This window comes from Chrysemys picta, chromosome 6 (genome assembly GCF_011386835.1).
Source record: "Chrysemys picta bellii isolate R12L10 chromosome 6, ASM1138683v2, whole genome shotgun sequence".
Classification (NCBI taxonomy): Eukaryota; Metazoa; Chordata; order Testudines; family Emydidae; genus Chrysemys; species Chrysemys picta.
Window position 1 is genome coordinate 97,382,340 of NC_088796.1, and position 1,151,628 is coordinate 98,533,967.

Sequence of the window (1,151,628 nt, forward strand, 5' to 3'; positions counted from 1 at the left end):
CAGTTGTGAACGTCATAGGTTTTTGTAGTGAGCAGCTCAGCTACAGAGAGAATGGGGGCTGGAGGAATACGGACGAGATGAGGAAGAGTGCAAGTGGGAAAGGAAAAGAGGGCGACAGTACAGAAAGCATCCTGTTGTGTTCAGTCAAAAGAGGACGACCGAGTTCTGAGTGGCAAAGCTGTCAAACTGTTCCAAAAGAGAGGCCCTGTTTCCCCTTCTTGAGGTAGTCAAATGCTCCAGCAAGATCATGTGCTTCACTTGGCACTTCAATTTGGAGCATCCTATAGCAAAATAGACTATTTCCAGCTTCGACTCCATGACAGAAAAGCCTCCAAAGTTGTTTTGTACCGTGCACCTGCTGGACTGGTGTGATGAGCTTGTAAACTAATTTCTTGTTCCCTTCCCCATTGCTGTTCTGGGTGTATCTGCATGAAAAGGTTGATGAGGCTGTTCATTTTCAAAAGGCTTCAGCATTAGTCTAACTCTGCTTCCACTGACGTGAGTGTTATTTTTACCCTTAACTTCAGGAGGAACAGAGCTTGGCCAATCCCACCCAAGATATCGTTATTTACCAAGCTTGGGTTGGATCTATACTCCCCTTGGCTTCAGTAGTGATATTTATGTGAGTAATTAGTACTGACATGAGCAAGTGTTTGGAGAGTCAGGGCCCTTGTGACTTTTTTTATTTGTTGACATGTTTTTTCCCTACTTATATTTCATAAGGATCTGACATGAAAAGGGCTTTTTTGTTCGTTTTTTTGGTTGCGTAATAGCATTGTCTGCGTGATATTAGCATAGCTTGATGAACTGTTTGTCGATTAACCACTGCCTAGCAGCCAGCAGAAGGGCCTCAAGATCAAAAAACATTGTTAAAGGTTCTTCATCATTTTGTTGTGCAGGTCACTAAGAGCTCCTCCGTTGTACTCCCCTCCCTCCTCAAGGACCCACAGCTTGGATCTGAGAAATTAACCCGGGGAGGGCTTCAGAGATGAATGGTGTTCTATGTTCTTATAATCCATTTTACTCATAAAGCTGTGCATTTGCAAAGTGAATCCTTCTAACAATATTTAGGAATTACTTGGGGCAAGGAGCTTTTACTAGTCTTTATTAATATAATATTTATATTGCAGTAGCACCTAGAGGCCTCATACAAAACCCACCTGAAAATGGTTCTGTACAAATTCCTACATGAAACGTAGGTGAGTTTCTACAGATAATGTTATGCAGGAGGTCAGAGTAGATGATCATAATGGTCACTTTTGATCATTAAATATATGAAGTAATATGGTGCCTGCCCAGAGAGCTGTCAGACTAAGAAGGGAGAACTTAGCATAGTGACTATTAAACAATCATTGGAATGGAACAGTAAGAAGGAGGATGTTGAATAAACTTCTGCTGGTGTAACCTACATGCTTACATCACAGCATTTAGTGGTGTGAATAAGGGAAGAAACACTGGGGGAGGATACTTGGTGCTCGTGTTTGTTGTGGGATAATGTGTCTGACTGCAGACTTGGCAGAGCCAGGCAGGGTGACGTTGGACCAGAATCTTCCAGAAATTGGGTGTGCCAGGCACTAAGCATTCTGATTGGCTTTTTGTAGCTGGTTAGGTGCTTTCCATTGTGGATATACCCAGAGTCACTCTCTGAAAGAGGAACCAATGGGACCTCAAGGAGAGGAGGAGGTGTTTATAAGTAGAAGCAGTGAGAGCCAGACTGGAAGAGAGGGGAGAAATAGTTGTGGAGCAGTGCAAAGACAAGAAGGGTCTGTTGTAAGGATTATGGTCTAGTGACATTGCCAGATTATTTTATTTAGCCTGCAGGCCCCCTCACCACATTGGAAAAGAAGAAGAGGACTAGAAGTGCTGCAGATGGTGCAAAGTGCAGCTTGCCATTGCAGAGACAGAGGGAGTTTGAAGGAGACTGTGGGACTATCACTTAGTTCCCAGACTTTATGGAGCTGGCATGACCTACAGAGGGTCTGGACATCATTCCAGAGACTGAAAAGGGATATATCCTCCCATAGAAGTCCTAAAGGAATGTATGTAAGTGTGTACACATAATAATACTTTGCTGTATTCCAGCTGTGGCCTCATCAGAGAAGTATGGTCACCTCCATATGCAGCGTCCGTGTGTGTGCAGTACAAAGTCACACTGGTCTTTCTTTTTTTCTTCTTCTCTGTATACATGTGTCTATTTGTGGGTGTGATTGGGTGGACCCCATCTGGGCTGACCCTTTTGCAGCAGTTGTTAGAATTTAAAGAATCTCAGAGGAACACCCGTGTCTTTTAATGTGCTCACAATTAAAAAAAAAATCAGGACACTTCGTAATTCCAAAAGCCTTAAATGAAAATAAGCTGCTTTCAGAACTGAGTTAATTGTGCTCTATCTATGTCACCCCTTGCTGCAAATCAGTGCAGTTTTCAACTAACAAGAATGGGTGCCCTACTTGATCCAGCAGCCCACATTTCCCCTCCTAGGAGAGGCACTTAGTATGGCATTACCATCATTACATCCCCAGGTTAAAGGCAATGAAACTCCAGGAGTGGTAAAGTCAAATCAGTTCAATTGTCTGATTGTTCATACTCATGAAGCAGTGAAGCTGGCAGGGGTCCAGTATAAAACTTAGGGTTTTACAGAGGAGCTCTTTTAAGGTAATTCATTGCCCTCTGCAGTAGCTTAAATCAGAAGGGCTAGAATGGTCACAGTAAATGTGGCTCCCGACACGTCTTAAGAGCAATACAGCAGATAGCCAGCTGCTAGGCCAGATGTCAAAGGTGCATTAAGAGCACTTGGTTTTCATCTAATCCATTCCAGAGAAGTACAATAGATTTGGCTTTAAGCACTGCAATAAAAAAAGATTGTGATTAATGAAGCAGTACAACTTAATAAAGCAAGTTGACTCCCGCTTCCTTCTCTCATGCATTTTCACTGTCCACAAAACAGTTCTTTTACTTACCAGCAGGGACATGTAAAATGTTAATCATCAATCTGTGGGCCATTAAAGAAGTTGCTTTCCCTTTCTCAACTTGAAAACCAAGGGGGAAAGATAATAGGTTTGGTTAACAGAGCTGTTCAGATAATGGAGATGTTCAGAGGAAAGCTTTGATGAAGTCAGCATGGGAGCTCAGTGCCCTAATCCATCCTACTCTTAGGTACCATGAGTTCAAAACATAGCTGGGGACTGAAAATCAGGTCTGAGGTGGGGGTGCCTTTCTTTTAACTTTGTGGGATCATTGTCAGCCTGGACTTGCCATATGATCTTCATTCTTTATCACTTGAGCTGAGTACACACTGCTAGCAGTATTAGGTAGGCCTTTCCCTACTGGTTTATCACTAGGTGAGGAGACAAGGGCAAAATACATTCAGTATGTGAGAGAGAAAACTAAAGAGAATGTGGTGTGTAGTAAACCAGGGAACTTTGCAGTAAGTGAGGAGAATTTACAGTTCTGTCTTTTCCCATTAAAATGTTTGAATTATAGTGAATCATACACAGCAAATTTTGTGAAGATTAAGGGACTGGCAATACTGAAAACAGAAATTTTGTAGATCCACATGCCATTTTGCAAAGTGATTCTAGCTTCTGTTGTTTCAAGGAGTGAAAGGTTAGGTAATTATTCAGACTACCTAGAATTATAGGGAGGCAGACTATAAATCTATGACAATCAAAGGAACATGGCAATATTAGCAGAATCAAGAAGCCTGCCAAAAGGCAATATTAGCGGAATCAAGAAGCCTGCCAAAAACCATTCCACCTAGGATCTCAATTTAGATTCAAGATGTAGTCCTGGGCTCCATAGGCACTGACTTTTGTTTTTGCCATCGGTGCTTTGGGAAAGGTGTGTATGTTTGGAGGTGGGAGGGGCACTCTGCCAGGTTTTTTTTTGGGGGGGGGGCTATTTTCAGCATATTTATACACAATATATATATTCTAGTTATTGAATATGTCTATCAATGGTATCTTTACTATTTTAATAATGATTAAATTGTTATGAACTACATAATTAAATTATTAGGAATTACAGTATATTAAAATCATTGCACTTACCTACAAGCTGTCTTCATTAACATCCCAGTTTAAAGACATTATGTCTCATTGTAGCATTCTGGATGAAACTGTCAGCAATCTTATTTACATCTAGTTCCTTGGTAAGGACCGCTACATTATTCAGTTGCGTCTGTCCCCTTGATGACTGGAGATAATTTTTGAGTCTTCTGAAGCTAGAGAACATCTCCCAGGTCCTCACAAAACAAGAAAATAAAGCACAATTTTAGCTCACATGAGATGGCAGCAGTGTGCCCACTCCAGTATGGCACTGTGCGACCTTACAACCCTGAGGAATGAGGAACTCCACGATGATTAGGTTAATGCATTAAGTTAATGCAGATAAATTGCATGTGAGGAGACTTTTTAAGTAAGTAGATGTGGGAAACAGAGAGAAGCTGTAGAGCAGATTTTAGGACTCCTTTGTAAAATCTCTGGGCTGCGTTGTTGCTTTTATACTATCAAGTAAACCTTTCAGATGTCTTCCTGAGGCTGGGGACAACAGCCTGAAAAAACAGTCCCATCCATCTGAATTGTGTGTCAACTCAGGCCTAATGATGGCAATGTTCATGTTAATAACTATTTAACTGATGAGCAGAAATAACCAGCTAATGTGCTTACCAGCATGATTGAAAAGCATAGGTATTAGAGCATAGGTATAGATCTATGAAGCCTGTGGTGTATAAATCCATGGCTCTGAGCTGACCTTGGCTTCAATATTTCTCTGGACAAGAAGAATATGGTGTGAGTGGGCAGAAAGTAGAGAGAGCCTATATGGCCTTGAGAGGCTGTTCTGGTGGCTTCAGCGGCAGCTAGCTAGGGCAGCTTGTAGAAGGCAAGTTCTGTGGCCAGCTCTGGATGACTCTCCGCTCACTAGAGGTCTGAACCCATTTCTGACCAATGTATTTTCATATACTTTACATTTTTGACCGCCAAGAGAACCAGAGGCCTTTGCTAGTTACTGCCCAGGAAGCGGAGAGGATTGAAAGCCTTTCTTTGCAGCTGCTGGGGGTTACAGGGAGCTAAGAAAGGAGAACATGCCTAGACCCAGAAAACAGGTGTTTTAAATGGGTTAGCTAATTAACAAGGTTTTAACAAGATTTTAAACAGGATTTAGCTTCCTGTATACACAGAACAAGTTGCATTTTAAAAAATGTTCACTGGTCAACCTTCAGTGGTGACTTTCTCGTCAGTCATATTGCTCACATGCTTAAAGTTAGGCTGAATTGAAGCCAGGAAAGAGGTCAGTGTCTGCTGATTCCAATGGCTGTTACCTCTTTGAGCTTAACGAGAGCAAAGGCAAGTCCTGTCATAAGAGGTGAAATCTTGACCCAAGATGTGTACAAAAATGCTCTCTCTTTCTCTGTTTTAACTGATGCCGTAGAACTGTTAAATACCTTGTTCTCTGCTCTCTGACAGTGCCTGACAATAGTTCCATAGAACAACAAACATTGCCTCTTCATTCAGCTATTGCATGGTGAGTAAAAGTAAATGTTTCACACATGAAGTCAAAACCAAATCCTAAAAGGAATGAAGTGTTAACAGGAGTGCTAAATGCTTTGAACCAGGCTTTTATTAAAGATGTTAAGTATGTTCCAAAGGACATGCCGCAATTAACTACCTTACATAAAAGCAGGGTTTTACATAATTCACTACAGCATACAAAATATAATGCTCCCCACCACCTAACTTTAGCTGTTGACACGGCTAAACCGTACAGTGATTATGGTCATTCAGTGTAGGAAATGAATTAGACTCTCCACAGGATTCTCATTTGTGCTGTATATTAATAGGCTTCTTACATAAATAGTCACTTGTACATCACTGCTTATTTGCCTGCTAGCTGGGTTGTATCTAATTTAGAAAAGAGGCAAAAATGTTTAATTTGACATAATGTAGCTTATCCAACAGCAGTAGTTTGTTATTTACATAATAGTTATTACCTGAAGTAATCTAATACATATTCACAATAGCCCATCTATCTTTGGGCCTCAGTCGCTCTAAAAATATTACAATGCTGCCTAAAGATTGTGGACAACATTTTAAAAAGTGCCTAAATGACTTCATAGTTTCAGTGGGGCTTAGGCTCCTAAGTCACTAAGGGTATGTCTACACTGCAGAAGAAAAACTCTTCACGTCAAGTCTCAGAGCCCATGTCAATTGACTCAGGCCTGGTCTACACTAGAAAATTAAATCATCATAACTATGTTGCTCAGGGTGTGAAAAAGCCATACTACTGAGTGGCATAGTTAAGCCAACCTAAATCCCTGTGTAGACAGCAATAGTCTTTGATTACCCTCGCTACTGCCTCTTCAGGAGCTGGATTGCCTACTCCAAAGGGAGACTCCCTCCCATCAGTGTAGGGAGTGGCTTTGCTGAAGTGCTTCAGTGGCACAGCTGTGATGCTGTAGTGTTTTAAGTGTAGACAAGCCTTTAGGCTTGCAGAGCTTGGGCTAAAAATAGCAGTGTAGATGCTTTCCCTTGGGCTGGAGCTGGGCTCTCAAACCCGGCAAGGTGGCGGGTCTTGGAGCGCAGGCCCCAGTCTGAGCGGGAATGTCTACACTGCTATTTTTAGCCCCATGAGCCCAAGGCAACTGACCAGGACGCTGAGATTCAGCACTATAGGTTTTTCTTTGCAGTGTAGGCATATCCTTAGATGTGTTGCAAATGTGACCCACTGGTTGCAGTTCTCACGGCACTATGCCATTATTTTCAAAGTTCATCTTAATTGTAGTTTTGGTTCATAAATCTCAACTGTGCAAATGTCTGATGACATTGTGAAATATAAGGTGTGGTCTTTGCTTCTTATCTCCTTGGACTGCAGCTCTTCATGACAGAAACGGTCACTATGTGAACATATACAACTTACATACACAATGGGGACTGGTGGGGGGTCAGTTGAGTACGTTAATTACTGCACTTAACCTCCCCAGTTGGTTTCAGTAGCATCCTGAGGCTCAATCTGGTAGCTCTTGAAGCACTCCAGCTCTCTAAGCCCACATCACACGTGCAACACTTCCTCTGTGTAAAGGGGATAGGTCTCTGAGCAAAGCCTTGTTCATATTCACTACTGCCCTGTGTATTTTCACTGTAGGTGCTTAACCTGCTCCAGGATGCTTAGTGGTATATCAGGGTTGGAGTCAGTCCCCAGAGAAATTCTTCTATATTGGATTTTTCTCAAATTGTCCCAAAATGTGAATTCAGCTCTTGGCAGCAGTAAAAGCTGCTACAGTTAAAGAACCATTGGGGACCAAAAGCATGCAATCAGCAGACCTGCCAACTTGTGTTATGTATATATTCCCATATGACTTTGACATAAGAGAGAGAGACACTTTCTCCCTCCCCGTCATTTAATACATAGACCCTAGGGGAAAGTGCAGAGAACTACCTACTAAGAGCCCATGGGTGCTAATCCCAAATTCTTCTACTGACTGCTCTTCACATTTCAGTGCATTTCACACCCCTTATTGACAACGGCTGTAATCACTACCTTTGGGGACATTTAATTCCTCCATCATATAGCTTGGATAACTATGAGGTTGGACAAGGAGAACTAGACATAGAACCTAAATCTTTGTCGTATTGGTGTCAGGTGAAATATGGCAAACTACCTCCTGTGTAACCCAGGCTAACACAGTGTGGCTCTTTGGCTATCTGTAGTAGCTAGACCTTATATAGAGGTTTGAGTCTGCTACCATCACCATACTGCTTGGACTGGTCGTTTAGTTCAACTAATAGAAGCTCATACTTTCAGATTTAGCAGTCCCAGATTCATTCTCTACAGACATCCCAAACAGGGCCAGCCTTACATTGGATTGCACAGTGTCTCACCACTCACCCATATTCTACTCTCAGAACTTGAGAACTTACTATTTATCAGTCTAGTCTGAGTTCACAAAAAGTTGCTCTGTGGCTTTGGTGGGAGGTAGGCGTCCAGATGCCAAGAGGAAGGCAGCAGTGTGCATGCTCAGAGGCAGAAACCTAGGTGCTAAGGGAATTTTTACCCTGAAAATTTAGGTGCTGATGTTTAGGTGCCTACAGGGTTCAGCAGGAGTTTTGTGGACCACAGTAGAGCCTAAAACTGGTACTTAGGCACCTAAGTACCTTTGTGCATCTGGACCTAATCGACTATAGCACTGTCCAAGAGATCACAAATAGAACAATACTAAGGTACTTTGCTAATCCTACGGTTGGAGGTGGTCTCACAGTTTACACTACAGCTGCTGATAGAAACCGAGAGGTTCCAGACAACCAGTTCCCTGCTCTCTCCACACTAATACTGTATTTCAGTATGTCCCTTTCTTTCAATATCTCCTCTCCTGGTTCTTTGATACAATATATTTACCATAGTAAATTGCCAGTATTAGTGGGGAGGTCACCATTGCTTTATCTGCTTGTTCCAATCCCGAAGGCATGTTAGCATGACACAAACGTTCTGTGTCAGCATTAGACAGAAGCCAGTACTCTCTAATTTAACACTCCCTTAATCCCTTTGTTGTGCATAGCCCAGCTCACAAGGCAAAACACACACTTGGCAATAGCTCAGCAGGATTACAGTTTTAGTCCTGAAAGCTAAGAGTAGAATGGCTATGGAAGTCAAAGTCCTCTTTCTGATCCTTGCTCCACCCGCTCTCCTCTCCCCCCAGCCTACCAGTTGTGGTTGCATCAGACTGGCAGGGAACTGTCAAGACCCTGCATTGACCCTGTTCTGTGACAGACTGAGAAATAGAAGGTTTCAGCTTCCTAACTAAATCCCTGACATAAAAAGCCTGTCAAAAGCTTCCTTTAATGGAAATGAGTAGCTAGTTTTGTTTGTTGAGTGCGTTTTTCTTCTTCTTCTTTTTTTTTTTTAACTTCAGGGTTTTTTGTTACATGGCTACATGACACAATCTGGAGGAAAATCATTTATTTTTAACATGTTTGGAGAGAGAGAAAAAATAAACTAATGCCAACTAGGCACGCCAAGTTTTCCTTCCCTATAACAATATGTCTACACTGCAATTAGACATTCGCAGCTAGCCCGTGCCAGTGCCATGGGGCTCAGGCTAAGGATATGTCTACTTGCAGTGTAGACGTTCCTGGGACCCTCCCATCTCACAGAGTGCGAGAGTCCTTAGATTTTGGATGACCATGTCAAGGCACAAATTGAAATACCTCTTTGCATCTCCCTTCTAAGAACAACAAACAGCGTTATAGCCAGATTCTCTCATGATGTCAATTAGTGTAACCAATTGATTTCAATGGCACTCCAGTGATTTATATCAACTGAGAATCTGGCCCAAAGGTGTTTATTTATACCAAATGCTCTATGTTCCACTCATACTACAGCTCCAGAATTATGGTTTAGGAATCATGCAGTCACTTCAAATTAATTCATGTTTGGTTTATAACAGTTTCTTCATTTAGATAGGGTTACCATATTTTGTGCCTCCAAATGGAGGACACTCCCTGGGGGCCAGGCCCCGCCCCCAGCCCCACCCACGCCCCCGCCCCAACTCCGCCCCCTCCCAAAGTCTCCGCCCCCTCCCCTGCTTCCCGCGAACATTTAATTCGCGGGAAGCCTGAAGCAGGTAAGGGGGGGGGGGAGGAGGCGCGGCCCAGGCTGGTCCCCCCACGGCTCCAGCCTGGGTCGGCTCGGGCCCTGGGGTGCCGGCCCCGACCGACCACCCCCCGGCTCCCAGCCCCGCGGGCCCGGCGCACCCCCCGGCTCCCCGACCCCGGCTCCCGGCCCGGCGCACCCCCCGGCTCCCCGACCCCGGCTCCCGGACCCCGGCGCACTCCCCGGCTTCCGGACCCCGGCGCACTCCCCGGCTCCCGGCCCCGGCTCCCCGACCCCGGCGCATGCCCCGGCTCCCCGACCCCGGCTCCCAGCCCGGCTCCCCGACCTCGGCTCCCCGACCCCGGCGCACCCCCCGGCTCCCCGCCCGGCTCCCCGACCCCGGCGCACGCCCCGGCTCCCCGACCTCGGCTCCCCGGCCCTGGCGCACCCCCTGGCTCCCCGACCCCGGCTCCCGGCCCCGGCTCCCCGACCCCGGCGCACTCCCCGGCTCCGGCCCCGGCTCCCCGACCCCGGCGCACTCCCCGGCTCCCCGACCCCGACCCTGGCGCACCCCCCGGCTCCCCGACCCGGGCTCCCGGCCCGGCGCACCCCCCGGCTCCCAGCCCCGTGGGCCCGGCGCACACCCCGACCCCGGCCCGGCTCCCGGCTCCGCGGGCCCGGCCCGGCTCCCCGACCCGGCTCCGCGGGCCCGGACCGGCCCCGCGCCCCCCGGCTCCCGGCCCCGCGCCCAGCCCGGCCCCCTGCACCATGCCCCCGGCCCCGGACAAAGAGGCCCCGGCCGAGCCTCCCGATTTTCCCGGACATGCCCGGCTTTTGGGGATTTCCCCCCGGACGGGGATTTGAGCCCCCAAAAGCCGGACATGTCCGGGAAAATCCGGACGTATGGTAACCCTAATTTAGAGAATGATTTCCAAGATTTTTATATGTTAAAAATGTACGCAGATAAAGTGTAAAATCAGAGGCTTATTTTATGAACTGAGTTGTATTCACTAGCTCTGGTTGTAACTAAAAAGACATAGTGGAATTCTAATGGAAAAAGAATTTCCAATTGTTTAGATGGAGCAGTCACCACAGGTGTATAAAGAAGAATTACTATAATGGGGGGGGGGGGGGCAGATTAAAAGGCACATGACAGAGACAGAAATAAAATCTATTTATTATTCCAAGGTTAAATTCCCAAGTGAAAAATAACTTCCCATTATTTTCTGTATGTAGCTTGCTGCCTGTTTCCATTACCTTTGAGAAACATGGTCTGTGGTTGTACATTTATCAATGAAGAAACTGTTTTACTTGTTTTCAGAACAGAATAAACCAGACCAACAAAATCACAAAAACCATAAGTATGTTCATAGGAAATTATATATCTTATATCCCTCCTATCTTTTTTCACCAACAGAAAAGAAGTCACCCTTACTATGCCATGACCATTACAGAAGCACATGAGAAAAGACTGCCTGGGAACAAGGTCTGAAACCTTTAAACTTCTCATATGTTTAAGCAAAAGTATCCAAGGCAATGGCTGCCGAGACTATTGTGTACCGTTTAGCTTTGAGTAATCTTAACTTGCTTCCTTACCAAAATAAGGGTCTTTCACTCACATTTTTGATATGTGCCTGTAAATTCTTTGGTTCTGATTTATAAAAAAAACGTTTCTATGTAATGAATTCCAATGTAGGGCCAAATCCTGCTTCTGAGTGAGTAAGGTGAGTTGGATTTGGCCCTGAGCCCACAAGCAAGGTAAACACTCTCCCAAATGTGTTTTTAATCTAAAACAAATCTTGAAACTTAAAATCAGACACTTCTAAGCCTTGAAATGAATTGTTTACTGTGCAGTGGTTGGCACTAAGTAACCAGAGAAAAAGCCCAATCCTGCATACCCTTTGTGCACAGGAATGATCCTTGTTAATAAGGGGCCTGACCCTGTCCCCATTGAAGTCAATCAGAGTGTTGACATTGATTTCAATGGGACAATGTTAACAGGAGTTTGCAGAATCTGGAAATCTCAGAAATAGTTGATATTGACACTGAGGATTAAAGAAAAAAAAATTCTCTAATTGTTTTCATTACAATTTACTATGCACTACAAAAGAGACAGAAAATGACATTTTTAGTCAAAATATCAGATTTAAAACTATATTAAATGGAAATCAGCCCTTCTCAAATGTGTATTTTAAGTTAAGGTAAAAGTAATTAACAGCTATAGCTATTGAAAGTTTACTACAGTGCATACATGGAAAAGATGAGTACTATGTTGGAAATGCAGCCTCAAACAGTTGCAAAGGCAGGCACTGTATTGCAGTTATAGTATTAGTATTTGAGATTAAGCAAAGTTTGACATTGTACGTGTTCAGATTAACTGCCTTTAAAAACATCCGTGATTTTCTTGGGCACTGTTAAAAGAATCCATGATTACTTTGATATACATTTACATGGGCACGCATGTACATTTGAAAAGTAATGTGAAAATAATAAGCAAGTAACAATTTGCAGTTCACATAATTATAACCACTCATGAGAGTTATTTCCATTTTCAGAAGCCACAAATTCTTAAGAGGACCCTTAGGGAGAGTCCACACTTCCTGGCTTGGACACCTGTCCCCACCCCTCTTACTTCCACAGGGTCTGGCATTCGAACCCCAGACTTAACGAGGTCCTTTCAGCTGAGGGTGACCCCCTCATTCAGAACAGGTTAAGCACAGTTTTGCTCCCCTTTATTCATACAGTAAAGACAACAATACTGATAACTTTTCACTACCCCTTTATTTAGTATTAAAGTGATTTTTAACCCAACACCAGCCAAAGTTGATCACTTTGAGCAACACCACTCTATCTGCTGGATATCTAGGCAGAGTGAGTGTGCTCATGTAAATACAGTTTGCTCCTGATGTCTCTCCCCCCTCCCAGCTAGCTGTCAGGGGAGAAACTCATTCAGACCCTGCTTACATCTACATATACATTCTCTAAATGTACCAAATTCATGTCAAGTCATAGTGAGGCCCAATGCGGCTCTCAGTGAAATTAATGGGAGTTTTGTCCACTGACTGCAATGGCAGCAATAAATGAAAAGCACTGGTTTCCAGGATGAAATCCTGAACCTATTGAAGTCGATGGCAAAATTCCTTTTGATTTCAATGGAGTTAGGATATTACACCAGGTAGCTTTGCTATGCACTGACCTGTAATCAGAGCCAGTGTAACCACTAGGCAAACTAAGTGGCCGCCTAGGGTGCCAAGATTTGGGGGCGCCAAAAAGCGGTGTCCGGCATCACGGGAATCAGCTGAGTGGGGCAGGGCGGGGAGCAAGGCCTCCATAACAAACCCGCCCCCGCAGCGAGGGGCGCCACGCAGGACGGTCAGTGGGAGGCTGTGGCCGAGAGACAGAGCTGTTGGGGGAGGCAGAATGCGGTCCTGAGCTCAGGTGAGCTTCACCCTCCAACGCGCCGCGCCTGGAGCCGGGCGCAGCCACCTCCTGGGGTGAGGGAAAGTGAAATTAAACCCCGCAGCATGATGGAGGGGAAAGGGCTGGCGCAGGTGCCGCTTCCAAACACCGACACACACACCTGGTGGCACTGTGCCAATGTAGGGAGCCGGCCCTGATCCCCAGGGAGATCCTCACCTGCTCCCTGGGAAAGCCCGGCTCTGCCCTCCTTGCCCCTGGGTCCCCCCCGGAGGGCGAAGTACTCAGAGCCTGGGAACGTTTAGAGACCCTGCGAGCTGGGGGCATTCTCAGCCTCCTTCTTGCTCATAGGTTTCCCCAGGCCAGAAGGGACTGTTGTGATCATCTTCTCTGACCCCCTTGTATTAATTCTAATGAACAATGCCACATTATGCAGTATTCATTTTTGAAAGTTTTTAATAAGCGATGCTCCGGGGGGAGAGGAAGGAGGGGGCGCAAGGTGGAAGTTTCGCCTAGGGCACAAAATATCCTTTCACCGGCCCTGCCTGTAATGGTCCACTTCAGTGCATGATTCAGAAAGATATGCTGCCTGAAAGGAAACAAAATTACTGGTGCAATCACGTGACATTACAATAATATTCCACAGAGTAAACTAGAGTGTCTTTGTTCGCAGCTCTCAGACACTCAAAGTCTCATGATGACTTCTGCAATGGGTGGTTCAGCAGCTACAAAATATAGTGTAGAGAAAAATAGAAAGGTAAGATTCATTCTTTTGACGTTTCCTATCAATTTAAGTTCCAAAATTTGGCATTTCTAGTATCAACTATTTACAACAAAAAGAAGAAATCAGCTAATGCAAGATTTGGAATTGATTGGATGTGTTAAAGATTTTAGGTAGTGCAACACTGGGGTCACTACAGCCCCAATCCTGTCAAGCAATACTTACTTGTACCTGCTGTGAGTAGTTCCATTGAAATCACACTGCACAATTTAAGCACAAGCGTAAGTCTTTGATCTGGCACTGGGTCTCAGTAGGAAAGAGCAAAAAGAAAGCGTATCTATACACCTATCAATCACACGAAGGGAGAAAACCCAAGTATCTACAATATTCAACTAAACACCCAAGTAAGTGTAATTTTATATTATTCATTAGATCTTTTCAATTTTCTATTGTATCTTAAAACTTAAAGAATTGAGAGGGTTTTTTTCAAATTACAGACATTTTCAAGAAAGACAAAATCCTATTTAAAAATTGAAACATTTTGGTTGTAAAAAGTATAGTGTTTTTACAGCAGATGAATTCACCTTCCCACCTATTCACATTTGGAAAGACATGCAGTTTCATTACACCGCCAGTTTGTCCTTTAATGGGATTTTGGGGTGTGAAAAGAATGCAGGAAGGGGCCCTTATTGCACAGGGCAGTCCTCTCCCAAACTCACGGAATTAGGACTTTTGTTTACATGACTTTTAAACTCTTGAGCTCAGATACGCAGAGGTATTTCAGCACTTAAATCCCATGGGATTTAGGCACCTAGATACATTGGAGGATCTTTATCGTTGTTCTCAGATGGCCCATCACTGCATCCAAACTGCACTACAGAATCTAAAAAGCATTTTCCCAGGTTTCTCCACACTGAACACATAGCAGCCATCTATACGGCTATAGAACTATTTATGCATAAGCATACATACATTGTTTTACTGAAAGCAGGATCAGGTAAGGTAGCAGGGAAAGAAGCACCATATAATTCCTACTTGGGGAAATACAGCTTTAAAAAAGCAGCCCCATTTATTTTCCAACATAAACACCTTTCAGCTTCATACCATATTTCCACCTAAGGCACTGAAGTACAAATGAACTTTATTATCAGGTAAGGCAGCCCCCTGTTCCAGTCTCTTTACTAATCAGTATTACAACGAAGTACAAAAAGATTCAGTGCACTGAGGTGTGTAACTGAAGAATGTCCTTTGGAAAACATGTGTCCCCACTTGCCCATAGGATATTCAGCTATAGAAGATGGAGCAATATCACTCTTGTGCATTTATGGGTGTGTCTATACTGTAATCAAAGGACGTGATTATAGCTTGAGTAGACATACTCCATCTAATCTAGCTAGCTTGGGTCCCACAACAGTAAACCCTCAGTAGCATGAGCTTCCCCCAGGAATAATTACCCAGGGTTCTAGGCAGGCTCACACAAGCCACACTGAAACTCCTGCTGCCACACCTTCACTGCTCCAGGGCCTGACCTACATTAGAGCTAGTTCAGGAATGCCTATTCGACCTACAGTCATACCCTGTGGTTACAGTATAGACATACCCTAGACTTTGTCCTTTCAGACTGACAGGTGGCAAAACTAAGCAAGGAGTGTTTTCCAGTGTTCAAAAGGCCAGAAGTCATCCTGCTTGCTCACAAACGGGTGTAATTTTCCAGAGGCTTGTCATCAGTAGCAACAGCACTCTCTGCTCCTGCCTCTGTCTCCACTTTGACAGCTGGATTGAGCCTTGCAGGGGTGTAATCATTTCTTCTCATATCTGTGGGGGGAAACAAATTCAGTGACATGGACAGTAACTGTTCGGAGAATATGCACAGACGAAGCATGAGTCAGATCCTGAGGGTAAGAGTAAGGGGCACGTGAACCCTATATTGTGTATTGGGGGAGAGGGAGATGCTGCACTGACCTGACTCTTCCTAAGAGAGGTCAGACCAGAGTGGGAGGAGATGCACTCAGGGGTGGCTCTATGTTTTTTGCCGCCCCAAGCACGGCAGGCAGGTGGCTTTCGGCGGCGCGCCTGCGGGCGGTCTGCTGGTCACGCGGATTCGGCGGCATGCCTGCGGGAGGTCTGCCGGTGCCGCGCCATCGGCGTCGCCGCCGCTGAATTACCACCGAAGCCGCGGGACCGGCGGACCTCCCGCAGGCATGCTGCTGAAAGCTGCCTGCCTGCCGCCCTCACAGCAACCGGCAGGCCACCCCCTGCGGCTTGCTGCCCCAGGCACACACTTGCTGCGCTGGTGCCTGGAGCCGCCCCTGGATGCACTAGAGGACGACCCATGCAGAGGCAGAAGGGGATGGGGAACTTACACAAATGTATTCTCTACTGTCCTACACTACTAGTTAATCATTTGCAAGTCCTGCCCCTTCCTCCCCCATCCCAATATCCATTGGCTACAGAGGCAAGCAATCTGAAAGATAATATTACAACTCCTGATTCAGAATGAGGCAGCTATTGAAATCAAAGTACTTTTCATTAGGAAAAAAAATAGATAGATGGCAATTCTCTCTCTTTCATCCGACACCATATTACAACACTTTTGACCCAGAACTACAATTATTTTTGACACTTTGAGCCCCATAAAATGGATCTGATCTGCATCACAATGAAAAGTACATTTCTAACAAATATAATGTATGTGATTGGTGGCTCCAAATACATTATATTTGGAGCCAGGTTTGAAGGCAACATCTGCAAGAGAAAGAGAAAGACTCACGGAGATCTCTCTGTGGGCTGATGCATTGCTGATTTTTATGGAGTTCCTCAGATCCTTATTTAAACACTAACAATTATTGTTGTGGGAACTGTATTGATCCCACTGGAAAGTAATCTATTATTTTACATGGAGAAGAAAATAATTGAATGCGTGTTTAATGGTAGGGGTTTACATCATGAACTCCAGACCTCTGACTGATGGCTTCTAATTTAAAAGTGATAGCCAGGCAAAAGGAAAAGGGAAATGGAGTGCCAATCAGTGCAGTGCAGCTTCACCTGTGCTCGAAAAGGGAGCTCCAGATCATCAGCTTTACTCAGGAAAAAGATAATGTGTCAGTGTTACTTAATCACAACTGACCAGAGCGCTAAGTAAATACATTTTCAAGAAAGACAAAATCCTATTTAAAAATTGAAACATTTTTAGTCATTTCAGGACCTTCATTATTTTGCAGTTAGAAAGTTAGACGTGGACTGGAAATAAGTCACAACAGTATGTCCATTGCCCAATATGCCACCCATACCAGCTTCTACAGAACATTGTTCTTAAGATGGATTTGCTGAGGAACATATACAGTCTTGCAGTTCATACCAGGAAGTTTCAGCTTCCTGCAGCAGGAGTTACAACGGTGCTTTGCAATGAAGTTTTTAATTGCACGTTCCCCTAGGTTTGCTGGTCCAAACACCATCCCTCCAGATCTGGAAGAAATAACAGAATATCAGTGAGCTGAAAGTTAAAGAAAGGATGCTCTATATGCATTACCCCCTGGAATTCTACTCTTTAGAATGTAGTGGAGCTGTTTCAGGGATAAGTTATTCAGTGAGACCAATTTTTCTATGTAACAAACCAAAGTACAATCAAACCCTTTTAAATAAATGGGGTCAAACCTTGTCTCCAGTGCACAACTGGGGAGATTAATGAAGTTATTCTCCTTCAACTCAGCCTATGGAGGAGTACCAGGTTACTCCCTGGCTATTTCTGTAACCTCAGAGGTCCAGCAATACTACTGGCCACTGTGCTCCGTCTCCACTGGGGGAATCCCTGGTGGATCTACTCAGTCCCCACTAAAACCCTCTTCACAGAATTGTGCTCTATGCTGCTCGGGGGGCATGGGCTCCTGGTGTGGTCCTTCCTCCACCTACCTCACAACAGAACCAGCATGGTTGTGCTGCACCAAGTATTCTCCAGGCCTACGGAATGAACGGGATTGTGGGAGACATTAGGGCATAAACCGGAGTGACCAAAGAGGTCAAATTCAATGCAACTTTGACCGGATTTAGGAACAGATCATTTAAACAAATACAGTTCCAGCGTTTGCAAACAGAAAGAGGTTTCCTAAAACAAGCAGAGCTCTATTTACGCCAACACCTGTTAGAAGTATAGGGCTGTTAAGAATACAGTACATTGCTAGTAAACAAGGATCTTCAATTATCTGCTTCCAACTGTACTCAGTTCTGTATTCCTACACTTTCTGGGCAATTCAGCAATGTAACTAAATTCATCTGTGGAAGCATACAGCATATTCTGGATGAAGCTGACAAAATAACAAATAGAAGTAAGATAAACCAGACATGTATTAGAAGAACTGCATAATTATAACAGATTCTTAATGTAGTCTGAAAGATCAGTGTTCATTAATTTTAATATTTCTCCACCATTATTCTCGAGGATTTAATTGACATTCTAGACATCACGGAACAGAGCACACAAGGAACACTTCCAAAGAAACTTTATGAAAGCTAATATTTTATTTTAATGACATGCAGAGTGGAAACAACACATTTTAAAATCTGAAATCAATTATAGCTGAGAAAAGCAGGCCTGAAAAAAAGAATCTGACTCTCACAATTCTCTACTCTCCCTGCAAAAACACATCAATCACCTCCAAGGAGAGCAGCTTTCAAAAAGGGCATGGACAAAAATTGACTTTTCCTATATATATATATATATAATGAATCTCCATTTCCCCTGGAGAGAAGTAGAGTGGCTACAATGAAGATATGCCAAACCTAGAATGGAAGGCCTGATAACTTAATGTCTGGCTGACAAGCAGTGACTGTTCCCTGGCTCATTCAAGGAAATAACACAACTAGGACTCTTTCTAGTGTCCTCTATGGCTCCTTAGTGCCACAGAAATAGAGTAGAAGCTGCATAGTATTAAATAACATGGTAAGTGGTAGTCATTTCTGACTTTTGGTCCAATCTGGTAAAGTGCCAACAAGTTGCAGTCATAGGCACTCTTGTAAGTAAAGCAGCATGCCTGTGCTAATGCAGTGTGAATCTGTCCCATCCCCCCCGCCCCCAGTGCCTAGACCACAAAAAAGTTGAGGAGTCTCAGCTGCCTCCTAATGGACCTCGTCTGTCAGCTCAAGCTATACTGACTCATGCTTCCGGAACTAGAGGTCCTGTATTCAATCCATGTAGATGGCCTGTCCAGCACATCATTGGGAAGCCCAGTTCTGTACAAATGCACTAGAAAAGTTTTATTTTGGTCCTTCAGACACATGCTGATGGCCCTTCAGACACCTCTGCTTGCTGGTGCCCCAACTACCTACCTGGGCATCTGCATGGAGATAGTGGGAGTTCTAACTCCTACTGCCTCTAACCACAGCCATCTTCTTTGTCTTATATCTTTTGATACCCTCCTCTGGCATATTTTTCTTGCTACAATCCTGTTCGTCAGCTCTCTCAGTATGTAAGTTATGCCAGGCTAATGCTGCTCATCCTTATTTACTAACTCGAAACATAAACCCTTATTTACAGCACCTCTGAATCTGCATCGCTGTTATGATGCAATTACAGTGCTTGCTCATGCCTTATAGGCATAGCCTTGTGCTGTTGGTAGTGAAAATTGTTACATCCTGTCAGGAGCACCAGGAGGCACTATTCATCAGAGAATGCCTCCCAGAGCTCTGGTGTACAGGAAAACACATGAGATTGCAGAGACTGAAACTGTGTCTGGACACTGGCCCTGTATTTTCCTGGCAATAAAGTTTCAGCTATTTATATTTGGGGCTAGAATCCAAACTGCATCAATTTTCACACTGCTCACCTCATGTACCACACACCTGGGTCACATCCTTGGCTGACTTTGATCAGTTTAGCTCTGTTGAAGTCAATGAAGCTATGCTGATTTATAGCAGCTAAAGATCTGGCCCTGGGTTTAGCATTGGCCACCCTTTCTAAATACTTCTGTAATTGTAATCACTGAACTAGTGTATAGAAGACTACAGAACTGTTGTGAGAAATAGCATCAGACCATCATAGGGGGGGTGGGTCTTGGCATTAAAAACTCCATTTTAAAGGTAATGGTAGAATGCATAAAAGAAAAGACCCATTATGTGATAATGGCATAAATCTCCCACACAAATTACTTTAAAAATGAACCCCAGAATCAATGAAACTAAAGAAACAACACATTAATAATAATTATAATGATTATTAGTAGTAATAAAATATGCATCAGCCCCATCAGTCAGATGTCACCCACTCTCTTCTGGTATCTAAGAGAATGTGAGCTCAAAGACATGCCTTTGAGTCTTGCTAGCAACTTTTCAAGCAGCATTCAATTTTTGGAGAAATAAGTCATTGATAAATGAAAACATAAAACAGACCCCGATACTGCTGGAATTTTTCCCTGATGAGTGAGTGAAGGAGAAAGTTAAGAGTGCATTTTAAAGATTTTTTTTTTTTAGGAAGTATATCTCTGGAATGATCACTTTGCACAAGTATATTGCTAGCTGCATACAGGCTCCCTCTGTAGCTTCATTGTTATATTCTCTCAGATCACTAAGTCAAAACAACACTGTTTTGCTTCTTGCAGTTCTTAAGATTTTCCCTAACACATGAAGCGCAAGCTGGGTTTTTTGCTTCATTAATCAGTGTCTGCTATAACTGATCTTTAGCTAGCAAATCGAATACCTGGCTATTTTGGGGGATGACAGAGCAAACAAAAATGATTTTGTTCAAGCTTTAAATGCAAACTATATAACTCATTTTTATTAATCTGGGTGTAATGCTTTAAGTGTCCAGAACTGATGGAAGGTACTTAACCCTTCATAACTGGAGTTCTTCAAGATGTGTGGTTCCTATCTGTATTCCACTGTGGGTACACATGCATTCCATGTGCCTGAGACTGTAGTATCCATTGGTCCATGCCCTTGCTGATGCTCTGTGCTGATTGTGTAAGGGGAAAAGTGGATCAACCCCTCTCCAGTTCCTCCTCTTACCACAAATCAGAGATGATCCTTAGCAGAGAGGAAGGAGGGCACATAGTGGAATACAGATAGGGACCACACATCTCGAAGAACTCTGGTTACGAAGAGTACGTAACTTCCCTTTCTTCTTTGAGTGCTCGTCCCTATGTGTATTCCACTGTGGGTGACTGACAAGCAGTACTCCGCGAGAAGGAGGGCATGATGATGGAGGAGGTCTGGTTGTTTGTAGAACCATTGCGTTCATTCCATTATGGCAACAAACAGCCAGGGTGACTTTCCGATCTGTTTTCTTCTCTATAGGTAAAATGCCAATGATCATCTCACATCAAGGGAATGAAGTCTTTTCCTTTGCTGGCAGCATGGGGTTTTGGGAAGAACAGAAGTAAGTGGATAGTCTGGTTTATGTGAAATTCCAAAACTACTGTAGGGGTGAATTTTGGAAGTAGTCATAGCAAGACTCTGTCTTTATCCAATAGTGTGTAATGAGGATCTGCCATTAGGAACCCCAGTTCACCTACCTGCCTGGCCAAGGTGATGGCAATGAGGAAAGCAACCTTCATAGACAGATGAAGCATTGAACAGGTAGCCAGGGGGTTGAAAGGTGACTTGATAAGTGTTGAAAGTACTAAATTAAGGTCCAATTGAGGGGTTAGTTTTCTTGTTGGTGGGAAAGCTCTAACTAAACACTTTTAGAACCTGGAAGTGATTGGATAGATAGAGAGAGTCATCTTTTGGAGGGTGACATGAGCTGATTGCCTATGGGAAAACCCGCATCGAGAGGGAAAGACCCATCTTCTTGAGTGTAAGGAAGTAATCAAAGATATCAGGACTACCTATTTTATCAGGAGACATACTGTGGTGTTGGGCCCAGACAGAAAAATGCTTCCACTTGGCTAAAGAATGTTTTCTGGTGGAGTCCTTTCTGCTTTAGTGAGAATGGCTTGCACAGTTTCTGAATAGGAATGTTCTAGATCCAACACCCATCCAAATACCAACCCGTGATCATGAGTCAAGAGGACCTGGAAGGGATGAATGGCTGGGCTGGCATATGCAGGAGACCTGGGAAGCAGAACAGTTCAGGCCACTTTAACACAATGAGAATGGCTCATGCTCTGTACCATCAAATCTTCCACAAAACTTGAGGATGTAGCGGTATAAGAGGAAAGGCATAGTTCAAATGGTCTACCCAAAGAAGTAGGACAGCATCACCTCTGAAGAACTGGCCCTGAGCTCCCTTGGAACAGTATGTGCTGTACTTCCCGTTTGTCTGGGAGCAGGTCCCAGGTAGGCTTCCCCTGAGCAAAGATGCTGTTTACCACTGAGCTGTGTGACACCCATTCATGATCAGTGGCAAAGTACCTGCTGACGCTGTCCGCCAGTGAATTTTGGGTTCCAGGATGGTACGCTGCTGATAGGGTGATTGTGATTCTTCCAGTTCCATACATTGACCACTTCTATACACAAGGGAATGCAACTTACTCCTCCCTGTTTGTTTATGTAGAATATGATTGTCATATTGTCTGACATTATGAGAGAACGTAAGATTGGATTAATGGTGAGAATGCCCTGCATGCTTCTCCGACTGTTCTGCATTCCACGAGATTTATGTGCATTCTGGTTCCTAGGCCATCCAAGTGCCCTGTGCTATGTGACTGTCCATGTGCATCTCCCAACCTAACAAGCAGGCAGCTGTGATTATTGTCCTGTTGGATGTGGGGGATAGGAAAGGAATGTCCATGCATACGTGTGCAGAATCTTTCCACCAAATCAGAGAGGCCCTTATCTTATTGGGGATTATCACTACAGTGTTCATGCTGTGTTTGCTCAGTATACATACTGTTTGAAGCCAAGCGTACAGACATGGAGGTGGATGAACAGCAGTATGTATGTAGATGATGGCATGTGACCTAGGAGAGTAAGGCAAATCCAGACCAATGTCAGAGGATTGTGATTGTGCATAACCTGATTTATTGGGTTGCCCATGACTTGGAATCTGTCCATCGGGAGCTGAGCCCTTGTTTTGAATCTAAGGTCACTCCTGTGAAATCTCTAGTCTGACCCAGAGCCAGGATAGACTTTTGCATGTTCACAGAGATTCCCAGGGATTCTAGGAGATGGAGCAGAGATGAGGCTGATGTTATGACTTCTGAATATGTCCTGTCTGTAAGAAGCCAATCATCTAGACACTGGAAGATGGTAGAACCACCCAGTCTAAATTGTGTGGCTACTACAGAAAATAATTTTGTAAAGATGCTGCGTGTAGTTGCTAGACCAAACGGGAGTTGTGTTGCGAGTCCTGGGCTTTCTCTAAGGGCATTTACTGCTCTTCTGCCACACTCTGAACCAGCTCTTGGAATTGTCTGTGATCATCAGGAAGAGACAGCGAGACTGGAGCAATCACTTCATCCTCCTCTTCTTCCATAGGCTCAGGAGTTTCCCTTTGACCTCTTGGAGGGGAGGGATGGGAAGACTCCCTATTGACTCATACCGACTCTGGGTACTATGCATATGGGTCCTGTGGCCCCAAGTAAAGCCAGTATGAGGGGTCAAAAGTAGATTGTCTTATATTTGTTGTGAAACATCTAGCACATATTTGCAATAATACATCTATAGTATCTATAATCAACATGTGAGAGTAATTACTTAATAAACATTTGCACAATATTAATAATTACTAATGTTCTTGATAATACAAATAATATTAGTAATAATGGTCATTTTGGAGACAGGAGATCAAGTTTTACTCTCAGTTCTGGAATTGACTTGTTCTGTGTCCTGGGCAAGTCATTTAATATTTCTGAACTTGTTTCCCTTTTGTGAAATTGGGTTAATGATATGTACCTAGTACTTAGGGTGCTGTGGCATCTAACTGGAGACAAGATTTGATCCGACACTCTGATCCATACAGTAAGAGTCGTCTGTCTGTGTGGAGCCCCACTGACCTGGGACCTCCGTGCAGGATTAAGGGCTTGTTCACACAAACATTTAGTTCACACGAAGCTGGGGTGTGAATATACCCCTGACTTGCACTAACTGATTCCGTGGGACCTAACAGAATAATAGTATGCCCTGATCTTCTCTGCTTTGAAACAAGAGTAGATTAAAGTGCACTAACAAACTTTTGGTGCACATTATCAGGGTCCACATGAACAGTTAGTATGCAGTATATTCACACCCCAGCTTGCTGTGAACTCAGTGTTCATGTAGACAAGCCCCAAGTGTCATAATTTAAGGTCAGAAGGGGCTATTAGATCATCTAGTATGACCTCCTGTACACCCCAGGCCAGAAACAAAACCATTTTGCCTCCCCACATGGATCAGAGCCATTGTATATGAAGTGTTGTTTATATAAAAAGCACTATTAACAATCCTGTTGTGAAGCCAGAAATCTTGTGTGCCTAGTCCCCTCCCCATTCTCCTAGATCACGTATAATTATTCATTTGGAACTACACCATGTGGAAAAAAACAGAACTACTACATTCAAATCAAGTATTTAACTCCTGACTAAAAAAAAAAAATCATAAACTATTATTGAGAATGTAAATATCCACATAAAATATACCATTAGCTATCAATTGTCTGAAGTGAATTACATCAAACACACCATGTTCGGAAATGACAGCTAATAAAATGACAAACTTACTGCTTGCCTTCAGGTTTAATAACAGATGGATCTGTCAGGTTTTCCCCAACACCTACAGTAAATTAGACGAGAGTGTTACAAGCGAAGATTGTTTTTTTTAAATATAAAATCATAACCAATGTAAATATCAATTTCCGCTGTAGACTCTAAATTTACACTTAAGGTAAAAATAAAATGCTGTAGCTATTTGTTAAAAATAGACAAACAAATGCTAATTCTTCTCACCCCATTCCTGATATTACATGCTCGTGGATCTATGAATGGATAGGCTAGAAACTTACCCAAATGGCTCTATACTATGAAACCGTGGAAAGAGTTGCCAAAACTGTTGTAACTACAGTAAAATGAGGCCAGATCCTGAGGCTTGTACTGATGTTGAATAGCACCTTATTTCATTATTAAAATCCTGTTGATTTTATTAGGACCACTCAGGGGAAAAATGCTATTCAAGGTGAGGAAGGGTATCAGAATATGTCCCTTTATTTAGATGTTGTGATGTGAGGATGCTGGGGTCTATTCACCCCTTTGGCGGTGGTTACAGTAGAGTTAGATAGGTAACTCCAATAAGTGCTAATAGGCGTTTCGTGGTAAATGAATGGAAGAATAGATTCCTTTGTGCTAAACTCCTCTCCTCTAACCAATGCCCCATTAGGGCTTATGGGATTCTACTTTAAAAAGTCATTGCCTTATATCTGAGTAAATGATTGGGATGCTGATGTACAGGAAAACTTCCATGAACATTAGCATCCAATTATTTTAATTCCCGTGGTCCATTAGTGATGAACTCATGTGCTGCAATGGATACAGGTAGATAGGTAAAGAACAGCTATAACTATTGTGCTCACCGTATGTTAAAACACCTGAAAATTTGTAACACGTTCCAGTGACAATGGGCCTTTGTTAACACAGAATATATTTAAATAAAAGTATAATAAATATAGTTATAGATATTATGTGTGTGAGAGAGAGATTTTGACACACACACACACACACACACACACACACCCCTTTAGTTGCAGGTCTCCAATAGACAGACTTGTGCGCCTGGTATTCCAACTGGAACAGATTTTGTGCTCTGATTAGAGAGCTCCAGTTTAGGGACAGCCAATCAGTATGGACAACCCGAATGCTGACCCATGCCTGAAGTCAGACCTTTTCTGAGGTTTAAAAGAATTTTGTAAATAATTTTACTCCATTTTTTTCACACTTCTCTTTCCTGGTTTGGGATGGAAATGAGGGCCTCAATTCTGCAAAGATTTATGCACATACTTCCCTTTTCCAGGCTCAAGCCAGTGGTACTGGTCTGCCAATTTCAAGAGTACTATACTAAACCAAGTTTTAAAAATAAAGGAGGAAGTGTGCCTCAGTTCCAATATGTTGTAACAAAGATACACAAAGTCTTTTTATATTTCTTAATGTGAAGATAAAATCAAATGAAGGCCAGCATGGATTTAACGGTTGATTTTGCTTGACCAGGAAGTCTTACTGTAATTCACAGTTTCTGAATGCTGTAAAATGTAAATATGATAAGCCTATGTCTCGCAGCACAAATTGCCCTTGACAGGAATGAGAGCCAATGATATTTAAACTGCTTGATGGATGGTGTTCATATTCTGTACACAGTCAAATGTTTATTTTTTTAAATATACCATGTTCCCCTTTACACATGTATTGTAATGTGATCATACCACACTCTGTGCTCTTTTGAGGAGCCACCAGGCTCTGTGAATAGTTCTCAGAACTGCAGCTTAGACTGTTTACAGTTTTATTAATGAAAAATATAAACAACAATTGATGCCCGTTTTCAGCCTTCCGATGAGAAAAATGTGTTTTTGTTACAAATATTTAACAATCTTCATCAACATTAACATGTGAAGTGGTTTTTATACAGCTAATTGAAATGTTACTGCACATTGTTTTAGTACACTGTGCTTGTACACCTAAACTAGATCTATGGGGCCAGATACTGTTCTCATTTACACCTATATAAATTCAGAGTAACTCCGTGGATGTCTTTGGAATTGCTCAGGATTTTCATGGGTGTAAACAGGAGCAGAATTTGGCTCTTTTTCTCTAAGTTGAATTCAACGTTGTTTTCTTAGTGGCAACTCTAAGTTATATAATAAACTGGTCCATTTTGGCAGTCACCTTGCAAATCCAGGACAAGGAGCTCCCCTCGGGTGTACTCGTAGGTCCAGTGAGAGAAGGCCAACATCATCTCTTCCAGCAAATTGCTGGGGGAAATCTCATCCCCATTGTTGTTGTTGTACTTGCAGAACTCACCCGTCATGTACTTCTCTATGGTGAGCCACTGATTGGCTGAATGGCAATATATTAAAAAAACTTCCAGAAACCTGTGGGTAAAAATGCTGTCAGTCAGGAGCTGGCAGGATGATGAGTGTCCTCACAGTCAGGTCACAATTATTACGAATAAAGCAAATATACTGAAAAGTGGGACACTACTCCACCACTTACAAACTTCAAGCCTCTTAGAAAACTCTCAGCAGCAGAAGATAACAAATGGTAGATAGCAGGAAGTCATTCCTGAGAGATGTAACCTACTGGAGAAGACATTTCAGAGAATGATCTCAAAACAAAGCCCTTCTGTGAACAAGAAGCATATGCTGAGTAAACCAGGAAATGCCATTGTTACACTAGCTAATCTCTACAGCAACGTCTAGGCTACGAGCTAAGGGTGTTTTTCCCCTATTCACATACACGTACACCTCTACCCCGATATAACGCTGTCCTCAGGAGCCCAAAAATTTTACCGCATTATAGGTGAAACCGCGTTATATCGAACTTGCTTTGATCCGCTGGAGCACGCAGCCCCACCCACCTCCCCCCGGAGCACTGTTTTACCGCATTATATCCGAATTCATGTTCTATCGGGTCGCGTTATATCGGAGTAGAGGTGCACTTGCACTAGCTCTCATTGATCTAGCACAAGTATAAATAGCAGTGTAGCTGCATTAGCACGGGTAGCAGCAGTGGAGGCACAGGCCAAGTTTCAGGCAGGTTTGTACTTGGCACAGTTAAGCCATGCCTCCATTGCTGCTACGCATGCTATCACAGCAACACTCCTATTTACACTTGCTCTTGTTCGAGGAGAGTGAACACAAGTATGTGTTCTCAAGCAGGGGAATCACTCCCCTACCTCGTAGTGCAAGCATAGTATAAATAGATGGACTGAAATCTTTAAGATTAATTAAAGAAATGCCCCTGAACAACAAGTGCTATAAAATGCTAAGTCAGGACCCCTTTGGAAAGTTAATTTACCATCACACACCATTTTGTAAAAGAGGTGCAAAGTTGCACTCCTTTCCCTGCAAAAGCCTGATGATATTCTCCAAAATAACAAAAAAAAATCCTCGTTTTTATAAGGCACACTTGGCCCCGTAGGATGTACTATGTGACACCTGATAATCTACTCAGTGTAAATCAGGAGAAACTCCACTAAAGTCAGTGGAATTGGGGTTTACTGTGTAAAACTAATGTGAGAGGATATTTAGTATCTAGGTTCTCTCTGTTAAGATGGCTCAAATCTTCCTTTCTTCTGCAGAAAGGAAGGAGTAAATTTATGTATGCAGTTTACTATTGTGGGGGGGGGGAGGGAAGCTGTTTTGTTTCTGCAGTTTTGGGGGGGGGGTGTTTGTCTTTTTGAGGGGCTGGGTTCCTCTCAAACTCAAAAACTTTCCTCAAAATAAGCCAGTCTAAAGATATCCAGTGAGCAGTAATGCTCACAGATGCCACAGCATCTATGTAATGGGGTGAACAGGGAGAATATTCATAGACTTTAAGGCCAGTAGGGACCATCATGAACATCTAGTCCAGTGGTTCTGAATTTGGGGTACACGTATCCCTGGGGGTATGCACAATTTTTCCAGGGGGTACATCAACTCATCTAGATATTTTCCTAGTTTTACAACAGGCTACATAAAAAGCACTAGCAAATTCAGTACAAACTAAAATTTCATACAGACAATGACTTGTTTATACTGCTCTATATAGTATATACTGAAGTGTAAGTATAATATTTATATTCCAATTGATTTATTTTATAATTATATGGTAAAAATGAGAAAGTAAGCAGTTTTTCAGTAATAGTGTGCTGTGACACTTTCTGTATTTTTATGTCTGATTTTGTAAGCAAGTATTTTTAAAGTGAGGTGAAACTTGGGGGTATGCAAGACAAATCAGACTCCTGAAAGGGGTACAGTAGTGTGAAAAGATTAAAGAGCTACTAATCTAGTCTGACCTCCTGCATATCACAGGACACAGAATCTCACCCACCCACTCCTGTAGTCAGCCCATAACCTCTGGCTGAGTAACTGATGTCCTCAAATCTAGACTTACAGACGTCAAGTTACAGAGAATCCACCATTTACCATAGTTCAAATGAGCAAGTGACCTATGTCCCACTCTGCAGAGGAAGGCAAAAAACCCTCCAGGATCTCTGCAAATTTGATCTGGGTGAAAATTCCTTCCCGACCCCAAATACTGAACCACAGTTCTACATTTCCTAAGGGGAAAAAATATGCTCATAAAGCTAAGTAACTAAAAAACAGCATACAATGAGACAGAACTGGCTTGTGTAGAACTGTGGCTGCTACTGAACAAGCAAGAGTATTTCCCAAGAGTATTTCTGGGTACTGGGTAATGGGAATGTTTTTGGGACAAGATCAAATGCTCATGGTTTCCACATCTGATGGTGCATATTCACCCCTGATGTACTAATGATGTAATACAAAGAGATCATATCCATGCCCACTGAATTAAATAGAAAGACTTCCACTGACTTCAATGGGCTCTAGATCAGGCCTTACATATATTCATAGATTGTAATACACATGAGATCATCATTCCCACAGAAGCACAAGTTTTAATAGTGGCATTTCTAGAGATGGTATAGAAAAAACAGGGCTGTGTCCAAAACAGAAGGAAAAGTATTGGTGCACATGACAAAATATATGCCCTAATTATGGGTCTTCAAACATCTGGGCCCTCATACTTTCCAAACCAGACCTGCTCATCCCTCCTAAACATTAGATTTTGCTTTTCTGAAGTGGAAAGCCATTTTCACTTTGATAAAACTTTGATGAGCAGAAGGCCTTATGTTTCCTGTCATACTCTGTAAAGTTCCTTGTAAAAGAAACAGTAAAACTTTACTGTAAGGACTCAGTAGCAAACACTGATCTGCTTTACCATATGAATACAGATTTATGGGGGTGTTCAAAATATAAGCGATTCTTTACATGCACTCTCTCTTCAGACCACTGGAAACTAGTTCACAACCCTGAAAGGATTTTTCCCCCCACACTAAAGCAGCTACATCTCAGAGCAGCATGCTCAGCAGAACTGGAGACCAGCTGTTCTCTCACTAACACTTTGCTTTCCTTTTTGCTCAGTAAGGGCTTTTCCAAAGGCCACTGAAGTCAATGACGGTCTTTCCAATTATTTTTCAATGGACTTTGCTTCAGACTCTTCTTTCACAAACTTCTTCAACACCATCAAGCAACAGATACACTTAGAAAAATTCTGCAATGTCTCTAATTCATGTATATTTATTTTATTCATTTATTTCCGTTTAATTAATGCCAGGCATAAGCTCTATACACTTTACAAATATTAAAAGCATGGACACAATTTATTTTTGATAGACATCTATTAAAAAAGCCTCCCTCATCTGCTCCAGTTAATGCACTCCACCAAATCCTTTATATTTCCCCAAAATTCCCTCACCCACCCAGTCAGATGTTATCAACCTACCCCCTCCATAAAAACTACACAGAAAAAATAGGCCTTGAAAGACAGTCAACAAAGCTGGGCTTCGTCTGATCACAGAGAAGGGTAATAACTTCCCTACTTGAGAGGTCTCGCTGAAAAAACCCTACCCCCAGCACCCAAATATTGCAGAAGGTTATATTTAGTCTTTTCCACCTCACTCTTGAAAGGCAGTTTCCCTACCTTGGGGTATATGGAATGCTATGTGGCTTCAGTTGGTTGAAGGTATATATCAGCTTCTGAGCAGCCCTTTGTTGTTGTATTTCCTAAACAAAAACACATTTATAGGTATTACTTTTACATAAGCTTATAAAGAAAGGCCAGAATATATAAAGAAAGGGAGTGTTCCTTACTAATCGTAAATAGGAGATGGATTTTTCCATGCCCCTCTCTCCAATAAGATAGTAACAATAATTAAACAGCAAGTCACTCCAGGCTGGAAGTGTTTACATGTACCAAACCTTCTCATACTTGCCAAACTGGGCTGGACAGTTTCCCTGCAGGTTTATACTTACCCTCAGGCACAGATGTAGCACTGTACCCTCCTGAAAGATCGTCTGCCATGTCTGAACCACTTCAGGAAGAAACGACTTCACAATGAAGACTTGTCCCAACTTCAATACATCATTCTCAGACCAGGTACAAATGACCTTCATTGCTCTCCGGAGACCTCCATCCATCTCCTCTTGGGACAAGACCTGGATCATTGCAGCCATTCCACGCTGTGACCAGGACGACATGCTTTTATCTAGGTTCATAGGCGAACTCTCTTCTAGCCTATAGATTGTCACCTCCTCTCCAGCTGAGGTCAAAAGAAGTTTCATTTATAAATATCACAAATCACAGCAACACCATTTGAGACTTACCTTTCTTCCCCTAAAATAGCATATAACTTTCTCACTTTACAGTACTTGACAATATGGGCTTCCACTATGCTACCATATTCCTGAAATATCATCCAAATCTTCTATTGTTCACTAAGGTGATGTTCAACCCTGTTCAGAGGGCCAGAACAACAACTATGGACCCCTTAAGTTACATCGTCTCTCTGTTTTGAGGATATATATATGGTACATAGAGTTTGTACTGGCCTTCTTCATAGGGATGAATTCCAGCCTTCTGGAGTGCTTCAATACAAGCAAACTGCATTGATTTAAACCAGTGGATCTTACTGAATACAATTGTGGTCATTTTCTTCTTTTCAATGGCTTTTCTCAGTGTCAGCAGACTTACTGGATTTTAGGGATGATTGGGTCTAAATATTTGTTTTTAAACACCAATCTCTTATCTATAATTGGTTGAACTGAAATTAAATAAAAATATGCTGAGACTCTCTCTCTCCCTCTTAGTCTGAATTTGTATAAAAGAAGAAGATTATTTAGCAAGATTTTTTATTTTACAGAAAACAATTAAAATCGATACTACTCATACCGTTTTTCCCTTTTGATCTTGCTTGCTTGTAAGAAGTAACACCTTTATCTTCATGACAATTGTAAAAGCTAATGGCTGGATTTTGCCACCCTTACTCACACTGAGTAGCACTTTGATCCATGAGAGCCCCATTGATTTCAACTGGGTTATTTGAGAAATCAGACATGAGCAAGAGAAGCAGAGTCTGGCCCAAACTAACACACACAGCTAGGAACAAGTGAGTCCTCCGAATTTAGAAAGAACATCAGCTTTCCTATAATATTTAGGGTTCTGTTTTAATATAAACTAAGGGTAATGAGAAGAAATTAAGACAAATAAGCATAGAGATTTAAAGTTCCTATTTTAAATTAAGAATTTGACCTTGTTCCTAGAAATTCCTGTGTCATCTCTATTGCACAAAATTTCAGAAATTCTATCATTTTGCATGCAGAAGGCATCTGGTGAGATTCAGCTCAATCTTACACTCTGTCTCACTATGTAGTTAAACAGTATTCTGCCTTTGACAGGGAAAACTATTCATTATTATCTTTGATAAACTAATATAACAGGCCAGAGTTTTAAAGCCTGCCCTCCCTTTTTGTGACTGAGATTATTTGCAAAGTCAGCTCATGTAATATAGACATACAAGCACCTGATCTGTGAGCACCTTCAAGTACTTCATATCTAACATTGCCTGGATACACAAATAATTACAGGTGCCACAAAGGAGGCCAGGTATGAGCCAGGCTGAAAATCAGGCCCACTGTGTACAAATGTTCAATTGAATAGAATACTGACCAGAATTATTGATAGAATAATTAAACATTTACAAGTACCATTTCTATGTCTTAAGCATTTTATACAACATCCAATGGACATATTCTGTAGTAATGGTCCCAAACACGAGGGGTCTGATTCTCCACTCCATTACACAGATCTTATATCAGCTCTGTTAAAGTTGAACCAATTTAAGAGAGTGGAGAATCAGGCCCTAAGTTTTATTAAGATGTGGCAGTGTTTGGAGGGTGATTACTGTAGAATACTGCACTATTTCCTTAATAAAATAGGAACTGCTAATAAAGTGGATAAAAGAATACAAATCCTTCCAATTATGTATCTATCAGTTTTATTGCTTGGAATTCTCTCCACACAAAGGAACTTCACAAGTGGAGGGTGGATTTAAAAACCATATAAAAAAAGCCACACAAATCATGGGTGAAGAGAAGCCAAGAGGAAAGGGGAGACTTGTAGGAGAGACATGAGCTAGCACAGTAGATTTCAGTCTCGGAGCACCCTGCATAGGAGAGTCTGGTCTCGCGAAGTGGCCTGGAAGAAGGACCTGGATCCACAAAGGAACTTAGGTTTTGCAACACTCAGCATTGCAATGCCTAACTTTTAGGGACCTAGAAAAATCACTGGAACAACTGCGAACCACAAAGCCTGAGTTAGGCACCTGGACTCCCTACACAATAAATGGGGAGAGCCAGTGGCCAAAGAATGAAATCCACAAAAAACAGCACGCTAGGTGGGGAGCCACCTAAGCTAACAAATGGGAGATGCCAACAACAGGGGTGCATCCTAAGACCCGCTCCTCTTAGGGAATTTGGCACATAAGTACGGCTGTAGGGAGGTATCTATCTATCTGTCTACCCCAGTGGTTAGAGCACTCACTAGGGAAACCCAGGTTTAATTTCTCCCTCTGCCTCATGGGGAAGAAAGATATGAACAGAGGTCTCCCCACTCTCAGGAGAATACTTTAGCCACTGAGCTATGGGATATTCTGATGTGTATGGCTCCCTCAATCTCTCATGTTGAAGTTGTGGATAAATAATTAAGGCGTCATTGGACTAGGGGAACTAGACCCTGGGTCTCCCAGGTGGATGCCTTAACCAACAGGCTATAGAGTCATTCCCTTTGGTCCAGAAGTTTTTCCTTCAGAAAATAAATGTAAATTATATATACCTAAATTAATCCAATCTATGAGGTTTCTTAACTATTCTTTAAAAAATAATCCATGCTGTGATTATAATACATTCAAAACAGAACAGAGAAACTGGCACTCACCAAAGAACTGGACAGGTGTAAATGGTATAGTCTGAGCAAGCCTCATTAAGTTGTTCCTTTCAACAGCTGCAAACAAAATAGACAGTTCCACTATGCTGGCTTGGCCAATTTTCAGAAATATTTGACAGTGTTTTATTGTAATATTACAAAAACAAGTACATTTTGTTGTGGCCGGCCTTTCCTCTAGCTATGTATATCGCCTCTAGCACTATAACATCTGAGCATCAACCAAGTGATTATGGATTTATTCTCACAGTATCTAAGAAGCAGAGAAGTACTGTTAGCCCGAGTTTACAGAGGTGTGAACTGAGGCACAGAGATTAAGTGATTTGCTCAAAGTCACACAGGAACTCTGTGGTAAAATCCAGAACTGAACCCAGATTCCTTGAGTCCCATCCATTGCCACAGACACAAGTCCATCCTTGCATTACAAATGAAAAAAATTAATCCAGAAGCCTCCGAAAACATCTTATTTTTGTCAGAGTCTAGATTGCGTTGAAAAATATCACCTAATTAAATAACATGCCCAAATATATGCTGAGTCAAATTTGTTGCTGGCATAATATTGTCAAAGTCAGTGGAGTTGTGCCTGTCCACGGAATGAAAAAATTGGATACTATTCATTGTAACTATGGCACAATCTCTGAACTTCAGATAGCTGTATACTGGCTTATGTTTTATCCAAGGTTTCTCATGAAAAGGTCTAAGGTAGTGTGGTCTACAGGGACATCTGCTGGTAGGTTCTGGACAATTCTCTTCACCCAAAAGCACAGAAACCTGCAGCTTTGTAGCAATCTCTGCGCATTTTCAATTTAGGAATAAAACAGCATAGTGGGCAATCAGTGTCCAAATGATTTATTCCCTGCCAGACTTCCAGTGAGTTCATAAGTATATAAACACAGATTAAGTAGTACAGTACAAATTAACTGAAGAAATCCACTCCAGCAAGCAGGAAGAAATAGGGAAATTGCAGTGAATACTGTACTTCATCAAGATGGGAGGTGACAGCTATGAACAAACCATTGCCCCTGTCTTTTCTGGGCATTATAGCTCAGTTCCTTAAGTTTTCATCAGTTGTGAAACTAAGTTTTTTATTGCCAAGGCCTATTTTTTTCTTTATCATTTGCCAACAAATACCTGAAATGGCCTCACTACAGTGTTAGGTATGAAATTAATATACAGCTTTGACTGGGTTGTGTGGGGGTACTCTAGTGGGACTCTACAAAGTAGGAGCCACAGAAGATGACAGAAAAAGAATTAATGTGCTTGTGTTATGGATTCACAGGGTCTGTTGTGCCAGACCCAAAGGATCCACACAGTTCCATATGGGCAGGCCCTTGGCCTCCATGACTCCAAAACTGGGCCTTTGCATGCTAGCAATTCTTGTCTCTCTCTCTCTGTGGTTCCCTGCAGCAAGTCCAGCCAACTGTGGGAGACTTGTTCTTTACCCTTTCAGGACACAATGTCCTGAGTAAGTATTTGCTGTGACACCAGGCAGCCTTTTCAAAGCAAGGTAACAATTTATTAGTCACCTGACATATAGACTCTGAAAGCCCTTAGGTGTATAGGAAAGAAAAGGTTAAGACATAGTCTAAACAGTCTAAATCCAGTGAGCCCTTGAGCCATGCTGCTGTAGGAACCATTTCTGCTTCCTTTCTCTGTCTCTGTTCCTTTGTCTTCAACCCAGGTGAGAAGCCTGTGTCTCCAGGCGTATGTCTACACAGCAACTAGACACCCAGGGCTGGCCTGTGCCAGCCGACTCAGGCTCGCAGTGCTTGGGCTGCAGGGCTGTCTCATTGCTGTGTAGACTTCTGGGCTCAGGCTGGTGCCCAGGCTGTAGGAGCCTGAGAGGTGGGAGGGTCCCAGAGCTCGGGCTCCAGCCTGAACCCGGAATGAAGTTACACAGCCATGAAAGAACCCTGCAGCCCGAGCCCAAGTATGCTGTCATGGGCCAGCCACAGGTGTCTAGTTGCTGACTAGCCATACCCTATGAGCTCATCTGTTAACACTTCTTCAACACCTACTTGAAACCTTTCCCCTGTTCTCCAGGGCCTTTGCTCTGCTCTTGGCTACTAGTGCCTAAGGGCATGTCTACACTGCAATGTAAACCCAGAGTTAGTAGAACTTGAGTTAGCAGACTCTGGATTTGTTAACCTAGGACGTTAGTGTCTACACGCATTTGTAACCTCAGGATAGGAATTGCTGTACCCTGGATTCCAGCATCTACACTGCATTATGTGGACTTGAGTCCAACCACTCATATCCTAGGGTTCCTATCGCCCTCCCAAAATGTGGCTGCTCTAGCCCTTTATTCATTGTGCAGTGTGGGAAAACTTGACTGTCCACCAAACCTGACTGTCCAGAGAACAAAGAAAGTCCAATTGTGGGACTGTGGAATGCTTTTAGTGGATGCCCAGAGCATGAGTCCTGTAGGGCTGCATCTACACTGCAAAGCAATAGGGCTTGAACCCTGGATCCCATCTTGGCACAGGCTTGGACCCTCCACTCACATGGGATCCTGGGACTCTGGGTCCGATCCCTGGGTTAGCACAGTTTATGTGTAGATAAATGGAAGGGGGGGTTGGCTTGAGCCTGAGTGCAAACCCTGGGCTTACATTGCAGTGTAGACATACCCTATGTGTGAATATCCCAGACGTTAGGATTGCCATTGTCTCTTCTGGATCCTCCATTCAATGCATAGGTTGTATTCAGTTTGTTAGTGACTCTGATCTCCAATCAGATAGCTCTGTGAGTCCAACACCTTGTCCCTTTCGTTTATATTCAATTCATATTAGTACAAAGCACGGAGGGAAACTGAGGCATGCATAAGAATCAAAAATATTACCAGAATTTCTACAACTTAACAATGGGTGCAGTTGCTCAGCAGTCATTCAAGTAACTCCTGCTTACCAGAATAATGATATTGCAGGTCCTGAGGTGTTTTCAAGGAGACTGAGATTTCTGAAATTATTTTAAAAGGATCATTATGTTAATTATTGTAGCAGAGATAAATGCATGATTTTGAATGTATTCCCTTCAAGTTTGTCATGAAACAGATTAATCAGAATTACTGGTTCAGCATTCTAAAGAGAGGAATCACTAATTGACGTTAAGTATGTTATAATGTATGGTATGTTGGCAGTTTTCAGTTATCAATTTAATATAGCCATCCGACTTATTTATATAAGGAAATGAAGGGAGACTAGCAATATTAACCTCAAGGACATGTCGTTTCTCTAAGCCAATTACACCTCTGGGATGTTAAAAGCACTTTGCTGTCCATCATGCTTCACAGAATCCCAAAGGCATGATTTTTGCAACTCTATACCCAGTCATTACGCATTCCATTAACTATACTATTACATTGAAGTTATAATAATACAGGTCCATTAACCCATGACATCTAAAATGCTGTAAAAATATAAACAAGTAATTTATTGGCAAAATTAATTTAAAGAGACACTGTCAGGTCAAATTTGGTCCCAAATCTATGCTTTAGAAAACAAGCTTTTACATTACCTAAGACTAATAGAAATGTTTCCATTATCTATTTTAGTTCATTTTGTTCCAGTGAAAATGGAAGTTTACTTACCTTATAGTAACTGGAGTTCTTTGTATGCACCATGGGTGCACATGCTCTCTGTGTGCCCAGGATCAGCGATACTTTATCTTTGAGAAAGATGGTATAAGGTGGATCTGTAATAAGGGCCCCAAGTTTGCCTATCTTTCTGATTGAGGTGATAACCATGAGGAGAGCTACCTTCATTGATAAATGTAATAGGAAGCAGGAGGCCAAGGTTCAAATAGTGAGTTCCTTTAGGTACAGAGAACCAGGTTCAAACTCCTAGCCAGCACTGACCTTGACACTAGTGGGAATGTTCCCATAATGCATTTTTTTAAAATTATTGTATGATGAATAAAAATTGAACATTTTTTTCCACTGTGGGATGGAAAGCATTAAAGACTGTGAGACGTACTCACCATGAACTCAGTGACAGGCCCAAAGATTTTAAGGAGAGAAGATAGTCCAGGATAAGGGGAATTCCAATCTCTTCTGGGAACAATTGATGTTCATGGTACCAAAGGGAAAAGAGCTTCCATTTGGCTATGTAACACATCCTTGTGGAGGGCTTTGTGCTATTGAGGAAGATGGCTCAACCTTCTTCAAGCAGGATTTCTCTAACCCCATTGCCCATCCAAAAGCCACGCTGTCAGATGGAGAGGTGTGGGGTTGGGATGATTGGTTCTGCCCCCATTCTGTGACAGTAGATTTGATGATGTCTGTAAGTGAATGCATGGATGGGAGGTCACCTGGAGAGCCATATAACTCAAAACTGCTTCAGCCACCAAGGAGCTATTAAGATTACTGTCACCTTGATTTTCCTGAGGCTGCATGGTAGGAGGGAGATGGGAGGAAAGGCATACATCAGTGGATCTGACCACTGTATTAGGAAGGCATGCCCTCTGGAGCTGAATCCCTGTGTGTGGCGGGAACAGTAAATTCTTGTTTGCCTGGGTTGGCAAAGAGGTCCAAGGTGGGAATTGCCACTGAAGACAAATCTGTTGTGCCATGGATGAGTGGTATTTCCATTCATGGCTCTCATGAAAATGCCTGATGAGGCTGTATGTTAGGGAGTTCATTATCCATGGTAGGTGCACTACCAAGAGGATATGACTGTGGAAGTACCAATTTCATATCTGTGCCACCTCCCTGCAGCATGGTGTTGACCTGGCTCCCACTCTTTATATAGTAAACCATGGTCATTGTTTGACCTGACTTTTATGAGTGAATTGGATGAAAGGCAGGAATTGCTGACATGTTCTGTGTACTGCTCATAGCTGGAAGTGGTTGATGTGGCACATGGACTCTTGTGGCGTCCAGGAACCCTGAGCTGTGTGGTTGTCCAGGATATGTGTAGATTGCCAGGTCCTTGAGCAGGGCTGGAGGAAAACTTGCTGGAGTCTCTGGTATGGAATCTGTCAATGCAGGCTTGGCCATGTGGGGTGGTACTGCCAGTGCAAACGGTGAGCACTCTTTATAGTCCTTGTGCATTTTGGTGGACGCTTCTGGAGCACAGGAAGTGCCTCATACCATCGGTGCCTGCCCGCATTATCCTTGAGCTCCAAGCACTCCGACTCTGAGGTGTGGAATGCAGATTTGACCTACCTCTTAGGAGGGTGCCTCTGCTTAGCCTCATCATGCTTCCGCTTCACAGAGTCTTTGGGCCTGGTAGAGGAGTCCACCACTGCTGATGGGGCACTGCTCAGCAGCTCTGGCCAATGAGGCAAGGAATGATCTGACTGTGGTCTCATGGCGAGTACCATCTCATGCCAGTGGGGTCTGAACTCCTAAGACTGCCTAATGCATGGGACAAAAGAGCAGCAGATCTCACACTTCAATGTGATGTGTGATTCCCTTGGGCAGTAGAGGCAGTTTTCCTGCAGGTCACCCACCAGAAAGACCTGGGGGCAGGGAAGGCAAGGCTTGAAGCCTGAGACCTTGGGGATAAATGCCCAGGCTTTGGGGGAATAACAGGAGGAAACATCCCAAACCCCAATAACTAACTACACTAAGACTTCTAACTAGCTAGACTATTTACAAGAGTAGAGTTTTGAACAAGCTACAGAGGAGAGTTCAGTCCCAGACCAGGAGCAGTAGAAGAGGAACTGAAGAGGCGGTCGCTGTGTGGTGCCACTTATGCCCTTGCTTTGCAGCACAAGCTGACATTGCAGCAGACCCACATATACTGCTATTGAAAAATTTCTGTTCTGGGTGCACAGACCCTGTGCAGACCCAGAGTGAATACCCATAGGGACCAACACTTTAAGAAAAACAATTACTTGGCTGCACTGATGGGACACTATCAACTTGAAAATCATATTTCTGTCTACAATTTTTCTACTATTGTTTTGTACAAACAATTTTTATACAATTATTATAATTGAAAGAAGTTTTCCAAAAATTATTTTTTTACTTTGTATATTTGACAGCACATTTCCACAGTTGTTGTGATGCTGAAGTTCATTCAGCAAGTTCTGCCAACAGCAGCAGCGTTGAAACTGAGACTGCAGCAGGCAAGCGTGAGTACAGGAAGGGGAGGGAGCATTCAAAATATTTAGTGTTGTTCTTGACCAGGGGTAGCAGAGCCTTCCCAAAAGTGGGGGCAGGGATCCCGGCCCCCACTCCCACCGTGTCCCCACCCCTGCCCCCTTCTTCCTCCCAACACCCCACCCCCGGCCAAGCCGGAAACCAGAGCAGGCCGAGGAGCTGTGGACCCTCAACCTGCACAAGGTGAGGGGGCCGAGAACAGTTCCCGGCCTATGTCCCCACCCCCCGAGTCCGCTGCCCAGGGCAGGTGGAGGGTTCGTGCTCCGCACAGCTGCCTGGGCGGCTCTTACCCCAACCCAGCTTTAGTTGCAGGGGTGGGGCCTTGGAGTCGCTGCCGCAGCCCAGCCACGGTAAGAGCCACAAGGGAGGCAGTGGGGAGCCGCGGACCCTCCATCTGCCCTGGGCGGTGGGCCTGCTAGGCAAGGACACGGGCCAGGGGCTGCTCTCGGCCCCCGACCCTGGGCAGGCGGAGGGTCCATGGCGGCCCACAGCTGCCCAGACTCCCCGACGGGGCTCCAGTTGCCAGCCTGACTGGGGGGCAGGGCCTTGGAGGGGAGAGGAGAGGCGGGGCCCATGGAGAAAAGTGGATGGGCCAGGCCCATCCACTTTCAAAAAGTGGGAGGGCCATGGCTCCCTGGTCCCCCCTGTTCTGGCACTCCATTCTTGATTCCACCCACAATTCTCTTGTAATGATAGGAGGGGACAAAATGTCTTGAAAACCTTTTTTAAGGGATTAAAAGCCAGTCTGCTCTTTGAGAAACTTGCATTTTTAAAAATAATCATTTGCAACAAAATTCAACTTGATGGTGTCTCTTTAATATGACTGTAGCATCTTCAGCCCAAATACCCATTGTACTACCCACTGTGAACATAAACTTGACCAAAAAAAGCCTACATACAAAAGTTCTACATTTGTTGGACAATGTCATCCTTCAGATTCTTGAGTGAATATCAAAGAAGCTTGAAAACGTATTTACCATCTTTGACACTGAACTCCTGCACTGACAATGCCACAATGGACCTGATCCCTCAATGAGAGTTCCACATGCAGAGGAACTGTAGAACTGAACCCAATACCACTTACCAGAGAGATGGCTGCAACCATGACTGTGCTTAGAAATACTATGTAATCAGAAATGTTATGCTAGACTTAACCCTCAGATATATGTCAAGCTTCCCATTTAACCCCATGGAACACTGTTGCAATCCAAAGGATAGAATTCATCTGTCTCTTTTTAAGTACAGCACAGTTAATTCCTGCTGAAAAGTGTGAGATATTTTATATTGCTGGGCTGAGCAAAATTGATGGACATTTCCTTTAGCATGGGGGAAACATTATCACATTATTTGTAGTAAACTGTAAAGATAATATTCTTTCTGTTGGGTATTAATTATTGTTAACCCTCTTCCTGTTTACCCTCCATGCTTACAATGGAATCACTTCTTCTCTGGTTATGTATCTCAGAATTGTGAAAGTAGGATTTACAAATAAGAATTAAATACAAGTAATAATCAATCAAAAACTTACTGTCAATGCCGTTTGAACTTCTCAACCTGTTTTAGAATCAAGCATAGGAAATTATGCTTCAAACTTTTCTGTGATTAAACAAGCAATGACATGAAAGGATTTGAACTATGTGAATTCAAACTCACAAAGATGTAAACTCACTTCATAAAACACAAGAACCACTAGCATAAAGTTGTTTTTTGCTTTGACATAAAGCTGATCGCTTGTTATTAAGGTACAGCAGTATTTCTCTGCATTTTCCCCTCTCTGATTTGTGCTTACAATTCTGGGTCACTGTCTTGTTTAGATAATAACAATATTGTTTAAAGAGCACTTCAATCAGATATGAGTGGTGGGTGGGTGGATTGTTTGTTTGCTTTTTAATTTTATCCTACGTTTTGATGTACTGGCTGGTATGTGTCCCACTGCCTTCTACTGGATGAAATCAGACTTACTCAATTTTTTGCAGTTGCCTTGCACTTTGTTAGCTGATCTGTAGGGAGGCTATACTGTAAACCCTACTGCTACTGATATTTAACAGTCTCTGTTGCTTCAAGTTAGGGTGACCAGAGAGCAAGTGTGAAAAATCGGGACAGGGGGTGGGGGGTATAGGCACCCATAGAAGACAAAGCCTCAAATATCAGGACTGTCCCTATAAAATTGGGACATCTGGATGGAAGCTTTTTGCTTGAGGGAGGGGGTAAAAAGACAAAAGATTATGGGCATAATTCTCCTCTCACACGGGTGAGAATCAAGAGTAATTCTACTGAAGTCAGACCAGTGTAGTGACAGCAGAATCAGGCCCTGTGAGTTCAGTTCTCAGTTTAGCATGTATGCAGGTTGCCTACTGCCTGCAAGTATGCCACAATGGATTGTTAAAAAGAACAGTATTTTTCCTCATCCTATGTTGAAATTGTGTGGAATGTGGCAATTGCTTTGTGCCTTTTATTTATTTTATCAGGGATATTACTAAGTAGTGGGGATGTATACTGCAGTGATGAACTCGAGAGACAGAGGCAGAGAGAGAGAGAGGGAGAAAGAGGAGAACACATGGAAGTATCCCAAATATTAAGACAATTATCAAGCAAGCTGAAAAAACATCCAAGAGGTTTGAAGAAATAAACAAGAAAACTGAAGCCACTTTTCAAGCCAGTATGATTTTATTTCACTTTGATCAAAGCTTAACCACCACCAAAATCTCTTTATAGAAAGCAAGCCAAATATTTTGCAAATGCAGACAGACTTATTGCTAATGCAGAGTTGATACAAAGGATTTTAATCAGAGAAAGACAGCCTTTCAGGATTTTTGTTATTTTAAAAAGAAATATACAATTTATGCAGCAAAAGCAAATGTTGCCTTTCATACTCTAGAAGATTAGAATAAGTAGTTAAGATGCTGTGGTGACTGCATGAGAAAATTAGATAATACTGGGATAAAAAAAGATAAAAGTATCGATGTTCCTTCTAAAATTAGAAGTTATATTGGAATTAATAACCTTTTATAATTAAACAATAAACCTTTATTTTATTGAAAAAAGTCTATTGCCTGAATCCTTCATTTTACATATGCACAAATTCCTCATGCTAATTGTGCTATAGAACTAAAATGGAAATCTGCAATATCTACAGAACTGGGTTACAATAGAGTCTACTTTTGTAGGTATGCCGCAAGTATCTTAAAATAGTAAGGAATACATACGAGGAATTCCTGCTCAGATTATTCTTCCTGGTGGTCCCAATCATGCTATTACTCAAATCCTGAGAAGAAGAAAATGATGTTATGGGTGCATTCTATATATCACTGTCCTACATACATAATCAGAGCAACTCATAAAGCTTCCAATCCTGCAAACACATATGCATGTACTTAATTTGATTACTGTGAGTGGTCCCACAGAAATCTAAGGGTTTCACAGAACTATTAAGCCTACACTGATTTGGAACATGAAACTGTCTGGTTACAATTTTCCATAGAATCTCCATGCATTTAGGTAGATAGTAGAATAATTTAAATGATCCAGTTATATCAGACTGCACTGTGGAAAAATTCTAAATGTATGTGGAAGGATTTTACAGTTTAAAAACTATTAGGGAATTTCCCTTTATAGCAGAAAAATGAAATATATGAAATATAAATATTTCATGGATCAGTTCTTTAAAATGTGTCCTACAGTGTTACACTAGCAAGGTGTGACCAGTTGGGGGGATTTGCTTAACGAAAGCTTATGTTCAAATAAATTTGTTAGTCTCTAAGGTGCCACAAGTACTCCTGTTCTTTTTACTGTGTCTCAGTTTTCCCTATGTGCTGCATGTTTAACGAGGTGGTGGGAGAGGGTGTTTGTTGTTGCAGAGGACAAGGTGAGACCTCGCTGCCTGGACCCCAGACAATGGCTTGGAAACAGTGGAACTTAGCAACTGGTAATCGGGAGGCCCACCCCATCTTGGAAGCCAGCTGGGTTTGCCCAGTGAGAGAACAAAGGGCAGAAGAGAGAGGGTCCAGGTAATCTGGAAGGCAGCTGGTTCCAGGTGATCTGGAATTTAGCAACTGGTGATCGGGAGGCCCACCCCATCTTGGAAGCCAGCTGGTTCTAGACATTGGGAGAACAAAGGACGGAAGAGAGAAGGTCCAGGTGATATGGTTGTCGGGGAAAGAAGACAAAAGACGAAGGAAGGGCTTTTGGGGAAGGTGATATAGGGTGGTTGGCTGGAAAGAGGTCGCTTCTAGATTGGTACAAAGAGCAGCCTGAGCCCACCTGGACACTGGACAGGCCCAGATGAACAATGCTGAAATTTTCTATGTTTGAGGCCCTGAGAACTTTCTGTGCTGTGTTCAGATGTACAATAAACCCTTCTTTTTTACACTGGCTGAGAGTGACTGCAATCTAGAGATCAGAGTTGCATTGCTCTGACAGGGTGTGGAGGCTCTGGGGTTCCAGAGCGCATGGACTCCCTAAGGGAGCTCACAGAGAAATATAGGCATGTTGAAGGCTCAGAGGCAGGGCCGGTGCAACCCATTAGGCGACCTAGGCAGTCGCCTAGGGCACTAACATTTGGGGGGCGGTGACTGGATCTTCGGCCGCCCCAGTCGTCGTCGGTATTTCGGGGGCGGGACCTTCCACCGCCTAGGGCGGCAAAAAAGCTGGCGGCGCTCCTGCTCAGAGGTGCAGTTTCAAGAGGTGGTAGAGCCCAAGGCTTAATGCCCCAGAGTGTGACTCCTGAGGCGGGCTGTCAAACTGAAGAGGTTTCCTCCCAGGAACCATACAGAACTGAAAGAGCATGGGTCCTGTGAGGCCATAACACAAAGGAAACACATCACATATCACACATCTAACAGTTTGATGCACCAAGCACGGTGTATTTTTAAGAACTTTGGAGTTTGTCAATATGATATTTAGATTTTATATATTTCATTTTGGTCAGTCTGAGGTTCTTAGTCCCTTTAATAGTGCAAAACCTTCCAACTACATCAGGGAAAATGCTCCTATAGGACAATCTGACTTTGGAATATCCTCATGTATTACTCAGATATGTCAATATTCGTCTGAAAAATCTGACCAAGGCAAATTCCTTTCCCCAAAAAGAGTGCACCAGGATTCAAATAAAAAGATCAGAGGCAAGCTTTTAAGACAAACTAGATAAAACTCATCTTTAACTATTACCTTAAATTTAGTTTTAAAATTAACTATCTCAGACGTTCTCCCATGTTTTAATCCAGGAGATTACCTTTTGCATGAAAGTTCCTCTGGTAACAGGTCACTTCCCCACCCACAATCCATTGGTTTGTTCACAAAATGTTTCATCTTGTTAGGCATAAGGAAAGACCTGTGGACCAATGTTGATCCATAGATCGGTCTGAGAAGTACTGACTCAGGGAAAACTCATTTCTTAAAAATATATTATGCCCTGTTTTAAAGATTTATTGTCAAATTGACTTAATCCAAAAATTAATGTTTTACAGAATCTAGGATCAGTAGAAATGTTTCTATAATTTCTTTTCTTCAATATAAAATTCTTTTGTTTAAATTTAAACTTGCTCTGTGGTGTTTGGAAGTCAAACAGGAGAGTCAAACAGTGAAACTGACTAGAAACAAAAGTTCAACTTTCTAGTCTACTTTCATTGCCACCACTGAGAACAGCCTAGCTCCATCTTCTTTGGAACCCCCCTTCAGGTAGTTGAAGGCTGCTATCAAATTCCCCCTCATTCTTCTCTTCTGAAGACTAAACAAGCCCAGTTCCCTCAGCCTCTCCTCATAAATCACGTGCCCCAGCCCTCTGATCATTTTCACTGCCTTCCGGGGGCCTCTCTCCAATTTGTCCACATCCTTTCTGTAGTAGGGGACCCAAAACTGGACGCAGTACTCCAGATGTGGCCTCACCAGTGCCGAATAGAGGGGAATAATCACTTCCCTTGATCTGTTGGCAATGCTCCTACTAATACAGCCCAGTATGCCGTTAGCCTTCTTGGCAACAAGGGCACACTGCTGACTCGTATCCAGCTTCTCATCCACTGTAATCCCCAGGTCCTTTTCTGCAGAACTGCCGCTTAGCTAGTCGGTCATATAAGGTTGCAAATCAGTTCTGATAAATCATAATTTTTAAAAGCCAGAGATTAAAAAAACCACACTAAATACAGTAGGAAACACCTTTGCACTAGAACAAATATTTAACTCTCACTTTGCATAAAATAAATATTTTCACCTAAGAGCTAAGATGATGAACTTGCCAAAGGTTGCCTTAGTTCTCTAATCACCTCTGCTCATACATTCAACATCAGACTGTGTATTTGCTTAATGGCCTAGAGAATTACTAATAAATGCTCACCTTTCTGACCATTGTCTTCATACACACTCCCATTTCATGATTCACTAGTTAAATATCCTACTTTATGAATTATTGCTAAGTGTTAATAGCTGTTAAGTATTCATTTACTACCATAGATGTGCCTTGCCAGCATGAAATGAAATTTCGCACACATCAAAATGTGTCTCATTAGACAGAAGCTCAGCTGGTGAAAATCAGTGTAGCTCTATGGAAGCTACAATAATTTATATGAAGATTTGGCCCATGATATGTCCTCAGGTCTTACCTCTTGAGACTGCCTCAGAGAGTCACAGATTTGCAAAGAGTGCCTACCAGTTTCTTGATTTTTCATTTTCTGGTGCATATAACTGAGACGTTCCAAACCTAACCAAGAAAGTAATCAGAATAAATATATTTCTAAAACTGAAATGAAAAGCATTATTACTGTAAAATAAACACCCATAAAATATCTGTATGATGTATTACTCTAGAAGCCAACTATATAAAAGCAACAATGGAATTTCACAAAACTGAAGTACAGTAGATTGTTCCCACTTTCTGTTAACCTAGAGGTTCCAATGTAGCCCAGGCCTGTGATCTGTAGAGCATCAGTGCTCCATGGTGCTTTTCATGGTGGTCTGCAAAATAATCTAAGAGCTGTGTAGAGATAGAGTCAGGAGATAAGGTGATCTGTGGGAGCATCTCACTCTTAAAATGAGGCCTGTATAAGGTACAGTAGTGATTCTCTACCTCTTTCAAGAGTCCGAAATGTCATTCCTTAGAACAACAAGGAGTCTGGTGGCACCTTAAAGACTAACAGATTTATCTGGGCATAAGCTTTCGTGGGTAAAAATCTCACTTCTTCAGATGTGAGGTTTTTACCCACGAAAGCTTATGCCCAAATAAATTTGTTAGTCTTTAAGGTGCCACCAGACTCCTTGTTGTTTTTGTAGATACAGACTAACATGGCTACCCCCTGATACTTGACATTCCTTAGAACTTGACCCAGACCTGAAGAAGAGCTCTGTGTAGCTCAGAAGCTTGTCTCTCTCAACAGAAGTTGGTCCAATTAAAGATATTACCTCACTTACCTTCTGTCTCTAATATCCTGAGACCAACATGGCTACAGCTACAGTGGACGCATTACTTAGAACTTATCACTCAAATACAGGTGACATAAATTTACTTCTCAATGAAGAATGTATTCTGAGCAATGACATCTGAGTAATCTAAGAATGTATGGCTGATTATCCATTATGCTGCAAATGGAAAATGGAAGGTTGGTACATCAAATGGATGAAAATTACCAAAAACCAGCTAATCTACCAATGCATACAGTATCATAGTAATACCTATGACCATAAACCTCTTCAAAAATTACCAATAGCAGCTAGATTGCGCTTGTACAGTGAGATGCTGTAATACTCCAGAAATTCTCCAGGCCAGGAATCATGCCTCACAGAGACACAGTTCCATTCCCTAATCCCTGTTTACTCCTGAGCAGTAGTAATCTGCTACAGTACCACAACAATAGCAAGTTACTACCCCACCTCCTGGAACAGCTTAGCTGTGGTGGCCAGCAAACTGGAGGTAGATGGAGCCCAGACTCCACCCACTCCATGCTTCTGTCTGCCCATCCCTTTGAGTGGCAGGAATGAGTGTGTGTAAAGTGTGTGTTCACAATCTGAGCCTATAATTTGCCTCCTGAGGTGGTAGTGATTGGTGACACTTTAGGCTCATGAACTGTTACTGGTTTATTCAAGAGTTCTGAGCTTCATCAGCTGAAGAATGTTACATACTTAGCTGATTGAAATTAGATACAGTTAGCCAGTTCTTGTTGTATTTGTCTTCACCCAAGAAACAGCTTTCTGCTGGCTCTGAGCTCATTTGGGTGCTCTGGGGACAACCATCCACTGTAATCACCTGGCATGGGACAGAAAAAATTGTACTCAATATTATAAGACAAGCAGCTCTGCAGCTCCTCTATGGCATGATTCTTAGAATCATTGCAAGAGGAATACCAACAATAATTATTTTCACTTGCATAAGGTGTCTCAAAATGCTTTACAAACAATGTGAAATAAGTCTCAAAATACCTCCATGAGAAAGACGAGTGCAGTGTACCCTTAGTTATCCTAACCTCCCCTATGCAAACACCCCTGGAATGCCCCTGGTACCCTGTTTCAGATTTCAGACCTTCAGAAAAATGATGCTCAAGTAATAGAAGTGGTTTACCGGGCTTTGCCCAAGGCCAAACAATTGAAAAGGGGAAGGGCAGGGACAAGGAAGAGCAGAGGCTGTGAGGGAAGCAAAGCTGGCTGAAGTGCTTATATGGTAAAGCAATTCCACACATAATATTTTGTGGAAGAGCAGAAAGGAACTTGAAGGTTTTGGTGTCCAATGGGTTTTCAGATAACTCAGATTACAATGTATTATTCTTCCCTTACTATAGACTGGTAAACTGAAACACAGAGAATTGATCAATATTAGCTGGCAAGTGACAGGGCAGAGGATGAAACCTAGGGTTTTCTCTCTCCTAGATTCCAGCTCTAGCCACTATGAAATACAATAATTGAGAAAAATATTTTCTGTATTTGCTACATGTTGCAGAAAACACATTGCACGTGTATAGAAAATGTTACAAAGCTGGTCAGCTGATATTTAAAATGAAAGTCCTGTGACTTTTTAATACACAGTCTTTAAAATATAATTGTTTATCATGCTGTCTAGTGATGGGAATCAGCACTTCAGGGTTCTATTCATAACTCTGCTAAGCCTGCACAATAAGCCATTATTAAGTAATGAAGTTAAACCTTCCTCTGCCTCAGCTTTTTCATCACTAAAATTGGGATAACAGTTCTCCAGCTCACTAAGATGTTGGGAATCTGTAAAAAATCTGATGCACTCCACATTCCCTTAAAAAGCAGCTAGGACTCAGGGAAGGGGGCATTGGATTGCTGTAGGTTGGAGGCAAAGAAGGGGCTTTTCTTTTTTTCTGTGCAAGCTCCCGTCAGAAAAGCTTGGATCTTGACTGTCAGCAACTGATGGCATGATTGAAGCTGCTCCTTCCTTCTGTCCCATTATTCAAGTGCACCCTCCCAAACCCTGGCCTTAATCAGGAAGTGAAGACAGTCCTTACCACACAAAACTGATTTAGGGCCTGATCCTGCATCCTTTGAAGTCAATGGTAACCTCTCACTGACTTCAGTGGGTGCAGGATTGGGCCACTAAACATTATAAATAAAGAGAATTTAAACAAAAACAAACCAAGACAATAGATTTGGGATTAATTATTTAGGGTCTTTCCAGTTTGGTCATGACTGCAGTACTTTTCCAGGGCTAAAACCCCAGTGGGCATTAATGCTAACTTTACTATCCCCTACTACAATATTGTCACTAAAGAGCTACCAAGGCAGATTGAGAACACTGCATTTAGCTTACACCTGTACCTACCGGCACCTGAAGCGTTTTTTGTTTCTTCTTGTCCTTCTGGGATTGTCTGTCTCTGTTCTGTTGTTTTGCTTCTGTCCACACAGACGGGATCAACTCTGCAGATTTTGATAGCTCTGAGGGTAAAGAAAAACAAAATTAAATTATTATACAACAGAGATTTGATTACAAAGTGAAGGTTCAATAAACAATATTAAACTGAAGAATAGTCCCCTCCCTTTCCCCCATGCAGTTCCCCAAACCTCAGTGAAAGATGCTATCATAATATAATATTTTAATATTACTACCTTTGGTTTTGCAGGTCTTCCCCACTTTCTCTCCCTTGCGGGATTGAAAGCTGCTGCTCTTGTGGAAAGTCCAGCCTCTCCTGAGTGGGTTGATCCAGAAGATGGTGCTACGCTGGCACATGGGCTCAGGCTCTGAGGTGTCACTGTCATATCCTGATTTGTCTGAGTTGTAGGAGAAGGATTTTGATGCTTTTATCTGGACATGCTGTGGAATACCACGGGTGCAGTTGCAGTCACTGTTACAGGTGGAATGCATGCACAATTGCTGCCTTTTCTCACTGCATACAACTCCTTTTTCATCCCCTTCAGAGAACCCCCAGTTCACATAACCACCTCTGGTTTCCTCACTGGAGTTGTGTGAGGGCACTACGGTCTCCCTGTCAGTGGCAGATGGCTGGGGACTCACAGAGTCCTCCAGCACAATCCCATTATCCTTCTCAGATGGTAACTGAATAATGGAGTCCCATTGTCTCTCTTGGCAATTTTTTGCCTTTTTTTCAGTGAGATTAGTACTCTGCAAACTTTGGTGCAATGCAGTGCTACCGTGGTTATTTTGTTGCTTAGCTGCCAACTCATCTCGCCTATACTTGGCAGGAGTGCTTGGAAGGGACAAATTCAAGTGGACCTCTTCAGTGGAAGCTGCTCCCTGATGTGGGACCAAGAGGAACTGTCCATATCCAGGGGTTGATTTACTCTCAGAGGATACCCCAGAAGTGAGTGTGTCACTTTCTATTTCTTGCTTTTTCTGGACGCCTGCTATCTTCACATCCTTGTAGTCCCCAGTTTCAACAATGTGGCTATGGCACTCTGATGACCACTGACTTCTTGCCAAGCTCCTTAGAAGGGAAGGAGGCATGCTGTAGTAGTTGTAATTCTTATCATTCAAACATTCCAAACTGCTCAAAGTCTTCGAATACATGGCATTATTCCAGCTATGTGGCAGTTTCCTACAGGCTCGGTACTTTGTCTCAGCCAGCAGGGCCTCCTCTACCTGCAACGTGTCTACAGCAGAAATGACTTTTAGGGTATCGACAGTCAAGGCAGAGAGGTCCTGCAGGTGTCCTAGCTGGCTGTCCAGGGACAGCAAAGAGTCTTTGATGTAGAACACCTTCTCATGCACTTCCTTCAGCAGCAAAAACATCTCCTCCACTCTAGGGAAAAACACACCCATATTAAAATAATAAGGAAGAAATCTTTGTATTATTTTATTCCTTTATTCCAAATGATGAATAAAAACATTAAAACAGAGAAAATCTTTACCATTCTCTAATTAAACAATCCACTCCTATTTTTCTACCGTGGTTTCCATCTTCATAAACACCTCCATCTGATGATAAACTAACCTATTCATGATCTATATTCAGAACTACTGGGCTAAAAGCTAGAAAGCCTAAAATGAATTTTACACTGACTTTTCCATGGGGGGTAATCTACTCTAATAATTAACACATTCAAATCAACCACCGCTTGCTGGCACAAAGTTAATGATCATGGAGAACAAGAGAGAACTGGAAAATATGGGTAAATTGCTTGTGAGCCCTTCTGTCTTCAGAGGTCTCTTTCTTTCTTGTACAAAAAAAAACACCACTCTAAAAGGGCTCACAGGACTACAGATTAGTTTTTTTTCATTTCTTACATATAAAAGCCTGGTGGGGAAAGAACTTTTTTCAGAGGATCTATTTGCCACCTTGGTTCATATTTTATACATCTGAATGCTACCTTTTACTTTCTCTGTAGAATTCATCTGCCAGTCAAGCAAAGTATTTTAAGGCCTTCAAACCCTTAATGTACATTGTGAGAAGTTCCCAACCTGAAATGATCCAATAAGTTAATTTTAACTAAATGATTTTCTTAGTTTTAGCTATAGATAGATTAGATCATATAATCTTTCCATATGTCATCCCACCAATGTACAAAGACATTAAACTAGAAGCAGGCAGTACACAAGAGTAACTGCATTCTGTTAGCAGCAAGGTATCTAAAGGATGCAGCGTATCTGGATAGCTCCAAGAATCTAAACCAGCAGCTGTGCTGAACAGAAATCATGCTACAAAGAAACCTTGGTGATCCAAAAATGTTATTCATCCAAGAAGTATTCTTTTAAGAGGGGTTCTTTCTATTCTGCTAAATACATTTTCATTTAACTGATCTATTGTTTATCACTTCAGTTTTCAATTAACTCAGATCTTCCTGGTATAATAGAAATTTGCTATATGAGCAAATCTATCTTTTTATCGGCCATTTTTTTTACAAGACTCATTCATTTTCTTGTACGCATTTTGGTTTGGTATATGGAAAATGAAGTCCATGAGTAGGTAATGTGTTAAGTGGACTACATTTCACTAGGCAAAATAAATCTATGCTAATAGCTCAATGGCGACACTTTGTGTGAGATTTTCAAAAGCACTCATCATTGGTCTAACTCTGCTCCCATTGAAGTCAATAGGCGTTTTGGGGAATGAGGAAGCTGAGTTAAGCTTTTGGAAGTCCCAACTAGCACACCTTTGACACGTTATGACTAGAGGGAGGAAGTGTAGCTGAAAGTATAACAAAGGTAATTCCATACGGGCTGTAGCTATTAGGTCTCCATATCATGAATGATAGGTATACAGCATCTAGGGTCACTGTGAGAAGAATGCTCATCACTGGTAACTAATAAACCTCTAAATAAAAATGTGTTACACATGCTCCATCCTGCTACCATCCTCTTAGTGGTACATAGTTTGCAAAGGCAAAATGGTGTGATTCCCTAGCCACACCCTCAACTGCTCATGTACTGCACATGTGGGAGTGCATTTTTGCCAGAACCATTAACCAGTCACACTTTGCACTTAGTTTAAATAGATACATTATGGATGCAGGGTGGGAGGAAGGGCTATATAAGCCCTTTCCTCTTTCCCTGCACACATATATTGGAGCAACCATACTTTGTATTCAAAACATTAGTTAGCCAACAGTCTTTAGTCTTTCTAGGTAGGTTTCAGCAGCAGCAAATCCCTCATACCTTTCTGATGTCACACGGATCCTTTCACTGTCACTGGAATTCAAGCTTTCATTCTTTTCATGAAAGTACCTCTCCACACACTGCTCCTCAAACTCATGAAGTTTCTTCAAGTCCTCATCACTCAGGTAGAGCTCTAAACAAATAAGATGATAGCTGGTACCAAACATACTGACAAAGAAATTCATTTGCCCTGCTTTACTAAAAAAAGGAAGAAACTGTTAAAATATATCTCCTTTTATTTCTTGAAACTGTGCTTATATATGGAGACTAGTGATGTGTGTATATTCCAAACATGTGTATATGTGCTTTATAGCATCTTTCTCAATCCAAGGAGAGAAAGGGCAGCTGATACAAGCCCTCTTGCATGTTGACTCATTTTATAAAAAGATTTGAAAATGCACAGCCAAATAACTGATCTTAGAGATACTTTTTCTCTCCAGTATTTTCATGCATTATGTTTATACAATACCCAATACTTTTCACTATATGACTTACTTATGAGGCTCTTCTTTCATATGACTGCTCTACCTTGTCTCAAAACATTTCTAAAGAGAATTTACACCAGCTATAGGAACCAGGGCTCTTTCAAACATTCAGTGTGATCGGTGGTCATGGAGTTCTTTTTCACTTAATTGCTTTCAAACATTCATATGTATACAAATATTAACCAAGGGATATTGCAATACATATTTAAATGTACAACTCCAGATACATGTAACAAGCTTGGCATGCTTTGAGAGTGTTCTTACAGTAGGCCAATAAAAGATTTTTTCACAGAATTGGTCAAGTCTAAGCTACTGCTAAGACATGTAAACAATATCAAACAATTAGTCAGTATCTGGAGAACTTCTCTTCAGGATATTTCATTGTTTTCTTCTCCACATCTTCCAAATTCTTTTGGGGGGGGGAGGGGTGATTTTTTTCCAGCAACTTCAAAGTGAATTTCAACACTGCAGAGATATGTTTCTTCATGTGTTGGGATTCTCAGATTTGGGAACTATAATATCTCCATTCACACAATGCATTTGGCAAAAATTTTCTTTAAAAAATAGACCTAAATTCCTTTCACTTGGTCTTCAAATTCTCTTTTGCCATGGTCTTTAGCAACTATACTGCAATGGACAGCATTTGTCAGCAGTTACCACATAGTGGAGTCTGAGATACCATAGTTTCCCACTACACTGTGGTAACTGTGCAGAAACTGTGAGGCAATGGTTAGCAAAGGTTGACATTAAAAGATTTTATTGTGTCTTTGTAATACATGGTACATCCTCTATTGGAGTACTACATCCTTCTTTGCAGTGGGATGTACTCAATAATCTAATAGGTCCTTCCCATGATCATTCTGTGCTTGTCTGGATGATTCCGTTTACCATGCCTTTGTATATGCATTCATTTTCCACTGGGTGGCACAGTTTCCCTATGTCCTGGATAGACACTGATCTACAGAACTTTAACTTGATCCAGAAAAAAACTTGCCAAGCTGCTTTCGATATAGTTTTGGCTTTGTAAGCAAATTCAAATACCTGAAATAACTGTCTGAAAAAATGTGTGAAGCCAAGTCAATAGCCTCTCTATTCAAAGAACCTTTAAGTGAGCTAAACAGCTCTTTTAGGTTTTCTGTGCCCTACAAACAAGCTTCCCATGTGCCAGTTTACTCACTTATGGCATGCAAATATTCCAGAGGAACATTACTAATTCAAAAGGAATGATGCTGCATCCTTCCACAGCACAGGAGCTGAAACAAGGACTAGCAGTGAAGTGGTTAAACTCTAACTAGTTAATCCTGAATATGGAGTCAGTTATCCATTCTGACCATGACTGATATCTTTAGGGATACATATTCAGCACAGCAAGCACAGATTATCAATAACCTGGGATGTGTTTGTGAAACACCCCATTATAAGCATAAAGAATGCATACTGCAATGCACTGTATTCCAAAAAGCATAAAGTTGTCCATTACTATGGAGTAGAGCATCCTGGTGCTAAGTAACAGCAACATTGGTGTCTAATTTAAAGAGGATATTTTGGATGTGGGCAGGAAACTAGCTAGGCAGGGACTTCCTGTTACTTATATTATTCACTTGCATAACCAAAGCTTTTGAATGGTTTCATTTTATGGCTCCTTTAAATCTATAAGCAGCTTTTTTTTACTCACGCTGAGATAGGGGTTATCAAATGTCATGCTTCTTGTCATCATTGCCTGATTGCTATAGCAGCCAAGAAGGAAAACTCCACCTGTGTACAGCACTGCACAATAGGTCAGGTGCACGGGTCAGAAATTGCATTTCCTGAAAAATCAGGCATAGATTCCTGACCACTATTAACTACTGGACATCTCTGTCTATTTAGGTATTTATATGGCCTCATCACATACTATCTTAGGACCTGAATCATTAATGGATTTTATCCTCTTAATACTGAGTATTGTCTTACTGGGTGAGGTTCTATGGCTTATATTATGCTGGAGGTCAAACTAGATGACCATAATGGCCCTGTCTGGCTTTCAGATTTATGAATGTAGGTACAATCCAGTGAAATAGGGACATTTTGTCCCAATTTTACAGATGGGGAATTAAACAACTTGTTCAAGACCATGCAGGAAGTCTGTGGCTCAACTGGGTATTGAACCCAGGAGTTCTCAGTCTCAGTCCAGTGCCATATTCACTAGATTACCCTTCCGCCCTAAGTTGTTGACAGTGTCTACATTTGCAAAGCCCCAGACTTGTATTGCTGTTTGCACCTGGGGCACATTTACATGTGAATGTGTAATGTCTTACAGACAGAGTTGCCGGCACGTGGGTTCACTGTGGTGCAACAGTCTGCAAATTGCACAGTATAGATGAGATGCTGGGAAGTTGGTGAAATAAACATTATGTATACTAAGAATGGCAAGTAGTGTGTAGTGGCTGAAGGGGGCCACTTCCAGTATGGACTGTTATTTTAATTGGCCTATGTGCTGTTTCACACCTTAATTTCCTGTGGTGATACAAACATTATATCTCCTATCTTTTTTTTTTTTTTAATAATGTAACTGAAATATAGGCAAAAGGATGTTTTAAAAGTAGTAGCCAAGTTTGGGAATCCTCCCTTAAGCCTGGATCTTAAAAACTTAATGGCCAGAACTGCTGATCACGATAATAATATGTCCAAGGCTATTGCATGTGGTATATACAGTAATAAACTTGTAATTCATTTGGTTCAGGAAATAGCAGAAATAAAATCAGGGTTTCGCAAAATGCACTTTGGAACAGCTGGTACCTATCACCCAACTCATATCCAAACAAAGTAGTGAGATGGTTATACCAGCATTGCAAAACCAGTTAACCTATGGTGGGGAATCCTAGAGGAGGTTAGCCTCCAAGCCATGGTTCAAACAATAAGTTTGTTATTAATGTGTATACAATTAATAGCCACCATTGTGGTCCTGGGAATATGCTGCTGAGTAATACATCTTAAAAACAAAAACAAAAAGAGAAAGAAATATGATTAAACTGAAAAAGAAAAAAAAGTGTGGAATGTAGATTTATTCTGAGCAAGGGCATGCAACAATGAACAAAGTATGCATTCACAGTAGCCTTGTAAATATGTAAAATATGTAGCTAGTAGAAAAGAGATAGTAGGGCAATAAGCAATATGCAAGAGATAGCATACGTGCGGTGTATGAACAGCTTGTGATCTGTGTAGAGATTGTTTCCCAGAAACTAATGAACCAGTTACAGAGCGTGTGATACAATGTAGAATAGAAGGCACATGTGGCAGTTTGTTTCTGAATGTGTATATAAGCTGATTAATAATTTTGTACTCTGTATGTGTGGTATACACTGTACCCATCCCCACATAAGTCTTATCAGCTCCATATAGTTTGACTGTATGCTGCTAATAAATGAACCTCAGTGATGAGTTTGGAGTTGAGCTGAGTTCTTGGGAAACGAGTGAATAAGGTCTCAGGGGCTACCAAGTGGATATGGTCTCAGAAGCCATCCTAACATACCCCTGAGTGGATAAGGTGTCAGAGGCTACCCTAACACACATCAATCAGCAGGGGGGTGGGATGTCCACAGGAAGGAAAGAATAGCAGAAAGCCTTCCTGGCCCTTGAAACAGAGACAATGAACTTTGGGGTGATATGATGGGGCAAAAAGATATTTGAGTTGTCTCTCATTTGAGGGATTCAAGGGTCCAGAGCTTTTGAAACCACAGAACATTTGATCCTTCAACCAAGAGGGTTGACGTCTTTGGGAACCAAGTATAGATGACACAAAGATTGTAACTTACTGAAATTAATTTTTAATCTTATAAGTGTATTTTTACTTTTGTTTGCTTGTAACCCAGTCTACCTTTATTCCTTATATTTGGTATCACCCACTCCCATGTCCTTTTGTTAAATAAACTTGGTTTAATTTTACTATAAACCATTTCAATGCTGTGATTGAAATAAGAGTGTTTGTCAAACCCCAGTTAAATTAGTGAGCTGCAGCATATTGTCTCTTTAAAAGGAGCAACAAACTTAATAATGTCTGTCAATGTTCCAGGAGAGGACTGGTCAGCACTGGGGGATTCGGGAGTTGGGGTTCACGGATTGTGGCCAGCAAGGAAAGGTTTGGACTGGCAGAATCCTAAGAGTTTGCTGACAAGTTGATGTGTCAGGGAGTTGCCACAAAAGTTAGCAGTAGCAAAAACTCACCCCCTTTGCCTGAGCAAGTGAAACACTGAACCTCAGCAGATTGTCACACCAGCAGATATGGGGGAAATTCAGAACTGGGGTGGTGTTGGGCTCACTCTGCAAAAAGTAACTGGATGGTGGAAGCCAGGGTGTGACCTGCATACTTGTATGTGGGCTGTTAGCATCAGGGCTGTGAGGCACAGCAGCATAGTATTTAAGGCACCCAGAGTTGCAGGGCAGGTGGTGACACAACCCCTTACTGGTCTGGGCTGATAGCCAACTTAGGTCTTACAGTACAAACCTCAGCAAGTGTCCCTTTCACTATCAAGCCCACCAACAAGGCGATGGAAGGCTAGCAAAACATCCCTGATCACTTATTCCTGTAGGCCCCCCAGCAGAAGGCCTGGAAAACTTGCCCTCTGCTTACTTAGTCCAACATCGCCTTCCTCTTGATCCAGCTCATTTGGGGGACGATGGTGGCAGATGTGGTTTATGAGGAGGCCAATGTGGCTCAGAATGATGAAAGGAGGAGGCAGCCATGGCTTCTCGTAATACGTCATGATGTAGCGGTAACGGTTGTATTTCCAGAGCTTGTTTGATATGGATTTCATATCATAATAAACATTACTGTAAAACAGAGAGAGGGGAGAAAAAGAGAGGTTCATGTGAGGAACACATGATAACACAAGATGCCTGTCTCCAGATACACTGCATTATTGAAAAAAAGGGCCCAATCCTAAAATGGGGTAAATCAGTTTACCAACTTTAATTTAACAAAGCAGCAGCAGGTAGAGGCAGACAATGCACAGAGGCTGACATTTTCAAAGTTGCCTCACAGATTTGGACATCCAATTCCCATTAAAATTAATGGGAATTGTGCATCAAACCCACTGAGGTGGCTTTGAAAATCTCAGAGTGTTTCAAGTTCCCTCCTCCCCATCAAATAATCTCAAGAATTCAACATTGCCTGAATATCTGAACTGGATTAAATGTCGGAATCAGGACTGGTAGCCAGGGAAATGGTTGTAACAAAACAATGCTGCAGAATGGAAATTGTTCTTCAGTACTGGTTCCTCCACTTCCCTCTCCAAGTCTCCTTCCACCAACACCCTACAGCAGGCAGCAGCAGTTCAAAAGGCTCTCCTACAAAGGGTTCTTTGGGGTTAGTGACACTGCTAAAGTTGGCACTGAAAAAACATCCAACAGTTTATTGTACAACAACAGGCCAATGCTCTGGAAAGTGACCTTCAGTCTTGAGGCACAGCTTTCATTTCAATCTATTTATAATTTCCTGATCACACCTGGCTCTTGAAGACCCAAAAGTGAATCATAACAACACCCGTTCTGTTTTTGAGAGAATAATTAGATGTACTGCCAAGTCTGTACTGAGTGAGGATAACCAATTTTTGTCCAATGAGAAAGAAACCAAACTGCAGAAATGTTGGGTTTAGCACATCGTTGCTACTGAAGATTTAAATATAGAAATAATTCACACTGCAATTTCACAGCCAGGGCCGGCTGCAGGCACCAACACTCCAAGCAGGTGCTTGGGGTGGCAATCTGCAACGGGCGGCGGTCCGTGTGTTTTTGCCGCTCCGGGCCGAATTGTCAACGCGGACGGGGGGCAGTCCGTGCGCCGTTAGGGCGGCACGCGCATTTCCGCGGAAGCGGCAATTTGGCGGCAGCTTCTATGTTCAGCTGCCCGCGGCGGCAATTCTGCGGCTTCTGTCTTCCGGCTGAAGACAGAAGCTGCCGCCGAATTGCCGCCGCCGCGGAAACGCGCGTGCTGCCCTAACAGCACACGGACTGCCCCCGCCGTCCGGACCGCGGCGGCAACTCGGCGCGCTGCTTGGGGCATCGAAAACAGTAGAGCCGGCCCTGTTCACAGCTATATATGAAAAAGAAATCCTGCCTTGCCATAATTTCAGCACAGGAATTTCTGTTTGGGAATGGAAACAAAGATGGATGTTGATCATTCAATTGCCTTGAACGCTAATCACTGCATTTCTTCAAGTTGATTTTTTTAATCTATGGCTGGGAATAGATTTGAAAGAAATTCTCCACTGAAATATTGAAATTATAGAATAAAAAAAACAGTTTAGAAGGTTTGGATTGTTCTTCACTGCCAGTGCTCTAGTTATATGCATTGCTCTTTTGCATTAACAGTCAGGAGAAACTGACCTCAGTGCAATGGAGGGGTCTCCAGGGAGCCTCTTATTAAAATTCCACCACCAAACTGGAAGAGAAATTGGGGTGATTACTCTGTCTTTGATGGCACTTCCCATCTCTGGATGCAAAGGATGCCAGAGATAAATTCACCCTATGATTCTTAAAAATAATGATTAAAGCAGCATTTTTTATTTAGGGTGGATTAGACTGCACCAAATGACAGAAACCTCCACCTGTTTACAAGCACAAGTACACCCTGGAAGTTAGGGGTTTATCATAGGCTAAAGGGGGGACTTTTGTTGGATCCTCCTGTAGAAATATTTGTAGCATAGCCACTGGTTTGGTTTTGCAACATCTCATTGGTACCTACTTAAAGAAAGCAATCAGCAAGTTGACCATGATGATGTACTGTACAAAGAGGTATACAGCTTGGAGGAATGGCGTCAGGAAGGACCCAGGAGGGCAGTCTTCATTTAATTCACAAGCTTCACAGAAAGGAAATGAAAACCACAGTTACCATTTATAAATCAGCATAGCCCTGGTAGGTTAATATTTAATACGCGTTTCATTCTAGAAGGACTTATCTCATCTGGTGTAAAGCAGGGAAACCCTAGTGATTTTAGAGGATCTGTGCTAGTTAATACCAACTGAGGAGCTTTCTCTTTGTTTTTAAGAAAAATCTTTGACCTCTTCAAATCACAAATCAACAAACATTTGTCTGTTACAGGTTTTTGTTGGGGGCGGTTTGGGTAGATGGGGGTTTCGATGTTATGAGTGTAATTCTTGCTGTGGTGAAAAGGCTCTGCAGTATTTATTCAAGATGGTCAGATTTTGGATTGACTTAATCTCCTCCAGAAATTCATTCCAAAACAGGAGCCCCTGAATGAAAAATGCTTTGTCACTAGCTCCCACGTGCTCTATCATGGGCTTTGTGACTTCATTTACAAAGTTAAATTTGAGGCTCTAAAGCTGAGTTAACAAAGATCCGAAAGGGAATATTCTCCTTTCTGATCATGCATGATATAGCCAGATAACATAAGATGCACACTGAAACCAACATGCTTTGAGGAAGTATGGACTTTATAGTTGGCCCAAGCTGTATGGCCCAAATCCAGCAAAGCACTTAAGCACATACTTAACTTTAAGCACATTAGTAGTCCCATCAAGATCACTTACCATCTATTTCTCCAGCATAGACCTCACCAAACATCATCCAATAGGGTTGGAACACAATATCTCGTGCAAGAGTCCAGGTGGGAGGCTCTTCTGGAGAAAGGATCGCCTTTCGTGATACCCCAAAACTCAGCAACACTATTGCCATCATAATCACAATATAGAACATGTTTGCTGTCTGCATAGAAAAATTAAATACAGATAGCTGAATTAAAATAGTGATATTCATTCTGAGTGGGAGTACAAATCACAGCTTTCACATATATGTATTTAAATAATAATAAATGAAAATTAAATGAATTATTTGTCTCTGTCTTCATGGCTGAGGATGTGAAGGAGATTCCCAAACCTCAGCCATTCTTTTTAGGTGACAAATCTGAGGAACTGTCCCAGATTGAGGTGTCATTAGAGGAGGTTTTGGAACAAATTGATAAACTAAACAGTAATAAGTTACCAGGACCAGATGGTATTACCCAGGAGTTCTGAAGGAACTCAAATGTGAAATTGCAGAGCTACTAACTGTGGTATATAACCTATCATTTTAATCAGTTTCTGTACCAGATGACTGGAGGATAGCTAATGTGACACCAATTTTTTAAAAAGGCTCCAGAGGTGATCCTGGTAATTACAGGCCAGTAAGCCTGACTTTGGTACCAGGCAAACTGGTTGAAACTATAGTAAAGAACGGAATTGTTAGACACATCGATGTACATTATTTGTCGGGGAAGAGTCAACATGGTTTTGTAAAGGGAAATCATGCCTCACTAATTTACTAGAATTTTTGAGGGGGTCAACAAGTGTGGACAAGGGTGATCCAGTGTATATGGTGTACTTAGATTTTCAGAAAGCCTTTGACAAGGTCTCTCACAAGAGGCTCTTAAGCAAAGTAAGCTGTCATGGGATAAGAGGGAAAGTCCACTCCTGGACCAGTGACTGGTTAAAAGATAGTAAACAAAGGATAGGAATAAATTGTCAGTTTTCAGAATGGAGAGAGGTAAATAGTGGTGTCCCCCAGGAGTCTGTACTGGGACCAGTCCTATTCAACATATTCAGAAACAAACTGGAAAAAGGGGTAAGCGGTGAGGTGGCAAAATTTGAAGATGATACAAAACTACTCAAGATAGTTAAGTCCAAAACAGACTGTGAAGAGTTACAAAGGCATCTCACAAAACTGTGTGATGGGGCAACAAAATGGAAGATGAAATTCAATGTTGATAAATGCAAAGTAATGCACATTGGAAAACATAATCCCAACTATACATATAAAATGATGGGGTCTAAATTAGCTGCTACCACTCAAGAAAGAGATCTTGAAGTCATTGTGGCTAGTCCCCTGAAAACATCCACTCAATATGCAACAGCCGCCAAAAAAGGTAACAAAATGTTGGGAATCATTAAGAAAGGGATAGATAACACCACAGAAAATATCATATTGCCTCTATATAGATCTATGGTATGACCACATCTTGAATATTGCATGAAGATGTGGTCGCACCATCTCAAAAAAGATATATTGGAATTGGAAAAGGTACAGAAAAGGGCAACAAAAATTATTCGGGGTTTGGAACTGCTTCCATATGAGAAGAGATTAATAAGACTGAGACTTTTCAGTTTGGAAAAGAGACGCCTAAGTCAGAATATAATAGAGGTCTATAAAATTATGACTGGTGTGGAGAATAGGCTTGCCAACCCTCCAGGATTGGCCTGAAGTCTCCAGGAATTAAAAATTAATCTTTAATAAAAGATTATGTCATGTGATGAAACCTTCAGGAATACAGCCAATCAAAATTGACAACCCTAGACTAGAGAAAGTAAATAAGGAAGTGCTATTTACTCCTTCTCATAACATAAGAACTAGGGGTCACCAAATAAAATTAATAGGCAGCAGGTTTAAAATAAACAAAAGGAAATAATTTTTTCACACAGCACACAATCAACCTGTGGAACTCCTTGCTAGAAAATGTTGTGAAGGCCAAGACTGTAATGGGGTTAAAAAAAGAACTAGATAAATTCATGGAGGGTAGGTCCATCAATGGCTATTAGCCAGGATGGGCAGGGATGGTGTCCCTAGCCTCTGTTTGCCAGAAGCTGGGAATGGGCAACAGGGGATGAATCACTTGATGGTTACCTGTTCTGCTCATTCCCTCTGAGCACCTGGCATTGGCCACTGTCAGAAGACAGGATACTGGGCTAGATGGACCTTTAGTCTGACCCAATATGGGCGTTCTTACTTTTTATGTAATATCATCATTTCTTCGGGAGATGGAAGTCCAGGTTTTAGTTCCATAAATTAGTGGATAATAAGGCCAAGCCAGAGGTGAAATTCATGCCACCTCACAGAGCCAGTATGAGGCCTACCCATCACTCAAGTCCTTCTTAGAAGGCATAAGTAGGATTTGAATGGTTCACAGGCCTTCAGCTGGTCCTCTGTCCAGGGGTGAATTTCAGTCATGAGGTCTTCCTCAATGAATCTTACAGAAAAGAATTTCACCTTTTAATACTGTGCTATAACTATTATGTGAGACAAAATTTAAAGTATTAACAAGACATTTCCTAATAACGGAGGGAAATTACAACAGGAGTCCACAGATCTCTCTCAAGAGCATACAGTAGAGCAGTCTCAATTCTGATGCAGAAAAAAAACTGATCTCAGGGCAATTTTGACTGCTAAACATGAGATAGAATTATTTTAAACTAGATATAAAATAATCCTGAGACAGTTTCCAAGACCTAGGGGAATTACCTAAGGTACTAAGTCACTGTCTACCACAGCTAGAGAGGATTTTTTTGTTTGTTTGTTTTTTCCTCACTGTTTATCAGAAAGCTCAGCTAAAATGCAGCCTTTCTCTGAGGAACTAAGAGAAAATGACTTCTGTGGATAAATTAAAATAATGAATAAATTAGCAAAAACTGTGCTCTGATCACGGACAACTTGCCATCAGAAAGAGAGGCACAACTTGTTGGTAAAATACTTATGAATTATTAGCCCCGCTCTAGTCTTGCCACCACTCTATTTTGTGTCCATTTCTGAACTTTACTCGTCCATCATATTAGGTGTCATAAGTGCAAAAATGCTACCCTGCAGTCAAATACTCACCATTTTCCCAATCATCATCAGATATGGGCCTGCATGTTGATTTACAGCAAAGAAGTCAAGGAGCCGAGCATACCAAAATATTATATCCAAGCAGTAAATTAGCCTTCCTACTGTTTGAACAGGAGGATCAGCCCAGCGTAAGCCAAAACCAGTCACAAACAGGATGATAGCTATGGAATCAGTGAAGTTCCAGTACTCATAAATCCACACCTTCACCTTTTGGCTGAACTTTCCTGGCTCTGAAATAAATATCTAAAAAGAAAGTGGGGGAAAATATAATGGAGGCCAATAAAACCCTCACCCTTCAGCCCCCACCCTGTCTGAACCATCAATTGGTACATGGAAATACTTGATTTATGGCAAGTTTTTACAATGAAAGTTCACAAAGTCAGTGCTCTGCAATTCCATGATTGCTGGAATTTGAAATGAAACTGTAATGGTCATAGTGCTCAAGAACCCCTCTTGCCACACCAAATAGGTTAGTTCTCTCTATTGATAAATGAATTCTGCTTCTTAATTCATTCTCTGAGGAATATATTCCATAGCAGAAAAGAGCAAGCAGTATACAATTGTTAAGCATGTGTATTTTTTTGTAAACAAGTATGGGGTTTGTTTGGAGGAGAAATGGTCATGACCTACAGAAACCCTTTCAAAAGCCCCACAGTCATGGAAAATACCAACCCAACCCTGCTGACATGAAAGTAATTAATGTGTTTTAGTTTAGATCTGAAATACAAAATAAGATCTCTGTATGCCAATCCTGAAAAGGGAATGTTGGAAACTGGGAAGGTAGAGATTGAAATGTTTGCTTCTTGAACTGTAAGGGTGCCCCAAAGGGATTTTCAGCTTCACTAAGCAAATGTGTGAAGTGGAATCTTTGGAAGGCCATAAATAAGACCTTTACACATTGCACGATTGAGGCCAATTATGCACTGCTATGGAAGATCAAACTGATAAGGAGCAAATAAAAGAGATTTTGAAATGTTAGGCCCTGATCCTGCAAGAATTGACTCATATGAGTAACTTCATGTAAATGCCAAATCTGGGACTACTCATATGTGTACAGCTACTTACATGAGTATTTGCAAAGATCAGGCCCTAAGGCTGTAACAGTTCCTTGATACAATCTAGAGAAACACTTCTGCACCGTCAAACATAACAAGGCCCTGAGGAATCAATCAGTTGCATGTGTAAGACACAGTGTTACTTTTCCAGTAGACCAGAACTGGTATATGGACTAAGAAATTCTCCTGTAAGTTGCGTTTAATAGTCTTGATTGACATGTTCCTGAACCCACAAACAAGATGTGCCATAGCACAACTGTGACCTCTGAGATGCTTGGTGTTTCATACTGTGATTTTTTTTTTAAAACTCAGATAACCCTTTTGTGTCCTTTTGTCATTTTTAACCTCGTATCCAGTCATATAGCTTCCACATCTGTTCCAGACTCCATTTTCTACTCTAGATTTGGGCTTCCCTTTGAAAGCCTTAATGTCCTCTTCCTCTGTTTGCAGGGATCACACTTCAAAAGTTTCTTCTGCTGTGAGAGATAACGGTGTTCTAGCAGAATTCCCTACTTTCACTACAAGGAATTGTCTCAAATTGGTAAAATATTTAAAGGTATCCACTACACTTCCAACAGTAAATAAAGCAGTCCAACATAATATTAAAAATATTTATGGTACTTATTTTTATTTTATTTATGTTTGTTTGTGTGTTTAGGTAATACTACAGTCAGATGAAGAGAATTTTGGATTATCTGTCTTATCCTATAAAATAATGTAGAAAACATACCACTGTTTTTGTCATTAAAATCATCTATGGCTTTGGAGTGCAGATTGTACTTAGCATAGAGGATCCAATTTTAGTAATGTGTGTTTTTTTTCACCTAACAGTATGTTTGTAGATGTGTCTGTGTGTGAAGTGCCATATTGTCAATTTGGGGAGCTAAAGTCCTCTATGTTTCCACAGAACATAATGCAGTATAGATAGCTGAAGTGCAAGTTTCCTGGTCTACAATGAATACCTCCTTAGCAGAAAATGTACTACATGCTCATTCAAAACTTGGTTCTAGGCTGAGACATCCACCAGAGATGCCAGTTGATTTAAGCAATCAATTGCAATAAATTTTGAATTATTGTTTCATTTTTTCAAAAAATCAAAATCTGTAAAAAAAATAAAATCTTTGTTTCAAATTTTGAAAAATGTCAACCAACTTTCATTTTTATTATGTTGACTCTTCTCCACAGAGACTGGAAGGATACCGCCAATGTATTTTACATGCAATAGATCACCAAACAGCTGTTAATTGGTAATAACTTCCAGTCAATGCCACAATCAAAGCAGTGACCTAGAGATACAATCCATATTCCATTATCAATGAACCAGTGGCCTAAGCCAAGATTTTCAAAAATAGGTGTCTTGATTAAGGCTGTTACCTCCATATTTAGTCATCTAAAAAGGTGGATTAATTTTCAAATGTGCTGGGCACCTACCAGTTCCCATTAGAGCTGGTCAGGAATTTTTTGATAACTGTTTTAATCGAAAAATGTCAATTTATCAAAACCAAAACTGTTGACATAACATTGGTTTTGATAAATCTCATGACTGGACAGGTGGGGTGTTTTTTTTTTTTAAGTTTCAGAATAATTTAAATGTTCCACTGCAACATTTTAAAACAAAAACATCCAATTTTCCAGTTTGAAATGACTTTTTGTAATGAAATTTAAGCTAATTAAACTGAAAAGTGGTGTGGTTGTTGTTGTTTTTTTAAAAAGGTCAAAATTGAAATGAAACATTTCAAAACAATCAGAACGAAACAACTGACCCAAACCAAAAACTGAATTTTTTTTTGGTTTGTGAAAATTTTCAAGATTTTGACTTTTTGTCCCAATTTGGGAATGTAAACATTGTTGAATTCTCAAAAAATATTTCCTGCCAAACTATTGTTCCCACTAGCTTAGGTGCCTAAATAGGGATTTAGGAGGCAAAGATTAGGCACGTATTTGTAATCAACTAGGACCACTGAAAAGTAAAGATCATACATATTTCTTCTGCTAAACCCTATGGAAAGGAATCAAAGAATCTGCAGTCATTATTTATCATTTGTCCTCTAGAAATGTAGCGTAGAGAGAGTGGAAAAGGAAGAGCTCACCTCCCTGACTTTCTCAATGGCAGTGGTGAAAATGTAGATAATTACAAGCCACTCTTGCACGCTAGGCCTGGATTCCATCTTCACCAGCACAGTGTAAGTGAACAGCATGAGAAATGCCAAGTACGCCATCTGCAGAAAACATAATACATATTCCATATGCATAGGTAGCTGTGACAAAGAAATTCGAAACTCTCTAGAAACACAGCTAAGAGGAAAACCAAGTGTGCTATATAATGAAACAAAATTTTGTCAAATTAATGGGACTCTATCAAACGCTTGATTCCAAAAATTTCTGTCAGCCCTTCAGATTGCTATGCCCTTCTGCAGAATGTCCTCCAGAGCTTTATCATCATTTTTTTATTATCTGTATTACTGTCCCCCCTAGGAACTCCACTCATGAACTAGGACCCCATTACAGTAGGTGTTGTACAAACAGAACAAAAAGACAGTCCCTACCCCCAAAAGCTTAGAATCCTCGTAAAAGACAAAAGACAACAGATGGGTGCAGACAGAATGAGGGGGAAGTAACAAGGAAATAATGAGCTGATATTGTCTAAATAGACCAGACAGACACAGAGTGAGGGAAGGGGTGTAAGACATAAGCAGAGTGAACAATGTGATGGCAAATGTCACGTCAGTTCTGTGATACCGTTTTTGGTTTTGGTTTTTTTTGGGAGGGGGGGAGGAAGTTAGTTAGGAGGGGATCAGCTAAATGGAAAGAAAAGTGAAGGGGAAAGCATGAGGGGGACAGAGCAGGGGAGATGGGGCAGTTGTGGAGTGAAGTTGAGGTGAGGAGACTGTGAGTATGTCTACTCTTGGAGCTGGGGATGTGATTCCCAGCTCGAGAATGAGAAGACATACTCACACGAGCTCTCATTGGAGCTAGCACACTAATGAGAATAGTGTAGCTGCCATACAAATGTATGGGTTGCTTACTCAGGGTGGCTAGCCCATGCTGCCACTCACCGCTGCCGGTGCTACCGTGGCTACCACAAATATTTTTAGCACACTAACTCACATCTACACAGGCTGGGAATCACTCCACTAGCTCCAAGTGCAGACATAGCCTGTGAGGGAGGAGAAGGGTTGGTGCAAACAGCTAATCAGCACAGAGCAAAGAAAGTCAGGGAACATGCTACAGTTTTGACTGGCATGTCCAGTGGTCCTGGCTTTGGCTGCTTCTGTTCCTACAGGATGGTATTTCTGGATGGCTGCTCTCTGCAGTTGTCCCCCAAGGCCAACAGTGGGGGGAAGGATCCAACTGCCCCCAAGATGTGTGGGTGGCTTGACTCCCCTGCACAGATCTATGTCCAGCAGGGAGTTGGGGGAGGAGGGCCCCCTGGGCTTTGTTTTACTCCTTCTCCTCCCTTAGTGCAAGAGTCCCTGCTTTGGCTGCATCTTTAAAAAAAAAAAAGTCTCTTTGCTGTATTGCCAAAATATTCAACAGAAGACATGGTAAAAAAACTACTTTTCCAAGTTATATGCAGCACACATTCAAAAACCACAAAGGCTCCAATCCTGCAATTTACAATGTGCAGGCAAAATGCTGCAGCTGTGCAGAACCCCACTAAAGTCAAACCAATGTTATGAGTTCATCCTGCTGGTTCTCCAGACCCAGAGCTAAGCTTTGTACCTACAATTAATTGTGAGGATGAAAAATGCAGGCAGGAACCACCTTCCACCCCAAGAGTGGCTGCATTTCAGTGGTAGGTGAAGTGATTATTTTATATACATATATATTCCATTAAAGGTTTAACAGATGCTTGAGGCAATATTAATATCTAGTTATTCTTATTGCAATGACCAACCGTATGAAACCAGAACTTGACAATTGGGGCATTGTAGAATTCATAGACTTTTCTAGTCCTCGGAAGGCTTCCGTGCGCACTGTTGATGGAAAAGGTCTGGCTTTTGTCTGGCCTCTCGGGTCCCTTTTCTGCATCATAATCCTTTTTCAAAAGGAAACAGAGTTTTAAAGTCAGACAACATGTTGTACGAGTTCAACAATTCAGCCACATTAACAGAAACACAGGGAAACTTGGAAAGGCAACTCTAAAGTAAATGCTGTGTGGTATATGCAGAAACAATTAGCATATCTCAGTCACATGCAGTTGCAACTGTCTTTTGCAAGAAGCAACACCAGATAATATTCTTAGAATTACACTTAACTGTGAATACACAAGGTTCTTTTGAGTTTCAAAAGGGTGGTCTTATGGTTACAGCACTGGACTGGGGATCAGGAGATCTGAATCTATTCCCAGATTTGACACAGACTTCCTGTGTGACCTTGGGCAAGTCCCTAAATCGCTTGGTACCTCACTTACCCAATGTGTAAAATGGGGATAGTAATAATTCCCAATCTGATAGAAATGTGGTGACTATGAATCCTTTGATGTTCACAAGACATTCAGATATTACAGTGATGAGCACCACAGAACAGTTCTAAAAAAATTTGAAATATATATATATAGAGAGAGAAAAACTAAAGGATTGCAAAATTATTAACCTGGGGAATTTATTGTGATTTGGACAATGTGCCTGATTAAGGGAGCATGAGTGAGTCAGCACCATTCTTACACAGATCTGGGCACATAGGCGTGTTGGTGTCCACTTTGCTACCTCCAAGGAACAGATGGGCAGAGCCCTCCACCCACTGACCATTGCAGATGAGCAGGCACAGGAGGGAAGTCATAATTTGCCCTTGATATATTACTACCCACCACCAGCCCATACAATTTTCTTAAAGTCTTAATAATGGCTTCTGCCAATTGAAGAAGAGAAAGTTGTCCCATGAGAGGATACAACTTCTGGTTTCAGCAGACTGAAGTATAATTTACAACCACGTGTGAAAAATGCACTTGTGCTGAACCTGTATATCCTGGAACTCTCCCGTGGCTTTTTTATATTGTTGTTCATCTCAACTCAGTTCCAGAAAATTCATAGCTAATCTTTCCAGTTTATGGAAAAAGAATGAACACTCAACACTTGATAAATGATGAAGCTAACAACAGTGCTTCTCTAGAAAGGAAACCTTCCTGTCTCATTCAAGTCAGATAACACTCATTCTACTTTGTTCCCTTTATGTGCCTGCAAGGGGTCCCGGCTGCCCATAATTATAATTGGCCTTACCTCTGAATCGTAGCTGTTATCTAACCAGTAAAAGGCCTTTTTGAATTGACTTTATTATTCAGACACTGCAGGGTACAAGTGCATCCACATTCTTCTGCCTCTTAGAGAGACACTTCAGAATTGGCATTGCCATGTCTGTTGGGTTTCTGAGGAAGTTCTGGAGAAATTTATTTTATTTTAGGCAAATTGAGAGTTAATTGTGAAAGAAATGTCCCAAACATTTCTCTATTTTTATTTATCGTAGGTGAGGCTGGGAGCACTGTTGCCTTAATAATTTCCTATTATAAAACCCTCTTATCAGATGCTTTTAATTTTGCCAAACTTAAACAGTTTGGGTTGAAATTTTCCATGAGAGGTATCTGGTTCAGGCTGGAATATTGTGGAAAATTTCAGCCAAAATGGTTCAGCCATTTCCAAAAATGAGGCTAGGGGAAAAAACTGCCAATGATAAAAAATTCTGGTAATTTTTTCTTTGAAGAGCTCTGGTCCTCCCTTGTATTGGAGTAGGAATTTGAAATTTGACTAGGGGTGGCCTTTGTGTCAGGGATGTGCCTTTTACTGTCCCTATGAAAAGCTGCCTAAATTTGGCCAAATTATAAGTACATGCTCAGGAGAAACTTCCTAGATTTCAGCAACAAAATTCCCAGAAGATTCTGTTTGCACTAGGCATGCTACAGCCAGGGGATTTCCTTGCAGTTGCAGCTTTGGGCTGCTGTGAAATGTGCTGGGTCAGGGCACCTAAACTGATAAAGAAATTATCTCTGCTGTGCTGTCAATCATCCAGGCTGAGACAGTGTGGAGGAAGATGTTCCCTGATTCAACCAGGCCTGCGGAGGGAGACATGGGGAGCAGATTGGTACAAGGAGGTTGGGAGAGATTGGGACTGACTGGGCAAAGATATTTGGACTGTGAGCCAGGGAAGATAATGGGGGACTGGGAGCCAGTAGGTAGGTGGAGGAGACTGAGACTGGATGAGGTCATGTAATTACAGCCTGTATCATAATGCATAGGCACAAGAGGACCAAATTAAGGTTGCACGGGCAACCTTAACACTGGCATTTCTAACTTTTGAGCAATTGACTTTAATAATGTTCTTCTAACATTTTTGTCTGTGTGCAATGTATGTATATATATATATATACACACACACACACGATATATAAATATACATACATTTATCTAGATACTTATATGGCTCCTATCACCATGTAAACACCATAACCATGCTCCTCACAATCATTAAAGGATTTTATCCTCACAATACTTCTGTGAGGTAGGGCGGTATTACCTCAGTATTACAGATGGGGAAGTGATACACAAGATACATTAAGTGATTTGCCCAAGGTTACACAAGAACTCTGTGCCTAAGCTGAGAATAGAACCCATGTCTCCTGAGTTCCAGTCCAGTACCCTATCCTTCCTAATTTTTCAGGAATATATATTGTTTATAAAGTGATAGAACAGATCTTGTCAGACTTGCCTGTCCTGGTGTGGGGAGAGAGCATCTGGATGGGGGGAAATGTGTGCCGTGTTGATTGTTCTTGTGGACAGATCTGTGGACAGCTGCCCGGGTAGACTGATTTCAAATTGCCACCTTTTTTTAATAGCTGGAGGATCCTATCCACTCCTGCACCAGCTACCCAGGCAGCACCTTTCATTTATTGTCCCCTTTCCAGTGTGTTGAACCACCAATTCTCTGCTAGCATCCTCCCACCACAGGCTCAAGGTTGTTGTGCAATGTGGTAAAGTCTGAAAATGTCCAAGCTCAACCCAACACTGGGAAGATCCTTTGGGAAAGAAATTCCAAAACTGAAATCACCTGAACATATGCCCCCCCAACTCTCATCCGTTCCTTACACCCTCTGCTCCATAGTCTTCTGTTTGTGTGTGTGTGTGTGTGTGTGTGTCAAACTTACTTACAATTAATAGTACCATATCTACAACTAATCCCACGGATTTCAATGGGATTAGCTGAAGAGTGAAGTCTTACTCACATTGAATAAGGGAGATGGTAAAAAGCTTTCTAATCTAAGTCTTATAACCATTGTAACATTTTAAGACAAAAAGCTTTCAATGGAAAACTACCGACCCAGATGTTATCCCTGTTTTGTGAAAATAATAAATGCTTAAAGGGGATGCCAAACTAACCAGAGACAACTCATCTTTAATGGTGGATGGGCTCTGATCAGTGTAATGCCACGTGAACTGATGAAAGTCCTGGAGCTGTGGCACATGAGACATTTCTGCCTTGCTTTTAAACTCCAGCATCAAGATGGTGGGAGGCAGAAGAATACTTAGAATGACCTAAAAGAGAAACACAAGTCTGAGGAGGTGCATTCAGCATACATGCTTGTCTTTGATGTGTGTCTGCATTAGATCAGGACAAAACCTAGCTACATGTAAGGAGAATGTATGCTTCAGCATAAGCTTACTCTGTGGGTTTAGATGAGGCACAAGTCAGTGAGTTTACCTTAAACCAAGAGTTCTTCCGCATCTTCAGGCGTCCCATCCACATATCAGTTAGTAACATCTGTGTGCAAGTGTGAGACACAAAGGGCCGCAGCCCCACTGACACGGCTAGTTTCAGGCAAGTTGAGTTGCTCCAATTTTTCAGCTCGGAGGTCAGTAGCTTCATGGCCATCTGCTCGTTCTGTTTGAATGCATTATCCAGCACATCTAGGGCAAGCTGCCCAAATTCACTAGGACAGACAGAGAAAAAAGAAATCACCATTTTACAATACGGAGGAACAACCACAACTGAAAATGATCATGAGGTCACATCTCTAGTTCAAAAGCTTCTTTCGCATGTGGTAAGATATGAAATTGTATTAACTATGACTTCCTCATCTCTTCACACTGTCTCAGCATTGCACCCAGAGGAAAAATAATTCAGGCAGTAAATCTAAATCTCTCCTCCTAACCACAGGTTTTACTCTACATTTCTGGTCCCTGATCTTTAATTAGCCTCATTGTGTGGTTTCACACACATGCCATATAGTTCAGCCTATTATTTCATTCAGTAATGCACTTGCCAACATGGTACACAGGCACTGTGCTCAACTGCAGAAGCAGCCTCAGACTGAGTCAGATCCTAAGCACCTCTCAATGGGAGTTGAAGATGCTTAGCACCCTTAGTGAATAAACTTTGCTTTGAAAAGAGCCCTATAATTGCATGTAAACAAAGATGATAATTTGTCCTTGAGCTCTGAATCTGTTCCATTATGGCTATGAAACTACAGTACATTACATCAATAAATTTCAAGGTGCACTACCTGATTAGGGAGCAGTTGTTCATTTCCTGATTTCATGATACAAAACCTAAATACTGAATGTTTAACAGGTATTCAAAGAATGAAACTAAAATTTAAAAATTGGAGGACATAGAAAAACTGCTTGGGCTGTTCAACAAAGTAGCTTCTTCGAGTCGCTCAGCTATGATATCAGCACATTTCTCCTTTAGGCCTTAAATAGACTAGGATTTAAGGTGGGATATTAGTAAATGTTAAGTTACACATATATACTAATATATTTGAAAAGCCTTATGTAGACAAGGCACCTGGCCTTAACACATGCTAAACTATTCAAGTTAAAGCCTAAAGGGAAGTCTAGGCTTTAACTTCACCAGTTTAGCTTGGTATTAAAGGCAACTGTCCTTGTCTACTTTAGACTTTTCAGACATCTTAGTTAGCTAATATATGCTAACATCACTCCTTTAAATCCTCATGTAGACGAAGTCTTAGTGTGTCTCCTTCATATATTAAAGTGAGCAGATAGCAAAAAGTGCTTCTTGTACATTTCACAGCATATGCAGCCGCTGATCTTACAAGTTAGCTGATGGAAAGAAGAATACCTAACTATTCTAAACACTGTAGATTTTTATTAACTGTAGTGAAGGGAGAACTCCTACTTTGAGTACTTCTTCAATTCTTCTGAGGTGTCATCCACCATGTTGCTCTGTTTGGCTTCACGTGCCATTGCTCTGTAGAGTTTGCAAGCCACGACTGCCTTGACCATGGCTTCCTCTCCATGCTGCCAGAAGAACATTGCCATCTTCTGTCTCTTCATTAACACTGCCCAAACCAAGAGGTCATTATAGGGGTAAATAAAGCCAGCTGACTCATGGTCCTCTAAGAAGCTGAGTTCATCTTTTGACTTCTTCCTAGACTTACGAAAAGCAGTTGACTTTTCCTGTAAAATAGCAGACAAAATCTGAGCAAGTTGCTGCATCCTGAATACATGTAATGCATTATCAATTTGGTCGTTCCTCGGTCATTATATAGATGGACATTAGAAGAATGGCTAAGATAACATTCAAAATATGAATATAAGCAGTTGCTTGGATCAACAAAAGCAAAAAATGCACTGAGGAAATTAAATGTGATTTCCACATTCTGAACTTGTGTCCCAGCTTTTAGATCCTGATCCAACCAAATGGGCAGTGCCCTCCACTCCCATTGATTTCATTAAACTAATTTTACTAGTGCACTAGTCTACTTATGTCACACCGATGGAAGAAAATGGACTAGTAAAATCAAACATCAGTGAGAGAGCTGTGACAGCTATCTTGATTTTTAATATATGTGTCACGTTTACAGTAAGTTGTGTATTTATGGTATGTTGTGTTTCGGCCTGAACTGTCTCACATTAAAATTGGGGGGTGGGAGGAGAGAATCCTGTTGGCTTCAATAAGACTGCTCTTATGAGTAGCTGCTCACCACTGAGGTTCACAAACTGGCCCTCTGGAATTCTAATGAAGTCCCATGGACTCAAAGACTTTAAGGCCAGAAGGGACCATGATCGTCTAGTATGGCCTCCTGCACATCGCAGGCCACAGAACCTCACCCACCCCTGTAATAGACCCATAATCTCTGGCTGAGTTACTGAAATCCTCAAATCATGATTTAAAGACTTCCAGTTACGGAGTCTCCACCATCTACTCTAGTTCATACCAGCAAGTGACCCATGCCCCATTCTGCAGAGGAAGGTGAAAAACCTCCCAGTCTCTCTGCCAATCAGACCTGGGGGAAAACTCTAGTTTTATGCTGTTATCTGAGAGAAGAATGTGATTCTTTTTGTTATCTGTACCTGACACAGTTTCAAAAGAAAATATTTTGCCATCTGCTTGCAATTTACAACATCAGCTCTTTTCTCAAGGGAGTTATTATTGCCACTTACATAAAAGTTTCTAAGAGGTTTGGGGCAATGAATTCCTTGCTTTGAATTCCTATGCCTGCATCCAAATAAGAGGGTTTTTCATCTGTGCCTTATATAAGGAGATTGTGGCAATGTTACATTTCAAGGGATGAAAGCCCTTATCAACAAGGGGATGGAGATTAATGAGTTTCATTAAAACAACTGGAGCTTTACTGTAATATTGTAAAATAGCAGTAATTGTACTTCTTGAGCTGTGTGTGATACAACCTTGATGTCTTTGGTGTTTAGGGAGAGTTAAGCATAATAAGCATCCAGCCTGCATCTCACATGTCTAAAATAACTCTTGACAAACTGATCTAATTTTTCAGTCTATTGTACCCCTAACGTATTCCCAGCATAAGCAAGCAATGACAGTACCTTGTATTTGTAAGGCTGTGCTGTTCTGATGAACTGAGAATGCAAGGTGTTTTCAGCAGATTCAACTCTGCTACCCATCTGATTATTATGACAAAGGGAGCGATGAGAAAGGCTCTGAGCAAAGCTGGAGACCACACTCTAGTTCCAAAGATATCCCACAAAACACAAAGAGAAAAATATAAATATAAATATAAATAAATATAAACCCTACTCTTGTAAAAAACTGCCATAAAATATGTAAGAATCTCAAGTCGTCAGAACCTCTTATTTACATTCCTTCTACCAGAAAGCATCTCTATTATCTCTGGGGACTTTATTCAATATTAATTCCAAGGGAAGATGACTACCTACTGAATTGTTAATACCACTTCCTGCAGCTCCTAGTTTTTTGAAGAACTGATCCCACTCAATCATGTTAAACTTGTGAAATTTGATGAGTGCTATGGCTGCAGAAAATTGATGTTTTGTATCCAGAAAGTCAACTGGCACTTCCAATATTTTTGATTAAGTATAGTACAGGGGTAGGCAACCTATGGCACGCGTGCCAAAAGCGGCACGCGAGCTGATTTTAGTGGCACTCACACTGCCCGGGTCCTGGCCACTGATCCGGGGAATCTGCATTTTAATTTAATTGTTAAATGAAGCTTCTTAAATATTAAAAAAACCTTATTTACTTTACATAAAACAATAGTTTAATTATATATTATAGACTTATAGAAAGAGACCTTCTAAAAACGTGAAAATGTTTTACCGGCACGCGAAACCTTAAATTAGAGTGAATAAATGAAGACTCGGCACACCACTTCTGAAAGGTTGCTGACCCCTGGTATAGTATATCCCAATTCAGAAACTTAATTGGGTTGCTATCTCTTCATTTTTTCCATTAATTCTATAATTGTGTTGTATAATTTTCCTACCAGTTTGAGCATTTCCATTAATTCTAAGAGCAATACATTGTGAGTTTGGCTTATGGAATTCTGTACATAAAGTTCTACTCTGAAAACTCAGTATGGAAAAAAGGCACCTTCTTACTCAATAGATTACTTTTTTGTGTAGCCAGAGTTATACCTGATTAATTTACTGAAAAGTTTGGACCACTTTCCAATTGTCCACAGGAAAATGAGAGTGAGATGGATTCTATATTTTTCTTGTGCATCATTAATGAAAGTTATGGGTCTGTATAGGCAATTCTAATGACCTAATCCAAATCCATTTAAATCCGTGGAAAGAATCCCACTGACTTAATTGCGCTTTGGATCAGCTCCCTAATAATATACTGGGAAGATAATGTCATCTCACAGGTGTAAATGAGGGGACACCATGGCCTGCAAATCCTTTCTTACAGGTAATGATGAATGAGAAAATAAAAACCCAACTTGGCTTTCAGAGGCCAGGATCAGTTTGCTGAACAAGCAGTTAACTTAAAGAATCACCTTTTTACTTGTAAACTTATCAAGATTGATAGGGAAATTATTGAAAGACATTAAATGCCATTTTACCATTAATGTCATTTTAACAGTTACTTTTCAGAGAAAAACCACACAGGAAGTGAAAAGTATTATGATTATTATTACCTAGACATTTCTGATTATTATATTTTGGCTGTTTCCAATGACACAAATAGCCATTTCATTGATGTTACCTTGCGTTTTCTGTAAAGGCTGTTGTACAGAACTCTGAAATGTTTCCTTGTGTAGCTGCTCCGATAAGCTCCACCAATCAAATACTCTATCACCAGCCCGATATCAATCAATGATATCTTATAGTCCAAAGGAAGGGCACTCTGTAAGACAAACATTTACAACATTTTATAATGCCATTTTATACAGCAACCCATGCACCCAGTGTGAGGTCCATGGGTCCTGAACCCAGCTTCTGGGCCGCTGCTGCATTCACAACACCACCTGATGGCTCTACTTGTGACTGAAGAATCGGGACCCCTAAGGCTTACTCTCAACTAAAGGTACCACCTATAGTGAGCTGATTGGAGGAGCTCCATAGTCCCTGACTGGGCCAGGTATACTATTTAATCCAGAAAGAGACATACAAAGTTGTTTGTGTACAAGGTGAATTCTGGCTTGTAGTTGCTACAGAGCCTGCCATCCACTACCTGACTCCAGGCCTTGTCCTAGTTCCTGACTTCAACCATGTTCTGTTCCCAACTCCTGTCTTCAGCCTCATTCCAGTCCCTGAACCCTATTGCCCTGGTTTCTGACTGCTCCAGCTCCAACCCTAGGCTATGGATCTTTGGCTTCCAACTCAGTGCTGGCCCTTGGCTTCAACTCCTGTTTTCTGTCTGACCCCAGCCCCAACTTTCGGTTCTGATACATGGCAGCTGACTCCAGACCTGTCCATTGGCCTTGACTTCCTGAACAACTTGCTGACCTCCAGGACACACTGTCCAAGTCTTGGTCACTGGTACCGATTTTCTACAGGCCCTGACACCTGGCTAGCATGAATTGAGTTGTGAAATCTTAGCATAAAACTCTTAAGTCTGACAGAGAGCACATAGATTCAGGCATATGATGATGCTATAAAAGTAAGACAATTAAATACCTGTCAAAATGTTATGTGCCAAAATTGGTAAAACAATGTCTACCCATCCATTGCACTCTAAAATTTATAAGAATGTATATTACAACAACAGCATTTTGTAACATAGTTCAAACATAGGCAAGACCAAACTGCATTGTAACAATCGGGAGAGGAACATGTTAAAACATAATCCCCAACACAGTCAAATAGATAGGCCCTCAGATAAGTAGGACCCAGAAGTGAAAACAGATTTGAAGTGAGCCACTCACTGGGCCAATCAAAATTAACTACTTAAGAGAGGTCATCTTTGAAGCCTGGTCTACACTTAAAATTTGATTAGCCTAAGGTCTAGGTTGAGCACCATACTTAAGGCAATCTAATCCCAGTGTAGATGTGGGTGGGTCAGCAGAAGAATTTGTTTTATTCTACGATGCGTATACTTGGCAGACACGGTGAAATTAATCCAGTCTTAGATCTGGCCATTTCTCGCACTTGACATCAGATGCAAAAAGAACAGCCTCACCGCTTCCTATATTAGCAATGTCACAAGATCCAAGAGATAACAAAAGTTTGAAACAGACTAGCTGTTGCTAATTCCTCTCCACGCAGTAATTATTCACTCCCACCTTCTGATCTCCTAGAGTGTACAGTTTACAAAAAGAGTGTTACACCCATCAGAATATTTTGCTGTCACTGTTGAGCAAGGCAATTCTTTTGACTGAAAAAAAATGGTTAAAACAATGAACTGTAGCAGGGTTACTGCAATGGTTCCCCAAATCCTCGATGTATTTAATAATGAAAGTTTGAATAGTTGTGAGTGCAAGCCATTACATTAAGGTACAGAACCCTGGAGAGCATTCCATAGCTTTGGGGAATTAATGGGCTAAAGACAATTCATTCAGTAGATATAAAAATAGAAATGAAACCATCATTTCTAATTCTAAACCTTCTACAATACTATCTGATAGCAATTTGTGTCACTAGATCCTGGTATATTAAGTTATACTCTGATTCCCACACTTTCAGATTTAGATTACCTGCTTTACATCTCGAACAAGATGATGCAAAAGTAGATTTGTTGGTCCTTGTTTCTGTGATGTTAATCAAAAGAAAAAGAAATTAAACAAATGTGCCTGTTTATGCGTTAATTTCAAAATCTGTGAAAGAGAGCTGTTTAGAGATCCACAGGATAATCAGTAGTTATTCAAGCTTCCTGCAGTTCTACAAATGGCCTTCAATCCAAATCTGCAACCAGCACACTATCATCACAGTCCTGGGCCTCTCCTAAGACGAGACTAATTGTCTCCTTTGCTAAACTGTATGACAATTTTTAATATGCGGAATGTACACCAGCCCAGGTTGAAATCTAAATTCATTTTTCATGAAATTCAGTTTGAAACAAGCTGTCAAGAAGTGAAAGACTGGTGCATAGAACCAAGTATCCCCTGCCTCAAAATCTTAACATCATAATTACATCATAATTACAGCTGATCAAAATATTTCATTTAAAACTTTCTGAGGAACAATGACCTTTCTTCAACAATGAAAAATGTAATTTGTTTTTTTTCAATTTCTTGATTTTTTTGTTAATATTTTTACATTCCGATTTTTTCAGTACAGATTTTAGTGGTGGGAGGGGGGGATCTTTCTTCCCCCACTCCTTTTTTTCTAAAAAATTGGAACAAAAATTTTTTCAGATATGTTCACCATTTTTGATCAGCTCAAGCAATAGTACCATTGTAACATTGAAAATGTGTTGTATTTTGTTTTCCTTTGTTAAAATGTGTTAGGTACCTTTTATTCACACATGAATGAAAGCAAGTTACAATAGATTTTGCCACTCAGGCACAGTGTGGAAAGGGCTTTACGGTACCCATCCCTTCCCATTCCTGAGTAGAACCTCTGCGCATTCTGTCTATTTTTTGCCCTGAATGGAGGGTGCAGACTTTACAGGCATAGAGCTGCATTAACCTATAGAGAACTGAAGCAGGAGCAGGGTCCTCAAAGCGATGTTCTCACTCAAGGCATGCATTGTGTGGCTGGAGGTCTTTCACTCCCATGAGTCCAAGATGGAGAAATGGGCTTTGCCCTTAGGCAGAGAGTAGAGTTTGGTCATTGCAAAAAGGGCTTTGAAATTACCCTTCAAGGGTAATGCTTATCTTAGGGGACAGCTAAAGATCAATCCTTTGGGCTATATTGTAATTCACTTACTCATCTTAAGTAGTACCTTACTCAAAGAGTACTCTCATTGATTTCAATGGGAGTACTCCAGGAGTAACATACTATTCAGTGTAAATAAGGGTGTCACAATATGGCCCATAGATTGCAATATCATTCAGTAAAAGCCACAGCTTCCCAGATTTGTGACCAATTTTATTAGAGTTGACAGAAGTATAACAGGCTGCCCTGCAGAAACTAGTGCAGTAAATGAACATTTTCAAAATAGAAAACTGAGGGCTATATTTTTAGGATTTCAAATACAAATGAAAATTTAATTCAAGTGGGCCAGCTTCTTGCCAGAGGCCTTCCATTTGGAAAAAAAAAAAAAAAAACTCTCCCTATGGTAGTTGCAAAAAATAGTCTTGGCCTAGAAAACTCTAAATCAGTTGTTATTATTTAGATGAGACACTACTTTAAACATTTTTATTGGCCCCATATTGCAAGATGACAGTGCTGCAGGAAAGGAGACATGCATCAGTGATATTTACATTCTTGCACCTTCGGTAGCCACTTACAACTTACGGTCTGACTTGGCAGCTTTATATACCCACTTTGCCTGGATGTAACTGGCTATGCAAAGTGCAGGGCAGGGGAGAGCCAGGTCCTATGAGCTACATGTTCAAAAAGGTTGTGCTTCTGAATTCGGTATCTATGTCTACACTAGCAATTGAATGACAAAAAACTTTTGTCTTTCAGAGGTGTTAAACCTCCTTCTCCCCCAAAAGACAAAAGCTTTTCCGCAACAAGCGCCAATGTGAACAGAGCATTTTCAGCAGGAGCACTCTCCTGCCAACAACGCAAACGCCACTTGTTCGGGGTGGAAGTTTCTTGTCAGCAGGAGAGCCGACAAACAGCAGCTACACTGTGCAACTTTTAGCAGCACGGCTGTAGCGACACAGCCATGTTGCTAAAAGCTGTGTAGTGTAGACATGGCCTCAGTTAATAAACACATTCACTTCTTTTGAACAGCTCAGGAACTGTGAGCCTGTTTGGTTGTCCTTGTTCAGAAATTTACACCAGTGCAACGAGGGTATAAAACACTATGCCCCACAGATTGCAATATAAATGGTAGCATTTACACCCACTTTACACTGATGTGACTACATAAGATGCAAATCAACAGGGAATCAGGCCTTCCAATTCTGCCATTTTTATCTAGTCTGTCTGCATCCATCCAATACCTAGTCAGAAGTTACTTTGCAATGGGGTTTTAGGTACTCACTGTATTGTAGAGTTCTTCCAGTCGGGATATAGTAAGGAAACGGTGCAGATTCACTCCATGCTCTATTAACAACTTTACAAAATCCACCCGGTCCATCACTAAAGCATCCAGCATTGCCTGTTCCAGGGAGCCAACCTTCAAAGGGCGAGGGAGAAGGAGAGGAAAACAAGAAAATGAGAGAAAAAAATCATTCTGGATTAAATAAAATAAACCCTGAACAAGAGTTAAGGATCTATTTATCTCAATGCTTTGTCCTTATGTTTCACGTGTACTGTAGAAAATAAAAATATGTTAGAAGATGCACCTATGTAAAAATCCAGTAGGGAAAATTATTCTGCATAAACCAAACCTTAACAAAGATGTCTTCAAATTTGCCTTTACAATCATTGCACTAGACAGTGCATTTCCTATTGGCCTTCTTTTTAAGTCACTTCAGCATTTAATCTGTCATAATGAAAAGACTTTCTGATTTGCCACATAACAAAAAACACAGGAATTATATGAGACCAAGATATTTAAAAGGAAGGCTATATTAAAAAAGAAAAAGAATCTATGATAAGATAAACTTTCTGAAAATTATATTTGAAGATGGTAAAAAACAAACTGTGTAACACAGAACAGTATCTACATTAAAATGGAGGACCCAATTCCGAAAGTGCTCCAAGCATAGGACTTTCATTTACCTGAACAGAATTTCCATATGCACAGCAGCTAAGGAATTGGCCTATGGAGTGCTTTGATTTCAAAAATATGTACTTTGCTTCTACAAAATATGCATGCATGCATCCGTACAAATAGGAAACTGTGTGTGCAAAATGCATGTTTTGGTGTGCAAACTGGGAAATAGCCAATACCTATTTTGCACACACAAATACTTCTTCCAATGTGCAGGTTTATATTTTGTGGATGTAATATATTAACATATGTCTAGTATGCGTTAAAAAAATGTGTCACATTATGGCTGTGCAAAGTTTATATAACATTATTAAATTACTGTGGTTTCAGAAATTTTTCAGTCTTTGTTGTACAATCTATTTGATGCTGAGCTTACATTTATGCAGAAATGTAGTTACAGCTGATTATAATCATTACCTATTGAACTTTTAGGACAACATTTTTAAAAGGAAATGGTCCACAAGCCATGCATAAGTGTGCACTTTCACTTGTACGGACAAATACTATGAAAGTATACACAAATCACTTGGAAATTGTTGCTTTCATAACTGGCAATTTGAATACACAGTAGTCAGGATAACTGCACAAAAATGTAGACCCTCCCAGTTGTGTCTTGACTTTGGACCCCACTAATTAAAAATATGTCTTTTAAAGGTCACCAGCAGAGGATTTTTTTTTAAATGGGTTTGTGCCTGTCTTTTGCTTCTTTATGGTGTATAATGAAAACATTGCTGTTGAAGGCTTTTTTCTGCTTGTTTTTTAACTTTGAAATATCAAGGATGTAGACCAGACCCGGGAAGGCCAGATGTTAAACAAGGAAATTAATTACTGAAAAATCCACACCTCTGTGCAGCGTAGTTAAGTTGACTTAACCCCCAGTATAGACAGCACTAGGTCAACAGAAGAATTCTTCCATCGACCTAGCTACTACCTCTCAGGGAGGAGGATTGCCTATGCTGATGGGAGTATGCAACAGCAGTACAGCTGTGCCACTGTAGTATTTCGAGTGCAGACAAGCCCTCTGTTTTTATTGGAGAACAAGTGAGAGTATTAAGAGTTATTTAATGTGAACTCTGAAGGCTTTAACTGAAGGGGTGCAGATATTCAATATTTAACAAAGGTTTCCCTCACTCAAAATGTTAATTAATGACTGAACTTAAATAGGTAGGAACAACAACAAACAAAAGCCAAAAAGTTTCCACAATCTCAATTTAAAAATCTCTTCTCTTACCAGCCCAGTTTTCACTTTTTAACTTCATAATTTACACTCATTCACCAATCATTCACACGCTGGCTCTCACTCAGCCCAAATGACTATATAAATATGTTCCAAAGTAGAACAGCTTAAACAGGAGAGACTGAGAGACGGGCCTACCCCAGGATATCCTATAACCCAGTAATTAGGGCACTCTCCTGAATGGTGGGAGACCCATATTCAAATCCCTTCTCCCTATCAGTGGGAGAAAGGGGGGCAGGGCTTGAACCAGGCTCTCCCACATCCTGGAGGAATGCTATAACCACTGAAGTTATAAGGGAGGCAGCACTGTCATCTACTTCATCAACGTTTCTTTCAAAAAATGGCTTAAGCACCTGACTCCAGGAGAGGGTTGGAGTCCAAACAGAGAGGGTTTGGAGTCCAAACAGAGATAGGCACCTAAATCCAAGAGAGAGGTGGGGTTTAGGACACATCCATATAATTGGCATCTCCTATTGGTTAGTTTAGGCAGGGAGCCACCTATCATTCTAACCTTTGTGGATCCCATTCTTAGGCACCTATCTGTCCCCATTCATTGTATAAGGAGCTTGGGGGCCTAATTCAGGCTTTCTGGATTGCAGTGATTTTCCAGGCAACTAAAAGTTAGGAATTACAATGCTGAATGTTGCAATACTGAATGCCTAAGTCCCTTTCTGAATCAATGCCTAGCACGTCATATGTTCAAAGCATAGCTCTCATCGACTTCAACGACAGTTGTGAATGCTCAGCACTTCTGCAAAGCAGACTCCAAGGTCTCTAGGCAGGACCCAGGAAATGAGGAACACACAATAGTCTGGGAGCATAATGTAGTGAAATCTCATTCCATGGACAAATTAGTGATAGAAGGGTAAGAGACATGTCACTTGATACATAAAAATCTACAGAGTCAATGTTAATGGTGTCACTCTCCGCAGCATGGCAAGAGAGACTCGTGCCCGCCCACCCCAGCTTCAAGTCCCCCAATTGGTGAAAATTTTAATAATACCCAAATTGACCCATTTCCAATGAAACTGTATCATTCAAAAGCCCGTTTTCCACAACACAAATCTACATGACAAACCTAGAACAATTATGTAGATAATATAGTCGAGAAAATATATAATAATCGTGTTTTTAAAATTATACTTTAATGCAGGGATGCACTGCTTACATAAAAAAGACATTGATCTTTGGTAATCCTAGGGAAGTTAACCTTGACACACAGCACTGATAACATTTATTTATCATAGTCATCATCAGTGTTGTCTTCATCTAGGGCACCATAGCCAGATACATTGTCCCACTGATTCTCATCCACACTGCACTCTCACATCTCCATACAAGGCAGGCTGCTGGCCAAACATCTGCAGGGTGAGGGGAATATGATCTTTGCACATGAGCATTGCATTAGCTGAAGGGCTGATTTGGGAGTGCATGATATTTCACACATAACTGGGGTGAGCAGTCCATCCTGCAAGACCCATCCATGTCTGATAAGGGAGGGGAGTTTTGGATGCACTCGGTCATTCTGGAACCATTTCATTGCTTAATAATTTGCAGATATAAATGCACCCCATATCTGAGGCAATTTTTCTCCATTTGTCTGTTTCTTGGAAAACATCCACTAATTTAGCTCTACAAGTGTCATAATGTTGACCTTCAAATGGTAAGCTCAGCATATGAATGCCTCCAGTGCATTTGTGACCTCTTCAGTGACTGTCTCAGCCATACCGAGCACTTTCATAGAGAGGAGAGAGTCTCTGGAGGCTGAATCAAATACCTTGCTGTAAGATAATTTGGTCTTTCCAGCCAACCTTCCAGTAGTGTCATATCCTGAAAGAGTATGGAAACCTGGCAATGTGGCAGCTTTTATGGTCCAAATGATAGGAACACATTTCTGAGGGATATACAGCGATTCTGTTCACCACCAGCAGGCACAAAAACAGAATCTTAGGTAGAGTCTTATAGAGATCACTACAACATCTGTGTCTTGCACAAAAATCAGGAGTTCAGTAGCATCTCTCTTTGTGCATGCAAGACAATTTAAGTGTCAGGATCCTCATGGCAACTAGGAAGAAACTCCTCTGAACAGTGTGAGTCAGCAGCTTCATTATGCCATGCAATGACAAAATTCTTCAAGCAATTATTTGCATGCAGGAGCATTTTTCCTACAGGGCATGCAGTTAACTTGTACTTCATGTAAGTATGAGATAGTAACTTCTTCATTGTGACATTGGAGATATTCATAGAGTCAATGATTTTGTATTGGACAGGTGCAATACCATGAAGTCTCTTCTTTCTGGTGATATTTTAATTGATTCCTCTGCATAAGTGTCAAACACGAGGTGGACATCATCATAGGTCTAATATTTTCTCTGTGACCTCATAATGAAGTGTTCAGCCGAATCTCAGCAGGTGTTAGCAGTTTCTGGTTTGTCAAGAGCTTGTACGTCATCCATACCTTTTAAGATTGCTATGCTGAAAGGCCTCTGCTGGAATAAGGTACTGGTCTGGTCATGTTGTCAGTAGGTTCTGGCTTAGGAAGATGTGGCAAGATGTGCACAAGTTTGTTTTTCGCCTGGCACCTACGCATTGTGCTGTCACATTCGAACATCAATTGTGGTACCACAGAGAACTCATACTTTCCCAAAGCCTCATGAAGATCAACATCACGCTGAAATCTGGACATGAGAAGACCAAACAATGACCTATGTGCAGTTACCTCTGTATTAGTCCCTGCCACCTTCACTCTGACTTTTTACTTTGCATTCAAGCACCGCTTTAGTTTGTCCTTCTTGATTGGAACCCACAGATTGATGGAGCCTTGGATAATTCTTTGGATTTTGATGGCTTCATGCAAGTCATGACCCAACGTATCCATTGCACTGACATTTTAGCTATCTTATCACTGAAGACTGCTTTTTTCATATTAATGAGCTCTGGTTTATCATACGCAAATAGGTTGCCAGTGTGAGTAAGTTTGTCCAGTAGCTTTAAAATTGCCCCTTCTTGGCATTTAACAGCACCTAATGACTCTATATGGTGCTTGGTCACTTCTGAGGAAGTCATCCCAGCTACACTTAATATTGCATTCAACACTAGGTAGAGTTCTGAACTTGTCAGGAAGAGCATTTGGATGTTGTGTTTTGCCCACCTACCCCCAATGATTTTAATTCATCTGTTTTCATATTCCTGGGCTTCGTCTGAACCAAGTGCGCAGAAGGGAACTGGCAATCTTTTAACAACCGCATTTCCTTTTTAAAACTCCTCCCATCTTCAACTTTTTCCTGTTGCTCGATGTACTTCCTCTCCAACATTGCCAAATGCAATTTATGAGTGCACTTCTTACAGCTTATAAGGTGCCACTGAGTGTTGTGTTTAACCAGGTCCTCCACAGTAGTAGCTGAATTTTTGGATACTACTAGTCAGTAATATTTGTTTCCCCATTGATGCCTAAAAATGATCATGACCAAAAGAAAAACAAGGGTTTTGTAATAAAATTACTTTGGGAGTGTAATTAAGTATGTTATGTAACTATGTGCATACCATTTGCAGATGGATTCTAGTAATTTTTGGCTGGAACAGTGCCTCATTACAACTCTTTTGGCATAATAAACAAAGTTGATCATCAATACCACTGAATACCTTCTTTTTCCTGATGATGACAAACAAACAATTTGAAGTGTTCCATTTATAGCAATCAGCAATATTAACTTTTTTTTTTATTATTATTAGTGGAGATATCCTATCTCCTAGAACTGGAAGGGACCTTGAAAGGTCTTCATTAGCCGGACCAAGTACTGATTTTTGCCCCAGATCTCTAAGTGGCCCCCTCAAGGATTGAACTCACAACCCTGGGTTTAGCAGGCCAATGCTCAAACCACTGAGCTATCCCTCCCCCCATAGGGGGGGAATCAGATATCATGTTCTGAGCATTAACTGATAACACAGTACTGTCAGTCAAGGGCCACAATTTAACACTGTGAAAGCTATATGTTTGACATACCTGTGTTAAAGTATAATTTTTAAAAATGTTGATTTTTAAACATTTGCTGGACTATATAGCTACATAATTGTTCGAGATGTGCCATGTGTGGAACCATTGTGTTCTCGGGAGAAAGGACTTTCGAATACTTGATCCATTTCCAACAACATTGTATTATCAAAATTTCCACCAACCAGAAGACCTGGAGCTCAGAGGTACAGAGGACGACACAACTGAAATTATGATTTTGTAGATTATTACAGTACAGATGACACCTCCCTTACCTTTCTGTTATTAATGTACCCACAGAATTACATATGCTCTCAGCCTACAATGAGTGACCACCCTGTGAAAAGTTTGGTTTAAGTGACTTAACTAGCATCACATGGGAACCCTTTGGCAGAGGAAAGGATAGAATCTAATTCTTCAAGGCAGCATTCAACTGCCTTAATCATGAGATCATCCTTTCTCTTTCTGCAATCCTCTGCTTCATTCACAACACCCGTTCCAACTTCTGCAACAAATCATAGAATATCAGGGTTGGAAGGGAGCTCAGGAGGTCATCTAGTCCAACCCCCTGCTCAAAGCAGGACCAATCCCCAGACAGATTTTTACCCCCGTTCCCTAAATGGCCCCCTCAAGGATTGAACTCTCAGCCCTGGGTTTAGCAGGCCAATGCTCAAAGCACTGAGCTATCCAAATGAAACAGAGGTCCTATAGACTATAGTCTCCTTCACTAACCAACCTTGATTCATCCCCAGAGCAAGTCTAACCTGTGCACTGAATGAGATAGAGGACCTGTGGAAAATATAGTACGTGATCATGTAATTAAAGACCATATCATAACACATAAGCACAAGGTTGCATAAGAAACTTTAATTCTGGAATTTCCGAACTTTTGAGTGCCTGACTTTGCAACCTTAATGTTCTTTTAAAACAAGTTTATTTGTGTGCAATTTCCAGGTTTTTAAAGAAGCAAATGGAAAAAAAAAACAAAATTCCATCCTGTAGAATCATACGGTGACCCATATGGGTCATCAGCAGACCTCTGCCACTTCTGTACAGAGTAACAGATAGCAATAACAGGTTGTCCTTCTCTGTGGGGACCAGCACACACTTTGCCAGTGGGTTCTACATAAATTTGCTGAAAGCAGAGGAAGTGCTAGACTCAGGAATCTTGGGTTCCATTCCAGTCTCTGGAAAGGAATGTTCTCCAGTCCTCACTAATCCTTCTGCCTTATACCAGATATGGCTACAGAACTTTCTTATAGACACCAGATGTGTTCATCACAAGATCCTTTAATGCTCTGCCAGATATGGCTGAGATTCATTTAAATAAGGTATTTTACTCACTGCACCACCTAGAGGCTGAACAGTATAATACAGTTTAACATTCCATTATGCACCCCAAACTTGACCTCTAATACTCCATCCCCTCCAATCTGTCCCTATACCAGACCTGTTTCTTCCCCACACCCGCTTCCTTATCCCAGCCCCATTCTTCTTGCCTATCCAGTCCCAGTGTTGACTCTCCATGACTCCTTGTCCCAGTCTCTTAGCCCAATCAGTCAGTCCCAGTAGTCCCTTGCATCCTGGCTCCTTGCCAGATTTGTCTCCCTACCTCCTTCCCCCCCACACATATATACTGGTTCCCAATCTCCTTATCCTGTCAGACCTAGTCTTCCCCAACTAGCTCTTAGTTCCCTTCCCCATTTCCTTCACCAGGCTCCCAGTCTCACCAAACTCCTTGTCCCATTCTACTCCTTTCCCTCCCCCAGTCCATCTTTTATCCCCTCTTCAAGTCAGGAGATTTCCTCCTCCATACTGCCTGGGCACCAGCAAGGCCATCATTGAGAGCACAGGAGAGTCATCCTCCCTGTTCTCAGTTCCAGTGTCTAGCTCCACCCAAGTCTGAAGTAGCCAAAAGCAGCAATTTGCATAATGTATAATCCTATGTATTATAGGCAGTTAGGTTTAACCAGGTATCACCGTAAAAGAACCAGTTGTAGATACTGCAGACGACAGTCCACTAATCACCACTATTAGTGTTTTTGTGTGTGCAAGACTGTTTTTAACATAACTAGGGCCCATAAAATGAGTCAGAGATTGACTGTGATTAAAGGACTTTGTCTTGCTTGATTTGAAAGCATGATAAAGAGCTTGATTAGATAATGATATACTAGCTGTTTTTTTCAAACTAAATAGTAAACAATACAATTTATTGTATCTGTTCTCTCTATTCTGACACATTTTATTAAGTTGCTAATTATTTTTAACCAAAAAAAAGTCTGCCATAATCAAATGCAGTTTGAAGAAGGAAAGTGGCAAATAGAAAAAGAACAATTAAACAAAAACATTTAGCTCCTTGGAGTCTGGAACAATGAATTCCCTAACCCCTAAAAGCAATGAGTGAATTCTGGCCCCTCTGAAGTCAATGGAATTTTTGCCATTGGCTTCAGCGGGGCTAGAATTTCACCATGTGTTGCAGCCAAAAATGTGTTTCAATTAAATTAAAGGATGCCAACAGATCTAAAAATACCTCAATAAGTAATCCTGATATTGAAACATACAATTATTGCTTCAACAAGATGCAAATAAATGTGTATATCGCTTTTCTTATTTTTAAGTTTGCGGGGGGGGGGGGGGAAGGGGGTTATGTTTGTACTCTATTAACAAATACCATAACAATTTGAAAATGAAATCTATTTTTTAATTAAACTGCTTATCCTCTTTTGTTAGCTTACAATGGTGTATTATTGAAGGTCACTAATTTATGTTGGGCTATTCTTAAAAAATAGGAATATCTAAGCATCTTTTTTGGAAACAAAACAATGTATTGTCATTTTGGTCTGAATGTACCAACCTTGACAATGTCCCTGTAAATGGCATCATTTTCACTTAAGGAGAATCCAAAGATCTGATAGAAAGACAGAAAATAGCTAGAGACAGAAGAAAAAAGAAGGCAAAAGGAATAGGAAGAGCAGATATAAACCTATTCCTCCTGCTCCTACTAGAACTGTTTATGTTGAAAGATTTGCATCTGCAACCAGAAAAATGTTAACTGCAAAAAATGAGTCACCTGTGTAAGAAACCAGCATATTTTATTAATACCATCAGACTTGTTTGAAACACTGACACCTACCAGAGTTCTATGTTGGAGATGGGGATGGCCTCTGGTAAGCTTTTAGCATGTGTGCAGGTTCTTTTATTGTTTTTAATATGTTTTCTCTATGATGCTTTTATCCTAAGAATAAATGCAGTTTGCTTTGAGAAGGCTGGTTGGCAATTCGTGTATGTTCTTATGGCCCCTAGAGAAAGAGTTAAACACAAGTGCCAGACTCTGGTCACATGTGATGGAAAATCATAATAGTAAAGGGACTGCCAGCCTAAACCCTCAGTCTGAAGGAGACAGAGAGAGAGAGAGAGAGAGACAGAGACACGCTGATCTCTGCTCCTACAGAAGTGATTGCTGGGAAGCCTAAAACCTTAAGTGGGTGTCCAAGGAATACTGGGGGGAGGAGGGAAGAGAGGAGTTAGGAACCGAAACAGAAGTTAGGAACAAAACTTAGTTTGAACATTCCATGTTGAATGCCCCCCTAAGAAAACTTTGCATTTCCAAATACTAAAGATACTGACACCACCAGACAGGTAGATGAACTCAAACTCCCAAGTTACTCATCAGATGCAAAGCAATGGTGAAAACACAAGGAAAATTAAAAAGCTTCGCTGTAAAAAACAAACACATCCTGGAAAATAAAATTGAGAAGTACCTTCCAGTCTTGTCCACAAACCAATATATGTTTCTTGGCAATGTCCAGTCTATTCCATGCCAACGCCAAATTTAGCTGATCTGATGCAGACATATTTGTACCTAGAAAACAAGAAAAGGCTCCATTAACTTTCATACATTAGCTTCTTTTCCTTCCTTTCTTTGAAAGGGCATGTCAATGAATCTGTAGGTCATAGGAAAACAGAAGTGTTGTTAGATAAATACCTTTCAGGAGTGCTGTCAGAATTGCCAAATCAATGTCCTGCTGCTCCTCTGACTCTGCATCAAATATGGTTATCTGTCAGTGTTGCAAAAGCATGTTATTGGGGGGGAAGGTGGAAAAACCCTTCCAGAGAAACATATGGGTGTCCATTCTTGACCTAGTGTGCAGTGAAATAAGTTGCACAGCTCTCAGCAACATTCACAAAGGGATCTATAAATGAATGCATCTCCTTGTACACCACAAAGAAAATGTACCATTTAGGAGATGTCTACATTGGGTTAGGCAACCTATGGCACGCGTGCCAAAGGCGGCACATGAGCTGATTTTCAGTGGCACTCACACTGCCCAGGTCCTGGCCACCAGTCTGGGGGGGCTCTGCATTTTAATTTAATTTTAAATGAAGCTTCTTAAACATTTTTAAAATCTTATTTACTTTACATACAACAATAGTTTAGTTATATATTATAGACGTATAGAAAGAGACCTTCAAAAAACATTAAAATGTATGACTGGCACACGAAACCTTAAATCAGAGTGAATAAATGAAGACTCGGCACACCACTTCTGAAAGGTTGCTGACCCCTGGTCTACATTCTAATTAAAAATCTGCGGTTGGCCTGTGCCAGCTGATTCAAGCTTGCGGAGCTGTTTATTTATGGTGCAGATGTTTGGGCTAGGGTGACCAGGTGTCCGGTTTTCGACCGGAACACCCGATCAAAAAGGGACTCTGGTGGCTTTAACCGGGCGGTTAAAAGTCCGTTCAGCGATGCTGCATGGCTAAGGCAGGCTAGTCCCCACCTGGCCTGGCACCGCACTGTGCCCCGGAAGCGGCCAGCAGGTGTAGCTCCTAGACGGGGGAAGCCATGGACCTGCTGACCGCTTCCGGGGTGCAGTGCTGGAGTCAGGACAGGCAAGGAGCCTGTCTTAGCCTCACTGCGCCACTGACCGGGAGCCACCCGAGGTAAGCCCACGCCCCAACCCCAACCCAACCCCCTACTCCAGCCTTGCCCCCCCAACCCAGATCCCCCTCCTGCACCCAAAACCCCTCATCCCCAGCCTCAACCCAGAGCCCGCACCCCCATCCCAGAGCCTTCACCCCCTCCGACATGCCTACCCACAGCCCCCTCCCACATTTCAAATCCCTTAGCCCCAGCCCCCTCCTGCACCCCAAATCGCTCATCCCCAGCCCCACCCCAAAACCCAGAGCCCCTCCCACAGCCCAACTCCCTGCCCCAACCTGGAACCCCCTCCGACACCCTGAATCCCTAATTTCTGGCCCCACCCTGGAGCCTGCATCCCCCCAGTTGGAGTACTCACCCCCTCCAACACCCCAACCCCCTGCCCAAGCCCAGTGAAAGTGAATAACGGTAGGGGAGAACGAGCCACTGAGGGAAGGAGAATGTAGTGAGTGGGGGGTGGGGCCTCAGGCATGGGGCGGGGCTAGGATGATCAGAGATACACTCTTCCTATGCAAGTGTTGTGGCACAAGCCATAAAGCAGGAGCTGACCTGGGGAAGGAAAAGCACTGTGTGGAATCGGCTGCCTTGGAGAAAGCCACATAGCAGGCTCTGAAAGAGAAAAAGGAGCTAGCTGAGAGGAAACAGTGCTTGGAATTACAAGTAATGATGCTGGAACGTGACATGGAAGATTTTGTCTCCAGATTTCCAACATGGAGAAAGCGTGCTGGGAAAAAGACCAATTGAACTTGGAAGTTAGCCAGCTAAGAAAAGTGCGAGAGGGATGGCAGCCAGGAAAACAGCCTGTCCAAGCTTGACGTATGGCTGTAAATGATAGAACGTGCCCTGCAGCCAAGCAAAGCTTTAAGGAGGGAAGGAGTTGTGTAGCAGGGTGGCCTGCCCCTTTAAGGGCCAGGAGACCTGGGGCTTGCTAGCCAGCTCTGTTCAATCAGCCTGACTATACCAGAATTAGCTGCTTCCCAGGCTAAGGGCACTGGACTAATTGTGCTGAAACACCTGGGTCTCATAAAAGGGATGGGAAAAGTCAATTTGGGAGACGAAACACTTATGAAACTTCCATTAACACCAATCAGACTGTACAGAAGTAACTGAGGACAAACTTTGGCCTCCTATATTTATATCAGAGATAATATTATTACAATAGCCTCTGTGCCCAGGCCAATATATTTCATAGTCAACAAAAAGATCATAGTTTTATAGCAAATGAAAGAGATCATAATACAAATCAACAACCCATCATACTCACAGATTCTCTGTGCTCCATACACTCCATCAGCATTTGAAATAGATGAACGGACTGTTTCTGCCCAAAATTAAAGGTGTTCTGAATCATTACTGAGATCTCCTCCTTCAGCTGAGGGGGCAAATCTCTGAGGAATAGATAAGTACACAGACAAGAATAAATTGCACTGTAGGATGCCTCATCTCACTGATCTTTCTCAGATGTTACTCTGACAGAAGAAACTTGTGAGAACAGAGTAGGCTAGTGGATACAGCAATGCATACTTTGTCTTCAGTACGATATTGCCTTCACCTTCCACAGCATCACTCATGCATAACAAAGGCAGGGCATAGACCGATATACAATATTTGTTTAATACTGTATTTAAATGTTATGAACCAATGTAAACGCAATCAATGGCAAAGCTAATTAGTTTGAAAAGTATTATGAATACTAATGGTAAAAAATTTAAACAATTTCATGAAAAACAGATTTCAAACTTGCTTTTGCAATTTTTTTCTACCTTTTAAATTAGGTTCACAAAATTTAATTAAAGTTGCTTGGTATCGTACTTTCCATTTATTGTTTTCTGGCTTTTTTTCTTGTTCTCTTTCTTCTCATTTCTCCTTTAATTAAAAAAAACTTACTGGAAAATGAATTTCTTTTTAATGACAAGAAAAATAATGGAAAAAAAAGAAAGAAGAGGGAAAGAAAATAAAAAGAACAAGCAAAAAATATATAAAAGTAAGTTACCAAAAATTATACTCTAAAAAGCTAACAAACAACATCAAAGAGAGGTATAGAACAAAATATATATTACAAATATTTAAATAATGACAACATTGTGAATAAGTCCATGAACATTTTCAAAAATGGACAATTTTTCATTAAAATTTTTGATTTATAAAAAAGCCCATTTTCTCGTGAAAAAAAAATTGTGTTTAGATTTGAGGTGCATTGCTGGCCCTGAGATAAGGTTGGGGTTGGGCATAGATGTGGGCTTTAATTGGAGGCTCCTGGCAAGTTGGGGCAACATACTAGGTTTAATATTGGGGCCAAAAGGGGACCCCAAACTAGATTCAGAATTGGGGACAGATTGCAGATGAGGGACAGGGATACAATATGGCCAGATGGCAGTCCCAGAAAGATGTGGGCCCCAGGTTGTTAGAACTGAAAAGTGTGGAGAGGGGACAGGATTATGCTTGGAAACTCAGACCTAGGGTTCAGTTTTGATCTGGATGGGGGCCACAAATTAGGTTTAGGGATGGGAGGGAGGTCAGATGGGAGCCTCAACGCAGGAAAATGACTGGGACAGGATGAAGTCCCCATGGTAGGGTAAGTATGGGACCAGATAGGGCCCTGGGCTACGGAAAATCAGCTGGTGATGCTGGGCTGGAGTTAGAGTTGGTGCTGGTTATTAGCCTTGGGCAAAGATTGGGACCGATTGTTGGCCCTGGGGTTGGGTTAGGGATAGGGCCAATGGTAATCCTGGGCTAGGTTTGGACTCGGAGTCAAGTGCTAGCCACTGCCAAGCGTTATGGTTGGGACTGGCTGGGCGTCCAGCACCCACAATCAGTGTCAAGGTCAGTACTGGACACTGTATTCTAGAGAGTAAGTTTCTGTTAAGGATCAAGCTGGTCTATGGCCCTGGCCTACAGTTGGGGCTGGGGTCAGTTGGTGGCCATGGCTGAAGGTCACAACAGGGTTAAGGCCAAGGCTGGTCAGTGGCTGCAGATTAGGATCAGAGCAGGACCTGTGGGGCTCACCAGGGACAAGGTCAGGTTTAGGGCCTGCAGGTTTCCATAGGGTTATGCCTTGAATGGAGCCCACAGGTCCATGGGGATAAGATTGGGGCTGAAGCCTGCAGGCATCCCTGGGATGTTGGCGTTGAAATGAGTTGATGACTTCAGGATAGAGTGACACCTAGGATCACAAACTCTAACTATATAGACTGGACAGAGCTATGGGCACAAGAATTAATACTGGCCCACAGATGCCTAGGCGTCCCAACACTAACCCTAGCCCACGGACCTCTATGGTCTCCAACTCTATCTCTCAGTGAGAGGCCTACAAGCCCCAACCCTAACCTTGGAAAACCTCTGGCCTCCAACCCTAGCCCTAGACCATTGAAGTCAGAGGTCTCCAACCTAAACCTGGGCCAGGGAAGAGTATGGGCCCAAACCCTATCCATAGCACATGGAGACCTATACATTCAAACACTAACTCCAGAATAAGGAGACCTTCAACTCTAACCCTGGCCCAGCAAGGGCTACACATAGGAATGTGAAGAACCCCAGGAGGAGCAGATGTGAGGCTGGGGGAGCTGAACTGACGTGGGGTGAACTGAGAGGCTAGGGGATGGGGAATGAACTTATGGGCTGACCTAATGGGGGTGAGGATTGTGGGGGGACGGAATTAATTGCTGGACATAGGACAAGCAGATATGTGAATGAGAGCTCTTTCAGTAGCAGCCAAAAATCACTTTGCCCAATATATTTAGGATGGTGGGCAACGCTAAATGTCTCACACTATAAATAAAACACACACTGATGATGTGCAAGGGGATTCCAAAAATTAAAAAATGGATCACCAAAAAAATACATTTTATATATTAACCATTTAACAATCATCTCATTATTTTTGTGAAAATCTTGTTATTTTTCATCACAAGGGAAATTTCATACGAAAGGGTAAGTCTAGGGAAAGGTCACAGGGGCTGGAGGGGTTGTCATCAGGGTGTTATCAGAAATCTGGAATTCCTGGCAAAGAATACTTCACTACATTTCTCACAATCGTCTTTGATTTTGAGATAGGCATTTTCACTACCACCACACAATAATTAAAAAAAAAAAAAAAAAAAAAAAGTGGTGCAGCCTGCAGCTACTCACCCTGTATCTGCTGTGTGTTTATGAATAAAAGCCAGAAGATCTGCAGCTCGGCCAGTGCCCTCGCAGACCACCACAGGGACAGCAGGAGTATCCCTCACATATTCCCAAACCATTAGGATCACGTTTGGGCCTCCTTCTACCACTAGCCCAACCACCGGTACACCTTGGCCCATTCCTGTTTCAAACCACACACAACCAGTTACTAACAGCAAAGTTATCACTCCCACAGCACACATCATAAACATAGGTTTGTCAACTTGTACCTACAAAAATATCTCCTAGAAACCATGAGAGATATGTCTTAATTGATCAAAACAAAACAATGCCTTTATTTCTCCCACCTTGCGTCAGGCAATTCAAGGCTGTCTCAAATGAACTCTGCCATTAAAACAAAAGATTATTGAGAAACTGTGGGCAAGATTATAAGCAGGCCTGGGCATGGACTCATGAGGAAGGAAATGGGGCACAAGAAGCCTTCCCTTCTCTTGCATGGCCTGCAATAGCAGTTCCTGTGAGCTCTGCTTGCAAAATCTGTGCATGCATAGAAAAAGTGATTGTGCATATAAATATTTGCACACACTCAGGAGTAACTGGGTGCTTTTTAAGAGAAATTGTCTATATGCTATGTATTCTAGGGAGAGGTGATTTTAATAATTTGAAATAGCTGGTAGTTGGGTAATATTACAGTAAACAAAAATGGACATAGCAAATGAAAACCTAATATACAATAGTTACGAATTTTCTTTTTTTATATCTAAAACTGAACAGGGAACAAAAAACATGAATGGATTCAAGAGATTCTTGGATACGTTTCTGTGCTTATAAGAGGTGAGTAGGTAAAAGGAACCAAGGACTTAAATATTACAATTGACCTAATGGTGTTTCTTTCTAACATACCTTGTGATTTGATCATTAGACCAGTATCAAGCTTTCCATAAATCACTGATGATGGTCTTATTACATGAAAATAAGTACTTTACACAGGCTATAAATACATATTTTATGGTTTCTTTAACTCAGACATAAATGAGGTATTACACGTGCAGACAATTCCACAATGAAAATGAAAGTTGTGAAACTTGCCTTTTGCTTATTTCACAGACACAAAAGATTGATTGGACATTTTGACAATTCCTCTTTTGCAACCAGTTATTGCACTGTTTGCCAACAGCAAAAGTGACAGTTGTGCAATACAAAAGAATTGCACAGTGAGACTGCAAAACATGAACACATTTCTTTGAATTTCACTGTATCTGACATTTTTTCTCTCTTTGTAAATGTCTGGCAAATATTTGCGAAAGTTACCAGTGCTGTCATAAAGAGTGAAACAGAAGCCATGCTCTACTCAGGCATTCTAAAACTCCAGATCAACATTTTCAATTTTTGGATGCCCAATTTGACAGACTTTAAATGGGTCTGATTTTCAGTGTGTGATATCGGACTCATCATAGATGTCCCAAACCGGGAATTCAAAAATGGAGGCACCCAAAGTCATTAGTGATTTTTGGGGAAAAAAATTGTTCCTTTCCTTTTTGAGTATTTATGGCTTGATCCTTCAAGATGCTGAGCCATTCTCACTCCCACTGACATCCATGGAAGTTGAAGACACCCAGCATATCACAGGAAGTCCTCAGCATCTTAATAACCTTTCAACCTGTGATAAATTAGACATCACAATACTCACTGGTGTGTATTTTCTGAAGGTTTAAGTATTTCTCGAGATTCCTTCTGAGCTTCATCTCATTGCCATATTTGCCCACTGTCCCATCATCTGCCAGGATGAAATGGGAGTGCATGCTATTGAGGGTGCTCAGCTTGCTAAGAGGATTGCTGAGAGTCTGATATAGGCAAACTACCTGAAAAAAATCAAAAGGAGGCTGAAGTAATGTCACCTGGCATGTGACCTGACTTTTATATACTTCATTGTTACTTGGTAAACTTCTAAAAGTTTCTACCACACCTAGGGGAAAATTCTCCACATCATTCTATGGGAGACTATAACTGGTCTATCCTCTCACACCACTCATGGAACTACACTGGAATCAAGATCTGGAAGATAATGTACAAAATTATTTTTTCTGTGTACTGCTGCTTGGCCTCACTGTGGACCAGATTGTGGTACGCTTACTCACACTGAATAGTACCTTGCTCCATGTCAAGTCCCGGTTGAAATCAATTTGAGGATTAAGAAACTACCAAATGTGCGTAAAAGTATTAGCGTCTGGCCCTATGTTGTGAAAGACAACTCTGCCATCTTAATATTGCTTTGGAGAATACATACATGATCACAGATTATTTATTCATTCATTCATGACCATTTTTACATTCTGAATTCTAGATGAATGGAAATCTTTAAAAAATAGTAAATCTTCAAGTCTGTGCAATATATAGTGAATGGAAGATATTATTATGGAGTCACCCCCTAGTTAAAGGGGTCAGAAATTTCAGCTTATTTTGTAAAAATCTTAATAAAATGGTAAACACAAAACTTACAAATGTAAACTTTGAACACTATTTACATTTTCCATGGTGTTTTGATGAAAATTGGCTTCCATCAGAAAAAATAATAATTCCAAAGTAGTTCCTTTCTTAAAGTATTTTACAGGATTATCTAACTTTTTTGGGGATCCCTTTGCAAAAAAATCTATAGCACTCCGTGCTTTGCACCACATATTGTTCTTCATCTGCTGATTAATAAAATATCAGTTATGAACCCCATCCTAGAAGGCAACCCAATATGAGCTGCAACCTCATTTTACAAATAAGTTAATAGAGAAGTTATACAAAGACGACATTGTGGGCACAGAACCCAGGGTTCTAACATGTCAGCGCATATCTTAGCTAGTCAGCCTCACTGCCTTTCACAATGAATGTGCTTTGGTTATCCTATCTAACCACTAAATCATACTCTTAGCCAGAACTATAGCACAGCATTCCTGATATCCAGCTATCTAACAAACAGTTGTGTAACCCACAGAAAAAGTTCATGCCAAATCCGCCTCTAGCAGCTGAGCCTTAAGTAGACACTAGCAATTACTGTTGTACATCAAGTGATAGAGATTTAAACTGAGGGACACGGGTTCAAACCCTGCTGTCCCCTATCTGAGACGTTGTTATGGACATCCACATATAACAGATTTTGTTTTTAGAGTTTTGTTTTCAAAAAGAACTGGTTTATTTAAGTCACACAATGGGAAAATATCCTGTAACACATATTTGTAATTAAGGACTACTACAATTTGACGGCTGTTACTCTGACACCAAAATACAGGTGTTTTATATTTCAGCCATTGGCATCTCCCCCTCTTCTCTCTTTGACCCAGGGGCCAACCCAGTGAGGTACACCAACCCTATATTAAAAAACAAACAAACTAGGAAATGAACACAAACTTCTCTTAGTGATAGTTCAGTGATACCTTGCTCTCTAGCACAAAATCTTAATGGTAACCTCAGCAATGTTAAGGCATTATTATTATCATCATCATCATCATCCCCCCACCACCACAACACTTAGGAGGCCTAATCATGCTCTAAAGTGCACGTTTGATGATGTTGGCGTACATTTTTTTTTTATCTGTTGGAAATGGAAGTGAAAGCCTTATGGAGTGCAGGAGTGAGTTATCAGCAGTGTTGCAGACAATATGAAAGCAACAAGAAATGCAGGAGAATTTCCCCTTAACTTGTTATTTCCATACTTTTTAGGTTTTGAGTTGGTGGGGCATTCCAAGTCATCCTTAACTGTGATTAAACAAAGTTTTTATGGGTTTAATATTATTAGCACTGGTTGGGAATTTGCTATCAATATTTTTTTAAGGCGAAAATGTAGTTTTTACAAAACTGAAATTTTCCACAGAAAAAAAGTCAATTTTTGCTAATTTTTTCAATTTTGACATTTGAAAAAATTGAAACAAACATTTCATTTCAGGTCTACACATGACTGAACTACTGTAGTGCCTTATCAGCACTTGTAATGTTGTGCTTTATGCCTTTATTCCCCCCATGGGCTGGACTACATCTTCCAATGCATGGCAGTTTCCCATCTGGCCACCAAAAATTAAGATACATTACAGTGGAAACCAACAAGTGGATAAGAAAGCTGACAGACTCTTGTACAATTGACTGAACGAAAAGTTAATTAACTCACATCTTTTCCAATCAGGTCCCTCTGATTCTCAATGATACCCCAAGGCGGGATTCCAATGGCACAAATCTTTCTCAAATATTGAGAGGCATGCGCTTTCAATGCGTCCCCCACATGCCTGGACACTCCTAAACAGATAATCATCATCATTCTTCTACATTTAGATTCCTGCTACACAACTGTGATCAACACTTCCGAAGTTGTTTCCATCATCTATTTTACTCTGTAGTTATTTAAATGCAAGTATAATTATACACTCTATTGATACACTTCATATGGATTATAGGAATAGTGAGGTTTAATTGATTGAGACAATAATATAGTGCCCCATTCTTCCAAACTTGCTCATGCTTAACATTACGTGTGTGCAACCAATGGGACTATTCCCATTCATAATGTTAAGCACAAGTGTTTTCAGAAATAAGGCCAAAATGGAGATCTTCTTTAGGATTTACTTTTAAAAGTATTGAATCTAATTTTTATTTTTAACCATTTAAATGACTTTAAATGGATATCAAAGTTGATGTGCCCCAATTTTGAGAATCTTTTTTTCAAAATTAACTTATTATTTTTGGATAATTTTCACCCAGAAGAAACTTGTTATTTTATAAAAGTCCTACATAATAAATCAGCAGCCTCATACTCAGGAGAAGATCTACACTTAACAAAATAACTTGAGTAAAAAACAAAAAAAAATTCTTAAGGAAACATTTCACTTTCAAATTACCAAGTGGTTATTACAACTAACAGCAATTAAAAATGATTTTATTATTATAAAAAAATACCTGGACTGTGACTTTTTCTGATTTTTGAATTATAGAATAACTAAGAGAACTTATGCATCTTTCTTTCTCTTGTCTATTATCCCCTTCCAACCTCTTCTAATACACACTGAAACAGCAATTTCAAAACTCAGGCCACAGTATGATGAATGCCAGCCAGTGATTCAAGGCCTGATCAATGGTGAGCACTCACACTTAGAACTGGAAAATTGCTATAAAAAAAGGTATGAGTATAAAAACATCACCAATTCACTTTGTTAGTATTCCCGACCCGCCTTTGGTTTATTCCAAACAGGGATTTAATGTGGTTTAAGTAATCCACTTCAAATTTACATCTTTAGTTAATCTGGATTAAATTTGCCTGAATGTCCCTGTGCAGACAAGCCCTTACGCAAAAGGCATGACCCTCAACTGGTGTAAATCAGCACTGCTACACTGATTTTCAGGGAGCTATACTGATTTACACTAGCTGAAGATCTGGCCCATTGTGAATAGTTTGCAAACAACTGATTGTAAGCACACAGATTTCAGACAAAGTGTTTCAACAATTTTGAACAAGCTAATCTGTTTAAAAAAAAAGTCTGTTTGCAGAGCATTTACAGATAACAGAAAAATGATTAAATTCATCTAATAATATATAGGTTATGAACAGTTGCTCTACCATACTCCCATTAAAGGTCTCAAGACCAAGGATTCAGTGATATGGAAAAGTCCCTCCCATAGATTTTATAAACTAATTGTTATTGCCATTTCCATTACAGGATATTGCACAATAGCAGAGTAGTATAGGTCATTTGTGCGCTTCCCTTAGATCCAAATCTTCCTTGATGCATCAAAATCAGCACGTTCCCTATGTGAGATGACTACAACTAAAGAGGAATGTAAAGAGTGACTCTTCAGGGAGTTTCAGTGCATTCACAGGTTAGTTAACAGAGCACCATCATTTAAAATGCTCATAATTATAAAACTGAATGAAATCTAAATAAATGAAATTTTGTTTAAAACAAACACTTGACCAAAATAGCTAGCAGTCATTACAGTATTAGGGCTCTAACCATTTTACTAAAGAAGATCAAAATCTATTCTAAGGCAAGCACTCCAGCCAGCTCCAACTGGTCTGCAGTTTGCTTCTTATTTCATGCATAACATGATCAGGTCTTTTTTCACAGGAAAGTATTAAGAATACTGGTCAAAACTGGAGCAGCCTGATGACACACCCGTGTCTATCATGCCCTCAAAATATCTGTTTTTTTTTTTATTTTTATTTCCAAATTATAGTTTCTTATTTTGTGTTATAAGTACCCCCAAATTACTGCATTACATCAATACATTGTATCATTCCTCAAGTCTGTACATATGAGAAAAACAAAGAGCAAGTATTAGATGAAGAGGCAGATAGATAAAAAGAATTACCACTGTTGATGCCTTCTGTTATTATCCATGCTCCTGTAGTCTCAGCAGCTTTGACCAACCCTTTGCTGAAAACCTGTTTGACCTTAGATGGAAGCTTGAAGTTTTGGATGCCTCCATGAACAGAGATCACTAGCTTTGGCAGCTCCATCTGCCATTCTTTCACCATCAAATGTAATAGCTGGTCCAGTTTGGTGTCATAAGAGGTTCTAATATACTGGAAGAAATACACATGTATATTGCATGTTTCTTAAATAACCAAAACTAGACATGGTGGCACCTTAGAAAGTTCTCAGTTCTAAAGTCTTCAAGACCGTGTTGTGAAAGTTCTAATGTTTCACAAACAAAGGGACTTTAAAAAATGAGACCTCCTGGGAATAGTATAAAAGCGTCCACGTCATTGAGACATACATATAGCCATGTAAATCTCCCGAGTTTGCAAGGTCTTTGTCACTTCTTGTTTTTTTACAAAAATATTTTACTATTTGAGTTTCTAGCTCTGAGTTGGAGTGATGGTCTTCCTGCCCTAAACAGGGAAAATTCCCTTTGTGGGGTTGTATGTATGGCCCACCTAGAGGAAACAACACATCTGTGATTTGCCAGGCTGCAGTTTGTGAGGGTGAGCCGGGGAACCCAGCACTGATGATTATCCCGTCTGAGGGTGAACAGAGGGACTAGGTGTTGACGAATATCCCATGTGCTGCACTCCATGAAGGTGAGCGGAGGAACGAAGTGCTGAGAAATGTCTACCTGTTGTACTCCGCAGATTTAGGCAGCTTAAGGAAACACATTTCACTGTCACTTTGTGCTTCTCAGAGCACAGCCTACAGAAATCCCCAAGTCAGGATCTTCAGAAGATGAAGGGGATTGAGGGGCTATTTTTGTGTGTGTGCTTTATGTTGGGGTGACTCTCAAATGCAGAGTGATATTTCATATTGACAGTCCTGTGAAGAGGGACTGTGTGGTTAATTTTTTGAAGAGCTTTCTTACCCTGAGATAGAGGGGGTTCAGGTGCAAGATTTGTGCTGGACTGGGTCCAGAGGGGGCTTCTCTGGGTCCCATGCTTTGTTCAAGGGAAATTCTTAGATGTGGCCTTGAGATGAGCTGACCCCACCTCAGGAGTACACCAGGCCTCAGTCCTGGAGGTTCAAAGTGAGTCCTTGGGCCACTTGCTACACTAGGAGACAGAGCTGGGCTGACACTGTTGGCCAGGAGTAGTTCTGGGCTGCTGCAGGGCTGGCCAAGCTGTAGAATGGAGGGAGGGGTTGGGGTGAGGGCCCCTTACCAGGCTCTCCTTGCTCTGTCTGCTCTGGAACACTATTGGTAGCCCCCTGCCACTGCAGCGGTGTGAGTGAGGGGCTGGGCAGCTGTTCCACAGCCAACAGTTGTGGCTAGCATGGGCTCCAGCAGCTCAGCAGGAAGCTTCCCTGGCCCTTTGCTACAGTACTTCAATCTTCACTCCTCAGGGATGGAGGGATGGGGTAAGAGGAAGAGAGTTGCTGATTGTGCTGGTTGGAGGGCTGGTGTCCCTGTCTGTGCCAGACCCAGGGGATTTTGCTGCTGAGGTGCTGCCACTGCTTCTTGGGAGTACTCCTGCTTGGAGACAGAGGTTGCAGGAAACCCTGCCAAAACCCTGCCACAACCTGAGCACTTGAGAGAGGCCTGGGCCTCCACGAAAGAGGCACAGATCTCCATGCAGGCACTTAATCAGCAGCGAGGTGCATTTAGGGTGACCAGATCACCCAGGTCAAATATCGGGACGCGGGACGGGGGGGGTGGGGGGGGGGGGCGGGCAGAGCAAAAAACAGCGGCAGAGCAAAAAAAAAAAAAAAAAAACACCCCCCCCTTCCTCCTCCCTCCGCAAGCACTGGAGGGAGGCCCCGGAGACACAGGGGGAGCATGGGGCCAGGTGAGTGAGAGTCCGGCCTGGCCCCAAGCGCAGGCAGGACTCAGGTGGGCGGTATCTGGAGGAAGAGTAGGGGGGTGGCCCGCGGGGCCAGGCAGCGGCTGTTCTCCCCACCTGGGCAGCGGGACTTGGGAGCAGCCGCTGCTGCAGCTCCCATTGCCACGGGGAGAGGAAGCAGCCGCTGGCCAAGCTCGGCGGCTGTGGCTCTGGCGCCAGGGCCCGAACCCCCCGAGCCCGGGCCTGTTGCAGGGACCCAGCGCGCATGCTGCGCCCAGCCCCTGGCCAGTCACATCTGGGCTGGCTACCCAGCTGGTGCAATCCTGCAGGCGGCCCCGGAGTGGGGGCAGCAGGCCCCAGCCCCCGCATCCCACTCGGGTCCCACTGATAAAGGCAGATCCTGATGGTCTGGAGATTTTAAAGCATTTTTTTTCTTTAAATTTGCTCTGCAGTAGGAGAAGAGCTGGTCTGCCTGCCTGCAACTGGAGAGGAAGATGAAATCTAGCAGTTTCTCAGAGGTGGAACTACCCTCCCCTGCCTCTGATTGACAGGTTTGATCTGCCTATGTAGAGCAGAGAAACAGTCATGAATCTGTGGACCCCACTGTGAATAAGAACCAGCCTGTTTTGATCACAGTGTACAGTCTGGGCACGTGTGTAATTCTATTGGCAAGTTAATGATAGAAGGGTAAGGTAGGTGTCATTTGGTTAGTAAAAATCTACAGTCATAATTTCAATGCTGTCACTCTCGGTGGCATGGCAGGGGGAGGATTTGCTGTCCTCCCAGCTCCAGGTCCTACAATTGGTGGAAAATGTATAGCACAATGTCCTTGGAAATGAGTCAAGTTGGGTGTTTTGAAAGCCCTTTCTCCCACGACCACCATGGTACCAACCATGACAAACCTAGAACAATTATGTAGATATATAGTCCAGAAAATATTTGTAAAAGACATCCATGCAAATGACATCGTGTATCACCTCGAGTGCTACACTAAGAATGTATGTAACATGTTGCATCAAAAGGTAAAAGCAACAGAAACAAATATTGATTTTACCAATGAAAACTGGGTGGCTCAGCCAAATTCATAAATTGCATAAATTTTATCAGAAGGCATTTGATTCAACCTCCAAAGACACTCTCCTTGCTCTGAAAGTGCTTGGAATGGCTGAGACAGTCACTGATGAGGTCATAAATGCACTGGAATCATTCATATGTCAAGTTTACCATTGGAAGACCAACATTACAACACTTGCAAAGTTACATTAGTGGTTGTTTTCCAAGAAGCAGACAAATGGGGTACATTTCTAACTGCTATCAAGAAGACAAATTATCAAGAAGTGGAATGGCTCCAGGATGACTGAATGCATCTAAAACTATCCTCCCCTATAGGGCATGGGTATGTCTTGGAGGATGGACTGATCCCCCCTGTCTTGTGTGAAATACCATGTTCTCCCAAATCAATTCTTCAGCAAATGAAATGCTTGTGTGCAAAGCTCAGATGCTCATTTCCCTGAAAACATTTGACCAACAGCCTGCCCTGTAGGGAAGTGTGTGAATGTGGCCCAGACAAGGATCAGTGTGACAATGTGGCTAGGAGTGGTGCCCTAGACAGAGAAGATATGACTTTGATGAATAAATTTTTTGAATCCTACTTCTCAAGGCTAACTTCCCTAGGATTACCAAAGATCAATGTCTTTCTCTGCGTAATCACTGCATCCCTGTGTTATGATATAATTTAAAAAACATTGATTTTTAAAATTCTCAAATACATATTTGTCCTAGGTTTGTCGTGTTTGGTATCGTGTTCATGGGAAAAAGGACTTTCGAATGATACCCAACTTGACCCATGTCAGATGACATTGTATTATCAAAATTTCCTCCAGCCAGAGGACCCAGGGCTGAGATCCTGGACGTCAGCGAGTTTCCCATGCCATGCCGCAGATGGTGACACCATTAAAATGATAATTCTGTGGCTTTTTACAAATCAAATGACAGCTCCCTTATCTCTCTATCATTAACTTGTCCACAGAATGAGATTTTACTACATTCTGTTCCCAGACTAATAGTGTAACATTATATGCATGCTTTTACTGGGCCACTTTGAACTTGGTCTGTTTTCTTGTTTCAACCAAACAGTTTGAGGTTCACCCAGTGCTAATTTTAACTTGTCCAGTTTCTTTATCATTAGAATAGTAAAAAGAGAAGTCATGTTAATCCAGCATTGTTAAAATCAAATAAAGTTGCAGTTTACAGGCAAACCTTGGCATGGTAAGTGTGATCTCCATCTTGGAAATTGATCGTTCCAAATGAGTCAGTAGGACTTGTATGTGTATGCTTCTGGACAGACCATTCTTCATTCTCCCTCTCTCTGGTAGGCTGGTAGACAGGAGAACTATAATCTATCCCAGGATGGTCTCCAATCAGCCGTCCACAGCAACATCTCAAATTAAAAATAAAATCATGCATTACATAGTTTATCTCAAATACCACTTGTTAAATCTGCAAAGATGGTGTCACACTACATAGCAATCTGCCATCAAAACAATTAATAAGGACAAAAAGACATGGGATAAAAATCACCAAAACACCTTGATTCCTATGCTGAAAATTTGTAGTCTCTGGGTCTTGTCTCTTTCTTACACTTTGCAAATGCTTGTATAGCTTGCCACATCCATAAGCTATTAATGAATTAAACTGAAAGTTGAATTTCAGGCTAACCATGCGCAGCCTTGTGGATGCCTATGTTAAGATAAATACTGGGATTCTAAAATGGATTATGATGATGATGAATTTATTTGTATTGTGGTTGCACCTACGAATTCCAGTCATGGACTAGTAGGACATCACAAGGACAGGGCTGCCCTTTAACTGGATAGAGATTAAGAAGAATCTTTATGCTATTTTATCTCGACTACTACTTAACTGAATGTAGTAAAGTACGTCCACTGAAGTAGAATGTTTATGAGACATTAGCAGAATTGCATTTAGCATAGAAAACCCACAGCAGAAGACACTACAATTCAAAAGTTCCTAGTCTTGCTTTCTAGCTTAGTTTATTAATACACCTGGCATCTTCTCTGGAAAGATTTCAGGTTTTAAAATATTCTTGTGATATTCTAAAATCTGCCATGCCCTTAGGTTTAGCAATGTTCTCCCTCTAATCCCATCTATTTCTATAGGGAAAATCTGGCCAGTCTACCAGCATTAAAAGATAGGAGTATTTTTAGTGTCCTAAAAATCATGGATGAGCAAATCAATCAGTTAAGAGGACAAACTATTCTGAATTCCAATCCTTTCCCCGAATCAACCCAAAATTTTAAAGATTCAGATTGCTTTCATAAATCTGCACCCAGCAAGCTCCCACCATGTCCCTCAATTTTTGCCATCCACCCAAAAGCCTTCCCCCAACCTTTCCTTCTCTGTAGTACCTCAGCAGCTCACAAAATATTTGCACTTAATGAATTCTTGAGCACCTCTGAAACAACAGACCATGTACAATTTAAATCAATAGTTGATCCAAGGTCCACAGTAAAGACCAGACCTGCAAAACCCCACAATGGGATCAAAGTTAAGAGGTTTATGGAAGTCTTCCAGAGAGACAGGGAATCTTGTGAGTGGAGCCCTGCGCAGATACAAATTTTGTATCTGCATCCAATCCACAAACATGTTACGCGGATATCTGAACATTAGCAGGGCTCTACTTGTGAGGAGCTGAACATGGAAAGTTGCAGTAGAACCCAGTTCTGTATCCCCAAAAGGGAATGATGGGAGAAGAGAACTGGTGGGTTGGAATGGATAGTTCAGACAAAAAGAACAGGAGTACTTGTGGCACCTTAGAAACTAACAAATTTGTTTGAGCATAAGCTTTCGTGGGCTACAGCCCACTTCATCGGATGCATGCAGTGGAAAATACAGTAGGAAGATATACATATACATACAGAGAACATGAAACAATGGGTGTTACCATGCACACTATAAGGAGAGTGATCAGTTTAAGGTGAGCTATTATCAGCAGGAGAGAAAAAAAAACTGTTTGTAGTAGTAATGAAAATGGCCCATTTCCAGCAATTGACAAGAAGATGTGAGGAACTGTGGGGGGTGGGGGAGCATGGGGAAATACTTGTCTTTACTTACACAAAGTAAAACTATCTCAAATTTTTACCACTTATCTGAGCCAAAACCCCAAATCTTTTAAGGTTTGTCCAACACTGTTAAAAGCAAATTTAAAAATTATTACAAATGGGAATGGTTTGCTACAGAGAGAAAAATAGCTACAAAAGAGAGGCAAAGACATTAAACAAAGGTGGAAGATAAAAGATAAGTCTAACCAAGTGAAGGAGGAAATAGCAAGAAGAAAAAGAGCAGATAAGAAAATATTTTTAAATGATCACCAACTCTCTTTTGTAAGATTCCAAAAAGAGGGGAAAAATTACATCAACAATGTTTAAAATAGCAGTGTCGTTCTACACAATAACAGTGTCATTCTATACAAAATGTAGGACAATCACCACCTCCTGCAGATCCTGAGAAATCTGAAATGCAGACTTCCTTGTTTCTCTACCACAAAGAATGATGACAGCGTAAGGTTTGAAATAACCATTGCATTTTAAACCTCTCTTTTTAGACTGTGACAGACTGGAGTATCATCTGAGGGAAATCATGTTTGAAATACATAATTAGTAACAGGATATTAATCTTTCCTCACATAATACTCTGATTAAACTAATAATTAAGCTAGGGAAAACAGTTGCCGCCACAGAAAGAATGTAAAGCTATCACATCTGAACCCTAATACATTGTATTACGCATAGCAAGGTAATTGTTTATGAAGGTACTTTTTGGCACCTAGAGACTGCTTAATTATACATGCATTCAAAACTCTTTGATATAAGCAAATAAGCTTAATAAAATTTGAGCTATTCAGTGTCCTACAAATGAAGATTGGAGGATGAGTTTGGAGGAATGAAAACTCACATAGATACTGAAAGTAAACTGGTGCACACAATGAAGAATTGAAGAGTTGTAGAAATGTAACTAGCCTCACTATTGCTTGTACAATGATGCTTGATTAAAAGTCAGAAGGTAATGAGGACTCAACCCTTGAAGAACAAAACATAATGAGACTGTTTAGTAAGTGCTCACCTCCAAGACAAACAAGCATTCCACAGTCTGATTCAATATACAACAGTGGGGAGAAGTTTGTGGGGGACAGAGAACTTCTCTGAACAAGGATGTGCCACACAGACCTTAGGGGTTTGTCTTGATTAGGCAAAGTGGTTCAGTTTCAGTTGGGCTTTGTTAACAAGTGCTAGCTAAACTCAGTTTAAATGTAGCCTTTTTCTGAGTCAGGACAAACCCTGACGTATCAACAGAAAACACAGACCTGTCAGAAAGAGGCCAGGGGCAGACAGACGGGCGGACGAACGCATACATAAACACAAACTCTAAGGTGTAGTGTAATGGGACAATTTTATCCTGCCTAAGGGAGACTTTCATAATTCTTAGAATACTTATGATATATCCTACATAGCTTTGATTGTATTTCTCTTATTTAACTTGCTTTTAAAGATAATTTTGGAATTGTTAACTTATTTTGGTATACGTTCCAAAAGCTAGAGTCAGAGAAAAAGAAAACAAACCCCTGTATCCAGATATGTCAGAATGGGTACACAGAAATACCCTCCTGGGTCACTCAAGTCAAAGGCATAGGCAATGGAAATCTAACCCCTGGCTTATGTCAGCTACACCATGGGGAAAGCCTAAAGAGCAAAAGGGTGGCAGTCACAGCTGACACATACGTTTTCTCTAGTTTTTTAAAGTTGTGGTGTCATACTGGAACCAAAATCCGTTAGACTCTCATGGAAGTAATTTTTCTATAATACGTTTAGGTAAATTTTTAAACAATCATTGGATCTGATTCACCCAGGTTTTATGTTGGCTTATGCCCTTCCAGAGGCAGATAATCCACCAGGGTATGAAGTTGTAGCAGCACAAACCAGCCACAAATTCAGTTATTGTGAGGATGGAGATGTTGGAAACTAACACAGTCCAAAAAGTGAGCCGTGCTGCCTATTTGGAAAGAGCATGTGGCCAGAGTGTGTGCTGGTTCATCACTTCTCAGTGGCTCCTAAGGACTACCAGCAGGAACTACAATTATTCCCCCAAGGAAGAGGCAGTGATGATATTATTATTAGGTGTATTATTGCCATGCAGTGAAGTGAATTTCCCCTGCAGTCCTGGTAGCTCTTAATCACACCGTTCCAGTTTCTCTGAGTCTGGATCATATACTCTTGACTTCTTTGGAAAAGTTGCAGACACATTTTTAAGTTCTAGCAAAAATTTTGTTGCTCATCTTTAAAAGAAAGAATGAGAAAGGGAGAATCTGGACAGACTTCTGTTCTCCTATGGTCCTGAAAAGCCCTTATGGGCTCCAGTGTATATGTATAGTGGGACTCACATTAATATACCCTTATGTCATTACTGCTTCAGGCATCATACTGAATAACACAGAGCAAACAGCAATCCCCGTTAAACAATCCAATCCAATCGCCAGCTATTGAAAGCACTTACAATGGTTAAGCAGGCATGTGCAGGAAATGGAATCATAGCACTTAGATGTGATCCGGTTCACTAAAGCTTGACTGTGTTTTACGAAGGCAATTTCAGCACACACAATAAACCACTATCAAAATATCAGCATACACTGACCATCTTATGCATTACAGAACTATGCCAGCAGCTATTCCTATAGCTGCAGGTGCTAGAAAACTCAGCCTACCCTATGGAGAGGGTGATTCATCATCTGACACTATAAGTTATTCCAGTGGACCTGAAGCTGGAGCTCATAGGTCCAGTGAAAGCTGAGCAGTTTACAAAAATCATACCTTATATTAAGGGTATATTTATAAACAGTTTAAAAATGGTTAATAGATGTTATAAGTTAGTATTGGGTACAGACTGTTATATGCACTTCCATGGATGTTATAGATGGTTATACGCAACCTCTGGACTCTATAACAATTGACTAACCGTATATTCAAACATCCATTATGCAGTTATTTACCCTATGCAAACGTGCACTTTTTAAGAGCATTTAAGAGCCAGACCTGGAGACAGTTCCTGAATTCTGTTCAGATTAGTAAACTTAAAAGCTCATGAGATCCAAAGGTTTGGATCCAATACAGCAGCCTGGTGAGCATCCAAAGGGGGAAGTCAGTCTGGGTTGTAACAGAGCCATTATAGAGTTGTGTTTGCAAATCGATGCTGCTCAGAAGCATGTGTCAGCCTTTCCAATGTATTCAGTAAAGTTGGTAGAATAATGGACAGAGTCACTTATATAAGAAAGTGTTATAACAATAATAATGTATTTCAAAGGAGCTGCTTTGTCTTATTTAGGCTGATAGCTCAAGCTAGCACACAGAAGGAGCAGAATGATAGAAGGATCCAGTTTGGGGAACCCTCCATTGCAGGAACAAAGGAGTCAAGGAGGAGATTTAAATGATGCGGCAGTAAAGCCCAGTTGTGATAGCTGGGGAAGGTTGAGAGCTCCACAGCAGAGCCAGGGAGTTCGCAAAGTAGGGGCCATGATGTAATACTGACAACTAGTATTACATTCCCCACTGTGATAACTTAATCTCAGTTTCAGAAACTGACTGCAGCGAACACTCAAGTATCGTTGTGACGGAGACTGTTTCTACAAGGTCACTGCAAAGCTGGGAAATAGTCACTCCTCCTGCAAAATGTGAAAGTCTCAGCAGCAGCACTGAACTTGGAGATCTTCCCTGGAGAAAGAGAGTAAATGAGTGAGGCACCAGACGCAGCCAGATCAGACCGACCTTACCAAGGAGCTTTCCTCATTCTCGTTGCCCTTTTTTAATGATATGCATAGGAAACACTGTCATATAAAGTGCAGTTTACACAGTCTACAACCCTTTGACAATTACAGTGAGAGTCATTGTCAGTAAGGTCATTGCTTCACAAATGTTGCTTGGGTGGGAGCCAATTTCCAGAAAAGGAAATGGCTGCATAACACATGCACTATAAACATAAAAAGTATGTTCCACAGATAATGAGAGCGCTGCAAGTGCCTAGGTTAGACAGACAGAGACACCCTGTGACAGATTAGAATATGCTTGTTATATCAATCAAACCCCACTCTGTTTTGTAAACACCATTTTAATTGTAAAATTGTGCTGTGCCTTCACTTCTGCACTGCGGCCTCCATCTTGAACTGAAACACCCACAATGTGTTGGGGAAATTCTTGCTTCTAGCAGACTTCTAACAATAGAGAACAATCTTGGCTTTCCATAAATGGAAGCTCCCTAGAACAAGGAACAGGTTGTAGCCAAGGGAAACCAGTTTTCCAAGTCTGAGCTTTGGGTGGGTGGGAACTAAGCAATGAATCACTTGAAAAGAGACTTGAAGCCCCTCAGAAGGGTCACCTGATAGAAGGGACGAGAACATCATAAAAGGACAAATTCTGCTCCGAGCTGGGTCTTGCTTTCCAGCTACCCATCGGCTGACAGAAGACAAGACTGGGTAGGTGGAAAGAGGGTGCACAAGAATCCAGGATTCTCTGGAAGGACACTGCCTATGACCAAAAGGGCTCTTGGGAGGGATTAGGAAACTAAGGCAGGGTCTTGAATGCTGTTATATATATAGATAGCTCTGTATATCTATTGTGCTGTAGCTGTGTTTAAAAGTGCCTTTGCAAAGTCTCTGTGTTACTTCCTTTAATTGTCACAAACTCCCTGAAGGGTGAGACAGTAACCCAGAGTACCCACAAGGGTGAAGCTGTGCAGGTGTGCTTAACCTCCTGGGGAAACTTGGGGTCTAGAACAGCTACTGTCCCATGCCCTGAGAAGGGAAACCAGGAGTTGCAGTTTGTATCGCGTGAGCGCATTTAAGAGCCAGACCTGGAGACAGTTCCTGAATTCTGTTCAGATTAGTAAACTTAAAAGCTCATGAGATCCAAAGGTTTGGATCCAATACAGCAGCCTGGTGAGCATCCAAAGGGGGAAGTCAGTCTGGGTTGTAACAGAGCCATTATAGAGTTGTGTTTGCAAATCGATGCTGCTCAGAAGCATGTGTCAGCCTTTCCAATGTATTCAGTAAAGTTGGTAGAATAATGGACAGAGTCACTTATATATTCACAATTAAACTACTCAGATTTGATTAACAGCTATTTGTGGGGTCATGCCATTCATTATTTGAAAATATTTGTATAACCACTGGCACTCACTAAAATGATTGCAAACCTTGAGACCACATGTCGTAAACAACCGAATTTGAAAAGTAATTTGCCCAAACTATAAGGCCAATATTTACAAATATCAAATATAACCAGTGCCATCTGGAATGATTTGTGAATAATGTCTAGACCAAAGTAGGCCTAAATTGGTTGAATTTTTGTCCCAATAAATACAGTTTTAACCAGTTGTAACATTTATGTCTGTATTGAACTTTGCCAAAAAAATTCTTTCAGAATGAAGCTTTGTGCATATCTTTCAGCTAAAAACAACAACAAAGAAAGCAAAATCCTTTGTTTTGAAAATTGTAGCTGGATACAATGTTTATATTTATAAATGTAAACACTGAAAAGTGCACACTAAAAAAAACAAAAACAAATCACCATCATTGGACCCAGTTCTTATTTTTCCCACTTTGTTAGCCATTGGTTTAACATGCAGTAACTCATGCAGTTGTTTTGTTTCATTTTCCAGATTCAGCAAACATCATAGTGGGAGGACTGGGAAGGAGACTTTCAGTGTAGAACAAGTGCCAAGGAAGGTCAACATGCTGATCTAACAGCCTTTACAGTAGCCTCTTAAATGCACACTAATGCGAGCTGTGCCCAGCCACTAATGTTAATTTCAAAGGAGGGATCAAAAATCTGATGATGAACATAAGTAGTATGAATATCAGCTGCCTAAAAAGACAACTGCCCTGTTAAAACAGACAAAACGATGTGAAGGCCAGTGTATTCCCCTTTCCCATCTGCAATGTTATATGGTTAATATATGACCATATAGATCGTTGTTGCTACCACTGCTACACAACTGCAACAAAGGTTGTGCAGAAGTATGTCATGTAAGGTGTCTATGGAAAAGTTATGGTTTGCTGAATATGATTATCCTATTTGCATGCATCATTTTTTTATCTGAAGCTATTATGAATATTGACTGTATGCCTTTATTTCAAATGTGTTCGCTCCTGTGGTCACACCCACAAGGGAGTTTATTTCTAGTTTGGCCAGCACATTGTGAAGGGACTATTCAAGTTGAATGGCCCATCAAAGAACACTTAACTCACAATGGACTCACAATAAAAGAGGCTTATCCCCACCAGATGGACCTTCCTGGGGACATTCTAGCTAGAATATGGGTAATGACCTCTGCTAGCACTCAGCGAAGCATGCAAGGGCATGTGACCCTAAACTCCATCTTGTTACTTGTATTTTTCTTGTGTTTTTACTTGTATTTTTGTATTTTTCCACAAACTGTGCTAAGGGCTTTGTTTGGAACAATGGGTTTTCCTCCACATGGCAGAAGCTATAAAAGGCCCTGGAAACATCTCCATTTTGCCTCTTTCCTTCTCTAATTTCTGGACTATGGATTTATACTAATGGGAGCATTCTAACCAAGGGACCGAGGACCTTCCAAATCATTTGGAAGCAACCAGAAACTTAACAAACCAGCGATTTATTTCATCACTGCTTCAAGCCTGAACCAAGAATTTTGCAATTATTGTATGTTTTTGATTCCTTTAACCAACTTTAACTCTCACCTTTCTTTCTTTTTATAAATAAACCTTTAGATACTAAAGGATTGGCAACAGTGAGATTATTGGGGAAGATCTGAGTTATATATTGTCCTGGGTGTGTGGCTTGTCCTTTGGGATCAGAAGAACCCTTTTGTTTGATGAAATTGGTTTTAAATAACCATTCACCATTAAGTCTAGTGTCTGGGTGTTAAATCCAAGACTGGAATTCCTAAGGAGGCTGCATTCCTGACTTCCTGTTAGCCAGTGTGGGGAGACTTTTGTTGCTGGTTTGGTATATCTTATGGAAGAATAACCACCAGTTTTGGGGTATGGTTGCCCTATTTCTCAGCAGCTTGTCCTGAATTTGATATTCTCCATTGTGACCCACTGAGGCACAGGGACACCACCTTAATAAATTAAAAGAAAACAGACCAAAGACTTTCCTAGTGGCCTCATATCCTTTACACCTTCAAGCTGGTTTCTACAAAGCAGGAGCCCTGAACTACCAATGTTATCTGCTGATGGCAGATGCAAGTCCCAAAAATTTGAGAAAAAAAAAAAAAAAACTCGTGGTCCTTGCATTGTCCCCCACCCTCACCCCCACCCCCACCCAAGGATTCCATTCCAACCACTTCCTCTCTCATCTGATTCCTACTGCTTCTCACATCCCTTCCACATCCTGTGCCATTCAGCATATGGCTGGAATTGTTAGCTGCCTAGGAAGGAGTTTTGTACTATTTCTGTCTGGTACCCATCAGGGCAGGATTAAGACAATTTGCCACAGAAGTCTTTCTTTGCACATTTCCTAGTGTGTATGAATTCAGTCTTAGTATGCAACTTACTTTAGCAGAATCTATAATTAATTCTTCAAACAGACCCCAGAAATTATGTTCTGATCGTTTCAGTGGCTGCAACGTTTTGCCATTGCTTGCTGGATTAAGAACACGAATTGTTTCTTTAGCCCATTTTAGAAAGCATAGCCTCATATTTATAAGGTCTTACCTGATTAAGTTCTGGCATATCTGGCATCCTGCAGGACATCTGGAGGAATATATATCAGTAAAACAGTGTATTATTATATACAAGAAAATATCTGTAATTTGATGCATCAAATGTATTAAATACTGGGTAATAAAAAGACTTGTGAAAAAATTTTAAGCAATGGCATTGAAACTTGTGTACAAGACTGTAGTCATCATCTGAAGATCTATTCTAAAAGCTCAGTGTTTTATTTGGAATTTTAAACTGTTATACTATTAGTATTTCATAGTTGGAGTCATCATCATCCTAACAAGGCAGTAAACAGTTTAGTCTCTTGAGGACTGAAATGCTTTAATCTAACCCAAGTTATTGGGATAACTGGGTGAAATTTAATGGCCTGTGACACACAGGAGGTCAGACTACATCATCTAATGGTTCCTTCTGGCCTTAAACTCTATGAAACCATGAATTATCATTGTTTATTGAGTACCATCAATGCACTCAGAATTATATGATCATAGTACTATCCCCAAGAAGTTTACAATCTTAGGATCTGATTCCACAGGCCTTCTTTAGTCAAAGCTACCATTTAATTAGTCATAAAGCTTACGAGGAAAAAAATGTTTGTTTTGTCCATTCCTCAAATGAGGGTTGGAGCATTTTAATTTCCGACTCTTTCCAGTGTTCTATAGAAGAACAACATGATTCATCTCACTCCTCAAGACAGAGACCTGCTGATAGGGATACTGGGATTAATAGTAGCTCTCTTCTTCTATTTAGAGCAGGTTCTACCTTACTATTTGACACAAGGTCACATTTTTGGAGTAGGAAGGAGAATTTCCATGTACCAGTAATTCGGTTCTGTGAACTGCACCACACTTCTCCCTCTCAGTCTATCTCACGTGGAGGTAGGGTGACCAGACAGCAAGGGTGAAAAATCGGGACGGGGGTGGGGGGTAATAGGAGCCTATATAAGAAAAAGACCCCAAAATCGGGACAGTCCCTATAAAATCAGGACATCTGGTCACCCTACGTGGAGGCTAGGATGCATTTTCAGCTACCGGACTTAGAGCTACATGTGTGAAAGACCAGAATGCTCAACAGCTTCCAGTTTGGGTATGCAACAAACAATGGGCCTGTCATCACTTTACAAGTGTGTTGACTGAACTGTCCATGAAACAATTAATGAATGACACTGCAGCCCTACCCTGGTTATGACTAAAGGCTAAAACCTCTCCTGTATATAACAGCATCTATTCTACAGTATCTGCGCCTTCCTTAATATTTAAAGAAAACATTTGGTGTGAGCTTCTAACTGCATGGCACTCATGTAATTGTGGCACTGCAAAACTGTAAGAACAGCATCCACAGTGTCCCTATAACATCTATCAATTCTCTTTCAACGTAACAAGAATAAAACCAAAACCACAACTATACCTGTGAGGATCTTTTGAGCTGGGTATGACTTTTGCACACTCTCTTTTATTGAAGACTCCTTCAATCCAAGATTTCTGAGACTGAAAAATAATACCAAACATAATTACAGTCCTTTACCTCAGAAAGCAAAATAAATAATTACTACATAATTTCTGCAGTGCAGGGCCTGTAAAAGATCTCACAATGCTTTACACTATGATGTGTGTGCGGCATAGTTATAGCACTGTCGGTCCTTGGATATTAGAGAGACTGGGCGGGTGAGGTAAGATCTTTTATTGGGCCAACAGAAGTTGTTCCAATAGAAGTTATTACCTCACCCACCTTGTCTCTCTGTTACACTATGATGTCAGGAAACCAAATGCCAATTAATATTATCAAGGAGCCCAAACGAGAACTCTGAATCAGAACAACTCCAATACCCCACTCCCAAACGTAGAAGTGTTCTATCTGAACCAGAACTTGGTAGTTTGAGTCCATCTCTTATTAATAAATGTGAAAGCTCACTCAGGGGAGGTTTAAGACTTACTTCATCTGCTATAAGATTCTAGGACAACCCAAAACTGAGGCGAGATATGAAATAAATGCTGATCTGTCAGTATCCTCCTCCTTCTGGAGGATATATGTTAAATGTCTAGTATGTAGCTATCTTATTAAGTCTGTAGTAACCCTGGAAAGGTGCAGGCTTTGAATTATCATTACAATAAACTTTTCTAAAAGAGAGGATTGCAATTTCTCATTTTATAAAGGATGTTAAGAATTGCAGTTGTCCCAGTTAAACATTTACAGACATGAAACTACAGAAAAATGCTGAAAAAGGCCTCTCCAAGGAGTTAATCCAACTTTTACTGAAGTCAGCCAGAGTCTTTCCATTGGATAAGGCTACTAGAGAAGGGCTATAAAATTGAGTGAATTAGGTATGCACTGTGCTATGTAAACTTCTCAGGAAATCTCCCCAAGATTTTTTTTCAATCACATGATTTATTTCAAGACCAAAAAAAAAAAACCCCAAATCATCTCATGCTAAACTTCACTCTTCTGTCACTTTGCTTTTGGTACTTCTAGTTCCCTATGCCCCATCTACACAATGTCTATCTAGATAATAAAACGTTGAGGACAATGATGTGTCTTCATACTTACAGTATTTGTAAAGGGCCTATCACCCTCTAAAAGCAATGTAAAATAGTAAATAACAACAAATGAGAATGTCAATAATTCAATTACTAGAGTATACCGTTTGGAGTCTGGTAGGCAGAGTTCTGTTATAACCCAGAATAATCCTCTTCAGCTTGTTTGATTAAGCATCATATTTCCACTAATCAGGGAAGTGGTTTTTTTTTAATTCACCTCCAAATCCTTAAATATTATCATTCCAAACACAAATCTATGGCTGTTGATTTGACTGATGTACAGAACATCAAGAGCTGTGTAAAATGAGGTGTAAACATATCTTTTGACTCCCCTTGAAAGCAATGAGATTCTTTCCTTTGAATAATAGGAGCTACATCAGGAGCTTACTAATATTAGAGTTTGTAAGAAAATCAATATAAGAAATCTATTTGTGTGGATATTTGTCTGGGAACTGCTGCATTTAATTGAGCCTAATTTAGTTGTATCTTAGAAAGATGATGAATGGGGAAGATGACCCTCAGAGATTGATAGGAGCTCAGACACACACAGGAATATTAATAATCTCAGAAAGAAATTCATTGACTACAAATTTTAAAAAGAAGGCATGGAAATGCAGTTCACGGGAAATGTTGAGTAGGAGTTGCATGGAGTAGTTTCATTATTTGATAGCAGGTTTTTTATATACAGTTCTCAGAAACCATTTGGACACATTCCTATTAGGAACCATTACTCCTTCATGCCTCCCAAACAATTCCATCCTTATTTCTTGAGCAGTCAAGCAAAAAATTGAATTGACACCATTATAGCATTTGGGGATTCCAAAAATCCACCACTGTTTCCTGTAAATAAAATTCTAAGCCTATCAAAAGTGGCAGAGAACAGTATGTCCATTAATTTTACTCACTGCCTTGAGGAAGAATTCATTTTGCTGAACTTGTTAATTAAAATTACTATGTTAGGGTGACCCAGTAGCTCCTTGATTAGTGCTGAACAGTACAACATGAGAGATCCGGACTCAATCTCTTGCTCTCTTGGTGGGCAACACCTGGAAGCACTGACAAAGGCAACAGGGGAAGAAAATCTAAGAGAAAAAGGAATTCAGGAGAGCTGGCCATTTCTCAAAGACACAATATTAAAGGCACCACAGCAAGCTATCCTGATGCAAAGGAAAGATAGGAAGAATAGTAAAAGGCCAATATGGCTCCATCAGGAGCTCTTTAATGGCCTGAAAATCAAAAAGGAAATCCTACAAAAAGTGGAAGCATGGACACATTGCTAAGGATGATACAAAAGAATAGCATGAGTATCTACAGTCAAAATCAGAAAGGCTCAAGTACAAAATGAGTTACATCTAGCAAGGGACAAAAAGCAATAAGAAGAGGGTTTGTAAATTCACTAGGAGCAAGAGAAAGATGGGTTCAGTAGTGTTCAAGAATTTTTATAATGACTTAGATAATGGAGTGGAGAATATGCTTATAAAATTGGTAGATGACATCAAGCTGTGAGGTGTTGTAAGCATTTTGGAGGTCAGGATTAGAATTCAAAAGGAGAACTGATCTGAAATCAACAAAATGAAATTCACTAAAGACAAGTGCTAAGTACTACTCTTAGGAAGGAAAAACATCAAACACACAAATACAAAATTAGGAATAACTGTCTAGGCAGTAGTACTGCAGAAAAGGATTGGGGGTTATAGTAGATCACAAATTGAGCATGAGCCAACAATGTGATGCAGTTGCAAAAAAGAGTAATATTCTGGTGTGTGTCATCATGGTTGTTGTGTCTAAGACAAGGATGGTAATTGTTTCTCTCTACTCAGCACTGGTGAAGCCTCAGCTGAAGTGTTGTGTCCAGTTTTGGAAGGCACACTTTAGAAAAGATACGGACAAACTGGAGAGAGTCCACAGGAGAGCAACAAAAATGATCAGGGATTTAGAAAAACTGACATACGAGGAAAGGTGAAAAATACTAGATATGTTCAGTCTTGAAGAAAGATGACTGAGAGGGATACTGAGAAGTTTTCAATATATTAAAGAGGATGGTGATCAATTGTTCTCTGTGTCCACTGAAGGTAGGACAAAAGATAATCAACGTAGCCTGCAGCAAGGGAGATTTAGGTTAGATATTAGGAAAAACTTGAAGGATAGTTAAATGAAGGTTGTGGAATCCCTGTCACTGGAGGTTTTTAAGGACAGGTTAGATGAAAACTGCCTCAACAAAGAGGGATGGTCCTGCCTCAACACAGGGGGATGGAGCAGATAACTAATTGAGGTCCTTTCCACCCTTATATTTCTATACTCAGCCCTGAGAGACAGGTGAGATCCTAATCTGCTTTCACTTCAATCTATGAGCAGCACTAATAGGTCATAAGAATAATTGTCCTTTTCAAGATCAAGAGATTAGTAACTCAAGGCGTCAGGTGACTTTCCTTAGGCTACACTATTTCCAGGTATAACCAGACCAATTCTTTAGATTTCCCGAAGGCATTCCCTTAGTTGGAATACTATGGTCCAGTTGTCAGATCCAGCTCTATAGCATGTAGTTCTAGTGGCGATCAAGTGTACTCAAATCATCCATAGACGTCTTACTCCTGAGGGCATTCTGCACCAAAAAGTTAAAAATTCTGTGCACAATATTTTAAAATTCTGCAAATTCTATTTGTGAAAATAACACTACATAATCACACCAGTTTCAATTATTTTGGTAATTTATTTCTAAATACCCATCAGCAAGTATGTCTGTAACAATAGGGACAAACACAAAAATTCCCCCAGGAGTAGAGAGTTAAAGAAACCCCCTATGACAACCAAGTTTCTGTTTCTCTGTACCCTTCTCTCCCCCCAGAGCCCAGCTGGGGAGCCAGACACCCACAACCCCTCTCCCCCAGCCAATACAGCCAAACCGCCTCCCCCCCCTTTCCCTGATACCTGCACCCCTTTTCCCCCCAAAACCCAGGGATCCAGAGGGAGAAACAGCCTGATGCTTGGTCCCAGGCTTGCACGGAGTTTCCTGCATGCTGCCGTCTAATTTCCCTCAGTGTGTGCTGGGAACTGCAACTGCCAAGAATCCTCTAGCTCTCTCCCCCTGGCAGTGTCTTTTATGTGTGAGCTGGGCTCTGCCTGGTCCAGCGGCCCCTAGTGGCAGCCAGCAGTACTGTGGCCCATTTCTGTGGGGGAAAGGAAATTTTGTGCGCACAATGTTAATTTCTGCAAAATTCTGCATTGCGCAGTGGCACGGAATTCCCCCAGGAGTAACGTCCCTGCCCTTAAAGATCACAGTATTTATAAACAGAAGCTTTGGATTCAGGCTGGAGCCCAAAGAGAATGGTATCAAGAGAAGTTTTGCCTGCCTAACTTTAAATTCTTATTCATTACCTTACACAATGCAAGTGATAACATATGCTATTAAGTTTTAAAGAGTAGGAAAAGATCAAACACCACATCATAGCCATTTGGTGAAGTGTTCAAAGCCAAAGGACAATTTTCAGTTTCATGTTGTCCGGAAGCATAGAAAGAAAATGCATTAGACAAGGTAACTATAGGTAGTTTTCCTTATTTTTCTGTATTCCTTACTATCAGCTTTTAGTACCGCCTGTGACGGTCACAGAGACCCCCTTGGAACTGTCACCTGATGTGCTGAAATGACCTCTGAGACTGTTTTCTTTGTCAGCTTGGGACTCCAGAACCCTGTCTTTTTGAGCCAGACATACTAGCCTGCTGCAACACAGACCCAGGGTCTGAACCATGCCCCCAAAGCTGCAAACTTAACTGAAAACAGCTCAGCAAGTACTCCTGTCTCTAGCACCCAGACACCCAGCTCCCATTGGGATCCAAACCCTAAATAAATCCACTTTACTATGTATAAAGCTTATACAAGGTAAAGTCATAAATTGACTGCCCTCTATAACACTGACAGAGAGATATGCACAGCTGGTTGCTCCCCCAGCTATTAATCACTTACTCTGGGTTCATTAATAAACAAAAGTGATTTTATTAAGTATAAAAAGTAGGATTTAAGTGGTTTCAAGTAATAACAGACAGAACAAAGTAAGTTACCAAGCAAAATAAAACAAAAGACGCAAGTCTAAGCCTAATACATTAAGAAACTGAATACAGGTAAATCTCACCCTCAGAGATGTTCCAATAAGCTTCTTTCACAGACTAGACTCCTTCCTAGTCTGGGCCCAATCCTTTCCCCTGGTACAGACCTTGTTAGTTCCAGCTCAGGTGATAACTCAGGGATTTCTCATGACTGGCAGCCCCCTTTGTTCTGTTTCACCCCCCTTTTATAGCTTTGGCACAAGGCAGGAATCTTTTGTTTCTTGAGTTCCCACCCTTCCTTCTAAATGGAAAAGCACCAGGTTTAAGATGGATTCCAGTACCAGGTGACATGGTCACATGTCCTGTGAAACCCCAAGCCTTCATTGTTCCCCAGCCTGACTCACAGGAACGCAGGAAAGCTGGCAAGTAAACACAGTCATTTACAACCAACTGTCCTAGTCAATGGGAGCCATCAAGATCTTAAACCACCATCAGTGACCCACATTTTGCGTAATTACAATAGGACTTCAGCGTTATACCTCATATTTCTAGTTTTAGATACAAGAATGATACATACATATAAATATGATGAACACACTCAGTAGACTATAAGCTTTGTAATGATACCTTACAAGAGACCTTTTGCATGAAGCATATTCCAGTTACATTATATTCACATTCATTAGCATATTTCCATCAAACATATGGAGAGCAACGTCACACCACCAACCCATTCTGAACTAGCATTAGATTTGTACGTCTCTTAAAAAAAAAAAAGGTAAAGATAGAGACCAGATGTTCTGGATACTTCCCATGGCATATTTGCATTCCTTTAATACACAGCCACTTTCTTCAGTGATTAAAATAATAATGGCAATAATCAACCCCATAAAACTTAGTCCTCAGGTAGCTGACCACACTAATTCTAATCACAATGAGCCAAGCCTGAAGCTATCAATAGGAAAAATCCTATTGACTTTAATGCGCTTTGGATCAGACCTAAAGACACAATCCTGCTTCAATTAAGGTCAATGGCACAATTCCCATTTACCTCAATGGTGCAGGATCAATGAATTTCCTTCTAAAGCTGGGGAAACTGTCAGAGGGTATACGATTCCCAGAGTCCCCACCAACCCCTATAGCAGCATTCACATCTGTTGTGCAATTCCACTTCAGAACTCTTAATAGCTTCTCCTAAACCATTCGCTAGTACCTCTCAATAATACATTTCAAATTCTACACAATTTCAAAACTGGATTGAGGGAATAAGTAAGTTTCTCCCTGCACCAGAAAGGAGCAGAAAAGAATTGAAAATTTGCCCCTACAAATGTTTCTACATTATTTAATTTTTATTTATGGGATGAAATGGTCAGGCCTTTCTACAGAATTTAAATATATATAGTGGTTGTGTTATTTCCATGTTAGAGACAGCAATAATAAGCAACAATTAAAAGCTTTGGGTTGCAGGATCATCTGAATTCAGGTTTAAGAAGTGTGGTTAAAACAAAATGCAATAAATCTGAACTTCTGAGGTTATTGTCTTCACATTGAAATAAGATAAATTAAACTACACGCAGTACAGATTTTGTGATGTTCTGATGCTCATGAGACACTGTCTAGTTCCTTAGACAGTAATATAAACAAAAATCACAACCAACCAAAAAAGTAAATATAACCAAACTAAAACTAGGAAAAATAAAACATAGGTTTGAAACTATCCTTCTCAATGAAGGTGAGCTCCCTAGTTTCTGAGCTAAAGGAGATGGAAAATATTGATATATTTTCATTTACAGCCAGATGCTCAGCTGGCATTAACAGTCTATGCCAATTTACACCAGCTAAGGATCTGGCCCATAATGTTTACTGAGCTCTGTTTCTTAAGTTAATGCTTTGATGAGGCATCTAGACTTGCACTGAATGATCAGAAAAAAAGATTAGCTAGAGAATACTGCATGTATTTTACAATTGAGTAAGGACTGCAGGATTTGGCAGCTAGAATTTAAAAACAGATTATTTCTCAAAGTCATTGTAATTAATTATTTAACACACACTTACAGCTGGCCCCCATACTACTAACAAGGTGCAAAGGCACTGCATTTAGGTCAAGAAATGCTGACTAATTCACTATATTTTCAAATATGTCAATCTATGATGAAAAGTGGTGCTTTATTAATTTTCAGATTGGTAGTTTGAAAGCAAGTGTAGTTTTCATTTTGCATGTCCTCATCAAATCCTGCCTGAGTATTCCATTTGAAATCATAGGGCTACTCCTATAAAAACAAGGGAAGCAGGATTTGGCCCTCCATCTATAATTTAGATCAGTATTTCCAGATTATGAGTTTTCTGCAAATTTGGATAGTGTATAAATTATCCACTCTGCTTTGGACTGATTGTGTAGTTTTCTGTGGCTTTTCTGTGTAGTCAAAATGCAGTCAGGGCTTGCGGTATTGATGCTTTGGGCATAGAGTTCAACTATTCAGCTAGCCAGTAATATGCTTGCTTCTTCTAAATTCCAAATCTTGCTCAGGGTGGCTATTCACAAAGCCCCAAAGGCTCTTTCCTTGGTGAAGTCAATAATATAAAGAGGTTCCAATCAACACATGCTATTTTTGAAGCTACTCCTGGAGAGCTGATCGAACAACCTGGATTTTTACCTAGATGTCTTAGACTAAACATGAGCTATCCCTCTACTGTTCCTAGAAGAACTGGGCTTCACCAGATAGTTCAAAGTTATCTTTATTCAGCAATTTACATTGATTGGGGGCAATGTCAAATGGCACAGTAGGTACTGATTCAATGTAGATTTATTATAATTAAAGTTTAAATGATTTGGAGCCATCAAATTGTGCACATTGTTAGCCTATGTAACCACGATTTTATTCCTGTCACTCATTCTCCCAACCCCTTCCTCCAGTTGTTTGTAACATTCATTTGTTGAGTCTTGTGCTCCACATGGGCACAGCAGTCCACCTGCACAATGCATATTACAAGATATGGGCCTTCGAGTAGAATTTTGAAAATTCTTATCAAACAGGGTACCCTCAAGTGGCTGACCACAGCACAACAAGCACAATCTGCAATGGTTTCCTTTGCTTCATTTCCTGAAGCCAGACAAGTTGCCCATCCTCTTCTTCACAGACCAGACCATTGGCCATCTCATCAGCCCAGGAAAGGAATGATGTCCCTCTAAGAGTTTAATAAAACCCCTCTTCCAGGCATCATTTATTAATATACGTGAATCCACTTGCAGGTCCCTCAAAGTGAAACCGTTCACAAATCCCAAAATAAAACAAGCTAAGAAAGAACAGTTCACCAGTTCTGTCATCCGTCTCCCAGGACCCCACCTCTTCAGGTCATCTACCTGAGAGGTCACAATCCTTGTTCCATGATACTTGTGCCCTATTCCAGGGCCTCCACCCTGCTGGCCATTCTCCAAGCTTCTTACAACTCTCCCGCCACAAATCTCATCTCAGGGCTTCTGTGAGCAGGCTCCCCACAGCTAGGGTGACCAGATGTCCCGATTTTATAGGGACAGTCCTGATTTTTGGGTCTTTTTCTTATATAGGCTCCTATTACCCCCCACCCCGTCCCGATTTTTCACACTTGCTATTTGGTCACCCTACCCACAGCATTCCATTCTCTAGGCTTCCTTCGCCTGCAAGTCTCATCCCTGCTGAATTCCTCCAGAATCACCCTCTTCACTTGAATTCAGCCTGCCCCTGGCTAAGCCAGATCTTCCCTTTACCTGGGGGCCACTGCACAAGCCTTCTGCTTGGCAGGGCCGGCTCCAGGGTTTTGGCCGCCCCAGGTAGCCAAAAAAAAAAAAAAGCCACTATTGCGATCTGCAGCGGCAATTCGGCGGACGGTCCCTCACTCCCGCTTGGAGCGAAGGACCTTCCGCCGAATTACCGCCGAATAGCTGGACCTGCCGCCCCTCTCCGGAGTGGCCGCCCCAAGCACCTGCTTGCCAACCTGGTGCCTGGAGCCGGCCCTGCTGCTTGGTAAGGTTCCGCAGCCCCAGCCAGTCAACTCTCTCCTGTTCTTTCTGTGCACTAACACTTCCCCCCCAGCAGCTCGCAACTCCTACTCTTTTTTTGAGGGGGGGGGCAGGAAAGAGCAAGTTCAGACCTAGCAGCTTGCTCCAAGGAACTCTCAACAGTTCCCAGCAGCTGCTGCTCCTTCCTACATCATCTTCCTCCCTGTCTGAACTGCCTCTTGGGTTTTTAGAGATGCCAGGTGCTTTCTATCAGGCCCCACTGGGAGGTGGCTAATTACTCACAAGTGAACAGGACCCATTCCTTCTTCAAGGGGCCAATCATCCTGTAACACCTAAGCAATTTAAGTGCCTAAGTCCCATTTTCCAAAGTGACTTAGGAATGTAAGGCCATAGGCCCTGTCCACCAGTAAAGTGATACAACCCTCTTTTGGATGATGTTGTTGTCTTGGTATTTATCTATAAACAATGTTGTGTAAGGGATGAAATGAAAACTTATACTGGTCATCCTAATCATTGCGTGGTGTACGTACAGGTAACAATTAAAAAGTTGTGGGTATGTACTAAAATATGCTCAAAGCATGAAACAAGGCAAGCTTGGTAAACAAGTTTGTCCAGACAAAGGAATTTTGATTTGCCTGTCTGCCTAAGTCTGGAATGTAAATGGAGCAGGGTAGGCCAAAGCCAATGGGATCTAACATTTGCATCTAAACTCAACAGGAAAAGCAAAATAACAAGAGGATAAGAAAAGAGTACCTGCCACCAGCACTGTGGGAACCAACAGCAAGAATATTTTTCAAAGGTTTACTGAACTATAAAGGTAGGGGGAGGGAGAGAGACATGTGGTTATCCATCACTGTGGGAACAAAGAAGTCAGCATCTTCTGTGGTCATGAATGGTGGATCCCCAGTCATGTGGGTTGGTGATGCTGAGAGGTGGCTTTATGGGAAAAATTGCCTTAGACAAGGATTGTAGCCTGTTAAATTTTAATCTCTAGAAAGTGTATTTATACTTTTGTTTTATTTGTAACTATTTTCAGTTTCTATTACCTTTGCTTAGTATCACTTAAGCTCTGTTCTTTTTTAGTAAACTTATTCTTGGTTTTACTATAAGTTCATCACAGTGCAATATATTAAATTGCTGATCCCCAGCTGATCTAACAGGGTGGTGTTTATACTGTCGCTTTGCAGACAACAGATTTGGTAATTTCTGGGAGTGTCCAGTGACAGGGGCTGGGTACTTCAGAGGAACGCTTTTTAATGAGGTTTGGGGTCAGAGTGCACCTAAGGTTAACCTGCAAGGCAAAACAGAGGCTGGCAGAGCTTTTGAGGAGATGCGGGGGAGGGGGAGGACAGCTAACAGACTGGAGTGTCATGTAGATGACATACAGTTTAGTTCCAACAAGTCCTCCCTCACTGAGGCAGGGGTTACAAGGTAACTCACACCAACCCCTTACACATAAAGCCAAAGACAGTTATACAAATGTCACAGTGGTTTGTGCTATTTTATAATCAGCCGATTATCCCCCAACTAATAGTAGAAAATGGAGAAGGTCTGGTTATATTTCAGCCTCACTACTACATTCCAATATTTTGGAACAAAAGTATAGTTATGTTTACTTAAGTATTAATATTATCATATCAGTAATCATGTCACATTGATCATATCTGTCCCTGTTTTCTTATGCTCCCTCCACTTCTTTGTTGTAACCACCTTGTAGCCCCTTGTCTTACTGTAAGTTCCTTGAGGAAAAGATTATCTTTTGGTATGTTGTTTGTACAGTGCCTAGCACCCTGGGTTAAGGATGAAAGAAGAAGGGTGATGGGGGTGGGGGCAGTTCTCCAAAGCTGACAGAGGTAAAAAAAAAAAAGTTACACTTATTTGCCCCAGCCCACCCTTCTCCATCCCAGTAGGGATGCAAAGGTGTACCCTCATCTCCAGGGCACCCACTCATCCCTGCATGTAGCATTGCAAAGACTTTGCCTTTCATATCCCCCTCCATCTCACTCACTGGTCACTTTGTTGTCTGCAATGGTAAGTCCCAACTTGCATCATCTCCCAACCTCCTCTTTGGGTTTTCTATGGCTCAGCCCTCCAGCCAAATCATGTAACAGTTCACTCCCCTTCTGCAATTACAAAAAGGCCCAACTTAAAGCCCAAATCAAATGCCCACACTAATAGTTCTTCTGCCCCCTTGCATTGATTTTCACTGAAGTCCTCTGCTTCTTGACCCCTTCTCCCAGCCCCTACAGAGCTTCTGTTATCTTGTTTCTTCCCCAGAAGGAATCCCCTACTGCTTTCCCTGGCCAGGTACTCCCTTCAGCCTCACTACTACATTCCAATATTTTGGAACAAAAGGATAGCTGCCTTATTGGTTACTTCCAGTTTCACACGGTGTCTGGTTGACCAGTCAGTCCATAACTCTGGAGTTTGTATATTTTAGGTTCTTCTGTACTTGACTTCAGTAAGGAAATTGAATCCACTTTTCATCATTGCAACTTCCCATAGGCAGACTTTCCCCTGTTGGAGCACTAACAGAGCAAGAGCCAACACTATCCAGGGATGAATCTGGCCCTGGCCTAGGACTATTAAAATCTATTATGTTTTGTTAAGAGACCAGCCACTGTGGTACACAGAAGCAACTGAGAAAAACAGAATGACAGCAGAATAGAATTTGTTGTTGCCTAGTACATTTAATACTTAAGATATCCCAAAGTTCTTTACAAATACATTAGACTCTCTTTTGCCTTGCATCTTATTCAGTTACTAAGGGCAGGTCTACACTACCCACCTGAATCAGCGGGTAGAAATCGATCTCTCGGGGATCGAATTATCGCGTCTCGTCGGGACGCGACAATCGATCCCCGAATCGAAGCTTCTACTCCACCAGCATAGGTAGGAGTAAGCGCCATCGATGGGGGAGCCGCGGAGGTCGATTTGCCGCCGTCCTCACAGCGGGGTAAGTCAGCTCCGATACATCGAATTCAGCTACGCTATTTGCGTAGCTGAATTTGCATATCTTAAATCGACCCCCCCCCCCCCCGTAGTGAGGACGTAGCCTAACACTATAGGGTAGTGCTTTATATCTACCTTGAACTCATGTTGTGCTGGTGTAAAATAACTAAACAAGATACAGGGCAACAGAGAATCATTGCCAGAAAGGGCAGTCTATCTTCCAAAGCTGCACAGGTTCAACTTTAAAACAGTTTTTTCAATGATTTAAATATACCAGTGCAAAGTACAATGTGGCACTCTGAATTTGATTGATGTATATAATATATTATGTAACTAATATATTATATACAAGTGATTAAAATAAGCTAAATCAGTATACATCAATATAAAATTTAAATTGAATTAAGAGTGTTCACACTGTGTTTTGCACTGGTTTAGCTAAGTCATTTCAAAACACATTGTTAATTAAAATGGTGCATCTGAACAGAAACAAGGGGTAAAAATTTCAAAAATGCTTAAGTGACTTAGGTGACTAGTCTTAATTTCAAAGGAGACTTAGGACCTTAGGTTTCATTGATTTTCAATGGGATTGAGGCTCCTAGGGGCATAAGTGTCACTTTTGAAAATGGGGCTTTTAGAAGATTTACCCAAGGCTAAATGTGGAATCCTGTATGTACTTTGCAATAGTGTGCACATGCACCCAGACACAGATTTAGTGAGATCAGACTTTGTTTTATGGACAGAAAGAATATTGACCCATACACTTTGGTTATCTCTAAAACTATTATTAGACCTTTATACTTTCACCTGGATTGTCACAGACATAGAAAATAAATATTTTAAACTCCTATTGTCTTCCTTTGTTCTCCCTAACCCTGACAGCTACATAGATACATTTAAAGAGAAGGGGAAGAGCATCTTCGCACAATGACTTGCCAACCTAGTGAGGACAGCTTTACACTAGGTTAAAAGGGGACAGGTGACAAAAGCATAAGTATAAAACAGATGACATTAGGGTGACCAGATGTCCTGATTTTATAGGGACAGTCCCAATATTTGGGGCTTTTTCTTATATAGGTTCCTATTACCCCCCACCTCTGTCCTGATTTTTCACACTTGCTGCCTGGTTACCCTAGGTGACATTAACAGAGGATCAAAGGGGTAGCCGTGTTAGTCTGGATCTGTAAAAGCAGCAAAGAGTCCTGTGGTTCCTTATAGACTAACAGACGTACAGGAGCATGAGCTTTCGTGGGTGAATACCCACTTCTGCGAATGCATGTCGACATGCATCCAAAGAAGTGGGTATTCACCCACGAAAACTCATGCTCCTATACATCTGTTAGTCTATAAAGGTGCCACAGGACTCTTTGCTACATTAACAGAGGACTAAATGCTGGGGAGAGGGGAGACATGAAAAATTACAATAGGATCATAGGAGCAACAAAAGGGAAATCAGTGGGGGAATTTGCTCAACAGCTCAGATGTCTATATACAAATGCAAGGAGTATGGAGAATAAACAAGAAAAACTGGAAGTATTAGCACACAAGCTAAATTATGACTTAATTGGCATCACAGAGGCTTAGTGGGATAAGTCACATGACTGAAATATTGGTATAGAGGGGTGTAGCTTTTTCAGGAAGGACTGGCAGGATAAAAAGGGAGGAGGTGTTACACTATACATCAAGAATATAATTACTTGCTCTGCGGTCCAGAATGAGGTCAAAGGCAGACCAGTTGAAAGACTCTGAGTAAAGATAAAATGGATAAAAAATAGGGATGACATCATGGTAGGGGTCTACTATAGACTACCAAATCAGGAAGGAGGCGGATGAGGCATTTCTAGAACAAATAACAGAAATATCCAAGCCACTTGAACTGGTAGCAATGGGGAATTTTATCTACCAGACATCAGCTGGAAAAGTAATACGGCAACACACAAAATTTCTGATAAGTTCTTAGAATGTATTGGGGATAACTTTTTGTTTCAGAAAGCGGAAGAAGAAACTTGGAGGCAGCCATTTTAGGCTCGATTCTGACCAACAGGGAGAAATTGGTAGCAAATCTGAAGGTGGAAGTTAATTTGGGTGAAAATGATCGTGAAGTGACAGATTTTGAGATTCTAAGGAAAGAAAAGAATGAGACCAGTAAAGTAAGGACCAATGGCACCGACTCCGTGCATGCTCCGGAGCTGGAGCACCCATGGGGAAAAATTAGTGGGTGCTCTGCATCCACCAGCAGCAAGCTCCCCCCCCTCCTCACCCCACTTTCTCCTTCCCCCCTGCTCCTCCACCTACCTCCCAACATTTCCTGCCTGGCCACCCCCAAACAGCTGTTTGGCAGCATTAGCACGCTCCAGGAGGGAGGGGGAGGAGCGGGAACATGGCGCACTCAGGAGAGGAGGCAGGGAAGAGGTGGGGCCCGGGCAGAGATTTGGGGAAGGAGTTGGAATATTGGCAGGGAGGGGGCAGAGTTGGGGGGGACTTTGGGGAAGCGGTGGGAAGAGGCAGGGAAGGGGCAGGGCCTCATGGAAGGGGTGGAGTGGGAGCGGGCCCCAGGGCAGAGGTGGGTCAAGCACCCACAGAAAGAGGGGAAGTCGGCACCTATGGTAAGGACAATGGACTTCAAAAAAGCAGGCTTTAAACAGACTCTGAGAACTGTTAGGTAAAGTCCCAAGGGAAGGAAATCTAAGGGAAAAAGGAGTTCAGGAGAGCTGGCAGTTTCTCAAGGATACAATATTAAGGCACAACTGTAAACTATCCTATTGCAAAGGAAAGATAGGAAGAATATAAGAGGCCATCAGGAGCTCTTTAATGACCTCAAAATAAAAAAGAAATCCTACACATAGGCGCAAACTTTCTAATTTCCCTGGGGGTGCTTGACCCCTGCTCTACGCCAGGCTCCCCTCCACCCCATCCTTGCCCTGCCTCTTCCCACTCCTGCCCCGTTCTGCCCCCTCCCCCTCAGTGCCTCCTGCATGTCACTGAACAGCTAATCCCGGCTGGTGGGAGGTGCTCGGGGGGAGGGAGAGGAGCTAAGCACCAACTATTTCTTTCCTGTGCATGCTCCAACTCCAGAGCACCCACGGAGTCAGCGCCTGTGATACTAGGGGGAAAAAAACTTTCTAACTCTGAGCATAGTTAAGTTCTGGAATTGGCTTCTAAAGGAGATTGTGGAATCCCAGATTTTTAAGAACACATTGGACAAGCACGTGTCAAGGCTAGCCTAGGTATAATTGGTCCTGTTTCAGCACAGGGGGCTGGACTTCATGACTTCTCAAAGCCCCTTCCAGCCCTACATTTCTATGATTTTATAAAATTGGTTGAGGAGAGCGTGTGTTAAGGGGGCAAAAAATTCCTTTTCACAGAACTGCTCACTACAAGATATCCTACACTTCCTCTTTAACATCTGGTACGGACTACTCTGTGTAAGCTGAAAAACTTGTCTCTTCCACCAACAGAAGTTTGTCCAGGTCTGGGAATTGTACTCAGAATGTTACAGCTAAATAGGAGGTGGAACAGATTAGACTAGTACATATTTCAAGGGACTAACCATTCAAGGTGAAGTGGTCTGTTAGCATTTAGTGCACTGGATGAGGTATACCACATGTTGGATAGGCATTTGTAGGACCCATGGATCTCGTAAGGTGTGTTGTGGAGGGTGTTGATCATTGTAGCAGAGGAGATGTGTCTGCGGGTTTTTCTATCTGTTGTACTGGTACAATCTGGTGCCACTTTAAGTTGGCATGTCCTGGTTTGTGGGGAGCTTGCTTCTATGATGATGTTAGAGCAGTGGCTCTCAAACTTTTGTATTGGTGACCCCTTTCACACAGCAAGCCTTTGAGTGTGACTCCCCTCTCCCCCCAATAAATTAAAAACACTTTTTTATATTTAACACTATTATAAATGCTGGAGGCAAAGCAGAGCTTGAGGGTGGAGGCTGATAGCTTGCAACCCCCCTAAGGGGTCAGGACCCTCAGTTTGAGAACCCCTATGTTAGAAAGGTTTCTGGGGTTGTTTGAAGGCCAGAAGGGGAACCTCAGGAAAGATTTCTTTCAGGATATGGTTCCCATCAAGTGTAGCTTGTGAATGTTTAATGATACCCCATATAGGTGGGATGGTAGGTGACAACCACAGGTGGGCCATTGGAGAGGATTTCATTTCTGTATTGAGGCAGGTTTTCTCAGTGTATTAGGTGGCCCATTCCATGATGTGATCTACTTCTGTGGTGGAGTGTCCTTGCTTGGTAAAGGCAGTTTTAAGTGCATTAAGGTGTGTATCCCAGACTTCCTCTTTGGAAAATATTCTATGGTATCCCAGTGCCTGGCTGTCAATAACAAATTGCTAGGTGTGTTTGGGCTGGTTACTGGATCTATGAAAGTAGGTGTGGTGATCTGTGGGTTTCTGGTGGATAGTTGCCTGTAGGGTTCCATTGTTGAAGCTGATTGTGGTGTGGTCCAGGAAGTTGAGTTAACATGGGAGTGTTCTAGAGACCGTTTAATGGATAGGTTGAAGTTGTGGTGGAAATCTATGATGAAGTTTAACAATGTGATAAGCAGCAAATGCTCTAAAGTGCCACTATGTGGATCCTGATCACTTCAGATAAACACAGTAGGTTCCCAGATTGTTATAATATACCACAAGCAATTCAAAAGGAATCCAGTAAATTGGTTTGAAAACACCAAATGTCTTTCCATTAAAAATAATTAAACCATAGCCAATAACTCCAATCTTAGATACTTAAAAGTTAGACCCCTAAAGCCATATTTAAGCTCCTAAATAAAAGTAAGCTGATTGTAGAAGTGCTGAGAACTACAACTCCCATTGATTTCCATGAGAGCTGTACTGCACTGCACTGCACCACTGAAAATCAGCCCTTATTTAGATGCCCAGATATGAATTTAGTGGAATAACTTTAGAACCCTAAGATGTAAAAGTGTTGGCCCCATTTTTACTGGTGTTCAAGAAGATTTATTTTATACTTTTAAAATTATATTCACACCAGGGCCAGCGCAACCCATTAGGTGACCTAGGCGGTCGCCTAGGACACTAACATTTGGGGGGCGGCGACCGTGGCGGCCAGATCTTCGGCCGCCTCTGTCAGGGGCGGCATTTCGGGGGCGGGACCTTCCGCCACCTCTGTCGGGGGCAGTATTTCGGGGGCGGGACCTTCCGCCACCTCTGTCGGGGGCAGTATTTCGGGGGCGGGACCTTCCGCCACCTCTGTCGGGGGCAGCATTTCGGGGGCGGGACCTTCCACCACCTAGGGCAGCAAAAAAGCTGGCGGCGCTCCTGATTCACACACATGATTGTTTGCACAAAGGCATCATATTTGACTGCAGATATCTCTCTCATCTTAGTGGCTACAAACAATATTGAATTTCATGAACTGACACTGTTTCGCATCCTTCAACAATAGATCACAAGCACAATCCCTTCAGATTGGTCTGTATACCATGTCACCAACTCAAACTGCATGATAAGGACTTAATAAAGACTGGGAGTGGATGGGTCACTACGAAAACTAATTTCCCCCTGCTGATACTCACACCTTCTTGTCAACTGTTTGAAATGGGCCACCTTGATTACATTGGCCTCATTAGCACTACAAAAGTGATTTTTCCTCCCTTGGTATTCACCCCTTCTTGTCAACTGTTGAGAATAGCTCACTTCCACCTTAATTGAATTGCCTCATTAGCACTCACCTCCCACTTCGTAAGGGAACTCCCATCTTTCATGTGCTGTGTATTTATATCTGCCTACTGTATTTTCCACTCGATGCATCTGATGAAGTGGGTTTTAGCCCACGAAAGCTTATACCCAAATAAATTTGTTAGTCTCTAAGGTGCCACAAGGATGCCTTGTTGTTTTTCCAATACAGCCTAACACAGCTACCACTCTGAAACCTGCATGATATGTGTTTTTCTTAAAGCCACAGATCCTGGAAGCATGTGACTCATCTCTTATTTTTAAAGTCATTTCTAGAAATCACAGTTGCACAGAAAATTGAAATTCTAATGGCTCAAAAACCAGAAGGCAATTTTTATATAGTGTAAAACCACAAGATTTTTTGGTGCCTGACTCAGGATATTTGAATACATGGGGTTGGGAATACTGATGTACAGTGCTAGTGTAATGAAACATCGATTTTGTTTGAGGCCTTTGGCTACTACCACAATACAAATATTAAATTAAATTAAAAAATGGGGATCTGATGGTACAAGTCCATATCTACAAACATCTACAATCATTAGCATCAAAAAACATGAAACAAAACTATTTTAAAAAAAACCACATGAAAAGTGATTTACATTTAAATATGCTAGAGTTTAATGTTTTCTCTCACAGCATGGAGACCCAAGGAACCCATTCTCTCCCCCATGTCATTTTTCACTTTCAAGCTAAATGAATGTAAACGTTACTCATTAAACACAGCTACTCATTAAACAGCAGGTAATATCTCCAACCAGCGCAAAAAAAAAATCTTATCTAAAGGCATTGTAGATCCATTAGGTCAACTGCTCTAGGGAGCCGGATATCCATTCCTTACTCGGAGGAGAGCCCCATTTAAGTCAATGGGAGTTTTGTCTGATTAAAGGCTGCGTTTCTTCCGAATCCCTTCAAATCTGTCCCCATCTCCATCCCTGCCACGGGATGGTTGGGGGATCGTTTCTCTGCGACCCCCAGGGTTCAGTCTGTGTAAATCCATTTTGATAACGCCAAACATACACTTTACACCCACAATGCATGGCTCATTGTAGCAAAACATAGAGCAGTAACAGAACCTTCCTCCCCCGATATTAAAATGAACTGGGGGGTGGAGAGAGAGAGAGAAAAGCTTTCAAGAAACAATAAATCACATCAAAGCAAATTAAGCCGCACCCACGTTCCCTCCCTGGTGCTGCCTAAAGCAGCTGGGCTGGGGGTGCCTGCAACAACTTTACATCGCTTGGAACGTAGGTCAACGTGTAAAGGGTTAAGGGCAGAGGTGGCAGCAGCAGAACCTGGAGGAAGCAGGCGAGCCCTAGGACCAGGGAGGAGAAGCTGAAGAAGAGGACAATTAAGGATCGCAGCCTAACACGCCCCCTCCCTCTGCCCCCAGAGGACGGCGGGACTCGCCTTACCTTCAGCGGGACTTTCATCTCGTCCTGCTTCCTCCTGCTCGCCGGGGGGTGGGAATCTGGACTGGTTTGCAGGTCTCTGTGCTCATCCCCCTCTGACAACCCTTCGTGACCAGGGTGTCGCCATCCCCCTACCCGCCTGCTGCTCCTGCACACTGAGCCTAGCTGCGAGAAGAGGAGGTCCCTCCAAGAGGGCATCTCCATCTCCTCCTGCCGGGCTCCATAAAGACTTGATCCTTGGACCACTGCTGGAGAGGGGGTGGTTAATGTTCCACTCCCCTTATCAGTGACTCAATCTCTCTTTATGGCTCATCTTCAATCAGAAGGCTCTGCAGGGCGCTCACAGAACAAGTTGTGGCTCATTTGCACAGCAGTTTAGCAATGAGTCACAGCAAGGTCACGGTGTGCATCCATGCTGAAGTGTCTTTGCTGCGCCTCCTGCCACAACCATCCCAGCATGCCACACCCTGAAGCATCGCGTTGCTATTATGAAGTATAAGCAGGGGAGGGGTTTTTTTTAGGGGAGAGGGGGAGTTGAGTGTTTGAAAGAGCAGTTACAGTTTAGGGATAAAATCAAAATTTCACGAAGAACGAGGTAGGTGTAAAACTAGGTTTGAGTGGGAGGAGGTTCCAAAAAAATCCCACGAAGTTTCAAATTTTTGAAAAATAAATAAATAAATAAATCAAAATTTTTGCTACTTTTTCCTCTCACTTTCCCACGCTACCAGAGCTGGTTGTTAAGTAACACAGAGCTGTACAAGAGAGCAATGACATAAAAGATTTTTTTTAAATTGTGTAACCCCCTATATCGGGTACCCATAGGCAACCCCCTGCCAAATTTCAAGTTTTTACTCCTAAATATGGCGGTGCTAAAGCGTCTCAAAGAAAAAGTATCAGAGGGGTAGCTGTGTTAGTCTGAATCTGTAAAAAGTAACAGAGGGTCCTGTGGCACCTTTAAGACTAACAAAAGTATTGGGAGCATAAGCTTTCGTGGGTAGAATCATAGAATCATAGAATATCAGAGTTGGAAGGGACCTCAAGAGGTCATCTAGTCCAACCCCCTGCTCAAAGCAGGACCAATTCCCAGCTAAATCATCCCAGCCAGGGCTTTGTCAAGCCGGGCCTTAAAAACCTCCAAGGAAGGAGACTCCACCACCTCCCTAGGTAACGCATTCCAGTGTTTCACCACCCTCCTAGTGAAATAGTTTTTCCTGATATCCAACCTGGACCTCCCCCACTGCAACTTGAGACCATTGCTCCTTGTTCTGTCATCTGCCACCACTGAGAACAGCCGAGCTCCATCCTCTTTGGAACCCCCCTTCAGGTAGTTGAAGGCTGCTATCAAATCCCCCCTCATTCTTCTCTTCTGGAGACTAAATAATCCCAGTTCCCTCAGCCTCTCCTCATAAGTCATGTGCTCCAGACCCCTAATCATTTTTGTTGCCCTCCGCTGGACTCTTTCCAATTTTTCCACATCCTTCTTGTAGTGTGGGGCCCAAAACTGGACACAGTATTCCAGATGAGGCCTCACCAATGTCGAATAAAGGGGAACGATCACGTCCCTCGATCTGCTGGCAATGCCCCTACTTATACAGCCCAAAATGCCGTTAGCCTTCTTGGCAACAAGAGCACACTGTTGACTCATATCCAGCTTCTCATCCACTGTGACCCCTAGGTCCTTTTCTGCAGAACTGCTACCTAGCCATTCGGTCCCTAGTCTGTAGCAGTGCATGGGATTCTTCCGTCCTAAGTGCAGGACTCTGCACTTGTCCTTGTTGAACCTCATCAGGTTTTTTTCGGCCCAATCCTCTAATTTGTCTAGGTCCCTCTGTATCCGATCCCTACCCTCTAGTGTATCTACCACGCCTCCTAGTTTAGTGTCATCTGCAAACTTGCTGAGAGTGCAGTCCACACCATCCTCCAGATCAGTAATAAAGATATTAAACAAAACCAGCCCCAGGACCGACCCTTGGGGCACTCCGCTTGAAACCGGCTGCCAACTAGACATGGAGCCATTGATCACTACCCGTTGAGCCCGACGATCTAGCCAGCTTTCTATCCACCTTACAGTCCATTCATCCAGCCCATACTTCTTTAAACTTGGCGGCAAGAATACTGTGGGAGACCGTATCAAAAGCTTTGCTAAAGTCAAGGAATAACACATCCACTGCTTTCCCCTGTGAGGGTAAGAACCTCACTTCTTCAGATGCAAGTAAGGAATACATAAATACATAAATTCAGCCTGAGGCACACACCTAGCATGGAAATTTTCACCCCAAACAGTTAAATCTTGGTAAACCTATAAACTGGGTCTTACAATGGGAAGTGTTGGACAACTTTGACAATGCTACTAGCAATGCCTATAATGTAGGTCCTGGCTCTGCAATGAGTTATGCACAGGTATACCCTAGCACCCTCATAGATCCCCATAAGCTTCATTTTGACAAGTTTCAGAGTAGCAGCCGTGTTAGTCTGTATCCGCAAAAAGAACAGGAGTATTTGTGTCACCTTAGAGACTAACAAATTTATTAGAGCATAAGCTTTCGTGGACTACAGCCCACAAGAAGTGGGCTGTAGTCCACGAAAGCTTATGCTCTCATAAGCTTTATTGTGGGTCCAAGCAGGAGCACACATCTGCCTGTGTTCATTTCAGTGAAGGACAGAGGGCATTTGGCATTTTCACAATTCCATGTTTTTCACACCTCATTACAAACAATATGAATTCTTTCAGACATGACAGATTTTATGTTTTCCCTGGCATTGGACAGGGCTCAGTGTGGGTTATCTCTAGTACTAATTGCATAAAAAAAAAAATCTTTTGTAGTATACTCCACCAACACAATCACCTTAACTCTGTTGTAAACTTTACCACCATATTCACCAATATCTGATACAAGGATTTTCTAAAGACCCAATATTTGGTACCTCAGGATAGATCTAACCTCACATCAGCTAACTCAGGCTTGTGGGGCTTGAGCTGCAAGGCTATAAAACTGCAGTGTAAATGTTTGGGCCTGGGCTGGAGCCCAGGCTTTGGGTCAGCCCATGCCTGAACATCTACACTACAATTTTACAGCCTGAGCTCTGTGAGCATAAGTCAGCTGACATGGGCCAGCTGCAAGTGTTTATTGCAGTGTAGACATACCCTCAGAGACCACTTAACTATCATTTTAACCATCAGGAATCTATGCATATTCTACCCTTTTACCACATTATCTCCTTGTGTCTGAATTACTGAGATGTTCCTATTACCATTTTCCTAGAAAATCAAACAATCCTATTTCAATGGGACTCACCTTTAGACCAGAGAGCTCATTTACCCATTTTTGTCTTCAATGTATAATTTCTTATCTGTAAGGTATTACTAACAGCAATAACATCTACAATAGGTGAGCTTAGCCAGGGACTTCGAGTCTTCAGCATGCCACATTCCCTGCTTCTGAGATTCCACCTGAGTGCAGTATCTTTTTTTGACCACAATCCAGATAGCATACAATCAGAACTGAACCAAAAAGATAAGTTTGAGAACAGAAGATGTTCTTTTCCGGCTTTGTTAAGGGTATAAGAACTTCTCTTCAAAACAAAGATGATTTAGGGAGACTAATATCCACTTGTTTCCATGCCATATCTGGAACATATATATGTCCACTATGGTCTGATGGATCAAGCCTATTGTTCAGGAAATATATAAAACCCAGGATACTTCACCAGCCTGGCTTTAGCCAGGCAAGATCTATTATAGGAATGTCCATATTTAATTTTGTGCGGAAAGAGCCAACACCCAACTCTGACATACATACAAAGCTGCTATATAGGGAACTCCCAACATGTTTCTTTGTTTTTTCCTCCCCGAACACAAGCTTTGGAAATAGGGTTTTACAAGTCTCTCTCTCTCTCTACCTTTCACCTTTTCCTACGTACTTGGGCAGAGAATAAGGGTTGAGGTGAAGACAAGAATGAGGAACAAAATAATTATTGGTAACAATTGTCTATATGTTTCCTTTCTTCATCTCTACATCTATGAACCCTCATTTGAAAATCTTTAATCCTAGTAAAGATCCTGCTCTAGGCCCTGAGTCAGGATAGATGACAGGCAGAATTCTAAGGTAGAGTGTAATGTTCAGATTGAAATTTGTCCAGGAAACAGGATTACACCATTACTCCTATAAAAGTGGTTATTAACTTTATATATGTAATGGTAATTATATTCATAAACTTTTCATAATGCAATATATCTCATACACACACACCATTTTATCATCATTAAAATACATTACACAATCTTAATGTAATGCAAGAAGTTGTTATATTGGGAACAGGGATAGAACTGGTCAAATAAAGTTAATCAAAATGTAATTTTCCCCCTACATTATCTGATAAATACTGTTTAGGCCCTCATTTAGTAAAGCATTAAAGCGCATGCTTGAGTTTTGATTTCAATGAGATTTTGCACATGCTTAAGAGTTTTGATGAATCAGGTCCATAGAGCCAGGTGAATAATTCAAAAATATTTGTGTATATGAATTCTGCAAATATTTTATTTGTAAATTTTTCTTCAATATTTACCCAGATCTAATTTGGAATATATTTAAAAAAACAAACAAACCTGAATTTGCTTCGTCTTTCCTTGTGATACCTAGAACTTTTTTAAAGTTAATTTTAATTAGTTCTAATGTTCACCTAGCTGTTGAATGAGTAAATATAACTAAGTGTATTAGCTGAAAATTCACGTCACACAGCAGTAGTTAACACATGTTGTTGCTGCCAGACATCTCTACATGGACCAAGGACATCCAAACCATGATACTGATCAGCAGCACTTTCAATATTTGTCATTAGAGGTAAAAGTTAATGTTTTGTTAGACTCAAAAAAGTTTTTTGAGTCTACAAAATATTTTGGAATTCATTTAAACATTTAAAAAACATAACTGCATTTGTTTCTTTACAAAAATAATAAAAGTTATCTAAAAATGATCACAGCTGCCCAGGTAAATCCTAACATAAGAGGACAAACTTGGAAGCACCTTTAACTCTTGAACACAAAGCCACAAATGGTCCCACCATTTGTTATGAGCAATCCATCCATGTTTTAAAACTGTAAAAAATGAAGTTTAATATTTAGAACTTTGCTTTCTGCAACTATCCTTTCTGTAATAAACATACAGTACTAGTACCTCTCCATGGTTCTGATCCTGCAAACCTATGCTCATGGGAATGAATAGTCCTTACTCACAGGAGGAAGAGTTTGCAAGATCAAACTTCATGAGATGGGATAGTGTACAGCTTCAAGGGTTCTCCCCTAGTACCTAGGTTTCTTGTAGGATCAAGTCCATATTCCTTGAATAGTTAAAGTGCAACTATATACAAAGAGAGCTGAAAGTATGGACATAAATATATTATTATTGGAAAATCTTATCATGCCCTCCAGAGTCTGCAAGTTCAAGTCCCTGCTGAATGGAGAGCAAAGTGGTCTCTTTTAAAGTAATGAGATGTCATATTAATTGTGTTGTACCTGTTGTCTATGGTTATATTGTAACAATTAAGTGCTAGTTCTTGAGTGGCACAGAAATATTTGGTTTTAGTAACTGTGCCACAAAAATGAACTTTAAGTTGTATCAAGGATAGATACAAAATACAAAGAATCAAGGTAATGGGAAATAATTTAATTTTGGTTAAAACTGTCTAGAACAGAAAAAGATACATCAAAAACCGGACAAAACACTAAAACAAACCCCCAAAATTCAACCTTCCCATCAGTATTTTACAAGCAATTTAGAGCCTGATCCTGAGATACTGAGTGAGCAAGCTATTATATTCTTATGTATGTATGTATTTATTTATTTGAGGTGCTCAGTTACTACAGTCGTGGCTGTCTCATAAAAACGTATCTTAGATAAATTAGCAGACAGATGGATCAATCACTGACAAAAAAAGAAATCCAACTACTTTGTTTTTGAGAATGCTATTTAAGTTTTCCTGATCTTAGGAACATATTAAATCCTTTGAGTGAAATCCTGGCCCCACAAAAATAAACTGGAGCTTTGCCACTGATTTATATGAGGCCAGGATTTAACCCATTGTATACTCTTTTTAATTCATTATCTGTTGAAACATTGCTGTTTTGCTGAGTGATGCTTTTCTTTTTTCCAGTTTTTTAATAGAATTTGTAACACACTGCAGGCGAAATTCTGCTCTCTGCTGTTCAAATTGTGCTCCCATGAACAGGTCAAAGGGAGTCACGTACTTGCATATTAGTTGTGTATATGAATACAGGTATTGACCTCTAATAGTATTTATATTTTGATTCTCTAAGGTGAACTGAAAAGCTATTTTTATAAATAAGTAACTTTAATCCCCAAATAAATACAAAATATGTATAGCTGTGGAGAGTACAAATACATATATTTTTAAAATGATTGGAAATGATTGTCTCCTTGATTACTTATCTGCTGAGTCCTAAGCGCTTAATCCTGCAAATGCTTACTACTAAAACTTAGCGTTTAATACTGTGGATGACTCTATTGAAGTCACCATTTTAGTGTCTAAGTCTCATGGCAATAAAGTACTACTCTTTTAATGTCTGCAGGATTGAGTTCTAAATTAGAATACTGTATTTCCCCTGCAAAAACTGATGCTATTTCTATCTTATATTAGAACAATACAGAAGAAACAAAGACCTTGAAAAATCAGGTCTCGAAAGGCAAAATGTTTCTTATTTTTATTAATGGGGAATCTGAATGCATATATTCACACATAAAAGGGGAACCCCCCCCCCCCCCAAATCCTACTACATAAAATAAGTTAAGATTGAGAGTAGTTATCAATAATTGAAGGGCAAAAAAACAAAAAACCCAACCAACCAACCCAAACCCCCACACCTCCTCATATTAAAGAATGATAATGCACAGTTAAGGCATCAAAGAAATCTTAACCTTACCTTGTAGTTATACCATGCAATCATATTGCTTGTGATTAATGCATTTTAGTATTTGGGTTCCAGTTCAAGCTGATTTTTAAAAGTCAGCTCAGTTTGGATATTATTCATTTTAAGAGGTTTTATTGGGGGGGGGGGTAGCACTGCCCCCTGCCCCTCGCCTTCAGGGTGTCACTATAGAGTGCAACAGAGTACAATTTGGCTGTCAACATTGAACGACTTTGATGCACCTGATAAGAAAAAAGCTGTACATTTTCTCCTTCATGCCATGTATTCCTCCTTAAATTGCATGTTATCTACAAGGAAGTACAAAGTTTTCTCTTAAGCATAGTACTCAACATTTAACCATAGAAGGTTTTCCATCGTTCATAAAAATAAGTACTTAAAAAGCACATTAATAACCCTCTAATATGAGCATAGTAGCAAGATTTGATGATACTGTCTGGTCAAAATATACTGTGATTGACAACCGACAATTGTAAAACTATGCGGCATTTAGTCTATATCTGTTGTTTATCAAATTAATGTGTACAGCATTTATATAATCAGAAGCAAAATTTATCTGTTTGAGATCCCAAGAAGAAAAGGGAGAGGAAACAAACTAACAAAAAAATTACAGAATCTGGAATATAAAAGGTCACAAAGGAAATCCACTCCGCACTTTCCCTTTATAAAGAAACAGGAGGTTTGGCGCTTAAGATTTGATCCTATGAGACTACATTATATATGTTTCATTGTAATTAGAAGCATATTATGCATTGTTCCAATCAAGGGCATTACAAAACTCAGCTGTGTGTGGTGTCATATATTGTGTAAAAGTTCATGTCTATGGTCCTATATATATATATATATATATATATATATATATATATATATATATATATATATATATATATATATAAAAACCCCAGAGATAACTAACGCTTTCCTTCAAGTTTTCATTGAGGCCACTACAGCTTTTTCTTTTAATTTCTTCTTCAGCCTCATATTTCTCATGCAGTTTTGTTTCCACGATATTCAAATCAGATCCCTAAAAAATTCTGTCATCATAGAACAAACAAAGAAAAAAAAAGAGGTGCAGTACTTCACAAGCCCCTGTTCCCACTTTCATCAGTTCACAATCATTCCAAGAAAATCCAAAGGTAATCCATCCAATTGCCCATACAGTCTCAACTATGAAATGATATTATCAGAAAACAATTTTCCAGTTTTTCAGATGCTAGCAATAAATAGCATTAAGGAAACTGTTTTTACTTCAGCCAAGAAACAGTCCATAACACTCTGGAATGATTTGCATGGTTTTAATATAGGAAGAATGGTTTTAAGGACATTTGTTCAATGATATTGGATACCATTTCATTGCACAAAAGTGCTCAAATTACCTTCATATTAACAGAACAGTTCCCTTAAAGAGAAACACTGATGATTAAAAACTGCATTGCTTACTGTATTGAAATCAAATCCCATAATAAAATATGCAGTTTAAATTCAAGATCATTTTAATGAAGCAAACATTCTTGTTTTCACTAGTTACTAAAAAGCAGAATCATACATTAAAACCATAAGAATACATTGGAAATTTCATCATACATTTCAAATGCCTGTTATATACAAATTCTTAAATATTGCCCCAACAATAACTCTCATTCTTATGAGTTAACATACTTACCTTCTTCATCCCTATGACTAATGAATAAACTTCACGTAGCCTTCAGCCATTGAATTTTAGACTGAAGTTTCCACCCACCGCACAATCAGATAAAGCTTGCTTTGCAACTGCAGCTAATGGAAACAGTGCTAAGAAACAATTACTACAAATTTCCATGTGCTTAAATTGAAAAGCTTTCAGAGAGAGAAACAGGGTGATGGACTCTGAAAACTCTGGTGAAATGTTTTTACTGTAATAAAATTGAAGAGCTTGTGTTACCTTGTAATCAGGAACTTGTGCCTTGATCTGCCTTCAGTTGTGAATCACAGTAAAGAAATGATTAACATTCACGATGTCACTTGCTTGAATTTTCAGCAACAGTTCAGAATAACATTCCAATGAAAACAAATTTTTCCGTTTTACAATAGTTTATTGTGTATGTACACTGCCACCTACAGTGTCAAGGTTATAACTGTATGCTCTGAAATAATCAACCCAGCCAAATGTACAGGTTGGTCTAAAAGTTATTTAACATTATAAGAACGGCCATACTGGGTCAGACCAAAGGTCCATGTAGCCCAATATCCTGTCTTCAGACAGTGGCCAATGCCAGGTGCCCCAGAAGGAATGAACAGAACAGGTAATCATCCAGTGATCCATCCCATCACCAATTCCAGAGGCTAGGGACACCATCCCTGCCCATCTTGGCAAATAGCCATTGATAGACCTATCCTCCATGAACGTATTTAGTTCTCTTTTGAACTGTTATAGTCTTGGCCTTCGCAACATCCTCTGGCAAAGAGTTCCATAGGTTGACTATGCGTTGTGTGAAAAAAATACTTCCTTTTGTTTTAAACCTGCTGCCTATTAATTTCATTTGGTGACCCCTACTTCATGTGTTAAGACAAGGAGTAAATAACACTTCCTTATTTACTTTCTCCACACCGGTAATGATTTTTTAGACCTCTATCATATCCTCCACTTAGTCCTCTTTTCCAAGCTGAAAAATCCCAGTCTTATTAATTCCTCCTCATGCTACAGCCATTCCATACCCCTAATCATTTTGTTGCCCTCTTCTGAACCTTTTCCAATTCCAATATATCTTTTTTGAGATGGGGCAATCACATCTGCTAGCAGTATTCAAGATGTGGGAGTACCATGGATTTATATAAAGGTAATATGATATTTTGTCTTATTATCAACCCCTTTCTTTAGGATTCCCAACTTTCTGTCCGCTTTTTTGACTTCGCTGCCCACTGAGTGATGTTTGCAGAGAGCTATCCACAATGACTCCAAGATCTCTTTCTTGAGTGGTAACAGCTAATTTAGACCCTATCATTTTATATGTATAGTTGGGATTATGTTTTTCAATGTGCATTACTTTGCATTTATCAACATTGAATTTCATCTGCCATTTTGTTGCCCAGTGACCCAGTTTTGAGAGATCCTTTTGTAGCTCTTCAAGTCTGCCAGGGGGTTCACTATCTTGAGTAGTTTTGTATCATCTGCAAATTTTGCCACCTTACTGTTTACCCCTTTTTCCAGATAATTTATGAATATGTTAAATAGGACTGAGCCCAGTACAGACCCCTGGGGGACACCAGCATCCCCTAAGGAACACAAGAATTGCTTTGTCACACCAGCAGTCAATCCAATCTAATATTGTCTCTAACTATGCCATACCAAATGCTTCAAGAAAACATGCAAGAATTATGGGCTAACATGCCCCTAGCATAAGTGTCTTCCTGCAATCTCTCCCCCCACGAACTCACCCCAGGGATCTTCTACATGCTTTAGTCCTGGGGGAATTCTGCACCAAAAAAATTAAAAATTCTATGCACAACATTTTGAGCTGGCTGAGGAGATATCTGAACATTAGTGATTATCTTTGAAATGTCATGGAACACGGGAGAGATTCCAGAGAACTGGAAAGGGGCAAATATAGTGCCCATCTATTTAAAAAAAAGAAATAAAGACAACCTAGAGAATTACAGACTAGTCAGCTTAACTTCAGTACCCGGAAAGATAATGGAGAAAATAATCAAGCAATCAATTTGTAAACACCTAGAAGATAAGTAACAAGTCAGCATGGATTTATCAAGAACAAATTGTGTCAAACCAACCAAATAGCTTTCTTTAATAGGGTAAAAAGCCTTGTGGGTAGGGGAGAAGTAGTAGATCTTTACTTTAGTAAGGCTTTGATACTGTCGTGGATGCCCTTCTCATAAAAAACCTCCTTCACCAACTAGACACTTAAAGGAGTGTTGTGCCCAAAAGCCATAAAGGGGCGTGATTTGTGTTCTAATCTTGAGAATGAGAACAGTTCTGAGTCTTGTACTAAAGAACACATGACCTAGGGGTGAGAATCTTGCACAAATGATATATAGAAAAGAATGATATACTAGTAACCAAATTTGTCTTTTCAGCATATGCAGTGTAAGATGTTTAATTTCACACACCCTTTTTTTTTTTTTTAATTCTCTATTCTTCTGCCTCACATTTTCTTACCTGGAATTTTGAAGGTAACTGTGGCGCCTTTTGAAACAGTAATTGGTTCTAGTTAGTGTTTGGTTCAATAGGCTGCTAAATAACTGGGTAGTGGAGTATGACTGTAACCTTTGCTAATGTGCATGTTATTCATGTTTTATAAAAACACTGCCAAAAATATGGTCAGCTTAAAATATCAAATTAAAAGTAATTTTAGGTACTACGCTTGCACCTGACTCCCTTAATAGTTTGTGATTTTAAAATATTTTCCTATTTTTAAAAATGATTTTTCTACTTCGTCGTTGTATAAATAAACCACAAGAACTTATGGAAATAGGGGGACTGATCACACACAAAGATGTCAAATACACAAAATAAACAAAGAAAAAAAGAAAGAAAAATCTTATTTTCTACTAACTTCTTTCAGTTATAGTAAACAGAGGTGTTATTGAAAAGTACATAATTTTTTTTAAATTTTATGCACAAAAGTGATTTTTTTTTTTAAAAAGTTGACTATGTCCCTTTAAATCCAAGATGCTGTAAAACTTAAATAATAAAAATTGAACAGTCAAAATAAACAATAAAAGCTTTAAAAATGGACCTTGATATAGTAGCAATGATTAGAGCATTAGCTACCCCTCTGGAGATGTAGGATCACATACAAATTAAAATGAAACTTTTTTTTTTTGCTATGTGCAACTGAGATCTAGTCAAATAAAAACACCAATACAATCTGACAAATATCCAGCAATACTGGCCACTTGAGTTCACGAAGTCTATTTACGGGAACACAGAAAAGGGGAACATTGAGGAGAGAACCCGGATACACCAAAGCAGCATGGTAAGGAAGATTTTCAGCAAAAGCTTCATGCTATGCCCAGGTCTAGCCCCTTTCTTCACCTCTGTGTGCACCACAAAAAATGAATTCAAGCTGCACACAGTGTAAAAACTGAAGACAAAGTACAAACACTAAAAAAGGATTTTCCAAATGTTTACTAAGTAGGCCATCCAACTTAGTACTGTAAACAAACATATCCAAGCAATAACAAATTATAATTATGTCAGTAACATTCTGAAGACAGAAGAAAAGTTGGGTAATTTAAATATAGTACAAAAATGCTCAAATATACATTGAAAACTCTGTTTTTAACAAAATAAGTTTTTAAAAAATTCACCAAAAACCTTCTCAAAGCAGATACGATACCAACAAAAATATCTCGTTTCCACCTACTTGGAGACAAATCACATGAAATCAAAGTCCGCTGATAAGACGTCTAATTTCGGCCAATTATTACTGACAAAAGTCTATCAAATAAAAAAAATAGAGCTCTAAGGTACCAATCCTGCAGCAGCACATTAATTCAATGGGACTACATAGGGGTGAAAAGTTATGTACGTGCTCAAGTCTTTGCAGGCCCAGGACCTAAATCACTCAACCCTGAAAAAGTGTGCCTGATCATTTCACACTGCTCTTCTTGTCAGCTTTGTACATATCAGGCAGTTCAACTCCACAAAATGCTCTAAACCCAATGACACAAAGAATAGGAATAGCACTAACTTGAGCATGTGAAAAAGAAAACAAAACACCCACAAGCCACCCACTGCTTCGAGTTATCACTAGCGAGAAGGTGAAGTAACTTAGGGTAGCTATGAGCAGAAAAGAATATCCCACCATAATCATTTCTGGTTTGCATAGAAATCTGATTTTTGTTTGTTTTTGTTCAACATCTAAAGCAAAAACATCAGAAAAGATTGTAAAGGTGGTTGTTTTGGTGTAGTTTTTTTAAATAAGTGCATGGTATAAAAATTTCACTTTTATGTATGTTAACTACATCCTTTCTGTTCAGGGCAGGAGGAATGTTTTGGCATTTGTCTTCTACAGATAATGCTCCAAGCTATTCATTTTGCTGGCTATGAAAGTCCAGAAATAAATTCTGATTTTCTACAAATTGTTACACATCCATGTTTTCAAATATTTCTGCCAGTCCTGTGTCAGTAGCCTTCTCTTCATTGTATAGGTAAATTCACCTTTCCAGTTTATTGGCAAGTGTCCAACAATGACCCTTCAATCAACGTAGACAAACCCATCCTTACTTGTGCAGATTGACAAAAGTATAAAATTCTTTTTTTCAAAATGTCAGAAATATACTTATTGTTCCAAAGTAGGAAAAGCCTGAACACAAACAGAAACAAGCCTCCTCAAAATAGATTTGCTACGAGGAATTAATTACTCAGGTCTCCATTTCAGTCTCTATGATTTCAGTCCTGGAAGTAGTTCTTGCATCTGTCATGTTCTCCCCATCTAAGTCCAGAATGACAGACAGATCAATAGCAGGTAACGGTGCTCTCCAATACTGGAATGAGTTGTATTGCCAAAATTCTTCCTCATGCTTTGGAAATAAAACACAATGTGTTAATGTATGGCACTGCAGTAGAAAGAAGAGAATAACCCCCTTTGCAAAAGAAACTGAACCAAGAGATATTTCCCAGATGGTTTTAGGGTTATATATTTTACTTTCTTAAATGTTTTAAATGTAATACACTAAAAAATAATGGACAATCCTAACCAAATAATTTGCTTCTGTTTTTGGCATAATTATTTAAATATTTTTGCTGAGGACTATTGTATTATCTTTGAGTACCGTGTGTACAACCATGTCTCCTGCAGCTCACAGTTTATGCATGCAATGATATATTTAAGAGGCAATGTTTCTGCACTTTTTTAAACTTTACACAAATCAATATTGTTCATTACAAACCCTCCTTTGTTGCCTCTCACGAAATATACGAACACTATGGACAATTTCAAAGACTGAGACTCATGAGACGTTTCTTAGCTTAAGGAACATTCAAGAACATTTCCATAAGTCAGGGGTGGGCAAACTATGGCCTGCGGGCTGGATCCAGCCCCTCATGGCTTTGGATACAGCCTGCAGGATTGTCACCCCCGTGGCACTGTGTGCCCCGCGCCACTCCTGGAACCAGCCAGCACGATGTCCCTGTGGCCCTTGGGGAAGGGAGGAGGGGCAGAGAGCTCAGCGCGCTGCCCTCATATGTGGGTTCCACACCCGAAGCTCCCATTGGCCGCGGTTCCCTGTTCCCGGCCAATGGAAGCTTCGGGTGTGGAACCCACAGGTGAGGGCAGAGCGCGGAGCCCTCTGCCCTCCCCCAGGGGCCACAGGGACGTGGTGCCAGCCGCTGCCACCCTGAAGCTGCTCCAGGTAAGCGGGGCCAGGCCGGAGCCCGCACCCCACACCCCATCTGCACCCCAACCCCCGCCCTGATCCCCCTCCTACACCCCGCACCCCTCCTCCACCCCAACCCCTTGCCGAGCCCCTTCCTGCACACTGCACCCCCTCCCACACCCTGCACTCCCTCCCACACCCCAACCTCCTGCCCCAGCCCTACATTCATAGCCCTGCATGCAACTTCCCCACCCAGATATGGCCTTTGGGCCAAAAAGTTTGCCCACCCCTGCCATAAGTGTTATCAGTTACAAGAATCATAAGTATTTCCCCAGTAGAGAACTGAATGCATCTCTGGTAGATATATTTAAAGAATGGTAGCTACAGTGAAAGCAATATATTAGAAAAGATTTCTAATATTTTCTGTTCAGTTTTTCTTTCTACATCTACATATCTGCAAATACAAACAAAGCAATGTTAATCATGAATTTTCACCAGGGTATATGATAAGCAGTGCAGATGACAACTGATAAGACTGGAACAAATTCATTACTGATTTACTCTACAGACAGATTTGTTACAAAACTGTTTTTTTCCCTTTCTGCTGGCAAATCTGCTATCTGTTTTTAGCCAGAGATCATTACTTAAATAAGCAGCACTAAAGTTAATGGAGTGAGACACTCCATGCAAAGACTGTTTCTGTTGAAGAAACACAGACCATAAAAAGGGAACATAAGTAAACCTCCAAGTCATCCATTGTGGAATATATAAAATATCCGTTATGTATAAAAGTTGTTCCTCCAGATTCCTTCCTAAACTAAGGGACTAAGCAAAAACAATTACTCCTGTCACAACTTAAAAGGACATGTAGTTCTGTATAATTTTGTTTTACTGTATTGTTTCTAATACTCAGAATCTTGAAGCAACTCTTTCCATTTCTAATGGAGTTTGAAATTAATATGGTATTTCTAACTACTGAATTGGCATCATTCAGTGTAGACATGGCTTTTGAAATAATAAAATTTTGCACCCTCTGCTGGCTCCGCAGTAGAAGAGAACAAAATGTGATAAAATAATAACATGGAATTATCAGGCAGTCATTTGCTGTCATAATATTAAGTGTTTGAACTCAACGTGTGGTTTTTATGAAGATCTCTAGGCATTTTCCAAAACCTACATTTTCATACATGTGCACAAATGCACTATGTTTTCAGCTAACAGTACTTTATCATTATTATTTGTATTACCATAGTGCCTAGGAACTCTAGTCAAGGACCAGAACACCAATATGCTAGGCAATGTACTGCTTACTATCACAAATTGTGTTTTTCATTTATACATGTTCTTTGGAAATAGACTAAAACAGCATAGTATACCCATAAGCTAGATGTCCATGCCACAAGCAGTAGGAGAACGTAGTGCCATAGAGATGGAAGAGCTATTTACATTTTAATTGAAATAAAGACAAAATTGCATTTATAATATAGAGGACTGCAGGCATCAAAATCTTTCAAACTAAAATTTTTATATTGCATACTATCAATGATGCAAATAAAAAGTAACGATTTACATTGTTGAAGCTTATACAGGCTTCAAACAAGTTAGGGTCCGATTGTGCTAGGAACCCTACAACCATACAGCAGACAATCCCTGTTCCCAAGTGGTTACAATGTAGGGCCCCAATGCAAAGAAGTCACATGCTTAATTTGATATGGGACCAGTCACGTGCTTAACATTAAGCATGTATGTTAGTTGTTATAGCATCAGGACCTCAGCTTATTTATCTAAAGGAAAAAACAAACGTAACAAAGAGAAAGTCTCTTTGTATCATGCACAATCTATACTACCAAAGAAAGGATAACTTCAGACCACAAAAGATCGCTGCATGTGCCAAACATGAGCAAAAAGAATGTGTGGGAAAGGGTCAGATCTTTCGTATAACCTTCGAATATTTTCAAAACAGGGCTTCGAAAATCCACTTGTCAAGGGTAAGTGGAAAGCCTAAAGACCTTAAACCATCAATTTCTGTAGAATTTTAATCTTTCGTTTTAAAAGACTGATTTTTCTAACTCTACCGGTACAAAGATAAACTCCCATATGTAAGTCGTCTTGAGTCTGCAAAAAGTCAGCTCTAGGACAAATGCAGTTATAACAGCTTTGCCAAGCAGCAGCATGACATTAAAAAAGATTCTAGTCTGTTTTGCTACTGTTATTATGACATCTATAGGAAGCAATAAAATTGTGAATAATGTTAATTTCATTATGCTGCTGTTTGGGAGACCTATGAGCAGTAGAAACATCAATGATTGAGTTAGCTGTGTGCTGGACCCCAAATAAATAGGTTAGAGGGGTAGAGTAACCAAGTAGCTCTGTTATCAGAAAACTCCACCTCTTCAGGAGTGTGTATGTCTGATAAATTTGAAGCTAGAGGATATCAAAAAAGAAGCACCCTAAGCAGAGTTTATAGAAACCAGTAAATTTGTCAATACTTATTTGTCAACATATGGCCCAAAAGGTACTTTAAAAACAGAAATTTACAAATCTTTATAAAATCTTTCTGCAGAATTGTTTTCAGTAAGTCATATCTATCTCCTTAGTAAGACAGAACAAGGTACGTTTACAGCCTTCTATACAAGAAAAAAGGTTTACATAATTACAATTAGTAATTACAATTACCCTGATTTAAGGTAAAAACAGAGATAAATGAACTCAACATTTCCAATACAAATCCTTAAACCAACTTGTGCTACCAAAATACTCAATGGAGGAAGGAGTCTGTCTTTTCTCCTTCCAAATAGAGATATGTTCTTGTACGAAGCCTGGCCTAGTATGGGTTTTCCATTGGATTGAAAAATCCTTCCTCACTTCATTTGTGGGATAATTCTACACATTTCATATGTACATTTCTACCATGAGGGAAAGAAAAAGGAGCAGGAGAAGAGAACATGACACTGTATGTGGAAATCAGAAAGCGCAACACAGCTCTCAATTGAACATAGTTATGTCTTCAAGGACTCAGATTTTAAAAAATGGGTACCTAAAACTAGGGCCTTAAGTCTATAATTAGCCCGATTTTCAAAAACACTAAGTCTCCAAGAATTCCCCATTAATTTGGTCAAGGCTTCTATTTTCAGTTAAAACATCTAAATTGGCAGGGAGATGAACTAATAGATCTTTTCTACCCCCAGCTTCTATGATTTATAATTGGGGAGGAGGTTTTACAGTTGCTTTTAGGAATTTCCTTCAGCAAAAGTTAAGTGTTGTGGAACTCTTGCCTACCATTGCCATTTAGTTTCATTTTTTAAATCATTTATTTTTCTGCCTCACCACAGGTTTAAAGATATGCAACAGGTTAGAAGTATGTACTTTCCCCCTACATTATAATATTGCATATAATGGACAGTATCACAGATCTGCAAATTGCACTTTTATCATAATAATAATTGAACTGATACTTATTTGTGACATCTTCCCACTGGACCTGTTGCTTCATGTGGGCCACTCTGGCAGCACTGCACAGAACAGCTGTGCCAGGAAAAAATTTCAGTGAAAAATTAGTCTCTGAGAAGCCTCCACTCTTTGGATTTAGTAATCCAGAAATGTTGTCAGCCATTAACATGGTATATCTTTAGGGCTCCTCCTTGTGTGTATTCCAATGGTGAAGTGAAGTCAAATTAAACTGTCATGCGTTCCGGAAAAGTTGGGTTTTACCTTCTGCCTAAAGAATGAGTACAGAGAGGGAGAGTGGTGATACAGGTCCTTGTAGTGTCCCAGTGAGATGAAAGACCCCTGAAGGAGACATGAGTAATCCATGGAAGACTCCATTTACAGGAGGCACAAGCTACACAGAAATCTTAGAAATACAGAGTAAGGTACCTTATCTAGCTAAAATTAGAGTGAAGTCTGTGCACTGTGTTAAACCAGTAAATGTTGTGCAGCGGTGCTGGAACAAACTGTATAGTGGGGGTGCTGAGAGCAACTGAACCAAACTGTAAACCCTGTATACCACATGCATGGAAACTACTGCAAGCCAGGGGATGCTGGAGCATACCCTAGTTCCAGCACCTATGGCTTTGTGGTTAGAGACTGATGCAAATAACCTTTATATATTGCCCAGCTGAAGAATCACTTGTGTAGTGAAACACTAACTTGGTCCAGCTACAAAAGATGCTATGTTAAAAAGCAGAGATAGTAAAGCTCAACCTTCAAACATGATTTACACAGAAGTAGCTGGGAGGAGCAACTGTACCTGGACAGTGAACAACCACCAGATGTTTCAAATAAACCCAACACTTGCTGGCCACACCCAGTAATGGCACGTGACTTATGTGGCCACTTAAGAGAGTTTGGTGTGAAGGGAGAAGCTGGGGATGAGAAGGACACACTTGCTTTCTGCACGGATTTTACCAGGCTGTTACTCATGCGGGAGACACCCCACAGAGGAGCTGGGTGTCCCCCCCTCAGTGCGTGCAGCGCCTGGCACAGGGGCCCTGATGCGCCGGAACTGAGCCCGGGCTGCAGGCTGGGACTCTCCCGAAGCCCTAACAGCCAGCCCACCCTGATCAGCACCACCCCTCCCCCACCTTTACCTCCTCGGTTCCCCGCTCTTCCCCCCGAGGATCCGGGCTTCGCGCCCCCAAGCCGACACCGCCTGCCCGCATCGCCTGTTCCGCCCGGGGCCCTACGTCTCCCCCGCGCTGTTGCTGCCTCCTCCCTCCCGGGCTGGCGGGGTCTCCGGGCTCCCCCCCGCGCCTGTTGCCCTTGAGTCCAGGCCGCTTCCCCGGAGGCGCCTCGGCCTCCTCCAGTTTCCGCTTCTTGTCAGGGTCCCCAGGTACCGCGCGGACAGGGCTCCACAGCTCGGGGCCGTCCCGCGGGCGCCTCCCGGGCGCGCGGAGCAGCGGAGGCGGTTCGGATAGGAAACGCTTCCAGGGCACGTGACACACTAGCGGCTCCGCGTGTCGCTTGGCCATCAGGCGGCTGAGCGCGAGCGGCTCAAGCACTGGAGCGGCGGTACCTCCGTGGCGCGCGCGGGCGCAAGCACTTCTCTCCCAGCGGGCGGAACGGGGCTAGGCGCGCATGCGGCTTAAGGAGGCTTCTGTCCTTCCCTCCCTTTCCGCGTCTCGTAGTGCCCTCTAGGGGGAGCGCGCATGCAGCCAGGTCGCTGGTGCGCGGTGGTGGGCTGGAAGCCGTCATGGCCGACAACTCCACGACAATGCAGGGGCGAGACTAGACACTGCCACGCGTTTTGACTATTACCGCGTGAACCTCTTGCCCGGCTGGTCATTTATCTGTCACCCCGTCCCGTGCCTTTCTCGGGTTTAGCTGCTCGCCTCGGAACTCCCTCCTGTTGTGTAGCTACCCCGTAGGGTAACGCGGGCCCGAAGCTACACAACCCCACTAACCACCTGTAATTTACCGGCGTCCAGGTGTTTAGGACCCATGTTATAAACTAGAGCTGAGAAGTGCTGATTTGATTTAATCCCGCCCAGGACAGAGGAGCTACACTTCAGCCACTGTATTTATCTTGGCCCAGGGTGGCACCTACAATTCACCACCAGGGTCCAGCTGTGGGCATACCAGTCACATAAAGAGGGATTTAGTACATCCCTCGTTAGGGACATAGTATCTCTGGGGATGAAGCTCAAATCTGCATTCACCTTTTTGCAGCTTTATCCCTTTACAAAGTTTGCTGTTGCTTTGGCATAACTGCGTTCTAGCTCTAGGACTGGGACTACTTACAATTTAGACTTGGGCTAGAGAAAGCTGGCACTTCTAGTAAGGATTATCTAAATAAAATCAGTACCACACAGTATGCAGACTGACTTAAAAGGTCAAGAGCAATTGGACAATAATACAGGTTTAAAGGGACTGGTATGATCAACATTTACCCTAAATGTGCCTTTTTTCAACAAACTTAAAAATGTGAAAGGCTTTTTGAATGTATCTATCTATAAAGGATTAGAGTAGATTGTACAGGGGGAAAAAAGCCACAGGAGACCATCAGTTGCCTTCTAAAGGCAGAACGAGTTTATTTATTTTTATTTCCCTTAAGGACAGCATCTAAGCTTTCAATGGGCTTTAGTTGAGATTGGACTAATTTATTTTTATTAAAAAAGCAAAAATCTGATTCCTTTTAGAAAGTTCAGACTACCTGCAAGTAAACCCTTATTGAAAACTGCTGTTAGTCCAATATGGTTTCTGGATAGGGATCTGAGCAGAACAGTTTTTACAAACATGCAGGCTTTATGCTCCTAGACAGCATTTAAAATAGTAAATGCCTTTTTGCCCATGTGAACTTTAAAATTGTACTTTCAATTAAAGCAAAATTGGAAGCATAAAGTATCTGCCTTAAAAACAGAAAGCTAAAAATGACCGTATCAATGCCCAGAAAAAGTTAACACAGCTAGATGAATGAGAGTGTGAGTTTAAAATACCATAAATTTCAAATCTATTATTCAGTGTCATTTCCATGGAAACAGCTTGATTCCCTACCCTACCTTTTTTACCTTTAAAAGGATTTTCAAAGGGGATGATAGTGTAGCTAAGTTAACCATTAGATTAATGTAAAGAGAACAAAGCAGTTAATTTGATCCTTCCTCAACACAAGTCATTTAATAATTATTCTCATAGAAAATATTTATATAACTTCAAAATACAAAATGATTGTATGAAATTACAAGCTGTGGATTAATATCCATCTAATTTACTTTAGTAGGCAACTTACTTAGAACAAGGAAACATTATTAGAGGTAGATTTAAAGTACCACATGTAAATTGCCTTAAAGTTCCAATCAAATATCCAACAATTAACCTAGGTATGCTGAAACAAATATAGAAGTTGTTGCTAATAGCCAGAGGTGAGTGGGGGTAGAAATCATGTGCCCCCTAGATTTCTACCAGGGTTCACACCAGAACATCAGAAATATAAGGGCTACTGTAGAGGCACCTCATAACTGTTGATATTGCTGGGGCACAATTTAACGGTTCTGTAGTGAACCCTGGCAGCAGAGGCAATGTGTGCGGGTGGGAGGGCATGCCATATGGCCTGGTGACTGCACCATGGCCTCAGTGTCACTTACTGAGCCTTCTTCAGTGTAATGCAGAGCAGCTTCACAACACCTCCCATCTCAAAACCAGCTCCCTGCCCTCTGGCCAGCCCCACCTTTGGCCAGACACTCCCAGTGCAGCCAGGCCTTTAGCCACAGGATCCCAGCTCCCTGGACTCTATTCTTGGCTTGGTGATGGACTCTGAGCTGGGACAAGGCAGCTGGGCCCACTTCTCAGGGCTGCAGGTGCAGTCCCTGCACACACACATCCTTCCCCTCTGTATAATGAGGGATCTCCACCTCACTCCCAGCAGCACAATGTGGCTTGTAAAGGGCTTTGAGACACTGCTGGAGCACAGCAAGCTGATTGCTGCTCTAGATGTGCCCTGTGAGCCAGCCTGGGTTTGTATCAGTGGGCAGCAGCAGCCTGGAGGCAGTAGCTGCCTTTCCATCATGGGAAGGGATGGAGCTGCTTCCAGCAGCAGGTATAAGGAGGGTGTAAGGGATGAGCTCTGCAAAGAGAGACCAGGGGCAGCTCCTGTGCAAGGCAAAGGAACAACACAGGATTTGCTTAATTTTAAACTTAATGACTCCCCATTATTACAGCACAGCCATACACTCTGGGCACAGTTGTCCCAACTGTGTAACTGCTTTCTAAAAAGAAAAGAAAGTAGCAGGATTTCTCTATTGTCTAATAATCCTTAAAATAAATGCTTCAAACACTTTATTTAAGCAACAGATAAGTTACACTGATAAACTTCAAATGGGCAAAGTGAGAGTGCAATTCCTGCATTAGCAGACTAAGTCTTATTTCTGTTTCAAGGTTAATTTACTCCCATTCCTTTGTGACATGATGCTTTGCTTCACTCCGTACTATGATTTCATATATCAATATTCAAATTACCAAAGCCAACAAACTATTAGAATAGATTGCTAAGCTTAGCATGGCCAGAAAATTATAATTTATAGTTTCTAAAATATTTTATCTTTTGTTTCTATTTTCAGTCCTATAGAAAATGGTCCTGGGAGCGTTAAGTCACAATAAATGCAGCTTTCAAGAAACTTCTTAGCACTGTTCAATAATTTCAGATTTTGTAAATATTCTATTTTTAAATTGATGTTAAGAAATCCTTCTCTAACCCGTGGCTGAGCTTGTATTATACCTCTAAACATTCATAAGGTCACAAGGAAAAATGAAAACAATTAGAATTTTGTTTAAAAACTGAGGGAGAATACACAAACATTTTTTGTTTTAAGCCTCAGATCAAAAGTGGAAATAACATTCCCAGTTCTGATATCAAACATAGAATTGTACATCCTTTCCAACAGATCCTGAGAGCTGTAGCTTGTGCATGTTACAGACAGCTGCAGATAAAAGGGAAATTATTTTGGATTTCAGTACTATTGAATAATTATTAAACCAGTCTTATCAGGACAACCTCATGGCAGACATTAAAACAGGAGTTTTATACTTGTGAAAATGGGATGTTTGTATGCATTCTGATGAATGAGGGCTGTGTATGTGTACATTTTCTTCCATTTTCACTAGTACAGTACAAATATGCATGGCACAGTATATATCTGGATAGCAATACAGGTATTAAGAAAATAGACACTCTCAAATTCCTGTTAAGAATAAACAAGGCACCACTGATTTGAGGTTGTATCCAGTCATTACCTAGTCCATTGTGTGTTGTAAATTTTAGCATTATCTCCAGCATTTTTTCTGAAGAATCTATTTGAAACACTGCAACTCTGGTTTCCTAACCACAAACAACACACATTCATAGTAGTATTTCATCATGGATAGTTCATTCACAGTGTATGTAGACAATACAGATTCTTTCTCCACCTGAAAATAAAAATTGAAGTTTTCAGAATATTTTCTGAAATAGCACCTGAAGCAATTCCCTCCAAAATGTGTATTTCTCCTCTGAACAAGCATCACTGTTATGTGTTTACAGTCAGTGTTATTTGCCCTTTAATTAATTAAAAACCAGACAGCTTAAATATAACTACAATTGTCAACATAAACATGTAAGCATCTTAAAAGTTAAAAATATATATTAAACAACATTTAAGGAAAAGCCCTAATATGCCTAGTTTTGGTTGACCCATCTACTCCAATAAGCATTACTCACAATCTATCCGTACCTCTAGATGGAATCCATACTGTAATATAACATTTTTTATATCCTCATAACTCAATTCTATAGAAAGTTCATTTGCCAAGTTTTCAAAGTGGTAAAGGAGAGGACCTAGAATACAAAGATAAAGGGATTCAGTAACACTAATACCAATTTTATTGTCAAAAGTATACTTTTATCTAAACTTTTATATGAAGTCAACTCTGTAGCATTTGGGATAAGTATGAAATCAACAAATAAAAAAAAATATGACACCCTGAGCTGTAAAACTAACTGATAAGTAGAGCTAGCTGACAGCCGTGCCTGTAATTAGGTTGTCTACCGCTTTTCATTATTAGCCCGTTTTCAGTTGCTTACAGCTTTAACAAACTAAAGTTTCAGCAACAAATGGTTCAGCCATCTGAGAGAACAAGATTGGGGGAAAAGTACATTGTTTTGCCAATGTTAAAAAGAAATGGTTAAAGAATTTAAGAAACTGAGCACTTCAGTGCTTTGGAGTATGGATGTGACACTTTGGAGGGTGCAGTCCTCAGGCCAGGGAGATGCATTTTGTTTCCTTATGAAAATTCACTCAGATTTGGCTGAATAATAAGAATCTGAAAATCACTGTTGACACATGCACAGAGGCTTGAGAGAATGGGGTAGTTAAAAATGCTGAAGATTCCATGGCTATGAATGCTGAGCAGGACTTCCCCTGCAACTGCTCCTCCCACTCACCAGGGGCCATTGGTCATGCCAGGCAATAGAACTGAGAGCAAGAAGATGAACAATTTACCTAAATTTATCCATATTCCTCCTGGTTTGAGAATTTTCCATATTGTATCAATGTAATCAATGACATTATGCGCTGTATCTATGAAGAAGCAGGTTGCTATGCAGTCCCACATATCTGTACAAAGAAAATACATTATCGAGTGCACATGATCGGCTGCAACATCAATCCTCTGTATAAGACTTCAGACTTCGCTTGTATTTAGCATTTAGTATCAGAATATATAGATATTTAGTCACACCTAAGATCACCTTTAGCTAACAGTAAAGAGAATGGCTAGAAGTTAAATATTTCCTAACATTTTATTGAAAGAAAACCAATAATACTGTATTACTGTAAAAGCAGGGCAATAAAGGTATGCCTACACTGCAACTAAAAATCCTGGGCTGGCCTGTAATAGGTGACACGGGCTCCGGCTGCTTAATTGTGGGGCAGACATTCAGGGTCAGGCTGCAGGCAGAGCTCTGGGACCCTCCAACCTTGTAGGTCCTAGAGCATGGGCTCCAGCCCAAGCCTGAACATCTATACCACATTTAAACAGCCCCTTACCCTGAGCCCTGCCAGCACTGGGTTTTTAATTGCAGTGTAGATCAGAGGTTCTCAAAAACTGAGGGGCAAAATACATCCAAGGGAAGGGGGGTGAGAGAAGCTTTCCTGTGGACATTTTACCCACAGCAATGAATAACTAGAGCAAAGCGGATTCCTCTGCATTTGACTCTACATGGTGCTGTGCATTTTGAGATTTCCATTAAACGTGCACAGTATTATACAAAGTTGTTGCCATCTGTACATTAATCTGTCTGCTACGATGCAGTGTGCGCATTTAATTGTAAGCACGGACCACAACTACAGTTTTGCTTTTGCTCTTATTACAATGGATCACTCGTGCCATGAAGGGGGGTGGGGGTGGGGGAAGAGAGACATGCAAAAAACTAAGCTGAAACTGATTTGAGCGAAGCACTGCTGCCATACACATTGGTATATGTACTTGTGTGCCGGGAACGGGGATGTAAAACTACTACAGATACAAAGAAGGGGGGCATGATCAAATAAGTTTAAGAACCACTGTGTACACATACCCTTAGGGCCAGATTTCCATTAAGCAAGGCTCAAGAGCTGATACTTTAATTTAATTAATTGATTTTACACTCAATTGTTTGAGCATGGATACCACAACTGTGTACACAAAAGTAGGAAAGCAAAAATGTACCCGAACTCTGGGCCTCTTTAGCACTTTTAAAATCCAGAACAGAAGGCTGCCCATCATCAAAATATTTGGTGATTTCACTTTGAAATATCTTTATCCAAAACCACACATTTCTACTTTTGTATTTCCTATTGTATTTAACCTTTCTTTAAATTAATGCTTTGCATAGATACAAGGAAAGTCTTTTGAAGTGCAGATTTCCTTTTCGCATCTACCCATATTCTCTGAAGTTATGAAAGGTTAGGCCCTATTACCTTCAAATAAATATTTTTTAAAAAAATTATTTTTAGATTTATTTCTGACTTACAACAGCCTTCATTCCCTGGTTTGAGCTACAAACATCTGAACAGTAGCAGGGGGCTGACTACAAGCCACTATGCCTGTGGGAAAAGATATTACTACTTCTTAAGAAACCAGTGTTTAAGCAGGGCAAAGGTCTAAAAAAAAAAAAAAAAAAAAAGCAGGCCAAAAACTTGCTAGCTCAAGGAGAATAATTGCGGGTTCAAACATGTATGCCAAGTGCAAGGAAGGAATAGCACCAGCTGGTTATTTAGTACCTTGTATAGACAAATAACCTCCAGATAAAAGTAAGAAATCCATCATCACTTCCAGTCTTACTAGTACTAGGAACTGAGGTGGAAAATATTTAAATACAGTTCTCTTCTGTACATGAATTAGGGGGAGAAAAATTACCTCATCAGTTGCAACAAAAATTATTTATCCAGACAGATTTCACAAATGACAATAAGGATGTTTGTGTTGACAGGAACATTGTGATCTTTCATAAATATTATCCCTTTGCACATCCTTGAAATACTGGTCATTGATAGTTAATGAATATCTATTTGTTTTATTTGTAAATAATTGTTTTAGTAATAATTTGCCATGTTGTCTATTTTTAAATCAAGTAACAATAAATAATTAGACTTCACTTCATTTATATCCATGAAAAACATAGGCTGTTTATATTGTGCATTTCTTTAACATCAATCACTCTTCTAATTCAAGGAAAGAAAATAAGCACGAAAGATCACAGTGTTGGAAGTTGTCCAAGATATCACCATTCTCATTAAAAGAACAGAGCATATATAACCCTACAACAAGGATACAATTTAGACACTTAAATATGCTAGAGCACACGTATAACTTTTGCTTCTTTCAATTCAACTCATTTTGGTTGAGAAGAATCTAGGTGTAATATACAACTTTAGTGCCTACTTTAATGATCCAAGCCATAATTTGATTTTAATTTTAAATAGAATTCTATTCTTCCATACTGGGTTTATATTTAGTGTGTTCATGAATTCTGACCTCTAATTTCTCTACTTACTGCACTCTGAGTAAATTTCTTGAAAATCCCCTGCTGTCATAGAAAAGTTTGCACCAGAAGGAAGACTGTGGGGATCAACATCAGGGAAATAAACTGGTCGTATCTGATCAGCAGATCTCCTGTTATTGCTAAACTGATGAATCCAGGGATAAAGTTTATGAGAGTTAATTTCAGAGCATCTGGAAAATATGAAAGTCAGAACGATTCAGTTTCAACTAACTGCTCACGTATTACTTAGAAAAGTAGGTGTTTTGCAATAAAATTGGTAAGTATAAAATGATTTGATTTTCAACAATATGTATGATAAATTTAGTTGCTAATCGGGATGTTATAAAGTATTTCTGTAGGTTTTACTTAGGTTATTATTCCAACTTCTTCAAGACAAATAAAACATACAGTTTTATTGAAAAGGGGGGTTTCTTCTTTTTTGCTTAGTATATTTCAATCATGTTTTATGTCTAGCTTAAAAGAAAACCAGTAGCACAGTTCTTTCTGCAAGATGAGTGAAAATTGCCATTACATATATTCAGTTGTGCTAAACCATTAGAATTCCCATTTGTTTGTCATGGAAGAGTGTACTTGTTTATTTTATAAACAGAAGGGCTTAAGTGACTTAAGTCCTTTCTTATTTTTATATTTTCCTAAGAATACCTATTTTCATTCTAGATTCTTGCTGAGAGTTGCCTTTCTTCAGTCAGAATAAGAGAGACTTTGTGGCACAGCAAAGTAAAAACATTTTTCTGAAAGGTCATCCTTTAAACAAAAGTATGTATTTAGATTATTTCATTAGATCTGCAAAGTAAAATAATTTGCCATTGGGCAGTTTTACTAATATCATTTGAGCATATCCATTTACAGTACTGCAATTAATCTTAACAGCCTCATGCCATTTCTCTTTCTGTACACTGCAATGTGGACCAATACATAGCAAAGTAACACAAAACCCTTCCGGACTATTTCAACTATGAAAAGTGACTAAAATGACACGCTCCTATGAATTCCAACTTTTGCACAGGGGTCAAGGTGGACATTTTGAATGTTCAATAATAGGCCCAAACTGAGGAAGAGGTCTGTGGCTTCACAAGATGCCCGTGAAGTTACATCTAGGGAGCAACCTTTCAGAAGTTGTCTAGATAAGGGAACACAAGATTTCCTTTTCTGCGGAGGTATGCCCCTACTACTGACAATTTTTGAAAAGGCCGCTGGGGAAGAAAATAGGCTGAAATCGTGCACTGTGTACTATAAATGGTCCTGACCAACAGTAAAATGTAGGACTCTTTTGTGAGATTTGTGGATCGCAATATAAAAATGTGTGTCGTGAAGGTTGAGGGCCAAGAACCAATCCCCTTGGTCCGGTGACAGAATTATTGCTGCAAGTGTCACCATTTTGAATTTTTGGGCCTTCACAAAGGTGTTAGTAGCCTTATATCTTGGATAGGTCTAACCCCCATTCTTTTTTGGAAATACCAAATACCAGGAAATACCTGGAATAAAACACTCTCCCTCTGTGCTGCACAGGAACCAATTCTACAGCACCCAAGAAGAGGAGAGAGCATATTTAGTTTTGTAGCAGGTTCTTGTGAGAGGTGTCCCTGAAGAGGGTCAGGAAAGGGGTGTTGGCAAGCTGAAGAGAAGTAAAATGGATGGAGTATCCTATGGAGTTGATCTCCAAAACCCACTTGTCCATAGTGATTGACTCCCAAGCCTGCCAGGAGTGGTAAAGGTTGAGAAGTAGGTGGTTTTCTTCCCTGGAACCTCTCTTTCACTGAGGTTCATATGGTATCTGGGGGAGCTCGAGAATTGGGCAGGATGAAATCTCTTCACCAACAGGAAATTACTAAGCTCTCTCTTTTGGATCCTGAGAGAATGCAAAGTAGCCCTGGAGTCCTTTAATGTATGCAGAGATTCATCCATGCGGTGAGTGAATAATTTAGTATTATCAAAAGGGAGGTCTTCGACTGTATTTTCGACCTGCTTTAGAAATCCTGAGAGCTGGAGCCAGCAGGCCCGCCTCATAACTACTGCTGTACAAGTCGAACAGGCGGTAGTATCAGCACCATCGAGGGAGCCTGCAGAGCCTGAGCAGCTGGCCTTCCGCAATAATTGGCTGGATTACTCTCTATGTTCTGTTAGTAGATGCTCAATAAATGAGTTCAGCTTGACATAATTTGTACGATTGTACTTTGCCATTAACAGCTGGTAGTTGGCGATTCTGAACTGCAAAGTACTGACGAATACGATTTTCTATTCAATAGGTCAAGGTGCTTATGCTCCTTGTGGTAGGTCATACATTTAGCATGGTGCTGCCTCCCACATTCATTAACTGCATCAACCACCAAGGAGTTCGAAAAGGGATGAGAAAATAAAAATTTGGAGTCCTTAGATTGAATATTTCTTATCTGCTCCCTTGCATGTAGGTAGCGAGGGTGTGCCATATAACCTTTGCAGAGTCCAGTAGGGCCTCTAACAGCCAAGATAACAGATGGAGCTGTATGAAGGATGTCAAGCAGCTTATGATGTGGCTCTTTAACCTCTCAGGAGGAATCTGCAAAGAATCCACAATTCTACTGACAAGTTCCTGAAACTGCTTGAAGTCATCCACCAGGGAGGGAAGAGGTGGCATAGCTGCCTCATCCAGGGATGAAGAAGAGATGTCAGCTGGTAGAGAGACCTTTTCATCAGCCCTAGCTCCCTGTTCCTCAAAAGGTTTCTTCCTGCAGTTCTGGTCTCCTAGGGAGGGAGGGTGATGACTCTGTCTTTGTGAGTAGTGGTTCTCAAGGCCTAGAAAATTGCTGATGATAGGCTGCCCAAAAGTCCCGGTATGGCCAAAGAGGTGGTGCACATGGCATGGGTGGAGGCATCCATGGGTGTTCATACCAGCGAAACAGTGGTCGGGGCCATTTCTGACAAGTGACACCAATCTCCTCAGACATCTCTGGAAAAGAGCCTCAATAGGAACAGAGGGAAAGCTTTGCAGAGATATTTGGGAGACTGAGGCAAGATCTTTATCAGAATCATCCTCTTCCAAATCACTCTGTAGCTGTGGAGTTCTGGAAGAAAGATGAAACCGTCAGTACTGGGTGAATGTCTGGAGATCTAGAAGTCCTCAGTAATAGGAGTAAATCGGAGCCATGTAATGATGAGTTGGGCATCTCGGACACAGCAAAGTCACAGAGAAAGCAAAACTCCTGTGATACCAAGTGTTGTCGGTACCATGTCCATAGTCTGCGCTGAAATAATAGTGGCTGAAGGAGTTGACAGTACCATGAATCTCAACTGCTCCGAGGACAATACAGAGCTGAGTGTGCTTCTCCAGTACTGGGTGAGAAGCGAGAGAGCTCTTCTTGAAGCCTTGCTCCACTGATAGTATCACCGACCTCCTGGAGCCTAAGACTCAGCAGCAGTGGTCCCCAAACTTTTCAGGATCACACCCCCCTTTACCCATCTGCGCCCTGGCTGGAAGTGGGGCCGTGGCTCTGGGGGTGGGTGGTGGAATGTGCAGACAGCGGTAAGGAGGCTGGGCTGGCAGCCAGGGCCCCAGGCACAGGGCCAGGAGCTAGGTGGCTCTCCCTTCCCACCCCCTTTGGGGGCTGGCCTGGGCCCTAGCCACACTCTCCCCTCTCCCCCCCACGTTCCTCCATGTCCCTGCCCCCAGCAGACACACCCCACAGTTTGGGGACCTCTTCTCTACAGTCTTCAGGTTTGACAGTACCTGAGGAATCAGCAGCCTTGTGGGTACCAGGTCAGAAAGCAATGGGTGCTGAAGTACAGGAGTCATCCAAGACCACAGCTTCTTAGAGGCAGATTTGCTACATGAAGAATCTCGAGGGACGGTCTTTGTGAATATTATGGGAGGAATCTTGGGTCTTCCTTTTAGATGCCCTCAAGGACCGCAGTTCAGAAACAGTGAAGGCAGCAGACTTATTCACAGACTGGTGTACACAGGGAGTCCCCTGGCGAGGGGCAGAGGCCAGGTGCAGTGAGCTCTTCATCATGAGGAGTCGAAGTTTGATCTCTCTGTTTTTCTGGCTCTAGATTTTAATGCCAGACAGCACTTTTGGGAAATAGGAGATTCTCTGAGACAACAGATGCACCAGGACTAACCATCACTCATTGGGATTGCCTCCTGGCACGACAGGCAACATTTGAGACCAGGAGATCCCAGCATGCCCTCAGAGAAAAATCAAACTCACAGGAGGGGAAAAACTATCTAAAGGGTACTAAGAAAAATAGCTATATATATTCCCTAGCTACAGCCAAAATTACTACTAAGTACTAACTACTTAAAAAAAAAAAAACCATGGGACACAGTGGAGGTAAAAACACAGACAACTGCTAAGGCTCTATCTGAGGCCGAGAAGGTTGAGCAGGAACTGAAGGCGGTTCACCCGCGCAGTGCTATATAACAGCACAGAGCATGAGACTAAGTAACATGCATGTGCAGGCTGAACGGACACTACTACGAGAAATCTCTGATCAAAGGCACAGGAGGCTCAAGCACACTTAGAATGGAACGCCCATAGGGACGTTACTTGAAGAACCAGTGGGTTACAGAATATGTTAATTATACCACATAACTAATTGGGGGATGGACTAGATGACCTCTTGAAGTCCTTTCCAGACCTTTTTATGATTTTTATACGGGAGGGGACTTTGCATTTAGGGGTCTCAACCCAACACAAGAAATCTACACATCTAAGAGAGATTACTCATTTATGAATGATAAAAGTGGGAATACTGAACATAAGCAGTCTCCCAACCACCAGATATCACTCCCTATCATGATGAACAACACAGTAATTATTTCCTTTTATTCCCTCCTCTCCCCTGTTTGTACGTATACATCTGTTGGCTCTTGTTTATACTTGTATGTCTACACTGCAATTAGACCTATGGCTGGACTGTGCCAACTCACTCAGGCTAAGGGGCTGTTTAATTGCAGTGTAGACGTTGTAGCTCGGGCCCTCCTGGGACCCTCCTACCTTGCAGGGTCCCAGAGCTCAGGCTACAGCCTAAGCCCAAATGTCTATGCCGCAATTAAACAACCTCTTAGCCTGAGCCCAAGTCAGCTGGCACAGACCAGTCAAAGGTTTTTAATTGCAGTGTGTACACAACCTTAGACGATAAACTCTTTGGGGCAAGGGCCATTTTTCTGTTCTCTGTTTGTACAATGCTATCACAGTGGCGTCCTGGTCCATAACTAGGTTCCTGGGTGCTACAGTAATAAAATAATAAAAAAAATTTAAGTATAAGAATCAAAGTATTAAGTGTTTTCACAGGTATGTGTCGCTTCAGACAGATGAGCCAGTCTACTGGCAATCTGGTTCCTTTTGAACCTTGGGAGATAAAAAAAAATGTGATATCCTTCCATATACTTGCTGGCATTCCAACTCAGGATAAGAACAACTATTGTATCTTGATATCTCCCCACCCACCAAATCCACCTTCTGTTCTCCTTCTAAACAGCTCATTGGTAGTAGGATTGGCTATTTCCTTGCTGGGACTGTGATAATAGCCAACCACTCCTCTCTCTCCGCTTCCCCATCAAATTCCCATGGTTCTTAAATTTGCATACAATAATGCTTTTGAATCAAATGTTAACTTCATTCACTTAAATACAAATCTGAACCAAGTGTTTGATGGCAAGCATGTCTGAGAGGAATGTGATTTTAATTACTCATTAATAATCCATATCAGTTTAGAAGTATGGAAGTGGTTTGAGTAGATGCTAAAGGCAAACAATTAGATAGGATTTTAGTATCCATTAAAAACTACCTACATTACCAGCATGGTTTTGAAACTTAATTTTTTCTTTTCAAAATGTGATAAACAAGACATGGACAAAGGAAAAGAGAGGAATGCTATCTACACTTTAAATCTAGATATAATCCATAAGAGTCCTTTTTACTAAATTAAGCACTAGGGTTTGTTTGTTTTTTTAAAAGTCAGTAAATAAAAATGCAAGTACCAAAAGAGAAAATATTGAATGATAAAAAGATGGTTAGCAACTCACTTCATATGTGAAGCTTTTATAATCTTTCTGGAACAGACTCTGAATTTAGAGCTTCTGCAGTGAAATCTTTCTAAATGAAATTTAGGGCATTAGCCAGAAACGGCCTAAAAATGGCACCAGATTCCTGCTCATATCATTTTTCAGATAATATGTTGTTGGAGATAGCTGGTGAGGTACAAAACAGAAAGCAGCTTGACACTTGGATAAAGAAAGATTGGAGCACTCCTGATTCAGTATTGTTTTGCCTTGTCAACTGAAGATTAGTTATGGAAATCATTCTATTCTATATAGGTTCTTATACTGCGCTCATTAACATAGAAGCCGAGCGCCTTCCAGTAGTGCGTTCAGCAACATGACTAATATCTGTCATTAATGGAAAATGAACATGGGACATCAACATGTCATGCTTCTAATTATACATGTGGTGTAATGCTTATAAGATAATTTTTCTGATCATAGCCTCACTTAAACTTAACATTTATAGTGGATTCTACCGCTGTGAACCTGAGTAATTAGAAGGTGTATGCAGCTGCTGGATGAGAAAGATTGCCTAATAAGTGTTTTGATATTTTAATAGCAATGAGGCATCTATTAATAATTTTTTCTGTCAAACAAAAAACGTATACATAAAATTAAATAAATACTTGTAGAAATTTGCCTTAACTTTTAGTAATAAATGCAACCTATTTTATTTTTATTTATAAATTTTCTTTGGTGCTTATCACCATAGTATCAGAACTCCTTGAACATATGAATCAAATTTATCCTCAACATCTCTATGAGACGAGAAGTACGTCCATTTTACAGATTTAAAACAGAAGCATAGAAATTATATAACTTACTCAAGCTCAAACAAGAAATTTGTGGCTGAGCCCAGATCTCCTGAGTTCCAGTTCAGTGCTTTAACCACAAGGCAATTCTTGCTTCTACAATCTTTATGACATACAGGTATGGCTATAATAAATTTCCAAGTCAAATTTTGGAATAATCTCCCGTTCCTCCCTCCTACCCTCTTCCAGACATTTACATGAAAGCAAGAGATCTAAAAGATCTGGTTACCTAGATTAGGGATTTTGGAATTTATTTTGATTGGTTATTACTTTGTTAAAGGATTGGTCACTGATTTTTGCCTCCCTAGTACACATAGGTTGCAACCAGCAAGTAAAATATAAGCTAAGTACCTGTTGAGTACAAAATTAGAAGAAAAGAGCATAAAGAGGCTCCATTCATTTCCTTGGCAAGCATAACCGAGCATAGCTATTTCCCAGGCCAATCTACCTAGCCCAGCACCAGGTACCAGGATATTAACTTTGGAGAGATCCCTGCAACAAAACAAAAATAGTAGTTAATCCTTTATCCAATATGTCTTAATAGAATGTCTATGGGTCTGGCTAAATACTGTGGTTTTCATATATTTAAACAGAGATAATTCAATAAGAATTTTCATTTAAATGTTAGGATTTCTCTGTAGACAAATCAGACTTGTTGTGAACAGGTGCCCCAGGGGGAAAAAAAACCCATCATACTATAACAGAATAAGTTATGGAATCTCTTAAAGTATTCTTTTCTTTTCTTTTTCTTTCTTTTTTTTGGCATATTAAAAAAATGTATAGGCAAAAACCTGATTTGTGAAAAACAACATTCACACCGAAGATAAAATAATTCACATTTAGTTGCGGTGTAATACAAAATTAAAAGACAGCTTTTATAGTTTTCTTAAGTTTTTAGACCATCCCTGTAAAAAACAACTGTATTTGTTTGTAAAGGTGACATGCAAAATTAAAAAATGGGTTTGTGCCCCGTGCCCCTCCTCCCCCTTCTCTTGATGCACAGTGACAACCTACTAAGTTTTTAAATATTAGAAATTCAGGTCTTGTTTACCCTAAAAGAGTGCTTTTCCTTAAGGACTATGGACAATTGAAGACCTAGTAGGGTTTGACATCAGAAACATAAAACAAATGAAATCATATGAATTGACATGGAAGTATTCAGATGATTAAAAATTGTCTGTTAATATCTTTAACTCAAGCACTTTTTTTACATTCAGCACCCCCTTTGATTATGGATTTGGGAGATTTTTCAGACTTTATTTACACATGGTAGAATGGACACATGCAACATATGTCCAAGAACAACAGTTACGAAACAGGTTAGTAACTGTTTCTTCTTCAAGTGATTGCACATATCCATTCTACTTTAGGTGACTCACAAGCAGTTCGCTCCAGCTTGGAGCCTACCTGAATAAGGACTGGATGACCACACACCCAAATATGGCATCATCTCTAGATTGCTGAGTCTCAACAATGTGAGGTAAAGGTATGCACTGAAGACCAAGTTGCTGCTTTACAAATGTCTAGGACAGGCACATGAGCTAGGAAAGCCACAGGAGCTGCATGTGATGTAGATGAATGTGCTTGTATTCTGCTTAGTGAAGCTACACTGGCCAAGTCATAACACAAGCGTATACAGGAGGATATTCAAGTTCCTTTGAGAAGAGACTGGGAGACCTTTCCTCCTGTCTGCAACTGCCACAAACAACTGTGAGAATGATCTAAACTGTTTAGTCCTGTCCAAGTAAAACACTAACACTCTCCTGATATCCAAAGCGTGGAGTCTCTCTTCATCCTTAGGAGCACGAGGCTTCGGGAAGAAAGAAGGTAAGTACATTGCTTGACTGATATGAAAATGAGACACACCTTAGTAAGAAATTTTGTATGTGGACCTAAATAAACCTTGTCTTTGTAGAAGACAGTGTACGGAGGAGAAGACAGAGCATACAATTCACCTACTCTCCTGGCAGAAGTGAGTAGCACCAAAAAGAGTACCCTGAGACACACAATAAGGAACATATAGCTAACAATTCAAAGGGAGCACCCATAAGTTTTGACACCACCAAGCTCAAGTCCTAAGGGGGAACAGGATCCTTTACCTGAGAGTACAACCTTTCCAAACCCTTCAAAAACCTTATTGACATAGGGTTGGGGGAAAAAACAGAATCATCAACTGGAGTGTGGAAAGCTAAAATAGCTGCTAAATGAACCTTAATGAGACTAACAGCCAGACATTGTTTCAGGAACAACAGATAGCCCAGAATATGATGTAGTGGAAACTGGACTTGGGAAACCCCTTTCTAGTGGGACAAGATGGAGAATCGCTTCCATTTCATTAGATAAGTATACTTAGTGTATGGTTTCCTATTCTTTAAAAGTGGATTTTGAATTTCCTTTGAACAAACCTCTTCCTGGGGCATTACCCACAGAGCATCCAGGCTGTCAGGTGGAGGACCTGAATGTTGGGGAGGAGGCGGTGACTGTGGTCCTGGGAAACCAGGTCTTGATCCGGTGGTAGAGACAGCGGATCTTTGACTGAGAGGGACAGCAGAGTGGAAAACCAGCATTGCTGATATCACGCTGGAGCTGTGACTTTGACTTGGGCATGAGCCTGCCTCATTTTCAACAATATTCTTGGTATGAGGGGGTGTGGAGCAAATGCATACAGGAGCACACTTGCCCAAGGCAACAGGAAAGTGTCCGTGAGGGACCCTGGACTGTGACCTTGTTGAGAACAAAACCAATTATACTTCCTGCTGACTTATGTTGCAAAGAAGTCTACATAGGGAGTCCCCCACCGCCACAAAATGGATGTGGCAATGTCCTGATGGACAGACCACTCATCATGACTGGTAAATGATCTGCTTAACCAGTCTGCCAGACCATTCTTCACACTTGAAATGTGAAAGGATCTGAGGTTGATAAAAATTGGCGATGCACAAGTCCCACAGCCTGAATGACTCTTGGCATAGCAGAGTGAACAAGGTCCTCCTTGTCTGTAAGTACATGTAGACTTCTCTTGATATGAGGAAGGAAGACTTGACAAACTAGTCGAATGGCCCTCAATTCTCCGATGTTTATTTGCAGAGTTAAATCCTGTGTAGATCATAAAACTTCTGTCTGCAGAAAACCCAAGTGAGACCTGCCTGAGGGCAGAAGCATCTCTAACTAGGGTTAAAGCTGGTTGAGGAGAAGCAAATGGCACCCCAGACACACAATAAAGGGGTCTGTCCCCCAGCCCAGCCTGGCCAGAATTTGAGTGGGCATTTGCACTACCACGTGTAGAGGGAGATGAATTGGCAAGTAAACTGAAGCCATCCATCCTTGCCATTTCCTGAGATGGAGCCTGGCATGCTGGACTACATAAATGCATGAGGCCAGAAGCCTGAGGCAATTTCATATTGTCATGGTGGGATGACTCTTCAGGTCTAAAGGATGGCCAGCATCATCTGGAAGATTGTAATTGAGGGACAAATGTCTTGGCTTCTGCAGAGTCCAAGACTACTCCTATGAACTTTATTTTTTGCACTGGAGACAGGACTGACTTCTCTGTGCTGATAAGCAACCCTAGTGTATCAAAGATAGACTGGATGACAGTCACGCTGGACAGCAGCTGAGTCTTGGACTGGCCTCTCCCAACCAATTGTCCAGGTAGGTAAAAAACTTGAAATCTTGATTTTCTGCGGAATGCCACCATCACTGCCACACAGTTTGTGAACACACCTAGGGAGCTGAACAGGCCAAACGGTAGGCATGCAAATTGGTAATGGCTTTGGTTGACCACAAATCTCAGGAATTTCCTGGGGCTCTGATGTATTGCCACATGAAAACATGAGTTTTTCAAATTGACGGCAGCATACCCATCTCCAGGGAAGAGATAATGGAAGACAACATGACAATGTAAGTTTCAGAATAGCAGCCATGTTAGTCTGTATTTGCAAAAAGAACAGGAGTACTTGTGGCACCTTAGAGACTCAAAAATTTATTTGAGCATAAGCTTTCGTGGGCTACAGCCCACTTCATTGGATGCATAGAATGGAACACACAGAAAGAAGATATTTATACATACAGAGAACATGAAAAGGTGGAAGTAGCCATACCAACTGTAAGAGGCCAATCAATTGAGATGAGCGATCATCAGCAGGAGAAAAAAAAAAAACAACTTTTGAAGTGATAATCGAGATGACCCATAGAAGGTGTGAGGATACTTAACATGGGGAAATAGATTCAATTAGTGTAATGACCCAACCATTCCCAGTCTCTGCTCAAACCTAAGTTAATTGTATCTAATTTGCATATTAATTCAAGTTCAGCAGTTTCAATGTAAAACTTTCTTTTTCCAGAGAGGTCTGTTGAGCTATTGCAGGTCTAGTATGGGTCTGAGGTATCCTTTTGCTTTTGGGATCAGGAAATAGCAGGAATAAAATCCTTTTTCTATGAGAAACTGCGGAACCTCCTCTATGGCTGCCAAATGGAGGAGAGATTGCACCTCCCAAAGCAGAACTTCCTCATGAGAGTGGTCCCTGAAGAGAGACTGGGAAGTGGCTTGGATAGGGTGACCAGATAGCAAGTGTGAAAAATCAGAATGGGGCGGGTGGTATATAGGTGCCTAGCTAAGACAAAACCCCAAATATCAGGACATCTGGTCACCCTGGGCTTGGAAAAGGGGGGACGGAAATGAACTAAAGGGTGTATTTCAATTCCACTGTACTTAAGACCCACTGGTCTGCAATGATTTGAGACCAAGCATTTGAGCAGGTACATAGCAGGCTGGTAAACAGAGGGGTAGGACAGGTTGGCATGATGGAAGGTGCTATGCTGTCCTTGACATAAACATCAAAATATTTGCTTAGAACTCCTAGTCTGTCTGGATGAGCCAGAAGCTGCTGCAGAAGAAGGGGGAAGTCTCCAATAACCTCTATTCTTTTTCCTCGTTGGATCATGGTGGTGAGGAGTGAAAGCAACTAGTGAAGTGGTTCCTGAGGACAAAACTGCTTTTAAATGCCCTAATATCAGGTTATGCAGCCTGTCAGTCTGCTCAGAGAAGAGCACAACCCTTCAAAAGGAAGGTTTTGTATGGTCTGTTGGATCTCGAGGGAAACCTGGCGACTGGAGACATGAACATCTGTGAATCATAATGGCTGATGCCGTGACCCTAGCAGCAGAGTTGGCAGTGTCCACCCCCACCTGAAGTGAGGTTCTAGCCACTAATTTACCCTCTTCAACAAGGCAAGAAATTCCTGTCTCACATGCTCTGGCCATCTGTCTCTTTTTAATATACCATACCCCAGAAGTTGAAGTCCTAGCACCCTAACAATCCCTGCAGTTAGCAATCCTGAAACGCGGGCCAACCATCGAATAAAGCTTTCTGCAACAGGTCAAGATTTGTAGCAGCCTTTGACTGCAAGGTAGACAGCTGTTGCCCTTGGTGCTTTCTCATTGGTGGCTGAGACCACCAGCAACTCCTGAGAGAGGTGGGTGTAGAGGTGCTCAAACGTTGGAGAGGGCTTGACAAAGGTCTGGCTGGGATCATTTAGTTGGGATTGGTCCTGTTTTGAGGACTAGATAACCTCCTGAGGTCTCTTTCAACCCTAATCTTCTATGAGGGTACATGATATCTGCGCTCAGCTATATACATATACACACAGACACACACACACATATATATATATATATATATATATATATATATATACACACACACACACACACACCTAGAGAGAGAGACACCTATCTCATTGAACTGGAAGGGACCCTGAAAGTTCATCGAGTCCAGTCCCCTGCCTTCACTAGCAGGACCAAGTACTGATTTTGCCCCAGATCCCTAAGTGGCCCCGCTCAAGGATTGAACTCACAACCCTGGGTTTAGCAGGCCAATACTCAAACCACTGAGCTATCCCTCCCCGCCCACTGAGCTATCCCTCCACTTACTTTGATGTGGGGGAAGGAAAGATAGAGTCTGCCACAGAACCTTGGTGGGCTCCAAGATAGCTACATTAATCAGAGTGCCACCCAAGAAAGTCTAGCAGTTGCTAAAATGTCAATCAGCTTGTGGGATATCATGCAATCCTCTTCCACCTGGATATCCAAGGCAGAAACCACCCTTTTTAAAAGGTCCTGGTGGGCCCTACAGTCATCCAAAACCACTGCCTCATCAGGTAATGAAGAGGCCAAAGCCATAATTGGCTGAGGTGGAGCCTCCTCTGGCCTTTCAAAAGGAGAGTCACCTGAGCAATGTCTTCCTGCATGGTACTGAGCATCATACTGGGCACGGACTCCTGGTGTATTTAGTGGGATGGTTCTTAACACCTACTTGATGTCACAGAAGGGGGTGGGCATGGAGAACACCCAGACATCAGTAGGAATCCCAAAGCGTTCCAGGATGGCCACTGGTAAAGCCCAGGAACTCCAATTACAACAAAGAGTGGTAAGCCCTCAGAGGGAAACGGCAAGGTACACGATATGACTGTGAGACGTATGAGCAGACCTTTTAGTCTGAAGATAAATCAACCTCTTCTGACCAACGAAGGCTGGGGAGCTGATCCTGTTGGTGCCTGTGATCAGCGTTGGGAGCCTGCGGACGACAGTACTGGAGAAATCATCGCTGGCTTTCCTCCTCACAGCACTGTATGATCAGACATTCAGATATCCAGAGATGCCCACAGTATTGAACACAATATTGTAGTAGCTGGCAAAGTGTGACCGGCAGTTGTCGGTACCATCTTAAAAGACATCTGTACCATGAGCAACACCGGTACCTAGAGGCTGAACAAGTCCCTTCTCGCAGCAAATGCCTCCTGAGTTGATGGCACAGGTATAGCCTCCAGTTGGTGGGTTGAAGCAGACTGCACTGATTAGGTCGATAATGCCTGTGCAGGAGTCGATGGTCTCAGCTTCAAATTGACTATTTCCATTGTCTGCATGCCTGCCAGCCTTCAGTACAGGGGATCTTCCTTTCACTGACGTTGAGTCCTTGGAGGCCAACTTACAATGTTTGTCTTCCTCAGAGATAAGAAAGACAATCAGTGCTGGGACTCAGCAAATACAGGTGGAGCACTCCTCACTGAAGCCAAAGTGCTTTGGCACCCATTCAAAGCAGGAAGTCTCTGAGATGGTGGGAGCAGAGCTGACTATCAGGAGAAATTAAAGTCTGGCCTCCCTGTGTTTCTTGGTTCTAGTTTAAAGTCCCTGCAAATTTGACACCAATCCCGACATGCAACTCCCCATCACGCTTCAGGAAACTTGGGGGGGAGGGTGTCTCTCACTAGCACTGGTTTCTTGCAGGAGCGGCAGTGCTCGTATCCTTGTGACTGAGGCATGCCTTGGCAATGGTAACAGTACTCAGAACAGGAACTGAAGTGTTTTAAAAGATAAACACTAAAAAGAAAATGTAACTATCACTAACTAACACTATAAACTACTAACCTATCAGTGCCAGTAACAAGGACTGGGACTAAGGCAGAGATGATGTACTCCATCCAAGAACTAGAGTGGTGGTGATAGAGATTTTGAGGAAATTCCTTGCACCTAAGTGAATGAGCTCTAGCCAATGACTGGACTGATGTTAGCTAACTTTTAAGGATTAAGCATTTCTTCAGTCCTTGGATTGTGAGAAATTGATCTCTATGTGCCACTGTAAAGGTGGAGAGAAATGTCATAAAATGAAAGAGAGGATAACATAAGAAAGCACAAATCTAGTTTGTGGACAATAAACAGGATAAAGTGAACTGTCTCAGTGCATTTGTTTTCAACCTTCATCATGCTTTTGCATAAGAATTATTGTGAGTTACAACTTACTGAGACACAGAAACATATCTTTGTATTATTTGTTATCACTAGTAGCTATGTGATGGAAGCTATGATCAGAGGTCTGGACCAATGAAGTGGAGATTTTTCAAGGTTCTGGAATTAGGAATGTATATAGGCAAATATAAATAAAAAAATGCATTACATGTCCAGGAGGACTTTATTTTATGCAACTTTTCAAGATGTGTTGGCTATTTTATAGACAATGTGCCAGATTCTACGCTGATCCTTTCAGAGGAAACACAGAATGCAAGATACAGCTCAAGAGGACTGGAGGGGCAGAGGTGCTTTTATTACATCCTTTCATCTCCTGGATTTTGGGCTGCTCAGGATACTGGAGTGACTCCCTGAATAAGAGTATGTCCTGCCAATGGAGCTGTTCTGCATCCCAGAATTACAGGTATAGCGTGTCATCAATCCCTCTCTTGCTCTTTGCATCACCACTCTGCCACACAGCATGATCCTATAATGGGGAACATTTAGAATGGCAATAGAGGGCCACATAGGTTTGCACTGCGCTAAAGGAATTACGTATGGGCCACAGTGAGGGCTGGAATCTGGCCCAATGTGAGACTAGAAAACATTGAGTGCATGGAGCTATAAACGAGCTGTCAATGTGGCTTGGGCATTTCTTTAAGAGATAAAATATGAAACCAGCTATGTCAGATCCTCCTGTTGGTTGTCTAGACAACTGTGCTACCTTATAGAACTCCCATCCATTTTATTCTTAACACTGAAGTGTGTGAACCAATACAAATTATTCTAACTAGGTACTGCATGTATAATTCTAGCAAAACAAATTTAAAAGAAACTAAACGGTGACTCATTGTATCCTGACAGTTCTCATATTGACAACCGTTCAACTTTGTGTATATATTCCCCATAACCACATTTGACATCTAGGTGAATCTGTTGACAATACCAAGGAGTCCTTGCGGCACCTTAGAGACTACATTTATTTGGGCATAAACTGCCACAAGGACGCCTCGTTGTTTTTGCTGATACAGACTAGCAAAGCTACTACTCTGAAACCATTCCTTAAATGTAATTTTCTAGGTGAGAGGTCACGTTCATACCAGAGAGTTTCATCCTCAAAAGTGCACTTAGAGTAGACCACCATAAAAGAGAATTCCAGGACGACACATGGCCATGCTTGAAAGTTTAAGAGTTATTAACTCTGTATATAGTTAGATAACAGTCCCATTTTCTAAGTCTAGCCAGAAGTTTTACCCATTGGTATGATCACAAGATCCCATGGCTGCTTTTCCCATTAGAAGCAAAGATAAACAAATTTTAATTTTCAGCTTCCAACATCTAAGATTCCCACTCCCCAATCGTCTATAACCAACTCTGATGGGAGGAAAGGGAAACACCATCTGCCCCATATTAAACAGCAAGAGTACCTTAAACACTGCACTCTGCTCAGATGGGGCACCTTGCATTCCTTTCCATATCTTAACAACTTGATGCCTCCTGTGAAGGGAATCAGCTGTTCCCCACCAACATCCAAAAAGAGAAACCAGGTTAGTAATATCCTTTTTTGCCATACAAGTTTCTTTTTCTACACGGTGGGCAAGGATGTTGGGAAGAGAATACTACTAGTAAACTCCAAAAATAGATGAACGTACAAAATGGGTACTACTCTGTACTGCATCTGTTGCCCCAAAGAGGCATGATATTTTGAAGCCAGAGGGCTTCCAGATTCTAGCAAATATATCAACCTGGATATGAGCATAGACATGATATACTAAAGAGAGAAATAAATGTATTATGTAAGCACCACTCACATTTCCATCATTGAGCATTTAAACATAGCAAATTCTTTTAAATTACTATAGTATGCATTAAAGAAATCCCACGTATAGTATTAAAACATAGAAAAGATGTTTGTGCTTTTATTTCACAGAAACTCAGCTGAAGTGTAACTGAGATATGACTGAGTGGCCTAAACTGAACCAATGGTTAGATTATTTATAGTGACAGCTAAAGGGACTAAAAACAAATGCCAGACATCCAAACAGTATTTTAGAACAAATATCTTGGTAATATAGATACTGGGATGGAAGTGATATCAAATATTTTGTCTGGTAAGTTAAAAGAAATAACCCTTAAAACAAGCATGTATAGTTGTCAACTGAAGTCAATCTATGCCAGGATATTGCTTCCTTCATGCAAGTGTAAAGTTTGACTTGAGTTTGTTGATCACAAATCAAAGGTTTTGACTTTTACTACTTCAGGCATACAGTGTTAAGACCTTGAAATACAGCTAGCTTTTCCATGGCCAGATTAAAATTTTTGAAAATTTTAACCTGAGTTCTGAGGGTTAATTTTTAACATTAAGACCATTACTCTTAAAATTATTTGAATACAATCCCTCCTTTAGCTCTGCATTGAAGACACATCTGTACAGAAATTTCAATTAACTTGCAGTGGCTGATCCAATTTATTTATTTGTGAATTTATTTAGTGCATCTGTTCACACTCACTCAGAATATGTGTAAAACCTGAATCACTTACAGTTCAAACACAACATGATTAATCCAATTCACAGAGCACTTCTGCCTTAGGAAAAGCCAAACAAAATTAAGATACTTGGAGAAAATTGAAGCTTATTGTTTCACATACTGTGCTAAAAGTATACATTGGATTGAATTTTGAAGAGTGCTAAGGGCATTCAGCACTTTGGAGAGTCTTATCCAACATGTCTTGTTGGAAAAAGTTATCTAGGAGTAACAGCTTTTTCTAACTCATAGTTCAAGATAGGCTTTAGTCTGAAAAGTCTACATATCTGTTTCTAAGCACGGTGAACAAATAATATACTTGCACCATAAACATTTTATAAATACTTATATCCAGCTAGTCTCGTAAGAAATGAGGAAAAAATCTAGACTTGAAAAATTTACTCAGAACTGCTTTTACACATATACCACTTTAAAATCATTAGGAACAATTTTACTACCTGGCTCAATGCCAATAAAAGATGTTTTCCATCTTTCTTTAACTTCACTGTCCTCTAAATATGCCCTCAGGCAAAAAGCCTGGTCAGATAGGCATTGCTATTCTGCATTATCTAGAGTCTGAGTGGTCTCCAGGTGCAGCTTTTTGTAGAGCACATTACAGTAATCTAATGAGACAAAGCTATTATAACTATGCAAGGTCCACATCTAAAAAGAAGTCATGATTTGCTAGCCAAACATAGGTGGGAAAGCAAGAAGATACTAACTTGCTCCCATAACCTGAAGAGGTAGAGGCAAAGAGCCACATAAAGGAAAAAATTAGGATTCAGAATTCTAAAGTAAAAAAATTCTCCTACCTCAGTTTTTGGGCTCAAGTCCATATCTTTATTGTATTTCAAAACTATGGTCAGCTACAGTTATTTTATACTACTAAGCAGTTTATTCTGAATATGATTTCTTCACAGTTACATATTTTCCTCTCGATCAAAGCCATTTGACATAAAAACATTAGTCATGGCTCCACAGTTAAGGTTTGGGGGAGTACTGCATTTGAAACAGAGACTTAAGTGGCATTATGAATGAAGAACACATTGTATCTTCCCCAAAATTAAAGCTCTTTCTCGAAGTACAGAATGAATAAAAAGTTTTAAAATATTTTTTAAGCAAATGTTTTTCACTATTTACCAAATTTAACATACATGGATTCATAAGTAACTGCTTTCACCTGTGGGTTACAAGTCAAAAAAGATTTAAATTTTCTTTTACATCATTTTTCCTGGTAGGCACAGTGCACTTAAGATATCTGAAGTGAAAAGCTTAATAAATATTCTCCACCTTTCATCCAATTTGGCTTTCATATAGAAAACTGCTTCAGAGTTGCCATTGCAAATTCAGTTACAGGAACTGCAAGTCGTTTTGGGAGTAACACACCAGCGTAGCCTGCCTACAAAGCAAAACTAAAAGAGGGATTCCATAAAGCCAAATATAAAAAACTTGTTAGCCTTTAAGGCAAAGATTTGTCTTACACAGAGGCTCACATTTCACAAGAAAAAGCCACTGACAATATTGATGCTTGAACTGCACTAACATACCTATGTAATGTAAAACGATATAATAATACATAAATATCCGCAACAAAGGGCGACTTTCTATTTTTATCACTCATGAAAATATCTAAACAGAAGATAACTTTACTTAAATGTATAAAAACTAAACTTACTGTACCTTTTCTATAAGAGAAGACATTCCTGAATGCCTTGTATCTAACAAGGGAAGAGTATTCAAGTTATATTTTTGAAAGTGCTATACAAATCTCATCCTCCAATGAAATCTTAGTGGGCTAAGTCAGTGGTTCTCAAACTTTCCAGACTACTGTACCCCTTTCAGGAGTCTGATTTGTCTTGTGTATCCCAAGTTTCACCTCACTTAAAAACTACTTGCTTACAAAATCAGACATAAAACTACTAAAAAGTGTCACAGCACACTATTATTGAAACATTTCTTTCTTTCTCATTTTTACCATATAATTATAAAATAAAGCAATTGGAATATAAACATTGTACCTACATTTCAGTGTGATACTTGAGCCTGTTTTTCACGTCTGAGCCTTGTCTGAAGCCTGAGCCACAGGCAGCAAGGGTTGCAGCATGTAACTTAGTTTCCTGGGGCCCTCTGTGGCATGAGGCCCCAGGCAACTTCCCTGCTTGCCACCCCCTAATGCTGGCCCTGCACTTGCGATACCTTTAAACCCATCCTGTGATTCCCCTAGGGGCTGCAACCTCCAGGTTGAGAAACACTGATCTAGATGAGTTGAATATGTGTACTCCTGGTTGAGAACCACTGGGCTAAGTGCTGCAGTAACATTTCACCTCAAGACAAGTCAAACCAAAAAGATTTGCTGATCTCTGTAGCTTGGATGTTTGACCGCATCAAAAACACTTTGCTGTCTGTAATGGTCGGCAGTATCTACTGCGGAAAACCAAATGACAGGTAGCAAGGAGTATTTATAGGCCAGGCTGGAGATGAACTGTTTGTACTGTATGAGGAAGCTATTGGCTGTAGCAAGCTTAGGCTCTAGCCAGAGCTATCAGTCCTCACTTTTATAAACACCAAGTTCACTCACAAATGAAATTAAAACATAAGTGTCAGTGCTGGCCACTGTTTTTCCTCATTAAAAGAACCTCTAAGTTTAAAAGTGAAATGATGTATATTTATGACAATTGCACTGATTTAATAAGTAACAATCATTTATATTTATATTCTTAGGACATGGATTTCACTAATGAGTAGTTTTTGTTGTTGTTTCTCATTTTTACTACTATATTACTTTTGATAAATAAATTTGCTCTTTTTAGGTTGTTACCATATCAGCATTTATCCTACCTTTAGACACACAGACATGCCTTACTTTTTGTCAAGTGACTTATCAAGATATACACACAAACAGATGAAAGTGTTACAAGATGCATTGTATCTTGTGTCTGAAATCAATATTGGGCCTAAACATTTGTAAACAGGATTGCAAATGTAATAAAGCTATAATAGGGGTGATAGGAACCTTTTACTTCTTTCCTCTCTCACCAAGGATAACCACATTTTAATTCCCCTTCCCTTCAAGGGATCATATACTATGGCCTCCTCTTGAGCTGAGGCAAGGTGGACATGGATCCTACCACAGCACTCATAGCAGCTGCCAAACTTGTTGATTCCTTGTATTGTGCTGCTGTAGGATCACTAGGCTTAACCATATTACAACTTTTTGAACTCACATAAAAATATATTTAGACCTATCAATATTGGCCCACAGAGAGAGAATACTTAATTCTGTTTTATTATTTCTAGGTTTAACGTTTTGTATTCTACTGTACTTCCCTACCATACAAGCATTTTTTGTTTATGCAATTAACCCAACGCTATTTGCACTTATTTTAAAATATTTTTAAATTCAAGCTTTTTTTCCCCCCCAACCACTCTCTACAAACTTTTTACAAGTGGCGTGCAATGTGGAAGACCTATGTATTTTCTCTTATAATAAATCTTAAAAACAAAGCACTATTTACCATCTCTCTTTTGGAAAGTTCTTTACAATTTCATTAATGATTGGCTGGTAGCAGGAATCTCTCTCAGGTTTCCCCGTTTCACTCCAGTCTCTTACAAACTGTTTCAAAGTGGACTTTAATTTATCCATGTCAAACGTTGAGGCTGGCACAATCTTCCCATTTTCCTGATTAAAGGGCAAATAAAAGTTAGACAAAATATAAATCCAGAAATTTAAGACGTCAAACAACCTTAGCTTTGAATACTGAAACAGACATGCTGTAGCAGCTATACGGGTGGTTTAGTTGATAAAGCACTCGCCTCTCACCTCTGGGACCAGGGCTCAAATCCAGCTTACAGTCATATATGAAATGAGTTTGGTGGTATCAGCTCAGCCCTCAATAGACCAGGGTCCACATCACAAAACCAATATATAATATAGCATAATTCAGCACAACTGGTAGTCCTTATTCAGGAAAGGACAAGGGGTGAGCTAGTATGGAGACCGAACAACCTCTCACTCTGAGAGGGAGGTCCCTCCAGGTCATTGATGAGGCAGCATGGAGAAGCTCACACTGGAGCTGCCCAGAACTGTACCCAGCCTATGGATACAAAAAAAAAAAAGAAGACTTCAGTTTCCGTCACTGCCAGTCCCTTAAGCTTCATAAGTGTAAAACTTCATTAAAAAAAATAGATATGGCATACTAAAAAAAGGTAGATCAAGTAGGGGGGAAATTATGATAAAATTGTACAGAACTATAATACCACAAATAGTTAATTTACCTAAAACACATAGGTGATTAAGAATGTTGTAAACTAATGTACTACAAAAACACTATTTATGATCAATGCAGCCAAGTGAAAAGTCAACCTTAGAAAAATAACTTGGGTAGAGTTAGAACTCCATTGGAGTTCTATCATACTGATCTGTTACTAAGAGTACTTACTGACAACTTGCCATAGCAGACAAGTACTGTTCTCCTGAGTGATTAACTGTACCTCTATATAGAAAAAATAGCCAGAGATGCCTTTATTGAAAAACTATACAATATAATTCATCAGGCCTATAAGACATGCAAAGGTTGGGGGCAAGGTAATTAAGCAAATATGAATTCATAAGGGAAGTGGGGAGGGACAAAAGAAATGGAAATCTGAAGTGAGAAAAAGAAATATAACTAACAAATGTACAGAAATTTTTACTTCTGAAATATGAAAAGAGTCCAATTTTTACATACATCTTCTCCATATTCTTTATTTTCAAACATATGTTTGCACTCGTTCACAATGGTCTGTAGGATCTCTTGATTATGATCAATGCATTTCCGAATCTTGTCCAGATGAAGAAGAAATTGAGGAAGTAGGTTTTGTTGGTTAGCTGGGAGGGATCTAAACTGTCTCTCTGTTCTGTTCACTTGCTCATGCATATTAGTTCTAGAAAATAAAAAAGTTAAGGTCTGTCAGTATTTAGCGTCAACTATAAATGCAAAGAACCCACATTTGAAGATACTCCAGATTACCGCTATTATAACTTCTCCATCTTTACTCAAAAAACCTTAGATCTCATTACACAATGATCCTCTAACCAAGCCAAAAGACCTCAATTCCTAAGAATTTTATAGAGAATGTGGTTATTTTAGACTGCAAATTATGAAGCGGTTATCTATTCCCAGATCTGTGCATGTTAGCATCACCATCAATGGCACTGGTTCACAAACTGAAGTCTACATTGGTTTGAATACCATTAGAAATTCACGGAAATAGACTGATTGGACAAACGGTTTGAAAATATCACGCTTTTAACTGTGCATTGAAACAGTAAAGAAAATAATATTAAAAGAGTATACACTATGCTGCATAAGACACAAGGAACTCACTTCACTTTTAATATCACTGTACGGATTCTGTAAAGACTTCTCCACATGCTTACCTTTTCACACTGAACAGTCCAATGAAATCAACAGAACTACTCACAATATGGAAAATTAAGTATGTGGATAAATCACTACACAATTGAGGCCTTAGTTCTTTACCTTGAGCCACTCGTTAACAGAAAAGTTAAGAAGAACAGGAGTACTTGTGGCACCTTAGAGACTAACAAATTTATTAGAGCATAAGCTTTCGTGGACTACAGCCCACTTCTTCGGATGCATATGCATCCGAAGAAGTGGGCTGTAGTCCACGAAAGCTTATGCTCTAATAAATTTGTTAGTCTCTAAGGTGCCACAAGTACTCCTGTTCTTCTTTTTGCGGATACAGACTAACACGGCTGTTACTCTGAAACCTGAGAAAAGTTAAGGATGAACACAAATTTCATTGTAACTACATAGGATAATGTTGCTGTTTTCATTTTAAATTCTAATCTGTACACAATTTTCAAATCAATGTAATTTAAGGATATTCTATAGCAAGTTTAAGAACATAAGAATGCACATACTGGGTCAAACTAATGGTTCACCTAGCCCAGTATCCTGTTTTCTAACAGCTTCAGATGCCAGATGCTTCAGAGGGAATGAATTTAGGAGGGCAATTTATCGAGTGATCCATCCCATCGTCCAGTCCCAGCTTCTGGCAGCCAGAGGTTCAGGGACACCCGGAGCATGTGGTTGCAGCCCTGACCATCTTGTCTAAAAGCCCCTGATGCACCTATCCTCCATAAACTTATCTAATTATTTTTGAACCCACTTATACTTTTGGCCTTCACAACATCTCCTGGCAACAAGCTACACAGGTTGACTGTGCGTTGTACAAATCTGCAGCTATTAATTTCACTGGGTGCCCCCTATTTCTTGTGTTACATGAAGGGATAAACAACACATCCTTATTCTCTTTCTCTACACCATTCATGATTTTAGATACCTCTATCGTATCTCTCTTCTAAACAGAACAGCCCCAGTTTTTTTTAATCTCTCCTCACAGGGAAGCTGTTCCATACCCCTAATGATTTTGTTGCCCTTCTCTATACTTCTTCCACTTGTAATACATCTTTTTTGAGATGGGGCGACGAGAACTGCATGCAGTATTCAAGGCATACCACAGATTATGTTTTTATTTGTATATGCGCATATATACACACACACATATGCATTATATATATATATATATATATGCATTAGGATATTTTCTGTCTTGTCATCTATCCCTTTCTTAATGGTTGGCTAAGACAGTCATATAGACATTCAGTCCTCTGAATTAGAACTCACTTCATTCACAGTTTACATGGGTATCTAAAACCGCTCATTTAATATTTCTATGTTCAAGCATTTAGATTGTTAAAGAGACACCCTTTAATTTCAATAACCTCGTAAGGTTTATAAAAATAAAGCTATTTGAAACATGTTTTATTGACACTAGTTATTAAATATGGGGCGCATTTCAACTCAATCTGGTTAAAGCTCTTTGAAAGGAATTGCAAAGGAGGTGGTCCTATAATTTAAAGATCATGTATGGCACCTAACATTGTCCAAACGAGACAATTGCACTATAATGGCCCCAGCTGTTTACAATTGAAATATAAAAAATATAATGTGGATCATAACATCCCAACTCTGTTTCATGTATTTAAACTTCCTAAAAGGTTCTAAAGTGACAGAACATATATGATTTCCAAGATAATGTCACAAGCATGGCTATAAACAGTTGCTTTCTCTAGATCAATTAGTTTTAACCAAAAATAAATGATGTTCTCCTCTGTTCTACACATTCGGTAGAAAAGTATTTTTGAGGCTTTCTACTCCAGCTTATTATTTTTTGAAGGGCCATAAAGCACTTTTCTGGTAGGAAAACAAGCTCAAAGTTAGTTATATCCTTCAATGTCAGTATTGAATACAATGCTGTTAACCGGCCTTGGTTTTGCAGTGTTTGCATAGTCTGTAAAGTTCAATCTCAACAGTCTAAAATAAATGTTCATTAATAATTATGTACTTTTACATTTATTATCCAAAACTCAATCAGGTTCATTTTAAAAACAGAAAAACGTACTGCTTACTTCATCTCCCCTAATTAAGCAACTTTGCCTTAAGAGGAAGATATGAAGACCCTTCAACACCACTTCAAGTATTTCTCCAGCTAACAAAGAACCAGCTTGACCAACATGCCCTGCTATCACTTCTGTACATGCACTCAGTTCCACTTCTAAATAATTTTGTATTTCCACAGTTATAAGAGAAAAACTAGAAAACTGTCATGGGGGGGGGGGGGAAGGGGAGAGATGGGGAGAGCGCACACACACACCGGTGGCGGGGGTGCATGGGAGGAAATGGGCAGAAAGGTTACATAGGCAGTGATTTCCTGGCTCCACCTGGCTGGTTTCTCGGGGGCAGGGGCCTGGGAATTGGGTAAGGGGGTCTCGTCTCTCAGCCTCAGGGGGAGCCGGCCAGGGTCGGAGTCTCTCGGGTTCAGGAAACCTGGGGGGAGGGGTCTCTAGTCTTCCGCGGAGTAGGGTATCGGTTACCCGTAGTATCGGAAGGCGTTGATGATTCTCCGGAAATGCTCCCCCTCCAGCCGCTCTTCCTCCTCCTCCTCCATCCTGCTCACCGTCCCCTGCTCCGGCTGCTTTCGCCTGAGCCGCTCGCTGCTGAACGGCACCTCCCCGTCGTCGCAACCACCCCGGTCTCGCCACGGCCGCTGTTCCCCTCCATCCCCCTCCCAGTCCCCCTGCCGGCGCCCCCGGAGCATCGCCGTGACCGAGGTGTGTCCTCCTCGCCTCCGGGCCGCGGCTGCAGCGAGAGCTGCGCCTTCCAGGACAGGCCGCACGCGGCCGACAACTCCAACGCTTTCCCCGCCCGCTTCCGGCACGAGAGAAAGGCGCACGCGCCCCCCGAGTACTTGCTTTATATGACGCGAGGACACCGCCCTCCAACGGCGATATACAACGGGCATGGCCCGCGCAGCCGCAGAAGAGCCCGTCCGACCCCTCCTACCAGCCAGTGAGTGATCGTGAGAAAATGCGGGAAGAGAAGAGTCAACGGCCTAACCACGAACTGTCGCGGGGGGGAGGTGTCACCCCTCCCCTCTACTGGCAGGATCCAAATCTGCTTCTTCACCGTGTGGCATAGATACCGGGGGGTCCCGTGCAGCCCTGACCGTGAGGCGTGGGGGGAGCCTGGCTGCAGCAGTAACGTTCTCACTGGCCAGAGAGTGTAGCACGGCCCGCCCCAGGCAGGGGGAGGTAGGCGACAGCAGGGAAAGGGGCAGTAGTTTGTAACGGGGGGGGGGGGGAGAAGATGAGTCAATGGTGGCTATTTTTCCATTGAAAAATATGTTTGAAGAGATGCCATACCTATATGTAAAGGAATAGGGCACCAGGGGCAATTTCCCCCTCTCACCAGGAGTGGCCAAGCCCTGGGAAAGAGCTTGGTTGGATAATCTAAGCCCTAGACCCAGAGCTACAGCCACTCTTTTCTTAACCTGTGTACTCTAATTTTTAAACATTAGCTCTAATAAAACATTTAAATCTGTATTTCAGTAACACATACATTGTGATAGGCACTATAACACTATTGGACTCTGCTCCTTTTTAACTCCAGGGCAAAGGTGCTGTTAATTGCACTGGAGGGAGTCCTGTCCTGGAGCTGGTGAGTGCTAAGGATGGGCCATAACACAAAAAAGTAAGAGCAGACAGTGTGTGAAGAAGGAGAGTCATGATTATAATAGGTGGTAATGACGATGGTGAGGGGCAGCCACACTAAAGTTCAGCATCTAGTTTAGATGAAAATGAAGGATGCTTCTGGCCACTTGTTCTATTTTATATTAACTATTTTTTTAGCACCATAGGACTTGAGCTCCTGCAATAATACAGCAAAACACTACATGTTACACAAATGATAGTAAATGATACACAAATGATATCTTTTGGGATATTACTATAGCATAGATATATTTTAAAAATATATAAGAATATGCAGGAGTACAGAGGTGTCTAAATAAGATCCCTCAGACAGAAAATCTGAGAATAGAAGGCAGATAACTAACTGAGGTTGGAGTTAAGGGTATCTGCGATAGATACTTTTTTTCTAAACTAGTGGCCCTCAACCTTTCCACACTACTGTACCACTTGCAGGAGTCTGCAATGTCTTGCGTATCCCAAGTTTCACTTCACTTAACTACTTGCTTACACAATCAGACACAAACACTAAAGTGTCACAGAACACTATTACTGAAAAATTGCTTATTCTCATTTTTACCATATAATTATCAAAGCAATTGGAATATAAATATTCTTACATTTCAGTTTACAGTATACAGAGCAGTATAAACAAGTCATTGTCTGTATGAAGTTTCACTAGTTGTCTGTACTGACTTCGCTAGTTCTTTTTATGTAGCCTGTTGTAAAACTAGATAAATATCTAGGTGATTTGGTGTACTCCCTGAAAGATCTCTGCGTACCCCCAGGAATACGCAAACCCCGGTTAAGAACCACTGATCTATAGTAGAATACATTGTATTGTAAAGATATCTTTAAAATACAGCTCAAATCTATAGATGTATCAAGGATCATTGCTCTTAAGGATTTAAAGTTAACTAACAGGTTATACCTATTTCTGTATTACCTTCTCCAACCACTGTTAGGAATAGAACCCAAATCTCTAAGACAGATAAAACTGGGATTGTTACATTATAGTACAGTACTTATACCCCAGAGCCAGAGATAGAATCTAGGATTTCTGTGCATCAAAAATAAGAAGTTTCTGGCAAGTATCAGCTAGTTTAATACATACTTGCTTTGCTATCATGTGACTGCACACCTCCCTGCAAAATAAACATATTTTATATATATATTTAAAGCCATTTATTGTTCCTCCAAGCCATTTGAGAAAACACAATTAGAGTATATTTTATTTGTTGTATAAAATTGAGATACAGAAATTCACATTAAAAAGTATTTCATCTTAAACATATTTCTACATACACTTACACTGCTTCTGTTTTAGTAGATCACCACGAATATATTTTCTGCTTACTATTAACAGTCTTAATATTGCATTCATGATCAGACAGTCAAGATGGCTACCATATTATAGTTGTCAGGCTAAAAATATCCGAACAAAAACACATTTCTGTGCTACCAAAATGCCTGAAAGTGAACAATACTAGAACTTTTAGGGTTGGAAGGACCCTGTAGTAGGTTATATGGTTTGCACCTTTGGTTTGAGTAGAATTAAGATATCTAGACAATCCTCAAAAGATAGTTTGTTTTCAAATAGTTTTAAGTCCTCCCTGTGTGTATTTATTTATTTTTATATGACTGAGAAGCTGGTACTATTCCTTAGCTGATCTAAACCATATAATTTTTCTGTTCTCTAATCACATTTCTTTTTTTAAATTTATTTCTAATTAATCATTTATGATTAATGAGAATCTTATTCTTTCCTTCTTCTCTTTTGTACCATCTTTTGTGCATGTCAGCCAGAATCTTTTACAACTCAAAACCTTATTTTCCAGGCTGCACATTTTTCATCCTGTTACTGTTAACACATCTGAACCACTACCAACCTCTCTTCTTATCCTACAACTCTTTCTAATAGCCTAGTAGTTGCTCTTCAGATTATCTATATCCTTTCCATAGTGCCCCAAACAATACACAATACTCCAGCTGCATTCTAACAAGCACCATGTGAAAAAGGAAGAATTCTGTTTCTGTTCTCAAGTGCAATACCTCTATTTACATACTCCCAAAATGGCTTTTGCCTCTTTAACCACATCATGTCATTTAATACTCATATTTAATATCTTATGAGCTATTACTTCTATTTTTCCCTATATTACTAACGTGCAATCACTTTGCATTTGTGATTTTCAATTCCAAAAATATTTTACTTGGATATAAAATTGTGCACATAGCGTATACCTATGAAAGTATATTTATGAAATATCCAAGGCTATATTTCCATACATTAAAGTAATTTTCAAATTCCTTATATTACATGATTAAATATTAAATCAGGCTTAAAGTTTGTCACAGGGTTACAGATGCCACTCTGAGCAAGGCTATCACTTTAAAAATACTGCACTAGTCTACTGGATGACCTATACTGTTCATCAATATTTATAAAGTCTAACAGAAATAGCAGTCACTACAGTACAATATGGATTTGTATAAACTGGTGTTTCGGATGTACATACAATAGATTGGGTGGATCACTTTGCCAGAAACCATAAAATTGACCCTGAATCCATACTGGAAAGAATTCCCACTTCTCACATGGTTTTGCTGTGACCTGCTCACCTTAAAAAAATAAAAGTAAAGATATCAGTTCACAGATATTAGATGGCATCTACTATATGTCTAATCACAATTCTTGTCACCTACCTGAATCTCAAAATATGTTATTCTTTCCCTCTATGCTCAAATCTTGTCAAACCTCAATTTTTTTGCTCAAAGTAATATGTTACCACTTTCTCTCAAAAACTTTCAAATATATCTCTTAACTCTGCAAAGTTATCCAGCAATTGATCTATCTGTTCCAGATCTGAAGCAGTTGTAAAACAAGTGTTTACATTTAGTTTGTATATAATCTACATTAAGATACTAAACGTCTCTCTCATTCATGAGGATATGGCACATATACACAATATCATTGACTGTATTTTTAATTATTTTTCCATTTAATTTTTATTTTTCAATTAATGTTAACCTGCTTCACTGTGAATAGCTGGTATTTATGATGACCTTCTCTGCATGCCTTTTATGAATGCTATGTATTGGCACAAACCATAACCAGGAGTTTTGTTTGGCTGGGCTTTTGCTACCTCATTCCCCCCCCTCTCTTGTTTTATATATATTTTTAATAGTAAAGATCAGCCACAACTCTGTACCCAGTTATCTATATCATGTAGTGATGTATTTCAAAATTTAATTTAAAATTCAAATTGTAATGGATTTTGAGTTACAAAATAAATGTATAGACAGACCAGCAAGATCTATACATTCACTACACTGCATCAGTATCAAAGAGGTAGTAAAAGCATGGCACATGTTATACACCAGGGGTTCTCAAACTGGGGGTTGGGACCCCTCAGGGGGTCATGAGGTTATTACATGGGGGGTTGCGAGGTGTCAACCTCCACCCCAAACCCCGCTTTGCCTCCAGCATTTATAATATATTTTAAAAAGTGTTTTAAATTTATAAGGGGGGGTTGCACTCAGAGGTTTGCTATGTGAAAGGGGTCACCAGTAAAAAAGTTTGAGAGCCACTGTTATACACAGTAGGAAGACCAGACTTATGGGATCAACTATTAAGACACAAGCTTTGCTTTTTCTTTCAGATAAATATGCACTGATTCTTCCACTAGAGTTCTTTTTAAGAACCAGTGGACATATTCTTTGACAGACTCCAGTTAGCTTACTGCTGCAACTCATTTAACTACTGCTTAATTTAAAAGAAGAAGAAAAAAAAAAGAGCTGTGTGTATGCTTCCTAATCTAAATAAACAAAAGGTGGGTTAACTAAAATTCCCTCTAATGATTGTGAAAATTCAGTAGAGAGAAGAAAATCACCCCAAATAGTGTGGAATAGGGGATTAGGAAAACCAGATTTATTAAATGTTCTGGTTCTTCAATATTTAAATCATTATTTGAGAGCCTTCCTGCACAGGCCTAATTGCTCCACTTAGGAAAAGCAGATGTTTGAGAATCTGGGGGAACACTGTAAAAAGGTTATTCCCAACATGCAAGCACCAACAAGAGAGAGCAGAGAGGAGATCTAAAATGATAAAATAACTCATCCTTTCAGTGCGGTCAAAGAACCTGGTCAAAATCCAGCTTAAACAGAGTGCCATAAGGTCTCCGCTGACCAAGCAGCGCCAACATGAGCTCAGTTTTTAAAGTTTTACTTTAAAGCCCACCCATAGTAAGTGATTAGTATATTCTATTGCAGGGGTAGGCAAACTACGGCCCATAGGCCGGATTGCCCACAAGTTCCCACTGGGGAATGGGGTCTGGGGCGCTGGGACTCGGGCCGCAGCACACGGCTCAGCCCCACATCAGGGGCCGCAGCACACCACTCAGCCCTGCTCTGGCGTGCTGGGTCGGGGGCCACAGCACACGGCTCGGCCCTGTTCTGGCACTCCGTCCGGGGCGCTGGGTCGGGGGCTGCACCACGCAGCTCCCAAAAGCCATGGCATGGCCCCCTCCGGCAATTGGAGCTTCAGGGGCAGTACCTCTGGATGGGGTAGCGTGCAGAGCCTCCTGGCCGCGCCTCTGCATAGGAGCCAGAAAAGGGACATGCCACTGCTTCTGGGAGCCACTTGAGGTAAGCGCCGCTCGGAGCCTGCACCCCTGAGCCTCTCCTCATGCCCCAAACCCCTTCCCCAGCCCTGATCCTCCTCCTGCTCTCCAAACTCCTCGGTCCAAGCCCAGAGCACCCTCCTACACCCCAAATTCCTCAGCCCCAACCCCACCCCAGAGCCTACACCCCCTCCCACATCTCAACCCCAATTTTGTGAGCATTCATGGCCCACCATACAATTTCTATTCCCCGATGTGGCCCTCAGGCCAAAAAGTTTGCCCACCCCAGCTCTATTGGTATACCACAGAAGGATGAAGGGCTAAGCAAATACTGGTGTACTTGGAATCTATGGTTCCAGAAAGTCCAAGTATTTTAGATCTAAGGTTCAGACCACAGCTACCCTTCTATTTTTTTAGCTTTTTGCTTCCTATTTAGACAAAATATAAGAGTTTGTAACACAGGACGTCAAATGCTAGGTATTTACATTATCCTTTAATATTGGCATAGATTTTTGTTAATGAGTTCCCTTATCCTGTTCCAATTTCCCATAAGATGACTTACTTTTTCCATGTTTCTAGCTCCCGTACTATATCATTATAAACATATGAAAAGAGGTCTTCCTCAGATTTTGTTCCATCCAAATAAACTGAGAAAGAAGGGGAGAGAAAAGTGGTCACAATATTACTAATTAAATTAAACTATAACTTCCTATAAATTTGTATAGGACCCAGCAAAATCCCAAATGGCATCTGTAGGTGCTATCACAATAGAAATCAAGAATACTTCCTTTCCTCTCCCAATATCGCTTAAATAGAAGTCCATAAATAGGGGATCGATCCACCCAAAAATACCAGATTCTTTTTAAAAAATACATAGTCCATAGATGTCCCAAAAGGACAGAAATCCTAGTTCTATGATAAGCTGAGAAATTCAGCAGAAATTTTCCCCTGTAAGGGAAAGCCCCTCGGTGAAGGAGGTTGGAAACCATTACTGCCAGAACTTGTACAGCCAACCAGAAAGTGGAGAGTTAATGCAAATTAATATTCTTCTGTGGCCCACTATGTATGTAATCTTTAGGACCTCCAGCTAGGTTGTAATAACTCTCCTAATGGGAAGAGGATACGATGATGAATGTGCTGTAATCTCTAATACTCCTGGTTGTTTAGGTTAAAAATAAATATTATATATTTACTTTATTTATTTATTTGAGCGGGGCAAAGACAGATTCTTTGTGCTATGCATGCTCTTTTATTACTTTCCCCATCCCTAAAGGAAATAATGACAAACACGACAAAACTGTTTTCCCTACCCAACTATAAATATGGATTGGTTGATGAAGTCCAGGTCTATATTAGAAAAGTATAGATATATTGGCAGATCCCCCTAGTGTGGACGCACCCTATAAAACTGGCAAAAAAGTGCTTATCCCAGCAAAAACACTTATGTCAATATAATGGTCTACCTGCAAAAGCCCCAGTGTATAGAAACACTGCAAAAAGAAAAATCAAGTCACACCCCCAACTGACATTGCTATCGCAGCAAAAAAAATTCTAATGTAGATCTGACTTGAGGAAAAGTTGAATATGGCTCCTTCATTGTTCCTTTTTGCAGGACTGACATTTATTCTGTCATTAAAAATAATAATAATAATAAAATCCTCACCAGACAGAGTATTTGAGAGATTTTGAGAATGCTGATTTGAGTCTCTCAGCATCCTTCTGCAGCCCTCTGTTATCTGAACATGTCAAATTTCACTCTAAGCAGGGTTTGTTCTGGACAGTATATGGATGAGAACCCTCTGAGGAACAAGAAACACTCCCACTTCAGCCAGTACAATACTAGGCAATTCCTCAGCATAGCGTTAAGAGGGCAAGAGGATCAACAACGAAAGGCTGGGATTGCTGCGAACAATATCATACACCCAGGGTTCCTAAATTATCAGGGCTTTGGGCACCACTAGCTTCATTTCAAACAGTTGAACCTCATTTTCTCAGATTGCTGAGTAAGAACACATGTTGCAGGTGGTTATTTAATAAATTCTTCCATTCATCTGGAACCCTACATTCATTCTCCTCTTCTGTTTTCCATAAAAGATCCAGATTTCTGGAAATAGTCCAGCATCTCCTAACTACAGAGTGGGTATGTCAGTCTCCCTGGGCACAAGATACAGGTTTCTACTCAGTTTCATAGTTAAACAAAAAAAACCAAAGTCCCATAATTCAGCCTCTCATTCAAGAGAAAAGAGCAGCACTCCCAAAAAGGAACACAAGAAAGCAGATTCTCCAAGGGTTAAAAAAACGATACTACAGACAGAGTAAAAGTTTTTTTTTCACTTTTAAACAACAAGCTTTAAATATAACAGCTAGCCCAGTTTTGTTGTCTTTTTTAAATAAAAAAGCAAAGATTCTTTGAGGCAATAAAATGGAATAAACCATTCCCAGAGAGTAGTTATCAATGGTACACAGTCATGCTGGAAGGGCATAACAAGTGGGGTCCCTCAAGGATCAGTTCTGGGTCCGGTTCTGTTCAATATCTTCATCATAATTTAGATAATTGCGTAGAGAGTACACTTATAAAATCTGCGGACGATACCAAGCTGGAAGGGGTTGCAAGCGCTTTGGAGGAGAGGATTAAAATTCAAAATGATCTGAACAAACTGGAGAAATGGTCTGAAGTAAATTGGATGAAATTCAATAAGGACAAATGCAAAGTACTCCATTTAGGAAGGAACAATCAGTTACACACATACAAAATGGGAAATGAATGCTTAGGAAGGAGTACTGTGGAAAGGGATCTGGGGGTCATCGTGGACCACAAGCTAAATATTAGTCAACAATGTAACGCTGTTGCAAAAAAAGCGAACATTATTCTGGGATGTATTAGCAAGAGTATTGTAAGCAAGACACAAGAAGTAATTTTTCCACTCTACTCTGTGCTGATTAGGTCTGAACTGGAGTACTGTGTCCAGTTCTGGGCACCACATTTCAGGAAGGATGTGGACAAATTGGAGAGATCCACAGAAGAGCAACAAAAATGATTAAAGGTCTAGAAAACATGACCTATGAGAGAAGACTGAAAAAAATTGGGTTTGTTTAGTCTGGAAAAAAGACAGAGGGGACATAACAGTTTTCAAGTATGTAAAAGGATGTTACAAGGAGGAGGAAGAAAAATTGTTGTTGTTAACCTCTGAGGATCAGACAAGAAGCAATGGGCTTAAATTGCAGCAAGGGAGGTTTAGGTTGGCCATTAGGAAAAACTTCCTAACTGTCAGGGTGGTTAAGCACCGGAATAAATTGCCTAGGGAGGTTGTGGAGTCTCCATCATTGGAGATTTTTAAGAGCAGGTTAGACAAACACCTGTCAGGAATGGTCTAGATAATACTTAGTCCTGCCACAAGTGCAGGGGACTGGATTAGATTACCTGTCGAGGTCCCTTCCAGTTCTATGATTTTATCTGTAAATCATCAGGAGGGGTTACTTCTAACAGGGCCCCAACTAAAGATTATGTATGACTATGAGTCCCATAATTCCAGTATAATCCATTTGAAAGTGACCCAAAGGAACAACTATTTCTGAATATCAGAGGGGTAGCTGTGTTAGTCTGAATCTGAAAAAAGCAACAGAGGGTCCTGTGGCACCTTTAAGACTCTGTTAGTCTTAAAGGTGCCACAGGACCCTCTGTTGCTTTTAACTATTTCTGAGATGATCCTTCAAGGCTTTTTTTTTTTTTTTTTTTTTTTTTTTAAAGGCAGTTTCTATTCCCTCCCCCATCCCATCTCTCACACGCTCACTGATTTTGAAACATGTGCTTCGGCTAATTCACACACTGATTTTGGCACAGTTCATCATAGTAGAGAGCCTGTAAGAGGCTCTATATACACCCGATACACAGGGCCTTGCACTCTCTCTTGTCACGGGGGTGAATTTCACCATTAACCTTTTCGATAAATATAAATCTTTAGTATGATATTGATCAATAAAAGAAAAGAATTTAACACCTGATCATGAACAGTGTTGAGCATGTCTAACTGCCATTCAAAACAAGCTGAAGGTGCTCAATGCCCATCGCCTTGCAGGAAGTGCTCTTCATGTTGCAGGATCAGGCTCTAACAGCATTATTAGTTTGGCATTATGCAAACTTCCCTACATAGCTCCACCAAAGCACCCAAAATCCTGACATGTCTCATGTCAGACTGTGTAGTGCCTTAGCAATGTGTACAACTTGGAGCAATCTATTAAACTTATTCCATCTAAGATCTAAATCAGGATTGTAAACCGCATTCTAATGCATCAACCCAATGAGCCATACAACTCCCCAGAATTCTTCTAGTTAACCACACACACACACACACACACACACACACACACACACAAACTGGTTTGTCACATGGAGTTTAGGAATCACTAGTGAAGGTGACTAATACATTTTTGTTTATTCCTATAACTCACAAAGGTGGGTAATCTCTACAAGATTTTCTTGCATGAAGATCACTTATCTATGAGCAGACAATAAATGCATTTAACACTGCTGCATAAATGCCAAAAAAATTCTGGAAAAATAGAGTGATTTGCAAAAATCACTACTTTTAATAATTTTTATATATTTAAAGATTATGTATACCATACCGATATTATTTTTATTTTCTTCCATTTCCCTTTTATGTTTCAAATACATAGGCCATACGTGTCCATCGAAGTATCCTGGTGGATCTGCCGGTTGATAAACTCTGGTACTACAGAAAAACAGATTTGCTTTCCTGTGCAAGTTTTACATTTTTTTCCCCTGGTGTGCACTCATATACTCTTCATTGTTTATTTAGTAAGAATATCTATCCAAAATAGTAAGAGAGGGAGGCTATCTGCTGGTCACAGCACAGGAGACTCCTTAGTTATAACAGGATTTAGCATATTGCCCACGTGACCTCCATCAAATCACCTATTTCTGCCTATCGTTTCAACTACAAACTGGATAAGAGCAGATTCTTATTGAAACAATGTTGCATCATAATTAAAATTCATTGCATAAGTAAGTTACATAAGAATATACAAAATACAAAATCTGCTATCACAGATAATATTTTTCACATTGGTCTAAATTCTGAGAAGTGACTAGCGATTTTGGTTGCTCAACTTGCAATACCTTAGAGCACTGGCTCTCAACCTTTCCAGACTACTATGCCCCTCTCAGGAATCTGATTTGTCTTGCATACCCCAAATTTCACTTCACTTAAAGACAACTTGGACTTGCTTACAAAATCAGACATAAAACAATAAAAGTGTCACAGCACACTATGACTGAAAAATTGCTTACTTTCTCTTTTTAACCGTTATAAAATTCATCAATTGGAATATAAATATTGTACTTACATTTCAGTGTATAGTATACAGAGTGGTATAAACAAGTCATTGTCTGTATGAAATTTTAGTTTGTACTGACTTCGCTAGTGTTTTTTATGTAGTCTGTTATACAACTAGGCAAATCTCTAGATGAGGTGATATACCTCCTGAAAGACCTCTGCGTACCCCTGATTGAGAACCACTGCCTTAGAGGGTCTGATTTTCAGAAGCGCTGAGTATCCACCTTTTGATGATTTAACTCCTTTAAGGTCTCTTAAATTGGGCTCCTAGAACGAAAGGCACCAAAAATCTACTAGTCACCTTTCAAAACATAGGCCATTATGAATATGGGAATTCTGCAATCAGTGAACCAGATTCTGACCTTAGCTACATTTGTGTCATTCTAGAATAAAGTCATCAACACCAGATTTGCAACAGTAACTGAAGGCAGAAAGGGGCCAATATCTAACTCAAATAATACGCAATGTAAATGCATGTCAACTCTGCCACTGAACAGCATTGTGGTGGCACAGCTTCTTGTAGCAGAAAGAGTAAACACTGTTTCTGTCCCCTCTTAAACAATGCTTAAGTGCAACTGTACTGTAATTAACCTATATTTTAAGTTCCTTGGACAAGGAGCTTTTTTCTTTGTGTCTGTACATTGGCAGTCTGAACAGTGAGTGGTGTCCCCATGCACAACTACAATATGAATAATAAACAAGGGATGGATCTATACATTTGAGGGTTACAGATGCTGTTTGAACATCCCTGGGAACCACAAAGGCTCTACCCTCAGGGATGGAATAGTAACAAGGCGAAGCTCACTACCTCAGCAATAGCAAGATCACAAGAAGGGACTGAGGAGAGTCAGCAGACTCTGCTCTGAGTTGTTACAGTTGGTAGATGTGTGAGAACACATTGACATACAGGAACCTTTCTGTCGTACGGGTACTAGGGCATGGTGATCTGCAGTGAGCAATAATTTTAAAACATTACCTCCGTCTCCTCTTGCATTCTTCATATGGAATGGTCAGAAAATATCTTCTATCCCATACTTCATTAAGAGGCCTAAGATAACAGCATGTTTAGTCATTTTGTTTCCTTATTCATGCCCCCATTCACAGTTTATATTAACGTGACATTTTAAAGTTATTTGTAAGGTAGTGTTGCTTACTCATAGTTATACAGAAGAAAACCTTCAGCTATTAAAATGTGAACTTCTTCTGTACTTTTCAGATTGACAGGTGTACTCTTTGATTCTGCTGTTGAGACAGAAGAGCCTGTTGGGTTTTTCATCCATGAGTGTATGCTTGTCACCATTTCCTCCATATAAAGGGCATCAAGTACTAGAAAAGACAAAAGGTTAAGTTAACATGTTTTTGTTTTGGCTTTTAATTTTTGCATTATTTCTGAGTTAAGTAGAAACCCTGTCAAATAGTTTAAGATCTAAATGTAGGTGTTAAGTAAAAGAAGCAGGGTTAATTTAAAAGAAATGGAAATTTAAATGTTAACATTCCCATTTACTACTGGAACCTAAAACAACAGCACTGAATTTGGGCATGTGAACCAGAATGTCCAGCTGATTCATCTAGTTTCATTGTCCAAACTGAGTGAAGTTCAAAAGTTGAACTGAAAGTTACATAGCTGATGAATGTTGGTAGTAAACACAGAATTAAAGGTTTAGGCTAATGTTATAAATAGCCAGGTATTAAAGGAAATCTTAGATCAGCTGCAGGATATTAAACTGGAGGTTTATAATTAGAGATGGCCTGATGGCTAGCCTAGAATTTAAAGATCCAGATCTCAAATTGCAATTTGGACTCATTTTTAGTTATAATTTGCAACACATTTGGTCTGTAGTACAGTCCTGAACTCAATGAGACTTCTTGCATGAGAAAAAGGTTGAAACTTGGATCTGATCTTGCTTGATTTAGGATCTGATTCTGGGAGGTGCTAAGCAGCCTTGATTCTCAGTGACTTCACATCAGGAGTTGAGGATGTTACAGGAAGTGCTCAGAACCTCCCAGGACATGTCATGAGGTGCAACTCTACAAAGGGAGAAAAAGGGACAACTATTTCAATTAAATTTCACTATTTGTTAATAGATAACTTTCTGTATTACATCTGATTTCATTTTACTGGCCTGGAATCGAAATATAACTACCAATCACTTCAAGGGAGTCAGAATTTCACCTCTGGAATGCAGTTTTCTCTAAGTTACTGTCAAACAAGAATAAGATATTAATATCTATAGTTTAATTATTTGGTTTTAAGGTGAATATTGCTCGTTATGGGCCAGATTCTAATACTCATGTTGACAACATACTCCACAAGTAGCCCTATTAAGTTAGTGGGGCTACTTGTGAAGCAAGAAGCTACCCAAAATGAGTAAGAGTGCCAGAATATGGCCCTAAATGACCAAACAAAAATAAACATTTAACACTGTAAAATGGTATAATTGGCATTAGGTTTGAAATCACAATTACTAATGCTGTTCAGAAGAGTCTTAATATTGACAGGTTAATAAATTGACAAGGTTTCACTATAAGCAACAGACAGTTGGCTGCGTCATGCCCCATAATTTAGAAGACCAAGAATAGAGAGAATAAAGTCTGTTGCAGACAGTTTGTTTAACTAGACTCTAGAAAAGGAAAGCACTGGATGAAGCAGTCTGGAGACCAACCTCCTCAGAACTTTAGATACATGCTGTCACCAGAAGAAATGTTCATAATATCCTCTGCTAAGTGAGAGCTGTTTCTGGAGAAACAGAAAGGGCTAGCTAATTTGCAAAACAGATATAAAAAGTCAGTGATAAATGCAGGAAGTTAAAATATTATTGCTATTCCATAGTAATGGTATTGTGTAATAGTCAAATAAAGGTATGTTATATTAAACTGTCCAGTATAATGATGATGAACTTTTAAAAAACTTTCTGTTAAACCAACATCCTGAAAAAATCCTCTATCGAATTACGTTTGCTTTATTTTTTTTGCCAGACACACCCCACTAACCATAAAAAAAAAAAAAAAAAAGCAAAACACTGTCCCCATTGATGACTGCATTGATCCAAAAGAAACAGAAGCTAAAGTTAATAAATTACAGCTGACATGTCAATATATAATGTTCACAAGCAATATACCCAATTTACTAACCATCATATTGCTTAAATCCATGTTCATCTATCTCTACTTCACATTCTGGCTAGAGAGAAAAAAAATAGGCAGTTATCAGGTCAAATGGCAATAGTAACCCTATTACTCTGAATTCACTTGTGTAGTATTCATGGTGGGGATGGGTAGAAGGTTGGAAGGCCAGTGTGAATGGCGTAGGGGGAAGGTTTAGGTTGCCAGGATATGAAGCAGAAAATGTAACATGGGCAGGGGGAGAAACAGGAAGCCAAAGAAGCATGTAGAGTAGGGGAAGACAGTGGTAGAATATCCACAGTGTTTTTCATAAACAGTGGATTGCAACATAGCAGGAGTGTTGCCCCCGCCCGCCCCAATTTAATCTTGATGTATCACTACGGTCCCCCCAAATTACTTTTCAAATAAAATATATTTTTTCCCCTCATCCCCCCGAAATAGTACCATCCAGGTAAAATTATTTACTAATCTACTGAAATTGATATTGATAATATATTACATATTATATAAACACAAGCATCTCTGGATTTTAATATTAACTTCTGAATAAACTACAGATTCACTCGAGAACAATAACCACATCAGGAACAAGAACAGGCCCTTCTCACTCTCATAGATACAGAAACAGTTATGCTTTTGCATTTTTTTAAGATAGGAAAAAAAACAAGCAACAATATTTAATTTTTTGTTGCTATTTTGTTTCTATTTGTTGTTTTCTATCTAGATTTAAAAATAAACTGCAAAAATAATATGAATTGCAGTAGCATGAAGCATTCCCTGAAATGCATCTGTTTCTCTACAAACCTTTAAATATAATATCAGAGGATGCAGTGCGATGATTATTCTGTTGTTCATGTTCCTAATCTTTTTTGGCAACTGAAAGCTTTAACGTTATTATAGCATTCTTAATTGTATTTCCCTCTCTTCCAGATAACAGTTTATATTGACTCTATGAACAGGATTCATTTTAAATTGTCACATACTGGTAGATCAAGAAAAAATAATATAGTCTTGCAGGAACTACATTTAAAGTCTACTTTTATGTATGAAGTCGTTCCATCAACTCAGTTACCTTAAAGAAGTCATCTTGAGAGAGTATACTGCAGTTTGGAAGCTGTTTCCTAAGTCGTTTTGCCAGTGTTGTTTTCCCCCCATTTGTCACACTGACTTTGAAAATGGAACAAACAATGGGTCAGGTCAAAAATAATGAACAACATAGGAGTGCAATGTGCGTTAGCAAAAAGGCAATTACAAAAAGTTAATTTTATTCAGAATATTAAGTACTGTTTGCAGTTTCCTAACATTTGTTTGGAAAATACTTAGTCCTGCCATGAGTACAGGGGACTGAACTAGATGCCCTCGAGTTCCCTTCCAGTCCTATGATACTATCTTTTAACTCATTTTAGTCAGCTTATATGACAATGGAAAAGAGGAAGACTAGAGTTGATGTCCGAAAGGGTCAATCTATGGTGGAGGGTGGAAAAAGTTATCAAAAAATTAAACCAGTGGCATAGCTAGGAGTGGAAATTTGTGTGGGCCCTGACTTTCAGGTGGATGGGTAATGACAGACTGTGCTAGCTCAGCTTCTCCTCCAATGCCACACCCTCTTCCTAGCCCTGGTACCCCCAGACACAAGGCTTCACCTGCCGAGCTGGGCACACGCATGGGGCAGCTCAGAAAATGGCAAGGCAGAGCTATGGGAGCTCTGAAGGGTGGGCGCATAGCTCCGTCCTGGATTTCAGGTGCCAGAGTGATGCTCCGGGGTACTGTGGCAGCACTATACCCCTGCTCAGATTTGGGTGGGCCTGGATGCTTACGGCCCATCCAAGTCCATCTGTGGCTACGCCCCTGAATTAAATACAATTGACAATACAATATTAAGCTTGAGTTTTTAATTACTTAAAAAAAAAAAAGACAGCTATATTCACACTCAGGGATTGTTAGATCACAATATGGAGTTTGAGGCAATCTTACATTTTCGTTTTAACAGAGACTTAACTTGTTTGCACTTACCCTCCAAGTCCAATGACTAACACCTTCATAATTTGTGTTCTATCTAGTTCCCTTCTTCCCACTGTTTAAAATAAGAACAATGAACAAACCTGTTTGGACAATGACAAAATCAGCTGCTACACAGGAAAATACCAATTACCACAAAAGGCCTTTTAAAGGTTTTCAACCTTTACCACTTTTATTCAACTGTCTTCACAGTCTTACCATGAGGGCTCCTTTAAGATCCAACCCTGCAATTGCTTACTACCAAGCATAGTTCTTACTATCATGAGCAGTCCCATTGCAGAAAACAGGACTACTTAGCGCAATAGTAAAGTGTTTGCAGATTCGGCCCTTGAAAGTAACCTAGGGAAGAGGGGAGAAATGAGTTTGTGTCTTGTTTTGTTTCAAGGTTTCTTCTAGGAACTTCCTTTTCTGCTTTTATTTTTTATTTTTAACATTACAGTATCATGAATCTCAGATTTTGTCTTTCTAATTTTTGGAGGATTGTTTTGGACACTGAGAAGTGTTCCTTGGGCACTGTGACACTTTGGGGGTTTACTCAGACCGAATTCTTCCATCAACCTAGCTACCATTTCTTGGGAAGGTGGATTACTTATGCCAAGGGGAGGAGGTCCTATCTACACAGAAGCACTGCAGTAATGCAGCCATGCACTGTAGCATTTTAACTGTAGACAAGCCCTTGGCAAATGACAAATATTTTATAATGAAGATCAATAAAGGTTTTTCAGTGCAGCTAAGCTCTGACTCAAAAAGAAACACTAGCTGACAAGTCAAATACCATCTACACAGCTGAAGAACTTTGAACTCATTAACTTATGTCACTGTCTGTATCAAATATAGTCACAATTTAAGGGAAGGATTCCAGAGTAAATAAAGCAGGCAACTTTATTTGTGAATGTGTAAAAAATAAAGAAAAGTGGAAACCAAGAGTGGGTAGTAAAATATTTTGTTTGCAGTGTAATTGTAGCCATGTTGGTCACAGGATAACAGAGACATAAGGTTGGTGAGGTAATATCTTCTATTGGACCAACTTTTGTTCATGAGACACACATTTTCGAGGTAGAGCTCTGTGTAAACTTCAACGCTTGTCTCTTTCGCCAACAGAAGTTGGACAAATAAAAAATTTACAAATATACCATCTTATTGCAGATAGTAAAGTTATCATCAAGCTTACCATGAGCAGCCTACAACGCCAAACATTAAGGCACCAATCCTCCCAACACAGATGTACAGAATTAGTACTTTAATTTTGCATTTCTTAATTTTTCAGCTGCAATTTTTAATTATGCCACTTGGTATATGTAAAGTATTTGCACAAATGACTTGAAGTGGCAAATCACACACACACACACACACACACGTGTAAGGAAATGCACAGAAAAATAGGGTTCCGAGAGAATTTTCAACTTTATCTGCCAACTTGGCAGCAGTGTCCATCTACAGCAGTCACTAGCCGGTGCGTGATTCCATTAACTGGCATAAGGACAGTATTCGCAAATATGCCCTACAAAATACGTAACAAGTGCATTTGAACTAAGTGAACAGCGCTGCTGGAGCCGTGGCTCAGATTTCATGCGATATCAGGGTGTATCGGTGGCACCGCGGCGCTATGAACAGGTCCAAGGCGACCCACGTTACCTGAGCTGCCGAGGCCTCTGTCGTCGCTTCCCCAGGCCGGTGGACTGCACTGCAAGCCTATGCAGCGAAAGCACCGATTATCAAGCCAGGTCACTCGCTCCCCCGGCCACGGACCGACGCACCGCGGAGCCCTGCCCCATCAGCGGGTACGCACCTCCCGCACAGAGGCTACATCGTAGCCCAGAGGACGAGCGCTCAGGAGCCCTTACGCGCGGAGACAGGCAGCAGCCTGCTCGGCCCGCCCCGTCCTGTCCCATTGACCGTCGGGATTGGCCGGCTCCAGCTCCAGCGCTCAGGAAGCGCCCGGCCCACGCCAGGGTCGGAGAGGGGAGGGGGAGCCGCCCGCCTGGCGCCACGCGCGCGGAGATTGGTTGCCTCGCGCTCCCGGGTCCACCCCTGCAGCCCCGCTTTGCGCCTGGTGCCGCAGCCGCCTCTAGAGGGAGCAGCGCCCAGCGGCTGCGCTCGCTGCTGCTCCGGCTCCTCTCACTTCCTCATCGAGCCCCGGGGACTCGCTGCTGGGACAGCCGCCGCCGCTCCGCCTTGAGCCCCGCGCCCGCTGCAGAGGAGGGGCGCCGCTGCCGGGCAGGAGCAGGGACCGGCCAAGGGCAGTTTGCGGGGAGGCGGAGAAAGGGGTTTCCCGGCTCTGTGCTAAGCCAAACTGCCGCGATGTCCAAGCCGCCACCTAAACCAGCCAAACCAGGTAAGGGAGCGGCCCGTCGCTGTGCTCCTCCTATACAGGAACAGCAGCCGCCTTGCACCCCGCCTGCACTTGCATTACACGGGCCCGCACTCAGAGCTCGGAGTTTGTGCTCGATGCTAGACCAGAGCTGGGCTCTGACACGTGGGCGATGTTTTTCTTGTTCCCTTTTTATTTGTCCGGTGCGGGGCCCCCTTTGCGATGTGCTGAAGAGGGGGTGGGATGGGGAGGCTGCTCGAGCTGGCAGAGCGCTAGGGCGAGGGGCTTCCTTTTTATCAGGGACGTGGCTCGGACTGTCACTGTCAGAGCGCACTTGCTAGCGGCCGAGGAGAAGTAGGAAGTGAGCGGAGCTAGTCCCTAGTGAGGCTCTGGGGAGAGGAAGAGGCAGAAGCAAATGCAATTACTAGTGCTCTGGGGAATCATTTTACAACCCTTTTTAGCGACCTCGGTGCTGCATGCATTACAGTTGCGGAAGGACGGAAACAAGCCTCGGTTAAAATGCTCTTCTGCTTGCTGAAGAATCTGCAACATATGCACCGAGAATTAGTCTGCAATTAAGGCGTGTCAAGCTAGAAAGTTGAAGTTGATGGTCACTGGGGTGCCTCCACGTGGGAAGAGGTGTCCTAACAAGCACCCTCCTTGGGAGCAGTTTTCCTTACTTGCGATAGCATTCTGTGATTTAATACTTGGTATAAATCTGAGACTTGCTCCTAAAAAGACAAGATTTTTTTCAGTCATTACAAAAAAATGCATTACAATTGTGACAGTAACTGATGAAAGGTCAGAAAATGATTTGTGAACTCTCAAGGTTTGATTGGTAAAAGTGTGTTGAAATTGCCAAAGCACAGAAGACTATTTTCTTCCAAAGCCTGAAAACACAGTTTGTCCTTTGTTGACTAGAGCCCTAGATAAGGATCCAGAGCTCCATATGAAGTATGATCTATTGGGATCAAATAACTTTTTAAGTGCTTAGAGTTGTCACCCTTAAACTAGTGAATTTTCGGTCATTTGCAAATATGTGACAATATCCTGTTGCTTAAATTTCCGTTTAGGAAAAGATGCTATCAAGATGATTCAGTGCTTAATTTGTAATGAAAGAGGTGCCGAGGCCTGAGCAGTTTTGTTACTTTCATAACTGACATAGTAAACCCAGAAGTGTCAGGGCTTTGAACTGTCAAGCCTAGAAGTGCCAGGGCTCAGCTCTGGCACAAATTAAGCATTGATTAGATTCTAAATCTAGTTTGCTGTTAAGTAGGGAATGGTCTATTTCTATTTTAAAAAATGCTAACACTTTACTAGTTCTTGTATTTTCTAAAAGAAGTGTATGAAGTAATTGAGGGTTTTATATATGCTACAGCTCTTTCTCCTTTTTAGACTTAGATAAAATACCATTTTTAATTCAGTCATGTAATTTTCTTTTTAAAAGAGGAAGAAATTAACTACACCAGTCTGGATGCTTATGCAAAGCTTAACTTAAACTTCTTGCTAGCATCTCTTTTAAAAAGAGAAATTGAAACCTATAATACATGCTTGGTTTACTCAAGGAAGTGGAGTTTAATTATAAACATACACATTTTGTGAGGGAATGTATATTTACCAACGGAATCATGGCTAATGAGCCACCATCAGTTTTGGTTCTGTTAAAATTAATAACAAAATTGCCATTGAACTTAGAAATCGCCATATTGAATCAGACCTACAGTGTATCTAGTCCAGTGTCCTGTCAATTTTCAGGAAGGTGCATGAAATCCCACAGAAAACTGAGGTGGGATAATCTGCCCCCATGAATGCCTCATCCTACACTTTAATAGGTAGAGGGTGGTTAAGCCCTCAAACATGAGGTTTTCTATCCCTTCCAATAATCTTTTTAGCATTAACTGTCAAAACTTGGGATATTGCTATCTATACAAATGTCCAGTCCCTCTTTGATTTTTTGTGAAATTATTGGTCTCAATGATATCCTGTGGCAGTGAGTTCTAGTCTAACAGCTTTGTTTGAAAAAGTATTTCTTTTATCAGTTTTGACTTTGCCACTTCTCAGTTTCATTGAATATCCCCTTGTTTTTGTGTTTGGAGACCGGGAGAACAGAAGCTTCTCCTGTTTATCTGAATGGAAGAAGGAAGGGCCTCTGGGCAGGAGATGATCCTTAACCCTTACACAAATTTAATCTAACTAAACTCCCGAGTAAGGACCAATTTCCTGAATAATTTGGAGGATCTAGCCTTTAATGTAGTTGGAATATGTAACACATCCTTATTTAGATGTTACAAAGTTTGTTTGGAAAAATTAACTAACAGATTTTTAAAATGACCAGAAAATTCCATATTAAGTGCTGTAATTTGGGGGAGAATATACTGTATTTTTAACAGATAAAAGGTTGAATCCCTAATTTAAGTGCAGAACTCAACTCTAAAGTAATTGTGGAGCTGTGACTGGTGCCTCTAATAAAATTACCACATGGTCACTAAAATATTTTTCATCTTTAATATCTTGGCCACTTACTATATTTCTTGAAATACTTAAAGTACTTAGTTGATATTGTTGACTAAATAGCCAATTTTTAAAAGTAACTTCTTTGCATTTGACTGTTTAAAGTCACACAAGCAAAACCCCTTGTAGGACCTGAAAATGGACATTCCCCTATCAAACTATTGTCCCCACAATGAACACACACCACCCATTAGGTATATGAAGGCATGAATAATAATTATCACCTCTTGGCTGGACTGTACCAATACAAATATACCTGGGCATGCTGGCCAGCTCCAGCCAGCCTGGGTCAGGGTACAACGCCGGGAATGGCAGGAGAGGGTCTGGGGGCAGAGCACGGCCAGGGCCACAACAGCTGCTTGGAGAGGCACAGCCTCCCCTAGCCTATGATACTCGCCACCCATGGTCAACAGCTTCGCACATCTGGCACAGTGGAACTCAATGATAAGAATAAAGCTTGTCTGGGTGGGAGACAGAACTTTCTCTAGGACTTGTCCAAATATCAAGGAACAAAACGCCCCCAGGAACTAAGGGCCATTACAGACCTCACTTGTTTCCATTCCAAGTGTAAGACCCATTTCTTTGACCTTGTCTTCTCTAACAAACACATAACAACAGCTATATTTAAAGAAAAAATAAATAAGAATAATAAAAAAAACCCAAGCAAGAACAGCACAAAAAGCCCTACCAAAACAAGACACGCCACACACTTCTCTCTTTCGGGAGAGGAGGAGAGAACAAATGTGACAGATATATACTCACATTGCTTACTGCACTATGGAAGGCAGTCAGATGATGTGGTGATGAGCACAGTAAAGAATAGAAAATAAAAATCAGCTGGGCATTTAAATGCCAAGTTTCAGCCTGTGACTGATGTTGCCCTTCCTTGCTGAATGCTAAGCCCCTTTGAAAATGAGGCTTAAAGAAAATGCTGATAGAACTGTCACTGTTTGTCTTCCTGTAAAAGATTATAGCTGAGTAAAATTCAGAGGCTTCCCAGTAGAGTTGACCCAGTTTTAAGACCCAAGTGTGTATGGATAATCTTTTTGTCTTTAATTAATTATATTAATCTTCTAACTTACCAGACATTTTAGTTAGAATTTGGTTTTAAAAAAAAGGTTTTTCAATGAGTTTGTAATCTGTAGACCTATTTGTACAGATAAGAAATTATAAACTCTGATACTTTCTAAAGGGATACTCAGAGAAATTTTTTAAATCGATTGAACATTTCTAAACTTCTTAATTCTTGAGAGAATGCCTTGTGCAGGCAGTTTTCACAGCAATAACTTGGCAGGCCATTTCAGGGAGAGGCTGTCAGTCTTTTTTTAAATGTATTGAGAAGCCATTTTTATATGAAGGCTATATTGTGTTTTTCATCTCGATAAGGCTACTTGTATTAGCCTATAATACTATCATAGTCCTAGGAATCTTGTGGTTCTAAATGTTCCAAAAGGTAACCCACTCTTACAAAGAAGAAGTAGACATATAAAGCTATGAGGACCACACCCAGAAGTATAATTTACTTGGCAATGGGATACTCTGTAGCAATTGTTCTCCCTGTGGAACACCTCCTGATGGTGGTTGGTCACACTGTGCTGGGTTTTTCTTGTTCAGAGCTGCTAGGTGTTCAGTCTGTAAAGCCAGGCAGGCATAAGGAATAGCAAGCCTAGCTACCTCTACTATGGGCTGCTACTACATAAGTGAAATAGAAAAGAAAACAGGAGCTGTCTTCAGGTATTGCAGCCATCACCAGCAGAGGAATGTCCAGAAAAGCAGAGCAGAAAGAAGAGACAGACCAGGTGGCAGAGAAGCATTTCTAGTAGATGACAGAAATTGCACCGATGGGAGGAAGAAATAGTTGACCTTTTTTTAAGAAAGAAAGAGAAAAATCACAATGAAGATATCTAAAAATACGTAAGCACTCTCCTAATATCTGTGTTGCATATATGCAACAACTGTAGTTGCCACAGGGATGTTATATGATTGCAAATTGACCAGGGGCTGAACCATAAAATAATCTATTAAGAATTAGGAAAAAAGTTTGAGAACTCCGGGAGAGGGGGGCAAATAAAGGTTACTTTAAAAAAAGAATCGTAGACAAATATATATAATCTTTGCTTAACATCTGAAAGTTTAGTATTGGATAACAGCTGTGTATGTTAAGTAATCTATTATAACTTCATTTGGCATATAAAATCTGATGCTGCCTCCCTCCGCCCAATCACCTCCGACTTCATGTTTGGGCATTTATGGTCTTTGGGAAATCAAATAATATGTTTCTCAGCTGGTTAAGCAGAGAACCTGGTTCTTGGGTCAGTGAAAAAGGGACTGCTGTATTTATTTTCTTTTATCCCCTGTGAAAACTTTGCTATCTCTACCCTGTATATGCTAGGAAGCAAGAATAGTACAATGTGCCCTATTCCAGATATGTCTGTTCTTGGCCATTCAAATGAGGTGAATGGGAGTAAGATGAAAATTTCAGTTATATTCGATAGTCAACACTATGCAAGTATTGGATCCTCCTCCTTTCTTTCAGCTGCTCCATTCTATTCTCAAAACACATTGCCCTTTTCAGAGTTTAACATTTAATTTTTTGTGTTGAGGATGTTAATCCTATTTACCAAAATTGCAAACCTGACAAATTGAATTGCCATTGCCAGCTGTGCTCTTAGACTATACGCTATGTCCAGTGGTATTTCTGAATGAGAACAATACAGGCAGTCCTTGACTTTGACGTTCAACTTATGACAAATGGCACTTATGAGGTTTCTGAATTGACCCCCTGATTCGACTTATGATAATTGGTTTCGACTTTACGACACTCTGTCCTGCAATGGAGTGTATTGCATTTCCGAGTTCCGACTTACGATGCAATTTTCAGGAACCAATTGTGTCGTAAGTCCAAGGACTGCCTATACATAGATCTGTGGCAGACTATGTGTGCTGTTAACAGCTAAAAATCCATTACTTCTACATCCTCCAGATTAAATTACTTCTGTTGTTTAATTACATAGTTACATAGGTATACAGAGCACTTCACAGAGAAGAGAAGAGGCCCTGCCCCCAAGAACCTTACTGTTTAAAATGAGATATTGGATAGGGAAGAGGGATGGCAAGAGGAAAACTGAGGTATACAGAATAAGGTTATTCGGTCATTTGTGGTGTAACGTATGCATACGGTTAGTTCCTATTTTTAACAACTTTTATAAGTGTTAGTTTTTTTAATGCAGATAAATGCAGCCACTAATAGGTCTTCACACTTGCAAACAGGATTGTAAAATATCAGTACTGAAACTGATAAGATTCTTGTTAATTTCATGGTTGAGCTAAGAAAAGCTGAAGAAGAGGCACTGGATCAATCTCATTCCCCAGAAGGGAACACTGCATTCATTCATACTTGGGAAGTCTTTGGAACCAGAGGAATTTTGTTGTTTGTGTTTTTTAAACAAATGCTTACATTCTGGATTCACTGATAGTTTAGGGCCCCTTGCTAGCCAAAGAAAACTTTCTGCTAGCCAGACATGACTAAGAAAGTGGATTTAAGGAGCACTGTATTGCTGGGTTGTTGGGTTTTTTTTGTTTGTTTGAACACACCGCCACCACCACCACCTTTATTATATTGAGCAGCTTACATAGGAAATACGAACTGATATTTCCAGCCCCACTCTGGGCACTCATTGCACTTGGGTGGACTGCCGTGCCTGTGCAGAGCCTAGCTCTATGTAAGTGCAGTAATCTGATTCCATACCACAGATTGCAGGATCAAGACCTCTGTGAATAAATGAAGTTTCCAATATTAAACAGTGGGACACCTGAATTTCACTTGTAAAGTTATTTGCAAATAAATCTTATGTTAAATAACTTTTCATACTTTTTCCTTGAAGTTATCCCAATACGGTTTGTTTTTAAAAAAACGTTAAACACTTCTGGCACCTACAATATTTGAGGTGCTGATTGATACAGTATTACTGTAGCTAAGTTGCTCTATGTAGGCCACCATTAGCAAACAGATATGCATGGCCTTCCATTTTGCAAGTTTATCTACATTTAATCAATCTCTTCAACAGAATACTCATCCAGACTTATGCATTCAGTGGGACTTCTTCCATTCATAAGTCTTTGCAGCATCAGGATATTAAATATCCTGCATTAAATACCGTGATGGATGCATTAGAAATACCTATGATAGACCTTGGTAGCTTTGCTAGGGCTAACAAATTAATTTCCCTAAAGTAATTCCAATGAAAAATTTCAAGCAGTTGATTTTTGTCAGTTCTTAATACTGAACCTTTAAAATCCACAAAGAAGAAGAACTATTTTGCATGAGTCTGGTGGTGATAAAAATGAGACAAGTGATACCCAAGATCACTGGATATAGAACAAGCAGGTTCTGTGTAAAATTCTCCAAATGGCCTTACCACTGCATCTTAATTCTGATTTGCAACATCTCTGCTATACTAGTTCTGGACCTGAGAGATTTATGAGTTCAGATTGCACAAAGTGGGAATATTAACAGGGTGTCTGCAGCAGGGTGGATAAAAATCAATGATTAAAAAAAAAATCAGATTTTTTTTACTTGCATAGGTTTTTTCCCCTCAAAAATAATTTTATCAAAAAAAATCCGATCTTAATTAAAACTCAAAGATATCTCATCATGGAATAAGAATTATAAATTCTAATTCTATAGGATCAGACAATATATTCATGTAATGTTTAAGAAAAGTTTTGTAAATGAGTTCCAATAGTTCATGAATTAGGGACCCAATTTTATGGGGTTCCAGGGGCTTCTGTATAGATTACTTGGGTTAATCTTTCCATCTATGCAGTGGGACTCAGTGCTCAGTCTAGAAGATACCATCAGAGATGTTTAGTTTTGCAGTTCTAAAACTGTGGATTTGTGTCTCCAGAGAGAACAGCAAACATGTTTTTAAATAAATAGAGGTGAGAAATAACAGACCTCAACCCTGTTGTCCCTCTGCAAATTTGTGTACACAGAGTCAATCCCTTACCTCTCTCTAAAAGTGCAAAGGTTCAAAAAGTTCAATGAATAGAAGATTGTTGGGGGCGGAATAGATCTGGACAAGGAGAAGTAGTCTGGAGATAAATGTGAGAAGGGAGGGGCAGGCAGTAGAAACAAAAGTGAAACTGTTTGAGCAGCATATTCCAGAAGTCTTGAGCAGCGCCGGTGCAACCATTTAGGCAAACTAGGCGGTTGCCTAGGGCGCCTAGTGGTTGGGGGCGCCTAAAAGCCCGCTCAGGCAAGGAGGTGGAGTGGAGGTGAGCGGGGGGGAGGGGGCACACAGGGGAACTGCTCCCCGCCCCAGATCACCTCCACTCTGCCTCCTCCGCTGAGCACACAGCCCCCGCTCGAAGTCTCCTCCAATCGGCGCCGCAAGCCTGGGAGGGGAGGAGAATTAGAGCAGTGCCGGTGTGCTCAGCGGAGGAGGCTGAGCTGAGGCGGGCTCCCCGGGCGCGGTTAGCTGCCGCGGGGGGAGGGAAGAGTCTTCCCAGGCAGGGTTAGCTGCCGTGGAGTCAGGCTCCCCGGGCAGGGTTAGCTGCCACGGAGGGGGGGGTAGCTGCTGCGAGGGGGCGGGGTTAGCTGGGTGAGGTGGGGGGCACAAGGTAGAAGTTTCGCCTAAGACCTGGTCTTGAGGTCTTTTTGAGTGTAGCCTTCATTGATTTGAGATCTACCATACCAGTCTCTTATTAGAAGGGAAAACCTATAATGGAAGCAGGCTGTAAAAGAGACCCAGTTTGGGAATAAGAACCATTCAAGAAATATATGTTTGCTGATCTTTTAAGAAAGACACACCAGTGAACTTAGGGTTACCATACGTCCTCTTTTTCCCGGACATGTCCGGCTTTTCGGCACTCAAACCCCCGTCCGGGGGGGAATTGCCAAAAAGCTGAACATGTCTGGGAAAATGGCGGCTCTGCTCCTCCCCTGACTCTTTGGCTCTGTTTAAGAGCCGAGCTGCCTGAGCGCTACCGGCTTCGGGCAGCCCCCTTGCCTCCGGACCCCAGCCGCCGGCGGGCACTTCCCCTCCCAGGCTCCGCCGGCGCAGGGTCTGGGGGTATGGGGGCTGCCCGAAGCTGGTAGCGCTGGGGCAGCCCGGCTCTTAAACAGAGCCGAAGAGACAGGAGAGGAGCAGAGCCTCCAGCCACGGCGGCTCTGCTCCTCCCCGACTCTGTTTAAGAGCCGGGCTGCCTGAGCGCTACCGGCTTCGGGCAGCCCCCATGCCTCCGGACCCTGCGCCGCCGGAGCCCGGGAGGGGAAGTGCCCGGCTGGGGGCGCAGGGTCCGGAGGCATGGGGGCTGCCCGAAGCCCAAGCGCTACCGGCTTCATGGTTTGCCGGGCAGCCTCCAGACCCTGCGCCCCCGGCTGTGCGCTTCCCCTCCTGGGCTCCAGCTGTGCTGGGGAAGCGCCGGCTGGGGGCACAGGGTCTGGGGGCTGCCCGGCAAACCGTGAAGCCGGTAGCGCTGGGGCAGCCCTTTCCTCGTGGCTGGGAGTGGGAGGGAGGAGGGGGCGGAGTTGGGGCGGGGCTGGGGAAATGGGCGGGGCCAGGGCCCGTGGAGGGTCCTCTTTTTTATTTGCTGGATATGGTAATCCTAGTGAACTGGTGGAAGTCACTTAAGCACTTGGATTCAGAGACTGTTGAAGTGATAATCTCACTTTTAACAGCAGTAGCTTCTTCTGCCAGTGCAGAAAGAATATTTTCTTCCTTTGGACTAATTCATTCCAAATTGAGAAATCGTTTGCGACCTGAAAAAGCAGGCAAACTTGTTTTTCTTTTCCAGATTATGAACAAACAGGAAAATGAAGGTGAAGATGACTGAGTTAGCTGCAGAAGCCAATATTTTAAGTTTCTCATGTTGACCTGGTTGACAGTCGATTTAATTATTTTTTAATTTCATTTAACTATTTTAGTTAAAAACAATGTTAACAAAAACAAACCTGCTTTTAAAAAACTTGAATGTTTAATAAATTCAAAAATTCATATGCTTGTTTTGTTAAAATATTATATGTTTACTGTTGAAGAAAAAAATCCAGAATATATAACGTTGTTTTAGTTAAATACAATTATTTAAATGTTTGTCTGGTGATGTTCTCCTCCTAATACAGCCTGGCAAGAAAATCCTCCAAATATTAATGATTAATCTGTTGAATTGGAGAGATAGTTCACCTCCCAATGACTTCATAAATATCTGCTTCAATTACCTTTGGTAAATGAAATAACCAACAATCATTCATTTTCTGATATAGCTGTAAAACTAATCGGAAAAGTTTTCAAAATAAATCACTTTAAAAATGTATAGTGTGTACCTTCTAAAAATGAAACCTACATCTATTTCTGAGTTGTGAAGAATATGTATTAAGGTTTATAACAACCAACAAGAATGCACTTTTATGTAGAAATCCATGATTAAATAGAGTCTTCCTGACTAGTGATTTAAATCAAGTTGATTTAAATCAAATCCACCCTGGTCTGCAGTGTTGATTAGGGACTCTGGAAAGAACACTTCACTTGTCTCCTCACTTACCCGCCCCCACAACCTTTTGTTTAGAGGCAAATCATTCTCCTGCCCAATTACTTCCTTGGACATGGAAATACCTCACAAGTGTTCCAAAATCCATGTCACCAACTCATCAGGGAGTTCTGGGAGACGAGGCATGCAGGAGCTATTGGATCTAGTGTTGTTCTGAGGCCTGGGAGGTATTCCTTTCTTCCCTACCCTCAGCCCCATGAATATCTAGAGCAGGGGTGGGCCCGGGGACAGCATCCAGCCCTCCAGACGTTTTAATCCGGCCCTCGAGCTCCCACCGGGGAGCAGGGTCTGGGACTTGACCCACTCTGGCACTCCAGCTGGGGAGAAGGGTCGGGGGCTTGCCCCACTCCGTGCGGCTCCCGGAAGCAATGGCATGTCTCCACTCCGGCTCCTACGCGTAGGGGTAGCCAGGAGGCGCTGCCCCCCACAGCTCCCATTGGCCGGGAACAGCAGCCAAATGGAACTGCATGGGTGGTGCCTGTGGACAGAGCAGTGCGCAGAGCTGCCTGGCCGTGCCTCCACGTAGGAGCTGGAGTGGAGAAATGCCGCTGCTTCTGGGAGCTGCTTGAGGTAAGTGCCGCCCAGAGCCTGCACCCTGATATCCTCCTGTGCCCCAACCCCCTCTCCCAGCCCTGATCCCCCTCCCACACTCCAAACCCCTCAGTCCCAGCCCAGAGTACTCTCCATCACCCTGAATTCCTAATTTTTGGCCCCACCCCAGAGCCCGCACCACGAGCCAGAGCCCTCACCCATTCCAGCACCCCAACCCCCAATTTTGTGAGCATTCATGGCCTGCCATACAATTTCCATACCCACATATGGCATGCGGGTCAAAAAGTTTGCCCACCCCTGCTCTAGAGCATGATCCAATATTTATGCTGTGTGTTGGGGCTAGGATTTAGCCCTTATTACCCAAATCAATTCTAGGCATCTGCTCCCAGCTTTTGAACTGTGCCCAGTGAAACCTAATGGGTGGAAGGATGATGATGACTGTATGCCAATCTCAAGGCCCATGCTTCTAGAGCCAGCCCAAGATTAGTTTAGTCCAGTGGTCCAACCTTTTTTGTCTGGCAGGTGCCAGACGCCGAGCCACTGAGGATCGTGGCGGCAGACAAGTATCCGCCGAAATGCCGTCGACAAGCGGCAACGTCAATAGGCATCACTGCCGACAAGCAGCGTCATCCAGAGGCATCGCTGCCAAAATGCCACCGATTTTTGGTGTCATTTAGGCAGCGACGCCTTTGGATGACGCTGCTTGTCGGAGGCATTTCGGCGGATGCTCGTCCGCCAGCCAGTACGTGGGCGCATTTAGACGCCCCAGCAGGCACCATGGTGCCCGCGGGCACCGCGTTGGGGACCCCTGTTTAGTCCATTAGAAAATTAAATAAGCCTGAGAGCATAGAGGTGCTGCATCAAATCTCCCTACACCAGGTGCTAAAATAGTGATTTATGAAACTCGGGATATCCCTTTAAGCTAGTTAAGATGGCTTTCTGGCTATTTGGTGTTGCCACAGCAATGCAAAGCAGTCACAGTAGTAGCCAGAATCAGGTCCCTGGAGTCCTATTTTCCTGTGGGAGAATATGAATAATTCTATCAGTGGGAACGGTTTGTATCCTACAACAGGAGAACTGGGCCTCTGATTTCTAATAGAGTTGCATCAAATCACCCTGCCATGCACCAGCTCCATTAAATATTGTTTATTGCTTTACTTTAATGTTCATTTTCTAGTCAGAAGAAATAAACAGCTTCCCAGGCTAACTTGTGTTTCTTCTACTTCAGAAGCAAAAAACTTATTTTAAGCAAATAGAGTTGATAGCTTTCCCTCCCCTTCCTCTCCGGAAGTTCAGCCTCACTCAGATGTTGAAATAAGTAGCTTCACACATAAGGGATAGTTTTTTTGAGGGGTGGAGCTGAAGAAGAGGAAGACAGGGAATGTATTAGTAGTGAGTGTAATAGAAGAGAGGATTGTTACATGGTAGTATGTAAAAACTGCAGGCTGATACAGAAGAGTTGGAATTGGGGGAAGGAAAGAAATGATTAGAAGAACTCTAGTGAGAAAACTGTAGCCTCTTGTCAGGAAAACACTAGGCACTTATTTAAAAACAACCCTCCATTAATACTACTGCAATTAAAACAAATTGCAAGTTACTCAGAGGGAAAAAATGCTTTTTCTAATGTGAGAATATTTTTCTTTAATTACATTATAAAACACAAATAAAGTTTTGTACTCATCTTGCTTGTTTGAAACAGAACATAGTCACAGCACTTCAAAATGCTGCTTCTAATTTGCCACTGCAAGCCCTTTAAGGATTTCATTTTTGTAAACTGTATTTGCTATTCATTGTTGTCAAACAAACCAATTTCTTAGTTGGAAAGGGAGTCTTAGAAGTCTCTATGAGCATCATGTTTCCATGCCTAATAGTAGCATTTTATGGGAGCAGTAATCCAGAAAGGCTCAGAGAGAGCCAAGTTGGCCTTATGTGGTTCAGTTGTTTCCTTTAACTTAAGAAGCAGAAGCAGGTCATTGAAGTCCTCAAAGCCTGATTTAAAGACGTCAAGTTCCAGGGGGGCGGGAAGGAACCGGAGTACTTGTGGCACCTTAGAGACTAACAAATTTATTTGAACATAAGCTTTCGTGGGCTACAGCCCACTTCATCAGATGCATGCAGTGGAAAATACAGTAGGAAGATATATATACACACACACAGAGAACATGAAACAATGGGTGTTACCATACACACTATAAGAAGAGTGATCAGTTAAGGTGAGCTATTATCAGGCAGGAGAGAGAAAGAACTGTTTGTAGTGGTTAACACCCATTGTTTCATGTTCTGTGTTCATATATCTTCCTACTGTATTTTCCACTGCCTGCATCCAATGAAGTGGGCTGTAGCCCACGAAAGCTTATGCTCAAATAAATTTGTTAGTCTCTAAGGTGCCACAAGTACTCCTGTTCTTTTTGCGGATACAGACTAACACGGCTGCTACCCTGAAAAAAGTTCCAGAGAATCCACCATTTACTCTAGCTCAAACCAGCAAGTGACCTGTGCCTGAGATTGCAGAGGAAGGCCAACTCCCCCCGCAGGGTCTCTGCCAATATTACCTGGGGAAAAATTCCTTCCCGCCTCTAGATATGGTAATCAATTAGACCTTCAGCGTGTGGGCAGAGGTGATACATGGGTGGGGGGGGGAGGGGGAGTGGAGGGGATGGTATGCAGGGTCCAGTGCTGCCCCAGATTGGCCTGCCAGGGGCGGGAGAGGGGTTCTGTCGTCCTGCTGCACCGCACGTCCCCCCAGCACGTCCCTGTCAGTTGGGGAGGAAGTGCAGCTTTGATTTTTTGAGCTAGATCTGTAATGCTGATGATGTATTCTGCCCTAAGGAAGGGAGAAAGATCTCCATTCCTGTGTCATTAATGTTTTTTCTCTTCTTTTTAGGACAGGTCAAAGTGTTCAGGGCCCTGTATACATTTGAACCCAGAACTGTAAGTATTTAGGTTTTCATATCACTCATATGACAAAGTGATCTAATTGCGTGGGCTAGTGCTTCAGGACTCTAAAAAAAAAAAGCATAAACAGCCTTGTTACACTGCTATATAAATAAAAACTAAATGATTAGTTTAACAGAGCTATAACTAGTTTCCAATGCTAAACAAGAATTCACGGTCCATTTCTTACTCAAGCTCAGATTCCTCAACCTGCAACTTCCATTAGGTAATGCTGTGAGCCTGGTGTCTCCTTGGTACCACATGTCCACAATAGAGGATTAGCAGATTCTGAGACTTGGGCTCATTTATTTTTCCTCCTCCCGAAGGCAGCATAAAAATTCAGCAGGACGCTAACCCTCTGCCCCTCCATCGTGGTTGCAGGTTTGAGGGGCTACCATTTCTTGCTCCTTGTCTATTTCCATTTAATTAGGTTAATTGGATTGGTAGTTAAGAGAGAGAAACATAAACCAAGCCTCCCCTAAAAAGTTTGCCATTTAGTACTCCTGCTGAATAAGCACATCTTCTGAGCAGCCTTTGCCAGAAGGGCTACTGTGGAGTCCTGCCAAGAACTTAAGGTGCCTTTCCCTGGCAGAATCCCCAGGATAAGAAGAGTATTTTTGGAGGGTTTCTGTTACAATCAGTAAGGTGGCAGTACAAGAGTTAGTTGTCTTTTTGAAGTCTGCCTCCTTTAGAGTAGGTGTAAGGGTGTTAACGAGGCAAATAGGAGTGCAATTCACTGCCAAAAACCTGACGGAATTAAAGTTTATTCAGAGTGCCTTGTACCCTTCCAGAATGTTAAGTGTGATTATACTCAAGCCTCTGAAAACTAGGAAATAGAGTTACAGGATAGCAATTTTCAAAACAACTGAAGCATGTGTGTGGTTTTTAAGAGCACTTTGAAATGTTGGCTCTTAAAACCAGAATTTTTGCTTTCAGGAGGAGTCACTGCAGAATGCAGGCAGAGAGCAACTAATATCCACACCCCATGTTCTCAGAAAGCTGCTGAGATAAACATTTGAACTCCTAGTACATGGGTGCTACTTGGGCATTTCTGAGCCATTCATTTACTGTCGTGTCACACTACCTACAAAACATTGATTTGCAGTAGAGTTCCTTCCTGCAGCATAAATGACTTTCTGTGGCTTGGTGCAAGCCAAACTGTAGATCCATTTTTTATGCCGACTAACTATTCAAATATTGCTTTCCAAATGGGCAGTGGGTGCCAGATGCTAGCTGAGATCAATACCAAGGGGATGGTTATCAGTTTGGGGAGGATCACAGCCTTAGTTTGAGTCCCAGGTAGGCACAAAAAGTAAAGATATTATTTTAATGTTAAGATAATATTGGGGGGGGGGGGGTTTGAGAAATCTGTATCTCAGAAACCCTTTGCTCAAACAACCTCAAATTTGGAGGATCCTATCCTGGATCCCCTTCATCAGTTTCCAAGATATTTACTTGCACTATGTAGATTTTAGATCATTTAGAAAATTAGCTACTAATCATTAAGGTTGACAGCTTATGGTTAAGGGTGTGATAGCCCCACTATAACACCCTAAGATTTCACACATATGCCTTCCTCTGCTTTTCCCTTCACGCCCCAAAGTCAAGTTGTTGAGATGTCTTAGAATCTTTGGCGTTTCCTTCTCCACACTATTTTTGTTTTTTAAAAACTCGATTGCATGTCATCAGTACATACAGATAAATGACAGATTCGGTTTGCCCAAAAATGTATTGTGTAGAAGAATTAAAAAACCCTAGTTACTCCCCATTCCACTTAAATTGTTGCATTCAATCCATGGTAGGAAGATGACCAGCTTCCTCTTCTAGTGTACATGCCTCATACATTACTGCCTGTCACATTTCTTAGTGTAGTTTGACTTGCCAAGAATGTAAATGACTAGCAAGCAGTTGACTTGATACTGGAGATTTGGGGATGGTGCAATATTACCACAAAAACTAGAAGTGCTGTGCTCCTTTCATGTACTTGTTTTATCTCTTCACACATTTACGTAATTTTTTTCAGCCGGATGAGTTGTATTTTGAAGAAGGGGATATTATCTACATTTCAGATATGGTGAGTAACATTATTTCAGTAGTGGTGTCACATGTAGACTAACTGTTTAAAATTCAATAGACTGTTTCTTAATTTTTTTTCCCCCCCTTCCCCTCCAGAGTGACACAAATTGGTGGAAGGGAACCTGCAAAGGCAGGACTGGACTTATTCCAAGCAACTACGGTAAAGTCTAGAATTTATTTTTCTCTTCGTTTACATGTCACTAAGTAGAAATTACTAGATATGATTATTTTTTGGACACTGCAGTTAAGGGTCCAGTATCAAAGTACATCAGAATACTTAATCAGCATTTCTCAAGTACCTATCACCACCAGAGGTAGACACTGTATATCGGTTATAAAACAAAAAACACACCTGTGGGACTGTCCAGACATGCAGGCAGTTCTCTGTCCTACTTCTTGCTTTAACTATTGGTTTCCCACTCTGGTATGCTGTCAAGTTTTGTTGTGGTTCTTTGGGAAATGCTTTGACTAAGGGGTGATCTTTGGTGGTGGTAGGACTGACTATTCTAGATATCTTTCTTTGTGGAGGAGTTCAAAAGGCTACAGCTGGTTCACCTTGGAGCCCCTTCAGTCTATACATGTCTGTCAAAGGGCATCTCTGCCCTATAGCACCTCCTTCTGGCCAAGAGGCTCTTTAGAGGCCTGCCTGAGTTTCCCCTTAACTCAAGCTCCCTCAAAGTCTACTCCAGTGGCTCTCAACCTTTCCAGACTATTGTACCTCTTTTAGGAGTCTGATTTGTCTTGCGTACCATCAGGTTTCACCTCACTTAACAGCTACTTGATTACAAAATCAGATATAAGGATACAAAAGTGTCACAGCACATTGTTATTGAACACTTGCTTACTCTGTTTTACCATATAATTATAAATTAAAATATTGCACTTACATTTCAGTGTATTGTATGTAGAGCAGTATAAACAAATCATGGTCTGTATGAAATTTTAGTTTGTACTGACTTCATTAGAGCTTTTTACGTAGCCTGTTAAACTAGGTAAATATCTAGATGAGTTGATGTACTGTCTGGAAGACCTCTGTGTACCCCCGGTTGAGAACCACTGATCTACACAGTTTAGATAGTTAAATTGGACGCAGGAGGGGATTTTTTTTTATTAAATCCTGCACAAAGTCTTTTAAAAATAGAACTCAAGCTTACACTGTCTTCATCCATGAGTATTTGTCCTCTCTTTAAAGTTCCCTTCTTTTTCCTCAGTCACAATCTGGGCACAGCCCTTCCTCCCTGAGGGTTTGTCTTCCTGTGTTTCCAGGAGCCTTCTTACTCCCTGCAGTGTCTGCAGGCATCTGACAACCTATCTGCAGCCATCTCCTCCTTTGTAAAGTCCAGGTGCTTCCCCTTAAAGCCCAACTGGGCAGTAGGTAATCAGTCTAGGTGCACTGAATCCTGCTCCCTTTCTTGCAGGGGAAAGTCACTCTGTGACAGTATCTTTTAAATACATTGTGGTAGACAATCAACTGCTGTGGTGGCTCTGAGAAGATGTCTGAGATAGCATAAGCCTGTTGCTTTAAAGAGATTTATAAATCAATACCAGAATCTCAATCTAATAATGAATAGGGAGCAAATACAAATTGCAGAGTACCAGTGTATTGGGTTTCCTGTGCTTCTTTTTGCTTAGGAAATGGACCACTGTTTTGTTTACCAGTTGTGACTTCTTTGTGAATGTCCTATTTAACCATAGATAGAGTGGGCTGCAACAATCCAGTGTCTTGGTGAGAAAGGCATGTCCTACTGCGATGGTGCTGACCAGTTCCTCAAAGTCTTTACTTGTTCAACTACCACCTGAGTCACCACCTCTGAGCTTGCCTACCAGCTCAAGTCCCATTCAAAATCCAGCTGGAGGAGGTGCCCACCTTATAACTTTTATCCAGGTGACCGATGTAACCACTGGGAATGTGAGAGACTCCTGTTTGATTTCCCCCTCCCTGCCACAGTGGGAAAAGGATTTGAACATGGGGGCCTCACACCTCTCCAGAGTGTGCTCAAACCACTGTGCTATGGGATATTCCTATGTGGGGATCCCTCAGTCTCTCCTGTAGAAGCTGTTCCACGGTGCCCAACCCCATCCCTAAGCTACTTTGGGGTATAGTACATTGGGCTGAACACTGATGTAAACTTAGTATGGATAAATGAGAGACAAATTGCAGGAGGTCCAATTCAGGGTATATGCCCTGATACACATTACGTCTTCACTACCCGCCAGATCGGCGGGTAGTAATCGATCTATCGGGGATAGATTTATCGCGTCTCATATAGACATGATAAATCGATCCCCGAACGCGCTCCCTGTCGACTCCGGAACTCCACTAGGGCGAGAGGCGGAAGTGGAGTTGACGGGGGAGCCGCGGCCATCGATTCCGCGCCGTGAGGACGCAAGGTAGTCGATCTAAGAGACGTAGACTTCAGCTAAGCTATTCTCGTAGCTGAAGTTGCGTATCTTAGATCGATCCTCCCCTCCCCCCCAGTGTAGACCAGCCCACAGAAAGCATACCTATCCTATGATCTTGTGCTCCATCTGCTTGACCTGCAGAAGCATAAACTGAAAACCAATGTAAATTTGAGAGTACTGATGGTAGGGAGATATTAAGTACCATAATTGCATCATCATAAGGAATTACAAAATAGTGGGGAAAGAAATTGGCTTCTGAGAGAAGTACAATCCATATAGAATAAAAAGAAGAGTTCTACTTCACATTGTATAGTGCTTTTAGTGTACTGTAGAATTAAGAAATTCTGTTTGCAGAGTGGCTAAGATACAATGATCAAAATTCCGCTTTTTCCTCCATATATTAACAGCATTTGTGTGTATAATCAAAGAATCTCGGATTTGCATTTTTACTTTGTTTAGGATTAATTAAGTACTTCAACGTATGAAACAGTGTAGTTATAAACCACTGTTTGGGTGATATCATAAATGGAAAACTCAAAGAAGGTCTGGATAGGACAGAGAATTTGACAATGGAATTAAAATCCTTTCATGTAAAAGCACGGACCCCTACCACCACATTCCTCAGAATACAATTGACATGTCCCGAAGTTGCCTAATGCTTGCACCTCAGTTTTTCAAAGACAAGCATTCCATTTGCAACCAAATTCCTGCTGCACTGCTGTGGAGTTTCATTAGCTTTGCCACTTCCCACACCTATAGCATAGCACCCAAGGACAACACACACACTTGCTTTACCCTGGACATCTGGAGCTCACCCTTCACCGTCTTCTGATCTTCACCAACACCAGTCAATGCTTTCCTCCTCATTCCAAGTCTTAGCTAGAAAGAACAGTCACAGGAAATGCAAACTTCAGAGTGCAGCTTACTAGATGCTGGTTGTCAACCATTGCAGTCACACAACAGTCACTTCACAAGCTTACATTAGGCTAATAAATACCATGTTTGAAATCCTGGCCCAGTTGAAGTTAGAGGTAATTTTGCCATAGATTTCCAGCAGGGTCAAGATTTCATCCTGGGACCTCGAGCTCAATTCAAAAAAAGAGGTTGTGAAAGCTAGTGTGCACAGGAAGTAGAACAGTCTCAGTGACCCACCATTCTTGACTCCGCTTTCACAAGAGACAGGAAGACCACTAACCTCAGCACTTTCGGAACAAAATGCAAAAATCTACTTCTGTACACTAGTCTCTCGAACTTAATTAGCAAGAGTCTGAAAAAAATAAAATACAAAAATCTTTACTATGAGAAACTGATCAGAATTTGTGTGTTTCATTTCAGTGGCTGAACAAGCGGAGTCCATTGATAACCCATTGCATGAAGCTGCCAAAAGAGGTGGGTGTGTGGTTTGGACTATGATACCTTGGACTTCTCATTTCGAGAATTTTAAATTTTGTAATGCCAAAAGAAGTCTCTTTGTGGTTTGTGTATGTGTGCCAACAAAGGCATTTTATTTGAATTTTAAATACTGAATGTGCTGCATATTTTGGCTGGTTAACCTGACTATTTTGAATACATTTGGTATCTAAATTCTGCAGCACTGAGAAGCAGAGTGTGTGTGTCTGTGTGTGGGGGGGGGAGCTGTTTACCAGATTGTAAATGGATGCAATATATAATGTGTTTGTCCTATTCCATCACTGATTAGCTTCTAAGGTGGGGGGAAAATTGTCCTCTGAACAAGATGTTTAATAAGTTGGACTATTTCCCCCCACCCCCCATAACTTATAGCAATAACTAAATTACTGCCTAACACTGCTTCTAATGAATCGCTAAACAAAAATTAAGATCTAATGCAACATAGCATTCATACAGAGCTAAATGCCTTTAATGGTTCTGCTACTCAATTTGTTTTCTATTTGTTTCAGGAAACCTGAGCTGGTTGAGAGAGTGCTTGGATAACCAAGTTGGTGTAAATGGTTTAGACAAAGCTGGAAGCACAGCTTTGTACTGGGCTTGCCATGGTGGGCACAAAGGTATGGTATAACACTCCAACTCTACTGATTATGTTCCAGTTTTCTCTATTTGCTGGGCTAATGGACCAGTTACTACTTAATTTGCTGTATTCAGTAACAAAAGGTCTATACTCTTATGTAATTCAGGTTAGCAATAAATAAATAAATAAATAAATAAATAAATAACAAGCCAGCAGAGAAGGGCTCAGATCTGTCAAATGTAATGCATGTTTTTAAAATGTAACATCTTTAAATCCTTTTACTTTAAAAGCAGACAGACATTCTTAATCACTATCATAAAATAGTATGATTATAAAAAATGAGAGATGAAATGCAGGCTGCTGAGGGGAAGAGCAAAAAAATGGTGTTTGTCACTGAGGTTTAAATATAGAAGTGAAACATTAATGTATTTGTAGTGCTTGCTCAGCAATCTTCACAGGCTTTAATAATATGGATTTTCTCTAACTGATTGGGTTTAGAGCCTCTCTGTGCAATCCTGACTTCAATGCTGTACTTGGAATATAAGAAAGCAAGTTTTGGTTTAATAAAGTTCCTTTTTTTCTTTATTTTATGTAGATATAGTGGAAGTGTTATTTACACAGCCAAATGTAGAACTAAATCAACAGGTAGGAAGTTTATCCATTCAAACATTTACAGTGCGGTTATTGTTAATTCTTAGTGCAGGCTGATTATTTTTTGCTGTGTTTTAATCCTGTTGCTTTTCCCTGTTACTCCACAGAACAAATTGGGAGACACAGCTTTGCATGCTGCTGCTTGGAAGGGTTATGCAGATATTGTAGAGATGCTACTGGCAAAGGGTAAAGATCTTCACCAAGATTTCAATACTCTGTGTGTGGCAAAGCTGCTTCCTGTGTGTAAATCACTGCTGAGTTTGTAATTTGCATATTTTATAAATTTGTTTTCTATAATCTGGTCATGGTTCCTAGCTAGACCAGCATATCTTTGTAAACCATGCAAACCCTGGAAGTTGTCTGTGCAACAGGCTGACCCGTCCAGGGTAAAATTTCACCCTGCTGTGGAAGACAAAAATAGGTACCAAAACCCAGTTAAGAAGCAAGGGAGCTATACAGCTCCTAAGTAGGGGCCAGATCCTAAGCCTACTGGGTATCTTTCTATTGACTTTGGATAAATCCCTAGATGAGCTCCCCATTGCCCTTTCCCATCAGTCATTCTGACCAGGCTACTTGTATGAGAAGTGATTTCATTTTACTGAAGGTTTTGCTAGGACAGTATTTTTGAACATAATTGGAATTTCTTTTTGTAAAGGGGCAAGAACAGATTTAAGAAACAATGAGAAGAAATTGGCTCTGGATATGGCTACCAATGCTGCCTGTGCTTCCCTGCTTAAAAAGAAACAAGGGACAGGTATTGTTTGTTTCTCACTTCTTTGTTCAGTTGGGACCACGGGGAGCCTCGCTCTGACAGAGCTAGAGTTAATCAAAGCAACTCCATTTTGAGGAAACTCATCAGAACTCAGCTTCTAAGTCACCAGGAGGCTAGGGAGGTTGAGGAGCATGACTGTCCAGGAGCATCATGGGATTGGAGAGGGGGAAAGGAGAGGACTCCTGGTGGAGAGCAAAGGTGGGGGTCTCCTGTGGAAGCAGGGCATTCCTGGAGGATGGAGCATGATGGGAGGGAGAAGCGGGCAAGAAAGGGAGCTGTACTCTATACTAGTGGTTCTCAACCAGGGCTCCGGGGCCCCTTAGCGGGGGCAGCGAGCTGGTTTCAGGGGGTCCGCCAAGCATGGCTGGCGTTAGACTTGTTAGGGCCCAGGACAGAAAGCTGAAGCCCCACCATGCAGGACTGCAACCTGGGTCCCTGAGCTCCAGCACCTGGGGCTGAAGCTCGAGCAACTTAGTTTCGCGGTGCCCCTTGTGGTGTGGGCCCCCAGTTAATTGCCCTGCTTCCTACCCCTTAATGCCAGCTGTAGCTTTTACATGGAGAAAAATAGTTGTTGTGGTATAGGTGGGCCATGGAGTTTTTATAATATGTTGGGGGGGGCCTCAGAAAGAAAAAGGGTGAGAATCCCTGCTCTGTACTTCATGTGGTTAGCCATATGAAGTATTCTCATGCCTATTTCTCCCCCCCACAGCTTATCCCAGAAGCAGAAACCACTCTTTTCTCTGTCACAACCCCAGCCTCCTGCTGGTTTGAGAAAGGGAGTTGTGCTCTATTGTTTGTCAGAATATAATCTTCCCACAACCCATCCATATCCCCACTCCCCTGACATATTAACTTTTTAAACACAGATATATATTCACATACACACACACACTGATACAGGGCAGTTTTAAAAAGCTTGAAGTTGGTTGTTCAGGATCAGGGAGGAGATAGGTGGATTGTGGGAGGAAGTAGAAGTGAGATGGGGAACCTATATGGAGTGTAGATGGGATGGAGAATGAGTTGAAAAGGAAATAGGACGAAGTATATCTCAGCAATGTAATCTAACAATCTTAATTAAAAGTTAGCAACAATTTTGTTTGGGGGATAGTTTTATGGAAGCTTAACTAGGCAAGAAAGAGCTATTACAACCATCCTTAAATAATGTTAGTGAAACATCTGACAACTCCTTAACTTTGAGTATTTTATGTAATTTAGGGGGTGGTAGCATAATACTCAATTTCCTGCAACATCAGAATCTCTCTTGTTTGTCAACTTGGGGTCAGAAAGAAACAGCTGTAACAGGAGCCACATAGTTTTTTCCTCAGTTCCTATACATTTTTCTAGTGTGAATTAATCTCCATTAGAAGTATTTTTTAATCTTCCTCTTTCAGAATTCTGGGATTCAAGCCATTTGCTACTGAATCCTTTTCTGTTCTAATGTCCCTATTAGTTACATTGCTTTTTCATTTTCCATCTCCAGAAAGGTAATCTTTATTTCTGGAATATTTCCTTCATTCCTTCTAGACAACTGAGAAACAAAAATCACGTAGTTTTTCCTCAATATCCACCTAATCTATCACCAAGTTACCTTTACTCACAAAATGTAATTTGTAATATTGTTTTCAGTTTTCATTTCAACATCAGTCTTTAACTTCTTGCTCACTTCTCTCCTTTAAATTGATCTTCCATAATCTTCCCTCTTGTCAATAGGGTCACAGCTACATGTGTGCTTTTCTTTTTCCCTGAATTTCTCTGATCATTCATATTTGATTCTCTTCTTCCTCTCATATTATGTTTGTTTCTCAAATGCATATGCATCTATTGAACTCCTTGCAATTTACATTTCAGTACTTCCTATATACTCTTTTAGGACTCTTCCTGTTCCTAGTATCAAACTATCCAAGTTTAGTTCTGCTTTCAGTATGTTCCCTATAGCATGAATTTGGCATATTTATAGCTTCTGTGGTCTGCTTTACCTCATTTAGCAATATTTTAATTTGTGCAGGTTTTTAATAATGCATTTGTACTTAATGGCATTGCATTCAATTGGTTTATTCTTTCCATAAACCTTATTTTTAAAGCATTAGGAACCCTCTTCATTTGTTTACTTTTCAGACGCTACTGTAGTAATGTCATATCATAACAGTTGTGTTTAAAAGTTTGGAGGATTAGGGGAGAAGAGTACTCAATATAAGAATATTTGAGAAATTCTGATGTTTGGAAAGTGTGACGCACTCCATAATAGTCAACTCAAGACATGATCTCTTCCCCAGAAAGTTTATACTATAATTCAGGCAAGCAAATACAGTTAGGGGATAAGTATTCAAATATAAGATTGCAAAGGGATATTAGAGATCCTTCATTGGAAGGCTGTAGAAAAGATAGATTTAAAGATAAGTGGTTGGCAGAGAGCTGCAGAAAGAAAGAAGATACTGAAGAGGAGGCAATGAAGGGAATTAGAAAAAAGAAATGGGAAGAAGATAGAAAGGCAAGAAATGTGCTGACCTGAGAATGAGAAGTAGGAGGCTGACCTTGGTACAACCAAGTATTTGGAAGGGCCATAGCCCTTTGATAGATAAAGCTGTGTGGATTTTTGTACTTACAGCTGGGACTAAACCTTTATTAAGCAAGATGGTGTATATTCCTCACCTTTACCAGCCTAACTCTTGAGTATTAAATGGATTTTCTGAGATTTTTAAAACAAGTCCATTTGGGCTCCCGCAATTCCCGAGATCAGAGTTTAAAATTGACTCACTTCTCAATTACTCCAAAATGTAAGACATGGGCTGGCTTACTAAGCTGCTTGTTTGAATACTGCATAACTTTAGAATTTATCAAATATTTTATTAACCAGTGTAGAACGGATTATGCATCAGTTATTTTTGATGGTGAATGGGTTGTACAACACAACTCTGCAGGATAAGTCACCTTTGAGGAAACAGACAAATCATTGTTGATTAGGACTGCCTTCCATTCCTTCACTGGAAGAGATGTAAATGAGAACCTCCTTGCAGGGCTCATCTCCTGTAGGAGAGGAATTCCTGTCCAACAACAAAAGAATTCCCCTTCTGTGCATCTCTTTAAGGAGCACAAGCCAGGTGCTCTTCTCTTGACATTACTACATATCTGGGTGAGAAGGACCACTTTCCCAGTGCCCACTAGTCCTTTGCCCTCCCTCTCTGCTGTATCCAGTTTTCTACTTGCCATCTAGAAGCACAAGGTTTAGATGTGTTTTATACATGCAGTTTTTGAAAGTATAAATCCATGTCTAAAAACTAACACGTAGTCAACAAGAAGAAAACCAGGTGGGGAAGAGAATAAGGGACAGTGGAGGACAGGAGAAGAGAAAGAAAATGTCTTCATGGGAATTAAAGTAGAGGATGAAGACTGGCTTAGAGCCTTGGAAGTGAGCTAGGGAAACTTTTTCTAGTTCACCAATCCTATATTCTGTGTTTAAAACTTTCCCATTACAGAGATTTAAATTGTGTCCAACTTGATTCTTCCGGTGTGCAAAGCTTTTCAGGCAGCCAGGCTCTTGGAGCCTCACCTGAAGAACACTGAGCAGCAGGCATGTCAGTGTCTCTCATCAACTGAGATTTCTCCAACAGACATATGCAAAGTTTGTGTAGGTGACCATTTGACCAGCTCCTGGCTAGCACCTCACCTACAAATATCTTAAACCCTAGGAAATGCCCCCCACAGACACAACCTCTTCATGTAGAGTTAGAGTTGCTCAAGTGTGTTTGCCCACAGCACCACAAATTTAAACTATTACAAATTTTGTTATATGCCTGATTCTGTCCCTGGTTAAAGTAGAATTGTTTTATTTTCAGATACAGTGCGGACATTAAGTAACGCAGAGGAATACCTTGATGATGAAGACTCTGATTAACTTTCTTCATAATGTCTTAAGAACTATAATCTCTATTGCCTGTCATTCCCAAATCATATCTTTGCAACTGTAAAAAATACCTTATACAGTAATGAAGTCTTGCAATCTCTCACTATAACATGTAAACAGAGTGAAATCTCTTGCACAAGGAGAACCCACAAAGGCTAGGAAATGCCAAGTTTTAAATCAAAGTTCCCTTGAAATCATCAAACTGGAGGTTGTATGCTGATCTCTTCCTCCCATCTTGCTGTATGGGGAAGGGACTTAGCCCTCTAAACATGCAGGTGTCCCAAGATATCCCTGCAGGTACCTAGTATCTCTGCAATACACTCCTCAATCCTAGCTGTTTTCTTTGTCAGCATAGTTGCTCTCCCACTGGCAGCACTCCGAAGAATCTCCTTGAGGTTTCTTTCTTATGTATGGATAAGAACTTGCTTAAAATATTATGCTGGCAGGGTGAGCATTATTTTACAAGGGGAAACCCCGCAGGTAAGAGATGGGATAATGCAATGGTGAATGGTCATCCCCTATCTCCACAGAGCAGGAAGAGACAATGTAAGGCTTCTTTTAATTTCCACCATATGAGAGTTGGTGTGTGGGGTGAAATGGCAGGGGAAGAGCTGCCCTGAGAAGTTTCTCTGTTTACTATTATGGGCCCAGAGAATCAGAGAATTTTGTTTTAGGAAGGAACTCAACTTTGGACTCCGTGACTGGATTACTTCGCTGTTTGAATTGTATTGGTGTTGGAATCATTAGCATTGAAGTGAGGAGGGAATATTTTTCTGTTTATCCTGCCTTAGAATTTTACCGATCTTTTGCTTTTATTTTTAAAAGTGTTCTTGTTTTTCCTCTAAAGTACTTTACCTCAGAGCTGAAGTTTTTTTGAAAATATATATATTATATTAAACCAAAAGTGTTGAAAAAATTGCCTAATCTGAATAAATCATTTAAAACACTTGAAGATATGGTCTATTCGTATGAATTCAGTAGAGCTGGCAAAAGTAAGTTGAACCACTACTTTTTAACCTTTGTGTGAAATTACTCTTTAAAAGCTTCCTTCAACTGGAATACCTTCCAAACAGCTGTAGTCAAAGCAATAGACTATGCTGAGGAGTACTTGATAAATATGTTCTGTCATGAAGTTATAAATGGGATAAATGTTATGTGTATGTATTAGCAACTTGAACAGTTCCACCACAATACTTTTTAAAGCAAAAAAAACTTGGCAATTTGTCAAATTCTTACCATCTTGAAAAACAAGTTGGGAAGAGGGAAAAAGATAAATCAGAGAATTTCACAATTAACCTAGGTCACTCCATGAACGTGTCCTCTTCTATAAGAATGTTGGGTCATATTTCCTTTCAAATGTAGAGGAAAAGGTGGTGTTAGAACACGGGTTAACTATGACTGAGACAAGGACTGTCCTGTTCCACACTGTATCTCTGGTTGTGGTTAACTGGCCATAGAGTTCACCGCAGCCAGATAACCTGTTAGACGCAGCAGCCCTAGTTTACAATGAGTGCTGAATCATATTGAACACTGAATTAGTTAACATGATGTGGGAGTAGTTGTTGCTTGCAATGATAACTCTGCTGGCTCTCTTCTCTTTTCCCTGAAGTAGGACTTCTCCAGCAGAACCTGTGTTTGGTCATCCCCATGAAGTTGCTCAATTGCAGCTAAAGAGGAGACCTAGCAGGAGATACCATTTTAAGAAAAATCAGCTTCCACTCATATACCCCTGAGATTAGCAGCCTCCTATCAGAGTAGGGGACTGGCTGTTTACCTCCAGGCCCCTCTGGAATGTTTTCATGCAAAGCCACCATTAAGGGACATTTAAGGTACTAGAGAGTGAGGAATGGCGACAGACATTAAGTTGGACTCAGAAGCCTAACTTTAAACTGCATTGATCAAGATTTTCAAATTTCTTCTCTTAAAATAAAAAAGTGCATGATTGTGTCAGGCAGCAGCTGATCCCCTAACACGTTTTCTGGGATCAAATTTGTTACTAACTGTCCACAAAACAAAACAAAACAAAAACACACACACTACATTTTTCCTTGAACCACCATCAACACATTTAGTTGTTACAGCTGCTCAGTTCCACAAGATGTGTATAAGACCCATCGGTTTTCATTTGCATCATTAGGTGCAAGCAGTTTCTGGGGATCTTCAATCTGTAAGTCTGTCTTAGAGTTTTAGGTCTGAATGATTCAAAAACCACAATAAAACTCTGGAAACTGGGAGAGGCAGAGTTCAGGGTGAAACCATGCAAAAGGGTATCATGGCTTTCCTCTGAAACCACAGTGCAGTACAGGCTTCCTGAAAGATCTGGGAACTTCTGCAAAGCTAGCTGGCTTCAGGCTTGTAAGAAAACTAGTTTATTTTTAAAATAAACTCTGGCTCTGAATTAAAAACTCAAACATAGTGCTTTCTCTTGAGAGACACACCTGCCTGTATTTCCCTTCAGAAGCTGCTGGGCTCCAGACAAGAGTTCTAGGCTTTAGGACACAGGCTATGTTATCTTCCAGGTTTGCAGAGCACTGTGCTCATTTGGGTCTGTCGCAGAATGAAAGGTTTGGGAGGGGAAGGAGGGGAGAAGGACTTCTGAATTTGTGTTTAGCAAATGTAATTAGAGGATTCTTAACTTGATATTTTCAAATTAAATTGGAATTTTTTAATTTAAATTGTTTTCTTTTTAAAAATAAAACTGTTTAAAATGAAATCTAAATTTAATACAAAATACATTAAGGCCTAAACTTATCTCTTAAAACAAAAATGCTGTTTTGTGTTTAATTAAATGCCAGTTACAATCCTAATACAGCTTGACACATGTTGAAAAAAAGTTAATTATCTAGTAAATAAGTAATACTGTACATCATTCACCATTTTCTTACATACCAAAATGTACAATTAAGAATTGGAATATTAATCTATATAATTGCTTAAATAAATGTATAGAGTTATAGTGTACTCTCCTAGGTAGCAAAGAGATGTGCCAAATCTAGTATAAAGGCTCAATTTTGCTGAAAATCAATGTTTTAAATGGTTATATCAACCAGTGAGAATACACTTATTTTCAGAAAATAAGTACAAATGAAAAAGTTTTAAATTAAAAAAAATTATACGGATTTACAATAGAGGCTTTCCACTTGGTGACTTAAATTGCGGATTTAAGATCAACCTACCCTAGGTTGAGCTGCTAAATTTTGGGTTCAGAGTAGGGACTGAATGAAATTTTGGATAATTCTTACTTCAACCAAGTGAAGGCCCATAGCCACAGTGCTACTTAGGCACCTGAGTTTGGGGGTTTAGGCACCACTATGATCTATAAAACATGCATCAAACCCTGTAGGCACTACATTCACTAGGTGCCTAAATTTTCAGGCTAGAAGTTCCCTGGGTACATCAACTTCTGCATCTGAGCATGCACACTGCTGCCTCCCTCTGAGTGCCAAAGCATCTATCTCCCTCCTAAGCCACAGAGCAAATTGATGAACAGGGAAAATAAGTATGTGCCTGCCTATCTCATGTGTGGGATCCAATCCAACAGGTGAGCTCAGAGTTTGCCTGCTGGCTCACGTCCCATTCAAAATCTGGCCAGAGGTAGTGTTACCCTCCTGATAACTTTTCGTCCAGTGGTTAGAGCACTTACTTGGGATGTGGGAAAACCCAGATTCAATTCTCTCCTCTGCTTGAGTGGGGAAAAAGATTTGAACTAGGATCTCCCATCTCTGAGGAGACTGTTCTAACCCCTGAGCTACAAGGTGTGCATCTAGGCAGGGTTTACCCATAAAGAGGAGTGTTTGCCTCTCCCATTGGCTGGCTTAGGAAGCTCCTTGCCTCCCATGCTGACTTTTGTGGATCACAGTCTTAGACACCTCTCTCTCATTGTATAGGAACCTGCACACCTGATTCAGATGTTGTGGATTGCTGTGTTGTTCCTGTGATTTCCTAAGTGCCTAGAAGTTAGGCATTGCAACACTCAAGTCCTTTTGTGGAGCCAGGCCTAGGTGACTTATCCTAAACTGCTGTCGTACTGCTTTGGCAAGGTGTTTTTTAAAAAAAAAAAAAAAAATCCACACACCCACTCAGCCTTCTATCCCCAAATGTCTCATCTCCCTGAAGGGCAATGTGTGTGTTTGTGATTTACAAGAGACAGTATGGAAAAAGAGATGAAGTGATGCGAAATACTCACATCATGTGGCCCTGTCATTTAATATTATCTGCAGCTTAGGTCAGCAATTGGCAGTTCCTAATAGTTTTAAATGCAGAGGATTTCATTTCATACATGATTTTTTTCAAATCCAGGACAAAGGATGTACTTTACAGTCAGTTTATCTGATCTTTTGGTAAGCTAGTGGCAGAAATTTCAAATGTTTAAGTGTTTGCAGCATAGATCATTCCCAGTTAGAAATATTTTGGGTTGGACTGTTGGCTCCTTACATTTAAAAGTTTAAGTGATTTCATTTCATTTTAAATAAAAAAAATAGGCCATCAATCTCCAACTTCGTAAACAAATATGAAAGATGAAGCTTGAGGGGAAGTACTGCAAGATAGCATATTAACCACAGCGTACACTGATCTGAAAGCGTCACATACAAGCAGAAGCATTTTTTCAGCTCTTTGTACCACATGGTTCTTTAGAGGAAGTGAATTTGATCACCAGAAACTCTTAAGAAAATCCAATAAGTTATTTGATTAGTTTCACTATAGAAGTGTTGAAGCTAGAAATAAGAGGGTTTATTTTTAATTTTGACAGATCCGTGAACAGTTAACAGAAGTCCGTCTTGAACTGGGGGTCGGGATCGCTCAGGGGTCATGAGCTGTCAACCTCCATCCCAAATCCCGCTTTGCCACCAGCATTTATAATGGTGTTAAATATATTTTAAAAGTGTTTTTAATTTATAAGGGGGGGGTTGCACTCAGAGGGTTCGCACTCAGAGGGTTGCTATGTGAAAGGGGTCACCAGTACAAAAGTTTGAGAGCCACTGCTCTTGAAGATCTTTCCTAAATATTACATGCAGAATTTAGATTGACAGTGTCTGGTGATTAGTGCAGGGCAATTGCTTGGTATGTCAGAAAAATGTATTTGAACTCTGACAACCTGATGGTTATGATGTAACAAATGTTTTCATTTTACCCTGTGCCCACAGGGTGATAACTGGTGTAAAGTTTGTGCATCTCCCCTAGCCAGTATGTTGATGCACCCTGCCATGACAACGAGACTAGCCTTCAACCTTCCAGTCTGCATCCCCTTCCTAGAATGCTGCCCTATTGCCTTTCATTCCCCTGCCAAACACTCCAATCCTCCTTTGGTGGGCCCAGGGCCCAAATCTAATACTCCTGGGACAGGGGAACTATTTTCTGTGTGTTAAATACCTACATTATACAAGGCTGATCAAGAATACTTAGGCCTTCTCCTTCAGTGGATGGAACACAGCATAGATCTATGAAAAATATCCTTGTTGACTAGTTCTGCATGGATTTACACCAGCCTGGAAGTCTCCCTGTGCTACTCAGGCCCAACAATATGTAGGGGACAGATTGTATTTAGCTTGTAGAGAGGCCTCCTCACCCTCTGCCTGTTGAGAAAGGAGTTTCACTCAGCCTCAATTACATGCAGGGGAATTTACAGGATCTGCACTAATATAGATCCATTTACCCTCAATCTTTGGAGGAGGTGCATAGGGGAAGCAATAGCATATGAGAATCCATTCTCTTCCACCAGTACCGGTAAATCTCCCTACACGGATTTGCATGGGGGATGATGAATTTCACCCTAAGAGAGAAGGGTCTCTTCTTCCCTCCCTCTTTTCCTCAGCAAAGATATAGTCAAACTGCAAATGCTGCAGTGACCTTACAAGTACATAAAATAGAGATTGAAAGATCTTTTATAGCACCCACAAGCATGCTGGGCACTTCCCAGGCATATCAAGAGACATCTCTGGCCTGAAGATCTTGCAGTCTAAATGATGACAAGTGAAGATATACAAGGCCCCAACTAGTCCAACCCACTCTTTTTGTGTAACTTCAAGCCCAATAAAACAGTTCATTTTTATTTGCTTGATCTGTTTTGTTTATTCTATAGCTCAGTGCATTGCTCTTGACTGTTTCACTTGAATTCATGTCTACTAGGAAAATCTCATCACAATGAAGTTAGTCCATAGTGCTCTTCGCAGACCTACAATTATAATTAATTCCTAAAAATTTACATCTGATTTTAATGGCTTTTTCCTGTTCAACAAAAGTTAAAACATCTAGTTCCACATGTTAGTAATTTATCCTGGATGTGACAAGATTTTAATTTTATCTTCTTGTATTATTTCTGAGCATAGATAAAAGGTATGGCACACTTCATATTCTTCCTTCTCGGTCTACCAATTTTTAGATCTCTATGAAAGTTAATTGATTTTTGCTATAAGGTATTTCAGTATTCTTATTTATTTATAATATTATTTTGCTAGGAAATCTTCCAGAGATCTGACATCCTTTTATCAACAGGCTCCAGGGAAAACAAGAACAGCAGCAAAAAAACAAAAATAGATTCCAGGATTACCCAGATCCTGAGAGGTCCTTAGGAGCCTAACTCACATTACTTTCAACGAAAAGTTTCAGAGTAGCAGCCATGTTAGTCTGTATCCGCAAAAAGAAGAACAGGAGGACTTGTGGCACCTTAGAGACTAACAAATTTTGTTTTCTCTTAATTAATTGGCCTCTCAGAGGTGGTAAGACAACTCCCACCTGTTTATGCTCTCTGTCTGTGTGTATATATATCTCCTCAATATATGTTCCATTCTATATGCATCCGAAGAAGTGGGCTGTAGTCCACGAAAGCTTATGCTCTAATAAATTTGTTAGTCTCTAAGGTGCCACAAGTCCTCCTGTTCTTCTTATTACTTTCAACAGCAGTCAAGCACCTAAATACCTTTTAGGATCTGGCCTTGTGTTACTACCTACATGCACCAAGGGACAGTCTGGTAAAGATTTTGATAATGGAAGAGAAATTTCTTAAAGGATGTTGCAGAAGCTCACGCCTTGTCTATATAAGAAAGTTCCACTGGTTTAAACAAAAGTGTTGTTTTAAACTGATTTAATTAGACTGGTGCAAACCTAGCCATGAGCATTTATTTTGGTTTTATGGCTGGTCTACACATGGAAAGTGACTGGCATAACTATTCTACTATAGCTATGCTAGTATAAAACTCACCCCTGTGGACACAATATTCCAGAATAAAAATGACTTTATTCTAGATTACTCAATCTTCCAAATTTCCCTGTGTAGATGAACCCTCAGTGTCACAGCAATGAGATAAAGTGACACCCTTATTTGCAATAGAAGGGCTTTTAAAGTTTTTCAAACACAAGTGACTGATGATGATGGTTCACATCTGGTCCCCATCAGCTCTTAGACTGTTTAACTGCTACTGTAAATATGACAAGGTTATTGTCAAACAGTTGCAGGAAAGTCATCTAGAGTAGTTAAAATCATTTCCTTCCACTTCAATTGAGGAAGGTTGAATGAAACCCATTGATGACACCCACTGTTAGCAAAGAATCATTTTCCTTGTGGTGACCGACCCTAAGGCCTGGTCTACACTGGGGGGGGGGGGGGGAAATCGATCTAAGTTATGCAGCTTCAGCTACGTGAACAACATAGCTGAAGTCAACGTACTTAGATCTACTTACCATGGTGTCTTCACTGAGGTGAGTCAATTGCTGACACTCCCCCGTTGACTCCACCTGCGCCTCTCACTCCAGTGGAGTACCGGAGTTGACGGGAGAGCGCTCAGCGGTTGATTTATCGCATCTTCACTAAACGCGATAAATCAACCCCTGCTGGATCGATTGCTCCGGAGGCAAGTGTAGCCATGCCCTAAGGGTAGAATCTTCAAAGGGACATAAGTGTTGCAATGCTGAACATCACGGTGCCTAGGAAATCATGGGAACACCCCCCTCAAGATAGCCAATGTGTGATGCTGATGTGCTAAATCCTGGCCCTTTCTCTGAGATAGGTGCCTTAGTCCAGGCTGCAGGGAGGTGCCGTGCTCTCCTAGAGATCCACAAACAGGAGCCCCTTTCCAGGCTTAGCCACCTATGTTGTTTCTTGCAGGAATAAGTTAGGCGCTTGCCTCACTCCACACAAGATAGGGGAGAGGAGATGGTGGTCATACCCACCATATTACCTTTAGCCCAGTCGTTCGATTATTCATCTGAGAAGTGGGAGACCCCAGTTTAAAATCCTCTCACACTCTGCCAGCGAAGGAGGAAATTGAACCTGGATCTCCCACACCCCTGATGAGTACTGTAATTGGGCTAAAAGTTATAAAGTGGACACCACCCTCCCCCAGCTCGCTTTTGAATGGGGCTTGATCCATTGTAGTCACACCGAGCACACCTACCAGATCAGGCCCTGCGTGCAAGTTAGGCAGATGAATGCCTGTTTTCCTCTGGTTTGTGGATCGCTCTGGGGCTAGGTGGGAGACAGGCATCCAGATGCCTATTAGGAAGGAGCAGTTCACCTGCCCAGAGGCAGAAACATAGGGGCAGAGGAAGCTTTTACTCTGGAAATTTAGGTGTTCAGTGTGTTTAGGAGCCTACAGGGTTTGGTGGGAGTTGTCGAGCCAAAATAGGAACTTAGGCACCTAGGCACTTCTTTGGATCCCACCCCTAACACTCAATTCAGTGCCTTATCCACTAGATCAAGTTCAGCATGGATACTTGGTATAGTAAAGCCCCAGGTCATGGAGCCATGTGACTACATAAGAATTTGAGCTTTCATTTTTTACATGAGTGTATATTTCTAGCCCTCATGGCTGCAGAAGAGAGCTTGAAGATATGACTCAAGTGTACCCTAAAAGGTAAATAACCCAAACTGCATTTAAAAAAAAAAAAAGACAAAACAGATTATTTAAACTGGTCTGATGATTTTTGAACACCCAGGGTTGGGAATAGTGATTGCTGCCTCTTTCAGGCACAGAGATCAAAGGCAAAATTAGCTGCTGTGCAGCATCTCTTTGCACATACTCTAGGAGTGGGTACTTAGCTCCAGCACAGCATCCATAATTTCATATCAATCCTAGCAAATTTACTTTCAACTAATGTTACAAAGAGCATGGCTTACCAAACATCTGGATAGAAATTTGCAGGGGACAAAAAGTGTGACTGTCTCCCAGCTCCCCAGCAAATATTTGATTGCAGGATACAGTAATGAGAGCTCATTTAAAAAAAAAAAAACCCTCACTTTAAATGGATGTGTTTATATTAGAGAAACAAGATGGGTGAGGTAATAACTTTTATTGGTTTTAAAAGCAATATTACCTCACCCATCTGGTCTCCAATATACTGGGATTAACATGGCTACAACACAACTGAGTATATTGAGACACACTGCAGAAGTTAGAATTACAGAATTAGTATATTGTGAAGCATTGTATTGTAAGCTACACTTCTGAACAGTGAAGTACACTCTATGAATCTGTTTTATTGTGTTTGTTCATTTACAGAACAATTTTGCTCTCATTTGAGGCGAGTGCCAGGATTGCCACCTTTGAAGTCAGTTACACTTTCAAAATCAGCATAAGATCAGAATTTGGCCTTAACACACATCATGAACTCAGTGATTACTGTTTTTTAGTGAGATTCTATTGCAGTTAATAGTATTTAAACTTCAATAGGAGATAAATTAAGTTTTGTGTAACTCAATGATACCAGCAGAGCAGATTTTGTAAGAATCACTGTTGCTCGACATAGAGCTCTAAAACAAAGTTTAAGTGATTAAATCAGTTATTTAAAATGTGGTTCTACTCTGAAAATTGAATGTAAAAATGTCATTGTGAGGCTCCACGTCTGTCTCATTGATTTCCATATCAAGTGTGCTCTGCTTAAGAGTTTTATTTTTAACTGTCATCCTTAAAAAAACAAAAAAAAACAAAAACACAAAAAACCAACCTGGGCTTTGAAAGCTAAGCCATATTCTTCCCATCTCAGGCATCTGCACCAAATAGAAGGTTCTGCAGGCCAAGATGGGGTTTTATAGGTGTCAGAGGGCCTATAATCTTTCATGTGTTTGCACAGGTGTAACTGACTGGAACCAAGTAAACAAACCTGTTGATGCACTGGATTCTATTGTGCATTTTTGAATATGCAGTTGCACATGCACAGTTAAGAAAACTGACATCACAGAATATGGCCAATGTCAGTCAATTTCTAGCTAGTTAATGCACAGTACTGCCTAATGAAGTTGTTCACATTAGTGAATATTTACTTGATAGCACACTAGCTAAATAAATATTAAAGCTAAATTTTTCATAACTCCCTTCAAAGTCAGTGAAAGTTATTCATCTTTATCACAGAGCAAAATTTGGCTCTTAGTAGAGAATGCTAAGTGTTTTGCAAAGATTGATTGAAACAAACAAGTTGGATTGCTAACACAGGACAGAAGTTATCTAAACATAGAAGAACACATTATTGTTTAATAATTTAGAGTAGTCAATCTCATTGACGACTTTCCACCCATCTCCAAAAAGTGCAAAACCAGCACTCCCCCCACCTCTCCAAAAAAATCCTTCATCAGTTGATTGTTTCATTAGAAAAACTAAATAGATATTGGTTTTGCTGAGCTGTGCAGTAATTCTACAATGATCTGAATTAAACCTGCATTGTACTGGATGCAGAGTAGTCTGTTGATTAAGAAATTTAATTATCTGAGTATTGACAAGACTTCCATGTTCAAAATGGAAGCATGGGCACTGGCGTGAAGGTAGGCTTGCATTTCCACTACCCTTATAAAGAGGAACTTTTTAGCCATTTTCCAATAAATACAATCTTGATGTACAGTCATGGAATTATGCCAGGACTGAGCCCCAAGTTGTTCAGGAAGCTCCTCTTGTAAAGGGAGAGGACTAGTTTGAATGAAGAGTGGCCTCATTAGATCTGGAGATTAAATGCCAGATTTTGACAGAAAGGACAAATTCTGCTCCTGGGATGTGTGTATGCAGTTCCTACAGCCTTCAGTGTGGTTTCACTGCTCAAACATCTGACGGCAGAATTCAGTCCTTAATATGGTATGTCTACACTGCAGTAAGACAGCCTGAGCCAGAACATCTACACTGCAACTTTATAGTCCCACAGCCCAAGCCCCGCGAGCCAGTCAGCTGACACAGGCCAGCCACGGGTGTTTTATTGCAGTGTAGACATATCCAGAGTGTTTATCACTGCTGAATATTTGCATCTGTTTTGAGCTGGTAAACTGACTTAGTTTCATCTAGGATTCCCCCCCCCCCCCCTTTAAATTGGGTTTAGGCTGAAGGGGACAAAAAAATCCCAGAACAGTTGCTTTATTTTTGCATTGTTCAGTAGTGACTGGTTACCAGTTGCCCCCACGTTTCCCAATAAGGTTAGTAAATAGAATATGCTTCTTTATTCTATTTTCTCAAGCTCTTTTTCTTGTAATTCCAGTAGCATTCCATCAACTGGAAGAGGATTTAACTTTCACTTTTATATTAAATAATGAATATGTAGGCAATACAATTCACCTTACCCTCAATAACCTTGTCTACATACATGTATTTGTTGTTGCAAGCAGTCAGCCACATGAGCAGCTACCAAAAGAGGGTCTTCAACCATCCGAAGATGACAAGCAATTGTCACCAAAGACTTCATACTAAGAAGAGTGGACAGAGAATTCAGCAAAGGACACATGGACAACAAGGTGGCATGCTATATCCCTGGAATGAATATACTTCCCAACTTATTAAAAATGTAAGTTAATAGCAAGCAGTAAGGTCTAGTGGAAAGGGGCAGCCCAAGATGGCTGCTCTATGGTATTCCCAGTGCAGCCAAACATGCCCCTAGATCCCACTGAGCCACAACAATGCTGTGTTTTCTAAGAGGGACTTCTGCTGTCCCCTTCTTGCTCACCACAGAAGTATACTGCCTTACTTCTGGTCCCCCCTACTCCCATTTTCATGGCCTTTCTACATGTCATGATATAGGGAATCTCAGCCTCTCAAACAGGAGACATTATACAAAACAGCTGTTAGCTATAGACACAAACAGGCCCACACAGCTGAAGTTCCAGCTTGATCTGCCTTTGTTTACCAGAGACCATATGATGTCTGGAACTCTATACAGCATAAAGAAGTGTCTAGTGGTAAACTATCATTATACTATCCCTTGTCCCACATATTCATAAGGGAGGATTTGATCTGAAGTGAGGGGATAGCAGTACAAAACTCATACTGAAAAGAGAGACAGAGCAGACATACCAATATAAAAAGGTAGATGTGGGATAAAGCACAAACAGAGTGAGTTTTCCCATGAAGTAATTGTTCTTTCCCCCCCCCAAAAAAAGCTTTCAGACATTCCACTCTCCTTAGTAGTATCAAGCATTCATAGGAAGAAACTTACAGTTATCCTAATTACACATCTAGAGTGAAATCCTAGCCCCATTTAAGTCAAAATCAATGGTAGTTTTGACACTAACAGGACCAGGATTTCACCCCTGGAAGATAAGTTATTCTAATAAAAATCATAACAAGTGAATCAAGTTATGTATTTTCTGAGGCTGTAGCAGAGCTAACCAAGCCCATCTAAGACCTCAGCAACAAGATTTATTCAGACATCCCATTGGTACATATTTTCTTTATCTTGCAAGTTCCCATTCAACGAACACAGCAAACTGATGTATATATTTACAAGTTATATTTCAAAACAAAGTTAATGATAAAATATACTGGGGGAGAAATGAAGTTACCATCTCAAACCAACTGTTTGCCCTGAAGCATAAGGAGAGGTAGGTAACATTGATGTTTCATCCTATAATAGCTAGTGGAACTGCAGTTACAGTTCTTGGTTCTTTGAATGCTCTCTGTGATGGAGGAGAGAACTGAGGCAGTTGGGATTGCACTGCCTTATATAGACTTGGACATCCAACACCAGGAGAGGGTGCACGTGCTCAGCCCCAGCTTTGCAACAAGGCACTGGTGGCGCCTTTCCCACAAGTGGAAATCAACTATTCTTATAGTCACCCCTATGCAAATTAGGCCTTGTGCTGGCTAAATGTACAGGGGTAAATTTCACCTAAGTTCTAAATGTCTTTTGAATCTTATGTCAAGAATTCTCAAAAGGAAAACAAACCATTTCTTTCCTACCTCACATTAAGCAGACACTTGGAGGCCGAAAGGAGGCCATTCCTCCCTTTCATAGGATTTATATAAAATAAAGGGATTTTATGCCAATGTATGGCCTTAATTTCATACAAATTTTAATTTGTTCCAATACGAAGGGACACGTAGGCAAGTAGATGGCACACCCCTATTAATGTCTCAGATGGGCAGTTATTACACATGCAGAAGCTAATATATGCCATCACTTTCAGCACAATGTGTTTCAACAGGAAAAGTCCTAAGGCACTTAGAAGGAACACAGCAGGATTCGATGAAGTCATAAACCTTATTTTGTCACTTCCCAATTAAAGCAAGCAGTTTTTGTTAGCTGCAGCTGTGAGGTGTGAAAAATCTAGCTTCCTTTGTGTTAGATGTAGACATCTTATGGTTTACATAGTGTAATGTATTTAAATGCATAGTACTGCATCTGAATAACAAACATTGTCCCTGTACCTTAAGATGGAACAGTAATTTTAGGGCTTATTCAACTGTATTTTGAAAATATCAGGCAAAATAGTTTAACCTTCTAATAGAGTTCTAAGGGTGACATAACATTAGTAAAAATAAATGTTTGGGGCTCTATTCACGGAAACACATGACTTGGTCTTTGGAGTGAGCTTCAGTGCATGTTCCATCATGCTGCATGGATCAAGTGTCTGGACATGAGAAGGAATACTGTATTCCATCTCTACAGTGTTTCTGTTTATCAAGAAGCTATAGGACACCCTGGACCAAGGAAATGGTCTTTATCACCTCCCAGAAACATGGAATATTATAACTCAGAATTTAGGTAAAAACTGGCTTTCCCCCAACTAGTTTCTGAGTTTGCAATTCTTACACAAGCAGAGCCATTTAACTTGAATCCATGTATGGTCCTTATACTTTTGGCAATGTGATGTACAGCCATTTAGAGTTGGACAGAAAATAAAGACTGAGGTACAATTTTATGCAGCCTGTGAGGTGTGCAGACAGCAAGATGGAGCTCCTTTTTGATTTGCTAGATTTCCCTGATTAAGAATATTTGCTTATAAGTAGGGCAAGTGTTTTTAGGTTTGACCTTTTAATCGGTTGGCAGCGTGCTTGATGCTGTACAAACAACTGCTCCTGGTTGCAATCTAAGTTAGAACCACTTTTGAAAAGCCACAAATGCTTAGAGGCTACCTGTCACCACGTTGTACAAGAATTACACATGAAATACGTCCTTAGCCAAGCACAATCCTTCATGTTCCTTGCTTTGCATTACGCATGCCTAAGCCTTGCACTTCTGCTGGTATGGAAGCAGCTTTTCTTACAATAGAAGAAAGACTCTGCACGCCAACAATTTTATTTTCCCCACACTACCTCCCATAGTCTCCTATCCTTCCCTAAAGTCATGAACTAACAGCTTCCCTCTCCTCCACAAAGCTGATTCACATGCCTGCACCAAAGGAATACATTGATTTGGAAAAATTGAACTAGCATAATGTGAAGCCAAGGAATCTTTTGAATTTTTACTGTACATCTTCCTGTGGCTTCTGTCCCCCCATCTGTGGTCATCTCTCTACAGGTCACATCACAACTTGCAGCTACAGCACTTAAAAAGATTCTTGGCCCAGGGACCTTGACTTTAATTTGTCTGTAAAGCATAATACATGCATGTGGGACTGGTTAAAAATAATACACTAAGGCAGATTACTGATCTCTAAGGCCTTGTTTACACTAAAGAAATTCTTCAAAAGTTTCCACCTGTTACTAACACTAGTTCAGCTAAGGTAATGCACCCCGGAAGGGTTCTCTTGAAGTACTCTGAGATATTGCTAGGTTCTAAAGTAAACTGCGACTGCTCAGGAAAAAAGACCCCAGAGAGGGCAGCTTCAGTCACCACATCTCAAAAAAGATTTAATAGAATTAGAAAAGGTCCAGACACAACTAATTACTGTGATTAGAGACATGGAAAGGTAAGGGAGATTGAAGAGACTGGGACTGTTTAGAGAAGGAATGAATCAGAGGAGAGATGTGATTGAGTATCTTACCTCTCCACTATCCAGATGCATCGCTCTCATGTGCTAGTCAGCAGTCTTTTCGCTTTAGTCACAGGATTATCTACTCAGCCCCTCAAGATAGCACCGCTGAAATGCAGGGCATCCCAGTACCTTCTTCTACTTCAGGCTTCAACCTAACAGCCTTTACCCATGAAGCAGCTGTCCTCTTCACTCAAAAGGCCTCCCTGCTTCATTTTTTTCTTGGGTTTCTTCCATACTGCCTGTCTCCTGTTGCCTTTTTCCAGGCTCTTTAACTAAACATATGATGGGTTCTGTTCCCAGTTCCCTGTCTGTAGGGAGCAACTCAGGTCCTTCACAAACTTCTTCAGCTTGCCTCTGTATTAAAACAGGACACTCTCCAGCTCCTTCCTAATGAGAAACCACACTGGTACTGTTCTACTCACTAGAGGAGCAGCACCTCCTACTCCTACAGTCTTACTCTATTACTGAGGTAGAAGGCCCGCCTTTTATCCCACTTCCTTCTTCCCAGTGGACATTGCTCCTGGTGCACAGTCATGTGAGTGGGCAGGGAAGAGGCAGAATCCAGGCACCTGTCATAAATGGGACTTGAACCTCTTAAAGGCTCAACTCACCCAGGGATAGGACACAATATAGGTATTTAAACAATGGGTGCTCTCTAGAGAAGGTAAACCAAGCACTCCTATTTCCCTCTCTCATATAATTCAGGAGGAGACATACTATGAAGTTGAAAGGTAACACATTTAAAATTGATAAAAGTAAACTTTTTCAAAGAACCCACCATGTTTAATTATATAGAGATAGTTTACTGCCATATAATAATCACTGAGGTCAAAGGCTTCTTAGAAGGCCTTAGAAGGATTAGCCCTTTATATTGATAATGATACAGGGAGCATTCTAGGGAAGACTCAAGGCATACTGCATTTCAATGGTCCTGGAAAGGCAGAATGGTTCTAGCCCTCATTATTTATGTGATGGGCCAGTTTAGCTCACTGTAGGGTTGCCAATTTTGATTGGCTGTATTCCTGGAAATTTCATCACATGACATAATCTTTCATTAAAGATTAATCGTTAATTCCTGGAGACTCCAGGCCACTCCTGGAGGGTTGGCAACCCTAGCTCACTGCTGGCCCCAGGAGTAGGGAGGCAGTAAAATGTCTTAAAGTTACCTTTGTTTCTCTCTTATCTCAGCTGCATCAAGCTTGGTGCAGCTAAGGATCAAAGCCCTAAACTCCTAAGTAGGAGCGTGTTGTGCTACTGCTAGAAAGTTAGGCTGACCCTCTGAACATTTCTCTGAGCTTATGATTTTCACTGTTGCATATTCCTTTTCTGTATATACATAACTGATTCAAAGCTGCTTGTTTTGCTCAGGTGAGTAGATCAACCGAAATAATTATTGCTGTTGCTAGGATTTGGTCCATTGTATCCTATTTGCACCTAAGTAAGGGATCTGCTTCTCCACTGCCTCGCACATTGTGTATCATTTGCACCAGGAAAAGAAAGTGCAAAAGTGTCACCACTGTGAAAGGAGGATTCTGATTTAGTAACATTTTGTACCTGATTTGTACTCCCTTTGCATAGATGTAAATAACTAAGGGGGTGCAGGATTAGGTCCCCTGGCTAAAGCCATCAAGACAGCTGAGATATAAACCCCAGATAGATTTATAATGGAAATGCTGTCAGGACCTTAACAGTAACTATTTTTCATAGTTGATATGAAGTATAGTTGTGCATGACAAATCTTCCATTGAATTACACCTAGTGCAACTCCAGTGACTTCTGTGTGGTTCCATAGACTGTAAATCAGTGCAGAATTTGTCCTTATGATTCTAGTTTGAGAAAAATGTTCTGATAGCAAGTGAAGGTGCGTGAGGTAATATTTCTTTTTGGGCCAACTTCTATTGGTGAAAGACACAAACTTTCAAGCTTTCAGAAGAAGCGCTCCTTGTAGCTCGAAAGTGTGTCTCTTGCAACATCAGAAGTTGGTCCAATAAAAGATATTATTTCACACACCTTGTCTCTCTTATATCCTGGGGCAAACATGGCTACAGTACTGCAAACTGATAGCAAGTGTTAATTATTTCAACCACTAGAGGTCACTCGTAGCAACAGTAAACAGCTCACTTTTCCAAGCTGCAGTTTAGTAGATCTATTGCTCCCCCTTTCTTGTTTGTTGTCTGATACTGTATTCGTAAGGTTTGTTCAAACAGCATCTACAAAATAGTTTCGTACAGAACATACAGCAACATACAGAATCATAAACTGTAACAACTCATGCATAAATCTGCAAGGACACAGCCAAAAAGTAGACTAAGAAATCCTCACTCAAATTAAGGAAGGCACAGAGCTGTGTGTTAACACAATACAGCTAACCCAATGCCATAGGGCTAAATTCCTTTTGGTCTCAGTATGTGTATTAAGTAATTCTATTGGCTTCAGTGGAGATATTTTGGATTGATACTAGAGCTGACCAGAGGATGACAATTCAGTTTGGCTGTAACTTTAGAGGTTTCGAAATTTGTTTTCGTTCCACACTGGAATGAAAACAAAACCTTTCAGACGTTTTCACACAAATGGAATTGTGTTGACATGTCCATTTTCAGACTGAAATGTGCATGTGGCTTGGGATTTGGGAGACCCAAATTTGAGCAGGGACCTGAACCTCCCTCAGCCCAGGCCTGTGTCATTACCACCAGACTAGGGAGTGTGAGGGTCTCTTTTTCTTTCTCCCTTCTCTCTCACCCCCATGAAAACTTTGTCACAATCAATACGTGTCTATAAAACATTTTGGCCTTGACAAAACTACATAATTTAGCAAAATTTAATTTTGTCAACAAAATTTCAACCAGCTCTAAATTACACTAAGATATTGGGATTTGGCCCAATATATCTACAGTAAGGTGGTAGGCTGACTGGTTTGTTAGAAAGGCTTGTAACCTAGTACAGTTCAGTTACTTATCATAACTGGGTACAAGCTCTCTAACAAAGGTACACAAACCTGGGTAATAACTTATTGTGAGATGATTTTGCTCACTGGGGTTGAAATGTAACTATCTGTTTGGTAACCCTCACGGCCGGCTCCAGGCACCAGCCTGGCAAGCAGGTGCTTGGGGCAGCCACTCCAGAGAGGAGTGGCACGTCCAGCTATTCGGCGGCAATTCGGCGGACGGTCCCGCACTCCTGCTCGGAGCGAAGGACCTCCCGCCGAATTGCCGCCGCAGATTGCGATTGCGGCTTTTTTTCTTTTTTTTTTTTTGGCTGCATGAGGCGGCCAAAACCCTGGAGCTAGCCCTGGTAACCCTGCTCTTAAGGACAACTGTAGTATGAGAGAGGACATTTTATTTTGGAGAGCAGTGAGTGATGACTGTTCATTGGGTCGTGTGGGAAAGGGGTTTTTGTTTTGAACGCACTATGCTAGAAGCAGCGAAGGAGACAGGGAGCAGAGTTTTTTGGGGAAAAGTTAAGTGAGTTGAGAAAGAAAGAAATGAAATTCCCCAAAATAGTTGCGCCTGGACCTCCCATTGAGATCCATGAGAGTGGATGGGGCTCAGCACGAAACACGTGGCTCTCAGGATGTTGCAGAAATGAGCCTTACATAGGGGAATGGAGGGGATTGCTGTATTGCACCAAATAGCAGCTCAAGGCTTCTGTGAAGATTTCAGTGTTTGGAAGCCAAGTTTAAGAGAAAAATAAAGAAGCTTTCTTGATGTTTAAGGTACAGTATTCCAAGCCATGTTACTTTTCAGTTATATTGACAGTCACCACTTATTTTGACAGGACTTAAAATGCTTGGCAGCTGAGTTGAACAAGGTATCATGTTTTGTTTGAGGAACTGAACATCTTAGGCTGTACTCAGAAGTACCCTTGGGCTGATTACATTTCTTGATGTCCCTAATGCACTTCCTAGATCAAGTCCAAGATCTGTCCCGGCTCAGTTTTGCAAGATCTTTATTTAGCAGAACTGCGAGAAGATTTACTTAAACCAAGATGTTGATCTGTTTTTCCCTCAGATGTGATAAATGTGACCACAATTCCCATCCAGTTTTGTTCCCAGTATAAGAATTACATTCTAGAAACACAATCCCCCAAATTCAGGCAACTCAGTTATCATTAGAAAAGGAACTAACAAGATGTTTAGATAACATAAGCATATCCCACAATCTTTCAATTCTACCACTCCTCATAACTCCACCCTCTTTGCTATGTCTGAATTAGATTGCGGATGCCTTGAGTCAGAGATCTTTCTTTTATGCTGCAGAGCAAGTCCATGGGCAGCCTAATAACTGCAGCTGGCCTGGAGTAGGCTGCATGATTGGCTACACCACCCGATTGGTGGGAAGAGTCAGCAGACCAGCTCTTAAGCCCAGTAGTAGCAGCAGTTTAGTGGCTGCTCAAAGCCATTGTTGTCTATGGCTGTGAGTGCTCCAGGGCCTTCTTGTTCTCAGCTCTGCTCCTGTCTTGCCCCACTCTGGGTAACCTGGCTCAGTTCTGATTCCTGACTTCTGGCCTTTGACCATCAGTTCTAGCATCTGGCGTCTGACTCCAGCTCTGACCCTGGGCTTCTAGTCCTGGCTACTGACTTCTGATCCAACCATTGGGCATGACCCCCACCCCAGTGTTTCTGACAGGAGTTAGCAAATAATTATTAAACTTTTATTGCACTTATCTCAAACTCTAAATTCATTAGAATTTTAAAAGTATGAAATAGAACAAACATCTGAAGAACATATCTTATTCCTAAAGACTCCAGAAGCAGGAGAATTTATGGCCAACTATAACTAATAAAAAGGTACTGTGTGTCTAATGTGGAGCCTAAACTGTTGTACACGAGCTTATTCATTGAATATCGGCACTCTTAACCTTGTTGGCTATGCCCAGCCTCCCTTAGGTAACATTTAGTCTACATACTTTTATAAAAAACATTCAAAATATAAAAGAAAAACAAAAGCAGTGGTACCTGAAGCTGATCCAACTGTATAACAAGAAATAAAAGCTTTTTGGATTTACTGCTTACCAAGGTTGCATCCAGGCTTCTCTTCTCAAGGAAATAAGCTCACCTCTCAAAGACAGAGAATGGAAAATCAATTCACCTTACGAGTGTTGGACTGTGCTGACAGAATTTATAGTAACACTACTGCATCCTTCTTGCACAAGATGGATAAATTGTGTTAATATGCAGTATTTTCACCTGATCTGATGGAAAGAGGAGCCCAAAGGGAAAGCGGGCGGGGGACGGGGCTGCTAGATTTCAGACAGATTGGCAGCCACTGCAGAAAGCTGAGTTTTGAACACAACAGTCCATTTAGATAGAACCTTATTTTTCGTGAGGAAAATATCATTTCCTTGCTGGTAAATTTGTATACGAATGTCATTATCTGAGTCCAGAAAGCACGCCAAGCCAAATTCTGCTAAATTATATCAGTATAAATTCAGATTAACACCTTTGACCTTCAATGACTACACCTTCAATGTCAGTTTAAACCAATCTAAGTGACAGCAGACTAGCTCGCTGTATTTATTCAGGTAACAAATCATGCCACACTATCAATTTTCAAATACAGAGTTGAAGCTGTATAACTTTTAGCCAATTATTGATGGCTACCAAGTCCCTCTCTATTTTTGGGTTCTAGTGGTTGCCAGGACAACTTTACTTTTGGATTCACTTGTTTTGTATCACTTAACAACTTTCTGGCTCACCATGTTTTTCCATTGTTAATTGGTCCTTGCTAGCCAATAAAGGTTGAGGGAAAGGTTCACAGACCCCTACTTCTTTATGTGCAATACTTCTATCAATTTTACACATGGTTACACATATGAAAAATGGGAGGCTATAAAGTTTTTACTGGCTAGAAGCACCAAGTCTATCAGAAGATTGGGGTTTCAGACCTGAGTTATTAGGAAAAAACATATTGATGAAGCGCCACCTTGTATCTTTACTCTGGTAGAGTATCTTTGGCTGCGATCATCTGGCAGCAACATCTGTTAATAACTTATCCATCAAGCCCCTTGAGAGGGAGCCTTTCTATTCTTGCTCTTCAGTTCAAGTGTGTGTGCATGTCACCATTTTTCTAAGTGAGGGCTGTCTTCTGGTACACTGCAGTTATTAGCCCACTTGTAGAACGGTGTGATCTTGCAGCAGTCCATGGCTACGTTCATAGAAAATACATGGTGTAAGGTGCAATAAAGCTTTTGCTGGAGTTTTCATTTGTCAATACTGAATTTGATCAGTTTTGGTGCTGCCTACTCACCTAGCTTTGTTAGATTTCTTGAGTTTCTCAGAGACATCCTTAGTCTTGGCTATCCTAAATAACTGTTTCACCTGCAAAAATTTTGCCACCTCATTCTTCACCCCATTTTCCAGATCATTATTGAACACCCTAAACATTGGTCTTAATACAGGTCCTTGGGCACACTACTGTTAGCCTTTTGCTTTGTAAAAAATTGGCCTTTTATTTCTTTGCTTTCATTTCTCTCCTAGCCAGTTTCTAAACTATGATAGAAATTCAACTCTAACCCCAGGACATTTTTCCTTAGTAACCTCTATGGAAGGTCTTTGTCAAACAGTTTTTAAAAGTCCAAACAAAAATTCAAGCTTCTAATTTTATAAGAAATAATTAAGTTCTTAGACTAGTAGCTAGTTAAGCTTTTTGTATCTGCCCTTAAGAACTAATATCTTTTCTACCAACTAATTTGCTATTTCAGGACCTAGCCCATTACAAAGTTACTGCCAAACCAATCTAAATATGCTAAAACCTATGACAGTTAATACCACAATGGTTGGACAGAAATGCAGGTCTTCTAAAATTTGACAATTCTGAATTGAGCTGTTCTGTCTTCCATGATTTTACTTCTACAGTTTTCCATAATTTTGATACAGTGAACTATGGCACAACTCTCTTTGCAAACAGATGTTAGGTACAAATCTAGATCTTCAAAATTAATGCTAGAAAAGAAGGAATATACTCAGGATTATATTCCATCAATCATACTTCACTTCCTTCTTCCTCTCCAAGTAGGATAAGTGGTGGAAAAACTCCATAATTACTCTGAATGATTTTTGGATTTTGTCCGTGCATGGTGTCAGTTCTTTGTTTATTAGATCAAGCTAGATTTTCCCCTGAGACTGTGACAATAGTGTCATTGCTCTGTAATCCATCCAGTCCCTCTGGAACCTCCTCTGATGGCTTTTGTAAATTTTAGGCCTCTTTATCAGAGTGCCTCATTATGTAAAATGCAGGTAATGTTTTGATCAAAGTCCTCCTTTGTGATAGTCGGATGCTAACAGAGAAACACAATCTCCTTGAGAGTTTTACCAAATGTAATTGGGAAGCTGAGGTACCAACCAACTATGAAGCAGGTGGTGGTTTCTAAAGAACTTTGGAATTTCCAGTTTGAGCACTGTTTTAGGTGTTTCAACAAGACTTCCAATGATGTTCTCAACACTCAGGCTTCAGAATGAATTCTGACTTTGCATTTATAACATAAAGATGTCCATTGTCTACTCTGGGTACCTTTGATATTGTTAAACAAAACCCAAATTAGCAGTAATCCCTCTACCCCCAGAAGAATTCCAGCAGAGCTCCATCCCCAAAATGAGGATTTACCTCCCCCAACCCGCTGTCCCTCACAAATAACTACCCCAACTGGTTCCCACCCTCTTCAAATGATCGCAAAAGTGAGACATTTTCAATGCCACTTTCATCACATGTGATTAGGATCACTGTTTCAAGAAATTGTCACTTTTTCTTTCCATTTCATTTTGATCAAAGATCCTTGCCATATTTTTCTCTGCATGCTAGGATGCCATCGTCAGCATCTTGGACACAATATTCTGTGATTTTCTTTTCAGATGTAGAAAGAATAACATTATTTTCCCCCATCTGGATGCTTGTAGCCATTTCAGTCAAATGATCAAACATGAATAATAAATCATTGGTATTAATGTCAATGCTAATTCTTTTAGTTGTTCTCTTATTTCTTCACTTGCATAATCTAGCAGTGAACTTGTAAATGTAAGTCTGCAGGCCTATATTTAAAATAAAGTCAGCTGAGTTTAAATTGCACATTTTGTGCTACCTTAAAAGGGATGTTTGCCTGAGTGAATCCTGCAACTCTTATCAAATTTAAGTCTTTGCCTTTCAGTTCTTCTTATGACACAGTCACCGTTTGAGCTTTGCCATTTTTATGGGGTGGCAAGTATGATCAGAGAGTGTTTCTGAATGAAGAGGACATTGAAGACCTGGAATAGGGACCTAAATCTACATCACTGCTGTATTTTGATGACAATGACACTAAAAATGTCTCATTTGTAAAATCATGCAACTCAAGCTCTTCCACTTGGAGATAAAATTCCATTCAATGTTAACTGGCATTACAGTAGTTCCTAGAGACTCCAGCTAAAATCAGAGTTCCAGTGTGCTAAATGTTATACATACATATAGTGAAGAACAGTCCCTGCCCCGAGGAGTTTACAATCCTTGGCTCAAATCCTGCAACTGGATCAAGATGGGCAGATTCCTACACCTGTGTAGAGCTCAAGGATTTCAAAGCAGAGCTAGTTGCATGATGAGACCCCAAATGGACAAGATGGGAGAAAGGAGTTGGTATTATCCCCATTTTACAGAGGGGGGAATTGAGTCAGAAAGATTAGGTGATTTGCACAAGGTCACACAGAAAGTTTGGTGCAGAGCTAGGAATTCATCTCTGTTGTTCCAAGTCCCAGTCCAGTGCCTTAACCATAAGGCAGCCATTCTTCTCAAGGGCACAGTTCATCTGGAAAAATCTGAAGAAACTGATTCTCTGCACTTTTTGAGATTAGCACAAATCCTCACTGTCTTGCTACTTAACTTTTGATAATGTTGACATTATACTTGCTAAGTAATCTCTGCTTTCTTTACTTCATGTCCATTCAGTTGCTTATTTCCTATTACTTCATTCAGCTCTAGGAATGTTTAGTGAGGTCAGTTCATACTCTGATGTGATCACTAAACCACCCATTTGCAGTACTGATCACCAGCTTTCACATTTACTACAGTCAGAATGTGAAGATAACATCTAGTGAATTATACACTGTTAAGGCTGAAAAAAGTAATGGGTGTTTTTCATTAAAAATACCTGAAATCTTTCAAGATGAACAGGTTGGGAAACCAGGCAGGTTTTCTTATCAGAACTGCGTAACAGAACCAATTAACTTCCTATATGACCAAAGGACTAAAGTGCACAGAGTTTTCACCATTTTAAAATGTGTTTTGAGTTATTTTTGAGCAGCCTACAAGCAAACAAAAGAAACTGTTTGCAGGACAGGGATTTTTTCATGATTCCATTTATGCATTGTATATATTCCTCTTAAAACTGAACTCAATAAAATACATTCAGTTTTAATGTGGCACATACTGTACATTTCAGCTTGTTCTCACCATCTTCAATCTGCCTCATTTGAATGCATTTCATTACAAAAGGAGAAAAGAGAATGTTTTGTAATTAGCTGGGTATTTCTTCCTTATTTCGTTGCTATTTTACTATTGTATTATTTATATTATTTTTAAATATAATCCCATTTTGTGAACATTTGACCTACTGCGTGGCCCTATTTCTGCCCCTGCTAGTTCTCTGAGAGAGCCAGAATGCTGACCCAATCTTGATAGCCATGGAAGGACTGTATCGGGCAGGCTTCGTAGTTTTGTTATGAGATGCACTCGGGGCCTGATCCAAATGGGAGACTCACCATTGACTTGAATGGATTTTGGATTAGGCTGTTGCTCTACAACAAGACAGAGAAACCCTATAATCAGGGGATTTCATACACTTTAGGATGTAAATTGGATCGCTAATCTAGCATTCATCCCATCATTTTCTTGTTCATTAGGGAAAGATTCTGCACTGCTGCTTCAGAGGACTGTAGTCTCCATCTGCCTCTATTAAGCAGAAGGCAGGATATACCCCGGTCTGAACTATGCTTCCATTTCTCCTGAAATTCACCTAAATGCTTGTTCCGTAGGCTAGAGGAGAATTAATAAAATTGGTAGTGGTTGACCCTGCAGCCTTACACAAACACAACTCCACTTGACTCCAGTGGAAGTTACAGGGTACATAACGGTTGAAGATCAGCTCCTGACTTTCAACTCATCTCTCCCCTTTCCTGCATTTAGTCTACTGCTTTCCTAGGGATGAGGCCATTGAGCTTCTAGCTCTGCCCAATCCAGATTTCCATTTTTAATTTTACTGCTGCTTTTGTAGTCTGTATTCATTGAAACTGATGCCTGGGCGACAGCCTACAGTGAAGGGAAAAAAGTTTCAGAAAATTCTGATTGTTTTTAAATACACAAATAAACACTATGTTTATTCTCACTTATAACTAATATTTCTAAGTATTAGGCATAGTTATTAACAACTACTAATTAATATTTTGACTTTCTATGCCCTTCTAAATTGTCCTTTCAAGGATTTCAAACACTTCACAGAAATGAACTCATTTAGGATATATCTGCACTATACAGCTTTTAGCGACATGGCTGTGTCACTACACCTGTGCTGCTAAAAGTTGAGCAGCATAGTCACTGTTTGTTGGCTCTCCTGCTGACAAAAATCTTCCACCCCCAATGAGCGGCGTTTGTGTTGTTGGCAGCGTTGAGAGCGCTCCTGCCGACAAAGCACTGTTCACACTGACACTTGGCAGCGGCAAAACTTTTGACTTTCAGGTTTTTTTTTTTTAAACACCTCTGAAAGAAAGTTTTGTCATTCAATTGCCAGTGTAGACATAGCCTTAGCCTCACAACATCCCTGTAATGTAGAGAAGTGTTATTTTCCCCACTCAAAGATGAAGAAACTGATGCAGAGGGAAGTTAAGCGATTTGCCTACTGTCAGAGAATGAGTCAGTGTTAGAGCCAGAAACAAACCTAGGTCTTGGAGTGGAACTACAGCATACCTTAGGTATGCAGCTGTCTCAGAATAACCATACTGCACTTTATCGTTGCATTCAGAATTATATCATGCTGATGCTATTTATTATATATGTCTGGGGTAAGACACAATCTCACAATCCTTAATCACATTCATAATCTTTCTTCATGCCAGTAGCCCTATTGAAGTCAATACCATCATTTGTATGAGTAAGCCTTGCGGGTTCAGACTTGTAAATTGTAAACTTAAGTGGGGTACTGAAACTTGCCTTCTCCGCACATGGGCTTATTGACTAAAGACCCTTTTGAAAGTGTTTTGCTCTGACTGGAACTGTGAATGCCGTGGAGAATTAGGATGAAAGTAGATTTGTTTTACTTTCATTTCTCCTCCCAGAAGCCCTTTGTTTTTCAGTATCACCAGCTGTCCCAACAGCAGAACTGCAATGAATGGCAAGTTCATCCGGGGGGGGAGATTTTGTCCTCTTACATGTTTTGTAAAATGAACATTTATTGTGACACTAACTATAACAATAATGCTCAATTAGCCAGTTTGAAAGGTCAGATACTTACAGAGGCTTGGTCTACACTACCCCCCTAATTCGAACTAAGGTACGCAACTTCAGCTACGTGAATAATGTAGCTGAAGTCGAAGTACCTTAGTTCGAACTTACCTTGGTCCACACTCGGCAGGCAGGCTCCCCCGTCGACTCCGCAGTACTCCTCTCGCCGAGCTGGAGTACCGCAGTCGACGGCAAGCACTTCCGGGTTCGACTTATCGCGTCCAGACTAGACGCGATAAGTCGAACCCAGAACTTCGATTTCCAGCCGTCGAACTAGCTGGTAAGTGTAGCCAAGGCCAGAGATGAGGTGTAACTGTTCATAGTATGGGGGGGGGAGGGAGGGGACACAACTGAAAGGTTCTGGTGGTATGCAGCAGGGTTCTGGGTAGGGCATATAAACCCTGGCAGAAATCTGGGGCGGGGGGGCGGGGGGGGAGGGATATGTGACCTCGCGTGCCCCTCCACATGTTGTCTCTGAATATTTATGCAGGAGGAATTCAGTCTAGATTAAAATAATGATGTTATGTTATTTTAAAATAGGTGGATACAATCATTAGTATATGTTTTATATGCATTTTTTTCACTTCTACCAATGGACAGTTAAACAAATTGTTTCATATAGGCTTCTTGCTTAGTAGTATGAAATAAAGGCACGTTTGTGCTAATATGATGAATTTGAGCCTGTAAACATTATGGATAATCTCTTCTGTGCTAACTGCTTTCCAGTCCCAATGACACACGAAAAAGTGAAGAATACAATATAAAGTGTATAGTAATATTACAACATAAAGTTGGGTCAGCTGCAGATTTAAGCAACATATTTACTTGGCAGGAAGTTCTTTTTTTCTGTTGAAAATAGTTTTGTTAGTGGGAAGCAAAAAACATTAAAATATAATTAATAATAATAGCCCCAATCCTTCAATGATATCCTCACAGGCTCTGGGATCTGCCCCTGCTGATGTCATTATGGGACTGAGGCCAAGGTTTCTACATCTGTAATTAAAAAGGAATATTTGAATTGAAATATTTTTGGATCTAGCAGAATTAATATCATAAACTCAAACACAATGATGTATCTCCAAGAATTTACTCAAATGTCAAAAAATCCCTAGAACATCCAGACGGATCTAATTAAACAAAAGGATTGGGCAGCACAACAGCAGATGAGTTTAAATCAAATGAAAAACAAGCTACTTTGGGGAATATAATCTGAACTCACATGCATGATGAGATTTGAGCTGGCAGCATCCTTCCAGGAAAGAGTTCTAGGTAAAACTATGGATAAATGATTGTATAGCACGTGTGAGGATTTGGGGATATGTCTGTACTAGGGTGGTCAATTAATCACAGTTAACTCAAATGAGTAACTCAAAAAATTAATCAAAATTAAAAACATTAATCGCAGTTTTAATTGCACTGCTAAACAATAGAATACCAATTGAAATTTAATAAATATTTTGGATGTTTTTCTACATTTTCAAATATATTGATTTCAATTGCAACACAGAATACAAAATGTACAGTGCTCACTTTATATTATTATTTTTAATTCCAAATATTTGCACTGTAAAAGTGAAAAAAGAAATAGTATTTTTTCAATTCACTTCATATAAGTGCAACTTACTAATGTAGATATTTTTGGTAAATAACAGCACTCAAAAATGTTTGATCTGGTATTTCAGTTCTCAAGTTTCCATGTTACATACAACCCAGTGTTCTTCAGCATCCATTCAACCTCGCTGAAAAATAATTTGCAGAGCAGTAATCACTGATCTTTAGGATGTAAATAATCACGTCCTTTATCTCTAACTTTACAAGCTGGAACAGCACACACAAATTGATATAATAAAATGCAGATTGGATTTATATCCACACATATGTATAAACCACAAACTTACTGGGGAAAAAATCTGGGGAAAATAACCAGAGCAATGAGCATATTCATGTTCCAAAATGCAATATTAAAGATATAAATCTAAATAAATGAGAAATGTACTTGATTTTTTTTAAAGTAAAACTGACTTTCAAATAGAGTCAATCTAGTATTATTCATAGGAAAGCAAGCTTTGTTTATGTTCAATTAAGGTAGAACTAATCAAATTAAAAAAATATTTTATAATCTGGGAAATACGCTCTTACGGAACCGTCAGGTAATTTCTTCTACGTAAACAAATATTTCAATCAATTTCAGGAATTATCCCTTTTGTTTTTTATATAATTGCACTTCATTTAATGATACTAATGACTTACAATATATTTCCATCCAGAATTCTGACTTTCTGTTGTTGTTCTATTGCTTTTGATATTTAGTAAAATTTACATGTCTATGTACTATCTACACAAATTAAAATACACTGTAGTTTAATTATAGTACTTACATTTCTCCAAAGACTTTAGGTAGTTGGAAATTAAGTTCTTCATGTGTACCAGTGTTTTCTTAATGTATAGGCAGAGTTTTATAAGGATTAAAATTCATTTTTTGTTTTACTAAAACTCACTCAAAGACACAGACATTCACCATTCTTTCCACGGTCAAACTGAAAGTGTTTAATACAACCTTAACCATAGTGCAGCTACTGCTGCCCCATAATATTTAGGTTTGGTTTACTTTTGGGTATATCTCCAAAGTGACCTGCCAGCCATACTGAATGTAACTAGGAAGGTAGTGAACAAGGCTCAGAAAGATTCTAGCCACTCCTGACAGCTAACCAGATGCTGCTGGAAAGGTGTAATGAATTTATATGGTAAATTTATAGTTTACTGGTTAAAATGAATGCAAAGTTTTTGATGTGGCTCCCAATCACCTGTTGCTTCATATCTAGTGATAGCTCCTTCATCTCTATCACTCAAGCTGAATTTGACAGTACCCTTGATTTGGGTTTGGTTTATAGTTAGGTACAGTACTCTGTACAATGCAATTTAATTTCACAGTATTTAGTCACAGAACTCTTCCACAGTTCAAAACACAAAACATTTTGATTTCATCAAAGCAGCATTTTTCAACATTTTTGTTCACTGCTCAAAAAAAGTTTCAACTAGCTTTAATATTTGAAAGTCTTTTTGGGCAGCAACCATGGCAGTTTTAAATTGCTGGCCTCCTGTGAGCAAACATTTACTCAGTAGAAAGATGGCACTTCATTCCCAAATTGTGATGCAGGCAGATCCCTGATTTCCCTGCAGGCTGAACAACCAGTTTCTTATCTTTGGAAGCAAGCCAGCTGCTGTGTGTCATGCAGTAGGTGCACTGACGAACTTCAGCAAATTTGGCTATGTGGCTTCACATTACTCTTTTAATTATTCTGGGAGAGAGTCAATTTACACTTTTTTTCCAAATCTGATTTTTCTTTGTTTGGGCAGAAATGAAGGATGCTAAGACATGGGGACATTGTTCATGTAAGTCTTTGTCCCAGTTGATTCTTCTTAAGCAAGGTTCAGATAAATCTCTGTCCTTATATTTCCAGTGTCCGAGGAAGTTCTCCCTGAATATAATTAATCTGAAGTGACTTTTGAGACTTTTCTTTTTTATTTCCAAAACCAAATTCAGATCAATGTATACATTATCACTGGCATGTGATTTATGTTTAATTGTAAAATATACTTAAAAACAACACAGTACAAACCCAAGAATACAGGATAACTATGTTTATACATATGCCATCATCATCAGCAAAAATTATGGAGTAGAGTTTGGAGAAGTAAGTAGTATGCAAAGCAAATGCCAAATAGTCAGTTAAAGCAGTTAACATCTAATCAATCCATTATGCTCAATAAATAAGTGACCACGCAGCTTATCCTGGGTCAGAAAGCCAGAACAAAGTATAGAGCACCCATCAAATATTTAAGTGGAGAGGTCCTGTAGAGAGGCATAAGGATGGGACTGGGCTGGGCTGAAGTGCAGATGTGGAGATCTCATCAGAGCTGTGGAAAAATCAAAAAGCACAATCTGGGAGCTGTCTTGATGTCCTAGCCAGGTGATAAAGGACAGGGGAGGGCTTTTCTCCTTCCCAGGAAGTATCAAGACTGCTGGGGTCTTTGTTAGCATGTGGAGAGTGTGCTGGCCAATGGTTGCCCACATCTGCCATAATAGATCTGCAAAACTTCTTGTCCCAGTGCCATCCACTCTCTGGTAGTTCACTGCCTATTCTCTGTTTAGATGACTGAGCCCCCGCTGGTATTTCAAATAAAATAGATGAATAAATATTTGAGATCTCAGAAACTAGAAGAGATAGCACAGGAATTGCTAAAGGCTGGTAGCTGCAGCAGGTGTAAATTGTCATTTGACTTTAATTGGACTATGACAATTTACATCAGCTGAGAATCTGGGCCAGTGGGTCCAAAGCTACTATCACTGAACTCCAAAGACTTCAATGGGTGAAGGATTCAGCCCGACTGGTATGCTATCAAAATGGGGTTATAAGTCTTGATGCAGCAAAGCACTAAAGTATGTGCATAGCTTTAAGCATGTAAGTAATCTCACTGAACTCAGGACTATGTACGTACTTTGTTGCAAAAAGTCCATAATTTCCATCTCTAGTAAAATACTGCATATCAGTAGATAAAATAAGAACATTAGTCTCTGAAGAAATGAAATGAAATTTGCATTATGGAAAAATTGTTTCTGTGGATAAGATTTTTATTGTGAAAACAACTCAGTGTGCTTACACATATTTTTAAAAGATACATCAGGGTGTTGTCTTTACAGACAAAATTAAACAAAAGAATCTGCTCTCTCAGTATAATATGTTTCTAGGCATGACAATATAGATGTGTAATATCTATGTAATATTAAAAGCAATACAATTACATTGTTGGTAATTGATAAGGTTTTTACCTGATAACGACCAGGGTCAGGAGTTTAAAAGCTGCAGCAGAATATGCTTTGCACATAAAAACACCATAAAGTTGTACACTGAAAGTCAGAGTTAGAAGATTTAAAGGATAATACAGTGTTGCCAGTTCTCACAATTTTATTGCAAGTCTCATGATATTTGGTGTTTTTCTTAAAGCCCCAACTGCTGGAATCAAGACATTAAAGACATGAGAATCTCAGCTGTCTTAAAAACACACAAGGGTCTAGCCCATATGGTTGTGGAGAAGAGCTTGAAAATGTGAAGCAAGTGCACCCAAGATACTCAGAAACCAAACAGTAAATAAAAACAGTCCATAATTAATTACTGAACATTCCTCATGATTTTTAAGCCAATCTCATGGTTTTGGGGGGCTGACCTCTGAGTTTGGCTGGCTTGAGGTTGGCAGCACTGTGTTTATGAATTGCCTGAATGGTTTGTGGTCTGTCACAATATTTAAAAGTCTATCTTATAGAGTAAGTGATAACTAATCCTATTATATGCATTTAAGGTAAAAATAAGGGCATATTTCCCAGATGGAAAACTGGGAAATAGAAGTAAAAGAACTAAAAAAAGCACTTAAAAAAAAAAGCCACATGGTGGCTTAACAACCATGTAAAAGAAGCAATGAGAGATAAAAAGACTTCCTTTAAAAAGTGGAAGTCAAATCCTAGTGAGACAAATAGAAAGGAGCATAAACACTGCCAAATTAAGTGCAAGAATGTAATAAGAAAAGCCAAAGAGGAGTTTGAAGAATGGCTAGCCAAAAACTTCAAAGGTAATAACAAAATGTTTTTAAGTACATCAGAAGTCAGAAGCCTGCTAAACAACCAGTGGGGCCCCTTGATAATCGAGATACAAAAGGAGCGCTTAAAGACGATAAAGTCATTGCGGAGAAACTGAATGGATTCTTTGCTTCAGTCTTCACGGCTGAGGATGTTAGAGAGATTCCCAAACCTGAGCTGGCTTTTGTAGGTGACAAATCTGAGGAACTGTCACAGATTGAAGTGTCACGAGAGGAGGTTTTGGAATTAATTGATAAACTTAACATTAACAAGTCACCGGGACCAGATGGCATTCACCCAAGAGTTCTGAAAGACCTCAAATGTGAAGTTGCAGAACTGTTAACTAAGGTTTGTAATCTGTCCTTTAAATTGCCATCGGTACCCAATGACTGGAAGTTAGCTAATGTAACTCCAATATTTAAAAAGGGCTCTAGAGGTTATCCCGGCAATTACAGACCAATAAGTCTAACGTCTGTACCAGGCAAATTAGTCAAAACAATAGTTAAGAATAAAATTGTCCGACACATAGAAAAACATAAACTGTTGAGCAATAGTCAACATAGTTTCTGTAAAGGGAAATCGTGTCTTACTAATCTATTAGAATTCTTTGAAGGGGTCAACAAACATGTGGACCAGGGGGATCCAATGGACATAGTGTACTTAGATTTCCAGAAAGCCTTTGACAAGGTCCCTCACCAAAGGCTCTTATGTAAATTAAGCTGCCATGGGATAAAAGGGAAGGTCCTTTCATGGATTGAGAATTGGTTAAAAGACAGGGAACACAGGGTAGGAATTAATGGTAAATTCTCAGAATGGAGAAGGGTAACTAGTGGTGTTCCCCAAGAGTCAGTCTTTGGACCGATCCTATTCAACTTATTCATAAATGATCTGGAGAAAGGGGTAAACAGTGAGGTTGCAAAGTTTGCAGATGATACTAAACTGCTAAAGATAGTTAAGACCAAAGCAGACTGTGAAGAACTTCAAAAAGATCTCACAAAACTAAGTGATTGGGCAACAAAATGGCAAATGAAATTTAATGTGGATAAATGTAAAGTAATGCACATTGGAAAAAATAACCTCAACTATACATACAATATGATGGGGGCTAATTTAGCTACAACAAGTCAGGAAAAAGATCTTGGAGTCATCGTGGATAGTTCTCTGAAAATGTCCACGCAGTGTGCAGAGACGGTCAAAAAAGCAAACAGGATGTTAGGAATCATTAAAAAGGGGATAGAGAATAAGACTGAGAATATATTATTGCCCTTATATAAATCGATGGTAGGCCCTCATCTCGAATACTGCATACAGATGTGGTCTCCTCATCTCAAAAAAGATATACTGGCACTAGAAAAGGTTCAGAAAAGGGCAACTAAAATGATTAAGGGTTTGGAACGGGTCCCATATGAGGAGAGATTAAAGAGGCTAGGACTCTTCAGCTTGGAAAAGAGGAGACTAAGGGGGGATATGATAGAGGTATATAAAATCATGAGTGATGTGGAGAAAGTGGATAAGGAAAAGTTATTTACTTATTCCCATAATACAAGAACTAGGGATCATCAAATGAAATTAATAGGCAGCAGGTTTAAAACAAATAAAAGGAAGTTCTTCTTCACGCAGCGCACAGTCAACTTGTGGAACTCCTTACCTGAGGAGGTTGTGAAGGCTAGGACTATAACAGAGTTTAAAAGAGAACTGGATAAATTCATGGTGGTTAAGTCCACTAATGGCTATTAGCCAGGATGAGTAAGGAATGGTGTCCCTAGGCTGTGTCTGTCAGAGGGTGGAGATGGATGGCAGGAGAGAGATCACTTGATCATTGCCTGTTAGGTTCACTCCCTCTGGGGCACCTGGCATTGGCCACTGTCGGTAGACAGGATACTGGGCTAGATGGACCTTTGGTCTGACCCGGTACGGCCTTTCTTATGTTCTTATGTTCTCATAAATCCAAAACACTTGTCAAAAATGTAAATTTTTAAGATTTCTGGCATCACATACATCAGTGGTTTTCGAACTTTTTTTCTGGCAATCCAGTTGAAGAAAATGTTGATGCCCATGACCCAATTGAGCTGGGGATGAGGGGTTTGGGGTGTGGGAGAGGCTCAGGGCTGGAGCAGAGAGTTGAGGTGCGGGGGTGAGGGCTGCGGGTGAGGCTGGGAATGAGAGGTTCAGGGTGCGGGGGGCGGCAGGGATCTGGGTGAAGGCTCTGGGGTGGGGCTGGGGATGAGGGCATTGGGGTGCAGGAAGGGACTCTGGATTTGGGGGGCTCAGGGCTGGGGCAGGGGATTGGGGTGTGGGGTTGGGGTGCGGGCTTACCTTGGAGGCTCCCGGTCAGCGGCACAGCAAGCTAAGGCAGGCTTCCTGTCTGTCCTGGCACCGTGGACCATGCTGCGCCCCGGATGTAGCCAGCAGCAGGTCCAGCTCCTAGGCAGAGGTGAGCAAGCAACTCCATGCAGCTCTCGTCCACAGGCACCATCCTCCCCAGCTCCCATTGGCCAGGAATTGGGCAATGGGAGTGCAGAGCCAGTGCTCAGGGTGGGGTCAGTGCGTGGAGCCCTGTGGCCCCGCTGCCTAGGAGCCGGACCTGCTGCTGGCCGCTTCCGGGGCACAGCACGGTGTCAGAACAGGTAGGGACTAGCCTGCCTTAGCTGCACAGCACCGCCGATGGGACTTTTAACAGCCTGGTTGGCAGTGCTGACCAGAGCCACTGCGATCCAGGGCCTTATATTCCGCGACCCAGTACTGGGTCGTGACCTGCAGTTTGAAAACCACTGACATACATAATAGTACCTGTATGTTCATACTATTGACATTTTCCCTTGTTCTTATATATTTCCAAATAAACGATTGCAGTAACAATTGGAGCAAGAGTACCATCAGATTAGTGGGGTAATGAACAATTGAAAACCAAATTCCTGCCCTCCTTTTCCAGATGGAAGCTAGGAAATGAGTAGGCACCTGAATACAATATGTACTTTTATAACTTCCCATTGTACTGCTTTAAAGAGCGGCTGTGTCCAATACTGAAAGAGCACAGGCCACACTTACAGGAAATAGAAGGTAGAACTTTGCTTAGGCCTCCTCAACCACCCAGAAGGTAGATCCAAATGGAAGTGATGATTCCTTAGTCTTTTAAAATTGAGGCATTTGCAGTCTGTGGACACTCTCACTGTTCCATTCTTCCTCCTCCAGCTTACTAAGAAACCTAAGCTATACAGCAACACGCATGTCCAAATTCATCCCTAACAGAGTTTACCCATCTAAGTAAATTGGAATAGTACACACATCTTTGAGATCAAGATTTGGCCAATATTATATAATCAGTTGCCACTGTTATCTCAAAGGCTATTGGTATGTTTTAATATATTTAGAAGTGTTTGTACTCTAGTATGAACATGACACTTGCTGGTATAAACATTCAAATATATTTAATATACATATGTCTATTGACTTTTTGGTACATGTGTATAATACTCAGGCTTGATCAAAACCAAACAATTTCCGCAGTCACTGCAGTGGGAAAATTGTGAGTTTCTGTTCCCATTTTAGAGCAGTATGTCACTTTTCACTGGAGGATACTTTAACCATATCTCACTCTATATTCTCACCTCTATCTAGCTAAAGAGTCTAAACATTATTATTTCTATTTTCTGCCTGGCATTTACATTCTGCTTAACTGGGTGATTTCACCTTACTTTTTGATAACTCTCACACTCACGCAGAGTTTGAAAGAGATGATTTCCCTCTCCCCCTCTTATTAATTACATACATGTTGATGGCTAAAATCTTGTGCTAATTAATGCTACCTTTTTCAAGCTGCAACTTTGCTATGTGTTAAACTACCTCCTCTGATATATCAAACATGATCCATCTGTGGGAGAATTATTCTTAAGCAAGAATCATGGAAAAAATTTTAATTTGGTTTCTATGGATTCTCAGTCCAGGAAGAGAGAAGAGACAATGATGCATCATGCTGTGCTGTCAGAATTGAATCAGAAAGAAAATCTTCAAGATAATTATCTTTATGATATTGCATATTATTATGGTAATGTTGTAATGTTGTAATAAAGTTACAGTGGCATGAGTCATGAATAGTACTGAGAGATAACCTCTTAAATGCTGGAACAAACTTATTTCCCACCACATCTGTTTAGCTCTGGGTTTTAATACTATATCCACCTCTGTAGTATCTGAACACATCATCCATTTCACAGCTGTTTGTAATGATATTGGGGATGTTCCAGTATAATTGCATTATTCAGGAGGAAAGGAAGTGCTCTTAGGATGGTACATTCATTGGAGAACTGATCGAATCTTCACAAGAATAACTTGCTCTCCTAGGTTGGTTCTGTACCTGTTAACATTCTCTTTCAAGGTTGTCCATACAATTGGTTGACCCTCAAGTTTCCATGGGGTACGGGAAAATCTAAACACTTTGAGGCAGGGACGATAGGTGAAATCTTGGCTCACTGAAGTCAACGGCAGGACTCCCAATGACTTCAATAGGGTCAGAATTCCACCACATGTCCTCATATTTGTTTGTACAGCACTTCCACGCAGGGTCAGTGCCTTAGTGTGCTAACTTCTGAGCACTGTCTTAATATAAATATTGACATAACAATGATAATGGCCAAGATCTTTTTTCAATGGGTCGGTGCAGAACATTTGAAAAAAGGACTGAGGAGACTACTTAGGAGTCCTACCTAGGCAGCCATTTTGGAAAAGTCTTTTCTATTATATATTTTATTTTGATTAATATGAATTTGCCTCTCTGTGTATCCGCTCCCAGAAGACATTGGATTGACCCTGTGTCACAGACTGAGTACAGAACCACGGAGATCACAAAAAGTTGTGCCTAATGCAGGTCTTGTTCTCCGTCCTCGGATGAACACTCACACGCCCATTGAATTTCTACAGATGCACATATAATTCCAAGAGATTGTCTATTCAAGAAAATTTACCTGCATAACTATACTGATATAACTCTCCATGTGGACATTCTTATTTTGGTATAAGAGTGTCCGCACAAGAAGTTATACCAGTAAATTTCCTTACATAGATAAGCTCTAAGAAGCAAGCTGATGATGAACCATTTAAATGCACTTTTTAAAATGAATTAGATCTTCCATAAATCTTATCTGTTCCAGGCCATGTTATCCCTTTGCAGAGAATGGAGACTTTAGAACAGAGATGGGCAAACTACGGCCCATGAGCTGTTTTAAGCTGGCCCACGAGCTCCAGCTGGGGTGCTAAGTCGGGGGCCACACCATGCGGGTTGGCCCCGCTCCAGTGCTCCAGCCTCTCCCCACACCCCAACCCTCTGCCCCAGCCCTGATCCGCCCCACCCTCCAAACCCCTCAGTCCCAGCCCAGAGCACCCTCCTACACCCCAAACTCCTCATCCCCAGGCCCATCCCAGAGCCCACACCCCCAACCTGAGCCTTCACCCTCTCCCACACCCCAACCCCAATTTTGTGAGCATTTATGGCCCGCCATACAATTTCTATTCCCCGATGTGGTCTTCAGGTAGGGTGACCAGATAGCAAGTGTAAAAAATTGGGCCAGGGGGTGGGGGGTAATAGAAGCCCATATAAAAAAAAGCCTCAAATATTGGGACTGTTCCTATAAAATCGGGACATCTGGTCACCCTATCCTCAGGCCAAAAAGTTTGCCCACTCCTGCTTTAGAAGAGATAGTGAGTTAACCAAGCATTGAAATTTATGCTTCATTTCTTCCAGATGCCCTTTACAGTGATGGAATTTTCTATCAGTGGATGGCCATATCATCTTACAGCTTATTTCCCCCTTCTGGTTCCTTGAATCAAACTTTAAAAGGGCAAAAGCTCTGAACTCTGTGGTGTGCTCGTTTTAGGAGCAATTTATGAGAGGCAAGGGAGTTCCTCCATTGTAGAACATGAATATCACAGAGCTGGTCAAAGCCTTATCAAATAAACCTCATACCAAAATAGATGAAAAAAGTTCAAACTCCATCCCCCCACACACAGAGGCTCCCACCTCTCTAACAACAGACCGCCAGATGCACTTCTGGTTGTTTAAGCACAGTCATGCTGTATCAAAGTGTAAAACAAAAGATAGCGGAATCCTTATTAGTCACGAGAGTCTGTGCATTTGTCATAGCACTTCTGTAACAAGGTCATCCTGCTCTTAAATGCTTGTCAGATGAATTTATACACACCTTCAATATATATTCTATACAAAAAGCTACTTACTAGAGCATCACGGTTGCAGTTAAGAACTCAAAAGGCAGATAATAGCAAAGCTCTAGTGCAATAGGTCCTGATCCCTGACTGGGACTCTTATGTGCTGCCGTAATCCAAATAATTAATAAAACATAAGTGTATATTTATGCATCCCCAATTCTGTGCTCCCATGTGTATGCATTACACTACCATCTTTAATTACATAGTCACTTATTATGTCTCAAGTTACACAATATCAGGCAATTTCTTCGACAAGCAATACACATGGATAATACTTTGTATTATTTCATCATCAACGATCTAAAATTTTTCTGTGTTGACGTAGAGCCTGCTGCTCCTCTCTATTATATTGGTATCATTCTATTGCAGTCAATGGAGTTACGCAAACTTAACATTGATGTAATGGGGTTGAGATTTAATACGGTAAGTTCTTCTCTCAGCTATATAATGTAATAATACTGTTAATGTCCATGCAGTACACATTTTCTGGGCAACCAACAGCAAAGCCTTCAATAAGATGCAATTCAGGGAGTAAAAATTCTTTTAAATCCCACTTTAGCTGAGAAATAATGTAATATATCACTACATTTTCAGTATTGCCATAAAGATATATAGTATGTTGTATAACTACAGTTTATTGTACCTATATCAATGACTTTTCATTTCACTTCTTCACACCACTTTGTGGTGAAGTGACTTTTGCATCACAAAAGCGCAGTATAACCACTATGGTTAAGAAAGCCTATCACCTTTATTTTGGCTGCAAAATTGGAGATCAGGACAAGAGGTGGGCCCCACACATATGCTGCAACACTTGTGCAACAAATCTTCGCCAGTGGTTGAACAGGAAAAGGAAATCTATGCCTTTTGCAGTGCCAATGATTTGGAGAGAGCCAACAGATCATACCAGCAATTGTTACTTCTGCATGGTGCCTCCAGTTGGGAAAGGTGTGTCAGAGAAGAATAGTTTTTTGCCTTCTGTTTCATAATACATTTTATTTATATAACCCTTTTGCTGATTTTTAAAGTGTTACATAAACAGGACAGGTGAAATGTTATCATGTAAAGCAATCATAAACACATGAAAAGACCTAGGTTTACAATTTATGATTAAAACTCTACTATCTACACAATATACATAGACATAAAATGTAAAAACTTAAATATCTTAGAAACAGTAGCCAATCAGTTGTTTTAATTGTCATATTTGAATTCAGCACATCAAAATACATAATAAATAGCACATTTTATCTCTGAAGCAGACGACTTCTCAAAAATTGTAGTCAAGTGTAATCAGTCTCATTTTGCTGTTTGTTATTATAATCCATTTGGTACTAATGGACTGTCATTCAGTCTCACCTATAACAGGTGTGGTTGGCCACCACTGAGAATGGATGTGCTCACACTCACAGCAAGAGTTATATACACAACAGGCTTCAGGATTTTAATTATGAGATGGCAACTGAGTCCACTGAGGTTTCCTCTGCTCAGCTTCTGTAAAGGATGATTTGGAGGGTATTGTTCAATCTGGGCTCCTGAATGCCCAGAGAAGTGCACAGATTCTTTTTATCCAAGACAAACATAAAAGCCCTCACAGCTTATGCCCATAGGGAAAGAAATATGGTTACAACTGCACCATGCACCTGACACACATGGCTTTGTCTCACCAAACACAGCTTCTTGCATGATCAGGAAATTAGCAGAATGGTCATTGGGAAATAGTTTGACCTCTGTCCTCTCTGAAGAGCACCCATAATCCTTCATTAACAAGTCACTCCTTCCAGCTCAGTGCCCCTTACGAAATACTGCCGATTTTCCTCTGGCTGAAGACACCAATCAAGTATAAGTTCCACATGGCACTCTGTTACTTTTTGTATTGCACATACTATGGATTGCATTGCAGCTTCAGACTGTAAACTCTCAGTCCCTTGGTACAACTTTCAAAAGTGCCTAAATTGGATTTTCAAAAGTGATTTAGGAGCACTTAGTAGGCTAGGTCCATTTAACTTTCAATGAGACTTAGGCTCCTAAATCATATACATTTTTAACAACAGTGTTGAGAATGGATTAGCTCTCAGGCTTTTATTTGCACCATATACATTAGTGTCGAGTATCAGAGGGGTAGCCGTGTTAGTCTGAATCTGTAAAAAACAACAGAGGGTCCTGTGGCACCTTTAAGACTAACAGAAGTATTGGGAGCATAAGCTTTCGTGGGTAAGAACCTCACTTCTTCAGATGCAAGACCTGCATCTGAAGAAGTGAGGTTCTTACCCACGAAAGCTTATGCTCCCAATATTTCTGTTAGTCTTAAAGGTGCCACAGGACCCTCTGTTGCTATATACATTAGTGTGTACCATATAGAGACAGGCAGGAGATCTGGAAAATCCCAAATTCTAATTCTGACTCTAGGTCACCCCGGGCAACTGTCCCAAACTTCCATGCCTCATGTTTCTTGTGTGTAACCTGGAGATACTTAAATACCACTAAGTGAGGACTAATTAATGTTTGTAAAGAGCTTTGAAGGAATTTAGTACTATATATTATTATGTACTTGCCCGTTTGGGTATTATATTGGGTAACAAACACCCACTCCCCCCAAAAGGCAAAACAGCCTCTAGCATCTTAGGTCAAGAAGCCATTGATTTACAAAATCTACTCTAAATAATGATTTAAGAAACATCATGCAAAGCTATCATGCTATTTTCTGCTTTTTTCTTCTTTATTCTCTAGATGCTGTTTTTGGCACATCTGACAAAACTTGTAATTTCTGGAATGTACATTTTGTTTTACAGTTGTGGCACTTTGTGGAGAAAGCAGGGCTGATGACCCACCAGCTCTGGGGCTGATTATTTCAGCCAGTAAAACTCCAACATCTGTTTCTGTAATAAAAATCCAAGAAGAGCAATGTAAATCATTTTTTCACCTCCATTTCTCCAGCATTTTAAAAAGCTGATCACCTACAGTCCTGGTCCTGGTCGCAAATGAGGTTGCAGTGTCTGAACTGATGGCATTCAATAAGATCAATATCTAAAACAGTAAAAAGTCAATGAGGCATACATTTGAAGTGGAATCTGTTGGAGCTCTAGCCTCAAGGAGTCAAATTAGTTGGTCTGGTTTATACAGCAGTGTTGTGTGCAATTCCCTGAAAAAGTAAAACATCTTTCAACTTAAAGATAACAGTGTTGTTTGAAAGAATTATTTTATCTGCAGTCCTGTGTTATATTACTGTCCTTTACTGAAAATTCTCTGCCAGACTATTTTGGGGCACTAAATATTTTGTATCTTAAAGCTAATAATGTCTGAGAGTCAAAGGCAATGGCCACAATTAATTAAGAGGCCAATGGACATAGAGGCTGTTACACCAAATATTTGTATAAACAAAATGAATTTATGAGAGGTTGAGAAACATGGATTAATATTCACTACTCAATCATTAGGAATGTTTAGAAGACCATTAATTTACTTTTCTAAAACTGCAGGCAAATTTACAGTAATTTTGTGCAGTCTGTCTCTTAAAGATAGATCAGATGGGCAAATAATTTCAATATGAACCTTGCATCATTTGTGCTCCTTGTTAAATATACCACTAGGAGTTGTTGTTTTAAAGAAAGAACAACAAGGCACTCAGAGGAAAATGGTTACTACAATCTTCAGTGAGAGAGAAGCCTGTGTATTAAAAAGTGTAGACCTAGAAGTCTCATGACACTGAATCATGTTTTAAAGTATAGATATTACACATGTATGTAATCCAGAATATCCAAGGAATAAATACAGACAAAAATCTAAGGAATAAATTAATCAGCAAATTCTGGACTACTTAATCACTTAGGTGCCTATTTGCTCCCATTGGAGCCGATAGAAAAATTCTCATTAATTTTAATGGGGATAAGATCTGGCGCTAAGAATATAAATGGTGCATTTACATGGGGCGGTAAATAATTCAGAGACAAAGGAGATGTATAAAGCCCAGGCCCAGCAGAGCACTGGAATGCTGTTCTGTGACTGATCTTTAAAATGTTCCAGTTACACTTACTTATCTCTTTTCCTTTGAATTGTCTCCTCCAACTCCATATACTGTTCTTTGAGCTAGCCAATAGTATTATTCATTTATTTTAAACTATAACATCATTATTATGATTCTACAACACATGAATGTGTTGACATACTTATAAAGTACTATTTCAATAAAGCAGTTGTTTTTACATTGTTTAAATGCTTTGCTAGTTATCTATTTAACCCCAATCACAATCCAATCCGAAACCAGCTTTTAACACAGCTCCCAAAACTACTCTAATCCTAACCTCCATAACCATGAATTTTAGATTCTTCTCATCCACTGTGCCATTACTCAGTTCTGACCTATTGCACCATTGGCCACAACCTACTGAGCAGGGCCGGCTTTAGGCCGATTCCCCCGAATCGGGCCCCGCGCCTAAGAGGGCCCCGCGCTCCCGGTCTTCGGCGGCATTTCGGCAGCGGGCCCCGTCGAAACTATTCGAATCGGGCCCCGCACTTCCTAAAGCCGACCCTGCTACTGGGCCCCAGTCCTCCTTATACAGTTCTGTTAAACTGCTGCAGGATTTCAACATATACGCATCTGGGGAGAAAGCTGAATATGGCACCACATCAGTAAATCAACTTAAGCACATGCTTAAATCCACCCTGTTCAGGAAAGCACTTAACGATGTGCTTAAATACTTTGCTGAACTGACGTCTGTTTCCCTACCATGTAGAAGTCTGGAGTGATTGTAGCTCACTGGAGACTACTGAACATGGGGCCAATACAGTGAAATAGCAAGTTATCTAATAGCCCAGCTTTTAAAAAAATATTTTACACTTCAAAAAGATGTCAGATTAACATCCCTAGAGACCGAACTCCTCTCTGGAGGCAGTGTTGTCCAACGGATAGTGCACTGGACTGGGACTCAGGAGCCCAGGCTTCTGCTCCTGAGTGAATTGCTGCATTACCTCAGGCAAGTTTCTTCATTTCTCTGTGCCTCCATTTTTCCCTCCCACATTTTGTCTTGCCTAGTTGTAAAGCTCTTGGGGCCAGGATTGTCTCTTACCATTGTACAATGCCTAGCATACTAGGGCCCCAATCTCACTTGATATCTCTAGGCACTACTGTAATACAAATAATATATAATAATCTATTTATGCACAGACCAGTGCAACATGGGCAGCAGCTCCATAAATTCCCCTGTTTAATGGAATGCTAAACCAGATTATATTGTTCCATCAGTAGGTGGCACTGAAGCCAATCCATACTTGGTAGAGGCCCATGACATCCTGCACTGAGCCTACATTTTGATATGGAGAAACCACCTCTAGGGCATCATATTTGCAAGCACAGTAATTCTGATGCACACAGAGAAAGTTTGTGTACAATATTTATAAAACCTCAAATCTGAAAGTGACGTTTCATTATACAAGGGATCTCTCCTCCACATAAAAGGCTAAATTCTGGTTTAACATACCCAGGACAATCCTACTGATGTCAGTGGACTGCACAGCATGCAACTAAGAGCAGAATGTTTCCCCAAAGCTATTTGTACATGTATTTCTAGTGTGGCAGACAAGAATGGCATGTAAGATGGCTTGGCTGTATTTTATGCTTGAGTTTGCTTTCATCTCTCCTTTTTATTTTTATTTTTTTTAAAGGAGGAACAACTTCTAGATCCTTGTGCACAGTGTGTATACATCAACAAAATGGTCTTTTAATCCGATCATAAATAAATCAGAAAACATATGTTATCCAGTAATTGCAAAATTGGCACTAAGAACACGAACAATTCCTCTTTCGTCACTAACAATGTGTCACTTCCAATGAGGCCAGTCGTTTAAGAGAGACAAATCCGAGATGCCAAAGTTTAGCATTTGACAGTCACTGTATGAACAGTCTGCTAAGAGAAGATCTAGACAAAGTATGTGCAATATCAGGGAGGGGACCTGGCTGTACCTCAGTCACAGAGCACAGTGATGCAGTAACATATATCGGTTTCATTTGTCCTTGTGAATAAATTAATTAATAAAGAGAAAACTTTGCATTGTAAGACCTCTAAGTGAGCGGATTTCAAGTGTCAAAAATCAAGGGAATCATGTAAGCTTCCTTTCTGTTATTTGTAAGACTTGCAAGGTTGTCAATATTTTTCCTGTGGTAAAGTATAATACCTTGCTGAGATATATGTTTTAAGCACAGGAAATTCCTCAGAAGAGTGAAAATATTGGAGTGTAATAAATATTGACTTTTCCAGTTTATCCACCATACTGCAGGACAGAACAAGGGTCTACAGACTACTACTAAGGCTGGATATACTGTGCCATGTGTGCTACAGGACATAGGCACCGAGTGGGTAAGGGAAGAACGCCAGCATTTGCAATGAATCTTCACTGTTGCTTTAAGTAAGGCTCTTGGGGGTAAAATCTTAAAAGTGGTGCCAGGGATTTTGGCACATGACTCCACTGAGGTTAATGTGGTTCACACAGCCAAATCCCTTCACAGTGCTCTAAACATTTACTCCTTATGATGTTTTCATATATTATTTTTGCAATTATATTTTGTTATTAACAGTTTTACCTACGGCCAGTTGCTTAGTTTTTTTCCATGTCTCTATTCTCCGTCTGTAAAAATAGGAACAACAACTTACCACCTTTCTATAACACTTTGAAATCCTCCAATAAAAAGCACTATATAATGAGTACAAAGTAGCATTAATATTTAGTACATTAGTAATCCATAGGCAGTATGAAGCCATTCAGCTGTCCCTGAAGGAGGAAAGAAACTTCTAAAATAGCTAACATGAACATTATGAATGTTGCCAACTCTCACAATATTTGGAGTTAATTAATTAATAAGTTAATTTGAAAGAGAAATTTTTAAAATCTTTTCCATCAATATCTAAATAGTATGTGCAAGTCCAATAGCAGTTACATTAAAATGATACGGGTGTATCAGCTCTAGAAAACCATATCACCGTAGTAGTCAGGTCAGGGCAGATGTTCATGAGAGTGGTAAAAATGCCTGAGCTCTGCCTCCATTAGGGGCTTACACCACAGCTACTACCAATGCCGATACACTGTTGCTGGCAGTTGCTGTTAAGACTTGTTTTTCTAACACAGATGATCTCTGTGCGGGTGTCACGTCGGGAAAGAGCCTACTGGGTACAGCTGGACCAAAAAGACCATGCATCCAGCTGATGTTGGAAAATAAAAATCTTTACCCCTGGCCCTGATACTAACCCGCACCCAGCTTGGGCCAGGGTTGACTTGTTTTCTTTTTAAGTAAAGAACCATCTAGTTCATAGCTAGACCTTCCCTTCTCTCAGGGAGACTTGGGCATACTTCCACCCACCAAGTGGTTGAACAGTCTGTTGACTGAGTCTTCCCTTTTCCTTGGAAGTATCTTGTCTTATTGTCTGACTGTAGTTTCCAGGCCTGTGAACCAGCTCCATATAAGGAGAGGTATCCCTTTGGTCAGGGCAGTCACTTTTGTACCTTTTCCCCACTTGTTATTAATTCAGTTGCAGGTGCTTCCTCCAGACCTTGCACTTTTGGCAGATGTTGTGGTGCAGGACGAATTTAAATCTGTATTACCAAGATAGACCACTTACCCATTCCTGTCCTGACCTAGTGTGGGGTTTGCATACCCCATCACAAGGCTATATTGGCAGGGGCAACCTTTGGTCAGATAATTCCCTTGGCTAACCAGAAGTTGCCTCCTCCTAAAAGGCAGTCAACTGGGGAAGAAAACTTCCCTGTGAACAAGCTGAATGCCAACTTCACTCTCAACAGAGCAAACACACACACTGAGATAGGGTCAAAACCCCACTCTCCTTCCTGGGATTCTCCTTTATGATATGCTTTAAATAGATAGGTTTCAGAGTAGCAGCCGTGTTAGTCTGTATCCGCAAAAAGAAGAACAGGAGGACTTGTGGCACCTTAGAGACTAACAAATGTATTAGAGCATAAGCTTTCGTGGACTACAGCCCACTTCTGAAGTGGGCTGTAGTCCACGAAAGCTTATGCTCTAATACATTTGTTAGTCTCTAAGGTGCCACAAGTCCTCCTGTTCTTCTTTTTAAATAGATAAAAGCACTCTTGGCTTCCTGAAGAGCAGGGTGTTTCTCACATTATTCAAGAAAGGTTTCCTGTCTGACTCTAGTACTTTTTGCCTCAGAGAAAGAGCACAAACCCTTTCATACTCACAGATTGGAGCTACCTTGTCTGACTGCCAGTCGAGTAACCCTGCTGCTCTGTGCAGAGCCCTGGAAACTGATATCCAGTCACATGCCCTCTATATTTTAAGACAAGTCTATTTGCATACCAAATGCCATGTGAATTACCATTGACACATACATTTTCTGTATTTGTCCATCTTCTGAACTGTCACAATGTCAACAGGGCAAGTGAATAGTTTGGGCTTAACTCCTTGATTCTGTTATACATTTTAGTGGAGTATTTTTTTTACTATATTCATTTTTTAATTAATTTTAAAGAAAAAATAGAAGATTGGTACAAGCGTCTATTACATTTTACAGTTTGACTTCAGGTCTCCTGTGCACTATGTATGGAACAACATGCTATGTTTTCATGTCTGTCTAGCCTCTCAAACTGTGCCCTCTCCTGGCTGGAATGTTATTGGCAGTTCGGCTGAAGTATGTGTGTATGGGATTGTTTATTATCCTCCAACAGTTGCAACATACAAAGGATAAAGTCCTAAGGAAGGGGGAGGAGAAGATGAGAAAAGAGGCTACTTTTGCTGTCATAATTCCACCAAATCTCAATTCCACTTCTCCCTCCTCCCTCCCCCCATGAGTACAAGTTAGACAATTTTCCCCTCTGTTTTCTCTTTCAAATCTTAGATTTTTTTCTCATGAAAGACACTCCTATAAAACAGCCTAGTTAGTGGAAAGTATACAAAACTTGGAGGCTAGTAGAGGTGGTCAGGAAACTGCAATGAACAGAAAAATGAGAAAAAGAGCTACTGGTGAAATTGTGTAGAGATAATCAAAGCTATGTTTTTGATTTGATGGGGTTAGAGCTCTGTCATGCAGTCTCATAGAAATTCAATTAAAAATACATTTCGGATTATTCCCAGCCCCAGATTAAGCCATGCTTGACAAAAATATCTCAGATTGATGTTGGTATAATCATAGTGGGAGGAGAAGCCTGGAACATGTTCCAAAATTGGTAAATATCTAGTCTAAGACCCAGAGATAATTAGAAATATAATGAATAAGCTATTTCACTGGAATAATATCTCAGCTACTTAAGGCTGATCTCCTCTCTAGTCATTGACTGCTCTATTTATTGCTGTTACTTGTACAGTGTTATGGTACATTTAATATATTCAAGAAACTTCTGTTCTTTATCCATCAAACTACGAGACAGAAATCAATTTTAAAACTGAACAACTAAATAACACTGTTAAAACCAAGCTATATTCCTAGTTTAAAACCATTGCTTTAGAAAACAAAAGGCTTGGTCCTACACCTGTTGAAGTCAATGGCAAAACTCCCAATGACTTCTAAGACCCTGACCTTCCAATGGACTCAGTGCAGTCATGCTTGTGATATGGGCGATTGTGTCTTTAACAGATGAGCGTCTCAGACAGAGAATCTGGTCTGTGTTATTGTTATGCACAGCCAATTGCCAGACACAAAATAAAGCAGAGCTGTTGAAAGCATTTTAAGCACTGAAGCCCCTATCATCAGGCGTATTAGATGCCTAACTCCCATAGAAATCAATTATTTCAATGGGAATTAGGCACCTAAATCTCTTTGAGGATCTGGACTTGAGCGACCAGTGAGCCCCACAATTTCCAAGTACCCATGAAGTATCCCTGAAGTCAACAGAACTCTGCACTGGGCCAGGGGTCTGACTGTGTAGAATATGTTGCAGGATCAATACAAAATTTGCAGTTAGTTGGACAACGTGCAATTTAGATTTCAATCTTATGCAACTTCAAAATAGCTGCATAAAGCCCTTGTACTCCAAGTCCCTCTCTGTATGGTGTCTACAGTGGGAATGGCAATTCAAGGTCAGATTCAGGAAGAGTGGGCTCTTAGTTCAGCAATTTTGGGGCCTGTAAACATCACAATATCACATACAATATTTGATGGGCCACGCCTATTCAACATTATGACATGTGAGGACTCCTGCAATTATAAAGCTGTTAAAAAGAGGATGGTGAGCCTCCGCAGAGGGTAGGACAAGAAGTAATTGACTTAATCTGCAGTAAGAGAGATTTTAGGGAAAAACTCTCTAACCATAAGGGTAGTTAAGTACTGGACGAGGTTACCAAAGGAGGTTGTGGAGTCCCTACCACAGAAGGTTTTTAAGAACAGGTTAGATACACAGCTGTCAGGAATGGTCTAGGTGTACCTGGCACAGAGGGATGGACTAGATGACTTCCTGAGGTCCCTTCTAGCCTTACAGCTTTATGATTCTATGCAACTTCATGCTATGGCCTGCATCAGCCTAGTCAACAATCCAGCCCTGTACCAAGTGATCTCCAACTTCAGCATTAACATAGTAATGCAGTGAAACAGTGGGCCAAATTCTATTCCCTGTATGAATCCAGTCAGACATCAAGCAAGAGTTTCGCCTCCCTTGCACCAGTTTTACACTGGTGCAACTTCATCAGCTTCAACAGAGTTATTGCTTATTTACACCAATGTGAGTAAGGCAATAAGTGGATCAGGGATGGTTAAGAGAGAGGAATTGTGTATCCGTTATGTGGGTGTAACTGACTTCATTTGAGTTACTCCAGATTTACCTCAGTGTCAATGACAGGAAAATCTGGCCCACTATCTAAAAAATTATAAATGGAAACAGTGCATTTTAAACTGCTGAAGAAATGCCAGCAGCACAGTTTTTCCCTATCGCACTCATCTGTTTTGATTCACTCCTTGTATGCTGGATTTTCCATCACTACGCTCTTAAAAAACCTTTGTCTCCTTTATCTCCACATGTAATAATCTTTCTCGCCACATAATTTCCTACAAATGCTATCAGTAATAATAATAATAATAATTTTCAATATGAACTGAAAATCAAGCAGTAAAATGAAGTCCCAGGGTTCTTTCTTGCAATTTAATTTATAAAGCCTCTTGAGTTGTAGTCTCACAGCTGATGGTATTAACTAGAGGCACCTCTGGGATATATTACAGTTTCTCATGTTCAGTCAAAGACTATGTATTATCATAGTGATGCTTTTCATGTTACTATATATAAAGACTGTGACAAATTCGGGGGTTTAGATCATATAGATACGTGTTTAAGATGGTGTTGTCCAAACTTTGCAATGCTGGCCATCTCATTAGCAATTTACCAAGTCCCTGAGGCCACACCCTGTTTGTGAATGCATGGATAAATGTTCATACTGTGGTGTATTGAAAAATGTGTTAAAATTATAAGCTATCAATTTAAGTTTATAAGGGGTTTCAGGGTCCTGCTTGCAGGTGAGGGGGCTCTATTGGGACGTGTGCAATCTAGCAGCAGTCAGTCTGCATGGTCGGATGAGTTGTGCCCCTCTGCCTTAGAGAGCAACCTGTTTTTTCTCTCTGTTTTTGGTTCTTGTGTGTAAAGTTTCTAGATTTTACAAAATAACAGTGGTTGGTTGGCAGGGGGCGGAGGGGGAGGACTTGACTGAATCAATGTAAACATATTTCAAAACATTTGACTTTGAATTGAGAAGGGTCTGAAGAACAGCTTGAAATTTTTGGGAAAAGTGATGGGATTCTCCAAAAATGCCAGGATTTTAATTTAGCCTCTGTTCTCTTCATTCAACACTCTCTCCTCCATCTTTACTTTTCAAGCAGCAGTGAGAAGTTTAATGTCTTAACAATACCTATACCTGGCTTTTTTGAGCACTGGGGATGACAAAATCTCAGAATTTAGGGTTTTTCCTGGAACCTTCATATTCAAGGTATCTTGGGTGTGTTTTACAAATAAAAGGTGATGAGAATACCAAGTGATACTCTGAGGACAGAAGGAGGTAATACATCTAGGTATTGTGGAGGCCAGTGCTCTATGAATATGGAGACCAGCTAGATTAGACAGAGAGGTAATCAGAAGGCAATAATGGCATTCTACAAAAGTATGACATTAGCAGACAAACTTATCATTCAAATACTTATCAATCACATCCAATAGATAAAGTTACATATGCACAGATGTAACAGAATACAAGTTTCATAAGGGTACTAAGATGCTTATGGTCTATTACAAGCCACAAACCTACATAATGGTCAGCTAGTGCCTTTACTTAATCAAATGATTATATTACAAACAAACTCAAAACATTGACGAGTCAACTACAAATATTCTCTAACAAATGAACACTGTTTATATTAGCATAAGGTTTCGCCTTGGTTAGCTAAAATAACTCTTAGCTGGTTACTCAAATGGCCCTCAGACTGCTTCCTTCTAGCAATCAAGAATTAATTCCTTGGACTTGAACCCCAGCCTACCATTTTTTGCACACAAAATTATGTGTGCTTAGCAGGGCTGATAGAGAAATGATGTTTCAGGAAATAGATAAAACATATTTAGATCATTTCCTCTGACACACACAGTAGTAGCAAGTAGCAGGTTGTTGCCAAATATTGTGATAATTTGCTAATGGAAGGAGTGTTGGACTAACTGTCTTGTCCCTCAATTTACTCATTTTGCCAATGTTTTAGATGGCAGCATCTCACAGAAGTTTTACTCTGTTGACAGATATTCAGGAATATATTAGGGAGAGCTGGATTATTTTTTTTTTTTGGTTTAACATAAGTCAAAATGATATATTTCAATCATTTCAAAACTTAGTTTTTTGAATCAAACAATTTGTCAAAACCAAGCCTTTCCAATGAAAAGTGACAGTTTTGACAAACTGGTATTTTCCGGTGACAAAAAGTTCTTGCAAAAAAATTGCTGACCAGCTCTACCAGTAGGTAACTATTTTCTTCTAACATGTATTTTCACTCTGTTATTTCCTTTCCATCTCGGAGTATCTCTCTTTGGTTTCTTAAAAGTGATGCCATTGGAAGACACTCCGGCTATAAAACAATTCCATTTCTCATCATATAATTGCCTGAGTACAAGCACAGTGGTTATTCACCTGGTGCATCAGGAGAACCACTCTCCTGAGTGACTGAAAAGAAGTGGTCCATCATTAAAATAACAGTCTCACTGAGAATGTTATATTCATAGTGAGAACTGGGATTTACTGCACTCAACTATCCAGTATCCATATCAAAAAGTAAGAGCTAAGAGTATGTTGACTGGAAGTGAAAGAATCTCAAAAGATTCAGAGTTCAGGATCAGCTTGCATAAGCATGGTCTGAACCTCCGGAGGTTGCAGAATTGGTTGGAAATCTTGCGAGAACAAGCCATCTCAGCAGAAACATCACAATCAGCCTCTCATAGTATAATAATTTCTGGTCCAAAATAAAACAGTGAAGAGGTGGGGAAATGATAAATAATGGGGAAAACAAAACAAAAACAAAAAACCCAACAACCTAGCGTTCTTGAACTTAACCTGCGTTCTGTGATGGGAGTCTCTATGGAACAGATTGTCTCCTGTTAAGCAGAAGAGTCACTGACCTTTTATGTTCAAAACCAGCAAAACTTGTTAAGTATGCATAAGCTAGCTAGGAAAGAGGAAGCAAGAGAGCTTCCCATTACTTAAGTGAACTGACAATTACTTCCCTACAAAGTAAAGCAGTAGAGTATTAATATACTGGAATGTCCCTACGCAAATGCAGAGTCATGAAAAACATGCACAAAAAGTTGTTAGTGATGTTAAAATTCCATAAACTCCATCATTTAATCTAGTGAGCTGAGAAGAAACATTTGCTTATCAGAACTTGAATATCAATATAGAGGAATTAGATCTATATGTAAGTCCAGAGGTCTGAAGCTCTAGGTAAGGAGCTCTATATTTCTATATATAAATATAGTGTTCCTGTGTTTTCACAAATTAATGCTGTGTTCCCTATTTCACTACTGAAGTTTTCCATGTTTCATACAAAGACTCGGTGCTGGTGTGTGGGGAAATACTGCCTATTAAGTTTGTTCAGCTAAGGTACTATTTAATGATCCCAGAAAGTCTGGGTGGGATCTTGAATTGGTAGTATTTGTTAGAGGGCTCTCTAGCTACTTGAACCCAGTCCTTGTTGCTGCTAACAGCATCTGCAGAGGGGTTACATAGAAAAAGAAGAGGTAGAGTGCTGTTGCTGTATGTTAAAATTAATTACATCGGCAATCTGCAATTCAGGAAACAAGAACACGGTGGTGAAAATCTTTGTAAAAGGAGAAATGACATGAGTACTGGAAGAGAGAAAGGAGAAAACATTAATGGCCCAGTTTTTGAGGTGATCTAAACCACAACACACCATAAGAGATTTTAACTACTCGTGTCAATTGCCAAACATGCCTCAGCAATTTCTAAATTAGGAAGGCAGCAAGAACTAATGCAAAAATACCTGATGAGGTTAGAAAAACAAACAACCTATCAAGATTGCCCGTAACCAGAACTGAAGTATCTGTACTTAGAAGTTGGTCCAATAAAAGATATTACCTCACCTACCTTGTCCCTGTCAAAACACCTGGATTCAGTTTGGAATAATATGAGCTAATGCATTTGGGGGGAGGGGGGAGGAATGGTCTGAAACACACAAATACACAATGTGAGAAGTTAACTGGGAAGCAGTACATTTGAGAAAGACCCCAGCATAGCATGGATTGTGAGTGGTTTATGGTGCTTTACACCCACTCTAGGCCACTAAAGGGGGTCTACAGCCCGAGTCCCAGCTGTAGAAGGGTAATTCTGGTTCAACGTGTTCAAAAGTTCTTTTTTTTTCTTTTCTTTTTTTCCGATTTTTTGATTTCAGACAATATTTTTGAACAAACAGTACCCTACTTCTGTATTTCAGAAGGGAAATCTTTGTTTTTTCTTTCTCTCTTTCTCAGCAATATGGTGGAATTGAAGGCTCATATTTTATGAGATAATAACTAGAGAGCTGTGATTCATCCTTTTGCTTTCTTGTTGAGTATTGTATGTACTGACATTTGTGAAACCATATTTCTCACCCTTACAATATATGAAACTATGGAATACATTTTTTAAGTGAGCTTCGGCTACCGTAGGCTGCTTGTAAAAAAAACCAAAACAGAATTTGTGCCTTAAGACTTAACAGCTGTCTCTTTGAAACAAGCAAGTAAATAAAATATACAATATTACTGCTCCAAAATTAGAGATAGAGTGCAGGTACATGCTCAGATGGATTACAGGAGAATTCTCAGTACATACATTATGTAGGCAGCGTGAGGGAAAGAAGAATGTTCTTCTAGGCACTGGGTTGGGATTCAGGAGATCTAAATTCTGTTCCTGGCTCTGCACAGACTTCCCGTGTGACCTTGGACAAGACACTTGATCTCTTTCTGTGCCTCAGTTTTCAATCTGTAAAATGGGGATAGTACTTCCTTTCCTCACAGGGGTATTGTGAAGATAAATTAGTGGGGCGCACAAATATTATAGTAGTGAGGGCCATGGAAATAGATATTACTACTGTATATTCCTGGGAATGCAACCCATTCTAAAAAAGGACACAGCATTTGACAAGAGCCAATATAAGATCTAGTGTGTGGAACATTTCTATGGAATACTGCACTTTCAGTTTAAAGATTTTAAATTTCCAAGACTTAAACAATTGCATTACTATCCTTATAAAAAATATTAACATAATTAAGGCCTTATCGATGTAGTGGTCCAAACCACTGAAACTTTCAATAATGTTTCGAGCTATTACTGTAGTATTTTTAATAAGGGAGTATTTTTCTAGTTTTTATTTAGCTGTATTTAAGGGACCAAACTTTTCCTGCAGTCACTAAATATGTTCAATGCCATAAATATGAAATGAATTCCATTTGGTAGATGTAACTTAATTGGTTACATGGATGTAGCTAAGAAAAAAAAATCTTATCTCACTTTGTTCAGTGTTACTATGGGCCCCATCCTGGATTACTTGCATGTCTAAAACTTCCACTGAAGTTAATGGAACATTGGAATACACATCGATAAGGCCTTAATTATGCAACTGTAACAAGTCTCAGCTCATGAGTTTTCTAACCCACCAGCCAGAAGAAGAATAGGCTCTCATTATTTGACAAGTGCTAACATAGTATCATATCTTGTTGTACTTGAAAAGTTTAATAAAAAGAGAATTATAAAAAACCATTAAAATGACACACACAGGATATTTAATAAAGCAGATTTAAAGCTGGTGTTTGATATTCCAGTTCTACACAACTACTATTCATTTTTATTGTTATTAAAAATGATCGAGAGGCAAACATTTCACATTTTTCCCACCACATGAGATTCTTGTAAATGCCCTCCTCTTGAAAAGAGATAGCACAGAATGAAGCTGACTGGTAAGTAGAGACATCTAGTAGCAAGAATGGCTTGTGACCATGACTGCAAAGTCAAGGCACAGATGGGGATTTAATATCCCAGCAATATATAGATGAACATAATCATTCATGCTATGCTTTCCTCATAGGAAGTTTCTCTTTCAGAGAAGGATGCTACAGCAAGTTTGTGCTGCCATTGCTCTACAACAGGTCCAGCCATAGGAAAAAGCAATATGCAGATTGTTAGAGACAGCCTGAGCCTCTAAATTCAGATCCACATATGAACTTTCAAAGTACAAGGAAGTGTTTGGATCTGGGATTTTGATTAATTCCATCAGAGAGAAGGGGACAGCTGCAAATCAATCTTGCTCAAAGACCGGGGATGGTGGGGAGAGCTCAATCCAGAATTTGCCCATATTTACGTATTATCTAGATTGTGCCCAGCCCTGAATAGGTGCAAAAAGAAAGAAAGAGGATGCAAGGAGCCTTCATCTCTTTTGCCCTGCACAGTCGCTGGGCACAGCAGCAGTCCTTGTGCTCCAATAATACTGGAAGGGGTGAACTGGGAGGCCAAGTTATGGGCCAGAGCCCTTGCACCAGACAGCACAGCCTGCCACATGCAAAGGGAGCACACCCTGCAGCCAATCAAAGGTGTTGCAATGGCTGTGCTCCTTTTGTGCTGCAGGAAGCATGGAGCTTACCAGAGGTACTGTGTCTCCAGGCATCCTACCACAGTGGTGAGCCTCCATAATGCCCCTGAGCATGGGCTGGGCTTAAGAACCACTCTGAAGTTCCTTATGTTTCAGGTTTGAGGCTTTCATTGTTTTCACTATAAGAAAAGTAATAATTTAACCCAGCAACAACCCTCCCCCCAAAAAACCACTTCAACCAACCACAACCTAACCAGACCCTCTTGTCACAGCCTAATCCAGCGGGTTTAGAGCTGACCCAGATACATGTGCAGAGGTGAGCCTGTGGCTGTCTTTAGTTTAAAATAAATAAATGAAACCAAAATGTTCCCACTTCCAGCAGCTGAAGAATTTTAAAAGGAGGGTGGTGACTTCAGCAAAGAGTACAGCCAAGCTTTGCATCTGGCCACACACAGTGCTCAAGTCTAGACTGATTGGCCCAGACATCGCTACAGCCACATGTTTTCAAATTAAATTAAACCTCCTGATCAAAGAACTAGGATCACTCAAAGCTTGCCATAACTTCTTAATGATACATCTTATTATTTGATCGGAGAAAGAAGTAAAGCAGTGATATTCAATAACTTCATCCCTGGGTGAAAGAGAGCTGCTTACGCTGGAGGAGCAATACAGAAAAGCAACATCCCATTAAGTACATATTTTATACAAACTTCTGAACAAAAAGGTGAGTGACAGCTGAGTGTGCTGCACTAGGCAAAGAGGTAGAGGCACACACGTGAGCCAGCGTCCTGTTTAAAAAACACTCTGGTGGCCCACAAAAGGGAAAAATCCATTGTTGGATACAAATAAACACACACAGTAGTTGACCCATCATATGAAAAGTTTTGTTGTGACTCTGAGCAGTAATGTAGCCTTTCCTACCCAGTGTGTTAATATCACTTGTTTCTGCCTTAATCAGGTCAGCAATGAACATTTCATTGTGAAAATATTTACAGTGTAGAAACTCTCATGTGAAGACTCATAGACTTTAAGACAGGAGGGACCATCAGGATCATCTAGTGTGACCTTCTGCACATCACAGGCCACAGAACCTCACCCACCCGCTCCTGCAATAGGCCCGTAACCTCTGGCTGGGATACTGAAGCCCTCAAATCATGATTTAAAGACTTCACATTACAGAATATCCACTGTTTGCTTTAACCAGTCAGCAGTGCCCAATGCTGCAAAGGAAGGTGAAAAATCCCTGAGACAATAAAGGGTCATAGTGTGTGTGTGGGGGGGGGGGGGGTGGGGGGGGAGGGGGAAACAGTGAGAAGGAAGGTTGTCTTCATCCACACAAATCAAATCTTTTGGGGTTCACATCTTTGGGAATGGATGCCCTGTCCTTCCTGTAGGGATGAGAGCTCTGTGTATGTGTAAGGACAGACAGGAAAGGAAAAACAAACAAACAAACCAAACCAAACCACAATATCCATATTGTATATAAAATCAGCATCGCTGATATGACTTGTGCAATTTGCTGAGGTCCAGAATTTAGCACAAAACAACCTCTACCCTCTTAAAACCTCACTCATACGTCTAATTAGACCCAGTGATAGTGGGGTTCCTGAGGGTGGCTTTTCTCCACCTGCCTGCTCCAATCCAGAGAAGTCCACACAACCAAGTCCTGCTCTGATGTGTGCTTACCTGCTTCAGGTCTGCAACATCAGCTCTTCCACCACTGGTCTGATCAGTCCTCACTAGCTTGGGAAGTGCTGTGAAGCCAGCACTGTCTTGCTACCAGTCTGATCAGTCCTCACTGCAAAGCCAGCTCTGTACAAGCCGGTTCAGCTTGGTCCAGTCCTGCAGGATCACTTCACCCATGGTTCAAATCTCTAGATAGAGAACCCAGAGAAAATTGGACCCTTAGTGTCCCTGCTCTCTGAAATAGGGCTCCTAACCTCAAAGGCAAGCCCTTGTTGAACTTGAATCCTGTTCCCTCATCAGAGTCCATTGCCTTTGAAGGCATGGTGATCATTTACTCCAGGCATTTCTGCACAATACCTATGTCCTTTCATCAATACAGGTACAGTAACAATCATTATATAATCAAATTTCCACTACAGCAAAACAGATTGTGGAACTATGGGTAAGCAATATTATATTTCATGTAAATGAGGCTGTCCAGAGCTTGCTTTTCCCCTGTAGAGGCAGCAGAAAGTTCCATTCTTTTAAGCCTTCTAGCTCTAGGGCTAACACAGATGGAAAGCAATAAGGAAAATTATTTCCGCATTCATCTCTGTTCTCTTTTTTGCTCTATGCATGTATCTGCACAGGGGGTAAAGGGACATTAGACAAATTTAGATCTTTATTAACCATACAGATGTGCTTTGTAAATGTTTTACTGTTGTAATGAAACAACAGAACTCAAAACACAATAAAAGTCAGTGCTAGCCTTTATTTAAACAATTCTCTGGGTGTGCCAGGATTTGGTGACCTGTCCCTCCCCCACAAAACAATTGGAAACAAATATTCTCCTCCAACCCCAATGTCACCTCTAATTTTGTGGTCCCCTGGGCAGCTATGCACTTCATCCACTCTGCCATCCAGCCTTGACAACCTGTAAAACAAGTGAACTTTTTAGTGTTTCATAAAATTACACTTCAGGTCTTCATTTATAATGTGTGGCAGGTAAATTTTAAGGGATTGGCAAATTGACTGTATATGGGTTAATCATTACATTCACTCTGAGATTAGAGTCTGTTCAGCCATGTCAGAATAACATGACTTAAAAATTAAGAGCCTGTGATAGGAAACACCATTGTGACAGACAGATGGAGCTAATCACAAAACAGTAGTTTAATGAGGTGATACCACATGACCATCATGTTGAGCTTTTGTCCCAAACATTTTACCACAGCTATGTTTATAACAGAATTCATTTATGGCTCAGGGACAGTTTTGAGCTTTGTGTAAATGACAAACTGCACGGATATTATTTATCAGTGGGCTAGCAACTAATACAGGGAGGCCTGACTTCATAACTCTGTACATCTGGATATGCCAAAGGCCTAAAAACAGTATTGTAGCATGTACTGGGTGTACTTTTGACTTGCTTACTGAAAACCTAAACATCTTCTTGAGTTTAACCAGGATTTAGCACTGCAGAAATATAAGCCCATTCTGAGTTGGAAAAAGACTTGGATGCAGTTTCTGGTTCTGTTGCCTCTGCAATAAAACTGGACCATTCTGCCTCAGGCATCAGAGTAGGAGTCAGGAGACTCGGGTTTTATTACCAGGTTTGCCACTGACATACTATTAGACCTGAGTGGATTTTTTTTGAATTAATGCTTTATTTGCCAAAAAATGCAGGGTTTTTTACACTTTTTGATTCGCCAAACAATTTAGAAAAATGTCATTTTTGGTTCAACCCAAAACAACATTTTCCCCCCCCTCGATTTTTTGAAATGGCCAGAGAACCAAAATAGGGGTGTAAAGAGGCGGGGCCTCATGGAAGGGGTGGAGTGGGGGCGGGGCCAAGGGCGGCGGGGGGTGGTGTCAGTAATGCGGCCCTCAGGCCAATGTACTAGTCCTCATGTGGCCCTCGTGGTCATTTGAGTTTGAGACCCCTGATGTAGGCAATCCCCTCTTCTGGAACTCTCAGCTCACACACCAGGAAGCTATCTGTCCCAAGAATTGCTTCCAAGTATAAATAAAGCAGAGAGCAAAGTATTTGCTCAAAAGGACACCTGCATAACGAACAGTAACAATAATATTGTGTTTCTTCAAAGCCTAAAAACTTGCTCACATACACCTCTACCTCGATATAATGCGACCTGATATAACATGAATTCGGATATAATGCAGTAAAGCAGTGCTTCGGGGGGGGGGGGGGGGGGGGGGGGCTGCACACTCCAGTGGATCAAAGCAAGTTCAATATAATGGGGTTTCACCTATAACGTGGTAAGATTTTTTGGCTCCTGAGGACAGCGTTATATCGAGGTAGAGGTGTACTAAGAAAAAAAACCCCAATCTAGTAAAGCTATGTGTAACAGCACCATCTGATGACTGCTGCCATAACAGTGCTTTGTTCATTTAGTTAAGATTTTTGGAGTGTCTTAATTATACACCTGTGACCCAATTTGCCACTCATGTAGATGTGAGCCACTCCCATTTGACTTCTTTGGGAAATATGTGTATCCCATAAAGGGAGAACAGGATCCCAGAGTTTTAATATGGATATTAATATAGAAGGGAATTTTTAAAGCACATTGAACATTCTCCTACAAAGTTTATGGCTATAAGATATTTCTTTAATTTTACGGCATGGGTCTGGCCAAACAGGAAAATGAGACTGTCCTGGAGTTCCTTTTTCCAGCTTGATTGAGAGACGTAATCAAACACATCTTTGGCATAAGAAGTCAGAGGAATTATGACCACTTATGCCAGAAGTGAATTTAGGCCATTGGATCTATTTTCATTTTGTTGATAAATCCCCAAAATATCCAATCTCCAAAGCCTTTCAAAGAAAGACAATTCAGTGATCAGTAAAGCAAGCAATTCTCTGCAACAGGATATTTGATATAGCTCAATTCCTCCACTACCGGGGTAAAACACATCTACTAATTTACTGTAAGGTTCAGGCAGAATTGTGAAAGAAGAGCTACACCATTTGAAAAATCTGAGCTTCCTAACTGGAAGTTTTGAGCTGTCACTATTTAATGACATCACCATATAGCAAAAGGAGGAAGTGATGCAGAGACCTTCCCTTCTTCAGCCTCAGGCAACGGATTTTAAAATAAGATGATGTGAATCTGGATATTACATTTTGGATGTTGGTCAAGTCTGCATACTGCAACCTTTGCAGAGTATATAATCTTTGCAGCCCTTGCTCAGATAATTGTCTGTTTTGTGTCACTTGGAGCTCTAAGTTCAAAAACACAAGCCAATGTTCTGGTTTTGCTTTACAGCATGTTCTTCGCATCACGTCAAGTGATGTTTGTTTCCTTTCCACTGTGATCCCAATTTCTATAAAGTGATGTAATACACTGCAAAGAGGGGCAAATAAAAGATTTTAAATATGCATTCCACTGTGAAGTGCAACAAGTCAAGTCTTTGGAAGGCTGAAACCAGTTTTCAAAACAAAAAAACAAAAAAACAAACAGGCATTGCAGTTTAGTTTGGGTGAAGTGGTTCTGTTAAATTAAGAAGTCAAGTACTCCCAAACTGAAGACCATCCTTCAGCCTGAACTGAGGTTCCAGAAATCTGTGATAGGGACTCCATCTTCCTCCCAATACAGCCCCTATATCTTCCAGTCCCACCTCTCCCCTTACTTGCTCAAAGAATATGATCCAGTAAGAGAGAGAGAGAGAGAGGGTGAGGGAGGGGGAAACCCAGGTCTTACTAACCACTCTCTTACATTGGAGTTTCTTCTTTTGAGGCAGCTAGACAGAATGCTCTCCCACTATGACATTTGCTCTTAAGGGAAAAGTTTGGAGGTTTGCTTCCTTGGTCCATTCTAGTTTCATCCTGTTGGGATAACTTCCTAGCTTGTAGCCCAGAGCCAGGAAGCTTTCTGCTGGATCTCATTAATCTGAGTAATGGTATTAGTCCCAGCGTCCAGACCAGATTTCAGTTTGGGTTACAAACTGTAGAGAGAATTTTGTCTGTGTGTGCAGAATGTAGTTACATACAACACTGTTAACTCTTCTACCCAAGCAGCTAGTCAAAATTCAGGGCTTGCATGTTGTTTCTGTTAGAATGAGAAATTGATGATAGCATCGTGTCTCTTTGTACATCTTTACAGAATGCCCCTTTCAGCCAGCATTCAGCCAAAAAAGCTCTCTCTCTCCAGGCCTTTCTCTGCACCAACACTGAGCTCTTGTTCAGGATGTGTCTGGAGCATCTCTCTCTCTCTCTTGCTTTCTTACACACACTCACACCCCTCCCCACACCCACACCCAGGGCCGACTCCAGGCACCAACGCAGCAAGCAGGTGCTTGGGGCGGCCCATGGAAGGGGCGGCACATCCGGCTCTTTGGCAGCAATTCGGCGGTGGGTCCCTCAGTCCCTCTCGGAGGGAAGGACTTGCCGCCGAATTGCCGCTGAAGAATGAAGCAGCAAACACGCTGGAGTCAGCCCTGCCCACACCTTTCCACCAAACAATACCCAGAGAATCCTCCCTTCCACCACCACACAGTTCAAATTCCTGAGCAGACTCACATGTGCCTTTGTTTTGGGCAGTGACATTTGCCTTGATTTTGGTTTGAGGTTCCTATTGTTTCTTACATTTATCACCAGTTTTAATGAGGTTTAACCCAGCCTATAACAATATTCTTCTTTGATTATTGCCCTGTAGTGTAGTGTTGCTACGTGCTGTTAAATAGCTGTTGCACCTCACAACAGAGGTATTTCAGTGATGGCAGAGTAGCTTTCTGTTCACAATTTATAAAGGGCTTTGGGATCTTTTCAGCCACATAATACTACATAATTGTAAGACTTAATTAAATTTTAATATCAGGAATTATTTATTACAAATCAGAGCTGTGGCTAGAGAGTTAGGAGAAGCTCCTTTACTCTCCTGCAGTAATTGGGAAGATTAGATAATAGAATAATAATAGAAAAGAATAGAATAATAGAATCGTAGGACTGAAAGGGACTTCCAGAAGTCATCTAGTCCAGTCCCCTGCACACATGGCAGAACTAAGTATTACCTAGACCAGGGATTCTCAACCTTTTTTTTTCTGAGGTCCTCATAACATGCTATAAAAACTGCATGCCCCACCTGTCACAACCATTCTTCTGCATATAAAAACCAGGGCCAGCATTAGGGGGTAACAAGCACAGCAATTGCCTGTGGCCCCGTCCCACAGGGATCCCTGTGAAGCTACATTGCTCAGACTTTGGCTTCAGCCCTGGGTGGTGGGGCTGAGGGCTCCGGGCTTCTGCCCCATGCAGTTGGGCTTTGGCTTTCTGCCCCTGGGCCCCAGCTAGTCTAATGCTGGCCCTGCTTGGTGGACCCCCTGAAACCTGCTCGCTGCCCCGGACCCCTGATTGAGAACCACTCATCTAGACCAGCGGTTCTAGATATTAGTTCCTTTTTGTCGTTAGAAGGAACTACGTGCACAACTTTGGTGAAACACATTACAGTGGCACCGTCTTGCTTTAGAGGGGTAGTATAAACAAAAATAAGCACACACAAGCCTGCCTCAGTTTCCCCTCTTGCAGGCAGGGTAGTTCAGCCCACTGGTCTATCCCAAAACATTCCTCCCCTTTCAATGTAAAGGAGATTCCAACAGAAGTCCCCCAGATTTCCATCTGTTGGTTTAGGGGCTCACAAGCAGTCTTTTCCGAGTAGACTTCTTTGAAGGAGAAGCACAAATAGTTGGTGTTCCTGCTCTCTCTTTCTCCCCCCAGTCCCTCCTTCAGTCTTTAGTTTTCTCATCCAAAACACCATTCCTTCCTCCAGGTGCTTTCCGTAGCTGTCCTTCTATGCCTGTTCCTGAGCTCTTTGTCTGGAAAGACCCAACAGCAGTTCCTATTCTCTTCTAGTAGAGAGACTCACAACTAATTTCATCTCTTCCCTGGTTTCTGTCTTACTGGATGTATTACTTACTGACCAACCTATATTCTCCCTGCTCCTTAGGAGTTCCAGTGCCCAAATACCTTGGTTCTGGGTGGACTCTGAACAGGGTCAGAACTGGACCCAAAACTCCTTAAAGGGACAGCATGTTTATAACTGGTATGTTATGAGACCCTATTGTTACATTACAGTATTAGAATTTTGTTAGTGTAAGCAAACCTAGAATTGTGGTATTCTAGAATCTAGAGATGGAATGACTTATTAGGTCCTCTAATCTATGTCTCTGACAGTGCAGCATTGCTATCTACTGAATCCCCAAATGACCTGGAAGATTTTAGCACTCTGAATGAATGCTCACACTGGCTCTTTGCCAAATAATGAAACCGTTTATGGGCAAGACTTATTGCTTCCTCGCCATCCCCTCGGCCTCCTCCCCCCCGCCATGAACTATGTTAATCAGTTAAATTCTGCTTACCAATCATTTTTAAACTGTGTGATTCAAAAAACTGACAGTCTGACCTGATCAAAACCAATGTCAGCCATAATCTAAAAAGAAGAAAGGCAAAATTGATAGTGGTTGAACATGACATAACTTTAATTATTATAACAAGGCATGGGGATAATGCAATAATCCATATTCAGACCTGGAGCAGGTGGGTGCAACTCCCATTAACAGCGTTTTGCCACCTGCTTAATCCAGGGCCAAACGTGACCCTTTATTTCCCGAGGAATTTTTTTCATATTTCCCCTTTGTGCAAGCGGAATCCTCAGTCAATGTAGCTTCAATAAGAATAGGGTTAAAATTGAGTAAAGACCTCTAGATCTAACTGCTAATTATTTCTTTTCCCTGTATCTACATTCCGTATAGATATCACAGCATGTTTTCTGGTGCATTAGTTACATTCCCTGAGCACTTAACATAAGAACAGCCATACTTGGTCAGACCAAAGGTCCATCTAGCCCAGTATCCTGTTATCTGACAGTGGCCAGGCCAGTTGCCCCAGAGGGAATGAACAGAAAAGGTAATCATCAAGTGATCCACCCCCTGTCGCTCATTCCCAGCTTCTGGCAAACAGAGGCTAGGGACACCATCCATGCCCATCCTAGCTAATAGCCATTGATGGGCCAATCCTCCATGAATTTTCTTACTATTTTTGTTCAAAATTTTCAATGTTATTTTAATGCATGAATTCTTTCCTATTATTTATTTTTTTGTATTATTGTATCCTCTTTCATTAGATATTTATTTATTTAAGATTTTATTCCTTTTCTGATTTTTTTTATTTTAATAATTTTTCATTCTTATTAATATTTCTTTTTGATAGCTTAGCTTTTTAAGCCTTCCACTTGCTACATGCATAATACAGGGAGACTTCTTTTAAAAAGCTTTAGTATATAATACATGGATTATAATTTTTTCATTGAAAGATTTTTTGATGAAAGATGGTTTTTGATCAAAATTAAAACTGCCATGGAAAAATTTCATTTGGGTCAAAAATTTTCTCCTCCTCTCTTTCCGCCCCTCCCCCCAAAAGAGAAAACCCTAAACCAAAAACCAATTTTTTAAAATAAATATTTTGAGGTTTTGGTAAAATCTGAGGGGCTTTGGGTTTTGAAACCAATTTTTTTTTTACCAAAAAACTGAAAAAGTTTACTCAAAATTTTTGAAAACCAAAAAAGATTTTGGTTTGTTTTTTCATGGAAAAAGCAAAACATTCACAGGATTCCTTTTTTAAAAGATTTTTTAAAAATTCTGCCAAAGAATAATTGCCATTTTCAACTGGCTCTAATAATTCATGCTAGGTGAGAAGGAACATAGTGTTCAAGCAAATAGATGGTAGATAAAACAAGCACTGTTTCTTTACCTGAGAATCCTATGGGTGAGGTGAGGAAGTAGGGAAGGAGGAGATTTAATATCCCACACAAAGGAATTATACGTATTATCCCCATAATGCAGCATTTTGGCACAATATTAAATCTGAAATAAAACTACGGAAAAAAGAAAGACTCTGTATACAGCAACATTATTATACTCTGGCTGCCAGTCATGACTGAAATAACATTACTATGGGGAAAATCACAGAAAACCTCTCTCATACCCATATCATATCATCTGAAAAGAAAATTCCCACCTTCTTGTCATGTCCCTCTCTCACCCCCACCCATCCGATTTTGGATTTCCCACTAGCTGAAATGTTTGTCTCCTACCACAGTCTCACTTACATTCTTTCCAACTTCTGTGAGTCTCATTCAAATGTGAATCGAAATCAAAACACCTCAGAATTTCAAATGCTCATGATTTCCCCATCATTTATCCTATTGTGCCAATTTTAAGTCATTCTTTTCAACTCAGTGAGCTCAGAATTTGTTATGAATGGAGAATATTGGAGCATCATTAACATTTTAATACCATTTTATTAGCCTATGTACGGACTTAAGACTTAATGGAGTGCAGGAGTTGTGTGCAGACCTCTTCATGCAATGTACTGAAAAATCAGTCCCAGGTATGGTTTACTGAATGGCTAACAATTTTGAAGACTCCTCCAAGGAGTCATGTTTTTCTCTTCCCTAAGTGGATATTGTATATAAAAAAGCTCCTTGCCAAGTATCTTTTCTCAGCCCAATTAGGTGTGAAAAGCTAAATATATCATATCAAAATGATTCCTTTTGGATCATAAATTCTACCAAGTGCTTATGAGCTCTTTCATTCTCAGAATATTGGTCAGTAAAACAAGAGCCAAGGATGCATATTAGTCACAGTGGGTACACTTGATAATGTCTGGATTTGCAATTCACAAGCTAAATATCACGCATTATAGTGTGCATATAGACTATAGATGGCATTTATGTGATTAATATGATTAAATGGAGAGGTATGTGATAAACTGCACCGATATGTGATAATATAAATTTATCCTCACCTCTCTTAGGTCCTTACAACTATCTCAGGTACTCATTACCATAGATGCTGAGTGCTACACAATCTTTTTTAATCATAGAAATGTAGTCCTGGAAGGGACCTCAAGAAGTCATCAAGTCCAGCCTCCAGTGCTGCGGTAGGTCAAGTAAATCTAGAACATCCCTGATAATTGTTTGTCCAACCTGTTCTTAAAAACCTCCAATGATGGAGATTCCACAACCTCCCTTGGAAGCCTATTCCAGAGTTTAATTGCCATTATAGTTACAAAGTTTTTCCTAAAATCTAACCTAAATCTCCCTTGCTGCAGATTAAGCCCAGTACTTCTTGTCCTATATTCAGTCGGACATGGAGAACAATTGATCACAGACCTCTCCACAGAAGCCCTTAACATATCTGAAGGCTATTATCAGGTTCCCCCCCCCATTCTTTTCTCAAGAATAAAGATGACTACTTTTTAAGCCTTTCCTCATAGGTCAGGTTGTCTAAATCTTTTACCACGTTTGTTGCTCTTCTCTGGACTCTCTCCAATTTGACCACATCTTTCCTGAAGTGTGGAGTCCAGAACTGGATGCAGCACTCCAGCCGAGGTCTCACCAGTGCCAAGCAGAGTAGGACAATTAGTTCCCATGCCTTACATACTACACTCCTCTTAGTAATATGTATATCCTCACAGAACCCTGTGAAGTAGTGTTATTCCCCCTTTTACAGATGGGGAATTGAGGCACAGATAAATTAAATGACTTGCCAAGCGTATGGCAGCACAAGGCATTGAACATAGGTATCCCAAACCCCTGACTAGGGCCTTAACCATCGGATGACCCTTCTTGTCACATTGCCTCTCTACTAATCCATATTCCCAGGATATATGGTAGCATACCAGTCCCTCAGCAGCTCCAAACAGACACTATCTGAGTCTATAAATCAACTTGCAGAGAAATTTCTTTCTGTTTTCCCCAAATATGGAATTTCCCTCAAAAATTATAATGGCCCAAGGTCCAAAACTGGTGACGAAGATGCAAACCATGGCCATTGATAGTTTTTCTATATGTAAAGATGTCATTGATTTAAAATCTGATACCTCACAGCTCTTCAGAGGTCAAAATATGAACTTTGATACCACTGGGACATACACCACTCACTTCTAGCCCTGGAATTTAAATTAGTGACGTTCTTCTGTATTCAAAATTATTTTGGGTCATTTTCTGATGGGGTTTACATATGTGTGTTTTCATTTTTCTTTCCCTCTTAAAGCTGCATAACTGGACACATGGTAACTAAAGCACCTGGATCTATAGGCCAAGGGATACAAGACATAGGCTGAATAAATATTTTTAAACTCTCTGAAAACTCCTAAAATAGTTGTTCATGTGACCTATCTGCAATACATGGTGAATACAAAGGTTTGTATTATGCCTAATGAAAATATTTAGTAACTATTTTTTCCATTAGTCCAATTAGTTCATCATTTTTTCATGTAACTGAGCATATTATTCACAAATGGCAAACCCACAAGTAATGTATGCAGCACTTGTCTGCGATGACTTGCATAAGTTTTGTGTGTGTTTGCCATTTGTGAGTAATGCACTATCTCAAACATTTGTGTATGTAAATATATACTTAACGTGCAGCTTTGAGCTACTATTTTTATTTACATGTTAAAAATATAATGTCACATGGGAACATAAGATTTGTCATTTGGTCCTGTGACAAGATAAGTTCACTGTGGTCTGTAAAGGTTAACAGGTCCTGCCAGTTGCAGGCCGTTCTGACAGAGTACAAAAGGAAGGGTCTCTTCTCCTTTGGAAATTATTGCCCAGTGTTTTTTGATTGATTTACTTTGTTTTTACCCCAGACAAAAACAAGCTCTGAGGAAAGAGTCCTAAGCTTCAGGCATTACGATTTTATTTCTCTTCCATGGCTGGTGAAATTGCTTGCCAGCTTACAGGTGCACCTAGTCAACTATTCAGCCTCATTCAGTAGGAAAGCAGGACGAAGCCCTAGGTGCTTGCCCCGTAAGCCCATTCCAGTGAAGCACTTGAGCACATGCTTAACTTTAAGCTGGTGAATAGTCCCACTGACGCCCCAATATCTGACATTTCAGAGAAAGATGGAAGAAAATACATAAAGTTTTTATTCAATTGTGCAATACTGTGAATGGAATCAAAATATCCCTTCCTGACAACTGTGGCAATGTCACAAAACAAGAGATTTGATTACCCTCATGTAAGTGGACGAATGTGTATGTGTAATAAATGTTGGCTTGCCGACTCAGAACTCCTGTGGACTTCCAGGGGAATTCTGCGTGCACAAAAATACAGGGCTGGACCCTACACATGTATGTATTACTTTCAAAAAGTTTTATTTTCCAGTTATGCCCCAGTTATTTCATCTCACTATTACCGTGTGCTTCCTCCCCATCTGCGTTTTGTATGCACCTGTCATCTCTCATCTGCTACTTAGATTGCAAGATCTTCAGGGGCCATCACAATTATGTTTGTACAGAGCCTAGCACAGTGGGGAAGAGCATCCAGATACTATTGCAGTACAAATAATTAAAAATAATAATATAGAACACAATCCATGTGAAAGATGGCAACACTTTGAATCAAAACCCTATGAATAATTTTAGCATATTGATCCTGGGATGGGTAGAACAATCATCCCTAGAAGTGCTGAGAACGTTCCAAGCACCCCTCTGGATCATGTCCATATTCTGCAATATGGGGAATGCATATCCAAATGACATAGTTAACATACTCTATTTTTGCCGTGTTAATCTAGTGTAATTGAAATTAATTTTTCACTCCATCTCCTGTAAATGCAGAAGAGAAGATTGCAATAAAATATTTGTAGGTTTTACCTAAATTGGCTGACTGATGAAAAAAATAGTTACTAAAGTTCTTAATTAGGTACAAGGAAAAAAAAACAAGTATTAGAAACAATTCACACAGGCATTAGTATCTATATACAAAGAAGTAAGCCAAAGGAAGAGGGGGGAGAGAAGGTTTATTTGAATGCATTTAGGGCCTGGTTTTCCACTCTGTTACACCACTTTTATTCCACTGAAACTCTGCTGAAGTCATTGGGGTTACACCTGTGTAAAACTGGAGAATGAGATTCAAAATGCCTGAAAGAGGGCTCACCGCTGCAAGGGGCCATGGGCCACCTGTGCAGTTCTGAGCACCTTCAACTCCCACAGATTTCAGTGGGAGTTGAGTGCTCAGCATGTCACAATAGGCTCTCAGCAGCTTGCAGGATTGAGCTCAGAGACTGAAAAATGCTTTTCCTAAAGGTGTTGCTAAAGAACTACACAGTTTGAGAATCTAGTGCTCAATAATCACTAATAGAAAAAAGAGGAGTTAGTAAAAAGTGGACCTGTTAGTCCAAAATAGGAGAATCCACCCACTGACATGCACTGAAATAACTGAAGGCATGAATTACAACTCATTTAGCTGTTGTGGCTCCAGTTACTGTGTTGACAAGCCCTGAACTACTCGGTTTCCCCTACAAGCTGTCCACCTACACCAGGGTTGAGGCACTTGAATGGTACATTGTGGGGAAGCTTGAATTGCTGCTGCTCATACTATACTAAGCAGAAATAGAGGATGTTGGTCTCCAGTGCTGTGAGTCCAGCAGTTTATCAAACCATTAGAACTTGCTTTTTAAAGGAAAAAGGATAAGGACCTCTGAATTAATTAGATAAAATACTAGGGCCAGCTCCTTGGGTCTGGCTGAGCTGTTCTCATTGCAGGGCCTGTGAGAAGATTGGGGTAAACCATCTTTTGTACTCTCCTTATCCTGGGGTTACAGGAGGTCACTTTGGCCTTCAGGGCTATTAGTTGCACCAGCACTAACAGTTCCCCAGAAGCCATTCTGCTTGTTGGGAAATCACCAGGGCTCAAGGCACTCTAGACTTGCTGCTTCTGACATGCCCCTTATGCTGAAGGATGGGAGGAGTAGGTTGCATAGAGCTGCCCATATTGGCTTTATTACACCAGGGCTGCCAGGCGTATCCTCACTGCAGTGCAAAGCAGTCAGGAAGGCAGGGGAGGCTGTAAAAGGCCCTGAATACACTTAATAAACCTTCTCTTCTCCCCATCTTATTTTTTTCCTCTCTCACTCTTCTTTTGCCCTACTTCTTTGCATACAAATACCAATACCTGTGTGAAGTGGTTTTGTCTGTTGACGACTTCAGAGGAGTTGCATCTGCTTATGTCAGCACTGAATTTGTCATGCTTTATGTATATATTAGTGAGGACTAGTTATATAAAACAGAACTGGACCCTACAGGTAATTAATATTATCAGTCCCACCAGAAGGAATAGGATGAGGATGTTTTTTAAAACGGAAAGGTGGCACTTGGGATTCACTATTGAAATACAAAGGGGAGGTCATCATACTGGCAAGTAGAGGAAGTTAGTGGGGTGTTCTACTTTGGGACTGGCTGGCTGGCTGCTTTTCAGTGCAAGTACCGTGCCAGGCATATGGGGCTAAGTGCCGAACATCTGTGAGAAATGCCAGCCAGAAAAATAAGAGACTTCTGGCTGTGGTTGCCTTCCACAGAAACCCAACATTTCAGCAACTTGGAAACAGAAGACAAAACTTGCTGCTATGGCTCTGTAGCTGTTTCATAAGTAATCAAAATCTTAATACTTTTAAAAAAAGGAGATAGAGAGGAAGAAGCGACAAAGAGTCCTGTGGCACCTTATAGACTAACAGACGTATCGGAGCATAAGCTTTCGTGGGTGAATATTCACCCACGAAAGCTTATGCTCCAATACATCTATTAGTCTATAAGGTGCCACAGGACTCTCTGTCACTTTTTATAGATCCAGACTAACACAGCTACCCCTCTGATACAGAGAGAGAGAAGTACTTAAATAGGTGGTCCCAGCACAGAGCTGCTTTAAATACTGTCTTACTTCATCTGTGAATACTGGCATGACCATTTTAATCTCCCTTTTTTCACTGTTTGCACATAAGAGCTTTGACACTGAGACAAAAAAATAATATTCTAACATCTGCTGCTGTGAGAAACCAGTACCACCAGTGAAAACCTCAGTAAACTAGGGGCTGATCTTGCAAGGTGCTGACCATCTCATTTATTTCAGTGGGAGCTTAGGGTTCTCAGCACCTAACAGGGTCAGGCCCAAAGGGTCTGATCCCGCTACCATTGAAGTCAGAGTTTCCTTGATGTCAGTGGTGCGGATCAGGTTCTAAGTACATGATAGCCATACAAAGCACCCTTCCGTGAAAAAGCCTATTTTAAACAGAAGACAGTTTCTTTGCAAGATTTCATATTACAGGACCTTGAAATGAAGGCAGACTGGACAGTGATTAGAATGCAGCACTATCTTGGAGATTAGGATCTTCCTTGTAATAAACTGCTTTGTGCCTAGGTATTATCTGTTTTCTCTTCCCTCTTTATAAAATATAGTTTTGATTTCGAGTATGAATGGCCACGTACAGAACTATCCTCATACCCTTATATCTGGGTCAAAGGCACTCTCTACATAAAAATACTATCTTTTTTTGGACCAACTTCTGTCTCTCTCACCAACAGAAGTTAGTCCAATAAAATATATTACCTCACCCAAAATGTTCTGTGACCAACATAGCTACAACTCATGCATACATTATGTCCATTCTGAGTCATAATACCTTCTGTTAGGTCACCAAGTAATGATAGAATACAATTACTATATTGTCAGTAGCACTTTTGTCTCTGGACCAGAAGGCCATGGGTTCAAATGCTGTATTGGGATTTAGGGTCTTATCCAATGCTGACATTGCAGAGCACTACAGCGGGCTAGAACCCAGGTCTCAGAGACAGGTCTTGGGTTCTATTCTGGACTCTGCCATGGCAAAGTGATGCCCCTGCTTTGTAAAATGCATTGAGAATGATAGAAGAAAAGTGCTAGAAGATCTAAGTATTATTTTCAAGGCCCCTGGGAATGGTAAAGGAGTTCACAGCCATATTGCCTGGAAATGTTCAATTCAGAGTGCTTAACTTCTTAAATTTACTTAGGAAGGGATTCACAAGGGGGACTTAAGCCCCTAAAGTAGCAGGTAGGTGCCTAAGTCCAAAATGTAGCTTCCAAAAACCCCTGCTCAGTTGCTGCTAAACGTAACAGGCACCTAAACTGCTGCTGGTGGAGTGTGCACGGCTGCTTTAGTCCTGACACCACCAAGCAGCTCAGTGGCTGACATAATGGGATTTACAAATTAGGCACTCCCTCTAGCTTGCCTGTGGGGCCTTAGAATGGATTCTAATTCACAACCCTGGTTAGTTCCTCATACAATGGTCCTTTAATTATCTCTTCCCTATTTTCTCTGTAACCCATCTACTAAACAAAGTTAACTCTCTCTACACTGCTGTGCAAAACAAGGGTACTACAGCATAATCTCTGAATTTGGCAATTTATGTTTTTATCCTTTCGCTTAGTATATTTCCAGTAGTTATCTGAGCCAAGGAGACTGAAAGCAAGACATGTGGTGGTGAAGTATGAAGAGCCCAATCCTGCAACATATCATCTGTCTTCTGAGGAGTGATCAGCATTTTTACCTACTATTGAAACGAATGGGAGTTGAGTACTCGGTACATGCTTAGCAGAATGAACCCCATGCAAGACTGGGTCACTTGAACTGCTGTGGTGTGAAGTGTCAATGAGTTCTCAAGAGTGATTTTGGGGAATACATTTAAAGTTTGCCTGGAACCCGAACTCTTTGCTCCATACCATATCTAAAATTGCATTAGGAGGAGTTTAACAGTCTGAGGCAGTATCGAGTATTCTGTCCAATTCTGCATTAATGTAAATCAGGCTTGTGTATTAATGTGATCCTGGCAGGAATACTGTACCTATTTCAGTATGGCACATTTTTAATAATGTCACTTTCTTTAGCTTTCAGTTTTGCCTTTCTTGCTTTGTTTGTGATTTTTTATACTATTATGTGAGTACATAACCTTCAGTTAACAGAACAAAAGAGAACCTGTTAGGGTATGTTATACACTATAAAAGATCTCCTGGCACTTTTCAAACAGTAGAGGAGACTATTTATGCCAGTGTCCCAGCCAACAATCCCTGTCTCACTAAAAGCAGATTCTAATTTGGCAAAAGGTTGTGTATGAGCTTGTCACGAAGTGGGGTTTTATTCATCTTATGTTGCATGTGAATCTTACTGTCCTATTTCCCTATGTACTGTACCAATATTTCAGTGGTGGGGATTGGGAAATCTTTGCTGAGGCCCTCGGGGCAGGTGAGGCTGCCCAGCTGTCTGCACATATGTAACCTGAGACCCAGAAAGGGGGTGAGACCAAGTGACACCTTTTGCCGGGGAAGCAGGACAAAGAGGAAGAGCAACGGGGGTGTCAGAGGTTGGGGTCACTGGAAGCTGGGCAGTCTGCTTGGGGACTTGAAGAGGGGGAGTCCAGGACATCTGGCCCAGGACTCCCTAAGATGGACTTGGCTGAAAGTCATGGATTTCTGTGATAGCAAGCTCTGTTCTATGCTGTGTTCCTGTCAGCTAATAAACTGTTCTGTTCTACATGCTGGCTGAGAGTCACTGCTGACTGCAGGAGTTGCAGTGCAGGGCCCTCTGGCTTCCCCAGGAGTCTCGCCTGGGCAGACTCACTGCGGGAAGCACACGGGGAGGAAGGAGATGCTGAATACTCCGAGGTTAGATCCAGGAAGGTCGAAGCTGGGTAAGCTTTTTGCCTTGGTGACAATATGCTCAGAGAGAGGAGGCATGCTACAACCAGAGTCCTGGCTGGCTTTGTATGGAGTAGTTCCAGGGCATTGACCCGGTGACTCCATGACAGAGCTATAGCCAAAAGCACAATGATTTAACTCTATTTGCCTACCGTCCCTGCGTAGCCACACCAATATCTAATTATTATGTGGAACAATATAGGATATCTTCAGTGTAAAGGCATTGTATAAAAACACATTCCAGTCTATTCCAATAACAAAACAGTTCTCAACTTAAGGAGATCTCATTTGTATTGCACTTGCTAATATGTGTTTTATTAGACTATCTATATTGAATACAAATAACCTTGTATTTGCCTTTCTCCTCCCATCTCTCTTTAATCTGTACCAAACAGCTGTAAAGGCAAGTACAGTGCTGTGGACCTCTATCTTCCTCCATAACTCCAATACTAAGCATGGCTCTCATTTTTTAAATGCTAGATCTACCCCAGTTTATAGATACTGTTTAAAAGCACATAAAGTAAATGTTAAAGGTACTGTCTATTTAGCTGTTTTCAGCATTGCTGAGGCACTTCCTAAGCAGGGCCGGCTCCGGGCACCAGCCGATCAAGCTCATGCTTAGGGTGGCAGGTTCTATGGGGCGGCATTCCGCCCAATCCTAGGGCGGCACGGCCGCTTTTTTAATTTTGGTTCAATTCTGTAGGGGGCGGCGGCGCAGAGGAGGGGAGCGCCCTGCGCGCTCCGTCTGCCCCAGCTCCATCTGCCCCAGGTCTGTAGCAAGCCCGGCAGGGCAGCCCGCGTCCTTCTCTCCCCACCGACCGGAGCAGCGCAGAGCTCTCCCAGCAGGCAGTGCGGCGGTCGGGGCCGTGTGGCGAGTGCCCCACTGAAGCCCTGGCCACCACCCTTCTCTCTCTCCCCCCGATCCCTCCCCTTCACCCCCGCTAACTGGGGCAGGTCTGCGGCGCAGGGAGTCCGCCTGCACCCTGGCTCCGGCCGCCCCGCAGGTTTTTGTTTTTTTTCCTGCTTTGCCACTCCGGCTGTGCCGCAGGTTTTTTTTTAAATTATTATTATTTTGCTTTGCCGTTCTGGCCGCCCCGATTTCTTTTTTTTTTTTTTTTTTTTTTTGCTTGGGGTGGCAAAAAAGCCAGAGCCGGCTCTGTTCCTAAGTTTTGGAACCACTGAGAAAAACATGTAGGAATGAGACTTTAAATTACTACAGGCAACTGTATCTCAGAGGTGCAGCCTAAAAGGGATTTAGTAATAATAATCTGCTGTTTTTCAGTCCCTACATTTTCATTAAATATTTAACATTTATTATTGTTGAAATATTGGAAAATGCTCTAGATGTCTCACCAAATACACAAGTCCCTCCATTGTGCTAGTTGCTGTGGAAACACATAAGAGACAGTCCCTGCCTTGAAATGCTTACAGTCTAAATAGACAAGACAGACAAAGGGTATCAGGGTAAATCACAAGCACAGAGAAGTAAGTTACCGAAGGTCACATAGCAAGTCAGTGGCTGAGTCCAGAATAGAACCCTGGGCTCCCAACTCTCAGGCCAGTACCCAATCCACTTCCTCCAACCTGAATGGGTGCTAGCTACATTCAATATTACACAAGTGAGGGTCAAACAGACCAAATTACAATGGGAAGGAGGAAGAGGACGGACAAACATGTGGTTGATCTGTACGGTCTCAAGTCTTACAAACACTCCTGCATGGGCTTTATTTTAAAAAGCAAGCAGTCCTAATGAAACCAACGGCATTACTCGTGTGCTTAAATCTAAGCATGTTCATAAGTGTCTGCAGTATTGAGGCCGCCGTTATGTACATCTCTTGATCTTTCTATTAAATATTTCCCCTCCCCCTAACTTCTTGTAGGGAAGCAACAGAAGTGAGTTATTAGGCTGGATTCTAATATAAGGAGCTGGCTTAGAAAAAGGCTTTAGTCAGGGCATTCCATGCATTGGGGGTAAGGCCTAGAAGGTGACCCCCCAGACATGAGAGTGGGAGAAGAGAACAAAAGGAGCATCAAGGCGGGCATCATTAGTGGAATGGCAAGGGTGGGGGGAGGGACACTGAAGGACACAAGGTCAAGGGTATAGTTTGGGGCATTGATCCCTTGTAGTTAGGAATTAAATCAATATCATGATTAAGTAATAGTAGATTACTTGATTATAGTATTTGTTCCCCCAGAGCACAAAGCTGAAAAAGGACTAAAATGCTTTGTATGGGATTTTTAAAGATTTTTTTTTTTTAATGTAGACCCATAGGATTTACCATGCTGGTTCAGCTCTCTGATCCACTTAATCTGGTATTTTACCTTTGGCAGTGGCCACTGCACAATGCCTCAGAAAGTCAAATTCCCACTGTAGAATGTACCTCGTTGGTTCTGCAATGCTGCAGGAAAGGAGAGAAATTCCATTCTTTCTCTGGCAGGTGTGCAGCTCACATCCTGAAAAGAAAACAATTACCTGTTATACTTGGTCTCTGAAGAGACAAAAAGCCTTTGTCTTCCTCAGTCTCCCTCTGGGGGACACACAAACACAGCCTCAGAGGAGCCTTTCAGCTCAGCTGTGTCCAGAAAAGACTCCTGAGGGTTTTCCTCTCACCAGTCCCTTTGATCCCAAATAGACTCACTGCATCAATGTGGGAGGCAGCTGTGCTGATACAGGTGTTGAAACTGGCTACACTGAGATTACTGATGGCATTGACCATATTGGCAGGTTGGACACGTGCTGAAGAGCACAAAGAAATTAGGCTGAAGAAATGAGCTTCAACGCAGTGAATTTAGTGCAAACCTGAGCTTTGAGGAAACTCAAGCTTTGGTTGGCAGTATTGGCAAATGCCCCATCAATGCAGATCAAGGAATGTGGTAGAACAAAACCAGGAAAGCTGCAGCAAGGGTTTTGCTGTGTCCTGCACTCACAAGTGCTCAAAATCCCACAAGTGACCAAATCTGTGTCTGTCTAGGTTAATACTGGTGCTCATCACTATAGTAAGGACTATAAAGATATCTCTGTCTTCCTTCCCTGCTGGCATGAGGCAGGTTTATGGGCGTTATTTTAAAAAAAAAGAGTATATATTTAAAGTGTATATATTTAAAGTGATAGTTTTGCAGTGCTAAGAGAAGAGGTGGATGTTGCATTTCTCTCCAAGTGTAGCAGGATTGCCAATCACTCATTATTTTGTGTGGCATGCAATTGTATAAAGAGTCGTGAATGGAATTATCTATGTATTTATAAGGCATCCATCATGATAGCATGTTGGAATCAGAAGCAGAGGCAGTAAAAGGAACAGTGAGAGAGATTCTCAAGAGACAAGGAGGATGTTGAAAAGAATCTGCACTGACCCAGCAACAGCTGGACTGCAGCAGGGAGCTGCTTTACTGTCATCTGACAAGTAAAAGAACTGATGGTTGGAGGATTTAGAGGTGACTATGGATCAAGAGCAGGGCCACCATGCTACACTGCTTGTTGGGGACCAACTTTGGGATCTGAGTGAGGAGCCTTATCTGTCTATGTAAGTACATATCTGGCCTTCATTTCCACACTATCTGAGTGAATAAGGGGCCGATTGGGCCCTCAGTTCCACTGCTGTAAGTCTTAAGTAATTCCATTGAAATTAAGAGTTGTACTGGTGTAAAACCTGCATAAGCGAGGCTAGAATCAGGCCATAAGAGTGGCAATCTATTGTGACTGCTTTTGGAAGAGCATGAAATTTGACCATCTTTATCATATTACCTTGCATCATGTTTGACTCAATGACCTCCATGGTCCAATTAGTTTAATTACTAATGTACAGTAGATTCCCTGGGTATTTGTCCTAGGCCTTGAGCTGTATATAAAGATGGCCATTGGGATTAAATACCATCAGTGTGTCAAGTCTGGTACTTAACTCTACTGGCTAGTATTTAAAATGTTTCACCAGGCTAACCACCTGAAGGCACGGAGGATTTTCACTAATTCTTTCTGCTCTCTTTTATTTCATCCTCCCTCCCTTTGTTTCTTGCTTTCTTTCTCCTACCACTTCCCTTCTCTCTCTGTCAGCCCCCCAACCTGTAGCAGATGGTTATTACATTATACACTGTCATACTCTAAACTCTAATGTGCAAATTAAGTGCCCAGTCAAGAAACACTTAAAGGACAATGAATCTCAGAAGGCTCCAATCCACATAAGAAGTCTACCTGAGGATGTTCAAGGTAACATAGAATCATAGAATATCAGGGTTGGAAGGGATCTCAGGAGGACATCTAGTCCAACCCCCATGTAAGCAATGGCTGCTGCCTGTAAAAACGGAGTCATTCATGGACACGTGGCTTGCCCATGTGACTCCAAAACTCCATCTTGGAGCTGGACTTTGCATAGGAGAGAGGAGAGGGTCTCCACCCACAAGAGAAAGTCTATTTAAGCCCGTGGGAGACCCCTCCATTTTGTCTTCAGCTGGCTAAGGAGATAGCCTCTCCGCCCCCAAGGATACCTGAAAGAAAGAAGAAAGGCAGTTACATGATGGTAAACATCACATGCTTTTATTGTCACTATATGCTTGTCTTTCACAAATATAGATTGTAGGTTCTGAGACCTTTCCCCTGTGTGTTTACTGAGTAAGCATGTTGTGCTGCTTTTATCATATCTAATAGCTATTCCACATAACAGAACTATTGGAGGTTGTATTTTTGTGCACAGCTGTCTTTGAATTTATTTATAGTGTAATTATGTACGATGTGAGATGGTACTGGGATAAAATAAGTGGTACACAAATAAATGATTATATACTATGAGTAATCATTAGGCTATAAATAATATCTGCTGGCAGCAAACACAGTTAAAGATGCCCATAAATAAATAAAAAAGTCAATTGGAATAGTTGGAAATGAATGTGTTTTCTGCAAGTAAGCAGGGGGACTGATTCTGCTCCTACAGAGGATAATGACAAATGGCCCTTTGACTTCAGTGGGAGCATAATGGGTCTGTGATTCATATTTCTAGAATTGAATCCTCATGCAGTATAAAATGCCTCTGACGTCAATGAGAGTATTTGAGTAAGGCCTGAGCAAGTTCTTCAGGGTTGAGCCTGTATGAACAAATCTTTGCTATAATAAGAGGTTTAGTATCATGATTGTACCCGAGTCCCCTATCATACAACTCTATCCTGGGCAAGATATATTGTACATTTAGAGCCTAACTCAACACCCATTGAAAGTATGGAAAAACATCCAGTGGATCAAGTCCTTAAAAATAACACTGTAATTGTACTATGGGGCTTTGTAGAGCTCAGTCTTAAGCATCCGAAATTTAAATGTTCAGAAGAAGCAGGTATTTCCTTAATGCCAGTAGTTCAGGAGTGTGACTACTTTTAGGGAAACATGTAAGATTGTCCACAACCCTGTGTCAAAAAACCTTTCCTTGTGGATCTTATAGGCCAAATTCTACCTTGGGATATACCCGTATGACTCCAGTTGGAGTGGGTTGCACATTCACATCCAAAAGGCAGAGTTTGGCCTTTCTTGTAGCTCTTTAACTACATTAAGAGCCAAATTCTCAAAAATAGGGGCTTGAGGGTTCTCACAGCCAGTGAAAAAGAAGTTATTGTACATGCAGAAAGAAGACAGAAAAGATCTTACCAGTTTTCACTCCAAGGTGCATTTTTTTGACTTTGCCTTCTCCAAAATAAACACATAGCAATATGTGTACTAAGAAAACCCCTAAACCCAACCAAAACAAGACCCTCCTCTGCACAAGCTTTTCCCCCTGGGAAGATAATGAGAGCAAACACATGACAGATGTGTAGTCACAATGCTTAATGCACTACTGGAAAGCGCACGGATACTATGGGGACGAGCATAGTATAAGAATCCATCTAGAATAGAACAGAACCTGCTGTTCTGTCTCAAATTGTGGTAATTCTTGAATTACTCGATTGAAATACACTGCTGAAGTACTGAAGGGTGATCTAGTCAAGTAAACACTGGACTGGGTCTCAGGAAACAGATTCTATTCCTGGCTTGGCCACTGACCTGCTGTGTGATCTTGTGCAAGTCTCTTCATTTCCCTGTAACATCATGGATGAAATCCTGGCCCTGCTGAAGTCAGTTGTAGCTTTGCCATTGACTTCAATGGGCCTGGGATTTTATCTGTTTCTCTAAGCCCTAAAACCATGGGACCCTGATCTCAGCTTGGGGCTGAAGGTGCTACTATAATACTCCTAAAGACATTACAGTTTTAATTAAATGCATCCAATAGGCCTGCAAGTGTTCCTGCATATGACAAGTCTTGTGTAAACTCTGTGGTGGATACTTTTAGGGTTGTCTCTCTTGGTCATGAGCACAGATGAAATCTTCCCTGGACATTGCATCTACCATGTATGTATATATTTAATTCAAGGTGAAGAATAGGAAATAAAAATCAAGCACTGAAGAATTATTCATGTCAATGAAAAAATGGAAGTCAAAACACTGGTGGTACCATCACCATTTATTTCTCAGTCAAAATAGTGAATATACATTTGCAGCTTCAGAGTGTCTGTTGAACTTTTTTGTTCTGTTTTAACTTTCAGTTTGTCCAGCTATGTTACTTACTGTACAGTGGTATTTTTATAATATACTTTATCAAAAACCTTTACTGTAGTCTGAAAAATACTACTGTACATACCGAACTCTGACATTTCTCTAAACTATATTTGTCACTAAATCAGCTAATTGCACTCTGATCACTAATACAGTACTATGGCTTATTTAAGTGGCAATTTTAAAAATCTGTTAATAAGAACAACAACAAATATTGATTTTTTTCCCCCTTTAAAGACAAAGTCATTGCCAGCATCATTGGGCAGCCATACAGCAGCATCTAACCTTTATATGCATGACAGAAGGGGAAAACTTCAACAAGGAATAAGGTTTCATTTGCATGATTCCAAGGCGATATTAAGATAAACAAAATGTGAGATACAAAGATTTTCAGAATGATGAAAAAAATACCTTGACAGTGGCAGTGCCTTTTTAACATCTTACTTTTAATGAATAACTGCAAGGAAGCATTTTGTTGTCCTGCATTAGCTACTCTTAGAAGTCAAACAGGAGTGGGGGTAGATTCACCTCTCCCCTCCATTCCCCCATGCACAATATGAAGGCAATCTTGGAATGATCTGGAAAGTTTTTATGAGACGAAAATAAAAACCCCACAGCTGAACCGATTACTTTCAGAAGATGGAGCGCTAAGAAGAGCCTGAAGTTAGTTTTTCTCCTTGTTAAATTCCTGCAAGGGAAGAATTGCAGCTTTTTTCCCAGCCAAGTGTAAACCACAGGCAGGGAAAGTGTGAAGAAAAGTCCCAATATGGAATCCATTAATAAAATCCTTTCATCTTGTTCCTGAGGAAACTGGAACTGAGGATTTTATTATTTTTGTTGTATTTATTTGTCTGGGTTGAACTGAAGAGGAACGGACATTGAAATGACAGATGATTTTCAGAAAGGAACAGAGTTGCCAAAACTTTCATTCAACCTGTGAGGGGTGGGGGTTATTTTAAAAGGGCCTTTCATGAAATTGCAATGTCCCCATTTTCTGGATAGCCCAGAACTAACTTTTGGTCTTGTATATTGTCTACAAACTCTGATATTCCAGTGACAACAGTATGACATCATGCAATCTTATTGCATTAGCTAAATAAATGATTCTGGTAAAATGATATCAATTCTAGAAATATATTATTTCTTTTACTACATGGGAAAGATGTCACAGAAAATAGGAAACCCTCTCATTCGATGGGTCTTCCCCATGGGACACTATTCTCCAGTATAAACAGATCTCACTGTTAAGATGATTTTTCCTAAATTTTCTAGTATAAAATTTTCTTTTCTTAATTTGGTATTATAGCTCATATTTATAGCATGGGGCTCACACAGGGGGAAACAGTTAGGGAAGGATGCACGGAAAGAGATTCAGCAGCCATGAAGAGAGAAAAGATGGAGGAGTTACTTGGGGGAGCATATGACAAGCAAGGCATGAGTATAATTCCACCTTTTTTTCCACCAGTTCTAAATCTTTACCTACCTTCCCCTGATATAATGTACTGCACTACCGCTCCTTAAACTACTGAAGTCTGCTATAAACTATGCATAGGGCTTGTCTTCACTAGGAAATTTAAGTGTGCTTGAACACAATTTTGAGCAATTGAGATAGGTGACAAGTTGCTCACTATGGTCAGACAAAGAGAAATTGCAAAGTAGGGTTTGCTCACACCTATCTGACATGACGTCTAACATGACTTAACCTATCTATACTGACCAGTCAGCATCAAGTAACTCAACTGTTAAAAACAGAGATTAAAAATGATCACATTTCCTAGAGAAGATGCGGCCTTACAGGATGCGCCTTTAAGGCATATATAGATTCCTTGGTTATGGAAAAAAACAAAAGGGGAGAGAGAGAGAGGGAGGGAGACAGACAGACAGACCTTGCTAATTCTGAACTTTCGTCTTACTGTACATAGTATGCTATGAAATTACAAAACTACTCTGCTGTACTTCCAAAGGCATTTATATGAGGTGATAGAACATTCCCATCTATTTTAAATGAGCTGTATAAGATTAGAATACCCTGGGGCTTTAAACTAGCAAACACAATATACGGGGGGGAGGGGGAGGGAACACTTTGATTCAATAATGCATGAAGACAACAAGAAGAATTGAAATACATCATCATGATTACTTTGAAAGACCAACAGGTTAATCAGAAAGTGAGCAGGAAAATCAAATGGTTTATCATACCGACGTCACTGCTTGTCTTTTATTAAATTGCAAATTGGAGGCTTTCCTGTTAACAGAGGCCCCAGCCTTTCTCTCAGGTCTCAGGTGAATAGATGATGGACTTCCCGAGCAGAAGAGGACTGCTTTTGTTTTCATAGATTCATAGATTCCAAGGCCAGAAGGGACCACTGTGATCATCTAATCTGACCTCCTGTATAATATGTGATATAGAACTTCCCCAAAATAATTCCTAGAGTATATCTTTTAGAAAAACATCCAGTCTTGATTTAAAAATTATCAGTGATGGAGACTCCACTACAGCTTTTGGTAAATTGTTCCAATGGCTAATTACTTTCACTATTAAAAATTTACACCTTATTTCCAGTCTGAATTTGTCTAGCTTCAACTTCCAGGCGTTAGACCGTGTTATACCTTCTCAGCTAAATTGAAGAGCCCATTATTAAATATTTGTTCCCCATGTAGATATTTATAGACTGTGGTTAAGTCATCCCTTAACCGTCTCTTTGTTAAGTTAAACAGATGGAGCTCTTTAAGTCTATCACTATAAGGCATGTTTTCTAATTCTTTAATCATTCTCATGGCTCCACTCTGAACCCTCTCCAATTGAACAACATCCTTCTTGAATTGTGGGAATCAGAACTGGACACAGTATTCCAGCAGCCATCACACAAGTGACAAATACAGAGGTAAAATAACCTCTCTACTCCAGATTCCCCTATTTATGTATCCCGGGATCACATTAGTGTTTTTAGCCACAGGGTCACACTGGGAACTCATGTTCAGCTGATTAACCACAACGACCCCCAAATCTTTTTCAGAGTCACTGCTTCCAAAGATAGAGTCCTCCATCTTTTAAGTATGGCCTATGTTCTTTGTTCCTAGATGTACATATTTATATTTAGCAGTGTTAAAGCACATATAGTTGGCTTGCACCCACTTTACCAGGTGTTCCAGCTTGTTATGAATCAGTGACCTGTCCTCTTCATTATTTACCAGTTCCCCAGTTTGTGTGTCATCTGCAAACTTTATCAGTGATGATTTTATGTCTTCTTGATAATGATGAGTTTTCCCCTTCTCATCCTCTGGTTGAATGGCATATTTCTCTGCTGCTTCAGGTGCTGTTCTCATGACTATAGCATTGTTCTTTGTTATGACTAAACTTAAATATATATTCTACCACCGTCTATTCATTCTTCACAATTTTTACTATGCCTTCTGTTTGAATTACAAACAGTAAGGTTGCAGACAACTCCATTTTCAGCTAGTGTGCAACACAGGTAATCAAAAAGTAGAGAAATGAATAAACATCTGGAACACTGGGCCATGACTACTGACATAACAGGAAAAGAATACATATTAGTCCAAATGTTAGATGAAAGATGCTTATGAATGGGCATCAAAAAGTATTCTCAAAAACCCGCTGCTTGTGAAAAAAATTAGAGTGCTCTTATCAGCTGACAGGACCTGCAGGAATCTTTCATAGAGGGGGACTCATACATTGCCATTAAACTTTCAATATCCAGGCATGTGTGAGCCCAAAATATTACATTAGTGATTTTTCATTTGTGGATAATTATATCTCTTCTCCCAACTTTAAACATGCATAAGTCTGAAATGTTATTTCTGATGAAGTTCACAAGAGCCTCTACTTTTGCAGGAAATATTCCATACTGATAATGAACTTAGCTGTTGGTGCCTTAGGTGAATTTCAGCAATAGTCTTTGACTATCTCCTCAATAACATTGCAGACAATAAACAAGTGCGCCAATTTATGTAGACTGGCCAGCACAGGAACAAAGATGATGTCACGATCTTTGCTTAATCAAAATTGGACTTCAGTCCAGCCTTTGTATGGGATTTGAGTTCCATTGGCAGCTTTAAGATCAAGGCCATCTTCTATTTCCAGTAACTTGACAAGCTTTCTAAAGCATGTTCTTGGGAGATTGCCTTTTACATATTGACCTGAGATTTTGTGCACATGTATTCCAGTGAGATTTTACTGTACTGACAAAACAACACATCAGATACCTCTTTCCAACTAAGCTGGCTACTCTGACTTGTTGTTTTGGGGTTAGATGTAAATATGGGCCACTCCTGTTAAATTAGATGTAGTGCTCTCAGCTCTGTCTGTGCTTTCTTGTGATTTTCCTGCATGATATTGAGATTGATTTTGGAACTCTGAAGTTCTACCAGTTACTCCTGGTCCCATAAGGGGTCATCCTCTGCCTTTCTCCTTCTGGCCAGTTTCCTGAGTGATCTTCTTTACCTGGCATCCTGATTGGTAATATTCTTTGCTCCCACATCTGAAATAGTGGTCACAATTACTGCCATTGCCAGACTTCTCAAAGCTAACACACCCTCTTCTCTGGGGCTGCATGTCTCCACTTACCACAACTGGGCTAAGTCGACATGACACACTACTTCTGGCAGCATGGAGGGTATGTATGGCTACATACTGCAGTGAAAATCAGGCTGTACCCACACTGCGGCAGATAGCTACACATCTCAGTGAAAGGCTCTAGTATCTGGGAGGCAGCCGGGAAAGGCTTCATCAGCTCCCTGCTGACAGGACCAATTCCATGCAGCGAGGAAAGGCTCTGGAAGGAGGAAAGCAGCATGGAAACCTTGCTGCCTCCCCCTGCCACAGCCTTACCCTCTAGCCCGAGTCTTTATCTGTGGTGGGGAAGGGCCTTTCTCCACCATCTCACCTCTGCCAGAGCCCTTACCTGTAATCTTTCCCTGCGGTGGGGAAAGTGTCTAGCAGCAGAGAGCTGGCAGAGCCTTTCACTGCTTCAACAGCATTTCCCCATTGCCGGAGTCTTGTCCTGTGGTGGGGAAAAGCTCCAGCAGCTGGGAAGCAGTGGGACACAACACAGTTAAAAAAGCAGTGTAGACTGGAAGGCCTGGTTTGGGCGAGTGGAGAGCTGTATTGGGTATATACTCAGGGGTGTCTATAATCCACTTGCCTAAGCCATGCCACATGCTCTACACTGCTACTTACATCTGTGTTAAAGGGGCTACACAAGTATGTATTCTACACACAGCCGAAGAAAGCAGGAAGCATAGATGTAGCCTTAGTGCTTTTGTCACGTGTCTAGACAACTTGCTACTGAACCATCCTTCTCTTCTCAGTAACTCTCCATTCAGTTACATGATGAGCAACTACAAAGAAAACAGGTGATTATTCTTCTGGCATCTGTGCTACTTGTGTTCTGTTTATATCTACTACTAGTGTATTTACTTAGCAAAGGCTCTGCAGAAACATATAATTACTAATTAATTCTCTCTGTGCTTACATGCCACAAACAGTACCAACTGATATTTTGTAGTATACTTTTATGGCTTGCAACTTAAAGCATCAGAGTATCCTGGCTGTCTAGGAATAATTCTACAGCTTCTGATACTATAACAGAGATGTGGTATTGTCTCTGAGGAACAGAATATTCTAGAACAGCGGTTCTCAACCTTTAGCAACCCGAGGACCCCCATTTTTATTTAAAAATTGTTGGGGACCCCCAAGCTCTTGTGCTCAGCCCTTGACCCACCCCCTTCCCTGAGGCCACGCTGCTACCCCACCCCCCCACTCACTCCATCCACCCTCCCTCCGTTGCTCACTCTCCCCCACCCTCACTCAGTTTCACCAGACTGGGGCAGGGAGTTGGGGTGCAGGATAGGGTGCGGGCTCTGGGAAGGAGTTTGGGTGTGGGATCTGGCTGGGCAGTGCTTACCTTGGGCAGCTCCTGAAAGTGACCAGCACATCTCTCTGGCAGCAGCTCCTAGGCAGGGAGGCACACAGGCACCGCCCGCACAGCTCCCATTGGCTGCAGCTCCCACCAATGGGAGTTGTGGAGTTGGCGCTCAGGGCAGGGCAGTGCACAGAGACTCCGTACCCCTTCCTTGGGCCTCAGGGATGTGCCGGCCACTTCCAGGAGTGGTGCAGAGCTGGGGCAGGTAGAAAGCCTACCTTCACCCCACTGCGCCGCTGGACCTTAAGTGTGCATGAAGCGCTGGGAGGGAGGGGGAGGAGTTGATCGGTGGGGCCTGCAGACACCTGGGGTACCCTCAGGGACTCCCAGGGGTCCGTGGACCCCAGTTTGAGAAACGCTGTTCTAGAAGGACACAGGAGACCAAGAGACAGGGAGAAAGCTCAGGAAAGGTTCAGACTGTGTAAATATTTCTTGCTCATTCACTTAAATAAATAACTGTTTTTGTTCTAGTTTAAATGTGTTCTGCCTCCCTACACAACATTACCAATTCCTCCTCCTCCTTGATACAAAACCTCTGGGAACAAACACACAGAACTTCTGAGGCCAAAATGTGGAGCCCTTGGGAGTAAAGCATATGGTGTCTCAATGTCAGCTTGCTGGCTGAGCAATGAGGAATTTGCTTGTTTTGTAATGGTAAAGCCTAGCTATAAAACAGTGCAGTGAGGACTTGTTGTCATTAGAACACCTGTTATGTTTAACATTCGATTTCTTCAAACACAGTTCTGGAAAAGCCACATTGTTCAACATTTATTTTTCTGACCCTGCCAGACTTATATGCCACACAAGACTGTCAGTCACACTTCTCTACAGAGACTTACAAGGAGTAACTGATAAAAAAAATTGTGCTGGGAAGGATGTGCCTTCATGTAAGAAAGGGAGGGAGAAACAGGAAATAGAAGTTCAAAACTATGGCCTGGTCTACATTAGAAAATTAGGTCAGTTTAACTATGTCAGCCAGGTGTGTGAAAAATCCACACCCCTGAACGGTGTAGTTAAGCTGACCTAAGTACCTGTGTAGACAGCGCTAGATTGAGGGAAGAATTCTTCTGTCTCTTCACCCACCTTTCATCCCTAAAATTTCCCTTCATCGCTAATGATGATTGAGCATCAAAGATAAGAGTGCTAGTTCATACAAGGTTACAGGTAGCCTGCGTTTTAAACACTCTCTCACTTGACCCCGTTTACAGAATTGCAAATATCTGAACATGGTAGGTGTGATGAGGAGCTGCTCACTGAGGATTATAATTTGTACTTTGGAAAAAAAATTGAGTTTTGAAAAGGGATTTGCATGAGATGGTGGTCATTTGGCACACAAGAGAAAATGCTGTTCCAGGCATAAAGGGGCTCCACATAAGGTGTGAAGATGGGAGTGGGAGGAAATAAAGGGCCTGGTTCAACTCATGTTACATCAATTGGAGCCTCTACATTCCCCAAAGGGAGAAGACTAGGTTGGAGCACAATGAGCAAGACAGGGAATAGGAAGAAATGAGCACAGGGATGATGAGCAGTGTGTTGATTAGTAAATGAAAGAAATTCCCCCAAAAGTATGGAACTTAGGCCAAAGGGTGCACTAGTGTTTTTTCCCCATAAGAAATGTATGGTTCTGAGTCATTCTGTGCTCTCAGATATGGGGATATGCAGTTGTTTTAAGATGTCCTGTTACTTTGGGGATGCACTGAAGTTTCATAGCAACACTTGGTCTGCAAATCTATACATAGAGGGGAGATAAATATTTAGAATGTCTGGTTGAAAACATCATGTTCTCTTTGGAGTGCCTACCCCATACATAGCTGGCATTGCATGGTAATAACTTCATGAATGCAATGTTATACAGGGAGATAAAATAAACAAAACATGAGGTAGAGGGAAAAGGCTCAGAGAAAAGTAAAACATAAAAAGTTTAAGACCATGGAGTCTAGTGAGCCAGTTGTTTCATTGAAACTGTAACTTTGGCTTTCATTTTTAGATATTCTGATTTGTTTTTAAAACATTTGTCATTGGCTCACATGATGATTATTTAATCCATAGTAAATATTTAAAATAGTGCTAATAACTTATAAGGATACCAGTAACCTAAACTAATCCTATCTTGAAATGGCCACACTGTAAGGTGCTGGCGTATTGCTAGCCCACAAAGGATTCACTCCAGCACCCAGAATCCCTTTTCCAGGCAGTTCTGTTTCTCAGATATAGGCAAACCCCACTCAGACACAATTCCTCAGTTCACCCTGGGCTACAGCTCCCAAGGGATTTTCCCCTTTGTCTCTCTCTATTCCTTCTGCAGGATTTTCCCATGCTCTGTTAACTGAGCACTGTCTCCCAGGGCGCTCTCCCTGGAGCTCCTTTCCCCCAGTAGGTTCCTACTGCCTCCCTGCCCAGCAGACTCTGGCAGCCACTCCCACATAAGTCCCTGCTGCTGTTCCTACTCCCACTACCCAGGCCTCCTGGCTTCTGGCAGGCAGCAAGAGCTCCATGTCTGCTTTCTCTACCCCTTTCCTGACCGACTAAGGTCTGACTTATTCAGGCACCCCCTCAGGCCTTCTCTTATAGACCAATCACAGGTGCACTGGCCTCTTCTCTGTTAAAGGACCTATGCCACCCTGTGACATAATCCTAGAACCGATGGACTGAATCCAATTTAATGACTGCAGCCAATTCACTTTCCCTATATCCATGACTTACAGTGAGAAGTCAGGCCTTAAAGTATTCCTTCGAGAAAGCTGTACCCGTAGGAATGACTTGCAGAGCTGGAACCAGTGTACTAAAAAAACAGTGAAGCTTGCTACCCACATAGCTCTTATGTTATGTGTCAGCATGCTACACATGGGGTCCCACAGGTGTCTGTCCTGGACCTGGTACAATTCAATATTTTCATTAATGACATGGATAATGGAGTGGAGTGTGCACTTATAAAATTTGCAGATGACTCCAAGCTCAGAGGGGTTTGAAGCTCTTTGAAGGAAAGGTTTAGAATTAAAATGGCCTTGACAAATTGGAGGACTGGGCTGAAAACAACAAGATGAAATTCAATAAAGACAAATGCACTACTCTTGTCTCTTAGGAAGGAGAAATCAAATGCACAGCTACAAAATGGGAATAACTGGCTAGGCAGTGATACTACAGAAAAGGATGTGAGGGTTGCAGTGAATCACTAATTGAATACAAGTTAATAATGTGAAGCAGTTGCAAAAAAGGCTAATATCATATAGGGGTGTATTAACAAAAGTGTAGTATGAGAGACATGGGAGGGAATTGTCCTACTCTACTTGGCACTGGTGGAGTACTGTATCCAGTTCTGGGTGCCACATTTAGGAAAGATGTAGACAAATTGGAGAGAGCCCAGAGGAGAGCAACAAAAATAATAAAAGGTTTAGACAACCTGACTTATGAGGAAAGGTTTATAAAAACAGGCATGGTTAGTCTTGAGAAAAAAAGACTGCGTGGGAGCCTGATAGTCTTCATATATGTTAAGAGCTATTACAAAGAGGATGGTGATCAACTGTTTTCCAGGTCCACCAAGATATGACAAGAAGTAATTGGCTTAATCTACAACAAGAGAGATTTAGGTTAGATATTAGGAAAAGTTTCTAAGTGTATGGATAGTTAAGCTCTGGAATAGGCTTCCAAGGGAGGTTGTGGACTACCCATTGTGACAGGTTGGATCACAGAAACCCCCTGGGACCTGCCACCTGATGTGCCAAGACTACTTCTACCCCTGCCTTCCCTGCCAGCTCAGTACTCCAGCACCCTGTCTTGCTGAGCCAGACACTCCTGTCTGCTCCAACAAAGACCCAGGGTCTGAATTACTTGCCCCAAAGCTGCAGGTTTACCTGAAAGCAGCTAACAGAAGTGTTCCTGTCTTTAACACTCAGATGCCCAACTCCCAATGGGGTCTAAACCCAAATAAATCTGTTTTACCCTGTATAAAGCTTATGCAGGGTAAACTCATAAATTGTTCATCCTGTATAACACTGAAAGAGATATGCACAGTTGTTTGCTCCCCCAGGTATTAATACATACTCGGAGTTAATTAATAAGTAAAAAGTGATTTTATTAAATACAGAAAATAGGATTTAAGTGGTTCCAAGTAGTAACAGACAGAACAAAGTAAGTCACCAAGCAAAATAAAATAAAATAAAATAAAATAAAATGTGCAAATCTATTTCTAATCAAACTGAATACAGATAATCTCACCCTCAGAGATGCTTCAGTACGTTTTTCTCAGACTGGACCCCTTCCAGGCCTGGGCACAATTCTTTCCCCTGGTACAGCTCTTGTTCCAGCTCAGGTGGTAGCTAGGGGATTCTTCATGATGGCTCCTCTCTTTGTTCTGTTCCACTCCTTTATATATCTTTTGCATAAGGCGGTAATTCTTTGTCCCTCTCTGGGTTTCCACCCTTCCTTCTCAATGGAAAGACACCAGGTTAAAGATGGATTCCAGTTCAGGTGACATGATCACATGTCACTGCAAGACTTCATTGCCCACTTGCCAGCACACATGTATACACGAAGACTTACAGGTAAAACACACCCATCTGCAGACAATTGTCCTGGTTAATGGGAGTCATCAAGATTCCAAACCACTATTAATGGCCCACACTTTGCATAATTACAATAGACCCTCAGAGTTATATTTCATATTTCTAGTTTCAGATACAAGAATGGTACATTTATACAAATAGGATGATCACACTCAGTAGATTATAAGCTTTGTAATGATACCTTACAAGAGACCTTTTGCATGAAGCATATTCCAGTTACATTATATTCACTCATTAGCATATTTTTATAAAATTATATAGTCTGCAATGTCACACCCATCACTGGAAGTTTTAAATAACAGGTTAGACAAACACCTGACAGGGATTGTCTAGGTATAATTGGTCCTGCCTCAGTGCAGGGAGCTGGAGTAGATGACCTCTCATAGTCTCTTCTAGGCTTTCATTTCTATGATACTTTGATACTATGTGATAAATTAATGAGTTCTTCTTATATGGTTCATCTTTATAAATTAACAGCTAATTCACAAATAATTGTAATGTTGTTTGGTTTATAGTGCCCACATGGAGTCAGAGATATTTTGTGACATTGAGATCATGGGTCAAATCAGAGAGTTTACTGCAAATCTAGGGGAAAGTACCTTTTGACTGATGTATGTCACAATCTTCAATTCTTAATAGTCTAGGAAGAATTCAAGGCTGAAAGTTCATACATTTAGAACGACCAGTTGTGTACACGATATATGATTGCAAGGATACTGTTCAATGAGTTCACATTAAAATCAATATTTCAAAAACAGAGACCTGGATTTTCAGTTATATTTTATGGAACTCCAACTGTACTGATAAATCATCACCATGGCTTCTGTCAGAATAAATAATGGATTTCAAATGTCCTATGTGATGCAGAAAGGCTCAGTGCAATCGAGCCATTCCTGCACCTGGCTTTACTCAGTACCTAGGCCGTTCATTGCCTAACACAAAGCACGTTTACATATTGCCTGTCTGAGACAAAATAAATGCACTGCCTGGATTCTGAAGTGGCTTAGTTCTAAAGTTGGCTTCTCACAGTACATCTGTCTGGCAAAAGAACAATAACTTGGATCAAAGAAAGCAGAGGCCTTTAGGCAGCTTATAAGTCTATTGTGTGATATTGTGTGTGCTTATCCAGTGAACACGTGCTTTAAATTAAAAGCTATGGAAGCAGGATAAGTATGTGTACTGTGTACAATTCACTTTCTCTTCACTCCAAACAGCTTTGCCTTAAACCTCCATGCCTAGATATTATATCAGCATCTTCATAAAAGAATGCTTTTGTTACCAGTACATCAAGAATAAAATCTGCTCTTGTTGTGTCAGCAAACAAGAATGGAATGTCATGCTGGTAAGATACAATAGGAAGCACACAATGGGGAAAGCATTAACAATAAGATGAGACAAGGTATATGTTACTAACATATATACTAACAGACATACTAACAGACTGAGACACATCTCAGGGGCATTAGGCTGGTCCTTACCTTTAAAGACCAGGAACCTATGTAGTTAGTTATAATAATAATATATAGTAATAAACCACTGAAATACATTACAATGATTATAAATTTGGCGACACACACTATGATCCTTTTCTTAAAAAATAAGTCTCAATGCAATGAATACATCTTTCCACTTTAAGAACTGCAATAATTGAAGCTTTTAAAATTGATCTTTTAAATTTTTTTTTTTTTTTAAATCTCTTTAAAAGTTAGCAGTCCCATCTATTGATTTGGTGCTAAAGGAGTCCAACAGAGTTAAGAAATCTGGGGACCCACAAGTAGCTCATCTACCAATGCACTCTCCCATTGACCTAAGGAACATTTTTCCTTAAAAAAAAAAAAAAATGTTAGTGTTGAATTGAAACCACAGGAGACTGGACTCTTCTATTTATCCAGTGAACAGGTAGCAGACAGAAGCATCAATGCATGCTTGGTCACAGCATTCTACAAAATGTATCTTTGCCTGTTTCTGAGGGACCATCTCTAGGAAGGAGAGTGTAGTTCGGCATCCATGCCCATATAGGCCTTGTGCTTTATGCAGAGCAAGCCAACAAGGATGTCAACTCCTGCCGTTTTTGGTATAACCATCATTTTTGCGATAGAATTACCTAACAACTAGCACCCGATTGAGCTAAACGACAGGCAACTGAACACTCAACATACAGTAATGCTTATTGGTCACAATCAGCTCGGGTCATTTTCCATACTGGTGACCTTGTGATGAAAGACGTATTCTTTCATCTAAAGCCCCAGTCATTCAATACCCTGAGACAAGAAATTTAAAATCTAGCAGCAAATGACAATTGTAACTTAGAGGGGTGAGCATTGCTCGTAAAGAGCAACTGGAATGAGATGTCACTAGAATTGAACAGCATTAAAAATTAACTAGTGTTTTCATATAACGTGTTTTCTGAAGTACTTTACATAGCAATGAGTTAGACAGTGGTATAGTGACTGCCTAGACAAACAGTCTACATGTGTTCAGTAATTGCTCATATACCACTAGGACATTAGAACCTGTTTTATTGAGAAAAGAAGCACTGACAAGGAGAATTAGGGGTAGACCTTCTTCCAAATGGGTCATTTTAATTTCACTAGAGACAATCACGTTTGACTCTTATGCATATTTACCAGACTGAGTGAGTTATTCTGATGTCCTGAGCCATTCACTTTTTCTCTGTTGTAAGGACAATGAAGGGAGCTGATTAATTCTAATATTACTATAAAGTCAAACTCCAGAAAGAGCTACTATATGAGATATCTGATGCAATGGGAAACACAAAGAAACCATAGAAGTTGAGGGCACTTAGCACCTTGGTGAAGACACTTAGTACCTCACTAAATGAGTCTCTGTTGACATAACCTGCACTTTTAATTACTTTTAAGAAATATACCATGTTGGGGCCTGATCCTGCAAGCTACTGAGCACCACCAACTCTCATTACCTCACTAAGTGATAAGGAAAAGTACCTGAATGGATTGTGCTTTTAGAATTCACAAATCTTTTTGTAGTTCTGAATGTAAACTCACCCAAGTTGGAAAAAACAGCCTAGTCCTCAATCCACTGGAGTTCCAAATGTAGAGTGCCAGTAAAGCTAATATAGTCCATAAATGCATTTACACTGTAGCCTTTACTGTCCGCTGAGGGATTAATGGAAACACTCCCCCTGGCTCTGGAGTCCATCATCTCTGTTCTCTTTTCTTTGCTGTTGAAAACAAAAAAACAATGTCCTGCTGTGAAGAGAATCCTCTGGCCATTCAAAGACAAATGGGACCAGATCAGCTGCCCCAGGATGCAATTCATTTACAGCAATTTTAGGCTCTGCCCATTTCACTGTGTCACACAGACACACTTGAGGAACTCAAGAATTTGCATTTTGTATGTGCTGAAACCCCATTAAATGCAGCCCCGCTCAATGTGGGTATTTTTAAAAATCATACTTCTGAAGAACTAAAGAAAACTGATCTGTGACATTTCTGAGAGTCAGAAACTAGTAACTAATTTAAGGGAACTGTAGTGTATTTTGAAAACAATGCAGCAGTGAAAAATAAATGGAGAGGCAGAAGGTTTGCATATATTTGCCAGCTGTTAGGACCTACTGACTCATATTTACTATTGTTATCCAGATGGTCTTTTCAGAGCCTTAGAGGTTGCTAATTCACTATACCTAATGCTTTGGCAAATAAATCTGAAACCAAAACATGAGTAATAATAAAGGAAAGAAGAAAATACAGAAAGAAATGTAAACAGCCTAAAGTAAATGGGTTCCATTTCGCCCCTTAAATGCAGTAAGAGAAGGAAAAACAACTTGTCCAAAGCTTCCAACAGACTCCAGCTGTGTCTCTTTAGTAGTTTCTTTCATTTTCAGACACAGCAAACCATCTAGTTTTCTAGAGTAGTTTCATCAGTTTGGACAATGTGACCTTAAAGCTCAAATAAAGTTGAACTGATTACTAGAATGTTTTCTGTGTGTTGCACCATTACATATTATTGAGCTGGTCAACATTATAATTTATAACATACCTCTTACCAGAGTGCTATAAAAATCAGGGACACCATTTAAAAAATATATATTCAGGGACAAAGAATCAAATTCAGGAATGGTCTTTGTAAAAAGAGTGATTAATGACTCCAAAACCTATTAATTCAAATAACATCAAAATAGAAAAGATAGTTTGAAAAGGAACAAAACCTTGACAATATTTTTTTTAAATTACACTCTTTCTGGTTCTCTAATAAGATAGCTAGGAAGAGAGACAGTCTATAGAAGGGCTATTATTATATTTGCTAAAACATCATTAATGAAAGTAAGGAAGACATGAGAGGTATGTTAATCAGTAGAATTAAATGAATAATTTGCGATGAATTATTGGATACATTTAACCTATATTTCTGTTCACAGATATTCCCACAGATCACAATTACCTTGGATTAATTCATTTTTGTAACATATTTTAATAACTCAATGTAGTGATCACTAACAGTCATTTTCTGCTACCCTTCCTCATATTGAATAATACTATACACTTTAAACAGTATCACCTGAGGACTATTTTAGGAGTGAGGATGTGTGTGAGGATAGCAGACCCTAGCCCTAACATTTCTTTGTAAGTATTTTATAATCAATATTTGCTATTTGAGTTGAGCTGGTTAATTGTGATTAGTCAAGTAAACCACATGGTATTGTTTGGATAGTATATTGACACTCCTCTATAGAAGAGATATGCAGATAACAACAAACAACTCATCTATATGAAAAGATACATGCTTATGGACTCAATAATGATGTCAAATCTCATGTTTCTGGAGAAATTTGACTGGGGAAACATGAAGGCACTGATTCAAATCACACTTATTCAAAATGGTGGAGTTGTACAACATGAGCAATTCTACCATGGATATGAAACGTTTTTTCTTTTCTCCTCATAGCTCAATGTCCCTTGGCTTTTTGATGGCTACTGGACTGTGGGAAACTGGAGATATAGCAACAGATGTCATCATATCATCATGGTTCAAATTCCATTTGAATTATAAGATTCCATTGCTAGTTTTGCAGTGGGTCAAGATTAATATTTCATTAACTGGTGGGTTAAAATAGGCCAAAATGAACCGCAGTGCTTGGAGAAAATAAAATCCCATACATTAGACACCAACACCTCACAAACAGAACTGCTAATTGGAGATCCTTCACGTTGGTGGTGGTGTGTTTCTATTAGAATATCTGTCCACAACTCCTATTCATACATTTGAAAGGAACCATTAGTGTGATCTATGTAAACAATACTGATCAGCAATTGCTGTTCAGGAAGATCAAACTGGACACATTGATGTGCCTCTCTTCCTCTTTTCAGCTGAACCCCGTCACAAATAAGACAGCTAACAAAATATTAGGTGATTTCCATAAAAGGGTTTTCTTGTAGTTCGCCCAGGTCACAAAACATAAATTATCTCCCAGACCAAAAGAACGACACAAGGTTCTTCTGGCATCCCAAAAAGTGTACAGGGATAAGGTTGTGTGACAGTTTTGTGTGAGAAGTGCCATCTTAAATCCCACTGTGCTAATGTTTGCTTTTGTTTTTTACTGTTTTGTTAAAGTTCTTGTAAGGAATACATTGGTGAAACTTAACTCTGTGCTTCATGGTTTATCATTGTTTTAGCTTGGGTATTTAAACTCAGATTCGGGAAGGAATCAACAACTAACTTTAACTTTAGCTCCACCATTTTCTGTCTGATGAATATCTTCTGTGATTGGTGTCTCATTATCTGATATTGGCACTTCCCTGGGGGGAAAAAAATGTGTTTGCTGCTTAATTTTTGCTCTCCTATCCAACTAAATGGATAGCTTTAAAGGCAGATAAGGTTGAAAAATCTGTCAGAGAAACTCTGAAAATAAGCAAACCAAGAAGTAAAAGAACATAAAACTAGATACTGACACCCCCAGAGATAAAACACAATGAGATACTTAATGAACCAACCAATTACAATAGGAAATTATTGGAAAACAAATTTTTCAACAAACACCTAAGGGCTTTTTATAGCCAGTAAATATAGTACTGGGAAAGCTTCAGGTCAAACGTGTACTACCCTAGCAAAGTAGAATGAGGAAGAGAAGGGTTGTGAAAAATGGGGCTGTCAGAGTCTCTACATCTCACACCTTAGAGTGAAACTGGATCAATGCCCCTTGGGTCCCATGTACTTATATCTGATAATAATCTCACAGGTAATTAAATAACCTGTGTTAAAACTTCTCTCTTGCACCAATACAGAAGTGAGAAGGTTAGGTCCAGGAAAATATACCACTGGCTCCAGAGAGGCAATCATAGTCACCATAGAAACAGAAATCTCATGAGAGACTGGGAAAAATTCCCCTGGCAGCCCTTCCTCACTGGAGACATGCTGCAGGTCAGCTTGTCTTGATGCTACATGCTATGTTATGGGTAGGGTCCAGGAACAAGTGAACACTGAAAAAATAATTTCCATGATAATTCATTTGAATTTTGACAACAATTGGTTTCAGCTGTATTTACATTCTGTTGTGTTTGCTTCCCGCTAACACTCTATGAGTTTCCTGGGAAGGACTGTTCGTGGAAACAGAAAATTTCAAATGGATTTTTAATTCACAAATGAAAGTTTTCAAACTGGAAATCTGATCCCAAGTCTATTGTCTACATTGGACTTTTCCCTCCTAAAAGTTCCTATGGTTGCTGTCAATGGTGCAATTCCTCCCATGGTAACAACAGAAAGAGCTCTAGTGTACACAAGGCTTGGTGTCTAGCAGCATTTAACCACTGTGGGTATGTCTGCTTTGCAATCAGAGGTCTGACTGCTGCACAAGCCCACCCAATACCTTGGATAGCTACTTAGCAGCCAACCCATACTGACACCAGGACTGCCGTGGCTTCTGTGCTATTGTTGTTTGAACTAGCTAGATCGAAGTAAGCCTGGGTATGTCTACATGTGCTGCAGTCACACTCTGATTGTCGTATAGACAGACACTAGGCATCTAACCCGTTTAGCAGGGATAGATCACGTGGTGGTTAAAAAAGTCTAATGTAGAGTTATAATGTGTCCAATCAAGGAACTGAAACATACTATGGGCCTGATTCTCCACTGCCTTGCCCCTTTTGTGGCCATCTACATCTATGCAAAGTGAATCTAAAAGTTACCACTCCAATTTGGTTGGCTGAAATTCTGTCTTGGAGCCTCAGGGCAGACCAAGTTTTACTCTGTGCAGGATCCAAAGCTGGGAAAGAAAAGGTGCTGTATGCCACCTCCATGGTCCCAAAACTCTGGGGCTGCCATGGGCCAAATCAGTCCCAGTGCAAGTTAGCGCAGCCTCAGGATGTTCCAAATGTATAGCCCTCTACAGTGCTGGCAGCTGTAAGGAGACACCAGCTCTATGCCATGTGACTCTCCAGCCAACCACCTAGATGAGCTTTCAGACTGTTTTGCACAACCAGAACCATTCAGAGCACCTTGCTGGAGATGAGGCTGTCTGACTTCAATAAAGTTATTCCAGGCTTACACTGTAACTGAAAGCAGAATTTGGCCCATAGTGATGTACAGTCACTTTATATGTATATAAATGATTACATGCCATTCCTAAAAGTGGAGATCCAGGCCTTAATTCTCAGTTGCTCCATGTAACTGCTGGGCACACTGGAAGGGGCCGAATTATTTCTGGTTCCCTGATCCTGGGACTAGTTTGGCCACTGGCTGACTATAACCCAAAGACCATATAAAAGTGTTGCCCTTTTGCAAGCAGCCACTCCTCTCACTCAGTCAGTAAATCATCAGCGTTCCCAGCTCTGCCTACCACATATGGCATCCGTGTCCCAAGAAAGGGAGTAATCATGGGAAAAGCAGAGCAAGTAAAGTTCCCTTGATTGGTGCTTCTTTCCCAGGTGTTTAAGAAATAAATAAAGGAGAGGAATATACCAGAGAAGATGGCCTGAGCAGGCAAAAAGTAAAAGTCTTGGAGGGCCCGTTCACTAAAGAACAGAGTGACAAGGAGCTCTTGGTCTCCCTGGTAAGGACCCAGGAGGAAGGAGCAATTTATTCATTGATTCATGGAGTTTAAGGCCAGAAGAGCCTATTACATCATCTAGTCTAACCTCATTTGTATCACAGGCCATTACATTTCACCCAGCTGCACCTGTATTGAGCCCAATAATTTTTGTTCAATTAAAGCTTATCTTCCAGAAAAGCAGACAATTTTGATCTGAAGATATCAGGAGATGGAGAATCCAATATTTCTCTTAGCAGTTTTCTCCGGTGGTTAATCACCCTCACTGTTAAAAATGTGTGTCCAATTTGAATTTGTTTAGCTTCAGCTTCCAGCCATTGGTGGTTGTTATGCTGTTCTCTGCTAGATTAAAGAGCTCTTTATTACCTGTTATTTTCTTCCTGTGAAGTCCTTATACGGCATAATCAAGTCACCTCTCAAGCTTCTTTCTGATAAACTAAACAGACTGAGCTTTTTAAATCTCTCCCCTAAGGCATTTTCTCCACCCCCTCAGATAATTTTTGTGGCTCTTTTCTTTGTTCTCTCCAATTTTTCATCCTTTTTAAACAATGGACACCAGAACTAGACACAGTATTCCAATAATGGTTTCACCAATGCCCTATACAGAGCTAAAATCACCTTCTGCTCACTGCTCCCCTATTTATACATCCAAGGATCACATTAGCCCTTTTTGCCACAGCATCTCACTGGGAGCTCATGCAGAGATGCTTGTCCACTGTGACTCCTACATCCTTTTCAGAGAGTCATTATTTTCCAGGATACAGTCACCCACTCTGTAGGTATGACCTGCATTTCTTTTCCTAAATGTATAACTTCACTTTTAATACAGCCAAATAGCATTTTGTTTGAACGGGGCCAGTTTATGAAGCGATGCAGATTGCTCTATATGACTGTCCTGTCCTCAACATGACTCATTGTTCTGCCAGTCTTTGTTTTATCAGTACATTTTATGAGAAGCCTTTTATATTTACTTCCACCTCATTGATGAAAGTGAATAGCATCAGCCCTGGAACTGATCCCCGTGGAACCCTAGAGACACCTACATTCTATGAGGATTCCACATTGACAATTACTTTTTGAGATTGGTCAGTTACAGTATGAAATTTAATCTGTGCTTTATTCATATTGTGTAGTGCTAATTTTTTAATCAGAATATTGTGCAGTACTAAGTCAAACACCTTGCAAAAGACTAAGTGTATTACATCTACAGAGTTATCTTCATCAATCAACTTTATAATCTGATTGATGAATTAAATCAGGTTTGTTTGACAAGACCTATTTTCCATAAAACCATGTTGACTGGCATTAATTATATTTCTAGCTTTTAATTCTTTATTAATTGCATCCTATATCAGCTTTTCCATTATTTTCTTCAAGATTCATGTCAGACTAACCAGCCTTTAGTTACCTGAATAATCTCACTTGCACTTTTTGAATACTGGCACAAAATTTGCACTCTTCCAGACTTCTGAAATTACCACAGTATTCCAAGATTTATTAAAAGCTAACATCAGCAGGCCAGATATCTTTTAGGACTCTTGGGTGCAAGTTATCCAGGCCTGCTGATTTGAAAATGTTTTACCCTGTAGATGCTTTAGCATCCTCCTTAGTTACTACTTGACTGGAAAGTATTTCATCATCCTTGTGTGATACTAGGTACATCATCCTACTTTTTTCTGATTACAGAGAAAATATTTATTGAACACTTCTGCCTTTTCAGCATCAGTAATAATTTTAACATCTCTATCTCCTAATGGGACTATACAATTGCTAGGATTTACTTGGTATCTCATATATTTTAAATCCTCCTCCCCATTTTCTTTTGCCCTGCCATCCATGGATTTTCCCTGATGTCTTTAGCTTCCCTTAGCAACTTTCTATACTTCATAACATCTAATTTAAAATTATTGCTCACCATTTCCATTTGTTATATATTGCTTTTACATTTCTAATTGCTGCCTTTACTTTGCCACGGAATCAGGACAGGCTTTTAGCCAAAGTTATCCTCTTTCCTGTTTGTGGCTTTTTGGCCACCTAATAAACTCTTCTTAAAGAACTCCCAATTTTCGGTAACATTTTTCTATCTATATTTTTCCTCCCAATCAATTTCACTCATAATTTTCCTCAGCTTTGGGAAACTAGCCCTTTTGAACCATCAAGTACTTATATTACTGGTTGGAACTGTCCTCCATTTGCCTGTATTGAATGCAGTCAGATCAAGATCACTGGTCTCTAGGTGATCACCAATTTCCATTCTAGTGATAAATTCATCTTTCTTCATCACAATGAGGTCCAAAATAGAATTAAGTCATGTAGTGTACCATACCTTTTGTGTTAGAAAATTATCATTTATAAATTTTAGAAACTCCATTGATGTTTATTACATTATGACTTGGATGGCTCTGGAAGGGAAACTTGGAAGGAGAGTGTCTGCAGCTGTGCATTAGGGGAATCCCTGAAAGGGCAAATGACCCTGGAACTAGTGGAGGAAGATATCCTGGGCAAGGAGGCATAGAGAGCTTAGAACAGGCCAAAAAAATTGCCCACTCCTGAAGGCCACATCTGGGAATAGAAATTGTATGGCAGGCTATGAATGCTCACAACATTGGGGTTGGGATGCAGGAGGGAGTGAGGGCTCTGGTTGTGGGTGCGGGCTCCAGGGTGGGGCCAGAAATGAGGAGTTCAGGGTGTAGAAGGGGGCTCTGGGCTTGAGTGCAGGGGGGGGCTCCAGCTGAGGGGTGCTGGGATGGGGCTGGGGATGAGGAGTTTGGGGTATAGGAGGGTGCTCTGGGCTGGGACCAAAGGGTTCAGAACAGGATCAGGGTTGGGGCAGGGGGTTGGGGCACAGGGAGAGGCTCAGGGGTGCAGACTCCGGGTGGCGCTTACCTCAAGCAGCTCCCGGAAGCAGCGACATGCCCTTCTCCGGCTCCTATGTGGAGGTGCGGCCAGGCGGCTCTGCACGCTGCCCCATCCGCAGGCACCGCCCCTGCAACTCCCATTGGCTGTGGTTCCCGGCCAATGGGAGCTGCAGTGGCAGTGCTTGGGGTGGTGCTTAGGGCGGGGCAGTGTGCAGAGCCCTCTGGCTGCCCCTACATGTAGGAGCTGGAGAAGGGCCATGCCGCTGCTTCCGGGAGCTGCGTGGAGCGGCCCCCCACCCTGCTTCCTGGCTGGAGCGCCGGAGAGGGGCAAGCCCCGGACCCCACTCACCAGCGGGAGCTCGAGGGCTGGATTAAAACAGCTGGCGGGCCATATCCGATCCACGGGATGTAGTTTGCCCACTCCTGGCTTAGAAAGTGACCATGTGATCATCTTTGTCTTCTTTTCAGGGCTTAAAATTGCAGATGCTGGCTGATGGTTGGAGGAGCTCCCCTGCGATCTTCTCCTTGAAAACAGGGAAAGAGGAACTGTCCTACCCCCAAAAAAGAGGAAACTGCTAGATCTTTGGATAAGGCTGTGCCGCAGGGAAGGACACTGAATGAAGGTTTTGAATTTTCATGACCTTAGATGAGGTGAAGTTTTGTTTTATCTAGAGGGCTAATGTATCCAAACAGTGAGAAGGAAACTGAGGCAGGGCTGCATTGCCACATGAAACCAGGTGCGTCACTGCTACAATAACACAGATTTGTCAAGTGGCATTTCCACTGATGGCTGTCTAATGGCCTATCTGAAACATGGTGGTGTTCTCAGTCCAGTTCTTAATGGTTTGGGATCAAACCTCACACAAACCTTTCTGACATTCAGCTCTAGTTGGCCCCCCTTCCCCCCACCCCACCCCCCACCCCCCCCCCCCCCGTTGCTGGCAACCTCTGTAGAGGCCAAGAACTGAATGTGCATATAGACTGGACTACTCTCTCCCCCTCAAACCTAATGCCTCTGGTTTAACATTAAAGCAAAGTGGTGAAAGGAAGTTTGTGTTGCTGCCACCCATGCTGTATACGCTGTCAATCTGGCTCCTCTCACAAGCACTGAATTAACTTAACCTAAAAATGAAAATGAATGTGTCAAGTGGAAGAAACAGTTAAAGGGTTCTGTGTATTCTTCCTCCCCCACAGGCAATCCCAAAGACCTAGCTGTGCCCGGCTAATCGGCTCAAAAATTTATGTATCTCACCCAGCAGTGGGACTACAGAACAGCCACACAATTGGATTTGACAAAAGCAATTGTTAAAATCTGCACAAACTAAAGCAATGGTTTTAGAGAAGCGTTTGGCCTCCACCCCTTCTTCAATGATTTTGTAAATCTCCTGGGTTAGCTTAGTGGTGCATCCACAGGCTCCCATTGCTTTCATTAACTCTGACAAAGAGATGGCAATTCCTTACAGAGATAAGAAAGTATTAAAATACAGGCAAACCACAGTATCTACTGAAACAGAAAAGAGAGTGTTGTTATTACAGAGATGGAAATTAACTTCCTCAGGGTTTTATTATCCTAGTGTTTGTTGCTGTTATTTTGACCTGCACTGGTGGATGGACAGAGCTTACACTGACCTCTTCCAAGTTTAAAAACAAGCAAAATTCCCTTCAGAAAGAGCACAAACCCTTATGCCTTCATTTTCTTTTCTTTTTTTAAATAATTTCAAATTTTTTCAGCCAACTTTTGCTCTGTTAAATCAGCCCAAGCAAATGGGTGTCCTGCTTCTCTCTCGCTCTCTCCTCATCCAACCTTTAAATAAGCAACTACTTCAAGACCAAATACGCTCTCATATTTTCTTCTGCTAATTTGCAGTCTGTCCAGCATGGAATCCATAGTTGTGCAACTACGTGCTGTTGACTGGTCAATCTGAGAATCTCTGGCAGTTTTATCAAAATCCTCCCGGAGTTTCCTGGTTTTCATTGTAAATCAGCTTTTCCTTTAAATCCATAAAAATCCTATTTACAGATAGTTGGTTTTCTTTCATTATCTGTGTTGGAGAAATCACCATTTTGTAGGAGTAGAATGAATATATAAGATTTATCTATTGGGTTTGCTTTTAAATAGCAGCCCATGGCAAGAATTTGCATTGAAGATAAAGTGATATGAGGCTGCTCTTCGACTTACAGGCATTTTTGATAGAAATGAAAATATCATACATCTCACTAAAATGGATTGAATGGTTCAGTGCACAGAGTGTTCTTTTCATCAGTAAACAGTTTGAAAAATCCAGTGTGTGAAAAATGAAACACTGATTTAGTCTAAAATTGAAACCTCTCATATAAATTTAATACTTGCTGCAACCACATCCAAGACACTCATGCTTGGAAATATATAGCCTTGGGCTAAAGTCAAAGGCATTAGCCGGTTTTCCCCCTTGGAAATACAGTATATCATCATTAACATTAAGACCACATGTCCAACAACAATGACCAAAACCAAAACCACACAAACAAAACAAAATAAATAACTAAAAGTACATAGGAAAATTCAGGAAACCTACTAGTAAATAAACACAAAACACCACCCAGTCCTTCTAGACTTGCGGCACCCAAATTTTGCTCAGCTGGGGCCTGTGGTTGCAATTTACTGGGAACCAAAAGGCTAAACATAAAATGAAATAAACTGTGGCTATCTTTCATCTTTAATTTGGAGATGTAACCTACAGAGACTACATGTTCCAGAATGCCGGGCTCCATCTTTGTCCTAGCAGTAGCCATTCACAACAAGATGGAGCCTTACCTCCTGCTACCTGTACTCTTTGTGGGTAGATGCAAGTATCATGAGCCGAAGGCAGCTGTTGACCCCATGGTAGAACTGTAAGTCCTTACTTTTTTTCCCCCCTTTTAAAATATTTTCTGCTTTTTCCTATATATGTCTATGAAGAAGGAAATGCAATGAACCAAACTATTATGTGAGGCTGATCTTGCTTTCATTGAAGGCCCTGGCAAAGTTCTCATTGACCTCAGTAGGAACAAGACCAATCTCTTTGTTAATAAAATGTTCAAGTTGCAACAGATACACATTCTAGTCAAGAAAATCAGAAAGAAAGCTTTAATGACAACTTAAGCCTGTCCTATTTTAGATACACATTGTAACCCTTCTGCCAGGTGGTTAATAGCAGCAAAAAGAGCTGGGTTCTTCTATATATCTAGTGTCCCTCATGAAAAATAATTATTAAACCAACTTGAATCCCCAGCCAGAAACCCGGGAAAACTAAATGCACCTTCCTCGAAAGCCTTTAATAAGCAAGCACTGTGAGACTGTGGAAAAACAAAGCAATCTTTATTAGGGAACATAGAAACTTGAAAAAGCACAGCAATAGAATATATATATGATATATATGCAAATAAACGGCCCTTTCTGTTAACTATGACAATCTAAGTCCCTACCCACCCTCTGTGGAGACAGTCCCACAGATAATAGTCCTTTGGCAGCATCATCTCACCCCTCCATGAAACCCCACTCACAGCTGAGATCAGATAGTAGCAGTAGTCCAAGCATCTATGTGCAGGCCTGCCTCCAGTTCCAAGGGAGCTGCTTGCCTAGGCCTGTTTGGAGGAACCACAACGTAAGTGACTCAGTTTTATTAAGGTGCTGGGTGGACAGGAGTCCACTCAGCAATTCTGCTGTCCTCTACAAAAGTCCCCATGGGAGGGGAGCTAAGTGCTCTTAGGAACCTTGAGCTGATTCTGGCTTCTTGTAAAAGAGCTCTGTCCCGTCTTGAGCTTCCTTGGGAGCCCACTGCTCTCCAAAATTCAAGTTCACACACAGCTACGATGACTCCCCCAAGGTTCATTAGAGGAATTGTGCATAGGTAGCCCGCGCAATTGTAGCTATGGCAGCACTTTCCCCTTGCCACAGATAGAGGGAGAAGAAAGCTCTTTCTGTGTGTGTGTGTGATATATATCTCTCTCTCTCTCTCTCTCACACACACACACACACACACACACACACACACACACACACACACACACACAAAGAGCTCTCTACTCCTCTCTCTCTATGAAAATATGTACTTCTCTATGTGTGTGTGTGTGTGTGTGTATTTGTGTGAAATATTTATCACACACACACACACACACACACACAGAAAGAGCTCTCTACTCCTCTCTCTCTCTCTCTAAAAATATATACTACTCTAGTCCTCTCTCTATATATAAAAATGCTTTATCTACTCATCCATCAACTAATTGCATTGGGCCAGCTTCTCAACTGTAATTTACACCAGGGGAAAATCTGTATAGAAAGCTCTGGACATGCATATACTTCTGCACAAAATGCAGAGGTAGTGGAGAATCATGCCTATCATCTTTCTCTATGTGGAAGTATCATTTGGATCATTGCACTTCACAAAAGTCTGTTTGGACTTATTGTCAGGACTACTATTATCCTAAAAAAAAGTGTTGCTTCACAAGACTGCAAAACCTTTTTTTAGAAAATACATTTCTAATTTTTAATAGTACGTTACTTATGTATTTGGCACAGATACAACAACAGAAAAAGAAATGCAGCATATAGAACCTACAATATCCATTAAGATGCATCTAGTGAAACAGGACTATTTGTATTCCTTTTCCAAATGAAAAGCATGTGCGGGGCTGAGAAACAACAAATGGTATTACAGTTGTCAAAGTTAAATAAAGGGTTATAAACTTATAGTGAACTGTCTTGCCTCTTATGTTCTTTGTTCAGGAAATAATTTGATTTTCTAATCATTGACTCTGTCATTTCTTATAGCATTATTCATGCCATCGAACAAAGGCGGTCACAATTTCCCAAAATCACCATGCACTGTTTTGTAGCCTATATGCTGGCTGTTCTCTCTGGAGATTTATCGAGTTTTTCCATTCCGTTTTTAAGAGGAGATCCTTATCTTTCCTATTTTGAGAAATTATGCATTTAAAAGCAATCATTAATAGTATTTTGCCATTATTTGCCATTATTTGTTTTTCTACCCAATAAAGAACCGTTATTTAATTAACAAAATACAAGATGGCTGGTCTCCCCAAAGAGATGCTGAAAGCAATAGCTGCCCAGAAAGAATGTGACATAATGGTTAATACTTTAGGACAGGGGCTGCATCTTATTATATGTTTGAAAAGCACCTAGCACATTGGGGGCACTGTCAATAATCCAAAATCAAATCAATCAATCAATAATACTGCCTGCAAAATCCTTGGGCAGATCTTCTGATGTGAGCAGGAGAATAGAAACGGATGCAGATCCTGCTCTGCATACAGCTTAAATCTCAAAGTGCAGTTCTGCTTGAAGGCAGAAGTACAAGTTCTACACTTCAGAAATATATGGCCATTGTTCCACCAATCAATTTTATATTATGGTTAATCCTGGTATTACTTTAAGGGGTCTTACTCCAGCTCCCAAACAGAATAAATTATGTATTTAGTCTCTAAACCGAGTGTCATCCTAAATGGGACAAATATCTGAACTTTATTGATGTCTGTGCTCAGGGATTGGAGTGTGCAGGTGTCACTAATGTAATATAGAACCTCTCATTGCTAGAATTCACTGCTGTAAATCCAGCTCAGGCTGGTAATTATCATCATCAAGGCTGTTCAAAGAATACTTTTTGCGGATACAGACTAACACGGCTGCTACTCTGAAGGGCTGTTCAGTGGTCAGTGTGTGAATCAGTGATCTCAATCCAGTTCTTAGTGCAAGTGTCCACATCAGAAACACCCAACTAGCATTTATCAGTTTGGCGACTGGCAGATTTAGCAGAGAACTCCAGGATTATGTGGGCACTGAGTGGGAAAGCCATGAAAGTGACCCCTGAAGATGTTTGAGGCTCACTGGTGGGGTGTTCTATTTTATTTTATTGTGTATAGGTTCTTATCCCACACTTACAGAGAAGCTTAGGCTGCTGTTTTCCATGCCATTCTTGATCTATGGTCTAGGACAGTGGTTCTCAATCGGGGTCCAGGGGGCCACGAGTAGGTTTCAGGGGGCTCACCAAAAAGGGCCAGTGTTAGACTCACAGGGGCCCAGGGAAGAAAGCCGAAGCCTCACCATATGGAGCTGAACTCCAGGGCCCTGAGTCCCACCACCCAGGGCTGAAGCCGAACTTAGCTTTGCGGGGCCCCTGTGGAATGGGGGCCCAGGAAATTGCCCTGCTTGCTACCCCCTAACGCAGCCCTGGCTTTTATATGCAGAAAACTAGTTGTCATGGCACTGGTGGCCCGTAGAGCTTTTATAGCATGTTGGGGGGCTTCAGAAAGAAAAAGGTTGAAAACCCCTGGTCTAGGACATCAGATTCCTGGGTTGCCAGTCTGGCACCTTTCTCAAGCAGTACAGCCACCAAAAAAAGACAGATTTCTACTGAAAGACCAAGGTCACAGAGAATCTGAAGAATTCTTCCTCAATAGATTATCCCAGGCAATGATTTCCAAAAAAGTGTCACATATCTCAAAATGAACCAAGAACATATAGTGTGCTGCCAGACCTCTATCAAGACAAACTTCCTGTCTGAGACTTTAGACTCCAAAAACAATAGGGGATGCAACATTCTGTGGCATGTTTTATGAATGATTCTATTTCTAGTGACTGGGTAAGTGCTATGTCTGTGAAATTATTTTCATCTCTATCATGTCACTGATGGCAAGAGAGTAGGAATTATCTGGTGATTAACACACTTGACTGGGACTTAGCTATTTCTGAAAATTTTGGCCATTAGGCGTATCAATTTTGGATGCCCAGGTGGAGACGTCTTAACAAAACCTACTTTTGAGACTTCACTGAATACCCACCCTCTGAAAATTAGACCTTTTACTTGCCACAAATTGCTGCAAGCCCGTCACATATCAAATTGATAGTTTCCAGTTCTGTTTTGTTCTGACATCAAGACTATCACAAAACAACAAAAATAAAACTGTTCAGTTGTTAAGTAATTATTGTGGGCCCTTAAACATAGTGACAGTAACAGCAAGTATCCAAAATATTAACGTGTCATGTAAACAGTGCTTCAGAAAAGGAATAGCAAGATCGTATACAATGATACTAAGAGCATCATTTGCCACTTTGTGAAATCATTTCCACTCGTGCACAGTGGGTGCAAAGCACTATCAGTTTGATCTGGTAGCATTTTTTACCCTCTTTGCGCTCATTTGCACAGGTGTAAATGACTACACAAGAGGCAAGGCAATTGAGAATCAGGCCCAAGATACTAAGTAGTAGTAGTGGGCTAGTTTCAAGTATCTGAGCCTTGGGCTTTGAGATTGTCCCAATCATATAACAAAGTTCCATTTGGGTAGCACTGCTTGATGTGTGTATAGGTGCAGTATCTGTGCACTTTGCTCTGCCCTTCCCTGGGCAGTACTTGAGCTTGCAGTCCCAGAACTTCCTTTTCTGTTGTCAACTACTAGGGCTCCATTTACTTTTTCTTCCACTCGGATTTCCTTGGTGATTATCCGCTAGAGTTAGCACACTTCTGAATCCTCTGAGTTTGAGAGATTGGCTCTGGAGTTTCAGAAGTATAGTGCTTTCCAGAGCATGAATAGTGCGGCTGAGTAGAGAAAGGAAAATGGATTTCCAGCATGGGGCAATTAGGAGTACCTCTTCTCGTAGTCCTGTAGGCACCATTGCTTAACTATTTACAGAGAAGAGGCTCTGCTAGAAGGCGAGAGGAGGAGGAGTGTTGGGCCATCATCACATCACATCCACTACCAAGAGAAGATGCCAGAAGGGGGAGAAGGCTGAAGAGGCTTTGTCCACAAGTGACAGATTTTCAAAGAAAGGGAGGGAGAAGTATTTGGGTGGAGAGTCTATGGGTACATCTACCTACAGCAGTGAGTCTCAGAGCTCAGGTCAGCTGACTCAGGATCACAGGGCTCATGCCATAGGGCTAAAAATAACAGTGTAGACATTCCTGCTTGGGTTGGAAACTGGAGTCTGAGATCCTCCCCCTTGTAGGATTTCATAGCCCGGGCTCCAGCCTGCGCAGGAACATCTATACAGTACTGCTATTTTTAGCCCCATAGAATAAGCCCAAATCAGTTGACCCAGGCTCTGAGACTTGCTGTTAAGGGTTCCCCCCCCCCCCCTCCCCCAGCATAGACATCCCCTATGTGGCCAGAGAGAGAACCGAGGCCTGGAACTGGAATGTGATTCAAAAGATTTGGATAAATTGGAAAAACATCAAAATGTCTGGATGTCTAGCAAAACCAAACTTCACTCCCCTCACAAAAATGTGAGCTACTCCCTACAGCTCTCTCATAACAACTTAGGCCACTACACAGACACTGGGAATTCACAACCTACTCTCCTGATACTCAGACTGTGGGGACTTGTGAGCATACATGTATGGGGAATGTACTTCGTTGTTGGACTGTTCTACATTTAGCCTTGATCCATCCTTGCTGCAAGCTTGGGAGATATCTAATGCTATTTAGTAGGGATTTCCCCCTTCTCTCAGACTTCAGAGAGGCTTACTAATCTCTCACTATATATGCATCCATACATTCGATTCTCAAATAAAACCAGATGAAAATCTCTTGTAGAAAGAGCTCAGTTGTCAACTGTTAAGAAAATAAACAAATAGGGTACTTGACTCCTCCACTTTTGCTGTCTGTTTTGAGGATAACTATGCCCATTATCAATCTAGTTCTAAGAGTATTGCCATTTATTTTAAATGGGGAGGTTAATTTGTATTAAAAAGTTTGTTCTGTGTTGTTATGTGAGAGGGAGCAAGACTGAGGAAATACCTGAATGCAGATTGAATCTGAAGCAGTTTTAAACTGAGCTACATGCTTTGGTTCAGCCTTATCCCCTTGAAAATGATCAAAATAATCTTAATCTTTTGCAAATCTATAACGCTTACATGTAAAACTGTTTTAAACTCTAATCCTGGAATGATAAATAGCTAAGGGTTTGTCTACATAAGGACTCTCAGGAGAAAGAATATGAATTAACTAAAGCATTAAACCTCTGTGTGGACGTTCTCATTCAGAAATAAAGTGGCTTTAATTTGGTTTAGTTTAATTCTGAACACATTTTTTTTAAACAGTGTGGACATAGCCTTTCAGCCCAATGCCTGATATTTCGAATGCCAAAATCATCTGCATGGCCAGGAAAACTTCTCCTCAGGGAAAAGTGGTTTAACCATCGTGAAGCTGCTAGTATGGGTAATACTTGCTGTCTTTGACAGGAAATGCTTATTTCATAATGGTGCTAATTCCAGAAACACACAGGCAAAATAGACAGCCCAAGATCAACTTCATTATCCTTGACCCAAAATAAAGCAGGCAAACAAGACCACTGGTTAGTCTGAACTTAAAGCAGCAGTGTCTGTATTCAGCAGCAATAATCTAATCTACACCCCCTCTGCTTCTGACCATGGCTATAGCCTCACACTGAGCACAATCAAAAGTTTATTGTAATGTTTAATAGTATGATCATTTCATCAAAAACTAAGAATTGCTCTGAAACAGTCCCAATTTACAGAGATGCTGATGACAGATACATCCAAAGGCTTTTTGTTATAAAAATTTCAAAATGATTACTTTTTAAATAGGAACAAAACTTTTTTATTTAATTAAATTGGAACACTTCAACTGACCCAAAATGATTTTGGAAGGTGGGGGGAAGGCTGGGGAGGATTTTGTTTCCTGGAAAATTTCAGATTTTTTGTTTTCATTCCATTCTGGAATAGGAACAAATTTTAAATTTAAGGAATATCCCAGGAATGGGAAATCTGGTTCATACCTAGCCCTAATCCTAATCTGCTAGTATTGCTGGCTTTAGGGGATTAGGCTTTACTCTTCCCACATCCTTCTCCTTTCTTCCTCCCCATCTACCCTATTCCAGGATGTGTGGACTCAGGAGAGAAAAGAGATGGGAAGTGGTAAAGTTGGCATCGGTTGCTTTTACCCATCAGCTCGATGCTTGTTCTGCACACAGTAAAAAAATCCAATGAGAGAAGAGACAGATTCTAACCTTGGAGCCTCCAGAAAGAAGGCTACTATGGCAAACTCTAGATATTTATCCATTTTTAATTAATATATTTTGGGGTATTTTCCAGTCTCTTAATCCATCCGTGTAAAAAAATTTCCTAAATTAAAGTCAGTTTGCAGCTTCATCCTCTTTTTGTCATAAAAAATGTAGTCTTTTACCTGTGTCCCTAGGCCAGATACTTACAGAGGAGTGAATCAAACAGAACTTCTGATCCATCTTTAATAACTACTAGCTAATTACCATAAAGGAACTTTTTCAGATTGATCAGTCAGTTTGGGTTGCTAGAATCTCTTAAATCTTTATCTAACAACTGCTTAGAAGTTATCGATACTATTTCTCCAGTAGCAAATAAGCTGTGTCTTGAAAAATGCCTGAGGTCTCACATTCATCATGGGGCTCTGTGGAGAAACTTTTGTCCCTGGACAAGCAAGGAAACATGTTTAGGCCTTTAAGAAACATTATGACCAGACCAACAAGAAAAGTGAAAAAACCCACTTAAGACCTGTGTAATTACCAGCAGCAAATAAAACAAATCAAGGAGAAACAGAGTGATTATCTAAAACGGCTAATTCATCCAATTGTCTGCGTTTTCTACAATCAGCCACGTGTGAGTGGATCCACTTGTGAGTGGATCCCTTATGCCTATGGACATAGCTCCACTGACTTCAGTGGGGCTCCTCGTAGGCCCACCCACATGCATCAGGTTGGGTTCCAGATTTGGTGTAGTACCATGTAACTTACTGAGACACACAATGAACTAGGGATCTATGCAACTAGGGATCCAGGGCCAGATTTTATAAAGGTATTTAAGTGCCTAAAACCCTTTAAAAGTCTGGCCCTCAGTCACTTGCCTATAAATATCACCACAGAAACCAAACTGCATTCTACATATAGGTTAGAGACCTGACTCTGCCATCCTTCTTTGGATTCAGTGGGAGTTTTCCCTGTCCAAGGACTTCAGGATGTTGCTCTTTATTACTCTTCCTTCCTGCGTTTTTGATTTCTTCTGTTCTGAAAAGTGATTGAGGTTTAGCGCTTTTGTCACCCACCAATACACAAGTGTCCTTAATTTTTCCAGATGTTAAACAAAAGGTAAAATGTAGTCACCAACAAATGAATACCAAGTTAAGATTTCATTTTCAATGATTGACTGCTGCTATATCAAACTCCAGACCTTTTGTAATCTCCTGCAACAAGGAAAATTTCTTCTCACCAGACATTGCTGGAAATGAGTGTTTTCTCAAAGATTCTTATGTTGAGTAAAGAAGAAACAATGGCAGCACAGGTCTCTGAGTTCAAATTTATTATTTCCTAAGTGTGGTAAAATAGCAAACTAGACAGGAGTGTACCAATTAGCATTATGATCTGCCAGAACATGGATATGTGCTGAAATATAAAGAAAGCACAAGAAGTATTTGAGTGTGACGCCTGCCAAAGAGAGGACAAAGAAACCCGTGTATACATTTGGAGAACATACCTAATCCATTTACAGATTATCTGTATTACATATAGTGCTTCCTTACTGGCATATGGCTCGCAGAATACAGACAAAAAATCTACCATAAAAAGATGGGCAGAGGCTTCAGAAAGGGTTGTCCAGTCAAAGCTGGATTTAGTTCACTTTTATTAAAGCATTAAAGGCTTTTTTTCCAGACAGGCCTAAAAATCACAGGCAATAATAATCTGTATGCAATTGCAGTTCAGTATTTGCATGCTCAGTTTACAGTGACTGCATGGATGTTTGTGTTGAATATAGAGAAGAGATGAGCAAAATTTGGAATTGAAATTTCATGAGAAATTGCAACACTTCAATATTTATTTTCATCCCAAATCATAATGAAAAGTTTAATTCTTTCCACAGAACAGAAATTCTGATTCAGAAATATCAAGTCTCATAATTCCCATGGGGCACTACACAGTCAGAGGGAAATCTTTATTGCATTATGAGAGATTTTGTCCTCCAGGAAGCCCAGGCAATATGAAAGAATGGGGGCCCAAACTACAATTCCCATAAAGCAATGCTGATAGGAAACTGCAGTTTAATATTTTGTTGACCTGATTTGAAATGAAACATATTGGGTCAGTTAAAGAAATGAAATATTCTGATTTGAGCAGAAGCAATCCCAAGTGAAATATTTAATTTTTACTTTCCTGACAAAAAATTAAAAAAATTACTGGCAAAATTAAAATATACCCAGGGAAAATTTTGATTTTGTGGAATCTTCATTTTCTATTGGAAAATCCACTGCTAGTTGGGCATTTAAATAGCTATTTCAACATGCAAACCCAAACACTTGTGTGCAATTGTGCACAAATCATGTGCCTCCTTTTTAAGAAAGTAGCCCTGAATTGAGTAAGGGTTGCAGGATCTTCATTCAAAGGTTAATTGTTTGCTATGGGGAAATTATAGAAGTACATTAATGGTGACCAGATGTCCTGATTTTATAGGGACAGTCCAGATATTCGGGGCTTTGTCTTATATAGGCACCTATTACCACCTTCACCCTCTTGATTTTTCACACTTGCTATCTAGTCACCATAAGTACATCGCACATTTTTATGCACTTGTTATTGAAAAAAATGTATTCACAATGGAACAAAATTGAGAACTGACATTATTAAAAGCTATAAAAATGATTTGACCATGCTACAAATGTATAACAACATAAGCAACTGATAGTTTCTAGTAGTAAAATAGTAATTCATTCATTAAGGACCAAATCTTCAACCCAGCACACATCCCAACTACGCTCAGAAGAGATTCATTGAGGTCTAGGGAGAAGGAATTTTCTGCCCCATATTGCTCTGCAGCAATTAACTGAAGACTCTGGCCTGCAATAGTTTCCATAGCAGATGTGTCTTCTCTGGAGGGTGAAGGGAGAGGGAAAAATAACCACCAGGTAAATGGCAAATTACTTTGTAATAAGTGATTCAGATGAGAAACTAATTTTCTTCAATGTTTAAAAATTATATATTGAGACATCTTTTCTAGCCTTCATATAACTGAACAGTCATTATACTGAGAAGAAAAGTCACCAGCAGCAGCGCAGTCTACACTTTGTGTGACTCTATTAAATATTCTCTGCTATACCAAACTCAACCTCAGGTTGTCAGGATGTTTAGCATACTTACTGCCAAAGAGCAGATGGCTTCAATGGCTTGAGACATGCATCTAAGGAATGTTTGGCCAACTAGATAGAAGATAGCCTCAGGAGCTAAGGAAGGCAATTTACTATCCTGTACCATTCTGTGATCTGTGAACAAGGCAGCCTGAGACAGGGAAGAGACAATGGCAGCGGGCAAAAGTCAGGCAGAGACCCTCATCTACAAAGGCCTTAGGAAAACATTAGCCTAAAGGTTTCAAAGTGGTAGCAGTGTTAGTCTGTATCAGCAAAAACAACGAGGAGTCCTTGTGACACCTTAGAGACTAACAAATTTATTTGGGCATAAGATGAAGTGGGTTCTTGCCCACAAAAGCTTATGCCCAAATAAATTTGTTACTCTCTAAGGTCCCACAAGGACTCCTCGTTGTTTTTGATTAAGCTAAAAGAAACAATGGAGCTGTGATAACTGGACAGCTGAAATTAGTGACTAATGTTTAAAAATTATATATTGAGACATCTTTTCTAGCCTTCATATAACTGAACAGTCATTATACTGAGAAGAAAAGTCACCAGCAGCAGCGCAGTCTACACTTTGTGTGACTCTATTAAATATTCTCTGCTATACCAAACTCAACCTCAGGTTGTCAGGATGTTTAGCATACTTACTGCCAAAGAGCAGATGGCTTCAATGGCTTGAGACATGCATCTAAGGAATGTTTGGCCAACTAGATAGAAGATAGCCTCAGGAGCTAAGGAAGGCAATTTACTATCCTGTACCATTCTGTGATCTGTGAACAAGGCAGCCTGAGACAGGGAAGAGACAATGGCAGCGGGCAAAAGTCAGGCAGAGACCCTCATCTACAAAGGCCTTAGGAAAACATTAGCCTAAAGGTTTCAAAGTGGTAGCAGTGTTAGTCTGTATCAGCAAAAACAACGAGGAGTCCTTGTGACACCTTAGAGACTAACAAATTTATTTGGGCATAAGATGAAGTGGGTTCTTGCCCACAAAAGCTTATGCCCAAATAAATTTGTTACTCTCTAAGGTCCCACAAGGACTCCTCGTTGTTTTTGATTAAGCTAAAAGAAACAATGGAGCTGTGATAACTGGACAGCTGAAATTAGTGACTATCATCTTTTCTCTTCTTTTGTTCCAGATAAGCATTACAAAGGACAGACAGGTTCTTACAGAACTCTGCAAGCAGTAAGCAAGAGGTACAACAACTAAGGAAGTCCCCTAGAAAAACTATCTGCAGACTTCCAGTTTATACAGTTTTCATATAACAAAGTACCTGGAAGTATGCCTTAAGGGTGAAATTCTGCCCGGTGCAGAGCATCCCACAGAAGGCCACATGCATCATGTAAGTCCCACTAAGCCCTTAATGAAGATTTTAAGTGGGTCTTAAATGATAAGGCTTTATGCAGGCTTCCTGCACAAGGTTGACATTTACCCTAAATATCACTCCCTCCGTATGAAATATGCCACCAGCTGACCCCAGGACTGGGAAACCTTTAAAGACAACTTTCCCTATTCCTGCTGGGATCCTGCACTGAGCAAAGCTCAGTTGGAACAAGAAAATTGAGGCAAAAGAATTTTAAAATGAACTAGAGAAGCAAAAATTAAAAAATACTGTATTTAGCATTAACTACAGCTAATAATAACACATATTACTCAGGCATCAGTAAATTCAGGCAGAGATTTCACTAGTGGAATGTTTAAGTGCCTAGCTTATATCACCATGATCAATCGATCCTTCAGCCCTCATATAGATTGTGCCGATCACAACACTTTTTCTATTAATACGGGACCCTTAGGGTAAGTGGCTGTTTGTAGTGTGTGTTTGTGTTTGGGGATTACTTGCTGTGTGCTGAGCTTGAGTTTGTCTGTCTGTTCATTTGTTTGTTTGAAGGACCATGTGCTGTGGCCAGCAGTCAGACGCTGTGAACTTCTAACCAAGGTTTGAAATCTAGAAGCCTCTGTTCATTGGCTGAGCCTTAGTCAGAGGGCGGGGCTACCAGGGAGGCCAGGGCTTTATAAAGCCATGAGCAAGCAACCAGGGAGCTTTGTGAACAGGGGACTCTAACAGGGAGTTTCGATAATCAAATCTTCTTGATTTAAACAAAAACCCTTTCATTAACCCAGGTAGCTGTAGGAGAGAATGCAGGCAGAAGCCCAGCAGCAGATTGGGAGCTATCCAGTTTATTGCGCCGAGTGCAGCATGAATGGTTACCTGCCCTGTGGGCGGGTGGCGTATGTGTGCATTCGGTGCGAGGCGCTCCTGGTCCTCAGAGACTGCATACGGGCTTTGGAGGCCAGGGTGGCGCAACTGGAGGAGGTAAGGGAGGCAGAGAGGTATGTTGATGAGGCTTTCCGGGACACTGTAGATTTGTCCCACCTCTGGTCAGACAGCCCCTGCACTGTTAAGGAGGATGAAAGGCTCAGGGAAGGAGAGCAGTCAATGGGAGCAGAGGGAAACCTTTGGACCCTCCGTCCAGATGATGTTGGGGTATCCTCTCGCACTGAGGTTACCTCTCTGGGGGAGGGAACTCCAGTCATTAGGAAAAGGCAGGTGTTAGTAAGGGGAGATTCGATCATTAGAAACATAGATAGCTGGGTTTGTGATGACCAGGAGAACCGTATGGTGACTTGCCTGCCTAGTGTGAAGGTTGCGGATCTCTCGAGGCATCTAGATAGACTTATGTGTAGTGCTGGGGAGGAGCTGGTGGTCGTGGTACATGTAGGCACTAATGACATAGGGAAGGGTAGGAGAGACGTCCTGGAGGCCAAATTTAGGCTGCTAGGAAAGAGACTGAAATCCAGGACCTCTATGGTGGCATTCTCAGAAATGCTTCCAGTTCCACGCGCAGGGCCAGGTAGGCAGGCAGAGCTTCAGAGTCTCAATACGTGGATGAGACGATGGTGTAGGAAGGAGGGGTTTAGATTTATTAGGAACTAGGGAAACTTTTGGGATGGGGGAGCCTATACAGGAAGGATGGGCTCCACCTAAACTAAAGTGGATCCAGACTGCTGGCGCTTAACATTAAAAAGGTTGCAGAGCAGTTTTTAAACTAAGAGATGGGGGAAAGCCGATTGCTGCAGCAGAGTACGTGGATTGGACAGAGATGTCTCTTAGAGGAGGGTCTATTGATAGAGATTCTCTAGGTTCTAGTCAGGAGGAGAGGATGGAAGAGGATAAAGTAGGGGCCAGATCAGACAAGAAACATTCACATAAAAAAGAATCTGACACATCAGAAAAGGGCAGACAAATAAACAGTGACAAGTTTTTAAAGTGCTTGTACACAAATGCTAGAAGTCTAAATAATAAGATGGGTGAACTAGAGTGCCTCGTGTTAAAGGAGCATATTGATATAATAGGCATCACAGAAACCTGGTGGAGTGGGGACAATCAATTTGACACAATCATTCCAGGGTACAAAATATATTGGAAGGACAGAACAGGTTGTGCAGTGTGTATGTGTGTGTGTGTGTGTGTGTGTGTGTGTGTGTGTGTGGAGTGGCACTATATGTGAAAGAAAATATAGAATCAAATTAAGTAAAAATCTCATCCCATAGACTCTCTATGGATAGTAATTCCATGCTCTAATAAAAATATAACAGTAGGGATCTATTATCGACCACCTGACCAGGACAGTGATAGTGACAATGAAATGCTAAGGGAGATTAGAGAGGCTATCAAAATAAAAAACTCGATAATTGTGGGGGATTTCAATTATCCCCATATTGACTGGGTACAAGTCACCTCAGGATGAAATGCAGAGACAAAATTTCTTGATACTTTAAATGACTGCTTCTTGGAGCAGCTGGTACAGGAACCCACAAGGGGAGAGGCAATTCTCGATTTAGTCCTGAGTGGAGCGCAGGATCTGGTCCAAGAGGTAACTATAACAGGAATAAAATTGTCAGACACATAGAAGACCATAACTTGTTGGCCAAAAGTCAACATGGTTTCTGTAAAGGGAAATCATGTCTTACTAATCTATGAGAGTTCTTTAAGGGGTCAACAAACATGTGGACAAGGGGAATCCAGTGGACATAGTGTACTTAGATTTCCAGAAAGCCTTTGACAAGGTCCCTCACCAAAGGCTCTTATGTAAATTAAGTTGTCACGGGATAAGAGGGAAGATCCTTTCATGGACTGAGAATTGGTTAAAAACAGGGAACAAAGGGTAGGAATAAATTGTAAATTTTCAGAATGGAGAGAGGTAACTAGTGATGTTCCCCAAGGGTCGGTTCTAGGACCAATCCTATTCAACTTATTCATAAATGTTCTGGAGAAAGGGGTAAACAGTGAGGTGGCAAAGTTTGCAGATGAAACTAAACTGTTCAAGATAGTTAAGACCAAAGCAGACTGTGAAGAACTTCAAAAAGATCTCACAAAACTAAGCGATTGGGCAACAAAATGGCAAATGAAATTTAATGTGGATAAATGTAAAGTAATGCAAAAATAACCTTATATAAATAAAAATAAAAATAGGGAAAAAATAACCTTAACTATACATACAATATGATGGGGGCTAATTTAGCTACAACTAATCAGGAAAGAGATCTTGGAGTCATCGTGGATAGTTCTCTGAAGACATCCATGCTGTGTGTAACGGCAGTCAAAAAAGCAAACAGGATGTTAGGAATCATTAAAAAAGGGATAGAGAATAAGACAAAGAATATTTTATTGCCCTTATATGAATCCATGGTATGCCCACATCTTGAATACTGCGTACAGATGTGGTCTCCTCATCTCAAAAAAGATATACTGGCATTAGAAAAAGTTCAGAAAAGGGCAACTAAAATTATTAGGGGTTTGGAACTGGTCCCATATGAGAAGAGATTAAAGAGGCTAGGACTTTTCAGCTTGGAAAAGAGGAGACTAAGAGGGGATATGATAGAGGTATATAAAATCATGAGTGATGTGGAGAAAGTGAATAAGGAAAAGTTATTTATTTGTTCCCATAATATAAGAACTAGGGGCCACCAAATGAAATTAATGGGCAGCAGGTTTAAAACAAATAAAAGGAACTAGTTCTTCACACAGCGCCCAGTCAACCTGTGGAACTCCTTGCCTGAGGAGGTTGTGAAGGCTAGGACTGTAACAGGGTTTAAAAGAGAACTAGATAAATTCATGGAGATTAAGTCCATTAATAGCTATTAGCCAGGATGGGTAAGGAATGGTGTCCCTAGCCTCTATTTGTCAGAGGGTGGAGATGGATGGCAGGAGAGAGATCACTTGATCATTACCTGTTAGGTTCACTCCCTCTGAGGCACCTGGCATTGGCCACTGTCAGTAGACAAGATACTGGGCTGGATGGACCTTTAGTCTGACCCAGTATGGCCATTATGTTCTTATTTTTCTCTTATCCTTGCCTTCCTTCTCCATGTGTGGCCATGCCTTTTCACAATAAAATCTTCCCATCTCTTTGGAGATCAGCCAAGTGGTCATTTCAGTTCCCATAGATACCACTTGACAACAGCTGTAGTCCATCGATTGTCAGTGAGCCTAGCTATATGCCTGACCCATCGCATTTTTCTGTACCTGCTTTCAGCAACGACATCCTGTACTCCACTCTGTCGTCTGTATGACAGACAGTTGTTGCTCCTCTATCTTGGTCAGAGCCCATGTTTCACTTCCATATAACATTGCCAGCAGTGCTGCTGAGCTGAAGAGGTTGGCATGTGCTGCCTTGTTGATTTTTCCTTTATGCATTGCCTTCATCGACTATGTAAAAGCGTTTGACAGCGTAGAGATCAATGCAGTGTTGAAAGCTCTTGCAGAGCAGGGCATTGACACAAAGTACATCAAACTACTAAAGGAAGCAAACTCTGACTGCACTAAGGATATAACTCCCTTCGCATCCCAGTAAAAAAAAAAAAAAAAAAAAAGGTGTGAAGCAAGGAGACATGGTTTCAGCAAAACTCTTCACAGCCTGCCTCGAAATGGTAATGAGGCGGATGAACTGGAAGGGTGGAATCAGTGTCAACGGAGAGCAGTTAAACCTTCTGAGATTCACAGACAATATCGTGTTGATTGCCGAAAACACTATCAAACTACAGAAAATGCTGTGAGAACTCAACACAAAAAGCAGCCAAGATGGACTGAAAATGAACCACTCTAAAACGAAATTTATGCGGTCTGATGCCTTGCCAAAAGCTCAAATAATAGTCAAGGGAGAACAAATAGAAGAAGTTGAACAATGCAGCTATTTGGGCCAAAAAATTAACATGTGCCATGATCAGGAAGGTGAACTCTCACAAAAAAAAAAGAAAGCTGGTTGGTGCACATTCAATTCTGTCAAGGATGTCCTCCAAGAAAAAAAAAAAATCAACACAGCATCACACGCTAGTTTATATACTGCAGTGAAATCCTCGTCCTATTAAAATCAATGGGAGTTTTGCCATTGACTTCAGTGAAGCCAGCATTTCACCTGAGAAACAAGATCGCCCTATATTATGACCTTGCAGAAGTTACAGATGTTGATCTGTAGGTTAAATAATTTCAAATGACTAAAAACTTAGAAAACTGTCCCAATATAACAAGGGTATGTTGCCCTGTTCAACCAAACTCAATGTTATATTCTGCAAAATTAAGCTGCTGAATACATTTCCCCTGGCCTCCCAAAAAACCCACTAAGGGGGTGACCTGTAGCTACAAAAGATCAGTACATAAACACTAACTACTTCAGAAATAGACTAGACAGCTGAGGGAATTTTTGTGGGGGGATTCAGCTATTTCAGATGCAATCATACTATTTATTGATGAGTTCCTGAGAAATCTCCAGGTTTTTTCCCTCTAAAACCACCACCATCTACTTTATTTTTCACTTGTATATTCTGTAACCAAACTGGGGACTTTCAAATAAAATTAAGTTCTCCATTCATTTTCTAGGTATCTTGTTCAATGTCAGTCTCTTATTGCTTATAACATGATGCAATATGACCTAATACTCATGTGTAATCTATAAATAAAATGTTTTTTTAAAGTATATTGACATTTTTACTGTTAACCCCAAGATGCTAATTGTGAAGCAGCAGAGATAGTAGAAAGGAGAAATGTCAACAGGAAGGAGAGAAGCCTAAGGTATTAAGAGGGTTAGAAGTTAGATTTCTGCCCTGTGTATTTTAGTGACTGATGAAAATGACCCAGAAAAGAGGTGTAATTCAAATAGTTTCCAAGATCTCATGTGTAGGCTGCTTACAGGTGAAAGCACAAGTCTTAAATAAGATTTACACTTCATAGAGCAGGAGAGAAGGGATTCAGTTTGTCTGTGATCTCTATTTGGTAAGTAACCACACTTTGGCTCTGCGTCTGGCTTGCCAGCCAGTTAATTTGAATAGAATCTATGTGATGATTTGAATGCCATGCAGAAACTCACATATTGCTGCAGTGAACAAGCCAGTCAGCATGCCAGGAGTCAAAGCAACAGCCAGATGAAGTAAAGTGAGTCAGGCAACAGGTTTCTCGGGGTGACAATGCCAGACCACCTGTATAAACTAGCTACACAGGAAACTGGTTAGTCAGACACAAAGTCCAATTGCTTCTGTTGCCTGCCTGTTCCCCCACACATATCCCAAGTCCTCTATTTTGGTAGAAATGAATCACTTTTTTATAATAAATATATATATTCTGTCATCAGAGGCAAAATACTGTCCATTTGCTGTCTTTATCCATACTGTGTTCTCTTTCTTCCATGCAATTCATCCTGGACTGTGCAGTCTCAGACAGACAGACTAAGGAGTCAATACAGCCTAAGTGGGGTCACATCCAGGAAGGAAGCCTTTGGGGAAAGAGGTCACTCATGCTTAAAAGGATTTCAGACAGGGAGCCAGAGAGGGACTTGAACTGCTTTCTTTGCCTTGAGGACTGCAGAACTGAGGGCCAGCTTTGTATCTGAATGGTCAAAGGACAGTGGTTCATATCTTGGGTATGAATCACTAAATATTACTACAAACTACAGGATATGCCAGCTGGATAAATTCTCTGATCATTGTAAAGCAATTAAGGCCTTTTTTTTCTCTTCAAAAATGTCCATTAATTCTAGGTGCCTCCTTTTCTAGGTGCCCTGCCTGAGACTCTTAGAATCTGATTTAGAGAGGTGCGGGTGCAGCTCCCATTGAAATTAAATAGAATTTTGGGCGCTCAACCTCAGGCCAGAAATGTCTCAAACTGGATACCCAAAAAAGCGAGGCTCCCAACTTGGTGGGCACTTTTGAAAATGTAGGCTGCAATTACTCATTTGAAGGCACGTATTTATATTAGTGTGAATATATTTGTATTTCCATATAATTTGCTGGTGGTATGTGTTTGAATAGCATACAACCAATGAGCATGCAAACAAAATCAACAACACATACTAAGACATTCAACTACTGTTTCCACCCCTTCGGATGAGGGCCTCAACTCCATTCAGGCAAACTGCAGAACACTAAACCTGTTAAATCTGGCAAAGGAAGTTCTACTAAAAGAGATGTGGTTTGCTATTTTTTTCTTAATAAAGGGAGGTCAACTAATTCATGAAGCAGCATGCGTAAGGTGATTCTGCCAAGTACCAACTATCCAGGCATGTAGGACAAAATCAGTTGGACAATGTCAAATTTATAGACCTGATCTTGAAAGGTGACTTCAGTGAGAAATATAGGTGCTCAGCTCCTCACAGGTTCAAACCCTTTAACTCCATTCAAATGATGTTTTGAATCTGTCACTGTGTAGTTTAAATTGGCTTTGGTTCAGTGCATTAGAATTTCCAGGTAAATATAAAGGAATACCCTGTTAGGAAAGTTAACTGTATAGCTTTATCTACCAGAGAGACATGTCTTATGCATTGGTGGGATGTTCGTTACAGCTCCTTTGGATGGAATATTTTTCCTGGATGGAGACCTGTACTCACATCTTTCATGCCTACCCATCAGTTTGGTAGGATATTATTCCTGGCTGGAGACAGAGTTCAATGCTTGTGTCTCATAAAATGCTGGATTATGTGATGCTCTCTGGCTAAACTGGTATATATTATTCCCCAGGCAGAGAAGTTAGTGCTTATGCATGGCATGAAGTGGAACATCTGGTACCTTTATTGCAGAATGGGATATTATTCTTGGATCAAGAGGTGTGCCAGTTGGTGAAGTCAACATTATTATAAGCATGTATTCTGCATACTTGCTGCTAGTTATTCCAGAAAGTAGTTATGGAAATATTGGAAGTCTGGTTAAGAGAAAGGCTATGGGACCTCACCAGCCTTAAAAGTGTGTCCTCAAATGCTTTAGAGAGAGCGGGGAAAAACAAAACATCATTAGTATTAAAACACTACTGCTTCTTTGCGGGAGCTGTTGTACAGGCAGATAGAAAAGGATTTGGAAGAATGCTAATGTAAAGAGTCCAGTTTGAGTAGCAGCCAATACGAAAGTGAAGCCTGGAAATGGTATAAACACAAAAATTGACTCCACTACCGTCAAAAGTAAGTGTAGAAATACAGTAATTTTAGTAATCTGTACTTTTCTAATCTGCACAAAAGGCTTTTTGTCTCTCCCCACTTCTCAGCAAAGGCTTAATAGCAATGGCTGCAAGGGGGCGTCACTAAGATTTGTTTAAAAAAAAAAAACCCACAAAATTACTCCAGAATGTTTACTAGTACTTTATGAAGAATCAAAATAAATTATTAAAACAGGACTAAAATGTCAAAAAAATGAACAAAGTACATTTTGTGATGCATTATCCCATTTCTTATCTCTTGTATTCACTTACTCGATAATTTGTAAAATTCACTCCTTTGCAAAGAGTGTCCCCTGTCATTAATGCACATGTGAGATTCTGCTAGGGTGGAAAAATTAGGACACTTTTTCAGGGGTGGGAGGGTGTATAATTGTGTATATAAAACAAAGCCCCTAATATCAGGATGTTTGATCACTTTATGGTCTACTGTACTGTATTTATATGGTATTCTTATAGGTTTGGGCTTTATTTGATACTCTATTAAAAGTTTTGATATTGATGGATATAAAGAACCCCAGAGGCAACAAAAAGTATACAGTACAAATGGAAATATTGACCTGTTCAGGTAAATGATGCCATAATGTAAGCAAGATACAACTCCCATTAACTTAAGTGGGAGCTGTGCTTGCTTACATCATGGCTGAATTTGGTACATTGTGCTTTCTCCTTTTACAGAGATTGGTCAGTAGTAATGCGTTATAAATCCCCTATGTCATCTCATTCACTTCACTGTAATTATACCAGCAATGAATTTTGTCCAGATGCTTAATAACTATTGTTTTGAGAGAAATAGTTTATCAGTAACCAATGAATTCATTTCACTTTTGGGCCTCCGCAGTCACTCTGTCAGAATGATTTTCAGTAAGGAAGGGCTTTAAATTGAGTCTCTCTCTCTTTCATGGATCAAATACCAAGTAAAAAAATCTATTGTGCCACTAGACCACCAATACTATAAATTGATTTGAAAGTAGATGTATTCTTCTCACGCACGTCTGGGCAGATGTCCAGAGACAGCAATAAAATAAGCAATTATCATTTTTGTAGCAGTTTTCTCTTACAGTAGAGGTTTCTTTTTCAATTTCAAATTTTAACTTTTTCTTTTTTGGAGTATGCAGCTTGTACTTGGAAGCTTACTAGTCCTCAGATGGAAGAAATATATTGTCCTGGAAAAGTTTGCTAAAGTATATTCTTAGCAAAAGCATTATGCAACAGAAAAAAATTATCAAACACAGACACCTCCAAGGTACAGTTTCAATAAGGTGATGCTTTAGGACCATATTCTGCTCTCAGATTCCACTGGCATAAATCCAGAGTAACTGTTCATGTATTTTCATTGGTGGAACTAAGCACAGAATTTGCCTTTGGACTATATGCCTATAGCTGATGGTTCACGTAGAGACATTAGTGGTAAAGATTTTTTTTTAAGTGACTAGTGATTTTGGATGCCTTGATTGCTGGGCTTAAAAGGGGCCTGATTTTCAGAGCTGACCATCTACCCTATGACAATCAGGCCCTGTTACAGTGTCATGGAGGATAGGTCCATCAATGGTTATTAGCCAAGATGGTGAGAGAGACAGCCCCGTGGTCTGGGTGTCCCTAAACCTCTAACTGCCAAAAGCTGGGACTAGATGAAGATGGCAGTAAATTTCTCTGTTCTATCACTCCCTCTGAAGCATCTGGCACCAGCCACTATCAGGATAGTGGGCTAGATGAACCATTGGTTTGACACAGTTTGGCCATTCTTATGTCTCAAGTTGGGCATCTAAAAACTGCAGCATCCAAAATCACGAGGTACTTCTGAGAATCTTGGCATGAATAATAGTCTTTGAAGAAGATGCATATATTTTCTAGTAGCCAAAATGGCAACGATGCTTATTTGGAGGAAGGTGAAGGGTCTATCCAGAAGGAAAGAACAATAATTAACCCCACAGAAACCAGCCTATTATCCATAATAAGCCAGGGAAAGGCAAGTTTAGTTTACACTTCTCGGACCTAGTTATCCTCTTCTTCATTTTATTTCACAAGGATCAAAATAGGGCAAAACATCCCAAGAGTTATCAGGGAGTAAAGAGCTGAACCTCACCTCAGCAGAATCATCCCTTTCTTCTTCCAGCCCTGCAGAAGGCCCTCTGCCTGAACTCCATGGGTTTAGTGCTCAAAAGGTTAGGAAGGGAGAGGAGTCACCAGGAAGTGAGAGAGCTGAGAAACAGGGCTATGGGATCATCCCCCAACAAATCTACGTGGAAGATACCTGTGGGGAACAAGTGCTCATTGTGTCAGCATTCATTCATATAGGTTGTCCTTCTGGACAATCAAACCATCTCAGGTGGAGGACCTAGAGAGAAGGTACTTCCCATGTAGGCCAAAAGAATACCATGGGGATTCTAAGCTTCTGCATGTGTACCTCTTCCCTCTTTAGATGACCTGGATATTGGGACATTTGTGGGTTAGGAAGGCCACAACCCCTGGCTACTCCACCATTTCCAGAAATGCCCTCCACCTCCACCCTGTTCCCTGATATGAGGCAGCAGAGTTTTCGCCCTAACACTGGCCATAACCTAGGTCAGCAGTTCTCAAACTTTAGCAACCCGAGGTCCCCCATTTTGATTTAAATTTTTGGGGGACCCCCAAGCAATCCGCTCAGCCCCAGGCCCTGCCCCCACTACACCCTTCCCCCAAGGCCTCACCCCCACCTGTCTTGTTCCCCTCCCCCTCCCCTGAGCATGCCCAGTCCCCACTCCACCCCCTCCCTCCCAGCTCCTCCTGCACACCACTGAACAGCTGTTCCCTGGCATGCGGGAGGCACTGGGAGGGAGAGGAGTTGATCACTGGGGCCCACAGACCCCCTGGAGTACCTTCATGAACCCCCAGGAGTCCGCAGACCCCAGTTTGAGAAACACTGTCCTAGTTTTTTTCTGTCAGAAGGGAATGGTGTGGGCCTTAGTCAGGCTGATGCACTTGGCCTGTCCTGCAAACTAAATCGATTCAAGTAGGGAAAGTAAAGTGATGTGTTATGATTTTGAAGTATGTGGTGCTTGCTTGTCTCTAGGTGAACTATGAAACTGTACCAAGAAAAGAATAAAAAAGTTGGGTCTATTGGTGAGTCTCTTCACCATGTGAATGTGAGAAAGAGAAAAGGTATTTTTATTTTCATTAAAATTCAGTAAGCATCAAAGTTGCAAAATAGAACATCTTTCTTCATGGCTGCAAGCAAATAGAAACTGATGATTTTTTAGCATCCTGCAGTGTGTAGCAAAAAGCTAGTTATGGTAACACATTTTCCTAACAGACACAAGCACAAGTATACATAAAGACAGCTAATGTGATTGTAAGTAGGATCACTTTTGAAACAGCATCACTTAAAGGAAGACAATCAACATTTAAATGCAAATTTACAGGGAAGGAGACATTTTTAGTGTCTCATGCAGTGAGTTCTGAGCATAGTTTGATTATGAGATTTGTGTCTGAATCTCTAGTTTGGAATATCTATCCCAGTTACAGATCTCATAACCAAATGTTTCTAAATAAATACAAACATGTGATTACTAAAAATGCTTGGGGTAGGGGAGCAAATCCTGCTTGGATTACTTGGCTGAATTTTGCTCTCATTTGCCCTTGTGCAAACTGGAGTAATTCCATTTATGTCACCTGGGTCCATTAAGGTACTTATTGAACATCTGACTTTTATTCTAACATAAAATATTTAGGAACCCCTTACTTTGTCATTAAGACCATTTTTTCCTTGAAGGGGCAAATCCTGTGACCATGTTGTGTGAGTAAAGTGTGCAAGGTTTGGCCCCAGTCTCTTATTCTGACGTTGACAATTGCTAATAGTTTTGTGGATACAAACTAACATGGCTACCTCTCTGATACTTGCTAATAGTTGATGCATTAAAATACATAATGCCAATATCCAGTTGCACAATGCGGTACTGGAGGAAACATTCCATCCTGACTGTATGTCTTATTCATTATATCATTTGGGGCAGAGGGTCTCATTCAGATCTCACTAATATTGGTTTTACACCATTGTAAGTGCATTGACTTCAGGGACCCTACACCTTATTTACATCAGTGTGAGATAAGAATCAAGCACAGAAGGATGGATTCTGCTCACAATTACACCGGTGTAAATCCCGAGTAACTACACTGTACTGAATGCCATGACTTTGTATTTATACTGGTGAAAATGAGAACAGAAGTTAGCCCACGGGTCCTGATTTCTCTCTCACTTACACCAATGCAATTCATAAGTAACTCAATGGAGTTGCACCATTGTGCATCTAATGTAAGTGAGAGAGAATTGGGCCCATTATCTGTATAGTAATGAACCAATTGAGAAATGGAGAAAGGAAGGTCCTAGGATAATATCTCATTTACATGTGTACTTTCCTTAATATAATATTTTAAAGATCTTGACTTAAACACTAGTCACTGCTCTTTTTCTGCACTTCAGTGTATTTTGCTGATACCCGTGAACTTGGATTCTAACTTAAACTGAGATTAGGCACTGGCCAGAACCTTATCAGGGCATCCGTCTTCATGATTGTATTCTGTGAAGAAGATGTGCTCTCCTAAAATATCAAGGTCCTCCACCCTGTACCTTCACAAGGGTATTGACTTTTTCTCTCACTAGTGGATGAGGAAAATGAATGTGTTTTTCAGGATGCCATAACCATTTACAGATAAGCGATGGTTGATTAGAGCAAACTGCAGGAATGCAATGATAAAGGGAGGCATTTACATTTTTTTTTGTTGTGAAAAAAATATCAGGGGTTAAAAGGACTGGTTATTATTTAGTGTCTGCACAGCCATGGTTTGCGGTACCTGCAGAGACTTTGTCTTCTCTTTTCAAAACCTTTACTGAAAGAAACCAACATACTTTCTTGAATATGTATTTCTTGAATATGACAAAATTCCTCTCTAGTAAATAATGCTCTTGTTTTGTTTTTATAGATTACATCTAATTTTAAGGGATCTGTAAATATTTTCTTAAGTAAGGGACAGGCTGTCTCATAGTATGCAAATAATATACATGCTTGCTTTAAAAATGTGGGATTGACTTTGAACTGACCCTGTACTTTATCCCTCTGTGGAGATCTATGAAGGGATATTTATAATACCTATGGACATCTCACATTATACCAGTGGGAATTTTCTTCATCAGTAGATGAATAGCAGAAACATGGACAGACTAAAACATGGCAGATATATGCAAAAGACCGATCAGATATGATTTATTTAGCGGTGTATTACTTAGTATAGCTCTCTGGTCTCTCTTGGGTACCTGAAATGGCATTGTTTCCTGTAACAGTAAAATATAAAACTGGAAAAAAACAACACGCAATAAAATACCACTTGAATAAAAGGAGTTTAAATCACAAATGTTATTTCCTGGTTCCTAATACAGTATATTTTCCAGGAAACCTTCAACAATTTCTGCTGCTGTCAATTCCCATATGAAGAAAACTAACAAGATGATTATTCTTATTCATTGTTATTAATGTAGAGCACCCACAAGTGTGTTTGGCACTTCACAGAAGGAAAAATCAGGACTCTGCCTCGGAGAGGTTACAGACCACACAACGGACAATTAACAACATCACACACACACACACACACACACACACACACACACACGAAACAAAAAGAGGGACCTGGGTTAGTATAGAACTACACAGACACTCAATTAGGCAGGGCCGTCCTTGGCATTTTCTATTAAGTCTGTGAAAAATTCCCCTCTCCTCACTCTGGCAAAAAAATTAAATACCGATTCCTGGCCCCCATAAGAGCCGGTGCCAGATCCTCCACTGGTGTAAAGCTTCATAGCTACACTGAAGTCAATGATAAAGGGATTAGAAAACATGTCTTATGATGATAAACACAAGGAGCTCAATCTATTTAGCTTAACAAAGCGAAGGATAAGGAGGGACTTGATTACAGTCTGTAAGTACCTACATAGGGAACAAATAATTGGCTCATCAATCTAGGAGAGAAATGTATAATACGATCCAATGGCTAGAAGTTGAATCTAGACAAATTCAGAATGGAAATACAGGTGTAATTTTTTACATTGAGAGTAATTAATCATTGGAACAATTTACCAAGGATTGTGATGTATTCTCCATCACTAATTTTTAAATCAAGAATGGATATTTTTCTAAAAGCTCTGCTCTAGGAATCATTGTGGGGAAATTCCATGGCCTGTGTTATTCAGGAGGTCAGGCTAGATGATCACAGGGGGCCCTTCTGGCCTTGGAATCTATAAATTTGCAGCAGCTGAGGTCCTGGCTCCCTGACTTTTGTCTGCCAGGACCACAATCCACTGTGCATTAATGTGAATGAACTGCACAATCCCCATTTTTATAATTAAATAGGGCAACTGCATTTTCCCTGAAGAATGGGAATGTCCCTGTTCTCAGAGCCTGCCTCTCTGGGTTTACCGAAAATAGCTTTTTCTAACAAAACTCAGAAGAGTGACCACCTGAAGGAGCTGCCAGCCAGTTGAGCTGGTGAGATAGGGAAGTATTCTTTAGAGCTAGTCAAAATTTTTCATAGAGACAATTTTCTGTTGGAAAATGCTGCTTTGACAAACATTGGTGTTTTAATGAAATTGTATTAATTTTTACAAAATTTTGTTTAGAAAAAAATTATAATGAAGTTTTCAAAATGTTGAAATGTCCCATTTTGACATTTTCGGAATGGAAAATTTTGAGGTTTTTTGTTTCTAAACAAGTTTTCATTTAGATATTTACTTTATTTTATATTAAAGAAATAAAAATGATTGAAGTCAAAATGAAACACTTTAAATTTGTTGAAACAAAACATTTCAAATGATCTGAAACAATTTTGTTTCATGAAAATTTTGAAGATTTAGCTTTTTATCTCATTTCAAATGAAAAAATTCAAAATTGCAAATTTTTTCACAGGTTGAAAAACCCATTTCCTGACCAGCTCTAGTATTATCTCCTTGCTACACATGTGGGAATACAAGTACGAAACTGTTAAGCACAACATTTTTAACATTGGTTGAGCAACTATGTCTGTACTTTTGCATTTAGGTTCCTAATTTTAGGCACCCAAGTTTGAAAATTTTGTCCTCTGTGACTTGACAAAGCACAAAAAATTTACTAGTGGTAGAACTGGGCTAGTTCCTTGCTTAAGAATAATGTGGTATACAAAAGTACATTTGTATACACAGAGGAAAGAGCTAAAGAAGGGAAAAGGCTTAAGGAGAGTGAGAGAGAAAGGATGAGAGCAGAGACAAGGGACGTTAATAGTCAGGAGGGGATAGGGCCAAGGTAGCAGGTGGAAAAGACAGAAGTGGACAGTAAGCCAAAAATTTCACTCATGCTGGTCTGAATCCAGAGCAACAAAAGTAACCTCAATGAACTGTAACTGAGACCAGAGTCTGGTCTTCTAACACTAATATACAAGTGTATGGCTTCATGTGGTTATAATTATCTATCTTTTTGAGGGCATTGTCTAATTATTATCCAGTGTTTATCAGCTCCATAAATGCTAGGGAAACCCATACATTAAAATACTTGTCATTCCATTTGTTCCCCTCTCCCATTATCATACAGGTTACACCATTTGTTTTAGTTTTTAATGCCAAAGTCAAATCAGTGATTTTGAACCTTAAATATTCTGTTTATCCAGAGACAAAATACAATACGGGCAGTGGCAATGCAAGCTTCCCTACACACAGCCTTGCCCATGTGTCTTCACCTTCTCCTGCAGGGGTACTTTGGCTCTTATATTCATCAGACCCTGGGTCTGTTGAGGCCGCCATTGGTGATTATGCTTTTTGCTCTGTGTACATCATACACCAATCCACCAGAACTGGACTGAAAAAGCTGACTCATTTCTCATACGTCTGGTTACTATCCACTTGTTTAGGATTTGAATCAGTGACCTTGCAGATGAAAGGGTTCATATGCTCTTTTACCAATGCAATCCCTGGAAAAGCTTAGTAAAGTTATCCTCATCTGTTGTACTCTTTATACAAACTTAATATAAAGGAACCATATAGGCAAAATGGGGGCCAAATAATCATGTTTACTGAATATACACAACATGCAAGGCTAGCTACGTACAAACACTGCTATATTGGCTGAGTTCTGTCACTTTCGAGACATGGAACATGGTAGCCAAAACTAGAGGGCCCACAAATTATTTAAAGAGACATTATCCTATTCCTGTACATAGGCTTGGCAGAATTCGATTTTTATTTTCTTTATAATTTTGACAGATATCAATGTTTATTTAAGCATTTTTATCAGATTTTCAGTTGTACAAAATTATTTTAAAGTATTTTTTTCAATTGTTATGGATTTAAATTTTCACAGTTGTGGGAAATTATGGGTTATCAGATAATTATTCAATGACAACAGACATTGAGATTCAAAAAGTTAAAGCTCAAACTTTTTATAAACAAAAATTATCAACATCACTTGTCAAATTATACAAAGTAAATATCCTTAAATCAAACTCTAATAGGTTCTTAGGTAGCATTTTTCTTACTTTGTCTATCTGCCAATGTCGATCACCACCTATGGAAGTATTTTTTCATTAGTTTGTGTGTGTGTCTGGTTAAATCAACTGAATCCTTCCAAGCCTACCTATACACTACATCATCCATCAAGGCCTTGTCTCTGTTAGAAGTTTTCCTTTATTTAAACATGACTTAACAACTGAGTTAGCCAACATGATGCTGAACACAGCTTTGCAGTCATACAGACAAGAACAAGCCATGTTCACCATCATGTCATGATTAAACCATAACGAGCTCACACAGTGCTGAGCACTCCTTGTATCTGGCTACATCAATCGCAAAGTCCTGGTCAGCATGGTTAAAAATCATATTTTAAACACACAATATAATTTCCTAATATAGGCAATGGCCTAATGGATTCTTATACATTGTTAACTTACTCACAGCCTCAGTGATTTTTCTTTTTGGTCAACGTAACTGAAATGGTAAACAGAGGCAATAAGGGATTTTATTTTCTAAAAGAGAAGGATGAAATGACCTGCCTGTTGATTATTTTAAAAGGTGTCATTTGGAATTCAGTTTTAGTTATCCAGGTATGTTTTTAAATAGTAGTTTTCCTAAATTTGACCAAATCGTGAGAGGGGTAAAATGACTGAAACCAACCCTGAAGCTATAATATAATACTGGAAGGAATACTGCTGATTTCAACACCCTAAAATGCATGCTGCATTAAATGGAGTTTCCAAAACTAAAAAAGCACTATGTGAAATGCCAAAGTTCTTTGAGACATGTAGCAATATGAACATAGCCTGTTTTCAGTAGTAGGTAAAAGATCAAAATGTAATCAAATACATTTGTTTCAATGCTCTTCTGTAGGTTTGATTTTTTTAATCTAGATTTTTCAAGGTCTCAGACCCATTCGTGCTTGGACAAGTTTCCTTTTAAAGTTTGTAAGCCATTCAGAAATATTGATATTGAACCAGAGTTTGATGAGTCTAATTCTTCCACCTGATGATTAAAAACAAAACAAAAAAACTTTTATTGTGAAATGGTACTGGCCTTAATAGAAGGAAGTTACCGTATCAGCCACGCAGTCCTTATGCACCCTGAAAATGGAGAGGGCAGTTGTTGGGGCTGCCTCAGTAGGAGAAGAGCTTAAAGAGTGTGTAGTCTTTACAGTTTTGCAGTGGGCATGAGGTCCCTGTTTTAATATTTGCAGAAGATATGTATGACCTCGGGTTGGCCCAACATCGTCATCATGAAATCATGGAGTGTAAGACTCTGGAGGAGAATCAGGAATTGAAGCCAACTGCTCTTGAGCTGCTGGCAAGGGATAATAAGTAGAGAAAAACAGCAATATTTTGTTTTTATGTTGGTTGTAAAATCTTAACTTCCATGTAAACTGTTGTCTTCAAAGATCAGAGTTTTTAACCAAAAAGAGTACATTTGGAAAAAAACTGGGAAAGGAATAGATCACACGTAAGAAAACATATCACTTGTTAGCGCATTTGGCTAAACATCTCTCTTGGGCAACATTTAGAAAATGATCCCCTTAGCATTTATTACTGATAACAAATACTGTGGAACTGTTGTGGGTTTGATAAACTTCTCTTACTGTAATCTTTCTAATAAACTCCCATATGCCTCTTGGATTCATTGCACTGTAGGAGACATTCCACTGAAATGAACAGCAAAAGCAGTACGGGATTATTACTTCATTGATAATTGCCATGCAGCATGATCATGCTACAAAGAACCATTTTCCTCTGATGTTAAAAGTCTGCCTTCAGCCTATAAAAGCCAGGAAAAGCAGGGCTTTGGAGCAAAAATTTGTCTTTAAATTTACCATCAAAATCTGGGGTTTCCAAACAGTGCAGTAGGACTGATATATCATCCACTGTCTAGATGCAAGATGAATTAAATTTATTTTCTTCAGCATTTTTTTAAAAGAAAATGAAAACAAAATCAAGAAAATGTACAAAAGCTAAGATTGACCAAACCAGTCCAGTATACAGTAGCACACATGCAAATTTAGGGTACCTCTACAGCACAAGTGAGGGTGTGATTGTAGCACAGCTAGGCATACCTGTACTAACTTTAATCTAGCTAGCAAAGGTAACAGCAGTAGTAAAGACATAGGTTACATCTACACTGCACTCTTCTTTTGGCAGTATGTAGTGTACATACATGCATAGCACTCTTGCATGGGTAAAAATAGCAGTGTAGATGACGAGGCACAGCTTAGGCGAGTAAAGACACACATGAAGGGTTTGGGTACATACCCTACACGGCTCTCTACTTGCCCAAGCTCTGCCTCCCCGTCTACACTGCTATTTTTAGCATCCTCCTGTCTCTCAGCTGCTGGAGCCTTTCCCCACCCCAGGAAAAGACTCCAGCACTTAGAGGCAGTGGGGGAATACTCTCACAGCTGCCCCTTATGCTCCAGCAGCCCCAGTATGGCTGTGCTACAATCACACCTTCAATTGCAGTGTAGACATACCTACAGACACTCTCTCAAAATAGTTCATTTGCCTGGAAGATGTCATTTGTTTTACAGAACCCCAAAGTGTGTAATTTGTTTCCGGTACAGAATTAGTTAATAGATTTCTGCCCTAAAGTTCTTGCAATGTAAGTAGGAAAGAAATAGATGAGGGATAGAGAAAAGGATGCAAATATTTGACACAGATCATGTTGGGTCCATTATATTGTGTTGCCTTCTTTTTCTCTCTTTTTATTCTCTCTTTCTCTCTCCCACCCCACCCTACTTCTTTCCCCGACATTTATCCCATTGTATGGTTTCCCACTAGCTGTCACATGACCTCACTGCCTAGTTCCAACCCTCCATCCCTTGCAACTGATCTAATACATCAAATAAGTATTTGCTATATTCAAGCCCTGCCCCCTAGTTAAATCCCACCCACTTACCTCTGACTCATCTCAGACAAGTTTTCCCATAAAACAACAAAGAAAATTGCATAGACTACAAAGCTACTGATTCCTGAGCCCCCGTTTCTCTTGGTTGCTGCAGTTTTTGCTACCAGAAGGGAGCAGGGGTCTTGTTAAAGGGCCACTTCCCTAGGAAACATTGTGAGCTTTAGTCCTCATGGTGGTTTGTGTGCTGGCTCAGAGGACCAGGTGTCCTCCAAAATCCTGACTGCACCGGGAGGCTAAAAAACTCAAAAATGGCCCTGTTTTTTTATTAAAGGAAAACTTGACCACACTATGAAAATTAGAAAACAATGGGCTCATTTCCTAGTGCAAATGGGCACGTTTTTTGAGCTAACCAGGTTTTGTTTGAAAGTGAAAGCAGCATTTGCAATGACCACATCAAAGATACATGTTCTCAATGTGAAAAATAACCATTTTGTCAAAGTGGGAGTAGAGCACAATTACACAAATAGAAATGATATCCACTTTTTGAGGGTTTTTTAAAAGTAATATGGACCCTATCATGCTCGTATGTAAGTGATATTTTTCATGCAAGACTCAGAAATAGCCTTAGAAATATGTGAAATTCATATATTTTTGTTTTTGATAAGACTTAAAACAAACAAATTATAAGCAAAAACCAAAGGGACCTGCATTAATTCAATTTTAAAAAATAACTAAAGAGTTTCTGCTCTCTGAGATATGGTTTGCTAGGTTCTAACCCAGAGCCAATTTTTACTGACACCTCCCTCAAAGTCTGAATTTATAATTTAAATTATTGGTGGTATACTGAACAGGCTGGTAGAGCTTTAGCCATAACAGTACTAGCAAATGCTACGCTAATTTATGCTCAGACACTGATTCTAATTAAGTAATAGTAGAGGTTCCCTTTGAATTTATGAGGCTATAATCAGCTCCCTCGTGTTCAATAAGTGCCACAACTACACTCTGTGGTGCTAATTTCACACTACAGTGGGAGCTGGTGATTGTTGCCAAGTATAATCATAAGTCACAGGCAGTTTGGATTATTACTGTAGTGTACAGTGCACCAAGAAATGAATTAGTTCATAATCACTTTTTAAAGTCATTACCATACATTTGAAAATTGTAACTCTTCTGTCTCTGATAAAGCATAGCGTATCTGCTATTCTTTGCCCACAAATGATCTACAGGTGCAGTAAATACCTGTATCTGTTACAAATAATACACAAGCTTCCCTGTCACAGATTTTTATTTGTCTCTAGGATCATTAGGTGGTTGAAGCCCAGTGTTCTCTTTGCTCAACGCCAAATGGGAAGTTCCTGTTCCCAGGCAGAAAGTCTAAAGCTGAGTCAGTTCAGTCTGGGATTTCGCAATATGGAGGGGCTGTTCGGAGCTGAGAAAGATGTTTGTACTTTGCTGACTTTGGATTCCAAGCAGAATATTCTCTGTGTGGTTTAATGCTGAAGTCATAATAATAAAAGTGTCTGAGAGAGAAAGATTATAATTGGATGACGCAGCTCAAATGAGCCTGGAAACTTTTGTCCTATCTTGGAAGGCTTAATCTTGCTATTGGAGAAAAAATGAAAACACTTCACCAGATTCTCTTCTTAGTCATATTAGAACAACCTCATTGACTTCAGTGGGGGTGCATCAGCAGAACTAAAAGGAGAATTTGGTCAGTACACACTATATTTTTCCTTGCATTGTATGTTAGAAGGTTTCCCCCTGCCCCCTACTTTGCCTTTTTTCTTATAATTAGGTGAAAGAGAAGCTGAGATTTGGCAGGCAACCAGGTGATATTGTTGACTATTATTTTGAGGTCACCTCTATTACTTCAGTGCAGTTTCTGACTGTTCTTTAACCCCAAAAATGTACCCAGCACATTTGTGGCTTTTGGGAAGGACCTGTCATTCACTGCATATTTCATGAGGCCATCATTTTTAGAGGCCCAGCAATGAGCACAAACTACGGACCAAGGATATTAAGAGCCAAATCCTGCACCCATGAAAGTCAATGGATATTTTTCAGTTATTTCAATGGAATCAGAATTATACTGTGTGCGCCTTCCTAAGTATCTCTCTGTGGGACATACATGAGACACTGCTGTAATTGTGTAACCCACTGGTCAGAGTCTGTTGCAAGCCCCCTTCTGTGCTTGATCCACAGAGGATGTGGGTCTATTACTCTCATAGCCATTTTGGGTTACATTCAGAAATTATGTACACTGTGGTGTAAGTTTTTCAGCTGTAAACTGGTTAGAAAATAGGTGTAACTGGTAAAATAGTGTAACTAGCACCAATATGACAATCAGTGGGTATTTAAAAAGGTACATGACACGTTATGGCTAGATCGTCGGGCTCAACGGGTAGTGATCAATGGCTCCATGTCTAGTTGGCAGCCGGTTTCAAGTGGAGTGCCCCAAGGGTCGGTCCTGGGGCCGGTTTTGTTTAATATCTTTATTAATGATCTGGAGGATGGTGTGGACTGCACTCTCAGCAAGTTTGCAGATGACACTAAACTAGGAGGCGTGGTAGATACACTAGAGGGTAGGGATCGGATACAGAGGGACCTAGACAAATTAGAGGATTGGGCAGAAAAAAACCTGATGAGGTTCAACAAGGACAAGTGCAGAGTCCTGCACTTAGGACGGAAGAATCCCATGCACTGCTACAGACTAGGGACCGAATGGCTAGGTAGCAGTTCTGCTGAAAAGGACCTAGGGGTCACAGTGGACGAGAAGCTGGATATGAGTCAACAGTGTGCTCTTGTTGCCAAGAAGGCTAACGGCATTTTGGGCTGTATAAGTAGGGGCATTGCCAGCAGATCGAGGGACGTGATCGTTCCCCTTTATTCGACATTGGTGAGGCCTCATCTGGAATACTGTGTCCAGTTTTGGGCCCCACACTACAAGAAGGATGTGGAAAAATTGGAAAGAGTCCAGCGGAGGGCAACAAAAATGATTAGGGGTCTGGAGCATATGACTTATGAGGAGAGGCTGAGAGAACTGGGATTGTTTAGTCTCCAGAAGAGAAGAATGAGGGGGGATTTGATAGCAGCCTTCAACTACCTGAAGGGGGGTTCCAAAGAGGATGGAGCTCGGCTGTTCTCAGTGGTGGCAGATGACAGAACAAGGAGCAATGGTCTCAAGTTGCGGTGGGGGAAGTCCAGGTTGGATATCAGGAAAAACTATTTCACTAGGAGGGTGGTGAAACACTGGAATGCGTTACCTAGGGAGGTGGTGGAGTCTCCTTCCTTGGAGGTTTTTAAGGCCCGGCTTGACAAAGCCCTGGCTGGGATGATTTAGCTGGGAATTGGTCCTGCTTTGAGCAGGGGGTTGGACTAGATGACCTCTTGAGGTCCCTTCCAACTCTGATATTCTATGATTCTATGATTCTATGATTCTAAGAGGAGTGTAGCCAGAAAAGCAACCAAGAGGTTTGTAATATAAAGCTGTCCACATAACCATAATAGACTTATGTGCAATGTGCGTTATTGATTGCAATAGACAGGTTTATCCTAGAGCAAAGATGAACTCCGCAAAGCAAGAGAGAGATTAATTTGTGTATTCACTTAGTCATGTCATATTGGACTTCTGCCTTGTGTCTAAACCAGGAAGTGTGAATTTAATTAATTTGCATTTCTCTTATTTAGTCCAAAGAGTGAAATCTATCAACAACTTACCTGGGGAGGAAAAAAAATGACATATAGCAATATGAACACAGCCAGTTTTCAGTAGTTGGTAAAAGATCAGCATGTATAGGATTTAAAGCAGAATAAGGCCCACCTTGCTTATGCTGAGGAGCCTGTTCTGGTACAAAGGAAAAGAGGGACACAAAGAACTGCTTAGTGATTCTGATGAGAAAAGGTGGGTGAGGTAATGTCTCTTTCACCAACAGAAGTTGTCCGATAAAAGATACGCTTTTGAGTCTACACAAAGCTCTTCTTCAGGTGATTCTAATGTTATTTAGAAAGGCCACTGACTGCCCACACATCCGTGGTACTGCAAGAAGAGCTGCTCTGTGATATGATTATTATGGGTCTTCCCACTGAAGGAACAGAATCACAATACTGGAAAGTATACAAGGAAGAGAGGCTATAGTGGTGGTAAATGGACACCATTTTCCTTCCACTGAGATCCCACAAGCATCCAGTGCAGCCCCCAAAATGGGTGGCACTAGCTAAATAGGGGTGTGTGCTTTTGGGCAGCTGTGGAAGCATTGAATCAATGCATCCCAGCTGCAGCCTCTGCCAGCAGGCTCTTACTGGAGGTCCCAGCAGAACTTAAAGTTGGCTGCCTCTACCTAATCCCTTCAAGCAGCAAAAACACAACTTTTCCTCCACCAGTTGTGAATCACCCTGGACCACATCTTCCTTTGATGGTGCAGAGAGGTGCCATTTTCACTTTCTGGCATCAGTGGGGTATATCTGGCCTGACTTTGCTATTGGATAAAACAGGGGCAAAGGTTGCTTTCAGTACCAAACCCATATTGTACCTTGCTCCAGGCCCTCTCAGAGGTCGAGAGAGGCCCGAGCCACTTCCAGCTTTTGAGACCCCTAGCATAGTAAAAATAAAAAATGACAACACATGGTCTAAGCTTGTGCCATCAAAACAGATATATTTTTATGAATATTTATGAACATTTTAACTCTTTAATATGGCAAAATCTATATCAGTTACCAAATCACATCTCTTATTTGCCTAAATCTGCAGCTCTAAGCTGAGAAAGTGTGTCACATTATGGTCCGATAGAGATGCGCATAAAAACAAGTTGCGAAACTTATCAAATGCCAAAAAATTAACAAGTGTCTAAATTTGAGGCCCCCTTTGAGCTTGAGGCCCAGGCCAAATGGCCCTCCTGGCCCCAACTCTGATTGGCCCTGCCCTGCTCCAGTCAGATACCACAGAAATCCTCTGATGTCAATAGAGTGTTAGGGCAGAATCTGTCCCTAAATTTATATAAATTATAATAATTAGTTTATACCACATGAGAGATAAAACGCCCAAGTTTTTTTAATTAAGCTTTGCCACAAACAAACGTATACCTTTTACATTACTATGGTACCATTGGGAAGATAAATATAATTGTACCTCTGGCCTGGGGTAGATGGTAGACATGCATCATGGTGGCCTTGCTTTGCCCTGCAGGTAAGATGAGCTTTACAATAGACCTTTCATTCTTACAGTATTTATATAGGTGCATTGCTTGCTGAGGTCTGCTCCAATAGCACAGAAATTAAGCATTAGCCAGCTACTTTTGAGCCACTGATTCATCACAAGAGCTTTATTAAAAATGTATTCTCCATTCTTCAGAGAACAAATATGAAAATCTGGTCTCTGAAGACACCAGAATAATTTATTGTTAAGGTTGGCAGCACTGACTGTGAGCAGTGCTCCTAGAGGAGGAGGGAAAGAGTTGCATATGTCTTTTATCCACTGGAAATATTGAAATATTAAACACTGTATAAAAAAATTAAAATATTTTGAAGGAAAGAGAAAGCAAAGCACATTATCTGACTTGACTTCATCACAGGGCACCTCTCTGATACCAGTACATAGGCATCAGAATATTCTTGATGCAGGGCCCTCTGGATTTGCACAACCTGAGGCTAGTTCTACCATGCAGCTGAGGGGATGCTAAAGAATTTAGTGTTTCTAGGTAAGCAGCTTCTATGCCATATGGGCATACTACATGATACACTTCTAGCAGAGCATCTCCAAATGGTTATATGGGCTGTGTAAATTATATGTTCAGCAAAGCTTTGCCACCTAGGCAGTTATATGGAAATACACCCCCCCCCTCTTGAATAGATAATACATCTCAGCTCTAAGTGAACTCCACAAAATTTTGAGGCATCTTTTCTCTTCAATATGCTTTCCCATAGAAGGGATCATCGCCTCATTTAAATGGGCTTAGCGTTTATTCCTACTCCCATTCAAGTGAGTGGGAAAACTCCCATTGACTTGAATGGTGGAGGATCACGCCCTTAGTTTGTTGGTGGCCATTGTCATCTCTATGCAGTGCATCCTTATGGCCTATGGGCAGTGCCGGAAACTCCCAAGAAGACAATCCTTAGGAAACCTGATATGTCTCATTTAAAACTTGTGTTTTACTTGCTTCTGTAAGTTTTAAAGCCAAGATAAAGACTAGGCAATGTTAGACAAAATTGTTCAGCCAGCTAGAAATGTTACGTTTCATTACAGCCAAGAATACGAACACTACACTAGCACAAACACTTCGGAGTGAGAAGTGAGATGCGGAGGGCGTGGAACACTCTGATTTTTGTCAATGAATCACAGTTACAGGAACAACTTGTTCAGATCCTGTGTAAAAGTCTAGAGCTTAATAGCCCTTGAAAGGCTTTATTTCTTATCAGCAGAGGTGTGGCGGGGGGAGGACTAGGTTCTAAGCACTAGGCTAAAATCTCTTACATGTAAATATAGCAAAACTGATTTAAAACCCTGTGAAAATACTTAACTTACCTGGACACAAAAGTACCTGTGGCCTATATTTGTAAATAAGTACATGTATTCATTCCCAGATTTCTATTTAATAGGTCAGATTTTGATCTAATTAGCATAACTGTAAAGTCAGTGGCTTCAGTCAGGCTATTCTGGGTGTACAGCAGCAGATGGAGATCACAGTGTGACCAATATGATAATGAAAACACATAGGACTAAATCCATGTTATTTAGACATTGCAACACCTAACCCCTAGGTATCCTGCCACCTAGGAGAATCCTCAGCCACAAGTTAGGCAGCCAGGCTCACTATGCAATGTGCGGAAAGAGTAAAGTGCCAAAGGAAGGGATCCTCAGAAGCCAGCAAGCTGAGCAAGGAGCTACCTAGGCCAGCCAAGAATGAAATGTTGAGGAAAGGGGCGGAGCTTAGGCTGCATCCCTCAAAGATATTTAGGTGCCTAACTGATGGGCTGCAGGAGGCAACTAACTCTGCTCAAGGTTCTCAGCTGTGAATGCTCTCCTGGAGTTAGGAGCCTAAGGCAGGTCAGCACATACCCTAGCACAGTGTGTTTCTCAATTACCAGTCCGTGGACCAGCACCAGTCCCTGAGATCTCCCTGACACAGTTTAGGAAGGCAGCAAGCCGGTCCCTGGTATTAAAAAGGTTGAGAAACCAGGGCCGGCTCCAAGCACCAGCCCACCAAGCTTGTGCTTGGGGTGGCACCTGGAGCGGGGCGGCGCGGTGCGGCGCTCCGGCTCCGGGGAGAGCGGGGCCACTGCCGGGCTCGCCGCCCTCCCCCCCGGCGCTCTGGCCACCGGGGAGAGCGGAGCCCTGGCCGGGGCTCACCGCCCTCCCCCCAGGACTCCAGCCGCCCTCCCCCCGCGCCCTCCCCTGCCGCACAGGGGGGAGAGGGGGAGGCAGCCGGAGGCTTTTTTGCCTGGGGCGGCAAAAAAGCCAGAGCCGGCCCTGTGAGAAACACACTGCTCTAGCAGACGAAACCTAGACCTTTCTTGTGAAAAACAAGAGCGAGACTACCCCACCCATTCCCTTACAGCCAATAGCCTGGTGGTTAAGGCAGTCACCAGGGAACTGAGGAACCCCTTTCAAGTCCCCACTCTGCCTGATTTGGAGCAAGGACCTGTACCCAGGTTCCCAAATCCCAGGTGAGTGCCCTAACCACTAGTGAGATATTCCCAGGGGATGCTGGCCAGTGACCCACATCGACATGCTTCAGAGGAAGGCAACCCCCCACGCCCAAGGTCACTGCCAAACTGATCCCACATATAGCGATCAACTAGAGTCAGACCACGAGCAAGAGCCAGTCAGCCAAGCACCCGAGAGACACAATTTTTGGTGCCACCTCAGTGCACGGGCCTACCCTGTCCAATGTCCCATTTCCAGCTGTAGCCATCCCTGATGCTTTTGAGGAAGGGGATTGTAAATGGCTGCACTCACTGCATGTGTGCCTCCTTGTGGCTAGGTTTGGGAATTAGCTTTTGCCCCATCGTTGGTTGCTTGCACTGTGGTCCCGCTCCCTCTTTGTGACAAGATGCTCTGGCTAAGTCACTATACAGTCCCCACCTCAAAGCCCCATCCATCAAGCTGTCCGGATGCTGCCTCCATATCTGTTCCAGTTTATATTCATCTTTTTTGAACACAGGTGACCAGAACTGTACACAGCATTCCAAATGAGGTCTTACTAGCGCCTTGTACAATGGCATTCATATTTCTTGCTTTCTACAGGAAATGCCTTGCCTGATACAGCCTGAGATCACATTTGCCTTTGTCACAGCCATCATGTTCTGTATTGAAAACCGAGGCAAAATATTGATTTCATTTTTGGGTCGTATCTAGCTTATCTTTACTCTCCTTCCCATCCATACTGCCTAGCAGCCCAAACTCATCCTTCCTTACTCTCTTTTTATTTATATAGCTAAAAAAAGAGTCTCTTATTTTCCTTGTCAAGAGCTAATTCAGCTTGACTTTTAGGAATTCTCATTTTATTCCTACATTTTCTAACACCCACAGCGTAGCTTTCTTTGCTGATGAACCCCTTTTCTCATTCCCTATAGGTTCTCTGCTTACTTCTCATAAACTTTCTGAGGTGGTTATTCATCCAGGTTGGTCTGGAACCTTTCCCAACATGTTTTTCCCCCATTGCTTGGGAGGCAAAGATCAGATAGTTTTTTGTATAGTTGATTGGACAAAATTCTAAGCCTCCCCCACATTTAAATCATGGAGCTCTTCAGTCCAGTAGACTTCTTTAATAAATTCCCCTAACTTCCCCAAATCTGCCCTTTTGAAATCAAAAACTATAGCTGATGGCCTGGTTTTGATTCTCCTTCCATTCAATTGGAACTGAACAGTCTTCTACAAACCATCCCGATGTGTAGAAAGAATAGTAAATATGGCAGGCGACCAGCTTGGCTAAACAGTGAAATCCTTGCTGATCTTAAACGCAAAAAAGAAGCTTACAAGAAGTGGAAGATTGGACAAATGACCAGGGAGGAGTATAAAAATATTGCTCAGGCGTGCAGGAGTGAAATCAGGAAGGCCAAATCACACTTGGAGTTGCAGTTAGCAAGAGATGTTAAGAGTAACAAGAAGGGTTTCTTCAGGTATGTTCGCAACAAGAAGAAAATCAAGGAAAGTGTGGGCCCCTTACTGAATGAGGGAGGCAACCTAGTGACCGAGGATGTGGAAAAAGCTAATGTACTCAATGATTTTTTTGCCTCTGTCTTCACGAACAAGGTCAGCTCCCAGACTGCTGCACTGGGCAGTACAGCATGGGGAGAAGGTGACCAACCCTCTGTGGAGAAAGAAGTGGTTCGGGACTATTTAGAAAAACTGGACGTGCACAAGTCCATGGGGCCGGATGCGCTGCATCCGAGGGTGCTAAAGGAGTTGGCGGGTGAGATTGCAGAGCCATTAGCCATTATTTTTGAAAACTCATGGTGATCGGGGGAGGTCCCAGATGACTGGAAAAAGGCTAATGTAGTGCCCATCTTTAAAAAAGGGAAGAAGGAGGATCCGGGGAACTACAGGCCAGTGAGCCTCACCTCAGTCCCTGGAAAAATCATGGAGAAGGTCCTCAAGGAATCAATTATGAAACATTTAGAGGAGAGGAAAGTGATCAGGAACAGTCAGCATGGATTCACGAAGGGGAAGTCGTGCCTGACTAACCTAATTGCCTTCTATGATGAGATAACTGGCTCTGTGGATGAGGGGAAAGCAGTGGATGTGTTATTCCTTGACTTTAGCAAAGCTTTTGATACGGTCTCCCACAGTATTCTTGCCGCCAAGTTAAAGAAGTATGGGCTGGATGAATGGACTGTAAGGTGGATAGAAAGCTGGCTAGATCGTCGGGCTCAACGGGTAGTGATCAATGGCTCCATGTCTAGTTGGCAGCCGGTTTCAAGCCGAGTGCCCCAAGGGTCGGTCCTGGGGCCGGTTTTGTTTAATATCTTTATTAATGATCTGGAGGATGGTGTGGACTGCACTCTCAGCAAGTTTGCAGATGACACTAAACTAGGAGGCGTGGTAGATACACTAGAGGGTAGGGATCGGATACAGAGGGACCTAGACAAATTAGAAGATTGGGCCGAAAAAAACCGGATGAGGTTCAACAAGGACAAGTGCAGAGTCCTGCACTTAGGACGGAAGAATCCCATGCACTGCTACAGATTAGGGACCGAATGGCTAGGTAGCAGTTCTGCAGAAAAGGACCTAGGGGTCACAGTGGACGAGAAGCTGGATATGAGTCAACAGTGTGCTCTTGTTGCCAAGAAGGCTAACGGCATTTTGGGCTGTATAAGTAGGGGCATTGCCAGCAGATCGAGGGACGTGATCGTTCCCCTTTATTCGACATTGGTGAGGCCTCATCTGGAATACTGTGTCCAGTTTTGGGCCCCACACTACAAGAAGGATGTGGAAAAATTGGAAAGAGTCCAGCGGAGGGCAACAAAAATGATTAGGGGTCTGGAGCACATGACTTATGAGGAGAGGCTGAGGGAACTGGGATTGTTTAGTCTCCAGAAGAGAAGAATGAGGGGGGATTTGATAGCAGCCTTCAACTACCTGAAGGGGGGTTCCAAAGAGGATGGAGCTCGGCTGTTCTCGGTGGCAGACGACAGAACAAGGAGCAATGGTCTCAAGTTGCAGTGGGGGAGGTCCAGGTTGGATATCAGGAAAAACTATTTCACTAGGAGGGTGGTGAAACACTGGAATGCGTTACCTAGGGAGGTGGTGGAGTCTCCTTCCTTGGAGGTTTTTAAGGCCCGGCTTGACAAAGCCCTGGCTGGGATGATTTAGCTGGGAATTGGTCCTGCTTTGAGCAGGGGGTTGGACTAGATGACCTCTTGAGGTCCCTTCCAACTCTGATATTCTATGATTCTATGATCACTCAATTATTTCCTATGATCTGATCTTCTATGAGGTCCTCACTGCTTAACAAAGCCAATTAAAGAGTGGCAATGATTAGGGTTTCTGGGTGGGGCCAGAAATGAGGGATTCAGAGTGTGGGAGAGGGCTCCAGGCTGGGGCAGGGGGTTGGGGTGCAGGGACCGGGGGTGTGGGCTCTGGGGTAGGGCCGGGGATGAGGGGTTTGGGGTGCAGGAGAGGGCTCGGGGGGGATGCGGTCTCTGGGAGGGAGTTTGGGTGTGGGAGGGGGTGTGTGCTCCAGCTGGGGGTATGGGTTCTGGGGTGGGGTCGGGGATGAGGGGTTTGGGGTGCAGGAGGGAGCTTAGGGATGGGGCAGGTATTGGAGGGAGTTCAGGGTGCAGGAGGGGGTTTGGGGTCCCGGTGGGGCTTATCACGGCTCCCAGGAAGCAGCTGTCAGGTCCCTACAGCCCCTAGGCTCATGGGCGGCCAGGGAGACTCCATGTGCTGCCCTCGTGCCCACAAGTGCCGCCCCCATGACTCCCCTTGGTCGTGGTTCCCAGCCAATGGGAGCTGCAGAGCCGGCACTAGGGATGGGGGCAGCACGCGGAGCCTCCCTGGCTGCCTGTGCGTCTAGGGGCCACAAGGACCCGGCAGCTGCTTTCGGGAGCCACACAGAGCTAGGGCACGCAGGGAGCCAGCTTTACCCCGGGCCCCTGCTGCACCGCTGACCGGATTGTTAAGAGCCCTGCCAGCAGTGCTGACCAGAGCCACCAGAGTCCCTTTTAGACTGGCATTCCGGTCGAAAAGCGGATGCCTGGCAACCCTAGTTATGATTCATGTGGCACCAAGTTACTATGATGAAAAGCTCAATAAAATATCTAGCAAGTAGGGGGAGATACATGCAATGTTTGAATATAATGATGTCTGTCACTTTATTTGTAAAAATGTTTTAAAATACTGAAAGTTTCACTAATTTTAGAACAAATGAGGATTCATCCAACCATCCATGCTGGAACTGCGTGATGCAATATTTGCTATTTCATTTTTCAGCATTCACTATTTGTTACTCATTCACCCATTATCTCCAGTTTAACGAGACATGCACCAAGGCAGCCGAAAAAATACCATACAATAGATGACAACATATACATCACAGACAATAAACAGCGACTAGACAAAAACATAACTGAAGTGAATAGATTACAAAACCACCTATAGGTGGAAATTTGTTCACATAAGTACTTGTAAATTATGAATACAATTGTAAAGAAATTCACAAAAAGGTTAAATTAGTTGGATAATTTATTCACAACAAAACGGACCTGTTCGACTAATTATATTAAGTTGTACAGTTTACCTGCATTTCCAGAGTACCAGTTATAAAAATAGACATGTTTTGACAGCTAGATCTTTAGGAACAAATACTGTATAGTTGTCATTCCAGAGTGCCCAGTACTGCAGTAATTGAAATCAATGGCAGAATTCCCACCAGACTTCAGATAAATCATGACTGAGCCCTTACTATGACTCAGAAATGAGCAGCCTCTAATTTATACTTAACCTCAGTGTGATGCCCATTTTCTTTTGTTGTCTAAACAATGGTCACTGTTAAAAATGTATGGGCCTATCTTATAGCAAGCCCATTCTGAACCTGGCATTGCTGTTACCTTACTGTCACATTTTAAATGGTTTGGAGATGCATCTGAAATTGCAATTAAGCTATTTAAGTGCAATACGTAATCAGCACAGTGATGAGATAAGAGCTATTTTCACTCGGGGCGAACTTGCATAGTCCTCAATGCTTTTATTTGCTTTTCTGTTTCTCGGCTGAGCTCATCTTTAACTTGTAAAATATTCCTATCAAACACCCCATCATTATGTATTCTATAGATGTGTACATATTTTCTGCCTCATTTTTCTCTCTTATTTATTCCCAATCTGCTTTATGTGGTTGTCTTACCTTATATATTTTTATAGAGTTTGCTCCATTGCATAAAGTATATAAAAACAAGTCATAAAAGTACTGCTTGTTGTGATGTTACGAGAGGCAATGGCGAAGATATTAAGTCTTAAAATGTGATCAAAAAGAAGGAACAAGAAAGAATATAGCAGGACTACGATTGTGCATAACATATTATATTCCATTATCCTACTGGTCATGAACATATAGAAAAGCTGGCAATATATCTTAAAAAGTAACAATTCTTTCTGATAGAAGTTTGGAGAGTGTTTTATCTCTTGACGGGATTAAGCTAGTAGTTCAATTGATTATGTTTAGAGACATTGACAATTTCACTGAGACTACTCACAGTAGTAAAGTTAAAAATATACACAATTGCTTACAGTACTAGGGGTCTTAGTTAATGGTACAAATTACATGAAAAATGTAGCCTTTTCATGTCTTTGTAAATTATCAGCAACAGACTTTGATTTTTACTTTATTTTCTGACTTCATGGTTAATACAGTTCAGCCAATAGTTCATTCACAAACAATTGTTTTTAACGATGACTTTTCAGTTCGACTGTGCTCTTTTGCATGAAATGCCAGCCTGGTCATATAAAATTCTTCACCTGAAGCTATCGATCAATCAGTCCAAACTTGGTAAGATGGCAAAAGTGAGGCTTTATAAAAAAACAAAACAAGTGAAACTGATGAAGTCTTCAGAATCCAAATGTATTATTTTAAAAGTCTTAACTTCTTAGATCTTCACCTCCCCTATTTCTAGAGCACCTCTATTTCTATAGAAGTCAATATTCTTCACCATACATTTCCACTTAATCTTCTTCACAGAAGTGGTATTACAGTAGGTGGCACTCTTTCCTTTGAGTCAGTATTGAGCCAGTACCCCAGCATGGTGTTAGAAACACCGTGAGCTGGAGGTGTAGAGTCTTTTAGGATTTTAAATTCCCACCAGAGATTCTAAGGCATTTTTATAGGGGCGTTAACTCAAATGTCCTGGTCAAATTCCCACTCTGGTAATTACACCCTCCCTATCTTAATTCACCCTGCAGTTTCAGGTGCATATGATATTCTTCTCATCTGTGTACCCTTAACTGTACATTGTGACATGGTTGCTGTGTTCCCCTCAACTTGCTACATCCACCCAGTGACTGCAATTCAGTGGTTAGTGGCTCTCTCTATAGCCATTATTCATCTTATGGGGTAATAAGAGTTGAGGCTTAGCAAGCATGTTTGTATTTTTAAAGCATTATCAGGGTGCTATAGAAATATGAAATGTTGTTATATATTAGTAAATGTGTATAGGGAAACAATGAAGCTGATCCAAAAGGAAACAAGTTACATTCCAGGGGGTACAATCATCAACCTCAGTGACTATGTGGAAACCAAATTGTACTCATTTGGCTTTCCACAAAATACACCACAGAGGTAGTGATGACAGTAACGGCTGGTGATCAAGGCAGAGAATCCTAAGAAATGTAAATCAAGGGACAGAGCAATTTGATCAATAATGAGAGAGAACATAACAGTTTGTTTGCAGAGGGCAGTAAGGAAGGATCATTAACTTCTCCTTGAAGTGACTTTTTTCCTGTACTCAGGAAACCTGGTCAAGATATGGTTGTTATTGGTGCCACCCACTATGTTTTCTTTCACTATTTATCTGTGAAATCCATTTTTACTGGCTGGAATTGCAGGCAGGCAGTCTCAGCTCAAGGAGACTCAGGACTAGCTTATTGTTTTGCATTAATTTTTCAGCTACAATCAATGATCCTGTTGAAAATATATTGATGAAGGGGCTCCGCCGACATGCCTAACAAGAAAACAAGGCGGAATCTGCACAACAAATATCAGATTAAAACTCTGGCTGGAAAATAAAAGTGATCATTTTAAATAGTAAAATTACATTTTAGAGACAATACAATGCAAAGGAAATAATTTGGTACAGTCCAAAAACTAATGCTTTCCATGATCTTAAAGTCACCTAATTTTAATCTTGGCAAATATCTCCTGAAATGATTTGTTCAAGAGAGACAATGTTTAAAATTGCAATAGGGTAGTATAGTGATTGCAACAGAAACAGGAAAGGCAAAAAGATCATATTTATGTGATAACCTCATAACGGTTGCAGAAAAAGATAAAGCTTTCTTTTCCACTTGTTATATGAGAGTCTCATAAGAACTTTACAAACAGGCCCCACTAATGCCTGCACTAGAATAACCTACTGAGGAGAACAAAAAAGTTTTAGTGTATGGAGTTTTCTTGGAAATAATGCAACAAAGAGTGGGGTTTCCCCATCCCCATCCCCCCCTCGCAAGAAGGCAGGAATTCCATTCCCCATACACATTGTTCCCTTGCAGAAGCTTCTTACTCTGCTGCTCAACCTCTTGGCCACCACAGCGCCCTGGTTATTATTGCTATTACAGAAGTGGTACTTCCCTGAGTTATTTTGACCCTATAACAACTCTTAAAGGCGGTCTTTCCTGTGGGAGACAAGCTGGGTGAGGTAATGTCTTTTACTGGACCAACTTCTGTTGGTGAGAGAAACCAGCTTTCCTGTGCTCAGACCACTAGACTTACAGCTCACTCTTTAGTGGCTTGGCCTTCATGAGTTCAAAAGATTATCATAAACTCCAAGGGGGAGATTTTCAAAGGCAGAAAGGCACCTAGTAGGATTTTCTAAAGCACCTAAGCAAGTGCGATCAATAGAAACGAGATGCCTAACCTATTTAGGGCATTTGAAATCCTCCACACTGACCACTGCTGGCAGTTTATATCAAATTTCTTTGATTGAAATGCCAGTACTGATGCTGAATGGTGCATGGGGTCACATGTGGCACAAAGTCTTGTGCTCTGGTGAAAGTACATGGAAAAAAGCAATTTGTGTTAAACGTAAATGGACAAAGAAAGAAAAGTTTTCAGCTACACAGAGAAAACCATAAGAAAGAAGAACAAAGAATTGTCACTTTCATATTTGTAGATGAAAGTAAGCTTATAAAAATATTAAAAGAATGTCTCCTTAAGGGAAAAGTATTAGGGTATGAATATGTTTATGTATTTTATGGAAATTGCTATTTCACTAGAGCTGTAGAGTTACCACAAGGAGGGCAAAATATAATTTGCTGAGAGCCCCTCAAAAATCAAAGGACTGGAAGGGACCTCGAGAGGTCATCTAGTCCAGTCCCCTGCACTCATGGCAGGACTATATTATCTAGACCATCCCTGACAGGTGTTTGTCTAACCTGCTCTTAAAAATCTCCAATGATGAAGATTCCACAACCTCCCTAGGCAATTTATTCCAGTGCTTAACCACTCTGACAGTTAGGAAGTTTTTCCTAATGTCCAACCTAAACCTCCCTTGCTGCAATGTAAGCCCATTGCTTCTTGTCCTATCCTCGGAGGTTAAGAACAACAGTGTTTCTCCCTCCTCCTTGTAACAACCTTTTATGTACTTGAAAACTGTTATCGTGTCCCCTCTCAGTCTTCTCTTTTGCAGACTAAACAAACCCATTTTTTTCAATCTTCATAGGTCATGTTTTCTAGACCTTTAATTATTTTTGTTGCTCCTCTCTGGACTTGCTCCAGTTTGTCCACATCTTTCCTGAAATGTGGTGCCCAGAACTGGACACAATACTCCAGTTGAGGTCTAATCAGTGTTATGCCCTTGCAGCATGACTGTGAACGACTAATAATTATGCTCTGGGAACGGTTTTTAAACCAGTTTTGCACTCACCTTATAGTAGCTCCATCTAGGTTGCATTTCCCTAGTTTGTTTATGAGAAGGTCATGTGAGACAGTATCAAAAGCTTTACTAAAGTCACGATATACCACGTCTACTACTTCCCCCCCATCCACAAGGCTTGTTTGCTTTCTTTGCAGGGCCGGCTCCAGGCACCAGGCAACCAAGCACATGCTTGGGGCAGCACTTGGTAAGGGGCGGCCAATCCTGGGGTGGTGGGGGGCAGCGCAGCGCGGCATTCCGCGGGGGGGGGGGGTGCTCCGGCGGCATGGCGCGCGGCGGGGGGGGCGGCACAGGGCGCGGTGCTTGGGGGGGTTCCGGCAGCGCGGCGCTCGGTGGGGGGGCGGCGTGGGGTGCGGCGCTCGGTGGGGAGGCGGCGTGGGGTGCAGCGCTCGGGAGGGGGTTCCAGCGGCGCTCGGTGGGGGGGGCTCGGCGGGGCGGCGCTTTTTTTTTGCTGTTTGGGGCAGCAAAAAAGTTAGAGCCAGCCCTGTTTCTTTGACAGGGTATCAGGTTGGTTTGAAGCTATCCAGCTTCAGATGACTGCTGTCACACCTCTGGGGGAGAAGGCTTTGTCCCAGGGAGGACACTGGGTGCTGGTTACTTCTGGCAGCAGGCAGTATATTCCACCCCTACTCCCAACCCACCCACCATCGTGATGGAAATCTGATATGCTTCCCTGACAACAAGCGATGAGGAATCACCCCCAAAGGTGGAGGAGGAGAAGCCATGTACCCAGAAGGGTGGGAGGATCGCAGCCACCACTCTCAGGAGGAAACGTAAGGTAGTGGTGATTGGTGACTCTCTTCTGAGGGGGGCGGAGGCACCCATCTGTCGCCCTGACATGGCATCCCAGGAGGTATGCTGCCTGCCAGGGGCCCGTATCTGAGATGTTACAGAGAGATTGTCGAGGATCATCCAGCCTTCTGACTACTATCCCATGCGGGTACTAATGATAGTGTGAGGTATGACCCTCAGCAGATCAGAAGTGACTACAGGGCTCGGGAAGTGAGGGTGAAGGAGTTGGGAGCACAGGTGGTGTTTTCTTCCATCCTTCTGGTCAAGGGTAGGGGCCCAGGCAGAGACAGATGCATCCTGGAGGTGAATGCCTGGCTGCGAAGATGGTGTTGCCAGGAGGGCTTCGGCTTCCTTGCCCATGGGATGCTGTTCCAGGAAGAAGGACTGCTAAGCAGAGATGGGGTCCACCTATCAAGGAAGGGAAAGAGCATATTTGGATAGAGACTGGCTAACCTAGTGAGGAGGGCTTTAAACTAGGTTCAAAGGGGCAGGTGACCAAAGCCCATAGGTAGAGTCAAAAACATGGAGATCTGAGAGAAGCGTCGGAATTTGGGGGGGGGAACGGGGGGGGGGGAAGAGACATGGGCTGAAATCAAATCAGTATCTTAGATGTCTGTATACTAATGCGAGAAGTATGAGGAATGAGCAGGAAGAACTTGAAATGCTAGTAAACAAACAACTATGACATAGTTGGCATCACAGAGACCTGGTGGGATAATACATATGACAGGAATATTGGTATAGAAGGGTACGGCTTGCTCAGGAAGGACAGGCAAGGAAAAAAGGGAGGAGATGTTGCCCTATATATTAAAAATGTATACACTTGGTCTGAGATTGAGATGGAAATAGGAGACAGACTTGTTGAAAGTTTCTGGGTAAGGATAAAAGGGGTAACAAACAAGGGTGATGTCATGGTAGGGGTCTACTACAGACCACCTAACCGGGAAGAAGAGGTGGATGGGGCTTTTTTTAAACAACTAACAAAATAATCCAAAGCACAGCACAGGACTTGGTGGTGATGAGGGACTTCAACTATTCAGACATCTGTTGGGAAAATAACACAGCAGGGCACAGATTATCCAACCAGTTCTTGGAATGTATTGGAGACAATTTTTTATTTTAGAAGGTGGAGAAAGCTACCACGGGAGAGGCTGTTCTAGATTTGATTTTGACAAATAGAGAGGAACTGGTTGAGAATTTGAAAGTGGAAAGCAGCTTGGGTGAAAGTGATCATGAAATGATGAGTTCATGATTCTAAGGAATGGTAGGAGGGAGAACAGCAAAATAAAGACAATGGATTTCAAGAAGGTGGACTTTAGCAAACTCAGGGAGTTGGTAGGTAAGATCGCATGGGAAGCAAGTCTAAGGGAAAAAAATATTGAAAACAGTTTGAAAAACTGCCAAAAAACATTAAGGGCACAAGAGCAAATTATCCCACTGCATAGGAAAGATAGGCAGTATGGTAACAGACCACCCTAGCTTAACCAAGAGATCTTCAATGATCTAAAAACCAAAAAGAGTCCTACAAAAAGTGGAAACTAGATCAAATGACATAGGATGAATATAAACAAATAACACAAGTATGTAGGGACAAAATTAGAAAGGCCAAAGCACAAAATTAGATCAAACTAGCTAGAGACGTAAAGGGTAACAAGAAAACAATCTACAAATACATTAGAAGCAAGGAGGAAGACCAAGGCCAGAGTAGGCCTGTTAATCAGGGGAGGAAATAACAGAAAATGTGGAAATGGCAGAAGTGCTTAATTACTTCTTTGTTTTGGTTTTCACCAAGAAGGTTGGTGGTGATTGGATGTCTAACATAGTGAATGCCAGTGAAAATGAGGTAGGATCTGAGTCTAAAATAGGGAAAGAACAAGTTAAAAATTACTTAGACAAGTTAGATGTCTTCAAGTCACCAGGGCCTGATGAAATGAATCCTAGAGTACTCAAGGAGCTGACTGAGGAGATATCTGAGCCATTAGCAATTATCTTTGAAAAATAGTCATGGAAGATGGGAGAGATTCCAGATGACTGCAAAAGGACAAATATAGTTCCCCTCTATAAAAAGGAAAATAAGGACAACCCGGGGAATTACCCGGGGAAGCTTAACTCTGTACCCAGAAAGATAAGGGAGCAAATAATTAAGCAATCAATTTGCAAACATCTAGAAGATAATAAGGTGATAAGTAACAGTCACCATGGATTTGTCAAGAACAAATCATGTCAAACCAGCCTGATAGCTATGAAATAGTCAACTGAAAAAAACTTCAGTGCTGATGTGATTTATGGACATTGCTTCAATGGGGCTATGTTGATTTATACCAGCTGAGGAGACAGCTCCAAAAACTCCATCAGACCTTTAACTCTGGTACTAGATGGCGGTCATAGAAAATATTTCCTTTTGTAGTTTTAATAAATGTTTAAAAAATGATAAACATCATAATCATAAGGACGGTAATAATAATTTACCTTTTATCTTAATCTAGCCCTTTTGCAAGGTTTTCTGTTTTTATGCTTTTTCCTTTCCCTCCCTAATCCTATTTGGCTTTATTTGTATATATAGGGTAGGTCTACACTTACCTCCGGGTCCGGCGGTAAGCAATCGATTTTCTGGGATCAATCCCGGAAGTGCTTGCCGTCGACGCTGGTACTCCAGCTCAGCGAGAGGAGTACGCGGCATCGACCGGGGAGCCTGCCTGCCACGTCTGGACCCGCAGTAAGTTCGAACTAATGTACTTCGAATTCAGCTACGTTATTAACGTAGCTGAATTTGCGTACCTTAGTTCGAAGTGGGGGGTTAGTGTGGACCAGGCCATGGTCTCCCTTTCCTTACCTCCAGTATAATTTTAGTTCTGTTTTATCCATTTCCCCCTATTTCCTTCCCCTTTTTCCTCAGAATGTTGGTTTCATTTCTCTAGTCTATTTGTAGCCCTCTCTCACATGGCAACTGCATGGTTATTGGTGATGTATGAAGATTTTTGCATTCATTAGGCTAATAGCTTGCCTTCTTTAATGACTTCAGTTGTCAAAGGATCCATGGGTTCCTCACTAGACGTCATCGGGTTACAAGGAGCAGGGGACAATTTCCCAGATGGTGGGCGAGGCATCCCTCAGATTCCAGTGCTTCTGTTTTAATGATTGTTCCAGATTCTATCAGGGCAGACAGGATGGGCCTTGTTCCTCCATCTGGTATGGCTATGCTTGTTTCAGTGCAGGCTTCTCTGATACTGTTTATTTTTAATCTGCAAAATAAGAAGGCCCCATTTTCAGCAGGCGATGCTTAGGTCTAGCAACATGTGTAGATATCTTGGGTCAATTGGCTGTTTACTGCTCAGAGCAATTGGCTGGCCATGATTTGGTGCATGCAATGGTATCTGAGAGTAGGTTCTTTTAGCTTCCTTTAGGGCAGTCTGCAATTAGTGCTTGAGCTGCTTCATTTTGCAGGGTTTGTCAGAGAACCATGGTGAACTGTGGGGAGACTAAGGAAGGAAAGGGCTATTTTGGAACTAGCTTGTCAGTGGTTTTTAACAACAGTTGCCTGTGGCCTTCCACTAGTTCAGCAACTTGGCCTTTCAAATGGGTAGTTTTTACTTCCTAAAACTTATGGAAGTTTGCCAGAAACAAGAATTTCCAGGGATAACTAGTTTGGTTGGCTCACTAGAGTAGTAATCATAGATCTAGTCAATGACTGGTCATCCTGAGCCATTTGCCTAGCCCCAGACTACTCCCAATTGTGTTCAGTAACGGCTGAACTCTACAGCATCATTCTTGCTTGCTTTAATACTGCATCAGACGACCATAACCACACAAACCACCATTTAAAAAAAAAATGTAGTTGAAGACTCTACAGCTCCAAAATCCAAGATTTATGTTACCTTGTGTGTCTGCTACAATCCCATAATTTCCATGAGTTTACACAGTTTCAGATATGTTGTTTTATGTCTGAGATTCCAGTTCCCTTTTGGTTGGTATTTTTTGTTTTTTTAATTTAACATTTCTTGTGCTGTTCACACTACTACAAAGATCAACTGAGGCATAAGACAGGCACTACCTGAAAGCTCGGTCCTGTGTCGTGCTGAATACATACGACACGGAGCGCTACTCTGGCATCTACTGGGTACCACTGAAATCAATGGGAGTGGAGGATATTCTGTGCCTGCAGGTTCACTGTTTGAAACAAAATCCTAGACTAATGACCAGCAATATTCCTGCAGCAGTGGGTGACTGATAGAAGTGTCACATTGTTCATTTTACAGAAGTCAAAAAAAAATTTTTTTTTCCAGAATAAAAACAATGGCCGATTTCAGAATTTTCTGGAATTTATTTATGAACATATCTATATCTTTAGACTTATGCAACTTTTAAATGATCAGGTTTCAGAGTGGTAGCCATGTTAGTCTGTATCAGCAAAAAAGAATGAGTATTTGTGGCATATTAGAGACTAACAAATTTATTTGGACATAAGCTTTCGTGGGCTAAAACCCACTTCCTCGGATGCATGCATGAAGTGGGTTTTAGCCCACGAAAGCTTATGCCCAAATAAATTTGTTAGTCTCTAAGGTGCCACAAGTACTCCTGTTCTTTTTAAATGACTAGACATGCTTTGTATTTGTACAACAGTTCTAAAAAGGTTTCCAAAGATGCCTGTTTGGCAACTCTCATATAACTTCCACAGAGCTTTCTTTTCTTACTATTACTATGAGGGGAAATAAAAAGAAATTAAATCACAGACACAGATTCAAATAATTTTAAGAGATTTACTTAAGCTCACAGAAGTCAAGAAATTCATAGTGAAGGATACTTCATTTGACCTTAGCTCACCCCACTGTGCAAGAATCTCCACTGAATAAGAAATTTGACACATCTGCTACAACATCTATAATCCAAAATTCTGAATTTCCTTTCTTGATTTAATTCAGATCCTTAGTGTTTTTTTATTTTTTAATTTGGGGGGGGGGGGGGAAGAAGAGCGTTATTAATTCTGCATGGGAACAAAGAGCATCAGAAAGGGTGTACTATGTGGCATAATAGGAATTTGCAGCGATCCTGGATCCAACATCTTTAGTTCAGGCTACACTCTGTTTTTTCTCAGAAAACAACATGTAAAACAAATGGTGGAGCAGAGGACAGTTACCACTGAATAAAGAAAAACTAGCGAGTGGTTTCAACGAATGACATTAAAAGGTGTTTGAGGCAAACTCTTCTACTGGCATACATCTTCAGTATTTCTCTTTATTGATTTGTGATCAAATTACATAGAAGGTCCTTGTAAATCCTGAGAGAATGCATCATACTTTTTATTCAATTTTTTTTTATTTATTCTGTGTATTATTGTTTTTAAGTACAGACTAAAACGCATTCTAGTGGCTGAAGAAGAGGACTGGCAGGTAGGAAATATGGGTTTTATTGCTCAGTATGCCATTGACTTGTGTGACCATGGGCAAGATCACTAAACACCTCCGTAACTCAGTTTTCTCTTCTAAAATAGGAATGAAAGGGGTGTTTTGAGATTTACTCCACTGAGGTTTGTAAAATTATTTGAAATCTTTGGATAGAGAGTGCTACCTAAGTGCATAGTGTATATTACAGTAGGCATTCCAAGGATTCTGAATATACACATTCAGAATACACCTTCTAACATGTGCCCATTCTCCATTCATTAGATAGTTTTGTGTGGATTAGCAATGTAGTATAGATAGGGTTGCCTGGTATACATTGTACACTCCTAGCAACCTCACAGTGTTCCAATAGGCTGTGACTGATTGTATCTATGCGGTCTTGGGGGGCAGATATCTTTACGCCTTTCGAGATGTGATCAAATTTGCAATATCTACATGTATCTTGTTGTCTTTAGAATAGCCTTAGGTTAATTTGAAAACTATTCTATGTCCCAAGTCTCTTAGTTGGTACAGACATCTTATTACAGATATACACTGACTCCACTGATAGAACACACAAGGGAGGACCATTTGGTGCAGAAATAGTCATCAGATTCCTAATTAGAAGACCAACTGTCCAAACAAAAGAATGACTTGCATGCCTGGCTTTGTTGTGGTAGAGTGAAAGGGAGCATCAAATTGCATGATTCACAAAGAAAATGACACTTTCACAAGAGCCCTCCGAGTGGTAGCATGTAATTAGGGCTTCGTGAGGTCACTTTTTTGTGCATAGTAATGAAAATTTAGGCATGATGAGTCACCCTTTTTTGCCCTTGCAAAGATAAGTCATAGGCTAAACATCTGGGATTTCACTACATTTTGCTTTTTCAGTCTCCCAGAGCAGAGAAGAAAATTGCCTCATCTTACATACCCTTAGCACCAGCTTCTTCCTTTCTCCCTCATTTACAGTCAGACAATTGTTTCCACTTTTCCCCAGACTTTTTTAAATTAAAAAGTGAAAACATCTACACAAAAAGACTGGAGCTTAGTCTAGCCAGGTGCTAAGCACCCTTGGCTCCTATTGACTTCAGTAAAGACTGAGCAACCTCAGCACCTCTCAAGAGATGATTTGTCCGTCATGGGAACAGGTTCTTAATGCAATAAAAATATTCATAAACCTCTTATTTTAACCACGCATCCTAATCCAAAATGAGGATTTTTAACCAAAAGCATAATTTAAGTGCAGTGTTTTGATGCTAATAAAATATTTTTCTATATTTCAATTTTTAAAAGTAGCATGCTACTAAGAGCAATAAACTTTTTTGGGGGGGTGGGGGAGGGACACATGCACACCTCGGAGAACACACATTATTTTAAACAGAAAATTCCATATGATTTGATATGTACAGAGGCACCATTCTGTTTTTAGTGATTTGTGTGTCCCCAGAGGTGAATAAATCACAAAATCTGTCAGCACAAAATGTTTCTGCCCCAGGCTACAATAAACAATACGTAAATTTCAAAATTTTGTATTTTCCCCCCTAGGGAAGTGTGTGGTTTGGTCTCAGTGCAATGTTGGTCTAAGCTCTGTGGGCTCAGTTCTGAATTCCTTGCTCAGGCAAAAATTCCATTACTTTCAAAGGGAGTTTTGCCTGGGTACAGACTAAGAGTCAAGATCTCGGTCTTGCAAGATGACAAGTACTCTGGACCTGATCCAGCAATGTATTTAAATTTAAGTGCTTTTCTTGGGTAGGGCTGGAATGCTCAGGCATCTTTATGATTGAGCCCATGATCTTGGGCCCATGTAAACAGATACATTACAACCAAAGGTAGCCTCCAATCTGCAGGATAGCCTTCCCTGGGGACAGCGAGAGAAAAGCAGTGGAGACCCCATACTGGGGAGCTACAAAAATACAGTATGTACCACGGAGAAAAGTTTACCAGTTTGGCCATAGACAGATGAAAAGGAATGGAGGAGGTCCATATACACAAAGCAGAGCCACAAAACCACTTAAAGGGGAGTAAAGACTAGAGGTGAGCAAATAATTGATTTTTTGGTTTGTCATCTGAACTGAAAAATATCTAAAGAATTGGATTGAATTGTTTTAGTTCAACATGGAAATACTTTCATTCGGGGGGGCAGGAAACAAAAACAAACAAAAAGAAGAACAGGAGTACTTGTGGCACCTTAGAGACTAACAAATTTATTAGACCATAAGCTTTCGTGGACTACAGCCCACTTCTTCGGATGCATATAGAATGGAACATATATTGAGGAGATATATATACACACACATACAGAGAGCATAAACAGGTGGGAGTTGTCTTACCAACTCTGAGAGGCCAATTAATTAAGAGAAAAAAAACTTTTGAAGTGATAATCAAGATAGCCCAGTACAGACGGTTTGATAAGAAGTGTGAGCATACTTACAAGGGGAGATAGATTCAATGTTTGTAATGGCTCAGCCATTCCCAGTCCTTATTCAAACCGGAGTTGATTGTGTCTAGTTTGCATATCAATTCCAGCTCAGCAGTCTCTCGTTGGAGTCTGTTTTTGAAGTTTTTCTGTTGTAATATAGCCACCCGCAGGTCTGTCACTGAATGACCAGACAGGTTAAAGTGTTCTCCCACTGGTTTTTGAGTATTTTGATTCCTGATGTCAGATTTGTGTCCATTAATTCTTTTGCGTAGAGACTGTTCGGTTTGGCCAATGTACATGGCAGAGGGGCATTGCTGGCACATGATGGCATATATCACATTGGTAGATGTGCAGGTGAATGAGCCCCTGATGGTATGGCTGATGTGATTAGGTCCTATGATGATGTCACTTGAATAGATATGTGGACAGAGTTGGCATCGGGGTTTGTTACAAGGATAGGTTCCTGGGTTAGTGGTTTTGTTCAGTGATGTGTGGTTACTCAGAGTTGGTAAGACAACTCCCACCTGTTTATGCTCTCTGTATGTGTGTATATATATCTCCTCAATATATGTTCCATTCTATATGCATCCGAAGAAGTGGGCTGTAGTCCACGAAAGCTTATGCTCTAATAAATTTGTTAGTCTCTAAGGTGCCACAAGTACTCCTGTTCTTCTTTTTGCGGATACAGACTAACATGGCTGCTACTCAAAAACAAACAAAAATCATTTTGAGTCAAATGAACTGTTTTTATTCACCCAAAATGATTTGTTTCATTTTTTAAATGAACTAAATTTTTAATTTTGAAACAGTTCATTTTCAAAATTTCAAACCAAAAATTTGACTTTTATGCCATCAAACTATTTGCCAACTTCAACCAATATAAACTCTGTGTCAGAAAATGTTTGCACAACCCTACTAAACAGTTGTGTCTGCCACTCTTCTGCACAGGCTGTAGGAGGAGCTGCAGCCTGCCTGTGCAAAAGCCTGCAATAAAAATTCCATTCTCTCTGTCCCTATAGGCAAAAATCTTTTACTCAAGCTTTGCTCTTGAGTTCAGGATTACAGCTACCTGCAAATCCTAATCTCCTGTGCAAACAGGCTCCCATCCTTCACTACTTCACACCACTCACTTTCATCTGAATACCCTGCTGCAATGCAAAAATGAGAAGTAATCAACTTACATAGGGAAGGCAAGAAGCAGAATGACTACCAACTAATTTTGAATTATTCAGAAAGAGAAGACTCAGTTTTGTTTTTTCCTTGGAGAAGGTTATGTATAATTCCAAGGAAATTCAGTTGCCTACGCCCTGAATAATTATTAGTGCTTGACAGAAAGTTTAATAATTTATCTCTTGATACTACTTAATACATTCCTACTTATGAGTAACAAGAATATACGTAACATGTAGTGACAAATATTTTTAACTGATTTGGTTGAAAAAAATTCTTTTAAAAATTAGAAATGGGTGTTTTCCCTTCTCAGGCAAGCTTTTGGAGCTGGATGTGAGCAATACAGATTCTGAAAGCCTCATCTTGACTTTAATCTTACAAGTTCAGGAAGAACTATTCAATATGTGTTTCTATGAAAAGACTCCACAGTTATCAAGAAGAAAAATAAACATCTCATACAATCTTGTGCTTTCTGCATGTTCATAAATAAAGTCTACGGAGAGCAGGTTGCCATTGCCTATTGAATTCAGCCGTCCTTATGAATCTGAGCAAACAGGAATTGGTTAAAAGAATATAATTTTGCATTACAGTTTAGGTTCAAAAACAAATAATGGGTCTGATATTATTGCATAACCTTTTCATTCAAATCAGCATAATTCCATTGGCTTCAGGAGAGTGATGTCAACACATATACCAACTGAGGATCTAGCCTGAGATCACTAAAAAGTTCTTAGCTGTTGTGTTTTCGTTTTTAAACTGAAGAGCATCTATTTTATTTTATCTGTCTGGTATGGCAAGCGATAGCCTTCCAAAAAGAATAACATCTGCTCATGGTGACTATCCCCGGTCTGCTTTAAAAGTTTTATTATATACCTTGAGGTGTGATTTTTCAGAAATGCCACTTTTTGTAGTTGTTGCAAAGTATCCACAAATAAGGCAACTTTAAAGTGTGAGAAAAAAACATTCAGAAGGAAATGATGTTTTTACAAAAAATTAATCAGAATCTGGATTTAATTGCTAAAGCTAATTTAACAGAAACAGCCCACCACTAAATGGCAAGGGTGAGAAAAGTCAATTACAGAATTTTGGACCCATTCTTAATGGGCAGGTAATTATAGTATTCAAACAGCCTTGTTGTTTCAAGAAGGATAAATCAGTGAGAATAAAGTTGTATTAGAACAGGGGTCAGCAATGTTTGGCAAGCAGCTCGCCAGGGTAAGCACCCTGGCGGGCCGGGCCAGTTTATTTACCTGCTGAGGCAGCAGGTTCGGCCGATCGCGGCCCCCACTGGCCGCGGTTCACCGTCCCGGGCCAATGGGGGCGGCGGGAAGCGGCGCGGGCGAGGGATGTGCTGGCCGCAGCTTCCCACAGCCCCCGTTGGCTCGGGACAGCGAACCATGGCCAGTGGGGGCCGCGATCGGCCGAACTTGCCGCGTCAGCAGGTGATAAACTGGCCCGACCCACCAGGGTGCTTACCCTGGCAAGCCATGTGCCAAACGTTGCCAACCCCTGTATTAGAACATGATCTCCTTTGTGAAATACACATGGCAGCCCTTCTCACTTACTAGTAGGTAGCTATTATTTTCTTTAAACACAGGGAAATTAAAATCCTAAAATATATTTACATTGAGACACTAAGGATAAAGATAGCATATTAAACATTCCAAGGACAGGAAATGGAAGAGTTAATGTTCTTGGAGTAATGAAAACTCACTTTGCACATATACAATGCTTTCTTTTGAAGAGTCCGATTCCAGCCTGACTTACACCTTGCTGGAACTTCCCCATATTTCAAATCCGGGAAGGATTCTGGTTCTGGCCAATCTCTGCTCTTTGGGGCAGGGAATGTCATTTCCTGTGTGTTTATGGAGTGCCTAGCATGATGGGACCTGATCAGCTTGCAGCCTTTAGACACAACCACAATGTAAATGTTCAATAACCTCTACAAAAATCAGAGAAGCATTCTCTTTTTTGTTGCTGTTGTTGTTGTTGGAGGGGAGCAGTGTTAACAGACATGGTATCCTTTAATATAGCTTATTCCTCATTCAAAGGTTCATTGTGGGCTATCTATGTAGTATATTGAAGGCTGTAACTAGCTGAAGGCAAAAAAATTAAATTCTGTAGGCTTCCTGCTTATCAGTCCTGTGAACTCCAGCTCCAGTAACGACATGTGTTGTTGAAAATACTGAGCACAAATATTTCTTCTAGTATTCCTGAGTTCCTGCTGCTGCATCCTGTTTGCTAGACTACAGGTTACTACACCATGAGCTGGAGAGGGTGATAGGAAACAGTTATAAAAGCCATCTGAGAATAAAAAAAAGAGAAACAGGACAAACTGACCAGGTTCTGGATTATGAGGAGAATTTAAATGTCGGGGAAAGAGACAATCCTGGAACTCTCAAAATGTCACCAACACTAAAGTCTTTTAGACTAACAACACAAGACATCCTCCCAGCTCCTTTAAACACTAAACCTTTGTCCAAATATCCACATTCCAAATAGTTATTATAAATATTTAAATGAGAATATTTCACATTTCTATGGAGCATTACAACCCCCAACATACAAATTCATGATTGAGGTCCCCCCCCCAAAAAATGAGACTTAAAATATATATTAAAACTTTTATTTGCCTTAGGTTTCATGTTTCCATTTGTAGGAGCTAGAGATTTTTTTTTTTTTTTTTTTTTTTTTGTTAAATGCAAGCTGAGATTCTCACATAATCACTTGACTTGAAGAGCCGAGGCTTTAGGAAAAACAGCAAATATCACAAGACATGATAAAATTGCAAAAGTTGACCATACTGAGAATTAATCTTCCTAATGTTCCTGTAAAGTAGGTGAGTGTTAGCTCCGTTCTACAGATGAGGTACAGAGTAGGTTAAGGACCAGGTTTTCAGAGGCATGCACAGGCCCCACATGCTATTGCGTACACTCTACTACGTAAAAACTCTTATTTCCATTAAAAAAATATTTACTTTCATACGTGATGAGTGTTCTGAGTCTGATGAGTTATGTGAGGTAACTGCACGTCTTAAGGGTCCAGCCAATCCACAGGCCGGGGCTAACCAGTTGACCATACGGTACATGGACTTCTAACGAAAGCAGCCATTCCAGTGTGCTCAACTTCGCCACATGGTTGGGGACACCCCCAGCTGCGTGGTAGATCTGAGAGGCTGCACCTGCTCCTGTTCCAGCCCTGGCCCCAGCGAGTTGCCTGATCATCCTCACATCATGTGCAAATCAAACAACCACACTGGCATTCATATGCCCACACTTTAGGCATACTCAGAAGTACACTCTTAAAAATATTTGGCCCAATGTGACTTGCCCAAGATCATACAGAAAGATGGGCAAATGCAGGAATTGAACCGAGCTCTTTAGACTTGTTCATAAAAATCAAGCAATACACTGGGATGTCAGTGGAAAAAACAAAGTTTCTGATCATGAGGACTCATTAATATTAAAAGTATGTATTTTTTAAAGTAATGAATGTTTAAAGAAAAAATTGTGCCTCCTTTCATGTATTATCTCATTTCTTTCTTTCTTGTAATGTATTCAGGATAAGTCCTAAGAAATGCAATCTTTCACTTTCATTATTTCATGTCTGGTTAATAATAGCTCTAATATTACAAATTATAATACTGGTAATCATGAGAAACTGACATATTAAAGAGAACTGTAGTGGTAATTTAAAAACATTACTTAGTTTTTCTTACCAAAAAAAGCACACCTGAAGGAAGAATTTTGCCATGATTCTGACTTAAGTTTTGAAATAGCTAAAGACCTTTATTCACTTCATTCCAGAGAGGGTAGGAGTCAGACCCATCCTGTTATACAGCAGACTGGGTAACCATCTTCCGCATTAAAGCAGAGTTTGCAGAGATGCAGTGCTCCAATGGGACAAGCAGGACATTGTTACCAGGAGTGGAGTGGGAATTATGGCCACTGAGCATAGGGTAAGGCTCATCTGTACAAGAGCCAGAGCTTTCCCAGGATCAGCCTAAGCCTATAGAATGAATTCCCTAGGAACTAAGGAGCCTCACAAACCTCACCACTTTCCACTCCAAGTGCAACGTGCATTTCTTTGACCTTGTCTTCCATAACAAACACCAAGGAACTTGTTTGTCTGCGTATAAATTAAAAAAAAATCCATAACCAAACATTCCACTGCCCACACTGCTCCCGATAGAGAGAAGATGAGAGAACACATGGCAGATAGCAGTCACTGCACTTAATACACTCCAGGAAGGCACTTGTATACTACAGTGAGAGCACAGTGGAAGAACGTATATGGACAAGAATAGTTGAAATGTGCCCCCACTATCCTCTGACTGGGGGAAGCCATGGCTGTGTTTTTGCCCCACCAATACCTGCTTTCTCTCAGGATTTTTCTACACGTCAAGCTGGAGGTGTAAATTCCAGCTCGAGGAGACATACCTCTGATCTAGCTAGCTGCTAAAAATAGAGCATAGCTGTGGCAGTGCAAGCAGCAGGAGGGACTAGCTGCCCAAGTACGTAACTAGGGTCCCAGGTGAGCACTTGTGCTGCTGTGCTCTATTTCTAGCACACGATCTCTGATCAGGGAAGTGTCTTCGAGCTGGAACTTACACCTCCAGTGTAGATATACCCTCAGGATGGTACTGACAGTAACGATAGCCTGAAAAAGTCTTTGAGCTTAGGAGATAAGGACTGACATTTTGCTTGGGTCCTGCACAGGTGCAGATAGAGGGAGGGAAGGTTCCTTTCGCGCATCTTCTTTTATGATTTTGCATACCAAATCGAAAAAATTAAGTTGCTCTGCAGGTGGTGAAGAAAGTCAAGTAACCATCTCTTCCTCATGGGTCCCAAAGCCAGAATTACACTCAAATCCAATCATTCTATCATACAAAACATCCTGTTCATTAAGAAACAATTAATTGGTATTCCAGCACTTCAGAATAATGCCACTATAATAGGAGCCCCATTAGAATACAGATTAGGGCTAGGATGCTCAGCACTGACAGTGGTCATTTGTAAAAGATGAAAGCAGCATGGAGAGACAGTGACCTAGCTTTTTGGGTCCCCCTCTGGGGTTAGTCTAAAGGGTCCCACCATCATCTGTCTTGCTCTGTACCAGAATGTAGTCTTGTCCACACCCAATGGTAATACTTTTTGTACAAGGCATGTCATATATATATGGAGATATACCTATCTCATAGAGCTAGAAGGGACCTTGAAAGGTCATCAAGTCCAGCCCCCTGCCTTCACTAGCAGGACCAAGTACTGATTTTTGCCTCAGATCCCTAAGTGGCCCCCTCAAGGATTGAACTCACAACCCTGGCTTTAGCAGGCCAATGCTCAAACCACCGAGCTATCCCTCTCCTCTCCCCTTTTGTAAGGTATCATTTGAAAACTCAATTTTCTCATCAATATTGTCCTGATATAATATGTGCGGCAACATTGTATGTGAAGTTATAAGATTTCCCTCTATGATGTTATTAACACATGTTCCAAACCACAGCACACCCCAAGCAGAAGTTGGCAAGCAGGTCTGTCCTAAACAAAGGAATGTGTGCTCTGCTTAATATGCATTTAAGTAGTAACCAGAGTCATTAAGTAGGAAGGGAAACAAAGGAAGCTCAAACAGGTGAGAGAGAAAAAAAAGCAGCAAGGAACATCCTTCCCCATGGTCTCCTGGTATCCACCTGGAAATAGTTCCAATCCCCCTCTTGAAAACCATAAAAAGGAAGGACAAATACCCCAAGGCAGTCCTTTCTCTCTCCCTGCCCATCACATTCACAACACCTGAAGCGACAAAGGAAGTCTTTGTTGGACTTAGGTCAGGACTCCTTCTCCCAAAGAAGTTTGGTCAATAAGACTGCTGAAAGCATGTGATGAGAAAACTTTGCTTTGAATTTAAGAAGTTAAGTTGGGACCAGTTGCATTTTATTTTATTTGGTAACCATTTCTGACTTTTATGCCTCAGTGTATACTGTCCAGGAGAGGGCTGGACAGCACAGGACATACATTTCTGAGGGAAAAATCTAAGACTGGGGTGTGTTTGGGGTCACCCTGCAGTATAACCAAGGGTGGTGAGGGCCAGAGTGTAACCCAAGTGTGGTTGGCAGACTGCAGTTACACACAAATATTCAGGGTGTGACTTGCATGCTTGAAGGCTGTTTTTGAGCAGCCCAGGTGGGAACTCCTTCATCAAAGCATCATAAGGCATCCAGGGAAAGGGTTGCACAGCTGCTCATTGGTCTAGATTGTACCCAGGTAGGTCACACTCTCCCAAATCCCTCCTGTCTCGGATTTATCTGCTCAGACAGTAGCATCCCTCACAGTCTCTCATGTTAAATGGACAATGGCAACTTGATTTTTTTTTAAGTGGATCAATTGCTCCAGTATCCAATAGAGCATCTTTCCAATATGATGGATGACTTGAATTCTGGATTTTATAAATGTCTTCCCCACTTCTGCCCATTAAATTTTTTTTCTGCTCCCTAGTTGATCTTTATCAGGTTTTTCTTAGCAAAGGAAAAACTGAACTCACTGATTATAAAAGGTAAACAGTGAAACTCACTACAGACAAAGGGCTGTCATACACAAAGTCAAAAAACTAAAAAGAGAGGAAAGGGTTTTTTTGCTAACTTCCTTCAGTTATAGTGATCTTTGGTGTTAGTTGTAATTATAGCAGGTACAACATTTTCAGACAAAATTCCATGTTGACAATGTCCCTTCAAACTTGCAATGCTTCCACAAAAGAGACCAGGAGAACTGTTTTGGACACTCCTTTAGTATGGAAGGGTAAGGAGGGCTAACACAGACAAACTTTTGCTTCTGCTGAGAGCAGTGTGGAAAGTTTCCCTTTCATCTCTTTCCTAAGTGATCTATCAGACCCTTCCTCTGGATGGAACGACTGTGTAGGTCATTGTTTAAGGGCAAGTGCATTCCCAAAGAAGCTGTCAGGTAGAGGGGCAACCCAGAGAATTAATGGCATATGTAATGTGATAATGCGTACAATTGCTTCAAATAAAGCAAGGTTTTCAACATGAACAAAACAGCAACCAGCTGTCTATCAACTGTAGCTCCACAGTCAATGACTGGCAGGATAAAATGCTGGACCTTCACTGAAGAACTTTGACAAAGTCACTGTATGTCCTTTGAGAGCAGCTAGTTCAGATGGAATACAAGGCATGCATTATTTTATGAGCAAAGCCTAAAGAACATCACAAGTGATATTATTCTGCTCTAAACACATTCTACATCCAAATGCTGCAACGTTGCTGGATTAACGCTCTACTCTATTCCAGAGTTTGCCAATACACTTATGGGATAAGGCCTTTCCTCTTTCCTTGCAGGCTCCATGCAGGTCCAGGGGAAGAAGGGAATGCTGAAACACAGTGCAAGATATTTGGATGGATTTATCTTTAGACATGACACCACTTGAAGTCTTCTGTAGCAGTGTGCAGTACCTTTGATTTAACGGGGAATGGGAGAGGAGGAGGGGGGGAAGGGGAAGAGAAAAGGTAAATGATCCTTTTAAATATTTATAGAAGACTAAAATCTTCAGTGCAAAGCATACTACAAGAGGAGAACCTTATTCTTTTCAGGACAGCCTCACAATAAAAAGTGGTTATGGAATTCATCTGGCACAGATATTAGCTAAAGTTATCAGGACCCTCCAATTGCTGCTATAATCCTGCTTGAAGAGGTGGCATACCAGTCTAAGGATTTATAGACCAATATGCTTGCATTTATCTCTGACTAATATCCAGTGTAATTTTGTGTGTATTTTAAATGCAAATTAGATGTGACTCTCATCCCCTTTCAAGTAGCCAGTGTGATCCTTGGTCCTGCAAAAACTGTATCTCACTATGATAAACCAATGTTAATGATGACATTAATTTGCTTCTGCTGTTTCTATTTGCTGACGTACAAACAAAGCCTGAAAGATTTTTTTTGGAGGGGGTGGGAGTGAGAGAAACATGCTTTTGTTATCTATCCTGGAAGTTTGTATATAGTATTTGTATTGCAGTAGCAACCTAGCAGCCAGTAGACCCAGTCATGGACCAGAACCCCACTGTGCTAAGTGTTGTACATAACAAACACTTCACAATGGAGGTATGAGGAATATCAAGTTTGTTCCTCCTGGTTTTTCTGGTAGACTTCTGGGACGGGTCTGGGTGATTTATTGTGAGCTCTAACACTAGTTGAAGGGGTACCGCTATTGATTAATAAAAGCTTCCTTGATCCAAATTGTTAGCTAGCCACTGAAGTTAAACAGGAATTAAGAAACAAAAGCCCCCAAAGGTTTTAAGCAGTCTGATTAAAAATCTCTTCCCTTTTCAAATTCAGTCTCTTGGGTGTTGTGAGGTCATCATTTCACTTGTTCTCCAGTCATCACAGAATCATCCAACCTAGACAAAAACAACCCTCCCTAAATTTCTAATCTTCAAAACAAACAGAACCACTCCTTTCTTTAAAAAAAAATACCCAAAAGCCACCACCATAGCTTTCAGTCCTTCTCTGTGCATCATAAAGAAGCATAAAAGGGCACTAGCTCATTTTTCTCCTTTGCAGGTTACCTTAAAGTCACAGCTAAAGCAGATTAGTTTAAACAGAAGGTATCAGTGTTCCAGCATCAGCATATTTCCTGACACATTCTTATTTGATACTTCAGGCAAGTTATTAAAAAAAAAAAAAGATACTGGACTAAGACTCAACCTCTGCAGAATTTTGCACATCACAGACAGACACTGTGCAAACACGAGCCTACTGAGGCTCGCCATAGGTGAGATCAATGGTCCATTTAGCCCAGCGTTCTCTCCGGATAGTGGCCAATGCCTGAAAGACAATGAGAAACCAACAGACTGCTGCTTAACAAAGCTACAAACTAGAAAGCTTCTGCAGTCACAAATCAGGATTAGTTAGATCAAAACCTTTCACAGAAAGACAGTTCAATGTTGGGTAAAAGCCCTGCAATGAAGTTACTCATTACTGGCATCCAAACAAAAAGCAGTGATTATTACATTGTAAGGCAATTTTGTCAGGGTTATTCAACATGTTTAGTCTGATGCTAATGTTTAGAGAGGAACAACTGGCTCAAACAAGCAGATCAGAGGCAGAATAAGAAAAAATTAATAGAAAAAAAGTGTTGGAAGAGGCAGGGCACTTACAGACATAGATGCAATGAGTCAGATACTGATATTTAAAAAAAAAGGGGGGGGGAACAGTGTCAGGAACTGTGCTGTAGATCTCTGTGAAGCCCTGTTTAGATTAGAGTACACACATTTCTGCCATGAAGAACAGGAACAGTGTGTAGTGTTTTGGCACAATTTAATGTCTGTTTGCTTACGTGGCTATAGCCAGTAGGCAGTAGCTACACTGAGACAAAAATGAGGCAGAATAGACTTTTACTGGTGATATGTTCAGAATCTAAAAGAGAACTGCACCACAGATGACAATAAGCATTGCTTCAAGAGTTATGTGCTTATACATTCACTTGAACAGAACAAGCAAGACCATCTGCAATAAGGATATCTGGTGACACTCAATAACATTACGCAATGAGGAGTGTTTAGCTAAAATCGTAATTGTAAAAAGAAGAAGAAATTAAATGCCAAATCTTATGAAGCACTGAAATCCTGTGGCTTGATCTCACAAAAATGCTGCTGAGTTCCTCAAATCCCACTGAGACAGTGAGTGGGAGAGAGAGAGAGAGAGAGAGCGCGCACTCAGTATCTCCTTGTAAGTGCTTAGCAGCTCTCATGTTCAGGTCTATTGGAGGTTAAGAGTGCTTAGCAGCTGAAAGTCCCTCTCTGTGGATCCATAGTACCTCTGTGGACAGAATCAGTAAAGATAAGATAACATTTATCCTAATGGCCTTAAGTAAGATGATAGCTGCTCATACTATTTCCTGATATGCCCATATAAATATGGGCCTGTTTGAGTTGAGGCGGGCTTTATAAGTTAAACAGTAATTTAAAAGTACATACAAAGGAGTCAAATGGGCTACAGTTTTTTTAATTAAATGAGTCATCATCCAGTTAGAAGATTGACTATTTTCTAATTATGTGTAACTTTCTCAATTTTCCTGAGTTTACAAAACATGATTTTACACATTAGTGTTCTGACAGTTACTCTAAGTTGCAGGATTTGTTTCAAAAATAGTAGTGGAAAAATATTATTTGCTTTTAGCATGTAATATACTAGGCCTGCTCTATGCTGGCTGCATGGTGGGGGGGATGAACATAAATTAGTAGCTAATATTTAGATGCAATCGTGTATTTAGATGCAATAGAGTATTTCCCCCCTCCCCTTATTTCTACTTTTGTAGATTTACTTTAAGTTCTAAACAAAAGTTATAGCAATAGCCTACAGACAACAGTTAAACCACAGAGAAACAGATAATTGATATTTTTCTTACTTAGCATTGGTACATCCTGACTGTGAACCATTCAGCTGTGGTCAGTAGTCAGGAAAATCTCCTTTCTATAAAGTTATGAAATCAAGTTTGTGAAATCTGTGGTAAACTGAGGGGCATTCTCCATCTGGATTTAGTTAGGGCCTACGAGGGCATGTAGGTGGGGGGAGGGGCTTCCTTGAATCCCCATCCCCAACCCTGCTTTCAGTGGTTTGTAGTGACCTTCCCAACCCCCAGTTAGTAGCATATGAGGGGCTCTCTGAATAAAACAGACAAAGGAAAGATCCTTTCTCCCCGCTTTCCCTGATGGGAGAGGGGAATCCAATTGAAAAACAAAGAAAGGAAAAGGTGGCCCATCTCTCAGGCAATCTTTCTGGATCCAGCTTTTGGGCCTTGGTCTATCAGTTGTTCTATTGTCTTTCAGGGGTCTACCTCCAGCCCCTCATCTCTTAGGACATACTGCTTTGCAGCTAGTCCATACAGCTTTGGGAGCAGTGAGGCCTGCAACTATCTCCCTCTCAGCCAACCTGTGTCTATCAATAGGCTCTGAGGTGCGGCAGCCCTCCTCCTGTTCACCACCCCTTCTCTTCAGGAAAACAAGCCTTGCAGGTGCATGTCGTTAGTGCTGAACTGACCCAGAAGAGCTCATTAGTCTCCTCCCCACCAGAGTGAGGGCATGTCCCTTCACAGTATGTCTATATTGCAGCTGGGAGCAAGTCTGCAAGCCTGGCAGACAGACTTGTGTTAGCAGGGATTGAACTTGCATGTTAAAAACAGCAATGTGGACATTCCGGCTTAGGCAGAAGCTCCAACCCTCAAATCTACCCAACCCCTTAGGCTTGAGAACCTGAGCTCCAGCCCAAGCAATAACATCCATATTGCTATTTTTAGTGCACTAGTTTGAGCCCCAGTAGCATGAGTCCAGTTGGAAAGCTCACTCCCACGTAGTTCAACTCCCATACAGCGTAGATCTACCCTTAGGCACAAGTCAACGTTACAGATAGTACTGAGCCACAATGTCCCAGAGAGAACTGTGGTCCAGAGCTCTCCAGTGCTCAGGAGGAAAGCACGTGCTGTGCCTTCTCTTAGGAGGTCGCATGCTCCCATTTTGCAGCCCATCCACTTTGCTGGACTTTAAAAGGGAGAGTTAGACCAAGTCCCTGCCTTTAACCTGCCCCCTCTGGAATGGCTTTCACACCCAGGCTCGTTCTCAGAGATTGCTCTGTATGTGCCTCATAAAGCACAGGAGTTGCAGTTGTGCTTTGCCTTTGCCTGGGAGGTGCAAGGTGGTAAAGGTTTCATGCATCCTCCCCACACATGCATGGGCCAAGCTCAATCCAGCCCATGAGGAGTATCAAACGACGTGTTTTGTTTTCCGTGTAAAATCATTAGAAATATGTATAGTCAGAGGCTAGTAGACACAGGGGTATAAATGTGGGAGGACATCAAAATTAATGAGAGCTTTATGTGGATGAGGGCAAGGTTGACAGGATCCGACTTAGAGGCCAACTTGAAAAAGAAAATAAACAAACAAGGAACCCATTTCAGAATTACTGTTTGCACATGGCAATCATGGGTTGCTGAATTCCCATATTTGTAGATTATATTGACTTTCTTGTGTGCAAAAACACCCACTCACCCTAGCAGCCTTTCATAGTATTAGCAGATCTGTGTGTCTGTCACACAACACATGAATGTCAGATGTGAATCGTTAATAGCTGCATTATTATGCAGTGAGATGCACAGCTTTCTGGTCATTCAATTTATGTAGTGGCTCTGTGAGCTCTGCCTCTCTCACAATAGCACTCAGCTTTTCACCTTTAGTGTCAGACTCAAAATAGAAATAGTCTATTTTCAAAGTGCCAGGACCCAAAGAAACATCCCCAGTCTATCACTGGAAATCAAAATGTGATTTTCTTCCCCCCCCTCAGCAATGCAAACAAACTAGCTTTATCTGTGTCACGTCTCTTCTGTTCTCATTTTTGCAATAATGGCATTAAACTTGAAAAGCAAAGTCAAATGCAATGTAAACATGCTGTAGTAGCTTGGAGGGTTGGATGGTGCAATGGATTGATTGACCTGGGTTTAAGTCTAGATTTGGAGGCAGATGAAACGAGTTTTCTGGATTCACAGAAGGAGGGACATAAATTTTTATAGTATCTTATCCTGAAGTAATGGGGCAGTGAAAGGGGTTATCAAGAGCCACCATGCATTTATTATTGTTTCTATTTTCAGTCGTTGTTGCAAAAAGATCAAGTCCTTTTTTTCTGGTCTGAGTTTTGCAAAGACATTCATTATTCAAATCTATTTCTTTTTCTCTAGCAACAGCGTGGCCCTTACACAGAAAGGCAGATGACAGGTTCCTATGTGAGTCAGCTGACTTCTGTCGATCAGGGAGCAGTGTCATCCTTCCTGATCCTTCCCCAAAATAACAATTGCCCAGCATCAGTAGGAGTTCTGCACAAGCAAGGCGAGCAAAATAGATCTGACAACACTACTTTCCCCATAGTATTTCAGGCTATATGAGAAATGCCTTTTCAGTCAGGAAATTCATCTCCTATTATTAACAGGAAGTTATTATTATTAGATTGTGGTGGGTGCTTTCAAAACACAGAAATAGACAGTATCTGTATCTGAGAGCTTGTCATCTGAATAAAAATTTTTTTTACTTTACCTAGTTCTCATAATCACAACATTCCTCAGTATACAGCTTGACTCTCAGTGAATCATGTAGTATACCCCTGCCACTCTGTAATAGAAAAAAATTAATTTGACATTTAAAAGTCATGGTCCTGGACACAGGACCTGATCCAAAGCCCTTTACAGTTTATTGAAAGTCTCCCACTGTCCTCAATGGGCTTTGGATTAGCACCAGTGAGAGATGAGGCAGAAATATTTTAATGTATTATTAGATTTAATATTTCACTTTCCCCACACTTGTGAAACTTTAAGACCTACTATGCAGATCTGAAAACTGAATCTTTCCTTTAATACATGGCAGCTTTATTTTATAAAAACAGTTCCACAGCTGTGCAATACACTATTTTTCCTTTTGCTTCGCCAGTGGAGTTTACACTTTTGGGCCCGATCCTTCAGGGACTTATTTATATACTTAATTTTAACTACATGTCCCACTGAAAACAAGGGCATTTTTCACAAGCTTAAAGTTAACCCCACTGATGTAACTCTTTGTGGAATCAGGGATTCAGTCTGTGCAGCACTTACAATGCTACAGGCAAAAATAAAAAATTACTATTATTTGTTGTGTATCATTATTGTTCTTAGTTGTGGTTATTTTATAGCCTGATACACTGAGCATCATAGTAAAGGAACAGAAACTATTATAAAAAAAACATATGGATGTATTTATGTTGAAAGAAAGGCTTTCGTTCATTTGGAAAAATGTAATATTCTCAGAACAAAGAAGATTGTTTTGCAAAAGCACAGAGCTAATATTGCCATTGCATAAATTGTCAAAATATATGACTATTCCCCTCCTCCCCCGCCTTACTGAATGCTGTTCCAAAAAGAGAGTGTTTTAAAAGTGCATTGGAACAATAAAAGGGTTGACTGGCATGTCACTATGGAAAAGCAAGTTAACTTGTCATGCAACAGGGACTTGGCATACCTGAATGTGACTGGAGAAAACATACAAAATTCAGAAATGTAGGCCACAAAAAAAGCCAGAAAAGGGAGAACTTTTACATATAGTAACTATTTTTGGCAATTCCATTAATAATAGGGAACAAGGAAAGACTGTAATTTACCTTTAGTTTAGTTTGCCTCAAGGATGGAGTTATGAAGCAGAAATGAACAGCAAGCTGACAAAAGGCCAAATGCTACAAGATGCTGAGCAGGTGTTTTGCATCTCTTGGGAGTTGGAGGTAGTGAGCAGATCCTCAGCTGCTGTAAAGTGTCCTAGCTCCATTGGAGCTCTGACAATGTACAGTAGATAAAGATCTGCCTCCAGTTGCTTTGCATCGCTTAGGATTTACAGGTGCTGTTCCTAATCTCTCAGGATTTGGCTACAAAATTATAGCCTATTTCTCCCTCCAAAAGAGTCAGTTAAAAACAAGGAGTGAGAATAGCATCTGTGTGAAAGCAAGAAGTTCAAGTGAATACATTAGCCAAAGTGTTTCCTCTTTTAACCCAGTGAAAGCACCATTTCCTCAGGGTTCCTAATTAATTGTGACATGCTGGTATTAATGCTTTAAAAATCAGCACAGAAGGGTATATTTTAAAGATCTCCTCCTGATATATAATACATAACAAATTACAGAGAAATGAATAGCAACTCCTGTTTTTCCTAAAAAGAGAAATGAAGAGTAAAGGTAATTGGAAAATTGCATACAGAGGGAAAGAATGGAGTCCTCACACTGTGGACAGAGAATCTTTATGGCCCAGAAACATGATCAGTGGGACAGCAGAATTTCTGGAGATTAAGATTCTCTCTTGAGTAATTTGAAAGGTTTCAGAGTAGCAGCCGTGTTAGTCTGTATCCGCAAAAAGAAGAGGAGTTGATTGTGTCTAGTTTGCATATCAATTCTAGCTCAGCAGTTTCTCGTTGGAGTCTGTTTTTGAAGTTTTTCTGTTGTAATATAGCCACCCGCAGGTCTGTCACTGAATGACCAGACAGGTTAAAGTGTTCTCCCACTGGTTTTTGAGTATTTTGATTCCTGATGTCAGATTTGTGTCCATTAATTCTTTTGCGTAGAGACTGTCCGGTTTGGCCAATGTACATGGCAGAGGGGCATTGCTGGCACATGATGGCATATATCACATTGGTAGATGTGCAGGTGAACGAGCCCCTGATGGTATGGCTGATGTGATTAGGTCCTATGATGATGTCACTGGAATAGATATGTGGACAGAGTTGACATCGGGGTTTGTTACAAGGATAGGTTCCTGCGGGTGGCTATATTACAACAGAAAAACTTCAAAAACAGACTCCAACGAGAAACTGCTGAGCTAGAATTGATATGCAAACTAGACACAATCAACTCCGGTTTGAATAAGGACTGGGAATGGTTGAGCCATTACAAACATTGAATCTCTCACACTTGTTATCTAACTGTCTGTCTGTACTCGGCTAGCTTGATTATCACTTCAAAAGTTTTTTTTCTCTTAATTAATTGGCCTCTCAGAGGTGGTAAGACAACTCCCACCTGTTTATGCTCTCTGTATGTGTGTATATATATCTCCTCAATATATGTTCCATTCTATATGCATCCGAAGAAGTGGGCTGTAGTCCACGAAAGCTTATGCTCTAATAAATTTGTTAGTCTCTAAGGTGCCACAAGTACTCCTGTTCTTCTTTTCTCTTGAGTAATGTAAATATGCCTTTGATGATTACAATCTCCCTTCTCAAAATTGTTGCAGGCAATTATTAATTTAATTGTTGTGCATATTTATATTGTGATAGTGCCCTGAGGCCCTAATCAAAATCAGGGTCCCATTGTGTAAGGTGCAGTACAAACACCCAGAAACCTTATCCTTTCAGCATGTTCACTTTTTAAAACTGCATCATGCTTCTCCATGTTTTGATGGGATTAACCAGCAATATATCAGAGTTTTTAAGCCATTTTAGGCCTATATTAAAAGAAGAGTGTGTGACATTATTGATATGAACTGTGACCATATAGATCATTGTTGCAACCAAGGTCCTATAGTTACACCAAATCTTGTACAAAGGAGGTCAAGTAAGGTGTCTATGAAAAGGTTATGATTTACTGGTTATGATTATGCTATCTGTATGCATGTATCATTTTTGTATTTAAAGTCATAAGTACTGGATCTATACCTGTTTCAACTGTTGGCTCCTGGGGTAACACCCACAAAGTAATCAGCCAGATATGCCATGTTAGATATCTGCAAAAATGTTATAATTTGCCAGATATGATAATCTTGTTTCTATGTTTGTATCACCTTGGTGTTATGAGTTATAGATATGTATGTATGTCTGTATTTCAAACTTGAGCTATGCTTCTGGGTGACACCCCAGACAGTTTGGCATCAGCACTGCCTAGCCTGCTTGATGGCCCATTAAGGATCATCAGCTATACAATTGACCCACTGAGAGAAGGCAGATACATCCTATGACTCAGCAAGGCATCCGGGGACATGCCTATGGAGAGAACTCTAAGGCTTCCAAGCCATGTACTGGGCAGCTTTGTGTTTGAAACAAAGGAAGCACAGGCCACATGGCAAGAGACTATAAATGGCAGCTGCATCTTCTCCATTTGATCTTCAATCCTGCTTCTTACCTCTGGAGGAACATTGCTACAAACTGAAGCTCTGAACAATGGACTGACTGACCCATCCAAGCTGTGGATGTACTTGATTTGAGCCTGCAGTTTATTCCATCACTGCTACAAGCCTGTTGGTGTCTGAACCAAGAACTTTGCCAATATTGTATGTAATTAATTCAATTTAACCAATTTTAACTCTCATCTATATTTCTTTCCCAGATTTTAAAGGATTGGCAATAGTGTGATTTGTGGTTAGATCTAACTGGTATATTGGTCTGGGGCTTGGCCCTTTGGGATTGGGAGAACCTTTTTTCTTTTACTGGGGTATTGGTTTTCATAACCATTCATCCCCATAATGAGTGGCGCTGTTGGTGATACTGAGAAACTGGCGTATCTAAGGGAATTACTTGTATGACTTCTGGTTAGCCAATGGGGTGAAACCGAAGTCCTCTCTGTTTGGCTGGTTTGGTGTGCCTTAGTAGTAAAGGACCCCCAGCCTTGGGCTGTGACTGCCCTGCTCTAAGCAATTTATCCAGAATTGATACTCTCAGCAGTGTCCTGCCAAAGGCCACATTGTTACAGAGTGACATGTAAATAAACGTAACTCCACCAGTGTCAATGGAGTTTTACTGATTTACATCCGCTGATGTTCCCCTCCTCCCCACCCCCATATTACAAGCTGTGAAATAGGCCATTATGTATGGTGGGATGTCTTTAAGTGCATTTTTCCTTACAATAAATGTATGCTAAATCTTAACATGCATTTTTCTATGTGGCCATTATCACATCCACCCAAATGAAGTGCAACTCCTACAGATAATTATGTGTTTGACATTCATTTCAGAGTTAGTAATTTTCCTTGTTAATAGAATATATCTTTTGTACCCAGGCCAGAACTGAAGCAGGGACACAAGAAGCAGCCTGCATGTGTCAAAATACCGTATTTAGGGCTAGTAGTGTGTCTCTTTGCAAAATTTAAAGGGCCAGCCCTACAAAGGCAGGCTAGGAAAAAGTTCTCATAAGAAGGTATCCTGACAATAAGGAAGCAGGTAGTAATTAAGGAAGTTACTCCTACATAAATGCATTCCCAGCTCTGTGTTGATAGTCACTACATCAGTGGTTCTCAAACTTTCGTACTGGTGATCCCTTTTACACAGCAAACCTCTGAGTGCGACCCCCTTTATACATTAAAAACACTGTTTTTATATTTAACATTATTATAAATGCTGGAGGCGAAGTGCGGTTTGGGGGCGGAGTCTGATTGCTCAGGACCTCCCCATGCAATAACCTTGCGACCCCCTGAGGGGTCACGACTCCCAGTTTGAGAACCCCTGCACTACATCCTTCAAGCCTTCATACCATTTATGTGCCATGGTAGAAATATTTTACTAACGTCATTCTCTATGACCAATGCCATTTTATTTTGTAAAAAAAGAGCCACCACAGAACATCTAACTAGGTAAATAGGCTGGGTGTGGTGACTGGAGCAAGGGATGAGATCAGTATTGGTTTACAAACATCCCACATAGTGTAGTTACAGCCAGTTTTAGTCATCCCTAGTTTAAATGAGCAATGACACCAGTAAGAGAACCATGAGTTGCTAAATATCTCTGAAGTTACAAAATGCATTAAGTTGTATTTTTTTGGTTATATCTCTACTGCACTACACGGTGTACTAGCAGAGGAATATGTTAACCAAAGAAATACACAGTGCGTTGGCTCAGGACAGGTAATGTCAATTAATAACTCAATTAAATTTCTAATTTCTTAAAGAACACTGGCAAGTTAAAACTCTGTGCAAGAAATCCTGGCCCAGCAAAGTGAATGGGAGTTTTACCATTGACTTTAATGGGGCCAGAAATGTGTGACCCCTATATATTTTAAAGAAACACATTTCCTTCCTAATATTATCACCAACAACTTAGGTTATTAAAAGTGAAAGAATTTAAAAATATAATTTACTGCTTATGATCTTAGCTGCACTGGAACCGACTACGGACTAGCCCTCAGTGTCACTGGAGTAAATTCAGAGTAATCTCCTGGCTTTACACTGATGTCAATGAGAACTGTGTTTGGCCCACAATCACTCTAGTCTGTTTCATTGTCAGTTTCCCATGCACTACCCCAGCACTGCAATATTTGTTTGTTAGCTCAGCTGCATAATGTTTTATTATTTCAAATAAAATTGTTTCCTTTTTTTAATGAAATATTTTTATTGGTCTTAGATTTTATAAAAGATTAAATTTACAAAATCTAAATTTGGGGCCAGTATTCAACTGGCACTGACCTTTTTAAGAAGCAAAGGAATCATAGAATTTGATCCATCCCCCCCTATGCTGAGGCAGAACAAACTATACCTAAACCATCCCTGACAGGTGATTGCTTAACCTGCTCTTAAAAATCTCCAGGAATTCCACAGCTTCCCTGGATACCTTATTCCAGCACTATCCTTATAATTATAATTTTTTTCATAATATCTCACCTAAATCTTCCTTGCTGCAGATTAAGCTCATTACTTCTTGTCCTACCTTCAATGGACATGGAGAACAACTGATCACCAACCTCTTTATGACAGGCTTTAGCGTAGTTGAAGACTGCTTTCAGGTCTGTCCCCCTCAAGCCCCCCATCTTTTTTCTCAACATGCCCAGTTTTTAACCTTTCCTCCTAGGTTAGGTTTCCTAAACCTCTTATCATTTTAATTGCTCTCTTAAGGACTCTCTCCTCTTTGTCCACATCTTTATTAAAGTATTGCACCCCAAACTGGACACAATACTCCAGCTGAGTAGAGTGGGACAATTACTTCCCATGTTTTATGAGACACTGTGTTAATACACCCCAGAATTATATTAGCCTTTTTGGCAACTGCATCACAGTGTTGACTCATATTGAATTTGTGATCCACTATAACTTCCTAGATCCTTTTCTGCAGTATTGCTGCCTACCCAGTTATTCCCAATTTTGTAGCTGTGTATTTGATATTTCCTTCCAAAGTGTAGTATTTTGCATTTGTCTTTACTGATTTTCATCGAGTTGATTTCATGCCAATTCTCCAATTTGTTTAGGTCATTTTGACTTCTAATTCTGTCCTCCAAAGTGCTTGCAACCCCTTCTAGCTTGGTGTCATCCATAAATTTTACAGGCATACTCGCCACACCATTATCCAAGTTATTAATGAAAATATTGACTAGTACCAGATCCAGGACAGACCCCTGCAGGACCCACTAGATATGTCCTCCCAGTTTGACAGACCACCATTGATTACTATTCTTTGAGTACAGTTTTTCAACCAGCAATACACTCACTTTATAGTAATTTCATCTAAACCACAATTTTCCTAGTTTGCTCATTAGAGTGTCATCTGTGTCAAAAGCTTTACTAAAATTCAGATAAATCATGTCTACAGCTTGCCCCCTACCCACTAGGCCAGTAACCCTGTCAAGGGAGGAAATCAGCTTGATTTGGCATAATTTGTTCTTGACAAAGGAGAATCCAGATCATTCAAGTGAACTTACTGGAAACATTCAGCAAAATTTAAACAGCAAACGGCAGGTGGGCTGACTTTTTTCTTTCTATTTTGAAATCATGTTCAACTCACCCACTTGAGTAATCCCACTGAATCACATCCACCCATCTTATAAGTCAATTGATTTACATTCAATGATGACTTTAGCCCACTTGGGCTACTCATGTAAGATGAGCAGAACTTGGCTCCTGAGCCTATGCAATGGGTTTTCTTTTCTTTTTCTGGTTTGGTTTTGTTTCTATTTGTTCCTTATTGTCTTATTTTTCTTCGTACTGTCATATCTTGCCTGAGGAAGAAATATTTTCTCAAAGCTATTCATCCAGAATTGAAAGCTGAGTGATATCTGTGAGTTAGACAGCTTAATGGACGAAACATTGGCCTTTCACCTCTGACAGTTGTAGAAATGTAGGGGCTTTGTTTATTCATATTACAGATACAGCAGAGGTAGCTGTAAAACAGTCCTCCATATAACTTCTCCACTAATTACTTCAGTAGGTGACCTAGAAAGCCCCATCTCTCATAGTTTTTGTATATGTGTGAGAGAAAGAGAGAGAGAGAGAGATGCTTCTCCAGATTTGCTCATTCTTCAGCTTTTCTAAACAGACTGAGAAGTGTGCCAAAAGTGACTGAATTATGTCAGATATTTGTGTGGTTTTTAATAGATTCCCCTGTGGAACTCAAGATTTTGTCACTTAATTAACAATAAGTAAAAAGAGAGGAAAAATCATGGGATGATATAGCTGAGAAAGTTAGATTGAGAAGTTGGAGAGAACAGTGTGTTATTACAAACTGATTTTAGTTCATGCTAAAAGAATCTTTACAGAGAAATACAATGATTTAATATGCGAAAATACAGAAAAAGAGGGCTGCAACTTTTATTTTAATAAGTCATATTTTCCCCTTTATGAAATCTATGATGCACCAGAAAAAGCCTTGAATTGTTCAGCAGTGTTGATGAATCCATAAAAATCCTCACCAAGAAACTATTGCAACCTTTTTTTAAATATCACTCACTATAAATGAATTGTCCCTGACAACTAGCTAGGGAAATAACTTAATCTATATAGACAAGATCATACTCTTCTATTTAGCCATTTTAACTCCTGTATTCCATTAATAAGAAAGATTTCATTAAGGTTGAGGACTGATTTGCAAATTAATGGTGCTCTGAATCCTTCTAATACAGAACATTGTTTTTTTGGTTTAGCTGTTGAATTAGTCCCCCTTGATGCCCATTAAGTTAGAAGCAATCATGAGAAATGGCCAGGAAAATGAACCTAGGTTCAAGTTTAGATTAACTTTATCAATGTTATTATTAATTTCAATTGAAAAACTTAAAAAAAAAAACCTCAATGAAATTACATTGGGAAATGGCAGAGCACAACAACAAATATTATTTGGCTTTCCTGATATGTTTTATGTAGTCGGAAATAAAAGCAAATATTTCAAAGGAATTAAAGACAATGTAGTAAAGAGAAAAATATTTTGTGTTGTCAGAAGTCCATAGATTAGGCAAGTTAAAACAGAATAATACATATTTCAATCTAAGGGATGTTGCAAGAGGAATTATATTGAAAGAACACAGGACATAAAACAGCAGCAAACGAGTTGTTTATTGTTGCTGAACAATTTATTTTCCACAGCATTCTTGTGGTGTTGAGTGACTTCTGGGCAGAGTGATAAAGGTGGTGAATGTCTACTTTGAATTAGCTCCTGTTGTGGTGCAGTAGCTAAACTGGATTTGTTTCTTCATGATAACCCCCATTTACCGCTGATCTTTTCTAAGGATCTGCACAAAATTGCTTGACGTGCTGCCACTCACAAGAATGATGTTCTCAAATAGTAACTAGCTAATGCAAGTTAGTGGAGTTAAGGCCATCCTTGCATGTTTGTTCTAACTCAGATGTAAATTTACCATAGCCATATAACTTCCTCACCCAAAAGTAGATGTTTTTGCATACAAAATTAAAAACTAGGTCAGTTTGGCCTGAATCAGTTTGATCCTATTCTCTGCAGCTGAAAATGATCTCTGCCACAAAGGGCTTTGTTTTTGTAGCCCTTTTTTTTTAACCTCTTGGGAAAAAAGTAGCTATGACCACCAAAGTACTTCAGTAAAATGCAGGAACTTTTTCCAACTAATCGTTTCCTAGTGATTTTAGTAGGTGACATAGGGTGTATGAGAAACAGCCATGACAGTGTCGATATATGTTAGTTCATGTATGCATAGATATGTCTATAGCTAAAAACAGCCATGGACCAAGTTCATTCTGCTACATGGAAAAATGGAGGGAGCAGGGTGGAGATTCTCTCCCTTTGTGGAGCTTTCCCAGTGCTGCTCCCTTGGGAGAAGAGAAGTTGCTCCTCCAAAAATTGCTGGGCTCTTGTATTCTGTGCAGTTTCTGCGCCTCTGCAAAGTCTCCTAGCCCCTTGTGGGTCCCACCATCTTTCTGCCAAAATGGCTCCAATGGAGCTGTCTTCCAGGGCCTCCCCTGCTATGTTGCCCCAGAGCCTCCCTGAAGATTTGATCCTGTTACAATTGACGTTAATAGCAAAGCTCCTACTGGGAGAAGAATCAGACACTTAAAGGGGAAGGGGAAAGAGGAAAAGGGGCTCCACAGTATGCACAGGAGATTTTCTCAACCAGCCTGAGACTGTATTGACTCTTAAATGCATTCCCCAGTGGAAACAATGTGTGACATACACCAAACTTCCCAGTCCTGGCCTGGGCCCCCGTTCCCATCTCCTCTCCATGTGCTGACAGTCCAGAGTTTTTTGCAGGGAAGGTGCTGTGGAGGTATCTAATCACCTTCTTCACAAACAAGTGAAGATGCAGTGATCTGGCCCAAAGTGACTGAGATGTCTCAGCATTCAAGTCAATAATCCATTTACACAGCTACACTGTCTTTAAGGAGGTTTCTACATCATAAACCATAACATAGGTATCTTTAATTACAGTCTGTCAAGCTGATGATTCACTTTTCAAAAGTACATAAACACAAAGGGCCAAAATCACATGCTTTTGACCTAAGTAAGAGTTACTTGACATTTACCTCAGTGTAACTAAAAACAGAACTTGGACCTTGGAATATGTTACACTTGTTCTGCACACCCTCTAAATGTCAATGGCTAAATTCTCTGCTGCTTTAATGCCACGGATATCAATGGAATTTTGCCAGCAGCTAATTCAGCTCCAAATCAGTGCAAGTAACTATTTTACCAACCTACATGTGCTCTCTTACCAAACATCCAATCTGTAGTTTACACTGCTGGTTACTTCAGTGCTGAATCTGCCCCATATACTGTATTTTCATGGCTCACGCAACTATCTCCAGTGCTCAAAGTGAGAAGAAAAAAGGGTTAGTGCCACATACTGCTGTTGCTCAGCTGGCAAATAGTGAGTACATAACCAGATAGGGGTGACCATTGTAGAACAGGTTTGCTTGGACTCTTGCATTAATTTTCTATTGCTTTCTCTCTTCTTTCTCATTTATCTTCTCCTGTTTCCTTTACTTTCTGCAACCTTCTAAGCTGTTATTCTCAACACCTGTTCTTCTTGCTCAAGTGAAACACGAGGACTTTTCCGTTTCTTTTGGGGGAGGAGGGAATGGTTATCACTCCATTCCACTATGAGCACAGAGCTAGTCTAATTCTGAAACAGGTGCTATGTAGAGTGACCAAGGTAGTCACAAGCTTTCATATGGTCCCTCAGGAATTTGTATGAGGACAAATGAAATGTCCTCATTTTTCATTTCATCAAGCAAAATGTGCAAGATGTATTTGTAACTCCGAGATGTTTGTTAAAGGCATATTTCTATGCCAAGAATAATTTGCTCTGTGTTTACCAGGAACAAACAGTGTGATAAACAGTGTTTGTAGTGAAGGGAAAAATCACAGGAGCTTAGACACTATCAAAGCTGTTATTTTGTTCAAACTGAATGTTAATGACAGATGTTCAGTATTTTATGATAAACTCATTCAAAACGTTACAGTACTGGAAAGAAATCCTGCACTCTGAGAAATAAGCATTTATGTTGAATCAGAAGTTGACAGTAATGATATCACCACAAATGTTTTAAAAAGTGAATTTTTGTCTTTTTCTAGGGGTATTTTATGATCCTAAAGAAGGTCACCACAAAATTGCCTCCATTTTTTATTTTGAAAATATGGTTGCATTAATGCTGTGATCTGTCAACTCTTGTCTTTCTTTTTTAAACCATCCTTAGGGAAATGTTTACACGACTGGATAAACTATTAGGCTCAGTCAGGCCAATAATCCACGTTTTACAAGCTTCCTACAGATATATTTAGAAATTCAAAGCACATGGCTTTGGACCTGCCTATTTAGGAGACTGACTCTTTCCCAGTAGCATCCTGCTCTAGCTGTGGTCAAGAGAGGCGCTCGATCTGAATGTCCCTTGGTATAAAAAAGAGCTTCCAGCAGGGTATTTTACAGTGAGGGTCCCTTATCCTTAAAAAAATTAAAAAAATTTTTTTTAAAGGAGATATACCTATCTCATAGAACTGGAAGGGACCTTGAAAGGTCATCAAGTCCAGTCCCCTGCCTTCACTAGCAGGACCAAGTACTGATTTTGCCCCAGATCCCTAAGTGGCCCCCTTGAGGATTGAACTCACAACACTGGTTTAACAGGCCAATGCTCAAACCACAGAGCTATCCCTCCCTTCTTCATACACACACTCCTCTTTTGGTCCAAAATAACTCAAATCTGGTGCATTCAGGGCATGCTGCAAAGCCCATCTATTTGCAAGTCTTGGGAGAAAAGAGTAATCTGCTAGGGGTTAATATTTGTTGGTTTGGTGGATGATTTGAGTTTTCCATTCTGGTTTGAAAGGGGAGAGAGAAGCTGGGGTTTTTTATTCTTTATGTGACTGCATTTTAATGTACATTACACACAGAAAACTACATTAAAATAACATTATTAGGGTTACAAAGTGAAGCACTGAAGGGTTCGGAAGTCCCAGCATAAGGTTGTCCCCCTATGATGCAGCCTTTAATTACATGGTGTCAAGGGCCAGGATATCAGCAGCTGGACTAATGGTTAGCGTAAGAGGGACAGGTCCACAAGCAAGCCCAGGTTAAAGACTAGAAGGTCAGGAGCCATAGTCAGGAACCAAGAGTCAAGATATCAGGAATCAGGTCAGGATTGGGAGACAAGAGCAGGTAGCACTGGGTGAGCAGTCCAATGCAGGGTGGAGCTCAGTTGTATGGATGACTTCCTGTTCTTCCTTCCAGTTTAATTAGGGGGAATGGGCCAATCAGGAGCTCTGGTGTTCCATCAGTTGAGGCCTGGGGTGGAGCACACTATCTGAACAGGGCTTCAAGAAGTCCTGGTTCTAGCTGTTGATAAGGAGACATCAGGTGGACGGTTGGAGCAAGGTGCCCCTCCACCCCCAGGAATCCTGTGGACCCTAGTGTGAGACCTGTGGGTCATAACACATGGTCACCTACTATTTTTCCCGACAGACCCCCGCCTCATTCCAGGCACAAAACGGACTGTGCTCACCGAATGCACAATTACTTAATATTTTTTTGTTTTTTCCTCATTGTTCAATGTGTGACTCCGGGCCTTAGTTAAGACACACTAGTCAAACTCTGCTCTTCAGACAGAAAAATGTATTTCCCTATGGGATTTTCTGTAGTATCTGACTTTCACAGCTATTTACTGCCAGCAGCGGAATGATAAATCAAGCATCTTGAGTTTAGTTCCAGCTTCTGGAGGGTAGTGGGCATAGACGTATATTCTGCGTCTGTTCCCCCCCTTCTGCTCTCATCCCCTCTGACCTGTCTCTTCTCCATTCCTGAGCCCAGTTCCAATCTCTTTGCCTAACTAATCCCAGCCTCCTGCTTTAGGCCTCACACCCAGGTTCCATCTCTCCTTTACACAGCCCAGTGCCCCAGTAGCCCGGAGCAGCACTTTCAGGGAAAGTCTCTCAATCCCTGCAGCCCTGCTCTGGTGCATGATCAGTGCAGATGGAATCTTTGGTGTATATTTAACTGCCAAACTCTAATAAGTCTCTATTGTGAATTTCTTAACTGAATTTTTCAAAGGCTCATAACTTGGCCAGATTTGGGCAGTTTTTCACGTGACAGCAAAAGACACATACTTGACACTAAGGCAACCTCCCTGCCTTAAGCTCAAGTTCCTCTTCCAACGCATGGCAGTGCTAGAGCTTCTCAATGAAAAGTTATCATGTTTTTTTTAACCTGAGCAAAACAATCTTTCTAATCTTGCTCTGAGGGAAGACAACCATTTTTACAACCAAAAAACCTCAGTCTGAAGCAGACACCCAGCATGGAAAATTTCAGCCCAAACGGTTAGTGTTCGGCAAAGTAATAAGCAACTGAAAATAGGACCTTTATTATTGGAAGTGTCAGGCAACCTTAATTACAGGCAGCACTATCAACTCTGCCTATAATCAAAAGGAACCTACAGCTTGAGATAGGCACTTTTTATTTTTAGATAGATAATAAGACCCGTCTTTGAAGTAATTTAGTTGAGAGACTATAACTACTTCAATCATAACATTTTATTTAACTGCTGTTGAAAGAACACAGGCAATCACATAATAAACGACCCTAAAATCCTGGCATAGTTAAGAAAAAAGCCTTAGAGGAGAAACAAAAAGTAAAAGTAAGACTGGTTTTCCATCTCCTATTCATGGCTAGGTACTGTTGGGTTAATTATTATATTTGTATTGCAGTAACATATAGGGGTACCAATCAAGGATCAGAACCCCATTACGATAAGTGCTATACAACACATGCCTTAAAAAAAAATCCCTGCTCCATAAAGCTCATAAACTAGGTTTCAACAAGATGTATTAGGTAAATGAGACAAACATAGAGGCAGAGGAGGAAGCAGCAGTAAAGCAAGACAAATAAATATGATACAATAAGCAAAGGTCTCTGCTTGTTACTTGTCTAGACAGATCAGTGTGCAAGTTTATGTCTAGTCCCAGAACAAAACTCTATCACTTTATATTGGGAAGGTGTCAAGATGGATTAAGAATAAATTCTTGTCATTTTAATCATCATGCTGGAACCTTTGGCCAGGTTTTTTATTACCTGGCACTATCTACTAATGTAAAATATGTGCAAATCATTACCAGTCTGATTTGACAGTTTTGCACTCCCTTTGTACTAGTATAAAGGGATATAACAGCTGCATGGTAATGGTGAATCAAACCCCTTAACGGAATTTCCTGTTTCTAGGAATTAGGAACCTATGCTGGATTCTGGTAATGCAGTATTGCCATCCTCCACTAATTTGTATATGTGGGTAGACTTTTGAAATATCAAAGCAGCCTAGTATTGCAAAAGTTGGAGGGAAGTTTCCTGGTGGGGTCAAAAAAGGTCCACTCCCACAGAAAAGATGGCATAGCCTGTCCCCTTCTCACAGGAAATATTATGCTGTTGCCTATCTCTCCCATGCAGGGACATGAACGTTCTTTCACTGAAGGCCCACTCAAGGGTGTGTGTGGATATTCTGCAGATTGAAAAAGCCTACAGTAGTATCCATCCACACTCCTGTTACTTCAGGGATGGCCCCTGGAGAGACAAGGTGTGGTGTTTTAGACCAAGAGTCAGGAAAGCAGAGGAGAGCAACTACTTCTTCCACACAACATAACTCTATGCAGCTTAGCACACAGGAGTGCCCACAGGAGGTATCATCATCATCCGTAGCATAGATAGGGGGGTTCAGGGGAAGCAGCCGCTTCCCCTCAGTACATTTTTCAAAAGTGGCGCCTGCCGGGCCGCCGCTGGGGTCCTGCAGGCAAGTGGGGGAGCAGCACGGTTGGACTCTGGCAGAGGCATTGGGGGGGGAGTGGGCGCGGCCAGAGGAGCGAAGGGGCCAGCTCCTTGGCCATCGCGCCCCACGCTTAGCGCAGCCCCAACCTCGCCGCCGCGGCCGCCTCCTGCAGCGGCTCAGGGCTTGACAGCCGAGTGCTCCGCAGCTGGCGGGCAGATCCCCTCTCCCTGGCAGCTTCCTGCTTCCAGGCCGAGGGAAGCAGGAAGCTGCCGGGGAGAGGGGATCTACCCGCCAGCTGCGGAGTGCTCGGCCGCCAAGCCCTGAGCCGCCGCAGGAGACGGCCACGCTGAATGTGGGGTGTGATGGCTGAGGAGCCCGGCTGCTTCGCTCCTCCGTTCGCGCCCACCGCCGCCCCAAATGGCTCCTCCGGAGTCCAACCGTGCTGCCTCTCCCCCTTGCCTGCAGGAGCCCAGCGGCAGCCTGGCAGGCTCCGGTTTTGAAAAAAATGCTGGGCTGCCTGGGGGAGGGAACCAGGAAGCTACCGAGGAGAAGGGATCTGCCCGCCAGCTGCTGCCCGCCCCACTGCTACGCTCCCCCAGCCCCCAGGAGAAGCGAGCAGCGCCCACCCACCACCCCTTCCCTAGGGTTACCATACGTCCGGATTTTCCCAGACATGTCCGGCTTTTTGGGCCTCAAATCCCCGTCCGGGAGGAAATCCCAAAAAGCCGGACATGTCCGGGAAAATAGGGAGGGAGGGGCCGGCGGTGCTCGGCCGGGGGCCAGGCCGGGGCTGGGGCCGGCAGTGCTCGGCCGGGGGCCAGGAGCCGGCGCCCCAGGGCCTGAGCCGAGCCGGGTGGGAGTCACCGGGGCCAGAGCCTCTTGGCCTGGGCCGGCCGGCTGCTGAAGGGAGCCGCTCAGCCGGGGAGGCCGGACTGGGCCGCGCCTCCTCGCGCCCCCCTGCCCCAGCCCCAGCCTCAGCTTACCTGCTGCCTGCCTGCTTCAGGCTTCCCGTGAATCAAATGTTCGCGGGAAGCAGCAGAGTTGGGGCGGGGCCAGGAAGGGGCAGGGCGAGGGTGGGGGCGGAGTTGGGGCATGGCTGGGGCCCCGTGGAGTGTCCTCTTTTTGGTCACTTAAAATATGGTAACCCTACCCTTCCCCCGCGCCCGGCCCTCCGAGCCCCTCCAAGGGGGCGGGGCGCAGCATGGCTGCAGCGTGGCCGGAGGAGCCAAGGGGGGGGCGCAGAGCGACCGGAGGAGGAGCCAAGGAGGGGCGTGGCCAGAGGAGGAGCCAAGGGGGGGCACCTTTTTTATGGTTGCTCCCCCTGCACTGAGAAGCTGGCTACGCCACTGATTATCATCCTGCCTTGCTCATGGAGACTTCAACTCCTTAAGTTTAGAACAATAGGAAACAAAGCAGATGTTGTCCCAGGATGGGGGTGGGGCATGTCACACCAGTCTCTCCAGCAGTGCTACTTAAGGGAGCTACAGAACTCCAGGGTAGAAGTCCAAGGACAAAGCACAGGGGTGAAAAAATTGTCAACTGCCACCCCCGTAGTAGTGCTAAGGTGAAGATTCTGGCTGACAGGAACAAGCACTCAAAATCCTCTCAAAATGATCATGAATTTAAAGTTAAATTTTTGTTTATTCCTCTGTATTATTTGCTTGTCCATAGCTCTACATGCCATAGGTACTTTAATAAAAACACATACGGAGTATCATACACTAACATCATCAAGACTTCCCTTTCCTGACAAAAAGTTACCCTCGATTTATAAGGAAAAATCTCCATGACAAACTCACAAATTTAGGGGGGGATTCCAAAGCCCACAGAAGTCAGTAGAATGACTTCCATTGAGTTTGATGGGCAGTAGATCAGGCCCCTAGTGAGCCTGTTATACTTTGAAAAGTCATCTTTGCAATTAAAAGAAATGTCTTCTTTGTAAATGGAAGTTTATAGTAGGGTGAAGCTGAACTTTCAGAATTCACCAATACCTTCACAGAAGTCCTATAATACCTATGCAGAGCATTCTGATGAGAAAAAAACTGCATTACAACTTGGTAAATATAGCCTTGAAATATGCATTAGTTCTCACTGAGTGCATTTACAGGTTTATATAGGGTCAGGAGTTGACAAAAATGCTAGAAATTTTTTTTAAAAGTAAAAGGTTACTGCTTTTTCAGAGTCTCATGACAAAAAAAAAAAGTCTTGTCCAATTAACCCAAACTCACCAACCACCAAAATTCATCATCAGTTGGGCAGGGACTATACGTGCAGTATGTTAAGTGGAAAGGAACTAGCTTCTGAAACCTGCATGCAGATAGAAGTGTCAAAATATGGCTTATTGTGCAAAAGTGTCTAACCCTTAACTATGCAGTCACTAAGCTATTACAGTGGGACAAGAGACAACTGGACAAGGAGGATGTGCCATACTGTGCCTTTCCCTTGTGGAGGTGAATAAGGTGGGGGATATTTCCCCCACCCACTTGCACACATTCCAGCCACAATTACAGTCCCTGTACTTTCCTCAGTTCAGATACAGTTTTATTCCAGACTTCCCAAATGAGGCAGGGAGCAGGCTGAACTATAGTTCCACCTTTCTTCAAATCAGACATCAAAGCTGACTAAGGGCAGAGGGAGTATACCTTGTGCCTTCCAGCATGCTAGGTTGCTCTAGAAAGCAAGGCAGCTCCCTAAATCCTATTACCCCCAGGAGCTTCTTTTGGGACAGCACTGCACCAGCCCAATGTAGACTTGTGCCTTAATGGTACAATCTGGCCCCCTTGTTTTTGTTTGCAATGCAGACTTAATGTTACTCCCACATCTACGTGGGACAATGTATAAATAAATCAGTTTAAAACTAAATTGCAGTCTCACAGAGTCCTCCTTTTTCCTTTTGGGCTTTAAAAAAATTTGCAAACAAATGGTTTTGCTGGATTTGTTTTGTGGCATCCTCTTTGTCAGCACAGAATGGTCGCAATTTCCTAGCCTGCATCCCTAGACTCTTGTTCCTAAGGCAGACATTTTCAAGCCACTGAAAGTGTGTCTTTTCCCTGACATTTCAAATTATTCAGCTAGGGTAACAAACTAAAGTTCAAACTGGAAAACTAATAAAGCATTGCCTGTAATTTTTAAAGGCAAATATCCTGCCAGGGACATTTTGGACATCCCACTAGGACATATAGTGTAGGTAGCAATGCTGCATCAGCAGGGGAATGGACTGGATAACTTAATGGGGTATTTTTCCCTCTTTAGTTTCTGTGATCCTGCAACTCTACTCTCTCCCTGCTCCACTGTGATTTGGGTAGTTAGAACTATAATTAATATAAACTATAGGTCTCAACTGGCTTTTTTAAATATTAAAATTTAGAGAAAATACACAATTTTAATGGAATCACGAGTGCTGTGTTTTTCTGTCTCTGGCATGAGGGGAACTGTGTGGGTACTAAAATGAGGTCTCTGGAAAGCCAAAGATGGGCATCAAGCAGCATTTTAGTTATAAATTAAAAAGCCTTCAAAATGATCCCTATTTTCGTTGATTTATGAATTCAACAACAAAAATCACGGTCCCCAATTTTCATCTGAATTCTGAAGAGTTATTTCCAATTGGAACAGCCATTTAGGAAAGGTGACTATGTGACATGAGATTCTTCTCTATTGCTGGAATTAAAAAAAAATAAAAAATCTTTAGAATGAACTCTATCTTGTCCCAAAAACCAAACTATGAATTCCCAGATAAATAAACACAATTTGCTTATTAAAACAGAGCTTTAACTTTTTATTTTAATTGAATTTGACCCAGTGGAGGCCTATGTAGGGGTTGTAATGTTAATTAGAAAAGTGAAATAAGAGTTTATTTCGGTGCCAAAAATTCTGCTCTTGGATACCCATGCACAATTCCTACAACAGGAGCTACAACCACCTACTGGAGAAGAGAATTTGGTTATTCAGACTCTATTTAGAATAAGTTGTGATTCATGTCTGTCAAGCCATTTAAGCTCCATAGGTAAAAAATCAAAGCAGTTATGGAGTCTGGTTCTAATCCAGAGACACTTGTGGTCTGCCTCCAGAAGTCCATTATGTTAGTTTCATCTTGTGCAATGCAAAATCCCATCTCCTGTCTCTTGATATGTATATTTGTTTCCTGGAAACACTATACACATTCTGAATAGTCAAAGATAAAAACGTCTTTACTTAGAAAGGAAACTATCTTTTAAAGTGATTTCAACTTTGTGTAGAAGAAGATCAAAGGAAAGGTGAATGTGATGGGGCAGATAGGCCCTGCACTGGCAATGAGAGGATTAAGGAAAGCCTGTGGCATCAGTTGACCCTGCCTCACTACACCTGCAACCAATATCAGTCATGGAGAGATAGTTAAAAGGAGACCTAGCCCAGGTCAGGGCTGTCCAGGAAAGAAAGCAGAGTTCTGCTACTTCCTCAGGGCTGGCCTTACCGTGAGGTGGCCGCCTCAGGTACCAGACTGTGGGGGATGCCACTAGGACCCAGAGTGTAGAAAATTGTGTCTGCTGCTGGTGCATATGTATTCTTTCTGCTCTAGATGGTAGAGTGCTGTGCTGGAGGAAGGAGGGCACAAGAGATATAACAGGCAGGCAGGAGAAAAGGTGAGGGAATAACAGAAAGCAGCAGGAGCTGCAAGGAGAGAGAAGAGGCGGAGCCTCTTATGTACTTCTCTAGTACCCCCAGGAGCCTGGACTGATTAACACCAGCTTCTCAGAGAGCTTCCTGTTTCCTGCTGCTTCCCTGAACCCATTTGAGGAGAACAGGCAGTCAACTGAAGTAGTAGGAGCCAGTGAGGATGTGAGTGGTGAGGAGATGCCTGATCTTCCAGTTAGTCAGAGTGCAAGTGACCTGGCAGCTACTGCAGTATCCATATCTCCATGTCAAATGGATGTAACCATGCACATTCCCAAACAAAAGTGTAGATCAGAAAAGAGTGTGGTGGAGGCACAAGAAATAGCTGCTGCTGAATTTAGTTCCTTAAGTCTAGATGATCCAGGACTGTGGACCCACTTGAGCAGTAGCCTGAGGGACTTTCTTGTACTGCATGGACTACACCAAGTGAAAAACTTCATGTTTCCCAAAGACAATGAAAATAGAAGTTTCCATCCAACACGTTACTGGCGTGAAATCCCCAGTGGTGATAAAGTGGAGAGGCCATGGTTTATGTTCTCAAAAACCCAGAATGCTGCATACTGTTTTTGTTGCAAACTCTTCCAGTCTAATGTTCCAGCCACCTTGGGTTCTACAGGAACAAAGGATTGGAAAAATCTGGCTAGAAATCTGGCATGCCATGAGAAGGCACCAAATCACCAGAGAGCATTCCATAGGTGGAAAGAGCTTGAAATGAGACTAAGGGTAAAGGCCACCATTGATGATCAGCATCAAGAGAAGATTGCATCAGAGTCTCTTTACTGGCAAAATGTTCTGAAAAGGCTCATTGCCATTTTGAGAATGCTTGCTACCCAAAACCTAGCACTGCAAGGCACTTCAGATCAGCTGTGCCAAACAATGGAAACTTCCTTAAAATTGTGGAGCTGCTGGCTGAGTTTGATGCTGTACTCCAGGAGTATCTAAGAAGAGTTGCCACCCAAGAAATGTACACACCACTACCTTGGAAAAACAATTCAAAATGAGATCATACTGTTACTGGCAACAAAAGTCAAACAGAAGATTGTGGCAGATGTGAAGTCAGCAAGATATTATTCTATTATTCTGGACTGCACACCTGACGTCAGCCATACAGAACAAATGACTTAAATGGTGCGTTTTGTAACAACCACAGAACCTAGTGAAAATGTTCCTGCAATGGTGACTGTCAGAGAGCATTTTCTAGAATTTATTGACATTGATGATACTACAGGAGCTGGTATGACAAATCACAGAATCATAGAATATCAGGGTTGGAAGGGACCTCAGGAGGTCATCTAGTCTAACCCCCTGCTCAAAGCAGGACCAATCCCCAGACAGATTTTTGTCCCAGACCCCTAAATGGCCCCCTCAAGGATTGCTTCTTAAAAAGCTGGAAGAATTGGGAATTGCGATAGCTGACATGAGAGGTCAGGGCTACGATAATGGTGCCAACATGAGAGGAAAGAACAGAGGAATGCAGACACGGATCTGAGAGTTAAACCCTCAAGCTTTTTTTGTCCCATGCAGTTCTCATTCATTGAGCTTGGTGGTCAGTGATGCAGCATCAGCTTCTAGTGAGGCTGCTGAATTTTTTAATGTAATTCAAAGCATCTATGTCTTTCTCTGCATGAACTCATTGATGGCAAATTTTGAAGCAACATCTGGGAACATCCTCTCTGACACTGAAACCACTGAGTGCCACACAATGGGAAAGTTGAGTGGAGGCGATAAAGCCTATCAAACACCAAATTGGGAAGATAGATGATGCCATAGTTGCCATTATGGAGGATAATGCTATGACAGGAACTGTTCGTGGGAGAACAGTGGCAGAGGGAAATGGAATCACCAGAAACATACATAACTTCAGATTTCTGTGTGGCTTAGTTCTGTGTAATGACATACTGTTTGAAATAAATGTTGTAAGCAAGAGACTCCCAGATGTTGACCTTGATATATCTGGAGCAATGGAACAACTAGACAAAGCAAAGTCAGACCTACAGTCTTACCGGTCAGATGAGGGATTTCAAAACGTTCTGAAGAGTGCACCGAAGTTGGCATAGGAACTTCACACTGAAGCTATTTTCCCACCCATTCAAGAATACAAGAGTCACCAAAAGAAGACAACATTTTGATTATGAGGCACAGGAGAATCCCATAAGAATCCCATAAGAGACCCCAAACAACAATTCAAAGTTGAATTCTTTAACCAGATGCTAGATTGTGCAACACAGCCAATTGAAGAACATTTCATGCAGCTCAAGGAACACAGCAGTATATTTGGGATGTTGTATGATATTCCAAAACTCCTCACTATACCTGTAGAAGACCTACACCAGCAATGCAGGGCACTAGAGACAGTGTTGACACGTGATGACATGCACAATATTGATGCGAGTGATTTAGGTGATGAACTGAAAGCCCTTTCAAGATACATTTCAGCAGGATCAACTCCAAAGGCTGTTCTGGAAAATATGTGCACAAATAAGATGACCACCCTCTTTTCAAATGCTTTTGTTGCTCTGTGCATACTTCTAACACTTCCTATAACAGTTGCCAGTGGAGAACGCAGCTTCTCCAAGCTGAAGTTAATAAAAACACATCTACGTTACACAATGACACAGAAGAGGCTGGTCGGCCTCAATAGAGCATGAGCTGGCCCAGACTGTGGACCTTCAGGAAGCAGTTCAAATCTTTGCAACCAAGGCACAGAAAGCACCACTTTGATTATTAAAACAGATAAAAATGCCAATGTTTACTGTGCTGACAAGAAAAGTTACATTTGCTGTTCAGGTGTTTGAAAGTTAAGTGTTACTTAAAATTTTTGAACAAGGCATTTTAAGTTGTTAGTTCTCCTTTATTGGGGTAGGTAGCAGAGTAGTACCATGAGAGGAGTAGAACAGGAAGAAGACAGAATTGAGACCTTTCAAAGTTTTGGCCCAAGCAAGGGGGCATGGGGGGGTCATTTGAGCTTCCCGCATCAGGTGCCAAAATGTCGTGGGCCGGCCCTGTACTTCCTTGATGAGGGAAGCCTAGGTCCACCAAGACCCTGAGACAGGTAGCTCAGGAAGACTCACAGAAAGACTAGCCACATGGAGACAACCTTGGAGCAGAAGGCAGTGGTGCCACCAATGAATCCATGAGTGATCATTATTTTTAATTTCAATTTTCCTTTTTGCTTAGAGTCTAACACCCTGGACAGGTAGGACTCAAATGTGCCAGAGCTGGATGACTAAGGCATCATGGCATGGGATCTATGAGGGTGACTGGTGGGGACCTGCAGAGAGGTGAGTTGTGCCCTAATAGGCCACTAAGAGGTGCTGCCTAGACAACCTGGTTACAGTGATCTACTGTTCTGGTTACAGTGATCTACTGTTCTTATGCTCTAATACATTTGTTAGTCTATAAGGTGCCACAGGACTTTGTTGCTTTTTGCAGATCCAGACTAACACAGCTCCCCCTCTGATACTGTTCTGGGTAATTCTGGAAGCAGTCCTTCCTATGTCAAGCAAAAGTGTTTTGCACCTGAAGCAACTTTTACCAGCCTTGTAAGAAATGTTCTTTTTCTCAAAAATGTTCTTTTTCTCAGGTTTGATCCCACAGTCTTCAACTGGACTTTCTTTGAGAGCCATTATTTGAGGCATGCATTACATTGTACTAGGTTCCATGACATGACATTTATATATATGAAATAGGTGGCAGACAGACACAAAGTCATGCACATCAGTCCTAATTTGTAGCTGCCCCCCAGCCTGGCTTCCAAGTAATTGTGCCTGCAGTTGAAAACCCTAATGAAAACTCTAATGACCTTATTTGCCAGGCACTTGTGTAGTTAAGCTTCTAAAATAGTGCAGCTGCATCCAGAATTTTGCACTCAAATTTTATAAGCATAAAATATCTGCAATAGTAGAGGCAAAGCACAAAATACTGAAAAGTTTTACATCTTCAAAGCACTTTTCAAATATATTAATTAACCCTCTGAGTACGATTACTTCTATATGAACTAATCCTCACAATACAATACTATCTCCGTGATACAGATGGGTAAAACAAGGCACAGAGTACAATAACTTGCTGTGGGTCTCATAGAAAAGTAGTGGAAGAACCAAGGATAGAACCCACAAATCCTGGCTCCCAGTTCCCTATTCTAGCTGTTAATATTTCATGCTAAAAAGAAAGAGGAATTCACTCGAGCTATGTGCCCAACAGAAATACTGCGACAAGACAGCAGTGGCTGATGTCTACCTCTGTGTATTTTTCTCCCTTGTCATTCATTTCTCTTGGCAGCAAGATGAACTCATCATCCTTCAGACACCTTGCTAGACGGATGACACTCTTGGGAATAGTTCCTTCTGCCTGACCTAAAGTGGATCCCTGACTGCTATTTGTCATTAACATGTTTCCTAGACAGATGTTGGTATGTCATTAGTTATATAATCCCTCCCTGAAATGTCACCTTCTTGCAAGAGGATTATTTTGATCTATATAGGAAACATCGTCACTGTTTTCTATTTAAGCAGGTATCCCACAAGATTACCTGCCTCTACAGAATAAGTGGCATGGTCATGTTTACAATTCTGCCTGTAAATGTGTGTATTACTTTACATCAACCACCACATTGACTTCAATGGTTATTATAAAGTTAAAATAGGCAAGTTTCTACACACAGGGTTGAGATATTGGTGTTTCTCTCCACTCTTAGAAAAGGAAATAACCACATTAGCTAAGGTATCACTGAAAGAAAGTCAGCAGTTGCCAACAGTTATCAAAGAGGCAAGTACTGTGGGCCAGATTGTAAATTCATTTTTGCAGGCTGCAGTGAGATTATCTAAAATTGGAATTCTGCATTCTGGAAGCAGAACAAATGTGCAACAGATGACAGTGAGAAGAAGAGAGAAGCACTGACAAAAGCAAATGCTCAGTTTATTTTGTGTGCCTGCTTAAGTGTCCAGCTTTGATGATGGACCTAGGCTGTCCCTGGGATAAGTCACATAATAAAGCCTTTTATCTTGTATAGAAAATACAGGCTGGTGCATATTCTTATAGATACAAAATACAGAAAGAAGAGTGCCCACTTCTAATGAAAAAAGCTCTGCGTCTTTTCTTTCTCAAGCCTTCCTTTGGATTGAAAGGACCAGATTCTCCTCTTGGTAATAGTGTAAACCCATTGACTTGTATGAAATTGCAATGTTATAAACTGATAAACAGTAGACCATGGGCCAAGTTGTTCTATTTTTGGTCCTTATTTCCTTTTAGAAGAACAAAGGATTTGCCTTCACTGAAAAGTTAACTGAAATTATAATTAGAGTGTTGGCCTTAACCTGACTCCCATCCACACACAAAAATCCCTACCTTGAACATGATGCATTAAAGTCAAGCTAGCTGGCCTGCCAGGGGTATAGGTAGAAGCTTGATGACAGTTGCTGCTTAAGCTACTGCACACTATGTGGATGCAGCTAGAGTCCATTCTATTCCCCTAGTATCTTACCAAAATTGCCCCTGGGAGTTAGTCTCCCTACCCGGGCTGGCTCCAGGCACCAGCTGAGCAAGCAGGTGCTTGGGGTGGCCAAGGAGAAGGGGCGGCACGTCGGGCTCTTCAGCGGGTCCCTCGGTCCCTCTTGGAGGGAAGGACCTGCCGCCGAATTGCTGAAGAAGAAAGCGGCGCGATGGAGCTGCCGCCAGTCGCGGCTTTTTTTTTTTTCCGCCGCTTGGGGCGGCAAAAACCCTCGAGCCGGCCCTGCTCCCTACTCCTTGGTTCCAGATCAGAAGTTACCTCCAGTCAGCATAGTCTGCTTGGATGTTCAGCCCCCAACTTAACATGTGGCTTATTATACCTGTAACACTTGTCTAGCACTCTCACTACACTTGTTCAGAGCAGACGGTGTCCAGGAGAGCATACTCTCAGCATGAGGTTGACACCAAAGTTCTTGCAGACATATGGTGTGAGGCCATCAACACATGATTTTTTTGGGACCAGAACCAACAATCAAAAGTCTTATGAAGCTACCATATGGGAGACAGCAGGAGGGAGAGGAGAAAGGAAGGGGGAGATCTGCTAGACCTCAGTGTCATCAGAAGAAAATTCTTGAAGAACCTGTTCTGTCAGGCAAATGACCACAACTCCTGGTCCCATAACTCCCCTAAAATGTTAGAAGCAAGACTAGGTGCTCAGCAGCACCCCCAAGCTTGGAGCTTGTGTATACCTTTAACACCTCAAGGGCCAAGACAACCAAGCACTGAGACTTTGGAGGAAGAGAAGGATCCAGGTCTGGTGCTGACACTGGCCACAGCAGTCTCAGCTGAGGTGGAGCAGGTGCTCATCATTCTGGGCACAGTCAATTTGAATGTGCTGAAGACTCCCATGTCCTGTTTAGGGTGGAGATGGAGGAGCAGACTGTGGAAAAACAGACCAGGGAGAATGTGGTAGAAGTACCAACATCATCTCAGCTGGGTAATAGAGTGATTCGCCATTGTTGACATGGTTAGTGGGATATGACAACATAAAAGTGCCATCATTGCTGGTTTAGGACCAATCTACTACTGTAGTTCAGGCTGCTGTGTGCTGGGAGATGGACTTTTTTTGGTAATACTACATGTACCTTCACTTGAGGGCTGTAGCACTGCCATTTCCAACCCAACTCTTCTCCCTCCCTCTGTGGTCAACCAAGGTCTTTAGAATAATGAAATAATCCCCTTTCCAATTTGCATTAAAATGTGCACCTGGAAGGGGTCAGATATAGGCACAAGCATCATTGATGGCACTAGCCCAGTTCAGGAAGCCCATTTACTCAAAGCTGCTATTACTTCAGGGATACTACCAATCTATAACTTCAATTGCAACCTCATCACCACAGCAGCAACATTGACTTCTGTCGCCAAACTGATTATCCACCCACCTACAGCAGTTTGGGGTAGCCAGCTTTCAGATGGCAAGAATAACCCATTTCTGGACTGTCTCTACTGCATATCTGGGCACTGCGGGTCTGGGGCAAGCTCTTAGCACAGCTCTAGGAAGGTAGAAGTTCTGGGTTCACTGATTGTCATGCCAGGTCTGCACGCTAATGTAGTTCCACCACTCTGTGCCTGTGATCCTGCTCCAGAACCACCAGTCAACACAGGAGGATTCATCAGCTAAGAAAATCAGGATGAGTTTCTCCACTCTTCTATCATGGCTACAGGCAGCCTGCATGATCTCCTTAGCAAATCCTATTGCTACCTTCTGAGAGCAACCAGCCATTGTGAAAAGCCCTCCCCTCTGTATATGCCTCCCATTACTTAAGTCAGAACTCCATTAATTCACGGTAAGTATTCTATGCCTTCACGCTGGAACACAGGCCATGAACACAAAAGCAGAAGCGGTGTGCTGTAATGAGTTGCCAGCCTAGCCCACTTCTGCCCATGTGCCCAGAAAAGAGACAACTTGTACTGCAATTAGATAGCAAGTGTGAAAAATTGGGACAGGGGGTGGGGGATAATAAGTGCCTATATGAGAAAAAGCCCCAAATATCGGCGCTGTCCCTATAAAATCGGGACATCTGGTCACCCTAACTGCAATATTGTACAAAAGATTTCAAAGAGTGGTTCACTAGTGCAGTGCTAAGAACCCAGGGATAACACTTTATGGGGTTCAGTACAGTGTGCACACACTACCTTGAATATGACTTGAGTTACCCTCTGTGGTGTGGACACTCACTTTAGCTAAGTTAGCTTGAGTGGAGAAACGCAGGTTAACTGCAGTGAAGACATACCCTAGGAGACAAAACTACATGTGAGAATGTAAGGCTTTAAGAAATAAGAACCCCCTACAGAGTCCAATATACACAAAGTATAGAAATGTGGAATTAAAGCTGAAAATCCCACTTTCCCAACTAGCTTCATGTCATCATAACGTTAAACACTGAAAAACAAGAGGACCACAAGATGTGTACAATAAGAGAAATGCAGATCAGTGATCAGTCTAAGAACTCTAAGGCAGTCACTCTTGCCTAGCTGTCTGCTGAAATCCTTTGCCCTGTTCACTGCCCTCAGTGCCTGGACTCGTCAAAAACAGGTAGCTCTCTGTACCAGAGCTTTGAAAAAGATCATATGGCCTTGAACCTCCTACAAGAGCTAAAGATATGCATAGCTGAAAGGCCACAGGGGAGTGAGTCATTCTCCATGATCTGTCCTGTCAAACAATGGAGCCGAGGTCGTGCATGCATTCAAGATGAGGACACTTGTGCCCATACCATATTTTCCCCAGACTCTTGACCTGGCTTGACATGATTTCCCCTTGTGAGGATAAGACTGTATACAATGTTGTGCTCTAGCACACAGAAATACAGCAAGTGGTGGGCTCCTCAGGCACGCGTAAAAGGGATTTGTTGTTGCATTACATAAAGCAAGAAGTTGTCTCTCCAATCTCCATTCTTGTGCTATGAGCCAAAACTATGAGGCTCATAGTGTGACTCCTGTGGGCTGCTGAAGAGGAACCATCAGCTCCCCAAAATGCTAGAGGAATTGAGAGTACACAGCCCCCCAGATATTTATTAAATCCAGCGGTGCCACAATCCAGCACATTTGGCACGGCAAAGCTGTGCCCACTATTCCACTGTCTAGGCTGCACTGGTCAGGAGTCCTAGCTGGCAGGTTGACTTTTACCTCTGTTCCTTTGCATTCCATCCACTATGTGGGTGGAGAGGATTTACCCACAGAAAATATTTGCAGAGATCTGACAAACAGATCTAAAAAAGTCTCAAACATATCAAATAGTTTACAATTCTCAAGAATGTATTTGTTGCAGTCTGTTGGAACAGTGTGTGCTGGAAAAGAGGCTACATTTGTCAGATGAATTAAGTATTGCAAGTAACACTGGTCCAATAATATTTATCAAATCCTTTATTCAATAATGTTTGCTATATTTTGAATACCTGATTCAACAATATATTTTCATTATTCAACGAGCTTACAGAGCAGGGAAATTCATTAATGTTCATGATTTAGTTTGGAAAAGAGAAGACTGAGAGGGGACATGATAGCAGTTTTCAGGTATCTAAAAGGGTGTCATAAGGAGGCGGGAGAAAACTTGTTCACCTTAGCCTCTAAGGATAGAACAAGAAGCAATGGGCTTAAACTGCAGCAAGGGAGGTCTAGGTTGGACATTAGGAAAAAGTTCCTAACTGTCAGGGTGGTTAAACACTGGAACAAATTGCCTAGGGAGGTTGTGGAATCTCCGTCTCTGGAGATATTTAAGAGTAGGTTAGATAAATGTCCATCAGGGATGGTCTAGACAGTATTTTGTCATACCATGTGGGCAGGGGACTGGACTCGATGACCTCTCGAGGTCCCTTCCAGTCCTAGAATCTATGAATCTATGATTTAAAAGCATTCAGAAATTTTATATATATATATTTTTTGAGGACCACCCAGCTCTAGCTGCAAATTACTGGAGAGGAACAGATTGTTCTGGTGGTAAGGTTTTGGACTGGGAGATGTGAGTTCAGGTTCCAGCTTTAGCACATTTCCTGCAGTTCCCCAGCTGTAAAATAGAGACATTTCTTTTCTTCCACCTTCTGTCTGTCTTTTTTTATTCATTGTGGGAAGTCTTTTTGGGGCAAGGACTGTCTCTTCCTGTTTGTATGGTGCCTAATGGATGTGTGGTGTGGATTGGGGCCAGCAGGTGCTACTGTAATACAAATAAATATTTGTTGACTTCTAGTACAGCCACTTGAGGATACCTCGATTTCTCTATCTTTTCTAATTTTTTTTTTTTTTGGTTAGCATATCCTGAGAATTATAGCTCTTTCCTCCATAAAAGAAGCACTCAGTGAAATATTTAATAAAAAAGTTTGTGAACCTCTGCTGAACTTAGCCCACCGATCACAAAAAGTACTTCTATTACTTGCATACCTGGGGTACATAGGTGCTAATGGGAGCAGAATCTGGCCCCATATCACTGGAAAGAAGCTGGAGGATTTCAGAACATTAGGCCTAGATTAGGAGTGGAGTTTGCAAACCCTATGTCCTGAAACTCACCAAGGACCAATCTGAATTGAGAGAGCTGCCTTGACTAATAGGAGCAAAAATACACTCCAGCCACACCCCCATATAAAGCTTATGATGTACAAAGCTATGCTATTATAACAGCTGTACTGTACATTACTCAGCGATTACCCTTACATAAGGGAAATTCCCAGGTAGCTGGTTAAAGCAACTTTCTGGCTTCTTCGTACTGCTTCAGAATGCCTGGAGTAGGACCAGAATCTAACTTTCAAATTCTGGTTGCAATATTGAAGCTACATTTAAAGATTAGAGTCTAGGGATTCTCACACTTCACTGTACTGCAACCCCCTTCTGACAACAAAAATTACTACGCAACCCCAGGAGCCCACCTGAGCCCTGCCACCCCAGCGGGGAGGCAAAGCTCAAGCCCAAGCACTAGCCCCCTGGGCTAAAGCCCTTTGGCTTTGGCCCCAGGTGGTGGGGCTCAACCTTCAGCTTCGGCCCCGAGGCTCCAGCAAGTCTAACACCAGCTCTGGTGACCCCATTAAAACATGGTCATGACCCACAGTTTGAGAACCGCTGGACTACACTAACAGTCTTTGTGTTGCTAGCACTCAGATTTTAATAATAACTTTCGAAACCCATTAAGAAAAGGTATTGACTCATACTATTTAAAAGGTATGGTAATCAGAAACAGTGGTAGCAGTGCCATCCTAAAAGAGAGTTTTACTGGGGAACACATGGACTTATAGTTTCTATTGTATTACTCATTTGTATTTTTTAAATTAAACTTCCCCATACTATTTTGCTACTTACAGTTATATATTTACATTATTGCTTCCTTTCCCTATATCTACTTAATCTTTCAAAGAAGTCAGGATACTGAAATTGCGACAATCTAATCTTTCCCATAATGGTAATTTGATGCCATAAACATAGGATTATGTGCTTTATTCTCTCACATCTGCATTGTTTTACTTAAATGAACAACCCAGCCGTAACAAGCTTCCAAGTTTTGCACTGTAAATTTGCCTTGTAATCAATTGCAAGAGTCAGTTATCTGTGATTATAAAAATTCATTAGGTTTCTAGCTTCTAGTATGGTACCCACAGACTGTGACGTCTACAAAACCTGATGGGCTAATTTAGAGCCCATTTGTGAAAAATCAAGTATTCAATATTAAGCCAAAATATTTCTTTGAACAAAAAAATCCCATTAATCCTGGATTGGGAGGTATTTATGAACTTTGACCTTACTGGGACTTATTTATTAGCAATAGAGTTACATAAGGGATGTATTTAGCCCATGGGCAAAATATGGCCTTCTCATCTGCAACTGTCTCCCTCCCCCAAGGAGAATCTATAGATCCAGAAACCACTACAGGCCAAGATGGGATAGCTAAATTTCTATTGGCAATTTCCCCTCCCCACTCCCGCCAGAAACTCATACTACGGTATAAACTGCATGTTTTCACAGAACCAATTGGCCCTGCTGTAACACGTCTTGTGATTAAGCATCTGGCTACAGTTCCTGATGTTTACATCACAAGAATAGTCTGATGAAGAAATCATGCAGGAAAACTAAAATTTAGAAGGGAAAATAATGTTTAAAAAATATTCTGACGCAGATGTAGAGATCAGGTACAGAAGGAAACTAAATTTAAAGGAAAAGACTATATAGACTTACATAGACTTCAGTCTTACTGAGAGGGCACACTAGAGGGCACTGGTATTTAAAACAGATCATAGTAATATTAACTTGCCAGTAGAGGAAAGTCATGAGGAGATAAATGTTCTTCCTTTCTGGAATCTGAAGAGCTCTGTGTAGGCTTGAAAGCTTGACTCTTTAACCAACAGAAGTTGGTCCAATAAAATATATTACCTCACCCATCTTGTCTTCCTGGAATCTGCAAGAACAAGTTGTGAAACGTATACCTGTTAAATGCAATATGTATCCTCCAAATTAGTTATGATCCTGTTTATACTGATGTTGGTATCAGACTCTACTTATCTTTTCCTTGCTTACAGTCAATTGCTAAGATTCATGAGTAAAGCTGGTCAAAACATTTGATGCAAAGTGACTTTTCAACCAGAAAACTTCATGGAAAACTTTCATTCCGGTCAAAGATCAGGAATTAAAAAAAGGATTCTTAAAAGATATTTGATTTTTGGAAGCCATATTTTTATTTAGTGGAACCTAAAAATTTTTACCAAGAGCAGTTTTCAAAAACTGAAAATATTTATATTTGGATTCAGTTTTTCATTTAAAAAGTGAAATATTTCTCAGAAGCTTTTAAAAAGACCAATTTCTTTTCAATTTCCCCATGGTAATAATTGGCATTTTTGACAAGTTCTATCCACAGGTAAGATTTTCAGAAGTGCCTAAGTGATTTAAGGAGCACAACATAGCAGGACTTGTGCTCTTAAGCCACTAAAAAAATCCTACCTCACATGAGATCAAGCACATACAATAATTCTACCACTCAGTGGGATAGTGTAGAACCTGACACAATGGCAGAGGATTACTTAAGAGATCACAAATAGGGAAGCTGTAGGAAGGTAGTGATCAACTCATCGGTTCAAATATGCTGTAGTCACAGTAAGTTTGGTCTATATCACTAAGCTCTTTATGCTAGTTTTTGGCATGTTAGGCATATGCATCAGTGTATGGGAGAGGTGGGTCATTACTGAAGCATACCAGCAGAATGACATGCGTAGTGCCTGACTGGATTATGCCTGTTTTCAGCCCAGCACTATTAGTCTTTTGCTTTCCTGAATAATCCAACAAAAGATCTGAAAATGTCTGAAGGGGGAACAAAATAAATGGAAGATCACAAGATAAATGAGCAGAAAGATTTACACCTTTCAAATATAGGCCTGAAATAAGAAATCTCTCATTGACATTCTACAAAGTGACTTCGTAATAATCTTGAGAAATTATTTAGCACTCAGGATAACATTGCCACTGAATGATGGAGTTTGCTGGCAGAAATGTTGAAAGACTGACATCGATCAAAGTTAACTGTGGTATCTTTGCTGATGCTGTGTACCCTGGCGTGCTGCCAAAGCATATCTCAGATGCAACTGATGATGAGGCTATGGGTGACTCTGATGATGACTGATGTGATAGCCCTGCCAATGCTCAGCATTTGACGGAAGGCTTGGTGTCTTTTTGATATAGAACAACTCATTCTTTTATTTACTTCATTATTTGGCTTTACGAAAGTTGCCAACAATACTGGACTCAAAAAATTCTCACCTAACCCATCAGGAAAAAGCTTTCCCCCCTTAACTGATATGTACCATCTTCTAAAGCCTGAGGGAATAGATCACCATTGCATTGTCCCCTCAAGAAAAGTTAGTGTTCTACTGAAACGAAGGGGGAAGGGAAAGGAGGGCTTCTGAAGTCTTACTGCCAATCCCAGAGGGCCTTTAGCTCTAGGCTTCAGTTGATCACAATTGTCACATTATCACTTGAGGAGAGAAGCCAGTGCACATATCCAGGTGTTGAACCTTTAGGACTTTACAGATTAACACCAGCCCCATTATTGCACCTGGAAACTTGTATTTTGCCACCAAACTGCAAGTAGCACTCCTGGCAGAGGCACGTTTAGTTGTAGCTCATTTGCTTATTCTTATTTCACTTGCTAATGTTTGATAAGTAAAAGAGGGGCTTGGGAGGAGGAGGAGCAGAAAGGCCAGAGTGCTGGAGCGGCATCATAGCCAACATTACAGAAATGTAGATAAGGAACACTTGACTTGAATAAAGCATAGATGTGTGTACAATGTTGTATGCACACAATTATGTGAAATACTGCATGCCTCAGCTAGACTGACCTAAAATTATACAGCATTCTACCCATACATTCTGTGATGGTCCACTCCAGCAGACTGGAAGTTCTGTGGTGGTTTTAGGGAATTTTTTAAAAAAAGAATGATGATTTTCTAAATTAAATGTGAAAAATACAATCACGGAGGTGTGCCCTCTGCTAGTTAATATGACAATACATTCATTTTATTTTACTGTACCCATCTTTTTGATTTCCAGTGTTGCAGAATTGTGTGTTGAAATTGCATAACTGCATTATAGAATTTGTCAGGGACAAGTTGAATTTTTTTTGATCAGCACAAGTGCCAGCAAGGAAATTGTGATTTTCAAAAGTTTCTCAGCAAAACTTGAATGGAATTTCATGGGACAAAAAAGGAAATTCTCTAGCCATAGGTCTCTCCCTCCTACCCACTTCAGAGGCCTGCTACAAACAATGGAGGTATTTATATATATTTATATATATATATAAAAATAAAAATAAAAAGTCACAAGAATCTTTTATAATGGCAACTTGAATATAGGTATCACTACCAGCTCCCCCTATAATAAAAATTATCTGAATGTTAAAATAACCAGAAGGAAATTAATATTGACATAGAAATTGGCATGATTCATTTTCAAAGTTGCTCCCTTACTGAAGATGCAGTTCACAGCTTTGAGATTTTGTTCCAGGCTACCTGCAGGCTCAGTAACGGTAATACTGAACTCTTACACAGTGCTTTTCATTAGTAGATCTCAAAGAGCTTTACAAAGGAGATAGTGTCATCAGCCCCGTGTTTTAGATAGAGAAACTGAGGCACACAGAAATTGAACCCAAGTCTCCTGAGTCCCAGCCTCGTTCTCTATCCAAGAGGTGATACTGCCCCTCGTATTACTCAGATGGACAGGACGGCATCAGTTTACACTTAGCTGATATTTTCTTTGCAAGACTAGAACTTAAGAGGTTTTTTAAATGAAAGTTTAAATCCTGCTGCAGAGCTCTGTAGCAAAAGGTGGAATCTGCAGCAAATGAGTATATAGGGCCTGCTTATGTTTGGTGCAATTTAGTTTCTTCCGTGGCTGAATATATCAAATGGATGACAAGGAAATATTTTCTGTTTTTCACATTGTATCAAACAATGTCACTCTACTTGCTTGGGAAGATTTTTCTTTTCTTTTCTTTTTTAATAAAGAAGTGAATTTAATGCTTGCAAAAGGTGCTGAATTGTCAGCCTTGAAAAATGCCTGAAGCTGGTTTATCATCAGAATAAATGAAGCATTACTGCAGACTAACCCCACCCTGCCTTGTTCGTGTGTTCCACCACTAAATTGACAGGATCACCTCAGAACACCCAGAAGAGAATCTTTTTTTGCTCCACACCTGTCCCTGTGGATTTATAAAGAGCAACAGTTAAGAGCTCCAAAGACAGTCCCTTGTAGTCACAACCAGAATGACAGTGCCTAAGACACAAAGCCTAAATCGGGGGTTCTCAAACTGGGGGTCGGGACCCCTCAGGGGGTCGTAAGGTTATTACATGGGGGTCATGAGCTGTCAGCCTCCACCCAAAACCCTGTTTTGCCTCCAGCATTTATAATAGTGTTAAATATATAAAAAAGTGTTTTTAATTTATAAAGGGGGGGGTCGCACTCAGAGGCTTGCTATGTGAAAAGGGTCCCCAGAAAAAAGTTTGAGAACCACTGGCCTAAATGGTGATGTGCAGGGGTCAAGCTGGATAATGGGAGGATCATTTCCTCAGGGCTCCATTATGGATGAAGGATTCCAGAGGAAGGGGATGGGGGGGTGGGTTGTCTAAGATGACAAAAACGAATATGTAAAACCATTAGAGGCAGGATTTGAGAGAAGTGACAAATTGTTCCATTTTAGCACTAGCACCAGGTCGTGGCTGCATGGAGTGGCACTGTCCTATGGGGAGGGATTATGCCATAGGGAGACACAATATGTCCCAAGTGGTATAGTGTGCAGGGACCTGCACTGGCAGGACTGTCCCTTAACATGGTTATTTGTATTATCTATTTGTATTCTGGTAGTACCAATCAGGGGTAGCAGCTCTGTGTTCTGTTATGTGTTGGAGCAGTGGAGAAGCCAGGCCCTGCATCAAAGAGATTTTTCAGTCTAAATAAGAAGTCAGATTAAGGGTGGAGGGGAAAGGATGTAACATACAAGCTGGCTAGTCAGGGTGATGGAGGGGCAAATGTCATGATAAAGGGGCAGGGGGATTCCACTTTAAACATTTGTTTTGTTTTCCTTTTCTAAAATAGAAATTTAAAAAATGTGGGCAGAGGATAAATGAAGAGGAGCATGAGTAAGAAAAAGGAGGAAGAGCTGTGGAAATATTGTAAATGGAGAGAGGGAAGGAGAAATAGGAGGAAAGGATAAATATGGATGGAAGGAAGTTGCTGTGGAGGATCTGTAAGAGTGAGAAGGGGTTGGAGCCAGGAAGGACAAAAAGTGTCCAAAATCAAAACATTCACAAAAGGAGTCTGATGCCATCACCACTGCCTGAAAGTTCCAAACGTTCTGAATGTTCTTGTGCACCAGCATGTTCTAGGGAGCAGAATGGAGAAAGGCAGCTGGTCATTACTCCATTTCTCCCTCCTTTGGAGTGGTGTGCAACCCTGGGGGCTCATCAAGGGAGCTGGCTCTGGGTTCCCCAAAGAGCAGGCCCTGACATTGTAGCTGGCCCCTATGTGAGCCATGCGTCGAGCAGAGGGTTCCTTTCACTCTTCCACATTGCATCTGTGTCAGGGGCAGCTACTATCTGGCCTTGTATCTGGCCAAGGATCTGAGCTCAGCTCAGGCATAATGACACCAGATTTATACTCCATGTTTACATTGGGATGTAACTGATCAGTTTTCTGCTAACATCTATCCATTCAATTATATAGAAATTATATAGTCTAGTAGGCGTAACTGGTCTGTAAGCCATATGCAGTTCTTCCAGTATTGCATAACATTATTAAATTATTTTATCTGACTTTAATGGTATCTAGGAACAGACAAGCCTGAAAAATGAAAATGGACTGATATAAATCAGTATCATGGAACATTGTGCTTATCACATTGCTTTTTCATAACTCATACATGTAAGACCATGCTGTATTCCAAATATATGATTCTCACTTCATATCCAAACACCATAGCACATCCAGCTAGAGAGGAGATCAAGCCACAGGACCCACTTGTAACAGATCTCAAGCACCCCAAAGTAGAGTGGGTTTTGGATCTGAAGTTTCCTCCCAGCCCTTTTGCCATGCAAAGAGCCATTTTATCACCAGATGGAGTTTCGCACCTTTAGACTATGACAATGCATAGACTGCACAAGTTTATATTATACGGTAAATTATATATATCTGTCAGTTAAATACAGGTTGCAATTTCAATAGTTTTAATACCTAGTAACAAGAACAAGATATTTTGCACTTCTATAGCATCCTCTATTTACTGTTATCAAATTGCTTTACATATATCAACAAACTAAGCCTTGCAACTTCCCCTTGAGGGAGGGTGTATTATCTGAGAAAATAGACCTGGTCTTACCTATGCCACTTTTCTGGTCATATAGGACCCCACAGTTCAGGTGTGCCATGCACCCACCCACTGCAGATCAGAACATTGCTCCAGAACAGTTCAACATCTGAGGTGGGAAGAATTCTCCCTCTGTTCCAGGTGATTAAGTGACACTGTTGTCTCAGGCTGCAAAGAGGTTCCAGAAGGAAGAACCACTCCCCTCCACAATAAAAAAAATTTGCAATCTGGGAGACCTGCAAAGACTGCATTGTTACTGGCTTATAACAACATCATGCCAGACACCTAGTTTTCTGGGATTCCAGGAAAGAATCCACTTTGTCCTCAAGCCCTGCTGGAACTGGCTGCAGCCAAACTAGAGATTGAAGGATGTGCTCTTGGAAGCCATCATCCCTGATCACCGACTCCATGTACTCAAACACCTCAGACAGGGAACAAGAACCAGAGATGACTAAAAACAAATCTCATAAGGGACACTTACAGCTCCACCAAGAGCTACAGAAGATTAAATTCAAATCACCATGGTAAAAGGAACCAGACTCAGTCAGAGGTCCGATGTAGAGAATCCCATCAGGATGCAGACACTTGCACTCAGGAAGATAAACTGGGTGTGGGGTCTCTGGTCTGTTATTGTAACCAGAAAAGCCATCAGGCTGCAAGATCCCATTAGAAAAGAGAACTCAAATGCCAACTTTAGAATATATACCATGAAAAACTCTGATTTCTGATGGGGAGAGGGAGGTTGTAGGGTGCAGAAGGGGGTGTCTTTTGGGCATTGGAGATTAAGTAATTAGGTGGCCTTTCTTGATTGACTGAAGGAAGTAGTTTCTGACCTCCACAGAGACCAGTAAACTATGGATGAAGAATAATTTCTGGCAGCTATGAAGACACTGGATAGCTGGAAGTATTAGCTTCTCAGGCAAGTGTACCTCCTGGATTCAGTTCCTTGGGTTCTGCAGTAGCTAGCCTTGATGAAGGAACAGAATAACAGGCTCATTCACTTGTCCTATAGATTTATCCTCCCACCGCCACCACCATCCCCACCTCAGCCAGGTACTATAAGGACATGCAATGGTGGACCATCAGCTCCTACCCAAACAGAGGTCTAGCAACTTAGGAGGGAGGATAAATAGGATCACATGGATTGGGGGCCAGAGGGCTTGAAAAGCCACCTGTTCTTGCAAATTCAAACGAGTTGTTTTTCCTCTTGACTTCTTTCCTTCCAACCCATCTCGCCTAGAGTGAGCTGTATAGAAGGCGCACACCTTGTTTCCGTATTTTCCATCTCTCCACTTCCATCCCAGGTCCTTTTCTTTCTCTTGGTTAATTAAATGCACCTCTTTCTGGCTGCTCTGCTGCATCAGCAGCTGTGCTTATGTGGCTGCAGGCATTCAGTGTATTTATAGACTCAGTCCCTCCCACAGGAGTGGTTATGCCACTTACAGGTTGGAGCTGTTCCCTGTTGCAGATAGTCCTGGTCCTGATGATAGGGAGCCTTGGTTAAGGCTGGAGGATAGAAAAGTTGGAAAGATTCAGGCTGCTTGTCAGTTTTTTTGGCTGTCCAAAGCTATTTATTATTTTGTTGCCTATTCATTGTTTTATTTTATATCACTTGCAGTCCTTGCATTCAGTAGCCACGTTTTTGCAGTACAAACCACACAAGCACTTTGTGATGGAACCACAAATGTGTGTATATTAACCTCTCAACTTTCTGCCACGCTGAGGAGTATGACAGACTGTTTGTGGGTCTGTCTAAAAATGGGTGTACTTATAATCCTTTTCTAGAGATTGATTGCAAGTTGCTTCCTACCCATTAGTTAGGCAAATTGCAAATCTATATATATATATAAATATAAAAATATATATAACAATCACAATTTGAAATGAAAGCAATTTCAAAAATCAAATAGAATATACCTACTCTTTTATGCTAAAAAGCCCACAAGGAATAAAATAAGCCACATTTACAGAACTGCATACATGCATGCATTTGCACACATAGGAATGCAAACAATTTTAGTTTACATGCATACCATTGCAATTCCATGTGTAATCACAGGAAATTAATACAAAATAGAGGCAAAACTAAATTTGCATCTTTTGCCCAAACAGTTCTAATAATCTGACCCTTTCACTTCCTTAGTTTTAACAGAAATATATCTTGATACACTGATTATGTATATAGTTTTTTCTCAAATAGCTAACAGTGGGAATTCCAAAGAGGTATGCAAATTGGAAGTCAAACCTTGAAGAAAATAGAAGAGCTAACAACTAAAAGGAAAGGACAAGTGAGTGAGGCAACTTGCTTTGCTCTGGCTCTGACGCAGCCGCACTAGACACGCAGTGCTGTCTCCCTTCTATGGAGATTCACTTTCCCAGTTTAAATAAAAAAAAAAAATCATTTGTTCCCATTTACCCCCTGGATGCTCACCACATTGTGTATTCATTTTTCATCTTCTATTTCTCTATTTTGAAAAATCTTATTTAAGGGAGACCTTGATGTAATTCCTTGGATATTTGAAGGTAATTCTGATTTTCTATTAAAATAACCCACAAACCTAGAGTGATTTTTGTTGTAATAATTTGTCTCTCTCATATATTCCTTTCCTCTACAGAGTCTACAATCCATTCCAGGTATGTAAGGTATAAATGGGACTAGTCACCCAAGTAAGGACTGCTCACATGAAATTCAAACCAGAGGGTTGACTCCAGCAAACTCTTATTCATGTGATTAGTCTTTAGTCAAAGATCTCCATTAAAGTTAATGCTGCTACTCACATGAGCAAAGGTATACAGGTTCAGGTCTCTAGTTTGAACTTAATGTTTTTCCATACAAATAATTTGATTTGCATCCCTCTGTCTCGCTGACACTCTTGGCCCCATTTTTTATATAAAGGACAGAATTATTCTGAAAAAGATTGTCATTTCCCATGAAAGGTATCTGTCAATGCCCCACAGAGATTTATTTTGACTTACCAGATTTGAAGTTTCACTGAAAGACTTATTTCCATGAGACTAGGGTATAACTCAATAACCAACCCTACTGGGGTGGCGTTCCAAATTTATATCTTCTGCAGTCACCATGGGGGAAAAGAGGTTGAATCAATGTCATCCATCCAACTAAACTGACAGAATTTAAGTTCTCATTTCTATGGAAAGGGAATACATGCATTTATTTTAAACATCAGTAAAAGCAAATACAAGTTCAATGCTGAAATGGTGACAGTATTGGTATGTCATATACAATGCAATGTAACCTAGCAGGTGAAAATCCCAATGATCAGTTAATAGCTGATATTGCCAACTAAATATTTACTAAATTAAAATATATAGAAATATGCTGGTGATACCACTGTGATAAATTGTGAAATTATGTGTCAATGTACATAGATCAGGCACCTTAGACTGCTTCACCTGCATTCTTCCAGCTAATCCAACTCTGTCAGGACTATTTAATATATACAAAGCCTCTAAGCAGCTTTCAAAAATCTCTCTTTTATAGGCCTGAAAGATTCTAAGATACCAGACCTTAAAATGGTGACTTTGATTTATAGGAAGCTATTTTCAATAATTTGTAGCGGCTGCTAAAATTTATGAGGACTCATTTGTCTTTCTATGCGAGGTACAGTTGGACTCATGCTATTAAGACAATATGGCTTCATAGGTATATGGATATGAAAAATAGGATCAATAAAATTTGTAAAACTAATGAAATTCCAAAATAATTTCTGTAAAATGTTGCTTCTACAGAGGAGCGGGGAGAGACAGATGAACTCCTGAACAAAATGCTAATAGAGAAGCCAGTAAAGTAAAAAGAGCAGGAAAGTATACAGCCCATGAAGTACAGGGTCAAGAGATTACAGAGCAGGAAGGAGTGCTCAGCCATGTCAAAGGCAGCAGAATGTGAATACAGAAATGTCAGACTTGGCCAGGAGTAGGTAATTACTGAATTTGGTGAGAGCTATGTCAGCAGAGCATAGACAGTGAAATTCAAACTGCATGGGGTCAAAGAAAGATGGCAGGAAGGAGCTCAAGGGAGCAGGAGCTGACCATTACCTCTGGAAACTTAAAAATAAAGGAGAGAAGGTGACAGGGCAGTAGAGAGGCAAGAAGGGATGAGGCAGTAGTTGTGCTATTTTTCGCTTCTCTGCTGCAAATTTTACAGAGGGAAAGGAAACTGAGGGGAAAGGTTGAGGATAAGGACATGCATGAGAAAGGAAGAGAAGGATCGGATAGAGAGGGCATGTCTTAAGGTGAGAGGATAGGAGAAAGAAGGGTGTGGAGGAGGAAATAGTTCAAGGTGAAGGAGAGTTCCTGACAGTTACAATTGATTTTTCCTTTGAGAAATATTACATCCTTTGGCAGAGAAAGTAGAGGTGGGGGATAAGCAGAAAATAGTAGGATTAAGAGGTGAGTCAAAGGTAGTGAAGAATTGCCATGGATAAAGGGCATGTGAGCTGCTGAGAGAAGAAAAGTAGACCTGTTGAGCATGGGAAGGAACAGAATTGTGAAAGGAGAAAGTCTCTTTAAAACGTTTCAATCCTCTGGAGACTCTCAGAAGAGCAGGGGGACAATTTGATCAACAAGACAGGGCTATGATTAGTGGGGCAAAGAGGGTGGTGAGAGCTAGAGGAGCAGAGATTTTAAGTGATGAGGAGAGTGATGATGGGTTATAAATAGACAGGAAAGGGATTAGACAGGGTTGGAGTATTAGACAGGAGTTCATAAGGTGTAAGAACACGGGAAGAGCAAGAGCGGAAGGGGTGATTAAAGAGAACTCAGAAAAGTAAGGAAGAGAGCATTTCAATGTGAAGACCAAGGTGAGTGGCCAATAGGGTGACTACGAGTCAATATGCTGATTGAGATCAAAACAGGTGGTAAGGGAGAGCAAGTAAGTGACTCTAGAGTAACAAGTATCATTGGTTTGGAAGCTGAGGTTCCCCACGACCATAATGGAGGACTGAGGAGAGAGGAATGGGAGGAATCAAGAGTAGATGTCAAGGAAGGAACAGGAAGGAGAAATGGGAGAATGGCAGAGGATGGCCATACCTTGGAGAGAAAGGCAGGAAGTGTCAGATCGATTTCATGTTACCCTGGAATTTCCCTGTTATTGTTTGGGCAATTATGGTCATACTGTAAAATGTTGAAAGATTCAAGTTAACGTTAATATTATACATTCCTCCTAAACTATTTTGAAAACATTGTAAAAACCTTCTAATAATCAAGGACTACTCTGTCTATAAACCAGACTCAAATTACAGAATGTTATCTGGGATTATGCTCTGTTTATAAACTTGAAAATGTATGGATTACATAAAGCAGCTGTTTAAATATATAATGATTTGTTTCCTTTGCAATACTGCTGCTAGAAAAACATGAAACTATTTGATGAAGCCTGCAAGGTATTTATCATCATTGTTTGTTAACTTCATGTACATCCAGAAAAGGAATTGTACAATAATTGAAAGTGATGGTCATTGCAAAGGCTTTGACACCACACACCTCTTAGCACTGAAGAAATTTAAAAAGCAGGATTTTCAGAGCAAGGCTAAAAGACAGACACTGCTGCAAAGAAGGATATTACAAGTTTGCTTTCTATGTATACTAAACTATGAATTTAATTAAAATGTATAATTACATAGTTTTAGAATATCAAATACTATTGTTTAGAATATGTAATGAGATGTGACAAATAAAGGGTGGTGTGTGTGGTATTACTCAATTGTTGAATCTTATTCTCATTAATTATGTTCCTAAAGAGCAACTGCTATGTAATTAATGCACAACTAGTTAAATGTAGAGATCCATTTAGTTGGAGTCATTAGTGAATGTTAGTTACAGACTAAGGATTGAATTGTGGCTTTGCCACAAGCCCTGTATATGGGTTTGCACATAGCACCCTCTGAGATGTGCAGTTCCCATCCCTACTGTGCTCTGGGGAGATGGAGGCGCAAGATGCACCAACAACTACACCTCTACCCTGATATAATGCGACCTGATATAACACGAATTCGGATATAACGAGGTAAAGCAGTGCTCCGGGGGGGCGGGGCTGCGCACTCCGGTGGATCAGAGCAAGTTCGATATAATGCGGTTTCACCTATAATGCGGTAAGATTTTTTGGCTCCCGAGGACAGCGTTATATTGGGGTAGAGGTGTAATTTGCTGCTGTCTGACACCTGCAGCAAATTATAAAAACCCTATGTTAATCTCCATTGGCTGATGCCTCGCTGCCCCATCTCACTCAAAGGGGAGGACTAGTATGTGACTATTCCTGAATGGTGAAAATTAGGCTTTACAGGCTTTATTGGCTCTAGTGACTCTTGTTCTTTTCAGAATTCCCTAAAGACCAAGAGGAGGAAGAAAGCTAACTGGGCCTTCTGCATAGCTGCTGCTCAATGCAATCACTACCTCCAAACCGTCTGAGGATCCATTACAAAAACAGTATTTAAATGCTACTTTGAGATTCATTCTGTAACATACTCTGATGAAGGGGGGAGAACTGAAACATTGGCATGCACAGTTTGACACAGCCAGGCAAGCATAGAACTCTGAAATGATTCACATGGAGTATACATGTTAAGTGAAGCTGGAGTGGACTTCTGTTTCCTTTCTCAGGGCTACTGAGAGGTTAGACTGAATTTAATAGAGGAGATTTGGGAAAGGATCACAGGATGCTACTTTATTGACCTACATTTTAAATACCCCAATTTACCAAAATGAACATGACTGAAATAATGATTAAACTCCAATTGCTGCTGTAAATAAACAGAATATTTTCAAAATTGTATTGTGCTGTTTCAGACTGTTCTTGATTCGCTCTCAATATACAGTAGTCTGTTTTCATCTCTACACCAATTGTGAAGGTAACTTCATGCCAATGGGGGCCCCCCATGTGTAGAAAGCAGAACAGATTCATTATTCCATATAATCATACACAACCTCCTTCCCACCAACCAGTCCCTCCCCCCAATTTTATGTCCTGAGTTGCAGATTCAGTGCATGATTTACATTAATTCTTCTCTGATATGTTACTACTCCAGTCTCAGGTTCACTTTGTCTACCTGAATGCCCTACCTACCACCAAAAATGAGACCTTGAACTAGTGGTCTCACTATGACCAGTTTTTCTTAATATTTCATCAAACAAATTCAGAAAGATGCTAGCCTGACAACCCTAAAGTTCAACATAGGCAACGACAGGCCAAACTACTTAAAACTGCCCCTCCAACATGCATCAGTGATGATCTTCAAAGACAATCTCTAGGAAGCACCGACATGATGAGCTAATGGGGCCTCTCTGTGCAGGCCCCAGCAACCACCACAACTCTTGGTCTTGGGAAGCTCTCTGAAGACTCCAGATCTCTTAGAGTTCAGAGATAAAGGGGGCAGAAAGGGAGTAGCTTCACTTTCCCTCCCTCATTTCAGTCCATTAGCACCTCATTTCTCTCCAGTGCCTCCCCAAAAAAACAAAACAAAAATTACATAATTATAAATTTCTAAAGGACATTTGTAGTTTTACACATAACAAGTTAATACTGATCTGTAAGATGGAGATGCAACAAAGTTTCAAAATGGCCACTTTAGGGCTGCAGCTACTTGGCTCTGCCTTTTTTTTTTTTAAACCGCCAAATCCAGAAAGACATACTGGAGAAAAAAGTTCCTATAAGAAGTTAAATTCAATGGGAAAGAATAGGGACCAGGCAAAAGAATTGGCTGTTTGTTGTGACACCACTATTGGCCATATTTTAGTAAGTGTCTCTACTATTTGTTTGCTCACTTTCATGATCTGTGGCCTTCATGTTAGACTATAAGCTCTCCAGGCAAAGACTGTGTATTGTGTGTGTCTGGATGGCACTTAGCCCACTTTAAAACATTAAGACCAGAGACTCTGGATCAATAAGACTGGAAATGGTCTGTGGAGAATTCTCCAGAGTTCTTTGCCAGTAAAAAGCTAGCAGAAACAGTCCTACCATCCCCGACCACAAGAGGAAAGATGGGGCATGAGCAGGACAAGGAGAAGAGAAAGTGTGGTAAAACAGCACTGCCGTGGCTTGATCCTGCACTGGTATAGAGTCCTCAATTTATGCTGGGACCAGACAGACCTGAGTCAGAGAGCTTCAGTTGGTTCCTTGCAGCCTCCCTCTCCACTGGGAAGACCTCAAATATAGTGGAGAATCAAGGCCTTCTTCAGTCCCACACAATCCTTGGCCTCTGTGCGAGACTGCCAGTGGTTTTCAGGAAGTAGACCAGTGGTTCTCAAACTTTTGAACTGGTGACCCCTTTCAAATAGCAAGCCTCTGAGTGGGACCCCCCTTATAAATTAAAAATACTTTTAAATATATTTAACATTATATTATAAATGCTGGATACAAAGCAGGGTTTGGGGTGGAGGCTAACAGCTCGCGACCCCCGATGTAATAACCTCGTGACCCCCTGAGGGGTCCCAACCCCCAGTTTGAGAACCCCTGAAGTAGACAGACTTCTAGCATTTCACACATTACACGAAACAAAACTATGAGTTACTACCAGCTTGGTCTGTTTGAACCAATGACCTAGAGGTGAAAGGATCTTTGCCACTTCTATATACCAAAACCCAAAGCCATCATGTACATTAAATTGTGTCCTTTCAGCTCCATTGAGAATTACATTGCATGCATATGTGGGAGAAGGAGACAGGGCATTGCGATGGTCATTATGGCAGAACTGAGGTAGTGGATAATGGACATAATTAAGGGACAAAATCAGAGATGTAGGCTTGAGAAGAATAATGAGAGGCCTTGAAGATGCTGACAAGCTGACAGTGTAGTCAGCAAAATTGGTCAGGAAATCTCATGAGAACAGCCTGTCCTTTGACATTTCTGTTACTTCCTGCTTCCAGTCAGGCCAGAAATAGCATGAGGACAGGCTCTCTCTCGGTATTTCAGCTGTTTGGCTTCCAATCTAATCATGGTCACAACAAGGAAGAGTAAAAATTCAAAAAACAGCATAATGTTTTAGAACTTAAAAAGGATTCAGAACCCCTCATATTTTGGGCCAAAGTTTTGAGTTTATTTTATCCAGACTAGTTTATCCAGCCCTAATATAAAAGATGGGACCAAGTTAAAGTTTAGATCTGGAATTAGACTCTTCTAAATTTTGGACATGCTTGAATAGAGGGTTTTGGTTCAACCAATAGAGAGAGAACCATAAAGTTTGAATCTGTATCAGCTTCCTCAAAGCTTGGGGTGACTGAAACTGGATTTTGGGTTTGGACCCATCTCAATCCAATAAATACACAAAGTGAGTAAAAACATGACTGTGTTGTAGATTTGGCCAAAACTCAGGAAGGCAACACTTATGATTATGCAAACGTAAGACATATGCTTCCATCTGGAGATGGACATAAATATCTGTTACTTCTGTTCTGCCTCTACAAATTATGGGTAAAAATGAAATCAAAATGAAACAAATCAAATAAACCTCAAGTGATCAAAAAAGAGTAACTTAGTGGCCTACATGTGCACCTCTGTACTTTCATTGATATGTAAAGCAGACTGTCAGTGGGATGCTGCTCACCCCTTGCAGCCACCCTCCTGCTGGACGGATGCATGCCTGCACTCTCTAGGTTTGGGCTGCTTACAGTGACCCCTGTTGGCAGTTAACTCTTCTCAAGTAAGTTTTCATTGACTTATCATTCCAGCTAAGTCGCACACAGACTGTATGTGTGAAACAAAACAGACCCCTTCTGGAGTATACACTCTGACTGGGCCTATCACAGTACTCTTGTTGGTAATGTTTTCACCTGCAGCTCTCCCTGGGCTCAGGTTCTCAATCAGTCCAACAAGGCCTATCACTGTACCCCAGTTCAAACAGTCTTTCAACCCCTTCTGGGTCCTCTCTCATTTGAATAGAGCAGTGCCCTCAAGGCTTCCTCCCTGAAGACTCTTTGCTCAGTAGCAAGCCTCACTGCCCCAGCTCTCCAGTTGGACCACTAGTTCAGTTCAATCCCCTTCCAGGGGGTATTAAAGTTCAGTACATACTGACCCCTTTTGGGTCTTCAGCCCCTTCCCTGGGCCTATGTAATCTCCTTTCTTCAGGGCTTTGGCCCAGAGGCGATGCGTCAGGGGGGCATCAAGGTCAAGTGCCCCCCCAGGTGCCAGCCCAGGCAGGGAGGGGAAGGACGGGACCAGAGTCATAGTGGAAGGGACAGGGCCTCTTCTGGCGGCTGGGACACTGCCCAGTGCAGCAGCTGCCTGGGAGAGCACCTGACTGCGGGGGGCTGCCTCCTGCCCAGGCTCAGCTTCCAGGGACAGTGACCGAGAAATCAGAGCCCCCCTGCCCCTCAGCATGCCCAGCCCCTGTGCCCAGAAGCTGAGCCTGAGCAGGGAATGGGCTGCTGCTGCCACCCCTTCCCGGGCAGGCTCTCTCCCAGGCAGCTGGCTATGCTGCACAGAGCAGCTCCATTCCACTTCCCGGCTAGACCTGCCTGATAGGAAGAACAGCCGAACGTGCCGGGGGAAGCTGGCGCAGCGGGAGGATAGAGCCCCTCCCCCCCGCACACTGATAATGGGGTGTTGAGAGTGTAGGGGCCCCAGGCTGGATAGGGAGGAGACACATGGAGAGATCAGGTGTCCTCCCCTTTAGCTTGTCCTTCCCCACCCCCCCCGTATGGGGAGGCACCAGTTGTCTATGTTTTGGCCACTCTGCCTGAGGCTGGTGGAGGGGGACCTAGGCCCACCCACTATTCCAGGTCCCAACCCAGGAACCCTATAAATAGCAACCACATGTGCATCCCTTTTAATTTTGTTCTACTGTCCCCTGGGACACTTTCCTGTAGCCCATTCACCTTTATCTCAGGAATGAAGACTTTCTTGCATTCCTGCAGTCAGCCAGGAGCACCTTCCTTGCTCCCCTTGTCCCTGCCAGCAGCCACTCTGTCCAACCCTGCAGCCAGGACACCGCCTTTGGCTCCAGCCAGTAACTGACTCTGTTCTGTCCAGCCTCCTCTTTTATCTGAGTCTGCTGGGCTCTGATTGGCTGCTTCCTCTGCAGCCATTCTAGGCAGCCTGAAGGACTCACCTACACTGCTCCTTTTCTGGAGTTGGGCAGGACCATGAGGCCTCCAGCAAAGGGCTATGAGTCTAGTACACCACATCAGACACATCTAAGTAGCAGTTTGATATTCTAAATACAGGATTTAGGTGCCTTGTTTAGTTTCCTAAGGTGCAAAATGCGCAGAATGTTTTTATCATCATTCAGATCGGGAGAATAAATTTTGAAAGATGTCTATAAATAATCCTTAGCCCTTCTATAGTGCCTTCTATAGTAAAAGTGCCATGCAAACGTCAACTATTCTTCATCAAACCACAGTGAAGTAAGTATGTTTTATTATTCCATTTTAAAAATAGGGAAGTCAAGAAAGAGTGAGGAGATGATTTGCTTGAGGCCAAGGAAGGAGTCAGTGGAAGAATCAGGGTTAGCATTCAGGTCCTCTGGTCTCTTATCCATGCACTCATTTCTGTAGACCACATTGCCTCTGCCTCTATAAATGTCTTAGCAGTTTTACTTTCTTATTTCTTTGGCATTCTTGACACAGCAGGACATTTAGAGGAGTCTATTTTTGAAACTGTACTAACTACAATTATTAAAAAATCCCTGTTCTGTGCTGAATTACTATACTCCTTCCATAAATATCATTACAGTTTTCATGCCTGAGAAGGCCAGGAAAGTATACAGTTTAATTTTGTTTATTTATCCTTGCCAATTTAATCATAATTTTTCTGAATTCAACAATGACATGGTTTTTCTCTCCCTTAAACATCAGTTCTTTACACTGAAAGGCAATGATCAGAAGAGTTTCCTCATCTCTTTCATGTTATATTAAAAGACAGAGATATTTTTGCCCCCAAGTCATTGTTAAATTTGACAGCAGGACTATTCATTGCAGAACTGGCTGCAATTAAAGCAATTATGCAGATCACACGTCTTTCTAGTTTAATGGGTGTTTTTTTGTGTTTTTTTTCAGGGTAGCTTCTCTGAGCCTATGACTAGAGCAGCGTTTCTCAAACTCCATTGCACTGCGACCCCCTTCAGACAATAAAAATCACTACATGACCCCAGGAAGGGGGAGCGAAGCCTGAGCCCCATCGCCCCAGGTGGGAGGGCCAAAGCCCAAGCCCCAGCCCCACTGCCCTGGGGAGAGGGGTGAAGCCAAAGCTCGAGGGCTTCTGCTCTGGGCAGGTGGGCTGTAACTTGAGCCCCACCGCCCAGGACTGAAGCCAAAGCCTGAACCCACTGCCCAGGGCTGAAGTCCTTGGGCTATAGCTTCAGCCCTGGCAGTGGGGCTCGGACTTTGGCTTCAACTCTGCGCCCCAGCAAGTCTAATACCAGCCCTGGCGACCCTGTTAAAACAGGGTCATGACGCGCTTTGGAGTCCCGATCCACAGTTTGAGAACCACTGGACTAGAGGAAGATAAGAAAAGGGAACGAGGAGGACAGACAAACTGATCTACTGAACAGATCCCACAGTGGAATTGTAAAATTTGTTAGGCAGGAGGAAATTTGCGCAGTGTGGTTTGCATTTCAGATTGTCAAAGATCTCACCTATACCCCAAGTCCAGTTCCTTCTCACCATGCAGGAAGGGGATGGCACACTGAGGTCAAATCCTGATCCTACTGAAAACAAGAAAACTCCAATTGGTTTAAATGAAATTAGGATTTTGACTTTAGTTAGAATATACTAAGGCTTAAACAATTAAACACTTATGCTGCTTTAAGGACATACATTTACCTTAAGTCTTTAAAAAAAGTTTAGTGGAAGACTTTTGGCTCATATTCTCAATGGTATTTAACCTTCTATTTCCTTTGAGTAGAAGTCAAGCGCCTAAATATCTTTGAAGATCTGGACCTTAGCCTTTTCCTGTTTTAAAAAAGGAAGTATTTCTCCAAGATCTGAGTCCTATATAGTCAGATAAATAGAATCCCAGTAAGTTTCAGTTGTCATAATCTGTTATTTTTTAGTATTATGAACTTTGTGGGTCTGCAATAGACAGTTTCATACAACCATGTGTCCTCTGCTAACTGCTCTGTTGATATGGCTGAATCATGTCCAGGGCTACCTAAAGGGGCACGAGGCACCCTTTACAATCCTGGGAAAGCTAACTGCATCGTGGATAGCAGCACAGGATGGGAGGTAGACTCTGCAGAGCTGCTATGTCCCTTCCCAGTACAGGTGGGAGGAAGGGGACAGGAAGTGGGTGAAACCTTGTCTTGCTCCACCCCCTCATTAAATGTGTACAACGGTGCAACTACACCCTTGCCTTTGGGAACAGAGCTCCCTCCTTGTGTCACCATCTCCCCACATCACAATCTCCCTAGCTGCTCCAAGAGCGGCGCAGCAACATGCTACCCTTAACACAGGGCTCATGGAAGAGCCACAATTGACCTCAAAGAATTTCAGCAATTTTCCTTAGTATTTTCATTAAATTCATGTCCTGTTATTTTCAGAACCTAAGTGGTTTTCTGATCTCTCTTCACTTGTTTTACCTAAACTAATGGGTGTTTCTTCTTCATGTAACATTACATCTCAAAAAACCCTCTGTTCTTTCAACATCTGGAAATAGAACTTTTGAATTAATAATCACATTTTCCTCATTTTTAGAGTCTGTCCGGCTCTGAGCTTCATTATTGTGCCTTTCGAAGAAACAATCTGGTCATCTCTTTTGCATTTTATCGAGTCACTCCAACTTCTGTGATAGCCCCTGTGAATGGATTTCATTATGTAAGAACAAGGTTCCTTGAGCCACATAGTTGCTACAGCTCGCTTCCATGTGCGAACATTCTATCCCGACATCTCCGTGACACTAGAGATGAAATGCTTGTCCGTTTTGTTGTAGTGTTGCCTTTATGTTGAAAGGTTTTCAGATTGTTCCTCATCTATGATATTACTTGTGATTGTTGGAAGAAGTGCTCTAGTTTTATAAGCAGCAATGTACAAGCACCACTTCCTTTAGTTGAAGCAACAGTTCAGCAAAATTGTTCATAAATTGCCACATTCTTTACAAACTAAAGAGGCCATCTCAAAGCCAAGATTATTGAATTTGTTCATGAACCTATTGATCTATCCACATCAAGGGGAAGTTACATCTCAAAGTATATTTTGGAACCCAGTCCTACAGAGCTTACTCATACAAAATTTCCATTAACTTCAATTGGAGTTTTGTCTGAGCAAGGTCATCTGGATGAGTCACCTAATCCAGACATGTTGGAAGAAAAAATTAATACTGGAGGTCAGATTCTGCTTTCAGTTACACTGCTATAACACTTGGGTATATCTATTGACATCGGTGGTATGGTACTGTGGCTTAACAGTGTAAATAAAATCAGAAAATGGCCTAGGATTAGAGCTGAACTAATAATTCACAAGCAATTTACTCAAATTCAGACTCCAGCCTTACAACTTGCTCAATGGGGCTCCACAGTGGCATAGGAATCTGCCCACTGGAAAGTGAACTCGTTGCAAGATTGGGGATTTAGCCTCTTTTCTGCTTGTGAAACGTCCGCAAGCAGATTGTAATCTCTACTAATACATGTGTGCATTGTTTGAATGTTCTCAATGATTATTTTTGCATTGCTTTTGTTTACTCTGTGGATTGATCATGCATGCTTCAACTATTCCACACTAGATATACAAAATTCAAGCTGTGTTGGCTAGTTATTACTGATCATGTAAATCATATGGTTCTCTCTTCAGAAGAGCTAACATGAATTAGAACATTAACATTTTCCTTTCTGGGCCAAACAGGCCTTGCCTCAGGCATCAGTCTTAGGAAAAAAAACAAGATTGACTGGATAGAATTGAAAATCTAATATTTTAATGTCACATTCACACTATGTGTGAGCACTCATGGTCCTAGTTGCCTTGGAACCAAGACTCTGGTGAGAAGCTATTGGTAGCTGTGTCATACAGTATCCTGGCTATCCAGCAGATCCCAGTAGGACCAGTGTGAATGCTCGGGAGGACAAGATGAAAATGACAAAAGGAGATCCATATTGAATTTGAGCAAAAATACTTGCAGGAATCTTTGGTGGTATTTTCCCAGTTTTACTCAGGATCTTTAAGGCCTCTTTGTACAGGTCAGGTGCCATGTTAATACATTTTCACCCAAGAAATAATTTTTCAAAATACCAAAAGGTTATAGTTTCCCAATGTATTATCTATACCGGCTATAAGGTGGCTCTCCGCAAATGTTCATTTGTGAAATAATGTCTTTGGCAGAAGGGAGAATTTTTATTTTTATTTTTTGGATCTATAGCCATCAGAAATATTGCACTGTGTATCTTAAATGGGTGCTCACACAATGCTTACCACAGGAAAGAATCCACAGCTTATTAACATAAAGAGCTACATATAATAGTTAACTCCGGAGACCCACTAAGTGAAATTGTTAATAGACACTAAAAAGCAACAGAGGGTCCTGTGGCACCTTTGAGACTAACAGAAGTATTGGGAGCATAAGCTTTCGTGGGTAAGAACCTCACTTCTTCAGATGCAAGTACTACCCACGAAAGCTTATGCTCCCAATACTTCTGTTAGTCTCAAAGGTGCCACAGGACCCTCTGTTGCTTTTTACAGATTCAGACTAACACAGCTACCCCTCTGATACCTTAATAGACACTGTGGCTCACAATATCATGTGATTTGTTACTACAAGCGTTCAGCCACTAATCACTAATTTTAAAAAATGCAGTGTCTGTACTTCTATTATTTAACTCAGTGAAGGAATGAAGGTAAAACAGAGAGGGAGGGGAAAAGAGGGAGTGAGGAGAAGAGTGTTGATGGGGGTGGGTGATCTGACATAATTTAGTAGTAGGGGGTTGGATTTCTTCTAGAGTGAGTGAAACCTTTCTGGGAGAAATCTAATTTCTTCATGAATTGTAGGAGTTTAATTTCTCAACAGCAGAGAAAGGTGGTAAATGCTGTCTCTTGCCTCATTCATAATATAACTCCAAAACAAAAGCACCTTCATTTCAAAAACTAGTTAAGGTTTCTCAGTGATGACCATGTTCTTTATCTTCAATATATCACATCATTTATCAAACCACATCACTTTAAGGCAAGGAAATGAATAAGACCATAAATTATACACTCCCTACATAAAAAAATCCACACACTATTCTTATCAACCATAAAGCAATGTATATTTCATCACAACTCCACAACCTTAACTCTGACCAGGGGATTATTTTTTTAAAAGTTATCTTAAATTGTATTATTTAATTTTTTTCTTTTAATACACTCAAATGAAAAGTAAGAGGGGGTGATATTATCCCCCTCTACAGTTAAAGTTGAAAGTAGGGATATGTCTCATAGCTGCAGCTGTGCTTGGGCTGCCTACCCAAACTAGCTTGAATCTAGCTAGCGAGGCTAACAATAGCAGTGATGACAGTGTAGCACAGGGTAGTGTGCCACGTATGAGCCAGGGTCCGTGCCATGTTTGTACTACCCATGCTGAAGTTTTGGCTGTGTAGACATACTCTAGGATTCAGTCATAAGCTTCATTTTCTCACATACACTCACCCATTTCTAACTTGTAGTAGGAATGTTTCTGGTCAGTTTAGGCTGAAAGGAATCCTGATGCATTTTCTAAAGTCTAGTATACTAACTCTGGAATGGAGTCAGCCAGAGACTGAAGTCAACAGAAGCAGCTACAGCAGATTTTAAACATCCCCTCATACACCACTGTTGTCAGACTATGCTTTCTACAGTTCTTATTCTGAAGATTTTTCCCCTCTGCTGATTGGCAGTTTTCTCTAGCTCCTATTCACCTACTCCCCTCAGTCTCTTCACTTCAGCCTCACTTCAACTCCCCTTCATCCTTTTCTCCATTCTCTGCCCATTCCCTATATCCTTTGCTTTGTTTCTCCTTGCAGCCAATCCCTTCACGTCTTCATCTCTCTCCCACCCTTGCTTTATAACTTTAATATAAAAAAGTAAACAAAACTCCATCCAAAAATTATACATAAATATATGAACAACTAGAAAAAAATCCATGGAACTCACATGATGCTTGCAAATTATCAGTGTGTGGATATCAATTTCCCTATCATTTCCAGTTAGACTGTAAGCTCTTTGGCACAGGGACTGTTTATTCAGTATCTAGCACAATGGAGTCTGCACTGGAACTCTAAGCATTACTGTACTACAAATAACCACAATAATAATAACTGAGGAGCTCTCTACTATGACCTGGAGTTCAAACTGATAGAACGGAATAGAGAGGGGGAAGTTATATGGAGAGGGTGCAGACAAGGAGTTGCATTGTGGGGAAGAAGGGAGGAGACTATAGGTGATGGAGAGGTCACAGAGGTGAGCACATGGGCAAAGGGAGGTGACAGGGTGTCTACACGGTCCAAAAGGTGAGGCAGCGAAGGTATTGCAGGTGGGCAGCAGAAAGGAATTCAGGTCTGTTAAGAGAAAGGCATGAGTGGGAGGGAATCTGAAAGGGGAAGAGGCTTTCATTTGGTAGAAATGATGAAATAGAAATGATGAAATCTCCCAGAGAAAGAACACTGAACTGGCTCAGACAGAAGCTGTCAATACACCCCACCCCCTCAGTACCTGAGCTAACAGTTTCCCAATGGATACATAAGAATCCTTCATGCATTTATAAAGCCTCATTGCTAGGGCCATACCAAATTCATGGTCCATTTTGGTCAATTTCACAGTCATAGGATTTTAAAAATCATAAATTAAATGATTTCAGCTATTTAAATCTGAAATTTCATGTTGTTGTAATTATAGGGGTCCTGACCCAAAAACGAGTTGTGGGGGAGTCACAAAAGGTTATTGTAGGAGGGTTGCGGTACTGCTCCCCTTACTGCTGGCAATGTACTGCCTTCAGAACTGGTCAGCCGGAGAGTGGTGGCTGCAGGCCGGGAGTCCAGCTCTGAATGCAGAGCCACCACCAGCAGCAGCGCAGCAGTAAGGATGGTATGGTATGGTATTGCAACCCTTACTTCTGTGCTGCTGTCTGCAGAGCTGGGTCCTCAGTCAGCAGCCGCCACTGTCTGGCCACCCAGCTCTGAAGACAGCAGTGCAGCAGTAAGGGTGGCAACACCACTCCATGCCATCCTTACTGCTGCGCTGCTGCTGGTGGTGGCTCTGCCTTCAGAGCTGGGCTCCCGGCCTGCAGCTGCCACTCTCCGGCCACCCAACTCTGAAGGCAGTGCAGAAGTAAGGGTGGCAATACTGCAGCCCCCCTAAAATAACCTTGTGACCCTCCGGCAACATCCTTTTGGGTCAGGATCCCCCATTTGAGAAATGCTGGTCTCCCCCATGAAATCTGTACAGTATAGGGCAAAAGCACACAAAAGACCAGATTTCATGGTCCATGATGCGTTTTTTCATGGCCGTGAGTTTGTTAAGGCCCTACTCATTGCTTAGTTTCAGCGTCTAGAGCAAGGGTGGCCAAACTGTGGCTCACAAGCCATATACAGCTCTTTTACCATTAAAGTGTGGCTCATGGAGCCCCCCACATCCTCCCCATTCTCCACCCACCAGGACCTCTGCCCTGCAGCAGGGTGGTGGGGCAGGGCCTTCTGCCCAGTGGGGAGGGAGATATCAGGGCTTCTGCCAAGCAGGGCATACCTGCCAGGGCTTGGGGCTTCAGTATGAGCAGAGCTGAAGCCCCGAGCCCCATCAGATGCCTTCCACAGGACTGAAGCCCCAAGCACTGGCAGGTGCGCCCCAGCTCTCAAACTTCTGAAGATTGTCATATGCGGCTCGGCGGATCAATACATTTGGCCACCCCTGCTCTGAAAGAATCCTGTTTCATACTCTCCATGCTCCTGAATGCCTTTCTGAGGGATAGGAGGCCAAATTCACCCTCCCCACAAAAGGAGTATGTGTTTCATTTCAGAATGTCCCTTGTTTTTAAGATAGCCCATTTTTTCATGAATCATAGAATCATAGAACTAGAAGGGACCTTGAGAGGTCATCTAGTCCATTCCAGTCCCCTGCACTCGTGGCAAGACCAATTATTTAGACCATGCCTGGTCTAGACCTGGAGATATTTAAGAGTAGGTTAGATAAATGTCTATCAGGGATGGTCTAGACAGTATTTGGTCCTGCCATGAGGGCAGGGGACTGGACTCAATGACCTCTCGAGGTCCCTTCCAGTCCTAGAGTCTATGAATCTATGCCTGACAGGTGTTTGTCTAACCTGCTCTTAAATATCTCCAATGATGGAGATTCCACAACCTACCTAGGCAATTTATTCCAGTGCTTAGTCACCCTGACAGTTAGGAAGTTTTTCCTAATGTCCAACTTAAACCTCCCTTGCTGCAATTTAAGCCCATTGCTTCTTGTCCTATCCTCAGAGGTTAAGAACAACAATTTTTCTTCCTCCTCGTAACAATCTTTTACATACTTGAAAACTATTATCATGGTCCCTCTCTGTCTTCTCTTTTCCAGACTAAACAAACCCAATTTTCAATCTTCCCTCATAGGTCATGTTTTCTAGATCTTTAATAATTTTTGTTGCTCTTCCCTGAACTTTCTCCAATTTGTCCACATCCTTCCTGAAATGCATCGCCCAGAACTGGACACAATACTCCAATTGAGGCCTGATCAGAGCAAAGTAGAGCAGAAGAATTGCTTCTAGTTTCTTGCTTACAACACTCCTGCTAATACATCACAGAATGATGATTTTTTTGTTTTTGTTTTTGCAACAACGTTACACTGTTGACTCATATTTAGCTTGTGGTCCATGACTCCCAGATCCCTTTCCTAGGCAGTCATTTCCCATTTTGTATGTGTGCAACTGATTGTTCCTTCCTAAGTGGAGTACTTTTTTGCATTTGTCCTTATTGAATTTCATCCTATTTACTTCCAGTTTGTCCAGATCTTTTTGAATTTTAATCCTATCCTCCAGAGCACTTGCAACCCCTCCCAGCTTGGTATCATTCACAAACTTTATAAATGTACTCTGTATGCCATTTTCCAAATCACTGATGAAGCTGTTGAACAGAACCGGACCCAGATCTGATCATTATGCCCTTCCAGCATGAAGTGAACCACTGATAACTACTCTCTGGGAATGATTTTCCAACCAGTTTTGCACTCACCTTATAGTAGCTCCATCTAGGTTGCATTTCCTTAGTTTGTTTATGAGACGGTCGTACGAGAAAGTATCAAATGCTTTACTAAAGTCAAGATATACCACGTCTACCGCTCCCCCTCCCCATCCACAAGGCTTGTTACCCTGTCAAAGAAAGCGATCAGGTTGGTTTGACATGATTTGTTTTTGACAAATCCATGCTGACTGCTACTTATCACCTTATTGTTTTCTAGATGTTTGCAAACTGATTGCTTAATTATTTGCTCCATTATCTTGACGTCTTTGTCTCTATTCTCATTGTGCTATATTGTGCTCTATTCTCACTGTTGGCATCTGCTTTATTATTGTTGCTCACTGCCACCATATTGACTTTCCTTTTGGAAAACCCCTTGAGTTTCTCATTTTCCAGGGTGAGAATGTTGGTGGATGGTGTCTTAAGAGAAAGGAAGCTTCCTTACTTGTAATTCTGCTTCCCTGTAATAAAATCACTCATTCAACCATCTCCCCTCAGAGTGCAGAGATTATATCCTTTTAAGTACTTGTTTCTATTTTTCTTTGACTAGAGCATTTGGAGGGCAATATTTATACCTGCAGTGGGTAGCATCCAATGGTCAATAAGGGGATGCAGTGTGTGTGTGCATGCATGTATACCTGTTCTCTATATGTACACCCATGTATACACAGAGAGCATACTTAAACATAGCAGATGCTAAAGGAAACTGCCCCTCAAGTCCAAGTCCTTGTAGAAGAAATATCTTTGAGGGATCTGTTTTTCACTTTTGCATCTTATCACTGGATAATCTGTATTTATCTGTGCTTATTGTCAAGTCAGGCCTTTTAACATATAATCCATGCAGAGGCCACAGCAATCAATGACAAACCATGGTGATGAACACAGTATAGAGAGTTAGAGTACATAAGTATAAAATGATTCAGAACCCATGTCAGCCACTCAAACGTATGCTGTTTAGCGTCTTGTTATGCATGTAGTGCCATTGAAGAGGAAACAAGGTGAAGGAAAAGGATTATAATATGATTATGTGGTTACTTATTTAGTAGTAATCAATGTGAGTATGCATGGCTGAATTGTGCCCTAAATAAATAGAAAAGTGTAGACGTCAGTCATATAGCATAGCTCTGTTTAATCACATTCCCCACACCAACAAAAGTCTACTATGGGGATAAGGTCATTATAACAACTTTAGTTAACACAGTGAGATGAAAGATGGTCCAGTGGTTAGGGCACTAGCTTGGGACTTGACACCCAGGTCTGCTCTGCCACAGATGTCCTTGGTTAAGTCACTCAGGCTAGATTCACAAGGGTACTTAAGTATTGCTCTGTTCAGTGATGCTGGGCTAATTGCTAGATGGCCTGCTGACCAATAGAAACCTCAGCCCCAAGCTAGGTGCTCAGACTCCCCATAGAATACACAGCAAGAGTTACAAGTCTAAAAAAGGGATCCTCATAAGTCTCAGAGCTGAGTGGAGAATCACCTAAGATAGCCAGGAATGAAATGCCCAGGAGACGGGTAGGGAGGGGAGAGGGCCTTAGGTGCCTATGCAGCTGACCTGGGGCAAATTGGCTGAGGCATCAAAGATAGGCAGCTCCCTCCACAGGGAATCCTCTGGCATGAACCCTCATCTGGATGGAGACACCAAAGCCAGGTCAACTGCTTAGGTAGCACATGCCCTAGCAGCAGAAAAGGCGTCTCCTGCTCAATACCTCTTTTACGCTCTTCCTGTGCCCGTGACTGCCTTGGTAATGGGTGGTTTTCTGACCCCACCCCCGTCAGTGGCCTACATCTGGCTCTCCTGCTGTAGCATCTGAAAGGTATCATGTCTTAGGCATGCTCAGAGCATGCCTAGAGAATGGGGCCCACTGGTGAGATAGGCACTCCCCTGCCTAGTTTGAGCATCTCACTTTGGGGTCTTCAGGTCTTCATCTTGAGCTAGGGCTCCAAGCTGCTCATCCACGTGGGGTGGAATTAGGGCTTAAGTGACTTTGCAAATGCAGACTGGTGGAAATGTAGGTGCCTGAGGAACTTAGATGACTATGGGGTTAGACAGCAGCTGAGCAGTGGCTTTGAAAGTATCAGTGGTGCCTAAAGAGGAAGCCAGGCCTTTGAGGATCTGTATCCTAGTCTCTCTGTGCCTGAGTTCCTCATCTGTAAAATGGGGGTAATAGCACTGTCCTACCTCACAGGGACATGATGAGGAAACATACATTAAATTGTTAAGCAGATACTGTAGTGATGAGAGCCATATAAGTACCCATGAGATAGGATACAGTAGAGTCTATCTTCTAGGAAGAATTGTAGATTCCAGCAGCGACCCCTTCATTTACTAGAGAAAGACAGTGGATGTGGAGCCCTGTTAGTCATAGTTAGCTCTGATTAACTTTTATTATACCTACAAATTAGGTGTACATTATGCTTACAAATATATTTTTCTGAACCTAGTTTTACAAGTGTCCATGATTCAGTAAGGAATTAAAAAGAGAAAACATCTTTACTACCTCAAAAAGCTAAACGATTTCCTTTCATGAGAATGAGCCCTAAGAGATTTCCAGGTTTGTATGAAAACAATATTCAGGGGGCTAATACTAAGAGGTTTATAAGAAATATTGCAAAGATACTGAGACATACAAAAGAGGAGTAAAATTATTGTTATATGTACTACATTAATACTCAGAGGACCCAAACAAACTTGGGGCCCCATTTGCTGGGGATTGCACATATACAGACAGTCCCAGCTCTCACTTGAGATGACAGACAAAAGGTGAGAGGGGAAACAGAAGCACAGAGATTAAATGCATTGCTCAGAGTAACCCAGCAGGTCAATGGCAATGCTGGGAACAGAATCGAGGTCTCCTTACCAGGGCCGGTGCTACCATTAAGGTGAACTAGGCGGTTGCCTAGGGCACCAAGATTTGGGGGCGCCAAAAAGCGGTGCCCCCAATTTTTTTTTTACAGCGTTCCTCCCCGAGCACGCCGTCGCTGCTCCACTCCTCCCGCCTCCCAGGCTTGCGGCGCCAATCAGCTGTTTGGCGCCGCAAGCCTGGGAGGAGAATTAGAGCAGGGGCGGTGTGCTCGGGGAGGAGGCCAAGCAGAGGTGAGCTGGGGTGGGGAGGTGCCGCACGGCTCCGCGGGCTGGGGAAGCTGCAGCAGGGCTCCCCACCCCAGCTCACTTCTGCTACGCCCCCTCCCCGAGCACGCCATCACTGCTCCACTTCTCCCATCTCCCAGGCTTGCGGCACCAATCAGCTGTTTGGCGCCACAAGCCTGGGAGGGGAGGAGAATTAGAGCGGGGGCGGCGTGCTCGGGGAGGAGGCGGAGCAGAGGCGAGCTGGGGTGGGGAGCTGTCGCAGGGCTGGGGGGGAGGGGAGGGTGCGCAAGGTGGAAGTTTCGCCTAGGGCGCGAAACTTCCTTGCATCGGCCCTGCTCCTTACTCCCAATCCAGTGCCCTATCCACTAGATTATGCCATCTCACTTATCAAATACATCTTTGCAATTTTCCATTATTATAGGTAGCAATTTTCACCCATCATCATGGGCTCAAAGTGCTCTTCATCGACAATTAGAATCCCCACTTTGCAGACAGGTTAAGTGAAGCACAGTGAGGTTAAAGTCAGTTGTAATAACTACACCTTCCCTTGAGTCCTCTGGTTTTTATGGTTTTACAATCACACTTCAAATAGATTTTTTTCTCCTCTGTTGCTGAATTTGGGGTTTTCACCTTTCTCTACAGCATGATGTGGATGACAGTCACTGGCTAGGATAAGTCTCACATCTCACTTAATCATTTCCCTATTATTCCAGAGGCCTCAGGCATTGATGCACCTTGGTACCTTCTATTTTTTTCCCGTATGGAACACAATAGTTAGTCTCCTATGGGGTGTATTACTGTGGTCGAATGTCAGTTGCTGGATTTCATGTGGGGGTACTGGCCTGTGATATATAGGCAATCAGAGTAGATGATCTAGTGGTCCCTCCTGGCTTTGAGCTCTATGACAGTAAGGTCTGAGGTAATGCTAAATCTTACCTAAACCTCTGCACTAACACCCATTCAGAGTAACCACATTCTCTTCCTGAGGGCTACTGTTTCACTCAGCATGCTCCAGGCCACCTATTCCAAAACCTGACTATCATGTACTCCCAGTGCCTTATGAAAGCCCTCCCTACTTTTGAAGATCCCCAGGGCCCAACATATCTGATTGCTACTTTGCAGAATTTTGGCTTGCTGCTCACTTCAAATGTATTGGCACTCTGAGGTTTCCTTCTTAATTACACTCCAGAGTGCAAAGTACACTTCTACAACTCCAGAACATGCAAAATTTGAATGGAGGAGTCTTAAAGTGAACCACAGCCAGAGACCCATGAGAGGGGTTACCATACTTATTGAGTCCCAGGAATTCACAAGAGAAGAAGGGAAATTAGAGCCTCAGGAAAGAATTTGGGGTAGGGAGTAGCAAGAATAGAGAAGATATTTAGATCAAATAGGAACAGCCATGGATGCACAGATAAAGGTCAGATAGTGGATTACTGTCCTGGGGTTCACACACCACTAGTGGCACCTCCTGCTGGCCATCCTGGAAATTATCTCCAGCATCCCCTGGCAGGGTCTCTTCCATGAGCCTCTTGCCCTGCAAACTCCAAGAACTGCAGCCTCTTCTTCCTGACTCAGTCCTCTGGCCAGGTCACCATACAAGTCTCCCCCACACCCTTCCTGAGCCCATTTGTCAAGAAGGACTTTGTTACCTCAGGAAGTCTTCCTATTCACTGCCCCACCAGTGCCACTTAATCAGCAGCTGGCAGGGGGTTCCAGGTCAGGGGCCATTTCATCAGCAGAGAAAGTTTGTCCTACCCCAGACCTTGCTGTTTTTCCCCCAAGCCTTGCCCACCTCTCTGGGTTTACCAAGCCACAGTCCTTCCTCCCACAGAGTAACTATAGGCTACTTTCCTCAAGCCACACCCACCCAGGAAGCAGCTGAAGACTCCTTCCCTCCTACCCCTTTTGTTGCCAGCTTCCTGGTTTATATAGTCCCCATCTGTGTCTGCCCAGCTGAGCCTTGTGTCTGGATTAATCAATTCCTGCTCCCTGTCTCCTCCTCCAGGTGCTGTCTAGAGGTTAATTGGGCTTAATTTAACCTCTCAGAGCCAGTATAGGTAGTACACCCATCATAATCATTATCAATGGAGAGTAACAATAGAAAAGGGTTTAGGTATTAATAACAATAGGGAAAGAGCTGGATTCAGGTGGAAGTTTGCATTTAATATGGAGAAATGATCAGAATTGGTTGTGTGGTAGAAGTAGTAGGAACAGGGAAGAGAACTGAGGTAGAAAGAGCAAGTTGTGGTGGAGTGGGTGATAGAGACTTACATGATCCTGAACCTTTAAACAGCCTTAGAACTTGTTTTCACTGCAGAGTCAACTTGGACTCTTAGGTGCTGCCCTTAACCCAGCTCCTGTCCACACAAAAAAACCTGTCACCCGAATGCCATGGTGCTTTACACCTAGGCTACTTGCCCCATCCTGGAGTATCAAATAAAGCCCAAGTGCTGCTTATCCAGGGGATAGTAACCTGCCCACTTTGCAATGAGATTAGATGCTAAACAACTTGAGTACTGATAGTTCTTCAGTGCCTTCACACAGTTGCCCAGAAAGGCAGAAGGGTTCTCCCACAATAGAGTGGCTCAGCTTACTGAAGGTCTAAGAAACTTGGGATATGACCCTGGAAGTCCTAGCACCCCACAAGTGAAGAAGCATCAGTGTGGATGCACTAGAGTGGATATGCTCAAGTATGGCTTTGCAGTAAGGCTGCTCATATCCAAGCTAGGCCATCCTGGATGGTCACTTGTTCAGCCTGATCATCTGAGTTAACTCCGCAGTGAAGACATACCCTTAGATATGTCTCTAGGGGCTGGTGATGACGTGTTATTTATCAAGAACTGGTTTTCAGAATATAGCCTTATATTCCTTATCCCTTTATGGTACTGTTGTCTATCTGTGGAAGAATGTTCTATTGCATCACCAACTTTTTTTATTGATATAAGTACTAAACATTTTTGAACCCGTTCCCCATTAACTTATAAATTCTCATTTATGGTCAATACCTTGCATGTTATGTTTGTCAAAAAAAGACACACGCATATCTGGAAACAAATTAGTGAAGAAAAAAGTGGAGTCCATTCAGAAATGATCAGTGAACAATTTTTCCATTCCTTCTAGTTTTAAAAAAACATCAACAGCAAGAGAGCTACGTTTTGCAGGACGTTGATTGCTATACACTTCAGTAGGGAGATCGTTTATGATTAAATATACTTTAAACATTCCAGATGTAGAATGCTGTGAAAGAGAGCTGACTTGTGTAATTATCACTGAAGTAATCAATAAGGAGGGCTAATTGCTGGAGGAGATTTAATGTCATATTCGATTAAAGTGGATTTATGAATATCAGCAACATGACAGCCCCTTCTGGGCCCAATCCTGCTTCTTTTGAAGTCAATGAGAGTTCTGCTATTGATTTCACTGGAACCAGGATTGTGCCCATTGTTTGCCAAAGAGTGAATCATTATTTGTGAAATTTTTAGAGGAGGTAAACTCATGGCAGTCTTGGAACTGAGGACAGAGGTAAATAGTGTGTTGTAATATGATTAGCAAATGATAATGTGAACTACAGAAAAATGTACAGGGAAGAGAAAATTTCCTGGCAAGTGAAATTTTAGAGACAAGGAACATATAATTCAATGGGGGAGTAGAGAGTGGATTTTCCCGATTTTTCCCCTTAAAGTTAATGACAGAATATGGTGGCAGGTTGGCTAGTAATAGAATATAACAAGCTTATAGAAAAAATAAGTGAATTGGGTGCATAGAATATTTTAATATAGATTGTATAAATTTTTTGTTGTTGCTAATTTACATTTAATTAGGGAGACAGCATATTTAGTGTTTAGAGCAGAGAACTGGGATCAAAATACTGCCCACTTGCTATGTGACCCTTTGAAAAGCATTTAATCTCTCATGTCTGTTTCCTGTAGGAATGGGAATATTAACGCCTGTTTCTGTAATGTTCTTTAGAGTCTCTGATAAAAAATAATACTTTGAATTTATATAGTGTTTTTAATTTTCAATAGCTTTACAAAGACTAATGAATCCTCCCAACTCCTCTGGGAGGTAGATACATTGGTTTATGTATCCCCATTTTACAGATAAACCAAGGCTAAGTTAAGTGACTTGTTCAAGGTCACAACAAGGGAGCTATCATTGGCTGGCAGCAAATATGAGGATTTGCTTCAAGAAAACACTTTGGCACATGCTTAACTTAAAGCATGTGAGTAATGCCATTGAAGACAACATTACTATTCATATACTTATTAAGAGCTACCATTAGAACTCATTAGGTCCGCATACACAGTTCTGGGCTCAGACCACTACCCTATCTTTCTCTAAGACTAAGCCTCTTTGTATAATTGGTGATGATATAATGCAATATTAGATATTCTTAGATACTCTTCAAAGACATTACATATTTATTATATACATTTCAAAAGCATCTGTTGCTACAGTATCCAGTGCTCCTACATAAAATATCTAATATTTATACTATCATGTTTTAAAATATAGTTGATGTGTGTGGATTTTTATTTTTCAGTGTTACTATGAAATAATATTTTCAAAATAATTAATATGTCAAGGACTACAAAGACAATCCTGCAACTCATCCCTAACAGGATATTATGAGGTGTGGCATAATTAGAGCTAATTTTTTAGTTATGACTAACATTTTATATTGCAATAGCATCTCCATTTCAGTCAGGTTGGGTCCTCATTGTGCTAGGCATCATACAAACACATAGCCAGTGACAGTCCCTGACCCAAAGAACTTATAATTGAAAAGAATTATGTTTATATGTAACTGACAGGTATTTGAAATGTTTTATCCTGGATGATAAAGAAATGAGAGGGTGGATTTTATTCATGTGACAGGTTTTTTATGCGCAATTCTAGGTGTCTGTTTTTCTGTGCTGGTGTTGAGCTGACTTTCTTTTATTATTATTGCAATGTATAAAAATGTACACTATAAACTTCTGATGCATGGTTTTGGAGTTGGGTTTAGAATGTCCGTGCATGTGTGCTGGATCTCTAGGATGTGGTTGCACGCCCGGTGATGATACCATGTATGTTACGAGGTTCTGTGCCCTGAAATAAATAATGAATTGAATCAAATCCACATCCGATGTTGGCTGTGTGTTTTCACGTGTGGGATCACCTCGCGCTGTTTGTTTAAGGCTTTTGTATTTGTAAAGGGAAAAGGAAGGCGCTAGGACCGGGCTGGCTCCTGGTATCAGCCGGGAGGGAACTGGAGGAGAGAAGGGGGGTGCACAGTGACTTATGCAGAGAAGGCGCTGCTGCCATTTCCACTCACACTCCGCACTCACTACTCAGAGGGAGGGAGGGAGGGAGGTTACACAGGCTGACTGAACTGAGGAGCTCAGCTGCCAACACTCAACACTGCCTGCTGCTGCTGCTGTACTCTGGGCAAGGGGAGGGAGGGAGAAAAGAAGGAGAAGAAGAAAATTAAGAAAGAGAGAGCAGATAAGTAGAGGGGGGAAATCTGAGAAAGAAGGAAAAGCAAAGGACACCTCCCTCCCTACAGAGAGAAGACTTTCCATGTAGCAGGGGAAAGAGGGAGAAGCCTGAAGCTCAGAAACTGTGAGAGAAGCTTTCCTACCAAGTTACTTAATCCCTGGAGAGAGGAGGGAGATTAATAATAACAACAGTTGCTGATGATAATAATTATACATAACCTCTAATAATTTAAACCCAAAGAAAGTTCAATGCAATATTCTAAGCTATTTCTAGTTGCCTCTTCGGGGTAACTTTGGAAGACTTGCTGCTGCTGCTGCTGCTGGTGTCGCCTGGAGGTGAGAGAGGAGCCTCGGAAGAAGGAAGGAGAAGTTTCGTGGGGCTTGTTTGCACAGGAGGAGAAGATGGGCTGGAAGAGTCGCTGCTGCTGGGGAGGCGGAGGAGGAGGGGACCGTCTCTGCCTGCTCACCCTCTTGCTGGGGTTCCTGCTACCCGCCTGCAGGACTCGAATGTACACCAACCACTGGGCTGTGAGGATAACTGGGGGGCATCAGGAAGCCAGCAGGATAGCTAGCAAATACGGATACGTCAATATAGGACAGGTAACCCTCCTTCAAACTACATGCACTACTTTCTAACAGATGGTAACGTTGCAGATGCCGCAGGCAGGACCTTCTCCCAGATCTGCTGCTGCTGCTGCTGCTTAGTCTCGGCTGGCACAAAAAGTTAAGCAAGGGAGCGCAGGGCAATGGAAGGGGCAGACAGAAGTTTGCCCTTCAGTCTAGATTCCTCGGAGCCGTTCCGCGAGTGCGGAGTGTGTGGAGAGTCCTGTTCGAGTCAGCAGGGATCTGTCTGTGGCTGAATCCTGCCGGTGGATTGTGGTGGCAGGGGGCTGTTTCTCCCCTTGTGTTTGTTTTGTGTGGCTGCGTGCAGGGGTTATTTTAGGCCAGGTGTAACACGCATGTTTTAATTGTATGTGTGTGTCCCGGGTGCCGGTGCTCTGGGGGATGACGCGAGTGTGCAATGCACAACAACAGCGGGAGACAGAAGTTTCTCTCTGCAGACACTTTTGGGGAAGGATTGTGCGAGTGAGGCGGGGGATGTTCTCTGTGCAGCGCCGTGGGCATTTCTCAGACAACTGCTCACGAAGTGGGAGCATGCAAAACACCCAGCCAGGAGACGTTTGAAACTTCCTGCGTTCAGACAGTGGCTCTAGCAGCAGGATTGAGAGGGGAGGGGAAAACAAACATCCAGCTCCCCACCCGCAGATTCCTCGTCTTTGTCCTAGGGCTTGGGAGGGTTGGGGGAATATTACTGTCTAGGCGTGATCCTACCAGGTAAAGGAACGGGAGCTGGGGTTTTAAAATGCAATGAAAATCGGTGCTTAGAAAAGGTGCCCCGGTTGTTATTTGTGATTGTTATGAATGCAGAATAAAGACCAGTTCATGGGGGTGGACTGATGATAACATGGACACAGCGATAAAGCCAAAATACGCGCTCGTTCAGCCAGGTAAATTTCCGGCTAAGCTTGGAATCCTGCCCGCCCCCGCAAGAGCTGTACTGGGGGGGGGGGGTGTTCAGGGGAACACGTTTGTCACGGAAATTAAATGCATCTAAGGAATTACCCTTGTCCTGCTGACGCTGGGTGGAAGTGGATCTGCTGCGGATCGGAGCCTTCTGCCGCTAGGGACGTGTTTGTGAAGGGGGAGGGAGGAGGAGATCGCTTGGAGGCAAGGAGTATCCGCTCTGTCCAAGATATCAGAGCATCTAGCCCTCCCACAGCTTTCCCCACCTCCAGGCGCCTCATTCCATTTGTGCCGTTTCAGAGCATGAACTTTGAGCTCAGTCCCTGAAAATCAGATCTCCCGGAACAAGCAGATTGTGTGTCCCACGGGACTAGGAGGACACAGCTGCTGCTATTGCCAAGGTGGGAGTGGGGGGAATTTCTAGCCCCCATTTTGGACACCTTCCGGAGGGACAGGTTACGAGGAAGGAGGAGGAGGTGGCAAAAGGGTCGCCCTTTGTGCCCCTGCCTGCATGTCGTCTTGCTGCCGCTACGATTTGTAGCAGGCAGCTTGGAGAGAGAAAAATAAACCAGACTAGTCCTGTTAAAAATCAGGTTGTGCATGGACGGGGGAAACACTGAGGGCATTCGAGGGCTGATGTACGGAATCTATCAGGACTTACTTGTGCTCAGAGATCTAGATTTTACATATCTCGGTAAAGGGAAGCATTCCTGTCAATGCACGGCCTATATGGGGGAAAACACTGATTTCCTAAATTGTGTGTGTGTGTATATGTGTATACATAAATATACATATATATACATATATATACACACACATATATACATGTGTACATATATATATATACACACACACACAATAAAATTACTTCCTCCTTTCTCTAGTTCATAATAAAATTAAAATTGGAAAGGGGGAGAAGTAAAATCTTGAATCCAAGCAAATTTAACACAAAATCGTACAAATCTTCCTTGATCTATGCCCAGTCAGTTAGAAAACATGGGGACTCTGTTGAATCCACAGATGTTTAGTTAGAAAACACCTGGAACTGTCTGGATCCAAAAACAGACCATGAGGAAATTATTGGATCCAGACACTTGGAGTGAGGAAACATCTGGTTCTTGCTGGATCCAGTCACATTTAGAAAATACTCTGCTGCTGCATCTAGGCACAGATACTACAGTAAGAAATAAGAGTTAAGGTACTCTTTTTCTGATGTACACCCTGCCATAGGTGTACACACATTTCTTGGTATTTAGCCTTATAAAGTGTGAGTTGTTATCCAATGCATCACAAACTGAGTGCTTAAAAATAAACAATACTGTTTTGCAAGCAGTTTTTCTGGGTGCACTTTTAATTACACCAATTAAAAGTTTAGAACACAAGACTTAACATATACAGAAGACCTCTTCATCTCATGCAAGAAATTCACAAAAATAGAGCTGCACTTCAGATCTTTTTCACCCCATCAGATCAAAGGACAGTAACACTCACCCAATTGTTAGTATAATAAAATCAGTTCACACATACTGTATCATTGTACTGAAAGTTTCAAACATACCTCTCAGTTTCTTGCTAAGAGGGACATCCTTTATGTTATAACTTAATCTGGAATAGTGCACATTTATTTACATCAAAAAATCTGGAACACAACACTGATATTATGTAAAATGTGAAATACAAATACAAATCTTCAAAAGGGCTGAGTCCCAGCTTCCCTTTTTGTTCCCACATTCAGGTAATTAGAGGCACAAATAATCCTATTTAGGGGCACAAAATTACGGAGGCAAATGTATATGTGCAAATTGCACCCACTCTTTGGAAAATTTGGCTCCAAATTGCCATTTATATAAAATAAGTGAATCCAATAGAGTTTCCTGCTCTATTGTTTTTGTGTCCCTTATTCTGGGTCTTTTTTTCTTTTTTGTATCTTCACATTTGGACCTCAGTAGTTTGAGCATTACCATATTGTTCAAGTACAGAAACAGGCAATATAGTAAGATGTATGGAGAAGGATTCTCTTCTGCCCCTTGTTTTATTTGCCATGCCAGATGGCTAATTTAGGGCCTGACCCTGCATTCCTTGCACACCCAAACCTTCCATTGAATAAATAAGGAAAGCAATAAGAAGCTTTTGTCTTCTTATATGTCAGTAAAGTGCCATGTGTACACCTATGGCCTTATATTAATAATACATACATTGCTGATCAGGTGTGCAGATAGGGAGGGGACAAAATACAGAGCATATAAATAATGGACAATTGGAAAATGCATAAATAGATCTATAAATCAAAGGAGTGCATAATGCTGATTCCCTTCATTTAAGTATTATTTAGGTATGCAGATGTGCAGTATGCAAATAAAGAAAAGACTATAGGAATATATTAACTGGGGAATGTGTATTTGAGGGAACAAGTGAGCATTAATGAGCGCATGAACAGGTCTGGTAGTTGATTCCTAGTCTCATTCTGCTTGCTGCCAAGCTTTAAACAGGAAAAAGCTGGCAGTGGATGTATGCTAAAACATTCATGGAGATTACTACACATGTTTTGGCTACTAGATGTAATTTTGCTCTATCAAATAGAGATCCCAGAGCATGGTTTATTACAGGGTCGGCAACCTTTCAGAAGTGCTGTGCCGAGTCTTCATTTATTCACTCTAATTTAAGGTTTTGTGTGCCAGTAATACATTTTAACGTTTTTAGAAGGTTTCTTTCTATAAGTCTATAATATATAACTAAACTATTGTTGTATGTAAAGTAAATAAGGTTTTTAAAATGTTTAAGAAGCTTTATTTAAAATTAAATTAAAATGCAGAGCCCCCAACCCCGGACCAGTGGCCAGGACCCGGGCAGTGTGAGTGGCACTGAAAATCAGCTTGTGTGCCGCCTTCGGCACGGGTGCCATAGGTTGCCTATCCCTGGTTTATTACATATTTATGTGTTCTGAAGAGTGGTATGCAAGAAGAGTTTCATGGCTGTGTAAAGTTCTCTTTAGGTCTGGCACTTTTAAGTTTCTGGTTACTCCTTACAAAAGGTTCTCCAAATGGTTTTTTTATGTCAGAGGGTTCATGAGAGTGTCCTTGGGCATTCACGTGAGTAGTCTGTTCTGTTCCATTCCATACCCCCCCACCCGCCGCTCTGAAAATTTGGTACCATTTTCATCAGGTTCCCAGATCACTGGGTCTACAGGTGTATGACTTTGATTCTACATCCCTTGTTACCTCGTGGATAGCACAGAACTATGCGATTCAGAGTGTACATAATACCATTCAAAAGAGTTATGGCACCATTCTTGAAAAGTATAACAGAACATATGTAATCTCTACATGTGAAACAAAGCATACAGGTTATCTTGTAGGTAGCATATGTAGATTTTATAGAGCACAGGGGAAGAGAGATTTGAGGGTTAAGTTTTAAGGATAATGATTAAGGAAAGGAAAATTGGGAAGTCCAAGGAGTAGGATTTGGCTGTCTTTTTATTAGGGAGATTTAGAAGTCACAGGTAAGGGAGAAGTGATAGTTGTTAACATGGATTTGGAGAGTGAAGGAATCAATCCAACCAAAAAAAAAAAAGCATGGAAAGTGAGGGAGAAAAATCTATGCCAAGGACAGTAAGGGATGAGAATTTACTATTTATTGGGGAGAGCCAATGGGAAGTGGCTGAAAGAAATCTAATAGTATGGAGTACAGGAAATAGACAGAAGAACAGGACAAGATAAATTCAAAAGGATTGTGAAAAGTATTGTGGTCTGATATCTGGTTACACTATTAAGATACTTAAAGTAACCAGTTAGCAGATTCCTTTTCCAGTAGCAGAACTTGTTGCATGTGCAACCTGTAGATTATGGCAGCCAAGATAGTTAGGATTTTGGTTTTGTAGACAGTGTTACTGCCAAGTGAGCTGAAAGGGAGCCTTCTTCTGATTGGGTCGGTAGGAGCTGTGCTATGTCTATTTTGGCTCGAAGTTGCTCATTGCAAATCTTATGGAAGAACAGATCCATAAACAATCTGAAATGGACAAGAAACCATTACAGGGTTCTGAACATGGGATATTACCACCTCCAGATAGAAGTAAAGGGACAAGGAGCTGAATTTTGGGGTAATTGAAGATTTGAGAGTTGGGCTTTAGAAAGAATGTACAGAACGCTAAATCTTGGCTCTTTAAAATCAGTGTGAGTCTTGCAATTGACTTCAACAGGCATTTTACCCAAGGGAACAGAAGAATTACAAGAGTCTAGATAAGACACAATAAGGTCATATATAAGAACTGATGTCTAATATGAATAGTGTTTCAGAGGTTTTTGTGGGCAGATTTGCAAACCAGGAAGATCCTGACAATATTGTCAATTGACTGAGTTGAACTGAGGGGAGCAGTAGAGATGGAGGGATTTGCTTTAGGGTGCTTTTGTTACCAGTTGATCTATCCATTTTGAATGAGTGGAGATGAAAGAAGTTATGAGAAAAAGCAAACTAGAGGATGAGATTTAGGCAGGCTGCAAGTTAATTTAGGGATAAAAGAGGAAAGGTGGTATAAGTTTTGGATTTTATCTGCAGAGAAGTGATACTCAATGTTGACTTGAGAAAAGAGATGATCAATGGAGATGAAATAATGGGCAGGGGGTTGTGAAATGAAGTTCAGACAATACACTGGAAAGGGCTGTAGAACATCTGTTTTATGGGTTGGGGTTTTTGTGATTTAATGGTTCCTTGGGGGTGCATGGAAGTTAGCTCTTGTGTCTTTTGCTTTGTTTGGGTGATAGGTAGTAGAATATAACAAGTGGTCCTTGAAATATGTGCTTATTTTCATTGTCCAGTTGGTGTCTTAGTCCTGGCCATGGCTAGAAAAACTAATCAAACACCAGATGACTAGATCAATTAGTGAGGGGTAGATGTGATAGATGGATGAGGGAGGGGCCAGAGGCAAAATATTGGAGGGAAGCCCAGCTCCCTGCTACTCCCAGTTCCTGGTCAGATGGAGAGATTCCTACCAGTGTGCTGTCTGTGAACCTTGCTTAGGGTTTTCATCTTTTATTCCAGTCTCTGACTAGTAGGTAGTTGATTAACTTGAAGCTCCAGTCTTCTTTACTTCCCCAAAGGAAGAAGGAGTTTTCTGTCACTTCTCTCACTGCATGGCCTCCTGGCAGACATAAGGTGGGAGAGGAAGAGGTTTTTCCTAAGCAACCTCTTTCCTAGGCTCCATTTTTTCATCCTCCTTTCCTGTGAATAACTCCAATAACTGCCTGTGCTGTTGGTGGTATTTTTTTCTTACCTTTACAAGCATGAAATTGACATGAGTTTTGACAATTGTACCCTCACCCATAGTTATTTGAATAGCTGCAGTGAAACTAACCAGAATGTTACTAATTTCATTCTTCTCTGGCTTGGGAAAGCAATGAGCAGCAGCTGAGGTGTCAGGAAGATGACACTGCAGAACATTTGATTTGTGGTTGAAGACTGTCTTCCTAAACATAAGGGGTAGACATTTTTGTTTTTAAAAGAAAAGCCAAAATCCTGCAGAAATTGATGATGTAGGTCCCCTTATTGGTTCTGACAAGTGGGTAAATAGATTTTTCAAGCCTTGATTATGGTTATCCACAAAAAAATTGTTCACTGAGTTTTTTGTTTTGGTAAGACTGTCTTACCGATGAGGGCTCATTTTGATAACTGTAGGTAGTGCTGTAGATTTTGAGCATATTAATTCACACTGTTGGACCTGATCTCACCTACACTTAAATCAGTGGGAGTGTTTCCATGTACTTTAATGGGAGCTGGATCAGGGCCATTGTGCTTGGTTATTGACAGTAGGCCTAGTGTAAATCAATAATAACTCCATTAAAGCCAACAGAGTTACCCTAGTGTAAAGCCAGTGTAAGTGACAGTCCCAAAGCTTAGTTTGTTAGTTTGGGCTTTTGTATGACAGAAGTATCTTAAGTGATCACACCATATCCTGAATTTTGATTTTTAGTGATGACATTTTTGTTTGTGGTCTTAAGAAGCGGGGATTCTGTCCCACTCTAAATGGGCAGTTGGTGATTCCTTTGTTGTGCGTGAATCCCTGGCTGGCATAAAGCTGTCTCTACACCTTACCCTCCCATCTGTGCCAAGAATGGGATTGGAGTGCACTTTATTGAACCCTGGTCAGAATAATGGCCCCTGGGGAGGCTGTTACAAGTTGGCATAATGTAGAGCACTATAGAGGTTGCTTTAGGTTACACTGTGATTGAACCAGACCCTCAATAGTTGCAGAGTGACATATCCCCCTTCCATCTCCCCCATTACACTGAGCAGAGGTCTAGCACTGAGCTGAGTATCTATTGCTAATTCCACTTTACATTGGCTGTCTAGAGATAGAAGCTGTTGAAGGATTTATTAAAATAATGTAGCGTGTTTTGCACTTTGTCCAATTGTTTGCAGTGTTGTTGTAGCCATGTTGGTCCCAGGATAAGAGACGGACAAGATAATTGAGGTAATATCTTTTATGGACCTTCCACCAATAGAGATTGGTCCAATCAAAGATACTACCTCACCTACATTGACTTTCTCCAATTGACAGATATGTTGTAACTCGATTGATATAAAATGGCTTATCACTATTCAGTGAGAGAAAAGGAAGCTTTTTTTTTAATACAGCCATGAAAATTCTAGTATACTGATATGTCATCTTAGTTCCCATAGTTTTCCTTGTTTCCTGAAGTACAGCTTCTCACTGGAAGTACATTTGTGGTTTAGTGCTCACATGTACTCAATACATTGCAGAAAGGGATGCTAGCTTAGTGAGATAAGACCTGAGAAGAGCCAGCAGCTCTAATTCTGGCTCTGACACTAATGCCTTCCATGGTCTTGGGAAAATCAGTTAACCCTGTCTTCCTCCACTTCTCATTGTATAAAAAGGGAGCTGATAATTAGGGATGGGTGCATGAGTTTCCTCTAATTTCAAATATTGTGGCTTCAAAGTAAGGAATGGGCAGTGAACCTTTTGAGATTTGTGTTCATATTGTTTTGCTAGTTCCTGTCTGCTGCTGCCAGCAGCAGCCCTGAGCCTGGAGCACTGCTCCTAGCTCAGGCGGGGCACTCTGCCTCTTCCTAATTGTGCAAGAAGAGTGGGAGAGAGAAGAGAGAAGGGGTGAAGATTTCCTTTCTATGCCTCCATCCTAAAGTGGAGTGGGGGTGAAGACTCTTTGCTCCTTTCCTTGATTCCAGGGAAGGGATGAATATGTAGGTACCCTCCCCATCCCCACAACTCCTCCCTTCACACCTCGATTGTCCCAACAGATTGTCCATTCCCTTCCACTGATTTCATCTGGGGAAAGGCGCCTAGTGACCTATGCTCACCTTTCCATCATCTTCTAGAGGCAACAGGCTACCTCTTTCCCAGTATTCTGCCTTGGGCAAGGCAATAAGGACGCTCAATGTTATAAGGATAGTGTACTAAGCTCTAATATGAGGAGCCAACCTGTGGCCATTGCAGATTACAGTATTATGTTATGACTCTGTGCTTCGTAAAGATTTTATTTGAAAAGTCTTGGTTGAACCACAGGGTCAGGAGTGTTGTGTGGGATTTTAGTGCTTTTAGGCCAGTAAATCACACAAACAGTGAATAAATATTAATCAGATTCAAACCTGAAGATCTAGCAAAGGCACAGAGAAGCTGTTGTTGAAAGAAGAAAGATCGATTGTTCAGAAAGATTAAGTAGAATGGCTGTTAGCAATTTGCCAGTCCTATTGCCTATGGGTTAAAGGGAGATTGCTGTTATCCTGATAGGTTTTTTTTTTAAATCAGAAGATTACAAAAAAATGCAGCTGAACTAGAGAAGAAAGATCCTGAAATAAGGATAGCTTCTTTTCATTGAGTGAGAGAAAAAGACTGCTGCCTGAGTTCCCAGCATCTCACACTGACTGATGCAGAAAAGCAGGATGATAGACCCTTGATGCTCTGTAGAAGCTTTTTCAGCCACTCAGGACTGTTATATTTAAAGATTTAATACAGAAGACAGGCACTTAGATCTCAGTTCAGTAGGTCATGAAACTGAGACAGGGCACAGCCACATGAGAATTTGGGACTTTGCATAAATAAGTTTCTATAGCCTGGGCGTCACAGATATAGGTACCAGAGCTAAGATGTTAAAAGATCTTAAACTAGATATGTTATGAGCTATGTACAGAATAGTGAAATTGCACAGATGCAGCTGACAGAATTAAATACAGGCCATACTGAGGTAAACTTTATAGGGAAAAAACTCAACTGAACAAGAAAGGCCGAGAATTATAAACAACTACAACAATACAGAGAGAGCACAACATGCAGACTGTCTGCTGCTGCTATTGTGCTAGCAGGCATTCTGGGGCCAGCCAGAAGTGTCCACCTTCTGAAGAGATCTTTAGAAAATAAAAGGAAAAACATATTTTTGCAAAGCTTGCAGGCAGCAAAAGCAGCAAAGTAAGACATGTGGCAGAATACAAAGAGGAGAGCATATCTGATGAATCCATATTCAGCATTAGATATCTTGTAGGTGCAGTTAAGACTAAAGTAAAACAGAAGTTCACATTACTGAATGTGAGCACTGGTAAGGAGGTGGGTAAAAAAATCATGTGCCAAATGTGCTGTGGGTCCACGTGCAAACTAATAACCTACATAGATTATTGTAAATAAAACGAGGGGAATCTGGCTTTACAGTATAGTGGAGTCAAGATACCATTATATGATGATTCTAATATGAAGCCCTTAGGTCGGGGTGGGCAAACTTTTTGGCCTGAGGGCGCCACACCGGGGAATAGAAATTGTATTGCGGGCCATGAATGCTCACAAAATTGGGGTTGGGGTGTGGGAGGGGGTGAGGGCTCTGGGGTGGGGCTGGGGATGAGAGGTTTGGGGTGCAGGAGGGTGCTCCGTGCTGGGATCGAGGGGTTTGGAGAGTGGGAGGGGGACCAGGGCTGGGGCAGGGGCTCAGGGGTGCAGGCTCCGAGTGACGCTTATCTCAAGCAGTGGTATGTCCCTTCTCTGGCTCCTACGCGTTGAGTGCCCCCTGACCCTGCTAGAGCGCTGGAACGGGGCCATGCAGCTGCTTCCAGGAGCTGCGTGGTGCAGCTCCCGACCTTGTGCCCCAGAGCGGGACCATGCAGCATGGCGCGGCCCCCAACCTGGCACCCCCACCTGGCACGCCAGAGCGGGACAAGCCCCAGACCACGCTCCCCAGCGGGAACTCACGGGCGGGCTTAAAACAGCTCAGTCCACGGGCTGTAGTTTGCCCACCCCTGCCTTAGGTAAATGCACCCTGAGCTACATTTATAAGAATTAATTATGATTTAAACTTTCAAGTAGTGAAAGGGGAGAAGGAGCCATTCCTCTTAGTGACCGTGGCAGAAGGCTCAGCGTGAATCAATAAAAATGGACACTGTATCCAAAGATGATACCTCCCACATACAAAAAGATAATGGTTGGCAATGGGGATCTGTTTCATGTACTTGGTTGCCTGCTAGGAAAGTACTATTTGAGGTGGACCCAAAGTCAAGGAAGCAAAATTACCAGCACTGTTAAAAGCACAGCTCAGAGTAAAAACAATCTCAAACTGAAAATGAAATTAGGACTTTGGCTGTTCTCTAGATAGGGCATCTGCTCATAGATGAAGCTGTACATCTAACTCCTGAGAAATTCTAGGAATACGCGCGAGAAAAAATATCAGGCAATACAACACTTTATGGAATTCGTGAATACCTTTCTACCCCATCCCTCTGATGTGTATAAGTAACAGCCAGTATCCAGTACTTAGGTGCAAAGATGTGAATGGGGATGCTCCAATTCAGCGCAATGCAAATGAGAGGAACTAGGTGCAGCCTTACTACAGGAAAGGCCTCCAAGCAGCTTTTATGTCAAGCTCACTTTTGCTTACACAGCAACAGGATGCAGAGAGTGAGAAGAAGTGTCTTGTTACAATATTTTCATGGGAGAGATTCATTCAGTACCTGCATGGTGGAGATGTGATCAGTGATGATGATGCAGATGATAAGCCTCCAGAAAACAGCTTTCATAAACCTTTTCTATTACCCCAAATGCCTTCAGTGTAGATTCATAGAAGAAATATAATTTGAAGTTACACTATGGTAAAGGATCAGAAATATACAAAGCAGATTTCCTATCTAGAGCAGCACTACCTCAGACATACGTTATATTTGAAACTCTTGATCAGAAGACATTACAAAAGATAGCTTTTGCTATTGAACTTGAGGGAATTAACTATGCTGAATTGCTTTTTGCTGGATCAGCATCTAGCCCAGATAGAACAGCCTGGACAGCAAGGTTAACTACTGCAGCCACTGAAAAAAACAGGTCTGTGTGGAAAATGTGGACGCTGAGCAATAGTGCATAGTGTACAAAACAGAATCATATACATATGAACCAGAGTTGCTATACCCAACGTTGTAAGACCTGAGACATTGGCAAGAATCCAATGCTAGCCACCTACACAAAGAAACATGTCTTCACAAAGCCAGAATTATTGTTGATTAGACATACGTTGTTATAATTATTTGTATTACTGTAGCACCCAGAGACCTGATTCAGGATTGGATTTCCATTGTGCTTCAGTCCTCACTAGTGTGACGATTAATCGGTTGACATTACTAACATGATGTGAAGATCAAAAGTGTTATAGAAATGCTCAACAAAATTAATAGTAATACACCGCTACCTCGATATAACGCTGTCCTTGGGAGCCAAAAAATCTTACCATGTTAGAGGTGAAACCGCGTTATATCGAATTTGCTTTGATCCACCGGAGTGCACAGCCTCTCCTCCCCCCCCCCCCCCCCGAGGCACTGCTTTACCGTGTTATATCTGAATTTGTGTTATATTGGGTCGTGTTATATTGGGGTAAAGGTGTAGTTGTAACAGCAAGCTCTGATATCTTTCATGAACATACCACTGACCCAAATTTAACCTATGCTACTACATGAAAACATATTTCCTAAATAGTTGTATGCATGGTGTTATATTTTGCATTTGTAAAGGACTTCTAGAAAAAAAATGCAGCCATTGACTATGGCTCTGAATCTGCAAACATCTGCCTGTAAAAGAAGTTATGCTCATGAGTAGGACTACTCAGGAGTGTAAAGTTACTCATGGGTCCACATCTTTGAAGAATTGGATCTTAGAATCGTTAGGTTATAGAAAGAGAAGGCTCATCATTCAGCAGCAGGTGCACACTTTTCATCAACTCATGAGCCTTTTCATGTTGCCTGCATCTTTTCATCTATTTTTCCACTTTGCAAGTTAATGGAATGTTTCTTATTTGGTTGGTGACTTTCAGATAACAAGTATCCTACATTTTAGGGCAAAATCCTTCTGTGATATGCCACATTGAATCATGTGTCATGTCAGTAATGTTGAATGTCAAGCTGAGATAACCACCAACCTGAGAAATTGGGAAAGTTCAGTTTTCTAACAGGAGGTCTGAAAACACTGAGGTTCAAATTCTGGCCTTGTGTGCATAGATAACTTCACATGAAGTCAATAGGACTTGTTTCCATGCATAACTGGGGCAGAATTCGTCTCTTAAAACAGGAACCAGAGTGTTACCCCGCCCAGGATTGTACCACATTAACTATATGTTTAATCTGTGGTAAACAATTAGGAAAATTTGGTTTCCTATCAGCAGTCTAGCATACTGTCAAATGTTACTAGACAAAAAAGGCATCTGTTATGGGGCCGTTAGGTTTATCTCATTTTTAGTGAACTAAAAGCAACCTTGAACTTTGCTCTTTTTTGCCAAAAGCAAGTAGGTCTTGCTCATGTTTGTTCTCCAGAGCCAAAATACAAATCTTAGATACATTGCTAGAACTCATGATTAAATCGGTTGCTACATTTGTACATGCATTCTTAGTCAAATTGTGGGGGAAAAAAAGATGCTGTATTTGTGCTGGTATGAGTGTTCATTGGGCAGTGAGGGCTTTGTTGATATCCGTATGCTATGTGCTAGAAATTTGAGACTAGACTCTGATGGTGGCCTACATTTTTAGCTGTTTAACTTAATTAAAAGTAGCAGGTAGCCTTCACTTCTGGATAACAAGAAGTAGAGAACATTCTATTTATTAATTTTGCTGGAATTTCTTGTGCCTATTGATATGGCAACCAGCTTTAAGTACAAACAATAGACAAACAAAACAAAAAACCCACATAAATGATATCTGCTACCCATAGCACATGGTTGCACCACCTGTCACCTGATCCTGCAGATCCTTACATGAAAAATTTTTACTCACAAAGGTAGTAGATATGCCCCAAATATTAAACCTAAAGTAGCCTAAATTAATAGGCAAAATAAACTAAGCCAAAACCAAAAAGTCAACCAAATGCTACCCTAAAAAAATATCTGAAGTTCCTCAAGGCAAGTTGGTCTCTAGTGGGCCAGCCAGGAGGAATGAATTCTAAAGGCAGGGCCTTAAACTGAGAATGGCCTGCCACCAACAACACAGCTGCATTGTTGTGACAGGTTATAGAGTGAGCTGTGGTCCCTCAAATAACAAGGCCCCAATCCATTCAGGGCTTTAAAGACCGCTACCAGCCGGAAGTGAAAAGGGGAGTGAGTGCAGAGATCTGAGCACCAGCCTTGCAAGCTCACAGTAGCTTTCCCCATTTAAGTAACAAGCAGGCAGCTACACCCTTTTGTCACTGAAACTTATGGATAGTATTCAACTGAAGCCTAACAGAATTTTCTAGTTGTGTATTCCTGAGGAGACAAAGTGCCTACATACGCATCATGTGAGCAATAAAGAGATGTGGTTGCAGCTACCTGGCCCACCACTGATTATACCCAAGAATCCAGGAGCATCAATGCCTTCCATCAGAGCCCCAGTGTAGCAGGGTCTGACCCGTACTGGCATCAAGCCCTGACACTGTCTCAGATTTGTTTTCTTGAGCTTTTTAGCAACTGCCCCCAGACCCTTATGAGTCAAATACACTTTTGAGGATCTGGTTTATTGAAGCACAGATTGCATATCAGCTGATATGACAGGACATCTTTCCCCAACTCACCATTAATTCAGTCCTTTGCTGAGCTCAACAGTTCTTTCCCAAAACACAGATCTTGCTCCCTGGAGTTTCCTCAAGCTTCTTAAGGCTTCTGCCCCTCATTGCACAACTCCACTCAAGCCTTTCTGTCTGGCTACCATGGAGAACCCTTTCCCCCAGTTGTCTCTGACCTTACAGCTCCTGAAAGGGCATTCATACTCCCTGCAAGTCTCTTTCCTCTCTCTACTGATGGAACAGGCTCCTTCTTATAGGAAGTTCACCTCCAACTTACTGTCAAGTAACCTGGTCACTTGAATCAGCCACCAGCCCCCATCATCTGGGACTTGATAGCTCGACACAATGGGTTGCTGAGCTCCCAAAACGGGCCAGCACACACTGGAGCACCTAGACTATGGGCTATTTTGGCCAAGTCAATTACGTGTCATCAATAATTGGTGCTGACACAACTGCCTACTCTTCTAGATGCTTCCCCTGCCAATGAGCCACATTTCCACCTTGTAAGGGTTGAGTCATTTCCCTTTCTTGGTCATGTGCTGGGAACATAGTGAAACTGTTGCATTTGGATAAGGAGACATAGTATCAACTGTTTGTAGCCTGCTAATGACATTAAAGCCCAAAACATGTAATAATCCCCCTACTGTACATACATGCACAGTGAACAGGGGGCGTGAGAAGGTAGTTAGTAGGATCTCTGATTTATCGCTTTACATTTCTGACACATTTAAGGTGATGCATTATTTTGAAGCTGCCTTTTCAAAATAATATGTGTCCAAAGATATTTTAAATATTAATCAATTCACCAGACCTTGTAATGCAGGAATTATATGGCATGAAAGTAAATGTTTTACATTTGAAATGAGGTCTGTATATTTAAAGTACATCTTCTTTTATGCCATTCATTATTTATTTCAAAGCTGACCAAACTTCCTATACACCTCTACCCCGATATAATGCTGTCCTCGGGAGCCAAAAAATCATACCGCATTATAGGCGAAACCGCGTTATATCGAACTTGCTTTGATCCGTCTTAGTGCGCAGCCCCGCCCCCCCGGAGCACTGCTTTACCGCGTTATATCCAAATTCGTGTTATATCGGGTTGCGTTATATCGGGGTAGAGGTGTATTTAAATGTATGGATCATAAAAATAACCTGCCATCTGTGAAGGCAAAATGTTTTTCTTTCCTTTGCACAAATAATTTTTGAGACACAGCTATGTATGTATTCATTGATCAGCAAAGTTCTAAAGGATTTCTTTCCCAAAGAGGATGTCCCAAAAGAGTATTCTTTATAAACATGCTATAGACATACCCCAAGTATTGCCCTGAATACTTTCAGTGGCTCTGGTAAATCTAGATACTTGATCACCAACTGTAGCTGGACCTCACAGCTTTCACTGACTTTTCTCCACATGTTGGAGTAATTTTAATGCTGTTGCCAAGTACTTTGAGAGGTGTCAGTACTATAAAATGTAGATTCAGAACTTTTTTCCTGATTGAGCCTGGATTCATCAAGATATATGCTAGGTGTTGTCTCAGTAAGAGTTCAATGCAGTTTCCATTAAAGACTGTGAAAAGATTCCCATTGATTTAACTGAAAGTTGGATTGAGCTCTAGTAGTCCATATGACACTATGATGAGTGGGAGCAGGATGGCGACCTAACTGTCTGAATTATGGAGGATGTAATTTTTTCCTGTTATTTCTGACTTGACATAACTAGATTAAATAGACAGTAGATTCCTACCTGATTATACCTAGAACCAGCAGCTCCATGATTTGGCATAATCCAGATTTTGTTTTGCCAAACACCATTTAAACTGGTAGCACGTTTCTGACATTTCCTTTCTTATTAGGTGTGCATGCTATGGGATCTGATATTTTTCTTGAAGCTTGTCTCTAGGTCCTGCCAATTACAAGTGTTTTCTTACTAACAAGTATTGAATTTTAATATCTATCTATAGGACTCTGTGCTGGAACATGAGTAGTCCTTGCATAAGTAGTTCTATCGAAGTCAATGGGACTACTTGCATGAGTAAGGATTGCTCATGTGAATAAGGGTTGTGGGATTAGGCCTCAGTTTTTCAATAGGATATAGTAGTGCCTTTATAAGGATCTTGCATTGATCAAATTAGGCATGTGCATATTATCACTGAAATATCTGGATCTGGGATGGTTTGACCTTTATTCATGCTCTGTTAAGCTTGTTGTGCAGAGTGGTAGATTATTAGACTTTGATACAGGACAAAGTCAAAGAAATATGTTACAGTTTCACTGTTGTGGCAGTTTACACTGATAAAATGATTGATTGAACTAGAATGATGGGTATTTAATACTGCCACACATCACGTAGATGAACTAAACTCATTCCCAGTAATTCTCATGAGTCACAGCTTTATTATTCTTCAAAAAAAATGTAGTGAGGATGGAGGGGGAAATTACTTAATAAATTCTGATGTGAAAGTCAATAAAATGAAAACGTAATTACTATAGCCAATAAGAACTGAGTTCAGATTTGTAAGGCAAAGTGCAGTCTGAAAAGGTTTATTGCTGCAATTTTAGATGTTTTGTGGAAATAGCATGACTACTGTATGTTGATGCGTCAGTCACTTTGAATGTTATAAGATCTTCTGATATTAATGCACTAGTGAGTTTTATGCTGAAATTAAAATAAATGAACAGAAACATAGCATTATATCTGAGTTGGTGCCCAATCCTGCAAACCCTTACTGACAGATTCTTCTCTCACTTAAACCAGTTTAACTCAATTGACTTCAACAGAGTTACTTCTGATTTACTTTGGTGCAAATGAGAAGAGACTTGCGCCTGGTGGGAATGCTCAGGTGGGTGAGTGAGGGTTTTCAGGATTAGCTCATATTATTAAACATTTTGTGATCAATTTTCAAAGGAAATTAATGCCTGTTTTTCCCATGAATCTGTTTTATTAAAACATAAAACCTATTTAATAACTTATCTTTATACTATTGGCATGATTGAAATAACAGTGACTAAACCTTGTAAAGCCTCATTATTTTCCAGAATTATTATAATATATTGATGAGAGTCCAAATGAATCCCTCCCATCAATAATGCTTAGGGTTTGGAATAGTCATAAAAGATGGAATATGTCAGTGATGTAAAGTACTTAAAGGAACATTCAAGGTACAGTATGTATATTCATTTTCTTTTCTTTCATTCTCCTTTTGCATTTCTCCACTAACACAACATGAAATAGGGGTAGAATTCAGTAATAACAGCAATGAAGATTATTCTAAGACATATATCAGCTTTTAAATGATCAATTGGCGAGTTAGTAAAGAAAGAAAAGAGAGGAAGGTTAGAACAAAATCTGCAGTTGTGTGAACCTCTTGAAATGTTAAAGAGATTTGTTTTCTGCCCAACAGCTTTTATAGAGAAACAAACATTATCATTTTCCCCACAGCTTCTTTATAGGTACAAACCGCATTCATTATCACTTGAACTTGCATGGATAATGATTACAAAACTTTAAATCATTAAGTCTTTAAGTCTTTAAATCACTGCAAATATCAGAGGTAAAGTCTTTTTATTTTGTGGAAAAGGATTAAAGTATTTGCTGCACTTATTTTGTAGTTCCTGTGGAAATACCATGAGGTAAATAGTCAGGTTCAACAAAGAGAGGCATGAATAATCAGTTTAACATTACATTGTTTTATTTGACAGGGACATTAACTTACCTAAAGGTAAATCCCTCCCTTCATAAAACTCTCATTAATGGGTCCATAATTGTGTTTTCATTTTGTGGGATGGTTAGGCTGGCTATGCTGCATCATAACATTAACTAGCTTTACATGAGAAATCTGAAAATGATCTTCTTTAATGCAAAGACATCTGTTGAAGAACTGAAAAAAAATCCTGTATCTGTGTTTCTTAAGTTTTTAGTCACTTATTTTAACATATTAATAAAAATCATAACCTCTCTTTCAATCCTTGAAAGGAAATGGATGGAGGAGTGGTGTTCTTTATGTACTTCAAAAGGCAGAATTCAAGTTTCCTTTAATTTAGAGTATTTGAATGATCAACATGATGGCCAAATATCACTGTTAAATTCATTAGGAATTCTGTTGGTTTGGTTCTTTAAAATGCCAACTGTTCATTCAATCCTTGACTCCAGTTAGGGCCAATTTTGAGGTCCTTACTCAGTTTTTACTTGGGCCTGTAATGTACAGCCCTGCATTGAAGTGGTGTGGTGTCACATTGCTTCTAGGGAAACATTAGCAGGCATTCTTCCTTAGATGTTCAGAAAAAGTCCCTTGGCTCTTCCTCCCCCTTCCTGAAGTGCAGCACATCCCCATTTCCCGTGCTGTGATAGAGGGAGGTGAGGCCATGAGCCCATCCCGTCCCATGCTTCATCTTCTTTTGGGGTGCTGAAGGGACTGCAGTTTTCCCTAGCTCTTATTTGAGTCACACTGGAAAGGCTCCTTGGGCCATTCTTTTCATTGCACATTCATGTAAGGGACAAATATAGAAAGCTAACCCTTAGCTTTCATTCAGTCTTTAATCAGGCAATCTCCTATTACCGTTATTGGAAGTTTCCCTGGATAAGGTGCTCAAGATTTGGCCTAGTATGAATATTATTTTCTTCAACACATTCCAAGAGAAGTATCACTGGATACAATTAACTGTAGTCAATTAAAATCTCTAAGTAGTTTTATTTAAAACAACCAGCTAACCGCCCCTCCTCTCCAACCTCATTTATAAGGAGAGAACAACTTCAGATTGAAATCCGCAGGATTTAAATAAATATATAATCCAAAAAAGCTGCCACAATCCTCTTTTGAAGGATTGTTCATCCTGTTTAGAAGGGTGCTTTTAATGAATAATTCTTTGTGATTAAACACATATGAATATGAAACTATTGATGCATTTCTGATCTTTTTAAAGGTCACCCTTCTTTTAAAAGATTACAGTGTTCCCTGAACATTCTGACCTCTTTTATCATTGAATCTTTTCTCATTTTTGCAAAGGATGTTCACTTAAAACTTAGTTGTATTAGTGGGTAGTAAGACCTCACTCTTAAGTATCAAAACATTTTATTTCTTTTGATGATACAAAAGCATTACATGTTGCTAAATGTCTCAGCACTTCTCCTTTCATCATGTAATTTCAAATGTTGAATATGGTTTCCATGGTAGCATTGATGTACGAGAGACCCACTAGACAGAAGTTCATTTGCAATATTTCTTTCAATGCATAACTGTACATTCTTTTTGTATTTGCATCATCTATTGATCCATAAAGTTTTGTCCTGTGTACCTTGAGCTTTTTCAAGGTAGTTAATCAATTATTAGTCTGCTGCATAGCCTAGAGGAAAGCTGACATATCTTTGTATTGGTAAATATATTTTGGAATATGACCTATATAGGGAACAGATTAGAGAAACTTTGATTATATAGGTGGTATACAAAATGCAATATGTAATCTCATGTAAATAATTTCCATTATAAATTAATTTTTTTATTTTAGAAGTTCTTTAAAACTGTATATTCTCTAACGTGCTATATCCACGCTCTAATTACATTTTTGGGATGAAATGTTTAAAGCTTCTTAATGGATTTAAATGCTCAATTCCTATTAATCATAAAACAGTGACTTTGAAAATCTCAGCCTTGATATTGAAATAGAACAGATGCAAAGAACTCAAATTGCAGTTGGGGTTATTGTTGCTCATTTTGTCCTGTTAACAAAAGCACATATAACAAGTTAAAAGTCTAGAGAGTTTATTTTGGATTTTCTGTTGAAGCACTTAACATGCTAAGGTTTTTGTGGGATTTTTAAAGCAAAATGCAGCAGTATGTAAACAATAGTAATAACATTCTTCTGTGAAAGAACATAATGCAGAGCTATTTTATGTTAATAGCTCCGTTTTTCATTTTAGACATCCACTGATTGAAAAACAAAATTGTACCTTTCCAGTTCAATGTAAATGCCCAGGCAAAATTTCTCCATGCAAATAGCTGAAATACAGTGGAAAATTGCCCAAGGCTGCAAAGGAAGTCAGCAGTGGCATACATTACTTCAATAAGGTGTTATATTTTTCTCTGTTTAAAAAAAAAAGAAGAGAGGGAATTTCAAGGATAAAGGACTTGCTCTGTTTTGGGGGTAAAGCTGATTTATTTAAAACAGAAATAGCGATCTTCCTATTGTAACAGCAGGATGCAGTAATTAATCTTCCTAGTGTTATTCATGCACAAGTAATTCAGAAGAGAATCACCAACCTGTCTGTGTTACTAGTTGGCTGAACTCCTTTGTCTCGAGGATCAGGTTCTTTTCAGAAACTGATCAAGAAAACTCACTCACAGCAAAGCTTTATATATGAGAGGGGAAGGCAATTAGCTTTTATTTTTGTCTGGAATTAGAGTTATGACCATCCCTAATTTCAACCTATGAGACCGAGAAAAAATGTTTTAAGGGAACACAAACCATTACAAATATCTAAATCACTGGTTTCCCAAACTGCGGTACAAGCCCCCATGGGGGAATACAAGACTGCTCTGGGGGTTAAGGGCAGGGGAAGTGACCACTATGCTGCTCAGCCTTGTCTTCACTGAAAAAAAGTATATTTTTTGCCTCTCAGTAACTAATGTATTGAGGTAAAAACACAGTGAAGACAAGGCACTTTCATTTCACCATGAAGTAGACGAAGCAATGTCAACCCCAGGCGATGGCATAGGCCTGCCCTTAATGAGTTTCTCTCAGGATAAAACTAAAATGCCTTGTTTTCAACTGTGTTTTCACTTTGGGGTAGCTCACACTGAATAGTTACTCTGAGGTAAAAAAGCACACCTCTTTTAGCAGTGAAGACATTACCTCAGACTACAGCATAAATGATGAAAAAACAGAGGGAGACTCTGCACTCCAAGAACTGCCACTCTTTCCACTCCTGTCTCTGACAGGCCACCACTAGATCTGGGAGGATGCGTTGAATACCAGGAGAGGATCAGACAGTGCTAAGCACCCATGCTTTGAAAATCAGATACCTTTAAGGTGTCTCAAATCGGGCACCCAAAAACTGAGGAACCCAAAATTACTAGCCACTTTTTAAAATCTTGGCCTTTATTTTTCTATGTATTTTATTTTATTTTATATTAGCATTTTGTGGGGATGGAGGAAGGGCTCATTACCATAGTATCTGCATACTTCAGTAATGGAGTTTCCAGGAATGCCATTGAAGTCAAACTCTGATCTTTGGCAGATACTGAGCTGTTATTCTGAGGAATGTCACCATTCAGAGGCACAAATTTTGGAAATGTTGTGTAAACATATTTGTCCCCTACCAGACTGCAGTGCTAGCCTGAAGGGAAAAAGGAATAGGGAAGAGATATGCATTGGCATGTGAGAATACCAGTTGAGCCCAACTATTAGGCCTGGACTGTATTACAAAGTTAGATAGACATAAGCTGTCTTGTGTCGACCTAGCTGCACATGTTTCTATACTTAAATTTGTCTCCCGCCGATGTAAGTGCCCTGTTACGGTAAGGCAGTAACACCACCTATCCAAGCAGTGGGTAGCCATGGCCAATATACTGAGGTCAATGTAGCAAGAGTGTAGACACTGTAGAGTGTAGATTGTGTAGAGTGTAGTTACTTAGATTTACCCTAACAGTCTTCCAACAGCTGTCCTACAATGCCCAACACTGACAATCGTGAACTCCACTTCCCTGGGGGTCCTGGAGACTGAAGGCTCCCCTCCCCTTTAAAGCCCTGTGAATTTTTGAAATGCCGTTTCCTGATCGTCTAGCTTGGTGAGCACACCTTGCAGCTAGCTCTCTATTGTTGTGTGCTACTGCTCAGCTGACAATGCCAGCTACTCACTCCAGATATGCGCCAGCTTGGAGCAAACAGGAGATATTGGATCTCCTGGGCCTGAGGAGAGAAGAGGCTGTGCAAGCATAGCTACAGACCAGCCAAAGAAACATGGACAACTATGAGCAGATTGCATGGGGGATGCAGGAGAAGGGATGTGACAGGGATCAGCAGCCATGCCACATGAAAACAAAGGAACTGTGTTAGGCATATCAGAAGGCCAAGGAGGCAAACAGTCAACCTGGTGCTGAGCAACAGATCTGCCGCTTTTACAAAAAGCAGCATGCCATACTTGGCAGAGACCACACTGCCACCCTGCAGACCACCATGGATACCTTTGAGGAGCTGGAGTCACAGGCCAGTGGTGTGAACAGCGAGGCGGAGGATGGGGAAATACATGACCGGGGGATCCAGCTATGGCACAAGCCAGGACCTCTTTGAGACTCCACTGCAGACCAGTCAGTCCCGGCAGTCGAGCATGGGCAAGCCTGATGCAGGGGAAGCATCCTCGGGTAAGCATATACATTTATTTCCCATTATAGTGATGGCGCCCCCAAGTTAACAGGACGCAACTATCAACTTTTAATTAATTTACTCATACTAGAAGAAGTACAACAAAAAGAGGCAGCATTGTTATCTGCTCTTCATTCCCCTGTGGAGTTAGGCAAAGAGGAGCCATGCGGAGCAGTTTGTTTATGTACACAGCACTGTCTCTTGAATCCTCCTGAGAGATCTCAATGAAACTTTCATGGAGGTACTCAGCAATCCTTTCCTGAAGGTTTCTAGGGATGGCACCATTGCAGTAGACAAGCTAGCAGCATGTGGGTCCTGGCAGCTTTGGGATGCCAGTAGCAGCTGTTCTCTCTCTGCCTTTGTTACCCTTCTGTGGAAAATGGTGCCAGTATTCAGTGTCTTTGCCCTATAGTCATAGTTTTATGCAACTGAACAATTTCTTCCTCATTTCCCTCATCCCTGGTGGGCCACACTCACCATGGCTGGTGCCGAGAGTGGCACAATGCACAAGCACACTGAAGCAGAAGTGTCAAGAGGCATGTTTTGTTTAAAACCTCAGGAGAGCAAGGGAAGGGAGTTCTGAATCTTCACTTTTGCTTTCCATTGTGACTATACCGACAACGGTACCTCTGTGTGTTTTATCTGCAGCTGCTGCCTTTGAAGCCTTGAAGGGTCCCGCGTCCACAGCCATGGAATGCCCGAGCCAGATAAGAAGGAGAAAGAAGAGGACTTGGGATGACATGTTCAGTGAGATCTTGCAAGCCAGTGCTGCATCAGACCATGAGCAAAGGGCCTGGAGGGTGAATACTGCAGACAGCCTGGAGTAGGAAAGACAGGAGAAAGGCCCAGGAGTCCCGGCAAGAAGAGAAGGAGATGCACCAGGACACAATGGAGTTTCTCTGGCAGAAAACACAGATGCTGCAGACTCTTGTGGACCTATGGGTGGACTCTTGTGGGCTCACCTCTCTTTGCAATCATGGAGAACTCCATTACAGTACCTCCCAACTTCCCCCCACCCAAACATTCCATGTAGCATCAGAGGCTGCATCCCTACCCCACCACTCCACCCCGGGGGACATGAAGGACAATCATAGCTTCACATATACTGACGTGATAGAGCAACGGTTGCTGTATATGTAGATAAAAGTAGACATGAATGTTCTTTCCCCTTGTTAAGTTCTGTTCCATTAATGTATTAAGTGTTTACTGTATTTGTGTTTAAATTTCACAGATTTTTCTACGCATTGATTTTGTTACTGAATAAAATTCTGTTATTGGGAAAATAATTTTTATTCGTTCATAACATATGCTACGGAGTGCCTACAAGTCCTGAAAGCAACCAATTACTTGTTACTGCACAGTGTGACACAACTCATAGGATCAGTGACAAACATTGTGTGATAATCATAACTGTGCAGCAAGCACCGCAAAATTCCTAAAGGGTCCCAAAACAGCAGGTCCAGGTAGAGAACAGTACTCCACAGTGCATTACTGTGGCTCACTGTTAATGTGCACTTTCACAGCCTCCCTGAGCTGTATAGCTCCGCACTGAGCTCTTATAATAGCCTTTGTGTCTAGCTGTTCAAACTCAGCAGACTGCCACCTCTACTCTCCACCCTCGCAGCTACTGTTCGCCATCTGCCTCACAGATTTTATGCAGGACAGAGCAGGGAGCTATAACCCTTGAGATGTTTTTTTCACTGAGATCCACTGTCATGAGTAAACAATGCCAGTGTCCCTTCAATCTACCAAAAGTGCATTCTACTGTCATTCTGCACCAGCTGAGCTGGTAGTTAAATTTTTCCTTGCTGCTCTCAAGGTGGCTTGTGTATGGCTTCATGAGCCACAGGAGCAAGGAATAGACTCAGCCCCTCAGGATCACTACTGGCATTTCAACATTGCCAATGGTAATCCACCAGTCAGGGGAAAAAGTCCCTTTTTACAGCGTTCCGAACAGTCCTGTGTTCTTAAAGATGCGAGCGTTATGCATCTTCCCGGACCAGCCAACACTCAGTGAAGTGTCCCCAGTGATCCACCAGTGCTTGCATAACCATAGAAAAATAGCTCTTTCTGTTGATGGACTCTGTAGCAAGATGGTCTGGCGCTAAAATAAGGATATGCGTGCCGTCTATCACTCCATCGCAGTTTGGGAACCCCATTGCTGCAAATCCATCCACTACGTCCTGCACATTGCCAAGAGTCACAGTCCTGTGTATGAGGAGATGATTAATGACCCTGCATATCTGCATGACAATGGTCCCCACATTGGATTTTCCAGCTCCAAAATGATTTCCACTGACCAGCAGCAATCCGGCGTTGCACGTTTCCACAGTGTTATCACCAATTGCTTCTCCACTGAGAGTGCAGTTCTCATTTTGGTGTCCCTGCGCTGGAGGACTGGGCAAGCTTGTCACACAGACCCAGGAATGTGACCATGTGCATCCGTAAGTTCTGAAGCCACTGCTCATCATCGCGAGCCTGTATTACAATGCGATCCCACCAGTCGGTGCTTGTTTCTCAGGCCCAGAAGCAGTGCTCCGTCATCTGCAGCGGCTCCTTGAACTCCACCAACAACTGTGAATTGGTTCTCGCTGTGTCCCACAGCAATCTGCCCTCCGAGAAATCATCATGTTCCCCGCTCATTCAGTTCTTCTTGCAGCTCTGCAAATACGGAGGATCTTGCTTAAGTGTGCTTGTAACACTTATGACAACAGTGCAGAGCTGTTCAGGCTCCATGCTTTTGTCAGAGATGATGGACAGTGAGGAGGGCTGTGCAGGTTCGTGGGATTTTTTAAAAAAGGCATGAAAATTATGGGATATAGATGACATTATGGGATGGAAACTGTTGCAAGCTATGAAGTTGACCCCTTGTTCTCAGTCACCCCTGCATGACTCGTTTCAGTTCCAACATGCATTGCCAAAACTTTCCAAAAGAGTGTGCAGGACGGTGGCAGTTGCACATGCACAAGCGATATACTAACTGCAGTGGCTTTATGCCGATTTAACTTGTCGACCAAAGTTTGTAGTGTAGCCAGGGCCTTAAGTATAAAGACAAAATAGCAGCCTCTGCCTATTTTAAGCTGACTGACTGCCGCAATGGTTTTAACTTGCTGCTTCAGTGCAGAACAAGACCAGAGCACCCAGCAATGTCAGGAACAGGGTAGTTTTGTTGTTGTTTTAATCATGGCTGACTGAAATAATTCAAAAAACTCATTTACTCCTCAGGAGCAGGAGGCTGGGCTGCAAAACCAATGGGAGTGGCAGGGAGCTGACATATTTGGAAAGAGGCCTGCTTGTCATTGTTGGAATTTCAGCTTGATTAGTTTCCTGCAGCTGTGATCGTCTCTGTCTCTTCTATTTAAGTTCTTTACTAATTGGCCAGCTTTTTAGTGCCTGAAACTGTACAAAACTGAAAGCAAGTCACTCTTTAAACTTACCGTGCTGAAGCATCTATGGGAAAATGACATGGGGCCTAATACCTTGTAGAATGTTTACTAAATAACACATCATGGGTGAGATTCCCCTTCCTCAGTACAAAACTGGAGTAAATGGGCTTTGTTTGAAGAAGTAGGTGGCAGCTTTGGGTAATTAATCCATATCTTATTCTACAGTCAAATTTCCTGGCAGCTCCGCAGCCCATCCAGGGCTGCTATTCCTGCCCTGGTCTGGTGGATCCACCACTGTGCAGAACTATCAGTAACATCTCACCAAGGTGATAGAAGGCAAGAAGCACAGAGCCTACTTTTGGCACTGGAGAAGCGGCTACAGTGTGAGTCACTATTGAAGAGTGGTTTGTAGGAAAGAAATTCCCTACTGCATGGTCTGCCTGCTTGGAATGTGAGCTGGAGACAGGATTTACGCCTTGGGCAGTTCATACCTCTCCATTGCTATGTGGCTGGATTGTGCAAATTGTACGTGCCACTGAGTAAGTAGCACTGCACAGCTTCACTCCGCCCTAGGAGGGCTAAGGACAAAGTCAGGACCTGCATGATATGCAATGCCTTCCCAGGTTCCCCAGTACACAGGGAGGGGGCAAAGACTGCACTGTTGTTTAGCATTGTGAAGCCTGTTTTCTCTTGGTGAGTTCAGCCTGTGGAGGGGCCAGTGTGGGAGGGAACTCCTCCATGCCTGTGGAGGGGCCAGTGTGGGAGGGAACTCCTCCATGCCTCCTTATGTATAATTTATATAATATACAATTATAATTAAAAATTACTACAAAATCTTTAAAAAGTTGAAATCAAAAGAATATGTTGTGAATGACCTGAAACCTTATCCAGAATGTTTCCTTCAAAGAATTTTGAAATTTTCAATTTTTGCTCCAATTTGGAACAAAGCCAAATTTCAAAATCCCCAAATCCTTTGTGAAAGAGAACTTCCATCCTCTGCACAGCCCTAGTGATTTGTGTGCCCAAGGCTGCACAGAGATACCAGTTTCTGCACTCCCCTGGTTGCAGGGACTGTCAGTTGTCTCTGTTACTGAGGCAGAATTTGTACGGTGGAGAATCCTCTCTTCCCTCCCAATTCCCCTGCAACTGCCAAGGAAACTCTGGTCTAAGGATGTCTGTCTACAGATTCAGGCAGTCTACAGCGCATCGCAGATCTCATTCGGCTCACAGGCGGAAGGTTATGTTTGCAACCAGAAGGAGTAGAAACTTCTCGTCTAAATCAAACTTTAAATTCTATGGAAACTGATGGATAAGTCCCTCCCCACCAGAAAACGTTTCCTATTTCCCATTATCAAACCGGCAAGTAACTTTGTCAGCCCTGCTGAGGTGCTGCTATACAGGATAAATGGAAATGTTCAGTTGTTGGTGAACCTAGTCATATAGAACAGTCTGGTGAATGTATGTAATGCACTCAATATGGCGTTTATCATTCGTCACAAGGTTTCTGAGGACACTCCAAGGTTCAGTTAGGTAGAGGAACTGAGTCACTGTATCCTGAGTTATCCTTATGCTACTTTCAAAGTTAAAGCTGCCTTAGGGAAAATATATTTCAAGAACTAAAGCAGAGGTTTTGCTGTTGTTACACAGTAATGACAGTGCGTTGGTTAACTTCTTCAAAGTTCACTCAAATTCTTATCTGTAATAAAGCAGGCAAGACATCCTAATCATAGCAGGGATATATGTATTTGTTTGCATGTACATGTGGTTCCCTATGGTCCAAGGATTTGGAGGCTCTAAGGAAATTCCCTTTAAGGTAAAAGAGGGTAATAAAATTTATAATACACTACTGCTTTACTATGAGAAGGCACTGGCTCTCGCTGAATAGGAATAAAATTCCATTTCCAAGATTTGGGCTTCTTTGATCCCACTAGTATTTATGAACCTAATCTAGTGTTTCTCAAATGTGGCCACCATGGCCGCATGTGGCCACTAGGGGCTTTTCTTGCAGCCACAGCCTCCTGGGTGATGGGGGGGAGGGGAAGGGAAGGAAGCAGTGGCCCCTCCCTCAGCGCCTCTAGGAGGAGTTGAGCCTAGCCCCCTCTGGAGACACACACACCGGAGGAGCAAGCAGCCAGTTCCCCACCTTCCCAGGGGTGGCGGGGTCAGGCTTCAGCCCAGGGGTGGCAGGCAGCAGGCTCCAGCTGCAGGGCTTCGGGTTCTATCTCCAGACTCTGGGGTCTGTCTCTGGGCTCAGGGCTTCAGGGTCTGTCCCCCAGCCACACAGCGGTGGGCTCCAGTCCCGGCCCCTGGCCATGTGGCAGTGGGCTCTGGCCCCGGGCTAACCCCCTTCTCCCATCACCCAGGCCCCCATCCATTCCTCCTATCACCCCAGCCCCACTGCCTCCCTACCTACCTCACCATTCAGGACTTAATTTGTATCCTGGCATGCCCGGGTTGAGTAAGTCTGCTGTGAAAAGTGATATTTGTATTTCACAGCAGATTAAGATTATGTCTACATTAGCTCTTTTGTCAGTCAGAGGTGTGAACAAAATACCCCCCGACCGACAAAAGTTTCACAGACAGAAGTGCCGGTGTGGACAGCAGTATGTCAGCGGGAGACACTCTCCCACCAGCATAGCCACTGCCGCTCATTAGGGATGGGTTAATTATGCCTACAGGAGAGCTCTCTCCTGTTGACATGGAGCGGCTACATGGGAGACCTTACAGCAGCGCTGCCATGCTGCTGTAAGGTCTGAAGTGTAGACATAGCCTTAGTAGCTAGCTGGGAGGCTGTGAAAAGTGGTATTAACATACAAATATCACTTTTCACAGCAGCAGACTTAATAGCCAGCAAGTCTTTTAAAAACACAACCAAAAAAGCAAAAGAAAAAACAACAAAAAAGACCAGAAAATGCAAAGCACCTTATCTGTGTTTCTAGTCTGTTTAGATCCAGTAAAGAGTAGAAACAGCTGTCCATTATTTTTATTATTGAGTCTGCAAAAATAAAACCCTACATAAATAAATTCCTATGATTTGGATATGTCTATGTGCATATTTATTTGTTTTTCCTAAAGTTAATTAAGTATTTTAGGAAAAATTGTCAGTGCGGGCAGCAGCAAGAGTTGGTGGCCGCACTCTGAGGCCACTAAAAATTTTGTTTTGAGAACCCCTGACCTAAGCTATGGATTTCTGACAACTGTAGTTATAATTATTTGAAAAGTGATGGTGCTTGGAAGACATGGCCCAGCCTCACAGCACTTACCTCTAGGACAGGGGTGGCCAACCTGTGGCTCCAGAGCCACATGCGGCTCTTCAGAAGGTAATATGCGGCTCCTTGTATAGGCACCGACTCTGGGGTTAGAGCTACAGACGCTAACTTTCCAATGTGCTGGGGGTGCTCACTGCTCAACCCCTGGCTCAGCCATAGGCCCTGCCCCACTCCACTCCTTCCCACCCCCTCCCCTGAGCCTGCCGTGCCCTCACTCCTCCCCCTCCCGCCCAGAGCCTTCTGTACGCCACAACAGCTGATGGGGAGGGAAGGGAAGGCGCTGATTGACAGGGCTGCTGGTGGGCGGGAGGCGCTGGGAGCGGGGCGGTGGGGAGCTGATGGGGGGGCTACTGATGTATTTTTTTTGCAATGTACATTGGTAAATTCTGGCTCCTTCTCAGGCTCAGGTTGGCCACCCCTGCTCTAAGAGCTCAGTTGTGCCTCATTAGTGCAAGCCTATCCTGGGAAGGATTCAGAGGCAGTATACACAATGCCTGGGGAGCACCCCAGCACACAAGGGGAGCAGCCCCACTGCTTCCCCATTTCCAGTGGATGCAGCACGTGCTTCCCTCTATGATCAGTCAACCCTGCTGGTTGATGTGTATGTGTTGGGGACGATGTCCTCATCTCCACCTCACCTCTTTACGAGTGGCCAGTACTGCTAACTCAGGGGAATTCTAGGAGTACAGTTGTTGCCAGCCCCCTGCTCTCTTGACCCACACAGTAGTTAGCCACAGCCTACCGCTGTAGGTTAACAGACAAATGCAATGCAGACACATAGAGCACTGGGTAATCTGAAAATGTATGTGGCATAAAACAGTCCAGGTTTTCTCCCTGTCCCTTCCCCCTCCTTCTCCCCCAAATAAATATGACAGATTCTGTGTGTGCAGTTCTGTGCAATGGTGAAATATAGACCTACTTGCTTTGTGACTGCATTGTGTGTGTGTGTGTAAACAAGGAGTTACAGTAGAGGCTCATTAATCCACACTAATGAGAGGGAGGCCATAGACGATTAAAGTTGCGTTTAGTGTTGTGGTTTAGTGAATATGCAAAAAATGCAATTAAAGCAATAAACAAACAAGAAATCCCCAGGCTCCTGCATCAAACAAACATATAGCAGAACCTCATAAATCTTCATAAATGGGCCGAGACCTGGCACAAACTGGTAAAGTTTGAATGCTGCCAATGCTGGGGTGAGGACTAGATCTGGCACCACTGATTAGTTTAAAGCACCCTAGCCTTGTTTCTGGCATTGCGAGCATCAGGACAGGGGCTAGGAGATGATGAAGTGTTCTGCATTGTCCTGTAGGCAGCACAGAGCCAGAGACTTTAGTCTTCATGAATCCTAAAAACAGATCCTTGGAGCCCTATTGTGTTTTCCTGCCAGTTCTCCTAGAACCTTAGAGGTTGAACTCTTGAGTTATTTCCTGTATACTTGTCTTTATTAGGGGCTATTAATTCAAAACACAGAATCCATGAGGTTAGATAACTATTCTTCCACCATCTTTTGTGATTTCATTCAGACTTGTTTTCAAAACTAAGCCAAATTTGCTTTCTAAGGTCATTTGAGTGTTTACAATTTTAATAAATATTGTTAAAAATAAACAAACAAACAAAAAAAGAGAGCGAGAGATCTGAACACTGTTCATTCAAATAAAGGATCTTTCTATAAGATTTACAACTATTATGACATTCTTTTGAAGGCCAAATTTTAAAATGCTTAGGAGAAGCATTTTCCATTGGGTCAAAGATGTTGGGTGTGTGTGGATGTGTGTAAGTAATGTCTTAAAAGTGTGGCTATCCATTATAAAACAGGTGTTAATGATTTAAAATTTATTACAAAGATTGGTGCTGGGTAAAACTGACAACATTGCCAGACTATACTGAAGTGGTGGATACAAAGTAATTTGAATTCTGTTATTTAGAAGTTGCCCATTTTGACTTCTCATAACTTGAATAAGCACTTCTAGTAATTGATTAAGAGTTCTGACATTACTCCTCTCTTTCCCCCCAAAATCATATATTTATATTCCTTGTGAATGGTATGATGCTTAGGACTTTTTTGGGGTAAGTTAATGACATAAATAACCTATTCTGCATTTTATAGTACATTTCCTTGAGCAAACTAGATGGAATGCTTTTTAATAACCATATAGCTATTTGATGATTTTTATACTTGCCATGTGAAGACAGTTTGGATATAGATTGGTATAGAATTACTTAAAATGCTGCATATAAATTAAACATTAAAAAAGGTAGATACAGACAAGCTAAGCAGCTCAATTATAATAGTTGGTTTTGCAGTTGCTGCCTCAAGGACACTCCATCCATTTCATATCATATGTCCTTCTTTTGAAAGATGATCACTGGGGTTCAAGTAACGTTTCAGCACAGCAGGAAATTGCATAATTTATAGTCCTTTAAAAAATGAAAAACAGAAAACTGCTTTTCATAAATTAAATCTCTCTCTTTCTCTCCTTCTCCCCTGTCTCTTCCTCCCAACAGATTGGAGCACTGAAGGATTATTACCACTTCTATCATAGTAAAACAATTAAAAGGTCAGTTCTCTCAAGTAGAGGTACCCACAGCTTCATTTCAATGGAACCAAAGGTAAGAAAATCCAGCTAGGCAAGCATCTGAGACAAAAGCTTCTGCATTTTTAATTTGAAATGTCATACCAGGAAACATTTGCCTGGATGGCAGCTAACATTACAAGAGCTGATATACTATCTGTTCACCAAGGTACATTAAGATGAAACAAAGACAAATACCATATTATTAACTGATGTGCTATCCTCAGAACATAATGTCCAGTGTTGTTCTTGGGGGAGATGTACTGTAAGAATTTTGTTAATGTACTAATCTTTATGTCATGCCTCGCTAGTTTAAACTCCCAAGAATAACCTTAACAGGCTGCTGTTTCCTTGTCAGCTGCCTTTGCGAATGAAAATGTGCAAAGTAGGATGATATATCCATGGTTTGGTGGTATTTTTGGGGCTTTTTATGGTCATTTAGTGCAGTAGGGGAATTAAGATTTGCACACTCTTTTCCATGTTCCTTTTAATTAATCCTTATGCTTTATTTTATATTAAAGGACCTTTTTTTATTTGAAATGTGGCATCTCACCCTACATCACATATTTAGTCTTAGTAAATTTTAGATGTTGGGTAACTGAGGGCATTGGGTAATACTGGACAGTCTGTTATAGCATTGCATAATCTTATAATTGTGGCTGAGAAAGCATTTTTATTGCAAGCCCCTAATTTCAGTTGTTTTGTAACTTCTCCCCCAAACAACCTTAGAGTTGGAATTTCTGATGTGTTTCCTCAACCAGGAAACGCATGTTTTTGAAAAGTTTGAGGAAAAATCATTAAGCTTTTTTATTTTATTCAAATGCGAAAAAAACCTTAGTGTTTTTCAAGAGTTAAGAAATTTTCAGCTACTTTTTTTAGCACTTGGATTATATAAACATGGCATGTTGATCCCCCTTATTGAGAAATTTGTGCTTTACTAACCTTGAAAAAAAGTTAAGTATAAAAATGATCAACAAATAAAAGCAGAATGCTGCACATGGGAGATAAATGTCACTCAATGACAGTGAGTGGTGAATCCTGCCTTCCTAGTGGTGTGAAAGGCTATCTAGGAAGCATAAGTTGGGTAGTTTTGCTGTGCATTGAGGCAAGAACAGCATGTGGGGCATCTACAAAGGAGGTTCTCACACAGTGTGTGGCTAAACTGTCTTCTCTAAGGACTCCATCAACCTTACTGTTCAGGTTGTTTCAGTGATAAACATGGAGAGGGTCAAGGGCAAGGCTGGAGAGTCCAGGAATACTCAGATTCACTGAACAAATACCAAGTGCTCCCCACCCTGCATAGGCAGTAGCGCAAATGGAGTGGAAACCATTTGCATCTTTTAGCAACTGCCCCAGCACATGTGAGTCTTCTGTGGGCACAGAGCTAGTGTAGTTGACTTTGTAGCACAAACACTCTGGCTATACCCAGCTGCTGAATGGTCCCTTGTGGATCACTAGCAACATTCCTAAATTAGAGCAGCCTTGAGCGAAGTATGGGGAAGGGCTAAGGCAGAGCTGAGCAAAGAATCAGGGAGACATAACCAGTTCCCTGATGGCCCCTTGCTGCGCCAAGTAGATTTTGGCCACATGCGAGAATCTGCCCCATCAAAAACTACTAATGTACACTTGATTGGTAATCATAACTATGAATTTCTTGATTTTATTTTTTTAAATTATATTACTGTAGCACCTGAAAGCTCCAATCAGGGTTGAGGTCCCATTATGGAATACACTGTACAAACAATGAAGACACATACCCTGTGATGGTGTTTTAGATTCTAAGAGGAGTTTAGGTGAACACTAGGGTTTGTGGACTTTCCACAAACTGTTTAAAAGTAGCTTCCTTATAACTTAAAATCCTCTTCCAAGTGACAAAATAACACACATACTTAATTATACATTTGATTTGAAAACAGTGACATGATTTTAGTACACAAAATGGATGTAAAACTGCATATGTGCCACTCATGATAGGCCCAGCCCTGAAAGCTTCCATTCTTCCTCTTTCTATGGGTATTTTAACTTCAGGATTGGACTACAAAATTTTTAAAAATAAAATAAAGATAAAATACTGGGCCCAATTTTAAAGGGGCATTTACTCAACCCCCAGCTTGGTGCTCGGAATTAATTGCAAATAAATCCCACACATTAGTTGGCTAAGTACCTGATTTGTGCTAATTCAATAGCATGACCTCCACTTAGTGGGAATTCAGGAAGTTAATAGTAGTATTTTTGTAGTCTGGTATTTCTAAACTACCTGTGTACATAATGTTGTCGTTGACTGTGTGAACACAAAGGGCCAGATTCCTAGCTGGCATATCTTGGTGTAGCTTTATTGATTTCAATGGAACTATGACACTTTATGCCAGCTGATGTGTGAGTCTCTCTTTCTAGATATTTATGAATGTGGTTATTAATGTCTTAGAAACATATTATCTGATTCAGATTAGGAAGAAACTTCCCTTATGGTCAAGTTATCCGTTCAATTCCTTTGAACTCAATGGAGCTGGCCCATTTCCACTAGCCGAGAATCTGGGTCCAGACAATTCATTAATACTGCGCTGTTTGATTTTCCTGTAAGTTGTTCTAACTCTATTATAGTTTGTTCTCAGTTATTTCAGATATACTTGCAGGAACTTCCTTCGGCCTTTGTTTACACTCTGCATAAATTATTAATAGGGCGCATATTTTTTAAAATGGCATCTGCGGTTTTATGGGCAGTTACCACGATTGCTTACACAAGTCAGAGAAATGTGTGGACAAAAGGCTAATTTTGCATCTAACTAATTAATTAGTTAAATGTATACGCTGGCTTTGAAGATCTACAGTTTGGGGTTCTCTTTCTCATTTAAACTAAGGCTACTTTACACCATTCTGGAAGTGTAAAAAGGCCTTAAAGTGGGCATCAATTAGAAGTGTATAGAGTACACATTTTGAAAATTTGGCCCAATGTTTACATGAATCCTACTCTATCTTTAAATGAGTGTGTAAACCATATTCAGTATAGTAGAATGTGGTCTGTATATTGATAAATATATTCATTAATGTCTGCAGTGAGCCCTTTGCTCCTCAGCTGAAGAATGTACATTGGCACCATCAACAGAGGCTATCAACTTGGTACTTTTAGAGGAGGAGTGGTGAAAGTGAGCACCTGTGGTCACGTGTAGACCTCCAGCACTCTTAATGTAACTTAGCACACTACTCTGCAGAGTGGAGAGGTTCACACATAGCTTTCTTCAAAGCAGCACCGCTAGAGTGTGGTTTACTGAGCATGTCATCACCTGTTATATAATAATAATAATAATATATGTATCTCATAGAACTGGAAGGGACCCTGAAAGGTTATTGAGTCCAGCTCCCTGCCTTCAATAGCAGGACCAAGTACTGATTTTACCCCAGATCCTTAAGTGGCCCCCTCAAGGATTGAGCTCACAACCCTGGGTTTAGCAGGCCAATGCACAAACCACTGAGCTATCCCTCCCCCCTGTTGCAACTTGCTGTGAAAACTGATAGAAAGATAGGCAGGTGAGAGGCCTAGACCCAAAGCAGGGATCAGTATCATGCACCAAATTAAAGTATTGCCCCAAGTCTATAGTGGGCAGGCAAATGACGAGACAGAACAAAACTCCCTGGCCTTTCTAATGAGCTCCACTCCCACCAACTAACTCTTGCAGGGTTCACTGTAACCCCCTTCTCAGCAGTCGTGGGCTCCTCTGTCATTCCTACACAGACTGCTTTGAAGAGTCCTTTTGGGAATGTTAGTGCGTATGTATGGGGGTGAAGAGTGATCAGAGTCAATCCATGACTAGTGAAGGGTATGGGGAGCTGCAGAGGGTGTTGGGGAGCCTCTCTGTGCTCCCTTATGTGCCTACCTGACTTTCCTTTAGAATCAGGTTGGTGCAGAATTCCCCTATTGAGGAATAAAGCAGGTAAGGCATCCCTCAGTATTTGCCCCAGGACTAGTGTGCCAAGAGAAGGGGATGCTAACGGGAAGGAGAAGTGAAAAATGAGTGTGATCTCAGGCCATGTCTACACTACCATGCTACAGCCACGCTGCTGAAACCCTGTAGTGGTGATGCAGATTACATCAATGGACGGAGTTTTTCCACTCCACTTCCCCGAGCGATGATAGCTAGATCCACGAAAGCATTCTTCTGTTGACCAAGCTGTGTCTACATTGGGGGTTAGGTTGACCTAACTATAATGCTAGGGTGTGTGGATTTCTCACATCCCTGAGCACTGACACTAGGTCAACCTAAGTTTTACATGTAGACCCGGCCTCAGTTACACTAGTATCAAACAGGGTGTAAGTAAGATCAGAATTGAGCTCTTCTTGCACCAATGAGATTACAGTTTAAAGTAGATGTCAGTAATGAAGCCCACACAGGAAATTAACCACACATCACAATAACACACATATATGAAATACACAAGTCTGTATGCAATGAGTGAATTCGTTTTTGGTTATTTTTTAAAAAAATAAAGGGCCAGCATTGAAAGGCACAGAAAATCAAGATCATGGCCTATAATGTGTAACATGCCCCGAAAGTATCTGAAAAATCAAGATAGCATACATGACTGCTGTGTAAGGCTCTGTAGTACAATATTTAACAAAAGAGCTACACTAAAAATCATGTTGGGTAAATAATCTTCCATTAAGAATCTCATATCTGTGCCTTAATTTCAAATGATGTAAATACACGCTAAAGTGTGTCCAGTTTTGCCCATCAAGTCCCCAATGCCCTGCGTGACAAGAGAGATGGAGATTTGAAAAATGAAATGTTGCTCAGAGCAATGCTGCTTAAGTATGAAATTAATCATTCAAGTACCATGTTTTAACTCCATCTGTGAAATCGTCAGTTTACAGATGACGAAGGCATTTACAGTACTAGTGTTTGTGGGCATTGTTTTTAGTCTAGAATCATCTCACCTTTTGATTTTGTTAAACTCCTTTTATATAGTAGTAGTTCGGTTTAATCCATATTAGAATTTTTTCATACTCTGAAAGATGAAAGTGTTTGAGGCCCAGCCCTTCTTCTATTGAAATCAATAGCAAAGCTTGGATAGGATTTGAAGTGAAGTGTTTGAAGATAGGATTTGGCTCATGTTGCTGACATTTCACACCGTCACGACCACCTGTTCAGTTCCATTGGTGGCAGCAACATTGGGAGCGCTATTGTATGACATTTAACTTTATTAAGAGCAGATCTATGTGACCTGGTGCTTAAAATGCCACTTTTTGTCAGCACCATGTCTGCACTGGTTGTGCTACCACAGCAGAACTGGTGGTAACAACAGTGACAACTCTTAGCCAAAATGTCTTAGTGTAGACAAGATCTATATGTGCAGAGCTATCCTCTAGGACAGGGGTTCTCAAACTGGAGATTGGGACCCCTCAGGGGGTCGCGAGGTTATTACATGGGGGGTCACGAGCTGTTAGTCTCCACCCCAAACCCTGCTTTGCCTCCAGCATTTATAATAGTGTTAAATATATTAAAAGTGTTTTTAATTTATAGGGAGGTCTCACTCAGAGGCTTCCTATGTGAAAGGGGTCACCAGTGCAAAAGTTTGAGCACTAGTGCTCTAGGAGGATCACACAGTGTTACAAAGGCTGGACAGCTGTAAGAGAGTGGTGGAAGACAGGTATACTAGCCATAAAATGATAAAGACTGTTTTCCCTATAAGCTGAAAATGGGTTACCTCCAGTCAATTAGGGACACCTGAGTCCAATTAAGGGCTGCCTGAGACCTTGAAAAACTTTTCCTCCCATGAGAGATGGGAGGAGAGACCAGGTGCTGCAGGGCTAGTGGCAGCAGGGAGAAAGGCTTCTCCAGGGTAGATGGCTGCTCTTCTCTGTACAGGGGACGCTATGTAAGAGATTGCCTATTTAGGAAAAGGCCTGGCACCCCAGGAACAATAACAAGGCCACCACCGTTTGGGTGACACTAGGGAAAGGTATTCCCCTTTGTTTTGTGTTGGAACTGGTTTCTTTTATGTTTTGTTTTGTTTTGTTTTGTTTGGCAGAGGGGCACTCCGGAGGCTTGCCTGGAAAATATTGGGAAATAAACCCCCAAATGGGAGAATAAACACTGACCAGGGTGGGACTGACTTACTCCAGCGTCCCACCATCAGAGAGGGAAGCACTGAGCCTCCCGAGATGGAGGAGATGCCTTGCCACAACCCTGTTCTTAACTCTGGCAAGATAGCAGGGTGGAAGTTTGTGAGAGGGTAAAGGAAGGAGGAACAGTAGCAGCCACAAATAAATCATCATGTTGCTATGTAGCAGTGTTTGTACCAGTTCAAACTAACAAATAAACAATAAATTAGGCTGACATGGGGTTTAGCTAGCTGAAAGGCTGGGAAAAAGGATGGATTTCACCACAAGATTATGGTTTTGCTTTGGCAAGGATTTCGGCGAAGAAGTTGATTCCTTCTGATTCCTTGGGAATCTTGCCAATAGGAAGAGAGAATGTACTCATCTCTTCTTGATCAGCATGCTTGTTATACATATAGAGGGGGGTTGGGGGGGTTTCCCAATAAAACATGGGATGGTCAGGAAGATGTTCAATTATTTTTGGATTTAATATGCCAGGAGTGAAGTCTTAGGTTGAATTAAAGGGCGGCGGGGGAGGGGGGGTGAGAGAACACCCAACCCTGCCAATTAGTAAATTAGCATATCACACAGTGAAGGGTCAGCATGAGAATTTCATTACGGGGCTAAAGCCCCAGTCTTTTTAAAAGCGGTGGTTTGGACTTTCAGCTTAGAGCAATTTTGGAGAGGAGTTATTATGGGAAAGTTTGTGTTTAGCATTGACAATGCTAAGTGTAAGTTGTTAAATGTCATTAGTGAACAAAAAGATTTTGTTAGCCAAACAGAATGACAAAGCTGTTCAACCATGAGGCCAGGTGATATCTGTGTGTGTAGCCATAAGCATATGAGCACCCAGAAGACAAAGAATCAATACTAGTGGGTAAATAATGGCTACTGTCCTGCTATTTTCCAAATTTAAAGCTTGATCAGTGAGTTGAAAAGTTGAAATATTATCCTCATGGATGCTGCATTTCATTGAGTCTCAAACTTAAATAATAATATAATATATACCTATCTCATAGAGCTGGAAGGGACCTTGAAAGGTTATTGAGTCCAGCCCACTGCCTTCACTAGCAGAACCAATTTTGCCCCACATCCCTAAGTGGCCCCTTCAAGGATTGGGCTCACAACCCTGGGTTTAGCAGCAGGTCAATGCTCAAACCACTGAGCTATCCCTCCCCTCTTGTACCAGTCATGCTTCCTCCTTAACCTTAGTCAGGATCAAGAGGCAGTCTTGCTATTGCTACCCTGGCTAAAGGATCCTGCTGCTGGGTGAAATTAGATCATGAATTGGTTACTGACTTACAGTGTACAAGAGAGCATAGAAAGACTTCATGTTCATACCTGCCTCCTGAGTATTCAACAGTTTGATATGAACATGAACAAACTAATACATAATACTTGTTACAAGTTAAATTCTATTATAATTACTGTTGTTATAAACAAGGTGTTAGGATGTTATAAAGTGTGTGCAAGAAGGGTTTTTTCCCCTTTGTTTTAGTTTGTGAGTGAAATTGGTGCTTATGAAAAGTGACTCATCTTCACACTAGTTTAAACCAGGTTCTTCATTCACCCAGCTTTGCCACTGCAGCTCAATCCTGATCTTCAAACCTCCCTATGAGTCCTGGGCCCCTCAAGCAGAAACTAGCAATGATGGTGTGATTTTGTGTTACGAATGAATGGGGTCTGTATGAGACCACCATATGCACTTTTACTTGTGACCCAATATGGGCTAGACTGTAATCTTCCAATCTGCCCAGAGTGAGGGCAAAGCATAGTTGCACCGTCCAGAGCAGGAACTGAATTGTGAGTCACGACCCTTGTCCTGGAACGACTTTCTTCCGGCTCTGCACCAGCTTAGTTGTGCCTATCAATGTGTTGGAGAGGGTGAAGTGAACACACTTTGTCCCTGCCTGCACATTCTCTTTCCACTTGATGGGACAGGGACTAGTGGCCTAGAGGCGCTGCTCTTCCCCTCACAGAAACCCGTGGATAGCCTGTGTAATGGAGTTGGGCAGCTCACAATAGAACCCTCTGGGATTGGAACCTGAAGCACTCCAAAGGTGACAGGCTAGTGCTATTGTATCATCTAACCCTTGAATGCAAATATATTTTGAATTATCAGTGATACGTCCTTTGGGCCAAATTACAATATCAATGGGGTAACTAGGGCCGGCGCTTCCATTTAGGCGACCTAGACGGTTGCCTAGGGCACCAGGATTTGGGGGGGCAGCATTTTGCCACCCTCGGCGGCAATTCGGCGCGGGGGGTCCTTCCGCGCTCCGGGTCTTTGGCGGCAATTCTGTGGCGGGTCCTTCACTCGCTCCAGGACCCGCCGCCGAACTGCCCCGAAGACCAGGAGCGCGGAAGGACCCCCCCCATCGCAGAATTGACGACGACGACCAGGAGCGCGGAAGGACCTCCGCCTAGGGTGCCAAAAACCCTGGCGCCGCTCCTGGGAGTAACATGTAGCTATTTTTCATCAATAAAATTTTAATGCATAAATGGCAATTCCTATTTGTTTATCTGTATTGCATAGACATCTTTAACAAAGTTAATTATAATGTTAACTGGACTGTGGTTTATTAATAAAAATAAATACTTTGTTAATATCTAATTCCACTACATTCAGAAAAATCCTCATTTTTTTCTATTAATGCAAACAAGCAAAGAAACACAACCTCGGAAATAATCACTAGAGCTACCCAATGAAATTATTTTTTTGATGTTTCCTGCTAAAAAGTGGAGCTCAGTCAGCCTGCCCTGCCACACCTGTAAGAGTTGTTAGACTTGGTGGTAGGAGCTTAAAAAGAGAAAACAAAACACATCACAGTTGGTGGCAGACCAGAGGGGACAAAACTCCAGTCCTCAGCTTCTGGGGAAAGGGATGGCTAAAGGCAGGAATGCCTCACACAGCCACTGCCCAAGAGCCTTTCCCTGAAGGAAGGGAGGGCCTGATGCTGATCCACCTTCGATGGGACCATATTAGCATGTGAGCCTTGTTGGGACCACAGCTTAACAGAAGCATTCTGAAGGACGAGAGCCTTACTGCACTTGTGGGACAATTCATTTGTGTTACTTTATTTTCATGTTCATTGAGAACCCCAGAAGGGGCAGACTGTCACGGGCTCAGTTGGATGGTGGAGCCTCTTACAACTGGTCTGGCATGGTGGAAAACCTGGACATAGGAGTGTGGAGTGCTATGGCTGCAGGGGCCTGACTCAGGTCTGGTGGGGAAGGAACCCAGAGACACTGACACAGAGGTTATTTGCCCTCCCCTCCTTAATTATCTGGACCTTAGAAAGCAACATTGTATTTCAGAAAATTCCAGTTATCTATTTGCCATGTAATTTTTAGATCTCCTTTGCAATTACAATCTCATTGATAATTGTTAGGCAAAAAAATGGAGATTAGTCTGAAGGTTTTAACTGGCTCACTTTGTAGTTAGTGTAACAAATGGCTTGGGAAATGGAGACACGTATTCAGTAGGATTGCCTTCTCTTGCTATTTCTTCACAGCGTTTTTTTTTAAGCTTGCTATGATACTGGCTGCAAGGATGGAGGATCACTTGATGGCAAGGTTGGCTAGAGACACTGCCCTGCACTATGGGATGGAAAAAGTAATTATAGCCCCTTGTCCATTTTATCCGGTTATCACAGCATCTTGGAAACCCAAGGTCTGAACAACTGGCAGGTATCACATTCCAGCATGTAGCAGAGTTGCTGAAGCAGCTGAAGGCTGATTAAGTTCTTTGGGCTTTATGATGAATGAGAATTATGACAGCTTTTGGGGGGATCTTCAGGAGGCTGGTGATATGGTCTACTGTGACTGTTGAGATCAGAACATTTAAAAACATCTAGGTCATATATGGGTCTCTGTAGCATCATGGCAGGAGTTTGACATAAGTAGGTGTTCTTGAAAATCATCATTAGGCACCTCATTACTTTTGAAAATCTGGCTTTCTCTAACCTTGGGGGAGAATTCTCCCAGTGACTCTGCATGAAATGTGCCAGTGTACAGGAAAACTGATGTTGTTTCTAACTGCAAGCCAGTAGTCAAACCCACTTGGAATCTAGAAATAAAGCTGTTTTTTGTCTGGTTCCTGGATGACCGTCATCAGTGAGAAGGATCTGCAGCTGGGATTTTTTTTAAATTCGTTGAAAAGAATCCAGCTCATCTCCCAATCGGAGTCAAAACTCTTAGGCCTTGGCTACACTGGCGCTGTACAGCGCTGCAACTTGCTGCACTCAGGGGTGTGAAAACGCCGCCCCCCCGAGCGCAGCGAGTGCAGCGCTGTAAAGCGCCAGTGTAATCAGCGCCTGCAGCGCTGCACACTCGCTCGCAGCGCTGCAAGCTACTCCCCTCGGAGAGGTGGAGTACAGCGCTGCGAGAGAGCTCTCGCAGTGCTGGTGGCGCGACTACACTCACGCTTCACAATGCTGCCGTGGCAGCGCTGTGAATTCCCAAGTGTAGCCAAGGCCTTAGTTCTGTCACTAAAGACAGACAATACGACTAAGGCTATGTCTGCACTGTGTTGCACTGTGGACTACGGAGGTGTGAATTGCAAAGTGCACCAAAATGTTCCACTTTAACTGCCCTGTGTGGACACTCCTGGCGCAAACAAAAAGGTACCTAGATTGCGTTAACAGAGTCCTGTTTGACAGAGGACTATGTTAATGTGTATTAGCAGGTACCTTCTAGTTTACACCAGCAACTTCCACATGGGGCAGTTAGAGTGCAGCACTCTTAGTCCGCACAGTGTAGACAAGCCCTGCGTATGCTCAATTTGCTCACCTCATTAGTGAAGAGGCTCACATTTTACAGTCACTTTTTTTTTTTAAACATACCTGCAATTTAAGGCTGGTTGGTACCAATAAGCGCACATTGAACATTATATACTAAGGCCCTGTCTACATTAAGGCAATTTACATCAGTGTAACTACATCAATGTCACAAACCAATGTGATAGATGCACTGCACTGATATAAAGTGGGGTTTACAATTAACGGTGCATGCTTAATGAGTGTACACTTAAAAAATCCTGCAGCCTTGCACAGCTCAGCTCTCTAGATGTGAACACTCAGAGTTGACAGAATTGTATAGTGTGCATTGGCAGCAGCCCAAAAGGGGAAAGTGTTACTTTCATTCTCACAGAACTTAATAAACTGCTGAAGGGTTTTGCGCAAACTTTTAGCAACAGTTAAAAATCACTCTTAGGTAGAAACCATGTTTGGGAAATTTCAGCCCAAAAGATAAATATTTCATAATGCTAACAATAAATGTGTAAAAGGAAAGGGTTATAAAGGAAACTGTTTGGTGACCTTAACTTTGTGGATGCTCCCAGGTATTAATAACATTTGAATTACTTTACAGTTCACGTAACACACTACAAGTTCTTGCAGGGAAGCACAATAACTTACGTGAATTGTAACAAAAAGGGCAGCTGAATGATGTAGGAAGTTAGGGAGAAACAATGCTTTTCAATGTCCTCAGAGTGGTTCTGAATAATCATTCTTTGCTCTAATAGCTCAACAAGAAACACAGCAGCATTGACTTCTGCAGTAGTCTCCATGTGATGCTACGAGTCTTTACTCCATTTACATTGCCAGCAATGGAAATATAGAAAATTGCTGTTTCAGCTGCTGGGGTGGGTATTATTTCAGAATGATCTAGAAATGGAGGAAGTGGAGTGATCCTGGTTTTGAACTGGGGAAAGGGATGACAATCTGGAAAAAGCTGATCCTGCAGGGTCAAGTGCCAGAATATCAGCCAGCACTAGGGTTGCCACCTTTCTAATTGATAACAACCAACCTTTGAGGCACTGCCCCCTTCTCCACTTCTTCCCCCCAAAGCCCTGTTAATGTCACTCACTCCTCTCTCCCCAGTCCTCCCATCACTTGCTTGATCATCTCCACCTCTCTCCCCCTGCCCAGCTGGGCTCTTTCTGCTCTGATGCTGGGGCCAGAGCTGCTACAGCCTGACAAGGAGCCTGACTGCGGGGCAGAGGGAGGTGCCAGGTCATTAACACTTTTGGTATCCGGTCAGTACATCTGACTAGGTCCCCCTTTTCAACTGGACTTTCCAGTTGAAAATCAGACACATGGCAACCCTAGCCCAGCACACAGAGAGAGAGAAAACATTTTGGAAAGGAGCATCTCAGAGCAGACTATCTAGGAATGTGACAGAACACCTTTTACACACCAGGGAAATATTTCCTAAGAGGAATCAGCTCCATCTGACATTGATTATATTGGTTACAATACAGGATACTCATAGAAAAATTGGGCTGAAGGTTTTTGTTATGTTTTGTTTTGGTCTTGCCTTTAGAAACCTTTCTAGTAGCAGTGTGCAGCCCTGATGTAACATGTTGCTTTGCGGTGCAACTCATTGCCAACTGCTGATGGCAACTGTCTCACTCAGAGATTGTGGATCAGAGCAAAGAGCAGGTGTTCAGAATGTGCATAGATAATTTGGCACATCTCTGTTAATTAGCAAAGGTAATGGAAGATGGATGGAGCTGGCAAAAAAATTGCATCATGTCAGCCCCTGTTTTATTTTAGGATCATTTCCAGAAAACATGAGCATCACTCAAGATTGGAAAACCTCTTTTATTCCCATTGACTCTTTAGTATATCAGACCCTCCCTTTACTATAATCAGCATGGTTCAGTGGCCAACCTTGGGTTCTGCTCTCACCTGGGCTATGGACTTTCTGTGTGATCTTGCTCAAATCACTTCACCTCTTTATGCTTCAAATTCCCAACATGGAAAATGGGAACAATGATGTTTACCAAATTAGTAAAAAAAGTTTTGAGAGCTACAGATGAAAAGTGCTAATTAAGTATTATTATTAAAGGCCTGGAAACCACACTTCACTTAGTGGATTTCATATATTTGTATTCCAGAGCATTTTTGAATTAACACAATTAATTTTTAATGAAATAAAACATTCTGCCATTCTAAATCCTCTCATATAATCAACTTAGAACCAGTAGTCTCTATCAATATGTTGGCCATCACTTACATACAACACATTTAACTTTGATTCAAGATTTGACATTGTTTGAATTTTTTCCCTGTTCAAGTGACAATGCACTTCATCACTCAGACTGACACTGGGATGCCAAATACAATAACAGGGCAATATGTTGATTTGCCTTCATTTTTGCAAAGGATCCAAATCAAATACATCTTGGTAGGTTCATTAAGCAAACTTAAAATCAATCTGCTCTTTAACTGATCGCCACTGTAATGAGTTCACAACTCACATAATAATCCAGACTCTCTGTATGCAAAAGACCTCTTTCTCTTTTACCAGGATGAGGCTGGCATTCTGTCTTGCTCCACTTGCCCACTTAGTAGGTACTGGTAGATCAGGCAGTCCTGAGAAAGGCAGCTGTATAATCCCATGTTCTCACAATCTTTGTGGGAAACATGGTTTTCTAGCTCTAACTCTGTGGGCTTTCATGTTGCGCTGGTAGGAAGTAGAACCATCTAGGAGCCTCTAGTATTTAGAGACAGTGTTCAGTACAATGTTCTATAAACCCTCTTTCCCATTTCCCATCTCCAGTTTAGTGTCCTAGCCACTCCAGTCACTAGGTCAGGCACTTCAGTGCACAAGCTACAAGAAGAGGGGAACTGGGTATAACAGTCACCAGAAGGAAAGGTGTGTGAAAGCCCTCGTGTTTGCCTAAGGTCCTGAAGTCCTTGGCTTGGGAGGATGAGACGTCCTGTGTAATATATCCCAGATGGCATCAAACAAGCTCAGGACTGCATGCTTGAGAAGGCAAGCTCATGTTTGTATGCTTGGGGCCTGTCATAGGTGGAAAAAAACAAGTCTTTTATTGGAGCAGAGAATATTCAGAACCTCTAGTCAAATAAAGAATCACGTTTATAGTAGGCCATTTTCATAACCTTTCATCACTACAGAATATGCAACAAAATCTCACACAAACATTACCATCTGAGCGACATAAATGTAGATAATAGTCATGTCAGGAAGCACCAATCAGAACACACTCTAACCTCACTTACGTGGTCTAATTGGAAATCTAAAACTCTGATGTATTCCAATGAAAAGTGTTCAATTAAATGTGAGTGATGAAAATGGGTTCTTTATTTTCTTTTTTCTGTATTATTTTTATTATGGAGGGTGTTATGAATTATGAGGTCAGGAAAACTGAGCCATAGTAAAGTGACTGTTGTTGGCACTCTTCTTATGTCAAAATGCACAGGATTGCCAGCAAGTTGCAAGCCATGGTACTGCCCTGATTTCACACATGCATTTAAAATGCACTAGCCAGCACATTCATTAATCAAGCATTGCTCCACTTTTCATGTGGTCTGACCTGCAGAATCTGACAGATACCACATAACTGGAAGCGCTGTCAGTGGTTTTTCAGGTGTGGGAATAATACTAGTTGAGAAAACATTTGGTTTGCTTCTGGCTACTGGATCTAGGAAGGTAAACTCCAATCTTTTCCCATTTGCACTGGGAGTTGGACTAAATTTTTCCCTGAGGCTGGATACATGCTTCTTTCATGGGTAGCAAAATGTTTCAGAAGGCGATGATGGTGTTTAAGAGCTGTAGCAATCTCAATGTTTTAGTAGCAACAAACTGCACTGCCAGCTGGGAGACTAGAGTGCAGGAGCTCAGGTCAGAGGCCAAGAAAAAGGAGATGAAGTCATCAGTGTTTCTGATTTAAAGGAGATTGAACATTCATCTTACTTTTCCTTCCCTGTACCCTTGGGTTGAGGTAGCAATCAGGTTGGATCCACTCTCTTGATTTGTAGTCAGAGAACAGGGGCAAAAATATCAGTTGTCAATGAGATAGGAGTGATCATTAAGGCTGATGTCCTGGCTACAGTGAGGTACATTCCCCAGAACCAATGAGGGGGTGTAATAGTAAAAGATGCTCCCAGTCTTTGCCTAAGTTGCAAAAGAAATAAAAATGACCACAACAGCAAGGCTAAACCAGAAGATGCAGATTTCTGACCCAATTCTGGTCTCTAATAAACAGCCTGATTATCTGAGACAAGAATTCAGCCTTTTTTTTTTTTTTTAATAATCAGTGTTACACAGCAGCAATGGCATAAAGTGGAAAAATGGCACAAGGCAATCAACTTCCATTTTTAGTTGCCAAAACCAGGCATTACAATAGAAAAACACTTGATTTAATTAGAAAAGTTATATGTTTGGGTGAAGCTGTTGTAACTGAATTTTTCCATGGCAGGGATTTCCACAATGGCAAAGTACCATTAAACAAAACTGCTGTCTACTAAAAAGTACGTTGAATGGGGGGGGGGCATAATTTCTTTTAAAACAGAAACAATAATATATGAGAACTACTTTCAGCTGTATCCTGGCCAGCAGAGAGGCCACTCAGGAATAGATATATCAGTCTACCATTCTAGGTCCCTATGAATCACTAGGTTGTGGCTGCTCTGTATTGCCAGCACAGCCCGCAGTGGATTTTTGACTACTGGCATCATGATCTATGCAGGCAGAAGCCAGTGTAGACCCTTGAGTGAAGTGGCCATTATCTTTGAAAACTCGTGGAGATCAGGGGAGGTCCCGGATGACTGGAAAAAGGCAAATATAGTGCCCATCTTTAAAAAAGGGAAGAAGAAGAAGAATCTGGGGAACTACAGACCGGGTCAGCCTCACCTCAGTCCCTGGAAAAATCATGGAGCAGGTCCTCAAGGAATCCATTTTGAAGCACTTGGAGGAGAAGGTGGTGATCAGGAACAGTCAACATGGATTCACCAAGGGCAAGTCATGCCTGACCAATCTGATTGCCTTCTATGATGAGATAACTGGCTCTGTGGATATGGGGAAAGCAGTGGACGTGTTATATCTTGACGTTAGCAAAGCTTTTAATACCGTCTCCCACAGTATTCTTGCCAGCAAGCTAGAAAAATATGGATTGGATGAATGGACTATAAGGTGGATAGAAAGCTGGCTAGATCGTCGGGCTCAACAGGTAGTGATCAACAGCTCGATATCTAGTTGGCATCCAGTATCAAGTGTAGTGCCACAGGGGTCTGTTCTGGAGCCAGTTTTATTCAACATATTCATAAATGATCTGGATGATGGGATGGATTGCACCCTTAGCAAGTTTGCGGATGACACTAAGCTGTGGGGAGAAGTAGGTACGCTGGAGGTTAAGGATAGGGTCCAGAGTGACCTAGACAAATTGGAGGATTGGGCCAAAAGAAATCTGATGAGGTTCAAGAAGGACAAATGCAGAGTCCTGCACTTAGGACCAAAGAATCCCATGCACCACTACAGGCTGGGGACCAACTGGCTAAGCGGCAATTCTGCAGAAAAGGACCTGGGGATTAGAGTGGACGAGACGCTGGATATGAGTCAACAGTGTGCCCTTGTTGCCAAGAAGGCTAACGGCATATTGGGCTGCATTAGTAAGAGCATTGCCAGCAGATCAATGGAAGTGATTATTCCCCTCTATTCGGCACTGGTGAGGCCACATCTGGAGTATTGTCCACATTCTTTCTGTAGTGGGGGGCCCAAAACTGGACACCCTACTACAGAAAGGATGTGGACAAATTGGAGAGAGTCCAGCAGAGGGCAACGAAAATGATTAGGGGCAGGGGCACATGACTTATGAGGAGAGGATGAGGAACATATTTAGTCTGCAGAAGAGAAGAGGGAGGCGGTATTTGATAGCAGCCTTCAACTACCTGAAGGGGGGGTTCCAAAGAGACTGGAGCTAGGCTGTTCTCAGTGGTGGCAGATAACAGAACAAGAAGCAATGGTCTCAAGTTGCAGTGGGAGAGGTCTAGGTTGGATATTAGGAAACACTATTTCACTAGGAGGGTGGTGAAGCACTGGAATGGGTTACCTAGGGAGGTGGTGAAATCTCCATCCTTAGAGGTTTTTAAGGCCCATCTTGACAAAGCCCTGGCTGGGATGATTTAGTTGGTGTTGGTCCTGCTTTGAGCAGGGGGTTGGACTAGATGACTCCTGCGGTCTCTTCCAATCCTAATATCTATGATTCTATGAATCTAGACCATTGGAAGTACTCTGGATTTACACTGGTATTATTGAGAGCAAAATTTGGCCCAGTGGGAGATTTGAGTGCCTAGGAACTCATTTAGTAAATGATTTGAGGTTATCTGAAAATAGCAAATGCAAATTTTTCAAGGACTTAAATGATTCATGGCCAGAGTTAAAGGACTAGCCTAAGGAGAGCAAAAATCCATTAAACAGTTCAACAGAGCTTTTTTTAATATGATCATCACTCCAGTTATATAAACACAAAACCCCAAGATATTTCAAATGTAAGATGTTAGACTCCAAAGCTAATTAAAATACTGTGGTAAAGAGTTTTTAAAATTACAATCCCCTACTGGATACTTGGTTCTGCATTTGATTTAAGAATTCCTAAGAAGACGCATTTAGACATATGTTAGCTAAAGACATGTCATATTATTTTGTGTTCAATGCAATATTAATACTAACCCTCGTGGTACAATAAAACTGCACAGAATATATTATGGTATCCCCAAATCAGTCACATTAATATTATTTTTAAACCAATGGTGTGAACTTAGCCTTGGGTATCATGCAAAACAAAATAACTGGTTGTAGGTATTTCAGAGATCTATTTCCCTGTTATTTGTGAGCAGTTACAAACTTGTGTGGCCAGGGAACTAGAATGGCTTATATTAACATAACAGTTGACATAAGGCAGGAGTGAGGATCATTTCGTACTTTGTAAAGGGTGAGTTATCCCTGAAACTGATTCTGAAGCCTGTGAACTTGTTACTGTACCCCAAATTTTAAAGGTAAAAAGTCATGAAGAAACATGACATTCTAAAACATTCTAAAAAGACTGGTATAATAATTGAGGATGGTATTGTGTTAAAACCACAAGACTGAGACTCAGAAGATTTTATCTAATTCTCAGCTTTGCCCCAGACTTCCTGTGTGACTTTCAGCTGGTCACTTTGAGCCAGATTGTGGCCTGCCCCTACTGCAATACACAATGTGGGAGGCTCCGACTCTCCCCCCCCCACACACACATAGTTGCAGCCATAAATGTAAGGGCTGTTGAGGGCCTTTTCAAATGGGTGGTGATGAGTGGGGAGAGTGGGACTACACCTCACCGTAGCCCACATACAGTCATATAGGTCACCCATCCTGCCCACCTATGGAGGGGAAATCATGCTGCAATTCCCTACAGCAGAAGTTCCCAAACTATTTTTGCTGAGCCCCTCTTCAGAAAGTACATGCTCCCTCACAGGAACTGGGGAAGAGTTGGGAGGGGGTGGCCTGTACTCACAGGTCGGCATGGAGGGATGCCCAGTACTCATGGAGGACCAGAGGTCGGGGAGAGAGGAGTTCCCAGTATCCACAGGGGCTGAGGTGGGGAAGGACTGCCCAGTGTCAATGAGGGTGCAGGGAGTGGTGGTGGTGGAGGGGTACCCCGAACCCAGTCGGGGGCCAGGGGTTACACATCATGTAGCAGCTGAGGAAGCCTTCTGCTCCCTACAATGGTTAGTTGGTTTCAGCTGCTGGGACCCAGTTCCCTGCCCATTTCACTCCCCCACCCACAGGGAAGTGAAAGGGGGCTGCATTGAAGGCTCAAGGTCAGGAGGAAAGTGGAAGGCTGTACCTTGTGAGAACTGACCCCCCCCTCCCCCCGCACTAGACAGAGCCCCCTGCTGACCCTGGTCCTTCCGTATGGCCTTGACCACTTCCCACACGCAGGGTCTGTCCTGCGGGGGAAGTGGACGGCACTCTGGGCCCTGGGGCTGTGCTGAGCAGGGGGCCCTGTCCGAGAGGGGCGGTAGTACTCCCACGGTGTAGCCTTCTGCTCCCTGCTTGTGGAATCCCCCCGGCCTCCCCAGCAAAGGAGGGTAACTGCTGGTTGGTGTCTGCTGCAGCTGTGGCAGTGGAGGCGTGTGATGGGCAGGGAGCCTGGCAGCTGAGACTGCCCAACGCAGCCCCATCCACTTACCCTGTGACACAGATCCCCTTGGTGCAAAAGAACCTAGGCTTGGTCTACATTTAAAGTTAGCTCAACATAGCTACATCAGTCAGGTGTTTGAAAAATCCATACCCCTGACCAATATAGCTATGCTGACCTGACCCCCACTGTAGATGCAGTTACATCAACAGAAGAATGCTTCTGTAAGCATAGCTATTAGGGATGTAAAATGCTATTAGAGATATAACCAACCTTAACTGTTAACCCCAACCACCTTGCACCAGCCGGCCAGACCCCTGCTTTGGCCGCACCAGCCGACGGAACCCCAGCCCCGGCTGTGTCAGGCCCCCGGAGCTACCTTGGTTAATGATTAAATGATATAATTTTAATCGTTTAACCAGTTAACTTTTTAAACCAATATTTACATCCCTAATAGCTATCATCATTCATGGAGGTGGTTTTCCTGCACAGATGGAAAAACCCCTTTCGTCAGCACAGGTTGTGTCTACACTACGGGGTTATGCTACGATATACAGAGTACTGTATTTTCTGGCGTATAAGACTACTTTTTAACCCAGGAAAATCTTCTCAAAAGTCGGGGGTCGTCTTATACGCCGGGTGTCGTCTTATAGGGCGGGTGCTGAAACTTCCGAGCCGGACTGGAGAATCTGCGGTCGCCGCATATGGTGGGGGGGAGCTCAAAAACGGCCGCGGCCGCATCCCCGCCCGATGACGAGGTGAGGGGGCGCCTCACCAGGAAGGTGTAAGTGAAGGGCGGAGCAAGCTGCAGGCGTCCGGGACGCCCGGGGTATGGAAAAAAGAGATAGAGCGGCGCTGTGCCCAGAAAAACACGCCTCTTTCACCCGTCTGGCCCGCCCTTGTATCCTATTACCGTACCTCCTTCTCTGCCTCTCAGATCTCGCTCCTGAGGACTGCAGTGAAGCGGCGCAGGCGCGCATGTGCGAGATCTGAGAGGCAGAGAAGGAGGTAATAGGATACAAGGGCGGGCCAGACGGGTGAAATAGGCGTGTTTGCGCTACCGCTCTGATAGTCTTGGAGACAGGGAGGGCTGGGCAGGCAGGGAGAGCTGACCAATCCAAGCAGGCTTTGTATACAACAACCAGCCAATCGCCGGTAAGGTACATCGCTTGCCGTGATTGGCTGGTTGTTGTATACTGGGTACCACATACAGTACAGCACCAGTATCTGTACCTGTTCATACAGTATAGCACCAGTACATACAGTACAGTATACAAATGTCCAACAGTCAAAACCCCATCATGGCTCCACCAGCAAGAAGAAAGAAATATGAAGCCAGTTTCAAACTTAAAGTTGTAAACTTTGCCATGGAACATAATAACTGCGCTGCTGCAAGACAATATGGAGTAACAGAAAAGATGGTTCAGGACTGGAAAGCAAATGAAAAAGCATTAAAGAGTATGCCAAGGGGTAAGTGTGCATTAAGAAGAGGCACTCCACATTGGCCAGAACTCGAAAAACATGTAGCAGACATGGTGAATGAGCATCGCCAAAACGGTTATGTAGTGACACGAAATAAAATACATTTGTTTGCACTTCAGTGGGCCAAATCTAACCCAGATCACAGCAACAGATTTAAGGCCACTGTATCCTGGTGTACTAGATTCATGGGAAGGCATAATATGGTACTGAGGCAAAAGATGAAAATTGCCCCAAAATTACCTGCAGATCTTGATAGCAAAGTAAATAGTTTCCATCGATACGTAATACAACAGCGCACTAAACATGGCTATGTGTTAAGTAGTATTGGAAATATGGATGAAACTCCAATGAATTTTGATATGGTTGGAAATAAAACTGTCCATCAAAAAGGTGAAAAAACAATTTTAATTAAAACAACAGGACATGAGAAGTCCAGTTTTACAGTGGTACTAGGATGCACAGCTGATGGCGCCAAACTGAGACCAATGATTATTTTTAAAAGAAAAACAATGCCAAAATTCAAGTTCCCTGTTGGTTGTTTTGTACATGTGAATGAAAAAGGCTGGATGGATGAAGAAGGGGTAAAGCTATGGCTTGATAATGTATGGAGCAGGCGACCAGGTGGACTTATTCAAAAATGTAGTCTACTGGTGTGGGATATGTTCAGGGCTCATTTAACTCCCAGCACCAAGCAAATGCTTGCAAGACTAAACACAGATGCGGCAGTTATTCCTGCAGGATTGACATCGTTGGTACAGCCACTGGATGTGTGCCTAAACAAGCCATTTAAAGATCGCATTCAAGAACAGTGGAATGAATGGATGGTTAGCGGCGAAAAGTCATTCACAAAAGGAGGAAACATGCGTGCTCCACAGTTGGATGTTTTGTGCAAGTTTGTCATAAAAGCCTGGAATGATATTGATGCAGAAACAGTAATCAAGTCTTTCAAGAAGTGTGGCATATCAAATTCATTAGATGGTATGGAGGACGACTACTTGTGGCAAGATGAAGAGGAAGCCGAAGCTGAGACCACACCATCTGATACGGAATTCGATCCATACGATGACTGCCTTACAAATGTATCACAAGATGTCATTGATGTACTTATGATATCAGATGACGAACAGGAGGATTTTGAAGGCTTTTAAAGGGAAACTGTCACGCCAGCAAAACCTGTAAAAATACCGTAGCTTGCAGTTATGATGGGCGTTGCTAACTCGCCAGGGACTTGCCCGGCACTTGCTCTCTCTCTCTTGTTTGTTATCTTCCTCCTATCATCATCAGTTCCAGTTTGGTTGACAACTTAGAAAACAAACAGCATGGCAGCTCCCATGGGTTTATTGTCTTATCCTTCCTTTCAGCTTTAGAGTGAATTAGGAAAAGTTTAATCCACTTGCACTGTTTTATGTTTACATGTTTGATGACAAACAGCCTTATGTTTATAAGTGACAGTTTTCCTGCTAAGTACCTGCATGTCATAAGCATTTGAATTAAAATTACCATATTGAAATCAAATCTGATGTTTTTTAAAAAAATTTTTGGTGTGCGTTGGAAGAGGGGTAGTCTTATACGGCGAGTATATCCCAAACTCTATATTTTAACTGGAAAAGTTGGGGGTCGTCTTATACGCCCAGTCGTCTTATACGCCGGAAAATACGGTACTTTGTGAACATGTATATGTTAAGCTGTGATATCTGTATCACTATGATGGAAAGATGGCTTACTTGCATATAGCAAAGTGGATAGATACATTCACAATAAATCTGATTGGCTTTTTCATGTCAGTGAGACTTGAAAAAATCTGAATTGAATTTCTGACAAGCCTTTTCAGCTGCTTTGCTCCACAGGTCAAACTATTATAGTCTGTACTGCTGTTACATAGGATGTATTTATAGAGACACAGGTAGTAATTTCAAACATTTTCTGCCTCTTCCTTTTTTCCCTCTGCCCTCCAGATTGTTTTGACCTGGTGTTTCTTTCTTGCTTTTATCATGCTTTTTCAGAATGCGTGTAGCATAATTATGTCAACTGTTTTGATTGTGGATAGACATTGACCCTTATTGAAGACGCACTTTGTCAATCAATGAGAATGTATCACTTGGTGTTGTTGGATTCATTATCTTTTATCCAGCATTAGACCCTGGCAGTTTATGGAGATTTGCAGAAATGGGTAACTGCAAATCATTTCCTATGCTCTTGACTTGGGTCAACAGCTACTTTGTCCTACAGTCTTCAACCATTTTTATGTGCAGACTCGCTACTGTTACTGAGAGGCTCGAAGTGCTGGTACAGAGGTGGGGAAATTAAGCCTGTTGTTTGTTTTTTAAAAGATCAACTCTTTAAAGCATTTGTTTTTAAAATAACATGAAAAGCTCACCAGTAATGGTGTTTTTTTTTCAAATTTTCAAACTCAGAATATGTAAAAACTTTTCATACATCAAATGCCTAAAGTTACATGTGGCTTTTAGAGTATTGGAATGTCATCCTGATGCAGATAGACATTTTAGTTCTAGATCTTCAACTTCATAGGTTTTGTACTGTTGAAATGTGAAATACAAATTGAGAATGCTGTTGTGCACTGGTGTACTTAGATATACTTTGTGATGTGGAAAGTATAGGGATATGAGAATACACACTCTCTATTTCCCTTTCTAAATATCTTCTTCCATCTTTAGTCAGTCTAAGATAATACCAACCTCACCTTCATCTTTAACTCAATGTAAGAAACAAGTCCTATAGTCATTACCCAAGACTTAAGCAGGCAAAACTCCCATTGAAGTCAGGAGCAATTACAGAGTATGGGCTGAAAGTATTGGCTCTAAGATAATATCAAAACAAACACCATAAATTGTATCTTTAAAATTTCTATATGTTTCCCACATTTTGTCCTGTTTCCACTGCTAAAAAGCTTGTCATTCCATTGAACATGAAATCCCATGATGCTTCTGTTGAGAAAGGGAAAAAAGTACTGTAGTGTCGTATGTTTTAAGTGCAGTCTTTTTTATATAAAAAGAGCTTGGTGACATTATAATCGGTTAGTGTACTCATTTTTATATCTGGAAATCTCATCTGAAATCATGTTAATGGTTTTGGTGGTCATATCCTACTCCATAGTGGCATTTGCCAGAATAATCACACAGCTTGGCATGAGGAAGAACTCAGAAGAGGCCCCTGAGGAGATTGGGATGGTAGACTTTTTTTTTTCTTCAGATTATGAATGAGGTAGAGTGGTGTGAGGAGGTTCACAAGGGCACCAATCCAGTTGGCAACACTGGAAGTGATCGGGGAAGGGGGACTCCCACAGTCCAGTGACTTGACATTCATGTATGCTACAGGCACCTATATATGCATAGTTCTTGCCAACAGGGGTCTGGCTGTTCATCTGCTTTAGGAGGGTCAATAAGATGTAATCCTTGAAGAGATAGGGATAACACTATTACATATATCTGTCCATGTGGTTTGTGGTTTTCATCATGCTGATCACATAAAATAGTCAATCACCAAATCTATTAAATTGTTAAGTTCATTGACTTCAAAAAGACAATGTCTATTATCAAAAGGTGATTCCCGGGCTACCCACCCCAGTAAGTGAAAGTGTTGCCTGTTGGCCAGTTCCACCTTTCCCCATGACATCTCCCACTCACTCATCCAATACAGCCATCCAAGTTCATTGCTTGTTTTGTGACATTTCCCAAGACTCTTGTCCGAGGTGGTTCTCTCTCTCTCTTTCTCTGTTTAATCTGTTGTGTTTCTAAAGTCCCTGTTTCCTTGGTAGCTGAGCAGCTATTTCTATTTCCAATTTACAGACATAGGCTAGGCTTAGGTGAATGGTGGCCTGACAGTTGGACCTATGAGTGCATTGGGAATGGCATGCACATGCAGTCTGTCGTCCTAGACTCAAGGCCCACATATGCATGTTTCCAATGCTGCAAAGCTAAAAGGATAGATTTTAGTGTAAAACCCAGTCCCTATTCATAGTTGGCATTCACTGTTTTTTCTTCCTGTGTACTCCTCCCTTCTCCCTACATAGGGCATGATTTTGCCTTAAGTTTGTCTGTAGCTGTTGCTATTTACCTATCACATTCACATGCACTGTATTTGCCCAAAGAAATAGAAAATGTAAACAACACATCTCCAATGCCATTTGAAAACTAGAAAATATTTACTGCAACAAACCCACCAAAGTGATATTAAAAATAATTACAAAACCCTCAATCCCCAAAATTGGCCCATATTACAATTTCCAGTGTTTTGATAAACTTCTTAGAAAGCTAGACTTGTGAAAGATTGGTGTGGTTAATTTTTTTCTGATTAAACATATTCGGTATTCTGTTAATTAACAATTAGTTTTTTCCTCTCTTGACAACTTCTTTTGTTCAATCACTTTCATTTTCACTGTTCCTACAAGACAAATTGATTACACTGAATGAGTGAGGGAGTAAATTGAGAGAAAAGTGTTTCACTGTATGAAAGATAACATCTCATTGTTTTGTTTGGCACCTCTTTTTTAAAAGGGCCATTTGCATTAGCTCAGAGCAACTTGTATTCAGCAGCACTGCTTGCATGTCAGTAAAGAAGAGCAATATTGTGCACAGAACAACCCTGTAAATGCTGAGATGAGGAGACTGGAAATGATGATTTTTATTTGAAGTAGTTTGGTTTCCAATCTGGCTTGGCTTTGATTTCTAGACATTCAGGAAATGGAACTTTCGGAGCTGAAGTCAATTGGAAAATGTGCACTGTTCCCCCTCAGCTAAGTGTGACTTTATGGAAATGTTAGAATGCACCTCATTGTTTGCATACAGTCTCCTTTTGGCAAGAAGTAGGAATCTGTATAATCACTTACTCCAGAGATTTTCCTTCAAGGACTAGGGATAGGAAGTGTGGACTGGACACTTTTTAAAAGGAAACATTTTTAAACAAATGAACTTTTTTCATACAGAATCAGATTCAGTCAAATCCATACTATACCAGCCATTGGGCAGTGAAGTGTGTGCATATATATGCATAAAACGCTAAAGGGAAATATATGGCAGAACATTTAAATAACTGCTGAGTTTTGATCTATTCATCAGTATTACAACACAGGAATCAGACAGTTTAGACAAGACCAACTGGCAAGCTTTCTGTTCACTAAGGAAAAAGCTCTATTGCTCCATGGAGTGAGTACTATAGAAGTGATAGTTTCTGTAAATTAATGTCATGCCTCTAATGCACCTGAACTCCTCTTCTGGGAAAATGAGTCTCCTGTGATGCTTTTAATTACACTCCAAATGAGTGTGTTGGTACATCCTCGATGCAATTATAAAAACAGCTATTAAAAACAGATCCCAACAGAGGGTGTTGATTAAAAAAATGCATAGGCACCAATGGGAGGAGGACTGTGATTAGGCACAGTATACCGGGCCGATTTTCCTCCGCCTGGGCTCCTTGTGTTGTCATTTGTGTCTGTGCAAAGTGCACCAAATCAAAGTGGTAGCATTTTACAGCCACTTTGGGATGTTATAAATGCCTACCCATGGAGCAAGAGAGGGACAAGATGGGTGAGGTAATACCTTTTATTGAACCAGCTCCTGTTGGTGGAAGGTACAAGCTTTCAAGTGACACAGAACTCTTCTTCAGGTCTGGGGAAGGAAAAAAGAGCTTCTGAGTTAAATACAAGTTGGAACAGATTGTTAAGAGTAAGGAGTAACACATTGTAGGAGACCACTTATAGGGTTACATTGTTATGTAAAAGAGGTTTGAAATGGGCCATTAAGGATTAGCAGGTAGATATGTTACAAATTATTGTAATGAGCTATAAAGCCAGTGTCCGTGTTAAGTTCATGGTTTTTGGTGTCTAACAGCGTTATGCATTTAAGTACCCAGACTCACCTGTTGACGGCCCTGTGCAGGTTTCCTTTGTGGACAATTACGGAAAGATCACATATGGAGTCATCACTTTATACAAAGTGTTCACAAATGGGTGATATGGTATTTTTGTATTTTATCGTGTTTCTGTGTGAGTTCATTTGAGAGTGTAGTGAGTGTCTGGTTTCACCCACATAGTTGTCATTGGAGCATTTAGTGCACTAGGTTTGGTACACCACATGTTGTGATAGGCATGTGTAGGACCCATGGATCTTGAAAGGTGTATTGTGGGAGGATGATATTGATCATCGTAGCATTGGAGATATGTATGCAGGTTTTGCATCTGTTTTTTTTAGTAGGGTCTGGTACTGCTTTGAGTTGGTGTCCTGGTCTCTAGAGAGCTTTCTTCTTCTGATGAGCTTGGTGAATTTGAGGGGTTATTTGAAGACCAAAGACGGGTTTGAAAAAGATTTAGTTCAGGATGTGGTTCTCATCAAATATGAGTTGTAATTTTTTGATGATACCCCAGATGGGTTCTATTGTAGAATGGTAGGTGACAGCTAGGGGTGTGCAGGCAGTGTTTTTTTCCCCCTATATTGAAGCAGGTTCTCTTGGAGTATTTGGGTGGCCCTTGACATGATGTGATCTTTTTCTCTGGTGGAGTGTTCTTGTTTGATGAAGGTGGTTTTCAGTGTGTTTAGGTGTTTATCCTGGACTTTCTCTTCAGAGCAAATTCTGCAACATCTGAAAGCCTGGCTGTAGATAACAAATTTTGTGGTGCATCTGGAGTGGTTGCTGGATCTATGGAGGTAAGTGTGGTGATCTGTAGGTTTCTTGTATGTAGTCATTTGGATGGTTCTATTGTTGACGCTGATCACAGTGTCCAAGAAGTTGATGCTGGTGTGAGAGTGTTCTAGCGAGTTTGATGGATGGCTCGTGGTTGCTGATGATGTGGTGGAAATCCATTAGGGATTTTAGGTCTTCTGTGCAGAGGATGAAAATATCATTAATATATTTAATGTAGAACGTTGGTTTCATGGAGGATTTTTCCAGAAATTCTTCCTCAAGTTGGCGTATGAAGAGGTTGGCATGTTGGGGAGCCACTCTAGTTCCCATGGGTGTTCTCATGGTTTGGACATAATGTTTGTAGTTAAAGATAAAGTCACTGTGGGTGAGGATGAAAGCATTGTACATTATCTTGTAGGTATTTGAGGCAGGCAATGATGCCGTCATGGTGAGGATATTGGGGTTTAGGGAGGTCACATCTATGGTGGCAAGGATGGTGTTCTGGGGAAGTTGTTTATATTACAGAGTTTCTGGAGGAAGTTGATAGTGACTTGAAGAAATCTGTTTTTTTGTGTGGTGAGTGGTCTGAGGCTGAGTTCTATGAGTCCTGATATTTCTTTAGTAACAGTGCCATGGTCAGATATGATCAGTCTGCCTGGTTCCCTTGTTTGTGTTGCTTGGGAAGCTTGTAGAAGGTCTCTGGAGTGGTTTAATGGAGGTGAGGTTGTAGAGTGTTTCTTGCAGTTGATTGGGGAAGGATTTGATGGTATCTTTACATTTCTGTGTGAATAGTGGTGTGGGGTCTTCTTTTAGTTCTTTATAGTAGGTGGTGTCAGAGAGTTGTCTGTTGGTCTCATTCACATAGTCATCATGATTAAGGACTTCTTTAGCACCCTTTTTTTCTGTTGGTTTGATCACTATCTGGTGGTTGGATTCTAGGGACTGTATAGCTATCCTCTTGGTGGTAGAGAGATTATAGTGGATGTAATGTTTATTGAGGATTTCACTGTCAATTTTTTTCCTCACACAATTATTTTAATGATCAGTGTGTGGTTTCGTCCACTGGGGGGTGTCCAATCAGATGACTGTTTATTCATATGACTGTTGGTGAGGATGTGGTTGTTGTGGGTGGTGTCATCTTTACTGTGAAAGAATTCCTTGAGGTGGAACCAGTGGAAGAATTCTTTTAGTTTTCCACATGTTAGTATAGTGTCAGCTTCTGTGGTGGGGCAGAAGCTCAGTCCTTTGGCGAGTACTGGTCCTTCAGTTTTGGTTATGGGTAGTCTTGATAGGTTAATGATGTTGGGGTGTCTTGTAGTGTCCATATGGTGGGTCATGGTGTCTTGGTTTCTCCTGGAGGTGGTGTTCTGTTGGTTGTGGAGTTGTTGTAGTTGGTTCCACTTTTTGTTTTTGTGTTGGATTGCTGTCATCAGGTTTTTTTAGATTGATGTTTTGGGTTTCCTGCATGATATCCAGGTAGGTTTCCTGATTTTTTCCTTCCAGTGTGTGGGAGCATGTGATCATTTGATGTTTGCAGTGGTCCCTTTTGGAGTGTGTAAAGTGCAGGAGACGGCTCCTCAATTTTTCTGAGGTCCTTCTGTAGAGCTGGTCAGCATTTTTGAAATACAAGGAGCAAGTCAGTGGAGAATCAGGCTCAGTGTATCAGAATGCATCGTTATGGTGCAATGATGGTGTATATGTATCTGCTGTATATATGTATTTACAGTTTGGTTTTATGGTAGGACAGTGAGCTATGTCATTTGTCATTCCAGTATTTTGACCTGATCTTGCAAGCTTCAGAGCACCTTCTGCAAAGTGCTCACATCATCAGCTCTGACTTACTTCATTAGGAGTGAAGGGTGCTCATCTTGCAGGAGACATTTATATCTCTCAGGTCTGATCCCAGTGATAGACAAATAGGTTCTTTAAAACACAATTGCTAGCTTCTTTTGCCAAACACAGTGAATTGTTTCCTGAAACAAGCTCCGTCTATAGTATATTGAAATGCAAAACCCTCGTGCTCCTAAATGTTGAGAACACTGATTTACAAATGGGTTCAATTTTATACATAAAAATCTCTCTATGTGCTAAGTAATTGCTCTGGGTCCCCGGTGGATGGGAATGGTGCAGTGAGGGAGGGTTTATGATTGCTGGCACTACGGAATTGTATGATAAGTGTTCTCAGTTATTTGATCTGAGACAAAATAAACTAATTGTACCTTTCGAGAGATCTACATGCAGATTAGTGTTGAGATCACATTGCTGTATTTGTTAATAAAGCTTTCCGCCTTCACAAGCACTGTTATTTTGCATTCACTTTCAACTTTTTTATGGTCAGCAGCAGAGTGTAAATGTTTGTGCAGTGTAGACATCAGAGATCCCTTGTTATACTGAAAATATGACTAGTCATAAGCAATAATGTCTAAATCAAAATAAGATTTGGAGGTTGGGTTTGCATAAGCCTTGAAAATCTTGATTGCTTATCTGGCGGTATTGAAGTTTCACTCCTCCCTGACCTCAACAAGTCAGGGACAGATTAAGACAGGTTCATGGTCCAAGGGGACCTAGTTTGCAGTGAGTCAGCTAAGGTGCAGCATGTGTGACCTTGTATGTGCTAGGGAGTGTTGTTTTACATAGCAGGAAGAGTTGGAAAAAAACAAGGATCCATTATCAGGGTCTGGAAGAGAGAGTTCATGCCACCAATAGGGGGCTGGGAGGGAGCATCTGTTGAAGATCTGTGGGACACCAACTTTTTTGATAGGAGAGAGTTTAAAATAATGTGGCTCTGGGTCCCATTTAACCTTATTCTGTCTCTCTTCTGTGTTCAGTAATTGCCATCAGTAGAGACTCAGGTCTTTGGCCCTCTCTCTTGGCATCTGGCCAGCTACAATCTATATGTCTTGGATGCTCCAGGAATTTGCTGCTTCAGAGGTGCCCAAGTATGATTGCCTGCCTTCCCTTTCTGAAGGAAGCTCCTCAATGTGTAATATTTGAAGGCAGCAGACAACCCAGTAAATATTCCCAGGCTTGCTGAGAAGTCCATGAGATGGATTTTAGCCAAGCCAGGCATCCTGTTGGAAGAGGAAAGAGGTGGCCAGAAGAGAAAGGGGACTTATCAAAACTTTCTCAATTCCCTACCACCCAGAGATATCGGAGGGGTAGATTTTGGAGGATTTGACAGAGAAAGGGGACTTCAACTTGCTTACACAGCACCAACCAGCTCCCTCCTGTTCTGTGTCCGTTGACATCACAGCTCTTCCTGTAGAAACCATGCTGCTACTGCTGACCCTGAAGCAATTCTCAGGTAGCGACGTTGCTTGGTGCAGAGGGAAAAACTATGATGTTATCACAGTCCCCACACTGTCCTCTACCACCCTATGGAAATGGTACCCCATAGAACTGCCTCACAGAAGGGATTCCACAGGTTCAGAGATGCCTCTTTCTCCTCTCACCATGATCAGAATCTGGAGAGTCTGCATTCCCTGTTTTCAGAAGCCAGGGAAGCATGGGGCCATCAATTCTTACTCATGAATAACTCCCCTTATAATAAGTTGGAGATTTGCCTGGCTTAAGATCTCAGGATTTGAACTAGAATTAAGAATGCATGGTTAGAGACATTTTTCTGCTATGGGAAAACATTAATATTGTCCCTACCTAGTGACTTTGAGCTGGAACAAGAAAATAAAGATGGGCTCTGAAAGTAAAGTTTATTTTTGTGCGTGTGTGAGTGTACATGCCTGGGAATCAGGAGTGCAAGGTGCAGAACAGGCTGTTAGCAGGTGATGGCTGCCTTTCTTTCTTTGGAAGATGTGAATTGAATTTTTTTATATTTTTATTCTGTACCAGCAGTTCAGCAGCAATACGAGCTGTCGGTAAGCCACAAGCATGCAAGTAAAATCTGGGTTTGACTGTGGATAGTTTACAATATTTACATTTATAGCAGCAAGTTCCCATTTAGAAAAGTTAATGGTATTGGGGGGGAGAGGGAAAGCATTACAAATTAATATCTGCTATGGACTGGATGTCACCTTTGGTATCGCTTTTCTGAATGTGTTCAGAGTCTTTGATGAGGTGTCTGTCAGAGAAGAAGCTTAACTTTGGAAGCCTGATTTTGACCTTGATCTCTTCTTTCATTTATATTTTGAGCTTCTTGTTGTAATTTAACCTATTACCCTGTACTCTGTTGCTTTTTCCTGGGAAGTACTTTAATTTTACAGAAAATACAGTTCCTGAAAACTGAGTGAATCGTGCCAAATAATCTCATTGCAATGAATTATAACTTATTTTTTGGTCTTTTCATGAGGTTGATTCAGATATTGGTTAAACAGAGCTTTTTAATACATTTTAGTATTAGCAGTTGACAACTTCAATAAAGGAAAAAGAAAAAAAGAAAAACCCTTGGAAATCCCATTCATTTTTCTTTTGAGTAACTGTTAATCTTTGTGTTTATAAATACAAAATGGGGTCAGTTTATTATTTTTTATTACTATTATTAATAAAGAATAATAAAATATGCAATGGCATTGTTCAATAGCTAATGAAGTCCTGTTAGCAGGGGATTTAAATAGTTGTGCATGGCAACCTGTAGTACTAACTAAACTGGTATATTTTCCTGCGAACTAAATGACAAGGTGAGCTTTGCATTCCCTTTGCCAAAATGAACACTTTAATGTGAAATAGACGTGGACTTCAGTAATGGGAAACTTCCCAAGATTGCTCACATTTCTTGATAATCTCCATGGAACTCTAACACTTACCAAATATTTTTCTTGTTGGCAGGTGGAGTGGATACAACAACAGGTAGTTAAAAGAAGGATAAAGAGGGATTATAAACCTGGTGGTACTCAATCCACTTATTTCAATGATCCCAAGTGGCCAAGCATGTGGTACATGGTAAGTATAAAGGCAGCCATTGGCTCTGATTCATGCTAATCGTTTAGTTGCTCTGCTATGATCAAACTTTCTTTTTAGTTTTATGTGGACTAAGGAAGGGTCTGTAAACTCCTTACCAGTATAATGAGTGCTTCCTATTGCGGTGCTCTTGGGGAATGTTTTATTATAGAATAAAGTTTCATCAGTGGGGAGGGGAAGGGACATAACCATGGTCCATATGAGGAAGGGGAAAAAAACCCTTCTGGTCTGGGTGCCCTGCCTCCAAGACCCCATGTGCTACAGATAATTCCCATTGACTCCAATATCAGTTGTATCATGAAGCAAGAGAATGGAGACCAGAATTATGTCTTTGTGACAGTAGTAGGCACACAGATATGGTGTGTTAGATAATGAACTATTCCATTCGACCCTGGGTTGCTTTTTGTCTGACATAAGAAATACAAGCAAACTTTTTTTTTTAAAAACATGTAACAGTCACAGTTAAAGCTTGGACTGAAGATCTTGGCTACCCAAACAGATTTTAACTATGTCCTTAATTTGTGTTGCATGGCCTAAATTAAGTATTTTAGTCTTCGTATATCCAGGCTTTGGAAGAAGGGAGAGTCAAATTAGGCAAATGACTGCAGTTTAATAACAGGATAGTCATATTTCCCAGTTCACTGAAAACTTTGCCTATGGTAAACCATCCTGTCTTCAAAGACACATGTTTGTTAGGATATAAATCACACATCCAAAGGCTTTAAAGAGAGATTAAACTAATATAGGACCAAATCTGACCCTGGTCAGCAAGTGAGATGGAGCCAGGCCACTGCCTAGTCCTATTCTGCAGTAGGATGTTTGTGAGGCATAGTGGAGAAGGACCAGGACAGTTTGGAGAGGACATTTGCTGGGGCCAATGCTTCTGCTCCTTTGAATAAGAACAGTATGGTCTTCAGGTGATCATATATACTACCTGTGTTGGCCATTTCCACAGTTATGAGACCAGCCTTTTGGATTTGTGTTGTGCCCGCCATTACAGTCTTGATCTCCTTTGCTAGTGCTCTGTTGAACACTTGGTAGGACTCCTGGCCCTGCAACCCTCTTTCCACACAAGGTCACCCATGTAGCTCAGATGAGAGCAGGGCCCTAAACTGAAGTAAGCGTTTTGAGACTTGATGGCTTGATTGTCATCAGACTTGAGGGGAAAATGTACATTTTTGAAACTGTTATGTAAGAAGATGTTTAATTTTAGGATAGATACATTTTCAGTGGAATATCATCTCTCTGCTTTTAAAAATTGCAATTGAAAAACAAAAAGGACACAGACCAAAGGTAATTTGCAAATAACAGTATAGTCCGAGATTTTGAGATGCCTTATCTTCAAGCACAGATAAGAGTATGTGCTGTATGGGTAGGTCACCAATCAGGATAGGGAGTGACTTGGGTATTGGCCCATGGTTCCAGGGTTGCTGGGCTTTGATCAGAGACTATGCAATAACCAGACTTCCCAGATTTTTCATATATTTATCACTGAACCTTATCACTGACCCTTTGAAAGGCACATTGTTGTCCCTGACTCCAGCATGACTCTACTTACTGAATTTCTGGCATAATTTTAAAATCTCCTCAATAAGCCTTGACATACAGTAGGGGCATATTTATGTGTATACAATAGGGTATTTTCAGTTAAGGGCTCTTGACTTTGGAACTTGCTTCCCTTTTTGGTCCAGCAGACCTGAATCCTTTGATATTATGGGCATGATGCAAGGTCCCTGTTTTCCCAGGTTCTTGATGAGGAGGTGGGTTAAGGAATGCATAAGTGGGTTCAAAGAGGAGATATTTGTGACTCCTGATAGGCCGTTAGGATCCTTTTTTATGTGTACACTCAGAGCACTCAATCGGTGCAGTTTAAAACTACCAAGAAATTAACTAAGTATTGAAAAAGGATGGTCAAGTCTCTTGAGCTAGGTGTATAGTATGTTTTGGTGGAGGCTACCACAGTCCCTGGGAACTCTCCAGTTTAGTTGCAGGGAATCTTTCCTCCCTGGTTATATATAATTTCCTTTCTAAAGCCTCCTATTGTGACAAACAGTACTTATCCTGGGAAGGCTGGATGTGATGTTTGCTGGGCCCTGTCAATGCTGCGGCTTGGCACTGGAAGGGAAAAGGGTACTTATTAAATGATGGCTATTATACCAAACAGATTTTGATAGAAACCACTCACATTGCTCAATGATTGCGCTATACTCACTAATGAAAGCATTTTATTGAATTTTTACTAGTTCACAAAATCATATAAATTGAGTATAGGTGTAAGTATAACTGCAGGAAAACGATTCTGCTATTGGATATAGCATATAGCATGATTCTCCAACTCCACCATAGCACTGCTGTCCATATGCCACATATGAGTGTTGTGTCATGGGAGTAAGGCAGCTTGTTCTTGCTACCCTGTGGTACATGTTTGTGGTTACCATGATACTGGCAGTGGAGGAATTCCAGGCTCTCCTGGCCTCTGCATAGAAGTGCAAAGTAGTAGTACTATTTTATTTATTATGTTAACACAGGTGGAGAGGAAGCCCTCAGAAAAACCTCAAAGGAATAATTAGGGCTCCAAGACCCAGATCCTACAAAGACTTACTTATGAGCTTAACTTTAAGCAGGTGAGTTGTCCCATTGAGTTTTGTGGGACTACTCACCTGCTTAAAGTTAAGTATATGTATAATGTTTTGTAGGATTAGACCCAAGTTCAGAACCCACATTTTATGTACGGGTGTGTTTGTGTGTGTGCTTGATCCACAATTTCAGGAAAAGTTTAATTAAAATAAAAAGTTTAACAAACAGAATCTCTTCTCTGACATGGTGGGAAGGATCAAAGGTGGATATTTCCTACTCATGAAAGTCAAGATAGTGGGGCTGGGAGAACTTAGGTTTTGGGAGACCCAAGTTCAATTTCCTGCTCTACCACAGACATCCTGTGTGACCTTGGGCACGTCACTTAGCCTCTCGGCCTCATTTCTCCATCTGTGAAATGGGGATAATACCCCTTCCTTACCTCACAGAGGTGTTGTGAGGAGAAATACATGAAAGATTGAGAAGTCTTTGATATCTACTGATGAAAAGTTCTATATAAGAACTAGATATTATTATATTATGTCAGGCTAGGGATGTTAATACTAGATATGTGCACTGGACAGAAATTCCATTTTATGAAGGATTTTTGGATTTCAAAATTTGGTTTTGTCCTAAATCAGAGGGAAACATGAACATTTCTAAATTATCCATGAAAGACAATTCAGGGGAAAAAATATTTGAAATCAATCAAAACATTTTGTTTGGACAAAATCAAAATGTTTTATTTTTATTTGAACTTTTAAAATTGTATATTATAATACAAAGTATAATACAATAACAATTGTATATGATATTACAAAATAAAATATTTCTAAAAAATTTGAAACATTTCATTGCTAAAATGTTAAAACAGGATGTTTCAACAGTGTCTGAACTTCCCCCGCTGTTTTTTCTCTGAAACGAAATTTCAGCAAAATCAAGGTGATTTTGTGAAGCATTTCAATTTTGATGGAACTGCATTTTCAGAACAGAAAATAGTTCTATCAAAGTTTTTCTGACCAGCTCTAGTTACAACCCATTTGAGATCACATGTTCACTCCTTGAGGCTATAATTTCCTCTATGCTTTCTCTATCTGTGCTTTCTAAATTTTATTGCAAGTACTGTACTGAAATGACAAAGTTTGTTTTAATGGTTCATTGTGCATTTTGAAAAAAGCATTTTTATCTGAAATGTAATACATTTTCAGTAACTCTTTGTTGATGCTGTTTTCTCTGGATCAGAGTCATGACAGGACCTTGTCCCAGCCTTTTGGAGCACGTGTATTTGTCTTTATTTGATCTATCTAATTTGTATGTTGATTTAGTCCCCATCCTATCAGGACACTCACGGTGATGTAGATAGATAGAGTTGAATAAATGACAGTAATTTGTGATATTACTGGAGTGGTAACAATATACCACTAGGCAGGAAATTCTGATTGCCATAAAGGCTCAGTTAAAGAGGAGGCAACCATTAACAAGTATTGAATAAATGACCTCAGAGCTGTTTCAGGTCATTTCTAAAACATCCCCATAAGACTGCATTTGTGATTGTAACTTCATCTCTATATATTAAACTCACTTATCTTCTCTGGTTGTCAGAAACAAACCAAAAAGAAAGGGGGAAAAAACTCTGTATAGAGCTATCAGTCATTGCTACACCATAGAGAGAGGATTCTAGGTTGCTAGCTACAAACTCCTTATTATGAAAGCAATAAAGTACTATCATTTGCTGGTACAGATTTTGATTAATGAGTTACAGGTTGAGATTGATACCTTTGGCCCTTGAACTGGTCTAATCTCTAGCAGGGCTGTAAATTTCATTGAGATTTGTTGACACAAGATCTTTTATCTATATACTATGTCAAACAAACTGTTTGATTAATGTCTTTCTCTTCTCTCTCTCTCTCTCCCTCTCCCCCCTCTTACTTTGCTTCACAACCACAAACCTGGTCATTTTAATGAGTAGGAACTAAGAAAATGGTATGGGCTTATTTGAGTGACATCTATGCCCAGAAGTGATGGGGTGATGATGTGGTGGTGGTGGGGCGCATGCCTGCTGTCCCCTTTGATTCATCACAAACCTGAGATGTGTATCCCGTGAGATATATTTAAAACAAATATTCCACCTCTGTATTTTTCAATGTTGATTCTAAAGATGTTCCTAGAAAGTGAAACTTAGAAACTGTTGTAATTCCTTTCACTTAGGGCCTGAGCCTCTAAAGCAGTGGTCTCCAAACTGTGGGGGAGGAATGTTTGTGGGGGGCATGGCAGGGCCCAGGCCAGCCCCCACAGGGAGTGAGGAAGAGGCGCCATCCAGCCCCACTGTGCCCCCAGCTCTGCTCTGGCTCCAGCTCTGGCCTGGGCCCCAGCTGAGGCCCCAGCTTTGGCTTCCAGCCCCAGCCACAGCTCCCCCCTTCTGACCCTGGCTCTCGCCCCAATCTCAGCCCCCAGTCCCGCTCCCAGTCCCAGGTCACAGGGTGATGCGAACAGTTCACATTACAGGTGGGGGTGGGGGCAGTGACAAAGAGTTTGGGGACCACTACTCTAAACTTCCAGTGAGAGTAAGGAGAGTAGAAAATGCACAGCACCTCACAGAAGGCACTCATTACCTGCAAGATTAAGTCCACTGTGTTTCATTATTCGAGAGCCCAGATATCTGTGTATGCTCTTGTGTTATGCTTTCTAATAGTGAGGAAAAGAAAACATTAAATGCTACTTTTCTCCACCTTGAGACAATACTACACCTCTACCCTGATATAATACGACCCGATATAACACGAATTCTGATATAACACGGTAAAGCAGTGCTCCGGGGGGCGGGGCTGCGCACTCCGGCGGATCAAAGCAAGTTCGATATAACACGGTTTCACCTATAACGCGGTAAGATTTTTTGGCTCCCGAGGACAGCGTTATATTGAGGTAGAGGTGTAGTTTAAAGAATGCAATATGTTTTCGTTACCTGAACCTGTCAGTTCTGATGAATCTATAGCTAACATGGCGGAATATAACCTTTCTTGGATGAATGACACATAATATCTAATCTGATGGTCACAGCTCAAACATTGCTCAAGATTGACTTACACAGCTGGGAATTGGTTTTGTCTCAATTTATACCAAGTAAAGAATAACTAGAGACCATGTGCCTTGCTTTTGCTATGACCTGGGCCCCATACGAGTTTAGGGTTTGGAGAGTGAACAGTCCAACATATTACCCCCACAGCTCACCTGTCTATGTATCATTAGTTTAATACCAAAAATATCTACAATATTTCATCTCTTTAATTCTTGTGGATAAAATATGCAGACTGCTCATAATTGTTCCATATTGAATCCATTCACATAGCCATTAAAAGGGGTCACAGTCATCTGCAAAATTCCACTGCTGTCTGAAAATACTTTACCTTACCTGTGATAATAGTCCCACTATAACTGGAAGGGATTTGAGGAAAAATGTTTCTCTGTGCATTTGACAGCGTAGTCAGATTCATAGTCAGATTCACTCTTTCTGCTGCATAGTCAGTTGGTGTTGCCAGTTTCTTCCGGTTTGTGTTGGTTTTTCACATGGCAACCGGGGAGAGAAAAATATTTTTAAAAATAGGAGAATGTGTCTGTAAAACCTCAAAAATGGCAGGAGGACTGAGAGACAGGCGTAGTAAGCGAAACTATTTTTAACTCATTTTTTTAAAGTTTACTAGATTTCAAGTTAGGAGTGTCTCCCTAAAAGCTATGCTTTGCCCCCTACAGTAGATATCTCCAGAGATAATGAAATGAGTCTGATTCCACTGTAGGTGAGGTGGATTCAGGGAGCCCATATAAAGGGTCCACCTTCCCCTTCTTCACTAGACAATCACATTGAGTTAGAATATGACCTCCAGGAGTTGTGTTAATTAAGATGATGCTGACTATGACTTTTCAATCAATGCAGAAAGGGGCAAGCCTTGTTCAGCATTGTCAGCTTGTCACAGGTAAGCCCTATCAATACTATTATTATTAATTATAATTATTAGACAAGCCCTCTGTGCCCAAGGTAGAGGTCTCATTCATAGAATCATAGAATATCAGAGTTGGAAGGGACCTCAAGAGGTCATCTAGTCCAACCCCCTGCTCAAAGCAGGACCAATTCCCAGCTAAATCATCCCAGCCAGGGCTTTGTCAAGCCGGGCCTTAAAAACCTCCAAGGAAGGAGACTCCACCACCTCCCTAGGTAACGCATTCCAGTGTTTCACCACCCTCCTAGTGAAATAGTTTTTCCTGATATCCAACCTGGACTTCCCCCACCGCAACTTGAGACCATTGCTCCTTGTTCTGTCATCTGCCACCACTGAGAACAGCCGAGCTCCATCCTCTTTGGAACCCCCCTTCAGGTAGTTGAAGGCTGCTATCAAATCCCCCCTCATTCTTCTCTTCTGGAGACTAAACAATCCCAGTTCTCTCAGCCTCTCCTCATAAGTCATGTGCTCCAGACCCCTAATCATTTTTGTTGCCCTCCGCTGGACTCTTTCCAATTTTTCCACATCCTTCTTGTAGTGTGGGGCCCAAAACTGGACACAGTATTCCAGATGAGGCCTCACCAATGTCGAATAAAGGGGAACGATCACGTTCCTCGATCTGCTGGCAATGCCCCTACTTATACAGCCCAAAATGCCGTTAGCCTTCTTGGCAACAAGAGCACACTGTTGACTCATATCCAGCTTCTCGTCCACTGTGACCCCTAGGTCCTTTTCAGCAGAACTGCTACCTAGCCATTCGGTCCCTAGTCTGTAGCAGTTCATTCACTGTGAACCTTGCAGACCGCCTATTAGTTTGCTTAGGCTGGGCATTTGGGTCCACTATTTGAACATAAATAGAAGATTTTACTAAGACTAAGAAGAAGAAGACTGACTAAAGATATGAGGAGAAATAAGAAATTTAAAAGTACATCAGAAGTGAGATGCTGTAGGGAAAGATGATGGATCTGCTATAGCACCTGGGAGTAAATGTGAAAATCAAAATGATTTGGGAATTGAATAGAAACAAAATGATTGCTCAGCATTGGACTTCACCAGAGAAGTTAAGAAGAAAATGTCTATCCAAAGGCTACACTTTGCAGCTAATGAAGGTGTGGTGCTGTCAGAGAGAAAACTAGAACTTAAGTTGCAGTAAATCACTGGGACACAATGGTATTCCTCTGAGAAACTAGTGCATAAAATAACTGAGCTACCCACAAATATATGTAATATTTTTTTTAAATGTTATACTCGATGAGAAGAAGGTGGCCAATATTGTAGCCACCTTTAAAGTGGGTCATCCTGCAAATTTATATACCAGTGAACCTTACCTAAGATCCTGAGGAAATATCTGAGAAAGCCATTAAAATTATAAAGCATGGTGAGGAGTGTAATGTAAGAGCATACCTGTCAACTTCTCATAAAAGAAAATGAAGGTGATCTACAGCATCCATAGAGGACTTGGAATGGGGAGAGAAATGTCACCCATTGCCTGTCCAAAGCGGGAAAAATGTTCACACTTTTCACGGTTGTTGTTAGAAACAGCCCAAAGCCACCACTAAATCCCCTTTCACACAGCAAGCCTCTGAGTGTGACCCCCCCCCTTATAAATTAAAAACACTTTTAAAAATATTTAACACTGTTATAAATTCTGGAGGCAAAGTGGGGTTTGGGATGGAGGCTGACAGCTTGTGACCCTCCATATAATAATCTTGTGATCCCCTGAGGGGTCATGACCCCCAGTTTGAGAACCCCTGCTCTATTTGCTTTTTACTTGCAGTGTTTTCCTGCTCTCCTTTCCCTGCTCAGTTCCAGACTTTCCTTTATTTTCTATTTCCCCTCCACTTCTGGCCCTCCACCTCCAGTTTTGTAAGTCCTGCTTTCCCTCCAGTTAATTTTGGAGAGTAAGAATTTTGGGCAGTTTCCTTCCAACTGCAGATGAGTCAACATCCTTTCTTAGGGCTTGTCTACACTTACTGGGGGATAAACATGCGGCAATCGATGCACAGCGATCAATGCAACCTGCTAAATCGACCACAGAGCATTCTTCCATCGACTCCTGTACTCCAGTGGATTGAGAAGAGTAAGGGGAGTCGATGGGAGAGTGTCTCCTGTTGCCATTGCATAGTGTGGACCCACGGTAAGTAGATCTAAGCTATGTCTATTTGAGTTACGCTATTCACATAACTCAAATTGCATAGCTTAGATTGACTTTTCCCTTTAGTGTAGACAAGGCCTTACGCACAAAAGGTTGGCTTTTGTAAGGGTGAATTGTGCTTCTCTAGTCTGTTAGATGTCTTTGAAAAAGATAATAAAATAATACATAAAGGACTGTCAGTAAATATTTATGTAGTCTTTGAAAAGAAGAAAAAAATAGAGTACATGTAATTTATTTAGGCTTTTGAAAAAGGAGTTGTCTCTTACATGGTGTTGTTACTGTAACTTGGAAAACCCAAGCAAAGATATGGAACCTGATTCTGCACTCTCACTGTTTTACTTTGTTTTACACTGACTTCAATGGAATTATTCCTGATTTACATAGTTGTGAGAGCAACATGAGGCATACAAAGTCCTGTTGTGGCTTAATAGTTGTTTAAAAGACAGAAAAGAAAAAAAAAAGGATAAATGGGCAGTTATCAGCATTGAAAGAGGCTAATAGTGGGATGGCTTAGGAGGCATCAGAAGTGGAGCCAATGTTGCTCAGTGTATTGAGCTGGCAGATGAATGAAGAGTGAGTTGGCACAATGCTTTAGAGTAGCTATGATGAGGGAGGATTATTTGGAACGCCAGAAGGGCCAAACAAAACTCGATAATTGGGCAACATGGTGGCAACTAATGTTGAGTTAAGCATTCAGGGAACAGTTTAGTTGAAAAGAGGCCACTATATATGTATTAGCTGCACAGGTAGCCAGTTCAAATTGAAATTGCTTCAGTTTGTGGAAACACCTAGTAGACACTGGACATGCTCAGAGACTTAACTCAGGCATTGGCATTATCACTCAGTCTCTATATTTGTAACATTATCTTTAGGGTGTAGACAATTGAAAGGTAATTCACACTGGAATTTGAGCTATTCTGTACACATTGATGAGCTCTGAGTTACTTGTAACTAGGGCTGGCTGTGCGAAACTCTTATAGTGAAACCCAAACCAGGTGAAACTCAGTTGGGTTTGGGTTCCAATGAGACCCCAAACTCAGAGCTTTGTGTGAAGGTTGGAGAAGGGTCTGTCAAACTCAGGACTCTGCCCTCCCTTCAGAAAACTCCCCCACTAAAATAGACCTGGAGCCATGAATAGTGGATTGGGCGGTGGCTGGTTACATATACTCTACTGACATCTTCAGGGACTTCCAAGTGAACCCTACCAAAATCCCCTTTAAGGGATATTCTGTTACCATGCAATGCATTCTAAGGTGCATAAGAGCCTAAAATAAGGTTAATTGGCCTTCAGTAGCAGCAGTGGGTCAAAAGGAATGCCTTCAGGTCATGTAGCTATTCAATGAGTGTTGAGGACAAATGTTAGACAAAGAGTCTGCTTCCCTAAAGATGCCAATAAGATTTGTGGGAATTGGGCTTATCTTGCTGGACCCCCAAAAATGCAAGATAGAAAACTGAAAAAAGGAGTGTTACAAACTTCTGGGCTTCCCTAGATGATGGCACCAGCTAAGGGGAGAGTTGTCTCAGGGTCTAGCAGGGTTGCGTGAGGGCAGAAGTGGAGAAACCAGTGAGCAGTGCCTCATGGAATAGGCTGGGAGGGAGAGAGAAGAGTCACTGTGGGGTCAGGAACAGTTGAGCAGACGATCAAGACAACCTAAAACAATCTGTGTCAGGGTACACCAGAGGTGAGTATCAGTTGACAACTAAGTCTGAGCCTCACAATGTCCTTTTATTGTCATCTACCTGTATTAAGGTACTCATCCTTTGGCCCAGAGTCTTCACTAGCCATTTGCCATCTCTATACCTGTACATTGGCTCTTCCTTCTACTGGGAAGACACTGACATGCCTAGAAAGCAACATACTTTAAAACTGGTAGGGCATTCGTATATTACACTATCATGTATTTCCCTAACATTTGCCAAAAGGGATGCAATGCTGCTACGTCTCTGTACAAGATCCAGGAAGGGGAAGCCAAAACCAACTAACCAAAACACACATGTCCACTTTAAGAAGGCCTCCAAACTGACCAGGGCCACAAGAGATCCTAGTTCTCTACTTGTTCTTGGAGACAGGCAGGCAGACAGGCTGGCTCTCTCCTTTCCCTTAGATGTCAAGTCAGGGGAAGAACTGCTTAGTCCACTTCATAATGGCCTTACCCCAGAGCCTTCAGTCAGAGCAACCAAACTTATACTTAGAAAAACAAAGTCTCTGGTCTTTCCGATCAGAGTGATAACATGAAGTCTGCAACCAGAGTGACCTCTAGTCCCATCTACTTTGCACAGCTTCTTTTCCTGTTTATATAGCTCCAGGGGTAAGACATGGTGCTCCTTGACAGCACTCTCACTGTCTTGGCTGTAAGTGCCACTGTCCTTTAAAGGAGTAATACACCCTGCCACACTATTTAGCCATATCCATTTTTCCTTTTGACACACCTTTTTCTATTGCTATGCACACCAACTATACAGTGAAAGCCAGGTATGTATTGATGTACTGATGGCAATACTCTGTTTTTCATACATCTTTCACTTGTGCTGGTTGCCATTTGCACCTTTTTACGTGTGTGTATGTGTTCCAGACAGATGCCCCATCAGAATATCAAGTATTTAATATTTGATAAAGGAAGACAAGGAGATAACATTTTACCGGCTGTTGTGGAGTTGTCACTGAATATTATCAAACCACCAGCAGTCATATGATAAGGGGAAAAGTCCTCTCTTATGGATCAGTAACTAGTTAAAAGATAGGAAACAAAGGGGAGGAATAAATGGTCAGTTTTCACAGTGGAGAATGGACCCCCAAGGATCTGTACTGGGACTATGTTCAACATATTCATAAGTGATCTTGAAAAGACAAACAGTGAGGTGGCAAAGTTTGCAGACAATACAAAATCACTCAAGATAGTGAAGTCCCAGGCAGACTGTAAAGAGTTACAAAAGAATCTCACAAAACTGGGTGACTGGGCAACAAAATGGCAGATGAAATTCAGAGTTGATAAGTGCAAAGTAATGCACATTGGAAAACATAATTCCAACTATACATACAAAATGATGGGGGCTAAATTATCTGTTTCTACTCAATAAAGAGATCTTGGAGTCATCGTGGAGGGTGTGCAGCGGTCGTCAAAAAAGTTAACAATGTTAGGAACCATTAGGAAAGGAATAGGTAATAAGACAGATGTGACGGATTGGATCACAGAAACCCCGTTGGGAGCTGCCACCTGATGTGCAAAGACTACCTCTGCTCCTGTTTTCCCTGACAGCTCAGGACTCCAGCACCCTGTCTTGCTGAGCCAGACACTCCATCTGCTCCAACACAGACCCAGGGTCTGAATCACTTGTCCCAAAGCTGCAAGTTTACCTGAAAACAGCTCACAGAAGTGTGCTTGTCTTTAGCACTCAGATGCCCAACTCCCAGTGGGGTCTAAACCCAAATAAATCTGTTTTACCCTGCATAAAGCTTATGCAGGGCAAACTCATAAATTGTTCACCCTCTATAACACTGATAGAGAGATATGCACAGTTGTTTGCTCCCCCAGGTATTAATACATACTCTGAGTTAATTAATAAGGAAAAAAGTGATTTTATTAAATACAGAAAATAGGATTTAAGTGGTTCCAAGTAGTAACAGACAGAACAAAGTAAGTCACCAAGCAAAATAAAATAAAATGCACAAATCTATGTCTAATCAAACTGAATACAGATAATCTCACCCTCAGACTGGACACCGTCCAGGCCTGGGCACAATTCTTTCCCCTGGTACAGCTCTTGTTGCAGCTCAGGTGATAGCTAGGGTATTCTTCATGATGGCTCCTCTCCCCTTTGTTCTCTTCCACCCCTTTATATATCTTTTGCATAAGGCGGGAACCCTTTGTCCCTCTGGGTTTCCACCCCCCCGCACTGGAAAAGCACCAGGTTAAAGATGGATTCCAGTTCAGGTGACATGATCACATGTCACTGCAAGACTTCATTGCCCACTTGCCAGCACACACATATACAGGAAGACTCACAGGTAAACACAGCCATCTGCAGACAATGGTCCTTGTTAATGGGAGTCATCAAGATTCCAAACCATCATTAATGGCCCACACTTTACATAATTACAATAGGCCCTCAGAGTTATGTTTTATATTTCTAGTTTTAGATACTAGAGTGGTACATTTCTACAAATAGGATGATCACACTCAGTAGATTATGAGCTTTGTAATGATACCTTACAAGAGACCTTTTGCACGAAGCATATCCCAGTTACATTATATTCACTTATAATCAAATCTTTATAAAACTATCCCAGTTACCTTATATTCACTTATTATCATGTTTTTATAAAACCATATAGACTGCACAACGTCACAACAGAAAATACCATAATGCCACTATGTAAATCCATGGTACGTCCACACCTTGAATACTGAGTGCAGTTCTGGTCACGCCGTCTCAAAAAGGGATACATTAGAATTGGAAAAGGTTCAGAGAATTGCAACAAAATGACTAGGGGTATGGAACAACTTTCATAGGAGGAGAGATTAAAAAGACTGGGACTGTTCATCTTAGAATAGAGTCAACTAAGGAGGGATATGATAGAGGTCTATAAAATCATGAATGGTATGATGAAAGTGAGTAGGGAAATATTATTTACCCCTTCACATAACATAAGAACTAGGGGTCACCTGATGAAATTAATAGGCAGCAGGCTTTAAAAAAACATAAGGAAGTACTTCTTCACACAACTCACAATCAATTTGTGGAACTCATTGCCAAGGGATGTTCTGAAGGCCAAAAGTATAATGGGTTCAAAAAAGAATTATAAAAGTTCATGGAGGATAGGTCTATCAATGGCTATTAGCCTGGATGGACAGGCATGCAACCCATGGGTGGATCATTTGATAATTGCCCTGTTCTGTTCAGTCTCTCTGAAGCATATGGCACCAGCATTGTCAGAAGACAGCAATCTGAACTAGATGAACCATTGGTTGACCAGTATGGCCAATCTTATGTTTTTATCAGGAAATCAGGGAAGATTTCTTATAGCTCCTTGTCTGTTTACTGGTGGAAGCATACATCTTGTTCTCAGTGAGATATTATGATAACATAATCTATCATTAGTTAACACTAGATCATGCTGTCACTACCTGGATCAATACTCACTTCCTGATGAGAAACAACAACTACTATTTGGTATTCCAGCAAATCAGGAGGAAAAGTGGATTAATCACATCTCTGCTAACCACAGGAGATTATTGAAGTAACTAGTGTAGTGAGATTAACAAGTAGTTTAGTAAGATTAACGGAAAGACTAGACACAGACTGCTGGTCTGTTCCATGGTAGCTATTCTTATTTCCCTGAGCAGCTACTGTGTGTTTCCTACTGGGTCACATCTGGAAGTGCCCAGTGAATGCAAAGTAGATGTCAAGCAGCATTCTGGCAATTATTTTCACTGAACCAAGAAGAGGTGATATTAAAGTGATCTGCGTAGTAGCTATCTGGATAGATTTTCCTGCTTGTCAAAAATGAGATGGTTTCATTTCTGCTGTAAACAGATTTTTTTTCCCAATGATAAATCATATAGTAATAACACATATTCTGCCCTCTACCTACTGCTGCTGATCTTATCTTCGAAGAGAGCGAATCCACTTCTCTCTTAAAAATTATTTAAAATGTGATATTATGTGTTTTAAGTGCCAGCAGTCAGGTTAAGAACTTCAGTTTTCTCTCTGTATATATTGTATTTTCTGAGCTATCCGTATGTCTTTTTTGTAGTAGTTTCTGTAATTAACAAGGAAAAGGCAATTCCTTATAATGTATGTTGTACTTCTGTTAAGAGGGAATAAATGTTTGACTGTTTAATTAGTCCAGAATAAAATGCTAGTAATAAGTGCTATGGAATATAAATAGATAGTACGGTAATTGCTAAATTTGATAACAATACATAGTATTCCAATGGAAAAAAGTTTGCAAATTTAGACATATAGTTATTGAATGGCATAATTTCCTTTTTAAGTAGAAGCAGTTGCCACTTATTACTTTTCAAGAAACCTATTCAATAAGAATCCATGTTAATCTCTTTTCAGGTTGTTGACAATCACAGAGTAGCAGATCTGTAGAATGATTTTCCTTTGTGGAGCAATACTGCATGCTCTCCTATGATGATTGAAAAAGGCAAGGATCATTCCTAAAGTTCTGAGAAATACCAAATTTTTGTTTAGAAACCTCATCTGCTATTCAATTTAAATGCTTCCCCTGTGGCTTGCCTAGTAAAAGCGCTGTTACTGTAGGGCAGTGGCTGCTAATTAAGAGTGTCTACTAAATAAAGTATCAGAGGGGTAGCCGTGTTAGTCTGAATCTGTAAAAAGCAACAGAGGGTCCTGTGGCACCTTTGAGACTAACAGAAGTATTGGGAGCATAAGCTTTCGTGGGTAAGAACCTCACTTCTTCAGATGCAAGGACTTAAATAAAGATATCATATAGCACTTTTCAGATTGACAATGCTTTACCAACTTTAAAGCCCAGATCATGGCCGGGGTGTCAGTATGTTTACCCTGTCTCCAATTGAGCTAGTATGCTAAAAATAGCAGTGTGGCCATGCTAGCGTGGGCAGTAGCACAGACTAGTCATCTGAGTAGAGTCAAGTACATGGGAGGTTGAGCTACCTGCACCACACCGCTATTTGTAGCACCCTAGATCGATCAAAGCTAGCATGTGTATGTCTGTTCAAGCTGAGAATTACACCTCCAGCTGCAGTGTAGACATATACTCAGGCACAGCTACGCAGGGTAAGTAAGTAGAGTAGAGTAAGACACTCCCACTATGCCATTGTGCAGCCTGCCTCACTGTGGGTCTGGCTGTCTAAGGGTAAGCAGGTGCTGTGCAGGTGGGCAGGGAGGGGGGTGGGAATGAGCGGAGTCTTGGCTTTGCTCTGCAGTGTACTAACTAATAAAGATGAGCTGGGGAGAGGGAGAAAGTGATTAGAGCTGGGTGAATAACTAATTTTTCAGTTTGCTGGCAGTTATGAAAAATCAGGAAAAAAATTGTTTTGTGTCAAACTGAATTTGGAATTTTCAGCAAATCAAAAAAATTCTTTCCAGTCAAATTAAACATATACTTCAACCTGAAACATTTTGTTTCCTGGCGTTTTTAAAGGACTAGATTCATCAAACAGGGGACATGGGGAGAGGGAGACACAATTCCTTAACTGTTTGCTCCTGGATCAGCAAAGCTATATGCTGCTCTTTACACTGGGCAGGTTGGAGAAACCCAGTCTAGCCTTAACTAATTAAGCATTATAATATTCCTTTACGTTTTCACCCATTTTTCACCACAGCTGAGGTAAGGTTAAGTGACTTGCCCAGAGCCATGCGGCACTCAGTTTGAGTGGTGGGATCAGAACTCCAGAATTCCTGACTCCCCCCCACCTTCTTCTAACTGCTAAACTCCACTTCCATCTCATTTATCACAAATTATTGCCAAATACTGCAATTGTCTGGCTGTGCTGGTGTAACTAAACCTAAATATGGGAATTTATCCTTGCAAGCTCTATGGACCAATTTTTCACTGTGTAAAACTGGACAAACTTACAATAAACAGGTACCTTGCATTGTAGTTTACTCAGCATCAGTGAACTGGCTGGATTCCTCAAGCAAGAAGGGGCAAATTTGCTTCAGCATAATTTGCTCCTATTTTTAATGTTGCAAAAGCTGTATTGCAACTACTACTACCTCCCAAGTTCTAAGAGAAATGGGTCACATTCTGCATCTTCCTCTGCCCAGCTAAGAAAAAAGTTCCTCAAAAAGGTAATTATAGGTGAAAAGGTTATAAATAGAATCTACAGTTTTGGCAATGGTGCTATGGATGGAAATTCTCCCAAGGGGAAAAAAATACAGATCCATGTAATCTCCAGTGACTCTTAGACACAGATTCAATAGAAGTAACACAAAAACAGCCAAATCTGATCAGTATGCACAGATAGAGAGAGCAAAATCAGAACGGAATTTTCTGCCCCTTAAGTTTAAGACCACAAAGTCTCTTCACGCAAGTATGCCATGTAAGAAGAAAGGTGTGTCAGTCCAGAGGGGAGAAGCAAGGGGTAAAGTTACTTTCTTTGGCATTATAAAAAAAAAATGCACTCTGTGCACAATAAATACAGACAAGATAGTTGAATAATAATAAGAAATTACTTTACTACTTGAGGGAAGTGTGTGTTGAACTGTTCAGCCTTTTATGAATATAAACACCTAATGGAGACAAGGTTTCTGAAGTTCAGAAGCAATCAGTTAACTCTTCTTTTGTTCAACTTCCATGTGCCTCTAAAGCCTCTTTCTGTCCCTCTCCAAACCTGAGGTGCATTTTCCTCACAAAACTTGTGGTTTTGGCTCCAGCCAGGATGTACTGGAAATTTCACAAGTGATCCTGATGTGACCTTCTAAGGTTTTCAGACTCAATGTTTGAGCAAGCAACTCAACTTTTAGGCATCTATCCAACCCAAATTGCTGGACCTATGTCCCTAGTTAATTAAGGTCTGGTTTACACTTAAAATGTATTCTGGCTGAGCTGTGTCACTTAGAGATGTGGTTTCTTTTTTTACCAACTTGGTTATTCTGGTATGAGCCCTGTGTAGTTGCAGTTATACCAGCAAAAAAGTCCTTTTGCTATTTAGCCTATTTCATTTGAGGAACTGGTATAATCGATACTGGCAAAAGTACAAGCTGTGTCTCCATTACAGATATATGGCAAACCCTTTCTAGTGTAGACAAGGCCTAAATGCAAATACCAGCTGCATAAATTAGAACAGGAGATAGACTATTTTAATTCACGTACATTGTTCATACAACGGCCACCATAAAATGTTAATCTTTATGACTGGAGAGTAATTAGTCTTGCTGCAGTATTCCATATACAAGGGGAATGCCTGCCATGCCTCCGTAAAGTCGACGTTTCAACAGTTGACTTTCAACTGGTAAGCTTTTTGAGACCACTGTACTCAATGTGGGAGATTTTCCCCCCTTAAAGTTTGGATTCAGTATACAAAGATTAAGTTTACTTGCTAGCTTGTGGTGGTTGTGCTCCTTTTCTCATAGACTCATAGACTTTAAGGTCAGAAGGGACCATTATGATCTTCTAGTCTAACTTCCTGCACAACGCAGGCTACAGAATCTCACCCACCCACTCCTGACCTATGTCTCAGCTACTGAAGTCTTCAACTTGTGGTTTAAAGACTTCAAGGTGCAGAGAATCCTCCAGCAAGTGACCCAGGCCCCACGCTGCAGAGGAAGGCGAAAACCCCCCAGGGCCTCTGCCAATCTGCCCTGGAGGGAAATTCCTTCCCGACCCCAAATATGGCGATCAGCTAAACCCTGAGCATATGGGCAAGTCACACCAGCCAGGCTCCCAGGAAAGAATTCTCTGTAGTAACTCAGATCCCACCCCATCTAACATCCCATCACAGGCCATTGGGCATATTTACCACTAATAGTCAAAGATCAATTAATTGCCAAAATTAGGCTATCCCATCATACCATCCCCTCCATAAACTTATCAAGCTCAGTCTTGAAGCCAGATATGTCTTTTGCCTCCACTGCTGCCCTTGGAAAGCTATTCCAGAACTTCACTCCTCTGATGGAGTCTTAACTTTGTCTAAATTCAAGTCTAAACTTCCTGATGGCCAGTTTATATCAATTTGTTCTTGTGTCCACATTGGTACTGAGCTTAAATAACTCCTCTCCCTCCCTGGTATATTTATATACCCTCTGATATATTTATAGAGAGCAATCATATCTCCCCTCAGCCTTCTTTTGGTTAGGCTAAACAAGCCAAGCAATTTGAGTCTCCTTTTGTAAGACAGGTTTTCCATTCCTCGGATCATCGTAGTAGCCACTTCTCTGTACCTGTTCCAGTTTGAATTCATCCTTCTTAAACATGGGAGACCAGAACTGCACACAATATTCCAGATGAGGTCTCACCTATAATGTATAATGGTACTAACACCTCCTTATCTCTACTGGAAATTCCTCGCCTGATGCATCCCAAGACCACATTAGCTTTTTTTCACAGCCATATCACATTGGCGGCTCTTAGTCATCCTGTGATCAACCAATATTCCGAGGTCCTTCTCCTCCTCTGTTACTTCCAAGTGATGCGTCCCCAGTTTATAACAAAAATTCTTGTTGTTAATCCCTAAATGCATGTCCTTGCACTTTTCACTATTAAATTTCATCCTGTTACTATTCTCCAGTTTACAAGGTCATCCAGATCTTCCTGTAGGATATCCCGGTCCCTCTCTATATTGGCAATACCTCCCAGCTGCGTGTCATCTGCAAACTTTATTAGCACATTCCCACTTTTTGTGCCACGGTCAGTAATAAAAAGATTAAATAAGATTGGTCCCAAAACCAATCCCTGAGGAACTCCACTAGTAACCTCCTTCCAACCTGACAGTTCACTTTTCAGTATGACCCGTTGTAGTCTCCCCTTTAACCAGTTCTTTATCCACCTTTCAATTTTCATATTGATCCCCATCTTTTCCAATTTAGCTAATAATTCCCCATGTGGAACCGTATCAAATGCCTTACTGAAATCAAGGTAAATTAGATCCATTGCATTTCCTTTGTCTAAAAAATGTTACCTTCTCAAAGAAGGAGATCAGTTGGCTTGGCATGATCTACCTTTTGTAAAACCATGTTGTAGTTTGTTCCAATTATGAGTTTTTTCCTTTTCTTGGGATGCAGGTTTCTGGTAGTTTCTGGAACCTTGACTTGAAGTAAATCCAGGCCTCCTCCGCCTTTAGATCCACAAGTTCTTCAGTCCAATCCACTTCCTAACTAATTTCCTTAATTTTTTTAAGTTAGCCCTTTTGAAATCAAAAATCCTAGTCACAGATCTATTTTTGTTTATCCTTCCTTTTAGTTTGAACTGAATTTGTTCATGGTTGCTTGAACCAAGGTTGTCTCCTACAACCATTTCTTCTATGAGGTCCTCACTACGCATCAAAACCAAATCTAAAATGGCATCTCCTCTTGTTGGTTCAGCAACTACTTGGTAAAGGAATCCATCAGATATCGCATCCAAGAAAATCTGAGCCCTATTATTACTACTAGCACTTGTCCTCCAGTCTATATCTGGGAAGTTAAAGTCTCCCATGATCACACAATTCCCATTAATATTTACTTCATTAAAAACATTAAAGAGGTCTCTATCCATATCCAGATCAGATCCCGGCGGTCTATAGCACACCCCAAGCACTATCCCAGGGAAAGCTCTAGTAGCTTTCTTCCCCAATGTGATTTTTGCCCAGATAGACTCTGTCTTACCCATTCCATCACTTCTTATTTCTTTACAGTTTACCTCATCATTGATATACAGTGCTACTCCACTATCTTTGCCTTTATTTCTGTCTTTCCTAAACAGCACATACCCTTCAATACCTGTACTCCAGTCATGACTATTATTCCACCATGTTTCTGTTATCCCTATAATATCTGGTTTCACTTCCTGCACCAATAATTCTAGTTCCTCCATTTTGTTACCTAGGCTCCTCGCATTAATGTACAAACATCTTAATTTTTGCTGTTTGGCTTCTCTCACATTCTTTACCCGATTAGGCAAAGACATTCTACTGCCAGTATTACCTATTAGACTGGTATCTACATTACTCTTCCTCCTTATTTCCATTCTCCTACCCACGGCTGTATCCTTTCTTACTTCATTTTCTTCCCTTTCAATGTTAAAATCCGGCGTGGAGATTACCTGAACATCTCCCAACCATCTCCCCCAAATTCCTAGTTTAAAGCTCTCTTAATCAGTTGTGCCAGCCTCCATCCTAGAAGTCTATTTCCCTCCCTCCTCAGGTGAAGTCCATCCCGAGAGACAAGTCCTCTGTCCATGAATGCTTCCCAGTGGCCATACATCCCAAAGCCCTCCTTATAGCACCACTGCCTGAGCCATCTGTTGATCATCATAATCTTGTCACACCTTTGTTGCCCTTCTCTAGGAACAGGCAGAATCCCACTGAATCCCTAACCCTAAATGCTGCCCTCTCCATCTTTTTGACTTCTGTGTTTCCCCATTGCTTGTAAATGGCACGGACTCCAAAAGGAAAACTATTGCACAATTCCACAGGGATGTGACTGTCATGTACTGCTCTTTTTTCATTTGTTTATCCTTCCAAAACATTGGGCCAAATTCACCAGAAATTTGGCCCATTCTTTTTATTTAATAAACAGGTTGCACAATTGTGGCCAGTGAGACAGCCAGTAAAAATGTGAAATGTTCCTGTTTTATTCTCTCAGACTGGATACAGGTTTTGTTGTTTACCATGTTTGGGTATTTTCTCTCCTCTGACATTAAAATTACAAATGTTTATGAGGTAGATGTGGAAGAATTGTGATCACACTGATCCAGAGACAGTGGGCCAGAAACATGCCTCTGGGCCTATCCTGTGGTACAGACTGTGTAAGCTATTTCCATTAATGGAGATATTTCATTTGAAGGATTGATTCATTGGCTATTTTCAATGAAGGAATTTACAGTATAGGAAAAATAAACCTGAGGCCGAGAAGTTCTTCTCTTTTCAGACATGCCACAGGAACTTCCTAACAGACACATGTGTGTGTCTGAGGGGGTGACCCTGCAAGGAACACAGTTTAAGACCCTTGTTATCTTCAGACAAGCAGGGAGCAACACAGATTGACTAAAACCTCCTGAAACAATTATGTGGGAGGGCTAAGGGATGATTTAACTGCAGATGTATATATTGAGAATTATTTTCTGCACCATCTAAACAGTCACCATGTTTAATACCAGCTAGTCATGAGAAGGGTTTTTTATTTTTTGTTTCAAATAAGGGAGATCAGATTAACAATGTCAGGCATGAAATGACAGCTTTCTACATTTTTTTTCTTTTCTTGCTAGCAGCCTTACAATTGCAGTCGTGCTGCTGCTGGCAGATCAAGTTGTTCATTTGATTCATATGCTGGTTTGAAAAAAATGTATCTGTACATATACAGGGCAGTCAAGTAAAGCATTCGTCGTGAATAGAAAGGTTCTCACCTAGTTTCCTTTTTTCCCTGCTAGTTAAATACTTCCATTTGCAGCAGCTTAAGTCAAAGGATACAGGTTAACTGGGGTCAAGTAGCTGAAAAAGTAAAAGGAAAGGAAAATGCTGGCTTTGCTTGCTAATAAAAAAGGGAAAACCCTGATATTCACTGTGTCAATGAAAAAATTGACCAGAGCCCCAAATCAGCTTAGTACTTAACCATAAGACTAAATCATGTAGACTTCAATGGGATTTAGGCACATACCTGATGGGTTTGCTAAACAGAACTGGATTTAAGCACATGCTTAAGGTTAATCACACACTTCTGCTGAATCAGGGCCCAGGTTCTGTTTTAATCTCCCACAAATCAAAATTAATTTGCTTCTCATTGTCCTGAACCTGTTCACTTGAATGTATGTATCATCTTATGTTTAAGTAGACCTGTTATTTCATTGCAATTGAGTGTTATTTGGTTTTGTGGATTATTTTATGTGCAACTTTCAAGAGCCAGATTAGTACAAAAAGTGGTCTTGGCTTCCACAGAAGGTACACTCCCAAAATGAGCTTAGATTGTCACAGTGCAAAAGGATTATATTGTGGGTGCAACAGAATGCCTGGGTGCATACTTTCCTGTCTCCTTAGAAGATTGCTTTTTCCTTGGAGACTTTTAATTTTTTAATCTAGAAGTCAGGTCCTCAAGGAATCCATTTTGAAGCACTTGGAGGAGAGGAAGGTGATCAGGAACAGCCAACATAGATTCACCAAGTGCAAGTCATGCCTGACCAACCTGATTGCTTTCTATGATGAGATAACTGGCTCTGTGGATATGGGGAAAATGGTGGACATGATATACCTTGACTTTAGCAAAGCTTTTGATACGGTCTCCCACAGTATTCTTGTCAGCAAGTTAAAAAAGTATGGATTGGATGAATGGACTATATGTGGATAGAAAGCTGGCTAGATCATAGGACTCATCGGGTAGTGATCAATGGCTCGATGTCTAGTTGGCAGCCAGTATCAAGCAAAGTGCCCCAGGGGTCGGTCCTGGGGCCGGTTTTGTTCAATATCTTCATTAATGATCTGGATGATGGGATGGATTACACTCTCAGCAAGTTCGCAGATGACACTAAGATGGGGGGAGAGGTAGATACACTGGAAGGTAGGGATAGGGTCCAGAGTGACCTAGACAAATTGTAACTGATCTGTAACCAGCAAGTTTTGAGTCATCTGTAGATTACTAGCAATGTTTTTATATTTTCTTCCTGATCATTGATAAAGATATTGAATAACATTGGGTCAAGACGAAATCCCTGTGGGACCCCACTGGACCCTGTAAAATGCTGATTCCCCATTTACAGATTATTTTTGAGATCTAGCAGTTAACCAGTTTTTAATCCATTTAACATGGGCTGTGCAGATTTTGTATAATGCTTTATTTTATTTTTATCAGAATGTCATGTTGGACTAAGTCAAATGACTTACAGTAGTCTAAGTATGTTATGTCAGTATAGTTACTTTTATCAGCCAAACTAGCAAATTATCTGGTCCTGCTGATTTTAAACATTTTAACTTTAATAGTTGCTGTTTAATATCATCCCTAGTTACTAGAGGGAAAGAAAGCATTTCTTAATCACTATGAGATATGAATACATCATCCCGCTTCTTTCCAAATATAGTACAGAAATATTTATTGAATAATTTTGATTTTTTAGCATCAGGATTGACAATTTAACAATCCTTGTCTGATATTGGACCTATTCCAGCGTTAGGATTTCATTTATTCCTGATCGATTTAAAGAATTCCTTTTTTATTATCCTTAACCCTATTGGCTGTAGATTTTATGATTATACCTTTAGCTTCCTTTATCCATTGTCTGCATTGCATAACTGCCTATTTGTACTCATTGCTATCAACTTCCCAATTTTCCATTTGTTTTATATTTTAAAAAAATATATATTTTTTTTACTTTCACTTCCCTTCTTAACTAGGATTTTTTTAAAGTAAGATGCCTACTTGCAAGATTGCAGAATTGTATTCATTTGGTATCTAATAAAACATTCTTAACTCCCAATTATAATTAATATTTTCATTAATGACTGGGATAATGAAGTGGAGGGTATGCTTATATAATTTGTGGTTGACACTAAGCTAGAAGATGACAAGATTAGAATTCAAAATGACTTTGACAAATTGGAGAATTGGTCTGAAATCAGCAAGATGAAATGCAATAAAGACAAGTGCAAACTACTACACTTAGGAAGGAAAAATCGAATGCACAGCTACAAAATAGGGAATAACTGGGTAGGTGGTAATAATGCTGAAAAGAATCTTGGGGTTATAGTAGATCACAGATTGAATATGAGTCAACAAAGTGATGCAGTTGCAAAAATGGCTAATATGATTGTGAAGTGTATTAACAGGAGTGTTGTATGGAAGACACCGGAGGTAATTATCTTGTTGTATGTGAGGTCTCAGCTGGAGTACTGGATGCAGTTCTGGGTGCCACACTTCAAGAATGATGTGGACAAGTTAGAGAGAGAATCCAGAGGAGAGTGACAAAAATGATTAAACTGACCTATGAAGAAAAATTTAAAAACTTGGGCTTGTTTAGTCTGAGAGGAGAACACACAATAGTCTTCAAATATGTTGAGGGCTGTAATAAAGAGGACAGTGATCAATTGTTCTTCATGTCCACTGAAGGTGGGACAAGGAGTATTGGGCTTAATCTGCAGCAAGGGAGATATAGGTTAGATATTAGGAAAAGCTTTCTAACACTAAGGGCAGTTAAGCTCCAGAATAGGCTTCCAAGAAAGGTTTTGGAAACCCCATCATTGGAGATTTTTAAAAACGAGTTGGAGAAACACCTGTCAGGGATGGTCTAGGTTTACTTGGTCCTGCCTTAGCACTGGTGGCTGGACTTGATGATTTCTGAAGGTCCCTTCCAGCCCTACATGTCTATGACACTATCATCATTCACATTTTTATATTTACATTTTTCCTCCTACTGTTTTGCTCTCTGATTGATTTCAGCTTTGGGAAGATGGTGCAGGGAGGTACATTTTAAATCTCCCTGTTCTACAGAATGCACTTGGCCCATTGTATTTAATGATTGCCAAAGTACTCATATTTAAAACTTGAAACTGTGCATAATCAGTAACATTTTCTTAACATTATGAATTTGACTATCTGTGTGATCATCATGATAGCTTCAAAGCACAAACTGACATGGTAAACCCTCCATTAACCTTGTTGTGAGTGGTTGTAGTATTGAGTAAATAATGTGCAATTTCCAAATTGTCTGCTTACAAATTTACAAGATGTCCTTAATAGCTCCAAAAATCTCATTACATTATATCAAGTAAATTGAAAATATCTTTAAAACACATGTCGCGTACTTACATAATACAATATAATAGCTTAAAAAAAAAAGCTGAAATTCTCTCTATGGCACAGACTTGTTACATTTCCATGAGAGTTTTCTTTTCTCTTCCTTTTATTATGCTGCCACTTTACCTTGTACGGTATTTTTCATACAAATTGTATCCTACAACAATTTACACAGTTAAATAATACAGCCATAAAGCTGAAAATAACAACAAAGTGAAGGAGAAATGAAGAGGCATGAATAAGGGAGAAAAGATATGTTTTCAGCCAAGATTTGACAGGAGATAAGGCAAAGGGATGGATACAAGAAGTCAGTTCTATTTGACAGAAGCTGTGTAGGTGAAGGTTCTCCTCCCAACAGGGGCGAGATTGTGTGAATGACCAGAGTGAATGATGACAAGGGAACAAGGAGCCTCCAAGAGACAAGGTCATAACAGTAACACAAAGCAAAATACTACAGAAACAAGACAAGAATCAGTGATTATGACATTAGTAATTTGTACTGTAGATTAATTTCTGGGCGTGTATTGTGTTCCTCTGCTTCATTATGCTCTGATCTCTTAACTCTGTTCTGGGCGTTCCTGTCACCCACCACCTCTCTTTTCTTTCCCTGTCATTGGTGACCTCTGAAAAGTGTAAAGACTCTTATTGATAAATAAAGCTGTTTGTATCTCCTTTCTTTCAAAAGATAAGGCCTGGTCTACACCTAGATTTTGTACCAGTATAACTATGTCAGTTAGGGATGTGAGCTTTCACCAAAATAATTATATTGGTATACTGTGGACGCAATTATACTGGTGCCTTATACTGGTATAGCTTTTCCCCCTTCCCTACAGGAATAAGTTATACTAGTATAAAGCACCTTTGTACTGCTATACTGGTATAGTTACAGCAATACAATTTTTGAGGACAAGGAAGTCCTAAGGAAAAAAAGCAATTAAAACCCTCCAAACTCTACTCCCCACCACACTCTCAAAACAACTTGATGTAGCATTAAGGCTATGACTACAGTGATGTTGGCATGTAGCTTGCAGACACTGCACACCTCCCAGCACAGGTATACATAGGAGTGAGACACTGCTTAGGTGAGTAAAGACATGCCCAGAACTTTACGGTATATACCCTACACATCTCTCTACATGTCCAAGCACTGCTGTGCACACCTACACTACACTGCTGCCTCCTCATTGGCTTTGGCTGCTCTGAGAGCTGCTGGATCCTTTCCCTGCTGCCAGAGCCTTTCACTGCATGTAGCTACACATTGCAGTGTGGATGAGGCCTGCTTTTCTCTGTGGCATGTAGCTACACATATCCTGCATGCCACCGCAAGTGTAGATAAGGCCTAAGAGGGTATGTCTAAACTGCAATTAGACATCCGCAGCTGGCCCATGCCAGCTGACCTGGGCTTGCAGGGCTCAGGCTAAGAGGCTGTTTAATTGTGGTGCAGACATTCGGGCACAGGCTACAGCCCGACCTCTGGGACACTCCCACCTCGCACGGTTCACTTCTGATTTCAATAGTTTTCTGGTCATCATAGAGTCATTCAGGGCAAACAAGACATGAATTTTAAAATGTGAAATATGAGTTTCGTATAATCATATGACTCCATGGCACTTTAAGAAAATGACCATATGTCATGAGACTCTCGATAAAATTCTCCAATACTTCTTACTTTTGTGGGAATTAATGGAAGTCACATAAAAGCACAATGCACAGGCCACAAAAATGGCAGAATGGAAAGAATGATGTATTTGTGGAATAATTCCCCCTTCTTGAATAACACCACTCTGGGTGAGGCTGCACAACTCAGGGCAGGGAGCAGTCACTCTGTGCATATGCTCCTTCCAACAGGATTTCCACAGTTTTTCTTAGACTGGAGTTAAAGCAGGTGAAAACAGCATTAACTTCTGATCCACTCTGATGTCCGCCCAGGCTGAGGGGAGTAGGGTATATGTATAATGGAAGCATCCTCAAGTAAAGGATGGTGCCACAGAGCCCCAAATAAGGCTCTGAATCCATGGGTCTGGATGGATTCTTTCTTCATGAATTCCTAGGATCCACAGGATTGGTAAATTACCTCTCCAACCCTCTCTGTGATCTCAAATCTCACCCCACATGCGGGGAGCATTAGTAAATATTTTTTGCTAGGTTTATCTCCTGCATGTTTTGCTGCAGAACAGTATCATATGATGCACTGTTTCACTTTTTTCAAAAGGAATTTAGCGAACATTGTTTCAGACCAAACGTTTTGCCTTAATAGTGACTTTTTTTTTGGTTTTATACTTGAACTGTAATTCATTTAATAATTAAATTAATTTAGTGGTATCATGGAGCTGATGATACCATCAGTCAAAATGCAGCAAATCTGTGTGTGTATATTCGCAAGGTTAGTTATCACCAAATAAATATGAATACTTGATAAACTAGTACATAAATTTAGCCCCCAAGAAAAGCTTTGAACCTAAAGTCCTTGGTAGAATAGATTCATAAATTATATGGCCAGAAGGAACCATTACGATTATTTAGTCTGACTTCCTGTATAACTGGCCAGAGGACTTCCCTAAATTAATTTCTGTTTGAACCAGAGCAGATGTTTCAGAAAAATATCCAATCTTTATTTAAAAATTTCCAGTAATGAGAAATGATAGAATAGTCTCAGTGTATATGTGAGCTAACTATATTCTGAATTGTTCTCCTTTTGGGAAAACCTGAAGTTTAGTGTCAAGTCACAGAGTAACCTGAGTCATTAACTCATTTTTTTCATAGAGATAAATTGGGTTCTGTTGTCTTGTTCTTGTTTCCCTGTAGCCAATAGATAGTTCTATAAATATAAGGAATCCATTTACATTGATTCCCTGTTCTGCTTCTCAGTTTAAACAAACTTAACAAATAACGTATGTTTATGATTTGTTTCCTCCCACTGGCCTCTAAATATATTTTACTTGTTTACTTGAAAAATCAATAAAGGTCAAGAGCCAAATTCATCTCCGGTGTAACTCAGTCAAATACGTTGAAGTTATACCAGGGATGAATTTGATGCTAAATATTTAATACTGTATATTTTTCAAATATTTCATTGGAAAGAGACCCAGATGGGAAAAAGTAGCAGTTCAGTAAAATGTCTTGTTTCAGACGTCAAATACTAGTTAATCCAAAGCATCTCAAGCATGAGATGAATCAGTCCCTATAATATCTCCAACTTCTATAGGCCTTTAAAATGCTGTGATCCAAAACTGTTCAGGGGTGAAACTCAGAGGAAAAGAAGTTTCTATGCAGACAGTGTTTCCTATTTAACATGCAATAAATATTAGATTACATTTACGAAAACTAAAATATTTATTTCCTGCAAAAACTCCTCCTAATCATTAATATTCCCCTTTCATTTATTGCTAGCTCTGATTGAAGAGTTTCTACTCAACATTCAAAATGTGATAAACACTCTTGGAAAAAAAGCATTATTTTTAAAAATATTATCCCTTAGTAAACACAATTTACTAACTGCCTAATTTGAAAAGATGAAGAAAAATGAAATCATTCATTCCTGAGTTATATTGTTCCTGAAAACATGTTTTCTTTGTTTATATTGAATCATATGGGCCATTTTAACAGTGGATCTATCTATCTATTTAGACTTTTAGAAGGTCATCCTTCACTGTGGTAACTGATGTTTCCTCTCCTCCATTCAAAATGAAGATTGTTTCATATCAAAAGTACCAAATGAACTTGAACTTGAACCTGGCACCAGTAAGCCAACTCCACTAAAGCTAAGAGCAACTAAACTCTGCTGCTTGCATATATGTACTGACCATCCTGGCAGCTAGTGGTTAACCAGATATCCAACACTGAATTTCTTCTAACAGAAAAGGCAGAAGGTCTCTTCCCTTGACAACCCCTTGGTTAACCAAGACCCACCTTTTGGCCCCATGCAGTTCTGTCCCCTCTATGCATGGATTTTAGGGGTTGATCAAGGCCAAATAATTTGCCCTTGACCATTCTTACTGTTCTACCTGTGTGACCCTGTGCAACTTTACCACATCATATATTCTACCATGTTGTATAGCACAGTGGATGAAGCTCCTAGACCTAAAGAATGTGTTCCATAAACTGCAAGGTCTACTGCCTGTGGCAAGACTCTTTTTACTACTGTTCTACGTGAAAATCAGGAAGAGCCCGTCTTTTTACAAGGTTCTTTTTTTCCTGTTGATTTCTGGTTGGGGGGGGGGGAGGGGTTGGAAGATTTACTGGGCTTTAAAGTACTTGTACTGTTCTACCAAATTAGTTCTAAATCTGCCAGATCTTTGACATGATCTTTAACCACTGTTAACTCAAGAACTGCTGGAAACCAGTGCTTTGTACCATGTGATAGGTTTCAGAGGGCATAACATCAACAGTTAATGAGAGATGGACTGTTAAAAACTTGTCAAAGACAGAATAGAATGCCTTACATAGCTTTCCTCTAAATTCATTTTTGGCTCTGGAATTTCACAAGATATTGACTTTAAGATGATTACTGGTTCCTCAGTCTATCGATTCCTTTTTGGTATTGATCCATAACTGGATATAGCCAGTATCAGACCTCTGAAATTAGCACACCAGGCAGAAAACGTTAAAATAATGATAATGACAATGAGCTACATTTGTAAACATCTACTCAGTGTGCAGCGGCAATCAAAAAAGCGAACAGAATGTTAGGAATCATTAAGAAAGGGATACATAATAAGACAGAAATTATCATATTGCCTCTATATAAATCTATGATACACCAACATCTTGAATACTGCATGCAGATGTGGTTGCCCCATCTCAAAAAATATATTGGAATTGGAAAAGGTTCAGAAAAGGGCAACAAAAATTATTAGGGGAATGGAACAGCTTCTGTATGAGGAGAGATTAGTAAGACTGGGACTTTTCAGCTTGGAAAAGAGACAACTAAGGGGGGGATATGATAGAGGTATATAAAATCATGATGGGTGTAGAGAAAGTAATTAATAAAATGTTATTTACTCCTTCTCATAACATAAGAACTAGGGGTCACCACTGAAATTAATAGGCAGCAGGTTTAAAACAAACAAAAGGAAGTATTTCTTCATACAACACAGTCAACCCGTGGAACTCCTTGCCAGAGGATGTTGTGAAGGCCAAGACTATAACAGGGTTCAAAAAAGTACTAGATAAATTCATGGAGGATAGCTCCATCAGTGGCTAGGGATGGTGTCCCTAGTCTCTTTGCCAAAAACTGGGAATGGGTGACAGGGGATGGATCACTTGATGATTACCTGTTCTGTTCATTCCTGCTGAAGCACCTGGAATTGGCCACTGTCGGAAGACAGGATACTGGGCTAAATGGACCTTTGGTCTGACCCAGTATGGCCATTCTTATGAGAGAGGATGTAACACAATAACTACAAAACTCCAGGCAAGTCTGGCATTGAAAGAATGTAGCCGATAACAGAAAATCCTTTAATAGCTGAATCACTTCTTTTAAACACTGTGTCTGTTTCTTAATTGCAGGAATGAATAGCTTCCAAACTGTCCACATCCAAGTGATTCTTTTGGCCTCTCACCTCTATGAGACTTGAATTGCAAGTCTGAGGGAAGTTCTAGATCAGTAATTTTCCTCAAAACACCCTTCTCACTTCCTAAGCATTTTTGGAACACAAGAGTCTCTCTACCTCTGCAGAGGTTTCTGATTAAATGTTAACTGTAGTGTCATTAATGTTTTGCAGTTAAACAGTACAAAGAGAAACATCATCCTTTAACTGCTTTTTAAAAAACTCAGTCAAATTATATTGGTTGAGGGGTTGTTACGCCTTTCGATGATATCCTTCAGGCAGTGGGCAAAAGCTAAAATGATGCTCTTTTACTGTGACTAAACTAACTTGTCTGTGGGAAGGTAGGATTCCACGTACTTGCCTATTCTCTGTGGTGGAGGTGGAGAAATCAATCAGCAATACTTACACGGATGGATCTGGTAAAAACCTGCCACTCCCAAGGTTTTGTATGTTAACAAAGTTAGTTGTTGTGAGGTTTCTTTGTTGTTGGGGTTTTTTTTTTTTGTCTGATTACTGCTGGGGTAGATTTGACCACTAATCAAAATTTTAAAAATCAATATTTTAAAATAGCCAACCAAAAATAAAAATGATTCTTAGAACTTCATATCAATAGAGATTAAGATAAATTAAGCCTCAATCCTGCAAATTTAACTTAGTGTGTCTGACTAGTTCCACTGATTGAAGTAAGATAACTTTCCATAAGCACATGAGTTAAGCAGGACTGGGGGCAAAAACTACAACTACATACACAAAAAAAATCATATTCCAAAAAGGGGGAACAGAGACAATACACTGACATTATTGCGAATCAATAAGATGCTTTAGTACTTGCCCATTGACACAAAGTCCAATTAATTTAGGCACTTGCTTTCTTATTTTAATGACTATTCATTATTTAGGTAGCTCTGTAAATCTACACAATGCTTTCAATCATTTAAAACACAAAGTCTCTGTCCCAAGGATCTGACAACGTAATTCAGACAGATGAATATGAAACACAAAATAAAGATTAAACACAATACAGTTAAGGAAGAATGATAGAATGGAAGTCTGTACTGGAGATTTCTTGCTAGAAGTGATTTTGAAGGAGAGATTTAAAGAGGTGGAGGAGAGAACTTATAGTGGACAAGAAGTTGAAGGCTGTTCCTCATATTGCACTATGGGATGGTGCTTAACTGCACTGTAGTTGAGGTTGAAAGAGCATTTATGTTAAAAGCTAAATTTTCAAACTGCTTTAAAATCTACAGACCTAATCAGATTGGCCTGAAAAATGGTATGCCAGTTCAGAGTGTGGGGTACAGTTTGTGGTGCAAATTTGGGGCGAGAAGAGCTGATTGTGGGGCAGAGGATTTGTGGTGGAGAGAAGGTTGAATTTGATGTGGAAAAAAGAAAGGGAGCCAGAGACGAGAGAGAATGAAGGAGATGGGAGCATGGAGGCAGAGAACTGGTCAGAGCAGCAGGAGAGGAAGATGATTCTAATAGCAGCATTTTGCCTAGACTAGGAGGGAGAGGTGAGAAGAGAACGAAGAGGCTCCATAGGCATGGTGAGAGATGACAAAGATGTTGTTAGTAATAGGGGTTGAAAGGAAAGGATGGATTTTAACAAAGATGAGCTACAGTTGATATGTGCTTGGCAGAGATGGGGATAGGAATGACGGTGGCTTTATACCACCTTTACATCCCTTATATGCCACCTATGCTATGGCCGAAGGATGGGCTGGGTGTAGAGATATGCCAGCTCTCTACTGGCTGGAGATTCTCCTTTGCTGGGAGATTCTCTGACCACCCATTTAGTTTGGCTGTCTTCCCGGTGCTGGAGCACAAAGTGCGGGCCAGGATCTGGCCCAGTATATTAGAAGAATCAGTGAATCATTCACTAATGCGGTAGGTGTATCTTGTCTTGCTTTTTTGTACATATGTGCAGGAAAGAGACCAATGAGAACCTCTGCTGCTTCCCCAGAAGCAGATATTCAGGCATGGGCAGCCTGCTGACATCACTGAGGGAGAAAGGAGTCATTTTCTGGTAGAGGTCCAAGGGCCTTTCAGGGGAATAGGAATCAAACCCCCAAACACTTGCCCAGGGCGAGTGGTGAGACTAGACTACTGATTCTCAACCTATTTACCATTGTGGGCCGCATCCAATACTACCCGTATAGCCTCAAGGATGTCACATGGGCCGCTGAGCTGTGCTGATTGGGCCGCAGGTTGAGAACCACTGGACTAGACCAAGAAGCAAAGCAGCCAGAACTGCTAGTTGTTCCCCAGAGGGAAAGGGTTAACCCTAGGAACAATGAAAGGGAGGAGAGGAGGAAAGATCAAGTGGTGGGTTGCATGTTGGTTATTGGGAGTCATTTTTCCCTTTCCTCATTCCCAGCAACCAGGAAGAAAAGAAGGGTGGAGTTTCTGCATTTTGTCAGACTGGAGGGATTATGTGCTGTGTTTCCTACCAGGTGTTGCCCCTCTCCCGCCCCACCTGCAGGAGAATACTTCACTTTTAGTATTGGCTTCTGGCTAATAAGTCTACTCCTCTAGCTAACAGGAGTCTGGTAAATATGTCAAGGCATGATCATCTCGGAGTGGTGAGTCAGCATAGTTCAGTAAATTGACCTTGGGGCAGGGAGGCTGGAACTCCCATCCCACTTCTGCCTCTGACTTGCTCTGTGACCTTGGGCAAATCACTTCGCCCTTCCTGTCTCCGTTTTCCCAGCTGTAAAATGGCAGTAGTCATATTTATCTACCTCACAGCTGTTTTGTGAAGATTAATTGGTTGAAGTCTGTAGTGCACTTTGAAAAATACAAGGGAACTCTATGTGTGAAGCACTGTTATAATCTTTAGCACTGCAGTGATAACACCATCCTGGATGATGGCATTGAGAGAACCCACCCAGACTTGATGCAGAATTATGTGAGCCTTTGCAGTAGTTCAGAATGCTGTTTTATTATTGTTGGTATATCACAAAGAGTCTTGAGCAGTCTCTGCACAAAGTGTGCACAAAAGGAAGTGTAGAGTGTTGCTAACCTTGTAAAACAAGCTGTCTGCACATTTTTGAATGATATACATAACTCTACTTTAAAACCTCATCTAAACATTTCTTTGGAGTTGATCCCTAAAGTTGTACAAATGCCTTGTTTATACAATGCTTAATAGCAAATTTGCTTTAGTAACCTCTAATTAACACTGTGAAAGCCACTGGTTTGTGTATTATATCAAGGTGCATGGGGGGGTGAATGGAAGAGGCAGTGGTAAGAGTGGTCTCAGAAGTATTCTTACATTAATTTACACCACATTCTGTGCTAACAAATTGTCTTCAGTGGGGTTACCCCATTCCCCTCCCTCGTGTGTAAGTCAGGGCAGAATCTGTCCCTTTTTATTTACGTGAACTGTTTAGTTTCCAAAATGCTAAAACATTACATTGAGGTGCATATGCAAGGAAATGGGGAGGGGGCAGTGAACGCTGAGAGCTTTCATGTGGCTACTGTTGCTATGATACTAGGTTCAAGCATTTCTTTCTTTCCTTCTTCTTTTTCCCCCTCCTTGCTCTCACTGAGTTGGAGAAAAGCAACACTGATGAGGGTCTGAATGGTTCGGGCTTCATAGGGAACCACTTTGTTTATGGGTCAGAGACTTGCTAGTGGGGGTATATGAATACCCAAGTGTCATTTCTCATTTCCGTAGCAAGCCAGATTTTTTTACGTAAACGGGGGATGTATTCATGTCAGAGGAGAGTCATTCACTTTTTATGTACCCTAATTTCTCTCCGCACCCATTCCTCAGCAAGTTGTACCCCAACATGTTGACTTGTAGCCATCTACAATTCATCAGGCACTTTAAGCTGCAAGTTTTTCAGAGGGTTGTTTTGGTTACAGGTTCTTAAGTGCTGCTCATCTCCTGCTGATATTGCACAAAACCTGCCAAAAGCCTTCTTTTGTAGATAGAAACGAATCTGGATTAGTTTCCAGACATCCAGTAAAGAAATTATACAGCACGTAGGCTCCAAAAAGCAGGTTTTGTTTCCAGGGCTGTTTCTCTACAGACATTTGTCTGCTTTTATCCACATATGATTTGTTTTGCTGAAAAAATCAAATGCACATTTCCAATGAGCACATTGAATGGTCAGAAAAAAAAAAGTGTTTTATTTTATACAGGGCTTCTAATTGGGCATCATAACTAATAGCCGCCCTTTTCTACTGTTCAGTATTTAAAAAGAGATAAGTAGGTCTAGTGATTTCCATTTCATTTAGCGTTTCTTTTAAATTATCCTGGTATATGTTAATGAAGACATTGATCTTCCGTATCTGCTATTCAAATCAATACAGTCATCTGCTGATAATTTAATTGGTTATGATAATGAATAAGCTAATATTGCAACCCTCCCTCCCCCCACTGTTCAATTATCTCCAACATCCAATGTATTTATCTCCTCTTCTCTCTTTAGCACTGCAGTGATAACACCCATCACTGTCAGTCAGATATGAACATAGTAGGTGCTTGGAAGAGAGGCTACACCGGAAAGAATGTCGTGATCACCATCCTGGATGATGGCATTGAGAGAACCCACCCAGACTTGATGCAGAATTATGTGAGTCTTTGCAGTAGTTCAGAATGCTGTTTTATTATTCAGAATTAAGATTGCTGCTTGTAGAAAGATGACTGTGTTGTTCTGGTTGATGGAGAAAGAAAGAAAGAAAGAAAGAAAGAAAGAAAGAAAGAAAGAAAGAAAGAAAGAAAGAGAAAGAAAGAATAGATTTTCTATAACAGCAACAATAATAGGAAGTAAATTACAAAAAGTTATATTTTTCATATGGAAATAATCTGTAGGATAATATCTTGTATAATGTCAGTTTAATATCTGATATGTCTTCATAAGGAATCTATATCCTTATGGAATATAAGGAGGGGGTTGAATTCAATGATCTCATAATTTTTCACCCCATATCTAAATACTTTGACCTGTGGTCTTCCCACCACCATCACTCTCAGAGCTTTTGAATATGCTACACATCTGCTAATTTCAAGAGTATATAGCTAAAGGGAGAGTATAAATCCTGGTAGGCCAAAAATATTTATCTAGAGAGATAACAGCCCGTTCCTGAAGGTCTTAACTTAATTATATCCTCTTGAGTATTTATTTAAGTTCAAGCTATCCATTCTATGGCTAGAAAAAATGTAAAGAAAAAAAAGATGTGTGACTTGCACTCATCTGCAACACTTTGGCGTCTTGCCAGTATAGCTCCGTTGATTCCAATGACGTTACCCACAACTGTAAATGAGAGGAGAACCATGCCCTTTGTTTATTGTAAGTTTCCTATGGCCTTATAGGTTTTCTGTCTGCTTGTGTTTTGTCACATTTAAACAATTGGTTTAAAATAAATAGGAATATTTGCTTAATGTACAGAGAGGCTTCTCTCTTGGTAGGTAAACTTTTTGTCTTATCAAAGCTGACATTGTCCTTTCAAGCTATTTAGAATCTCAGGGCAGTTCATTGCTAGGGTGATTATTCTAGGCCACAGGTATAGTCATGATGCAGAAGTGCACAACCTTGGGTGTCTTGTTGTTTTTTATTAAATGGAATGTGTATGCTGTACATGAATAGCAGTGAAGAAAACAGATGTGTGCATTGGGGATGAAATTCTCTTGTGCAGAGGGCCAGCACAAAGGGTTCTAGCTGTAGAGGTGAATTTCATCCTGACAGAGCATTCAAGACAGAGGGCATGGCTACCCTTGCAGATGTAGAGTACTGTGAGTTAAACCCGCCTTCGTAGAGCGCAGTAGGGAAAGTGCTGCAGTCTGTCCACACTGACAGCTTCAAGTGCACTGGCATGGCTACATTTGCAGCACTTGCAGCGGCATTGGGAGCAGTGCATTGTGGGCAGCTATCCCCCCAGCATGCAAGTGACTGCAACGTACTTTTCAAATGGGGTGGGGTGGAGTGGAATGTGACAGGAAGAGTGTTCTATGTATGTGGGGGGGAGAGAGAGTGGATTTTGGGGATGCTGAGAGTGTGTCAGCATGCTGTCTTGTAAGTTCAGACCCCCCGCCACTCACTCACTCACTCACTCACTCACTCACTCAAAGCAAACAGTAAATGTTTGCTTATTCTCGGAGCTGATAAGCAGCCGGCTTCTCCGAAACGGAGCTTTGAAAGGGCATTTCCGCATTCCTGCAGCCGATTTCACAACAATAACAAGAGTGGCCGCTTGACTTAAGGGGATTATGGGACGTTTCCGGAGACTGATCACAGCGCAGTAATGCAACAAACTCGTTCACACTGGCGCCGCAGCGCTCCAGCGGGGGCGCAGCAAATGTTATTCCATTCGCCGAGGTGGAGTACCAGCAGCGCTGTAGCTGCGGAGTCAGAGCACTCTACGTGCCTTGCCAGTGTGGACGGGGAGCGAGCTAGGGCGCCTGGGGCTGCTTTATTGCGCTGTAACTCACAAGTGTAGCCAAGGCCATAGAGATGACGCTGTCATTAACATCCAGTCCAAAAAGTTAGAGATGGGTCCGCAGTTCTTAAGCCACTGATTTTGAATTAGCCACACTTATGGCCATATCCTGCCATCCATTCTGTATATGAACTCCCTTTTGAAAACAGGAAGTTCTGCCTAAAAATCAATGACAGGATATAGCTTTATTTGTCAATTTAAGATTCGTTTGATCTTCACATATACTACATCTTTCATGTTAATTCCCATATCAGAGGTTATTTAAACAAGTCAGGTACAACTTTCCTCCCTCACAGAACAGCTGAGATTGTATCAGATGCCACTAACTTTATCCCAGTCCTATCCTTCCAGTGAATGTAAATGCAGCTATTTACTCCCTTCCCCACCTTCTCCCCCTGCCAGTGAGGAATTCCCCCAGGGCAATTCACTGGTTTGATGACAAATGCCTTCTATGTGGCTACAAACAGGAAAATTTGAGGTGGATGTGGTAACTGGTTTTGAACAAAGAAGAGATTAAAAGGAACCGCTTGCCATGTCAACACACCACATGCTACCACATCAGTTAACAGAAGCCACAGAAACAAGCAATTGTTTGCACTATAAACTATTTTCAACAGGAAGAATCTTGGTAAATGCGGAAAATACGACAAAAACACACATTTCACATACATTACAAATAGTTATGCTCCCTGAAAAGATAAGGCAGTTTAAAATGGTATCTTCTTTTCCAGAGTGTATCGTTTGTGTTATGTATTTGAACGCTATGTGGGAATATTTTCTTAGAGGAATATAAAGGATCTCTGCTTCCTAACATTTTGGGAATTTTTCTTTTCTTAGACTATATCCAATTGTTATTGAACCTAGATAAATTTAATGCAAACCTAGTCTCTTTTTCAGGTGTTATATAGAGAGGTCTCAGAGGAGGAGTATAGGGTTTTATGTAATAAATTTACATATGTGACAAACAGCTCTTCCTATTTTATAATGGTTGTTGGAAAAATACTTTTGTCTAATGTATTTGTTATCCTCCACTCTTTCCAAAACAAAATTTTAAAAATGTAAATCCTGTAATTATTGAACATATAATCCTTTCCTAAAACATCACAAAACCTCAGGAATGTTAGTTAACCCAATTACTCTCTTGTAGAAACCTGCTGAAGAATGTATGTGGGCCACATGAGTCAATGTCTAATTAATGAGAAACTGGTTCTCTCTCTCTCTCTCTCTCTCTCTCTTTTTTCTGTTGGTTACAGGATTCGAACGCCAGCTATGATGTCAATAGCAACGATATTGACCCCATGCCTCGGTATGATGCCAGCAACGAAAACAAGTAAGGCCTGTTCACTATGGCATGTTTGACATTTTAAATGCAGTGCCTCAAGCAGAACATACCAAGTCTGCCAATGTAGTAGGGATGCACCTGAATATCTTCATAAAGCATTGAGATTTGCATTTAGCTCTGTGTTATGTATATATAATATAGTGTGTCTCCTCACACACTGTACAGCACTCACTCTGTGAGTAGATGGGTGCACTTATCTGAGAATTTATAAGTAAATCCATTAATTAGAGTTCTAAGCATTTAAAAATGAATCCATTTTGAATTTGTTTTTTGACAAGTCTAACCTTTTTTCAGATGCTGTTTCTAAGCAAATTGTTGGAGTCTGGTACTGTGTTTTGTGTGGACTTTGCCTTAGCTTATGATTCCCTTGCACTTTTAGTTTTTGTGGTGTTGTGAGGAAATACACTTGAGCAACTTCAATTCAAAGTTAATGGAGTTTTGTGTGTGTGTGTGTGTGTGTGTGTGTGTGTGTGTGTGTGTGTGTGTGTGTGTGTGTGTGTGTGTGTGATTTTACTAGAGGCAATTTAAAACTAACTAACAAACAAATGAACGGTAATTTGGTTTGATTGTAATTGTATGTCCTTTGCTGCTGATGGTTAGATATTTCCATTTGAAAGATAGTTTTCTCCTTTGGAGATCAACTTCTTTTTCAATGTTATTCAGCAGTTATTTTTAATGGTCCAAGAATCTCTCTGAGAGGCTCTTGGTACTATTCCTGGGGCACCTGGAAGGGCCCAGCACTATCACTGGGGCTCCTGGCAGACAGTCATTTATCTGTTAAACATGGTGCTTCACACAGGGAAGTATAATCCTTTTATAGAATCATAGACATTAGAAGCAGTTATCTAGTCTCCCTGCCACTGCAGGATTGTTCCTACATTATATATACATGGAAATTATTGTAATGTTACTTGCCTGCAAGATAGATTTGCATTAGAGAAGCTATAAGGGAGGAAGCCTTTTCCTTCTCACCACTCCAGAGTTTTAGGCTATTCTTCTCCCCACCCCCACCCCCCGAGCCCTACAGTGCTCATGTTACAGAAGCCATCCTTGATTAGTTTTTGTCTAAAACCAGTCAATGCTGCAACCATTATGGTCAGAGGGTTCGCTCCAGAAGGATCTGATCTTGCTCCCATTAGAGTCAGTGGCGAAACATCCATTAACTTCAATGGACAAATCCTGCTCCTGCGGCAAAATGGTGGTGGGCTGTGCAGGGTTTGTGCAGCAGAGAGCTCTGCCTTCAGGGACTCCTCGTGTAGTATGTCTGAGATACTGATGGCAAGGGAAGTGGTGCTGCTGGGCCACTTGGATCTTCCTAGCCTCTAGAAGGGAATGACACAAGGAGCTGCAGTGTCTCTTCCAGTCTTTAGGTGGCAATAACTTACATGGCAAGGGTAGGCGGATTCTGCTAAGTGCCCAGTTTGGCTAATCAAGCTGAGCGCTGTGCTTGGGATTTGCCCACTCGTCTGTTGTCTCCTCAATGCCCCCAGCCCCTCTGGGTTTGGGAAGAAACGCTTCTTCAAACAAATATTTTGTAAAAATTTCAAGAAAATGTATGGAAAAACAATTGAAAATGAATGCATACAAGATCATCTGCTACAATATTTTCTCATAGCATGAATGTACCGCTTAAAGCTTACTAGCTGTGTTATTTAAGATCTATATATAATATATACATTATGTTTTTTTATAAAGATATAGTAAGATCTGGATGAGAACTAATAAGGGATTTGGTATTAAAACAGTGATATAGGAGGTTGTAAATGACTGGAAAATTCATTTCACACAGAAATCTATTATATTGAAATTGATTAGAATAGCATATCTAATAAATGATTATTATTAACTATTTTTTGTGGGCATATGTTCTAATTCAGGTTCTCTCGTTTGCTGTTGTTTACATGCTCCAAACATTATTTTCTAGACACAAGTAGATGCATGAGCTATTTTCTTCTCCCTATACCATTCTATACCATAGGCACATTTCTTATCCTTTTTTCATACTGATGCTCACTTTACTGAATAATGTCTGTCTTTTCTTTACTAGAAAAATCTTCTAAAACAGTAGTGCAATTAGATAGTAATTGCCAATAAAGCCATATTGCTTTGAAATCTGTAAATATCCTGCAGATGTGGTTTATTGTAATGTTAAACAAAAAGACTCATCAGGAACAAGCTATACAAAACTTGCTGCTATGCTAACTTGGTGAAGCAAGCAGCAAACCCAAGATCACAGACCACGTGTCAACAAGAAAAATGCTAATGATCAAATTGAATCTGTTAGGAGATGCTTCTAGGACATTTGATAAATAAAACAGAAAAAAAGAAGAAGCAAAATAGACTGCAAAGAGGCTTGCTCTTTTGAAATGTACTGTAGCACTTTTCAGTTGAGATTCTTAAAGTGCTGTACACAGAGGCCTATTATCATCCTCATTTTAGTGATGAAAAATTCAGGTACTGAAAGGTCAAGGCCTAAATTGTAAGAAGTGTCTGTAAAGTTTGGGTTCCCAACATCAGGAATCTCTGGCTTGATTTTCAGAGGTGCTGAGTACCCTTAGTACTCAGGGCCAGATTTTTAAAGCTATTTAGGTACCTAAAAATGCAGATAGGCACCTAGTGGGATTTTCAAAAGTGTGTTGGTGCCCCGTTCCCAGTGGCTGTTAGGCACCTATGCATTTTTGAAAATCCCACTAGGTATCTATCTTTAGGTGCCTAAATACCTTTAAATACCCCACTGACTTTCAGCTGGGATTCTGGTTGCTCAATACAGCTGATAATCAGGTGCCAGGTGTCTCAAATTGGTCCCACAAAAATGGAGGCTCCCAAAATCAGTGGTCACTTTTGAAAATGTAGGTCTTAGCGACTGGCCCACGATCATAAATAGAAGTACATATAGAACCCAAATCTCCTGACTCTCAGTTCCTGCTCTAACACTGCTCCAACACGCAACAGTGCATTATAATGTTCCAATTAAAAAGGATAGTGGGACATACAAGTACACATCAGCAGGCTAAGCGAATTTATTTTATAAAGCAATATAATTATGGGGGTGGAGTTATAAGAAGAAATAAAAAGAAATGCTGCAAAACTAAGCAGGTGTCTTAGTGGAGCTTTGCTAGGACACAGCTGGGAAACTTCAGGGTACTGGTACTGTTTGCTAACTTTTCTCTTTTAATCAGTAATGAGGCTTATTAGGAATATAAAATTATGAGCAAGCGTAAATTGGGGTTTGTGAAAAGACAGTAGATAAACTTGAATGACGTATTTTGAAATTATGTATAAAAATAAAGTTCTCAAGTAAGTGTAGAGAATGTGGGGGGAAGGAAAAAAAACCTTAAATCAATCTCTTGAACTTTTTAGTCAAAACCAGAGTGGGATGATAGTGTCTTTAACTACTATGGTATGTAGGAGTCCTGCCAGAAGTTTACTTTGGTCTCTACAACTTGGCAGAGAATTGTGAAGCTTGTAAATGGTATGGGCCTATACTATAACTTCTCTTTGCACAGCTAAAGACAGCAGTCAGCTGTGGATGAAGTCATTCTTGCTATGCAAGTCATCTTGTTTTGATTTAATGCTGAGTGCTGCTGCTTCATTCTATGTCTGTTATTTAGCTGTCACCCGTAAACATCATTTTAAAACAACTGTGTCACTTAGCCATCAGAACTCACTGGATAGAATGCAAACAGACTTACTGGGTTACAGCCCCATACCATTGGGTAAACTCAGAAATTAAAGAAACGAAAACAAACGTTAGCAACATTAAAACAAGTTTTCATTTTGGACCACACACAAAAAAAGGCATTTCTCTGTTTCAGGCTGAGATTTTCCTTTGATATTTCAGATCTTAGTAACCTATCTTTTTAAAAAGCAGGACTTCTGATCTGCTCCATATAAGAAAGAAGAAAATCAGGCCCATAATTTCTGATTGGGAGATATATAGTTGCTCTATTGGAATACAGTTCAAAATTTTGCAGCTTTATATTTAATTCAATTAACACATTTTATTTTAATAACCCTGTATATATACTTTTTTAAATGAATGAATTTGTAATTTTTACAAGAATGTGTTTGCATATTGACTGTAAGAGTCATGATATAAAAATGCTCTAAATCGGGAATCTTTGCTAGTCTAAAATCATAAAAGGTAAAAAAAATTGTTTTGGCTTTCTAATAGCTACAGTTCATAGTATCTACACAGCTTTATATGCAGTTGCAAAGGTGGGGAGAGAGTTAATAAGTCACAGTGAGTTTTTTTGCTTCTACTTGGTCCAAAATAATGAGAATGTTTTTTCCAGCAGAAGACCAATATACCCATTCCAAATCATTGCCATTTTTCTTCCTTTGTCAAATTAACACATTTTCCCAATAAAATGCCAAAAGGCAATTCGTTTTCTGCCAGTTTATGGAAGTTGTTTTGTAGTGGACAACAGAATCTATGTTTTAAGTCATTTAATCAGAATGTATATTAGATATCGGACAGGCAGAATAGCTTCTAATGCATCCTGGATGGCCAGTAAAGTGACTTCAGTGGAATAAAAGGGTCTATTGACTTTATGGTGTCATTATTCAGATATGGAACCCTGAAGAACTTAATGCAATCTAACACAGAGAATTTGAATTTGTTTGATTGCTCGCTCCAAAAATCAGTCCTAAGAAAATGCCCTTCTCAGTGCAAGACAAAATTGAGCTTTGGTAACACCAAACATGTCCCCTTTAAGACAACATAACAATTTAGAAAGGAAAACTAATTGACGGTATGTGTACTAGTAGACACATGGAGACCAAACCTACAGTGGCGCAGAGTTTCATCAGTTCCAGCTGAAGTCAATGTGAGTTTAGGTACTCAGCATCTCATGCAGTTTCTCTGCAAGTTTAGTTGACGGCTGTGAGGTACTATTAGGAAACTGCAGATTTTGTTGTTGTTGTCCTGTAAATTTATGTCTGGATTTCTTGTTTATGAAAGTGAGGGGCCCAAAAAATATTAGCAAACCTGTTAGCAGGCAGCCAAGTGCTATGAAAGCTTTTCCACTGCAGCCCAATCCTGATTTACAACACTGCTACTATCTAGTCTTGGGCCTCTCTGATGGGCCTATAGCTGATAAGCTCATTTTGTGCTGTGATTTTTAGCAGTAACTAAGCAGCTTCAGGCAATATATGGCTAGATCTCCATAGAAGAAGTATATTTTACAAGGAGCAGTATTGGTGATTTAGCAGCTAACCTCAGAGTTAATACTGATCTAGTTCCCCATGAGAGTGGTAAGAGACACCATTACTCTGGAGATGATGTCATCTTTCTGATTAGATATTAAATCAATGATCTGACCATTTGTTGTAATTAAAGATCCATTGTACTGTTTGCAAGAGTAAAGGAACTAAACCTTGTCTAAAGTCCAGCTTGCATAATCATGTTATGTTTAACTAGATTCCCCTTGCAATTTCATTTCAAGAGCATTCTTCCTCACTACCTGCCCTAAACAATTATGTGGAGTTGCTGTGCACCGTTACCCAGCTGTTGTGTCTATTCATTAGATGGCTGCATTTCAGCGGTAATCCTTACATAATCTTTGTATGCCTTACAGGAGGGTTGAGGGGCTTAATTAATGTTTGTAGAGTTTTGAGATCCTTGGAAGGAACATCCTATAGAAACACAAAGCATGACTACTAATAATCACATCAGACTGTGTGGTGCATTGCTAGTATATGGCCATTAGAGAAATTTGACTTTCTGTTCTAAAACAGGGTTGAACCTATGTCTAAAGGGTCTGTTTTCTACACTACATAATCCTCTCCAAAGTTCAGAGTTAGTTTGAATGGTTCTGTTTCTAAAATCGAAAGGAATACATTGATTTGAAAAGTCATTGAGGTTAACAGATTTCCAGAGGGGGAGGAAAAAAAGAGTGAAAAGAAAATAAATTTCCATTTGTTTGCAGAAGTGTGGGGGTGGGCGGGGGGAGAAATCCCTTTCAATACCTTGGTGTTGGTTACTGAGCAGTATAACTCACTTAAATAATAGATGCGTGAGGAGCAGCAGCCTTTCCTTTCAGACCGTGTTAAAACATAGTCTCTTGCTTCACTTGTCCTGTATTTACCCAAGAAAGTTTAATAAAAGCTGTCTCCATCGTTCTAATTATTTAAGCTACCCAAAAAGTGGACTCACCGATAAAATACTATTCTGAAGTTCTGTGCCACTACTTCTCTTTCTGATATATGAATTATTGATGATGATGAGTCAGAACATCCCTTCAGATTCTAAGTCCCAGCTGGTCCATGGTGCAACAATATATTAGCGGGAAGATGAACCCTTGTATTGACCTGGGTTTGTGGTAAAGACCTCTTATTTAAGGAAGACAGATTTTTTTTTCTGGAAGGAATGGGTTTTCTATCCCAAAACTTATCTGTGTTTTATAGCTATTCATTTAAGTTGGGGCAGACCACATCTGCAATAAGACTATTTTTGTTTTATATAACAGTGTGATAGTCCTGGTTTAACAGGACAGTTGGGTAGGAACTTGAGTAAGAATATAGCAGACCTTATCTTAGAGGAAGCTAAAGAGAGTGATTATGATTCTATTGCACCTGTTTTGTGCCTGTGTAATTCCACAGCCTCAGAAATAACTCTGACATCATAATCAAAAAGGCTGACAAAGGAGGTGCTGTCGTCATCATAAATAGGTCGGAATATGAATGAGAGGATGCTAGGCAGCTCTCTAACGCCACATTCTACAAGTCATTACCCTCTGATCCTACTGAGGGTTACCAAAAGCAACTACACCATCTGCTCAAGAAACTCCCTGAAAAAGCACGAGAACAAATCTGCACAGACACACCCCTAGAACCTCAACCAGATGTATTCTATCTGCTACCCAAGATCCATAAACCTGGAAATCCTGGACACCCCATCATCTCAGGCATTGGCACCCTGACAGCAGGATTGTCTGGCTATGTAGACTCTCTCCTCAAGCCCTATGCTACCAGCACTCCTTGCTATCTTCGAGACACCACTGACTTCCTGAGGAAACTACAATCCATTGGTGATCTTCCAGAAAACACCATCCTGGCCACTATGGATGTAGAAGCCCTCTACACCAGCATTCCACACAAAGATGGACTGCAAGCCATCAGGAATAGCATCCCCGATACCATCACGGCAAACCTGGTGGCTGAACTTTGTGACTTTGTCCTCACCCACAACTATTTCACATTTGGGGACAATGTATACCTTCAAGTCAGCGGCACTGCTGTGGGTGCCCGCATGGTTCCACAGTATGCCAACATTTTTATGGCTGACTTAGAACAATGCTTTCTCAGCTCTCGTCCCCTAATGTCCCTACTCTACTTGCGCAACATTGATGACATCTTCATCATCTGAACCCCTGGAAAAGAAGCCCTTGAGGAATTCCACCATGATTTCAACAATTTCCATCCCACCATCAACCTCAGCCTGGACCAGTCCGCACAAGACACTACAGTGCTAATAAGCAATGGTCACATAAACACCACCCTATACCAGAAACCTACTGACTGCTATAGTTACCTACATGCCTCCAGCTTTCATCCATTGTCTACAACCAAGCTCTAAGATACAACCGCATTTGCTCCAATCCCTCAGACAGAGACAAACACCTACAAGATCTCTATCAAGCATTCTGAAAACTACAATACTCACCTGCTGAAGTGAAGAAACAGATTGACAAAGCCAGAAGAGTACCCAGAAGTCACCTGCAACAGGACAGGCCCAACAAAGAAAGTAACAGAACGCCACTAGCCGTCACCTTCAGCCCCCAACTAAAACCTCTCCAGCGCATCATCAAGGATCTACAACCTATCCTGAAGGACGATACCTCACTCTCACAGTGAGACAGGCCAGTCCTTGCTTACAGATAACCCCCCAACCTGAAGCAAATACTCACCAGCAACTACACACCACACAACAAAATCACTAACCCAGGAACCTATCCTTGCAACAAAGCCTGTTGCCAATTCTGTCCACTTATCTATTCAGGGAACACCATCATAGGACCTAATCACATCAGCCACACTATCAGAGGCTTGTTCATCTGCACATCTACCAATGTGATATATGCCATCATGTGCCAGCAATGCCCCTCTGCCATGTACATTGGCCAAACCGGACAGTCTCTATGCAAAAGAATAAATGGACACAAATCAGACGTCAAGAATTATAACATTCAAAAACTAGTCGGAGAACACTTCAATCTCACAGGTCACTCAATTACAGACCTAAAAGTGGCAATACTACAACAAAAAAACTTCAAAGAGAGACTCCAACGAGAAACTGCTAAATTGGAATTAATTTGCAAACTAGACAACATTAAATTAGGCTTGAATAAAAACTGGGAGTGGATGGGTCATTACACAAAGTAGAACTATTCCCCCACTGTTACTCATACCTTCTTGTCAATTGTTGGAAAATGGGCCATCCTGGTTATCACTACAAAAGTTTTTTTTCTCCTGCTGACAATAGCCCACCTTAACTGATTATGGCAACACCCATTTTTCATGTTCTCTGTATATATATATCTTCCCATTGTATTTTGCACTGCATGCATCCGATGAAGTGGGTTTTAGCCCACGAAAGCTTATGCTTAAATAAATTTGTTAGTCTCTAAGGTGCCACAAGTACTCCTCGTTCTTTTTGCTGATACATATAACACGGCTACCACTCTGAAACCTGTCTAATAGAGTGGAAAATCTGGCCCACTGAATCTTCTATTTGTGTTGTGCAGCTAAAGCACACATATCCGGATATACTATTGATTTCCTCTTACTATACCATTAAAAATAACCTTTAACTACAAGTTGGATAGAGCACCCACACAGTAACAGTCAAAAGCTGATGACTAAACTATAAGCTGCTAACCAAAAGTGGAGTTCCATAACTCTAAACTAATGACTTAGGGTTTCATTAGCCATGGAATGTTTTTGTAAAATACTTTAAGGGCAAATCTTTAGGGGATTCCTTTCTCTCCCAAATGATAAAATGTGGTTGAACAAACTTAAACTGAAATACAAACTAAGAGTTATGTACTTCCCCAGCTCTTTGGAATTGTGGCAGGCTGGGAAAGTTGCTAGCAGCAGGTCTGATATTAGAAAGCACAGGACAGGCTGTGAAGGGAAACAAATGGTGGGGTATACCTCATTGCTTCTTTGACTTAAGTTTACTACCCCACTTACCATGTACTGTACATAACAGCATAAGCATAGGGTACCTGGCCATGTACAATCCAGCACACCATGCCTCATTCAGGCCATGTGGGGTACCCAGTTTATAGATCTTTTGAGAGTTATCCTGCCATACTAGTTCAGTCTGGGGAAGACGCTCCCCAAACCCTTTTTTCTAGCAGAGGCGTAATCCAGCACCCTCTGAAGTCCATGTTAAAACTCCCTTAGAAAATGTAGTTGTGCCGGATTGATGCCTTATTGCATCAACACAAAGAAGGGTAGGGTTTAGCTCTATTTTGAGAGGGATTCACCTAACTTGAAATGCAACCAGCTCTAGAGAGAAAACTGTCTGTTTAATAGTGCACAGCAGCATCACATAGAATTTAGGACAGAACACAATACCATAGCCAGTTGATTGCAGTGGGAATTAAAGTAGGCAGAATGTAGTTGCCTATGCTGGAATTTGGCCAGGACACCACGGTTTCAAAATACCCTATTCCTTTCTTAACTGTTGTTCTGGGATTGAAATAATCACCACATATCCAAATAAGGTCTGCAACCTGGATAAAATAGCAGGCTGTTAGCCAAGTGACCCACCAACACATCACTTTGCTGTTCCTCTGCTTTTCCTCACCTCTCCCTGCTTCCTCAGAGCAGTGTTCTTGTATATTTCAGTCATTTGCCTCACAGAAGAACAGAGAGAAAAGAGGGAGGAGGTGCCCCTTTCAAGGGAAAAATCTCGCCTTTCCAAAAGCTTTTCCCCCAACCTTTTCTTTAGCAATGGATGGGTATCCTTTGCTGCCTGAGGATGATTGGGAATGAGAATTCCAGCTTGCCTTCCTGTAATTTTTAGGAGCTTTTTCTGTCATGCTTGATTTTATATTTTTGTCTTTGTGTTTTTAGTACAACCAGCTCTATCCATTTGATGAGTTATTTTTATGTGTTTTGTTTTCTCCCTGCTATACAGAAATGATAAGGCTCTAGTGTGGAGGTTTTGGAAGAAGGGGAATTGCTTGCTCTGGCACTTGAGATGTCATTGGCTGCATAATTTCTCTGTCAGTCTGGATGAGAAGTCTGAATCACAATCAATAGCGATTGATGATATATTGTAATGCACCAGAGGAGGAAGTGGGAAAGGAGGAGAGGAAGTTAGAATGTCACTGGAAGTTTATTCACAATGAGGAGGAGCCAGCACCATAAAATTAAGATGACAAGGGACAATAAAATTCGAAGTGAGGCTTGGGGATTGGAGAAAGTATTACACAACAAGATTTGGGCTGTTTATGGAGCATGGGAATTCCATCATGGCTCTTTCGGCACACTCAGATTATAGTCTCTTTTCCTCCCACATTCATTTCTTTTATTAAAGGGACACTGTGAACTTTTTAGTACATTACTAATCTTAAAAAGTCTAGTGTCTGAGAGAGATCATTTTTAAATAATATTTCAGAGTGGTAGCCGTGTTAGTCTGTATCAGCAAAAAGAACGAGGAGTACTTGTGGCACCTTAGAGACTAACAAATTTATTTGGGCATAAGCTTTCATGGGCTAAAACCCACTTCATCAGATGCATGGAGTAGAAAATACAGTAGATAATAGCCCACTTTAATTGATTTGTCTCGTTAGAGTTGGTATGGCAATGCCTTTTCATGTTCTTCGTATATATATATATCTTCCTACTGTATTTTCCACTCCATGCATCTGATGAAGTGGGTTTTAGCGCACAAAAGCTTATGCCCAAATAAATTTGTTTGTCTCTAAGGTGCCACAAGTACTCCTTGTTCTTTTTAAATAGTAGGCCCTTGTTTGTTTAATCCCTTTAATATATTTTATAAGGATTTTTCTGTTGTGCTGTTGATGTTCATAATGGTCTCTTCAAGACTTTAGCAAAAGGAGACATGGACTATAGGCATGATCATATAAACACTTACTGACGCGTGTGAGCAGTCCTATTGGCTTCATTGAGACACTTTATGTGCATAGATGTTTGAAGGACTGGGGCCTTAGAGCTTGTCTTTATGGGGAAATTAACCAGAATAGCTATTGTGGAATAAACTATTCTGCAATAGTTATTCCTCCCCATGTGGACACTATTCCAGAATGGAGAGTCCTCTGGGGAGCTATTCTGAAATAGCTGTTCTGATCAATTTCTCCATGCAGACAGGCCCTAATGGAAGGAAGAGTGAAACTCTCTAGACAGAGTGCAGTCAAATGCATGAAGGAAACAAATTGAAGAGAAAAAAAAAGACACATTTTATTTGCTAACTTCTTAAAATCATCACAATCTTAGGGGTTAAATGTAACAACTGTAGGTATACAAGCTTCAGAGAAATGTGTTATTTTTTAAAAGAGTACTTATCACCATGGCAGCTTGGTGACCTCCAGAAACATCACTATTCATGCTGCTAGCCATAAAGATAAACATGACAAAAAGAAAGAAATCCATCATATGGAACTGTATTGGCTCCATTATGGGTCATCAGCAAGGTTGGAATGCAGAGGCTTTACATCCACAGCCCAGACCTCTTCGCGCCTCCTTACTCGAAATAAAGGAGTAACTGATAGCAGTGGCTGATCTCATCTATGTGGGCCGGCCACTAGAGGAGGACACAACACATACTTGGTCAGTGGTTTACATGCTATTTTCTAGTCTTCAGAGGAATGTTGGGAAGTGGGCATCAGCAGTTCTATTCCTGGCTCTGGAGAGGAAATTGGACTAGTGTTTATAGGCAGCAGAGACAAGCACATAAAATTGACATTATTTCTGAATGTCAGTGTTGCTAACTAGATGAGCCTTTGGTTGTCATCTTGGAGAAATGAGTGTTATTCTCAGCTTTGCTAGAAGTAACTTGTGTAACCTCTCAATTATCCCATGTGTAAAATGGGAGGAATTAATACTTTTCTACCTGTTACCCTAATGATATACATTTTAAGTAATAAGGGCTGTGAAATGAACAGAAAAGCAATTTTCCACTGCTTTTCCACATGTCAGTGGAAAAGCAGACTCCTGGCCCTTAACCAAACACTCCTTTTGCTACACTAGAAGGGAAGCTGCTGATGCTACTGATGCTGTGTCCCTGCTATCCGAAGTTGTAGCCTGTGCCTACTATGTAGGTGGTTCTAATGAGCTCTGCTGGGCTGGAGCATGTTCATTGCAGATAGAAGGTTTGGAAATTTCAGCAACAGTTCTCTAAGAAGTTCTACAGGGCATATGCAAATTACACTTTTCAGAGACATATGATTTAGCCAAATCTGGGCAGATTTTCATGGTGACAGCAAAAGGCACCTATGGCCCAAGGACTTTTACCCTGCCAAATTTCCAATTTTCTGCTCCAAAGTATTGAAGCATGGAAGTTTGTCAAAAAATGATTGGAAAAATTATTTTATATTGGAAAAACTTTCCCCCTAATCTCATTCTCAGAAACACTGAACCATTTTCATGCTGAAACTTTCAAAATAAAATTCTGCCTGAGGCAGAGAACAAATATGGACATTTTAGTGTGAGTGGTTAAGTTTGGCAAATTTAAAAGCAACTGAAAACAGGAACTTACAATAGAAAGTATCAGGCAATCTTAACTTTAGGTATTGGTATACGTTCTGCCTATAATTCATTTTCTACAGTATTTTGTAATTTCCTGTGTTTCTTGGTCATCCATAGCATTAGATTCTCCTTTCACAATGGTGCAACTCCATTGTTTAAATTGAATGGTCTTAATTCTCCAATGTATTGCATTGTATGTAAGCAGCTGCATCTTAAATCAGTTTTTAAAAGGTTATAGAGTACTGGTAAATTTACAGGGGCAAACTAAACTGGCACAAGCTACATTTAAAATGATATGAGTGTCCATACACAAAGTGGTGCTGGTTAAACTAATACATAGGTTTAACTTCATACCTTTAGTTAATTTAAACCAGTGGAACATTGTGAGTAGACCAGGCTTAAGAGGCTGATATCAATTAGGTAGCACATTTAAAAACACATCAAAACATCATGTCTGTCCCTCTGCTGATGTTTCCTGTTGAGATAGATGTGTACCTTTCCATCTCCCCTTCCCAGAGTATAACACCTTTTCTTTTTTTTAACGGAATGCTGTCTGGCACATTGACGATGGAAATTACAATCTGATAGCCTCTGTGTAATATGGAACATGTTTGCATGGACAGTGAGTGTGAAAGGCACTTGGGGGTAGACAGGAAATGTGGAAAAAAGAGAAGAAGAAGTGGGAAAGCTGCTGAGAAGATTATCATCTGGTAAATTGTGGCCTGTCAACAACCAGCCAGCTCTTGTCAGGAGCGAGGAAGGGTCATTTCACAGGTTAATGCTTGAGTACTGCATTAATGCAGATTTTGAGGAAGAGGACAGTGGCTGCTGAAGGGGAGTGAGAGCTTTTTCAGAGCCAGTTTTCCTCTGCAGATGTATTCAGTATTTGTCTTGTGCGCATTTGCACATACAGACAACAGAGCCTTTCAAATTTCCCTGGTAGCAGTAGAAGGACCAGCAGCTCAGATGTTATAGGATTCTTGTGAAGTGCTGCTGTATTGACAAAAGAATGAATAGCAGGGGCTGTGGACACCGAACCCATTATCCAAAGTTGCTCCAAAAGTTGATCACTTTACATGTGTAGCCCAGAGTGAACTGCAGCTCACTTGAATAGACTGGGTTGCATTGGTGTGAGATTGTAACTTTTCCTTTAGTGCGTCATGTCAAACCTGTTTTATTAATTCCCAAAGGGCATATCTCCTGTTTAAGACTATAAGGCTAAGTCTACACTAGTGGGAGGGATCGATTTAAGATACGCAAATTTAGCTACGCAAATAGCGTAACTGAATTCGACGTATCCTATTCAACTTACCCCGCTGTGAGGATGGCGGCAAATCGACCACTGCGGCTCCCCCGTCGACGGCGCTTACTCCTCCTGACGAGGTGGGAGTACACGCGTCGATTCAGGGATTGTTTTATCCATCTAGATGAGACGCGATAAATCGATCACCGAGAGATCGATTTCTACCTGCCAATCCGGGTGGGTAGTGTAGACTAGCCCTAAGTAACACCAATTGAAACTGGAGGGAAGGAGCCAACCCTGACTCCCCACAAGCAATGCATCACATAGAATGTTCCGAGAGACAGTCTTGAGCTCCAAGAACTTATACCCAAATAGGCATTATTTGGTGGCAGATTAATTCATTTTTAATGTGCTGTGATCAGTCTGTAAATGGATGATCCTGAAACAGGATTCTGAAGATTCTCACCAACATCTAGAATTGCTCCTGGAAGTGGCCTATTACACTCCAAAAAGCTCCCTTCTTCTCTTCCCTTGGAGGAATGAACTTGGGTTAATACACTTGTCATAGTTTTGCATTGATACTGACTTGTATATTGAAATGCACATGGGATGAATTTTAGTGTGGTGCAGAGCAACATGTAAAAAGTTCACCAGCTTTCCATAGCCCAACACAGAATGCCACAGTGGGGACTAAGCCTGAGGCAGGACCACAGATCTATGTTTATGTGGACACATTGTCCCCAGCACCCAATATAATTATGCAGAGAGGCAGTGGGTATTATTTTTACAATAGCAGCAACCATGCATCTTGCCCCTGGTTGGCGGGCGGGGAGGATTTTACCTCCCCAACTGTTCCACCTTCACAGAGCTCGATTACTAGGGCTTTATGTATGCAGAATGGATTTCAACCAGAGGTATCTGAGGTAATAAATAAATAAATATATATATTACTCCAGAAGTTCTTGTTCCTCCTATATTTTCCCTTATAAGAAAATATGGGAAAACATTTACATTTGTGTGTATTGTATATATTTATACATTGATGGTTGCTTCTGTCTGTTGCTCACAGCATCTATATCTTTGTGTCAAAAAATGGTGCTTCTGTGACTCAGACCTATACTACATTGAGCTTCTTCATGATTTGTTCAGGTGGAACTCATAGCTTTCTTTATCTACCCAGGAGTTTGAGCTTCAGTAGAGGTGTTATTGCATAACCATTAAATGCTAGGACATCAAAATGTAGCAGGAACTAATTTCAAGGGTTATATTAATGGTCTGTGCTTTTTATTGCAAACTGGAGAGAACTAATTCCATTCTTCTCTTCAGCTATAAAGATTCAAGAATGAGAAATTACTTAGATTGGCTGCTTTTACACAATCATCACAATGATCTTTGCTGTGTAAATTTTGCACAAATCTTGGTCTGTCTCCCTCCCTCATTAAGTTGTTTAACAGAGTAGCTAATGTCAGCATTTTCCAATTTAAACCCCATTCAGAGGGTTAGAATTTGGGCCTCTGCTGTGTGTCATGGAGTGAAGCAAAACTCCCTTGTCCCTGTAGATTTAGATGGGGGAAGGGGAAAATGTAGCAACACAAGGATTTCCCTTCCACTGTCGATCTGCCATGGCTTCACTGGGCTACACACAAAAAGGGTGGTTAAGAAGCCATATTTATAAGAAGCCATAAGCAAAAATGATAGGATTACTTAATGCTGTTTAAAGCTCATCCTCAATATCCTATGACCCTCATTCTATCCAGAATCTCTCTGCTTGTGGATAGCCTCTGCTTGTATGGCTGAGGAGCCAAGAAGTTGAGACCACAGGTTCTCACGGAGTCCCAGCCTCCAGTTGTTCAAGCCACACTCCCTGCTTCTACTATTTCTCTGGAACAGCGGGATGTCAGGGAAGAATTACTATTATCAAATATTTGTGTGTAGCATTCTAGATGTGCATGGCATTGTGAATTGGGTTTGCGTCTGATCTGACTGGGACACCAGTTTATCTCCATTAAGTTTGTTGTAGTTACTCCTGTTTTGCACTAGTGTAAGTGAGCTAAGAATCAATAATACATTTCCTCCCCTAAGGAGCTTGCTATCTAACTCATATAAAAAGTAATAAAGAAAGAGAGACTTCGCAGCTTTTTTTATTAATTTGTTCCCTCTCTTCTACCATCATTTTTTTTCCAGAAAAGGCGTGTACATACAGCCTTTTGATTTAAAAACTCACACTGAGCTAAAATGTGGTGTACAAGATGTTGGCAAGCATTTTATATATATACATATAATTGGGACTAAAATTATTTGCTACATTTTTAGTTAACTTATTTCATATTCTTGGTATTGTGTGTATATATATATATATTACTCCAGAAGTACTTGTTCATCTTATATTTTTCCCTTAGAATATTTTTCCCTTGGAAAACACTTACATTTGTATGTGTTTTATATATGTTTAGAGTTAACCATGTTTTTAAATTATAACTGCTCAGTTAATTGCACTGAAGAAGAGACAACAAGGGTCAGATTTTTAAAGGCATTTAGTCATCTAAAAATGCAGATGGGCATTGCAGATAGTGGGATTTTAAAAGCAAACATCTAACTCTGACAAAATTCCCAGTGTCTTAGATTGGAGCAGGATTGGCCCCTACTAAGAAAAAAATGTTTTAGCTATAATTTGCCTTAAACAGAAATAATAATCAGGCTTCAACTTTGCAAACCCATTGTTGTAAACAATTGACAAAAAATATGATAGCTACTAAATACACAGGATGGTTTTGCAGTTTCCTTGGAAGCATGAATTCCAATTCTTTGGACTCACATAATGCATATTATTCAATGGAAAGCTGATGGATGTGGACTTCATTACTATGGTACTATGTTGCCTTATTCAGCCCGACTGCTTGGAAAATCAGGGCCAGATTCTCCACTGCCTTGCTTCTTACATTGTCATCTATGCTTGGGAACAGTGAGTGCAAAACCCCTACCATTCTGAATTGGGAGACTGATCTTTAGGTGAATTACTTGGAAGAAAAGCATATACTGTCTCTTCCACTCAGAGAGTGTCATAGCCTCTAGTCACAAAGTGATGCTGCTTCTTTCCCCTTTGTCTATAGGACACTATTATGGCACTGCTCTATATTATCAGAACATGTTGTTCCCATGAGTATCAATAGAGTACTAACAGTGATCAAGTGCTCAGCTCCAGAAAATGGATGCCCATCAATTTTTGGCTCTTGACCATTTCCCTGAAATGCATCCTCTCCCTATCTTTGGAGTCTTGCGTGTATATAATAGCTCTTGGTGGGCTATACAGCAATGATCCTTGTACTGCGTTGCTGGTTCCTACTGAACATGGTAGTGACTATAACTTGTTTCCTTCGGTTTACTTTCCTCTGCTGATTTGCACTTTGTCAATAAAAGTTGACTCACACACAGTATTATTCATAATATAACTAATATATGAAGCTATTAAGTCCAGCAGACTGAGAAGTATAGATCTGGGTATAATTCCCCTTCTCTGATCTCCCGGATTGTTGTTATCTGGGACCTAAGGGGAATCTCTTCAAGATGCCTAGTAATACTCCTTGATGTCATACTCTGAGCAGATAGAGGCTGTTCTTTCCCCACTATAACACAACATTTAGCAATTTATATGTAGGCTGACTTGTCCTTCTGATATTTGTAAAATTTAATGTATTGTCTATTAATTCCCTTTGCTGCTTCCTGCAATTTCAACTCCAGTACAGCATGTCCAATCAGATACTGTATCATCAGATATGTAACACTGCATGGAAGCAGTTAAGCTGCTTCATTTATTCCTGTTACACTTCCATTGCAAGTCCCAGGACTGGAATGTTTGGAATAGCTATTTATTTTGTTTTACATAACTGGAAATATTTACCAGATAAGCTTCTAACTTCCTCTTGCTCTGTTTTTCTAAATTCAGAGAGTCATCTTTAGTTTTTTATTCTTATTATCTGGAAATAATCAAGGGGAAACAGTGTGTCCTGAATCAAGCGCCAATGTCTGAATCCAGCAGCTCATCTTCCTAAATGAACAAAGAGTCAGAAAAGGAATAAAATGAAATCTGATTTTCTGGATTTTTGTTTTTTACTTTGTGGTTCTCCCCCTTCCCCCCCTCATATTTTTAAAAGCATTCTCTGCCACTTTTTTTTTCTTTTCCTCTTTTATTGAAATCCGAAGAGCAAGTAGATCCTATGCAATTTTTCCAATATCTTCATTTATTTATTTGACATTGAGCTAACGTTATAGAACAACAGACAAGCTCTTAAAAGATGTTTTCTTTATCTGAGGAAGTAGATTCCTGCAGGTTCTAAATCCATCCCAGACACCACTTGGGCAGAATTAATAGCAAGAATTATCCTTTTTTCCTTTTCAAGTACTGTTACAAGTTATCTAGCACGTAACTTTAGGTGCCACATTGCTGATGCTTGCTTTAGAAACCAAAAATCTTGAAATGTTGGATGTAGGTTCAGCTACTCACCAGGAAATTCTTACCAGAATTCAGTTGTCACTATAGAATCTCTGAGTTACTGTGCGAGGCTCTTAGGTGCACTCACCTTGGAGCCACCATATACAGTGTTTCATAAAGACAAGGTGCAGCTCCGCCCACACCCCAAGTTCCTTCCAAAGGTGGTCTCACAATTCCATCTCAGCCAGGACATTTGTCTGCCGGTGTTTTTTCCCAAACCCCATGCGGACCCGAGTCACCGCATCCTGCACACCCTGGATGTCTGTCAAGCGTTGGCGTTCTACTTGGAGCGCACCAAGCCCTTTCATAAATCCATGCAGCTGTTCGTGGCCATGGCTGAGAGGATGAGAGGCCTCCCGGTGACGGCGCAGCAAATCTCATCGTGGATTACGGATTGCATTCGGGCGTGTTATGACCTCGCAGGTGTTCTGGCCCCGGAGGTCACGTCCCACTCAACCAGGGTGCAAGCAGCTTCAGCGGCTTTCCTGGCACAGGTCCTGATCCAGGAGATCTGCAGGGCAGCCACCTGGTCATCGGTGCATACCTTCACGACCCACTACGCGGTCAACCAGCAGGCTCAGGAGGAAGCAGCGGTTGGCAGGGCGGTCCTCCAATCGATTGTTCCGTGACTCCTACCCTCTTCCAAAGGTAAGCCTGTGATTCACCTAATGTGGAATGGACATGAACAAGCACTCGAAGAAGAAAAAACGGTTACCTACCTTCTCGTAACTGTAGTCTTTCGAGATGTGTTGTTCACGTCCATTCCACCACCCGCCCTCCTACCCCTCTGTCGGAGTCGCCGGCAAGAAGGAACTGGAGGGGGTCGAGCCAGCAGGGGTATATATGCACAGCGCAGTGGCGCCACTCGGGGGGCCTCGCCGGCCCGACAGGTACCACTAAGGGAAAAGTTTCCGACGTTCGTGCACGCGGCGTGCGCACACCTAATGTGGAATGGCCGTGAAGTTTTTTCTTCTGGAATAGCAGAGCAGTCGAAATACAGATTTTCCCCCTTATTGATCTGCTAAGTAGCATTGGCAGAAATGGTGGGATTTTGGCTTCAGCCTCCTTCCATCATCTACTGTTTTCTTTTTAATCAAGGAGAACTTGTTCTACTCTGGAGAAGAATGTAAAAAGAAAGCTCAACATTTGTTCAAAATCTGAAACAATCGACCAAAATAACTGAGACTATTAAGATCAAATTGAAGAACACTCATTGCTATATAAGACTGAAAAGTCAGAGTCCAGTTGTGTGAGAAGCGGAGTTTATGAAATGACTGATTACCTCACTGCAGAGACAGATATTTTTGACGGAAACATGGTGGGATTGTCCTTACTGGCTAGCTGGACATGATTGGCAGCTCTGGATCTCTGGGCAGTGCTCTATTTACCTAATTCTGTCTATCTAGGAATGGAATGCATCACCTTAGTATCTGAGCACCTCACAGACATTAATAAAATTTACCTTCACAGTGCCCCCATGAGGAAGGAAAGTATTACTACCCCAAGATCGCACACCCTGGCAGAGCTCGGAATTGAATCCAAGTTGCCTGAGTCCCAGTTTAATACTTTCATTACAAGACCATCTTTGTATCTGGACAGCTTCTGTGAACTTCTTGGCAGAAGGAGTGTGCTAGGTGGCTTTGCTCAATCCCTGTCTTCTGCTGCTTTGGGGGCTTTTCTGCTCCATTTTACTTTTATTTGCTCTCCTGTACACCTTACAGTGGATGAGAGCACAGGGGGCTAGGACAGTCGAATGTGAACGGTTGAGAAGAATTTAAATACAAAAACTCAAGGACCTTTGAGATATTTGCACTGGATTAAACTTTGATCACCACTAGGGTTAGGTGAACTGTTCACAGCAAACTGTTTATATTGACAAGTTTAGTTTCTGTCCTTTATTTCTAATTATTCATTAACAGGCTCTAATTTTGAAATATTTATTTGTTATTTGGAGTTATTACCCAAATAATTGGTGTAACTATATTTCAGCCTGCAGTATCAACTGTTCCCAAACTTTTCATTATGCCTGTTGCTTTGAGCGTTCACTATTCACACTGGTGATTGCAGCCATCTAATTCACATACTAGTGTTTGGGCTTCCTGACTCGATTACTCGCAAGCACATAAAAAGCTTTCCAAAATGCCTGCACGCACAGTGTGTTGTTGTGAGTACTCATGCAAACACATAACAACATAGATATGACTCTCTTTCTGCCAGCATTCATTTGTACAAAAGTTTACTCATATGGGGGGAAAGAATAAAAAGTACTTCAGATACTGTAGAAGCAAATGCGAGGAGGTTACTGTTGGGTTGTTTTATTCTGGAACAAAATTGTTGGGAATATCTTTTTACAGTATTCACCCAACTCAATTCTGCACTGAGAGACTGATGAATAAACAACTATAGTTTTGTTAGTTACCATTTCCAACCATCCACCTTTCCAACCTTAATGTTAATCTTGATGGCATGTCAAATTCTCTAGTTCAGTGGTGTGCAATTTTCTGCTCTCTGATCAAAGAAGGCCTCTTTAGAATATGACTACACCTCTACACAGCAGTCTGTTCTGTGAATTGTTAGCAATAGTCAGCATACCTTTCAGACATGCTTCTGCCATTAAGCTTTTACCTGTTAAGGGATATCACCCTTGTGAAGCAAGTAGAAGTGAAATATAACTTTAGAAACAAAAGGAAAAGATATGCAGGTCAAGCAAGACAGTTGGCAGGCTGAAAACAATACATATGTTTGTATATTATTCAGCAGGACTTTCTTGCTCTGTATCAGAGGGGTAGCTGTGTTAGTCTGAATCTGTAAAAAGCTACAGAGACAAAGTGGGCATTCACCCACGAAAGCTTATGCTCCAATACATCTGTTAGTCTTAAATGTGCCATAGGACTCTCTGTTGTTTCTTGCTCTGGTGGCTCCTGGTTTCACAGAATGCATCTTCATTTTAAAATCTTGGTTACATCTCAAACTCAACAATGCTTTTGGAATGGGAGGAGGGAAGAGGAGGAGGAAAGCAGTAATGTATACAGAAACAATAATGTATACTACATCATTCTTCATCCCTTTTATCTTTGCTGATTTTCAAGGATTTGCCAGCATGGAGCACACCTGTAGTCAGAGTTAAAAAAACTGCTTTTAATTAGGGTAATTTTAAGTGGGCTAAGTGAACCAGTTCAGAAAACAAATAAAAACTGGACTGAACCTCAGCCCAAGCACTGAACCTGAAGTATTTGTGTGAAAGCAACATGTTGATAAAGCTAAGCAAAAATCTTTCCATGGGGAAAAGAATGTAATATTTTCTTGAGACTCTTAAAGGTAACCTGCACTTATTCAGTAAAAAGAAAAGATTCCACTAACTGTTCTGATAAACTTCAGTGGGAATCCAGCAAATCATTGATTTTAAACTTAGTTTTAGAATATCAGCATTTTTAAAAATGTTTTAAAATCATATTGCATGTTACTTCCCTGAACCAAAGAAGCCAGTCCTGTGCGCTAAAGAGAGTTCCATAACACTTGGGACATCACAATTATAATATATATTTAGAATCTAAGGTGACTGCATTTTGAGTAGTGAAAGCTTGTGATCTATGACTTTAGGGAACATGAACAGAAAAAAATGCAGTAAATTGTAAAGAAACTGTGTACCAAATGTCCCTCGTACCCTTTCCATTTAGAACATTCAGCATGTGTTTTGTGTTCTTTTGTCTTTTAACTAAATATGGCAGGTCATCATTCAAGGAACACAGACTGTAAAAGCAGCAAGCTATGTAAATGCTTCCATGGAAGAAGGGCATGGGTTTGCCGTGAAGAGCAGCATAGTTGGGAGAATCCATTTCATGCAAATAGGGGTACATTTTATATGAGAAATTCATCAAAGTTTGTCAGAGTTCCAGAAGGGCTAAAATTTAGGGAGGGAGAGGTACTAGAGACAACGTCGGATCTGATATCTCAGGCGATGTAAGTCAGATTCCTTAACACTCAGTTACACTCTCCCTTAGGGCTGTTTACACTCATGTGCCAATTTGTAAGAGCCCATGACTTTGCCCACACTGAGGTTTTGACCACTGGTCTAGCCATAGGAATGAGGCCAAGATAACTGTCATGGACCTTTCTGAGGGACCTATGATCAACATGCAGATTGGAGATGATGGTGCTCTTGTAACAGTCATCCAGCTGCTGCGTGCTTGGCCCATTGCCCTTATTTAGATAGTTCCAACCTTAAACCACCAATAGATACATGCTGAGGAAAGCTTTTAGGAGTATGATGCTTCAAGACAAGAGAAGGCTTTATTGTCTTGTAAATAGAAAGACTTCTGGAACTAGTGCCTGAGTTCTGAAAGTGCTGCTTCTGGCCTACCTTCTTCACTTTAGTCTTGTAATTTGGGCTAGTTAACTATATAATTATCAGATTTGGATGATTATTAGGTGATCATAACAGATGCACACTGTGGGCCTAAACTCTCTACTGTTGAAGTCAGTGGAAATTTTGCCACTGACTTCAATGAAAGCAGGATCAAGCTCTGTAAGAATAGTAATGCTGTGTGTGAGTAAGAAGAGGATGGCAAAAGAAAGAGCATTGTTATCCTCTCTTTGATATGTATTGTGTTCCTCATGGCACAGCCAGGCTTTCTTAATTTGCCATGCCTTCAATTCAGTATAGACCTGGAGAAGTTCCCTATCTCAGTGCCCAATTCCTGTTCACAAGGAGAAATGTAGCATGTGTAAGAGTGATGAATGCCTCTTCCCTTTTCTTATGAAGAAGCTTTATTGCAAGTTCTCTCTGTTAGATGGGAAGACTCCAGAAGGCAGTAAGTCCAGCCCTAATTAAGGTCTTCACAAGTAGGTTTTTACATATTTCTGGCTTGCCATTAATGACAGACAGACAGACTTTCTCCACATAGAAAAGCAACAGAAAGAATGAGGAGAGGAGAAAATTGATTCTTGCTTGTAGGTTTTCTTTAAAAATCTGGGTTCTATCCATCTTAGACACAATATATAGAGATAATTTTCGAAAAGAACTCAGCCAGGCATAGATACCTGGCATGGAAAATTTCAACCCAAGCATTTAAAATTTGGCAGAGCATAAGCAATTAAAAACTGGGACTTATAATGGACTTTTACTTTAGACATAGATGCCAGCTCTGCCCAGAGCCATCCCTTAAGTAGGGCAAATCGGGGCAACTGCTTTGGGGGACCCCGCTGGCTGGTGCGAATGGCCGGCGCGGTCAGTCCCAGAAGAGAGGAATCCGCCAATTCTGCCCCAGGCTCCGCACCCCATAGGGACGGCCCTGGCTCTATAATAAATTGGGAGGAGGTTGGTTTGAAATATGACAGCTTCCTTCCTTTACCTGAACGCTGTTGAGCTTGCACCATCTTTGAATGGTTTTTTCCACACTCCTGTTTCTAAAACAACAACAACAAATAAAGCTCATTTTCTTATTTCTAGTTAGCATACCCGTCTTGTAGATTGGCAAAATATTATAACCAAGATTTCCTTCATTCTTTCATTCTACAGCACTACATCATCTTGACATTAACACAAAGGACAAGTGCACAACCCTTTTAGCCAAGCATCTTTTTAAAGTGCCATTTAAAAGCCTGGGAACTTGTTTCTATACATTATAAATATAAAAGGAGCCAAGGAAATGAAGCACAGACCCTTGAAAGTTTCTCAAGGCATGTCTCTGTAGGATGTCAAGCATAAGTTTTTCTGGGACTGCACCAACATCCTAGTGGGGTGGTGGTTAAATGTTTTGTGTAATGCAAACATTCAATAAAGGGGTGTTTGTTGTCATTTATGGTATATGAATTAATGTAGGCTTTAAGCTAGATGTCATTGTCTTCATTCAGTATGTGTAGTTTGAAATTTTTCTGAGTTCATCCGCAGTAGAAATTTGTGTAAAGTTTCAAAGCAATCTTAATCAAATTTCAGGTACCTGTTTCACTATTTTAAATTTGTGTAAATAGTGCAGGCATTCGTGCATTGTTGAGGCAAAAAATTGTTTCAAGGATACTCAAAAATACTGCTAGGGAAGTCTGAAAATTAAAAACAGGGAACTTTTTAAAAAACCCATACCTCTGCAAATCCTTGTGTGATTTACTCCAGGCTTGGGGGGGGGGGGGGGAATCTGCCCTGGGATGAGATGTGCTGTGAAATTTGAGGTAGTTTGGTTTTAGTGAAGTTGAAAACCAGGCTTCTAAAGAGAAAAAGAGCTTCAAAGTTGGGGGGGGGGGGGGAGGATACTATGATCAAATTTGGTGAGTTATAAACAAGTTAATAAAGAAGTGACTTCGTGAGAAGTATCTAATTCTGATATCTTGATTCATCATTAGAGTTACTCAGCATTTAGCTTATTACTGTGGTCTTGTGAGTAAAGATGATACTCATTTCATACAAATATAGTTTATCAGTTGCTTGAGAAATTAAAGATGCCCTTGGACATTTCTTAGGGGTTATGATTGTAATTTTATACATAATTTTTTGTTGTTGACCACCACTGTTTTTGTTTCCTAGTCTCATCTCTTTGTTTGTTAATCCTTTTCTATTTACGAAATATAATTTTGTATCTAATATATGCACTACAGGCTGGGGTCATATAGTAACAGCTCACACAGACATCCAGATAAATTTTTGCATCTGAGGATGAGCAAAATCAAAACTTTAAACATTGACAATCTGCATTTTAGTGGGTAATGTTACTTGCTTTAAAAAAAATCTCTGTTCTGCCTGCAGGCATGGAACTCGTTGTGCTGGGGAAGTGGCAGCCATTGCAAACAACTCACACTGCACAGTAGGAATCGCCTTTAATGCCAAGATCGGAGGTATGTACAACAGTCTCACTGTTAACACAAGTACAATTTGTACAAAGTGGAACACAGGAACCTTTTTGAACAAGAGGTAGAAATTTGTTTATTTAACAATGTTAGCTGTTTTGACAGGTAAATGCATCTTTGACAGGATGTAGTTAAATATAGTTACTGAAGGGAAGCCTTTTGTAGTGATACTTCAGAACTGCTCTGTAGAACTCTTTAAATACGCATAGAAAGTTAAGAAGCGAGACTTGTGATTAAAATACAGAATGAGGACTCAGGAGACCTGTATTCTATTACCAGCACTCCCAGAAACTTACTGCGTAACTTCGGGCAAGTCACCTACTCTCTATATGACTCAATTTCACAGCCTGTGTTATTGGGATAATAATTATTCACCTCACAGGTCTGTTGTGAAAATTGGGTTTTTAGTGTTTTTAAAGCACTTTGAGATTTTCTGATGAAAGGACTATATTAAAATATTTAAATCCTTCATCAAGAAATCAGGTTTGAGACCGCATCAAAACTTAAATTTGTGACTTTGGTGTACCATATCAGTTATATTCAAAAAGAGGCAGTGTGGTCTAATGGCTAAAGCACTGGACAAGGGCTCTGGAGATTTGGTATCTATTCTCAGCTCTGCCATTGACCTGTTGTGGGACAAGTCACTTCACATCCCTAAGCCTCAGTTTCCCTGTCTGTAAAATGGGGATAATGATATTGATCTCCTTTGTAAGGTGCTTTGAGATCTACTAATGAAAAATGCTATAAAAGAGATGGGTACTATGATTATTATTAAAAATGCATGAATCTGTCTATATCAAGAAATAATTTGCCACTCTTACATGTTAAAAATGTACCATCATCTTCACTTCTGTTTATCCCTCACAGAGGTTCAATATTAATAATTATTCATATTTTAAAGAGACACTGAAAAAATAATCACCAGTGTTATTAATATGGATGTGTAAAAATGTTTTTTTAAAGTATTAAGGAAGGGCAAGGACAACATTGTTGGCATTTACTGTGACCCAAGAAATGCATCTCTGCATGTATAGCAGGAAACAGAAAGTCCCCAGTGGTTTTGGTGAAAAATGTTGAGTGAGTTTCCAGCCAGCTCACCAGGCCACTCTTCCATACAAAAGAGTTTGTCAGCCCACCTCTCCCTAGTGACTTTTCTGGGTGGACTAGAATATAGTTATCCCCTACTGCCCAGCTTTTGTTCCATTGTAGGGAAGGTGCAGGTCAGACTCTTAGTTCCTCACTAATCAGGAGTGGGCTTATTCTTCCAATTTCCAGAAGATTTATCTTATTATAGCTTAGGGACAAGGGAAGGTTCTGGAGCCTTCCCCTTCCTCAGAGGAAGAATCATGATACCTCCATCCAGAGAGATAAAGAAATGAATTTGTTTGGGTCTGGCTGGTTTGATTGATGAAATGTGAGAAATGGGTAAGGGCAAGGGAAAAAGAGACTTGTCCCAAGGATATATTGGAGTTATGGTGAGTGGAGTGTGGGGAGAAATTGTATAAGGGACACACAGGATTAACTATGTGTGAGGGAGAAGGGACAGTGGAAACTGATGGTAGAGGTTACACCAGAATAATGTGATTATTTTTTAAATTTTATTATTATGGTGGATGAATTGGGATTGAGCCCAGCTGTTTGTTTGGGTGGTTGGTTGGTTTGGGAGATGGCCATTTCTGAGGTTGGCCTGGGGGCAGGTGGGTGGGTGGATGGAATTTAGTATATGTGAATACAAAGAGTAACAAAATTAGGAAACCTGTGGACTTCTAAAATCTTCCTCAGTAATATATAATACCTTAAACGATGTTACCGACATTTTATATCTGAAGACATAACTGAAATGAATTGTATCAAATATTGTTCCTTGAGTAAAGGAAAAAAAATGCCATCACTGGATGTGTTCCCCCTCCAAGGGTTGAAAGAGAGAGACCGAGTTAGTATTCTCACCCTGATTAGAGGAAAGACCACAGCTGCATACCCCTAAGTGCACAAATTGTCAGGGTAACTGGACTTGACCAGCTGTGGTGAATGAAGTAACTCCTCAGCATACTGGCACAAATTTTCAAAGACGCACATTTCAACGTGTGCGCAATGCTGAACTTTTCTGACATCGGTGTACAAATCAAGAATGCACATGTGCATATGGACTCCAATCCAGCAAAACCCTTAAGCACTTACCTAACTTTAAGCATGTGTGTTAGTGCTTTGTTTGGTTGTGATCATAGTTGCTGAGAAAGCACTTTCTTCCTTCCTAACCATGGCAGGTGAGCAGAATATGCCCTGAAGTATGAGATTTTATTACACTTATTTATTCCATTCACTTGAAATGTAAGTCATTTCTATAGATTTTTAAACAGTATCTGGTTAATTAAGATATGTTTCAGTTCTTGTAACATAGTATGGAGACGTGATCTATGAAACGGTTAATGAACAGAACTGAATGCAGAAATACTGCTTAAATACAATTCAGCACTTTGCATTTGATGAAACCATAGTGTCATCACATCCCCTTTCTTTCTACATCCCCTTCTTTCTCAGGAAAACACTGTAATTCAGACTCATTAACTGGTGATTCTCTGTCCTACAGTAGAGGCCATCTGGGAATGCAGAAGTGTGAAATGGTGATATTTAAGCCAACATGGAGATGGGCTCATCTCCATGAAAGACAGTAGGGAATACTAGAGGGGGAACTTAGAAAAGGTATTGCTGAAAGAAATAAAAGAAATTAAAAGCTTTGCTCTGAATAGCTGTGGGGAAGGGGAAAAAAGACATTATTCACTATCTAATGAAAGGACCAAGACAGAGTAAGGCTGCAGACACCTCCTGCAGACACTGTAAGGCTTTCCTCTGCATAGCAATGCTGGATTTTAAATGCATTATTATTTATTAAGCATCATGAATGTGTTTAGTGCTGCAGGACAGCCCCAATTGATTCAGCCATATTTGCTGAACCACAGCCTGTTTTAAACATAGTTTAAAACTGATTCAGGCTAATGTGAGTTAAACATGGTTTACCTGGCCAGTGGGCAGGGAGTGTAACCACATCAAAACTAAATTTAATCACTTTGCTCTGGACTAGAAACCAAACTCATCCTTTGAGCCACTCCACTGGCAACTGAAGGAAGAACTTCATCCACATATTTACAATGTGTTGCGGGCTGTCACGAGTATGTTTCTTAAACACTGTTTGAAAAATGGTTATGTCCCATCTGCCCTAGTCGGACAAACTGTGTTATATTTGAAACCATATTAAACTGAACCAGAGTCCAGTTTATGGTTTAATTCCCAGTGTAGGCGTGGATTTAAAGAGCCTCTTTTGACCTACTGATGGAGAGCACTTTACACCTTCCTCAGAGATGTGCCTGCTTCCACTGGTATGAATTTGGCCAGGGAACAGTATTCCTCACCTCAGCCAGAATGTGCTCTCAGGGCCCAGGGGGTGTAGAGAGGAAATAAAGGGAAGTGGAAGATAATCCTTTCCATCAATATTTCATCAAATTCTATCAGCAGAACCACCACGATTAATGATGTTTGTGATGGAAAGTCATTTGCAATATATCCACCAGTAATGCTCACCTTTTTCTAAGTGCTTTGTCCTCTTCCTCTCTTTTCCATTCACGCCAGAAACACTGACCATAGAACAGATCAGGGAATAATTTCCTCAAAAGTCTGATTCTCTTCTCACAGCAGTGCAAATCAGGAGTAAATCTGCTGACATCAATGGAGCTGTGCTGACAAGAGACAGTGAGAGTGAGATTAGAATCTGGACCTTAATTCTGTTGCTGTTTGGAAGATAACTCTTGTGAAGAAATCATACAATGTGCTCCCAGTTCTTATTCCTCTCTGCTATGGTTGAGCCTCCCTTAGCTGAGCCAAAGGAATGTGATTATTTGAATGTTTGCCAGTGGCTTTTTACATCACTCATACATAGCAAGTTACCACCTACAGGGTTTTGGGCTTTCTTTGTTTGCTATAAGAAGGGATGGCTAGCTTGTTGTTGTTGTTTCTGCCTTATTGTGGAAGTTGCAGAGCATCTGTGGGGATTTGGTGCTTAGTCATTTGGCTGGGCTTGAGTCCTGATGGGAAAGTGGTTATACTAAATTATGACAGAACAGATGTAGATTGTCTTTAACTGACAAGGAATTTGTTCAGCTGTTTCTTTAAGCTTAAGTGACACACTGATTAAAAACAAATATTTGAAAGGAAAACGTGCTTTCACTTAATTTTCACATGCTTCTACAGGATTTGTTAGAAGTTTGTGCTCACTAAAATTCCACTTAGGTTTTGATATTTATGGCAAATATTTGGAAGTTTAAAGAATTCTGAAGATTTAGTGGACAGTCTGCAAACTAAGTCTGCTAATTGCCTTCTGGATGGTTATAATTGTGCTATCACCACCTGGGAGAAACACTTCGTATGTTCTGTGAGGGGGCAAAATTAACAACTCATGTAATTGTTAAAGAAAAGAAAGCAACTATTTAAAATAGCCAATGATATGTCCTTTGATAAAAGTTGCACTTGAGGTCTGCTAATTGTTGGTAAAAAGAGAAGAGTGGACAGGTTGCTTTTGGATTTTACCACTGTCATATTTGTTAACATTAAACATGGTGTGAATTATTTCAGATGCCAGGGATAGAACTTGATTTTACTATTCACTGTAGTGAATGTTACATTCATAAAGCATGTTACATAGTTGTAGTAACACAAATGAAATTCTCTCCCTCTGTTTTTTATCTTGCTTTGTTTAAATGTAGTATACCTTTTGTTGTTTTAGTTTGGAACCAAATATATTGATATGCTTGAAAGAATGAGAACATACCTTCTATCCCTCATTAAATTTTTAAGATTGCTGAGGAGGAAAAATAAAACCTGAGATTACCAAACTTGGTTTAATGGCTTTTTTATAAAGTAAAATGCATAGTGAGATCACTGTTTGGACAAGTTCCTTATCTCACAGAACCTGGTCAGTTTTTGTGCGAATTTAGAAATATGATCACTTCTCAGATTCAAGTAAATTAGAATGAGAAAAAACAAATCCTCTATCAACAAACCAATCCATATACCTTGGAAGGTAAGGCCTTGGTAAACACTCAACTTAATTCAGTGCAAACTCATGAACAAATCCATGTTCTTATAATTAAGATATATACATTTTATTTATAAATAGTAATGTTCCTATTAAATGGGGAAAGACTTCAAATATGTTAATTGTGGAAGTGAACATCAACATATATGAAAGGTTTCAGAGTAGCAGCCGTGTTGCATCAACATATACTATCTCATACAGTTAAATACTAATTATTATTTAAAAATGAAAATCTTTGATCAGATGTCACATTGACTTGGAGGTTATCCTTTCATTGCTGCTACTTATTAAGGTGTGAGAAAGTTTTAAACTGGCCTCAAGTGGCTGCTCCCTCAAGATTAAATCATATTGAGATGTTATGGTTGACTTGAACAAGAACATTTATTTAAAATTCCAAAATATTCTCAGTTTACAGCCTTCAGGCTTTCTCATCACACTGCCCCTAAAACACCATGCCGTCATGTAGATATCCACTTTACAAATGCCAGCCCACAAGTTTGTCAAATACTACTGTTTACCGAGGGTTGGATCTTGAGATCCCTTATTTATACATAACTGCCATTGACATTAATGGGAGTTCTGCGTACACAACTCAATTTCAGAATCAGGTCTTACACACTTTCCTACCTAGAGAGGGATGTTCACAGTTTTGCAACTGAGGTAGAATAATGTTATGCAAATAATGCTGTAGTTTGTCTGTAACTTTCTGTAACACTTTTGCTAGTACCCAAGAACTTTCTCCCCAGCTTCTCCTTTTGCAGACTCCTGCAATGAAGACATAATCCTGTGTTTAGCTATCAGCATACATCCTGTGTTTTATGTCTATCAAATTAGGAGTGCCATATCTCAAATTGCACTGCGTCGCAGAGAAGGAAAGGAAATTATAATTATTTTTAAATGAGAAATATAAATGTACTGAGGTACAAATAATTTTTTTAAGTTTTCCCCAGAATTAAAGTTTTTCTTTAACATTCAAATGTTGTGTATTGGATGAAGGAATTTGAGCACAGATGTTTCCTAAAGCTTGAGAGAAACCGACTCTACAATTTGAGTGCCATAATCAATAAGAACATAAGAAATGTAATCAGCAAAGACTAGTTCTCTGTATTTTTCACATAGTTTTTCAAACATGCTTCATTAATCTAGTTCTCACATTTACTGCCTTTCTTTCTTTTTTTTTTTTTTTGAAGGAGTGAGGATGCTGGATGGTGATGTTACAGACATGGTGGAAGCAAAGTCTCTCAGTCTGAATCCACAACATATACACATCTACAGTGCCAGCTGGGGTCCTGATGATGATGGGAAGACTGTGGACGGACCTGCTTCTCTAGCACGTCAGGCCTTTGAGAATGGCATCAGAACAGTAGGTTCCCTTAAACACCATGTCATGTCCTGGGCGCATGTGCACAGGCAGGGAAAACTAAAGCTCTCAAGACACATTGCTGATAAGGAGAAGCTTGGTTTTGTTTAAAGGAAAAATAGCACTCATGCCTCTTTCCCCTGTTTAGAGTTAGGCCTGGTCCACACTAACCCCCCACTTCGAACTAAGATATGCAACTTCAGCTACGTGAATAATGTAGCTGAAGTCGAAGTACCTTAGTTCGAACTTACCGCGGGTCCAGACGTGGCAAGCAGGCTCCCCCGTCGACTCCGCGTACTCCTCTCACGGAGCAGGAGTACCGGCGTCGATAGCGAGCACTTCCTGGATCGATCCGGGATCGATTTATCGCGTCTAGACAAGACGCGATAAATTGAACCCAGAAGATCGATTACTTACCACCGGACCTGGAGGTAAGTATAGACGTACTCCTCAGATCAGTGTCTCTCAACCTTTCCAGATTACTGGCCCCCTTTCAGGAGTCTGATTTGTCTTGCGTACCCCTCATTTAACACCTACTTGCTTACAAAATCAGACATAAAAATACAAAAGTGTCACAGCACATTATTACTGAAAAATTTCTTACTTTCTCATTTTTACCATATAATTATAAAATAAATCAATTAGAATATAAATATTGTACTTACATTTCAGTGTATAGTACATAGAGCAGTATAAACCAGTCATTTCTGTATGAAATTTTAGTTTTTACTGACTTTGCTAGTGCTTTTTATGTAGCACTGTTGTAAAACTAGGCAAATATCTAGATGAGTTGATCTACCCCCAGAAGATCTCTATGTACCCCTGGTTGAGAACTACTAGGTGAAAACCATTTTAAAATTGCACATTTGAAGGTCTGAGCACTGTTTTGAATGTAGTGAGAGACTTTCTAGCAAAAAGACGACGGCTCTGGGATTGTAAGAGGTGAGATCAGCACAAAATATTTCTTCAAAGTGATCAAGAGACCATTTGTCTGTTCATTCCAATGTTGAAATTTTACAATTCTGGGGACCAAATTCAGGAGATGCAACTACTATTTAAGTCAACGAGAGCTGTAACCACTTATACTAGGACTGAATTTAGCAAAATATAATTAGCAGTAGCTTTGGAGCATATGCAACAATAAAGATTGTCTTTGCTTTGAAGAGCTCATGTTAATTTATAATGTGCCACAGCAGCTGATCATAGCAAAAAACAGGTGGAGTGGGTGAGAGAGGCGAATAGTAACAGTTATAAGAACATGGAAGTGCCTAGATTATCTGTATGCACTACTAGACGATTTCAAGTCATTCAAAGTTTAATTCTAAGATGTAAAACACAACATAAAATTGATATCAATAATCCCTCCTGGTCATTTTCCTAGTATTGAGCACAAGATGGGGAGTCAGGAATTCTTCAGTTCTAATCCCAGCTATGCCTTGGGCAAGTCAGTTAAATTTTCTGTTTTGGTTTACCTTTCTGTAAAATGGAGATATTTGCTTACCTGCCTGACAGGACTGTTGTGATGATTTATTAGTTAATACTTATTAATCTCTTTGCAGATGGAAAGCATTATATGCATACTGAATATTACTATTATTTAATATAAAGTAAATGCCATTAACAAAACTAGTTTTAATTATCACTGGGACCTGCTGCAATGTAACATGATTGATTTCTTTCCGCAACTGATACTTCCATTCAGTTCAGATCTGACAGGCACATGTGGCAGCCTATCATGCTTTTGCTTAATACAGTATGTGCTGTATAAGGTCCCGCTACAACAAAGCTCTTAAGTACATACTTAACTTTAAGCATGGGAGTAGCTCCAGCGACTTCAGTGGCTTCATGTAAGAACATGTTTAAATGTTTTGCTGGACCAGGGTGGACAACAGCAACAAAGCCTTTAAGGGAAGGTAGTGGAACTGCAGGAAGGGGAAGAAATAGCTGAATGAAATAAGAAAGTGTGTGTGTGTGTGTGTGTGTGTGTGTGTGTGTGTGTGTGTGTGTGTGTGTGTGAGAGAGAGAGAGAGAGAGAGAGAGAGAGAGAGAGAGAGAGAGAGCATCATTTCACTGAGATAATGCAATCACAAAAAAGTTATTCCCACTCACATATTAGAAGAAAACAGATATTCATTTGCTCTTTATAATTTCAAGGGCCTGATCTTCATCTGGTGTAAATCTGCAGTGAAGTCAACAGACCACAGACTACTTTGATTATAGTACCAAATCATTTGATTTGTTTTACATAGATAACAGCACAAAACATAAATTAAATTCTTCATTATATAGTTATAAATAGATTATTTTTTCCATAAACAGTCCAGGGGGGAAGTTTGTTCTTATTTCTTAGAACAATAAAAACAATAATATTTGGGACAAGTTATATACCCTTTAATTTTTAATTTCTTTTATCCTTTTTTCCTTTTGAAGTGTTTTACAAAGGATTGCCATAGGTCTCACTATTCTGAATAGTTGTCTGGGTCCCACTGTGAGACCGCATACATTTATGCTAAAAAAGTTTTTTTTTTAATTTTAGAATTAATAATTAAAAGTTTTAAATATTTTTAAAGTACCTTATCACCAGACTAAAATCAGCAGATATGTCTGAATGGAAGAAACAGATGTGTAGAGTCAGAAGTTGCTGAAAGGGTGGGTGTACTGTCTCTTTAAAACTGTAGCAAGTCAGGATAGCGTTATGGAATGCTCTCAGGCAGAAGCGCTATAGTGAATCAGTGAAAGAGAGAAGCTGTTTTCCTTATTCATTCTAATATAGTTACTTCTTTGGTCTTAGAATAAAGCTACTCTTTCTGCTTTTTGCACTGAAATATGACAAGTGCTGTTTTTATACGGGGATTTTTCAGATCACAGGGTTTACACAAATTGCTGGTTAGGAACTATGCCAAATCCTCTGATTTATAAAAGCTGTTATAATAGTTGTGCAAATGAAGGTAGGCAGGTAACTCCACACACAATTTTGCACACAGATCTTGGCCTTTCTTTTTATAAATACTGGTCCTAAACAGTAACTACAGAATAAATTTAGCTTCTTTGATCCAAGTTAAAGTAATAGATCGACAATGGGAAAGTTGGCAGGTTTGTCTTTCAGATCCATGTAGTAGATCTGGACTTGATATTCTGCTTTAGTACTACAAGACACATCTCCCATTGATACGAATGCAAGCAGGAATATAGAGGCAAGATCCTTTAAGTGGGTCTGAGAGGAAAAATTGTGCACAGTTTATTTAATTAAGAAAATTACAGGTGCAGCTGAATAATGACTTCGATTAAAATGTAATTAAACTGAACTAACAAAATAAAAGTGAAATGGGTATGTCTTTTCGAGAATCACCCCTCTTCTTCAGGCCATTCAGAGACTGATTTTTGAAAACATGTCCAAATTATCTTTAGGTTGTATCATTCCAATTAAAAGATTCACGCAGGGTGTCTGAGAATTTTTTGAAAAATCTACTGGGCTAAGACGCTTATCCTAAATCCTATACCAAATAACAAAGATAAATAAGTGTACATTTTCAGAGGTCCATAGAGACAGAACAACATGCCATAAATTGAAAAAGACAAATGTGTTTTTGTTTTAAATGACATGAAGTAATAGCAAAAGTTTAAAAAATGAAAATCTCATACAGAAATTAAATGTGCTATACAGCTGTTGTGCAAGATCAGGATAAAGAATGGAGAAGGGAAAATGTTGTAAACTAGTTTCAAGCACCATAATTTTACATCATCTTTAGCTTAGTTTGTGTAATTCTATTATACTTAATTAAGTTCTTGAATCTAATGAGTGCTTTTGCTCTTGGAGAGTTTGTTTTCAAATAGTATTAATTTCAAATGGCAAAGTTATCTTGGCATCATACTTTCAAATGCCAAGGGATTTTTTCTTGGAAATGTTATAGGTACAAGCATTGTATTAGCTAGTATGGAAAATGCATCCAGTCAAAAGATCTGTGTTTTAAACGCCAGTGTATAACAAGTAGTAGATTTAATAACCTGAAAAATGAGTGTATTATAATTGCACAATTCAGTTTTAGATGAAAAATCAAGTTTAGAGCAGTATGTCCAAGAGTAACATTTTTGAAGAAAAGAGTATATGAGTATACGATATGTCAACACTGTAAAATATACAGGCTTATTTATTGTAGTCAAACAAGGTTCTGGACAAACCATGTAATAAGGTTTTCCTCTTCCTTGTATTGGAGGAAAAACCCAAATGTTTTAGAGATTCATAGATTTTAGGGACAGAAGGAACCATTAGATCATTTAGTCTGACCTCCTGTATACCACAGGCCATTTGTTAAATCAGGTTAGATTTAGTTCTCCGATATAGATTTGAACATGATGTTTTGTCCACACAAGCAAGCATATTTGTAATGTCAATATAAGAAAGCGTAAATCCGTTGATATGATCAGATAGTCATGACTTTAAATTGTTATGCTTTTGTTTTTACATGTTCCTTTGCAAAGATACCATAACTATGTTTCTGGAGAGTTGTGGCTACTGTTGGCATTTTGTATAGCAAGGTTTCAAAGGGCTGTGACAACGTGCAGCCAGCTTCACTTGTTTTCCATTATTGATTTTGCATCACCTGTTCTGCATACACATGAGCTACGCTAAGGCTGTGGCAGAGCAGGTCATCTTTAATGTATTATAAAAGGGGAGAAGGACAGGCAGGGAAATCTAAATCAGGATCTTTGGCTTTTTGCCTGCATGTCAGAACAGTGGCCTTCATTTCATTCCCACTACACTGTTCTGTTAGTGAGCTGGACATAAGCCAAAATATTTGATGGACATTAATGATCTGATGTCGTGCTGCTGAACCTCTTGTGAGAACTCGGCTTGGTGCCTCCCCTCCCATCATCACTGCCCCTTTTCATCTCTCTCGCTTCACCAACTTTGGCTGCAGAGTGTGTGTTCAAGTGTATTTTAGAAGCAGAAGGCTCTCCTACAGTCACTGAACAGCCCTCAAACTCAAGTGCAAGCATTTGGGAGAGGGAATTACATGTGGATTTATTTCTTTAAAAAAATAATGCCAGGAGATTCCAGCAATTGGACTGTGATAAAAAGATGCCAATAAAGTTAAAAGGTAGAGTGTATAAAACTGTTATTCAATCCATCCTAATGTATGGAGCAGAGACTCGGACGGCCACAAGAAGAGAAATCAGCATGCTCTCCACCACCAAAATGAAGATGGTGAAGTGATTGGACACTCCATGATAAGAAACAAAAGGAGGTTGTGAGGAGCCTAATGCAGGTTGCCCCAACTGAAAACAAATTCAGGGAGGCTAGGCTACATTGGTGTGGACATGACCAGTGGAGACCTCAGAGACCTTATATTGGTAGGATGGTCCTTGCAATGATTGTGGAAGGAAAAGGACCAGGGAGGAAGCCAAAGACTAGATATCCGTGTACCTTAGAGAGACCAATTTGCCTAATAGCCAGGCGTACAATCATGAGTTTTGGAAGAAGGCTATAAAAGTCGCCAACCCCAAATAGGGAAGTGGCAAGAAAGAGTAAGATGATTCCAGTGGTGGAGGGCAATGTATATAATGCATAACTGTTTAGGCAGAGGAGTTGCTGCTTGTGTTGAGGTAAATAACAGACTGTTCTTAGATATATTAAAAAATGTTATTAATTTCCTCTGTCATCATAATTTGCATGGGTTTAAGAGGAACACGTAACTGTTGTCTACACAAAATATTCACTTTGTTGCAGATTTGCACTGAAAATACAATAATAATATTTTTTACTTCTATTGAGAGTTTCAATTAAGTATCTCAAAAGCACGTCACAAAAATGGCTATCACCACATTGTACAGATGAAGAAACTGAGGCACATACAAATTACAAATGCAAATCCCAAATTGTATGTCCATGTATGATTAGTAAGCAGGCAAGTTGGACATGTGCAAAAGTGTACACACACTTATAAAAAGTTGGCCAAAAATGATTTTCCCAAGGTCACTCAGTGGGTTAGCCCCCCTACATTAGTCACTCGACTAAGCACAGAAATTTTCTGTTACAGGTACTGTATAGCCCCTATGGCTGTGACATATGAGCAAATAACTATTTTTTTACTTCATGATTTTGAGTGAAAAATGTGGAGCTTCTGCTTTACAATGAATTGTGTTGGTTGTTAACACAACAGAGATGATATCTCTAATAGCTCATTCTGAAGGACAGACTAATTGCACAGTGTAGTGATGTTTGTGTTTTAATCTCACAACTATATGTCCTGATAACATAAGACAATATCATTGGCCTACATCATTGGTATATGGGGGAGAGGGATAGCTCAGTGGTTTGAGCATTGGCCTGCTAAATCCAGGGTTGTCAATTCAATCCTTGAGGGGGCCATTTAGGGATCTGGGGCAAAAATCTGTCTGGGGCTTGGTCTTGCTTTGAGCAGCGGGTTGGACTAGATGACCTCCTGAGGTCCCTTCTAACCCTGATATTCTATAGGTTCATAGATTTTAAGGCAAGAAGGCATCATTGCATAGCAATGGGGCCTATGGATGATGGTATGGGCATCTCTAGACTGACTGCCACTGCACAGCATTACATGGATCTGGCATTGACCATCACACCACTCTTCTAGGGTAAACAGAATAGATTGAGCTTCTTTACCCTTTCATGGTTGGGCAAGATTTTACAGACCTCGACTCATTCTTGTAGCTCTTATCTGAACCCTTTCCAATTTGTCAATATTCTTTTTATAAAGTTTGGACACCAGAACAGGACACAGTATTTCAGTAATGGTCTCACTAACGCTGAATTCTAACGTAATATCACTTCCCTACTCCTACTAGATATTTCCCAGTTTACACATCCAGGAATCAGATTTGCTCTCAGCCACTGAATTGCATGGGAGATCATGTTCAATTAGTTATTCTCCATGACCCCCTAAGTCCCTTTCATTGTCACTGATTTCCAGGATGCAGTTCTTGAAACAAATCTGTTTCTAAATGTATGTGGCTGTGTTAAAGCACACATTTTAGGACACTGAATGGTTTTGCAAGAATATCTGGCACTGGATATGCTCTAGTCCTTTCCAAATTAACGCTGCCCATCAAAACTCAGATTGGGTGAAAACCTCCATACATGTCATGAAACTAGCAATTCTTCCTCGGTCTATGCTTTGCATGAAGTTGGAAATTCCCAGTGCTCTGCTCAAACACCCTAGATTACAAATACTGTCTTCCAATCAGTAAAGTAGCAGAGTTTATTTTTCATAATGCCTAGATGTGCTGTGATACAATGCATTCTGTTTTCTTTTGGAAATAACTAGAATATTCCTTTATAGCAGTACTATTTGTTATATGCAGTTTTTCCACAGATGATCAGAATGTAGTGCAAAAAGAAAGTGTACAGAAAATAAAATAATGTAACAAATGTTCCTACATTAGATTCAATGTGATATACACATCCAAAAGGCAGAAAAACTTGGAAAGTAAGTTACAGGAAAACATACCTCAATATGTCCACAGTTTCCATACAATGTCACAAAAGGTATTGGAAACAGACTGTATTAATTACAAATCCTCACACATTTGTGGAAACTGTTCTAACAAGCCAGAAGAGCGTTATGGCCTAAGCGCCAGCTTTTCAAAAGTGGCCTCTTATTTTGGGTGCCCAACTTGAAATAGATTAACATAAAATACATCAGGTCTCTGACTTAGGATAAGTCTTAAGTTGGGAAGCCAAAATTAACAGGCTACTTTGGAAAAAATTGGGCCTTTCCATATGTTTAAAATGTACTTATTTCAGTGAGGATGCATTTACATAATAAAAGAATCTGGTTAATTAATAGGGGTAAGTCTCTCATCCCACTTCTCCGCAGAACTGTAGGGACTCAGACACAGCAGAGTCTGTGCGTTTCTACTGCTTATGGAGAGAGCAGGATTTCATGAAGCCAGTTCAAGGAGTGCCAGTTTGTACTCAAGGGTTTGCTGCATTACAGAGTAAGGTTAGGGCAAGGAAGGTGAGGCCAATAGATCTGACACTAAATCAGATCACATCCTTTCTTCCCAACCACAACCATGTGGTGGGGACAGTCCATACACAGGGATTACTGCAGTCCTAAGTCTGTAAAGGCAGCCACGGAGCAGCATCTCTGTTGCTTGTGTCTGGGAGGAGGATTCCTTCCCTCAATCCCTGTGGAAATCCCTGTACCTACCTTGTGTACTTTTCTTAGAAATGTGGATTTATTTTTCATTCACTCATGGCACTGGGGCTACAGAAGTCACCTCTGAACAGTGTCGCTGCTGAGCGGGTTGGCAGCTGCAGAATCTGCACCCTAATGTGCCATGGGGCTGAGCTCTCAACTACTTGTGAATACCTGGTGGGAATAGGAGTTTAGGTATCACCACTAGGTCTATAATTACATGGATCTGTTGGCCACAAATCCCTGTCTAGGGGGTTTCAACAGGTAACTGCACAAGGACAGTAAGAGCTGACTGAATCCTCGCTGTAGGCTAGGGAGGTGAATTCCATCCCTCACTCAAACCCTGCATAGCTTTCGCATAATGCCTCTTTACTTGGGCTTTGTGTGATGAGGGAACTTTACCTATTAGTAACCAGAGAGTGTCTCATCCTAAAGCTATTCTTGGTTTAACAGATATTTTGGAAAACCTGGATTTTTTTGTTTGTTTTTGTTGGACAATAATGCAGTATGCAACATGCTATTTCTTCATAGTAATAATGAATCATAATGAATAGATAGGCAGAATCTGTGATGCATGCAGCAGCCCTGTAGCTGGCTTTATTTTGTTTTGTTTAGGAAAAGTAGAAATTCATTCCAGCATTCCACGGGTTCAGGTTTCAGCCAACACTTTTTTTAGGGGGAAGGGGGTTGCACTTTAAGCACTAATTATAGCACTGTGGGGAATAGCTTGAAGCTATTGAACCTGTTGTTCTAGTAAAGAGGCAAATAAAAAATATACCAGAAGCATGTTGAAATATTCTTCACATATTCTATCACCATCATTACTGTGTTAATGCATAATCTGTTTTAGTTCTTCAGTACATTATATGTTACCTGCACATAGAATATTTCCACAATAACTTATTAAAGACACTGTAAATATTAAGAATGTAAAATCCTATGAAAGGGTGAAATGCATTTGTACTTTTTTTCTTTTCTTGTTTAGATTTCTCTTCTCTTTTAAGATAAGAAAATGGTGCAATTCAGAACTAAATTAAGAAGATGAGGAAAATAAACTTTGAAATCATGAATATAGCTACAATTCTTTTTCCTTGCTCTCTATTTTTTATCTGCATGACTTATTTCCTCTACCTGGTGTAGCATTTCAAATTTATTAGGACAAAATTGCCTCTCATTGCCTGTAGCTCCCACTGCTCTAATCTCTCCAGGTCACTGGTTCTGTCTTCCTGTGTGTTTCCTACTCCTTCACACTGAGTTTCCTCTCCCTCATCAAATTTGATCACTCTGGAAATGACACCAAAAAAACTTCCACCCAGTAAAGAGAATCATTAACAGACTTCAGTTCCTGTTCATCTCTTAGGCAGAAGAACACAAAGATGCAGAAGCAAGAGTAAGGAAGCCTTGTTTGTAGAATAGTGATGAATACATGATTTTAACTTTCTAGAATGGTGGGACTACCTCTTACCTCACCTGCTCATGTTTCACATGTTCAATGGAAGTTGTTTCAGAGACTACTTGGAAATGCCTTGTGGACCACTAATGGTCCATGGACCACAGTGTGTAGATAACCACTCTACAGTGATGTGTACCGTGACTGTCAGTAAGGTATCAACTAATAAAGCTATAGCAATGTATAAACTTGGAGCAATGGAGGCTCCTTTAATATTGTTGAGGAAGTTTTCCATGTGTCTTTACAAGAATGTTCATATTGGCTCTGATTCCTGGCAGAATCTGGCCCTAAAACTGGATTAAGTGGCCCAGAAAAGATCACACCAGCGTAAGAGTGATCCTCCTGTGGTGCTGAGCTGCAGAAAAGCTTTACACCAATTGCCCTCTCTGTTGCTAGTAGTACAAGGAAAAGGGAATGGCCAGAAGAAAGTGGGCATGTTGTGAGCTCCTGGGCCACCCCTATTTTTCAGCCCTTTGTGGCCTTTTGCAGTTGGTATCAGTTAGAGCAGCTCTCATGCACAGTCTGTGCACATCAGCTATACCCAGAAAATATCTCAGTAAAATTCTTCATGTACCTAGACTGATGATACACTAAATGTCAGTGAAGTGCTTTTTTTTCTTGTCAGAATTGAAGGCCGAGGGTTTTGAGTTGTGTGGTTTTTTTGTTTTTGTTTTTTAAATATTCAGACATTTTCTAAACGCTAGTGACAAAGATAAAAACAGTAGGAGAACATCTCAAAAAGTACACTGACAACCACAAGTAAGGTTGTGGAATGCTTTACAGTATTTGGAAAAGAGTCAGTAATATTATTGCAAAGGCAAGACATGAGAAGACATAGCTCTGTACCCAGGGGGGATGGTTGATGCATTTTTATCTGACATCATTGGCATGAGCACTCTGAATGTTCTGCTGCACTCACATTCTAGCCCATGCCATTCCTCTACTATAATTCACATCACTGACTAGTGTTTTGCTTCTGTCTAAAAACGTGTGTCTATATGGTCTGTAAATAGAACTTTTGCTTTCAAGTAATACAAGATGCAAAACCTCCTGGCAGCCCCGGAATAGACTTTTTGTCCTGACACCCTTGGGCATCTGGAGCATGACAGATGGTAGATTTAGCCAAATTGTAAAAGCTACAGTATGTTACGTGTGTGTTTGTCTTAACTTTGTAACACAGCCCAAATGTCTCTTATTTAACTTCATATTTTAAACAGAGACCAATTTTAAACTGGGTTCACATACAGTAGGACAACTAGTGCTGTTGCTTTAAGTAGGTTGTTTGGTATCTAGAGTTACTAGCAAGTTTATAATTTCCCGAGCACAAGTGGGTCCAATGAATTGAAGTGGGGTGTGAGGGCAGAGGGGAAAGGAGACAACCAAATAGTAATCAAACAATAAACAGTAAATGAAAACCAGAGCATACTTACTTGACATGTTATTTTGGGCAGGTTGGGGTTTTGTTTTTGTTTTTTTGGTTTGGGGTTTTTTTGTTTGTTTGTTTTTTAAAGACTGTCATTTGCTTTGCCAAATAGCTTTTAGGAACAAGATCTTAGCATATTGTCTAGACTGAAGGCTAAATTCCATTGTTTTCTGTGAAATGCTGAGTTGTTAGATGTACCATTGTCATAACTATAAAGGGAAGGGTAACAGCCCTCCTGTGTACAATACTATAAAATCTCTCCTGGCCAGAGACTCCAAAATCCTTTTACCTGTAAAGAGTTAAGAAGCTCAGGTAACCTGGCTGACACCTGACCCAAAGGACCAAGAAGGGGACAAGATACTTTCAAATCTTGGTGGGGGGAAGGCTTTTGTTTGTGCTCTTTGTTTTTGGGGAGAGTTCGCTCTTGAGACTGAGAGGGACCAGACATCAATCCATGCTCTCCAAATCTTTCTGAACAAGTCTCTCATATTTCAAACTTGTAAGTAAACAGCCAGGCAAGGCGTGTTAGTTTTATCTTTGTTTTCTCAACTTGTAAATGTGCCTTTTACTAGGGTGTTTACCTCTGTTTGCTGTAACTTTGAACCTAAGGCTAGAGGGGGTTCCTCTGGGCTCTTTAAGTTTGATTACCCTGTAAAGTTATTTTCCATCCTGATTTTACAGAGATGATTTTTACCTTTTTCTTTAATTAAAAGCCTTCCTTTTAAGAACCTGATTGATTTTTCCTTGTTTTTAGATCCAAGGGGGTTGGAGCTTGATCCACCAGGAGTTGATGGGAGAAAGGAGGGGGAATGGTTAATTTCTCCTTGTTTTAAGATCCCAGGGGTTTGGATCTGTACTCACCAGGGAATTGGTGAAGAGTCTCTCAAGGCTACCCAGGGAAGGGAATTAGCACATTGGGAGTGGTGGCAGCGCACCAGATCTAAACTGGTAGGTAAGCTTAGAAGTTTTCATGCAGGCCCCCACATCTGTACCCTAAAGTTCAGAGTGGGGAAGGAGCCTTGACAACCATATTGCAGTATGTTAGAGGAACTGGAATTCTTTGCTTCATGTAGATTAGAGGGAGGATTTTTTCCCCATTAGTCTTTGCACCTGGTATTTGTTTTTTATGGAAACAACATTAATTATGAACCTTTATTTTTTAAAGGCAACACTGATTTTGAAAAAGTAGAATTTTTTATACATGTAATAAGTGTTTTCCAAAAAAGTCACAACAGAAAGGTCAACTGGGATGTTAATAGTCATTATTCCTGTTCTTCAAAGCCTTATTTGAATTAATAAAACTTAAGTTGGTGTTTATTATTTTTAAATATTGCACTGCAGCATTTCTAACACTCAGGGCCTCATTTTCGGCAGCCCTCTATCTTGTTCAGGAGCGAAATTGCTCAAATAGCTATTTCTACCTGCTAAAATCTCATTTCACATTATTAGTATTATTTATTTATTTATTTTATTATAGCACTATCAACGTACTAGTGCTTTACAAAAATAAGATACCTTTCTCTGGACAGAGGAACTAATAATTTCAGGCCTGTTCCTGCAACACTTCCTCACAAGAGCAATCTTTAGTCTGCTGAGAAATTCCACTGCAGTAATTGTAGTAACAGGGTGAATCACATGCATAGGGGTTATGGGATCAGTGCCCAAATTAGCCAAATTCAGCCATATGAACTGGCCAGAAAAATATTTATTTCCTGTGGATAATTTCTACAAAAATGGAAACAAAGTCATGCTTAACTTTTTGACGAAAAACAGAAAATGGAAATAGTTATAGTCCAAAATGCTATTGTGGTGCCTGATGGGAGTTGTAGTTTGCGTGCCTCACGTTCTCATTCTCCTTTATAGCATGGGATCCCTTATTGGACAACATTTCCCAGGACAGATCATGGCCTCACCTCTTGGTGAGTGGAGGTGATGTATCATGGTAGTCCCTGTAGTGCTACATGGGAGATGAAGTCCAGCTGGGGAGTGTGACCTGTAGGGGAGAATGGGTATGTGAGGCAGGTGAACAATAACTCTCATGAGGCACTGCAACAGTATATCCAAATTGATATATTTCATTTTTTGACCAAAATGCAGAAACTTTTGTTTTGAGGGGATTGGAGAGGTAGGGTTTACTGAAAAATGAAAAATTTCTGCAAAAGCCATCAGTTTTTGTTGAAAACCCAATTTTGTATTGCATACACTGCTTGTTCTGATATATACAGTAGAGTGTGTGTGTGGCACGGGGGGCGGGGGAGAGAGAGAGAGAGAGAGAGAGAGAGACAGGAGTTATTTTCTTTTGCTTTTTGTTCATTTGATAAGAATATTGTAGGGCCAGACAGAAGTATGGACATCACTCTGGAGTGAAAACTAGCAGTGACAAACTAGTCTAAAGTGAATGTCGAGGAGGGATTTAAAGGAGGAGAGTGAGGTAGCTTAGCACTGGAACAAAGAGGGTACCAGTGGTTAGAGACTAATGTAATCAGCAGAAATCAGCCAGGAGCATAGTAAAAAGGAATGAACAGCAGCTGTTTGGCATGATCTTCTAGTCACCTCCCAATCCTAAAGAAGCTCCTGAACCTCAAATCCATGGGCATGGTGGAGTGAGTTGAGGCAGTAGATGGATGCTCTCTGTGTCATCAACCTGTCTCAAATTTGCAGGTATTCTCAAGCATAAACTACTTTTCCCTCAGTCAGTATTTCAAGAAGAGGGAGAGGGAACAAGAACAAAAGTTAGCGAGAGAGGTGACCAGAGGACGAATGGACAGAATGAATGAGACAAGCAATAGTTCATAGGTCTGATATAAAGCCCATGGAAGTCAGTGGAAAGACTGCCATTGACTTTTCTCAGCCTTGGGTCATGCCCTAAAAGGTAAAAGAGCTGCGAAAAAGCAGAACACAAAACAGCAAGGTGATGTCACTCTTTCTTGGGTTCACACAAGGGATGAGAGAGAGGGATGAGACCTGGAAGAGATGAACAGAACCAGAGTCTACTGCTCTAATCCAGATGTAAAGACAGAGAGATGATGGAGCAGGGAACACAATGAACTGAACTTTCCCTGTGCAGGAGCGGCGCTGTTATATGAGTGGTCTGCTGGGGCATGGGTGTACTTGATAAGAACAACCACAAAGTTTGTGCAGTATGATGTTGCAATGCTACCATTTGTGTATGTGTGAAAATAATGTCAAAATCAGACGCTGTGGTGTTAGTTGCTTGAATTGAAGCCCTGCAAAAAGTCCAGTACTGCTCCAGCCTTTTAAACAAGTATATTGTAATGTACATTTTTATCACTGGAGCAGCTAAGATCAGCCAAAGAAAGAAAAAGAAATTGAAATAGTTATACTTCCTGGCTGGCTGGACTGGTCTTGTCAGGAGCATGTGGATTTCATAGTACATTTAACTTGGCACCCTGGGATATTTTTTCCTTCGTTTGAAATGTTTTTTAATGAAAAATTGCATTTTAAAGGCATAACCTTATGTAAACACTAGCAAGGAGAATTTGATATCTAAGTTATTGTGTTGAGGAGAAGAATCTCTACAGGTACTGAACTTTATTAAACTCACAAAGTGAAACTCATCAATGTTTGTGAATTCAAGCACATATATCTGCCAGAATCATGAACCGCGGGATTTTTTTTTCTTACATTGATTTAGGCTCTATTACACTCAGCAAAAAATGCACTAATGAAAACCCCCTGTGCATCTGGATTAGATGAATCTTTGAATTGCTAATTGTTTAAGATTCTCTTGGTAGATATCCAACAGCTGTCTTTATGTCATTTGCAGCACACAAATCCACTCTGTTTATAAAAAAACAAAATATATGTACTAGTAATTTATTCATGATCACAGAAACCGAAGTAGCATGTGGCATAACATTAGTTCATCATACACAGGAATGAACCTACCACTTATACAAACCATATATTGCATGATGTGCTGCAAACAAATGAGATATAAATTAGGCTATTAACTTAATTGTAACCCTTGGGCTTTTTCCTTTGCCCTCAAAAGAATTAATAAATAATAAAAGTATGTCATTTTTCAGAACTAGAATTAAAGACATGTTTACTCCTTTGATTAAAATCTCTATCCTAATTAATATCATAGTGTTTGCAAACAGTCAATGAATGTATTTAGATTATGTAAATTACGGGAACCTCATATGTTAACCTGTTTATCTGTCTGCATGAAGTGCCTGGAATATGGAAAACTACAGTTCCCTGCTAGACAGCAGGCATGCAGTATGTTGATCATCTTCACCCTTTACATCAACACCAAATTGAGAACACCAAAATAATTATGGATTCATTTTCACTCCCACTATATTTATTTAGACTCACCTATTAAATTTTCTTAATATGTATATCTGTTTTAGGTCCTCATTCAGCAATTTACTTAAGCATGTGCCTAACTTCAGTTAGACTACTGACTTGGGGCCATAGTGCTTACTGCTAATATATTAACAAAGCAATCCTTGCCTGTCCATTTTTGTTTTAACAAAGTGTTTTACATTTACCATTTATAACATTTGTGCAACTGATCCAGTGTGGTTCCGAATACTTGATATTACTCAAACAGTACATGGCATCACTTGGTAATTCCAGAATGAGACATTCAGGAGAACCCTTATAAACAACTGGTTCTGTCTATTACAAATGTTTGTAGCTACAACATGCTCTTCTTTTGTTTGTTTGTTTACTATTTAAATCCAGTATGATACATTTAATGCATGTTGTGTGTCTTCTGCATTTCTCTTTGTAAGGCTGGACAGAATAGACCCACACCTACAAATAGAATCTGAATTTAATTTTTGTTTTTACGGTTGTGTTTATTCATCTCACTCATGTTTTGAATTTGTGAGGGTTAGCTCTTACCTCAGCTAAACGCTGTTTTTTCTTCACAATCTTCCACAATGAGCTCTTTTGTCTTTTTAAGGGGGGCAGGATTTGGGGTAAGGGCCCACTTGCTTACCAAGAAAAAAACATTAATCAAATCTTTCCTATTGTTTGTAAACAGGGACGAAATAAGTTAGGTTCCATTTTTGTTTGGGCGTCTGGAAATGGTGGAAGGAGTAAGGACCATTGCTCCTGCGATGGCTACACCAATAGCATCTACACTATTTCCATAAGCAGCACAGCTGAAAGCGGAAAAAAACCTTGGTATCTGGAAGAATGTGCATCCACCCTAGCTACGACTTACAGCAGTGGGGAATCCTACGACAAGAAAATAGTATGTGTTTGCTTTTTTGTAATGCTATTTTAATTGTATGTGGTTTTGTATTTTCTATAATGATTTTTAGGGGAGGGCAAAATGACTACTAGGCCTTTGTGTCTACGCGTGGGCTTGTTTGAAAAATGTTCACCCTTGGTCAATATGGTATATATTTGTATACAAGTTTTGGACCAAGAATTTGAATGTAAATTTCTGCCACTGTGTGTAGCTCCTTCAGCCTCCTTGTATTCTGACATCGATAATTCTACACAATACATCAAGTATGGTCTTACTAACCCTTGTGACAGAGACTGATTTCTCCTCTCACTTCCACTATGTGTCCTACATTCTTTCTGCTTTCCTAACTGCTTCCAAACTCTGAGCAGAGTCTCTCTGCTGTCATCCATAAAGATTATTTTCCTGACCAACACTTTGTAGCATATCACCAGACCTCAGAGCAAATCTCCTTTTGGTATATTTTATCCAGTACTCGTTATTTTTCATTTTTAAATGTGCAGTTATAGAAGCCATTTTCCAGCCCACGTTCCCGTTTATTTCAGATTTATTGGGACCCTTCATCCTTCGTTTTTTGTATTCATTCTCCCTCAGTTGTCATTCGTATTGCTGCCTAGTCCTGGTAGCTGATACACAGTAAGTAAAATAGGTTCAATGCTTATCTCTCCTGCGCTATTTGCCATCTCATTCCGTCCCAGGCTATGGCTGTTTTCAATTAATTTCTGACCATGGCTGTTTTTTTATTCCACTGGAGAATTCCACTATTGTTGCCATCATTACTTTTTTAATTGGAGAGCCTTCCTGAAGTCCAGATAGTCTGTCAACTTCTGCTTTGCCCCTTACTCTTCTCAAACCATTATTGTCACTGCCTCAAAAATATTATCAGATTCATTAAGCACAGCCTTCCTGCTGACTTATCATTGACCAATCTATACCTGTTCACTGTGCTCTTCATAATAAAAAATCACAAGGTGCTTTTCTAATACTGAATATAACTTATACTTTCTAGAATCTTTCCTTGCTCCCTCTTTAAGCATTGGTTTCATGATACCTTATTTCCAGTTCTTTTCTTATTGTTAATGAGGAGTTAAAAATTCCTGCTCTAGCTTTTTTGTTAATTTAAATACAGTCTGCTGTGTCTTTCAAGATTCTGGGATGCTGGCCATCCCTTACTGGAATCTTCCCTATTTTCAGATGATCTAATTTAAAAAAAAAAAAAAATCTTGTTCTGAGGTAACTCTTCGTTCCAGTAATTTTTCTGTTCTTTCTTTGCTTCTCTCCACATAAACTTTATCTCTGTTTCTGGCATCTCTCCTTGTTCTCCCCGAGAGATAATAAAGCAAAGAAGTCATTCCATTTTCTAGCAGTACTCATTTCTATAATCAAATTTCCCATACAGTCCTTTCAAAGACCTTTGCTAACCTTTTTTTCAAAGTTCAATAAAATTAATAGATTCATGAATTTTAAGTTCAGAAGGGATCATTGTGATCATCTAATCAATGCTCTTGCATGACTCATACAACAGGACTCCCCTGAAATAATTCCTTCTTCAAGTCCAAGTTGTTAATAGTTAATTACCCTCCCTGTTAAAAATTGGTGCCTTATTTCTAGTCTGGATTTGTCTAGTATCAATTTCCAGCTGTTGGATCTTGTTATACCTTTGTCTGCCAGATTGAAGAGCTCTCTATTATCAAATTTCTGTTCTTTGTGTAGGTGCTTATGGACTATGATCAAGTCATGCCTTAACTCTCTTTGATAAGCTAAATAGATTGAGCTCCTCTCTGAACCCTCTCCAGCGTTTCTACATGATGTGTGGACACCAGAACTGGACACAGTAGTCCAAGAGCAATCACCACTCACAGTATCAGATATATGGATTAATATAACCTCCCTGTTCCCACTTGATATTCTCCTATTTATATTGTCACGCTCTCTGGGGTGGCTCACAACTGTGAGTGCCTACCCCAGGGCAGACTGTCAGAAAACAGGGAAGACACCCCAAGCTGGTGATGTGTTCTATAATTAGATGTCACCAAGCCAGTACCACCTGTGAGCTCCTGGATCACTATACCAGTCCTACCATGGAGTCACAGACAGTCCCTTAGATGCCCCAATCTGTCTTGCCACCCAGACAAACCAGACTTAAGTGATAAATGGTCACTTACACCAAAGATCACGTCACATTTAGGCTGCTCCCAGTCCCAGAAGACCAGTCACTTACCCCAGATCAATTGGTACTGTGGATCTTACACCCAAGACAATGCTGGCAGCCAATTCTATAGTAAACCCACTTAAGATTTATTAGCTACAAAAAGGAAATGAGAATTATTGAGAGGTTAAAACGGGTAAAATATATGTACAGGTGAGTCACCGTCCATAATTCCAAATGGTAGCAGAAAGTTAGTAATCTGCCAATTTCCCCAAAGTCTGTAAGGGCTATCCAGAATAACTCTGGATCTCCATCTTCTCATTCAGTCATTCTGCCTTGTTAGAATCCAAACAGTCCAGAGATGAAGGGTCTTTCATTAAATCCATTCTTATAGCTTCTTCTCACAGAAAACTGAGCTGACTGGGTCACTCCCCATGTGGGTTTTTCCTTTGATGACAGAAAGTGAGGAATACAGTTAAAGTCTTTGACCTCCAATCATCAGGCACAATGACCATTTGCTTTGAAATTAGCACTTTTCTGTTAGAGTTCTTCATTTGCATTCCACAAGGTCTCTTCTTGTTTGATGGGTTATTTAGTTACAGGGGTACACACAATGTAAATGTTTGCTACTACATTATAACAGGATACAGATAAGTGAAAACAATGCAACTAACATCCCATTAGTTTTCATGAAGTTTAAACACCATATACACACTCTTATACATTTAACAATTACTTTGATCTAAACTAATACACAAGTGAATTGGCCTGGGACTCTGGCATGAGCTGGCATCTGGTCTGCTAGCGGCACATATACATCCAAGAATCTCATTAGCCTTTTTAGCCACAGCTCATGCAAGCTCATATCATCTGATTATCCACCATGAATGTCAAGTCTTTTTCAGAATCACTATTTTGCATGGTAATGTTCCCCCATCCTGAAAGTATGGCCTAAGTTATTTGTTGCTAGAGGCATGGCCTTACCTTTGGCCATATAAAAACAGATTGTTTGCTTACACCCAGTGTACCCAGCAATGCAGATCACTCTGTGTCAGTGTTCTGTCCTCTTCATTATTTCCACTTCCCCATTTTTTGTGTCATCTACAAACTTTATCAAGTAATGATTTTATGTTTTCTTCAGATCATTGATAAATATTTAATAGTATGGGTCCAAAAATTGATCCTTGTGGGACCCCATTAGAAACATACCCGCTTCGTGATGATTCCCCATTTACTATTAAATTTTGAGATATCAGTTAGCAAGTTTTAATCTATTTAAGAAAGTAATCCAGTTTATCCTTTTAAAATATTGATGCAACATTAGCTTTCTTCTGGTCCTCTGGAACTTCCTCAGTGTTTCAAGATTATTGAAAGCCAACTTTAACAGCCCACTTAAGAGTTCAGCAAGCTCCTTGGCCAGGGTAGCTGCTGCAGAACATCCTCTTTAATTACTGTTGGAATGGGAAGTATTTTATCATCAAATGAGGGGAATGCATCTTCTGTCTTTTTCCCAAATACAGAGATATTTATTGGATGCTTCTGCCTTTTCTGTGATATTATTTGTAATTCTGCCATTTCCATCACGTAATGGATCAACACCATTTTTAGGGTTGCTTTTGTTCCTGATACACTTAAAATACTCCTTCTTCTTCTCCTTGCTATAGAATCTATAGCCTGACTATAGATTACCACTTGTGTCCTTTTACTTCCCTTGTCAAATTTCTAACTTCTAATTTATATTTGTTGCTATCAACTTCCCTTTTTTACATTTGTTTTATATTATATAGTAATGCTTTCGTTTCCCCTCTTAGCCAGGCTGGTTTTTTAACCAGTGTAACCTTTTTTCTTGATTGTGAAATTGTGAGTTTGGGATCATCTAGTAAAACATTCTTAAACTCTTCACAATATCAGTCATGTTTTTCTGTTTAAATTCTTTCTCCGGCCTGACTTGTTGTTACATCTTATGCAATCCTCTCATTCTTCTTCAATCATAGTTTTCTCAATCATTTTCTTCCATTCTTTTAGGTAAGTCTTACTCCCTGTGTTTACACTTAAACAGTCTCATTACATCAGGGCATTTATATTCCTTACTTCTGACCCAAAATTACCTCCACACACTTTTGTTATTATCACACTTCCATTATTGTAAATTTACTTGTAAGTTGAATCATGAGAATAAGGTTAAATAAATGTTGTTTAGTCTACAGATATTTAATCCTACATAGCTTTTAAAATGTATTGCATTATTATATTTCTAATAATAATAATACTTTGCACTCATATATTGTCCTACTTCCAAAGATCCCAAAGTGTTTGGCAAATGTAAATTTAGCCATACATTATCCTGGTGAAATAGGGAAATCTGATACCCATTTTATATAAAGACTTATATGGCAAATATATTAAGGCCTATATTTTCAAAAGTGCCATTTTTCTTAATTTAGAATGCAAATTTGAGACATCCAGAGCCTGCTTTTCAGTGGAGATGAAGAAATGCAGCTTTTAGTTGAAGTCAATGAGTTGTGTGAGTGCTCATTAGTTCTGAGAATTGGGTCCGGCAGCTGTGATCCAATAACCGTGGGCTGATCCAGCTCATACATGTTAATCATTTAAGGCATGTGCAGTGCCAGCTGCCATAGGAGATTACAGTACTCCTTCGATTCTCTGCTTATCGTGGCCCAGTTCAGATCCTGGCTACTCTTGTTCAAACCACCATCTGTTCACTTAATAGCCACACTGTAGGGGCCTGATTCTCCACGGAGTTATATCAGTTTTATACCAGTGTAACTCCACTGATTTCACACAGTGAAGAATCAGACCCTAAATATTCCATCAAAGACCCTTTCCTCTTCTTCTGTGTTGCACTGTATTACCAGTTGACTCCTGAGGTCCATAACCTCTCCTCAGGATGTTTTACTGCTGGTAGCTGGCACCTCAAGCAAGCGTAATCCCCTCTGACACTTCCAATAACAAAGAAAAACATTGTTCACTGAGTGCAGGAAATAGCCTTCTCCCACAGTATTGTATACAAACCAGTCACCTTCCTTTGAACAACATTTGTGTTAGTTCTTATATTACTCTAAGGTCAGCTCTAAAGAGAGATGAGGTGAATTTGCAGAACCAACCCTTTAACTGAAAGAATTTAAGAGTTACAAGTAACAGCTGTAACCTATCAATCAGTGTCCTCTGAGCGCGCACACAGAATGATGACCCTCTCCCCCGTCTTTCTCTCTCTCACATATCTGTAGTAAACTATCATTATAGGGTTATGGCTAAGGATAATATTAATATCGCCTCTCTCTTCTCTAACTTGCTCAGTATAACACACCTTTTCCAAAAGACCTAATAACCCTAATGCCCCTGACAGAGATGTTTTGACTAATACACACAAGTGAAAATCATCACCAGAAAACATAGAAAACTTCTATACAAAGCCAACAAATCATGGCGCTAAGATGATGCAAATTCAATTTCATTATGAAATCATATGGCTTTTTGCTGCCTCACGTCTCCTATCCTTAGTTTTTATGTTGTCTGCTTAGACGGTCAGTCCTTTGAGGCAGAGACCTCATCTTCATTCTTTTCCTCAAACTGACCAGGACATTGTTGGTGCTGTGTATATATATATAAACAGCAAATAACGATGGGAAAAATAAAGATTAAAATTTTTATATAAATTAAATTTAATCCTGTCCTGAAGACTGTACTTCACACCCACCCACAAAAGGAAATTAGATAGAAAGTGCTTGATGGCTTCATCGTGTGGAATAGCAGCAGCAGCTTTCTTAAGATTAGTGACTTTTCTATAGGTCAGTCTAATTGGATGTGATAGTTCAGCTTGCTGTACTGTGTGTATGAGATTCTTGCTTTTAAGAAAGGAGAAAATATGTTATAAAATACAATCCACCATAAAAATCCATCATAAATATCCTAGTGCCTGATTCTGATCTCACAGAAGATTTACATTAGGTAACTGATTTAAATGACGATACTCCTCATTTATTTCATTGTAACTGAGGATAGAGTCGAGCCCCCGGTATATTATGAGTTTTTAACAATATAGTAATACAGAAATATCGCTAAGTGACAGCACATTGTTCTTCTGTCTCATCTGGTTTATAGAGTCAGATTGTACAAATACAAAGCAGAATTAAGCAGGGACAGGAGTTTGAAAAATCTCAGTGAAATCAGCATATTGGTTTGTGCTGATTATGTTGTATTCCTATCCAATTTGTATTAGTGTGACCTTCTGAGTTGGACAAGTAAACAATCCCCATACAAGCAAAAATGCTAGTGGTATTGGGTGTTCTAAAAAGGCACTCAGTAGTATGGTGAGTGGAGAGAGGGAGTATGTAAAAGCTGATACAGATGTCTCCTGGTTTCATCTTGTCCTAAGAAAATATTCTTTGTGGATAACCACACATTTTTTCCCCTTTACATGTTTTTTTCATCCTCACAAACATGCTATGTGCCAGAATTGTTCTTTTTCAATCTGATATAATCATAGTTGCTTTAGTAACATAGGCAAGTCTCTGATCTCATTTACTATGATGAAGATATGGAATTTACATTTACATTAAAGTAAGTGACACAAGAATCTGGCTTGTTCAGTTTAGTCAGCAGTTCTTACACAGTCAAAACTCCCACTGACATTAATATCCTGCACTAAGACTCCATTAAGGATGAGGCCAAGAATACATATTAGTTATTACTATATTGTACTGCACCTGTCAAAAATCTCTGTTGCATATTTTGGACTGGATTTTCAACTCTTGACTTCCACTGTGCATGCACAAAGTATACCTGCCTTTTCAGATGCAAAGACTGTGCACGTATTCCTTTTAAATAGTTCAGTGCTAGAATTGTTATCAGATGTTTGCAGGAGCAGCTGCAAAGTGCAGGCACAAGTATATAAAGCCACAATTTGGGACACAGATAAGTGGAAACCAAGTACAGGCCTGTTGAAAAATGTACTCCTTTAAAACAATTATCATTTGAAACACATGCTTAGTGTGAGACTCTAAGGATCTCAGTAGAAGTGACATGAAATATGCCTAGGACACTTAACTGTAGCAAATTCCTCCCCTTCTAACCTCAGAAAGCTCCAGAAGGCATTGTGCCCCTCCCCCCCAGGCAGAAATGCTTCTACATATTGCCCCTAGAGCCTTGCGTTTCTGCACCACCTCTTGGAATAGGCTGTATTTAAGGGCACAATCTAGCTCTATATGTTAATATGGCCTTTATCTTAGCAAAGGCATTACACAAATAAATAATAACAATATTATCAGTGTACTGTGGATTTACTCAAATATTTTCTGTTAACAATACTGGTGAGTTATGCATGAAAATCCCCCACTCACTGATTAAATTTACGATCTATGGTATACACAATTGCGCCTTTTAAAAATTAATTCAATGCTCATCAATAGCATCTCTTGTCAGTTATTAACACCCCCCCCTCCCCCCGTTCAACTGCTCTTGTAGAGCAGATATAATACAACATGGCACCTTCAATGGAAAGTGGTTTGGGATCACATGACACTGGGGTAGAGGGAGTATTGGCAACTACAGATTTTCATTAAACACTTCTCATTTTAGAAGACAAGTTGGTTCAAGCTGACATACCCGTAGGAATTACATCAGCAGGTAAAAAGTGTTTCAACTACAGCTAAGGGCTCAAGACATGAATTATGAAATATCTGGAAATAAGAGGCTTAGGATGGGAGAAGTGATAATGTTCTCTGCAAAGGAAAATCCTATTTTTGACCTGAATAACTAACTTTCCCTACAGCTATAACTAAGGGAAGATTGATATCATAACCAGAATAATAACTGTACAGAAATGACACTTCTTTAAATCTTCAGAGTAAGTCGCTTGTACCAAACCGTTACTGTAGGTATCTGGGTCTTTCTTTTATAAAACTGCACTTAGTCTGAAAACCACCTGACTCTCATATACGGTAAAGGAGAAAATATACTGGGCTGATAATGATACCTTTAAACTGACCTTTGTCATGGTGTTCTAAGTTGTTAATTTCATATTGATTAAACTATATCTTTACCAGCCAGTATGTAATTGCTTTCAGTCAAATCCAGTTGTTTTCTTCTGTTGTTGGAGGAAAGATGGGATGATTGTAACACAGTGCATTATAAAATATTACATAGCCTGAATTTAGGCTTATCACTGTTTCCTTAGATCAGCAGTTGTTACAATGATATCTAAAACCTGTGAGTGCATTGTACTTTAGGTAAAAGATCCAAAATTGGTGCCCACATCCACTCACACTATTGAATAGAATGACAGCTTTCATACACTAATGTCAACTTCATGTCCCTGGCAGGCCTCATCTCCTTGTATTATGATTAATGATGTTGCCCTCATGTGGTCCTGGAATCTCGAACATCATTTTTCTTCTTGAAGCTTGACTGCTTGTTGGTGGTCCTGTCTCTTTGTTTCTAAAGATAGACACACGGCTTCTCTGGCAGTGCACCCTTAATGCTGAAAAACATGCCTTAGATTTCTCCTGTAATTTACATCTAAACATCTCAGCTGCTATCAGTAACTTCCCTTTGAAATGGCTCAGATAGGATTTCCACTTAGGGAGCTTTCGTTACACATCTTCTGCTGCAATATTTGCTGAGTGAAAGAGAGAGATAAGGGATTGTACAATGTCTGCTAGGACATGGGACAAACAATGCAGCATAAGAGTGTAATGGCTTTATTGCACTTGCTATTCATGGGCACTGCACACGTAAATCCAAGACTACATTTACTCTATGAGCTAGGGGTGTGATTCCCAGCTCGCATAGCTGTACTCATGGTAGCTTTCACCTGAGCTAGCACACTAAAAATAGCAGTGTAGCCCTGCTAATATGGGCAGTGACAGTGGGCGGCACATGCTCGTAGCCCCAATTATGTACCTATAGGATTCAGGTGGGTTTGTATTCGGGGCGGCTAGCACAGTGCCATACTGTCCATTCCACCACAGCTACACTACTATTTTTAGCTTGCTAGATCAATGAGCATGAGTATGTCTACACAAACTGGGAATCTCACTCCGAGCTTGTAGTGTAGATGTAGCCTCAAAAACACTCCCTTCTTTCTCCTGATGATAGATATGTAGATAACATCAGACAATATGCTTTCAATGTAGAGGGCTAAATAGTGTCTCTCAAGGCAAAACCATTGTCAGGGGAGATGAGGATGAGACTTTCCCCTGCATGAGCTCCTGAAGGTATCAGTGTGCTGCAAGAAAATCCAGTGCTTCTTGGAGTGCAGGGAGAGTTCAGTGACTGCACTACTCTTTCGCAGGGTGCAGTAGTTCTGCTGGCCACTGTGTGAGAGAGAGTGAGCGTGTGCTATTCATTCCGCTTTATTTTTTCCACTCTTTTGGGGCCGAATTTTCAGAAAGAGGTCCCCGAAGAAGCCCACAGAACTTAATTTATGTACATAGTTGTGTGTTCCTTGGCCATTTAGATTTCCCCTGCAAATACTCTACCTGATTTGCATTTGCACAGTAGACACAGGGCTTCTGGAGCCCTCCTGCTATAAATTTGGCCCTTTAAGTTTCCCTTTGCCTACCCCCTTTCAAAAAATATCAAGGAAAGTATGTCATTGTATTAGAGATTAGTTACAGTACAAATTCCATTTACACCAGGGTGTGGGAAATACAGGATGGTTTTCGGCACTCCTTTTACAATATAAACTAGTACACACACTTAGTGCTTCATTGATACTCTAAATATCCATTGGCCAAATTGATGCACAATTGTTAAATGAGGGAGAGTCTGAAAATTTTATTTAAAGATTTTTACAGGTCATGGACAGAATAAAATGATTTATCAAGAATTCAGAAATAGACCAAAATGGTTCTTTCCAGACTTTTGAGAGTTTGGAAGCTGAGAGTTTGGCAGATCAAATAGTTTAGAAACATGATTTTCTAAATGCCTTAGTCAATTTTTTCCCAATCTTTCAGCTTTTCTCCTAGTCTTCACTAGTGGTCTTATATGTAAAATATAAGGCTAGTGAAAGTTGCTGAGTGGCGAGCCCGGGAGACCAAGAGCTTTGTATAGCCCGGGAAGAGGTACACTACCTGCAGCAAAACTGCAAGCTTCTCCCCACTACCCACACGCTGCCCCATTAATGACTTAACCTAAAGAGCCACCTAAAATGTTAGGAAAGCCAGTCCAATTTTTAACCTATATAGTGTTTTTTGTGATATAGGTCCTTGTTCACAAGGAGCTACTATGACACCACCCACTCATTGCACGTCCTCCTGAAAAATTGTAGATAATAAAGACTTTGTTTCTAATGACACGAGCTAGATTTGAATTAGTGATCTAGAAGCATGTTTGTAGCACTGTGCTAGTCCCCTGAACTGTGATAACTAGTTTGAATACATCTTTACATGTGATTTAAAACTTTGTAGAAATACATTTATCTTCCTGTCATCACACTTCTTTCTGAGATACGTGTGTTCTAATGTTAAATGCAAGATTATTTTGTTAAATGCAATTCTGTTTTGTCTATTTCACTGGACATGCCCATTGTGGCTTTTGGAGCTTTATCTACTTAGGCCACATTTTAAAATAAGTTTTCTATAAGCAATATATTACAATATAAGACTGTAAACAACTTATGAAGTTGGTTGATCTGACAGATAAAAACTTCTTCAACGTGACTGAGGCAGTTTCTTTGAGGCTGCCAGGATTTTCAAAGACATGGTGGGTGAAGTAATATCTTTTATTGGACCAGCTTCTGTTGGTTAGAGAGAGATGCTTTCGAGCTATACAGAGCCCTTCCCCAGGTCTGGGAAAGGTGTCACAGCTAAATACAAGGTTGAACAGATAGTTTACCACATATTCTAAGGGACCATCCGAGGTGAAGTGGCCCATTAACACCCCTGTAGTCATAGGACAAAAAGAGGGGTTAGTGATTGTTGTAATAACCCCTAAAAACAGTGTTTTTATTAAGAGCATGATTATGTCTAGCAAAGCTATGAATTTAAGCGCCCAGGCTCATCTTCTGAAGAGCTGTGCAGGTTTCTTTTGAGGATGAGGACTGATAGGTCAGATATGGAGTGATTGCTTTGTGAAAAGTGTTCACACATGGGTGATATGGTGTTTTTGTGTTTTATTGTGTTTCTGTGTGTGTTCATTGGAGAGTGTAGTGATTGTCTGGTTTCACCCACATAGTTGTTATTGGGGCTTGTAGTGCACTGGATGAGATGAGGTACATCACATGTTGTGATAGGCATGTGTCGTGAAAGGTGTGTAAGGGATGTTGATCATTGTAGCATTGGAGATAAGTCTACAGGTTTTGCATCTGTTGTGACAGGATCTGGTGCCGCTTTGAGTTGGTGTGTCCTGGTCTGTGGAGAGCTTGCTTTTGATGATAAGGCTGGGAGGTTGTTTGAAAGCCAGAAGAGGAGGTTCAGGAAAGCTTTCTTTCAGGGTGGCCACTCCATACATTTAAGTTGTTTGATGATACCTCCTATGGGTTCCAATGTGGGGTGTTAAGTAACAACTAGGGGTTATTTTCAGATGAATTATTGCTTAAAGGAGAAAGCATGGTGTTGTGGTTAAAACACAGCAGTTGGATTCAGCAGATGTGTATTCTGTTCCTAGCTCTGCCATACATTCCCTATATGACTTCAGGCAAATTGGTTAACCCCTTCATACCTGTTTTCTCATCTGTAAAACTGGGATAATGATACTTACCTGCATCACAAGAGCATTGAGAGATTTAATTACATTAATGTTTGTAAAGCACTTTGTGGTTCTTGAATAGAAAGTGCTATATAAATGCAAAGTAATATGAGGGCGGAATTTTAACCCACTTTTGGTATGTGTGTTTTTCTAATTTCCAAATCTTTAGGTGGTCCTGCCATGACAAACTGAGACTAACATACCTGTTCAGTACTGTAGAATAGAGTGAACATTTCTCCAAGTTCACAAATACCTTCAACCTGTGAGTAGAATAGGAAAGTTTCAAATCAATGTATTCAAAAGCCTTTTTTATCCCTATTAAAGAAGAAAATTCTGTTCACCTGCATTTGACTTACGTAGGCAATAGAAACCTGTTCTGATTTCTGCAGTTGTGTTCTAAATTTCACACATTCAATTTCTTCCAGATCACCACCGACCTGAGGCAGCGTTGTACAGACAGTCATACTGGAACCTCGGCCTCTGCACCTATGGCTGCAGGCATCATTGCATTGGCACTGGAAGCAAAGTAAGATTTGGTCTATACTCTGGTAAAATTAATAATAATTCATAAATAAATGCATATATTTTGTTAACATGACATCTTTCATCCAGCACCTCAAAGTGCTATAGAAACATTAACTAGTGAAAATTCACAATAAACCTATGAGTGAAGGAAATATTCTCTCTCTCTCACACACACACACACACACACACACACACACACACACACCACTCAATTTTACATGTGGGAAAACTGAAACAGACAGAGACAAGGGAAAAAATGTTCTAACTTGGGTGCCTAAAGCTGTGATATACTTTGCAATGGTGTTGAACACATGCAGCTCCCATTGAAAGACTTGGGGGACCTTCACAATGCAGCTCGAGCTTGAATCTAGTATTTAGGCCATTGTATGTGGCATTGTGCACGGACCCAAGTCCCTTTCACTACCTCAGTTCATAGGGATGGTGGAACTGAGGACAGTAGGCCAGTATGAGCAGATGTTCGCATTGTATAAAAAATAAAAACTCTCACCAGTATCATGTGTGATGAAACAATAAATCCAAGATTTCTATCATGTATATATCTACGCACTGGTTTTTAAAATATAGATTATCTGACAATGGACCAAATCAGTTAACTCTTACTATAGCAAAATTCCCATTAGCTTTTACAAGAGTTTTCCTCAACTGCAGAATTTTGCACATTGTAACCAGGATATATTTTTAACGGGCATTCTTGACCAGAAAAAGCCATTGAGAGTTTATCATGTAAATTCATATTTCAAAACTTTTTCATTCTTGTGTATTTTATCAGAGTGAACTGGTCTGGTATGTACAATGTACATAGACTAATGATCTGCAAAATCCTGTTTAAAATCAGATATTTTTAAGTTAAGAGATTGATCCTATGAGGTTCAGACAACACTATTTAACTCCCACTGAGACTGATAAAAGCTAGGGGCACTCAGAACCTCAAAGGACCAGGCATGGGAAGGTGGGAGGGAGTAGAGGGAGTGTGCATCATAATCATTTCAAATTGTATTATACTGTCGTAGTATGTAATTTGTAATAACAAACAGATTTTGGGTTGCCATTTTGTAAAAATGTAGCTTTTAGTGTAGAAACCCTGACCGAAAATTCAATCCAGAACACATTTTTACTTCTGAATTACATAGCCATGAAAATAAGAGATTGTAATTGAAAAGCTGATACAATCTTAAGCAGAGCAGAACTTGTGTCATTATAATTGGGTTTTCTCAATGCAATAGTTAGTGACAAAAACGGCTTTGAAAAGTTAATGTAATACTGTTATTTCAAAAACCATTCTTTAAATCACTTTTTAATCTCAGTTGTAAAATACTTACATTAGTTTTTAAACAGCCCACAGACACAGATAAAATTACATCTGTATGCACCAAAATAGTACACTGCTGGAGGTTTTCATAATTACTTTTTAATGAATTGCTGTTGCCTATAATTCTAATTGTATCTCTTTTCATGGTATTTTATGTATATTTTCAAACACATCATTGTTATAACTGGAATTTTCAAAGTATGGTATCAGACACATAATACCTGCAGCCATACCAATCTGATCAGGTACTGGATGCTGCTGGTAATTCAGTAGGTGATGCTCTTCTTCCAAATAAATAGCTGCCATTGTGGCTGACACTGCAGACATAAGCAAAATATTGTACTAATGTGTCAGGTGTGGTGATGGGACAAGGTGCTGCTGCTGTACGTAGATAAGATGAAGAAAACCAAGAAACTGACTAATTTTTAAATATCCTGTGGTAATCCCTGAATATTGGTCAAATTCCAGGTGAGAGAGTTATATTTTGCATTGCTAAATTCCCTGGGAGTTTTAGTAGATAAAGAATTCTTCACTTCCTTTCCAGAAATGGATATGGGCTAAGTGTGTCTGTATCTATATAGATATAAAATAATTTGTATTGCTATTAATATGATACAATGCAGAGCTACTTAATACAATATGCTTAACATGCATTTTTACCACCTTACCTGCATTCTGCCTACTAATATTTCTCCAGTGGAACTATGCATAACTGAACCTCAGATAGGCTTCACTACTGCCATTAAAAGAAACCAAACAAACAGCTGGCAAGATAAATGTTTCCTGTTTTCCCCAAAAATTAAAATTTCCCTCCCAAAATTAGCTTGGCTTGGGACCCAAGACATTCAGTCCTGCAACAGTGACAGATTTATTATCTAATCCTTTTTTTACGAGAGCTAGAAATAGGAACTTTATACCATTAAAAACCAGGAATGCCCCTTTAGAGAGGGATGAAGCTTTTTTAATAGCTCAAGAAGATCATAATATATTCAACTTTAATATCTTGACATTATTTTGTATGGATCAGCTATTTAAAATAATTGTAAGGTGTTTCTGAATGTTACAATATTAAGAAGTATTTGTTATAATTTTCCTCTGCCTCTGATTCCTGTTGGGTTAGATGACACTAAAGCATCTATCTTTATAGGTGATACGATATGAAAAACATTACTAATAACAATATTTAAAACTCTCTTAACCATTTCTAAAATACTTTTATTTTGTAAAATATGTGGCATACAGAGAATACATGATGGTGTCATGTCATGCAAAGATTTTATTGGCACCGGCAAATGGAGATCGGGGGTTGCAGATTTAGCCTTAAATTTCATATTAATGCCTGTGCTAGCAACCATCATATTTATATTAGATTTTTCAAAAGATTAGTGGGAAAGGAGTTTTCAAGGTTAATTATGTTCTTCACACCATGAGCTGCCCAGTAATCAGAGCCCTTTTTTTAATATGTTTGAAAGAATGTGTTTTGTTCAATGATAAGGCACTGCCTACTAGGAAAATTGTGGATCTATCACGTGTATTGAAGCTCTGGAAATGATTAGATCCTAGGTGTGCAATTCTCTACAGCAGCCAAGCTATGTTCACTGCCTGGGAGGCATACTGCTCCCTGATTTAGCATCAGCCTGACCTTGACATTATTTAGAGCACCCAAGAGGCTGCTCTAACTTTTACCACTAGTGTAAGGATCCTAAGAGACCTTAAACCAGTGGAGATTTGAAGTATTGGAGCTCCATGTTCTACCTCCCCCTACTCCTGGCCTGTCCCAGCCTGCTATCTCCCTGCCTTAGCACCCCCCACCATGGCACAAATGGACGGGGTGGCTGGTACAGGACGCAGCTCTGGCATTTTGACCAGCATTACTTCAGTGGGGAGTTCCCCTCCACAAGGGGAATTCTCTGCTGATCTTTTCAACCGGTGGTGTGGGATTTTTGGAGAGCTGATAAATTCAATACTGCATTATAGTCTGTGATATTTAAAAAACTTTCTTGTGAATTACAACTTCCATCCAGTATTTTTGTATCAAAAAGCATATCCACATCATGTAACCAAAGGAGCCTAATTTAGCTTCCAATATTCAGGTTTTTCAAATGCTCATTTGGTAAAACATGTTAGCATAACTTAGAAATGTAAATATGAGTCTGTTGCATTGAAACAACAAAGGAATAGTTAGCATACACACATGCACAAAGCCAGTCTCCATGAGGGATTTCTGCATCTAGGGCTCAGACCTATAAAGACCAATAGTATTTGGGCTTTCATGTCCTGTTTTTCAGTTGCTTTCTTTTACATGATCAGTGCCCAGTGGAGTTAGTATCCTGCTCCAGCTCTGTAATTGGGTGCTTAATTGTTTTCCATTCTTTTATGTTCATTATGCAATGCCAAATTTTCCTAACTATAAACCTGCTGCTAGAGGGTAAATTGTTATATTCTACTAATTCAGCATTGGTGGCATCTTAGCTCTAAATATAAAATGTTAAAGTTGCTTAACAGCATTCTACTGCCAGATCAGAAGAGCTTTTTGGCAGATGAAGGATTTGAATTCAGGATTTGCATGAATCAGTGTGAAGAGAGAGAGTCTGTTTAAACAGCAGATTCCTTCCTTTAGGCATTGTGTCGTGTTCTTAGGGAAAACTTAAATAAAGAGAATGTCTTTTACTTTGCTTGAGAGGAGGTACCTGAACTTGAAAAAAAATAATATGTATGCTTCCAAGGTGAAACCTGCATGTTTCTCTATTAACAAGCCAATACCTATGTGTTTCCATCTCCATGTTTTGAGAAGCTCTGTAGCTACATTACCAAGAAAAAGCCCATGAAATCAGGCAGAGTTAACCTGCTATTTTTTCTCAACTGCTGCAAAATACCTGTTGTATTGCCTGTGTTTCCTTTTCTCATACGAGTTATATACTTCCTTTGTCTTTGCTAATATAATGTCAGGGATAAAACAAATTACTATTGGAAACAAATGAAGAACTTTGGTGAATATTAACATGCTGATATCCATCCAAAAAAGTGACAATAAAAGTACATCAAAAAGCTCCTCATTTTTTTTAAACAACAACATAATTGAATGTAAATCACTGAGAGGAGAGGAAGTCTGTGCCCAGGGCCGGCTCCAGGCACCAGCCCACCAAGCTTGTGCTTGGGGCGGTACCTGGAGGGGGGCGGCACGGCGCTCCGGCCCCCGGGGAGAGCGGGGCCACGGCCGGGCTCGCCGCCCTCCCCCCGGCAGTCTGGCCGCCCTCCCCCCTGGCGCCCTCCCCCCGGCCGCCGGGGGGGAGAGCGGCGAGCCCTGGCTGGGGCTCGCCGCCCTCTCGCCGCCCTGCCCCCTGCTTTCATCCCAGCTACTAGGAGCTTGATTACCAATAAATACAATAAAAGGCCAAAGGTGATAAGAAAACTGAACTGTGGAAATGCTTTTGGAGTGTCATTTTTTTATATATGGTTCCAGTATGAGATGAGAATGACAGGTCTTCCGTTTAATCCTATGACACTCAGTTAACTCAAAGTTGTTCTGCTTACCTCACTGGCTGCATGTTATTAAAAGGAAACGTAAGAAGACTGTACATAAAACAGAAATATTAACATTTGGTTTAAATAGATTATGGTTATAACTTATGAATTCTATTTTCAGAAGAGATTTAGAAATAGAATTTTTAACAAGTTATGTACTTGAAATCATGGACTTATAGGGCTAGAAGGACCACGAGTGGTCATCAAGTTCAGGCCCCTTCACTGAGACAGGACCAAGTAAACCTAGATCATCCCTGACCGATCTTTGTCCAAACTGCTCTTAAAAACCTCCAGTGATGGGGATTCCACAACCTCCTTTGGAAGCCTATTCTGGAACTTAACTGTCCTTATAGTTAGAAAGTTTTTCCTAATGTAAATCTCTCTTGCTGCAGATTAAGCCCATTACTTCTTGTCCTACCTTCAATGGACATGGAGAACAATTCACCACCATTCTCTTTATTACAGCCCTTAATATCTGTGACACTGTTATGAGTTCTCCTCTCAGTCTTCTTTTCTCAAGACTAAACATGCCCAGGTTTTTTAACCTTTCCTCGTAAGTCAGGTTTTCTAAACCTTTGATCATTTTTGTTGTTCTCCTCTAAACTCTCTCCAGTTTATCCACATCCTCCCTCAGTATGGCACCCAGAATTGAACATAGTACTCCATCTGAGTTCTCAACAGTGCCATGCGAGAGGGACAATTACCTCCTGTGTCTTACATATGACTCTCCTGTTAATACACCCCAGAATTACATTAGCCTTTTTCACAACTGCATCACATTGTTGGATCATATTCAATTTGTGATTCACTATAACCCGACAGGTAAAAATAAGTGGTTTGGCCCATGTTAAGAAAATGTGTACAGCCATTTTGTTGAGAAGCTCTAGTACCTCCATGCTTTGGAGGACGGGCCTGAAATTTGGTGGGTGAGTGAGGTATCACCTTGTCTTTTGCTGTTTCCATGGAAACACATCCTCATTTGGCCAAGTTATAAACTTTTGAAAAATATCTTAGTTCACACATGCACAGTAGGTTTCTCGTCGCTAAGCATTCTTTAGCTCACTGGCGCAGGAACTAAGAAGGACTTTCCCTGCAGTTGCTCCTCTTAGCTGCTGCTGCTGGCCTCTGGTGTGTCATGCATCAGCAATAGGAGAACATGGAGATTCTCCCTTCTGTTCTGTGAGTACTCCTGCTGCTGGTGCTCTGGTGTGTCATGCATCAGCAATAGGAGAGCGCCTGGAGGAGGAGCAGCCTGACTGAACTGCGGAGGAGACAAGAACCAGATCTCAGCAGGAGGCCTTGTTTTTAGAGTGCTTTAGAGTCTATAGTTGAAGGCTCGATTTTGCGACCTTAGTATTTTCAAGGTAGTTTCTTGGATGCGATAACATAAATAGGACTGAGTTCTAAGCACTTACAGATCTAGATGAAAATGATAGTTTGGGCACTGTCCTAGACCTAGCTGCCTGCATAGGGTTACCATACGTCCGGATTTTCCCGGACATGTCCGGCTTTTGGGGGCTCAAATCCCCGTCCGGGGGGAAATCCCCAAAAGCCGGGCATGTCCGGGAAAATCGGGAGGTCAGCCGGGCCGGCGGGCCGGCCGGGCCGGCGGGGAGCCGGGCCGGCGGGGAGCCGGGTCGGCCGGGCCGGCCGGGCCGGCGGGGAGCCGGGCCGGCGGGGAGCCGGGCCGGCAGGGAGCCGGGTCGGCTGGGCCCGCGGGGAGCCGGTCAGCCGGGCCCGCGGGGCCGGGAGCCAGGGGGTGCACCGGGGGCCGGCAGTGCTGGGCGGGCCGGGGGTGGTCGGCCGGGGCCGGCACCCCAGGGCCCGAGCTGACCCAGGCTGGAAACGCCGGGGGGCCAGCCTGGGCCACGCCTCCTCCCCCCACACCCTCCTTACCTGCTTCAGGCTTCCCGCGAATCAAATATTCGCGGGAAGCAGGGGAGGGGGCGGAGACTTTGGGGAGGGGGCGGGGTTGGGCGGGGCTGGGGGCGGGGCCGTGGGCCGTGGAGTGTCCTCCATTTGGAGGCACAAAATATGGTAACCCTATGCCTGCAGGTTTGTTAATTGACAGTTACGTAGGACTTTCCCAAAGGTACCCCAGATGCTGAATTAAAGAGTATAATAAGCCTGAATTGATAATGGGGTGCTGTGATGTCAGGGGGTAGCTCCTCGTCTGGGTGGACTGTATATCTCTTGAGTAGTTCTGTTTCATTCTTTCCTCCTAAGAAGGCACAGAGAATAGTGTGAAGCCATAGGCCGAGATCTCTCTGCAAGGTTCTATTTTGTCCCCCCTCCTTTTCTACATGTATCTGAAGCCACTAGAGGCTACAGCAAAATATAGGCAGCAGTGTCATCAACATGAAAATGGTCCTTTGTTTATTTCATTTTCATCAGAACTGATCTATATCTATGCCTGGTTATTGTGTGATATTCTGCCCGGCTCTGGATCTTGCCACTGTTATCCATGTTTTTGTGGTTATATTGCAGTGTGGTCTATGTGGGTCTACATTTAGGACTACTGAAGCTAGTGCAAAATGTGACTGATTGCTCATCTGCTGATGCTGGCTGTAAGGAACATACATAACAAAACTTGTTCCCTATTTGCTTCCAGGTGAAACTTAAGATCTTGACTTTTGATCTATAAAGCCCTTAAAAATCTAAAGGACAAACTCTTTTTCTGAGAGTGACCAAAGCAGCTGCCATAAAATAGAGTGCTCCAGATAGTACTCCCTGGATTTAATAATCAGGCAGACATCCTAGGTGCTGAGAGACAAGGTGGGGGAGGTAATATCTTTTATTGGACCAACTTCTTTTGGTGAGAGAGACAAGCTTTTGAGCCACAAATAGCTTTTCTTTAGGTCTGGGACCTGAGCCACCGGCCGGGCACTTCCCCTCCTGGGCTCCGGGGGCACAGGGTCCAGAGGCCTGGGGGCTGCCCAAAGCCGGTAGCGCTCGGGCAGCTCGGCTCTTAAACAGAGCCAAAGAGTCAGGGGAGGAGCACATCAGCCAGAGCCCAGGAGGGGAAGTGCCCGGCCGGCGGCTCAGGGTCCGGAAGCATGGGGGCTGCCTGAAGCCGGTAGCGCTCGGGCAGCTCGGCTTTAAACAGAGCAGAAGAGTCAAGGTAGGGAGCACAGCAGCCGCAGGAGGGGAAGTGCCCGGCCGGCAGTATTATTCCTGGACATGTTCGGCTTTTTGGCAATTCCCTCCGGATGGGGATTTGATTACCAAAAAGCCGGACATGTCCGGGAAAAAACGGACGTATGGTAACCCTATACAACATAAGCTCATAAATTTGCCCCCTCCCTCAGTGGGGGAAAGATATGTACAACTTCTTCCCCTCCCCACCCCCTGATTATAAATTGCACAAACTGGGTTTAATAATATGACTTAGGCTGGATGCAGAGTTTCTGTAGCTTAGCATTCTAGTTATTTCTCTTTAAAGACTAGAGTCCTCTGTCTCAGTCTGAACTCAGCCCTTGCCTTTCTGTCAGCTTAGTTCCTTTGTCTCTTTAGGTACTTTTAGCAGTCTTTCTTGGGTGGGAAGGCAGTGAAGGGAGAGTCCTGATTGCCTTACTCCCCAGCCTTAAATAAGATTTACATAAGGCGGGAATCTTTTGTTTCCCAGTCTTAACCGCCCCCTTCTTTTAGTGGAAAATTACTAGAAATCCAAGATGATGTTTATTACCAGGTGACAGGCCTACCTGACCTAGTTGTGGCACATCTACATCCCAAGATGCCTCTCAGGAAGGAGAGAGATTGGTATCTTCAAAGACTTATTGTTTCTTCCTAATGGCCCATCAAGGCTGATGGCCTGTTGTCTGATGGGTGTATCCCAAATACACACACCATTGTAATTGTTACATAGTCAATATTCCTATCATTAGATACAGAAATGATACATGCATACAAATTGGATAATTACATTCAGTATATTATAACCTTTCCGACGATACCTTACAAGACCCATCTTGCATAAAGAAAGGTTTCAGAGTAGCAGCCGTGTTAGTCTGTATCCGCAAAAAGAAGAACAGGAGGACTTGTGGCACCTTAGAGACTAACAAATTTATTAGAGCATAAGCTTTCGTGGACTACGAAAGCTTATGCTCTAATAAATTTGTTAGTCTCTAAGGTGCCACAAGTCCTCCTGTTCTTCATCTTGCATAAAATATCTCAGTTATGCCATTTCCATATAATAAGAATATTTCCATAAATAATAATTGGGTATAACATCAGACAGTTATTAATTGACTGGTCATAAAGAGACATTAATCATTCAGTAAATGTGAATATGGATTTTGGATGACTCATTAGAATTGGATCTGTCTTACGTGGCTAGGCCAAGCAGCTGTGTTTTCTGCTTTGTTTATAAAGTTGTTGAATGGCCTCATGGGGCAGAGTCATGTGGACATCAGAATGCTGAAAATGCTGTTGTTGGAATAGGAATTGTATTTTAAAATTGATTAGACTTTGTGTGTGATCTACTAATAAATACTATGTAACAGTATTCCAGGGAAGGATGCGGTGTCGGAAAATACTACTTGTTTTGATGAGATATAGCAGTAACAATCAAAGCCCGTCTCGTCATAGCCAGGATTTGCAAAGATGGCCCATTGACCCCTTCAGATTGCCTGGCAACATTTCTTCTTTTGTAAATCCTATGGTATTATGTTTTACTTCTGCCTGTATGGAGATCAGTTTTCTATATCCTTTCTTTAACTAGACTCACAGACGCCTCTGACATTTTAGCAAAACATTTCTTTTCAGATAGACTGATCTGCATCAAACCACTGGTCATTATGACAATGTAATCACCATTGTTAATATTGATTGCTTTAGCATTTTGCTATGAAGGAAAACTTAATTTGCACTCTGATCCCTCTCTGTTTGATCCTGGTTGTGTCATACAACTTCACACCAACTGAATTTTCCTCTAATTTTCTTTCACTAATGGCATTTTTGTTTCTTTTGAATCATTATTTTTGTTCTTTATTTTTACATACAAGGCCAGATTTTGATCCCTGTACTCATGTTAAAGGATATGATTCTGTCATGGAGGTCACGGATTCAGTGACTTTAACAGACCTATGTATCTTCTTCAGCTTCAGCCCACTGCAGTGGCGGGGTTGGAGCAACTGTCAACGCTCACCCAGGAGCAGTGGCAGAACTGGGTTCAGTGCCCAGGGCTGGATCAGCCCACACCACAGGAGCAGTGGCCAGCAGTCAGCCCCCAGTGGGACTCCCACTGTTAGTCCGTCCCCCCCTGCAGGGTATTTTTAGGAAAAGTCACAGACAGGTCACAGTCTTCTGTGAATTTTTGTTTATTGCCCACAACCTGTTTGTGACTTTTGCTAAAAATACCCATGACAAAATCTTAACCTTACTCATGTTGAATAGCACCTGCTTCAGGATTAGCTACAGTGTCTTCAAAAGGACTACTTGTGGAGTAAAGCGCTACTCAGTGTAAGTAAAGGGATCAAAATTTGACCTGAAATTAAAGCTTCTCATTTCTAACCAATTTGTATAATGCTGTTCATTCTTGGTTAAGGATCCAGTTAAAAACTCAAACTAATATTGTTGATTTTGTACACCATTATTGTACAGTTGTTCCATTTCCATATTTTCTCATTTAGCTTGCTTTATAAACATTTTGAAAAGGTTGAAAGAAGAGGGTCAGACCTTGGAGTATTACTAGAGAGCTGAGGACTTAACATTCATTATTTATTGGCTGCTGGTCATGCAATTTTTGTTTAGTTATTCTTACTTCTGCTCATTCTGGTGTGATTTTGAGTATTGTCTGGTATGCATAATCCCCAGGCAATTTCAAATGAGACATTCAAGGTTTTTGTTTTTTTTTCTTGGAAGGAAATTGTCCTGTTTTTGAAATTGATCCCATTATATAGCAGTGTTAGTATTGCTCTTGTTAGTACATGTTTTCATTTCAAGATGTTTACCTATTAACTCTTTTGAGATTAATCAAATGGTAAATCAATTAACATCAGTGACGTTTTATCGGGATCTGTGGCTTACATGGCTAGTGAACAACTGTTTACTCACTTAAGTTCCAATTTTGTCATGTTTTACAAATACTTGACTGCTTCTGTGATTGTTTCAGATGCTTTAAAATTGGCTCCTATGACTCCCTGGTTTGGAAAAAAAAAAAAACCTATTTTTTCTCCAAATGAACTGCTAGTTTGACTCCTTTCCAATTTCTTATTTTTTGTCAAAGTTTCTGACAAAAGTTGGGGGCGAACAATTGCAGTCCTATTTGGTTTCAAATGAGGTGTCTACTGTAAAGAGGAAATTTCAATTTGGCAATAGCTCACTTCATAATACAGCGAAGGTTCTGTCGGAGGCTGTAGAAATCAGCTGAAATGCTGTTCTTATGCTGTTATATCTCTCTGCTGCCTTTGATATAATACACCAAAAGCTTGTCTATGTTTGAGACAACAACATAAATAAAAGAAAAATGTTATACTTCAATGGCTCTTGCAGTAAGCAAACTGGCATGCAGGCACGAGAGAGAGGTTGAACTTATACACATCTGTTTACTGGGTACTTGACATTTAGCTTTAGCTTTTCAGTTTGAGAAATTGTTGTCTGAGTTTGGTTTTGATGATGGGATGTAGCAGGCAGATACAACAGTGGCCTCTTACACAGAACTTTAAAACAGAACCACTATCAGGGTAGCTCGCTTTTCAGGGTTCCCCAATCTGGAAGTTTTTGGAGGGTCTTCATTAAACCTTAACTGTGGGTTGTATTTTCATCTTGACACACTGTATAATTCCCAGTAATGAGAGCTCACTGTTCATTGAAAGGAGACTGGACCCCCTGGTTTGTTTTTAATAATTAGCTGAATGTAGCCAGTCTTGAATATTGCCTTTTAAAACTGATGTGAATATTTTAGTGCCTTTTCTTCCCAGTAGTTTCGACAACTATAACACCTTGCTTTGTGGAATCACAGAGTGTTCAGACTTCACCTAATAAAGAATGCAGCTCTTGGGATTCTCAGAGGTACTCTTGAAGGCTTGAGCCAGTGCTACATCTTTTCCTAAAACATTACATGGGCTCCTAGTGAAATTCCTGATCTGGTATAAAATTTTATTGATTTCTTTCTGAAGCATGTTACATGCCTGCCCAAGCATACCATATCTTACAAGCCCTTAATGTCCACTACATTCCATGACATTCACTTTTTGCAGTTCTGTTTTTTTACCAGATCTCAGCCGGATAAATACTTACTATCATACCAGTCCAATTGTCTAACTTGAAAAGAGACCCCTTCTTGGAAAACAAGCTATATTTATATTAATATTTTTAAATGTCCATCCATCACCAAAAGGCACTAGTGCACCTTAAAAATAATGTAGTAATTTAACCACATGCTGCTCCAGTACCTCAGATGCACACAAGAAAAATGAAATGGTCGTGATTAAACTGATCCAGCTAGGAAGGAATGCAACAAGTTCTGAAAACCAAAAGACATTTCAGCACAAATGATCTTGCTTCTTCGAAGTGAGTATTCCAGCTGATCTGCATACACCAACGTCTTCAGGGCTCCAGTGCGAGCAGGACTTAGGGTATGTCTTCACTACCCGCCGTATCGGCGGGTAGCATTCAATTTATCCGGGAACGATATATTGCGTCTCATTAAGACGCGCTATATTGATCCCCGAACGTGTTCACCGTCGACTCTGGAACTCCACCAGAGCGAGCGGCAGTAGCGCAGTCAACGGGGGAGCCACGGCCATCGATCCCGCGCCGTCTGGACCCCAGGTAATTCAATCCAAGATACTTCGACTTCAGCTACGCTATTCGCGTAGCTGAAGTTGCGTATCTTGGATCGTTCCTCCCCCCACCCCCGCCCAGTGTAGACCAGTCCTCTGTGTTGGCTTCACTAAAATACACAATATCTCCTTTGATGCTCCATTGGTAGCTAAAAAAGGGGATTTCATGCTAGGTCACATCAGAGTCTAGTTGACATTGGCCTCACACAACCTAGTGGGAAACATGCTGCAAAGGAACAAGAGTCCATCCAAAAGTAAAATAGCAGTGTCAGCCCCCCAAAAAACAAACAAAAGAAAAAAAATGAAAAAAAATAGAGGGGAAGGGTATATAGTTAAGTGGCTTCACACCTGACTTTGAGGTGCCATTCATAACTCAGTTACAGTATACAAGACTTATTTTAAGCAATTCCTACTTGGTCAATATATATAAAAATTCTGTTGCCTACGGTCCCATTTCAACTATTTAGACTGTGTGGCCATTGGAGGACCCCTCCGCCCCCACCCTTCACCCCATCCCCACGTCTGTTACTTTTTAGTGTATTTTCTACACTTCCCAGCTTTACTGCCATTATATGGTATTGTGACTTATGAAGCTCAAATGTAATTGGTTTTCATTTCCTTCCTTTAATCTCATTCAGACAGATGAAATCCCTTTGATCACAAACCTGTTAATTTCCATCAGTCTATTTCTGTCTTTGCCCTGTGTGAAATAGAGGCACGTTTTACATAGAAGACTTGGATGTTTGCAGTAATTTCTGCATATCTGCTGCTTCCCTATGGAGTTCCAATTTACTGAAGCTAAAGTTTGTCATCTTAATTGTGTACAGCTCAGAAACCCGGCTTATGCAGCTCAGCAAGAAAATAAAACACTAATTTCTTCAGACCGAGTTATATGTAGGAAATTTTATAGATCTGACTGATTTCAACTACTTATTTCAAAAGATAAACAAGATACTATTTCTATGTTTAAGTACGGTATAGCATCCACAAAACAAGCATTTCAAAAGGTTAAATTTACAAGAAAATAAATTCTGGCAGATGTTAGGACAGTATAAAAATAAGAAACACTGCATTGAGTTCAGCACACCAAACTCTCAGACTGGTGAGTTTCTCTTGTGACTTCCTGTGTCAGGAAGAGCTCACAGAAAAATCAACCTGCTTGGATGGTTTCTGTTATCCTGCAGATGTTCCACATAGAAATCTCTCACTGAATTTAGTAGGCATTCCATGCATGAAAAAACTGCAGGACAATCAATCTATGGCCCTTGTTACCATAGTATCTGAGTGCCTCACAATCTTTAATGTATTTATCTTCACAATACCCCTGTGAGGTAGGGAAGCATTATCCCCAACTTCCAGATGGGGATTTGAGGCAGGAAGACACTAAGTGACTTGCCCAAGGTCACACAGGAACTTTATGATTGGAGCAGGGAATTGAACCTGCATCTCCTGAGTCCCAGCTTAGTGCCCTAGCTACTAGACCAGGGGTTCTCCAATTGGGATTTGGGACAGCGGGTTGCGAGGTTCTTAAATGGGGGTTCATGAGCTGTTAGCCTCCACCCCAAACCCTGCTTTGCCTCCAGCATTTATAATGGTGTTAAATATATAAAAAAGTGTTTTTAATTTTAATTTATAAGGGGGTGAGGGGCTCACTCAGAGGCTTGCTATGTGAAAGGTTTGAGTACAAAAGTTTGAGAACCACTGTACTAGACAGTATAGTTAACTTGTATTGGGCCTGATCCAGCACCATCCAAGTCAATGACAGTGTATGGGAACAGGAGCAGGGCTATTCAGAGGTTGATGTTTGGTGAATAATGGTATGAGCACAAATCCCCATTTCCTCTTTTTTATTTAATTTTTGTGAAGCCATACCATAGCTGCTCAGTCTGTTGTTCATTTATCATTCTCACTATTAACAGCATTGTTGGAAGAACAGTCATATTCCCCATCTCATTGCTAACAGAACAAATGAGAAATTGTCAATGAACACCACCATAATCCATGGCCTTTTAAGCTGTGGTTTTAGAAAGGAAGTCCTCCTGAGAATATGTATCTGTGAAACAAAGGGCATCTGGAAGGCTACATTCTCTAAAGATTTCTTCTGTTCCTGAGAGAAAAAAAATGGTAGTTCATTCCACTGTGGAGACCCAGATGGGATCCTCTTTTGGATAAATAATAAGAATCATTTTTTACATATTGTAGAAACTCATATATGTGTTGTTAGTTGCTTGCCCATTGTCACAGATCCACAGGATCCGTGCTGCTTTCCAGGTTCTAAACAGTCCCTTGGAGGTACCTGTTCAGAATGCCACCCCCAAGTGTTCTACTCTTCTTTAAGGGTAGGCCATGTTGCCTCTGTGCCTCCAAGACTGATTCTCTGGGCTCTTGCACTCCCATTTCACACTGTGAGTTCCTTCCAGCGAGTCCAACTGAGATAGACTCCTCCTCAGAGACTTTTATACTCTTCAGGGATCAGTGAACCTCAGCAATTATTTGCAGTGACACCAGGCAGCCTTTTCAAAATAAAGTAGAATTTATTAGTCAACTGAAACACTACATCAGAAGCCCTTAGTTTAGCATAGAGAAGCAAAGGTTAAGATATAGTCCATACTGACCAAGCCAGTGCAATCAGCCGTGCTGCTATGGAATCCATTTCTGGCTCTGACTCGCTGTCAGTCTCAGGTGAGAGCTGCTGAGTCTCTCCAACAGCCACCCCCAAGCCCCTGCCAACCCCTGTGGAGTTCACATGTTCTGCCTGCTGGATAAGCATCAGTTGCTCAATCCCTAGGGCTCCCAATGTCTTTGTGGATCGATCCTCCATTGATATGGATCGGTTTCAGACAGTTCTTTAATGACCTATTCATTTCCCCTCCCAATAGTTACATGTCAACACCTCATGTCTCCTGCTCTGCCCCAAGAGCAGCTTTTTATTTTTAACCCTTTTGCACCCACAGGGTAGCAATGCAAAGTACAGAGGGAAACTGAGGCACACACAGGACTAATAAAATAGTGCAGAAAAATTCCACTTCATCACAGCCATTAACTATCCAGATTCATTGGAGTTTTGGGTACCTAAAGAATACAGGATTGATCTCTGCCTGATTACCAGTAGTTAATCTTGCTATAATGAGCAAGTCAATGACAACATAGACTCACGCTTCCATAATGACTACAATGGAAGTTTAGAGTGTGAAAGGAATGCCAGACTGGGGCCCTAATGAATCTGAAATACCTTGTGATCTGTTATGCTTTTCTTCTCTTGAGCATGTCTGAGGTAGGCAACCATGTACAGATGTAACGTGAAGCACTTGGTGGTCATATTAGTTATCTCTAGGTCAAATACACTTTTTTGTCCCTCCTTGTAAATTTCACGTGTGGAATACTGAGTGTATTTATTTTACAGGCTGCCTATCAATTAATGCATCTCTCTTAATCGAAAAAGAACAGTAGAGGTGGAAATAATTTGATACATCAATCCTGTAAAGCTGGGTCATGTTACTCTGATCACCAGTCTTGTTTGTGATTTTGTTTTTTAACTTGTGTAACTTTTTTTTTTCCTTTTTGGTAAGAAAAATCTGATTTTCACTTTGTCTTTGTCCTTTTCCTTAGTCCATCTCTGACCTGGAGAGACGTACAGCATATTATTGTAAGGACTTCACGTGCAGGACATCTGAATTCTAATGACTGGAAAACCAATGCTGCTGGTTATAAGGGTGAGAGCTTCCTTTCTTATTCACCATGACAGGCAAAAACAAAATCTGACATTTAAAGGCGAAGCTGAGGGAAATAATCTCAGATGGTTTGTCTGTCACCTGCAGTATGTGCAGCTTTTGGTCTTTTTCATTAACAAAAGAGAGATGTTCCTTCTCCTCCTTTAAAGACTGGGATTTGAAATTACTAGAAAAGTAAAAATTATGGACTGAATTTTGGTCAACCCTTTCTGCCTACTTTTTGCTACGTTGGTAGCACAAAGCAGGCAGTAAAGTATCTTAACCAGGTGTTTGTGTCTTCCAGGCACAGGTGTACAGATGGTCTAGCTTGCTATTAATGTCACAGAATTTAATGTCAAGCAAACCTGAAATAAAACATTTCAATTCGGGAATATAAGGGATTTTGATTGAAAATGGCGAAATGGAACATTTTGACATTACTGAATAGAAATTTTTTCAGAACATTTCATTCTACACAAAGAAGGCTTTGATATTTCAGCTGTTTGCCCTGATTTGGGATGAAAACAAGTGTTAAAATATCAGACTGTCTCAAGGGACAGAAATCCCAGTTTTTACTCAGACATTTTAAAAAATGTCTAGAGTTTTTTGAAATTTTGAAAACTTCTCACTAAATGTTTTACTGGTTTTGACCAGCTGTTACAGATATATATACATACCATCATAGTCAATGACTAGCAATACTATATAATTCTGCTTATATTTTAGAGATGGGCTAAAATTGGACCTTGAATCTAAACACCTCTGAATTTCAAGATGGTTTAAATTCTAGTTCCTATTTCTAAACCCTTTATTGGCTTTATTTCTGGGTTGGATGCAAAACTCAGATGGTCTATTTCTGATTCCATTCTCATGAGAATTCCACCCAAGTTTTAAGATGAGCCTATCTTGTGAGATTTATGCCATTTTGTGCCAAAAACTCCTGAGAATAGTTCACAAAGTATCAGAGCAATCAAATTTTCACACAATTTCACACTAAAATTTGGCCTCGAATCTAAGCCCTAGCTTTAACCTATTCCAGACCACAGAACATCCACCACGTAACATATTTAATATGTAATTCTGCCCCATGATATTTCCGCTGCATCTGAATTAGAAACAGAAAAAAGGCCCCGTTCGTTTTTGGATCCAGTCCAGAACCTAAACGATAGAGGATAGTTTTGAAAATGGGGATTCAACTCCAGACTGCCTCAAAATTAAAATGTTTTCACATTCAAGGTTCTGGTTTTGACCCATTTACAATGCATATAAAAAAGATAGAGAGAGGTACGAAGGCCCAAACCTACATGCAAGAAAACACAGAGAGATACTTAATGATGTTGTCAATATAGTACTTGTCACTGTGAGGCATAGCCTGGCATTAAAAATGTATTGGAAGGAAATGTGTATTGATATCTTATTATTGTGCTTGAAACTATCTAGACTATGTCTTCAAGTTTTGTAAATTGTAGCATTTTGGTTACTATCTAATTTTCAGAATTCTATCCCTTTGTATTTTTTCACCTGTTCCCAAGAAAGGCAATAACGTCATAGTACTCAGTATCATACTCTGATGTATCTTAGAGCAGTTGTCTCTCATTAACAAATTGAAGAGTTGTATTAACACATGTTATACTAGCAGCAGCAACAGAGCCTTTATAGTTACAACAATTCTTTCTCTGGCTTAACCCCCAACAACTGGAAGACACACTGTGTTTGAATTGTGGTGGCTGATATTTATGAGGTAAAGGAGTTAAGGAGGGTTTCTCCCCCACTTGTCTAAAATCAGGAAAGTAGATGTGGATGACTGTGGGGAGGCAGGAAATACAACTTCACCTGGCAAAACTCGGCAGTAGACTTCATGGTGGAATTCAAAAGGAGCAAGACAAACCAAGTGCCTCGACCTCTGTGGAGCTAAGGATCAACTTTAACCCAAATAAAGCACCAGTTTTAACTAAATTATTTTGGCAACTTAGGCTAAGCAAATGGTTCCAATAAAAATTCATCTCTCTTTAAACCTCTGTTGGTTTTGGATAGAAAAGAAGCAAAAGAGTTAGATTAAATCACAACATCCAAACCTGAGCTCAAAGGGGGAGTTGCACACCGCTGCTGGCAAGAATGATACTGTATTTTACTAGTGCACGTGGCAATATTTAGTATAATATTTCACTATTATCCTTCGCTGCTGCCAAGAGTAACAGTTAAAGTATGGGTTTTTCATAGATGAATTACTCTGATCCTTGTGGAATTGTATCATAATTTTGTTGATGTCAAGACCCATATTTCTTCCAAAGTATGTTCATAACAAGGCCGAAAAGAGAATTTTTCTGAAATTGACTAAGGCAAAGTGAGGCACAAGAAACAAGCTGCCTTTCTTCCATGAATGCTAGAAGATAAAGGAGAAGGGGGCGGGGGGATTGGTTCTTTAGAAATGAGAAATCAAAGGGTGAAAACAACAAAAACTTGGAAGAACCTCTCACTCAAAGGGTCAGCAAAAGCTGGTACTTGAAAGTGGGTCAGCCTGCCTGTTCAGTGGGCTGGCTGGCTGGGCTGCATGGCAACACCGTCCCTCAGCACAGTTACTCTCACTGTTTGTCATTGGGGAACAGAAAGGAGGAGCTCACAAATGTAGCTATTGGCTACAAGGTCTCCAGTTTTCTTTCTTTCTTTTTTACACTAATGAAAGATTAACTAATGAATAATACTTGAGCTGCCTTATGCTTTGCACTGCAGCGATACCACTTTTCCTCTCCCCCTTCCTCCTTCCAGTATACTTTTTCTGGAGAATAAACAGCACTTATTAAATACCAGTCAACTGAATGAATCTCATGGTCAGAAAACCGGTTTTCTTTTTAATTATTATTTCACTGAGAGTCAACAGGTGTCTTTACACAGTAGCTTAAGACAAGGCACTCTCAAAAAATAAATAGTTTTGAAAATATATTTTACAAGCACTCCCAGTCACAGACCTTGGTCATATGGTTTGCAGTACATCCTTGATCACTACAAAAAATTGGCAAACTATAGAATGCTCAGCATGGCTAGATTCTACCTGTTATTCCACCTCAAATAATTTCTTTTTATAACTAATGCAGGCCTCTGGTCTAGCAAAAAGTTAGAGAGCATCCTTTTTCCTTCCTTCCTTAGGGGTATCAAAACGGTTGATCTTTATCTACTACAAGTAGATTGCTTTGGAAAGGTTACTTCCTCTTTCAAGTGTTCAGTCAGCAGTGTAGGTTGATATTGAAATCATAAAAGAAGAATGCAGCATCAGTGCTCACTTGTCTATAGGTTGAAAGAAAACAGAATGCAACAAAGTAATTTTAAGAAGCATAATCATCTCTTCTGAATGGCATCACTGAGCAGGTATTCACAGTTAGGATCTTAATTTAAGGAGCTTCCCATTTCATACTTCTTTACGTGGTACTAAAGTTCCATGAGCAGTCCAAGACTGTGCATTCTAGCGGCGAGTACAGCATTAGGGGGTCAGGAATGCCAGAATTCTAATCCTAACTCTGCCAGTGATTTACTATGTGGTCTTGCAACTCATTTCACCCCTGCCTCACTTTCCCTCATCTCTAAAATGGAGATAATATTACTTATGAGAGCAAAATCCAATTTAGTGAAAAATATCAAAACTTTAACAGATTGTTTCCATTTTCTGACCACCTCTACAGGCTTTTGCCCCACTGGAGACATTCCAGTTGCCTGTAAGAACTGCAAGTGATATGTACCTTTTTGCATCCCACCTCCCCAGCAGTATAGCTATGGTTTGTAAAGCAATGACAGGGCATTTAAGACCTAATCATTGATGGCAACTAAATGTCACCACTGACTTCACTGGGAGCAGGAGAGAGCCCTTAACATTTGAATAGGCCCTTGAAGGTATAAACTGCTGTATAACTGCTGAGTATTCTTATGATGTGCAGAGCTTGTATTGGATGGGGGCAACATTGGAGAAACACAGAAAGAGGAAAATAAGACAACACCATTTGTATTCTGATAATAGATCAGGTTTAAACTGATGTCAAAGGTAAGTATTCAAACAAAATTCAGAGAACAACTGCAGTGTCTGCACAACATTGTGGGTTATTTCAAAAGAGCTGAATCAGCTTCCCATACACATTCCGTCACACATTTTAAATCATGATTTAAGAATTAGATTCTAATCATTGCTAACAAATATAAGAATTCTGAATGTGACAAACTTTACATTCTAAGCTCTCTTGATTTATAGCAGCCACCTATGAGACCTTTTGTCAGCCAAAAATACTCAGGCTACATCTACATTACGGGGGGGGGTCGATTTAAGATACGCAAATTCAGCTACGTGAATAGCGTAGCTGAATTTGACGTATTGCAGCCGACTTACCCCGCTGTGAGGACGGCGGCAAAATCGACCTCTGCGGCTTCCCGTCGACGGAGCTTACTCCCACCTCCGCTGGTGGAGTAAGAGCGTCGATTCGGGGATCGATTGTCGCGTCCTGACGGGACGCGATAAATCAATCCCCGAGAGGTCGATTTCTACCCGCCAATTCAGGCGGGTAGTGTAGACCCAGCCTCAGAGTGCAGTTCTCTCTGGCCATACCCTATTCCTCCCCCCTTAGGGGCTGCAGGTCAGTGTAGTAGTATAGAACCAGTCCCATAGCTCTGCATCACCCAGGGAACCCTCTTAAACCAACACCGTAAAAAAAGGTGCAGTAGCACACAGAGTCTAGACCATTGAATGTAGGATAACTCAATAGAGGATTCTAGCATCCTTCATCAGGGCCCTAGCATCTGCCACTCTGCTATGGCATTCTAATACTTCACGCATTATATTTATCAAGAAGCAGGAAAGACTATTACATCATGCACCTTCCAACAAAAGCCAGATCCTTCAGCAATCACCTTTAATCAGCAAATTAAGCGCAGGGGAGGGGAATGAAAAAACACCTTCATTAATGAAATGTCCTTGAAAACTGCCGAGTCGGTATGACCCCATGAGTTAGTTGAGCAGGCCCTCAGCTTCCCAGTCCATGTGGATTTAAAGTTTGAGAGATATCCCCAAGCTATTTCCTTGACCACAGTTGAACATCTAGATGCTATTATTAATTTATGGCCTTACCTGATTAATTTCATTTTAACTCTCATTTTGCTGCCCTTTGCTTACATCATGGGCTTTTGGTGGTGTTCTGAACACATGAGGGCAGCACTCGGCATAGTACCAAGGAAGCAGATAGAAGAAGTCCCTAAAATTAACTGGGATTCTGTCAGAAATGTAGTCCCCTACTTCTCACAATAAGGAACCACATTGGCAGAATACACACTATAGGTGTGGAAGAGGAGGAGTGCCCAGTGATAGTGGTGACCATTTAGAATTGTCAAACAAGTTTAAATATCACAGAAATCATAGGATTGACGCCAGCACCTTTATCATTTCATTTGTATAAAGTATCATTACAGTTATTCCTGTGGAAACTGAGGGGTGGAGGAGATATAATATAAATAGTCGGGGAAATAGGGCCATAAATCTTTAATTTTTCAATACAGGGTTTTAGATGATTGTGGGACCTAGACATTATAGGGTTTCATTTGGCAGACATTGGCTCTTGTTTCCTAGATCATTTCCTCCATCCCATCAGCAAATGCTCAGATGGCAGTTATCAGTAATGTTAAAATTACTTTGGAAGCTATTCAGTGCTCCAAATTTAAAATTGGTTAAACAAATTGCCTGGTTTCTGAACCTTATCTGCCTTTGCAAGAATCACCAAATGTATTTGGGATGCTGGGGAAGGTAGAGCAGAAAGTGAGAGGAGATCTTGTGTAGGATTCTGCAACCTGAAAGCTTGCAGGAGCCTTCTCAGGGATTTTTATTTTTGCTTAATAGAAATTGATATACCTTCCAATTTTGCTTTTTTAAATTAAAAGAGATAGCTGAGCGCAGGAACAACAGCTACATGGTTAGGTAGTTCCAGAGATGAGGAGTTCCAGAGAAAGGAAAAAAGATGCCTGGAAAGAGCCCAAAAAATCCTCATTTCTCCTCCCAACTTTAAACCCATCAAAAGCTCCTCTAGCTGAGGCTGCTATGTCTGCAGTGCTCTGTTCCCTGCTGGCCCTAGGAACCAAGGGATTGGTTGTAAAATCAAACTGGGAAAGTCTGAGCGGACACACCTTTTTAAGATCAGTGACTAGCTACATAAAGGAACGTAGACTGACCATAACATATTGTAATACACCCTAATTTGCTTTTCTGCATTTATAGTATTCATATATTGTCGGCCTGATTTACCACTATGTTGGTTCGGTTTGACAGCGGTGTGACTCCGTGGTTTTCAGTGGACTTAGTCTACCCTAAAACTGGAGTAACAGTGATAAATCAGTCCATACACTTATTTATATTACAGTAGCACCTACAAACCCTATTCAAGGATGAGATGGATTGTGGTTGGCACCTTACAAACAAGCAATAAAGAAGACAGTCCTTGCCCCAGAGAGCTTCCAGGCTTGGTATCCATTGCATAATCCAGGCTATGAACAAACAGTTTTCAAGAAATGTACATTATAAAAATTGCAGACTGAACTGACAGCACCCAACACCAGCCAGCCCACGGATAAGATAACATTTGACTTTTCCCCTTTAATACACCTTAATCCAACCCTTTCTCAAAGCCTGGGGGGAAGAAAAATTAGCCTTGTAGCATGCATGCCCTATAGGTCAACAGACTCAGGCTCTGCATGAAAAACTAAAATGATACCTTTCCAGTTTGCAATAATAACTATTCCTAGTAAGACTAGAGTTATTGAATTAAACATGAGTAAGAAATGGTTATGCTGGAAAGACAGAACACTTTGCCTTTAGTCCTTAAAAATAAAAAGCCCAAGGAATATGTGCAATCACTTAATTACATTGATGTGCACTGTTATAACAACCGTCCTTGGAAATTGGGAGATTTTGCAATCTAGTTGCCTAGCTTTACACATACACCCATGGGAATTCTATGCAGATGTTAGGTGCAGAGTTTTGTGGGTGGAGCTCAGTTCTCGTTCTCTCTCTCTCAGGGCCAATGGAGTTTGATTTTCATTGTGTTTTATTGGGTATTTTCAGTAATTATATTCACAAATATTCTGCCACCAGGATGACTATATTGTTTAGTTGACAGAGTTTGGGACTGGGATTCAGGGCTCTTAGGGTGAAATCATGGTCCCATTGAAGTAAATGGGAACTTTGCCATTAACTTGCAAGGGTCCAGGATGTCACCCTTAGGTCTATTTTTTACATTGCCAATTACTCTGAGACTTTGGCCAATTGTTTAACTTCTCTTTGTCTTAGTTCACTTATCTGTACCTATTATAATACTTACTCACCTTACAGGGTTATTGAGATGGATATTTAATTATAAATACTTATTGTATTATTATTTATTAAATATGTATACCGTAACCACAATTTATGTTTTAGTCATCCATCTGTTGCTGAAATCTGATACTGTCCCTGTGCTCAGTCAGGTGTTCTTTTAACTGTTGATATTTTACTGGAATATAAGCACTTTCAAAAAGATACAGAAATTGCATAAGGCAACACAAGAGAGATGTTCTTCACTATGTACCTGATACTCTAAGCAGCACAGAAATGGTATTTGTGTGTCTATAGCTAAAGATCTGTCAGCATTTCCACTTCTAATTCACTCAACTAATCTGTCATAATTTGTTCTGAGTTATTTGCTTATAAATTCTCAGTGAAAGGTTGTTTGTTTGTTTGTTTTCTGTAATCCAAATATGGTTAGATCCATCTGCTTTTAATATCTAGAGTAAACCTCAGATTTACATTCAAGGGGAAATTTGGCCTGAAGAGTCTTAAAAAGGGAAATGAGGGTTTTTTTAAATACATTTTGTGCTCCAGGCACAAATGGCTTGTTTTGTTTAAAGAAAATTTACAGACAGTTGGTTTTGCAATGGAGTTGTCTCTTTTGGAGAAATACACTGTAAAATGACCATCACTGAGTTTAAAAATTATATCTTACATTACCACACATGTAGGGTGACCAGATGTCCCGATTTTATAGGGACAGTCCCGATTTTGGGGTCTTTTTCTTATATAGGCTCCTATTACCCCCCACCCCCTGTCCCGATTTTTCATATTTGCTGTCTGGTCACCCTACACACATGCATCATAGCCAACTTTCTTTCAACAAACCTTTTATAAAGCTAACTTCTTGTAGTCCACGAAAGCTTATGCTCTAATAAATTTGTTAGTCTCTAAGGTGCCACAAGTACTCCTGTTCTTTTTGCGGATACAGAATAACACGGCTGCTACTCTGAAACCTTTTATAAAGCTAGTGCACCAGCATATAACCCTTAGATTTATTCCCTTCATACAGGAGGAGTCATTTTATAAGAGATAGAAATGAATGGCTTCAGTGCAGTCTTTATAGCCAAAATCCTATTATACAGTGTGATACCCGTGCCAGAGGGTGGGAGGCAATCATAGAAAAAGTAGGGGTAGGGCAGATTTTCTCATTCTATCATGACACTTTTCACGAGGTAACTTTTCTAGGGACAAAGGAAAGAACAGGTTTCTTGATCACTCTGATAAAATTCTCAACAAATATGATAAATGCGATGGTGTTTTTCTGTGATGTGGATGACAATGCATCCATTGGTAGTGGACTTAACTAGTGACCTATTTCTGATAAGCTATCAAATGACCATCAAAGTGTAATGACTTTCATTACTGCCCAGGGCCTGATTTGCATCACTGACCCAGAAGTGAAGAGCTCTGTCTTCTATTACAAGTCCTTTTAGTCAACCAGTCTTCATCTAGTGAATAAGCTAATATGCAGGTGTATTTTAAATTCCTGAAATAGGCAATTACTGTGAGGATGTAATTATAAATGCAATCTGCAGGTTGATTTTCTGCATCCTAAGGTGGTCTTTGTTGTTTTTTAAGGTGGATTTAGGTCTCATAAAGGATGCTATATTGACAAAACTGCAAACGGAAACATTTTATCCACCAGACTGAACCGACAGTGGAAGTATAAACTTCCACATGCTGCTCTGCCAGTGTGCCACAGACCTCTCTATTTTATTTCTTATAGATCACAGAACAGTCAATAGTGACTTTCAGTCAGATAGTTCGATCTACCAATAAAATCTATATGGTAGTCTTGCGTGTGGTGTTGGATAATATAGTGTTGGTATTGTCTGAAGAAATCAAGCTGTACTGATACAAATAATCACTGGGTAACTCCTCACTTAAAGTGGCCCAGGTTAACGTTGTTTCATTGTTACGTTGCTGAACAATTAGGGAACATGCTCGTTTAACGTTGTGCAATGCTCCCTTCTAACGTCTATTGGCAGCCGCCTGCTTTGTCCACTGCTTGCAGGAAGAGCAGCCTGGTGGAGCTAGCTGGTGGGTGGTTGGAACCAGAGTGGACTGAAAGCCCCCCTATCAGCTCCCACTATTAGCTCCTCACTCCCCTAAGTTCCCTGTGCAGCAGCTGCCCAGCAGGCTACCAATTGCAGCTGTCCCTCCCCCCACTGCCTTGTGCTGCTCCTGCCCTCTGCCTGGGAGATGCTCCCCGAGACTCCTGCTTGCTGTGGGGGGGAGTAAGAGGGGGCCTAATGTCAGGGGGGACACACGACAGAGGGAGCTTCCAGGCAGCAGCAGCTGCAGCTGTGGTTGGGTCTCAGCTTGCTGATCTAATTAACAAGGCAGTGTACTTCTGACCCCACTCTTCATATTAAAGGGGAAATCTCTCTCTCTCTCTCTCTCTCACACACACACACACACACACACACACACACACACACAGGGTGTGTGTTTCTGTCTCTGTCTGCCCTCCCTCCTTTCCTGCTGCCTTGTACAGTAGAGTGTGAGAGTTAACCCTTGAGGGCTCAGTCAATTGCTAGTTCATCATTTAGCAGTAAGGCATTCCCTGGGAAATATCCCACCCTCTTACTCCTCCACCTCAACCAAGCTTCACAATCATCACTGTGTACCAGTATTAAATTGTTTGTTTAAAACTTATAGAGTGTGTGTGTGTATATATATATATATATATATTACTTACTTATAGAGTCTTTGTCTGGTGAAAAAGAATTCCCTGGAACCTAACCCCCTCATTTACATTAATTCTTATGGGGAAATGGGATTCACTTAACATCGTTTCGCTTAAAGTTGCATTTTTCAGGAACATAACTCCAACGTTAAGTGAGGAGTTACTGTAATTACATGTAGAAGTTAAGCACAAGTTTTATTGAACAAATAATGTACATTGTATCCTTTTTCTGATTATTTGCTATCACTTTTCTATCTACATATCTGGCCCCCAAATTTTCAGTGTATCCCATTGGAATGTAATGTAATAAAGAGGGTAGTACACAGTGCACCTTTCTGTCCTACAAACGGACTATTATGTTGTGTGATCCTTGGAACAGAAACTGAAAATTCCTTCTATTCCTGCCGAGTCCTTAGAGTTATCTGTATTTTGGGGAAATATGTGGTTTTCTGTTGTCTTGGTTCTAAACAGAAACATTTATATTTTGGTTATAAGCAGAAACATAAAAATGCAAGGAATACGATTGCATTCTTTCCATGCCCTCCTTTGAGTTTCAAATACATTATGTGAATTTGAAAAGCCTGAGTGTTGGTTTTATCCCCAAGAGTAAAAAGAACAGTATCACATAATTTGTTGTTGGCTGTGCAGTACAGTTATGAGTTTCAAAAGTCAAATCCCATTATTTTAAATTACTGGTAGCTTTTGGCACAACACAAGTGAATTGAGATTTAAGGATGTGGCTGAAAAATACTAAGTTCCGATTCAAAATCTCAAAAATTCTTTTAGTTGAAATTGACATAGGCCAAATAGGACAAAGCTTAAGCAGTGCTGCTTAAAAACAAACACATTTTCCTGGTAGCATCCTTTACCATCCCTTCATTTTTCCTTTAAATACATCTGCTTTATACTTGACATACCAAAATACTTCTAACATTTGCAATAAAACTAATCAAATGACAGAAATTAATTAAAGAAATGTGGAATTAGAACTATATTTAGTAAGTTATCCATCTTTAATAACCTGTCAAAAGTAGAAGTTTGGGAAGAAGATCTATTCTAAGATTATCTTGCAGAAAGATGAGGGATGAAAAAAGTTGTAGGATGAGTAAGAAGGGGAGAGTGGCTAATTTCAGGAGTCTTAAGAATCTTCTCATGTTTAAGATATTGTGAAATCCTTTAAAAAAATATATTGACCAAATTCCTGTGAAATACAGACATCCTTGTAGATGAGAAGGACAATCTACAGGCAAGCCGGGAGAATTGAAAGGGGGAAGCTTTTCACTGCCAATTAAACACAGATGTTTTGGAATCTCTGTTGTCAAGTACAGAGTTGCCAGCACACTATCTGGCATCAGCATATCCAAAAAAAACCCCACAAGATCTAAAACACAGTCTAACAGAGCAATCCTGTGTAAAGAGGAGTACTGCAAAATTTCCTAATCAGGTGTAATAATGTTCCTGTTTACTTTCACCACAGCGCTAGTTACACTTGCACCTCTGTCTGGTAAATATGCACAAAACCAATACAGCTGTGGAAACAAATTCAGATTCAGTCTTGTATTTTAAAGCATTTCAGTGCAGATGATTCTGTCCTCATTTGATTTTCAGTGAGATTGATATAGATGTCTGGGTCTAGAATAACACAAAACAAATCCAAAAATCCAAAGAAATCCTGTGATTTTATTTCTCCAAATCTAGCTGAGCAATATCTAAAAGCACAGAAACATGCCATATATAGTGACATTTCAGGCAAGTAATTTTGCAGATTCCAGCTGGCTGGATACATACCAGTAGCTTTAGAAGAGATCAGGGGCCAGATCCACAACTGGTGTAAATTCACTTCACTGGCAATTTACGCCAGTTGAGACTCTTCCCCCAGATGTATTTCTAAACTCTCATACTGCCAGCAGTGTCTTCTATTGATTCAATATTGGTAGTATAAAGCATGCACCAACATGAACATTAGGCAATACCTCTACACTTTAAAAGCCATTTTCAGGGATTGGAAAACTAGAGAGAATAGTGACAATTGCTGGATAATATCAAATGAGGAGAAGACATTCTGCCTCCTATGTAGTTGTTTCATTTGTTTCTGTCAATCCAGTATCTGAAGAGGGATATAATAATCAGACGCTTTTACAGTGGCTAAACAGTCTGTGAGAAGAGGTGATCAGAAGAACTGAAGATCATTTCATTAAAATGGACAAGGACAAAATCTGGTAGCATAACTTACATTCTGTTTAGCTCTATTAGACATTATAAGTACTGTATTTTCAATGTGGCCCAATTCACCTAGAGACTGTATGAGATTTTAAATTATGACTGAATTTATAAATAACAGCCATTAATACTTCTGCATATGACCAAATCTTGGGAATAGATTCTGTCCTTTAAAGGCTGCACTTCAGAGGGGGCAGCACATAATACGAGGTTTACATCACCTTTATGTATAAACAAGAACAGTCTTTTCCTAAACATCCTACATCTTTTCCTATACATGAGAGCGTTGGCCCAAAATAAAGGGATTATGTACCTTTCCTAGAAAAACTCGGGAAGATCTGATAAGCTTGCACAGTTAATCGTTGCTAGATGGTCTCTGCTTTTATAGTGGGGGTTGGAGGAGCTGCTCTGTGGATAAATAAATGGACATTAGCCTCTAGAAATGTTAGTTATTCTTCTTTAATGGTAAGAAGAGTAAAGAGATCAGCTAAAATTCAATATTTGCTTTGTGAGACTAGTTTTCTCTTAAACCTGTCCTTTTATGTATATGTAAAGCTCTGTGCACACCTGTGAAACAGTATAAACAATAGTAGGCCAAGTTACATGTGTGTGCATGAGGAGATACATGGCTCAAGGAACACTTTTGCCCTTTACACCCCTGAGCAACCCATGGAGCACAGTTGCAGTCCCTCCTCTCAGAGAGTGCAGAGGCTGCTTCCTCCCAACACGCCTGACACCATTATTATGTCAAAGAGAGTGGAGAGGAGGTAGGACCATGGGCTCCCTATGCATTGACCAGCCAGCAGAGTTAAATGGGCATGGGGGGGAGTATGTTGCTACTGAAGTGGCACAGCGACAGGTTTGCTCCCATTCCATATTCCTCTTCTCTGTCAATGAGGTAGAAATCTCCCTGAAGCTCTGCCTGTGAAGGGCCATCTCCACACCATCACTAACATAGGCAGAGCCATAAAGTCACAAATGAACCCAATAATAATTCCTAGTAATTATGATGTGCAGCACATAATGTGTAGTGTGCCTGGCTCTTACCCTGCACCTGTATCAGCCTTCACTAGACAGCAAAGACAACACATCATGATTACCTTGCTAATGTTGTTTTCCTACCTGTGTCAGCAGAACTGAGTCCGCATTCTTTTGCAATAGCAATCACATCTCTAGATGTTACCCCAATGGCACGCCTAGCCCTATATGTGCTGTCAATGTAATTTTTTACCATTCTTGGAGGTGCCAGAATTGGTTACTGTCAGACACAGCAGCAGCAGAAGTAGAGTTCATAAGCATCACCAATTTGTGTACAAATGAAGGGGTGTGATTTGAAGACAGTGGGAAAGAAGATTAAACCCTCTTTTCTTTTATGATGGGAGTGATCAGCAACTTTTGTTAACTCTGTAATGTTTTCCTAAATTATTATTTAGTGTCTGAAAATGATGGCCCTGTCTCAGTCCCTGCAGCTGCCAGCCAAACCCACTTGATCAAGGGCTTTGAAGTGTAGGCACTGCAGACAGTCAAATATCAGCTGTCTGGAAGATTTCCACATGGAAGTCTTTAGTAGCACCACTGACTTGATTTGGATGGGAATATTTTTCAAGGAAGTATGTATTATGCTTAAAGTGTGTGTGTGTGTGTGTGTGTGTGTGTGTGTGTGTGTGTGTGTGTGTGTGTGTGTGTGTGTGTGTGTGTGTGTGTGTAAAAAAACAGGTGCCAAGCCTCTTAGTCCTACTTCTCATTTTCCATACAAAAGAGTTTAAACATTAACTGTAATGATGGTGATGGACAATTAACATAAGCACCATCATCCTTACTGTTAATCTCTTCTCATGAATTAAAAATGAGCACAACTTCATTTTAAAAATAGGTGTTAAAAGTAGGAAAGATAGTGGGGGAGGAGGAGTTGTTCTGTAAATATTTCAAACCAGCCATTTTTTAAAGTGTGAATATTCAGGCTCTGGTTCCTCAGGAAACTCAGTGTGTATGTAGGGTAGAGGAAACCACTTTGGGCTCAACCAGAGGTCTGCCTGACCAGGGGTGTACTTGAACAGACTCCTGCCATCACCAAAGCCTGCTATACACCCTCCCACTCAGCTGGGTCAGGAGTGGGTGTGCAAGGGTGGGGAACGAGCAAAGGTTTGGCTCTTCCCTGTCCCCTGTCTCCCAACATATCAGCTGTGCCAACTGCTTCCCCTGGGAGCAAAAAACTATATTTCTATGAGTTATCCCAAAGATTTCTCTATTAGGTAATATGGTGGCAATAACACAGACCTCATTCCCTCTTGTTGAAATCAGTTGCTATACCAGTTATGTCTGCACAATTGATAGGCATATTGAGAGCTACTTCCACCCATATAGCTGGTCCTAGTCTGGGTGAACAGTGTGACGTTCCTCAGTAGGAGCTTGCATACCACAGTGAAGGGCACAGCATAAAAACAGACAGATAAGTAGATAACTGTACGTTACTTAAAAGTCCCTCTTTTCCCAAGAAGACGTTTACACCTAAGAGCTTTTTCATTTAACCTCATTGACTCCAGTGGCCATATTTATGAAATGAGGAATTGCTCAGCCCATGCTTTATTTGCCCTCATATAGTATTGATGAACCTTCTTCCTTGTCCATTTATTTTTGCAGTGGACATTTGCAGTATTTTTCAGTACAAAGAATTCAAAAGTCTGGGGGAAGGGCTTTGAGGTCTTAGGTTGCCAATACTGAAATATCCTTGGAATTTCTAAATATCACAGATGACAATTTCCTAGTTCAAGAAGTGTGCAACCAACATGAGGGAATTCTGTGTTAGACCTCATCTTCACAGATAAATAGGAACTGATTACAAAAATAAAAATTAATGGTCGCTTAGGTACAAGTATCGTGACTTGATCACATCTATAATATGCAACAGAATAAAGTCTAAATCAGTAATATAGATCCTTGGTGCTTTAAAAGGGCTAGTTTCACAAAGCTGAAAACAATTATGAGCCAAAATCAGCTGTGAGGAAAAAATTAATCAGAAAAATGTGAATTATAATTGGGAATTGTTTAAGAATACTTCACTAGATGCCCAGAACGCCACAATTGAGGAAGAAGGCTAAATTATTTAAAACACTGATCTGGTTTAGAGGGGAAGTGAAGGCAGCTATAAAAAAATGTATAACAAATGTATAACAAATGGAAGAAAGGGATAGTATAGTAGTGAATATAATTAGGAAGCTCGGAATTGTAGAAAATGTATAAGGGAAGCAAAGGGACACAAGGAGGAATCTATAGTCAGCAGATTTAAAGGATAATAAGAAGGCAGTATATTAGGAACAAAGGAATCCTGACAATAATATTGGTCCATTACTAGATGGAGATGGTAGAATTATTATTAAATGTTTCTGTTCTATATTTGGGAAAAAACTGATGATGTAGTCCCATTATATGATGCTGATAATACTCTTTCCATTCCATTAGTATCTCAGGAGTATGTTATCCGGCATCTACTTAAGTCTGACTTTTTCAAATTAGCAGGTATAACATGCATCTAAGCATTTTAAAAGACCTGCGTGAGGTCTTTTAAATGCTGGACCATTAATGTTGATTTCAATAAGTCTTGAAGGATTGGGGGAAATTTCAGAAGACTGGAAGAAAGCCAATGTTGTGTCAATATTTAAAAAAGGTAAATGGGATGACCTGGGTAATTATAGGCCTATCAGTCTAACATCAAAACAGAGCAAGATAATGGAGCAGCTGATACTGGACTCAGTCAATAAAGTATTAAAGGAGGGTAATATAATGAATGCCAATCAACATGGTTTATGAAAAATAGATCCTCTCACACTATCTTGATATCTGTTTTGATGAGATTATAAATTTGGTTGATAAAGATAATAGTGTTGATATAATATACTTAGATTTCTCTAAGGCATTTGACTTGGTACCATACAACATTTTGATTAAAAAACTAAAATGATATAAAATTAACATTGCACACATTAAATAGATTAAAAGCTGCCTAACTGATAAGTTCTCAAAATGTAATTGTAAAAGGGGAATCATTGTCAAGCATGAGTGTTTCTAGTGGAGTCCCACAGGGATCTGTTCTTGGACCTCTGCTATTTAACATTTTTATCAGTGACCTGGAAGAAATCAAAATATCATCACTGACACAAAACTTGGAGGAGTGGTTAATAATGAAGTGGACAGGTCACTGAACAGAGTGATCTGGATTGTTTGGTGAACTGGGCACATGCAAATAATATGTGTTTAATATGCCTAAATGTCAATGTGTATATCTGGAGCAAAGACTGTAGGCCATACTTCCACAATGGGGGCCTCTGTCCTGGGAACCAGTGACTCTGAAAAAGATTTGGGGGTGATGGTGGATAATCAGTTGAACATGTGCTCCCAGTGCGACAGCCGAAAGGTCTAATGCAATCCTTGGATGCATAAACAGGGGAATCTCAAGTAGGAATAAAGAGGTTATTTTACCTGTATTTGGCACTGCTAGAACCTGTGTCCAGTTCTTGTGCCCACAATTCAAGAAAGATGTTGATAGATTAAAGAGGGCTCAGAGAAAAGCCACTAGAATGATTAAAGGATTAGAAAACATGCCTTTTGGTCATAGACTCAAGGAGCTCAATCTGTTTAGTTTAACAAAGAGAAGGACTTGATTACAGTGTACAAGTAACTACATGGGGAACAAATATTTAATAATGGTCTAGCAGAGGAAAGTATAACACAATCCGCTGGCTGGAAGTTGAAGCTAGTTAAATTCAGACTGGAAATAATGCATAATTTTTTATCAATGAGGGTAATTAGCCATTGGAACAATGAACCAAGGGTTGTGGTGGATTCTCCATCACTGACAATCTTTAAATCAAAATTTGATGTTTTTCTAGAAGATCTGCTCTAGGAATTATTGTGTGGAAATTCTATGGCCTGTGTTACACAGGAAGTGTAACATCATAATGACAAGATCATAACAATGGTCCCTTCTGGCCTTGGAAGGCATGAATCTGTTATACACTGTGAAGTCTTTTTATGGTTTGTTTTATTCTGAAAATGTTAGCTGCCCAATCACTTAGAAGAGCTGTGTTTTAGCTCTCTTAGAATGCACGTTTCCATTCTATGTGCACTTGCGTTTGGGGCTAAAGGGAAAGGAGATTGTAAGAATAACAGTTCATTGCACACTCATTATGCCTTGCAGGATTTTTCTTTGAAGAACCTTCTTCAGTTGGCCGTTTCAGCCAGCATTAGATATTGCCATATTTGGAAGATGTGATCTTTAAGTATAGATCGGTTTTATACTTTGAACTGTCATTTGTTTAACAAGGTTTTGTGCGGGGTGGGGAATGTTAGATGCAATCCTTTGAGTTCTAGTTTGGCATTGATTGGAGGCTGGTTTCATAAACTTTCTGCAAAGTGTAGCTAGAAAGACTTACACCATGCCTTGTCACATTAGAGATTAAAACAGCATTTATGTTTTTTCTGAGGTTTTGTCTGTAGTACTGTCTGTGGTAGCAGTCTAACCTGATTTATCAATACAATGTTGTGATTTAAAAGTACTCACTCACATACCCTTCTCCTTCCACTGCCTCCACCCAAGAAATCTACCAAAGATATAGATTTGTAGCAGCTGTAACAGATGGTCACTGATGTTTGCAGTCCCTTCTAATTAATCAACATCCACTTGCAAGCTCCTGTTTTGATTGGAACTAAAAAAAATTCACAGCTGATTAACAGGTCAGTGAGTGAAACTTTCAGTACATGCCGTGAAGCTGCTTATTACTAAGCCCTTTTAAGTACTAGACATTTTATGTTCTTTATTTTAAAAAAAAAATCAAAAGTAACTTTCTACCCTTCAAGAGCAGGTATGTGAAATAATTGACATGCCTGAGACAACGGGATCAAGTTCATATCCACAGGACTATCACTTTAAAATGTCAAAAGTGAAAGCTTGCAGGGCGGGGGAGAAAATCTGTCACACATTTCATGGCCTCCATATCTTTTATGCATCTGGGTTCAATTACGGATTCACCTAAAATTAGGAAAGATAGCATTTTTAAGCCGCCTTCTGAGATGTTGAACTTAATTATTAGGTATGACAGGAAATTGAATTTCTCACAAAAAGGGAATTGTTTACTGTGAACAGTCTGCTGCATGGTGGTTTTTCCACTTTAAAACTGCTAGTGTTAGAGATAGGAGGAGTCGTCCACGGTCATAACTGCTCTATGGGCTTCATTGTCCCTGGTTCTGTGCGGGTGTGCAGAGGGAATGGAGCAAGGAGCTATCCCCTCCTCTGCTTTGCACCCTGCTCAAGGGCCAGGGATGACTTTAGCCCCTGGGGTTGGAGAAGTATAGGGATTTCTCCCTCCTTGCACAAACTACCCCAAGGATGGAGGGAAGAGCTGGGAGCTGCACAGGAGGAACATACTGCACCATCTGAGAGAGAATGAGGCAACATCCACACTCCCCCTGTGCACAAGGAAACAAGGAAGGGATTATACCAGCATCTAAATGCCACAGTCTGGCCCCGTGTAAATTGCAAAAGCCTAGTGAGTCAGCCACCTTCAGAATGTGTCTGTAGTTGCGGTTCTGAGGCATTTGAATAATCAGAGATATCACACTTCTGGCTCCTTCCACCTTCTAACATTTGTTTGCAGGTTCATGGTAAAGGACTGGCTTGAATTAAAGCAGGTGACCAAAAGGCAGTCTGTAAGGCAGTTGCACTCCATGGAGTTTTACAATGTCTGGGCTACCCCGTTCTTGATGAAGCAATGCATGCTGGGATCTGTAGTCTCCATTGGCCACATCTGCAATGAAGATCTGAACAGCTGCAATATGTTCTATTTTGTGTATATTAGATATAGCCCTTATTACCAGAATAGCTCTTGGTGAGGAAACTGTGGGTGCTCCTGAGCAAAAGGAATGAAGCAGAGGAAATGAAGCAATAGCCTTTAGCTGATGACTGCAGTGACTAATGATGCCATTCTGTTAGCCAAACAGCAATGTGCTATGTTGTGATTGTAACCATTCTTTTTACATCTGACAGTGAGCCACTTATATGGATTTGGACTGATGGATGCTGAAGCTATGGTGATGGAAGCAGAAAAATGGACAACAGTCCCTCAACAGCATGTGTGTGTGGAGAGCACGGATCACCAAGCCAAGTAATACACGTTATAATCACTGGTTCATATATTTACATGTAAAGTAATTGATACAATATACCTTTCCTTGTGCTCGCTTTGATTTGCCCATATGAAAGGTATCCTGCCCTTGATATATCATAGAACTGTAGGGCTGGAAGGGACTTCGAGAGCTCATCTAGTCAAGCCCCGCAGCCTGGCGGAAGTTTGTTTTCTCACTGTATGTGCCCAGCCTGTTCTGTGGCTACACAGAAAATATCAGTCTTCAGGCATACTTCCAAAATGATAGATGTATTTAATGGGCTAGATCCTCAGCTGCTGAAAATTGGCACACTTCCAGGAAGCTATGCCAGTTTATACCAGATGCAGGGGCGGCTCCAGGCACCAGCGCAGCAAGCATGTGCCTGGGGGCGGCATGCCGGTCGCCATGAGGCAGCCTTCGGCGGCATGCCTGCGGGAGGTCCGCCAGTCCCGCGGCTTTGGCAGCAATTCGGCGGCGGGTACGCCTAAGGCGTGCATGGGACCGGCAGATCACCCGCAGAAACGCCGCTAAATCCGTGTGACCAGTGGACCGCCCGCAGGCATGCCACCGAAGGCCGCCTGACTGCCGTGCTTGGGGCGGCAAAAAACATAGAGCCGCCCCTGACCAGATGAGGGTCTGATCCACTGCTTGTTAATGATATTGACTATCTAATACATAGTAGTCAAAATTATTTAAGCAACAACCATGGAGCCAGGCATTTCTGTGAATTAACAAGCTGTGGTCCTGTGACATTCTCTGATGCCATCAGCAAACCTCAGCCGGTCCCTAAAATTATGCTAACTGAGATGCCTGGTAGATAACTAAAATAATGCTAAAGTTTTATTTTTTAAACTAAAAAATAGTAGTCTGACACTGACCAATAAATGTCATACAAGGATGATTTGGTTCCATTCTCCAGAAAGCAAGCCTGAAACAACTTTGTTGTTGGTATATGTTTCTGTTACAGAACAATACGGCCCGACAGCCAGGTCCACTCAGTATACAAAGCCACTGGCTGTTCAGATAATTCCAACCACCATGTGATCTACTTGGAGCATGTGGTCGTGCGCATCACTATCACCCATCCTCGGCGTGGAGACTTGGCAATTTTCCTAACCTCTCCTTCTGGAACAAAGTCGCAGCTATTGGCTAACAGGTGCAGTAACCCTATGCAACTTTGCACTCCAGTCAGAGCTCAGAGCTGGGGTGAGATTGTAGTTTACACAGAGAGGAATCAAATAATTGTTGTTGGTGTGTTAACAGTCATAGGCACCTAATTACTTTGGGGAGGGGAGTGGGTGGGGGAAATGAAGCAGTAATTAGCTGTGAGGACTGTAGTCATTACTGCAGCAGTATAGGACTAGACTAGAGCAAAGCTGTTATAGACTGTCATCTTTACAGCAGGAAGCAGAGGTTTTTGACGGAACCCCTCCCAGCTGTGAGATTAGCACAGAAGCAAAGGAAATTTTGATAGTCTGAGTGTTATAGGAAGGTAGCTGAATGGGAAAAAGTCTTCTATAGACAATTAATACATAATTGTTCATCCCTCCTTCCTTAACACTTTCTCCCAAATAATAAACATAGGACAAAGTAGCCTAATTCCTCTGTAATTGTTTTCCTCATCAATTCCCCTTCCATTTTTCCTTCTGCCAGAGTATATAGAAGTGGTCTCCTCCAGCCACAAAAGGCTCTTGACAGAATAAGAAAGAAAACATGGTTATTGTTATGAGCGGGCATGGCACTGTTGATCATAAAAGGTTGTTGACACTCATATGAGATTTTTTAATTGGCATCTCACAAGTGGACCCACATTCCTATCTCACTGTTCCCATAGAGTTGTGATGGACACTTGCTGTTTGTTATTAGCCCTCTATCATGCAGCAATCCACAAGGCTCAGTCTCTCTCCCTTCCTCTTTCAGCTCTACATGAGACTGCTTAGAGAAACTGGGAGACACCTTATCCAGATCCGACAGAGTGTCTCATTCTCTGAGGCAGCTCCTCCACCACCAGGATGCCCCAATGCCTAGAAGTGATTTGTATCACGATCACTTACTCTCAGCATCCATCAACAGATGGAAGAAGAGCAGTTGTCTTAAACCCAGCTCATGAATAATGTCAGTAGGAAGGGGACACTCTTTAGAGACCCTGCCAGTACCTTAATCTCACCAAAACTTTAAATACCAATCAATGGTCCAGGGAATCTCATCAGATCACAGATTTTCAAAATGGAGTGGCACCTCAGGGTCCTCCTCAAACTCCTTGCTACTCCCAGCCATGCAAATAGCCACAGTGGCAAGGAATGCTTTCTTGCATCTCCAGCTGGCCAGAAAAATGTACCCTTTCTTCTCATGCAAGGATAATCAACACTTTTGCCTTGGTGACTCACCACATTAGTCTGCTGTAGTTCTACGTAGGGTTGAATGCAGCTATCGCACAAAGGCTGAATTTAGTGCAGCATGTCGCCTTAGCAACAACAACCAAAACTAGCACATCACACCTGTGCTTTGTGAACTCCATCGGGTCCTCATTCATTTCAGAAAAAAAATGTGAAGTCCCAATCATTATCTGCAAAGCCTTTAACAAATTGGAACCTGGCTACTTCAGAGACGGCCTCAGAAGTCCTGGTCTTCCAAGACAGCTGAGCTCCACTGGAACAACACAGCTATAAAGAACCAGGGGTAAACTCTTTCACCTGGGCAACAGAGCATTCGTAGTGGCAGAACAGACACTGTGGAGCTCCTTGATAGAAGAGACAGATTGACTCCAAACATGGTTTTGTTCAAATTGAAGTGTAAGACCCATCTTCTCACTAAAATCTTTCCCCAGGAGTGATGCCCCTAAATACTTTTTAAAAAATCCTTCAAGCATATAAATTCACACATGGAATAGAGAGGGAAATCACCATTTGTTCTGAATTCTTTAGCTTCTTCATAGTATTTCCAGTGTTGAGATACCATCATTATCAATGCCTTAGAAATAACATTGACAGGTACATGTGCCATACAGAACCTTCTTCTTTGTTGACCTGTACAGAGACAGATTCTGTCCATCTAAACAGTTGCAACTTTGAGTTTGATTTTCTGCTTGGAGGAGGCTCTCTTTACTCTTCTATCCTGTTTCTGTGCAGTGGTTCTTCCATGAAAGCTTCAAGATGAAAATTTTTAAAGCAGTCCAAATAAATATATCCAAATAAAATAAGTTGGTATAAACCCTTGGGTTTTACTAGAGCTCACTTTAGGATCCAGCCTTTCATGTGTTGCAGCTGACTCATTACCAGTGGGAGATAAAGACATTCCGGTGTTCACAGCTCACCTCTTGTGATGATTGGTATGTGGAAAAGGTACAGAATTTAATGCAATCATCCTATTTGTAGTCCTTGCTCCTTAAAAGGCAGTCATTTTCTGAGCTTGCAAGTGAAACAGAAATGATGCAAAAGATATATATATCTTTATATATATAAAAAGCATGGAAATGTGAGGCTGCTTCCCATTCTGCACTGTTATCTGAATGCTACCCTCAAAACAAAGATTGAAAGGCCTTTTATGTTCAGCCCTTTTCCAGAAACAAATTATTCATGAAAGAGCAAATATTATCACACACAGACACACCAAAAATCCCTTTCTCATGCAGGCTTCTGAAATATATTAGCTTGCCAGTCAGATTCAGTTAACATCAGTTCACAGCTCTAGGATTTTAATAACAAATAATATTTGTATTTTGGGGAAGCCAGGACTGGCAAATGAACTACAGCCCCTAACAATCCTTTCCTTACAGTAGAGTTCAAAAGTGGGTGGATACAGTGTTTTCAGATTATTGGAAGGCTTGTTTATTTTCTTTTAATCGGCAAAGTATAAACCGTACAATTTAGGGACAGTGCATATTAGTGATTCGAGTGTGTATTTTTAAATGTCATTTTGTCATACAGGAAAGAGTTGTTTTTGTTATTATTTAATAGCTTTAGTTAGGGCAAAGAGAAGCAATGCTTGTTTTTCCCTAAGATAGTCATAGGTGTGCCAGAATAAATCCATGCAAGTGCACGGGTAATACAAGGATGCCTCGGAGTCGGCAGCCAATCATTTGGGGGTTTTCTACAGACAGAGGCTGCCATACATTGCTGCTACCTGACTGAGACACTTTTTTCAGACTTACAAGACCTTTACATGCACACAGACATGATTAATAGCAGCAATACCAGCTGTTTTACTGAACCCAGGAAAAATCTCATTGCTTCACCATTACTCATCTGGTTTTAATTTGAAACAGTTTACTGGTGAAATATCTTAGAAGTGCAGATGTACATTTTACATGTGTGCCACCAGATCTAGAAGAAGAGTCACTGCATAGTTTCTGTTGCATTAATGAGTAGGTTCCCCAGACAATATCTGTTGTTTTTTTCCCCCTGAATATTTTGTTCTTAATGTTGGCATCCCCCAAAATGACGTCAGGAATAAAACTTGTTAGTCAGAGGCGCTTTGGATTCCTTCACAGGCATTTGGTGGATTACATTGTCACTGGCTTCAGCTTCTTGTGCATTCTTCAAAAACTGCATTACAGGGAACATCTGCTTTGCTGTTTAGAAAGTGCTAAACATGATTAAATTGGATGTACTGCAAAAGAGGAAAATACAGATTCAGAGAGTGCAGGCTGGGGTGAGGCTGAGGCTCAGCTAGTCATAATAACTACATTTGGACCAAAGCGGAACAGAATCCCCTTTTCAAAACAATTGCCCATTGGATTTGGCAACTCACACAGAATAATTTTGAGAGACCAAGGCTTGTCCCAATACACATTCAAATCAAGAGGCCACAGAGGACCATCTAGATGGAAAGAACACGGAGAGGGGCTAGTATGCCATGAGCTCACTTATCTCCCACCAAAGTCACTGCTTGCTTTAAATTGCATCCTTTACATTTAAAACAGCTGCTGCCCGTTAGAACTACGTAACTGAATGCCTTTTAACCATATGGTGGCAAAATTCCAGACCCTTATCTTCATCTGCTTACATCTCAATGACATTCATAATACCTCTTCCAAACAACAAGAGGATGTGCTTTCCATTGCTATCTTTTCCTCTAATGAAATCTTTGATATCAGTAAATTTTGTTAATAAAATTCTCTGCCAAAAACTCTCCATCTCTGACTAAATATGGGGTCCTGTAATCTAGTGTCACTTGCAAGATCACTTAATAAAAATTCTTGGTGATTAGAAATGGAAGAGGAAGCCCTTTCTTTATATAGGGCTATTTAGATTTCTGGACTGTCCCATCTGTCATTAACATATTAAAATCTACTCTGGAAATACTTCATAAAAGTGTTGCATTTTCGAGGTAAATTAAAAAGAAATGGAGAGGACAACCCCACTTTTGATGAGAGAGCACCCAGAACCTCTCTCCACTAACAACTAGTGCAGGGGTAGGCAACCTATGGCACATGTGCCAAGGCAGATGTAAGCTGATTTTCAGTGGCACTCACACTGCCCGGGTCCTGGCCACTGGTCCGGGGCCCTCTGCATTTTAATTTAATTTTAAATGAAGCTTCTTAAACATTTTAAAAACCTTATTTAGTTTACATACAACAATAGTTTAGTTATATATTAAAGACTTATAGAAAGAGACCTTCTAAAAACATTAAAATGTATTACTGGCACGCGAAACCTTAAATTAGAGTGAATAAATGAAGACTCGGCACAGCACTTCTGAAAGGTTGCCGACCCCTGAACTAGAGTGACTCTACAGTACTGCCATCAAATAGAGAAACAAAAGAATACAATCACCTACCTGTACCCAGCCCATTAGGATGAACCAGCATCTGGAATAATTATCTCCCATCCCCAGGCTGCTATTTTGCACTGCCTCCTTTAGCTTTGCCCCTGCCCTTCTCTCTTGCTGAATGGACATTGTGCCATTCCTTCTTCTCCATACAGTTGCCTCCCACCCCCAATTTCTTCGAAGTCCTGCACTTGCTGCTTTGCTGTGTCTGTCAGCACTGGCCTTGCTGCCTTCTTCCTCCCCCCTCTCACTCTCCCCCCCGCAAAAAAAGACTTTTTCTCCTGTCAGCTACAGCAAGAGAAGCACACAAAGTCTTGTGCAATGCATTAGAATTGTTTCCAGCAGGCAGACAACAGATGGAAAATAAATAAGTTCAGGAGCACTGGGAATGTTAGTAATGCTGGAGACAGAAAAATAGCATCAGAAAATAAATACATTTAAAATAGTGGGGGAAAGATTTTCTTTTGATCTTTCCACCGGACACTGGAGGGCCAAATTCAGTTCTTTGTGAGGAAGCAAGTGGCACCATCCTCCCTGTTTTTCTAAATCCAGTCTTGGGAGATGCCCAAAGATGAGCTTGTAAGAAGGATGAAGTTCATTATATCCTACCTCTACAAAAATGCAGGCCTTTTAGATCAGGCCTGAGATTACTGCTGGATTAGGGAACCTTTGTGTTCCTCGCAGTACTAGTCTACCTATAGCTGTCTATCAGCTTTTAACACTCAATACTTCATTTAATTTTTGTTTCAAATTAATTTTAGTTGAAGCTGGATTCATCCTGAAAAGTGGAACAGGTGGGAATGGGGTCAAATTTATGATCTATCTGAATGCCCCAGTAAATGGTGTTTTCAATAAATTAGGAAGGAAGAAGGGAGCTGAATTAAACTTTGTCAGATCAGGGGATAGCTCTGAAGAATTTTGCTCCCTCCGCACGGATTTGTGTCAGCTGCTTAAGATGAATGTAGCCTTGGGATCACTGAGCCCAGTTCGTTCCTGGTATAATAGCATTGACTTCAATGGAGATTCACCAGGGATGAATTTGACCTACTTGATGTACTGCCTTGTTCCTGTCTCCGCCACCAGCTTTCCTGTGCCTGAAACAAGTCTGTATTATGCTGCTGTGTTCATTCATGGACCTGCACCAGGGGCTTCTGAAGATTTTCAGCAAATTAGATAGAAAAGTGTGTTTTTTAAACAAACAACCATTAGCACAAATAATACCTGGGTGTAACAGGTGGAACCTCAAGTCCTCCCACGTCTGGTCCGATGAAGATGGACCATTGCATGCTGTTACCTATAGAATCTGTGGGCAAGTTCTCTATATCAAAGATGAGGGTGGCTGTAGTCAGGCCTTTTTTCCTTCAGTTTAGTTATATCTTTCCTGTTGTACATGCAACCAGCCTATGAGCCGAGATGGCATGCTCACATTTCAGATCGAACTGTGCTTGAGTTCCATTTTGCCTCATAAATTAGCTTTAATGAGTAAATGTAAGAGATGAACTTCTGGAGGTAAGATCTATAGAAAACAATGCCTTTACAGAGGGAAGACATAATCATCTACTTTCTTATGGAAAATCCCTTTAAGTTAACAGATATAGGTGAGAAGGCTTTCAGCGTGCCTATCTGCTGCCAGACCACTTCTTAGGAGGATTTGTTTTCTTCATACTGTAATGCAAATAGGTGGTAGGAACTGGTTGACTCTTTGATTAAGCTGTTTTCAGCTGCCTGGAGTTCCTCAACAGTTACTTCTCCTGGCTGACAGGCAGTTGCTGGAGCCCCTGTGGAGAACAGCTGTTCAAAGGAGTTTACCCAAACATCTGCAGGTGCAAAGCTCAAGAAGGCACTCTGCAATGTTAAAAATACTAGTTCAGCTTAAGTCTTGTGCCCCATTAGCCCAGCGTGCAGGGATCACTTATATGTCAAGTTGCTAATTTAGGAGGGCTGGAGTACATCATAAACAAAGTGCTCTGCGGTAGAGGACAAATCGTCCCCCACCTCCAACTGCCCTCAGCCCCACTCATCAATCGTTTGGGCGTGTGTACATTTCCTGACTCTTGAGGCAGTGAATTCGGTATGTAGTGTATGGTTGTCTATCACATGCACTGGAACTTCAAGGATAAAAAAGGACCAGAGTAATACAAATCTATATTTATAAATTTACCTTTTTTGTTTGTCTTGTCATGATGTCTGATTGTGGTGGTACTCACCAAATTCTAGCCCCCAGATCCATCTTCCGTTATAGACAGGAGGGGGTTTCAGTTTGCAAACTCAAGTTAACTATGGCTTACTGTTTTTCTCTTTGGTTTCTTGGATTTTCTTGTTCTTATTGTTGCTTTTGTTTTTTGCATTTATCAATTGTGAGCCGTTTACTAAAAATCTAAACTGTTTTCATCCATGAAGATCTTGTAGATGTAACTGTGAGGGGCTAACCCTATGTTCCCAGTTGTGGAATGTGATTGAAAGTACCTGCCTCTATTTCTAAAATTTAATTACAGATGAATATTTCGGTTTCTCATTATGCTGTTAAATGGAGAGGAGATACAATTGTTAGTGGTGAGGGTGGTAGAAAGAGACACCTGCACATTTCAACAAGATGATCTTGTTTTAAGGAAATAATTATTTGAGTATACTTTCTACGTATGTATGTGTGTGGGTAGGAATATATATTCATGTACAGTACACACCTACACATGTGTATTATATAATTTCTCAAAGAGACCCATTATTTTTCAGTTTAAAATTAATTTAATACTGGACATGTTCCTTTTCAGCACATAGATGTTCCATCTCTTAGTACAGGAAGTCAGGACTGCCATATCCAACCTATCTTGGCCATATTGGTATCACCAAGGTTCACATGGGTACTTAGGCAACTGGTCCCACTTTATATTAAAATTACATTAATAAATAGTTTATAGAGGTTCCTGAGTGATTAGTTAATGTTAGATGTATGTTACAGGCATGAGTAGAGGTGTTATAGTGGTTAAAAAGCACATCTATCATTGTTGTACATGGCTATAAGCCACCCATTGAACTATTGGACTCTGCAATAATCTATAACAGTTGATTAGCCAATCATTTACTAATTCTTTGTAAACTATTCATAAATATAGCCTTAGTATGAAGTATGACCTAGTAACTGAATCCACCTGACACATGAAAAAGTATGAGCTGGGTTTTAATGAATCACTGCCCATTAAAAAAAAAAAATCCCACTCAGTTGTATGATTTCTTTTTGTGTGAGAGAAAAGTTCATCCTAACTTTCTGGTAAATCTGTTTCAGTCGATTTAGATATATGCTTCAGTGCTTACCACCCTTATATGAGAAAGACATGGACATCTTGGTATGCCACCTACACTCTCCTTTATGTAAAAGACCCAAGTAAATATGCAGATCCGCATAATAATGCTCATACAGGAGAGCGCATATAACACATGCACAGCTGGGCCTAGGCTGTATGAACTCAGCCTTTTACAAACTCAAACTCACCATTTTACTCCTTGCAAACACTTTTTCTTCACTGACTCTTGTGATGTTTTCCTGTGGCTTGTTGACAGTGTGTTCATTTTTAAGAACAGGTGAGAATGAAATAGAAAAATACCATTTAAACCCCTATTTGATAAGTACTGTACCTTTCCAATAGGAGATTGGTAATCTGTTCATTCCAAAAACTAGCCCATGCCATAGAAACAGTACTAAACTATTCCCCAATAATGATCCAAAACTTGACTGCTTACAGCATTAATGTAGAATTCTGTAGTAAATTTTAATTAGAGATATTATTGTACATCTGGGACAAAGTCTCATTTTTGCACCCAAAAGTGACTGTGGTTTTAGATAAGAGTAAAAATCTAATCACATTTTTAAATACCACATTTTGGATAGAATTTAAATAAGCAAACAATATGGAGACCAAACATCTGAGGTGACTGAAAATGTAATTGCCACTGATCTGAGGACAAGGTTGAAAAGTAGATTATAACCTCCTCTGAAACACAAATGCTGTGGAAAATCTTGTACTAGTCCTTGGTAAAAATAGGTAGTAAATATCTGTGACATGTCTCTGTGAAAGGTATGTGACTTAAATCTCAATAAATATAGAATTTTTAAAATAATTACATGGTATTTATATAATGCTATGTAATTTAGTTGCCATAACAGTAGAGAGGACAGTTGCTGCCTTGACTGACTGACACACAGTTTAAAAATAAGGTATTGTGGTAGTATGAGTTGTTTACTGAGTTCCTGTAAAATATTGCATGGAAGGATAGTTCAGTGGTTTGAGCATTGGCCTGCTAAACCCAGGGTTGTGAGTTCAATCCTTGAGGGGCTATTTAGGGAACTGGGGTAAAAATCTGTCTGGGGATGGGTCCTGCTTTGAGCAGGGGGTTGGTCTAAATGATCTCCTGAGGTGCCTTTCAACCCTGATATTCTGTGAACTGTATTAAGTCTGTTGAAAACAATTTTTGCAATCATTTAAATTGAACCTACCCAGTATGTGTGTGTGGAATGATAACTGGATAGGTAATCTGGATCACTCAGTACATGGTGTATGCTATACTAGCAAACATTTGTTTGCAAAATCTGTTGTACTCGGATAACTAAATTGATAATCACATAGAATGGACCAAATTCTCTGCTAGTACAAATTCTGTGACATGCACATTGTATTCACAACTTTTTTTTAAAAAAAAAGAGGCTGAAAATACACTTAGAAACTACAAGAAAGAGTCAAGTGATTTAAAGGTTTGCTTGGTTTGTTTGGGATTTTTTAAACATTTGTATGAATAGGTTTTTCTCTTTTTAAGAGAAAATTGTGGTAAATCCACTGAATCAACAATGGTGCTATGCCAGTAGTCAGCTAGTGTACAAATCTAATTTTATGAAATATACTTAAGCACAGATGTGAGCCATGGAATCTCCATACATAAAGAGTGTGAATAAAAATATATAGCTAAACACAGTATTTGTGAATCTGGGTGTATGTGTGTGTTTCCAGGAAAGGGAGAGAGAGATCTGAAATTGTATATATTCTTCCAAAGCTGAACTGTACCATTTATGAGGCAGCAGTCTCTACTCCAGTGAATCTCTCATCGATAGCTTTGGGGCACCAGGCAACATACTGTTAACACTGAACAAAAGTGCATGCTCTCTTGTGTCTTTTCAAAATCTCATTAATAAATTCCAGTCTTAGGCAATAAAATCTTGGGCCAGACCTCCCCACTGATCAGCATCAGATTGCAGACTCTACACTGGGTCCCTCTACTAAAACGCACTGTATTTCAGACCCAAGCTCCAACCTCTTCATCCAAGCCCTAAGTAATGAAATTACTGTAAAAGTGTTAGTAAGACGAAATCATCATATGCCAATTAGTTCAAGCAAAACTAGACTCTGTCAAACTTTTGGATATAGCAATACTTAAATCATTTGAAGTTCGATACACCAATGTCTCAGTTACCTTTGTTCTGTTCACAAGCATCATAAGTACTGAAACTCTCCTGGCCCCCACTGCTCATGTTGTATTGCTCACCTAGTATTTCTTATTTTCGTAACCCCCTGTTCAGTATTTCAACCCAAAACTGGAACAAAGAAAACTTTCCACTCAAAAAATGATGTTTGTATCTGGGTCACGCTTTTAGAACAAAGGAAAGGTAGTTGTGTTCAGTGTGTACTTTTTCAGGATGTGGATTTTATTAAACTGCACTGGCAATTTTAATTTGCAGTATATAAACTCTCATTCTCTCTTTCATTATATGAAGCAACAGCATATAGAAGAATTGTCCTTCCTCCCCCATTGACTTGTTATATACAAAATGGTCCCATCAGATATGTTTGAAATAGGTGCTGCAAAACCATGGTGATAAATTCAGTATAAATGCTTAGATTAGATACACTAATTAGTTTAAATATACTTCATTTGTGAGTGGGCACACGAGAGTTGAGGATCACCGATGAAGGCAAGGATTTATTTTCTTGTTCTTCTGTGTATATAGTAATACTTTATTGCTTTATCTTAGGTTATTTGATCATTCCACAGAAGGTTTTAAAAACTGGGAGTTCATGACTACTCATTGCTGGGGTGAAAAAGCAGCAGGTGACTGGAAGTTGGAGATTCATGATACCCCATCTCAGCTGAGAAGTTTCAAGTCTCCAGGTATGAATCCATCCTTTAGTTAGGCTCAGTGGTCCAGAAGAATATGTTCAGTTGCATGCAGTACTTGGGCTAATTCCTGCCCTCATTTACACTTGAGCAGACACACTGATTTCAATGGGATTGCAGAGAATTGAGGCAGAATTTGACTCCCTTCTATTTGTTGTGCTTCACGTCCACACTTTTATTACTTGTCTTCTGAGACCCGTAGCTCCTTCTTACCATGAACCTACTTCTGGTTTGTGTGGAAAGAATGGCAACAATGCAGTGTTCTTGGGGGCAAACTACCACCTCCTTTATCCCCACCGTGTGAAAACTTGCCATCTCAAGGTATAAGTTGCACTCCACAGCTAGACCACACCAGGCTTGTGAGTTTTGGCAGCCAAGAGTCAGTGTCTGAAAATACAAAGGGATTTAGAGACAAATTTTCAGAAGGAGAAGCCCAAGCTTGGTATGTACAGTTGCATGCCTGCATTTTTAAGGCAGTTAACACAATGGCATGTACAAACTGAGCCACCTTTGCATCAGGCTGATGAAGGCCACTCCCCTCGTTGTAGCTGATAAAACTGCTAGCAATCTCTGTCCACACACTTTCTCCAATCCATGCTCACTGCGCCAGCTACAAGGAGGGAAAAGGCCTTGATCAGTTCTCCACCACTGGAGAATCCACACACACACACACACCATACTGGGGTGAGCCTCCCTTAGCCTCTACACCTGCTTTGAGGTTTCTTTGTGCTGCCATACACAAGACAAAGTATCCCCGACCTTTTTATTCTCCCGCTTTTGAATCCTATTCTTGGTTAGATATGTTTTTAGCCTCAGAAGATCTCCTGCTTATAATTCCTGTTCCACACATAGGTCCCAATATGTGGTCTGATCTTACACTAGTATATGCAAATATCAAAAAAAATCAATACAGATAGATCAAATAAATGAAGATTTAGGTTAGAATTTTCAGAGGGGCCCAAGAGAGTTAGGTGCCAGTCCCCATTGACTTGCAATGTGAGATGAGTATCTTAAGTATTCTGAAAAAATCTCATCCCTAAGCCTCATTTTCAAAAAGATATACTGCAAACAAAAAAGTAGCACCGATATTAATGAATATAGAGTAGAATGCTTCTCTTGATATCTCACATCAAAATAAACGAGATGCCCTCAAACCAGTTGTCTGAGGGCGTTTAATTTCTGTCAAGATTGATTTCAATAAAAAATATTGAAGAAGAAAAATTACAGCAGCAAGAAATCTAAACTAAAAATGGTCACAAGAGTTGGAGTACAAAGAATGTATTGATAATTATGTAACAGTGAAGCTAAATTAACACTTATAGTACGATTGAAAACACTGAGAATCAACTCAGTGAACAACATTGCAATAAAGGTGGAAAAATCTGAGTGATGACTAGCCTGTGACATTTAAAAAATGTATAAAAATTCAAGATTAACTATCTAAAATCTGATCAGGGTCACCATAACATTGCCACTAGGCATGTTGGTTTAGAATTCTATGAAGACAACAAAATATATTACCCTTCAGAAAACTAAGTAAACTCACAAACCATTCAAGATTTTTTTTAATTGATTTACCTAAAATCAATCCTAAATTGCCAGAATAAGATATGTCTGATACTCAAGATAAAATATATGAAGCCATACAAATATATTCTTGATAGTTTAACACCAGAATTTTATTTTTAAACAATTAAAAATACACTTGTTTCTGAATTAGAAAATATATAATGACACTCAAAAATCTAAACTGCTTTTACCAAATATGATGGCCACCTTCATATCACCAGTACACAGGAAAAGAATAAAGCACTAGCTACGAGGCTTGAAAATTATATATTTAAAGTTGATTTTATAAAAAAGTTTGTGGCTTATAACATAAGCATATTAAATATCTCCAAATTCAGCCTTGTCAGAAAGTCCCATTAGTAGTTTTGTTATCAGATGTAGAGATGGCCTTTTGTCCTGTGGACTGGAACAGTGTTTTTTTCTCTCTTGGTTGAAATTGGATTTGTCTTAAGATACTTATATTGGAATACTACACCTTCTTCTTCGAGTGGTTGCTCATGTCAATTCTAATTAGGTGTTTCCCCTAGCAGCATCTGTTGGGTCGACCTGGGTGCCCCCTGGGGTCACGCCTTTATGGCGCTCAATATAGGGCCCTGCCGACCCGCCATCCCCTCAGTTCCTTCTTGCCGGCTGGATTTATGGATTTAGAAGACTAACTTTAGGCACCCAGTTTTGAAGGGCTTGGGTACAGCACTCTAGAGGCATGGAGCGAAATACAGTCTTCTTCAGTTTTTCAGTCATCACTCAGCTATCTCTGGTCTGATTATCTTCTCACACCAATTTTCACTGGTGTCATTCCATTGGCTTCAATGGAGTTCCTCCTTTCATCAGGTTATTAAAAAGGAAGCCCATAAAGTCAATGGTTGGCAACTTCATCAATATTTTAATGTTACCAAATTTATTCTTGGGGTAGCCAGAGGCCTGCCTTACTCCAAGGAATTGGTTAGAGCAGCTTGCAACAGCACCCTAAGAGTCATCCCCCAGCCAAGTACAGCAAAGAGCAATGCATTCCAGCCACCTCCCTCCCTCTCTGCTGTGGCATGCTCCCTATGCTAGAGCCTGAGCGAGGGCTGGCATAGAGCCACTTCGGTAGTTCTCCACCAGTTCCTTATAGAGGGGCTATTCTCCAGAGTCCAGTTATAGCCCCTTTATGCTACCAGGGCAGTGAAAAGGGGACAAGCTAAAGAGAGGATTGAGTTCCACCAAATTTTATATAGGACTTACATTAGTTCTAATACCTAATACTCTTTAAGGACCTGTTCCTGCCAACTCTAGCTTGAATGAGTAGTCCTGTTGATTTCAATACTTTATATTGTATGAACTGCAGCACAATTAGTGGCTTGTCATATGGAGCTAGATCTTCAAGTGGTGTACATTGGCAGAGCTCTACTGATTTCAATCGAGCAATGAGGATTTACAGCTGGTGACGATCTAGCTCATGTGATGCAAAGAAGTTGTAAATGCAGTAGACCTACCCAGCTGAGGATTTCTCTGGCAGCTGGCACCGAGCTATCATAGCCGTCTCCTCCAATACCCAGCTGTAGAAGTCCACAGCTGGTATATCAGCCCCTAGGGCCATAGTTAACCAGCATAGTTTAAAGAAGTCCAGAGGCTTCTCTAAACTGTCAGGAATCATGCCAAAGGGAAATCATCCCCCATATCTTCAGATGCACCCAGTGGTTAGTGGCTACAGCTGAGAATCTGGACCTGGAGAAGTGATTCTTCACTGCCTTGAACCTTATGTAGTCATTTACACCTCTGCAAGATGGGTGTAAAACACCACCAGACCCGAATATCAATGTTAGACACCCACTCTGCATTCACACGCACGCATGTAAGTGACAACACAGGATCCAGGACAGTGGAGAATTCAGGCCTGGTTCTTTTTGTCCTCTTTAGCATCATTTACTCTTAGCATCCAGAGTCGTACTTGCCTCATAATGGAAACTGTCCAATAGCATTCCTGTTCAGAAAAGATGTGTTAATGCCTGGCATATGTTAGCCAAGGAAAAACTCAGATGTTTGACTTTGTCCTGGCAGTGATAGATCAGTGGGCAGAGTGTGAAGTAAGCAAAGGTGCATCAGTACAATCTATGATAGTTACCCAGTTTATCACCATAGTCTGCGATTGATCACACTGCTATCCCCACCATATGTGTTTTGTATTTCTGCATGTCTGTAAATACTTGTTTAGCTATCAAAAAGTTTTATAATTAATAACTACAGTTTTCCTGTCTCAAAATGTGAACAAATGGCCAACCCATGTAATGTTTCTGATGTCATCAGAACCTAGCATTGGGCAAGGTATCGTCACATCTGTTAGCCATAAAGAAAAGCAGCATCCAGTTTATAAAAAAACAACGTATGTTATTTCTGCATTTAATTCAGCAGAATTTATGGGGCAAAGTGCAGACATATGCTGTCTATGAAACACTGTGATATACTGTTTCTCTTACACATACAACTAGGGATCTCTTTGTTATGGACTAAATATAAGGAGGGAAAGGGACTGTGCTAGCCAGACTAAATGGTGGAATAAGCCAAAACAAATATTTTGGCTCAAATGTGTATGGTTTGTATCTTTGTTATAAAAGTGTGTGTCTGTGTATGTGTGTGTATTTTCATTGTGCAAATTAAACCTGCCTTGAAGCAGACTTCATTTACATGCTGGCGAATTCCATGGATTTTCTCAATTTATCGACTGAACTAGTCTTTAAAAGGAAACTACTCCCATGGTAACGCCTGCATTACTCTCCCCTCCACTTGTTTAATTAAGAAACAAGTTCAAGGCCCAGATCCTGTAAATAGATGTGCTCGTGTAGACCACTGCATGCATGCAAAGTCCAAGAATGGTAGCTTCAGTAGGACTCAGATTCAGACTTTAAGGCCAGAAGGGACCATCATGATCATCTAGTCTGACCTTCTGAAGATTACAGGCCACGGAACCTGACCACCCACTCCTGTAACAGGCCCATAACCTCTGGCTGAGTTACTGAAGTCCTCAAATCTTGATTTAAAGACTTCAAGTTACAGAGAATCCACCATTTACTGTAGATCAGACCAACAATTGATCTGTGCCTCATGTTGCAGATGAAGGTGAAAAAAACAAAGCGTCTCTGCCAATCTGATCTCGGAGAAAAATCCTTCCAAATTCCATGCATGGGCAGCAAAAATAAGTGGAGTATTTCTAGTGGGGTCCTGCAGAAATTGGTTCTTGGACCAATATTTTTGTCAATGATCTGGAAAAAATTATAAAATCATTGCTTATAAAGTTTGCAGGTGACAAAGATTGGTGAAGAATTAAATGATGAGGGCAGGGTGGTCTAGATCTGTTAGTAAAACACATTATTTGACTGCATCCAGTTTATTACAGCCAAATGCAAGGTCATACATCTTAAAACGTAGGCCATAATTACAGGCTGGGGGACTGGAAAGCTGTGGCTCTGACAAGGATTTAGGGATAAGCACCTAGAGACATGCTGGGGTTACAAGGGGCAATGTGATCCTGGGGTTTATAAGCAGAGAATAAAGGTGTTTGATCTATAGACGGTTCAGGGGCCACTTCAGCATGATCTTATACAGGGAGATGATGTCTGATACTACAGGGCTCTTTAATCTAGCAGACAAAGGCAAGTGGCTGGGAGGTGAAGCTAGAAAAATTCATACTGGAAATAAGGTGCACATTTTATCACTAGTAGGGTAATTAACCATTAGAACACCCTACCAAGAGATGTGGTAAGTTCTCCATCACTTGAAGTCTTTAAATCAAGGTTGGATGTCTTTCTAAAAGATATGCTCTACCTCAACCACAAGTTGTTGGGCTCAGTGCAAGAATTGTGATGCAATAAGTTAGACTATAGGCCCATGACCTTTTCCAGCCTTATAATCTATCAAGAGAGCACAAAATAACATCAGATAAAGGGTAGGATTTCTATCAAATCAGGCTGAAAATCAAACAGTAGGCAATACTGGGTTGACTGAGACAGGTACTATTTCACAACAATCTTTAGTCTGAAAATATAACAATTGACAAGAAAATGAGTGATCACCTCCCATCAGCCAGTCACCTTAGGAAAACCTCTGTTCTTGTTGCTTTAATTTTAGGTGTTGAATGTAAAATCAGAGAGGTAATAGGGCATATAATTTGGGTACCTCACTAGAGGACAGCAACAAAATTGGGAGAATACAGAAAGAGAACTAGGATTTAGTAAAAGTTAATGGAACTTAACTTCTATAGTTTAAAAATACACAGGCAAAGGAGAATATTAAAGCCCAAAACAAATTGTGGAGAGCATTTAATAGAAAGGAGAGGGTAAATTTATTTGAATTTTACCATATATGTAGTAGGAGTGATCTCTTTAAAGAAAGGTTAATTTGGTTTAAACTTCTGAAAAAAGTTGCTCCGAGGGAAGAGCAATTAGACTAAAGAACAGCCCACCACGAAATGTAGCTGCAGGACTTTTTCAAATATTCACTGCTGACCTATTTCAGTCCCAAGCCTTTCATAATGAGAGACCGACAATTATGCTGACTTGGGCTAAATTGTATAGTGATTTTTACTGTGGGCAAATACAATGAAGGGAGCAGTGTGGCCAAACTTATTTTCCATGTTTTAATTTTATAGTATGGGTTTTCACTGATGGTGTTGTTTTCAGAGGATGACATGGAAGTTTTACTACAGAGATTTTGATAAGTTAGGAGAGTTTTTCTTCCCTCAGTGTGCATTAGTAGACCTCCATTAAAGCCAGTAGGAGTTACTCATTGGGTATTATAAGAAAATCAACCCCCTTAATAAACTGGAATCCCATCGACTGTGCAACTAATTAATTGACAGATTAAGAATAATAAAAAAGAAAAGTTGGTTTACTAGTGTTCTGAAGGAAAGTGAAATGTGGAATGAAAACTTGCCTCATTGAAGTCCATATGAGTTTTCCCATTGATTTCAGGGTCAGGATTTCACCCCTTATATGAAAACTATTTATGTTTTTTTATTGAAGCAAGCATGGAGTATTTAAGTAGTCTTTTATTAGAATTGGAAGAGGTTGATGTGGTGTTAGATCCGATGTATGAAAAACTGATTTAGAAAGGTGAGCTGGTTTGGATTTATACTGAAGCTAAAACTGCATTATCTCTGTCTCACTATGTTCTGCACGAGGACACAGAGATAAAGCAAGGGCTCAGACTCACTCATATTCATTCACAATTTCACATGATCAGTATCAAAATCCACATGAGAGAGAGAAAGAGAGGATGTAAGTAATTTCTAAGATTATGCTTTAAATATTTGACTGCTAGGCAAATTGAAAGAATGGTCCTTAGTTCTTTATGGGACATCCATCCAGCCTTACTCGCCAAGAAACGATTTTCCCAAAGTGGAACGAGTGCGCTCCAGTCCAGTCGAAGACCCTACAGAAGACTATGGGACAGATGACTATGCAGGTGAGTTGGAGTCTACATCTCGAGGAATCATTCATTTACTTTACCTCATGTATAATAGGGTTGAGGACTAATTTGGCACACTGTATGTGCCATTGTACTGTCAGAACGTCACTGCCTAGCCACCTTAATTGTTTGATGTTTCCCACTTCCCTATACTCTATTCTTCCTTCTTCTGTCTACTTGCATTCCCTAATTAGACGCTAAGATCTTGGAAGCAGGAATTGTGCCTTTTTGTTTTTGTTTGTTTGGAAGCCACTTAGCACCATGTGGATGCTTCTGGAAACAAATAATAAACAACAAAAATAACCAAAGCAATTGAATAAAACATAACTTGCACAGTTACTTTGATCTGCCTTTCCCTTTCTCTGGATTGAAGAGGAAGTTTGTATGTGTGTTTATAAAACGTCTTTTCATAAGTTAGAATTGTAATAAATATAAACATGCAAGCTTTAGAATAATTACATGCAGGAAAATGAACTTTCTAAGATCAAAAGCATGATGCCAACCAAAGCTCTAGTAAAAAGGCTTTGCACTGAGGTTTTTCCCATGAGGAATGGGAGTGGTGGGACTTCAGTTAAGAGTTTTGATTAAGATACGAGTCATGTGACTTGTTATTTAAAGTTGCACATAAATCTTTTTAATTCTGATTTTTTTTAAGCATGGCAAGTACATATGGTATATTTCATGATGAATATGCACGGTGAAGAATTCCCCAGCAGTATATATGAACAGCTGTTCGGGATGGTATCATCTACATTGTGTCAGGAGAGACAATGAAAAATTGTCCATTGTCTTCATTGAATCTTTTATTATAACTAGTCTTTCTGGCATCAGTCAATAGTGTCAGAGCAAGAAGGCAACAAGTCTGTGGGGCTGTCCTGTTTGGGTGTGACATTATCTATTCCAACAATGTCTAGAGCGTTCTGAAAGCACTTAGGCCCATTATGTGTGAAAAGGAACTTTGAAGGCCATTAGCTGGGTAATATTTGATTGGATGATTCTGTGATCAATATCTCCCTGTCTAAAGGTAGAGTGCCAGCCCCAAGATGACAGCATTATACTGAGAACTTTTCCATTCTCCACTCACTCTTGAACCTCTCTTTATTTTGGAAGGTGATGGAGCCACTCTAGAATCACCTGGACAGACTGAGATTTTACTTTTTATTTTATTTTTTTTCTATTCTGGCTTCAGGCATCAATATGGCATGGAGATGGGATTGGCATATGATGGTTATTGAGCAGCTTTCCATAATGATAATATTTAATCTGCTAATCACTTTTGATGGTATTAGTTATAAACACCAAACCACTGTATAACATTCACATTGCCAGTGTGGACCACAAACTCTGCCTTCCCAAAATGTAAATACAGACCTACAAAATAAACACTATGTATAGGCAAAAGACTCAAAGAGACCCGCTTCAGCTGCTGATTTAGAGAGACAATACACTGAAATCTAGTCCATTATCTTGCCTACACATTCCAAAAATTACATCCAAAATTCCACCATAAGCCATACAGCCCAAGTGACCTCAACTGCTCTCTAACCTATGAAGCCACTGGAAGATGCCATTTTTCATTAATATATCTCCTTTTTTCAACTTCCCCTGGTTCTAAGATACCACACCATTATATAATCATCATCTACCCACATCCTCTTCTGAAATTATGAAGAAACTGCACCACAAGATAGTGGTCATTACTAGCATCTAGTTGCTATGCAGTAAGAGGCTGTTAGCAAGAAGATGAGGTCAGAGTTAAGGTTACGTGGAGAATCCTAACTATCAATTCTCCAACTTTCAGAGTTAAAGTTCATATGAAAAATATTGTAATGATATTGTGAACAACAGGGCCCCAGTACTCTTATTTAATTATTAACAACAATCTGCTAGTGATAGCCTACCATATACTGTTTGCTCCCAATCTTAGATTTATGTGGGCACACAGAACTATTTATGATAAATGATGTTGTTAGTCTTTGTTAAGGGACTCAGGGACCTTCGGGCATCAGTGACGAAAAATTTAAATGATTTATTTATTATGACAGCATCTATTTGACTCCACAAATAGTATCTGATAAGTCTGTGTTAGATGCTGTGTTAGCTTCACTGTAGCTAGCCACTGAGTCCATATAGGGAACTGGGGTAATTATACTCTGCGTTATACTAATATTTTGTAAGGACCACAGAGTAGCAAATATAGATGTGTCATTTCTCCCCTCCTTTGATTTTTGGATTTATTAAAGGTCCATGCAATGCAGAATGCAGTAAAGTAGGGTGTGATGGGCCAGGACCAGACCACTGTACTGATTGTCTACACTATTACTACAAATCTAAAAACAACACACGGTAAGAAAGAAAAAAACATCTTTATATATCATCCCTTGTTCTATTTTTATCTTAATATCTCCCTCCTTTTCCCCTTTCTACAGGATATGGAATAATTTCTCTTACCTTTAGTTTATTTTACAAATTTGCATAGGAGTTAGAGGAAAGTCCTACTAATTTGAATGTAATGTAGATCCTTCAAACACCATTTCCTGATTATTCAACCATCCTGTGACTATTTTTTAACAAAATGAACATAAAAACAAAATTAGAACCAGCATAACTAGTATATAGCATCAGTCACTGGGCTTGGGCAAGCTTGGGGCAGATGTAAATGGTCTGCGTCCCCCCGCCTCTGCCAGGACCGGGGTGGATGGGGATGGGGTAAGGGGACTGAGGTTGGGGTCTCAGCTGGGGGTGGGGCTGGGAGCTGGAGATGCAGCTGCATTCAGAACCAGAGCAGAGCTGGGGGTGGAGAGGGGCTGGGTGGTGCTCCCTCCCTGCCCTCTGTAGGGACTGGCCCACACCCCCGCCTCCGAAGGTTCCTCTGTGCTCCCTAGGTGGGGCGCGCCACACAGTATGGGGACCTCTGCTATAGGGTGGTGGGTTTACATCAGTGATGAGACTGCCTTTTCTTCACTGCACAATGCAGGATCTGTGTTCCAAACTGCCCACCTGGTCACTATAATGTAGACAAGAAACGCTGTAAAAAATGCTCACCCAATTGTGAAACCTGTGTTGGAAGCCACAGTGACCAATGCCTGAGCTGTAAATCCGGTTTCTATCTAAATGAAGAATCCAACATCTGTATTACCAGCTGCCCAGATGGATTTTACCTTGACAAAAGTCAGTATTTTCTCCTGCTTAGTTCTTTGGGTTTCCAGTATTTGGGCTGGGTTGTTTGAGGAGGTCAGGGAGTAGTTTTTAAGATAAAAAGTGTATTTTGATACATTTGTCTCTTTTCTAAATCTCATTCCTTTTATGAAATTGTAGGGAACCAATCTTGATCAAGTGTGTCTTTCAAAACTACAACTGGATTCTGCTTTGAATATTAGCTCTTGAAAATCATGCTTAGTGGTACATGACAAAATCCTTCCCTTCCTCTTTCTGACTATGAAGTGGAGGTAGCAGAGCAACACTTGTCCCTCTACAATAGTAGATCCACTATGTGGTGGGGGAACATGTGGAAGAATGCATCTTCTTGACGCATGTGCTCATCTCCAGCACATACTAAACATTACTTCCTAATGGGACACTATGCTTCCCTGGTAAACCAGTGGGCATGTGAGAGCCAGACGGGCATGCTGCTCTGCTGCTACATTGGTATGCTAAGGAAGGTAGAGGCTCTGTCCTCAACTCTTAACAAAGCTGCACAACAATGGGCAAAATTTGGCAGACGTTTAATATCTGCAGCGATGCAATGATGCAGTAGCAGTAACATACACTGCCATGTGGGAGACCTGGCTTTAATTCCCACCTATGGATGACCATGCAGCGTCCCCAGTCTTAATTCCCAGCCTAGGCCCTGATCCTTTAAAATATTTAATCCCAGGGATTTAGGCATATCCTTAAAGATAATTACCGTATGTGCTTAAGAGCTTTGCTGAACTGGGACCAGTGTCTCCTGCTTGCAGTACTGTGAAGCAGTATACTCATAACCAGGTGTAGCAGGGGCAGATATAGTATTAGTTCTTTTAAAGTGAAAATGAAAGAAATGAAGCTAAGTAGTAGTATTTCTTTCTACCACAATGGCTCCTCTGCCTGATCAAGGTGCAGGATAAAAGAGAATGTGGAGTTAGATGGGATTCTCACACAGCCCTTTTCAGGTAGAAAGTTGGTGTCCATGATACAGAACTTCCAGAGTAAGAAGTGTAAATGTGTGGAGGAACGTGGGCTCTTTAGGTCTTACGGCTGGGGTAAAGAGAACAGTAATATGTTGCTTAGGTTTGATAAGATCAGAAAAGTGCAATCAGGCGTATCCTTGAACCCCAAAAAAATGAAATTAGGAAAGTCTGTTTGCTTAAATGATCTAAAAGACAATTACACAAAGCTTAGTAGGTCGCTTTGCATGAGCAATTCATGTAGAAACTCTTATTTGCATGAATTTAGTATTTTTCCTATTATCTGAAAAAGATTGCATGAGTCAGTAGTAAAAACACAATTTAAACAAGTGTATTCATGTAAGTGTTTTTACAATCTCAAAGCATATTATTTTTCAAAGGAATAGGATGTTATTTTAAATATTTAGAAATAACTGAAAGCATTTGATGTTTGATGGAGAAGGTCAATATATAAGTAGCACTTTAGCTATTTAATTTTATTCTTGCTTTCTACTTCATTGCTTTTTTACCTGGGCACAAGAAATGGAACAATGGAATATATCCATATAATTTTATTAAACATGATTGACCAGGGTTTTCTGGGCTGTTTTTCTTTTTTCCTTTGCAGATAAGATTGTTTGCCGGAAATGCAGTGAGAACTGTAAGACATGTGCTGAATCCCAAAGTTGCACAGAGTGCAGACATGGCCTAAGGTAAGGATATGATGGATTTCACTGCACACAATAGCCAAAGAGACTTCCTGAGTCTATGGACATACATCAAAGAGACTTACATAATATTACTATTTAACCTTGACGGGGCCTCCATTTATGTGTTCTATTGCTGTTTGTGCTGTAATTTAATACTTTCTTGTGCCATCATAAGCCATCTTGGCTAACAATGAATTTTAAAAAATGTTTAACTGCAGGCAAAATGAAAGTTGTAGCCATGTAAAAGCTATGTTCTTCACTTTTTTGACCTACAGTGTGGCAGTCAAGGATTATTTTAGAAGTGAAACTGATGAATTGTATTAATCCTTCTGATTCATTCCTGTGATAGTTAGAAACTATTTCCTTATCTTTATTGTGTCTCTTCATACATCCAATCATTCACTTATCTTAAATACCTCAGGCTCAATTCCATTACGATATGGTGTGCCCATATATTAAACAGCAGTGGTTATTTTTTCTTGGTAGGGGGACTTAATCATTTCTGAAACTGATAGGTAAAGCAGCAGCAGCACACATTTTTACTTCCATGTGAATTGAGTGGCCTTTTGATCCAAGTGGAGAGGGTCAAAAATCCCTATAGAGTTTGTAAGGGATTGTATGCTGGGTTTATGCCACAAAAAATTGAAGTCAAAATCTGTATCTGAGACTTGTTTAGAATAAGGATGATCCTTAATTGTTTTAGTATTGGACATGTACCTTGTGTCAAAATAGATTACAGTCTTTGAGTTCGTGCAAGCTGACCATTATAATTAGTTTCCTTGAATGTCTTTGCCCAATTTATTTTTCACATGGTAAAGCCACTTCTCACTGTCTATGTACCCATGGTGCATTTAGATTTTTCAACCACCTGCATTGTTCTGTCTTCAGTGATGTGGTTTATCACTCACTAAAAAATGACGCTCCTTAGAAAGAAGGCTTGATCTGAGGGAGGGAAGGCATCAGCTCAAGCCAAGGCCCCAGCACATCTAAACCCTCTGTAAAATGGGGGTGATATTTATTTCCCTCACCGGAGTGCTGTGAGGCTATTGGTAAATTCATGGCTATAGAGCATGTTGAGATCTTCTTATGGAAATGTATAGTATTATTAATTCATGTAACTACACCCTCTTATTCCAGGCCTGTAAACAGTTGTGGGTGGAAATGTGAAAATCTCGAGGACGATTTCAGGAAATTTTCCTAAGTTTTGCCTTTTATGTTTTTGACTAATTTTAATAGCCACACTTATACCTCCTCAAATTGGTCTGGTGCAAGTCTCTTTAAAATGATACTAACTGGTGAACTCAGGCAGACATCAGCTTAGCAAAGCAACAGTGTGGAGACTTTTCATAGCTATATCAGGCGGCCTGGTGGAAGAGCCAAGGTTACAGGTTTGTAGGAGAGAGTATCTAACAGGTTTCCTGGAGCATAAAAGGTAGGCTTATTGAACTCACAACACATACCCTGCCAGGAAATATGTACAGCAGCTTGTAGAACCATGGAAAAAAGGAGCCAAGTGGTCAAACTCAAAGAATGAAAGAGCCAAAAGAATGCCAGCCTCACTATAGCTTAGGCAATGTGACAGGAAAGACCGTCTCTTCAAAGGACCAAATAAAGCCCACCCTGAAATAAAGAAGGAAGAAATCTCAAGAGAAAATTTTTAAAGAGTACCTGGATTACAGTTGTCTATTTGTTCTGTGGATAGCCATTCCAAAGACTAAAATTCAAATTAAACATGGAACACAGGCTGCAAATTCTGGATTCAAATCAAGATTTCAGGCCCTCCCAAAGTTAATTTGGATCTAGGGTTTTTGTTCAGCTGATGATAGGTTTAATCCTGCAAGGAGCCAAATGCCTTTAAGTTCCCATTGATTTCAGTGGGCTCTCAAAGTTCTTAGCACTCAAGGTATTGATCCTTTTAATGGTAGGGAAATTAAACTCAGTAATTCCAACTACACTTTGAAATAAAGATTTCATTTATGTGAATGGAATGATGCAAAGTAGTGGTTTGCAAATACTATTTGATTGGAGACAGCTTTCTGCAAGCCTAGGGGCATGTCACACTGTCCAGCAGTTTGGACTAAGGAGGAGTGAATAGCAGTGCATACCATAGTACTAGGCTGTAATTCCCCTGTGTGGATGCAGCGAGCATGAACTGAAGGGTCCCAGTTCACATGCAAACTCAGGACCTTTACAAAGGGAAATCTTTGTGCTGCAGTAAGTGGCATTCTTCACACTGAGTTCGTATGTGTTAGTACTTTAACATGGCATTAGGGGACACCACTGGTCTTGATGTCTTTCAGGCAAAGTTTAAGTTCTTGGGAACAAATTGCTTTGCATGTTTTTAAGTGTAGTGGTACTGACCCCAGACCAAGTTCCATTTGGGTAATTACATTCTGCATACTTGAATTTTCTTTGCACTTTCCCTTAGATTTGACATTCTTCTTCACTTCCTGTCCTATAGTACTGTGTACTGTTTGCTACAAGAAGCTGTGTAATTGTACAGTAGGATACTATTATTTCAGCTGAACTTTTATTAACAGAATTTCAAAAGAGACCTACATTGCAGAATACTTTAGAGGTTTCTGAGTCTGATCATCATCCTCCCTCCTTACTTGCTGTTAGCTGGTCAATATTAAACAGTCTAATTTGTACTTTTGCACTAGTTTATATGGATCCAGATGTGCAGTCCGCTGTGAAGAAGGAAAATATCACAATGGCAGGGAATGTGAACCGTGTCACCGTTCCTGTGCAACATGTGCAGGTACCTCAGTGACATTTGACTTCACTTAATCATTTTGTCCTTTGGGCAATATTACATCACGTTTCCAAATACAGTATGATGATTGGCTTGTAAATGAAAAGTTAAGCCTTGGAGGTTCTTTAATAGATCTCTGAGTAAAGTAGGTTTCTTCCTGTTGACATAAAAATATAAACGTTCTAGCTGAAAAGTACACATATACTCACTAGCTATCTTTGCTTGTAATTCCTAGCTATAGAAATAATTTTTTTCTCAGAAAAAAATATGTCAGGATTACTGCTATATTTATCTTTTGTTGCAAACTGATATAGTTTGCAGTACATGTAGGAAAAGGTGTAAAGCAACAAGAATATATATGTCCAATAACCTATGATGAGCAGATGTTTTGTTACAGTTAGAGCTGCTGTCTGTTATCCAGGCTATATTGAGAATGTGTCAATGTGTTACAGTGTGTTTTCTCTTGGCTTTAAGGCTCAGGAGCAGATGCTTGCATAAACTGCACAGAAGGTTATTTTTTGGAGGATGGGAGATGTGTGCAGTCCTGTAGTGGTGGTTATTACCTTGATCACTCTCTTGAAAATGGATACAAAACCTGCAAAAGGTAAGATATAGTCTTCAAAGGCTACATTATATTTTAGGGTTTTTTTATAGCAAGTGTCTAATATTTGATATCGTGCATCTACTACTGTGTAAATCAGATTAAATAATAGAATGTTACGACATTGTAGAACATATTACTGACTGTTGAGAATAAGAGAATACACAGTATGCTAAGCAAACTATGGGAAGAAAGCAAGAATTTTTAACATTATTATAATTTCCATATAAGGGCTTTTAAATCGTTTTAAAACACACACGTGTGTGTGCGTTCTGCTTATTTAAATCAAGATTTTATTAATCAATTTTAAATTATGGGCATAAAAATATGGTAAAAAGGTAATGGGTCTAGCAGAGGGGCTGTTCTTTTCCATTAAAAAAGCAATAGTAGCCATTTGCCAAGAGGTAAATTGCCATTCATATGGACCATTCAGTTCCTTGGCTATACAAAACCAGCTACGGAGCAGAAATACTTGATGGACAAGGCTTGGTAACCTTTTGCTGAGTTTTATTTGACAGGGACAGAGTTTTTTGCAGATCTTTGTAAAGTACCATTCAGGCCCTTCTGCAGCTCTTATTTTTTGACTTTGGACAAACTCTCTTTGACAGGTATAAGTATCAGAGGGGTAGCCATGTTAGTCTGGATCTGTAAAAGCAGCAAAGAGTCCTGTGGCACCTTATAGACTAACAGATGTATTGGGAATCACCTTTTGTTACAGCTTTCCACAGAAAACGCATAATACTCCTTTAATCTTCTATGACACGCTTTACTTTTCGATGCTTGTCTCCCTGTATAGTTTTGTCCAGTCTATGGATGTCTAATGTCTTTTATAAATGTGACTGGTTACTTCTACCTGCTGTACTTAGTTTCAAAATTTCAGAATCAAGTAGTTATCATTAAATAAAAGAATATGAATGATCTCAGTGACGAGAACTTAACTGAGACAGTGTGATGGAAATTCTTGTTGTTGCTTAGTGGCAATTGTGATAACTTCTGGCTTTTTGTTTTTTGTTTTGTTTTGTTTAAAGATGTGATGCCAGCTGCTTGGAATGCAGTGGTCAAGGAGACAAAAACTGTACATCTTGTCCAAATGGCTATATCTTAGATACCGGCATCTGTGTAATTGGAACAGTCTGTAAGGATGGTAAGTATTATTATTTTTCTCAAAAATATTCCTTTTGTTGGCATCAAAGTTAACTTAATATTTCCACATTTTGTGTTGGCTTGGCTTCTTGAAGTATTTTGGATCTCCCAAATGATTTTTTGTTATATTTTCAGATTTATAAGTGGGGCAAATATATAATATGGATTATTTTTGTTTCATAGACCCCGTTCTTTATCTGAGCTTTAGCCCATGACTTCCACCTCATTTTTTTTGTAATGGGCATTTCCGTAGAAAGATTTTTCATATGAATATCTTAACGCACTCTTAACTGAAAGATTCATGTGTGTCTGATTTGCCTTTCTAAGCTGTAAAGATGTTGACAACTAATGTGATGTTAACTGTCAATAACCTTAATTGAATTATGTGAATGAATAGCAAGAGGAAAATAGAGACCATTTTGAAAATATTGTACCATCTTCATAATGGAAATTTTGGCATTCTCTAAGCTCTTTCTTGCATTTGATACAGCATTGCTCTTACTGCATATTATTGGCTTCATTACTATATTATTTAAAGCATCAAAGGGTGTGTACAGTTAAAGAGATAACAGGGTCCTTTTCCTGAAGGTGTTACTACCGAAGGTCATTGCAGGTACGGGCCAATTCAACAAGTGAGATCATTTCAGAAAGGAAGCTTAGTGTTACACACAGTGGGACAAATGTCTGGCAAAGCAAATATAGTAAGAACTAATAATCATTCTGGGGCCCATTTAGCTCCCATTTAAGTCAAATGAGCATTTTACCATTGATTCAATAGAAGCAGGATTGGGCCCATAGTGCTTCTTTGGACATTTATAGATCATGTTAGTCAGTTTACACTTTCAAGTCAGATAAAGCTAGTAGTAAAAGAAAAATTAAAGTCGTATACTCAGAGTATCCTCTTGCATATCAGCAATATGTTGCAATACCCGTTAGGCCTGGAACTCCTTTGGCTAAAATATGTCCTCATTTATACCTGTGCAACCTCAATGACTTCAATGAGTTTGCACAGATGGGCATAATTGAGGGCAGAATTTTGTTTCTTGTACTTTACATGGATTAAAAACAACGAGGAGTCCTTGTGGCACCTTCGAGACTAACAAATGTATTTGGGCATAAGCTTTCATGGGCTATAACCCACTTCATCAGATGCAACTTCATTAGATGCAGCTGATGAAGTGGGTTATAGCCCACAACAGCTTATGCCCAAATACATTTGTTAGTCTCGAAGGTGCCACAAGGACTCCTCGTTGTTTTTCCAGATACAGACTAACACGGCTGCTACTCTGAAATCTGTTTACATGGATTGTTATTGAAGTTGAGCTGAAAAAAAAAGAGCTCAGGCAAAGTAAATTTGCATTAGAAATACTCTTCTGTGTGAACATGATTATACCAGCTTCTCACTTTCCACGGCTGTTACACACCATCCTTTTTGTGAAAAATATTATGTATACACCCACAAGTGCTTTCCTCTGCCCACTTGTACAAATTAAAGCTGCGTCTGTGGATACAAAATCAAAATGGTACAAGACCAACATGCACAGAAATAACTAACTCATCATTTCATGGGTATATGGCTCAATCCTGCCAGAAGCTGAGAAGTCCGAGGAAGTACTGAGCACCCTCCACTGCCATTGAAGTCAGCAGGCGTTGAGAAGGTGCTCATGCAAATGGTGTTATTTTTATTACAGTAGCCTGGGAGGACAAACAGAAGTAATCATGTTGCTTATAATTTCCAAAGAAGGAGGATCTTATATTACTGGCTGGGGATCAAGAAGCATTGGTTGCGTGTCAGACTTACAAAGTTTCAATTTCTGTTTAGAATGTTTTATTCTCTTTCTGTGATATGATTGTTATACCCTTTTGATTCATAATAACTCAGAAAAAATCCTTCACTGTATTTATCACTGTTTTCTAATTATTCTTTTTCTAATCTTTTTTTTTCCCCTTTCACAAATGGATACCAATCACTCCCTGTCGGACAACACAATATTTCTTCTTGAAAAAAAAAATGTTGTTGACTGAAATTCCTTTTGATGGACCAAATTTCCTACTTGCTACCTGCTCCTGAATGGTCTCTTCTATCAAATCTGCCTGTCTGACCAATTAAACCTTCCTCCGTTGTACACCATACTCTTCAAATCTTCAACTTGCCCCCTCCCTCTATCGCTGACCTCCGGAAGCAACGGAAGAATCTTGGGCCGAGGGAGGATTCTGTATGCTAGTGAAAAAGAACAATCTGTGTCAAAGGAAAGTACTTCAGCAACTTTGTTGCAGAACATGTACGCACAAAGGGTGAACTGGTACCTCCCAGAATCCTCTTGCTCCTGTAGACTTATAGATTAATCCATATTATTAAAAAAAAGAAAAAAAGAAAAAAAAAGCAAGCCACCTCTTTCTCTCTCTCGCTCCTCTTTGTCAGGGGAGACGGTGAACTGTTTGTTGGAACTTTAATGGAAAAACTACAACAAGCCTACCTTTCATAACTGGGTGTTTAGAGCTAAGCATCCGGGATCACAGTCAGTATTGTGTGACCAAAGCATTGATGCCAAAATTAACATTAAAGTAATTATTTGATTTCCTGTCAACCTTAGGATTATCCCTGTTTTTGGTGGTCCTTTTTCTTCCTTTCCTTTTTTTTTTTTTCCCCCTGCTTGTTTCCCCTTCAAGGTGTTTAAAGAGTGTTTCAAGAATACGACACAAGTTTACATGGATTAAAACAAACAAAAACAAAAACAAAAATACTTGCATCAGTCTTTTTTTGTGCTTATATAGTAATAATCAGGGGGAACTTAAGAATACCAGTCCCTGCGGGAATTAGAAACATCTTTGTATGTGGGACTATGTTCTGCATCCTTTGTATCAGTATTAAAAATAAATTAAAAAGTGATCAATTCCACACATATTTCTTACTTTGTTTCCTACGCTGTGTGCTTGTTTTTGCATCACGCAGTCTTTACATACATTTTGCTTCTCACCCTCCACCCCAGTTATATAGATCTGGTCATGAGACAGTTAGCTTGTTAACCGCTATTCTGGGATTTTAATTTCTTTCTTTAAATTGTCAAAGCTATTTGGAATAAAATGTAAGCGGTTCATAACACCTAAGTTTTGACAAGGGCATTCTTCCTATTGTGAACAAATTCCGAAAGGGCCTGGTCCTCTTATTTTTCATGAATGAAAGTATTTTGTAAACTCATGTCTGGAGCACACAGGTAACACTGAAGTAGTAGTTGTATAATCTTATCTTGTATTTTAGCAAACAGGGGGCCTGATCCTGCAAACATGTACTACTAGTCACAGTGCTAATACATAGATTTCAATGAGACTACATCCAGAAGTAAGTGTTTACAGGACTGGGCCCTACAACTGGAATCGATACATTGGGTCAAATTCAACCCTTGGAGTAACTACATTTAGATCAATAAATTTACATCGAGGGATGATGTCTATCCAGTTTGGATTTTGTGTAGTAATATTCCTCTTGTCAGTCTGGGCCTTAAGCTGCTCTTAATCAACAATGGTATAAATTGGGAGTAACCCAGTGAAGCCAGTTTAAGTGAGAGAAGAATAAGGCTCCAGTGTTTCCTTTTCTAGTTACACGTCAGTCCCAGTCAACATATTTTTATATGTTCCTATTAGAATATTGCTTGACACCCATTATTTACGTAAAATGTAGTAAATTAAATTTCAAAGATATTGATTTGACTAAGGGCTTGTCTTCACTACAGAGCTAAATTGGCATAACGGCATCGATTTAGCAGGTCTAGTGAAGATGCTCAATCGATGGGAGATCGCTCTCCCATCGATTTCTGTACTCCACCTCAATGAGAGGCGGAAGTAATGTCGGCGGGAGAGCATCTCCTGTCGACATAGAGAAGTGTGGACCCTGCGGTAAGTAGCTCTAAGCTACATCGACTTGAGTTACACTACTAACATAACTCAAATTGCATAGCTTAGATTGACCGGCAGCGGTAGTGTAGACCTGGCCTAAAACAAGTCTTCCTTCTGCGACGATCACTGACACACAAATGGAAAATGGAAAACATTTCTGTAAAAATATAAATGGTAGAAATAGAACTTCTAGACTTCCCTTTTTTCAATATGAAATCAGTCCCTGAATTTTACAAATGAAAGCACCAGTGCCAGTAGAAACAATATGTTCCTTTTCACAGAAAACAGGTGAATTCTTACAGACATCCTGTTCTCAATGATAGTAAAAGAACTGTGACATTCCTTTGGTGCTCATTAAATTTTCTGCTTAACATTCAAAGTTATGACAACTTTATTTGTGCTAGTTTAACTACTAGTCTGTTACATCCTCATTACTCTAATAACATTATTAACTAGAACATAATGCTTTCAAAGTTTAAGTTAATATTATATATTATATATAAATATATATATATTCATAATTGAGATATAATTATGTAATGGATTGTAAAGAATTTGTTTGGATACTTACAAATGTCTCTAACACTATTATAGAGAAGAAATTAATATCTTTGTTTTCTTTTTAAAATACTGACACGTTGTTAAATCCAAATTCATTTTTACTGAAAAATACTGTACATGTGTAAAATGTTCAGTTGTCATTTGTAAAATAGAGTAGTACTGTTGTAATTGATACTGGCCAAAATCAATGTTATTCCATATTTTATTTTTTCTATTAAATTAACCTAAGTTCCTGTTGCTTTGGTCTGGAAAAACATGTTGATAATTGATATGTAAAGTATCTCGCTTTAGGAGAAGAAGGTAATTGTTATATTTGATATCACATATAAGTCATTGCGACAAAGTGGGGGGGGGGTTGTTTTTTGTTTTTAATGAATGTATTGACTTTTTGAAAAGCAGTGGTATTTATCATGGCAGAAACACCTGGTTTTGATGCAGGTTACTTTTTGTGCTGTAGAAGCACAACTGAAGCTGAATCCTGATGCAGGATAGCTTCGACTTCTTCTAATCCATAACAGTAATTATCAGCCCAGTTTCTTTCATATTTAGGATTAAAACCCAGATCCATAACTCCCTAATGGCTGGGATGGTTAGGAATAGATTAGGGAGGTATTCACGTTTCCAGTTAGGCAGCCAGAGGTGTCCATTGTGCAATGGATTGCTGATTGCCATTATTTCCCAATGCACAGATGTCAGTACCACAGAAGCACTGTTTTAGGCCCTGTTCTTATACATGACTGTTCGCAGCCAGATTGCTGCACCCATGAAGAGCCTCACTGAAGTCAACAGGCCTCCACATGGGCGTAGCATTCCAACCATGCAGGTTTGGGGCCTTTATTTGTATTAATTGGTATCTCTGGCTACCAGCTCAGCTGAGAGATGAAGAACTGAATGGGCTTGAAGGCTGAATTACCTTTCATCCATAGAGGTAGTGTCTTCAAATTAAGCGAGGGCAGTCTGAGGAAGCCTGCACTTCAGCTGCCCAATCAGAGTATGTTCTGTAGTGGTTTTCAATCCAGTACATTTTGCTAGCTCTAAAATCACTTAAAAATAAAGGGCTAGATCATCGATCAGCATCCCTCCCACTCTCCCCTCTGCTCCTGGGAGAGAATGAATTTCAGCCTGCTGCAGCATACATCCCCAACACGCTGGTATAATTACTCTATAAGCACATTGGGGAGACAGTCACAGGGACACCCACTGCCTGCTGTCTCCTGCTGCTTTCTGCCCACCTGTGCCAGGGTGGGACATAGTCATGCTGCACAGGAAGTGGCAAAATGGCACAAGGAAGAATGTGTGTGCAGTATGCCCCACCACTCCCTTGCATGAGCATGCAAGACAGGCCACAATCTGGCCCAAAGAAAATCAGTTGATACATTAGTAGTTTGTTGCATAAAGGACTTCTGCACTCTGCTTCCATTTTCATCTTTCTATTGTTGATACTGTTGCAGGGCATTTCACCAATTTGGGTGTGTTGCATTCGCAACATATTGTCCTCTGTGGGGAGAGCTTGCAAAAAGTGATAGTATAGTCATGTTAATATTGGCCAAATAGCTTTTTCCAGAATGCGTATCTTTAAACACTAAGCTGTAGAGCCTCTCAGACAGGCAACTGCTGAACTGAGTCTTACTCCTGAATGCAATACTTTGTAGCATGAAGTTGGAGCATTAACCAGCCATCTTTCATTGATGTGTCTAGTAATGGAGTCCAGTGTTTTATAAGCATTGCTATTACAGAGCTTTAGAGGAGGCTGGCCAGCATTCTAGCCCAACCCTGGTCACATGATAATCCATATACATGTAGTCCCGTTGTAGCCAATGAGATTAATCATGAGCAAGTTCTTCAGAAATGGGCCCTAAATTTGCCAACATGTATCTTCCTTTGCTATGTAATTTTTTTCTCATTACACGATCAATCCTCCTTCAGCTTCATTTGGGAGGAGTTACTCTTCAATATTTGAGCTCCAGTACTAATAATGAATATATGATAGATACACACAAAACACTTCATTGAAGTTCAGAAACTTTGTTACATGGAGCAGTTTACCCATTTTCTCCACCTGCCTGCTAAAGAACATATCTGCCTTTATGTATATCACAGTTCAAAAAGTGGCAACAAAGATTTTTTTTAACAATAATACTTTACTTAAGGCATTTCACAACTATGATAAAACATATGCTTGTCTCCCTACCTGTTCAAAAAGGCACATGTTGACTTCCCATTGACCTCAGTGGGGATTAAGAATGTGCTTAAGTGCCTCCCTAAATTGAAGCCTGGGAGATAATGAGGCCTAGCTAACTGTGAGCCAGAAAGATTCTCACAGCATAACCAACATGTCTCAGGAGAATAGGCAGAATTTCAACTAGCTATTAAACTAGTAAGTACAACTGCCCATTACAGAAAGGCAACTTTTTTTAATGAAAGATTTATTTATTTTTTGTAATGGGGTTACAAGTTTTACCCATCTTCTCGCTCTACACCACCAACTCAAAAAATACACCCTTATTATTTTTCTGAGCAACAAAGACTGCCTGGTAAGTGGGACAAGTGATTGTAACAGGTATGTGGAGATAAGTCTGCGTCCACAGTGCATTCATTCTCAGCAGCACCAATGCACCTTGTTTTTATCCAGTCTACTTACACAGAGTTGACACTGGAGAGTTCTCTTCTTTTTTTCCTATAAAGTTTTGCAAGCTCCCTCTCTTTGCAGAACAATGTATTGTAACAAAAAACTATTTTGATGAACATGTTGATAAAAAAAATCATGGAAAAATACCAGAAAATGTATCCATTCTTAACCCTGCAAAAGAGAAACAACTTGGAAGTTTCATCATTTTTCACAAAATTGTTTTCCTGGGTTTTGACCAATTCAGTTTACCACTCACCAAGAATACTGGTGTGGGAAGGGCTTCCTTTCCTCCTCTACGGATGAAAGCATCATCACATAGCAAATTGCTGTATGCTAGCAACTGAGCCTTGTTAATTTGCCAACAGTCTGCTTACTAGGGTCATGTCCATCTATTTGGTGCATATGCTGCCATCACCAACAAATGTTATATGCCAAATGTAACCACATCTCAATTCTCCATCACTGCACTGGCCAACAGAGCAGGACTTGGACCTACCGATGTCCTGGAATATTTTGGTTAAGTCCAAGGCACCTAGAGCACAGCAATATTGGGCCTCTCACCTGGGTTTGAGTCAGGCCCATTATTTTTATAGGCCCAATTTCTGAAACCCTCATACTGAGTATCCCAGCAAAGTCAATGGGATTGCTCATGAATGTGTTACTCTGTGTGGGTAAAGGTAGCAGAATCAGTTCCATACTCAGCTACACATGTACTGTAGTTAGCAGATACTAGAAGGAGTTTGTCTCTGGATCACCACAATGATATCTATTCCCCAATAAGGAAGTGAAGCTTCACTTCTTCTGTGTGAAATGCAGACAAGGGAGTGAATGCTGTAGAAAGAACTCCCAAGTATTTAAAAGGAGGGCTCCAGTCAGCAGCAAACGCTGCACCTTCATGTAGTGCCAGGCGTTATCTTTTTGTTTCATTTCTTCTTTGAGTATCTCCTGGACTCACTGCCAGATCTGGCAGTGGTTGGGTATGCATCAATGCCACATTCACAATTATTAAATTATTGCCATCTTTACAGAGTGTAAGATGGATTTTGTGAAGGTTTTTTAATGGAAAAACATCACATTTCAAGGCTGGCCTTTTCCTACCATGCTCCATGGAACATCGCTTTTCTTTTGTTTTGCAGATATACAACACTGTTATTGTAAAAGCAAAGGGGGCAATTGCCATGGGGCCTGGACAATTTAAAAGGGCCTGGGGACCCCGGGGGCCAGCATGGGCGGTCACGGATTCGTCACTTCCGCCCCAGGCCCCGCCCTGCCTATGGACAGCCCTGGCCCTGGGGCTGGAATTTCTGTCAGTGGGCCTGGCAATAACCAACACATGGATCCATTCCAACCCCTTTAGCCTTTGTCAACTATCCACTGGGCAGGGACAGATCCACTCTAGCATTATAAGGAACAGCTAGTGGGAGCTGACAACTAAGGGATGTCCCAATACAATTTGTTATCCGCAACAATAAAACTGGTAAAAAAGTATCCATCATCCCATCACTATACTGTCTGAGCACCAAAAGATCTCAATACCTGACTCTGCTAACTCACATAATGAAGAGACAGTCAAAACAATTCTTCCCATCTTAGTTCCACAGGTGGAACTGCCTTCATTTGGTGGTAGTGGTGGTGGCCAATGCATTTGTGCTGTGTGAGCTTATAATGTGAGTCTTGGTCTCCATCACATCATAAGGGGTCTGTCCTCAGTGGAGAGTAACATGAGGTTCTTTTTACTCAGTCTCCAACCCACTTCTCACTGGCTTTAGCAGTAGCTCAGGACTCCTTTCAAGTGACAGATGGAGGCGCTGACCCAATGGAGGAAAACACATTCTGGGTTGTAATTACCAATGGTAATTTAAAAACTGATTTTTTTTTAAATTATGGCAAATATCTGAGCTCTTTGGTGGAAGGACTATCTTTTCACATGTTAGGACTGTGCCTAACAGAATAGGGTTCCAATCCCTGACTGGGGACTGTGAGCTCTTAAACCGATAAATAATAAATAGCAGTGAGAATAAACTTCAGCTGTTTTGGCAAAGGGACAGATACAGCAGGTGTAAATGTTTTTATTCAGAGGAGACAAGAATTGAGGATTATGCAAAATACTGCAGTTGATAAACCCTTTCTCCTCTACGTCCTGCTTCAAGTCTAACCTGAAGCATTATGTGATCTCTGCTAATCCTGCAACAGAAGACCCTTACATCCTATAATCACCATATCAAACTCTGCACAAAATATCTCTGCTGAGGGAATGGAATCCCTGGTCTGTTCCGACCCCCAAGCATGATTGGATCAAATATTCAAAAGCACCTTAGTGAATTAGGAGCTGAGGTTCCATTTTTTCAGTCCTACTGAAAGTCAGTGGGACTTGGTGCCTAAGTCGCTTTTGAAAACAAGACTGCCACGTAGGCACATTTGAAAATTTACCTCAAAGCTTAAACACTTAAGGATCCCTCACTCAGATTTGTGCACCCTCCCCTGTACACCCAGAGCGTTTTCCCAAATCCCAGTGCAACAGGTGTCATGCTTAGATTCAGAGGCAACTTGATTACAGTGTACAAGTACCAGCCCAGGGAGAAAAATACTGGGTTCTAATGGGCTCTTTAATCAAGCAAATAACAGCTTAGCAAGAATCAATGGCTGGAAGCTGAACCCAGCCAAATTCAATTTAGAAATTAGGCACAAATTTTTAATAGTGAGGGTGATTAATCTTTGGAACAGACTGCTAGGGGAAGTGCTGGATTCTCAGCTCCTGCTGTCTTCAGATCAAAATTGGATGCTTTAGCCAAACACAAGTTATTGGGCTCACTACAGAGTAACTAAGTGAAATTTAATGGTATGTGATATACAAGAGGCCAAACTAGCCAATCTAATGGTCTCTTCTGGCCTTAAACTCTATGAAACTCTATGCTTCTTTCAAATTCATTCTCTTCCCCAAAGCCCACAAATGCTGAACCCTGCCTCTAGCAATGAAGCTGCTGTCACCAAGCCCTCAGTAACGTGTTTGTTTTTTTTAAATAAAATTGCTCTAAGGACCCAAGCCTTTAAAATGCCAATCACCTCCTGGTGCTGCATTCTTTCAACTCCTAGTGATGATAGGGGAGGATGGTTTGATGGATATAACACTCAGAAGACACCAGAAGGGATCGGTTCTGGGGTTAACCACAGACTTCTTATATGACCATGGGCCATTCACTTTATCACCCCAGTTCCCCTATCTGTAATACTGATCACAATATCTCCAAACCCCAAAAGGGGGTTGTGAAAATAAAAATAATTAAAGATTGTCAGGTGCTGCAATACTACGGTAAGGAGGGCTGGGTAAGTGCTTAGCCAGGATGACTTTGGGGGCAGTACTCACCATCTTGCAGAATCAGACACTAAATTAGCATCATACTTTGGGCCTCCCAGTGCATTTTGTGTTGTCTATCTGGGCAGGGCTATGGCCTACTGTGTATTTTACAGCACCGCCTGCACTAGTGGTAAATATTACTGAAATAACAGCAATCAAAATCATTTATGCAAGACAAACTAGAAAAAAGTAGTTTTTACACGCTGGCTAGTGCAGTGGCCTGGGACTCAGGAGACCTGGGTTCTAATACCCAAATCTGCCACAGACCTGCTGGGTGACATTGAGCAAGACACTTCACTTCTCTGTGCCTCAGGTTTCCCATCAGTAAAAAGGGGATAATGGTGCTTATTCTCCTTTTTAAAGCACTTTTAGATCTGCTGATGAAAAGTGCTATATAAGAGCTAAGTATTATTCATTATTTATTGTATGTATTACTGTAGTGCTTGTTATTAATAACAATACTATAAATAATTAAAGCCATACTTTGCAACCTGCCAAAATCCAAATGTCGAATGCAGTATACCCCAAAGATCCCAAATGAGGGATACAAAGCATTATTCACAATGGAAACTTAACTTGCAGTGGGTTTCATGTCCTTAATATAACTAACTTCTGTTATAAGCTCAGATTCATGGTTTTGTTGTGATTATGTAAATAATTTTCAGCAATAAAAGTGAGGGAAACACCAGCTGAGGGAAACACCCAGTTTGCATGGAACACGGCTAACTTTGGGTGTGGCTACACTGCAATTAAACACCCGTGGCTGGCCCGTGTCAGCTGGTTTGGGCTGTAAAATTGCAGGGTAGATGTTCGGGCTCATGCTGGACCCTGAGCTCTGGCACCTTCCCCACTCTCAGAGCTCAGGCTCCAGCCCAAGCCTGAACATCTACCCTGCAATTTTACAGCTCTGCCGCCATGGGTGTTTGATTGCAGTGTAGACATAACCTTTGGGACTAAAAGGGAGGGATTTCCCTTGAAATGAGGTACAATGGAGAAGTATGTTTGAAGGTGGTAAAATTACTTTTTAAAATGATCTAGTGTTATTTCCCAGTTACATGCATGACATGGATACCTTGCAGAATAACGTAAAAGAGTGCAGCTTTTCAAGGGTCAGCTAGCTACCAATATCTGAAGGGGGAGGAGGGGTAGTTAAGCACTTTTTAGCCTTAAGCAAATACGTCAAGTTAATAAATAGTTCTGTACTATAGTTTAAAAATCTTCTTTCAAGTGGCGTTTCAGCATTAACTATTTTAATTTCCACAGAAAAAGATGCATTGTAATAATGTTTAATGACAGCTTTACAACCATAGCTGTGACTTGTGAAATCAGAGGCCCAGAACATAGGCAATTTTTGGTGTTCACTCTTATAATAGTGTGTTTTAAGATGCTGCAAATTAAAGATTAAGCTAGCAAAGAACTGGCCTTCGACTGGCACTAATCCAGGACAGCTGAAATGAATTACAGCACTTCAGCTGCAGGAAGTAACAAAGAAATAACGAAGGCCTTTTAAAACTCACCACTTATGCCAGGAGGGGAGGGGTTGGAAGGGGGTATTCTGAGGTATATGAATTAGTGGCTCCAGACTCACTGATTCTGTACAGGACACATAATCTAGCACTGTTGCCAAATAAAGTGAATTTAACAGAGATGAAGAAACAACAAAAAGCTTTCAGAATATAAATTACAACCAAAACAACAATATCAGATAAAGAATGGTTTAATACCAGGGTAACAGTCCACTGAGGGATGCTACAACCATGAGCACACTCCCCAAGCAATGAACCATCAGAATCTTCAATGTGGAATTTGCATGTATTCTAGTGTTGCCTAGTTATTTTATAGCATCAAACATTGTGCTTAGAAACGTCACATAAAATATATAGAAGACAGAACCTGGCCCTGAGGAACATGTTTATTTTTTATATCAAGTTTCTGTTGGGAAAAGTATCTGTTTATATGCCATATTCTGAAAAAGTCATTTGTACTGATGTGCTTCCATATCATAACACCTTTACACGTAATAGTTCTATGGTAATCTAAAAATGGGGTTGCTAATTGTGGGAATACAGTGTTTATGGAGAGGACTGTAATCTAGTGAGTACAGCACTGGCCTGAAAGTCAGGAGATAAAGGTTTTCATTCCGGCTCTGTCATTATTTGACCTAGGGCAAATCATATAACCTATCTATACCTCATTTTCTCTCTCTGTACAAGCATAATAATACTTATAGGGTGCAGTGAGGACTAATTAATGAGGGCCAAATTTTATCTCAGTTACACAAGTGTGAAAGCACAAAGCTGTACTCAATTCAATATCAAATGGTTAGTTTATCACATCTTTATCATCATCCCCTTATATGATATATATATTTATGGGCCAGATCCTCAACTGGTGTAAATCAGCAGACCTCAGCTTACTTCAGTAGATCTATGCCAATTTACATTAGCTGAAAATCTCACTTGCACAGTCTAGAGAGATTATATAAACCGATTAGAGTGACTAGATGTCCCAATTTTATAGGGCCAGTCCCGATTTTTGGATCTTTTTCTTATATAGGCTTCTATTACCCCCTACCCCCGTCCCGATTTTTCACATTTGCTGTCTGGTCACCCTAAAACAGATGGATACCCATACAAATAGGCACATATAAATATGCTAAACGCCCTTTGAGATCTATGGCTGAAAAGCACTATAGAAGTGTTAATATATAAATTCTATGTATGTATGTACGTACTCATACACACAGACACCTAAATATATTGGTTACCTCTGAGACTTGCAAAGAAAAGGTGCTTAAAAGCAAAGGGGGGGAGGGGGCTGTTGTTGTTTTGCCTTTTTTTTATATAACACACACACACACACACACACACACACACACACACACACAATAGAAAGCCTCAATATTTTCTTTCACTGCTGGAAAGGAAGAAAGATAGCCAAAAATATGTTAACAATTCCTGTAAATCCCAGATTATTTGCAAAAACAATGTATTTTTAACAGACAATTCAAAAGGATCCCGCAGACTTTGTAAAACCTGTCTGCAGAATTCCTTGTGGATAGGGATCTCACTATCTGGGCAATTTTATATATGTCTGCCACTCTTACTCATGATGAGAAGGACATTAGTTCATAAGTCATCCCAGTGATTTCTCCTATATATAAAATTGAGTTGGTAATATGTCTGGAGTGAGAGGGAATAGACAGTTGTATATTAACATTATTTTATGGCTTGTCTACATGGTGTGGTAATGCCCTACATTAACTGGTCCATGTAGATCCTGCTGGTGTGCACTAAAGGTTCCCTAGTGTGCGTTAACATAATAGCTTTTCTGCCTCCCTTCCGTTCACCCGACATTGCTCCTTCATACAGCCTCCCTCCCCCCTCCCCCCCCCCACACACACAGACACACACTGTGGAGGACAGCAAAACAGAGATAGCCAAAACCAAAAGACACTCCACTCTTCTGTGTCCTAAGTCCCACAATGCACATGTACAGCCCAAGTTTCAAGGCAGCAATGCAAGTGGGAAGAAATCTCCACCTAGGGGTATTCACAGAATTTGCAGCCTTCATTTACCTCCCAGGGTTCACTGCCCAGACCATATCCTCAGCTAAATCAGCTGCTAAAGAATGAAGCAGCAGATAGTAAATTCAGTCAAATATCTATACTTGACTAGCATAGATTACCTGCTAACCAAATAACATAAGGCACTCTTATTTAATCTAGGGCCTTATAAAACTGTTCAATAGATAGATTTACTGCCCCCACACAGTGCTTAATACACACACGGCTGGCATGTCACTTGCCAAATGACTCTATCTACTCTACAAGTTATGGGGAGCATAGATATGCAGCACAGTAACCATGGTTTAATGAGCACCCAATAAATAAAAGGACATGTCATGTATTACAGCACCACAGCAGCAGCAGCTATAGTCTCGCTGCCCATATAGGATGAGATTTTCAAAGTCACTGAGAGGACTGGAACACCCAGTTCTCTTTAATTTTAAAGATAATTGAGTGTCTACATCCCTGAGCAAGTGGCAAGCACTGAAGGAACAGTCCAAGCGGAGAGATAAGGGGGACAGAGAGGACCATTGTGCCCTCCTGATTTTGGGCTGGTCCAGGCTTTCTTATATAGAAACCCATCCCTGGCTGCCTATGAGTTGCAATGCAGTCTTCTAGGATCTCTGTGGTGGCACATGCTACGAATATGACCTCAGCACATGCCTTACACTGGGGCTTGTAAGCTGGCAGTGTAAGAATGCTGTATTGGCACCAGAGGGATTCATCCTGAGTTTGCTGCAGCCCATTAATGGCTCCTATATAGGTGACATCTTTCTGCAACCACTTTGAATGTGTTTCTGCTAGAGAGAGAAAATATCACCAAATACACAACATGCCAACACATCTGAATGATCATAGTAAACATGAGAGACTCAAGAGGACTCGGTCTGATCTCACGCTGGTGAGAATCAGGAATGACTCCACTGAAATCTCCTGATGAAAAGCACTATAAGAGCTAGGTATTAAATCTATGGAGTTACACCGGGGCAAAATGAGCTAAGTGAAATCAGAATTAAACCCCAACATTTTCAGAAGAAATTACTTTATTTGTGGTTATGTCATCCACAGGAATGATAAGCCATTCCCAATCAATTCTGGATGCATTTAGTTGCTTGAGATTTGCCTTTTAAATTTGTCACCAAAATGTTTATGGAGATACTACAGTGGTTAGCATGTTAGAAATAGTAAATGCAGACAGGCAGCTGAATGGTTGCGATGTATCTTGTATCTACCAGATGGTTGCCAAACAGTACAGTGTACTGCACCTAACCTATTTCAAAATCCCATCTGGTGTCTGGACTCACTCCTCATGCATCCCACACACAACTCAAACCGTTACCCTTCATGCAGTGTCCTTTATCTATTTCTCCAAGGTGCACTAGAATAGAGCCCCTCCCTCAGTCCCCAGCTAAGCCAATAGGAGCTGGGCTAATTCAGCCACTTACAGGCATTCTTCATAAGACTCATGCAGACTCAAAGAAAACAAGTCATTGGGCTCATCATTCCGAAAGACACCATGCTCCAGCACCCGGGGCACAAGCAGTTGGTTCCCTGTTGACACAACTGAGACCTGCCGGTTTCAGAAATTCAAAACAACTTTGGTGTCTAATTCTTTTCAATTAGCACCATATTGGGCAAAGATTTTTATTTGATCTGTGGGTCTTAAGTAAACAATTGGGTTTTGTTTGCCAGGGGAATATGCCGAGCGTGTGGATCGGTGTCTGTTCTGTGAAGCATCCTGTTCTAAGTGCACAGGGCCAACTCAGAATGACTGTATCGGCTGTGCAACCACAAGGTAAGTGATTGTTGTTGTTGTTATTTATTTACATTGTGGTAGCAGGTAGACGCCCCAGTCAGGATCAGGGCCCCACTGTACTAGGTGATGTACAAACACACAAAAAGAGACTGTAATTAACCCAATGAGGCGAATCGAGTATGACAAACAAAATTAGATCAAGGAAGGAGAACAAAGGGGGCACAAATGAGACCAATTGCTTGCACAAGTAACTAGTGCATGCCCAGATGGATCCTGAGGGCAGAAAATCTTTTTTCCTTAAATAAATGAAATCAGCTAATCCTGACTGACATACAGGCAAACCATAACTGTTGGTAGTAGGTACTGGCCTCTAACATGCCACAAAGGACACAGGCTGACACTGATCAGTGACAGTCAGGGTATGTCTACACCGCAATTAAAAACCTGTGGCTGGCCAGTGCCAGTTGATGTGAGCTTGGGCTAAAGGTTTGTTTAATTGTGATGTAGATGTTTGGGCTCGGGATGGAGCCCAGGCTCTAGGACCCTAAAGGGGGAGGAGAGTCCCATAGCCAGCTCCAGCCAGAGCCCGAACATCTACACCACAATTAAACAGACCCTTAGCCTGATCCCCACAAGCCCAAGTCAGCTGGCATAGGTTAGCTGCAGGTGTCCAATTGCAGTGTAGACATATCTTCAGACACTCGGAGTCCAATTTTTGACTTGCCACATCTGCATTGTTTTTTACTACACATATTTGATTTATATGGTAACCTGGCATATCAATTACCATACAGGTCCTGAAAGGATTATTGTCTAACTAAAGACATAATTATTTATTTAAAATATATCTAAATACTTCCTTACTAGAGCAGATCCTGAACTAAATCCCAACCTGAACCACTGCTCAAACTTTGGGAAAGTTTAAATCTAATATGAATTCTGCAGCTCAGGGTCACCTCTGCTATTTATACAAGGGAGCTATTATAGCCTCTTGTTTTAAATCCCATGTTCTTCTAATAGAGAAGGTGTAGTCTTGACTCTGCACTCACATTAGTTTTGCTCTGGTGTAACTGCACTGATTTCAGTGGAGTTACTCCATTTTTACACTGGTGTGAGATCAGAATCAGCTCCTATAAGCTTTTTCCATGGTATAAGAACACACCAAAAAACAAGTAAACATACAATTTATAACACCAGTGTCTATGAGAAGACCTCTGAAATAACAAGAAACACCCAGTGGCGTCAATTCATCCTTAAAGCAACTCTACTGCCTTTAGGTGGGTTATACCATGGATTAATTTAGCCCAATGTGTCCGGCCAGAGTGTCAGGCTCAGAGCTCAAGTTCTATGCTTCTGGGTGGTAAATTGGAACCTCTGTGTTACTGTAACACAGATTATTGTGGGGGAGGGGAGGTTTGTTTGTTTATTGTTCCACAACAAAAGGTACAAGGTGATCTAATTATAACAAATTACGCAAAACCCCCTAGATGTTCCAGTCTGTAATGATCAAGCTCCTCTCTTTCTTGAGTGTCCATGGCCTTTGGGAGGCTATGATCATAACCAGAGTTTTAGTTGTCTCCTATTTGGCTTCAAGCAGAATTTCTCAGTTTTGTGTGGAGCTAGACATTTATTCCACTTCTGTCACCAATTTTGGGATTCTAGAATATACACGTAGGTCATTTGCAGAGGTACTTTTCCTTACACAGGGTTACACTACATAATACAACTGGAGAAGAGGGGAGTTAAACTCCAAAGCTCTTATTTCACTGTAACAAGTCCCTCACCAGTTTTTGCTTTTTCTTTTTACATCTAGGGCTTCCAAAGAGAGTCGGATTTTTATCCTTCTGTCTGTTGTAAAAGATCTACTAAGAAAATACAAAAATAAAAAGAAACAACAAAAATAAAAATAGATAAAAGAAAAATCCAAATGGAAACTGTAGGAGGAAAAATATCTCCAGTGGATACTATTTGTAATATATTGGAAATAGACTTATTTAAGTCTCAGTCTCCAGGGTCCTATGGTTCTAAATGGTTCACACTGAAGAGAGTGATGAATGGTGCTCTAATACAGACTACAATTCAGGAGAGAAGATCTCCTACAGTGGGATTCTTTTTCTTTTCTACAAAGGATGAAAAGATTGTGTTTTCCTTCTGAAGTCCTATGAAAATGAGAACACTGAACATCCCCATTCTCTGTGGAAAATCTGCTCTAGGCACTGTTCCCTTGTTAGGAAACCTAAGATTCCATTATCTGTTTTTAATGCAGCAGGGTAATTTGTTTTTTGCCAGCCAAACAATTTAGTTCTCAATTAAAAAAACAACTTCTCCTTCAGTTGTAAATCTATATCCCATGATCTATAGAGCTCAGGATCAGGATCTGAGCTGTAAGCTTCTATCATGAGGACTACATTGTGACAAGGGCAAGAGAGGGTCTCTCTTTACTGTAAAAAGAACAGAAGTACTTGTGGCACCTTAGAGACTAACAAATTTATTTGAGCATACGCTAAGGTGCCACAAGTACTCCTGTTCTTTTTGCGGATACAGACTAACACGGCTGCTATTCTGAAACCTCTCTTTACTGTACTAGCTTTGTTGATAAAAATCAGTCAGCCTCCTGAACAGAGATAAAGTCTACTGAATGCCATGTGTAGGTATGCGAGTCTCTTTCTCTCCAACCATCTAGTGTTCTTAACTTTTCCCCGTCGAACCTATATGTTTGTTCCTAAACTTTTTCAAAGGAAGCATCCTGGGAACTGCTTATTTATGGGGCACTCCTGGAGAATCATTTGCTACTGAGTGAGCAACGCAGTGGCATAGCTAGGAGTGGGAGTGGAAATTTGGGTGGGCCCTGACTTTTGGGTGGATGGACAATGACAGACTGTGCTAGCTCAGCTTCTCCCCCAATGCCACACCCTCTTCCTAGCTCTGGTACCCCCAGACACAGGGCTTCACCTGCTGAGCGGGGCACGCACATAGGGTGGCTCAGAAAATGGCAAGGCAGAGCTGCCGGAGCATAGCTTTCTGAAGTGCGGGCGCATAGCTCCATCCTGGATTTCAGCTGCTCGAGTGATGCTCCGGGGCACTGTGGCAGCACTATACCCCTGCTCAGATTTGGGTGGGCCTGGATGCTAAGTGGGTGGGCCGCAGTTCATCCAGGCCCATGCGTGGCTATGCCCCTGGGGCAAACTTGCTTCAGCAGAAGGCAAGAGGCAGGAAATGGGAGCAAACTTGCACCCTACCCTGAAATTTACTGTTCCTCCCCCAGGCATCGATGACCCACAGAATGAGAACCTCTCATTAAGCAAAGAGACTTGCATTGTCACCAGTGGCAGCACAGCTGTGCAAAATGTTCACTAACTATATACCAAGCCATGCAAAATTCCTTTGGTTTCATTATCAATTCAATGTTCGGGTCATGTTCTTCAAAGTTTTGCTAAAGACCTCTTCACATTTCATATAATGGAGATGTTGGAACCAATCAGAGGCAAAGATACGAGTAACACTATCCAATTTGTGTCCACACAGCAGTAGTTTTGCCATTACAGCCATGTTTGTCCATCCCCACAATTATCAACATTGCAAATCAGTTGATTTTTGCATCCGAAGAAGTGAGGTTTTAACTCACGAAAGCTTATGCCCAAATAAATCTGTTAGTCTTTAAGGTGCCACCAGACTCCTTGTTGTTTTTGTAGATACAGACTAACACGGCTACCCCCTGATAATTGCAAATCAGGGTAATTTTGAGATGATTTCCAACTAAAACACCATTTGACAAATTGTCCTCAAATTCTGCAGAAACAATCTCCCTTCAGAACAAATCTGGTTGATTGTCACACCAAACCAAAATTACAGGGGCACAAAATAGGGCTCTCTAATGAAACTTGATACCATAATATGGAGAAACTACTGTTCTGAAATCAGTGCTAAGAAAGTAAGGAGTTAATCCTTAATTGTCATGTTAAACACATATCAAGATCAGGTTCCACATATATAAATGCCAGTCCAGCCAAAGATTTAAGCACAGAACTGCATGAGGCAATACGGAGTCCTCTCCATTATTTTCCTTAGCTATATTTAAGACATCTTGAGGTTCTAGCCCACTGCTTCAACTTTTTCTTTCATATATCTTTCTCCACGTTTACTCAAAGGCCACGTCGTTATAATATGTATCTTTTCCTCCATTAAGATTAAAACCATTAAATATAAAATAATGGTGAACCTGAGCCAGTTATGTTGCTACCACATTCACTCAGTTCCTTCAGACTCATCAAAAAAGTTTTGGAGAAGATGTGTCATTAGCCAGCATTAAAAAGTATTCAGCAATAACCCTCATAGGATTCAACAATAATCCTCATATGGGGACAGCCCCTAACACCCCAATCCTGTGAAGATTTACACATTTATGTTTAACTTTATGCACTATGAATAGTCCCATGGGCAGTTCAAAGCAAATCTTTAAAGTAAAATAAATAGAAAGCTTTGACAGAGGCTTAGATTTTTTCACAGATAACTTCTGTGACAGAAATATGTTCTTGGCTTCTTTTTAACAGACATAAGGAACATTTCAGAGCTTGTGGTACAGAGACATCAAGATAAGTGATTTTCTGTGGGGGAAAAAAGTCAAATTCAAATCTGAAGTATAAGATTGAAGTTAAAGGCTTAGTTGGCCTCCCACTTTATCTTACCAAATGTTGTAAAGAAAATCAATGGGAAATTAAAAGCAACGTGAAAAAAATATAAGTAATAAATATACCTGGGGGGACGTTTTCTTTTTGTTTGTTTTAAAGATGAAGAGACAGCTATAGACTCTAATTTTTGCCTTTCTCTGCCACCACAGATTTTTTGATGATGGACGGTGTGTGCTGCAATGCCCCAAAGGGAAATTTGAATTTAACAACCAATGCCATTTGTGCCATCATACCTGCATGGATTGCAGTGGAAGTGAACCAAACAAATGTACTGCTTGTGGTACAGGTAAGTCAGATTTCTTCTTACAACTTTTTCCTTTGCCTCTTAATTTCTCTTTGCCTCTGCTCTCAGGACTAATCCTGGCCATGTTGATGTCAGTGGAACTTCTGCCACTGTTTCGGGCTATCCTCATGATTTAACTCGGTATAATGTCCTGGAATTCAGTTTGTATGAAAAACACTCTTGAAAATACAGATGTATTCTGTTCTTGTTGGGTCAGTTCATTATTTATCCAACAAAGACAGCCTAATGTATTTGGAATTATGCCTGACTTTAGAGAAGCAAAAATTAAAAAAAATTAAAAAGGAAATGTTTTTGGTTGAATAAAACAGAAAACCTAAGTTTGGAAATAGAAAAGCTGCACTAGGCGGTCTAGTCTACCCTGGAAGCCTTTTAGTGCTAACCCAGACAAGAAAAAAGTCTGCTCTTTCATCACAATTCACTTAAATGAAACATGTATAATAGCCACAATAGCTTCATCTTCCATCTGCTTCTAACTGCCCCCCTGCTTGGAAGAAATATATTAAATTATATTCAAAGGTGAGCCATGTGTCAGAGTCATGAAGCTCAGATCCAGATTCTGACCCAAGTCTGAACTTTGCCACAGCTGGTGCGGGCTATTTCTAATTCAGTGTTCTAGCTTAGGCACATTACAGAGGTAGATTCAAGCCTGACTCCAAAGTCCAAACTTCAACCAACTTTGGTAGGAATACATGTATGTTTCAGCCCCGGTACTCCTGTTTAGCAGTGAAAAATGTATGTTTAAAATAGTTATTACAGTGAGAATGTGTAAGTCTCAGAAAATGCTGCTCTTTGGGAGCTAAGGACAGAACAGTAACAGTCATTGCAGAACAAGGTAGATAATAGGAGATATGGGATCACCAGGATCCTGTCTAAAGCAGATGTAGGTCAGATGCAGATGTATAGTGAACCCACTTCCATATTCCTAAAGAGAATGCTACCATCCACACAAAAGGAATCAAATCTAATCTCTTAACAGATTATATTTAAACAGACAATACAGGGAATTCCATGGTAGAAGGAATTCTTTTTTACTTTGAAATTATGGTAGAGCATGGTAGATTTCCCCAAAGTACTGCACATGAACATCTGTTAGATTTCTGGGGGTATAGTCTAAAAAGTTATTGAAAGTAAAGAGTATTCAGCTGCTGAAAAGACAGGAATGGATTATGTGTCTTTGTCACAATATTTTCTTGAATAATGTTTTCCTGACAATATGTTACTCAAATCACAATTTTATGTTGTCAGAGGTACTTAAACTCTATGGACCAATGGACCAAAATTACAGGGGCACAAAATAGGGCTCTCTAATGAAACTTGATTGCTACCATAATATGGAGAAACTACTGTCCTGAAATCAGTGCTAAGAAAGTAAGGAGTCAATCCTTAATTGTCATGTTAAACACAGATCAAGATCGGGTTACAAACAATCAAGCAGCTACAAGATTTATACATAATATTCTATACATCTGTTGGTATTTCTAATTATCACTTATGACTAAATGAGCAAGCAAAACTTACACCATCATAAATTCAGCAAAAGCTTGACAGGAGTGCTGAATTAGCTAATACAGCCAGACTGTGCAAGTAATACAGGCCATTGCCCTACCAAGTGGTAGCAACCAGAGCACAAGGCTGCCGTAAGGACAAAGGTATCTGAATCACTTGCCTTGACAGGCTTAACATCTCTCAAGTGTAGATCATCTTCCAAAGAATCTCTCTTTTCATTAGGCATTATTTTCCATTAAGATCCCCAAATACTAATTGAATAACATTTTTTCTAAAATAATTGAGTTAAAATTTGTTATTGATGGATTGACTCAGAGTATTGATAAGGGAATATGGAGCCTTTCACTTCTAGGAAGCCAGTTCAAATCCAGACCAGGTTGGTGGTGACCCCAAATCTTTCGCATCTGACTGACACTTTCATGGCAAATGTGAAATACATGAGTTGATGGTCTCAGTCCAGTTCTCAATACATAGATGTCTACATCACAAAAAACACTATTACAATATGTACTAATTGGTACCCACATTGGCAGTCTCATTCCAGAGGCTGAGACCAAATGGACAAAGAGGCTAAGCCACACTTTTACCCCTATAAGCAGTATCTTCTTGTCAGGATCACAACAGTGTGGGGAAAAACTTGCACCGCTGCTGCCCATTCTGCCCCTATTTTGGGCAGCAATATAGAACTTCCATCTCTATGGGCACCCAGAGAGGCAGACACCATGGTAACAGTCACAGTATCAGGACCTGAGTAGACTAGAATCCATTCTGCAACTTTCATGAATAACCAAAATTCACACACAAAAAGTAAAAATAAAAGAGTATGAATGGCTCTTTTTATACAGAGCAACTACCCATTAATAATATTTAGGTTCTGTCTGCAGCTTCAAAAATTGTCATGGGGAAAATATTGATGCAACATAATACAGTTAGCACAGTAATAATAGTATTGTAAGGTGACTTGTAAAGAGCTCCCTACACTGGAATGCAAGCGCCCTGAGTTATACCTGCTTTCGCAAGTTACATTGTTTCAGGCGGGAGGTGGGGTAGACTGAGGGAAGAGGTTTCACTACTGAAATGACTCTGTGGAGTAGACATGGGAGAGCTTTCATCTAGTGGATCTGCCAGTTTTTACCTTGAAACACTAGAGATCACTGGTGCTTCAGTATAAAACAGACAAGCTTACACTTCTAAATTCAATCCAAAAATCCAAACTTTCAAGATTCAGTGTAATCAGGATGAAGATTCCAATGAAGACTCAAGCTTCCCCAAAGTTTAAGTGAAAGATATCCAAGTTCAGGGAGGGGCCTCTTCTGTCACACCCATATGTGTTGAGGAGAATTCAGGGTGAGAGTCCCAATCATGGAAGCGTCTCTGTCCATATTTGAGGATTGTGGGGTGTTTATAGTGTTTGTACACTTGAAATAACTGTTATAAAATTTTTAGTGCCATAATTTCCCAACACTGTGGAAAGTGTTGGGTACAGATCCTCAGTTGGTGTAAACGAGTGAAATAATTTCATTTATTTCAACTGAGCTATACTAATTGACCATCAGCTAAAGCTCTGGTGTTCAATGTTAACACTACTTTTTCTGCCTTAGCTAAATGATGTCTCTTTTACTGCTGATCTATTTCTCCCACTGTGTTTTTGTTGCATAGACAAGAGAGGGAAAAAACGTTTCCTGTACATGGGAGAGTGCAGAGAGAGTTGTCCACAAGGCTACTACCATTCAGAGAAGAACAGCGCCTGTCTGTCTTGCTTAGAGCAGTGTGAAATGTGCCTCGACTCCACCCAGTGCAACAGATGTTTCAAAGGATATTACCTAGCTGATAACAGGTGTCTGAAGCACGAGTGTAGAGAAGGTAAGCACCCACCAGTAGGAATAATACCCCTGGGCTGAAAATTTTCAGTTGAAAATCTGGCCCTGGTTTTCTGATACACAAAAAGACCAAATCCTAAGGTCCTTAATTCAAGTTCTGGTTCCCCTCTCACATGTATCCATGTAAATTGGGAGTCAGTCCCTTGAGGTGAATGGAGTTACACAAGTGTAAGTGGGAGAAGAATCACACTGAGTTAAAATGAGTGATTCCAAGTATGAGTAGTACCCTTAGGGTTTGGCCAGATTGATACATTTATTTTCAGTATCCCAGCTGAATGCTTTAAATATTGACCTTCATTTTGCTAGAATTAACCCTAAACTTGGAATCTTCAATGCGCAGGTGAAGTGGAGGACCCTAACTCTGAAGACTGCGTGCCATGTGCAGATGGATGCCGGAGTTGTCAGCTGGGTATGTGTTGTTTTTATGTGCCTTCCCCTGGTAGTTTCAATTGGGAATATATTATTCCTTTTCATCTCTGATCCTAAATCCTTGTGTGGGGTTAATGAGCACTGCTCATTCTGTCCCAGAGCAAGCTGCTTTTCAGATGGTGTGATTCTTGAACAAGAGCCATATTTTAGCCACAGCATGCACTATACATTGAGAATTATGTTTACCTAATTCATCTTCATGACACTCTTCTGAGATAGGTAACTATTAGTACCCCAACTAATTGGTTTTGTGAAATTCCCAAAGCTACAGAAAGAGTTGATGTCAGAACCAGAATTAGACCTCAGACATTCTAGGCCTGAGCACAGATCACTAGACTATTTCTCTTCTTTGACGAAACATCTGTAAAGTCAAACTCCATTACAGGGCAATTTACTTCTGCTGAGCTACAGTGTCTCAAAAATTGATTAATACTAGTAATTTTTCATGAGGATAAAAAAATGCGTCTCCTACTCACAATGTGGTTCTGTCAGAATGTTTGACATCCTCAAATAAATACCATCTACTCAGTCCAAAACAGTTAATTCTAATCTGCCTGATATTAATTCAAATGGAGACAGACAATTCACCACCATTTTTGGCCCTTGGACATTTCTTTTGGAGACTTAAATGTTGAAAAGATGTTGCAGTTAGTTTAATTTAGCTGGCTTTAATACATTTGTGTTAAGAAACCTGACTTCATCATGGCTATGCTGACAGGAGTACAACAAACGAATCTATAACCCGGGGACTGAAGGAGAACAGGGTGACCCAACAGGAAGACAAAATAGTGTCCAAGTGGGGATTAATTATACTGATGAGGAAGTTCACATCACAGAAAGGAACTTCTTGCTGTCAAGCAATTTCCAAAAAGTTAAAGGAAAGGAAAGTATACGGGGCCAAATTTTACTCTAATTAACTTGTTATAAATCTGGAGAAACTCTACTGCAATCAACAGAGTTACTTTGAATTTATAGTGGTATAAATGAGAGAGGAATTTGCCCTAGTGTCTTTCAACAGTCTGTATCCAAATGTGTTAAAATTAGAGATGGCCCTGAATCACAAACTCTAGATCCAGATGTCAACAAGTTTCCACAGTTCGGGGTTGTTCATATCTGGCACTTTGGTTTGGCCAAATCCCTAGTTAAAATTCTTGCTTTGTAACACTAGCTACAGCAGTAAATTGTATGGAGCCATCTAAAGCAAAGTGAATACTGAAAGAGGTATCTGCAAACATTCATTAAAAGAAAATTCATGAATGCACTCCCACCCTCAGTATTCACAGTCACTTTGATTTACTGTTTTCAAGCTTGCATGCATGTGATCATGATATTTTTACTTTTTTGTGAAAAAAATAAATACCCATACAAATATGTATTCGTACAGACGTTTTCACCACAAGCCCTCCGGTTCTTAATTGTTCAGTCATTCAATAAATGAGCAAACATAATAGCATGTGACTTAGGTGACCGTTACTCAGTATAAATATTATCAAGTCCAACACCTTCTTTCATGACTGTGGATGTTCCTTTGGCAATGGAATTCAGTTCTCAAACTTCATTGCACCGTGACCCCCTTGTGCCAACAAAAATTACTACATAACCCTCGGCGGAGATGGGCTGGAGTTTGAGCCCTGCCCTGGGCTGAAGCCCTTGGGCTTCGGCGTCAGCCCAGGGTGGCAGGGTTCAGGCTTCATCTTCAGCCCCAGGCCACAGTCAGACTAATGCTGGCCCTGGCGACCCCATTAAAATGGAGTCCCGACCCACTTTGGGGTCCCAACCCACAGTTTGAGAACCATTGTAAAAATGGAGGCAGGAGGGAAGGATTCAATACGACTGTGTGGACCTTTCGTAAGCTGCAATCCTACCCCACCCAAACTCCCTACTTGCTGTGAGGTTGGCTAGAAGAGGAGTGAGGGTGGAGAATCTGCTGCTATGCAAATCCTCCTGTTTATGGATAACTGGGAAACAGAAAAAGGGGCTAAAGTAGTTGGCAAATGGGACACCCTATTCTAATGTCATTCAGCTCCTAAATAGAAACTCACCATGAGGTTTGCTTCTCAATTCCCTTTTGACTCTTATCTTTGAAATTCTGATTTAAACAGGGTTTCCAAAAGCTCCAATCAAAGCTTGAGACAATTGGCAAGAGTCAGGCAAATTCAGGATCAATTTTTAGCATATTCCAAAGGTCAGAAGTGTTCAGTGTGTGGAAAGTTTGGCTGGAACTCCAGAAAATCTTTGTGATTTTTGGCTAAGACAGATGATAGAACAGTGGATACGGTTATTTTAAAATGCTGCCACTAGATTTTAAACTGAAGCACAAAAGCAGGCAGAAAGCAAGATCCTGAACAGATTTCAAAAGTTATCACATGTCCCTACAGTAGAACATTATTATTAAGTTCTAGATTTAATATGAACTGCTGGGAGGGTTTTTTTTCTGTTATTAATTGGTTAGATTTTAACTGCATCATTAGCTTAGTTTGCAGCTAAGACAAATGAAGGAAGAGAGTTCTCATAGCTGATCAGAAATGGATAGACTAGATACCTCTGAGAGCAAACAGTTGGGCCATGCTGCTCTGCCCAGCCAAAAGTGGTTTCTGATGACAAAAGCTGTAAAAACATTCCAGTGCCACAAAAGACACAAAACAATGAAATGTTATGTCTGCTGGGAAAATGCTGAATTTGATGCATTTGTATTCATCCAAAAATGCCAGATGTAACTTTTTCTTTCTGAAGCCTGATCCTGCAGTCTTTACTTGTCTCAGACATATCTCCCCTCTGACAACACTAAGGAATTTTGCCTCAGATCAGGGCATAATGGTAATTGGGGCACTCTCAATCAGCAGTGCACTAGGAGTTTCTGGGGGTAAACAAATCTTCTTTCTAGAAAATAGTGTAATAGCCCAACTAGACTTAAAGCTATGTCATTTTCTTCTCTAAAAAGATATGATTCTTAATATGTAAATAGATATAGATACATTTAGTTAGATATACAAAAAGATTCAGACTCTTCTGTGAAATGAGTAATGATATGCATCATTTGTTTAGTGTTTTGAGATCTATGGATGAACAGCACTATCTAAGAACTAACTATTATTATCCTGCTGTCACTCTGGGTTGTGAGTAAACCACAGCTTTTATTGACTGCAAGATGATTTATCGGAACTGAATAAAATAAGAAAGCGAGATACATCACAAACACACTGCAATAAGCTTGTTGATTGATGGATTTGTTATCTTCAGCAAATCACAAGAGTTTAACTGATTTTTTTCTTTTTATAAACTGATTCTTTGGTAATGCATGTAACTTCAAATATACTTAGTAGGGTCAGATTAATTAAGATAATTGAACTGAGTGTGTTGCTGGTAGTCCGTGGGCAGAAGAATTCTTGCTTGCCACAACCTGGGTCTGCTGTATTTCTATCTATCCCTATTTAGCCTTATCTGTGACCAGACATAAGTTATAAACCTTCTGGTAGCTAATTATTTATGTCTTGACTGACCTATATCAGCAATCTCTTAGTCAAAGTTGATGACAACTGATCAACAAAGATAAATGTAATATTTCAGGATCAAACTTTACGCTCAGTTTCTGTTAGCTATTGTACTTCAGTATTTTAGTTTTAGGAACTGGTGAAGGTAACATGGCAGGAGAGGGTAGGAAAGATCTTCAGGAAAGCCAAGGAAGCGATGAATGGATTAGCCCAAAGAAGGTAGTAAGCAGATGGAATTTGGTGCCTCCTCAGACAGATGAAGATGGCAGATGCTTGCACAATGACCCGATCCCTGGTGTTGGGATAAGGGGAAGAAGCAGTCTAGTTTTAGGAATAGAGAAGTCACTTAACCTCTCTCTGCCTCAGTCTCCACATGTCAAAGGATGTATTGACACTTACTTCTCTCACAAAGCTATTCTGAAACGTTATTAATGATAATAAGCCATTTTGAGATGAAAAGTATTGATATTATTAAAACAAATACAGCAGTGATAAGGCAAAAAACATTCTTACAGACCAGTCAGACCATTTATAGGAAAATGCTCCAAAAATAGACATTACTAATAATGCATTTAGGGTGCACTGGTGTGAGTGAGAGCTACAAATGCTAGGTATCATGCAATGTATTGTCAAATCCATATTTTTAAATAGCCATTTTTACTGAGACCTAGAAAGCAGACCCCATAGTCTTAACCCTAATTCTTATCCTAGTGCACAATAATAGTAACTAACCAGGCTGGGTGCTAGAGAATTCTGCAGGTGCAGTGGAGAAGGGCTCTTTCACCAGGCCATGTCTTATGGCAACTACTGCAGCCTCACTGCTGTAGAAAGCCTACATTCATACTGAATCCCCATCTTCCCACTGAGGGGGGACGGGGGTTGGTCCTGTAACCAACACTGGAATAAGATGAGGGAATTAAAGACTCTCCTTTTTTGGCCATCATCATCTCTGCTGATTCCTGGCTGGCAAACATGAACCCTCTTGTTCTCTGCTTCATTACACTGAATGGTGGCAACCCACAGAACAATGGTTACTATTATGCCACCAAACACGTAAATAAATTTTAGGACTGGTGAAAATGTGTATTGTGGCATTTCCAATTTCTGCAATTCAATCTTTGTCACTGCAAGTGGGTCTTACATGAGAACAGTTGCTGCTGCATGATGGCAATGGCATAACAGACATGTTTGCTGATTTTAATACTAAGAATATTATCCAGCTAATAAGCCTGCCTCTGTGGATGCGAGCTGAGAAGGTCCTAAAACACAGAACCTTAGGCACCTAATTGTGTGTCTCAAGTTCCCTGGCCCTAGCAATGTGGATCTTACAATTCATCCTAAATCTCTCCTAAAGCCAGAAATGAAGGAAACAAGATGTCAGATGTAGCCAATAGTGTCAAATATGACATTGGAGAAATCCCCTGAGCATGCTCCGTGAGCTGCTGACAAGAATATATGTGTTATTACATTAGAAATGCTGCTGTGTCACAGAGACAGACTTTAGAAGAGAGGAGACGGTATTAAAAAATCTCTCTGCTTTGGCAAACAGGCACAGATAGCAAGCCACTCTTTCAGGCAGTGATTCAGGCTAGAGTTGGACTATTCATAACACATTTCCCCTGTAGCTATGGAGCCTGCAATTTTTGCCTTTCAAAAGATCAAGTGGACGGTTGTTTAGGAGAGGGAAGGGGAGAAAGGCAGAAGGGTGAAGTGAAAGAGGCCACAAGACAGGGTGGGGGGAGCCTCAGTCCGCAAAGACTTCAAGCTGCTCCCCCCACATGAGCACAAGGTCCAACTGTGCAATCCTAGGTCTCATTTACCTTGGGGAGATGGCCCTTTTAGCTTTAACCTGCACTGGACACCAGCCACGGAGAGCACCAGCAAGTAGCATCACACACCTCACGCGCCTAATACTCATCTCCTGCATGACCCTGTCCCTAGGATCAGAGAGTCAAATGTTGCTCCTCCCCTCAGCATCTGACAGATACACCTTGTCCTCCCTAAAGAACTCAGGCCCATTTTATCAGCTATCACCATGCCCCACCCCTCAATTCCCAAAATTAACCTGGCTACCTCATGGTTACTTTTTTTTCATGTTCTGTTAATGTGGGCTGGCTCAATGCCCCCCTGCACCACACTCATCTTGTGAGTACCTCTGACCAAACCAATCAAGTGTGAGGCAATAATTGGATAAATCAGTTCTGCATCTCTGTGTGTCATAATCCTTAAATCTAATCCAGTACAATTCCCCAAATCATTTTCACCAAGGTGAATAATAAGGACATGAGCTGACAATAGCTTAGACATCAATTAGTGCAACCGAGGCATGTGCTGGACCTAGCACCTGCCCTGTCTACCAAACTTTAGGCTTGAAGCTCAGTTGTGATCCACCTGCTGACCTGGCCACCCACATGTGGGCCCAATGCACAATACAATGCCCACAGATCCAGACCTCAACCTTCCTCCTGATGTCTCTTGCAATTGTAAATAACAAGGTTAATGCAAATCCTGGCACACCTAGAGATGAACAAATCCAGAAATGCACACTAGCCTGCAACAAGAAATTAAGCCTGAGAGGCACCCCAAAATCATGGAGGAAATCAATCCCAGTGCACCAGGTATATTGCATATCCCATTGCTCGAAGGTCAGTGATGGACCATATGCACCGAAGTCCTTCTCGATCTCTAAATTTTGTAACTTTGAGCAAACCAGCCATTAAACCAGAAAGTCAGTGGAGCGATAGATGTTGGGAGGGTTTTTTTGTTTGTTTGTAATAATCCTAAAACTGTCATGAACCAAGGCTTCACAACTGTTCCTTGTGTTCCTTTCGTTATTCTTGTAACTTGATCACATTTGATTTTTTGATAAGAGGGCATGTACCATCCACTCCCAGACTCAGAGCTTGCTTCAGTGTCTCAATTTCTCCAGGTTCTTTAAAAACAATGAATTTTAAACTTTCTTCAGAGAGCTACCATAGCTCTTTAGAAAGTGACTGTGCTACATCTCCTTTAAGGTCAACAGAGTTACTCTGGTGGAACTGCAGAATATGGCTCATTTTATTTCACTGTTTATAGAGTGTCTGAAATTGGTTTAAGTAAAGATGCCTGCAGAGCTGGAAAATATTGATGCTTTGTAGTTTTAGTTGTATGCTATGTATGAAAATATAGCACATAGGATACATACTTTTTTTTCAACCAGCCAGTGCACTCCATGGGAGAATGGCCAGTGAATCCACATATTCACCAATTCAGCAGCCCCTCTGCTAAGTTACTTCCCTTCACTTCCATAAACCTCTTCCACAGCTATCGTATGAAGGATAAGCAGCAGTACTTACTAATTGGAGTGATCATCAAGACAAAAAGGGGAAAAAAAAGAGTCAGATGAGCAACTACATTGTTCTTGTTCAAGCATTCTTTATAAGAATAAATACTGAAACACTCTGAGTGGCAGTACTCCTGGAAGAACGAACACAGGAATAAGCATTTTGGGCCAAATATGCCTTGCTTACACCAGTATAAATCTGATGAGCTGTCAAAGGTCATCCAAATCAATCTTGACTGCAAGGGAGCTAACAAACAGAGAAGGAAGACTGAATAACTTTCAAAATACTCTGCAAAGCCATTACACAGAATGAGATGGAGAAAAATGGAATATAATGGAGCTGGAGTGAGAGAAAATGTTTTTGGAGAAGATTTAAAGAACCCACGAGATGTCTAAAGGGTGGCACTGTGAACAAAGATTCAAGCATACAGGTACAAATTGGGACTCTGGCTGTTGCGTTCTTGATTAATGAATAGAAAGTGATCTAGTTCCCATAGCAACCTAAGAAGCACAAAGGAAAACTTCATTTCTTAAAGATATCTCTGATGATGAATAGGCATAGACTTTCAAAATACAGAGAACTTTACTACAAAGATCCTCTTTTATCTTAGAGTAAATCTTTCTCCAGAAGTTAATCTCACAGGATGGGTTTTAGCTTTGCAGATAATAGGTCTTGTTTGCACTGGCTTCTTAAGTGGGAATTGCAATCTGTCCAAAAATAATACCCAGTAAATTTGGAACAGTTTTTTTTATTTTCAGCAGTGACATTTCAGTTTAGGCAGAACACGAGATTAAAGGACATTGTCTTTCCAACAGTATCTTCACATGAAGACTTTTCTTGGGTGCTTATAATATTAAATATATCTAATAAGAATCAGTAAATGAAAGGCTCTTTTTTGTAGCATTTTCTTTCTTTGTGAAATAACATTACTGGGTCAATTCATGCTTGGGAAAAGCCCATTAAGTCAATGGATTTATTCAAGAGATGAATTTGACCTAGAACTTCAGCAGTTTTAGACGCACAGCCTCTTCACTATTTCCAGGTTGGCATCTGCAGAGCTGAAATCATTTTTTACTATTCACAAAGTAGATCAGCCTTGGCTCCTGGGAGTATTGGGTTTTGGCAAAATCTGAGCCAAATTCTGCTTTCATTTCCATGGGTAAGATTCCATCAATTTCATTGAGTTACTCCAGATTCACAGTGTGACTGAGAGCAGAATTTTGCCTTCTGATTATTGGAGGTTTGAAGCCTGATCTTTAGGATCTCATTAAACCATTAAATCATAGAATTAGTCTGAGAGTGGAATGGCAGTCATTATGTTATGTGTTAGAAATCTGTATGTAAATATAAAATTTAACAATGAACCTCTCAGCAACTTCACCCCAAGTATTGATCACAAGCACCTACTTTTTAAACAGTTACAAACAGGTGCAAGCTTTGGGTTTGTGCCTTTACATAAGGAAGAGCATTTATGGAACCTCTTACTGACTAAAGCAAATGCAAGTCTTCTGGGACTATCTGCATATTAAAGGGAAGTTAAATTGTTTATATATAAGCCTTTCCCTGGCTACACATTTTTGATAGCAGGGGACAGACTGATCCAGCTGCCATTCAAGTCAATGGCAAAACTCCGATGGACTTCTGGGGTGAAAGATTAGGACTGTAGTGTTGCCCTCTGATACCCTTACTCACACTAAGTAGTGCCTTACTCCACCACTAGTCCTATTGACTTCTGTGGAATCACTTGTGGAGTAATGTACTATTCAACATGAGTAAAGATATCAGGCTTTAGCCCAGTGAGATATGTATTTCTGTACAATACAGTTTTTCTCAGACATGAATGATAGCTCTAACGTCTCAATACATATGAAACTTGCTTTAAAAATAATGAACCTATCATACTGCTCGGATTCATCTCATTATGTTTCTGAAATACCAAAAACACACTGTAGTTTATACTCTCACCCAAGTGAGACATTTTCCTTTTTATTCTATTTTTATGACTGATAACCTCCAGACAAACCCAAAACCCTTCATTCTGAATGATCTGATTTTCAGCTGGTTTATTTCAATGACCCCTGGCTAACTACCACTACCACAGTTGTATTGATGGCATATACTCTCTGCTTAACCTCTCACTTAGGGGCCTGCTCCTGCTCCCATTGATGGATTCTTGCCATTAACTTCAACAGGAGTAAAATTAAGCCATTAATTCCTCTCTGTAAACCAGAGATCAGAAAGTTCTTATGTGTGAGATTCATCCCCTGACTGCTAGCAGAAGCACTTGACTGCAGACAACTAGATACACAGCTATTCCACTGCAGTTTTGGTGTATAACAGTTATATGCGGTTTTGGTTTATGAAACTGTGAAACTACTAACCGTGATATGTAAGCCAACCCTTAGATCAGTCTTTGTACTAGATAACTGGAGGATAGCTAATGTAACACCAAAGGTGGCTCCACAGGCAATCCTGGCAATTGCAGGCCGGTAAGCCTAACTTCAGTACTAGGCAAATTGAATGAAACTATAGTAAAGAACCGAATTATCAGACACATTGATGAACACAGTTTGTTGGGGAAGAGTCAACCTGGCTTTTCTAAAAGGAAATGATTCCTCACCAATCTATTAGAATTCTTTGAGGGGGTCAACACACGTGGACAAGGGTGATATGGTGATATAGCATACCTGGACTTTCAAAAAAGCCTTTGACAATGTACCTCACCAAAGGCTCTGAGGCAAAGTAAGCTGTCCTGGGATAAGAGGGAAGGTCCTTTCATGGATCAGTAACTGGTTAAATGATAGGAAACAAAGGGTAGAAATAAATGGTCAGTTTTCACAGTGGAGACAGGTAAATAGTGGTGTGTCCCCCAGGGATCTGTACTGGAACCAGTGCTGTTCAACATATTCATAAGTGATCTGGAAAAAGGAGTAAGCAATGAGATGGCAAAGTTTGCAGATGATACAAAATATTCAAGGCAGTTAAGTCCAAAGCTGACTGTGAAGAGTTACAAAGAGATCTCACAAAACTGGGTGACTGGGCAACAAAATGGCAGATGAAATTCAATGTTGATAAATGCAAAGTAATGTATATTGAAAAACATAATCCCAACTATACATACAAATTGATGGGATCTAAGTTAGCTGTTACCACTCAAGAAAGATCTTGGAGTCATCGTGGATAGTTCCCTTTAAATATTTGCTCAATGTGCAGCGGCAGTCAAAAAAGCTAACAGAATGTTAGAACTATTAAGAAAGGGATAGATAGTAAGACAGAAAATATCATAATACCCCTATATAAATCCAGGCTACACCCACACCTTGAAAACTGCATGAAGTTATGGTCATCCCATCTCAGAAAGATGTATTAGAATTGGGATAAGTACAGAGAAGGTCAACAAAAATTATTAGGGGCGTGGAACAGCTTCCGTATGAGGAGAGATTAAAAAGACTGGGACTGTTCAGCCTGGACAAGAGATGATTAAGGGGGAAGATGATCGAGGTCTGTAAAATCATGAATGGTGTGGAGAAAGTGAACAGGGAAGTGTTATTTATCCCTTCACATAGCACAAGAGCCTGGGGTCATCCAATGATTTTAGTAGGGAGCAGTCTTAAAATAAACAGAAGGAAGTACGTCTTCACACAACAACGCACAGTCAACCTATGGAACTCATTATGGGAGACATGTGACAGCCAAAAGTATAACTGGTTTCAAAAGATAATTAGATAAATTCATGGACGCTAGGTCCATCAATGAGTATTAGCCAAGATGGTCAGGGACACAGACCCAAAACCTCTGACTGTCAGAAGCTGGGATTGGATGACAGGGGATGGATCACTCGACAATTACCCTGTTCTATTCATTCCCTCTGAAACATCTGGCACCAACCACTATAGGAAGACAAGATCCTGGGCTAGATGGACCATTGGTCTGACCTAGTAGGGCCATTATTATCTTCATGTATAACCTATCACTTCAGGGTTTGGCACATTTTGGACCGGATTCTTATTTTGCAAGTTAGTATAAATCAAATCCATTAAGGCAACTGACCTATTCCACTTGATAGTACTTCCTCCTACTCAACCTCTTCTCATTTCAAATGCCTCCTAAAAATCCAGATCTTCCCTGTTGTTGAAAAACATGAATTTATTATCACTCACTCCTGAGACCTGCTGCCCTCTCAAGCTATTGAACCTTTACATGGAACACACTGAGTAACCACATAATCTTTATCTTCTTATACCCCATCTCCTCTGTTGTTCATTACAACCTTTCCTTACATCATGGGTCAAATTAGACTGTATAATCTTTGGGGAAAAGGCTATGTCTTTTTCTTTTTCTTTTGTAAATAAAGCCACAGTAATCAAATTAAAGTTATTCCTGTGTTACAGCACCGTAATTGAGAGCAGCATCTGGCCTTCTCTCTTGCTGTTATAGAGTGATGTACTTTCTCACCTGGCTGGCTCTCAGATGTCCTGGCCACCCAAAGAAAGGTGTAATGGTGTCAAGAAAAAAAAGGAAGAGAGGGGTGAAAAAAGAAAACTGGGACAAAAATGAAAGGGGGAAAAAAAAACCCTTTCACACAAACAGAGAAGATCCAAGCAACAAAGGTTGGGTCTGATATTTCCCAAAGTTTGGGGACTGCCTCGGTGCTGGGGTTTTGGTTTGGGCCCATCTCTAGTCAACATTCCCATTATGATAGCAGTATATGTTTCAGTTGCTTTAACTGAGAGCCAATAAAGTAAAAGTAAAAAAAGTTCTAGAGTGGTAAAATATAATTATACTCATCAGTGACACATTAAAACTTAAAGTACTTTTTAATATTATTTCATGTTATTGTTCAGAGAAACGTAAAAGGCAGTACAATTAGCAATAACTTGAAATTAAGCAATTACAAAATCTTGATCCTTAAAGGAAGATCGTAGTGTAATATCAAATCATTTCTAGCCATTGCCTTTAATTAAATTTAAAAAGGCGAGCAAGGGCTTGATAATGCCAGGCGCTGAATACCTCCATCTCCCTCTGACTGCAAGAAGAGCTGGGTGTGATTAGCACATTGCAGGCTCAAGGCTAAGTCAATTAATTTTTCCTCCAAGCAATTTAATGAAAAGGTGATAGTTAATAAACAAATGGAAAGCTAAAACAAAGAGTGCATAAAATTATACTCACCGTGTATAAAGTTAAGTGTGTGCTTGAGTCATTTCAGGATCTGGTTCTAATTTGATGGAACTACTTGTGTGAGTAAATTATACTCAATGGGGGAAATTCAGTACAGAGGGCCAGTAATGTAAGTAATGTTTCCAGAATCAGACCCTGGCTAAATACTGTGAACAGACATAATGAAACATCACCAGGATTTCCAAAACACCTTTGGAATTCATTTTTAATATTGAAGCCTCTATGGTAATATTACAAATCCCTTTCAGTTTTACTTTATCTATTCAAACATAAATACTCCTCCAGCATAACGTTATTATGCTCGTAACATGAATGTCAATACTTCCCTTCGGGAATAGAAAAGGCACCAAACAATTTCCCAAACCAGAGAACTCCAACTGAAATTAGAGTCTTTGACTTTTGACCAACAGTCTTTGAATGTAATCTTTGAATGTACCTTTAATCTTTGAATGTACCTTTCTTATATCAAAACATGAATTATTTTTACACCACATATTATCTCCACTCCAGGTTTATTGTTCTGGAGAAAGTGTGTGTGTTTCGGGTGGTGGGGGGGGGGGGAAATCAGTTTGTTACAAAGTGGAAGAGAAACCAAATGACTTTCTCCATGAACTCTAGGTGATGTATATTAGCTAACAACTCTAACAAAATCACAAAGTCAATGAAGTCAATGGGAGTTGTGCACACATAACTGAGGGCACAATTTGGCCATAGATTTTTAATAAGTTCAATCCTGCTCCCGCTGTAATCAATGGGTGCTTTGCATTTGGCTTCAAAAGAAGCAGGGGGAGGACCAGTAGAGTTGGAAATAACACTGATAATACCAGGATAATATGCAGATCAGTCATTAGTAGTCACATGCCAAAAAGGATTCCTGACACCAGAGACCTCTACTGGTTTACTTACCCAGCCCTTTTATAGCTACCCACATGGATGATTGAGCTCTTACTTAATACGATGTGAACACAAGGACATCCATCCCAGCATCCTTTCATGTTTGTTTTAGCCAGGAATTGAGCTTGGTATTAGTCTGACAAGTTTTCAGGGAGCCACGTTTGAGAAGAATTTAATTCAATAAATTCTTCCAGAATAGAGTCTCTCTCAAAGATGGTTTCAAACAACTTGGAAAATATAAAGCAGGATCTGTATTGAATGGCAAATTCAATATTATCGAATTATGCGTGAGCCATATTTTATTTTTGCCTGCCATCAGACAAAATTATAATCTTTGGATTTCTTCCTCCGAGGTCCATTGGATATTAACAATTTTAACTCAGAAGCTTTAGCTGCCCAAGTATAGGACAGTAAAGTATCCATTTTAATTGACATAATTTTCAGAGAACAAATAATGTTGTAGCAAGTTCTGACAAATGATTTAATAGAGTGACCAAATCAATAGACAACTGTACTCAGGTCACACTGGTTTAACAAAGGCTGCAAATCTGAATATTTGATTGGACTAGTTAATGGTTTTAACTAGAAAAAAGTGAAAGAACTGAAATGAGTATGACTTTACCCTTGACAGTATAATCCTATAATTTCCTCTGAATGACAAAAAAACAATTAAATGATTAGTGTGTTTTCAGAGGGGTCGTTATCACTAGCTACAGTTCCAGACGTGCATTCCCTGTAATAATTTTCTTTTTTACAGTTTGATAGATAATAAAGCCCTCTGACAGCTTGTGGTTCCCAGCTATATAGTTGCACAAGGAGGGGAGACATAAGTGTTACATATGTATCTACTGACAGATGTGAACAGAAACCAAGTTCTCAAAACCTTCCATAGCAATAATGATCCAATATTGCCCCTGTCTATATCCATTTTTTGTCATGTATACAATTATTGGGCCTATCCCTGTGAGTTGCTGAGTAACTTTCCCTCCCACTGGAGTAAACAAGTATTGAGGGTGCTCAGCAAATTATGGTATCAGAGAGAAATGGCAAAAATACATAACTCTGTTTGCCAGTCATTTCAAAGGGTAGACAAAACATTCGTAAGTTTTGCTTTGACCTCCTTGAATTGTGATACATTCTTCTTCCAGCTTTAGCAATTTGAAAAGCTGTCAGCAGAACTTACTCTGGAGGGCTCCATATAGGAATCAACCCAATCGCCTCCCAAATGAAACAGTCTAAAGTTAGCTTTTCCCAAAGATGGGTATAGTCTCTTGACAAGGTATTTACTATCAGCACATCCACCTTCACAGGGATGTAAGCAGCTGGAAACTAGCATTGTACAAAGATTGCTTTTTAAAATGTCATACTGAGAATTTCCCTGTATAGTAACTAGAATTAGGCTGAAACCACATTTTGAACAGCGACTAGTGATTATGAGTCTCTGAATTTTTTGGTGCTCAATTTAAGACCCCTTGAAGGGTCCTGATTTTCAGAAGATGGGTGCTCAGCACTTTATGAAAAGCTGGCCCCTTTAAGGTGTCTTAAGTTGGGCACCCAGAATCACTAGTCACTTCAAAATTTAGGCCAGGATCTGGTTTTGGGAAGAAATTACTTCAAAACTGAAGGGGATTCAGATCTGAGATTCCAGTTCAGGCCCATCTCTAATAACTGCAATGTCAGAAAATAGTTTATTTTTAAATTTTGCCATGTATAGCATTTTGTTTTTCAAACTGGAGTACCATTTATATAATTTTGTTTTTTAATTCCAGATGACCCGAGAATATGCAGAGCATGCATTCACAATTACTATATGTAAGTTCAACTCTTTTAGCGTCACTACGTTTTCTGAACCGAAAACAATGCTCCTGAAGGTACTGGTGATGCCATACCAGTTAGCTTCAGAGTTGCTGCTTGAACAAAGAGGGGTTGTGGAGGAACTTTAAAAAGGAGGTGGGGAGATTGGTGTGGGGGAGAACCCCTCAAACACTAAAGCAAAGCATTATTCACTTGAGGATACTTAACACTTTGGTCTTAACTATCACTGACCATAATAAGCGTTGAGAAAATTTATCACCAAACAGAATCGGGTTGTTTTCATCTTTTCCCGCTCCTACCTAAGTCAATGGCAAAATCCCCAAAGGGAGCAGGTTCATGCCTGATATCTGATATTCAGTGGGGACAATAAACAGATCCAGCACTCTAACACTGTCAAGCTGTTGAGATGAGCAGCCAATGGCATAACAAACAATAGCCTACATGTTTACCTGCTTGTGGGAAAGCCTTACTCTATTGAAAATGGCAAGTATCCAGCCTCACATCAGTGTTCAGGAAGCTTTTGTCTTTCGGTACCTGATCCTGGAAATTTACCTGTTGGCAAATTCCAAAATTAATCCCCATATATGCTACAGTTGATATCCACTATCTACAGGGCCCGGTAGTAAGTATTTGCAGTTGTAATTAATGTAATGATTGCAGTTAGAAAATACATATTACAATCTTCAACATTCATGCTGTCAAGTATCAGAGGGGTAGCCGTGTTAGTCTGAATCTGTAAAAGCAACAGAGGGTCCTGTGGCACCTTTGAGACTAACAGAAGTACTGGGAGCATACTTCTCCCAGCATATTGCTCCCAGTACTTCTGTTAGTCTCAAAGGTGCCACAGGACCCTCTGTTGCTGTCAACATTCATGCTGTAGATTAAGTAACATCCAAGATTAAAAACTGGCTGATAGGTCTCAAAATGTAATTGTAAACAAGGAATCATCATTAAGTGTATGTTTCTAGAGGGACTTCAGAAAAGATCAGTTCTTGGACCTACATTACTTAATATTTTTATCAATAACCTGGAAGAAAACAAAATCATCACTGATAAAGTTTGAAAGTGACACAAAGAATGGGATATATGATGAAGAGGACAGGTCATTGATACATTTTAAAATCAAGATTGGACGTTTTTCTAAAAGACATGCTATAGTTTAACAGCAGCTATTGGACTTGAAACAGGAATTAATTCAAGGAAGTCCTATGGTCTCTATTATGCAGGAATTCAGATTAGATTATCACAACAGTATCTTCTGGCTTTCAAATTTGTGGATCTATGAATCTATGTATACACATACATGACTGTGTGTACAAATATGGTGTAACGCATGTTCAGATGGCCAGTTATTATCAAGCAACTGCAATAAATGTACAAATTAGGCACACAATTGTGTGCATTAATTTTTTTAAATCAAACTTTACAAGTATATTTGAGAACTATAATATTAACAGACCTGGCTTTTAGAGTAGTGTTGAACTAGGTAGCTATTTAGTTTGTGAGTAATTGTATTACATCTGCTTAGGAATTACGTATGTTCACCACACTTACAAAAATGAACTCCATGACCTCACACAGATTTATTAAACTTACTAAAAATGTTCTGTCACTAGGTATAAGCAGCATTGCTATAAGAACTGCCCTGAGAACACCTACGATGATGAGAGTACTCTCCAGTGTATAGAATGTGATGAAAACTGCAACAGCTGTGACCAGTACGAGTGCTACTGGTGTAAAAAAGGCTTTTATCTCTTAGGTAAGCAAAGTAACAGGTAATGTACATATGCAGTGTCAAAAATTATTTGGGAGCCTTGCACTGAAAGCCAAAATTCGGACCTAATTCTCTGAGGTTCCTGAGCATCCTCTATAGATGTCATTGTGAATCAAGGGCACCTTGTAGAAGCAGGCCCTTTGTGTAAATACAAGGGATCTTTTGGTTCAAAAGTCCCAAAATGTTTGACTATGAATTCCAACTGGGATTTTTATTTTTAACAAGTGTTTGGCTTCAATCCCCTCTCTTTGAGCACGTACAGGAAAAGATTTATATTTGATAGAGCTATGTGAAACAAGGTGGTTTTAGTTCTACAGAGAGTCAAGCAAACCTTTTCTTTGCTTTTAATTTGTGTGACTTTGCACATTCTAGTTTAACTTTGACTTTCAGATCTGAACAAATAAACCTCAAATGTTCTGAGCAAAACCCAGTTAAAACCACTAAATTTCATATCAAACTCACACAAAACTAAGAATTCCTCATAAAACTATTAGCAGCCAGGGCTAATTCAGACAATATTTCCAAACCTGAACTACAGGGAGTCCCAAACATATGGCAGAGCCACCCCTCCTGTTCTGGGTGCTATGGAGCACAGCTTCATGCTGATAGAAATCTCTGTGGTGATAAGAGAGAGACCAAGGTTGCCTCGAGGTTACCATGACCATTGCTGGGGTACATTGTAAGTGCCTCTATTCTCCTGTTTAATTTGAAAGTCCTATCAACTTTTCTCCTGTCTCCTTCTGCAAGCCTATATATTTCCATTTGTATATCCAATTCCAAACACAAGACCTGTTGCCCCCTACCTGATTGTGGGCATTGGAAGGAAGTCAAATTCAATTTTGGGCTTTGCAAGGAACCTCAGATTTGCTCAAACTAGCCCTGAGTCTATCTTATCTATTTTAGTGTTTACACTGCTGAACATCACCATGGTATCAGAGCACCTTCGCTGTGGTAGCTGAAGATCTGAATCAACCCAGGTTCACTCAATATTGACCCCACATTTGCTGGAATCTTAAAATTAATCAAACCTTGGGTCTAGATTTGGATCTTAGATGTTTGTTGTCCCATTTTAGAGGTAGGGTTCAATCATGAAATTCAGATCTATATCTGAACTTTGACAAGATGGTGAGTGTTAGTATTTTGAGATAGACTCAGCTCTATGTAAACCTTGGTAGAGAATAGCTTGAAAGATTTGTGAAGTTTTCTATAAGTACATGGGCTGAGTTTAAAGTTTGCAATAAAATTTAAAACCGGGGCCGGGGTGATGGGGGAGGCACAACAAAAATTTCACACTGTTCTACTGTTCTGTTTGTTTCTCTTAAAATTGCCTGAGAGAGAGTTCAGGGATATATGCCTTCCCCAATCTCAAGTAGCCAGGATTATTCAAAATACACAAGTCTAATCTTGGATGCTGAAACCTAAAGAATACAGTTTTGGAGCGGTAATGGGTCTCAGCTGCAGGATTCCCAATTGATTTTAATTTTCATTTCTAATTGGTTTTAATAGGAATCATAATACTGAAACCACACACAATCTTTCAAAATGTATCCCTGAATTTCCAACAGGGAAGTTGAAGACTAGAGATTAAATTTCACTAATAATCCTTAAGCACACAGTATCGCTGGTGTTGCTGTTCCCCACAACACCCAGAATGGATAGGTCTATAAAGCATTTCTTCATCTTGTGGTTCTCAACCTGTGTGAGTGATACTATGACTTAAAGGATCTATCTATGTTGTAGATGGGAAATGTGTGAGTGACTGCGGGGCTGGTTTCTACAGTGATGAGGACTTTGCAGAATGTGAAGAGTGCCATAGGACCTGTGCAACATGTGAAGGGCTCAACTTTGATGACTGCACCAGCTGCAAAGAGAATTTACAACTACTGCATGGGAAGTGTGTGAATCCAAAAAACATGGTAGTGGAGGGGAAATTCTGGAATGGTATGTTGCTAGATCCTTTGATCCCTTTCATTTCACCCCCGTGGACTATTATGATTAGAAATGTTTAGAAAGGTATCCAACCCCTTGTTTTCAAGATCTTATAGATTGGATAAAACTACCTTATATCTAGTAGACTGAGAAGTAAAGGAATCATACTGACTATGAGTATAAATCTGGTCACAGAGGGTGGAATTCACCCTTTGGCAGAGAGCCTAAAGCTTATGCACAATTTAAATCCAGTTTAGGCCCTATTTTTGAGGCCTTGTGTTGGCTCCCTGAACAGGGTTGAATTTCACTTTGAATGAAGTATAGAGTATATTGTAAGTAATTTAATGGATTCTCAAATTTAAGAATAACTATAATGATCTAATGGACTGAACACTGGATTTGGAGTAGGAGTTCTTGAAGTCTAGACCCAGCTCTGCCAGTAGCTTAATCTGTGACTGCCCAAGGTCACTTCAACTCTATCTCGGATTCCCCATCTATACACTGGAGATAATATTTTTACTCCCACAAGAGCATGGCAAGGTATTAATTAATGTCAGTGAAACATTCTGAAATGCAAAATGCTATTGCTGAGTATTAGTATCATTACTGGAACAGACCAAATGATTTGATGCAAATATATATATATTATATCTTTTTTGTTTTCATGAACTACCTGCGAACAGATCACAGTACTTTCACATTTGTTCACTGTAAAAATTACTTACATATTTCTTCAGAAAATAATTCTTAATCTGTAGATGATTAATGAACAATTCCTTGTGACTTTTGGTAATTTGCACTATGTACTGTGTTGGTATTTTTTTATTCCCGGTTTGCATGATTTATGCATCAAATCAAAGCACCACTACTTGTGAATTTTATGAATTCACTTTTTGTGAATATTTGTATACAAGCTTTAAAGTAGGCTTTTTAAACTGAAATTCACTGCCATGCAGAGGCCCAGCACAAGCCCTCTGCATGGCTTAAGTCCCACACTAGGGACTAAATAGGACTTCAATGAAGCATAGGCCTGCTACTGGCTGTCTGAATGGGCGTGAATTTCACCCTGTGTGAACATTCAAATTAGTAAAGCTCAAGTGCTCAGATGCTCATTGAAAGTGAACATGAGAGTCACAAACGTGGTCAAATCAAAATTTGCTTTTGATTCAAATGTATTTATATCGATTTAAAAGAGCAAAAACAAGAACGGCTGTCCTGAGATCTAGATGGCTTTGCCATTAACTAACATCTATATAATCCTTCTGCTAGGTGGTGTTGGTAGCAACAAGAAAATGTTCGCACTAGTAGCTCATCTCTAATTATTGTGTAATGTTTCCAAACTAATGTATTTCCTATCCATTAAAAGGTGTTGTGCCCAACAGAAGCATATTTCTTATCTGCAAAAACAATATATGTAGAGGCCCTGAATTTGCTTTTATTTGGCATCTAGATGCTTTCTTCTGGTTACAATTATCTATAACTATGAATAAATAATGACACATAGGAATTTTGTCTCATCTGAGGATCTCATTTTGTTCCACCAAGGCAAGTAAGTATTATTATTCCCATTTGATTCCCATTTATTCAGGACTGAGCCACCGGTAAAATGACATGTCCCAGGTCACACAGTGAGTCAGTGACAGAATAAAAACCTCAAGTCACTTCACTCCCACTCCCTGCTATAACCAAACAAAATACACAGCTAGCTGTGTCATGTTCATTAGGGTGGCAATCTAGTCAAAATCCCCAAACCCCCATAGTTTAACTCAATAACTACCACGAGTGCCTTTGAAAAAGCTTCTTAATCTTTTTATATTAAAAAGTATGCTAAAAAAGTGAAAGCAGACAGGATTGTGGCTGAGGTGTGTTGGACCTTGATCTCAACTCACAAATAACAATGCCATTACCTTCATCTCTGCTGGACTATGTCTGAGCACATGGATCCAGACAATGTAGCTGAAAATGTTACAATGGATTTAGTAACTGAATTGACCATTCATATTGGACAAGTTGGTTCATAACCAATCTTTTGAGTCTCCGTGAGACAAAAAACTTTTGTCTCAGTTTGGCACCTAGACAAACAAGTTAAAGGGCACCATACCAGAGCATGCTAAGAGATAAGTCAATGTGAAGGCAGAATTCATTTACATTTTGAGAGATTAATGTAGGTAGGACAGGATTAAAATCGCTTTCTGGGTGTAGAGTATACATTTTTTGTATGTCTAACTTTCACTTCCATTTCTTGTATGAGGATAAATAGAAGACCAGAATCATGAATTTTCATGAGTATATAGACCAAAGTCTAAGACAGTGTGTATATAAAAACTTCCTAAATTATACTTATTTTGTGGGTACTCTGGTGGGCTAACAATTCAATTCCAAACTGGGAATTTGTTAATAAATCATATCAAGGCCTGAAATAAGGAAACAGAGCTTGTCTGGCATCCAGACATTTCAAAGGAAAGGCAAGCCAAGAAAAAAAAAATGGTTGAGCTCTGTGTTTGTAGCTCAAAACATCTGTATTTTATCTGATGTACCAGATGATGAAATGACTTTGGGAGCCAGGAGACATACTAGTGTAGGCTTGATTCACCAAGTGATTACACACACCCTATCAACTGGACTAGACATTTTGCAAGCTGAAATCAGGTCTTAATTTTGCCAGTTCACTGGAAATACCACACCCTGAGCTTGTATGCTCCTCAGTCAGACAGTGTAGCCTCGCGTATTCTTTTGAGAGGTGCAAAGGACATGTTTCTGTTACAGATTCAACATGGAGTATGTGCCTCTTCACATGCAAATCATTTCAAAATAAAATTAGTCATTAATTATGTAAGGTAAGTATACAGCCAGTACAGCTCAGATCACACATTGTAACACAGAATGGAAGTAGCATCCAAAAAGAAGCCATTGCGAAGTGTACTAGAAGCCTTACACCAACTGCATGTGCCTGTGCACATTTTCTTTCCCTAAATACCAAATTAAACAACAAGAATTAAAAAACATAACATGTTAATAGAGGGTTGGTGGGGAGAAGACAAAATATTCAGAAATTAGAGGATTACAGGAATTACAGGCCAGCTGGTACAATTCTTTATAGGTCCACTAATTTCAATGTAGCTATGTTGATTTACACCAACTAAGGATCTGGCTCTAGGTGTGCATTTTGTGGTGTATCTGGAAAGAGATGTGAGACTAGTGAGGGGATAGGGACTAGTGGATAAGGCAGAGAAATGGGGAATATGGAATAAGGGGGAGAGGAGGAGAAAAAAATCTAGATGGAAAATTTTATGACATTTACAGAGGAGGATTTAGCACCATAGAAGGAGGTAGGGGACTTTTTTAAATAGCATCCATATGTGAAATGTAACTCTGTCAGAGGCAGACAACACTTATTCACTAACCTATACATATTTTTCATCATCCCCATTGGAGTTGCATGCAGATTTTTTATTCGAGGCATTCATTCATTAAATTAATCTTATGGCTGTTATGTGATAACCAGCTTGGGAATTAATAGTTACTGGGGGTTGTGAATTACTTCTCACCTAACCTACCAGTACCCTTGAATTTATAATTCTCATAAGTCTTTGAGATGGGATAGGTTCTAGTATTTTATTACCTCTGTATATTGTTTTCATTATATTTTATCATGTCTATTTAATTGTAATTAGCTTTTCGAGATATGTGGTCTATTTTATGTATTTTTATTCAGGGCTGTATCATTTTTGCAAGGCCAGTGCCATAAGCAGAATAAAATCTAACAAACTAAACAGCATCCCCACTGGAAACAACTGGCTTTCATTCAAATCACATCCTTACTACACAGTATACAGACCAAACAGGTCACCTTCTAAAAGTAATGTACACATGGTTACAACCCAGGCAGTACAGCTCCTTCTATGTGCCTCACTGCAGCAATGTATTGCATGTTTTTGACTTTGGGTTTACAAAAAAAAAAAAAAATTCACAAAAAAAATCAGGTTTTCTTTAGCAGAACCTGCTGTATTTTCAATTAGGAAGCAAAGGAGAGTGATTGCAAATGTGGGTGGGGAGCCAGTTTGCTATCATGAACTGAAATAAATTAACTTTTTAAATCCCTTCTCCCTTATATATGAGCATAAATAAATGTGGTCCCTAAACAGAGAAAACAAATGTACTGAGTCCATAGGTGGTTTTTATAAATGTGAATAAAATGGTTTGATCCTAAGCTGCACAGGTGTGAAGGATTGTTGTGTGCATAAGCACAAGGTAAAAACTAACGAGCAGGCCAGGGATCACAGGGAAACCGACCATGCATTAATGAGAACTCTGCTGTGGCTGCCTAGCAGCATGAGAAAGACCAAAGAATGGACTGTAGAGCCCTGGAGAAGGACTGGGATCCCACAGGTCCCACTGCCATAATAGCAGAAGCAGAACTAAATATAGTCCCATACAGAGCTCTACTTTACAGCTAAGTAGCTAATTTGAATGCTGAGGATTGCATTTAAACCAATGTCTCTTCAGACACACCCATTCATCCTGCATTCTTGAAAGTGAGTAGGCATTCAAGAAGCTTCAAGTTTACTTTCACTCAATGTGAAAGATTACATTGGGTATTTTTAAGGATGGGTGTACTCTTTCTTTAGGTCTGTAGCAGATGAGTCTAAGGGAAATCTTAAGTAGAAGCACGAGAAAGATAAAAAGTAACTGTAGGGACCCTTGATTTCAGTACCAACATGGTCAGGATATCACCCACTGTTATCTTCCTTAGAACAAAGTTCCTTGTTCAGTGTTAAAAGAAATCAATGCTTACTGTGATTGTTTATCACTGTCCCATGTCCTGTTGTTGGAGGTAGACTGACATTTTGAACTAGCATAAATAAGAAAGGAAGAAAATCAAAGTTGAGCCCTTCCTAAAACTTTCAGTTTGATAAGATCATGGAATGGCCTGAACAGATGGAATGCTACCCGAACTGCCATAAAGTTTAACTCAGAAAGTGGCAAAAGTACAAGTCGGTTCCCTAGTTTCTGCAATGGGGGAGTGAAGCTGAAAATATTTATAAATTGCTTGCCTTTACTGATGAAGGAAACAAGAATCAACATGGTATTGAGGCAGATTCTGGCCCCAATGGAAGCTTACATGTGTGACATTTTAGTTTCTGCAAAATCATCCAAGCTCTGAAGGTCTGGAAAAGGTTTTTTTGCATTTTTTTTAAACCAGCAGTGAAGTAGCAAACATTATCATCAATAAGCTTCAGAGTAAACATTCCATATATATGAATAAGGGCAGTCCACACTTCTCTCTGACTGACGTATTATTTCAGGCTGTCTGCTGAATTAGCAAACGTCATTGCAATAGTGGACATCTGGCTCACATATTTAAAGTCTTCTTCGCAACCATAAGGATTAGAGATTTCAATTTTTAAATGAAAGCTTAGATTCCAGAGCCCAAGAAGGAATCCTCCAGATACAGGTAACAGCTGGCCAAGCAGCCATGAGCTGGTCTCATTTAATGCTTGGTGTAATATAACTATTGAGGGGTACAGTAGGTCAGAATGCAAGGCTAACTGCCAGAGCTGGCAATTCTTTTTTGTTGTCTCATCAACCTTTTTACTTCAGAGATACAACTCCTCCACTAACTAATTCTACTGCTTCCTTATGGAAGAATTCTACTTGCCCACATGCCCAGAGTGAGTAAGTAATGGGTCAGTGACAAGTAAAATATTGTGTGGCAGAAACTGGCCATCTGGTTTCTCATTATCATCAGAGCACAGGCCAATAAATACATTTTGTCCCTAGGCTGGCAAATTTTCTTGACAATTTTTCCAGACTGTTCTATGTATAAAAACATTGGTCCCATCACGGCAGGTGCAGTGCACAGGGATGTACCACAAAATCTTTTTCAGTATATTACTCATTTTGAAGGATATTTAGGGCATCACCCGGACTACTTTGTTTTTTCAAAATGAGGGTCCAATTGCTACTATTAAAATAAATGACAGTTTTGAAGCAGGGAGAACTCGACAATTCAGAATTCAGACAGGCCCAATTAACTGCAAGCTTTTCATATTGGTGCTAGGAAGAGAATCCTCCAGTTGAGGGTTTAAGTATTTATTTCAGATTGGAAAGTTATAAACTAAAGTAGAATAACTGGATTATAGAAATTTTCTTGTCTCTCCCAGGAAAAATATCACAAAAGCATAACTGCTTGTGCATATTCCCCTCTGGTGGAGACTGTAATGTATTGCAAAGACTGACTATCACAAATGTTGCCAAGAAAAACAAACATTAAACTATAATCTTGATCGCTGAAATATTTCATTGTAAATGAAAGTTGATATTTCTTAATTGTAAACAGTTAAATGTTTTCAAGACAATTTCTCTATAAACATTTCTCAGCAGTTGTTAAGTGTCTCTGTCTTAGCCTTATCTAATTACTATTTATTATTTATGTTGCCTGAAGTGTCCGTCAGGATCAGAGTCCCATAATCTTGGCAGAGGCTACTACAGCTATATTTCTGTTTCCCTTTTTTAATCTTCATAACTGGTATTAAATGACAACACTTAGAACAGTTTTCCCTGTCTACAGAGAGGATTTCAAAGGAAATAAAATATAAAAGACATCAGTGGAAAAGGGGCTGCATATGTGACTGCTGAGAAGTTACATAAAATTTTGTATTCCATCTTGATACAAGAAAATCTCAATTTCTGTGGGAAATCATTGTAGCCTTGAGAAAGATTGAAAGTGCTAAGAAAGGATAGAGTGACCTTAGAAATGCAATAGATTCCAGGAACAGATGGTATTCAGTTCATGTGAGGTTTCTGAGGTAAATAAAGTGAGAAACATTCTTAGTTAACAACATGGCTATGGAATAGATCAACAATTCTTCAAGATGATCATAGTGTGGGGCTTACTTTAACAAGAAGGAACCAAGCCAGATGACAGGATTTGCAGACAGTGGGTCTCCCCTCAGTAAGAGAAAACAATACAGTATATTTAAGGATAGGAGAATAAAAAGCCTGAAAAAATATCACCTAATAGGATCAATTCATGTAAGAAAATAATACCTAATATTTTCAGAGTATTTTTTTAAAAATACTAAATAAACAAGGCCCAATAAACACATTTTACTTGGTATTCCACAAAGGGCTTGTTCAAGTCCACAATAAAACATTAAGTGAATAACTATGAATGGAAGGGGCAAAGTCTTATCAAAAACCAGCTGTAGTGAATTGCTGCTCCTCAGAATGAAGAGAGATCAGTAGTGAGGTTCTTAGCAGTCTGTCAAGGCTACTATAGTCTTCATGATTAGGGAAACTAGAGTGAAGTTTGCTGATTGCTCTGAGTTGTTTTGATTAGTAACATCCAGACAGTTGAGAGAGAGTCCGGATGGCTTTTAAGTGTGTTCAGCAATCTGACAGTGGATGCCATATAGCATGATAAGTGTACAGTAGTATATACTGTTAAAAGTTAGAATTTCATAGATCATAATGGGTACTGAAATTGCAGGCCTCTCAGAGGAAAGAAACCATCATAAAGAGCCCAGTGGAACATCTGCCCAGTGTGTAGCACAAAACAAACAGAAGCTGCTTGGGTGTGAGACAGGACCAAGGTATCCCTCTATAAGTGTAAAATCAATAACCAAGGATCTTAAAGTCCTACTGACTGCCCAAAGAAACAAACATTGCCCTTCAAGGTTATATAGTAAGGCTTCCTGAATCCTAGACTCTATGAACTTAACTAAAATGAATAACTCTATGAAGCTAAAGTTGCAATCAAAAAGCATTCCCCTATTCCTGCCCTACAAAAGTTTTACTGTCCAGTTTCAGTACCCTACAGTCCAGTTCTCTTATAGTGTGTTGGGAGAGTGGCTTAATTCATCACAGCTGGCCCAGCCCTACTACTCTGACAGTGCATGCGCTAAAGGCATGCAGCTGTGGACTTTCCTCTACTCACAGAGAGATAGTTAACACTCTCCCTGCCAACCTGGAAGGAGAGCTAGGGATAGGGATAGAAAACAATACAGTGTTTGCTGATGGTTCATACTGTAGTCCTGAGCTCTGTTTTGGGCACCATACCTTTGCTATTGCTAAGAAGGAATAAATCTGGATAAGTACAATGAGGCTGGTGAGAGGTATGATAAAAAAAACTAAGACTATTAAAACTGGAAAGAAGAAGAGTTAGAAGGGGCTTAATCTAGCCTTTAAGATTATAAAGGATATAAGAAGAACTGATCCATCCTTCCTTGTTTCCTTGTCTCATAATTAAGGTTAAGATTTTGTCACAGTTACTTTTAGTAAAACTCAGACAGGTCATGGGCAATAAAAAAAAAATTTTTTTTTCACAGGAGCCCATGACCTGTCTCTGACTTTATTAAAAATAACCAGGGTGGGTAGGGCTGGGGGGAGGAGGAACGGCAGCTGAAGTCCCAGGTGGCCAAGCCACCCACAGCCCCAGCTCCAGTGAGCACAGTCACAGGGAGGGCATACAGCACCAGCTCCGGAGCAGGCTGCAGCCGCGGGGCAGGGGTGCGCAGCGAAGGCTGCAGCCGTGGGGTAGGGGTGCACAGGCCCAGCTCCAGCTGCTGACAGCTGAAGTCAAAGATGTCACAAAGGTCTGGTAAATATATGTCAGAGGCCTTGGGATCAATCACCCTCTCTGCTTGATTTAGAGACGGGAATTGCACTTGGATCTCCTCCATTGCAAAAAGGTGTCCTAGTCACTCAGCTATATGACTTTCTCAATCTCTCCTGTTGAAAGTGTTCCACTGTGCCTAAATAATGAATTAGTCATGGGAAGAGGGAATTGAACTTGGGGGCATCTACAGTAGTTAGAAGCTCGCTAACCCCTGTGCTACATGAGAGCCTAGCATAAAGGTTTTTCATTCTCTCCTGTTGAAGCTGTTCCACTTTATATAAACTACTTGACTAGTCATTGAGGCTATGAGCGTGACTGACTCTATAGCCTTCTGGTTACAGTACTCCACGAGGCAGTGGGAGAGCCAAGGTTGAGCCCTCGCGCCAATGACTACATCATTATTTATACCCAATGGAACCACTTCAACAGGAAAGAGCCAGACTGCCCCAGGGGCTAAGGTGCTCTTCTGCAATGTAGATAACCCCAGTTCAAATCCCTATATTACATCCAGTAGAGGGGGGGGAATTAAACCTAGGTCTCCTATGTTCCAGCTGATTGCTCTCATCACCACCACCATAGCAGTTATTGGGAGGCACCACCTCCTTCAGTCATTTTGTGAACAGCACCTAAATCCCCCAAAAAATTGTTTTGGCCAAAACTGACAAATTTGTATCAAATTCATGAATAGTTTTGGGTCAATTGAAACCTCATTTCTCTGTGAATAAACTATTGGTCTGAAAAGCTTCACCCAGAACTAGTCATGGATTACAGAGAGTGGAATGGATTAAAGAGAGTGATACCTATCAATTGTAAAATGCTGCTGGGATGTATGTTAATAACTGTTCAATATATCCAACACGGAAGGGAGTACTATGTACATCCACAAAGGTCAAATGCATATTGATCCAAAACAGGGGTAGCCAAAGTACAGGTTGGTCAAACACAGCAGTGTCCACCCTCATCTTTAATAAGGAAGACTAGCCTGAAGGGGTTCCAGAATCCAGTGCTACATCTTCATTTGAGCAGCTTTTTGCCTGGTCAAAATGAAGAATTGCATGCTGGGACCTATGGCATTCACAGGCTACCCCATGCACATTACGTATGTACCTCAGGCTCCTGGAAATTTGGACATCAGCTGAGCAAAGTCTATGCAAACACTACCCCAAATTTCCCACTGAGAGTGTGAAGTGTAAATTTGGAGATAAAAAGATTCGATAAGAGGAACATGAAGGATTCTTCCTGATGGGGAGAACTGGGCGATTATTGATACATGGTGAATACATCTCTTTCCAGGCACTCCCTTCTTCCCCTTCATATTCTTAATTCACTTCCAAGGAACTCCGAAAATGTGTTAGGGAAATAATATAACCAAGTAGCATGAAAGCATAATACAAATTCTTCATTCAGCAGCAGTCCCCTAACCATATATTCCTCCCCTCCGCCCTCTCCCCCAGATAAAATGTGTCTGTGTTTACCTATTTGTGGTGTAAATTCTATGACCATCCACACCACCAACCTGAAATTACCAATAATAAGCTAAAATAGCCTCTGCACTTGCAATAAACACTCTAGAACAATGCCAAACTGGATTTGAGGGTGCCCTTTGTGTTTTATTTTTCTACACTAATCCTTTACTGATCAGCCAAGAATATGTGATTGAATTAAACTGTCAATTGTCTAATTTCAAGGAATATAATGAGACTTTTATGGCTGTAAATAGTTAGGTTTTTTTAAATAGCTCTGAGTGAATCTATGTAGAAAAAGCAAATAGGAAAGTTCCCAGACTGAATGAAGGTGCCCTGCCTACTTGTCCTCCTAAAAGTGCCATTGGTGATCCAGTCCCTACTAAGATGAAACAGGGTAACAGCAGTATTTTTCCCTCTTCCTTCCCAGACTCAAAAAAACAGTTCCAACAATGTGATGCTTCATGTTGGACCTGTGATAGAGCTGCCGAGGTGTGCACTTCATGTCCAGAAAGTAAGTGACATTCAGCTTCTTTGGGAAGAGTTTGTAGTTGGCTAGATGCTTCGGTATATTATATATTCCCAGGGAATATTTTGGTTAATGGATAGTAGAGGTTGTTTAATCTAGCAGATAAAGGCACAGCAAGATCCAATGACTGGAGGCTGAAACTTGATATGATCAGACTAGGAATAAACCATTTATTTTTAGCAGCAAAGGTAATTAGCCATTGGACAAATTTATCAAGGGATCTGATTCCCCACCCACTCAACCAGAAGTTATGGGCTTAATCCAGGAATTATTGGGTAAAATTCTATGTTATTCAAGATGTTAGCCTGGATGATCATCATGCTTCCTTCTGGCCTTAAAATCTCTGAGTGAGTTGGCCATAAGACTGACCTTTTTGGAAAATAGCTTAAAAGAATGTTGCAGTTTTTAAAAAAATGGGAAAAAACCCTAAATTTTGGATTTGCAGGAAATGCAAAGTTAAGGTTCCATTTTTAAAAGAAGAAACCCACCAATACGCTACTGCAGGTTTGGCCACCACAAACAAGATCCCAGAGTTATTTTGTTAAGCCTTCTCAACTGTGCCATTTCATTGGGGTGGGTGTATTGCTAGGGAGATTTCTTCTTGCTGAGAGCTGTGTACGTACATGCCCTCGAGGGACTTTTGGCGACCTGAAAAGTTCGAAGTGTGAGAATTGCACAGATGACTGTGAAAACTGCTCTGGCCCCAGGCACTGCCTGAAGTGCCAGTCTCACCCACAGCGGCCGCTCTACCTACATGAAGGCAGATGCTTTCAGGAGTGCCCCACGTAAGTTATTGTGTATTTTTTCCCTTGTTTTGTTGATTTACACCAACTTTCAAGTTTGCTCACTAATTTTTAACTGTGCCACTTGTCTCCATAATTTAGGTCCTTCTAGATAGGACATCATAAACTCCTGTTATGGAAATGTTAATGTACCATTTTGGCCATCAGAAATTATGATGTGCTGAAACAATGTATATGTATACAGTTGGATGAAGTAATTTACTTTACTCTTGTTAGCAGAGGCTACATGTGAATGTAAGTAAGTAAAGTTAAGCACTAGGCGTGAACTCCTGAAGTCAATGGCAAAACTCCCATTGATATCAATGGGGCCAGGATTTCACACTCAGTGTAGATCTTCACATTGACTGAAAGTAACCCTCAACAACCTTCTCTACCCTCTCCCTTACCCCCAAGAATACAGGATAAAAAAGAGGCAGGGTATGGGCACAGAATGGGGGTGTCTGAGGAGTTATGGACTGAAGCACAATCCTGAACATGCAAATGGAGAGCTTAATCATATACTATCTTCTTTGGTTTTTCTCCTACTATGCATCAGTAACCTGGCAGTCATTCAGCAACAAAGGTTCCCATTGACTCCAATGAGCATTGATCAGACCCTAAAGCAGATCAGGTTCCACTGCACTCTATATCCTACTTATCACTAGTTACCAAGTGCATGTATACATAATGCTCTATGCTGTGTAGGATCCAGTCCTTAGTGGCCACCACTTAGTTTCTTTCTTTTGGGAAAACACGTCCAACCCTCTTCCTCTGTGATTTACACTAATTTATTGGCTGTATTTTCCTACCACCATTTGCACATCTGCTTACTGTATTAAGTAAATCAGAGCATCAAAGGGACAGATTCTGATCTCATATACACCAGAGTGAATCTGGAATAACCACATGAAAGATATAACTGAGATCAGAATCTAGGCCAGAGTGGGTTCTTTCAGCCTACCCATGCAAAAAATGAACTATAACCCACTGATTGCAAAATAATGCTGTAGCGTTATTACACTAACTTGTGTTTGTTTCCAGAACCCATTTCCCACATTTTTTGCATGGAATCATGCAATTTAATTCACCTTGTTCATCTATACCTGCTGCATCCCCCGCACTTTTTGCTGTCTTCCAGAGTATCTTGCCAGACCCATTCATAACAGGGTTTCAGATACTGGCCTTCCTACAACAAAGTCAGCCCGAGTTAAGTTTCAAGTTTCAGCCCCTAGGATATTTTACATTACATTTATCACCTACTCCCATTTGCAAGGTATCACAGAGAAACACTGGTGCTCTCATGCAGTTCTAAATGTCTTCTTTTAGAAGCAAAGTAAGTACTGTAGTGTGCAGGGAAGGTGTTCTAGATATCTTACTGATCCACTACTCTCTTGTGACAGAGGCATTTAGAAAGAGTGAATCAGCAAAGCAAGGTGAGCTGTTGTGCTTGAGAGGATAAGTTCCCACGACAGAAGAAAGGGGGGGGAGAAGGGATTGGAAGGATATTGAGAAATGATAAGAGAAAAGAAAGGAAGAAGATAGAAACAGGAAAGATGGAGGTGGACTCTCTTCTCTTCTGTTTCCTTCTTTCCAGCTTTCCTCTTAATTGACCTCCTTGGCTTTCTTTGGAAAGTACTGCCCCTTGCTCTTTTAAAGCATTCCCTGAAATGCCAGTAAAGCACTGGAAAGCACCCCTCTTTGTGAAGGCTGCCTGGGTGTATGTGTTAGTGCAAAGTAGATATTGTGCTGGCACTGCTTTCTATACTTGTTCCTTCCTCAGTTTTAGAAGATGACTGCATAGTTTTGAATTAGTAATTATCTCAAACAGGTTATTGGCCTCTCTCCATATATTTCTTTTCAAGATCTTAAGCAGAATGAAATGTGCCTCCAGCCTGCCCTTCCATCTCCTTTCGTCTATGAGATACAGGCCAAGCCTAGCAAATATTTTATTATGATTAATCCTTCCAAACCTAGAATGACTCTGGTTGCCCACAGCTGCTCTATGTCAGTCTGCTTAAAGTTGCTCTGCTTTCATAGTCCAGGGCACATTCTTTGTAGGATCAGATTATGTCGAAGTTCAGCCACAAATTGCATCACACAGATCCATGCTGGAATCACCATATTAGATGTGCTGTCATCTGGTTATTAGAGGAGAGTTAGAGCTGCTTCTCAGAAAGGCTCCTCACCATTTACCCACAGGCTGTATAACACAGGTATCAGTGTGACACACTCCTGACAGCAGAATACACTCGCCAAAATTTTAATAGCTTCTTGAGTGACACTTCTTTTGGATGTGATCATGTTTTTCTAGCTCCTTCCTAAAAAAAATAAAATAGTGGAGATATCCTATCTGCTAAAACTGGAAGGGACCTTGAAAGGTCATGGAATCCAGCTCCCCGCCTTCACTAGTAGGACCAAGTACTGATTTTGTCCCAGATCCCTCAGTGGCCCCCCTCAAGGATTGAACTCACAACGCTGGGTTTAGCAAACCACTGAGCTATCCCTCCCCCCTCGCACCTCTACAGAGTTGTTGACCTTCCATTGTAGTGCCTTCTACTAGTGCAGGAACAGCTCATCCCTCCTGGTGCTGGGGGTGAGATCTCTCTCTTCCCTGATCCCCATCCCTCCCACTACTCAGGGGTGTATCTTCTTTCTGCTTGTCCTACCACCATTGGAATGATATCTCTCTTCCTTCTCCTGAACCACTGATATCACTGCTGCAGGCCAGGGCCGCCCAGAGTGGGGGGGCAAGTGGGGCAATTTGCCCCAGGCCCCGCAGGGACCCCCACGAGAATATAGTATTCTACAGTATTGCAACTTTTTTTTATGGAAGGGGCCCCCAAAATTGCTTTGCCCCAGGCCCCCTGAATCCTCTGGGCAGCCCTGCTGCAGGCAGTGGCTTCTTCCTTCCATATTCTGTGCTTCTCCAGCCTGGGAAGCAGAAGGAGGACACGAAGAGTGAGTATCACAGTGACACCCTGGTAGGCAGAAGGAAAGAATTCATGGGAAACTTTGCTAATACCATGCAGCCTTCTGGATGCTGGTGATTTTGGTGCTGCTAAGGGATGATGTGGTGCAGTGAGCAAAATATCTTGTATGAGATGTATGGCACATAGCAGTTCTTTGTGAAATCTGTCCATTATGAAGCTCCTGGTTCACCCAATACATTTTTATTCCTCTATATTTGCAATAAACTGTGCCATCAAACTGTGCCAGAAATGTGCTCTGTCCTACCATTTGTTCTGTTTGTCCTGACTCTCTAGGGGGTATTTTGCTGAAACTGGTACCTGCATCAAGTGTAGTGGATCCTGCAAGACGTGTGAAGGAAATGCCACAAAATGTCAGTCCTGTGAAAGTCCTTTGCTTCTGGAGCAATGGGAATGTAAAAGCTCCTGTTCTGAGAAGCACTTTGCCACCAATGGAATCTGTAAACACTGCCCTGAGATGTGTCAGGAATGCATTCATGAAAGTGCATGCAAAGGTACTGCAGGGAATCAGCATGGCATGTATCCACTTGGCTAAGATAAGACCTCGCTGAAAATATACAGACTGGCAAATATTTGTTGAAAGAGATAGTTCTTCTGTAGTTAACAAAAATGAGAAAAGTAACTTTAATTTAATTGTTAAGCTACTCAGTGCTAATGAGCACTGTATCACGTGATAGGATTTTTAACCAGATAGAGCTAGGAATGACACATGTTCAGTATTCCTTTTTCTGTTCTTTTTTTGTGTTTCAAGATATTCCTCAGGTCCTGGCTTTCCACTGCCTGGCAACTCAGTTAGTCATTTACATTTGTACAAGGTGGATGCAAAATGCTACCATTCTAAACTAGTAGCATTTTACACTGACATTACACAGGTGCAAATGGCTACACAAGATACAGAGCAGTGGAGAATCAAGCCCACTGAGTGTTCATGCAATTAATGATGAGTGAACCACAAAAGTTTTGGGGATTCTGTTTAGTTGGGCTGCTCACCCCAAAGTTTGAATGGTTGTGTGAATTTCAAGGGCAGGTAAAACTGAGCAACTATCTGTCAACCTGGAAGTGTAAAAGTGGGTGACAGTGAAAGGTAATGAAAAAATGGTTAAACTACAAGGTTAAAATAAACCCAAAGGTAGAGATCAGATCAGCCCATAACTCCATATCCTAACACATCCAGCCTCTGGGGAAATTCAGATCTGGATGCAAATATTCCAGACAGACCCTATTTCAGTAATGAGCTGAACAAAAGTTCAGATCCAAATATCCCTGAACTTTTGAGAAGTTTGGAATTAAATTCAGAGGTAACTTTGCATCATAGGCCCATCTCCATGCAGAGGTTCAATCTAGGTATAACCTGAATTTTAGTAAAGGCTCTAGGACAATTTTTGTTTTTTATTATTTTTCTGAACTAGTTTGTCCATCCCTAGATGTAATGCAGCAGGTGCTATATTCAGTTTTTGTTGGTTTTATCAGTAGAAGAAAATAAGCTGTTCTTTTGCTTAGCCAGCTGCTTTTCTTTTTCCTTAGTATGCATGGACCAGTTTTTCTTGCACAATGGGAAGTGTCTGCCGGATTGCCCTTCTGGCTTTTATGCAGACTCCAGGAGTTGCTCTCCTTGCCATGAGGACTGCAAAGAATGTGATGGGCCTGACTCGGATGACTGTAATGAGTGTGCCAGCAGGTCCTTTGTTTTGCACAATGGCGAGTGCTTTGGAGAATGCCCAGAAGGAACTTACTATGAAACAGAGACAGAAGATTGTCAAGGTATTATTTTTTTCCCCAAAATATGGAAACAGTCTTAAGTAGAACCGGTTGAATAGTATTAAAAGTGATTTGGGGGTGTTGTTTAATACATTTACCATTGATCCTGAAAAAGAGGAGAACAGCAAGGCGGCAAAATGTGCCAATGCCACAACATTACTTAGTCTAGTCAAACAAGAGAAGACTGTGAGAAAGCCAGAAGTTAGGTGAATGGGCAACATAGTTGGAAATGAAATTTATTGACAAGTGCAAGGAAATGAACATGGGAAGTAATAATTAGAACTACTCATACACATTACTGGTTTCTAAATTATATGTCACCATCCAGGAAAAAGACCAAGCATCGCTGGAGATGGTTCAGGGAAAACCACTGCTCAGTATGCAGTGGCAGTCAATAAAGAACGCAAACTGTTAGGCTATAGAAAGAATGGGATAGGAAATAATATTTAAACAAACACACAAACCTTTCTCCAGTTCCCCAAATGAAAATATGCCCCTGGGTGTATGTTCGCTACTTGACAAATTAAAACTACTTAAAAAGAATCTGAAATTAAAAAAAAACAGTGGTGAAATACTTGCTGTTTGTACATTTCAGAGTGTGACAGGACATGTCAGATTTGCTCCTCTTCCACTGCCTGCCTTACCTGTAAAGAGGGCATGGTGATGAACAGCCAGGGTCACTGTGTGACATCCAAGTATTGTTCTCTCACTGAGTACCACGATGAGCAAACTCAGACCTGTAAGCCTTGTCACAAGAGGTGTTCTCGCTGTACAGGGTCTGCTGAACATCAGTGTCTTAGCTGTCCAAAAAATCGGCATCTTCTCAGTAAGTATCATGCTTCTGCAGCCAGGTTTTATTTTGTCTTCTCCTTTGAAGATATGTGACATATGCAGATCCCCATTAATCATGGTGCTTCAAGCTGCACTTCTATTGCTCCTTTTCATGAAATGTCAAGATGGTTGGTCATGGGATCCATATTTCAACAGGCTGAAGCCAATCTGATCATTGCAAGTCCGGTATGACAGATAGCTTTCAGGTGTTTGTGCCACAATGCAAACATGCCAGTTGATTCTTTGGAGCTAGTCAAGAAAATCTCTTGGCCATATGAGACCAGCCCTGGAGTTTGGGCAGATATTTAGGTTTGGGCCTGACAAACTTTGAGGGCCAAAGCAGAACTTCTAACCATCATGACACTTTACGGCTAACAAAGAACTAAAACTTTTCTGTTACTTACTCTCTGCTTGCTTTCAACTGTCTGTTCCTACAGCTTTGATTACAAGTTGGTGACTTGAAAATCACATTAAGAACCATCTGGGTTCTTTTAGCCCTGCTTGCATATTTTGCAAATTCAAACTATTTTGCGCACATAAAACTCATGTATATTTGCAAATATGGATTTGTTCAAATGCCTTAGCAGGTTCTGAGTGTGAAATATAGATATACTCACAAATATACAGACATCGTTAAGGAGACTTGTTGAAAAATTGTCCCCAGATCAATTCTCTGTTTGACTGCATTTCAAGCAAACCAATGTTTGAAGTAAAGAACAGAAGACTGGTTTGCCTGAGTAAGGACTGGGTGAATATTGAAAGTCCATCAGGATTTAGTATTTAGTGAATAGGTGCACATAAAAAACAAACAAAAATGAACATTTACAAAGTTCATCAAAGGCCAAATTTCCTCCAGAGAAGCGAGCTTCTGTATCAAAACTAGAGAAATGTTATTGTAAGATCAAATCCTGATATTTATTTATTTATTTAGTGAATTTGTCTTAAGGCAAAAATAAATAATTTTGCAGAGAAATACCATTTTAATCACACATTTCTTCTTGCTTGTAGTCATCATAGTGTGAGAATATGATAGAGATGTAATAGAGTTGGGCATTAGCTAAAGCCTGTGATCCCAATCCTAGATCCAGGCTTGAATCAGAGTTCCCAGCTCTGGACCAAATTTGAACACTGAATCACAATTCTTTGATCTTTGGAAAGTTCAGATGTTGATCCAGATTTTGAACCCGCAAGTTTGTGAGGGTACAGATTTGAGGGTTTGGTTCAGGCCCCTTTCCACTACTAATGAACAATATCATTTTGCTCATTACTGTTTCTCCCTTAGATTGAGATAGCTAGACAGGCAACCTGTAGTCCAGAAAGTGGCAAACAAAATATCGAAGAAATAATATTAGTAAGGAAAAAAATCTTCTCTTGACTATCTGTAACCTGAGTATTGAAACACACAACACAAGAAAGATTATTTCACTTTGTTAGTAGTCATTGTTCTCCTTCACCCTAATTTACATTGGGTAGGTTGAAGCCCATATGGTTAACTGTCTTAGTGCTAACATTACATTGCAGAATTAGGTTCTGTTGATTTCCCTCTGAAATCTCAATGAAACATTGTGATATTCATGATACGTTTGGCAGGACTGTAAGTGTGTTCTCCCATCACACAAAGCAGCAGCCAAGCTGCTCAATTATTCACTGGGATTAAACCCTTTGAGCTATGAAGGCTCAAAATTCTCATAAATCCTATAGATGTGACCAAATATGCATCAAAACTGTGAGCTAGGTATTTAGAATCAAAAGCAGAAAAACCAAGAGATAAATGGTGCTGCAGATGGAGGGATAAAATTTCCTGAAGATTATTTTTTCCTTTGTATATTCTGATATAAATCGCAGATGCTGATGGTTATTAATTATTATTATATATGATAAACTCTTGATAACTTTCAGGAATTAAAAAAAGACGCAGTCCTTGCCCTGAAGAGTTTACAGTCTACATTAGGCAGAGAAAATGGAGACAGACAAATGAAGGGATAAGAGTTAAAAGGCATAAAAATAATTAGTACAGCAGGGCACTCCCTTTCTGGCTCTGCTGTAGAATCTGAGATGGAATATGTCATCTAGCCTCAATGGGGAGAAGAGAATATTGTATGTGATCCTTGGTTCTGCATTATTCCCTCTGCAGATACAACCTGTGTAGAAGTGTGTCCTGATGGATATTATGTTGACAGAGATGAGGGACGATGTTTCACATGCCACAGCACCTGTGAGACTTGCTATGGAAAACACAACACGCAGTGCCATACCTGCAGATCGGGCTGGTACAAACAAGGAAAGGGATGCGTACAAGTCTGCACAGTTGGGTAAGGCTCCAGGATGGATAGCTAAAACCTACATTGGACAGAGAGCTTTGCTAAACATGTAGCCTTCAATTCTGCTTTTTTTTCGATGAAAGTTTCTCATGTTATTTCTCTACACTAAGGGTGCTCTCTAGGGACAATTTAGGATTTCCCCAGCAAAGAAATATGCTGGAGCGAGATCTCCTGAGTCCTAGTCCACAGGCGCATCTGCTTACTTCATGACTGAATTTGCCCCACTGTTTTAGAAAGTGCTGTTCTTTCGCTAAACTCAGAGGCCAAATGTCAAACGTGCATTAAAGGGAACACCCTACATCCATTAAGACTGCGGTTTTGCAAAGAAAAGAGTAATCAAGAATGAAATCTTTGCAATAGCTGAGAGGAATGGATCTTTTCTGACCATGTAAACATTTTCATATCTTCACCTCTTCTAAAACTTCTTTTAGATATTATGCAAACAATTCCATCGGATTGTGCGAGAGATGCCACAAGAGCTGTAAAGAGTGTTTGGGACCTCAGCCCACAGACTGTCTGTCCTGTGATACATATTTCTTCCTGCTTCACTCCAAGAATGAATGTCTCCCCTCTTGCCCTGAATATTATTATGAGGATCGTGATACAAACACCTGTGAAAGATGCCACCCTACTTGCAGCTCCTGTGAAGGTAAGATCCTACATTATGTGCTTCTCTGCCACAAGAGCTTTAAAACATGATCTACATCTCTCTCCAACTCTCTCTGCTCAAGTTTTTGGTAACACTGTGCAGTAGGAAACTTACACGTTATGCAAACATGTTCATTTATGAGAGTTGAACAGTTTTCTAATGATTCTGTACTTGCTTCGCCAACGTATCACTAGACAGATTTTAGAAGTCTGTTGGCTACTAATAATTGTGCTGTAAAACAAGCTCATTGCTGGACTCAGCACTTATTCCACTGTAGTCCCATTTAAATCAATGAGGCTACTCACAAAATGAGATACTACTCAAGCTCAGTAAGGGGATAAGGGGCTAAATTCTGATTCCCTTATTCACGTTGAGTACTGCCTTACTTTGTGACTAGTGACAGTCCCATTGAATGCACTACTCTGTGTGAGTCAGGGTTTCAGAATCTGGTTCCAAGTTCTCAGAGATGAATGATTCTCAAAGGAAGGGGCAGAAAATCGACAGCTAATGAAATAAATCAAACTAAAAGCACAGACTTTAGGGTTCAAGGGTAGTAGGACAAAATGTGTTTTGAAATACAGTCAAATATTTTTTGAAGTTCACCTTGAGGCACCATCCATTTTGTACTAATGCCATTCTAATCCAACCTGGTGCTTATTTATTTATTTTTAAAAAATTATCTTGTATCCAATTTTGAGCTGGGCAGTGTTATTCTCCTTGGACTTAGATGGTTTCCTTGTTTCTCTGAATGGCATCAAATGATAGCTACCAGGTGCTATTCTGTAGCTTAGAATGTACTATATGCATTGAAGAATGCAGATGGTTAATTACAACATAATAATATTTGAAAGCAACCCCTGGAATGAAACATCCCCTTTGATATCTATTAAAATATAGTTGTACAGGCAAATTATTTCAATCAACAGCAATATTTTTGGCTTGGATTTGGAATCAGAAATATTGTTATAATTTACAATCTGCCTCCTACACATGATTTTGTATTTGTTTTGCCATTAATACTACTGGGCACATTTCCCACCATAGTTACAAAACCGGAGCGATTGAATATGAACGAGCCCACTGGTTAATAATCCTTCTCCTAAACAAAAAGTGTATGGCCTGTAACTGTTGTCACATTGCGGTGCTGCCCCAGCAGCACTGGGGACGAACTATGGTTGGAGAATCATGGTTCTTCTCCTGCTCCCCACTTGCTACAGGGGGGAAATAATTTATTCCAGCCTGGAAAACTGTGAAGTTCTGTTGATTGGCACTTTGAGGGGGAAGAGTCATGGCTCTACCCAGGTCCCTCCGTACTTTCCCCTCCATTTCCACACTTACTGAGACGGAGCAACAGCACAGTCCCTTTCTTGCACATGGAACCCAGTGCTGTGATCTGGATAACCTTAATCCAGCAGCACCGGGAGAGGGGGCTGTATGGCCATGTTAGGCCAAGTGACAATCTAGCCCTTACTAGTTGAGACAATGCTACTAATTTCACTCCTTTACCCACTTCTTCCATTTCTATTTTCTTCTTTTCTCACACAGCCATGGACATGGGGGTTAGGGGGATGGTTTGAAGTCTGATTGAACAGCCCCATTTTCATGTTAATCATGTCAAACCATCCACTTCAATATGCCACACAAGATGTGCATGTAACCTTTGTATTTGCCTATGAAACTGTTTGTGTAATAAACCAAGCACACAGTGTTCTGTTAGTGCTTGTCTAAGGAAGCAAAACATTATAGCATCCAGCAAATCATCTGAATCACTAATAGGAAAATGGCTCACACTCTTTTTGCCATATCCGGTAATGTTTATTTGTAGTGTTGTTATAGCCGTGTCTGTTCCAGGATATTAGAGAGGCAAGGTGGGTGAGGTAATATCTTTTACTGGACCAACTTCTGTTGGTGAAAGAGACAAGCTTTCAAGTTACACAGAGCTCTTCTTCAATAAAACATAGACCTTCACACACACACACACACACACACACACACACACAACTTGTCTCTCTCAGTAATCTTTTAGCATTTAATGAACTTAAAAATATACATTGAAAATATTTTTGAGCACCCAAAATTCTAATAGCACAAGTTTTTTTTTCTTAATTTATGGCTCAGGCACTTTTCAAATAGACTTCTTAATGCTAGGCATGTTCAGTACTGATACTTGATGACAACAAATGCCCTGTGTCATTGGTGGGAGCAGTTTAGCTTAGTTTCCAAAGGAAGATGATAACTTTTCATATTCCAATATTAAACTGTTGCTTTATTTTCCTTTAAAGGGAAGGGAGCTCTCAGCTGTACGTCCTGTGTGTGGAGTTACCATCTAGCAGGTGGAATCTGCTACTCTGAATGTTTTGCTGGAGAATACAAAGTCCCAGAGGTACTATCTATACACAAGCATCTTCTCTAGAAAATATTTACATAATAATGGACTTGAAAACCAAAGGAGAAAAGCAGAGCAAACAGTGTTTGATTCAAAATTCAAAAGTTATTTTTATTCCCCTCTTGGTGGAGAAGACATGACTCCAAATGCTTCTCTGAAATGAATGGAATTCCATCCTTGTAAAACAGGATTAAGTCAGACTACAATCAGGGCCTGAGTATGTGCAAAACAGAGGGGATCAAATGAGAGATGACCTCTATAATGGGGGATAGTTGAGATGTGTGGGAATGGGTGGTAGGCATTAGAACAGGCATTTCCTTACCTCACTTCCAAAGGATTCCAGAGGTGATGGATTTAATTCACATTTTCTTTTTTGTTTTATCTTTTCCCAGTTGTTCTACCCACCTCAATTATCCTAGCAGCATTACTGAGCAGTTTCCTTCAAGGGTGTGTCATTATTATTAATAATTATTATTAATTATTTGTATTGTGGTAGAGCCTATGAGCCCCATAGACTCAGGTCCCATTGTGCTAGGCACTGTACAAATACAGAACAAAGACATGGTTCCTGCCCCATGAAACTTACATTCTAAGTAAGTTTCAGAGCTAGGCTGTGACTGAGTCTGATCTGTGTGTAACTGAGTGCCTCTGATGAGGTGCTGGCTAATGCCTTCAGCTGCCAAGGGCATTCAGCACTTCACAGGATCTGTCCCCCATGAGCCAGCAGATGGTAAGGAAGAGGGATAAGAGGGAAAATACTAATTTTCTCCAGTCATTGTAACACCAGCCATAGGGACCCAGCTCCGAATCATTTGCCATGTCAATGAAATGAGCTAGGCCATGTGGTTATTTGCTGATTGTCACATTTAAAATAACTATTAAGGGAATTGAGCTGCATTAGGCTTCAAGAATGGAGAATTACATTTTAAAAATACTCCAGAGTTTTATATTACTGTGGGGCCTCGTTTTCAGTGTCGTTTTTATTACTGTTGATGACAGAAGAAATTACAGAGATGTGTGCAGCTCACCAAGACACTATATGGAAGCCACTAGTGGCTTCCATGTGTTACAACTCCTGCTCTGTGTCAATTCACAGAAGATATGAGTTGTTACAGCTCCCAATTATAGTGCCTTGGCTCTTTAGCTTACGATGTAGTAGCTCATGCTTTTAGTTCTGGAGGTGCCCCATTCATTCCTTGGTGTATCAGCCAAGATGGTGGCCATCACCTAAACCAGAGGTGGGCAAACTAAGGCCCGGGGGCCGCATCCGATCCTTCAGACATTTTAATCTGGCCCTCGAGCTTCCGCCACGGAGCAGGGTCTGGCGCTTGCCACACTCCGGCACTCCAGTTGGGGAGCGGGGTTGGGGATGTGCCCCACTCCTTGCATACCGTGGCTCCGCGCAGCTCCTGGAAGCAGTGGCACGACACTCCTCTGGCTCCTACATGTAGGGGCAGCCAAGGGGTTTGGCACGCTGCCTCTGCTCCAAGTGCCACCCCCACAGCTCCCATTGGTTGGGAACCACAGCCAATGGGATCTGCAGGCATGGTGTCTGTGGACAGGGCAGCGTGCAGAGCTGCCTGGCTGCACCTCAGTGTAGGAGCCAGAGGGGGGACATGCCGCTGCTTCTAGGAGCTGCTTGAGGTAAGCACCGCCTGGAGCCTGCACCCCTGATCCTCTTCCACACCTCAACACCCTGCCCCAGCCCATATCCCCCTCCTGCCCTCCAAACCCCTTGATCCCAGCCTGGAGCACCCTCCTGCACCATCCCCAGCCCCACCCCAGAGCCCTCACCCCTCCCAGGCACACCCCAACCACCTGCCCCATCCTGGAGCCCCCTCCCACATACTGAACTCCTCATTTCTGGACCCACCCCAGAGCCTGCACCCCCACAGCCAGAGCCCTCACCCCCTCCTGCACCCCAAGCCCCAATTTTGTGAGCATTTATGGCCCACCCTACAATTTCCATACCCCGATGTGGCCCTCGGGCCAAAAAGTTTGCCCACCCCGACCTAAACACTATGACTAAATCCTGGTCCCAACTAATTTTGCCATTTATGTCCACAGGACCAGAATCTGTCCCCTCAGATTACAGCAGCATAGAATTGCCAGCTCCGTGCTGAAATAGAAAAGGAAAGCAAATGTGGTTTGATTGTGTTCTGTATCCCCAGAGAGACCAATCAGAATGTGAAAAATGCCATGATACCTGCATAGAGTGTAAAGGGCCTGGACCCCTCAACTGCACTGTGTGTCCAGCTAACATGAAACTCTACCTAGACGAGGGCCGCTGTGTGCAGTGCTGTGATGGCTCTAATCTCACAGAAACCCAGGAGTGCTGCGACTGCAGTGAAACACAAGGTAGGACTGAGATGAAGAGAAATGTTGATATTTAATGACCTTGTGGTCTGTTGGGTGTTTGTTTTGTTTCTTAAACTGATTTTCTTCTGAGCTGCAGAATTATCATTGCAGGACTTTGCTGCATACAAATGCATTTCTAATACACCATTGCCAGAGTATCTAGAGTCTCTCACTCACTGCTGCTATTTTAAAGGGTCAGATCCCAGCAGACAGCTTCCAAGTCTTCTCAGAATGTTTCATGATCTGGGTGAATGGGAAATGCTTGTGTAAATAGGTGGCAAATTGAGGCATGCATTTTAAATTCAAGTCAAACTCACCCCGGGTGTAACTCCATTGTAGCTACTCAAAGTAGCTATGGTGCTTTACCCCAGAGGTAAATTCAGTCCAACACATTTAAATTGTTAGTGGGTTTAAATGTGCTATTAGACAGAATACATAAACTTTCACCTAAAATGAAGTCCCCACTTTAACTATGTCATGTTATTCACATTTTTTTGGTTACCTTTAACTTGCAGATGAGTGTGTATTACAGACCATTCTGAACCTACCAACTCAAAGCAAAGGGAAAACTACTTTTTTTGTTGCTACCTCCATTTTGCTGATCCTCTGCATTGGAGCCATTGTATTCATCTGGAGAAGATCACGAGCCAAAGCCCAGACAGTAATCAAAGGTGGGTACCAGAAGCTGACAGATCATTCAAAACCCTTCCCTTCTTACAAGAGCAACCACCATGACAGCACCAGCTATCAGGATGATCAAGTGATTGAGTATAAAGACTGGGATAAAGATGACGAAGAAGATGATGATGATGATATTGTATATATGAGCCAGGATGGCACAGTCTATCATAAATTTAAATATGGACTTCTGGAGGATGAGGAGGAAGATGAACTGGAATATGATGATGAAAGTTATTCATTTAGATAATTTTTTTATTAATTTGTGTATTTTTCCTCCTTACTGCCTTTCTCATTACATTAAATTAATTTAGTTAGCTTATAGGGGATATAAAATATTTCTTTCTCTGCATGACTGGGCTCAAGCAGAATTTTATGTTTATGGTAATTCTAAGAAAAAGGGATTTTAGCTATACATACTGTGAAAGCAGAGTTGTTTCTAAACTTTTGTTTCCAAAACATTTTATAAATCCTTGATGGGTCTTTCAAGCAGCAGTACTCAAGAAATGGGTTGGCTAAAAGATTCTTTTTCTGTATACTCATGTGTGGAAATAAAATATTTTCCAGTATGTATCTGTAAGTGCATAGGTATATAAAACAGACACACGTATCCAACTAGCACTTGCCAATCCCTTTTAAAAATATACTGATATAAACAAGAAAGGCATATGTATCTACATGATAGATGTCCCTGGGATAGGATGTCACTTAATTGTTTATTTCTGTGTGATTAAAGTTTGTACTGTAGTTCACATTATAATGTGATTTTGCATATTTTACTCTCTTTTCCTTTCATAGTATTATCCAAAGCACTGGTAAGCCCCAAAATCTGACACATTTCTATAATCTTTAAGTGCATTTCCTCAAAAATTTAATATCTCTGACATTCAGTTTTAGATAAAATTTGAGGTCACTCTGACCCTATTCCAAGAAGAATGTATTGCTGTAGCCATGGCTTGAATGAAAAAAAATCTGAAATATTTTATATGACTAACTCCTGTTTCACTTTTATCTTAGTGAGTATGCATTTTAAGCAATATTTCATTTTGTACAGACTTATTTGGACTTAGTACAAAGGAGTGCTTAGTCTATAAATATGTATGTGGAAAAATCTTGAGATTACAGAGAATTGTCACAGAACAGACATGAAACAACAGATTTATTAATCCTACTTTTCATATCTATCACAAATGGCTTTGGATGTTCAGATAATAGGAAAGGGAGTAATCAACACTGCACTGAAAAACAAAATGAAACAATGGAAGACAATAATGATCTTTTTATCATTATAGATTGTATAATTTATTGCATTACATGAGAAGACGCTAAACCTGGTTCCTTTGTTGTGAAAGAATAAACTGAATCTTTATACAAAAGCATGCCAAGAAGGTTGTTATTCACTAGTAATATGGCCTTGTGGCTAAAACCGTGGACTAGGCCTTAGGAGACCTGCGTTCAATGCTGCACACTGCTACAAAGTTCCTATGTGATTGTGGGCAAATCACTTACTTTCTCAGGCTTGGTCTACACTACCCCCCTAATTCGAACTAAGGTACGCAACTTCAGCTACGTGAATAACGTAGCTGAAGTCGAAGTACCTTAGTTCGAACTTACCTTGGTCCACACTCGGCAGGCAGGCTCCCCCGTCGACTCCGCGGTACTCCTCTCGCCGAGCTGGAGTACCGCAGTCGACGGCAAGCACTTCCAGGTTTGACTTATCGCGTCCAGACTAGACGCGATAAGTCGAACCCAGAAGTTCGATTTCCAGCCGTCGAACTAGCGGGTAAGTGTAGCCAAGGCCTAAGTCTCAGCTCCCCAGCTGTAAATCAGAGCTAATAATATTTCTGTATTGCGTGGGATTGTTAATTCATTAATGTTTGTGAGGAACTCTGATACTATGGTAAGGGATGCCATATAAAAACCTAGACAATGCATTTAATAGTCCTTGTCTCCTTACAATACACAATTGGTGTATACGCTTAGAGTATTTTTGGTTAACACTGATAGGAGAGCTTTAGAAATACTTGTGACGACCTGAAGGAAGCTGACTTTCAGTATATTTCCAATATTCTTACTACTGTCATTTATTGGCTGGTTAAAGAAACGCCTCTATAAAGCCCATTTTGCTCCTTCAGGGTGCGCTCACGTATTTTAAATCTTCTCTGGGCCACTAGGTGTGTAGTCCCAATGGATTACAATTACCATGGATCTCCCCTACAGGAGGAATTTAGAGCCAAGTGAAATGTACCCACCTAACTCAGACTAGGGAACACCCGCCTTTCCCCTATTTATGCAATGTCTGATGTTATATAGACTCCATGTAAAATATGCTACGGAACACTTTACATAAGTACTATCAACTACAGGTTATGCCTAGCAAACAGAGTTAAAAGTTTGGTTTAGGTAGTATATTAAATTCTGGATGAAGTTAGGATTGTCAAATCAACAGCCCATTCACTTTATTAAAGGAAAAAAATCATTAATTCAGGTTTCTTTCCCACTTCCACCATTTCCCACCTCCACAAAACCCAATCCAATGCCCACTGAAGTCAACGACAATCTTGGACTGAGTTCTAATTATTTAAATCCTCATTGTCAAAGTGGGATGTTGGAGATGCACATGCTGATTAATTACACATCTGAATTCGTAATACAAAAACGTGGGCTGTTGTCTATGTATCTATTGTCCCCTGCTTTGTAATGAAAAGGGCTGAAGGCCAAATTTTCAAACCCTTACTTGCAGACCAGGGGAAGGGTTAAAACCATTTAACATATTGCCCAACATAAATCAATGGCTTATAATTATAGGAAAAGATGTAACAATAAGGTACTTTGAAAATAAAGATTTGACAAATCACTTTAAGTAAAAGCTCATTCTTGGTAAAAGTTCTCAAAACAAAACAAAGGCTAGAATAAGAAAAACAGTGAAAACATATTTGAAAGGCCATACCGAGAAAAAGAACTATTCAGTTTCCTGTTCACACCTCTCATTTAACAATACCCTTATTTTAGTAGTGGTTTGTATAAATTGGCTGTAAGAATATGCTTTAACCTGAAACTGCCCTTATCAAATTTCAAAGGCTTATTTTAAGTCCCTAATATGCTTAAAATTGCTCTAAAAATTATGTATGAACTGAGCAGCCTATGGGCTTTCAGTTTCAGCATGAAGAAAGGCTGGTGTGTCCAAAACTACCCAAATGACAAATTAATGGAAATGTCTTGCACAATATTCCTTTTTGAACTCCTGTAACTCAAAAAGGGATTTGTTTTAAACTAAAAATGTGCAACTCACTATTCAAAAATATGGTCCTACCTAATGGACCAGATATAAAAATCACAGTGGTTTTAGTACACCTCTGAGAGCCAGAAACCTTTGAGTTCTACTCTCAGTTCTAGTTTGCACTGTTTCTGTGGCTTATCCCCCAGTCCTCAAAGATATTTATTTAAGCACCTAACTCCAATGGGATATATTTAGGCACCTAATAAAGAGAGTCTGCACTGTAAGCACAATGTAGAGATTGAGGGTCAGATCTTCAAAGGTATTTAGGCACCTAACTCCCATTGGAGGTACAGATCTGCCTAATCTTTAGGTGCCTAAATATATCCCATTGGAATTAGGCACCTAAATACCTCTGAAAAAATCTAGGCCTTAACTTCTACATTGTGCTTAGGTTACAGACCTGCCTAGTGTTTGGCTTTTGCCCTTCTGCATCCAGCTTGACTTGCCACCTATGGCTCTCTGGCTACCAAAATTTTTAATCTGTATCTCTTGACTGCTATGGAGATCCATTCCACCAGCTGCTGCAAGGCAGGAAAGAAGCCATAAAAAGAAGCATGAAGAGCTGCTTACCGTTACTATGAGAGTGGGGCTGCAGAAGCAGAGCAGGCCAGGCCTGGCTAGCAGAGAAGCAGCTAAGAGGCGCCTTCCCCGTTTCCATAAGAGCAGTGCTTTTGGATGAAAGAGGTGGGACAGGCTGCTGTGAGGAGAAGGCTGAGTTCTAAGAGCTCCTGGAAGAGGATATTGATTTTGTGTTGGGTGAGATGGAAGAAATTAATTATGTTTTACACAGTGGGAGATAATTAATTTTGTGGAGGGGGACTGGTTTTGTTGAGGAGGGAATTGATTGTAAGGGGTGAATACTTGATAAATGGTATCAACAGGAGCTTGAGGGGGAGGAAGTTTTGTAGTGGGGTGACGGGGGTGTTTTGCAACAGGATGCTGATCACCTCAGCCATGTTTGTTTTATTAGTTCTAAGTGATCAGATTAACCCCTTTGAACGTTATTTAAAAAAAAAAAAAAAAAATCAAAACTAGATGGTAAATGTGGCGGACACTAAAAAGTATCACTGAAAGCCAAGGAGAGTCTCTGGTTTTAAAAGGGCTCTCTCTACATATCTATCTATCAATAGAACCTACAGTCCCTAGATGAGGGATCAGAGTACTATTGTAGTAGGCAATGATTTTAAAAAAATAATTATAATAAAGGACTAAGTCTATTGATATTATCTAGCAATCTGGAGAAAAAATGTTGTAATTAAGTTTTCACTAGTGAAAGAGCCATGGTCATCCATTTAAAAAGGAAACAGCAAAAATCAATTTTGATTTACATCAGTGTGAAAAAGAGTAAGATTTGACCAAGTGAATTTTTACTAGGTTTTCATTAAAAATCTATTCTTGTGGAAATACTACCCAGGAAGTAATAGTAGCTTCAGGTGAGTACAGTGTTAGTTACACAACATGGCAATAAATCCTAGACAGTAGAAATTCTGTGAATAAATAAAACCTAGTCCTAAGAATTTAGGATGATATTGATGGGTAGAAGGTGAAGATATATAATTTGCCAAATAGTAGGAAGACTTGCTAATAAAAGGTGATTTCACATGTTGTTGAGGAGTCTGCAGGGACTCTTAGAAAACAGCATGGAATTTTAATAAACCTTTTGGTGCAAGATTCCAAAGCTCAGACACATGGTAGCTGTACCAATCTCCCTATGTACAACCATACTTTTAAGCAGTGTGAACAGGATTTTTCTTCTTTTTGTACAATCTCATTGCCCTCAACACAAAAAGCAGGTAGGGCACTTTCATGACAAGAAAGAGTGAAGTCTGCTGTCTGCAAAGGAGTCAACTGAAGCAATACAAAACCCAACTTTAACTAGTTGATTATATACATTACATACACACATACATATCCATATTAGAAATTACTAGTAACCAGTGGTTCTCAAATGTTGAACATTAACAATTGTTAGTTACTAACGTAAGTCAGGCTGAAAGAATCAAGCAAAGTTATTGCACTTTATTCAACGTTTTCAACATCTGCTAAAAATGTACACATTTCACACTAAACGAACAATACCAATTTTATCCTACCTAAAAGCTATTGTTCAGTTTTTTCCCTTTTGAAAAAAAATGAATATTGACTGGTCCCTAGACTAGACATAAGTTTATTCAAAGACAGCAGTAGATTTCAAAAAGACACTAACTCGTATTTGGCCCAAAATGTAAACTGTGAAAAAAAAGTTTTTGATGGTTCTTTTAAAATTCTAACAAACATTTTTAAAAAGCCATTTCCTTTGCAATGTTTGTAACCCAACTACTGCAGCACTGGGAAATTGAAAGTGATACAAAGTTTTCATTGTAAAAGCTGAAAGAAAGGCAAGTAAACAAGCAGCATAAATAGTGAACAGTTGACAATGTTTTCAGAACATGCCAACCAATATGTAAAAATTATTTATACCAAGCAAGACATTTCACCTGAAAACATGAGACAAACAGGAATAACTGTTACCCGGCTACAGTTCCTTTTTTTTTTTTTTTTTTTTTTTTTAAAGTTAGCTCAGATGTTGTAACAGCAGAATAAGCAAATACAAGATTGGTACTTGTACATTAGTATATAGTACAAAAATATAACTGTTCATAAAGCTTCTGTTGTACTAAGTTGTATCAAACTTAGTTAACTGATATCCAGCAAGTACATAACAAAACACAAGGGCAGAGAGATACTTTGAGACACATTTTTGCTCTCATACACCAACCTCAAGACACTACTCTATATAAACCAGCTCACTATAACTATACTTCTGTCTCACTTTCAGTTGTCTTATATGATTAGCAGTTCAAGTTCTCTCTGCTCAGTGCAATGGTTATACATTGTGAAATGACTCTTGAACATTAGTGTTCATTACTGATTATGAACAATTGTACTCAAATGTCTTAAGGCACCTTTGTTTCCTAAAATGGTAAACAATTCCTCAACTGACACATAAAATCATTGGCAAAAAGTTTATAAATGCCACAATAGTTTAGTTTTAAAACCCTAAATTAACAGATTTACTTTTCAATACGGCCCCTTTTTCTTAATAGTATATATAACTGCTACTTTGTTCCCCCAATAGAGAAAGGGGGAAATGTGAAATATCAGAATTAACTGGACATCTTCACGCAAGAAGAAGATCCTCCCTTCACTCCTTCATTTGAATTAAAATTATCCCTAGCAGTTACCATTCCTTCCGACTTACAAGTCTGAATTGTTGTGCAGAGTGTAAAAAGACATCTTACACTGAGTCATATAATAAAATGCCACTCACATTAACCATTCTTTTTAAACAGTATTTTCTACCGCATATGATTGAGTTTTCTCCCAACTTTGAACAGAAGACAAATGAGAAATTCTGAAACTTCTTTGGAAAGTTTCAGACAGCAGTTATGTCAAGAATTTTCAGTGTGCACTCTGAAAAGATAGCTAGGACCAGCTCAAGTACTATTTGCTCTTCCTCAACTGATTTAGATTCTTTTCTCTCTTTCATATCAACAGGACTGTTAAGTTCCAGTTGCAATATCTTTAATTGGCGATACGCAAATCAAAGAATTCAACTTCATTCTCCTGGCAAGATCCTCACAACTGTTCTAGTCTCTTTACACTGCGTGAGAGAGCCAGAGTAGCACAAAGGGAACCTAGAAGCCTGTATTCGGAGAAGGATTCCCATCACAGGAACTGAGGAAGACAGCTCTAAGTCTGACTTCTGAGGACCCCATAAGCCCTGAAATGAAAGGCATGCTGGGGGTGGGGGGGTGTCAAAGCAGGATTACAGCACACAGCACTGCAGAGATTCTGGACAACACTGCAGTGCACAGGGCAGTGCTCGGTGACAACTGTATATTACAGGCCCTCAGCACACTAACATATGTGAAGCGTCATTCTAGGCCTAAGGAGCAGCCCAGGATCAGGAATGCAAAATCCCCAGGTTGAGACTTCAGAATGAATTTGCATGGTTAGTAGTTAGAAAGAACAAAAATCACATACTTGTAAGAGAAGCAGATTTGATCTGGAATCAGACTAGAAATACGGAGCCCCATTTTTATAGAATCTGGCTTGGAGTACAACCACAGTTTAGATAATATGGCATTTGTCTGCATGTTTATGTCTTGTATGGCAAGAGAAACCATAATTAAGTATTTACTTTTTACTGAAATGTTTATACTTTGAATTTATCCTCTTCACATAGTGTCCCAAAAGCGGCTTTGGTTTCTTCTTCACATAGCAATTGATAGTGTGCTTCATCATCATTGGCGCCATGCAAGCTGCATTTGGTACACGACCCAAGGAAGGGGTAGGACATAAAAATGGCTTAACTTCCCAGTCCTCAAGTCAACTGGGGTGGGTTTTGTCCACAACTTAACCTAAAGAGCAGCCTCAGTGTTTCTCTCAGTTATGTCCAGCTGCAACAGCCCCTAAAGCACCATTGCAGCAGCTGTTAATAGCCAACACTCAATTGCTATGGTCCCCTCCCCCATCCTAGGGGCTATAAGGGCACAGGTCTTGCTACAGTGGCTCCACATCATTTGAGGCTCTCTTGCACTAAGGACTGCTTTGAATCAGCTCTGCAATATCAGAGTTACACAAATTTAATTTAGTAACCTAAATCTAGTGTCTTTAAATTACTTTAAATTTAGTGACCTGTTATTCCAAAATTAAATCAGTCAACCCATAATTTGGCATGATGGGATTTGTGTGTACTGTTTTAAATAAACAGAAGCATCAATTTTAGGATTCAGGCAACCCTTAAATTACGGAGCATGTCACTAAAATGGAAGACAGTGCAATTATTTTACTCTAGTGATAATCTCTTCAAATAAAATTATAATAAATAATTTCAATTAATGCCAGTTTCAAGTGTAATATATGCCTACTAAAATATATCAAAAATATAATCTCTACAGTATGTTAATTCTTGCTACCGCTGTTTTCTACATCACAGACAAACTTCTAGCATGATCACTATTGGTATTTTCTAAATTAGTGGCTCAAGTCCAGATATTAGGAAAATATAAAAACAACTGAAAGCAGAAACGACTGTCCACTCTAATCTCATCACAAACAAATGCCTTCACATGGTCTTTTGTCTGTAGCCAGTATGTACACACCACTAATAGACAAAAAAGACACTAGTAACTTTGGTTTTGTGTTTCATAGGATCAGACCGGTGAACAATTTAACATACTGAATCACAATGTTGATTTTTAAGAAGAAAATAACATTACTTTCTATTCCCTTGCATGACAGATTTAATAATACATTAGTTCAAACAAAGAAGCCTAACACAGTTGTACTGTTTTACAGTGTTTTGTTCACACACAGATTTCACTTAACTAACCAGATACAACAGCTGAATACTAATGAGAGCAGATCAAAGACAAGAGTAACAATAAAAATAAGTGTACACATGACCTTGTTTAATGGCCATTTACTAGTTTGCTTTCTGGCATGTGGAAGAAGTTGTCTTCTTTGAGTTTCAGATGTTCTGGTAAGTCTAGTTTTCTATTAGCCTCTTCAATGTCATCTTGAATTGCCGAAATAAGTGCATCTGCAAAAGGAAAGTTGACATTTTATATTTTTAAAAAAATTCAGACGAAATACTAACCATACAATATTGAGAGAGTGCATGTGACCCACAAAAACCACACTGCTACCAGTGAACAGCTCAGGTTCAGAGACAATGTTCTTTTTAGAGCTGCGCAGAGGATGGAAATCCCATATCACAAAGGATTTTGAGATTTGGCTTTGTTACTATTCAGAAAACCCAAATTTTTCATAATTTTCCATGAAAGAGTTCCCAAAAAGTTCCATTTCAGATCAAAACATTTTGATTTTGACTATTTTATTCTAATAGAAAAAAACTGGGAAATTTCTGAAACAAAAAAATGTTGAAATGGGATGTTATCAGCATGGTTGGAACTCTCCCTTCTCCCACTTTTTCCTCAAATAAAATTTCCACAAAATGAACAGTTTCGTAAAATGAAACATTTTCAGTGGAAATGCATTCTCAAATGAAAAATGGTCCCACCTAAGTTTTTCCAACTAGTGGTAAACATACATTTCTTAGTTAGAATTTTAAATCTACTCTTTCTAAATTGAAAGAGAAAAGTATAGACTTACTGCATATTTCATTAGAAGTGTGCTGAATTCTTTATACTAGATTTTTTTTGAAACTATGTCTTACTGTAGATGTAAGATTCAGAGCCAATCGGGGGGCTATTTGGCCTGGGCCTCAAGCTCAAAGGGGGCCTCAAATTTTGTTAATTTTTTGGCATTTGATAAGTTTAGCAAATTATTTTTATTCGCATCCCTATTGGAACAAAATGTGATACACTCTCTCAGCTTAGAGCTGCAAATTTAAGCAAATAATAGATGTGATTTGATAAAAAACAAATTCTTTTGTTAACTGATATAGATTTTGTCATGTAAGAGTTATAAATGTTCATAAATATTAAATGAAAATATATCAGATCTGATGGCACAAGGTTAGACCGTGATGAACGTGTCTCCCCAGATCAGCTGATTATATAAACAAACCACTACTAGTGGCTGGTGCTAGATCAAGAGCGTGTTGAAAGGCAGAGAACTGTTACATTTTAGTGTCTTTACAGTTTTACATCGCGTTGACTAAGGAATTATTTAGGTGCGAGAATTCCTCATTATTATCTTCATATGGTAGCTAAAAGAGGTGACTGGTTGGTTTAGCCCTAGCTTGGTAGCTTGGCCATCATCATAGGCTTTTGTAGTCTATAGGCCCAGATTCAAGGTGAAAATGTGTGAGGACGATCTTGTACAGTGAGTTTCATGAGGACACATGTTTGAAATTGTTTGACATTATCTCTGTCTGTATCCATGTCTGTGTGTTTTGTTTTGTGTTTTTTTCCCTCTCTCTCTCTCGCTCTCTCTGTCATCCCTTTATCTTCAGCTCATGTTATGCTCATACAAAGCACACGGGATCTTTATAGAGGAAAGTAAATACACACAGTGTTTATTGAGAATACCAGAGTTAGCATATGCTTTTTAGACACACACAGTCCTGCAGTGATGTTTATAGTTACCAGTCCAGAGTCTGGATCAATCTAGTGGCCAGCCAGATTGGTCGCAGAGGGGAGCGAGGCTCTATCGGTCGCGATCCGATGCTCCTGGAGTGTGGCAAGACGAACCCAAAGTCCCATGGCAAAGCACCCTGATCTTATAGTCTTTTTTCTCTATTGAAGTCTATGGATTTTGCTGTGTCAGTTTCTGATGTAAACATCCAATACACCTCCGAGAGGGTCATCCTGTCCTTTGTTCTGGTTTAATCAGTTGTCCGTAGGGGTGCCAGCCTTCACCTCAGGGTCGTCAATCTGCCCTTCATTATGGATGCGTGTTGATGATTCTTTGATGTTCTTTAAGTCTCTTCACTCCTCCTTCCTTGACTCTGGCTATAACAATGACCTTCACACCTCATCTTTTCCTGATGCATACATTCCTCATTCACACAAACAGATTGAGAATACAAACAATAGTATTTATATGAGCAAAAAAGCCATTGCTAATTAAACCTTGCTAAGTTTTACAATCAATAACCAAGACGATTTACATTGAGACCCAGGCCTTCAATGTTCCTCTAATCTACTTAACATAGACACAATAGAGAATCCTGTCTTTTACTTACTAAACCTTAAAACAAAGAAATGTATATTTAACTAGAGTGCCTACTTTGTAATACATATAGGAAACCATAGTAGGCATTATAACTTATCCTAAAACAAAAGGGTGACCATGATCAGTCATAAGGATTGTTCTGGTCTATCATTCCTTTCTGCTATTCAAAAAGGGTAGCTAACAGGATGAAATCAAATCATACATTGATTCTTATGGGTTATTATAAAATCCTACTCCTACACTCAACCTGTCTGACTGTTTCATTTTGTGTTCTTAAGTAGTATTCCTTCATTTTAAGTCTTTTCATAGACGCATAGAATATCAGGGTTGGAAGGGACCACAGGAGTTCATATAGTCCAACCGTCTGCTCAAAGCAGGACCAATCCCCAACTAAACCATCCCTGCCAGGGCTTTGCCAAGCCTGACCTTAAAAATCTCTAGGTAAGGAGATTCCACCACCTCCCTAGGTAACCCATTCCAGTGCTTCACCACCCTCCTAGTGAAAGTTTTTCCTAATATCCAACTCCCCTCCCTCCCCCCACACACACAGCAACTTGAGACCATTACTCCTTGTTCTGCCATCTGCTAGCACTAAGAACAGTTTAGATCCATCCTCTTTGGAACCCCCTTTCAGGTAGTTGAAAGCAGCTATCAAATCCCCCCTCATTCTTCTCTTCTGCAGACTAAACAATCCCACTTCCCTCAGCCTCTTCTCATAAGTCATGCGCTCCAGCCCCCTAATTTTTGTTGCCCTCTGCTGGACTCTTTCCAATTTTTCCACATCCTCCTTGTAGTGTGGGGCCCAAAACTGGGCACAGTACTCCAGATGAGGCCTCACCAATGCCAAACAGCAGGGAATGATCACGTCCCTCGAGCTGCTGACAATGCCTCTACTTATATAGCCCAAAATGCCATTAGCCTTCTTGGCAATAAGGGCAACTGCTGACTCATATCCAGCTTCTCCTCCACTGTAACCCCTAGGTCCTTTTCTGTAGAACTGCTGTCTAGCCATTTGGTCCCTAGTCAGTAGCAGTGCATGGGATTCTTCTGTCCTAAGTGCAGGACTCTGCACTTGTCCTTGTTGAACCTCATCAGATTTCTTTTAGCCCAATCCTCTAATTTGTCTAGGTTCCTCTGTATCCTATCCCTACCCTCCAGCGTATCTACCACTCCTCCCAGTTTAGTGTCATCTGCAAACTTGCTGAGGGTGCAGTCTACGCCATCCTCCAGATCATTAATGATTTCAGCATTTGTGTACATGTTTACAGTAGAAGATTTCAAGTGTAGATAAGCTACTTATTTACAGCAGAATATTTCAAGTGTGGATAGGCTACATATTGACCGGATAGATCACTTTGAAGAGGAGATTTGAAAGTGGTGCAAGCAAGAGATGGCAAAAACAACTGAGTAAAGCAGCAGCTAAGAGCTCAAAGCCAATAACTTCGTTTCTCAAACCACTGGAAAACACACCTTACCCAACAAACAATGCTACATATAATGAAAATTCTGCAACTGCAACAGGTGATATTTCAGTGCCAATACCTAATCATGAGCACAAATAGTCAAGAAGGAGATGTGCCAACAGTAACAGATGAAGCAGAAGATCCAGTGTACGATTAAGAAACTCAATAGCAACAGAAAGATGTAGATCTTACACAGCAAGAGCCATTCATGAGTACTACAGGTTTGACACTGACTGACATTGGAATTATTGACAAGAGCAATGCTACCCAAATGCAATCTTTTCTTCAAATTAGTTGTTTTGAAATTCCAAGTAACATTCCACGAGATGCTAATAATCATGCTTTCCCTACTCGTCTGCTGACAAAAATTCTTCCAAATGGTGAGACCTGCACAAGAGACTGGTTATGCTGGAGTACGGAAAAACAATCTCTGTACTGTGCGCCCTGCTTCATTTTGACCAAAAGTGCTGCGAATGCATCAGTTCTCTCGGATCAATCAGGATGCAGCATCAACAGAGGTTGGAGGAAGTTGAATGACCAAATACCATCACATGAGAATTCAACGACAAATAAAGAAAACTATGTCGCATGGAAATCAGCCAGTAGGGCAGCAACAGCTGAAAGTTCAGTTGAGAATTTACTCTCGACTCAACTCTCTACAGAAACTAATAATTGGAAAAAACTTCGAGTGCATCCTGAATGTCATCCTTTTTCTGAGAGGCGATAGGCTCTCTTTGGTTCCAGTCAACGTATTGGTGATCGTGTAAATAGAAACTTTCTAGGCATAGATGAGCTCCTCAGCAAATATGACCCACTTTTATCAGAGCATGTTAAACGTGTTCGAGAATCGCAAGAAAGTCAAAAGCGCACACAAGTCCATTATCTCTCCAGATGCATACATAACAAGTTTATTGAGCTATGTGGGTCATTCGTACAAACAACAATTCTTGATGAGATTTGAAATGCCAAGTATTTTTAAATCATTGTTGATGCCATTCCAGATTGTTCTCACAAGGAACCGACTACTATGGTTATTTGATATGTTAAGATTGTAGACAGCTCAAAATTTTCAACTGAAGAAAGGTTTATTTTGTTTGATAATTTCACGAGAAAATCTGGAAAAGAAATTGCAAGGAGGCAATTACTTACTTTGGAACTGTTCAGCAAATGTACAATCTCTTCAGTAGCAGTCCACAAAGGTGGGAAGTTCTGAAGCAATATCTTCCTGTTTCCCCGCATGGAATGTCCAAAACTAGATGGTCTGCACGGATTGATGGTGTTCAACCAGTTGTGCAGCATTTGAATTCAGTGATAAAGGCTTTAAATGAGCTTGAATCTCTCAATCTCACTGCACAGGCTCGAACTGAACTTCAGTCTATTCAGAAGCACATGTCCAAATTTGAATGCATTCTGATGTCATCTTTGTTGATGAAGCTACTTACAATGATCCACCAAACTAATCTGGTAACTAAAGCACGCAATGCTACACTTGATGTTGAGAGGGATAACATTGAAAGTCTTATCAACGAACAATGGGATGCGATCCTGAACGAGTCCAAATTAGTAGCACAGAATATTGGCATTTCATCTGAGTTTTCCACCAATCGCAACTTACCTACTGAATCCGATGCCAAGCAGCATTATAGGGTCAATGTCTTCCTTGTCATCATTGACTCTATTCAATCAGGTCTTGTACATCAGTTTGAGTCACTGCGACTAATTTGTACTCTTTTTGGGTTTCTTTGGCAGCTCAACAGACTGAGTAATTAAGATCTACTTTCTACAGCTGAACCATTTCAGTGACAGTACAACAAAGAAATCTCAAAAGATCTCAGTGATAAGGTCATCTTCCTCAACCAAATATATTCCATGAACTTTAAATTGGATTGCAAGCCAAAGAAATTGCTTCAAGAAATACTCTAACTTGGACTCTCTGGGGTGTTTCCTAATATCACAATTGCATTGCATATTTTTGTCAGTTTGCCTGCATCAGTGGCTTCAGGTGAACTCACTTTCAACATGTTGAAGCAGGTAAAGTAATATCAACTTGTCCCATCAACTATGGGACAAGAGCGTTTGAATGGGCTCATCATGCTTAATATCAATTGTCACATTGCACAAAAGCTAGATTTTTTTCCTCAATAATTAATGCATTTGCACGGAAAAACACTAGAAGAGCATTTGTTAAATAAAAAAATATTCAAATTATGTCTCACTCTTTTTTTGGTGCCTTATTTTGTTTTCATGTGATGTTATTTTTTATTTTTATTATGGCTAGGGACCTCAAAAGCTGGAAGTGGCCCAGGCCTCTCTGGACTTCTGAGAGGGCCTGGTAAGATTAGTGGCATTAATTAAAGGAAATAATATATTAATATTAACAAGCACTGATGGTTATTTTAAAAAGCTACTAAGTTTGAAAGGACAAACTTGAAATTTAATCAATTTCAGATGAGCCAAAGGTACTTTCAGACCCTCCATCTGTCCACAAATCACCTGCCAGTTTCAGCTTTAAAGCCACTTTAATAAAAGCTTCTTCCTCCCCTTCAGCATGCATCCTTCACACCTTTTGGGGGTTGGGGGGAAATCGCTGACTATAAAGGAAGACAGTGAGACACACAGTGCTTATAAGTGCATAAAGTATAGCTGAGAGAAGTATTTTCCCTCAACTCTCATAGTTATACCAATATAAGGTATTACTAAACAGTAAATACCAGTTTTACAGAATGATTTAAATTAACTATGTTGCTAATGAGATATTCACTAACAAACCTAAGTTTACCAAAACAGGATGTACTTTTTGCTGCCATTAACATAATACTTAGTCTTCTATGAAGTAGTTTTATATAGCCTCATCCCACTTCTAATCAAAGCAGACCAAATATACAGATTCTACTAAGTGGGCATCCAGTACTGCTACTGCATTTACCAGTAAGTTAATGGAAAGTACCAACTGATTTGTTTAACAATGAAAAATGTACATAATTACAAAAACATTTAAAGTTGCACATGAATAAAATATTGATGCAAAAAAATGTTTTTTAAAAGAAGGGTATTTACTGGCATAAGACTTATAAAGACTAGGAAAAATGTTTCAAGTAGCAGTTCTGTAAGGCAACTTGATGCTTTACTGTACCAGTTATAGGCAAGTAAAGTTTCTTTCCTCCAAACGTCAGAGATTCCCACTGTTTGAGATTTAAAAAGGGTAGGTTGCCCTCTACAGAAGCTAAGATACAGACTGTAGGGAGAAACAGCCAGGTAGAAATCGCAAGAGGCAGATGTTGAGCGGGCATTAACAGTTACATTGTCAGAAGAAAATGATTGCCAAAGACTAGCCAGCTAGGCATCCAGTCACCCTTAACGTACATTGGAGCAGAAAGATTACAACTTTCCCTAACGAGAACGTGAATTAAAACTTCAAGTATTTGGATGTATGTTAAAGATACCACTTTCTCCTTCTTACAGGGTATGCCCTTTTCTTGCTTCATTATAAAAGGACTACAGGAAGGTGATTCCCTGCCCCCTTTTTTCTTTTTAAATATCTTACAATAAAATCTTGTTTTTCAAGGGTTTTTCCTAGAAGTTTCTTTGGAGGATCCAATGAAGTTGGGTCAGAGCTGCCTCCGCTCTTAACTGAGCAGATGGGAGTACGAATCTTTAACAAAGATCTTGACTTCTTTTTGCTGAGCACAGGAGTCAAATATGTGTTAAAAGAAACTGAATAAAAAAAAATCCTTTTCTGTCATTTTTAAAATTTCATTTTGTTGGTACATGTAAAGCCTTAATCTGACAACAATGCACATCTGGAAGCAGTGCTGCATTATTGTCTTTAATGTAATTACCAAAACTAGGATCCTCTAAGGATTTCTGCACTAAAAGGAACATAGTTTTCTAGGCCAGAAAGGACTAAAAAACAACAGAATATCACCCCATCATTTCTGTATCAATCCCATAACTTCTGATTCATAAAGACAAACTATGTGTTTACTATGTGTAAACCTGTCCAGATTATGCACAATCTGGCACAAGACACATCTAATGGGTGTTGAGATAATTACTTCCAAGGCTTCTCCTTCGGGTACTGTGCAGCACTGATAACAGGAAGAACAATTAGTAAAAAGCCCCTGCTGAAAAGCCACCAAAGTGAGATATCACCATTGCTTCCACTGCACTCTGAAGAGGAGTAAAACTGAAATGTGAAGCCTCTCCATTTGTTACAAGAAGCAATCACACAAAGGGTTGGAATCTACCACTTGATGATATATCAGATTTGCAACTCCCATAACATAGGAGGTTCCATGGCAAGTTCTGTATTGAAGAGCCAGACCAAAGAATGAGGATTCTGTTTGGACTACCACTTTTGAATAATCAATTTAGATTTTGTGAAGGAGCTGTCCTTCAATAGCTCAGATTCAGCGAGAATTCAAGGTTCTGGGAGTGATATCACCATGGTAACCCAAACAAGAATAATTCAGCCAGGAAACAGATGTGCAAGGTGACGCAGCTTGTAAGTATATCTGTTTTCTGTATTTCTCGATAATCCTTAATTATTTTTTTTTATATCAGAATAGTAAAGCCCTTTTTGTTGCGTTCAACCTACCATAGCAAGCGAAGACCATATTTATGGTTTGAATGATCCACTTCCAAAAGAAGATTTACTTAATTATCAAAAGTGAAAAGGAACACAGGAGGAAGGCAAATCTCTGGTGGCAGTAAACTGCATAAACCATCAATGTCAGGCTCAAAAATCTTCATAAACAGAAACTTTTAGGGAAGCCTTGATACTTACCTAAGGAATCAAAGTTTTTTTCTGGTCTGATGTACCCAATGATGACTATACTAAGAACTTCACCATAAAAGTCTTCTTTGAATGTGTGGATGATGTGCGTTTCCTAAAGAAAAAAGAAAAAACTGTTATAACTGTTTTGTTTATGTTTTCTCTGTTTCTCAAGAAGTTTAGCCCAAGTTACTGTTACCAACTACAAAGAGGAAAAAAAACCTATTTTATCCCTGCCCCACATCTTAATAAAGTTCAGTAACTTAAATTAACATTTATTATCCATGTTTAAGAAACCGGACAGAAAACTGTTAAAGTACGGTAAACTGAGCATCTCTGAAACTTCAGTAAGCATGACAAGAGTCTCAACCATTAATTTCATGCTACTATGTCCAAAGAACTACAGTATAGTCTACATGCTCATGTACACTTGAGCAATGCCCAGGTTTTTTTAATGAGAGTTTTGTACACACTGTATCTGAGGGCAGAAAATGGCTGAGAATCACTTAAGATGTGAATATATAATTAAAAACAAAAAAACAAAACACTCCTGTAGGTATAGTTTCTGAATCAATGGCTCCTAAGTCAAATTTAGTCACATAATCCTTCACCTTTATCCTAAACAAAGAATACCTTTAATAGATATTAAATTTGAATTTGTTTCTATTTAGATGGCTTAACACAAACAAGAGAGGAAACAAAACATTTTTCTAGTCCTCTTAAATGTATAAGCAAAAACAACGAGGAGTCCTTGTGGCACCTTAGAGACTAACATTTATTTGGGCATAAGCTTTCATGGGCTAAAACCCACTTCATCAGATGCATGGAGTGGAAAATACAGTAGGCAGGTATAAATACACAGCACATGAAAAGATGGGAGTTGCCTTACCAAGTGGGTGGGGGGGTCAGTGCTAACGAGCCAATTCAATTAAGGTGAAAGTGGCCTATTCTCAACAGTTGACAAGAAGGGGTGAATATTAAGGGAGGGAAAAATCACTTTTGTAGTGCTAATGAGGCCAATGCAATCAAGGTGGCCAATTTCTAACAGTTGACAAGAATGTGTGAGTATCAGCAGAGGGAAATTACTTTTTGTAGTAACCCATCCACTCCCAGTCTTTATTCAGGCCTAATTTGATGGTGTCCAGGTGCAAATTAATTCTAGTTCTGCAGTTTCTCGTTGGAGTCTGTTTTTGAAGATTTTTTGTTGAAGAATTGCCACTTTTAAGTCTGTTATTGAGTGTCCAAGGAGATTGAAGTGTTCTCCTACTGGTTTTTGACTGTTCTAATTCTTGATGTCTGATTTGTGTCCATTTATTCTTTTGCGTAGAGACTGTCCAGTTTGGCCAATGTACATGGCAGAGGAGGGGGTTTTAGCCCATGAAAGCTTATGCCCAAATAAATTTGTTGGTCTCTAAGGTGCCACAAGGACTCCTCATTGTTTTTGCTGATACAGACTAAAAGGGCTAACACTCTGAAATCTTAAATGCACAGAGTACCTCATGATATTGTTAGTATTTATGACTGAATTTAATGTTTCTTGAATCAAAGAAGCACATGCAATTAAATGAGGAGCTAGCAGAAATAGCTAACAAGCATGACAATTTGAACAAAGCACTTCATTTCTCAAGCAAAATCCTCATTTAGTTATGTCACTAATCGGCATTTAATCTACACACTCTAAATCCATTGCCCAAATCTAATTAAAGGAAATGTATAGCTAAGTGTCATCATAAGACATGGCAGATACAAATGACCCATAAGCTCCTCGAGTACCTTCATGTACATGCTAATCAGAAGAGACCAAACTGAAATTACTGGGTCACAGACATTCTGCACAAATTTCCATTCCTACTGAAGTTACTTTAGAAGAATATTATGGGTAAGAGCTTGAAATTTCACAAACTGCAGCAGTTTACAGTGTTTTAGTATGTGAAGCTAGGTGTACTAACAACAAATAGATTCAACAATTATATTTGTCTTTGCTTATCAAATATGGTTTTATTTCAAGTTATTCCTACACGACGCATACTCCTGCAAGTGTACTATAGAGCTCTACTGTTTTACCTGCAAAAGCTTTTAAAATACCACTGTTCTTACTGCTGCTTGAAGGTTTTTATTTATTTATTTTTTAACTGGTTAGTGTGAGAAATTTCTTAAGGTGTTTTGCTCTTCAAGAGCAAGAATCCTACATTTATGAAATTGTTAAGAATAGGAAAACTACTTATGATTTTGATTTTTTACCATCATTGTCAGGATTCCTACTACTCACCCATTTCATATCAGGTTTCAGGATTCTAATGTAGTAAACTGCCATCTAGCTTTAGATTATTTCCATCTTTAAAATGGTTTCTTGAATTCTGAAGAAATCGTGTATTATTTGAGAAGCAGATTTTAGGGATGCTTTTGCTTCTTACACATTTGGGAACTGAATGAAGATTCTAAAGAGAGATGAAAGAGTAGCAGCTGGAATAAAACTTGGGGCAGGGGCTCATGCCTAACTGCCTGTGATTTCAGAATGCTGAAAATCTAACTATTTTTGCTGGTTCAGGCTAAGGAGCCAGGACCCAAGAGAAAAAAAATCCTACACAGATGATGGTATAATTAGAGGGCATGAGACTTTGTTCTTGATAATATTTGAATTCATTCTTAGTTTATTATACTGATTCTGCATAAGAGGCCATACTATGATATGTGGATTCCATTACTGATCAGAAAACATAATGGAAGAACAATACAAATTATGTAAAGAAATCTATTAAGCCATACTAATTTTTCTTTTATTTTGAAGTGCAGTTATACTCTGAAAAATAACAGATGTCATTAGGTTCTTACTCATTTATCCTATTTCCATGTCTTTTATAATCAAATGCACTCAATTTACTATTTAAGCTTACGTTTATTTTAACTGGCAGCATGACAAGGGGCCTGTAATCAGCATCAGAATTTAGCTAATTTAATTGATGATGCAAGAGGTAAACGGGAACATGTCTTATTCTTCTATGGCTGCATGGACTCCGTCTACTAAGAGACTCTCCTCTCAGTATGTAAATAAGACAAGTGCCACTTTTATGACTAGAAATGTAATATCTAAATCCCATTCATTCAGTTTATGGAGCAACTTCCACTCCTCTTACTCAAGCCAGTAGTCTAGTTAGTTTATAATAACCAAAATACCACAAAAAGCAGAATTCTTACCACTGATTTCTTTACATTCTTGTAATATGGGTTCCAACCTATGCTCAAAACCATTTTATGCACATCTCCATTTCCAACACAGGCCCACCCATAGTATATACCAGTGGAGATATCAGATGGAAAGCTTTCAACGACTTGCTCAGAAAAGTTAGCTGCAAAATAAGTGTACATTATATAAATTAAGTGCTCCATAGTACAGTAAACAGCTTAAAATGTATTTAAAAAAACTCTACTCATATAATTTGATATTAATGATACAATGCTCCACTTAATACAAGTATAAGCAATAGGAAAAAACAGCTTCATAGCCAATTAGCACACTGGCTTTGTAGGATATCCAAGATACCACAGAGTTAGCAGATCTATGGAAAACATAGTTCCAAGTTATTGTGTAGAAATGACCTTGTATATACATTAACCAACCAGGCTGAATTCAACGCTTTAGCACAATCCGGGAATGTGGCCATAGTCCCATTTGCACTACAAAGAGAAGCCAAACTGTAATGAGGTCAGGGTACGCTGTGTTGAAAGTCACACACACAAAATAATCATTAAAGTGAAATTAAGACCACAGGTACCTATCAGTGGTTTAAGTGTATACTGCCTTTCAAAATGGTTACAGTTAAAAAACCCTCAGATGTTAGAAGACCAAGAAACAGCATTAAGCACTTATAAAACAAATCACCCAAGCTACTTTAAAGGAATACTCTCTGACCTCTAAAAACAATCCCATTCTCTCCATCTTTTCCATCTCTGAAGATCTCTTAATAAAGAGGAGTCAACACTCATTTAGGTTGAGTGTATTACAGTGTGCAGTGGTGCATTACTCAAGCCTGCCTCAGAGTCATCGCACAGTTTCACATAAGCCATACCCAGTATACACCACTTCCACACTGGTAAAGCAGTGACCTCTGTTTGGTGCTAGGCTTTCTGGGGGCATATCCCAGGGTTCTTAGCACCTCACCAAGTGGAACCACTCTAGGAATTGGTTTGTGGTATATGGTGGGAGAACTCATCTAGCCTTCCCAGACTTTTGTGCAGAAGTATTTTAGCCTGCCACGTTTAGCTGAGGCACTTCCTCTTCTACACACACCTCACCTCTGTCCACCATAACCAGGAGACAAGCCATGGATTCATTAGATGAGCTGCTCCTGTTTGCAGGAGAGTTATTTATGCAGTGGAGTGGACATTCGGTGAATTGCTGGATGGCCTTTTGGAAGCACTTTCTGAGATGCAGAATGTGGCAGGACTTTGAAGCCAATTCATTCATCACAGAATGAACAGACATGATGAATGCTGCAATTACTGAAGATTCCCCATGTGTAGACCAGCACTTCTGGTGCAAGAGAACTAGCACAGTGTGATGGGATCACATTGTCTTGGAGACCTGGGATGACCTGCAGAGGCTCCAGAATTTCTGCATGAGGAAGCAGACCTTCTGAGAAGGTTGTTCCAACCCTCCAGCACCAGATCACTCAATTGAGGGAGTCCTTACCAACAGAAGCAGGTTGCAATAGTCCTTGGGAAGCTTTCTACCCACACTGCTAAAGGTCATTGCAAAGCAGTTCAGTGTTGGCTGAAACCTGTCAGGTTTGTAATAGCAGAGATTTGAGCATTAATTAACATTGTAATTTACCAATGAGCAGTGGACATTAGAAATGTGCCTGAAATAAATAGCGTACTTTCAGAGAATGTTGTTCCCAAACTGCTCTGCAGCCATTGATGGCAAATCTGTGCCCATACTTTGCTTGCCAGAAAAAGTAAGAAAAAATGTCATCTGCAAAGAGTACTTCTCCCTAGTTTTGCAGGCCTTCATTAATCACAGAGACAGGTCCATGAAAACCAACATGGGAAGTACGGAAAGATTCATAAGGCCAGGGTGCTTAGGAGACCTGGCATTTACCTGTTGGGAGAAGCAGGGACCTTACGCTCTCCTATTTACATTGTTATCAACGGAGTGTCAGTGCCCACTGTCATTTTGGAGAACCCCGCCAACCTATTCCTGCCAATGCTTATGACAACACACCCTGACTTAAGAGAGCATGGTAAGAGAATTAAATTACATTCTTAGCAGTTGCAGGGTAGTGGAGTGCACATCTGGCAGACAGAAGGCAAGATGGCGCTGCCTACAAAATCATTTGGATGCCAGTGCGGCCAATGCCATCCGTATGATTGTGACCCACATATCTGCAAAGCTAAAAAAAGTATTTTTGCATGGAGTGGTATCAAGACACTGCTGGTCTGCAGGCCCAGTACAGGCAACCAGAAAGTGCACCTACCACTTGGGCTGGATCAAGGTGGGCAAAAAACATAAGCATCCCATTTAGGAGTGAAGGAAAATTACCAGGACCCTGGGCTGGTATGATGAAGCTTGCTAGCAGCACAGTGGAATTCCCCCCCTCCCCCTGCACCAATAGTGTCCTAATAACAGACAGAACAATCAGCAGCAATGAGGTCCAGCAGTGACTTATGAACATGCTGCCTGGAACAGTTCTTTGCTAGTCAAGGTATAAGTCTATATCATATCAGTGTAATTGAGTTCCTAAAGAGCAGTGTTTGCTAAGTATACAGGCCTCCCAAGCATGAGAATAAACTTTTAAATATTTTGAAAGGAATATTTGCAAAGGTAGTTTGAAAGAGCCATTAGCAACGTGTTTTAATTTGTTCCCCTCCGCTTGACATCCCTCTTGGATCGCATATGGGTGGGGAGTATGGGGTGGAGGAAGAGGAAACTGTCTAGAAAATATCTTGGTTTCAGCCCTCAGCCAAAGCTAAGCACACCCCATTACATACACCATCCTCCACATGATAGTTTTATTGGTCATAACCCAGAAATCCTTCCCTCTTAGAACAAAAATTCTCCCCTGTGACAACAAATATGGCAGGCAGCACTTACAATATTGCAGATTCAAAACTGGCCCTGCACATCTCCTTCAGGCTGTTCCCCAGGTCCATCCCCAAATAAGTCCTTGGACAATGGACCCAGGACGTTCACCAGCCAATCTGGCTGAGTGAGCTGAACTGGGGTTTTCAGTTTTGTGGTCTGTTCCTGGTATCCATCATGGCCCATTCACTGCCGTCCCCGCCTCCCTTCCTCCAGTCTGATAAAACGACCATCTGGATTCAGAAGGATGTCATAGGAAAGAGTGGGCTCTTCAGTGGCAAGTGCCTAGTCCAGCTCCTCACAGAAGGAGTATTTAGATGCAGAGGGCACACTGCCTACCTGCCGTTTCCATCTTTGCCCTCACAAATACAGCTGCTTCCGGTGCCTGATATGCTCCCTACACTGCACAACAGTGTGGCAGACACTCACTTCTGCCAGACTCTTCCATATAAGCTTAACGGTGGATATTTCTGGAGCTCTTGCTAAAATGATGGTCCTGAGTGTACTCACACCAGAAGTTAACTAGAACCTCAGTGTGCTCCTCGGGCCAGCTAGTGGCATGCTGGAGGTAGGCCATCTTCTATGCTGTTGGCAGAGCTAGCCTGAGCTTTGCAAAAACTAGAGCAGGCCATGTGTAAAATGAGGATGAATACCATAGTGCAGCGATGTGAACTGCCAGTAGCTTCTCATGCATAGAGGGAAAGTAGTAGGAAGTAAGTAGAAGGGCCAGAAAATACAGCTATAGAGAATTGTGAGAATGGTAGGGGAGGACTACTTAGACTCAAAGTCAGGTACCCGTGCCTTTGCTACCTTCACACGGCAAAGTGGGTAAGTCACAGGTCAATGTGCGGCCTGACTCATACCCCAGTGGAGTAAGCCAACTCCAGACAAGTCTAAAGGCTGTGAGTGTAGATGAGAGAGGATTTGGGCCAATACCACACAGGACGACATGCAGAAAAACTGCAGTGTAGACGTGCCATTAAAGAAGTTCAAATTTTATGTTTTATTATTACCTGGTCTGGGATATGAATTCAGGACTTCATAGACTTCCTTCACTACACTTCCTGATATCAGTGGGAGATTTGGATAGAAATCAAGATCAAGTTTATTTATTCCTTACTTTATTGTCACAATCAATATCACTCCGGGCTCGTCCACACAAAGAAGTTGATTGGTTTAAATTAAATCAGTCCAGTTAAACCAGTACAACATGAAACTGATATGAAAGTCAGTGCAAAAACTGGTAGCAATTAGTTTAGATTACATCTAATTTTTACAGACCCAAGCTAAACTGACAAGCCAAGTTTCAACTGACATAAGAGTGGCCATATACTTGCACCAGTTTAGCTAAATTGGTTTTAAATCATTTATTTAGAGCATTACAACTTTGCTTAAAGACCAAGCCTTAGCGAAAAATATCTACTCCCCTTTAGGCCTACCCTACTTCTGTCCTTTGTTTCTTTTCCTTCCTTTGTTATTCTCCCTCCTCCAGGTTCCTCCCTTTATGTTTCCTTTTTTGCAGCAACTCGCAATTCCTACTCCCTGTTCTAGACTAAGGGCTTGTCTACACTTACCGGGGGATCGACGAGTGGCGATTGATGCATAGGCGGTCGATTAAATCGACCGCAGATCATTCTCCCGTCAATTCCTGTACTCCACCGGATCGAGAAGAGTAGGGGGAGTCGACGGGAGAGCGTCTCCCATCGACATTGCATAATGTGGATCCTGCGATAAGTAGATCTAAGCTACATCAATTTGAGTTAAGCTATTCACGTAACTCAAGTTGCATAGCTAAGAACGAATTTCCCCTGTAGTGTAGACAAGGCCTAAGATATGACAGCTTTGTTAGGAAGCTTGAAAAAAAGCCTATCCTCACTACACGTAACTGAAATGCAAATGGCTGCTCAAATTTCAGTATCTTGCTAATCTGATAACCAGAATATGAAACTAGTTAGAATAATTTTTGTTCAGGGTGAATTTCTATTTCCATTGTGTATTTCACTCCATTTGTTCAAAGTAAACAGCACAAATTAATAAACTGAATGATTTTAACCTGACAGGATATTCAGCGGACAGCTTAATATTTTAAAGAGACAGGCTGAAACATTTACCAGAATGGTTCTGTGAAACTGCTTTTGATATTTTTAGCATTACGTCCTGAAGTGTGCGCTTTAGAAGCGACATGGATATATGGTAAAGCACACAGTTGTTGTTCTTGGCTAAATGAACTTGACTGATTTCTGTGAAGCAAATTTTTTAGTTACTGATAGAGACCAAAACATCAATGTAATGTTTTCAAAACATGCAAGTATTGTTGGTTTGTACACAAGCAGCAGCTGAACACTGTGATAGCCTTTTAGTAAGTTTAGGAATGCATAAAGCATTTTCAAGACCAATAAATGTCACCAAATGAAATAAAAATGTTTATGGTGTTTATCTTAAAGGATTTATGTTTTATGTTACAAAACAGAACGACCTTTTTTCCCCCCAATACAGAAAAGATCTTACCAGCCCTAAAGCTCGGCAGTGGTACAGAGACCCAGAAACTAAGGGCATGTCTACACTATGGGCACAACACCAGCACAGCTGCAGCTATGCGAGTATAGCGTAGATGTTTCCTACATCAATGAAAAGAGTTTTTCCACTGATGTAGGTAATCCATCACCCCAAGCAGCTGTAGCTAGGTCGATGGAAGAATTCTATGCCTGGGGTTAGGTCATCTTAACTGCAGCACTCAGGGTGTGAATTTTTCACACCCCTGAGCAACATAGCTAGATTGATCTAAATTTTAAGTGCAGACCATGGCTAAATCAGACAAGCTATCACGGATTAACTGTAAAACTCCAACTCAAACTGTTACAAATGAAGAGGCACTGTCCAGCACTCTGCTTTATGTTTCCACACTAAAGAGATTCAGCTTCCTTTTACCTGTATATAGTGATACACATACTAGTGTTGCATTTCTCCAATTCTAGTTTTGCTTTCACAAAACTATACTTTTTCTTCTCGACAAGCTAATTCCATTAGCTTGTTACTGGCAAGTTAACTTTTCTTTATCACAAAAAAGGGAGGTAACCACAACCGAAAAGCATCTCCCAAGTTGAAGAAATAGAACAGGGCCCGACAGAATGCGTCTATTTTTAATCCCTCACTATACATTTGAGTGTATGGGGGTGAGGGGGTTAGAACACATGGGGAACCCTTGTTTAGGTAAGAAACTTTCCCCACCCCCAGGAATCCTCTGTATCAGAGTCAAAGTGAGGGGTAGCTAGGGATGAAATCCTAGTTCCATTTAAATCACATAGCGCCATGATTTCATCCCAGCTTTCTGAGCAAGCTATTTTGCAACTCCTCCTTACCTACATACATGTACTCATCCCAATCTCTAAAGAAAACTCCTTCCCTCCAGCCCACAAATCCTGGAACTAGGACAATACTTTTTAGAAAGCAAGATATACCCAGTAATTGCTAATTATTTAACATTTTAAAAGGGGACATTTTGGATGCAAACCTGTCACCAATTTGTGCTGGTACCTAATCATAGCATTAAGCTGGCATGGTAGTAGGGATCATGGAAATAAATAAAACTATGCTCCTGAGTGAATCACAGATCTTCTATGGCAAACCCTAATCAACTCTAAGAAACTAGCCTGTTGCCAAAAAAATGGTTAAAAAAGGACCCCATTGAAGTGATACTCAGAACAGTGTAATTGCTAACATTAATAAAATAATCGCTTTTCATCATATTACAGAAAGCATGATTGACCTTGCCTACATAAAGGAAATTTTGCAGAACTTTCCACTGCTGCCAAGACTGGTTCAAAGAAGAACAGGAGTACTTGTGGCACCTTAGAGACTAACAAATTTATTAGAGCATAAGCTTTCGTGGACTACAGCCCACTTCTTCGGATGCATACACTTCTTCGGATGCATACAGTATGCATCCGAAGAAGTGGGCTGTAGTCCACGAAAGCTTATGCTCTAATAAATTTGTTAGTCTCTAAGGTGCCACAAGTACTCCTGTTCTCTTTGCGGATATAGACTAACACGGCTGCTACTCTGAAGACTGGTTCAGTTTCTCCAGTATTCACAACACAAGATGCTTAGTATCCACAGACACTATTTGTGATCAGCTTTGGAAGTAATAATATCCAATTCTGTTTAAGGCACATTTAATCAACATGGAGATTAAAAATTGGTGGCATGTCTATGCCAGCTCTCCCAACGTTCCTAACACAAGTGGAGCTAATCAGTGTTAGTAACTGTGGGAAATAGTTACAAGATTTCCCCACGGTAGGCTGTAGACAGGCTGTCTTAGTTCACTCTAAACAAGGACTCTAAACATAAACAAGGAGAGTGTTCAGCACCGGTTCAGACGAAATGGTGCTGTAGTGAATTCTTGTGTTATTCAGGCCAAGTCAGCGCTACAGCTTTTGTCAAGACAGTCAATGTCAGTTAGGGGTGGAATTTTTTTTTGCAACATTTCTATACCAGCAGACCTAGAATAGACGCAGGTATATCAGTATAAAAACTCTTCCGCTGAAAGAGCTTATTTAGTGCTGAGTATCAGTATAAGCTAAATGCACTTTTTGACAGCATAAGCGGTCTCTAACCTAGGCAGTTTGCGGGCACCTACACCGGCAACCTTCGCCTGTTGCTAAAGCGAGGTGGGGGGAGGGAGGTATTTCCAAGCAAGGCCATTTCCGTACGGCTCCTGCTTAGCCCTGGGTTTGCCCACCCACTCCGCAGGGAGCCCCCCAGACCTCAAGCGAACTGCCTTGCTCCCACGGCTACGCCGCGCCCGCCGGCCCAGCCCTTTCCGGGGCACGGGCCGAGAGAAGCGATTCACTTCCGGCTGCTCACCGGGCAAGCGGCACAAGAGCCCTGGCCGCGCTGGAGGCCCCAAGGACGAGCGGGGTCGGCCACGCACCGGGCAAGTAGCAAGCACGGCCGGCGAGCCCGTATTGCAATATCTGTGACGTCACAGTGGACGGGTCACTGACGCCAGGGCTAGCCCCCCTCCCCCAAGCGGGGTCTCGGCGCCCCCATGCCCCGCAGGGGGGGGGGGGGCACAGCTCGGAGCGAGTCCCTAACACCCGCACTCACCGGTGGGGATCCCCAGCTCCTTGGAGCCTCTGCCGAAGCCCCTCACCACCTCCCCACGGCAGAAATAGGGCAGGTGCCTCATGGCCGCGGCAGGAGCAGACCGGCCGCCGGCGCAGGGTCGATGAGGGCGAGGACGGCTAGCTCGAGAACCGACCCCAACGGCCACCAGCAGCGACGGTTCCCGCGCGGGCCCCTCCTGAGCGCTGCTGCTCTTTCGTAGCGCGAGGAGGGCTGCTGTCGGGTCGACTAGCCGGCTTTGAATTCCCAGACGCCGGTGCGGAAGGGATGGGCAGGGGGCGGACGCGAGCCGCGACCTACTGGAAGGTTCCAGTTTCTTCGCCATGGAATCTTCCGGATTCCCCTGTGAATGGACTCGCCCAGCCGCGCGTGGGAGGGACGCCGCGCAGAGTCGTTACGCCGCACGCATGCCTCCCCCTTTCCCCCAAGTGAGAGCGCCGCGTCCCTTCTGACTCACGATCAGCAAGGAGGGAAAGGGCCACGCGCCAGCCTGTGGGGCGGAGGGAAAGCGCCTCGCGCCAGCCTGGGGGGGCGGAGGGAGGGGCCCCGCGCCAGCCCCGACTCCTCGTCGGCCTCCTGCTCTTCTCCCGCCGCTACCCTGAGCGGGCTGCGCCGAGGGCCTCTTCCCCGCTCGCCGCCATCCGCCCGCCTGCCCTCCCCAGAAGCGGGGCCGCGACGCGCCCCACGGGGGCTCAGCGACTTCCCGGCAGCGCAGAGGCGCCGAAGGGAACGGGGGGCGGATAATTGCACTTCACTCGCATTTTCAACCAGCTGCTCCAGCCAGAACCCACATTCTCCAGCTCCAAAATCCCAGGCCCGTAGCGCCTGAGTGCACTAGCAGGTACACGCGCACAGCGGCCAGTTCGCACTTCCCAGGCCTCATCTAATGGTCTCCAGGCTAGATGCATTCACACTACCTCTCTGACACAAGGCTACATCACTAAAACAGAGTGGTTATATCTAAGGCTAGCGTCACGCAGCAAGTCAATGGCAAAACTGGGAAGAAAACTCAGATCTTCTGCCTCCCAGACCCATCCTTTAACCCAAAACTATTATTCCCTTTATTTGTTAGTATTATTAAATTGGATGTTTGTTATTAGGATGGGTAGGATTATTCACAGAGGGGAAAACCAGGTATGTCAAGATTGTGACTTGCCTATGGTCACCCAGAGTTTGTAGCACAGTATTACCATCTGCGATCAATTCTTGTGCTTTAACTACAGGAGCATTTTTGTTTCCTAATCATTACATTTGGAATCATAGAGCTAGATCATATCTTCATGACAGTCTCAGCTTTGTATACATTTTTGTTCATTTCTATGCAAGGATCTCAAACTGATGGTGTATGTAGATGGGGGGAAATGTATTAAAATGAATTTGTTTCAGCCATCAGTAAAACACTAGGAAGGAGAGTCACTTATTAAAAGAAAACCATTCAAGCTCGCATTATAGTGATTCTGCAGCACTACTGTAGTAAAGGGTTAGGTCATGACATTTGTTTAAAGATCAACCTTCCTGAGTACTCAAAGTGACAAGCATAGTTGGATTTCTTTAATAGTTGGTGTGCCCCAGCACAGTAAGGTTAGTGACCCAAATTTGGAGTCACTTGTGCCAGGTGTAATCCCCTCCCCCATAGCCATTTTTAAAAAAAGTTTCTTTGCATAGAGTAGAGGTGGGCAAACTACAGCCTGCGGGCCACATCCGGAGCCCCTGGCTCCTCCCCCACAGTCCCTCCTCCCCCGCAGCCACACTGGCAGCGCTCTGGGTGGCAGGGTTGTGCGCTCTTGCAGAGCAGCGCGGCACCGTGTCTGGCTCCATCCGGGCAGCGCGGCTGCCAGATATGCTGCTCTGAGTGGTATGGTTGGGAGGCTGGATAAGGGGCGGAAGTTCGGGGGGGGGGGCGGTCAGGGAATGGGGGGGTTGGATAGGGGGTGGGGTCCTGGGGGATGGTTAGGGGAGGGGGCGGTTAGGGGATAAGGAGGAGGGGGGGGTTGGATGGGTCAGAGGTTCTGAGGGGGGCAGTCAGGGGGTGGGGGCCAGGTTATTTGGGGAGGTACAGCCTTCCCTACCCGGCCCTCCATACAGTTTTGCAAACCTCGGGCCAAAAAGTTTGCCCACCCCTAGCATAGAGCTAGAGATCAAACTATTGATGAGCTATGGGTCAAAGTGGTTTCAGTCTGACAACTTTTGCCCAAGGTAGTGCATGGCCCCTACTAAATCTTTAGACAACCCAATTGATCATAGTATTTAAGAAAAATGTACATTTTTTACACTAGACATTCTCCAATACAGAAAAGTGAGTAGAGGTTTCCCTCACTGCCATTTTCTATTCTTTAAAGCTTGACTCTTATATCTGAACAGTTAGATTATTTTCAGAGGGGTAGCTGTGTTAGTCTGTATCAGTAAAAACAACAAGGAGTATGCCCAAATAAATTTGTTAGGCCTTGGCTACACTTGAGAGTTACAGGCCTTGGCTACACTCTGTGAAGCACGAGTGTAGTCGCTCTCGCAGCGCTGTATGTGCTCCACATCTCCGAGGGGAGTAGCTTGCAGTGCTGCGAGCGTGCAGCGCTGCAGGCTCTGATTACACTGGCGCTTTACAGCGTTATACTCGCTGCGCTCAGGGAGGTGTTTTTTCACACCCCTGAGCACAGCAAGTTGCAGCGCTGTACACCGCCAGTGTAGCCAAGGCCACAGCGCAATAAAGCCGCCCCCAGCACTGTAACTCACTCCCTGTCCACACTGGCAAGGCATTTGCAGCGCTGTATCTCCCTGGCTACAGCGCTGCAGGTACTCCACCTCCCCGAGAGGAATAACAGCTGCTGCGGAGTGGCTGAGATGCTGGTGCTCCAGTGTAAATGGGGAGTAACCTTATTACACTGTGATTGACCTCCGGAAACTCCCCATAATCCTTTTAAGTGAAGTTTCCTCTCCTTGTTTTGTTGTGATGCCTCTCTTTGTTTTGTTGTGAACTCCAGGCTCCCGGAGCTGCTTATCAAAAAACCAAACAGCTACTGTTTGCTGTGTATGAGTAGAGGCATGCAGGGGGGCTCCCTTTGGAATGTTTGCTTGAAGAGAGAGGCGGCTTGCGGGTGTGGGGCGGGAAGGTCCGTTTCTGCGAGTGGCTGCTTATCTGGTCTGTGAGGAAAAAAACAAACTGCCGCTGTTTGCTTTCAGTGAGTGAGAGAGGGGTCGGAACTTGCAAGGCAGGGTGCGTGTCCGCACTCCAAAAACCCACTCTCTCTCCCCCCCCCACGCTCCCTGTCACACTCCACCCCACCCTCACCCCTTTTGAAAAGCACGTTGCAGCCACTTGAATGCTGGGAAAGCTGCCCATAAGGCACCGCTCCCAATGCCGCTGCAAATGTGGCCACAACAGTGCACTGGCAGCTGTCAGTGTGGACAGACTGCAGCGCTTTCCCTACTCAGCCGTACGAAGACAGGTTTAATTCACAACGCTGTACTGCTGCAAGCGTAGCCAAGGCCTGAGTCTCTATAAAGTGCTACAAGGACTCCTCGTTGTTTTTAGATTATTTTGAAATTTGGTGCGCCGCATGAGGGCGCTGTGAGCTCACCTTTCAATTAACTTACAGCTAACTATACATTAATAAGCCCCACAAAGGAGTCATGGCTGGCAGTTTTATTTTTGGGGGCGGGGGAGAAGGGAATGTAATGAAACTATTTGAGAAGGAAAAAATTGACATGCTTCCTGGGACGGAAGGGATATAGGGGATAGTGGAGAGGGGGATAAATGGGGATGGGAAGTTGGTGCTCAGAGAGAGGCTATGTAGCCTACCACCACCACCCTACTTTAATATGATCAACACAACCTATTTCTCCTTAACCTCGTTCTCTGAAATGGCTGAACTGTTTTTGTTATGCCTTTCCAAAAAAATTCAGTGTGAGGCAGACACCCAGCATGGAAAACTTCATACTTCAATTTTTCAGGCTGGCAAAGCTATAAATCAACTGAAAACAGTCCTAAAATGGAAAGTGTTCAGTAGGCTGCCTGCTCTGCTTATTTTTTGTAGTTAAGTTGTTTAATACAATCATCCTTCATTCAAGTGTTCTAAATGTTAATAACTATCAGGCTCCAAAATAATGTTGTACTAAAAGGATTTAGGACCCAATTTAGCAAAGCACTTAAGCACATGCTTAATTTGCAGCACATCTGTAATCCTATTGAAGACAATGGCACTACTAATTTGATTAAAAGTAAGCATGTGTTTTGGTGCTTTGCTGAATTGGGACCACATTTTGGCCATTTTGAAGTTGTGTATTTAGTCACTGATGATTCTGATTATCTCCTAAACTTCATAAAAATACAATACTAAGAATCTGAAGAAAAGAACATTTTTCGAATGAATTCAAAATAAACTGTATCCCTTGGTAATTTGAAGTGTAGGAAATTCAAAACAAAGCATTACGAACGGGTGTTTAAAAATAGTCAATTATGCATGCAACTACAGTGACTAAGCTCAAATGCTGTTCCTACAAAGAGGCACAAAATGTAAGTGAATACATGAGTACATGTGTACTTTTAAAAACAATTCCCTAATTGATAAACATACATTTTCAGGCTTAACTAGATGACAGATAATCCAAGACTACCTTTTTTGTTTCAGTAATATACTTGCTAAGTAGCTTTTAGGATCTCATTGCAGGACACTAGTTTTTATACTCTAAAATGTCATTTGCTGAAAATGTTAGGGTTCAGGTTCCATTGCATACAGTTTTCTAGATACAACAATTGCCATTTTTACCAAAAAATTGCAATACACAGTCCTAAAATGGTAGCAGTACAAGTTAAAGTTAAGTTGTCTGGCTTTTTTGAAGACCCACTATGAACACATTACCTGTGCTCAGATATGAGTGTAAACCAAGGTGCTGGTAATCAGTCTTTAAAACTCAATGATTAGGGACTTGTCTACTAGAGAGAGTGTATCACATCCAGTCCTGCCAACTGCTGAATGTGATGAGCTCATGGAAGCTGAGGACATCAGTACCTTCCAGGATCAGGTACAAAATTAAAATTTAACCTACCTTTACTACTTCCTCTTTCTTGCTCTCCGCTTGTTTTTCCTCTGTCTCCGTATCTTCCTTTCAGTCTCCTTTTTTTTTGGTGACTAACTTGCATTCATTCCTTCAGCCTGGGTAACCTAGGCTGATTTACTGAAACAAAGTACAGCATTGTGGTGCTGGGTGTCAGCTGGGGGGAAAGGCAAAGAAAGCAGTTAATCAACCTAGACATAGCAGCATGAGTGCAGCATATTGACAACATATCAGATGCATCACAGAAAGCCAAGGAGAGATGTTTTCTAATGGTCTTAGTTTGGAAATGCTGACAAAAATCCCAGTGCCCATACTCCGTCTTTAATAAGGCAAAACACCCACACTGATTCCAAAGGGAGTTTTACCTGACAAGTGACAGAGCAGAGGACTGTTGGATTTGACCTATTAAACTAAGGGTTCCAGTATTCAATTTAGTTCAATAAAGTTGATTTTTAATGAGAATATATAGGACAATGGTTAGTTTCTATGGCCTAAAATGTTTTTTCCAGCTCCCTTATATTAAATAACCTATCTTGTTATAGTGTGTAAGGGAATTGCATACCTAGGTGTTCCTGTTTTAAAGAAACACTCTTCAAATTTTTTGTGAACAAATAAATTCTTTCAGAATAAAATTGTAGTGTTCCTCTAGTATCCACAAGGTGGTGAGCAATCTCTTCTTTTCTGACATCTGGCTTTGGGCACAAGGATTCTGAGTAGCACTTGAAAGTTACTTTAGGGTAGAAGGAAAGATTTGTTTTTAAGAACCGCATATTTTATAATTCCAGAAAGGGTTCAGCACTAACGTCTCATTCTGTGCTTCTACAGAGTAGCTGTTATAGCTAATAAAAGGAACCATGGTCAAGGATATCCCTAGTTTTTATGGAGGCCTCCTACAAAATTTGAGGCTCCATTTAGCTCCTTCCTCACCTTACACCAAGCCCTCAAACTTTGCACATGCCATTTTCTGATTTAGTACCTGAAAGTTATGTTTATCTTTGTACAAATGAAAAATACACAACCAGAAAAACAACTCCCCCTCATTAGAGTCTCTTTACAAGTCAGTTACTCCTCAAATAAGACTACTAGAGTTGTGTGAAGAATTCACAGCAAATATTTTCAAATGAACAGGTTGATTCTCCCTTACTTATTTGCTCTTCAGAATTATTAACCAAATTTCATTTAATACTTTTTGCTCTATAGGTTGTGGGAAAGTCTGTTTCAGACTATCATCATATCAGGACAGGAACTCCATCTTTCTCTCTGTAACCTGCCACAGTGGGCAGACTGTTAGCACCCCAAAAATAGATCTGATTTAGAGTTTTATAGTGGTTATCATCACAATATTGTAGGAAGCATCTAGACATAGGTTGTGTGGGTGTAGACAACTAAGTCTGGAAGGCTCTGAGTCTAACACCTACTTAGGGATTACATTAATAAAAGAAATGCTGTATTTTGAACTGAAGCTCATCTCACTTGATTAGAAGTGGATACATTTAGTTATGGTACAAAATTTCTCCTTAAAAGTGATATTCAGTGGCTTTTTTTAAACTCTAATTCCCCCCCGCCCTCAATAAATAAATAAAAGTTGTCTCCCTGGATTAGCAGAATGAAGGCCATGGTGTACTTCATGGAGTCTTCTGTTCTCCCTTTCCTTGGGGGGTTTAATTTTGAGGTAGGAGCACTGTTGTCTCATTTGGTTATGGTCAGAAAGGTGTTAGCAAACAGGAAGATCATGCAGCATTTCCTAAAGGTGGCCAGACTGAATTAGTTGCACTGGATATTTGTTCTATAGCTAGACCCCCATGATCAAGAATGCCTGATCGCTGACTATCTTTTGCTTTTACCTCAGCTTTGTGAAGTGCAACTATCTTGGCAGCTTAGATACAAAGATGCAGCAAGGACCAGAGCCATTAATGACTTTTAATATCAGGACCAACGCCTTGAAAATATTTCTTGTAAAACTGTGTCCCAGTATCTGGAAAAATAGGAGGTCTTTTATTTTTAATTTCCTTGAGAGAAATGATACTCCAGCTTGGTTTACGTAATACAGCCCCATGCAGAGCTCTTTTAACTCAGATAGTACAGGAATGTTGTTACACCTGATTTGTCTCACTGTGAATAAGTATATTAAAGGTAATCAACTATTTCAGAGGAGACAGATGGGGCTAAATTAAAGACAACATGCCACAATTGCTCAACTGTATTTAGGTTATAGAATATTTTTCGTTGCAAAACATTTCTGATTAATTTTGTCTGCTCAGTCACTTCAGGACACTAGCTTTTTTTTTGTCAGTATTTCACACTAATAGATTTCAGAGAGCTTGTAAAGTAATGTTCTCTGAAAAAGTCAGAAGCCTGATTCAGCACTCCAGTTTTATACCAGTACAGCTCCATGGATTTCAGTGTTCAAGTGAACATTTCTCCATTTTTTGTGAAAGTTTAGATCAGGGGTCGGCAACCTTTCAGAAGTGGTGTGCCAAGTCTTGATTTATTCAGTCTAATTTAAGGTTTCGCGTGCCAGTAATACATTTTAATGTTTTTAGAAGGTCTCTTTGTCTAAGTCTATAATATATAACTAAAATATTGTTGTATGTAAAGTAAATAAGGTTTTTAAAATGTTTAAGAAGCTTCATTTAAAATTAAATTAAAATGCAGACCCTCTTGAACCGGTGACCAGGACCCAGGCAAGTGTGAGAGCCACTGAAAAATCAGCTCGCGTGCCACCGGTTGCCTACCCCTGGTTTAGATAATGCCAAATCCACTTGTAAGATACAGGAACATAGAGCTTGCCATAATGAGTCACCCCATCCTTCATTCATGTCTTATATGGTCTCCTGTCTGGCTATTGCGAATCCCTAACACTTCATAGGGGAAACTCCCAACTATAATGCACCTACCCAATTCTGGAGTGACAAACTGTATGCATCTGTGTGCTTTTTGACTTCCGCTTGCGTTTTGCCATGCTGTGCTGTACAAGCATACAGTAGACACTACTAGTCCATATGCAGTTAGCATGAGAGCACCATACTCCACCAAAGTGCAAACTAATTAATTTTGAGACAGCTCCCCGCAGCAGAAAGCTAAGTGTCACACTTCAGTGAACTACCTTAGTTAAGCCATTTTGTTAGTCTCAAGTATTTTCAACAGGAAAACCTTGACATGTACATAGTACATGTACACAACTGACAGATTTACACTCTGGCAAGACAGTAACTATGTAACACTTTATATAAGAATCCTGGGCAGTCTTTATTCTATTTCAGATATGGCTGTTGTAATAGTAATCAGTCATGTCAGTAGAAACAGACTCCTCCTTTGCCAGGAACTCTGATACATAGATAGATAATTGGGACTAGGAAATAAAGTTCCTTTGTCTTGTACCAGTTCTCTTATTACACTGTTATTAAACTCATCAGTTAAAAAAAGTGAGATGTGCAAGATCATTTGTTTCTGTATTTTTTCCCCCATCACTTTCACTCACTCCACAAGAACATGGTGTTTCTTTTTGTTTAATTATTGCAATTGTGTTGATACATAACTAAGTATGCTATGGATAAAGTTAGTTTGTAACTGAGTAAAATATCAACCAAATACTGTTATTATATAACTATATAAATGTAGTGAGGCAGTGTGGGTCTCTGCTGCCCCAGAGAGAGATGAGCCTCTCTGGACACCAGAGGGTTAGGCATGGCACAGGAAGTCCAAAGGCCTAACTCCAGAGCTCACTGCGAGGGCAGCCGCTGGGGAGGCTAGATGTCTCCAGCCTACCTCCGAGTTGGGAAACCCCAGCAACCTGCAGCGGACCCAAGGGCTGGCTGGGCCTGCCCCAGGCCAGCTACCCGGGTTGCCAAGCCTGCCCTGCGCTGGCTATCCCAAGGAACCCATGGTGCTGGACCCCCGCCTGAGGACACCACCCTGACCCAGGCATCTCAAGTCTGGCTGCACCACTGCCAGAACTCATGTCAGTGTGTTGCAACCACTGACAAAGCAGCAGGTCCTCTGCCACTGCTAGGGCCCCGGGCTGGGAGGCAGTGTAATGGGAAGGCCTGCGTCCCCCCTGCCACCCAACTCACGGGTGGCAGCCGCTCCCAGGCCTTCGGACCTAGGGCCTGGGCTCACTGTTTATATACTGTTATTGCTCATCCCGTGCCTGAGGACCTGACTCACCATTGCCCTGCCCTGACTTAGGGGCTGGGCTCACTGTTTATATACTGTTATTGCTCATCCCCTGCCTGAGGACCTGACTCACCATTGCCCTGCCCTGACTTAAGGCCTGGGCCCACTAAGTATATACTGTTATTGCTCAGCCCCTGACACACCATTGCCCCGCTGTGACCTAGGGCCTGGGCTTACGCCTAACTGTTTATTTCTGCCCTCACAAGGGCCGTGGAGGAAGACTCCTGCAGTCAGACTAATTCCCTGTTAGGCCTCCTCCCAAACTTAGTGAGGCGGTGGGGGTTCCCGCCGCCACAGAGAGAGATGAGCCCCAACTAACCTCTCTACAATAAGATGCCTTTCTTCCTGAAGAATCCTAAAGTGTCTTAGAAAACATAAAGAAACATTCTAAACATAAATTTATCTTTGCTGCATTTCAGAGATGAGTTCTGTTAAGCAGCTCACAGTAACCCAGCACAACTATTTAGAACAAGAAATACTGTATTCAGTTGAAGTTGCAGAAGGGTTTAGGTAGGCAAAATACAAGTATCTGTAATTGAATTTGTCATAGGTACCAAAGTTAGCCACCTACTCTTTTATGGAAGTACCATGGGAATTTTAGCCACCAACAAGAAGTTCCCTGTGCGGCAGCCTCCCAGCAGGCTATCAATTGCTGGCAGTTCAGCTGTCCCTCCCCCCACTGCATGTGCTGCTCCTGCCCTCTGCTCCCTGAAGCCTCCTGCTTGCTGGGGGGAGGGATGAGGGGGGCTAATATTAGGGTTACCATATTTAACCAATTAAAAAAGAGGACCCTCCACGGGGCCCTGGCCCCGCCCATTTCCCACCCCAGCCCTGCCCCAATTCCACCCCTTTCCTGCCCTAACTCCGCTCCCTCCCACTCCCAGCCACTTGGAAAGGGCTGCCCGAGCGCTACTGGCTTCACGGTTTGCCAGGCAGCCCCCAGACCCTGCGCCCCCGGCCGGCGCTTCCCCAGCGCAGCTGGAGCCCGGGAGGGGAAGCGCCCAGCCGGGGGCGCAGGGTCTGGAGGCTGCCCGGCAAACCGTGAAGCCGGTAGCGCTTGGGCTTCGGGCAGACCCTATGCCTCCGGACCCTGCACTCCTGGCCGGGCACTTCCCCTCCCGGGCTCCGGCGGCGCAGGGTCCGGAGGCATAGGGGCTGCCCAAAGCCCGTAGCGCTCGGCTCTTAAACAGAGCCGAAGAGTCAGGGAGGAGCAGAGCCGCCGCGGCCGGAGGCTCTGCTCCTCCCCTGACTCTTTGGCTCTGTTTAAGAGCCGGGCTGCCCGAGCGCTACCGGCTTCGGGCAGCCCCCATGCCTCTGGACCCTGCGCTGCCGGAGCCTGGGAGGGGAAGTGCCCGGCTGGCGGCTGGGGTCCGGAGGTAAGGGGGCTGCCTGAAGCCGGTAGCGCTCGGGCAGCTCGGCTCTTAAACAGAGCCGAAGAGTCCGGGGAGGAGCAGAGCCGCCGCGGGAGGGGAAGTGCCCAGCCGGCATTTTCCCAGACATGTTCGGCTTTTTGGCAGTTCCCCCCGGACGGGGGTTTGATTGCTGAAAAGCCGGACATGTCCGGGAAAAACCGGACGTATGGTAACCCTAGCTAATATCATGGTGTGCTCCTGCCCCCCGCTTACACTATCTGCATAGAGCATGGGGGGGGACATGACAGGGCTCAGGACGGAGGGAGCGTGCTGGCAGCAGCTGCTGTCTCAACTTCCTGGTCTACTTAAAAAGGCAATCTACTTAGAGTGGTTCAGCATCCTTAAAGGGACAATGCGCATCTGCCTCTTACACACCCATAGGGTGTGTGTTTCTGTCTCTTGTTTGCCATGCTATCTCCCCTCCCTCCATTCGTGCTGTCTTGTAGAGTATGAGGCTACATTAACAACAATGTATTAACTCTTGACGGCTCAGCCAAGTTCTAGTTCATCATTTAGCAATAAGGTATTCCCTGGGAAATATCCCACCCTCTGCCTCCATCACTTCAACCAATCATCATTGCTGTGTACAGTATTGAATTGTTTAAAACTTACACTGTGTATACATATATATATATAATATAGTCTTTTGTCTGGTGAAAAACATTTCCCTGGAACCTAGCGCCCCCCGCCTCCCCATTTACATTAATTCTTATGGGGAAATTGGATTCGCTTAATATCATTATGCTTAAAGTCACATTTTTCAGGAACATAACTACAACGTTAAGTGAGGAGTTACTGTAATAGGGGGCCTGGAATCATTCATGGAGCGGTTATTTGCGGGGTGTGGAAAGTCAGGTAAATGTAGGAGTTATTGATGAAGTAACCCAGAGCAAGGTTGTAGGAAGGGCTTGAATTCTGAGATTTATGGAGCAATTCAGAATGGGGTCTTGATAACTTAGGAGGGTAACTGCTGCTGATTAGCTGAAGGAAGTGAACAGGGTAGCATATCTAGAAGTGTGACACCATTGGTGGCAGTGGCATTTTAAGTATCATGTCAGTTAGTCCTATTCTGTTCAGCGTTGAATGACATGATGTTTAAAATGCCAGCAGCAGCCCTGCAGCCCATCTGTGCTAGCAATATTGGGAGCCCTAACACTTTGGGAGCCAAACCACTGCTAGCAACAGTGAGAAATTTCCCTATTGTAGAGAAGAGATGCAGGGCTTTACATAGCAGTTGCCATACTAGATCCATAGTCCATCTTGTCCATTGTCCTGTCTCTGACAATAGCCAGCACCAGATACTGCAGAAGAAGATCAAGAAAAATGAAGGTTTCATCCTAATCACTAATAGTTAAAGATTGATGTAAAACCTGAGGCATGAGGTTTTATATCCCTTCTGATATTCTGTTGGCATTAGCTATAATAATTCTGGATATTCTTGTTATCAATGTAAGTATCCAATCAGTCTTTGGATCTTGGCCACAATGACATCTTGTAGTAATGAGCTCCACGGTTTGATTACTTGTGTATGGGGACTGTTGTTCCCTTACTAAAACTCAGTGGGCGGTAGGGTGACCAGACAGCAAATTTGAAAAATCGGGACGGGGGTGGGGGGAAATAGGATCTTATATAAGAAAAAGACCCCAAAATCGGGACTGTCCCTATAAAATTGGGACATCTGGTCACCCTAGAGGTGAAGAAAGGGGAAGGGTCAATAGGAAATCAGGACCCTGAGACTGACAGTCCCCAGGAACAATGGGGATAGGCCAATGCTCCAGGTCAACTGGATTGACAGGGTGGGCAGGCTAGTCGGAGGCCAGGGGGGTCCCATCCTCCGTGTGAGCTGGAATTGCCTGGGTCAGACAGAGTGGGGCCGAGCTAAGGAGAGAGCAGGGGCCCAAACTGAGCTGGAGAGCAGAGCTGTGCCAGCCAGAGGGGCCAGAAAAGCAGCCCAGGAAGCAGGTCAGTGCTGGGAGCAGAGTCACAGAAGCAGCCCAGGGAGGAGAGCTGCAGCAACCGGAGCCAGAGGGGCCAGAGAAGCAGGCCAGGGAGCTGGAGGCAGAGCAGCAGCAGCACTGAGGGAGAGTGGAGCTGGAGCAGTCCAGAGCCAGGTACAGTGAGCAGCTGGGGAGAGCGAGGGGGGACCCTGGGCAGTAGGCCCAGCGCAGGGAGATGCCCCCAAGCAAGAAGCCTTGCAGGACAGACTTGGACGGGGATCGTAACCCCGGCGGGTCGGGGGCAACGTTGAGAAGAAGGGTCCTGCCACCTAAAGCCTGAGGGCATGTGTCCACCAAGTCTCTGACCCGCAGCATCCCTGCAGGACAGCCAGGGCCTGAGGAAGCGGCCTGGGACTTGTGAGGAACAGACTTAACTTCCCTTACATTCCAGAGACTCTGCTTGTGGTTTCCGCATGCCACAGAGCGGGGTTATGAGTTTTCCTTTAACCTCTCTCATTTTTTCCTTATTTTTAAAAATTGATTGCTGTTTAATAAATTGTATTCGCTTTGAATTGTATGTAATGATCAGTGGGTCAGGGAAGCATCCAGTGCAGCGAGCGCACCCCAGAGTGGGGACACCCTAGCCTCTGCCCTAAGTGACCACAACAAGATTGGGGATCAAGCCCCCCAGGAATCCTGGGCCCAGCCTTGTTGGGGTTATGAGGACTCTCCCACACAGAAGAGTGGAAGGGGAGCCCTTGAGATCAGGCAGGACTGGGGTAAAGGAAGTGGGAGCGAGGACTCAGATCCTTTCGCTAGCCCATTCCACCGGGGTAGTGTATAAGCCAGGAAAGTTCCCCACAATAGCAGGACCACTCCCACGCTTCCACTTGTTTAGTTAAAAGTTTTGAATATCTCCTTCTCCACAGCTGCAGCCATCACCACCACAAGGATACCACAGTGCCTAGAGGTGTTCAGCAACTGGAATAAAAACATTTGATTCAAACTCAACCTGGGCAAAAATAAAGTGGTGTTTGAAAGAGGGAAAACTCTTTGAAGAACCAGTTGAGTCATTGTCCTCCCATTCCACTGAAAGCCTCTCCCCCAGTAGTGTTGTAGCTGGGTCCTCATTCACTGCATCATCTACAATGTACCAAGAAAGCTATGCTTCTCAGGGGCAATACAATTCAGAATGAAGCTCTGAGAGACGTGGAAACAAAGCATCATTGGTCCAAGGGGTTGAACTGTCAAACAAGTTTGCAGAGGAAATCAGGCTAATCCAGAATCTCAGTTTCAGGGCACATTCCAAAACACTCTTTGACAAAGCTTCTCCAATAAAACCAGATTAATGGGGTAGGGAGAAAAAAGGATGGAGGAGAGGGAGAGTAACAAAGAAATAGAAAGTATATATACCAAGCAGAGGAGCCTCCATCCTTTATATGGAAATGGAGAAGAACAGAATTGTATGACATCAATGTAGGGACCTTGCCCTGCAAACCAAATCTTAACTGGGAAGCAGTTAGCAGTTTTCTGCAGCAGTATCCATCACCATAATAACTAATAGGTAAGTGAACAGAAAGACAGGGAAATCTACACAGAAACTGACAGAAGAATCTAGATCTTAAAAATGTGTTTATTAAGTGACATGGGCATGTTAAATGTCCCAGTGGATTTTGGTTAACAGGAATGTACTTAAAATGTCAGGGCTAGATGAAGTTTGATGGGGGGCCCCCTTTTTGCATATTCAGTTCCTTCCCTTTATTGTTTTGCCACCATCCGTGCCTGGTACCAAACACTCCACTCTAAATTACCTTTATTTCAGTTCTGGTTTTTAAGAAAGTGATATACCAATTGTAAAGCTGAATTAAAGTTCAACAGACATTTTAATTTTGGCACATAACTGATAGTAAAACATAGTGGTGCTATGTCTTTAATTAGCTGAGTAATTGATATATATATATATTTGTGAGGGGGGCATCAAAATCAAAGGTCCTGGGCTGCAGCCCTTGTGTTAATCCGGTCCTGGGCCCAGATATATGTTTGTATACATATACAGAAACTCCCAACCTGACACACTGTAAGGCTGATAAAAATTGACAAACAGCTAAGTCAAGCAGCCAAAATATAGTTACAGAGCCAATGAATATATTTGTTTAGATTCTTCTCTTGAAGGGTTATAGTTCACATTTCATTTTTGAAAGGACACTGCTAAATTGAAGACAAGATGCATTAAAGGTGACTTGTATACTTGGAAGAGCTGACTCACATGGAGGCTGAGTTGAATATCATACAACTCTGAATTCCCTGAAGTTTTAGGCAAACAAGTGGGATGCAATTCCAGAAACTTCAACATCTTCAATATTGTGGGTTTTAGGGCCAAATCCAGGGCCAGCCCTAGGCACCAGCAAACCAAGCACGTGCTTGGGGCGGCACATTTTCACGGGTGGCATTCAGGCCACTTTTTTTTGCTTCGGGCCGGCCCTGGCAGCAGCAGTGCGTCCTGTGCCGAGGGCACCCTGGGGCTGCTGCAGTTCACGCCGCAGGGAAGCAGCATCCACACCTTGTGGCTGGGCCGGGCAGACTCCGAGTGGGGGACACTCGGGCTGGGGGCCGCCCCTCAGGGCACACGGAGCTGCGTGCAGGTGCCGCAGGGTGGCCACCCCCAGCACCGCAGCCGGGGCTGGGCGAAGCGGCCCGAGCCGCCCAGGGACTGCAGCAGGGCGGCCAGCAGCAGCAGCAGCGGAGCCATAGAGGGCGGGGCGCTGCCATGCGGGGCCCACGTCCTGCTCTCCGGGGCTCCATGCCCTCTAGGGCTACCCTGCCCCGGCTCCTCAGCCCCCTGCCAGGGCGGTCCCCCGGCTCTGCCCTCCCAGGTCCCGGCCAGTCCTGGAGGCGGGAGCCCTGGCTGGGAGGACCCTGGGCTGCGGTGCAGCCCAGGAGTCCCGCTGCTTATCCCGACCCTGCCAGCGCCGGACTGGCTGGAGGCAAGGGGGGAGCGGGCAGAGTCAACATTGGTGGGGGGAGCCCAGGGTTGGGGCGGCAGGGGGTTCAGGTCAGAGGGGAGGAGAGAGAGCCCAGCGCTGGGGCGGCAGGGGGTGCAGGTGGGGGAGGGCACTGGTGAGGGAGGTGAGAGCCCAGGGCTGGGGTGGGAGGCAGCCACAAATTTTTTTGCTTGGGGCAGCAAAAAACCTAGAGCTGGCCCTGCCCAAATCCCAAAGTTCTTATTCAAGCTGGTTTAATAATGCCAACAGTTGCAAAGCAAAATCATGTGTACAAGTCATTGTACCAGCTTTTGTCCTTATTCAATTGTAAATTATTTATTCTTAGAATTAGAGATCAGCCCCACCTAAGACCCTGGTCCCAAATAACCTTAGTCTTCAATTAGTTGAATATGGATCTGAATTCTACAACTAGGTTCTTGCTCTATCATGAGCAGATCCAAACACTCCTGTATTTAGCCATAGTATGGTTCTGCATCCAAGTTTGTGTGCATAGGCTCATCTCTCTCTAAAAACAATTTATTCTGTTTGAATGTATATAAGAATATGGGTCTGATCCTGAAAACACATTTAACTTATTAAAACTACAGAGAAAATGAACACAGGCTTTTGTCATAATAAACCATCATATAATATATTGACAAGCTCATGAGTAGCTGCATTGAAGTCAATTGGAACTACTCTCATTTATGAAGTTAGTCGCATGTGTGTTTGGAGGATGAGTGAATGCTACTCCGCCCAGTAACTTTATCAGCAATGTTCTGAAGGACTTTCCTTGGTAGTGACCTATGTGTAACCCACATGCCTGCTGGGTGTGGTGTTCTGGCTTTTAGCTTATGCGGTAGAGGCTCGTGCACTAAGCTCCAAAGGCCCCAGGTTCAATCCCGCCCACTGATGACCAGGGTGTGTCGGTGTTACAGATGCACCCTATGTTCTCTATTTAACAATATGACTGGTTACTCATACAGATATGGCACTCACTCAGCATGAACAGGCTGATATTAACTTGGCAATGGTTCAGAATGTTCAGGAAACCCATTCGTTTTTATTTGCTCTAATTTAAAATATTTCATTTTGCTAATCTTTTGGCAGATGTTTATATGAAAGCTAAAGTGAAAAGGGTGAAGAACTGCTGATTAAGTAGCCGTGTGGAAGAGGAAGAACTCAGAACTCACATATGTCTACATTTAAAACACTACAGCAGCACAGCTGCAGAACTCCATCTGCGCTGGGGTAGTGCTTCAGCATAGACACCCACTACAGCAGCTGGAGGGGGTTCTCCAGTTGCTGTAGTTAATCCATCTCCCTTAGAGGTGGTAGCTAGGTCAACAGAATTCTATCAACCTAGCACTGTCTATACAGGCCGGATTTTTCACACCCCTGAGTGATATAGTTGGGTCGACTTAACTTTTCAGCATAGACCTGCCCTAAGTAGCAGTTAATGTTGTGATGTGTCTCATTGAATTCAGTGAGGCTACTCATAAGTAAATCTCAGTGTAAGATTGCAGAACTGGGCCTTAAGTATGAAGTGACTCAGAACGATCATATGATTATGCGTTAAAGAAGTGAGGGTTTTTATGAGGGATTCTAAGGCTAAACTGCATACCAGTGATGGACAGGGACAGCAAATCACTAGAAAAATAGGAAAGCAAATGAAGACTATAATAAGGTATTTGTATTTGCTGTTCATGGTTCTGCTTGAATGACCCCTGCAGTGTACTGAACTGTTGAACCATATTGGAAATGTGTTCCTGTCAGAATCTAAACATTCAGCAAAAACGGAACAGCCTTCAGAAGCTTAAATTCTAATTAGCAAGGTCCCTAATGCAATTAGGACTTGAGAAGCCAGAATGGACATCTAGCTAACATAAAAACAGGAATGTATTCAACAATAGTACAAGTATCAATTTTGTGTACAGTTCTGTAATGAAATAGGATATTAGCTTCTATAGGTGTCATTTGAATCCCTTCATCAGGGAAGAATAAACTGATTTTTTCAGTTCTTTACCTGATAATCTTTTAATGTCAGGCAAGGTAGCTCCAAGAGTCTTATGCTGTCTTCTTAAATCACTTACTCTTTATTCCAAGAGGCAGCATGAATGCTGGAGCTGCTTCTCTGATGTGACAAACTATCAAGTAAAGAACTAAACAGACTATTTTTTTCCTCTGTGGGTGGAGGAAGTGAAAGCTTGCTGAAACTACATCAAAGAACCTATGCCTTATTTCACTTATGAACAAAGGCTTCTGCTATATATGAGGGCATCCTGTTTGTGGTAACTGGGTGTTGGTTCACTAACACCACCAGTCTGTTAGCCACTCAAACACTCTTCTGGGTTATGCCAGCCCTGACTTTACCTTGGTGGTTAACAATAGGTGTACCCCCATCCTCAAGTCCCCTTGAAGCATTCGCCTGTGATATCCAGCCCCGATAAAACAACACTTGTGAGCACTTATAATAAACCAAAAGAAGGTTTATTTAAGAAAGATTCCACTAGAAGCAAGAGAGTTATAGAAACAGATGTTCATGGTTTATATTGTAACCAAGAGCCTACACTTATAGTTACCTTTATTATCTATGAAAGTATGTTTTCTCCCAAAGTTCAGTCTGATGGAGAGCTAACTGACTTTACAGAAAGCAAGATCTAATCTTTCATGAAAAACACCCCCGCTCAGAGGTGCTAGAACTGGAGGGGTGGGTGCCACACCACCTGGTTTAAAGTGGTTTCCATCACATACAAGGTTTACAGTTTGGTTGAATGGCTTTCGGCCCCCCAACCATACATATTGTTCCAGCACCCCTGCCCCACTCAATAAAACATCTCCTCAGTGAATGGATACAGAGTGGATACAGAGTGCCTCTCCCCACTTACAGCTTACATCGACCTAACTCTAAATGTCTCTACTAAAATGCAGCTCCCACCACTGTAACTTGCCCACTACACCAACGTAATAACTCCACCTCAGAGAGGCGTAGTGCTAAGTCAATGTAGTTAGGTCCATGCAGACACCTAACACTGCGTGACTTACATCAGCTGTTGCTGCCTTTCAGAAGCCGGCCCACAATGCCCCACACTGACAGTTAAATCGGTGCAAGTGCTCCTGGTGAGAACACACACTTCCGACAAAAGGTGTGTAGCATGGACATGCAAAAGTAGTTTAATTACTGCAGTGGCTGTAAGTTGGCGTAACTTAGGTTGACTTAATTTTGTAATTGAGACTTGCCATTAGTCACGTAGTACTAAAGCCAGAAGTGTACAAACACTTATTAACATAGCTGATTTCCTACTCTTTTCTAATAAGTATTTACCAGACTTCAGAGTGGAAGCAAAAGCCATACTTAATCCCCGTCCCCACTTCTACATTGTTGTGCTTGAACCAAATAAAGGTTATGTTACCATGAGTAAAATTGATCTGGTTGCTGTGTTGTTCCCAGACAATATTAACACAGATTCCTTCAGCTTATTGATGTCTTCCTGGGCGTAGTGACTCCTGAACATAACAGCCATACTGGGTCAGACCAATGGTCCATCTAGCCCAGTATCCAGTCTTCCTACAGTGACCAATCTAGTTCTTTTTTGAACCCTGTTATAGTCTTTGCCTTCACAACATCCTCTGTCAAGGAGTTCCACAGGTTGACTGTATGTTGTGTGAAATACTTCCTTTTGTTTGTTTTAAACCTGCTGCCTATTAATTTCATTTGGTGGCCACTGGTACCATATGTTATGAGGAGGAGTAAATAACACTTCCTTATTTACTTTCTCCACACCAGTCATGATTTTATAGACCTCGATTATGCCCCCCAAGTTGTCTCTTTTCCAAGCTGAAAAGTCCCAGTCTTATTAATCGCTCCTATATGGAAGCCATTCCATACCCCTAATCATTTTTGTTGCCCTTTTCTGAATCTTTTCCAATTCCAATATATTTTTTTGAGATGGGGCAACCACATCTGCACACAGTATTCAAGGTGTGGGTGTACCATGGATTTATATAGAGGCAATATGATATTTTCTGTCTCCTGGCATCTTCCCCGCCTATGGACTGTGTCTTCTTTCCTTTATGTAAGACAGAGGTGCCCCCACACACCATGAGAAGTTTTTACTGGTGGATTCAAACAGCATCTCTAGCCCCAATACTTTCAGGTTGAGTTCATATTTGATCAATATCCTGCAGCCCTGCTCAGTTCTGGATTTGTGATTCCCAAGGGCTTCTCATAGATGATTACTAAAATTGACTGGTCAAATAGCTTTAATACTATTAAAAAAAAAAAGATGTTCTTTCCCTTGTTGGTTTAACATTGTTCAGCAAGGAAGTTTGTTTGGAGCACTGTTATTTTTAGTTTAGCACTTCAGTCAAGTTCATGTCACACTGAGGAAAAACAAGTCTTTCAGGACTGCAAATGTCTCACTTCCAGTCAGAGTTCGGAAAGCTGATCACTTTGTGACTCTTTTCTATGTTGACATAAAAGCATTGCAGCAGCCTTTGTACATAAATCTCAAAATCCCAACCTTTTTAATTACAGTGGAAAACATTTCTTTTGCTGCTGCTGAACTGTTCACTATGCTCTTTCAAAAGTGTCATTCATTACTAGTGAATTTGTTAACCCTAGATATGCTTGTCTCCCAAAATGCAATCAGTAATTCATGGTTTTTAATGTAACAAAACAATCTAGTTGGCACAGTGAAAGGATCCCAGTTTACAAACTACATCTGTCCACTGTCAATTCTAGATGCAACAAAATCCACTCCATTTCTGGATCCAGCCTTTAACTTCAATTCTAGATGCACCTAATTGCTGGTCAGTCTTTCTGAACTCATTCCAAAATATTCTGGACCTGACTGTGTGGTTAATGCAGCATGTTTCCTATATACTAAACTTGCTTTGAACATGAGGCAAACCTGCCTTTTTATCAAATGTAATAATCAGTCTGAATTACTTGGATTCTTTAATTTTGCTCATTGTATATTGCAGATTTTGTAAAAACTAGTTAAAGCCTAGCCACCATTAATCTTAATTAAGATTCCCTCTGATTACATCCCTTAACTACATCATTTTAGACTCTCACAGAGATTTGTAAGGGAGTATGCCTGACTCAGGAGCCAACTCAGTACCCTGTCACTAACCCCATTTACTCCGATTGAAAGACAGCCAGGAAACCAATTAACTGAATGGGGAGCTAATTTAGGGTGACCAAATAGCAAGTGTGAAAAATCAGGGGGGAGAATAGTTGCCTATATAGGCCAAGGCCCCTAATATCAGGCTGTCTGGTCACCTGGACTAAAGGGATGAAAGTATCCTCAGCAGCTAGATACAGACAGGAAGGACGTGTAGGAGGGAGAGTTGGGAGCCTGAAGGAAAGCAGAAGCAGGCAGGACTGTAACTTTCCCCAGAAGCAAATGGGGAGCTGGCAACTCACTGTAAATGTAAAGTACAATAAGACAGCGGTGACTGAGGAGACCTGGAATGGTTGTGGTCTGCAGTTAAGGCCTGAGGTAACTCAGAAGACCACCCTGTGATAGGGAGACTAAGCTAATCTAACATATGCAAGGAACAGAGTGGTAGTGGCCTACTTTAACTCACATCTTATTAAAGCCCTGGTTAATTGCTTTTCATGCAGGGATTCTCAAACTGGGGGTTGGGACCCCTCAGGGGGTTGTGAGGTTATTACATGGCGGGGGGTGTGAGCTATCAGCCTCCATCCCAAACCCTGCTTTGCCTCCAGCATTTATAATAGTGTTAAATATATTTTAAAAAGTGTTTTTAATTTATAAGGGGGGGTCACACAGAGGCTTGCTATGTGAAAGGGGTCACCAGTACAAAAGTTTGAGAACTACTGTGCTACAGTCCTCTTCTGACTCCTTGTTGGGGGACAAGTTGCTTCACCAACTTAGTTCCTTAAGGCCTGAAAGTCTCTAAGTACAGCAGAAAGGTGCTTCCTGTTCTGTCAGTGTCAGCCTCAATATATGTGAGAACAGCCTACAGGCCAAACACCAGCTGGAGATAGAGCAGGTGCACTCCAGTTATTTTCCTTCCCCATGCAATACAGGTTGTATGCCAGGGCTGTGTATGTGTGCAGGACTCTGTGCATTGGTTCTGTGCTAGCTGAGAGCTCATTAAGACATGGGGAAGTTCTTTTTTTAATAAGAAACATGATATGTTTCAGGTGCAAATAAAAGTCCTTAGGCTTTTCTGTGAAAGGGGAAGTGAGAAAAGAAAAGCATCTGTTTAGCTTTTTAGCTATTCCTCCTCTTTGAGTTTAACTGGACCAGTTTATATATAAATTTAAAAATCTTTTAGCCAGAGCAGTATCACACTCTACTTATCCCTTAACACTAACACCTGATTTTAGGATTTGTCTACACAGGGTTTATTTTGCACTAATAGTGGATTTTTTAAATTAAAATGGCTTCTATCCACATGGCAATTTTTCTTCTGAGTTAACTGGCCATTTAGTGTGAAATGGATAATTCCCTTTGAAAATGGTTACGTTCATTTCCAAAGAGTGGAGGGAGGGGGACAGGGGAGCTTGTGTGGATGCATCTGTATTGATTAATTTTTCAATCCTCCTACTGCTATCCCACACTGTAATACTACACATTGGGACTGACCTGTCTGTTTATATGTAATGCCCTCTATTGTTCTGGATCATAGTGACCAGATGTCACTTCCTTGGTGTGCGGCCAGGAACACTCATTTGCAGTTACTCACTACTGGAGATTTATAGCAGTGTTACAACAGCCACGTTTCATATATCTGCCACATGGCCACAATGAACCGTGCGGAGGCCATGGATTTCTTTGCTATGTGGGGATAGGAGACTCTTCAGTCCTGCCTTAACAGCAACCACTGCAGTGCATAAATATGAGTATATAGCAAAGCAAATTACTAAAACAGAGTCACTCCCAGGATATCCCATAACAAAGGGACAGAGCTCTAGCAGAATTGTAAAATAAAAGGACAAATAGGACCACTGGTAATGTTCAACGTACCTGGCCTTAGAGGAGGTGCACTGCACTTTTGCTAGGGTGGATCCCAAAATGCTGTGGACAGTGCTGAAGGCATTAGGAGACCATAGTCCCTGACCAGGACTTTGAGAAGATTTGACCTGAAAGCCAAGATCTTTCCCACACAAATGCCTGAGATAGCCCAGCAGGAACAGGCAGCTCTGGTAACACAGGCAGACAGCCAATATTATAGCTTTGCCTGTATTATGTCCTATGTTATAATAAGACTGATCATGGAGTAGTTTCAACAAACTTCTTTTTTCTGGGTGTCAAATGCTGCCATTTTAGTTGGTGGTACACTAGAAGCCATTCTGATCTTGCACAGCTTCTAGCCCCTCCCCTTTTCTCCAGGCTCAAAATGGCATCTACACCAGGAAATTTTTGCTTTATGGGGATTATTACCTACAGCCATCATGGTGGCACCCACCCCCACCTTCCTTTGTTCCATGCTCCTCACACGCCATCTCCCTCCCAGCTGACTGTCATCTGCATGCGCACACGTCAAGCTAGTGGCACAGCTGTGGTTTTAAATAAAGAAACCTTGAAGTGCAGACATGTTTACTAAAATGTCAGTTAAAGGAAAAATAAATAATTCAATATAAAAAAATACTTTGCTTCACAGTTTAACACTTTCACACAACTTAGCATTTTATTAAGTGTATTTCCCAAAGTAAGACACTGAAAATGCATAGAGATAGTAAGGCCGTTGGCAAGCTGTAATCAGACTCGAAACACTGTTAACCCCCTAGGTTCAGAACAATTACAGTAGAACTCTATGCACTTTGTGCATGCTTGCAGGTGATAAGCAAGAATTTAAGGCAAAGATAATGCTCTATTTTGGCACATTGCAAGGCAAAAGTCTACTTGGGGCTGTCTATAATAGATAGGGTTGCCCTTCCAGTCCTGCAGCACTTCTTGGGGGGGCGGGGGGAAGAGGCATTCTGGTGAATATCACTGCACAACTTTCTGGTCTGCCCACAGCCTTTTTAACAAGCCCCTTCTGTGCCTCTTGGTGACTTATCAGGGCAACATCCTCCAACATAAGATAAACTTGAAAAACTTGACGAGGTGCAGCAATTATTAACCTGCCCCATGGAAACACCCAGTCCTAATGCCCAAACCTGTTGCCCACCCACCCAGCCATCCGACCATCACACCAACAGCCTAGGATTAGAACAGTGTTACTACACAAAGGGGAAAATGAAGGTGGGAGGTGTCCTACCATTTCCAAATTTTCCCAGACTGGCAAGAGGCTATGGAAGCATATTCCAAAATTGAGGGGAAAGTAATATTTTATTTTTGTGGCCATGGAGACTTGAATTACTACAATAAATATTGGTTCTTTTTCTCAGTTCCCATATCTGATGCCACACAGTCTCCAAGGACTAGTATCAGTTGCAGAATGCCTGACAAATCTCCAGAGCAGGAAAGGAAGACCAAGGATGAAATGTGTAGGGAACTCTTGTTGGCATCCCAGAAGGATAAAAAAAACCCACACAGAGTGATGGAAGTTCTCCTTGCTGAAAGAAAGAAGGACAGAGACTTAGTCATGTCCAAACAGCTGAGAGCTAATGCAAAAATAGGCTTGATGGAGAACATGTTGCCATAGTGTTCGGGCCAAGCAACCCAACCCAGCTAGGTCCTGCAGCTCATAGAATCACAGAATATCAGGGTTGGAAGGGACCTCAGGAGGTCATCTAGTCCAACCCCCTGCTCAAAGCAGGACCAACCGCCAACTAAATGGAGAACAATGTGTATGGGGAGCAGCATTATTCTTCCCTTCTCCCTTCCACAGGATACTAAAAACAGTTAATACTGGGACTCTCCTTCACTCCTACAACCACAAATGATGGCTTTTCCCCACACCATTCTACACTCTGCAGCAAAGGGAACAGGCAGAAATCCCACATCTAGATGTGTGTGTGCCCAGTGCAGCACAAATGTGTGCGCTCAGCACTTGTAGGCATGTGTTTCACATCCTTATGGTACCATGTTGTGGTTGTGGCAATGGATAACAAGATTTGGCAGTTTTGTTCTATGTTTATTATTTGCACTGCTTGATGTTCATTAAGGATTTTTGACAAAAGTTCACTGAAGTTTCATAATTTACCACATATCCCACAAACCTAATAAAATGCCCTTCCCAAACATTGTTGTATAAATCACTTAAAAGCAAAATAAAACTTCTATTTCATTAAAGCTATGAACACAGAATAATGAAGCCATACAACAATGCATAATAAAACTACATTTCAGCTCCTAACCTCAAATTAGGAGCACAGGGCATCGCTGAGGATATGCTACAGTTTGCAGAGGCAGCCTCTCTGGCTGTTCATAACACTGTGAAAGTCTCAGTACCTTTCCCTTCCATCCCTCAGTGAGGCTCTTTCCCTTGCTGCCACAGCTGCTGGGCAGAATACAAGCAGTCATCACACGAGGCAGGTTGCTCAGCAGCTCTGTTAGGTAAAAAATTGTTAGTGTTGATTAATATGTTCAATTAGGTATTTTAATAATGTATTTTTGAAGTAATGTTAAGTAAATCACTGGCTTCAATAGAATTTAATATGGAGTATATGAACTATGACCCTTGGACTCTATCTTTATAAGCAAACTTGTTTACAACTTAGACACTGGAGTCCTCTGGCTCAAACCGGACTGAACCAGCTTTTCCCGCCAGAGCCAACCCCCAACATTCTATTCCCTCCAAACTTTTCCCGCCTTAGAGATTATATAAGATTTTGTTCAGCGCCTGCTCGGGGCTGCCCATTCCAGCGGCAGCGAGTGCACGGTTGGGTCTGCCCAACTCTCCAGAGCTAGAGAGAAGAGTACCATCTATCCCGCAGCAAGGTTAAGGAAGGAGAGGCCTGCCATCACCATCCCCGCAACAGCAAACCGAATCCATTTTACCTGTGGAGGATCCTGCTTTCTTGGTGTCCATCAGCCCAGAGGGTCTCCCCGCCTGCGACAAAATCCAGCAGTCATCAGGACTCCCCAGCAGTCCTCCTCAAAGGCTTCAAATTAGCAGGAGAGTAGAAGATCCTGGGCCTCGCGTCCGTGCATAGTGTCCATTGAGCCTAAAGCATAGGAAAGGTTTCTGTATTGGGGTTTCATTTATTTTATTTTATTTTATTGAGTGCGAAGGGAGGTTTTGTGGGTCTGAGCTTCAAGCTCTTAGAGCCAGTCACTGAATCACTGTACAATCAAGTTTGTGTTTCTTCCCCACCACCCAGCATTTTCCCCAGTTTTCTGTACCTTTACCCTTAATAACACTTACCTTTGTTTGCACCGTATTACCTTGTCTTTTCCTCATTTTTATTACATCACACGGGGGGCGGGGGGAGAGGAACACCCTTATTGTAAGCTAAATCCACCGGTGACAGACACGGAAGGGAGACAAGTCTGCTTTTCTGAGAAAAGGGGCTTTCCTTTTCCATCTAACACTTACTTACCTTTGTTTGCACCATATTACCTTGTCTTTTCTTCATTTTTATTACATCACACGGGGGGGGGGGGAGGAACACCCTTATTGTAAGCTAAATCCACTGGTGACAGACATGGAAGGGAGCCAAGTCTGCTTTTCTGAGAAAAGGGGCTTTCCTTTTCTATCTTTCCCCCTACCATTTCTCAAGTATTTTCTCTCTGAAGTGTTACCTTACTCCCCTTGGGGTAACAGCTCCCAGTCTTATCATGACAATGCCATCTCCCTCTCGCCCTTTCAAACAAACTCCAGTCATTCTGCAGTTGCTCAGGGTACAGTTGGACAGGTCCTTTCTCCTAACCAAGTACCCAGTAAATGGCTTCATAAGCCAGAAAAGCAGAGGATCAGACAAATCCCCACAATGAAAGTAGGTATCACAACATCATTAGTGTCCATAGTGGTGCTGGAAGCAAAAATTCCATTTTTCATTAATTACACAGGCACAGGTGTCAAATGAGTCTAGCATTATGGACATTTCCTGGACACCCCACATTAATGTTGCTAAACCTGAGTGATCAGCCAGGCCTTGGAGGACCTTTTTCTGTTTAGGAACTGAGGCCTGATACAAGAGAAAGAATAGGCATAAGGGTCCCATCAATAGCCCCAGTACAATTCAGGAACCCCAGTCATGCAAATCCATCTATAATCTCCTGTGTATTGCCTAGGTTCATGAACTGTGCCATCAATATCTTCACCAGCACACATCACAATTGTCAAAGTTAGACTCAGGACTCATAGTTTGTCAGACCACTCTGTTTTATTAGCACAGCGCTCTGCTAATACATTCAGATAATGTGAGCCTCCATGCAAGATTCAAACAGTCTTATTTATACAGATAAAAGGGTGCGAACTAAACAAAGGGACAGGGAGAGCAAAATTGTAAAATATGCATGGAGCACAATATGCATATCCTGCTTCCTTGTTAACTCTTATCGATCTAAGACTAATGCTTCACCAATTGCCCTTAAGTGGCAAGTTAAGCAGTTAATGTCTGCTTTTCTGCCCCCCTGGCTTGCAGCATTTTTCATTTCTACTTAAAGGTACATACAGCATTCTTTAATTCATTCTATTTCTTTAATATAATTCATTTCACTTTCACAACAACCACCAGCCCAACAGTTGATCTACATACACAAAATTAGTTAGCTACTGAGCAGTAGCAATCAGGGATGGTGAATTTCCAGTGATGATGGCCATATGCTTCACGCTGAGGGGAGCTCTCATGTTAGCGTGATGCCTCTGCAGCTTCAGAGTGAGCTCCATGCTGATCTCTAGGAAAGTGCCCTTTCTCATCCTGAAATTCTGTCTCCAGTACTGCCATCCCAGGATCACATCACTATCCTTAAAAAGCAACAAAGAGTCCTGTGGCACCTTATAGACTAACAGAAGTACTGGAGCATAAGCTTTCGTGGGTGAATACCCACTTCGTCAGACACATACTTCTGTTAGTCTATAAGGTGCCACAGGACTCTGTCGCTTTTTACAGATCCAGACTAACACGGCTACCCCTCTGATACTTATCACTATCCTTGGCTACCAATCAGTGCTAGCTTTGCAAGCCCAGAAATAGCATGTGAATTAAGCTGCTTCAGGAAAAATTTGTCCATGAGTAGCTGCCCAACTTCATCTTCCTTCATCAAAATCAGCTCAGAAGCACAGTGGCTGATGTTCAAAGCACTTGGATGTGCACTTGCAAATAATACATAGACTCTGATGTGGATGTAAGTGCCAGGACAATGGTGCAAAGCAGTGTTTCCTCCATGCTGGCTAACAGCAGTTTGAAAATGGCACTGGCTTGCAAGAAACAATCATGGGGATGCCAGAAGAACCACCATGAAAATGTTAGTTTGACCCCAATTCCCAGAATGCCAGTGGCTTCTGGTAGGTATTTCCACCAGAGGAAAAACCCTGAATACAGAGATACCAGCAGTGGGACAAAGCATTGAGGAAACTTGCCCAGAATGCGGAGTGCTTTATTTTTTTCCAGCAAGTAAGTTCTATGTGTACACACTGATTCAGAGAGATTTAGGTAAAAAGCCAGCCATGTGATCAGTTATTTCCCCATAGTTATTCCACAACACTGTGTGCACAAACCTAATCTGGAAAAAAACGTGCCGAACAAAACATGTGTAGGCAAGCCTGTATGTAAGCAGATCATGATATTACATTTGTCAGTTACACAGAAAACAATGTTAGGGTTAAATTTAGTTCTCATTCTGCTCATAGGAAGTCAATGGCAAAACTCCCAGTGCTTTCAGGATAAAGCGCCTTGTCCCTCCCGTTCCTTCCGCTGTCAAACTTACAGATATTCTTGTTTTGATTAACAGATGGGATCTTTTAACTTTTGTTTCTATAGAAACAGGTTTGAATAGAGGAAGTATCTTGGAATTATATAGGATACTAATTTAGGTTTACAGACAGCAGGCAAACTGGATGTATGCCAAACACCCACAAGTCTCCTGGCCCTCATCATTATTTTTGGAGGGAGGCCCAAATTCAGGCAATCCAGTTCCCTAAGCATACCATAATATGAAATACCTGTAGTCCCATCCCACAGCCTTGCACACATGCTTGGGGGCTAGCTGTGACTTGGAGTGTCATGGTCCTCTCCACTTCTCCCAGAGATGCAAGGGCAGCAGCTTGGTACCTCCATCTCCCCCACCACCAGGAGCAGAGGGCAACTCTACCTCTTAGAGCAGAGGTGGGCAAACTATGGCCCATGGGACTGTCCTGCTCAGCCTTTGAGCTCCCTGCCAGGGAGGCTAGCCCCTAGCCCCGCCCCTGCTGTCCCCCGTCCCCCGCAGCCACTCTGGGCGGCGGGGTTGTGTGTTCCTGCCGAGCAGCACGGCAGCATGTCTGGCTCCGGCTGGGTGGTGCAGCTGCCAGACATGCTGCTCTAAGCAGCATGGTAAAGGGGCCAGAGGGTTGGATAAGGGGTAAGGGGTCCTGGGGGGCAGTCAGTTGACAGGGAGCAGAGGGCAGTTGGATGGGGTGGAGGTTCTGGGGGGTAGTGGTCAGGGGACGAGGAACTGGGGGGGTTGGATAGAGGGTGGGGGATCCCAGGGGGTGGTTAGGGGAAAGGGAGGAGGAGATGGTTGGATGGGGTGGAGGTTCTGGGGGACAGTCAGGGGATAGGGAACATGGGGAGGGAGGTTGGATAAGCGTGGGAGTCTCAGGTGATGGGGGTGTGGATAGTTGTCAGGGGACGGGGAACGGGGGGGTTGGATAGGCGTGGGGTCCCAGGGGCCTGTCAGGGGGTGGGGGTTTGGATAGGGGTCAGAGCAGTCAGGGAACTGGAAGCAGGGGGGGTTGGATAGGGGGTGAGGTCCTGGGGGTGGTTAGAGGCTGGGGGTCCCGGGATGGGGCGGTCAGGGGACAAGGAGCGGGGGGGTTGGATGGGTCAGTAGTTCTGAGGGGGGCAGTCAGGGAGAAGGAAGTGGGAGGGGTTGGATAGGGGGCAGGGGCCAGGCTGTTTGGGGAGGCACAGCCTTCCCTACCCGGCCCTCCATACAGTTTTGCAACCCCAATATGGCCCTCGGGCCAAAAAGTTTGCCCACCCCTGGCCTACACCTTAATCTGACACCAAGGCAGGCCCAGACCTCAAGGTCTTTGTTCAGGCCTGGCTTGTGCTGCCAAAATCTACCTGAAAGGAGCCCACTGCATAGAAGAAGGGGTCAGCAAGACTTAGGGTGACCAGATGTCCTGATTTTATAGGGACAGTCCTGATTTTTGGGTCTTTTTCTTATATAGGCTCCTATTACCACCCCACCCCCGTCCCGATTTTTCACACTTGCTGTTTGGTCACCCTAGCAAGACTCCATGGCACCATCCTCCCCAGACTCTTTCAAGAACCCTGTGGGGCTGTGGTCATCACAGCGGAAGTAGGCAGATACAGAGTGGGCCAGAGGCAAGCAGTCTGTGTGCCCACAGAGGCCAAGGGAAATCTAGCTTGGGACATGCATTCCCTAATTAGCCTAAATGAGTTTACCCATGGAAGGACATAGCACTCTAGCGCCAACATCTATTACCCTTACTGCAGGGCAAAACACACACACACACACACACACACACAAGCCCCTTAAAGGAGGATGCCAGGAACAGCAATGGCTGGGATTGCTCTTATTAACATTGGACCTGCACTATCAGGGAGAAGTAGTGAGACTGGCACTCCATAGTGGCTGTAGAGGCAGAGGGCTTTTCACACAGATAAGCCAAGCTTCCTGCACATGCCCTGCCAAGGTTGGAGAGACAACACTTTCCCTGAGGCTGGAAGGGAGGCAAACCCCACATGCAACCCTGAGAATTATTCACAGCAATGGAGAAGATTTTAATGGGGAGCATCTACATGGAGTTTCTCCTTCCTTAACTGCCTGGTAGGGCTGCTGGTCTATCTCCCCAGCCCAAGAAGAATAAATAGTACACCCAAAGTACACAGAAAACCAAACACCTTTGTCCCACCACTTCCCCTTCCCCCAGGCCCTGCTCCTTCCTCGAAGTTTCACCTCCCTGTCCCCCACCCTCGCTCATTTGCTTATTTTCACCAGGCTGGGGCAGGGGTTTGGGGGGGGGCAGGAGGGAATGAGGGCTCCAGTGTGGCACCAGAAATGAGGGGTTTGGAGTATGGGAGGGGGCTCCGGGCTGGGGCAGGTAGTGGTGAGGGCTCTGGCTGGGGGGGATCCAGGCTCTGGTGTGGGGCCGAGGATAAGGGGTTTGGGGTGCAGAAGGAGGCTCCGGTCTGGGCCAGAGGGGTTCAGAGTGCAGGAAGTGGTGCAGGCTCTGGGAGGGAGTTTGGGTACATGAAGGGGCTCAGGACTGGGGCAGGGGGTTGGGGCACAGGAGGGGATTCGGGCTCTGGGCAGCACTTACCTCAGGCAGTACCCGGAAGCTGCCGGCATGTCCGGCTCCTAGGCAGAGGGGCAAAGGGGCTCTGTGCGATGCCCTTGCCTGCACCTCCACAGCTCCCACTGACCATGGTTCCTGGCCAATGGGAGCTGTAGAGCCAGTGCTCGGGGCGGGGACAGCACACAGAGCCCCTTGGCCACCCTGTGCCTAGGAGCCAGATATGCCGTCCGCTTCTGGGAGCCATGTGGAGCCAGGGTAAGGAGGGAGCCTGCCTTAGCCCCATTGCACCAGCAACCGGACTTTTAGCAGCTTGGGCAGCAGTGCTGACTGGAGCCACCTGGGTCCCTTTTTGACCAGGCATTCCAGTCAAAAAAACAGATGCCTGGCAACCCTACTAGTAGTGCAGTGACCATGGAGACAAAGTAACAGTTTGGGCTTGATCCAAAGGCCAGTAAGTGAAGACCATTTTTCCATTGACTTTCATAGATTCTAGGACTGGAAGGGACCTCGAGAGGTCATCGAGTCCAGACCCCTGCCCGCATGGCAGGACCAAATACTGTCTAGACCATCCCTGATAGACATTTATCTAACCTACTCTTAAATATCTCCAGAGATGGAGATTCCACAACCTCTCTAGGCAATTTATACCAGTGTTTAACCACCCTGACAGGAACTTTTTCCTAATGTCCAACCTAAACCTCCCTTGCTGCAGTTTAAGCCCATTGCTTCTTGTTCTATCCTTAGAGGCTAAGATGAACAAGTTTTCTCCCTCCTCCTTATGACACCCTTTTAGATACCTGAAAACTGCTATCATGTCCCTTCTCAGTCTTCTCTTTTCCAAACTAAACAAACCCAATTCTTTCAGCCTTCTTTCATAGGTCATGTTCTCTAGACCTTGTTGCTCTTCTCTGGACCTTCTCCAATTTCTCCACATCTTTCATGAAATGCGGTGCCCAGAACTGGACACAATACTCCAGTTGAGGCTTAACCAGTGCAGAGTAGAGCGGAAGAATGACTTCTCGTGTCTTGCTCACAACACACCTGTTAATGCATCCCAGAATCATGTTTGCTTTTTTTGCAACAGCATCACACTGTTGACTCATATTTAGCTTGTGGTTCACTATAACCCCTAGATCCCTTTCTGCCGTACTCCTTCCTAGACAGTCTCTTCCCATTCTGTATGTGAGAAACATACACGATTGTTCTTTCCTAAGTGGAGCACTTTGCATTTGTCTTTATTAAATTTCATCCTGTTTACCTCAGACTATTTCTCCAATTTGTCCAGATGATTTTGAATTATGACCCTATCCTCCAAAGCAGTTGCAATCTCTCCCAGTTTGGTATCATCTGCAAACTTAATAAGCGTACTTTCTATGCCAATATCTAACTTGTTGATGAAGATATTGAACAGAGCCGGTCCCAAAACAGACCCCTTTGTTCAGTGGTGTGTGGTTGCTGGCTAAAGCAAATACTCACCAGCAACCACACATCACTGAACAAAAACACTGACCCAGGAACCTATCCTTGTAACAAAGCCCGATGCCAACTCTGTCCACATATCTATTCAAGTGACATCATCATAGGACCTAATCACATCAGCCATACCATCAGGGGCTCGTTCACCTGCACATCTACCAATGTGATATATGCCATCATGTGCCAGCAATGCCCCTCTGCCATGTACATTGGCCAAACCGGACAGTCTCTGTGCAAAAGAATTAATGGACACAAATCTGACATCAGGAATCATAATACTCAAAAACCAGTGGGAGAACACTTTAACCTGTCTGGTCATTCAATGACAGACCTGCGGGTAGCTATTTTACAACAGAAAAACTTCAAAGACAGACTCCAACGAGAGACTGCTGAGCTGGAATTGATATGCAAACTAGATACAATCAATTTAGGATTGAATAAGGACTGGGAATGGCTGAGCCATTACAAACATTGAATCTATCTCCCCTTGTAAGTATTCTCACACTTCTTATCAAACTGTCTGTACTGAGCTATCTTGATTATCACTTCAAAAGTTTTTTTCTCTTACTTAACTGGCCTCTCAGAGTTGGTAAGACAACTCCCACCTGTTCATGCTCTCTGTATGTGTATATATATCTCTCCTCAATATATGTTCCATTCTATATGTATCCAAAGAAGTGGGCTGTAGCCCACGAAAGCTTATGCTCTAATAAATTTGTTAGTCTCTAAGGTGCCACAAGTACTCCTGTTCTTTTTTTGGTAAGTTTGTGTTCTTTGTCGTCCAGCCACATTGTACCTGAAGGATGTAACTAGGAACCAGAGATCTCACAATCAGGTACACTGGGGAAATATGTCTAAGCAGCTGGGGGTTCTGGAGGGCTGTGACACTAGTTTCAGGGTCTAAGATGGCCAGACTGCAAGGTCCCATTGTCCAAGATGATCAGACACAGGGTCTGCCCGTGGGAGTGTGCCAGAGCTAGGAATAATGACCAATCACTTCCCAGACTCAAAGACACTTAGAAGCACATGGGCCCGAGAGTTGGGTCCCTTTACAACAGACTTAGGCTTGTCCAGAAGAGAGGACAGGGCAAGGTTGTGACAGATGATTTGGGGCACTGGGCGGGACAGAAGTAGTAATCCTTCTAGGTTATATCCCACTTGTTCTAAAATTGATTCAGCTAAACAAGAATTTAGAACAGTGGGAGTCATATTTTAGATAAGGCAGAGGAGCAAAGACCGCAGGGATCCAATTCTGCAGCCACTGAATACTAGTTCAGTGTAATTAACAGAATTTGAATATGTATGTCATCCACAGAACCAAACCTGAAAAGTGAGCATCTGCTGCTTCTCTCCTGTGGAGTTCATGAACTCTGTGGGAGAGGGCAGAGATCCCCATCATCACCTCTGGAATTTCTCAACTCCACAGCAGGGAAGTCTGTGCTGCTTCTCTTCATAGAATTGCGGGAAGCCTGCAGGAGAGAAGCTCTACCCCCGAGAAGCGGAGCCTTGTAGAAAACACACAAATATAAATCCCTTACCATGTCAAGTGTGGAACTAGTGAGGCTGGGGATAGGTGAGTCTCTGGGGAGTGATGTATTTCGGGAATGAGGACTTTTAGGGATATGGGTGAGTTTGGGGGTAGCAGCTGTGACAGGGTATTGGGGGGGCCTAGAGGACTGGGAAGGAGGTAGCAGTGGCTGCAAGGGAGCCTTTGGGGGGACACAGAGGACTTTGGGAACCTAGCTAGCAGTGGCTGTGAGAGGCGATGCAAAGGACTGTGGGAGTGGGAGCAGCAGTGGCAGGGGGGCGGAGAGGGGTGTCTGGGAAGTGGAGCTCTTTGGGGGGCGGCTCTGGTTGCTGGGTGGGGGGCAGCGCTAGTGAAGGGGAACCTCGGAAGCGCCTTGATTGGCTGATCGCTTGAGCAAGGCCATGCCCATCCACCCCCCTTCCGCGCCGCTGGCGGTGTAGCGGGCAGGGGATATAACGAGGCGGGGCGCTCAGAAGCGCCTCTCGGTGAGGGAAACGAAGTGCTTCCAGCCGCCTGCAAGGGGCGGGCGTTCTCACTCCCCCGGCGTTGGTTGGAGGCTGGGGGAAGTTTGTCTCCGCTGATGCTAGCCCGGCTCAGCTCGTAGCTGAGCAGCAGCAGCTCGCGTTGCTCCTGAGCCACCGGCCGCTTGCTCCAGGTAACTGCTCGGGCCCCTTTCCTCCGGCTCCCCGCGGGCCGGGCTGTGCCAGTCGCGTCCGACGGAGTCTGGCAGGGCTGCTGGCTGCCGCGCCTTTCCGGCTGCGCTGCGGTGGGAGGAGGGGTGGCTGGTGCGCACTCCCTAGGTTGCAGCGGGTCGGGGGCGGGGTGTCGTTTTTTCCCAGCCCGGGCTTTACTCCAGCCAGCCCCTCTTCGTTCGGTCGCCTGACCCGGGCGCCCTGCTTGGGTCCGGCAGAAGTTGGTCCAGTTAAAGGTCTTCCCTCGCCCACCTGGGCTCTCCATTGACTGGAACACAAGGGTGGTGGAGCCAGGGACCGAGCCCCATCCTGGGTAGCTGAGTCTGTTTGGCCGGGGCAGGCGGTGGTGAGTGTAATGGACGGTCTGTTTCGGTTTGTAAGCCTCCCTTGGTGGAACTCGCATGTTGTTGTAAAGGGCTGCGGGATAACACTTTTTGGTTCTTCGCTTGTCCTGGTAGAAACAAGAACCACTCCAATGTGAAAAAGTAGCAATAGGGAGATTTTTAATAACTGCCCCGGCTCCAGTTTCTGGGCCAACGATTCGTGCTCATCTCCCTGGTATTATTCTTACTTGGAAAAAACACTCTTTCTCCACAGCACTATGAAGTAGAAGCTATTTTAATGAAGTTGAAATTTACCAGGTTGTTCATCTGCTATTGTCCGAAAAAAATATTTCTGGAAACTTTGTTCTGTTTCAAATAGGAGTGCTTTTAGCCGTTTAACTAATGGGTCTCCAGGTTTGTTGTTGTTGCTAACACTGTTGGCAACTTGAATGAATGAATAAAGAGGGTGAACCGTACAACAGTCAATCTTCTCCACATATGAAACCTTGCAGAGGTATAACAGACTTTTTACATGAACTTTTTTTGATCTAAGGTTAAGCAATAATAACCCCTTTATTTCTGGGATTTCTGCAAACATTGCTATCTACTTTGAGCCATGCCTACATAATATTATTTAAGGGCTAAAACATCTTGACAATGGGCATGGGTTAGAGAACAGACTTCTTATTTTTAAGGAATAGCATTCCTGTTTTCTGTCAAGGTTGGTGAAACAGAGCAGAGTCTGAAGAAACCGATTTGAGGGCAACAGTTTAGAAGGTTCTAAGTGGCTTTCTGGGATCTAAGCCTGGTGAGTGGTTTCAAACCTTAACAGGCAGCTCAGTATAACACTGGCATCTTGCCCCCTTTTCAAGGCTGTTCTGGAAAGTAAATCTTTTTGCTGGAAGGCAGTGAGGTCAATGACTTTTAAAGAGCAGTATGAGTTACCTGTTTGGAGTATTTGCAATTCCAAACAGGTTTCTTAAATAGGGGGTTTCAGGTAGCTGATTTCAAGTTTGGCAAGAAATAACACAGAGGCTCTGTGGAACCAGAAAAGGGTTTTTAGCACTGTAGCTGTTGGATATTTTGTCATTGAGCTGAAACCTCTCTTGTCTTTAAAAGACGATAAACCCTTTCTGCCTCTGTGAAGTAGGGAAAAAACGTACTAGTAATGGAAGTCAAGTTATGGTACAAAAAACTTTGTCAGAACATAAATATTTTGGAAATATATAAGTTACTACTTAACTTTCTATCCTCTTTGGGAGTCTCCAGTACCCTGTAAGGTTCACAACTCTTTCCCACTCTAACCTTTCTAGTGTCCTCAGATGTCAGATAATGAGGTGGTACCAGAAAGAATCTGTATCATCTGTGATGGGCTTCAGTTGCTTGGGGCACTTCCAGTTGAGTGATATGTAACACTCCTTTCCCTGAGGCTAAGCACATCTCAGAGAATTTTTCCATGCTCCATTAGCCTGGTTGAGGATAAGACAAAGATCAGAGGCCAAAAATCTGCTGTTTTTACACCAACTACTAACTTCAGTGAAGTGGACTGCTCAGTGGAACTAACTGCATGAATAAAAATGTTCACCAGTTTGAGCAAAGGGCTTAGAATCTGCCCTGCTGAGTTTACACTGGTATGCTGGAGCAAAATTCAGTTCTTAAAATCTTTCATCACAGGGGAGAATTTCCTACCTGTCTTTCAGACAAAGCTTTTAAAACCTTCCTCTTGCCACTCCTCCCCCCCAAAAAAGAAATCTAAAGGTTCTATTCGAATTGCAGCATGTTAAATTACTAAAATCTGACTTCCTAGAACTGCTGCTGCTACTGAGGGCTTGTCTACACTGTGACTTGTCCAAAAATTTTGTCTTTCACAGGTACTTAAAGCCCCCCCCTTAAAAAAGCCCCCCCAAGACAAAAGTTTTGCTGATGCAAGTGGCAGTGTGAACGTGGCTTTGTTGGCAGGGCGACAAACCTAAAGCCGCGCTGGAAGTATTTTGTCCTCAAAAGTGCTGACAAAATACCGATAGAGAACATTTACACATGCTGACTTTTAGGGACTTTTAGCTAAAAGCTCCATTATGTAGACAAGCCCATAGGAGAGGTAATTCCCCAGGAATTCAGCATGCCAATTAGCAGCATTGATGTAGTTTATCAGATACTTGTCAGCATTATTCAGTTCCAGGAAATCTTACTGTGGTTTTTAACCTTATCACTAAAAATAGCATAAGGAAACTAATTGGGATCCTTAATTAAACAAACAAAAGTAAAAGTGAGGGAGAGGAAAATTGAAAGCAGAAAAAAGTATCTCCATACCCTTCAACAGACTATAGAGCCTTTCAGAATGCCAATAGCATCCAATGAGCCAGAGTTTTGCAAAACACGTAAATGCTATCCTGGAAAAGTCTGGCTTGCTGACAATAAAATTTTCTAAAATTTCATTTAATCTATGATAATTGTTCACATCTTTCATAAGGTTTTAGGCATTCTTCACTTATGCATGTGCAAGTATGCTGCAAATGTCTGTTAGGAGGGCAATAACAGTAAGGCAAGCACAGTTTTCCCTATAGAGAAAACTGGAAGTTTTCACTTGCGTCTGATGAAGTAGAACAGGAGGACTTGTGGCACCTTAGAGACTAACAAATTTATTAGAGCATAAGCTTTCGTGGACTACAGCCCACTTCTTCGGATGCATATAGAATGGAACATATATTGAGGAGATATATATACACACATACAGAGAGCATAAACAGGTGGGAGTTGTCTTACCACCTCTGAGAGGCCAATTAATGATGAAGTGAGCATCAGAAAGCTTATGCTCCAATACTTCTGTTAGTCTTAAAGGTGCCACAGGACTCTGTTGCTTTTTACAGATTCAGACTAACACGGCTACCCCTCTGATACATGAAAGTTTTCAGATAACTTTGTTTTGTTTTAAGTATTGTTTGCCTGTGGATGCTAAGAATGGGCCAACACAGCTTTGCATGATCATGCGCCCAAAGAAATACTTTGGGACAGGTGGGTTACATAAAATGTCTGTCTAATTTCAAAGCCGTGTTTTCTTATTAAGTTAATGTAGGGTTACCATATGTCCGGATTTTCCCGGACATGTCCGGCTTTTTGGGCTCCAAATACCCATCCGGGGGGAAATCCCAAAAAGCCAGACATGTCCGGGAAAATCGGGACAGGCGGGGCTGGGGGCGCCGAGGGTCGGCGGGGCCAGGGGGTCGGCGGGACCGGGGGCGTCAGCGGTTGGCGGGGCCGGGGGCGCCACCAGGCAGTCAGCGGGGGCGTCGGCGGGGCTGGGGGGTGCTGAGTGGGTTGGGGGTGCTCGGCCGGGGGGGTGCTGAGCGGGCCGGGGGTGCTCGGCCGGGGGCCGGGCCCGGGGCTGGCACCCCAGGGCCCGAGCCGACCCAGGCTGGAGACGCCGGGGGGGGCCAGACTGGGCCGCGCCTCCTTCCCCCACACCTCCCTTACCTTCTTCAGGCTTCCCGTGAATCAAATGTTCGCGGGCAGCAGGGGAGGGGGTGGAGTTGGGGCGGGGACTTTGGGGAAGGGGCGGAGTTGGGGCATGGGCGGGGCTGGGGCAGGGCCGGGGCCCCTTGGAGTGTCCTCCTTTTGGAGGATCAAAATATGGTAACCCTGGTTAATGAGACTTCTATTTCTTGCACTGTTTTTAACTGTCTTCAATTGGTGTATAAGAGGATGATAGACCTGTGTGAATAACTGATTTCTTCAGTTTGCTGGCAGTCCGAAAAGTCAAAAGAAAGAGTAGTTTGGGTTGAACTGAAATGTTTGGGCATTTTCAATAAATCAAAAAAAATCATTTCATTTAATCCAAAACAAAACATTTAGGTTTGGAGAATTTTAGCCTTTTTTTAAAATAAAAGCAAAATAAATGAAGAGCTGGATAAGATGATGGTGATGCTGGTACCTTGCCTCTCTCCTGTTTGCCCAATAGCTTCGTGGTTAGGGCACTCCCCTGAGATATGGGATTCAAACTGCTCTGTAGCAGGGACTAGCCAATGGGCCCTACAGAAAAGGGTGAAATCCTGACTCCATTAAAGTCCATGGCAAAAAGTTCCATTCATTTTAATGAAGCCAGGATTTCACCCCACATATCTGGATAGGCACCGTATAAGAATCTAGATTTTGAGAGTGAGGGGCAATATTAATTTAAAGAAACTCATATTTGCTGCTTACCTCCCAGGTGCAAGAAGTTTGGATTTGTATTTGACAGTTGTATCTTTTAGCATTGCTGCAATTAAAGTTGGAGGTACCTACATTAGAAATTTTTTTGGAAGGAAAAAAATCCCCACTGTTTCTACTGTTGGTGTAGCTCCACTGGTGCGAGCACTGGTGTAGAAAGGGGTCTTAAACACCATGTTAGGGTAGTCACTGTTTTAAATAATGTCCTCTAACTAGGCTTAAAAAAGAAGGCCTATCCAGCATTGTACTTAATATGTCAGTGGCCACTGGTGCCCTATCTAAACTAGCTCTCTCACTAGTGATATTTTAGCAGTAATTCCTTTTATATAGATAAGGACACTGTGTTGGTGTATATAATGGCCATTGCCTGACAGAAAGGGTCAATATTTATTTTTTAAAGCTTAACGCCTTGTCTTTGTTGCTAAAAAACGCATACCTTTTACCTTGCAGTAACTATTGTGTGAGAGAGATCCTGAAGTGAAAACCACAGTGAAAATGAGCCACTCTTCCTTATGATAAAACTAGGGCTGTCAAGCGATTAAAAAAATTTTTTTTTTAAATCCTGCGATTAAACAATAATAGAATACTATTTATTTAAATATTCTGGATGTTTTCTACATTTCAAATATATTGATTTCAATTGCAATACGAAGTGTACAGTGCTCACTTTATATTTATTTTTATTACAAATATTTGTGCTCTAAAAAAATATTATTTTTCAGTTCTCATACAAGTACTGTAGTGCAATCTCTTTATCATGAAAGTTGAACTTGCTGTTGTAGCTGGTGTTGCAAGATACTTACGTGCCAGATGCAATAAAGATTCATATGTCCCTTCATCTTCAACCACCATTCCAGAGGACATGCGTCCATGCTGATGATGGGTTCTACTCGCTAACAATCCAAAGCAGTGCAGACCAATGCATGTTCACATTCACCATCTAAGTCATATGCCACCAGCAGAAGGTTGATTTTCTTTTTTGATAGTTTGGGTTCTGTAGTTTCCGCATTGGAGTGTTGGTCTTTTAAGACTTCTGAAAGCATGTTTCACACCTCGTCCCTCTCAGATTTTGGAAGGCACTTCAGATTCTTAAACCTTGGGTTGAGTGCTGTAGCTATCTTTAGAAATCTCATTTTGGTACCTTCTTTGTGTTTTGTCAAATCTGCAGTGAAAGTGTTCTTAAAAAGGAACAATATGTGCTGTGTCATCATCCGAGACTGCTATAATATGAAATACACATCAGAATGCGGGTAAAACAGAGCAGGAGACATACCCCAAGGAGTTCAGTCAAAATTTAATTAATGCATTATTTTTTTAACAAGCATCATCGGCATGGAAGCATGTCCTCTGGAATGGTGGCCGAAGCATAAAAAGGCAAACAAATGTTTAGCATATCTGGCACGTAAATACCTTGCAATGCCAGCTACAAAAGTGCCATGCAAATGCCTGTTCTCACTTGCAGGTGACATTGTAAATAAGAAGCCAGCAGCAGTGTCTCCCATAAATATAAACAACCTTGTTTGTCTTAGTGATTGGCTGAATAAAAAGTAGGACAGAGTGGACTTGTAGGCCCTAAAGTTTTACTTTGTTTTGTTCTTGAGTGCAGTTATGTAACCAAAACAAAATCTACATTTGTAAGTTGCACTTTCACGATAAAGAGATTGCATTATGGTACTTGTATGAGGTGAATTGAAAAATATTTCTTATTTTTACAGTGCAAATATTTGTAATAAAAATAATATAAAGTGAGCACTGTACATGTTATATTCTGTGTAATTAAAATCAATATATTTGAAAATGTAGAAAAACATCCAAAAATACTTGTTAAATTTCAATTTATATTCTATTAACAGTGCGATTGAAACTGATTAATCATGATTAAGTTTTTTTAATAGTGATTCATTATTTGAGTTAATCAGTAGCCCTACATAAAACAAAAGTGTCTTGTCTTCACTGTGGTTTTCACCTCAAAATAGCTCAGATACATTAGATAGGGCAAGGTAAAAAAATAAACTTTTTTAAGCAGTGAAGACAAGGGCATGTTCTTCAGGAAAGGGCCTGTTCTCTATGACCTTGTCTCCACTAGTGTCTTGTTCTTAAATTTCCCACTGTTCTGGCAGGTGCAGCTCTACCAGCACAAACAGTAGTGTAGACAAGGCACTGGTAACTGCATATTCACTTTTGGTGTTGTCTAGACCCTGTTCTGAGCAGGATCAGATGACACAATAGTTAAAATACTCACTGTCAGTCTGTTATTACTTTTGGCATAGCTGATCTTGGTGGAGTTGCACTGATAGCTGCAGTAATGGAAAATTAAGAGGAAAATGTCTAGTGTAACTAGACGTTGATGCAATAAAATATATTACCTCACCCCCATCCCACCCTTGTCTCCTCCTTTTCGGTTGGACTAATCAGATGCTGTTCTACAGCTGCATCATAGAATACACTTTCCTGAACCAATCCTATAGTCCCAAGATTTATAAAACATGAGCTATCTCCCTCCTCCCCTATAACTACCTTATTAATATCTTAAAAAAACAGACCCAAGCATCTTTCCTGCCATGTAACACTTTTACACAGGTGCTTATAATGATTAAAACCATAAGCAGGGCTGGCTCCAAGCACCAGCTTAACAAGCAGGTGCTTGGGGTGGCCAAGGGAGAGGGGCAGCACCTGTGGCAATTTGGGGGCAGCAGGTCCCTCACTCTCTCTAGGAGCGAAGGACCTGCTGCTGAACTGCTGCCACCGATCGCGGCTTTTTTTTTTTTGCTTGGGGCGGCAGAAATGCTGGAGCCGGCCTTGACCATAAGCCCTTAGTAACAAACAGTTTTTTAAAAAAATTTCCTATGCTTTTGGTGAGGACAATTTGAAGCTGCAGCAAAAGCAGCTTTGTTAGCCAGTGAATTAGGGATAAGGAAGGCTGTTAGCTGTCCAGAACATAGAAGAGAAAAGAGGGTTGTTTCTTTTCAAATTTTTGAACAAAAGCTTGTAAAAGTTGTATTCTTTTTTGTAAAGGAATAAAACTCTATTTTATAATCACTTGAAAAGACAAGCCCTTTATTTATAGGTGTTTTATTAAAACACGAGCATACAGAAACAGCCCAGGGTTAAAACCACAGACAACTAGTTTATCAAAGTAAATTATAGTAATAAGTTTTCCCCTATGCTTTTGCTAACATTGATTATTTTTTAGTGAGGACAATTTGAAGAAGCCTTTCTAAATTAGTGGATTAGGCTGGTCTTTCAAAGAGGTTTTCTTTTCTATCTGAAGACACATCTCTTCATTTAGCACTTTTGCATATGTGTTTCAATAAAAAATTAGCACACAGAAGCATCCGAGGGTTAAAACCACGGACAAACTGTTTCTAAAAGTAATTTATAGTGATAAAGTGTATATAATTCACTGAGTATCAATGGACTTCCTTTTGTTTTGTTCTCCGTACATAGTAGCGGTAGGCACTGAAGCTGTTTAACCTACTAAGTAACAGCAGCTTGAAACTGACATGATTGTTTCATTGTTACTACTCAGAAAGCTTTTGAGCATTAATGGAAATTACCATTTTTTAGGGCTTGTTTACACTTGGAAATTTCTGAAATAGCTATTCTAAAATAATTCCCCACATGGATCTTTATTATTCCAGAATAGCTATTTTGGTAAATTTCCAAGTCTACTTATCCTTACCAATGCTGCTGCTGTTTCACTGAGACATAAGCAGGAGCACCACAGCATTCTGTCTGCAGACTCAGGAAGACAGGACTGCATTGGTTTATACTCGGTTTATATCTGGAAGACTATCCTGGTAAAATATATATATGAATGACTCTAGGAGCTCCTTTATGCCAGCTGGCAAAGGGCACGTGCAATACACTGTTGTCAGAATATTTAGCCAAATAGTGTCTTGTAAGTTATCGTATAATTAGTTACATATGGGACATTAATATCATTCTGTGATGTATGTATGGTTAGTGTGTAAAGGGTTATGTAAGTATGCTGGAAACATATTACTAAAATATGGCCAGACAAAGCAATCTGAGTGGATAAACAGGTTTATTCCACACAAAGGAATGTGGATTTGCCAGTGTCTCTGGTATACAAAGCTTGAACCTGGCAATGAAAGTATATTTGCATCTAAGGTAAACCAAGTAGTCAAACCAACAGCAAGAGCTAGTTCACAATGAGATGAAGACAGCATGCATGTGCTCACCAGTAGGGGAGAAGAACTTTTTTCTGGGGATACACTTCAAAAGAATACATTTCAAAGGTTTACGGGACTATAAGAAGAAGGGGAGGGAAGCCCTTAGTTATCCATCACTTAAGGGACAAAAGAAGCCAGCGTTCTTGGAAACTGTGGAAGGTGAATCTTTCAGCTGTGTGAGTTGAAGATGCTGAGAACTGACTAGTGAGAAATTGCCTGAGACCAGGATAGTAAACTGTTACATTTTAAATGCTAGAAAGTATATATTTTTTTAAATTGGAATGTGTCCTCCTCAGTGAGCCAGTAGGCTGGTCCAGGTATACCGTCTCTTTGGAAACAGTGGACTTCATAGTTTATGTGAATGTTCAGTGAGACAAAGTGGACACTATAGAAAGACCTCTCTGGGAGAACTTGGGAAATGGAGTTCACTGAATGTAACCTGAAAGGTAAGATTTAGACTGGCAGTGTCTCAAGGAGTTTTCTGACAAGGCAGACTGTTGTGGCATAGATTATAAATTGTCCATAAACAAGTTTAGGCTGGAAATTAGGTGAAGGTTTCTAACCATCACAGGAGTAAAGTTCTGGAACAGCCTTCCAAGGGGAGCAGTAGGTGCAATAATCCTAATAGTATTCAAGACTGAGCTTGATAAGTTTATGAAGGGGATGCTAAATCAGACTACCTACAATGGCATGTAGCTGATCTGTGACTGTTAATAGCAAATATCTCTGACCATTGATGGGACACGTGAATGGGAGAGTTACTACAGAGAATTCTTTTCCAGATGTCTGGCTGTTGGGTGTTGCTGACATGCTTGGGTTCTAGCTGACTGCCATATTGGGGGGCCAGGAAGGAATTCTCCTCTAGGTCAGATTGGCAGTGACACCCTGAGGGTTTTTTTTGCCTTCCTCTGCAACATGTGGCAACAGTTAAAAGTAGAGTGAGTTACAGAGAATCCATCATTTAAAGTCTTTAAATTCTGATTTGAGAACTTCAGTAACACAGCCAGATATTATAGGGCTATTACAGGAGAGGATCAGCGAGGCTCTGTGGCCTGCAATGTGCAGAAGATTAGACTAGATCATGATGGTACCTTCTAGCCGTTGAGTCGGAGTCTTTGAGAGCTGTCTTAAGCTATGTCTACACTATGCAACTTTTAGCGACACAGCTGTGCCACTAAAAGGTGCAGTGTAGCTGCTGTTTGTCAGCAGGAGAGACATCTCCCGCTGACAAAGCACAGTTCACACTGGCGCTTTTTGTCTGTAAAACTTTTGTTGTTCAGGGGGAGAGGGAAGCTTCACACCCCTGAATGACAAACGTTTTTACTGACGAAAGTCCAGTGTAGACAGGAGAGGCACCAGGGTTTTTGGCGCCCTAGGCAGGGGTCCTTCCGTGCTTTCTGTCGTCGTCGGCAGCAGTTCTGCGGCGGGGGGGGGTGGGGTGTCCTTCCATGCTCCTGGTTTTCGGGGCACTTCGGCGGTGGGTCCCAGAGTGAGTGAAGGACCCGCTGCAGGATTGCCACCAGAGCACGGAAGGACCGCCCACTGCCGAATTGCTGCCAAGGGCAGCAAAATGCTCCCCCCCCCCCCCAAATCCTGGTGCCCCGGTCGCCTAAATGGAAGCCCTGGCCCTGAGTGTAGACAAACCTTTGTTTCAGCTCCAGCAAAGCTCTCTAAGGCAAAGAGGTAACACAATGGGTTACAGTTTTGGGCTCCCAGAGGAGAGCATCACAATATATGGGCTAGAAATATAACTTTAATCCAAATTTAAGTTTGTTTGTTTGTTTTTAAAACTTATACTTAAATCCTGCCAAAATGGTGGTGTAGAGTCCCTTACTTACAAGGCACACTTATCTGCAGTGGTGAATTGATATTTTAGGCCTGCTCTACACTACAAAGTTACGTTGATATAAGCTGCCTTGTGTCAACCTTCTTGTGCATGTGTCTCCACTTAAGATGGCTCATTACACCAACATAATAACACCACTTCAATGAGCAGTGCTGAGCCAAGATTGATATACGGAGTTTGACATTGCGTTACTATGTCGACCCTAACAATCCTCCAGCAGCAGCTTTCCCTTAATGCCCAACGACTGCTCTGGTCTTCATTGTGAAGCCCTTCCCATCCCTGCCCCCTTTTCGAGCCCTGCGACTTTCTGAAATTCCTTTTCCTGATTACCCGGCTTGGAGAGAGAACCTAGCACCTCTCTGTTGCATAAAGCTGTAGGTGGCCATGCAAATGTAAACAAACTGGTGCCCTGCCAGTGGATTACCCTGACAGGCCGCAAGTTGCCCACCACTGGTGTACATGCTCCAGCCTAGAGTAGACAAGAGATATTAGCTCCTGGGCCTGTGGGGAGAAAAGGCTGTGCAAGCACAGCTCTGAGCCAGCCATAGAAATGTGTATATCAAAGAGCAGAGATTCCAGCACCATCCTGCACAACACCGTTGATGCATCCGAGGGCCCCGAGTCACAGGCCCCTGCTGTGAACAGCAAAGAAGAGGATGGGGCGGGTGGGAGAAGGTGACCAGGGGATCCAGCTGTAGAGTGAGCCAGGATATTTTTGACTCCACTGCAGTCCAGCCACATGGCATCAGGGGCCACAGTGCTACCTCTACAACTCCGCCCCACCTTCACATTAAAGACAATCACAACTTCATATCACTGACCTGTGAAAGCCAAGATTGGTGTAGGTGTAGCTGAAGTGGACATGAATTCTTTCCCCTTCATAAATTCTGTTTTAGTAAGTTTTGAATATATTTGTTTTAAAATGTCAAGGTTTCTTGTAGGGATGTCAAGCGATTAAAATATTAATCATGCTAAACAATAATAGAACCCCATTTATTTAAATATTTTTGGATGTTTTCTACATTTTCAAATATATTGAATTGCAACACAGAATACAAAGTGTACAGTGCTCACTTTATATTTATTTTTATTACAAATATTTGCACTGTAAAAAAACAAAAGAAATAATATTTTTCACTTCACCTTATACAAGTACTGTAGTGCAATCTCTTTATCAGGAAAGTGCAACTTACAAATGTAGATTTTGTTTGTTTGTTACATAACTGCTCTCAAAAACAAAACCATGTAAAACTTTAGAGCCTACAAGTCCACTCAGTCCTACTTCTTGTTCAGCCAATCGCTAAGACAAACAAGTTTGTTTACATTTACAGGAGATGCTCCTGCCTGCTGCTTATTTATGTCACCTGAAAGTGAGCACAGGCACTCGCATGGCACTTTTGTAGCCGGTGTTGCAAGAATTTGTGCCAGATATGTTAAACATTCATATGCCCCTTTATGCTTCAGCCACCATTCCAGTGGATATGTATGCTTCCATGCTGCTGATGCTCGTTAACAAATAATGAACTCCTTGGGGGAGAACTATGGGTCTTCAGCTCTATTTTACCTGCATTCTGCCATATATTTCATGTTATAGCAGTCTCAGAAGATGACCCAGCACATGTTTTGTTTTAAGAACAGTTTCACAGCAGATTTGACAAAACACAAAGAAGAGGGGGATCTCTTCTCCCTCGTCCCCTGCAGAGGAATTCCAAAGAATTAAGAAATAGCTATGATGACTAATGCTAAATGCTTCTGTTTGATTTTTATTTTAAAAATCAGCCTGTGAAAACACAATGTCTTTTTGTTTAGATAGATGTCTGCATAATAGTGTCAAGTGTGGTGGGTTTTCTTTAAATTATGAGACAGAAAACTCATTAGATGCTAAAGCTTCAAAAAAAGTTTCTATTTGAATTGAACTTGTAAGTTTTGAGGAAAATCTAAGGCCCTTGGTCCTGCAATGGAATGCCAGGGGACACACCTCTGTGCCTATGTGGAGACTAGTGACTTCCAAGTGGTCTGCCCTCACATCTCATTAAAGGACTGGGACCTAAATCTGTAACCTAATAGTAACTGATATAATTCTAGTTATGACTAATATTTGTACTTCCCTAACAGAGATTGAAACCTCTGTAATTGAATACATACACGTGTAATGAACTGCTTATCTCTCTAAAGTCATACCTAATTCATGGCCATTTACATCTGTATTGTGTAATGGAAAATGCTGAGCTGTATTAACATATCTCCTCTCCGTGGCAACACACATCCCATCAGATGACATTGCTGCTGTGGTTCACCAATTAGTTTTTTTTCCCCCTTCTGAAGAATAAATGTTCTACATAGTATGCTGCAACCAGCAGCAATGCAAGATTTCCACGGTATGTGTTGTGGTACACCAGTCCCCTCGGTGCAGGTTAGCATGCTAATGTGTAACGAGTTCAGAGGTGAGCTCTTGGGGCTCCAAATGCTGTGTTCAATGGGTTCTAGTCCTTGGTGGGTTCCTGTAAAAACTCAGTTTCCAGTGAAATAAATAAATTGTGCAAATACCGTAGGTACAACTTCTTCTGTGATTACAATAAATGACATAAAAACTCTAAGCCAGTCCAGTCCAGGGGTAATAAAACCAGAGTCTGACTGGAACACCTTCACATCAGTTTCTTGCCTGCATGTTGCAATCCTGTATACTTCAGCTGCTGGCCTTCTTCCAGCAACAGGCAAGTCTCTGCCAAGCTCAGAATCTCCCAGGTCCCAGCTCTCAGGCTATCCATTGTTTGGTCTTTCCTCAGGAGCCATCTTCCTGTGTGCTGTCTCTAGCCTGCTCTCCTGTGGGGTCTGGCAGTGTCCTGAGCCAGGTCTGTTCTGACCTCAGGATGTACTGACCTTTAATACAGTGCCCAGCCATGAGCCAGCAGTTTCATTACAATACCTTTATATTTTTCTGCTGGTCTGAGAACACACTTTGTTTTGGTTCTTTAAAGATATTAACCGCTCACTGTGCCAGTACCCCATAATTCTTAATATCCTCATGAAATGGTTTAAAAGTGACATGTAGAACAGAATGCTCTGTTTAATTAATCTCTTCTAAGGAAGAATTTCCATATGTTTTATCTCAGTTTGATTTAATCACTTGTTTATTCTTGTAACCACTGGCAACAAAGCACCGGGAATCTTGGAACATCATGGAAGTGTGGTGCCTTTTGCTTGGACTGTTATAGGGTAAATACAGTGCTGAGAGACTTGTCTGCGCAGATCAACCACTGACATCCTTTATTAGGTATTGACAAACAGCAACAATGTATAGACAGAGAAGTGTAATAAGTTGGTATTCTCTAAGGGCGGGTAAATGAAGCAAGTATTACTAAAGGGGATGTTCAGAGTTGTTAACCTTGTAAAAGTACAAACCTTGGAAGGAAGTGGGACATTGCCATGGATTGAGAGAAAGTGGTAGTCCCAGAGAATATTAATGAACAGTTCTTTCTGTCATATAGATATATAAATCAGGCATATAAATCAGGTGAAATTAGTAAAGGAAATAACCATCTTAGGGCTTGGCTATACTTGCAAATTAGAGTGCATTAAAGCATCCCCGGGTGCCCTAACTCCTGAGGTGTCCACACTGGCAAGACACAGAGAGCGCCTGGTCTCTACAGCTGGAGCGCTCCTGGTAATCCAACTCCACGAGAAGCATAAAGCTTGCTGTGCCCTGGCTGAAATGCCCTGGGCATCAATGTGGATGAGGTGTTGCACTGTGATTGGCCTCTGGAAACGTCCCATAATCCCCTGAAGTCAAGTGGCCACTCGTCTCATTGTTTTGAAATCAGCTGCAGGCATGCAGATATCCCCTTTCAAAGAGCAGGCATGCTTATCTCCTCCAGGACAAAGCAAACCATTAGTGTGGAATGCTGCTATTGTGAGTGTGTGTGAGGGGAGGAGAGGAAAGGAGAGGGAAGGAGGTATGCTGCTGTCTGAACTTACAGGACAACATGTTGACACACTCTCAGCTCTCCAAAACACTGTCTCTTCCCCCACATACACACAACACACTCCCTGTCACACACCACCTGCCCCCCATTTGAAAAGCACATTGCAGCCTTTTGCACACTAGGATAGCTACCACAATTCATTGCTCTTTATGGCATTTCAGAAGCTGCTAATGTGGCCACACCAGTGTGCTTGCAGCTGACAGTGTAAACACACGGCAGCGTTTTCCCTGCTGCCGTCTCTGAAGGCTGGTTTAACTCCTAGCACTCTACGTTTGCAAGTGTAGCCAAGCCCATAGACTGGTTTACAGGATGAGGTAAGGCCACTTGCTAACTTCAACTTGATACTCAAAGCAAGATGTGAGTTGGCAGGAAAGAGAGTCAAAAGCTAACTAAAGTTTTTAGAACATTTTTGCCATCTTAAAATTTATGGCCCAGATTCAGTTCCAGCAGAATTCAGGGAAAAGGCTGGCACCGTTAAGTGATTTGTCACATTGTACCCCCCTATATTTGGAGTTTGGACCCTTGCTCAAGCTAGAGCAATCCTTAGGCTGCTTGCTGTTGTATTAAGCTGCCTAGGTCCCAAAGGACTATTCCAGCAGCTGAGAACAGTTTGAGTCCAGCAGGGCTCCAACCATGTACCCTACCTTTGGGACTTCATGGGGGAGAGATGTAGAGCCATTATACTAGTTTTACACCACCTCAGGAGTCTCCATGTATCTGGTAATCCCCAGTGTCTGGATCCAACACTTGACAGCCCCTTAGTGCTATCATGATATAATTAGCAATTAGGCCCTGTAACTGTAACCTAAAACTGGTCTTGGTGAAATTATATCGGTCTTTTGAGTCTTTATTTTAAAACTACTAGTGAAGTATTTTATTGAATGTTAAACTTACTTGCTTTTGGTTTTTATAGTGGGACAAAGGATCTAATCCTGAGGTTGAAGTAGTTTTAGTATCATGCCACTTAATGTACCATCTCACTACTTAAACACTTATTGTTTTACCTCACTTATGCTTATTATATTAGGATAACTTCAAAACTTTTACTACAAAAATATTTGCAATACTTGGTGACCAGTCATGAACAGAGACCTCAAGCAGAGAAGAGTAAATGAGATTTCTATTAAGTAGTGGTCCCCTCCATAGCCCCACTTTCCAAGATTGTGAAGAGGCCCTCTAGGAAAAGATTTTGTGACGCACCTGATAGGTGCAGAAGGAGGAGCGCTGCTGGAAGTTAGACTGAAAGTTACATTTTAGTCGATCTATGTATTCTTTCAGGTGTTAAGTACCAACTATGCCCCACTGGAGTTGATGCATCTACATTTGACCTTTTATTCTTTTTAAAAGAAGGTACCAATGTGAGATTTCTAAAGATAGCTAAAGCACTGGACTTAAGGTTTAAGAATCTGAAGTGCCTTCCAAAATCTGAGAGGGACAAGGTGTGGAGCATGCTTTCAGAAGTCTTAAAAGAGCAACAATCCGATCCGGAAACTACAGAACCACCAAAAAAGAAAACTAACCTTCTGCTGGTGGCATCTGACTCAGATAATGAAAATGAACATGCATTGGTCCACACTGCTTTGGATTGTTACCAAGCAGAACCCATCATCAGCATGGACACATGTCCCCTGGAATGTTGGTTGAAGCGCTAAAGATTCATATGTCCCTTCATGCATCTGGCATGTAAATATCTTGCAATGCTGGCTACAACAGTGCCATGCAAACACCTGCTCTCACTTACAGATGACATTGTAAACAAGAAGTGGGCAGCATTCTCTCCAGTCAATTGCTCAGACAAACAAGTTTGTTTACATCTGCAGAAGTGGGACTGAGTGGACTTGTAGGCTCTGAAGTTTTTTTTTATTTTATTTCTGAATGCAGTTACTTTTTTGTACATAATTCTACATATGTAAGTTCATGATAAGGAGATTGCACTACAGTATTTGTATGAGGTGAATTGAAAAATACTACCTTTTGTTACAGTGCAAATGCTTGTAATCAAAAATAAATATAAAGGGAGCACTGTACACTTTGTATTGTGTTGTAATTGAAATCAATATATTTGAAAATATAGAATACATCCAAAAATATTTAAATGGTATTCTTATTGTTTAACAGTGCAATTAATCGCGTGATTAATTTTTTTAATCGCTTGACACCCTACTAGGAATCTATTTTGAGTGAAGTGTGTGGATATGACTTAAGACTTTGAACTGGTATAAGTGAAATTAAGGGTGCAATTCATGCCAGTTCCAAACACTAGAGCTTTTACATGGAGCATTAGCCTGTATGCATAGGCAGTGTGCAGAATGGCTATTGCCAACTGAAGAGTTCTTAAAAAATTGAAAACAAAATACAGCATCGTGTAAAGGTGACTGGAACTGTAAAAGGAGTCTTCTCAAACTGTGGGAAAGAAACTATTCAGCAAGCTATATTCTTTGTAAACGGGAGAATATGTTAAGGATATTAATAGTAACATTTAATTTTAAGGCTCTTTGGTTCTAGCCACCTGTCAGTATTCCACGGTGAAAGGTGTTTACGATGGTCTATTTTCATCTTTCTGAAGGGAAGGCAAACAGTTGTGTTTTTTTTTTTTTTTTGTAAAACTAACGCTCATGCAGCTCTATCAGTAATAGCCACACTGGGAGTGCTATTGTAGACTGGCCACTGGCATTTTTATCCTAGCACCCTAAAGTCCTGCTCTGAGTAGGTGTGAAGCTCTTGAGCAGATAAATCTTTTCTATCAACTGAAACTTGACACATGCCACTGTACTTAAATCATGTTCTTCTAGTCTTCTTGGAAGAACTGGTAATTCTTCCCTTCAAACATGTTCTACATTTCTAAGAAAACAAGCAGAAATGGTGGTTTGAGGGTAATCTGTAACAGGCTTCAGGTATTTGGTTTCTGTAGTAAATAAAAATAATCCATACTCAGTTGACATTCTCTAGACCCTAAATTCATTTGTTACATAAGAGATACCATTATTGTTTTAATTAGACCACCCTTGTAGGTCTACTAGATGTAGGTATCTGGATATGCTTCTGGTATGAATTTGCCAAATTAAAAAAAAAAAAAAAAGTTAAAACCAGATCAATGTATCACTGTCTTTGTGAATTAGTCATTTTCTTTTTAATTACCAGATATTTAATCTACTACAAGTACTGTAATCGCTTATGAAGATAATGAAGTAATATGCCACCTCATTACAGCAGTGCCTTATGTAATAATTTGCTGTTAAGTGGGGCCAAACTGTGCAGATGAGCTTCTGCAATTGAGACCATAAATTAGTAGTGTTGGTATACACTCAAGTATCAGAGGGGTAGCCGTGTTAGTCTGAATCTGTAAAAAGCAACAGAGGGTCCTGTGGCACCTTTGAGACTAACAGAAGACTTGCATCTGAAGAAGTGAGGTTCTTACCCATGAAAGCTTATGCTCCCAGTACTTCTGTTAGTCTCAAAGGTGCCACAGGACCCTTTGGTATACACTAAAGATCTATTTGGGTAACCCTCTTCTTAATCATGAAATGCTACCAAATGATGATTGTAACCAAATTTGTAAAACTTGGGAAAAGCTACAGTAAGGTGCATGTGTTCAGTAAAGATTTTATTTGTGTTTGACTGGATTTTGAAGTCCTCAGTAGTAATCTGGAATTACTTGACTGGGGGCATCTGAACTATTTTAAAGATAACTATGACAAAACTGAAGAGCTTTGTGGGAAATGGGTGGAATGCTTTTTGCCTCCAGTATTGTAATGATGGTGTAGTAGTGTAGACTTGCCCTAAGTGAGTAAGAGAAGGTGGTCCCCTGGCCCCACCTGCACTAAAGGAAACTACCATCTTTTTTTCTGAGTAGTTCTATTGAATATCTATCTTAAGTACCAAGATTGATTTCAGTAGGGCTACTCAGTGAGCAAGTTACTACTCAATGAGGTGAGCGTGTCAGAACTTGAGCCAGTTGGGAAAGGGTGGGTGGGGTGGCGAGTGCTAAATATTCCTAATGAAAATAGGAAGATGCTCTGGATAATCTAGCTGCATAATGTCTGTGAGGATTTTAGTAAGGTAGGTGGTAAATATAATTTGGGACTTGTCTACAAAAAATCACTATGTTCTGAAATCATCTTTAAGAATCAGTTATACGTTGTCTTCAAATAACGTGGCTATACACGCTAGTTGGGGTATGTCCTAATACAGCCAAAACTTTTTTAAATGGGTGCCTAAATCAAAGCTCTTATGTCCATATTCAGGCATTGAAATAGATGGCCTGATTTCTCCCCCTCCTCCCCAAAAGTATTAAACATTCAACAGCTGCCACTGACAACCTAACAATGTCAGAGCTCTGCAGAAGGATCATTTTGGAAATGGAGTGTAAGCAAAAAGGGTTACGGGGTGGCCTCTCATGAAGTACTGCAGCATCTGCTCTCTAAAGGAAAACCAATTAAATAAGGAAGGTCCCAGAAAGGGACCAAAGAAAGGGAGAAAAATGCTGATGTCAGTGGACGATGCTGTGTGTTCAGCACTTTGTCAAATGAGTCCACTTAGATGCTTAAATGTGGACTTATACTTAGGCTTTAAACAAACTCCCCCTCCCCCCAAAAATTTGAGTTTTCCACGCTTACACTACAACTGGTGTAGACTAAGCAATAGTGGATTTGACTTACTGTTCTCAGTAGACAAGTTTTTATATGTGAGACGATTGCTAAAAACATCTTTAAAAAATTAAAAATAAAATCATGTTCCTTCCCACCCCCGCACCCCGTTCTTCCTCTTTTCCCATTGCCAACTTCCACACCACACTCATAGTCTGTTTTTTAGCTTGTTTCCTTCCTGGTATCAGCTTCCACAGTGTAATAGCAAATCACTTTTTTGTTTATTGTGCAAGTAGATAGACACCCACGGTTGGCCCGTACCAGCTGACTTGGGCTCCAGGCTGTTTCATTGCTGTGCGCATTTCCGGGCTTGCTCTGTCCCCCCCCCCCCCCCCTTCCTCCCAGGGTCTTAGAGCCTAGGCTAGAGTGTGGGGGGGGGGGGGGGGTGGTCCCATACCTTGGGCTCCAGCCCAAGCCCAGAAATCTACACAGTCACCATGAATAAATTGCAAACCTGTATTTAAGTTTTTAATTACGGCTGACATTCTCATGTCTTGTGCTGGAGGCGACAATCTTCTGAAAAGTGATTACTAGCGGGAGAGAGACTTGAAGTGGGAGGCATTATGAATGGCTCTAACTAGGGCTGGGCAAACTTTTTGGCCTGAAGGCCACATCAGGGAATAGAAATTGTATGGCAGGCCATGAATGCTCACAAAATTGGGGTTGGGGTGTGGAATGAGATGAGGGCTCTGTGGGGGGCTGGGAATGAGGATTTTGGGGTGTAGGAGGGTGCTCTTGGCTGGGACAGAGGGGGATCAGGGCTGGGGCAGGTGGCTGGGGTGTGCGGAGAGGCTCAGGGGTGCAGGTGCTGAGCGACACTTACCTCAAGTGGCTCTGGGAAGCAGTGGCATGTCCCTTCTCCGGCACCTACACGTGGAGCGGCCCCCGACCCTGCTAGAGCACCGGAGCAGGGCCATGCAGCTGCTTCCAGGAGCTGTGTGGTGTGGCCTCCGACCCAGTAACCACTTCAGTTTAGCCCCATTACCTTAAAGGCATTTACTGAGTGTTTTGTATAGATTCTTACACTGTGTTCATCACCATAGTATCTGAATGCCTTCCAGCAGTGCATTGAGCAACAGGGCTAAGAACTATCACCTTTCTGTTCTCTCCTCCTTTCCCCAGTGGAAGTGTGTGCATAATAGAAACATATTTTATATCATATGTGTTTTGATTTTGGAATTTGTGTGCGCGTGTGCATAATATAAACATATTTAAAAACACATGTTGCTATCTTAGTGAAGACAAGGTCAAATAAATGTGTCTTGCACTTATTGTGGAAGGTGGAAAGGTAATGATGGTTCTTATTTCCTGTGAATATTCATTCCAAAGTCTTGGGCCAGCCCCCAAGAGAGCTCCAAAATTCAATAGATTACTTCTGTAACTACTGAATTTTTCAGTTTCTTACCAACACTTGATTGATTGAAATGGGTTAAGAACTTTAAATAGCTCTCCAAAAGGAGAGGAGGGGGGAACCTCTCTACCACATACTTTTTCAGTTTTAAACTATCATTGAAGACTTCAAACATTATCTTGCATTTCCACTCTGTTAAAAGGAAATGCTTTCTAAAGAGTCACTCTTCCTGTCTTTTTGCTTTTATGCTGTTTTGGTCTTCTTTAAAGCAATTATCAATGTATATCTAATTTGCAAAATCTATTTAGGATTAACTGTCACAAACCGGTATTATGCACAAACGTCATCATCCTTGTATTGTATGTGTGGGCTCGTGGGACCCCCACAACAAGCCGGTTCTGAGAGCGTGCGGAGTCAGTCGACGCTATGCCCGGCTCATGAGACAGCTCATGGTGTCTGACACTATCAGGTGGTCCAGAGACATTTATACAGAACACATCACAGGACGCCGTCAATACCACATTGAGGGTATGGCTACACTTGCAGCTGTACAGCGCTGTGAGTTAAACCTGTCTTTGTACAGCTGAGTAGGGAAAGCGCTGCAGTCTCTTCACATGGACAGCTGCCAGCGCACTGTCGTGGCCACATTTGCGGCACTTGCAGTGGCATTGGGAGTGGTGCATTATGGGCAGCTATCCCACAGAGCACCTCTTCCCATTCTGGCACCGTGGGTTGTGGGAAGGGGGTGGGGGGGTTGGGGCATTCTGGGTCTTGTCCCAATGCCCCGTGATGCATTGCTTCGCATCCTAGCAATCCCTGTGTTTCCGTCCACATTTGGCGCCATCTTTCAACAGTTTCTGTGCAGCACGATCTGTGTTCTGTTTCAGTCTGCGGGTAATGGAGCCTGAACTGCTGAGGAGTATGCTGACGAGTCTCGCCAGCACGTCTCGTTTGGCAGTCAAGCTATTCCTTAAGATCCCAAGTGACAGTGAGGAGTCCGATGATAGCGAGTCACATAACGCATACGACACGAAATTGCTTGTGGCATTCACGGACATGCTTAGCACCATTGAACGCCGCTTTTGGGCTCGGGAAACAAGCACTGAGTGGTGGGATCACGTCGTCATGCAAGTCTGGGATGATGAGCAGTAGCTGCAGAACTTTCAAATGAGAAAAGTCACTTTCATGGGACTGTGTGAGGAGCTCGCCCCCACCCTGTGGCACAAGGACACGAGATTGAGAGCTGCCTTGCCGGTGGAGAAGCGGGTGGCTATTGTAATCTGGAAGCTGGCAACTCCAGACAGCTACCGATCAGTCGCGAACCAGTTTGGAGTGGGAAAGTCGACTGTTGGAATCGTGTTGATGCAAGTTTGCAAGGCAATTAATCGCATCCTACTCGGAAGAACCGTGACTCTGGGTAATGTGCAGGACATTGTGGATGGTTTTGCACAAATGGGTTTCCCTAACTGGGGAGGGGCGATAGATGGGACGCATATTCCTATTCTGGCACCACCCCACCTAGCATCAGAGTACGTTAATCGGAAGGGGTATTTCTCTATGGTTCTCCAGGCGCTTGTGGATCACCGTGGGCATTTCATTGACATTAATGCAGGCTGGCCCGGAAAGGTGCATGATGCATGCATCTTTTGGAACATTGGCCTGTTCAGGAAGCTGCAGGCCGGGACTTTTTTCCCAGAGCGGAAGATCACAGTAGGGGAAGTCGAAATGCCCATTGTGATCCTCAGAGATCCCGCTTACCCGTTAATGCCGTGGCTCATGAAACCCTACACAGGGAGCCTTGACAGCAGCAAGGAACGGTTCAACTACAGGCTGAGCCGGTGCCGAATGACTGTGGAGTGTGCCTTTGGCCATTGAAAGGGCCACTGGCGATCTCTGTATGGGAAGCTGGACTTGGCCAAAAACAGCATCCCCGTGGTTATAGCCGCGAGCTGTACCCTCCATAATATTTGTGAAGGGAAGGGTGAAAGATTGTCAGGCATGGACCTCCGATGTTCAACACCTGGAGGCTGAATTTGCACAGAGCAGGGCTATTAGAGGGGCCTAGCACGGGGCTGCAAGGATTAGGGCTGCCTTGAGGGAGCAATTTGAGGCTGAAAACCAGCAGTAATGTCTGGTGCCCTGCACGGAAGTGAAGTGCAGTGGTTACAATGTCAGTAGGAATCTGTGTTTGCTAAGCTGATTTGCAGTGCCTGTTTCTTTCCTGGGCTAAGGTATCTTTTAAGGTATCTTTACTTTATGCAATAATAAAGAATGTTTTCAAAGCCAAAAAATCCATTTATTGAAAAGCAAATTCATTTATTGAAAGAAACACAACTGTTTGGGAATCAGAAAGGGCAAGAGGGTGGTGTGGGGAACAGTACAATCACAGATTTGCCTATGTCCTGTCTGGAGCACTGTGCAATGAGTGCTGCACTTCAGGATGGGTATACTGCATGGTGATGGGGGTTGAGTGCAGAGGGTAAGGGTTGTAGTTCTCAGGGCTGGTTGGTGAAGATACAGGTGTTGGAGGCAGCTGGTGGCGGTAAGAACCCGAATGTTGGGGAAAGTGGGTTGGAGGTGACATGGGGGCACAAGGGAAAGTTTTGGGACAAGGGCTGCAGGGGGGGGGGTAGTCCTCCGCCTGCATGGCTACGAGCGCCTGGATAGAGTCCGCTTGGCGCTCCATGATGCTTATCAGCTGCTCCATGCTTTGCTTCCGGTGCGCTGCATTTTCCTTGCAGATCCTGCTTTTGCTCTCCCTCCTCCTGCGCTTTTTTTATTCTCTGTAAGAGATTGATGCATCACTTCGTGCAGCATGTCTTCTTTGCTTTTTCGTGGTCTTTTCCGGAGTTTTTGCAGTCTGTCAGCCGGTGATAACACGGACAGCTGAGATCTCAAGATTGCATCTGTAAAGGCAAAATGCAACACTTAACGGAGGCAGCATTGTTTGTTTATACCAGACAGAGTAATGATTCCCCCGCACTTAAGGAGAGCACACACAATCTACACAATAGCATAATTTTCCCGTCCCAAAGAGAGCGCACATAACCCACGGGAGCCGCAAAATGGTGAGTAAGGGGGACTGATTGTTTCAGGGCTGTACTGTCCTCTGGGTTTATGTGCCTTGGGGAGAGCCAAGATCTGCAGGGAACACCTACACTGAACACTGTCCCAACATTTTCCACAGGAGTTTCCTGGAAGATATCTCACTGCAGAGGGTGACCTGGGAAGCAAGGGAGGGTCTTCTATTGCAATGCAGCTTCCGCCCTGACCCATATACAGCTTGCCTGTGTGCAGCAATGGTCCTCGCGGCACAGTGGCACGGACATGTTAGCCTGACTGGGACAAGGACCAAGGTGGCTCTCCCAATAAACCTGCGCAAGCACATTCGAAGAGATTACCGAGGCCGATTACCGCAATGTGATAGATCACATCAATGCGCTATTCCACATCTAGGCATGAAGCCCTAACCCTCCTCTCCCGAAAAATTTCCTTCCCGAAAATAAAAGCTGTTTTCCGGGAACCTGCTCTTCTGTTTGTCCTCCACCAGGTACTGGCCGCTGCGACTGGCTACCTTCCTACTGGCTTGAGAAGAGCTCCTGGCTGCATGCCTCCAGGGATTCCAGGGTATCTCCCCCCACCCCAGCACCCTCACTCCTGCTTTCCTCCTCCTCCTCCTTCCCCCACTCTGAAGTGTCCATGGTGTTGCTCGGAGTGGAGGTGGGGTCACCCCCAAGTATCGCGTCCAGCTCTTTGTAAAAACAGCAGCACCGGAGTGGCGGTTTGCCTCGCGGGCTTTGTGGTAGGCATTCCGCAGCTCCTTCACTTTAATCCTACACTGCAGTATGTCCCGGTCATGGCCCTTGATATCTGCCTGAAGGTATCGTAATTCCTACAGCTGGAGCACAGCTGGGACTGGACAGCTTCCTCCCCCCAAATGCTGATGAGGTCCAGCAACTCGCCATTGCTCCATATTGGGGCTTGTTTGGCGCATGGAGACATGGTCATCTGGAAAGATTCACTGGTAGCACTCCACACCTGGTTGAGCAAACAGGAAGGGGATTTTTAAAATTCCCAGGGAATATAAAGGGCAGGTCTGACGGTTGGTCACCTGAGGTCAGGGCAGTAGAGTTCGAACTGATGAGCAGAGTGGCTAGAACAGGCATTGTGGGACACTGCCAAATACTTCTGGAGGCCAATCCGAGTGCATTGGGTGGCCACACTGATGCCAGAGCGCAGCAGCAGCAGCGCAATACTCGCTATTCCTCTCGGGGAGGTGGAGTACAAGCAGAGCTGTAGCCACAGAGATACAGCGCTGTACATGCCTTGCCAGTGTGGACGGGGAGTGAGTTACAACACTGGGGGCAGCTTTATTGCGCTGTAACTCTCAAGTGTAGCCAAGGCCTGAGTAATCGAGACCACCAACCAGGGAAATAGCCCACTTCCTTCCCTGACGAACCAAGGGATGCACCCCACCCATGTACTCATTCGCTGCACCGATACTGACTTGGACTCCTTATACATTCCATGAGTGGCATACCCGAGCCCACTTAGCTGCTGAAACTTTTTTTTTTTTTTTTTTTTTAAATCCTCTTGCATCCCAATCTGGGTCAATGCCGGTTATGTGATATATATATATATATATATATATATATATATATATATCTTCACCCTTGCAACCGATACCTGTAATCCCTCATAACCCAAGCCTGACCCCAGATGTACAGTTCCTTCCCTCTTAACTTGTGTCTATTTAATTTTAAATATTAATTTTAATCCAAGCCACTCTCTTTTTTTGTGCGGGGAGGAATTGCAATAACCAAGCTTGTACATAAAGTCTAAGAAATTATTGGGGAAAGAGGTGGATTTAGATTTGGAGCTGCTCTGTAATTTATGTTCACCTGCTTATTTTTGTTGTATGAATATATTGATTTACCTTAATAGTCCGAGGGGGGAAATCAAGCAGGAAGGAAAAGAAAAGCTCAAGATAAACCACTTCTCAGTAAGCACGTGAGGGCTAAGAGACCATACCAGTATAGGAAAAAATCCCAGGAATGCAAGAGTGAAAGAACTCTGGTAGGTTTTAAAAGCAACACTCTCTCAAGATGGGGGTGGACATTTGGGACAACTATCCTGAAACACAGGCACCCATATGTTGCCAAAACAAAAAATGCTGCCAGACTGGGTAGCTGCTGAGTGAAATTGACATAATTTTTGACAGTTTCACAACTGCTGGTCAGTGGTGGGTGCCATAAAACTAAAGAATTATGTTAATTTCACTCCACAGTTGCCAGGTCTCCTATGTTGCCATGTGCTCTGCCCCAGGCCTGGGACCCCTGGACTCCTGGGCCAGATGATTCACCGGGCTGCAGGAGTTGGCCAGTCAAAGGAGCAAGCTGTCTGAGGAGTCTAGAAACCTTGATCTCTCTGGCCAGCCTGCATGGTAGGGCTGCCTTGGAGCTGTAGATTTGGAAAGCCACCCCAAACTTTCCAGGCTGCTGGCTCTGTGGCAGGGAGCTCAGAGGCTCTGAGAGCCCCCAGGACTTGCAGGCTCCCAGCTCTGCAGCAAGGATAGGATAGTTCCTGAGCTGCAGGGCTGCCCCGAAGCTGCATACCCTAGCAGCCCTGGTCCCTAGCAGGCCACCTGCAAAACAGAATAGGTTCCATCAGAATTTTTTCTAACCTGAAATGTTTTCACAGAACACTTCAGGTTGGACAAAAGTAAGGGTGGCATGGTATGGTGTATTGCCATCCTTCCTTCTGCACTGCTGCTGGTGGTGGTGCTGCCTTCAGAGTTGGGCAGCCAGAGAGTAGTGGCTGCTGGCTGGGAGGCCAGATTGTTGGGGCTATGAACAGCCAAACCCCAGCACAAATTAAGCCCTGAACATTGCTATTCTTAAGCTATATGAAAGAAGTATATGCATTGCATAAGTTTTTGAGGACAACTTTAAATACTAAATTGTTGATCCTGCCCGCCAATATACTGGCCCATGGTTTTTTTAAAAAAAGAGAAACAAAAACACTACCTTTCTTGTTGCCAAACTACAAGCATGAGACAAAGGCGAAGGCAGCAAGGCTCCTTGAAACCTATGAAAGTTGTGGAGTTGCTACAAAAACCAAAACGCTTACTATGTGACTTTGGAGAGGGAAAAATTGCTTCCCTTTATTTTGTTCTTTCAGTGACCTCTCAAAACATTTAGTCAAATAACTTGCTGTTTTTTGCTAATTTTGTTCAGCTTAATACTGAGTTGTTAAAATACTTATCTTCTCTTGAAGAGGCAGAGGCCATATCTAAATATACTGGTTCAGAAACTAATTTTTGGTTAAGTTGTGATTTTTATTAAGAAGGGGAAAAGCATCCTGTCATAGATGATTTATATTGATATAGTTTATTCCTCTTCCGATACAAGAATAAGGTATAACTGGTATAAAGCACCTTTATACTAGCAAAACTGCATCCACGCTAGAGGGTTATAACAGCGTTCACACTAGGAAGATTGTACCACTTGAACACTGGTATAGTTAAAGCAGTACCACTTTCTGTGTGGACAAGCCCTGATGATGAATCCTTCCGAAAATGTCACCTGCTTTTTTTCCATTCTCTCTACTCCCCAAAGAAGAGTAATTTCTTTTGACCTAAGGTGTTAATGTGCTAACTGACAGCAACCTTAGTTAAAGAGGTTTTTTTGGGTTGGCAGGTAAAACTGTACAATTGTAAAACAGTTGGAGGTAGGTCAACCTAATCTAAATGAAGTTTCTAATTTTATCTCTTACTCAAACATAGTCACTGCTGAAATTTTATGTTCAAAGTTGCTTAGGTCTTGTCTACATTACGGTTTTGTTGGCAAAAGGCAGCTTTTGCCAACAAAACAGTGGAGGTGTACACACTACAAGGTTACTTTTGGCCGCAAAACTCTGCTGTTTTGCCAACAAAATTAAAACCCCCTCAATGAGAGGCATAGAGCTTTTTGCAGCGAAGTTAAAGAAACAAAGCATCAGTGTAGATGCTACCGTTATGTTGACATAACTGGCCTTCCACAATGCCTGCCGCGACCATTCTGTTCATTATTTTGAACTTGGCTTGGCAGCCCTGTAGGCATGCACCCCTCCCCTTTCAAAACTCTGGGAAGCTTTGACATTCTCAGCATGGAGAGCTCACAAACTGCTGAGGGTGCTGCTCCTGGCAGCTGAGGAGGCTGTGGGAAAACTCTGAAGGAACCATTAATGTGGAATTGCAGGCTGGCAGGTAGAATGGGCTGCTGCTGTGCATGGTGGGAGGGGGGGCGACAGAGGGTGGAGAGACGGCTCTGTCTGCTGTCTGAACTTAAAGAAGTAGCATGCGGACACTCTCTTCCCCCAACACATGCTCTGTTTCTGTCAATCCTCCCCACATACACTTCAAATGAATCTAGTAGGATGCCAGTGAAACAGTGCAGGTTTATCAATCGCATCATGTGACACTGTACCTGCCCCATGAGGCATTGCAAAACCTTCCCAAAGTACCGCGCCGCCAGTTGCACAGTGGGATAACTACCCACAGTGCACTGCTCTCTGTCTTGATGCAAGAGCTGCTAGTGTGGATGTGTTCTGCCTACACCAGGACCATAGTGTGGACATGCAACAGCACTTCAATTAAAGCGGCATAATTTTTGTTGTCAAATCTCTGTAGTTTAGCCATAGCCTTATATTCCTACTATGTAGTTGCCCTTGTCCTAATCCTGCAGTATAGTACATGTTCTGTCTTTGCCCTGAAATGTGTCTTGTTCCTCAACAAATGTCTTGATCCCTCTTCCCTAGTTAGTGTGGCAGAGATTCTGACTAGAATTTTGTTCTCGCCTAAATATGGCAACTTCCTTGGTCACACTTCAACCAGCTGGTACTAGATTGGTCCTTAGTGTCCTAGCAAAATCCTTTGCCAAATGAAAGGCCAAATTTCTATTCCCCTGGCTGCTTTCAGAGTTCTCTCAGATTATTTGATAGAGTAGTTCTTCTCCCCCCCCCCCCCTGCTTTCAACAAGTTGTATTTTTGGGGGGCATAAGTGGGGGGGGGGGCAGAAATTTAATGCCCCAGCAACATTAACTTTCCACTTTCAATCTACAATGTCCTCTTTCTATTACTGAATTTCATTGCAAGTGTTGCATCAAAATATTTCTCCCAGAATCAAATGAGTGGCTGTTAGTTTTTCTTTTAGTAATCTGCTTCCTTTGGATGCTTAGCACATTTGTAAACCACCCATGCCTCTGAAGTAATAGAACATGTTTCCCTCTCAGAATTTACTCTTCATAACCTTCTGATATTTACCTTAGGGCTAGCCTAAGCTGGCAATGTTAAAGCGCTGCCTCTGCAGAGTGCTGGGAGAGAGCTCTTCCAGCGCTCTTAAAAAATACACCTCCGCAAGGGGGCGTAGCTACCAGTGCTGAGAGCCTGGATCCCAGCGCTGGTGCACTGTCTACATTGGGGCTTTACAACACTGAAACTTGCTGCACGCAGGAGGGTGTTTTTTCACACCGCTGAGCAAGAAAGTTGCAGCACTGTAAAGTGCCAGTATAGGCAAGCCCTTCTGTTACATTTTATCTATATTGCTGTTAGCTGGACCAGAGACTAGACTATACCAAAACCTATACACAGGGCCGGCTCCAGGCACCAGCTTAGCAAGCAGGTGCTTGGGGCGGCCACTCCGGAGGGGAGCAGCACGTCCAGCTATTCGGCGGCAATTCAGCAGCACTCCCTCACTCCCGCTCGGAGCGAAGACTCCTGCCAAAGTGCCGCAGATCGCGATTGTGGTTTTGGGAGGGGCGCCTGCTTGGGGCGGCAAAAACCCTGGAGCTGGCCCTGCCTATACAGCACTGAGAGTATTTGGGAAGAGCTGATCAGAAACAATAAGCTACATTGCTACAAACCCTATAGAGAAACTTGACACTCTATATGCTAATCAGAATGGCAGAGTTTCACACCTCTTTATACTCATGTGAATGATTGCACAAGTGCAAAGTAGTAGAGATTTGAGACCTTTGGGCTTCACTGAGTGAAGAAGGCAGTCTTATTTCTCTGATTGCCTTCATTCTATGAAGGGAACCATATAGAGCCCTTGTGCAGAAACTTGTGATAAGCAGTAATGGATCCTGGGAAACTTTCTGTAGAAAAGTACCTTGAACAAAAGAGTAAGAAAAGATGCCACCTCTACACTATACATTTATATCCATATAACTAAGTCACTCAGGGGGGGGTGGGTGTGTGTGTGTGTGTGTGTGTGTGTGTGTGTGTGTGTGTGTGTGGAAAAAAAAAAAAAAAAATCCTCGCCCCTGAGTGAAGCAGTTACACTAAGGGCTGGGTAGGTGTAACAGCACTATGTCAATGGACAATCTTCTCTGAGCTACTGCTTCCCATGGAGGTGGATTAATATGTGGATGGGAGAAGCTCTCCTGTCAGCAGAGTAGCATCTTCACTGAAGCACTACATCAGTGTATCAGGGGGGTAGCCGTGTTAGTCTGTATCTACAAAAACAACAAGGAGTCTGGTGGCACCTTAAAGACTAACAGATTTATTTGGGCATAATGCATCCGAAGAAGTGAGGTTTTTACTCACGAAAGCTTATGCCCAAATAAATCTGTTAGTCTTTAAGGTGCCACCAGACTCCTTGTTGTTTTTTTAGAGGGTCCTGTGGCACCTTTAAGACTAACAGAAGTATTGGGAGCATAAGCTTTCGTGGGTAAGAACCTCACTTCAAAGTAAGGTTCTTACCCACGATAGCTTATGCTCCCAATACTTCTGTCAGTCTTAAAGGTGCCACAGGACCCTCTATTGCTTTTTACATCAGTGTAGCTGCACTGCTGCAGCATTTGAAGGGTAGACCTGCCCTAAGAAACTGATGTAAAGGGCTTTAATGTTATGGGAGTGATTGATAGCAGTTCTGTGGGTTAAACCTACTGCTTCCCTTCACCTTCCCTCCTCCCACCCTCTTTAGGAAGATGGGAAATCTCCTTTGTAATCCTACTCTACACAACTATGTACAAGTGTGGAGACCCTTGTGGATGAGTGGAACAGCTGTGTCACACCACCAGTATGAAGAGCTGTAGACTTTATTTTTGTCTGTTTATAAAGCCAGCTCTTTGCTTTATGAACAGCTACTGTAGACACTAGATGGAAACTGACCCAAAGAGTCACCATCTTGTTTAATTTCCCTACTGCAGAATAGAGAGTTCATAGCTAATTTGAGTTTGCAGAAAACTATTTTAACTGTTATATAGATGGTTGCACATCTGAGGAGGCACGGATGTGTGTCAGATGAGTTATTTAAATAAGAGTATGAAACTACTGCTGTTTAAATTCAGAGGACACAGTATAAGTGTGTACATGTAGTTGGAGTGAGCGATTTCTAGTCCAATTCCATGTCGTTCTACTACCATGAAGGAAAATCTGACCCAGAGCACTTATTTCCTATAAAATTTTATATAAACACTCAACTGCAAATGCAGTGGGACTAATGAATTGTTGTGCAATTCATTTAGTTTGGAGGATGATGGAATCCTAGTAGTCAGCATGGAGAGTAGCATTGGTCCCTCAAACATTTTGTTTTTTGGCTACGTACAAGTGGCCTAATAAGAGCAAACTTTACTTGGTTATTCCCTCTGCTCCAGCACTCTACCTGACTGCTATCTATTTCCTCTCCCTTGATGCAGAATGAAACTTCTCTTGCTGCCTGGAGCTACCACTACTTTAATCTCTTCAATGTCACTTTGCAGCGTGAGTCTGCTGTCCTGTAGATTTGCTAACTCTCTAGTTTTGTTGTCACGTGCTGCTAATTTAAACATTTTTGACTATACATTGAAGAAACTACCTAGAATACATCACTGGGGGGGGGGGGGGGGAAGGAACGCGGGGGTCAAGACTGCTTCTGAGAATCATGATCTGGGCTGCAACTAGTAAGCATCCCCAAATGAAGACTGACAGGCATCACCAAGTAAGCTTAGAAGCCACAGTTTGAGAATCCTATTATTAAAAATTCGTACTGAGCAGGTTACAGAAAAACAGGCTTAATGAAGTTCTTGGGTTATGGAAATCTCAAGCCTTGATCATTTTTCTGTTTAAAATTCAAAAACAAATTGTTAGAAGATCTTCCAGAGTGCTCTCGAATAGTAGTTAGTAAAAAGTTTTAATGCTTTAGTTTCCAGATTGAAATATTGGCACGTGTTCTCACTGAAAATTATGGACTCCCATCACCATCCCTCCATATACATTGAGCATTTTGCTTCCTATTAAATAAAGCAGTGGTTCTCAAACTGTGGGTTGGGACCCCAAAGTGGATCACGACCCCATTTTAATGGGGTCACCAGGGCTGGTGTTAGACTTGCTGCAACCTGGGGCCAAAGTCCAAGCCCCACCGCCCAGGACTGAAGCTGAAGCCCATGTCCCACTGTCCAGGGCCAAAGACCACGGTCGTCCACCCTAGGTGGTGGGGCTCAGACTACACTCCCCTGACCCTTTGGCTTTGCAATCCCCCCCGCCCCCGCACCTGAATGAAAGTTTGAGAACCCCTGAAATAAAGTACATGAAGCTAAAACCTGAATGTTCTTTAGAGTTAATTAAATGATGTATTTAAAAGTAGAAGTGGCTATTTAGCATGTTAGATGCAACATAATTGTTTATAGCCTCCACTGTCTTATTTACTGAGTTTGCATTATTTTTCCCTTTCATGCTGTCTCAATATTGTTTACATGTAAGCCTGGAAGGGGAGGTAGAGAGAAGAAAGAAAAGGAAAAACAAAGTTTTTGACCAAATGTAACTTTTAATTTTTTGCAAGCATATTTGTGAATACAAATAAAGTGCCACTCTTAAACTATTACCTGTTTAGTTGATAAAGGGTACGTCTTCACTACCCGTCGTATCGGCAGGTAGCAATCTATTTATCCGGGATCGATGTATTGCGTCTCGTTAAGACGCGATATATCTATCCCCGAACGTGCTCACCGTCGACTCCGGAACTCCACCAGAGCAAGCGGCGGTAGCGCAGTCGATGGGGGAGCCACGGCCATTGATCCCGCACCGTCTGGACTCCAGGTAATTCGATCCAATATACTTCGACTTCAGCTACGCTATTCACGTAGCTGAAGTTGCGTATCTTGGATCATTTCCCCCCACGCACCCCCCAGTGTAGACCAGCCCCCAGATTCCAGAGATTCTTGGCAAACTCTTCTGGGCAGTTATACATCTGCAGATGTCTCCAGATTCTGTCCATCTATATACAAGACTCTTCAGTCAAATTTTCTATAAAAATACATAATGGAGAATGTTCACATGGGTACGGGTTAAGATATTTTAATTAAGAGCTAATAGACATAAAATATGTACTGTACATTACAGGTGAATACACAGATATATACCATAGTGCTTTGAATTTATAACAAACTCAGATTTTCATTTATTTCGTTCTTAGCGTATTGGATATTTCATATGAAATCCATGTAGTTGAAATTAGGGCTATTCCTATATTTCTGACAACATTATACTTCTCTCAACACTCTGTAGTCCATGCTTATCTAGTAGCCAGCTCTCTAACAACTAAGTAAGCTGTCTTATGCATAGAGTGATATGAAAAACAGTTTCCAAAGTGCAGTTTAAATACCTGTTTAAAAATAGACCACAAAAATAGCAATACCATGTCAACTAGAGAGCTGTCTTCAGGAACTCTCTGAAAGCTAGATGACTATGTAACACTACATTATTTTTTTCCCCTTCTCTTTTTCAGATCTTTCCTGAAAGAAGCTCTAGGGTCACATCACTACTCATTCTTCAGTATGTTTAAGGGTCTGTATCACAAGAATAAAATGCTGAATGTGCATGTGGGCTGCATTTCAAATGAGAGGATGAAGTGTGAATAGTTTCCCCAGTAAATGAGTTGTAAATTGAAATGCCAACAAATCTTTGGAGTGTGTAAAATGTCCCTGTTAAATTCAGGTTGGAATATTTACTATACGTACTTAAGCTACTAACACTTCACATTCTCTGTATTGCACAAAACCCCAATTAGATGAAATAATTTAGCGAACCAATATGGGTGAACCAGTTCTGTCTAGGGGACAAAACAATTTTCTTCCTATTGCATTTTAAAATGCCAACATTTTTAAAAGGGATTCAGTGGATCTAAGTAATCTATCTTAGACCAGCCATACCAGAATTAACACACTTCATCCAATAATGCAATAGAAAAGATGGTATGAGGGGAAAATTAACATTTGAATTGAAGCTTCAATACTAGAGCTGGTCATAAAATGGGAAAACAGTTCCATGAAAACTCAAACTATATCTAAACTTTCAAAAGTCTAAACTTTGACCACCCTATTCATTACATTTTCTAAATTTCAGGAAACTTTTAACTAAACCATTCACCATTAAAGCAAAGACTTTTAAAAGCCACTGGTAAAATGTAGAATTGAATTGCAGAATAACTGTACTTATTAGAAATAACTTATTTTATTTTTGTTTTAGGGCTTTTCCTCCAGTGTCCAGTGCATATACGCACACTTTTGAGAAATGAGAACAGATGACTCTGAAGCTGTTGAAGTGGGTTTGAGATCATGAGTACAAAGAAGCTTTGTTTAGCCAAGTGAAGGTATCTGATGTCTGAAATGCTGAGAAGAAAATTTTGTTTTTGTCATATTTTACGCTTTAGGCACCTCCTTGTGATACTTCTGACTTTAGTGGCCTTTTCGGTTCTAAAAAATAACCAAAAGCCGGACTTCTTGAATCACAGACATCTAGAGCTGACTGGTGAAGATCCTACCACTAATATTAACTGCTCTAAGATACTGCAGGGTGATATAGAGGAAATTCAAAAAGTAAAGCTTGAGATGTTAACTGTGACATTTAAGAAACGCCCTAAGCTAACAGCAAGTGATTACATTAATATGACAACAGATTGTGCCTCTTTTACCAAGATGCGGAAATATATTATGGAACCTCTCAGTAAAGAAGAAGCTGGATTTCCAATTGCCTATTCAATAGTGGTATATCACAAAATAGACATGCTTGATAGACTTCTAAGATCAATCTATGCTCCTCAGAATTATTACTGCATTCATGTTGACAAAAAGTCTCCAGAATCTTTTCTGGCAGCAGTTAAGGGAATTGTGTCCTGTTTCAATAATGTCTTTATTGCCAGCCAATTGGAGAGTGTAGTGTATGCTTCGTGGAGCAGGGTACAGGCAGACCTCAACTGCATGAAAGATCTCTACAGGAGAAGTACAAACTGGAAATATTTGATAAATCTTTGTGGTATGGACTTTCCTATTAAGACCAACCAGGAAATGGTGGAGAAATTGAAAGCCCTAAAGGGTGAAAACAGCTTAGAAACTGAGAAAATGCCTTCCAGCAAAGAAATACGATGGAAAAAACACTATGAAATTGTTGATGGTAAGCTAAAGAACATGGGAATAGACAAACAACCTCCACCTCTTAGTACACCTGTTTTCTCTGGCAGTGCCTATTTTGTTGCTAGTAGGAGATTTGTAGAGTATGTGCTAGACAACAGCAAAATCCTTGAATTTATTGAATGGGCTAAAGACACTTATAGCCCTGATGAATACTTGTGGGCTACTATTCAAAGAATCCCTGAAGTCCCAGGGGCAGTTTCTTCTAGTGACAAGTATGATGTTTCTGACATGAATGCTCTTGCCAGGTTTGTGAAGTGGCATTATTTTGAAGGGGATGTTTCAAAAGGTGCCCCCTATCCTCCGTGCAATGGAATTCATGTGCGCTCTGTGTGTGTGTTTGGTGTGGGAGACTTGAACTGGATGTTACAGAAACACCACCTATTTGCCAACAAGTTTGATACTGATGTTGACCCCTTTGCAATTCAGTGCTTGGAAGAATATTTGAGAAAGAAAGCTTTGAATCAACACAAAAATTAAAATGCTATCTTGTGTATGGTATGACAGCTTCACACCGATAAGGCTGTCATGCAGATAAAATATTAAGTATGTAGTGATGATTTACTAGTGTGTTGCACCTTATTCATCGCCTGGTATGAGCATCAGAAACTCCACTTGGGGTATATATGAGATGTTCGTTCAATTGAGCCTCACCTAACTACTTTTTTCCCTACAAATTTCCATACCACATACTCTATTATTGGAAGAGGTCCAAGCCTCAAAATGCATATTTGGGGTCAAGAGAGTAGGTCCAGCTATTCTTGTGTAACATTTCAATATTAGCCTTTCAGGGTTTTTTGATCTCTGCTACTATTCAATCCAAAGACTTAAAAACCAGAACCCCCTGATCTTGTGTGGCCATAACTAAATCCTTTTTCATAATCTTAAATTACTGTTGGGCAAGGGGTGGAGAAAAAGCTAGACAGAGCAAACATGTAGATGCAAAAGGATCTCAGGGAATGCATATCAGGAATTCTTTAAAAAAACAGTTAAAAGGGAATTGACCAATATGCCAATGTTAAAGCTTTTGCAGTGGTTCCACGTGTATTCTGGGATACATACTTCTGAATCCTCTTTTCAGAAAACTTTGAATTTAAGTTGAAATATTCACCAACCAGCTAAAAGGCTTTGTTTAAAGTACACTTCTTACAGTAATGTTTTGTGTGCTTGTTTTAGTTTGTTAAACTTTAAAATAGTTTTAACAATTAGATTTTAATTTCAGAGATGACATTTATAGCTCTAATCTGCAATGTCCATCTTCTCAGGGGAATTTATTATTCTGGGTCTGTTAGGATATAAATGCTGATATCAAGTTTATTTTGGTGCATAATGTCACTTTTCTACACTTGTAATTTTTTTTAATTAGTTGATGAGGATTGAATTGAAATTCTTTTATGTTGCAACTCTAACTGGCAGAGCAGAGCTGCTGGGCTCAACTTTCAGAAAGAGGTAATGTACATCAGTCTACCCACTTGTATTCCAGAACATTTAAACATTTACTGAATATCCAGAAAAATAAATTTATTTTTCTAAATTAAACTGTTTTCTCTTGACACTTGAAAGTCCTCTCTCTTAAAGCACTGTCAAAATATAACTCACTGTGATAGTTATATTTGTTAACTTGGGGCCAAATCATGCTGTGACTGGCTCAGGTAGGTGGCCACCAGTCAGAGTAAATTCAGTGGGGCTACTTCTGGGAGTAGAATGGAGGATGTAACAGGACTGACATAAAAGTAGTTAACCTTTTAGTCCTAACTCTTGAAACTATTTCCAAACTTCTTGGGATGAAGAAGAGATGGTAGCCTAGACTGAAGCTTAGTATGCAGTGGGTTGTACACCAATAGTAAGAGATTAAAGTTAAAAAATGTGTATATACTCTTTATGGTTTTGATCCTTTAAATATGTGCAGATGAATAACATTACTCATGGGAGGAGTTCTATTGAAACAGGTGTTGCTGTTTGTGTGTGTAACTATGGGCTTGGGTACACTTACAGATGTAGAGAGCTGGGAGTTAAACCAGCCTTCGGAGACCGCAGCGGGGAAAACGCTGATGTGTATTTACACTATCAGCTGCAAGCACCCTGGCGTGGCCACATTAGCAGCTCTTGCAATGCCACAAAGCAGTGCATTGTGGTAGCTATCCCAGTGTGCAAGTGGCTGCAGCATGCTTTTCAAATGGGGGGGGGGGGGGAGTCGAGTGTGACAAGGAATGTGTTGTGTGTATGTGGGGGAGAGACAGTGTGTTTTGGGGGGCAGAGAGTGTGCCAGCATGCTGTCTTGTAAGTTCAGACAGCAGCAGATTCCCCCTCCTCCCCGCCTCTCTCTCTCACACACTCACAGCATTCCACAGTAATGGTTTGCTTTGTGTCCCAGAGGAGATAAGTATGCCGGCAGTCAGAAATGGAGCTCTGAAAGGGGATATCTGTATGCCTGCAGCAGAGTTCAAAACAATGAGACAAGTGGCCACTTGACTTCAGGAGATTATGGGATGTTTCTGGAAGCCAATCACAGCATAGTAATACAACACGTCATCCACACTGACACCAGTGTGGCATAACCAGGTTCTAAGTGCAGGGGGAGCAAACCTAAAAAAGGCGGCCCCCCCCCCCCCCCTTGGCTCCTCCTCTGGCCATGTCCCCCTTGGCTTCTCTGGCCGCTCTGTGCCCCCTCCTTGCCTGGCTCCTCCAGCTGCACCGCACTGCTCCTCCTCTGGCCACGCCCCCCCCTTGGCTGGCTCTTCCAGCTGCACCGTGCTGCGCCCCCCGCCCTTGGCTTCTCCGGCCACGCTGCAGCCATGCTATGCCCCCCCCTCAGAGGGGCTCAGTCGGGGGGGGGGGGGCGGGTGTGAGGAAGGGGTGGCAGGCGGACGCTGCTCACTTCTCCTGGGGGTTCGGGGGAGCAGAGCAGTGGGGGCGGGCAGCAGCTGGCGAGATCCCCTCTCCCCGGCAACTTCCGGCTTCCCTCGGCCCGGGTAGCCTTGCTAATGCAGGAAGCTGCGGGCTGCCCAGGCCGAGGGAAGCAGGAAGCTGGCGGGGAGAGGGGATCTACCCGCCAGCTGCGGAGTGCTCGGCCGCCAAGCCCTGAGCTGCTGCAGGAGGCGGTCGCGGCGATGTTGGGGCCGCGCTGAAAATGGGGCGCGATGGCAGAGGAGCCGGCTCCTCAGCCATGCCTGCCCCCCCCCCCCCATGACTCCTCCAGAGTCCGGCAGTGCTGCCCACCCCCCCCCCTTGCCTGCAGGAGCCTAGCGCCGGCCCGACAGGCACCGCTTTTGGAAAAATGTGCTGAGGGGAAGCAGCTGTTTCCCCTGAACCCCCCCAGCTATGCTCCTGACCGACACCCAGGCATTTCAGCCAGGGTGCAGCAAGCTTTATGCTTCTCATGGAGGTGGATTACCAGGAGCGCTCCAGCTGCAGAGTCCAGGCACTCTAAGTGCCTTGCCAGGGTGGACACCTCAGGAGTTAGGGTGCCCAAGGCTGATTTAATGCGCTCTAACTTGCAAGTGTAGCCAAGCCCTTAGCTGCATACTTGTTTGCAAAATTATACCCTATGACATCAGAACTAGGGCTGAGAAACCTGCTGTGGAGAAAGTGATTAAGGAAGATGGAACACAAGGTATAAATAAATCAAAAAATTTCTGAGATGTAGGAATAGGAAGAAACACTTCAGGTGCCTTTTGGGGACACACTTCATTTTGGTAAAGACAGTTCAATCTTAAGTACTGGATCTGTCTTCCAAAGGGACCTGCAACAACTTTGAATGCTATCAGAGTAAAGTTCTAGCTGTTGTTTTAGGCCTTACTAGAGACAAAAAAGCAGCTATTGTGGTAGACATGACAAAAGCAAGATTGTAGACTACACTCAAACTCCTTGAATGTAAGCACTGCCTTGGTGTTAAAACTCAAACTATTCCTTAGTGCTGCTTTTACTGTAGTCTGATAAATTGGATAAAGACAGTTGTGAAATGTTCTCCATTCAGTACCTATCTATTGTCTAAAACGATCATTTAATTCTTTGGAAACATCTTTATATAGTTGCATTTTAACATGGGAATTCCACTTCCCCATCTAAATTAAAGATAAAGGCTACGGGTGTTTAGGCCATATCCTGTAACCCACTTAAAATATTAATCTCTACTTCACATGAAAAGAGCAAAATATTTAATTTGATTTCTCTTTCCTTGTCCTTCCAAACATGAATCTATTTCTAAGCATCTGCAATGTTGTTACCTCTGTCAATTTTAATCAAATACTAGATTTAGCCCATTGCCATACACAGTGAAAACTCCAATATCCTTTTTTTAAAAAAAACAGAAGTAACTGATATTTCTTTTAGCACTAAAATAAGTTGCCCCTGGCTTCAAAACTTCGGGTTAATCACTGCTTCAGGTAGGGTTGCCAGGTTTCTGGTTTTCTAATGGAATGCCAGGTCAAAAAGTGACCCTGGCGGCTCCAGTCAGCACTGCTGACCAGGCCATTAAGTCAGGTTGGCGGGGCTGGCAGGCTCCCTACCTGGCTCCGTGCGGCTCCCCAGAAGTGGTGATGTCCCTCAGCTCCTAGGTGGAGGCGTGGCCAGGGAGGGGTGACACCTGCATGCGGAGACCGGGTGCAGAGCCACCAGGCCACGCCTCCATCTGGGAGTCAAGGGCCATGTCTCTGCTTCCAAGGAGCCCCCTGAGGTAAGCACCACCTGGACCCACATCTCCTCCCATACTCCAATCCCCTATCCTGAGCTCCCTCCCAGAGCCTGCATCCCTTCCTGAGCCCCCTCCTGCACCCAAACTCCCTCCCTGAGCCTGAGCCTCCTCCCACACCCTGAACCCCTCATTTCTGGTGTTACCTAGAGTCTGTACCCTGAGCCCATACCCCCTCCTATACCACAACCCCCTGCCTCAGCCTAGAGGTGCTTCCCACACCCAAAACTTCTCAGCCCTGGCCCATTCCAGAGCCCCCTCCTGCATCCTGAACCCCTCATTTCTGGCCCCACCCCAGAGCCTGCACCCCCAGCCGGAGCCCGCAACCCCAGCCAGAGCCCAGTGAAAATGAGTGAGAGAGAGGGGGAGAGCGAGCAACAGAGGGGGGAGGGATGGGGTGAGCAAGGGGCGGGGCCAAGGGTGTTTGGTTTTGTGTGGTTAGAAAGTTGGGAACCCTAGCTTCAGGGACTGTTATATGTTCTTGGGGAGGCTGGTACAGCTAGTCTATAAGTAGCTAATCTTCCATTACAAACGTAAGCTGAAAACAAGCCAAAAGTGGCTCTAAAGTATACTGCAATGGTCTCAGTTGACCAGTTCCATGGAGGATTTAATCAAACAAAAAGCTGCAAGAAAAAGGCAACAAATCAGAGTGGATCAGACTGGATTCTGTACTAATCTGTATACAGTACAACAAGAAATGACTGACATTATTTTACAGCTGTTTGCAAACGTTTTATTCTTCAGCAATTAATGTACTGTAGCAATCCCATTTAACACATGTGGGTCCTTAGGAAAGACTGAGTTGAAATATGCTATGTGAGCCAAAAACAAAAATAAATAAAGCCAAAGCTTAATTATTTGCATTAGCTGCATGTGTGGTGAAACTGCAACGCTGTTTCTGATTGAATTCACGTGCATGCTTTCAACTTTAGTTGCAAGAGCCTAGACCAGTGGTGGGCAACCTGCGGCCCGTCAGGGTAATCCGCTGGCAGGCCCCAAGACAGTTTGTTTACATTGACCAGCACGTCCATGCCACTTCCCGCAGCTCCTATTGGCCGGGGACGGCGAACCGTGGTCACTGGGAGCTGCAGGCAGCCGTGCCTGCGAACAGTCAATGTAAAACTGTCTCATGGCCCGTCATGATTGGCTGCATGCAGCCTGTGGGCCACACGTTGCTCCCCACTAGGGTTAGCATACGTCTCGTTTTTCCCGGACATGTCCGGCTTTTCGGCAATCAAACCCCCGTCCGGGGGGAATTGCCAAAAAGCCGAACATGTCCAGGAAAATGCCGGCCGGGCACTTCCCCTCCCGCGGCGGCTCTGCTCCTCCCCTGACTCTTCGGCTCTGTTTAAGAGCCGGGCTGCGCGAGCGCTATGGGCTTCAGACAGCCCCCTTGCCTCCGGACCCTGCGCCGCCGGCCAGGCACTTCCCCTCCCGGGCTCCGGCGGCGCAGGGTCCGGAGGCATGGGGGCTGCCTGAAGCCGGTAGCGCTCGGGCAGCTCGGCTCTTAAACAGAGCCGAAGAGTCAGGGGAGGAGCAGAGCCTCCGGCCGCGGCGGCTCTGGTCCTCCCCGACTCTGTGGCTCTGTTTAAGAGCCGAGCGCTACGGGCTTTGGACAGCCCCTATGCCTCCGGACCCTGCGCGTCCGGAGGCATAGGGGCTGCCTGAAGGCCAAGCGCTACCGGCTTCACGGTTTGCTGGGCAGCCCCCAGACCCTGCGCCCCCGGCTGGGCGCTTCCCCTCCCGGGCTCCAGCTGCTCTGGGGAAGCGCCGACCGGGGGCGCAGGGTCTGGGGGCTGCCCGGCAAACCGTGAAGCCGGTAGCTCTCGGGCAGCCCTTTCCGCGTGGCTGGGAGTGGGAGGGAGGAGGGGGCAGGGGTGGGAAATGGGCGGGACCAGGGCCTCATGGAGGGTCCTCCTTTTTTTTATTTGTGAAATATGGTAACCCTAAAAAGAAGAACAGGAGGACTTGTGGCACCTTAGAGACTAACAAATTTATTAGAGCATAAGCTTTCGTGGACTACAGCCCACTTCTTCGGATGCATATAGAATGGAACATATATTGAGGAGATATATATGTGTGTGTATATATATCTCCTCAATATATGTTCCATTCTATATGCATCCGAAGAAGTGGGCTGTAGTCCACGAAAGCTTATGCTCTAATAAATTTGTTAGTCTCTAAGGTGCCACAAGTCCTCCTGTTCTTCTTTTTGCGGATACAGACTAACACGGCTGCTACTCTGAAACTTTTCATGGTAACCCTACTCACCACTGGCCTAGATTCCCCTGTAGGCAGCATTTTCTAGGGAGCTGAGTTACTTCCAGTAGCTGGGGCTTTAAGAAAAATACCAAACTGCAAGACAAAATTGCAAGAGTTGGCAACACTGAAAGCTCAGTCCAGAAACCTGCCACCCTCACCAGCTACTGCTGCCATCCCCATCAAAAGAATCTTCAATTTGTTCATATGTTTGCTGCTTCTGTCTAACATCCATGAATATGAAAAATGCTTTTCCCTAGTGCTCCACTTTTTCATCTTTGATATTTCATCTTCAAACTTGGCTTGACGTTTGAGTTACTTTAAAGAAAACTGGCTTGGTCAACTTTAAAAGTAATGAATGTTTGGAGGTAGCAATTTTCATATGCTTGTACTAACCTTTTCACCAATAGACCTTGTAAGCAGGATAGCTTTAGTTCAGGCAAACTGAATGCTTCCTCTGACTCCAGGTTTCTTCCCAGGCAAACAAAAATGCAAAAAAACTTCAATACATAGTGCTAGTTTCTAAGGCAGAAGCCTTGAGTACTCAGACTGGAGTAACTAATTGGCTGTCTTATTTTGGAATCTTGTAGAACAAGCTTTTTCAAAAGCACATTCGTGAGTTAGGTGCACAGGTTCCATTTACTTTCAATGGGATGTGTGCTCCTTTAGGCACTTCTGAAAAATCCCATTTATACTTCACCTACTAGTGTTAAATTAAATGACCGCCCTTCCCAATATTAATGTATTTCTACTGTAACTATAGAAATAGAACAGATAAATAACTATATAGTGACAAAGTATAACCATTGTCCAAGTAACAGATATCATACAGAGTGCTATTTCAGTTGACCAAAGGCTGACTCTATTCCTAAAATGTTTAAACTCTTACATGCAACCTCTTTCCCACTTGCATTTTACTTTTCAGTAAATCTGTCACAGACTCTGCCTCCTGTAATATAACACTTCATTTTTAAGTTTCCTGTCACCTTCTGAGCACTGCAGTTGTAACTAAGTTAGCTGTACAACTGTTCATTGTGCTATCTTTCACTTCACTATTTTGTCCCACATATGAAACACCGTGAATATCAGGAAATCCAAGGGCAGTAGCAGCAAGAAGCTATTCGCTGGACAAGGTGGTATTCACACTGATATCACTTAATCATTTTTCTCTGCTTTTCTTTCATTGCTTTTAACTTGAACAACTTTCAAATTTAAAAAAAAGGGGAAGACGAAAGGAAAAGGTGCTGATTTTTAGGCACAGTATTTACTCAGATTTTTTTTTTAATTATTTGAGGACTTAAGAAAAACAAAACCAGCTTTCTTAACTCTGAAACTGCCTAAAAATAGCTTCAACTGAGGTATGCTTCTGTAAATTGCATTTATTAATGAGTATCTATCCAATGATAACAATTGTCCTGCAAATCATCTTCATTTGTGTATGGTAACTGGAAAAGCTGCATTAAAGATTAGAGTCTAAGTTTGTCATCCACTCTATGGCTTCTGGTTATGTGGAATGAATCAAAGCTGTCTTGCTGGAGAAGGATCTTAGAGGGCAGATGTTCACTAGATGTTTGGTGGTTTATATGTCTCCTCCAAATTCACATATAGAGCTGTCCTTCATTTTCCGCATTGTAGTAAGTAATTGCAACACCTGTGTGTGTGGTCCTGATGCAGTTTGCTGTGATCCATATATTATACAACATGGTGAACCCAGGTAGCTGGTCTATAAGATCTGTTGTCAAGTCTTGATTCTTGACTCTGCTATTTTCCCACAGCCTGTGCCAGTTGGCTATTGGGCACAGTCCTGATGTTTTAAGAATTTTGGCCACTCCCCTGAAGGAGTTCCTGAACTTAAGGCAGTGGGGCGAGGTGGAGATGGCAACCTTCTTACAGTCCTCCCTGTGAAGTGCTTTGGTGCAACCACAGCCATGACAAGGGTGACAAATGTAGATTGATGGCCTCATAGTCTAAAAAGCAAATCAAGTGATTGTCCTGGCAAATAACTAAAGCTTTATTTACATCAGTTACTCTAGTAATTAAACAAATTGACTGCATTGTGTAAACATATTGATTCCTATTGAAAATAGGGCATGCCAATGATTTAAACTTGCCGATTTAGAAATCAGTCTTATCTACTTACTATCTGACTGAAAAAAGTGTTCACAACTACAGACTATGAGCCAAATCCTCAAGCCCTTCAGTGGGAGTTTGGGGGATCAGCGCCACTCAGAATCAGGCCCTCTTACACTCAGAAAGCACAGGGAGCTAAGCATGTTGTATGAGAAGTCATTCATTAATAGTGTGACTTGCTGCACAAAAGCCATAGTTCTATATTCAGTCAAAAGAAACTTCTGCCCCTTGGCGCTCTTTAGCAAGAGAGGTTGCTCCCTATACGAAAGGACTAGCAGTTGTGGAATGCTTCTGGGTGAAGCCTGTTGCTCTGTCAGAACTCACTGCTGTTCATCCAATACATGGCAACCCAGCTCCTGGGAATGATGCTGGGATCCTCAGTGTCTTCTCTGATGTCCGAACATAGGAGCCGCTTCTTCCCCAGCAGAGTGAATGCAGGTCAACTATGAAAGGATTTTTTGAAGGCTCCTGCTTAACAGCTGTGCTCTGAGAGACAAGGTGGATGAGGTAATATCTTTTATTGGCCCAAATTCTATTACCTCACCCAACTTGTCTCACTGATATACTGGGACTGACACAGCTACACCAACACTGCACACATGTTCTGGTCTGTGTCAGCAAGATACTGAGAGAGGCCTATGACCCTAAGATCTAACTCCTCCATGCCTTTAAAAAAAAAATGAAACCACTTCAGGGAGCCCCCTTTGTTGTGTTTGGAATAAGAGGATGCAACTAGCCTGCACAAGGCCTCATGCATCTTTTAAAATCAGTGTTGTTAGTCGTCAAAAGGTGGATTAGGAAAATAACTTGGTGATTAAATTTGTCATGATGGCGTCCTTTGGGCTGAAAATACAGGTCTTATATTAGCTGAGATTATTAGATATATTCCTGCATTTTTAACATTTCAAAGAAAACATTTTTCACAGGTAAACATTGCATTCCTCCCACCAGGGCCGACTCCAAGGTTTTTGTCGCCCCAAGTGGTGCGCAAAAAAAAAAAAAAGCCGCGATCTGTGGCGGCAATTCGGCGGGAGGTCCTTCGCGCCGAGCGGGAGTGAGGGACCGTCTGCCGAATTGCCGCCAAATAGCTGGACGTGCCACCCCTCTTCGGAGTGGCCACCCCAAGCACGTGCTTGGCAAGTTGCTGCCTGGAGCTGGCCCTGCCTCCCACACAGGTTCTCTGTCTCTTTCACACTCTCAGGCACTCTCACACACACACACACACACACATGTTGTTGTTGTTATTACTGCTTGGTACTTCCTGTCACAATGCTCATGATGAGCCAGGAGTGGCAAGGGGCTGTAGGAGGGCTGTGGGCTCTGGCAAGATGCAGCCCCCATGTGACAGCATGAAGCTTGCCTTGAGCAACTGCTGCTGCGTATGAAGCTCAGTGTGTGTCAGCAATGGGGGGGGGGGAGTTTGGGAGGAGTCTGTGGGCAGGGGGTGGTGGCTATGCCATCTTGACACACTGAGGTCAGGGGTGCTGGCTAGGACCTCCTTCAGTGGAGCATAGGGACCCCATAAATCCTAAGGATGGCCCTGTCTAGGACCCAAGTCGGAATGGGGAGGCAACTCTCTAATACACAAGGATATGGAACAGAATATTTCTGACTAAAGACACTGGGTCAAATTCTGCCCCTTACACCCAAAATCCATGAGGTGGCACAGGCCTAGATACACATTTGTTTAATTAAATGGAAAAATACCATGGTCAGACTTTTCACTTTGAACAATTTTTTTTGAGAGGTGGTTGGTTTAGAGAGTTTATATCTGTCTTATGTGTTTATATTGTGCCCGTCACCATAGAATTTAGATAAAAATTAATAAAGCATGTCTCGGTCTGAAAGGTTCCTGCTCTTCACTCCTTGTCAGTGTCATTTTCTTAAATGGGATTATTCTATTTATCTGCAGGGGAAGTTCTGTCACTTTTACTAGCACTGTTTATGGAGGGAAGGCCTTTACAGAAAGAAAAGATTTACATTTTCCCCTGAAAGTAGAAAGATGAGGCTCATCCTGATCTCTGATGGTAGGGAGTGCCACATAGGGGGGTTTTACATAATAGTCAGGATGCAGCATAACAATTATATCCCCAAACCTAATTGTGACCTCTTTTCCCCAGGAGTATCTAGTTAGATTTTCTGAAAGAGACAGATTGAAAATAATAAATTCAACACAGACAATATCTGTTGGATTATCCAGCCCACCCCTCTGCTTGTGGAAAATTGTTCTACAACATGTTAGCTAATCGATTTGTCTAATCTAATTTTAAATATGTGCAGGGATGAGTCATCTACCATTTGCTGCTCAAGACACTTACTCCCCAGTCTTATCCATCGTGCTGTAAAGAAGTTTTGTTTTCATGTCTTTTCAGAGCTCATGAAAAGTGGGCTGGCCAGCACTTTGCAGAATAATATCAGCTATCTCCTTGTACATTAAAATGATTGGCTAATTAATAGAACTGGTTGAAATTGTTGAACTTTTTTCCCCACATAAAAGTCCTTTCTAAAAAAAATTTAATTTTGCAGAAAAAAATGTTGATATTGACATTGTTTTTTGTAAAATTGTCTGCCATTTTTACTAAAAAAATTGTAAAATTCATTTTCAGAATTATTATTATTTTTTTTATTTACTGAAAACGTTTTTGGTGAATGAAAAATGTCAAAATTTTGATTAAAAGAATTTGGTAAAAGACATCACAGAAACTTTCACAGAAAACAGCAAACAGGTGCATCTCCAACTTTGTGATCTAGAAACAACTTTGGCAACTTTTGCAAATTATTTTTTCCATTTTTTTTATGGCAGCTCTGTAGTTAACAAACACACCTGCTACAACTGTGATCTCATTTCTATGTTTAAAATAATCAAGAGCAGCGCACAAGAGGCTTCTAGCTAATATAATTTTTTCCCTCTCACACTTCTCACCTCATTCTCCCCCAATTTATCTGAATGAAGCAGTTAAAATCAGTTTCCCACTGCTGCTCTGACCTGTTCATGTTTAAGTTTCTGTACAACTCCTATTCCTACCATCATTTGTTGCTCCACCTGATTTAATCTCAGCTCTCATTTCATATTGCTTCCTACTAGTCCCTTTGATCCACTAATGAAGCCTACCTCCCCTGCCCTTTGTTTCCTTTTTTGATGCCTCTTCTATGCTGGGAACAATTTCTTATCAAAATCCACCAGACATTCCCCCCCTTCATTCTAATTCTTCTTTAAAAAACCTTTTTTTTTTTTTTCTTTCTGTAAAGGTGCTGTCATTTGCCCATTATTGTTTTTTAAATAGATCCTCTAAATTAACAGCATTTTCTGGATTTCTCCACTTTTGTTTGCATCCTGTCTGTTCATGCATTTAGAAATCTTTTCCTTTTCCTCTCATAGAGGGCAAAGCATACTGTGTGCACTTAAATAATGAATACATTAAATAAATGAGGTAGGATGGTGGTGCTAAACACTACTTCACTCCTAAAATCTGACTGGAAAGTGTGTGGGGGAGAGACATATTGGGACAAATTTATTCCAATGACAGCAATGCACCAGCAAAGAAACTTGCTCATTCTGAGCAGGATGGCTATCTATCTATCTAAAGCATGGGGGACTTAAGGCATTTACGAATGTTGAGTAATGCTACAGTGGTCCAAAATTTGGCCCCAGAGAAGGGTGACCAGATGTCCCGATTTTATAGGGACAGTCCCAATATTTGGGGCATTTTTTCATAATGGGCTCCTATTACCCTCCACCACCATCCCGATTTTTCTCACTTGCTATCTGGTCACCCTACCCCAGAGGTACTGGCCTCTGAACAACACATTTGGTAACCATAGAGATAGATAATCAAATTCTGAAGCAGAGAGTTTCTGCACTACATTTATTTGTAGAAAAAGTACATTTGCCCATTACTCAGATTGCCAAACCTTTCAAAGGACTTGGAACCTGGTCTTTCCTGCTCCCAGTGAGGTCAGTGGGAATCTTGCCACTTAAATCAACTGGAGCAGAAAAGGCCTCCAGTCCAAGCTCCAAGTTTGTAAAGAAACTAAGTGGTTGTGAAACCAGATCTCTACTTGTAACTGCTAAGTGAAATGTACAGACTAATCTATTGGGTGGAGTAGTGAGGCGGTGTGGTTCCCTACCGCCCCGGAGAGAGACGAGTCCCTCTGGACACCAGACTGGGCAGAGCCAGGGAGCTCTGATGGTCAGGTGTGGCATTGGAAGTATGTCAAGCCCGATCCCAGAGCTCACTGAGAGAGCAGCCGCCGGGGAGGCCAGACTCCTCCGGCCTAGCTCGTAATTGGGAAAGCCCAGCGGCCTGCGGAAAACCCAAGGACTGGCCCGACCTGCCCTGCACCAGCTACCCAGAAGAGTTGCCGAGCCTGCCCCTTGCCAGCTACCAGGAGGAGTAGCCAAGTCTACCCCCCGCGCCAGCTATCCCAAGGAATCCATGGTGCTGGATCCCCGTGAAGACACCATCCCAACCCAGGTACCTTGAAGAGGGGGCGTCTGGAAGTAGCCCGGGGGCAGCCGACCCTAGTCTGGCTGCAGCACTGCCAGAGCCCACATCAGTGTGTTGCGGCCAGGATCCCCACTGACTCAGCAGCAGGTCTTCTGCCACTGTTAGGGCCCTGGGCTGGGACGCAGTGGAGTGGGAGGGCCTGTGTCCCCCCTGCCACCCAACTCACAGGCGGCATTCTCCCCATATCCCAGGCCCTTCGGAGCCAAGGGCCTAGACTTTCTGTTGTATACTGTTACTGCTCAGCCCCTTCCTGAGGGCCTGACTCACCATTGCCCCGCCCTCACCTAGGGCCTGGGCTCACTCTGTTTATTTCTGCCCTCGCAAAGGCCTCAGGAAGAAGACTCCTGCAGCTGAACTAACTCACCACAAGTCATCTTCCCGAATTTAGTGATGCAGTGTGGTTCCCTGCTGCCCTGGAGAGAGGCGAGCCCCGGCTAACCTCTCTACACATGGTGGAGAATGTGGGCACGATCCCTCGACCCCTGTGAGAAGGAGTCTGGGGTACCCCAGAAAGAGCCATGGACCTGGACAAACTTATCAAGCTCCTGACTGAGAGCCAGGAGCGGCAGCAGGCAGTCCAGCTCCAGCAGCAGTTCATCCAGCAGCTGGGAGCACAACAGCAGCAGCTGATTCAGGACCTGGGGGTTCAGAACCAGGAACAACAGCGGCAATGCCTGCAGCAGCTGGCGACGGCACTGTGGCGCCCCGCAGAGCCCCGGCCGGGAGACACGGCCAGGTCATCCTGCACCACTGCACCAGTGCAACTGACCAAGATGGGACCTGATGATGACCCTGAAGCCTTTTTGAATTAATACATTGAAAGAGTGGTGCTGGTTGCATGGTGGGCCCCTGACCAATGGGCCACTCTCTTGGCCCTGTACTTAACCAGGACAGCCCAAACAGCGTACAGAGGGCTGTCTGCAGAGGATGCAGGGGACTATAGCCAGGTAAAGGCAGCGATTCTGGACGCCTTGGATGTTAGCCTGTAAACCTTTTGGCAGCAGTTCCGGAGCCAGACCTACACCACAGGCACCAGACCCCGGTTGGTGGCCCAAGAACTGAAGGAAGTGTGGAAACGGTGGCTACAGCCAGAGAAGAGGACTACGGACGAGGTCATGGAACAAATTGTTTTAGAACAGTTTTTACACATCCTCCTGGTGCAAGGAAGGGCCTGGATGCTTCGCCGTTGGCCAGCAACGCTAGCCGCCGCATTGATGGAAGACTTCCTCACGGCCGAAGCGCCGGTGGGGCCAGCTACCAGAGCCCACACCCCAGGGCCAGAGTGCCCTAACCCCGACAAAAAAGGGGGCGCTCAGACCGAGGTGCAGAGTTTCCCGCACGGGCAAGAGGCTCACTCAGGGCTCCAGGCTACATGCCCTGAACTCCCACCTTGACAAGGATCTGCGCCCCTGTGCCGAGCGTCTTGAGGACCAATCAGAGTTCCCCCAGGGGCCTGACGGGTGGCCCTACCTGGGGTGGTGGCCCAGAACTCGGGGCCCTGTTTTTTATACAGGAAATATGGACACTTGCAGTGTGACTGCACTGAGATGGACTGCAGCTTCAGCCACGTCTGTGCGGGAGAGACCCGGGCCTGGCTGCCACAGTCCCCAAGATCACGGTTCCGGTAGTTGTTGGGGACCACCCAACCCTTGCCCTGATCGATTCAGGCTGTGGCCAAACGCTAATTCATCAGACCTCGGGGCCCTGGGTCAACCACCACCTGGGGACGATCCGGCTGCAATGCATCCATGGTGACGTGCGGCACTACACCATTGCCTGGATCCCACTAATGGTAGCTAGGGTCACACGACGGATGATTGTCGGCCTGGCCCCTCGACTAGCCTACCCGGTGATTCTGGGGCATGACTGGCCAGCGTCGAGTAGATCCACCGCTCGACCCCTGCGCTGGAAGGAGATTGCCCTGAGGTCCAACTAGAGGAGGAGGTGGAGGTCCCGGACCCTGAGGGAGGGACTGAGGAACCCGTGGACCCTCCACCTGGGCTGGCTATCAAACCCCAACTTAACACCGACTTTTGCCACGATCAAAGAGCAGACCCCACCCTTTGGGTATGTCTACACTACGGGATTAATCCGAATTTATATCATTTGAATTTTGGAAACAGATTGTATAAAGTCGAATGTATGCGGCCACACTAAGCACATTAATTCAGTGGTGTGCATCCATGTACCGGGGCTAGTGTCGATTTCTGGAGCATTGCACTGAGGGTAGCTATCCCATAGTTCCCGCAGTCTCCTCCGCCCATTGGAATTCTGGGTTGAGAGCCCAATGCCTGATGGGGCCAAAAACATTGTCGTGGGTGGTTCTGGGTATATCCTCCCCCCATCTCCAGGGAAGCAACGGCAGACAACCATTTCACGCCTTTTTCCTGGGTGAACAGTGCAGATGCCATACCACGGCAAGCATGGAGCCCGCTCAGCTCAAGATAGCAGTCATGAACATTGTAAACACCTCATGCGTTATCGTGTAGTTTATGCTGAACCAGAACCTGCAAAACCAGGCGGCGAGGAGTAGGCTATGGCAGTGCAGCGGCGAGAGTGATGAGGACATGGACATGGAATTCTATCAAACCGTGGGACCCGGTGCTTTGGAGATCATGCTGTTAATGGGGCAGGTTATAGCTGTGGAACGCCGATTCTGGGCCCAGGAAACAAGCACAGACTGGTGGGACCGCATAGTGTTGCAGGTGTGGGACAATTCCCAGTGGCTGTGAAACTTTCACATGCGTAAGGGCACTTTCTTGGAACTTTGTGACTTGCTTTCCCCTGCCCTGAAGCACCAGAATACCAAGATGAGAGCAGCCCTCACAGTTGAGAAGCGAGTGGCGATAGCCCTGTGGAAGCTTGCAACACCAGACAGCTGCCGGTCAGTTGGGAATCAATTTGGAGTGGGCAAATCTACTGTGGGGGCTGCTGTGATGCAAGTAGCCAAAACAATCACTGAGGTGCTGCTACGAAAGGTAGTGACTCTGGGAAATGTGCAGGTCATAGTGGATGACTTTGCTGCAATGGGATTCCCTAACTGTGGTGGGGCGATAGACGGAACCCATATCCCTATCTTGGCACCAGAGCACCATGGTACCCAGTACATAAACCGCAAGGGGTACTTTTCAATGGTGCTGCAAGCACTTGTGGATCACAAGGGACGTTTCACCAACATCAACGCGGGCTGGGCGGGAAGGGTTCATGACGCTCGCGTCTTCAGGAACACTACTCTGTTTAAAGGGCTGCAGCAAGGGACTTACTTCCCGGACCAGAAAATAACCGTTGGGGATGTTGAAATGCCAATAGTTATTCTTGGGGACCCAGCCTACCCCTTAATGCCATGGCTCATGAAGCCATACACAGGCAGCCTGGACAGGCATCAGGAGCTGTTCAACTACAGGCTGAACAAGTGCAGAATGGTGGTAGAATGTGCATTTGGCCGTTTAAAAGGTCGCTGGCGATCGTTACTGACTCGGTCAGACCTCAGCCAAACCAATATCCCCATTGTTATTTCTGCTTGCTGTGTGCTCCACAATCTCTGTGAAAGTAAGGGGGAGACCTTTATGGCGGGGTGGGAGGCTAAGGCAAATCTCCTGGCTGCTGATTACACGCAGCCAGACACCAGGACGATTAGAAGAGCACACCAGGAAGTGCTGTGCATCAGAGAAGCTTTGAAAACCAGCTTCATGACTGGCCAAGCTACAGTGTGAAATTTCTCCTTCATGAATACCCGCCACCTTTATTGACTCATTCTCTGTAAGGAACCCACCCTCCCCCTTCCCCCAGCTTGCTTTCAAAGGAAATAAAGTCACTATCGTTTAAAAATCATGTATTCTTTATTAAGTGATTATAAACATAGGGAGAGAACCGACAAGGTAATCTGGGTGAGGTTTGGGAGGAGGATAGGAGGGAAGTAAAAGGCCACTGAAAAAATTCAATATAATGACAGCCTTTTGGTTGGGCTGTCCACTGGGGTAGAGTGGGAGGGTACACGGAGCCTCCCCCCTCTTCCCCCTCCCCCCCCCCCCGCGTTCTTACATGTCTGGGTGAGGAGGATATGGAGGGTATCCTGGTCCATTAGGATCTCCTGGGGCAGGACCACCTGGAACGGGTAGCTGCGGTCCTGAGATCCTTGCGAAAGGTGGGACTAATGGCCAATCCAAAAATGTGTCATTGGATGGCAAGAGGCAACGTACCTCGGCTACAACATAGGTAGAGGACAGGTGAAACCCCTCATGGGGAAGGTTCAAGCACTGGCGGCCTGCCCCCACCCACCACGAAGCATCAAGTGCGACAATTCCTGGGGCTCGCCGGCTACTATCGGCAATTCATTCCCCAGTTCACTTCCATCGCAGCCCCCTTGATGGGACTTTTGACTAAGGACAGCCCCCGGCACATGCCGTGGACCCAAGAATGTGAAGACGCCTTTCGGACACTCAAGGAGTGCCTCTGTTGGGAGCCGGGCCTATATAGCCCAGACATCGACCGTGACTTCATCATCCACATGGACGCCTTGGAGGTAGGGCTCGGGGCCGTCCTGTCTCAAAAAACGGACGGAGAAGACCATCTGGTCTTATATCTTAGCCAGAAATTATTCCCCGTGAGAAGAACTACGCAGTAATAGAGAAAGAAGCACTCGCGGTGAAATTGGCCTGTGACGCCCTTGGTGTTATCTCCTCGGAGGCCCATTTACACTAGTCATGCACTATGCCCCACTCCAGTGATTAACCAGAATGAAAAACACCACCACTAGACTAATGCGCTGGTACCTGGCATTACAGTCCTATGCTTTCATCATCTGGCATAGGGCCAGCAAAGACCATGTGAATGCCAACTTCCTGTCCCACCTAGGAGGGATGGAAGAGCCTGGTCCCAACGAGCAGGAGCCAGACTTGGGGGGGGGTGGGGGATAGTGAGGAAGTGAGGTTCCCCACTGCCCCGGAGAGAGATGAGTCCCTCCGGACACCAGAGTGAGTGGAGCCAGGGAGCTCTGAGCCCGCCCCCAACAGGGTCAGGTGTGGCACGAGAAGTATAAAGGCCTGACCCCAGAGCTCACTGAGAGAGCAGCTGCCGTGGAGGCCAGATGCCTCCGGTCTAGCTTGCGATTGGGAAACCCCAGTGGCCTTCGGTAAACCCAAGGACTGGCCCGACCTGCCCTATGCTAGCTACCCGGAGGAATTGCCGAGCCCGCCCCGTGCCAGCTACCCAGAGGAGTTGCCGAGCCCGCCCCGTGCCAGCTACCAGAAGGAAATGCCGAGTCTACCCTTGGCCAGCTATCCCGAGGAACCCATGGTACTGGACCCCCCTGAGGACACTGTCCGGACCCAGGTACTCAAGAGGGGGAGTCTGGAAGTAGCCCATGGGAAGCCAACCCTAGTCTGGCTGCAGCCGTGCCAGAGCCCACATCAGTGTGTTGCGGCCAGGATCCCCACTGACTCAGCAGCTGGTCTTCTGCCACTGCTAGGGCTCCGGGCTGGGACGTAGTGGAGTGGGAGCATCTGTGTCCCCCCTGCCACCCAATTTGCAGGTGGCAGTCTCCCCCCTCTCCCAGGCCCTTTGGAGCCAAGGGCCTGGGTTTACTGTTATATACTGTTATTGCTCAGCCCCTGCTTGAGGGCCTGACTCACCATTGCCCTGCCCTGCCCTAGGGCCTGGGCTTACTGTGTTTATTTCTGCCCTCACAAAGGCAGCAGGGGAAGACTTCCGCGATCGAACTAATTCCCCACAAGACATCTTCCCGAATTTAGTGAGGCAGTGTGGTTCCCCGCCGTCCTGGAGAGAGACAAACCCCGGCTAACCTCTCTACAGGTGGCATAATCTTTTTGGGGGGTGGAGGGAGCATACATATTTCTCCTTTTTAAAGAGCTCTCTTCAGTCAGAGTCAAAGCAATGTCATTCCCTTCCAAGGAATAGGAAAATGTGTGCCTCTATATTGAAAGGAGGCATAGTGCATAATAATTGCATAGATGGCTGGCGTGCTACATTCAGAAGATAACTGCATAGTCAGGTTTTCAGCTGATTACAGATGAATTGTGATTTTTTTTTTTTTATTAACCATATTTTATAAGCCATGTTAAAAAAAAAAAAAAGTTGACGTGCATGGCTAGTTTTATGAGCACTGCTTCTTACATCTTTTTTACATACAGGGGACACACACAGGAATAAGAGGAGTAAGGGACTTGTTCAGTGATTTAAAAATACTTGGCACGTCAAACTTCTAGCACTTGGGAGTGGAAACACAAGTGTGTATGTACTTAAATGTATTTGGACATGTAAATACCATCCGAAACGCTGACTATCTAACCTTAACAATCCAACAGTAAGAATAACCTAGATTTTTCAATTCTGACGTTTAATGACTGACAGGGATGACCCTATCATTGTGTTTGTACATACACGTGGTTACAGGCAGTATAAGTGCTTATTCTAACACACAACAAATTTTAAGAAAAGGCAGAAAACCTGGAACGTTTGTTTTTTAGGCTTGTTGATCTCCAACCATGTTATAGGTTTTAAAAACCAAACGTATTCACTGTTAAAGGCAAAAAGAACAGGAGTACTCGTGGCACCTTAGAGACTAACAAATTTATTTGAGCATAAGCTTTTGTGCCCGCGAAAGCTTATGCTCAAATAAATTTGTTAGTCTCTAAGGTGCCACGAGTACTCCTGTTATTTTTGCGGATACAGACTAACACAGCTGCTACTCTGAAAACTGTTAAAGGTGATTTCAGTTTCTGCTAAGTGCTTTGTGTCATTTTGCTGGCGACGGTAATGGAAATAAAAACAAACAAAAAGTGGAGTTTTTCCAGCAAACTGACCTTACTGCAGTTCTCTGTCCAATATTTGTTTTTGGTGTTCTTGCCTCCTCTACAACTAATGAAACTGACTTGAACTATTTAGCATTAGATGAAGTCACTTCAGTATGGTATATAGACCTGATTTGTTCTTTTAGAATAGTAGATCATAAGGCCTCTAAACAAAAAATATTGTTTGAATAAAGGCAAAACCCATTTATTTATATAACTTACTATATATTTTTAAAACATTAGCTCCCAGTCAATGGCTAGGGCCCATTGTGGTAGGTAGTGTACAAGCACGTAGTAAGAGACACTCCCTGCCACAAGGAGCTTATGATCTAAGGCCTTGATCTTACATTTTATAGTGTGTGGGCTCGGAGTGCGATTGACACCAGTGGGGATCTATGTGAGTGCACCAGTGAGCCCACACATTTGTAAACAGCTGGATTGGGGCCTAATTCAAGATGAAATGCCGTAAGAGTGTGATTGGTTGGTTCTAAGTCATTCGTCGATCTTCCCTCCCCTCCCTACCCCCCCATAGCTTTTAGGAAAAAAGTGAAGACTCTGGCTGAGTCCCACTGTGACTTTGAAAGCAGATTATCTTGGGGTTCAGAGGTCTAGATGTTCCACTCAGCAGACATCTGAGGAAATGAGAACAGGATGACTGCAGGGCTCAAGATAGAAAAAGAATCCATTTCTATATGCTGTGAATTGAAAGACTTGCCAGACTTTGGTCATAGCATCTGAGCACTGGTCATAAATATTTCAATTTAGTTACACTGAAATAGGTTTAACCTTATCGTGAAGATATGAGCAACACAATGATTAGAGGCATAGGAAGACTTCCATAGGAAGAGAGTGTGAAATGATTAGGATGGTGAGAAGGTAAGTGTTCAGTTCAGAGGGAAGACAAGTGAGAGGGGACATGATAGATGTGTATAAAACAATGAACAGAGGGGGTACAATTGGAGTCTCCTATTTATGCCCATATAACACAAGAACAAGATGGTCTCTAATACAATTAAAAGATAATACATTTTAAAACTGATTACAGGAAATATATTTTACCACCACAAGAAATCAGAGTCCAAGAATGTAAGAGGATTCAAAAATGCATTAGACATTTATATGGATAATGAGAAATCCACCATTACTTTAGATCAGACAAAATTTATAAGGGATATAAGCCCTCAGGCTTCCAGCTATAAGCCATCCACTGACTGGGCTGAGCAGGAAACTTCACCAATTCGCCATTTATTCTATATTTGTTTGCTGTCAAGTTTCTTGCAGCTTCTTAAGAAGCATCTGGTACTAGCCTATGCCAGAGATTGGATACCAGACTCAATGGACAATAGGTATGTATTATATATATTCCTATGCATATTGTAGTGTTATTTATTTGTAGAAATCCACCCTCCCAGGTAAGCTTCAGCGGTAAAAAAATTCACTTATTACCTAATACCCTACTTTTCACTGCCATCTTTTTTTAACATCTTCTCTGATACCAAAGGTGTTTTTTTTTAATTTAATCACAAAAAGGGTAATCATTCATTCTACATTAAACAGTACCAATCTTCATTCTGTTGTTGTTGGTTTAGTTTGCTCAAATCAAACGATCAGACTTTTACTTTATTTATGTAAATATTAAGTTACGTGGTGGGAGGGTGTAGACACTGAAAAATTTAAGATAAAAGTTCATGTCCTGTTGAAAAGTCCCAGTCTATTAAATAAAATAACCCTCCAATCTTCAAATCTGCATTACCATTTCCCCCCCCCACACACACACACACACAGCTGTGTACATTGGTGACTTTAACAGCAACCATTTACAATGAGACTATAGTAGAAATGAGGCAGCTGGTGAGCAACTGACAGATTGGGTTTGGGTTCACAGATGTCCACCTTCTTTTTGGCCCCAAAGCCCCACAGAATTTTCACTCAGCCTGATGGAATACTGAAGATAATCCAGACTTCTGCTTTCTGATGAAAGGAAATAGTGATGTCCCTCTGAAAGCTTCACAAATAGTGCTTGGAAACTTTCCCTGCAGCCAGTGCTGCCCCGCTATTCTGTATGTTGGTGTAGGAGGGTCCGGACTCACCCCTGCGGCGACATCTGCACTGAATGACTTAGCTAACACAATTTTGTATTAAGTTCATTTATGCTGAGAGCATTGTTCTTGCAGTACAAGGCAAAGATCTCACCACCATTGGTAACACCCTCTTCGTTGACTTTATGATAATGGTGGAATACTTTTCAGTGCTGGAAGTTCTACACCAATGCCTCCAGAACCTTGGTAATAGCCTTTCACCTAAACAACACAGCCACCAAGAAATCACTTATTGTCACCTTTTGCAGTCAACAGGTCCAAAATTAGCCTTATCCAAAGTACTTGGGTGTAACCTTGGACAGAAGCTTCATTTTTAAAGACCATCTGGAAAAGATGTACAAAATGGACAAGCTTTGTCTGAAAATTCATGGGCACAGCCTGGGGCACCAATGTGCACACACTTTGAACAGTGACTCTAGCACTGGTATACCCAACTGCTGAGCATTATGCACCAGTCTGGGCAGGCAGCTCACATACCAAATGTCTGGATGTGCAGCTCAATGCCACAATGAGAATAATAACTGGAACATTAAAATCAACACCTGTTCAATGGTTGCCCTCTCTGGTACATAGATCCTCACCTAAACTCCAGAGAACACAATTGAACCATGGCCCAACCTGGACTTACCAATTCATCCACAACCTTCCAAAGTCACTTCTGAAATCTTGCAAGCCTTTTGGGGACTGGGCTGAAGTTCTTAAAAAGTGTCCTCATTCAATTCTGAGGCCAACTGAAAAGAATTCAGCAATAATGTTAATGTCCCAAACAAACATCTGATTGCCAACCCCTAAAAGAACTTCTTCAAAGCTTCAGTCTATCCCAGCAACAATAGTCTGCATTGAATCATTTTAGAACATTGCATGGCAGATGTCATCTCTTACACCTTTGGAAGATGAGCGACAATGCACAATGTGACTGTGGCTACCAGTTGTAAACTATGGGCCACATTATAAACTAGTACCCACTTCAATCATTTGCTGAGGTCATCTCAGATTTACACCAAGCCACTGACAAAGCTGCTTCCTGTTCTGAATTTGGTTACTTGAACATTGCTAATCACCTCTTGCCATATGAAAGAAGACCTTCAAATGAAAATATTTTTTGTATTAAGCAGTAACAGCCAACCTCATTTTGCCCAAATTGACTGGGGTTCAAAGTTCAGACAAGCTCAAATGTTGTTAGGGCCACAGTCAGGTGGTTTTTAGAAGCACAGGGACTCAGGTTTCTATTCAGCTACTCAACTCTATGCCTGTTGATGCAATACATCTACACTCTACAGATGGGTACAGGAGTTTAGAGTCATCAATGCACCATTTGTAAAATCATTCACCTGATATTGCACGAGAAGGCTTGCAACGTTGCACAAAATACAAGTGTATGCATTATATACAGTAACTCCAGTTGGCTGTTCAGGAACAGCATTATGTGAGTTCTGACAGATGCAACAAAACAACAATGCAGGGAGATAAATCAATGCACATTATAGCACTTTTTGTAAATCTGTTTCCCAAAATGCTATACAAAGAGAAAAAAGGAGAGGTTAAGAGAACATCATAACTTACAGAGCAAGGAAATTGTTCTAAATGAGATTTGAAAAGACAAAGTTGAGGCAGGTCTCCACCCCCAATGAAATTAAATTGAAGACCAAACAAAAAAAAGTGTGGGGCAAAGAATTACAACCTACCAGCGAAATGATAAGGGGGGTGGTTACTTCCTTTTCTTACACATTATTTTTACATTTTTATTATGGGGGAACGAGATGGGGGACAGACGAAGGAAAGTGAGTAAATGGGAGAAAGAGACTGAGCTAAAAACAGGGAAGGGGGATAGTGAGAGAAAAAGAGAGACCAAGGTAAGGGAGGGAGGGAATGGAAAGGAGCATAGAGGTGAGGAAGAGCAAGGTGGCAGCAGATGGATCATGGAGATTGAATAAAGGGGTTTGTTAAAATGAAGACTTGATTTTTTTATTAATTTTTTTCTTTGAATCTGTTATTTTTTCCCCTTTCCTCTGTACTGGGGTGTTTAATAAAAGTTAAAAAATAATTTCTTGACTGGAGACAAAGTCAAGTCCCTGACAACGGCTGCCCAAATTCAAATGTCCTTGTTGTTGTGGCAAAAGGTAATAACCATCAGTGTAAACATAAAGCTTCATCACATCTTTAAAAACCAAGTTCAGTTCTCCAAAGGACTGCTGCAAAAAATGTGCACCTCCCATCCTCTAAAGTTAGCACATTTAACATTCAATGTGATTGGGGAGGTGTAGCGGGGTGGTCACCCCGCTCCTGCCATGAAGGGCATAAAACAGCGCTGGGAGAGGGCTGCAGTGGGGAAAAGCCAGGCTGATTGGGGGAAGCAGCCACAGGTGGGGTCATGCCCCAATCAGACCACAGCTGGCCCTATAAGAGGGCTGAGGGCCAGATAGGGTGACCAGATGTCCCGATTTTATAGGGACAGTCCCGATTTTGGGGTCTTTTTCTTATATACACTCCTATTACCCCCCACCCCTGTCCCGATTTTTCACAGTTGCTGTCTGGTCACCCTAGGGCCAGAGGCTAAAAAGAGTCTCTCTTTAGCTGTCTGAGAGAGACGTACCAGGGAGCTGAGAAGGGTACCAGAGGTGGAGTAGTGCTGGGGAAGGGCAGAGGGCGCTGGGGAGCTCCAGCCAGGAAAAACCCCAGGCTGCAGGCCTTGCTAAGAGGGCTAAATAGGTACTGGGGCTTCAGAGAGGCAGCCCAGAGATAGGCAAAGGCAGCTGGTCCAACCCCCGTGCAGATGATGAGTGGTTTACAGACTACCGTCCGCCCCAGTGAGCAGGGGCTAAATGGAGACTGGCAGTAGCCACTGAGGCAAGGTGGGGATAGGGGGTTCCCCTGTGAGGGGAGACCCAGAGTGAGGGGGTACTACTGTGGGCAGAAACCCTGATGTAAAGGGCACTGGGGTCTGGGAGGGACATGGGGGCCAATGGCAGGCGAGGCATCAGCCGGCAGAGGGTGCTCTGGTGCTGGAAAAGAGCTAATTCCCTGGACAACCAGCAGGAGGCACTGTGCCGGTGAGTTGTCGCCCCGCCACAGGGTGGTTTTCTCCAGTCACTAGCAAATCTGATATAATTTAAGTAAAATTTTCCCATGCAGGGCCCTACTAGTGTGCCCATTTAATTGGGAGCATTGCTCTGAATTTGTTCTCTGGCAATGTACCTCAGTGACCTTGAAAAATGGATGAATGGCAGATGGAGCCTGGTTAAATGATATATCTGGACCCCAAAGATGCACACATTTTCCAGTGTTTTGTTTTAACAAAGGGTCAATTTACATGGCCCGTTCTATCATCTTAGGGCATTATGTTCAATCTGGTAGTGCCCAGATTGAGATCTAACATGTTTTTTGTCTCTTCAGTGTTGATAGGTCTATAGTATTTTATAGACATGAACTGTTTTTCTTTGTTTTAAATACAAACAGACGTTGAAGTTTGCTGCTACCAGTCCCCTGTGTTTTATTTTTCTTCCTTCAAATGCATATGCCTAGCTTCCTGTAAAGGTAATGTAATACAAGAGCCATTTTTTGTACTGATTAATACTATAATTACAACCACCATTAGAGGACATTAAAAACTATCTAGACATTTGAATACAGCACAAACTGTTAAAACACATTTGCCAAGATGGTAGATTTTGCTCAAAGTTGTATCCCCTGGACTGGAACAGCCAGAAAAATTAGTTTCACAGCATGGGGGGAAAATGTATTGTTTAGTATGATATACCAGTCTTTTTACAACAGTTTACAGGTATGAATTGGCAAATCGTAGTATAAGCTTGATACTTTACTCATTTTGCTCTGTGCCATGGCTGTTATGATTGCTTGACAAGTCTATTGCCTTGACCTAGTTTTTTATAATGTTTGTACGATACTCATACATACTTCAGCTTGTGAAATAAAAGTGGATGTCTCCCACAATCCAGTATTCCTTTGAGCCATTGATGATTGGCACAGTCTTTTAATGGTGGTCTGTGCCAAGTTCAAGGCTGAATAAACAAATTACATGTTTCTCTTAGTACCCCTGTAGTAAGTCATAGCTGACTGCCAGTGCCCCCACAACCAGAAACCGATCTGGTGCCACACCATAATTAGCTCATTCTAATAAAGAATCCTGACAGGCCTCATCTGTGCACCATCCCCAAATATACTACCTAATTAATTTATTTCTCTGGTATCTGGAAGCTTATCAAGTTGGCCTTGAGTGGACCAAGAAGGTGGACAGCAGTTTCCAAACACAAGGGACCCTCAGAGAATACCTTCCCAGAAGGCATTCTCTGATCTTCTATATTGAGGGAGATCCAGCCTGAATGATTCTGCTTATCCAACTAGAAGTAACATGGTACGGGAAGAGAGGCAGTCCTTCAGATAACTCAGGCCCAAATCATTTGAAGGTTTTAAGGTTTATGTCAGCACCCTCAGGTCCACCCAGAAACCCACAGGCAACCACCCATGGTGTTATGCACTCCTGCTATAAGCAAGCTGCAACATTCTGGTCTAGCTTCAGCATCGGAGTGGTCCCAAGTTGAACATGTTGCAGTGGTGTAACTTTAGGTGACAAAAACATGACTAGGTGTACCCAGATCCATATCTCAAACAAAAGACTGCACTCTCCTTAAGAAGCATAGAAGAAGGAAAATGTGTGCTTTGTCAGTTTACTAGGTACCTAAGAGCATCTCAGAGTTTAGTAAGATTCACAATAATAGCCTCACCATCTCCTTCCTGCTAAATGCTATCCCATTTCAGATAACGAGCATTCTGGCAGCCATCTTCAAAAGGCACCTAGATCTACAATTGTATACCATTCACAATAAGGGCAGGCCAATGCTTGAGACAAGAATTCCAAATGATAACATTTGTCCTTTCCCTGATGACTGGGCTATACACTTGTTTCTCTGCACAGAAAGCACTGGCAGCTGCAAAGATATGTAATTTAAAAAAAAAAATCAAATAACTGTATCTAGAGATCTCAAATTAACACTAATAATTTGTCTGTATTCACGAGAGACTTGCAAGAATGGAAAGGGCAGGAATTAGGGTAAATAGCTGCTGTTGGCATTGTAAAACCAAAAGGCATATTTTATTTGATATGCCAAATTGTTGTGGTCCTGCAGCAAAGTTACTGTTTTTTTAATACTAACATACCACAAAGATCCCACAATATTTACCCCTGGACATGGAAGCACAATTAAGAAAATATCAACTCTACCAAATATTAACTGCTACATGAGTAATAATGCAGGACAGGAGATCTTCTCTTCCTTTAAACTCAGACAACTAGCGATGTGAGTCCAGGAGTGAGAGATGACCTTGAGAAGGGATTCTTTCAGCCAAATAACAAATTAGATGTCTCCTTTTCCCCCCCCCAGCAATAAATGTCTTATTCTTGAAAGTATGTGACTGTATAGGGCTGAAGGACATGCTTTCTTTTCACGTTTCTGATTTTCGTTCTCAACCTATTAGATTTTTTAAAAAAAGATAAACACAGTAATTCAATTGTCTAGAGTCAAGAGATCCCTGACACCAACTCTCATCCTGCACTGCATCAAGACACTTAAGATCACCTGAGATGCCCTTGTTGGCTCCAGGAACTAAACTCTTTAGGGTCGGGACCATCTTTTGTCTCTGGTTACAGTGCCTAGCGCAAAGGGGCTCTGGTCCATGACTGGGCTTTGAGACACTACTGCAACACAAATAATAACTTTCCAGTTGCAATAGTTGGTCTCTCAGTAGAGGGCCTCCAACTTTGGAACTCAAACCTGCTGGTGTCCGCGAGAGACAGATTGGCAGCTGTCAGAGAAGGCTGAACGGCTAGCTTATTTTCGTTAGCATTGGGTTAATTCTGTATTGGTGTTGTTTTTTTCCCCATCAAGTAATAAACCTTGGAAGGTGATGACAGCAGCATGCTGACATTTTGGCATTGCTTATTGTTTGTAATTTAATTTGTATATTTTCCCTACTTGTAATTTGTTAAAATGCCTAGTGATTTGTTGATAGCATTTCAGGATCAGTCCTTAAACCCTTATCCAAGAAGGCTATACCTGTGCAACTAGTGCTATTAACTTCAATGGGACTGTTTATGGGCAAGATTTGTGACCAATGTGGCTGCACAGAGAACTGGGCGGAGTAAGGGTTCCCAGGGTTGTATTAATTTAGATGAGATAAATGGGCCCCAAAAGGTCAAAGGTCTTAACATGACCCTATCACTGTCCAACATTAAACAGTCTAAACAAATTAGGGATTTGGTATACAGAGACCTCAGCCTGCTTAGTACCATGGTGTGATGGGATGTTCACCCCACACCAGCCCTGAAGGGGATAAGGTGGCTCCGAAGGAGCTAATTAACCCAATAGGTTGAAGCTTGTGGGGAGACTTAGGCTTGACTGACAAGCACTAGTTGAAGATGGAGCCCATCTGGGCAGGAGTAAGTGGGGGCTTGCATAAAGCCAGCACGCAAGCGAACAAGAAGGTGGAAAGGGAGAGGCCGGCAGTCGCTTTTTGGGCCTAGGGAGGAGAGAAGAAGGAAACCCAGAAGGGAGTAGAAGTCCTGGACTCCTGATTGATGGGGTTTACCCAGAAGGGTGGTGGAGAATGAAGCCTGCCAAGGGCAAAGTAGGAAGAAGTCCAGGGAAATGGAAGCAAGGGTTGAGATGCTATGGACCTTCGCTACTGGTTGAAGGGTCCCTAGGCTGGAACCCACAGTATCAGGCCAGTCTGGGTTCCCCTACCCACAGTATCAGGCCAGTCTGGGTTCCCCACTGGGAAAGCAGCATAGTCTTGAACTGGAAGACTGCTCGGAGTGACACTTGGACAGAAGGGGAAACTGTACAGTGACCTGGCCAGAGGGCCAAGTTGAGAAGATGAAACACACAAACTCTTGGAGAGTAAACATGGCATGAGCTGAGAGAAGGAATGGCGCAACAGACCTGGCAGAGCTAATGAAATTCAGCCAGGAGGAGATGCCCCAGTGGTGAGTGTACCCCATTACACAAGGCAAACAACCATTACAAATCTTCTTAAGCTTTTGTTAAAGATACAGAAAAGAGAGTAAAACAGGTAAAGCATTTGAAATGTAAAGTATTAAATAAGATTTTAATTTAACAGCTTCCCCTGTCCTCTGGCTGGAGAGAGTCTTTAGAAGGAAGCCCCCATCTGACATGATCATCTTTGATACTATCTAAGAGATTAACTGTCCTTTGGGGGGAAAAGTTAGCTGAGATGAGCTGGAGCTCTCATTATTGCTGTTGTTTAAAGTCCAATCCTGTTTCCTAGAAGAAAACCCAAGAGAAACACCCACAGAAGGGGGAGAAAAGAACAGCAAAGGTAGAAAATACAGCTTCTGTCTCTGGCTTTGACTCTCACTTGAAATCTCACTGCTGGAAAAACACAGGGAGAGCACACGGTCATCTTAGCCTCTTGTACCAGCATCAGGCTGTTGAGGGCATTGCATTTAGCTGCCTCTTTGTGGTCACAGGCTTACAGCAGTGATGCAAAATATGCAGTCTTGGACAGCTAAACCAGACTCTTATTGAACAGAGAAGGAATAAGAGAGATGGGAAAGAGAAGAAAGAAGGTGGGGAAAGAAAAGGCATATGGGTGGGGGTGGGGGGCAGTCTCACATCCCAGTGGTGTCTAGGACTTAGCTGGTGCTGATGGGGGGTTGGTGATATCATTGGGTCCTTCTCTGTGGCCTGACTTGGTCTGGTCAGGACAGCTCTCAGGATCAGGACAATGAAGGCATAATGGTGTCATGCTGAATCCTGGGGTGCCAGGAGACAGTGGGGCTGGCAGGCATGGTGGTAAAACCTTTCCCTTGTCTTTTCTTTCAGCCAACCAGCATTGTGGCAGCCAGCTTCCAGCCCTCTGCAGTCTGGTTGTTTTTTGAAGACACCAAAAGGGTGTGATGGGCAGAATAGCCCATCCTCTCATCTTTATCCACATATTTGGCCCAAATACTGGCATATCAGTTTTGGTCCATTGATTTCCAGTCCCACACTTCTCTTGTTCAACAGGCATGATCTTAACACAGTCCTTGAATTATAGCAGTAGGCCTTTGTACTAATTCATTCTTTGTCTCCTTTTTGCAACGTTTTCCATCCAAGTTTGTTGTTATAGGTTATTGTGACATTTTATGCATTTTCACAGTTGAGCTCACAGTTAGGGTAAATTTGTAGGTCCAACTATCTCAAAACTAACTCCCCTGTGCAGGTGTATTGGGGCAACCCAGAACTTAGTTCTGGGTACTGGGCAGAGCTGTGCCTCCCAGGGAACAAGTGGACAGGGAGTAGGCAGATAAAGGGCTCTGCCCACTCATTTCAGCTAGCAATTGCATGAAATGGGCTGTAGCAAATTGCTCCTTCTTACTCCCTTCCCACTTGCCGAGTGAAACCAGAGTGCCCCGAGGAGGCTCTGTAGCTCAGCAGTACAGTAACTTCTGGCACTTTGGGCCAGTGCAGTCACAGACCTGCGCCTTACTCGGGGGGGGGGGGGGGGGGGGGGGAGGGGGGAGGGGTGAATAAACGTAATTACTCATGCAAGTAAGGATTACAGAACTGGGCTCTTAAGCAATAAACAAGTCACACTGTATAACTTAACGAGAAGAACTGCTACAGAAAATTGATTATGTGAAAATTCCTTACCTAGACAAAGAGCACAACATGTACTGTGTATATTTAGAGCCAAATCTCACTAGTCTTCCCAATACTCCCTGATGAGAGTAAGGCAGGATTTGGTCCATTATTAGTTCAGTAAAACAGCCCTTGACAACAAAATAACCTGTCTTGACTAAGCAATCAAGCCAAAAGACCTTGACCAAAATAATCGGAGGTAGAAAATACGGCTTCAATCTGCTAGATGCTGACCCCCCTCAGCTCCCTGAGTCTTCAGTTTTAGTTCAGTTTAGCTAATCACCTTGCAGGATTGAGCACAGAGCTGCCGTCCCTGAAAATGAACTCCTTACTAATTTTGTCCCTTTCCATTTTTCCTTCAATGATTTCCTTTTTCCATGGATGATTTTTTCTCTGCAGTAAGCCCAGCACACAATCATGCTATTGATTTGCACATGTGTAGAGTAATTTCTGTTCAAATTCCCTGCATCTAGACTGGTTAGTAGGAGCCAAGATCCAATTATGTTCTTTGGCTATAGATCAAGTTACTAGTTTAAAACATATAAAAGCAGATTTGTTTCAGACTCACACTAAAGTACAGATCAGGTAATAAGCCAAACAATCATAGCATTTAACTTCCAAATAAACCTTCTTTAATATATGTTGAGATTGTTATGCTGAATAGGTTATTTTTTTGAGAAAGAAATAAACAATTCTGTTCAGCTATATTTCAGGTTGACACAAACCAACAGATGCCAGGAAATTCCAGTTAAAGAGGAGAAAAAGGTCGGCATGTTTGCTTTAACTTTGAATTGCCTGCATTTGAAGGGTGTGTCACTGTCTTTCACATTTGTACAAACTATTTACATTAAAATTTTTGAACATTTTTCAATTTTTGTTTAAAAGACAATTAAGAACACTTCTACATTATTAGAAACTAATTATTTACATAATACTTCATATTCTTTTGGGGCAAATTCAGTCTTTCTAAGGTAAATGTGTTTTAAGCTGCAATGGCTTATAAATATTTATTTACTTATGAGTCAGTTGTTTTTTTGATTGTTAATCTCCATACCAACCAGCCATATGACTCATTTCATTCCACATTTAGTAACTTTGATCAAAATCTTTTTCTGAATGCTGCCAAGCGTGCTACCTCCATGGTTTGGTTAGATTTCAGACGCTGTAGTCTACTGCAGCAGAAATCACTTTCCAACAACACAAAACAAGGTGGCACTTGTTTCAACTGTATTATTTATAATTAATTGCACAAGCGACAAAATATAATTACAATGATTTCAATATGCTCACACCTAGAATTGTCTGCAGAATGATCATGTATGGCAGACATCTCAGCCAGCCCTTTAGGTAAATGTATGGGCTGAATGTAAGCATTGTACGCTGTAGGGATGGTATATTTTTTTTCATACTCCTCAACTATACCTATTTGTGGGTTCATTGGAGAAGCTAGGACATTCTGTGAAGTTCCCTAGAGAGTTGTTTTTTGTATCCAGACTGAGACAGTGCTTTCTAGATTTCATAAAATAGCCATATCCTGCAGGTACTTACAGATATAACTTACAAGGATAAGTGTAAGCAAGAGTGGGTTCCAAATTGCCCCTGATTCTGCCAGCCTTGCTCACAATGAGATGTAACTTACATTGCACTCAGCTAGACCACTCAACATGAATAAAGATCTGTCTGTGCTTGGAGCTGGGCATATGATTCCCAGCTCAAAGAGACATTCTCTACACCAGCTCTGATCCAGTTGCAGGCTAAAAAGAGAGCACAGCTGAGGCAGCTGCCCCATGTATGCGCCTGTAGTCTGAGAGGGATATATGTGTGGGGCAGCTAGCTGCTCATGCTGCCACAGACATGCTGTATTCCTAGCATGCTTGCTCAATCAGAGTTAGTGCAGGTATGTCTCCTCCAACTGCGAATCATATCCTGAGCTCAAAGTATAGACTAATGGTGGCAACTCAGGTTAATTATTAAGCTAAAGAGAACAGCAATTAAAGGCAGTTAGCACCCTATGGGTAGGATCAGGCTGTAAAAAGTTCAGGGTGTGACCCCCATACACCCATTGTCCACCCCCAGCTCATTCAGTAAAAGAATGGGAGGCCTATCCTTTTTTCCCCCTCAAGCACTGGTGGACATGATTAGTGGATTTCACTTGTTGAAAAACTGACAAGTAATACAAGAACATTCTGGGGGAGCAAAGCAAATCCTTTGGTTTCAAAAGTGCAATATGGGAGATTAATCTGTGTGGGAGGAAAAATGAAAGTGATTTCTGCAATGACTTGGAGTCTTGCTGGAATTTAATGGCATGCATCATCAGGTTCCGCTTCAATGCCTGTTCCATCAATGCTGCTTCCTTCTAGTGTCTGCAGAGAGGGGAGTGAGAACCTTCTACATCTGTAAAAAGAACAGGAGTACTTGTGGCACCTTAGAGACTAACAAATGTATTAGATCATAAGCTTTCGTGGGCTACAGCCCACTTCTTCGGATGCATATAGCTATAGTCCACGAAAGCTTATGCTCTAATAAATTTGTTAGTCTCTAAGGTGCCACAAGTACTCCTGTTCTTTTTGCGGATACAGACTAACAAAGCTGCTACTCTGAAACCTGTCATTCTAGGGGGGAGGGATAGCTCAGTGGTTTGAGCATTGGCCTGCTAAACCCAGGGTTGTGAGTTCAATCCTTGAGGGGGCCACTTAGGGGATCTGGGGCAAAATCAGTACTTGGTCCTGCTAGTGAAGGTAGGGGGCTGGACTCGATGACCTTTCAAGGTCCCTTCCAGTTCCAAGAGATAGGATATCTCCATTATTACAATTACATCTGTGCTGCTTGTTTCGGGGAAGTAGGGGGGAAGCACAAGGCCCCCCACCTTCTTTTTTACTAATGCAGAGAGTCAAAGAGCATACAAAACACAGGTGTAAATAGGATTTAATTCTAGCACAGGAGAAGACACTGTAGTTTTCATACAGACAAAACTCTCATTGACTTCAGGGCATGTCTTCACTAAATAACCCATCAAACAAGAAAGAAGCCTTGTGTAATGCAAAGGAAGGAAAGTACCAATTTTTGCATATCATATCTGAAAACAAATGGTCATTGTGTGTGATGATCAAAGACTCTACTGCATTCCTCTTTCTTTGCCCTCGGAGAAAGAGCCCATGTAGGTAGTTACCCTGTCCGCTTGTTTTCTGTGAGAAGCCATAAGTATGGACAGAAGGAAAAATTCTTTATTTCTGGACTGTTTGGATTCTAACAGGACAGAATAACTGAACAAGACAAAGATCCCCAGAGCTATTCTGGGTAGCTCTGATTGATTTTTGGGATACTTGCAGATTACTACATCTCTGCTACCATTTAGAATTATAGGCTATGACTCACCTGTACATATACTTTTATCTGCTTTAACTTCTCAATAACTCTCATTTCCTTTTCTTAGCTAAAACCTTTAGTTTGTTTACTATGGAATTGGCTACCAGCTTCTTTGGTATGAGATATGGGATGCAAATCAACCTGAATGAGTGACTGATCTCTTGTAACCTGGACCCTTTGTGATTTCTGGTGTAAGTGATCATTTATCACATAAAGAAAAGGAGTACTTGTGGCACCTTAGAGACTAACAAATTTATTAGAGCATAAGCTTTCGTGGGCTACAACCCACTTCTTCGGATGCATATAGAGTGGATGCATATATGTTTCACTCTATATGCATCCGAAGCAGTGGGTTGTAGCCCACGAAAGCTTATGCTCTAATAAATTTGTTAGTCTCTAAGGTGCCACAAGTACTCCTGTTCTTTTTGAGGATACAGACTAACACAGCTGCTACTCTGAAATTTATCACATAGTCGAGCTTGCCTGGGTGGCAAGATAGACTACTGGGTTGGTGAAATCCAACTGTAGAACATACCACCAGTTTGGGGTGTCTATCCTGCCTTTGGTAGCCTGCCCTGAAGTAGCCACTCCAGACAGCATGACACTCGTATGAAGGGAATCCATCAACTTTAAATGTCTTCTCATGTAAGTATGTTCGGTCTCAAGTCAACCACCATCAAAGAGCACACATTACACTGCTCTACAGCCAAAATGCTTCTGAAATAAATGTAGTCAAACTTTACTAATTCTGGGTCACTGAGAATGAAAATGATGCTTAAAATTCTTGATTGGCTCTAGTTTTCAAGATATGCTATTGGGTCAGTATATACGACCCTTGATTTGGGAATGGCGGAGGATAAGTGAGTTATAAAGGGAAGGGATCGGTGGAGGATAAGTGAGTTATAAAGGGAAGGGATCTCAATTTAAACCAGAAATGACTAAAATACATCTTTGACTGGATCTATGAACAAATCTATGACTGGGTTTGGACAGTACTTGCTTTTTAGGCAAAACAATGAATGATGCAATCTGAAACTGGTATTGCATCATACATAATATGAATTGCATCATGTTATTCCTAGAAGTCATGGATGATGCAATCATAACGAAGCTTACATCACTCTGCTGAACAAATTGCCGTATATCAGCTCTAGAAATCATACAGTGTCGTGCTCTCTTATTTGTCAGTGTTTGATTTTGCAAAGGGACACATTTCTGTTTAGCCAAAGTGAGCAGAGATGCCTCGTACTTGTGTGAACAGTGCAGATAACTTCTGCTATGTTTGTGGTGAAGTGACTTTTGCATCACAAAAGCGCAGTATAACCACTATGGTTAAGAAAGCCTATCACCTTTATTTTGGCTGCAAAATTGGAGATCAGGACAAGAGGTGGGCCCCACACATATGCTGCAACACTTGTGCAACAAATCTTCGCCAGTGGTTGAAGTGCCTTTTGCAGTGCCAATGATTTGGAGAGAGCCAACAGATCATAGCAGCAATTGTTACTTCTGCATGGTGCCTCCAGTTGGGAAAGGTGTGTCAGAGAAGAAAAAGTGGACTGTGCATTATCCAAACATTCCATCAGCTATACGCCCAGTACCCCACGGAGAAGGACTGCCGGTTCCTGATGCACCAGAATCATTCTCACTTGAGTCAGACGAGGAAGAGGATGAAACTTCTGGTCCTGAACCATCAATGTCACAGGACCCACATTTTCTCCCATCCTCCTCCTCTGAACCACACCTCATAACACAAGGTGAACTGAATGACCTTGTCAGGGATTTGGAACTACCCAAGAGTAAGGCAGAGCTGTTGGGCTCCAGACTACAGCAGTGGAATCTCCTGGCAGGTGATGTTAGGGTTTCCATGTTCCGTGACCGTCAAAAGGATCTTGTCCCATTCTTCTTCATGGAAGGTGATCTTGTAGCCTGCAACAACATCGATGGTGTGATGGCAGCCCTCAACATTGTTCATAGGGTGACCAGACGTCCCGATAAAATCGGGACCGTCCCGATATTTAGGTATTTGTCCCGCGTCCCGATTGATCTTCGGTCGGGACGCTGCACTCCGCTTTTTTTTTTTTTTTTTCTCCGCCGGCAGCACTCAGCTGTTCTCGGCTTTTTTTTTTTCTTCTCTTCTGACTGCCGGCAGCACTCAGCTGTTCTCTGTTGGTTTTTTTCCCTGCTCCTAAAAACCAGAGGCTGAAGGTATGCATACCTAAGGAAGGGTGCATAATCTCCTCTGACTGCCCGCAGCCCTGGGCTGTTCTCAGCTCCCGCCCCCGACTGCCTGCAGCACTAGGTCACAGTAGGGAATTGGGAGAGGGAGCTGTTTGTGTCCTTACACCGGCAGCACTCAGTTTTTTGGGTTTTTTTGCTCCGCCAGTGACCCCCCCCTCCCTTGTGTCCCGATATTGTCTTCCTGTCATCTGGTCACCCTAATTGTTCACGATCCAGATGAGTGGAGACTGTTCATTGATTCATCCAAGACGAGTCTTAAAGCTGTTTTACTGCATCATGGCAATGTTTTGCCATCAATTCCAGTTGGTCATGCAGTCCATATAAAGGAAACCTATGACAACATGAAACAACTTTTGAGGTGCATAAACTATGACCAACATCAGTGGCAGCTTTGTGGTGATTTGAAGGTTGTTGCTCTCTTGTTTGGTCTGCAGACTGGATACACAAAGTACTGCTGTTTTCTCTGCGAATGGGATAGTCGTGCAAGAGATTCCCACTACATCAAGAAAGATTGGCCACTCCGACAGTCATTGGAGCCTGGGAGGAAAAGTGTTCAGCATCCACCACTTGTTGAATCAAGGAAGATTTTGTTACCACCCTTACACATCAAGCTGGGTCTGATGAAGAACTTTGTCAAGGCCATTGACAAAACACAAGCAGCTTTCAAGTACCTCTGTGGAAAATTTCCAAGGTTAAGTGAAGCTAAGATAAAGGAAGGTGTCTTTGTTGGTCCTCAGATTCGTGAACTTCTTCGAGATGATGCATTTGACCATGCACTGTGTGGCAAGGAAAAGACGGCATGGAAAGCCTTCCAGTTAGTGGCAATAAATTTTCTCAGAAACAACAAGGCAGACAACTACAGGTTGTTGGTGGAAAACCTCCTCAAGGCATACAAAAGCCTTGGTTGCAACATGTCACTAAAGATACATTTTTTTTGCACTCTCATCTAGATTTTTTTCCACCAAACTGCGGAGCAGTGAGCGACGAGCACGGCGAGCGATTTCACCAAGACATCGCAACAATGGAGAAACGCTATCAGGGCAAATGGAGCCCATCAGTGCTTGCAGACTATTGCTGGACAGTGACAAGAGATGCTCCATTTAATGAATACAAGAGACAAGCCAAGAAGCACCGAGTAGACACTGAATAGGACTAAACTATGTACATAATAGTTTTTTGCCTTTTGTTTCATAATAAATTTTATTTATATAACCCTTTTGCTGATTTTTAAAGTGTTACATAAACAGGACAGGTGAAATATTATCATGTAAAGCAACCATAAACACATGAAAAGACCTAGGTTTACAATGTATGATTAAAACTCTAAAAAAATAACAGGAATACTTGTGGCACCTTAGAGACTAACAAATTTATTAGAGTATAAGCTTTCATGGACTACAGCCCACTTCTTCGGATGCATATAGAGCGGAATAAATATTGAGAAGATATATATATATATACACATACAGAGAGCATAAGGAGGTGGGAGTTGTCTTACCAACTCTGAGAGGCCAATTAAGTAAGAGGGAAAAAAAAAAAACCTTTTGAAGTGATAATCAAGATAGCCCAGTACAGACAGTTTGATAAGAAGTGTGAGAATACTTACAAGGGGAGATAGATTCAATGTTTGTAATGGCTCAGCCATTCCCAGTCCTTATTGTGTAGATAATATACATAGACATAAAATGTAAAAACTTAAATATCTTAGAAACAGTAGCCAATCAGTTGTTTTAATTGTCATATTTGAATTCAGCACATCAAAATACATAATAAATAGCACATTTTATCTCTGAAGCAGACGACTTCTCAAAAATTGTAGACCAGTGTTATTTTTCAGAGCAGCTATAAACTGCCTAAAATGGTGGTTGATACTGGAAACATTGATTTTTACCTTGACTAAAATGGCACAAACACTCCCCCTTTCAAACTTTATGTTAATAGGAGTAAAATTAATTTAAAAGAAAAATAACACTGAATTTGGTTTAAAAAGTAAATAAATCCTGAAAGCATAGTTATGGAAACATTTTTAAGAGCCTAATAAATAAGAGCGATTGCATGAATCTTCTCTGCTCAAGACCAGGGCTGCCCAGAGGATTCAGGGGGCCTGGGGTCTTCGGCGGCGGGTCCCGGGGCGGAAGGACCCCCCACCGCGGGTCTTCAGGGCACTTTGGCAGTGGGTCCCGGGGCAAAAGGACCCTCCACCGCCGAATTGCGGAAGAAGCTCCAGGGACCTGGGCCCCACGAGAGTTTTCCGGGGCCCCCGGAGCGAGTGAAGGAACCCGCTCCAGGGGTCCTGAAAAACTCTCGTGGGGGCCCCTGTGGGGCCCGGGGCCTGGGGCAAATTGCCCCACTTGCCCCTCCCCCCTCCCCCGGGCGGTTCTGCTCAAGACTGCAGTGGCTGAGACTGATACAAAGCCAAATAAAAACATTAGTTTCCCTTAAATGCAGGAGTGGATCCTGACTCTCATTGGTTACTGACTTCTGACACCTAGTGAATAGCTGCCTGTCCTATGATGAGCCAAACCTTCAGCAATGGAGTGGCTAATATCACATCTTGATTTGTCAGAAGGAGATTATGAAAGATAATTTTACTTCTGCAATCCCATTTGAAGAACTCCATCCCAAACTTAATGAAGGGAAGTGACTTGTGTAAAATGAAGGTTTGTGAAAAGCAGCTCATACATGGTGGAAGCATGTGCATTATTGAGGCTTCCTGCAGAGAAATAGTGAGATGACTAAGTAAAGGAGCTTTGTGGTAATCTGCATGATGCAGTGTTCTTGTCATCCTACTAGATATCTCATTTCTGCAGCAGTGTACATTTCATTTGCCGTATTAGTTTTTAAATATCAAATCCCAAAGGACATTATAACATGAAGATACTAATACTTTGCAGGTATATGGCACCTGGCACGCACTAAATACCCCATTGTGCACCCCTTATTCAGATTGGTGAGCCCTTACATTGGTGGGCATTTGTACAGATACTTCCACTGGATCATGTATGTAAAAGTTCCATAAACTTTTACATACATTACATTAAATGCATTACGTTTGACAATGTCATTGTCAAATGTAGGGAAGGATTGCTGTCACCCCCATTTTACAGTGAAGAAACTAAGGCTCAAGGATACATTATCAAACATGCGTGCCTAAAGATATGTATCAAAATCCACATACAGGGGCACCTAAATTTTCACCTATGTGCCTTAAACAGATATTCAGTTAACTACATATGGATTTAAATGCCTACTTTTGGCACCTAATGTTCCATCAAAATTTGATTCAATTACTTGCCCAAAGTCACACATCAAGTCAGAGACCGACTCAATCAAGAATTAAACCCAGATCATCCAAATCTCTGCAATTATATGTAACTGATGTAGGATATTTTTAAGCACGTCCCACCTGCATGAAATTTCACTGCAATGATAACCTGAAAGGCACAAGGGAATGATTACATCAAGGTGCACAAGCTGCTGCTCATTGCTGAAAGTTAGCTGGGATAACATCAGCTGTTTTCACTTACCAAGGAAAGTAAAAGGCTATTCAAAGAAGAGATTTCTTTAGAGTGGAGTGGGTTAGGATTTATGAGATAAAAAGCATTTAAAAAACAGTTTTTGATGAGTAAATTACAATATAGCTAATAACAATATAAAAACCACTCCAATTTTGAATGATAGGTCAGGGTTTTGTGTGTAGCAGAGCAGCTACTTCATCTGGCCCTCTCTGGCTACTACCCTATGCTACTCATCCATGTGGGTACTAATGATACTGTGAAGTATGACCCTGAGTAGATCAGAAGTGACTAAAAGGCTCTGGGAGTAAAGACAAAGGAGCTGCGGACACAGGTGGTGTTCTCATGGATCCTTCCAGTTAAGGGCAGGGGCCCAAGCAGAGACTGATGCATCCTGGAGATGTATGCCTGGCTGCAAGATGGTGTTGCCAGGAGGATTTCAGCTTCCTTGACCATAAGATTCTGTTCTGGGAAGAGGGACTGCTAAGCAGAGATGGGGTCCACAGTATCAAGAAAGGGGGAAAAGCATATTTGGATACAGACTGGCTACCTTAGTGAGGAGGGCTTTAAACTAGGTTCAATGGGGGCAGGAGACAAAAGCCAACAGGTAAGTCAAAAACACAGAGACCTGGGAGGAGGGTTGGAATCTGGGGGGAGTATGGGCCATTATAGCAGGGATAAGGGCGAGACAGGAGAACATAAGGGGGAAATCAAATCAGTATCTTAGATGGCTGTATACTAATGCGAGAAGTATGGGGAATAAGCAGGAAGAATTTGAAATGCTAGTTAATAAACACAACTAGACATAGTTGGCATCACAGAAATACACATGACAAGAATATTGGTATGGAAGGACACAGCTTGCTCAGGAAAGACCGGCAGGGAAAAAAGGGAGGACGTGTTGCCATATATATAAAAATGTTACACTTGGACTGAGATTGAACTGGAAATAGGAGACAGGCTTGTTGAAAGTCTCTGGGTAAGGTATTTAAAAACAAGGGTGATCTCATGGTAGTGGTCTACTACAGCCCCCCTACCTAGGAAGAAGAGGTGGATGAGGAGCTTTTTTTTTTTTTTTTTTTTTTAAACAACTTACAAAATCATCCAAAGCACAGGACTTGATGGCGATGGGGGATTTCAACTACTCAGACATCTGTTGGGAAAATAACACTGCAGGACACAGGTTATTGAGCAAGTTCTTGGAATGAATTGGAGACAAGTTTTTATTTCAGAAGGTGGAGAAAGCTACTAGGGGAGAGGCTGTTCTAGATTTGATTTTTGACAAATAGGGAGGAACTGGTTGAGAACTTGAAAGTGGAAAGCAGCTGGGGTAAAAGTGATCATGAAATGGTAGAGTTCATGATTCTAAGGAATGCTAGGAGGGAAAACAGCACAATAAAGACAATGGATTCAAGAAGGCAGACTTTAGCAAACTCAGGGAGTTGGTAGGCAGCTTTTCAAAGAGACATTAAGGGCATAAGAGCAAACTATCCCACTGCGTAGGAAAGATAGGAAGTATGGCAAGAGACCATCCTGGGTTAGCCAGGAGATCTTCAATGATCTGAAACTCAAAAAAGAGTCCTACAAAAAGTGGAAACTGGTCAAATTACAAAAGATGAATATAAACAAAGAACGCAAGTATGTAGGACAAAATCAGAAAGACCAAGGCACAAAGTGAGATTAAACTAGTTAGAGACAAAAAGAGTAACAAGAAAACATTCTACAAATACATTAGAAGCAAGAGGACGACCAAAGACAGGGTAGGCCCGTTACTCAGTGAGGGGAAACAATAACAGAAAATGTGGAAATGGCAGAAGTGCTAAATGATCTTTTTGTTCTGGTTTTCCCCAAAAAGATTACTAGCAATTGGACGTCTAACATAGTGAATGCCAGTGAAAATGAGGTAGTATCAGATGCTAAAATAGGGAAAGAAAAAGTTAAAAATTACTTAGACAAGTTAGATGTCTTCAAGTCACCAGAGCCTGATGAAATACATCCTAGAATACTCAAGGAACTGACTGAGGAGATATCTGAGCCATTAGTGATTATCTTTGAGAAGTCATGGAAGACAGGAGAGATTCCAGAGGACTGGAAAAGGGCAAACATTCCCCTTTTTATGGATGGACACCATAAGGATAACTGGGGAATTACAGACCAATCAGCTTAACTTCAGTACCTGGAAAGATAATGGAGCAAATAATTAAGCAATCAATTTGCAAAAACCTAGAAGATAATAATGTGATAAGTAACAGTCAGCATGGATTTGTCAAGAATAAATCATGTCAAACCAACCTAATAGCTTTCTTTGATACGGTAACAAGCCCCGTGGCTAAGGGAGAAACAGTAGATGTGGTATATCTTGCCTTTAGTAAGGCTTTTGATACTATTTCACGTGACCTATTCATAAACAGTCTAGGGAAATATAACCTAGATGGAGCTATTATAAGGTGGGAAAATAACTGGTTGGAAAACCATTTCCAGAGAGTAGTTATCAGTGGTTCACAGTCAAACTGGAAGAGCATATCGAGTGGGGTCCTGCAGGGATCACTTCTGGGTCTGGGTCTGTTCAGTATCTTAATCAATTATTTAGATAATGGCATAGAGAGCACATTTATAAAATTTGTGGATGATACCAAGCTGGGAGGGGTTGCAAGTGCTTTGGAGGATAGGATTAAAATTCAAAACGATTTGGACAAACTGGAGAAATGGTCTGAAGTAAATAGGATAAAATTCAATACGGACAAATGCGAAGTACTCTCCTTAGGAAGGAATAATCAATTGCACAAACACAAAATGGGAAATAACTTCCTAGGAAGGGATCTGGGGACATAATGGATCACAAGTAAAATATGAGTCAGCGGAGTAACACTGTTTTTGTTTTGGTTTCTTTTGTTTTTTTGCAACAAACATCTTTCTGGGATGTATCAGCAAGAATGCTGTAAGCAAGATATGAGAAGTAATTCTTCCACTCTTCTCCACAACAAGGCAGCCTCAACTGGAGTATTGTATCCAGTTCTGGGTGCCACATTTCAGGAGATTGGGGAAAGTCCAAAGAAGAACAACAAAAATTATTAAAGGCCTAGAAAACATGACCTGTGAGGAAAGATTGAAAAAAAAAATGGTTTGTTTAGACAAGAGAAGTCTGAGGAGGGTCATAACAGTTTTAAAGTACATAAAAGGTTGCTACAGGGAGAAGGGAGGTAAATTGTTCTCTTTAACCTCTAAGGATAGGATAAGAAGCAATGGACTTAAATTGCAGCCAAGACAGTTTAGGTTGGATGTTAGGGAAAACCTCCTAACTGTCAGGGTGGTTAAGCATTGGAATAAATTGCCTAGGGAGGTTGTGGAATCTCTATCATTGGAGATTTTTAAGAGCAGGTTAGACAAACACCTGTCAGGGATGGTCTAGATAATATTTGTTCCTGCCCTGAGCACAGGGTACTGGACTAGCTGACCTCTCGAGGTCTCTTCCAGTTCTATGATTCTATGATAACGTGAACAATAATAAGCAAGTATATGTGAGTAAATCATGAAAGGCCAGATTATGATAGGCCAAGACAGTCTGAGAGAACGCTAAAAGTTAGAAACCAAAATTGATGTTGGAGTCACACCAAGCACTTGCCTTTTAGCTAAAAGAATTGGAGAGTATTAAGATGACTTTATAACATTTTTAGCTTAAAAGACATGGGGGAAAATATATTGACATGGGTAAGGAATAGGGGACTCCTAATGGTTGGTTAGGAGCAGTCTAGGGCTGGCAAGAGCGAGGGCTGCAGGACTAACGTAATTTTTACTCCCCACACTCTGGCACAACCCAGGGCTGAGCATGCATGCACCAAATAGTGGAACACAACTGATGTGCTTGGCCAAGTACTAACCGCAATACAGAGGTGCCATTAGTGAAGTATGCATGTGGGACTTGCTTAAATAAACATTTTTGTTTTCAGTTTTTACATTTTTCAATTTCTTGGCCTTATTTTCCATTTGGATTTCCCCCATCTATCCATGCATGTATATTTAAATATTAAATTAGTGAAGAGGACCTGTTATCTGGTGGCCTAAGTCTCAGACTGAGAAGATAGGACCCCCAATTTCTATTCCCAATCCTGCTTTGTTGTTTGAGTAGGGCAACTCAGTTTCTGTGTCAAGTTTATCCTTCGCTTAAAATCATTATAGTTATACTTAACTATCTCACGGGGGTATTGTGAGATTTTATATAAGTAATGTTTCTAAAACACTGTGAGATCTTCAATGAAAGGTGCTGTCAAAGTGCAAACTACTGTTGTTTTTATAAAAATAGTGGAACAGAAAAATCTAGATAAGAAAACATTCTTTCCTTCCTATTCTTTTTTATTAATGACAACACATGGAATACTAACTATTAAACCAGGTAAGGGGCTCATAGACTCATAGACTTTAAGGTCAGAAGGGACCATTATGATCATCTGGTCTGACCCCCTGCATGCTGCAGGCCATAAAACCGTCCCTACCCCTTCCCTGGACTCTGCTGCTGAAGTCCCCAATCCTGTTATTAGTGACTTCAATCGGCAGAGACCCTCCTGCTAGAGATCCCTGCCCCATGCTGCGGAGGAAGGCGAAAAACCTCCAGCGGCTCAGCCAATCTGCCCTGGAGGAAAATTCCTTCCTGACCCCAAATATGGCGATCAGTAAGACCCCGAGCATATAGGCAAGAGTCTCCATCCTGACCCCTGTTAGCCATTATGCTATTTACCTACCATTGCTTGGTTTTCCTTGACTACTATGTTTTACCATTAAACCATTCCCTCCATAAACTTATCTAACTTAATCTTAAAACCAGACAGGTCCCTCGCCCCCACCGTTTCCCTCGGAAGGCCGTTCCAATATTTCACCCCTCTGACGGTCAGAAACCTTCGTCTAATTTCAAGCCTGAACTTCCCCACGGCCAGTTTATATCCATTTGTTCTTGTATCCACGTTAGTACTAAGCTAGAATAATTCTTCTCCCTCCCTTGTATTAATCCCTCTAATATATTTAAAGATAGCAATCATATCCCCTCTCAGCCTTCGCTTTGTCAGACTAAACAACCCAAGCTCCTCTAGTCTCCTTTCATACGACAGGTTTTCCATTCCTCTGATCATCCTAGTGGCCCTTCTCTGCACCCGTTCCAGTTTGAGTTCATCTTTTTTAAACATGGGAGACCAGAACTGCACACAGTACTCCAAATGAGGTCTCACCAGCGCCTTGTACAACGGAAGCAGGACCTCCTTATCCCTACTAGATATACCTCGCCTAATGCATCCCAAGACAGCATTGGCTTTTTTCACCGCCACGTCACATTGTCGACTCATAGTCATCCTGCGGTCTACAAGGACCCCTAGGTCCTTCTCCTCTTCCGTTACTTCTAACCAATGCGTCCCCATCTTGTAACTAAAATTGTTATTAGTCATCCCCAAATGCATCACCTTACACTTTTCACTATTAAATTTCATCCTATTTCTGATACTCCAATTCACAAGCTCATTCAAGTCTCCCTGCAGGATATCCCTATCCTCTTCCGAATTTACAACGCCTCCCACCTTCGTATCATCCGCAAACTTTATCAGCCCACTCCTGCAATCGGTTCCGAGGTCAGTTATAAATAGATTAAATAAAATGGGTCCCAAAACCGAACCTTGAGGCACTCCACTAGTAACCTCCCTCCAACCTGACAGTTCACCCTTTAATACAACCCGCTGCATTCTCCCCATTAACCAATTCCTTATCCACCTCTGGATTTTCATATCGATTCCCCATGTTTTTCAGTTTAACCAATAATTCCTCATGGGGTACAGTATCAAACGCTTTACTGAAATCCAGGTATATTAGGTCCACCGCATTTCCCTTATCTAATAAATCCGTTACTTTCTCAAAGAAGGAGATCAGATTCGTTTGGCACGATCTGCCCTTCGTAAAACCATGTTGTAATTTATCGCAATTGCCACTAATCTCCAGGTCCTCAACTAGTTTCTCTTTCAGAATTTTCTCTAACACCTTGCACACTACAGATGTTAAACTAACAGGCCTGTAGTTACCCGGATCACTTTTTTTCCCTTTCTTGAAAATTGGAACCACATTAGCTATTCTCCAGTCTAACGGGACCACCCCCGAGTTTACAGATTCATTAAATATTATCGCTAACGGGCCTGCTATTTCCCGCGCCAATTCCTTCAATATTCTCGGATGAAGATCGTCCGGTCCTCCCGACTTAGCCCCATTAAGGTGTTCAAGTTTTGTTTCTACCTCGGATACGGTAATCCCCCATCCTGCATGCCCCTCTGTAGTGGTGCTAGTATCCCTAATCCCTTCATTGGCCTCATTAAACACCGATGCAAAATATTCATTGAGATATTGCGCCATGCCTAGATTGTCTTTAATCTCCTCTCCGGCAATAGTCTTCAGCGGTCCCACTTCTTCTTTCTTTGCTTTCTTCCTATTTATGTGGCTGTAAAACCTCTTACTATTGCTTTTAATTCCCCTCGCTAGGTCCAACTCTACACGGCCTTTGGCCTTTCTCACTCTATCTCTACATTCTCTGACTTCACTTAGGTACATTTCCTTACTGATCCCTCCCCCCTTCCACTCTTTGTACGCTTTCTGTTTTTTCCTAATCGCCCCTTTGAGTCGGTCGCTCATCCAGCTCGGTCTAAATCTCTTGCTTAGTAATCTTTTTCCCTTTTTTGGAATACAGGCCTCCGACAGCTCATGCATCTTTAACTTAAAGTAATCCCAGGCTTCTTCTGCCTTTAAATCCATTAATATGTTTGCCCAATCCACTTCCCTTACCAGTCCCCTTAATTTGTTAAAATTGGCCTTTTTAAAATTATAAACCCTAGTCTTTGACTTAATTCTGTTACTCCTTCCATGTATTTTAAACCGAATTAGCTCATGATCACTGGAGCCCAAATTGTCCCCTACTACCACTTCCTCAACGAGGTCCTCACTACTTACCAGAATCAAATCTAAAATGGCCTCCCCCCTCGTTGGTTCAGCAAAAGAAACTATGAAACTAAAATAATATCTTCACATTAAGACAAAAAGAGTGTCATTGGGAAGCAGAACTTGAAAAATTACCCTTCCCTGTGGGTTTAGTCCCTTCTGCCATGAAGTTCTAAGTGGCCATTGGATTCAGCACAGTGACGACAATGGTCACAGACTTGTTACTTTCTGTATTTTTCCCACCCCATTGTAATCAGTTCCCATCCATACTCAGGACAAAATTACAGCTCTGCAAAATCACTACTTGAGAGGGGAATTTTTTCTTTTTAGAGAGATTGATCCTGGAGGTAGTGACAACATTGGGTAACATTAGGTCAGCTCTGAGCCAAAGGGATGTGTCGAGCCTCATGATTATTTAGCAAAGACAAGCCATGATAAGACCAGATCAGTCCAGACTGATCTCAAGATTTTGTTTGTCTAAAAGCAACTTCCTCTTTAAGGTAGCACCACAGTAATTATATCCAGCAGCTATCCTACCACCAGGTGTGGGAACAACAGATTTGAATAACAATGCAGTACAAAATTTAAGTAAAACAAAAAAAGTTGCCCACTAAACATAGTGACCTATCATAGTTTTTGTCCTAATCAAAGAACTACACTCTCCTACATGTAATCTTAGGAGTGCAAAGACATAGTGGGAGGGAACTGTAGCTACCACAACAAGGCAACCTTGGTATGTTTAGGGAGGTTAAAATGGAGGTCAGCAATTTGGAGAAGGAAAGAGGTCAGACCAAGGCATCTGACAGATGTGAGAGGGTTTGGCAGGTGGAAAGGTGGGACATCAGGAATAATGGTACTGGAAAGACATGGCACGTGGAGAACGGAGGTGTTGGACCTTCACAAGCAAAGAATTGTTGGCTTAAGTTGCTGTGCATTTGGGAGAGAGAGTCAGGTCATTTTATGAGGTTGCAAGAAAGTTAATTGTTTGAGGCGAGGGATGGTCAGTTGTTGGGAGGAGATCACAGTCAGATTCACTCAGAGTTTAAAGGATTAGCAAGTCACCATCTCGGTCACTGATAAGTATGTGGTTTACCAGCACTGGGACACGCAGGAATTACCAGACTGCAAAAGACGTGAGGTCCATCAAGTCTAGTGTCCTGCTTCCAACAATGGCCAGCACCAGGTGCTTCAAGGGAAGGTGCAAGCAACCTCACATTAAAATAGATGAGGTATAACTTGCTTCCCAAATTAAGTCTCCTCTTCACCCCTAATAGTGAGATTGGTTTAAACCCTGAAGCATGACGTTTGCTATACCTTCCAAAATTTCTTAGCATTAACCATTGTAACTCTAGATATTAACCCATTCTGAATAATTAGACCCATTTTTGCCTAGTTCACATGCATTTTATATGATTATTTCAAATTCCAAAAAGAATGAATCCACAGGGAGAGCTTCAGCCCTTTGCTCCTTATACACCATGTGATTGTGTATAAGGGCCATAAACAGCTCACAAAAGGTCAGGGGAAACCACCCTGTATGCAGCCATTGCACTGGGTGCCATAGGCAGCCCTACACTGCCCCCACTACCCGAAGATGACCACCATTTCACTGCATGTCATCAGCAGCACAAGGGAGGCTGCTATGACTTAGAACAGCCTCCAGGCTGCCTAGATTACACCAGGAGCCTTTTGTGTCCTCCCAATTCTGGGCACTGAAAGATAGGGACTGAAACCTTTGTGCCCCTCCCACTTAGTCTGCACCTTTATGCTGCATTTCCTGGAGCACATGAATCCTAGGATTCTTACATACATTTTCCACCTTTTCCTGAATCCAGTCTGTCAGATCAAATACGGTCAGCTAGTAATTTTACTTTACCACTAGTGGCATTTCACAATTGTCCATTATATTAATCTCAATATTTCAAATCCACCATCCACAGCATATGATGGAGTACAGAAAACTAGGTTAAATCTTGAATTAGGAATAGAAGGAAAATGGCTTAATGACAGATGTGCCAACTTTCCCTTGAAAAAATAAATCCAGGTCTTTATGAAGCTGGTATCACATCATATGGGTTAGGTTTCCACCTTCAGTTAAATACATTAAAGAACATATCTCTGCTTTGAGAGCTCCATCACTAACTGCAGGGACTGATTTATGTGGTTTTTTTCTCCCATCCTGAGCATTGGTCCAGGCCCACTGCTTAGAAAAAAATAATTTTCTGCTTTCTTGAAAGCACTTTCAGTGGTCCACCAGAGTCCCTTTAACCTTGGATATTATGCGATATCATCAGACTTTTGAACATCTCATTCATTTTCCATCCTACATCCCACCCCATGCCCTCCCAGGGAGTATGGAAGGTTATACATGTCTTGGGGCTTATTTATAACGCAATAGAAATTAAGAGATTGAAATGTTCTGTTTGATTACATCTTATCCACTGATAACAGCTTAACCACTCTTATATCTTAGATCTTATCCATGGAAGGGGAGATTCTGTGCTGAGCCTCTAAGAGGTGCCATCCAGAACAATCAGCTCAGTAAGTTTGGGGCCATGAAGGCTTTAAGCTACCTTTGCACTCTCCTGATCCTGGACCGCTTTGTATACTTGTCATAATTGGACAGGCCTGGGAACCAGTCAAAATTATGGCAGCCTCTCTGCATTGCCCTATGGGTGGCAGCCCTGCTCCGAATCTCTTCAGTGCTACCTGCTGTAGTCCAATCCCAACCCAACTCTCCTTCCTCCAACACATCCAGCATGCCAGAGCTTGTAATTGGGTCCTCAGAAGGCAGCTTTACAGTGGTCTTCCTCAGTTCCAGCACCAGGGGAATGGTTTCCTGTTTGGATCCAGGATTTTAGAGGCCTTTTATATCCTATGTCAGCCCTTTTAACCTGACACAGAGGCCAGAGACAGAGAATCTCAGCCTGGTCCATTATTATTACAATTAGGGCTCAGAACCAACCAGCCCAGAGGTAACAGCTTCAGAGAAGTGCTGGTCTCTTGTTCTTTAGAGTCTTAACTTACCTTTTTTTTTTTTTAATGAAAGTGTCTAGTTTATAGTGTTGTGAAGAAAACCACCAAAAAGGTGAACTGGGTGTAACTGATGCAGAGATGTCCATGTGATTTTTACAGAGAGCCTGGACCAGTAGCTTTGTGGTGCAACCTGCCCCATTCCTATAATTAAAGTGTTAACTCAGATGCCCAGTGACTGGCAATTTAAATGTCTATATTGTTGATTATTCTATTCCTCATTTAAGGAAAGAAAGGAAGGACCACAGAGCTGCAAACTTACTGTGAGAGACCACAACTTTTTTTTCCTGCAGTCAAGAAAAAGCCCACCAAGTTGTTCAGTGGAGCCCCTACGTATATTCAAGCCCAAATGAGGAGGAGCCCAGTGGAATGCAGAGAGCCACGTAGTCATATTTTGAACATCTGCACAACGTGGTAAGTGGAGGCTTTTTCTGGTGACTCACATGAGTGGAGCTTGAAAGACTATCACTTCCTCTGCCCTCATCTCTCCTGATTGCCACATTTATTGGTGCAGTGTCATTGAGAAGCCACTTGCATTTTCAAATGAATAGAGCCTCTCCCTGAACAACATTCTATGGAGCGATCAAACTGATCTAGTTCACATGAATACTTCAGATGCCGATCATATAAAGCTAAACTGACTGCATCATTCGCAGTTTCATCTTTGACAGCTTATTCTTATTTTAATGTATAACATAAGTCTGCTTCAGGCCTTTGTTCTGGGTTCTCTTATATCATTCACAGGTCACAATATTCAAAAAAATACAGAATTGTGTATCCTAGGGTAACAAATATCCACCAGTTGAGCCCTGCACAGGACTATCTTTTTTTAATCCTTCTGTCCCACACCACAATACCTACTCCCACTCCCTCCCGCTTCTTCATTGTTTCTTGAATTCTTATCCCACTCCCACCCACAAAAACCTTAGATTCCCCCAAATCTCACAAGAGAGATGGATTCCCCCATGCTACGTAAAAAAAAAGTCAGTTAATATATGAAAACTGAATTCAGATAAAATTTTTACCACTAAAAGAATAAAACAAATCTTGCTTAAAGCATCTTGTTATAAAAGATATCAAATCTCTTTCTACCCCTCACTTAAGTATTAAAACCTTTATTTTTCTTAAAAGAGAGAAACTTGCTCTACATTGCTGAAATTCTATTTATGATAAATTGATGTGAGATTCAGTGTTTTCCCACAAATTACCGCTGTCTGATTTTTTGGTGGTTGGTTGCGTTTTTTTGTTTTTTTGGAGGGGGGGCATTCTTGGTTTTTGTTCTTGCCCATCCAATCTCACTTGTGTAAGCGGGGGAATGGTCCCGCTATTGTGGGGAAATTTCCTGACTTCTGCACTACCCCGGTGAGGTGGGCAAGCGAAAGGATCTGAGTCCCCGCTCCCACTTCCTTTACCCAGAGGCCTCCCTGCCCTTGAGGGCTCCCCTTCCACTCTCCTGTCTGGCTGAGTCCTCGTAACCCCAACAAGGCTGGGCCCAGGATTCCTGGGGGGCTCGACCCCCAACCCTGCTGTGGTCACCTAGGACAGGGGCTAGGGTGTCCCCACTCCGGGGTACTCTCTTTACACTGGGCACCTCCCTGACCCACTGATTATTCCATACAATTTAAAGCAAATACAAGTTGTTTAATTAACAATTAATTTAAAGAAAAGAACAAGGAAAAATGGGAAAGGTTAAAGGAAAACACATCACCCTGCTCTGTGGCAGGGAACATCACAACCAGTGTTTCTGGAATGTCAGGGCAGGTCACAGTCTGCTTCTTGTAGGTCCCAGGCCTCCTTCTCAGGCCCAGGCCGTGCTGCAGAGACGCTGCAGGTTGGACACTTGCAATGGTGGTGGCCACACACCTCCGGGCTTTGAGTGGTGGGACCCTTCTTCCCAGCGTCAGCCCCCCGTAGGGTTAAGGTCCCCCTTCCGGTCTGGCCTGCAAGGGCCCTTGTCTGGGGGTGTCTTTCTGTGCTGGGCCCTTTGCCCAGGTTCCCCCTTGGCTGGCCCCACTTGCTCACCACACCTGGCTCTGCAGCTGCAGCTCTGCTCCCAGCACAGGATCTGCTCTCCCCGGGCTGCGTCTCTGGCTCTGTGGCTGCAGCTCCACTCCCAGCACAGGATCTGCTCTCCCTGGGCTGCGTCTCTGGCTCTGCGGCTGCACCTCTGCTCCCAGCACAGGATCTGCTCTCCCTGGGCTGCGTCTCTGGCTCTGCGGCTGCAGCTCTGCTCCCAGCACAGGATCTGCTCTCCCTGGGCTGCGTCTCTGGCTCTGGATCTGGCACGGTTCTGCTCTCCAGCTCAGCTTGGGCCCCTGCTCTCTCCTTAGCTCGGCCCCACTCAGTCTGACTCAGGCCATTCCAGTTCACACGGAGGACGGGACCCCCTCTGGCCTCCTGACTCCCTGATTAGCCTGCCCGCCCTGTCAATCAGGCTGATCTGGAGCATTGGCCTCTCCCCATGGTTCCTGGGGACCGTCAGTCTCAGGCTCCTGATTTGCCCTCGACCCTTCCCCTTTTAGTGCTGGGAGCTAGCCAACCAAAACACCCCCACTGAATGTTAGTAAGGGGGCAACAGTCCCCTTACACTTGCAACACGGTACATTTTTCCTGCTATTGTGGTAGCAGGCCCTGTGGGACCCATGGAATCCCAGTCCCACTGCAGGACTCTACCTATTAGCATACAATCATAAAAATAACCCCCCTCTATAGCAGGACTAAGAGCCTTTCCAGCCCTCAACCTACCCCTTTCCCAAATGCTAATGTCCAATTTAAAGAAAGGGAGGGTTCCAAAGTTTGTTAAAATGTCAATTGTGCAGAATATTTGCTTAGCATGTATGATAACATTCTTCCCTTTCTTTCAGTGGCAATGATGACATGCTAGCCAGCTTCTCTCTTCCTCCTACCCCCAAACCACATGGTAATTTACATGCTACAGAGTAGGAGTGTGTGACTAATCTAGTTTGAGTCATTTAGCCAGTGTAGCTGTTGCCCGCAGCACATGGATTCGTTACAACATTCATCAAACTGAAGAATGGAGATTTGGGGACCTTTTTAAAAAATAAATACAGTTTTTAGGCATGCGAATGGCTACATAAGTACTCAAATCTTGTTGCAAGTGTATTCATTTGAGTGCCCAAACTGTGTGATCTGGTTTTTAGGCTGGGATCCCTATGTCTTTTTAATTTTTAGAAAGGTCATACTCTCCAAAAAGGACAATGGCTGACACAAAACTGAAGTTCTTCAACAGCTCAGACTGATTTCATAGTGGGGATATCAACTCTGACAAGGACATTTTTATAGATTTATAGGTTTTCACCATATATGGTTTGTCACTGAGTTTTACAGAGCTGGGACATAGAATTTCTTCCTCCTTCCTGTTTGTCCTCTGTTTACCGAACACCACTTTTTCTCTCAGACCCCTCCCGGAAGTGCTGTCAGGACTATTTCTGTTTACTGCCTTGTTCATCCTGTAGGAAACCGAAATGATGTCCAAGTTATATTTTAATAACAGATCAAGCGCACTACATTGTTTTGAGGGCCACACAAAATGTGACAATGTTTAAAAAAATCTTTGATTGTAAAACAATTTAAAAAACACAACAAAAATAGCAAAAAAAAACTTTACAAAAACTAAAGACTTCTTTCACAATTGTGCTTTTCTTTACATAAGAAATAAATACAGACCTTTATCACAACCTGTCCCAGTCCCCCTCTCTGGACAAACACCAGTCTGTTGTAAGGGGACCCAATCTCTTGATTCCACCTGCTTCTCAGGCCCTCTAGGTATGGATAGTTACAGGCCTCTGTTCATAGCTCTGGGTCTCTCGAGTGCAGACCCCATGTCTGACGCTCTTCTTGGACCTACAGTCCATTAGCCTTAGACCCCAGACTCAGTGTCACAGCCCTCCTGAACTCCCTGTTGTTTAGACACGTTTTTCCCAGAGCCCACCTAGCTGTAGGAACTCTAATTTCTCATTGTAACCCCTTCAGGAACAATGTGGCAAGAAAGCAAGGCACACAAGCTTAGCAGTGGAATTTCTTAATTACAAACACTTTATTCTTAAACAAAGCACAAGCGTTACAGCTCTTTTCAAAACAACAAAATCCTTGGTCTGCTCTCACCCTTCCGTTGAGTTGAGATCTGTTCAGTGTCCTTTAGGTTAGGCCTTCCTTAGCCTGGTGGTCTTGTATGCAACAGGGTTCTGGCCCCCTTGGTAGGAAATCACTCTTCCTTTTAAAACAGATTGTGCCCCTTCGGCCATGTGCTACTGCTGGGGCAGTTCCAGGCTCCAGACTTCTTTGTCCGCTTCTGTGTACAGTCATTCAAAGTCAATGGCCTGACCAGTAGAAAACCCAGTGATTCAATAGGAAAGAGTCATTCAATGTTGATAGCTCTTGACATTCTACTTCCTTTTCCAGACTTGAGGAAGAGCTCTGTGTAGCTTGAGAGCTTGTACCCTCCACTAACAGAAGTTGGTCCAACAAAAGATATTATCTCACCTACTGTGTGCTGTAAGTGGTCAACAGATCTCTGGGGAGAGTCAGAGGGAAAATTCACTTTAGACAGCATTGTTCCCACAGGGATTAGCCATGTATCTATGTCTGTCTAAGCTCCTCAAGTATTTATTTTGTGCTCCTTACTGCAGTATCTGAGGATCATGGTATCTGACCCAGTTTCCAGTATTGTATGGGGCTTTCTTCTTGCGTCCCCTTAGTGCAAGTCCCAAGACTTCCTTGGGGGCAGCTGCCAACAGTGAGGCCATGGGAGCAGAGCATCTGCTGAGCAGTACTGGTATGAGGGCGGGGAGAGAGGGGGGCAGAGTCAACACAGAGAGCCCTGGCTTCCAGTAAGCATCCCCAGATCAATGGCTGTGAGTGAGTGGGAGGATAAATGGAGAAAACTCTCCAGGCCCCTATACAGGTTTTTCCTCACAGATAACTTACTCTAAGGCTGGTTGGAGACCTAACAGCATCAAGAAAAAGCCAGTGTGCAAGCCCTGCTTAAATACTGTGACAGACCCAGACCAGTGGGGTACAGGAGTCTGGTAGAGAGCAAATATACTGGTCACTGGATGAGTAGTTTTCTGTTCCCTGAGTGACCAGAGCAGGGGCTGCACTAGAGTAATGAGGAACCTGCTAGAACCAGTTAAGGCAGGCAGGCTAATTAGGACACCTGGAGCCAATTAAGAAGAAGCTGCTAGAATCAATTAAGGCAGGCTAATCAGGGCACCTAGGTTTTAAAAAGAGCTCACTTCAGTTTGTGGTGCGAGTGTGAGGAGCTGGGAGCAAAAGGCGCAAGGAGCTGAGAGGGTGAGGGTGTACTGCTGGAGGACTGAGGAGCACAAGCGTTATCAGACACCAGGAGGAAGGTCTTGTGGTGAGAATAAGGAAGGTGTTTGGAGGAGGCCAAGGGGAAGTAGCCCAGGGAGTTATAGCTGTCATGCAGCTGTTACAGGAGGCACTATAGACAGCTGCAGTCCACAGTGCCCTGGGCTGGAACCCGGAGTAGAGGGCGGGCCCGGGTTCCCCCCAAACCTCCCAATTGACCTGGACCGTGGGTTCTTCCAGAGAGGAAGGTCTCTGGGCTGTTCCCCAACCCACATGGTGAATCTCTGAGGCAAGAAAATCTGCCAATAAGCGCAGTATCCACCAAGATAGAGGAGGAACTTTGTCACACTGGTGTCGGTAGTGGGATCTTGGGGCGCACAGTGCAGCGGAAGAAGGAGGGTAATTTAAAAAAACAAAAACAAAAAAGGGAGAGGGTTTTTTTTTTTTCACCACAGTGGATACAAGCTACGGTGGCCCAGCAGGAGGCTACCCGTGTCCAGGCAGCCACCCAACAGGAGGCAGTGCGGCTGCAGCAAGAGACTAATCGCTCACTGATGGACCAGGCTGCTCAAGACCGAGCTATGTTGCGGGAACTGGTAAACCAGGTAAAGTCCCTTACAGAGCTGAATTGCGGCCACGATGGGACGCGGCTCATACAGGCCAGCCATTGGCTGCAGAAAATGACACGGGAGGATGATGTAGAGGCATACCTTCTGGCCTTCGAGAGGACAGCCCTACATGACGCCTGGCCTCGAGATCAATGGTCTGGCATCCTTGCCCCATTCCTGTGTGGGGAGGCCCAGAAAGCCTACCATGATCTGTCTGAAGAGGCAGCGGCAGACTACCCCCAGCTGAAAGCAGAGATCCTGGCCAGATCTGAGGTAACGACAGCAGTGCGGGCCCAGCAGTATCACAGTTGGAAGTACCAGGAAGACAAAACCCCGTGGTCCCAATTGTATGACCTCCTCCATCTCGCACGAAAGTGGTTGCAAACAGAGTCCTGGAGTCCGGAAGAGATACTAGCTGTTCTGGTCATCGACCGATACATGAGGGGACTACCACCAGACCTTCGTGCCTGGGTAAGCCAGAACGAACCCTCCACCTATGACGAGGTTGTCGCCCTGGTAGAGAGGCGAAGGACAGCGAGGGAGCTGACCCGACGAGTTAAGGAAGAGGCACCCCGGGTTAAACTAGCAGCACCAAGTCCTAAAGTTCGGGTGACTGGGCCACCAGGAGGGCCCAGGTGGAAAAAGAGAGAGAGGCTGAAGGCCCATCAGAGGCAACAAAGAGTCGGAGCACTGAAAGAGAAGAGGATCGTGATGTTAGACTGCCCAAAGCAAGAGACTGGAGAACGCCTAGGGCTCCACACAGATGTTATGCCCGTGGGGAGTGGGAACACATAGCTGCACAGTGTCCCAATGCTGAGGAGCCTATGCAGTGTAACCTGGGAAACTGGGCAGATCCATGCTCCCTAATCCACCTTGTGGGGAGTCTCACTAACCCCACATATGTATACCAGACCAGTGAAACTAAATGGGGTAGGGACCACGGCACTGGTTGATTCAGGGAGTGCTATCACGCTTATCTCAGGGAAGCTCATGAAGCGTAGTCAGCTGCTGCAGGGATAACATGGGTCCGTGGGACAGTTAGTTACTACCCCACCATCCCAGTAAAAATCTAGATCCAAGGGAACACTACTGAGGTAGCAGCAGGTGTAGTCCCTAAACTCCCATACCCGGTGTTCATAGGGAGGGACTTCCCAGGGTTTGGAAACTTATTCTCAGTAGGGGGATTGGAGAAAGATGGGGACCCTAAAATTGGTGAGGCATCCACAGCAGACTGTCAACCCCCAATCTTCTCTGAAATATCCCCAGATTTGTTCTCCACTCCCAGACAGGGTAGAGAGACAAACAGGGAAAGAAGGGCAGCTAAGGCCTTGGGAACCTGAATACTGACCCAAAGCCAGAGGGTCGCTCTTGTAGGTAGGCAGACCCACGCAGCTGAAAAGGAGGCCACGCAGGAGGGAGAAGCACCTGAGTCTGACCCCCACCCTAGTGCTTCTGAACCAGTAGAGTCAACAGAGACTGAGCCCCTAGATCTTGGGCAGATTAGCCCCAGGAGAGGAAATTTTGGATGGGACCAGGCAGAAGACCCAAGGTATGACAACATTAGGAAGGAGGTGACTGAAATAGATGGGGTCCCTGTGGAAGGGAAAACCCAGGGACCAGGACCCTACTTCATAATGAAGAAGGATCTCTTATACCGGGTTGCACCAGTACAGGGGCAGAAGGTACAGCAGATCCTAGTACCTCAAAAACACCAGAACGCTGTATTAAGTCTTGCTCATAGTCAACTTTTTGGGGGGCATTTGAGGGTAGAGAAGACCCTGGCACGAGTCCTACAACGGTTCTTCTGGCCTGGAGTACACGAAGAAGTGCGGAGATACTGTGCTTCCTGCGCGGAGTGTCAGCTGCACAGTCCCCGTCCCCACTTGAGGGCACCTTTAGTACCCCTTCCCATCATAGAGGTCCCCTTCGAGTGAATAGCCATGGACCTAGTGAGACCCCTGGAGAAAAGGGTGTGCTGCTCGAGGACTGAGGCGCACAAGCGTTATCGCACACCAGGAGGAAGGTCCTGTGGTGAGAATAAGGAAGGTGTTTGGAGGAGGCCAAGGGGAAGTAGCCCAGGGAATTGCAGCTGTCATACAGCTGTTACAGGAGGCACTATAGACAGCTGCAGTCCACAGGGCCGTGGGCTGGAACCCGGAGTAGAGGGTGGGCCCGGGTTCCCCCCAAACCTCCCAATTGACCTGGACTGTGGGGAAGGTCTCTGGGCTGTTCCCCAACCCACATGGTGAATATCTGAGGCAAGAAAATCTGCCAATAAGCACAGGACCCATCAAGATGGAGGAGGAACTTTGTCACAATTCCTTTATAAGTCAGTTTGTGTAGTAATATAGGATTTAGCACAAACAAGCCCTCATCAGAAACTGGAGTAGAAAGGTGAAAAGTGAAGAATGAAATGTTGTGTGCTTATTATCCAATAATGAAACTACACGCTACATAATAGTGAGAAAGCAAACAGGGGTGTGTGTGTCTAGATAACAACATTAAAAAAGTGAGTAGCAGCAGTGGATTAGCCAGGCTGCAAGATGGAACACCCCTTCAGCAAATCCAGAGTGGGCATGGGAGGGGGAATTATGTAAGATTGAAAGACAAGGTGAAAAAGCTACATGGTGCCATTTAGCTTAGTGCAGAATGTTTGGTAACAAGCCAGTGGGGATTTACAAGATGTGGTTTTTCCAGGTGGCATATAACCAATGAAATAGTCTTATAACACATACTTCGCTGTTTTGTAAGGAATCGTAAAAGCTGCCTAATCAGCTTTACATCAAATTCAATGCTATACAGAGTGAAATCTAAGGGTCTGTCTTAACTGCAGCACTGAATTATCTACACTCAAGGTATTTCTCTCACGTTAGCCTAGCTTGAGTAAATGCAAACACACAACACAATAACTCTCAAGTGGCTATGTCCACACAGGTGCTGCACTTACTCAGGTGAAGTGCCAAGACTTCTGGGGCATATCCAATAGGTCTTAGCACTGCAACAAGTTGAGTCATTTTATTAATTCTTCTCGATGTACGGTGGGAGAATGAGTCTGTCCTTTCTGGGCATAGAGGGGAGAATTGTGGGAAGGCACTGGAAAGCAGGTGCCGCTAAGCCGCATCCACATTGCAGAGTTAGCAGCTGATGAGTTGTGCTCACTCAAACCTTAGCCCACATCCCCCCTCTCAGGCCAGCCAATTCAAGTGAAAAGTACCACCACACCAGTAAGAAGCTTTATGAGTGGGTGAGAGGCTAGTTAGGGACAACCCTTGAGCCATAATTTGAATTAACTTTGCAGTGAAGACAAGACATAAGAGGTTGGATCAGCAATTTGGAGTCAGAATGATCTGAAAGGTGTTTATGAGCTTGTCAGGGAGCCAAACATTGTCACATGCTGTCTAAAATGGCTTTCCTTTGGGAGAATGTGAATAGTGTTGTAGGTAACCCGAATTTGTCACCTATATCAATATAGGATTGCCCAGCATAGTCTTTCTTGATTCTCTACTCTTACCCATGCTACCCTACACCTAGAATACAAACAGCATGTTCTGTGTTTCCATAAACATATATAATTTAAAAGCTGATGAGCAAAATTTTATTAAGATAATGTTAAAAAAAAAGTGAATGGGACAGAGTTTAAGCATAGAAGTTTCTGGTTATCAGGGCATAACATATAAATTATGGAGGGTGCAAAGTTTTGTTTAAGATCGCGTGGCATAAGGAATACATAATCTGCAATATCCCCGATTGGGGTACTACACTTGTAGAACTTAACTGACTTATCCCTGAAACAGCCACTTCATAGCAGTGCAAGCCCCTCACAGGAAGCACCAGGGACAACTTTGCCTACATGGACTTTACTAGCTGCTTTAAAATGGCTCTGCTCATACCTTTCATATGTCAGATCTGCCTACGCATTCTCAGTTGTCATCAGCCTCCACTGTTTCACAATTAGTAAGTACAGGTGCCCCTGGTTATTAGCAGAACACTGAAGGAGTTTCCCATGCTGTTCGTGAGACATCAATGGTACTGCAGTCTCCCTCAGTGAGGAAGTAATTCAGAAAGTGTCTGAGAACAGCAAATGAAATGTTTCTATCTAAGTTTGAGTAGAGTTTGCATTAAACTGTCAACAGAATCTTAGAGACTACAGCAAGAAAAATGGCATAGAATGGTATTGTGGAGCTAGAGTTGCTGGGAAAAAAACCAAAGAAGGATATGAAATAGTATTTGGATTCTGTTTCACAAAGCAAACTGGAGCTGAAATGAGTGACTGCAGGTTGGGGTCAGCTAAACAGCCTACCTTTTTAGAACTTATGTTCATATAGAAGCTATGCACCTGATCTTGTCAAATTCCCTTTGCTGTTCCAGTGGCATTCAGTCAAGCAGGAGCAGTGGGAGGTACGTCAACTGTTTGATTTGTAGGAAATTCTGGCTATATGCATATGGCAGGTTGAAGCCCAAAGAAACAAAACAGGTGCTTAAGAAAAACTGTTCCAGTTGTATATGGAATATTGTCCCCCTGAATTATAAACTGGAAAACATGAGATGTTGATTCTCTACCATGACTCACTCTTAGCACATAAGAGGCAATGGAAAAGATCTGTAAAAAGGCTTAGAGCTGTAGCAGATCACGTTGTGCTTGCAATTCATCGCTGTTCAGTTATATGATTTGGGCCCTGATTCAGGAAAGCACTTAAGCACTTGCTTAACAATGCTTTCCTGAATTGGGCATTTCATAGCAACATAAATGAACATGGCATTTAAAGATGGGCCAAAGAGACATGGGTTTTATGAAAAGAGACATACACAAAACAAAGGGAGGACAGGACAATGAATAGAAGGAATGTCTGCCAGAGACACAGTAGAGACCGGCGTGGATACAAAATTTGTATCTGCATCTGATGCGCGATCTGTGAACATGGTCAACAGATATCCACAGATTTGAAGGGCTCTAGATATAAAATTAGGATCCACATCCAGCCGCAATCTGCAAACATGGTCCGCAGCTATCCACAGCCGTGGATGCAGCTATTCACAGGGCTCTATCTGTATGGTCTTATGTGCTACCTTAGAACAAACAAGAGGTTGAGGGGAGGGGAGGGGATGGTAGGTCAAAGATTGTAACAGAGATTGTGAGCTTGCTCATCATTGCTCATTTGGAGATGGCTGGTCTGAGCCACTGATTTATGAAGCAAAGCTGAGGGATTCCTGTACATCCCAGATGAGCTATGAATCAGATAACTTATAACATACTTTCAGGCTTACAAAGCACTGACGTGGAACATATATACAAAGTTTTTAATTATTTCAGAGCGTCAAAGAAAATGCTGTACCGCTCACCCTGGTAATAATCTTTCAAGCTTGTATGCTATTTATAGGATAAATAAATCTCTGAAGGTGCACAGTTGTTACAACTACACAGCTGTGATGGCATGTTTTTTTTTTTCTTTTTTTTTTCTCCAATGGAAAAACTTACTAGGTTGCATGGTATTGCTGTGAATGGGATTAATTAGGGCTAATGCGTATTAAAGAATTGTAATCACATCACTGAGATGGGTGTGCGAGTAATTTATAACCAGGGCTAGACTGACTCATCAAATAATCCTCATACTGTATCATAAAATAACTGACATCACAGTAATAAAAACGTTTAATCAAAGACTATTTTTGGTGATTCTAGCTAATGGATTATTGCAGTGCAACGCCCACTCAGACCAATGGGGTGACATGCTATTGTTCTTTATTAGGTGTGCATGGCATGTCCGGGGGTGAAACAGTGACACATCCCTGCCCTGAGGGGCTATAACTGAAAGCCCAATTCTACAAACCCTTTCTGGTAGATTTATTTTCTTTCATAGGAGTAGCCTCCTTGCCTCCAGGCCCAAAGTGACACCTGACGCAATAGGGATGACAAATAGTCGGGGAGGAGGTGTGTGGGAAGGACAAGGGCTGCCACTGCTGTGCAGCGTAAGGGCACAATGTACAATCTTGTTGGTTCCTTTTTATAAGGACCATGGAGTTGGAGAATTTGTTTTCAGCCACATAGCTGCCAACCTTGCAGGGTTCTGTGTGTACGGCATTTTAGTGTTCCTGTGATGGTATTTCCATTTATATAGTTAATTAATTATCTATGAGCATCATTATTAGAGAGCAACAGGACAGTAGCCCGAGCCCTTTGACCCAGGCAGGAAGAAGATGGGTTTTCTCTAGGGTGACCAGGTATCCGGTTTTTGACAGTTGGCAGCGCCACACAGCAGGGCAGGAAGGCTCCCTGCTAGCCTCCGCACTGCGTAGCTCCCGGGAAGCAGACAGCATGTCCCCCCTCCGGCTCCTATGTGTAAGGGCAGCCAGAGGGCTCAGCACACTGTCCCTGCCCCAAGCACCGCTCCCATTAGCTGGGAATCACGGCCAATGGGAGCTGCGGGGACAGCACATGCGGACATATGCCTGGCCGCGCCTCTGTGTACAGGGCCGGCTCCAGGCACCAGCCCACCAAGCTGGTGCTTGGGGCGGCACCTGGAGGGGGGTGGCGCAGCGCTCCCGCCCGAGAGCGGGGCTGCGACCGAGCTTGCCGCCCTCCCCCCGGCGCAGCTTCTGGCCGCCGCGGAGAGCGGAGCCCCAGCGGGGCTCTCCGCCCGGCGCAGCCTCTGGCCGCCGCGGAGAGCGGAGCCCCAGCGGGGCTCGCCGCCCTCCCCCTGGCGCTCTGGCCACCAGGGCTCCGCTCTCCCCGGCGGGGCTCGCTGCCCTCCCCGGGGGGGGGGGGGGGGGGATGGGGACGGGAGGCTTTTTTGCCTGGGGCGGCAAAAAAGCCAGAGCCGGCCCTGTCTGTGTAGGAGCCTAAGGGAGGACATGCCACTGCTTCTGGGAGTTGCTTGAGGTAAGTGCCACCCGGAGCCTGCACCCCTGACCCTCTCCCGCACCCCGGCCCTGATCCCCCTCCCATCTTCTGAACAACCTCGATCCCAGCCTGAAGCTCACTCCTGCACCCCAAACTCCTCGTCCTCAGCCCCACCCCAGAGCCTGCACCCCCAGCCAGAGCCCTCCCACACACTCCCATATACCAACCTCCTGCCCCAGCCCCGATCCCCCTCCCACACGCTGAACCCCTCGGTCCTAGCCTGGAGCACCCTCCTCCAGCCCAAATCCCTCATTTCCAGCCTCACATCAGAGCCCTCACCCTCTCCCGCACCCTGAATCCCTAATTTCTGGCCCCACCCTAGAACCCACACCCCACAGCCCATACCTCCTCCCACACTCCAACCCCCTGCCTCAGCCCAGAGCCCACTCTCATATTCCAAACCCCTCGGCTCCACCCCCTAGCCCAGAGCCCCCTCCTGCACCCCAAACCTCCCATCCCTGGCCCCACCCCAGAGCCCTCACCTCCTCTCACATCCCAACCCACTGCCTCAGCCCAGAGCCCCCTCCCGCACTCTGCACTCCTCATTTCTGGCCCACCCTGGAGCCCGCCCCCTCAGCCAGAGCCCTCACCCACTCCCGTACCCCAGCCCCCTGAGCCAGCCCAGTGAAAATGAGTGAGGGTGGGGAGAGCGAGCAACAGAGGGTTGGAGTGAGCAGGGGCAGGGCCTCAGAGAAGGGACAGGGCCTGGGTGGGGGTCTTAGAGGAGGGGTGGGACAGGGCAAAGGTGTTCAGTTTTGTGCAAGTAGAAAGTTGGCAACCATAAGCATGACAGAGCAGTGAAGCACACCTTTTAATGCTAGACCAGTTTAAAAGGTGAATGGTATCAGGTGAGTTGGCTAAACCACATCTTGCTCATAAAGCAAAAGGAACACATGTTTGTTTCCCTGCCTGTTGATCATTTGTTAGTGGGAGGAAATATAGCCCAGAGCACTCTCCTGACAATTAAATGGAGGGACTTTCTCAGGTGATGGGGACGGCCTCAGGCTTGTCCAGCAAAAACCCCTATTGATTCAATACATGCCAGAGGAAAGTTAACTTTTTGTGCCAATTAGTGCTACAAGTTCCCTTTGTTACTGTGTCTCTGACTGACATTCATTCTTTTCACTGTTCTCCCTTTGTTTTGTGTATCTCTTTTCATGCCCATCTCCATTTCTTCCTCATGCATGCCTTGCATTTTGCTCTTTCCTTTCTGTATTTAGTTCCCACTTTTTTTTCTCTTTCTCTTTCTTCAGGATGTCTGCACTACAGCTGCAGCTACACCAATGTAGCATAGGTGCTTCCTATATTGATGGAAGGGTTCCCCCCCCCCCCTATCAGTGTAGATAATCCACATGTAGGTAATCTCTAAGAGATGGTAGCTAGGTCAATGGACGAATCCTTTTGCACAACATTTTTCACAAACTTGAGCACCAAGGCTAGGCTGATCAAAGTTTCAGGTGTAGACAGGACCTTATTAGTGTTTTCTTGATTTGTTTTGGCTCGCCCTGCCCCGCACTTCTGTTCATCATCTTCCCAGTAGTCATTTGTTTCCTGCCTTCTCACCCTTCTTCCGTCTCTTGCTCTCTAGTTGCCTTCATCTCTTCTCCCTTCCCAGTCTCTGATAAGTATAGGTTTCTTCCCTTTTTTGTCCCCAAAGGCTAAATCCTTCATTAATATTCTATAGTTCTCCTCTCCATGCCCCCCAAGGTTGATGGTTTAATGTAAACTCTACCAAAACCTCAAAAGAATAAAGGAGCAGATGAAGATCTGACAGGCTCTTGCTGGCTTTAATGCTGGTCTGTCATAAGCCAATGCTTTTATATAGTCTCATTTTCTCTCTCTCTCTCTCTCCTTCCTCAAGGGAGACATTTTACATCTAGATCCTGAGGAGCTGTATGGGAAGCACTCTGTGGATTCTGAAATACCTAGCTGAGAGGCAAGAAATTTAGGTTTTGACATTTCTAACTTTTTGAATTGCTCTGGGATTTACTTGTGTGTGGGTGCGGGGGGGCTGTTTTTGTTTACCTGACTAGATATCAGGAAGGAGACTTTTGTAAATGATTTCTGCAAGTGAATCTAATGCTACTGAAAAGTGCTCGCTGCACATCCCTGGAGAATATTATCTTTGTGATAAAGGAAAATGACACAATATAAGCAGCAGTGCAAGCTTCACTCCTTTACTCCACCAATATGTCTCAACCCTGAGCTGAAGAGACTGACTGTGAAAGAACCAACAGTTCATTCTTTACACCTCATCCTTCACCTCTCAGAGTGTTAATAAGGATCCTCATTAGTGCCAGTTTTGCGCTATGGACACTTGTCCATTGGTCTGAGACCACCAAGCATTTAATGCAGGTCAACAAACATCTTTCAGATGGTAACAGCTTTTATTTGACACAACCTGGGTTGGGTTCAAACTGGCAACCAGTAGGTAAAAGATTCATTAACTTTTTGCCAAGGGTGAATCAGAATCAATAGCATGAGGGTGAAATGTGAAAGGGTAGATAAAGTAGAATAATTACACGTTAATGATGTATTAGCATTGCTATCAAATATTATTACCGGTATTCCATTTTTCTATTTCAGAACTGATGCAATATAAAATATACACATTAGAATGCACCATGATAACACATAAGGCCAAATTCTGACTCCATTGATACGAATAAGTTTTGCTAATGAAGTTGATAAAACCAGGATTTAGCCTATAGAAATGATTTGTAAAGCTAATAAATTAGAACTCCCTTAACTTTTTATATAAAATCTTGACATTGAGTGAACAGAAACAAATTGACTTTAGTGCAGTACATTTAAAAAAAACCACACCTGTTTTTAATGGCTTTAGCTTTTTTTCTGATTTGATTGCATGATGCACATTGGATTTCCATAAAGGAAAAAAGGAGATGGATGCTGTGAGTAGATTTCTAGAACACTCATTGCACAAGGGTTTTTGCCTTACTCAATAGCTAAATATTTGAGTAAAATTCACAACTCTGCAGAGGGCCAGCACAAGGACTATTCATTATTTAAAGGCTGAAATTTACACTTGGGTAGAATAAGACTCAATAGGGATTTGGTTTTAATTCAATAAAGCTGAGTTTGATAGTAATTTTTTTGAGGAAGAGAAAAAGTTGTCCTACACACCTTATTCTTCTTAAAAGAAAAAAATTTCATTTCCACTTTGACTCAGCCATTCCATCTGGTACCCTTCTGAAAGCATGTGTAATGGACATTTATGGCCTCTTGAGGGTATTTGACTTATACCCATATAAAAAGGATATGGTATACAGCTAATCTCTAATACTCAGACCCTTCTGAGTGGGTATAGTAAACAGTGGAGAAACAAAAGCTCAATTTCATATTCATTCTTCTGGGGGAAGAGGGAATAGTTTGCCACCTGCAGTGGCACTTAAGGGTTCCACATGAATCAGGTGGAGCATCCTGAGGACACCCAAGGACTCTGGCCTTCCTGGCTCTGCACGGCTCCTGCATAGCATGGTTATTGCAGTAGCTAGGGAGGAGGAAGAAGCACAAGTCAGTACAACTGCAGGCTACTTTTACTTGCACGCTTGTGAAGGGGAGAATCTGGAGGAGCCTAGCTGGCTCCTCTGGCCCCCGACAGCTGGGATCCTAATCATGTCACTGTGGAGGAACATCTAGGGGAGTGGGGTGAAGGGGCACCATGCTGTGGCCACCAAACTCCCACTTCTGCTGGAACAGGCTGTCCTCTGTGTGCAATCAGAAGGGAGGCACGAAGCTCAAGCATTTTAGGAAGCTGGGGTTAACTTGAAAAGTGACTTATGAGAGTAACTACTTTTCCTGAGGGCTCTAGTGCTCTATAGCCAGGAGTAGTACAGCATCAGCCTGAGCCAGGCACAGTGCAGGAAGGAGCTGTGGAAACAAATGCTTTATCGCGGAGCTCAGGGTTTCCCTGCTACTCTAGTTCTGGTCGCCTGTTGAGTACAGATAGCAAGCTGATCATGCAGAACAGTAGTTTAAGTTCTATGTAATAACATTTCTTTATCGAAAGAAATAGCTGACTTCTAAGTCACTTACAGGCAGATCATCACATTTATCACTGCATATTTTTAAGGTGAAAACAAAATTAGTCAGGAAGCCTCCACTGCAAAAAATCTCATTGCTGAAAGGCACATATAACTTGCTGATTTTTTTAACTACAAACCTGAGAAGTGAAAGGCTCCCCAAAGCCCTGCTTGCATTCACCTAGAGAAAACCCCCAGAAGAAAAAGAGAACAGGTCATGTCCTTAGTAGAAAGAAAGGGAAAACACAGCAAAAAAGGCAGTTAAAGCATTTACATTTGGAAGAGAAAAAGATACAGGAAATAGCAGCCCATACAAAATAGCTACTTTAGGACTACAGGTGTTTGCCTTTGCTCAATTTAAACAGCCAGCCCACAGGAAGGAAGGCATGCCAGGGCAGGGGGGGGGGGGAGAAGCCTATAAAAGGGCATCCCTACACACCAGGAGGGTTAATAGGAATTAGATATTCTGGAAAGAAGGAGTTGCTAGGGAAGGGGTTGTTGTGTTTTATATACTTTTGTTACATGAGCATGAGAGAGATAAATAAAGTGAAGTGTAAAACTGCTGTTTTACAGCTGTGGAGGTCTCCTACATCATGAGCCAGTTTTTTTTTAAGAGACAATTTTCCAAATAAACCTGTTACTCCTCTAGTCAGTGGAGATGTTTAGATGCATGCTGATGGAGTTAAGTTCTTATTGCTTCCTAAATGTTAATTAGGCAATTGTCAATCACTCTGTGAGGTAGGGGAGTAAAAAGTAAGATCCAGGAGTAGTAATTTGCATTTTACAGCTGGGAAACTAAGGATAAGTGACTTAATTAGGGTCCTAGGAAGAGCCAGGATTAGAATGTAGGACTCCCTTGCTCTCAGCCCTGGCCTTAATGTATCATGCTAGGCTGCTTCTTATACTACCCACTCTGTGCAAAAAGCCATGTTGGCTCCACAACTAGAGATAGTTGTCTGGGATAGAGATTGTAGTGTCATCAGTAGTGGACTAGGAAACATTGCTCTCAGTGACCAACTGAACTGGGTATGGAATTTGGAAAACTGGGCCATGCATTTTGTAGGTGTAAAAGAGCAGCCCTGCACTAGTCAATTAGCTCATGTTTTTAAAGTTGCAGTGTTGCAAACGTAGGTATTCAAAAATCATGAGTAGAGTCCAAACAACATCACAAGTGTCTTAAAAATCATGGCACTCCTGTAATGTTTTGGGCTTTTTATTTGCCTTTGTTTTTTGAGAGTTTAGAGTTTGTTGTTGAGCTTTACTGTGTAACAAAAATCTATCATGTGACTTGCACTAAAATCACAGGATTTGTCAACTCTGAAGCTATCTCCACAATGAAGAGGGTTAGAAACTTACTTTTATTTTTAATGAAAACTGAGATCAGTCTTGACACTTACATTTACTCTAACCTGATGCCTTTAGACCCCAAAAGCTGACTTGGCAATAGCAGGTTACTGCCTTAGAAGGTATAGCATAGCTCAGATTCTTTGTCCATCACAGAAAACAATTCACTTCTCAATATTTTCTGTTACTGCATCAAAGAATGAATCAACCTGAATATAAATCATTGGGAAGCATGGAGGCAGAAAATGAATCAGTCAGGGAAAGAGCATAGCAATGTTAAATCCACTACACTCACCATAAAAAGAAGAACAGGAGTACTTGTGGCACCTTAGAGACTAACAAATTTATTAGAGCATAAGCTTTCGTGGACTACAGCCCACTTCTTCGGATGCATATAGAATGGAACATATAATGAGGAGATATATATACACACATACAGAGAGCATAAACAGGTGGGAGTTGTCTTACCAACTCTGAGAGGCCAATTAATTAAGAGGAAAAAAAAAAACTTTTGAAGTGATAATCAAGCTAGCCGAGTACTCTGAAACCTACACTCACCATGATATATTTCCCTTTCAACCAACAGGTTTTATTTTATGCCATTGAACTGGACTACAAACTTAATTCACAAGAAACCTCCATTCAAAGCAAAGTTTGTGGTAAACGAAAACATGCTTTTTCAGCTTCTGAAAAAACAATAAAGGAAAGAGACTAGATGGTGTTCACATTTTAACAGTATAACAAATTTCGTGCTAGATTCACATCAGGCTTTAGGAGGGAATAAACCAAAGAATCCCAAATATCTGAGCTGCTTGAACATCACAAAGTATGTCTGGATAACTGGGGATTCGTAGAAAAGGGATACACTTTAGCAGTGAATTAGCGGGAGGTTTGGATAATCAGGATTCTGCTCTACTTCTCTCTGGCATCCATGTACAAATAGACGTTATCACTGCACTAATGTCCACAGATACTAAATCCATCAATTAGTGGCCTGACACTAGCAAAATGATTAGGAACAATAAAATATCAGATATTGAGGAGAAGAAAAGAAAAGGGAAAGAAAAGGTTTAGAGTTCTGATACCTTTCTAACTACCATATATACATGTACTATCAATTATTATAAACAGTCATCATGCATTGAAGTATTTGCAGAGTGTTTTATTACAGAAACTATATCTGGGTTCTCTCTATAACATTTAGTCTGTAACTGGTCCATAATTACCACATCTCAATAATTAATTGCAAACAAAGTATTTAAACTACAACAGTAATACTAACAAGAGTTAAGATTCTGGAGAAGGACCATTCAAAGCAAAGGAATCCTAAGGCATAACTGTACATCCCCAAGGTTTGCCATATTTTAGTTACATGTAAGAGGGGACCTTAATTGCCAATTTCTTTACCTTCTGTGCTCCTCTGTCAGTCTTAAGGGGCAACAGCAATTGAAGACTTTAGCAGAGATAGTCCTGTTTTCTTTCTGGGCCAAGTCTTTGGGAATAAATGTTATTACCTTCAGTAGAACGAGGATTTGGACACATGTGGGAGGAGAGTTGGATGAGCACCTGAAATTTTATTTAACCCAAACATTAATATTTTGCAAGGAGTTTGTGGGGAAAGTGAGATGGCCAGAGGGAGAAAAGGAAGATAGGGGGAGAAAGGTAAGTTATTTGTAATGACTTACAATAATATAATGAGTGAAATGGCTAATGCTTTCATGGACTATGGGGAATGATGGAGGGAAAGCATCAGAGCTATCAGAATAACCTGTAACATTGTGAGCTACAAAAAATTTGGAGCAGTGCTGAAATGAGGCACTTTTAATGCTGGATTGCAGCTTTTTATTTCTGAATCATACATACATATTGTACATACAGTGATATTACATATCTTTGTATTGCTTAGTCTACAATTTAGTGAGCATAGGTTTTTTTTTTTTTTTTAAACAAAACAAATCGTAAGTTAATTTATATCTTGCTCTGAGCACTGATACATGGTAGGGAAAAAATCTGTGTATAAAAGAGTACATTTGTGCAATTCTAATACAATATTCCTCTTTGAACAAACCACTGATTTTTGGTTAGATATTGTAGATAAGTGTTAGTATAATATATTGTTGCTATATCAGAACATTAATATATTTTAAAAATATATTTTTAATGAGCAAAGATAACCACACCTTTTCTTTAAGCCACAGTGATCTTTTTTACACCATCGTATTGGCAGTCCTATTTTTTTTTTAACATGACATTTGGTTTAAATGTGTCCTTTCCATCACCAGATGCCGTTATCAAATTAGTCTGCTCCGACTCATCAAATCCTTTTGCATGAAAGTGCCTCTAGAGTGAAATTCACCTCCTATGCAGAGGGTCAGTGCGAGACTATGTGGCACTTAAGCCCCAATCGGGCTCTGAAAATAGGGGCATCGGATTTTTATTGGGGCCCTGCATAGGAGTAAATTTCACCCTTCATGAACATTTCCGTCCCCCAGAGTGTAATATAGGTGATCCAGCTCATTCTAGGTTGCTTTAACTGCAGGATTACAGATGATATGAGTTCATGCTGTTATGCATTTTTAATTATTCACATCCAGAACAATCTTAATTAGCATCTGGAAGTTAACACAAATATTAATTCCTAAAGAAAGCATTTATCTCCAGTATTTTAAGTGGTATTACTTCTGTAAGCCATATCAAAGACAAGACTCGAATATCTGGAAGATTGGGCAAACAACCAGATACTAATTTTGGGCTCGTCACTGTGAAGTTAACAGGAATTGATGATCAGCACCTCGTAGGATTGGGCCCTTTCCCTGTGAAAATTCACAGGACTTGATAGAAAGCAGAGATAAAATATATTATCTGGTGTAACAGAGTTGCACTGCACAAGTGGCAGGACAAATCAAGAACTATAAATGGGATGACATTTCAGGTTTGCTTGGCGGTATATAAGTAAGGTTTTGGCAACACTTGTCCTTCTGCCACTTAGTCTGCATTAGAGTAGCTGAACAAATGGGCACACAATGATATTCAGTCTCTTGTTTGCAGTATGACTCATTATTGATACAAGAGAATAATCTACAGAGACTGAGATGTGCTCACTTTAAAACAAAAATGTAGATTTTATTTTGCTATAGGACAAAAACAAATCAGATTCTGTTCTTACTTTAGATTTTACTAAGAACAATTCTCACATCATTTCGGTCCTGACTAACTTGTTTGCTCTCTTTGTCTAGTGATCCTCTCTTCTGTTAATTAGTAATACAGGATGCTGAGAATTAATTCACATAAAAGCTGTGAGATGAACAAAGCATCCAGAATTGTTTTCAGCCAAATCAGTGCAGCTGTAATTTTGGGGCATAACAGTGACTCTTAGTGGTGAACCATGTTTATTCCAAACTGTGTGATTCCTACAGGCACCCCAAAAGATCTATACATCTACTACCAGACTCTCATGTTTGAAAGAGACAAGTAGAATGAATTTGGTTATCAATTACATTCTGTCAGGCCCGCCCTCAGGCATAACCAGCATACGCAGCTGCGTAGGGCGCCCGAAAATTTGGGGCACCCCCGGGTCTTAGTGTCCACCCTCGCGCCTCTTCCTATCCCTGTTCTGACCCTTCCTGCAGGCTCCCACCACTGCAGGCTGCTGCAGCCTGGTGAGTCTTCCTCCAGAGGAAAGCAACAGAGAGTCCTGTGGCACCTTTAAGACTAACAGATGTATTGGAGCATAAGCTTTCGTGGGTGAATGCCCACTTCGTCGGATGCATGTAATGGAAATTTCCAGGGGCAGGTATAAATATGCTGGCAAGAATCAGTCTGGAGATTACCTGGAAATTTCCATTACATGCATCCGACGAAGTGGGCATTCACCCACGAAAGCTTATGCTCCAATACATCTGTTAGTCTTAAAGGTGCCACAGGACTCTCTGTTGCTTTTTACAGATCCAGACTAACACGGCTACCCCTCTGATACTTCCTCCAGAGGGGATCTAGTACTTAAAAGTGAAAAAGCCTGCCAGACCTATTAGCACAACATCGAAACTGTTAAAGAGCCATACAAGTGGTAATGAAGCCATTTAACAGGCATTTGCCAACCTCCAGGTATATACTATCAGTTTCTGAATTTACTGACAAAAACAGTTGTGCATTACTGTAATATTTACTTTACTCAGAACATGTTAGTCTATAGGACTTTAGTTTAAAATTTGTTTTAAAAATAGTTCATTAGTGTGTTGCTGAAGATTATAAAATCACATCTCTAAAAAATCCTTGCATAGATTTTTAGATGCACAGTCTGAGTATTCATCTTTAGCCTTAAATACTTGGATCTTCAGACATATAGTTTTTTAAATAAATCCTTCAAAAGACCACCCTTACCTAAAATACACATGCGAGCCCGGGCTACCGTCGGGCATAGGGGCACTAGTTTAATAATACTGCATAGGGCCCCATAAATCCTAAGGATGGCCCTGCATTCTGTTATGCAAATACAGTGGTCACCATTAGAAAAAATCAACATTTACCCATAACCACCACACCAAGTATTTCCCATGTTTATCACACGGCCATGTTGTAGTGTCTTACATACCAGAATGTGGTATAGCAGCTGTGAATAAATGTTATTTTTTGGGGGGGGGGTGTTATTTTCTGGTGGGTATTCTTGCTACATAACTCAAATTGCTTTTCAATCATTATTTTACTAATATAAAATATACTCTCAGAATATTTTGATATCAGCATTTAATGATCATGGCACCACGCTATGGATTTGTATATTTTATCTAGCACTTTGAGGATTTTCTATGTTAATACTACAAACATGGAATAATCAGCCTGTATTACTTGAGCTAAAGATGCCATTTTGAATTATCACAGTTTTAGATATACTGAGTTTGCGTTTTTTAATTTTTTCAACACTGTTAGGTCATGAGATAATCATTTAGAGGATTAATCACTTTTAAAAAAAGACTGACATTAAAAAATAAAAACACTGAACTCAATTACTAAAATAAAATTTTCAATTAGTTATTTTCTCTGAGAAATCTCTTTAATGACTCAAATATTTATTAAAAAATTAGACTTCTCTCTGGCCAAGCAAATGATTATGTAATGTTATCAGTAGCACAACCTGAACAAGTAGCGTTTCACAGACAGCAAGAGGTATCAACACAGTCAGAGAAAAATATGCAGCATCTCTAGAAGTATTTTAAACAGTAGTGTTATAGCTAGTCTGTGAAACAAACTAAGCTAAGTGTTTATTGTAATAATACCACTTTGTTAAGCTAGGCGTAAATGTTAAAATACTGAAGACAAAACATAACTACTCCATTGTGAGGGTTCCACTGAATTACCCATGAGGCACACATTGTTGGTTAACTCTGATATTTTTAAATTAAAAATATACACAGTTACATAAAACAATGCTAAATTAAATCTATTTTCTTATTGCAAATGATACTGCTGAAGTTAATCTACAAAGTGAGAACCAAAGCCTGCAGCCTCTATGGCAACAGGGTCGGGCCCTTAGCTTTCTTCAGAAATTCTGAACAGCACAGAGCTAATAATAAAACTAAAGGAAATGAACCAAACTGTCCCTTCCTCCATGGCCTTCTGTGTCAGGGAGACAGATCCAGACAACCCCTCTTCTTCAAGTGCCTGGAAGTTAGGGTTTTTCTTTTTGCAGCGTCACATCAAGTCTTTAAAATAAACAAAACAATAAGTCAATGCTATGCAACACATTGCTACTTCTTTTCCCAGTCTTGAGGTTCCAGTCCTGCAGTGTGCTGAGCACTCTCATTGACTTCAATGCTCCAGTGTTAAATACTTAGTTTAGACAGTCCCTTTGGGCCCTCTCTTGCTTCTACTTAATATGGAAAAATTAAAGGCCTGATGCTGCTCCCTTTGTTGTCAATTGCCAAATTCTCTTTGATTGAGGTAGGAGTAGAATTGGACCCTAAGTGTGTGTGTGGGGGTGGGGGGGAGAGGGGGAACTAGGCTACACAATGGCTTCATTAAGGATGTATCCAGAAACACATTTTTGCCATCCATCTCAAAGAGGCACTGGCAGCAATGTGGTCATATTTACTGGAATTTAAAATAAACTTGCAATGCAGACACACAATATCCTGCCAGCACAGATGGGCAACTCATCCATTTGCTCGAGCACGTTGATTACTGAAATCTTAGATATACTATGTGGAGTTAATTATATACTTAAAAATGGAAATGAATGTAGATTTATACACCTCTACCCCGATATAACGTGACCCGATATAACACTAATTCAGATATAACATGGTAAAGCAGTGCTCTGGGGTGTGGCAGAGCCGCGCACTCCGGTGGATCAAAGCAAGTTCGATATAATGCGGTTTCAGCTATAACGCGATAAGATTTTTTGGTTCCCGAGGACAGCGTTCTATTGGGGTAGAGATGTATTTGCACTATATCATTTTAAAGCAGAGAGCTAGATTCCTTAAAGGAATAATATGGAGACATTATTTATGGAAGTTTCTGCCATGAAAATGAAGAAATGTCTAGACTAATGGTTATTCCCAAATGTCAATATTTGTAGAAGGCCAGTGTTTTCTCCATGCTGAAATGCATTAATGTCTACTGTACCTCTATGTGCCATTTTCCATAAATATATTTTTAAAAGGCTTTGATCTCTAAAAATACAGCAAGGTTCATTGCAAGGGTGGACTTTCCCCTGCCATGCTTTCTGCTGCAGCCTTTGGCTACGCCCTTTGTATACATTTCTTCCTCTGAAAGGCAGGCACAGAACCCCTGGAATGGATGCTTCTACCACCATTAACTCCTGTATGGCTGGTGAATGAGAATTCTCTTGGGTCCCTGAGAGACCTACCATGGACAGCAGAAGTTCCCCATATCCAACCCATCCTCCTACCCCCTGAATGTGCCCCCTACCCAACCTCTGGTTGTGCCCTGGCCCTGCAGTGTTCTTTAGGAAGGGAGCGTCATAGATTTGGAATGTGAGAAGTATTCTGTGAAGCTCTTGTTCATTCCTTCCATGTCCCTGTTTCCATCCCACACAGCTTTGCTCCCCTCTATCTTTGCAAATGGAGAAGAGAATCAGGGCACCAGTAATCAGCAACACACCTGTCTGTAAGCGATGCTGTTTCTAATTGTAATAAGAGTAGCATTTATTAGTTAAAATTAAAAATCTGGAAAATATCTCCCCATTATGCCTTCAATGAATCCATCCCCCAGTTTCATTGGTATTCTTTAGAATAAGGAGCTACCACCACATTAGATCATTATTTTTCTTTGTAGAATACAGAGCTGCTGTAAAGCTCTCCTGGAGGCACACTGCATATTTATGTTCCCACAGGATCAGTATTGTTTTTAAAACATGCAAAATGCTTCAGCGTACTGAATACTTGGTTTAAAGGGAAAAAAAAGAAAGTTGTCATTCAAACCACAAAACAGAAAACATGAGAGCACACCACCAGACAAAAGCCTTGCAAATGGATATAAAGAAAAAAACCACAACAAGCTAAGGGTCTGGGCAGACTCCAGAGAGGTTTCAGCAGAAAGCTTTGCACAAATCTGTTCAATATCCTATCAATGTCAATGAGAGGGTGTTTATAGGTGAAAACTGATTTTTGCAAGAATTTATGATTATGAACAAGGGTGAATTTTTGCCATTTTGGAAAATGGACACACATTTTTTTGGCATGAGAAATAGCAAGAGTTCAGCTCAGAATTCATCCCAAATGTTCACACCTTAGACCCAATGAAAATTCGATGTTCTCATTGATGAACTGTCATTTTTTTGCTGCAAAAACAATCTTTTGCTTTTGTGGAAAACAGAAAAATTGGTGATGCCATAACATTTTTTGTTTTTTTTGTCAAACCCCATGATTATTTTTAAAATCTGTTTTGGTAGTAGTACACTTTTTTTTTTTTTCCTTCCACAGAGCTTCAAGACTGAGGCTATGTCTACACTACAAACCTTACAGCGGCACAGCTATACTGCTACAGTTGTGTAGCTGTAAGATCTCCTGTGTAGCCGCTCTTTGCTGGCAGGAGAGAGCTCTCCTGCCAGCATAATTAAACCACACTCAATGAGCAGTGTTAGCTATGTCAGCAGGAGAACCTCTCCTGCCACCATAGCACTGTCCACACCAGCACTTTCACCGGTGAAACATATGTCGGTCAGGGCGGTGTTTTTTCTCATCCATGGCCGACAAAAGTTTTACTGACAAAAGTGGTAGTATAGACAAAGTCTAAGTCTTAACAAGGTATCCTATGCCTGGGGGAGAAAAAAATATGTGCATGCATTTTAATAGGTGGACAGGCCTGCATGCCAGGGTTCTATTCTTGGTTCTGCCACAGATACCAGGTATGACCTTGAGACAGTTTAAAGTACAGTTTTATTCTGAAAAGTGACTATATAAAAATGCTTCCTCCTTATTCCACATATCAGTTCTCCACGGGAAGTCAGAGTCCTATCTGCTTGCTTATTTATAATTGTGCTACTACCAGAACAGAATTTTTCAATGAATCAGTAATGCTACACTGCTTCCAGAATTAGGAATTAACACCTAGGGAGTGCTGTTTTGTACAGTAGAGACCCATTTTTTGTTTGATGTGATTTAAAATCAGCTTAATACAATATTTTGATATGTATAATTAGTCCAAAGTGAAACAGTGAAAGCAATGTTGGGGTAAATGGTTCAACAGCTGATAGGTACTGGAAGTCAATGGAACTGTACAAAGTATTTATATCTACACTAACATCTTCATAATTTTTTTTTGCATTTTTTTTAATTTTGGAAAAATTTTCCATTTTCTTGATTTTAATTTTTAAAATTGACATTTTTGGGAGAAAACCCTTTAAAATTTGGAATTTTCTTTCAATAAAGATTGGTTTTCACAATGAAACATTGTAAAACTTCATTGAAAAGCAACATTGTGGGACCATGAAGCTACCCAAAATGAATTTGCAGAATTTTAACTGAAATTTCACAAAAAATTCTTGCATGGCCCAAGTGGTTATTTTAAAAGTAGAATCTATATTTTCCCCGAATTATACAGCTGAATAAAAAAACTCAGTGACAATAATGAAAAGTCCCATTATTCCCTGTTGGCACATTTCCAACTCGTTCTAGACAAGATCGTGATGTTATAATTCGCCTTAAGTACCGGGCAGCAGCTGTTGTGCTGCCCCTGGAGCAGTCTGAAGGGGACATTGTGACCCTGAGTGTCCCAACCTCCATCCTGGGCTTCCCTGTGCTCTGGGGAAGGTATTAAACTGTGCTGGGTCTATCCTTGGTGCAGTATTATAACACACTGCTACACAGCCCAGTGCACTGGGTGGGTATAGCTAAGGGTCTACTCATAATGCACCCCTTCCCGCCCACCTGTGCAGGTGGGGCACATAGCAGCTCTGTGGAACCTGCTGTCCATCACTGGCTGCTATCAATGACAGGAATTGGTAATGCAAGAAAGAACCTTACATGCCTTACACACTTTTACAGTAACACGGGATGGGCAGCAGTCTTACCCTCTGCTCGTCTGCTTCGGTTATGAGGTGGCTTTAGGAGCCATGTGCCAAAATACTGCCTCAATGTTAACAACTGTGACTGATTACTGAACTGCTCCCCTTACTCCCATTACCCAAAGTCCAATTTTGGGAAGGAGGGGCATAAACACACTGGAAATGAAGTCAGGGATTGCTGTGAAGGACATCAAGAAAAGAAGGGAATTTAGAGCCTGATCCAGAGCTCATTAAAATAAATGGAATGACTCCCATTTACTTCAATGAGCTTTGAAGCAGAAGCTTGGAATGTGCCACTGAAAAACAAACTAGTGAGACATGTGCCCTTCATCGCTCTGATCACTTTATATCTTTCCCCCCCACCCCACCCGCCATATGTCTTTGTTTTTTAACCTGTACAGTCATCAGGACAAGGACTGTGTTTGCCTCTGTTTGGAAAGCAGCTAGAACATTTAAAACTCCACTGCATTATAAATACGTACAATTCAATCATCTTGAGTGCAGCAATGAAACACCATTTTTTCTGTTTGAACACCCTGGATTAGGCTCTTGAAAAGAAAATTGAAAAGCATTTGGTTTTGCAAAAAACTATATGGAGTTTACCTAGCCCTCAAAGTCAAACTGCATGGTCATAACATCACAATATAATTTTCATTAGTTGTGAATTCTTACTCCTGCTCCATAGAAGTCATTTCCGGCTCATTTGAGAGGCAGCTAGTTCTGGGTTCAAGAGAAAATAGGCAGCAGTAAACATTTTCTCTGCATTTCTCTCTCTTTTAAAATATGAAATTATATTTTGGGATGTAACTAACTGTAGTGAGTACTGGTGATTGGGCAATAACATAAAACAATGTTAACATGAATGTAACAGTTCAGTGTGTATGACATTACACTGATTAACGCAGAGGAGTCTTTTTATGGCTATTTCCTTAGAACATATTTGACTGTGGATGGGACGTACTACAAACAGACTCTGTACACCTAACAATAATGTCCCCACGTGCCTCTCCAGTCCCACCCTGCACTTCCTGTGCTATAATTTGCAACCTACACAGGAAAGGTTATTAACAAGATAGGAATTTTCTCCCATGCAGTGTTCCTTCTCAGGTATCCTGATTTATTTGGCACATTCAGAATGCTGACAGCCCACAGAAGGATGTTTTGAATAGAATGGATGCAGTCCCACGTCTCACCGTGTTCTTCTTCTGTCCCTGTTTTTAGGTGTCTAGGTAAATCCCTGATGTCACATGCCCACAAATGTCAGATATTTGCTGTTTACAAGGGAGATTTAAATGTGAGTCAGTCAAGTTTCTCCAGGACTAACAGCTGGTGTATATAAGGTGAATACAAGTATTTTGGATTTTTTACGTCTCCTTTCTCTTCTGTGGCTATATAGGCTGAATTCTCAAAAGAATTTGATGGGAATGTCTGACCACAAATGAGGAGGCATCAGGAATCAATACAACAGACACAAAACTGCATGGCTGAAAATGTAAACTGCATAAAGCAAAAGAAGGAGACTGAAGAGAATCTTCAAAAACAGTGGCTGGTTCCAAAAAAGTAGGGAAAGAAGTCAGATAGGACCTGCAGATGCAACCCCCTTCTTCAGAGACCTTATGACTAATGTGCACAGAAAAAATATACTTTACAAAAAAAATACACTATAATCTATCTTTTGGTGTAGCACTGGAATAACAGTTTAATCATCTAAAGGGCAATTTGAATTAATGTCTTTGATAAATTTTAACTTCTTCAAAAATGGCAGTGTTGAGCCATCTATAGTTATGAATCTGCAATGGAAAACCAGGATTGTATTTTAAGGCTGTGCTGGCTAAAGCTCATGCAGTTAATTCAAGACTCATTTGCCCCATAACACTGCAAAATTGCTTTATCCCAGATAAAATCTGGAACTGGCCACATTTTAAAAGTTTCTGTCATCATAGTATCCACTCTCATTACCCATAACTTGGTGAAAGTGAAGTGTTGTGTGTCTCTATCTAGGGATTTCTACAGTGCTCTTCTTCCATACTGTCTGAGTGTGTCTTAGGGTCAAAGCAAAGGCATGGGAACCAGAAGGATACTAGGGTCTGATCCCCAGCTGAACCACTGATTTACTGTGTACCCCGTTGAAGGTATGTCAGTCAACCCATCTGGCAATTTGACTACATCATGGCCCACTTTAACTGAGTAAATCAGTGTAATTTTTTGTTTCTGAAAAGTGTCCACACTGGATACTGTAAATGGAGTAAGTCATCTAATGAGTGGGGTAGGTGGAGTGCTTAAGGAACTACTCTAAAGGACTGATCAGCAGGGATCCTAGAAATCAGTTTGCCGCAGAAAAATGTGGAATTTGCGTTTTAACAGAGAATCTTTTAGTTTTTACGTTTTGTGAAAAACTAAAAACATATACAGCAGAACCCTGTTTATCTGAGGCTCCATGATCCGGTTCTCCATATTAACCAAACCGGGGCTGACAGCTTGAGCCCCGCCATCTGGGGCTGATCCTGGTCCCAATTAGACCAGATAAACGGGGTTCAATAAACCATTGTTTTCAACTGATACCTATATATATTGTGTCTAGGGAAGCTAAACTTCAGCGTTTCATTTTAATCACAGAAAAATGTGGGGTTTTATGGTTTTTTTTATTGGAGAAACTTTTTTTTTATCACAGAAAACTATGTCCCTGCTGGTCAGGCACTCACTGACGTCAACAGCAAAATCTTTGTGAGAGAGGAGGAAATGGATTCTCAAATGTGGCATCCTTATACAGTAATTCAGATTATGATTTGCAGTGCTTAATTTGTAATGAAAGAGGTGCTGGGGCTCAAGTAATTAGGTGCCAGGGCTCAAGCTATTTTTTTTACATTCATAACTGATGCAGCAAGCCCAGAGGTGCTGGGGCTGTCGACTGCCAAACCTAGAGGTACCGGGGCTCAGCCCTGAAGCACTGATGATCTCATTGCAGTGGCAAACATAATGTGGTTTCACCCAATCCATTCCTGTAAAGCAAATGAATGTAATGCCAGCAGCTAGCTGAAAACTGTCTTACTTAGCTGTTTCTGATGCTTCCCTCAGCTCTTCATCCAGTCTGCGTGAGTAAAAGTTATTGATGTCGAGAAGAAACAAAGAAGAAGCAAGCAGAGCATAAGAGAGAAGCAGAGCAATAGCAAAGCCAAGAACAAGTAAGGTACATGCTTCTAAAATAGTCCCTTCATTTTCTGCACTGTCCCTAGCGTTCTTCTATTCAATATTGCGTCATTTCTGCCTGTTCAGTTTTACCCTCTTTTACTCTGTAACTCCTTGTTGAGCTTATCTGGAGGCAGACACAAACAAGTAGCAGGGGTTTGAGGCATGCTCTCTGTATGAAGCCGAAAACATTCCATTGCTTTACCAGATACAATTAAATTAGCTGCAGCCTCGGCCAAGTCAAGGATTTTTCCAGTTTAGTAGGTTTTAGTTGCAAAGGAGGCTGATCTCAACAGCTCGAAGGGGGAAGTAAGTCAGGAAATTACATACAAGCAAATGCACAGGAAACCTCTCTCAATCAGCTGTTGAGGTCACCTATGTGTGAAAGGCTGTTTCACACATGTTCACTCCATTATGGACAGTAGCATGAGCTGTAGAGTAAGAGTTTTACCTCATTCTTCTCTTAAAACACTTCTCTTCATCATACCTTACAAGATAAAAGTGAATGAAGGGGAAACATCTATAAATTCAAATAATATAGAAGTAGAAAAATGAGCAAACTTTATTTCACTGTTGTCCTCAATTAAAAACCAAACCAAACCCCAAAACAATAACCTAATCTATTTTGAACACCTCCTAATTAAAAAACAAAACAAGAAAAAAACTGGCATGAATCCATCTTTTGTCCATGGATCCAGCAGACTTGTTATTGATTAAGGGGCAAACCCTGCACTAGTCAACAAAGGAACCAGGATGCTAACTGTTGCATTCTCTGCTATATTAATTCTTCTAATCAGAGCAGGATTATTCATGGCAGGCAGGGAAGAAGCAAACTGGAGCACAGTATACTGCTCTTTTTGCTGCTGATAGCAGCATATGCACTCACAGCCTGGGATGCAAGATACATCTCCTGGCCCCTCAGATCACACCCCTTGTACAGCTACAGAAACATGTACAGGAAAAGTAGGGAGGGGGAAAAAAAGACAAGGGGAATGACAATGACTTAAAAAAGGATCAAAGAGGGAGGGACGAGAAAGATGCCATGAAGTACAGAAGGAGAAAGGAAAGAAAGAAAAAATAAAAGAGAAAGGGTTGAGGACATTTGTAGACAGCATTTGCATTTCTAGGACATTAATCCATTTCAACTTTTTCAGATCAAAAACTGCCAGCTGAGTATTATAACTACTCCGCATCAACACATTTATCCTGTCAGTAAAGTAGTTGCACAGACAATGAAATATCCTCTATCTGTGCATAATCTTACTCCCCAGAACATCCTTCCTCAATAGCACTGAACTGTCTTTACCAGTATCACTATGCTTTCCAGAGCTATTGAATCTGAGGCGCTTGCATGTCTCAAAATATCTCATTACCTGCCCCCTGCATCCATATGTTTTATAAATGCAATTGAAAGCTGTTTGTTAAATCTATGGTATAGATTGAGGCATTTTTGTATGCGTCTCTGACATCTACACTGAATAGCTTGTGAAATATAGGACAGCGTCCATACTCATCTCAGATTGTCACCTACTGCAGAACTGAAAATGAGGGAGAGGCTGAAATTATTTAGTAAGATTAAAAAACTTGGAAGTCAATCATAGTTTCTTTATGGATCATTATTGCAAAGTTACATTGTCTCTGACATGCATTATTTTTTAATTCTGTGTGTCAGACATACCCGGTTTTGAACAAGGCAAAGGAAGTGTGCTAAGACCCCTTCTTTGCAAAATAAATCTTCACAAAGGGAAGTGTATGTACACCCCAGTGTGAAGAACCCTTTTTTTTTTTTTAAGAGATGTCACAAGCACCTCTAACCAGGGCAGTTATTTCCTTGCTTGCCCCACTACTACTTATGGAAGCAATATGGTTTCCTCGCCAGGTTAATTGCGGTTTCCCATTTTCAATGATTTGACAAAAGATAATAGGTGAGCCCCAGGGCTTTCACTATGCAAAAGATAGTGATCTTATCAATTGGCTATCTTTGAATTATTGCTTCCATCCTAAATGCAGTAAGAGTAAAGACAAAAAGCACAGTAAGACTTAACTGCAGAGCAATCATTCAAAATGTACTGTGATACTCATTAAAGGATTAAGCTTTCCTGTCCTGCGTTCAGGTTATGATTAGTGAATGAAGAGTTTGTTCTGATTAGATAATAACTCTTTCTTGTGTTTGACTGAATGCTTTACTGCTTCAGAGTGGGATGGAGTTCTTGTGGAACCAGGCAAAACTGGAATTGGCTCACTCCTGTTCGTGCAGCTGAATTAGTGCTGACTCTTAATAATTCTTAATAAAATTAAAAGTTTTCTAACTCCCGTATAGACTTTTGAATATTAGCCCTCCAATCCAAACATCATAAATAATCATGTCACTCCATGTGAAATGGGATTTAGAAGCAAAATCTGGTTACAGTTCAGGCTTCCAAATAACAATACCTTGCTTGGATGATGGTAACATTTTTCACCAGTATAAGTACATTCTTTCTTATTATGCTTCACTTACTTGACAATACTCTCTGGTATGTGTACATATTCCATTGGAATCAGATCACTGAGTTCTGCCAATGTGCCAACATACTGGATCTTGCTGCTGAATTTCGAACTGAAACACAGAAATGCCACAGATGATTTCATTTCCCCCTTCACAATCTCACTCTTAAAGAAAACATAGGGGATGGAGCCTTCCCTTTTGTTGAGAGTGCTCACTGAGGGATTACCTGATTATAACATGGCCATACTGGCTCAGACCAAAGGTCCATCTAGCCCAGTATCCTGGGCCAACAGTGGCCAATGCCAGGTGCCCCAGAGGGAATGAACAGAAGAGGTAATCATCAAGTGATCCATCCCCTTTCACCCATTCCCAGCTTCTGGCAAACAGAGGCTAGGGACACCATCCCTGCCCATCCTGCCTAATAGCCATTGATGGACCTATCCTCTATGAATGTATCTAGTTCTTTTTTGAACCCTGTTATAGTCTTGGCCTTCACAACATCCTCTGGCAAGGAGTTCCACAGGTTGAATGTGCATTGTGTGAAAAAATACTTCCTTTTATTTGTTTTAAACCTGCTGCCTATTAATTTCACTGGGTAATCCTTATTTCTTGTGTTATGAGAAGAAATAAATAACACTTCCTTATTTACTTTCTCAACACCAATTATGATTTTATAGACCTCTATCATATCCTCCCTTAGTCATCTCTTTTTCCAAGCTGAAAAGTTCCAGTCTTATTAATCTCTCCTCATACGGCAGCCATTCCATACCCCTAATCATTTTCATTGCCCTTTTCTGAACCTTTTCCAATTCCAGTATATCTTTTTTGAGATGAGGCGACCTATATGTGCATGCAGTATTCAAGATGTGGGCGTACTGTATCATGGCTTTATATAGAGGCAGTATTATATTTTCTGTCTTATTATCTATCTTCCCAACATTCTGTTTGCTTTTTTGACTGCCTCTGCATATGGATTGGATGTTTTCAGGGGACTATTCACAATGACACCAAGATCTCTTTCTTGAGTGGTAACAGCAAATTTAGACCCCATCATTTTATATGTGTAGTTGGGATTATGTTTTCTAATATGCATTACTTTGCATTTATCAACATTGAATTCTTCTGCCATGTTGTTGCCCAGTCACCCAGTTTTGAGAGATACTTTTGTAGCTCTTCTCAGTCTGCCTGGGATTTAACTATCTTGAGTAGTTTTGTATCATCTGCAAATTTTGCCACCTCACTGTTTACTCCTTTTTCCAGATCATTTATGAATATGTTGAATAGGACTGGTCCCAGTACAGACCCCAGCGGGACACCACTATTTACCTCTCTCCATTCTGAAAACTGACCATTTATTCCTACCCTTTGTTTCCTATCTTTTAGCCAGTTACCAATCCATGAGAGAACCTTCCCTCTTATCCAATGACTGCTTACTTCGCTTAAGAGTGTTTGATGAGGGACCTTGTCAAAGGCTTTCTGAAAATCTAACTACACTATATCCACTGGATCCCCCTTGTCCACATGCTTGTTGACCCCCTCAAAGAATTCTAGTAGACTGGTGAAGCATGATTTCCCTTTACAAAAACCATGTTGACTCTTCCCCAACAAATTATGTTCTTCTATGTGTCTGACAATGTTGTTCTTTACTATGGTTTCAACCAGAATTTACAAGGAAACTGAGGATAAAGGCCTGTTTTCATTTTCATCTTCAGGCTGGATGTGCTGCTCAGTCATTGCTCTCTGGCTTTTTTTAAGTGCCGATCAGGAGCTTGACCACTGTACAATAAGTTATTAAGTAATCTACATCAGGAGTTTTCTTACTAAGAAATTTCAATAAAACACCCACTTGGGCTTTGTGCGGGGGTGATCCAAGATACCCTTAACATTTAAAAAAATGAGCATCCCACTTGTACACACAAATACAGATGTCCAATTGTGTGCCTCTGATGTATGCAATTTATTACTCCAGTTGTTCATGTGTATTAAGTTTTTGCAAATACCCGAATACATACTTCATCTTTCAGACCCTGGGAAGTGATGTGCAGGGACTTGTAAATTAAGCATGCGTCTGTGGAAGGTCATCAGGATCAAGCAAGTTCTGTGCTAAAGCCATTTCTGACCATTCATGGGCTTCTATGTTTTGAAGGACACTGAGTGAAAATAAAACTGACGTGTATTACATACCTTATAAAAGGTCGCGTCACTGCTAGAATAGTTCTGATAAACCAAGAAGGGTGAACGATTATAAATGATTTCAAATTCTTCCTTAACCTAAATTGGAAAGAAAAATGCTTCAGCTTCTTAAAATAAAAATGTCACATAGAAAGACTATATGCAATCAATAATATAAAAGCAGGCTCGATAATAAGAAGTGTTAAAGGATGGCATTTAAAACAGTGTGTGTGGTCAAGGAGGAAAATATACAGTGCTCACCGTCGATCAATCATCTGATAACATTTTTTCATCCAGCCAAATCCAGGCATCTTTCTTCGTGGTGTTGCTCCATTCAAGTAAACAATCATATAGTCTTCAGCTACCATCAGCTCTAAGGTACTTATTACATATCTGATTGGAGAATAAAAGCCTGTGAGTAAACAATCTTTCATCCATTTATTCCTAATCAAAACCACATAATAAGGCATAAATTAATTAATACAAGTACACTTAGAATAAAACAGCATTTCATTTTGCTTTACATTAAAAGCAGACATTGACGACTGACTCAAAGCTAGTTTGTGGCAGCTTATCCTGCAAGCTATAAACATATCTTCAGCTTCAGAATAATGTAGTTTCCTTAGGAAAACTTCCTTTCAGAAAGTGAGTCTGGAACACTTCCAACATTACGGGTGGGGTTTTTACCCCTTTTAAGTGCATTATGCCAATAGAGTCAACAAGGGAGACCATGATAATTAAATTCCAAGTGGTGCTGAGATCTAACTAGGGCAGACAAAGAGAAACTTAGCTTCATCATTAGTCATTGGCATGTTTACAAGGGAAAATAAGACCAAAAAAAAGGAACATAAAGACACTTAGTTGTAATTCTTGTTCTTAGAAGATGAAACAGATCCCATCTCCTGAGTCTATGAGTGACGGGTATTACCAAGCTTTTGAATTCCAAAACTATTAAACCAGCTAGGAGGCAGTGTGAACCTACCTGCTTCTGCTGAGGGGATAGAATACCCCTCAGTACTTCTAACCATAGGGTCCTTTTTTTAACATAAAAATCCTTGAGGCATACATAATACTAATATGAATTTCCAACCCTGCAATAGTTTATGACAGGACTGCACTCTTTGTTGGCCAGATTCACCCCCATGGGAGTAGCCACTAACAGGGCAATTTAAATTCTGGTCTTGTCTCCACAGAAGCAGATGATCACCTCTCTTCCCCCCACCCCCTCCCACCCCCGACCCCATTAGGTCTCATCCAGCTCTGCAACATTGATGCCACTGGTAGAAATGCTGAGCACATTTTCAGAGTCTTTGCCTTTGAGAGAGGAAAAAGTTGATGAACGACCTTCAGAAATGGGATGTGTGTTGTGCCTAAACATAGCATCTTCCATGACAGGCCTTGTTATCACCAGAACAGCCTAAAGCCTGGGCAATCTGCTGAAATATTTGTTAGAAGCCTGTAGACATTAGCAGAACACAGCAACTTTGGTCTGAAATAGTTAGAAATTGGTTTATACCCTGAAGCATGAAGTTTAATATCCCTTCCAAAAACTTTTGGACTCCACCATCCAGCCCCAGGGCTGTGTCTGTACAAAAATGGCAGGGGAACCTCTACCTGTGTATTTAATGGGCCTCATCACTATTGTTTTTGAGCACCTCACAGTCTACTCTCCTACTTTAAATCCTTTCTTAAAATATTGTTCTTCCAAACAGGAATCTGAAGCCCAGTTCTCACCTCCAGGAAGTGCTTGTAATCCCATTTTAAATAAATGTAAGGATACATTAATTAAAATAAATGCATGGAACTATCCAGACAAGTGTAAGAGCTTGGCTACACTCGGGACTTAAGCGCAAGTGTAGTTGCGCCACCAGCACTGCGAGAGAGCTCTCGCAGCGCTGTATGTACTCCACCTCGCCGAGGGGAGTCGCTTGCAGCGCTGCAGGCACTGATTACACGGGTGCTTTACAGCGTTGTACTCGCTGCGCTCAGGGGTGTGTTTTTTCACACCCCTGAGCGCAGCAAGTTGCAGCGCTGTACAGCACCAGTGTAGCCAAAGCCTCAGACTTCATTACTGATTCACAGTACTTTTTATTGCCTCTCTTTCCTTTTGCATTTGTATGTTGTCTACTTAGGCCTCGATCCTGCAAAGACTCATACAGATGTTGAACTTTATGCACTGTGAGCAATCCTGTGGAATTTAAAGCTGCTCTCTCATTGCAGTGAATCATCAGCGGGATTACTCGCAATGCAAAAGGTTAAGCATGCGAGGTAAGTCTTTGTGGGACTGGGACCATGGAGAAGGGAGCAAGTCTTTTTATGTGTATAAAATGCAGAGGGTTGGTGGGTGCTATACAAATAGTCAATCATAATAAACATCAAGAATAAAAAGAGAGTGATTTATAGATTTTAAGACTTGAGATGACCATTATGATCATCTAGTCTGACCTTCTGCATAACACAAGCCATAGAATTTCACCTAGTAATTCTTGAAGTGGAGAGACTGATTCCTCCCTGTTTCCATAAGTGAACACTACTGAGATCAGCAACATGGCTGAATTACAGCAATTGCCATTTTAGGAAAAAATCGCCACCCTTATGATGCCTGGCTCTACATCTACCTCGTGAGAATGAAAGGTTTTTTTTTTTTTTTTTTTTTCTTTTTAATAAAATAAATCGTGGGTGAAAGGAAATGTCTTAGTGACTGGAGAGATTCTTCTGCAATGCTCTACTTGAGTTTGAAAGCACAAACTCTCTCTTCAGACTTTAAAAAGAGGGAGTGCAGGACTCCCCGAGATTCCTCATATGATTAACTAGGAAGAATTTATGCACATATATTCGTAGCCTGATGTTCTAGGGATCAGTATACTGACATCTCTTTAGTTCAATGCATATACCCCTTCTTCCCCACAAAATAAATGGGTGGCCAGATACTTCCTCTGTAGTTTCACTATCCTGCACCTCTGTGTATAAAGATAATACTTAGTCCTGCCATGAGAGCAGGGGACTGGACTAGATGACGTCTCGAGGTCCCTTCCAGTCCTATGATTCTATGACTTTCATTTTAAACAGGCTTGTGGGCCTTGGAGGGTCAGGCAGATTAGGATTTCAGCAGCAAAGAGAGGCAGACTGGAGACAGCTCAGGGCAGGCGTTGCCTTCTCCATCTATTTGCTGTCAGAACAAGTTGTCATTAGGAAGCAACAGAGGGTCCTGTGGCACCTTTAAGACTAACAGAAGTATTGGAGCATAAGCTTTCGTGGGTGAATGCCCACTTCATCAGACGCAAGTCTGTTGCTTTTTACAGATTCAGACTAACACTGCTACCCCTCTGATACTTGCCATTAGGAGTTACCTTTGTTGTTAAAAATTAAAACAAAGTTGGGTTCACTCGGTCAAATTCGTATGTCCTTCCTCACTGGCAATTGCCATTCGTAGTGACTGACTCAGAAGCAGCTGGAGTCGGGAAACGTCCTAAACTTTTTGGGGCAGTGACTGCAGGGGTGCCATTTAGGGAAGGTGGGGGAGGGTGGCACCTGCCTCCTCCCCTGAGTTTTGTACCACATTTGGGTGAAGTTTGCAGTAGGAGGGAAGATGCTGCCCCTGCTGCCCTGCTCCACTGCAGTCTGCAGCCGCCGCACTGCCCCTGCCTCCCCACCACGGAGCCCCCACTGGCCATGCCGTTTGGGACTGGGAGCCTGCCTCCTGATCTGCTATGCAGAGCTGGCCGCAGGCTGATGTTGGGGAGTTCCCCTCTTCCTGCCCATCATGTATGTGTACCCAGGTGGGCAGAGCACGCCCCTCACCCCAGCTCCTGCCCCGTGGATCTGCCCCCACTGTGCCAACTAGGGACTGAGCACACAGCTGGCCCAGCAACAGCAGCAGCACCGCTTTGGATACAGCCCCTCCCTGCACCTTGAGCTCCACCCCTGCCGCATGCCCTTAGCTACCTGTGTCCCTGCACCCTGAGCGGTTTTCTCCTCCCAGTACACAGCCCCTAGATATCCCCGGCCTTCACCCTAAGAGGTTTTCAAACTTTTTGAGCTGAGGCACCCCCTCCTTGAGTTATAATTTTTGGTTGTGCCCCCCCTTTTATCTGCAAGAAACCTAGAGTTTCCAGGTTTCTAAGTAACCCTTGGAATCATGATTAAAGTTCACCCTCCCCCCCATCTGAAATGGTGCCCCTGTGTGACAGTCTTTTTGTTCTGTGTCTATGCAGCACCTAGGACAACGGGGCCCTGGTCCAAGACTGGGAGTCCTAGGTGCTACGCAATACAAATAATATTTGAAAAATGAACTGAAGGTTAAAGGCAGGGAAGGCTGCTCTCCCCTACAAGTAGGACTGGCATTCACTGGTGAAGTGGTTTAAGGATTTTAGAGCCAAGGAGTGTTTCACTGAGCATTGTACCTAAGGCAGTTTTTTCCCGTAGCATTCAAGTCACCCCCTTTAATATCCTAAATTATCTCTTAATTAAAGACAGGTTCTCTCAGTATGTAATTATACGTATTAACTCAAAAGACTGTCACATTGTTCACACATATCACTCACAGGAAAAGATTTTCCATGACATAGTTGTAATCAGCTCGACTGCTGTCTGGCAGGAAACATGCAGCAAACACAATGATGGCATTTAGACCATCACCATAGTATCCTGTGGAACAAACAAAAAGGCATTTGTCTCTCAGTAAAGAGCTCTTAACAAGATCATCTTAAAAAGAGAATAATTATGGTAGGCCTGGAACATGGTGATTTTTTAATCTAATTTTTTAAGCCTAATAGAGATCAAGTAAATCCTTGTTTTTTTAAAGCCCAGTTTTTAAAATGCCAACTACCTCTGCCGCCAGCAGAGATGGAGACTTGGTATATTCACAAGGGGGGCATGAGTTGGCTCCCATAGAAAGGAACACTAGCTCAAGCCAAACATTGATTGCTGTACTTAATCTAAAGAAATGGAAATCACCAGAGCTTTTGACATATCAGCTTGGCAATTAGAAGGCTGAGAGAAATTTAGTTGTGGGGGAGAGGTGGTTAGAAAACGATCCTGGTAAGGGCAACCCTGACTGAACTTTTCCCTGGACAGGAGTCATGCAAAAACATTCCTATGGAAATGTAGAGGTGACCCTCCTGAATCTAGTAATGAACACCTGATAAACAGGTTGGGTGTAGGAGCAAAAGAGGAATTCTCTAGTGCAGCAAGAGCAGCTGACAGGCTGATCAAGGAAGATCAGAGAGGACTAGCTTTTTAGACAAGTAAGAGTAAGAGCATTCTTTTGTCTCTAGAACTAAGATGAAAATGTCTTTCATAATTTAGCTAGTAAGAAGGTAAGCGAGAGATAGGTGTATTAGTCAAACTGTTCCTTATGTGTTAATTCCCTTTTCTCTCTGTTTTCAATCTTGTTTTAAGTAAACCTGCTGCTGGGTGGGTATTTCAAGTAGACCACTCCTCAAGGTTTTCAACATCTAAGGAACAGGAGGCAAAAGGATTTCTGGAGATTAATTCCCACCCAGTCTCAGTCAAAAGGGCATGGGCAAAGGTGTCCTCTCCCAGCAAGGTGTGTGCCCAAGTGCTGAACAACCGAGGTGGTGATAGGATTGGTCACACATGCATACACCACCTCTCATTCAAGGATGGCAAATGTTTTATAAAGGACAGAAAATATAATTATCCTGATGTTACAAATGGGCACACTGATACAGAGAGAGGATCAGTGACTGAGAAGAAAAAGGTTCACATCAAATCTGTGACCTGAGTCAGTCTCCTGTCTTAGTGCCACGGTTTATCCATTGAACCACATTGCTTCAAATCCTCACTTTGGAAAGTAGTCTGCAGAAGGATTTCAGTTTTGTTCTCCTGAATTTTTACAATTGAAACATGTCATATTTGATAAAATATAATTGATCTGAATAAGACGATTGGAAGAATTAGCATATAATTACATGTGCAATTATCCAATTAACAATGTTAATCACACAGAAGTTTTCAGAGTCACACAGCAGCTTGCATTATTTCAAACCAACAATTAAATGTGCTTTTTCCTGAACTTGGAGTAAGCAGGAGAAAAAAGGACAGCCGACTCTCATGTTTGTAAGAGCTTCATACTCAGAGGCGTTCACATGAAGGAATAACCCAGTTTTCTAAACAGGAATTAGAGGAGAACATTGAACTCCCCTGTTTTTATTCTTCCTTTTTTTCCAGACTTAAGTACCAATCTCAAAAGGGAGAGCAGCAACTGATACAGCCTTCAACTGAGACAAGGTGGGTGAGATAATAGCTTCTCTTGGACCAATTTCTGTTGGTGAAAGAGACAACATAGCCTTCAGCTAACCAATAATATTAGCTGTCTTAAATAATGGGCTATATTAAGTCCATATATTCAAGAATAAGGCAGTATTTTTCTCCTCTTCTTTGAAAGTTGGGATGGGATTTCCTTGCTTATATAAATTAGGAAATCTCCAGGGATTCCCTATACAACTAACACAGTGAAATCAAGAGCCAATCCTTTCAATAGGCCCAGGAACTTGGCCTTACCAGGACACAGTGGCAGGTGTGTCCAGTATTTTATACAGCGCTGCTAAGGGCCTTATCTTGCAGTTCCACATAAACCCAAAAAGATAATGTGCACCTAACCACCTAGAAAAAAAGATTCCACGGATCAAACTAACACATATTATTTTATGCTCTCTTATGGACAAGCAATGTTCATGCGTGACAGTGGTGCTTTTTAATCCTTCACCAGAAGACGCTAAGAAGAGTTGGCACAAATTCCTTGCCCATAGCTCAGCGGAAGCAGCCAGATGGATCATTGAGGAATTTCCCCAGGGGCTGGTGTGGAAGGAAACCTCCTCCCTAGGCTGTAGAGCTGTATCTACTATCCATTCCTCCTCACTCACATTCTGGCCACCACTCAGATTCTGAACACCACCATCCCTCTCAGGAGTATGGCCCGTGAATCAATATAGTGGTGGATCTATCGAAACTCTAGTTAATTTATTTCTCAAACACCTTTCTTTGCTATCTAAGGCCTTGGCTACACTCGGGACTTCACAATGCTGCCACGGCAGTGCTGTGAAGCGTGAGTGTAGTCACGCCGCCAGCTCTCTCGCAGCGCTGTATGTACTCCACCTCTCCGAGGGGAGTAGCTTGCAGCACTGCGAGCGAGCGTGCAGCACTGCAGTCTCTGATTACACTGGCGCTTTACAGCGCTGTACTCGCTGTGCTCAGGGAGGTGTTTTTTCACACCCCTGAGCGCAGCAAGTTGCAGTGCTGTACACCGCCAGTGTAGCCAAGGCCTAAGCAGACAGGCTCCACCAGCCAGAATGTTGCAATTCTTTGTTTTTCTTCCTTAATTATACCGTCCATTTTATGAAATCCCTCCAGGGTCTTTAATTGTGTTGTTATGGTTGAAAACTGTTTTTTCTGGCTGTTAAAATGATTTTATTAGCGTATGATTAATCCTTTTGTGCACTGGGTGATGTGAGTCTCTGCAGACTGTAACATAGGTCTGCAGGAGGTCACACTAGAGGATCACGATGGTGCCTTCTGACCTTTAAGTCTATGGTCTATGAGTGATTGATGTAACATTGATGTGACCAGAAGGATTGAGGAAGACCTGACTGGACCTGAAGTAGAGTCTGTATGGCTTGATAGCTTGTCTCTCTCACCAACAGAAGTTGATCCAATAAAAGATATTATCTCACCCAATTTGCCTTTCCAATACTACAAGTACACAGCTTAAATGAGGTCACTTTCTTAGTTATATTTGATGGATTGTCTAATAATTACCAAGTATGCAAGGAACACAGAATCAAATATTTGCTCGGATTGCTGGTGAAAGGCTGATTGATGCTCATGAATGGCATAAAATAACTTTAGCAATGTTCCAGGTTAATCAAGGGCACATATGCTGAAGCCCCAGGGAAGCACTGCTTACATTACGGGCAGTTTTTCCTTTAACCACACCTCTGTACACCCTTGCTCTGGAAAATGGTTGCAGTCATGCACAGAATAAAAGTAGTTTAATGACTCATAGAACAGCATACTCAATGAGGCAAAAACTATTACATCTATAGCCTACAGAGTAGATTTTTCAGTACTGCTGGCTATAGAAAAACCAAAGCATTCCCTCTTTACTGAAAGGGAATTTTATGCTACGAGTATCATGCTGCTAATAAGGCATCTAAATTAGTATATTTGCTGTTGTTTGAGATGCTCAGATATTTAAAGTAGCTATCATTGGAGATTTTTAAGAGCAGTCAGACAAACACCTATCAGGAATGGTCTAGATAATACTTAGTCCTTCCATGAGTGCAGGGGATTGGACTAGATGACCTCTTGAATTCCCTTCCAGTCCTATGATTCTATGATCATCTCACTTCTACCTTTGCCAGGTTGAATCAAACATTAGGCCTGACTTAGGTAGATCTCCCTTTACACCGGTTTTACACTGGCGGAAGTCAATTTACTTCATTGGAGTTACTTCTGATTTGCCCCAGTGTAAGTTAGAACAGAATCAGGCCCATTGCCTCTCCCAGAAATAATTCAGCACAGCAAAAGAATACTGCTGAGGGATGTAACCCATACCCCATGTTTGGAGGTAATCCAGTCTTTCCAAGTGAACTTCCAAACTCTGTGGGTTAAATTCACCCATGGAACAGAAACATGAAAATGATAGCTCCTTGAACCAGCTGATCTCCCTGTATCTCCAGAAAGATTCACCCTACAGGGAGGGTATATGGTAGTTCTATACAATTATTGTCCTATGGTGTTTCTGCCACAGAAGAGTGGTTTTCAGTTCCACTGGCAAAGGCTGCTCAGGAAATGTGCTGAGTCAGGGCATCCGATGGTTAAACTGTCCATGTCCCCTTGCTGACAATACCACTCAGTTTTGGGTCTAAGCTAGTGGCCCGCTGGCCGTCTGATGGACAGGAGTTTGCAGCTGCTTTTTTGCCATCACAGTGTACTTTTGGCAAATGGGACTCTGCACCTGGGGCTTCAGCAACAACAGCCCAGGCATGAATCTGGCCCCCTAGTATTTACTGTAATGTGAGTCTGAGCCAACATGTTGTTTATATGGGTGACTGAAAAATTAACTCAGTTTTCTCACTGGCTGATGAAGCATGGTTTTTCACATCACTCTAAAAATGCTTTTAGGAGTTCCCTACCTCCATGGGAAATAACTTTTTTGTAAGGCTCAATGACTTTCATATCAATCCTCTGCTCCTGTTCTCCAATCACTACCGTTCTCCATAACCTGTTGTCTTGTCGCTCTTCCTCAGCAGTATACTCCGGAATGGATTCAGACTCTTCTTGGAAAACATCCGTAACAGCTGCTTGGTCTTCTGAAAAAAATAAAACGGCACATATTACTATAGTATCTTCATAATTAGAGTGGTCCAAATTTGTGGTAACTCAGTGAACTCAACTGTCCCTTTAAAGCCATTAGAGTTAGTCTGGATTTACAGTGCTATAAATGAGAACAGAATTTGACCCTGTAACAGCCACTTGGTCAGATCTGCCTCTCTTTTCACCATTTTGAACACGATAATAGTAAACAATCACAGTGCAGAATTGTCTTTGTTTTGCAGGTAACAAAAGGGAATGTAACATTCTGATCAGCAACTTGCAGTGGCTATTGAACTGCAGTTCTTCAAGGATATGGGCTGCTGGTGTGATAACTGTACCACAAATGTAAAGTACAAAGTTAAAATGGAAAAATTAATCCCTTGGTCATACCAGTGCTTGTTGGGGGAGGGGGGTGGGAGGGAAGAGAAGGAAAACAATAGGGCTGCATTGTTCTCAATTTTTTCCCTTTTATCAAGTCTTCCTCCTCTTTTTTATTTTTTGGTGGACGTCAAAGAGGTCTGAAATTGAGAAATATCAGATTAAACCAAACAACATTCAGAGTACTACTTCACATCCAAAAACATCAGACTCCACATGGCTGGCTGCTCCAATATATTAAACAAAATTTTCAGGGTGTGGATTTTATTCCTTGTAATCCCTTTAATCTAAGGATGAAATCTTTGTCCCCTGCTAAAAAGATCAGATAAAAGCATGGATGGGGGAACTACAAACTCCCTTCCTGGATGTAAAGTGTGGAGCAGGGATTGTGAGGCACTGGTACATAAAATTCAGGCACTCAGCAGTCACACTCAGATAGGGTGACCAGATGTCCCGATTTTATAGGGACAGTCCTGATTTTGGGGTCTTTTTCTTATATAGGCTCCTATTACCCCCCACCCCCTGTCCTGATTTTTCACATTTGCTGTCTGGTCACCCTACACTCAGATCCAAAGCCCACAGAGGACTATGGAGTCCCTCAGCACAGCCCCTCTGTTTCCCAGTCCCCCCAGCCCATGCAGGATGTCACTGTAGTTCTGCTGCATTTCGGGAGTTGCATAGTGACAAAAGATGCTGTAGAATTTAGTTCTAAGTTAGGAGTAAATAGATTAACGGAGTAACAAGGGACCAGAGTTGGCTTCTGATACTCCTGCGAGTATGTCAAGTAATTAGCAAAACACATATATCCATTCTGCATTGAAAAGCATGGCTGCTAATCTATGTCTAATTATATCGCCGGTTGTGAGATTTAGTGGCTGGCTACATAAAAATTAACATAAGGTATTAACTTCGTTTGTAGTTGGAATTACTTAATTTCTTTCCCTAGCTATTGACTAGAATATAGGATTTTTGAGTGAATCTGTTCCTCTGTTCCATCTATTTTTTATTAATCTTCCTGGAGCATTTTAGCATGGTGAACACACACCACGAATAAGCAGGCAGTCTGAGCAAACATCTCCTCGTCAGAAAGAGAGAAAACAGCCCTGAAGGCAGATATGGCAGAGAAGCAGAGAATTTTTTTCAGTGCATGACACACATAAATAGCAAGCTCAGTCTTAAGTGAAAAGACTAAATATAGCAAGAAAATTTGGGGGGAAATGGAAGCAAGCATTTTAAATCCTAACAAAAAAAGCCAAGAATCTAATTAGTTTAGCTGAATCGCCAAATAGATTTATATTTTGTGTTTATGTTGACATATCTGTTCTGTTTAATGCAGCATTCCTAACTGAGGTGATGAAGACGCACTATTTTAATACAAACAGTGTCCACATTAGCCATGCATACCCATGTACTGAACCACTGTAGTTTTGTCCCCTGGGTATTTGTCCTGCAGTTCTTGTCACAACTTCCCAGAATCAGTGGTTTCTGGGCATGGGGGTTTGAAAAGCCACAAGTGTACTGTGGGGCAGTAAGGGGAACATTATCTGAAACACTTCAGTCTGAACTGTTTAGTGATGTCTGTACTGGTTCTAAACCAGTGCAGGCTGAAACAGCTCCAACTGAACTAATACTGAGCCCTGCTGAAAGCAGGGCTTTGGCCCACATGTAACTCATTTGGAGCACTTCTGTGTATGGACTAAAGGGGCCAGCTCCTCAGCTCATGTAAATCAGACTAGCTTCACTGTTTTCAAGGTGTTTTACAAGCATGCTAAGAAGCCCAAAGTGTTCTTATCAAATTCTCCAGTGCAGACAAGGCCTTAAGCTTCTAGGAGAAAAAGGCCAGTATTTCTTGTATTACTACTAAAAAAATATTCATGAATAAATCAGATTATTGCTGTAATCTTTTGAATTAATGAAATGCTGAACCTTCTGGTACTTACCACCATGGGGGGAAAAGAAGTATGTATTAGTATTTTATATACAAGCTCTTTTGCAACAGTTCCCATTTCTATGTTTAAATTACTTGTTTAATCTCATGGTCTAGAAAAAGAAGATTACTAGTTCTTTAGGATACAAAATTCAGGTCTAGTATCAGAGATGCTCAGAGACAGTAGATCCCACTCCAGCCATACCCTTACTTGATAAGTTGATAGCAATAAAAAACAAGGGAGCTGGAGTTGTCATTAACCACCATTTGCACAAACTGGGCTTGTCTATGTCACTTGTGCTGTACCAGAATGATAATGGCTCTGCTCCTTCCTGAACTTCCAAGATCAAACTTCAACTTTATTGAGAAGGATCTGGAGTCTTGCTCTTCGGATTTGGGTACTTGAGACAGAACTTGTTGACACTGTGATTGGCTATAGAGGTTGTCAGAGTTACCCCCTGACTCTGAACTCTGGGATACAGATGTGGGGACCCACATGAAAGACCCCCTAAGCTTATTTCTACCAGCTTAGGTTAAAAACTTCCCCAAGGCACAAATTCCTTTCCTTGTCCTTGGACGGTATTGCTGCCACCACCAAGTGATTTACACAAAAATTCAGGAAAGGGTCACTTGGAGTCCCTATCCCCACCCTCCCCCCAAGCCCGTTCACTCTCTTTCCTGGGGAGGCTTGAGAATATTATACCAACCAATTGGTTAGCAATGTGAGCACAGACCGAACTCTGTCTTTAGGACACTGAAAATCAATCAGGTTCTTAAAAGAAGAACTTTATTTATAAAGAAAAAGTAAAAGAATCACACCTGCAAAATCAGGATGGAAGGTAACTTTACAGGGTAAATAAAAAGATTTAAAACACAGAGGATTCCCCTCTGGATCAGCTTCACAGTTACAAAATAGGAATGAAACTACCTCTTTAGCGTAGGGAAAATTCATAAGCTAAAACAAAAGATAACCTAATGCATCTCCTTGCCTACTTACAATTTCTGTAATTTTAGATGGATCATTCCAGGTATATTTTCAGGAGATGTTGCTTGGTCTGTCCCTCCATCCGGAGAGGGAACAAGAAAGAGAGCCACAAACAACCCCCCCTTCCCCCAGATTTGAAAGTATCTTCTTTCTTATTGGTCCTTCCAGTTAGGTGCCAACTAGGTTATTTGAGCTTCTTAACCCCTTACAGGTAAAGCGATTTAGTACAGCCGCCAAGAAGGGATTTTTATGCTACCCTTCTTTCTATGTTTATGACAGAGGTAAATCAAATAATTTGATTCAGACCCTATTTTCTCACTACACACAGCTTTGTAAAGACACGAATCCCCAAGGAAGATTTTCTTCCTACTCAGCCAGTCTGTTTTCTGATTTTAAGGGTTTTTTTTCACATGAGGTACATGGAGCACTTAAATAAACTTGAAGCTGTTTTTTGCTAATCTGAGTAATGGAATAAATTCCCTAAGCAGAGTTCTGTCAGTTCACATAGACATTTCAGGTCCAATCCAGGACATAACCCTCCAAGTATAAGAAATAATAGGAATGGACACCTTGAACTCTTTAAGTTAATGGTATTTGGCAAATGGCTCATATTTAGTGGGTAAATGATGAACTGTCTGATTTAGAAAGTGACATAAAAACACTGGGCCAAATTCAGACCTGGAGTAAATGGGAACAATTCCCATTGAAATCTTTGGCATTTGCATCCATTTTGCATCCAGCTGATTTCCCCCCCCCCTTTTTCTTATATTCAGAAATAGTTAGCAATCATGCAGTATTCAATATAGTCAAATTCTGAAAACCTCTCTACATTTCAACCATCTAGTCAGCTCATCATCACTCTCCACATCTGCCCATAACAAGCTCTATCCTCTAACCGGAGGTGACATGAGAAATGCTTATGGATGGCTGAGTACACAGTGATATCCCCTTTAGCAATAACAACGTAAGCTGACATTACTGTTCCTTGCATGTTTAAATGATCATTCCAAGTACTTTTAATTTACAATGTCCTCTGTTACAATGTAACAGAACATTTATATTCAAGGAAGGATTTAGTTTAAATGTATTAAAAAGTTATCCTCTGTTGTTGGTTGTGAATGTGTGGTTCCCCACATAGAAACAAATTATAATTATTATTCATTTACACAAATTATATATAAGGCCAATTATGCACCAAAAAAGAATTAGCACAATAACCAGATCCCTCGCACCATCAGAACAGTTGAGTTAAGCAATACTATAAATTGTTTTACATAAGTAGTATGAGAGAGAGAATGGTATCTGGGTTAAGGCACTAGAATTAGATTCAGTTGATCATGGTTCAGTTATTTGGTTCTGCCATATGCAAACTTATGTGACCTTGGACAAGTCCCTTTATCTTTGTGTCCTTAAGCTCCCTATCTGTGAAACAGGGCTAATACTACTTCCTTCATCCAACACTTTAACTTGTCTATTTAGACTGTATAGTCTTCATTGCAAGGACTGCTGTGCCTAGCATATCAGAGCATAAGAATTGGTTGCGGCTTCTAGGCAATACTGTAACACAAATAACAATAATACATTCATCGTGAAACATGTTAAGTTTCACCGCTGACTTTCAGAATACTGCTGATCAATGCAACATGCACAGTAGATTTGTTCAGGTAAATTTCAAAGTCTGAACTGACTTTTATTCAGATATAATATCTATCTAGAATTATATGAGCAGAACAAAAAATTCTGTCTCCTTATCTGATGACTATCAAGATTTGGCCAGGTGTTCACAGAAATTTTGTAACAGGGAGACTTTTTTCTGCTGTAATATGTCCCATAAGGATTTTCATTATACCGTGTTTTTTCTTTGCAGAACTGCGATTACAGGTGCACATGCTTCATTAACTGCATGTAGTTTTGCAGCATTTTCTCTAAAATGGGAAGAGAGATTAATATTAACTGATATTTTATTATAAAAACTTGCAGTCCAAATACTGACTCAAACAATGATGTCCATTTATTTGCTAGCAACACAAAATCTGTCTTGCTTTAACTTAATCAAGGAAGAATGCCGAATTCATTGGAACTCTATATTCTATTGCAGACACTACATCCAGCTGAAGAAGCATTTCATATACAGAATTAAGGCTTTGGCCAAGTGAACACATAAGCATGTGCTTAAGTTTGTAGTAGTCCCATTGACTCCAAGGTCCTAAATGCATTGTTGGATTAGGGCCTAATGGCCAATAATTTAAATGCTGAATCAGCTTTCATCTTAATAAAATGCACAGTACTCTATAACATAATTAGGGCCAGATTAATTTCCACTAGTACAGGATGGGGTAGTAGTTTGGCCCACTGCACCACATGGGGATAACTGCTGTGGAGGGTTGGTGGTGTTTGCACTGACACCACCTCTCAGGGGAAAGACAGCTTTAATTTCTGCCTGGAGCTCAACAGGAGCTCTGCCAGCACAGGTGCTTAGTCAATGCGCTGAATCAACACTTCCCCTTCTGTCCTGAGCCCCCCCTGTCAGTGATGCACTCTTTTGGAACTGCAGTGGTCCTGTACGTTCCATTGCTAGCACATACCAGAATATCCCTTACTGAAATTATCCCTTTATCTCTAAGAACAATGAGCTTTTCATATTTTTTACGATGAGACCCTTATTTTTAAAAAGGCATGGAAAAGTGGGCTTGTACCAAAAGTAGTAAGAATGGTCTAGTCTAGTAAGGCACTGCCTGGGGACTTGGAAGATATGTATTAAATTCCCAGCTCAACTGCAGATTCTGTGTGTGACCTTGGGCAAGTTACATAATTTACCTTCCACCTCAGTTCCTTCTCTGTAAAATGGGGATAATTCCCTAACTCACAGAGGATTTAAGAGGATAAAATCCATTACTGATTGGTATCTCAGATCCTCAAACAGTGATGAGGACCAACTAAGTACCTAGAGAGAGTATTCCCCAAGAAATAAGTAAGAGTGATCCTGACAATAATTCTTTTGTAAGTCTCACTTCTGTCTCCAGGAACACAATGAACAAATATGGAGAGAAAAAAAAAATCACTAAACGTGTAAAGGATAATGGAACCATGTGCAGTAAGAAGCATTGGTTATTAAGAACTGAACTTGCCAAATAAATTCAAATGTTTTATTTTTTAAAGAGAATTACTAAATTAATAATTAGTAAATGAATGAAAAGGAGTAGATAGAATAATTAGGATTTTAGTAAAGCATTTACTACAGTATATCATGAAATTTCTCTCAATATTAATTCAAACCGACTTGGACGTGAACAGTCCCACAGTATAAAAACTGGCTGAAGGTCCACAAAGGGTTATGACAAAACATTAACTTTTGGTTGAGGAAGTTGTCTACTAGGTATTGCCAGGAAGTGTGTTAGATTGAGTTTTATGTAATATCTTCATTAATGATCTAGATTCTAGAAAAAGAGGTAAAGAGAACTTTTATGAAACACATAAATGTTGTTATCCCAAACACTGATGAGGACAAAGAGAACACAAAGGAACTTAGGGAGATTAGACTAATGGACAGAAAATAACAAAATAAGATTCATCTTGCTAAAATGCAAGCTATGATATCAGCAAAAATAATCTGAAACAAAGATATTAACTGGGAAGGAGAAATCTGGAAATGAATAATGTCAAGAGAGACTTAGGATCAAATTTTCTAAACTGCCAATGTACTTCCTAGTTATGCAACATAAACATACTGAAAACCAAAGTAGTAATACCTATAGCTGTAACTAACCCAGAACTGACTGTCAAAGAACTGATAAATTCTAAGATATGCTACTAACCAAAGAGGAATTTTTCTCAGGACAAGTTCCATAGTAGTGCTGGGGAGCGAGAGGAGTCTAAACGTCTACATTTCTATGGCTAACTGTTCTTACCTCCAGGATAATCAGCTAATCAATTACGCTAGTTCTCCATGTGGCCCTAAAGAAGTAGACTCCACTGATTATTTTCCATGGGGGAAGAGATAGATGTTCCTTATAAACGGAAAATGGAACTATTTGGAAACCTTGCCTCCAGTCTGAAGTATTAGATTTACTTACACTGCCTAAAGTCTGACACACAAGAGACAGACCTAAGCCCATCTAAAACAATGAGGAAAAGCCTACTTTATTTCTGCATAATGTCTTCCAGTCTAGTTCATTACCATTTCCAGTGTATTCAAAGGAATCTGCTTCATCAGGTGTGTCAAGGTCATCTACGTTGATGTCAATTTCATCTGGTGTATCCAGATTATCATCAGAAAGGACAGACCCTTCACTTCGATCCAAAGAAAGGTTGATGTTTGGAGCAGTGAGCTTTATTCTTCTGGGATGGGAGCCATTAAGATCCAGAGAATTAGGTGGCTCTAAATAAATATGAAGAAAGAGAAGAGCATCTGTATTAGATAAAATTGCTCTATCGAATGCTTTTGAATAACGTCAAACACATTTAACAATGAGATTTTCTACCAATCAGTCATTTAAAATTGTATAATATATAAAATCAATTGTAAAAAAAGTTTACAAGAAACCGAAACCAAAATAGAATTATGTCTTCAGAAATGTCAACTGTAGCTAGAAGCTCTAAATTACATGAAGTCCCAATGACCTCAGTGAGATACATATAGAAGCATCCCAGGACAGAATTTGGCCCTATAAATTTAGTAAAAATTATCATTATATTTAAATAACAATTGAAGGATTTGTATTGCCATGTTCCAAACTCTAATAGTAACACCATTATTAATCATATTCACTTTCTCTTCAATTGTTCAAAATGGGATCTAGCTCCTTTGAAGACAGGCCTGAGCGAGAAAGTTCAGATCTGGTTTAGATACGGGTGTACTTTTTTCTTATTACAAAATTATGGGCCAAAAGCAAAGTTCAGATGTGCTTCTGAGAGGATATGTTGAACCAAGGTACCTTTGAATCCAGAAAGAATGAATTCACCTCTAGGTATCTATTGTAGTATGTGTTTGGTATCATTCCTGTAGTATTATTTTGCAAATATGCTGCGCTGTATTTTTTCTGATTATATAATGTCAAATTCTCTATGGTAGTAGTTATAAATATGTAACATAACCTTGTTCCTCATAGTTGGGTGTAAATAAAGGTATTATCAGTTAATTAAAATACAAGTTGGGCATGGTTTCTTTCCTGCTATCGCATTTTATGCAATATTTTAAGCTCTTTTCTTTGGATTAGTGTATTTTAATATCTGAATTTACTTACCCCATTTAGACTGAAGTCAAATTTAGCATACTTAAGGCAGAGTACTTAATGCATTTAGTTCTTGTAATAATTAACAGACAGCTGACACCAGAGCACCAGGGAAAATATGTGGCACATTGCTAATTATTATCATTTGTCAAGTGAAGTACAGAATTAACTAAATAAAGCAAACTTAACACTTTTTTTCTAACACTGAAATGATGCCTTATCAGCACAGAAACATCCTTCTCACTGAATAATTAAATGTCATGGAAATCAGACATAACTGAATGAATGAATGAATAAATGTTTCTCTTACCAGGCCTGATCTCTGTAGCATCAGGACTTAGTACACCCTCCTCAAAGGGGATGTCCATTCCCACATCATCTGGTACCAATCTGGGAGAGAAAAAAAAAATAAAAAAGGCAACACCTTAAATTGGCATATTTTATGTGCAAGATGACCAAGATCAAAAGATAATAATTTGATCTAATTTGGAGCACTGTCTTTCCTCAGACAAGTCTAATTTTAATATTTGATTTGCAAACAGGCTACAGTAATAAAGAGGTGACCAAAATGTGGCTGATGGAACATGTCTAGGTAGCTCTTAGTTACCCCTATCGTTGATATGGAGATGTGGCCCCTGGAGACTGTAAACCCCACCACATAATCACGCACTTGAGTTTGGATTAGGGCGTAGCATTGTGTAACCACACTTCAGCAGACTGCAGTTGTTTCGATTGTATGCAAATTAAGTGCAGCTTTTGGGCTTCTCTCAAGTTGCCAGTGCAGCATTAGGCGGCAGAAAGTTGTGGCTATCCTGAGCCACTGCACGCAAATCACATATCTTAGCAAGACTCCATAATAATCTAATTACCATAATCACATTTGCTGTATATCAACATTAAGACTAAAAGGATATTAAATTATTTTGATTTTATTCATATTTTAGGGCTATTTTGCATGAAAATCCATCATTTCACACCTTTAGAGAAGGTTGAATATGCATGTGAATCAGCTGAAGTGTCTCATTCTGTCATGGAATTTCAGAAAGGCATGTATAGGACTGAAAGAACTCAGAAGCACAAAAATAATATCCTGGAATTTTGTGACAGATTTTCTATGTTGCAAAAACTTCTACCAAATGTTTAGCTTTCATATCCAGTAATATTAGTTAGGAAAATATTAGGGAACTATACTAATAATTATACCTAAAAATTACTATTAATTGGGATAATGTATAGCAAATACTGGGGGGGGGAAATTGCAAATGTTAGAATTTTTTAAAATAAATCATTTCAGCTGTGTTCATTCCCCTTTTGTATTCACGTTCTATAAAAATTTTACAAATAAGTTTGCTAGTAGGAATGTTCACAGAAACAGCAAATTTGAAATGAATGTGACAATATTAATTGAAAGTGAATTTCAATTTCATAACTGTGAGTATTTACACCATAAACCTTATTCTGAAAAGTTACACTAAATCAATCAGAATAAACATATTGCGTGACCTATGTGTCCTCTCCAAACAGCTCAATTTGAAATTATGAATACTGATTACACAAAGCAATATTTGCAGGAAACATTTCATAGGAAATCCAGAGTGAAATATCTTCACATAAAAATTTAGCTGAATAACTTTAAAAAAGAAAAAAAAATTGTGGAAAACATTGTTTTGTTTGCAGATAGTTTGTGAACTGAAAAAAAACCCAAAACGCGATGGCTAAATAGCTTTTTGAGAATAGGCAACCAACTCTCTATAAACATCCAACTGGAATGTTGAAAATAACTACTAATTAATTATTGTAAAAAAAATACAAGATCAAAGGTGTCAATGTAACAGGGGAGTTTCTAATACCATCAGCAGACCTGATCCTGCTTTCCTTGCTCACTCAAAAAAATTTTCATTGATTACATTGTGAAATATGCGTTCTTATGGAAGGCAAGGACACACAAAACACATAGTATTCATATAACTTTTAAACTTCATTATAGTGAATATGCAAATATGTAGCCTCAGGCATATTTTTACAGTAGCAATTTAAATTAAAAAATAGTCTGACTTTTTTTTGCTTTTTTTAGCAGCAGAAAAATAATTTTGTTTTCACATCTGGATCACACAAAACTGGCTAAATGGATTTGTATGAGGCTTCTCTCCTTCCCCCACCCACCCCCCCAAAAAATCACACTCTAAATCTTATTTTGGGGCTGGGACTGGATATTCTAGTTATGGAAATATCATCTGCATCATCGTGAGATTATGACCATATGTAGAATGATGTTATAGCCTGTCCTGTCCAGATGGGAGGACCTGTTTTGATGAAGCCAGTTTCCATTCAGTTGTATCTATACGAGGCTTTGCTTATCCACTGAACAGCTCTTCTAATGGTTTAGGAGAATATTATAACAATTGGCTGCCACCTTGATGTCTCCTGTACACATCATCATCATCACAGGGCACCAACAGAAACAATCTTGGAATTAAGAATTGGCAAAGAAGGAGGTTAAAGTAATGGTTGTGGGAAAGAGAGTATGAGGCAGATCAGTTGCAGTATAGAAAATTTTAACATTCCTATGCTGGAGCTGTGATAAGGGCAAAGTAGTAAGTATTTTCCTCTGATATATCTTCAGCAGAGTCTCTTCCAGCAGACTCATTTGAACTGATGGGGAGCCTAATTAATCCAGCTTGCCTTAGTTCTTTGTTACAGCTTTCCTGACTGTACATTCTATCTACTTTGCTGGGAAAAAAAAAATCCTATCTGGCTGTTTGGCATCCTGGGAGCAGTGTCAGAGCATGGCCTTCTTTGGTTATTTATTATTATTATGTATTTATCGTATGATGTTGGTGTAGAGACCCCAACCAATATCTGGGCCCCATTGTGCTAAACACTATGCAAACACACAGTAAGAGACAGTCCCTGTCCTGAACAGCTTACAATCTAAATAGACATGCCAGACAAAGGGTGAGAGAAGGGAACTATTACCTCCAGTTTACAGATAGGGAACTAAGCCACAGAACGTTTAAGGGCCCTATCCAAAGCTCAATGATGTCAACAGAAAAATTCCACTGATTTCAATGGGCTTTGGATCAGGCCTTAGTGACTTGCACAAGGTCACAGAAGAAGACTGTGGCACAGGAAGGAATTGAGCCCCAAATTCCTGATTCCAGTCCAATTCTTTTACCATAAGATTAGCTTTCCTCTGACAGAGTGTCAACCAGCTCCTTTCAATGAGCTCTGAGAATTGGTGGCCTGTACAATCTTCCTAGAGAAAACCTATGCCCATGAAGGAACATCAGAGGAGGCACCTTATTATCTAGTCTCATGCAACAATGCCTTGTCTAGACTCTGCATGGGCCAGAGCTAGATGGGCAAGTTTCCATTTTAGGATTCAATCTCTGCTCTGTGACTATGGAGCCTGGGAATTGTAAAGAGGACCAAAGGCTTGTACATTCTGGATGATGCATGGGCAGGCCTTCTCCCTAAATGAAAAGCTTTGTCATCACTTCACTAGATTTATTGCACAATGAATTTCCTATGCAAAGTCGAATAACTTGAATACTGAAAAAAAGGAATTGTTTTAATTACTTAATTTCATCTATAAAACACACCACTTTGAAACATGTCTGATGGTTGTCAAAGAGGCTTTGTATTTTTCTTTCTTGTTTTGGACAACAGTAGAATAAATGAAAAAGTCTCATCAAAGCACCCTGATAATGGATAAAATAAATGGCATTAAATTGTTTGTAAGTGTTAACACTAAACAGTAGAATCAAAATAAATGTTTTCTGTGCACAGGAGCTCTACAGAAAACTGACACTTTGAATGTCATCACTGTTTCCTTACAAAATGTAAATAAATGATTAAATGCTTTGACCAATACATAGTAAAATTCTTTTATTAAAACTAACTCATCCTTTTAAACTAACATGAAATGAAGCTTGAGTTTTATAATGACATTTAGATGTCCCAGTAAAGCTAAATAAGATACTGTATGCAAACATCAGAGGGGGAGTGAATATATTTGTGAATATATTTGCTTTAGTGTCCACATTCTAAATCTAAGCATGAGAACTGCAGGAGTTGGCACTTCTGAAAATCAGGCCACTTATTTAGATGTCTAACTATAGGCACCATTTTGAAAAGGTTGGCCAATATGAATAGATACGTTTTCTTGATATTTTAAAAATGTCCCTAAAATAGGGTTTGGTTTTAAATTTAAATTTCCCTTATTGTTCTGTGAAACAGAAAAACATTCTGTTATTGCACAAGTATCAGAAAGTAACAGTCAGCACAAAGTGATTATAAAGAGAAGTGAAGGTCACTAGGTAATTTTTATTCCTTATAATGTGCAAAAAGCAAAAATAAAACAGGCAACATAAGTGGTGAACAGTAAATTTAAAAAATACTTTGTTTCATAATCTCAAGTGTAAAGATAAGTTTAAAATGAGTTTTATCCCAATTGTGTCCATTTTAATTAAAAATTTTCTGTAGCAAAACAAAAGACCAACCTAAGATACTATTGTAAGCTCTTTGAGGGAGGGACCATCTTTTTGATCTGTGTTTGTACCATGCCTAGAGCAATGGGGTCCTGATCTCTGATTGGTTTCCTAGGCACTACTGCTATTAAAATAATAGCTAAAAGAGCAATTTTCTGAAATGAATTAAACTGAGTTAATAATTTGTTATTAATGGGCTGTTAAAGTTTTACCCCCTAAGCGTGAATTGAATCTCCATTGCAGTGCAGCTACCCCTACCCCTGTAAACTACATCCTCTTCAGAGGTTGAACTAGCCCATTGATTTCAATAGCAGTGATATTCAGTAACTGAGAACAGAATTTGGCCAAAAATCTCGAAGCTCAATTTGATGGAACAGCATTTTTATGTAATTAAAATACAATATTCAACATGGGATATTTGTTGTGTGACAGCTGTATAAGCAAGAGGGGACCTTCCTCCAGATGGAGACTTGACAGATCTGGGACACTGCTGGTACGTAAAAAATAATTTAAAATATTATCATAAACAGCCTTGTTGATATAAGATCATCTCCTGCATTTTAAATCAAAGCGGGGCACATATTATGGCCTTACAGCAAAGCTGAATGTAAATATCTAAGCAGTTTTTGCTGAAATAATGCTTTTTTTTCTTCAGTGTCAAGTTCCCTTTTTCTATTAAATAAACAATGAAAAGCACTTGAGAAAAATATGTCCTGAGAACGATGATATTTTTAGAGCCCTTGTATATGCCCTAGACCAGTGGTGGGCAAACTTTTTGGCCCGAGGGCCACATCAAAGTTGCAAAACTGTAAGGAGGGCCAGGTAGGGAAGGCTGTGCCTCCCCAAACAGCATGGCTCCTGCCCCCTCCCACTTCCCGTCTCCTGACTGCCCCCCTCAGAATCCCCGACCCATCCAACTGCCCACTTCCGGGACCCCCCGACCCTAACTACTCCCCCGGGACCCACCCCCTATCCAATCCCCCCTGCTCCCTGTCCACTGACTGCCCCAACCCCTATCCACACCCCTGTTCCCCGTCCCCTGACCACCTCCCCAGAACCTTTGCCCCATCCAACCCCACCGCTCCCTGTCCCGTGACTGCCCGCCGGGACCTCCTGTCCCTTATCCAACCCCCTGGCCCAGGCCCCCTTACCATGCTGCTCAGAGCAGCATGTCTGGCAGCCGTGCCGCTCAGCCGGAGCCAGACACGCTGCCGCGCTGCCCTGCAGGAGCTTGCAGCCCCGCCACCCAGAGCGCTGTCTGCGCAGTGGCGTGACTGCAGGGCAGGTGGGACAGCAGGAGAGGGGCTGGGGGGCTAGCCTCCCCGGCCAGGAGCTCAAGGGCCGGGCAGAATGGTCCCACGGGTCATAGTTTGCCCACCTCTGCCTAGACTGACCGACCAAACATGTCATGCTGGAAACATGAGCTCTAATATGGTCAGTAAAAATAAAGTTTTTATAAAATGAAGACATGATTAATATGTTTTAACTTATTAATTAGGGTTACCATATTTTAATTTTTAAAAAGGAGGACACTCTATCGGGTCCCGGCCCCGCCCCAACTCTGCCCCCTCCCCTGAACGCTCCGCCCCCTGCTCCTCCCCCTCCCCTGCTTCCCGCGAATCAAATGTTCGCGGGAAGCCTGAAACAGGGAGGCAGCAGGTAAGCTGGGGCTGGGGTGGGGTGTGGCGCGGTCCAGTCCGGCCCCCCTGGCCGAGCGGCTCCCTCTGGCGGCCGGCCGGCTGAGGCCAAGAGGCTCTGGCCCCGGCGTCTCCCGTCCGGCTCGGCTCGGGTCCTGGGGCGCCGGCCCCCAGCCAAGTGCCAGCGCCCCCAGCCCCGGCCGAGCACCGCGCCTGCCCTCGGCCGAGCATTGTCCCGACCCCGGCCCCCGGCCCAGCACTGCGCCAGCCCCCGGCCCGTCCAAGTGCCGGCACCCCCGGCCCCGGCTCCGGCCGAACACTGCGCCCCCGGCCCCAGCCCCTACCGAGCACCGCCGGCCGGCCCCAGCTCCAGCGGCTCCGGCCAAGCACCGCCGGGCCCTCCCTCCCTATTTTCCCGGACATGTCCGGCTTTTTGGGATTTCCCCCCGGATGGGGATTTGAGGCCCAAAAAGCCAGACATGTCTGGGAAAATCCGGACGTATGGTAACCCTATTATTAATTAATATGCAAAGCAGACATTTAAAAAAAGAGACAGGAACTAGCCTTAGTTACTCTCAAATGACTACTGTTTTCACTTCCCCTTTCACAGCCAGAATGGGTAAAAACCTGGTGGACTGGGGGAAGGGCATGGAATGAACAAGTACTGCTTCTACTGTATTGTACACTTCCTCAAACTCCCCAGCAGGGCAGAAATGGGTGAGGTGGCCACATGTTGACTCCCTGCAGCACTATCACCCCAAATCTTGCAGGATTTTTGTAAAACCTGACGTTCTCTGCATTAACGGACTTGGGTTCCTCCTCCATGTTCTGAAGGGAATTCTGGAGGCAGCAGATAATAGAAAAATCCTTGGCAGAGCGCAGGCTGGAAGCCCACTTACAGGCACTGGGCCTGCACTAGGGTGACCAGACATCCCGATTTTATCGGGACTGTCCCGATATTTGCTTCTTTGTCCCGCGTCCCGACCAATGTCAGCTCCGGCACCCCGGCACCGGGCGGGCAAAGGGAGGTTGGCAAGGGAGGGAGACGGGGGGCTCAGCTGTGAGCCCCCGCCGCGCCAGAGGGCTTCTGCCCGGGGCCGGGAGCGCAGCCTGGAGGCTGCTCCAGCCCGGCAGCCCATGGGGCAGCGTGGAGCGGGCAGGGGCCAGGTGGGCGGCGCGGGGGCGTGGGCCGAATCCCTGCTGCTGCCGCCGCCGGGGAGCCCCGCGCCTCTCCCTCCCGCTCGTGGCTGCGGCTCCTTCCCGGCGGGAGGGAGACTAGACGCGGGGGATGCGCTCCGCATGTGCCCGGGGCAGCGGGGGGCGTGTCCCGCCGGGAAGGAGCCACAGCCGCGAGCGGGAGGGAGAGGCGCGGGGCTCCCCGGCAGCAGCGGGGATTCAGCCCCTGCCACCCACCCGGCTCCTGCCCGCTCCGCGCTGCCCCCCGCCCGGACCCACTGCGCCCCGCATATGCCTGTGGCTGGCCAGAGGGCGGGAGGCTCCGCGTGGAGGGCAGCGTGCGGGGCCTGCTAATGCCCCAGGCCCCTTAAAACTTTTTTTTTTGATCCGCCCCCCCTTTTGGCTCCGCCCCCTTTTTGGCTCCGCCCCCGTCCCGATATTTTATACTGGTAATCTGGTCACCCTAGCCTGCACAGATGTAAGCAGAATCCTCTGGTAATGCAGGAACTCCATTCTACAGTGGGGAAAACCTTCCCATTCCTTCACCCACAGAGGGAAGCGTTAGTACATCAGACACCCCTTACATCCATGCTTGAAGAATTTCCTGGCACACAAGATAATGTTGACCACAATATTAGGAAAAGAGAGAATATTTTTTCTTTCCGGTGAATGCTTCTTGTTGAAGGACTACTCACTTGCATTAGAGGCTCCATTATAGTCATGCATGATTTAATGGATTGATAGAAAGATGTTTTCTCCTGAAACTGAGGTCAAAGTAAATTAAACTCTTTGAGTCCTAAATGACTTCTTTTGTGTGGTACACAGACCAGTCATTCAAGGATCAGCTGCATTAGGAGTCAGGTTACGGGACACTAACTTTGATATATAAGGCCTGCAGACTTGCACAAAAGTAAGTCCAAAAATGTGTATTTCTTAAAGGTAGTTCAGAGCCAGATATCAGATTTGTATGAGAGGGGTTGAGGGTGGGGAAAGCTGACTCACAGCTGAACTCTTTTACATTCCCTTTTTATGGTTTAGTCAGCCACACATCTGATGAAAAGTATCAGAGGGGTAGCCATGTTAGTCTGGATCTGTAAAAAGCAACAAAAAGTCCTGTGGCATCTTAAAGACTAACAGATGTATAGGAGCATAAGCTTTCGTGGGTTAATGCCCACTTCATCAGACACAAGTAATGGAAATTTCCAGAGGCAGGTATAAATATGCAGGCGAGAATCAGTCTGGAGATAACGAGGTTAGTTCAATCAGGGAGGGTGAGGCCCTCTTCTAGCACTTGAGGTGTGAACACCAAGGGAGGAGAAACTGCTTTTGTAGTTGGTTAGCCATTCAGAGTCTTTGTTTAATCCTGATCAAAAGTGACTAGTGTAAGCTGATTAATTATTTCTAATTAAGATCTGCAAATTAAGAAGAAATAAGTGCAGGGTTGATTTAATCATGTAATACAGAATATGTCCACATGGTTACTAAATTTAAATCTTGGGAGTTAATAAAATTAAGGTAGAAAAAAATCTATATCCTGAACGTTGGAATTTATTCATCGCTAAAAAACCTTGACTCATCTTTCTAGTTACATACTATACAATATTGGACAATGGGCCTCTGCTGAGCCATATATTTTAATAACCATATTATAATACACAGTGCAATGTGCTGTGCAAACATCAACTAATCGTTTTTCACAACACTGCTGCACAAAAGGTATGCAAGTGCCATTATTCCCATTTTATAGATGGAGATACTGAGATACAGAAATTAGGTGACTTACCAGAGTCCTTAGAGGAAGGTAGTCATTTTCAGAACTAGGATTCAAACTCATGACTTCCTAGGTCCCTGTCCTGTGTGCCTCAGATCTAAAAGTTGTTTGACAGTGAACATTAGAGCCGGTTGAAATTTTCTGAATTTCAATTCTTTTAGTCAATTTTTCACTGAAATTTCAAAGTTAGATCAGAAAAGTGATTGGTTTTGTTGTAAAAATTTCCCCCTAAAAATGCATCACGTTTTTCAACTAGATATATGCTAGATGGCTGAAATTTTCTGAATTTCAAAATTTCAGTGAAAAGTTTTGTTGAAACTTTAATTTTGACAAAAAGGGATGGATTGTTCACAAAAGAAATCTTGAAGAAGTTTTCCTATTTTTCAATTAGCTTTAGTATTTGTACTGTTTATCTTATTTCTGTCTGTTTTTGCCATAATAGAAGAAGCAGAAAATCTTCAGGAAGGTGTATGTTGTGCTCCACACAAGGACTTCCAATATACTTGGCACTATGAGAATTCCCCTTCACCTATAAGACTAAAATTTCTTTAAATAGTTCTGATGAAGAAATTCACAATGGCCTTGACAATTTTAAAATACAACTAGTGTTATTCCTGTACAACTGATCTGTTTGTCTCTGCAACTTTGTTGGCTTTCTCCAGTGTTATTTTTTTTAATTAAATCTTTTTTTTGTTTTTCATTGTCTACCTTTTGCACTGCTTAACACATTTGCCTCTCTAGGTAGTGATGTCTACCACTGTCCTCTATTGGATGGAATCAGATCTGTCAAAGGTCCTATTCTACTAACAAATACACCCTCCTTCTTCTCAAAAAATATTCCTCTTTAACACAAGTGATAGAGGCTTTTGGGCCTGATTTTCAGAGGTGTTAAGCATCCACAACTCTAGCTGAAATCAATAGGCACTGCAGATACTCAGCACTTCTGTAAATCGGTTTATCAGAACACAGGGATCTGAATTCAGTTCCTTTGTTGCTGCCAAGTTCAGAATTGGCATGATTTGCAGTATATTGATACTTTTAAAGGGGTATGTGCATACAAATTTCTTATGCTACAGATGCCTTCTGATTGTCACCATATCTGTCTCCATGTGGCATTTGTTTTTACCTTTTTTCCTATGTATTATTTCTACACTGTGCAATTGCACCTCTAGTCTAACATATAATTTTCTACATAACCCTGAATGCATGATTCTCTTACCCCTTTTTGCTCCTTTTGTCTGTTGTATTGCTTTCCCTTTTATTCTCTTGCTATTGCTATACTTCTCCCTTATTTTGCATTTTTATCTATTTTTTCTCTTTCCTACAATATCTAGCTTTTTTTCCCTTTTGCATCATTCTACCTAAAATTTTAGTCTTGATTTTGAATTTCTGTAATTTCATAGTTCGGGTTAGGACTTCAATATAAATGTATCTCTTAAATTGCTGTAGTGAGCCTGCAGTTCATGCAGGTTAAGATATAAATTTATACTGAAGTTCTAACCTGAACTATGAAATCACAGAAATTCAAAGTTAAGACTAAAATTCCCCCATCTGGACTTGAAGGGCCAGCCACAGGTCAACTGAGGAGAAAGGCAGGGACGCAGAGCAATACCACAGCTTTAGAAGAACAGGTGGGTGAATGGATACTTTGGGACCTTTTAAGAACTGGATCCCAGAAGACATCTGATGTAAGAAGCAGGGAAGATCTGCCCCCTGAGTCTCATCTGAAGGCCTCAGATTGTCTTACAGATGCAGTGTGTGCATCACAGAGATGAGAGAACAGAGGAATGTGAGAGATCACGCCACTCACAAGCTGGTCCTGCCGGTGGCGTTAGCGGGAAACAGCCCAATGGCTGTAGAAAGGAGCTATTGAGGACAGGCAACAGCAAGCCATGGTAAGGTGCAGCCAGGAACAATGTGGGGCAGGTCCATACAGGAGCCAAAGGAGGTTGTCTGACCAAGACAAATGAGAGCTAGCTGAGGAGAAAGCTGGCACCAAGCAGCCTACTCCTACAGCCTACTTGTGGGAGGAAGGTGTTCGACTGAGGGAGTCTCTGAAGCATGGGAAGTGGCCAGGCCTGTAAATACATGTGTGAGTGTGGGACAGGCTGGGCAGAGAATCACCACCAACTACCCTAAGAAGAAGACCGCTATGATAAATCAGTGGGGCCCCTGGAGCCAGTAAGAGGCTGCAGACCAGCCAAATCTGGACACAGAAGGAAACATTAGTCAGACAGAGGGATACTGTGAAAGTGCCAGAGCCAGTGTGTCAGGGAATGCATGGCTGATAACAGCTGGATTGGAACCAGGGAAGAAGGGGAGCGCTGAGACTGAAAGAGAAAGCCGTTGGAATGCAGCCAAAGAGCTGCATAGAGAGGGCTTGTGAGAACTGATCCAAGGATGTTTTATTCAAACTGCTCAAAATACCCTTCTATAGGCAAATGTTCCCAAGGCAATGTGGCCTAACCTCAAGGAAGACAAGCATGAATAAACCATGCCACAGGCCCATGCTGGAGGGGCCTTAGCTGTGCTTAAAATGACAATGACCAGATCAGGATGCATTGCCTAAAAGGGACAGGATCCCATGTTAGGGGCTCCTAGTTGGGGCAGTTTCCAGTCCCAGCAGAAAAGGGAAAGAAAATTGAAAGGTCGGGAATAGAGCCAGTAGGAGAAGTAGCATACAGGAGACACTAGGTGTGGCAAACCCAAGGGGAGGAGTTAGGCAAGGGGTTCATAATCCAGTGTCATCCCTACAGGAGAGACCCTTGAGCAGAGCATGCTGGGCTACTGATACAATTATCCAGCAAGGGCACAATGCAGAATGGCCCCAGAAAGAGCATTAATGATGTGCAGGGCATCAGATATAGGGTGTGGAAATTAAAACATCATGTCTGTGAGATCAAAGAACAAAGGATCAAGGTCAGTTCTGGTGTAAGAGGGTGCAGCTGACATCAATGGAGTTACACCAGGATTGAATATGATACAAAGACTTTACAAGGGAAGATGGATTTAAGTCCACAATTCTGGAAAACTTCAGCACATGCTAGGTCCCGTTTAGTTAAAGTTCAACACATACTTAAGTACTTTCCTGAACAGGGATGTTTTCCTCAATCAGATCTTAAATGGACATCTTGGAGAGTATGCTCTCTATAGCCTTATTCCAATCTGGTTGGATTGCCCTGTGGCACTTTAACTAGGAGTTTCATGGCTTTATTTATTTCATAACCAACAACAAAGTGTGTGCACCTACTGTGCTTGCCCCCTTTCCTTTCTGCCATTCTGAATAAAGACTCCTTTCCTGTCAGACATATAATAGTGTCTCACATCATGTGCTACAGCATATAGGGTCTCCTGTTCGAAACACCTGCTGAGTCTGTGGCATACCCAGTACAATACCATGTATCTACAGCCACATGTTTTGCCATGAACCTCACAATGACTCTCATGGCAGCTGGTTGGGTAGCTACACTGTATCCATGTACCCCACGCAACAACTTGTGCTATCTGTGCAGATGAGTGTGCAATATAATGTTCACTGATTGTGCCCCAGAGTTTTCTCCAACATTATCTCCTGTACTGAATATATGTTGAGAAGCTTCCCCTCCAGGAGTTGATATTTCTGGGAATGACATTTCATTGCCATCTCATTGGCATTTCTGGAGCAGGAATGTTATTTCCATAAGTAACACATCTCATATGATCCTCCAGAAAGGACAATGTGGCATTCAGCACATGGGGAGTTGACAGCTGACTCTTTTTGAAGGGAATTTCACAGCGTAATACTTATTCCTTATATTTCAGAACTGAGAGCACTAAAATTTCTAACACTAAAGACTAACTTCCTCTTTCACCGGGAACAAATACTGAAGAATTTGTTTTACTATTGAAAAGTAAATGTGCCTTTTGCCTCTAGATATTTGGATTGAATCTGTTCCACATCAGCAATGTATGAAAGTCATTAGCATATGCGATAGCTATTTGATGTCTATTGTGAAATGAGAGTTGATGGAGTCAATCCACATCCTACTGGGCAGGTTTCCACATCAGAAAAAGCACCATCATAATTTTGGGCAGAAAACACAGAGGCCTGGGATAGAATAGACACTGAGCTCCCCTGTTTCACCAGGAGTTTATCCTTGTAGATCGAAAGGTTGGTGCACTTTGGTGTGGTGTTGGCTATAGGTCCTGCTGCTTTAGATAAGCTGGCAAATGTTTGAGCCACACTAGCCGGCAGTTGCTCACACAAAGACCATTTCTATACATTTTGTGTCTATAATATTTTCCTGCTATAGCAAACACCTTTCATCCTCTACGAGAGAGCCAGCCCTGTACTGGTGAGATGAAATAGGGAAGCTTGCACTCTTGCTGTCCAATTTGCATTTACCCCATAGATAAAGGGCCTCTGTCTCCAGAATTATCAATCTTTTGCAGCACTAAATTTGCATAACAATATTTTAATCCGTTAATGTGCTGTCAAAGTCCATTAACAACTAAGCCATTTTTTTCAATATTCAAGAGAGAACAGTTGGTTCAACCGCATGACATTACCATCACTCTCATTCTCCTCTGCTTCACTCTTCTTATTTATTTTTGCATCATATTGCATGACTGTGTCTTTCTATGTGTTTGTACAGCATCTAATACAATAGGGCCCCATTCCTGGGACCTTTGGGTGCTACTGTGATATAAATAATCCGAATCATATTTACTTGTGCTGACAGAATTGCATTCTTTACCACCTAGGACCCATATCTTACTGATTTTTTTAAGCCCACACATTTATCTGAACACAGGGATTTGACTTAAACAGTGACTTTTCCTTACTAGAGTAGCTGCTCAGATAAGAGTGCCAATATATCACAGGCTCTTAAAATTTATTTGCTCTGCACTGTAATTGCTTTTTCCAGCTCTTATCTGTCATCTTTTCCCAGTTTGTCTCTGCTGTTAGAGCTAGATGTTAAGGGCATGCTGTAAAACTACAATGAACTCCTGTTATTAGGTTGGAGATGGACTAGCAGTAACCACTGGCTAACACTGTAAATAGATGTAACTATATGGACTTTTTCTGTAGCTCTGCCCTGATACACTCAGTGCTAAATTAGAGCCAGGCCAGTCATGGAGAGGATGTAAAGGACATTTTTATCCTCAGTGTTCCCATGCAGGGAGAAACCACACTCTGGATGGCTGGACAGGAGAGTGTGGTCTGAAGAAATAATACTATGGGGAACATTAGTGGCCTCAAAAGGATGTGTCTGGAAAGGGTGAGGGAAGGGAAGGGCTCCTCCCCGCATGTGGCTGACTGGCTGTTCTGGCTTGATGCATGGCACTTTTCTTTTCACAGCCCAATGTGCTCCCCCAGGAGGCAGAAAGACTAAGAAAGGCATGATGCCTCCTGGCACTGCTGTGCGCCTCCTCCCCCTCCCCTAGCACAGCTCTGCTTCTTAAGAAGTATAAATGAGTCCAAATTGCAACCCCTCATTTACTCAAAATGGTACTTAACTACCAACACAACACATTTCCTCCCCACTCTGTTTTAAGTATGTCACAGTTAGATATTCTATATATATTCTGCAAGTTCTTCTGCACCACTGTCATTTCTCTGGACTAGATAAAAGCATTTGTTTACAAAAATTCCTCCACAAGAATAATTTTCATTCTCTCTTCACAGATAAAAAATGCAAATGAGCTAATGAAACCGGTAAGCTCCTGACACTGAAAAGGAATGGAAGTAATTCCTGTACAAAGCAACTTTTGCAGTAGTTCTTCAGCACTCATATCAGTTGATATTCTTAGCCTTGTAACCTTAATTTTTGTAACCTTGTGAGAGAGAGCAAAAGATTCCTTGCTCTCTCACAAGGTTACAAGACTCTTCATACTACAATAATTTAAAAGGGTGTTGCAAGGGAGGGGGCAGGAAATGTTACATGCTTCAGTTGATAGCAAAGGACCAAAAACAATAGACTGTCAAGTACTGCACTGTTAGTGCTATCTCAAATTCTTGCTATGCCGGTAGTGAAGCAATCCTTTAAAAACACAATGACAATGCCTCTGTTTTCTCTCCCCCCCCCCCATGCCCTGAAAGCTATGCAAATTAACTGAAAATACACTGTAATCAGAAGTGTTAGGTGATTGATTGTACACTGAAGTTTTGTTCCCTAATTATAAATACCACGTCTGCTCCCTGACAAAACAAGTCCATCGAATGGATGTAAGCTCCTCTCAGAAAGAGTTACAACATAATTAAAATACAGCTGCCTGATTTTCAGTAATGAGGAACTAGATGCTTTGCATCCTGCTAACAAACATTCCTCTCATCCCTTCTTTTTTCTCTGAATGAACTGCAACAATAGAACTGTTAACCAGAAAAGCACTTTGCATATCATTCTCATAATGCAAAGAGATGCTTACCTTCTAAAGACTTGAGGAGGGTTTTTTTAAGAGGGAAAATAATACAGATGCTTTATTGCTGCACTTCAGCATCCCTCTTCCTGTAGCAGTTTACTGGTAATACAGATCCTCCACCATTTTCTGGTCACATGACTAGTGGTACTTCTAAATAAGGATGATCACCTGCCTTCCGATAGCCTGCTGTATGTACCAGAAACCACAGCCACTCTGGTTGGGTGAATGAGAGAGAGCTGAATGGAGCGTTATTTGTGGGAAATATTTTTGTAATGGTCCTGTGGAGCTCTGTCACAGTATCCCCAAACTTTTATATGGGGAGTCAGCTGTCTGTTGTGAAAAGCTGCTCGCTGTTTCATTTCAGAGCCTGAGGAAAGCTTGCAGTGAGAGATGAGACAAAAGTTCATATGGATTCAGCTCATTCCAGCCCTCATTTTTGTTTGCCTCTTGTGGTTATATAACACACACTGATTCAAGCATGCTTTAGATTACTTGTTTCAGTTTAATAGTTTAGTTATGAAAATGTAAATATTATTAAAACCATCATATGGAGCAGGATGTGCTCAATAAAACAATATCTCAGGGGCTTTACTAAAGGCTCTACACTCTCCTCTGAGAGCACAGGAGGTGGGGAACCTGCACTTGCAGGAAAGGGAATTCTTCCCCTGGAGCATCGTGAGCCTGGTTCTGTGAAAGCCCCATTGGGGGTATGGTCTCCTTGTGCTTCCAGTATTACAGAGAAGGAGAAAAAGAGGGGAGTGGGCTGAGCTTTTCTGGATTTTTCCCTCACAGTCCTGGAGAGAGGGGGGACACTGGAAGTCAGTAGCCCCTGAGGCTGTATTAACTTCAGCTGGTTTGTGAAACTCCCCTTTTGGCCAGATTGTAAGTATTTAGGGGTGTTTGCAAGGTCAAGCCCCTAGACCGCAAGCATCTTGGGGCACAGGACTCCTATTTTTTTTAATTTGTCTATAAATTCCTTGCACGCCTACAGCACTTCATGAAAAAAGATTCAGACATTGTCATCTTGTGCTGCATTTGAATCAGTATTCCAGCAGTGAAAGATCTTGGATTCCATTATCCATCTCTTGAGTAATCAGCCCTCCTCACTTACCTTTTAAAGATAGCAGACAACTACTGAGCTTTTAAAGAGATATAAAACATGCTCCCTCTCAAAGAAGATGTTGCTGTAGAAATGTGATTAGTAGTGCTGCAGCCAGTGTAACAGTTCCGAAAATCAAGTTCCTTTATGATTGTTGGTGGGATTGTTGGGTTTTGTATTGGTTTGGTTTGGTTTTGGTTTTGCTAGCAGACTTCCAATGTGTCTGAAATTTTAATCTCATGTTATGCTGGGCACTTAGGGAAAAAATATCCATAGTAAAAAATACAAAATTATGCTTCTGCAATGATAGACAAGGTGAGTGAGGTAATATCTTTTATTGGCCCAAACTTCTGTTGGTGAGACAAGCTTTTGAGCCACACAGAGCTCTTCAGGTCTGGGAAAGGTACTCTAAGATTACCTCACCCACACTGTCTCTTTAATATCCTGGGACCAACATGGCTACAACTACACTGCATACAACTTGTGCAATTATGTCATTATTAACCTAACCTGATAATCACATACCACAGTGAAATTAGAAATGTAATAAAAGCCAAGTCTCCAATACTACAATTAATTAAATCCCCTGTGCCGAGCCCCACTGACTTCACTGGGACTCACTGCCAGAGTGAGGGTCAACCCATGTGGATCAGATTGCAAGAATGGGGTCAGCATTGTTAATGCTTTGAGCTGAAATTGAGTACAGCTGATCTACAGTGAACAGAACGTAGTACATTTACTCAGAAAAACTAGGGTTGGATAGGAGGGGGAGTTTTTTGTATAACAGATGCGCTTTAGCAACAACCTACATTCAGAATAATTTTATTGTTTTTACTTTAGAAGATCTATTATCTGTGTTTCCTGAGTTAAATAAAAGGTACAATTCACAAAGTGAGTTAGTAACAGAATAGCTGTCCAGGTCTTATTAAAAGCTGGTTATAAAATAGTTGTTGTGTGTAAATAATAAAGCTGTTTTTTACAAAAATGGGATTATCAACACATTGGCTTCTGCTATTTTTTAAAATATGGCTCTTCAATGCAAAACTGGCATAACATTTTAATTATTTTCCAGCATCCAAATGGTAGTGGAAAATATAGTATCACCCCAAAACTGGCAACAAAAAGATAGTTGGCATGGCTTGCTGGGTCACAGGAAGTGTGGGGGAATAAAGGATGTTAAGAAAGCTAAGTGTGAAAAGTAAGTTTAATTATTTCCATCAAGTTAAAACTTCAATAATTTAATTCACTGTTATTAAATTGGAGTGATGCAGAAAATATTGGAAAAAGGAAATGCTTGAATGAGGTCAATTATGTATTTACTAAAGTGCCCTAAAATGCATCCAGGCTGAGTATGCCTGTTTCATTCTTCTACTTTCATAGAAGTAACTTTGCAAATGATGAAATATCATTAAAAAACATACAATGAATAAAGCTGGGTAGGAACAGTTTTCCCATCCTGGGAAAAATTGAGGTTTTGAAACATTTTCCTGTCTCAAATAGGGGTGAAATGTCCAAATCTCAAAAAACAAAAATTGAGAACCAATAATCTGGGGGGGAAAATCAGTTTGGGTCAGTTGAAATATTTCATTTTGATAATTCTGAAACATTTAATTTTTATTTAAAAAAACAGCAAATACTATAAATTAATTTATATTTCAAAACAAAAAGTTATTTTGAATCAAAACATTGACTTTTTTTTTTTAAATGTCCAGATGGGATGTTTTGACAATTTCAAAAGTTTGTCTTATTCAAAAGTTTTTCAACACAGGAATTTGTCAAAACTTACCCTTTCCCATGCACACTTTGTGTTTTGCTGAATCGGCATTTTTGAGAGAACAATTCCGGACCAGTTTTTATGACAAGTCCATTGTGGCATCCTAATGGCAATTAATACGGTAAGGTACAAGGGTCTGGGACTTTGCCAGATTTCGTACTTGTAAAGCACCATGCACACCCACAGTGCTGTTTAAATAATAATGAATAACAATGCCAGTAGTAATAATAAGAACAGGAGTATTTGTGGCACCTTAGAGACTAACAAATTTATTAGAGCATAAGCTTTCGTGGACTACAGCCCACTTCTTCGGATGCATATAGAATGGAACATATATTGAGGAGATATATATACACACATACAGAGAGCATGAACAGGTGGGAGTTGTCTTACCAACTCTGAGAGGCCAATCTACATATCTCCTCAATATATGTTTCATTCTATATGCATCCGAAGAAGTGGGCTGTAGTCCACGAAAGCTTATGCTCTAATAAATTTGTTAGTCTCTAAGGTGCCACAAGTACTCCTGTTCTTTTTGCGGATACAGACTAACACGGCTGCTACTCTGAAACCAGTAGTAATAATGTGCTCTATCATGTGTCAGACCTGGGTTCAAATCTCAGTTCAAGTCTCTAATCCTATTTCAGCAGGGACTGGAAGTACTACTAACGCAATATGCTCAGTGCCCAGAGTGCCTAGCATTGCTGTAGAGTGACACTGGTCAATTAAGGAACAATTGTGGTAGGAGTGAATAAAGTCCTGTCCACTTCTCCTCAGGTTTCAAGATGATGGCTTTGAGATCTCCCTAGGGAGAGGCTGGCCTATAAAGCAGCACGGAGGCAGAGGACTACTATGCAGAATACTGAAGTATCCAACTGTTTATGATTACAACAAATGTAAAAAAATATTTTTTTCTTAATAAACATAATGGGCCAGATTCTCTGTTGGGCCCAGATTGTGCTGACACAGCAGAGACGGGACACCAAGGGTCCTGCTGGCCTTCCTGATTCTCTGCCCGACCCTGGCCTTGGGTTCACACTAGAGCAGCCTGAAGAAAAATATCTGCGGTGAAATCCTGAAGTCACTTGGAGTTTTGCTATAGACTTCTTTGGGATCAGTGTTTCACCTTAATGTTGGATTTTGGTATCTGAACTTTAAAATGGGTGGCCTAAGTCACTAATGGCTTTGACATTATATTCTGTGCATTTGACTAAATAACCAAAGCCCATTTTCAAAGTTTCTTGAATTTGTCTACCCTAAAGGGCTCAGAAGGGCAGAACTGACCCAAAGCCCTATTATTCATGAAATAGTCACAATTTTTTTCCTCCTCGGTATTTTACGATCTCTGTTCTCTGCTAATATAAACACAGGCTCTCTCAGTCAAGATTTCCTGTACTGTTTACATGGCATAACAATTTGACCCTTTCTCTGAAGAGTGATGATGGTGACTGGAGGAGGGCAAAAAAAAACCCTTCCCCAGGAATCATGTTACAAATGAGAGGAGGGCCTGGAATCCTCCTCCCTGCAGAGTACTGTGGGTTGGAGTAGAGAAGGAGCTGAAGCCTCCCCTGTGGAGAATGCAAAAAAACATTTCAGGGGAAAATGCAGATTCAGTAACACTGGAATGTTTTCCAAATTTGTATCAACTTTGCCAACTTCTCATTTCTGGGGAAAAACACACCAAAACTCCCCCCAAAATTGAAATGTTTTGTTTTCACATTTTCAGAATGAAACATTTTGATTTCTCAATTCAAAACCACTTTACATTTTGAAATTTCCTTTAACTTTTTAAATTCTTTTTAAACATTAAAAAATGTTTTAAATCAAAACAAAGTGTTTTATTTGACCCAAAATGATTATTTTTCTTTTTCAGAATTGCTAAAGAACTAAAAAAATCTTATTTTGCCCAGCACTCCTTCTGTCCTGCTCCCCTTCCCATATACACCTGATTCTATTACTGCTCTCACCAATCCTGACTCCTCAAACAGCCCCTTCCTGGTGTTCACGATCCCTTCTCCAGCTCATTCTACCCCTCTTTTCCGCCTCCCACAATTCATCTTCCTATCTGCCTGCCTCTCCAGCAGCCATTCTAGCTTCCTTACCTCTTACTCAATTCTCCTTGTTCCCTAGACTGAACCATGCTTTTATTCCTGCCCCTACATCTCCTCCCCCTTCACCCTTCCATTCTGCCTCAGCCTTTTTGGTTTGTTTGTTTTTGGGGTTTTTTACATCATCCCCATCCTTTAGCTTTTTTTGCTACACCTCTTCTGTTCCACCAGACAGCCCTCTTGAGGTCCATGTCTACCCTGACCTTTGAGCTGCATAAATTCTTTTACCCACTGGGTTCTGATTCTTAAATCTACTTCTAATCCTCAACTATCCTGACATGTGGTAAGGGGAGGAGGCGGATGCAAGGAGTTTATGACACAAAAACATGAAGGGGGAACAGAGACAATGTGAGGGCAGAGCCCACCGGCCGGGGACAAACAGGGGCAGGGCTATCACTGGGAGGGTCTCCATGCTTCTATATATTGTTCCAGTACCTATAATTCCAGTGCTTGTGAGATGAAACCTCTTTCCTCGAGAAATACTCTTATAATTTCCCACCACCACTATCTACCATACATGCAAACATACCTGGGATGATGCCTACAGTAGAGCTGGGCAAATTTTTTTGGTTGAACAGTACATTTGCTGAAAAATGTAAATCAAATTAGGCACATAGTTTCGTCTGGATAAAAAATGGGGAAAAAATAGAAAAAGGTGAAATGTTTTGTTTTGATATTTTTAAATGAAATATTTTGACTTTTTGTTTTGCAATTTAGCTAGATGTATTTTTTTGAAAGAGTAATGAACACCTGAAAACATAACAAATTGAACAAAACCAATTATTTTTCCATTTTTTGTTTTATTTTGTTATGTTTCCATTTTTTTGTTTTAAAGAAAATGTTTTGTTTGATCCAAAATATTTTGTTTGTTTGTTTTGGCAAGAAAACATTTTTTTTTCAGTTTCAGTTCAAAACTAACAGGTTTTTTTTTAAATTGTTTTTTATTTTTTCAGTTTAGCCACCAAACTGGAAAATCAATTTTTCTCTCAGCTCCAGCCTACAGATCCTCTTCCAATGATTGCTGTTGCCTCCAGAGGAGAAGTGGGAGGGGAAGGCCCAACCCCAAAACACAGATGGGGGCAGGAATATACTTCCAACAATATTTTACAGCCTTTCTAAAAATGACATATTTTACAAATATTACCTCGAACATGCACAGAAAAGAGTGGTTATATGTAAGCTAATACCACCATCTATTGTGCCCCAGTCCTTAATTACTGTGGCACTATCCAGTTTCATATAGTTATGTAAGATGAGTTACTCTGCCACAAAAAAATGACCTTCAGACTCAGGAAATTTTACTGTTGGCATCATATCAGCACTAGCAGAGAAAGATGTTATTCTAGACATCCTAGACCTGTACAGTACTCCATGAATTTTTTCTTTTGAAATTAGTCATTCTTGGCTGTTCACGTAAGAAAAGCCATACAAAAAGCTATTTTCTTTCCAATGAGAGTGACATTAATAATGTGCTATCAGATCTTTTTGCATTTTACATGAGGCCAAATAAATGCCAGGACTTATTATTTCTAGTGTTCAGGTCTTATTGACATTGGTTTATGGTCTTTCTTACATATTTTAATGCCAGAAATAATTTTTTTAAAAGATTCTGTGAATGAGGTCAGTCCTCCCTGTGTTATTACATTTCTTATTGCTTCTGTTTTTCTGATATTGTTGTGGGTGTCTCAAGGCAAGGCAGTAGGGAGAGGACCTTCATGGCCTACTACAGACCCTCTCGCAACCTGCTTGACCCCTTCTACCAACTCTTGTCAAGGAATTTGTTCATCTGCCATTAGGAAGTGACAGGACAGTGACTGATTCAAGGAAGGGGGACTTCAAGTTTTTATGTCTTGTTTTTATTTATTGTCTCTCATTCATAATTTCTTCCCCAACAAAACAGTCAAACTGACTACGTTGAATTTTCATAGCTGAACTGTCAGACAGTTACTGGAGGAGGGCAGACAATTATGTAAGCTGCATTTTCTCCTTCCCCTCATTCTACTAATTCAAGGCCTTGATTCAGCAATCGACCAAAAAGAGAATATCCGTAGGTTGTTCCTGTATATGAGTACATGGATGTTCTTGTGGCAGTATCTTGTGCTAACCAACCAGTCATTGGTCTGAGAAATTTGTGCTTCTCTGCTGCTTTAAACTTTATCCTCTAAACAGGATATTTATTTCAGACAAAGGAGCAGCCCCCATTGGGACTTCATGCTGGAGCAAATTAAAGAAATATTTTTTCTTTTTTAATGTGTCACCAAAATGCATATAAAAGAGTCCCTAATGACACACGCCAAATCAGAGTAGTTCCCAAGTTGCTGATTGCTCAATTTATACAACAGGCTTAATAAAATGACTATAGGATTTTGTAAATAATTGTTCCCATATGTGTTTTGTCCCTTTCCATTCGGCAAATACATGTATATGTGTTTTTAATACAGCAGCAGCCTAACTGGCTCACTTTCCTTTACTTCTTTGGGCCTCAACATTAATACAGAGAACAGAAATACCCAGAGCTGTGGGAAAGGCACTTGGTATTTAGCTGTGACTGCAAAGCCAGAGGGGGAGAGTAGACCCATATAATAGGGGGTGGCCACACTAGAAAAATTTGATGATAGTCATATTATATCAAGAGCTAGCATCAGTGTAGGTTCAAGTTGCTACTGTAGACAGAACTCAGGTAGTTTTACCACCGTGGGCAGGGGTGCTGGAACAATTTGTATAGTGGGGGAGCTGAGAGCCATTGAACCAAACTGTAAACCCTCTATATGATGGAAACCACTTTGTCAGGCAGTGCGGCAGCACCCCTAGTTCCAGCACCTATGGCTATGGGTGTGTCTAGCTAGACTGCAATCCCTAAGTGTGATTGCAGCTTGAGCTGACATACCTGAGCTAACTAATTCAGCTAGCTCGGATCCAAGAATAGTAAAGCCACTGCAGCGTGAACTTCAGCATTGGCTCACCCTGTAATTACCCAGGGCTCCAGACGGGCTAGTACAACCCACACTAAAGCACATGCTGCTACAACTTCACTGCTCCAGGACCAAAGATAACTAGATTAAAGCTAGCTCAAGTATGTTGGTTCAAGCTACAATCCCACCCTTTGATTGCAGTCTAGACATACCCAGTGCCACACAAACATGTTCTGAAAAGCCTGAGCCTTGCCCCTATTAGCACTTACCCCATTGCTACCACTGGTAGTAGTTGCTGTAACAGAGGGCCAGATTTTCAAATACTCAGAACCCACAATTGGGCTAGACTTACACACGAGCTCAGCATCCAATATGCTGCATTTCTTTGGAAATCTGGCCCCTTGGGCTCCTAAACAGGACTGAGACCTTCTGAAAATTGGGTTCCAACAGAGGGTGCTGAGCACTTTGATAAATTCAGACCTACAGGGACTCATTTTTCTAGTATCGGTGTAAGACCAGAATCAGCCCCCATATTTTGAGGAATCTCACCAAAAAGTTAGCTGTTTAGTGTTTGCTTCTTCAAAAATTTTCTCAGATCCACAGTGGAGACATAAAAATAACAATTAAAAATTGATATTTAGAATTATTCTCACTTCCTGTGTGAAGACATTAACACCACTGAGTTGTGCAGGCATGGCATGCGAGAAGCCTGGGATGCTGTCTCCATGTAATTAATCAGGGTGACTTAAGCAGGGCCAGCATCTGGCAGCTTTTAATTGAAAATGCTTTTAGTGGGAGGCTAAAGAGCCTACAGCTGACTTGAACTTGTGAAGCTAACAAACCCACATCTTTCTTAAGTAACCCTTCCAATTTGTTGTCCCATTTGGACATCTGTTATGAAAGTCTCAAGGTCAAGCACTGGGACAGAGTTTCCATTGCTTTACTTTTTTACTGAACAGAAATTGATAAGCACCGACCTTCTCTGCCTTCAAACCCCTTCTGAAGATTTGCTTCTTCCTCTATGGCAATAAATGCTAACTGGTATCAGTTAAACTACCATCATCCTCAATACATTCTTGTGCTGTCCATCTATAGACTATAAATAATTTGAGATAGGGACAGTGTCTTCTTCCTTTATGTTTTGTACAGCAACAAACAATGTTTGTTCTTCAAAAAACTAAGGCGCCAAGCCTGCCAAAAATTTATGCAGGTGCTTAACTTTCAGCATGCAAGTAGTACCATTGAAGTCAAATGTGTGCAGGATCAGGGCCTACACTTAAAATGAAACCAATGTTTATCTGAGATAAAAAACAAAATAGATGAAGTATTCTACAGAAGGTTTTTTAACCATGTGTGGATTGAAACAGAACATGAGAGGGAGGTTTCTTTAACTTGTCTGGAGGGAAAAATATCAGTGAGGGAACTATTGAGGTTCTGAGATTGCCAACATTAATCTTAGACAGACGAGGTGGGTGAGATTATACCTTTGATTGGACCAACTTCTGTTGGTGAGATAGACAAACTTTTGAGTTTACACAGAGCTCTTCTTCGGGTCTGGGAACCATACTCAGAGTGGTGTCACCGCTATGTACAAGCCTTGTCTCTCCAATAGCTTGGGATCAACACGGCTACAAAAACACTGTGTACAACACTAATCTTATTCAAATGTGATTTGTTTTTGGCCAGCAAATTGTAGTTGTTTGGTATATTATATGCTGTCAGTACATGCAATTATCAGCGTACGCTGCCGCAGTAATGCATGCAGTGCTTCTTGAAAACAGGCTGACTGTCGACACTGCTGCTTGTTAGTGAAATTTTCAGGATGCCTAAAACAACATGTGAACCAATTATAGCGGGGTAATGGAAGTTCTAAATGTCATCAAGCACTCTGTTTCCAATTAAGTCCCAATGCTGGTATGCAATAAGAAATATCCCTCACAGGGGCAGTATCTAGCATTTCATATGAACAACTTCCCCATTAAAAAAAAAATGCCACCAAACTGCAGCTGTAAAGGGGCAAAGCAAGAACAAGCCAATTAAATCCTTTTATTTGATTCCCAAAAAGAAGCTTCCCTCACACTTCCCAGGATCCTTAGTTTGAAAAACAAAGTGAGGGACAGGTTTAGTTACAGGACTATTGTTTTAAAATGGTGGAGTAGGAAGGGGACCCTAACAGGAATAAGCCCGGCCCACTCCTGTGACATCAGAAAGGGAGCCCCCTAGGAGTCCATCCCGGCAGGAGCAGGAGGAAAGCAGATTCTTCGGTAGCTGTGAGGCAGGGGAGTAGGCACAAACACCCTAAAGACAATTGTGGAGCAGATAGAAGACAGAGGAAGTACCTCCACCCCCAAAATACTGCAATAGTTGGTGCAGAGGAGAGTAGTCACCAGCAACTCCATCTCTCCCTAGAGATACTCAGCAAGGAGGGAGCAGGCATCAGTAGTAGACACAAAGAGCTGTGTGCAACAAACATCATTTTCAGATTTCCTCAGCTATCACTCTAGTTAGAGTGAGAAGAGATGCAGGAAAGGAGCACTACAGCTGCTTTCACTGGCTCTTGGAATCGCCCACGTGAGCTTTGAACTCCCTCACTCTCTTTCCTCTGCATGTAAGGAGGATTGCTTTTTCACTTCCTACAGGAGGGCAGCCTTTCCTTACTGCCAGAAAGGCAGAAGAAATGAAGGAATTGTGTCTGACTAGCCCCCATATTTTCCTCCAGTCTCTCCTCCCTCTTGACAGAATTATGGAAATAATCCTTCCCTCCAAATCCCATCTTTATTGCAGCACCTTGCAGTCAGGTGGGGCTTGATGCTGTCCTCCCAGCTCTCTGCTGGCTGTAGAAGATCCTACTCTTTGTTTACCCTCTTCTACCCTCCCCATCACAGCTGCTTCAGATTCAGTCTACCTTGGGGAGACTTTCTCTGAGACATAGGGTATGTCTACACCGCGAAGTTGTCGACAAAACTTTTGTCTTTCACTGGTACTTAAAAAAGCCCCTCATCCCCCACCACCCCGTGAAAGACAAAAGTTTTGTTGATGCAAATGGCAGTGTGAATGCGGCTTTGTGCTGCCGACAAAGCTAACGCTGCTCGCAAAGCTAGAAGTTTTTTGTCGGCAAAAGTGCCGACAAAGTACCGACAAAGAGCGTTTACACACGCTGACTTTTAACAACAAGGTACACAGCCTTGTTGCTAAAAGCTGTGTGGTGTAGACAAGCCCATAGACTGGGATTGGAATTATTCCTGTGAGGGAAAGGTAATCCCTGGGGTTCCTATAATCTCCTTCAAAATTATGAAACAATTTTAAATGGACCCACTTTGGGGTATCACTAACCTAGGGTCTGTTTGTTACAAAAGGAGAGAGAGAAATCCTATAAATACAACTAATACTTTATTTTTGAATGTTGTCACCTTTGTATGACCCCCATCTATTTAAATAACACTGACCATAGTTTCCTAGAAGTTTCTCATAAAGAGAGTGTGTGGGCATTTCCTTACCCTGATACTCGATTTAGTTCTCTTTCACTGTTGAGAAATTCTGTTTCCTCCTCCATTTCTTGTTCAGTTACCATGCCATCTCCAGGATGCTGCTGTGAATGCACTTCCCATATACCATGACCACCAACAACCTGCAATAAAAGAGCATCTGTCCTTATGATGCTTGAATTCTTGTCCTCCATCATCAGACTGTCTAAGGGAGAATATTCCTCTTGTTCAAATGATTTGTGAGGGGTTTTTTTTAGCTGAACTCCAGACTGTTTGTCATGGATCAGCTCCTGGTCTAAAACTGTTTCCAGTTCTTTGACAGAATGTCCAGACCCTGAGTCCATTGTTTCTGTCCTGCTTGAAATTTCTTCAGGTGATATATCACTGGTTTCATTTTTGCCCAGCACTGTCCAACCATGGTCTTGCACAGGGCTTTCAGGGGATCTCTTTTCATCACCCCGTCTTTGAGGCAAAACAGAAGGACTTTTCTCTGCTAAATGAAAAGAACCCCATTCACTACTCAAAAAAGATTGCTCTTTACTTTCATTTATTATGGAGATTGACTGAAACGTATCCGAGGAGCCTGCTGAAAAGGCTTCATGAGACTCTGTTTGTTCAGCCACATTAGCTTCTTGAAATGCAAAATCACTTTCCTTTGTTTCAAGGATATCCTTCTTCACAGATCCATTTTCTTCAGCAGTAACAAGGATGTAATCCATCTCTAGTGCAGTCTGATCTTTGTTCACCCATGTCCTCATATCTTCCTTACTCTCTGTACTTGTCAGTTCAGGGCTCTCAGTGGAATTTCTTCCATTCCCCTCAGTATAAAGGGAATCACTGGCAGCTTCTAAAATGAAAAACAAACAAAATTTTAGTTTTAGCAGTTAGCAATTATTGTTTTTCAAGTGAGTCCTGTAAAGTAAACCCATTTTTATTTGTTTTTGATAGTCTATGTTCTGTGTTAATTTATTCTTGAATTTTATATTTATTTATTTATTTATTTATTTATTTTGTGGTAGTGCCTAGAGGCCAGTGAGGCTGGGGTCCTTTATGCTAGGCATTACACAAATATGTGGTAAATGACTCTCCCTCCTTCAAAGTTTCAGTTTTTGATCTAGCTACAATGAAGAGAATATAGATCTTTCCAAGGTCCAGAGTTTCAGGAAGACACATGTATTCCAAATGCCATTCAGTTAAAGTCTCACCATTCAGTAACTATACTGAATCTTACTGTTCAGTAGCAATACTCTTTCTCAGACATTTACTACTTTGTCCCATTAACTTATTTTATTAGACAGTGCATAATTTCTTACCATTGGGTGATCCTGTGACTCCACCTGCTGGTGAACCAGTATTACTTGTTTCTGCTTCATGTTCTAATCCTTTCAAGGTATCAGAGGATTCAGGCATCACTTCAGATTCTACTGGTAAAGATCCCAATGCATGGTCTTCCTGGTGGCATTCTGAAAATGTGTCAAATGACGGATCTTTGGTAATGCTGTCTTTGGTCTCTAAAAAGCCCATTTTATCTTTTTGAGGAGTAAGTGGAGATAATGGCATTTCCACCGAAACATTGCCAGAAAACTGCTGCTTTAATGAAATCTCCTTTCCTCTCTCTCTGCTGCCAGTGGCTTCTGTAGTAAACGATACATCAGCTGGAGAAGAGTACACCACTGGTGACTGTTCATTAGGTGATTCTTTAAACCAAGGATTATGACTATCAAGCAAATTTTCAGGTGCTTTTACTACATTGTCAGCATGCTGACTAACTGCAGCATCTCTATCATTATCATCCAATGAGGTTTTTAAGAAGAGTGTTTGTTCATCAGTTGCATCCCTTTCTACTGCTACTTTGTGTTTACTGTCTAATATTGTCAGTTTGCTCACTTCACCTAATGACTGCATGTTAGTGATTGAGGTATTGGAGCTATTTTCTATACCAGTCTCATTCCCATCAACACACATGTCTGATATTTCTACTTTATCAGTAGTCACTGCTCTATGGTGAATAGCAGGAATTTGGCCAGTTTCAGCTGAGACACTCAGATCTTTTATGCTTTCTTCTGAATTATCAAGGGGAAAGAAAGCAGTGGCAACTAAATGTCTCTGGGAGCGAACTGCATTGACTGAAGCTGCAAGATTATTATTTTCATAGCAAGTATCTTTAAGATTTAAGGAAGCCATTCCCAAATCTTCAGCAGAGGCGCCTGCTGAATCTATTAGTTCAACAACTGGTTTCTTTTCTAAATCAGATTTTTTCAAGATATTTTCCTTTCTGAATTCAGAAGCTTCAAAAGCTTTCGGAGATATTAGCTGATCAACCTGTGTTCCATCATTATTTTCTGGACTATTTCTATCAGGATATGTCTCTACTTTGTGAGTTACTAATTGCTGTTTAAAATCACAGTCTGCTTCTTTGCTTATATTTGACATTGTGAGAACCAACTGACTAACTTCTCCTCCAGCCTCAGCCAACACATGAGTAGATTGTGAAGATGCATGCTTAGCTACATATTCATGGCAAACATCAGGCCTGTTTGAGGCCTGTGAACTGCTGTCTTGGTCACAGTGACTTAATATATCAGGATTTTCACCATCAGCTTTCAAAATGAAAAGCTGTTCAGCATCAGTCCACAAATCAGGATCTACTGAGAATAGCTGATTACTTTCTGGAGTCTTGTCCTGTAAAGTACATGGGGAACATGTAATTTGGGGAACTTCAGCTAATTCATTCCATCTCAGGCTTGACTTTTCTATCAGTTTTTGGGATGAGTCATTTGCAATGAAAGCATTTTTGGGGGAGCTGCAGACTTCTAAAGTTCCACTGGTATTCCATTGTTCTTGAACAAATAGATCTTTATTTGAAGTGTTCAGTATTACATCCACATTATCTCTTGAAAGATCAAGTATTAGGTTTTCCTGGGCAAATGTGTTTGGCATATCTGGTTGCCACTTTTCTGAAAATGGATTTTTAGAAGTATCTTGATCTCCATCAATTGTGACAAAAGGTTGCTCTTTTAAATCCCTTTCTTTCTTACCCAGTGCCAGTGGATCAGACAGTTTAAGCTGTACAATATCTGGATCAATTTGACTCTTGTGAATATTCTCGGAATGCACTATACTTTCATATTTCTCTTCATTAAAGTACAGAGGGGGAGACTGATTTGCGTGGCTACCTGGATAAGCAGGATATGCATCTTTTAGTTCTCCACTTTGTACTGGTGCTCCCCAGGCATCAAACTTAATGTTTGCTAATTGATTAATTTCTAAACCATCATCTGAATTAGAATATTGCCCTTCTATTGGTTTGTCTTTATGCGGTTGTGAATTCCACCATTCTGAATTGTCATCTGGAAATCCAAATGTTTCAATGGTGGACCTTTGATTTATTTCAGAATCAGTTTGCAATGATATATTCCATGTATCTGAATTCTTTGAAGAATACTCTTTGTTATGTCCTGCTGCAGAAGTTGGGGCAATATAGTAATCCATTGTACATGAATTCCAAACATGTGGGTGGTCTGGATTTTCATGGAAAGTATTCACTTGAAATTCTCCCTGACTTGTTTCCCAACCATCTAAATATTCAAAAGCTTCACATGTATCATTGTTAGTTGTGTTTAAGTGTATAATATCCTGTTCCATTGATATATTCCAAGGTTTTACATTTTCAGAGTTTTTATTTAAGATGGCCATCTGAACCTCTTTCTCCAGTTCAGTTTCAGCATCTAAACTGTCTTCAGAACTCACTGCATTGGATTGTGCATAATCATGTTCTTTAGTTTCAGAAACTTTATGCTCATTTGCTTGATAGTTGGAATCTATCTCTATCACTGCCTGAGGTGCGTCTGAATTTTCAGAATCCTCATTTGCTTCAGGACTTGATATAGAAGATACTGTATCATCATCTACGTGTGCATTCCAAAGATCTAAATTTTTAGGAACTCTGTGATCATTGCTCTCTTCAGATTCTTCCTGACTTTTATTCTCAAAGCCCCCTTTTTCAGGAGCTTTTTCTAATTTATCATTGGTGATATTCCAAATGTCTTCACTTTCTCTATCATAGGTAGCTGGCATGCTTCCCCAAACATGCACATTTGCAGAGGCATCACTTATATCAGGGCTTGTGGCACTGGACTGTGTATAATCATTTGTTGAACCACTCCATACATTATCCTCTTCACAAACACTTTTGATTTGCGTATCTCCTGGAAGACTACTCATGGTGTTTGTTATTTCAAGAACCTCACTTGTCTCAGGACTTCTTCCAGGAGACTGTGTATCTTCACATGTGTGTGAATTCCAAACACCTAGAATTTGGGGGAAATCATGATGAGATGTGATGTCAACATATTCCTCATCTGGAAGTTTATTCACAGATTCTAAACCTTCAGAAGCATCACTTCCCCCAGAATCCATTTCATGTGATAATGAATTATCTATAATAGACATATTTGTAATGTCAGACACTTCAGCAGATTCAGAAGAGGGATTCACTTGAATTTTAATCTGCAGAGTCTCACTCATGAAAGGTGTTTCATGAGCATCACTTATCTCTGGACTATGTTCAGAAAAACCTAATTCAAAACTGCAGATGTCTAAATTGCTAGGAACTTCCTCAGATAAACTCTCTTGAGCCGCTCTTAACACCTCTGGTGCTTCATTTATCAAAGGACTTGATGCAACTGATTGAGAGCTACTCTTCACAGACTCATTCCAGATATCTAGATTTTCAGGCACTGTAGGAGAATGATTTTCTTGGCTATCCTCGTCTCTGTTATAACTTTTAGAGGCACTTTTCATCTCGGGACTTGTTGCACCCTCTGTAGCGACACTTTCCTTATCAGTACTTGGAGGAAGTGACTGTGATATATTACTATGGCTGTAATTTTGTGGATGACAGAAATCTAAATGCCCAGAATGTCTTTCTTCCTCAGGACTTGTTGCAGAAGATTCTGCATTGTTCTGCAAAGGTCCTTTCCTCTGTTGCTGATTGGCAGGGTTAGACGAACAAGAAAAGGGCATATTTATTTCTGATTTCTCTGTTTCTAAAGCCTTGTAAATGTCACTGTTTCTTATTTTTTCTGGTGAGTTAGGAATTTCAGATGTTGATGTACTTTCTTCTGAATCTGTTATACATGATAGTTTAGATAACACTGATGGTGACACTCTGTTATCTTGCATGGTTGTATTCCAAACATTGCTAATGGTTAGCTGTCCACTCATCTCATCCATTCTTTTATATTCATCTATTCCTTGTTGAGAAGTACCAGAGATACCATTATTCTCCCATCCTGCCTGATGATTCTGCTGAAGGTGTACACTCCACAGATTCAACTGTGGCTCTGAAAGCTGAGTTCTCACCTCTGAATCTTTATTAATGCTTCCTTGTACTTGCCCATTAACTGAAACCTCATTTTCTAAGTCACTTGCTTTCAAGTCCAAACCATTACCCATCTCTGAAGTTCTTGCAGATAACTGTGTATCCCCAAGGATGACCCTGTTCCATATTTCTACATTTTTTTCAGCTGCAGTTGGTCTGGTATTCAATCCACCATGTGGCTGAGATAAGTGGTTGATTGTTTGATTATAAACCTGCATGACTCCAGTGTCCTCAGAACTAGAATAACTTTCACTGATATTCTCATCACCTGAAAAATACTTAGTAGCTATTTGTTCTGAATTCAGTGAAACTGTACAAGTGTTTGGAAGAGCAGTAATTTCAGAGTTTTCTGCTTTTAACTGACTGACATTATTAAGAGGCACATTCCACATTTCTGTGTTTCCTGAGCTTAGAAAAGGCATGCTTCTAGTGGATGGTTGTGGTAATGATGCCTTATCTGTTTCCTCCAATATTTTAGGTTCATCTGAATTTGAGTTAATCACTTCATCAAAAATTGTTTCTCTGTCAAAATGCTTGTCCTCATTTTCCCTTTCGTCCCCTATAAATGTAGGTGATATGTATGAATCAGATGTTGAATAATTGGTATCTGGTGGAGAAACAACTAAATCGTCACCTGCATTTGATGAACTAAAGTCTGAGTATCTATATGACAAGACAGAATCTTCCCATGGAACCAGAGTTTCTAGTACGTCTTTCTCTATGTCTTTTTCATACGGATCCCAGACATCCATATTTTCAAATTGTTTTGGTCTACATTTAGTGTCACCTAATACATTTTGATTTTCTATGGCTAGATTTGAATTGTTCTGCATATTATCAATTCTGGATTTTGTATTTTCAAATGTGCTGTATTCTTCCACTGGATAAGCTCTCCCTTTGTTCCAGGCTTCTGAAGATACTTCATTGTTTGGGTTTTCAGACTCATTTTCTGCAGTGATGTCTGAAGAATATGAAAGATTAGTTTTGGACATGGCCCAGGCTTCAAGACTCCTCACGGAAGCTTGATCAGTGTCCAGTTTTGGCATACTCCATACATTTTCTGAGGGGTTAGTGCCATCTTCTTGATCAAACTCTGTCCAAACATCATAAGATTCTGCATCGAGTTGTCCACTTTCACCTACACTGTTACACCATGGAGCTGATATCACTGGGGTCAGTTGACTGGACTTCCACAAATCAGTAAATGCTTCCATTTGTTGTTTTGTCTCCTTTAAAGATGCACTTTGCCCGTGTGAGTGTTCAGTGGTTTTCTTCTGTAGCTCTAAGCTATGTTTATCTAGGACAGGGTTAAACTGATTCTCCCACAGACCTGTTCTTGAATATTCCATCTGCCTTGGTTGTTTTTGCAGGAATACAGAATCTGAGGCTCTTCTATCAAAGTGCTCCCGAAGTAATGGGCTTGCTTTACGATCTTTCCATGAATCAGGGCTTTGAAATACAGATTCCTGTTCACTTGAACTCCATGCATCAGCATTTTTAGAATCTAATTCAAAACCATCCCACCAGCTTCCGTACCTAGCACGTGACTGAGAATAGCCTGCACTATCTATTTCATTAATTTTTGTAATTACATCTTGTGGAAAAAACAAAGGTGGTCCATTATCTAATGGTGAGCTTTCTACAAGACTGTTCATAGGAGTTGGTGGAATTCTTGTTTCAACATTTTTCAACACCCCAGGTGAAGAATCATCATCTTCCACTAAATCTGTCAAACTTGAAGTTTTTTCAGACAAATCTCCAGGATTTTCTTGCCCAAATTCATCATCAAATTCTACTAAATTGTCTTCTTGATTTGTAGTCATTAGTAAATCGGTTGAATAATTAGCCATGTCATTTTCTGATAGATTTGTCTCATCAAGTTCTTTCTGCACAATAGGTGGTTGTCCTTCTGATGAATCACTATTCAGGAAGAAGTCATCTGCTGGGGAATAATCAACAGAATGAGAAGTAGATTCAGATCGAATTGTAACCATAGGTGCTAGATCAAAACTGAAAAGATCAAAGTTATCACTGTTGTTTCTAGATTGAGGTTGTTGTTCTTCTGGTATTGCCCCTTCAGGAATGGGGCTATAGGAATCAAAGCCTGGAAGGACACTGTGATGAGCACCTTCTGCAACTGGGCTATCATCACTGAGAAAAACTGAGCTCTCCTTGGAAGACCTGCTGCTTCTAATGGTAGCCAATCCACTGTCTGGACTCACAAGGTCTATATTAACATCAACATGGGCTTGGATAGAGCCATTGAGATCTTGAGGATTTTCTATAAAGTTGACAGAACTGGGCTGTGGTTCTATGTCAGAACCATATAGCTCCATGATACCAGAAGATCCCTGTGAAAGTGGAGCACTCCCAGCAACAGCTTCAGTAGAAGAAGTTCTGCTGTTTGGTACCATTTCTGGCTGTCTCCTGTTAATAACTTCTTTAATTATTAGAAAAATTTGATCACCAGTCACCAAAGTATTGTCTTGGTGATAAACGAGGAATTGGTCACATCCACATTCTAAAGGATCCAGCTCCAGGCAAGGATTCTGACATTCTTCTAATTCACAGCAAATCTGTTGGAAAATACAGTGGTTTCAAAAAGTCATTGTAAGGATAGTTACAAATGTACACTAACAGTATTATTCCCCACCTATTCTTGTTGGCTGATTTCTCAGCTATCTTGCTTTACCTATCTTTTTAATGAACTTTGAACACACTAATCCCCTTAAACTCAAGAAGATCATTGCATAACATTTATTATTTAATTAACAAATAAACTCAGATTTTTGTTTGTATTCTATTCCCAATGGGGGAAGTACTTATTTAAGCCACTGTCCTGCAATCAGATCCATGTCTGTGAGCTCCTGGGATGGTACAAAGTCTCCTCAACATCAAGTGGGCTCCACCCTGGTACAAGGCTCTGCCCGTGCAGATCCATTTGCAGGATTAGCACCTCAGTGTGCACTGCACTTAAAATCATTTAAAAACAAGTCTAGAATACTAAAAATCATTTTCATGTAATAGTAACAACTATATGGTGCTCAAAGATCCAGTGAAATATTTATACTATTCATAACATCAAATCAAAACCTTGAATCAGAACCCTTTCACATTTTGAATAGGTAGCAGGAGTCTGATTTAAATTCCTGGATCTCAACCAATTCCCGTAGTCTGGTTTACAGGTTGGAACCAAAACTAGAAATTTGTTTCTTCCATTTCTGGATTGGATGTGGCCAAAATTACCTCGTGAGATTTTCACCTAAGATGAAGAAAATCTTACAAGATGGGCTCAGAGTGGAGCTCAGAAGCACTTCCTCCATTTTCGACCGAAATTTTTGTTGCTGTTAAAACCTAAACTCAAATCAGAATCCGAACTTTATCTTATATCTAATCCAAATCTAAACATGAAAACAGTCCCTTTTGTTTTTCTCTCATTTATATTGTATATGTGTTCACAACCCAGTGATCAGATTGCCATGCATAGGCCACAATGAAACACACAATCAAGTTAAATCAACACAAAAATGTTCTGAACATTTTTCATGAAAAGTCATCTGTACATCCCCTTTCTCTTTCTTTTGACCACTGGATCTTGCTGTATGACTGCTCTGGAACACTGACAAATACAGTAGTGTTTTGTTATGCAATACATAAATAATGCAAGAGATAAAGTGGATGCGGTAATATATTTTATTTGACCAACTTTTGCTGGAAGAAGGAACAAGCTCAAATCTGGGGAAGAGCTCTGTGAAGCTTAAAAGCATCTTTCTCCATTCTTTCATAAACAGAAGATGGTCTAATAAAAGATACTGCATCACCTACTTTAACTCTCTCATATGCTGGGCCCAACATAGCTTCAGCAATACTGAAACATAATAATGCAAAACATAAATAATGCAAAAAGTGACAAAGAGTCCTATGGCACCTTATAGACTAACCAAAAGCTTATGCTCCAATACGTCTGTTAGTCTATAACAGGGGTCGGCAACGTTTGGCATGCGGCTCGCCAGGGTAAGCACCCTAGCGGGCGGGGCCAGTTTATTTACCTGCTGACATGGCAGGTTCGGCCGATCGCAGCCCCCACTGGCAGCGGTTCGCCATCCCGAGTCGATGGGGGTGGCGGGAAGCAGCGCGGGCGAGCGATGTGCTGGCCGCGGCTTCTCGCCGCCCCCATTGGCCCGGGACGGCAAACCGCGGCCAGTGGGGGCCGCGATCGGCCGAACCTGCCGCGTCAGCAGGTAAATAAACTGGCCCAGCTCACTAGGGTGCTTACCCTGGCGAGCTGCGTGCCGAACGTTGCCGACCCCTGGTCTATAAGGTGTCACAAGACTCTTTGTCGCTTTTTACAGATCCAGACTAACACGGCTATCCCTCTCATACATAAATAATGCAGTCATTCCATATCCATGACAATAAAGTGTTATAGCACCCACACCATCACATGTTAAATGGTTATTCAGTGTTTAACCCATTTAATTATACAACAACTATTTTCAAGCACACTCAGTTCAAGAAGGACAATGTTTCATTCTTTCTTTATAGTACTTACTTGATTGCATAGCTCTAAGTTTTCTGAGTACACCACTATCTGTCGCTTAGTCTGCTCGTCCTCTGATAAATAGTTGGCCAAAATCACAAGAACATCAAAACTGTATTTATCTATAAATGCTTTCAGGTCACCAGTGATATTCCTATGAAATATGCAATCCTGGAATATGACAAGAAATTATATATTAAAGGATTTGATAGCTTATTCCTAGAACTCATCATCAAAGATATATTGGTTTCCACAAAACTTTTGTTAAGAAGGTTCTGGGGTGAGAGACAGACACTCTATAGTTAGATGGTTAGGGAACTGACCTGGGATGTGGAACATTCTCTGTTCTTTCTGATTTAGAACTGAATTTTTCATCCTACAGCACTCAAAATCAAGAATAACAGAGACTTGACTCTGGGTCTCCCACATCAGTGCCTTAACCACCAGGGTACCTGTGCACACATGCACAAGTCCTTTTTTGTGAAAATATTTGAGAGGTTTTGGTTTTGTTCTGCATTGGAATGAAAACAAATTCTGAAACCCTGGAAGTTTTCATAAAATGGAATTGTCATCCTCCGGGCAACTCTATTTGTTTCCCTTGCTCTTTAGAGTTGAATGTTTGGGCAAGCAATCAACCATGTTAAAGTACAAGTCAGTGTGATAGCATGGGTATAACTGAGAGCAGAAACCTATCCTAATCGTTATAACAACTATCACCAGCCTTAATAAAGTCAAATAACTGTTGTGATTTCAAGAACCATCCTCACAGCACAATTAAAAGACACATAATTTTTATTCACCATTTGCAGTATATCTACCCTCTTAGAAGTTTGCAATTACCCTTGCCTTACCTTACCTATTAATCTGATTTGCTATTGTAGGGCTGCTTATGAGCAATGGGCTGCTACAATGTCCAGAATGGAAACAAACGTTTCCAAAAAATTTAGATATAAAGGATTTATAGATTTTTGTCATAATGTTATATTTAAAATAACTATGCTAATAGAATGTTATTAAGGTTGCAAAGTCAAACACTGAAAAATTAGGAAAAGCCACATTCAAGTTGCCTGTGCATCTTTGATTTTCTCATAAGAACATAAGAAAGGCCGTACCGGGTCAGACCAAAGGTCCATCTAGCCCAGTATCCTGTCTACCGACAGTGCCCAATGCCAGGTGCCCCAGAGGGAGTGAACCTAACAGGCAATGATCAAGTGATCTCTCTCCTGCCATCCATCTCCACCCTCTGACAGACACAGCCTAGGGACACCATTCCTTACCCACCCTGGCTAATAGCCATTAATGGACTTAACCACCATGAATTTATCCAGTTCTCTTTTAAACGCTGTTATAGTCCTAGCCTTCACAACCTCCTCAGGTAAGGAGTTCCACAAGTTGACTGTGCGCTGCGTGAAGAAGAACTTCCTTTTATTTGTTTTAAACCTGCTGCCTATTAATTTCATTTGATGACCCCTCGTTCTTGTATTATGGGAATAAGTAAATAACTTTTCCTTATCCACTTTCTCCACATCACTCATGATTTTATATACCTCTATCATATCCCCCCTTAGTCTCCTCTTTTCCAAGCTGAAGAGTCCTAGCCTCTTTAATCTCTCCTCATATGGGACCCGTTCCAAACCCTTAATCATTTTAGTTGCCCTTTTCTGAACCTTTTCTAGTGCCAGTATATCTTTTTTGAGATGAGGAGACCACATCTGTACGCAGTATTCGAGATGAGGGAGTACCATCAATTTATATAAGGGCAATAATATATTCTTAGTCTTATTCTCTATCCCCTTTTTAATGATTCCTAACATCCTGTTTGCTTTTTTGACCGCCTCTGCAAACTGCGTGGACATTTTCAGAGAACTATCCATGATAACTCCAAGATTTTTTTCCTGACTTTTAGCTAAATTAGCTCCCATCATATTGTATGTATAGTTGGGGTTATTTTTTCCAATGTGCATTACTTTACATTTATCCACATTAAATTTCATTTGCCATTTTGTTGCCCAATCACTTAGTTTTGTGAGATCTTTTTGAAGTTCTTCACAGTCTGCTTTGGTCTTAACTATCTTTAGCAGTTTAGTATCATCTGCAAACTTTGCCACCTCACTGTTTACCCCGTTCTCCAGATCATTTATGAATAAGTTGAATAGGATTGGTCCGAGGACTGACCTTTGGGGAACACCACTAGTTACCCCTCTCCATTCTGAGAATTTACCATTAATTCCTACCCTTTGTTCCCTGTCTTTTAACCAATTCTCAGTCCATGAAAGGACCTTCCCTTTTATCCCATGGCAGCTTAATTTACATAAGAGCCTTTGGTGAGGGACCTTGTCAAAGGCTTTCTGGAAATCTAAGTACACTATGTCCATTGGATCCCCCTTGTCCACATGTTTGTTGACCCCTTCAAAGAATTCTAATAGATTAGTAAGACACGATTTCCCTTTACAGAAACCATGTTGACTATTGCTCAACAGTTTGTTTTTCTATGTGTTGGACAATTTTATTCTTAACTATTGTTTCGACTAATTTGCCTGGTACAGACGTTAGACTTACCGGTCTGTAATTGCCGGGATAACCTCTAGAGCCCTTTTTAAATATTGGCGTTACATTACCTAACTTCCAGTCATTGGGTACAGAAGCTGATTTAAAGGACAGGTTACAAACCTTAGTTAACAGTTCCGCAACTTCACATTTGAGTTCTTTCAGAACTCTTGGGTGAATGCCATCTGGTCCCGGTGACTTGTTAATGTTAAGTTTATCAATTAATTCCAAAACCTCCTCTCGTGACACTTCAATCCGTGACAGTTCCTCAGATTTGTCACCTACAAAAGCCAGCTCAGGTTTGGGAATCTCTCTAACATCCTCAGTCATGAAGACTGAAGCAAAGAATCCATTTAGTTTCTCTGCAATGACTTTATCGTCTTTAAGAGCTCCTTTTGTATCTCGATCATCAAGGGGCCCCACTGGTTGTTTAGCAGGCTTCTTGCTTCTGATGTACTTAAAAAACATTTTGTTATTACCTTTGGAGTTTTTGGCTAGCCGTTCTTCAAACTCCTCTTTGGCTTTTCTTATTACATTCTTGCACTTAATTTGGCATTGTTTATGCTCCTTTCTATTTGCCTCACTAGGTTTGACTTCCACTTTTTAAAGAAAGTTTTTTTTATCTCTCACTGCTTCTTTTACATGGTTGTTACGCCACGGTGGCTATTTTTTAGTTCTTTTACTGTGTTTCTTAATTTGGGGTATACATTGAAGTTGGGCCTCTATCAGGGCCGGCTCCAGGCACCAGCTTAACAAGCAGGTGCTTGGGGCGGCCAAGGGAGGGGGCGGCACCTGCAGCAATTCGGGGGCGGCAGGTCCTTCACTCCCTCTAGGAGCGAAGGACCTGCTGCCGCCGATCGCGGCTTTTTTTTTCTTTTTCCCCAATTGCCGCCGCCGGTCGCGATTGCGATCGCGGCTTTTTTTTTTGGTTGGGGCGGCAGAAATGCTGGAGCCGGCCCTGGCCTCTATTATGGTGTCTTTAAAAAGCACCCATGCAGCTTGCAGGGATTTCACTTTAGTCACTGTACCTTTTAACTTCTGTTTAACTAACCCCCTAATGTCCCTTTTACATATGCATTACGATATAGGCTTTAATTATATTATCACATACTATTTTATTCACAGACTTCCTGCCTCATTCAGTACCTAAACCAATGCTCTTTGAAGTCATGCAATTCTTTCCAAAATAGTGACAGGTTGTAATCTCCAGCAATAGAGATATATTAACAGGTCCTACAAGAAATAGATATGACACAATGTAGTTTCAAAATTTGTACACAAATTATGACTATCATAATTCACTGAATAACAAATACACATAATTAAGAAGAAGAAAATTGCACCAAATACTATTGGGCTAGATTCTCATTTACTTAAGGCCCCTCTAAACCACCATTGACACTGTAAATGGGCTTTAAAGCGGGTCTAAATATACAAAATTACAGTACAAAATTATGTTGACCTAATTTACGGCACCGTAAAGCCACTGCAGTAATTAAATCGCTTTTGCACGTCCACACTACTCTCCTTGTGTCAGCGGTGAGTGTCCTAACCAGGGTATTTGAATGGATTTAGTTGCCTTATGTCAACCTAACTCTGTAGTGTAGACCAGGCCTTAGATTTTCCAACATAAACCAGGTGTATCTCTTTCAAGTGTTGGTAACAGATACACATGCAGTACTTATGATCTCTGTCTTTCTTTAGTTCTCAGTTCTGACAGCCACCCAGTGAAATAATGAGCAAAGTCTGAGAAAACATTTGTATTCTTCCCTTATGCTTGTGCTATTTGTATTTGAGATAATTTATTGTTGTCTTCTAGCTAAGCACAATGTCATATGCTGTGATGGTTCTTCTGTTGCTGCTAAGCTATGCTGTCCCTGAATAAACAGTAGTTCATCATCAGTACAGCACAACTGTATATACAGGTTGGCATTTTATTCCCACTCCCAATTCCCCAACCCCCATCGGACTTCTACCTGATAAATTGCTGTTTTAGTTACATGTATACAAATACTATTTATTAATCTGCCCAAACATGTCCAAAAATGTGTTTCATCTTCCCTTAAGTTAAAATTAAAACAAAAACCTCTTTTTGTCAACTGTTTACAAAGTAAAAATATTGTTTTTCTACATTAAAGATGCATGTCCATCTTGCTATTTGTGTGGTATGTAACAATGAGATTCAATGAGTGTTAGGATTGCTACACAATGAACACTGAGTGTCAGAACAATGAGTGTCACTGGGATTGCTACACCCAAAAAAAGCATCCTATTGTTGGGCATCCATATCAGGTTCCAATAGACTTACATCACAAATAGTGCACAATGGCAAAAAGCCGTGAGAGACTGTGGTGAAATGGTCTGAATTTCCAAAATAAACACATTGCACATCTATTATCCTTTCTGAGGGCCAACTTGGCACATGTGCTGAAAAAGCCCAGCGTGCATCTACGGGGAGAGCATGGCCATCTGTCACCTTTTTGCTCCTAGGGGCAGTGAGGGGCCACTGCAGTCTCTAGTATAACTTAGAGCAGCCTCAAGACCACATCAGTCACATGGGTTCATAAAGATCTCCTAGAGGATTGTATACAGTCTATGACTGCAGTCATGCATCCTATGCCAAGGGGCACCTGGAAGGTGCTGACAAAGAGCTGGCTATGCAGACTCAAAATCATCTAAGGATTCTCCCACAGCAGGGACTTTTCAGTTTATAGTACCTCCCCCCCCCCCCGCCCCGCCTTTATGCTACTGGAGCAGCATAAAGGGGACTTAACATGGGCCAGAATCTGGCCTGCAGCCTGTTTGTTGGCCATACAAAGTAACATTAGTTAATTAGGGCACTAAATTATGTTTCAATCCTGGACCTCATACTAACACTCCTTTTTAGTTTTTATATTGGATTTTTCTCACAATAAAGGAGTTATTAAACATTCTTTAGAGAATAAATGATCCAGTTTAACAAGAAGCTAAACGAAGATGGATTTGATTATCAGAATTCCTATCTCCATTGGGGCAGCAAGAGTAGACAGCAGAATTGTCAAGAGGCTTTAGACTGAACCACATTACTACAAACAGTGAATGGTCAATATTATACATGTCATTACAGATGCTCTGACCAAAATTGGCCAGGTGCTATACGTTAGATTCATGCTCTGAAGTCTGGAGTCGAGCATTCCTTGTTGACAGTGTCACCAGAGGTGCCAAGGATTGAAAGAAGTATGAGGATGAACTATAAAGATACTATCCCTAGACATTTTTTCTCTCCAGTTCAGGGATGAGCAACACCAGGAGGTCAGTGTGCCCACCATTTGCTCTCAACCTCTTGTGCAGATAAAGAGATGATTGTATCAGCTGACTGGGATTATTTCTGTCTTTCCAGGCACAATTTAGGAATATCAATATGGCAACTTTAATTATTTTAAATGGCACTAAATACGTTTTAAAATACAAAATACAGAAGTTGGATATCTTGAGTCAGAAAATAATAGTCTAGTCATACTTTTTTTCCCTCAGCACAGGAAAGATTGTGGGGAGTGGAGTGCAACCAGACACCTGGATTCAGCTCCTTGATTCCTGGGATAAGTTTTGGCCCTGATGCAACTTATTATTATTTATTTGTATTACCATATGACTAGGAGCCCTATTCATGCACCAGGACCCTGGTGTGCTAGGCACTGTACAAACACAGATCAAAAAACAGCCTCAGTCCCAAAGAGTTTACAATCTAAGTATAAAACAAGAGACAACAGGTGAATACAGACAAGCAGATAGGAGAGTACAAGGATACAATGAGACAATATTGGCCAGCATGATAGACTGTGATCTAAGCACAACAATAGGCTGTGATCTAAGCACAACCTATCCATTGTCAAATTGTTTGTAGATACCAGTGCAACTGCTTTAAAATAAATGAACGGATTTATATCAGTGAGACTGAGGACAGAATTGGCCAAAGGGTGCCAGATTGAACACAAGCTTCCAAGGTCAGGAGCATCTATGGGAGGACTGGGGTAAGGCTGTGTGAATAGACTGAGCCTAGATTTGGGAACCATGGCACATTTCTAATAGAAGTGAACTCCAATCCCCTCTTGATTTCAAATGGGTTCTGCATTTCATGCAAACTGCTCACACAGCCCTAATATAAACACAAATATTCTAACTGAAACCTTTATGATTTATGCTAGCCAATTCCCATTATTATGTTTAAAAGATTCAGTATTAATAAATTATGGAAATGTTGACAGGCAAATGATTTATGAGAACATAAAATGCATAAATTATACATGTTATTTATTCACTTTTTGTCATTCACTCTATAACTGGTAAACAAAGATGTTTCTCCATTTTTGCCACAAATTGGTTTTCTATTTATTTTCATCAGGCATCCACGGAACTTGTGGGATTTATTATTTAGGGCCTGATTCTCATTTACATTAGATCCTCTTTGTACCTACCTGGCAGTGTAAAGGAGGTCTTAAAGTGCATATAAATTATTTTTTGCCTCAGTACGCTCCTATTCTGAATTCTACCATTCCAACACGGTCTGAAACTAAGATTGTCAATCACAAAAGACATTAATTCCATCTGAGAGGAAGACTAAAAGTTGTGAAATTGTTACTGCAGGGGAGCAGCAAAAATGGAAATGGAAATACTCATTTTTGCAACTTCAAAGGTGTTTTTACTAAATGGATCTAGCTAATTACACTGCCCCCAGAGCATTTTTGTATCTGGTTCTGTTAGGGTTCTGTACTATAATAAACTTATATTTCTTCAACTTTCATATGTTGTATGATATGAGTGTAGCCCGGGGTGGGCCAACTACTACATTTTAATCTGACCCGCAAGCTCCTCCCGGGGATCAGTCTGTTTGCCCCGCTCCACATGTGCCGTGGCTCTGCGTGGCTCCCCGAAGCAGCAGCATGTCCTCCCTTTGGCTCCTATGTGTAGGGGCAGCCAGGGGGGCTCCACACGCTGCCCCAACCCCAAGCGCCACCCCCACAGCTCCCATTGGCTGGCAACATTGAGCTGCAGGGGCAGAGCCTGCGGACAGGGTAGGGTGCAGAGCCGCCTGGCCGTGCCTCCACGTAGGAGCCAGAGGGGAGACATGCTGCTGCTTCCAGGAGCTGCTTGAGGTAAGTGCCACCCGGAGCCTGCACCCCTGACCCCCTCCAATACCCCAACCCCCTGCCCCAGCCCTCATCCCCCTCCTGCCCTCTGAACCCCTCGGTCCCACCCTCCTGCACCCCAGAGCCTACACCCCTGGCCGGAGCCCTCAGACACGCACACCCGCACCCCAACCCCCTGCCCCAGCCCTGAGTCCCCTCCCACACCATGAACTCCTCATTTCTGGCCTACAGTGCCAGCCGGAGCCCTCACCCCCTCCCGCACACCAACCCCCAATTTTGTGAGCATTCATGGCCCGCCATACAATTTCCATACCTAGATGTGGCCCTTGGGCCAAAAAGTTTGCCTGCCCCTGTTGTAGCCAGTCTGGCAATTTTGGGAAGTCTGACTGTACCATTTATATATTCTGGTTCATACTATAAAATTGCTGTATCATGGAAGGCCTCTCTGTCTCTGAGGATCCACCTTTGCTGGTTAGCCTTTAAGCTATATATCTCCCAAATCAGAGACAATAGCTCATAGTTAAAGACTATCAGGGCCTGAATAGGCCTTCCTTGGGGAGAACAAAAGAGTAACTGTCTCCTAGGGAGTAACCAATTCTCCTTCAACAGGTAGTTGGGAACTCAGAGTGTGGAACCTTACCAAGGGCAGAACAAAGATACCAAGGTGGTGATACTACCTTGTAAAAATGACTCACAGGAGTAAGACCCACGGAAACACACAGGAATTTTGGGGAAGAGGATGGTCTGACTAAGCTCAGGGAAGGCAAGCTTGTGGGAGAAGGCCCAATGTTTCAGAATCCAAGCAGTGCACTAAAGCAGAAGGACCCTGGATGACTACCCATTACTCTTGCCCAACCCCAAAGAACACTCTAGAAGAGTGGTGAGGAAACAGAGGGAGGGAAACACGTGTTGGGTTTATTATTTTTGTGTAGCTGTGTGCATTTCTCATGCTATTAAAGAAAGAGCAATAGGGTTTTAGAAGTGCCTGTGTGTGTTAAGTGTGTTACACCTACCAAGTGCTCTCTTTAAGAGGTAAACCAAGAGGCACTCACCATCTAGTGGAGTTATATGAGAGGGTGTGTTTAAGTAATGGGAGAACCTGAGTGGTCAGCACTGCTTTTCAGGGCTGGGCAAGGAACCATATGGTCACAGCTCCCAGGAGAGGCTGCCATATAGAAGATCTGTACCCCAAGAGTGTGCCCAGAGGCCGTAAGACAGTAGGAGGGCCTGGACTTTATTCAGACTGTGGAGGCTTAATACACATGGCATCCAATGACTGGATCCTCTCACAGCAATCTGCTGAGTGGCCGAGAGGTGCTGCTTGGTGGAGTTGTGACAGCCAGGGATTCTTATCTTGGGACAAGATAGAAATAGTGGCTCATTTTACATGCCTTCCTTTCATTCCATTCTCCATGATCTCCTAGAAGATATCAGGAGGAAATGTCTAAGTTGTGGCTGTGTTATCTAGGGCTTAACCTTGCTTTTTGTGTGTGTGTGACTGCATAGTCTAAGGGGAAGATTTTCAAAGGCACAAAGAGGAGCTAGGTGCTCAGCTCCCACTGAAAGTCAACTGGAGTTAAGTACCTAACATGCTTAGACACACAAGGTGGGATTTTCAAGAGTGCCAAACTCCCTGTTGAGAATCTTCCTCCAAGTCTTCAGTATCTGGTGATGGTGAACATGAAGAGATGGAGGATACAACCCAGAGAGTAAAGCTAATAAGGTATTTGGGGATGTGTCATGGACTGAGTGAATATTTCCTAAGAGTATATACCTCTAAGTATTTTCCCAGGTCAGCCTTCATATCACGTTTTGCTATTCAGAAGTTGGCTTTGACAAAGGAGATGCAGTTGGCTTTTTATATTGAAACCACCAGTGCAGTATCCTGATTCAATTCAGAGAGCAGCATAGCATCTCTCCCTACCACAGCAGTATACAAGGAATGAGGAACAGCCAGCTCTGTAGTTAACATTTTGAATTACACCCAGGGTGGACTGGCAGCCAGTGTAGAGTAAAGAGGAGTAATATGCTCACTTCTCACTGTCCCTCTGATGTGGTAAGCAGCCACCACAGTCTGTACTAGTTGAAGCTTTCAGGGGGGGGGGTTGGGTAGTGGGTTACATTAGTTTAGCCTGGAGATGATAAAGACATAGAAAACTCAAACAAAGTCTGCATCGGAGAGGAAAGGGCACAATCTCTGTGACAGCTGAGCTGATAATAGGAAAAAGAATTTCTGGCTACGGCTGCTATTCGGAAATCTGAGAACACTGATGGATACAACAAGTTCCTGAGATTTAAAACCCACTGAGACAAAGGGAAGGGACACCTATTCAATAGTGAACAGTCATAACCTCATTCATTTCCTCAGAATACTTTCCCCAACCACCAGTGTCACTCCCATCTCACAAAATAAAGAATCCCTGGCAAAGTAAACCTGCACCCCTCATTCCAATAGATTCCATGGTGATTGAGGCAAGACAAAGAGATTCCTGCCTCATGAAGAAAATTTGTCATGTAACAGCCAAATACGACTAGTACTCTGTATGGTAGCTCAGCATGATGCAGTTCTCTTATTTCTGAGTCAGAGGGCTTCAAGTTCAAATACCAGCTGAGGAACCCAGCCATGCTCCCTCGAATATTACCCAAGGATGTCTCTGGGATGCTGTGCTGCTGATAGTGTCATTCTTCAGAGTAGACATAAAACCAATGTCTCCTTATTCACTCTGTGTTGTCAGGAAGATTTAAACCATATGGCCAACAAAATGACAACATCGCTCACATTAGTATTACCAGACAGTAGCTAACATTATTTCAAATATTTAAGAAAGGCTGCTTGCTAGTACATAAAAGTTTCTAAAGTTTCCTGTATAATGCTGGTATATCAATAATGATATATGTTTCATAAAGTGCTTTTGAATAGTCACTTCAGTGAAGTGTGTCCATAAAGTCGCTAAAACAACATGTTGTGCTCTGAGATAGATTTCTGTAATTATTCCAGCTAACATAAAATATAGGCTTCATTTGTGACGAGCAAGATAAATATCCTCTTAAAAAAAAAAGATTTTCTACTACTCATCATCATAAGAGTCAGGTTCTTCCAAATGGCAGAGTATCACAAAATTTAGACAATTCATGGCAGATTGGAACTATGGAACCTTTAAGAACAAACTTTCTATAGCTGAGTAAATAATCATCAGTAGAATACTGCATTTATTGCAAATGTTAACTGGGAATATATTATTTCCTGCAGAAATGGAAGACTACCAATGATTTCACAAGATTAACTGTCACATTCAAAATTCATTATAAACACTGTAAAAAATATGCTAATTGAGTTAATGAAATAGCATAATAAGAAATACAATGAGGGCACAATGAAACAATGGGTAAGGTCAATTACCTATTACTTTTTGGTAAAAAAAAATTACTTTAGTATTTTAGCTTTTGTTTAAAAATTAATTGTTTGCACAGCACTCTGCAGCTTGTAAAGCACTATGTATATGTTTTATTAGTTTTCATGCTGTCCTTTATTTACTCCTGTAACAAAGGCAAAACTATTGTGAACAGGTACAGTATAATTTTAAATAAGTGTCCCAAACTATGTGGTGTAGTGATCAGATCTTTGCAAGAAAAGCCAATATCTTAACATTCCTACAACAAACTCCAAACCATTTCCTTCAAAGTGTGAGTTGTGAGTCATATCAGGTTGTATACATAATGTATATATAAGAAGGTTCATATTACTATAACACGTTGAAATGACATGAATAACAAAAGAGAACTGTCAACTTTAAAAAAGAATATTTTGTTTTCTTTTCCAGGTCATTTACCCAATGTAATTTAGAATGTATTCCCCAAAGTAAATTGGAGTTTAAGAAATCTGAATAATTTTGAAGCACTTCTAGGCTTAACAAATTCAATAATTGGGTGTCTTTATTTTAACTTACAGTAAGTGGATTACATACGTTTCATTTTTACCAATACCATTAAACAATCTTTTCTCTGTGCAAGGTAATGTTTCAGTGGTTATAGGAATATTGTCTATTTAACAGTGGTCATGTTTGCAAATCTGAACAATTTTACTTGACAAGAAACCTCTGAACAATACTCAAAAGTGAATTGTAATTTCTCCCTCTCTAGTCACACCTTCTGATTTATGACATCCAACAGTCAATTACCCAAGTGATCACCGTAAATGTACATTACACACACTTCTGAGTCTTCTGAGCTAACTGTGTCAATATTAACCTGACCATATTAAGAACAAACTGTCTCTTTTGTTCTCCACACTTCTCACATGGAGAGCACAATATGGCTTTTGTCAGAGGTGCTCCATCATTTTGGCTCAAGGAAACTGTCAGTACAGTTTGGGATTCGTTATTCATGGGCAGATATCCTGATGAGTCTAATGAAGCCTTTCTGCTGACAACTCATTTGCTAAAAATACCCAACCATCACAAAGTAAAAGTGAGGAATATAATTGTGTCTCTATTATAATTTTCTCAATAAAAGCAATTATTTCTAACCATAATGATCCACAAGTTGAGACGTGCTTTATCTCATTAGACCCTCTTTGTATTTCATGGTCACTACTTCTGCTTTCTTGTTTCTTTTTGTGTGCTCACTGATAAACTTTACGACATACTTAAATTGCAATATAATAGGGTAAACACCACTGTTATAGCACACACGCAGAGCTAACAGTCTGTGTGCCATTTGTTGTAAATTCAGACTAATTACCGGAAACCCCCTCCTGAAAACAGAGACAATCCATTTTTATACAAGTTTTCAGGTAAGGTCATGAAATTGGAAAAAAAAAGTATAGAGAAATAATACAGATATTTATCGGAATAGATCTAAAGTGCATACATGCATTTGTTGTTCTAGCCCTCTTTGGTATCCACCACTGGTGCATCTGCTTAATACAAAATCCTTTGCTCTTTTGGAGACCGTAAGAGAGGTTTATGTTCATCTGGCGTATGTACCAATCTACCTATATGCAGTTTTGCTGTTCCCACCACTAATATCCAAGCACCATGTATATGAATAAAAGTAATATGTCTGCCCCAAAAAAGGACCTAAATTCTCCGCTCCTCTTTTTATAGCTGCCGTTCTAAGCTTCCAGGAAAAGATCAAGTGAAGGTGCTAAAGCAAAGAGAGGTGGTATCTGAGAAAGCTGCTTCTGTTCTATTCTATTCTATATAAGTTCCAATAGCACAATCTTCACTGTAGAATCTGAGCACCTTGTACCTTGAGCTTAACCAATTAAGGAATTTAAACTTTAGGTCCCATATCCTGAAGTAGAATTTGAATTGGATACAGAACAATTAAAAAGCACAATGCCCCAGTGTCTCTGCTGAACACTAATTGTAAGGATAAATTCTTGCTCTTCCTATTCAGAGCTATGTTGCAAGAATAAAGTGGATTGGTGATGGTTACATGGCTCAGCAAGAATCATCCTGCCTATGCAAGGCAGAATAATTTTTCAGAGAAGCATAGGGGAAATGAGACAATGAAAGTAAACCAAGAATTCAAGTATAACCAATGGAATTATCACATTGTGTTCAATGGAGGTGTGGCTGAACAGTTTCACTGATGCATTACATTCTCCACATGAGACATACATTTCCTGTTTGTTCACACAGAGTATGGATTAAAACTCTGGTTTATCTATTTCCATTTGTCTTTTTTAACAAATCATTGTAACTAATTTAAAATGTCTGTGCTTTATATGCATGTAGCACAAGCCGAGAAAAGGTTCTGGGAGTGCATAAGCTGAAAAGTTTCAAAATTCTGAAAAAAAAGTAATACAGGTAAAAAACCAAATCTCAGTTATATTAACTAGCATTTTCAAAGTTGTCTGGGGCAGCTGGCATATTTTGGCCATGCTTTGGATTTGGTAATAGGAGTAGGGCCTTTCCATATGTTAGAAGAAAATAAGAACTGTTATATTGGTTCAGGCCACTGATCCATCCAGTGGAACATCCTGCCTTCAGCAGTGGCCCACGCCTGACAATTCAGAAGTGACTCATCCTCCACCATAATAGACTTACATAAATTGTGCATTTTCTTCCAGAGGTAGGAAGGAATCCTTCTGTTATGGGTAGGCAACATATACGCTAGACTAGAACATTGACTGATTACCCTTTTCAGAGTCCTAAAGCCCAATCCTTGAAACATTACAGTACAGAAAGTTCACTAATATGAGTAGCTTCATAGCTTCCTGTGAGAAACTTTGTTAAAGGCTTTTTGAAAGTCTACACAAATTAACTTAACATGCTCAAAGAATTTTGCTAGAGCGGAAACGCAGAAGCAGAAATAATTGGTTAACTCCTATTGTTACTGCAAGACAGATAAGAAATGATTAAAAGAGACAAGGTGGGTGAGGTTATATATTTTACTGGACCAACTTCTGTTGGTGGAAGAGACAATTTTTTGACCTTCACAGAACTCTTCCTCAGGATTGGAGAGGGTAACCAAAATGTTACCCCAGACGTGAGGAAGAACACTGTGAAGGCCAAAAGCTCGTCCCTTCCGTTACCTCACCCACCTTGTCTCTCTCAGATCCTGGGACCAACACTGTTACAACAACACTACAAACAAGAAATGATTACTCCATCTAATATTAAATAAACAGCAACTGACATTTGTCAGTGGTGTACAGACTGAGATGGTATCCACTGGTATAACACAATGGCACTTACTGACTGGCATCATTAAGTCCAGCAGAGGCAAAGTTGGGTACAAGTTCAGGAGTTAAGGTAGGGATGGGTATGATTCTGAACTGGTGAGCTAGAGGGGAAACTCTGTTTACTGTATATTTGCTTGCCACATTTAAGAAAAAAAATTGATTTGCCCAAGAGCTGGTAAATCTTCCACTTGTTAATGACTTTAGGCTGTTCCTTTTTAATCAACACATTGTATCTATTCCTACACTAATAAATGAAACTGCCACTTTGACTACAAATGTTTTTGTGGCTTTAAGTTTTTAAGGTTTACACTTCCCCATAGGCTGAAGCCCAGCTTCCCTTTTTCAGGTGCATTTTGGGCCTGTAAAATTTGTGTGTATAACTTTGTCCCTGAAAAATAAATTACAGGAGCAAACCAGAGAATTTGCACTGCTAACTGCCTGATTTGTGTCTATATCATGGAACTGTAATCACAAGTACTCAGATTTGCACCCACCATTCATATTGAGGGCACAAAAAATGGGTACAAATTGTATGGGGGCAAATTGGATATGGAAAAAAAGAAGTAACTCTTTTGAAAATCTAGCTCTATACATCCAGGACAGAAAGATATAATAGAAGAAAGTATATGTCAGGGATTTGCTAAAGCACTGTACAGGCCCACCTGCCATTGAAAAGAGCAATTATATCTGTTTATATCCTTGTCAGTATTCTTTATATTACATTTTTCTTGCTATATAATATGCTAAGAACTTGTATCCAAATTTTCAGTTCTTTTATTACAGGAAATCCACTTAAAATATTATTGAGAAAACACAAACCTGACAGGTGCTGAATCAAGTGTAATATTTGATTTCATTGTTGACAGAGTAGCAAGAAATAATAGGCAAAATTAGCATGGGCCATCCTGCCGGGTTTGGTGTACAAAGCTGTACAGAGACATCACTAGTATACATACTGACCAGGAGTTGTACATTTTAACCAGATAACACTCAGATGTAAATGTATATGCAATAATTCATACCTTACAAAATAACTTGCATGCTAATAAAAAAGCACATTTCTAGCTGTCAAGAAAATTTCTGGCAAAATTAATCAACCATTCATCCATTCAGGCTCTTTGCATACCCTTTTGTCAAAGAGGGAATAGTAAGACATTTCTTTCGTCTTCCACGCACTCATTGCAATGGTTTGTAGAATCCATCAAGCTTGAGTTGATTTATTGAACTGTCTCTTAGCTCAGCAGTATAACTACGGCAAATGAACTGGTAACTTTTCCAAAAACAGTCGTGATTCAACAATATCTGGTTTATTTAATTCCTTCTAACTTCAGATTAAAGATTTCTTAAAGGGCCTGACATGCATTCTTCCACAGCTCTATATGCAACCTGATACTGAACATTTCCTTTAAATTCAATTTCTTAGTGATCTGATGGTTTTGATTTACAGATGGCTGAACCTAGTATCAGCCTAGTATCTTTACATTAAATAGTGCAGTTCTACAGTTAGTTTGTCTTCAGAGACATTACATTTTAATTCAATGTTTTATAAACAGGACAAATTAAAATTGTTTATTTCGTTTACGTGAGGTACTTTACATACTGTAGTTTCCCATGTTCATTATCACTCTAAAAACTCACAGTTCTTCAATCGCTTAGGGGGGCTGTTTTATTTTTTTTCATTTAAGCAAATAAGTTGCATGCAAGCTAAAGTTATTTTCATATTTATTTCAGACATATCACCAGGTAAAGAGGATGATTATAAAGAGTACTTAAACCCTAAAGAATACAGATATGCCAAACAGCCTGCAATACTGTTTAAACATGGATTTTATCCCTGAGCCTCGTCCACTGAACCCCACAGAGCACATTCATCACTCACCAGCTTTGCATTTTTCTTCACAAAGATATATGACCTTTGCCTATTAGATTTCATTAGCAGGGCACCATACAAGGCTCCTCCGCAGATGACAGGATAGAGAGCTAAACATCCTCGCCTGAAGGATTTGTGGGAACAAGCCCATCTTCAATCTTTGTCCCTGGGAGGCACTTTTAACACCTGCCAACCACAGCACTATCATCAGAAAAACATTTAGAGATTTATCTTCAGGCTGGTGATTATAAGAGATAATTTGTTTGGAGTATGTATAAAGTTGGTCTAGCATAAACAAACTAGAGTCTCGAATTACATCATGAACCTCATTAACTATTGATTTAACCACTGCAAACCCGTGAAAGAACAGACATTATCTCGAAACATTAATTCTTCCTAAACATAACCAAGAAATGCAGGGCATGACTGTTCAAAAATGCTCTGTTTTAACACTGATTCTTACAGACACTTTTAATTTTCTCCCCTAGGCTGCAATTGGAGGGTAGTTACAAAAATGATAATGCAAATATCTGTAGTTTTCTTTTTTTTAAAGTGCTATATCTCACAGATCATCATCATCATACTAGGGATGCAGTTCCCCCTTAACTTCAGTGGGACATTTACCTGAGAACAGCAGGACTGGACCACTGTAGAAATATTTTTGGCAGGAGGAAGCTAGATATACTATGGATGAAGTTCTTTGCACAATGGGCGCCATCGGACATACATTGCCAGAAAAATGATGTACATCGAGTGTGTCTTCAAATCTTTGAAAAACATGCTCATTCAAGTTAATAAAACATCAGTTCATTTCTGAGCAAAGAGCATATTTATAAAAAATGCAATTGCATTTACCTCTGAAGACATTTATTCTGTAGTATGATGGGGTGTTCACCCCATACCAGTCCGGAAAGGATGAAGGAAGCTGAGAAAGGGGCCAATTAGTGAGATGACCACACATGCCGGGTTTAGACTAGAGTAGCAACCCCTGATTGGAAGATGGAGCTCAGCTGAGCAGTAGCGGCTGGGCTAGTATAAAACCAGGATGCGGGCAACAGAAATGGTTGCAGTGAGGCAGTCTGCAGCTACCCTCTGGGCATTAGAGAGGGAAGGAGGGAACCCAGGGAAAGAGAGCAGAACGTTCAGCAAATAAACATCTAGGATATGAGAGTTTCTGTATAGTTATGTGATAAGAATAAACAACATGTAAATGTACATCACTTCACTTAGCATGAAATGGTTGGATATCCAGAAAAAATGAAACAAAGGAAACAACTGTGGTTGACAAATTTTTCATTATCAATTCTGCTGTTTCCTATAGAGAAATGCAGCCACAGTGCCAAATGTAAAGCCAACTGTAAGGGTGCAGATTTACATACCTTTCACATTCTTTTGGCTCACTCTGCATTTAAATTACACCAATTTAGAATTAACCTCAGAATTTGTCCCAAAATGTCAATTTAAAATCCCTCCTAAAAGAACCAAACTGGGGATTGTATCTAACAATGTCATATTTCCTTCATTAAATTATCAGCTGGCATTTACCTGAAAGAAGCTACTCAGGGCAATAATGGTAGGTGGGGAAGAGGTTCTGCTCTCAAGGTTCTTTGCTTAACAGGGTATTTTTTGACAATTTTGCCATTAATGTTTCCCCAATCTCAGCCCCTCACACTTTCTTACTTCTTCTGGCAACCTTCCTTCCAGGCCCTATCTTCAAGGAACTGCTGCTTCCTTCTCTCTCCTCACTCTATCTCACATTTTGTTTGACTCCTTCCCGCAATCTTTCATTCCTCCAATCACACATTCTACTCCAGAACTGCATTGTAAACCCGGTCTGCAAGACCAGGCTTGTGGACTCAGTGTTTTCAAGCCCACACTTAAGTGTCCACACTGCATTGTAAACTGGATGTACAATTGCTAGACCTGTGTCTCTCAGTCATGCTAGCACACCCATATTGCACTACACAGACCTTCTGGCTCAGGTCTATGGTTTTAGCTGCATCCACACTGCAAAACAACAGGGCTTAAACCCTAGTCAAAGTGGGACTCTGGCTCTGATTCCCCCAGCCCCAGCAAGGTTGTACAACCCAGGTTCTGAGTTCTTGCTGACCCGAGTCAGACTGATTTGTGTGTGGATGGAACAGGGACTTACACTCAAACCTGAGTCAGTGCCTGTGCTTAGTATCAAGTGTAGACATAGCCTTTCTTCTTCTACAGTCTCTTTCTCCACTCCAGTACTGCTGCCACTTCCCAGTACATATTCTCTCCTTTGGACACCTGGTAATGCTCACAAGTTTCATGTCACCATTTCCAAATTTGTCACTCTCCCTGTTACTGGATGGCCAGCTGGAATTGCTGATACCCATTCTATTTATTTGGTTAATTATATCTAATATTTAACCATTTGAAAGTCTCTGAATCCTCAGGTTGTGCATATAGCTAGTCTACACAACCATGTGTGTCCGGTTTTGGACCCCACACTACAAGAAGGATGTGGAAAAATTGGAAAGAGTCCAGCAGAGAGCAACAAAAATGATTAGGGGGCTGGAGCACATGACTTATGAGGAGAGGGTGAGGGAACTGGGATTGTTTAGTCTGCAGAAGAGAAGAATGAGGGGGGATTTGATAGCTGCTTTCAACTACCTGAAAGGGGGTTCCAAAGAGGATGGATTTAGACTGTTCTCAGTGGTACCTGATGACAGAACAAGGAGTAATGGTCTCAAGTTGCAGTGGGGGAGGTTTAGGTTGGATATTAGGAAAAACTTTTTCACTAGAAGGGTGGTGAAGCACTGGAATGGGTTACCTAGGGAGGTGGTGGAATCTCCTTCCTTAGAGGTTTTTAAGGTCAGACTTGACAAAGCCCTGGCTGGGATGATTTAGTTGGGAATTGGTCCTGCTTTGAGCAGGGGGTTGGAATAGATGACCTCCTGAGGTCCCTTCCAACCCTGACATTTTATGATTCTATGTGCTCCTGTCTGTCACTGTTATCTTTCTCCTATCTTCCCTATTCTGTCCTTGTGTTCATACTGTCTTCTCTTAAATTATACTGTAAGATCTTCAGGACAGGGACCATGTTCTTCTACTTGTGTGCATAGTATCCAACAAAATTGGGCCCAGACCTCACTAGGGTCTCTGGCATTACTGCAATGCAAATAGTCATTACTTGCCCCATCTGTCTGAATCTCCCTGAATCCATTACTTACTCATGTTGCATTCCTAGGCAAATACAGTCTGATCCAAAGCCCATAGAAGTTAATGGAAAGACTCATTAGTATCAATGGGCTTTGGAACAGGTCCGTATTACTATTTAAGTACTTCTTGCCATGATCAGCTCACTCAGCTGAAAATCGTCAGTAGCCATACCATTTCTGGAGCCCTGCGACTAGCAAAATATACCACTTTTATGGAACACCAACCCCACAAACTTTCACAAGGTGAGATCCCATAAATAAATTCTTAATCCATGAAGCAGAGTGGGTGTGTAATTTACCTCAATATATTATCTCAACCCTTAGTACCAGATAGTCAAAACAATGTTCCACTCACACTATCCAAAAGAGAGAGAAATATAATTATAGTATATCTTCTTTTTTAGCACATTTGCTTCCCGTAAAATGAGCTGAACTGGCATCACTGAACTGAACCTACTATTATAGATTCAGCATGGGCAGCAGCAAAATAGACATCATCACATTTTCTTGTCAATGTACAGGAACCTTGACCTGGAAAACTTCTGAGGTGAAAGAGTAGTTCATTCTCCATGCTCATTCAGTTCTTGACCTCTCTGCTGAGGCTGTCCAAGGTTCTGATCCAGTTTCCACTGAAGTTAAGGAGAATCTTTCCATTAACTTCAATGGAGTTGGATCTAGTCTAAAAGGGCGCCATTTATGATGACTGTTTCAGTGATGTGGGCACCTGTCCATTAGGAACTGGACAGAGACTACCAAATATTTTGGATCAGCCACCAAAAAAGTTCCAATCTGTTTACAAGGATTATAGCTAGCAGTTCTTTGTAATTCACTGAAGTTTTGATAAGGATACTAATAAGCACTCATGGTTACGCGAGTTAAGATGTGCCTTCAGCAACTCATTTGTTAAACAGTCAGTTCCTTCAGATGAGATATAAAAGTCATTATCTACCCAAGCAAGAAAAAAAAGTTCTTTGCAGATGCTTATCCTATGCCATGCACTCAGCTACACTTGGTGAAAGCTCAGCAATGACATATGGGTTTGTTTTATACTGAAAGTGACCAACGCAGAAAGAGTAAATGTTGAAATAATCAACGGTTCTACAAACAAAATATAAGCGGAGTCACTTAATGAGTGAATTGCACAGGTATTAATAAGGAGAGAATCTGGCTCAATCGTACTGAACTGAAAGCTATCAACATGCAAAGCCTAATTCTCCACTGTTCTACAACTTATTCAACTGTATATTTTATAACGGTATGGTTTTGCACTCACTATGCACAGGTATAAATGGATACATAACGTGCAAAACAATGTGTCTAAGTCCCAGAGTTTCTAAGATAACTTATTTGAGATTCAGGGCCAGATACACTGCTCTAGTGGCATTAAAGTGATAAACCTGGCTTACCTGACCAGCTATCACTGTGGCACAAAGTAGCTGGAGTGTACTGGTGAATCTGGCACATATTCGCCACTTGCTGCTTGTATGTAACACCCAATGGTTATAACTGAGAATGTGTATGTGGGTGGCTAGGAGAGAATATCACTCTTTCTCTGCTAAAGAATGATAGTAGCCCAATGGGAGTTTAGTAAAGAAGTCAAATCTTGTGCTTGCTTGTAAGTTTCCATAAATAGCTAGAGTGGCTTACAAAATATTTACCTCCAAATAGGCTCAACATCCAATCCATTCAGCTTCCAAGGATGATACTACACTGATCTTGGTACATGTTAGGTCCACTTGGTATTTCCACAACAGCACAAAGCAGATCTAAAGCTGGCTTACATGGCTGGTGGAAACTTCCACCAGCGTAAGGGGGGGGTGTTCATGTCAAGGGTGACTGCTCCAGCAATCGTTAGATGATAAAACAGCCTTTAGGGACTGTAACGCTATTGACATAAACTGTGACTGTATAGATCATTGTTGCAACCGCTGTTATATATTTGCAGCAAATATTGTACAAAGGTTGTCGTGTGAGTTGTCTATAAAAAGGTTATGATTTGCTGGTTATGATTATGCTATCTGTATGTGTGTATCATTTTTGTAGTTGAAATTATGAATATTGGCTATGTAGTTGTATCTCAATGTGTTTGATTCTAAATAGCATTAGTGAAGCATTTGGTCAGTTTCTTGAGAAAGGAATTTGCAGATTAAGTGCCCAATCAAGAAACAACTAGAAGACTCCAATCCACATATGCAAAGTCTTCCTGAGATGTTCAAGGTAGCATGTGAACAATGGCTGCCGCCTGCAAACTGAGTCATGAATGGACATGTGACTTGCCCAGATGGTTACAAACTCCATCTTGTTGCTGTGATTTGCACAGGAGAACAAAGGGGTTTCTCCCCATGAGAGAATATAAAAGGTCCTGGGAACCCCTCCATTTTGTCTTCAATCCTGCTTCTTACCTCTGGAGGAACCTTGCTACACTGAAGCTCTGAATAAAGGACTGAATGACTCATCCCAGCTGTGGATATACTCCAGAGACTTGATTTAAGCCTGCAATTTATTCCATCACTGCTATAAGCCTGAACCAAGAACTTTGCCATTATTGTATGTAATTGATTCCATTTAACCAATTTTAACTCTCATCTATATTTCTTTCTTTTTATAAATAAACCTTTAGATTTTAGATTCTAAAGGATTGGCAACAGCATGATTTGTGGGTAAGATCTGACTTGTATATTGACCTGGGTCTGGGGCTTGGTCTTTTGGGATTGGGAGAACCTTTTTTCTTTTACTGGGGTATTGGTTTTCATAACCAATCGTCCCCATAACGAGTGGTACTGGTGGTGATACTGGGAAACTGGAGTGTCTAAGGGAATTGCTTGTATGACTTATGGTTAGCCAGTGGGGTGAGACCAAAGTCCTCTCTGTTTGGCTAGTTTGGTGCCTTAGTAATAAAGGACACCCAGCTTTGGGCTGTGACTGCCCTGCTCTAAGCAATTTGTCCTGAATTGATACTCTCAGTAGCGTCTCGCCAGATGCCGCATCATTACAGGGGCTCTTTACTAGCTGGCATAGATTAGAACACCTTAAAGCCAACCTCTCATACCGTTTAGGTCCTGAGTCAAGTGCTGTCTGGCTGGTCCCAAGGATCATTTCCTACATGAATAAAGGTGTAGGCACACTATACAGAGAACATTTATAAAGTTCATTCCCATTCCACAGTTAGTACCATGTATAGCATCATTTCCCAATTTAAACATAGGGAATACCACTCAAACCTGTAATATCTCTTAACACAGAGATTACCGTATATACTTGTTGATAAGCCGAATTTTTTTAGTAAAAAAGGGAGGCACCAGAGACGGGGGTCGGCTTATGAACGGGTATAGAGAGGGAGAGATAGGACACAGCCCCTCCCCCCAACAGAGGGAGCAAGGAAAGGCAGAACAGCCAGCAGAGCCAGAAGGGAAGAGGCGGGGCCAGAGTCTCTCCACTTCTGGCCACACTGCTCTCCCCCCCGCCTCCGAAGCAGCTGCAGCTCCGGGGCTTGCAGGCTGCAGCCGTGCCGCTCGGCCCCACCCCCCAGAGCAGGCTGTGGCCGTGCCGCCCGGGCGCCGGAGCACGATGTGGCTGTGCCGCCCAGCCCAGCCTGCTGGAACATTCTGCAGCCGTGCCACCCGGCCCGGCCCGCCGGAACATGCTGCAGCCGCGCCACCCGGCCCGGCCCTCCGGAGCAGGCTGCAGCCGTGCTGCCCAGCCTGCCAGAGCAGCTCCAGACAGGCCAGAGACATCCTCCCTGGCCCGCCCCAGCTAAGGTGGGAAGGAATGGGATGGGGAGAGTGTGGAGGTCCTGAGCTAGGGATGGGGCTATGTGGGGGGGTAGTCACAGGGGTTACTCCCCTGACTCCCAGCTTCTCCCCCCAAAAAAATTTCCCCACCAGTTGCTGTCCCGGCCCATCAGGGTAAGCAGCTGGCACACCGGGACACTTTGTTTACTTAGGTTTACCTCCGTGCCTGCAGACGCTTGAGGTAAACAAACCATCTCGGACCACCAGTGGCTTATCCTGATGGCCTGGGAGCCAAAGTTTGCTGACCCCTGAATTATAGGGTCGGCTTATGAATGGGTGATAAAAAATTTCCATTTTTACTTATCCATCTTGGGGGGTGGGTCGGCTTATAAACGAACTGGCTTATGATCGAGTATATACGGTAACTTTTAAAGTGCACCTGCAGTACATAACCATACACAATACACTCTGATGCTGTATATAAAGTTATCCTTCAAACCTTTTCTTGATCTAAGGAAAAGGCTAGAATATTTTGTGAATGAATCAAATGGAAAGTTTCACTAAACAAAGTAAAGAGCCAAATGCTCTTCTGATGGACCTCCATTGACTTCAATGGAGCCAGGTGAGAATTTAACCCCAAATATTTAAATATAATTTTTCAAATTCTAAAATTGTTTTCATGCATAAATAGTAACAAGGCTAAGCAAAAATAGAGGGATCAGTGCACAAAGCAGGAATGTGTTCATAACAGGTAGCAACACTTGTAGCTCCTGATACAGCAAATCACTTCAATGTGTGCTTAAATCCCATTGAAGGCAATAGTGCTTAAATGCCGGCCTAAAGTTACAAAGGTGTTTCAGTGTTTTCTAAATTAGGACCATAGTACAGAGCGTTCTATTGCTTTCTACCAAAGAGTTACATGTGCGTGGGGGAATTTCTTTTATTTTTCATTTTTACTTCTTAAAAGACGCAGGAAATTCCATACCTGAAAGTTACACTGCTGCAAAGCAAAGCACTAAGAAGCCAGAAAATAAAAATGTTAAGGCTGTACAACCTTACCTCTGCACCCTTATGTGTATACATTATGAGAGGTGGCCTAAATCACCATTGTGTTCCTCTGGTTTCACAGTGAGGCAATTCCACTGATTTACGCCAGCACAAAACTGGAGTAAAGCAATAGTGAATCAGACCCATAGCCTAACTACATAACTACATGCTATATTTGTCTCAGAACCCCTGCCTCATTCAGTGGACAACATGGATGATGTTCAGTGAATATTTTTGTGTTCTTGTCATTCAGTTTGTGGTTTTTTTTATTGTACACCATCTAAATCCTAAGGATTTTTAAATAAAAGATATGTGAAATCTTTGGTACTTCCTGGCTTCTGAATGCATCTTATCAGTCTTTAAGGTAGCTTTTCTAAGTGGATATATATTGTAATTACACTTATCACAATAAGGGTGAAATTCAGGGTCGCATGATAGAATTATAGCCATATTTATATATATTAAAGATGTACATTATTTAAGCAATTCATGATAAAAATATTACTGCTTATTTTCTTTAAAAGTGAACAACTGGCACAGCAAGTAATTTCCAAGTATCTTCCTCCGTATTCTTCCCACCCCAACATCCTGAAAAATATTGAAATAACTTAACATGAAGTACTTTCAAGCCCAACTCGAGTGGCTGTTTGCTTCCAGCTTCAGGCAGCTCCGCAGTGCTGTTTAGAACAGCTGCCTCCTTATCACCCAGCTGGCCAACTTTAATGCCAACTAGAAGAGACCAAAAATACCAGCAATAGTATGGGACCTCTGCTAGGAGGGGAAATCACAATGTATTGGCAGCTGCTTCAGCAGTGCTAAGCTATTTAAGATGTTAAAACAATACTGATTTCTCTCCTACTCACTCCCACCCCCAGGAATGTGCTCTGTGCTATTGCCATTCTGGATTTTCTTTGCATGATAATAGGGGTGCCCAATAGTAAAGAACATCTGGCAGCCCTACTGACAGGCAGGGGAAGGAAGATATATTAGTCTCCCTTTCATCTGGGCAACTGGGTGAGGATATACTTTGACCCCTCACTGCCTCTCCAGAATGGACCATGGGAATGCAGGAGGAAGAGGACATAGTATTAATTATCATAATTTATTTGTATTATAGTAACTCCTCAGCCTTTTGTGCAAGACACTGTACATATACATAGTAGTAAGAGACAGTCCCTGCCCTGAGGAACTTACAGTCTGAATACTATGAAGTCCCCTCCTTCTCTTCCATGGAAGAATGAGCCACTACTAGGGCAGGAGGGAGACTCTTCTCCCTCATGACCATGGTATTCCATTATTGTTGAGGGGAGTAATAGAGAAATGGGTGGGGAGTCAAGAAAAAGAGTTTTAGGGAAATGGAGGGGAGTTTGGTCAAAGACTGGGTTTGGGCCAGGGAATAGAAATTGTTGGAGGTAGTTTAGAGCACAGACAGGGAGGAGAGTTAAGTTATTGGAGCGTGGGGTACAAGGAGCAATTGAAGAAGTCTGAAATGGAAAGGAAGAAAAGAAGGAAATATAGGATACAACAGGTGTAGGAAACAAAGGAAATAGGAAGGTAGCAGTGGAAAAGAGAAGAGGAAAGGAAAGAGAAAGGAGAAAGGGCCAAGTTAAAGACAGAAAATACTGAGGGGAGAAAATGAGTAGATAGAGAACTAAGAAAATGAGGCAGAATGAGAAAGCAAAAACTATTCTGGAAAGAAGGATAGTATTAGAGAAAAATGAACAGATGAGAAATATAGTGTGTGCGTCTATACATGTGAGTGTCCGTAAGTACAAACATTATTTATAAAGAACTCTCTGACAAGGTATTCAGAGCACTGTAGAGCAATAGAATAAACATTATAAAACTATCAAATAAAATTAAAATAAAATAAAACATCATATACTCATAGAGACAGCAAGTAAATAGTACACTCAGCAAGAACTGATTATCCCATGTTTAAAATGTTGAAATTAAGGTTTAGGCTGCTACACTTTCTCATCCACCAGATGGTGATCTTGAAGCATCAGTGAATGATAAACAATATATAACTGCTTCTGGAGATAGTCTAGATTTAACTCTAATATTTCAATTGTTCCTGTAAGAGGAGAGTTGCTGTATTATATTTGACTGCACATTTTTCAAAATCTCATTAGAAATCTGACTAATTCTGGCATAAACATGAACTGTAGCAGTTCCCTCCCTGAAAGCAGTTGGCATCCAATATGTTATCTGAATCTGTAGGCAGGAATAGGTGACAGTTCTGAGTAAATTGCAATAATTTAAAAATAGTAGGATTGTTTGCTTTTTGTTTGTTTTTTGCCCCTTAAATTACAAACTCAGTTTTAATATGGAAATATTTGATCTATTTAGGAAGTTATATTTTTGCCAGTAGCCCCACAGTGATGGAGAAAACCTTACACTTATTCGAATCAATTCGTTTATATTTGCCCAGTGACATTTAAACTGGAGAATATGCAGCATTCTTCAAAGCTTGATTGGCTGGTGCAAGCAAAGTACATAATTGGTACTAACCTCCTAGTCTGTTGCCACTGTTTTATTTAATCTAAAGATTTTTGGTAAAAAATATTTAGAAAGAAATGCTGTTCAGAGCAAATGATGCATCAAATTCAAAGAGGCCATCAAGATTGCTAATGGATTTTAATAGCAGCTATTACAGCATAATGGTATTTTCCCAACAGCTGTTTGTTTATAAAAATTTCAGTTTACAAGACCTTTATGTCCAATCCCAGGAGATATTTCTCAATTCATTTATAATCATTTGCTTCAACTTACAAATAAATGCTGTCTTATTCACATTGTGTGTAAGAGACTTGACCAACTTCCACTTCAATTAAATTGACAGTGAACATTACAAGCTAAATTCATTAGTTAATATCTCTTGACTGACAAAAGGAAGGTTTTGTTGGTTTTTATCCTCCAGTTAGCCCTGAACACCCACTACAGGTAAAAGACAGCAGGCTGGATTCTATTGCATTTTTTATCTCAGACATGACTAAGTTTCAAATAGGTACATCTGTCCAAGACTTTTGAAGACAATGAAATAACACAAGTATCACCAGGGCATAACTAGAAATCAGTGAGGTCATCTGGCCTGCAGAACCTTTATCAATGGCGGGGAAGCATTAGATAGAAAGTATCCTGCTTGCCTTTCAGAGCCTGAACTGAATTAGCAAGTCTGGCAGTTAAAGAAAAAAAATTAACTTAAAAACTGAACATACTTGACCTGAAATCACTGATAGGACAAACATGGAACCCCACCTTGCCATTTTCATGGAGTCACTTTTCAGAGTAGAACCACACTTTAATACAAGTGATTTTTTTTTTTTTTAGGTAGTAATTGAGTAGATAATTGGGAAAGGAAGTTAACTATTAATTGAGAGGGAGAGATTTGGTAATTATATTGAGGATTTTTAAGAATAGGAAACACTTCTTGAGGAAGGCCCAGAAAGAGCCATTGTTTTACCCAATCTTCCCCCTGCCTCTTAAGCATTGTGTGTATGGAATAAATTTGTAAATAAAAATTAATGGTGCACTCTGGCTAATGGTCTTTATTTTACTATATATGTTCATGGACAAGTTATTTCCAGAAACATCCAGATCTAATTAATATTGCATACAACTTGTTATTTATAACATTTGAGGGTCTTTCAGGATGTGACCAAACTGGAAAAAATAAGTGTACATTTGACTGCTTTAGATATTTTTTCTCTTAGACACTAGGTGGCTCTGACTTTCCAGAGAAAAGAAGACTTGTCTAAAATTCTCAGCCGTGACAATGACTTAGTTTTCTCAGGTCACAGGGAAATACCTGACACTTTAAAACAAGGATTCTCAAACTTTTTCAGAGTGGAACAAACCTGTGTAAAGAGCTTGTCTGTGGGCCTGTCCTCTTTGCTTGATCGTAGTTCACCTCCTATTTCACTCCTAGCTTTGCAGACCACCTCTCCCTCCCATTCATGATTACAAAACAAAGTCTTTACTGCAGTTGCTCACATAACTTCAGCAATTTCTTACATGGAAAAATAACATTAGGAAAGTATGTAGGTATTTTTAATGGCCTTTAATATAATTAGGGTTTTTTCTTACTATTGTATCTCTGTTTCACATCTGTCCTGTTCCTCTTGCTCTCCCATATTGCTTGGATCCTTACTCCCCTGAACATGCCACCCACCCTGCTAGTCCTCTTCTCCTCCTGCTCTCCCCAATGTTCTTCTCTCAGCAGTAGCTCCAATCTCAGAGAACAGATTATGTGTCTTATGAAGCAGCAGCCCTTAGTAAAGGCAGCTAGTCTTGCTCTTTCACTTATGGACAGGCCTCTGGGCTCTTCTTTGCCATGTATACGTTTAGAAGCATCTTGAATTAGGGAGGGCCAGCCATCCTTCTGTGGGCCACCAGCACTGGAGAACAAACGCCCGGGTTTGACACAGAAACGCAGACTCAAAAGTTTGCTGATGTTCTGTCCCACATGCACCCATAGTCAAGGATATTGTGCTGCTAAATTTGCTTTTCTCCATCTATAGGCACAGAGACTGTATTTCATGACAATTTTACCATGGCTCACCTGTGGAGTTAGTTTCAAGGGTTTCCTCCTGGGAACTGCAGACAGTCTGAGGTTAGCCTGTGGAGATTCCAGAGCAACCCCCCGTGCACATCTTTCATGTGAGACATCAACTCTCTTTCCCACTATCCTGCACTTGCCTTATTGCAATTTTTCATATAAGCATCATAGAAGTTAGACATTTTCATAGAATCATAGAATCATAGAATATCAGAGTTAGAAGGGACCTCAAGAGGTCATCTAGTCCAACCCCCTGCTCAAAGCAGGACCAATTCCCAGCTAAATCATCCCAGCCAGGGCTTTGTCAAGCCGGGCCTTAAAAACCTCCAAGGAAGGAGACTCCACCACCTCCCTAGGTAACGCATTCCAGTGTTTCACCACCCTCCTAGTGAAATAGTTTTTCCTGATATCCAACCTGGACTTCCCCCACCGCAACTTGAGACCATTGCTCCTTGTTCTGTCATCTGCCACCACTGAGAACAGCCGAGCTCCATCCTCTTTGGAACCCCCCTTCAGGTAGTTGAAGGCTGCTATCAAATCCCCCCTCATTCTTCTCTTCTGGAGACTAAACAATCCCAGTTCTCTCAGCCTCTCCTCATAAGTCATATGCTCCAGACCCCTAATCATTTTTGTTGCCCTCCGCTGGACTCTTTCCAATTTTTCCACATCCTTCTTGTAGTGTGAGGCCCAAAACTGGACACAGTATTCCAGATGAGGCCTCACCAATGTCGAATAAAGGGGAACGATCACGTTCCTCGATCTGCTGGCAATGCTCCTACTTATACAGCCCAAAATGCCGTTAGCCTTCTTGGCAACAAGAGCACACTGTTGACTCATATCCAGCTTCTCGTCCACTGTGACCCCTAGGTCCTTTTCAGCAGAACTGCTACCTAGCCATTCGGTCCCTAGTCTGTAGCAGTGCATGGGATTCTTCCGTCCTAAGTGCAGGACTCTGCACTTGTCCTTGTTGAACCTCATCAGGTTTTTTTCTGCCCAATCCTCTAATTTGTCTAGGTCCCTCTGTATCCGATCCCTACCCTCTAGTGTATCTACCACGCCTCCTAGTTTAGTGTCATCTGCAAACTTGCTGAGAGTGTAGTCCACACCATCCTCCAGATCATTAATAAAGATATTAAACAAAACCGGCCCCAGGACCGACCCTTGGGGCACTCCACTTGAAACCGGCTGCCAACTAGACATGGAGCCATTGATCACTACCCGTTGAGCCCGACGATCTAGCCAGCTTTCTATCCACCTTACAGTCCATTCATCCAGCCCATACTTCTTTAACTTGGTGGCAAGAATACTGTGGGAGACAGTATCAAAAGCTTTGCTAAAGTCAAGAAATAACACATCCACTGCTTTCCCCTCATCCACAGAGCCAGTTATCTCATCATAGAAGGCAATTAGGTTAGTCAGGCACGACTTCCCCTTCGTGAATCCATGCTGACTGTTCCTGATCACTTTCCTTTCCTCTAAATGTTTCATAATTGATTCCTTGAGGACCTGCTCCATTTGAGGGGGTTTGCTTTGTATGAAGCAGGGCTAAAAAGATCAACAACACCCTTTCTTCCTGAACACTTGAATTAACTAAGAGCATTTGCCTCTTCCATTAAAAGTAATAGAGTCACACAAGTTTTACACCAGAAGCAGCCTCTGGTCCATGTAGATGATAATAAGAAAGAAATTGGACCACAAAATCTAAATGTCATGTAAGTAAAGAATATATCACTTATATGCCCATCTTTAAAAAGGGGGAAAAGGAGGAGCTGGGGAAACTATAGACCAGTCAGCCTGACCTCGATACCTGGGAAGCTATTAGAGCAATGTATAAAACATTCAATTTGCAAATACCTGGAGGAAGAAGGGGTGATAACAAGCAGCTAGCAAGGATTTACCAAGAACAAATCATGCCAAACCAGCTTGATTTCCTTCCTTGATAAGATAACTGGTTTGGTGGACGGGCGAATGCAGTGGACATAATATACCTGGATTTTAGCAAGGCTTTTTACACAATCCCACATGACATTCTCATAATTAAGGTGGAGAAACATGGGCTCGGTGGAAGTACCATTAAATAACTGGTTACAAACTGCAAACAAAGCGTAACTATTAATAGAATGATGTCAGATTGAAAGGAGGTCTCATGTGGGGTTCCACAAGGATCTGTTCTGGGTCCTGTGTTATTAAACATCTTTATTAATGACCTGGAAGTAGGAATAGAGAGCACACAGATCAAATTTTCAGATGACACAAAGCTAGGGGAGGTTGCAAACACTATGGAGGAGAGAAATAAAATTCAAAGGGATCTTGGTAAGTTGGAGAACTGGGCTATGGACAACAAAATGAAATGCAACAAAGACAAATGCACCAGTTAGATCAGATTGCAGGGCCTATAGTTGCCACCCTTAAAAGGTTGTCAATTTTTCCTATAATAAACAGATACTTCATTTCCTAAGGAAACTCTATTATCTAAACTTAATTCTCGATTAATGCACAGGCTTCACAGTCATGAGCCCGGGGTCCCAGCCCCTATGCTCATGTGATTACATGAGAAGTTCAGCTTTCATTTACAAAAGATTGTTTCTAGCTGTCATCATTGTGAAGAACACCTTGAAAAGATGGCTCATGTGCTGTCAAGTCTGCAGATGACATGAAACAAAAAGCTCTAAGAGATCTGATCTGCCCCATTCATCTTATTGGGCTGTTAAAAGGTTAAGTTACTAGAAGAATACTTGGGATGACTGGGGCCTGAGTCATTTCTCCTCCAGAATAGACAGGGAGTGATAGTCTGGGGTGCATCTGTCCAAAGAAGTATGATGATGGGGCTGAACCAACCCTGCAAATTATTTGTGTATGGGTGGCTTTTTCCACTACCACCCAGGCAGGGCAAGGTTTAGGGTAACCCCCATGTGGGATGTTTCATGGGGCAGGCCTGACTTGCTTTAATGGAGCCCTGCTTACAGTATTTTACATACTCTAAATATGAAGGAAAAGTTATTGATTTATCTAAGGCACTATCAAAAGTCACTGGAAACAGTATAAGAGCATAGAACTTGGCTTTTACAAGCCATAGAAATTTCAAAATACGGGATCAATTACCATGTGTGTAGTAAAATAAAGAATATGTGAGGCTGCTCCCCCAATTTGATTAAAAAGCTTTGTGTGGGGGAGTTCAGGGTAGCCTTTATATAAGCACAATACTAACAGCATGACACTCAGATTTATTATTATACCTAATAAACAAAACCCATGTTTGGGATTCAAGATAATTCACAATTTTACAAGTGAACAAACGCAATAAAAATTAACTAAGAGTAGTTACACTTTACAATGTCTTTACATTTGAAGACACTTTAATTAAAAATATTATTTCATGAATAACATTTAGGTGAGCTGCTGAATAGACAGATTCCTCACAAACTGAGATAATAAATCTTACCGCTTATATCTTATTTGCCTTTTACTTGACAGTTCGTTCTAGTTCTCACTAGATGTGTGCTCAGGGACTTTTCACGAAATTAGATAACATGATATGCTGATAACAAACAGAAGAAGGGAAGTGGCTGACTTCTAAACTGAGGTTAAGCTTCTCATGGCTTCAGTGTTGGCCAGTCCATTGACTGAAACTCTGTCCCGCTGTAATCACATTTTAATCAAGCTGCCACAATACCCAGAGTAGAAGAATTGGAAGTTTGCGTCCACAATCAAAAGGAAATTTCAAGCTCAAGTGAATCAGAAGCAAGAACGCATAAGGAATGAAAAGGGAGGGTCTGGTGAGAGTGGAAAGCACTCTGCACTTCTCCCCACAGTAAGTCACAAGCTACGATGGAGAGAGCACAGTATAACTGAGATGATACTGATCAGCATGACAAGGTACGGTCACCAACAAAGTCTTTTACAGTTTCCAACACTTTCATTTGGTCTTATTTATAAATTGAAAACCGTTTTCAATACAAAAGAGAACCTATAAAGAAGCATAAGAAAAAAGGAAAATTGGCTTCAGAAGCAATCAATAGAAAGGATAAAGTACTTGTACAGGTTCAGATCTAAAGAGACTTGTCTCTCTTAGCCCTCTTTTTTCCCAGCTAAATTTTAATGGGGATACCCATAGACTGCCTATGTGCTCTTTGCATTTTCAGTTGTATTCCTCACTTCCTAGTCTAAAATATTGCATCAGGTCTCTTTGTATTGTTAAACAGCTGTCACCCTTCTACAAAGAGATATTGTTGATGAATGAAGTGAGAGTGACATAGATTAAATACAGACCTAGATGTGAGGAAAGGGTGTTTGAGTAAGTACTAAGTAAGAACTTCAGGATTTGGTTTAGAATTCTAAGTGCTATATAAATATAAAGTTGATCATTTATTATCATTATTTATTATTAATGTATTTCAAACAACTAAAATGAAGAGTGTGTGGAACATGGCTCTTCCTCAAAGAAATTAATATTCACCCACTCAAACACTTTGTCCAGATAATGAGAAATATGGCTACTACAGAATGGGCAAACTGTCCAAATAAACAAGTTGCAGTTCAACATAGATATAAAACATATGAAGCAGTATAGACAGTGTATAACTTTCCATGGCAACATTAAACAGGTAGCCTTTAAAGGAGATTAACTGTTCTTCAATAATTTTGAGCCAAATATATTTTCTCTTTTCACCCATTTTATTTTTAATCAAGCGCATTTATGTAACTCATTGCAAAGAAAACTCACTCTAATTTTGTGTTCACAGGTCTCCCTGTCCTTGTAGGCTATTTCTACTAAATATATCTATGCATTTCTTGGAATATTATTTATTGTATTGTGCCATTTATATACAGCCAAATGCAGCCCTGGTAAATGGGAATAGCTACACTGAAGAGACACCCATAGTTTCTAGTTCCTGTACAATATTTTAAAAGGCATAAATAAATTGTTAACTACTGCCAACTTTGGAAGGCAGTCAGTCTCATCTTTATAGTGCCTTCCCTTGAACTAGCTTGCCTCCTGTGTGATTATTGAAAATTATTTTATGTGCAGTATATGTAACTTTTTTGAACATTTACGACACGTCACACAATGGGTCAGATTCTGATCTCAGTTACACCACTGTAATATGAAATAACTTCAGTTAAGTCAATTTAAGTCATTTGAGACAATTTACACTGCAGTAGTTGAGTTCAGAATCTTTCCCAATAACTTTATCCTGAAAATTGTCTAGACAATGCGAGCTTTAATGTCGCTCATATTTCTTCCTGTTCCACATTGTATTGCTTGCAGCATAGCTTAGGGTCTTGTGACTTTTTACTGTAGAGTTACTCTAAACTAATGGATAAAATATTTCCATATGACAAGATATTTCATCAGGAAATTCAAAACACTGTCCAGGATACTCATAAATACTGTAATGTCTGAAATGACTTATCTCAGTAGTGACTTGGGCTCAGATTTATTGTACAGTTCATCAACTTCTCAGCATGTTAGATAATGAATGTTTCATTTACATTGCTAATTGCCAAGCCATGGTTCCTTCAACCTTTAACCCTTATGCTTTATCACATTAACACCATATGTCAATATAATTGCACTTAACATTCCAAATAACAAACTTTCACTAGCTGAAGAGAAACATTTTTACAAAATATAACCTCAGAAGTAGCTACAAAACTTAACAAGAGAGCAGGACTGAAGCAGCACTGCAGAGATACTGCATAACTACTAAGATCTTTTCCTCAAGAAAAAGTTACTCTAATCTTTTGACCAAAAAAGAGCATTTTCCAAAGATTTTTGTGTAGATTGGCCTAATTAAACAGCAACAAGCAAAAAGTTCTCAGTTAAACTTTTATGAAGAGCTTCAACAGTACTTCCTGTGCTTATGTCTCAAATACTATTGCATGCAGTTCAGATTCAGTATAAAACTCCCTTCTGCATTTGGATAGTGGGTGTTTTCCTCCAGTTTTCTATAATCTGTGGAATTGTCTTTAATTTTACATACCATATGACCATAATAGACATCCCACTTTCTCCAGAAGGCAAAATGTTTTTTTGTTGGGCACCCCAGGTTCTTTTAGTCCTTTCAAAACTCACTTGCAACACAAAAACTATTTAGAGACTGAACCCATTTCCGAGAAAGCTCAAAACCACCACAGGAGAAGGCTCACAAACAGACAAGTGCATAGGGTTAATAAGTACCAACCTATTAGGATTAAAAAGAAAAAGGGGGGTGGGGGAGAAGGAATCGAAGACAAAAAGAAAATGGAGCAAACACCTCTGTACACTTCAGATTGCAGAATGTCCTGTTTATCCAGATATATAGGTGACATTTAAGTGAGACAGTCCAACATTTTTCATGGAAACAAATCAAAGCATTGTGAGAAAAGACACTGCCTATACAAGGCATTACATATCCATCTATCTCTATCTATATAGATGTCTCTTTACCTCACATACAGTGTTCAGAACTAGTCATCCTATCTCTAAAAGTAGTGGTTTTCTACATTTTACTGTTCCTCATCTTTTTTTATTTAGATCACGTTCATTTACAGTACAAGGGATAGAGTTTCAAACCAAGATTTTAATCATGCATTGAGGGACAATTCAGTGGCACAGTTTGATGTGCAAATACTAATATTTTCGCAAGTGCAATTTAATATCTAATTATGTTGAGAAAGTGTCAATGTAAAAATGGTACCTTCTTAGTCCATAAGTCTGCTCTTTGTGTCTATTCTGGGTCATACCTCATCTCTTGTTACCCTTCACTCTTCCCCTGGTGCTATGTTCTGCCATTTCAGCCTGCCTTGATGCTCCTCTGCTTTCCTTTCTCACAGGGGACTCTGTGCCTTGTCTCATGTTGTCCCCTACCTCTAAAATGGCCTCCCTGTCCTTGCAGACGCTGCAAACTCACTCTCCTGCATAAAGCTCACTCCCTTCAGTTACCAGTCATCACTGACTTCCACCATGGACTCTTTTCCTGACTCACTGTCGAAATAGTAATATATTTTTAAAACACCAGACTAACATGCAGTGGATGGTGTGCAACAATCAGCTTATCTCATGCCCTGCACATGCCCTCCCTGGAGTTATTGTTAAATATATTTGGTTTTAAAAACCAACATACATAACATTTTAAAAAAGAATATTTGTTATACTAATTAAACTATGGTCATTACGCACCTTGTGGCAAGCATACACTGGGGTGCAATTAAGACAGATTAAGATTTATTGGGGCCCTGGGCACAAAGAACATTAGGACCCTCCACACCCCAGGAGCCCAGGGAGCCCAGGACCCCCCTCACTTTTAAAAGTGTGAGCGCCATGTCTGCCCACTTTTTAACATGGGTGTAGTAGCTTAAGGTAGGCGCGGAGTGGCGGTGGCAGGGGCTGCGCTTCGCGGCAGGAGAGCTGATAAGGTGATAAACTCCCCTGCCATGAAGCGCAGCCCCTGTTAGTGGTGCCAGCCTCTTCCCAGTAGGAGGCTGAGGTGGGCCTTAGCCCTCCCTCACCAGGGGGCCCTGATCCCTGCTCCTCCTCTTCCTCCCCAAGGCCCCATCCCCTGGCCTGGCCAGAAGCTGGAGCCAGGCAGTAGTAAGAGCCCCCCCTGGGGGGGGGCGAGCTGCTGTGGGGAGCCCCAGACCCTCCACTTGCCTGGGTCAGAGTGCCCTCGGGGCTGAGGACATGGGTTGAGGGCTGCTCTCGGGCACCCCGCCCAGGGCATGCAGAGGTCCGGGGCTCCCCACAGTGGCTGCTCTTACTATGGCCCAGCTCCGGCTTCCAGCCTGGTCAGGGGGTGGGACCTTGGGGGGAAGAGGAGGAGCAGAGGGTGGGACCACAGTTCTAGCACCGGTGACCCTCCATTTCTACACAGGTTCAAGTGCTCCTAGGGGAACCCCCAAATTGGCTGGGGCCTCTGGGCATGAGCCTGTGCATTAACCCACCACTGGGTGCAGTAGTGAGGCAAAGGGCATAGAAAGTTTCTCCCACTATGCAGCAACTGGACAGATAGTGAGAGAGAGGAGAAACGTGATATCAGGGTGGCCTGCACAGCACAGCCCCAAGTAGGTGTGGTCTGATGGTTAGAGGATATGGACAGCTGCAAAGTTAGCTAGTGTGCATGGTGGTGTCAACAGCAGGCACTGGCCATGATGTACGCTGTTCCTTTTCAGAGGAGCAGTAATCCACACCCCAATGTAGAACCCTTAACCAACCCCTTTGGAATCTTACCCAGGATGTCATGGTCCCTGTAGCATATTATGCACTGGGGAGCTGTGTTCCTGTTCCCCATCACAATACTGGCTAGTGCAGGATTTGGCCTTTCCTTACCAATAAAACACAAGGAAAGATTATGAAATTGTTGGCATAAAAAGCTTTTGGACTTGATTATCACCTGAAATGTATGCTCCTTCTCATCAATACGTTCCAAAACCCATTCAATGTCTCAGAGAGATGAAAAAAAATACAAATTCTGGATTGCAACTGAAAAACGAATATTCCCAATTTTATTCATGTACCACACCAACTGCATTCCAGTGCAAGTATTTTGCTTAAAAGGAATCCTAACTATGAGGAACTTTTAACAATATATATCAGTGTGCAACTAATGGCAGGAATTAGATTTATGCATATTGCGGTTGTCCACTTCCAGCTGCTTTTGTGGAGTCAAACTTTTTTTTTATGTTAACACATCACATTATTATCACATTTAGAGAAGAATAATGGCATAGAGTGTTGATACATCATTGGCAGCGCACAGTGTCATTTGAAAACATGCTTGCCTTTTGAATCTGTAATAATGGGTCGAAGATATATTCTGGATTTAGCACCTAGTACTTGCTCACTGGTTCCAAATGCAATAAATGAGTGTCTATTACATGTGAGATGTCTTATCCCTTAATATATAAGAAACCCTAACTCTTTTCCAGTTGGCAGATGAAGCTGCAAGTAGAGTTTTTAATAGGTTGAAATTAAACTATTATTGAATGTGTCTGTAGGATTTGATGGGACAATTGAGTCCAATTCATTTATGGATTTAGGATGATATTTTTCTAAAACACTTAAACGTTAAGGGATACAAACCTCCAAGCTTCTGGGTACAAGACAACTCCTAATTGACCAAGATTCGAATTTTCTATAATTGGCCAATACACGATTATCTTGCACCTTCTTCTGAAGCACATGGACACAAAGAAGCAAGATACCTGACTAGATGGACCACTGGTCTGATCTGGCATGGAGATGCCTAAGTTCCTAACCAGCACTGGTCAGAACACCTCTGGAAAGGGAGCTCGTAAACTGTTGTTGCTGCAGAACCAATAAAGAGGGAGCCCAAGCCATGCCTAGTTTTGTATTTTATTTTTGTAACTTTACAGGGACATAGGTCTACGTGAAATAGATGTGTCCATTTATGTAGCAAAACTGAAAGCACTCAAGTAGAAGCAAGTTTCTTTGTACAGTTGAATGTACATATTTCTTAACTGCTCCTAGATTTTTTTTTTAAAAGCTTGAAACTTTAAGGCAAGTTGCCAGCGCAGTGTGTAGTGATACTGTTCTGATATCCCATGTGGTTAACCCTACATCATTTCCCTCTCCCCTTCTCCTGCTCACTGTGCTGGGGACACTGAGGAAAAAACATGCAGCCTTTTGGAGGAGGGAGTGCTTCTTGTTGGTCCACAGTAGTCTGCTCCACTGATAGACTGAAGAATGGTACTGACAAAGCTGCAATGGGATTCCGCTTCTCCTCTGTCTGAAGGATAGTAGCCCCAATAAGGGCCCCCAGTGCAGAGAGGTACATGTATGGTGGGAATTTTTGTACAGAGACATCACAGGATCTGCAGAAGGCAGCAGAATCTCAAAGAAAATAGGACCCTTTGAAAATGTCAATGATATAGCTTTTCTGTTTTAAAATATGGAGAAAAAAAAACACCTGGGGTTTATTCTGGCTTCTGCTGTTGTAGATCCTGGCAGAGGATGACAGCATCAGCTCATCTGTTCATCTGGTGGTACCCCAGTCAAAAAATAAAGCTCCCCTTTCCACAAGGAAAGTGGTACCATCTCCTACCACCTACTCTCTATGGTGTAACTATTCCCCTAAATGCAGGCCTGGCAGTGTGCCGAACTGGCACAGTGAAGTATAATTCACACATTGTCACACCAGCTTTAGTCAGTCCCATGGCAAGAAATATGTGTGAGACCAGGGCCGGCGCAACCCATTAGGCGACCTAGGCGGTTGCCTAGTGCACTACAATTTGGGGGGCGGCGACAGCGGCGGTATTTCGGCAGCGGGATCTTCAGCCGCCTCTGTCGGGGGTGGCATTTCGGGGCGGGACCTTCCGCCGCCTAGGGTGGCAGAAAAGCTGGCGGCACTTCTGTGTGAGACCTTAGTCTTTAGAAACTCTGTATTTTATGGTATGTACCACAGCTGCATATCCCAACTGTATGGACTTAACCTGAATATATTTGGGACAGTAAAATAAGATAAAATATTAATTTTGTGGTATTTTCTTTGTATCATCTTTTCTTCTGTTCAGTCAATGTGAGTTTGCCATAAATTAGGCCTGCTGAGAGACTGATGCTGAGTCTTCCATATGGCAAATATTGAACTGAGAGATGTGAAAGAGAAATCACTTTTTTATTCTTGAATTCATTCTTTTCCCTTTACGTGGAATGTCAAGTTAAGCCACAAGTGCAGAGAAACAATACTGCTAGTGATGTTTCTAAATACAAAAGGAAATGGCTAATGAAAAAAAATTAAGTAAAAAAAAAGGGAAGTCCATACAGGGCATAACCAAATACCTAGAATGGATTTTGCATCAGGCTCAGTACTAGGACTTTTAGGCTATAAAGCACAGTTCTTTCATTTCAAGGAACAGCAGTTCACTATTACAATCAGAGTTCACTCAAACACATAACTGCATTTTTTTATTAGATAAAGTAATCTTCAGGTTGGGAAAATCAGCATAGAGCCATTGAAATCAGTGATGCTATGCAAATGTATAGCAGCTGAGGATATGATACAATGATTCCCACTTCAGGTAATGTATTCTACCATCTTTTCTGCCTAGTACTCTACATGCTGTAGGGGAACAATTCAGAAAAAAAAAATCTGAAAAAAATCAACTTTTGTACAAAGATGCCAAGCATATTTTTTGCAGGTTAGGGCCCTCTGTGAAGCTAGTAATAGAGTGGAGAGTGAATTTCCTGGTGCTGCTGTGTCATATGGAAATAGAAGATTAAGAATTTTACTGGTGGTTTTGTCATTTCTGAAGATTAATTGTGCAATCCCTTGGAAACCTCACTAAAAAAAATACAAAGAAATTTTTAAATTGTCAAATGTGACCATAGTCAAAATTATACAATGTATGTAAGCCTCTCTCTTTCTGAACACCAGGGTTTAAACTTCCAAAAGGGCTTTTTCATTTTGTATTTGCAGTTTCATGCCTCCAATTACTTATTTCTGTAATTTTGCACCCATAACAAATGTAAGCACAAATAGTAGCAAACAGACACCCAGTTACTGGTTTTTGATGGCAAAATTAGAATTCAGGATCCAATTTTCAAAAGTGCTCAGCATTGACCTAATTCTGTTCCTAATGAAGACAGTATTAACACTCCTATAGCCTTCAGTGTGAGAAGAGTTAGGCCAATACTGAGCACTGTGAAAATCCCACCCATTAAGACCTGGCTGGAACCAAGCCCTAGAAGAGGAAGCATGGTCTTGTGGTCAAGGCACAAGTCAGGCCTTCAGGGAACTGGGTTCTGTTTCCTGTTTTAGCACAGACATCTCGTGTGATGCTGGACAAAAGGGCTGGACTGAGGGTGAGGGGTTTACAGACCCTATGTAAAACCAAGCAAGACATGGAGCAGTATTGGGCCAGGGAGGCCCCAATCCTCAACAGCTGCAAGGTATGCTCCAGGTGATATGACAATTTAAAAGGGCAGTGGTAGGCCAGTGACGGGGGGAAGGTGTTACAGGCTGTACCAGAGCTGTGAACCCACAAGAGGCCCTGAAAAACAGGATATTGTACCCCGCAGGTGAAGCAAATATTACTAAAACTGTGACCACACCCTAAATGGAGGAGCCACACCTGATAGGAAGTGACCCTGGGGGAATGTAACTTGGGAAGGACCAACAAGTGGTCCGGACACTGCAACATCCCTTTAGGGCCCTATGTTGGGATCTGGTGGAGTGGAATGACCTGCGTCCTCATCTCCTGCTCCCCTTCCCCTCTGTTGTGAAGGAACCTGAAGGGGGGAAGAAGGGACACATAGGAGAGACTGAGGCCTGCTGTATAGGACCTGACAGGGCTCTGTCCACGATGGGCATACTGAAAAGCCACTGCCTGACCAGTAGGCCAGCTGGCTATCAGACTGACCTGCTCCACTGAGCAACTCTTATTCATGCTCCACGAGCACTTTTTCACACAACCTAGACTGAACATTCACCCGTGTGAGTAAAAGTTGCACAATCTCATCCCACGTCTCTCTGTGTCTCAATACCTCATCTGTAAAATGCAGATAAGATTTCCCTACCTCACAGGAGTGTTTTAAGGATAAATTCATTGACTCCTATTCCCCCCTCGCTCTGGCTTTACATGGGTGTAATCCCATTGACATCAATGGAGTTACTTCTGATTTACACCAGTGCAAATGAGAGGTGTTTAGGTATGAAGATGAAGGGGGCCATAAAAGTACCTAGAAAGAGAAATACCTATGCAGTTGATTCCCATAAGTCATCAAATACACACATAAAACTCCATTTAAGTAAATGGGAACTGCACATTTATATCTGAGGATGGCCCTGTGATTTTCACTTGTAAGTAAGAATTAAGAAGTAAGAAACAACAGGGTCTGGTGGTATTGTCTAATGTGGCAAGAACCACCTTGTAGAAAGGTGGACAGTCTCTCCAATGTTAAAGCCCAAGGATGTTTTTGATACCAACCAACTTCCGCAAAGAAGAAAACTAGGGACATTCAAAATTTTCAGGTTAACCTTCAATGACAAGTATTTTTCATGAATGTTAAGGAATCAGAGCAATTAGTTTTCAGAAAAAAGAAATATTAAGAGTCCTTGAAACTTTGAAAAGTGCTTATAGTTCCTTCATATCTCCAGATCTAGTGAACAGATCCAAATTGTACTACACAACTGACTAGGGATAATTACCTCGTACACAGGATAATATTCAGGACCAAAAAGAAAATAATATATCATTCATAAATAGCATTATTTATTGAAAAAACTATGTCTGAGTCTCCATCACTGAAGCCAACACAGAAAAGATGCTATCAGAGAAAGCTTTTACTCACTGGTGCTTCAGTGTTTTGCCTGAAAGCAGGCGGCTGCAGATGAGAAGAAACTACAACAACAGATGTTGAGATAATTCTCCCTGCACCTTTTAAGGGATGCATGAGGGGAACCCTGAAATATATACATGCATTATAAACTTTAAATAGTCAGAAGTATCCTTATGTTAATGATGAAAGAATTGACAAGTGTTTCCTGTAAATCAGAATTAAAGTTGTCGTTGGATTTTGGGAGTACATCACTAACCTACATAGGACAATTGGTTTGAACAGTTTGGAAATTCCTATGTTCCTATGTCTAAGGATAGAATATGGATTGCAGATTAGGCCCCTAAGATTTAGCAGAAGGTGTATAAGTAGTGTGTTATCATTCAGGTTACTGTATATATTACAAGTGAACTGCCATCTATTTAAGCTCGGATTCAGCAAAGCACTTTTGAACATGCATTGGTAAATAGGGATGGACTTAAGAACATGGTAAGAACATGTTTAATTGCTTTGCTGAATGGGGGGCCTTAATCCCCAACAAAATATCTCTATTTTAAATAACTATTGCATGGTGTAAGGGGATTTTTGTAAATTAGGTCTTAATAAAAAATTGGAAATCATGGATTAGAATTTTTAGTGACCAATCAGTTCCTTTTGGTAATATTCTACTTCAGTTAGAGGTTCTGTAACTTTTTATAGCTAGAATAAATAGCATATGTATTTGTCTTCATTAGTAATTTTATATTACACCACATGCATATCCAAACATTTCAGCAACTTATAATACAAGAAAGTGACGCTACTTTTTTATTTAAATTTGGTATTTAGTAACATTGGTGGGTTAACAGTTTAACATCCTGCCTAGATGATCTCCCACAAAATATCAAGAAACAAAATGAATACTACGTAGTACAAGATCACATTTAAATCTACAACAACTTTTGTTAATAGGTTCTCAATCAATATGTTCAAACAATGTATTTTCACATATTAAAATTGCTTTTGTATTGAATATCCAGGCTATAGATTTCTATAGGGATAAGAAAAGTGTATGATACATCATATGAACATATTTTTATGCTAAACATTTCTCAAAATAGCACCTCCCGCTGTCAATGTCTATGCCCCATGAACAGCAGAGCTGAAGTGCTACTGACAAAAGCAAGAAGGGTACAAAAATGATAAATTAGTCAAATTTATACAAGTCAGGAATGAAGTCCAATAATGAGCCTTTTCTTTGCCACCGAAATGAAACTGAAGAAACTATGTATGTATGAGAGAGACACTTGTTCAACATCATACAATCAAGAGTTCATATTCTATAAGCAAACAGTATTATTTTCTTTACACCTAGAAACAAATATTCTTGTAAACTTCTAATGAAAGGAAAAACCTACTAACTTTCTTAAATGGCAGATATATTTAAAAACAAAAAATATTTGCCTATTGTAGAAAATTAGATTAGAACCAGCTAATGTATGGGTACACTTGTAAGATTATATCTTTTTAAAATTTATTTATTTATTTAACCAATTCATACCAGCTATCTGAATTTTAAACTGAGATTGACTAGCAAAGAAATAGTATGGGCAAAACTCCCTTAATTACAGCATATGCCAGAAACAGATTTAGATCTGATACCAAACAAAATATAGCGCAGGTCACTGAAACTTCATTTAATATAAACTGCTACTGAAAGAAACGGGGGAAACAAATAAAATATTATTATGAATGACATTATAGTGTATCAAGTGCATTCTTAAATGACACCAGCAGTACAAATCTTGTTTTTGTTTTTCCAGTTTATACTGTGTATAATGGTGGTAGCTGTAGAATAAAATAAGCAAATATACCTTACAAAATACTATGCACCATCTTCAAGCTCAACATGACTTGAATTTACTAGTACGTTCCCTGAGACTGGTCATTGTTATTCATAGATTTTAAGGCTAGAAGGGACAAATATGATCACCTAGTCTGACCTCCTACCTAACACAGGCCATAATATTTCACCCAGTAATTTCCACATCAAGCCCATAACTTTTGTCTTGGCTATCGTATGTTTTGTAAAAGGCTATCTAATCCTGATTTAAAGACTAGAAGGGATGGAGTTAATCACTATAACCATTACTGATGACACTTTTTGCTTTCCTACACTCAATTAATAAGCAGTTAAGGTCATAAATAAACAATCTGGGATGACCCATACACATTCCCACCTGTTTCCCTTCTGCACTTGTAGAGCAGGATAGACAACCACAAAAGAAAATCCACATGCTTTGCCTAGCTGGTCAGCATCTAGAACCAATCTGTATTCATTACAACTGGGATTCTTCATCCAACCTGGGGCATCAATAGCACAGGCACCATCCTCCAGAATGGTAGAGTTGCGTAATTATGGTACTTTCATTAATGGATCTTTGACTGTTCTATTCATTCTTGTAATGTAATGACTTAACTCTCTGAATACTTCTGGAATAGAAAATTAAAGTACATTTAGCTCTGTATGTGTGTATCTATATACACGTATATACGTACACCTATAAGCAGATCTCACACACTGACATTTAAAAAAAAAACTTAATTAAGGTTGATTTATTTACAAATGCAATGTTTTCAATACACACAAAAGATGTATTTAATGTTTTATTTTTAAACACAATTAAAAAATAATATATAAATATATACATACTGCAAATGTAATACAGATAACAAATTCATTTAAGCCCATTTATGCACATTAGTAACACACCATGTGGCAGAAAGACTATGACTACAAGAAGACCCCTTGGCGATTTATTTTATATTAAATCCCTAATGGCCTCTCCTCATCTTTGTAAAAATATGCACAAAAGTCCAGACTATGCAGCCATTGAAATGAATGGTTATTTATTTGCTAAACGAGAACCCTATGTTTAATGTTCCTTAGACATAAGGTAGCCTGCAAAAGTCGCATTCCTACAGCTCCATACATCATTTATTTTACATACCCTAACTTCTCACAACAGGCATCAGAAAAATATCTCTGAACAGCATTGTAAGTTGCTGAGAATTTTGTTTCCAATTCCATTACTGGAAGATTAAATGTTAACATGTTTACTTGCTTTTTTAGCATCAAAAACAAATCCATGTACCAATCTGACACCATTTCAAAAACATAATGTGTATATTTATACTGGAAAATAAAAGTTTGCCAAGTCTATGATGTGATCATCAAAAACAGACATTGGAAGTTCAACCCTTCAAATAAAATAAAATTAGAATATATTATAATTTATGTAGTAACCCAACTAGTTTAAAAGTTGTTTGAAAATGCCTGCCATGCTACAGCTCAGAGAGTTACTGATTTTTATAAAGGTATATTGTGTAATACTTAAATAAAAATCTGTCTTCCTAATACATAAAACACCATACAAATCTGCCAGAAAAAATTTGCAAATGTATACACTGTGTTACTACTAATGCTATTTTGAAAAAATATTTTGAAATTTAACCAAGAGGTTTTCCTTCTCTTGGACACAAGTTGGACTGGTTAGGAGATCAAAATCTAGGGCTAGATCCTTGAGTCTGGCCAACGTTTGGCAGAATCAAAGGAGGGGAGGCATAGGTGATGTTATGCCACCTTTCTGTCCTTCCCCTATCCAATCCTTGGGACAACTGAGGGCTGTTTCAAATCCAAGTGAAATTTATAAGAGCCTCCAGGCTGCTCTAACTTATACTGGCTGTAACAGCCTCTTAGGGAGTTGTTCCACCAGCCCAAGATCAGCAGAGCACAAAGTGCTGTGTCCACCCCCTCTTCCGTTCCTGGGACACACCCCACCCTGACCAGGAGGGCCAGCAGCGGGAAGTATAGAGTCAGCTACACTATCATGTGGGGATTGCCCTATGTAAAGAACACTTTACAAAATTATAAGTGTGCTCAGATATCAGGATGAGGAATGTGATATAAGAACCTTAATAGAGAACTATCTCATCAGTCAATCAGCATTCAGTTTCTCTCACATATACTGATCAAGACCAGATACTCATATACCTGTTGGCCATATTTTTTAATTGGCTTCCTTAAGTCTCCTCTAGGAATCTCTATTTATGTTATTTTTCTTCTCTTTAAAGATATTGCTAGTTGTGTTATCATTAAGTGGTCCAACTGACAGCCTGCGGGCTGAACCTGGCCTGCAGGACAATTCCATCCAGCCCCCAGAACTCCTGTGGCATCCACTCCCCCAGCAGCTGCCCAGAACATAGAGAGTATTGCAGTGAGTGAAATGCTGCACAATCCACATGTGGAGACAAAATGGTGTCCTGCATGTGAGGTCACGCCATGCGGAAAAGGCCATCTTATAGAGCCAGTCTCCCTCCAGCACATGCAGCACTTCTCTCCAGCAGCAGGAAGGTAAAGGTAGCTGATGAGGTAGCCAGCGAGCAATGATGATCCTCAGAGTCATCTCTCTGGAATTCTGTTTTGGTAATGGGCATATGGAGGTGCCTCCAGTCCAAACTAGCATCCGGCCCACAGCATTGAAACGGTTGGACCACAGACTCCAGCAAAAATGTCATCAAGCTTTCATAAGAAACTATAAAGAAAGGGGGGTTCCATGAAAGCTGCATGTCTTGTTCACTATATTGCATCTTGAGGAAAGAGGAGAATGGAAAGTTCAATTCACAAAGTATTATTCATCTCTCAGAAAAAAATGACTTTCCCGGAAAGTCACATTGAGAAGATGCTTCTCATTTCCAAGGGAATTCCAACAGAGAACAAGCAAAATATACTCTCGGGGTATAACATAATAAAACAGAAATTAACAACAGTGCAAGCACTCAGTTTTGCTACAATACCCTATGAATAATCTCCATCATGACTTGGAGAAACTTCCCAGTAAAAATAATGAAAACAACAGCCACTTGGGCCATGTTACTTCTCTGTTGCCACTATCTTGAACAAATGCTGCCATGCATGTAAATAGGATTTAGTTTGTGTGTGATATGGCTCTGTTCATTTCTTGTTTTAACCTAGAACTTCACTGTAATTTAAATCTATAAAACCCCAAACACAAAGAGCACTATCTGAAAAATGCAAAGCTGTGTACATCCAGCTCCCCACACAAATCCTGATTTGTATGCATGAAATGCCTTCCCTGAATTGATCAGTAAGGCCCACTATTCCTTTAATACTACCCTGTATTTCTTTAAAACTCTCCTCAAGATCCATCTCAGCCAAGATGCCTATAAGAGATGAGAAAATTGATGCTGGGCAGATGGGGATACGTAACACTTTATTAATATAATATCAGCGGTAAATATACTCACATATACATAAAATGCATATATTTGATTGTATTCCAACCCCTTACACCCCTCATATGTCCCTTGTCTTCCCAAATTGTAAACATATTGGAGCAGAGATTGTGCCTTCCTATGTGTTTGTATAGCACCAAGAATCATAGACCTTGATACTTTTCAGGCCTCTCAGTGTTACTACAATGTAAATATTGACTAGTGATACTAATAGTGAATTAGTTGGTAACTGAAGGAATTATTGAATTATTGCCACTGTTACCTTCCTCCTAAACCAAAGAACATTTTCTCTAACAAGGGATATTAGCATCTATATTTTTAATAGAAAAATCAGGGTTTAACTCCATTGTAGCTGAACAGTTCACAAATATTGTGGAATTTATCTTCACAACTCATCTAGGAGGTAAAGAAGTATTATTATCCCCATTTTACTGAGGCAGAGTGACCTATTCAAGATTGCACAGGATGTCAATAGCAGAGTTGGGATATGAACTCAAACATCCTGAGTTCCAGCCCAGAGCCTATCCATAAAACCATCCTTCCTCTCAGAAACACAGGAGCTGAGACAGACCCTAATTTCATTATAGATCTGTAAAACCAATAATAAAAGATTGCACACTTTTTATGGGTATATGAAAGACTATGTAAGGTATTTCATTTATTAGAATATCAACGTCACTTGATATATTGATTTTAAAAAGATTTTATCATTCTTAAATACTCATTTAACCCATTCACAGCCTGAGTGTTTCAGGTGTGACATTTTCATTCTTCATGACACATCGCAACTATAACAATAAACATGCATCTGTGAATGACACACTATTCCTGACGGGTTGCAGTAGATATAATCATGTTATTATCACTATTAGTAGCAATAGCAGCAGCAGCTGTGTAACCATCAGAATCAATAAATCCTAACAGATCAGGAGAGATCATGAAACCAAAGCAAATAATCAGAACTAAGAAAACTCTTCATCAAAAGATGCTCTTATGTATCTGTTGGCTGGAAGGACAGTTTGACCCTGTTAGTTTTCTAAAGAAGCAAACACATTATAGATGCAACATCTGTGGCATTAAAGCAAAGCAAAAGCTGTGTCTCATGTCCTCATTGATATTTAATTAGTTAATGTCTGTACAGCACTTAGAACACAGAAAGCACTGCATAAGTGCTAAGTAGTAGGAATTATCATCATTATTACTGGAGCAAATCTGGAAGTATTTATACAAGCAAAACTCACAGGAAGGTGAACATGAGTTTTACCTGAGTAAAGACTCATGTCTTCAGGATTTGGCCTGAAGTAAAAGACTCAGGTTTTCCGATTTTTGCCTATTGTTAATTATTATTCCTATTTTATGTGACACAGAGTTCTGCTTGCTGGAGGTGTGGCAGGCAGAGCAGTACACTATGGTTTTGCAAATCCATCCCTGTCTCTACTGGTGCTGTTGCAGATTGCTCTATACCTGACAAGGCTGTGAATCTGAACAAGCCAACAACTGTCCTGTGTGCTTCTGTAAGCCAGATCGAGTTCTGGAAGTATTTGAACAGAGTGTAGTAACTCAGCACCGCAAAAATTAATCTCCAGCCAGAGAGACTGGAGCAATGCCACTTCAGTTACAGCATGTTTCTTTTGAAAAGAGAAGAACTAGAAGGAATGACTTCTAGGAAACACTTCCAGGTAACTTCAGTCAAAAAATCTGGTACTATCAGTGACTTGATGGATTCAGATTAAAGATAATTTAACTCATGCATATGCAGTTGAATCTCCTTCCCCTCGATAGTTCCATTTAGTTATGCCTCAAACAATGGTCTTGTGAACCACTTCACTGCTTGAGAATCAAATCTTGGTGTTCCCTGAACAACAGTATTCTAAAGTCAAATGTGATACAATATATTCACTGAGGCCAGCTCTGAAACTTGTCTGCTTTTAGAACTATAAAAACATTGCTGCGGTCAAATGTCTTTTGTAGGTAATAGAAGAAAGGGATACAAATTATAGGCTAGAATGTGACTAGCCCTAATATAGTTGTGCAAAGTAGAAGTAAAGATCCTCCATCTCCCATCTGAGCTGTGTTAGCACTACCTGGATGTTAGATCTGGGTCCTGCGTAGAGCACAGAAGTTGCAGTCCACATACTCTTTCAGGAAGTAACAAAAGCCTCTTAATTTAATACTGAAGCTAGCTCCTCATTATAAGCCTAATTTGTACCACTCTTCTAAATTAGCAAAATGATAGACAACGGTTAAAATAAATTATTAGAAGATTATAAAATCCCATTTCTTATTCAAAGAATGCATTTCCAACCATCTTGTTGTTGGTTATTTTGACATTTGTATATTTTTGCAAATTTTAGAGACCAAAGTTAAAGTTGAGTGGGCCATGCAAGTTTGGTGGAGTGATGGAGGATGATGGAGAATTGTATGGCAGTGAGAAAGTGGCTGGACCCTTTAACTGTTCATTTCTTGACTTTCTAACATGTAGTTTTTTAAACTGATTGAATACTGTGCCAGCATGTAAATTACTATCACTGACACTACTGACATTCTATCACTTATTTAGTAAGCTAGACATTATAATTGCTCAGAGAAGCATGTTTTAGCATGTTTTGTATCAAGATATCTTCTGTGAAGAGATTTCAAAGCTACATACCTTGAATCATACTAGATATTAATTGTACTGGCTAGTATGTCAAAAATTTAAGTGTTTTGAATAAGTCGGGAAAGAAAATCTAAGTCTGACATTTTAAATACACCAGGATGATATTCAACAGTACAAAGCTACAGACTAGATCCAGCAGACCTAAGCCTCTGGAACTGCTATCCCTGGAATTTCCATAGGCCTTGTGGTGTTTGCGAAGATGAAGACTAACCTCTATTTTCAAGGGGAACTATCCCTCTCTTGTACCCCAAAATGCTGTGTTTCATGGACTCTCCCATTCTATACTGTCCAACTGCCATAATTAGAGTAAATTAGGTTATTTGATATTATACCAAAATACTCTGTACCTAAGCACACTTAATGCCCAACATGTCCTAACAGGTTCTTCTCCAACTGACTAAACATCACTCAATGAGGGAAACGTTTGAAGGGCTCACACCATTAAGACACTAGGCTCTTCCCTTTCTGACAGTGTCACTACAATGAGAGCATGAAGAAGACCACAAAATTGAAAGGCCAAAGATTAATTCATACTTCATGGCACCCAAGAAGCTTGGCAACAGAAAGAAAGATGCCCAGCACCTCAGCTCCTATTGAGTTCAGTGGAGTTGTGGGAGCTCTTAAAATCAAGTCCTTGTTGATTGGGGAGGGGTAGAACCCATCACCTACTTGCAACATTCATCTACCAATAAGAGAGCCATGACAGCTACTCCCAGGCAGCCTATTTAAAATAACAAAGGAAGGGGGAAAGAATAAAACATGACCGAATCATAAAACATCTGTTCCCCACTTCCCTCCAGCTTAACTCTGCTTGTCTCATAGTCAGCGAGGCGTGAAGTTTGCAGAGTTTGAGAGTCAATCTTTGTGGCACATAGGGGGCTCATTCACTGGTACCCATAACGCTCGTTTTTACTTGTTTGAGTTGGTGATGCAGCACAAATACAGTCTTGGGTGTTTGGCCAGATTGGCCCTCTGTATGTAGGGTGACCAGATGTCCCAGTAGTGGGACCGTCCCAATATTAGCGGCTTTGTTTTATATAGGCAACTATCTTCCTGGGGGTGGGGGGGAAGTCTTCTGATTTTTCACTCCTGCTATCTGGTCACCCTATCTGCATGTAAAGGATCATTTTGGCTAACACCAGACAGAGGAGTCAGTAATACAAAACACAATGCTGTTAGATGAGGTGTGCTTTATATGCACCTGCTCAGTGTGTGAGGACTGGGCTGGGACTAAAAGTGACCACCTGCAATGATGGGGTACGTGAAGGAACTGCAATGTAGTAAAAGCCCCCAGGAGAAATAGGAGCAAATGTAACAGCTGCCTTAGGCTCGTGTCTTACCCCACTCCTTTTGAGGTGACTAATGCCACTTGCAGGACTAGTCACGCTCAGTTGCTGCACTTCCCACCCACATAGTGGCTAGTCCCTGAACAGGGGCTTATGGGGAAGGAGAAGGTTCCTCGTGTGTCCCTTTGCTCTCTCCCACCTGTGAAGAGCCAGCCTCAACCTGGCCCTGAATGATTCTGATCTGTACTTCTACACATATAACAGCTAAATCTAAAGTGATATCAGCACAATATTCATTAAAAACAGTACACTAGAGGGGAAAGAACATCTGTAAAATATGCATAACACTGAACAGCTAATAGTTATGCACACATTTAACTAAGAGCACTCCAGCTTAAGTGGGGTCAGTTCAGAGGTGTGACACTGAAAACCAGCAATCAAAAAAATGACTTTCACCAGTACTGCTAACACAGGAAATGCCTCAGACAAGCAGCCATCTAATAAACAAATTGAAAGGATTTCTTATCAATCCTGGAACTTCTATAATTTATGACCAACGTGACTGTTTTCACAACATTCAAAGCAGGTGTATAAAAGTAAAAAAAACAAGGGGACACTTTTCTCAAGGAGTTGAGAGACTATTAACCCCACTGCATGGAAGGGTGGGTTATGATCCAAGCATTGCAATTTTCTGCAGCTGTCGCTCTAAAGCATCCTGGTAAATTACTTTTATTTGAAAAGATATTCAGATGCATAGTAATGAAAGTCAGACCACAAATAACTACGGCATTCATAAAAATTAATTACATCATTGACAAAATCTGCTTATACTCTATCCTGAGAAAACAAGTAACTGAAAATCTATGTGAAAGAACAGGCCACCTTCTGCAGCTTGGTTGTTTAGCAGCTATATTCTATTTATGTTTCCTCTTACCTCAAGGGTCATGTACACCGTGCTAACTGCAACTTTAATTTCTCCATCTGACAGCTCCTTGAGATCCTTCAACAGAGCCTCCTCGATATTTAAACCTGTTTGAGTTACAGAAAAACTGTTCAATACATACAAGTTTCAGAGCTAATCAAATGCAACAAGATGAGTTAAGACCAGAATTTTAGCCTTAATGTTAATTCTTCTGGCTTTTATGGGTTCACATCAGAAAATTAACATTATTTTGTAATTTAAATTAATATTAATAGTATGGCACTACTACTTTAATATCAGAGCAAACAAAGTTCAAAAGAATTAAAAGACAAAGATACTCATATATTCAGTTTCCCTTGATGAAGTTGTAAAGGCTCTGATCTGGACGCATATTGAATACTACTTGTCAACGAGTGCACATAATCTTTAATCTTCAGATCATGGATATAAGACTTTTGGCACTAATATAGAATTGTTGTAACAAATCATTCAGAGCTGAAGCAATTAAGGTACATGTTGTAAATACAAACTTCAGATTGCATTCTACCATTAGCATCCGAAGAAGTGGGCTGTAGTCCACGAAAGCTTATGCTCTAATAAATTTGTTAGTCTCTAAGGTGTCACAAGTACTCCTGTTCTTTTTGCGGATACAGACTAACACGGCTGCTACTCTGAAACCTGTCATTCTACCATTGACCTTCCTTAAACTAACATTGTACCAATGGATGTTTCTGTGTGGGATTAAAGATTAATATAACCCTCAGGAACAGATTAACATGTGTATTGTTGACACAGGAGATTTTATCATCATCATCATCTAGTGGGTGACTAATTGTGGGATCTGGATTCCTCTATATAGGAGCCAGGAATGTTGTGAATTTTCAAAATATTTCATTTAACCATATAGCTTTCATTTACTGTAATGGGAGATGTCCAGCTACAAGGCTGCAACATTCTCTAAACTATATTTAAATAATTCATGATGCACAGGAACATGGTCAGTTGATCCCCACTGATAACTCAGATAATATAGCCAAATAGCCACTCGAGTGAAACAGCCATATAAATCATAACTGCTCATCAATGAATGCAGTAGCTAGATTCTCTTCAATCAGCAATCTATTGACAAGATGAACTGGCAGTTTCTCATGTATATTCAAAATCTTTGATATTTTCATTTAAAAAATAATTATATATAGACAGTAGAGTCTTTAATAAACAGAATATCTATTCTCCTCATTGTGCCCAAAATAACCAGTACACCTATGGATTCAGGTTTGTAAATGAGTGCTGCTTCTTAGATGAAACCTGGAACTGCTATTTTGTTGAATTGTTCCACTTCTGCCTAACAAACTAGATACAAATATAATAATATATGGAGATATACCTATCTCATAGAGCTCAAAGGGACCTTGAAAGGTCATTGAGTCCAGTCCCCTGCCTTCACTAGCAGGACCAAGTACTGATTTTGCCCCAGATCTCTAAATGGCCCCCTCAAGGATTGAACTCATAACCCTGGGTTTAGCAGGCCAATGCTCAAACCACTGAGCTATCCCTCCCCCATCAGGGCCAGTGCCAGTGTTTTTGCCACCCCTAGTGGCGGGAAAAAAAGCCGCAATCGGCGGCACTTCGGCGGCAGCTCTATCACCACAGCTTCATTCTTCGGCGGCAGGTCCTTCCCTCCGAGAGGGACTGAGAGACCCGCCACCGAAGAGCCGGATGTGCTGCCCCTTTCCGTTGGCCGCCCCAAGCACCTGCTTCCTGCGCTGGTGCCTGGAGCCGGCCCTGCCCCCTATAAAAGGCAAAACTTTCATCTGATTTGCAAAGGACCTCAGAATCTCATCCCCACCTATCTGCACATAGAGCACACAAACATAGCAATGCTAACTATGTAATTTGTAATAAAATCATAAACAATATTGATAAAACACAGAACAATGTAGCTGGTATGCTATGTCCCTGTTCAGAGGCACTTAAAATTATGATGCATCCATGGCCATACTAAAGCTGCTTCCAAGAGTAGTAGCAAAGTGGCTAATTTTTTTTTTTTTTTACAGTGTAGTTTCATTAACAGACAACTATGGTCTTATCTCTGTGCATGAAACTCCATGGATCCCAATCCTAAATAGACACACACGCAGACTTCACTTGATACATTGTTGTTAGTAATCCTGTTAGGTAAAATTCTGGCCTTACTGCAGTCAATGGGAGTTTTGCCACTGACTTCCGTACATTGAAGTCAATAAGCCTACACACAATGAGCAAAGTTAAGCACATTTATTAGTCTTTGTAGAATCGGGGCCATGAATGTCAAATATGAATAGTGCTCGTTATCACAGGCAGTATATGGCCTTTTAAATATAATTTAACATTTTCATTAATGATCTAAAAGAGGATCTAAGAGCATATTGGTCGAAACTGGCAACACTCATCAGGCACCTAAAGGGACCAGAAATATGAAAATAAAATTCAGTTTATTTCAACTGTGCAAACAGAAAGCTAACAGATCTGGGAGGAATAATCCAAAATTTTTTTTAACTCAATCGGAGGGAGATGTCCTAGGGAAGCAGTGATGATTAAAGGGATTTCAGGGTAATAATGAAAAGCAAAGTGGACATGAGTTTGCAATGCGACATGGCAACAAAAAAAGGCTATTGACATTCTTAATGTGTATACAGAGACTGTACGTGACAGAGCTGGGAAGCACTAGAACCATGTCAGCTCATAGACTCATAGACTTTAAGGTCAGAAGGGACCATCATGATCATCTGGTCTGACCCCCTGCATGCCGCAGGCCACAAAACCGCTCCCACCCTTCCCTTGACTCTGCTGATGAAGTCCCCAAATCCTGTGTTTTGGTGACTTCAATTGTCAGAGAACCCTCCTGCTAGCGATCCCTGCCCCATGCTGCGGAGGAAGGCGAAAAACCTCCAGGGCCTCAGCCAATCTACCCTGGAGGAAAATTCCTTCCCGACCCCAAATGTGGCGATCAGTAAGACCCCGAGCATGTAGGAAAGAGTCTCCAGCCTGACCCTTGTTAGCCATTATACTATTTACCTGCCATTGCTCGGTATTCCTCAGCTAATGTGTTTTACCATTAGTCAAGCTGCAGAAACCACTGAAAACAAGCTTTATTCGCTTTTATATTGTATCAATGAAGTGACAACGTTTCACTGAATTTTGTTCATATGCATGAACTCTTAATAGAAGCTTTTTGTATGTGTCTTTTGTTTTGTATATTGCTTTACCTAGATGTTGGCGCACAGCTAATAACACATAAGGAACAATGAGCCTGATTCTGCCCTCACTTATTCCAGTTTCACTTCAATATAGCTCCACTGATTTCAATGGCACTGCTACTGATTTATACCAGTGTGTTTAGGAAAACCAGGCCCAACGTTCAGAAATTCTATCCCACTGCTGTTTACAATGTATTTCAAGTTTGATATTGAATATTAGGGCAGATCACTTGAGCCACGCCATGTGGTGGATGTCACACATTCTTCCTCCTTTGCCCCTGACTGGCTGAACCTAGCTCATGCAATCAGAGGTCAGCCCGCTCAGCGGGAGCCATTTTTACCTAGTTTCTCACAGAGAGGCTGCATTGACTTGCACTCTCTAATCCAGCTGGGAAAAGACTTTTTTCTCCCAGCCTCCATGCTTTTCTGGATTGTGAGAGAACTTCTCTGTAGACCTGGGCACATGGCGGGAACTGAGGGAAAGCACTGAAGGACTATCAGTGCTCAAGTGAATTAGCCTGTGTCTTCATTACAAAGTGGGTGGATTACCAACCTGCCTGAAAGCAGCACCTGTCAGGGTAGCAAGCCCAGGTTTAAAGCACCTTGAAACCCAGATAGTGAATGTTTTTGGAGGCATGGAGTAAAAATGGTTCAGTCTCATTTCTGAGTGACAATGAAAAAGAAATATACTTTTCCATTATTAAAATAACTTCTTGCTATTTCAAGCTTTATTTAGGGTTAAAGTCACTTCACCAGCATAGAGCCCAAGAAACTGAGCTCTATGCAGGTGAAGTAGGTTCAGAAGGTAAAATCCACCCCCAAGATGGCATTGAGCTGTAGCTGAGTATCCTCCCTATGGCTGGAGCAGTAGCTATAGCCCACCATGTTGTGTTGGGGCCCACTAGACAATATTAATTTTCTCGTTTAGAACCTCAGGTAGCGCTGACAATGCTCCACCTTAAGTCAGTCATTTAACTTAAAAGTAACCATCATGTTAATACAAATGAAGACATTTTTTATTTCAACTACCGTCATCTCACATAATGAACCATTCTGTCTAGATGTAGCCACATGACAAAAATGCCAAGCTGCCTGAGGAATGGAAGTAAACTGCATTACCTTGAGCCTTAAATGGGGTCTGCTGGAAAACAGAGATAATGTCTTCTCGAGGCGGCAGCTCTGGAAATTTTTCTTCTAGAATTGACAGTATTTCTTCCTGTTGTTCTGTAATTCTTTCGGGTTCCACAGACATACATTTGAAGAGAATGCTTCCTGAAATGTGAAACAGCAAAGTCAACCCCTTCTGTACAACAGTGAAAAGCTACTAGAGAAACTACAATTCTTTACTGTACCCTTGTTCCCCCTTCCCCCCTTTAAAGCCCTTTCCTCCTTTGGGCTTGTCTTCACTGTAGAGTTAACTCAAATTATAACTTGAGTGCTCTCTGCACACACAGAGCCTTAACTGGCATGTGTTGGTGCTTTTTTTTAATTTGAGTTGGCTGGCCTGTCCGGGGATATAGATTTGTAGGTTACAGCTAGACTTAGCATAATGCATCAGCTGCTAACAATCACCCCATCAAGTAATCCAGTCACTCTTGTGTAGCTCAAGTGTTATTTCCCAGTGTGGTCACTCTCACTAGAGCTACACTTACTCAAGATGCTTTAATTCAAGTGTAGATAACTCAAGCTTACGCTGCAGTGAAGATATAGCCTTCATATATTTGTTACAAGCACCAGTACAAACTGACATGCCAAATTTTCATTTTCTAAGCAGCCAAAATATCAAATTCTTTAAAAATCTACACTGTTAATTTGCTTTTTGATAAATCTAGCATATTAGGAAAAGCTACTTCACTTTATCATATGATTTCTATTTCTATAGGGTTTTGTTATATTTAAACCATAACAATCCCAATCTTGCCCCAGGAAGCCAATGGCAACATTCCCATTGACTTCATGATAGGTCCCAAATATAAGCATGAAGTTTTTTGAAGTGAACATCTCTTTAAGTACAAGTAATTGCTTTTTCCAGGAGCCACCTGTTTACAAATCCATCCTGTCTGGTAGCTGATCTCCCTTCTTTTTCCCCACAGAGGATGCCAGTATCAATGGACATAGAGTGTGACTGCTAAAATACAGCCAGCAGAACCTTGAAATAAGTACACAAATACATACACAATATCACCCAAACCACAATTAAGCAAATCTAGATTAAGCATTTTAAGCAAATGATTGATTTTATCATATTTATTGACTCCATTATTTCTATGCCCAAGGAATTCTAATGGCCCTTCTTATTACCAATACAACACAAAACTCTTCCAGAATACAGCACACAAGTAACAACTTTACAAAGGACTTTGAGGATAACCTTAAACTTATGATTTAAGTCAGTTAGTAGTCATTCCAGTGTAATCGACTCTAGATGACTCCATGCCAATGTATTTCTAGATGAAAGCACAGCACGTTCAGCCAAATACGACACATTAATTTCAAAGTTAAAAAAATGAGTCCATTAAATAATTGCAGCACAATTGGCACTCTGTTACAACACCTAAATAGAGTTGATGTATTTTCAGAGGATTACATAGCACATACCATCTTCCAAATTCCATCCTTGATGTGACAGTTATTGCTGGCGGGGTAAGGATTCAAGGTCATCCTTTAACTCCCAGAAGGCTTTGTTCCCATTTGCTAATATGCCCAAAGAAAACATTCATTGCCAATTATTCATGCTAAATTAAGAATAATAAAATCTTATGCTTCAGCATTATTATTTATATTACAGTAGCTCATAGAGACCCCAACCAAGATCAGGGCTCCATTATGCTAGGACATGTACAAACACATAGGAAGAGACAGTTAGACCCAGATCCACAAAGATACGTAGGCACCTAACCCCCAGATTTAAGCATCTAAATCCCAGTTTTAGGCTCCACTGCGATTCACAAAACTCCTGCCTAACCCCGTAGCACCTGAACTCACTTGACGCCTAAGTTTCTTCCTGGCATGCAAACTGCTGCCTCACTCTAGACATCTAGACACCTATCTCCCACCTAAGCCCCTGAGCAATCCACAAAACAGGGGAAGACATACATTCGCCTGCCTATCTTGTATGCAGGGCTCAATCAAGTAGGTGTGCTCAGAGTGCCCCTGTGTATAAATAATTAGTCATTGGAGTTGGGGGACTGGACTTTGGGTCTCCCACCTCTCAGGTGGGTGCTCTAACCAGACTCATAGGGTCATTCTCACTCTCTCTCGGGCTCAATGACTCTTTAATTATTTATACATAGTGGAACAACTTCAACAGGAGAGACTGAGGGAGCCCAACGTTAGACTGTCCCATAGCTCTGTGGTTAGGGCACCCTCCTGAGAGGTGAGTGTCCATTATTCAAATCCATTCTTCCCATCAGGTAGAGGGGGGAGTGGAACCTCATCCTAGATTAGTGCTCTAACCACTGGACTACCACCACCTCCTCTTTCTCTGGCTGTTGTGTGTGCAGCAAGGGCACCAGAATCTTTGTAGAAGTGGGAGGACAAGGCCAAAGTGCCCCCTCCCTCTCCACGGCGGGCTGCTCCAGTGGTGAGCCAGCTGCCCTCACTTCTGGCATCACAGCAGCCCCTAGTGGGCAAAAGGTGTAATTGCAGTGCCTCCCCAGCAGAATCTATTATTATGCGGGGCGGGGGTGGGGGGGAGAATCTGCAGGGCACACGAATTCTGTACTTGTGCAGCGGCATAGAATTCCCCCAGGAGTACATAGCGCATGTTGGCCTTTAGCAATACGATTATGTTTTTCGCACAGCACATATGTTTCTTTTGTTAAAAAGTGGGAGGTCTGATCCTCTCCAACCCCTCAGTTCCAGCGCTGGTAGTGTGCAGTGAATCAGGCACCTAACCCATTCTCATAAAAACTCACGTAGGTATTTAAGCCATCTGATTCTGGAAAAGGAGGTCCTGATTGTGGATTGCTAGCAGCCCAGACTCTGGCGCCCATCTCTGGGAAAGGCTTAGGCCGCACACCTCTCATCAGCATCTCCCATTGGCTAGCTTAGGGGGTCCCTGCCTAGCATTGCTGGCTTTGTGGATCACATTCTTAAGCGCCAGTTTCTCCCCAGCCATTGTACAGGAAGCCTAAGCACCTAACTCAGACTTGTGGATAGCTGTGCTGTTCCTGTGATTCTCTAGGTGCTTGAAATGCATTGCAACATTTAAGTCCCTTTGTGGATCCAGGCCTTAGTCCCTATCCCAAAGAGTTTATAATCTAACTAGACAAGATGCACAGAGAGCTAAGTGACTTACATAGCATCACAAAGCAGGTTAATGGCAGAGCTAGGAATTGAATCCAAGTCTCCTGACCCCCACTCCAGTACCCTGTTCATTAGACCACAAGCCTGTAAAATGAGTGGAATCCCCCCCCCCCTCAATGTAAAACACTGCATAGTTGGGTAAGTGCCGTATGGGGGCAGGGGGATTCAACTCCCTGTGAAGCAGCAAAGATTTTTCCAAGCTAGCAAATACATTCCTCTCCTCAAGGACTATTTGCATGTCAAATTCTTTGAAATTTCAAATTTTGGTTGTTTTTGGCCTAGTCCTGTCAAAAGTATAGTTTGAATGTTTTTAAATTGGAAAAGTGTGTGTGTGGGGGGGGGGGGGGGCGTTCCACCCTTTGATCAATGAAAGGATTTTCCTCAAACTTTACAACCATCACCTTTGGATAGATTATTGTTTTATTTTCAATAGTAACTTTCTTCAAAAAGTTATAAGTGAATGAAAGCAGAATGATCTGCTACTGGAAACAATTTTGCAACTTTAAGTATAGGCCTCACTAGCAGGCAAATGCTGGTGTGGGAGTAGTACTCTGAAGTAGGGAGTGAATATCTCTGAGAAACAGATTAGTTGACTTATTAGTTCAAGGGATGAATATGGCCTAACGTTAATATGGAGACATATAACCTGAAAATATGCAGGGCCATAAAAATTATTGTAACTTACGACTCCCTGGAGAGACTGCAGACACTTTTAATATTTATTGTAGGGTGAATCCAGGATGGAATTTCTTTCTTATCTCAGAATTTCCAGAATTTCTCTCTTATGTCTTAATACCCTTACTTTTCTTGGGTTTATGTCAGTCTTATTATTTTAAATATTCCTCTCTGTGTGGTAGTATTAAAAATCATAAAAGAAACAGACTGTATAGAAAAATACACCTCTACCCTTATATAACGCTGACCTCGGGAGCCAAAAAATCTTGCCGCATTATAGGTGAAACCGCGTTGTATTGAACTTGCTTTGATCCGCCGGAGTGTGCAGCCCCCCCCCCCCCGAAGTGTTGCTTTACCGCATTGTATCCGAATCTGTTTTATATCGGGTCGCGTTATATCGGGGTAGAGGTGTATATACCGTGGCCCACATTTTCACAAGTTGCTAGTGATTTAGGCATCCCAATTTTTGGACACCTTAAGGGGTCTGATTTTCAGGTATGTAAAGTTGGGTATCCAAAAGCTGAAGCACCCACAAGCTTTATTCATTTTTCAAAATGTAGGCCTGTATCTTTAGTGGTGGTTCAGTTGGTTGGGGTTTTTTAATATAAGAAATGGAATAGTTATTATTATATGTGTCATCTGAAACATTAACCAATGGATTTAAAAAATAATACCTTAAGAAGCAGAGGAAATCAGAGCACAAAGTACTGGAAAGTGCAATAAAGTAACAGGTATTAGATATAAAACCATACAAGCTCATCAGTTCAGAATTAAAGATTGCTAGAAAGTCAACCCAGATTTGTGTACCTAATTGTATAGAAAGAACTAAGATCAAGTAAGTTATGCTTCAGTACAATTACATCATCTTACTAATTTTCTTTTAATATATCACATAGTCTAATTACAATTGATTACAGATTGAGCAATAATTATACTACAGCTTTTGTCTAATCAATCCAGGTTTTCAGTTAAACTGGGAGATAAGTGCAGGATTATGTAATTCTAAAAAAAAAATGATGAAGGCAAAGGCAATACAGAAACAGTAAAAGGGAAATAAATTTTGATTCTTGCAATTTGAGCAAAATATTTTTTTCTGTGTTTCTCACACAGTCAATTTCTATTTCTTTTAAATAAATAGTGAAGTTCAGGTAAATGAAAATCTAGGGCCCAGAGTTTCAAAATAATTAGGCCCCTAATGCCCACTGACATCAATGGGACCTAGGGGCTTTTGAAGATCTGACCCCAAGACACTACGGCAGCTGGATTCTAATCTCACACCAGCCTTATGCTGGCATAAATCCCTTGACTTTAACTAAATTACTCCTGATACACACATGTGTGAGGGAAAGGAGAATCAAGCCCCTTAAATCAGAACGAATCTTCATAATAAAAATTCTTATCAATGACAATTCCATTTTTCAGTTCAAGAACAGTTTTATTATAGAGCATTGTAAAAATGATTTTCTGAACATTCATGAAGCTAGTTTAAATTAATCTGCCAATCCTTAGAAATATATTTTAAAATAGGGACTTCTAATGTTTCTAAACGTTTTTACCTTTAGCTCCCAAATTAAAAGAGCTTGAAGGATTGTTTGACGATAACACTACATATAAAGGGGGAGGGATAGGTCAGTGGTATGAGCATTGGCCTGCTAAACCCAGGGTTGTGAATTCATTTAGGGATCTGGGGCAAAAATCTGTTTGGGGATTAGTCCTGCTTTGAGCAGGGGGTTGGACTAGATGACCTCCTGAGGTCCCTTCCAGCCCTGATATTCTATGATTCTATACTGCTATGTCCCTCTATCTGGTTTTCACTGGCATGGTATGTTCTTATGAATTTCCATTGGGAAAGCTCTCTTAGAATTTGATTAGACCCTCATTAGGATACACACATGTGAGTTATTGCATATTTTTAAAATCAGAGTTTGAACATGGGTGCAAGAAAGAGTGCAGATATGCATTTCACCTGGTTATTTGAAAGCAGCCTTGAACTCTTGATTGCTAGGTTCCTCTCAATAGTTGCAACTTGAGATATTCTGGTTGTGTGCAAAACATTCTGATCGGAAACCCACTTTTGGTTTTAAGAGGAATAAGCATTCTCATCCCAACATGAAATGTAGGCCTTATAGCATTAATGGAGTAATTAATCAAACAGGCACCCAATTTTAAAAGCTTTTTTGTCATAGTCATCTGTTGTTTAACTCTTCTGCTAAGAAAAAAGGAAGAGAGAAAGAGTCTTCTAAACTAAGGTAGGAACATCTGAAATTCCCAATGCCAACACAGGGCTGTATTCTTCCTTCAATGTATACAATGTGCTTGTTAGCATTAATAGGACATACATACAAAATCCCTGCATATTAGTGGGATATGGACCCCTCAATTTCTTTACGGGGTTTAAGATCCCACATAGTTTAGAAAAACAATGAACTCAGAGTTTGTCCTAAGTAACACTGCATCACCTCATTTCTCTTCATCGTAGGCATGCTTTCATTACCACTTTCCCAGACTGAGTCAGGTCAGCAGTCCATTTAAGTCTTGTTCCCTTTTAAGTATTTGTTGTAAAGGATATCCATCAGCTAAAAACACTGTGGCACACTAGGGCCCATATTCTTCATAGAGATATTTTGATGTGAATATGATATAACTAAGATATGTTTTATGCAAGCTGGGTCATGTGAGGTATCATTGGAAAGGTTATGATGAACTGACTAAGATTATCCTATTCGTATGCATGTATCATTTCTGTATCTGAAGTTAGGAATATTGACTGTGTATAAATTACTAAAGAGTTTGCAACTGGGGAATGCCCACCACACAGTAGGCAATCAGCCTGGATGGGCCATTAGGACTTTGAAGATGCTAATCTCCCTCCTTCCTGAGAAGCTTTCTGGGATGCTGCTTTGACACTGCCAGGTCAGGTGGTTATGTCACCTGGTACTGGACCCCATCTTGGACTGCTAGTATTTTTCCACAAAAGGGGTGGAGACCAAACAAAGGATTCCCACCATATGTAAATCCTATTTAAGGCAGGCCACCAATAGTTAATCAGGGCTCCTTCTTCACTGAATCCCTGCCAAGGATGACTGCTGAGAAGATCTAAGAAACAAGGACTGAGCAGGGGAAGAAGAGCTGAGCCTGGACCAGAAAAGGTGTCTGGCCTGTGAAAGAAATGCCTAAAATAATATTTAGGGTGAGAAATTACTACTTCTAACCAGTTTCTTTAGTGTTTTGAGCTTAGTTTGCATGTTTGTTTTATTTGCTCACTAATCTGCTTTGATCTGTTTGCTATCCCTTATAATCACTTAAAATCTATCCTTTGTAGTTAATAAACTTGCTTTTTCCCCCCTAAAACCCAGTTTGTGCAATTCATAATGGGGTGGGGGGGAAAGCTGTGCATATCTTCCTCCACATTGAGGGAGGGGGCAATTTTCATGAGCTTACGCTGTACAGATTTCTGGGCAGCGCAAGACAATAGAATTTTGGGTTTACGCTCCAGAGGGAGTGTGCACTGGAGTGCTGAGCAATCCCCGAGCTGTCTTCCCATGCAGAGCTGATCTCAGTGTCTGTGTCTTTTGCAGCTGGGTGTGGCCCTACCTATTTGTGTGCTGGAGGAGGCTTGAGGGCTTGGCACTGCAGGACAGAGTAAGGGAGCCCAGGCTGGTGGAATGGGTGGGCTCAGTGGGACCCCAGTATATCGCTTTCCCAGACTGAGACAAGTCAGCAGTCCATTTAGTCATGTACTCTTTTAAGTATCTGTTGTGAAGGAGATCCATCAGCTAAGAACACCTCCTGCCAACAACTTGTTTTTACTGAGAGCTAGTGCAACTCCCATTGGATTCCTGAAAGGACTCCAGAAGCTCTTCTGTCCATTGACACACAAACAAAATAAAATACAATATATAATCCAAGGGTTAATATTACTTACTATGTGCATCACACGGCATTACTGGGTTTTGGGGGTGGGGTGAGGGGAGAGGACATTGGATAATATGCTATGCCACTTTAAAAAAAAATGATGGGCATTTTATTCTTTTTGCAAAGCAGTTCAGAAGTACCACTTTTGCCAAAAGCAATTGCTGTGCATTAATATTCAACATGATCTAATGAAGGCAGAAGTTGTTTTGGGAAAACATTAAAAACAGCACAGGCATCTCCTGCATGATAAGTTTGTGGCTGAAAAGAACAGTGCAGTGAAAATACAGAAGCCTCCCTTTTTCACCTAGGTTTTGATCTTTAAGCTGAAAAAGAAAGGATGGTAGGGGGGTGGGGAAAGAAGCAACCTTTCATGAAAACTGGACATAGAGCAAAAAAGCAGCCCTTATTGATGATCAGCAGTTAATAAAAAAGATTCATAGCTGAAATGTTACACAATCTTGCTGGCAAAAATAGTTGCCTTCCAGAAAATGCTTTGTTTCTAGACACAGTAGGAATAACATCTTATCAGGCCAAAAAATCATTGTTTGGTGGAGCTGAAAATGTTCCCCTTTCTCTTTCATATTATATGTATAATAAGGGATGCAATTCACTTGGACTTCATGACCATTTAAGAAAAGTGTGAATCATCCATCTGATAAATGCTGGCACCTTTCCCAAACTCCCAAAAAGGACCTTTTAAAAAAAATGTTACTGGTTTGAGTTGCTAAAATAACAAACAAATTTTGAAAGCCAAACTGCACCAGCACTGCACTGAAAGGTATTAATGCTTCAGCTCATATCCAGAAAAATCAAATTAAGTATCCATAAATATTGTTGTTCATCTTGGTCAAAAATTGCCAGTAGTTACATGTTGCAATCTGCATCTTGTGGCATCCTTCAAGGCCTTATACAAACAAACAGAAGGAGGCATTTTCGAGAATGCACTGACTCAAGGTACCTGACAATCAGTGTTTTGAACCACTCCTTGCCAGCTGGCTCTAACAAAAAATGTAATGATTCAGCAATTTAATGGATCTTGCATTTGGCAACAGTCCCCTAGTAAACATCTCTGGGGAAATAAAGTAATACAGGCCCAAGACTCTGGCAGATTTTATAATTGTTTGCTTCTGGCACAAATCCAGAGTCAGAACAAGCACTGACTTAAGGCAGATATGATTGTGCAGTACTTTGACTATTGGAGCAGGTTCTGATTACGGCCCAAGGGTAGAATTAACTTACAGTGTGTCTGAAGAAGAGACAAAGATATCAGGAAAGCATGCAGCTTAAAAAAGACCTTAAATATTAATGCTGCCTACATTAATGATGTTGAGTTTTGCATGGATATGCCTTTTCTTCCCTTCTCACTTTTTTCCATTCAAAAGCATGTCTAATTTGTTCAAACTTATAATAGTACACATCAGAGTATTTTTAAATACTTTCAGCTATTATTAAAATTAATAAATAGTGCTAACAGGCTGTGAGCCAAAGTTTCAGAATTCCAAAGAAGTCTGTTGAGATGGCACCTAATGAAACTGTCACAACTGGCACAGCACAACTGAAAAGATATCTCTAAACCTACGCATTTGAATCATGTTACTAACCTTGCAAAATCACCCCTCCATGCATTCTAAAGGCCTGAATCAGTGCCCACTAAAGTAAATGTCAAAGCTCCCATTGACTTCAGTGCTGATATTTCTGCTCAGCAATTTTATGAAATCAAATCCAAATTCATAGCACTTTGACTTTCACGTTAGCTCTCCGAGCCTAAACTCCAACAAAAATTGCTCCATGTAAATTATACAATTATTTTACGCTATAGTATAAAAAGAGAGGAATAGTAGTGTTGGTACATCTATACTGGCTTTATACCACTGGAATATCACCTATGCCCGGGGGGGGCAATCCTGCTAGAGTGAGATATGTCAGCTTTACAGCATATATCCACTGGCGGTGCAGCACAAAACAGCCATTCCTCACCCCAGAATATGGTCCTTTGGTGGTAGCTACAAAGTCAGAATGGCCATGAAGAGCAAATCATTTTGGTATCTGTATATGAGTAGGAAATCTTCTACATTTTCAGTACTGTAATTGATTGACTTGTTCTCCATGGCTACTCCCAACAGTGATTTGAGATCCCAGAATTCAACAGTCCTCTTGCAAAAGGCAAGACTCTCATAACAGTACAGCTGTATATTTAGGATTTGGGTAAGTTGTAAGGACAGAGTTTCGTCTACTATCTGTAAATATTTATAGTCTTAACAGCTTGGACAATGTATTAAAAATTAAAATTAAGAGATGTTGGTATTTACTAATTTTTCCTGAATTTGTAAATGTGGTTTCCTAACTGCTAAAAACTTTTTTTTTTAAAAAATCACATCAGAGCTTATTGTACTGTTTAATTCAGTACCTTACGATTTTTTATACCATTAGCTAACTACAGAGTAACTAGATACCATGGTTGTTGAAGCTGTATTAATATGATAGATAACTGTAATTCTACTAGGCATGGGCCCAATTCCGCAAACACTTACTACCAAATAATAATGTTTACAATCATGAATAATTCTCCTGATTTCAACAGCACTAATTATGGTGTTAATCACTACACACAGTAACAAGAATCTGCAGGATTGGGCCCTTATGGTTGCATCAAAAGAAAAATCTTATCTATGTTTAGCTTTTATAGCAAATATATTTAAAGTGTTTGAATAATAAGCTATAATTCTACCTCTAAATAATGAACTACATAAAGGCTTTATTATCTGTAATATCCTACTAGCTCCAGTCACTTTGCATTGTCACAGAGGCCTCTTGACATAAATCCCCCAAATGCCTTTTTTTTTGGTTCTGTCACAAAGATAAATGATTATGCTTACTTGGTTAGTTGAGGGCACAGTTTCCCATAGAGCTATTCTACAGAGATCTGCAGACAGCGAAATATTTAATGGCAGCTTTACTGGGGACCATTAGTTATGAAACATGTAAAGAGCTTTGGCCAAATTCTGTATTACTGGTAACACCCTCTCCTCATGAAAACATGAACAAGCCTTATAAAAATACCAAATTTTGTAGTGTCTCAGTATAAATTCAATAACTCAGATACTATGGTGAAGGGCATGTTATGAGGTCCAGAACAGAACAGAGTAAAATAAACTCCTATCTTTTCTTAAACTTAGGTGTATGCAAAAATTCAGCACTGGAGTTTGACATTTGTCTAAGTTAATTTTTCAGGAAAAAAAAATGTAGCAACTGTGAGTTCACAATTTAAACTAGTTATTTTTTAAAATATGTTCTGAAGCCGGAATGATAAAATTACATAACTAACTTATGGGAAACAGTCAGTTCTTTTACAGCTTCACCTTTCTATCTAACAGATATCACAAATTTAAATGCAGTGACTGCAAAAACTGAAGATGCTGACAAATGTAACAAGCTAAAAAGAAAAACTGAGACACATTTGTGACTATACTGAAGCCCCACTGTTTAATACTGTGGTGCACAAATGAGGCAAACTGAGAAGAAAGTGTCATGGCAATTTGATTATGGCATTCTTAGATCATGAAAGTTACACATTATACCACCAAAACAAGATTAAATAAACATGGCTTTGATTAGGAGAAGTTTTAACATGCAACCATGGGATCTTGAGCCATATTCATTGTACACCACAGGGTAGGAGTATCTTCATTGCCAATACCACACAATCCCTGGAAACAAAGTTAGAACTATAAGAGCTATTCCATCTACCCAACTGATATTCAGATAGCTCCATTTAATATTCCTCTCTAGTGATACAGTAAAGACCCCTCATGCCTGTTTTTAAATGCACATTTTTAATATTAAATATAATGTTACTCTTTAACAAACTCTTTACTCCCTGCTTCTTTTATGGAGCTTCCCGTGGTCTTTAAAGGGATTGTTAACCAAAGAATGGATCGCACTCTTTCTGCATGATCAAATTCTGCAACACTCCATTAAATCTTTCAGTATTTAATATAAAGAGTAATCTCTCACCTCTGAGGAGATGAGCCAGTTGCTGAGTGATTAACTCTGGTGCCTCTTGAAGAATCTCTTTTACTACTAAAGAGGAAGAAGACGCCTGTAACCCCAAGTTGGCATCACATCGCTCATCTGGATTGATGACTTTGACAACTGCTGATTCCAAACTTTTATCATCACTATCACACAAATTTTTAAAAAATACAAATTACAAAAATTCTAATTATTTGATCTGTAAACACACCAGTGTAGCTTTTTCAGTTACTTTGCTATGGTTAATAGTACAAATTATTTTTTTAAATAACAGCTGCTATCACAATGCTACATTCTAGTCACTCTTATTCAAATTCTACTGTGAATGAAACAATAAAAAAAATTCATTAACTCCTTGACCACAATGTCCTTAAGTCACCATTGTAGAGTGATAGATTCTTAGCTTCTTTAAAATAACTACTGGTTCATATTTAGTATGTACTCAGACTTGAATGCTTGTAAGAGACAAGGTGGGTGAGCTAATATCTTTTATTGGACCAACTTCTGTTGGTGAGAGAGACAAGCAATTGAGATATACAGAGCTCTTCCTCATGTCTGGGAAAGGTACTTTTAGAATGTCACAGCTAAATACAAGGTCAAACAGATAGTTTAGCATAAGTAGTTAGTACGTATTCTAAGAGACTGTTCAAAGTGAAGTGACCCATTAACAGCCCTGTAGTCACAGGAAAAAAAGGGGATGGGGTTTAAAGGGTTACAGATTGTTGTAATAACCCCTAAATCCAGTCTCTTTATTAAGATCATGATTTTTAGTGTCTAGCAAAGTTATGAATTTAAGCTCCCATGCTCATCTTTTGAAAGTGCTGTGCAGGTTTCCTTTGAAGATGAGGACTGATAGGTCAGATATAGTGTGATCGGTTTGGGAAAATTTTCACCCAAGGATGATAGGGTGTTTTTGTCTTTCATCATTTTCCTCTGTGAGTTCAGTCAAAAGCGTAGTGATTGTCTGGTTTCAACCACATAGTTGTTACTGGGGCAAGTAGTGCACTGGATGAGCTACAACACATGTTGTGTAGGACTCATGGATTTTGACAGGTGTGTTGTGGGGGGTGTTTATCATTGTAGCAATGGAGATATGTCTGCAGGTTTTGCATTGGTTGTTCTGGTAGGGTCTGGTGCTGCTTTGAATTGGTGTGTCCTGGTCTGTGGGGACCTGGCTTCTGATGATGACCTTGGAGAGGCTGGGGGGTTGTTTGAAGGCCAGAAGAGGAGGTTCAGGAAAGATTCTTCAGGATGGGGTCTCCGCTGAGTAAGGGTTGTAGTTGTTTGATGATACCCTGTATGAGTTCCAGTTTGGGGTGGTAGGTGACAACTAGGGATGTGTGGTCGGAGGGGATTTTATTTCTGTATTGAAGCAGGCTCTCTCTGGGTATTTGGGTGGCCCATTCATGATGCAAAGACTTGACAGCCACGAAGTTAAAGAAGTTGGAGTTTTATGTAAAACTTTTAATTCACATTTTAGCAGGCTTTCCACATTTAAAGGGATTGTTTTTTTCCTCTCACTAACACAGATACAATGTTGTTTATCTTAAAGCAAGAGGAAAAATGCACTGGTGAAGGTGCGAAGAAGAGAGGCTGGTGACCCGGTAAGTGGCATTTTTCACTCTGAGAGCCTCACCCTAACTCCAGCCACTTTACAAGGGCCAGAGCTGCGCCAAGGAGCTCTAAAAGCTCCACTTTGGTCTGGGGGAGGATTTACCCGGAACAGGAATAATGCCATTTTCCAAGGAACCATTCTCCCAAACCCTGGCATACAGGCTGCAGCATATAGGGCTGCCGAGTTTCTGGCCCATAGGCAGTCAGGGACAGGCTGTTGTAACAGACAGGCCCCACGGCTGTCTGCATTATGCTGGGGCCACTAACCATCCCAGAATTGGGAAGATGCAAAGGTGGCCTAAAGTCACTATAACCTTCCCTGGGCATCCTCTGAGTTTATACTGGACCAAAGATATTAAGGGTCTGTGTGTTGCAGAGAGGTCATGTTTTCGGATGAGATGTCAACCTGAGCTCCTGAGCACATCTAATCATTAAGGAGCCCGGGGCACTTTTTTGTAACATGATGTGTTAATCCTTGTGCCCTGGCCAAACCCAACTTGGGTAGTTCCCCCTACAGTTTCAACTAGATACAATAATCTTTTTCACTTCCTGTCCCAAATGATTGTGTAGTGCTTCCGTGTAGTGTTAAATAAATGCTGCCTGTGGATTTACCATGCCTAACGTTTGGGGGGGAAATTAAACTTATATAAAAACTATATATAGGGATAAGTTTGTACAGCAGTTTAGAATCCTTTGGGATGAAAAGCCTTGTGTACATGTACCTTATTGATATTATTAAAATTGATGGACAGTTTATCAGAGATGAAAGGGGAAGCCTCTATATTAGCCAGGGTTGCTTTTCACATTACCAAACTCACTGACAACCAGTAGAGATTGTAGAGGTATGAAACTGCCAACCTTATCCATAAAGAAGTGGGTGCTCTATGTTCAGGAGATACCGAGGGCCCACTGGTCACAAACCTAGTGTTCCAAACTGCATGCATCAGGCATCGCATGTGCTCCAGCCGTGTGCATACAAATCTGAAATTTTGATTCAGTAACACAAGAGTCTACATTCTTACACTTTAGAACTGATGTCTAATTCTCCTGATCTATAAAGGGTCAAGACAAAGGAGTTGCACTTTTCACAAGACATGTATTTACATATTAATTAAATCTTTGTTTGGAAAAATTCCCACAAACTTTTTTCATTTCTCCTAGGTGCTATGCAGTGTCCCATTTCATAGTTGTCCATAACCAAACGAACATCATTGTCAATAAGCAACAATGAACATCATTGATAAGAACACCGTGGTTTCGCTTGACTGGAATGCATATGCCAAATGAATAACCAAACTGACGGTACAATCTGTCCCTCTGTTACACTCATTTATTTCAATGAGACTGTACTGATGCAAGTGTGGGCAGAACTAAGCATGCTGTGTTTAATGCCCTATCTCTCTACATGCTTATATGGCCTCCTCACTTAGAATCTGAGTGCCGTACTAGGAAATTTCTGTTTCTATGGATCTGTTCTTAATATATCCAGGATATGAAGTATTTCTGAAGCTTGGAGGGAATATAAGATATGTTTTAATGAAAAGTCAATTAGCTAAAATAATTAAGAACACTAGTGTTACAGATTTTTTAGTCAACTACAACAAAAGGCTAAAGTCCCAAAAAAATGAAAATAGAGCTGGGAGCCTTACAGATGAATCAGGTGAAAATCCTGACCCCACTGAAGTCAATGGCAACTCTCTTTGACTTCAGTAGGACCAGAAAAATCCATCAGAAAGGTGGGGTAATCTATTTTAGACCAAAAAAAAAAAAAAGGCAAAAATGGGCTTTGTAACTGTGTTTTTTCTGCTACTGTCTTTATTATTGCATTTCTAATTTAAGAATACTGAGCCAATTTCTGCCCTCAGATACTCACACACAAGTAAGTGGGGCTGCATCGATACTGAGGGGAGAATTTGGCTTATTGTAACTTGCATTTAGAGCATGTATTGTGTTCAAGGGTTAGCCTGTTTTAGATACCTCATTTTCTAGACTGAAAATTCCCCTTGTTCTTAAATTCTAATCTGTTCTTAGAGGAATGTTAAAAGCAACTGAGCAAGTATTTGGCTATCTCTGAAGGAACGTGATAGTTAGCCCTTGCTAAAGGAAGAAAGCTAACCGGCAGTGAAAGTGTGACCTGCTGTTTACAGACCTTACATAAAACTCTGGGATTATAAATCTAATTCAGTAGTGTCTAAACTGAGATCTGTGAAGGTACATCCAGAGCTTTTAGCAAAATACATAAAATGGTCCATCAGAAAAGTGAAACAAACAGATTAACACGTGTAGCATGTTGTATTCCATGGTCATAATGAAGGGAAAATAATGTTGGGTCTTCTATCTCTTCTGTGATTCCACATTGTGTCACAGATATAGAACAGAAAATGTTAAGACAGCATTTATAGTCATAAAACTACTTAAAATATAACCTTTAAAACAGCTCAATCTAACATGGCCACTTTATCGTACACAGAACACTATACCTTGCCAGCATGTTGCTGTTAACAAGCGTTAAAGACAATTTCCCTTCATCATTCAGCTGATGCAAATTGATTTCATCTTGGAAGATATGGAATGATTCTGGGATATTCAGCTCTTCCAAAATAAACCTTGTTTCTGGGTAGTAGCTGAATTCTCTTCTTGGTATGTTCAGCACGGGCAAGCATAGAACATCCGGGGGACTGACCTGTAACAGGAGAATGTGTATCTGTCAGAATGGTGTAAAACAATAACTGACTTTCACTGGGACAATTTTGTCTGAATTTCTGCCCATCAATAAACCTTATTTTCCCCCAGCTAATTCCTTTTTGCTGATTCCTCTTTATGTAGCTGTAGTAGAGATGTTGGAAAAATGAGTGGGGGGGAATTGCTAAAAATTCTATTTCTGTTTTTTCAGCATGTGCCTAAATCCCCATCCCCTGCAGTCAATGTTTACCTTTCAAACTTGGTTTGGTCTCATGGTTAAACCGTTGCACTAAAAATCAAGAAATCTTAGTTCAATTCCCAGCTCTGACACATATCTTGTATAACCATAGAAAAGTTACTTAATCACTCTTGGTGAAATTGTGATCCCACTAAAGTCAAGAGAAAAAATTCTGACCCCATAAAATTCCATTGACTTCAGAGGGGTCAAGATTTCACTTTCTGTGGTGACTGACTTTTACTATGCATATGTACAGTGCTTAGAGCAAAGGGGTCTTATAGGTGCAACTGTGACACAAGTAGTAAGTAAATAACAGTAATCTGTCCTCTGTTTCCTGTGAATCAACAGTCTAATGAACAAAAAGAATAACAATGGCTATGTTATTTGTATCAAAGATTTTAGGATGAAACTCAACCCTGTGCAAAGGATTAGGATTTGCATGAGTTCTATGCATCACTTAAATCAGATTTTAGCAATGAATAGGCCATATGCTGGCAATGAATTTCACCTAAACTGCATTAAGATGTTCTTCGGGTTTTCACTATTTCCATTCGTCTCTTGTATGTAGATAATCTCTAGATCATTACTTAGGTATAACAAAGGGCTGCCATCTGCTCCCACTTAACTCAAAGGGTGTCTTGTCTTTGACTGCAAAGGGAGAAGATCCTAATTTTGTACATGCATGTTTTTATTTGCTGAACATTATTACATCTATAACGAATAAGTCAGGATCTCATTTTTCTTTTTACCTTGTCTAGAAAGTAGGCATACGTTAATGCAGAAATGAGAGAATCCAAATCACATGGTTTATTCCCAAGAACAACATGGACTCTCCCAAGGCGTTTGCTCCGGTTCTGAAACATATAAGACCGTTTTAAAAGGTGACTGTGAAAAACAGCAAGGAATGCAGACATTTAACTTACCAATTGAAATATCTAAATGTTTTGCTTAATTGTAAAACTTCTCAATCAGCATAATAAATGTGCTCATTATGGGGTCAGTCCAATCCCCATGCACTCATAATTCCCAATGAAGTCAATATAAGCTTGGAGTGCATAGGGGACCCAGGTTTAGACCCTATGGACTGAAATCACAAGAGTCAGTTCCCACTAAAACTAATGGTGTAGGTAGAATAATGGGAAAAGCAGCTCCAGTGTGAGTGGGGAGATGCAAAAAACACTACACATACCTAGTGAGAAAAGCAGCATCGGGGCAAGGGGTGAAGACCTACTTGACAGACTCCTGAATCATAAAGCATGGTAAGTTCTTCTGGTTGTGGCTGTTTTCCTCTGCCACTTGGCCTGATATTTGCAACTTAAAACATGAAACTAGCCTTAAGCAATGATCCTGCAAGAAGATGAGCACACCTCTGTGAGGTGCTGCATGTCTTTAATTCCCACTGACAGCGATAGAAATTAAAGGCATTCAATATCAGGTAAAATTGGGTCCCTTCCAAACAATAGACAGGGAAATGCCAAACATGCTGTGTAAATGCAAAGTATTTCAGAGAGGTTCATGCACAATTCATACACACACCCCCACACACGTCAGATGATTATGAATTATGCTTTTCCTTGAACACATCATTAATGAGATGCCAACTGTACAGAAACGTTCTAGCCTATTGCTTTTAATGAGCTGTGCATCTTAATTTGAGAAACAAATCTGACTGACACTAAGGTATGTGTCTCACATCCAAACATACACAATTAAACAGGTTCTTTTCCATGTCTGAAGGTTGAAGTGCATTTTGTTATTTTGAGTTAATTTTCTACACTTTCTCAAGTGAAAACTAATCTTCCTATAAAGGGCTATAATTAGCATACTTGCCTCAATTACCTCTTAATAAAAAAATACAAATGTCTAATCTTCACTCTACCAGGACAGAAAAAAGAGGTACAGCTCTTTTTTCATTATGTAGAACACAATGATTCAAAATACCCTTGGGTAATAAAACCAGGTCAATTGTTCCCAATCTCCTATGCACTTGGAAGGAAACTACTTAAGCAAGATACCTTTCTGAACAATGCAGTTGTAAAAACTGTCTAGCACAGACACCTATGAATTAAATGTACATCTTTTCTATCATCAATATTTCTCTATGTCAAGCTGTCTAGAGCTGTTCATGAGCATGAGTGCCAACCTCAGGGCAGACTGTGAAGAAACAGGGCACAAACCCCAAACTGGCTGTGTGTTCTATACTTAGATTTCACCAACCAAGTATCAAGTGTGAACTCCTCAAGCACTACAATAGCCTTAATATAGAGTCACAGACAGTCCCCTAGGGTACTCCGGTCTATCTTGCCCCCTATCTTTGTGATAGATGGTCCCTTATGCCAAAAAAACCCACAATATTCAGGTTACTCCCAGTCCCAAAGGACTAGTGACTCACCCTCAGCTCAATTGTCCCTTAGATCTCTCACCAAAGACAATGCTTGTAGCCAATCCTATAATAAACTAACTAAAAACTTATTAAGAAAAATAAATAAGAGTTATTTACAAGGTTAAAGCGGGTAAACATACACACACAAATGAGTCACTATCTTAGGGCATGTCTACAATACAAAACTATGTTAAGCTAATGTATGGCATCGCACAGTAATTACATCACTTGTGCGTGTCTACATTTTGATCCTTGTGTCAGCAGTGTACTTCCTCACCAGGAGTGCTTGTACCAATTATACTGTCTGTGTGGGGTATTGTGGGATGGCTTGTAAAAGCCAGTAATTGTCAATGTAAGCAACACTAACACTGCACCAACCTAACTACATCAACACGGACTCTCTGTCTCTTGTGGAGGTGGCATTATTAAGGCTATGTCTACACTAGAGAGCTTAAGTAGCACAACTGTACTGATGGAGCTGCGCCACTGTAAGATCTCTTGTGTAGCTACTCTATGCCAACAGAAGGGAGCTCTCCAATTGACATAATTAAACCACCCAATGGCGGTGGGAGAAGCTCTCCTGTCAACATAGTGCTGCGCACACTACCACTTATGCCAGCTAAACTTCTTAGGTCATTCAGGAGGTGTGTTTTTTCACACCGCTGAGCAACATACATTTTGCTGACACAAGTGGTAGTGTAGACATGGCCTAAGTCAGTGTAGCAGGACAGTTACGGCAGGAGTGAAATTTTAGTGTTGACACTTACATATTTAGGTTGGCATAAGCTAAAAGGTAATAGAAGGTTCCAAAAGGTAATAAGTTCCTGCGATATGCAAGCTTTCTATGTACTTCAGAGCTAACCCAAGCTAAGCAGCTTGGTAATACCTTCTTTATGCTTAGAAATATTGCCCTCTCCAAATTCCAAGCAACATAATACAGTTCGTCTGGCCAGGGATTTTTATTCCCTTTCTCCAGAGTTCAAACTGATGGAACAAGTATTGGTGCCTGTCTCCTCTTCTGGGAGTTGGTGGAAAGGCAATCAACAAAGTCTTTGTCCTTTGATGTTTCACAATGGAACAGTGGACCAGCATTTTACATTAATTCTTCTTTCTGTCTGGTGAGTTACACAACTACAGAGGTTTACAATGCAAACACTCAATATAACTTTTTACCATGGGCTACAGAAGATATAAGTGAGATCAATGCATGCAGCATTCTACAAACATTTTATCAGGTCTAAACACTAAACACATTCTTATCAGCTTAACATCTATTTTATCAATGCTAACGCACAGTTGAACTAGACTGGTTTCCAGCTATGCATTTGTCAGTGTTTGGTGAGGCCTAGGGGCTTTGTCATGAGCTCGAACCTGGTCTACCAGTGTCACACCCAATTTTTAACTTATCCCCTTTCTCAAACTGTCCTTGCTCAAAATATTTTTAGGATTACCAAATAATGCCAATTTCAGTGCCGTCCTAATGACTAAATAAAAACGCATGAGTTCATGGCTTCTTTAATACAAACTGAAATGTATTGAAATTCTTTTTCTTTAGCTCCTTGACAAATGTGTTATACTGGCCTTTGGGTTCTTTTTGTGGCATTTGTGTATTCTACAAAAACAATAAGAGACTGAATGGATCGGGGAGTTGATAATTGGATAGTGAGCCCGTCACCTCTTAGAATCCAATCCAACCAGTAGTATCTGAAATTGCTACCATCTAATGGCAGCCATGGGCCTCTATAAAATGAGTTTCTTGATCTGGTCTATTTTCCAGTGAACACACGACCACATCCTAAAAATGTGACACTAGCAAGCAAGCAACCACAGTGGCGGTCCCAGCAGAAAGGCCTAGGTTTGAATTGGCACAGAGATTAAACTCCAGCTCCAACTTCACTCAGACACCATCGTCTTTTCTTAAATAAAAATAAAATAAAGAGAGAGAGAACTTCAGCATTGTCAACGTGGCACCTTTCCTGTGCACTAAAATTCACACAAAATACCATGTTACTAGTTAGCAGTGGCTTTACTATAAAGATATGCTGCAGTTCCAAAGAGAAACAGATTGGGGAGGTGAGATAAAAACCTAAATATAGCAGCTTCCAATAATCCTTTGTCTTTGTAGTTGCTTTAAAGGACAAGGAGAGTTCAAATTTCTAAACCAACATTTGCCTTCTTCACATGCCCACATTTACTCTGCTTTTATTTCCCCATCCCATTATCTACCCATCTTCTCCTCAACACTCTTGTGACTGACATGGTATTACTATGTAATAGTCTAAGAATACTGAGATGTAATAATTTTGTGAACCTTATACATGACTTGGGTAGGGAGATAAAATTATTGTACAACTATGGTGGGCTATTAGAATTTCCTGTAGGAATGTATTGATATAACTCAGTAGCGGCCAATGGGAAAAACAAGCAGGGAAGCAACACAATGACCCCAGATAAGCAACCTTGGAACAACACTTCAGGGGCAGTTACAAGACAATGAGAAAAGTATTCGCTTCAAGCAGACTATATCCTGTCTCCAACTAAGTGACACAGCTGTTCTGCTGGGAATGCTGGGAACAAAGAGATCGAAAGAACTTCAGATCTGAAGAAGAGCTCTGTGGAGTGCCAAAGCAAGTCTCTTTCACCAACAGAAGTTGGTCCAATAAAAGATATTGCCTCACCCACCTTGTCTCTCTCAGACTTTAAACAGTTGTAAAATTCTCTTCTCGGGAGAGAAAGCGGGGGGGGGGGAGTGGGGAGAGGACATCAACTGCTGTCAAGGGGGACATGCTGACAGAGAGAGAGGCTCTGCAGAGGGAGAAAAGACCAGGAATGGTATGCCTTAGAGAAAGACAGGCAAGCATGTAGACTGTGTATTGTTTTAAGATCTGTTTTCTCCTAAATGCTTTTGTTCTAAATAAATAATGCTTTGCTTTAAGAAGGCAATGTAGTCACTGGCTACCATTGTCATTGTCCTGGAGGGGATGCAACTGGAGGAGCTGAAGACAAACCAGGACAGCTAAGTAATCACAGTTGATCACAGGGGACTGCAGCCCAGTCTGAGTGTGGAAGAATTGCATGACACTACCTTGAGGTGATGGCTACAGGCCCGAGACCTGGGAGAGGGTCCACTTGAACAGACAAGAAGGGTTAAGACTTGAGGTGCAGTTAACTGTAACATCTCCTTCCTAAATTCCCATTCTCTAATCCTCTTCCATACTGCCACTTATGTGGGAATTTCACTGCCCCTCATTGTGTGCCAGAAGAACCAAGAATCCCATGTAAAGGAATGTTCCTAAACAAACTCAGACACTGTCCTGAACATACCTCCAGATTTTTAAAGGACAAAGTCAGGTTAAAAGTCCTATATTTAATAAATAAATACATTAAAATGTCCTTATTCATGTTTTTCATAACACCCCAAACTATTAAAAATGAAAGAATGTTTAAAAAATAACTTTCATTATTTTTGCTGCTTGTTCACCATTTGTTTCATTGAACCACAAAGAGAATAGACTAGTAGGTTTCACTTTAACTTTCAGGCTCCCATACTTTAAAACAATGCTGCAGTGTCCAGAAATATGGCAGTTGACTTTTAAAACCATTTCCATTCCATTTTTTATTTTTATTTTTTTATTTTATGAAAACATTCTAATTACCCTGGGGGTCTGCAAAAGAGTTGTTTTCACAAAATCTATATTTTTATCACATTTGATCAGAAAACATTCCTTTAAAAATGTATATCCAAAAGACCTTCCAATGTTATTTTATAGATTTATAGCATTTAAGGCCAGAAGAAACCATTAGATCAACTAGTCTGACCTGGTGTATAACTCCCCATTCATAGTTTGAGCCTATTCTCAGTTATGGAGAGCCAATTATCATATGACTTCATTTTTTCTAAAAGTGTAAAAAGACAATGACTCTGAGAAGAAGGCTTGAGACCTCATCTTGTTTCTCCATCCTAAAGATTATTTATTGCAAAATAGTGTGTCTGCAGTAGTTTTAAAGAGGCACTCTGTATTAGCTGAATTATGCATGATCAAACTAATTATTAATGAAAAGTCCAGTAAATAGATATTAAAATGTTACTTTATAGGAATAAAAGTTCTGCCTGTCAATGTCCCCTATAAAAATCATTAAAAAACAAGTCATCTTTAATTATTGTTAAAAGGTAGATCTTAACCTAAAGCTAAATTAATTTTTGTGTTCCTATATGAAATTCTCCATTATCAGAATAAATAGCCTTATCCATTAAAGCATCCTGATCTCAGTAGGCCAAGATGCTCTTGGAAAAAAGCAGCAGCACTGATTTGTAATAGTTCTTCCTGGCTACCTCCACAAGCTTATAGAAGCGCATTAGATACTGTATATCAGACAATTAGTGGATACATATACCAGCTGCACTAAAGGTAACTATGAGAACTCACCACTAATACCCACTCCACAGGTAACTTTCTGTATTTAAGGCCACACATTTAAATACATCCAAGCAAAATGCAAAAGAATCAAATCTTTGGAACTGAAGCAAATACAAAGATTAGAAACTTTGGGTCAAATGATGCTCTTGCAGAGTGTGGAGCCCTACTCCCCAGACCAACAGTGGTGCTGTGAAATTTGGCGCTGGCCCCAGAGCCCTGCAGAGAAGAAGCTGGCCCCTCACCCACACAGAGCTCTGACTGGCTAGAGAGCTGGCACAAAATCCCACCCCTATTTCCTGCTGTGATCTGCGCTTTCCTGCTCCTGGATTAGAGGAGGATGTGCAACTGCATCTGCATAGGCTGTAGTAGCAGCTGCTGTTAGGACCTAGCAGGCTGAGAGTCCGAGCTCTGGGCTGGGGTCCAGACTGCAGCCTGAGTTTGTAGCCTTTCAGCCTGCACCTCACTGCATATGAGGATCAGGCAGAGCCCAGAGGAAAGGAGGCCCCAGTCAATGCTGCAAACTGAGAGGCAGGGCTATTCCACTAAAGAACCAAGAAAGGTTCCTATGAACATTTTTTTTTACATTTTTAAAAGGATTAAAGGGGAGAGAAAAGAACAGTAAAATATAAGGAACAATCACGAGGCCATTTAAATAGTTTTCTATCAATCAAATCACAAATTAGCATAACACCTTATAGCTCATATGGGGAGTCAGGTTTCTGCCTGCTCCCATGCTCCCTCCAGCAGCATCTAAATTCTAGCAAGTAAGGCTGCTTTGATTTAGGGAGTTTATTCCTAATCCCTCCCATAAAATGTCAAATGCTGCTTCATGCCAAAACAAACAATAATTACTCATATGTGATACAAAACTGAGCAGGTAACTCACTGCGCCATTTGCATATACAAAAATAATTCTTAGTAGCACATTCTCCAGTGTAACCATACAGGCAACAGAAACACAATGACCCTTTGTTATTTCATTTGATTTCCCAGAACACAAAGCATGTTATCAGTGTGATGTATTAGTTAGAATTTGTTTCATACTGTCCTCTGATGTATGGAATATCAGACCTGTTCACATGTATGTGATCACCTAGACCGCTAGCAGCAGCATTTTGTAAATGGTACAGTATAAGCTTTAGTGCTACTCAGTGCTTATCAACTTACTATTTAGCGCTAAGTGACAAAACACTTTTTCTTTAGCTCAAGTGGGAAAAGTTTGTGGTTTGGAGCCAAAAATCCTGGGGTTTTTCTCCAATTCTGCATGTGTACAATTTAGCTGGTGATCATTCAGTCAGCTGTTTTTAACCTTGGATCTGTTCTGCTGAGGATGCAGTGTTTGAAATACAATCTCTAAAAGGCAGTATTTCCTGGAATGACATCACTGTCTTAGCAAATGATTATTGACAAATAATGCAATATCATCCCTGGGTTACTTAGGGAAGTAACATGAATTCATGACAGATTATAAATTATCAAACATAATTCCAGAAATAGCCAAATTTTCACTGTTTAAAGCTAAATTATATTCTGCTGGTTTCAAGAAAAGATGTTAATAGGCAATTAAAATCTGGAAAAAAATGATACAAATAGGTTTGAGATTATAGTAAAGAGACTATGTTATTTTTTCTGATTGCAAAATTTAAAAATATAATTTTATCTTCAAAATTTAGCATTTAGGGCCTAATCTTCTAATATGTCTGTGACAATAGAATCAATGCACAAGGTACTGCTTTCCTAAGACAACTTCATACTGCATTTTCAGTACATTGTAAACAAAGAGATACTATCCCTTTGGAGCATCACGGTCAAATAGTAGTGGTCAAAATTTGTATTAATGCACTCAGAACCATACCATACCTGCGGTATTACTTGTCACTGGTAACACCTCAATCTGCTGCCAAAGATTTTTCTGAGAAATCCATTCTGTTAATTTGTCACAGCCTCTTCAGAAACTAGCAGATACTCCAGGTCAACAATCAACATGATACAGCCAGCCTGTGTTCACTTTTGATGTGATTTAGCTAGCTTCTTGGCTTTCAGAGGATCACTCCTCATTAACAGGAAGACTCCACAAGGCCTATACTCCTTGGGGAGTTTAGCTACACAGTCCTGCCTACCTCTCCTCACATCTGCTGTTTTGATAGGAATGATCATGCTCTCTTCTCTTATGATGCGCTAAGAAGTGCCTTTGCTCTTCCTGCAGAGCCCCAGTGCTTGCTTTCATCAGCATTTTCTCTCCTGAGTACAGCTCCTCTGAAAGGCTGCTTCAGTGCTTACTCTTTAGTCTCAGCCTCCCAGGAGTTGCTGAACTGCCATTGTATTCTCAATAAGAATACCCGATGTGCTTTACAGTGCCATAGGCCCAGGGTTAGTAGAACTTGAATTAGCAGACATTGAGTTTGTTAACCTAGGGCGGGAGTGTCTACACTCATTTGTAACCCCAGGTTCGGAATTATTGAACGCTGCGTCCCAACCTCCAGAATCTACGCTGCATTATGTGGTCCTGAGTCCAACTGTCCGTATCCCAGACTTCCTACCGCCCTCCCAAAACGTGATCACTCTAGCCCTTTGTACATGGTGCAGTGTAGGAAAACTTGATTGTTCACCAAACTTGACTGTCCAGAGGGCAAAGAAAGTCCACCTGTGGAATTGTGGGATACTTTTGGTGGACTCCCAGAGCATGAGTCTGGTGGGTGTGCATCTACAGTGCAAAGCAATAGGGCTTGAACCCTGGGTCCTGACTTGATTCAGGCTCTCAGACCCTCTACTCCTATGCGGTCCTGGGACCCGGGGTCTGAGCCCTGGTTTAGCACAATTTGTATGTAGATGGAAGAAGAGTTAGGCTTGAGCCTGAGTTTGAACCCTAGGCTTACATTGCAGTGTAGACATACTTTCAGAGAACAGCAGCTCTTCCTCCACATACAAATCTAGCCTGCATGTCCTGGGGCTAGTCAATTAGCTAGAAGAAAAGTATGGAGGTCAAATGTGAAGCTTCCTCTTCCAGCTCAGCAAAATTTGTAAAGGAATCCATTCTGCCTAGCAGAGCCCCCTTGTACTAATGCAGACCCATACTCAATTGTTAGTAATTCTGAGAACCTGAAAGCAGCTTAGTTAGATGAGTGAGATCTGCGTTTCTAAACAAATTTCTGTCCCTCTGAGTGGAGCCCACAGATTTCTGTTATAATTAATGAGTTTCTATACGGCTTTATAAAAGATATATTCTGTGCAATAGTCACACTGTAACAACGTATTCACTTTTAAAAGACTGACTCTTGGTATTCCAGGTGTGAGATATGAAATTAATTAGACACAGGGTCACATTCTCAGCTGGTGTAAATCAGTATAGCTCAATTTAAGCCAACAGAGCTACACCGATTTACATCAGCTGAGGATTAAGCCCATCTTGATCAAAAAGTACAACACAGTTTGAGATTTATCTATATTATTAAACAATAAACTGTCCCTGCAATCTGGTACCCAAATAGAAGATGCACTCTGGTATTTTACTGTAACACTTCTTTTTCGACTCAGCTTTGTCCTCTGCAAATAAGACATTAGACAACTGTGGTAAGAAACCTTTTTTATTCATTCTTATCTATAGCAAGCCGCTGACTCATTCATATGTCCTACATATGCTTTGAATCAGGATTGCAATAACTTCAGCTAATATATACTGTAACAATGGCTAATCACATCATGATATCTCAATTACAATCAAGACATCATCTTCCTTTCCTCCTTACTGTATTAATACAAGGTTGAAATGCTCCTACATAGAAGGGGCTGCTGTGAGCTGACTTCCTCTACTATAAAAATAAAATCATATATTATGTTCACAATCTCCAGACCTGTACTCTTGCCCAAGTTCCTCTCACTCTCTCCCCAACAAAAAAAAAATACCATAACCTCGCATTTTGAATTAGGAGTTTTTCATCCTCATTGGCCCAAATCTTACTCTGCACTCTGTGCATGTGGTGGACCCTGCCTGCAGTAGAACCACTGCAACATATGCTCCCTGGGACAGGGGCAAGATTTAGAGAGTACAGAGGGCAGCCTTATGAGGATTCTCTGCATGTCTCTATGCAGTAGTTCTTTGGAAGAGGAAAGTGCATGGGATGATGGGAATATGGCCAGTAGGTGAGATACTGCACAGTCACTGCCCACTGGCAACCACATGGCGGGTGATGTGTCTGTGAAGGCTACTCCAGTCCTGATGCTGGAGTAGTGATCATGGAGCAGTTCTACTGCCACAGTGTGGCCCAGATAATTGAATTCTGCCCCCATGGAAGAATCCTCAGCGCTAAACCTGGCTGCCTCTGCTGGGAGCTTGGAACAGGATTTGTCCCTTTGGGAACAGGGTATTAATACATACTATGAACAGAATGTGACTTTAAACCATTCAACAGAGAATTTGTCCACTGGATATTAAGGGCTCAGTTCTACCTTCTGATCCATGAGCACAACCCTGAGCAGTAATTTCAGAATATTCTCTGAATTTGTCTCAGAATAGCAGTCAGCATGACTCCATTGGCCTGAGGGCTTTTGAGTTGAGCCTAGTACGAGGCCTGTGTGCCACTGGCCATGAAAAGAGGACTTATGTTGGGCTTAAGTGGTGAATATGTAACAAACACATTCAGTGCGGAGTTCTGTCTCCCTTTAGTAGTGGCTGGACTACATGCAAAAAGTTGATGAGCCTGCTATAGGCTTTGTTAGCAGATCTGGGTCAGTTAGCCCAGGCAGTAAAGGCTCATACTTTAAAATCCAGAGTAGAACTGGTTGAAAAATTTCTGATGGAACAGTTTTCCATCTATTCTGTTGAATTTTCATTAATGAAACCAGGCTGGCTGGCTGGCTGGCAGAGCAGTTGGGGAGTCAGCCAACCCCTGACTGCCTGGCTGGTGGAGCTCAACTAAATTGTTCCATTTTGCTGGAAATTCTGTGATGTTAACATTACATCCCCATGCAGATCAAAGCAAAACTTTGACAACCTGGAATTTCCTGAAAAATGGAAATTCCCTTTCCTGGTCCGCTCTAATCCCCAGGTTCAGGTCCCACTGCCGACAGTCCATCCAAGGAATCAGCATTACACGTAGGCCCTGTTCTGGCCCTCTGCACAAGAGTAAATTTCACTTCCATGCAAGAAATAGTTTCCAATTATTTAAAATATGCATTTGAAGTGATTGATGAGTTTGTTTACATGCTAATCAGCTCTTCCTATTTCTGGATTCTACCTCTATGCAGTCTAACTTATTCACCACGGCAACTACCCACATTGTGAAAAAATAGATTTTAAAAAATGATCTCTGCATGCCATTCCCCCCTAAAAAGGATGCTTGAAAGCACAAATAAAGCACGGAAACTATTTAAATATCAAGAGAACTGCCATAGAACTAACAACATTCCTCAAAAACTTTGTCTGCTCCTTTAAAAGCAGATCTATTCCATCAATTGGTTTGGCACAGATTTTCCTCGATATTTTCTAATCTTTAAATGTGAAATGTTCAATTGTCGAGTGTTTCCATAATTTACTATTCAGGACAGATTTTCAGACCCGGTGCTGCTTATGGACTTGGCATGTATACCCATCATGTGTCTAATACCACCTGACATCCAAAACTGCTCATTTCTCAAGAAAACAGGGACATATATATGCAACTGCATATTTTGATCACGTTGTAGGTGTGTGTACAAATTTTGTGGGTGCAACTTTGGCACCAGTGTCTGAAAAGTTGTCTCTTAGAGCCCAATTCTGCACTTACACCTGGGAACAACTCCCACTGAAGTCAGTCAGCTATTAACTTAACTTGATTTTAGCCAAAAAGGAAAAAAAAAACTTTTGTGACAACACAAGAGAAAAGAAAAATCCATTTAAATGATCTCAGGCCAAATAAAGGTATCTAACTGCTTTCCCTGGCAAGACAAAAGTAGGATATATTTTCTATGACTGAACAAGGAAAATGTTCTCAGTAGAACTATTATTTAAGCCTGAATCAGTAATACTTCAGAGTCAAGAGGACTCTATCAAAGAGGTACTGGTTTTGGATGCAGTAAGTACAAGTTCTCTTCCTGCCTATGCCACAGATTCCCCACCTTGAGCAAGTTACTCTGTGCCTCAGTTCTCTAACTCTAAAATGGAGATAGTCACTTAACATCTAAAAATAAAATATCAAGATATATAAATAATAAAATGATAAATGTATCAAGACTCAGACATTGCATGCCAGATGAGAGCCATAATAAAGCCTATAGCAAACAAACATTTCTTATTCAGTCATGGTTTGGATGGTATGTAGTACATGAAACATGTGGTCACACACAGAACTGAGGCCAGGGTCCTTGGGAAAAAATAGTATGTAACCATGTAATTAGACTATATTGTAATGTATTTGTACTGGGGAGCAAAGTTAAGATTGTACAGGCAGTATTAACATTGTCATTTTCTGATCTGAGTGCTTTACCTGGCAATCTTAAGATTTTTAATGTATTTTTTTTTATTTGAATATATGTACTGTGTGTGTGTGTGTGTGTGTGTGTGTGTGTGTGTGTTGTTTGGAATATATGTGTGTGAAATTGCATATTTTGCATGCATGCGCACACACAATTATATAATATGCATGGTTACATTTCATTTTGCTACAGATTTTCTATGTGAGCTTCTGTCTCATATTCATCATTAACAATACTCAAAATTATGTTGGATGCATAGTGGAGTGAAAAGGGATTATCAGTAATTGCACTGACCCCAGCTTGGGTTTCAGGTTTGCTTCCCCATACCTGTGAATGAATTGAGGTGAAATATAATGAACCAGAACATATTACTTATAGATGAGGGCAAAAATCATAGTTGTAGGTAGAGCAAATGACTGAGCTGTTGAAGTCAATTTTTAAATTTGCCTTTTTTTAAAAAGAACATTTTAACATAATTTAATTTTTAAAATTCCCTCCCTTTTTTGTCTGTAGCATGGATGGCTCTGGATATGTCCAATATTATCTTATATTAATATTATTTTATTAATAATTTCTTTTTTCCTGGTTGAAAAAATGTAGAAATTAATTAGCATGACTCCCCTAACTCCCTTTAGGCCCGCTAGAAACCCCACTTCCTGGAAGGATTTTCCCAAAAGACTCTCTTTACCATAGGCAACTTTTCTTTTTCACTGGGGAGATATATTGTAATACTCTTGAGTGCAAGTGTCTTTGTGAGAGTTGTATGTCAAGGTGATATCCCATGGAAACTGGGCATGTATGAAAAAGAAAATAGGCTTCCAACCGTGGCAACATTAATGAAATTATGGTATACTAGAAAATGCTGTACTGGAAAAGATAGGTAATTACTGCTTTTCCAAAACTGCAGTCATGAATGCCATTATTTTAATAAAATATGTTATATTATTTATCAATAACTAAAGAGTGCTTAGCCTCCATTTGCTGCCTCCACCTTTTGCACAGAAGAGTAACTGTTGGGTATTCACTCACGAAAGCTCATGCTCCAATACGTCTGAGTCTATAAGGTGCCACAGGACTCTTTGCTGTAAGAAAGAGGTTTCTTTTTTCCAACAAATTACTAAACCAAAACATCTGTAGAGCAGGTAATAATCTAATTCTCCAAATGAATTAATAATATATGTATAAAATCACTACTGTTAATATTAATAGGAAATATATTGGAACTGATAAACTAATCCCGAGTGCTCTGTTTTTTATAACTCTGTCCACTTGTCCGTGTGTTTCATTCTTGTAATGAAATGTCCGTCTTCATAAATAAAGGATGCACAAACAGAAAGACAGAACATTCTGCACTTATATATTCATAACCCCTGGATGCTTTATAACCATTTAAAAATGACAAATATATAAGCAATCCATATGCATGTAAAACCACTGCCCCTGAACACAAAAATACTATGTCTGTTTTTACACGCTCACACGCATCTGAAAATTTCATCTCTTTGGATAAAGCTTTTCGTGGTTGGTCTGCACCCAAAAATTTTCTGGTAGTTCCCCCTTCCCTTTGGAGAATTAGAGCTTTACCTGTACTATACTGTTTTTGACTTAGGAATGTGTTGGAAAAAGGAAACACATTTCCCACACTGACAGGAGCACAGGTGAGCCCTAACTCAAACCCTAGAATGTAATGGTCTAACTGTGACAAGGGTGTAGCCCACACTCCTTCAGTCACCACTAATTTAGCTTACACTACATCTGACAGGACGCTCTCTTTTTCAGTCAGCCCAGTTTTCTTTTGTACTAGAAGTCCCTTATCAAAACAGTGTTGGAGCTGGTGTATCAAAAGTGGGACACCACAGATTTAGGACCTGATACTCTACTCCCTTACAAAGCATAACACCAGAATAACTCCTCTGTAGTCAGTGGAGTTAATGCTGATAACATAACACTGGCATAAAGGATTAGGCACCATATATTTTGTCTTCTTTGCTTTTCATGTTCCTAGGGCTGTGCTTAGGCATACATGGCTGCGTAGGGCACCAGAAAATTTGGGGCACCACCGGGACCAGGGCTGGGCAGCTGGGGCGGGTGCCCAGGGCAGCACACCAAAGAGGGTGCTGTGCGCTGGCCCGATGCTCCATGCGCACCGGAGCCAAGTGGCCACAGCACTGGCTCCTTTCCGGCCCAGCCCCTATCCCTGGCTGCTTTCGGACGGCGAGCCCTGGGCTGCCTTCTCCCTCTCCCCTCCCCCTGCCCACTTGCTCCTCTTGGCCAGCCGGCTGCCAGTTGAGGGCTCCTGCCAGTGACGGGGGCGGAGAGGCGCTCTCAGCCTCTGCGGCTCCGCTCCGGCCCCACCTCCTCCCCCCAGAGGCTCGTACCACTTGGCGGTGTGACAGGGAGGCTCAGCGGCAGGCCCAGGGGTTTCTGGTTGCTGCGCCACCGCGGACAGCTGGGTTCCCCGGGATGCGGCCGCCTCCTCCCTACGCTCTCGTGCCCCTGCCAGGCCTGGGGCAGCACTGGTGCAAGGGTCCTGTGCATCCAGCTCCCCCCTCGCCCCGTGTGCCCGTCCCAGCCCCACCAGTATTCAAATGCAGAGGCTTGAGAGCACGGGGTTCCCGGACCATGCTCGGCAGGAGGTGGCACCGGCACCCAGTGGACAGACACCCCAACCAGTGGGTGCTCCTTGTTCCAGATAAGCCATCTTGGCCCTGGCCCCACAGAGCAACTAGAGACCCAGTTCCCCCTGCCCCATCCTCCCTCTCCCCACCTGCACCCCTGGGGGACACCCAGTTTCCCCGCCCCATCCCGCGCCACCAGCGCCCCTGGGGGACACCCAGTTCCCCCTGCTCCATCCCCTCCACCAGCACCCCTGGGAAACATCCAGTTCCCCCTGCCCTATCCCCCCCCCCCACCAGCAGGGCGGCTCGGTATCCTTTGCTGCCTCGTCCCTCCCCTCTGGACTGCGAACCCGGGCTGCCACAGCATCTGCTCCATACGAAGCTTGGTGTGTGCCAGCAATTGGGGGGATGGGGAGAGGGACATATCCATCAGCATTATAATGTGCTTAATTTGTTTAAACTGGTTTTAATAAAGTGCATTTGGTAAGTTTTCCAATACTGTAAGCTTACGTTTGTGTTGCTAAGAGCAAGTTGGGCATAGGAGCACCAGTTTAATAATACTGCGTAGGGTCCCATAAATCCTAAAGACGGCCCTGCATGTTTCCAGCAGTACACATTCCTCTCATTGTAACCACAAGCAAGCCTCTACAGTGTTTTCCAAACTGCTCCCAACTAACAAAATATATTTTGCCGTGGCACCGTAACCCACCACATGGACACTATACAACACCACATCATCAATTTATGAAGACTAACCAACTGGACAACACAGCTGCAACAACACTGCATACAAAATATATTTCAACATAAATACTAGGTAAAAGCTTTTAGGAACCAGACTTTGCCCCCCCACTCTTGCAACATCCTTACACTATTAAAAATGGACCTTAATACCATTTGGCACACTATGGGGTGTGGTTTTTTAAGTTCACTGTAGTTGCATTAAATAATCTCATAATCACATTTAGAGGCAAAGTGATCTATTGCCACTAATGTACTAAAATATAGGATAACAAATACAGTCAGCATTTTCCATACCGTATGCTGGTAAATGTTATTCAACAGGGAACCAATTAAAACTCTGGAAAACTTGGAACACAGACATATGGAACAAAACAAAGGAACTTACCTTGTCACTGCAGTGCTTGCTCAGTACAATGATTAGGGAATGATAATATTGTAGGACAAATACACATTACTTTAATTAAATTCACTGAAAGGTAATATACAGTGGCAATCTAAAACTTTTGTCTGTGGTGATTTTAATATTAATGAGATGAAAAAGTAAAGCCACTATTGTAAAAACAATAATATCAACAAAAATGTTCACATGTGCTCACAACAGGACCACAATATGGGAATTAATTTACTAGAGATTTTTCTATTGCAACACACAAAGGCAGAGGGGTGGGAGACTAAAACAGGGCAACTTTTGGTCAGAAATGTGGCTAAGAGTATATGATGCTTCTGTCTAAAAAGATGTGTGTGTCTGGCATCTTAGCAGCCCATGTAGACGAAGAGGGTCTAGTAACTTATTGCAGTGCCATGGTGGAAAATCAAGACAATAGTTCTTACTGAGGATTAGATTCTGCCTAGTGTAGTTGGCATTCTGAGTTGAAAGAATTGGCATCCTTGCTCTCTAAGTACCCCCCAGCATCCCCAGAGACAGGTGGTCCCAAAGGGAGCAGGGAGGAGAGAGAGAGAGAGTAAGCGGAGCCATCGCTGGCTGTCTCCTCTGCAGTGGCCAGAGCTGGCCATATTCACAGAAAGAAGCATGTTTAACCCTGCATACCTAAGGTGGAGAAAACAACTAGGGGCGAGGCGGTTCTAGATTTGATTTTGGCAAATAGGGAGGAACTGGTTGAGAATTTGAAAGCAGAAGGCAACTTGGGTGAAAGTGATTATAAAAGGATAGTTGTCATGATTCTAAAAAATGGTAGGAGAGAAAACTGCAGAATAAAGATAATGGATTTCAGGAAATTTCAACAAACTCAAGGAGTTGGTAGGTGAGATCCCGTGGGAAGGAAGTCTAAAGGGAAAACAGTTTGAGAGAGCTGGTGTTTTTTCAAAGAGACATTATTAAGGGCACAAGAGCAAATTACCTCACTGCATAGGAAGACAGACCACCCTGAGTTAACCAGGAGATCTTCAATGATCTGAAACTCAAAAAAGAGTCCTACAAAAAGTGGAAAGTAGGTCAAATTACGAAGGATGAATATATAAAAAAAAACAACACAAGCATGTAGGGGCAAAATTAGAAAGGCCAGGGACAAAATGAGATTCAATTAGCTAGAGACATAAAGGGGAACAAGAAAACATTCTACAAAATACATTAGAAGCAAGAAGACGACCAAGGAGAGAATAGGCCCATTACTCAATGAGGGGGAGAGACAATAACAGAAAATGTGGAAATGGAGGAAGTTCTAAATGTCCTTTTTGTTTCAGTTTTCACCAAATAGATTAGTAGTGATTGGACATCTAACACAATGAATGCCAGTGAAAATGAGGTAGGATCAGAGGCTAAAATAGGGAAGGAACAAGTAAAAAATTACTTAGGGGCTGTCTCCGTGTACAGTGCTGCAACAGCACAGCTGTACTGATGCAGCTGCGCCCCTGCAGCATGTCTGGTGAAGATGCTCTATGCCCATGGGAGAGAGCTCTCCCATGGGCATAATAAAACCACCTCTGCGAATGGCAGAAGTTATGTCGATGGGAGAAGCTCTCCCGCCAACATACCACTGTGCACATGAGCGCATATGTCGGTGTAACGTATGTTGCTCAGGGGGGTGGTTTATTTACACCCCCTGAAAAATATAAATTATGCTGACATAAAATGTAGTGTAGACATAGCTTTAGACAAGTTAGATATCTTCAGGTCAGCTGATGAAATACATCCTAGAATACTCAAGGACCTGACTGGGGAGATATCTGAGCCATGGCCAATTCTCTTCGGAAACTCATGGAAGACAGCGTGGAGAGCCAGGGGCCCAAGCAGGCCAGGCAGCTCCTACCAGCTTCCAATCTACCGGCTCCTGGCAGGAGCTGACACATGGGCACCTCCTCCTTCTGCTTGCCTTTTTTTTTTAAATGGGGCCTGATCCAGTGGACAGTCTAGATGGCTGAACACCTCTCTTCCCATCCCCAGTTTGTGAATCACTCTGGGGCTTAGGAGATAGGTGCCTGGGTGCCTAGAGGGAGGCAGCAGGACACATGCCCAGACGTAGAAACTGAGGAAACTTTTACTCTGAAAACGTAAGTGCCAAGTGAGTTTAGGTGGCTACAGGGGTTAGGCAGAAGTTTTGTGCATCATAGTGGAACCAAAACTAGCACTTAGATGCCTGAAACAAGGACTTCAGCACCTAACTCCTTTTGTAGATCCAAGCCATTGCTACAATACATTTTTAAGAGCCCATCACACATGCATTATAGTACTTTTTGCCAATATTAGGGAGCTACGATACTAACTGTAGTGCTATATTAGCATTATAATATCTACATGGAAAGTTTCCAATTTAAAAAAAATCTCTAAAGTACAATGTGTACATTAGCATATTAAAGTTTTTGTTATTAAGTGCATACCTTGAAATATATGGGATGTGCAATGTGTCTGAGTTAACATTACCATAAGGAGCTTAAATTTTAATTTCCTGACTTCTGGATTGCGCAATCAATTAACATCAGGGATGCAAAGTGATACTTGTGCTTAGCACCAAAATAAATCCTGGCTTTAAATGTCACTTTGAAATACCCAAGGACAAGGAGATCTTTGCATCATAGTTTAAACAGAATCAGGTGTAGATTCTTTTTTCCTGAATGTCACCTTTTCAATAATGCTCCACCGAAGAAACAGCGTTTGGAGAATACAGTGGAGCCACTTAAATGGCAAATTTTCTTAATAAAGACATATCTCAGGAACAGATGCTAATCAGATTTAGGGATCTGAATAATAGGATGTCTAATACAAATAGAATTCAAGTCTAAACAACAGGTTTTTCACCAATTATTGCTATGCATTAATTGGACATGACAGTGTCCAAGACTAATTAAACCATCAGAGGCTTCAGTTTAATTACTGTAAAAGACAAAAGTCTAGAGACCCTGCACAAATTTTCCCCACAGCAAAAAAACAAACAAACAAAACAAAAAACAGTGCCAGTATAGAATCAGTTTATCAGGTGCTAGTTGCTTGTATTATTGTCCACAGATTTTTCAAATTTCTCTTATGGTGACATATTAAGTGCAGTGGATTCTCAACTTACCACAACATTGATCTTAATACAAATTACAGCTCATATTGAACCTTGCATTAGAGAAATTCATGACAAGAACACAGCAGAAATGTTGACAGCTTTTAGAAGTAGCAGTATTGGGTTTTCTCTGATTCCTCTAAGATATTTTCAATCTTGCACCAGAACAGTGAGTCATGTTAGTGGAAATAATAGGACAAACATCCTATTTATTTATGCAACTCTTGTCTCTTCTCTGTTGGAAAAGATACTATGTCCTTTCCTCTCTCACCAGCTTTGTTGTTCAAGTGATTACTCCGGTGAACTCCACCTCTAAAGAATACTAAAGAGGCTGCTTAACCAGTAAAAATCTCTAATTTACAACAATTTTGTGCATGGCTAATGACAATCACCAAGCTATTTATCAGTATATGCAGGTGAATGAATGACAGACACATAGGATAAATTTAAGCAGCAGGCTGCAATTTTATTTATATATTAAATACTGAAGGGGCAATATATGCCTCACCGAGCAGTCTCTCATGACAGGCATTTCATTGGGTCCAGTGCAATGTTCAGGATTCCCACCATACTACCGGTAACTTGGAGTAGACCTGCTTGGGCCCATCCCTAGGACTCAGCTCACTTCTGAATCCTCTTCACCTCCCCTGCATGGAGGGGTAGAGGTTCCCAAGGGAGCACCTCAGTCCCTCAAAGACTTCAGGACCACCAGTACAATCTCAGATCTCATCTACCACCAGGAGCTGGTCCCTTTTATCCTTATCTGCACTGGACACTGGCCTCAAGTAGCAACATGCTAAAACAGTATCATTTTTCTTAATATTAATCCTTTCTCAGGCTTGGTCTACACTACCCCCCCTAATTCGAACTAAGGTACGCAACTTCAGCTACGTGAATAACGTAGCTGAAGTTCGAAGTACCTTAGTTCGAATTAGTTCAAACTTACCTTGGTCCACACTCGGCAGGCAGGCTCCCCCGTCGACTCCGCGGTACTCCTCTCGGCGAGCTGGAGTACCGCAGTCGACGGCGAGCACTTCCGGGTTCGACTTATCGCGTCCAGACTAGACGCGATAAGTCGAACCCAGAAGTTCGATTTCCAGCCGTCGAACTTGCGGGTAAGTGTAGCCAAGGCCTCAGTCTTAATGTTATGATCTAACTGCCTCCATGATGCTGTGAAGAAGGCAAAATAACCCCACCAGACCACATGTTAGCTTGCTCTATTGGGAAAAATTTCTTCCTGATCCCCAAGCAGGCAATCAGTCAGATCTGCAGTGTCATAAATAACACAAAACACAATGCTATACAAAGGGGGGTGGGGGTTTGATGGCCTGAATAAGAGGCTTTTGAAACGCCCAGGTACGCTTAAATAGGCAAAGGGGAGGGCCAGCAAAATCCAATCTGTTAGCTTGTTCCCCCACCTCCACCCAATGGAAAGGTGGCAGACCTGAGAGGCACAGCAGCCCCCATCCCAGCCATACACACTCCCTTGCATTGGCCCTGACACCCACACCTGCCAGCTGAGGGCTGTGGCCTTCCCCTAAGCTCCTTCCCCACTGATTGCTGGGAAGGGGCAGCCTGTTTCTGCAAACAAGAAGCAACAAGTTATATTCTTGAGACTTCAGAAGAACATTTCAACTCAACTCTAAAATCCAGCCCTAACACAGGCACTCGAGTGTTGTTTAAGAAACTGATCAAGGAATAACAGAATATTACAATATATGTAGGTGTTGAGTTTTCAAACCTTATGTGAAGCACAACAGAGGAAACTAAGTAACTTTAGCATTTGGCAAGTGGCTATAGCATAAACCTGTATTTCACATACTTTGGAGTGACCTATTCTAATAATAAAATGATAGACATTTTAAATTTTGTTTACAAAACCTTATCAAAATTAAATTGCAAAACAAAGTGTTCTAAACAAGACTGGAAAAGAGCCTATTCCCCAGTAATGATATCTGCTGACAAGTATCTCTTTAATGACCACCAAGCAAATGAAAACAAAGTCTTGTGTTACTACTAAAGGGGTTCAAGTGAGCAAGCCTTGATGTTCCTATTGCTGCCCTGTGATCACAACAGAAATTTGAAGTCATGAGAGTCAAGCTGCTTTAACTGCAGCAATGTGTCTCTAAACGTGTTGGGAAAGAAAGAAGAAGATAATGATGGGAAGGATTGATAAAGTGGGGAAAAGAAAGCAAGGAGACAGAAAATGAGGTACTAACTAAAATGAGACAAAAGGGAAAAAAGATTTAAGGACAAAGGAATGGGATTGAAAGAGAAACAATTTTACATGGCCATTAAAAACAGACAGAAACAAACACATGAATACCCAGAGAAATGGACACAAACAATGACACTGACAGAGCAATTGTTGACAGAAAAATACTAAAAGGACCAGGGAAGAAGAAACAAAACAGTATTAAGAGTCAAGACTTTTTTTTCAGCAATGATCTAGCACTATTATCAGGGCCGGCTCCAGGCACCAGCTTGCCAAGCAGGTGCTTGGGGCAGCCACTCCGGAGAAGGGCAGCACGTCCAGCTATTTGGCGGCAATTCGGCGGACGGTCCCTCACTCCCGCTTGGAGCAATCGCGGCTTTTTTTTTTTTTTTTTTTTTGGCGCGCTGCTTGGGGCGGCAAAAACCCTGGAACCGGCCCTGACTATTATGACTTTAAACAGTTCCAAAGTTGCCTGATACGTATACGGTTTCTTTTTTCTGACGTTTGTGAACAGAAAGGTCAGACAAGATTGAGTGATATATCGATGGACTACTCATGTCTTTCAATACATTAAAGAGGATATAGAACATTTCTACAAGTAATATTTTTGTGCCTCTGAGAATTTAGACATTACTCATTAGTAAACACTGTAAATAAGCTTAAAGTGTCTGGATGTAAGGCCCTGCGTGGAGCCCAGGATATAGCTAAGGCCAAGGTTTGTGAGTTTTGTTAAATTATGAATAGAGAAAAGCCCAGGAAGGTCTACGAACTATGGACCAATCAACTGTGTGTGTGGGGTGTATGTATGGTTGCTATGTTGAATGGGGTGGGAGTCTGTCCATTCATGGAGCCCTTGTTTATTATTCTAGAAAATAAAAGGACTATTTCTGCTGTAGTTTAAAAGGTTTTAATGTTATTTGTATTGTGGTAGTGCTTAGGGTTTCCTAATTAGGGATCAGGGCCCTATGTGCCAGGTACTGCTCAAACACATAACAGAAAGATGTTCCCTGCCCCCAAAGAACTTACAATGTGTACCAAGAGTCTTTTGGTGTCTAATCTTCCTCTGGTTCTCTGTATTGCCATTACTGGAGAAAAAGAGTTAACTCCACCCTGCACCATTCCCACCCCCCAATTGGTTCCTGATCCAGAAGTGCACACGCCTGGGGTTGGAGACAGAAAGGACATGACACACCCATTCCTCTTTCTAGCCCTGCCACCCATCTGCTGACAGTGGGGAGGAGAAAACTAATTTCCTTGTCTCCTGTAATGCTCTTTTCTTGGGTTATCAGTCAAGGCCATCCACAAACTTCAGCTTGTACAATGCATATCAGCAAACCTGTACAGTGGAATTAGCCACAGTGAGCACATCACACCAGCGCTCTGTGTCCTCCATTGGCTCCCCATTCACTAGTAGGTCCAGTTCAACATTCTGGTCCTAATCTTTAAAGCCCTCAATATGGCTAGGATCAGACTACCTTAGTGATCATCTCTCCTATAGTGACACTCCAGGACACTGCACTCAGAGAGGATGCTGACACTATACCAGTCTGGGATTTTTCTGAGACAGAGAGCAGAAACGTTTAGTATTAGGTGCTAAACTAAGGAATACCTTATGAAAAGAAATCAAAATGTGACCCAATCTTGCCTCCTCCAGAGCCAAGTGCGAAATCCATTTTTCAGCCTATGCACAATAACAGAAGCTAAAAAGAAGAAAAAGGATTATAAAAGAGAAGGAAGAGAAGAAAGAACTCCACCCCAGGATATTAGGAAACACAATCCCCTTTTCAACACACATTTTGGTTTCCTTGATTTACATTTCTTTGTGGTCTCCCATTAGAAGTATTCATGCTTTATAGGTGTGTTTGCAAAACATTGCTAGGAAAAAGCCTAATTATTAAACCTTGATGGGTTTGAGCCATTTTAAACTTTTTCTGCATGTTGATTTTAGTTAATTAAATGCCCTCAGAAACATTTGCAATTATATAAACCTTGGTTGTCAAAATTAATCTCTCTCCAACGATAGCAGAATGCAAAGCGGGCAATCACAGATAGAATCAAGATAGAGAGCGAGAAGGAGATACTCTTGATGGCCTTTTCCCAGTTTACTTCGGCTCTTGCAAGAACCAGGAACCCCACACGAAACAAGATGCTTGTTCCAGATTCAGCAAATCATTTTAGTGTCATTTCCCACATACTATCCTGCTATTTGCCACGTCTTCTTTTTATTTATTTTCATACAGTAGGCCTGATTCTGATCTCATTCACATTTGTTTTGCACTAGAATAGTTCCATTGACTTTAAGTGAGCTGCTCTTTATTTTCACAGGTGTGAGATCTTGAATCAGGCCCATCATTCCTAAGAAGTATTTTGGATTATGCACTACCACTGTGATTGTTTTGACAGAACAAGTCCCTTAGAGAAATAATCACTAACGAGACTGATTGTTTTCTTTCCCTTTTATTTATTTTTATTAACTAGCGATGTGAATATTTTTTGTCCACCTATGTTAGGAGAAAAATTATGAGAAATAGGATCATGCACCCAGATTTTCAATGAAATTGTGCTATATAATAAAAAGACTCAATCCCAACTCTAGAGAGCTTAAAATCGATACATAGGGACTAATTAATCCTTGTGTAATTCCAATTGTCAGTTGAAGTACATCAGGATGAATCTGGTGCACTGAGCCAAATTCAGAGGTGCCATACGTGTTATATGAGTAAGTATGAGTGTAACATTCATGCAGAATGGATGGAAAGTAGGGGTTCTATAAATAGGAACATCAAGAAATGTAAGATAAAGCAGTCCTGCCCCTGGCCCCCTTCCGCTGCACTTCTGTGTTACATTCTTATTCCGTATTGATTGCTTTTACTGCTACAATCCCACCCTTCTACCCCTTTGGCACAAAAGTCACACTTATACCAACTTACCAACATGTATTACTACTGCTGTTATTTTTCAAGCACTCTGAAATGTGCTAGGCACCTCACAAGACAAGCATGACCATGTGACATGCTTCAAAACAATATGCCACATAGTCCGTCTGGGCCAGGAAGTATTTCACTGTCTAGCTACCCAAGACTGTCATATCTGACCTGCTTATCATGAAGGTTGACTTTTTTACTTCAAGATAAATGATCTTTCAACTGTTGCTATATAAAGTACTGGTGACATCTAGTCATCTGTTATATTAGTCACAGATGTGTATTCTTTATGGATCCCTGGGGGATGTAGCCAGGCTCTACTTCCTGTTAAGTGACAGTCAGTTGACTTTAAATGTGTTATCAAGTACCCGTGATGCTCTGAATATCTCTACTAATGACATACTCATTAATCTCCAACTTTGAAAATACATATCAGAGCATGTCAAATGATGACTTCATAGAATATTAGACCTAATTTTGTTATGGGAGAAGAGCTTGCAGAAATTTAACTGTTGTACATTTATTTCAGCATTTAGCTCATTTTGAGGGTAAGCAATAAAAGGTTCTTCCAAATCAAATTAAAAAATAATTTAAAAGACTGTGTTTATTTCCTTACCTCTCAATATAAGGCCCTTTCTCTGAAATGCAAAGCCCATGTCTGAAAGGGCAGAGATGTAGGGTCTAGTTTATTCTACCTTTTACTTTTGAGTATGTGTTTAGTCTTGATGAAAGATGCTGTATTGACAGACCTGGAGATTGAAGTCTTCTCATCCACAGAACAGAAAGTGCAGAGGGCTTCCCTGCACTGCACGCCTCAATCCTTTCTTGGAGAATCCCTCTCTGGAAGCAACAGAGGAGGAGAAAGATTCGTGTATTGGTTGATCACAGGATGACTATGAGCCACCAATGCAATGCAACCGTGAAAAAGGCTAAGGCAGTTCTAGGATGCATCAGGAGAAGTATTTCCAGTAGACAGGGAAGTGATAGTACCAATATGCAAGGCACTGGTGAAACCCCATCTGGAATACTGTGGGCAATTCTGGTCTCCCATATTTAAGAAAGATTAATTCAAACTGAAACAGGTGCACAGAAGGGCTACTAGGATGATCAGAGGAATGGAAAACCTATCTGATGAGCAGAGATTCAAAGAGGTGGGCTTGTTTAGCCTAACCAAAAGAAGGCTGATTGCTCTCTATAAAAACATCAGAGGAATAAATACGGGGGGGCAGGGGCATTATTTAAGTTAAGCACCAGTGTTGACACAAGAACAAATGGATATAAACTATCCAGCAATAAATTTAGGTTTTACATTAGATGAAGGTTTCTAACCATCAGAGGAATGAAGTTCTGGAACAGCCTTCCAAGGGGAGTAGTTGGGGGCAAAAAAATCTAACTGGCTTCAAGACTTGATAAGTTTATGGAGGGTATGGTATGATGAGCTTCATAAGTTTGTGGCAGGGATGGTATGATGAGACTGCCTACAATGGCAGGTAGCCGATCTGTGACTGATAGTAGCAAAAATCTTCAACAGCCGGTGATGGGACACTAGAAGGGGAGGACTCTGCATAACTACAGAGAATTCTTTCCCAGGTGACTGATTCTGGATCATGCCCATATGCTCAGGGTCTAACTGATCGCCATATTTTGGGTTAAGAAGGAATTTTACCCAGGTCAGTGTGATGAGGTGTCCACCTCACACTCACCCTGCAGGGGTTAATGGAGGCCACGTGGGATAATTAATCTATTAGGAATTAAGACTGAGAGAAGCCTTAATTAGAAGAAGCTCACCTGTGCAGGAATAAGCCAGGAAGCTGACAACAGAGGGGGCTATGCGAAAAGGCTGCAGTCACTCCCTGGGAAAAGGGAGGAGTATTTGGAGGCTGCAGAGATGTATACCCTGAAGCAGCTCTTGGGAGGAAGGAGTGGTGAAGCTAGCAGACCCAGAGAAGGAAAGGAAAGCCAGATGGCTAGGAAAGGACTCAGGGAAATGGAGCAAGGTACAGGGTGGAACACACTTTGATTGCTAGCTAGAGGGTCCCTGAGCAGGAAGCCAAAGTAGAGGGTGGGCCTGGGTTCCCCAACCAACCACTGAGGAAGTGGCACCAGAAGGACAGTGGGTAGGGAGACTGCCTGAGCCTGTGTGTAAAAAGAGACTTTCCAACCCCCAGAAGGGGAAACCACAATAGTGACCTAGCCAGAAAGCTCTCACTAAGAGGCCACAGCACCTCCTGAGATGTGAGAGGGGTACAGACAAAGAGACTGAGGCTGGAAGGACAGCGTGCAACCGCAGGAAGGGGTGTTGACCTATTCCCCAGAATGGCCAGGAGGAGGTGCCATACCAGCAGTGAGTAGAGCACCCTGTACAGACAAATTGGTAGAAACCCTGGGGTGGGGGGGGGGTTCATCTTCTGCTGCAGCATGGACCATGGGTCACTTGCTGGTTGAACTGGTGTAAATGGTGAATTCTGTGTAACTTCTTTACAATAAGCTATGAGAGCTTCAGTAACTCAGAGAGAGGTTATGGGCCTATTTACAGGAGTAGGTAGGTGAGGTTCTGTGGCCTACAATTTCCAGGAAGTCAGACTAGATTATCATGATGGTCCCTTCTGGCTTTAAAATCTGAGTCTATGAAGTTGATTAGGAAAGTCACACTTCATGTCCATTCAGCCCTTGGCTAAGTCTCAACAAAGGTGACAATTAGTGCCAATTGCCACTAAGGGCAGAAACCAACAAACTAATTTACATAGGCCACCAGGGGAAGCCCCAGATGGCAGTCCTTGTCAGTCACAATCATATGGGGCGTAGAAAGACTTTATGTCCATAACTTGATCCATTATCTACTCACTGCAACCAGAGTACTCTCTCTTTGGTTTATAATGGAACCCACATATATCAGGAGGAGAATAAACTTGATAGCGTTAATCTAAAAGTCCACTGATTCCCCTTTGCAGACTGTGAACTCCACATCTTAGAGCATCAATACTTTTAAAACTAGAGTTGGCTGAAAATAAGGGGCAGAGGGAAGGGGAATTTGGAAAAAATGTAAAACAGCCCTATTTAAAATATCTGAATATTCATGTTAGCAACAGAATGCCTACAAAATGTCCATATGTTATACCAAACAAAACCTGCAGAGGGGGGCAAAGATGACTTTATGCTATGTGAGCAATTCCTGGTCCTGTGGCCAGCTGGGGCTTGCCTGAAACAATTTAGAGCAACCTCATGACCATACCCCCTCCCAGCAGCCATCCTCCCCTTATATCCCTTATACTAGTGGCTGCAAGGGAAAGATGGCACAAAGCCTACTATGCTGGTTCTACCCCAGGGCTTCACCCATGCTGGGGAAATCTTCAGCTGTCCACTTAGGCCAGCTTTACTGCCCCTCTGTGCCAAGAGAAAGGGGAGCAGGGGCCAGAATCTCCATTTCTAGATCAGTCTTGAGTCTGTGACCTCTTCATTAAATTGACAACAGTGGTGCAATTTTGCTAGTATCTGAGGTATGGTCTCTTGCCTACTAGGAACTGAAATGAAACCACTAAACTCAATTCATGTGCAAAACAGCCATCAGATGATAACGACACTTTACTTGTGTGGTCTGACTGTGATCTGATCACATGTGTATGAAAGGGTCTATACCCCAAAACCAATCCTTACAGACACCAAAATTCCTACTGGCTTCACAAAATAATCCTGTGAGCAAAGCCAAGACACACAAGGATCCATGTTGTCTGTCTGAAGGAAGCTTAGGGCACTATTTATCCAATTTGGAGCTATTACAATCCATTAGTTCAATAATCTGCACTTAAAAAGAGCCCAGAGCTCTTACAGTATAATCAGTCAATAACATACATTTAAAATCTCCGTGCAGGATGTTTTCACTTTAAAATGCCTTGAATGCAAACAACAGCCTACAATATCTTCAAAGATGAGACACAAACTATAAAAAGCAAAGAAATCCATCCTTAACTTCTCTTGTTGCACCAGGAGGGCTCATGTGACTCTGACTGGTGCTGCTATGGTTTATTACTATGGGTTGGGTTAAGGATGAAAGTTTAACTTAATTTCCTTGGTTTCTGTCACAACCCTAATATTTCTTAAACAGAGTTTGTTATAGGTTACTATACACTTCTGTCACTATATAACTTCTCCTGATTGAGGGGGAGCAAAGAGCACACATGCAGAGTCTGTTCTTACAGCTCCTTGTTAAGTCCAGATTGGTAATTATTAGCTGGTCTGCAAAGAAGTACCTAGGTTTTAATGACTACAGTAACTCCTCACTTAACATCGGCCTGGTTAACCTTGTTTCATTGTTACTTCGCTGATCAATTAGCGAACATGCTCATTTAAAGTTGCGCAATGCTCCCTTATAACGTTGTTTGGCAGCTGCCTGCTTTGTCCACTGCTTGCAAAAAGAGCAGCCCGTTGGAGCTGGCTGGTGGGGGCCTGCAACCAGGGTGGACCAACAGACCCCCTATCAGTTCCCCGCTCCCCTAAATTCCCTGTGCGGCAGCCACCCAGCAAGCTATTAATTGCTGGCAGTTCAGCGGTCCCTCCTCCCACTGCCATGTGCTGCTCCTGCCCTCTGCCTTGGAGCTGCTCCCAGGAGCCTCCTGTTTGCTGTGCAGGGGAGGGAGGAGAGGGGGGCTATCAGGGTGTCCCTCTCCCCTCTGCTCCTGCCCCCTGCTTACCCCATCTCCACAGAACAGGGGGGACACGACAGGGCTCAGGACGGAGGGAGTTTGCTGGCAGCAGCTGCTGTGTCAACTTCCTGGTCTACTTAAAAAAGCAGTGTACTTAGAGTGGTTCAGCATACTGAAAGGGGCAATGCACATCTCTCTCTCTCACACACACACAAGGTGTGTGTCTCTGTCTGCCATGCTGTCTCCCCTCCGTCCATCCATGCTGCCTTGTAGCGTGTGAGGCTACATTAACAACGTGTTAACCTTTGAGGGCTCAGCTGAGTTCTAGTTCATCATTTAGCAGTAAGGCATTCCCTGGGAAATATCCCACCCTCTGACTCCACCACCTCAACCAAGTTTCACAATACTCATTGCTGTATATAGTATTAAATTGTTTGTTTAAAACTTATACTGTGTATATATATATATAATATAGTCTTTTGTCTGGTGAAAAAAATTTCCCTGGAACCTAACCAAACTATTTATATTAATTCTTATGGGGAAATTGGATTCACTTAACATTGTTTTGCTTAAAGTCGCCGAGACGGGTTGGATCACAGAAACCCCCTTTGGAGCTGCCACCTGATGTGCCAGGACTACCCCTGCTCCTGTTTTCCCCGCCAGCTCCCTGTCTTGCTGAGCCAGACACTCCCGTCTGCTCCAACACAGACCCAGGGTCTGAATTACTTGCCCCAAAGCTGCAGGTTTACCTGAAAACAGCTCACAGAAGTGTGCTTGTCTTTAGCACTTAGATGCCCAACTCCCAATGGGGTCCAAACCCAAATAAATCCATTTTACCCTGTATAAAGCTTATACAGGGTAAACTCATAAATTGTTTCCCCTCTATAACACTGATAGAGAGATATGCACAGTTGTTTGCTCCCCCAGGTATTAATACATACTCTGAGTTAATTACTAAGTAAAAAGTGATTTTATTAAATACAGAAAGTAGGATTTAAGTGATTCCAAGTAGTAACAGACAGAATAAAGTAAGTTACCAAGCAAAATAAAATAAAATAAAATGCGCAAATCTATGTCTAATCAAACTGAATACAGATAATCTCACCCTCAGAGAGGCTTCAGTAAGTTTTTTTTTCTCAGACTGGACACCTTCCAGGCCTGGGCATAATTCTTTCCCCTGGTACAGTTCTTGTTCTAGCTTAGGTGGTAGCTAGGGGAATCTTCATGATGGCTCTCCTCCCCCTCTTTGTTCTCTTCCACCCCTTTATATATCTTTTGCATAAGGCGGGAACCCTTTGTCCCTCTGGGTTTCCACCTGCCCTCACTGGAAAAGCACCAGGTTAAAGATGGATTCCAGATCAGGTGACATGATCACATGTCACTGCAAGACTTCATTACCCACTTGCCAGCACACACATATACAGGAAGATTCACAGGTAAACACAGCCATCTGCAGACAATGGTCCTGGTTAATGGGAGTCATCAAGATTCCAAACCACCATTAATGGCCCACACTTTGCATAATTACAATAGGCCCTCAGAGTTATACTTCATATTGCTAGTTTTAGATACAAGAGTGGTACATTTATACAAATAGGATGATCACACTCAGTAGATTATAAGCTTTGTAATGATACCTTACAAGAGACCTTTTTCATGAAGCATATTCCAGTTACATTATATTCACTTATCATGTTTTTATAAAATATTCCATTTACATTATATTCACTTATTATCGTGTTTTTATAAAACCATATAGACTGCACAACGTCACAGTCGCATTTTTCAGAAACATAACTACAACGTTAAGCAAGGAGTTGCTATATTTGTTTAAAGAAGCAATGACTAGGTTTGATTTTTAATGACATTTTTAGGGAAATGTGGTGATCGGGCCACCACCAAATGGTCTCAGTCTGAACACTGGAAATGGAGATTTTTGTACATTTAAAAATTGCAACTTAAATTTATGAATTTCAGTTGGAGGATACAGTGATTAATGTGGGTTTGAAAGGTCTAGAATGCCATTCTCCTTCCTTGATTGCATTTTGCTACACTCCTGGAATGCAATCAGGGACAACCTCATGGGAATATAGCATCCAAGGGCAGACAGTAATGCCCCCACCTTTCTTTCTTCCCCCCAAACACTCCATGAGCATGCACACACAAACACACATACACACACACACACACACACGTTTCTAGCATGGGGGGGAACTCTGGTTCTATGTGGAACCACTGGGTGGATGGTTTTCAGACAGATAAATCTATCTATGCCACTCTTTTTGGCATAGTAGCAATAATCTGCCTGGAAAAGCTGGCCCATTATATGAAGTTGCAGATGCTCACAAAATAATTGTGCTATAGGGTCCTGAGATGGTGTTATGAAGTTAGCAGTGTGAGATTATCACACATGATGAAAACACACAGCAATGTGACGTCATGTGTGACGCTGGCAAACGAGGTGCCAGCACTTGACAAGGCTTTAGATCTCGGCTGAGCACGGACAAATTCATTGCTGGAAAGCAGCCTGTTTCACCTATGTGTTTGGATGGTTAAGATGAGTATTGAACTTAAAACAATGTGTTTACAGTGTTTAGACTTTGATGCATGCAGCAGTTTATAAGAAATTCATAATCTCACTTATAATATCTTCATCACCTACTACAAGGTAATATTTAAGTTTTTGCTTTATAACTGTAAAAAAAGTGTTTGCTGTGAACCTGTTGGGGGGATATTTCCCTGCTCATCAAGAAGACTATCAAAACTAAAGGGGCCATTGTGGGACATCACAATACAAAGACTTTGTTAATTTCCCTTTCACATCCATGAAGGGGTTACGTACAAAAGGGCTTTTCCCATCAGCTTGAATTCTGAAAGAAGGAAATTATAGCTGAAAAGAAAAGTTTTCATTTCTCATTTGTTGTTTGGATTCTGTCAGGGCCGGAGCCATGAAACAGAAGCAGAGATCCCCAGGGTCAACCTGGGTTAGGCCTAAAAGACATTCAGATCAGACAGATTATTACAACTCATTTGTGTATATGTGTCCACCTTATAATAACTCTCTCATTTCTTTTTCCTAATTAATAAATCTTTAGTTGGTTTATTACAGGATTGACTGCAAGCATTCTCTCTGGTGAGAGATCTAAGGTACAAATTGACCTGGGGCTAGTGACTGGTCTCTTGGGACTGGAAGCAACCTGAATATTTTGTGATTTTTTTGGTGTATAGCAACCAGCTATCACTAAATCCAGTTTTCCTGGGTGGCAAGTTAGATTGGAAAACCCAAGGACTATCTGTGGTTCCATGGTAAGGCAGTGCTTCAGGAGTTCACATTTGTTACTGCATTGGTGAAATCTAATTACGGAACATACAGCCAGTTTGGGATCTCTGCGCTGCTTATTGACAGTCTGCTCTGAGATTGGCACTCACGGTCATGAAACAGTGTGACATCATGATTATTTAGTGGCTTTCTATGACTTTCAACACACTACCTACTCCCTCCTTCCCATCCTACTCTGGCTGCTTGGATGGCAGGGTCGGATGTTTCTCTTTTCTTTTCCTCCCACTAACCTTGCTTACACTAGGAAATAGAAGATGTTTCAAATTTCTCCTATTTCTCTACTTTCCATACCTTGCAAGCTGTATGGTGAAGGGGAAAGGGGGCTTAAGAGTTCAGGTCCAGTTACTTAATGATGTGTTATGTATGTAAGACCATACAGTGAGTACTCTAATGAACAGTTCTCCATTTGTTCGGCTGAAACCAGTCAAACACTGGGGGCAAATTCTCTTGTTTTTCTATTGTAAATACCCTTTGACAGGTAGAGGGGAACACACTGCATCCTGCTAAGGGGTGGCAGAGAGTCTGCACTCCTCAGGACAATAGTGGACCAGCCCCTACTCTAGACTGGGCCTGAATGGCACAGTCTACATCATAATCCTTTTTGTGAAGTAAACAGAACTTCCTAATTTTTAAAGTAAAACTTTATTTTTTTTTCTATAACTTAGGTAAACTTTGAGAACTAATTACTGTGTTTTGGCTTAGCAAATGAACTGTCCATCATGATGACCATCTCATCTGTTATTAAGACCAAGTCCAGTGAAAGGACAAATACGTCAAACTTTACAGAAGAGGGAAATTTTGCTTATTTTCTCAACACCAAACGGTCGAAGTCAGATGAAAATATTTTCTTTTCTGCTGCCTGAATTAAAAAAAACCCAGAAAACAAAAGTAAGCCAGAATAATGAATCCAAATAACTTTGAGATTGGGGCGGGGAGGAGGGCGATAAAATCTGGATTTGAACAGTATGATTCAAATTTCTCTAGGAAAAAAAATTGACTGATTTCTATTGAACACAAAAGCATAATAGTAGCTAATCAGGTGACTCAGAGGATCCCTACATAAAACCTCAGCACTGCTGAGGTTTGTTTTTTTTCCAACTGCTACCTGGCAAAACTCAAGCATTTATTAAACTTCTCAGGTGACTGTACTTTCGTCGTTGTTGTTGTTCAGTAATAAATCATTATCCAATGAGATTAGCTATTAGAAAGAAAGAGACTTATTACAATGTGGTGGTCTACTGCCTAGTCAGAGAGGTAGCCTGTCTAGATTAGTTTTTTAGAGAGTGCCAATCTCTGCAGAAAAAAATAAGACTTTCCCACATAGGGATCAGAACTGTGCTGATTACAATAACAACATTTAAACACAGCTGTTTCTAGAAAGATCTAGCTGCATTTCTCCGATCATTATGGACAGGGAGGCTTAGTCTGAGAGCTGTGCTATAGAACTGCTCCAGATAAGGAGACCATATTTTCAAAATCAAGATCCCAAGATATTTTTGTGGCAACATTTTTATGGTAGCAAAATAATCATAATTTTTTTAATGTATTATAGTGTTTCTGCTGCCAGTTTTTGACCAATTAATGACACTTGCATATTTCTTGGAATCGAGAATGTTTCCAATAACTTAGTTTTCTGAATGTGTTTGTCATGTAACACTGAACAAGACTCATAGAAATTCACTTTGAACACCTTAAATGAGTATAAATACTATCAAAGCTTTCTCTTCACACCAAAAGTTGTTTATTACATTGACTATTCATTCCACTGGACTGTTTTTTGTAAACACAGAGCAAATTCTAAAAAAATTGTAGTTATAAAAAACTCAAATGTTTTGATTGAAATGAAACACTAGGCCATTTCAGTTGTTCCAAAAGAAGTTCCCAGAACAATGGGTCATTACATGGAAACCCAGAACTGTCCTGATAGTCACTTTAGCTTTTGGAGGTGGTCTATAAAACGGTTTGGCTAATACAGTTCTCAGACAAAAATCACTGTGTATACTGCTTACAGGAAACAATTGATTGTAACAATTGAATTAAGGAACACTTTTAAGATAGCATTATGATTTCAATATGGACAGGAATTAAAATATACACATGTATGAAGATGACATCCATGTAATAAATGGCAGATCCATGCAATGAATAAACCTCTCCTTTCCTCTGCCCACCAATTCATCTGCCTCAAGACTTTCTACTTGTACCTGGTCAGGAATTTTTCAACAAAATGCTTATGTCAAAAAATGCCAATTTGTTGGACCTAAAACTTTTTGCAAAAATATATTATTTTTGACAAAACTTTTGTTAGGAAGGTTTTCGCAGGTCCAGGATAGAATTTTGAGGGAGACAGAGACCCAGTCCACCCTAAAGCAGCCAATAAACTAGTGGCTACAGTACTTATTTGAGCTGCAGGAGACTCGAATTCAAGGCCTGGCTCTACCTGATTGTAGGAGGGACTAGAATGGGGGGTCTCCTACATCCTAGGTGAGTGCCCCAACCATTTAGCTATACAGCCACTCTCTCTGATGCTCAATGTCTCTTGTTGAAGCTGTTCCACTTTATATAAATAATTCAGCATTCATTGAGCCAGAGAGAGCAAATTCAAATGACTGGATTTTTTTTTTATTTATACTACCAGAGAAATGTTTCTTCTTTCCTCCCTCTGCCCCAAAGCTAAAATCTTCTTCCCCCAAACTTCCTCTGCCCAAGACCCAGGATAGGGCAAGGTTCAGTTTCTTGTAGATTTTGCTAGAATTTTAGGCCCTGATTCAGCAACTGAAGCATTTGCCATTGACTTCAAGGGGACCACTGCTTGAAGTGAGGCACATGCTTAAGTACACTGCTGAATTGGAGACTTATTATGGTAATTTTACAGGGACAAAGTAAATTAATAGTATTTATTAACTTCTGGAAAATTAATTATTTCTGTCTGAGAAGGAACTGCACTATCAATAAACATTACATGGCACTATAGAGTTGTTACATTTTGAAAACATTGTACAAATATTAATACATTTAAAAGCACTGGTGTCCTGATTGTGTATATAACATTGCCCTTTAAAAGTACTGAAAATTAAAGCATTTGAACAAACAACTAACCACCTTCACTGAACTCCAATATATTTTTTCAAACATTTATAATTTCTATTCAGAATAACCCAATCTGTCAGCTTTGCATCAATCATTACAAATCTTTCATACCACAGCATTCAAAGTTTTTTTACAGGAATCATTGAAATGTGGCTACCTCTAGAGTGGAATATAACAGCTCTTTAACAGCAGTTTAGGACAGGAAGTTTAAGAATACTGAACTAAAACTTCAGGGGAATTTATATACTGTAGCCAGGATGTAATTGCACAGACAAGAACAGGGCCAGCACAGTGGAGCTATTACATACTGTATGTTTATCATCAAATGACAAAGTAAACAAAACATGGTTATGAACAAAATGAAAAGAGAACATTGTTTGACATCTTCCAGATGTCATTTTTAAAAAAGTCCTTAAACCTTTCACTGCCACTCTTTCCACTGCATGTCTGGTGCTGCAGTCTTACATTAAACTCTCATTAGGACATATGACATCATTCAAATGCTTAACAATCATTCTAATATTATTGGCACAAGACTCTGTACCTTTTCACAATGTCAGGTAGTTTAGACTTTGAATTTGTCCTCCCACTTCAATATGTGTGTGCGTGTGTGTGCACACATTTGCATGTATATAAATTATGCTGCAAATCAAACTTCCTGCCACTAAGAAAAATTTACTTTTCTGTGGCACACCCATGAATAATATGTGGGCAACCCCAGCTGTCTTCCAGCAGAAATGCCATATTGAACAGTATCCCTACAACCATACATATTCCCACTGATAAAGGCCTCTATGCCTCCTGTGTTGCATGACAACTGCAAAAGCCTTACCAACAAATACAGGTCAAATGTGGCTTATGAGCACTGAAAGAAGGAATCAGAGGCTACAAAAAAAGCATGTACACAAATGCATCCTCTTAAGCCAGGAGCAGCCCCTCTATGTCCTTTGTATCCTGGTATTTCAGGGATATAACTGGCTGGCAGTGGGGGCAGAACCAAGAATGAGTTGCTAGTGCTAGCATACTCCCCTAGCAAACTGGGCTCTGATGCAGTTGAAATCCCTTTGGACATTAATGTTGCTCTTGCAAAATAATGACAAGTGAAGCAGGCTAACCATGCAGATGTCCCAATATCGAGAGGTTGGGAGCTAGGATTTCTCGTGCATTCTCAGGCTCCAACTGTTCTGATGCACTTCACCCTTCCACTTCAAAGGGAGAATGCACAAAGATTTTCATAGTACCTTTTCCCTTTCCATTCATTTTTGTGTGAACAGAAGAATGTTATTTATTTGAAAATGCCAGTGCAAGGAGTTGACAAGTGCAAGACATATTAGTTATAACAAAAAAGAAAACATTTATCGGTGCTATCTACAAAGGAGGAAAATCAATAGGGAAATACAGTACTTTTTTTATTTTTATCTTAGTGCTACATACTGGTATTCTGTGTGGCTTTGCTTAGAAACACAGAAGGCTAATAGACTGCATAATCGATCTCCTAGCCAATGCAAAATTGTTCTCTACTCCACATTATAGAAGAGTATAGTTAAGTGTATAGTGTTCTGTCTAGTTTAGTTTTAAAAAGCGTCAAAGGACAGGGCTTCCACTACTTCCTTTAGGAAACTATTCCTCAGTCTTCTCTTCCATCCCCTCACTCCTCTCTTGGTCTACTGAAACTCCATAATCCCACTCTCCAAAATGGACTTCACACGATGTGGACAGCCCTCTATAGTGTCTGAATAAGGAAGAAATAGTTCCTCAGCAGCACCTGAGTCACTCTTTTGCATCTGGTAGGGGTGATCCACTTACAGAGAATCCGTCCACATGTAGGGGGATGGTTTGGCCCATTACCAATATCTGTGTTGCAGTAGAGTTCAAATCCCCCCCTAAGTTAAGTGGTGTGACTAGTTTTAACTTGTTCTCTAGTTGGAGACCTTCACTTGTGTATTTTGGAGGTTCTTTTTTCCATAATATAATAATCCCTAAAGAGAAAGCAAAACTAGCAGTTCGAATTCAGTACTGCCCTTCCAGGAGCCAGATCATAGAAGGACAGCCACGGGACAGGAAAGGGTAAATTGTGGCTTTTTGCCACCTTTCTGCTCTGTGGATTCAAGACCGTTTGAAAGTCCAAAAAATCCTAACCTGCCTCTGATGAAGCCCAGAACCACTGTAGCAGTATATGTCACTTATTCCCCACCTCTGATCCCCTCCCCTCAGCCCCACCTCCAGAATTTGTCCTAGACCAGGGCCATTGACATACTCAGCACTCACTTAAGCAAAATGCTCATTGATTTCAAGTGGAATTTTGCCTGAGAAAGAATTGCAGGACTGGACCATAAATGTGGATCATTTCAGGATAATTACTGTCCCAGCCCTTAATATTTTTTTCACTAGTATTTTTTTCTTTCAGCCTTAGAGTAACAGGTTGTCTTGTAATCCTACAAAAACATATCCCTGGATTGCATTTTTGTAACTAAAAATTCTGCACTGAGCATTACTGAGAATAATCGGACACTGCATATCAAATAACAACAGTAAAATTTATTTTCTTTAAAAGTACATATTAATGGAGATTTTAATATCATTGGATGCTGTGTAGAGATTTTTACTTTTTGGCAGTTATAGAGTGCTACATAATACTATATTATTTGAAAACATGAAATAGGACAGTCCTGTCCATGATTAAGATTTTGTCATGATTATTTTTAGTAAAAGTCATGGACGGGTCGCAGGCAATAAACAAAAATTCACAGGAACTTGTGACCTGTGTGTGACGTTACTAAAAATAACCAGGGAGCAGGGCTGGGGAGGGGGAAGACAGCTGGAGGCCCATTGGGGGACTGACAGCCTGAGCTCCATTGCCATGGGGACGGGGGCAGAGCCCTAGCTCCAGCCCCAGCCGCGGCCCTGGGAGGGGTGGCAGCTGCAGGGCAGAGGCACACGGTTCCAGCTCCAACTCCAGTCGTAGGCTCGGGCGGGGGTTGGGGGAGAAGCGGGAGATACACAGTCCTGGCTCCAGCCCCAGGGTAGGTGTGCATAGACCCAGCTACAGTGGAACCATGGGGGGGAGGGGACACAGCCCCAGCAGCAGCCTCAAGGGGGGAGCGCACGCCTTGGATCCAGCCCTGACGGCAGCCACTGACAGCTGAAGCTGAAGAAGTCACGGAGGTCCGGTAAAGTCACAAAATCCATGACTGCCATGACCTCTGTGACTAAATCGTATCATACGGGCTAGAACTTCTGCCATGAAAGAAAACCAGCATTGACTAATGTTGTGGTTGGTGTCAGATACAAATGAACGATGAAGCGCTCACGGTAATAAGCTTTCCTGTATAATCTGAAGCAATTGTTCATTTAAAGACAGATTCTGCCACCCTTACGCTAACTGAGTGGTACTCTGCAAGCCATTCTACTGTAATCACTTTAAAACAATGGGACAGTTATGGCCTAAGGTACCACTCACTGTAAGTAAGGATTGCACAATCTGACCCTTAAAGTAAATATATAGCGCTTGAATCTCCACTGTATCTAAGCAAAACACAGGTGCACTGGAGTGAGGAGCTCATAGACTCAGACTTTAAGGCCAGAAGGGACCATCATGATGAGCTAGTCTGACCTCCTGCACATTGCAGGACACAGAACCTCACCCATCCACTCCTGTAATAGGCCCATAGCCTCTGGCTGAGTTAGTGAAGTCCTCAAATCAATAAAGACTTCAGGTTACTCCACCATTTACTCTACTTTAAACCAGCAAGTGGCCCATGCTCCATAGTGCAGAGGAAGGTAAAAAAATAACAACCAGGGTCTCCACCAATCTGACCTGTGGGAAAATTCCTTCCCGACTCCAAATATGGCGATCAGTTAGACCCTAAGCATGTCAGCAAGACCCGCCAGCCAGGTTCCTGGGAAAGAATTCTTGGTAGTATTAGAACCCTCCCCATCCAGTCTCCTATCTCTGGCAGCTGGAGATATTTGCTAATAGCAGTTGCAGATGGGCCATATGCCATGGCAGGGAATCTCATCATACCATCCCCTCCACCAATTTATCATGCTCATTCTTGAAACCAGTTAGGTTTTTGCCCCCTGCTCCCCTTGGAAAGCTGTTCCAGAACTTCACTTCTCTGATGGTTAGAATGCATCCCAAAAGCATAACAGGAGAACACTTAAACAACCTTTTAACAGGTAGAGTTATGATAATACAACTGCACATTTTCTGCCATGTGATCAAGTAGACACTCCTGATGTAGACTTTAGTGCTTTCCTGCACACCGTGCTTAAGGTTAAGGGGATCAGTAGTTAAGAATTTCCTCTTGTGCTTTGCTACACCTCCTAGAAGGAGCCTTCATGGTCAAATTAAAGCATTGTTTTTAACTAGACACATGACAGCAAAAGACAGTTTAACAACATCCAAGTTATTACAAGTAGGGTGTGGTGGGCTTAGGAAGGGAGGTTTTCTCCAGTCATAGTGCCTCTCTCTCTCCAAAGCTTCAAAACAGGTCTGGAAATCAGGAAGTTGCTGCTACTGGAAGTATCAACATTGAAGTTTATTGTTCTTTTATGATAACAGTCCAGGAAAAAAATACAAGCCTGCAGGGCCTGATTTCAATAAATTACTGAGGCAAAACTCCCATGACTTCAATGGGAATTTTGCCTGAGCAAGGATGCCAGTATTAGCGGCCCAATGGGTAACATTATCCTTACCTGCATGTGAACAGTCTGAAGAAGGGGATGCATATATAGTAAATATCTGGGGCCAGATCATCAACTGGTGCAGCTCCACTGCCTGATTTCAATAGAGTGACATCCGTTAACACCAGCTAAGGATCTGACCCTATGTATATGAGCTCATGTGTATAAACAACCTCAGGTATCTAAAACACTATTACCCAAGGTGGTCACACCCCCTGACTACCTTGCAAATTCCTTTGATTATTTGAAATCTTGATTACCCAAACTTATTCCATGTTCCAAATGACATTCAGATCATAGAGGTTGCACAGCAGATAAAATGTTTTCTCCTCTACTTTCGATATATTTCTATGTGGTCATTTTTACGGCAACTTGATGCATATGAAAGACACTTTACAAACTCATAAATAACCTCCTGAAGTGTCCCATTTACTGTTATTCTCCATATGCAAATCAAATATGGTTTAGAACACTCCATAAAATGATGAAAGAGTGCTAACTGCAGGGTTACAATTCGTTTATTTTAGGCGAGACAACAAAAGAAAAACAAAACATGTGACCAGTCAAAGATCACACGTTATGTCTTGCCCCAGCTGCTCAGGTTGCTGATTATTAGCAGATTACCCTTTTGCATGGACTAAAAAGCTGCCCAGAGGGATTTTGTGTGCAGCGCACAAATGCAAACAGATCCGCAGAGTAACAGTCACCTAACGCTTTGCTGCCCCCTCCCTTTTTTCTTTTTTCAGTCTTGCGTCCAATGAAGTGGGCATTCACCCACGAAAGCTTATGCTCCAATACTTCTGTTAGAATTAAAGATGCCACAGGACAGGACCCTCTGTTGCCCTCCCTTTTTAACTCTCCTCCATACCTTACCAGCTTGGATTTGGTGCGCTGCAAAAATTCTTCCATGTTGTCATAAGGAATCCGAGCAGGCAGGGCAAAGTTCCACGCACAGAGCCTCTGGGCTGACTGGGGCGTCTCCTTCCAGCTGCGACTGCCTGGGCTGCTCCTGCTGCTGTCTGCGTCCTCCCCCGCCCCCTCAGCGCGGCGCAGCGCTGCCCGGCCAACTCCTCTCCCTATTCTGGAAAGTGGGAGGAAAAGACCGGGGTGCCCGGGACTGAGAGGGGCGGGAGGCGCGCACAATTCCAAAGGTCGGCCTGGCTCCTCTGCCAATAGCACGGGCGTCTCCGGCTGGCTGACGTCAAGCAGACAAGTGCTGCAACCATGGACAGCGCCCAAAAGTGAGGACAAAGTGAGGGGATGCAGGGAACTCTGCAGCAAAGATGCACTGAGGACGGTGTGTGTGTGTGTGTGTGTGTGTGTGTGTGTGTGTGTGTGTGTGTGTGTGTGTGTGTGTGTGTGTGTGTGTGTGTGTGTGTGTGTGTGTGTGTGTGTGTGTGTGTGTGTCCAGCGCCTGGCTGGCACTGCAGTGGGTTTTATTGGCTGGGTAAGGAATGGAAGTGCTGTCTGGACAAGGCAATGCACTCAGATAGCTCATAGTCGGATGTGCCTGCTCCAGAGGAGTGATTTAAAACAGAATTACACAGAAGTGTTGCTGTGCCCCTGACACACACGTTGCCTCGTGGCCACTACATTACAATAAACTTACCTCAGTGAGGAACAATAGATTAGAGCCTACAAGGATTTAGTCTGATAAGAGACATGGGGATTTAAATGGGTAACCATCTAAGGACAAAGCAACAAAGCATCCAGTGGCACCTTATAGACTAACAGACATATTGGAGCATATCTGACGAAGTGGGTGTTCACCCATGAAAGCTTATGCTCCAATACGTCTGTTAGTCTATAAGGTGCCACAGGACTCTGTCGCTTTTTACAGATCCAGACTAACACGGCTACCCCTCTGATACTTGACATCTAAGGACATTGTGGTTACTACTCCAAACTTCCAGTCCTGTGCTTTAAATACAAGAGCATCCTTTCTTTACAATAATTACTTATACCGCATCTCTCAGGTGGCGCCCTCAGTCAATGTACAAAGGTTAATTAATTCAGCCTAATTCATGTGTGGTAGCTTAATAGTTCTGCCCAGAGGTACTGGAACAATTTGTATAGTGGGTGTGCTGAGAGCCATTGAACCAAAGGGTAAACAGTGTATTTGATGTAAACCACTTCAAGCCAGGGGGGTCGTAGCACCCCCAGCACCAGCACCTATGGTTCTGCCCCCATTTTACAGAGGGACAAACTGAAATGCAAAGGGATTGAGGGCCCTATCCAGGGCCCACTGAAGTTAATGGACATTGCTAATTCAAGGTTACACAGTGAGTCAATAGCAAAGCTGGGAATAAAACCCAGAAGTCCTGGCTGACTCTATTGCTCTGACCACTAGTACCCCTTGGCTTATATCCCTTACTATAGGTAACTGACCTGAATATGAAGTCATCACAATTATTACGCCCAATCAATTGTGCTTCATCTGTAGAGTTAGTAAGTGGTGATTATTAATAAATTTGGTACTCTGAGGTCTGGGAATTTTTCTCCCTTTTATTATTTTACAGCCTATTGAAAATATTTCAGTAAAATCCAACGGCATCCGATTCCTCATTAACATGAACCTTTTCTGTGGGCTCTACTTCACTCCCACTTGGTTTAATAGTTCTTTCATGGTATTTTGCAGATGATATTATTGATCTGTCTGTCACAAATTATATATCCTACATGGTAATATGCTCCTATTCTAATTTGTTGTGTAGAACAGAAAAACTGAACTGCACCCCAACCACACAAATTTTAAAGATAAATCAACATTAAAATATTTAGTGGTTTGTAGTATAGGCCAAAGAGCATGACTCTCAGAAACAATCACTGAAAAGGACAGAGTATTCAAGAAAAAACATATTTCATACTACAAAATTTCACAGTAGAATAGAGGGGATATTACTACATTTATTAGTGGTGTTTGGTTTTTTTTTTAATTTGAAACCCATTACTGTTGTGGAAGCAGAGAAAGAACTGACAGGAAGGGGATGCAATACATGACAGTTCGTTAGCAAGAGTCAGGCTAACTGTAACCCTGATAACGCGAGATTTGTAGAAGCGAGGATTGTGTGAGGCGGGTGAGAAAGAACTGTGTAAGAAGTCATTATGACCTGGTATGTATAGATAAGGTGTAGGAGACCTTGTGTAGATAAGGTATAGAAAATATTGTATGTTGGCAAGAGTCAAAACAAGTGAGGAAATGAGATATCAGGATGGCCTATGTATAAACAAAATGCAACTGTTGCTCATTATTGTCTGTAACAAAAGGTATAAATGCTTGCTGTAATTGTTTACCTGTTGAGAGACCTGCTTAGCTCTCTCCCTCTGCGCAATTGTGAGAGTTAATAAAGCATCTGACTTGCTATACCTAAACAAATAGTGAGAACTCTGTTTTTCTCCAACACTTTAATGACCCTGTCTTTGACTCTAGATTTTCACTTGCCACTTAGAAAGTATAGACCTTTTAAGTGATTATATATTTTGCAAAATATAATCTTACAATTACAGTTGTGTCTTACACTTGAAACAGATTTAACTGCAACATAGAGATGGCTGCATAATTTGAGACCTAGCAGTTTGAGGTCTGTTTAAAACTTTGTCTCAATATGTAATCAATACTGTCTTGTGAAAACTGAGGCTGAGCATAACACAAACATTTCCTTTCAACAAAACCAATGAAAATATTCAATGTAGTTTAGCAGGAAAACGGAAGTTTGTGGAATGAATGCTTAAAGTAGAAATCTGTCTCATGAGTACTTCAAAACATGAGATAGAATGCAGGTTTGGGGAGGCATATAGTACTTGATTGAAGATTTACTAGACAATGAAGACTGAATTTTCTCAGAGGATGCAAAGCTGCATTTTTACATTGTCCGCAAACCTCCCATTTGCTTGCACTTTCAGATTAAATAATTTTGCAGATATCTGTTTGCACGCTTCATTAAGAGACTTGTTTGAATGTGAGGGGTTTGTGGATGTAGCAGGTGAACACATTTTTACTCCCTACCCTTTTTGTCTCCCACTGGCTCCCTTAGTGGTCTCTCAAAAGGTACTGGCAAAAACATTCTTCATATCCTCCTACTTGCAGACCACAGATGGCCCTGATACACTCTATGTTGCTTTATTCTAATGTATAGGTGTGTGAGTCCTGGCTTGTTAGTGAATTGCTTTAGATTGCCACCAGGGTAGAGCACTGACCAGACAGAGAACTGAAGGAAAATATTTGTAAAAATATACTCTGAATATGTAAATCTCTTGAAACTGCATTTTAAATGATGCATTTATGCAAACAATTCTATTAATTATTCATTGTGTACTGAAGTTTGCATATAGATAGTATTTGATGGAGATCCTAGGCCTGATTCTCCTCTCATGTACACTAATACAACACCATTGGTGGCCATGGAGTTACTCCTGATTTATAGTGAAATAAATGAGAGGAGAACCAGGCCTCTTATTATTTCTAGTTATTCATTCATCTTTCTGATGTACCTAAACAAAGTAAATTAGTAATCCTTTCATAGGCCCGTCCTAAGGGATATAGTCTCCCCTTGATATGTATGCATAATTCCCATTGACATCAATGGGAATTATGTGCATGAATCAAAATGAGAATTTACCCCTGAATCTCATTCATTGATTTATTTAAATTATTATAACAGTCTCTTTTGTAATGCTGAGTTTACATTCAAAGTATAACAGATTTGTTCACAAAATATCCTGTAATCAAGCAGAGAGAGAAACTAAGATCAATGGGTATATTTTTTTATGCTTTTGTGCTTCTGAATGTGCAAATATAAATGATGACTTGCTTCCAAGTGAAAGCAAGTCAGAAGGGCATGCCCTCTTTTCTCATAGGTCTTGGGGAAAGGTTCTGTTTTAAACTTTAGCTGTAACTAAAACAATGCAAGGATTTACAATGACTGCAATAACATTTACTGTCTGTGTCCTAGAGAATTATAGCCCTAGTGATTATGTAGAAATGGAATGCCTAGACATTATGATCTTGTAAAAAGCTCCTTGCATCACCACTGTAATTTTCCAGTCGAAAGTACATAAAGTATATTTAGAATTATATTCCCAGATATACTACATGGTACAGGACGTTACAAACACTTCATGTTGGTCTTTGTTATTTTCCATTGTTTCCATAACCTAGTCCTCCTTATTTCCTACATAAGAAAATATTTGGGATCTGTTTTGATACCTTATTAGAGATGAGCACAAACAGGAACCCCATTTCTTAGTTATTCAAACCTTGAGAAAGTTTAGATTCATATTTGAGCTTTGTATCTGGGGCCTAACTCTTATCCTTACTAATTCCCAGGGGTGTTGGAGAGGTGGTAACATTCATGTGGAAATCCACTGGCTGGGCAATTCCATTGTAAGCATATGTCAACATAAGTAAACATTTGAGTATGAGTTTTAATTTGTATTGTTATAGTGTTTCAAGGCCCAGTCAGGGATACAATATGGACTGAGACCATATTGTAATGGTTGCTCCACAAATACATGGGACAGAACAATGCCTGTGTAATCCACATGCCTTATAGAGAGATATCTCCTTAAGCGATCTATTGGGGGGTAGGTAGGCAGGGCTGGCGCAACCCATTAGACGACCGAGGTGATCACCTAGGGCGCTACAATTTGGGGGGCAGCGACCGTGGCGGTATTTTGGCAGTGGGACCTTCTGCTGCCTCTGTGTGGGGCAGCATTTCTGGGCGGGACCTTCCGCCACCTAGGGCGGCAGAAAAGCTGGTGGCGCTCCTGTAGGTAGGAATGAGTTGTATCTGTGTCATTGTTGCTAGGCTGATGCACAATTAGCAGTCCACATCCAGAAGTTTCTGGAATTAGGTGCGGTAGTTTTAGGTATGCTCAATAGGTTCCCTCTAGCTGGACTCAGACTACATGCGAGCAAGTAGTCAGGGCAGCTGCTTCACAAAGGGCCATGTGCCCTGTGTGGGTTGGGAGAAGCTGAGCCCAGGAGCAGAAAGGAACCTGTTTTCCAAACTCTGAAGCATTATGCAGCAGGTTAGTGATATTGTTAACCCTGCAACAGGGAAGCCCTGAGAGTGTTAATTATAGAAAGAGGAAATGGGAAGGGGAAATACTTTTATTTTATTTTAATTGTATACTTCAAATGTTTGATTTTAGCAAAACTGATTTAGTTAAATTGTCTCAACTAATATGATTCACCAACTTCTCTTTAAATGTGATAATGGGGAAAGAGTTGTTTATATTTTTCTATTCTCATTTTGTATTTTCTTGTAACAGGATTTTTTAAAAATCTATTTATTTAACTGAGCTTGGTTAATCAGTTAGCTGACTGGCTAACAGTGATTTCAGCAGAGGAAGAGTCTGCATGGACTCCAACTGAAGATTCCTAAAAGCAAGTGGAGGGAAGATGTTGCTTTTGACTCAGCAGACTGTCTAGATTTGGTGATCAAAGACTCTAAACTCAGGTGAACTCAACCTAAAGCTTTTGGGAGCTCTGAGTTTCTTCTCACTGTGTTTCTGTGGGGACTGGCCTGTTTAGATTTAATTTTTTTTCTTTATTTATGCTCATGTATAATTGTGAAGCTACTGAATGTAGATTATAAAAATAGCCATGTTATGTTGTAAAAATTAAGTATTGCTATGTTTCTTTATCATAAGATTTATAAAGTTGATACTTTTCATTCCTTTTAGGACTTGAATGTGGGGAGGTTGACCCTGTGCAATCCTTGCTGAAAATCCTTAGAGACTGAATTCTGGGTCTTCTGCTGCTTTTCTATGGGAGTTGGGGGTTTTTTAAGCACTGGAAAAGGGCAATGAAGTGAACTCTAGCCCACCCACAGGTTACACCTGCCTTATAGACCTTACACTCTTACTTAAGACAAGAGAGAACAGGTGAGTGTTTTTGTAACAGGGTAGTTTGCCCTATGGCCTGGAGAGCCTGGGGCAAAGACGCGTGGAAGTCTACACTGCAATGAAACAGCCCCACAACCTGAGCCCCATGAGCCCAAGTCAGTTGGCCTAGGCTAGCCAGTCTTTTAATTGCAGTAAAGACATAGCCATAGAGTTCAAATATAGCAACCCACAGGCGAATGCAGATTGCTTGTCATGCTTGCCCTTAGAAGTGGCACGTAAAGACACTGAAGTGGAACCAGGGATAGTAGATGTTCTATTTGGCACAAATTGCACCCTTTTCAGTGACAAATGCCATGATACAAAGTGAAACTAGTCAGCACTGGATCACTTTTTAATGTGTATGATGTTATAATGAATAGATGGACTTCTGCACACAAACAACTGTGTCCAGCTTTCTTTGCTCAAAAAGAACAATTAAGTGTATAATAAAGTTGCCTAATGTGTGACACCAGAGTAGTTATTCCTACAAAGCTTAGGTGTCACACACGCCAAAAATTATTTGAAGACCACTAGGGGATTGTAACAATGAAAGTAGTTTCCAGGTGTCTTGTGTGGTGGCCAGGGATTGATGCACAAATAGAGGAAATAGCAAAACAATGTCAAGGTTGTCAGTAAATGCAACACATACCTAAACATGCTCCTTTATATCCTTGGGAATGGCCAATCACACTGTGGCAGTGAATCCACATAGACTACACTGGATCACTTATGAGTCATGGGTTTTGATTGCAAGAGATCGGGGTGGCCAACCTGTGGCTCTGGAGCCACGTGTTGCTCTTCAGAAGTTAATATGCGGCTCCTTGTATAGGCACCAACTTCGGGGCTGGAGCTACAGGTGCCAACGTGTTGGGGGGTGCTTACTGCTCAACCCCTGGCTCTGCCACAGGCCCTGCCCCCACTCCACCCCCTCCCCTTATCCTGCCGTGCCCTCGTTCTCCCCCTCTTCTCCCAGAGCCTCCTGCATGCCACAAAACAGCTGATCGGGAGGGAGGAGGAGACGCTGATTGGCAGGACTGCCGGTGGGTGGGAGCTGATGCGGGGGCTGATGATGTATTACTTTGGCTCTTTGGCAATGTGCATTGGTAAATTCTGGCTCCTTCTCAGGCTCAGGTTGGCCACCCTTGCAATAGATGCTCATTCTGCATGAATTCAGCTAATTCAGCATAGTGTTGAAAGTATTAAGACTTGTTTTCAAGGAATGGAGTTCCTGAAAGATTGTGACAATAGAACTCAGTTGACAGCTGAAGATCTTCAAGTGTTTGTCAAGAGAAATGATGTCAGACATATTACATCCACTAGCTATCAGCCTGCTGCAATTGAAATAGTGGAAAGATTTATCCAGACATTCAAATAAGCAATTTGTGCTATGGCTCTGTATAAAGGCAGCCTAGAATACAAGATTGCAAACTTTCTATTGTCCTCTAGGAATGCAGTGTATGGTGTTACAAATTGGACAGCAGTGATGATGATTCTAGGATGTAATCCTAGACTTGGACTTGGTAATGTCCAATCTACAGAGGGGCATTAAGAAACAGTGTGATCAGATAGTTACACCCAGCTGTGCAGTTTTCACCTGGGAGAAAATGTCTTTGCATACATATGTCTACACATTGAGCTGGAGGTATAAATTCCAGCATGAGGAGACATACCTGCATTAGCTTTTATTGAGCTATTAGTCTAAATATAGAATGTAGCCACTGTGGCACAAGCAAGATGAGGAGCTAGCAGGCCAAGTACATACCTAGTATCTTGGATGGCTATGTACTCAGTCTGGCTACCCGCTCCTACCGCTTGCATCACAGCAGCTATGCTCATCTTTAGCGTGATATCTCAATAAGAGCTAATGCAGATATGTCTCCTCAAGCTGAAATTTTAACCTACAAAAGTATGCATACACTTTGATCTGTAATGGAGCAGTGAGACTGTGATGTAATCACTCCAGGATTCCATAAACTGAGTGGCACTAAATGTCCTGGAAAAGACATAAAACCAGCTTTTGAGCACAAGTTCCTCAGGATGTTCTACACCAGAGGTGCTTGTTGAAACTAGTGAGCCTACAATATAGGATTACCATACGTCCTCTTTTTCCCGGACATGTCCGGCTTTTCGGCACTCAAACCCCCGTCCGGGGGGAATTGCCAAAAAGCCGAACATGTCCGGGAAAATGGCGGCTCTGCTCCTCCCCTGACTCTTCGGCTCTGTTTAAGAGCCAAGCTGCCCGAGCGCTACCGGCTTCAGGCAGCCCCCGTGCCTCCGGACCCTGCGCCGCCGGAGCCCGGGAGGGGAAGTGCCCGGCTGGGGGCGCAGGGTCCAGAGGCAAGGGGGCTGCCTGAAGCTGGTAGCGCTCGGGCAGCCCGGCTCTTAAACAGAGCCAAAGAGTCGGGGAGGAGTAGAGCCGCCGCGGCTGGAGGCTCTGCTCCTCTTCAGCTCTGTTTAAGAGCCGGGCTGCCCGAGCGCTACCGGCTTCAGGCAGCCCCCTTGCCTCCGGACCCCAGCCGCCTGCCGGGCACTTCCCCTCCCGGGCTCCGGCGGCGCAGGGTCCGGAGGCATGGGGGCTGCCCGAAGCCGGTAGCGCTCGGGCAGCCCGGCTCTTAAACAGAGCTGAAGAGGAGCAGAGCCTCCAGCCGCGGCGGCTCTACTCCTCCCCGACTCTTTGGCTCTGTTTAAGAGCCGGGCTGCCCGAGCGCTACCGGCTTCGGGCAGCCCCCATGCCTCCGGACCCTGCGCCGCCAGAGCCCGGGAGGGGAAGTGCCTGGCTGGGGGCGCAGGGTCCGGAGGCAAGGGGGCTGCCCGAAGCCCAAGCGCTACCGGCTTCACGGTTTGCCGGGCAGCCTCCAGACCCTGCGCCCCCGGCTGGGCACTTCCCCTCCCGGGCTCCAGCTGCTCTGGGGAAGCGCCGGCTGGGGGCGCAGGGTCTGGGGGCTGCCCGGCAAACCGTGAAGCCCGTAGTGCTCGGGCAGCCCTTTCCTCGTGGCTGGGAGTGGGAGGGAGGAGGGGGCGGAGTTAGGGTGGAGAAGGGGCGGAGTTGGGGCGGGGCTGGTGGTGGGGAAATGGGCGGGGCCAGGGCCCATGGAGGGTCCTCTTTTTTTATTTGTTGGATATGGTAACCCTACTACAATACCACCACAGGCAGTGATATGTGACAGTACCAGTGAGCCTCATGTCCCTGTTTCTACTACAAGTGACCCTAACACTACAAACAGGAAGATGTTCCTGATACAGCTACCCCAGAAAATACAGATGCTGATCCAGATACTGCTGTGATGCCTACAAGATGTTCACCAGAGAAGTCATAATCTACCTCTCAGACTTAATTTGGAGCATGTTGTATAATTAATGATTAAAGCATTTGAGGCCTTTTTTATGCAGCCATATTAGGAGAGCAGCAGCCATGAGCCAAGAAGCAGAAAGTCACATCCTCGTATTCCATCTAAATTACATTTAAAATAACGTCTGTTAAGGAGGAGATCCTCTCCTAATAGTACCCATTACCAGCAGATAAAGAAAGGACTCTTAAGATGTTTAAAGAAAACTTTGTTTGATAGCAGTCTGTCTGTCTTGCAAGGAATCACTTATCAACAGTTTTAGAGGTGAAATCTCTACTTTATTGTATTGCTTTATAGTCCCTATTAATCGATTGTTTATCTGTATGGTCTCTGTCTGGTTCTTTGATTAGTTATGCAACAGACAAACAATTTTGCAAGGTGTAAATTAACTAACGTGGTGGATTCTGATAGGGTAAAGATTGTTTCATAATGGGCTAGGATTGGTGAAAAATACTGTCTTGTAGCACTTTAGTAAAACGATTGGTTAAGGTACAGCTAAGCAGGACTCAAGTTTGACTATGTAACCTGGGATCCCAAAGGAAGTCCTTTGGAAAAAGGACACAGTCCCAAGATCACAGCTGATTGATTTAACACCCTGCCAATTACACTGTTCAGAAGCTGGAGTCCCTGGATGATCTTGACTGGCCAGCAGGAAAAGTTCATCTACCTTGTTGGGAGTGGTGAGTATTGTATGCTTTAGTGTGTGTATTCTGTTTTGGTAACTGTTAATAAATAGAGGCTCAGGATATTACTGTGTGAATACGCCCTGTGCCCTAGGAACTGGGTAAGGGAAGGTGCCCTTCGCTCAGAGCCCTAAGAACTGGGAAAGGGTAGGGGTGCCTAAATCAACTCGGTTATGCCTTGAGTCCTAGTAAAAGTAGGTGGGGGTAACACAAGTGACCATAACACTACAGAACAGGAAGATGTTCCTGATACAGCTACCCCAGAAAATACAGACTCTGATCCAGATACTGCTGTGATGCCTACAAGACGTTATCCAGAGAGAAGTCATAATCTACCCCTCAGAATTAATTTGGAGCATGTTGTATAATTAACGATAAAGCATTTGTAATATTTTTATGTTCTCTCACTTTAAAGGGGAAAGTGTACATTTATAGGAATTGGGTAGTTACCTTGATCGATCGGTCCATCAGCCCTCACAGAAAGAGCACTGTTCTAGCCAGTCCTTCAGCCACTCCGCTGGCCAGGCTGTCAGTGGTACCGGACACCTGATCGGCATAGCACACCACAACCCAGAACCCCTGAGTGATCCGCCAGCCTCAGCCTCCCAAGTCGCTGAGATTACAGGCACGTGCCACCGTGCCAGGGAGGGATTTGGTAGTATCTCTTTAAAAAGTTGAGCTGCCTAGTGGCATTCACTGTTCCTTGTTTTAGAAACTAGCCAGAGCTATAGTATATTGCTAGGCCTTGCATGTCCTGCATATAGAAAGTAAACATGGTTACGTGAAAGCCTACTGTGCCCATGTGGTTTCTTCATATTATTGTTGTTTAAAGACCAAAAGAGACAACAGGTTTTTTCATTTATGATATAGATTTCTGGAGATTATTGCAGGATAATGAGTGTTGCTGATATTTTTTTTCCATTTATTTTCTGCTTCAATAGCAGTGTATTCTGCACTCATAAGGCTCTTCAGCGAAGAATTCATGGTGTAAAGCTAACAGTCTTGGCTATTAATGATCATTAGTGTCACTACTATGAAAAGATTCATGTTGGTATTACTTATTAAAGGCAATCAAAATGTGCTATTACGTTCCTAATTACAATATTTACTCAGATTCCCCTACTTACACACAGTACAAATACAGTGCAGGCAGCTGTTGTAGGAGCTTCCCCATGCAGCACTGGAAATGCCATCATTCTTCAGCTGAAGGCACTGCTATTTTTAAAGGAGGAGACTGGACTCCGACTCTTTGTGTTAAAGAGCCAATTCTCTACCTTTGTATGTATTGAGTCACTGGTAGTTTTGCATGGATAAGAGCTGAAGCAATGGGCCAGAAGTCAATGGGAGCTGTGTGTGATGCCCACCAGCAAAATTTGGGCTTAGAATTAAGCCTCTTGATTAGAAACCAATACATTTTTCTATGTAGTAATAGTAGAAAGTATTTTTGAGGGACTTTTTTGTTGCTGTTGTTAGATGGAAGAACACCAACACAGGAAGCAGTTCTGAGGCTATAGCTACACTTTAGAGCTATGGGTGTGATTGCCATCTTATGCAGACATATTAGCACTAGCTCTCATCGAGCTAGTACACTAAAAATAGTAGTGTAGCAGGGGCAGTGGCGAACAGTGGCATGGCCTAGCCATCGTGAGTACAAACCCCCCTGGGCCCTGTGTGCATGTACTTGAGACAGCTAGCTCATGTCGACATGCGCCACTGGCCATGTTACCACAGCTACACTACTATTTTTAGCGCACTCACTTATGACAGCTAGCATGAGTGTGTCTGCATGAGTTGGGATTTGCATCCCTAGCTCCAAGTGTAAACATCGCTCTAGAGCAGTCAAAATAGGCTCTCAGCAGAAGTTTTAGTTTAACAAAAGCTCTCTTTTGTGCCATCTTACAGGAGAACCAGGAAGCAGCAGGAACAAATGAACTCTTACAAATGATCCAGATTTATGATCCAGCAATAACCAGATTAATATCAGAAGCACAGTGTATGGCATCTGATACCTTTTCTCGTGCTATCGCAATATTCACAACAAATTCTTCATGATCTGGTCCTCATAATATTCTATCTTTGTATATTTGTGCTGTATAAAACTTATATTTTAGCTGATGCTGTTTAGGTATTTCTAAAATTCAGCTACCTCTTTAGTCTCTCCCCCTCCCCCCACAGCCTACTGTAAGTAATCCCCATATGTCCATGCTGACCTCTGGAACCCTATCTCTCAGCTACACTCAATTGGCTTGATTTTCCTCTGCCTTAATCCATTTTGGAACTAGACTAATTCTATTGATTTCAGTGGTGAAGCAGGTCTAGTTGATGTAAGAAATAGTTAAATTTAAAGGCTCATCTCTTCATCATGGTTACATTTGTGACCTCTGAGTTTAGTTAAAACCAGGCTTTTTTATTTTGCTAAAAGACAGCTAAAACCATCACAGAAGCCATTAAAAGCTGTCCGTCTTCTGTTTTGGTTAAGTCAATGTCCAAACCAATTTTGATTAAAATTTTACAAAAAATACTTTCTCATAAAGAGCACTTTCCCTTGAAAACAGAGAATAATAGTGGAAGAACAGAGATTACCTGGATTGTGTTGTCACAAATAAACTGATTCTGTGCTCTACTCTACAGCACATTCTGTATGGGGTGCAAGGTGAGTCCCTAGATCACGATATTCAGGAAGGTTAGCTTTCACTGACTCCTCCTCCTTCTTTCTGATTTTCTCGTAGTTAATAAATCCTTGTGGAAATGCATTTTTGTGTCATTTGAACCATTGTTAACGGAAAGTGAGACTAACCACTAGGGAAAAGTAGAAATTAGAGCTGCCTGAAATGCTACAGCTGTATGAGGGGTTTAACAGAACTTTTCCCCCCTTTAGCAATGGTACATGACTAGCATTGTTTGTTGCAAATGTAGTATAGTACAATACCCAAAAAAATGCATTATTGAGGTTTTTTTCTCAGCAACCTCTTCAAGAAACCCAGAAGGAATTTGCTTGGCAATTAATCTATCCACTTCTGTGGTTAGACTGTATTTTCTTCTCCTCTATCTCTCCTTCACATGGATCTGTCCAAGGTAGGGATGGAGGACATTGTGTTCAGGGATCTCCCCATCAATGCTCATTTTCTACCTTGGAGAGCCAATTAAACAGAAATTGCCTAGAGCTTTAAGCTGTCCACAGAGCACTAGAACTAACTTATTTTCTAGCAAAATGCTGTTTGCAAGTGTTCTACACAAAAAAACGTGATTCAAATAAAGAGGTGGTGTTATTTCTGTCAAAAGTCAGAATTTTCTAATTTACCTGCCAATCAAAACTCTGTTTTACTTCTGTTCATATAGTAACTTGCTTCTGCTGTTATTAGGTGGTAACTTGCTTCCACTGTCATTGCACCACAGACATTATACATTTAAGATACAGAAAATATGGCTGTTAAAATCAGTCATCTAGTTTTCCTGAACTCACTTTGGAGACTTGCATCTTAGTTTCTTACATTAGTTTGATTTATAGCTTGATTACTGATGATGCCTCTTAAATCCTCATTAAGGCTCTGATCCTGCAAGCACATAAGCACATGCCTACATTTACTCACATGTATAGCAACTATTCATTTGATTAAAGTGAAAGAATAGGCTTGCTGGATCAGGGCCTAAATTAGCAATAACGCTGCATAATGTTTACTTATAAAATTTTTCTCCTATTTTTTTAAAAGGGGGGGAGGCTCTAGTACTAGAAATTGTCAAACCACTCAACTAATATGTTTTTCCTTTCTAATGTAGTGGTAATACCTTCCATATAAAATATATAGTACCTCTTATCGGTGTATGGCACCACTCAGCTAATGTTCCCCCTCCCCCCATTTCCTTTTAGATACATTATCTAAGAAGAAAACATTTCTATAACACCTTTTATCTGAAGTTCTCAAATTGCGGTAGAAATATTAATTTCTTAAGCCTCACAAGACCATGTGAGACAGGCAAGTATTCTATCCATTTTACACATGGTTAAATTGATACACAGTGAAATGACTTGCTCAAAGATTACAGTTGCACTACAGACTTGGGGGGTGATTTTCCCTTGCTTGTGTACCCATACTCAAGCTACTGCAAGTAAAAGTGTAGCCACAGTAGGACAGGCAGTGGAGGTACTCCTTAGCTGGGCTGTGCACGTAGCCACCAGCTTCAGGAAGGTTTGTACTCAACACAGCTAAGCCATGCCTCTGCTGGTGCTACCACGGCTACACTTCTACTTCTACTTGCACTAGCTCTATCAGGATTGGTGTGAGTATGTGTACATGAGCAGGGGCATCATACCCTTAGCTCGAAGTGTAGATGTAACCACAATGAGTCAATGGATGAATCAGGAATAAAACCAAGGAGTTCTGGCCCCCAGTCTCTTGCTCTAACTGCTGCACCACTATTTCTGATCCGTTTCATACCGTACTTGTGTGCAATGTAGGAGCTGAAGATATACAAATGATCTCATTGCACTCTGTTTGTGGCAACTATGGGGATTTAACAACTTTGATAATTCTTTTTAAAGGCCCTGCTGCCTCAGTCTTTATCCGAAGAGTTGAGTGAATGTAATATTTGAACTTTTAATTTTTCGCTGGCCACCTTCATGCCCAAATGTCTTCACTTTCTATGAGCTTTCAAGTTGTTTAATTTTACTAGCCAAACAAAGCAACAACAAAATTGTGGAAAGCCAACTTCAAAGCTGCATGTACAGTAACTCCTCGCTTAGCATTGTAGCTATGTTCCTGAAAAATGCTACTTTAAGTGAAACGATGTTAAGCAAATCCAATTTCCCCATAAGAATTAATGTAAATGGGGGGGGAGAGGTTAGGTTCCAGGGGATTTTTTTCGCCAGATAAGACTATATTTTTTTCACATATTTATATATACATAAACACACACATAGTATAAGTTTTAAAGTAACAATTTAATACTGTACACAGCAATGATGATTGTAAAGCTTGGTTGACGTGGTGGAGTCAGAGGGTGGGATATTTCCCAGGGAATGTCTTACTGCTAAATGCAGAACTAACACTCGGCTGAGCCCTCAACGGTTAATACATTTGCTGTTAATGTAGCCTCCCACTCTACAAGGCAGCAGGAATGGAGGGAGGAGACACAGCATGACAGAGAGAGACATAGACACACACCATGTGTGTATGAGAGAGACGCGCTTTGCCCCTTTAAGTACGCGGACCCCACTCTAAGTACACTGCCTTTTTAAGTAGATCAGCAGGTTGAGACAACAGCTGCTGCCAGCAAGCTCCCTCCCTCATGAGCCCTGTCATGTCCCCTACCCTCCCCCCCCCCCCGGCTCTGTGGGGATAAGGTGGAGGAGCGGGAAGAGGGGGACACCCTGACATTAGCACCACCCTCCCCTCTGTACAGCAAGCAGGAGGCTCCTGGGAGCAGCTCCAAGGCAGAGGGCAGGAGCAGCACACGGCAGTGGGGGGAGGGACAGCTGAACTGCCTAGCAATTGATAGCCTGCTGGGCGGCAGCTGCACAGGGAACTTAGGGGAGCTGATGGGGGGGCTGCCAGTCCACCCTGGTTCCAACGGCTGCTCTTCCTGCAAGCAGTGGACAAAGCAGGCGGCTGCCAAACAACGTTAGAAGGGAGCATTGCGCAACTTTAAACAAGCATGTTCTGTAATTGATCAGCAACATAACAACGTTAACCGGGATGACCTTAAGTGAGGAGTTGCTGTACAAGTATGCACACCTTCTATTTTAAAGCTGCATACATTCACTTTGGTACTCTTGTTTTGCTCTCTAATTACATTAATTTCAACACTACCAAGTGATAGTAGAAGTCAGGGCCTTACAGGTGACCTTCCCATTGAAAGCGATGTGGAGTCTGGCAATCTTACTGCAGCTTGTCTTATTTACACATTAATCCTGGAACAGAGGTAGTCACAAATAGCACACAGGCAATCCCTTCTTTCAGGGATCTTAACCCAAAGACCAGTTCCCAGGGAGCAACTCTGTCAAAAGAATTGACTCAATTATAGAGAGTAAGGCAGAGAGAACTCCCTGGTTGCTTGCCACAGCTCTCCTCAAACAATACTACATCAGAAAACTAACACACTTCCAAGACAAAAAAACAAACTAGCCCACTAAGAGGATCTTGTAAGACTATGTATAGCAGCACCATAGTGATTCTTGCCATAACAACATTATTTGACCAATCACAACTCTCTCAAACAGTCATGAAAAATCCTTAAATTAAAATTCATAGAGATTTTTCTTGAATAAATTCAAATGAGATAATTTGAGGAAATCACAATTTACGCATGGATATTTTTTGATGAGAGAGACTAAAATAATCTAACAAATTCCTTGTGAATTATTTGCTTAGTTTTACTAACAAGTTTCCTTCTTTCATTCCAGTTCTGTTCTTCTATTGACATGCTCATTGACTTAATAATAACTGAAATGTATTGAAGATGTAACTGACTTATTTGATCTTGTAATATAATGATACTGTATCCAGCTATTGATTTCTATTCAACATATTAGCATCCACTTCAGCTGTAATCTGCATCATAACAAAGCGTGGTCAGCCAAACCATTTCAATTGTAGGGAGGGCTCTAGTGGCATAACATCTTTCTTCACATATACTTAATTGTGTCTGCATTAAAGAGGATAACTCTTAGCAGAGACGTTGCCCCTATAGAGACAAAAGACAATGAAAAGAAGTAGTGAGAACTTTCTCACGGCCCCTATAAACAAAACACTAAACCAGATGGGAACACTGCCCATTTAATTACAGTAACATTTGTACAATTTTTCTAAAGGCAGATGTGTAAGGTTTTGGGAGGTTTTTTTTCTTTCTGTCTTTTCCTCTTTAAATTAAATTCAACTAATAGAGTCAAAAAATTCCCACTTTGTCTTTTGTCTCATTTATAGTGCAAGCTTTTCTGTGCAGGAACTTCGTCTTCCAGCATGTCTGTATAGTGCTAGACACCTGTAATAAATAATGACATGGGATGAAAGAGTACCTAGATTATGGGAGATGAGCCTTCTGTGTGGCCAGGGTTTTAATGATACCTAGACTCAGATGAATTGAGAAGAGCCAGTAAAATGATGGTGAAGTTCAGAGAAAGGTGGCAGTCTAGGCAGGATTCAGGTGGCAAGATGGAACAGCTCATTCTCCCTGCTTTCTCAGAGCCATTTTGTGGGGGGTACTCACAGCATAAACAACACTCTCTAGTATCTTTTGCTACACTGGCTAACTTTATTTTTTTTAAAAAAAGCCATAGCTTTCAAAGATCCTTGTGCTCCTGTTGTGCAGAAACCAGGAGAATCTTGCTCCCACCGTTGTACTAGGTGCCCCTCAAGGGAAGACGTGTAATGACCATGATATTATTGCCCCATCCTCCTTCTGCACTAGCCAGTAGAAATAGATGATGACAAGAAGTGGGGGAAGCAGATGGCCATCTAGTCCACTATTGTCTCTGATAGTGGTAAGCAGCAGGTACTTCAGAGGATGTTGTAAGAAATGCCACTGGAGATTAGATGATTACAGAATAACTAGTCCATAGAGGAAGCTTACTAGAGCTGCTTGAACATTTTCAAGTTCAATTTTTTTTAGATTAACGAATCCCACATGATTTCACCAAAATTCCCATTTCCTAACCAGCTCTATTGGTAAACCATGTCATTTAGCAGCTGAGATATACCTTGAACCATGAGGGTTTATGTCCAGTCTCTCTTGTTCCACATCTGATGTACGTGGATGTTCTGATACATGTAAATATCTAATTCTTTTTTTAAAACATGTCAACTTCTTGGTCTCAACAACATCTGGAGGCAGTCGGTTTCCAGGTTAATTATGTTGTGTAAATAAAATATATATATATTAGTTTTAAATGTGCTGCCTTTCCATTGTATTGAATATCTCCAGAAGTGAACTTCCAGATCTTTGCAGATTGAACAGAGAATTGCATACTGATGACAACCTTATATTATAAAGTTATACAGAGTGGCCTAATACATTGTCAGAAACTACAGTCTGGAACAACATCTTTACAAAACTGTATCTGTAACAACTCTCCTTTTGGAAAGTCACTTTATTTGGGAAAGCTAAATCTCTATAATGTACTAGATTTTTTTTTCTGAAATTCTCATCTTTTTTCCAAAAGACAAGCATCTAAGTCACAACACTTGTGATTGAGGGTGCAACCTCTCTGTGGCACTTCTTTGAGCATTTAAATACTCAGAGACATTTCAGAAATGGAGAGGTTTTAAATCATACTGAACCATCTCTGGCTTCTGTTCTATAAAATGATATTCAGATTTAATTAGAAGCTTTTTCTTTTTTTGAGAGAGGCTCTGTTTCTGTTTTATAATGTTAGCCTTTCTTTTCCTTGCCACTGACATCCTGGTTGCTGAATTCCTTGTTATCCTTACATTTGCACAGAAAGAAATGGTTTGTTAATTGGTTCATTAAATATGGATGGTGCACTTTAAAATTTAATATTTAAACAAAACATGTAATGTTTACTAATGTCTACTGTGCTTTTTAAGTCACTATACAAAACAGCGTGCCAGGCTGTTTCTGGGCAGTGATATTATGAGCGTTGGGTGGTGTTTTAATATTTGGTGTAAATATATTATTCAAATGTCACACATGCTTTTACAATGTCAGTGCAGTATTATGCATCACTCCACATTTTTGGGCCTTAACAATGTCAGTCTACTGATATTACAGCATAATAATGGAATCTGATTTTAAATCCCTTCTATCTCTCTTCACTACCTCTGGAGTCACACCAGTGATGTCACTATTCAACAGTGTCTGCCATTCGTAGCAGACTCAAATAAGCATTTTATTTAAAATTAAAGCATTTTCAATTTCAGAGTTAATTCCTAGTGCTACATGCTTCCCACTCAGGGCTTCATCCTGTAAGGTGCTGAGTACTCTCGCCCTGATCCACCAAATCACTTAAACAAGTGTTTTAAGATTTGTGTTCCCTACCTTTCAACTAAGGTGGCGGGTTGCTGGGGGGGGCTTGGTGTTACTATGCCTCAGCCATTCCTATCTGCTTGCTCTAGGAAGTGTTCTTCCACCTGATGGGCCCCAATCTATGGCCTGGTATGCGGGTGATCAGTCTAGATGATCTTAATGGTCCCTTTTGGCCTTGAAATCTATGAATCGTCTCCATCACTGGCAATTGTCTGTCAGACAAGGAGGACCTTATTTCCCCCAACCCAGTTGTGATGGTAAGGAACATTTCTCCCCTGATGTTATCCCCCATATCTCTGTATAGGACAGAGCACTTTGCAAAATAGGCAAATATTCCTTTTAATTTCACTAGGAAGACTGTTGCAAGGCTGTTAAAGCTCTTTCAACTCAACCAAACAAAATAAAACAGTGTCCCAAATCAGGAGTTCTTGGTTAGTGAGATTTCTACCCAGGTCCCACAGCAAAAAGGTAACCGCCCCAAAGCTATCTCCTCAAAGCCGCAACTGCAAACACATTTGCTTTTTTTTAAGACTCAAAAGAATTTTTATTCTTTTACACATTAACGAAGTCTGGATATGCCTGAGCTTATTTCCCTTCTTTCTGAGAATGAATATGAACAGAAAATGTGTGTATTTTGCTGATTCAGATTAATTTGCACTTCACAATTATACAAACAAAACCTAATTTATTATCAAAATCTAAGGTTTTTAATGTAGTTAGAATATCAATTCCAGGGGAAGAAGTTTTTGTTCTTCTCTCTCCCTTTTAGAAGCTATACTCAAGAGTTCTTCTACCGGTGGGAATATTAGCTGGAAGAAGAGACAAATTTACTTGCCTCTCTGTTTACAAGAAACTGATCAAAGATTTCCTCTCATTCACACTGGTTTTACACTAGTTCAACTTGCTAGGTGTCCAGTTTTTGACCGGAATGCCCTGTTGAAAAGGGTCCCTGGTAGCTTCGGTTAGCACCACTGACCAAGCCATTAAAAGTCCGGTGGGCGGTACAGTGGGGCTAAGGCAGGATCCCTGCCTGCCATGGCTCCGCACAGCTCCCGGAAACAGCAGCATGCCCCCCCTCCAGCTCCTACGTGTAGGGGCAGCCAGGGGGCTCCACACGCTGCACCCGCCCCAAGCACCAGCTCTGTAGCACCCATTGACGGGAACCACAGTCAATGGGAGCTGCAGGGGCGGTGCCTCTGGATGAGGCAGCACACACAGATGCCTGGCCATGCCTCTACATAGGAGCCGGAGGGGGGACATCCGCTGCTTCCAAGAGCTGCCTGAGTTAAGCGCTACCCGGAGCCTGCACCCCTGACCCCCTCCCATGCCCCAATCCCCTGCCCCAGTTCTGCTCCCCTCCCACCCTCTGAACCCCTTGGTCCTAGCCCAGAGCACTCTCCTACACCCCAAACCGCTCATCCCGATCCCATCCCAGAGTCTGCACCCCAGCTGGAGCCCTCAAACCCCCTGCACCCTAACCCTCCTGCCCCATCCCCGAGCCCGCTCCCACAATCCAAACCCCTCAGCCCAGAGCCCCATCCCCACCCCAAATCCCTTATCCCCAGCCCCACACCACAGCCCTCACCCTCCAGCCCAGAGCCCCCTCCCACACTCTGAACTCCTAATTTCTGGCCCTACCCTGGAACCCGCAACCCCAGCCCAGAGCCCATACCCCATCCCCACTCCAACCTCCTTCCTCAGCCTGGAGCCCCTCCCATACTCTGAACCCCTCGGCTCTACCCACCAGCCCAGAGCCCCACCCCATCCTGAACTCCTCATTTCTGGCCCCTCCCATAGCCCGCACCCCCAGTCAGAACCCTCACCCCATCTTGCACCCCAATCCTCTTCCCCAGCCTGGTGAAAATGAGCAAGCGAGTGAGTGAGGGTGGGGAGAGTAAGCGACAGGAGAGGAGATAGAGTGAGCAGGGGTGGGGGCTTGGAGAAGGGGCAGGGCAGGGGTGGGACCTCGGAGAAGGGGTGGGGCTGGGACAGGGCAAAGGAGTTTGGTTTTATGCAAGTGGAAAGTTGCCAACCCTATCAACTTCACAGGTGTAAATTGAGTTAATGCCTGCTATATACCATTGTAAGTGTGCAGAAAGTGGGCCATAGACATTTTAGGCCCAATCCTCTTCCCAATATTTTTCAGCAAAAACTCCTTTAATTGCAATAAAAGAGGAGGGTCCTGAAATGCAGAAAGGGACCCACTCTTTAGCCAGAAGGGAGCTAGTCTAATCTTTTAAAGATGGAATGCCCTCAAGTGTCTGGTCAAAGAGCAGCATGAATGTCTTTCACAGAAACAGCAGCTCAATCTCCCTCCCAAGCAGAAGAGATCAATAAATCATAAGGCCCCCTGAAACTGCAGAATTTCAAAGCTTCTAATTGTTGTAAGGGAACACTATATTAGAGGAGGGCAGTAGAGAATTCTATGGCACAGTTTAGTTCTGAGGCACTTTTGTTGCAGTACCACTGTATAACTCTTTATATTTCTACACCTGCAGAATCCACTCTGGGCTGCAGATTTCTAGGAGCACTGGACTTTCCAAATCATCACAGCTCTCAGCTCACATCCTATGGAGTTTATTTTCCATTGCAGTAGACTTGGATGAACAATCCACACCTGGGAAAAATGGACAGATACCGTATATCACAGTATTATATGGTGAGAAAGAAAAACCATAGAGAGCAATCCTGGGACTATTCACCTAACTACATATAGTGCTGATTTTTTCTTTGGAGTAATAAAATAGTCATGGGCCTAAGCCACAAAGTTCACATCTAGAGTCTGATTCAAAGGCACAGGCTGAACGTCTTAAAACTAGAATTTCTGGGATTTTTTTAAGCCAGCATTTGGCATCAGCATTACAAGTGATGTTGCCAGATTAATTGTTTAGGGCCTGATTGTTTCCTCCATTTCCGTGAGTAGAAGGGACAAAGATCCGGCACATCTGGCAAGGCAGGACAGGATGACAGAAGTGGTGGAGTGCCAGTTCTGAAACATCACCCTCTGCCCCACCTTGCTGAGACCCTACAAAAAGGTCCTTTGCTGGAATGCTCAGGGCTTGAGACTCAAGGTTCTCAGAACTTTGTAGCAGCCACTGCCTGTGACATCCCCACACACTTATTTGTGGCAAGTATCATTGCCTAACGTATTGGTGCTAGAAGCAACATTAACTTAAGCCCATTGCCTGCACTCCCACAGAGAGAGCTTTTCTCCACAAATATGAGTGGGTGCCCAATGTTGACATAGTTCCTGAAAAAGCCAGGCTGCCAGAGAACAAAAGGGGCTGACCTGGTAGGGACTAGAGCACCTCTTCCATGCAGATCCCTTGACTCCATTTGGCTGGGAGGCTGCACCCACTACTTTCTTCATGGCCAAGCTGCTTAAACTATCAGTAGGAGGAAGAGTGAGTTGATATTTGACTATCTGAGCTGGGCGAATATGTTAAAAGTTTTGAAATTTTAACAAACTTTTTACAAAAATGTCCTTAATTTTTTGTGGAATTTTTCTTTTACCATCTGTTAGTGTTCAAAGTTGTTCAAAAATTCAAAATTTCAGTGAAAAATAAATTATAAACAAAATAAAAATAGTTTGCATTCTTCCACCAGCACTATTGATCTATTTGTGTGTGTGTGAGACCTAACTGGATACACGGTAACAAAAAAAACTTTTTTATATAGTTATTGCTCTGGCAAATACCCTGGAGATTTCATCTGTAATTCCCTGGGCCTTAACACTCTGACTACTTGAGGATGTCTTTTATGAGTTCTGGTAATTCTTTAGACATGAATCTGACTTGAATTTATTTAGAGGCATCCCAAGAAATGTTTTCTCCATCTCCCGGATTGGAATATTTTTGTCTTTATATTTGTACGTGTTTTACTAGATCCCGCAAGTCTTAGTCCCAAATCTTTTTACTTTGGTTTTACTACATTAGAAGGTATAGAAGTCAGAGAGAGCTCATGGATGTAGGGATGTATATGTTGTATAATTTGTCTGTGGTATTTTTCTTTTGAAAATCAATCTTAAAAAGTTAACTCACTCTTTTAACCATAAAAAATATGTGCATTGTATTTGCAGCTAGACAGGAATGAAATAATGTGACCTCAAAGAGAAGAACAAACAGGAAAGGTTCATACTCAAATCTCTCTCTTTCTCTTCAGCAGCACATGGAAGGAGACAATATGTGTACCTGAGATGGGGCATGTGCTCCACACTGGCAAATAAAGAGTTAACAGGAGTCTTGGGGCCTAATTAGCCTACTAGGTTGCACCTGAGTGTGTGGGGAATCAGGCCCACTTTAGTACTGGGCCCTGCTAAGTAGAAGGGTGGAGCTCCATAAAGGAGGGCCCACAGTAAAGTAGGGTGGAGAGTCTGGAGCTCTTGAGCAGCTGGGAGTGGCCCTGAGGAAGTGCCTAGGAGAAGAAGCTACATGAGAGGACAGAACTCCAGAGCAGGAATAGTGGAGGCCACAGTCCTGTGAGAGATGCTGACAAGCATGGGAGAGGTAAGAGCAGGCTAGGGAAGCAGTCAGGATTGTAAGCTGCTGTCCTTAGCTGCTCACAAATGAGTACTGGACTGGAATCCAGAGAAGAGAGTGAGCCTGGGTTCCTTTGGCCCTCCACCAGCAAGAGGTGAAGTACAAGCTTTGGGACTCAATGAGGCTGATGAGTCCCAGAAGGGGGCTGAAAGCCTGGTATAAAGGCTTAGACTTTTTTTCCCCCCCGTCTGGATGTGGATTAAATTTAAAAGGTGACCTGGCCAGAGGCTTGGACTGCAGAGACTATAGGCTGCTGCAAACCCAAAATGGCAGACAATGATGGGTGCTAGCATAGAAGAACCCCTGCAATGCTGTGTCCTGGTTTGAGGCGGTGCCTGGTGGTAAGTCTCACCTCTGTACCCCTAAGGTACCTTTCTAGAAAGTTTACCTCAGAATCATTAGAAAGACAAGGTGGGCGAGGTAATATATTTTATTGGACCAACTTCTACTACACTGCACACCTCAGAATCATACGGTTTTGTCCCTATTTTGCTTACAGATAAACATCTTGGTTTAAAATAAATCAGAGAAGCAAGAATGTTTGAAATGTATTTAAAATGGAAACCAGTTAGATACATTCAGCAGCATTTGAGAAAGGGAAATATAATCCCAGATGTTGGGACTGAATGACAGGGGATGGATCACACAATAATTGTCCTGTTCTGTTTATTCCCCCAGAATAATGGGAATGTTAACTCCTTAGTTCCACAGAGTTGTCAGGCCAGTGTGGAGCTACTGTTTTAAGAACGATCAGGGCTGAGCAGAGCGGGCGCAGTGTGGCTTTGAAGACAGTCTGCAGTCAACCAACTGTATTGCTGACAAGCATGAACTTCCTGCGTAGCACTCCATAGATTTTGTTCCTTTATGCTGAGAAAGATCCGTGCAGATTACTGCAGATCTGAGTTTGCAGGGAGGAACAATAATGCACATGGACATAATGACTCTGTGATACAACTGCCCCCATTATTTGAACAAACTTTCACAGATTGATTGTCAGTTCTCCTGCCAACATTAAGAACATATAATATCAGCAATTAAAATGCCTTTTCCACTACCTATCCCTGATACTCCCAACAGGCTTGTTCTGATCTCTTGATTCATACATTTCCATTTTCACTTAGAGAGAGAAATAGCAAAGAATCAAATACAAAACGCTTTGGGCGGCAAAGGACTCGGGGATTGGTTCTACCAAACATCAACTTCTATCAGGCAGATTACCTAATAGACTGGATATATCCTTGTACCACACAGAGAGCTTGGGTACATATAAAAAAGTCAGCCCTTCCCTGACCATACTGGCCTTTGTAGATTCCACAAAGGTCAATACACAAATTCACAATGGCCCCAAACCACATCAACTGTTTGGAAGTACATAATAAAGAAACTGCATATCTATTCTTCTCTGTCCTATTCAGTAAACACTCTCTGAAATCGAAGACTTTGAAATGCTTCAGAAAAGCAGGCATGTCTAAAGGACAAATGTCATGATCTGTGCAGCTCTGAATAATGGGCAGCACATACTGTTTTTGTTTCCTTTTTTAAAAGGAAGCAGAATTGCAAGGTACTATATCTGACATCTGGCCAGGCATCCTCCAAAACACATTGCCACCACCTTTATGTTGTTTTTGACTGGCTTTACCAGTCAGTGCTATAGCCTTACTGGGCTTTACTCATCTGATCTATTACAGCACCACGTATCTATTTTCTGGGATTTCCCAGAAAGCGAGAGAGACATTTTGGTCACACATGAATAAGAGTTTTGATGAAAAACCCAATCTATTGTGTTCTAGGATGCACTTTTCCAACACTACAAAAAACATTAAAACTAAAGGAAGCTGTGTGTTCCTAGCACCTCTGAAAATCATGATGAAGTTAGCTAAACAATACCTGCAAGATTGCATAGCAATTTCCTGTCTGCGTAACTATCTATGTATAAAAACTATACAGCAGTTACTTGTGGACCTAAGAGCATACAACAATATTACACTAAACACTTGCATATAAAAATATAGCACCAAATATTGTGTATATTAGGTAGAACCAAATACGTGCCTTTTTCCTTATAGATCACAATACTGCACTTAAAACCTATATGCATACCTTTGTATTCTATGTGTATATTTACCTGCAAATAAACACATACAGCTTCTTAAAAAGAGAAACTGCTCCCCATATCCAGAATCAAGAGTTATTTAACATTTTTATCTTGTATTAAACTTCAAAACAAAATGGAGAAGACTGGAACAACAGTGATTGTCAGTACACTAATGATGTTAATGAATTTCCAGGAACAAGGTTTGTCAGTTAACTTGTGCTTCCTCTGCTGGCTGCATTACGAACAGCAGCTGCACCCAAAACTATTGCAATAAGGAATGGGCAACTATTTTTAAGGGATTGTGGGTAGGGAGGTTGTTTTTTGGTTTGGTTTGGTTTTGGATGATAAAATCAATAGTTATTCCAGATGGGAAGAGAGTTTGTCAGATTAGTTAAAGTTAGAATGGATTTCTTTTTCTTGAACAGAATCTAAGGTACAAATGAGTGAGTATTTCTGCAGTCCTAAAAGCTAGCAGCAAATCTTACTTTGCCCAATGTATAAGAATTTAAAGACCTGTCATTACTAATGACGAGCTAGTCACTTTTTAACCTGTGCTTATAGGAGTATAAATACTAAAGAAAATAAGTGTACTTTTATGGCAATGATATCATATCAGAAAATAATTCAGTGCTTTGATTTGCAAAGACTTCATTATGGAGTGGGGAGGTAGTAGTTCCCCCATAAATTGCTCTGATGACCACACAGAGGCTACTCTATTCAGCTCTGTACAACTCATTACCAGCAAGGTGTAGACTAACTGGATGCAACTTAGAAAAAGCAGCCAAAGTGATCAGGGGGATGGAGGAAATGACTTATGAGAAAAAACCTATATTTGGGTATTTTAATATCCTGGCTAAAGGGGTGCTACATGATAACCATCTACAAATATTTGAAGGGTATAAGCACCAAATACTGTAAAGAATTTTTTAGTATGGTAGAAGGGGGAACAGCCTGGAGTAGTGCGATAAAATAAAAGGAAGCTTAGGCTGAATATCAAGAAAATCTTCTGGACAGTGAGATCTATACAATTTAGAATAGCCTCTAAAGGAGGTAATGGGAGTCCTGCTGCTTAAGGCATTTAAATTAGACTGGAGAAAACACTTGAAAATGTATTGTAAGAAACAATCTGCATTGGTCAGGAGGTAAACCTAATAGGTCTTTCTATTTCCAATGTGTATGATTTCCAGAGTTTGGACATAACAATGTATAGAAAATTCAAACCAGTTAACCCTATACAGGCTCAGGAGTTCATGCAGTTATTCTTTGAGTGAGTTGAATGTCTTATAGTGTGACATAGGCAACAGTATGTGCAATCAAATATCCTGTTTAGTGTCCAAGCCCATTTCAAGGTATATACCATAGTGAAATATGGCTGTCAGTCTGCTGGCTGAGGATATTGTGATGTAGAGCATGCTGTTAGATCCCAGACAAATGGATCTAACTCTGTGCTACCTTAGATCTAAGTTTACCCAGAATGGTGACCTCACTTGTGAGCCTTTCTCCATGTTTGTCACTGTCAGAGCTGGCCTTTGGGGTACTCACCAAACGAAGCAAGGTGGAAAGAGTGCAGGCATGAATGTACTGAGAGATCATTCATCTCCCACCCAAAAAAGTCACATATGTGCCACGGATATTAAAACATTGCCCCCACACTTGCAGTGCTTCACTGTCTTACACTTTTAACCAAACAACGGAAGATTTTCAGGCTGCCCCAGCATCTTGTGCTTAAAAATCATGCTTCTAACACAGGGGTAGGCAACCTATGGCACGTGTGCCGAAGGTGGCACACGAGCTGATTGTCAGTGGCACTCATACTGCCCAGGTCCTGGCCACCGATCCAGGGGCCTCTGCATTTTAATTTAATTTTCAATGAAGCTTCTTAAACATTTTAAAAACCTTATTTGCTTTACATACAATGATAGTTTAGTTATAGATTATAGACTTAGAGAAAGAGACCTTCTAAAAATGTTAAAATGTATTACTGGCACGTGAAACCTTAAATTAGAGTGAATAAATGAAGAGTCGACACTCCACTTCTGAAAGATTGCCGACCCCTGTTCTAACATCTCTGCCTGTCAGTAGGGTAGGATTTTCTTTTGTTTTGAAATGAAACTTTAGCAATAGGCCCAAGCTGCAGAGTTGGGATCTAAATTTGGTTTTAAAGCCAAACTTCCCCAAAGTTCAAATGTGGTGGTCATGGTTGCATTAATTTCTACATTTTTTTTAACTCAAACCATTATATTATGGGATATTATAACTTCTTTGTGAATGGGTCACCACCACATTAAGGCAGTCCTAGCCTAGCCATCATTTTTTGATCATGGACAGGTCATCAATCATTTGTAAAAACAATATATGCCTGGGGAAAGGTTTGCTGTATCACGTGAGCTTGAGCTAGGAGTAACAAATCCTGGATGTCTAGCTCTTCAAACAATAGTAGTTTGCACAGGTGCTCAATCCATAAAAGTATATAATGACCATGCACTGTCAGCACTCAAAAAGCAGAATTTTCCTTAAGTGTCTGCTGCGATCTCATTCTAAAGAAGCAAATTCTTCTATACATATCTAATGAAGTTCAACGGTGAAATTTTTACTATCTTGTATTCATTTTTTATTTGTCTGAAGCTCTATTTTTGAATAAAATAGTGCACTACAAAAGTGCATTATTTAAAAAAAAAGCAATTAGTTAAATGGTTTTAAAAACTACCCTTGCCACTGAATAATAAAAATCCTATTATGAATATGTTAGTGTTTGGTTCTAAACTCTGTAGAAGGAATTAAGCCCCCAAGCTTTACAGTTTCATAAAGACTTGCTATATATAGGAAATTAAACTGAAATTTGTCAGTTTGTTAATGGCAGCTCTTAAAACCATAGCAGTTAATTAACTAATTAACAACTTAATTAACTCAGCACTTAATTTACTTACTTGAGTTCACTTAAATTCCCTAGATGAGATTTAATGAACTTTCAGTGTAATTTCTGACTAGCCATGTAAATTATGTGATGTACATTTCCCTTATCTAGAAGATATTTCATGAAACTAAATGATTTAAGACAGAGCACTGATCCCAATAGTAAGTTTTGACTTTGCTTTCTGCCTACAAGTCCCAAAACCTTGATACTATGGGATTTGGGGGACCTTTTGGTTGGTTAATTATTTGAAAAGTACTTGATATTTTTGGAAGAAGCTGTTTATTTTTCTTGTTCTTGTGTAATACCATTCTTTGTGTGGGTCAGTCCACTGAGATTAAATCCTTCTACAGGTCAGCACTTATAAAGTGCTCACTATGGTGAGTCATCAGCAGTGGGGATCAAAGGCAAGACCTCGGAATCTAAAACCATAAGCCTAAAATGCCTGAGCTGCTTAAAAAATAAAAACACCACATAATGTGGTTATGTAAATAAAGTCCGTATCCTAATGCATACACACAAGAGCTGAATTCACATTGCACAGGAACTTTTAATTCTGGCATTTCCTTACTTTTGAGTGTGTCACTTTGCAAACTTAATGTTCTTTTAACATAGTTTCTTGTGTGTAATTTCCTAGGCTTTTAAAAGGCAAACTTAAAAAACCCCAGGAATTCG

At 41.2% G+C, this 1,151,628-nt stretch overlaps 8 protein-coding genes and 3 long non-coding RNA genes across 46 annotated transcripts; 5 read left to right on the top strand and 6 right to left on the bottom strand.

The window, feature by feature from the left end:
* Positions 1 to 14,758: 14,758 nt before the first annotated feature.
* TRPM6 (transient receptor potential cation channel subfamily M member 6) lies at positions 14,759 to 146,071 on the bottom strand. The gene is made up of 39 exons (XM_042850587.2): positions 145,928 to 146,071; positions 118,090 to 118,169; positions 116,674 to 116,712; positions 107,169 to 107,349; positions 103,010 to 103,223; positions 100,818 to 100,942; positions 98,358 to 98,529; positions 96,674 to 96,848; positions 93,810 to 93,933; positions 91,589 to 91,661; positions 91,365 to 91,465; positions 81,701 to 81,835; positions 79,296 to 79,349; positions 77,366 to 77,506; positions 75,724 to 75,861; positions 74,060 to 74,340; positions 72,623 to 72,851; positions 72,301 to 72,456; positions 68,832 to 68,972; positions 67,024 to 67,152; positions 63,870 to 64,121; positions 60,776 to 60,950; positions 59,970 to 60,084; positions 57,858 to 58,057; positions 52,764 to 52,896; positions 49,760 to 50,910; positions 49,476 to 49,588; positions 47,822 to 47,945; positions 46,309 to 46,406; positions 42,922 to 42,980; positions 41,244 to 41,269; positions 36,517 to 36,567; positions 33,607 to 33,672; positions 30,648 to 30,934; positions 30,316 to 30,398; positions 26,497 to 26,702; positions 24,349 to 24,400; positions 17,079 to 17,185; positions 14,759 to 15,535 (listed from the first exon to the last, which is right to left on the bottom strand). The coding sequence occupies exons 1-39, from the start codon at positions 145,934 to 145,936 to the stop codon at positions 15,411 to 15,413; spliced, it is 6,120 nt and encodes a 2,039-aa protein (XP_042706521.2). The 5' UTR covers positions 145,937 to 146,071; the 3' UTR covers positions 14,759 to 15,410.
* Positions 146,072 to 149,371: 3,300 nt separating this feature from the next.
* On the bottom strand, positions 149,372 to 156,662 carry C6H9orf40 (chromosome 6 C9orf40 homolog). Its single transcript, XM_005297741.4, has 2 exons — positions 156,168 to 156,662; positions 149,372 to 150,783 (listed from the first exon to the last, which is right to left on the bottom strand). Exons 1-2 carry the CDS (start codon positions 156,546 to 156,548, stop codon positions 150,625 to 150,627), a joined length of 540 nt encoding a protein of 179 aa, XP_005297798.1. The 5' UTR covers positions 156,549 to 156,662; the 3' UTR covers positions 149,372 to 150,624.
* A 2,671-nt stretch (positions 156,663 to 159,333) lies between these two features.
* Positions 159,334 to 207,338, bottom strand: LOC101953441 (carnosine N-methyltransferase). 18 transcript variants are annotated; one of them, XM_065549422.1, is made up of 14 exons: positions 207,081 to 207,338; positions 205,440 to 205,500; positions 204,499 to 204,593; positions 203,436 to 203,480; positions 202,448 to 202,503; positions 201,458 to 201,629; positions 201,280 to 201,351; positions 185,958 to 186,153; positions 184,746 to 184,909; positions 171,275 to 171,415; positions 164,081 to 164,259; positions 161,547 to 161,660; positions 160,779 to 160,882; positions 159,334 to 160,476 (listed from the first exon to the last, which is right to left on the bottom strand). In XM_065549422.1, exons 6-14 carry the CDS (start codon positions 201,610 to 201,612, stop codon positions 160,360 to 160,362), a joined length of 1,242 nt encoding a protein of 413 aa, XP_065405494.1. In that variant the 5' UTR covers positions 201,613 to 201,629; positions 202,448 to 202,503; positions 203,436 to 203,480; positions 204,499 to 204,593; positions 205,440 to 205,500; positions 207,081 to 207,338; the 3' UTR covers positions 159,334 to 160,359. The 18 variants fall into 18 exon arrangements, with proteins under 18 accessions (XP_065405494.1, XP_065405493.1, XP_065405496.1 ...); XM_065549421.1 differs by having other exon boundaries at positions 201,458 to 202,331; positions 207,081 to 207,334; XM_065549424.1 differs by having other exon boundaries at positions 202,477 to 202,503; positions 207,081 to 207,160.
* Positions 207,339 to 207,379: 41 nt separating this feature from the next.
* Positions 207,380 to 234,043, top strand: OSTF1 (osteoclast stimulating factor 1). The gene is made up of 10 exons (XM_005297740.4): positions 207,380 to 207,780; positions 221,252 to 221,298; positions 223,325 to 223,375; positions 223,474 to 223,537; positions 227,116 to 227,169; positions 227,700 to 227,807; positions 228,363 to 228,412; positions 228,526 to 228,604; positions 229,074 to 229,172; positions 233,024 to 234,043. The coding sequence occupies exons 1-10, from the start codon at positions 207,747 to 207,749 to the stop codon at positions 233,080 to 233,082; spliced, it is 645 nt and encodes a 214-aa protein (XP_005297797.1). The 5' UTR covers positions 207,380 to 207,746; the 3' UTR covers positions 233,083 to 234,043.
* Positions 234,044 to 325,550: 91,507 nt separating this feature from the next.
* On the bottom strand, positions 325,551 to 475,442 carry LOC122173741 (uncharacterized). Of its 2 annotated transcripts, none has more exons than XR_010588881.1 (3): positions 475,320 to 475,439; positions 457,592 to 457,660; positions 325,551 to 327,077 (listed from the first exon to the last, which is right to left on the bottom strand). It is a non-coding gene; the product is annotated as an uncharacterized LOC122173741 (long non-coding RNA). The 2 variants fall into 2 exon arrangements; XR_010588880.1 differs by having other exon boundaries at positions 326,943 to 327,077; positions 457,592 to 457,663; positions 475,320 to 475,442.
* On the top strand, positions 473,525 to 770,510 carry PCSK5 (proprotein convertase subtilisin/kexin type 5). 4 transcript variants are annotated; one of them, XM_024105417.3, is made up of 37 exons: positions 473,528 to 474,296; positions 505,754 to 505,858; positions 537,741 to 537,854; positions 572,989 to 573,132; positions 576,250 to 576,326; positions 601,530 to 601,618; positions 607,907 to 608,079; positions 624,147 to 624,359; positions 636,639 to 636,739; positions 652,987 to 653,090; positions 672,384 to 672,501; positions 673,470 to 673,658; positions 684,291 to 684,427; positions 691,298 to 691,441; positions 693,688 to 693,790; positions 694,422 to 694,615; positions 696,218 to 696,302; positions 698,963 to 699,060; positions 699,529 to 699,658; positions 700,684 to 700,799; positions 716,498 to 716,600; positions 721,399 to 721,535; positions 724,719 to 724,922; positions 725,280 to 725,348; positions 740,024 to 740,066; positions 741,686 to 741,828; positions 743,584 to 743,784; positions 754,286 to 754,369; positions 754,974 to 755,169; positions 758,430 to 758,647; positions 759,678 to 759,914; positions 760,507 to 760,737; positions 762,877 to 763,054; positions 763,495 to 763,712; positions 765,995 to 766,095; positions 768,270 to 768,456; positions 768,972 to 770,510. In XM_024105417.3, the coding sequence occupies exons 1-37, from the start codon at positions 474,099 to 474,101 to the stop codon at positions 769,382 to 769,384; spliced, it is 5,595 nt and encodes a 1,864-aa protein (XP_023961185.2). In that variant the 5' UTR covers positions 473,528 to 474,098; the 3' UTR covers positions 769,385 to 770,510. The 4 variants fall into 4 exon arrangements, with proteins under 4 accessions (XP_005297793.2, XP_023961185.2, XP_042706511.2 ...); XM_042850577.2 differs by lacking the exon at positions 624,147 to 624,359 and having other exon boundaries at positions 473,593 to 474,296; XM_065550516.1 differs by lacking the exon at positions 505,754 to 505,858 and having other exon boundaries at positions 473,959 to 474,296.
* Positions 770,511 to 770,528: 18 nt separating this feature from the next.
* Positions 770,529 to 771,167, top strand: LOC135972427 (uncharacterized). The gene is made up of 2 exons (XR_010588879.1): positions 770,529 to 770,651; positions 770,940 to 771,167. It is a non-coding gene; the product is annotated as an uncharacterized LOC135972427 (long non-coding RNA).
* Positions 771,168 to 774,418: 3,251 nt separating this feature from the next.
* Positions 774,419 to 798,256, bottom strand: RFK (riboflavin kinase). 2 transcript variants are annotated; one of them, XM_065550517.1, is made up of 5 exons: positions 797,523 to 797,971; positions 789,533 to 789,684; positions 786,350 to 786,452; positions 784,057 to 784,154; positions 774,419 to 778,001 (listed from the first exon to the last, which is right to left on the bottom strand). In XM_065550517.1, exons 1-4 carry the CDS (start codon positions 797,863 to 797,865, stop codon positions 784,072 to 784,074), a joined length of 681 nt encoding a protein of 226 aa, XP_065406589.1. In that variant the 5' UTR covers positions 797,866 to 797,971; the 3' UTR covers positions 774,419 to 778,001; positions 784,057 to 784,071. The 2 variants fall into 2 exon arrangements, with proteins under 2 accessions (XP_065406589.1, XP_005297790.2); XM_005297733.5 differs by lacking the exon at positions 784,057 to 784,154 and having other exon boundaries at positions 797,523 to 798,256.
* On the top strand, positions 798,247 to 812,001 carry LOC122173740 (uncharacterized). Its single transcript, XR_010588878.1, has 2 exons — positions 798,247 to 798,381; positions 811,047 to 812,001. It is a non-coding gene; the product is annotated as an uncharacterized LOC122173740 (long non-coding RNA).
* A 19,955-nt stretch (positions 812,002 to 831,956) lies between these two features.
* Positions 831,957 to 868,647, top strand: GCNT1 (glucosaminyl (N-acetyl) transferase 1). 5 transcript variants are annotated; one of them, XM_065549429.1, is made up of 4 exons: positions 831,963 to 832,096; positions 856,232 to 856,483; positions 865,428 to 865,486; positions 866,168 to 868,647. In XM_065549429.1, exon 4 carries the CDS (start codon positions 866,299 to 866,301, stop codon positions 867,586 to 867,588), a length of 1,290 nt encoding a protein of 429 aa, XP_065405501.1. In that variant the 5' UTR covers positions 831,963 to 832,096; positions 856,232 to 856,483; positions 865,428 to 865,486; positions 866,168 to 866,298; the 3' UTR covers positions 867,589 to 868,647. The 5 variants fall into 5 exon arrangements, with proteins under 5 accessions (XP_008166720.2, XP_065405501.1, XP_065405502.1 ...); XM_065549430.1 differs by having other exon boundaries at positions 856,232 to 856,308; XM_008168498.4 differs by lacking the exon at positions 856,232 to 856,483 and having other exon boundaries at positions 831,957 to 832,096.
* A 70,889-nt stretch (positions 868,648 to 939,536) lies between these two features.
* Positions 939,537 to 1,122,689, bottom strand: PRUNE2 (prune homolog 2 with BCH domain). Of its 10 annotated transcripts, none has more exons than XM_042850573.2 (20): positions 1,122,381 to 1,122,689; positions 1,081,251 to 1,081,355; positions 1,080,062 to 1,080,264; positions 1,075,950 to 1,076,113; positions 1,064,157 to 1,064,309; positions 1,059,811 to 1,059,905; positions 1,007,612 to 1,007,770; positions 998,990 to 1,005,635; positions 997,689 to 998,523; positions 971,133 to 971,212; positions 969,769 to 969,969; positions 962,121 to 962,297; positions 957,507 to 957,609; positions 953,224 to 953,355; positions 952,975 to 953,061; positions 950,803 to 950,901; positions 948,754 to 948,789; positions 948,166 to 948,204; positions 945,789 to 945,836; positions 941,116 to 941,292 (listed from the first exon to the last, which is right to left on the bottom strand). In XM_042850573.2, the coding sequence occupies exons 3-20, from the start codon at positions 1,080,070 to 1,080,072 to the stop codon at positions 941,259 to 941,261; spliced, it is 9,099 nt and encodes a 3,032-aa protein (XP_042706507.2). In that variant the 5' UTR covers positions 1,080,073 to 1,080,264; positions 1,081,251 to 1,081,355; positions 1,122,381 to 1,122,689; the 3' UTR covers positions 941,116 to 941,258. The 10 variants fall into 10 exon arrangements, 9 of the variants coding, with proteins under 9 accessions (XP_023961183.2, XP_042706502.2, XP_042706506.2 ...); XM_005297792.5 differs by having other exon boundaries at positions 1,122,386 to 1,122,678; XM_042850567.2 differs by having other exon boundaries at positions 997,689 to 998,520; positions 1,122,386 to 1,122,677.
* Positions 1,122,690 to 1,151,628: the final 28,939 nt, after the last annotated feature.

Coding starts and splice junctions, on each gene's coding strand:
- GCNT1 (XM_008168498.4), top strand. CDS start 866,299: ATGTCTGAAATGCTGAGAAGAAAATTTTGTTTTTGTCATATTTTACGC.
- LOC101953441 (XM_024105418.3), bottom strand. CDS start 189,600: ATGCCCGTTGTATATCGCCGTTGGAGGGCGGTGTCCTCGCGTCATATA. Junction 184,910..185,957: donor ATAAAGAATATGGAGAAGAT/GTATGTAAAAAT, acceptor CCCTTTAATCAG/GAAAATGGGAAGATTGTGCC. Junction 160,477..160,778: donor AGTATGGATTCCATCTAGAG/GTACGGATAGAT, acceptor TTTTATTTTCAG/GTGGAGAAAGAATCTGTATT.
- C6H9orf40 (XM_005297741.4), bottom strand. CDS start 156,548: ATGGCCAAGCGACACGCGGAGCCGCTAGTGTGTCACGTGCCCTGGAAG. Junction 150,784..156,167: donor AAGAGCGGGGAACCGAGGAG/GTAAAGGTGGGG, acceptor TTATTTCCAAAG/CATGAGGAAGAATTTTGGCA.
- PRUNE2 (XM_005297792.5), bottom strand. CDS start 1,122,421: ATGGAAGAATTTTTGCAGCGCACCAAATCCAAGCTG. Junction 1,064,310..1,075,949: donor ACTGGCTCATCTCCTCAGAG/GTGAGAGATTAC, acceptor TTCACATTTCAG/GAAGCATTCTCTTCAAATGT. Junction 969,970..971,132: donor TGCTACAGAGATCAGGCCTG/GTAAGAGAAACA, acceptor ATATTTATTTAG/AGCCACCTAATTCTCTGGAT.
- PCSK5 (XM_024105417.3), top strand. CDS start 474,099: ATGGGCTGGAAGAGTCGCTGCTGCTGGGGAGGCGGAGGAGGAGGGGAC. Junction 474,297..505,753: donor GATACGTCAATATAGGACAG/GTAACCCTCCTT, acceptor TCCTCCCAACAG/ATTGGAGCACTGAAGGATTA. Junction 763,055..763,494: donor GTACAAGTCTGCACAGTTGG/GTAAGGCTCCAG, acceptor AACTTCTTTTAG/ATATTATGCAAACAATTCCA.
- RFK (XM_005297733.5), bottom strand. CDS start 797,865: ATGGCGAAGAAACTGGAACCTTCCAGTAGGTCGCGGCTCGCGTCCGCC. Junction 789,685..797,522: donor GGAGCTGGGGATCCCCACCG/GTGAGTGCGGGT, acceptor CTTATTTTGCAG/CTAACTTTTCTGAGCAAGTC. Junction 778,002..786,349: donor AAAAAACTTTGATTCCTTAG/GTAAGTATCAAG, acceptor TTCCTTTTGCAG/ATGCACTTATTTCGGCAATT.
- OSTF1 (XM_005297740.4), top strand. CDS start 207,747: ATGTCCAAGCCGCCACCTAAACCAGCCAAACCAG. Junction 221,299..223,324: donor ATACATTTGAACCCAGAACT/GTAAGTATTTAG, acceptor AATTTTTTTCAG/CCGGATGAGTTGTATTTTGA. Junction 223,376..223,473: donor TTATCTACATTTCAGATATG/GTGAGTAACATT, acceptor CTTCCCCTCCAG/AGTGACACAAATTGGTGGAA.
- TRPM6 (XM_042850587.2), bottom strand. Junction 75,862..77,365: donor GCCTTTACAGAAAACGCAAG/GTAACATCAATG, acceptor CTTTGGAACTAG/AGTGTGGTCTCCAGCTTTGC. Junction 41,270..42,921: donor AATCTGAGCAGGAATTCCTC/GTATGTATTCCT, acceptor ATTCTAAAACAG/GTTGAGAAGTTCAAACGGCA.